Below are 1,153,433 nucleotides of genomic sequence, written 5' to 3' on the forward strand. Positions count from 1 at the left end.
TTATCCCCTAAAGAAGCTAAGACAATCGTAATTCTGTTTGGAAACCAAGCATGGAATTTTCTTGAGAAGAAAATTGGCTTTATAACTAATTCATACTAAGGTGAAAATCACTGGAGAACTAATGGAACTTGGGCAGACATGCACAGTAATGAGAAGGTAGTTTTTCACTGTCTACCTCTTTAGGTATTTGGTTTTTAAAGTAAGAGTATTATGTATTCAAAATATAAATTCTAAGTCTGAATAAATACAGATAAACCATTTCTGGTGACTTTGAAAGTAAGCCCTTTCCCCACATAAGCTATCATTTCAGGAAATGCAAGTGAGCATTTTTGACCAGGATGAAAAATAATTCCTTCCATTTTTAAGTCAAACCTCTTTAAGCTGAGCTGAGCATTTTTGCCTGATTTCTTCACCCTGTGGGCATTAAAATTCTAAACTAAGAACCCATGGATTAGCCCAAGAGATTCCAAACCCTTTTAGTGAGTGGCAGATTACTAACAGGAACAAATCTAAAATTTGGTTTAATTTTCTGTGTTAATTGATGGGATAACAAGCATTGATTTTATATATGGGGTTGTGTTGGCTGTGTCTCTGCAATTACATGGATGTTTTATTCATAAGAAGGCCCCAGATTGTCATCAGAACCAGTCACTCCCTCTCCAACAAGCGTCAGAAAGGACTGCATAATAACAGTCACCAATGGAAAACTAAAGGTTCTCTTTTTTCCCCCAACTATATTGTAAGATAATTAAAGCCTAGGCCAGTAAAATGCTGAACATTCTTATTCAGAAATTTAATTTCCTCTCCATCAGTCAGGCACTGATATGTGTTAGGCCATCAGCCAGCGAAAGCACTGCGTGGGCTGATGACAAACCCAGGGTCTTTCCAAGTGGTTTTTCCAGTGCCCAGCTCAAGAGAGGAAATGGACCTGGCAAACCTCTGCATTGTGTTGACAGCCTTGGGCCCCAGTGTGTCTGCTGGCTCCAGGTAGTAAATCAGAAAGAACTGTTTCATTAAAAATAGATAAACCACCAAAAAGGATGTTACATAAAATAAGTCACACTGGCAGGTCTAATTCTGCTGTGTAGTAATTATATTCATGAAGCCTGGATCTCTACTCATCTGTGGGGGTGTACCAACTGTGGATTTTAATGCAAAAGTTTAATAGAAGGCTTCTTTACAAAGACAAGACCATCCAATATGTATCATTATGAGACTCTAACAGCATGGACATACAGAAAAGGGGTTGACAGAATGTAGATACAAAAGTAACTAGAGTGAGATAGAGAGTGATGTTAGAGATAGTCTATAGTGTAGACACATAGATGACACAGTATGTCAGTGTAACTGCCAAAGCCACAAGAATCCAACAGATTTCCATAAATACTTTATTCCGCAATATAACAGTACTATAAAATACCGTTACTGGCAAAGATACATGGTGAGATTATATAAGCTGTGTAGTGTCTCATTAGAATACACGATCCTGGATAAGTTACTTATCTTCTCTGAGACTGTCCATGACTATATGGCAAATATTTAAATAAACTAATGTTCCTGTGATTATATAAAGACCTCTACTTACAGAACGATTGAATAAACAAACTCCCCCAATTCTTCCTCCTAAATACAATTATAATCCCTAGGTACTATACATAAAATCAGCCTAGGCAGAGAAAAGACAACAAACTGCTAGGCAAACTCGGGATTCTTTAGTTTTTTTTATACCTTTTGTTTATTTGCTGAGAATCTATTTTTAACATTTATGCAAGCATGTTCATAATTGGGAAAACATTTTTTAAATGGCTGCTCTAAAATATTTATCAGATAATTCTCAAATCTTTGTCTTCATAGTGTTGGTATCTGCTGATTTGTTGGTTCATTTTGTTCAAGATTTTTCTTGTACTTGATATCATGGATGATTTTTAAATTGAAATTTGTGTATTTTGGTTATTGTGGTCATGAGGCTCTTAATCTCATTTAAATCTTCTATTTTGGTCAGTTTTCTCTGTATTTCCTCAACAGGTGAATGGGCAGGATTTTGCCTCATTACTAACAGTTATAGGCAAGATTCTAGGCTGTTCAATTGGACTCCATTGATAAGTGAGAGGGATTTCCTCATTACTTCTAGTTGATACTGAGAATTGTGACTTCGTGTTATGTTTCCATCGATACTTCTCTGGCTGGGAGTTAGAGTGCCTTGTTGCTGCTCCTGATGTTGCTCCCAAGGACATCATTGTTGGAATTGGTCTTTTCTGCTGGGTGGTGGTGAAAGTTGCATCTCCCTGCATCTTCCCCTAAGATCGATCACCCCAATTGGAAAGGGGGAGGAGTCTTTGTTACTTTCAGTTGGAGTGGAAGTGCAGGCCCTGCCATGGTATCACTGGGTAAGAAGACTTGTGACTGCAATTGGAAGACAAAAGTCCTGATCTTTTAGTCGTCTTTGATAGCACACTGATGTGTGGCTGGGCAGTCTCCCTACAGCTTGGAAAGGGTGGGAGTCTAGGCCCATCCGTGATTTTTGCCAGTGTAGTGGGGTGGTGCATAATTGTAACAACATTTAGTTTCAGTAGAGTCCTTCTATTCTAAAAGCATTCTGGTTTGATAGGCTGCCCCTTTCTTTGGGTAAAGAAACATACATATTGAATAGACTGTCCTTATTCCAGGGATTAGATTTGGATCTTTGGTCAAATATAAGTTGGCTGTAGATCTAATCCCTGGAATAAGGACAGTCTATTCAATAAATGGTGCTGGGAAAATTGGATTTCCACGTGCAGAAGCTTGAAGCAAGACCCATACCTATCACCTTACACAAAAATTCACTCAACATGGATTAAAGACTTAAATCTACGACCCGAAACCATCAAATTATTAGAGAGCATTGAAGAAACCCTGCAAGATATAGGCACAGGCAAAGACTTCCTGGAAAATACTCCAACAGCACAGGCAGTCAAAACCAAAATTAACATTTGGGATTGCATCAAATTGAGAAGTTTCTGTACTTCAAAAGAAACAGTCAGGAAAGTGAAGAGGCAACCAACAGAATGGGAAAAAATATTTGCAAACTATACTACAGATAAAGGATTGATAACCAGAATCTACAAAGAAATCAAGAAAATCCACAACAACAAAACAAACAACCCACTTAAGAGATGGGCCAAGGACCTCAACAGACATTTTTCGAAAGAGGAAATCCAAATGGCCAACAGACACATGAAAAAATGTTCAAAATCACTAGCAATCAGAGAAATGCAAATCAAAACCACAATGAGGTTCCATCTCACCCCGGTGAGAATGGCTCACATTCAGAAATCGACCAACAACAGATGCTGGAGAGGATGTGGGGAAAAAGGGACACTAACCCACTGTTGGTGGGAATGCAAACTGGTTAAGCCACTATGGAAGTCAGTCTGGAGATTCCTCAGAAACCTGAACATAACCCTACCATACAACCCAGCCATTCCACTCCTTGGAATTTACCCAAAGGAAATTAATTTGGCAAATAAAAAAGCCATCTGCACATTAATGTTTATTGCAGCTCAATTCACAATAGCTAAGACCTGGAACCAACCCAAATGCCCATCAACAGTAGACTGGATAAAGAAATTATGGGACATGTACTCCATAGAATACTATACAGCAGTAAGAAACAACGAAACCCAGTCATTTGCAACAAGATGGAGCAATCTGGAAAACATCATGCTGAGTGAATTAAGCCAGTCCCAAAGAGAAAAATATCATTTGTTTTCCCTGATCGGTGACAACTGAGCGCCAAAGGGGAAACCTGTTAAGTGAAATGGACACTATAAGCAACAATGAACTGATCAGCTCCTGTCCTGACTTTAGATGTACAATGTAATACTTTATCCTTTTTAGTATTTGTTGTTGTTGTTGTTGTTCTAGTACTATTGGTTGAACTCAGTAATTAACACACAATTATTCTTAGGTGTTTAAATTTTAACTGAAAAGTGATCCCTGTTAAATCTAAGAGTGGAAAAAGAGAGGGAGGAGACGAACAATTTGGAACATGCTCAATCGGACTGGCCGCAAATGGTGGAGTTAGAAATGTGCCAGGGGATTCCAACACAATCCCATCAAGATGGCATGTACCAATGCCATCGCACTAGTCCAAGTGATCAATTTCAGCTCACAATTGATAGTTCTGATAGGTCTAAGAGTCAAAGAGATCACACAAACAAGACAAGTATCTGCTAATACTAACTGATAGAATCAAAAAGGGAGAGAAAGATCCAACATGGGAAGTGGGATACACAGCAGACTCATAGGATGGCAGATGTCCTAAACAACACTCCGGCCTCAGAATCAGCCCTCAAGGCATTCAGATCTGGCTGAAGAGCCCATGAGAGTATAGCAGGCATGGAAAGCCAAGATATCATGGAAAAAAAAAAAGACCTAAATGAATGATCTCTGTGAGTGAGATCCCAGTGGAAAGAACGGGGCCATCAAAGAAGGAGGTACCCTTCTCCGAAGGGAGGAGAGAACTTCCACTTTGACTATGACCCTATCGGAATAAGATCGAAGTCAGCGAACTCTAAAGGCTTCCATAGCCCTGGCAACTCATGACTAGAGCCTAGGGAGATTACTGACGCCATGAACAGGAGTGTCAAATTGTTAAATCAGCAACAGGAGTCACTGTGTACTTACACCCCATGTGGGATCTGTCCCTAATGTGTCGTCTAAAGCGAAGTGATGCTATAACTAGTACTGAAACAGTATTTTTATACTTTGCGTTTCTGTGTGGGCACAAACTGATGAGGTCTTTACTAATTATATACTGAAGTGATCTTCTGTATATAAAGAGAATAAAAAAAAAAAGAAACATACATATATATATATATATATAGAGAGAGAGAGAGAGAGAGAGCGCGCCAGGCAGAGTTAGACAGTGAGAGACAGAGAGAGATAGACAGTGAGAGAGAGACAGAGAGAAAGGTCTTCCTTCCATTGGTTCATTCCCCTAATGGCCGCCACAGCTGTCGCTGTGCCAATCTGAAGCCAGGAGCCGGGTACTTCCTCCTGGTCTCCCATGTGGGTGCAGGAACCCAAGCACTTGGGCCATCCTCCACTGCCCTCCTGTGCCACAGCAGAGAGCTGGACTAGAAGAGGAGCAACCGGGACTAGTACCTGGCGCCCTAACCTGGACTAGAACCTGGGGTGCCGGCACCACAAGCGGAGGATTAGCCAAGTGAGCCACAGCGCCAGCTGAAAGCACATGTTTGCGAGCACTCTTTTTGTCTCTTTGCATTGGTGTTTCTGGTGACTGGCTTTGCCAACTTTCAAGTCTGAGCTCATATGAGGCACAAAGCAACCCCAGGGCACTCACTTCCCAATAGTTCTTTTTTTTTTTTTTTTTTTTTTGACAGGCAGAGTGGACAGTGAGAGAGAGAGAGGCAGAGTGTATATATATATACTTAGCAGTGGAGTTAGAGACTGCAGAGAAAAAAAATCAATTAATTTGAAGGACAAAAATATAAATTATGAAGTCTAAGCAGTTAACTAAATTGTGGGTACCTGGAAGACTCTAAAAAGATGTAACATTCATTTCATCCCAATGTCCTACAAGGAGAGGAGCAAACAAAAGGGGTTACTAAAAAGTCAAAAAAGAAATCATAACTAAAAACTTCCCAAGCTTGGTTAAAAAACAACATAAATTTGTAAATTCAAGAAGTTGAGTAAACTCCAAGTAGGAGAAGATCCACACCAAGATCTATCATATTCAAAACTTGGAAATTAAGATGATGAAAAAGGTATGAAATCAACAAAAGAGAAGCAACACATAACTTAAAGGGGGAAAAACAGAATTTCAGCAGATTTCTCATTAGAAACTACGAAGAATAAAAGAAAATGGAACATATTTCAAGTACTAAAATAAATGTCTCTCCCAAAGCCTACATCCAGTGAAACAACTCTTAAACCATGAAAGGGTTATTACAGATGCTCACATAATGGAAAGCTAAGAGAATTTGTTACCATCTCTATCCCAAAACAATGAGAGCAAACTATCAGAGGAAGATTTCTGAACATCAGAGTGGAACAAAGAACAGGATAAGCTAAACTGTGGGCAGATAGACTAGTTTCCTTTTCCTCTACATTCTTTAACAGAATTCCTACCAAATTCTCAGTGAGTGGATATTTTTAAATAAATATAGACAATATTACACTAAAATGCTTATGGGAAGTTAAGGGACCTAGAATAGATAAATTAATTTTGGGAAAGAAATTGAGTAAAAGGGAATGAATCAGTCTTTGCAATTTCAGGTCTTCGTAGATAGCCTTCTTCCTGCTGACGTTGTTCCTTCCAGCTGTTTTCCCGGGAGCTTTCCCTCTGTTGTTTAAACACCTCTGTTCTTTTCAACTAACTCTTTTGTTTAATTGCCTTCTCAGTTCGTTCATCTTCCTCATACTTTACTGTCGATAGAGCAAGTTCCTGGGGTTCACATCAGCTACAACATCTTGGTTATACCAAATACAAATAATATGATCGGGTATAGACTCAAAGATGAATTAAACAAAGTACAAAAACCCAAAATAGACCCACACAGAAAGGTCAAGTAGATTTTTGATACAGGTAAAAAAATTCAATGTTAGAAGGATAGCCTTACTAAAAAATAGTCCTATAGCAATTAGAAATGCATAAAATAATGAATGATTTCTACATAAGGCTCACACCATGATAGTTAATTCCAAAAGGTTTACAAATATCAATTTAAAAAGTAATACCACAACACTCTTAGAAAAAACTTGGAGAAATGTTCAAGATTTAGGGTTTCACATAGAATACTTAGACACAACTCCAAAGGATAATCCATAAAAGGGAAATGTGAGAACTTGAACTTCTTCAAAATTCAAGTTTCTGGCTTTGTGAAAGATTCCCCTAAGACAATCAATGTATAAGAGGTGCCATGGAAGATTTACAAACTATGTATGTGACACCAAAGTGACTAAAATATATGAAGAACTTTCAAAGCTCCACAGTAAACATTTTTTAAATCCAATTGGAAAATGGGTACAAGACATGTAAAAACCATTACAGAGTATCTAGAAATGACTAACAAATGTATGAGACAAGGCTCAGTATCATTAGCTTTGAGGGACATGTGTACTGAAACCAAAATGAAGTATCACTGCATGCCTATCAGAATAGCTCACACAGAAAATAATGGTATCACCAAATGCCACTTGAACTTGATGCAGAGAAACGTGATCACTCACACAATGTTGGTGGTGTTTTAAAGCCACCTGGAAAAGTTTATGTCATTATCTCACAAAACTAAATGTATAACTACCACTTAATTGGCAATTACACTTCTGGGCATTTGTCTCACAAAATTGAAAACTTAAGTTCACACAAAAACCTTTACACAGCCTAAAACTAGTAACAACTTAGATGCCTTTTAGTGGATGAATAGCTAAACAATATGGTGGTGCTTGCCTACTATGGAATACTACTCAGTAATAAAAATAATAATAATAATATGTAACAACCTGAAGCAATTTCCAGAAAATACTGTGAATGAGAAAAGCCAATTCCAAAAAGTTATAGATGGCATGATACCATTTATATGATATTCATGGAATGATAGAGTACAGAAATGGAGAAGAGATTAGTGGTTGTCTAATAAGTATTTATTTAGTGAACAAACTGCAAATTAGCAATTTCACTATGCGTGTTGCAGAGTCATCAGTTGTAAAGTTATTAATATTTCTTTCTTTTCACTGTGAGCATTAAATGAGATAATGTTCAAAAACACAACTCAGAACATACAACCCTGTAATAACAAAAAACAACTGAATGTTTTTAATTGGATTAAGTTTAAACAGAGCTATCTCCAAAAATAGCCAACAGACACATAAAGAGATGTACTCAACATGACCAATCATTAGAGAAATGCAAACAAAAACTATAATAAAATATCACCTCATAGGGCTGGTGCTGTGGCCCAGCAGGTTAACTGCTGCCTGCAGCACTAGCATCCCATATGAGCACCTGTTCAAATCCCAGCTACTCTACCTCTGATCCAGCTCTCTGCTAATGTGCCTGGGAAAGCAACATAGGAGACCTGGATGTAGCTCCTAGCTTCGTTCTGGCCCAGCCCTGCCCATTGCAACCATTTGGGGAGTGACTCAGCAGATAGAAGATTTCTCTCTTTCTCTAACACTGCTTTTAAAATAAATAAATCTTTTTTAAAAAAAGATATCACCTCATTAGCATGGCTACCATCAAACAAATTGAAACATAAAAGAACTGTTGACAAGGATGCAGAGAAATAAGACCACTTGCCAGAGCCATTAGGCAAGAAAAAAAATAAATAAAAGGGATACAGATTGGAAAGGAGGAAGTCAAATTATACCTGTTTGCAGGTGACATGAACTTAAACATAGGGGAACCGTAAGACTCCACTGAGACACTACTGGAACTCATAAAGAGTTTTCTAAAATTGAAGGATGTAAAATCAACACACAAAAATCAACAGCCTTTGTATACACAGACAATGTCATAGCTGAGAAACAACGTGTAAGATCAGTCCCATTCCCAACAGTTAGGGAAAAAAATTAAAAAACAGAGGAATAAATTTAACCAAGAGGTGAAAGATTTCTATAATGAAAATTACAAAACATTAAAGAAAAACAAAGACACCAAAAAATGGAAAAATCTTCCATGTTTATGGATTTATAGAATTAGTATCATCAGAAAGTCCATACTACCCAAAGCAATTCTTGAGTTCAATGTGATCCCTATCAAAACACTAATGACAATCTTTTCAGATCTAGAAAAAACAATGCTCAAATTCATATGGAAACACAAGAGACCCTGAATAGCTAAAGTCATCTGAAACAACAAAAACAAAGCTGGAGGCATCACAATGTAAGACTGAAAGAAATACTACCTGGCAGTTATAGTTAAATCAGCCTGGTACAGGCAAAAAATAGGCATGTGGACCAACAGAACAGAATAGAAACTCCAGGCTAGCACTGTGGCCTAGAGGGTAAAGCCACCACCTGCAGTGCCTGCATCCCACGTGGGGGCCAGTTTGAGTCCTGGCCACTCCATTTCCTATCCAGCTCTCTGTTATGGCTTGGGAAAGCAGTAGAAGATGGCTCAAGTCTTTGGGGCCCCTCCATCCACGTTGGAGACCCGGAAGATCATGGCTTCAAATTGGCCCAGCTCTGGCCATTGCAGCCACTTGAAGAGTTAACTGTGGAGCCGGCGCCATGGCTCACTAGGCTAATCCTCCACCTTGCGGCGCTGGCACATCGGGTTCTAGTCCCGGTCGGGGCACCGGATTCTGTCCCGTTGCCCCTCTTCCAGGCCAGCTCTCTGCTGTGGCCAGGGAGTACAGTGGAGGATGGTCCAAGTGCTTGGGCCCTGCACCCCATGGGAGACCAGGAGAAGCACCTGGCTCCTGCCATTGGATCGGCGCGGTGCACCGGCCACAGCGCGCCAGCCACGGCGGTCATTGGAGGGTGAACCAACGGCAAAGGAAGACCTTTCTCTCTGCCTCTCTCTCTCACTGTCCACTCTGCCTGTCAAGAAAAAAAAGTTAACTGTGGATGGAAAACTTTCTCTTCTCTCTCTCCCTCTCCCTCTCCCATTTCCTCTCCCTCTCTCTCTCTCCCTCTGTCTTTCAAATAAATAAACAAATCTTTAAAATTAAAAAAGGTTATAAACTCCAGTAATCAATCCATACATCTACATCTACAACCAACTAATCTTTGACCAGCAAGCTAAAATAAATCCCTGGAGAAAGGACAATCTCTTCAACAACTGGTGTTCAGAAAACTTCATCTATGTGTACAGAAGTATGAAATAAGACCACTGCCTTACATATACAATCTAAATCTGCAACTTGATACCATCAAATTACTAGAGGGAAACACTGGGGAAACTCTGCAAGATATTGGCATATGCAAAGACTTGGAAAAGACCCCAGAAACACAAGCAATCAAAGCCAAAATAGACAAATGGTATTATTTCAAACTAAGAAGTTTCTGCATTGCAAAGGAAACATTCAACAAAGTGAAGAGGCAACTGAAAGAATGAGAGAAAATACTTGCAAACTATACAATTGTTAAAGAATATCCAGGATCTATAAAGAGCTCAAAAAACACAGAAAATAAAGAGTAGTCAAAGGACATGAGCAGGCAATATTCAAAGAATAAAATACAAATGGCCAACAGACACATGAAAAAATCCCCAGAATCACTAACCATCTGGAAAATGGGAATAAAAACAGAATAGCCCTTATTGAAAAATCAAACAATAAACACTGGTGAGGATCTGAAGAAAAAGTAGCCAATTCCACATTGATGGTAATATAAACTAGTAACAGCCATTGTGAAAGACAGTAGAGAGACTTCTCAGAAATCTGAAAATACATCTACCATATGACACAGCCATCCCACACCTGGGAATTTACCCAAAGGTATTGAAGTCAGCCTATGAAAGAGTTAGTTGTACTACCATGTTTATTGCAAATCAATTCACAATAACTAAGATATGCAATCAATGCAGATATATATCAACTGATGGCTAGATAAAGAAAATGTGTTTTATATGCACTATGGAATACTCCTTAACCATATAAAGAATGAAATCCTGTATTTTGCAACAAAATGGATACAACTGGAAACCATGATGTTTGGAAAAACAAGCCAATCCCACAAAGACAAATATCATATACTTTCTCTGATATGTGGTAGTTAATAAATATACAAAAAATGTCTGAGAACAAAACATACATATGATTATTGGTTTTAGCCCTTGTCTATACTCCTGTGGAACTGTGGTCTTTCTATTTTTTACTTGTTCAATATTCTGATTAGTGGTACATTAAGCCTGTAATTATAAAGTAAATTGGAGAGTTTTTTTGCAAAAAAAAATAAATAAATAAGAAAGGAGGGTGGGAGGGAAGTACAGATATCTTCTGAGAATTCTACTTATGAAATATCTTTCAATTAATTAAAATAATTAAATTGGACATTTGTGCAATATCAGTGGGAATTTAAGATAATACTGCCACTGTAGAAGTCCCTCAAAAGTTAAAAACAGCATTGCCAAAGGGCAGGTGTTTGGTTTCATGGTTAAGATTCCAGTTAAAATGGCTAAGGCCCATATGGGAGTACCTGAGTTTCAGTTCCAGTTCTGCACGTGATTATGGCTTCCTGATAATGTACATCCTGGAATACAGTGATGATGGCTAAAACATCAGAGTCTCTGTCACCCACAACTTGCATCTCTCAATAACATAGTAAAGGTTCAACAAATGATTGATTACTAAGGGACGAAGGGGGAATATAAAAAATTATAGCAGGAAAACTTTGTGTTTCTTGGATGTAATAACTACTAAGTATAGAAGATCTATATAAAATTCTCCTATCGTCTTTTTCACCTGCTTCCCACTGTGGCAAGATCAACAAAGTAAATGCAAAGTGAGGCCAGCATTGTGGTGTAACAGGTTAAGCTGCCACCTGTAATGCCAGCATCCTGTAGGGATACTGGTTTGAGTCCCAGCTGCTCTACTTCTGGTCTGACTTCCTGCAAATATGCCTGGGAAAGCAGCTGAAGATGGCTCCTACACACTTATGGGAGACCCATTTGAAGCCCCTGGTCCCTGGCTTCAGCCAGGCCCAGCCTTGGCCATTACAGCTATTTGGGGTGTAAGCAAGTGGATGCCAGTGCTCACTATCTTCTCTGTCTCTCTCCGCCTCTCTATCTGTAACTCTGCCCTTCAGAAAAATAAATCTTATTTTTAAATAAATAAATAAGAAGTCTCAGTAAAGTGTCAGTAAGAGCACCATTACCAGTAGCTGCAATGACACCACCTTCCAAAGTTTAGATGATATTGCCTGGCTATATAACACACTGTCTTGGCAGAAAACAAAGTTTCTGCTTTCCTTTACTGCAGAGTAAGAAAATAGTTAGCTATAGGATAAGAGAATTAGATTAGGCTTTGAAAAAAAATCAATACAAATCATCCCAATGCCGCAAGCCTAATTGTGTAGTTTATTCAACAGAATTTGTGGCAACAAAATTGAAGAACTCAACAAACTAAATTATTCCTATCAAGTTTCCATTAGATAGAAAAGGGGCATCTTTACTAATAGAATTAAGGAGATATTTAGCTCGAGAGTTAAGTTCTTGATACTCGGGAGAATTCTTGCCTTGTGGAAGAAAGGATGGTGCTCAAAGACAGGAAGAGAGCTCCAGCAGGCAACGAGGGAAGCAGTGTTCTTCCCCTACTTGCAGAACCACAGTGGTGTTTGCTGGTCGAGTACGATCAATGGCTTCTTTGACAAAGGTCTCAAATTGGTAATCCAAATTTATGGACTCTCATTCTTCAAATGAATTCACTTGGCCAAAGTTTTAATCAGCGTTACTCAGGGAAAAGTTGTCTATGGCTGAACACATCCATATTACTACCTCCAAGATTGGGATATAATTGTGCTTAATTTTCTCTGAAAATTCCCTCTATGACAAACGTTCCTCTCAGAGGTAATCACTATTCTGTCTGTTTAGATTAGTTTTACTTGCTCACGTACTTCATGTAAATGAATCATACAGCATAAATATTCTGTCTGACTTTTTTACTCAGCGTAATGGTTTTGCATTTTATTCATAGTTACATGTATTTGTAACTTGTTCTTTTTTATTACTAGGAAGTGTTCCACAGATGATAACCAATGGCCAGCAAGCAGAGGAAAGCGGACTTAATGTCATTAGTCATCAACATGATTCAAATGAAAATCACATTGTGATGCCCAAGTGAACAGAATTTTAAAAGACTGAAAATGCCAGATGCTAGCGAGGCAGCAGAACAGTAAGAACTTTCAGGTCTGGCACTGTGGTGTAGTGGGCTAAGCCTCTGCCTGCTGTGCCAGCATCTCATATGGGCACAGGTTCAAGTCCCAGCTGTTCCTCTTCTGATGCAGCTAGCTGCTATGGCCTGAGAAAGCACTGGAAGATGCCCCAAGTCCTTGGGCCCCTGCACGCAAATGGGAGATGTGGAGCAAACTCCTAGCTTCTGGCTTCAGATAGGCCCAACTCAGGCAGCTGTTTCATTTGGGGAGTGAACCAGTGGATGGAAGACCTTTCTCTCTGTCTCTCCCTCTCTGTAATTCTATCTCTCAAATAAATTCTTTAAAAAAAAAAAACTTTTATCCATTAATGTTCAAAGTATAAAATAGAACAGCCCGTTTGAAAGATCATTTGGCAATTTCTGAGAAAATTAGACATCATGTACCCTATGACTCAGAAATTCCATACCTCAACATATATCCAAGAGAAATGAGTGCATATATACCAAAAAAATTGTAGAAAATATTCCTAATTTCTTTCTTTGTAACACTGCAAATATACATCAACAGAAGAATGGGGACATAAACAGTGGTTTAAAAAGACAAATATTTCCTAAAGGCCTACACCCAATACCCTTATCATCACTATTTTCAGTAAGCATGGCACCCCTTCTGGGGAATTCTATTTCATTTTCAGGGAGGGAGCACTGGGCACTATGCATATCCCCCAACAAGATGCAAATCCAGCTTCTCCAATAGCTATCATACTCTAGACTCTGGGTCACACGGTTTCAACAAATGTCAATCTCATTAACACTTTCTGGGCATGAAGCTCAATTCTGAGCAGAAGAAGCAAAGAGGATTAAGACATGGTCCCTAATGTGAAGACCATGATCATGAGCTTGATACTTGCAGTCAGAAAGACACACGCTTGAATCCCAAGTCTTATTTGGTATCTGCTCTTGGGCAAGCCTAAATTTTCTGATCTGTTTAATGTATCTGCACCATGCAAACAATAAGAGTGTTCACCAAAGGAGGACTCTAAGAACTGAATCAGAGGATGCATGTGAAGTGCACAGCACATCTGGCACTTAGACATGTCTAAATCAGTGTTCTTTATTATTATTATGTGTTCTCAATCCAGTGAGGCAAGAAGGCAAATTATGACTGATTACAAATACAAGGCAGATGATCAGATATGCTGAATAGAAGTAGAATGTGCCTTGGGGATACTGAGAGGGTGAGGAGGTTCGTTTGGGTTAGAAAATTCTGGTCAGATTTCTCATAAGATTTATCCTGAGTTGTTGTGGTCTGTTGGTTTAGGAAACAAGGACTTTGTCTATAATTTAAGTGATCAAATAAGGAAGAGACAACGTGATGTGATATAAAGAGCAATGACTTTGAAACTCCACAGCCTTAGCTTTGGATCTAGATTCATCTATCTATTAGTCATATGATTTTGGATAACTTAACTCCACCACACTTCTATTTCATCATTTTTAAACTCTGATAACTCTTGTTTCTAATGGTGGTCGAGAATCAAAAACAAGCACTTGGGCCAGTCTTCCATTGCTTTCCTAGGCCATAAGCAGTTAGCTGAATTAGAAGAGGAAGGAGCAGCCAGAACATGAACCAGCACCGCTATGGGATGCTAGCGCCACAGATGGAGGCTCAACTACTGCACCCCAGTGCCGGCCTCAGAACTTCAGACCTTCTAAGAAAGAATTTAGCACCAGAAAAAATCATAGGCCAAGCCTTCCACCAAAAGCAAATCTTTTACTCTCTCTCAATACTGAATTTTGGTTGCAAAGGAAGCAGGGCAGTGAACCCGAGTGTGAGAGCACACTTGACCAAACTTGTTCCCCTGCTTTAGCAGTTTTTTCTCATTCAGTGAGTTTACCAAGCCTCAAGCACCGTTAGCACTGTGCTAACCTGGCACTGCCTGCAGCCTGCTGAGCCGACATACAAGAGCCACCTGGTTGCAGCCTCCAGGCAGGTGGTCCTGTGTGCTTGTCAATAAATCCACACAGAGCCATTTGTCAAACCCCTGCTTGCCACCCACAAATGTCTTTTCCCTAAACTGATACCTACTCTATCCATTAACTAAAGCACTGTTTCACATCACCCAAGAACCAAGTTGATGTGGGGATTTTTTTTTTTTTTGCAAGCTTTGCCTACATGGTTTGATAATCTGTGTGAATAGCCTCAATGACCCATGATATTTTAAGATTCTGGTATCAGGAAAAAATACTGCATTACCACTTGAAATGTCTGCAAAATCTTCTGTAGCTTTCTGAGAATGTCAGCTTCAATTCAATTCTGACAAGAAGATGATCAATAAACATCCAATTCCCAGATGGTTTCTTTCATCATCACCACCATCCCCAGCACCGTCGTCATCATCCTGCTGTTTCTTGCCCTTTTTGTGAGCCTCTCACACTGATCCCACACTCTGCCCTTCTCTGTGCCCCAGGAAGCCGAATCCTATAGACTCATATCCCATCCTCTTTTGCCACTGGTTTCCTGATTGGCTTTGCCAGAAGGAGGCACAGCCTAGAGTTCAGAGCACAAAGTGTTTCTTTCCCATCTCTCTTTTTCTAACTCCCACCAACAGCTCTCCAACACAGCCCATACCTGGAGTGTTTATTAAAATTACAAATTCTGGGAAACCTACTCGTGTCTCTTTCTGAGGAAAACAGCTGTAGGTTTTAGCTTGGACACCGAGATGGGTTTAGGATAATTGCCTGACCATTGGAGATAATTGCATAGGGTAACTGACAACCTGTGTGATGGCCCAGCCACCAAAATTACAACCAGAACGGGAAATGATAATTAGTGAGGCAATCAAATGCTCTTTCCATAAGGAAATCAAATAAAAAAATGCTAAGGAAGTTATTGAAGAGGTAGAAAGAGAAAAGAAAACCCACAAAGAGAAGCAGGCAGTGAGAGCATGGACATGGTCAGACTAAGGGTGGACCAGTGACCAGCGATGCAGCACTAAGGGAGGAGCAGTGTTCCTGGATCCAGCAGAGAGCCTGAATGATGACTGTTCTTACCTTCTATCGAGATTTCTATCTGCTCTCACCCATCAGCTCCCCGGTGACATAAGCAATCACTGGGTGTGCGTCCCTGGACAGACACGTTTAACTGGATTGATGCTTCTCCCAGTTTTTAGAGAAAGAGTGCTAAGCCACAAGGAAGTGAAACTGTCTCCTCGCTGGTATTCCAGCATTCACTCTTTAGCACGTTACTCACACTGAGGCTGGGGTGAGTGTTCCAAAATGTCAATCTAACTTCATTAACGGCCTTACTTAAGATCCACAAGTGATTTTCCACTCCTTTGACACAAAATGAAGATGTCCTGCCATGGCCTACTAGTCCATGCATAGCCTGGCCATTGTGCTTTCTTTTCGGATGGAGCCACACGGCCTGTTGGTTTCTTTGATCCAGTCTCACTGGCCTACCTCCAGCCCCTGCTGACCCCCTCACTCCCTTCTGTCACAGGGTTTGGGATGGGGATATTGCTTCTGCCTACAGATGGGTGAGCCCTTGCCCCTTCACCTAGTTAACTCTGACTTATCACCAAGCTCTTCTTCCCTGGGCACATCTCACTGACTGATTCCACCCTCAGGCATCTGCCTTGCATGATCATATTGATGGTGAAACACTCTTCGAGTTGACTACTTCATGAATATCTCACTAAACTCCCTGTACATCAAGGTCTATGGCTGCTTTTGTTCACTATTGGGTCCTGCTGCATGGCCTGACCTAGAGTAAAACTCAAATCCTGAATGCATGAGTTGAATGCATGAATAGCACAGCAGAAAAGTTCTCATGAAAGTGCCATTGTGTGGTTGTCATGCAGTGAGTGACCACAGTAACAGTAGGCAGGTGACTGTTTCTTAGGAAGTGCCCACACACAACAAGAGCCCAAGACCGGACAATGTGTGGCTGCATGCACAGTACCCAGGACCAAGCACTCCAATCGGAAGGGGAGCCCAATACATCTGCAGCTGCAGCATCCACTGTAGCATCCAGGAAAATGCCAAAAAGGTCAGTGGTAGTCGCCTCTCCTCTATCAAGTTTCATTCAGGCCACATGTGGATACCCACAGAGTGCTTGTCAGTACCCTGGTAGATAAGAGATTGCAAATGCGCCCATTACCCACTCCAATCCAGCTTTAAATTGGATTGGAAGAACAAAAAGAACAAACTGACGTCTTTGACTATAAACTGAAAAGATGATGCAATTAACACCACAAATCTCTTTGATTGCCTTTTGAGAAACATTCATGAATCGAAATGAGTAATAGTTTTAACTGTATAGCATATCCTTTCAAATTATACATGGAAGAGAGAAATTATTTCATGTTACCTGAATATGTGAAATTGGATCTAATAAATGCAAAGGGTTCTTTTTTTATGTAATTCCACTTGGGGAAAACAACTTGATTTCTAAAAGTGTTTTTTGGACACCTAACAACTGCTAGGTTCTCTGTTAGGCAAGGAGTGGAAGATATGAAGACAAATAGCCTAATTCTTGTTTCTCAAGGGCCCCAAAGACTAACGGTCATGACAGAAAGTCAATCATAGCAATAGAAAATAGCACATGCAAGGTCATAAGGGAACGTGCGCAAAGTGGAAAGATGGCACATCCCTCTGTCTATGAAGGAGAAATGAACAGTGCAGAGGTTTTAGAAAATCAAGAGGATCTCACCAAGAAGACCATTAAGGGTCCAAGATACCAAAGAGTCCAATTCCCTAATTTTACAAGTGAGAAAAGTGAAGGCCTCAAAGGCAATGATCCCTTTACTAGTTGTTACCAAAACCAGGCCCTGAATGCAATGGTTCTTTTTCAGGAGTTGTCAAAGGTGTGGACAAGCTCTATTGCTCTTATTGGCTTTCCTTAAAAACTACTCCAGCCATTGGGGATTGAAAAATGAAGCAAATTTTTTTTCTGTTTATAAGGAAGCAAGATTCATTTTTCTGTCTTCAGTCTGGCTCCATTCTAATCTATTTCTGATACAGCAGGTGAAATAATTTCCCAGAGCAAAAATCTGATCATGTAATCCCTATTGCCCTTGGCATAACAACCAAAATCCTTCACACAGTCTCCCAGGTTCAGCCTGCTCTGACCCTGACCTGAGACTTCAGCCTCTTCTCCCTCCACTGATTCCTTCACCGCCTACATCCCAGCCACCCTACGTAGCCTTCAGTTCTTCAATCATGTGATGCAGAATTACAACACAGTCTTTTCTCTCTGCTCAAAATACTCTTCCTCCTGCACCAACTGACTCATTAGCCTCAGGTAAAATGCCATCATCCTAACAGTGCAGGAGATGAGTCCTCTGCTCTCTATAGGTGCTCTGGCATTACTCTTTATTGAATCACCTGTTTAATACCTTGCTAATGCACCTGAGAAGGCAGCGGGGGGGGGGGGGTAGTCCAGTGGAGAATGAGGGGGTAAGAGAGGGAGAGGAAGTTTGTAACGATTTTTCTGGTTGCATCCAGCCAAAACCGGCAAAATGGCTGTAGAATTCCCATGGAATGAGATTTCTTTCATCATTGCTTTCAAATCATGTGATAAAGAGTCATCTCCCCCATTCTCCAGGATTGATCAGCAGGAAACCTATTGACAATTTTGTTTGTGTGACATACAGGGGAGAGTTAGCAAGGAGCATTGTGAATTAAATTTTTGCCAGTTTCTGTGGTATACATATTGCCACTATGTCTGATGTCTTCTGCACTTGGATATAAGTCCCAAGAGGCCAGAAACATGTCTCGATCACTCACTGATGCCTTGATTTTTAGTTAAATAGCCTATGCAACTAGTACAAACACAGGTCAAAATCTCAAGAGTTTTATAGGACAATACGTCTTTTTTTCCCTTTCACATGACAATCCCAAGTTGGGGTTACTTTTACTCCATGCATCCAATAAGGGACATAGGTCAGTGGAAGCCCTACCATCTCCCTAATGCAACTTTCAACATCTTCTTGGTAATCCCCACCTTAATTAAGTGGAAAAGGGAAAGTGCATGAAAGCACTTATTTGGGAGGTGTTCACTTCTCTTCTGCTCCTTTCCTCCAAAGGAACTTAGTCTCATTGCCACATGGCAGCAAGGAAGGCTGGAATATGTGAGCTACCTGGCCAGGCACAATCAAGCACTTCTTGATTATGTGGCAAGGGCACAAGGGATGCTGGGAAACAAAGGACTGCTCCACTAGAATGCTCAATGGAAGTTGATTGCAAAAAGATAATTTTTAAATCATTTTACCACTTTGCTTTGGATGCTGATGCCAATACCCAAGCTCCCAGAATCATTATATTTCTTTCATTTTGTTGGCAGCATTTCAACATCCAAACAACTCACTTCAATAAAAGGTAAGGCATGGGACAACTGAGATGTGCATGTCTGTCCACTATAATTATGAGAGGTCAAGAGTTAAAAAATATAGTACGTCACAGAATGTTAGAGGTATAAGAGAACTTATGGATAAATCATCAAATATTCATGATGTTCTTTTTAAAGATTTGAGAACTCAGGTCCAGTAATAGGAATCATCTTGCCCATACAAACAAACAAACAAACAAAAAACTGCGTTAAAGGTAGAGCTAAGATGAGAGAATGAGTCCCCCAACTCTTAATTTAGTTTTCTTCCCACCATATCCAGTTTCTTCTTCATGGGCAACATCCTCAGGGTGTCCACAGAAGGACCATAAAGATATGACTCACAGATGAACTCAGGACACGATAAACCCCAACTGCCTCTGTTTGTTGAGGGAGAACACAGTATGGCCAGCATGTGTAATTACTTACCCTTGGAATTTGATTGCTTTGGTAAAATATCTTTAGAACTAACAGCATTTCCATGGGAATAGCAATACAAGAAAAAAAGCACTCATATACTTGAACCATTATCTTCTCCCAAAATTGACGACTTAACACATTTACAGGGTAGCAACCATGGCTGGGCATTAATCAGCTGTAGTTGCTTTTCCTTCTAGGTGGCTAGTTTATCTCTCTAGAAGAGATTCTTTACATTTTTAATTAAATATATCTCCACCTTGATGAAGGTATTATTTTCACACTTCACAAAACATGAATTCTGTTCCATGATCTCTGTTTCAAGAAGTCACACAATTCAGAGCAAACATTTAGCTTAGCAGGTAAGATACTAACATCCCACATTGGACTGCTGCCTTCCAGGGATTCAAATCTCACCTCTGGTTCCTAATTCCAGCTGCCGGCTAATGCATATCATGGAAGGCATCAGTGATGGCTCAAGTGGTTAGGATTCTGCCACCCATGGGACACCTGAATTGAGTTCCTAGCTCCCAGCTTTGGCCTCAACCCAGTCCTAGTCCTTGCAGGCATTTGAAGAGGAAAAGAGCCAATGTGAGCTCTTGTTCCTCCTCCCCCCCCCCCGCCTTTATCTTTCTCTTTCTCTCTCCCTCTCCCTCTCCCTCCTTTCCTCCCTCTCTCCATCTCTGTATCTCTTCCTCCTCCTCTCTCTCAAATAAATACATAAAATTTTTCAAAATGTACACAATTTCAGGCACCCTGGAGAGTAGTTTCATTGCATTTCTAACAGTTTCTCCCTCTGGGAAGTTGAGAGGAGACTGTGACTCTATCATCTCCATTGCCCACTCTCCCACACATGCCTCCCGCTCCTAACACCAGACTCCATGGACTCCCATACTTTAAGAAGCTGTGACTTCTTATTATCCACTGAAATCTGACATAGGTAGCTCATGAAATAAAAATCAACATGCAGGTGGATACTGTAGTACAGCTGGTTAAGCTACTGAATGGGAAGCCCACATCCTAAATCTGGACTCAGGTTCAAGCTATTCCACTTCTTTTTTTTTTTTTTTTCCGACAGAGTTAGATAGTGAGAGAGAGAGAGAAAGGTCTTCCTTTTTCCGTTGGTTCACCCCCCAAGTGGCTGCTACGACCGGCACGCTGCGTAGATCCGAAGCCAGGAGCCAGGTGCTTCCTCCTGGTCTCCCATGCAGGTTCAGGGACCAAGGACCTGGGCCATCCTCCACTGCACTCCCAGGCCACAGCAGAGAGCTGGACTGGAAGAGGAGCAACCGGGACAGAATCCGGCACCCCAACATGGACTAGAACCCGGAGTGCCGGCGCCACAGGCGGAGGATTAGCCTAGTGAGCTGCAGCGCTGGCCACTATTCCACTTCTGATTCAGCTTCCTGCTAACGTGCCTGGAAGGTAGCAAGTGATGACTCAAGTACTTGGTTTGCTGACACCCATGGGGAAGGCCCAAGTGGATTTCTTGGTTCCTGTCTTTTGTCTGGCCCAGCTTCGGGTATCTGGCCATTTGGGGAATGAAAACCGGCAGATGGAGTGCTCCTTCTCCCTCTTTCCCTCCCCTCTCCCTCCTCCCCCCTCCCCCCTCCATCTCCCCCCCCCCTTTAAAAAGAAATCAATATAAACCCATATTTTCTCAACTGCTTACTTAAGGAGCAGGGATATGGGGTGAATACGTAGGCGCCTAAGACACCCAGGGCAATTTTTCTGTAGAAAAGTTTGAAAAATATTATACTAATGGGAAAATTATTAGCCTAGCAAGTAGAGGTCAAAGATCTAATTTTTGACTCTACTATATGTTCGAAACTGAGACTGGGCAAACCACTCTGTACTGTACTGCAAACTACTCTCCTGTACAGGTATCCACATTTTCATTTGCATAAATAACTAATAATTGGAAAAGTTCTATAAAGAAGTGATTCTGACCCCCTGCTGTATTAAGTAAAAGTGGTGTTTTTATATTCACACTGAAGCATTAGCGACTCCCTAAATTAAGTGCTTATTATTTAGTGTTTTATGTCCTTGGGTAGGTGTCCCTGAGCAGGAAGTGACAGAAAACAGTTCTGAAGTCCAAGTCAGCTCAGATCAACACATGTACAGTGAGCCCAACAAAACAAGGAAATGGAAATGAATGTGAAGATAAATAAGATGCCATAACTTCCCTTTGGGAATATACATTTTAGAAGTATACTGTCCAGGCCAGTGCCGTGGCTCAATAGGCTAATCCTCCGCCTTGCGGTGCAGGCACACTGGGTTCTAGTCCCAGTCGGGGCACCAGATTCTGTCCTGGTTGCCCCTCTTCCAGGCCAGCTTTCTGCTATGGCCCAAGTGCTTGGGCCCTGCACCCACATGGGAGACGAGGAGAAGCACCCTGGCTCCTGCCTTCGGATCAGCGTGGTGCACTGGCTGCAGCGCGCCAGCCGCGGCAGCCATTGGAGGGTGAAACAATGGCAAAAGGAAGACTTTTCTCTCTGTCTCTCTCTCTCACTGTCCACTCTGCCTGTCAAAAAAAAAAAAAAAAGAATGCTGTCCAATGTAGTAGCCACTAAACACTTGAATTGTGATTAGCTTGAACTGAGTTTAAGAGATTTAGTGGAGAAAAGTATAAAATGTCTCAAAAAATATGTTAACATTAATTACATGTTGAAATAACATATTTGCATACTATAAAATGCATACATAAAATGTATCATTAAAATTAATTTCACTTTCTTTTTTTACTTTTAATGAGGCAGCCAGAATATTCAAAAATTATGATTATGACTCATTGTATTTATTTTTTATGGCACTGCTTTACAAAATAATTTAGACAAGTAAACAAAGCACTTCAGTATTAGGGTTATGAAGAGGTTCTGTCTACAGAACAACACAAGCCAAATAGAGATCCATCACCCCATTTAGGGGCTTGGGAAAGAGTCCAGCAGAATCCACTGCCTGTAAAACAATAGCAAAAGGCAGTGTCCAATGGAGCGAGGAACAACACTGGTGGCGGGACACTGGGTAAGCCCACTTAGCCTCTCTGGGCCTCAGCTTTCTCACCTGTAAGGTGGTGATAATATGAGGACCCATCTCCCAGAACGGACACTAGACTGAAAGAGTTGAGTCATGTATATCCATCCCATAAAGAAGTGCAGGGCTCTCTGGGTGTGTCGGGTTTTTGGTGGTCCCTATTGGCGAATGCTTTAACAGTCACCAAGAGTTAGTATCCCCAGGTAGAAAAAGCAGAAGGGGAAGTGCTGCCATGATTGCGAGCACAAGGAGCCCCCAAAGAGGGAGCCCCTGCCTCCGCCTTAATCATGTCCTCCCCGCAGCTGGGTGGGGATCTCACCTCTCTCCCTCCCTCCTGCGGAGATGGGAGGGAGTTGCTGTCCCCATCTCTGTTCCCCCCAGGCAGGTGTCACAAAGCATTTGGGAATCGCTTCATATGTGGGGGCACTGCCCACTCAGGACTCACCCCCTTGTCCTCAACTCCCACACACCGGTTCAGCCTCAGGCGCCAGCACCAAGGACAGCGGGCAGCAGAGCAGCAATCTGGCATGGCGAGTGTGGCCCATGGTGGTGCCAGCTTCCCTCCCCAGCCCGGGGCTGTGAGGCCTCGTCCCACTCGCTGGAAGGGAGTGGCACGGCCCCCAGAAGTCGTGTGATCATTCCCCCACAGCTATGTGGCTGCCCACAGGCTCCCGTCAGCCATGCATCACCCAAGGGCAGTGCAGGTCGGGCTCCTGGTCCACTGTGCTTCAGATGCAGGCTAAACACCGGGAGTCCACAGCAGCTTTCGTTGCCTGGGAGGTGGTCCCACGTATTCCGCTGCCTCTATGTGTTCCCAAGGCCTTGTGCACACAGGCAGTCCCCATGGAAGGCTGTCCCGAGTCCCGAGTCCCAGCCAGGCCACTAGAGGAGGACGGTCGGCCTGTTACCCCTTTGGGTCTTCCGTTGGTTGTTTGCCCACTCAAGCCGCTTCTCTCGATAAAATGGTGTTTTGTTCTGTCTGTATTCTTCCTTTCACATGTCAGTTAAGTGTCAGTGTCCACCCAGGGCAGAGGGGGTCAGCCATCTGCCCTGCCTCCCCATTCCTTGGTTGTCACGGGGCCTGCCCCACAGTGGCCCACTGTGGGCCTCTGAGCTTGTAATGACCCCAAGTCTGACACAGTCCACCTGGTCCCGCACCATCCCCTCCTTGCGATGCCATTGGAGGGTCGGGAATCTGCTTCCTCCTGTGCCTGGGCTATGGGATTCTGACTACCTTGCTTCATGATTTGATAAATTTGTTGTATTCAAAACTTGAAATGTAGGACGCCAATAAGTCATTAAGTGCCTGTTTATATTTTTGGAATATTTGTATTGCTTACAACTAATTACTAAAAGCGGGTTTTAAAAACCAAAAAAAAAAAAAGAAGTGCAGGGCATGGAGACAATGACCTTCACTGTCACTCACCACTGTCGTCCACCAGAAGTCAAGATGCACAAAGTCAGGGACTCTTTTTTATTATTATTTTATTTATTTATTTGAAAGTCAGAGTTACACAGAGAAAGAAGGAGAGGCAGAGAGAGAGAGAGAGAGAGAGGTCTTTCATCTACTGGTTCACTCCCCAGTTGGCTGCAACGGCCAGAGCTAAGCTGATCCAAAGCCAGGAATGAGAAGCTTCCTCCAGGTCTTTCTACCTGGGTGCAGGGACCCAAAAACTTGGGTCATCTTCTGGGTACCATCTTCTGGGTGCAGGGACCCAAGAACTGGCCTTATGGGCACAGTTCATGTGCTGGCTGCTCCACTTCCAATCCAGCTCTCTGCTATGGCCTGGGAAATCAGAAGATGGCCCAAGTCCTTGGGCCCCTGCACCTGTGTGGGAGACCAGGACTCCTTGCTCCTCGCTCCTCGCTTCTGAAAGGCCCAGATCCAGGCTTTGTGGCCTTTTGGGGGAGTGAACTAGCAAATGGAAGACCACTCTCTCTGTCTCTCCCTCTTTCTGTCTCTAACTTTACTTCTCAAATAAATAAATAAAATCTTTAAAAAGAAAAAAGAAAAGAAAATGGCAGGACCAAGTCCTCAATGTTACAGCTTACGTGTAGCTATAATAATCAAGACTTTGGGGCATTAGCAGAGGGTCAGACAATGGGAAAGAACGGAGGACCAGGAATAGATTCATGCAGACACATCCACTGATTTTGATAAATGTGCAAGTTAATTTAAAATGGAAGGATATATTTGCAACACTTGGTACTGGAACTATCGCTCATCCACCAAAAAATAAAGGAAGGAAAAGAACCTTGACCTGTATCTCACATGTGATATAAAAAATGGATCCAAAATTTAAATGCACAACACAAAAATGTAAAACTTTTAGGGTAAAGTGTTGGACAAAACCTTTCCCAAGAAGAAAAACTAATACATTGGACTTCTTCAAAATTAAAAACTTTTCTCTGCAAATGACCCCCACTGAGGTTAAAAAGATCATTTACAGACTCAGAGAAAAAAACTTGCAAATTGCATATCCTGCAAAGAACTATTATCTTGAACAGATATGAAGCCCTCAAAGCCCAAATGTTTTTAAAATTCAATTAGAAAATGGGCATTAGCCATGAAAAGATCAAAGCAGAAATTTTACCAAGTAAGATGTACAAATGGTAATGAAGTACATGAAAGTATGTTCAGCATCATTAGACGTCAAGAAACACAAATTAAAACCACAGCAACTTATAACTATGCATCTATCAAAATGGCAAAAATCCAAAAATTGTGACAACAACAAATTCATACATTACTGATGAACTATAAAGTAGTTTACTAACTTATATGATTTCCTACAAAAAATGACTTGTATGACCCAACAATTATCCTCCAGGGCATTTATTCCAAGAAAATGAAATATCATGGAGCAATAACTTGGACACAAATATTCATAGATGCTTTATTTGTAATATCCAAAAACCATAAGCAACCCTCCCAGCCAATGGTAGATGGCTGAATAAACTAGAATGTTCATAACATAGAATCCTACTTAGCAGAGAAAAGGAACAAACTATAGATCCAGGTGAAGTTTTGGCTGAATCACAAGGAATTATGCTGAGTGGGGAAAACAAGCTAATTTCATAGGCTAGGTAGTACATGACCCCATTTATATAATGCTCATAAAACTATATAACTGCAAAGATGAACAGATTAGTGATTGGCAATGGTTAGTAACAGAGGGTAGAGGGATTGGCAGTGGCTACAAAGAGGTAATATGAAGATAAGTATTGATGGGACACTTTTGTCTATTGCTACCAAACTGCATGTGGAATGAACCTGAACAGAATTCTACACACACACACACACACACAACTAGTATAGAAATAATGTAAAATCTGTACAAGCTCTGGATTTTATCAATCTCTGATTCCCAGTTTTGCTATTAAACAGTCATACAAACTGCTACCATTTGGGGAAACCAGATTAAGGGTACATGAGACCTCTTCACACATTTCTTTACAACATCCTATAACTATTTAAAAATATAAAGTTAAAAAATACTATACATTTTCGGGTTGGTGTTGTGGTGCAGCAGGTTAGCCACTACTTATAATGCTGGTATCCCATATTATAGTGCTAGTTCAAGTCTGGGCTGCCCTGCTTCTAGTTCAGCTTCCTGCTAATGCTCCTGGGAAAACAGATGAAAAGAAAGCCCAAGTGCTTGGGTTCCTGGCACCATGTGAGAGATCTGGATAGAGGTCTTGGCTGCTAGTCCAGACCTGGCTGCTGCAGCCACTTGGGAAGAAAACCAGGGGATAGAAGATAGCTCTCCCTTTCTATTTTCTCTGTCTCTGTCTCTCTCTCTCTCTGTCTCTCTTTCAGTAAATAAATCTTTCTTAACAATACAATAAAAATTTAAATAACAGAATAGCACTTGAAAAAGTTTGTGGGAAACAAAACTGAGAGATAAGTATTTTAGTGCAAAAAGATCTGAAACATATGCACAGTTTTTTTCGTTATATATATTTTCTATGAATCTTTTGAGGATGCCTCATATAATAAATCCTATGGAGGCTGGCACTGTGGCTCAACAGGCTAATCCTCCGCCTTGCTGCGCCGGCACACCGGGTTCTAGTTCCGGTTGGGGCGTCAGATTCTGTCCCGGTTGCCCCTCTTTCAGGCCAGCTCTCTGCTGTGGCCAGGGAGTGCAGTGGAGGATGGCCCCACTTGGGCCCTGCACCCCATGGGAGACCAGGATAAACACCTGGCTCCTGCCATCAGATCAGCGCAGTGCGCTGGCCGCAGCGGCCATTGGAGGGTGAACCAACGGCAAAAGGAAGACCTTTCTCTGTCTCTCTCTCTTACTGTCCACTCTGCCTATCAAAAAAAAAAAATCCTATGGATGTTATGAGAATTAAATATACAATTTATACCAAGTATCCAGCACATATTAGGTGCTAGATAAATGGCAGCTCCACTCTTCTGTCCCTGCCAGATTGCTGCTTACACACAAGTCCTTGACCTGCTTTAGCTTAGAACAGCTTAGTAGGGACTCCTGAGTGAGAGGCAAAGAAAAGCATGTACAAGAACAGAAAGTCCAAGTTGTTCAAACTTCAGGACAAATGGACGGTGGCAGGGCACAGGTAGAGAGAGACGTAGTTCCCCCTGCAATAGGTAGAGATGCCAACACACTGACTAGAACCAGTCTCTTTGGTCGTTGTTTGTGTACACACAATTTGTCATATCAGAAGCGCAAGTCACTACCGGGGATGCCTGCACACAATACTGAAGTGGCTGGTTTGAGTCCTGGCTCCTCCACTTTAGATCCAGCTGCCTGCCAATGTGTACCCTGGAAGGCAGTAGATGATAGCTTACGTCCCTGGCACCATGTGGTAGACTTGGATTGAGTTCCAGGTACTTTGCTTTGGCTTGACACAGCCCTGGTTGTTGCAGGCATTTGGGAGGGTAAAACCATGAATGAAAGCTCTCCCTGTATGTCTTTGTGCCTTTCAAAGTTAAAAAAAAAAAAAGAAAAGAAATGAAAAGAAAAGGAAAAAGAAGTAAATAAATTTTTAACTGTCACATCATAACTTAGTGTTCACCCTACTCAGAGATAAAGTAAAAACTACGGCAGTCCACACACTCCCTTCCTTCACTCATTCCTCTTGACTCCTGTCCACACCACATGAAAAATTAGATGTAGGGCTGAACTGTGGCATAGTGGGTAAAGCCACTGCCTGCACTTCCAGCATTCCGTATGGGTGCCGGTTCTAGTCCCAGCTGCTCCACTTCCGATCCAGCTGTCTGCTATGGCCTGGGAAAGCAGTAGAGGATGGCCCAAGTACTTGGGCCCCTGCACCCATGTGGGAGACCTGGATAAAGCCCACGGCTTCTAGCTTTGGATTAACCCAGCTCCGGCCATTTGGGGAGTGAACCAGCAGATGGAAGACCTCCCTTTCTGCCTCTGCCTTTGTAACTCTGCTTTTCAAATAAATAAATAAATCTTTTAAAAAATTACACATTTAAGCCCTTTAATGCTTTCTCTTAACACTTTACAGAAAATCCAGATTCCTTTTCATGGCCTGTAATACGCCTCACCTGATATAGCCTCTGCCTACCTTTCCTAATCAAAGACCCTTGCAGCTTTCGACTCCAGCCACGACTGTTCCTTCAGCCCTTCCAAGGTGCCGGCCCCTCCTGACCTCAGCCTTCCAATGTGCTGCTCCCTGAGCCTGCCCACAACACTCACCAAAGCCCAAATCCCACCTCCTTCCATGGCTGGCTGGTCACCTTATCAGTGTTAGCTTAGCTTTTACTCTATTCATGGGGGCTTTTTTTTAAAATAATATGTGTTTTTATTGCTTTTTATTTAAATACAGTTTTGGAAAAAATCATTTACTATTTCAGGAACATTATGATATCGGAAAGCAGATTTTATTTATTTTTTTACTTTATTTTTTTTTAAAAACATTTATTTGAAAATCAGAGTTCCTGACAGAGAGGGAGAGACAGAAAGAGAGAGAGAGAGAAGGAGCTTCCATTTGTTGGTTCACTCCTCCAATGGCCACAACCAGAGTCAAGTCAGCCAGAACCGAGTCAAGCTGAAATCAGAGGCCAGGAGCTTCATCCACGTGGATGACAGAGGACAAGCACTTGTGCCATCTTCTGCTGCCTTTCCCAGGTCATTAGCAGGAGGCTGATTTGGAACTGGAGCATCTGGGACATGATTTGGCTCCCACTTACCTGATCCGCCACAATGCCAGTCCCACGAAGGCAAAATTTAAAAATGGAAACAAAACAAAACAAAAACAACTATCCAAACCAAACCAAAGCCAAACAAAACAAAACAAACTTAGCAAACAGTTAACCGAAATAATTTTTATAATTAGGAAACCTCTTAGAATATCATGACCTACCACCATAATTTCCAGAACCTAAATCTTATAAAAAGGCATATAAAGCAACTTCATAGATTATTCTGATATGTATGACACTACTAAATGTTCTGCCATAAGAATTTTGGATTTGTTGAATTGCATGAAAAAGCTGAAGAAATCTGTGCAAATTGTATAACAAACAGAGAATAGCAATAGATTATGTAGCTGGGCCGGTGCTGTGATGTAGTGGGTAAAGCCTGTAGTGCTGGCATCCCATATAGGCGCTGGTTTGTTCCCAGTTGCTCCACCTCTTATCCAGCCGTCTGCTGTGGCCTGGGAAAATAGCAGAAGATGGCACAAGTCCCTGGGCCCCTGCACCCACGTGGAAGACCCAAAAGAAGCTCCTGGCCCCAGATCGGTGCAGCTCCAGCCATTGCGGCCAGTTGGAGAGTGAACCAGTGAACACGGGGCTTTTAGGATCACCTAAGTCTTCTCTCAAACACAACAGAAAAATATTTTTCTGTCTTTGCCCCTTCTTTGCTTCATCTATCACAATTTGCAAAATGTATCTTATGTGTGTGCATGTGTATGTGTGTGTGTGTGGAGAAATAATTATCAAAAATAAATAAACCTGAATATGTATGTAGACATCCACTCTTGACTTACTTATTTCTCTCCTTGGTTGTAAGGTGTCTGAGGGAGTTGACCACATCTGGTTCTGTCCCCTCTGCATGCCGAGTTCTTTAAGGGACTACCAGGCACATAGTGACTGCTCAATACAAAAGTGATGTTGTTCTGTCTACACTTCCTAGGCTGAAAGATTTGATATTTTGTTTTCCTTACTTCTCCATGTGTTCACTCAACAGCATGTATGAGCCCTTACCATGGACCATCTGCGCTGGCCACCGGGAATATAGTGATAAAAAAAAAAAAAAAAAAAGCAGTTGAGGAGCAAGTTAAATACGCACTGACTGGAAAGTGTGGGAAATTCTATGCTGCAGGATGTATGTATGTAAGAGAGCACAGAGCCCAAGTCTGTAGCTCTACTCTTTCAAAGAATTTAAATCAGAGCAGTCAACTAGCACATGGCTGTGTAAGGCCACAACCAAGGAGATCACTTGTCTCTCATTATGTCACAAAGCTTCTCCTGAATGCCATTCTTCTTTAGCATACTGACCTGAGGAGATGCTGTGTGTGACCAAGAAAATCAGTTCCAGGGGCAAGTGTCTGGCACGCAGGCAAGAGGCTGCTTCAGATGTGTATTACCTGAGTGCATGGGTTCTACCACCAACTCTGCTTCCAATTTCAGCTTCCAGCTGATGCTGATGCACACCCTGGCAGGCGGCAGGTGATGGTTCCAATAGCTGTGTCCCTGCCATCCACATGGGAGACCCTTCACAAATGCCTATATAGCCAGGGCTGCATCAGGTTGAAGCCAGGAGCCTGGAACTCCATCCAGGCCTCCCACATGTGTGGCAGGGCTCCAAATACTCGGGCCATCTGCTGCTGCTTTTCATTCAGCCGGAAGCTGAATCAGAAGAGGAGCAGCTAAAACTCACACCAGCCCTCCAATGTGAGATGCGAGCACACAGTCAGTACCTTAATTGACCATGTCCCCTGGGGAAGGGTTACTTTTTATCTATGATACTTCACTGCACATGTCCTTTCTCACAGCTCTGGAGAAGGGCTCAGATCTGGAAAAAGCCATTGCCACTGCTGCTCTGATTTTCAGGAACTCTTCTGACCCGGATGGTAAACTTGCAAAAACTACTGCCAAACATCTTCTGCAAACCCAATTTAGGAATTTCACAGAGGTAAGAGGACTTATATGCTTGAAGAAAAAGGAACCACACCATGATGGCTGACACAGAAAGCCAACAACTCTGACAAATGTTTGTTGAGTACCAACTATATTCCAGGAGCTGGAGACCAGGTTTAATGCAGAAAATAAACTAAAAATCTAGCAAATTTTTTTAAATATGGTGAAAAAGTAATTAGAAGTACTCAAAGGCCATGATATAGCATAACATTCAGGGAGGAAGTAGAGGGAACAACTTGGAGCAGCTGGTCAAAGATTCCTGGAAAAGTGAACAGAATTTGGGTAGGCAAGGGGCAGTAAAAAATGGCGACATTCCAAGCAGCGGGAATGGCTTATGCAAAGGCCCTGAGGCTGGTCAAAGATCTGGAAAGACATTAGGTACTTCATGAGAATAGGGAGGGATGTAGGAAATAGTGGAAGAGGAGGTTGGTGAGGGTCAGAAATAGCCAGATCTCATGGATGCAGAGCCTGAGAACATGACGAGGCCAGGAAGAGTCTGCAAGTCAAGGAATGAAAACACACCCCAGGGGGTACAGCACTGTGGCATAGTGAGGCTAAGCCTCTACCTGCAGTGCTGGCATCCCATGTAGGCACCAGTTCATGTCCCAGCTGATCCTCTTCCAGTCCAGCTCCCAGCTTATGGCCTAGGAAATCAGTAGAAGATGGCCCAAGTCCTTGGTCCCCTGCCTGCATGGGAGACCCGGAAGAAGCTGCTGGCTACTGGCTTTGGATCAGCCGAGCTCTGGCCATTATGGCCATTTGGGGAGTGAACCAGCAGATAGAGGATCTCTCTCTCTCTCCCTCTCCCTCTCCCTCTCCTTCTCCCTCTGTCTGTGACTCTACCTCTCAAGTAAATACACAAATCTTTAAAGAAAAGCAAAGCTGAGGCACAGTGGAGGTGATAGAGAGGCGCAGGAGGACCAGAAAGAAGGGCTAATTATGGTACAGCAATTCAATCCAAAGATGGAGATGGCTTGGACTAGAGTGAAGGTGGAAGGAAACACAAATTCCAGAGACATTTGGAGGGTGGAGAGAGCAGGATCCGAACACAGACTGGCTTTCAGAGTTGAAGGAGAAAACAGCAACACTTCAGTTTCCAGATTAGCAAAGTGATGAATGCTGGTTCCGCAAATGAGAGAAGCTAGGGAAGCAGATTGGAAGTGGGGAGAAGGGGAGCAGGTGATGGATTCCATTAGGATGTGTCAATTTTAAGAGGTCCATGAAACATTCAAGTGGAGAAACTCAGCCAGCCACAGGCTGTATGAGTTGGGAAGTCTGGAAAGAAATCGAGTGAGAAATGAGTGCTGGAAATCTACAAATGTCACTCACCTAAAAGGAGTCACCGAGTCACCTAGAGGCATGTTTCTCAGGTGTTCCTGATAAGAATTCCACTTTCAGTATTTCTCCACATTTACCTACAGCCTGAATCACTGTTTACTTGCAACATTCCCTTTATGTGTTTGCTATACCTAGATAAGTTTGTTTTATAAAGATACTTTGTAACTCTTCTAAAGGTAAATTCAGCCAGTAAAATATAGAAATGATAGTAACAAATAAAAGATGATTATTCATTCTTATCAGCAGTTATTCTTACATCACGTAGAACTGGATGACATTCTACCACCAGTGTATTTCAGGCTTTGGGAAATTTTGGCCTAGGGAAAATGTGTATGAAGAAAAGTAGGCATCACACAAGCTGGAACCACCATTACTTGCTGATAGGCAGAGCAAGAAAAAATTGCAGAGGCAGTCTCTAGGGTGCTATGTGTGTTCCTATATTAAAAAGATAACTATTCTATACATGTGCGTGTGCACACACACACACACACTCACGGCTGTACTATACTCCAGTCATGTAAGATATCACTCACCAGAAGGAATTGGAACAAGAGCACAACTCCCTGTGACTATAATTTTTTTTGACAGGCAGAGTGGACAGTGAGAGACAGAGAGAGAGAGACAAAGGTCTTCCTTTTCTGTTAGCTCACCCTACAATGGCTGCTGCGGCCGGCGCACCGTGTTGATCCGAAAGCAGGAGCCAGGTGCTTCTCCTGGTCTCCCATGCAGGTGCAGGGCCCAAGCACTTGGGCCATCCTCCACTGTACTCCTGGGCCGCAGCAGAGAGCTGGACTGAAAGAGAAGCAACCAGGACAGAATCCGGCGCCCCGACCAGGACTAGAACCCGGGGTGCTGGTGCCGCAGGCAGAGGATTTGCCTATTGAGCCGTGGCGCCGGCCATATAATTATTAATAGTTATGTTTTTGTGAATATAGTATGACACACAAAAATGTTTATCATGATACAGAAAAATGCTAGGAAAGAGATGGCTAAAAGGAATTGCCTTTGGGCAATGGAGTAAAAAATTATTTTGCATTTTCTTTTCAAAATATTTTTTTTAAAAAATATGGATCATTGTTAAAATATTCTTAAGATGGGCTTTTTTCTTGCTTAAATGTCAGGCAGAATTTGAAGAGAGATAAAAAGTTTTGAGTGTCGGCCGGCGCCGTTGCTTAACAGGCTAATCCTCCACCTTGCGGCGCCAGCACACCAGGTTCTAGTCCCGGTTGGGGTGCTGGATTCTATCCCAGTTGCCCCTCTTCCAGGCCAGCTCTCTGCTATGGCCCAGGAAGGCAGTGGAGAATGGCCCAAGTCCTTGGGCCCTGCACCCACATGGGAGACCAGGAGAAGTACCTGGCTCCTGGCTTCGGATCAGCGAGATGCGCCGGCCGCAGCGGCCATTGGAGGGTGAACCAGCGGCAAAAAGGAAGACCTTTCTCTCTCTCTCTCTCTCTCTCTCTCTCTCACTATCCACTCTGCCTGTCAAAAAAAAAAAAAAGTTTTGAGTGTCTTAAAAAAGGTGGTGAATAAACCCTGTAACATTAGCCTGCATCAGAGGCGGAAAGAAATGGCCCGGAAGAAAAGGGGCCTGTCACCTGTGATGGAAATTCCCCAGCAAGCCTGTAACACGGAGACAAGGATGACAACAGGCCGAAGCGGATCTGTCTTCTTAATGCAACTTACCAGCCCTCTGACGACACCAAAGGAAAACCGTGTGAACCCAAGTCAGTTGAGAAGATGCCCTTAGCCTCTTGTGCCTCGGTGTAGGCTAAACCCAAGAAAAGCAACTGATCTCAGGGTTTCTGTAGCTGCAGACACACCCAGGCCTCAGCGTAAGTTTGCCTGCTGTGTGAGATGACAGGCACCAGACAGCAGAGCCAGATTTCAGGGGCTCAAGGGGACAGCTCACCCCAGGACATTCCCGGGATAGGCAACGCTATTTACCTTCACTTAGCAAACACGGAGTGTTGGGATGCTGCCCTGACCTAACCAGGCCACTCTTCTAAATCCCCTTCGGGAGTTCTTTGCAAACAGAGCTAAGCCTTTTGGCTGAGGCTTCAGCCTTAAGTAGAAAAATCTCCTTTCTCATAAGTCTAAATATGATTTTTTGATGTATAGCCAGCCAGCTCTCAAAAAATTAGCACCTAAAGGCACTGCTCAGAAGATACAAAAACAATTGGCTGGTCATGCCCCAGGAAGACCAGACCTCAGTCGGCTCTGTGCTCTTAACACATGCAGGAAAAAGACAGCAGAAAACCTACACCCATCTGTGACCTTTGAGCCAACACTGTGGCATTCTACCAGTGAAGTGGTTCTCGCTCTGTCTCAGACCCAACCCTTCCAAAAGGCCAATTTAGCTCTCTCAGCAGAGGAGCTGGAGAGCTCCCTAGGCCCCCACTAATGGGTGATCTCTTGAGGATAAACTGCCAAGGGAGACTAGAAGGGGTCCAAAGCTGTAGGAGGAAGGTACCAGCACCACAGAAGTGGCTGGGTTCTGGCTGGGACAGTTTTTTACAGCTAGCACAGGGGTGAGAGTTGTGGTTGAACAAAATAAACAAAGCACAGCATAACAGTGAGTCAAATGACCTCAGCCTTTTAAACATCGCTGGGAAAGATATCTTACAAGCTGAGTTGGAAATGGAAAAGCATCTCCATTTAGGTATCATTCAGATGTTTCCCCTTCAACCTGTTCATAGGGACTATGAACTTGGATTTGTTCTATGAGTAAAGTAAATGCTGAACAATATTCCGAAGCACGTTTTCTTTTAGCATTATTTATTCCATATTTCTGGATGCTGCTATGGTTTGGGTAAAATATACAGCAGATACATCCCATAACAAAGAGATTATATTTTGAAAATCAGAAACCAACAATATCCACATTCAAAGAAGTGCAGGATAGTTTAACAGTTACCTGCAGAATCAGATAGACAAAGCTGTCAATCTGACTCCACACTAAAATCCACTAGGCTTGGGCAAGTCCATTAATTCTCACCAGACTCTTTGACAGTGCATCTATAGAACTGGGATAATTACAGAACAAATTCACTAAGGCCATGGTGAAGATTAAATGAGACAATCCATTAAAATATTTAACACTAGAGCTGGTGTTGTAGTGTAGCAGGTTAAGTTGCCACCTGCAACACCGGTATCCCATATGAGCACTGGTTCAAGTCCCAGCTGCTCCACTTCTGACCCAGCTCTCTGTTGGTGTGCGTGGGAAAGCAGTGGAGGATGTCCTAGAAACTTGAGCCCCTACACCCCCATAAAAGACCCTAAGGAATCTCTTGGCTCCTATCTTTGGACCTGCCTAGCTCCAGTTGTTGCAGCCATTTGGGGAGTGAACCAGAGGATGAAAGATCTCTCTCTTCTCTCTCTCACTCTGTAACTCTGCCTTTTAAATAAATAAATGAATAAATCTTTAAAAAAATATTTAACGCCACACTTAACTTGCTGCACTGGTGGTAACTTGATGCAGAATCACCTAGTATATATGTATAAACAAATAAAAAAGCACCTCCAAACCTCCAATCCTAAAGCAACGTAAAATGGGGAAATGCTGATCACTATGAACTGTGTACACGTACTGAATCTTCACGTTGCAGCCCATAAATAAACATAATTACCATTAATTTCAAAAATTAAAAAGCAATAATATATTTATTGTTACTTTATGTCTGTAAACACAAGGTATGCATAACAAGTTCGGTTTTTATTTATTCTTTACCCTCACAGGGACAAGAAACCAAACCAAAATACAAAGAAATCCTTGCTGAACTTGATGAGCAAACAGAAAATAAACTCGACTTTGAGGACTTTATGATCTTACTCTTAAGCATCACTATCATGTCAGACTTGCTACAAAATATATGGAGTCCAAAAACTATGAAATAAAACAGCTTTAAATATACGTTTATATAAAATAACAGTAAAAGACAGTATTAAAAGATTAAAGATTTTTCCATCTGATTTTGATGAGTTGAATCTACTGATCATACCCTGGTGATGGTTATGATTGCAGACGCTCAGATCCAATATAACTAAACATCTGTATTTGTTCTTCAGGGCTGTTTGAACAGCCTGGATGAGTTGATAGATTTGATACCAATGAATACCTTGCTTTTGCTGAGTCCATCATGACCTAGCACATTGTTCTTATAATCACTGAGTCATTCATTCATTCATTCTTACGTTCATTAAATGACATTTGTTGAACATCTGCTTCATGGAACTGCTGAAGACACAATCATGAACTGGCTCTACCCTCCCTTTCCTCAGATGTGCTTGCAAAAGCCTAGCAGAAGAGATGAGCATTGAACAACTCTTGCATCAAATGCATGTACAGTGAAATAATAATTATGATAAGGACTATAGGATACTAAAAAAGATCATTACCTGTGTTCAAAGGTCAGAGCTTTACTGACATTCCCTAAAAGGCAACAAAATATTGCGGCAGCATCCAGGCCTACTAAAGAGGTTTGTCCACACACATGTACAAGTGGACATTTAAAGGACATGTAAATGTCTCCCACACTGATTGTGGTAGACGCAGGGCTGCATGCATTCATCAAATTCTTAGAACTGCACACACAAAAAAAGGGTAAATTTTATTGTATGTGATTTATACCTAAATAAACTTGATTTAATAAAAAAAATCAGACTCACTATCATTGTCATTTCTGACCATGGTGAGATAATGTCCTAACAGTGGCCATATTCTGGAGGAGCCATTTGGCGTCTTGGTTAAGAAGTCTGTGTCCCACACTCGAAGGCCTGAGCTGGAGTTCTCATTTCACTCCTGAGTCAAGCTGCCTGCCGTTGCAGATCCTAGGAGGCAGCAGGTGATAGCTCCAGTGATTGGCTCACCTCCAGTTCTTGGCATCAGTCTCCCAGCTGTTGAGGGTACATGGTGAGTGAACCAACAGATTGAGGGGTTCTCTTTCTCTCATGTCTCTCTCACGTGGTCATGCATTCTTACTCTTACTCTCATGCTCCCCTTTCTCTTACTCTCCAATAAATAACATTTTTTTTAAATAATGAAATAGAATATATTGGTCATATCCCAAAGACTTCTTCACATGGGCCTGATGACAGCAGACCTCAGTGGAGCAGCTTCTCAGAGAGTGATGGGCAGCCAAGAACCCCCAGAGGGGCTACTGGTCAACAATCAGAGCCACAAGCCTTTGTAACTCACTGGCTTTCAACACATACTATCTCAACAAGTGTTGACAAGGGATGAATCATCTTCCCATTTTCCAGCCAAGTGGAACTGATATTTAGAGATGCTAAATGATGACACAGAGTCATCCAGGTCATCAATTCCAGAGTCAGAACCCCAGCTCAAGGAAAGGAGAGAGGTTCCAAACAAAGTAAAGAGTGAAGGGAAGACCAAGTCTTATAGCCCCATTCCCATTTTGTCCTAATCACATGTCAAGATTTCAAGTCACCTAACATTTTTTGCACTTCTATTATAGGCAGGTGTCACAGAAAGGCAAAGAGAAAGTGACAACTTTTACTTGAAAGGAGTTTACGGCTGGTAAAACTTGGATGCACATGTGGTTGGATCATGCGATTCACCAGGCATCTTCATTCTCCTGCCCAACACACAGGACCACTGTATAAGCTCTCCACTTCCCTTGAGCTGAGTGGTTCAGTGACATCTGAGCTGAAGTGATGCGTGCCACTTGCAGGTGGAAGATTGAGGAGCCTGGGCTCATTCCACCACTCTGCTTCCCTGGGGCCATGCTAACTGGCAACATGCCCCACTGGAGTGTGCACCATAAGCCTGGGTCCTGCAAGGGGCCAATTTAGACCAGAAGTCCAGACAAACTGATACAGACCTGCCACTAAAGGAAGAAAGTAGTCCCGTGTTTTAACCAAATATTCTCAAATAGATTTTTAGCTACTGTAAAATTGTTATGACTTCCCAAGAACCTTTCCCATTTCACATTGTCTTCTTACCCAACACTATCAGACCCACACATAAACACCAAGCAAAGTCAAGAGAGACTTTGGTATGGTGAAGTGTTATTTCATCCTGTAGTGTCCCAGATCCACCAAAAGCCATCTCCTAGGCCTTCCCCATTTCCCAGCTCTCAGACAAGTCCAAGGCCACGCAAAGGATAAAGCTCCACACTCTGTGTTCTATCACCACTTTAGCAAGAACTAGATGTGTTCAACAGAAGGTGTCAAAATTACGTACCCAACAAAAGAGGAAAAGGTGATCAAAGAAAATTCTTTATCCCCTGTTTTCAGTGTCTTCCAATTTTGAGTTGTTTGTCTAAAAGCAAGTTGAGGGGCCGGCACTGTGGCATCCCATATGGGCGCCGGTTCTAGTCTCAGCTGCTCCACTTCCAATCCAGCTCTCTACTATGGCCTGAGAATGCAGTAGAAGATGGCCCAAGTCCTTGGGCCACTTCACCCATGTGGAAGACCTGGAAGAAGCTTCTGGATCCTGACTTTGGATCAGAGCAGCTCTAGCCATTGCGGCCATCTGGGGAGTGAACCAACGGATGGAAGACCTCTCTCTCTCTCTCTCTCTCTCTCTCTGCCTCTCCTTCTCTCTCTGTGTGACTCTTTCAAGTAAATAAATAAATCTTTTTTAAAAATAAATAAAAGCAAGTGGAAGAGAAAAGCCGAAAAAAGTTTTCTTTTTTTTCTTATTTACTTATTGAGTGAACACAGGACTCATACTTTGTGCCAGGGGTGTTAATAAATCACTGAACTCCCATAATAACCTTGTGGGGTAACTATTATTGTTGCTGCTGTTGTTATATTATTATTGTTATCACTGTTATTGTTATTATTTAATGAACATCTTATAGACAAGGAAACTGAAGCACAGAGTTTTCGATTTTCCCAAAGTCACACGACAGGTTTGAGAGTTCTCTGCCATTCCCAAAGGCAATGTTAATTTTGTTTAATATTAGATTTCGTTCTGAGAAATAATATTATAAAGTCAACCAAAATAGCTGTGCACACTTCAGGCAACTGTGAAGAGATAGCAGTACCAGCTGGACCCTGGAGAACCATTTGGCATTCCTCAAATAGAATTCTGTGGGTTGTTCTCTTTCAGAGCCCTTTGTGGCTCAGTTGCAAGTTGCTGAATATGGCAACCTCGGTGACCAATGAAAAGGTCAGATTCACACCTTTCAGAGAAAGGAAGAAAGAGAGGCTGGCCAATGGCACGATGAAGAAACTTGAAGCCGTTCCACTTCTCTGGACTCCCAGTAAGAATTTTCTGAAAATCCATCCCAGATGGAAAGTCACGCTCCTCAGAGGGGGATATAAATTACAGAATCTATTTTAGCCTGATGCAAAGAACGAAAACAGAGCAAAAGCACGTGTACATGTTGAAGCATCAGTGACAGATAAATCAATGGACAGGATGCTGAGACACAGATCATGAAAGTTCCCATTTCTTGGTTCTAATTCCAGGACCATGAGCTCAACTCTTATAACAAAGGTGCCATGTTGGAAATGTTACTCCTCTTTGCAGGTAAGATTATGATGTAAATATGTCTTGGGATTCCTTGGTTTCCAGAAAGAAAATTCACTTTAATTATAGATATATAGATACAGATATACATATACATATACACACACACATTAAGGGTACATCAAATCTTGGCGCATGGAATTTAAACAGCTTACTTGATGTCAAAAGATACTGAGATGCGTGCAGAGAGGAATCTCCTAAAAGTTCATGGAAAATGTGTATTATGAAAAAGTCATGCATGGATACCAACTTTTTTTGCACAAAATATGCACTTATCTTCTAATTCTGTATTTCACAAACTTTTTGAAATACCCTAATACAAAGGAAAAATGGTATGATTATATGTATCAACAAGGTCCAGGGCATAAAATGAAATAAAAGGGTAAACAACACAAGGAATGTGCACAAAATACTAGAAAGAGTCGTAAAAGTAAAACCGAGGTTTCTCTTATTCTCTTTTAAATGAAGTGAGCTCTTGGCTCTGCCTCTCTCTGCATGTAGTTATTACTGTCCATTCATTCTTTCTACCTACCTACCTCTTTATCTCTACCTTCTCCATCTACTTACTAGTTTGTTCTGTGTCTTGACCTGAAGTCAAACACATTGTCTCTGCAGCTGACCTTACCTCTCTCTTTAAATGCTCTACAGCCTCTCAGTAGCTTTGCACAAGTCCCGATTCTACCCTCGGGACTGAAAACCATGTTGGCTGAGTTTGAGAAGGGACGCTCCTGATGCACCTGCCTGTGGGCCCTCTCAGCAGCGCCCGTGGGAACTGACTCCCAGGAGAGTGTGCAGCAGGTTCTCAAAGAAGGAAGGAAGCAACAAAGGAAGAAAGGACCAACAGTGGAAATAATAAAAATGTCTACAAGAAGATCCCCAACTTGGACTGGAAGAGCAATGCTATTTGCTTCTCGGCAACAGTGTCTTGAAGGCACTATTACATTTGTTTTTCCAAGTGAAACCTTTTGCGTGTGGTCAGTGTATGAAAGAAGCTAACCAGAGCCTCCCTGAGAGCTAGTCCCGTGTCTAAGTTTAGCTCACAGGTTCTTTACAAGAGCTGTGGCACCCTTGTAGTTTGGTGAGTGTGATGGGAACATGCCCATTCCCAGCACCCCTAATTTTCCTTAGTTCAGCATCTAAAAATGGGTCCAAGTACAAGATCGGGATTTGTGCTTTAATTGGTCCTTTGTAAGAAAGGGCTGAACGGGAACCAGTGGCAGTCCTGCCACAGGCTGACCTTCAGTGCTGGTGGAGCTCACGAGAGCCCTTGGGTGCTCATTCAGCTGTATGAGTTAAACACTGGCCCAGCCCCTTGGCAAGGGGAGACACTGTCCCCAAGGAATTCAGGCCGGACAGGTTTGTTGTACTAATCTCGTTTTCTGTAATTTTGTGCCAGGACACATCTTTGATCCTTTAGGGGGTATGAATGATAAATAACCAAATGCAGGAAGTGACGTAGTATAAAATGGAATATTAAACAAGGCCTCTATCTCCCACACTTAAGGAATATCATGCATTCCTGTTACAAGTTCCCAACACCTTATCTACAATCCCAAATCTAAAGAGCAGGAGCCATCAGATTTTTTTCATGTTCATTTGGTGATGAAACATGGTTCAGAGCTATGGCCCACTTAGGGTCTTTATATCTCCCACTTGGTGTGAAATTTCAAGTGTGTAGCTGAGAGCTCTACACCCTGAGAGAAACCACTGGCAGGAGAGCAGAGAGAGGACCCAGACTCTGATCCCAGATCTACCACAAGCTGTGTGGCTCTGGCGAAGTTTCCATCTTCTCTGAGCAAACCTCAGCTTTCTCCAAATGTAGATTTAGAATCTGAAAGGAGCCTGCTTACTTAAAGAAGATGCTGTGAGATGGTAAGAGGCTGCTAAGTACTTCAGGAATGCAGAGTGGATATGTGCACATGTCTAATGTCTAATGTGCCTAATGCTACATAAATTGTTGTTATCGTTATTTTAATTAATAGCTGCTCCTTGCAGAACATCTTCTACATGTAAGTGTTGCAGTGTGGTCTATTGCTTAATTCCCTACACAGCCTTAGGAGACCAGTACTAGCATCTTTATTTGACTATCGAGAAGGCAATGCAGGGAAGGGACCTGTGACTCAGGGTCACAGAGCGGTAAGCGCAGGATCACAGCCAGGGCTGCAACGCAGGCTTGTTTCACGACCCACTCTAGCTGCTTTCTTTGATAGCGTTAGTGGATATCCAACTACCCAACAAGGCTTTGCATTGTTGGAGACTTATTCCTAATTGCAACAAACTCTTCTCCAAAACGAGGAGGAAGAATAGTAAGGAGCAATAGTATTTCAAATGCCCAGAGCCAAAGAGAATTAAGAAGAGCTTTTCTAAAATGCAATAACAAGGTAACGTGCTTTCTCTTGTCTCTCTGTCATTTAGCTTAGTTTGCCAAGAAATTATTCTTTTGGGGAAAGACAACGAAATTTTTAAACCTGTGTGGTCCGTAGCCTGTGGTTTTCCTTAAACAAAGTGTAAAAAGTGTGAAGAAAGCCAGGGAAAACGGGATGGGAGGGCAGCAGAGCCCTTGGCATCTTCCTGACCTTGGCATTTGTTGGGCAGCACAGTAGAAATGCTGACGAGGAAGTCAGAAACGGGTCTGATTCTGAGCTCTGCTCGGAGCTCCCCATCTTGGGCTTTCAGATCCTTTCTACCAAGTGAGGAACTCCGTGGCTGTAGAGTCCTTAAAATCTTTTCCTACTTGGATTTTCTTGCTTGCCAACAAGATTTTTAAAAGCAAAGTTGTAACAATGTGCCACTGAGCATACAGACAAATTCTAAGTACTTAAAAATCTGACTTGGGGCAGGTATTTACCTTTACAGTCAAGGCACTTGCTCCCACCATCAGAGCCTGAGTTTGGGTCCTGGCTCTAATACCAACTCCAGCCTTCTACTTATGAACACCCTGAGTCTCTGTCACCCACATGGGAGACAAAGATTGATCTCCCAATGCTGATCTTCAGCCCTGGGCCAGCACCGTTGGTGCAGACATTTGGAGAGTGAACCAGCAGAAGAAGCATTATCTGTCTGTCTATGTATCCATCTCTGTCTCTGTGCCTCTTAAATAATAATCTCTGTCTTCTGTTCCTATTCACTACATCTTCACCTTAGCAGTATGTGGTATATATATACCATACATAGAGAGGGAACCTACAAAGAGGGAATAGTATCACTATGATAAGAATGCTCTTGAGGTTTAAAAAAATGCAGTTTTGAAGGGAAAAGAAACTGACTAAATTCTCAGTACTTTCTAGATTAAGAATGTGAAGATATACTTCATGTGTGTTTTGAAAGCACAACTTGGTCCAGCAATTCATATGGCCATCTTCTGGCCCAGCAAGAGCTCTGATTGTCTTCTGCAATAGCCTCAACACCTGGAGTCGTGCCTGGGATTCAGCAGGTGTTTACTGAATATGAAGTAAGTGAATGAATGAGTCCTTCTCAAATAGAAGGTATGGGGAGAGGAAGATGAACATACTGGCTTGGAAGCAGGTCATTGACACACTCACGAAAGAGCACAAGCATGCCTGAGAGGCAGGCTAGGGGGCTGACCGAAGACTACTGGTTTCTAGAATACCTGGGAGGTAGGATGGGCACTGAATTTCAGTTGCACCCACTCCAGTTTGGGTCAGAATTGACAAACACAAACACACACACACACAAACACACACAAAAGGCACAAAGAATGAAGCACACCATTGCTTCTGTGTCAATGAAGTCCACATAGTGCTGGAATTCCACCCAGACAGAGAAGCCCAGACCCCAGAGTCAGCTGACAGCCTGGCAATACCTGGGAAAAGAGCCAATGGGTGCTCAAGGTGCTCAGAGGAACCTTTGGTTTCTTCAAAGCACATTTCTGTTTATAAGACAAAACCAATTTCAAAGTCCTTGATTGATTCTTATCCTCAAAGTAATCTCATCAGCTTCATCTGCTTCTCAGTCCAGTTTCCTATCCTTCTACCCTAAGGGTGTTCTTTGGCCTCAAGCAGATGTGAAGCCCATAGTGAGGGCAGGTTAATCCTAGGAACTCTCTGGACTTCTCACCAGGAGAGGTGGAGGCCTCGGAGCAGAGTATTGACCTGTTGTGATGTCACAGCCCCTCAAATGGCTCATACTCATTTGGAATTAGGTATGTTCTGAAAAACCTCTCTCTTTGAAGAAAATGAAGCTATAGCTGCACTGGGCAGCTCTGGCAGGCTTAAAGAAAATCAATAATGAAATGAAAGCTGGTAAAAGGAGAACCCCAAGTTTTCTGATGCTTTGTTCAAGGAAAGAGTGTGATGCCCCCCATGAAAAGCGTGGGCAGAATACCAAAGACATGAAATTGCACAGCAGTGTGACTTACTGCCCACGAGCAGTGCTTGCTCGATTTCCCCTCACCTCTCAGTCTCTGAAATGAAGATGGGAGAAGAGAAAGTGAACGAACATCACTCCTCATCTCTAGAATCTCTGTCTAAGAGTGAACAGGGATGTCTTGACTCCTGGAACTCTTTTGAAATTAAGCTAGAGACAGGTGGTGAGGATAAGAAGAAAGGGGAGGCTTTTGTCTGTGCCCTCAGATACCATACTCAGAATCAGCCTGATTAGGATCTTATCTCTAACGTTTGTTTTCAATCCTCTGAGCCTATCTGGGTATGATGCAGAAGCTCTGGAATAATAGGTTGTCACAGAAGCCACAGGAGTTGTGCCTGAATGTCTCCAGCCTGAGAACTGGAGTTCTTCATCTCGTGTCACCCGTCACTGTGTACTCACAGGCATGCCCACAGCAAATGTACACACACAGTGGTCATCCTGAATGGTCTGTGCCCAGCCCATGTTAGCTGCCATATATTTTCAATGCCACCTCTGTAGCAAATGATACTAATGTCCATCCCATATTCTCCCAGCTCACCCAGGTGTGTCTGTTAACCACAGTTAGAGTATTGCCAGTATATGGAAAGTGTCTTACTTCAAGTGTATGTGTCTCTCTTTGTCCCTGAAGCTCCAGGAATTTGTGTTACAGCAGGCAGTGGTAATTCAGATGTACAGAGGAGCAAAGGGGTACAGGAGTCAGCAGGTGACTTCATCAGCCTCACCACGCTCTCATCATGAGGCAAGTCTCTCACAGTTTCTCAGAAGGTCCTCAATGCCACTGAGCCCCCACTGTCCACAGAAACATCCTACTCAACAACTTACTTATATTGCTTTCTTTTCTTTTTCTTTTTCTTTTTCCTGATTCAACTTCCCAATCTTCCTAATATTGCCTACCATTAAACTTCCTGCAAATACCGCTATAATCTAAAAGTTGTACTTATGAAATTTATATATATTAAATAAAAGCTTTCCATACATTAAAAAAAAAAAACTTCCTGCACCTAAGCCCTTATTCTGGCATTTGCTTAGGGGAGAAATCAAAACAGAGGAAGGACCTCCCCTGACATTCATCATGTAAACTACTTTGCACATCATAAGTATTCAAAAAATATTTGTGATATCTTGGGAGGTCTGCCTTGTGGTAATTCCAGGTATTCCTTGGAATACTTCGGGAAATGATTCATGATTGAACATTGTGTAGAAGATGGAAAAATCCATGTCTTCTACAAAGATGAGACACTTGTATGGGAAATCAGGGACAGGTGTGACAAAGACAGGGAAAGGATGTCGTCCTATGTGCTAGGGACTCAGGTGGGTAAAAGATGAATTGTGCAGAGGCAGGAAATAGGACTCTGTCGATTATCACTCACATTGACTCATCACAGTTAAAATGCTTGTAAGTTGGGGGTTAGGAGTACAACTCTCAGCTGTTCTGGACCGATGTGCAAGTATAAAGCAGCACACCATTCTGTTAAAGAGGAATTGCAACAGACACTTGTTTAAAATGGCAAGACGGGCTTTGTGTTACTACAATAGAGGAGAGATTTTCTTATAAAACTGAGCTCAAATCCAAGCTAAGCACGTGAGGAGGACTACTGTTGAACTTAACTATGAACACAAAGTACCAACTGGGGGTTGATAGCCAACAGTCAGGGTGAGAGGAATGGATAGAAAAATATTAACAGAATTTGGTTAGGTAGCAAGAGTGAGAAGGTGAAGAACTTGACTGGCTATCAAAGGTAAGTGATTCCTGGTAAAGTGGACTCAACAGGCCAAGGACAAGGCCTTGTAGAGAAGAACCACTCAAAATCTTCCTTTCACTAAGTCAACAAATATTCATCAAACACTTCTTCTGGGCTCTGAGCTATAATTGATGGAGCAAGGCAGTCCAGGTATTTGTTCTCACTGAGTTGTTTAGAGGGAAACCAGAAATTATGCTGTTCAAGAAGTTCCAGTGACAGGAAAAACACAAAAATGCCCAGCATGAACACCCAACCCTGGTTTTTGTTTTCTTTTTTTTTATTTGGATGACTTCCCAGATAATAGGTCTGAAAGATGCATAAGAACTGGCAAGGCAACAGGGAAAAGGTAACACTGTTAAGAGCATGGCAGCTCCAATGAACTGAAAACAAAAGTTTGTTGTGACCCAAATGCACCATAAAACAAAGCTGTGGGTGATGTGTGAAAAAATTGGGTTGGGAAGTTGGATAGAGGCCAGATCCAAAAAAGCCTTGAGGGCCTCACAAAGAAGACATATGTGTTTACTGAAGGACTTCTCAGACTCCTTAATTAGTAGGTATCTTAGTTGGGGTTCCCCTAGAAGCATACTCTGAGATAAGAATTTGAGTAGAATTAGTTAATTTGCAAGATGGTTTCAGGCAGCTTCACTAGGGGAAGTGAAACCGATCAACACAGGACACATCAGTGAGCAGCTTTCGTAGGTGCATACCTAGAGCTCAGTTCCACTGGTGAGAAACTGGTGAGAGAAAAGGGAAAACATGCCTCCAATTTGTCCCAACCAAAAGACGAGAAGCTATGGAATTTTCTCCCAACCACCACCCATCCTTGGTTGAAGCATTCTTTGAAAGGCACTGACTTCCGGGTACTCCCAGCCTGCCCTGCACACCATCACAGGTACTTCCTAGGTCAAAAGGAAAAGAAAACAAGTAACAGATGAAGAACATAGGGAAAGACCACAAATCTTGAGAACATGGGCAGAGCAGGAACAGTCTCTCCTACAGTCATGGAGTGTGGTTTGTGAAGCTCCAGCACGCTAAAGCTGTACATTTTCCTAATATATTTGACCACAAAATCTACTTTAGATAGACCATCCTCAAGGACTAGTACTTAGTATAGTTTGATGTTAATTTGGGTATCCCTCAAAGGCCCATATGTTAGAAGCTTGGTCTCCAACACAGCACTCTTAGTAGGTGGTGGGACTTTCATGAGTTGGGGCCTAGCGAGAAGTCCTTAGGTCACTGGGAGCGAAACCCAAGAAGGCAGTTCTTCCCAAAGGGTTGCTATAAAGTCTGCCTTTGTACTAAATTATCTCTCTCTTCCTGGTTTGAAATGGGACCACTTGCTCCAACGTGTGATTCTGCCATTACCTTCTAGTGCCCTCATTGCCAAAGCAATGATGCTACACAGTCTTGAACTTGAACCTCCAAAATTGTGAGCTTAATCAATCATTCCTCTTTATAAAGTTAGTTTTCCTCAGGTATTTGGTTGCAATCGTGCAAGATGACTAATACAGTAATGTTCCACATAACAAAATTGAGTGTTCCCTGTGTAGGTCAGTGGTCACCAAACTGTCTGTAATAGGCTAGACAGTAAGTATTCTTAGCTTTGCAGGTCATACGGCCTCTGCCACAGCTGTTCAGCTCCATCTGCTGTATCCCAAAAGCACTTACAGACAATATACAAATAGCCACGACTTCATTCCAACAAAACTTTATTTAAAAAATCAGGTGATTGGCCAGATTTCACCCATGAGCTATGGTTTAGGTCATTTCTATAGCTCCATCCAGCTTGAGGATTCTGTGACACATCTGTGGCTTCCCTGCACATCAGAAAGGTCAGGCTGGCTGATTTCAGCAAAGCCTTCATTCCTTCCACCCCACGTGAGGCCATGGCAAATGTGCTCCCGATCATTGTGCCTTGTCTCCCTGCAACCCCAGCCCAGACAGACCTTGCTGCAGCCTGCTCATCCTGTTTTGCCCACAGCCTCCCTGCTGAAGAAAAGCGACTGAGCCTAAATTTAATTATTCTGCTGAGGAAATAAAAATAGTGCTGCCTGATGCCAAGAATTTTCCAAGTCATGGAGAGAGAAAAATAAATAGTAGCTCAAAATAAACAAGTCCTCCCCCTGCCTCGTGGGGCTCTAGCGAGGTGTGAAGACTGGAAGGGGGGCGTGGGTGGGAGGTCAGATGGCAAGACTCAGCTCCAGCTTCCTTATCTTCCAGCTTGAAGACATAAGGTGTTAGCTGCTCATGGTGCACTCATTTAGCCCGCATTTGTTAGCCACATAGTGACTGACTGTCAGGCATTCATTTCTTCACTCAGTAAAAATACACTGGATGCATTCTATGTGCCAGACACTGTGCTAGACAGCTCTGGCTATATAAGGCCCAGTGCAAAACAAAACTTCAGGGCTGCTTGATCAACCAGTATTAAGCATGTCAGTGTGGTGACAGCAGAGTATTAAACCAAGTAAGGGGCCCTTTTGAGTGCGGTGTTAATACCTAAGCCACACAATCATGAAGGCATCACTGGGGCTGGATGCTAATACTACAAAGACATATATGAAGTTACAAAGAAGGATTCTCATTTTCCCCCTCCAGAACTATCGAGAAGATAGGTGCAATAAAAGATCTGTTGGGGCATCGTGCCAGCTTTGCCAGTTCCCTTACTACTTTAATGCATATCAGGCACTAGAGAGCTTCAACACCAAACAGCCAGAACCTGTGACACTTTGTTGGTGTCTAACCAGAGACTGCTAGAGCCACTTTGCCTTGGTAGCTCAGAGAAATGCACATCTTTCACCACTGACTTGTGTGGGAATTCAACTAGTCTGGCCCCTGCCCAGTGGTTGGGTCAACCGCAAAGCCAGTGTGTGCTGACCCCAGGCCTCCCTTGCAGCACTGAGTCACACCCCCCTACTTAGCCTCCTCCCCTTCCTGCTTTGCCACTTCCCTACCCCTTCTGATCAGAAACACTTTCTAACAGATGACCTCTGAGAACAGAGGTGGAAATGGAGGCTTAACCTTCTACACCGCAGTGTGGCCAGAACTGGAATTTTCATTGGATCTTGACTAGTGGACATTCTGCAAAGGTTTGAGATGAATGGTGGAAGTAGCAGGAGGTATGATGATTTCTCTCTATATGTCCCTCAGATCTTCTCTTCACTCTGTTGTACCCAGCTCTACCTCTGGTAAGGTTGACCTCTTGACTGCATAGACAAGACAACCTTGTTTTCTAGCTTCTGGTTGGAGTAGGCCAACCATCTTGGAGATGACAGGTAGGTGAAGGAGTGTGAGTACATAACGGGTGGTTTGACTTGATTTTATGATATACATTTGAGTAGAAATACTTTTTCATGCTCTTGTGATAATTCTCAGGTTCTTATTTAGTTCTACTGCTGGGTTTCAGAAGTCCCATTTCAGAGAATAATTAATAGAGTCAGATTCCTCCCAACAAAATTGGATCTATGAAGTATTTGTGCTCTTGGTACAAAAGAGAAGGCTGACAGATAGATGCAGTTAGAAAATTATGAGAAGCATTTTGCAAAGTAAACATCATTAGAAGGAGAGAAAGATGAAGCTAAAATACGTGTTTCCTGTTAATCTTGCTTTAGATTACAAATCACACAGGACCTTGACTGGATAGCCACGGGTGACAAAGCCTGCAGCCCAGTTCTTTGTCTTTCTCACTTCCAGCCAACATGCTGCAGGCACATGTAACTGTATTTGAAAGGCCCTTTCTGCAGGCTCAGAAAAGATGACAAGGGGCTCTTCCCAAAGACACACTTGACTGGGGGACCCATTTGATTGCCTATCACCTCCAAATGTATATGCTGTCATAGCAGTCAAGGCCTCGCATGACATACTCAAGACTGGCTAATTAGCTAGACAACAAAGGGATCCTTCCCAAAGCACAGACAGGGTAAGAGAACCAAGCTGTAAGGGGTCAGGAAGAAGCCTGGCTCTAGCAGCTTCCCACTACAACCTGGCCCAGCCCCAGCTGTTGCAGATATCTGGGCAAATGAATGAGTGGATGAGAGATCTCTGTATCTTCATGTCTGTCTCTCTCTCTCTCTCCATCCCTTTCAAATAAATTATTTTTCTAAGCCATACTTTTAGGAATTGGTGGCTTCAAACAGGATTCCCTTCATTCTACAAGTTTCTCACAGACCTTCTTTCCATCATTGCTCGAGTATAGGTTTGCTGTTTCGTTTACCGAGTATCCACCCCCAGCTTCCTATAACCATGCTTCAGTTTCCCCTTGGAAAATGAACTAGGTGGTCCTTCAGAGATAGATGGGCTTATGATGCTGAGCGTGTGTGTGTGTGTGTGTGTGTGGCAGGGGAATTACAAGGACAGACACGCATCTAATTCAGGACAAAGACTCGGTTCTGAAAGTGTTAAGGGACAGGTTTTCTTTTTCCACTAGAGTTCTTAAGCCCTTGGAAACCACACTTGGAGAGAGCTGCCTGAGAGTGAAAACAATAGAAAAGCAGCCAGAGCTACGAGATGAAGAGAGATGGATTCACAGTGACATTGTGCAAGCACCTGGCTCAGGTCTCACAGGAGGACAGCAATTCATGAAGCCAGACAGCCCCCAAACCTCTCAATTAAGTCAGCCAGTGAGTTCCTTTTTGGGCTTGGACTAGCTTGAAGCTACTAGGCTCCCACAGTCCCTGACTCCATCCCTCTCACTTTGCTGCCTATCATTTTGAATGGTCTAGGGTTTTGGTTTTTTTTTTCCTGGTTTTTGCTTTTTCTTTCTTTCTTTCTTTTTTTTTTTTTTTTTTTTTTTTTTTTTTTTTGGTCGTTTGAGTGGTTTTTTTTTGTTGTTGTTTTTGCAGTGAGGGGTGGGGTGGGTGAGGGGTAGGTGGGTAAATGGCCAGCAGACTGAGTTCCTTGTGTTCTTTTTTACCCAAAGTTAGGCACAAATTAGCAAGTGCTCGCTATACATGGAAGGCAAACAACAGTCGGGGTTTCAGGATAAGGTAGATCAGAATTACTAGTTCCTCAATAATAGTAATAAGAAAGATGGTGATGACGATGACGATGATGATGATAGCTATCAGTTATTGCACTTGGAGCGTCTACAGGTTTTTGCAAGCATTTCCCACCACCTCGAGTTAAACCACACTTACCAGAAATCCAAGGCTCAGAGGTTTCAAGTGACTTGGCCAGGCATGCTGCTGTAAGTAGCAGACCCACGATATCTGCTCCAAAGACCATCTACCATGCCAACAGCTTCTGAGCCGTTCCTCCACTTCTCCATTTTCCCGGATGAAAATCCCTATCCTGACTTGTCACTCTTGGCTCTGCCTTGCTTGAACTCTACCATATCAGGGAATTAGAATTAAACTCATTTCCCTGTCCCACCTCTCCGGGCCAGACCTGGCCCCCAGTAGACCCTGCGACTTCACCCTAGACCGAGCATAGAAGCATCTTCTCCTATTCAGAATCACTTTAGGGGCTGAGAAATTTAATGGCACAGTCTGAAGCCTGTATCCAACTGGGATATTCCAGGTTGGCTCTCCAAAATATCCAGTTGTTTCTTAGGGCCTACACGTAACCTAGAGCATCATTTGAGCGTATAGATGTGGAAGGTAAACCCATCTGGGTCTGAAATCTGCTGCCATCCCAAGTTGGTTGACTTTGGAAACATCACACCAACCCTCCCAAGTTCATTTTCCTCACCTGTAAAATGAGAACACTTGTCCCAGCAAAATTTTTGAGAGGATGGAGACAATTTGCATTCATTGTAAGAAACAAATGGTATCTTGCATGTGGCCAATATTGCAGTAGCGGTATATCTGAATTTTGCCTATTTCAGGTGACTAGGAGGCAGGAAGCTTCCAGAGGCCTTCCAGAGAGGTGGAAGGAGAAAGGAGAGTACTCCAGAATTCTACATCCCTTTACCTACTGCTCCCAGGCCCATATTGGTATGCTTACCTCTTTTTACAGATGCGTCGCCTCCTCCAGGAAGCCTTAAAACCCTCCCTTCTCCAGTGGCATTAAAAGATGCCTGATTTATGAATGGGTGACTGGCATAGTGGTAAGACACAGCTTGGAATGTCCACATATCATACTGGACTGCCTGAGTTTGAGTGCTGACTTCACCTTGCATTCCAGCTTCCAGCTACTGTACGCCCTGGGAGGCAGCAAGCAATGGCTCAAATAGGTACCTGTCCTCCGTGTTGGAGACGCAAACTGATTTCCCAGCTCCTGGCATCAACTTGACTCAGTTCCAGCTGCTGCAGGTATTTGGAGAGGAAGCCAGCAGACTGAAGATCGATCTCTTTCTCTCTCTCTTTCTATCCCTGTGGAACAAACAAAATACATTTTAAATATTTTATAACACATTGCCTGATTTAGCAAACAAAAATACAAGATACCCAGCAAAATTGCAATTTCAGATAAACAACAAATGTATTTTTAAGGTTCAGATATACTTAAATACTTTTTTAGTATATACATATATATATATATCTGAGGCAACATTTTGGACATACTTAGACTAAAAAAGTATTTGTTGTTTACCTAAAATTCAAATTTAACCAAGCATCCAGATTTTGGCTAGCAATGCTTGTTACACACTCCTCTAAAAATGTGTCACATCTCCTAGGTACTGTTCTTCTTTCCATACTGTAATCACCTTGCGTCAGGAGCTGACACTTGTCAAACCTGAGTTACCAGGTGACTTTTAAGATCTCCTGATATTTAAGAAACAGTGCTAATTTTTAAGGCGTATAATGGCATCGTGGTGAATGTCTAAGAGCCCTGACCTTTTAGTATATATACTCTAATCTTTAAGGAAGAGATGATGTAAGGTGTGGGATTCACTTCAAAAAATAAAAGAGCAGGGAAATGGATAAAGACAAAATTCTTCCTGAGTTGCTGAAGCTGAATGATCAGAACATGAAAATTCACTCTATTCTTCTGATTATTTTATGTTTGAAATCTTCCATTATAAGTATTTTTAAGTATCTCCTAAGAAAACTGGGTTCCTACCATGCACACACATGCACACACACACACCCTGCAAGACAGGACAATTATCTGTATGAGCACTGCATGCAAATCAGCCAACTCACATTTTGACCCTAATTAGACCACTAAGCAGCACCGGAACATTGAGCAAATCTCTTCCCCTCTCTAAACCAGTTTATCTGTTTAAGATGGGGGAAGAAATGAATTAAATAGTTTCTCTAAAAGTCTCTGAACCCCAGATAACCATGTTGGGACACTTTAACCTTTAATCGGTTCATCTGTGCATTGCCTAAAGTTTCCTCTGCCCATCAGCTTGGCATGAGAGATGCTATTCTTAGCGTCTGCCCACGATTCAACCAAAAGGGAGTGCAGTTAGGTTGAGTGCCCTGCTCTGTTGGACGTCGTAGGACAGTGACCCAAAGCCCTCAGTTGTGAAGATGCTGCCCTTTCCTTCTGCCACCTGCTGGCAGGTCACTTTTGTGTATATTGACTCAATAAGGCCTTCCACACCCTCAATGCAGCATAAAACCTCTCTTTTCAACCAAAGCCTAGCCCTTACTCTTTCAGGTTTGCAGTGTGGCAACTCACAACCTCCCTGCAAAGTTCCTGATCCACCCTAAGATTAAAGGTTCAATGTGAGCCAACAAGACGACTTTTCCCTGATCTCAAAAGTGCAGTCAATGGGGATGGAAGACAAAAACATAAAAGAACTAGAGAAAAGCTCCCGTTGGAAAGCCTACCTCGACACCAATATGGTTATTGCAGGTATTGGTTTTGGGGAGGAAAAATAATGTGCTCGTTACAGAAAAGAAAAATTCAGAGCCGCACAAAAAGCACATTACCATCCCCAAGTCCACTATTCAGAAGCAATCATCATTAGCAGGTGGAGATGAAGAGTCTGGGGAAACTGAAAGGAACCCGGGCTCCTAGGGAAACAGCTGAATTCAGGGTTGGGGGAGGTAAGTACAAGACGAGCCTGGAACATCTTGTGCCAAAAAAAAAAGTGTTTTAAACAACAACAGTGCATTTCAAGGGGAGACAGGGCCCAGTTAGATGGGCTCCCAGGCATGAAAATAATTAACAATAGGAATGAACTATAAACAATTGCAGAGGAATACTTGAGTTGACAATGAAAATAAACATAAAAATATATGTGTTTATACACTTATATACTTCTTGTATATACAAACATACATATATACTATATACGTATGCACACACATATGTTTTCCTTTCTCATATACATGCATATTTATTCTCAGGTGTTTGACAGCTGCTTTCAAGAAAAATTGATGCTAATTTGTTTATGGTTGTTTTTCATGTATATTTTCATACTAATATTCAACAAATTTTACACTGTTCTCATATTACTGCCTTAATGAGTTTTCTGTTGCTATAACTAAATACTTGAGACTGGGTGGTTTATAAAGAACGGAGTTCATTTGGCTCTCAATTCTGAAGGCTGGAGAATCCAAGAGCATGGCTCCAGCATCTGCTCAGCGTCTGGTAAGGGTCCTCTTGCTACAGCATCACAGACAGAGGGCAGCACACAGAGAAACACAGCAAGCGTGCTCATTCACTCCTCCTCCTATAAAGCCATTACTAATGCCAGTTGTGGCACAGCAGGGTAAGCTGCAGCCTGCAGCACCAGCATCCCAAATGAGCATCACTTCAAGTCCCATTTGTTCTACTGCTGATCCAGCTCTCTGCTATCATGCCCGGGAAAGCAGTGGAAGACGGCCCACATACTTGGGTCCCTGCCACCCATGTGGGAGACCTGGGTAGAGTTCCAGATTTCTGGCTTCCCACACCAGAATGTCTGGGTTCAAGTCCCAACTCTGCTTCAGGTTCCAGCTCCCAGCTAATGTACACCCTGGGAGGGAGCAGTGATGAGTAAAGCAGTTGGGTCCCTGCCACACAGGATTGAGTCCCAGCTACCCAGCAACTGGGGAGTGAACCAGTGGCTGGGAGAATGAGATCTCTCTCTCTCTCTCTCTCTCCCCCTCCCTCTCCCCCTCCCTCTCTCAAATAGAGGAAATGTACCCAGAATATAAGAAGAACTCAGAATCGTATAAGAAAACAAGACATCCAATTTTTACAAATGTACAAAATATTTGAACAGACGTTTCATCAAAGAAGATATACAGCAAGAGATTATGCATATGAAGAGATGCTTGCTGCTGTTTGCCATCCCAAAGCTGTTTAATCCTAGGACACAAGGCTTCACGTTGCTGGAATAGTCATTCTAGAATTTCTTGGAAGTGCCAACTGCTTCATTAGTCTCCCACATATTGTTCAAGCTTTCTGATGAAACGCTGCTGTCTGATTTTATCATTCAGACCCAAACAATCCAGGCATACAGCAGAGTTTACATACAGATTTGTCATTGAGGACATCTAGCAAATTTAACATATTTAAGCGTCAGTAGCTTCATATTGAATCTGAAACAACTCTGGCTTCATTTTGATGGGAGGTTGGGGCTCCATCTGACCTGCGACTCTGGGCTAGAATGCACCCACTGTCTTTACTTAGCAATTAAGCCAGCCCTTTTCCTTGAAGGTTGGAAGCTGGTTATGGAAATCGTATTTTTGCCTCTTGTAAATATGCAGACTCATACCCAAACCTCTCGTTTGTGATTCTATAATAGAGAAAAAATAAGCTGAGAGGAAGGAAGACAATATTCTCATTTCTGAACTTAATTTAAAACTGACTTAATTCACCCACAAGCCACATCCGAGAATAAAAACAATTCCTCATTAGATACCCGTTCAAACAGACCTCACTTATCAAGAATGGAAAAGCAGTTAAGGGATCTAATTAGTTCAACTGAATGCATTATTTAGAGGCAGTCCTGGGGCAGGGGCAAGGGTTGCTAATTCCAGAAACTTTGGACAAACTGTTTTCCTTCTTTACATACTTAGATAATAATAGTATCCAACATGACTCAGAACTTTCTATCTGTTGGGCACCGTTCTAAACTTCTCTCATGGAAGAGAACTTCTCTAAACTTCTCTAAAGCCCTCTGACTATCTCAGTTCTATTGTATGGACTAAGAAGCAGAAAGCAGAGCGAGATGGCAACTGAATAAGATCCTCTGAAGCTCAGCTCCCCACAAAGACACCAATGTCAACAGCTATTCACTCACTAAATCCCATTCACCAGAGCTACCTAAGCCAGGTAAGAGACCACAGTGCCTGGTTTTACTATAATAATAACAAAAGACACAAGGAAGAAAGCAGAAAGGCAAGAGTCTTGCATACTACCCCTCCCCCAACTCCAAGTACCACAGCATGAAGAGAGATACCTGCCTCCTAGGGGACAGACAGGGAATCAAGTCCAGACTTTAGAAGTGAGAGTCAGTGCCCCACCATGACAACCACCGGAGCCAGACGTGGCCCCAAGGCCTCTGCTCCCAGCCTGATATCTGCAGACTGAATCTCTGGACCCTTCTTATCCAGTAGGCCAAGAGACAGCCTCCCTGAGCCTCTGGCACACAGCAGAGCAAGATTTAGAATACTGAGGAGTATGGGAGAAGGAACACGAGACTTTGCCTTGGAGCAAAGGTTATAGATGGACTGCCTCTATTTTTTCTTTTTTTAAGATTCATTTTTTGGGGCCAGCGCCGTGGCTTAACAGGCTAATCCTCCGCCTTGTGGCGCCGGCACACCGGGTTCTAGTCCCGGTTGGGGTGCCGGATTCTATCCTGGTTGCCCCTCTTCCAGGCCAGCTCTCTGCTATGGCCCGGGAAGGCAGTGGAGGATGGCCCAAGTGCTTGGGCCCTGCACCCCAGGGGAGACCAGGAGAAGCACCTGGCTCCTGGCTTCGGATCAGTGAGATGCGCCGGCCGCAGTGGCCATTGGAGGGTGAACCAACAGCAAAAAGGAAGACCTTTCTCTCTGTCTCTCTCTCTCACTATCCACTCTGCCTGTCAAAAAGAAAAAAAAAAAAGATTCATTTTTTGGGCCGGTGCTGTGGTGTAGCAAGTAAAGCTACCACCTGCAGTGCCAGCATCCTGTATGGGCACCGGTTCGAGTCCCGGCTATTCCACTTCCAATCCAGCTCTCTGCTATGGACTGGGAAAGCAGTGGAGGATGGCCCAAGTCCTTGGGCCCCTGCACCTGTGTGGGAGACCCAGAAGAAACTCCTGGCTCCTGGATCAGCGCAGCTCTCTGCCTCTCCTTCTCTGTGTAACTCTTTCAAAATAAAAAATATTTTTAATAAAAGGTTTATTTATTTATTTTAAAAGTCAGAATGAGAGAGAAAGAGATCTTCCATCTACTGGTTCACTCCCCAGATGGCTGCAACAGCCAGGGCTGCACCAGGCTAGAGCCAGGAGCCAGGAGCTTCTTCCAGGTCTCCCACGTGGATGACAGGGACCCAAGCACTTGGACCATCCTCTGCTCTTCTTTCCCAGGCCATTAGCAGGGCAACAGATTGAAAGTGGAGTAGCCAGAACTCAAATCAGCAATCATTGAATCATCAAATGGGATGCTGTTGTCGTAGGCGGTGGCTTTACCCCCAAGCCACAAAACCAGCCCTGTCCACTTTTTCAGCACCTGATAAAATTAAAAAGGCCTGCACTACCCCTAGGCCAGGGCTGGCAAATGGAGACTGGAGAATTATCCCAGCTTCAGGTGGAGTCCTGTACCCCCATGGGATGGCCTTGCTATTGTTTGCGTCACAGTTGGCCTCATTTTGGCCTGGAATGCAAGTCTCAACCTTAAGTCCCAGTGACTGTAAGACCAAAATGGGACCCAGTTTAGCGTCAGCCTGGGTGGCCAGGGGGCTGCCTTATTACTCCTTCATCAACCTTGGGAAAACAGCAAGGAACTGTAGAATTGGGCACTAGGATTCAAAGCCAGGCTGGTAAAACCCCAAATTTGGCAGATCTTTACAGTCCCTGTCCCTAGACAGTACTTGCAGGGCCAGCCCTGAGGCCAGGTGGAGTCACGTGGCCCCAGCTGATCACATTCACAATGCAGCCAGCCTCACCATGAGTCCATGACAGCAACATACAGACCACAGCAGCATGGACTCTGGTCTTATCCCCATGCTGCACTGTGTTAGTGGGCTGTAGGCTCTGTGTATGATCCAGCATTATGAGGCTGACAGTCATGGGACTTGTCTGGGTCTATCCCAGACCCAGGAAGAGGCTTGTAGAAATCGACTATCCTCTTTTTAGACATTTGCCAGTACATTCTGAATAACACACCAACTGGAAATTTGGGACACATCTGAGCTCAGGGCATACTCCAGGATTTTTTTTTTTTTTTTTTTTTTTTTTTTTTTTTTTTTGGACAGGCAGAGTGGATAGTGACAGAGAGAGAGAGAGAGAAAGGTCTTCCTTTTTGCTGTTGGTTCACCCTCCAATGGCCGCTGCGGCCAGCGCACCGCACTGATCCGATGGCAGGAGCCAGGTGCTTCTCCTGGTCTCCCATGTGGGTGCAGGGCCCAAGCACTTGGGCCATCCTCCACTGCCTTCCTGGGCCATAGCAGAGGGCTGGCCTGGAAGAGGGGCAACCAGGATAGAATCCGGCGCCCCAACCGGGACTAGAACCCGGTGTGCCGGCGCCACAAGGCGGAGGATTAGCCTGTTAAGCCCCGGCGCCGGCCCCTCTAGGATTGAAACAATAACAATACACCCATAGTAGAATCACAGCAAATCTCTGCTAGGGCACCCTCCAATCCTGGAATGGAAGCAGAGAAAATAAACAGACTCAGAATTTCTGAAAGGACAGCCACAAATGAAGCCAGATTATAAAGCCCAGAAAAAAAAAACTAGTCCCCCAGTGTACAGACAATTTTGTATACTAACAAGTGTCAAGAACTCTTAGAAAACCACGACCTCACCTAATGAACAAGGTAAAATGTCAGAAGCCAATCACTTAGACACTGACATTTTCAAATATGAAGATAAATACTCAAAAATAACTGTTTTAGGGAAATTCAGCAAACTTCAAAAGAACACAGAGTAAAATTTTTAAATCTACAGACTTGACAGAGAGAAGGAAGTAATTTTTAAAAATCAAACAGAAGTCCTTGACCTGAAAATACACTAAGTGAGATTAAAAGCGTGGTAGAAGTCACTGATAGAAGAACAGACCACAAAGAGAAAGGGTCAGAGAGCTCAAATACAGGCTCTTTGAAAATACACAGTCAGAGGAAACAAAGAAAAACAATCAAGTGGAATTAAGGAAGCTTATGGGGACTTCAGAACAGCATGAAAAGAACAGATATCTAAGTTACTGGAGTTCAAGAGGAACTTGAGAATTCCAAATGAGTAGAAAGCATGTTCAAAGAGATAATCACAGGAAACATCCCAAACTTAGAGAAAGATGACACGCTCCAGCCATGGGAAAGTCAAGGTCAACAGTCAGATTCAACTCATCACAGTCCACCCTAAAGCATACTGCAATCGTGCTCTTCAAGGTTAAGGATAAAGAAAGGACTCTCAATGCCAAGACGGAAAACCAACTACTCACACATAAAGGGGTCCCAACAGCAGTAACCTTCCAGGCCAAGAGACATCGGTAGGAAATTTTCACAGTACTAAAAGAAAAAAGGTGTCAGCCAAGACCTGAACCCAGTAAAGCTCTCCTTTAGATATGAAGGAGAGATAAAGACATTCCCAGGTGAACAAAAGCTGAGAGAGTTTATCACAACCAGAGCTGTCTTATGAGAAATACTCCAGAGAATTCTTCAAACTGAAAGAGAAACAAGTACTAAGAAAATGCAAGATAGAAAACTCACTGGGAGGAATAACTACCCAAATTCAGAAGGCTAAAATCATATAAACATGGTGTGTAAACCACTCCTATCTTTAGTATGAAGACTAAAAAGAAAGCAATTTGCTAAAAATTATAACTATATTAATATGTTAGAAACAGACAAAATAGAAATGCGTAAAATGGGGCATCAAAAATTCAAAATGTATGGAGACATGAAGCATGAGTGTTGTGTTCTTTATTAGTATTTCTCATCTTTTTTCCTGTTTGTTTCTTTTCCAATCTTCACAACCAATGTCAAGTAGTGGTCATTTCAAAATAGATAGTTATCACCAAAAGGTATTTTTATAAGCCTCATGGGAGACAAAGGACAAATCTATAATAGTTCAATCAAAAATCATAAGAAATCAAAATATGCTACTAGAGAAAAATCACTTAACCACAAATGAGGTTTGTAAGAAAGGGCGAAAAGAGAGAAGGAAGGAAGGAAGGGAGGGAGGGAGGGAGGGAGGGAGGGAAACAGAATATAAGCATCAAAATGGCGGTAGTAAAACCTTACCTATCAAGAATTCTCTTAAATGTAAATGGAGCTAAGTTGTACAATTAAAAGACATAGACTGGCAAAATGGATAAAAGGGGAAAAATACAACTATATACTGCTTACAAGAAACTAATTTCTCTGGCTTTTGGGGAATAGACCACCAGATAGAAGAGATTTCTCCCTTTCTCCCTCTCTCCCTCCCTCCCTCCCACACACACACACACACACACACACTCTCTCTCTCTCTCTCTCTCTCTCTCTGTCTTCTTTTCAAATAAGTAAATGTTTTATTAAAAAATAAATTTTGCAGCTGGCGCCGTGACTCACTAGGCTAATCTTCCGCCTGCGGCGCCGGCACCCCAGATTCTAGTCCCGGTCAGGGCACCGGATTCTGTCCCGGCCCTGCACCCGCATGGGAGACCAGGAGAAGCACCTGGCTCCTGGCTTTGGATCAGCGCAGTGCGCTGGCCGCAGCACACCAGCCACAGTGGCCATTGGAGGGTGAACCAATGGAAAAGAAGACCTTTTTCTCTGTCTCTCTCACTGTCTACTCTGCCTGTCAAAAAATTAATAAATAAATTTTGCATATATAATCATGCCAGGTACAAAGATAATTTTATTTCTTCCTTTCCAATTGGGGTGCGTTTTATTTCTTGTTCCTCTCTAATTGTTCTGGCTAGGATTCCAGAACCATGTTGAGAAGGAGTAGCAACAGTGGACATCCTTGCCTTGTATCAGATCTTAGAGAGAACACTTGCATTTTTTCTCAATGATTATGAGGTTAGCTGTGGGGTTTTCCTATTTGACCTTTATTGTGTTGAGGTGAGAGCCTTCTGTACATATTCTGTTGAGCTTCTTGATCATGAATGATTGTCTGTGTCTCTGGGTTTCTTTTTTTAATATCTATTGAGATGATCACATTGACTGATTTGCTGACCCATCCTTTGACCTTTGGGATAAAACCCACTTGGCCATGCTGTATGGTGTTTGTGTGGTCTTTTTAATGTGCTGTTGAGTTTGGTTTGCTAGTGTTTTCTGTTAAATCTATTTCTAGGAGGACCTGGAGACAGAGACATAAACATGGAGAGAGCTCCCATTTGCTGGTTCATGCCCCAAATGCTTGCAACAGCTACGGCTTGATCAGACTTAATTCAGGAGCATGGGAACTCAATCCATGTCTCCTTCATGGGTGACAGGAATCCAATTATTTGGGTCTTCACCTGCTGTTTCCCAAGGTCTGCATTAGCAGGAAGCTGGAGTCAGGAGCCAGAGCCTGGTGCTGAGCCCAGGTACTCTATGTGGGATACAGGTGACTTAATTAGCACCTCAGCTTCTAGGCTCTATCATGCACTATTTGTCTTTCTGCATTAAGCTTACCTTAGCAGACTGTCCTCTAGCTTCATCCATGTTTTTGTGAATGACAGTGTTTCTTCATTTTAGGGCTGAATGGTATCCCATTGTGTCTGTATGCACCATGATTTCTTTATCCATTCATCTGTTCATGGGCACATAAGTGGTAACCATTTCTTGGCTATTGTGACTGCAGATACCTCATACAGATGGTGATTTTACTTCCTTTGCACATACATCCAAAAAGTAATCAGTCTGGGTCATATGGCATTCCTATTTTTAATATTTTGGAGAACTTTCATACTATTTTCCATATTAGCTGTGCCAATTAATATTCCTAACAGAAGTGTCCAAGCATTCCCCTTCTCCACATCCCTGCTAACACTTGTTGTCCTTGGGGTTTTCGGTAATGGCAATCCCAACAGATGTCAGATAATATTTCACTGTGATTTTTATTTACATTTTCCCAGTGATTAGTGATGCAGTACAAATCTTTTCTTTTTTCAAGATTTGTTTTATTTATTTGGAAGGCAGAGTGATGGGGGGGTGGGAGAGATAAAAAGAGGTCTTACATCTGTTGGCATCAGATGGCCACAGGACTGAGGCTGGCCTGGGTCATGCTGGAGCCAGGAGCCCGATCTCCAATATGGGTGCAGGGGCCAGGGTGCTTGGGCCATCTTCTATTTTTTTTTTTAAGATTTATTTATTTACTTGAAAGTCAGAGTTGCACAGAGGAGAAGGAGAGGCAGAGAGAGGCAGAGAGAGAGAGAGAGAGAGAGAGAGAGAGAGAGGTCTTCCATCTGCTGGCTCACCCCCTAGTTGGTCACAATGGTAGGAGCTGCACTGATCTGAAGCCAGTAGCCAGGAGATTCTTCCAGGTCTCTTTGGGCCGTCTTGCACTGCTTTCTCAGGCTACAGCAGAGAGCTGAATCGGAAGAGGAACAGCTGGGACTCGAACTGGCGCCCATATGGGATGCTGGCACTTCAGGCGGAGGCTTCACTCACTACGCCACAGCGCCAGTTGTGCCGTCTTCTGTAGCCTTCCCAGGCACATTGGCAGAGAGCTTGATTGGAAGCTGAGCAGCCAGAACTCAAACCAATGCTGTGATATGGGAAGCAGCATCACAGGCAGTGGCTTAACAATGCCTACCCACATAATTTTATTTTCCTTGCTGACCATTTGTATGTGTTATTTTTTTAAAATATTCAGATCCTTTATCCACTTTTAATTGCTTGGGGGGAAGGCTATTTTGCTATTGAGTTATAAGAGTTTTTGTATATTTTGGATAAACCTCTTATCAGATATATGGTTTGCAAATATTTTTATCCCATTCCATTAAGATGCTATTTCTCTTTTTTATTCTTACTTTGCTGTGCAGAAACTTTTTAGTTTCATGCAGCCCACTTGTTTTAGTTATTATTTTCTGTGCTTTTGGTGTCAGATTCAAAATCTTGCTACCCAGAACAATGTCAAGAGGTTTTTTGCCTTAGTTTTATTCTTAGCATTATATGGTTTCAAGTCTTACATGTAAGTCATTTTTTTGAGCTGACTTTTGGATATGCCATAAGGTAAAAATTTCCTTTTCTCTGCATGTAGATGTCTCATTGCCAGCATTATTTATTGAAGACTATTCTCTCCCCATTGCATATTCTTGGTACATTTGAAAAATACCAGGTGACTATTCACATGGGATTACTTCTGGGCTCTATTCTGTCCCATTGTTCCTTGTATTTGTTTTTACACAATACCATACTCTTTGGTTACTGTAGCTTTTGTAGTATATTTTGAAATCATAAAAAAAAAGAAACTCATTTCAGAGCCAGCAGTAGTGTAGCAGATAAAGCTGCCACCTGCAGTGCCAACATCCCATATGGGTGCCCATTTGAGTTCTGGCTGTTCCACTTGCTATCCAGCTCTCTGCTATGGCCTAGGAAAGCAGTACAAGATGGCCCACGTCCTTGGGCCCCTGCACCCATGTGGGAGACCTGGAATATGCTCCTGGCACCTGGCTTCAGATTGGCCAAGATCCAGCCATTGCAGTCATTTGGGGAGTGAACCAGCAAGTCGAAGACTCTGTGTCTCTGCCTCTCTCTCTCTCTCTCTCTCTATATATATATATATATATATATATATATATATCTCCATCTCTCTCTCTCTCTATCTCTATCTCTCTGCCCCTCTGTAACTCTGCCTTTCCGATAAATAAATACTTTTTAAAAAGATGTGCAATATATTTTTTTAAAAAAGAAACGCTTAAATTCTTAGGATACACACAGACAATGAAAGGATAGAATGAAGTATTCCATTCAAATAGACTCCAAAATAAAGTGTAACATACTCATATCAGATAAGATTTTTAAGTCAAAGTCAGTAAAAAAAAAAAAAAACGACAAGGAAGATCGTTATATTAATTATAGAAGTTTAAACTGAGTAAGAAGAAATAGCAACTATAAATATATGCATTCATTCTGAAGTACCCAAATCATAAAGCAAATGTTAGTAGGGCTAAAGAAAAAGACTGACCCCAATATAATAATATTAGGAGACTGCAATGCCCACTTTCAGAAATGGACAGATTCTCCAAGCAAAAAATCAGCAAAGACAGTGGAGTTAAATTGTTCCCTGGATCAACTGGACCTGACAGATATCTATAAAATTTACCGTCCAATATCTGCAGAATACAGATTTCTCTCAACAGCACATAAAAGATTCTCTTGGATAGATCATGTGATATGTCACAAAACAACTCTCAAGTAAATACATGGAAGAGAAATGAAATTATTGTAAAAAAGGCATATGAATTTCCATGTTTATTGAAGCACAGTTGACAGTTATCAAGAAATAGAAGCAGCTTATGTGTCCATCAACTGTAAAAAGGATAAAGAAAGTCTGGGACGTAAACACAATGGAATACTATTCAGCCGGAAGAAAGATGAAATCTTGCACTGGCAACAGGAACTAGAAGTCATTGTGTTAAGTAAAATAAACGTAGTATGGGAAGAGAAGTATCTCACTATCTTGCTTATCTGTGGAACATAAATCAATCTCATAGAAATTAGGAGTATAACGGTGGTCGCCAGTGGCTGGGGAGAGTAGCAGGGAGGGTAAGATGAGAAAATGTAGATTAATCGGTAATGTTACAGTTAGGAGTAAGAAGTTCGGTGTCCTATTGCATATAGGAGGACTACAGATTATATATTTATCTGAAAACCAAAAATAGAACAAAGGATTTTGAATGTTTTCACCAAAGAAAAAGTTAAACATTCAGAAAATAAATTTGTCTACTGTCATTGGATATTACACATCATAGACGTGTGTAGAAACATAACCTGCTACTCCATAAATATCTACAATTCTTACAACAGTTAAAAATAATAAATAATATAAAAGTAGAGGATGAGGCAGGGTAAGTATCTTGCCCAGGTCACAGAGCTGATAAGAGGACTGTGGTTCAAACTCAGGTGGGCTGATTCATTTGTATTGTTTCTTTTTGGAATTGTTTAAATCTATCTGGAATTTATTGTAAAGAATGATGTGAAGTAAAATACAAATATTTTATTTTCTACAAGTTCAACTAATTGAGGGCCAGCATTGTGGTGTATTGGGTAAATATACCACTCATGATGCCAGCATGCCATATGGGCTCCGCCGGTTCATGTCCCAGCTGCTCCACTTCCAATCCAGCTCCTTGCTAATGGCCTGGGCAAAGCAGTTCGAAGTGATCCAAGGACTTGGGCCCCTGCCACATGTGTGGAGTCCCAGATGAGGCTCCCAGCTGACAGCCCTGGCTGTGTGACCATCTGGGGAGCACAATAGTGGATGGAAGCACGCATGCTTGCTCGCTCGCTCTCTCTCTCTTTCAAATAAATAGATCTTTTTTAAATTGCAACTAATTAAAAATGATAGTTTTCTTAAAACAATTTAATGGCATGGGGAAATAAATGTGTCTGACAAGTTCAATAGAAAAAAAGGTGGGGGCTTGCACCATGGCACACTAGGTTAATCACCTGCCTGCAGCGCCCGTATCCCATATGGGCGCTGATTCTAGTTCCGGTTGCTCCTCTTCCAGTCCAGCTCTCTGCTGTGGCCCGGGAAGGCAGTGGAGGATGGCCCAAGTGCTTGGGCCCCTGCACCCACGTGGGAGACCAGGAAGAAGCACCTGGCTCCTGGCTGTGGATCAGCGCAGCGCTGTGGCACAGTGGGTTAACGCCCTGGCCTGAAGTGCCAGCATCCCATATGGGCACCGGTTCAAGACCTGGCTGCTCTGCTTCCAATCCAGCTGTCTGCTATGGCCTGGGAAAGCAATAGAAAATGGCCCAAAATGCTTGGGCCCCTGTACCCATGTGGGAGACCTGGAGGAAGCTCCTGGTTCCTGGCTTCGGATTGGCGCAGCTCCGGCCGTTGCAGCCAATTGGGGAGTGAACCATCGGAAAGAAGACCTTTCTCTCTGTCTCTCCCTCTCACTGTAACTCTACCTGTGAAATAAATAAATAAAATCTTTAAAAAGAAAAAGAAAGAAAGGTGGCGCACAAAGCTGTGTACACAGGGTGAGTAACTGCACTAAACACAAATTTGCAAGCAAGCGTTTAGCTCAGCAGTTAAGTTGCCTCTTGGGCAGCAATCCTTAGAGCAGTAGCTGTCCCAGCTCCTCCACTCCTGACCCAGCTTCCTGCTGATGCTCATTGTGAAATGCAGTAGATGATGATCCCTTGCCACCCATTTGTCTATCCAGATGGAGTCTCATGTTCCTAGCTTCAACGTGGCCCAGTCCTGACTGTTGTAGGCATTTGAGAGGTCATGAAAAATCTGCCTCTCTCTGCCTTTAAATAAACAACTTTAAGAAGGAACACCATGTAAAATAATAAGCTCTCTAAACAAAAATAATTCACTTGAATATATGTAATTAAATATGTATAGCCAGCAACAGGACATCTATTGTATGCATACCTACAAATGTAACCTTCAAGGTTGGGAAGAGTCCAAGTTCAGAAATCTAGCTTCACTCTGCTTAGGTGGGTTTGAATCCCACATGTATGTTTTCTCAGCAAATTCCTTAACCTCTCTATACCAGTCTCTCATCTACAAAATGTGATAACAACCTTACTTATCTCCTGATGTAGCCATCAGGTTAAGTGAAATCAGTCAGACACCCAAAGACCAACAACACATGTTCCCCCACTTGTGTAGGAACCACAAAAAACTCAGCCTAAACACAGAACGGTGATTAACAGAAGCTGAGAGGATGGAGCAGGGGGAAGAGGGAGTTTGGATGGCAAGTACCAAGTTAGAGCCAGATGGAAGGAACAAGACTCTGCTGTTGCACAGCACAGTGAGGGGACCACAAGCTCCTGTATGCTGCAGGAATAAAAAGAAGGAGCTCCAAGTCTCCAGTCATAAGGTAATGCCACAGAAGGGGAATGATGATGGCCCGGTTCTGATCAGTACGCTTCTATGCATGCATTGAAAAATCACACTGTCATCCACAATATGTGCAATGATTGCTAATAAAAACATTTGTAGGGGCCCGTGCTGTGGCATAGTGAGCTAAGCTTTCTCCAGCCCACAGATGAATCCCAGCTGCTCCACTTCCGATTCATCTCCCTGCTAGGGCCTGGAAAAGCAGTAGAAGATGGCCCAAGTGCATGGGTCCCTGCACTAGCATGGGAGAATGGGAAGAAGCCCCTGGCTCCAGACTTCAGGTTGGCTCAACTCTGGCCATTGTAGCCATTTGGGGAGTGAAACAGCAGTTGGAAGACCTTTCTGTCTGTCTCTGCCTCTCCCTCTCTGTGTAACTTGCCTTTCAAATTAATTAATTAAAAAAACATTGGCTGGCGCCGTGGCTCAATAGGCTAATCCTCCGCTTTGCGGCGCTGGCACACCGGGTTCTAGTCCCGGTCGGGGTGCCGGATTCTGTCCCAGTTGCCCCCCTTCCAGGCCAGCTCTCTGCTGTGGCCAGGGAGTGCAGTGGAGGATGGCCCAAGTGCTTGGGCCCTGCACCCCATGGGAGACCAGGAGAAGTACCTGGCTCCTGCCTTTGGATCAGCGCGGTGCGCCGGCCGCAGCGGCCATTGGAGGGTGAACCAACGGCAAAAAGGAAGACCTTTCTCTCTCTCTCGCTCTCTCTCTCTCTCACTGTCCACTCTGCCTGTCAAAAAAATAAAATAAAATAAATAAAAAATAAAAATAAAAAAACATTTGTAGAAAGACTTAAGTAAATTCATGTAAAATAGCATAGTGGAGGCCGGCACTGTAGTGTAGCTGGTAAAGCTGCTGCCTGTGTCCCATATAGACGCCAGTTTGAGTCCCAGCTGCTCCACTTGTGATCCAGCTCCCTGCTAATGTGCCTGGGAAAGCAGTAGAGGATGGCCCAAGTCCTTGGGCCCTTGCACTCACATGTGAGACCTGGAAGAAGCTTCTGGTTCCTGGCTTCGGATCTGCACAGCTCTAGCTGTTGTAGCCATCTAGAGAGTAAACCAGTGGATTGAAGACCTCTCTCTCTCTCTCTCTCTCTCTCTCTGCCTCTGCCTCTGCCTCTGCCTCTATGTAACTCTGGCTTTCAAATAAATAAATAAACTTTAAAAAAAAATAGCCTAGTGCTTAGCCCTTAAAAACAATGCACACATAAATGTTCCAAACAGGGGCTAGCACTGTGGCATAGTGAATAAAGCCACCACCTGCAGCACCACCATTCCATATGGTCGCCCATTCAAGTCCTGGCTACCCCACTTCCAATCCAGTTCCCTTCTAATGCACCTGAGAAGGCAGCAGAAAATGGCCCAAGTCCTTGGACCCCTGCACCCACCTGGAAGACCCAGATAAATCGCTTGGCTCCTGGCTTCGACCTGGCCCAGCCCTGGCTGTTGCAGCCATTTGAAGAGTGAACCAGCTGATGGAAGACCTCTCTCTCTCTCTCTCTCTCCTTTGCCCTCTCTGTAACTCTTTCAAATAAATAAATCTTTAAAAATGACAAATATTATGAGTATTAATCATTGTAACCACTGATTAGTGATTTTAATTTTTCATTTAAATGTTTGAATTAAAATGTTTCCATGTATCCAGTTATTTTAGTTTGTTTGCTTTTTTACACTCAGGAAGAAAAGGTTAATTTTTAAAACTCTGGACCTTAAGTGTTCCCCCAAAGTCTTTCAAAATCAAAAATGAAGCTCCTTACTAACCCCCTTTTGAGAAATGCCTTTGCTACAATAACCTTGTGAGTCCTCCACAGAAAACAACTTTCTTGTTTCCCAAGCTGATAACTCTAAGAGCGTTAGAGCAAGGATTCAGTAAAAAAAAAAAAAAAAAAAAAAAAAAAAAAAAAAATCCTTAAATCATAACATGGAATTATTTGGCATTATGAAAACAAGAAGCAAAACATGACAATATCTGCCAGGTAAATGACCTCTTCAAGTCCCCAAGGTGCCATGAGAACTGGGAATATGTTCTATAGCATTATAATTGATAATTGGATGTTGAAGGTCTGGTCACAGGGCTGGGAATTAATCCTCAATCCATACCTCATTTCATTCCATTCCGGGGAATACTGCCAGTCTGGACTCCATGTGAAACAGACTTTGTCTAAAAACAAGGGGCCAGCCCGGCCCCAGGGACACTCACCCAGCTACTTTCTTATGGATGGAGAAAAGTTGGGGAAGACAGCTGATTATCTGAAATAAAGTCATTCTCTTGCTGGACTTCCCCAGGATTCAGATGAAGCCAGTGAAGCAGAGGTTTACCTGTATTTCTTCTGAGATGATTGATTTAAAAAATCAACTGCACATAGCTAGCAAAACAATTGGGAGAGAAGCTTAGTATGTTTCCCATGGGCAAGAGTCTGTGATGGCCATGTAATTGCTCATGCTCAGAAATTGAAAGAAAATTGAAATTGAAAGAAAAGCAAGGATGCCGTTCTGGAAACCTTTGTTCTGAGAAGCAGTGGTTAAACATTTCCTCCCAGGCACTCCCCGTGCACCAGAGACTGAGAGGGTTGAGAAAGATGAGCTGCTGCTCTGTACCCTGGAGTGGGTTTCATGAGCTCTGTGAACTTCAATTTGCCTCTATGTCCAGGAAGAAGAGCTACCTGGCAGCATTTCTGCGAGGACTCCAGATAATGCACGCAGTGTGCACATCCTGGAACCTCACAACTGGGCCACTGTGGCACAGAAATAAAAGCCGCTGCTTGTGATGCTGGTGTCCCACACCAGAGTGCCATCGCTCAAGTCCTGGCTGCTCTGCTTCTGACCCAGCTCCTGGCTAATGTGCCTGAAAAAGCAGGAGCTGATGACCCAGATGCTTGGGTTCCTGCCACACACATGCAAGACCCAGTTCCTGGCTCCTGGCAAAGATATTCATTCATTCATTCTCTCTCTCTCTCTCTCTCTCTCTCTCTCTCTCTCTCTCCGTGTGTGTGTGTGAGAGAGAGAGACAGAGACAGAGAGAGTCTTCCTTTAAAATAAATACACAAATAAATAAAATCTGACACTTCATGGGTGTACAGTAAGCATTACTGCTTAAGGTACTGATTTCAAGAATCTGAGGAAGGTCTGGGTCACTGGATAATTTCCTAATGTTTAAATCTCTTCAGTTGAAGAACACACTTTTATACCACTATAGATAAAGCTTAAATGCACACTCCTACGAGTTATAGCGACATACTTAAAACTCACAGTGACCTGTAAACTATCTACGCCAGATTGAAACAGGTTCTGTGGGCCTAGAAAGGAAAGATATAAAAATTGCTGCTCACTCATTAAGCATTTACTTAGCACCAACTATAGGCCAGGTTTGCCCTGGTTCCTGGGAGATGGAGGACAGACAAGCCCACAGCTTTGGACTAAAATAAACCACCTGGATCCCGGTTCTCAAACTTCAGGCCTTGGCTTAGCCATGCCCCCCAGGTTATGTATATCCTCGGATATCACAATGACAACAACAGCACCTGCCACAGAACTTGTGATCAGGCTTAGCCACCACCCCAGATGTGTAAGATATCACTATTTCTCTATTTTCATTCAATTCAGTTTGTATGAGTTGCCATGCCTCCTCACATCTGGTCTGCATGGGAGATCCCTTTTAGTCACAATTGAGCTCCTCTCTGAGCAGTGCTTTGGAATTCAGGCTTCAGTGGCAGCCAGAAGATAGAGAAAAGTCCCCCATAGTTGTCCACTATTTTGTTATTACAACAAAATACCCAAGGCAGCTCCGTTTATAAAGCACAAAGGCTTGCTTTGGTTCCTGGCACCAGAAGCTCACAGTCCAAGATCAGGCAAGCTGCACTAGTTTGGCCTCTGGTGATGGCATTCTGGCTGGCAGAATCCCAAAGTGACCCCAGGCATCACATGGCAAGAGATATGGAGTGTGTCTATCTGTTTCTATGGGGTCTCTGGCAAAGCCGCTGGCATCTAATCATGGAGGTTCTGCCTTGATCACCAAATCCCATCACCTACCCAAGAGCCCATTTTCAAACACCATAACTGGATTAAATTTTGTCATTCACCAAAGGCTTTAGAGGCCAGATTTGTAATACATGGGCCTCTGGGCAACATCCAACAAGGAAATTAATATCCAAACCATAGCATCTCCTGACTTCCCATCCGCCATGGTCACAGCCACCCTTCTCGTGTCACAGCTGCCAGTGGTCTTTCAGCACTCACAGCTCTGGGCTTCAGTGTGTTGAGGACACCCTGCTGAGGCAGAACTCCCTGGATGAGTCCAACCCCACCCCCCACCATGTCTTGCTGCTCCAGGAGGACCTGCGCTATGCACATACTGGCTCTTGCCCTCTAACTCTCATCTCCTTTTGAACCCAGACAGCACCTTGAATCCAAGAGACTGGAAAGCTTTCCCTATAAAGAACCAGACAACAGCTATTTTGACATCTGTCACAACTGCCCAACTCTATTGCAGAGCTGCTGCAGGCTTCGATGGCACGTCAATGAACGAGTGTGACTGTGGTCAATGATACTATACTTACTGACCCTAGAAATCCATTTTCATGAAATTTCCACATGTCACAAAATATTATTCTTTAGTTGACTCTTCTAAAATCGTTCTAGTGTTCAGGACTTAGAAAGAAAGAAACAGGCCATGGGGCCCATTTGGCAGAGCTGCAGGCCCTGGACGACTTCTGCTCTCTTCTTGGGTCTCCAAGAAACTTAGCACGACCTCTTCCGTGCATGCATACTTTTGGAAGAAAAAAAACATTTGTTCATTCATTGATTTGTTTAACAAACCCCCTGAAGAGTGACCATTTACCCTCCTAGGATGTTCGATTATCCACACTGAAACTGGAAGAGTCCCAGATTAACTGGAACTCTTGATCACCCAACCTGTCAGGTGCCAGGCAGTGAAGTTAAGGAACGAACGAGACAAAGTCTCTGTCTTTATGAAACTGGCACAAGAGCCTTTGTCCACGACCCCTGTTCCTGGCCTGGGATCCATGGGTCCTCTGACTCACCTGCACCTAGGCAGGAGACTGGGGGAGTCAGAGGCCCAGAAGTATCACCACTGCAGATCGTCCTGCCGCCCAGTGAACTGTGCAGCACTGGTCCTAAGAGTTAAAGGCGGAGCAGCAAGAGTAAGCTCCCAAAAGCTCCCTGGAAGCAAAGTGACAGAATCACCATCAAACCACACCCACTCCCTCAGCTGCCAGGCCAGAACTAGGGCTGCTCCCTCTAGGCCTAGGGAGCAGATTGAGGGTTTCCAGAGGGGCTCAAGCCTGTTGCACAGCTAAAGACTCCTGTTGTGCAAGAAAATGCAAATATCTCAAACCCATGCTATAAAAATCCTAAGCTATTTTACTTGTTCCATCCTTTTGGTTCAACTCCTTCATTTTATTTATAAACTTCACTGGGCTCCATGAGAAAAATCTAACTTTGAGATACTTTAGAAATGTACCTGAGGCAAAAAAACAAACAAACAAACTATTCCCTTCGGCCCCTCGCACTGCCCCAGTTACCTCCTCCCCTGAGCCCTGCTGTTACAGTTTGGTAAAGTAAGGCAGCCTCAGCAGAGTCTCTGTGAGCTTCTTCAAGGTCTTCTTTTAATTAGGAACAGCTTCTACTCTGGAGAGACAGGACCCCATACCAGAGCAGTGAGGGAGGCAGTACCTCAGCTCCCTATTTGACTCCTGTGTCAAACAGCTTTGAGCAATGCACAACCTGTACCACCACACACAACCACCCTGAGAAAAACACCTGACCCTTCGGGAAAGAAATCAGACCTTTTTCCTGAAGTTGGAAATAAAGAATGGGATGAACATAATTGCTTCAGACAGCTCAGGCCCCATGGTGCCCTGTGTTCATGTTAACTGGTAACCAGGCTCCTTGTCTCTGACCCCCAGGCAGTGAGCTGCTCCTGCAGACAGGATTTCTGTCTCCCAATCACTGGCATTTTTGACAACTGGCTGCTGCTCCTTGTCTCTTCCGCCTTCCTGGAGTCTCACCTGCAGATTGCACCTGCAGAGCACAGGCGGGGCTGAAGCCCGATTGGGGAGGTTTTTCAAAGTCAGCCAGGCAGAAACCTGAAGACAAAAGGTCTTCAAGCAGATAATATTGGCAGCCCTGGTTTAAGCAATCTGTAGCTGCTGGGACGGAGCAGATCATAAAGATCTCTCACTAAATCAAGCCTCAAACAGGCTTGTTGGGTTTGGCTGAGGGGTGCGGTTGAACAAGCCCCTATAGCAAGCCCCTAGTGCATTTATACATCCACTACCTCTCTCCCCAGGCTAAGAAGTGTTAATCAGGTGTGGCTGGCAAAATCCCCTAAATGTACAGCTGACAATGCCGCATGACAGCTGGTAGTTAGGTTGCCATGCCAACGGGAAGAGCCCCTATTGGAGTTCTGTTTACTCATTACCAAGTTCTCTGAGAAGCACTCGGTTATGGGAGATGCTGAGAAACTTGACCCGTGGCCCACAAACAGCTTATCTGAGCACTGAATTTATTTTGACTCCAATGTAGCAGAATCTGGGGGCAGAGGGGAGAGGTGTGGAGGGGTAGAGATGTTAGCTGAAGCGTCCTGTTTCACTGTCAGGGGCATTAACATTCATGGAGTGTCTATTGTGTGTCTGGAATTCTGCTAGAAACTCTTTATATTCTTTAAATTTTACTCTTAACTGCTATCCTGCAGTACTGATATTAGTATGCCCATTTTATAGATGAGGGAAGAGAAGCTGAAGGGTCAAACAGCATTGAGGGGATAGGTGTTCTGGCTAAGTGCGTTGAAGCAAGCTTGAGACTCCTGTATCCTGTATCCAAGTATCGGCTATGCTGGCTTGCAATCCAGCCTCTTGCTACTGTGCCTCAGAGCCACTAGAGGATGGCGTAAGTTCTTTGGCCCCTGCCACACACATGGAGGATCCAGATGGAGTTCTGAGCTCCTGGCTTGAGTCTGACCCAGCCCTGACTGTCGAGGGCATTTGGAACATAATCAGCAGATAGAAGACTTCTCTCTGTCTTTCCCTCTTCCTCTCTCTCTCTCTCTCTCTCTCTCTCTCTCTTTCTCTCTCTCTCTCTCTCTCTCTCTCTCTCTCTCTCTCTGTCTCCCATCACTCTGCCGTTCAAGCAGTTGAAAATAACTTAATAAACTTTCTTTAAAGTTAAGGGGCTAGCATTGTGGCATAGCTAATTAAACCACCATCTGTGACAGCAGTATCCCTTAATTTGCCCATTCATGTCCCAGCTACTCCATTTTCAATCCAGCTCCCTGCTAATGGCCTGGGAAAGCAATGAAAGATGGGCTAATATGTTGGGTCCCTGCCACACATCTGGGAGACCTAGGAGAAGCCCTTAGCTCCTGGCTTCTGCCTGGTCCAGCCCTGGCTGCAGCCATCTGGGGAGTGACCAGCAGATGCATGATCTCTCCCTCTCTTCCTCCTCCCCATCCCCTTCTTTGTATAACTGTACCTTTCAAATAAATAAATAAATTTTTAAAAAAAATTTTTTTAAAGCAGACCAATGGTTAGTGCACTGAGGACATGTGCATAAAATGAATTATTATGCATCTATTAACATATTTTTCAAAAATATTCCATGACATATCTGCCTTAGCATATTGCTAAGGAGAAAGGAAAGGAAGACAAAACTCTATGACAAATGCAGATGACAAAATATATAAGAGCTGGGCCAGCACTGTGGTGTAGCGGGTTAAGTCACTGCCTGTAGTGCTGGCATCCCATATGAGCACCAGTTCGAGATCCGGCAGCTCCACTGCCCATCAAGCTCTCTGCTGTGGCCTGGGAAAGCAGTAGAAGATGGCCCAAGTCCTTGGGCCCCTGCACCCACATGGGAGACCTGGAAGAAGCTCCTGGCTCCTGGCTTCAGATTGGCACAGCTCCAGCTATTGCGGTCAACTGGGGAATGAACCAGTGGATGGAAGACCTCTCTCTCTCTCTGCCTCTCCTTCTCTGAGTAACCCTGACTTTCAAATAAATAAATAAATTTTTTAAAAATATATAAGAGGAATAAATACCTGTAAGGTAGCAAATTACAGCTCAAACACTTGGGCTCCTATGACCCATGTGAGAGAATGAGATAGAATTCTGGGCTCTTAGCTTCTGCCTAGCCCAACTCTGGCTGTTGCAGGCTTTTGGCTAGTGAACGAGAAGATAGAAAATCTATCTTGGGTCAGTGCTGTGGTGTAGTGGGTTAAGTCACCGCCTGCAGTGCCGGCATCCCATATGAGCACTGGTTCTAGTCCCAGCTGCTCCTCTTCCTATCCAGCTCTCTGCTATTGCCTGAGAAAGCAGTAGAAGATGGCCTAAGTCCTTGGGCCCCTGCACCCACATGGGAGACCTGGAAGAAGCTCCTGTCTCCTGGCTTCGGATCAGCACAGCTTCAGCCGTTGCAGCCATCTAGGGAGTGAACCAGTGAATGGAAGACCTCTCTCTCTCTCTCTTTGCCTCTGCCTCCCTATAACTCTGCCTTTCAAATAAAAAAAAAATCTTAAAAAAAACTAGGTATAAATAGGTATAAATAAATAAACAATAGGTATAAATAATTTTAAAATATAAAGTTATATTGATGGGAAACATATACACAAAGCTAAGAAAGGTAGAGTAGCCATATTAGATAAAGTAGACCTGAAAACAAAGAGATATAAAAGGATACCTCAAAGAGTTCATGGGACTGGAATTACGAGATAAGTTAGTTCTCTGAAGGGAGGAGAGAACTCCCACTTTGATAATGGCCTGTCTAAACAATGTCGGAGTTTGTGGACTCAAGAGGCTTCCATAGCCTTGGCAGCTCATGACAAGAGCCTCGAGTGACCAGTGACATCATACATAAGAGTGTCAATTATTAAATCAACAACGGGAGTCACTGTACACTTGCTCCTCATGTAGGACCTCTGTCCTTAATGTGTTGTACTATGAGAATTAACAGTAAAACTAGTCTTCAAACAGTGCTTTATATGCTGTGTGTCTATGTGGGTGCAAACTGCTGAAATTTTTACTTAGTATAGAATTGATCTTCTATATAAAGATAACTAAAAATGAATCTTAATGAAGAATGAGATGGGAGAGGAAGTGGGAGGTAGGACAGTTTGGGGGTGGAAGGGTGGTTATGGGGGAAAGAACTGCTATAACAAAAGTTGTATCTAGGAAATTGATATTTATTAAATAAAACCCTTCTATAAAATTTTTAAAAAAATTAAAAAGAGATAAGTTAGGAGCAAGCACTTGGTGCAACTGTTAAAATGTTGCGTGGGACATGTGCATACCACATGAGATTGTCCAGGTTTGGATACGGGTTCTGTTGCCAGTTCAACTTTCCTAATGTATACTGTGGGTGGTAGCAGGTGTTTGGGTCTCTGTCACCCATGTGGGAGACAAAAACTGAATTCTGGGCTCCTGGCTTCATCCTGGACAGGCATCAACTGTTGTGGCCATGCAGTAAGTTGAATGAGCAAACAGAAGATCTCCCTCTCTCTCTCTGCCTTTCAAAGAAATAAATCTAAAAGATAAGTTGATTCTGCTGTAGGAAATTTTTGAAATCCAAGTATAATTTTTTAGAACACACATTTTCTGTGAATGTTTTAAAGACCTCCTCACTCTTCATAATGATCAAAGGACAAGTACATTAGGAAGATACTACAACCATAAATATGTGAATACAACCATGTTAGCCACAAAGCTTCAAAATAAATAAAGCAAAAAGATAAAATGGCAGAGCCCCTGTAAGCACACTGTGGCCTGCAGGTAAGCAGAGCATATCTCTCCACACCTTGTCTCTGGGCCTATGACTGAATTGCCATTCTTACCCCAGGTCTGAAGAGCCATAGAATATTCTGCTTGCTGTCTTATTCCTTGTCCATGAGAGGAGCATGACCTGGCCTGCCCACTGGTCCAAACACAAAGAGACAAATAAAGAACTTTGTGGCTGACCAACAGAACTGCCACCCTTAGTAATAAAAAAAAGAGCCCCCAAGACAAGTCAAGACAAGCTTAATCTAGGTCAACTGACTCTCAGACTATGCATAGGTACTTAAGCAAGTCTGACAGAAATCAACAAAATCATCCTAGCCAACCTGTATAAAGATGTATTATGTAAAAGGTGAAAGATTTATATAATCTGAAGAGAAACCAGTGTATAGATGCTTATTATGGAAAGACAAATAATGACAGACCTAAGTGTAGGAATCAACAGATCTACAATAATGGCTGAAGATGTTAACACTTCTCTCTCCCAGAAATAGATAAACAGCTAAGCAAAACATGAGTAAAGACACATGGCCTGCATTACATTTTCAACTGCCGTGGCCTAATTGATATTCACACTTACTTATGACACAATGTGCATTCTTTTCAAGAGCATACCAAACATTTATTTAAAAATAGAATATATTCTGGGCCATAAAAAATTCAATAAATTTGAAATATCTGATTTCATGTAGATATGTTCTCTCACTGCAATAGAATTAAACTAGAAGTCAATAGAAATATTTGGAAATTAAATAACATACTTCTAAATAATCTACAGGTCAAAGAAGAAATCACAGAGGAACTAGAAGATATTTCAAACTGAGTGGAAATGAAAATACAATATATTGATATTTGTTGGATGCAGTTGTAACAGTAGTTATAAAGAAATTTATTACTTTAAATGCTTATGTTAGAAAAGATAAAATATTATGAAACTGATGACCTCAGCTTCCACCTTAAGAATATTAAAAAAATAACAAAGAAATGCAAAGTAACTGAAAGGGAGTAAGTAGAAAAGAAATAGATGAGAACTGCAACAGTGACAAAGGAAGAGAAAATTAACAAGGCTAATGGGCTTTATTGGTTTTTGTGAAGAACCAACTAACAGAGAGTTTGGGTAAGCAATCAAAATACCAATGACATTCTTTTCATATCTAGAAAAAATGATGCTAAAATTTATATGGAAACATAAGAGACTCTGAATAACTAAAGCAATCTTATACAACTAAAAGCTGGAGGCCTCACAATACCAAATTTCAAGACAGAGCAATTGTAGTTAAAATAGCACAAAAACAGACATGTAGACCAATGGAGCAGAATAGAAACTCCAGAAATCATCCATGCATCTACAACCAACTGAACTTTAACAAAGGAGCTAAATGGTGCTGGGAAAACTGGATCTCCATGTGCAGAAAGATGAAATTAGACCCATACCTTATACCTTATACAAAAATCAACTCAAAATGGATCGAAGACCTAAGTCTACAACCCGATGCCATCAAATTACTGGAGAACTTTGGGAAAACTGCAATATACTGGCATGGGCAAAGCCTTCTTGGAAAAGACCCCAGAAGCACAGGCAATCAAAACCAAAATTGATAAACGGGATTCCATCAAGCTGAGAAGCTTCTGTACTACAAAAGAAACACTCGGCAAAGTGAAGAGGCAACCAACAGAATGAGAGAAAAAAATTCCACTATGCAATTGACAAACAATTTTATATCCAGAATCTATGAAGAGCTTAAGAAATTCAACAACAATAAACAATCCAGTTAACAAATGGGCCAAGATTTGAACAAACATTTTTCAAGAGAGGAAATTCAAATGACCATCAGACACTTGAAAAAATGACCAGGATCATTAGCCATCAGGAAAATGCAAACCAAATCCTGTATATTAGTCACATTGTGCTGAAGCTTGGCCTTCTGGCTTATTGAGAGTGGCTCAAAAAAAATCAGGAAAATGCAAACCAAAACCAAAATGAGGCTTCACCTCACCCCAGTTAGAATGGCTCTCATACAGAAACCAACAAACAATAAATGCTGCCAATGATATGGGGGGAAAAGATACCCTAATCCACTGTTTGTGGGAATGTAAACTGGTCCAGTCACTGTGGAAGACAGTATGGAGATACCTCAGAAATACGACTACATGATGCACCCATTCCAGTGCTGGTAATTTAATAAACCAAATTAATACAGAATTATCTGTACCCTATATTCATTAAGCTTAATTCACAATAGCTAAGATATGGAATCAACCCAGATGTCCACCAACTGAAGACTGGATAAATTATGATATATATATATATATATATACTATGGAGTATACAAAAAATGAAATCCTGTCTTTTCAACAAAATGGATACAACTGGAAACCATTATACTTAGTGTAAAAAGCCAGTTCCAAAAAGACAAATATCACATGTTCTCCCTGATCTGGGATAACTAATAAAGTACCTAAAATGTAATGGAGGGAAATGGACATTCTGAGACTCAATGACTCTTTACAACTCTTGTCTCTTCTGTTGATGAACAGTGTTTTTTTCTTCATACTATTCGTTGAACTCTTTACTTAGTGTATGGTTAACCTTATGATCATTAAACGAGCTGAAAATAGATCTTTGTAAAAATTTAGAGTGGGAATAGGACAGGGAGGAGGAAGAAGGGTAGGAGTGTGGGCAGGAGGAAGTGTAGGTGGGAAATATCACTGTGCTCCTGAATCTATCTATCCATAACTATATCTTTATCTATAACTATTTATATCTATATCTATTTCTATTTCTATATCTATATATATGTAACACATGAAACATGTATAACATAAATAAAAATTAAAAATAATAAATAAAAGGATGTTTGGGTGAGGAATTAAGGAGAATGCACAAATCTCCAATACCATGAATGAAAAAGGTGTTATCACCACAAAGCTTGTGGCTATGAAAAGAACAAACAAGGCATATTATGAACAACAGACAATTTTAGGATTTAGGAACAACACAGCCCCCACAAGCAGGACGGGGCAACCAAGTACTGCGAAGAAGTTTGTTCGTGGGGCTCTGGGAGACATCACCAAGCTTTTAAGGAACAATGGCTCTACTTATCAATTGCTCCTCAAGAGATCCTGTACATTGGCTGTGCTGAAGCTTCACCTTCTAGCTTATTGAGAGTGGCTCAGAAAAATTAGAAAAAATGACGAGATGCTATCCTGTTTCCAAGCCATACAGGTGTTTCTTTTCTCTCTAAGAATTAAACACAATGACAATAGTTCCTCTAAAGGGGATAATCAATGATGATCTGGCCACAAAGGGCTATCAACAATCTTCTAGGTAATATATGAACTCGTACAAAAATGGAATTAACAGATAAGCTTATTTTGGTGCAAAATAGTTTTTTGAAACCCATACATCTTTTCTTCATGATATCCATGGATTTCAAAAATGGTTGCACCAATAAAAATGTACTGGCTATTCCATTTTCCATGAGCTTTTTGAAGTACCCTCATATTTGCATCCCCGTGCAAGATTCTGGTAAAATAGACACAAAAAGTCTGAATGCTGTGGAACTTAAAAATATTTCATGGGAAGTTCTATTTTTGGGTTTATTTTACAGCAATATCAATAGAGTCTAAATATTTTATAGACATTTGCCTACCACGTCTAAAGGAAGCCCTATCAGGCTGATATCATGAAGTCCAATTTAAAGGACAAGAAGTGGGGCAATATGCCCAAAATCATAACCATGATTCAAGTTGTATTTCCATAGTGTCAAGGTTCATATGATAGCTGAGTGGTTAAAGGCATGAATCTCAGGACAGGTGTTTGGCACAGCAGTTCAGATGCCACAGGAACATCTACACCCCACATAGGAGTGTCTGGTTCATGTGGATCCTCTGCTTCTGATCCAACTTCCTGCTAAGAATAACTCAGGATGCAGCAGATAACCACTCAGGTACTCGTATTCCTGTCCCATGGAAGGCCCAGGTTGAGTTCCACAGTATGGTCTGGCCCAGCCTTGGTTGTTGCTGAAATTTGGGAACTAAACCAATAAATATAAGTTTCTCTCTCTCTCCCTCTCTCCCTCTCTCCCTCCTTCTCCCTCTCTCCCCCACTCTCTCCCCTTCTCCCTCCTCTCTCCCCCACCCTCTCCCCCTCTCCATCCTCTCTCCCTCCTTCTCCCTCTCTCCCCCACTCTCTCCCCCTCTCCATCCTCTCTCCCTCCTTCTCCCTCTCTCCCCCACTCTCTCCTCCTCTCCCTCACTCTCTCCCCCACTCTCTCCCCCTCTCTCCCCCTCTCCCTCCCTCTCCTCCCAACTCTCCTCCTCCTCCCTCTCTCCTCCACACTCTCCCTCTCTCTCCCCATCTCCCCCACTCTCTCCCTCCCTCTCCCCCTCTCTCCCCCACTCTTCCTTTCTCTCCCTCCCTCCCTCTCATAAGATGAAAATAAATAATCTTTAAAAATCACATGGAGTCTGAATCCAAGAGATCAGCATTCCAATTCTAGCCCTCTGGTTGGCGGGATGGTTACTTAGCCTATCTGAGCCTCATTTTCTTTACCTGTAAATGCAAGTAAGAACATCTACCCTTCAGATGCAGAAGGGAGTTCAGACAGGAGAAATGTAGATGGACAATGGTGATACTCGAAGTATTTTTAGCTTGGTTTGTGTTTCCCCCAGAAACAGGTTATATGACAAAGATTCAACTTCAAGTAGTTTATTTGGGAAATAGTCCCAAGGATGTACATAGCAGAGTGGAGAAGGGAGAAAGAAAATGGAAGGAAACAAAGAAAGGTGTGTTTATCAAGCAAGAGACCAGCATAGGCTCAATGTGCTCAATGTGCTAGGGAACCAGAGGACACTATTTCAACAGAGAGGGGACAAGGATGGGTCTTTATCCATCAGCTCCTTGTCAATCACTGTTTGAAGACAGCTGATAGTGTTAGCCCAGGGGTGCTGTTGACCCACAGCCAGAAACATCTCTCAGCAGAGGTCTGTAGATATTCCCAGTGAGGATCTTTCTGTGTACAGAGGTGAGTGCTGAAAAGTTACAGGCAGGGTGTCTACAGCTTCTCCTGAAAATCTGAAGCAAGAACTGAGTTCTGAGATACAGAAAGAAGCAAAGACAAGACATCTGCTTTTTTGCTCATATTTCCTTGGGAGCACAGAACATCTCCATATACTTCAACCTTGAACCAGTATGTTTGCTTACTGGGTATTTCCAAATATGTGTCCTTTTCCTTAATCCTGGAGTGGACTGATTGGGTGAGCCAAAGGCTGGTTATTAGTCCCCACCTCCATGTCACCCTTAGGATTTTAGATTGAGGAAGAACCATACAATTAGAACACACTAAGATGTTCAAGTCCTTAGTGTGCTCCAACATAACTGTGGCATAGTCACACGCCCATGCAAATCTCAATTTCCTTATCTATGACATAGGAATGGGGTCTGCATACCACATGAAAGCACTTCCTATGTCCCTACTACAAGAAGTTTGCAAAAACTTCATGGAAACAGGGTGGGTATTGGGCCTAGTGATTAAGGTACCCATATCCCATAATGGAGTGCTCTGCTGGTGATTTCAGGTTCCTGCTAGTCCTGACTCCTAGAGGCAGCATATAATGCCTCAAGTTCTTGGGTCCCTGCCACCCACGTAAGATACCTGGATTGAGTACCTGGCTCTCAGCTTCAAGCTGGCACAGTCAACCACCACCAGCACTAGGCAGTGAAGTAGCAGATGGGGACTCTTTCTCTCTCTCTCTCTCGCTCTCTCTCTCATAAATATTTTTAACTCTATTTTTAATAATATCATAGAAAATGCATGTTATAAAGAAACTATGTACAGATTTCAAAAACTTTGGGCACTAAAATAAACTTCTCTTTGAATTCCATTTTCCACAAACTTTTGGAAATACATTTATATGTGCTATCCCCTGTGATGGGGCTAGGAAATGAAAGAAAAAATGACTAAGATCTTCGTTTCTTGATCTTACTATCTACTATGGAAGACAAACAAGTAAGCCAACAGAACAATGAGAATGCACGAGGCAATCACGTAAAGCCAAGAGAGCAACAGGAACGCACTGGGTGGTGAGCAGGGCACCTCGGAAGGGTGGCACAGATTTAGTCCTTAAGGTGGCCTTACAGACACCTCCTATGACACACCACGGCATTCACACCACGCCCATCCTCCTGAGCTGCTGTCTACTGGTGACCAAGGACAGCAGGGGTGCTAGGGCAGCCCATTCCTGGAGCCAATCTTGGCTCGAGGACTCCCCAATAGCTTTGCTCAAACTTCCTAGGACTGTGAGGCAGTCAAGAAGCTCTCAACCCCTCGCCCCCAGCCTTCTCTCTCTGCCCCCAACAGCCAGGCTCAGACCTGCAGAATACTCCACCGGCTCTCCCAGCCTGGTCTGGCTCCCTACTAATTTCCCTTCACACAGCCATTTGCCCCAGACAAATCCTTGGATGCTGAATCCTACCATGATACTTGCTTCTCCGAGGGCCCATTTTGTCTTGAAGGATCCAGATCCCAAGGATGTCTAACAGGTGACATTCTTAGAACCTGGACCCTGATGAATATGGAGAATGGATCAAAGTATAGAGTCCAGGAGAAAAGCTTGGCTTCTGTCACACAGAGGCTGATGGGCTCACTGGAAATGAACTGTCGGAGAGAAACTCACACTCCTGTTCACTCAGTTCTGCGACATTCACAACTCACAGTTCACGTGACATTTATTGTCACATAAAATAAACTGTCACCCCCCCCAAAAAAAAAAATACACCCTCCAAATCCTCAAAAACCATCAAAACCACTTCAAACAACACACATTAGTAGGTGTTAATAATTTGGCCAGCCAACCAGTCATGCCACAAAGAATCAGGTGGTGGGGACAGTGTTGTAGTGTAGCAGTTAAAGTCGCCGCATGTCATGCCAGCATCCCATTTGGGTACCAGTTCGAGTCCTGGCTGCTCCACTTCCAATCCAGTTCCCTGCTAACGTGTGTGGAAAAACAGCCTATGATGGCCCACGACCTCAGGCCACTGCACCCACATGGGAGACCTGGAAGAAGTTCCTGGCTCCTGGCCCCTGGCTTCCACCTGATCCATCCTCAGCCACTAAGGCCATCTGGGGAGTAAACCAGCAGATGGAAGACTTTTTCTCTCTCTCCCTCTCTTTCTCTCTCTCTGTATGTATGTGTGTATGTGTGTAACTCTAACTTTCAAGTAAATAAGTAAATCTTTAAAAAAGAATACAGGTGGCACCTGAGGTACCATGTGGTGGTGAAGAGCCCCACAGGAGCTCTGCCTCAAGTGAGAGACAGAAAGAGGCTTAGGCTGAAGAGTCCACAGGACCCAGCGAACATGGGGACCTGGAAGCTTTAAGAGGTCATGCGTGCTCCAGAAGAGAAGAGCAGAAGCTGAGTAGACGACATCTCCATCGCTGCTGTAACAAATCCCCACACTCACAGCAGTTTAAATCAACACAAATGCATTCCCATCAGCTAGCTCTGAAAGTCAGAAGTGGGCCCCACAGGGTGGCAGCAGAGGCGTGTGACCCCCAGAGGAGCACCTGCCCACTGCCTTTCCCGGTTTCCCCCAAGGTTCTCTCCCAGCCACAATCTCACTCCCACCTCTTCTCTCGTCGTATTTCCTTCGCTAATCCCAACCCTCCTGCCTCCCTCTCTTGCTGCTGAAGGGCCCTGGGATGACATCTGTTCCATTCAGATAATCCAGGAATATCTCCCTTCTCAAAATGCTTAGCTTAATCTTATCTGCAAAGATGCTTTTGCCAAGTAAGGTAAGATTGTCATGGACCCCAGGGATCAGTACGTGGACATCTTCGAGTAACCGCTATTCTGCGTCCTGCACCCAAGGACGAAGCCCTGGAGAATATCACTGTTATTTATAGAACAGGCAAGCTGAGGAAGGAGATAGAAAACCAAACGCAGGAATGACTTCCACGCAAGTTGGTTCCCAGTAACATTTCTAATTTCAAGGCTATCTTAGCTGCTGCTACACTCAAGTATGAGAGCGATGCTTGCTATGTTTGTTTGTTTTTTCCTCCCTGCCTGCCTGTGATCTACTTCAGCAACACCAGAGTCAAGCAGCTATTTGGGGTGAAATACAAGCCATCTGGGCAGCACAGGGATATGCATGAGAAGCCTTGCAAAGCCCCGGATCACATCCTAATTAAAATTCTGAAGTCACTCCTGATCAGATGAAAATGTGCCTCTTTCCAAAACATCTTCTCCCTCACTGTGAAGGGCTGTGGTCCCATGGGCAGCTCCTCATCAGGGGATGAAGCTGGATTAGTGTGGATTCCCAGAAGCCCTTGCAGCTTCCTAGCTCAGTCGCTTACCTCTCCCTCACTGATGATTTTCTGACTCAGTGGCAGACCCAGGAAAGCAGAGATGTCCCGTTCTCCTCCTGACTCCTGGTCAGAATGAGTAGCCTCTCTCCGACAGGTGGCTTGGAAAAGAGCTGGCTTCAGGAGTTTGGGAAGGACTGCTCCTTGGCTTCCAGCAGGAAGCCTTAGGAATTCCCATGCCACCAGAATGTTCTGCTATATGAGGCGACATCAACAGCAATGAGATGAGGCCAGAGGTCACAGAGCATGTCTCAGGGAAAATTCCTTAGAAGCAAATATCGAAACAAGAATTCATTGATGAGGGATTTAGTAAGGACGTGCATCTAAGAGAACCTGGTAGCAGAAGAGGTCAACTTGAGAATGGGAAGGGAAACGACTAAGCAGAGTGCGACATCATGCAAAGTTGCAGTGCTAGCGGGACCCCACAGGGAGCCCTAGAGGGTAAACTATGCTCCAGGCTGTGGGAGCTGGGCCTTCAGAATCCTCCACCAGACAGTGGTTGTCAGAGCAACCTCCTCAGGAGGAAACAGTACCCACCACCAAGGAGCTACTCAGGAAACACTTGTTGAATAATCAGTGTGATAATGACTGTCACAGTCTCATTATTGTTGCAACACTGAGTAATCGTGTGGATATGTAAAGCATCCAGTACCCATCCAGGCCATGTGAGAAGCCGCACACTCTTCCTCTATGTGTGACTGTGAACGTGTGCACTGCGCATGTGCCCAAGGCATTATTGCAAGGAAATGGTTTGTTTTGATCAAAGCACATGAAGCAGATGCTGCCCCTCCAAAACCATCAGCAATGTTTTTACTCTTGTTTCTCTGCTGCCAAACACAGTGTGATGAGAAAGGGAATGGATACAAAACTGGGCATCCTACACCGGGCTCTGCCTAGAAAAGACAAGGGTGACAAAAACAGGAGAAGGAAGACTGGCAGGCCCCGAAAATACTTGCAGCCTACTGACACCTGAGGCTCAGTTCTTGTCTGTCAACTGTCTTGGAAATAGTCCAGCCCTGGAGTCACACGATCATTAATTCAAAAGGTGCTCCATGGGGCCGGAGCTATTGCAGAGCAGGTAAAGCTGCCACCTGCAGTGTTGACCTCCCACATGGGCACTGGTTCAAGTCCTGACTGCTCCAGTCTGATTAAGCTCCCTGCTAATATACCTGGGAAAGCAGCAGAGGAAGACCTAGGTGCTTGGGCCCCTAGACGCACGTGGGAGACCCGGATGAAGCTCCTGGCTCCTGGCTTTGGCCTGGCCCAGCTCCAGCTGTTGTGGTCATTTAGGAATCGAACCAGTAGATGGACGATTTCTCTTTCTCTCTCTCTCTCTCTCTCAAATAAAAAAAAAAATCTTAAAAAAAAAAAGATGTTTCACTATTTATCTCTGGGGGAATGGCTTTATTCCTTTAGGCCTTAGTGTCTCACTTGTAAAATGAGGATAACAGTAATGATCTAGGATTCTTCAGAGGGATGATTGGGTTAGAGGATGACAAAAAATGCTCTGAACACGTCTTACTAAGACTATGCAATTGCTATTGCTATTGTCGTTGTTTGGCTTTTAGTCATTCTCTTTGTTCACTTATTCAATTAATGCTGACACATGCCATGTACTAGAGTAGATTCAGGAAACACAGTAGAAGACAGGTATGTAACAGACACAATTGACTCTGGAAATAATGAAAACCTGTTTTGAGCATATGCTACACATCAGCTTCTAATCCAAATGCTTTATATATACATTGACATATTGAGTAGTCTTAGAGTACCTCTGTGAAGTTAGCCCTCTGTCACCCTTGTAATTAACCCACAGTCAGAGATGTTAAACCACTTACACAAGGTCCCACAACCAAGAGGTAGAGTGAGGGTGAAACTCGGGCACTCTGGGTTTAGAACTCCTCTGTTAAATAACGGGACAGAGTGCTCCCACGTGCAGGGCTCTGCCTGGCTGTTAGGTTGGTCTCCCGTATGCAACACGAAGCTGTCAACCAGTCTCTAAGCCTGATGTTCAGGGACAGCATTCAGTATTCCACCAATGGGGGGATAACAAATTTGTCTCCTGGTAGACAAAAGCTGTGGAGATCGAATTGAAAGCTGGGAGCAGCGTGATTGCTTGTGATTTGCCCAAGATGAATGACTCTGCTTGTCTTCATTTCAAAAACCATCACTTCCTGTCTGCAACACAGCCCTAGAGAATGCAGACCCTTTCCCCAGAAAGCCAGCAAAATCGGATTTCCAAGTATTTCCAGCAATCCTGCAACCCACAAGCCCAGCCAAATGAAATTAAAGTCCACCTTTCTTGAAGGTGAGCCTTTGTTTTCAGAGTTTCTTTAACAGACTTTTATAGACTGATATTGCATTTCAAATCCCCAACATTAAAGGCTATTGATCATACAAAGTATAAATATATTTCTGAAGAGGATGGATGGAGAAAGTATAAAGGCAAATACAAGAAAAATCTTATAAATGTAACAAATATTCAACAAGTTGATATATTTCAACTATTAACAACTACTAATGTAGGAGAAATTGAGAAGAGTTGAAAGATCATAGTGGCTATTTGTGGGCATGTATGTGTCAACAGAGAATTTACTACTTAGGAAAAGGATTCATCTGTGTATTTTTTAAGGTTTACTTATCTGTTTATTTGATAGAAAAAGAGAAAGAGACAGAGAGAGATCTTCCATCTGCTGGTTCACTTACCAAATGACCACAACAGCCAGGGCTGGGCCAAACTGAATCCAGGAGCCCAGAACTCCATCTGGGTTTCCCACACGGATGGCAGGGACCCAAATACTTGGAACACCATCCATTGTCTTTCCACAATGCATGAGCAGGAAACTGGATCAGAAACATAGTAGCCAGGACCCAAACCAGTATCTGATATGGGATATGGGCATCCCAAGGGCAGCTCAACTAGCTGCACCACAATATTCACCTCCCAATTCATATTTTTAGTATGTCAGAGGACCAGTCCAGTTCTCTTCCATGAGTTCACACCTCCTCTTCCAGCTCCTTCTGCTTAAAACCTACACATTCAGGCACACGATGAGAAACAGAGATGGAACACCAAGAACTAACAGTGGGAAACATAGCAATAGGAGCTGGCAATATTATCAAGAAGGAAGAACTCCATGCTGGAATACAGGGAACAAGAAAAGATGAGACCTAATGAGCTTAGACAAGATGTTTACACCCTCTGAAGCACACAGCAAAACTTAACTGGAGGCAGGCCTTCAAATAATTCAAACTTTTTTTTTAGATTGAGAGAAAAACATTTCCTGCTACAGTTTCTACCTAGGCTCTGGCATAAACCAACCATCGGACCTGGGAGAGAGGGGAGGGCAGTGAGTTACTATGTGGAAGATCCATAAACCAATGCCAGCACCTACGACATGCTATATACCAGCTGGGGACTCTCTGGGGATTTTAAGCGAGAGCATCCAATAAAGACTTGCATTTTAATAAGAACACTTGTGCATGGAGTGGGTGGAGAACGAAACTGGAGGTGGGATGATCTGCTGGGAACCGCAACAGGAACCTAGGGAAGCAATGCTGGCAGCCTGGACTCGCTGGCTGCATGAGGGCTAGAGAAAAAGAAAGTCTGATGAGTGTGGGAGGTGCCCCCACCGGTCCTGGTAATAGCTGACTGTGAGTGCAGGAATTGCTGGGCAAATGAGAGGACGGAGGCACCACTTACTGAGGCTTCAACCATGTGACAAAAGGAGGCTGGTACAGACATGCAGGCTCCTACAACTTTGCAGGCATCACTGGTGATGCTCACCTGCCACCCATATAGGAGACCAGGCTTCTGCTCAGCCTAGCCTGACTGTTGTAGGCATTTGGGGAGTAACCCAGCAGATGGGGGGCTCGCTCGCTATCTCTCTCTATCGTTAAAGGGAAAAAAAATAGTGTGGAAAGTGGAATTTAAAGATGTCTATTATGGTGCAAAAAAATTTTAAATCCATGTAGTTTTTCTGTGGAAATTTCATGGGAAAATGTGTTTATGGAAAATATACAGATTTCCAGTATTTTTGGCACCAACATAAATGTACCTTGTAATTCCATTTTTCAGTCTACCCTATGAAGTACCCTCCTATCATTACCTCCCCATCATAGATGAAAAAATCAAGACTAGGAGACTATGTTGTTTATTGTGTTATCATTAATGCAAATCTAAATTAATTAGAATTTCAGTTCCTCACTTATACTAGCCACATGTTCTTGAAAAAGATTAATTTATTTCTTAGAAGGCAGAGAAACAGAGAGAGAGAAACAGAAAGAGAAACCCCATCCTCTGCTGTACTCCCCACATGCCCACAACAGCAAGGTCTGAGCCAGGCTAAAGCCAAGAGCCAGGACCTCCATCCAGGTCTACCACCATGCAGGCAGACGGCCAAGTACTTGGGTCACCCTCTGCCTCCTTACTCGGTGCACCAGCAGGAAGACAGACTGGAAACAGAATAGCTGGGAGGAATACCAGCATCCAAAGTGGCAGCTTAACCCACCATGCACTACAATGCCTGCCTGCTCGACTAGCCACATTTTGAAAGAAGTTAAAAACAGTTAATAGCTGCAGTACTGACAACAAAGATTCAAAGTATTTTCATCCATGCAGAGTTTCAATGTGTAGCATTGCTCTAATAAGGGAAATAAGTTATCAAGATTCTATGACTAATAAGAATGTGGGCTTATCCCACGGTCTACCTGGGACTATAGGTTCTATAGGTTCTCCTTGGGACTGTGTATCTGTTGCCAATTTCCTATATAGTTCTGTGACACATGAGCCTCACAGACAGGAGAAACTGTTGTCACCGCGTCACAGGTAGGGAGGCTGCCGAACTCCATCGCTTCTGGAGGCCCTAGGGGAGAATCCATTCCTGTCTTCTCCAGATTCCTCAGCCAGCAGCCCCGTTCTGCCTCTTCCAAGCCAGCCAGGGCACAATGAGTCTTCCTCACGCTCTTACCTTTCTGCTTTGAGCTCCTACGTACACTCCCAAGAACCGATGGCTGTCCTGGGCCCACTGGGTAACCCAGGAGACTATGCCCATCTCAAGGGCCGCCAACGCCAACTGCACCCCAGCTGCAACTCTAATTCCTTTCTGCCTCCTCAGCTGGCACATTCTCCAGTTCCCGGGGTCTGGGCGTGGATGGTGCTGGGTGCCATTTTCTGCCTCCCCCCAGACAACCCCGGAGGACCTCCAGGATCTGAGTCTACCCAGTTTTCAACCTTCTGTCCCTGTGAGTGCTTTTTATATCCTCCCAGCTCTGACCAAACAAAGATGCTCAGCATCCCCCAGTACTGGTCATTCCAACAAGCAGGAATAAAGCATCTTGCGCTCCTTTGATCCTGGCGTAATCAACGTGGTTTAGAGGACTTCTCCAAGTCTTCGGTTTCAGATGTTCCCTTTTCCAGAAATGCATTCTAAGGCCCCACTCACAGCTGAATTTAAGCACAGCTAAATCCCACAGATTCTTACAATTCAGTACAAATTCGAGCACAGGTATCAGGTGCTTGACCACATAAGACCATGCCTGAAGCCACTTCACTGCCAGATGCAGGCAGTAGCTCAAGGGTGTGGCATTTGGCTACATCTCCAAAGATACTTCCAGCTACATCTAGATTTCCCTTCTGATGACACTGGGGGGCCAGGACAGGTAAGTGACAGTGGATCAAAGCTGGATACTGGACTCAGGCTAGGGTTTGAATGCCACATGAATGCCTTTACCTTCCTCGAAGAGAATGTCTTTCTGCTCCCTGCTCCACATAGATACCTGTGGGCCTATGGGGATATTCATTTCACTTTGCTCTACCTTGTTGATTTCATTCCTTTTACTTTTCTGAACAAAATGAACCCTACCTTATCCTTACGTTTTAGTCACATCCTCAGGTTCTTTATGGAGTGGCCGGGCAGAGCGTCCAGCAAGGGCCTGAAAACGCAGTGTCCCAGCATTGCCAAGGACGTGCTGAGAGTGATAAATGAACTGAAGCACAAAGGGGATTTGGGACCCTACGAAGGAGGACAGATGGAGAACAAAATCACATTTCCCAGTGTGATGAATCTCCAATCATTTATGGTAAGACGTTTCAGGGTGAACAGGCCACGTCGGAGGAGCACGTCTCTCAGGGTAATTCAATTACTAAGGAGGAAAAGAGCGGTTTTTGTGCAGCCAGACCCCTGAATGGAAGCCAATGATTTTGCCTGCTGTTTAACTAAAACATAGGGAACCCATAAAACACCACAGGAGGAAAAACGACATTTTAGTTCTTCGGATTTACTCAGAGAATACAGAGCATTACATTGCAATAATTTTTTGGTACTTCTTTGATGATTTAAAGGGCTTTCAAAGGTAATTTTGACCCGACACAACTTTTGATAGTCCTGTGGTGACTCTAAAAACCAACTCCTACCAAGACTATGACTTTCCTGTTAAGTCCTGTAGCACCTCCGGCCTCCAGAATCATTCATATTACATGAGCTTCTGCAAAGGCTCTCGGATTCTCATCAAAACTAGTCCCACTAAATCCTGCTATTCGTGCTTGCTTTTAAACAATTCACACCTTGGTTTAAAGTCTAGAAGCTTTGCCCAGTCTCATTTCAGCCGCTTTCAGCACTGTGGGCCCCGGGTTCCAAAGAGCTTAGGGTCAAACAGGCTTGGAGGTTTAATTATTAAAGCAGCAATTACACAACAGAGAAGAGTGAAGTTGGAAATGAATCCAGGAGCCGCTGAGGGGTGATTTTGAACAGTGTCCTGGGAACTGTAAGGACTGAACAGAGTCACAGCCTTGCACTTCAACCTGGGGTTTCCATAAGCAAATGGGAAGTAACACCACGGGCTTTACCAAAAGACAAACTGGGTCTTTATCAATTCCAGCTCCTCATTAAAAATAAAAATCTAAGCATCATTCTTAAGCTTTGCCTGTTGCTGGGAGACAGAGAATGAACCAGAGAGTAAAGAGACCTTGGATTCTGCCTGCTCTTTCAGCCTGCCGCCAGAGGATTTGCTCAGTGTGTCACAGGGAAGTCACAACAGGCGTTCCAGTGTGAAAAGCTTCTGTAATCAAGTAGGTTTGGCCTTGCCCTGTTCCTTTGTTGGAAACTTACCATGTACGTTAGCACATCTTTGAGAAGGAAAATCTGACAACTTCGTGTGACCCTGTGAGGGTAAAAGCCACGTCACTGTGTTCATACAAAATGTCGGCCCCACATTTGTTTATTTCTATATTTTATGTGACTGCTTTCAAACTTCAGTGGCAGAGTCATGTAATTGTGACAAAAAAGTTTCTGACCTGCAAAGCTTAAAATATTTACTATCTGGACTGTTACATAAACAATTTGCAGATCCCCAAAACAGCTTTTCAATATACATTGTGTAAATAGACAATGTCTCTACAATTCACTATCCCGGGACTGAAGCCATGATGTAGCAAAGTCACCACCTATGATGCTGCCATCCCATATGGGCGCCAGTTCGAGTTCTGGCTGTTCCCCTTCCAAACTAGCTCCCTGCTAATGTACTTGGGAAAGCAGTAGAAAATGGCCCAAGTGCTTGGACCCCTGCTACCCATGTAGGAGAGCCAGATGAAGCTCCTGGCTTCAGCCTGGCCCAGAGATGGCAGCCTTCTGGGTAATGAACCAGTATTTGGAAGATCTCTCTCTGTTACTCTTTCAAAATAAATATATAAATCTTTAAAATTATATATATATGCATACATAAAAGTTACTCTTTTGCACACTCTCATATCAAGCTGCCTCTGGAACCAGAGCAAGGCCATCTTTTTTTTATTTTAAAGATTTTATTTATTTAAAAGATAGAGTTATAGAGAGAGGTAGAGACAGAGAGAGAGGTCTTCCATCCACTGGTTCACTCCCCAGGTGGCCGCAACGACCGGAGCTGCGCCAATCCGAAGCCAGGAGCCAGGAGCTTCTTTTATGTCTCACACATAGGTGCAGGGGCCCAAGGACTTGGGCCATCTTCTATGCTTTCCCAGGCCATAGCAGAGAGTTGGATCAGAAGTGGAGCAGCTGGGACTAGAACTGTCACCCATAAGGGACACCGGCGCTTCAGGCCAGAGCTTTAACCCACTGTGCCACAGCGCCGGTCCCAAGGCCATCATTTTTTGTAATTGCCTTAATTATCACTTTTGAGTTTTGTTTTTTTTTTTTCCTGGTCTCTGCTGCTATTTATCTAAGCAGTGACTGGATCTGAGCAAATGCTCAAATCCCAATTCTCTCCAGAACTCAAATTTCCCCCCATTTTACATTTTTATGGCAACAGTTACATTTTCATGGCCACATCAGGACAAAAGGATCAAAAGAAAAGGGGGAAATAGGAATTAAGGTTTAGATGACTGTGAGTGGGACGTCAGGGTCTGCAGGAGCACCACATTTTTGTTGGCAAGATAAGCGGTGAACATGGGCAAGAGGGGAAAAGAGGGGAAGGGACACTCGGAACTTAGTTGCAAACATTCTGATGGAAGGCACGAAATCAGCTCAGTGAGGAACTGCCAGAAACAGATTCTCACTGCTCCGACCCAAACCAAAGCAGCAGCACAGGACCGACCCAGGGGTCAGAAAGGACGTAGTTTCAATCCTGGCCCTTAGCTTCCATGTAACCTTGGGCAACAACCTCAACTGGTTTGGGGAATAAACAAAACACAGTCAAGGTGAGAATTGAGTAAGACTGCTCTGCTGTTGTTGAACAAATCACTATGACAAGAATTTCTCTCAATTCTCAGGAGCAAATTGCTGTCATCATTCCCATTTTACTGAAGAGAAAACTGAGCCGTAGGGAGCTCAAGAGGAAAGCCTGGAACTGAACCAACGAACTGACTCCCACCTCTGTGCTTTTAACCTCTGGACACGCTGCTCCTTCCAGAAAGGCCATGGGCTCACAGATTGGCATGCAGTAAACCTTCAATCCATGTCAGTGTTTATACACCTCAAATGCAAACACTTTAAACACACGTTGTTAGACTGTTATTTACCCAACAACGTCTACAAAGCACAGACCAACTTAGACTTGAATTCTTGGCCTAACACTCATAATATTCTGTGAATATTTATGTGAGAATCGGGCATGTTAGTGAGGACTCAAATTTCATTTTCTGTTGGACAATGAAGACAACAGTGCCAACCTGGGACCTGTGGCTTTAAGACCGAGATAACACCTATGGGCCACCCACAGGAAGCCTGAGATTCAACTTCATAATGCATTACAGTAGCCATTTTCCTGTACCTAGAACACCCTGCCTTCTCTGCTCATGAAATCCTGGTCATTCTCCAGGTCAGCTCACATCTTCCTTCTCCGAAAACATTTTTTCCGAGTACCTCATTAAAATTCCTTCCCCCTGTGTCACAGGGTCTCTCTCTCCCACTAGACAGTGAATTCCTGAGATGCCTCTGGCACCCAGGAAGAAGTCTTAGTAAAAGCCAGCCCATGATAAGGATTAATATCCAGAGTATGTCAGCAACTCAAAAAACTCACCTACAAGAAAACAGTCAAGAAATGGACAAAGGACCTGAACAGACAATTCTCCAAAGAAGAAATGCAAACGGTCAACAAGTATATGAAAAAAAAAAATGCTCAACATCACTAGCCATCAGGGAAACACAAATCAAAACCACAATGAGATGTTACCTCATCCCTGCCAAAATGGCTATTATCCAAAAGACAGAGAGCAACAAATGCTGGGGAGGATGTGGGCAAAAGGAATTTTTGCACACTGTTGGTAGGAACAAAAATTAGTGCAGCTGCTGTGGAAAACAGTATGGAGATCCCTCTAAAAACTAGAAATAGGCCTGCTATGTGATCCAGCAATCTCAGTACCGCACACCAAAAGCACATGAACTCACTGTATCGAAGGTAGACCTGCACCACCATGTGCATTGCAGTGCTGTTCACAGTAGCCAAAACATCGAATCAACCAAAGTGTCCATCATTAGACGAATGATAAAGTAAATGTGGTGCACACATACACACACACACAATGGAAATTACTCAGCTATTTTTTGAAAAAAAAAAAAGGGGGATGAAATTCTATCATTTGCAGCAAAACTGTTAGAACTGGAAGACATCCTGTTAAGCAAAGTAAACCAGACAGAAAAAGAAAAACACTGCATGTTCTCCTTTATGTGTAAGAGGTTAATTTTTTTAAATACTTCTGGGTTTGCTTTGCTGTTTTTTTTTTAAGATTCATTTATTTATTTGAAAGTCAGAGTTACACAGAGAGAGAAGGAGAGTCAGAAAGAGAGAGAAAGAGAGAGAGAAAGAGAAAGAGAAAGAGAGAGAGGTCTTCATTCCAATGGTTCAGTCCCCAATTGGCCACAATGGCCCATGCTGTGCCAATCTGAAGCCAGGAGCCAGGAACTTTTTCTGGGTCTTCCACACAGGTGCAGGGGTTCAAGGACTTGGGCCATCCTCCACTGCTTTCCCAGGCCATAGCACAGAGTTGGATGGGGAGTGGAGCAGCTGAGACTCGAACTGGACCCATATGGGATGCCGGCACTGCAGACAGTGGCTTTACCCACTACGCCACAGCACCGGATCCAGAGGCAAAGTTTTTTTAAAGCCCACATGAAAATGCGGCAAATCTCCCACTCAGAATCTCAGAACACAAGCCTGCCTGCTTCATCTTTCCTCTGTTTAACCCCCATGCTATGCAAGTCACCAAGTCCTGGCTGACTACTCAGCCTCCAAAACAAATCTTGGATTTCATCCGCTTCTCTCCACATCTCCTTCCACCACCCTAGTCCAGCCGGGCCTCTCCAGCAGCACTAGGAGTCCATTTGCTTGGGCTGTTGCCAAATAATCAGCCTCAAGCAAGTTGAGAACTTATGTTGCTCCCTGCAAAGCTTGATTTACTTGTGACAAGTAGATAGTGGCAAGACAGAGTTCCCTGCAGAAAGGGCCTCCCAGAGTAGCAAGTGGCTAGGGCTTTTACAGCAAAGGTTAGGGGAGAGCCCAGGAGACAGGGAAGGAGGAGCAGGTGAGCCTTTCTGCTCAAGCAGTGCACATCTTCGTGCTGCGTGTGTTCAAACATCGGGCTCAGCCTGGCTTCCTACAGCTGTCCTTGTTTGGGGTGGCCTGGTCCCCTCCAAGTGCAAGGTTGCAAGAACTTTTCTGCAATGTCCTCTTGAAAAATAAGCTCAGGTGAGTAACGTGATTCAGAGTCTCTGCACCTGCTCCAGGGCCTCCTCCTACTTAATCCTACACTCTTGGTTACCTTCACATTTATATACGCATCCTGTCTAATTCTGCAGCAAGAAGGACTTGATCTTTTTTCGTAGCATAGGTCATGTCATTGCTCCCAACCATTCCTTTGACAAATATCCCAACCCCTCCACAAGCCCATCATGGTCCTCCCCTGCCTCTCTCCACCCACTTCCATCTCCTCCCTGCACCCCATCCTTCTTTGTCCCTCTCACACTTGCCAACTCATACTTGCTGTTGCTTTTGCCAAGAAAGTCCTCTGCCTCCAACACCCACCTCATCTTTACCTGACTCAGTCTTCCTCATCCCTAGGGAACCCCAGACACCAAGTCCATTGCCTTTGCCAGTGACCTTTGAACCCTGTACTTCACAGCATTAAGCATCACTGTCACTACATACTCCTGTCTACAGGGGGTTTACTGCCTGTCTGCTTTAACCAGCACTGCCCTGCAGAACTATAAGACAAGTTATGGATGTGACTTTAAATGTTATTGCTGCCACATTTTTAAAAACAAGAAGTAGCAGATGAAATCCATGTTAGTAACATTTTCTTTAATCCAATACCCAACATTGCCATTTCAATGTGTCGCCAATATTCACAAAATTATTAAAGGTATATTTTACATTCCTCTTTCCATGCTATCTCTTTCAAATCCTGTGTGCATTTTACACTTGGAGCACAACTCAAATTGGACAAGCAACGTTTCAAGTACTCAGTAGACTCATGGGGCCAGAGGCTGCCACAGTGGCACAGCTCAGCTGTAGAAAGTGAGCTCTGCCAGCGCCACGGCTCAATAGGCTAATCCTCCACCTGCAGTGCCGACACCCCGGGTTCTAGTCCCGGTTGGGGCACCAGATCCTGTCCCGGTTGCCCCTCTTCCAGGCCAGCTCTCTGCTATGGCCTGGGAGTGCAGTGGAGGATGGCCCAAGTGCTTGGGCCCTGCACCCCATGGGAGACCAGGAGAAGCTCCTGGCTCCTGCCTTCGGATCAGCACGCTGCACCAGCTGCAGCGCACCGGCCGCAGCGGCCATGTGGGGAGTGAACTAATGGAAAAGGAAGACCTTTCTCTCTGTCTCTCTCACTGTCCACTCTGCCTGTCAAAAAACAGAAAAAAAGAAAAGAAAAGAAAGTGAGCTGCCTGGGAGCAGAGAGCACACTGGTCTTACTGTTGTATCCACAACACCAGACTGGCTGCAAGTAAAAGCCAAATAGGCCTATGGCTTAAACAATAATAATAAAAGAATATTTGCACAAAGAAATGGAGATGCAGAAAGAAGTGATTGGCTCAAGGTCATGGGCATAATTAATGGCAAACCACTTCTAATCCCCAGTGGCTGCCTCCAAATGAGGCCGTCTGGCCCCAGCATCTCTTGGAAAGTCTTGGAAGCAGCTCTCAAGTCAATCTGCTGCTTGCTTCAGTTGCAAATGTGTCCCCCAAGGTCAGCCCCGAGCATCTATATTAAAAGCTTTGCCTTGACAGATAGAAAAAGTTTGGCTTTGAGAGCAAAGTTTTCCTTCAATTACCTTGTAAATCCTATAGATTGATAGGTGCTGTGTTAGCAGCATTAACAGGCTGTGCGCCGACACTATCTGAAGCCCTTACACAGCTATCGTATCATCAGTGGAGATTTCCTCAGGGCTCAGCCTTCAGTTTCTCTAGGAGAAGCCAAGTGAGTCAGAGTTAGTCTCCATCCTCAGGCTTGTGGGGGTGTGAGGCAGGCATTATGGGGTCTGTGGGTGCAGGTGGGACAGCAAGGAACATGGTTAGCAACTCCCAAGCCTCACCTTCATTCAGCTCCAAAAATCAGACTGAGGTTAGTCATAAGAAAAAATTCTCGCTTCTGTACTGCAAAACAGACACTCAGGAAAGTTAAGAGGCAACTGACAGAATGCGAGAAATTATTTGCAAACTATGCAACTGATAAAGGATTAATAACCAGAATAAACAAAGAGATCAGGAAACTCGTCAACAAAACAAACAACCCAGTTAAGAAATGGGCAAAGTGCTGGCGCAGTGGCTTGCCGGGTAAAGCCTGCAGTGCCAGCATCCCATATTGGAGCTGGTTTGAGTCCTTGGGCACCTGCATCCACATTGGAGTCCTGGAAGAAGTTCCTGGCTCCGGATCAGCCATTGCAGCCAGTTGGGGAATGAACCAGAAGATGGAATACCTCTCTCTCTCTCTCTCTCTCTCTCTCTCTCTCTGCCTCTCCTTCTTCCTCTGTGTAACTCTTTCAAATAAATAAATAAATATTTTAAAAAAGAAATAGGCAAAAAACTTAAACAGACATTTTTCACAAGAGGAAATCCAAATGGCCAACAGACACATGAAAAAATGCTCAGGATCACTAGCCATCAGGGAAATGCAATCAAAACCACCATGAAGTTCCACCTCCCCCTTGCTGGAATGGCTTTCATACAGAAATCAACAAACAACAAATGCTGGTGAGGATGGGGGGGAAAAGGTAGTCTAATCCACTACTGGTGGGAATGTAAACTGGTAAGCCACTATGGGAGACAGAATGGAGATAGCATAAAAATGTGAATATAGACCTACCATATGACCCAGCCATCCAACTCCTAGGAATTTACCCAAGGGAAATGAAATCAGCAAATAAAGGAACTTCCAAAATAAGCATGCACCCCATATTTACTGCAAGTCAATTCACAATAGCTAAGACATGGAATCAACCTAAATGCCTGTCAGTGGAAGACTGGATAAAGAAATTATGGGGCTGGCAATGCAGCTCACTTGGCTAATACTCCGCCTGTGGCGCCGGCATCCTGGGTTCTAGTCCCAGTTGGGGCACCGTATTCTGTCCCGGTTGCCCCTCTTCCAGTCCAGCTCTCTGCTGTGGCCCGGGAAGGCAGTGGAAGATGGCCCAGGTCCTTGACCCCTGCACCTGCACGGGAGACCAGGAGGAAGCACCTGGCTCCTGGCTGTGGACCGGCGTAGCTCCACCTGTAGTGGCCATTTGGGGGGGTGAACCAATGGAAGGAAGACCCTTCTCTCCTCTGTCTCTCTCTAACTCTGCCTGTCGAAAAAAAAAAAAAAAGAAATCATGGGATATGTACTCTCTGGAATACTACACAGCAGTAAAAAAAAAAATGAAATCCAATCATTTGCAACAAAATGGATGAATCTGGAAAACATCATACTTCATGAAATAAGCCAGTCCCAAAGGGACAAATAGCATATGTTCTCCATGATCTGTGATAACTAAGAGAGCACCTAAAAGGAAATCTGTAGAAGTGAAATTGACAATTTGAGAAGGGATGACCTGAACAGCTCTTGTCTTGACTGTCAAGGAACAGCTTATTTTTTTTTTCTTAATGGAGAATGGGACTGGGAATGGGAGAGGGAGGAGGAGGTTGGGTGGGAGTAGGGGTGGGAGAGCAGTTATGGTACAAAGAATCACTATATTCTTAAAGTTGTACTTATGAAATTTGTATTCATTAAATAAAAGGCTTCTTTGGGGAAAAATTAAATTAAATACACATTTTTAAAAAATTAGAATAAAACTCTTTCTCTCAGCAGGTTTCATTGTAAATGAAGGGACAATTGCCAAAAAGAAGGAAAGTAGCGGTGCAAAAATTATAGCCCCAACCTGATCTTTGAGAATGAATCAAGTCATCAAAAAGTTCTTGGAAACGCAGATTACAGAAAGCTATGCTGAGTGCCGGCGCCGTGGCTTAACAGGCTAATCCTCCGCCTTGCGGCACTGGCACACCGGGTTCTAGTCCCGGTTGGGGTGCCGGATTCTATCCCGGTTGCCCCTCTTCCAGGCCAGCTCTCTGCTGTGGCCAGGGAGTGCAGTGGAGGATGGCCCAAGTCCTTGGGCCCTGCACCCCATGGGAGACCAGGAGAAGCACCTGGCTCCTGGCTTCGGATCAGCGCGATGCGCCCGCCGCAGCGGCCATTGGAGGGTGAGTCTCTCTCTCTCTCACTATCCACTCTGCCTGTCCAAAAAAAAAAAAAAAAAAAACCAAAGCTATGCTGAGATTTCAAATTCTTTTTTGCACCAAAATAAAATTATCTTTTAATTCCATTTTTCCACAAAATTTTTGAAGCACAAGTGTAGCCCAAAGAGTTGCAAAATATCACCACAATCTGATCCTATTATCACTGAAGATGAATGTTCTTCCAATTCTCTTCAGTGGATATAGTTACTTTAAAAAGTTCTAAGTGAACATTTATAAGGGTAGCAAACCACAACTGGAAGGGAGGAAGTAGTTGTAATGCTCTACACATGATAGGACAACTATAGTCTACAACAATTAACTACTCATGTCAAAATAACTCTAGAATTCGAAGGTTCCCAACACACAGAAATGATAATAATAGTGGTCATCATTGTGGCATAGCAGGTTAAGCCTCCACCTACACTGTTGGCATCTCAGCATCCCGTATGGGCTGCTCCACTTCCAATCCAGCTCCCTGCTATGGCCTGAGAAAGCAGCAGAAGATGGCCCAGGTGCTTCAGCCCCTGCATCCATGTAGGAGACCTAGAAGCAGCTCCTGGCTCCTGGCTTAAGCCTGGCCCAGCCCCAGCCGTGGGAAATGAACCAGTGGATAGAAGATTCATTCATTCATTCATTCATTCTCTCTCTCTCTCTCTCCCCCCCCACCTCTGTGTAACTCTGCCTTTCAAATAAATAAATAAATCTTGAAAAAAAATGATAACATCTGAGGATATGGAAATACTAATTACCCCAGTTTATTACATTATACCCCATAAATAGTACAAATGTTATACATCAATTAATAGAGCAACTAAGTCTGTGTACACATACATACACCGATAGCCAATTCCAAACATTCTAACATTTTTGAAGTTCTGAATATTTTTGAAAGTTCCCATAAAATTTACTATTGCTTTAGCTTTTAAGTAATTGATTTCAACTTTTTCAGGCTCAAATTAATCCCAGCAGCACAAGACCAGTCATGGGGGCCAGCACTGTGACACAGCACGTTAAGCCCAGGCCTGCCGCACCAGCATCCCATATTAAAGCACCAGTCGGCGTGCTGGCTGCCCCATTTCTAATCCAGTCCCCCGCTAATGCCCCTGGGAAGGCAGCGGAAGATGGCCAGAGTGCTTGTGCCCCTGCCACCCACACGGGAGACCTGGATGGAATTCCAGGTTTCTTAATTCAGCCTGGACCAGTTCTGGCTGTTGTAGCCATTTGAGAAGTGAACCAGAGGATAGAAGATATTTCTCTCTGCTTTTTGAATAAATTTTTAAAATCTTAAATAAAAAAAAAGGGAGGAAGGAAGCAAGGAAGGAAAACAATCAGGGGCTGGCACTGTGACATCGTAGGCCAAGGCTCTGCTTGCGGCGCCGGCATCCCATATGGGCACTGGTTTGTGTCCCAGCTCCTCCTCTTCTGATCCAGCTCTCTGCTATGGCCTGAGAAAGCAGTACAAGATGGCCCAAGTGCTCAGGCCCCTACACTCACACGGGAGACTCGCAAGAAGCTCCTGGCTTCAGATAGGCCCAGCTCTAGCCATTGCAGCCACTTAGGGAGTGAGCCAGCAGATAGAAGACCTTTTCCTCTCTCTCCCTCTCTCTGTCTGTAACTCTACCTCTCAAATAAATAAATAAATCTTTAAAACAAAAAACAGCAAGAAAAGAAAATCAGCCCTGAATGTTGTCACCAGCAAGAGAAATGCAACTTTCCCCAACGAGTAAACAGAAACCACAACCCACCTTCGAGGTGCCAGGGTGAGAGGTGCTTCCGGGATGGAATTGTGGGACTCAGAAGGTGGAGCCTGAGATTTAGCACAGCTGACAACTACCACGATCAGCCTTCAACTTCATTAACTAGGAAATGAAATGAAATGGTCTCACTGCTGCAGAAGGCGGTGTTCAAGGCCATCAATCTTTCCTCTGTTCAGGGAAGGAGCCATTGCCTCCTTTCAAGATCTAGGCACACCAAGAAGGATGGCCTCCAGACCCACCCAGGGTTCTGAGTCCCTTACCTGGAGGCCACTTCCCCAGACGGGTGGTTCCCAGGCAGGAATGCTTTACAACCTCTCCAGGAGTCCCTGGGCAGAGTCTGGAGATGTTTTTTTAGTTGTCAAAAATGGTAAAGGTGGGGTACTCCTGCCACCAAGTGATTAGAGTCCAGGGGTGCTGCTAAATAGCCTATAAAGCACAGGAAAGCCCCCTGCAGCAAAGAACTACCCTCTCCCAGTGGTGCCAGTGTTTGGAAGCCCCAGCTCAGCAGTGAAGGAAATGATTTGGGGACTTTGAAGGAGAGCCTGCCTTTTTTATTATTATTTATTTTCTTCTTCTTCTTCTTCTTTTTTTTTTTTTTTTCTGAAATGAGCCATGAGCCAGGTCACTGAAACCGGGCTATATTATCCATAGCCAGCAAACCAAAAAGAACTCTTCAGTGTTCTGCAAATCTTGATCAACTACCTATCAGAGCAGCCACCTGTGGACAGGCATGGAAAGTGGGCTTAATTGTGAATATCAGCTGCAATCTATTGGTAGTGAATTCCAGATTGGGTCGTCTGGAAGCAATTGTAGAGATGGAGTTTTAGGTGTGAGGTTATAATTAGGGACCGATTCCTAGGAAAGAAAGGAGAAGCAGCAGGATTGGGCAAAGGGAAGAGACAAACTGCAGTGGAGGACTTACAGAGCCTCCATCAGCCTAGAGGAGGGCCCTTTGGGGTGCTTCCCATCCCAGATGTCCCACAATGGCCTGGAAAAGCTGGATCTTATTAATCCTCCTCCCACCGCAGTTCCCACCTTTCCCAGCCTGTATGTCGATGGAGGAAGGACCTGGCTTTCAGTCAAGGCATGCACTGCAGCTGAGGCTGACTTTGAAGGTACTGATAGCTGGAATGTCTGATGACCATACTTGCTCAGCTGGACAGTGAGTCCTTCCAAAAAGGGAATCTGGGTCACAGGTCTGCATGTGTACTACAGGGTGCAAGCACACTCAGCAAAAAGATGTGCTGCAATCCACCTGAGCCAGATATTTGGCAACCCTACATCGAACACTGGGGCCAATGGGTCAAGCCTATAATCACTACATCTTGGTGATGCCTGAACACCAAAATGCATGTAAGTCAATGAGAAATGGGACCTGCCTGTCACCCCATTAGCTATCTACTGGGCTGGACGGAAAATAGAAGCATTCGTTTTGTTTCAGATAAGAAATTACTCACCCTTCCTTGATTTCTTCTACATATCCAGTGTTAGCAGAGCAAGGAGCATATTGCTGGAACTTGACAGAGAAGAGCGAGACATGAGAAACAGGTGATTTCTGCACTAGAGTTGTCAGGCAGGCATTTCTCAACCTAATGCCTTTGGCTTTTTACCTAGTGAATTACACCTGTGCCATGGCTTCTTCAGTCTCTGCATCCCTCTCTAGGAGTGTTCTTGAGATTACCCCTGGCTCTCTCTCCTAAGCACCCCATAGCTTTGACTTTGGAAGTCAGGGAAGAAGAAGATACATTGCCATATATATATATATATATGCCATATATATATATTTTCTGGGAAAGAGAATGAATGTGGTGATAGGGAACTATTTGGAATTTCAGTGTTTATATAAGAGCTAGAATGCTCACACACCTGAAAAAAGTCATAATATTAATGACTCATTATTTTAACAGTGGCTGTACTAGTGGTTGTACTTATTGTAATAAATATAATTAATGACTTTCACCGGGTTCTAGTCCCGGTTGGGGTGCCAGATTCTATCCCGGTTGCCCCTCTTCCAGGCCAGCCCTCTGCTACGGGAAGGCAGTGGAGGATGGCCCAAGTGCTTGGACCCTGCACCCGCATGGGAGACCAGGAGAAGCACCTGGCTCCTGGCTTCGGATCAGCGCAAATGCGCCGGCCGCAGCGGCCATTGGAGGGTGAACCAACGGCAAAAAGGAAGACCTTTCTCTCTGTCTCTCTCTCTCTATCCACTCTGCCTGTCAAAAATAAATAAATAAATAAAAATTAAAATTAAAAAAATATATAATTAATGACTTTCTTCAAATACTGTGTGTTACATATTTTGCTAATCATATTATATAAATGGACTGGGGACTTCCAGAATAGACTTTTAAAATTAAAAGGACAAGAGAGATGAAGAGCTCAATTGATAATCTTTGTCCTCACACTGTACCAGACACCCAGATAGCTGGGTGTCTTTTAAGATCCTGCGTATGTTAAATAAAGGACTCTTTAAGTCTTACATTACCATTCACTAAGAAAACACAAACTGAATTTGTTTAAGGTCAGATGAAATGTCTGGACAGGCCCAATAATCATCCGCAGTGGTAAGAATGTCTGTAATATTTTAAGAGCACAATAAAACTGCCAATCTTTCCTACTTAAAGCCATCCACAGAGAGTTCAGATGATGAGCTAACAAAATGAGATACCGTTAATTACATTCCTAGGTAATTTCCAGCCAAAAGAAATCATTTTGCTTTTTCCAACTGAAAGTAAGTCATTTATTATGGATGAAGGAAAGTAATTTTGGAACTACATGAAATGTTAAGTACCAGTACTGAATGGTGGCACTTCTGTGTATGTCTTGGTTCTCAGTTCTTTTGTTTTCAACTAGTAAGACTGTTTGGTCCAAGGAGGGTTCTTATTAGGAAAAAAATTATGTTTTTTAATTACATAGGTAATATGTCACACTGGCAATTAGATTTCCTCTAGGTTTCAATTTAAAAATTCTAATTGTTATTGTTGGTCATCAAAGAGCTACCTCATAGACAGTGAGTTCCCATCTTGAAGATATGTAAGACCCAGGATCAACCCTTTACTTGATATAGGGGAACTCATCTCAGTCACCTATCAGATCAAAGTTTCACTAGGAATATTTCAAAGGTCATTTACTTAGTAAACATTTGTTGAGCTCCTTTCTTGGACCAGGCACTATGACATGGGACTTTGATAGGTCACAGCTCCTGTCTTCAAGTAAATGCAGACCTCTACCACCTTGAACCAAGACTCTACAATCTCATCTTAGTCAAATTTGTAAGAATCTGTCTTCACCATTTAAATATTTCCTTTGGGCTCAGTTTTTTAAGATGTATCCACGTGTTTATTTATACGTATAGAGAAAAATGTAGAAATACTCCATCTCACTTTTCCTTCTGGTATCAGTTATTGCTGTGTAACAAACCAGAAGCGCCACATAGTAACCAGACCTAAGCTAACAGGTCACATGTCTGTGGGCCAGATCAAGGTCAGCTGGTCTAAGCTGGCCTCAGTTGGGCAGCTCTGCTCCTCTTGGCTAGACTGCAGCTAGGCAGATAGGCTATATGTGCAAGAAGGCTATAGCTTTGGCTCTGGGCTGGGTTTAGCCAAGGCATCTGCAGATGGTACATATGTAAGGACCAAACAAAATACTTGTAATGATGTCAAGATTTTCTCCCCCTCTGAACCAGAAGAAAATCTTAAGAACAGCAAAGAAGAGTCTCACTGCATCAATATTCAGGAAAGGACCACATTCTTGGATGTTACGCTCACTGGACCTCACCTCCACCAGAAAGAGATTGGGACATTTATCATGTCTCCCTGATGGAGACAATGGAGGCGCTGATAGGAGATAGGATAAGGTGCCTCTGTCCCCAGCACTGACAAACCCAAGTCCTGCCATCGTGACAGATCTGATGGCCTGCCTCATTCTATCAAGGCATATGATGGAGATGGCAGTGCCTCCACTCCTGCCTCTAGGTCCACAGCAATATATGTCAGCCTCAAAGGAGAGAAAAATGACAACAAACCCAAGGAATGGAGAGTGGAAGGGAACCAAGAACCATGAAGAAGAACAAATAAAATATTCAGAAGAGACTCTACTGAAATGGAACTGTCAGAAGAGGCAGACGACTTAGATTCATGTGTCTGGACACTTGTGCACAACTTTCTCCCAGCATGTACGTGCACACATCTTCCTAAAAATAGGATCTTAAAATTTAAAAGATCAGTCAACAGGGCTGGCGATGTGACTCAGTGGGGTAAGCCACCACCTGCAATGCCAGCATCCCCTGTGAGCCCCGAGAGTCCTGACTGCTGCACTTCCATTCCAGATGGCCCAAGGGTCTGGGACCCTGTCACCCACATTGAAGACCCAGATGGAGTTTTGAGCTCCTGCCTTTGACCTGGCCCAGCCCTGGCCATTGTGGCCATCTGCAGAGTAAAACAGTAGAAGGAAGACCTCTCTGTCTCTCTGTATAACTTTTCATTTCAAATAAATAAATATATAAATATCTTTTTAAAAATCAATAGAAAACTCAAACTAAAGATGATCACTGGTGAGACCCAAATTCGTCACCCAGATGATTGAGTGAAAGATAGCTCTAAAACTACAGAGAAAAATGTGTGATGGTTTGAAAACCAGGAGAGGAAGGTCAGAACATTTAGCTACCAAATCCTGGAGACATAAGGATCAGTTTCACAAGGAAATAAGAGACAGTTTAAAGAGCCACAATAAATACACAACCCGAGGAAGAAAATATCCCAAGCAACAGACCTGAATTGAGGTTCCAGTTGAAAGAAGAGACTCCAATTTCTTATAAAATTCTAGAACTCAAGGAACAAAGTACTAAAAAAAAAAAGAAAAGCCTTAAGTTATCACCACCAGATAATCCTGACTTAGTTCATTAAAAAACAGAAGTTAGAAGGGGGGGGGGGGGGGGGGTGAGGGGGGCACAGTTTTACCTATTGGTTGAGACACCCATATCCCAAATTAGATTGCCTGGGCCTAAGTCCTACTTCTGGCTCCTGACTCCAGATGCTTGCTCATGAAGACACTGGTACACAGCAGTAATGGTTCAAGCAATTATGTTCCTGCGGCACACATCAGAGACCTGGATTGAGTTGGGAGTGAGCCAGCAGCTGAAAGTTCACTCGCTCACTCACTCTCAAATTTTTAGATAAAACAAACACAACCTGGGTACAAAGTTAGACTATTCAATCCATCGTAGAACTATGAAAGCGCAAGGCAAAGTCTTCCTTCATCCTCTGATTTTCCCTCCCTCAGACTTTCTCTGACAAGGCAGCACTGTGAACAGTTTCTTGGATTTGTCCCAGCACTCATAAGCCACTCATTGGTTATATGTAGATGTTTATTTGTATTTATTCATATTCATAAAATTCTATAGTTTACCTAATTTTTTCAATTAATATATCTTTCATATTAACACATACCTAATTCTTTATAATAGCCACATAAGAAACTAATACCAACTAATCCCTTATTAATGGATTTTATTCAAACAATGCTACCAGGAACAACCATGTAATTAAATCTTGTCGGTCTTTTGTAAGAACATCAACAGAGACGTTCCAATCAGGAAAACTGCCAACCCAAAGACATGTGCATTTTTCTTGATTAAAAGCCCTGAAAATTGGCATAGAAAAAGCACTCAATAAATGTATGTTAAACTAAACTAATTGTATTTTCCACCAAATGATTGCACTGATCAACCTACCATACAATGTTAAGGTCCTTATAAATTACAGTATTGTGTTGAATAGTGACCCCCCAAAAGATACCTATGAACCCCTTAAAGACCCCCCAGAACCTATGAACACTGCGGATCTTGACATGACATCATCCAGGTTGTCATTTTTTTTAAACTTTTATTTAATGAATATAAATTTCCAAAGTACAGCTTATGGATTACAATGGCTTTCCCCCCGCCCCAAACTTCCCTCCCACTCGCAACCCTCCCCTTTCCCGCTCCCTCTCCCCTTCCATTCACATCAAGATTCATTTTCAATTCTCTTTATATACAGAAGATCAGTTTAGTATACATTAAGTAAAGATTTCACATCCAGGTTGTCCTTACAAGAGTGAAGCAGAAGACAGTTTGACAGACACACAAAGGAGAACATAAGGGCTAGTGGAGATACAAATTAGAAGGCTACAGCCCTGGGACCACCACTGTGGTGTGACAAGTTAAGCCGCCACCCGCAATGCCAACATCCTATGCCATATACCAGCTGGCATTCAAGAACTGGCTGCTCCACTTCAGATCCAGCTCCCTGTTATCGTGCCTGGGAAAGCAGCAGAAGATGCCCCAGGTCCTTGGGCCCCTGCACCCACACTGAAGACACAGATGAAGCACCTGGCTCCTAATTCCTGGCTGCAGCTTGGCCCAGCCCCAAATTTTGTGGCCATCTGGGGAATGAACCAGTAGATCCAAGATCTCTCTGTCTCTCCCTCTGTCTCTCTCTTTCAAATAAATAGATAAATAGAAATAAATCTTTAAAAAAATAGAAGGGTACATATTTAATTCCAGAGATACAAGACAGTAACCAGAAATTACAAGAAGCAAAAACAGATTCTGCTCTAGAGCCTGCAGAGTGAGTGCAGCGCAGTTAGCACCTGGATTTCAGGCTCTCAAGGAAAAGATTCCTGCCGTTGTAAGATACAAAGTTTATAGGAATCATGGGGCAGTCTCAGGAAACTCTACAATCAGTATTAAATCAGAGCAACAGAAAAGAGCATCTAGTATCTCAGCGACAGGTTGATTATGACACAGAGAGGGAACTTCCAGAGACTTGCCCCCAAGAGCAGCTCTCTCAAGAGCCTTCCCCAACAAAAACCCCCTTATTGTCTACAGTTCCAGCGACTTCTCCTGGCTTGTCTGAAACTGAAATCCCAAACAAGTAAACAAGCTGAAGCAAATGTGTTTGTGTTGAAAACAAACACCAACTTACCGACTTTTTTCCTTTTCTTTTGGCACAGGCAGATCAAGTACAAACTGATCCAATCCAGACTTAGAAAAGAAAGTTTGTAAGTGCCCCCTTTTTTTTTTTTTCCTTAAAAGCCCAGGTGGTGGCAGATGGAGACTCACACATGTCTATCTATCAAATCATAATTGATCCAGAGAGAGCCTCCCGGGAGAGAAGAAAGCATTTTCCCAGGCAATCTCTGGTCTCTCCCCTGGTGAAGAATTATCACACCATCTGGAAGAAGGCGGTATACCACTTTCCCAGTCACTGTGAGGCTAATGATCAACCAGCTCCAACTTAGATTGGCCTAGAACCATGGAATCATGCCGCCTGTATCCCCACACACCAGGCCACTGCTCTCACAGTGACCCTCTTGGAGTTAATGAAACTAATCCTGTCTTACCCTTACATAGTGCTTGCAGTTGAGAAAGCACTGCTCTATGTAGACTCTCAGTTGTTTTATGCTGTTTCTCACAGCAAAACTGTGAGATAGAAACAGAGCAGGGGTTCTTGCACACATTTTCGGGAAGAAGAGAAACTGAACTTCCTCTGGAACACTGAACTTACCCAAACCCCAGACTTTAAACCCACTGATACCCTCCACACCATGATGCCACCTGAGGATTGACCCATTTGAGGGAGATGTGCATGTCAAAACAAGGCTGTTGGATTTCAGGTGCCCACTCTTGTCAGGAGACCACGTGTCCCTGCAATGAATAGAAACCATCTGTGTCCATGTGCAGAGGGCATGGAAATCAATGTACTTTTGCTCATTTAGTACCCCCAAGTCTTCTTATTTAAATATGAGTTCATCGCTCGTGGTGATTCTTTTTAAACTTCTCTGAAATTTCTTTGTCAACTCATTAATAAGCAAAATTTTCAGGCGGCCATTCTCCACAGAGCTATAAAAAAGAAAATGAGCAGCAAGATCAATCGCACTTTGGAAAAAATTCTATATTTTTTCACTGCCCAAGACAAACAAAAAAATTGTTTCTAATGATAATTCCTATTTCTGTTTCTCAGGTCATAGGGAAGCAAGTAACATGAATTAAAAGACAAGAGATCTAAATTCATAGATTCAAATTCATTTATTTTTCAAATTGGTATGAAGTCTTCACTCCACCCTGTGTTGGGGCTGGAGCAGTAAGAAAACCAAAATCTGTGATCTAAACACCCGGGCATTCTACTGGGCAAGTAAGACAATGAGCACATGTCAATTCGTTCTCTAGTTTTCAGCAAAATACATAGAGACTTCAAGTTGACTACTGCTATCCCCACCCAGACCCCTAAACAGGAAGATGACAGAAAACAGCTCTGAACAGCGACAACCCAGTTGGCCTCACATCTGCAATTTAATCTTACGTAGCCAAGTAAAAACTGCCTATGAGTCACATACACAAAACTGCCATCGTTCAGGGGCACTGAGAAATGCTATCCTTGCATGGGAATTTTTAAGGATGTCGACTCCTTAAAAGTATAGGCATCTGGAAGTGGGTATATCTTTGTCACAGACTCCTCCCCATGCCTGGGTGGTCTCTTCCATTTTCTTGCACCTGTTCTGCTGTTAAATTCATACACGTTCCCAGACACTGAGGGAGGGAAAACATGAAACACAGAAAAGTGAATTTACAAAGAACTTGCAAAGCATTTATTCATACACAAAGTGTGTATTGAATATTTGCTCTAAAGCCAGCCTGGTGACAAGTTTACCTTCTGAAATCTCACTCTCTTACTGAGGGAGAAATTTCTGCTCTTCTTTGGGGAAACAGTGCATGGGAAAACCTTCTGAAATGTTTTATAAAATGGAACTATGGTCTGTTCTGCAATTCCAGAGTTCACTGATATAAGGATAGTTCCAGAAGTTCATTTAAAAATAAGTTGGAGCAGGTGTTTAGTCCGGGGTCACACATGATAGTACCTGGGTTCAATTTCTTGCTCTGGCTCCTGAAGAGGAAGAGATGATGGCTCCATTGGTTGCTTCCTTGGGAAAACTGGGTTTGACTCCTAGTTTCAGCCCAGCCATTGCAGACATGTGACAAGTGAACCAGCTAATGGGATCTCTCTCTCTCTTTTTCCCTCTCCCTCTCCCTCACTCCCTCCCCCCATCACCTCTCAAATACATTTTAAGAAACATTTTTGATAAGTGTATTTAGGTGCAGAAATATTTGAAATTCATAAATATTTTTCCTAATAGTCATTGTCCATGAACTCTGGGAGCTACTCTTATCTATTCTTGACCAGGTATTGAGAATCCATGAGCCACGCATGGCCTATAGAGGCTGCAGCTGGTTGAAGACGGCCATAAACTCTTTGGCCACAACCTTTGAAAGGAGAAGGGTAGGCTTCTCTCTTTGAATCTAGGATGGTTCCGACTTTGCATGGGCAGAATGTGGCAGAAGGGATGCTGTGCCAGCTTCCAAGCCCAGGCCTCAAGACACTGCAGTATTCCCTTTCAGTCTCTTGAAACTCACCCTGGGGGATCTAAGCTGCCCCACACACTGTCTGACTAATCCTGCCAGCAAAGCTACAGAAGAGGCCCTAGATTACAAGGAGAGGAAGTGGGAGCCAGCTGAAGCCAACCTGCAACTGTCCCTGCCAAGTCGCCAGATTTATGAGTGCAGCCATTTTGGACCCACAACACAAGACCAGCTGGCAGCTGAATACCATTGCAATAACCTTTATGAGAGCACATAAAGCAAAAGAATTGCCCAAGTGCTAGCAGCTCAAATTCCTACCCAGAACCTTGTGAAATAAAATTAAATGATTGCTATTCTAAGCTCTAAGTCTTCAGGAAGACTTATACAACAATATACAACCAAGAGGGGAAATGTGTTTTATTTGGCAGGCACAATAGGGTTTAACTGAACTAGTTACTGGCTTTTTAGAAACGAGCACATTTCATGGAACAGTTTGGATTTGCACCTTCTTTTGAAGCACCAGAATTTTGACAATGTCATGCCTTATGCCCATGTAGCAGTTAAGGGCTGGAGCTGAGTGACGCCCACATCCCACAAGCATCAGATGGCACCGAGAACTGAACTTACTGTTGCATCTATCCCTGGTAGTCATTTATCTTACCTGCCTGGCCCTAAAATGGTTTTCCTGAAGACAATATCCCATTTTGTAAACCATCATGAGAAAACAAGTATTTCACACAGTTTGGCATCCCAACAGGCAAAATGGACTTAACTCAAAAGACAGTTAAGCAACATACCTGGATCAATGGCTTCTCCATCAAACACAGTCTCATACACAATGGTTTCCTTTTGAATGGAAAATAAATGTTAGTAATAAAATCATCTTGATACAGTTGGTTTTGACATGTGTTGAATACTTAGGGCAGCTGATTTCTTATAAGTTACTCATCTTTTTCACCTATGCATGGCTAGCAGCCAAGGGCCAAAACCCTTCATGCTGTTCTTACTTCCTTGTAACCTCATCCCCTACATCACCAGCTGTCAGTATGCTCGTGTTGCCCTCCAAGTACTCAGGTCCACTTCGTTTTGTTTTCCTTTATTATTCATCTGAGAGACAGACTGAGAGAATGATAGATACACAGAGAAACAGAGACAGACAAAGCTCTTATCAGCTGTTACAATCTCCAAATGCCCTCAACAGTTACTGTGGCTAAAGCTGGGATCCGGGAACGCAATTCAGGTCTCCCAAGGGACTGGCAGAAACCCAACTGCTTCAGCCATCAACCTGCTGCCTTCCAGGGTCTGCATTAGCAAGAAGTTCAAGTCAGGATCTGGAGCCAGAAATTGAATCCAGGCACTGTGATGTGGGGTGGGGCATCCTAACTCAAGCTTACCCACTAGGGCCAACACCAGCTCTCTTGTCTTGTTTTCTTTGTTTTGGTGGAATCTTTCTTATTTAATACTTATTAATTTATTTGAAAGATGGAGTTACAGAGAGGGACAGTCAGAGACAAAGGGAGAGAGCTTCATTCTCTCGTTCATTCCTCAATGGCCGTAATGGCCAGGGCTGGCCTAAGCTGAAGCCGAGAACCAGGAACTCCATCAGGGTCTCCCACACAGATGGCATAGAACCAAGTACTTGGGCCATCTTCTGCTGCTTTCCCAGGTACATTAACAGGGAGTTGGATCAGCAGAGGAACAGCCAATGCTGTTCAGTCCTGTACAGAGGAACTCAAACCAATGCTCTGCTGTAGAACACTATTGTCACAGGCAGTGGCTTAACCCACTCTGCCACAATGCCATCCCCTCAGTGGAATCATGTTTTTAAAATATTTTCAACTGACACATCATCACTGTACATATTTACAGAATAAATATTTTGATACATATAAACCATGTGTAATGACTGAATTAGAGCATTTATTATATCCATCATTTCAAACATTTCTCATTTCTTTGCATTGGGAACAATCAGCTCCTTTGTTTGACGTGAAGTCCCTTACCTTAAGTGGGAGCTATGACAGGCTGAATTGCAACCCTCGCCCATTCACATACTGAAATTCTAAACCTCAGCACATCACTGCATTTGGAGACAGAGCCTTTAGAGAGGTCAGTCAGATGAAATGAGGTCATATGGGTGTGCCTACTGCAATAATGGGCTTCCTCAGAAGAGAAGATTAGGACACTAACAACACAGACCAAGGGGTGACCGTGTGAGGGCACTATGAGAGCAGCCAGCAGCAAGCCAAGAAGAGAAGCCTCAGAAGAAGCCAACCCTGATGAGACCTTGAACTTGGACTTCTAGGACTGTGGGAAATAAACTGTCCCATCTGTGGGATGAGTTATGACAACCGCAGCAAACGAATTCAGCAGATCAGCTGGCATCAGTTTCCTGAAGACACAGGCAGGGGAGCTGCTGAAAGACAGCCATGGAACAGTATCATGGAACAGTATCATGGACAGCCAGGACTCAGGGAGGAACCCAGGGCACTGATGGAGGCCAGAGCAGCAAAACAGAAGAGATGAAGGCCAAAAATGCTCTGTCTTGTCCCACTGTACATTTACTTTTTCCTGGAACCAACATAACTCTCCCATCGTTGTGTGGCCCATTCAGTGAATATGCCTCAGCCATTTTCAGGATGGCTTGCAGACTGCACAGTTTAGATGTACCAGCTGCTAAGGAACTCCAGGACGGAAAATGTATTCAAATCTATACATGGATATGCTGTTGGCAAATGTAATTTGTACTTTTATGTAATGGTGGATAATGCACATGGATTTCCATTTGTCTGGAGTCATTTCTTGCTGAATGCACATATGATATTCGAGGCACATTTTGACCCAGCCAAATTCTAAGGTTGGATCTGAAATTCTAGCTTTGTAACACGTACAAATTCAGTAGAAGTGGATGGAATGAAATTATTGTATTTCCTTCCCATGATTGTTTGAGTAGATTTACCCTACATTTATATGAAAGAACTTCTTGCTGGGCAGTAGTTATAGTGAAAATATAGTACTTTTAAGGTAGAGGGTCATAAAAATATACTTACCATTAAGTCTTCCAACTTTTTATTTCTGCTTTCTGTAATAGTCTTTTCCTTTTGCCTTGTATCTCCTGTTCAAAAGTAAATAAATAATAAAGCAGGACCCAGAAGTGGTACTTTAAAAAATACACAAATCAAGCATGATCTTGTGACAATCAGCAATTTGTATCTTACCTGCAACGTACTTCATTCCTCTGTGTGAGAGAAAAATTGACAAAATATCAGCTTCCTTACATTAACACAGGGGAAAAAACAATTTCACTCAATATTGAACCCAAGACTATTATCCCATCTTCCCTACCCCAGGAAACAAAGAATGCCTGTATGGGGGAAATAAAATGGTCTTTGCTAATTATCACCACCCCTTCTTCTCCCCATGAATAAATTCTACTCAGCTGATAAAAATCCACATTCAACTCCATTTCTGAAGTCATGATATTTTTTTTTTTGATAGGCAGAGTGGACAGTGAGAGAGACAGAGAGAAAGGTCTTCCTTTGCTGTTGGTTCACCCTTCAATGGCTGCCGCGGCCGGCACACCGCGCTGATCCGAAGGCAGGAGCAAGGTGCTTATCCTGGTCTCCCATGGGGTGCAGGGCCCAAGCACTTGGGCCATCCTCCACTGCACTCCCGGGCCACAGCAGAGAGCTGGCCTGGAAGAGGGGCAACCGGGACAGAATCTGGCACCCCGACCGGGACTAGAACCCAGTGTGCCGGTGCTGCTAGGCGGAGGATTAGCCTATTGAGCCGCGGCGCCGGCCAAGTCATGATATTCTTTACCGTGAAAAATACTGGTGAGGAAAGAAGCTGCAACTTCTGTCCACCATTTCTTTGGCCTCTCTGTCTGGCTTTGGATAGATGTAAAAACAATCAGATGTATGGAGAGGAACACTGCACTGATTACTGTCCCTTGGCTCATTCCCAAGTTCATCAAACACCTGTCCATGAAACAGCTTGCCTCAAAATAAGATGGGGAGTTGTTGTCTTGTTTGCTCACAAACTGATTTCTTTAAAACATATTCTCAGGGTAGGCATTTGGGATAGTGGTTAAAACACAGCTTGGGACTCCTGCAATCATATTGGAGTGTCTGGGTTTGAGGTAATCCAAAGGAAATCATCTGCTAAAAGTATTTAATGCATTTCAAAAGTAATTTTTATCAGAACAGGTGTTTAGCACTTAAGACGCCTGTGTCACACACTGGAGGACCTCCATTCGATACCCAGTTCAGGCTCCTGGCTCCAGCTTCCTGCCAGCACAGAACTTGGGAAGTAACAGTGATGGCTACAGTAGTGGGGTCCATGCTACCCACTTGGGACAGCTGGATCAAGTTCCTAGCTCCTAGTTTCAGCCTTTGCGGGTATTTGGAGAGTGAGCTAGAGAATGGAAGAGCTCACTCTCTTTCCTTCTGTCTCATTGTTTCTCTCTGTCAAATGCCTTAATAAATAAAATTTTTAAAAAACATATTCTCACAGAAAATCTGCTTCAGATGTTCTAAGGTGGAACCCAATAATACGTTATTGCTGGAGTTGGTTCTCTGTTTTCTGCCATTTCTTTTTGCCATTTTACCAATGCTGTTTACTTTTTATATTTTTAAAAATTTTAACCAACATTAAATTGTGCATATTGATGGCATCCCATGGAATGTTTTGATATATGTGTACATAATGTAATATCAGATCAATGTAAACACATATATCTCCTCAAACATTTACTATTTTTTATGGTGAAAGCATTCAAAATTGTTCCTTTATTCTAATTTTTTAGAAAAATAAACAGTCAATTATCATTATCTGTAGTCATTAGATTGTTCTTTTTTAAGGGCTTTTTTGTTTAAAAAGCATAGTGACAGAGACAGGGAGAGGGAGAGAGGGAAAGGGGAGGGAGGGAGGGAGGGAGAGAGCAAAGAGAGAGAGAGAGATTGATTGAGACTGTCCATATACTGGTTCACTCCCCAAATGCTGACAACAGCGAGGGTTAGACCAACCCAAATCCAGGAGCCAGAAACTCCGCCCATGTCTCCCAGGTGGTTAGCAGAGAATCACGTACTTGGACCATCTTCCGCTACCTTCTGAGGGGCATTAGCAGGGAACTGGGGGCCTGCATTGGGGCACAGTGGGTTAAGATGCCAGCTGCAATGCCAGCATCCCCTAGAGGCTCCAGTTTAAGTCCCGACTGCATGGCTTCCAGGCTTCCAGCTTCAACATGGCCCAGCCTCTACTGTTGAGGGGTGAGCCAGCAGATAAAAGATCTCTCTTCTTCTCTCTGTAACTCTGCCTTTCAAACACATAAATGGATCTTGAAAGAAAGAAAGAAATAAAGAGAGAGAGAGAGAGAGAGAGAGAGAGAGAGAGAGAGAAGGAAGGAAGGAAGGAGAAAAGAAAAGAAAAGAAAAAAGAAGAGAAAAGAAAAAAGAAGAGAAAAGAAAAGAAGAGAAAAGAAAAGTAGGGAGATGTTTGAGAAGAACAGTCAGAACTGGGACAAGCACTCCAGCACAGGATGCCCATGTCACAGGTGATAACCTAACCCGCTGCACCACAAGGATGCCCCTGCCCAGCTGTTCTTGTAGGAAAACTCCCCAACGGGAGTCACTGTGCACCTGCTCCCCATGTAGGACCGCTGTCCTTAGTTTGTTGTACTATGAGAATTAACGGTAAAACTACTACTCAAACAGTACTCTATACTTTGTGTGTCTTTGTGGGTGCAGTCTGTTGAAATCTTTACTTAGTATATACTAAGTTGATCTTCTGTATATAAAGATAAATGAAAATGAATCATGATGAAGAATGGGATGGGAAAGGGAGTAGGAGATGGGATGGTTGTGGGTGGGAGGAAGGTTATGGGGGAAAAGCTGCTATAATTCAAAAGTTATACTTTGGAAATTTATATTTATTAAATAAAAGTTGAAAATTAAAAAGAAAACTCCCCAACTCTTCCTGAAATACAATAAGCTTGGGATCATCCACAAAATGCACCATTGAATTTTACATCTCAAAGCAAACCTAGGTAAAAGAATCTGATTTTAACTTTTTTTAAAAAAGATTTTATTTACTATTCTGAAAGTCAGCAATACAAAGAGAGAAGGAAAAACAGAGACAGAGAAAATGACCTTCCACCCACTGGTTTACTCTCCAGATGACTGCAATAGCCAGGACTGGGCCAGGTCAAACTAGGAGCCAAGAGCTTCCCACGTGGATGACAGGGACCCAAACCCTTGGACCATCCTCCCTTGCTTTCCCAGGCACATTAGCAGGGAGCAGGATAGGGAGTGCAGCAGCCATATCATAAACCAGCACCCATATCAGTGCCAGTGTCACAGGCAACTGTTTTACCCACTACACCACTATTCCAGTCCCCAATTTTATCTCTTTATATCAGAAGCTTAGAAAAGTACATACTTGGGTTTAGGTGTGGAGACTCCCTTGGCCATGTTCTGACAGCATCCCAATACGTTACCATATCTCCAAAGCAGGAAACATCCCCAGGAAACCAGTCCAGCAAAAAAAATAGCCATGAGAGTGAAGATGAAAGGGATGTACCAGTCACTGGATTTGTATGTGTTGATGGATGTATACACGATGGCCAGACCTTTCCCATGCTGGTACAATTCAAAGCCAATGGAGCATTAGTTCATGTTTACCAAGAGCACCTGTCGACATCACACAGCCATGCACCTACATGGGTATCATCTCAGACATATGCATTTTTTTAAATACTACAGGCTATACTGAGGACCACCCTAACATACAAGACTCCAAATTAAAGATATAAACACTTGATTTGTATGCAACGACCACTCCATGATCCTGAACCAACCATTTCACCTTTGCCTTTAGTTTTCCCATCTATAAAATCAAGGGGTTGAACTAAACTGTATCTGAGCCCTTTAGGCTTGTATCTGCTTATAATCTACCCTACACACAATAATCCCCTTCAAGCAGCTTAAAAGAGCAACGTGTTCTTGAAAACCAAATATTCTAGTGGAAAGATTTTACTGTCCACATCTTTTTAAATGACTCCTCTTCAAGGAATAGAAAACAATAACATACTAACTATGATATCTGTGGAATAGCTTTCACCTTCAGGTGACTCAAATCACTTTGGAATTGTGCAGAGGTTTTACATATCTACTTTTTAACAATAAAATACTAAAGCATGTGCTAAAGTGTAAATGGTTTGGTTGAGATGAGATGAAATGATGGATTTAAACCCGGAAGTACAGAGCCTGGTGCATAGGAGGTGCCCATTCCTATGAGTAACGTGACTACTACAAGATAGAATGCCTACTTGTAGAGGATTTTAATGGGTAGAATTCACTGAGTATTGGACTCTTCCAGTGGGGATAGCCTTCAGGTCATTCATACATAATTAGCTGCTTAGGGGTCCTCTATATAGCACTTGCAGTTATCAAAAATTCTCTCATCCATATATGTCATACTCCCTGATGCACAATGTGAAATGCAACCCAGTGTTTGGATGGGGTTGTGCCCAGGTGGAAACGCAGAAAGGTGAAGGTGCTGCCCTGAGCAGCCTTTCAGCATTTCTAGGTAAAAGGTGAATTTACAGGAGAATTTTTCCACACACAAACCCAAATGAAATTATGTAACTCTTTACTTCAAAACTGGTTGGAGGAGGTGGTATGTTGGCTCTTCTGACATAAATGTCCATAACAGCAGTGCCTGTCCTGGGCTGGGATGATCTGCCATATTTCAGGTTGTCATCGATTATATGCACCACAAGATGATACTGCCGCTGCCGGTCAGCTCCAGATTCAAAGTCAAAAGGATTCTTCACAATTAATTTTGGCATATTGGAACCTCGAGTTGGGTCAAATCCAAAATGATGGTTCTCATTTCCTTTAAAGAGGTTATTTGAAAAAATTAGAGCTAATTTAAGATATATCGAGTGTTTTTTTTTCAAGCTGCCTTAAAATGCTATTAAAACACAATACATGTAAAAAGGTAATATTTCTTTTATGTTCTTAACTCACATATCTATACATGGCTTAGAATATTGAGGTAAACTAAGCAACAAATTCAGCTGGCTAGCAAAAAAAATGTTTTAAAGGTTAAGATCATGAATCTAGTCACTGTAAGTGATCAGCAAACTTCACACTATTATGCAATTGTTCTGCCTAATTACTTCCCCTTCCTCTGTCTTCCAATTTGATTCATATGTTCAACTTAGTCTATATCAATAACGAATGAGCCAGTGAGAGATCACAAATATCAATTGATCTTCTACTAAGTTGAAGTCCTCTCCATAGCCCTCTTGAGACATTTTTATCAACAAGATGCCTGTGTTCCCAGCCTTTATCATCTAGCAAGGGAAGCAGAAATTAAGATAGTCTTTACAATTTATTGTAAATATGATCATTGATTTCCATGCTCCCATTCTTTCCCATACATGACAGCAGTCCCATATGCCTTTATAAAACTTATCACAATTTATAATTTCATAATTGTTAGTGTTCCTACTAAAGAATAATAAGTTCCAGGAGTACAGCTACAAAGTCTGTCCTAACTACTTCTGTGCACATATATCCTAGCACAGTGCCTGATATAAATGATATAAATGTTCCTTCAGCTTTCCTTTTCTTATGATTTACATGATTTGTAAGCTTTCCGTAGGCTCTTCTAATGAGCCCAAAGCTCTTCCTAGTGGCTGCACTGAATGTCACCACTGACCCAGGAATAATAAGCCGGTGACTTGTTGATTGACAGCCAGAACCCAAATCTGCAGGGACATTTCTGCAAACACGAAATTCTAGACTTTTATATGTCTAGGGGACATATAAATGTCCCCTATAAATGTGTTACATAGAGGACAAAGTGAGGGCATTATTTTATATGGCTGTGTCTAAATACACAATACAACTGAAAATGTCTATTATAGTGAATGTTGTGCTCGCTTCGGCAGCACATATACTATTATAGTGAATGTATATTAATATCATCAATTGGAAAAGTGGCTGCTCTTTTAGCCAAAACCAAGGACAGCAGCAACCTTGGCTCCTTATAATGTTTTTTAAAGATTAATTTTATTTATTTGAAAGGCTGAGTAATAGTGGGAGAGAGGGAGAGGCAGGGAGAGAAAGGTCTTCCATCTGCTGGTTCACTCCCCAAATGGCCACAATAGCCGGGGCTGGGCCAGGCTGAAGCCAGGAGCCAGGAGTTTCTTTCTTCCAGGACTCCCACATGGATGCAGGGGTCCCAGGACTTAGGCCTTCTTCTACTGCTTTCCCATCAGCAGGGAGCTGGATCGGAAGTGGAGCAGCTGAGACTCGAACTAGCACCTATATGGGATGCCAGCACTGCAGGTGACAGCTTGTACCACCATACCACAGTGCTAACTCTGGTTCCTTATAATTTAAACACCACAGATCCAAACTCTCTTTGCTGCCAAAATATTTGTGAAATCACTGATACTTCCAAAAGAAAAGGAATTACACTGAATACATAGAAAAGAAAAGGGTGCCTTGGAGTGGGTGTTTGGCCTATCAGTTAACATGCCCATGTCCAACACTGGAGGCCTGGGTTCGATTCTCAGCTCTGACTCTAGCTCCCTGCCAACACATGTCCCTAGAGGTAGCAGTAATGGCTCAAATAACTGGGTTCCTGTCACCCACGTGGGGGGACCTGGACTGTGTTCTTGGCTTCTGGTATCAGCCAATGCAGACATTTGGGGAGTAAATCAGCAAATGAAAAGCGGTTTCTCTCCTCTTCTCTTCTTTCTCTCTCTCTCTCTAATGAATAAATAAACATAAATATAAATGAATGATTTTTTAAAAAAAGAAAAGGGTACCTTCAGAAATCTTTAACTATAGATATGAAATAGTTTAATCTTTATGAACAATCATTTCTAGAGTTATATATCGTGCCTACCACTGTATAATTAATGTCATTTGACACAAGCTCATGATTAATGTAAATAATAAGATCATTCACCAGAAACTATCTCAAAGCGCATTTCGAAATCTTGTGAATCTCTGTCGTGGCAGTGTAGTTTGAAGCCATTGATGTTAGTGCCAGCAATAACATTGTCAAAAATGACTGCCTTGAACAGATAGGGTGTGCAGGCAGGTGCTTCATCATTCTCATCTTCAATGTCAACAGTGACCTGTCAACGATGAGAGAAGAAGAGACATCACATCCACAGCATAGGACTATTTATACACAGAATCAGAAATAAGCATCGGGGTAGAGACAGATCATTTGGAGTTATTAAGTAAAAAGTCTAGAATTCCGTGTTTGCAGAAATGTCCCTGCAGATTTGGGTTCTGGCTGTCAATCAACAAGTCACCGGCTTATTATTCCTGGGTCAGTGGTGACAATCAGTGCAGCCACTAGGAAGAGCTTTGGGCTCATTAGAAGAGCCTATGGAAAGCTTACAAATCATGCAAATCATAAGAAAAGGAAAGCTGAAGGAACGTGTCTCTAAATATTGTAACCCCTTGAACCTTTTAAATATCTGTGTTTGATGGCACACATATCTTGAGTTTCTTTCATGTCTAGTAAAGGTGTGCTCTGTACTATTTTCTCAAAAGCAATACATTTTCAGGTTACAATATGATTATTTCCAAGTATACTTCGCCCTTAGTTAGGGGCTGTTACCTTTGTTAATTAAAATACCATAAACCGAAAAAAAAAAAAAAGAAACAAACAAACAAACAAACAAAAACCACAAAGATTTACATGGGAAAAGATTAAAATACCAAATATTTAAAATGCCAGTAATCAAATGCCAGTCAGCCTAGAAAGGTTATCTTCCCACCTCTTAGATGACTAATAACTTTCTCAACATTTCCAGAACAGTCCCCGGTGTGCCTAAATTTGTAAGTACTATCATTTTAGAATGTTTTCTGTAACATTTTAGCAACACAGCTAAATTCTTCGGGAACATTACTTAAACATTACTTCTGTACACTGAATATAGTTATGCATCCCATTTAATATGTGGGACAATTTTCAACGATAAGTAAATAGATTTCTTTAAGATATTTCTGTGGTACCATGGAAACAGTGCTGAGCCTGAAATCAGAAATCTATTAGGGGGCCAGTGCTGTGGCAGCCTCTGCCTACAGTGCTAGCATCCCATATGGGCACCGGTTTGAGTCCCGGCTGCTCCACTTCTAATCCAGCTCCCTGTTGATGGCCTGGGAAAGCAATGGAAGATGGCCCAAGTGCTTGGGCCCCTGCACCGTGTGGGAGATTTGGAAGAAGCTCTAGGCTCTTGGCTTCAGATCAGCCCAGTTTCAGCTGTTGCGGCCACTTGGGGAGTGAACCAGCAGATGGAAGACTTCTCTTCCCTCTCTCTTCCCTCTTCTCTCCCTCTCTCTGTCTGTAACTCTGCCTCTCAAATAAATAAAACTTTTTTAAAAAAATAAATCTATTAAAAGCCTGGGCCTGCCACACATTAACTACTTTATTAGATGCAAGTAATTTAACCTTGCTTTTCTAATCTGCAAAAAGGAGACCTCAATCTCTACCTTCTTGGACTGCTGGGAAGATAAATTCATCCATTCAAGGAATATTTATTGAACATTTACTATGTACCAAGCACTAATCTGGACAAAGAAGCTACAGTAGTGAACCAAATAAAGTCCACCACCCATTACAATCTTTATCTCATTTGGGGAGGTAGAGTGATAAACATATCAACAAATAAATAAATAAGGCACTGTCATGCAGCTGATGCACTGCAGCTTTAGGAAATAAAGGACAGGTGCTAGAAGCAACTTGAAGGAGTGTTCAGAGACAGACTGGGACCCACTGTCCACTGTCCCATCTCTTCCGGCTCTCCCACATTCAAGGCATGTCCCCACGCTAGCAGGTACCTTCCAGACTACGTGCAGTCTGGCTGTGTAGTGCTGATTGGCATAAATGATATGTGCTGCACATATCTCCTGTTTCCTACTTTTCTCACAGACAGCCCTCAATGCTTCTTCCATGTTGCTATTTATAGAACTAATCTGCTATTTCTTCTTGATTCTTAGTATTTCACAGGGTGCATCCAGCACTGGAGTTTACTTATTCATTCCCCTAAAGATGAATACGTGGATTGATTCAAACTTTCACTATGAAATACACTGCAAAAAGCCCTATGACCGGGTTCCATTTGGACAGAAATATGATTAAAATCATAATTAGAGAATGAGCATTAGAGTCTAGGACAAAGATTCTGAGGTACAAGCATTCTTGGCGTGTTGGAGAAACCAAATGAAGTTTGTGGCTGGACTGAAGTAAGTACGATGGAGTGATTTAGGAGCTAAAGACAAAGAGATAGCCAGGGCCATGACATTGGAGTTCAGGTGCATGTTGTGTGACACCAAGGGGGAGCTTTGAGGAAGAGGAAAGTGGCCAGGACTCGATCCAGCACTCGGGTATGGGATGGCAGCTAAATCCACTGTGCTACAACAGCTACCCTTGCAGTTATCTTGAGAAAATGAAGCTACATCAACCTGTCCTCATGACTGTAACACAGTCCCTAACAAAGTCATCCTAACTGTGGACATAAATGGATCTAACGTTTTTGTCACAATGACACACTCAGGAAAACTAATAACCACGCAAGCATCAAGCCAGGGGCTCTGTACGGCAGGAGGAAGTGCACAGTGAGTCATCACAGCAGATGAGGATCTAATAACTCTCCCCAATGACTGCTGTCTCTTCTCCAATGACACAGACCTTGTAGTCATTAATAACACAAACCACATCAGCAGTTCAGCCGTGTTCCCTCTCGAGGCCTTTCTCAAGAGCCCTTTGACACCACGCAAATAGTTCAGAGGCCCACACTTGCCCTATTTTGATAGTAAAAGAATGCAGTGTGGTTAACTCCCTTCATTATAAATATGAGAAGCCTGGATTTGAATTTAGTTGTATGAACCTCGTGTATAACCTCAGGAGAGTTTCCTAAGCTCCTTGTCTCCATCTCCTCATTTGCAAGTAGAAATGGCTATAATATTGCCTACCTCAAAGGTGTTAAGTGATAATTAACTATATATCTGCATCTGTCTATATCTGTATCTATCCCTATATAAATGGTCATGAGGACAGGATGATGTGACCTGCTTGTCTCGGGATCATACCTGCCAGACTCATCTTGATCCCTGTGCCCCTGTGGCAGTTTTTTCTATAGACATCAATGAGTTCCCCCAACAGTATAGAATGCCACCACTTGCAGTTAGCATTCATCCATTACAAGTGAGAAAAGAGAGAAAAACAGATGGACTAATAATAATAAACTTCTAGTGACTCCATTCTTAAACAGAAAAATCACGTTTGCCTAGAATAGGGACTGATACGTAGTAAGTGCTAAGTGCACATTCGTTTATTATTAGAAGTTTATTAATCAAGAAAATGAGTCCTCAGTTCCCTCCTCTCAATCAAGCTTCAACCTTCCAAATCTTAACATCATATGCACGCATTACAGAAAGCAGAGGGGAGGAGGAGAACAAAGTTGCAAGATTCTCTATTCTCCAGTGTTGTTACTGTGTAACCACTCCAATTGCAGTGAATTTGAACTTAATGGATCGTGTCTGTTATATAAAAACCTGCGACTCTCTATTTACCACGGTTGTTCCTGTGCGAGGATGAGATCTGTCACAGTCCACAGCTTCCACGGTGAGGTTATATTGCTTCACAGACTCATAGTCCAGCTGTGTGGTGAGTTCAATCACTCCAGACAGAGGTTGAATCCAGAATCTCTGTACAGCCTGGCTGTCTCCACTGGTTATTTTGTAGGTCAGACAGTTTGATGGGTGGTCTTCATCAGTGGCAATCACTCTTCCAACTTTGTGGAAAGCTGCCAAGGACATTTTATAAGGTTCATTCTTGTCACGCAGACACATCCCTCTGAAAAGTTTAACATGTTTTTGCTTTCCTGATAGTACCCTAGTTTCTCAAAGGCTCTTCCTGAGTTCTTTTGGACCGTGACATGTGTCTGAACACCCTAACACCACCAGTGAAAGGTGGATTTAGAGACAGTTCTCCACCATTTTAAATTTTATGGCATGTGTCAAATGACTTGACTTTAAAATAAATGTATACTGCTACTAAGTCATAGCATTATGATCAGATTCACTCCAGATAAAAATTCACAACACAGATTCTGAGACCAGACAGCCTAGGCTCCAAATCTCAGCTCTGCCACGCGCTAGTGTAATTCATTGGAAAATTCTGTAACTTCTCCCGAGCTCTTATTCTTTGTATATGAAGAATAAGAATAGCATCTACCATACAGAAAATTGAATGAGGTAACTTACTGATATATTTAGGATAGTGCACAGTGTATGTTAAACACTAAATAACAATCAGCTATTACTTACATATATTATCTCATTTAACCAACTTGACAGTCTATGATATATGTGCTATTAATGCTCTCACTTCACAGATAAGGAAACTAGGTCCAGTGGTATTAAACAGGTTGTCCAAGATCACAGGGCTAGAATTAGAAGTCAGCATTCAAATCTGATTCTAAAGCCTGCATTTTTGAAATTACTTTGCTATCATTCCAATCTATCAAATCCCCAAATAATCTTTCATAAGAAAGATGGATGTGATAAACTGACTGCATGAATAGGCCCAAATTCTTACTGTTCCATGTTCATGCTCTTTTTCATATAAATTTATAGCTCCCTTCCCCTGTGACCTAGGGTTCAGCCCCACAGCTGGTTTTGCCAATGGGATATTAGCAAACCTGGTACAAGCAAGGCCTGAAACTGCACGATTTCACTTCCCTGACTCTTTCCCCTCTTCCTTTGCCCTAAGAACATGCCCAGGCCAGCCTGTGGGAGCACAGAGAAGGAGTCAAATCATCCCCAGTCACCCTAGCCAAAGTCAGCAGAGATGAGCTGAAAGCCAGCCAACTCTCACAATTCTGAGAAAGCCAAGCCAGTTCTCAGACTCACATAGGATAATTAAATGCTTGTTTTTCTGTTACTCTAATACTCTAATTGGATGGGGGGGGGGGGGACCTTACATAGCATACTTATGCTATTAGATAACTGCTACAATAGGTTTATCTTCCAGTCACTTTCTGCCTGAATTAGATACTATACCACTTCCATTTAGTGAGACATCATCTTATAACGTTTGTATAGGACATTTTGGTGGCTAATGAAAAATTGTAATGAAGAAAACATTTCACAGGCTGTCCCTGCCACCTTCAACCTCCCCAGGCGTCTTTCTCTGCTTGCATCCACTCTTTGTGAGATGCATCAGTCTCTGATGATGTGTTATGAAGCAGACAATGAAGACAATGCATAGCCTACAGCCATACCACCCTGAATACGCCTGATCTTGTCTGAAAACCATGCATAATATCGAGAGCAGAAAAACCACATTTGTGAAAAAGAAGTGCTTAATTTTGACAAATCCAGAATATACAGAGCCTAACCTATTGCTTGTTTAACAGCACTGTTGTTAACAGAAAGGTCACAAGTGATACAAGACCACATGATAGAGTTTACAGGGGAAACTTCCATCTCCACCATGGACTCCTGGGCAAAGTTGACGTCATTTTCACATTTAACACCTGGTTAATGGGATGTTCATTCTTCTGTAGATACAAAATTAACCTTTCAATAAAAATTAAAAGCTACCTTGAGTATTTTTAGCTGGAGTTTAATAGAGTAATTTTGAAAATACGTAATTCTGCCAAACTCACTCATCAAAAACTATTGGAAATGAAATATATTTCCCCCTGTGACTTGAAATCCATGAATTTAATTTCTATGTGTTTTCTGGTGAATCATCTTGCATAAAGGGTGTTTTGTTTTTTGTTTTTTGTTTTTTTTTTTTTTTTGCCTATGCTTATGCCCCTCTTAAACCTTTTTGTCAATTTATCACATACCATTAGAAAAAAAAAATTTTAGAGATTACAGATTCACAGAATTTTTTTAAGATTTATTTATTTGTTTGCAAGTCAGAATTACAGAAACAGGGAGAAGAGAAGAGAGATCTTCCATCTGTTGCTTTACTCCCCAGATGGCCACAATGGCCAGCACTGGGCCAGATCATAGTCAATAGTCAAGAGCTTCATCTGGGTCTCCTACATCAAGTACTTGGGTCATCTTATGCTGCTCTTCCCAGGCTATTAGCCAGAAGCTGGATCAGAAATGGAGCAGCCAGGACACCAACTGGTGCCTATAAGGGATGCCAGCCTTATAAGCAGTGGCTTTACCTACTACACCACAATGCCAGCCCCTGATTCACAGAATTTTTAGGGAAAAAACAACCAAATAGTCCATAAGACAAATTCATTTCCTCTACACTGATCAACACAGCCTGAAAAAAAAAAAAAAAAAAAGACTACCACATTAATGGTTTTTTTTTTTTTTTAAAGACTTACTTGCTTATTTGAAAGGCAGAGTGACAGAATGAGAAGAAGGAGAGAGGGATCTTCAGTGTGCTGGTTTATTTCCTGAATAGCTACAATAGCCAGGGCCAGGTCAAGTGGAAGAGAAGAGCCAGAAACGCCTTCCAGGAATTCTACACACATGAGCCTTCATTTGCTGCCTCCCAGGCACATTAGCAGGGAGCTGGATTGGAAGTGGCATAGCTGAGAAGAGAACCAACACTCCAGCATGGGATGTGGGTGTCCTGGGCAGCAACTTAACCCATTAGACCTCAGCCCCAGCCCCTAACAGATTTTTCAAATGTTCTCAAGTTCTGTAGGCTAAATGTTTCATATTCTGGGGGGGAGGTTGCTGTCCAAATAGTTTTAGCTTTCCAATTTCCTCTTTTAAATCAAACTTCCCCTAAGTTGTGAAGATTTTGTCTCTCTAATGGACATCTCCTCAAAAAGAAGCAACCTGTCCTAATTTAATCCCATTTATTTACTCTTGTCAAGAATGTCCAAAGAAATTTTTTTAAGAAAAAGAAAGTGCTGGTATACTGTACACTGTAGGCACTCAATAAATATTAGTGGTTATTATTATTACTGGAAATTGAATCATGTCTATTATGTGTCATACACTTAACATAAGAGTATACTTCCAAAATTCATGGAAAATGGAATTAAAAGATGTTTATTTTGGTATCAAAAATTTTGAAATCCATTCATACTCTTCTATAATATGCATTTTCCATAAACTTTCTTTTTAAAGATTTATTTTATTTATTTGAAAGTCAGAGTTACAGAGAGGCAAAGACAGAGAGAGAGAGAGATCTTCCATCCTCTGTTTCATTCCCCAAATGGCCGCAATAGCCAGGGCTGGGCCAGACCAAAGCCAAGAGCCAGAAGCTTCATCTGGGTCTCCCATGTGCGCAGCAGGGGCCCAAGAACTTGGGCCACCTTCCACTGCTTTCCCAGGCATATTAGCAGGGAGCTGGATCAGAAGTGGAGCAGCCTGGACTCAAACTGGCACCCATATGGGATGCTTGTGTCATAGGCAGAGCTTTTACCAGTTACACCACCATGCCAGTCCTTTTCCATGAACTTTTTAAAGTACCCTCATATATACAATTATCAGTGTATCTTCATCTCTAGGAGATAATTATAGTTATCTCCATTTTATAGAAGATAGTTCAAAAGTACATAGAGCCGGCGCTGTGGTGCAGTGGGTTAAAGCCCCTGCCTGCAACACCAGCATCCCATATGGGCGCCGGTTCTAGTCCCAGTTGCTCCTCTTCCAGTCCAGCTCTCTGCTATGGCCCGGGAAGACAGTGGAGGATGGCCCAGGTCCTTGCTCCCTGCACCCACATGGGAGACCAGGAGGAAGCGCCTGGCTCCTGGCTTCGGATTGGCACAGCATGCCGGCCATAGCAGCCATTTTGGGGGTGAACCAATGGAAGGAAAACCTTTCTCTCTGTCTCTCTCACTGTCTAACTCTGCCTGTCAAAAAAAAAAAAAAAAAGTTTCTGTAATGAGGCTCCATCAACAAAAGATTACAGTCACATACCACGTAACAATCTTCAATCAGCAACAGATTTTAGACACAGTGAGGGAGGGGGAGGGCAAGAAATTGTATCTCTTCTGTGGTTTAAACTTGATCTGGCTCTTGAACATGCACAAACCTTAAATAGCGAAGTCGTAAGTTAATGGTACTGAGAGTGGAAACTCAATCTAATGATGGTGTCTAGGAGGTGGGCCTTGTGGGGGGTCTTTAGATCACTGTGGTTTTGCATACAGAATGTACTTCCACTGAGATGGTTCTTTATGAAAACTCGAGATTGGCCCAGACATTCTCTCTGCCTCCTGGGGATCATCCCTCTGCCCAAGCTCCTCCATTCCTATCTACTGCCTTGTCAGATGCCAAAAACAATGGGGGCCACGTGACCTTGAACATGAGTCTCCAGAACCACACATCAGAATAAACTAATTTCCTTCTTAAGTAGCCTGTGTCAGGTATTTCATTGCAGTAAAGGGGAAAAAAAAAACTAGTGACATTGTTGCCACCCTAGTTTACATAAGTGCCCCTAAGAAATTCCCATGACTCAATCACCTAATAGCACATTTCTCACATCATATAAAGCCATGGTTAAGTTCCGTATGACTGTAAGGGGCCAGCATTGTGGTGAAGTTGTTGAAGCTGTCGCTGGCGTCCCATTACACACCAGGCTGCTCCAGTTCCAATCCAGGTCCCTGCCAAGGGCCTGGGAAAGCAGTAGAAGATGGCCTAACTATTCAGGTCCAAGCACCTACATGAGAAACCTGGATGAAGCTCCTGGCTCCTGGATTTGGCCCTGGCTGTTACAGCCATTTGTGTAGGGAACCAGCAGATGTGTGTATGTCTATAAGTGACTTTCAAATAAATAAATAAATCTTTTCTTAAAAATGATGTACTGGGGCCAGCGCTGTGGCACAGTGGGTTAACACCCTGGCCTGAGGCGCTGGCATCAGATATGGGCACCGGTTTTAGTCCTAGCTGATCCTCTTCTGATCCAGCTCTCTGCTATGGCCTGGGATAGCAGTGGAGGATGGCCCAGGTCCTTGGGCCCCTGCAGCCATGTGGGAGACCCGGAAGAGACTCCTGTCTCCTGGCTTCAGATCGGCGCAACTCCGGCTGTTGCAGCCATCTGGGAGGACCTCTCTCTCTGTCTCTGCCTCTCTCTGTGGCTCTTTCAAATAAATAAAATAAATATTTTTTAAAAATGATATACTACTGTAATCAAAAATCAATATTAAGGGGCTGATGCTGTGGCACAGCGGGTTAATGCCCTGGCCTGAAGCACCGGTATCCCATATGGGCACTGGTTCTAGTCCCGGCTGCTTCTCTTCCGATCCAGCTCTCTGCTATGGCCTGGGAAAGCAGTGGAAGATGGCCCAAGTCCTTGGGTCCCTGCACCCACATGGGAGATCCAGAAGAAGTTCCTGGCTCCTGGCTTCGGATAGGCGCCGCTCTGGCCATTGCGGTCATCCGGGAAGTGAACCATCAGATGGAACACCTCTCTTTCTCTCTCTCTGCCTCTCTTCTCTCTGTGTAATTCTGACTTTCAAATAAATAAATAAATCTTTTTTAAAAATCAATATTAAGTACCTACAAACTGATAAAAGCTCATGGGGGTTTGAGGATCCAGGATCCTGTATATAATAAATTTATTATATTCAAATTTTCTGCCATTTATGTTCATATATTGTAGGATCCAGTTGTATGATATCCCAGAATTAGGAACTAATCAGGTTTGTATTTCTGTTATAGAGATGTTTAAAAAATTATCCGAAGCTGCCTGGTGCGGCAAATAAAGAACCAAAATCCAAATAAGTGGGCTTCTGATTTGCTAGGCTGCCCAAGGAAGAAGTGTGTGATAGTGTAGTTGTCTCTCAAGGAAATAAGCTGGGTTAAAGTAGTGTGGGTTTCCACTCAGTGGTGTGCTGGCAAATATTTAGCAACCAGCTCTCCGAAATCAAGACAGTGTGCCTGTGTCTGTTATGTGTCTGTGTTATGATATGTATGAATATATATCCACCTAAGTATATAAATTTGTTACAAATTCTACTAGTGCCAAAATGTGTAACACATACTTTACATAAAATAACCAAATACACGTTACTCTTTATTGTAAACTCTACGTAGCGAGTGATTCTCAAATGCTCTCGCTGGTTTTTGCCAAACTATCCCATCCATCACAACACTTGGATTGGCACTGATGAATGAGAGCAATTCCAACAGAATTCTAGTTGATATTTTCCTTTATGTGAAAGAGTAAGTGAAAGCAAAACCGTGTCAGAACTTCAATCATTTGTCAATGATTGCAATGGCTTCTTTGTTGAATTGGACAATAGATTTTGATTGCTGAAGGGCTATGTATTTCTACATTTTTTGTGCTATTCAAGGTAATAGTCTCAAACACACACAGCTTTCCATCAGCATTATTAACATTTTCTCTGTCATTTTCTTAAGTCTAGAAAATTTAAGAAAATAATGAATCAAACAAAATACCCCCACTATTACCTATTTCAAGCTATTGACACATCATTAAGTTGCAAGAGCAGACTGCAGCACAACTTTATGAATATAGCATTTCACCCTGCAGTTCCAACAGATATAGATAACTCAAGGGCACAGATAACAGGAAAATCTAACATAATTAAGAAGTGATATACTTTTAGTATTTATTTTGTTTTAATATAATTTATATGAATAAGTTTGTATGACTTTTATTAATAATGTCTGTTACTAATAATCAAGGCATAAAATTCCCCAAAATTAGCTCCTACACACCAGTGTCATTTGACTACAACATATAACAGTTTCCCTCCACCCCTTGAAGTGTAAGTCAAGTCTACTGCTCCATTATCCACAGAACTGATGAGGGGTTCATGTGTTCTCCTTTTGGATGTCAGAAGACAAGTCTCACCTCTGCTTTCTCTTACAAACTTAGTGCTCCATGGTCTATACTGATCAATGTATCAGGAATATATGTCTGGGATAGAATGCTAACCAAAACCTTGACTCGGGACACAATATTTCGCTACCAGTTGTTCATGGGATCTAAATTTCATGGACAATGACCACACTCTTTCCCCTACTTCTTTACACTTGGACCTGTTTTTGAGGCAAAAAAGAAAAGAAACAGGATAAAATTAAGTCTAAGGGGCCGGCGCTGTGGCGCAGTGGGTTAACACCCTAGCCTGAAATGCCGGCATCCAATATTGGCACCAGTTCTAGTCCCGACTGCTCCTCTTCTGATCCAGCTCTCTGCCATGGCCTGGGAAAGCAGTAGAAGATGGCCCAAGTCCTTGGCCCCTGCACCCATGTGGGAGACCCAGAGGAAGCTCCTGGATCAGCGCAGCTCCGGCCATTGTGGCCATCTGGGGAGTGAACCAGTGGATGGAAGACCACTCTCTGTCTCTACCTCTCTCTAACTCTGTCTTTCAAATAAATAAAAATAAAAATAAATCTTTAAAAAAATAAAATAAATAAATAAAAATTAAGTGTATATTTGTCCACTGTAAAAATGTGAGGTATGAGGCCAGCGCTGTGGCTCACTAGGTTAATCCTCTGCCTGCAGCGCGGGCACCCCGGGTTCTAGTCCCGGTCAGGGCACGGATTCTGTCCCGGTTGCTCCTCTTCCAGGCCAGCTCTCTGCTGTGGCCCAGGAAGGCAGTGGAGGATGGCCTGGGTCCTTGGGCCCTGCACCCGCATGGGAGACCAGGAGGAAGCACCTGGCTCCTGGCTTCAGATTGGCGCAGCACACCGGCCACAACACACCGGCTGTAGTAGCCACTTGGGGGGTGAACCAACGGAAAAAGGAAGACCTTTCTCTCTGTCTCTCTCTCTCACTGTCTAACTCTGCCTGTCAAAAAAAAAAAGAAAGAAAGAAAAGAAAATGTGAGGTCTGACATCAAATTTCAAAGGAGACTCTGGGGAGCCATCAGGATAGTACACTGAGGGCATTACCAATGAAAATTAATTCAATCTCTGAAGGTCTGAATCCCACAACGCTCCCTCAGCTGCTTGTGTTTCATGGTCTTTTCCACTGGCCACTCACTTGAGATCTGCTAGGCGTTTCCTTGTCCATGTTTTAACAGCATGGGAGCAAGGCATGTCTTACCTGCTGATGTTTCTGGAACTGAGAATGAATAGTGTGCAGCTTCAAATACAGGGCTGAAGTCATTGGCTGGAGCAATCACCACGATGACTGTCACAGTGACTGTAAAAGTGAGCAGTAAATAAATTCTTTGCTGTTGATTCTGTGTCCTGCAAGAATCCCAGCAAATTCTAGTGCTAGCCAAAGCAACTTAGTCGTGATTATGTCATTAGTGCATGCCACACTTGACTTTATGCAACAGAAATATCTGCTTAGATATGCATAATTTAGACCCCTTGTATATAAATGTCTAACAACATATTTTATACAAATTTGATTACTATATTTTTCATGGGTGCAATCTTCACCATTAGAGAGTTTGCTGGAGCATCACTCTCAACCTAGCAAATGACATTCTATCTTGATTTACTACTGTGAGAGACTTGTGCTTCTAACATATAGCTTAGAAGGAACAATGAAAAGAGACTCAGAAAACCCACATTCCAGGCTTGACTTTCACGTACACTCTGTGGCCTTGCACAAGCTTCACCTCTCTTTTCTTTATCAATAAAGGAATAATATTAATTTTAATCTCCTTCAGAACAGTAAATATCTGAGAACAAAATGAGATCATGTCCAAGAAGTTGTTTTTTCTTTTATTTGTTTGAAAAGGCAGAAAGACAGAGAGTTCTCCCATCCACTGGTTCACTCCCCAAATACCTGCAACAGTAGAACTGGGCCAGGCCAAAACCTGAGGCAGGAATTCACTCCAAGTCTCCTGCATGGGTGGCAGAGACCCAAGTACTTGATCCATCACCTACTGCCTCCCGGGGCACCTATTAGCAGGATGCTGGAGTCAGCAGTAGAGGTGTGACTCAAATACAGTCGCTGCAATATGGGACAAACCAAGCAGCATCTGAACTTCTATCCCCAACACTTACCCCAAGAAAGGATTTTCAAAAGATAAAAATTTAAGTTGTTAAATCCAGATATTTGTATGCTGTGTGTTATAGAAAAGAAACTCTGCATTTCAGACCAACAGGTTAAATTAACATATGAGAAAGTTGGCAAAAATAAGGAATCTGATGTTCCAACATAAAAGCAAACAACTAGAGTTTTTTAAATAAAATATAATAATTAGCGCTAACTGTACAAGGCACTAGCTTCTCATTGCTAATATTTTTCTCTAAGGGTCAGAGTTAAGTTCCTAACCAAAGGTCACAAAACTAGTAAATCACTGAGTGGGTATTGGGCCAACATGTGACTGCTAACATCTTCTGAATTATTGCCTTTGAGGTGCTAATAATAAGCTAAACAGAGATAAAAAAATTTCTTCACAAGAAAATTTCTTAGGATTCCTAATGTGCCATTGTGTATTTTGAACTCCCAGGTATACTTTGTTCCCCAAATTTATATGATCAGAGAATTCTTTAGTAGTTTATCTTGCAGAATTCATGTTCAGCAGAATGTGTGTGTATTGTCACGTCTGAAAATCTATGCTTCCTATATGAAATGGGATTTAATCTTGGATTCATATAACTTGTACTTGTGGCATTCTTTATACTTTGGATATGATATGTACATGTTTCAAGGGATAGTGTCTACAACATTACTGAGCATCTCAATGGTACCCCTGACTCCCAAGAAAGATTAAGAAGCACTATTCTACAAAGGCAGGTGATGTATGCTAAAGCCTATATTTTTCCCTCAATAAATCCCTTCTATGTGTTGAAAGAACAGGTACCATTTACAACTCTGCCATACTGTGATACTTTATTGCATTCATAAAGACTCAAGATTGTGCTAATTAGCAGGCCTATAAAAAGAGACAGCACTACATGTGGGGTGTTCGAGCATCCTTTATGAGCAGCTCTGAGTGTGATGGGGTTTCCCAGACAGGATATGGATTTACTACTGTGAGAGACTTTTTGCCCTTGCATATTGGGGAAAGGCTCAAATAAGGTGAGAAAGGCAGATTTTTTTTAACTAGCTAAACCCTCAGGATGAGTATCTACAAGAAAATTCACCCATTCTAAAAGGTCAATTAGGCAATGTAGTAGGCTTTTGCATAAAACCCCAAAAGCAAGCAACAGAGAAAACACATTAAGAATCCTTCTGGGCATTTTGCCACACTTGAGTCCCTGTCGTCCCTTGCACATCACCTCTTCGTATAGTTAGGGCACCTAAGTCTACACATCACTTTGTAGATTTAGTGCAATTAAACCTCTTGTATCAGTGAGTCAAGAGAGATTTTAAGAGTTCTAGAAAGACTGATTGTTGTTTAGTACCAATTTATGTTTGGTTGCAAACATGCCGTCATAACACCCTTCTACTTCCATGAAAGACAAAGTTCTCTCTCCCACTGCTCCCACATGCAACTTCAGAATTCTTCCTAAACCAAAAATCCACACAGCCACCTCAATGATTCAGAGTTCTCACAGGAACCCAAACTCACCCCTGTTCTAGATGCTCCCTTCCTCCCTACTGCTAACCCTGCATTTGCCACCCAAATGCCCACATCTTAGATATTGTTCTGCTTTTCAGAGACAATAGACCCTTGATATTAATGATAGAAGTATGCAAAAAAATTCAGACTATTATTTTCACAAATACCTCTATAGTTAACAAATTCACTCTTAATATGGTAATATGTAGTTGGACATGTAAAAACCCCTTGGGGCATTTAATCTGTGTTCAAAATGAAGATAAAAGCAGATGGCAGATGGTTGGCTTAGTTCACCTGCCACTAAGTACTCCACTCTGTATCCACAGCACACAATTTAAATATGTACCAAAGAGTATTTTGCAATTAGCAAAACTATGGCTGCTACACCCCAAAATGCCAAGGAATTCATGCTCAAGCACTTTAAGTGGAATTAATTTTACTGTGCCAAAGGCCTATTCTACCAAATGATGGAATAATTATAAGAAGACAAAATAGCAAATAGGAGTAACTATACTCCACAATTTCAAGAATGGCATGAACTGCAAAAACTTGGCAAGCGACTCACAATGTGTCCTAACAATAGTTTCAGCTATATTAAGTGAAATAACTCAAATAAAATAAATTTACAAGCATCCAACTACTTACATGTTTGGAATATATATTATCCAACATCTGGTTGTTTCCAAATAAGAGGTAACAGGTATTAGTCTAATTTACTAGACATAAAGTCACTCAAGTATCAGAGTTGGGTCTACACATTCCTTGTCATTTCTAGCTCCCAGAATCTCCAGCCAGGGCTGTATTTAAAAGTGCTGTATTGTTGAAGGTGCTCCTTAGAGGTGAGAAGTCTTCCTACATTCAAGGGAAACTTCCAATATAGCTCTACCTATTTCACAAACTACCTACTTCTATCATTTGACTAATGTAGCAAAACTGTCTCAAATATGATACAGCTTTATATTTTAAAATATAAAGTGAGCTCACCCCAGAAGTTGGGAAGTGGGGAAGACAACAAAAGAAAAGTGGAGGAAGTGCCTTCCCAGTGGAGAGCTATAGAGAAGTTAGCAGTGGCAAAGCTATAGAAAGAAGAGAGACACTGTGGAGCAGCACGCAAAATACAAACCTGCAGCAGCGAGCAGGGACATCACCCACAACTCCAGCCTCTGGAGACTCGAAGGGATGCCAGCTGCTGAGAGCAAGGAGAGAGCAGACTGTAGCAGCAGCCAGTGTGCTGGTGATACTGCCTGAGGGAGAACTTGGTGGATCACCCTGACTTTAAGTCCGAGCTGGAGCCCTAGCAGGGGACAAGGCATCTACCTAGTCCATTGAAGGAAAAGTACACTTCTTTCTCACTGTCCCCCGACAAGGGCACCTGGTGACCAGCAGAGGAAAAATGTCACCTTAATGCAAGTAGAGGCTGCGGCAGCTATCCTGCACATGCAATCAGGGGATTTTGCCAGAGGGAAAAACCTGCATTCCCCACTGACTTTGAATATGGCCAAGAGAGTTGACAGGGGACTGGGCACCCACTTAGCATTGTGAGCTGCTTCCATCCCCTTAACCTATCCCAAACTCTGAGGCTCAAATTTCCAAAGTGGAGCACCCACAGGCAGCCGGCTCTAGGAACACCTCTCTTCTCTCCATGGATGAGGCAGGCTCACAGGCCTGACAGTGGATCTCCTGTACCCTGTGATTGTGGGAATCTTGTGCACTATGACTGTGGGAACCCTGTAGCTGCATGATAGGGTGCGGGGTGTAGCTGGGTCTCTGTACAACCAGCGTATCTGGCTTCAGAGGCTCAGAGCTCCCTGCCTGCCTGCGGTGGGTCACCACAGAGGGTTCCATGCTCACACTGTGGACTGCGTAGATCCTTTGTTCAGTTCATGCACCTGTGTTGGTCGGGGGTTGTACCCACTGTGGACTAAACCTAGGAAATGATCACCCCAGAAGAGATGAAGTGAGGTTGTGATTATAACAACAGACATAACCAGATCCTCCCCAGTGCTGACAACAGAGGAGATCTACCATGCCCAACTCAGGTGTCACCCTGTCTCCTCACCCCACAACTGAGAACTGACCAGAGCTCCCTGGCCCCATCAGGCACATGCCTCTGGGTATGCACTGCAGGAGCAGACACCCCACTAAACCACAGAAGCACAGTTCAAAGATAAAACCCATCAGAGAAAAAAAACAACAACTGATTCCACAAGTGCCTAAAAATAAACACAGAAATACAGTAAGCACAAGAAAGGCAATATGACTCCCCAAATGGAACACAACACTTCAATATTAGAATATGAAGAAAAAGAGATTGATGAAATGCCTGAAAATGAATTCAAAAGAATGAACATAATAGTACTCAGAAACACAGAGAAACAAAGTCATGAGGTAAAGAAATCCTTACACAATATGGATGAGAACTTTTGCTGAAAGATTGAGATAAGGAAGCAAAAGAAACCTGAAATATTATAAATGAAGAACTCAGTATGTCAAATAGAAAATACAGAGGAAAGCCTCAACAACAGTCCTGGTGAGGCAGAAAGAAGAATATCTGAGCTAGAAGACAAATCCTTGGAAATTTTTCAGTCAGAAAAAAGAAAAAGAAGAAGGAGGAAGAGGAGGAGGAGAAAGAAGAAGAAATTAGAAAAACTGAAAATTGGGGTCAGTGCTGTGGCTTAGTGGGTAAAGTCTCCACCTGCAATGCTGGCATCCCATATGGGCACCAGTTCGAGTCCCAGGTGCTCCACTTCTGATCCAGCTCTCTGCTGTGGCCTGGGAAAGCAGTGGAAGGTGGCCCAAGTCCTTGAGCTCCTGCACCCGTGTGGAAGACCTGGAGGAGGCTCCTGGCTCCTGGCTTCCGATCAGCACAGCTCCAATGTGGCCATCTGGGGAGTGAACCAGCAGATGGAAGACCTCTCTCTCTGTCTCTTCTTCTCTCTGTGTGTAACTCTGACTTTCAAATAAATAAATAAATCTTTTTAAAAAAAGAAAAAGAAAAACTGAAAATAGTGTTTGAGATTTATGGATTATTATCAAATGACCAAACATATATTTCTTAGGAATTCCTGAAGGAGTATAAAGAGAATGGACTAGAAGGCATATTCAGCAAAACTATAGCAGAAAACTTCCCTAATTTGGAAAAAGAAAGGGACATCCAAGTACAGGAAGCACATGGAACTCCTAACAAACACAATCAAAAAAGAACTTCAACATGACATATTATAGTCAAACTTTCAACAGTAAAACATAAGGAAAAGCTTCTAAAATGTGCATAACAGAAATGTCAGATTAGCTTCAGAGGATCTCCAATTAGACACACAGCTGATTTCTCACCAGAAACTCTATAGGCTAGGAGAGAATCAAGAGACATAGTCCAAATGCTAAAAGAAGGAAACTGTCATCTTAGAATCCTATACCCAGCAAAACTCTCATTTATAAGTGAAGGTAAAATAAAGACCTTCCAAAACAAATAGAAATTGAAAGAATTTGTTACTACTTGTCCAGTCTAATAAGTGATTCTTTTTTTTTAATTAAACTTTTATTTAATGAATATAAATTTCCAAAGTACAGCTTATGGGTTACAATGGCTTCCCCCTCCCAAAACTTCCCTCCCACCCACAACCCTCCCCTTTCCCGCTCCCTCTCCCCTTCCAATCACATCATGATTCATTTTCAATTCTCTTTATATACAAAAGATCAGTTTAGTATATATTAGGTAACGATTTCAACAGTTTGCCCCCATATAGCAACACAATGTGAAAAAAAAATACTGTTGGAGTACTAGTTATAGCATTAAATAAGAGTGTACAGCACATTAAAGACAGAGATCCTACATAATATTTTTTTAATTAATTAATTTTCTATGCCATTTCCAATTTAACACCAGGTTTTTTTTTTTTCATTTCCAATTATCTTTATATACAGAAGATCGATTCAGTATATAATTAGTAAAGATCTCATCAGTTTGTACCCACGCAGAAACACAAAGTGTAAAAATACTGTTTCAGTACTAGTTATAGCATCACTGCACATTAGACAACACATTAAGGACAGATCCCACATGGGATGTAAGTACACAGTGACTCCTGCTGCTGACTTAACAATTTGACACTCCTGTTCATGGCGTCAGTAATCTCCCTAGGCTCTAGTCATGAGTTGCCAGGGCTATGGAAGCCTTTAGGGTTCGCCGACTTTGATCTTATTCCGATAGGGTCACAGTCAAAGTGGAAGTTCTCTCCTCCCTTCGGAGAAAGGTACCTCCTTCTTTGATGGCCCCATTCTTTCCACTGGGATCTCACTCACAGAGATCTTTCATTTAGGTCTTCTTCTTTTTATCTTTTCCATGGTATCTTGGCTTTCCATGCCTACAATACTCTCATGGGCTCTTCAGCCAGATCCGAATGCCTTAAGGGCTGATTCTGAGGCCAGAGTGTTGTTTAGGACATCTGCCATTCTATGAGTCTGCTGTGTATCCCACTTCCCATGTTGGATCTTTCTCTCCCTTTTTGATTCTATCAGTTAGTATTAGCAGACACTTGTCTTGTTTGTGTGACCCCTTTGATTCTTAGACCTATCCGAGCCATCGAATGTGAACTGAAATTGATCACTTGGACTAGTGAGATGGCATTGGTACATGCCATCTTGATGGGATTGTATTGGAATCCCCTGGCACATTTCTAACTCCATCATTTGGGGCAAGTCTGATTGTGCATGTCCCAAATTGTACATCTCCTCCCATGCTTTTTCCACTCTGAAATTTAACAGGGATCACTTTTCAGTTAAAATTTAAACACCTAAGAATAATTGTGTGTTAATTACAGAGTTCAACCACTAGTACTAGAACAACAACAACAACAAATACTAAAAAGGATAAAGTATTACACTGTACATCTAAAGTCAGGACAAGAGCTGATCAGGTCATTGTTTCTTATAGTGTCCATTTAAAATCCACAACAACAGAACAAACAACCCACTTAAGAGATGGGCCAAGGACCTCAATAGACATTTTTCAAAAGAGGAAATCCAAATTGCCAACAGACACATGAAAAAATGTTCAAGATCACTAGCAATCAGAGAAATGCAAATCAAAACCACAATGAGGTTCCATCTCACCCCGGTGAGAATGGCTCACATCCAGAAATCTACCAACAATAGATGCTGGAGAGGATGTGGGGAAAAAGGGACACTAACCCACTGTTGGTGGGAATGCAAACTGGTTAAGCCACTATGGAAGTCAGTCTGGAGATTCCTCAGAAACCTGAACATAACCCTACCATACAACCCAGCCATCCCACTCCTTGGAATTTACCCAAAGGAAAATAATTTGGCTAATAAAAAAGCCATCTGCACATTAATATTTATTGCAGCTCAATTCACAATAGCTAAGACCTGGAACCAACCCAAATGCCCATCAACAGTAGACTGGATAAAGAAATTATGGGACATGTACTCTATAGAATACTATACAGCAGTAAGGAACAATGAAACCCAGTCATTTGCAACAAGATGGATGAATCTGGAAAACATCATGCTCAGTGAATTAAGCCAGTCCCAAAGAGACAAATATCATTTGTTTTCCCTGATCGGCGACAACTGAGCACCAAAGGGGAAACCTGTTGAAGTGAAATGGACACTAATAAGTGATTCTTAAGGATGTGCTACACACAGAAACAGAGAATGATACTCATCCTCATCATTATGAAAGAATGTGATGGCAGAGAATCTCCTAGTAAAACTACAAAGTAAATCCAAAGTAAAAAAAAATGGGAATATTTATGGGAAAATGGTGGGACCAAATTATTACTTATTAATAATAACCTTGAATATGAATGGCCCAAACTCTCCAATTAAAAGACACAGACTGGCTGAACTGATTAAGAAACAAGACCCATCTATTTGCTGCCCACAAGAAACAACACACTTCACCAAGAAAGATACCATCAGACTGAAAGTGAAAGGATGGAAAAAGATATCCCATGCTAATGGGAAACAAAATCATGTAGATGTAGTCATCCCAATATCAGACAAAACATACTTTAACACAAAACTGTTAAAGGAAACAAAGAAAGGCACTATGTAATGATTAAGGGATCAATTCAACAGAAAGATGTGACTATATTAAATGTGTATGAACTCACTGCCAGGGTGCCTGGCTATTTACAACAAATGTTAAGGATCTAAAGGGAGACACAGAGTCTAACACAATAGTAATGGGGGACTTCAACAATCCATTTCATCAACAGAGAGATCAACTAGACAGAAAATTAACAAAGAAACAACAGAACTAATTGACAATATGGACCAAAAGGACATAACTGATATCTACAGAACATTGGTCTGTTTAGGTTTTCTATGTCTTCATAACTCAATTTTGGTAGATTGTTCATGTTCAGGAATCTATCAATTTCTTCTACATTTTCCAGTTCGTTGGCATATAGCTGTTTGTAGTAATTCCTGATGAGTCTTTTTATTTATGTGGTATTTGTGGTATTTGTTGTTATATCTCCTTTTTCATCTCTGATCTCTGATTTTATTGATTTGGGTCGTCTTTTTTTTTTTTTTTTTTTTTTTTGTTGTTGTTGTTGTTGTTGGTTGTGGCAATGGTTTATCAGTTTTTCCACAAAGCCAGATATTCATTTCACTGGTCCTTTTTTTTTCTTCAATTTTATTTCTTCCCTAATTTTAATTCTTTCTCTCTACTAATTTTGGGTTTCATTTGCTGTTGTTTTCCTTGGTCCTTGAGATGCATTGATAGTTCATTTATTTAGTATCTTTGCAGCTTCTTTATGTAGGCTCTAAGTGCTATAAACCTCCCTCTTTTTTTTTTTTTTTTACAGGCAGAATTAGACAGTGTGTGTGAGAGAGAGAGAGAGACAGACAGAGAGAAAGGTCTTCCTTTTTCTGTTGGTTCACCCCCGAAGTGGCCACTGCGGTTGGCGCATTGCGGCTGGTGCACTGCGCCGATCTGAAGCCAGGAGTCAGGTGCTTCTTCCTGGTCTCCCATGCGGGTGCAGGACCCAAGGACCTGGACCATCCTTCACCTGTAGCCACAGCAGAGAGCTAGACTGGAAGAGGAGCAACCAGGACAGAATCTGGCACCCCAACCAAGACTAGAACCCGGGGTGCTGGTGCCGCAGGCAGAGGTTTAGCCTATGAGGCGCAGCACCAGCCCATAAGCCTCCCTCTTAACACTGTTTTTGCTGTATCCCATAATTTTTGATATATTGCATTGTCATCTTCATTTGTTTCCAGAATTTTTTTTATTTCCTTTTTTTATTTCTTCTTTGACCTGCTGTTTATTTACGAGCATGTTGTTCAGTCGCTGTGTATTTGCATATTTCCTGGAGATTCTAAGTTGTTGATTGCCAGCTTCATTCCATTGTGGTCAGAAAAGACACATGATACAATTTCAGTTTTTTTGAATTGGCTGAAACTTGCTTTACAGCCTATCATATGGTCTGTCCTAGAGAAAGTTCCATGCAGTGATGAAAGTAAAGAGTCTAAAGAATAGACATTTGTTGCTGATTGAAAAGCTTATCAATATTACTGATTTATGGCCGGCGCCGCGGCTCACTAGGCTAATCCTCCGCCTTGCGGCGCCGGCACACCGGGTTCTAGTCCCGGTCAGGGCACCGATCCTGTCCCGGTTGCCCCTCTTCCAGGCCAGCTCTCTGCTGTGGCCAGGGAGTGCAGTGGAGGATGGCCCAAGTCCTTGGGCCCTGCACCCCATGGGAGACCAGGAGAAGCACCTGGCTCCTGCCATCGGAACAGCGCGGTGCGCCGGCCGCAGCGCGCTACCGCAGCAGCCATTGGAGGGTGAACCAATGGCAAAAGGAAGACCTTTCTCTCTGTCTCTCTCTCACTGTCCACTCTGCCTGTCAAAAAAAAAAAAAAATCTAAAAAAAAAAATATTAAAAAAAAAAAAAAAGATTACTGATTTATAAGGCTGGCACTGTGGCGTAGCAGGTAAAGCTGCCGCCTACAGTGCCAGAATCCCATGTGGGCACTTCACATCACAGCTGTTCTACTACTGATCCAACTCCCTGCTAATAGCCTGGGAAGGCAGTGGAAGATGGTCGAAGTTCTTAGGCTCCTGCACCCACATGGGAGACCCGAAGAAGCTCTAGGTCCTGGCTTCAGATTGGCGCAGCTCCAGCCATTGCGGCCAATTGGGGAGTGAACCAGTGGATAGAAGACCTCTCTCTCTCTCTCTCTCCCCCTCCCTCCCTCCCTCTCTTCTCTCTGTGTAACTCTACCTTTCAAATAAATAAATAATTTTTTTTGACAGGCAGAGTTAGTGAGGGGGGGGGGGTCTTCCTTCCGTTGGTTCACCCCCCAAACAGCCACAACAGCAGGCACGCTGCAGCTGCCGCACCACGCCAATCCGAAGCCAGGAGCCAGGTGCCCCCTCCTGGTCTCCCATGTGGGTGCAGGGCCCAAGCACTTGGGCCATCGTCCAGTGCCTTCCCGGGCCACAGCAGAGAGCTGGATTGGAAGAGGAGCAACTGGGACAGAATCTGGTGCCCCAAATGGGACTAGAACCCGGGGTGCTGGCGCTGCAGGTGGAGGATTAGCCTAGTGAGCCGCGGTGCCAGCCCATAAATAAATTTTTAAAAAAAAAGATTACTGATAAAGAAATACAAGTTGAAACCAGAATAAGACATTATCTCACTCCAGTTTTTTAAAAAAAAAAAGTCTATAAACAAAAAGAAAAAAATCACATTTGCTAGCAAGGATGTGGAGAAAAGGGAACCCTAGGCACTGTTGGTCAGAATGTAAATTAGTATAGCTATTGTGGAAAGTAGAATGGAACTTCCACAAAAGACAGAAAACAAATGTACCACTTGATACAGGGATCACACTTTTCGTTATGTATCGAGAGGAAATGAAATCAGCTTATCAGAGAGACTTTCGCACTCCCATATTCACTGCAGCACTATTCACAGTGGCCAAAATTCAGAATCAATCTAGGTGCCCACTGATGAATGAATAAAGATGATATAAATAGAATAGAATATTAGTCAGCTATAATTTAAAGAGGAGTACAATCCTGTCATATACACAAAATGGATAGAACTAGAGCTCATTATGTTAAGTAATGTAAGTCAGATACAGAAAGACACACCACATACTCGCTTCCACATGCGACAGCTTTAAAAAGTTGATCCGAAGGGGCTGGTGCTGTGGTGCAATGGTTTAAGCCACTGCTTGGAACACCAGCATCCCTTATGAAAGTGCTGGTTCAAGTCCTTGCCACTCTACTTCCAATCCAGCTTCCTGCTAATGTGCCTAGGAAGGCAGCAGATGGCTCAAGTGCTTGAGTTCCTGCCACCCATGTAGGATACCAGGATGGAATTCCCAGCTCATGGCTTCGGCTTCTCCCAGAACTGGCTGTTGTGACCATTTGAGGAGTGAACCACAAGACAGAACATGTCCCTCTCTCCCTCTTCCTGTCCCTCTCTCTGTTACTCTGCCTTTCAAATAAATAAACAAATCCTTTTGAAGTTGATCTTAACATAGAATAGTGATTACTAGAGGCTAAGAAGGTTGGGAAGAGTTAGGATAGAAGATAGGTACCCAACCTCACTGGTACACAGTAACTTTAATAGTTACAATCATTAAAATGATAGCAGTACATACTTCTTAACTACTTGCTTAACAAAGACTTAAGTCAGGGATTGGAGCTGTGGCATAGTAGGCTAAGCCTCCATTTGCTGTGCCAGCATCCCATATGGGCACCGGTTCTTGTCCCACTGCTTATCTTCCTGTCCAACTCTCTGTTACGGTCTGGGAAAGCAGTGAAAGATGGCCGAAGTGCTTGGGCCCCTGTACCCGCATGGAAGACCCAGAAGAAGCTCCTGGCTCCTGACTTCGGATCAGCCCAGTTCTGACCATTTTGGGGAGTGAACCAGAGGATGGAAGACTTTTCTCTCTGTCTCTCCTTCTCTTTGTCTGTAACTCAACCTCACAAATAAATAAATAAAATCTTTAAAAATATATTTAAAACAAACTTTGACAAAACACATACAAACTTAACATATTTTCATTTGATTATTATTTATTGCCTATATTATTACACTAAACTATTTAATGGAGCATTCAACCTTTGGCTATAATATAAATTACTATATAATGAAAATTAAAAATATGTTATCTCAAAAATAATAAGTAAAATGTTAAGGTAAGTGAAGAAAGGATATGAAAACTCTGTACAATCCACTGAATTTTCCTATAGGTCTAAAATTATTATAAAGTCTACTAATAAAAATTTTAAAAGAAAAAGGTATCCAAACCCAGATAAGAGGAATAAGATTTACTGTGCACAGTGTAGAGATAATAGTTCCAAAAAAACACATCATACATCTTATGTAGAACTAGAAAAGAGGGGCTCAAAGGCTCCCAATACAAACAAACAATAAGGTGATGAAAACACTAGTGATCTGATTTGATCCGTTCATACTGGAAACATGTACCCCACAAAAAATGTACAAGCACCAAACATTATTCAAAAAATTTAAAAAATAAAACCTTTTAAAAGACTACCTGTATGAGAGGGGTGAAAGCCATCAAATGCTGAAATCATCATTTCATAGATATGTCCAGCTGCAATTATCTCCGAGTCTTCATAGTCCAAATCTTTGGAAACCTTATAGAAGAGGAAAAGGCAAGCACTTGGTCATTTTCATTTCAGTGGGATGTAGTCTACTGAAGAAGAGCAAAGGGACATCTTGGGCTTCCTTCCTGAGCAGCCAATTTTTGAACACAGTATCTTGTACGATAGAAAGAAAACAAGGGTCATACCCTATCTTCATTGAATGCTAATTGAGCAACCTAAGGCAAAATATTTAAAAAGAAAATATTTCAAACATACTTTTAAGTGATTAAGCACTATAAGAATGTAAATTAGGGGCCAGCATTTTGGCCCAGCAGATTAAGCCGCTGCCTATAATACCAGCATCTATCATGGGTTCTGTTTGAAGTCCTGGCTGTTCCACTTCCAACACAGATCCCTGCTAAAGCACCCAGGAAAGCAACCAAGGGTGGCCTAAGTGCTTGGGTTCCTGACACCCATGTGGGAGACCCAGTTGGATTTTGGACTCCTCCCTTCAGCTTGGCCCCACCCTGGTTGTTGCAACCACCTGGGTAGTGAACCAGTGGATGGAGGGCTTCACTTTGTCTCTGTCTCTCCCTCTCTCTCTCTAACTTTAGTCTTCAAATAAATAAATAAGTCTTTCTTAAAAATGTAAATTATTCTCATTATGATAAGTCATCATTTTGGGCCCTGTGCCTGCATGGGAGACCAGGAGAAGCACCTGGCTCCTGGCTTCGGATCAGCGAGATGCGCCAGCTGCAGCGGCCATTGGAGGGTGAACCAACGGCAAAAAGGAAGACCTTTCTCTCTCTCTCTCTCTCTCTCTCTCTCTCTCTCTCTCACTATCCACTCTGCCTGTCAAAAAAAAAAATCTAAAGAGATAAGTCATGATTTTAAAAATATTTACTGAGTACTAATTAGGTGCCATGTACATTTTTAGGCACTAGGGAGATAGTAAGTGACATGATCTCATATCAAATAGTTGAAGATGATCTTAATTTACTACCTTTGGCATGAATCTCAGGTAGTAAAAATTTAAATGGATCAATATAATACCAAGTACCCAGATGTTTGAGAACAATACATTTTGTTAAATTTAGTATTAAATTCAGATTCAACCATTCACTCATTAAAGTATATTGAGTACCTGCCAAGCATAAGGGTTTGAGAACACAAATATGAGCCAATCTGAAGCTTTTAGTTGAACAAAGTCAACAGTGAAATAGGCAGTTACAACAGAGTATAAAAACTATGTTGGAGATGCACAACTTATAATGTGCATCTTCCACAGGGAGAACTAAGGCAGTTATGGTAGAAGAGAACTATTAGAAATAAGTGACATTTTGTGCTCGCTTCGGCAGCACATATACTGAAATAAGTGACATGTTATACCTAGAAGATAGTGATGCAAATACAGAAATTAATTAGAGGTGAGCAATGGATGATGGCAGCTACTGAGATATAGAATGAACAAGTGTGAAAACCCAAATCTTAGGTTAGCATGTTGACAAATCTCCACTTCCACCCAAGCTCCAAGTTATAAAGTGATAGTTGGCACTGACTTTCAAAATGAGTGACAACCCAGGAAACTTTGGGCGGAATTCCTGATCTTCCAAAAATCACAACATATGCCAGAGCTCAGCTTGTAACTTGTGGAGTTTGTCAAGAAAATTTGAGTGGAGGGATAAAGAAGGAGGAAAGTCGTTGACTTTCTCAACCAGGTATCTGATGAAGGGTGGGGACTGTTTGGTGATATTTGGGTTAAGGAACATTTACACCAACCAAACAGGTACTGCTGTATTGAAATAAAGACCTGTAGCGGGGCCGGTGCTTTGGTGCAGCAGGTTAAAGCACTGGCATGAAGTGCAGGCATCCCATACGGGCACTTGTTCGAGTCCCAGCTGCTGCTTTCTGATCCAGCTCTCTGCTGTGACCTGGGAAAGCAGTAGAAGATGGCCCAAGTCCCTGGGCCCCTGCACCCATGTGGGAGACCTGGAGGAAGCTACCAGCTCCTGGCTTCAGATCAGCTCAGCTTTGAAGACACCTCTCTCTCTCTTCTCTCTCTCTTTCTCTCTCCGGTTCTACCTCTCTCTGTAACTCTGTCTTTCAAATAAAATCTTAAAAAAAAAAAAAAAAAAAACCTGCGGAAATTAGGAGTAAGCAAAAAGTGTACCTTCCGTCGGCGACAAGATGGCGGAATAGGCAGGGAGCACACTTAGTCCAGGGGGAAAGAAAGTTTAATATAAGTGGAGATACTGCAGGGTCAAGGAAGAGTAGGGGATGAAACAGCAGAGGAAACTCTTCCGGAACTAGTGATTCACAGTGGACCTGCGTGGAAAGCGTGGGAGCCCAAGTTCGGGACACCAGCGGCAGACTCAACGCACCAGTGCTGGAACGCGAGGTGAGCCGAACCTCCATAGCCCGAGATACCAGCAGGCAAGCGGAAAGAGGAGGCTAGAGGGAACGAGGCTTGAAACTCCGTGGGGAAAAGTTCACCAGGCTAACTAGAAGAGAGAGAAAAAAAATAAAAAAAGTGACTGATACGGACACAAGTTTCTCTCTCTCCGCTCACCTCTCAAAGGCGAGCAAGACAGAGCAGGCGCCATTTTGGACATACGTCATAAGCAGGGCGACCTCAGGTCTGCATCAGCCCTGAGCCTAGCAGAAAAACCTGACTCTGTGGGGAGGGGTGAAATAACAGGAGATTAGCATCTAACTTGGCAACCCAGTGGGAGACTGCAGGAGAATTGGAGCCCACACTGAGGGCAGCACAGATTCCCTGTGAGGTCCTTGGGAAAGAGCTTCCGATCTCTGGCTCCTGTGGGTATATCATTTGCCTGCTAACTACCTCCAATTACGTTCAGCTGTGCGGAATTACTTCCCTTTTAAATCAAAAAAAGAAAGAGAGATTTACCACGCCTAAGCTGGGAGTGTCATCCTTGACACACCCTCAACCCTGAGGAACCAAACACAGCTCTCAGTCCACACTCATCTCAAGCCTCTAAGGCTCCACTGAAAGCAGACAGTCCACTTAATATAGAGCCATAGTGTAACAAGAAAAAACACCACAGTGAAGAAACCAAATATCTCCAACATGCCAAACAACAAACACAAAAACCAAGCTAACAAGAACAAGGAAGAAACTATGACGCCCCCAAATGAAAAAGACACTCCAATTCAAGATTATGAAGATGATGAGATCGAAGAAATGCAAGAAGCGGATCTCAAAAAATTGATAAGAACATTAAGAAGTTCTCAAAAACAAATTCTTGAACTACAGAAATCCTTCATGGACAAGATAGAAAATCTCTCTCGTGAAAGTGAAATATTAAGGAGGAATCAAAATGAAATGAAACAACTAGTGGAACAAGAAACTCTGATAGTGACTAGAAATCATAATGAAATGAAGAGTTCAATAGATCAAATGACAAACACATTAGAGAGCCTTAAAAACAGAATGGGCGAAGCAGAAGAGAGAATATCGGACTTAGAAGACAGAGAACAGGAAAGGAAACAGGCAAACCAAAGAAAAGAAGAAGAAATTAGAAATCTAAAAAATATTGTCGGGAATCTACAGGATACTATTAAAAAACCCAACATTCGGGTTCTAGGAGTTCCTGAAGGCATGGAGAGGGAGAAAGGATTAGAAGGCATTTTCAGTGAGATACTAGCAGAAAATTTCCCAGGTTTGGAGAAGGACAGAGGCATCTTAGTACAGGAAGCTTATAGAACCCCTAATAAACATGACCAAAAGAGATCCTCACCACGACATGTTGTAATCAAACTCACCACAGTGAAACATAAAGAAAAGATCCTAAAAGGTGCAAGAGAGAAATGTCAGATCACTCTTAGAGGATCTCCAATTAGACTCACAGCAGACTTCTCATCAGAAACCCTACAAGCTAGAAGGGAATGGCGAGACATAGCCCAGGTACTAAGAGAGAAAAACTGCCAGCCCAGAATACTATATCCTGCAAAGCTCTCATTTGTGAATGAAGGTGAAATTAAGACTTTTCATAGCAAACAGAAACTGAAAGAATTTGTTGCACTCATCCTGCCCTGCAAAAGATGCTTAAAGATGTGTTACACACAGAAACACAGAAACATGGTCACCAATATGAAAGAAGGTAAAGGAAGGAAACCTCACAGCAAAAGATCACAGGAAGCTCAATTTCTCTTTGACATAGAATTAAACTCTGATGCTCTGTTAAAGCAATGTGTTAAAGTAATCTATTATGTTCTCTTGATGTCTGTTAACTTCTAATTGTTCAAAAACAGCTGAATTTTTATTAAGAGCTATGGGTTATTTAAATATGTGCTTTTTTCAAAAATTTGAATAATCACCTTGTAACAATGATCAAATTTGGTCTATGTTATGTCATGATTTTAAGAAATCTTATTTCAAACAGATATTTTGGATTTTGAGCCTTCTTGGCATTCTTGACAGGCATTCAAAAAATCAAAGTTTCAAACAATCTGGTCTCTAAAATTTCCAGTAAATCCTGGACTCTGGTTTTTCCAGTTTGGGCCCAACTGAAAAAATCGAAGGACCTATGTCTCTCATCTTATAGAGACACCAACTAATCAGACTATTTGGAGTATATTAGAAGGACTGTCAAGATGTGATGTGGTACCAGACTTTAAGTTTCTATAATGGAAAATGCTATTAATACAAATGTTTGAGAATTAAAAAGTCTAATGATCTTGTGTTACTAGACATGATAGTTATCTTAATGAGAAAGCCCCAGAGGCTTAAAGGGTTAAATACTTGTAAAATCCTACAGGTGCTTTCAAAAATACTGTGAAGTAAGCAAGTGCCTCTTGTTGGTTGATGAGTTTATAATTTTAAACATGGCGACTTAAAGTCTTTTGTCATCCACAGTTATATATGATCTGCTGCTCATAAAACTAAAGCGTTGTTGGATCTGTGTTTAGCTGTCCTCCTATAGGTTCCTATGGACTTTTTCCAGCCACTTCCATTGTATTCAGTACTTTGGGATGGCTCTGTAAACAGATGAAGCCAATAATGTATTAACAGTACCAACTGAGAGAAAGTATGGTTAACTGAGGTTACTAAAAACAAAAAGCAATTCAAATCAATTGGCAATCTACAAAAAGAGTTAAAGATTTTAAAAGCTATTATTAAAATTGCTATATTGGTCTTTTATGCTATATTATATGTGTGTACATATTGTATGTCCACATGGGGAAATTTTATTAAGAGTTTTATTTTAAATGGCTTATAGATAAGATTGTCCATAAATTTAAGCTGCTAAAATCAATCAAAGATACATTTTAATTTGTGGGACCTGAATCTGTGTATCATATGTTTTAGACTTGTTGGTAGAAAGAAACTAAAAACATTTTAGATGGTTGTGCTTAAGTTTACTGGCTAAACAAACTACACCATGTTAGATATTTAAGAGGTGTTTTCAAATACATGATTCTTAAAATTTATAGAAGGCATTGGACCTTCTGGTAAATGTTTTCTTAAGTTGTTATCTAATGGTTGAAACGGTTTGCTAAGTATTCATGTGATATTGCTATTGTCAGCAAGCGATCTAGGACTTGCTCCCTCACTTCTCTATTCTAAGCCCAACTTGTTCTTTCATTTCTCTATTCTCTTCAAGGTAGGAAACTAATTCTATTATGAAGGAATCTGTAGGATGCACAATTTAATCTTTAGACCTTATAAAAGAGATGGCTAACATTTTTCTGTAATAGCATAGCCAAAATAAGAACTTAAATAATAATCTCATAGCTAGATTCACTTCGCCATCAGCAAAGTATACAGTAAGTAGAAAAAACCTCCCTTTCAGACCAAAGGGAAAGAAAGTTTTAAAGTGAGAATAGAATTTTCCTCATGGGCATTGTCTACCTTAGAAAAACTACTACAGAACATGCCTGTGACTATAGACTTGTAGTTCAGGCCACCGAAGATTAGAGATGGGACACGGGCACTCCCTTGACTTGCATCCTCTGGTCTGCTTTAACACAAACCAGGAGGAAAAGAAAGCTTGGCATCAGAAGCAATGGGTGGCAGGCCTATTAATGGCTGATCTGTACAGTGATCTGCCCTCAAGGAGACCCAACAGGCCAGTCCACTGCAGTGGCTTTCCATGAGGTAAGCCTGGGCTTCAGCAGAAGTCAGCTTGTGAAGAGCCCTGGCAGCTCTGCCAAGAGTTGGATTACTGGAAATGGACCTGCCCTGGAGTCGAAGGATGCCCAGGTCAGAGCCACAGATCTTATTGGCTCTAAGCTGAAAAGCCCTTCACTCAGCCCAACTTCCAAAGTGACCACTGCAGCTGAGGGGATGGTCAAGTAGGGTCAGCAACATTGCAGGCAGAACTGTAAATTTCTTGTTAGAGATGCCACCTGCCTTTACCTGGCCAGCTCTCCTCCCAGGCCAGCCAAGTCATGAAAGTCAACAGAGTGCCTTCCCCTAGGAGGTTCACACCTCCCTTAGGATATACCCCATGTGAAGAGATAGATAGGTCTGGGCCTCTGAATTTACAAGGCCTTAAGCCCAACAGATTATTATCAAGACCCTCCTATCAGGTTCTATTTGCCTCTCAATCAGAAAACTTAATTGTAGCTTAGACAGCACCTTTCTTAGCTCCTCTAATAATGACTCTGTCCTTTGTTCTAGGCCCTGTCTAGTGCACTTGGGCCTCATTCCTTTGTAATCATAACCTCTACTCTACCACCAATGGCTCTACTCCCAACCTGTGTGTACTGATGGTCCTCTTCCCCACTTAATGCTGTATAATTGTTCAGACCTGGTTAATGCCACTCTTAGGATCATTGGTTACTATCCTCACCCTGTCTTTTATGACCTTGTCTAAATATGATCAGAGTCGGTGAACTTGGAAGGCTTCCATAGCCTTGGCAACTCATGACGACAGCCTAGGGTGGTTACTGGTGCCATAAACTAGAGTGTCAATTTGTTGGGTCAACAACAGGAGCCACTGTGCACTTGCTCCTCATGTGGGATCTCTGTCCCTTAATGTGCTGTACATTGTGATTTAATGCTATAACTAGTACTCAAACAGTATGTTCCACTTTGTGTTTCTATGTGGGTGCAAACTGTTGAAATCTTTATACTAAATTGATCTTCTGTATATAAAGAGAATTGACAATGAATCTTGATGCAAATGGAAGGGGAGAGGGAGTGGGAGAGGGGAGGGTTGCGGGTGGGAGGGAAGTTATGGGGGGGGAAGCCATTGTAATCCATAAGCTGTACACTGGAAATTTATATTCATTAAATAAAAGTTAAAAAAAAAAAGAAAAAAAAAAGTGTACCTTCCAGTATAGGATCTTATTTTGGGAACGCAAAGAAACCAAAGCTTACTATGTCCATCCCCTTCAATGGAAAGCTTAGAATCTCAAGAGGGAAGAGAAGGGAGGAGCCAAGAAATCACACCCAATACCAGGAGAATGAGCCATATTCACACATGTAGTTTCACACACTTAACTCGAAGGAAATCATCATGCATTTTAGCCTTTGTGTCATTTCTCCACCTCAGTAGAAAGAATGCTATGTTGTGCTCATTATAAAAAAAAAAAAAAAAAAAAAAAAAAAAAAAAAGGCTAGAATGGCAGCAGGCACCAAGACAATAAAAGATTGCCCAAACGCCTTCCAGCAAAGATAGCAGAAGAGTCCTGAATTCCTTTCCACTGTGTCAGAGCTCCTCTTGCTGAATGTTCTGCAGCCACAAACTGTCTCCATCCCCTTGGAAAAGCCCCCAGGAGTGACAGCAACAGGTGCTCACCTGAATGCAATGTTCAGCATTGGGCACTTGCTCAAAGACTTGTGCGGGGCCAAGGGGGCCTGAGACAGGAGCATAACGGATTCTATCAGGAGGCTCATCAAGATCCTGACACCTGAGTTTTGCAACCACTGTGCCTTTTGCAATCACCTCCTTGCTTGTGTACCTGTTTAAATGTTTCAGAAGAAAAATCACTTTACATGAATATCCTTTTAAAATGAAACATTCTCTTCCGGTAATCGAGAAGATGCCTGGGTGTGGACGCCTTGTCCAGCCTGGAGCAGGCAGAAGACCTTTCAAGCACCATCTGGAAAGGTATTTCCCAAAGGTTCTGTGAATTTGGTGAGGTGCTCTTTTGCTGGGAGTACCTCTCCTGCAACCAGCTGGGCACTTGCTTGGGAAGGAAAGTTAATCAAGGCCATCACCTCAATGGGGAAGGCCTGAGAATGAGATCATTCTCTGGATTGTTGCAACCTGTGCATCTCCTGGTGTGGTCCCAAGAGAGAAGCCTCACCACTCTCCAGTCACAGCACACTTCTCCCTACCTTGAGACAGTCACCTGTTTCTTTGTTCTGCTCTCTCTGCCTCAGTTGCTCACTCTTAAGACTTCAAGCTCTGGAGCCAGCACTGCACAGCAGTAGACTAAGGCCATTGCAGCCATTTGGGGAGTGAACCAGTGGATGGAAGAACTTGTTCTGTATCCCATATCAGAGTGCCAGTTCCAGTCCCGACTGCTCTGTTTCCAATATAGCTCCCTCCTAGTGTTCCTGGGAAGGCAGTGGAAGATATCTGAAGGGTTTGGGCCCCTGACATGTATGTAGGAGACCCGGATGGAGCTCCTGGCTGGGAAGAGTGAACTAGCAGATGAAAGGTATCTCTCTCTCTCTCTCCTTATATCTCTATTTCTCTACATTTAAAATAAATAACTCTTAAAAATATAAAATCCATACAAGTTGTTATGTTTATGAAGAGTATATTCGTTTAAAACAGAAGTGGGGGGAGAGAAAGAGGTCAGTCTAATGATGAACCCCAAGTCCAATTGGGTCAATAAATAAGAGAACTTGTATTCACAACCCACCTATCTCTCCTCCTGCCCACTTATCTCTACTCACCTAATCAGGTACTGATCACAGAAAGGGGAGTTGTCATTAATGCCATGGATGTAGGCAGTCACTGGAATTGCTGCACACCTCTGGTCACGGTCACAAGCCTTAATGGAGAAGGGCTGTACACGTGGAAACCCAGCTTGCTCCACATCCAGACGAGTAGTGGTAACCACAGTCCCATGCTCTGTAACAAAACAGCACATTTTGTTCAAAATGAAGCATACAGTCATTTTAAAAATTACTTTATTATATATATATAGCAATGAAAAAGATAAATTACAAATCATGCCCCATTTGATTCAAAGTACAGTCATGGTGTTTAATCATTTGTCACCAAAATATACTTATTAATCATATTGTGTTAGCTGACAACAAAAAAAAAATATTTTGGCTGAGGGAAACAGAGAAGGCTTTGTCGGATACAAAGCCCTTAGGTTAGATCTCGAAGATTAGAAAGGACTGGTGGTGAACGGAAGGAGATCATTCCCCATAGACAGACTATTTTAAGTTAAGCATGATACTGCAGGAGGCATTACACTACCTGAAATTAAAATATACTATTAAGCTACAGCAATTAAAACAGCATAGTATTAGCATAAAAACAGATCCACAGACCAAAGGAACAGAACAGAGACTGTAGAACTAAATCCACACATCTATAGCAAATTGATCTTTGGCAAAGGTGCTAAGGACACACATCGGAAAAAATATTCTTTTAAGTAAATGGTGCTGGGAAAATTATAAATCCACATGAAGAAGAAAGAAACTAGACTGTCACCATTTATAAAAACCAACTCAAAATGTATTAAAGACCTAAACTGAGACCTGAAACGTTGAGAGAAGACATAGAGGAAATCCTTCAGAACATTGGAAGAGGCAAAAAATTTCAGGATCAGACCCTTAAAGCACAGAAAATAAAAGCAAAAGTAGACAAATGAGATTCCATCAATGATGAAATTTTTTATTTCATCAAACCAAAAAGGTTTTGCACAGCAAAGGAAACTATCAACAGATCAAAGAGACAATTTACAGAATCAAAGGAAGTATTTGCAAGCTATACATCTTACAAGGCACCAACATCCAGATCGCATAAAAAACTCAAACAACTCAAAAGCAAAGAGAGAGAGAAAGATCCAACTTAAAAAGGGGTAATAGATCTAAACAGACATTTCTCACAGGAAGGCACAAACATGGCCAACAGGTACATGGCCAAAAGGTTCATGGACAAATGCTCAACATCACTAATCACCAGGGAAACATAAATCAAAACCACATTGAGATATCACCTTGCTCCAGTAAGACCCACTGGTATCAAAAAGACAAAAGATAAAAATCATTATAAAGGATGTGGTTACACACTGCTGGCAGGAATGTAAATTAGTACAGCCTTGGTGGAAAACAGCATAGAGGTCCCTCAAAAAAAACTAAACACAGAACTACCATAAGAGCTAATACTCCCACTCCTGGGTATACATCCAAGGCTAATGAAATGCACCTGCTGAAGAGACAGCCGTACTCACATGTTTACTGCACAATAGCCAGGAAATGGAAACCACCAAAGTGTCCATCCATTGATGAGTGGAGAAGGAACATAGGGCACATACTCACAACGAAGTATTACTCAGTCATAAAAAAAGGATGCAACTTTGTCATCTGCGGCAATGTGGATGGAACATCACTGTATTAAGTGAAATAAGTTAAGCCAAGATAAACAAATATCACATGATGTCACTCATATGTGGAGTCTTTAAAAAAACAGGCTATCTCATAGAAGTTAAAAATATAATGATGGTTATCAGAGACCGGGGAGGGAGGGAGAGGGAGGTGATTGAGAAAGGCTGATTGATGAATACTGGGTTATAGCTAGAGAGGTGAAGAGTTTCTGGGGCTCCACTGCACAGCAGGGTAAGGATAGATAATGGTAATACATTGTACACTTCTCTATTAGAAAATGAGAAGGTAGGATTTTGAGATGTTTTCAACTAGGAAAATGTGTTCAGTGCCTGAAAGAATGAATATGTTTACCTGAACTGAACATTAAAGTGTACGTGTTTTTAAAAATCACCTATTACGGCCAGCGCTGCGGCTCACTTGGCTAATCCTCCATCTGCGGCACCGGCACCCCAGGATCTAGTCCCGGTTGGGGTGCCGAATTCTGTCCCAGTTGCTCCTCTTCCAGGCCAGCTCTCTGCTGTGGCCCGGGAAGACAGTGGAGGATGGCCCAAGTGCTTGGGCCCTGCACCCACATGGGAGACCAGGAGGAAGCACCTGGCTCCTGGCTTTGGATCGGCGCAGTGCGCCGGCCATAGTGGCCATTTGGGGGATGAACCAAAGGAAGGAAGACCTTTCTCTCTCACTGTCTAACTCTGCCTGTCAAAAAAAATCACATATTACTCCATAAATATACACATTTTTACATACTTTAAATTTTTTAAAATTTTAATAAAGCATGGTATAGAATCATGGCTCACTGTACTTCCTTTCACACATCCAACCACCCATTCATTCTACAAACATTTACTAAGCAGCAACCCTGTGCCGGCAACTGTGTTAAGTTGCACCACGAAGCGAAGTCCTGGTATTCACGGAATTTACAACAGGGGCTGGGAGACAAACACTACGCATGTATGGAAGAAAGGAAAATTCAAGTAGATGTATTAGGTTAACAAGAACTGTAACGTGACAAAAAGAAAAACATCGACTGGTCAGATCCTGAGCTCCTGAGGAAAGCAGCCTCGTGTTGACTTGCAGCATCATGGAGGACTGGGACAAGGCTGGACAGCAGACCAGGGCCAGAAAAAACGGGCACTTGAAGGTGAGGCAAGTGGTCAACTGCAAAGGAAAAGCTCAGGATGACTGTACACTGGGGAGGATATGATCCCATTTGACTTGTATTTAAAATTCATTCTAGCTGTTCTGTGGAGATTCCTGGAGGGAGCAGGGGTGAGAGCAGAATCCCAGTCATTCAGGTAAGGGGGAAGGGTGGTCATCTTGGTTAGGCCTCCAACACAAGCAGACTTGGAGGTAAAAATCCAAGTGCAGGTAGTTTATTTGGGGGGTGATTCAGGGCACTATGGCATGGGGAAAGTGAGACAAGGAAGGGAAAGTCAGTAAGGAATCTTGCCTATCAGATAGTCACCAGCTCAGACACCGGGATCCAACATCAGAGTTCCTGGGTTCAACTCCCAGCTCCAGGTCCTGACTCCAGCTTCCTGCTGATGCAGATCCAGGGAGGTAGCAGTGCTGGCTCAAATAATCGAATTTCTGCCATCCATATGGGACACCTGAACTGAGTTCCCAGCTCCAAGCTGCAGCCTCACCCAGTCCTGGTCATGGTGGACATTGAGGGAGGGACCCCACAGATAAAGTCTCTCTCCCTGCCCACCCCACCCCACCCTTTCAAATAAGCATTTTTTAAATACATCATCCAATAAGTTAGAATTATGTGCAAGTTCAGCTTAAGGTTTCTGCAGAACTCCGGAAGCCAGTGTATAACACATACTCAAAACTGGTCCAGGCCAGGCACAAAGAGATGGTGTATTTATTTATACAGCAACTCCTAGCATTCCCTGACTGACAGCTAGGAGGGGGTAAGTATTTCTCTAACCTGCTATGTAGATGACTGGGGTGGAGCAGCATCAAGTCCCAAATAATCCTGCAAGCAGATAAATACATATACTGGCAGTTGGAAGTCAGGCCTGCGGAGGCAGAACTGAGGCTTTAGCAGCCTCTGCTTTGACACCTGACCTGGTACATGTACTCAATATGACCACCTGCTTCATACTCAGATGAGAAGCCACAGATACGCTCAAGCTGATCCATCCCCAGCCTCAGCCACAGATGATTGGATGAGGAGTGAATGACTGACTGAAGCAAGTCCAATCAGATTTGCTTTCACAAACCTGTGGCCTAGAAGCGGGGAGAAGAGTTGGCTTGGGTCCGACAAGATGGAAGATGACGTAGAGGACTAACACTGCCAATGCACAGCAGCTGTGAAGAGTCACGCAGGAGCCCATGAAGAAACAAAGAACTGGGTCTCCCAGAGAGCTATTCAGAAAATGCCTTCTTCAGGGAATGAAGACCCAACATCTACCCTCAAGAAACTCAGTCTGAGCAGGAGATACCAACAGGTGATGGCACTAGCATAGCATGTAATGAGAGAACAGCTCCCAACCTACCTTTGTCAACTGTAAAATAAACGTTCCACGGCTCCAATTCAAAAGTCAACTCTCCCAAGTTATCTTCATCACTTGCTTCGCATATTCCAACTGTTTTCCCAATTGGGATTTCTTCATCCAGTGTAAAGCTGGCTTTACGGTGCAGGGTTGAGTTCACAGAAGTAACACTCGTGACAGCGTTTTCAATACTGAATAAGCTTGTTTCACAGGAGAAGATTGTTAGTGGCATTTGCTTGTTGGGCATTGCTTTCTATACATGAAGGGGTGAAGGAGCATGAGGTTGGAGACAGCCATGATGAAAGTGGAAGTTATGACCACAGAGTACTAGCTAACCCATTTATGCAGCATTTACCTACAGTACACACTACCAAGCACTTTTACTATGTTACACCATTTACTCCTCACAGCAGCCCCAGGAGGTAGGTACCACTTTTACCTCCATTGTACAGATGTGTGAACTGAGGCTGTAAGACATAAAGTGACTTTCAGAATTCAATATCCAGGTGGCGGAGAGAGGGTTTGATGCCACGTCTGTCCAGCTCCAGAGCCCGTGTGTTTAATCACTGTGCTCTTATCCTTCTATGGCAAGACACAGCTTGGTAAATTTGCTGTCCCTCAGCATGATAAGCTCCCTAGTGATACTATTAGCCATAGTCTCCCTTGAGGGTAATGATAACCAAGCATGTCACAAAGTAAGAACATATCCCGCTAGTAACTTACTCTGTTGCAGTTTCAATTTTAGACTTTAAAACTATTGTGCTTTCAGTTGTTAAGAAAATCTTTGCTTGGGAATTTTATACCTTAAATGGTTGTTTACATCTTATTTATTTTCTTTTTTAGGAGGAAGGAAGGAAGGAAGGAAGGAAGGAAGGAAGGAAGGAAGGAAGAGGAAGGAAGGAAGGAAGGAGGAAAGAAAGAAAGAAAGAAAGAAAGAAAGAAAGAAAGAAAGAAAGAAAGAAAGAAAGAAAGAAAACTTATTCAGTCATAAATTTGAGAAGCTGCATTTTTTAAACTCGGTGTCAAGGCCAAGTTAAAATATTATGTTCTGTTTCATTACCTGCATGTCATGATGGGGTCTTGGTTGTTGACATTGACAAGGAAAACCTTGAGATTTCCAGCAGTGAACAGTCCTCCAGGATCAACCACTTTAATAATCAAGGAAAAACTGAAAATGTAGCCACAAGAAAGACAGCTGAGATGTCCCAGTAACAAACAGGCTTTCGGCAAAATTCCATCTACTGGGCTTAACTGACCACTTAAAACAATTGACTCATCTAATTAAAATGTCAGTCTGACCCTTTATTTTAACAGTTGGAAATGGCTAACGTGGTGGTTACGAACTAAATTAGTCAACTCAGTTGAAAGAACAGGCAGCAAAATCTGAGAATGCCCATAAATAGCAAAAAAGCAAAGGGAATTCATTGGCATGTTGTAGCAAACAAAGTGTACAGGTGGCTCTGAGAGCTCACCCTTCAAGCACTGATTTTTTAAATTACTGAAAACTGACAAATGCGAAGGAAAGGATGTTAAGAACATTTCTTTTTTTTTTTTTCATTTATTTGACAGAGTCAGTGAGAGAGAGAAACAGAGAGAAAGGTCCACCTTCCATTGATGCAACCCAAAATGGCCGCTACAGCCGGAGCTATGCCAATCCAAAGCCAGGAGCCAGATGCTTCTTCCTGGTCTCCCATGTGGGTGCAGGGGCCCAAGCACCTGGGCCATCCTCCACTGCCTTCCTGGGCCACAGCAGAGAGCTGGACTGGAAAAGGAGCAACCGGGACTAGAACTGGCGCCCATATGGGATGCTGGTGCTGCAGGCGGAGGATTAACCAAGTGAGCCATGGCACCAGCCAAGAACATTTCAAGCCCAACTGAATGGCTATGGGGAAATAGTTGGGTGGTTAGATGATTAATCAGTTTTTTTAATTTAGCAAAGATCAGTATGGGTCTGGAGAATGACAGCACTTGAAATGAGGAAACCAAGTTCACTCTTTGAACAAAGCATGTTTGCACCCATCAATAAATTGTTTTTATATGCTCAGTTCTCCCAATTTCCTGGAACTGTCCAGTTTCTATGACACTGAAATCCCACATCCCAGGAAACTCTTTAGTTATAAACAAACCAGAAGAGTTGGTTCCTATTGGAGGCCAGGGGGTGGTCTCTGTTTCAGCTTGAAATGTATTGATAAGTCCACCATGACCATGTTCCTTCTATGTATCCTATAAATAAAACCAGTTCTAACTTTGCCCATAATTCACAACTTTGCTTATCAAAAAAATTCATTATTTATGAGACAACCTTGACAAAAACCAGAGTCAATGTACTTCTCAGTTATTTTGAAAATAACTCTGGAGAGTCTTCATGACAAGCATGGCAGGGATCCGGAGTGGCCAAGAACCAAAGCAGTGAGGCGCTCACACTGATCTGGTACAGCTGAGCCCTGGAGTGCTGACGGCAAAGATGTAGGGAGCCATGACCCTTTCTCGCTCCTTCATTAGGCTCTGAACGAGCAATTTCACAGCCCCTGTGCCTCCTCAGATGAGAGCAAATTGATAAGACCCAATGAGGCAGTCTAAAATTTCTTTTATCTCTACTTAAAGATCTTCTCACTGACCTTGCTCTACAGCTAAGAAGGAATCTAAGCAATGATGTGTTCTGGGCAAACGTCAGTGAGAAGCCACTGAAAAACTTGAGCTGAATAACTGTGTACTCTGGAAGCAGAACTTCCCTTTTCCAATGTTAGGCTTTGATTTCAAAGGTACTAAGAAAGGGGAACACTCAACAACAAAAGTAGTTTCTTAAGCTCTCATGGCAAACTTTTACTTCATTTTTGTTAACAAATCTTAAGATTTGTAAATATCTTGAAGCCACATCATCATTTTCCCATGGGCAGACCAAAAAGAAAAGGACAAAGAAACTGGGGTGGATGTTATCCATGATTCCCAGAGCTGATTGTGGCCCAGATAATTTAAAGAAAAATACGACATAAGGTACAGGAACTTGGATTCATGAGAAAATAGACAACGATTTTGGTAATTTGTACCCCAAAATCATATAAAGCTAATACAAATTTAGTCAAGCACCAACATTGTTTTACCTTTGCAATGATCCCATTTTTGAACTCTGAATATCTTTCACTGAGAAGTGATCTCAAATGACGTATGAGCTCCTAAGCTTTTGGCAGCTTCACTTCAAGGGATGCTAACAGCTAGGGTAGATACCACCCTCATCTCCCACAAGAGGAAAGACCTATTCATGAGTTGATTGGAATGGCTTCAAGATCCTTTTTCTTGTGTTGTGAAGCACTTTGATGAGGAGCATATGATTGAAAAGGGTGGTCATAAAAGTCATTATAAAAATAAAAATAATAATAACTTGGACCAATGACTCCCCAGTTGGCAGATACAGAGGAAATAAGTAGCAAATGTCAGTGCCTTATCTATTCAAAGATGTTGGATTGCAATGAGAAGGAATTCTGTGTCATAGGTATCCAGAGAGAAATCACACCCACTTGCACAGTGGGATGAAGACACCACCCCTGGAGTCATACTGATGTTTTGCTCTAAGGGACATGGGTGATGCACAGAGCCCCATCTCCAAGCCTGGCACCTAAACCAGTGGTGGTGCAATAGAAGTTAAACGATGACTTCACTTTTGAGGCAATGTCAAAAGCATCATCATTCTAGAAGCACAGGAAGGCCGGATGGGGAGGGAAATATTCTCAGAGAGGAAAACACAAGCCAAGGGCCTGGCATTTCAAGTGAAAACCCTGGTGCAGTGTTTACCTTCTTGCTTCACTCTCAAAATCAAACACTGTGGCTGTGGAGATGGCGCCCATGCTGTCGATTGTGAAGCCAGAGCCCTCCGGCGAAATGAAGTACTGTATATGGGACAGTAAAGAGAATGCAAAATATTGCAGTGATATCAATGTGTTCCCTGGCCAGATTCCACATCTGCAAGAACCAGAAATCTCTCTGTGCCCTGGGCCCCCACCCTTCCCTTCCCCGCACACAACAGGTGCTGATGGCTACCACTTGCTAGCGATGATGAAGATGGCCTTATTCTCCATGCAACTGACTTCTCCCCAACCCGCCCTATTAATAGTGAATTTTTCTGATCCCTTACATTCAGCGGGTTACCCAAACCCTCCTCACAGCACTCTACCCAAAGCTACCATTAAATAAAGATAAAACGGAGTGACCTTGAGAGAAACGTGCTGTTTAAATTGTTTATTGCTTCTTATTTGAGAGAGACAGACAGAGCTCCCATCCATGGGTTCAATCCACAAATGCTCACAATGACCAGAGATGGCCCTGGGGCCAAAGCCAGGATCTGGGAGCACAGTCTAGGCCTCCCATGTGGTTGGCAGGAGCCCAGTCACTGCCGACAGCACTGCTGCCTCCCTGAGTCTGCATTAGCAGGAAGCTGGAGACAGGAGACAGAGATGGGGATCGAACTCAGGCACTCTATCATGGGACATGGGTATCTTCAGGGCTGTAAATCCACTCCTGCGTTCTAAAATTTTATTTTTGGCTTAATTTTATCGTATAGAGCAGCCTGAGTATTTAATGAGAACGCAGGGATCGTCTCGTTTGTTTCGGGCTGTTTCTTTGGAGAGGTAAGGGAGTTCAGGGAAGCATGGCAGGAAAAATATGAAATCCTGGGACATCTGTTCGTGTGAGTTTAAAAGTGTAAGTGCAAGCGACATTTTAGCAAGTTGTTTTCTTGGTATCTCATGGCCTTTCCTTCTCTACAACTTTGCTATTCTGTTCCATGCTTCAGATACATTGTGTTTTAATTCTTGTAAGAACTCTAGATCACAGGTACTGATGCTATCCCTATCCCACAGTCAGGAACACCGAAGCTTAGAGAATTCGAGTGGCTTGATTTGGCAGCAGGACAGCTGAGTTGGCAGTTACTTTACATTTTGCCTCTGCGCTCGCCCCTCCCCACAGCATCCCGAAGGCAAAGTTTTTGCTAACAGCGGAGAGCAGATGAGGTCAGAGTTTCTAAAGTAGATGAGAATCCAGTGATTAGAAAAAGCCGGGGCAAAAATTCAGGAGAGGATTAATATCAGGAGTTAATTATACCAAGTGCTACTGACTTAATAATTGTGTAGTCCCAGAGATAATTTAATAGAGAAGATTAAACCCAAAAGGATTGCAAAGCAACCTAAAAATCATTTGGAGAAATTAGTGACCTTTAAATCCATTGATTTTCTGATGAATCATCATGTTCTGGTTAATTTTAATTTATACCAACCATCTCTACACATATAAAATAAGATACAATTGATCTCTGCTTTTTCTGTGAACAATGCAGAATATTAATATTCAGAAACCGTAGGCAAATCCATCAGATATTTACTTTTAGGGCAAGCACAAGAATAACAAAGGCTGCTTTTGTGGAGGGTGGATGCAGGTTAAATTATCTACCAGGGCCCCTCACCACTGGATCTGCTAATAAAAAAATACACATGCTTTTTAAAAGACACCCACATTTACATTCGCAGCCACTCAAAAATTTGCAGTTTTAAATTCAATCTCACTGTTATACAGTTGTCAGGAGCAGCCCACTTTGGGAAGCGACATTTCTATAAGGTTTAATTTTCCATAGTCTTTTATTAAAAAAAAAAAAATGATAGCACTGATATGAACAACGGCTGCCCACGTGCTGGGAAGGTTTGGAGATGGTGGTTGCTAGGCAGCCAGGGCCCATCTCTGGAAAAGCCACTTAAACAAAAGAGCCCCTGAAAGGGAAAACAGTCCCAGCAATGAGAAATTCACTTTCTCTGCAGCCAGGAAACTGAGATTCATTGTCTTTGGCTTTTTTTTTCCTTTTCTCCACTTTATCTATAATACCATCATCAGGTAGTAAAGGATCATTGCTGCCATAACAGCAGCCCCCCTACAACAGCAGAGCGGGGACTCAGCACGGACCCCAGGGAAGGGCAGGGGCAAGGGAGACGGCGGGCCTCCTGGGTGGACTTGTCTTCGCAGCCGCTTTACTCCCGGCTCTGAAAGCCTTGGTCACAACTGTTTGTTCTCAGAGTAGCCCGGGAATCGGAAATGTCAGAGCCTGAACTTTCGAGCCAAACTCAAGGAGGAGCATCAAAGCCTCCTCCAGAGCACACAGCCCAACGCTTCAAAAGCAGGGGCATGGCGGCCGTGTCGGGATTGTTCTGTGCCCTTAGCGTGAGAAAGCAACAGCACCCTAGACCGGCCCTGGTTTGCCCTAGAATTCTGACGGGACTTAGGTTGCCCTCAAAAGCCTTGACGTCCACACTCAGCGCTTTCTCCTTCCTTCTGACTTTCGGCTCAGCTCTTTTCCAGAGTTATCACACTTAACCTTTCAAATGAGGCTTTCCGATGGGGAGGCTCCCTAGCCCCATCTGACAGGCAGGGAAGTTGAGGCTTACAGAGGTAAGGAAGTGTCCCAAGAACACATAGCTAGTGAGTGGTCGTGCTGAAACTAACACAGGGCTTTCTCAGTAGAGAGACATTACGTTGCACTGCAGGTTCATAAGAGGCTAGCTTCCTGGGAGAAAGGCGCAGAGACTAACTATTTTTAAAATATTATATTTAAATTCATTGATCCACTGGGTCACTCCCCAGATGTTCACAATGGCCAGGATTGCAGCCAGGAACTCCATCTGGGTCTCCCAGGTGGGTGCCAGGGATCCAACTACTTGATCCAACACCTGCTGCCTCCCTGGGCTAACAGGAAGGTGGAGTCAGGAGCAGAGAGCCAGGACTCAAACTTAGGAACACAGAATGATTTGCAGAGGGATTAAAGAATCGAGGTGAGTGAAATGAGGGTTACAGAGCAGGTCATCTTTACTGCTTACCAAAGAAGAGGAGGGAGGAGAGGGGAGGGCAGGGCAGGGCAGGACACTGGCGAAAGAAAGGCCATCGAAACTGGCACCCTGGGAAACTTTAAACTTTTAAAGCTTCTGCCATACTCCTCTGTCCCACAGTGGAGGATGAACCAGGGAAGAAAACAAGAAAAGGGGCTGGTGTTGTGGTGCAGTAGGTTAAGCCTCCGCCTGCAACGCCGGCATCCCATTTGGGCACCGGTTCTAGTCCCAGCTGCTCCTCTTCCAATCCAGCTCTCTGCCATGGCCTGGGAAAGCAGTAGAAGATGGCCCATGTGCTTGGGCCCCTGCACCCACGTGGGAGACCAGGAAGAAGCACCTGGCTCCTGATTTCGGATCGGCGCAGCTCCGGCTTTTGTGGCCATCTGGGGAGTGAACCAACAGAAGAAAGACCTCTCTCTCTGTCTCTCTCTCTGTCTGTAGTTCTACCTCTCAAATAAATAAATAAAAAATATTTTTAAAAAAAGGAAGAAAAGAAAACAAGAAAAAGGAATCGGGGCCGGCGCTGTGGCACAGCAGGTTAAAACCCCAGCCTGCAGTGCCAGCATCCCATACGAGCTCCAGTTTGAGTTCCGGCTGCTCCACTTCGAATCCAGCTCTCCGCTAATGTGCCTGGAAAAGGAGTAGAGGATGATCCAAGTCATTGGGCCCCTGCACCCACGTGGAAGATCTGAAAGAAGCTCCTGGCTCTTGGCTTCAGATCAGCTCAGGTCTAGCCATTGTGGCCATTTGGGGAGTGAGCCATCGGATGGAAGACCTCTCACTCTCTCTGTCTCCACCTCTCTCTGTAACTGTAACTCTGTCTTTTAAATAAATAAAAATTAAATAAATAATTAAAACTCTTTTAAAAAGAAAAGTAAAAGAAATCAGAAAGGTGAGGGAAAAGCCAAGAGTGCTTATTATCACAAAATAATATGAATAAAAAGAGCTAATATTTACTTTTTTAAAGATTTATTTATTTACTTGAGAGGCATAGTTACAAAGAGAGGAAGGAATGGAAGATATCTTTCCTCTCTCTCCTCTTAAACTCTGCTTTTCAAATAAATAATTTTTTAAAAAAATCAAATAAAACAACTTATTTTATTATAAAAGGAACCTATTTATGCTCTCTTATGCTGATATATTATGTCCAACATAGTAGTCTAATTCAGGATCATGTTTTCTTAGAAGGAATTGATACAGAATTATGATCTGCCCTTACTTTTTCCTAATGGCAATATATTCTGTAATTTTCTGAAGTGAAAATGTTGGCTAGTCACCGATCACCTACAACATTTTTTATAGGAGAGACACATTTTTAAGAAATAGTTTCAAACTAGGAGTTCTAGGCTAGGCATTCATTATGCTAATTAGCTTGAGTTACTGTCTTCGGGCTATGCAGGAAATATCAGCCCTAAGCCTGAGCGTTTTTTGCAAAAGAAGTGATGGGATTTATGCTTGCCCTCAAAAGCCTTGACATTTCACATCAGATGCTTCATCTCTGACTCCTGGGGATTCAAGCACTCCGTCTTGATCAGCAGTAGGAGTCGTTCACCTGTGCACTGGCTCTACACTGTTACAGCCCCCATTCTGCCCAGCTCAAAGTCTTCTTCACATGTGTAACATGAGAGTGCTTCAAAATGCTCATGAGAAGGGACAGGGATACGACATAGCAGATAACTCAACACTCAGGACACCTACATCCCGTACTGGAGTGACTGGTTCAAGTCCCAGCTACTCTGTTTCCCAACCAACTTCCTGCTAATGTACACTCTGGGAGTTAACAGGTGGTGGCTGACATACTTGGGTCCCTGACACCTACGTGGAAGACCCAGGTGGATTTCTGGGCTCCTAGTTTTGGCCTGGCCCAGTCCGTGCATGGCTGTAGTGAGTATTTGGGTAGTGAGCCAGAAGATGGAAGATCCATCTCTGTCTACATCTCTCTTTCTAAGAAAGGGAGTTCTTGGGGGAAAAAATGGAATTCAAAGATAATTTTAGCACAAAAAAATTATGAAACCCTTGTATGTGTTTATTTTCATAATATATATTTTCCAGGAATGTTTTGAAGACTCCAGATGCATTGAAGATCCCAGCTGGTTAAAGTTAGGGACCTTGCTCTGCTCCACTGTGTCTAATCCAATGGTTTGACCCAGTGGCTTTGGTCTCTGCCATATGTCTGAGGGATTCCCCAGAAACAGAAGGTGACATGAAAATGCAAATGAGGTAATTTAGTGAGTGCTTCCCGAAAACTGTGGGGCAGGGCAGAGAACAGAAGGAGGTTACACAAAAACACCTCTCCCTGTCGCACGGAGGCACCTGCAGCCTCACCCCAATAGGATCTTGGGAGCGTATGTTAAGCCTCAGAGTTGTCCCCACTAAAGAAAATGGAGAGAGGCCTTCATGCTCATGTACTGGCTAAGGACTTTATACCAGGAAGAGAAAAATTCTCAGCCTGCCTTTCCAACCAACAAGAAACACCCAAGGGGATGGTGCTGTGTTGTAGCGTGTTAAGTCACTGCCTGCAGCACCGGCATCCCATATGGGCGCCGGTTTGAGTCCCAGCTGTTCCACTTCCTATCCAGCTCTCTGCTAATGCGCCTGGGAAAGAAGCAGAAGATGGCCCATGTGCTTGAGCCCTGGCAGCCACATTGGAAACCTGGAAGAATATCCTGGCTTCGGATTGGCCCAGATCCTAACATTGCAGCCATCTGGAGAGTAAAGCAGAGGACAGAAGATCTCTCTCTGTTTCCATCTCTGTCTCTCCCTCTCTCTCTCTCTGTAATTCTACTTTTCAAATAAATAAATATATCTTTAAAAAAGAGAGGAAGGAAGGACAGAAGAAAGGAAAAGGGAAGGAAAAACCCAAGAAGCACTCCCTTTTGGCTGGCGGAAGCGAAAGCACCTTGAAGCTGGCAGGGAGTGGAAGGCACCAGACAAGAATGGTAACGTGGCATCCACAGAGACCTGGGAGGAGCAGGAACATTATCCAGTGCTGCCTCTCAAACTTTCTGTCTTCTAGAAGCTGAAATCACTGCTGAATCACGCTAGGAGAAGCAGAGTCAGTGACTTCTCTAAGAGGCCGGTCACCTCATACGGGAGTAATAGTTAACGCTGTATCATGTGATAACTGATAAAAAGTAGGCTTCATTTTAGTTCTGAATTGATTGGTTGGAGCAGATTGGTTTCACCAGTTGAAAGGAAAGGTGCACTTAGACTGGAAAAGTGCCACATTCAGTTAGTGATGCCTGCCGCCATGCAAATGAGAAAGCAATCATAATACTATGAGTAAATGTGGTGTCTAAGGTCCCTTTGGGATGCCGAGAAGAAAAGTAATATTTTTAAATACTGATGCGCATCTCCCAACATTCCAATCTAACTGGTCTGAGAGGGGGCCCCGGCGTCTGTGTTGTCTCATGAATCCAGCATGAATTGCCAGGCCATTTCCCAGTTGTCCCAGGAAACATTTTCAGGAGTACCTCAAAATACTGACATAAATCTTCTTAAAAATTAACAGTTGACTATAATTCCCTTCTTAGTCCCATAATTTTTTTAAACATGAGCAACAGAACATTTCTATTTGTTTAGTCTTCCTGGACCTTCAACATAGTGTTAACTTCGAATGGGCTAATCAGTGGTGAATCTTTATTTGGCTTGTGTGAATACACTTGAATTTTTTTTTTTTTTTTTGACAGGCAGAGTGGACAGTGAGAGAGAGACAGAGAGAAAGGTCTTCCTTTTGCCGTTGGTTCACCCTCCAATGGCCGCCGCGGTAGGCGCGCTGCGGCCGGCGCACCGCGCTGTTCCGATGGCAGGAGCCAGGTGCTTCTCCTGGTCTCCCATGGGGTGCAGGACCCAAACACTTGGGCCATCCTCCACTGCACTCCCTGGCCACAGCAGAGAGCTGGCCTGGAAGAGGGGCAACCGGGACAGGATCGGTGCCCCGACCGGGACTAGAACCCGGTGTGCCGGCGCCGCAAGGCGGAGGATTAGCCTGTTGAGCCACGGCGCCGGCCACTTGAATTATTTTTTAAAGATTTATTTATTTGAAAGGCAGATATATATATATATATATATATATATATATATATACATATATCTATGTATATAGCTAGATAGAGATATACATATACATATATATATATATATATATAGAGAGAGAGAGAGAGAGAGGAAGAGAAAGGAGAGAGGGAAATCCTCCATCTGCTGGTTCACTCCCCAAATGGCTGCAACAGCCAGGACTGGGCCAGGCCAAAGCCGGGAGCCAGGAGCTTCATCCAGCTCTCCCACGTGGGCCATCTTCTGCTGCTTTCCCAGGCCTCAGCAGAGAGCTGGACCAGAAGTGGAGCAGCTGGGACTCAGACCGGTGCCCATATGGGATGCCAGCACTGCAAGCATCAGCTTAACCTTCTGTGCCATAGCACCGGTCCCTAGACTTAAATGATTGATTTCACTTCACACATATCCTTCAAGCAATAACACTCAGACATATATCTCTGTAAAAGCACAGCCTTTACCTGTAGAAGACACGGCCAGAGTGTATACATTTGCAATTTGTAAGGCAAAAATTAATGATAATTCATTGTACAATTGTTTGGAGCTTACTGCTTGTTGCAAGATGATTTAGAAATCCATGACTACCAACTGCACTATGTCACAAGCTTGTCTGCCACCTGGTGGAGGAAGTTGCAAACTGCACTTGAAGTAAACCCTCCAAACATATTTATTTTAAAAAAATATGGTTTTCGCCGGCGCCGTGGCTTAACAGGCTAATCCTCCGCCTTGCGGTGCCGGCACACCGGGTTCTAGTCCCGGTCGGGGCACCGATCCTGTCCCGGTTGCCCCTCTTCCAGGCCAGCTCTCTGCTGTGGCCAGGGAGTGCAGTGGAGGATGGCCCAAGTGTTTGGGCTCTGCACCCCATGGGAGACCAGGAGAAGCACCTGGCTCCTGCCATCGGAACAGCGCGGTGCACCAGCCGCAGCGCGCCTACCACGGCGGCCATTGGAGGGTGAACCAACGGCAAAAAGGAAGACCTTTCTCTCTATCTCCCTCTACTGTCCACTCTGCCTGTCCAAAAAAAAAAAAAAAAATGCGGTTTTCTCCAATCATCACTTTCATGTGGAGAATTAAAGATATTTTCTAGTTAATTAAAGTTTTCTTAAAATCACTTTTCCCCAATTATTTAGTTATTTCAAGCAAAATTGCTTTTTAGCTTGAGTAATCCAGATAACTTTCTCCATTCTCAGTCACTGGGCTAATATATACCTAAACTAATGACATTTCATCACGTGCCAGAACCTTCCAAGAAGCAAACTGTGTGACTCAAACTTTTTTTCCTATTTTCTTGATGTCACTAAGTACTGAAACTTTCAGAAGAGGTTAGGGCAGAAGATCAGGCACTGGTCAGGCACTGACTCAGAAATGAATCTTCCACGTGATTCTGCAAACATTTCCTGATGATCTGCCGTCACTCAAGAATACAGTCCACTGCCTGTTTATGTGACAATGCAATTTGATAAAGAGTGTTCATAGTCTACACAACCATAAGCCAATGTGGTCAAAGCAAATCCTACCCTTTCTGTATTAATTGGCACTGAACAACCAAAGAGTTCTTCGTTTCCTTTAAGCTAGGTGCAAATGGTTTTCTTTTGAGTAAAATAAACCAGAGAAAGCCAAATATCACATCTTCTCCCTTACATGTGGGAGCTAAAAGAAAGAGAGAGGAGGGAGGGAGGGAGAGAGGGAGAAAGGGTGGGAGGCAGAAAGTCCCATGTGTAACAGTTTGGCTGCAAATACAGTGTTCTGACAAAGTTTGTTTTAAGTATTTGCCCAACAAATTGCTAGGGATTCTGTACTACCACAGTACTGATGACTCTGTGATTATTTTGAAATTTACTTTACATGACTGAAGTTGAACATCTTTTCTTTTATAGCCCTTGCTTGTTTTCCAGCTGGACTATGGTCGTTTTACTGTTTATTTGTTGAACTTTTGACTTAGTAGAGCTGTTAAACCTTTGATATAATGAATGTTAACAACATATTATCTGGAGCCAGTGCTGTGGTACAACAGGTTAAAGCCCCAGCCTGCAGTGCCAGCATCCCATATGGGCGCTGGTTTGAGTCCCAGCTGCTCCACGTCCAATCCAACTCCCTGCTAATGGCCTGGGAAAGCAGCGGAGAATGGCCCAAGTGCTTGGGCCCCTGCATGCATGTGGGAGACCCAGAAGAAGCTCTTGGTTCCTGGCTTTGGATTGGCATAGCTCCAGCCATTGTGGCCATTTAGGGAGTGAACCAGCAGATTGAAGACCACTCTCTCTCTGTAACTCTGTGTTGCAAATAAATAAAATACATCTTAATATATATATATATAATCTGAAAAAAAAACTTAACAAAATAAATATGATCAAAATTTGTGTAGTCTGCACCACCCAAAGTGGAGTGATATTAAATGAACCAGAAAACATTTTCATTTCTTTCATGCCCTTGTGTTGGTTCCTGACTTTGGACAGGCTAATCACTGCTGAATTTTGATCCTCACCATGAGCAGGCTCATACCATGGATTCCACCACAGTGGCTGACCCCACACACACATCCTCTCCCTCTTGACATGACAAAAGCAGGTTTCCAGAGCTTTCCCTGCTCCCAGGAAGATGGCCACCCTTGTGGTCCACCTGGCAGCCATCACTGCCTCCCCTATCTAGAATTCCTAAGGGACCAGTGTCAAGCAGAAGTTATCATCAACGAAGACTGCGCACATTCTGCCTCTTAAAGTGACCATCGGAACAAGGCTTGTCACAGCTCGCTTCCTCAACTATCCCAGGAAGTCTGTTGTCCTCATCACAGCGACAACAACTCCTCCCTACCTAACCCCACCAAACCTCCCCAGGGTACCCTTGGGAATCCAATGCCTCATCAACGAATTCCTCCATCTCCTCTCAGATGTCCCCTTCACCTCACATTTCTCTGAAGCATTCCCTCACCCTCTGTGAGCCTCAGCCATTTCACACCCACTCTTCAGTCAAAACTCCAGCAATCCACAGCCTGCCCACAACCTTCCCCCACTCTCCGCGCTGCCCTTACCTCCTGCTTCGCTGAGAGAAGTAGAAGCGAGCGAACCCAGTTGTCTGCTGCCGCTCTATTTAAGACATTGACGATCAGCTTGAAAATTTCCAACTTCTCCCCTATACAAATCCTTGTTCCCGTCGCTGCCTGATTCTGCTCCATACTCTTGGCAGCATCTGATACACTGATATATATGACTGATCCTCCTGCTACTAGACTAGAGGCTCCGTGAGGGCAGGAATTATTGTTCCCTGCCAAAGTCCCAGTTCCTAGAACATTGCTTAGTAAATGCTTATAAAAAATTAGCTTTGCACTTAATTAGTGCCCAAAAAATAATTATTGAGTGGGCAACAGAATGAGTGTGTGGCCACTATTTCTACTTTTCTTTTTGCGTATGTACTTTATGTCCTGACTTCTTTCCTGTTTCTACAGGCGAACAAACTGTGTATCTCATGTCAAGTCTTCTACACACACTCTGGATGATACCACACATGGCCTTTTGTGAGGACACCACTCCAGCAATTTTTTTAAAAATATTTATATTATTTATTTGAAAGAGTTACAGAGAGAGGTAGTGACAGAGAAAGAGAGCCCTGTGATAACCCAGACACAATGAAATATGGAATACAGACTCCAATGGTGGATAGACGGCTGTCCACTCTTCACTTTCCAGTTCTTCTACTGTTGTGAAATTTTTTATCACAGAATACTGGACCAAAATATGTAAATTCCAATAACTTCCCACTAATTCAGTTTCCTCCATCCTAGACCACACTACCATCGTCTCTCACCCAGACTATACCAATCATCCCTGAATCGTTCCCCCAATCTGTGGCACTCGTCTGACATGGTTCCCCTGGACTGGTGTAGCCACCTCTAACTGGCACCCCTGAACTGTCCCAGTCACTCTGCAGGGCTCCCCTGGGCTGCCACGGTCACCTCTAAATGGCTCCGCTGCTTCCTCCCTTGCTTCTTCCCAGCACTTTTTTCCACACAGAAGCTAGCTTGAGCTCTCTAAAACATACATAACAGTATCTATTCCTTTACTCAAAAACTTCTGAGAGGATCCCACGTTCATTCAAAGAAGGGTAAACTTCCGAATGATGCTTACTAGGGCCTCTATGATCTGACTGCTGGCCACAACCCCAGCATCAGCTTCTGCCAACTCTTCTACTCTCGGCTTTTCAATCACATTGATGTTGGGGCAGTGCCTTTAAAATACTAAGCCTGTTTCTTCCTCGGAGCCTTTGCACTTGTTGCCTTTGTCCACAACATTCTGCCTCCAAGATAAATGCATGGCCCCTTCCCTCACTTTATCCAGGGTCTCTGACCAAAGGCCCCCTTCCCAGAGAAGCCTTATTTATACTCTCCCTACACAAAGCAATACACACCACCATCTCCTCTCCCCATGCCTCTTGTCTTTTGCCTACCCCCTCCCCCCCCCACACACACACACACCACTGACTACTGGAATAATGTCACTAATCTGTTGTTTTCTTATTTTCAGTTTTCCTCCCTAGACACATTCCTTACTCAGTGTTGTTCTCAGGGCTGTATTTTCACCACCTCAAACGTAGCTTCACAACAGACTCTCAGCAACTATTCACACTGCCAAATGGAGGAGGTTCCAAAGCAGGTAGCAAATATCTGCTCAAATATTTTTGCAAGTTACACTTGATACCAAAATATATGAAACTCTTCTCTTGGAAAAGATCTTATTTGGAGACCTTTCTCTCTGATTTTTAAATCTGATGGAAGTACCTCTCAGAAACCACAGTGCTGTAATAAACAAGATGCAGTCAATCTGTGCTTTTAGGGAGCTTATCATTTCATGAGAAACATATTTCTAAATGATGGCCAATTTCTAAATGATGAGTGGTGTTGTGAAGAGGCAAGAGGAAATTGCCTTGACAAGCTATACTTCACAGTAAAAGTTAATTGTTTTTGAGCCACTTCTACAATTAGGTCTATCAGTGTTTCCAAAGCAATAGAGACTTTAATATTGAGCAAATGGACAGAATGAGAAGGATTTTGAAATGTTTGAGTAATAGATATTCTCTGTCTATAGAGAAGGGAGTAAAGAAAGAGTTGGCAAATTTTAATGGCAGATTCCGTTGAGACAACCTCCCTGTAGTCAGCATCTTTTGCTTTGGGACTGTGGAATATTCACTTGGACACCTCTACCAGCAGCTCCTTGCTAAGCCACACCTTCCTCATTTTGAATCCAAGTCATCCCAGCCTGCACCCCTCCTAACCATAATTTCTGGGATAAAGTATGTGACCTAGGCTTAAACCAATCAATGCATTATATCCTACCTTGCCTCAATGACTGGCTAAAGACCAGGCTATGTTCTAACCCATGATTTCATGGAAAGTATGTCCATAACTTTCAGGCAAGAGCTTTGAATGGGAGTCCAGGGGTTACTACACTCTTGAAACTGAAATTTCTACCATCAATTTCTTTCCAAAGAAAAAAGGACAGACTGAGCCATCGATCTTTCGGCTTGTCCATGAGAACCCAGAATTCAGATGTCTTAGAAAGTGTCTTCACATTGGACTTCTCAGCTATTGTTAACCACAAATCTCATTTGCATCAAGTTTTCTCTTTCATTGCAACCATAGGAGTCCTAATATATTCTCTGAATCACTAAGGTTCAGGAAAAGAAAAAAAAAAAGACTTCCATTTATCAATTTTAGCTGCAAAATAAATGCAAAAATGACATGACCTAATATTTCTAATAGCTGAATACATTTTACCTTTTTGATGTGTGTTTGTCCCCACATGTAAAACTCATAAAATTGAAAACATAGATGCTATTCAAACAATATGGGCCTTTTCTCTAAAATGATTATACTTAAAAACAATCCATTAAAACTAGCATTACCACTCTGAAGTGTAAAGCGAAAATTTACATATTCTGGTTTTGAACTCAATAGGTTCATCTTTTTCTCCCCTTTAATGTTTGTTTTACAGCTGAGTTATAAAATAGGACTATGTAATTAAAATCCTCAGACCCATAATTATAAGCTCTGCTGCAGTGTAATTGTTGAGTCTTTTGATGATTCCATCACTAATTATGACTCCTAGAATTTCCAAATATCACTTTCCCATAAAAATCCGATCATCATCAGCCTTCAGTCTATATATTTGACTGAATAAAAAATATTGTTCATTTTCATATATAATCTGTGGCCTATATTGATTCATTACATCTATTTTATCAAAGGAAAAATAATGAAACCATATGAGAAATAGATTTACATTTCTCATTTGCTGGTGTATCATTTTCTCTTTCAAGGGTTACCATGAAATTATTTCTTATTGGAGACTCAACATTTTTCCAATAAGTTATTAGAAAGTTGATTTAGTGTATTACTTCTCAGGTACTTCAAAAATTTCATGAAAACATAGAATTAAGAGCTAAGTTTAGGGGCTCATGCTGTGCTGCCTGCTTTCCTTATGGATGTCAGTTCAAGTCCCGGCTGCTCTACTTCCAATCCAGCTCCCTGCTAATGGCCTGGGAAAGCAATGGAAAATGGCCCAAGTGCTTGGGCTCCTGCACCTACATGGGAGGCCCAGAAGAAGCTCCTAGCTCCTGGCTTTAGATTGTCCATTGCAGCCATTTGGGGAGTGAACCAGCAAATGGAAGCGCTCCCTCTCTCTGTCTCTCATTCTCTCTCTCTATAACTTTGCCACTCAAATAAATACATAAACCTTAAACCAAAAAAAAACTTATTTTAGTGCAAAAAAGTATTAATCCAAAGGTAGTTTTTTATTAAATATATTTCCCATGAATGTTTTGAAATACCTTTGTATTTGACTAAAAAAAAAAGGTGCATGGACTACATAGGATGCAACTATATATTTGGAGACTTATATTCTAAATTTGTCACTAAATCTGGTGAAACTTGAATGAACTAGTTTACCATGATATGGAGATTTAAATTTTATTTCTTGAAAATAGCCCTATCACATCTCAGTGGCATCTTTCCTACTCTCTAACTCTGCTCATCTCTCTCTACTGCCCCAGTCTGCTGCTTATCCTGAAAACCTGGACTTATTCTCACAATGTGCTAATTAATTGTCTTCATAGTCACACTAAAATGGCACACACTGCTTGGAAAGATGCCTTTTAGGGATTAGTTTATTTCATCAGTGAAAAAGCAAAAAATACAATAAAAGTTGAGCAAGACAATTTCCTCCCATTACTTATTATTCATGAGAGTCAGAGGCATCTACATTGTCCTAAGAAGAAGGATTTGTTGGGGCCAGTGCTGTGGCATAGCAGGTAAAGCCACCACCTGCCATCCCGGCATCCCTTATGGGCATGGGTTCAAGTCTTGGCTGCTCCACTTCCGATCCAGCTCTCTGCTATGGTCTGGGAAAGCAGTGGAGAATGGCCCAAGTCCTTGGACCCTGCACCCGCATGGGAGACCCAAAGGAAGCTCCTGGCTCCTGTCTTCATATTGGCTCAGCTTTGGCTGTTGTGGCAATCTGGGGAGTGAACCTGCAGATGGAAGACCTCTCTCTCTGCCTCTGCCTATCTGTAACTCTGTCTTTCAAATAAATAAATAAATCTTTAAAAAAAATTAAAAAAATTTAAAAAAAGATTTGTTAAAGCAGAATTTAATTGAGGTAATGTATTTACACTTCCAAATTGACTTCTGATATAAGGAGACACCTGCTACCCCCTCATCACAACTCAGGGAGGGTAAGAAGGTCACATGGGCAGCAGTGGGACGTGGTCTGTAGTATGGATGATGCAGTGTGACAGGCAGAGTTGGGGCAAAATTGAGAAGTGCCAGGGAGGCACCTGAAAGACAGGTGGGAGAAAAATTGGATCATCTAGGGATCCCATGACTGCTGTGATTGAAGAGAGAAGGGGCTTCTGTCCACAGTCATTTTTTTACTTATCCCAAAATGAAACCACAACATTGCTAACCTGGCCTATCAGAACATTCCCTAGTTGTCTACATCCCACGTTTCATTGAAAAGTAACATAGCTACTCCAGCTTTCCTTGGAGTGGTATTAACATGGTATATCTTTCTCTTTTTATTTTTAACATAATATATGAGTTCTCATATTTGTTTAAAGATTTATTTATTTATTTATTTATTTTAATGGAAGAGACAGAGAGGGTGAGAAGTAGAGAGAGAGGGAGAGAAAAAGAGAGAGAAGAATCTTCCATCTGCTGGTTCACTCCCTAAATGGCTACAATGGCTAGGCCTCGGCCAGGCCAAAGCCAGGAGCCAGGACCTTCTTCCAGGTCTCCTACATGGGTGTCAGGGACCCAAGCACTTGGTCCTTCATCCACTGCTTTCCCAGACCGTAAGCAGAGAGATGGATGGCTAGAATAGCAGCCAGGACTCAAACTGGTGCCCAAATGGGATGGCAGCACTGCAAGTGGAGACTTAACCTTCTACACCACAGCACCAACCCTGAATTCTTCTATTTAAAATGGGCTTCATGTAGTCAACACGTAGTCAAGCCTTGCTGTTTCGTGAATTCACTCCGATGATCTCTGTGTTTGACTTGGTACATTTAGACTATTTGTCATAATTGAATTAGTACCCACCATGGTTTTAACTCTTTACTGAATTTACTGTTTGTCTCTCTTTTCTGCCTCTTTTCTGTTTTGATTTCTTTTAATTCATGAGGTCAAGAAACCAACAAAGATACCATGCACTGGTTCACTCCCAATCTGCAACAACAGTCTGGGCTGGGTGGAGGCCAGAGCCAGCAGCCAGGAATTCAATCCATATTCCCATATAGGTGGCAGGGACCCAACAACTTGAGCCATCACCTTCATGGTCTGCATTAATTAGGAAGCTGGGGTCAGGGGCCAGAGCCAGGAATGGAGTCCAGGCACTCCCAAATGGGGCACAAATGCGCACCACTCTTTTCTGCTTTAATTGAGCATTTTATATGATTCTATTTTCTCTCCTCTCTTAGCATTTCATTTATGCTTATTTTTTACATTGCCTCATTATGTTTTAGTCATTGCCTGTTTCCAATAACATTTTTAACTAACTCAAGTGTAGCTTCAAATAGTACTATATCACTTTATAGGTAGCAACAGTATCTTAGAGTAATCTCATTCTCTCCCTTTTGTTACTTATGATATTACCCTCATTCATTTAATTTATCCCTGTGCTATAATCATCCAACATGTTGTTACTATTAAATAAAGCTTTCTTTCAGATCAATTGAAAACAGAAATACATGTATTTTACTTTCATGTATTCCTTTCTTGGATACCCTTCCTTTTGTTGTACAGATGCAAGTTCCTGACCTGTATCATTTTCTTTCTCTGATGAATTTTGTTCCATTCACAAACATTTCTTTAACATTTCTTGCAGGGAACATATTTGGAATAAATTTTTTTCAATTTTTGTTTTTCTGAAAAATTATTCAGTTCTCCTTAGCTTCTTCTAAAATTGAAGTATATTTGACAATTAAGAATTACATATGTTTATATACATGTTTAAAGTATGCAATTTTATGATTTAATGTAATTTCTCTGGATACAGAATTCTTGGCTGATTTTTTTTTCTTTTAACACTTTGTTTTATTCCACTCTCTTTTGTGTGCATGGTTTCTGATGAGAAGTCTGCTATAATTCCTATCTTTATCCCTCTATAGATAAGATGTTTTCTTCCTCTGGCTTCTTTCAAGGTTCTCTGCTTTTCTTTAGTTTTCTGAAGATTGAATTTGAGAAGTCTAGGATCCAGGTGTTTGTGTCTACTCATACAAACACATGTGTATCAGCTGTTTGAGATAAAGTCCAGGCAAAGTCATGTCCTCTGGTGAATCTGCCTCTGTTATGGAGAAGCCCTTGGGTTTATTTCACAAAGATTCTCTTCTCCCTCTTCTCCCAGGGACACAAGGAGATTAAGTTCCAAGTTGCTTCTTGGAATTCCACAGCGAGAAACTCTTAGAGCTCCTGGTGGTGAAAGCCAGGTCAAGATCATAGTACCCAGGAGTTCCTTACTCTGCAGCTGGCCCACACACATTCTCCACTCTCCAAGGCTACTGTGTGAAGCTTCCTGCCAGTCTGTCTCCAGAAGCTTCTGTCCAGATGAGCAGAGCGTGGCTGTCACTCTGGTTTGCACTTGTCTCTCCGTATTTTGGGGTGGCAGTTTACCATGATAGATTGAAGACAAGTTGTTAACTTTCATTTTGTTCACCTTTTCTTTGCTGTCAGGATGAAACATCCTATTTTTTCTATATCTCAGAATACAGAACAGTAGTGTCAGGTATCCCTGGCATGTGTAGGAACATAGGGTGGTACAGCATAAAAACCTTAGTCCCAGAATTCAGATAGGTCTAAATATGGATGCAATCCAGCCTTGTTAACATTAACATTTATCCAGTAATTACTTTATTGGCTGTGTCCTCACCTAGAATTTCATCTCTCATCATTAAAACAACCCCAGAGGTAAGACATATTATATCAATTTTATAGCAGAATCCAGGGCAAGCTTTATGCTCTACAGAATGTTAGAAATTGCATGAAATGCTAACAAATGTTACATTCTTTGAAAACGGGCAAATATTTAAAACAAATCTGAATTAACATCTCTCTATTAGACAGCTTTACAGGGTATTTAATATACTGTGCATTGTAAAAGAATCATTTGATCATAGGATCTTCCATTTTTCTCACAGACCATCTGATGAAACTTGGGTTTTGTGGAGTGCACTCTGGGAATTGTTAGAATGACAGGAAAAGTACAAGATTTAAAGCAAACTTGAGATGGATTTCAATCCCAAGTCCAGTACTTACTGTTCAGACAAATTGCTTAATCTCTATTAGCCTTATGTTCCTTGTCTATAAATTAAAGACATACTACTGGGGCCAGTGCTGTGGCACAGTGGTTAACGCCCTGGCCTGAAGCGCAGGCATCCCACATGCGCACCAGTTCAAGACCCAGCTGCTCCGCTTCCAATCCAGCTCTCTGCTACAGCCTGGGAAAGCAGTAGAAGATGGCCCAAAACACTTGGGCCCCTGCACCCACGTGGGAGACCCGGAGGAAGCTCCTAGCTCCTGACTTCAGATCGGCGCAGCTCCAGCCATTGCGGCCAATTGGGTAGCAAACCATCGGATGGAAGACCTCTGTCTCTCTCTCTCTCTCTCTCTCTCTCTGCCTCTCGTCTCTTTGTGTAACTCTGACTTTCAAATAAATAAATATATCTTAAAGAAAAAAAGAAAGAAAAGAAAAAAAGACATACTCTTGTAATGTATCCACTCTTTAGGTAAAATTACAGCTGACAATAGCACCTACTACAGGGATTAAGATAGGGGTTCAGTGATATAAAGTATATGTCTCTGTATTAATAAATACTTAGCAGTTATTTGCGTTATCACTATCATTATCATAAATCGGTCTCCAAAGTATGGCAACTCTTCTCCATTCTAGAACAAGTACTCTGTGAATCAATACAAAGGCTCAGACAAATGAAGGTTATTACCCAGTCAGGAGCACTTGAACAACACATCTGGTCTAATCGATATCACAAGGATGTCTGTAGGAATGTGTCTAGATGTACATTTCCACAGTTTAGGTCACCACTGAAATGCCAGTCCACATTTTGTAAAGCACACAGAAAACATTGCATTGGGCCTTCCAAATATGGCCCAGGAACCAATTATTTTCTGAGAAAAGTATAAGACCAGAGCCAGAAGCATTCAATCTGTATAGAAAACATTTGGGAGTCCTTCATTTGAAATGAATTACTTGTGTTAATTGGCTAGTAAGTCATTTTGATTGCATGTTACAGCCAGAGCTAAATGCTACTGGATTGTAAGGTGTTTTCCACCCTGCAATGTCAACATGGTGGGAGAGCTGCCGCAGAAAACATCAAGGAAGCAATTGCAACATATCTGACTCCTGTGTGGCTACAGTTGCTCAGCTCTGCATTCAATACTATAATCTTGAACACTTTGATTTGGAGCAATGTGCATGATTAGGTGGTTAAATTGCATGTTGTAAAGGAAGCTGTGACCTTTCCAGTCTCATTCTGAATGTGGTATTGTGCTATTGGGAGGAGGAAGTGACAAATGCATATGGGATGTGGGGTGGGGGTGCATAACAACAGCGTTTCTTTGTGCAATTCCTCAAGTGTAGTCAACACTTAAAATTTTTATTATTTTTTACTTATTTGAGAGATAAGTAACAAAGAGAAAGACAGAGCCCCTATTTTACCATTCACTGCCCAAATATTTACAACAGCCAAAAGTGAACAGGACCAATCCAGAAAAAGGGCTCAAACCAGTTCTCCCATGTGGGTTACAGGAACCCAACCACTTAGGCCATCACCTGCAGCCTACTAGGAAGCTGGAGTTAGGAGCCAAAGCTGTAAATTAAACCCAGCATCCACACTAATACTTTGAAAAGCCCTGTGGACAGTGCCTCAGATGTTAACGACCTTGTCCTACTTAAAATTTTATAAGACTCCAGTTGCCTTAAATAAGAATCAAGATGCATGACTGATCACTTGTAAATGTTGAGAGTACAACATCAACATGTGCAATTCACTCATATTTAGCCAGTTGGTGAAAGCAATACAACATCATTAAAAAATACTTTATTCTCATCTATCAATCTGTAAGCTATGATCATTGTAACTCAATAGCACCATAGCCACGCTCTTCGACATCAAAGATTATAACAATATTATAAATCCTAGCGTTTGCAAGAAGGCTTACAGTCTAAAAACTATTTTCATGTTCATTGTTACAGTGGGTTATAGGGAGAGCAAGCACAGGGTGGGAAGACAAATTAGGTATCATTTACCAAATTTACACTTAAAAGAGCAAAACAGGAATACTCAGTGATGTCTCCTGTCACTACGCTGTTACCTCACCCCCTGGGGCAGAATAAAACCTGAGTATGAGACCTAGAGTTGTGAAACAACTTAATTCTGCCAGAAAGAGAGATTGCTTCTCTATGGTGTGTGCAGCCAACACCCTCAAGAATGAAATGAAATAGCCTGGCGTCTTGTGTTAAAAGTTACCTAAGGATTAGCCTGGGCCTGCCTGCACAACATAGAATATGCTAGAAGAGAAGTAATTACCCAGAAAAGCCAGACCTCAATCATTTTCCCTCAAAGTGTCCTGATAATTAAGGCACGAGACATGTCTGAAACCTGAATGGTGGGTATAATTGATGTGGTTGTCGCCGTGCCTTTACATTTGAATGCAATCACACATAAAACCACTAAGCATTGATGTTCTCTGTCCCAAAACATAATAAATTACCTCCAAAACAGCATGCTCGGGGTCCCGGGCCGCGGCTCTGTAAATGACTGTCCCTGGGGCAGTGTCTTCTAGGATATAAATCTCCGTAACTGCCAGAAAGTGTACAACAGATGTGGCTGAATGAGCATCACCACTATAAGCCCCAAATGCCTCTTCCAGTCCTGGCTCCCACATAAAACTGGAAGCATGGCACCTGCTCAGCACAGGTGTGTTTGTAAGGTAACTCTCACTACACAGCACACTGATGATGATGGAAATGGTCAGCATTTATCCAGTGTCTGTATGTGCCAGATGTAGAGCAAAGACATTAATAAATTGTTTAAGATTTATTTGTTTATTTCAAAGGCAGAGTGGCAGAGAAGACAGAGACAGAGATCCTCTATCCACTGTTTCACTCCTCAAATGCTTCCAACATCCAGGTCCAGGCAGGCCAAAGCCAGAAGCCGCGAACTCCATCTGGGTCCCCCACATGGGGAGCAGAGGCCCAAACACTTGGGCCATCATATGCTGACTTCCAGGTGCGTTAGCCAGGAGCTGGATCAGAAGTGGAGCAGCTGGGACACCACCTACCACTCCAGGTGTGGAAAACCAGCATTGCAGGTGGTGACTTAACCCACTTCATCACAACGCCAATTCCAAAATTTATAAATGTAAATAACAACAATGTTAAGAATCTTTTGTGTGCTTCTCAACTACAGAAGACTTAAAATCACTAACTGGCTCAGGTTTACACAGGTAATACATAAATATCATCTGATTATTTTATTAATGTTTGCCTTAAGTTTTCTCTGTGTGTGTGTGTTTGTGTGTGTGTATTTTTAAAGAATTATTTATTTTATTTGAAATACAGAGTTACAGAGAAAGATAGACAGAGAGATCTTTCATCTACTGGTTCATTCCCCAGATGACTACAATGACCAGACCAAAGCCAGGAGCCAGGAGCTTCTTCCAGGTCTCCCCCATGAGTGCAGGAGCCCAAGTTCTTGGGCCATCCTCCACTGATCCCCCAGGTGCATTTAGCAGGGACCCATACTGGAAATGGAGCAGCCGGGACTTGAACCAGGCTCGCATGGCTTTAGCCCACTGCACCACAAGGCCAGCCCCCTCTATGTGTTTTTAAACAATGCTGGTCAAGCCATTCTTCCAGAGATCAGAAACCTTGGGGTAGTCTGAGACCACTGAGTACATGAAGGGAAGGCCCACTACGTGAGAAGCTGTGGCACCATTTTGTTTATGGGGCAGGATTTGTGATAAAAGGAAACCTACAAGGTATGCTTGGATTGTAGCCGGGACACAAGCTGGACTCTCTAATATGCAAATCTATGGAATATCTACAGAACCCTGGCACACAGCTCCCTCTTTTAAAAGTAACATAATTTGATCTTGGATCTTCTCTGGAAGAATTTACCATCTGCTTGGGGAAAGAAAAGAAGACAAACTAACAACTGAGCACCAACTGTGTATGTGGCACTGAGTCATTAAGACAGGATTGGGCCCAGAGCTGTGGTGTAGTGGGTAAAGCCGCCACCTGCAGTGCTGGCAACCCATACGGGTGCCAGTTGAAGTCCCGGCTGCTCCACTTCCCATCCAGCTCTCTGCTATGGCCTGGGAAAGCAGTAGAAGATGGCCCAAGTCCTTGGGTCCCTGCACCCAAGTGGGAGACCTGGGAGAAGCTCCTGGCTCCTGGCTTTGGATCGGCCCAACTCCAGACATTGCCATGATTTGGGGAGTGAACCAGCAGATGGAAGATATCTCTCTCTCTCTCTCTCTTTCTCTCTCTGCCTCTGCCTCTCTGTAACTCTGACTTTCAAATAAATTTTAAAAAGGATTAACTACAGTTTAATCAATAAAGAAATTAAAATTCATATACAGCAAGCAACTCGGCCAGTTTGTGGTCACCCCAATCTGAACCTTGGGTGTTTATATTTGTATATATTAAATATGTATTAAATACTTGACTACATAGAAAAAGCAGAGATAAGAAAGAGAGAAAAGTGAGAGAGGCATATATACACATGTTGAAAAACCAACAGACCAAGAAAAAGTGAAAAGAATATGGCCTCTGTCCTCAGCAGCCTTCCATTTTAATGATATAAACGCACTGTTAATTAAATAAAGACACAACTAAGGGAATAGTTTTTAGTATACTGCAATCAAATAAATGATTTTCAACACTAAACAATTTATTTTATCTTTCTACATCTGATACATAAACAGTGGGCACAAAATACTACCTACTTCCAGTGCTGTGAGTAGGAAATGAATTAATCCACTGAAAATTCTTAGGATTCTTAGGACAATACCTAAGGTACTGGCTGGAGTGTAGTAAGTGCCAGCATCTATCCTTACTGTTGTTAGTACTGCTTTCTTATCACTGCCATAGCCATGACTCTATAAAAGTAGATATATCCAGGTGCTGGTGCTGTGGCGCAGTGGGTTAACGCCCTGGCCTGAAGCACAGGTATCCCATGTGGTCCCCAGTTCGAGACCTGGCTGCTCCACTTCCCATCCAGCTCTCTGCTATGGACTGGTAAAGCAGTAGAAGAACATGGCCCAAGTCCTTAGGCCCCTGCACCTGTGTGGGAGACCCAACGGAAGCTCCTGGCTCCTGGCTTCGGATCAGCGCAGCTCCAGCCATTGCAGCCAATTGGGGAGTGAACCATCAGATGGAAGATCTCTCTCTCTCTCTCTCTCTCTCTCTCTCTCTCTCTCTGCCTCTCTTCTCTCTGTGTAACTCTGACTTTCACATAATAAATCTTAAAAAAAAAAAAAAGGAAAGGGGATATATCCACCTACTAGAGCCTTCTTGCATTAAGAAAAGGGCCGTTATACCTTGGTCTCCTCGGGCAAGGGATCCAGTGAAAGCAGGTGGCTCATTCACATCTGCAATGTGGATTAGAATGGTCTGTGATGCTCTTGCCCCCTGGTTGTCTCGGGCATGGATTGTCAGGGAATACAGCGACACCATCTCAAAGTCCAGCTTGGGCACTCCAGTAGTGAATAACTAAATGTGAAAGAAAAATACAGAATAATGAAACAAATGACTGGCTTCAGAAGGGTGTACATGGAGTATTTCAGATCCACAGAACCGAATATTAATTTTTAAAAAGACATGAGGGTCCAGAGCCATGGTGTAGTAGATTAATCCTCCACCTGCAGCACCGGTATCCCATATGGGCACCGGTTCTAGTCCCGGCTGCTCTACCTCCAATCCATCTCTTTGCTGTGGCCTGGGATAGCAGTGGCAGATGGCCAAGTCCTTGGGTCCCTGCACCTATGTGGGAGACAGGGAAAAGCTCCTGGCTCCTGGCTTTGGATCGGTGCAGCTCTGGCCATTGTGACTACCTGGGGAATGAACCAACGGAATGAAGACATTTCTCTTTGTCTCTCCCTCTCATTGTCTGTAACTCTACCTCTCAAATAAAATAAATAAAATCTTTAAAATAAATATAAAAAAGACATGACATTGTGTACCTGTTAAAAGCTTCCATGAATAAGGAATTCACTGATGTTATAGCAAATGATTTTCCCCCTCATCCTCCCCATCTTTCAATTATTCTTCCTAACCCTGTATTGAGTCTCTTTCCCATCTTATTTTGTCAAATACCTCATCCTATCCTTTCGCAAGTGGATACTATTATGGGTGATTTTACAGGTGCAGAATGGAGCTCCATAGAGGTTAAGCTGCTTAACCAAGTTCTCACAGATAGATATAGAACACATCTGGGCTCCATCTGACTTCACGCTCATCCTCTCAATCATAAACCTGAAGTGCCCAGTACCTGGCGAAGACAGAAGGGCAGAAGAGGCCCTTTTGTGTCTTCTCTGATCAGCTGTCACACATCTCCCGCCTAGGTTTCCTTTCTGGTTTCTTAATTGCTCTGTACAAGGCCCTCCTGAACTTAGACATCAAGAGAACTAAGTCCAAGCCGCAACCATAGAAGAAATGTCTTCAAGATTTTGGCCATGGCCCTGGACCTATAAGTTGGATTCCTTAAGCCTTACATAAAAGCTGTGAAAGTTCTAAAAGACTAACATTCTTTCCATGTTTACAAGATGCTGATAGGTTACAGAATGTTTTCTTCTGCAGTTGGCTTATTAGTAAAATAACAGAAGACAAAGATTTTACTAAGTGGCAGCAAAACCCATAGGAAAGGTTTGGATCCCTGTCTTTGGATGTTCAGTGCCAAACCATGACCTCTTGTCTATAGTGATGATGAGTTCTAAGGCAGGACTTGCAACTTGCATTCAGTGAGCGCCTACTATATGTCAATTGCAAGTGTTTAATATTAGTTGCATAATTTCACTCCAAAAACACCATTGCAACTCATACTATTACTATACCCATTTTCCAAATAAAGAAAGAGTATTACAGAGATCACATGGCAAGGAACAGAAACAGGATGTGAACCCAAACTTTAACTCCAGTGTCCATGCTCTTGATCACACTGCACCACCTAATGTGGTTGCCTTCTTAGTAAGATCACTCTCAAAAAAAAAAAAAAAAAAAAAAGGATTGCACTGTTAGCCTGACACAGGTACAAGGTAACATCTGTTGAATACTTTCTGCCTCAGGGATGGCTCTCAGCTCTTTACCTCATTTAGTCATCAAAACAAACCTAGAAGGGAAAGGCTACTATTAGCACCATTTCACAGATAAGAAAACTAACTAAACAGCAAGGTGAAGAGACAACCACAGAATGGGAGAAAATATTTGCAAACTACACAACTGATAAAGGTTTAATATCCAGAATATATCAAGAAATCAAGAAACTCAACAACGAAACAATCTGGTTAAGAAACGGGCAAAGAACTTACACAGGCATTTTACTAAAGAGGAAATCCAGTGTCCAACAGACACCAGAAAAAATGCTTAGGATTGCTAGCCATCAGAGAAAAGCAATCAAAACCACAATGAGGTTTCTTTTCACCCCAGTTAGAATGGCTTTCATACAGAAATCAACAAGCAGCAAATGCTGGTGAGGATGTGGGGGAAAAGGTACCATAATCCACTGTTGGTGGGAATGTAAACTGGTAAAGCCACTATGGAAGACAGTATGGAGGTACCTCAGAAATCTGAATACAGATCTACCATATGACCCACCCATCCCACTCATGGGAATTTACCCAAAGGAAATGAAATCAGCATATGAAAGAACTATCTGTACCTCCATGTTTATTGCAGCTCTAGTCACCATAGCAAAGACATGGAAGCAACCCAAATGCCCCTCAGCTTAAGTCTGGATAAAGAAATTACGGGACATGTACACCACTGAATACTACACAGCAGTAAAAAAAAACAACAACAAAAAAAAAAAAAAACGAAGTCCAGTCACTTGCAACAAAATGGATGAAAATGGAAAACATCATACTTACTAAAAAAAAAGCCAGTACCAGGGGCTGGTGCTGTGGCGCAGTGGGTTAACGCCCTGGCCTGAAGTGCTGGCATCCCATATGGATGCCAGTTCAAGACCCAGCTGCTCCATTTCCCATCCAGCTCTCTGCTATGGCCTGGGAAAGTAGAAGATGGCCCAAGTCCTTGGGCCCCTGCATCCACGTAGGAAACCACAAAAAGCACCTGACTCTTGACTTTGGATCGGCGCAGCTCCAGCTGTTGCTGCCAACTGGGGAGTGAACCATCGGATGAAAGACCTCTCTGTATCTCTCTCTACCTCTCCTCTCCCTGTGTAACTCTGACTTTCAAATAAATAAATAAATCTTAAAAAAAAAAAAAAAGCCAGTGCCAAAGGGACAAATTCTGTATGTTCTCCCTGACATGTGATAACTAATAGAGCACATAAAAGATAACATGTAAAAATGAAATTGACACTTTGAGAAGCAATTATTTGGAAAAGCCCTTCTCTCGACTGTTGAAGAACAGCTTCTTATTCTATATTTTTGCTTATCTATTCCTTTATAATATTTTCCTTATCATTTTGTCTTCCATATGATTCATTGAATGCTATACTTAACATAAAGTTAATCATATATGTATAAAGTTAATTGAAAATAGATCTTAGTGAAGAATAAGAGTGAAAATGAGAAAGGGAAGAGGAGCAGGAGTGAGAGTGGGAGGTGGGCACAGTGGGAAGACTCACCAAGATCACGAACTTGTAATGGTGAAATATATGAACTTTGCAACTGCAAAGCAGTGTAGTTTTACCTACATTCATATGGACCTACTTCTAAGGGTACAACTTAACAACTAGTCATAAGACCCTAAAATCCCTAAGCTGGCTGATAAAAGTAGCAGTTTAAGTGTTATAAAAATCAAATGGAGGGGACAGTGCTGTAGTATAGCAGGTAAAGCTGCTGCCTGCAGTGCCGGTATCTCTTATGGTTGCTGGTTCGAGTCCCAACAGATCTACAGCTTTCCGCTATGGCCTTGGAAAGCAGTGGAAGATGGTCCAAGTCATTGGGCTCCTGCACCTGCATGGGAGACCCGGAAGAAGCTCCTGGCTTCAGATCAGCACAGCTCTGGCCATTACAGCCATTTGCGGAGTGAACCAGTGGATGGAGGATCTCTCTCTTTCTCTCTCTCTCTCTCTCTCTCTCTCACTCTCACTCTCACTCTCGCTTTCTCTCTCTGTCTGTCTCTCTGTAGCTCTACCTTTCAAATAAATTTTTTAAATCTTAAAAAAAAAAATCATATGGATAGAAATAAGGGGTAAAGTGACCATATAGATATGATCAAGAGTTAAAATGATCATATAAATAGGACTAAGTATTTGGAAACAATAATAGACAAAATTAAAAAGGAGTGAAGGCTCCAATATGAGAAGCAGTCCATACAGCAGATTTATAGAATGACAATCACTTTAAGTAGCACTCTGACCTCTAAATCAACTTTGAAGGCATTCTAGTCTGGCTGGAAAGCCCAGGGGGAGCATTTCAGGCATGGAAAGCCAGGACACTCTGGAAAAAGATGTGCTACATAAAGGACCCCCTGTGAGTGAGACCCCAGTGGAAAGAAGTGGCCACCAAAGAAGGATGTACTTTTGTCTGAAGGGAGGAGAGAACTTCCATTTTGCTTATGGCCTTGTGGAGTTAGTGGATCCAAAATGCTTCCATAGCCAAGTTAGCTCATGTCAAGAGCCTTGGGTGATCACTGATGTCATATATAAGAGTGTTATTTGTTAAATAATAAACAAGAGTCATGCTCACCAACTTCCCATGCAGGACCTCTGTCCACAGAGTTGTATCACGAGACTCACCAGTAAAACTTGTTCTCTAGAATCATTTCCTGCTAGTGTAGTAAATTGAGGATATTATTAAGTCTCATAAGTTATAGTCATGTCTAAAAGCTCACAAAAGATGTATCATCCTTGAATTCTTCTTTAAAGACAATTAAGTTTCAAAAAGGAAAAAAGGGGAAAGGAAGAAAGGGGAAAGAGGAAGAGAAGGAAAAAACAGTCAAATCACTTTCAAGAAGCAATAACAAAGAGTGGCCCTTGTTTAGATTGTAGAGGAAAAGTTCTCTTATTTTTTTTTTCCATTCCTTCTTTTTCTTTCTGTTTTCTTTTCCTTCCTTGGACCAAACAGGAGAGGGAGGAGGAAGGGAGGTAAGGGGGAAATGGGTGGAAGGGTAGGTGCAGTGGGAAGAATTACTATGTTACTAATGTTGTACTTACGAGATATATACAAATAAAATAAAACTAAAGCATGGATTATACACTGCAGCTCAGAAAGTCAGTGCAGGAGGCAGAACCTGAATGTGACCCTTATCAATCTGTCTCCTTGTATGGACCAGCACTGCTGCCAACAGCCACATGCAAGTGTGGTTCTCACAGTCCCAGAGAAAGCCAGAAATACACTGATACTTGTCAGCCATTCTCTACTGAACATTTATTACTGGCTGGGTGCTCTGCCTCTGATTCTCCCTATTACCCAAAGTGTAAATGCTTTTATAGCTCCATAACAGTGAGAAGGAAACTGAGCCTCAGAAGTTAGATTCTTTGCTGTAGGTAACACAGGTAATAGGTGGCAGAAATTATAATTAAAACCAAGCCTTGCTTGGGGCCGGCTCTGTGACACAGCAGGTAAAGTTGCCACCTGCAGTGCCAGCATCCCATATGGGTGCCGTTCAAATCCCGGCTGCTGCACTTCCTATCCAGCTCTCTGCTATGGCCTGGGAAAGCAGTAGAAGATGGACCAAGTCCTTGGTGCCCTGCGCCTGCATGCCTGGAGGAAGCTCCTGGCTCCTGGCTTTGAATCAGCACAGCTCCGGCCATTGCAACTATTTGGGGAGTGAATAGCAGGTGGAAGATTTCTCTCTCCCCCTCTCTCTCTCTCTCTGCCTCTGTAACTTTATCTCTCAAATAAATAAATAAAAATACATCTGGAAAAAAAAAAAAAAACAAGGCTTCCTGATCCTATTCTATGTTTTATATTCTTCACATCCTAACAATTTCTGTTAAGTTAATTTAATACCATAGCCTGACCTTGAAAACATGTCCTCCAGGAACTTCCTTAGCCAAGGAACACAGCCCCAAACTCAGGCTGTCCCTTCTGGTGTGGACTCCTCCACGCTGGGAGTACCACACAGGCAGCAGCTGTGTCCCTCTTGTTCCCTACCAGCTTACAGAGGATCAGGCTCCACGACAGTTTTCAACAAATATTTATTAAATAAATGCACGTGGACATTCTCCAAATCTTCCCCCTGGAAGCAATCTGGTTTAAATCCCGCTCTGGTTGGAGCTGCCCATCCGGGGAACAGGAGTGCACATACAGAGGGTAATCTGGGTTCACTTCCCATCCTGCCAATGCACTCTCATTTTCATTCAATGACAGGTAGCAATTTGTAGATCACATAACTAGAGCATACCTTGTCTCATTTCTATTGAGTTAGTGCTCTAATCAGTTCACTTCAAGCTTTGCTATTTTTTGCTATTGCTTCTCCAGGAGACCACTTTGGTGTCTGTTTGATAATGATGGTGTTTTTGTTTGACTGCTGTCTGGTCACCCCTCCTAAGCTCCATCACTCTTTTGTAAGCCAAACAAGCACATATGCTGCAAGGAAGGAAGTTCAGCAAAGGGTAATGATATGCTAAACCCCAAACAGAACAGTCCATTCCCCTTTCTACTGGAACTTGGCAGAGGTAGATACTAACTCATTTCATTTCGACTTTATTTGCAGGTGCACTTCCATGCTACAAAACTGTTTCATAATTGAACTGCTTCTAAAACTACCTAGTACTGGTCTAGGATATATAGCCATGTATCTATGCTTGTGATAATGTGGCCGTATCGTTATTATTTTTTATCTATAATATGGCTACAACAATATTGAATGTTGAAGTCCAAATATATTTTATTATAGTAACAGCCACAGTGTGGTAACTGCTTGTTATGAATCAACCAACAAGATGACACTTTGTATGCATTATCGCGTAGGATATTCTTGTTAATCTCATTATATAGGAAGGAAAGCCAAAGTGCAGAAAAGTCACATAAGTTTCCCATGGCCATGCAGGATCTGTGGCTGAAGACACTAGGTTTGTTGCACCCCTGAATCTGTGTGCACTACCCTCCATCAAAACAAACAGGAAACAATAAACAAGACCAGAACACCCTTTCCTGCCATTCCCTGATGTTCATAACAAAAGTCAAATTAAGAAAAATATGCGATAGCATTTTACACCACACTGAAGTTCAGAGCATATTTAAAAGTCTAACAGTACCAAGTGCTGGTGAGGATTTTTAGCAGACCTCCCTTGGCCCTTTATGGTCTGCTCTCCTTATAACAGCTAGAGCAATCCTTTCAAATGTAAGCAACTCATGTCTCTCCTGAACAGCTCTCCAGCTGTTTCTTAGACGTGGGAGGTGGATTTAACATCCCCACTGCTCTACCCTTTGCCATGTGACTCTGCAGTCCTTCCCACTGCAGTCTATTTCTCTACCCCAGAGACTGGACATACGACTTGTTCTGGCCCATGGAACGTGAGCAGATGTGTTTCTTGAGTTGTGGGGTTGCAGTTTTCCTCTCTTGTACTTGCCCTTTAAAGAAAATGCCTTTGCTAGCCATTGTCCCAGGGAGAATGAGAGGCCCAAGAGACAGACTTGAACCAACAGCAGGCCAGAGGAAAACTAGACGAGATCGCTAACTCACACTTTGCTCTTAAGGATTTCATTGCTTTAGGCACAGCAAGCAGCAGGAACTTGATGTTCGCATGGGTTCCTCCTGCTCTCAGACTCCAAGGGGGCACTGCAGAGGAGTCTAGGTGAATGCCATGCACTGTTTTTGGATCATCCTGGAGGAAACCAAGCCTCTTACATTGGATAATAAGCCTGCCTGACCTTTACCCCCAAACAGGAAAACAGCCAAACTATACCCTACTTCCTAGCATGGCTCTACCTCCTGAGCTGGGAGCCCTTTGCTCCCCACCTCTTTTGCAGTCTAATGTCTCACCAAGCTTCCCTCCCATTGACCTCTTGTCTCTTCTCTTCACCAGGCCCTTTCCCAGTGCAGGGCCTTTGCACACACTATTACCCCTCCCTGCAGCCTTATTCTCTTCCTCTTCATCTATTTAATGTCTATCCATTCTGTAGATTGCTGTTCATGTTGCTATTTCTCAGGGAAACTTGACTAGGCCAACTATCCCCTTTGGTGTTCTTGTAGACTTGTGAACCTGCATGTCATGGCTGCTATCACCCTTATTAATTTACATGTGTATGTGTATTCACTTGATTAGTATATCTTCTATGAACCAGTAAATGTCATGAAGGCAAGGCACTGTACTATGTCTGAGCAGTTCCTCAATAAATACATGTATAATAAGTGGATCTTGATCGCTCCAAGGATTTTCAGTGTTTGACACATAATTAGGGCCCCAAGGAATGGCTGCGAATTTATAACATAAAGAGGAAGGGAAGAAGAGGAAAGAAATAGGCATACTTTCAAGTCCAAACCCATGTAGTACTGAGTGATAACACAGTTTGGCAGCATACTTACTCCCCAAAGATGTGTGGACCTTCGAGACAGCACAAATGGATGGACTGCAGGATTCGCATTAATAAGAACTGGATCTCCAAGCAGGGAAGCATGGGGTGAGACAGACAAGGCGATGGTGGCGACTTGTGTATGTTCAGAGGCATTTTCCAGAAGAGGGCTGGCATTCTCAACAGCAAAATTTATAAAAGCTAGAACATCTTAGAGGAAACAAAATTTTATTTTTTAAGGAGACTTCTGCAAGACTTCCCAATCTCTTCCTCATTCTGACACTATCAAGGTATAAAAGGGCAATTCATACTTAAAATCTCTTTTAGATCAAAAATCTTAAAAATCAGTTGTGTTGGCTTAGTAGAGTCATCAAGAACTGTGAAGGGTCTGAGAATTCACTCTACTTGCAAGCTACAAGTTAGCCTGCCACAATTTCCCGGAGGCTGGCAGAAGACCTCGAACTTCTGGATCAGGGACAAGGACTTTACTTCTCATGGCACACAGCCAGCATGACCTAGAGCCTCTCATCCATTCTCCCATTCCTTGAGCTCCATGGGGGGCCCAGGTAAAGCCTGTGCATGCCCTCCATTTGCATGTGTATTACATCCAAACTACCCTGAGCTTTGAGAATCAAACCATAGGTCTCTTGAGTTTTGCCCTGGAGGGAGCCAGTATGTATATTGTTACTTAAGCATTCTTGAAAATACGTCCCAAAACAAAAGCAACCAATGCCTCGGCTCCCAAGGCAACACACTGGTAACACCTACATCTCTACCTGGGAAGCAATTTGGCTTGCACAAAGGGAGTTCATGTCACTGAAAGCGGCCTTCAACCAACAACCGGTTAAACACCTCCGACTGTCTCACTTTGCAGCGTGGGTTACTCTGAGATGAGCTTCTACGCTGGATCTCCAAGTTCCCCAGTGGAACTGAGCTCTGGTTGCCCTGAGCGCTAACATGCTTGATAACACACCTTTTATCCATCACCTTCCACTCACTGTCTTGCTTTTTTACCCTCCTACTGGTGTTTCCTGGGACCACTTCCCAAATGAATTACCCCTGCCTGAACCCTCCTCTTTTTGAGTTTACCTCCAGGAGAAATGAAACGAATCAACATGATGGGCTTAACCTTCTGCAACATACAACAAAACATGGAGAATATTACAATGACAATTCCCAGCAAAAGAAGAGCTTCAGAAAAATAAGACAGCTGTCAGTGCATTCAGGTTAGCATGGAATTCTGGAAAGTTCTCTGTTCTTGCTAGATTTGATCTCTGCTCCCTTCTCCAGCCCTCTCTATCTATACTCCCTTTTAACATGCTCTTGTTCCAATTACCCTGACAATTACATATACTGTAACTGGACAATCACATTACTGTTTGGATAATTTGGACAATTACATATATTATTTCTAAAGCATTTTCACTTTTCAAAATTCTATCTGTGCTTTAGCTGTCCCCTCAGTGACTTCCTTTAGAAAGCCTTGTCCAGACTTGTCCAGACTGGCTTAGACACTCTGCAAGGTTTCCACATGACATTGCACATGGTATATTATAACAGCCTTTCACTCATGTGACCACTAAAAAAGAATACCTCCTAATACCTTTTGACCACTGAAAAAGAATACCTAATACCTATTTGTTGAGTGAATAATAAATGGGATTTATGACCATTGATAAAACAGTCTCTTACATGGATTTTCATCATTTGATCTTTACACCTCTGGCTTGAGGGCTATTATTGTCATCACTTCCTCCTGTCCATGAGAAAACCAAAGCCCAGAAATGCCAAACGTCCCTCCATCATTCAGCTAACTGATGGTAGAGTAAGGATTTGAACCTAAAGGTTGATGACTCCAAATCAAATCACTTTTTTTTTTTTAATTTGAAAGTAAGAGTTACAGAGAGCGATATCTTCCAACTTTTGATTCACTCCCCAAATACGTTAGTAAAATGGTACCATCTTCCTAACCCCAGCCTGGCTTACTAGAAGTCAGGTGGCCAAATGGCCCAATCACAAGTGTCAGCTCCACCCCTACCCTAATGGGATTTGTTGTTCCCACTTCCTTACCTCTGTAAAGCTATATATGACCTGTTCTCCCAGTACAGGCTGCTGTTCCCTCTGTGAGTGGGGAGGTAGCCCTTCAGGTTTCCCCCACCCAAAAATAAACTTTTTCCCTTACTCTGGTGTTTGGTGTGTTTTATATTGACCTTTCAACGTGGCTGCAGTGGCCAGGGCCGAGCCAGGCTGAAGCCAGGAGGCAGCAGCTTCCTCTGGGTCTCCCACACGGCTTCAGGGGCCCAATCATTTGGGGCATCCTCTGCTGTTTCCCAGGCAATCAGCAGGGACCTGGATCAGAAGTGGAGCAGTTGGGATACGAACTGGTGTCCATGCGGGATGCCAGTGTCACAGGAGGTAGCTTTACTTGCTATGGCACTCTCCAAATTGCGTGTTCTTAAAACATGGAGATGATTTCGAAATTCAAACTAAATTTATTTGGGGTAGAAACTGGAAAAAGCAGAATGTCAAAGTTTGAGAAGATATTCACTCGTCCAACTGGTAGCTGTAGCTCTGGGAAGGTGGGAGAGGAATCACACGAGGGGAAGAAGGAACTCAGAATCCATGTAGATACTCAGGTCTCAATACTGCCCCTCATGGCCACATGACCACATGCACAAGCACCTCACCATTGCTGAAGCTAGCAGTCACTGTTACTTGATAAGACAGTCCCTAGGCTGAACCAGGTGGGGAGACTATCACCATTAAGAGACACATGATTTGAATTATTGGCCATTATTTTTCAAAGATTTTTAATCCTCATATGAAATGCAGGATTTCGTAATATCAATTCATTACAGGTTGTTTTTTACTTTTTTGACAGGCAGAGTTAGACAGTGAGAGAGAGAGAGAGAGAGAGAGAGAGAGAGAGAGAGAGAGAGAGAGAAAGGTCTTCCTCCCGTTGGTTCAACCCCCAAATGGCTGCTACAGCCGGTGCGTTGCGCTGATCCGAAGCCAGGAGCCAGGTGCTTCCTCCTGGTCTCCCATGCGGGTACAGGGCCCAAGCACTTGGGCCATCCTCCACTGCACTCCCGGGCCACAGCAGAGAGCTGGACTGGAAGAGGAGCAACCAGGACAGAATCCGGCACCCCAACCGGGACTAGAACCCGGGGTGCCGATGCCACAGGCGGAGGATTAGCCAAGTGAGCCACGATGCCAGCTCATAACAGTTTTTAATAGACACCATGCGTGCAAGGTGGATAGAAATTGTTTACTAAATGGTGTTATTCCACACAATTGCTGCCTAACCCTGCAGTGTCATGAAACTACTCAACACTTCAAGTCACAGTGCATTCAGAGAAAGTCATTATAGGAGCCGGCGCCATAGCACAGTGGCTTAGTCCTCCACCTGCGGCTCCGGCATCCCATACAGGCACCAGTTCTGCCGGCTGCTCCTCTTCCAATCCAGCTCTCTGCTGTGGCCTGGGAAAGCAGTAGAAGATGGCCCAAGTCCTTGGGCCCCTGCACCCGCATGGGAGACCAGGAAGAGGCACCTGGCTCCTGGTTTTGGATCGGTGCAGCTCCAGCCTTGCAGCCATTTGCAGAACGAACCAACGGAAGGAGGACCTCTCTGTCTCTCCCTCTCACTGTCTGTAACTCTACCTCTCAAATAAATAAATAAATAAATAAATAAATAAGTCGTTATACACCCTACTGAGTGGGCCCACTTGGATTCCATGTTTCTCTCTTGCCTTCTTCTCTCTTTCATGTGTTCTCTGCTCCCCTTCATTTCTCAGCTCCTCAGCTCACATGGAGAGAAAGAGCCAGGTTGACATTCTGGCTCAGGGTGCCCTGTGCTGGGTCCTGCTGCATTTACCTGGTCCTGATGGTCCCCCACTCTTGTCTCACTCTCTCTGCCCCCACCACAGGACCCTGGCTGTGCCTTAAACATTTCCATTAGGTTCTGCTTGAGGGCCTTGCCCCAACCATCCTCCCGGTCCTAAATGTGTCTTCCACATGACTCATTCACTCCCTTGCTTTGGTCTCTGACATAATGTCAGTATCAGAGAGGCCTTTTCAGGTCAAAGACCAACAACATCTGTCACCTCTGTGGGCACCTCCTCTCTCCTAAAATCTCATTTATCATCTGCTTAGTTTCCGCCTTCTCCCTCCTCCTCCCCCCTTAAATACAAACTTCATGAAATTAGAGACTTCATCACTTTGTTGCCTGCCATATGATCAGTAGCAACTACTGTGCCATCTATAACAAGCACCTAATGGATATTTGTCAAAGGAATGAGGAAATGGATAAAATAATGGATAAAATGATTCTTTTGTGCTAATGTAAGTAGATCAATGAGGCTAGGACCTTATGATTTTGACACTGCATGCATTTGAAAACCTGAACCTACGAGCCATTTTGTTGGCTCAGATTTCCTATTCGATTCTACAGATCGAGTTAAGCCAACAGTGATTTATTTCTGCATTGAATGAATTGTCAGTGCTATCATAATAAAGAATGACCTGACTGCAGCTTTTCCTTCAGTGTATGATTTGTGCTGAGAAACTTGGGAATAACTTGGTTTTTTACTAAATAACTTGCAATATTCCGGAAAACAGCTCAATATCTTCAACATATGATAATCTGATTTTCAGAGTATATCAGCCCATTCACCAAACTACAGATTCAGTAACTAGAATTGGAATTTTATTACATATTTCTTATCAGAATAGTTATATTATAAATTCACTACTTTCTGAAAGTATGCCAATAAGTCAAAATTAAAAGGATAAAAATGCTGGTAGTCTCCTAACTGGGTCATTAGGAAAAATTATGAAAACCAAGTTAAAGCTATGTTAAAATGCTGGCAAGAGGGGCTGGCACTGTGGTGTAGTGGGTTATAGCTGCCACCTGGAGTGCCAGCATTCCATGTGGGTCCCGCTTGGAGTACCTGCTGCTCCACTTCCATCCCAGCTCTCTGCTATGGCCTGGAGAAGCAAGTGTTTGGGCCCTTCAACCTTGCTTCAGATTGGTGCAACTCCAGTTGCTGCAGCCATTTGGAAAGTGAACCAGCAGTTGCAATAACTCACTCTCTCCATCTCCCTCTCCCTCTCCCTCTACCTCTCTATAACTCTGCCTTTCGAATAAATAAATAAATCTTTAAAAAGGAAAAACTAGGGGCCAGTGCTATGGTATAGCAAGTAAGGCCGCTGCTTGCAGTGCTGGCATCCCAGATGGGCGCCAGTTCTAGTCCCGGCCACTCCTCTCCGATCCTGCTCTCTGCTGTGGCCTGGGAAAGCAGGCCACAAGATGGCCCAAGTGCTTGAGCCTCTGCACCTACATGGGAGACCCAGAAGAGGGTACTGGCTACTGGCTTTGGATCAGCACAAGTCCAGCCATTGCAGCCATCCAGGGAGTGAACCAGCAGATGAAAGACCTCTTTCTCTCTCTCTCTCTCTCTCTCTCTCTCTCTCTCTCTCTCTCTCTCTCTCTCTGCCTCTCCTTTTCTGTCTCTTTAACTCTGATTTTCAAATAAATAAATAAATAAATAAAAAGGAAGAAAAAAACTGCCAGCATGAGGGTGGGAGTTTGACCTAACAATTAAGTCCCTAGCAACCCTTATTGCAGGCTGCGCTCCCAAGTCCACCTTGAGCAAAGGTTGTGCACCATGAGCAACAGTGATGACTGGGGTCGCTGGGTCCCTGACACCCATGCAGTGTACCTGGATTGAGTTTCCATCTCCTAGCTTTGGCTTTGTCCAGCCCTGGCCACTGCGGAAATCTGAGCTAAACCAGTGCATGAGAGCTCTTTTTCTCTTCCATCTTGCTCCCTCTCAGATAAGGAAATAAAATCTTAAAAAAAAAAAAAAGGTAATAACTAATATTTTTAAGTGCTGGCATGTGACTTCATAGAATGCTGAAAATTGATAGCCTATATCTGTGTAACTAAGTGCAAGAGGAGATTTGAAAAAAGCTGATTGAGTTCCTTTATTGGAGGCTGTAAAATAATGCCTGATAGCAGGGTACAGGACATAAGGGAGCAGCGCGAACCAAGGTGAAACAGAAAGCTGGCTCCCATCTAACAGGGGCTGGCAGGCACTACTCAGCTAATGTGGGAAGGTGAGCTGAATTACCCATTACTTTTATGATGATTCTGAAACAGAAATTTTTATGTGAAATCGTCTGATATCTAAAACATCTTGTGGGCAAATGCATCTGGAAGTTCCAATGTATGAATTCAGGTTTAATATAAAAATCTTCACCCAAACACACACACACACGCACACACACAAACAGAAAAATAAAACAAATTAAATTGAAATTCAATTTCATTAGATTCTTTCTTTACTAAAATATCCCACCTGCTGAGCTGACATGATCAACTCACCTGCTATTTAAATCTCAAAATGACAAATACAATATAGGAACAGTATATTTACAGTATTCCATATTGTAAAAAAAAAAAAAAAAAAAAAAAAAACAACTAAGTCTATAGAATGGCTCTGTCCAATATGTGATTTTAAATTTTCTAGTAACCAAATTTTCAAAAATGTTTTAAAAAGCAGGTGAAGGCCAGAGCCGTGGCTCACTTGGTTAATCCTCTTTCCTGCAGCGCTGACATCCCATACGGGCACTGGGTTCTAGTCCCAGTTGCTCCTCTTCCAGTCCAGCTCTCTGCTGTGGCCCGGGAAGGCAGTGGAGGATGGCCAAAGTGCTGGGGCCCTGAACCCGCATGGGAGACCAGGAGGAAGCACCTGGCTCCTGGCTTTGGATCGGCGTAGCTCTGGCCATAGTGGCCATTTGGGGGGTGAACCAAAGGAAGGAAGACCTTTCTCTGTGTGTGTGTGTCTCTCTCTCACTGTCTAGCTCTATTTGTCAAAAAAAAAAAAGCAGGTGAAAATAATATTAAATTTAACCCAATATATTCAAAATATTGTCATTTCAACATGTCATTAATATTTTAAGGGGCCAGCACTGTGGCGTAGAAGGTTAAGCCTCCACTTGGGGCAATGGCATCCCATATGAGCACAAGTTTGTGTCCCAGCTACTCTTCCAATCCAGCTCTCTGCTAATGGCCTGGGAAAGCAGCGGAAGATGACCCAAGTGCTTGGGTCCCTATACCCACGTAGGAGACCTGAAGGAAACTCCTGGCTCCTGTCTTCAGCTTAGTCCAGCTCCAGCCACTGGGGCCATTTGGGAAGTGAACCAGTTGTTGGAAGATCTCTCTCTCTCTCTCTGTCTGTAACTCAAATAAATGTTTATTCTTAAATAAATAAATCTTTAAAAAATTTAAAATGTTATTAATACCTTTTTAATTATTTTAATCATACAAAAATTTTTAATCCAGGGTGTATTTTATATTTACAGCACATCTCAATACAGAGTAGTTACAACTAAGTCAGAGTTACACACAGAGAGAAGAGGCAGAGAAAGAGAGAAGTCTTCTGTCTGCTGGTTCACTCCCCAAATGACCATAACAGGCAGAGCTGTTGTTTCAAATAAATAAATAAATGTTAAAAAAAAAAAAAAAAAAGAGTGCAAGTTCCCAAGGAGTGAGAAGGCAGGCACTTTTGACCTTGCTAAAGATAACTTTTAGGGAAAGCAAGCATTTTGCACCCCCAATTTCCACCATGACAAACCTGCCTATTAATCTGTCTGACTCTTCACACTACCATTAACAAGGTTCTTCAAAATGTTCATAGAGGGGCTAATGTTGGGATGTAGCATGTTAAGTCATCATCTGTGACACTAGCAAGCCACATGAGCACTAGGTCAAGTCTACTTCCTCCCAACCCAGCTCCCAGGTAATATACCTGGGAAAGCAGTAGATTATGGCCCTGCCACCCATGTGGGAGACTCAGATGGAGTTCAAGGTTCCTGGCTTTGGTCTGGCCCAGCCCCAGCCATTGCAGCCATTTGCGGACCAAACTACCATAGGGACAATCTCTCTCTCTGATGTAGGCAGACAGATAGAATAAAATTAATTATGTCTGTGAGCTGGAAGACCATGTCCTCACCATGCCCCTGTGTGATCTGACCCCACCTGTATGCCCACCTACCAATCACTCTACGTGACCACTCCCCTTTGGAAGTGGATAAAAGACCTGGAACACAGTGGGTCTGGCCCCTTATTCTTCCTCACTGCTCTGGGTATCCTTGTTGCCCCCACACCTTTGGGGCGCGTGGCCTTCAGGCCGCCCACGTTCATTTCGCCTTCACTTTGCTGCTCGTGCTAAGCCACTGTGGCTGCTCATACCCAAACACTCGCAGCACATAGCTCTCAGCCTGCTCTCTGCTTGGTATGGACCCCAACTTAATTTCCAGATTTTTCCTTCTCCCTTAAACCCCTCACTCCCTTATGCATTTCTCTCACTAAATAAAAAGCTTAAAAACTTAGCCATGATGCCTGGTCTACTTGAGCCAGTATTCAGAATTCTTCTCTGAATTCATGGCAAGAACCCACAAGACTTATTAATTTCAGAAAATATTAATAAGCAAATCAGTAATATCTCTACCTCTCTATCTGTAAGCCTGCCTTTTAAATAAATAAATCTTTTTCATGGAAAACTGAATTAAAAGATAAGTTTATTTTGGGTCAAAAATCTTTGAAATCCATGTCTTTAAAAAGTTTATGAAAATGCATATTTGTGGTGTTCATTAAAATGTATTTGAGGCCAGCGCCACGGCTCACTTGGCTAATCCTCCAGCTGCGGCACTGGCACCCTGGATTCTAGTCCCTGTTGGGGCGCCAGATTCTGTCCTGGTTGCTCCTCTTCCAGGCCAGCTCTCTGCTGTGGCCCGGGAGTGCAGTGGAGGATGGCCCATGTCCTTGGGCCCTGCACCCGCCTGGGAGACCAGGAAGAAGCACCTGGCTCCTGGCTTCGGATCAGCGCAACGCACTGGCCGTAGCAGGCACTTGGCGGGTGAACCAAGGGAAAAAGGAAGACCTTTCTCTCTGTCTCTCTCTCTCACTGTCTAACTCTGCCTGTCAAAAAAAAATAAAAAAATTAAAAAATTAAAAAGAAAAAGAAAAAAATAAAAATAAATAAAATGTATTTGAGGGAATGTCATTAGGAACAGTGGTTAAGTTGCAGCCTAACTGCATATTGGATTTCCTGGCTTCACGTCCCAGCTCCCCTTCCTATTCAGCGCCCTGCTAATGTGCACCCTGGGAGGCAGCAGTGACGCCTTCAGAACTCAGTCTCTGCCACCCATGTGGGAGCCCTGCGCTGAGTTGTGGGATCCTGACTTTGACCTGGCCCGGCCTGGCTATTGCCGGCATTTGGGGAATGAACTAGCAAATGGAAAACAGCTCTCTCTCTCTCTCTCTCAGCCTTTCAAAAAATAAATGAATACATTTTAAATGCATAGTATGCAAAAACTATACCTGGACTTCAGAAAATTTTCACAGCAAAATGTATCTTTTCATTGTATTTTCCCACTAACTTTCTGAAGTACTCTCCTATTCAATCTTCTATCGATAAACACCATGTTGACTGTACCTTCTGTGATTACAAACAAACCCACATATATCTGTACATCATCACTACGTATCTCTGTGGGACAGGCCTCCAGAGATGCTGGTCCTAGACAGTGGCTTTCAGATGCAGTTCCTCAAGGAGCCTGACTGAGTCCCACTCCCATCGCTTGCCCTGGAGACAAAGGGTGGCCTGAAATGCAGACTGTGCCCTAACACACAGCCCCAGAGCACTTGATGGCTGCAAAGACCAACACTGAGAAGTCACCGAAGAAAGCAAAAGCAAATTGAGTGCCAATCAGATCATTACTTCAAAGCAGTAAAATATGTACTAACCTGGTGCAGCAACCAACACAAAAAGCACACGTAAAACAGGCATGATGCACCTGCAAGCTCCTGCCAGTGCCTCTGCTGGCTCTGGGAAGCTGACCCAAGATGGGAGGACACTTCTCAGAACAAACATCCCGTTCCTAGGCACCCTGTGAACACAGCCCCGTGACTCCCTCGTCTCTCAAAAGGGCCAAAGCTCCAGCAAGGGGCTTCGCTTGAGCCAGGTGAAAACACTCCCAGTGCATATTTACACTTTGTTTGCCAAAAGATTTCACTTAAAAAATGGTTGCAGCCCACTACAGTGCATTGTCTTGCCCTGCCCTACCCCGTTTGTCACACCCAAGCTCAGAATCAAGACCCAGAAGCTCAGCTTACCAAGTTTGCCAAAGCCTTACAAATCACTAGGCAAGGTCAGTATGTAATCAGACAAAGGTGCAGTCTGCTAATTGGCTTCGAGCCAATGGAGTCCTCCTTGATTAGTTTCAGGTAAAACCCTGGGCAGGCAATCAGCTTTAAGATGGCTGCTGGGAGAGATCCAGCTGGATGGAGAGTTCACTTAAAAACTTCTCAAAAAGCAGCGAATTGGTGACGAAAAACCTCATCGAGGTCCACAGATCACGTGAAGTTTCTTTAAAATGTGAGGCTAAGGGTCAGCGCTGTGGTGTAGTGAGTCCCGGCTGCTCCACTTATGATCCAGCTCTCTGCTGTGGCCTGGGAAAGCAGCAGCAGATGGCCCAAGATGGCCCTTGCACCCATGTGGGAGACCCGGGAGAAGCTCTTGGCTCCTGGGTTCCAGTTGGCCCAGCGCTGACCATTGCAGATGGAAGACCTCTGTCTCTCTCTAACTCTGGCTTTCAAATAAATAAATCTTAAAAAAAAAAAAAAAAAAACATGTGAGGCTCAATAGCACTTTGCAGTTTGGCAGAGTTCCCGCCCCTCCCTCCCTGTTAGACCCTACAGCTTCTCTCACTTCCCTGCTTGGATCTGTGGGCATTCCTGTGGGCAAGCTCCAATTTAAAGGTGTGGATCAATCGCTGCCTCCCTAGGAATCCACTGTTGTCATAGGATTATGCAAGCTCAGATACAGTTAACAGAAGGATCACATTGAGAACAGACCCGACTCCGCCTTGCTCCAGGTGGCTTGGTGGCTTTTCAGAGGGATGCTTACAAATGTCCTGGAAGGGATCACATGGGGGTGTCTCCAAGCCACCTGCTGGGAAACATGTCTGAGAAGTATGCTTACAGAAGACTCGAATAGGTGCCCTTCCTGTTAGCTCAACTGTGTCCTCTTAGTTAATTCAGTGCCGTCTTACACTAGGACTGCTTAACGCTCAAATTCCCCAACCTAGTGTCTGCCTCTCTTTACTGACCTCCTATTCCCAGTCCATTCCCATATTACACTTCCTAAGTGTCAGGGAGGGTGTCTGGTAGAGCAGTTAAGACTGCTCGGGACTCCTGCTGCATCTCATATTGGAGTGCACAGCTCAAGTCTTGTCTCTGTTTCCATTCCAGGTTCCTACTAATGAGCCCCCTGGGAAGCAGCAGGTGATGACTTAAGTAGTTGAGTCCCTGCCACCCACGTGGGATACCCAGATTGAGTCTCTGGCTCATGGCTTCAAAGTGGTCCAGTCCCAGCCATTATGGGCTTTTGGGAAGTAAACTGCAGATAGTATCTCTCTCTCTCTCTCTCTCTCTCTCTCTCTCTCTCTCTCTCTCTCTCCTCTCTCTCCCCATAGAATTCTTCACTAGTGCCTGAAACAACTCACTGTTTGTAACAGGTCTGGTATCTGTGTCCTTTTATAGAATTGCAATTCCTGGGCAGGGACTTTAATCATCATCTTCACTGCTGAATCCCTTTGCCAGAACAAGTATCTAAGACTAGCTCATGAAAAAACCATCAATAGCTTCCTGTTCCTCCAAAGATCAAGACCAGGGGCCGGCGCTGTGGCGCAGTGGGTTAACGCCCTGGCCTGAAGTGTCGGCATCCCATATGGGTGCCAGTTCTAGTCCTGGCTGCTCCACTTCTGATCCAGCTCTCTGCTATGGCCTGGGAAAGCAGTGGAAGATGGCCCAAGTGCTTGGGCCCCTGCACCCACGTGGGAGACCCAGAAGAAGCTCCTGGATCAGCGCAGCTCCAGCCATTGTGGCCATCTGGGGAGTGAACCAGTGGATGGAAGACCACTCTCTCTGTCTCTACCTCTCTCTGTGTAACTCTGTCTTTCAAATAAATAAAATAAATCTTAAAAAAAAAAAAAAAACAAAGATCAAAACCAAATTCTTTAATATTTATGTATTTATTCAATGGAGAGGCAAAGTATCAGACAGAAAAAGACTTTCCAACTGCTGGTTTGCTCCCCAAATGACTGTAACAGCCAGGGCTGGGCCAGGCTGAAGCCAGGAACCTGGAACTCCATCCAGGTCTCCCATGTGAGTGGCAGAGGCCCAAGCACTCGGACAATATTCTGCTGCTTTCCTAGGTACATTTGTAGGGGGCTGGATCGGAAGCAGAGCAACCACGACTCAAATTGGCACTCCATCATGGGATGCTAGCACCACAAGATGTGACATACCCAGCTGTGCCACAACCCCACCATAAAGACCAGATTCTTCCTCTTGATCTGTGAGACTCAGCAGGATTAGTCCTACCTGTATCTCCAGATTTCATCTACATCCATCTTTTTGAGCCAACCACTCTGGCTCTTTTTTATATTTTCAAGGACATCAAACTTCTTCCACCCCAAGGCTTTGGCACTTGCTGTTTCATCTCCCTGGTACACACCGATCTTCCTGTGATTGTGTCTTTTTCTCTGTCCAGCCCTCAGGCCCAAGAGGCCCTGGCTACACTTCCTTGATGCTGCTATCTATAGCTGACCCTCATCATCAGTCCCTCTATCAGATTGCCCCCTTTTCTTTTCTTCATAGCATTTACCACCTGCTGAAATTGTTTTCCTTTGCTTGTTTATCAGTCCCTCCATACTGCTTTAATATGTTCATTTAGAGACTGTTTGTCTTGCTCACTGCAGTATCCCTGGTGTCTAGGGTAGTGCCTGGAAACCACCGGGCATTCAAATATTTGTTGAATAACTGAGTGACTGCAACAGCTCCAGGAGGTAGCAGTTATTATCCCTGTTTTATACAAAACAGGTCTAAAGAGATCGCATCTACTTGCAGGTATAAAACTAGAATTTAAACCCAGACCTCACTCAAAATTAGCATGTGTCTGTGCCCCAATTCTTCTCCCAAGTCCCTCTTTCCAGCTCCATGGCTGCTTCAGAACTGTTTTGGGAACCCATGTATATAAAGGGAATTCAAAAAGGCTGTGAAAATTGAATTAAAAGATAAATTCATCAGCCCCTGTATAGACTGTTGAAGAACAGTGCTTTTAGTATTTTTTACTTGGTTCATTCTTTTTTTCTCTTTTTTTTTTTTTTTTGACAGGCAGAGTGGATAGTGAGAGAGAGAGAGACAGAGAGAAAGGTCTTCCTTTTTGCCGTTGGTTCACCCTCCAATGGCCGCTGCAGCCGGCGCATTGTGCTGATCCGAAGCCAGGAGCCAGGTGCTTCTCCTGGTCTCCCATGCGGGTGCAGGGCCCAAGCACTTGGGCCATCCTCCACTGCCTTCCCGGGCCACAGCAGAGAGCTGGCCTGGAAGGGGACAACCGGGACAGAATCCGGCGCCCCGACCGGGACTAGAACCCGGTGTGCCGGCGCCACAAGGCGGAGGATTAGCCTGTTAAGCCACGGTGCCGGCCTCATTCTTTTTTTTCTTTTTCTTCCTCAGATAAAACAGGAGAGGGAGCAGAGAGTGGGGGGAGCATGGGTGGAAGGGTGGGTAGGGTGGGAAAAATTACTATGTCCTTAATGTTGCATTTATGAGATACATACAAATTAAAAAAATAAAAATTAAAAGTTAAAAAAATAAGTTCATTTTGGTGCAAAAGTTTTTGAAATCCATCATACTTTTTTCATAATACATGTTTCCATGAACTCTTTGAAAACCCCTCATATACATGGATTGCTATTATTTTTGGCACCAAAATAAACTTTTGTTCCATTTTACACAAAATTTTTTTAAGATTTATTTATCTAAAAGTCAGATTTACAGAGAGAGTGAGAGAGACAGAGAGAAAAAGATCTTATATCTGCCGATTTGCTCCCTAGGTGGCTACAATAGCCAGGGCTGGGCCAGGCCAAAACCAGCAGTCAGGAGCCAGAAGCTTCTTCCAGATGTCCCACACGTGTGACAGGGGCCCAAGCATTCTCCACTGCTTTTCCCAGGCCATTAGCATCGAGATGAACTGGAAGTGGAGCAGCCAGGACAGGAACCCCATATGGGATGCCAGCATTGCAAGTGTAGTCTTTACCTGCTACACCAGAATGCTGGCCACTCCACAAACTTTTTGAAATACGCTTGTGTTGTTACAGAAGCCAAAGAAGCAAACATTAAGCCTGTTACATCCACTCCATACACACATACACACATGGGAATGTACAAACATAGGCACATATGTGCATGAATAGAACACATCTCTCATGCCAATGCACAACAAATCCCATTTTTCCAGGCATATGACTGAATATAGCAGAGTGAAGATAGCAAGACCATTAATTACATGAAAAGATTGGCCTGTAGGTCAAGAAAATGCACATACATTCATTCAAGCACCTAGGGATTCCATCAGGAAAGGAAAATAGACCAGGTAGAAATACATGCTCATTTGCCAAGCAGGTGTGCTGTGCTTCTGTACTTCTCAAAATGTAAGACAGGGGACCTTCTGCACCCCATCTCCTGGGGTACTCCCTAAAAGTAGATTCCTGGGTCACATTTCTGGATAAGAGCAACACTTCTGACTCTCATCCTAAAACTATGAATTTGATGCTACAATTATGGCTTCAGCCCAGGTAGCAGTTCCTGATTACAGACAGTTTGAGGAAATTGACTAAAGCCACTCAACTGGCTGGAATGAGAACCCAGGTGCAATTCTCAACCCCCCCCCCCTCTTCACCACTCATTCTAGAGCATTTTAAAGCTCTGTCTCCAAGTAAGCAAAAGACAAAAGCCTCACTACAACAAGTGTGGGCTGTGGACCAGCACTGTCAGCTTCCTCTGGGAGTTTGTTAGACTTACAAAACAAAAATTCTTAGATCTCACCCCTGCTGTGCTATACTGAATCTGCCTATTCCCAAGATCCTCAGCTAATTCATGTGAACGTGCACGATCCTGATTATAGATTAATGCAAACCCAGAAAGCACAGTAATGCTTATATCTCCCAACACCTTTCTGGAGTTTTCCTTATTAGCAGTTCAGTTCTTTCAAATTGAACAACTGAAGTGCCAAGGAGTTGATGGAAATAAACCCTAGTGTCTGCTGCCACCTTGTGGGCAGAAGTTCCATCCTTGGCTGTATTTGCTCTTCACGTGAAACAGAAAACTGTTGATAGGGCCAGGTGAGGCAAATACTGACCTCTTTCAGCCATGTGCTTTGCAGAGAACTGTAAAATGGAATGAGATAGTCCTTAGGGTGCATCGTGAGATGTCCAAACCACAACCGATCTTGTCATGTATGCCCCACCTGCTCTAGTCCAGCGAGGTAATGGAAGCTCAATTTTTGCTGAGCAACAAACACTGGTATCTCTAGAGACTGTCCCTTTGCAATTCAGACACGCACCTCTGCAGATGCATGTCAAATCTCATGCAATGCATGAGATTTTTTTTAATTGTCAATCCGAAAGGCAGCGGTGACCGCAAGCAGGTCACCATTTCTGCCTTTGCCTCATCTAAGAATCTATGAACTTTTCCACAAAGCGCCGTGGAATTTCCCAAGGCTCTGTCAAATGCATCATTGGTGACCTCTGTGAAGTCGTAAACAGGACAAGCCCTACTTCCTACATACTCCACCCAGAAAAAAGCCCAACACTTCGAAGGGCCCTCCGTCTTCAGGATGATTTTCTTTTGAAATTTGTGAGCTCAAGAGCTTACAGAGATCCCAGATGCCTGTGATATGTAATGTTAAGAGCAATGGACCACCATCAGCAGTATCTCCCCGAACCCCTAAAGGTTGCCTATAGAAAACTCAACCCATATGGAAGGTTCCAGCAACCCAGAAAGAAAAACGGCTCACTCAAAAGGAAGGGGATTGAAAGGTAGGTAATGGAGACTCATTCTTTTCTGTTGATAAACAGTCTTTAGATTTTTTTTTTTTTCCATGAAGCAAAATTTACTGTGGTGCTGAGAAGATGCTGTGTCTTTTCTTAAAACATTGCATCTAGAAACAAAGACTCTGTACGGACTGGGGGCAGATACCGCATTGGATCAGGAATCTTATTGTCTCTATGGAAGCCTCATTTTGTGCTCAGAAAAGTCTTCAATGTAACAGGGAGAACTTTTCTTTTCCACCTGAACTTGAATTTTAACATAGCAGGCAAGAGGGAAGAAGTGTTGTTAGTAAGCTGACAATTCAGCATCAGAATATTAGACATTCCACACCTCATACCAACACTATTATTTAGAAAATTCACTCAAAATATGTCCACAATCAATGCTTTCTCCAGCAATTTTGGCTGCTGGAATACATACTAATCACATTGACCCATGTGCGTGCTCTTTCATATAACTTTTTTTTAAAGATGTTATTTATTTGAGAGAGAGAGTTACAGACAGTGAGAGGGAAAGACAGAGAGCAGGTCTTCCACCCATTGATTCACTCCCCCAAATGGCCACAACGGCTGGAGCTGTGCCGATCCAAAGCCAGAAGCCAGGAGCTTCCTCCAGGTCTCCCACGCAGGTGCAGGGGCCCAAGGACTTGGGCCATCTTCTACTGCTTTCCCAGGCCACAGCAGAGTTGGATTGGAAGAAGAGCAGCCAGGACTAGAACCAGCGCCCATATGGGATGCCGGTGCCAAAGGCAGAGGATTAACCTACTGTGCCATGGCGCCAGCCCCTCAAATAACATTAAAACAGTCAGACCTGGTATTTCCTGCCAGTGAAAGAACCATAAAGAAAAGCATAAAATACTCCAAACTTAATACACTTTAATTTGGAAAGTTAAGTGTGGTTATTTATTTTCCAATTTATTTGGGCTTCTCACTTAACAGGTACATGAACTATAGCTCAGACATAGAGATGTGAGGTGTTTTCATGAGACCTGGATCATCCAACAGTAAACTTCTGAACTTCTGTGGACAAGACGTTTCAGAGACTCAGACTTTCAGTAGAAAATAGAAGCTCAAGAGGGAAGGAGCACAGCCCAGTGAATTCAGTACCAAAGAAAAAAATCATTTTAGGAAAGGGAGAGCTCTTCTGAGAGCCAAAATTGCAGCAGTTCTAGTCCTTCAAGTCAAGTCCACTGTGTTAATTATGTTGCAAATACATCTGCGATGACATTGGGGGGATGGGAGCGAGAGACACCTGCTAGAGAATCAGACACCACTTAAGGGAGGGCTTTCAACCTGACAAGTCGCAAGGCTGTCTTTGGAGCCTTGAGCCTCCTGAAAGTCTGTTTCTGTTGTTTTATGTTGGTGGGTCTGCAAACATATTTATGGTAGTGGGAAATACATAAAAATTGAAATTATTGGCCGGCGCCACCACTCACTAGGCTAATCCTCCTCCTCGCGGCGCCGGCACACCGGTCGGGGCGCAGGATTCTGTCCCAGTTGCCCCTCTTCCAGACCAGCTCTCTGCTGTGGCCAGGGAGTGCAGTGGAGGATGGCCCAAGTCCTTGGGCCCTGCACCCCATGGGAGACCAGGAGAAGCACCTGGCTCCTGCCTTCGGATCAGCGCGGTGCGCCGGCCGCAGCGCGCCAGCCACAGCGGCCATTGGAGGGTGAACCAACGGCAAAGGAAGACCTTTCTCTCTGTCTCTTTCTCACTGTCCACTCTGCCTGTCAAAAAAATAAAAAATAAAAAATAAATTGAAATTATTGAGTCATAGAAGGATCACTGGGAAATTAATTTTAGCTCATGAATTACCTTTGGACAAGCTAAGAAATGATATTTCTTTCTCTGAACACTTTACTGCCAATCTGTTAGAAAATGATAACAACATGACACAGCTTTAAGGACAGAAGGTGAAGGGAATCCCCTCAAAGTCATGTATGTACAACTGGCGAAGCTCCGTGTTCTTGGTCCCAAGACGAAGGCTGGGAACCCGCAGGTCCCCCTTTTATGGCCATCCAGCCTCCTTGCTTGCTTTTTTCATTTTCACCACACAAATCTAATCTGCATGGTAATCAAAGCCATCACTTACTGAATGCTTTATTAGGTTCCAAACCTATCAACTAATTCCTTTAATTTGCCCAATTCTCAGAATAGTAGACCCGTTTTCAAAGAAGAAAACCACAACTTGCCAATTGAAATCATATGCCAAGGATCACATGGTTAGGAATTGTGGTTCTGGGTTGACTCAAGACCATTTAACTCCAGCCCTGAGCTCAAAATGAATGACTTCCTGTATGTAATTACAGAGAAGGCAGAATGGTTTGGGTTCAGTTTAGAACAGGGTTTTCCTGGAGAGGAGCATGCATGCTATTGATGGTACTTAAGATATTTTAGGTAGTACACGAAGAAAACTTTTAAAAAATATTTATCCATGCATTTGAGAGACAAAGAATGACAGAAAGAGAAATCCACATGCACTGGTTTCACTCCCCTAAATGCTTACAATGACCAGGCATAGGGGGAGGCCAAAGTTGGAAACCGGGAACAAAATCCAGATCTCCTACACAGGCAGCAGGGATCCAATACTTGAGACAGAACCACTGTTCTCCCCCTCCCCACTGCCATTGCCACTGCCACTGCCACGCCTACCTTTGCAAGCCTGCATTAGCAGGAAGCTAGAGTCAGGAGCCAGAATACAGGTCCCTTGATCAGTAGGACGTGTCACAGGGAAGTCGGAGAAAGCAGTTAGGTATACTGAACACACTGTAAAGGAACAGCAAGGCAGAGATCATAGCTAAAAGCTGAGTGCTACTACCAGGTTCTGTAAAGGAACAAGTACAAGAACAAGCAGATGTACTCTGACAACGTGGACTAGAATCCATGAAGAAGACTTGAAACTGCAGTATCTTTACAGGTAGGGTGAGTTTCCCATAGCCCAACAGATTCTCTCAGGTAGGTGATTTGCATTTCTGGGTGGAGCTTCAGAGTCTATACCACCCTTAACTTTGGAACTTTCCCAGTGCCTTGGGGAGACCATCCACAGAATGTAGTGTTCCAGTCCCTAGACCAAACACCTACTCTCTGAAGAGCATTTTTAGTGGTTATGAATACATTTTAATGAATATTAGAAATATAGGCTGGCGCCGCGGCTCAATAGGCTAATCCTCTGACTTGCGGTGCCGGCACACCAGGTTCTAGTCCCGGTCGGGGCGCCGGATTCTGTCCCAGTTGCCCCCCTTCCAGGCCAGCTCTCTGCTGTGGCCAGGGAGTGCAGGGGAGGATGGGCCAAGTCCTTGGGCCCTGCACCCCATGGGAGACCAGGAGAAGCACCTGGCTCCTGCCTTCAGATCAGCGCAGTGCGCCAACCACAGCGGCCATTAGAGGGTGAACCAACGGCAAAGGAAGACCTTTCTCTCTGTCTCTCTCTCACTATCCACTCTGCCTGTCAAAAAAATAAAAATAAAAAAAATTTTAAAAAAGAAATATATATAATGATAGGATAATGTCACATAACATAATATAAAATGTGGAATTTCACATGGACAAATGAAGATTTATATTCACACAAAAACCTGTACAAAAGTTTATAGTAGCCTTATTCATAATAGGCCCAAACTGAAAACAGCCCAGGGTCCAGTGTTGCAGTGCACTGAGGTGAGCCACTCTTGCGACTGTGGTATTCCATATCAGAGAAGCAGTTTGATTCAGCAGAAGATGGCCCATGTGCTTGGGAACATACCACCCACATGAGAGACCTGGGTGTAGTTCCATGCTCCTGGATTCTACCTGGCCCAGCCCCAGCAGTTGTGGCCATTTGGGTACTGAACCAGCAGCTGGAAGATTTTCTCTCTCTCCCTCTCCTCTCTCCTCTCTCCTCTCACCTCTTTGTGACTCTCTGCTTTTCAAAGAAATAAAATAAATTGGGTCCAGTGTTGTGGTATAGCAGGTAAAGCTGCTGCTTGTAACACCAGCATCCGATATGGGCTTTGGTTTGAGTCCCGGATGTTCCACTTCCTATCCAGCTCCCTGCTAATGGCCTGGGAAAAGCAGCGGAGAGTGGCCCAAGTGCTTGGGCCCCTGCACCTCCCTGGGAGACCCGGAAGTAGCTTCTGGCTCCTGGTTTCCACCTGGCCCAGCCTGGCTATTGTGGCCATTTGGGGAGTGAACCAGCAGCAAAAGGAAGATTTCTCTCGCTCTCTCGCTCTCTCGCTCTCTCACTCTCTCTCTCTCTCTCCCTCTCTTCTCTGTAACTCTGACTTTCAAAGTAAATAAAAATTTTAAAAAAGAACAGAAATAAAGAAAACCACCCACAAATGTCCTTCAATAAGCAAATGATTGAACAAAGTGTGGGACAACCACGTCATGAAATATTACTCAGCAATAAAAACATGTGAACTAGTATTGAGTCACACAACCTTGATGAGGGTGCAGAGAATTATGCTGAGTGAAAGAAAAAAAAAAAGGTCCCAAAGGGTTCTATCCTGTATTATTCCACTTTTATGACATTCTTGAAAGAACAAAAATTGGGCCTATGGAGCACATACTCGATGTTGCAGGTGTTCAGGCAGAGGTTGGAGGTGAGTGTAAGGGACCCTGGCGGCTAGGGACATGTTCTGGATCTTGAATGCAGCCATGTCAGCTGCCTGGTTGTGTCTAATATACAGTGGTGTGCAGAAACTGGGTGAAGCAAACACAGAATTTCTTTGTACTACTCATATTTCTTACACCTGCATGTGTGAATCTACAATTATCCCAAAATTAAAAGCTTATTTTACAATAAGCTGTGGAACATGTTAAGCCACAGCTTAACACTGTGTAACACTGACATGTAACACATGCCATGGCTGCTCCACTTCCAGGAACAGCTCCTGGCTCATCTGCCTGGGAAGGCAGCAGGTGATGCTCCAAGTGCTTGGGCTCCTGCCACCCATGTGGAAGACTCGAATGGAGTTCTTAGCTCCAGGCTTCGGTCTGGTCCAGCCCTGGTTATTGAAGCTATTTGGGGAGAGAGTCAGTGAATGGAAAATCTTTCTCTCCAGCTCCTGTCCCCCAACCTCCCCCATCCCATATTGCTTGGCCTTTTAAATAAATTAGTCTTTAAAAATGAAACAAAGTAAGATAAACCCTGCAATTTCATGGATAGTATTGCTTCAGAGAAAGCTTCCAGAAAAACAAGTGAGGAAAAAATATAAAGTAAATAAATGTATCTTATAAGAAAAAAAAAAAAAAAAAGCAGGCTGGCGCCGTAGCTTAACAGGCTAATCCTCCGCCTTGTGGCGCCAGCACACTGGGTTCTAGTCCCGGTTGGGGCACCGGATTCTATCCCGGTTGCCCCTCTTCCAGGCCAGCTCTCTGCTATGGCCCGGGAAGGCAGTGGAGGATGGGCCAAGTCCTTGGGCCCTGTACTCGCATGGGAGACCAGGAGAAGCACCTGGCTCCTGGCTTCGGATCAGCGAGATGTGCCGGCTGCAGCGGCCATTGGAGGGTGAACCAATGGCAAAAAGGAAGACCTTCCTCTGTCTCTCTCTCACTATCCACTCTGCCTGTCAAAAAAAATAAAGATTTATTTATTTATTTTGAAAGATAGAGTTACTGAGAGAGAGGCAGAGACAGAGGGAAAAAAAATCCATCTGCTGGTTCACTCCCAGATGGCCACAACAGCCAGTGCTGGACTAGACCACAGCCAGGAGCCAGAATCTTCATCTCGGTATTCCATGTGGGTGCAGAGGTCCGAACACTTGGGCCATCCTCCACTGAGTTTCTCAGGCCATTAGCAGGGAGCTGGATGGGAAGTGGAGCAGCAGAGACTCAAACTGGCATCCATATAAGTAACCAGTGTCGCAGACCACAGCCTTACCCACTATGCACAATGCCAGCCCCTAGGTGATACCCTTGATAGAGGTTAACAACACAGACCTGGGAGCCCAAACACATGCACTTATATTACTTAATGTCTTCAAGATTTAATTCCCTCGTGGGTAAAATATTGATGACAGTGTAAGGTTTTAATTATAAAATATGTAGGAAAGCACTTTTGCAAAGTGTGTAACTCATGAAAAGATATGAGGAATTGTCTATTTTTATAACTAAAACATGCCCAAATTATGAACCTGATCCATGGCTATATGGAATGTTAAATATACAAGTTTTGTTTTATCTATGTGTATATTCTGTGGAAAAGTACAATTTATAAGGAGGTTCCACAAGAGAACTTCAAAAAGTTGACGGGAGATGGAATTAACAGATGGTTGTTTGGGTGCAGACCTTTTTTGTAGTCATATATACGAAGGGTCTTCAGAAAGTTCACGGTGGATTTCAGAATTTCTCACATTTCGCTTAGTTCTACTTTTCACTGAAGTGTCTTGTATTCTTCATCAATTGCCATTGCACACCTTCTCCTCATCTTAGTCTCAGATCTGCCAAAGGCAACAAAAATGATCTCATACCACCACCAAAAAAGATTGCCAATTTACCAATGTGAACTAATGGATTCTAACACTGGACCTGGATTAAAATCTAAGTTCTACCCTGGGCCGATTCATTTGACTTGTCTGTATTTCAGTTTACTCATCAGCAGAAGGAAGATAGTAACGTAACCTACTTCTTGCAAGTGCTGTGAGGATTAAATGAAATAGTGGACAGATTGCACTTATAACAATCTGGTGACAAAACTCCAACTTGCTATTTTGGCTTTCTTCTCTCTGTGATTTTATTCTTGATCTGCAATGTCATTTTTTTGGAATTGTGTAATATTTTTTCACATTTGAAGTCTGAGGTTTGATGATTTAAATCATTCCATGTTAATTTTTAATTTCCTTAATGCAAACTATTTGTATTTTGTTTAGATGGCATAGAGCAGTGTCTACTAACTTAGCAAAGCAAAATGTATTGGTCCCCAAAGAGGAATCATCCAGTGAAAGTGATGTGGGATTTCACGAAAGCCGGCAAAATCAGAAAAGAAATGTCATGAAGAAAGTGAAGACGGCTTTGGGGAGGATGCTGTCACACAAGTACAGATGCAAGCCTGCAAGTCCCAGTAGAAGGGGCTCCAGGAACCACAAGGAAGCCCTCCTGTCCCCTACACAGAGCCTTCTTCCTCGGATTGTCAGGGAGCTTCCGTCTCCCAAGTTATTTACCAAGCCAAGAATAAGAAAGCTGTCACAGAATGGTAATGAGAGGCAATTTGTCATTAGGTGTCAAGGCCAAGAGGAATGATAAAATAGGGGTGGATTCTCTGGCTTCCCAATGGATGGGATCTGGGAGGAGCTGGTCTGAATTGCAGAATCCAAGGCCCTACCCAGGCTCCTGGATTAGAGTCTGCATTTTCATCAGACCTCCTCAAATGACTCATGTACACATACATTTTGAGATGCACTGAATAAGATGGCCACTGAGATTCCCCTTACCCCAGCTAATGATCTGATCAGTCTATGGTCACTTTTCATTTAAATACAAGGGTACGTCATAAAGTTTGGGCAGGCACCTGTGTTACAGTGCAGAGGGTTAAGCTGCCTCCTTCCACGCTGGAATCCCATATAGGAGTGCTGATTTATGTCCCCACTGCTCCACTTTTGAGCCAGTTCCCTGCTAAGGCACCTGGGAAAGCAGCAGAGGATGCCCCAAGTACTTGGGCCCCTGCTATCATGTGGGAGACCAGGATGGGCTTCTGCCTGGACCCGCCCTGGCCATTGTGACTCTGTGGGAAGTAAACCAGTAGATGGAAGATCTCTCTCACTCTCTCTCTCTCTTTTTCTCTCTCTGCCCATTGTTCGCTTTCTCTGTCACTCTCCCCTTCAAATGAATAAATAAATCATTGAAAAACCTTTTTGTAGAAGATAGAATTAAAGGATGTTATTTTGTTGCAAAAAATCCTGAAATTCATGCATATGAGGGGTCTTCAAAAAGTTCGTGGAAAATGTATATTATAAATAAAAAAGTACTCATGATTTTCAAAAAATTTTTGCACCAAAATAGACATCATTTAATTACATTTTTCCATGAATATTTTGAAGTACCCTCGTATATACAGATATATGCATACATATATCCTTGTATATATGTATGTTTGCAAAAATTCATAATAGAAAATCAAGCTTCAGTGGCATTGTTTATTTTGTTTCTGGCGAAAGTAGTCAAGCAGCTGTTCAAACGGCTACTTTCTTTTTTTTTTTTTTTTTTTTTTTTTGACAGGCAGAGTGGATAGTGAGAGAGAGAGACAGAGGGAAAGGTCTTCCTTTTTGCCGTTGGTTCACCCTCCAATGGCCGCTGCAGCTGGCGCATCTCGCTGATCCAAAGCCAGGAGCCAGGTGCTTCTCCTGGTCTCCCATGCGGGTGCAGGGCCCAAGCACTTGGGCCATCCTCCACTGCCTTCCCGGGCCATAGCAGAGAGCTGGCCTGGAAGAGGGGCAACCGGGATAGAATCCGGTGCCCCAACCGGGACTAGAACCCGGTGTGCCGGCACCGCAAGGCAGAGGATTAGCCTGTTAAGCCACGGCGCTGGCCATCAAACGGCTACTTTCAAAAGGAGAGAGTGTAGTGAGTATTAAATGAATAAAATTTATGATTGGCAGGTCACAAAGGATGTTTGAACTCTTGGGTCTACTTTTTATATACTGTGTGGAAGAATCAACATTCAAAGGCTCAATTTTCAGCATCTTTTTTTTTTTTTTTTTGCATGTAGTAAGGCTGTTTGGAGTCCTATGAGTTTGCATTCTCTTCTGCAGCTTTCTTAAGAATTTATTTATTTCTTATAGCAGTTTTACATTTGCAGAAAAATTAAGCAGCAAATATAGAGATCCCATCTACTCTTTCTCTTCTGTACCCCTACAGTTCCCATTAACATCTTGTTTTAGTGGGTTCATTTCCTACAATGCCCAGTACTGAAGCATTACTATCAATGGAAGCCCACAGTTTACACTAGGGTTTATTCTCTCTCTCTGATCTACTTATTTATTTGAAAGGCAGAGGCAGAGAGACAAAGACAGACAGAGAGAGAGAGAGAAAGAGACAAAGACAGAGACAGAGAAAGAGAGACAGAGACAGGGAGAGAGACAGAGACAGGTCTTCCATCCACTGCTTCACTCCCCAGATGGTTGCAACGGCCAGAGCTGGGCCAATCTGAAGCCAAGAACCAGGAGCTTCCTCCAGGTCTCCTACACGTGTGCAGGTGTCCAAAGACTTGGGCCATTGTCCACTACTTTCGTAGGTCACAGCAGAGAGCTGGATCTGAAGTGGAGCTGCCAGGAATCCAACCGGCACTCATATGGGATGCCAGTACTGCAGGCGGCAGCTTTATCTACTACGCCACAGCGCTGGTCCCAGGGTTTATTCTCTACATTGCACAGGTCTGCAGGGCATGACAAATGCATAATGTCATGTCATGTCATAAATCCACCATTATAGTATGAAACAGGCTAGGTTCACCACCTAGATAGCCTCTATAGCTTTTTATTGTCCTTTCAGCACAACATCAGGAAACATAGCCCTGCAATATCACATTTCACATGGTGATCACCCTGCAAACTTGCTGGAAAACAACAACAACAAATACAACTGTTGACTTCCAGCTGACTGATTGCCCTGTCAAACTCCCCTGGAAAGAAATAGTCACTAATACAAGCATCCAAGCACCTAGCAATTATGTGGTTTGCATTGACCTGTACTGTTCTATTGAAAATAACAGAAGGGCTGGAACTGGAGAACCCAGCAGAACAAAGGAGGACCACTCTTCCACCCCTAGTTTGGTGACTGTCACTTTATTTCTGTCTTAGTTGGAATAGCAAAGCTGTCAACTAAGATTTCTCCGGAAAACAAACAGACCCACCCTTCAGGGAGCAGCTAAAAAACCTTTACCCTGTCTTCCCAGATGAATTCCTTAACACTTTTTATCCTTTTAACAAATGTTTGCTAAGTACTTAGCATACGCCAACCGCAGCATTAGGGAAAGAGTAGCAAACAGAGCAGATTTGATCTCTGGGCCTCTGGAATTATAGTGCGGAAGAACTCCAAAACCTCATGCAGGTACCTCTACGTAATTCAAGAGTGAAAGCACACGCTGCCATGGAAACACATCATGAGTGCTCTGAAAGGGACACCTAAATTGGGATTTTCAGGAAGATAAAAAGTTAGGTAAGGGCAGAGTGGGGCGCGCAGTGGTTCAGGAAGAAGGGAGAGCATGTTCAAGTCCAGTAGCAGGAGAGCACGAGGTATAATTAAGAAGTGAAAGAAATCTCAGGGTAAGGGGGAGGAGGCAGTAACAAGAGAACCCGGGAGAAGCGACTTGACCAAGGTTTTAACTTCCCCCTAAGGACGCTAAACTATTACATACTTCTTTTTTTTTTTTTTGACAGTCAGAGTGGACAGTGAGAGAGAGAGAGAGAAAGGTCTTCCTTTTTGCCGTTGGTTCACCCTCCAGTGGCCGCTGCGGCCACCACACCACGCTGATCTGAAGCCAGGAGCCAGGTGCTTCTCCTGGTCTCCCATGCGGGTGCAGGGCCCAAGGACTTGGGCCATCCTCCACTGCACTCCCGGGCCACAGCAGAGAGCTGGCCTGGAAGAGGGGCAACCGGGACAGAATCCGGCGCCCCAACCGGGACTAGAACCCGGTGTGCCGGCGCTGCAGGCGGAGGACTAGCCTATTGAGCCACGGCGCCAGCCTACATACTTTCAAGCTGGGGATTTATTCAGTCTGATTTGCATTTTGAAAAAGATATGTCTGGCTGCAGAGTAGAGGCTGGATGGGAAAAGGGCCAGAGGTGATGCAAGAAGAGCAGTAAACAGACTCTGACATTCATTCAGGCAAGGAATATTAGTTGGGATTAGTGGTGGCAGTAGGAGTGGGGAGATAAAGGGAGAAATAGTCACAGGTGTTGTAAGATTTCGGCAAGAACTGGACAATGGAGGGCAGAGAGGAAGGATGAGTTTCTGTGTTGCACTTTGAATGTGGAATCACCATACACAGATTCAGAGCACTGAACCTGGATTAGAAAGGAAGTCGTGGGGCCGATGCTGAGGTACAGCAGGTTACTGCCCTGGCCTGAAGTGCCGGCATCCCATATGGTCGCCGGTTCGAGACCCGGCTGCTCCACTTCCGATACAGTTCTCTGCTATGGCCTGGGAAAGTAGTAGAAGATGGCCCAAGTCCCTGGGCCTCTGCACTCGCGTGGGAGACCCGGAAGAAGCTCCTGGCTCCTGGCTTCAGACTGGTGTAGCTCTGGCCATTGCGGCCAGTTGGGGAGTGAACCATCAGATGGAAGACCTCTCTCTCTCTCTCCCTCTCTCTCTCTGCCTCTCCTCTCTCTGTGTAACTTTGACTTTCAAATAAATAAATACATCTTTAAAAAAAAAGTCATAAAAAAAAGAAAGGAAGTGTTGAATTCTGGTTAGACTTGCTGAGTTGAGGTTCCTGCGAAATAGCCAACTCACAGTGTCAAGTAGGTTAATGTACTTACAAAGGTCAGAGGCTCTCAGAGAGATCTTTATCAAGAGTCCCTAAGCAGGACAAGATTATTTTATGTGCTACACCTGGTGTGACATGACAATGAAACACAGGACGTTGTGAATACCTTTTACCTGATGCCCTGTGAAGCCTTTGGATTACACCAAGGAAAGAGATTTTATTTCATGCCCCTCCCTCTTTCTAATAAAAGGATAGTGACCTCCAATTTTGTGCTTACTGCAGAAAATGATATTTTATTTTAAAAAATTGTATTTATTTATATATTTATTTGAGACACACACGCACAGAAACTGGTAGATAGATAGAGCTCCCACCCACAGGTGCAGTCCCCAAATATTTACAGTGACCTGAACTGCACTGGGCCAAAACCAGGAGCAAGGAACATAATCCAGGTCTCCCATGTCAGTGGCAGAGATCCAAGTATTTGAGCCATCAAGGCTGTCTTCTCGAGGTGTATATTAGCAGGAACCTGGAGTCAGGATGTGGACTTGGGACTTAAAGCCAGGTATTTCAATGTGGGATACAGATATCCTAATTGGCATCATAACCACTAAGCCAAATGCCACCCCACCCCGCAGCGATCACCTTGAATTTGTTTTCATCACAGAAATTGTACTGCCTAATTTTAATACTCACTTTCAATGTATGATAGCATTTTAAAGTATCCTACATGAATACATTTATGAGTTAAGAATTAAATTGAAATAAAGAAAATTATTGAGGGGGTTAGGGTTCGCATGACTGCTGGATCTAGAAAAAAAACTGTTAAGATGAAATGTGGGCTGGCACCGCGGCTCACTAGGCTAATCCTCCGCCTGCGGCGCCAGCACCCTGGGTTCTAGTCCCAGTTGGGGCACTGGATTCTGTCCTGGTTACTCCTCTTCCAGTCCAGCTCTCTGCTGTGGCCAGGGAGTGCAGTGGAGGATGGCCCAAGTCCTTGGGCCCTGCACCCCATGGGAGACCAGGAGAAGCACCTGGCTCCTGGCTTCAGATCGGCGCAGCATGCCGGCCATAGCGGCCACTTGGGAGGGGTGAACCAACAGAAAAAGGAAGACCTTCCTCTCTCTCTCTCTCTCTCTCTCTCACTGTTTAAACTCTGCCTGTCAAAAAAAAAAAAAAAAAAAGATGAAATGTGAGTGACAGAGTTGTGAATGTTGCTCCAATCAACAAGCAATGCTCAAGGGATAGCCTTGCATGTTGGAGAGTGGATTTTTTTTTTTTTTTTTTTTTTTTTTATTCCACAGTGTTTAATGGGAAAAGATTCAAAGCCAAACTGAAGTCTCTTCGGGAGGTAACCAATGTATCAGGAGTGACTTGGTGTCTCCTGGGGTTGTGATTATATATGTATAAAAAAAAAAAAAGGAAAGAGAAATGTGTGCAAGATAAAGTGTAAAATAAGCAAAGGCAAATACATGCTCGCATTATTTTTTAAAAATTGATTGATTGGATTTGTAAGTCAAGGCTGGAGCAAGCTGAAGCCAGGAGTTAGGAACTCCATCCAGGGCTCCCAGATGCGTGGCAGGAACGCAACTACTTGTTCCGCCTTCCATTGCTTCCCTGGCAGAGTAGGAGGTTGGATAGGAAGCAGAGCAGCCAGGACTCTGATCACACTCCCACCTGCAATGTCAACAGGGCAAAGGGCGGCTCAATCCACTGTAGCACAATGCCCGATGCTCCAATTCAACCCTCCGGAGTACTCTGTGCTAGGAGGCACATGTTTGTAACTGACGCTCACGGGATGGTTTTTTCTTTCTCTAAGCCACCATACAGATTGACCTGGAGGCGGAGACGGAGGAGATAACGCGAGGGCGTGGCCTCCTGCGGGCTCGGAGAACCACCAAGCGCTTGTCGGTGACATCTCTCCCCTCGGGACTGCTGAAGGTAATCTTACTCGCCTCTTGGGACAGAAACATACGACAGTGTTCAAGGATTTTGCAAAACCCGATTCTCTCTTTCCTTAAGTAAGTTCCACCTCACGAATGCTTCGCGCCTACGGTGTCGTGTCCTCTCCAAGAATTAGCCGTAGAGAAGTTCGATTCCCCTGCAACTGAGCTCACACTGTTCAGCTTCCATTGCAATCTGGGCAACAGTGGAGTCTGCAACTTTATGCTGACTCTCAACTGCTCAAATGTCAAGTTTGCGTATTAGCAATCTGGCCCATCCACGCATGCTGTCTGGAGGGGAAGCCACCAGACCAGTGCCAACCAGCAGAACTCACGGCACAGAGGCCAGTGTCTAGTACGGGACCCGAGTGGCTTTTGAGTCTTTGAAACATGACCTGTGCAATCGAGGGACTGGATTTTAAATTGTATTTAATGTTAAGTGAAATTAAAATGTAAATAGCCTCATGCAGTGTAGACAGGGCCATACTAGATTACCTAGAACTCTTGCACATGGAAGCTTTCACTTACCCATTAGGTATGTGTATTTGACCTTGACCCTAAATTGCCATCACTGTCTTTTTAAATGCGAACTCTTAGTTATTCTTATTATCTTAAATATAATAAGCCATTATTTAAAATGGACACTATGCTCAAGGCCCTGTTCATTATAAAAACTTTACAAATAACAACTCAAAATAATAAAAAATAAATAAGTAAATAACAACCCAAAGGGGGCGGTATTGTGGCAGAGGGAGGTAAGCCACTGTTGTGACACTGGTATCTCATAATGGAGTGCCAGTTCGAGTCATAGCCGCTCCGTTTCTGATCCACCTTCCTGCTAATGAGCCTGGAAAGGAAGCTGAGGAAGATCAAGTACTTGGGTCCTTGCTATCCATGTAGGAGAGCAAGTTCCTGGCTTGGGCCTGGCCCACACCCGGCTGTTGCAGCCATCTGGGGAGTGAACCAGCAAACTCAAAGATTCTCTCTGTCTCTCTGTCTCTGTCTCTCTCTCTCTCTATGCCTTTCAAGTAAATAAATAAATAAATCTTTTTTAAAAAAAGAAAGGATTGTGCCTCCTGTGTGGTAGGTTCATAGTTATTGTGCCCTTATTATGTCCTGGGCAATTTCAAGGCTTGGGGGCTACAAGTGATCCGAGGGACACTGCTCTGATGTGTGAGATTTTACCACCTATCAGAGGAGCTGGCAATTAAACTATGGCATTGCAGAGCAGTAGGGTAAGCATAATCTCTACATAAACAGCAGCAGGACAAGTGGATATCACAGGGGATAGAAACATATATGTGATTTCTATCACACAAAATTAATTCCTTTTGGATTAGAGTTTTAAGGTGGGGAAGCTAAAATCTTAAACTTGTAGAGGACCGGAAGAGTATCCAGATAACTTCAGAGTAGAGAAAGACTTTCTAGGGCCCCAACAAACAAGGATACAGAGGGTGGTGGGTGTTACAGCACAGTGGGTTAAGCTAGCGCTTGGGACCCCAGCATATCTGAGTGCCAGTTCACGCCCTGACTACTCTGTTCTGATCTAGCTTCCTGCTAACGTGCCTGGGAGGCAACAGATAGTGGCCTAAGTACTTGGGTTCCTGTCATAAATGGGGGACTCCCAGATGGAGTTCTTGGCTTCTGGATTCAGATTGGTGTAGCCCTGGCTGTTGCAGGCCTTTGGGATATAAACTAGCAGATGGAAGATATCTCTCTCACTCTCTCTGTCTCTTTCTCTATGTATGTATGTGTATATATATATATATATATATATGCATGTATCTATCTATCTATGTATATATATCTTCCCCCTCTCTCTGTCAGTCCACCATTCAAATAAAAATAAATAAATCATTTTTAAAATGATAAAGATGGATTGGATAAATTTGGCTAGGGTTAAATTAGGAATTCCTGTTCATCAAAAGACATTAAATCAGTGGTGGTCAATTGACTAAGAAGGTATTTTTTTTTAGCCCTCAGAATGTTTACAAAAATAGATTTGAATTGTCTACTTATAAAAATTATGATATTTCAAATAAAAATTTGGATTTTCAACTTTCTTTGAAAGAAAAAGATGAACATGTAGGCTCACAATTCCTCATGGCAAAAAGCAGGTGCTACACAGAGGTCCCCTGTGCAGGAGGCATGTCCTCTCCAGGCCGCAGCAGCCCCAGCTGGTCCTGCTTTCCAAAATTGGCAGAGGAGCACTGGCATTAGGCATAGCAGTTAACATGATGCTTGGGTCACCCACATCCCACATTGGAAAGCCTGGGCTCGAGTTCTGGCTCCAATCCTAATTCCAGCTTCTTGCTAGCACAGATCCTAGGCAGCAGCTGCGATGGCTCAAGTTATTGGGTCCCTTCCACCCACATGGGAAACCTAGATTGAGTTCACAGATGGCTGCTGCAGACTTTTGTGGAGTGAATGAGCAGTTGGGAGATTTCTCTCTCTTTATATCTGCTAAATTTAAAAAAAAAAAAAAACTTGTAGAGGCATTGGATTTCATAATAGTTGTATTCTACAAACATGGAAATAATTTAGTGACCACATTTCAAGTGTGGTAGTTTTTTTTTTTTTTTTTTTAAGATTTATTTATCTATTTGAAAGTCAGAGTTACAGAGAGAGAGAAAGAGGTAGCAAGCTTCTATCCACTGGCTCAGTCCCCAGATGGCTGCAGTGGCCAGGGCTGGGCTAGGCCGAAGCCAGGAGCCAGAAGCTTCTTCCAGGTCTCATGTGAGTACCAGGGCCCCAAGAATTAGGGTAATCCTCTGCTGCCTTTCCCAGGCCATTAGCAGGGAGCTGCATCAAAAGTGGAGCATCTGGGACATGATCTGGCGCCTATACAGGATGCCACATCACAGACAACAGCTTCACCCACTATGCCACAATGCCAGCCCCAGTAGTAGATGCATAGTAGGAAAAAGTACTGGGTTTTATGACAGGGGAACAAGAAGGTCCTATTGTAGATGACCAGAGGCTCTACCTTTGACATCTATGCGGTCATTGGACTCCACTTGTCAACTCCTTCATCAGGTAAGTACCTAGAAGCAGCCCCACCTGTTTCTCGGCGTAGGTGTCACAACGGTCCTTGCATTAATTATCAAACACGAGGGGAAGGTACAGCAAACCCAGTAAAAACTAAAAGGGGCATATTAACCAGCAGCAACACTATAAAGACAGGGTCCTCGTAAGCTGGAAGCCAGGAACGATGGGAAAAGCATCAGGCAGGGGGCAAGAAGAACCTAGAGCTTTGCTTTTATGTTTGGAGAAAATAAGGGAGCCTGCAGGAAGGAGACCCAAATTAACAACTGGATCCATTGGTAATGAGCTTTCTGGGGCACTGGTCCACAACAGCCCCCAACGCTCACTGTGCCTTGCAGCTCCACAGTTTCTTCTTCTTCCCCTTCCAAATGACCTGCTTTTCCCCCAACCTTGTGTATTCTTTCAGAGCCAGACAATCTCATTTCTATGCACCCTACAGATCTCTTCAAAGAGCTCTGGACACAAAGGGGATACATGGGGCGTGGAGAATAATATGAATACAGTCTCCGATCCAACATTGCTATGTAGCGAATGTTCAGTTCATAAGAGAATACTCCAAGGGTGAGAATTCTTATTTAAATGCCATCACAGAAATAATATTGGTATTTCCTAATCTGGTGTGTTTTTGCATCTTTACAATAGGTACCCTATTCATCAAAAAAGAGACGACACTTCCCAGCTCTTAAAAAAAAGAAACGTGGCATGGAAAAATTCCTTCGAAAATCAGATTTGACAGTAGGAAAGCTTCAAATGCAGGTAGTGGACAAAAGCTTGTACTTTTGTTATCTCAGAAGCATCAGAGGGCTAGGCTTAACTGATAGTACAAAATTAACAATTAGCAGTAAGAGATAATGTTAGTGGGGTGCATTCTGAGAGGGGCTAAAGGATTGCTAAGGGCATCCAGGATGATGCTGTGTCTAATAAATATTAAGTGCATGCATTAAAGCGAAAGCATAGACATCAGCTTCTTTTGAGAAGAAATGAGATCGTCTTTACCACCAGGTGGTAAATCTAGGTTTTCAAGCTCTGTTTGCTAAGACTTGAATTAGAATAATACTTTGAGGTTTGCAAAATGCTCACCAATTCCTGAACTCATCTCTCAGGAAAAGTAACTACCCCTTTGGTCTTTCTTTTTCTTTCTTTATTTGAAAGGCAGAGTTACAGAGACAGAGAGGGAGAGACAGAGAGAGCTCTGTCATCCTTTGGTTCATTCCCTACATGCCTGCAATGGCCAAAGCTAGGCTGATTTGCATCCAAAAGCCAGGAGCTTCTTCAGGGTCTCCTATGTGGGCGCAGGGGCCCAAGTACTTGGGCCATCTTCTGCTGCTTTCCCAGGTCAATTAGTAGGGAGCAAGATTTGAAGTGGAGCAGCTGGGAACTGAACTGGTGCCCATATGGGATGTCCGTGCAGCAGGCAGCGGCTTAACCTGCTAAGCCACAGCGGCGGCCCTACCCCCTTTGGTTTTGACAAGATTTTCTAACATATGGCTTCATTTCTTTGTATTTACCTGTCATAGGCAGACGACCTCATAGAGACAGTGACTGATAAATCCATGAAGCTATTGGCCCAAAGACACGCTGAACTTCAACACTGTGAGTTTCTAGGGGATGAAATTCTTGAGTCCTCCAAGCAGTTTCAGAGAATATCGAAGAGAACCACAAGGAAGTACAAACTGAAAAATGTGTGCTTCCCGTGTACCTGTTGCTGCTTCTGATTTTGGTCTTGGCTGTATATGTTATCTGATGTATAATCCTGAATACATAGCTGTCTAGTGAATTATTCAGTGAGAAAGGGAGGCATGTTTTGTAGAATATTCTGCCCAATTGTCCTTTAAAGAAAGACTTTTGAAGACTTGATTTTTAATTCTGAGTCCATAAAAACAATTTTTGGCTTCATAATTTGTATCAATCATGGAAAACCGAGGTATTTCTCAGGATGTAGCAATTTCACGAAGAATTTCTCCCATGTTTTTCCAGATGAAATTAGAGGAATCATTTATAGATAGTATGATACTTTCAATGACTACTACTGAGCTAATTTTAAACTTTCACTTTTAAAGATAAAAATTCTCATTAAAATAAAAATGTAAGATTATTAATCTATGATTCATGCAAAGTGTGATGTTTCTGAACTAAAATAAATGATGAACTAAAATAAAGGATGAAACATATAAGTATTGTACATGTGATCCAATACTTAATAATTCAGCCTTATCTTAAATTTTAAAGATTATGAAACTCTTTATCCAAGACAACCTTAATAAACTGTTTACTTCAACAACTTTTCGTTCTACCAGAAATTTTATTTTAAATATTTTATTTATATAAGGTGAACAAATTTCATATATGTAGATTTAAGAGCATAATGATACCTCCTACCCTAGACTTCCTTTTTTTTCTTTTAATTTTTACAATGGCATGCTTTATTTTATAATCACAAGCTTAGCCCTCCACCAAATAAAGGATTAAACAAGTAGTAAGTAGAAAAACCACTGTCCTCAAGAGTGTAGACAAGGTTTGTAAACAGTAATCAAATCTCAAAATGTCAATTTTGCTTCTATACATTACATTTTTATGAGTGGTTTATTACTTACTACAAGTCAGGGAAAACATGGTATTTGTCTTTTTGGTACTGGCTTATTTCACTAATTCTAACTTTTTTTTTTAAGTTCCCTATTTGAGAGTCAGAGTTACAGAGAGGGAGAAACAGAAATCTTCCATCCACTGTTTCACTTCCCAGATGGCCATGATGGCCTGAGTTGGGCCAGGCTGAAGCCAGGAGTCAGGGTCTCCCACATGGGTGCCAGAGGTCCAAACACTTGGGCTATCATGCACTACTTTTCCCAGGCCATTAGCAGGGAGTTGGATTGGAAGTAGAGCAGACGTCACACAAACTGGCATCCATATGGGATGCCAGCATCACAGGCAACGGCTTTAGCCGCTACGTCACAATGCTGGCACCTGTCAGAACATTTTCCCCCCAGCATTTCATAAATACAACTTTAAGAATATAGTAATTCTTTCCACCACCTTCCTCCTCCTCCCTCTCCTATTCCCAGTCTTATTTTTTACTAAGACCTATTTTCAATTAACTTTATACACATATGATTAACTCTATACTAAGAATTCAAAATAGTATGAAAAAAAAAAAAACCCTGTTCTTTAACAGTTGAGACAAGGGCTGTTCAAAATCATTGCTTCTTGAAGTCTTAATTTCACTTCTATAGATTACTTTTCAGGTGTTCTATTAGTTATCACTGATCAGGGAGAACACATGATATTTGTCCTTTTGGGACTAGCTTATTTCACTAAGTATGATGTTTTCCAGTTCCATATAAATATGTTGCAAAGGACAGAAATTCATTTTTTTTTTACCACTATGTAGTATTCCATGGAGTACATATCCCATAATTTCTTTATCCAGTCTTCAATTGATGGGCATTTGGGTTGATTCCATATCTTAAATATTGTAAATTGAGCTGCAATAAACATGGGGGTACAGATAACTCTTTCATATGCTGATTTCATTTCCCTTGGGTAAATTCCCAGGAGAGGGATGGCTGGGTCATATGGTACATCTATATTCAGCTTTCTGAGGTATCTCCATACTGTCTTCCACAGTGGCTGCACCAGTTTACATTCCCACCAACAGTGGATTAGGGTACCTTTTTCCCCACACTCTCATCGACATTTGTTGTTTTTTGATTTCTATATCAAATATAGAAAATATTTCTATATTTCAAATATATTCTATATTTCAAAAAAATTTCTGTATTTCAAATATATTCTATATCAAAGACATTCTGATGGGGACGAGGTGAAACCTCATTGTGGTTTTGATTTGCATTTCCCTGATGGCTAGTGATCCTGAGCATTTTTTCATGCGTCCGTTGGCCATTTGGATTTCCTCTTTGAAAAATGCCTAAGTCCTTTGCCCATTTCTTTATTGGGATGTCTGTTTTGTTGTTGTTGAATTTCTTGATCATCTTTATACATTCTTATCAGAACTTTTTAAAAAATTGAATATGACTCCTATAAAGAACAAAACAGTAGCAAGAAAAAAATGCGACAAAACATTTAACAGCCTATTCCTCAAGTATTAAGGAGAGAGATGGAAAAAGCAAGTCATGCCTCTGTGTAACAGTATTTCACTCAATTACAAACCACATAGACAGACTGCATATAGGAGGTGGTCCCATAAGATTCTATCTCCTGAAGTCATAGCCATCTTAGGCTATGTAAGAACTCTATTATGAGGGCTGGCGCTGTGGCACAGCGGGTTAATGCCCTGGCCTGAAGCACCAACATCCCATATGGGCACCAGTTCAAGACACAGCTGCTCCACTTCTGGTCTGGCTCTCTGCTGTGGCCTGGGAAAGCAGAAGATGGCCCAAGTCCTTGGGCCCCTGCACCCATGTGGGAGACGTGGAAGAAGTTCCTGGCTTTGGATCAGCACAACTCCAGCTGTTGCAGCCAACTGGGGAGTTAGCCAACGGATGGAAGACTTCTCTCTTTCTCTGCCTCTCCTCTCTCTAACTTTTTTTTTTTTTTTTTTGACAGGCAGAATGGATAGTGAGAGAGAGAGAGAGACAGAGAGAAAGGTCTTCCTTTTTGCCGTTGGTTCACCCTCCAATGGCCACTGCGGCCAGCGCACTGTGGCCGGTGCATCGTGCTGATCCGAAGCCAGGAGCCAGGTGCTTCTCCTGGTCTCCCATGCGGGTGCAGGGCCCAAGGACTTGGGCCACCCTCCACTGCACTCCCGGGCCACAGCAGAGAGCTGGCCTGGAAGAGGGGCAACCGGGATAGAACCCGGTATGCCAGCACCGCAAGGCGGAGGATTAGCCTGTTGAGCCACGGCGCCGGCCTGTAACTCTGACTTTCAAATAAATAAATAAATAAATCTCTTTTCTTTTGTTGTTGTTGTTGACAGGCAGAGTTAGACAGTGAGAGAGAGAGAGACAGAGAGAAAGGTCTTTCTTCCGTTGGTTCAACCCCCAAATGGCCACTACAGCTGGCGCGCTGTGGCTGGCGTGCCGCGCCAATCCAAAGCCAGGAGCCAGTTGCTTCCTCCTGGTCTCCCATGCGGGTGCAGGGCCCAAGCACCTGGGCCATCCTCCACTGCCTTCCCAGGCCACAGCAGAGAGCTGGACTGGAAGAGGAGCAACCGGGACAGAATCCGGTGCCCCAACCTGGACTAGAACCTGGGGTGCCAGCGATGCAGGCGGAGGATTAGCCAAGTGAGCCACAGTGCCGGCCATAAATCAATCAATCTTAAAAAAAAAAAAAAAAGGAACTCTATTGTGTTCATACAATGAAATCACCTAAGGACACATTTCTCAGAAGTATCACCACTGTTAAGCATCGAACAATTATAATGCTTATTGATTTACTTCATAATTACCTTTTGTTCCAGTCATTTCCAGTATCATAAAGCTTCTTCCCATAATAAGCATAGTACAAATATTTTGAACATAATTTCACAGGTTTGTGGTCCTCCTAAAGCCTATTCATGGACTACAGAAAGGCAGAGACAGAGACAGAGAGATCTCCCATCCACTGGTCCACTCCCGGGATGGCTGCAATGGCCAGAGCTGCACTGATGTGAAGCCAGGAGCCAGGAGCTTTTTCCAGGTCTCCCATGTGGCTGCATGGGCCCAAGGACTTGGGCAATCTTCTACTACTTTCCCAGGCCACAGCAGAGAGCTGGATGGGAAGTGGAGCAGCCAGGAATCGAACCAGTGTCCTTATGGGATGTTAGCACTGCCGGCGGCGGCTTTACTTACTACACCACAGCACTGATCCCGTGACTTCATTTTTAGAAGTAATAATAGGCCGGCGCCGCGGCTCACTAGGCTAATCCTCCGCCTTGTGGCGCCGGCACACTGGGTTCTAGTCCCGGTCAGGGCACCGATCCTGTCCCGGTTGCCCCTCTTCCAGGCCAGCTCTCTGCTGTGGCCAGGGAGTGCAGTGGAGGGTGGCCCAAGTCCTTGGGCCCTGCACCCCATGGGAGACCAGAAGCACCTGGCTCCTGCCATCGGATCAGCGCGGTGCGCCGGCCACAGCGCGCCTACCGCGGCGGCCATTGGAGGGTGAACCAACAGCAAAGGAAGACCTTTCTCTCTGTCTCTCTCTCACTGTCCACTCTGCCTGTCAAAAAAAAAAAAAAAAAAGAAAAAGAAGTAATAATTGGTGCTGGCGCTGTGCCGCAGCAGGTTAAACCACCGCCCACAGCGCTGGCATCCCATATGGGTGTTGGTTTGAGTTCCGGCTGCTCCACTTCTGATCAAGCTCTCTGCTAATATGTCTGGGAAAGCAGAGGATTTTGGCCCAAGTCCTTGGGTCCCTGCACCCTTGTGGGAGATCTGGAAGAAGTTCCTGGCTTCCTTCAGACTGGCAGAGAGGCCAGTCGTGGTGGCCATTTGGGGAGTGAACTAGCAGATGGAAGATGTCTCTCTTTCCCTATCTCTGCTTCTCCCTCTCTGTAACTCTGTCTTTTAAATAAATAAATAAATCTTTAAAAAAAAAGTGGTAATAATTTCCAGAAATGGACTCATTTTCTCATGAAGATCCTAGAAATGTCAACGTCTCACACTCTAACTTAACTTTGTAAGCCAATAGATGCTACCAGTTAAAATGTTACCAGTTATTAATGCTATTAGATACTAACTTAGTAAGAAGCACAAACAAATTCCGCTTGAAAACATTTTATTAAACATTTTGGGATGTTGCTTCCTAACTTTTAATAATAAAAAACAAGCATTTCAACAAAATCAAATCCACAGGGAAGGCATTTTCGTTGTTTAAAGAAATATGAATAAAATGTACATTAACATTTAAAACAAAGTATCTCACTGCCAAAACATTAACTATCTCATGAGCACAACAATTTCTAAGCACACGAGGATCATGTAGTGATTTTAATATTCCTAGGAATGATGAGTGATTGGCCCATCTATGGCTTAGGGTTGGCTTCCATACTTGTTTCTTGAGCTTCTTCTACCTCTGAGAGCTTTTCATCATCTGTAATTGAGAAAGAAACATACAACCTTAGTCAAATTTGCCCAAATTTTGTCTCTAGTGAATATATGAGAACACTGTTATCCTTTATTAGCCAACACATTTAAAGCAAAAATAGTGAAAAAGATAGCTTGTATCTATAATCAGCCCAAATGAAGTGTTTGGTTTTTAAAATTCTATGGGTTGTTGTTGATTAGTTGAATCAAAATGCAAAATCTGCACACTAGATTCCCTACCAAATTTTACCCCCCAAAATACCAGTCTTAGGCTCCTCAAAATTCAGAAGATCAGGTTGAAGGGTAATTTCCAATTGGCTACAGAAAATATAACAGCACATCTATAGTTCCCAAAGGCACTCACCATTCAATAGGTATGCAAATATTCTTATACACTGAATACTTACCTTGCTTATCAGGGTTCTGAATCATTTCTTTATAGAATAAACTATAATAACCAAGAAAAATTCTAAATCCATCATCATTAAATTTTTCTTAAACTATTTGTCATATATTTAAGTTATATATTAGTATAAAGTAAGGCTTTTCTGCATAACTTTACGAAGCTAAACAACATGGATGCCTGCTAACATTATCCAGCTTTTCTCCTGTTCAGAAATGTAAGATATACTCTCTTCACAATGCATATTTCTTTTATTTATCTGAAAGTCAGAGTTACAAAGAGAGAGACAAAGAGAAAGAGAGGACAGAGAGAGAAATCTTCCATCTACTGGTTCACTCCCCAAATGGCTGCAACAGCAGGGGATGTGCTGGGCCGATGCCAGAAGTCAGGAGCTTCTTCCGGGTCTCCCATGTAAGTAGGAGCCCCAGCACTTGGGCCATCTTTGGCTGCTTTCCCAGGCACATTAGCAGGGAGCTGGATGGGAAGTGGAGCCGCCAGGACTTGAAATGAAGACCACAGGGATCCCAGCACTATGCGACAACACTGGCCCCCCAAAATGCATATTTCAAAAGGCATCTCCCTGTATAACATAGTTTTCATAAGCATTCATTTTGAGATTATTCTACTTACTTTCCAATGTTTGCTGAAGTTCGTGGATGGTACTAAGAAGAACGTGAAACTGTTTACGTCTCAATTCAAGCTGTGTTAACAAGAAAATAAAATTTTGCAAATTGACCTATTATAAGCATATATGTATCACAATGCTAACATAATATGTAAATACCTTATCTTCAACACTTTCTTTAATGTGTGAAAGATGCTCTAATTCTTTTCCCAGAGACTCTAGTTCCCTGAAAAAAAAGTTATAGTTTGCCAATTGAAAGAACAGAATTTACATTTAATACCAAATTTCTAGTTACTAAATAGTATTTCAAAAATCACAAAAGGATAAGAAGTTTAACAATCCACTCTAACAAGACTTTCAAAGCTGAGGATTATTTCTTCTTACTCCTTTTTATTATTTACAATTTGGACAAATTTTGTAAAATACAAGGAAACAGATAATAACAAGTTCCAAGAACTGATACATTTTCACATACTGCCATTTTTTTTTCTATAAAGATATAAGACACTGGTGGTAGCTCTTTGGACCTTATCTGCAGTCTTCTCTCCCAGGTCCTTTTTCTACTCTAGCCCTATTTATGCAACCTTATTAAATCTAATGCTTTTTTAATGTATATATTTAATTCATGAATAATTTACAGCATTAATATACCAAATATTACATATAAAATGTTTCAAGATGATTTAATTTTTATAAATGTTTACTACCTGTGTTTCACAAACTTAGGAATAATTTACAATTTATTGCATGTCTTATTTCTTTCACTAAAGTTTTAAGATCTGTGCTTTGATAGTTTATATGTACATATATCTAATTTACCCTTTTAAATTGATATTTAATTTTTTTTTTTTTTGACAGGCAGAGTGGATAGTGAGAGAGACAGAGAGAAAGGTCTTCCTTTGCCATTGGTTCACCCTCCAATGGCTGCGCGGCCGGTGCACCACGCTGATCCAATGGCAGGAGTCAGGTGCTTATCCTGGTCTCCCATGTGGGTGCAGGGCCCAAGCACTTGGGCCATCCTCCACTGCACTCCCTGGCCACAGCAGAGAGCTGGCCTGGAAGAGGGGCAACCAGGATAGAATCCGGCACCCCGACTGGGACTAGAACCCGGTGTGCCAGCGCCGCAAGGCGGAGGATTAGCCTATTGAGCCATGGCGCTGGCCGATATTTAATATTCTAGTATGTGAATGGGTCATACTCTATTTATCTACTTTCCTACTGATGCATATTAAATACCTTGAAATGGGTTGAAAAGGATATGGCTCTCAGAAATCACACAGCTAGTGAAATTTTGAATTCATAAATTGGTGATGCTAAGAAGACACAGACCTAATCCAATTATGCTGTCTAGCAGGTGGGCCTATTGGGAGGTCCTTAGGTCCCTGGGAGCATGCTCTCAGAGGCAGTTCTCACAAGAGGACTGGTTATTAAAGCCTAGGTTGGTGCAGCCATTCTCTCTGCTTCCTGCCTTGCTGTGTGATCCTTCCCCGGCCAGCACGCCTCCCTGCCATGTGATGCTCTGCAATGCTGTGGGAACTGCCACAGAAACTGAACCACAGGGCTGCCCAATCCTGAACTGTGAGCCTCCAAAACTGGGAGCCAAGATAAACTTCCTTCCTTTCTAAGCAGCTTGTCTTGGGTATCTTGTTATAGTAATGAAACACTGACTAATAGAGACCCATAGGCAGCAAGGCTGGAGGAAGAAAACTTCAATCTAGCAGTATCAGAATATGTGATACTGAATATCGAATCTTCCTTTTAAACACAGATGTCTATCTGTAAGAGGAAATGTATAGTTTAGCACACGAAGATTTCTGTATAAATGTCGTTGCCTTTCAAAGTAAAGCACTAAACTTACTTCAATGTCTCATGCCTGTCTGGATGGTGCTGGATCACTTTTGCCAAAGCATCATATTCTGAAAGACATAAAAATATTTACCAAACTAAGGTCTTTTGAATCTGTATTATCAAAACAAAACAGATAATACCACAAATCTCCCCTAAATGTTTCCTTAATACCTAAAGAGAGGAAAAAATTGAGAGATGGAAAGAGTATTGCCAGAATTGGAAAAAATAGAGTATTGACAAAATGCATTCAACCATAACTGGAATGACATGTGACCGTCGAACATGTTCCAAACAGGATTTAAACTCCTAATTCTGTTTTTAATTTCTATTTTCTAGAAGGAATGTAAGAGGTCAGCATATGCATAAATGATCAGCGAATCGTCAAGTGGGCTGATTCTATATGCCCAGAAGAGGAGTGATGGAGGAGGGAGGAGTATGAGGAGGAGGACCAAGATGAAGAGGAAGAAGAAGGTGAAGGAGGACTGGGAAAGAAGTGGAGGAGGCGGAGGAAGGAAGTGGGGGTTGGAACACCAGGGAGAGTAAGAGGAGGAGGGGGATGAAGAGGGGAAGGAGAGAAGGAGGAGGACAAATACAACAATAACAGTGAGGTAAATATTTCCCAATATTAACTTAGTCAACAGCAAATTATACTTCTCACTCATTCTGATTTCAGAAACTGAGAAATAATTTAAAATTTAGGCCCTTGTTTCTCCTTCACTGAGGCCTCCAGGGTAAGTTCCTGGTAATCTTTCTTATGAAAGAATAAATGGAGGATCCTCTTAGAATTCTTATTAACCAAAAAAAAAAAAAAAAAAAAAAAAAAAAAAAAAAAAAAAAAAAGACACTACCTGAATATATTTTTAAATGATTTTAGAACTGATATTATTAAATACATATATCTCATAGTAAACTGGCCATTGAAATGTCATCATGTACATTTTAGACTCAACAAAACCTAACTTTTAAAAAGAAAAAATTATCCTGATTCGTTCATTAAAAAATAAAGTTCATTGTATTGGAACTCAGCATACTAATTCAGTAAAGTGAGGCTTTTTATTTAATTTTTTTTACTTACAAAATAATATATGGTCAGTGTAAAACAAAACAAAAATGAAAAGAACTTAAGGCATAAAAACACCTCCCCAAATCAATGAATAATATTCTAATTTCCTTCTAGTTTCCATATGTATGTCATAGATGTGATTATACATTTTATCTTTATTTTTTCCAATATACATTATAGGAAGAGCAATGCCCTATCATTAAAATTATTTTCAAATATCTTTTATAAACTCTAAGGACATACCCCAATTTTAAAAAAACAGAATTAGAAAAAGACTACATTTAATTTTCTTATTAATATTAAAAGCCTGTAAATGCTTGCAGTGTACTTAATAAAAACTTACTGTATCTTACTTTCCTTTTTTTTTTTTTAAAGATTTATTTGAAAAGTAGAATGACAGACAGAAGGGACAGAGAGAAAGAGATCTTCTATCCACTGGTTCACTCCCCAGATGTGGAGCTGGGCCAGGCTGAAGCCTAGAGCCAGGAACTCCATCCCAGTCTCCCAGGTGGTGGCATGGGCCCAAGTATGTGGACCATCATTAGCTGCCCTCTCAGGTACAAATTAGCAGGAAGCTGGATTGGAATCGGAGGCAGCCGGGACTTGAGCCAGTGCTATCATAAACATCCTGTATCATAAACAGATTCTTAACTCACTGTGCCACAATGCTGGTCCCTCATTTTTTTTTTTAAAAGTTGCTCCATTAAGTAAATAAAATTCTGTAAATCTAGGAGTACAAATTGTGACACAGCAGTTCAGGCTGCTTGGGATACCTGCATCCCTTATCTGAGCACTGGTCTGGGTCCCAATGCTCTGCTTCTGGTCCAGTCCTCCACTAATGTGCTTGAAAGGCAGCAGATGATAGCTCCAGAGTTTGTGCCCCTGCCACCCACATGGGAAGTTTGATGGAGCTCCTGGCTCCTGGCTTTGGCCTGGCCCAGCCCTTCTGCTGCTTCCATTTCAGGGCTGAACCAGCAGACAGAAGATTTCTCTTTCCCCCTGTCACTCTTTCAAATTTAAAAAGTAATAATAATAAAAAAAACCTCTAAATCTATTGTACTGATGTAAATCACCTTCACCGATTAACCATAACATTATTTCAGCAAAGAGGTATGAAAATAGTAAAAATACTTAAGGCATACTTGGACAATTAACACAAATTCAGTAATAATTTTCTTTACTCAGAGCCTTCCTTCTCCATATTAAAGAATAATACTGTATTAAAGGACTGAATTCCTAATTTCTTTTTATACTTTAGCTGCAGATTTTACAATATTAAAAACCGTACAAAATATCAGTCATTAATAAAGTATGTGCACACTAAATCCCTCAAAACCCTTACCTTGGCGATTTTTTCGTATTCGTTTTGCTTGAAGAATTTGTTTTTTGCACTCAGCAATTTTTTCATGTGCTCCAGCAATGCTACATTCTATACAAAATGGTTTTATAACTTAGTTATAAAAACATGTATAATTTCAATCCATTTTCAATTTTAAAATGTGCTTCTACATAAGTTTCACTGCTAGTAGAAAACACACTGGCATTTAAAATAATAGTTAAACCTAAAGTATAGAATCATTTTAGAATACAGCTTTTTGTAGCTAACACTTACTGTGTTATTTTTATTAATATGATAATGATTATTATTCTTTTACCATCAATCAAAAAAGTTACTGCAAATAGTGTTTTCTTTAGGTCATAAAACAATAAATTTACAAAGAAATAATAATCACTTTAACTTTCCTTACCTATTTCTTTATAAATTTTTTCATAATTTTCCATTTCTCTGAGATTCATATCATATACCAGTAATGTTTTGCCCATTGAAAATTCACATTGTGACAGTGTGCTCAGCATACGTTGGTACTGGCTGTATCTAATGAAAAACAGAGAGACAGGACAAAGAGAATGTGAATTGCCAAAACTGAACGATTAAAATGCAGGCAAAGACTTGCTAATGAAATTAGACCAAGTTCTGAGAAAATTATTTACTTTATTTAAAATAATTTAGAGTATTTTTTTTTTTTAAAGATTTACTTAGTTACTTGAATGGCAGAGTTACAGAGAGAGGGTAACAGAGAGAAATCCTTCATCTGCTGGTTCACTCCCCAAATGGCTGCAATCGCCAGGCCAAAGCCAGAAGTCCTGAACTCCATATGAGTGTCCCACATGGGTGGCAGGGACCCAGGTAGTTGGGCCATCTTTTGCTGCTTTCCCAGGTGCATTAGGAGGAAGCTGGATCAGATGTGGAACAGCCAGGACTTGAACTGGCACTCGTATGGATGCTACAGGCATCAGGGTAACCAACTGCACCCTGAGTTCCTGCTCCTTATGTTTTTATTTTCCTAATAGTGTACTCGAATTTATAAGTTGGTTTGGTTACAAATGCCAAGATGAAAATGTTGATCTTATCAATACAGGCGTACTTCAAACAACTGTTTGCATGGCTGGCCTTGTGGCATAGTAGGTAAAGCTGCCATTTACAATGCTGATGTCCCATATGCGTAATGGTCTGAGTCGTGGCTGCTCCACTTCTGATCCAGTTCCTTGATAATGCATCTGGGAAAACCGTGGAGGATGGCCCAACTGCTATGGTGTCTATACCCGTGTGAGAGAACAGGATGGAGTTCCTGGCTCCTAGCTTTGGCCTGGCCCAACCCTAACTATTACAGCAATTCAGGGAATGAACCAGCAGATGAAAAATCTCTCTGTCGGCCGGCGCCGTGGCTTAACAGGCTAATCCTCCGCCTTGCGGCGCCGGCACACCGGGTTCTAGTCCCGGTCGGGGTGCCGGATTCTATCCCGGTTGCCCCTCTTCCAGGCCAGCTCTCTGCTATGGCCTGGGAAGGCAGTGGAGGATGGTCCAAGTCCTTGGGCCCTGCACCCGCATGGGAGACCAGGAGAAGCACCTGGCTCCTGGCTTCGGATCAGCTCGATGAGCCGGCCGCAGCGGCCACTGGAGGGTGAACCAACGGCAAAAGGAAGACCTTTCTCTCTGTCTCTCTCTCACTATCCACTCTGCCTGTCAAAAAAAAAAAAAAAAAAAAATCTCTCTGTCTCTTACTCTGTACCTCTGCTTTTCAAATAAATGAATGAAATTTTTAAAAATAAACAAAAATACTTTAGCAAATATATTAAGATAATTATTGACTTTAAAGAAGGAAAATTTTTCTATGCTAAAAAAGACTATATATATTCTATATTTTAATATATATTAATATATACATTCTATGGCAACTTTCTGTGAACGATAAGAAAATTTCATTTATTTTGTCTTGCTAAATACTTAACTGTTAAAAGTGACCAAATTAATGAGCCTGAGTTTAATTTTCTTCTTACCAGTTTGCCTTCTGCATGTTTTAATAAATATACGGGTGGCGGAGGCAGTTGCTGTGGAGCAGGGTTAGACACCAGCACCCCACCCTGGAGTGCCGGCTCAAGTCCTGGCTCCTCCATTTCCAATCCAGCTTCCTGCTAATGCACCTGGGAAGGCAGTAGATGATGGCTTGAGCCCCTGCTTCCTCCTGGCTTCAGCCTGGCCCTACACTAGCTGGAGGGGGCATTTGGGGAGTGAACCAGCAGATGAAGGATCTTTCTCTCTCTCTCTGCCTTTTAAGTAGATGAAAATAAATAAATAAGCATTAAAAAATAATATAAAGGAGGACTACGAAGAGAAGGCCAGAAAAATCTACTCTTGAGTAAACAAAATTTGACTCCAGTGGACATCTAAGGTGAGTGAAAATGTGAAATAGTAACAATACCTTAACAAAATCACATCAGAACATTGGCAAAGAAACAACAATGAATTGAAATACCCCTCTTCCTGAGATCCAGAGTTGCACCACTTAATGAAACTCTTCACCAGCAGATTAATTCTCCGGTCATCTCCTGCTCCATCTCCATCAATGAGGAGACGCTTCCGTATGACTTCGTCTGGGTGAAAGAAGGCCAGTATGAATCAGTGAACATCTGGCTCCTCGGGACTTTCAAAGGGCAACCAATGTCACAACTCATATTCACTCAAAAGTCAATCACTGAAATATAAATGTACTTAAAGCCACTGAACTGTACATTTAAGAATAAAAATGGTAGGGCCAGCCTTGTGGCACAGGCTGGTAAATCTGCTGTCTGTGACAATGGCATCCTATATGCATGCCAGTTTGTGTCTTGGCTGCTTCACTTCCAATCCAGCTCCCTGCTAATGGCCTGGGAAAAGCATCAGAGGATGGCCTAGGTGTTTGGGCCTCTGCCACCCATGTGGGAGACCCTTTCTTTCTCTCTTTAAACACTGCCTTCCTTTTGCCCCAAGGAAAAGAAAAAGCAAAAAAGGAATAGACAGGCAGTGCAAATGATAATGATGACTAGTAACAAGCAGGGCCCCAATCTGCCTGCCTGGCAGCCCTGAGCCACTATTCTTGCCTGAACAAAATAATACTGGGTTATAACAAGAGAAAGGCAAACTGATTCCACGGTAAGATACCATTTTTTAATCTTATCATATTGGCAAGGATCAAAGACCTGATAGCAAGAGTGCTGGCCGGTGCCGTGGCTTAACAGGCTAATCCTGCGCCTTGCGGCGCCGGCACACCGGGTTCTAGTCCCGGTTGGGGCGCCAGACTTTATCCCAGTTGCCCCTCTTCCAGTCCAGCTCTCTGCTGTGGCCTGGGAAGGCAGTGGAGGATGGCCCAAGTGCTTGGGCCCTGCACCCGCATGGGAGACCAGGAGAAGCACCTGGCTCCTGGCTTCAGATCAGCACGATGTGCTGGCCGCAGCAGCCATTGGAGGGTGAACCAAAGGCAAAAAGGAAACTGCACTTACATATGCTAATGGAATGCAAACTGGTACACTCATCCAGGGTCACTGGACAATAACAGACAAAATTAAAGTACACAGGCATCCTGACCCCATAATTCCAATTCTAGGAAGTCATCCTCTAGACATAAGCGTACTCAGCACAGACAGATAAAAGGGAAGTTTTAACAGTGCTGTTTGTAGTAAAAAGACTGCAAACCTCCACACTCACCAGTTAAGAGACTGGTTAAAATTATGAATCCTTCATATACTCCAAGAGTGTGTAACGAAAAGTACAGACATATACTGACACCAGAAAAAAAAAAAATCTCCTTAAATATGTTACAATGAAAACAAAACAGTTGCAAAGAAGCACATGCAAGTATGCCACCACACTTGAAGAAAAGGGGGTGGCACTGCATGGCGTGCGTGTACACATCTGCATGTGTGTATTCAGAGAATATCTCTGGAATGATCCACAAGAGCCTGGCTACAGAGGTTCTTTCTAATGAAAGGGAAGACAAAAAGAAGTGAGAAAAGATAAAATTTTCTGAAATGCCTTTATAGTCGCTGGTTGTTTTTTTGTTTTTGTTTTTCTTTTTGAATCATAGTCGTGCACAGCTTCAAAAAATACATTAAGTGTGAACAATTCCTGGAGAGCCTACATGATGAATCAACAGCAAAATCTTTAAACAACAGTTCCTGTGTGTAGGCAGAAGTATTTTTGAGCGCAGGTGCAGTAGAGAGAAACTTTGGAAGGCAGATGGTTCCAGTTTTAAAATATATTCTGTGATAACATCAGATACACATTTTTAGAGCTGGGTTTGGTTGTCAGAGTCAAGGCTTTGGAAGACTGCTGACGCTAGATTCATCAGGTGTTTACAGTTTACATTTTAATAACACAGATGAATGCTTTTTGGTTTTAAATCACCAATGTTTTTTGGAGAAACTGACACATAAAACAGAGCTTAATAAGATAAAAATGCACAAAATGAACTGGTTTTAGTTTTGCTGTCTGTACTACAAACGTCTTAAGTTATTAAAATAAAAGGAAATATCCACTGGTTGAGGTTATCTGGTGGCACTGATGCACTCCCTGAGGCTTGAGGGAATCAGGAGACAGTATTTCAGTTGCTCTCTTGATACTTATGAATCACCTCTTAAGGGGATGGCACTGTGGCATAGCAGGTTAAGGAACTGCCTACAACACCAGCATCTCATATGGGTGCTAGTTTGTGTCCTAGCGGCTCCATTTTAGATCCAGCTCCTTGCTAATGTGCCTGGGAAAGCAGTTAAAGATAGTCCAAGCCCTTGCATCCCTGCACCCACATGGGAGACTCAGATGAAGCTCTTGCCTTTGGCCTGACCCAACCACGGCTGCTGTGGGCCATTTGGGGAGTGAACCAGCAGATGGAAGATCTGACTCCTCTTCCCTAGGCAACTCTGCCTTTCAAATAAACAACTAAATCTTAAAAAAAAAAAAAAAATCACCTCTCAGAAAAACTAAGAGAGGGGCCTGTATTTAAAACCTTGGTTTAGACACCTGAATCCCACTGGGTTGCTTGGACTGCCTGGTTTCAACTCCTGGCTCCTGCTAATGCACACCTGGAAGGCAGCAGGTAATGTTTAAGTGGTTGGGTCCCTGCCACCTACCTGGATTGAGTTCCCAGCTCCTAGCTTCAGCTTGGCTATACTCAGCCAATTGGGGAGTGAAAAGCAGATGGGGGATACCTGCCTCTCTAACTCTCAAACAAAAACAATTCTTTAATAAAAACAAATTTCAGCGGCCAGCACTGTGGCATAGTGAGTAAAATCACTGCCTACAGTGTCAGGATCCCATATAGGTGCCAGCGTGAGTCCCGGCTGCTCCACATCTGATCCAGCTCTCTGCTGTGGCCTGGGAAAGCAGTGGAAGATGGCCCAAGTTCTTGGGCCCCTGCACCCATGTCAGAGACCAGGAAAAAGCTCCAGGCTCCTGGCTTTGTATCTGCTCAGCTGTGGCCATTTGGGAAGTGAACTAGCAGATGATCCCTCTCTCTCTCTCTGCAAACATGATAGAATACTATGAAACTCTTAAAAAATGAGAAAATGAGGAAGCGCTCTATGTACTGATATACCAAGATCATCTAAGATAATTTGTTAAATAAAAGAGGAAGGAGCAGAATAGTAGGTGTAGAACATTCCCTTTTGCATAAAACTGGGAGGGGGAGATATTTACAATATGTGCTTTTATTTTCATAGATATCTTGGGAGGACATATAAGAAACAAATAAGAGGAATTACCAAGGGAGGGAACAGTATAAGCAGAGTAGATGGAGAAGTGGCTGGAAGATGCAGAGATATCTGTTTATGTTTTGAATTTTAAACCTCAAGAGTACTCAAAATATGTTGATTAAAAAGGAAAGCTGAAGTCCTTTCCCTGCCCCATCCCCAGCTGGGAAAAAGCTGTGAGTTCCAGCAGAGGTGGTGGACGGATGGCTAGATCTGGAGCACAAGTGCATCACACCACCACAGAGCCTGAATCAATCGTGGGACTCAAGTATGCAAAGGCAGTGGGGTCAGACTATGGAAGATCATATTAGGAAATGTCATACCAGTAAATGCTGCCCCTGCTGGCAGGCAACTGAGAATTGCTAAATATTCATGGGTAGAATTTTTCTAGGCGGGGATCAAGCTGAGGGGAGCACACCAAATGGATTACACCTGGGAAAGCTTTGAGGCAGAAAGGCTGGTCTGTAGCCTACACTAAAGGGAGAGAAGATGAGAATGTCAGGTCCTGGAAGGCAGAGTAGGACTGAGCACAAAAAGTTGGTGAGGAAATGGCAGGGTCCAATGACAACCCTGGGGTGGCATGAGTGGGAGTGTGGTACAACTCGCTCTGGCACTGAAGCCGATTCCCTAGCCAGGCATTCACAGCCCCTCCTGCATTTCAGCCCTATCCCTCTTCACAGGAAGCACCTTTCACAGCCTATCCCCGGGCCAGAAGTAACAAAACTGCAGTCAGTTGTTGGATACTTCACCCAGTGCGCACAAGACCAACATTTGATCTCACTTGTAAATTGAGAATAAAACTATCTACTTTGTAGGACTGTTGTAAAACTTAGTGGAAATAAAAGTATACAAAGGAGCACAATGCTGTCCATGGTAGAGAAAGAACAACAACAAAAAAATAGTATCCTTATCTTACATTTAATCTGCAACCTGTATCATCCTAAAAACACTAGGGATGTTGAAGATATATCTAAAGATGTACCTATATTTCTAGGTAGATAATATTATGCATTAATGCAAACTTCTGCCTAGTTATCACTATTATTCACAAATTGCTTCTGTCTCAAACTTACAGCAGGTTCACAGTTATTTCTATTAACTCAGTGTGTGGACTCTTGCTGCCTGGCAAACTCTGCCGTGCACTAGAATAGCACATATAAAGTGCAGAGCACAACTCCCAAAGTAACAATACAAACCAAAAAGCTGCCAGTCTGAGGACAGCCTGTTTTTTTTTTTTTTTCTTTAAGTTTATAAATGACCTGTGGCATAGCAGGTAAAGCTGCTGCCTTCAGTGCCAGCATTCCATATGGGCGCCGGTTCAAGACTTGGCTGCTCCACTTCTGATCCAGCTCTCTGCTATGGCCTGGAAAACAGTGGAAGATGGCCCAAGTCCTTGGGCCCCTGCACCTGTGTGGGGGACCCTTAAGAAGCACCAGGCTCCTGGCTTCAGATCAGCCCAGCTCCTACCATTGCAGCCATTTGGAGAGTGAACTAGCAGATGGAAGACCTTTCTTTCTCTGCCTCTCTGTAACTCTGCCTTTCAAATAAATAAATAAAAATTTAAAAAAATATATATCTTATCAATTAGCTCCATGCTGAACACACCTAAAACATGTTTTGCTTACTATATACATTGACCTCATAAATTATCAAGCCTGAAGCTCTCTGTAAGCAATCTGAATGTGTCCTTATACAAGGGTAGTTCAGAAAGGACATGGGAGATATGTACTATGAAAGACTATGCATGGATTTCTCTTTTTCCCACCAAAATAAGCTTATCTTTTAATACCCCTTTCCATGAACTTTCTGAAGTATCCTGGTTCTATTAATTCTGGCAGGCCTTGGTCCATCCTGTAAAAACAGTAAGGATGGATTAGAAATTATTTTACTGATAGCCAATTAACCAGCAAGATGAAAGTCATATAAAATACTATTTGTGCAGACTCCTATTAATCACTGGATCACCACTGCTGTGAGTTATTAAGATGAATTACGATGACCTATTCGTCAGATTCCTTATGGTAAAACAGCACCTGCCCTGCCTTCTGAGAAGCTTAAAATCATTACAATAATTTATAAGGTCAACAGTATTAAAACAAAACGTAAAGGGTGGGTGAAAAGAGCAATAAATAAAATGGTTTGATTGCTCCATGTAAATACTGATCTCTTCTGAGACACTTAAGGCCAACCTAAACAAGCAGCTGATGCCAATGTAAATTACTTACACCAAAATCAAATGAGAAAATTAAAAAAGAAAAACAAAAACTAGTGCAGTGGTCTTTTTTTCTCCCCACGTCTATCTAAATGTTTTTAGTGCTAATAAAGACAAGGTTGACTCTCCAATCCTCTTTTAAAGAACCATTTATCTGGCTAAAGAAATAATATTTATTCATTTTCTTTCACTGGTATGGGCAGTAAATTAAGTGGTCATTCAACTTCAAAGTGCTTTACACATATTATTCACACTTCGTTCTTGAAACAACCCCATCAAACGCACACTATTATCTTCCCTTTACAGAGAAGCAGTGTCACCTCTGTATTCATAGGAAAATATACACAATTACATTATTACAAAGTCATAGGAAATTCCATTATTCTGTCGTGTTATTCATAGGCATATTAGAAAGTATCACTTGGAATTTTAACAAGCATGTATCTATGCATTACTCTTTTCTAATTAAAAAATAAGTCTGTCAAAGCCAACACACACCATTAAATGGGTAGAGCCACATCTCACCCCACCTCCTCTCTCTTCTCCCATCTGTTGCTCTGGCATATCAGTGTTATCTACCTAATGTTCTCTGTGCTGCAAAAAGTGCTTCTGAAATGATTTTCATCAGGGCACTAACACTGTTTAACACCCTTTAAATTAACACCTACAAGATACAAACTGTTAACATAGTTTAAATTAACAGTGACAACATCTAAACTGTTTTTCAGTTAGCCACAACGCTAGGGTGGCAGTGTGAGGACAGAAAATGGTTTTGCCACTAACTGCTGCCTGCTTGTAAATCACTACCCTCCCAGAACCTCCATTTTTTTTTTCCATTTATTAAATGACAGTGCTGGTGATAGTTACAATGCAGTATTCTTACTTGCAGGTGGCAATACAGCGTTTCTCTCCTTCCCTGGGAGCTAGGGCAATTCCTCAGACTGGGTGCAGGGGAAAAGGGGCTGCTTCCTGAAGAGGCCCCAGTCCAGGTGGAATTGCACATGCATATGCAGGGCTCTAGTCACCTCACATCTCTGAATCACAGGGATTCAGGCACCTCACATCTCTAAGAGGACACTGATCCGCATCAGAGAGGTTCCAGTTCTCCTGTGAGGGCTTTCTGTAACATGAGTAAGATCCAAGGACACACTTTTCACTGCCTTCTCCACTGCCACCACACTAACCCAAGGCCACACCATCTCTCATCTGGAATATTTTGCAGTAATTTTCCTGTTCCCATTCTCTGCACGAGAAGGCTCTAAAACATGAACTGGATTCCTAACTCTCCCACTTAAAATCCTCCAGTCATTTTCAAATGTTCATATTAACCATTTCCTTCCCATAGTCCCAAGTTCCCATTGGCCTTCCTCTGTAACACGTTTCCTGGCTCACCGGGATGCAGCCCACTGCCCTTCCTTTTCTTCCTCAAGGGGCAGCACAGAGCTGGTTTCCACCTGAGGCCTCTGTGTGGTTCTTACCTCAGCCTGAAACACTTCCTTTGGTTTGTAACCAGTTAACCCCTGCGGGTCTTTTCAGAAAGGTTATACCTGTGATCACTTAATTTTAACCCAATTGTTGACAGCCTTCCCCCATTACACTCCATCATGATTTCCCCAAATTCTTTCTCATAACTTAATAATGCTCCTTTTTAGAACTTATTCACTCATTTGACTGTATGTGATTGTGTCTTTTTCCCCAAGAAGGGGTCATGGCCCTCCTCTGTCTAGTATGTGGCAACTAGCACCTAATGCTCTGCCTAGAAGGTATGCAAGGGGCTGGCGTTGGAATCCCATATGGGTGCTGGTTTGTGTCCTAGCTGCTCCACTTCTGACCCAGCTCCCTGCTAATGTGCCTGGGAAGCCAGCAAAAGAATGCCCAAGTGCTTGAACCCCTGCAACCACATGGGAGACCTGGGAGAAGCTCCTGGCTCCTGACTGGCTCAGCTATGGCCTTTGAAGTCATTTGGGGAATGAACCATCAGATCAAAGATCTCTCTCTCTCTCCCTAACTGCCTTTCAAATAAATAATACATATATATATATATATATTTACGATTTATTTTACTTATTTGAGAGGCATAGCCAGAGAGAGAGAGAGAGAGACGTCTTTCATCCGCTGGTTAACTCCCCAAATGGTTACAAGAGCCAGAACTAAGGCAATCCAAAGCCAGGAGCCAGGAGCTTCTTCCAGGTCTCCCACATGGTTGTACAGGCCCAAGGACTTGGGCCATCTTTTACTGCTTTCCCAGGCCATGGCAGAGAGCTAAATTGAAAGTAGAGCAGCCAGGGTTCGAACCAGCACCTATGTGGGATTCTGATACTGCAGGTTGCGGCTTAAACTCACTGTGCCACAGCACTGGCCCCAGTAAATAACTCTTAAAAAAAAAGGGGGGGGGGGTATGTAATAGGTATTTGTTGACTGACCACATATCACTCATTTCAGCTCACTTCCCCTTCCTCCCGCAAAAGCTCAGTTAACAGAAGTGATGTTTACAGAGGACTGTCTGAAAAAATTGTAGTAGTTCATCTTTTATTCTATGGTCTACATAGTCTAAGGACAAGTAAGCAATACACAAGTAAACAAATGTGCTTTCAATAAAGCCAGATTGGTGAGCTACCCAGAAATCCACCTAAAGGACACTTTAAAAAAAATTTTTTTTTTTTTTTTGAAGCCTGAGAGAGAAAGAGAAGCAGAGAGTGAGAGAGAGCAAGCAAGCATACATATAGGATGTTCCATCCACTGGTTCACTCCCCAGATGGCTGCCAATAGCCAGGCCTGGGTCAGGCAGAAGCCAGGAGCCTCGAACTCCATCCGGGTACCCCATACGGGTGGCAGAAACCCCATTACTGAGCCAGCATCTGATATGATACCAGCATCCCAAGCAGTGGCTTAATCTGCCACCCCACAATGCAGGTCCCTAAACCACACTGTCTTCGCTTTAAAATGCTTCGCTACATTGTTGCGATAGCTTTCTTTGACTTATCAAAGGATGTGCTAGTTCTATGATCCCCAATGCTGGTGAGAAGTAAAAGGTATGAGGCTGGCTTTTCTTTAGAAGGATCCCAAAGACGTACTTTTCCTCTAGGATTTAAAACAGACAAAATATTGAGGCCCACACTGTGGTGCAGCAGGTTAACACTCTGGCCTGAAGCGCTGGCACCCCACATGGGCGCCGGTTCAAGACCCAGCTGCTCCTTTTCCAATCCAGCTCTCTACTATGGCCTGGGAAAGTAGTGGAAGATGGCCCAAGTCCGTGAGCCCCTGCAACCATGTGGGAGACCTGGAAGAAGCTCCTGGCTCCTGGCTTCGCATTGGCGCAGCTCTGGCTGCTGCGGCCAACGAACCATCAGATGGAAGACCTCTCCTCTCTGTGTAACTCTTTTTTTGAAAGTCAGAGTTAAACAGTGAGAGAAAGAGAGAGACAGACAGAAAGGTCTTCCTTCCATTGGTTCACTCCCCAAATGGCCGGCGCGCTGCACCAATCCGATGCCAGGAGCCAGGTGCTTCCTTCTGGTCTCCCATGCGGGTGCAGGGAGCAAGGACCTGGGCCATCCTCCACTGCCTTCCAGGGCCACAGCAGAGAGCTAGACTGGAAGAGGAGCAACCCGGACAGGATCCGGCGCCCCAACCGGGACTAGAACCCGGGGTGCCGGTGCCCCAGGCAGAGGATTAGCCAAGTGAGCCCCGGCACCGGGCAATAAATAAATCTTAAAAAAAAAAAAAAAAAAAAAACCCAGACAAAATGGCTTGTGGAATGTTGCCTCCTTTCATAATGAAGGAGCAGAGCATGGCTGCTAGGGCAATAGTAGTCACTTGTAGCTTTAATTTCAGTACCAGCTTTCACCTCTTACATTTGGAGGACCACCCCATTTTGGATTTCCTCTAGTTTTTCCTAGACTTAGGCTCTTTTATGCCATTTCCTCATCCATTTAATAATTATATTTTCTCATTATGGTGAGCAGATTGAAAAGTTTTCTGGCATTGCAGCAGCATGTGTAAAATAATATGCATTACAGGTAAAGGATCAACTAATTCTAGGGAAAAAAGGGGGGGGGGCTACTTGAGGTGGCTCTTGATGGAGAAGGCAATCAGTGCAGACTACAAAGAGGAAGGCACAGTCCCCACCCAAGCAAAATACAAGACAGACTAGCAGCACAACTTACATTTAACACCGGTTACTGAACATAGTGACATATTGGACACAGTGCAAAGCCCTTTCCAACTTTAATGCTCAAAACAACCCCCTGAGGGGAATTCTCTATCACTCCCGTTTACAGAGAATGAAGGTGAGGCTCAAAGAGGCTAGTTAACCCATACACGGAAGATAGCTTGGAAGTGCTGTGGAGTGGGGATTCCCTTGGCCTCCCCAAACGTGGGGGTCACTTGACTGCAGGCAGTCATCTCCCCATGTCCCATCTGACAAAACCGTCCATTTCTCTGCAGTTTTCTACCTGAATAAACACCCAACTTGTACTAGTAGGCACACTCAAAGTCAGATACCCCAGATCAGCCTCGACGCCTCCCCTCACATGTGCTCATTCAATGAAGCCCTGGCGTTCTACCTCACGTGTCCTCTCTGGGTGGGCATTCCATGACTGCTCACCCGGACCACCACCCTGGTAGTACAAAGACAACACACGTAACAGGTAAAAGTAAGAACTCTGAAGTCAGGTTGCCTGGGCTCTGTAACTTACTACCTCTGTGCCTTTGGCCAAGGTAACTTCTCCGTGTCTCATTTTCATCTGCAAAGTGGGGATAAGAAGGAGGACACTGTTCAAAGCATGATTTAAATATTATGTAAAAATCAGTAAGGGGAAAAGACACTCATGTAGCTCCTCACTTTCCTTGCCCCTTCTTGTTCACAGAAGACAACGTGTGTAGTGCAAAGCTGATCCCACCACACCAATGGTACAGCCTTTTCATGTTATTCTATTGCCCTGCAAAGTGTCTGGCTCCCAACTTTCTAAATTTTACACAATAGTGTGATTCTTGATTTACTTCAACACTTAGATGCCTCTACACAAGTGGATTCTCACACAGAACTCTAGTCCAGTTACAGCTGTTTTAGTCTCCAAAACTAGGATGAAGGAAAAATTCTTACAGGGAGGTGTTTTGATCTGTTACAGGAGCTGGAGCAGTGGCGCAGCAGGTTAATGCCCTGGCCTGAAGCGCCAGCATCCCATATGGGCCCTGGTTTGAGTCCCAGCTGCTCTACTTCCGATCCAGCTCTCTGCTGTGGCCTGGGAAAGCAGTAGAAAATGGCCCAAGTCTTCGGGCCCCTGCACCCGCGTGGGAGACCTGGAAGAAGCTCCTGGCTCCTGGCTTCAAGTGGGCGCAGCTCCGGCTGTTGCAGCCAACTGGGGAGTGAACCAGTGGATGGAAGACCTCTCTGCCTATCCTCTCTCTGTGTAACTTCGGCTTTCAAATAAATAATAAATAAATCTTAAAAAAAAAAAAAAGAATTTGTTACATGCCCCCACAGCTCTCAACCGTGTACTTTTCCTGTGTGAACACTTGCTCGTTTTAGAACTAATTCTCCAATGCGTTTTTCCTATCAGAATCTAACCTCAGTGTGGGGAAAAGGCCTTGCTTATTGGTTCTTGGCTTCTGTTTTGAACAAGGCCTCGTGGGGGTAGAATACATTCTCTACCGAATAAAAGAAACCGGAAGGAAAGGAAGTAAAAATTCCCATGGAGTCCCTGGGCCTTTCAAAGCCTCCCACCTACACTACACCTGACAGCCCACAAGTTTGGGGCTAGAGCTGTTGTTTCTATTGCCTGATCCTTACCGTAGGGACCCTGCGGGTCCTCAACTCTTCAGAGATGGACCATCCATAGGCAACTACAGTTCCTGGTCACGTTCTCCACAAATAAACCCCAACACCACAGACGTCCATGGGCCTCCATCTTTCCTAACCAAATGCCTTCTAGGTTCCCTGTCCAGTCGCCCATCATGGCCCATCATCACCCTTCCCCAAATCGAGTCTCCTTATTTCTGCCTGCCTGTACAACGGGTCCACAACCCGCCCTCCTTGATCCACACCCACACACCCCCTTTACCGACCTGATCCCTATTCAGGCTCCTTACCTAGTAAAGCACCCAAGTAACACTTTCTGATTGCCCTGCAGGGACCCCCATCCACATCTACTCCTTCCAGATCACGTCCCCAGCAACCTGTCCCAACTTCAAATCCACTCCTCCTTGAAGCCCTCATGGCATTCCACCCGCAGGTTCCACGCGCCCTTCGCCATCTGCCCAAAGGACCCCTTTCAGAGGTCGTCTCCGTCTGTAGCCACTTCATATCCCGAAACTCCTAGGGCTCCCACTCCATTCCAGACACCCAGCCCCGCGCCAACCCCACTCCCTGGGCTCCGCCAACCCGGGACTCCATCACGACCCGGGACAGCCGAGAGCCCGTCTCCCGCCCGGCCGCCACGTGCGTTCGCAGCCCCCGGCGACCCTCCCGGCACACCCTCCCCGGGCCCCGCGCACCCTCGGCGCGCGGACCAAGGCGCCCAGGGGGGCTCCGCCACTGGGGCGAAGGGTTGGCTGAAGCGGCCGGCAAGGCCTGGGGCTCCTGGGATAGGTCGGCAAGGCCGAAGGGCTCGGGGGAAGCGGCCGGGGAGGCCGAGGGGCGCCCGAAAGCGCCGTTCCCCGCCGGGGGTGGGGGTGGGGGTCTCAGGGAGGCCGAGGAGGGCTGGGGAGCGGACCCGGGCGACTGCGAGGGAGCCTCACCGTCTGTCACGGCTCCCATGGCGTGCGCGGCGGCGGCGGCGGCGCAAGCTGAGGCGGCGGTTGGCGGCGGCGGCGGAGGTCAAACTCCCACAATGCAGCCGGGTAAACAGCCATGGAGGAGGAGGCGGCGGCGCCCGCGGCCGCCCGCTCCGACGCCTGAGCCGCGCCGCGCCGCCGCCGCCGCCGCCGCCGCCGCGGGACCCGCGCTCCCCGCACTCCCCGCGGGAGGCTGCGGCCGGCGCGTGTGGGGTCGAGGCCAGGCGGCCGGCGGCGGCCCCGGCTGCAGCCCCGGCCCCCGCCGCCCCCCCTGCCGCCCCCGCCCGGCCCACGCCCAGAGGCCGCCCCGGAGGCCGCCGCCAGCCGCCAGGTGAGCTCGCCCGGGCGCCGCTGAGGCTGCGGGAGCGCGGCGGGGGCTGCAGGGCGTTGGGAGTCCCTGCGTTTTCCCGGGGAAGGTGACCGCGGCCGCCCCACTGCCCCATCCTGCTGGGCGGGGGTGTGTGTGTGTGTGGGGGGGTGCGGGCTGGAGGGCTCGCTCCCGTGGGGGTGAGGAGGGCGTGGGGGCGCCGGGAGCCGCCTGAGCCCGGGAGACGTGAGAGGAGGCCACGGAGGGGGCGCGGCGTTGGGGGGTGGGGGAGGCTCGGTGGTCCCGGCGAAGTTGGCGCCCACGCGCGCCGAGGCTGGTCTCGAACGCGGGCACTTGCGCCGGGCGCCGCCAGCAACCAGAGAAGGCCCCGAGTTCCAGGTCGCGCGGTTCCGGCCCTGGCGGCCGCCCCCTTCCTTCCTGGGCCCTGGCGAGTGCAGGGGAGAGGGTGAAAGAGAAACTTGTGGACCTCCGGGAGCAGTTCGCGGAGCCACCGGGAGCGGTCGTCCTGGCCCGGCACCCGGCCTCCCCCGCCCCCACCCCCTCCCCGAGCCGGAATCCCGTCGGTGAACGCGATTGGGTGCTTTTATTTATTTTTCCCTTGCATTTTCAAAAACTGTCTTAATGTGACTGTCCCCCTTCTTAAGGGGAAGTTGAAAGAGAAGGGGCGGGGGCGGGGGGGGGCGGGAGGTGTGTTCTGGGAGAGACGTTGCCTTGTGTGTGAATTACACATTTCCGGAGCACCCTGCAGATTATATTGGCCTCTCTTTCCCAAAGTCACTGATTCAACTTCGACGAACTTCTCGTAAAAGGCAGCGTTGAAGTGGCGGTGGATGAGAGGCGGGCGAGCAAACTCAGGCACCAGTACAGCCCGCTGGAGTTCCAGTGAACCGCACGCTTAGCCCCAGAAGCACGTCTGAGTTTTGAATGTAGCCTTGGAAGGTTTATGGAGGCACCTGGTTAGTTTCCCAGTTGTCCGGCCCCTGTCCCATGCACCCTGGGTCTTCCTACCCCGGGTGAAGCAGTTGTGTAGGATGAATTTGGTTACTGCCCTGACTTGACTGCGTTTACTCAACTTAAGCTCACTCTTTCCCGCGCCAGTGCTTTCAAAGAGGAAGACTTGTCAGCCCCAGTATATGACAGCGAAGCGTGCGTACCCCTTAGCTAGAAATCGGTAAATGTAAATTAGATTCCTATTCTGTGAGGCCACTAACGTTAATAATACCATTACTGTGCTGTCCAGAATTAGTGCTCAAGAATTTGACTTTTGGCACCAAGGCAAAAATTGCCTTGGGTAAAGAGTCTCTGGTATGACCTGCCCTTCCCCGGCGTGTGCGTTCTCCCTGGTTTGGGAAGAAGATTGGCCTAAAGTCTGGGTTACAAGGCATCAAACCCTGCCTGTTTCCCTGGATTTAGGACACAGGACACACTAACCAGAAGAATTGCTTTTAAATCTTCAGGACTACAAGTTGTGAATTCAAAGTGTCAGTTGATTATCTAGTTCAAGTGGCATTTTGGTGGGGACAGTTCCTGTTTAAAAAGGCCATTGTGCAGTGGTGTGTTAAGCCCAGTGGTTAAAAAGCCACTTTTGATGCCTGCAACCAGTTTCTGACTGGGTTTGAGACCTGCTCCCACTTCCAATTCTGACTTCTTGCTGAGGCACAATGTGGGAGGCAGCAGGTGAGGCTCAAATAGTGGGGTCCCTGCAACCCTTGTGGGGAACCCATATAGAGCTCTGGGCTTCTGGCTTTGACTAGGTCCCACCCTGACTGTTACAGGCTTATGAGTAGTGAACCAGCATTTGGAAGATCTTTTTGTCTTTGTGTCTCTCCCTTTCAAATAAAATGAAAGTTATTTTTTAAATAAAGAGTTTACTTGATTTTTTAAAAAATTTATTTATTTGAAAGATTATTTATTTGAAAGGCAGAGTTTACAGAGAGGGGTGAAACGAAGAGAGGAGAGACCTCCATCCGCTGATCACTCCTCAAATGGCGCCAACACCGGATCTGGGCTGGTCCAGTCTAAAGCCAGAAACCAGGAGCTTCTTCCCTATCTTGCACATGGGTAGTAGGCGCCGAAGCACTTGGGCCATCTCCTGCTGCTTTCCCAGGCCATTTATTAAGGCGCTGGATCGGAACCGGGGCAGGTGGGATTCAAAGCAGGATGGATGCTGGTGTTGCAAACAGTGGCTTTATCCACTGGGCACAACGCTGACCCAAAAAAAGTTTTTAAGAAGGCATTTGTCCAGTAGTGAAATGGTATTCTTTGTAAATTACTTGTTACTTGAGCTTATCATTATAATACTGATTTTTAACAGGATCTGGTGATTTAAAGTAATCTTTAATGTTTTTGTAAGAACACTTTTTTGTGAGACGTTCTGTAAGTTACTCATACATGGAGTCCCAGCCAAACACTCTCTATAAATTGGTTTGGTAACATAATTTTTTGTTGGACAAGGCTAGAGATTGTCTAAAGTAATATGACCAAGAGAAATGGGAAGGACTTTAAAGTTTGAGGTATACCTGAAAATAAACATTCCTGAAAGTTCTTGACTGAAGTGGTGGGAGACACATGTTATGAGCCTTTATGAACTCTCTAAAATCTGGTTTGTCAGCCACATAATTTAACTCCCAATTGCATTAACACAGTGTGTTGAACATTTAAGAGTTGTTTTAATTCTCTTCATATGCTTTATTGTGAGAAAGTATCTTTTAATTCATTATGGCACTGTTCCTGTTTCCATATACTTAGCCAGTTTATGAATGGTAAAGAAGGAAGGGCTGTGCCATACTGTTTGTTTATTTTCCAAGAAGTTCTTTGGGGGCAGAAACACAGATTTGGAAGCAGCACATTTTAAGCTGTAACAAAACTGATGTGGCCTTTGATTCAGTGATTTGCTCAAGTCATTAGATTCTTGGTTTCTTTGAGAATATGAAAGTCTAGCTAATGATATTAACGTGTTTATTTAATACTTGCTTCTGAAAATAAAAATAATGGTCTTTATCCTGATCCTGGGAAATGAAGTGGGCATTTCTGTAATGTGCTTTTAGAACAAGGGTTATGCAGAGGTCTGTAAATCTCCAAGAGTCTATAAATGGATTGTACAGGATTCCTGAAGCCCCTGTATTTGTGATCAAAACTTTTTGTGTATACATGTATCTTCTCAGAAGAGATTCTATGGTTGTGTTACAAAAGAGGTAAAGGAAATTAGAGACACATCCTTTTGTGCAATACAATGGGAGTTAGAATAAATAGAGCTAAGTATAAAAAGTTATTTAAAATAGGAAAAGATTGGTTTTGTGCTCAGAACTTGCTTTTCGAAGTTGCCTTCAGCCTACTCATGCAATTTTGGAGTGCAAAAGCACATGCGTTTTGTTCCCTCAGCAAAACATTGCATGTCAGTTGATAAGCCATACACATACATAAAGGGCACACCTGCTGCCCTGCTTAGTCCTGAATGCACTGTGGCCGTTTTTTGTGTTTTGGTTTTTTTTTTTTTTTTTTTTTTTTTTTTTTTTTTTTTTGTCTGTTTTTAGATTTGTTTATTTGAAAGGCAGACTTACAGAGAGAAACAGGGATGGAGAGAGAGATTGGTTGATTGATTGTTTGATTGATTTCATCTGCAGAGAGAGGTTGATTGATTTCATCTGCTGATTGACTCCCCAGAAGGCTACAACAGCCACAACTGGGCCAGGCCAAAGCCAGGAACCTGGAACTCCATCTTGCTCTTGCACACAGGTGGCAGGGGTCCAGGTAGTCATGCCATCTTCCACTGCTTTCCCAGGTGTGTTAGCAGGGAACTGAATCGAAAGGGGAGCACTCGGATTCCAGCTGGCACTCACATGAGATGCCAGTGGTGCAAGAGACAGCTTAAGGTTTAACCAGCAGTGCCACAATGCTGGCCTCTGTTTTTGTTTTTGTTTTTAATTATATCTAAAGTTCAGACCACATAGAATGAATGATGGTAGATGAGCAGAGAGAGGAGCTGGATACCAGCCCTTGGAATAAATAAATCATTTTGCGCCACTCTGGCAAATTTGACTGAGAGACAATGATTCTAAGAAAATGTATTTGTGCTTTGGCAGGATGGAAGAGCTTGGTATGAAAAAAACACAATTTCTGAGTTCAAACACTTAAATTCAAATCTGGATTCTCATATCACGTTAGCTACTAAACCTGCCTGACGCTGTAGTTACTCATCTCGATAATTCCTACCTAGTAAAGGTGTTAAGCTACTGGGTCAAAATTTCCTGTATAAAACTCTGACCCCCTCCGTTGGCCCATGGAAACGATTTAATAAGCCAGGTTAAGACAGTCATTAATAAATGTCTCAGCAAACATGTATATTCATGATGTCATAATGATGTACATTATTTCAAAATAGATATGGTGAAGATGGTAACACAATGTAATTTTTAACAAATTTTTGTTTATTTATTTGAAAGGCAGAGTTAGAGAGAGAGGCAAAGACAAAGAGATCTTCCATCCACTGGCTACAACGGCTGGAGCAGGGCCAATCTGCAGCCAGGAGCCAGGAGCTTCCTCCAAGTCTCCTATGTGGGTGCAGCGGCTCAACTACTTGGGCCATCTTCCGCTGCCTTCCCAGGCACATTATCAGGAAGCTGGATTGGAAGTGGAGCAGCCAGCTCTCAAACTGCTGCCCATATGTGATCCTGGTGCTTCAGGCCACAGCTCTACCCGCAGTGTTGGCCTCCTTCATGCAATTTGTAAAAGTCAGATTTTCAAAAATAGCTCAGAGGTGGGCTGGTTAAGATGCCTGTGTGCCTCATTGGAGTACCTGGGCTTAGTATCCAGTTCCAGCTCTTGACTCCAGCTTGCTGTTTTTGCAGACCCTTGGAGGCAGCAGTGATGACTCAAGTGCTTTGGGTGCCTACCACCTACATGAAAGACCCGTATTAAGTTCCCAGCGCCCAGCTTCAGCCTGGCTTAGTTGTTGTGCTCATTTGGGGAACTCTCTGTCTCTCAAATAAATAATCTTTTTAAAAAGTGACTTAGGATTCAGTAGTTCTTGTAAATATTTAGAGGAAACTGGAAAAATAGTGCATTTGGCAAAGCAGAAGACATGAATGTTGGGCAGGAAGAAACAGTAGCCACTGGCCAGCATCATAGCTCTCTATTGGGAAGGTTCCTTTTAACATTTGCTCTTCACAGATACTTTAAATAAAAAATTCAGATTTAAAAGTGCATGCGCCGTGGCTCAATAGACTAATCCTCCGCTTGCGGCCCCGGCACCCTAAGTTCTAGTCCCTGTCAGGGCGCTGGATTCTGTCCTGGTTGCTCCTCTTCCAGTCCAGCTCTCTGCTGTGGCCTGGGAAGGCAGTGGAGGATGGCCCAAGTCCTTGGGTCCTGCACCCACATGGGAGACCAGGAGAAGCACCTGGCTCCTGGCTTCGGATCAGCGCGGTGCGCCCGCCACAGCGGCCATTGGGGGGTGAACCAATGGGAAAAGGAAGACCTTTCTCTCCGTCTCTCTCTCTTTCACTGTCCACTCTGCCTGTCCCAAAAAAAAAAAAAAAATGCACTTTCCAGGGTATCCTCCCAGAGTATGTTTCGTTACTCCCTCCTTTTCCGGACCCTCATTAAGTTCCCCAGAAAGTTCCTGAATGGAAGTTGTACCTGTAACTTTGGAACCAGCAGATAGAGGATCTCTCTCTGTCCCTTCCTTTGCTCTCTATGACTCTACCTCTTTAAAAAAAATAAATCTTAAAGTGTTGAAGAAAGAGCGTTATGAGTCCAAAGTGTAAAATGCATGAATAAAGTACTTAAAATAATCATGGCCATAAAAATAAGCTTGTCTCTTCTGTGTTGTTGGTTTTTTTTTTTTTCCCCTTTCCACTTATTTGTAGTGAGCATTTACACCTTTTACTTTGGATTTGGTAATAGTTATAACAAAGTTTTTAGACTTGAACCTGGGTTTGGCCATCCATATCCTGAGCTCACTGGTTGTGTTCACTTTGGGCCAGTCAGCCTTTCTGAATGTGGGTCAGATAACCATTAAATGGAATAGTAAATGCAGGAAACTACCAAGTCTCAGACTTAGGTTTGTAGTAGTAAGTGTTCAGAAGGTTGTAGTCTTTTTTTTTTTTTTTTAATTAATTTATTTGAAGGGTTGAGTGAGAGAGAGAGATCGTCATCCACAGTAGTTGGGCTAGATCAGGCTGAAACCTGGAGCCAGGAATTATAGTTGGGTTTCTCAAGCCGGTGGCAAAAACCCAAGTACTTGGTCCGTAATATGCTGCTTTCTAGGCTCATTAAGCAGGGAGCTGGAATTGGAAGCAGAGCCAGAACTGCAACTGGAGAGACTCTGATATGGAATAAGAGTGTTCTAAGCAGCATCTTACCCCCTGCGTCAGCTGCTCACTGCTCAGTCTCATCTTTAGAAGAAGATAGCATCCATACTTTTCCGAGAGTCATCCTCAGCCCCTTACAGACCTGGTACCATCCTACTTTCTTTTTTTTTTTTTTTTTTAAAGATTTATTGTATATATTTGAAGGAGTTAGAAAAGTAGAGTCAGAGAGAAAGGTCTTCCATTCAATGGTTCACTCCTCAGATGGCCACAATGGCCGGAGCTGTGCCGATCCAGAGCCAGGAGCTTCTTCCAGGTCTCGCACGTGGGTGCAGGGGCCCAAGGACTTGGGCCATCTTCTACTGCCTTCCCAGGTCATAAGCAGAGAGCTGGATTGGAAGAGGAGCAGCCAGGACTAGAACCGGCGCCCATATGAGATGCCAGCGCTTCAGGCCAGGGCGTTAACCTGCTGCACCACAGCGCCGGCCCCCACCATCCTACTTTCAACTCAGAAAAAACTTTAACATCTTCTAGTTAAAACAGGCACCTAATAGACCTGTTGATTATTATTGCTATTTTTTAAATATTTGTTTGTTTATTTGAAAGAAAGAGTTACAGAGAGAGAGGGAAAGACAGATCTTCCATCCACTGGTCCACTCCCCAAATAATTGCATTGGCCAAGACTGGGCCAGGCTGAAGTCAGGAGCTTGGAACTCTACCCAGGTTTTCCATGTGGGTAGAGGGGCCCAAGCACTTAGTCCCTCTTTCGCTGCCTTCCCAGGCAAATCAGCAGGGAGTTGGATCAGAAGTGGAGCAGCCAGCCTTGTACTGGAGCACACATGGGATGCTGGCACTGTAATGCCGGCCTGATTATTCTTAACAGTGGAGTTGTGCTGTTTGTCAGGCTAGCCAGTTACCTCAAAATTTTGGAAACGTCAAGGCCCAAAACCAACAAGCGTGCACAGGTTTGGAGCTGTGATCCATTAAAAAACTGTATGATTCTGTGGCCTAGACCAGAAGTCAGCAAGCTTTCTTTTAAGGTCCAGATAGTAAGTAACTCCTTTTTTTTTTTTTTCTTTTTAAACTTTACCAGCTATCTACATCTCTGCTGCTTTTCAACTTTGCCATTAAAATGAGAAAGCAACTATAGATATGAATGGGTGGAACTGTGTTCCATTTGCACTGTGTTTATGGGCATCAATATTGAATAATTTTAAATTGCACAATATATTTTCAAAACAATTTTAAGTGTTTAAAAATGTAGAAGTCACTCTTAGCTCAGTACAGGTAGCAACTAGATTTGGCTTGGGGACCATAATTTGTTGATTCCTTACCTAAAGAAAATTAGGAGAGTATTAGGCCTATAGATCTGGGGCATCACTAAACAAAGGTGCACAGTTGCTTTCCATGTGGTGACTTGCTCTAATGTGGTCCTCCATCTCTTTCTGTGCAATGCAAATGCAGTCAGTAGGGTATTATTAGTCATAGTGCAACCTTCCCTTCTTAGCACAAGTGTTATACTGTGTCACCAGTTAATTTTTTAGAAATGTTCTTACTTTGTCGAGCTTGTTGATTGAACCTTGTCGTGTGTGATGGTTTTGTAGCAATTTTAGGCTTGGTGTTCCCCTTATCCTCCTATGCCCTGCAAGGGAAGTGATTGATACTGGCCCCTCAGGCTGCTCACTTAACCCTCTTGCTTAAGACAGTGTGCATCCTGGCCTACCCATATTTGAGTAAATAAAGCACACAAAGCTGCCTCTTACGTTGGAGATCAGCTCCAGAATTGGTGTGTACAGAGGTTGTACGTGTACATGCTGTGTGTAGTTGCAGGTGCTGTTTCTGAAGCTCTGAGGGCCACTTCTTTCACTTTCATCTTTTCTCTCTCTTGACCCTTCTCCTTTGGTCATTGTGTAGGAGTCAGATCTGGTGACCCGATAACTGCTTTAACTAATTGGTTTGTTTTTGCCTTCTTTTCTACCTTTCAGCATTAGCTTCTGATTTGCCTGTTTTACAGTGAGTTTATTCTCTTTTAGGAGTTTGACTTTTCAAAGCCACATAATGCTGGAAATAAAACCACTAGAAGTTATGGAGTATTTTTTTAAAAGATTTATTTATTTATTTTTAAAAGATTTCATTTATGTGTTTGAAAGGTAGAGTTACAAACAGTGAGAGGGAGAGAAAGAGAGAAAGGTCTTCCTTCCATTGGTTCACTCCCCAAATGGCTGCAACGGCTGGAGCTATGCCGATCTGAAGCCTGGAGCCAAGTGCTTCTTCCTGGTCTCCCATGCAGGGGCAGGGGCCCAAGTACTTGGGCCATCTTCCACTGCTTTCCTAGGCCACAGCAGAGAGCTGGATTGGAAGAGGAGCAGCTGGGACTAGAACCGGCGCCCATGTGGGATGCCAGCACCGCAGGCCGAGGATTAACCTACTGCACCTCGGCGCCGGCCCCAAAAGATTTATTTATTTGAGAGGGAGAGGCAGAGAGAGAAATCTTTCATCCGCTGGTTCACTCCCTAAATGGCCACAATGGCTGCAGATGGGCTGATCTGTAGCCAGAAGCCAAGAGCTTCTTTTGTGTGTCCTATGTGGGTGCAGGGGCCCAAACACTTGGGTCATCTTCTGTTGCTTTCCCAGGCCATAGCAGAGAGCTGGATAGGAAGTGGGATGCTGGCACTGCAAACTGTAACTTCATCTGCTGTGCCATAGCGCTGACCCCGTTATTGAGTATTTTAGAATATTTTTCCCCTTTAAGTGATAGTGTATTAGGAATGTTAAAGGCCTGAGTTAATATTTTAGATAGGAGTAAGTTGTGATCTAAAAAATTGCTTGCCCTTTAATTGAGATATGTGATATGTAAAATATGTTAGAACTCCAAACGTTTAGCAGTTGGCTTCTTTTTAAAACGAAATTGATACCTGTTTTTTTAGATAATAGGATAGATAATGTGAATCCTAAGACATTAATTTAAAAAAAGTAAGTCCACATATAGGAATTGAAACAGTTGGTGAGGCTGGAGTTGTGGCATTGCTGGTAAAGCCACTGCCTCCAGTGCTGACATCCCATATGGGTGCCAGTTCAAGTCCCAGCTGCTCCACTTCCCATCCAGCTCTCTGCTATGGCCCGGGAAAGAGGTAGAAGATGGCCCCTGCCAGTCCTTGGGCCCCTGTCCCGACATGGGAAACCTGGAAGAATCTCCTGGCTCTTGGCCTCAGATCCGCACAGCTGCGGCTATTGTGGCCAACTGGGGAGTGAACCAGCAGATGGAAGATCTCTGTCTCTGCACCTGCCTCTCTGTAACTCTGCCTTTTAATTAAATAAATAAATAAATCTTAAAAAAAAAAAAAGTAGAAGCGGGCCAGCCCCGTGGCTCACTTGGCTAATCCTCTGCCTGCGGCACCGGCACCCTGGGTTCTAGTCCCGGTTGAGGCACTGGTTCTGTCCTGATTGCTCCTCTTCCAGTCCAGCTCTCTGCTGTGGCCCAGGAGGGCAGTGGAGGATGGCCCAAGTGCTTGGGTCCCTGCACCCGCATGGGAGACCAGGAGGAAGCAACTGGCTCCTGGCTTCGGATCAGCGCAGCGCTGGCCATAGCGGCCATTAGGGGAGTGAACCAATGGAGGGAAGACCTTTCTCTGTCTCTCCCTCACTGTCTGTAACTCTTTCTCTCACTATCTAACTCTGCCTGGCAAAATAATAATAATAATAATAATAATAATAATAATAATAGAAGCAGTTGGTGAGTGTGTATAGGTGTATGTATCAGACTAATCCCTTTCCCATTTTTTTTATAAATATCTATTAATAAAGGATTAAGTGAACCAGTTAAGGCCTGTCCAACACTCTTGACATGGGATGCTGCTGTTGCAAGCAGCAACTTAATCTGCTGTGCCACAATGACGGCCCTAATAAAAAGAATATTTTTCAGATTTTTCAAACAGGAGAGGGAAAATTCCAGACAGGTCTAACAGTTTTGAGAAGAAACTCATGAAAAGCACATATGACATTTACGTTAAAAAAGAATGTTGTGCCTTAGTTTTTGTTGTATAGGATTATTTCTCCTGCTGAAATTCCTATAAAATCATAAGGAATTCATCTATATGCTATATGGAACAGTATATAGTAGTGTTTTTTAAAATTTATTTGTTAAGGACTACAAATATAAGTACAACTTTAGGAATATAGTTATTCTTCCTCCATACCCACCCTCACACCCACACTCCCACCACCCCCTCCTCGCCAGTCCCATTCTCCATTAAGATTCGTTTTCAGTTAACTTTGTACACGGAAGACCAACTCTATACTAAGTAACGATTTCAACAATTGGCACACATACAAAAAAAAAAAACAAAAACAAAAACAAACCTGAGAACTATTTTTTTTTTTTTGAAGATTTTATTTATTTTTTTGAGAGGTAGTGTTACAGTGAGAGGGAGAGACAGAAAGGTCTTCTGTCCATTGGTTTACTCCACAAAGGGCTGCAACGGCCAGAGCTACACCGATCCGAAGCCAGGAGCTTCTTCGGTCTCCCACACAGGTGCAGGGGCCCAAGGACTTGAGCCATCTTCTACTGCTTTCCCAGGCCACAGCAGAAAGCTGGATTGGAAGAGGAGCATCCAGGACTAGAACTGGTGCCAACATGGATGCCAGCACCGCAGGTGGAGGATTAACCTAGTGCGCCATGGCACTGGCCCCCTCAGAGCTACTTTTACAGTTAACTCATAAAACAACTCATTGAGTACAGAAGTCCTGCATGGGGAGTTAGTGCACAGTGACTCCTGTTGCTAATTTTTTTTTTTAAATTATCTATTTATTTTCAAGTCAGAATTACACAGGGAGAGAAGAGGTAGAGAGAGAGTGAGAGGGAGGGAGGTCTTCCATCCAATAGTTCACTCTCCAATTGGCCACAACAGCCAGAGCTGCGCCGATCCAAAGCCAGGTGCCAGGAGCTTCTTCCAGGTTTCCTACTTGGGTGCAGGGGCCCAAGGACTTGGGCCATCCTCTACTGCTTTCTGAGGCCACAGCAGAGAGCTGTATTGGAAGTGGAGCAGCTGGGTCTCAAACCTGCGCCCATATGGGATGCCGGCGCTTCAGGCCAGGGTGTTAACCCGCTGCGCCACATCGCCGGCCCCCATCCTGTTGTTAATTTAACAATGAACACTCTTATGTATGATGTCAGTGACCACCCGAGGCTCTTGACATGAGCTGCCTACGCTATGGAAGCTTTTAGAGTCCACAAACTGCATCAGTATTTGGACAAGGCCAATAAGCAAAGTGAAATTCTCTCTTCCCTTTAGAGAAAAGTACATCTTTCTTTGATGGCCACTTCTTTCCACTGGGGTCTCACTCACAGATATCATTTATGTAAAACATTTTTTGCCACAGTGTCTTGTCTTTCCATGCCTCAAATTCTCTGATGAGGTTTTTAGCCAGACCAGGAAGCCTTGGGCTAATTCTGAGGTCAGAATGTTACTTAAAGTGATTGTTATTTTAAGAGTCTGCTGTGTGGATACAGTAGTGATTTAAAGCATGGACTCTTGGAACTGGCCTTGTAGCACAGTAGGTTAAGCATCCTGCAGTACTAGCATCCCATCTGGGCACCAGTTTGAGTCCTGGCTGCTCCAATTCTGATCCAGCTCCCTGATAATGTGCCTGGGAAAGCAGCGGGGGTGGCCAAAGTCCTTGGGCCCCAGTACCCACATGGGAGATGAGGATGGGGTCTGGGCTAATGGCTTTGGCCTGACCTAGCCATGGCCATTGCAGCCATTTGGGGAGTGAACCAACAGATGGAAGATCCCTCTGTCTCTTCTCTCTGTAACTCTGCCTTTGAAATAAATAAATAAATATTTTTTTAAAGAAAAGCATGAGCTCCTCCACTTACTGTTTGTGTTATTTTTATCTAGTTAGGGCCTCAGTTTCCTCATCTGGCATGAGGAAATGGGATTAATACTTTTCTAAGTTCTGAAAAGTTAAATCAGGTATACACATTTACCAGAGTACAGATTTTTATCAACAACTGAGGGAGGGGAAAAGGTGGTAGGAGGGATAAGGGTATAACAGGAACAATAATGATGGTAATAATATTGGCAGTAATAATAATAACAATAGTATTAGCTGCCAATATCATTCACCTTCCAGGTATAGATGTGATTCAAGGCAGAACCTTGTTTTAGCTACATGTATCAGCCTGAATGCTCTAAGCAGACCAAGACCTGGACCAAGACAGGTATGTGGACTAGTTTCACCCACTCATGACCCTTCACCCTGGTATCTTTGTACACAACTTAAAAAGAAGTGTTCAGAAGCTAACAGCTCACTGGCATAGAGTTGGTGCTCTGTAAATATTTGCATGGATGGTGACCTAAATCAAGCGTTTCCTCTTGACAGCTTGTGGTAAATTGGGAAAAGGGAGACTCTGTTTTGATTGTTCCTTTCTGAATGAATTGCAGCAATTTTGTTACATTTTTTTCTTCTCAGCCAGTTACCTTCTGTTTCAACTCAACTGTTTGCACCTGCATCCTTGTGGTTTAACTATAATAATTTTAGCAAATTTTCACTTTAGTTTCACTTAAGTTATTTTGGCTTTAGAGAGTGTCCTTCCCCCCACCCTGCCCCCATTCTGTGAGTGAGACATAGTTCAGTGTTTATATGGAACTGGAAACATTGACCTAGCAGTGAAGATAGAGAAGTGTAACCACATCTGACTATGACAAAGTTGCTCTCTGATTGTGGACATTGAGACGAAGAGTTTGTTACTGAATTTTTTTTTTTTTTTTTAAGATTTAGTTATTTATTTGAAAGAGTTACAGAGAGGGAGAGAGGGAGTGACGAAAAGAGAGCCCTTCCGTCCTTCACTCCTTAGGTGGCCTCAACAGCTGGTGCTGGTCAGGCTGAAGCCAGGAGCCAGGAACTTCTTCCAGTTCTCCCACATGGGTACAGGAGCCTAAGCACTTGGACCATCCTCTGCTGCTTTTCCAGACCATTAGCAGGGAGCTGTATCAAAAGTGGAGCATCTGGGACACGAGCCAGCGCCCATAGGGGATGCTGGCATCACAAGCTGTGGCTTTGCCTGCTACGCCACAACGCCAGCCCCTGTTAGTGGATTTTTTTTTATGAATGTAAAATGTAGGAATATTGTGATAACTCTTGAAGCGTTTCTGTCAGGTTTTGCTGAGTATCAACCCACTCCAAAACCTTGTGACTTAAGACTCTGAACCATTTTTCTTTGCTCACAGTTAGGGCTGGGCATTTCTTTCACTAGTATTGCCTGGCCTGAGGTTACAGGTGTGGCTGCAGTCATCTGAAGGCTTAACTTGGAGGGAGATGGTGTAGAAGCCTGGAGCTGGGACATCTTTGAGCTTCAGCAGAGAAACCGACTTTCCTCACATAGCGGTATCAAGTTCAGAAAGGGTGAGGGCTGGCTGTAAGGCTTTTTGAGGTTTAGGCCACACGGTGTCCTTTTGGCACATGCCACCAGGCCAAGCAAGTCACCAGATCTACTAGATCCAAGGGATTGGAAGTGGACACCTCCTCTTGATGGGAAATGCTGTAGCTGTCTTTCTAACTGTGGAGTAGCTTGCTCCTTGATTTTGTTTCTATAACCATATGTCCTTTGTTTGCCATGACTGTTAAAAGTGCTGTGAGGAACAGTGTATTATCTGTTAGGATAATAGGTGTATGAAGTAGGTCCTTTCATTACCCATTTTAAAGGTGTGAAAAATGAGCCTGAGGGATGTTAAGTAACTTGCCTGGGAGTGTTTACATTTTTAGAGTAAACAAAGTTTGCTAAAAGTTAAAGTTAAGGAAAGGAAAGTTGATTCCTATACCAGTGCTTCTTAAACCCTTCACTAAAGAACTTGCCTAGAGGAAAGGAGGAGGGTGAGAAGTGGGAGGAAGCAGAATTTTTAAAATCTCAAAAGAAAAATTAAGTTAATTTAAAATTTTACATGAATGTTGTGTTCTACTGCATGATAGATCCCTGTGTTTAACCATAAATTTAATTATTTGCCAATTAAATTTTATCACCCAAATCTTTAAGAAACCACTTCTTTTAGACTCAAAGTAATAGCTAATCAGGTAGAAGCTTTGGTTGTTTGCAGTAGAAATTAAATCATATTACTTGGAACAGAGATACGAAGTTACTGGAAAGATGTGTAGAAATGGCAATAATGGACCAGATATAAAGCAGTATCAGGAATTCAGGTAGCAGCACTTGATGGGCAGTCTTCTTGGAGTGCTAGAGAACTGAACTCTCCAACAGAGAGTCTGTCACAGGTCCAGACAGGATACTGGCAAGTGCCCTGGGTATTGTCTTGACTGTACCCACTGTGGGAGTTGTCATTCCTCAGTGGGGGCCAATGGATGCAGGGCAGGCAAAACCAGCAGATGGCCACTATTCCAACATTTGTGGGCTCCTTTGAGTGAGTTTCTTTGTGCATTGTCTGTCACATTTAGGCTGTGCAATACCCTAATGACCCTTGTTAACCTGCCTGTTCCAATCTCACATGCCTCCAAGGGTTCTTAGACCCCAGTTTGAGAAGCTGCCTGTGACTCTATTTCCATTTTGTCTTATCAGTATTTACCTGTAAATACAGTAACACATTTTTCTACATAATATTCCCTGAACACATCGTGCAATTCTTTAAAGAAAAGCTTTAAAGCAAAGCCCATAGACTCTAATTTAACTATTTATTGGTAACAGAATCCTTTTTCACATCTTCACCAGGTACATATGGATCCCCTTAAACCCCAGTGACATAAAAGTAGTGGATGCCCTGAATTTGTTTTTCTGTCTTTTCCTGGTGCTGTCTGCTTTCACTGTAACATTGTTTAGACTCTGAAATAAACATTTTGGTCTCTAAAGCTCATAGACCGAAGAGACAGCATGTATTTTTATAAGCTTTCTAAGTTAAACTTTGTTTCAAATGGTAAAATGCTGTGCACATCCAGTGTGGTTTTGTTCAGAGAATTTTCACCTGTATTCGGCTGTTGTATTTTACACTGTAATCCTTCCAAGTCAGGAGTAGAGGGGATTGTCTGATTTTCAGCTGAGGATGTCATTTAGAAAGGGTCAGCAGTTTCCCCTTCTGCAGAGGACGGCTGCTGGGAGTATTCAAGTGTTCTGACTACTGCTGCCTTCATGATGGTTGCTCTACCTCACTGGTTTCTCAGGGTTCCAGGATGAATTGGAGTTGACTGAAGCGGTGTTGGTCTCATCTGAGCAGGGTCTCCGATTGTGGAGACCTCAGTATGTGTCTGGTCTGTTCCGGAAGCTGAAACAGCATACTGTAAAACTGGGTGGTAGTTTATAAAAAATAGATTTATTTCTTACGACCTGGGGGTTGTAAAGTCCAGCACTAAGGCATCAGCAGATTCGGTGTCTAGTAAGAGCCTCTTTCTTTCCACATAGATAGTGCCTTCTGCCTCCTTCTCCACATGGGAGAAGGGCTGGCAAGCTCCCTTGGGCCTCTTTTACAATGGGCACTAATCCCATTCGTCGGGGTTCAGCTCTCATAACCTTTTTACCTCCCCCAAAAGCCCTGCCTCTTAAAACCATCCCTTGGAGAATTGAGATTTTTTTTTTTTAACAACATTTGAACAGTAGATTCAGAATTTTTAAATAGTTTGAAGTACAGTGTATTATATACCACAGATTCACTTAATTATTAACCCTGAATTTGATCATGGAACACACTATATATTGGGAGTATTCTTCCTGTTTTGGTAGATAACACCATCTATATCCTAAGACAATCACCTTTTTAGCTATAATATTATTTACTGATAAATAATTTCAGATTTTTACTTTAAAAAAAATTTTTTTTTAATTTTTGACAGGCAGAGTGGATAGTGAGAGAGAAAGAGAGAAAAGTCTTCCTTTTCCGTTGATTCACCCCCAGTGGCCGGCGCGCTACGGCCGGTGCACCGCGCTGATCCGAAGCCAGGAGCCAGGTGCTTCTCCTGGTCTCTCATGCAGGTGCAGGGCCCAAGGACTTGGGCCATCCTCCACTGCACTCCCAGGCCATAGCAGAAAGCTGGATTGGAAGAGGAGCAACTGGGACAGAATCCAGCGCCCCGACCGAAACTAGAACCTGGTGTGCCGGCACCGCAGGTGGAGGATTAGCCAGCCGTGAATTGAGAGAATTGAGATCTTAACAAATACACTTTTGGAAGGGCAACAGAGACATTCAGAACATGGTGATGTGTGATGGTAGTCCCCTGTGGTCACCTTGATAATTAGCTGCTTTTGTTTATTCTTGCTTTGGTTGCTCAGCATCTTGTTATTTCCCCACAGATAGCCAGTCAAGGAACTGGCTCACCCTATGTCTTCTTGCAGTCATTAGCTGGCTTTTGAAGTACCCCTTGCAGTGCTTCAGTATGACATCTCAGTTTTTTACTTCCCCACCATGTGATTAGCTCCTTGGGGTGGAGTCACTTGTCCTCTCAGCCTCTGGACTCCACTGGCAGATTGGCTTCAGTGTTTACTGCTGTTCAAGTCTACCACAATAGATTTTGAGAGGTGCACTTGACACTTTTGTTGTAGTCTAAGCCATAAACTTATCTGTGGTGGTAGTGCATATGGGATTCTTTTTTTTTTTTTTTTTGGCCCAGACCTTTTAGTAGACAGAGATAACCCAAGACTTTTCTGTAGCTTTCAGAGACTTGTTCAAAGGTCTAAAATCTTCTTTTTCTAATCTGTTTCAGGCACTGATATCTAAAGCTTCTAACCATGCTCTGTTAAGCACTCTTGTTTTCTTCTCCTGCATTTTTAGTCTGTCTCATGGTTTTAGCAGTCATTTTAGACCTTCAGAATCTTTGAACTTAATGCTGAAAAGAGTGCTTGTAAATTTTTTCATTGAAAAATGCAGCCTCTTTCTTTTCTTATACTTTATTCAGTGGTATTTTTGAGTTTTAGCATACTGAACACAAGGGCATAAGTGTTCTGGCTCATAACTCCTCTTAGCTCCTCTAAGAGAAGAATTTAAGGCTCCCTTCTCTGTGCTTCCTGCTCTTCACACTGTTGATTATTATTGTTCAGCTAGTTATAACCATAAATCATTTGTAGATCGAAGTTAGAAAAGAGGCCATTTGCCCTTACATTAGGAGAGTTTAAAGGAATTACTTGTTCTTATTTACTAGCTTCTTGAAGCCAATAAAGATGTTTATGATTTCCAAGATTCCCTGTTAATACATTTTAATGCTGCACAATTGTGAATAACACATGCTCAGCTGTTATAGATTATAGGAAAGGCTGGCTCCTAGATACTTCAATAGCATAAATGACACTAATCTGAAAAATCAGTTGGCATAATAAACAGCAGTGATGATCCGAAATAGGCATGTTTCTTAGTATTCTGTTCTTTTAGCTAACAGCCAGCAGCGATTAGCTTTCTTTTCCATAGATCTGGTGTCAAGTAGTAATCAACTGTAGACTGGAAAGTTTTTATTGGCTAGTATTTGTAGTGGAAGAAACACCAGTCTGCTTTCTCTGTTGCCTCTTAGCCATACATGTGCTGTCATATGGTATTATCTTCATGGTGTTCACACAAAGAGAGACAGTTACATTCTTTTCTTCACTGGTGCCAGGAGTACTTTAAAATATGAAAATAGTGAACTTTCACCCTGAAGAGTCTAAATTATGTCAGTTAAGATTGTGATATATACCAGGAAAATCCCTTTAAATCTCACTTTAGCATTCTTGTTTTTCACATTTTGAATGGTTTCTTAATTAAAAAACAAAGTCTAAAAATGATTGTATTATTGAAAAATCTTAAAATATGCAAAAGTTAAGAAAGGTAATTTGCATTTTGAGCTTCAAGGATTACATAAATATGTACTTATGGAAAACTTGAATTCTTAAATGTTTGCAGTTTGTGTTTACTTAATTTCCCTACTTAGAACAATTTGTGGAGAGTTCAGAAAATTTCTCAGGTACACAGAAGGAAATCAAAGTCACTACCACCGGCCTTTGAAGTGAATAAAGTGAAGGGAAAGAGTGGTAGAAATGGGTCCATGGTGTGAGCTGGGTTTTGTCATCCTGCTGCCTCCCAGGCTGCCCGCTAGGCGCAGCCTGCAGCATGATGAGAGGGCCTTTGCGAACCAGAATGCGCTAAGAGCTGTTGACCCTTTGGCTAACTCCAAGTGTAGCAGTGCATTTTTCTGCAGAGTGCATTCTGTATCCACCTCTGTCTTTATCTTAGCAACTCTGTCAGCTCTGAGTGCCTGCTGGCTGCAGAGGGAGACATTTGGAGTCCTCATTGGAGTAGCTTGTTGACATAAGCCACATCAGTTCTTATCCACTCCTTGGAAGCGTTCTTTAAATCAGCTCTTGTTCAAAAGAATGGCCCAATACTAAAAAATACAGTAACTCCAGGTTACTTGTGCCAAGTGACAGGAAGGTAGAGTGTTTAGAGACTCCCAGGTGATTTCAATTAACATCTAACCTCAAATCCAGTCGCCTTGGCAAGAGAAAAATCCAGAGAAGGAGCTCAGAGCAGATTATGGTGTAAGCATATGCCAGTTCTCGCCTGTGGAAAAGCAAAGTGCTAATCTGGTCAGAACTGTTAAAGAGACAGGCAAGGCTGAGTGTAGCAGCATTTTCTCCCTTTGCTCATCTTGCCTGAGTGCAGAAAGAGGATTGGTCCTGGGATGAAAAGGAGAAAGAAAGAAGGATGGCAGGCAGGTGGCTGGTAATGCAAGATGCTTGGCACTGTGTGTCTGCCTTGGCTAGTGGTAAGTGGATTCTCAGTCTAAGAAAGTGGCAAAGTGAAGTGGCACATGGGGCAGCTTCCCCAGGCAGTGATAGAACTTCTTGTATCTCCTGTGAAAATACAATGCTGACTTTGATTCCTTGTCCTCAGCAAGAGGAAACCCAGGAGGAGGAGGAAGTGGGATCTCTATAAATGTTTTATTCTTGACATGTAACAGACTCGTGCCTAGAGGATTGTGTGATCGCTCCCCCTGCCAGCTGCCTTTCAGGAGCACCCTCCGTATTCTGTGCCCAGTGGTGTGCACTGACCAGGTGCAAGGGTGTCATTTCTGCCTGGGAGCCATAGGAGCTTACATGCAGTGCTTGGTGTGCAGGCATTGCTTTGGAAGATGAATTACCACTGTCCTAGCTGCTGGTGTGCGGAGGAAGGAGGTGGCTGGTTTCACAAGTCCTGAGCCTTCAATTCTTAGGTCCAGAGTTAAGACACTAAAGGAATGATGATTTTCAGAGGTGTGGACAAGGGTAAGGGTGACACTGGATTTGTGTCACCTGGAAACTAGTAACAACAGGAAGCCATGATCACTGCTAGGACTGAAAGTGCAGAGCAAAGAAAGACTGTCAGTGGAGTGAAGTCAGAGAGCTGTGGAACAGGAGGATGGAACTGGAGGATTTGGGGCATGGTCGGAAAGTGCAGCCCAGCTCAGGGAAGGACTGGAGAAGGCAGGACTCCCCTCCCCAGCCTCCTTTCCTTCCCCTTTGATCTACTTCCGGTGCCTCCTGTGTCCAAACCCACCTGGAACCCTGCCAGCAAGTAACCTAGTGATAGCCGTAGAGGTCAGCCTCTAAGGGCACAGAGAAAGGGCCCAGCGTGCTGGCAGATTGCTCTGTAGATGAAAAGGGGATCAAACAAAATCACTACCAAAACTGGTAACGTGTCCGTGGTCGTGGTCTCACTTTGATCATTTTGTCTCCTCATCCTCATCTCCTGAAATCCCAAAATAAACCATAAAACATGAGAATTACTGATAATGACTTGGTTCTTGTTTTTAAATGTAAACAGTCCAAATAGTTACCCTACTCTTATCAAAGTAATTAAATATTCAGAGAGAGAATTTGAACAGTTTCTATAGGAATTGGAAAATCACTGAAAGATCTTCTGTTGGGGCATTTTGTTCTTTCCTAAAATTAAACTAACATTTTAAAAATAAAAAAATGCATATGAGCTACGCAAGCGATTTATCTCATAATATAAAACTTGGACTTTTACAGACACATTTATAGGGTTTTTCGTTGTTAAAATTGAGGTGCAGAGGCTGGCATTGTGGAACATCAGGGTTAAGCTACCATTTGTGATACCAGATTCACAAACCAGTTTAAGTCCTAACTGCTCCATTTTTGATCCAGCTTCCTACTAATGTGGCCAGGTAGGCAGCAGATGATGGCCCTCATACTTGAGCCCCTGTCGCTCACACAGTGGACACACATGGAGTTCCTGGCACTGGCTTTGGCCTGGCCCGGCCCTGGCTCTTGTCTCTTTTGAACTTATGGATGGAAAATCTCTCTTTTTCTCTGTCTCTATCTCTGTTCTTTTTTCTGTTACTCTGCCTTTCAAATAGAGTGATAGATAAGTGAAGCTTAAAAAAAAAAGAGAGAGGGCCGGCGCCGTGGCTCACTTGGTTAATCCCCCGCCTGCGGCGCCGGCATCCCATATGGGTGCCGGGTTCTAGTCCTGGATGCTCCTCTTCCAGTCCAGCTCTCTACTGTGGCCTGGGAAGGCAGTGGAGGATGGCCCAAGTGCTTGGGCCCTGCACCTGCATGGGAGATCAGGAAGAAGCACCTGGCTTCGGATCAGCGCAGCACCGGCCGTACTGGCCATTTGGGGAGTGAACCAACGGAAGGAAGACGTTTCTCTCTGTCTCTCTCTCTCTCTCTCTCACTATCTATAACTCTACCTGCCCCAAAAAAAAAAAAAAAAAAAAAAAAGTAAAAGTAGCTTTGTCAGCTATAATAACTAAAAAAAAAAGATACAAAAGGGAGAGCATAGTTTTTTTTTTTTTTAAGTCTTTGCACATTATCCTTTCAGATCTATTTAAGGTAGAATGCATTAGCAAGAAGGTTCTTACTCAGCCAATGTAGAAATACAAGAGTGATTTTCAGCTTATCAGGAATCTAGGGGATGGGTGGCACTGTGGTCTAGTGGGCTGCCCAGCCTGCAGCACCAGCATCCCATATGGGTGCTGGTTCAAGTCCTGGCTGCTCCACTTCCAGTCCAACTCTCTGCTATGGCCTGGGAAGGCAGTGGAAGATGGCCCAAGTCCTTGGGCCTCTGCACCGAAGTGGGAGACCTGGAGGAAGCTCTTGGCTCTTGGCTTCAGATCAGCTCAGCTCTGGCCGTTGTGGTTCTCTGGGGAGTGAACCAGTGGATGAAAGACCTTTCTCTCTCTCTGACTCTCCTTCTCTAATTCTGACTGTCAAATAAATAAAATAAATCTTAAAAAAATTAAGAAGAGTCTGGGGCCAGTGTTATGGCACAGTGGATTACCCCCATTCCATATCAGAGTGATGCTTTGAATCCCGGTTACTCCGCTTGCAATCCAGCTTCCTGCTAATGCATCCAGGGAGGCAGTAGATGGTGGTCCAAATAGTTGGGTTCCTGCCACCCAAATGAAAGACCCAGATGGACTTCTTGGCTTTGGCCTGGTGTAGACCTAGCTGTTCTGTGCATTTGGGGAGTGAACCAATAGAGGGAAGATATTTCTCTCCCACTTCTGCTGACTCTCTGTCTCTGTGCCTTTCAAATAAATAAAATAAATCTTATAAAGGACTATTTTAACGTATAATTTTATTGGGCATTGAGAGATAGAAATCAATATTTGCTCTACAGAAATTTGTGACCATATAGTGAAAAAGGTCCATACTCAACTATAGCCATTAGTGATATGTATTTCATATCACTATGTATTTCATATTCATATTACATGTGTATTTCATATTCAAGCTTCAGCTATAAGATTAAGAAGAGGGAGAAGTGGTTTAGTCTGTCTTCACCGGAGTTTCTTTCAGTTGGCTCACAAATCCTTGTCAGAAGTTTGCAGTTGCTTTGTTTTTTAAGAGAGATGATAGGAAGATACCAAATGGCTTTGACCTCAGGGAGTTGGGGTCACAGTGAGCCATTCACTACGGTTCCACCAAGGAAGCCAATTGCTTGCTGCCTTCCTGTTGCTTCCCAGATAGATGACCTGCAGAGCCCCCACCCCCCCCTTTTTAAGCTTTTTTCATTTATTTGAAAGTCAGAGTTACACAGACAAGGAGAGGCAGAGAGAGAGAGAGAGAGAGGTCTTCCATCTGCTGGTTCACTCCCCAGTGGGCTGCAATGGCCGGAGCTGTGCCAATCTGAAGCCAGGAGCCAGGAGCTTCCGCCAGGTCTCCCACACAGGTGCAGGGGCCCAAGGACTTGGGCCATCTTCCACTGCCTTCCCAGGCCATAGCAGAGAGCTGGATCAGAAGAGGAGCAGCCAGCACTTGAACCAGCGTCCATATGGGATGCTGGCCCTGCAGGCGGCGGCTTTACCCTCTTTGCCACAGTGCCGGCCTCTGCAGAGCACTTTACACCCCTTCCTTTTGCAGTCCTCTGATGGAGTCTGCCTGCATCTTCAGCCTCAGCAGCCATGCTGGCCATTGAGTTCCTGAACTTGTCTTTGCTCTGGAATATGTCTGCAGTGCTTGCTGCCCTTCTCATGTCCCTAATACCCCATCCACCCTCCCGTCCCACACTGAATGTCGCCTCCTCACAGAAGCCTTTCCTGAACCTCCACACAAAATCCAGTCATCTTGTTCCTTGCTCTATAACCCATATGTACTTGAAGCACCGTTTTGTTTTGTTGTGTGAAGGTCTGATAGCTGGCTTGCCTACTAAAATGTGTGTTGCATGACAGCAGAGTTTATGTCTGTTTCACAGCTGTCCCCAAGTGCCTACCATGATGCTCAATAGAGAACTGCAAAAGCAAGTTTGACAAAGAACTGGTTTGGGGGTGTGTGGCGCAGTGGGTTAAGGTGCTGCTTGAATGCCCACATACTATATCAGAGTGCAAATGTGAATCCTGGCTCCTCTGCTTCCAGTCCACCTTCCTGCTAATGTACCTGGAGGCAGAAGCTGATGGCCCAAGCACCTTGATTTCTGACACCCAGGTGAGAGACCCTGAAGGGGAGTTGCTGGCTCATGGTTTTGGCCTGGCCCAGCCCTAACTGTTGTGGGCATTTGAGAAGTAAACTGATTGATGGAAGATCTTTCTCCTTCTCTGTCACTCTGCCTTCATTCTTTTTTTTTTTTTTTTTTTTTTTGAAAGTTAGAATTAAGAGAGATACTTTCCATGAAAGGCAGAAATACAGATAAAGAGAAAAAGAGATAAAGATCTTCCATCTACTGGTTTAGTCCCCAAATGGTTACAACAGCTGTGGTTGGGCCCAGCTGAATCAAGGGGTCAGGAACTTCCTCCACTGCTTTGCTAGGCACTAGCAGGGATCTGGATAGGAAGTGGAGCAGCCAGGACTTGAACTAGTGCCCATATGGGTTTTGGTGCCGGCTTTACCTGCTATGCCACAGCGCTGGTCCCAATCACTCTGCCTTTCAAAAATAAAAATCATCAAGAAAAAGAACTGGTTTCAAGCCCTCATCCCTACCACTCACCAGCTGTGTAACATTTAGTATTTCACTTCTTGGAGTCTCCATTTATTATCTGCAGTGAGGGGACAACCATGATAATGGCTACCATTTATTGAGCACTTAGTATTTGTCGAGCACTGTGCTATACTTCTATTACCTTCTCAAACCTGGTCAAAGAGGAGAAAAGCCCTCGCAGTTTATAATTAGAAAACAGTTGTTAAACTCTGGTCTGGTTAGTTCCTACAATGGATTTCTCTTTGTCATGCCTTTTGTGATTATCCTGGAAGTAAGACCTCTCAGGATGATGGTTCTTGACACAGTTAGGAAGCTCAGGTGGAGAAGGCTGGGCTGGAGGAGGAAACAAGCTGGAGATCTCTTAAACCAGTTTTAGGGAATCAGAAATACAGGATTCACTCCACCTGTGTGAGGCGTTAGGCGCTCTCTAACCTGATCTTGAAGAAGTTAGCTGAGTGTAGATGCTTTGAGGTGAGGGAAGGTTTTGAGTATGTGGGAAATTGGCTCTGCTCCTTTTGATTGGATCATTCTGTAGACTGAGAGCTTTAAGCTGGGGTTGGGAGATTGAAGAGTTTTGCGGGCTAGGCTAGGGGCTTCTGCTTTCTGCCAAATGTTATAGGGAGACCTTGGTGACAACTGCTGAAAGTAGTTTGGAAGTAGGAAGTCCCAGCTTGGGTTCCTTTTTGGGAGTGAAAGTGTCCAAATCCCTTGTCATGTTCACGTTTATAAAAAAATGATACATTTTAATTGATTATGTGATTCCCCTTTAATACTCAGTGCCATTATGTTTCATGGGGATTCATTTTTATGAGGTGAAAACTGGATTTTGATGTTCAGTTGTTAATATAATTCTGTTGTGGTGGTGGTATTACTGTTGGGCTGTGAGCGTGGGTTGCCTAGCCCAGATGGATGGCAACCTTGGTTAAGTTACCTCACCTCTCCAACCTCCTTCTCATCTAGACATTGTGAATAATTGTATCTTGCCAATTTGTTGTGTGACATCTCCGTAGTACCTGGTACAAAATAACTTTTTAGGAAATGGCACCTGTTGTTAATGTCACCTGCCAGGTACATTAACAGGGAGCTGTATCAGAAGTAGAGCAGCCAGGACTGGATCCAGCGCCCATATGGGATGTCAGTGTCTCAGGCAGCTGCTTTACCCACTATGCCACACTACTGGCCCCTACTAAAGATTTTATTAGCGTAGTCTATTTCACACAGACTGATGGTGGAATCTGAAGTGTAGAATTGCCACATGTGTGTTAAGTGGAATTAACTAGTCTGTCCAGTTTAGTTATTTCTAGAAACATTTGCTTCCCTCAGAATGTCTGCATTGCCCAGGTATCTCCAGGTCTTTCCTTACGTTCCGTGAATTAGTTTGTTCTCAGTAAAAGAAAACCAATTGTGGTATTATATGCAGACCATAAATAGGGAAGTGCCATTACCATACTTTATTGTCTATATATATGTATACATATGTATATATAAACAAATAACATTTAATTCAGTTTTCCATGAACTTTCTAAAATATACTTGTATGCTAGCAGCATATTTTCTTGATTTCAATAGCTTTCTAGATATCTGGAGAGTCAGCTCCTCTATTGTCTTTTTTTTATTCTTCAGGAGTGTTGTTTGTTTGTTTTTTAAAGATTTCATTTGTTTATTTGAGAGGTAGATTTACAGCCAGAGAGACAGAGAGAGAGATCGTCCATCTGTTGGTTCACTCTCCAGATGGCTGCAAGTTGGCCACCGTAGCTGGAGCTGAGCAGATCCAAAGCCAGGAGCTTCTTCCCGGTCTCATGGGTGCAGGGGCCCCAGCACTTAGGCCATCTTCCTACTGCTTTCCCAGGTCATAGCAGAGAGCTGGATCGGAAGAGGAGCAGCCGGGACTCTAACTGGTGCCCATGTGGGATGCCGGTGCCACAGGCGGAGGCTCAGCCTACTGTGCCATAGCAGTGGCCCCTTGTCAATATGTTTTGAAAGCATATATGACTTTTGTGGTTTTTTAGATACTCTTATTTTTAAAAATTTGACAGGCAGATAGAGACATGCAGAGATCACTAAAGCTTCTTTTAAAGTTAGATTAAAAAAAATTTATTTGTTTGGAAGTCAGAGAGAAGAGAACTTTCATCCTGTGGTTCACTCCCCAGATGGTAGCAACAGCCAGAGCTGGGCAGGCCCACACTAGGAGCTGTAAACACTTTGAGTCTCCTATCTACATGGGTGACAGGAACCCAATTCTTTGAGCCATTACTGATGCCTCCCAATGTGCACATTAGTAGGAAGTTGGAATCTGGAACAGAGCCAGTATTCAGAGTCAGGCTGGGATATGGCATGTGGGCATCCCAAAGGTGGTACAAACTCCCACCTCTGTGTTTTTCTTCAGTCAGGTAACATAGTTGACATCAAAGAAGTACCATTTAATGATAGCTGGGAAAGAAGGAAGAAGACCTATTGGGTAGAACAGCAAACGAGCAGCATTTAATTTTACATTTCCTCTCTCTTCCTCAAACAACAGAAACAATAATCTTTCTTTTTCTCCGAGAGAACTTCATTATAGCAGTTATTGGCCATGTTAAATCTGAAAGGTGACTAGTGAGATGGTCGCAGGATTACCAAACATCCTCTTCATTATGTTTTCCCACAGAGTGAAGATATTTGAAATAGTTGTGGTGGTTTACTTTAGAATTAATTCATGTACATGCTTTAGAGTGTCAAAGACTAAGTAAGATCTGGTGCCCAGATCTTCATTTCTAACACCATTCTCCAACAAAAGGAACTAGATGTGACTTGATTCTGGGCTGTGACAGGGAGTAAACAGGAGCCTGGAACATCTTCTAGTGCCAGAAAGAAAGAAAGTGCTGAAGATACACACATCCTACACAATTACAGGTCACAGGAGCCAGCTGAAAGGACTTCCATTTGTTAATGTTGGAACAGTTGGAAAAACTAGAAGACATAGTATTAGAGTATGTCCCAAAATATAAAATGAAACTAAATCAAATATACGATATACATGTGTAAGATAAGGACTAAATAAATACATGAACACATGTATGTATAATATAGGTTTAATAAAATAATGATGTAAAATAAATATCCATGAATCTACTGATATAAATAATTGAATAAATAAGCAAATAGGAGAGAATAGATAAATGTTCATGTAGAAGACTTCCAAGTGATATTTGCAGATAATCTCCCATCAAGGAGGTTCCCATCCTTTAAGAGTGAGCTGCAGGAGCCAGTGCTGTGCCGCAGCAGGTAAAGCCACTGCCTTAGATGCCGGCATCCCATGTGGGTACTGGTTCAAGTCCTGGCTACTCCACTTTTGATCTAGCTCTCTGCTGTGGCCTGGGAAAGCAGTACAAGATGGCTCAAGTCCTTGGGCCCCTGCACCCACGTGAAAGACCCAGAGGAAGCTCCTGGCTCATGGTTTTGGGTCAGTGCAGCTCCGGCTATTGCAGCCAACTGGGTAGTGAACCAGTGGATGAGATCTCTCTCTCTCTCTCTCTCTCTGTGTAACTCTGACTTTGAAATAAATAAATAAATCTTTAAAAAAGAGTGAGCTATGCTTAGTGACGTCCCTCCAAAGAATATAATATGAAAAGGGGTGGGGGAGGGGGAAATACAGCTTCTTGACATTGTCCTGGACATTGATTTTTTTGACTAGAACTCCAAAAGCATAGGTAAGAAAAGCAAAAATAGAAAAATTGGATTACATCGAATTTAAAAACTTGTGTACAACAGAGAAAACAATCAACAAAGTGAAGAGACAAGCTGAAGAATAGAAAATATTTGCAAGCCATGCATCTGATAAAAGGGTAATATCTAAAACATGTAAGGAATTCAGACTTAATAGCAAGTAAGCAAATAACTCAGTTAAAAAATGGGGAAGTATAAATAGTTATTTCTCCACAGAATACATACACATCGTCAACAGGTGTATGAAACAGTGCTCAACATCACTAATCCTCAGGGATATGCAAGTTAAAATCAAAATGGGATATCACCTCTCATTTGTTACAACGTCTGTTACCAGGGCCGGCCCTGTGGCATAGAGGGTAAAGCCACCACCTACAGTGCTGGCATCCCATATGGGTGCCGGTTCTAGTCCTAGTTGCTCCTCTTCCAATCCAGCTCTCTGCTGTGGCCTGGGAAAGTAGTGGAATGTGGCCCACATGCTTGGGTCCTTGCACCTGTGTGGGAGACCAAGAAGAAGTTTCTGGCTTCAGATCAGTTTAGTTCCAGCTGTTGAGGTTATTTGGGGAGTGAACCAGCAGATGGAAGACCTTTCTCGCTGTCTCTGTCTCTCTCTCTAACTCTATATCTCAAATAAATAAAATCTTAAAAAAAACAAGAATGGCTGTTACCAAAAAAGATGAAAAGTAACAAATTTTGATAAGAATATGAGGGAAAAGAAACCCTTCTACACTGTTTGTGGGAATGTAAATTGGAAGAACTGTTACAGGCTACAGCATGTGACCTCTTAAAAAAATTAAAAATAGAACCACCATGTGATCCAGTAAGCATGCTTCTCTTATATGGGGATTCTTCAAAAAGTGTACATGGATTTCCAAATAGTTTTGTACCAAAATAAGTCTTTTAATTTTATTTTCCTTTTAAGTACCCTCAAATATCCAAAGAAAATGAAATCAGTACGTTGAAGAGATTCTGAGAACTCCCATCATAGCCAAAACATAGTATTAGTCTGAGTGTCCATCAGTGGGTGAATGGGTAAAGAAAATGTGGTTTATGTGTACAGTAGAACACTATTCAGCCTTAAAAAAGGAGGAAATCCTCTGATTTGAGGCAACATAGGTAAACCTACAAGATATTATATTAAATGAAATAAGCCAAGCACAGAAAGACAAATAATGCCTGATCTCACTCAAGTGTGGAATCTAAAAAAGTTGAACTGGAAGTAGAGAGTAAAATGATGGTTGCCAGGGCTTGCAGGCAGGAAGTTAGGGGAAGTGGGAGATGTTGGTCCCAGAATATTGTTTTCAGTCAGGATGAGTAAGTTCTGGGAATCATGGTGACTGTAGTTAATATTATACTACTTGCATATTGCTAAGGGAATATATCTTAAATATTCTTACCACAAAAACTGCCAAGTATGCTAGGTGATGGGTATGTTAAGTAGCTTGATTTAATCTTTTTGATATATATGTATGTATATTTGCGCATACACACACACACACACACACATATATATATATATGTCCAAACAGTTAAACCATTTATGTATACAATTTTTGTTTATTACTTATACCTTAATGAAGCTAAAAAAATAACATGTTGATATGAGTTCATTCCCATATACCATGTTTATGTCAGAGGTTAATGATAGGGGAAATCAGATGTGGTGTTTATAAGAAGTCTCTGTATATCTTGGCAGCTTTTTGTAAATTTTAAACCATTTTAAAAATTTATCTAAAAAAAGACTAAGGCAAGGATAAAAGTCAATAGTTCAAGTTTGATTTTTGTCAATTTCTGGGAGTCTGAAGCAAATAAATTAAAAATTCTGGGCTAATTTTAGTGTGAAGTGGGACAATTCTTCCTTTCTGTTGTTTTATACAGCCATGACAGTTGGTAGCATCAGAGTGCAGTATTTCTAAATGTCCTCCTGTGGAATTTCCTACTGGCATGACTTTTTTCCCCTTTGCTTCTGCCCAGTAGCAGTCCCTTGAGTGGCATTTGCTGTCCTAGTTAATCAGCGGATAGGAGAAATGAAAAACTCTCCTCTTCCCCCTCCCACGAAGTTTCAATGGGCGCTGGAAATGTAGGTCAAATTGCATCACAGTAGAGAGAAGCGAACAGGAAGGTATTTATGAATTGCTGCCAACCTCTCTTCAGATTCCGAGCCGTCATGAACCAGTGTTAAGCTTGGTTAGGGGACAGATTTGAGGAATCAGGGGTTCATGTTTGTGTTGTAGTCCTAGAATGTTACGTTTCAGCCAGTGATAAAGATTCCTATTTAAAACCCTGATGAAAATAACTTATAGTGGCTTTATTTGTATCTACCAGCTTCTGGAATTCTTTTTGTTTCTTATTTATTATTGGCATATTGTAGCAATTTCTGTTAATATAGCTAGGGAGATATTTAAATTGTAGAAAGTATTGCCATATATACATAGTCACGTAAGTCTAATGATGTATTTTTCAAATCACATATAACCTTTTGCTCAGTGACGTTGATTAGTATATAGAAACCACAAATTTTTTTTTTTTAATTTTTAAGTCATATTTAAATATGCTATTTCATGGCAAAAAAAATATCGATTTGAGAAACAGAGTGTGTGACATAGTCAAAGGCAGAGACAGAGACACAGACAACTCCCATTCAGATTTAGTTTCACTCCCCAAATGCCCACAATGGCCAGGACTGGGCCAGGGTGAAACCAGGAGCCAGGAGCTAGTCCAGGTCATCTGTTTGGGCCATAGGAACTCAAGCCTGCTGCCTCCCAGGATCTGCATTAATGGAAAGCTGGAATCAGGAGCCAGAGGCAGATATTGAACTCACGTACTCTGAAATGGGACATGGCTATCTTAACTGGCAGCTTAACTGCTAGGCTTATTGCCCACCCCTTATAATAGATAGAAAGAGTCTTTAGATATAAAAAGGAAATGATTTACATACTGCATCTTACCTGTTCCTCCATAAGCTATCCAAGTGATGGCTGCCAAAGTATTGCAAGTTACTGACATTGTTGTGAACAGTAAGACTCCTTAGGGCAAAACCAACTCTGAAAGGTACTATTTCTACTTCTTCCTTCCCTCTGTCAGGGTAATCAGCAATTCCTTTATGTACAAAACTGAATGTTTGCACAGGCCTGGGTTATTGTTAAATCTTATAAATGGGCCGGCGCTGTGGCTCACTGGGCTATTCCTCCACCTGTGGCACCAGCACCCCGGGTTCTAGTCCCGGTTGCTCCTCTTCCAGTCCAGCTCTCTGCTGTGGCCCAGGAGGGCAAAGGTGGATGGCCCAAGTGCTTGGGTCCCTGCACCCACATGGGAGACCAGGAGGAAGTACCCGGCTCCTGGCTTTGGATCGGCACAGCGCCGGCCATGGCAGCCATTAGGGGAGTGAACCAACGGAAGGAAGACCTTTCTCTCTGTCTCTCACTGTCTATAACTCTCTCTCTCTCTCTCTTACTGTCTAACTCTGCCTGGCCAAAATAAATAAATAAATAAATAAATAAAAATAAAAATCTTATAAATAAAATACATTATTCTGTGAAATATATGTTTAATTCAACATACTTTTAGCTATTTTTAAACTTTTTGTATTGAGATAATTTTAGATAGCAAAGATAGTCCAGAAAGGTCCTCTATCTCCCATTGATAACATCTGCCTGTTACAGAACAGTATTAAAACCAGGAAATTGGAGCAGATATTATGTCACAGTGGGTTAAGCCACTGCTTGGGAAGCTTATATTCCATATCCAAATATCTGGGATAGAGGCCTATCTCTTTTTCCCATCCAATTACTGCTCATATATTTGGGGGCAGCAGATGATGGACCATGGCCTTGAGTTCCTGCCATCATGTGGAAGTCTCAGATGGAATTCTGGTTCCTGGCATCAGCCTGGTCCAGGCCTGGCTATTGTGGGTATTTGGGGAGTGAACCTGTGAATGGAAGATGGATCTCCATCCTTCTCCCTCCACCTTGCCCCAGTCACTCTGCTCTTCAAATAAATAAATAAATAAGCAAATCTTTGAAAATCTAGGAAATTGACATCCATGTAAAGCATATGAAACAGATTTGTGTAACTTGCCTCGTGGGTGTTTTCAGGATAAACACCAGCACAATCAAGGTACAGAACCATTCCATTCCTACCCAAAAAATCCCCTTTAATGTAGTGCTCATTCCCATTACCCTCATGATCCTGAACTCCTGGGAACTTCTAATTTGTTATTTTAACTTTATGATTTTGCCATTTGGGGAATGTTACATAATTGTGATCTTTTGAAATTGGCTGTTTTTCACTCAGTGTTTTAAAATGAATTTTGTTATTAAAATAATATTTATGATAATGTTTTTGAAAGTTGTTACTCAGAATTTGATTCCATGATTTGCAAAAGCATATTTTTCTAAGTGTTCCATAATCTGTGTTGCCATATCTGAATAGCAGCTAAAGTGGAATGTGCCAGTATGATAGCTGATTATACTATTAACCTAACTGCCTACTGTTAAGGACAATAACATAAAGTTAAAGAAAAAAGTTATGCTGGGAAAAGTCTGTCCCATGAGCAGAGTAAATACTGGAGTTGACGAATGAGCAGGAATATGGAGATCAAAGGTATGCTTTAATTAAATCAGATAAAGGTATGATTATATTCAAGCTGTATTTGATGTTTTTTTGGTTGTTTGTTTTTTTAAAGATTTATTTTGAAAATCAAGTTACAGAGAGAGAGGGAGAAATGGAGTGGAAGATTTCCATCTGCTGGTTCACTCTTCAGATGGCTATAACAGCCTGGGCTGGGCCAGGCCAAAGCCAGGAGCCAGGAGTTTCTTCCAGGTCTCCACCGTGGCTGCAGGGGCCCAAGGATTTGGGCCGTCTTCCACTACTTTCCCAGGTACATCAGCAGGGAGCTGATTCGGAAGTGAAACAGCTGGGACTCAAACCAGTGCTCATATAGGTTGTGAGTGTTGCTTGACCCATTATGCCACAACACTGGCCTCGTTAGATTTCATCTGGAAAAAACTCTTCAAAGGAGAGAGGGTTTTGGGAACATGACATTTCAATGAATAGTAGTTGAAAATGTACATTAATTAGCTAATACAAAGATTATGACACAGAATTACTGTATGTGATTAGTGTGAAATGTTAACATGTTAAATCCAATGTCTGCATTACGTCAATAAAATTTTTAGAATATCTTCAGTAGGAATTGAGTTCTGTGGTTAGGCAAGGGCTAGGAAAAAAAAAAAAAAGGAAAAAATACCTCCTAGAGAACAAACTTGCTTCAATGACAGATGACAGTGTGCTCTTTTCTAACAAAATACAGAATCTATCTAGGATTAGTTGGAGGGCACATGTTTGCCTGCAAATGATGATAGCATGGTTCAAGGGCATCCCTTTTTGGCCAGACCCATGGAAGTGAGCAAATAGAAGGCTAGTTTCAAGGCACACTCTGGGGTCCGATAGCCGGCAAAGATGAGGAAGGTGTGAGCCCTGATTGTCCGCTTGTCCACGTTTCATGTTCCTGAAGGTTGTGTCCTAATAGTTTTTTTTTTTTTTTTAAGAGTTTTATTTTGCCGGCGCCGTGGCTTAACAGGCTAATCCTCCGCCTTGCAGCACCGGCACACCGGGTTCTAGTCCCGGTCGGGGCGCCGGATTGTATCCCAGTTGCCCCTCTTCCAGGCCAGCTCTCTGCCGTGGCCCGGGAAGGCAGTGGAGGATGGCCCAAGTCCTTGGGCCCTGCACCCACATGGGAGACCAGAAGAAGCACCTGGCTCCTGGCTTCGGATCAGCGAGATGCACCAGCCGCAGCGGCCATTGGAGGGTGAACCAACGGCAAAAAGGAAGACCTTTCTCTCTGTCTCTCTCTCTCTCACTATCCACTCTGCCTGTCAAAAAAAAAAAAAAAAAAAAAAAAAAAAGTTTTATTTTGCTGGGTGAGCACTGTGGTGCAGTAGGCTAAGCTTCTACCTGCTGACACTGGCATCTTATATGAGTGCTGGTTCGTGTCCCAGCTGCCACTCTTTCAATCCAGCTCTCTGCTATGGCCTGGGAAAGCAATAGAAGACAACCCAAGTGCGTGGGCCCTTGTATCTGCATGGGAGACCCAGAAGAAGCTCCTGGCTCCTGGCTTCGGATCCTCACAGTTCCAGCTGTTTTGGCCATTTGGGGAGTTAACCAGCAGATGGAAGACCTTTTTCTGTCTCTCCCTCTCTCTCTCTCTCTCTAACTGTACCTCTAAATCTTTTAAAAAAAGGTTTTTGTTTGTTTGTTTGTTTGTTTGTTTCAGCAAAAAGTAGTGTAAGAATATTTTTAAAGATTTACTTATGGGGCCAGTGCTGTGGTGTAGTGGGTAAAGCCGCTGCCTGTAGTGCCAGCATCCCATATGGACACCGGTTTGAGTGTTGGCTGCTCCACTTCTGATCCAGCTCTCTACTATGGCCTGGGAAAGCCGTAGAAGATGGCCTAAGTGCTTGGGCCCCTAAACCCACATGGGAGACTGGAAGAAGCTCCTAGATCTTGGCTTCAGATCGGCGCAGCTCTGGCCATTGCAGCCAATTGGGGAGTGAACTAGCGGATGGAAGTCTCTCTCTGTCTCTGCCTTTCCTTCTCTCTGTGTAACTCTGCCTTTCAAATAAATAAGTAAATCAAAAGATTTACTTATTTATTTGAAAGGCAGAATTATAGAGAGCAAGAGGCAGAGAGAGAGAGAGAGAGAGAAGTCTTCCATTCTTCCATCTGCTGGTTCACTCCCCAGAACGCAATGGCCAGAGCTGAGCTGAGCTGAAGCCAGGAGCCAGGAGCTTCTTACAGGCCTCCCACACAGGTGAAGGGGCCCAAGGACTTGGGCTATCTTCCACTGCTTTTCCAGGCCATAGCAGAGAGCTAAATCAGAAGTGGAGTAGCCATCTGGGATGCCAGCACTGCAGGCAGTGGCTTTACCCACTACACCATAGCGCCAGCCCCAAGAATTTAATTTTTTAAGAGAGGGCTTTTTTTTTTTTTTTTTTAATCCATTCATTTATTTGAAAGGCAGAGCTAGAGAGCTTCCGTCTCTGTTTCACTCCCCAAATGGCCTCAACAGGCTGGGCTGGGCCAGGCTGAGGCCAGGAACCAGGAGTTTCTTGCAGGTCTCCCACTTGGGTACAGGGGCCCGTGCACTTTAGGACATCTTTTGTTGCTTTCCCAGGCACATTAGCAGGGAGCTAGATCCAAAGTAGAGCAGCTGGTTCTCAAACCGGTGCCCATATGGGATGCCACACCACAGGTAGTGGCTTTTACCTGCAATTCCACAGCACAAACCCCAGGAGAAGGCTACTTTAAACTGGTGTGCCATGGCCAGCGCCGTGGCTTAACAGGCTAATCCTCCACGTGCGGCACCGGCACACCGGGTTCTAGTCCCGGTTGGGGCGCCGGATTCTATCCCGGTTGCCCCTCTTCCAGGCCAGCTCTCTGCTATGGCCCGGGAGTGCAGTGGAGGATGGCCCAAGGGAGACCAGGAGAAGCACCTGGCTCCTGGTTTCGGATCAGCGAGATGCACCGGCTGTAGCGGCCATTGGAGGGTGAACCAACGGCAAAAAGGAAGACCTTTCTCTCTGTCTGTCTCTCTCTCACTATCCACTCTGCCTGTCAAAAAAAAAAAAAAAAAAACAAACAAACAACTGGTGTGCCATAGCACCAGCCCCAAGAGGGCTCCTTAAAAATGTATTATCTATCTATCTGAAAGGCAGAGTGACAGAGAGAGAGAGAGAGAGAGAGAGAGAGAGAGAGAAAACTGCCATCTACTTATTCACTCTGCATATGGCTGTACTTGCCAGGTCTGGACTAGGCTTTAATAGGGGTTAAATGATGGAACAGCCATCATTCACTGCTTTCCCAGCCGCATTAACAGGAAGCTGGATGGGAAGCAGAGTATTTAGTATTGCAGCAGGCACTCTGACATAGGATATGGGTGTCCCAAGACGGTACTTACCCTCAATGAGCCACAATGCCTGTTCCAAAAATTTTTTTTAAACCATTCCTTAGAGAACATTTTTTGCTATAAAATAAACTTGTGTGATTTAGGAGGCCAAATCTCAAATGTTTATTTTTGACTAATGTGCAAATATTATAATTAGTACAAAAGGATAATCAGTTGAAATATTTTAAAAATGTAAAAACCAGTCCAGGCAACATAACTATGTAGTCCTGCTGTACTTGTATCAAATTCCACCCAAAATATTTATACATTATACTTAATTTAGTTCCTCATGTCACTCTTTACTACCAGCTTGCTCTTCCAGTTTCTGTTGTCTCCTGTTTTGTTTTTATGAACAGGTTAATCGTTTTTTAAATATTTATTTATTTGAGAGGCAGAGTTTCAGAGAGAGAGAGAGAGACAGAGAGAGGTCTTCCATCCCCTGGTTCACTCCCCAAATGGCCGCAACGACTAGAGCTGGGCTAATGGAAGCCAGGAACTTATTATGGGTGTTCCACATGGGTAGCAGAGGCCCAAGCACTAACACTGCTTTCCCAGGCCATAGCAGAGAGCTAGATTGGAAACAGAGCAGCTGGGACTCGAACCGGTGCCCATATGGGATACTGGTGCCACAGGCAGAGGCTTAGCCTACTACGCCAGAGGGCTAGTCTCCCAGAATAGGATAATCTTATAACTGTAAATTGGTTTTCATTTGGTTTGGACTCCTAATATTTTTGACAGTCTTTCTCCTAGTTAAGAGAATGTATTTTATTATTAAAGTCAACTTCTGCTTACCAGCTGAACATTTTTCTCTTGATGCCTTGTTTCTTCAAACAGTGTGTGATTGCTCTGGAAGTAGCTAATAGGGTGGAGAAAGGAAGTGATCATTTGTCAACTGTTGACTGCATGCCATTTACTGTGTTTATGTACCTTCATGCCTGTAGTTGCAGTATTGAAAAATTGTTTTAATGTTACTCACCAAGTGACAGATTTGAAATAAACAGCTTGCTTAGCAGCTCTTCATAGCAAACAAGCCAGTTTCCTTGGTCAGATATATGTAAGAGGACCATTGCCTCAATACCACATCTATACATAGAATGATGGAATGTCACTATATCAATTAATTTGTATATTCATGAGGCAATATGTTAAGTGATTTGTAACAGAGATTTAAGACTCACCCTCCCTTCCTGATGGCTTTTTATCCAGATGAAGGAAACAAGTTACAAGTTGAAGGACTACTAACTCCAGCAGTGAAAGCTGCTTCACTTACCTATGAACATGTGTAACATATTTTTAAGATTGTTAGTGCCATAAATGTTCAGAAGAGGAGAGGATGATTGATCATTGGCCCCTGTTTTTTGTCCCCTGTAAAGTGTAGACAAGGCTGGCCTCATAATGACTCTGCTATATCTGCCCAAATCTCAGCGGCTTAACGCAGTACGTGCTTATTTCTCCTGCAAGTCACAGCTCAGTGTGGGTTGGCAAGGAGAGTCTTGTTTTCCCCCGTCATTCAGGAGTGCAGTTTGTGGTTCAGCCAGGTGCTTGCAGCCCTCTTCATTTGGCCAGCAGAGGGTATGAGAGACTGAGGATCAAACCAGAAAAGTCTCTATAGGTAGAGCCTCGCAATAGCACCCAACCATTCTGTTCACATTTTAGGACTAAGTCACATAGCTATACCCTCCTGCAATGAAAATTGGGACATTTCATCAAACTGTGTGCTCAGGAAGAGAGAATGTGGAAATAGGTGAGTTCTGGCAATCACAAAGAACATTCAGAAAGGCTTAATAGAGGAAGACTTTGTCCTAGATCTTTCAGAGAAGAGACAGAAATTTGTTCTATGTTTCTTCACCTTCTTTGAGAAATAATAATTGAAAGAGGTTGGAAGAATGACAAACCTTTGCAAAGATTATTAATAAAAATTACACATTTTCCTGCTAGCCATTGCCTTCACTGTGAGCTATTTGGCAGTGAACTTGTGTAAACCATTTATCTGCTGAGGATCTACATTTCTTCACTTACAAGTGTTCTTCATAGGGCTGTGGTGCAAATTAAACAAGACAGAACATGTTAAAAGCTTAACACAGGGTCTGGTTGACAGTAAACAGTGGAAGTTGTTACTGGTAGTGTTAATAAGTGTGGCCTCAGTGAAATGCTTACTAGTTATTCCTTTATTTAACGTCTTTCCTAAAGGGGAACATCTGAGACTAGCAAATAATTATTTGGCTGAGAGCATTTATATGCATTTTAGAATTATGTACCTCTAAGTCAGTAATAGCAGGAAATTAGTGTCCACCTACCAGAATCCTAGAGGGAAAAACCCCCTGTCACACAGGCCTCCCTCCTGTAGTCAAGCCCACAGCCCCCCCCCCCCCCCCCCCGTTAAAGGGTGCTGGACTTTTACCTCTCATCCCTTCTCCTTCCTCCATATTTGTAGTTGAATTCAACTGGGAAGAGGGAGGGCAAATGCCAGAGCAGCTTCTTGCTCCAGTGTAATTTGTTTTTGTTTTTCTGCTTTCTAATAGAATTTTGTTTTGTTTTTTTTCCTCCTTGGTTTGGCTCACCAGTGTCTTTTTTTTAATCTTTAATTAGTTTTTAACAGTTTCAATATGGTTTATAGATACAATCCAAAAGACATAATGATATTCCTTTCCTCCCTCCCTCCCCCTTCCTTCCTCCCACCCTTTTGTCTTCTCCCTTTCTATTTTTAGTTTTTGAGATAGCATACTTTAAATCTACATTACATTAAAATGGCCTAATACTTCACCAAATAAGAATTTTAACAAGTAAAAAACAGACCTTAGTTTAGTGGGAATATAGACAACATCTATAAACAATAATTGAGTGGAAAAATGACCATTTTACCCATATACAGTACATTTTAAAATAATCACAGATCATTAGAACTATAGGAGTGTAATATTCTTAACCACTGGTTTGACAGAGGTACAAAGCAAAGTTTCAGAAAACTACATTTGCAGTGTACTAATTCACACAAGCCTTTCCTTTCTTTCTTTTCTTTCTTTTTTTTTTTTTTTTAAGAGACTGTCCTTTCTTCAAGGATTGATTTGGTTTTAGATGTGTAGGTTGATTTCTGGAGTTTTTATCCTGTTTTTTTTCAATGGCCGCTGCGGCCGGTGCATCTCGCTGATCCGAAGCCAGGAGCCAGGTGCTTCTCCTGGTCTCCCATGGGGTGCAGGGCCCAAGCACTTGGGCCATCCTCCACTGCCTTCCCGGGCCACAGCAGAGAGCAGGCCTGGAAGAGGGGCAACCGGGATAGAATCCGGCGCCCCAACCGGGACTAGAACCCGGTGTGCAGGCGCCGCAAGGCGGAGGATTAGCCTGTTAAACCACAGCACCGGCCCCTCGTTTCTTTTTTAAAAAATGTATCTCCCACATATAAGCGAGAACATGTGATATTTGTTTTTCTATGTTCAGCTTATTTCACTCAATATAATGTTCTCCAGTTGTGTCTGTTTTGCTGCAAATGGTAGAATTTCATTCTCTCTCTTTTCTTTGGGGGGCGGGGCTAATATTCCATTATGTATATATACCACATTTTCTTTTTCAATTCATCTGATGATGGACACCTTGGTTGATTGCAAATTTTGGCTATTATGAAGAGTGCTGCCATAGACATGGTGGTGCAGATATTTCTTGGATAGAACATGTTCATGTCTTTTGGGTATATACCCAGTAGTGGATTGCTCCTTCGTAATTTGAAGTCCTCAGCAAGGCAAGAACATCACAGGCACACACTAACCTGAATTGGTAGCTGGCTTTCAGAGTGGGTGGTTGTGGTTCAGTGGAATCCAGTTCAGTTCAGCAGGCATTAATTAACCCCATATTAGGCCTTTGGGGATAGAAGGATGGGATGTTTTAGCCCCTGCCGCCTAGAATGCCACTTAGGGTGGTAGGTAATATGAGAATGAGTCTTCATCTGAGCTAGATTTTCTTTTTTTGTTTTTTTAAAGATTTATTTTTTTAATTTGAAAGGCAGAGAGGCAGAGGCTGAGGCAGAGAGATCGATCTTGTATCCACTGGCTCACTTCCCAAATGGCTGCAATGGCCAGAGCCGAGCCGAGCCGATCCAAAGCCAGGAGCCAGGGGCTTCTTCCAGGTCTTCCATGTGGGTGCAGGGGCCCAAGGACTTGGGCCACCTTCCACTGCTTTCCCAGGCAATAGCAGAGAACTGATTCAGAAGCAGAGCAGCCAGAACTTGAACCAGCGCTCATATGGGATGCCTGCACTGCAGGTGGCGCCTTTACCTGCTACACACAGCACTGGCCCCAATGTAGTGGCTTTACCCACTAAGCCACAGCACCGGACCTTGAACTAGGTTTTCAAGACTGGATATGAATTACTTGGCAGGTGAGAAGAAAGGAGTACAAGGCATAGGAACAACAGGTGTGGAAGAACAGAGGCAAGAACTGTTGTAGGGTGTGGCAGTGGAGGGAATGGTTTTTGAGCTCAACTCTGGTGTGCAGCTGCCTCAGTCCTGTCACTCACTGGCTTTGTCTCACAAGTCTCAACTCTTGATAAAGGAGCCATAATAGGAGTTGCTGCACTACAGACTGGTGAGGATTGAGTGTGATGACAAAGTACACGTGAAAGGGGTAGTGTGTATTAAATCTGGGGACACAGTAAGTGCTCAGTAAATGTCAGCTACTGCTTGTACTTTTATTACTCTTGTCATGGACTGTTGTAAATTGGCCTTTAAATCTGACTTGAACATGATTTGCACAGTGACAGATTGGAGAACTACTAAGAATTTTAGTATATTTTCAGTTCTTTTTTAGGCTAGTGGGGAAGTAGTGTTCTGTAGGCACAGTCGATGGAAGATATGCCTTGCTGACCTCCCTCAGCTCGAACCAAAGGGAACCCAGTTACCTCGTGGAGGCCTGGGAAAGAAAGGAGCTTTCTCTAATGAGAGAGCTTGAGATAGGAGATCTGCATCCTGAAATGGCAAAGGAGTGACAGAAGGCTACATGGAACCCACCCGCAGAGAGGAGAGGGACTGAATGTTGTGTTTATAGGAGAAGCTGTTGGAGATAGAGGCTCTCTAAAAATAAGACCTCATGTGAGGAGTTCCCTGAAGGGTTGGGAAACCCCCAAGATGAGATATATACCCCTGAAACTTAGGCTGGAGTTTCTGGAACCTTTCCTTGTCATTGACCTTGGCTTCCACTCCACGAGAGTGTGTGCAGACACTACTTGGTGCTCACTGCAATGATGCTGAGAGCAGTCACTAGAGAAACTATGGCTGATCTTCATTAACAGGGGGGTGCTCAGGAGCACCACTGAGAAGATAGGATGTGTAGGGTGCAGGGTTTTATTGTGCAGTTTGCTTTGTTGGGGAAAAGCTTGTCAGTGGGAAAGCAAGGGGGAGCTGGAGTGGGAAGAGAGCTGCTAGACATCACGTTAATTCATATTTCTGGAAAGTATCCTTGCAGTCAACATAAAACATGCTTTTCAAATTGTTGTAACCTACTTTTAAACTTTGGGAGAAAAGACTTAGGGAAACAGTATAGGCTTAGGTTGTGAGTGAGAGTGTCTCCTGGAGACACCTTGGTTCTTTGGAAGGTACATGCCCAGTGAGAAGAGGCAGCTCAGGACACAGAAGCAGCTCGTTATTTCTGCAGGGGAACTGGTCCCTGTGACCAGATTTGTAGACTTTCTGAGAGAAACCAGGAATTCAAAATTTTATGAGACTCTTTCTGCCTTTTAAGTATTGGCAACAAATTTATATTTTTTTCCCCCAAGATCTCTATGGGAGATGAACAAAAAAGTTGAGTATTTTAGATCTATGGACTTTCTGTTTGCAGTGAGTGTCAAAGGGTGGAGGGAAAATTGCATAACCTGGGAATTAAGTAGCTTAGTTGAACATGCTGCAGGTTCTAGTGGCAGGCATAGCCCTTGGCAGAGAGCACATTCTCACCATGTTTTTATTAAATAAAGAATCAGCAGGAGTAAACCTCTCTTCATTTTCAGTATTTTCATTGTAGTTAGGCTTCAAGATGTAGTGTATTTTGCCAGCCAATACTTCTGGGTTTGTCTTCCTGATAGGACCCACTTCTCTGTTTCTCTGCCCTTGCATATCTTCCCCAAGTATCTAGGGTGCCAATCTCAAATGGACGCTTGGTGGTTTGCCTTGAGATTAAGGAAGTAAGAAATAAAAGGAAAGTTTATACTGTTATACTTCAAAAATAGACTGACTTGGTTTACTATGGTTTTTTTTTTTTTTTTTTTTTTTTTTTTGGTCATAGTTAGGAGGTTTTTGCTTCATTTTAATAGAGTTCATTAGATAACAAGAGGTGATCCAGATTATTTCTGAAATTGCAACGGGCTCTCAGAGTCATAAAAACACATAGAAATGTTATTCCTAGGGGCTGGCATTGTGGTGTAGCAGATGGAGCCATGCTTAGGACAACTGCATCCCATATCAGAGTGTCTGGTTCAAGTGCTGATGACCGTTTCCAATCCAGCCGCTTGCTGGCAGCTGGGAGGCAGCAGATGATAGCCCAGGTATACCTGGGTCCCTGCCCACTCTTTGGGACCCTTATGGTGCCTGACTGCTGGCTTCAACCAGCCTTAGCTCTTGTCGACATTTGGGGAGTGAACCACCTGAAGTAAGATCTCTTTTTCTCTTTGCCTTTCCCTCATTTTCTGTCATTCTGCCTTCTAAACAAAGAAACCTTTATTTAAAAACAAAAAGTTAGACCATTTTCTCTGTAACGATCAATATAACACTGCCAATGTACTTGTAAGTATGGTCTCTTCCCTGTTTAAAATGAAGGCGTGGATGTTTTTGAACTCTGGACATTCTGCAGTGTCTGCTTTTATAATGAATTCTGGTGATATCTGCCTCCCATCTTTAAAAAAAATTTACTTATTTGAAAGTCAGAGTTAGAGAGAGGAAGAGACATAGACAGAAAGATCTGACATCTGCTAGTTCACTCCCCAAATGGCCTCAATAGCCAGGGCTGGGCCAGGTGAAAACTGGAGCCAGGAGCTTCTTCCAGGTCTTATACATGGGTACAGGAGCCCAAGTACTTGGGCTATCTTCCACTGCTTTTCCCAGGCCATTAGCAGAGAGCTAGATCAGAAGTGGAGCAGCCAGGACACAAAATGGCGCCTATGTGAGATGCTAACATCTTATGCAGCAGCTTAACCTGCTATACCACAATGCTGACCCTTGCCTTTTTGTTTTTTAATACAGAATTTTTTACTGTCTTGGGTAAGTTTATTTTTGTTGAAGTTATCTGAAATCAGTTCAAAATACATGAAGCTCACAAACAGGGGAACCCTTTACTTCTGAGGTCCAGGTTTTCTTAGAATCTTGGCTTTGGTCTCTAGGGGACTAGACTCAGGACAGGAAAGCCCATGCGCCGCCCAGGCAGAGTTTTTCACTCTCCTCTGGGCTCTGTGGCTTCTTGGGTCAGATTCAATCTGAGCGGCATGTTCCTTTACTGTTTTCTCTCCACTGACTGGTATTTTTCTATAGACTGAGAGTGTGTTGTGGTATGTTGTTGCCTATACCAAACTAAACCTTCTTCCTCACAGTTTTTGGTTCCAGGGAGAACAAATTAAAAGTCTCAGACTGGTCTTGTGGCCAGCTTTGGCCAAAGCAGGAGAAGAGTTTGGAACCCCATAATACAAATATGACTTGGCATGGGGTTGAGAATTACACAGTGCTTAGAAAAAAAAGGGTCACCATGGACTAGGCAGCTTCGTAAGAGAAAATGTCTTCTATAATCTTATTCTCTTTCCCTCTTAAAAAAAAATAACTAAATCTGGCCAGCGCCGCGGCTCAATAGGCTAATCCTCCGCCTGCGGCGCCGGTACACCAGGTTCTAGTCCTGGTCAGGGCACCGATTCTGTCCCTGTTGCCCCTCTTCCAGGCCAGCTCTCTGCTGTGGCCAGGGAGTGCAGTGGAGGATGGCCCAAGTGCTTGGGCCCTGCACCCCATGGGAGACCAGAAGCACCTGGCTCCTGCCATCGGATCAGCGTGGTGCGCCAGCCACAGCGCGCCAGCCGGGGCGGCCATTGGAGGGTGAAGCAACGGCAAAAAGGAAGACCTTTCTCTCTGTCTCTCTCTCTTACTGTCCACTCTGCCCGTCAAAATAATAATAATAATAATAATAACTAAATCAGATTTATGCTTTTTAGGGCTTTGGAGAACATTCCAGTTATGTATTCTCATTTCCTCTAACTGGCAATCCTTTGACGAGAAACTTAAAAAAGATGATACGTATTGAATACTTGTGATATTGTATGTGATGTATGAATTAAAGGTATCACATTTTACAGTTTTCAAAAAATTTCCCGTCTATTTTTTAAACTATTTCTTTTCATAAAAGAAAGTGAAGTTGCTGTTTAGGCAGTTTGGTGTACTGTAAAGGGAACTGATGGGCGTCAAAGGCCCAGAGTCTAGTTCCTATTTCAAAACACTGATTTGCTGGGTAATCTTGAGCAGATTATGGTCTCGCTCAGTGTGTTTTCTTACTAATAGAGATCATAAATGGCCCTTTTGAATACAGGGTTGTTGTGACAATCAAATGAGAGAATATGTACAAGCATCCAATAGGTATTTTTTTCTTACTAAAGAAAAACTCCTGACCCCTTTTCTGAGTAAAGAAATTAATATTTTTAAATGCTTATTTTTAGTAACTGTTGTACCATTTTTCCCCAAGAATAGCATTTCCTGAAAAGCATTTTTTAAGGCATGGTACAGGGTGAATTCTTTCAAAGCCAGAACTGCCTTGGGGAGATTTCATAGTACCCCAAATCTGATGACTTCCTTGGGTACTTTGGAGAAACAGCTGGAGCGTCCTGATGGAAAACTGAAAAAGTGTCCTGACCTGGTGAAATAAGAACAGGCACAGTCTATCCTTGTGCCGGTGTTGCACCGCTGCTTCCTGTCTATTCTGAAGGCATCACTATCAGAGGTAGTGAACATAACATCTTTACTGATTGTGTCAGTCATAGTAATTTGTAGCTTACTGTCAGTGATTTTGCATAGCTGTAAAATGTTTAGGTTGTAAAGAAATGAATTTAGGCTCAGGACGGACATGTTAAGCAAGATAGTGGCTTTCATTGGAAGTGAGGCAGAAAACGAACACTAAAATGGAAATCAGAGAAATTTTTAAAAAGATGGGAGACCGGGAAGGAGTTAGAAGTATGGAAAAGAGAAACATCTGGCTTACAAAGATTTTAGTAATTATTTTAAGAATTATTGAGTAGCATTTTGTGTGTGAATAAACAGACTATTTTGTTTGTGGTTTTGGTTTTTGTTGTTGTTGTTAAATGTCTGTTCAAGTCCTTTGCCCTTTTTTTTTAAAAAGATTTATTTATATTATTTCGGCCGGCACTGCGGCTCACTAGGCTAATCCTTCGCCTTGCAGCGCCGGCACACCGGGTTCTAGTCCCGGTTGGGGCACCGATCCTGTCCCGGTTGCCCCTCTTCCAGGCCAGCTCTCTGCTGTGGCTAGGGAGTGCAGTGGAGGATGGCCCAAGTGCTTGGGCCCTGCACCCCATGGGAGACCAGGAGAAGCACCTGGCTCCTGCCATCGGATCAGCGCGGTGCGCCGGCCGCAGCGCGCCAACCGCGGCGGCCATTGGAGGGTGAACCAACGGCAAAAGGAAGACCTTTTGCTCTGTCTCTCACTGTCCACTCTGCCTGTCAAAAATAAAAAAAATAAAATAAAAATAAAGATTTATTTATATTATTTCAAAGGCAGAGTTAGGTAGAGATTGAGAGAGAGAGAGAGAGAGAGAGAGAGAGAGGTCTTTCATCCGCAGGTTCACTCCCCAGTTGACCACAATGGCCGGAGCTGGGCCAATCTGAAGAAAGGAGCCTAGAACTTCTTCCAAGTCTCCCACATGGGTGTAGGGGCCGAAGGACTTGGGCCATCTTCCACTGCTTTCCCAGTCCATAGCAGAGAGCTGGATTGGAAGTGGAACAGCCTAGACTTGAATCGAACCTGTGACTACATGGGATGCTGGCACTGTAGGTGGCAGCTTTACCTGCTGTGCCAGAGCACTGCTCCCCCACCCCCACCCCCCCTTTTTTTTTTTTGAGAGGTAGAGAAAGAAAGACATTCAGATGGAGGGAGGGAGGAGGGAGGGAGAGAGAGAATATGAGAGAATGAGAAAGTGTGAGTGGTCCCATCTCCTGCTTAACTCCCAAATACCTACAGTGGCCAAGACTGGGCCTGGCTGAAGCTGGGAGTCAGAACGCATTGCACTTTCTCACATGTGTGGCAGTGATGCAGTTATATGAGCCATTACTGCTGCCTCCTCCCCCAGGGTCTGCATCAGCAGGAAGCTTGTATCAGGAGCCAGAGCCTAGTATTCAACCCAGGCACTCTAATAGGGGACAGGTGGGTCTCATCTGGTGTGTCTACCACCAGGCGAAATGCCCACCCCTGAAACCATATTAAAAAGGGAAAGGGAAAGGATATGGTCCAGGACTAACTTAAAAGCCGATAAAGATAATAATGAGTGTTCAAAATATTGTGTGGAATTTCAGTCACTTACTTTCAGAATTTATAGTATCTTAAGGTCTCAAGCTGTAGAAACATTTGGATTATCAACCAATTTAGAGTGTATAAAAATACAGGTTGAGCAAAGCAGTCTTCCTACCACTTGACTTTGATGTATAGTCAGTGAAGATTACAAGGAAACAAAGTGTATTAGAAGTGAATTTTTCATGTGAAGTCGCCTGCCTTCTGCTTTGTACTTCGACAGCATCTGCTTGGAACTATGCTGTTGCCCGTACTTACATGTCAAATTTGAAAATCAGCTTACTTTCAAACTCTTGGTATTCAAATCTCCAGTCCTTGGACTCTTTAACTCACTACTCCTCTCCAATTTAAATAATATCCACATTTTATCTGAAATACATATGTGCACATATGCACACAACTGTGAAGATAATGGAGCACGTAATTTCCTGGCGCTTTTTAGGAAGATGGTTTAACTGAGTTTTGTTTCCTGCCTAAAGTACTATGATTTGCTTTTATAAACTGCCAAATGATGACGGACAGAGTAAACACTCCAAATAATCTTGTTCAGTGTGTGTTTTTAAAATCTGATTCTGACAGTTTTTATTGGAGCAGGTTTTCTCAATAGCTGTTTTAAAAATTAAGTGAAAACTCATTAGTGGCAAATTATACACAGTGATTTTGAGCCCCAGGAGACTGACTCTATATACATATTGAATAGTCATTTGTTCCTAGTTTATTGTAAATATAGCCAATTAAATTCGTTGTAAAATAAGAAACTGAGTTGCATTTGTTATAAAATTGGCAGAGAGCCCTGAATTTTAACAATGACATTTCAAAGCATGTATAATAATTTTGGAACATCTGGCAACTAACGAGATTATACATTTCTGATTAGCTTTATCCACTGTTTCATCCCTTTGCCCTTTTTCTTTTTTGTGTGTGTCCGAACAGCATTAAGAAGGAGGAGCTTCCACAGTCACAGCAGATGAAGAGTCACTGATAAATCAATCAGGATATCTGGCCTGTCCTCCAAAGAAAAGGTAACTGGATGTTCTGACATAGCACAGCTACATAAATGCCTCGCTTTCGGTTTTCCACAGCATGATAATGGGGTTTTTTGGTTTTTGTTTTTCCTTTTATTTGAAAGGCAGGGAGTCAGACAGACAGACCTTCCTTCTGCTGGCTTACTCCCCTGATGCCAACAACAGTCATGGTTGGGCCAGTCCAAAGCCAGGAGCTCAGAACTCAATCCGGATCTACCTCATGGGTAACAGGGAGCCAAGCTCTTGAACCAATGTTCTCGGTAGCAGGAAGCTGTACTGGAAGCAGAGAAGCCTGGACTTGAACTAAGGCACTTATGATATGGGATGCAGATGTCTCACGTAGTGTCTTAACTGCTACACCAGAAGCCCTCCCTTACACTGCATTTAAATTAAGGTATCTGAATAAGATCTCTAATTTTAAGTGTACTCCTGAATATGATCTCATTAACATAAAATAGCATTAATTTTAGGAGTATGATATTAATAGGTGTTTTTCCACATAGACACTGCTAAATAATATCCTTACCCACCCCCCAAATTTGTTAAAATTGCAGGAAGACTGTAGGAGTTCTTTTTGTCTTAATCCATGCCCACTTTTTCCGGGGGTATTGTCCCAAGATATGTTCTTATGTTTCTTTTTAGCTCCGTTTCACCTGGCTCTTGTTTTTTTTTTTTTTTTTTCTCTCCCTAAACAATGTAGACTCCAGAAAAGATCCTAAGCAAGACTGTAAACAGGCGGGTGACTCTTCAGGCACACTTTCTGGGCCTCGTGCCTTTACGAAAACCATCATATAGCTTGTGTGTATTCCTAGATCCTTATAAAAACAGTCACTTACATTAATAGCCTGTCTCATTATATATTCACCATTGTGCGTTTATTGTTTTGGAAGGAGAATGGCCAAATTGCACATAATGTAAAAAAGGAGAAAAACTGGATGAATTTTGATTTAAAAAAAAAAAAAGTTTCTCTCTCCTACTCCTGAAAGCATTGAGGGGGCTTATAAGTTAAGATGCAGTAAGGCCGGCGCCGCAGCTCACTAGGCTAATCCTCCACCTTGCGGCGCCGGCACACCGGGTTCTAGTCCCAGTCGGGGCGCCGGATTCTGTCCTGGTTGCCCCTCTTCCAGGCCAGCTCTCTGCTGTGGCCAGGGAGTGCAGTGGAGGATGGCCCAAGTGCTTGGGCCCTGCACCCCATGGGAGACCAGGAGAAGCACCTGGCTCCTGCCATCGGATCAGCGCGGTGCACTGGCCGCAGCGCGCCAACCGCAGCGGCCATTGGAGGGTGAAGCAACGGCAAAAGGAAGACCTTTCTCTCTGTCTCTTTCTCTCTCACTGTCCACTCTGCCTGTCAAAAAAAAAAAAAAAAAAGATGCAGTAAGAGTCATTGAAGGATAAAACTGAACAAATCCAAAGAGGAAAGACCAAAGGAGTTTGAGCCTTTGGAATTGATCAGTTTATGTAGTTAGGCAACAAATGTAAAGTAGTTTTAGGCAATTATAAGAAAACTGGAAACATTTTGTATAACATGCATTCCTATTCATCCTTAGAAGATGTTCACCATTACCAAATCAAAGAGTGAACTTCAGGAAGAGGTCGTACTTCTGTTTTAAGTATTTAGACGAACAAGGATCTGGGTGGTTTATGAAGTCTCTACCTTCAATATAAGCTTTAAAAATATTCTGAACTAAAGGTGAAGGGCCTGCAATGCAGAGTTATTCTTAGGTGATCATCAGAGTCATCACAATGGGTGATATTCATTGTGGAATTTCAGGCAGGTGCCAAAGAAGAAAGGGCTATCCTGTAGGATGAACGGCCCCTGGCAATGGTGGGGGTCATGGAGAAGATAGGGAGGAATACATTTGGCAGAATGCCAGAGAGTTCTTAAGGCCTCAGTGATTTAATGAGATTCTGCTCTGTGCTTAGGGATTGCCCCTGGTGGAAAAAACATAATAGGAGGTGATTTCCATGGACTACAATTATGACTTATACTTTTTGAACACTATTTTGATGAAAGGATTAATTTTATACCAGGAAGTAAATAACTAGGGACAAGGAAAGAGGAGGATTCACAGACTCAAAAGTGTGTAAGGACCATACAGATCGGGGAATAAAGTGGGCCAGGTCGAACTTTGAGAAACTGGCAAGTCCATCACCAATGTAGAGTGGCAGCTCCTTCTCAGCACCAGCTGATTGTAGGCTCAGAATTCATTCATTCAGCAAATTTTTATTTAGTGACAACCTACAGGTTATATTCTCTTGTGGGCAGTGGGGATGATTTAGTAAATCAAAGGGACAAAGACCTCTGACATTGAATTGGCACTTACCTTATTTTTTTAATTGACAAATTAGAATTACATGTATTTATCACATACAACATACTGCTTTGAAATATGTATATGCTGTGGAATGACTAAAGTGAGCTAAGTAATGGATACATTACCCTATATACTTAGCATTTTTTGATAGTAAGGGCATTTATTAAGGTCTACTCTTAGCAATTTTAAATTTTATTTTATTAACTATAGCCACCAAGTTGTGCTGTAGATCTCTTGGATGTATTTCTCTAATGTAAATTTTGAAGAAATGTTTATTTTCATCTACTTAAAAGGAAAAATGACATAGAAAGAGATCTTCTATTCGTTGTGTCACTCCCCAAATGCCTGCAACAGCCAGGGCTGAACTAGGCAAAAACCAGGAGCCTAGAACTCCATCTGGGTCTTTGACATTGGTGGCAGGGGCCGAAGCACTTGGACAATCCTTTGTTATCTTCCAATATATATTAGCAGGGAGCTGGGTCGGAAGTAAAGTAGCTGGTACTAGAACTGGCACTTTGATAAAGTTTATTAATAAGGCACAGTAAGAGATTAAAAATAACTGAAAATAAAATAATTAAAATAATAAACTATTTCATAAATATAGTTTTTGTCTCCCTCTGTCTCAGAATATCTTACTGTGCTATATTCTACCCTCTTGTGATGATGTGTAGTGAAACAATTGCCTGCTTGAGAAGAGGATGTGAGCTGAATTACATAGGCACTGTGATATTACATTAGGCTACTATGTAAGTGTCTCAGGCACTGTGATCATATGATAGTTGATGCGTTAACCAAGATGACTGGTTTGTTACAGGTGGCATATGTAGTACAGATATGCTAGACAAAGGGATAGTTCACATCCTGGGTAGGATGGAGCAGGGACAATGCAAGGTTTCGTCATTCAGAAAGTGCACACTTCAAAATTTAGTAGATTTATTTCTAGAATTTTCCATTTAACATTTTCAAACTGAGGATGACTCCTGGTAACTGAACCTCAGATAAGGGGTGACTACTATATTATTCAGCTATGAAAAGGAATGAAATGCTGATACATGCTCCAGCATGGGTGAACCTTGAAAGCACTTTACTAAATAAATAAGCCAGACAGAAAAATCCACATGTAATATGAGTCCATTTATATGACATGTCTGTAATAGGCAAATCCATACAGACAGAAAGGAAATTTGATTGTAGGGGATTGGGGAGGGAGGATTAGAGAAAGACCACTTAATAAATATGGGGGTTTTCTTTTGAGGTGATGAAAATGTTCTGGAATTAGATAGTGATGTTGGTCACACCACATTGTGAATGTACTAAAATGCCAGAAAATTATACAATTTAAAATGGTTAAAATAGTGAATTGTAGTTCATGTGAATTTTACCTTTATTGTGAAAAAAAGAATGGTACTCAACTTTCACAGACATATATTTTATGTCTTGGACACAGCTGTCTGGTTTAGAGTAAAGTCATTGCAAGGGGAGTGATGGGTGACAAGGGTGGGAAGAGGTTAGGCTGCATAGTGAAAGATGTTAACTGCCAGGTCAAGGAGCTTATCACCTGTGAAATATGGCAGCATGGACTCTGGGAAGCAGGAGGAGATTGAAGAGATGTTGGTGCTTTGGGAATACAAGCCAAAGGCTATTTTAAAGCAAAGGAAACAGCCTTTGGTTTAATCGATCTGTTACTACTAGTTACGTTACTGAGTTATGTGGAAATCTCCCAAAAGTCTCAAAATTAATTTAGGATTTGTTGTTCTGTTAGAAAATATCCTTATTAGAGTGTCTGATTATAAAAGCATGCTTTTAAAAAATAATCTATTCTGTAAATGTTAGTAAAAATCTATTTAAATTTAAAATGTTAAATTTAATTTTCTCACACTATACTTCCCATAAGTCTAGATTTATCTAAATTGTTTTGTATGCACAAACTTGTCATCATTATCTCTTTGTTTTTCACAGAAATGGGTACCTATGTGTACGGTATCTCTTTTTAAAAAAAAATTATCTATTGATTGATTTGATAGGTAGAGTTAAACACAGAGAGGAGGAGACAAAGATCTTCCCATCCACTGGCTCACTTCCCAAATGGCTGGAATGGCTGGAGCTGGGCTAATCTGAAGCTAGGAGCTAGGTGCCTGATCTGGTTCTCCCAAAGGGGTGCAGGGCCCCAAGTACTTGGGCCATCTTCCACTGCTTTCCCAGGTCGTAGCCGAGAGCTTGATCAGAAGAGGAGTAGCTGGGACTAGACTTGGTACCCATACCCATATGGGATGCCGGCACTGCAGACAGAGCCTTAACCTACTATGCCACACCGTTGGCCCCGTGTGGTATCTTTTGCATGTCACTTTAAAAAAAATTATATTTTGATTGTCCACTTTTCATTTGGATTGTGATGTTGTATGTTATACTTTTCATTTGTGAAAAGAAAAAAAAAGACAAAAAACAAAAAGTAAAATGCTACATAATTCTATTTGAAAAAGCTTAAGGTATCATAAAATATTTTTTTATTTTTTTGACAGAGTGGACAGTGAGAGAAAGAGAGAGACAGAGAGAAAGGTCTTCCTTTGCTGTTGGTTCACCCTCCAATGGCCGCCGCGGCCAGCACGCTGCAGTCGGCGCATCGCGCTGATCCGATGGCAGGAGCCAGGTGCTTCTCCTGGTCTCCCATGGGGTGCAGGGCCCAAGCACTTGGGCCATCCTCCACTGCACTCCCGGGCCACAGCAGAGAGCTGGCCTGGAAGAGGTGCAGCCGGGACAGAATCCGGCGCCCTGACCGGGACTAGAACCCGGTGTGCCGGCACCGCACGTGGAGGATTAGCCTATTGAGCCGTGGCGCCAGCCAAGGTATCATAAAATATTTAAGTGTCTCATTTAAGTGTCTCACATGGGTGGTGGGGACCCTATCACCTGCCACCTCCAGGGACTCCATTGGCAGGAAACTGGAATTGATAGCCAGAATTGGGACTCTAAACCAAGTTACTCCAACATGGGACACCGATGTTCTTACCAGTTTATTTTAACTTCAACACCACACATGCCCATTAATTTTCATTACAGCCATTTTTTTAAAAAAGAGATTTATTTATTTGAAAGAGTTGTGGAGAAAGGTCTCTGTCACTAGAGACAGAGAACCAGAGAGGTCTTCCATCCACTGGTTCACTCCCAAGTAGCCTCAAGCTGTCGGGAGCTGGGCCGATCCGAAGCCAAGAGCTAGGAGCTTCTTCCAGGTCTCCCACTTGGGTGCAGGGGCCCAAGGACTTGGGGCATCCTCCACTTCTTGGCCAGGCACGTTAGCAAGGCTGGATCGGAAGTGGAGCAGCCAGAACTCGAACCAGTACTCATATGAGATGCTGGCACTGTAGGCCAGGGTTTTACCCTGCTGCACCACAGCACCGGCCCCCAGCCATTCTTTTGGATGCAGTATCTCTTACAGTTTTGATTTGCATTTCCATAATAACTTGTGGTGCTGAGCATCTTTTCATTTACCTGTAGGTGATCCACAGTATCTTTGGAGAAATGTCTGTTGAGACCTTTGGCCTGTTTTAAAAGTTGGGTTATCGGCCGGCACCGCGGCTCACTAGGCTAATCCTCCGCCTGCTGCGCCGGCACCCCAGGTTCTAGTCCCAGTCAGGGCGCCGGATTCTGTCCCAGTTTCCCCTCTTCCAGGCCAGCTCTCTGCTGTGGCCTGGGAGTGCAGTGGAGGATGGCCCAGGTGCTTGGGCCCTGCCCCCCATGGGAGACCAGGATAAACACCTGGCTCCTGGCTTCAGATCAGTGCGCCGGCCGCGGTAGCCACTGGAGGGTGAACCAACGGCAAAAGGAAGACCTTTTTCTCTGTTTCTCTCTCTCACTGTCCACTCTGCCTGTCTAAAAAAGAAAAAATAAAAATAAAAAAGGTGGGTTATCTTTAAAAATTTTGTGAAAATCATCTATTTATTGATTGATATGAAAGGCAGAGTGACGGAGAGGGAGGGCTGGTGAGAGAGAGAGATCTTGCATTGGCTCATTCAGTCCCCAAATGCCCAAAACAGCTGCTGAGGCAGAGCAAAGCCAGATGCCAGGAATTCTATCCAGGTCTCCTACTTAGGGAGCAGGAACTCAAGAACTTGGAATAGCTCCTGATTCATTTCAGGTGCAGTAGAAGGAAGCTGGATTGTGAGAGGAGGTACTCCGAAACGAGGTATAGGCATCTCAAGGGGCAGCTTACTCCTCTGCCGTATGCACACCCCTATCTTTTTTTTAAAAAAAGTTATTAAGTTGTAAGAGTTCTTTCTGCATTCTAGGTGTGTCTCTTATCAGATAAATGATTTGTAAAAAGTTTCTCTGTCCTGTGGATGTCTTTTCACTTTCTTGATGGTGTATTTGAAGCATAAAAGTTTAACTTTGATGAATTCTAGCTTATATATTTGATTCTGTTTTTAAAAGAAATACCTGGTAAGTCTGATTAAAGCTAGATTTGCTACTCTGCTGCCACTGTCCCAGAAACCGTTTGGAAAAATCCTCGTGCTTTGTAAAAATCCTTGTTTTCTAAACTGGACTGTAGTTGCTTAGAGCAGTTTGTGGGGGATGGAGAGACCCTGGGAAAAAGATCAAGGTCTTCAAGACCTGAAGACTTTGCATTGATCAAAAAAAAGTATGAGGGGCCAGCTCCGCGGCACAGTAGGTTAATCCTCTGCCTGAGGTGCCAGCATCCCATATGGGTGCTGGGTTCTAGTCCTGGCTGCCCCTCTTCCAATCCAGCTCTCTGCTATGGCCTGGGAAAGCAGTAGAAGATGGCCCAAATGCTTGGGCCTCTGCCCCTGCACGGGAGACCTGCAAGAAGCTCCTGGCTCCTGTCTTCAGACTGACGCAGCTCTGGCCATTGTGGCCATCTGGGGAGTGAACCAACAGAAGGAAGACCTTTCTCTCTATCTCTCCCTCTCACGGTCTGTAACTCTACCTCTCAAATAAGTTAAAATATTTTTTAAAAAAAGTATGAGTCAAAATAAAAAGTCAGAAACTTCTCTGAGAGCCATTTTTTTATGCCATGTATATAAAATCAGAGTGGCAATGGCAGTGTAATAATTGTATGCTGCTGGGAAGAAAGGTTTAGAAAGTCATTTGGGTTAAGATCGCACCTCTTACTTGAGAATTTCTTTGTGTGTGTGTGTGTGTGTAACTTGGGGGAAGGGAGGGAAGGGGAACCCAATTCATTCTTAGTCATTCAAGCACATTAGTGACCAAGTAGTTACATTTGTAGACCTTTTACCTCATCCAGGAAAGAGAAGGCTTTAATTTGTAGGCGGGAAGGGAACACAGGTTTGCATGGAACAATCTGTCCTTTGAAAAGCAGTGCAGACCTAGATCCGTTATTGGATTGGGGTGCAAAGAAGGTATATGGAGAACCCGGGGTGCCATGTTGACTGTGGCTTTGCTTGGAGCTGAAACTTTGCTGCGCAAAGGAGGAAAAAACATCTTGTGTTGTTCCTTTCTTCTTATACTAACACGCTTGAACTGTGCATCCTAGAATTCAGTTCTAGGGCATTTTGCTGTCCCACTTGGGGATCGGTGTGCAACACTTCTGATAGTTTGTGGGTTCTAGGTTCCAAGTGACATCCTTATGTTAGGAATGTAAATTGTTCATCCCTACCTAGATGACTTAAGTGTTTAGCTCATTGCCATCTTGATTTCAGAGCATGTATGAGTACTTTTGACTCCATTCCCTGAAGTCCTATGATTAGGAGATGGAGATGAGTTTCCTAGTATTTAGTGGAAGGGATCAGGAAAGAATTTGAAGAAATGGAATTTTATAAGAGACCTGAGTTGAGTTTCAGCAAAGAGAGGGACTAAATTATAAATAGAATTACCTATATGTCCAAAGACTTAGGATCTGGGAGCTGAGGGGAGAGCATATTGGAAGCAGTAAATCAGTTGTTTTGGATAGACCATATAGTACCTGCAGGCTGGAATTGAACACTGTAGAAGTGGTGGAGCTGAGGTGGTAGCCAGCCATTGAGGACCTTGATGCTAGGAGAACAGTTTTTTTGTTTTTTGTTTTGTTTTTTGACAGGCAGAGTGGACAGTGAGAGAGAGAGACAGAGAGAAAGGTCTTCCTTTGCCATTGGTTCACCCTCCAGTGGCCGCCGCGGCCGGCACACTGTGGCCGGCGCACCGCGCTGATCTGAAGGCAGGAGCCAGGTGCTTATCCTGGTCTCCCATGGGGTACAGGGCCCAAGCACTTGGGCCATCCTCCACTGCACTCCCGGGCCATAGCAGAGGGCTGGCCTGGAAGAGGGGCAACCGGGACTAGAACCCGGTGTGCCGGCACTGCAGGCGGAGGATTACCCTATTGAGCCGCGGCACCGGCCAGGAGAACAGTTTTAAGTAATTTCATTGGTCAGTGGGGAGCCTCCAAAAGTGTTAGGGCAAGGACTGCCATAACTGAAGCACTTCAGCAAGACTATGCGATAGTATAGCACAACTAGACTAGAATTGGGGCAGACTCTGTGACACACTCAGGCTACTCATGATAATAGCTGACACATATGTATTGTGCTTTTGCACTATTAGTATCATAATGTTCCTCATAAAAAATAGACTCTTGTTAATCATGGGTAAAGAAACAGACAGAGAGAGAGAGAGGATGAGTTCCCCAGAGTTAGAGTTTATCAGCTGTACAAATGGGTTTCAGTTTGTGTGGATTGGTTCTAGAATCCATGCTCTGAAGTGCTGATCCTGTATGATGATGATATTTACAGCTTCTGGTGAAAGCTTTCTGCATACAAAGATGACATAGGAAATTATTTCTAACTGTGTCTAATCTTTGCATTGTATTGTATGTGCAGTAGTATAGTAATACTGTAGTCAGTCTCCTCATACATTTGAATGTTGGTCCAGCTTTTCTATTCGTTTTTTTTTTGGACAGGCAGAATTAGAGAGAGAGAGACGGAGAGAAAGGTCTTCCTTTTCTGTTAGTTCACCCCTAAATGGCCGCTGCAGCAGATGCGCTGTGGCCAGTGCGCTGAGCCTATCTGAAGCCAGGAGCCAGGCGCTTCCTCCTAGTCTCCCCTGCGGGTGCAGGGCCCAAAGACCTGGGCCTCCTTCCACTGCCTTCCCGGGCCACAGCAGAGAGCTGGACTGGAAGAGGAGCAACCAGGACAGAATCCCAGAATACGGTGCCCCAACAGGGACTAGAACCTGGGGTGCTGGCACCGCAGCTGGGGGATTAGCCTAGTGAGCCGCTGCGCTGGCCTCTATTCGTTTTCTATAACTTAAACCTTTCTGTGTTTTTAAAACTCCTCAACCTAATGACTTTATTTATTTATTTATTTTTATTTCTTCAAGAGGTAGAGTTACATACAGAGGGAGGGAGAGAGAGAGAGGTCTTCCATCTACTGGTTCATTCCCCAAATGGCCACAATAGCTAGAGCTGGGCTGATGCAAAGCCAGGAGGCAGGAGCTTCTTCTGGGTCTCCCACGTGGGAGGAGGGGCCCAAGGCCATAGCAGAGAACTGGATCCAAAGAGGAACAGCCAGAATACAAACTGGGGCCTGTATGGTGGAAGCTTAGCTTACTGCGCCACAGGGCTGGCCCCAACATAAAAAGTTTAAATCATGATTTCTCTTTTTAACTCAATAGCTTGTTGTCTTTTAATTTTTAAAATTTTTTTGTGGGCCGGTGCCGCGGCTCACTAGGCTAATCCTCCGTCTGCGGCGCCAGCACCCCAGGTTCTAGTCCTGGTTGGGGTGCCGGTTGCTCCTCTTCCAGTCCAGCTCTCTGGGAAGGCAGTGGAGGATGGCCCAAGTGCTTGGGCCCTGCGCCTGCAGGGGAGACCAGGAGGAAGCACCTGGCTCCTAGCTTCGGTTCGGCGCAGCGCGCTGGCCATAGCAACCATTTAGGGGGTGAACCAACAGAAGGAAGACCTTTCTCTCTCCCTCTCACTGTCTAACTCTGCATGTCAAATATATATATATATATATATATATATATTATATATTATATATATATATTTGTGTATTTGGAAATCAGAGAGAGAGAGAGAGTGAGTGTTTGTGTATCTGCTTGTTGACTACCAAAGTGCCCACAACGCATTAAGGAGCTAGAACTCAATCCTCATTTCCCACATGGGTGGCAGGGAGCCAAGTACTTAAACTATCATTTTCTGCCTATCAGGATGTGCATTGTCAAGAAGCCGAGTTGGAAACAACAAAGACTTGAACCCAGGCACTGTGATATAGGATGCGGGCATCTCCAGTGGTGTCCTAATACCTGCCTCTAAATCAAGATTTCAGATTAAATTTATCATAAAACTACAGATCAGTATTAAATATTTAGAAACGTTTGGGCATTATTAATTTATTACTTTTTATTTTTATCTTTTATTTGTTTATTTAAATTTTTGTTTCTTCAAGCTGTTTGCTATTATGATAAAAATTTTTTTTGGGAGAATTCATATGAAGTTTCATACATATTAAGGAAACAAAGACTTACCAAATGATGTGTTTTGTAGAATGCATAGGTGTATAGATTAAACCTTCAAAAAGATAATTATTTTTCATAGGTCCCCTATTGCAGCTATCCTTATTATTCCTAATGTTGCACTTGATTGTCAGCACTTTTAGCCACTGAGCTGATGAATCCATTTCACTCTTTCCACTGTTCTCCCTCTGCTGGATTACTGGTATATTCATGACAGGCCATAAGGTATTTCACTAGAGGGAGCCCAGTCACTGAAAGGCCTGCCTGTGATACCCCTTCTGCAGAGCGCGAGCAAGAGAGAGGTGTGGTTAGAGGAGTACAAGAGGATATGAACAAAGGCTCAGTCAGTTTTAGGAGGATATGAAAAAACCAGAGCCAATCCATTCCTCGTTCAGGGGATCTAAATTTCTTGTTACTCAGATGACTTCCGTCCTTTGGGGTTGATAATGGAGAATCCTGTAACCAACTGTGTAATTTGTACAGATAAATACACTATAGTTACTAGCTTTCAAGTTTATTAAAATGTTTTATTGGGCCCCGTGGTTTTTTTCCCAACACAAAAGCTTCTGTGGGGTCTTGCATCTTGGAAGGGTTTTGGGCAGTTTCAGCCTTTTTATATTAAACTGGATTTATAGATGGGAAATACCAGCCCTTTTTTTGGGGGGGGGCATTGTTATGCCTTTGAACAAAGCATTTTAACAGTGAATGCACTTTGCAGATAATCCTTTTTGTAAGACCTTGTTACCCTTGGCACCTCCTGGGAACATCCCTAAATTTGGATGGTGAAGGAGGATCATATTTTACATACATCCTTGGAAGAGGTAAAATGTTCTGAACTGGCAGCATTTCATTCTGACAACCTAGTTCTCAAACTATGTACAGTGTAATTGGTGGTGACAGATTTCTCCGTAAGAGCATGTAGATGAATTACAATATTTCCTCCACTTTCTGCTTTTCTCTTGTCCTTAAAAAATTATTAATGGATTATATTCATCCTGGGGCCTAGTAGCATGCTCAGTTTGTGCTAGGCAGTAAGAAACAGTTAGCAATTGAATCCCCATTACTCGCATCTTTAGAAAATGTCTGTCGTTAAAAGGTGCAGGTAGACAGTGAGGTTTCCTCAGCTCTAGGAGACATCCTGAGAAGTACAAGGGCAGAAGCGCTGACTGCCATCATACAACAAGGCAGGGGCACACTACAGTATTTTTTAAAAAAATATATTGACTGAGGATGAGTTGTATGGGCCATTTTCTTGTATTGCAGTGTAAAAGGGGGAGTATATAGGTAAAAAGGTCATCAATTTGTATATTGTGGCATGGTTGATAAAACACATAGTTGTTCTGTTTTTGTATGCTTGTTTATAATTTTTTTAAATATTTATTTATTAAAAAGAGTTACAGAGAAAGGTAGAGACAGAGAGAAAGAGAGGTCTTCCATCTATTGGTTCACTACACAAATGGCTGCCTGGCTAGAGATAGGCCAGTCCGAAGCTAGGAGCCAGGAGCTTCTTCTGGGTTTCCTATGTGGCTGCAGGGCCCATCCTCCACTGCTTTCCCAGGCACATTACCAGGGAGCTGGATGGGAAGTGGAGCAGCAGGGACTTGAACTGGTACCTATATAGGATGCTGGCACTACAGACTGGGGTTTTAAACCACTGTACCAGGCCGGCGCTGTGGCTTAATAGGCTAATCCTCCGCCTTGCAGCGCCAGCACACAGGGTTCTAGTCCTGGTCGGGGCACCAGATTCTATCCCGGTTGCCCCTCTTCCAGGCCAGCTCTCTGCTGTGGCCCGGTAAGGCAGTGGAGGATGGCCCAAGTCCTTGGGCCCTGCACCCCATGGGAGACCAGGAGAAGCACCTGGCTCCTGGCTTCGGATCAGCGAGATGTGCCGGCCGCAGCGGCCATTGGAGGGTGAACCAACAGCAAAAAGGAAGACCTTTCTCTCTGTCTCTCTCTCTCACTATCCACTCTGCCTGTCAAAAAAAAAAAAAAAAAAAAAAAAAAAAAAAAAAAACAAAAAAAAAACCACTGTACCACAGTGCCGGTTCCGGTTCCATAGATGATGTTCTTTAGATAAGGAACACTTTTTAAATGCTGCCAGAATGTGAAAATCACGTGTGCTTTGTCAGCTTTCAGTTTTGACTTGTGTTGGTGATATATTCCACCTATGAGGAAACCCAAAACAAATAGGAATATCAGAATCTGCCTTTTCTAGAAGTGAGGATTTTTTTATTGGTATACAAATAGTAAAATTGTTCCTGACTGCAGCAAGAGAGAACTGGTTGGGCAGATGCCGGGAGTTTGTATGTCATACTCCTGTCCCGACATTCTTTTCAGTTTGGTAGTAAACTTCCTAAAGACTGAACTGATGGCCGGCACCGCGGCTCAATAGGCTAATCCTCCGCCTTGCGGCGCTGGCACACCGGGTTCTAGTCCCGGTCGGGGCACCGATCCTGTCCCGGTTGCCCCTCTTCCAGGCCAGCTCTCTGCTGTGGCCCCGGAGTGCAGTGGAGGATGGCCCAAATGTTCAGGCCCTGCACCTGCATGGGAGACCAGGAGAAGCACCTGGCTCCTGCCTTCGGATCAGTGCGGTGCGCCGGCTGCAGGACACTGGCCGCAGCGGTCATTGGAGGGTGAACCAACGGCAAAGGAAGACCTTTCTCTTTGTCTCTCTCTCTCACTGTCCACTCTGCCTCTCAAAACAAAACAAAAAAGACTGAACTGAATTGCTTAGTTTGAGATGACTTAATTTGTGTTCATCTTTATCCCAAGTGCTTTCAGTGAATTCTTTCATGTAATCCTCAGAACAGTCTGGCCTTATCTCCATTTTACAGATTAGGAAACAGTGGTTGGTGTTGGCAAATTAGGTAACTTGGGGCCAGCGCTGAGGGGTAGTAGGTAAAGCCGCTGCCTGCAATGCTGGCATCCCATATGGGTGCTGTTTTGAGTCTCGACTGTTCCACTTCTAATCCAGCTCTCTGCAGTGGCCTGGGAAAGCAGTAGAAGATGGCCCAAGCCCTTGGGCCCCTCACCCATGTGAGAGACCCAGAAGAAGCTCCTAGCTTCGGATAGGCACATCTCTGGCCATTGTAGCCAATTGAGGAGTGAACCTTCAGATGGAAGACCCTTCTTTGTCTCTCTCTATGCCTCTCCTCTCTGTGTGTAACTCCGACTTTCAAATGAATAAATCTTTTGAAAAAAAAAAATTAGGCAACTTGCCGAAGATTTCACAGGTTATAAATGGAAGTCAGTATCTGAACCCAGCAATAGCAAGACTGGCTCCAGAGCCTTCCCTTATTTGCTCATCATGAAATTGTAAATAATATAACGTCTGCCTTTCAGAACTTTATTGAGATAATACAGTGAGAGACCTACAGCAATGCCTGTCACCTAGCAGGTGCTTAATAATTGACGACCACTATTGGTAATAATTTCCCTTAAAAACTATCATAGTGCTAAGAGAACACTTAGGTGTTTTTCATCTTAAGCCCTGTAGCGTGCTTTTTAATAAAATATTTGAAAGCGCTGAAGAAACAGACATGAAACAGAAATGAAGAAAGAAGTACTGTAAAGTGTTATTGATCCCCGTGATTAGAAATCATATTAGCAAATTTTGTTCACATGGAAAGGAGGGAAATCAAACAATGTCTTCAGGAAGTGGGAATATTCTTTATGTTTGCTATTCTTCACTTGTTTTCATTCTCAGCCTGTCCTTTGAGAGATAGAAGAGCTGTACTCAAAAAGCTCCCTCCAGGATCTATATGACTGGATAGCCCAAAAGTTGTTGTTGTTTTTTTTTTTTTTAAAGAGAGACATAGATCTTCTGGTTCACTCCCCAAAGGCCTGCAACAGCCAAGACTGAGCCAAGCTGAAGCAATCCAGGTCTCCCTTGTGGATGGCAGGGACCCAGCTGCTTGAGGCATCACCTACTGCCTCCCAGGGTATGCATCAGCAGGAAGCTGGATATTTACATATAACCTATGTCTGTCCTCCTATATACTTAAGATATCTCTAGAGTAATTTATGTAATATCCAGTACATTGTAGAGGCCATATAAATAGCTGTGACACTGTATTGTTTAGGGAATAGTGAGATGACAAAGTCCATACATGTCAAGTACAGGCACAGTTTTTGTTTTTTTTTTAAAGGAAAAAAAAACTATTTCCAGTCTGGTTGGTTGACTCCGGATGTGTCACTTGCAGATTTGGAGGGCCACATGTATTTTGATAATGATCAGAGACATCTATTTTCACTTTTCAGACTTGTTTGCATGCCATCCAGGAAGTATTTGACATAGTTATTCCTACATCTTTTAAAAACTCTCATATATGTATGTATAAACTTTTAAATTTAGAAGCAAAAACTAGCCCTCTCCATGAGTACCTGGTGTTGTATATGGGATGTGACATTTCCTCATTAATTTTTTACTTTTATTTAAATATTTTTATGTTTCTGCAAGTTGGGCTTTCTTTTCAACAGAGAAATTGGCCACCTCTGTCACACCAGATGTTTGAGATTAAAAAATTAAAAATGCAAATCAAGTCAACCCACCTTCTCACCTAGTGGGAGAAAGCCCCTGTATACAAGAAGGCAGCTCCCACATGTTACAGAGCTGATGTTACTGTAGGGTGTAACCTGATGATCAGAATCATTGTTTTTGTCTCGGGCTTCAGATTTTCATATCAGCTTGAGGTAAGAGTAATAACAGGCTGGCGCCATGGCTTAACAGGCTAATCCTCCGCCTTGCGGCACCGGCACACCGGGTTCTAGTCCCGGCTGGGGCGCCGGATTCTATCCCGGTTGCCCCTCTTCCAGGCTAGCTCTCTGCTACGGCCCTGGAAGGCAGTGGAAGATAGCCCAAGTCCTTGGGCCCTGCCACCCGCATGGGAGATCAGGAGAAGCACCTGGCTCCTGGCTCCTGGTCAGCGAGATGTGCCGGCCGCAGCGGCCATTGGAGGGTGAACCAACGGCAAAAAGGAAGACCTTTCTCTCCGTCTCTCTCTCTCTATCCACTCTGCCTGTCAAAAAAAAAAAAAAAAAAAAAGTAATAACAGCAATATTTACTGAAAGTGCCTAGTGTGGCCTACTACTGTCTGAACTTCTTTGAATGCTTTCGTTCATTAAGGAGCCTTTTATTTTGCCATCTTCAGTCTGTCACTTCAGCAAAAGCTGTGTGTTATTTGTGTATTTGTGTTGCAGGGGAGCGCTAAATTTTATGGGTTTATGGGTCAATGCTTAATTTAGTGAATAAAATCAGACCGAAAACTATTTATTCTAAGCATGTTTTCTAGGACTTCTATACATTCCCCTAAGCCCCGAGTAAGAAAAGACAAACAGATGGAGAAACTAACAACTTAGTTGAAAATGAATCAGTTGTAGATGTCAATATTTTTATTTGGGGGGGAATAAATGAATCACTTCCATGATTAATGGAAGTGGAAATACAGGAACTGTGGGTAGTGCCTCTGAAACATGGAAATAGGATTACAGCTCCCTCAGTCTGCCTCTGCTTCCACAGATTTCCTCTTCCCTCGCTGCGGGATAAGGTTCTTGTCCCCCGGACGCCTACTGTGACCTCCAGTTGTGGGTACCAAGACACACATGTGGGCGGCATCTCGCGCGCGGGGCTTCGGGCTGACACCTGGGCGGCTTTTCCACGCCGGCCCGTGGTTTCCTGCGTACCAGGCATCCGCTCTGCGGCGGTTTCCCATTCATGCTTTTTGACAACTGTGTGTCCGCCCCGGAGCTGAGCGCGCAGTGGCCCCTGCACGAGCTCCTCGCCCCGAGACCCAGCCCCCGGCGGGAGGGCCGGACGGCGGCGCAGCTCGGCGGTGCCCCGGGGCCAACCGGCCGGCTTCTCCTTCGGCGGCGGCTGCGTTTCCGACTTCGCTCTGGCTCCTCTCCGGGGGCTTGACGTGCAAACTTCGCCGGAGCGAGCTGAGAGGGAGGGACCGGCGAGGGGGTGGAGGCGGCGGGAGGCGCCTCCGCTTAAGGGAGCCGGCCGGGCGCCGCCGCTCGGACGGACGCGCGGACGGAAGGAAGGAGCGGGGCTGCCGGCCCGGCCCAGGGATGCGAGCGGCCGCGGGGTAGGCAGTTCGGGGCCGGAGGTGCGGCTCGGGCCTCCTGGTGACGAGCTATCGTGGTGAGGCGCCGGGCGGGGATGCGGGCAGCTCCGGCGCCGGCCTCCGCGCCGGCTCCTGCGAGCAGGGGACCCGGCGTCGCGGTGGCGGGCTCCCGGCGGCCCGAACTGTCTCCCGCGGGTCGCAGGAGGCGAAAGCGAAAGCGAGCCGGAGCCGCGGACTTTGCGCCCGGGGCAGGGGGCGGCCCGGGAGGAGGCGCGCTGGGGGCTGGGCGGCCGGGGGGCGCTGTCAGCGCGCCCCACCCGGCCTGCGGGCCGCGCACGCCGCCGGAACTCCCCGGCGCCTCCTTAAAAGCGGCCCCCGCGCGACTCTTTTTCCCCCTTTTTGTTACATTGCAGGAGCGGAAAGAATGTCGGAGCGGGCCGCGGATGACGTCAGGGGAGAGCCGCGCCGCGCGGCGGCGGCGGCGGGCGGAGCAGCGGCCGCCCGGCAGCCTCAGCAGCAGCAGCAGCAGCAGCAGCAGCCTCCGCAGCCCCAGCGGCAGCCGCCGCCGCCGCGGCGCCTACGGCCGGAGGACGGCGGCCCCGGCGCCGCCTCCACCTCGGCCGCCGCAATGGCGACGCTTGGGGAGCGCAGGCCCCTGCCTAGTCCCGAAGCGATGCTGGGGCAGTCGTGGAATCTATGGGTCGAGGCTTCCAAACTTCCAGGGAAGGACGGTGAGTGTCCACGCCCTCCTCCGCGCACTCTACCACCCCCCCCCCCCGCCCCGTCCCCAGCCCCTGCGCTCCCCCCCCCCCCCGCCCGCGCTGTGACCCGCCCCTCGGGGGTCAGAGATGCTATCGCTCGCCGGGTTGCGGAACGCGGAGGTGCCCACACCTACCCCGTGCGTGCGTGAGCGTGCGTCACACTCCCGTCCACTGACCTGCCTCTCCCCTCCTCCTGTGTGTGTGTATCTCCTAGGGACGGAATTGGAAGAAAGTTTCAAGGAGTTTGGGAAAAATCGCGAAGTCATGGGGCTCTGCCGGGAAGGTGAGTGCAGCCCCCATGGTGGAGTTGGTGCAGCCACGGGAAGTTTTCTTGGCTTGGCTTGGCTAGGGACGGGAACTTCAGCCCACCTCCCTCGGTCGCCCTAGGAGGATGCTGCCCGAGGTGGGGGAGGGGAGGCAGAGCCTCTGAAAGTTGGGTTGGGGTGGGGGGCTTCCAGGCCTTGGAACTTGCCGGCAGAAGCCCAGCTAGGTGCAGCCTGGGCAGCTTTTTGGGTGATGAGCGCTGAGAGCCAGCAGGCAGTTTAACCTAGATCCCTTCAGGTCTGACCCCCTTACAGAGAACACGCGTGCAGGAGGGAATTCTCAGCTTCAGAAAACGTTTCCACGAATGCTTGGTAAAAAGGAAGCCTTGCAACCCCATGTTTTCTTCTGGCAATCGGTTAATTTTGAATTTGGAAAAAGACGACGCCATGCCTCATCCAGTCCTATTTCTGTGGGATTTAACCTACAGCTTTAGGCTGCTCCAAAAGGATCGTCAGAACCCAGGAGGACAATTCGTCATATTTTGTGTTGCCTGCCGCAGTTGTTTTCGATGAAATCAAGGCTTTCGTACCCATAGCTGGTGAAAACAGACTGTAATTGTTGGTTAGTTTTAAATCGTTTAGTAGAGTGATACTCTAGGGAAGGAAGTACCTGCAGCTAAAGGTGTGCCTACAGGTGGAAGTCAGGTCAGGTGTCTAGAATTCTCTTCCAGGAGTAAGTTGGGGCTCTCTAATGGCCTGTGCCAAACCTGAAGTCAGAGAGGACAAGGCCTTGGGTGAGGTTTGGTATCCAGCAAGTGAGTTTATAGTCCCAGTGCAAATTTCTTTCTTTCCTGGAGCCACTTATTTTGGCACAGTTGTTATCCACAATCCAAGAATAGGTATACCTATTTGATAGGTGGCTGATTATTACTATCGGCAAGCTTTCCTCTTGTTTTTAGCACCTGCCTTTTCTTCATTTTCATTGTTTTGTTTCTTGATTTGGCCATGTGGCCTCTTCGCGCTGTGAAAAGAGTAACACCAGTAGCAGCTCTATGAGAGCTTCCAATTGGAACAGGTCATGTAGAGAAATTAGTTGATTTTAAAAATGAGAAATGCTGTTTGATGGCAGTGGAAGGAGAAGGAGCGCACAGAACTTGTGGGTGATGTTGCAATAAGAAAAATCAGTTGTTAGTCCGGTTTTAGTGTTGAATTGGCAGCCCGCCTGGGCTTAAAAAATTAAAATCACTAGGTGGCAACTCTCATGGGAAGTAGTTGGAGTAGAGCTTTAGAGGACCTGACCCACTCCTGTTCTTAGTTTTCCGTCTCTGGGTGTGGATACATTTCCCATAAAGGGTTTCTAAATCTGTGAAAACAGGATTTTTGGTAATCCCCCTATATAAGATGAGTAAATATATTAGTGTTTCACTGGATGCCATTGTCTGGACTGAGACTCAACCAAATTTAATAGCCTGGACCATGTTGCTGTTTTCCTATTTTCTGCTGGGATGTATTCACAACAGATTTTCCATGAAGATCCAAGGCCTCTTTACTTGCTTAAGGCACAGAAGGTCAATGAATATGATTCTGTGTGCTTCTGATTCTGTTAGTACTTGTTAGAGGTCTCTCTCTTTTTTTTTTTTTTGACAGGCAGAGTGGATAGAGAGAGAGACATAGAGAAAGGTCTTCCTTTTTGCCGTTGGTTCACCCTCCAATGGCCGCTGTGGCCGGCGCATCGCGCTGATCCGAAGCCAGGAGCCAGGTGCTTCTCCTGGTCTCCCATGGGGTGCAGGGCCCAAGCACTTGGGCCATCCTCCACTGCCTTCCCGGGCCATAGCAGAGAGCTGGCCTGGAAGAGGGGCAACCAGGATAGAATGCGGCACCCCAACTGGGACTAGAACCCTGTGTGCTGGCGCTGCTAGGCGGAGGATTAGCCTGTTAAGCCACGGTGCCGGCCTCTTTTTTTTTTTTTTTAAGATATATTTAGTTGAAAGGCAGATTAAGAGAAGGATAGACAGATATGTAATATCTGTGGCTTACTCCCAAAATGGCCATACCCACTGGGATTGTGCCACACTGAAGCTATGAGCCTGGAACTCCATCTTGGTCTTGGGTGCCTGGGACCCATGTACTTGGGCCATATTCTGCTGCTGTCACAGGTGCATTAGCAGGGAACTGGATGAACTCAGGTGGTCTTCTGATACAGGATGCATTGGTGGCTTAAATCTGCTGTACCCAATGCTGGCCCAAATTCCTCCTCCACCTCTCCTCCCACCCCTTTATTTTTCTTCTTTTTTAAGCTGCTGTCACCATTTGGAGGATGCTGTAACTGTCATTCATGCCTGCCACCTTTGAGTAGAGGCTAAAGTTTTTTTTTTTTAAATAAAAATTTATTTTACTTGAAAGTCACAGAGAAGAAGAGGCAGAGACAGACAGACAGAGATCTTCCTTCCATTGGTTCACTCCCCAATTGGTCGGAGCTGGGCCTATCAGGAGCCAGGAGCTTCTTCCTGGTCTCCCACGTGGGTGCAGGGGCCCAAGGACTTGGGCCATCTGCTGCTGCTTTCCCGGGCCATAGCAGAGGAGGATAGGAGGTGGAGCAGCCGATTCTAGAACCGGCGCCCATATGTGATGCTGGCACTGCAGGCGGTGGCCCTACCCACTGTGCCACAGTGCCGGCTGCAAGGCTGAAGTTTTAAATTCAGTCATTTCTTAATTTTGTGATACAGTGGATTTTTGGGGACAGTTTGAAAATCCAAATTTTAAGATGTTCGGCACTCAGAAAATTGACCTTTTTTATGTTCTCCCAGCAAATAGCCCATGCCAGGCAGCTTCGGGAATGCGAATGCAATTATTACCAAATCTTCATGGCCTCTGTCCATTGTTTTGGGTTAACATTATCTCCTACCAAGAAAAGATACTTCAGAGCATTATCTGTACCAATTTCTTATTTTTAAAAATCTATATGTTTGCAAGGAATAGTTAAAGGTATATAGAGAGATTGCTCTTCTGTCTGTTCACATCCCAAATGCCTGCATAGTTGAGGCTGGGCCAGCTGAAGCTAGGAGCCAGGAACTCCATCCTGATCTCTCACATGGGTACCAGGTGCCCAAGCACTTGGACCATCTTCCACTGCTTTTCTGAGCACATTTACAGGGAACTGCATCAGAAGTAGAGCAACCAGGACAAACCAGTGCCCGTATGCCCATGTGCGGGCTACAACTTAACCTGCTGTGCCACATGGTGGCCTCCAAGTACCAGTTCCTCTTGTCAGTGTGAGTGAATTGAGAATAAATATGTAAATGGTTTAAGTGAAGCTCTGGAAATCAGAAGCTCTCCATCTTGGGAGATTTCAGTTGTGTCCACAGGGATTAGAAAACTTGGCTGTTGAGAGAAAGTTGCTTAACCTTGGGTTTCTTACTTCATTTTTCTGAATATAGCATTTCCTTTTTGGAAAAGAAGATTATAGTACCTGCTTCTCTGTGTTATTGTAGGAATTGAAATTAGAAAACTCATAAAATGACACAGTATGCTAATTCCTTCCAACCCTTGAAACTGCTGATAATCGTAAATCTGACTTCCTAATTTTGTTTTCACAATGATTTATTTGAAAGAGTTAACAGAGAGGGAAGGTGAGAGAAGTCTTCCATCTACTTATTTTTTATTTATTTAGTTGAAAGGCAGAATTACAGAGAAGTCTTCCATCTACTGGTTCACTCCGCAGATGGCTGCAACGGCCAGAGCTGCGCCGATCCAGAGCCAGGAGCTTCCTCCGAGTCTCCCAGCTGAGTGGCAGGGACCCAAGCTCTTAGCCATCTTTTACTGCTTTCTCAGGCTGTTAGCAGGGAGCTGAATTGAAAGTGGAACAGCCCAGGCCGGCGCCATGGCTTAACAGGCTAATCCTCCGCCTAGCAGCGCCAGCACACAGGGTTCTAGTCCCAGTTGGGGTGCCGCATTCTATCCTGGTTGCCCCTCTTCCAGGCCAGCTCTCTGCTATGGCCCGGGAAGGCAGTGGAGGATGGCCCAAGTGCTTGGGCCCTGCACCCCATGGGAGACCAGGAGAAGCACCTGGCTCCTGGCTTCGGATCAGCGCGATGCGCCGGCCACAGCGGCCATTGGAGGGTGAACCAACGGCAAAAAGGAAGACCTTTCTCTCTGTGTCTCTCTCTCACTATCCACTCTGTCAAAAAAAAAAAAAAGTGGAACAACCTGGATTTGAGCCAGTACCCACATGGGATGGCAGCTTTGCCCATTGTGCCAGCGTGCCAGTCCCTCTGATTTCCTAATTTGATTTTCATCTGTGTTGAGATTGTTTAACCTGGGACCCTTAAATAGGCTTCAGGGTAGCCATAGTTCCTCTGAAATTGTCTAAAAATTATTATAAATGTCAATTTTTTGGAGCAAATACCAATACCCACAGCTTCCCTTGGATTCTCAACACATTTCCAACCCTGGAGTTTAAAACTGCACATTGAGCTACTCTCTTTCTTTTCTTTTTTCTTTTGACAGGCAGAGTGGATAGTGAGAGACAGAGAGAAAGGTCTTCCTTTTTGCCGTTGGTTCACCCTCCGATGGCCGCTGCGGCTGGCGCATCTCGCTGATCCGAAGCCAGGTGCTTCTCCTGGTCTCCCATGGGGTGCAGGGCCCAAGGACCTGGGCCATCCTCCACTGCCTTCCCGGGCCATAGCAGAGAGCTGGCCTGGAAGAGGGGCAACTGGGATAGAATCCGGCGCCCCGACTGGGACTAGAACCTGGTGTGCTGGTGCTGCAAGGCGGAGGATTAGCCTGTTAAGCCACGGCGCCAGCCCCCCGAGCTACTCTTTTTCTATCTTTTCTCTCTTGGAACTCATTTGGCCAGTTACTCATGACAAGACTGCCCAAACATTAATGCCATGGAAGAAAGTTGGAACTATTGATTTAGATGGAAGTGAGATCATTTGTGGTTTAGCTAATATGCTTCTTCCTTTCGGGTGAACAAATGTTAGAATAAAATTGTAGTTACGTTTCAGAGGTCAGCCTGTTTGTAATTTTTTTTTTCCCCCTGTTTTTCTATAATTGGTAATATTGATACCAATCTTTTCCCAACAAAATCAGTTAATACATTTTGACTTTTTTTTTTTAAAGATTTTTAAAAATTTTTATTTGAGAGGTAGAGTTACAGACAGAGGGAGAGACAGAGATAGGTTTTCCTTCCGTTGGTTCACTCTCCAAATGGCCACAACAGCTGGAACTGTGCCAATCCGAAGCCAGGAGTCTTCTCCAGGTCTCTCACGTGGGTGCAGGGTCCCAAGGACTTGGGCCATTCTCTACTACTTTCCCAGGCCATAGCAGAGAGCTGGATTGGAAGAGGAGCAGCCGGGACTAGAACCGGCACCCATACAGGATGCCGGCACCACAGGCAGAGGATTAACCTACTGCGCCCTGGTACCGGCCCCCATACATTTTGACTTTCTAACTGGTTACATTGAAGACAGGTTACTTTTCTCCAGCTGCCCAAAGTGATTTGGGAAATTCTGGACTTCCACAAATTTCACAAAATCTAACTTTGTGAATTTTTTTTTTTTTTTTTTTTTGACAGAGTGGATAGTGAGAGAGAGACACAGAGAGAAAGGTCTTCCTTTTTGCCGTTGGTTCACCCTCCAGTGGCCACTGCGGCTGGCGCATCGCGCTGATCCGAAGCCAGGAGCCAGGTGCTTCTCCTGGTCTCCCATGGGGTGCAGGGCCCAAGCACTTGGGCCATCCTCCACTGCCTTCCCGGGCCACAGCAGAGGGCTGGCCTGGAAGAGGGGCAACTGGGACAGAATCCGGCGCCCCAACTGGGACTAGAACCCTGTGTGCTGGCGCCGCAAGGCGGAGGATTAGCCTCTTAAGCCACGGCGCCGGCCTAACTTTGTGAAATTTAACAAAATTGTTTACATGGTTAATTGGTAAGAACAACTGAATAGGGTTTCCGTATTAGCGCCTGAACACATAGGGAGCCTTAAAAAATGAAAATGTTAAGTGCGTTACTTTAACAGCAGATAAAAAAAAATTATGGAAATCAAACAGTGGCATTGGAAAAATGACATTTTCTTTGGGAAGGTACTCCTAACTTCTTTTAAGTCCACCTGTTGTATGATAGCATCGTACAGTGAACTTTCCCATCCTTGTCTCTCTATTACAGTTTGAAAGTAGGTATTCCGTAGTGTCTCAGTTTCTAGAATGTAAGTTTTCTGAGGGCACGGCTGCTGATGAAGGCATACTGCTTGGTACAGTGAATATTTGTCCCACAAAATGAGTGAATAGGCTGCTAGGAAGATTGTGTGTTCAAGTGACTATTTTTCAATTGTTTTGTTGCCCTTAATAAAAGGGAATACTCAGATTCTTTGTCGGGAGTTGTAGGGGGGAGCTTTTGTGGCTCAAGAGGAGGCCAGAGGCTGTCTTTCAGCACTTACTGTGCTCTCTCCTGAGTTCACTGTTGGATTTACACTTTCCTGAAAGGGTGTAGACAGAACACCACCTCTCTCTTATCTCTGATATTTAGGCAGAAGAATAGGATGGCAATCCACGGTGAAACACAACTTGATGACAGGTGATTTCCCTGTCATAATAACAAGGACATAATTGAGCTTGGGGCAAGTTGGAAGGAGGTTGGTTGGCACCTTAAATTTTTTTTTATAAGTTAGGGAAGTGACACACAATCGACACAATACTACTGTTTTTTCTTTCCTATGGGGAAAAGTGGTTCATGGTTAAGTGAAAACAAATAGATGTTTGTGTGAAGTACTGTAAAAGACATTACCTTATAGGCATAAAATTCTGTCCCTGAAACAGACAATATTTCTCTGGCAGTTCTCTTAAATGTTTCTTCTCTGTGCACCCTTCCCACCAGACTTTCTCATGGACAATTTGAAACCTAAAAAAGTTGAGAGAATATTTTAATGAGCCTCTTTGTGTCTGTCACAGAGCTTCAGAACTAATGAGTCATGGCCCACTCTCGCTTCATCTCTGCCCTGCTCCCCACAGTGGATTATTTTGAAGGATGTTCAAGACATCATATCATTGTTCCTCATTTTCTTTTTTCTGCTTGCATGGACTTCAACCTGTTTCATCCCAAGTGGAGTGTTGATGTGCACTGTGCCTGCCTTTTGAGGCCAGCGGGGCTGCCATTTCTCATCTGCACTGTGGGTGTGTCGGGATTCTGCAGGTGGAGGTGGTTGCAGTCTACTTAGGTCTCCGATGGAGATCTACAGCAAGCCCCAGAGAGGAATCGGGGAGATCCGGGTCCCTGCCTCAGGGTCACCTGGGTGCTTGTTGAACACAAATGTATAGTCAAGGAGCGCTCAGGTGATTCTGCTGCAGATGGCCCACGCTCTCATCCACCTCCGCAGAGGCGCAGCAGGACTGCCGCGCGTGATGTGGGGCTGGGGCTGGGCAGCAGCTTTGCTGACAGCTGCCGAGTATCCCTCCGTACCTGTTGAGTCTGTCCTACCTCGTACTGAGGGAGCCTCTGCGGACCCAGGCAGGCACCCCCGCAGCAGGGACTCTTCCTCCTGCTTGTGGTACCAGAGTTACTCTAATCAAACTACAGCCTGTGCCTGAAATCCTGCCTGTGGCTTCTCTAAGAATGCCTTCTTCATTGCTGAATGGTTGAAATAAGAACTCAAAAGAGGGAGATTGCTCTGCATGTGAGAATAACATAAAATTGAAATGTTAGTGTCCTGTGTAAGTAAACATGGGCACAGCCATTCATTTCCTCGTTGCCTGTGGCTGCTTGCTCGGTACTGAGAATCGTGGAGTTGAGCTGCGACAGATCATGTGGCCTACCAAGCCCGTAAGCTGGCTGGCCCTTGGCAGAAGTGTGTTTACCCCATTACAAGTTCTTTGCACATTCGGTAGAGCAGGCTTGTATTCCTTGAACATTTTATTTTGAGGAGGAAAGTCCTCAAAATAATAAAATTGAGTATTAAAAGTTTATTCAGTATGCAAGACAAATGTTGAGCTAGAGGGAAATACATGAAGAGAGAAGTTATTTTTGTGTAAAAATGTTCTGTGTCTGCTTTGGTGTGTTGCTGTGACGTTTCTGTAGTGTGTACCTATTTCAGAGAACTTTGCACACTGAGCATCGGCAGAACTGTTACTGCACAGCTTCCAAGAGCCTGGGACTGTGAGCATGGGGCTTGGGTTCTGGTGAGCCCCCCTGTGTGGTGCGTTAGTACTCAGGGCAAAGAGCTTAGCCTTTCATGAGATTTTCCCTGAAATTCTTCAGAATCTATGCACTTGAGCTGGCTCAGGGAAGCTGAAACCTTGTTGGAGGCCTTAGAAATTATATGAAGGATTTTGGGAAATAAGTTAGCATTTTGATTGAATAAGGCGGTCAGTATCCATGTTTTCATGCTTTGGGACTTGGTGAAAAGTACAGCAACTGCCTAGTGAATGCTGAATTCCTGAGGCCTCAGGGCTTTCCAGTTCTGGGAAACAACGCTTCTGTTACCTGCGTGAAGGTGGAGTTCCCAGCTGTGCCCCATTTACAGGACTGATTGGTTCTTGTAAACTCTCATCTCAAGAGGGATGTATGGCTGACGCCGCGGCTCACTAGGCTAATCCTCCGCCTGCGGCGCCGGCACCCCAGGTTCTAATCCCAGTCAGGGCGCCAGATTCTGTCCCAGTTTCCCCTCTTCCAGGCCAGCTCTCTGCTGTGGCCCAGGAGTGCAGTGGAGGATGGCCCAGGTGCTTGGGCCCTGCACCCCATGGGAGACCATGAGAAGCACCTGGCTCCTGCCTTCGGATCAGCGCAGTGCACCGGCTGCAGCGACCATTGGAGGGTGAACCAACGGCAAAGGAAGACCTTTCTCTCTGTCTCTCTCTCTCTCACTATCCACTCTGCCTGTCAAGGAAAAAAAAAAAAAGAGGGCTGTATGAGGAATTTGTGCAGCATTGGCGATTGTGACTTACGTGTGATGTTGTCTCATTTCTTCTTGATAAGGACATCCTTCCTGATGTGCACATCTTGTGGTGTTTATGGACACGTGTTTATGGACAGCTTGTGTTTGGTGAATGCTTTTCTCTGTGCCAGCGTGGTTTCATGTCCGCTTCACCACAGTCATTCTGTGAAGTAGCAGTCACCATGCTCCCCGTTTTTCAGATGAGGAAACTGAAGCTCAGAAAAGTGAGGCAAGTCTCCAAGTGGCAGAGTTTGTAAGAGGGACTCTGTGACCCAGGTCTGTCGAACTGCACTCTGCTCTGCTGTGTCCATTTCTGAATGTGCCTCAGATGCTCAGGAGCTTGAGTAGGTCACCCTAACCTTAGTTTTTTTTTTATCTTTGTCCAGAAATAATGACCTTTACTTGAAAAAAATTTTTTTTTCTTAAGTTTTGATAGTCCTTTTCTTACTGGGCCTTACAACAGTCTCTATATTTTAGTTGGTTTTTCTTTTATAGATCTTTCTTTGAGTGGGAGGGGAAGTGCGTGTGGTTTGTGTTAGAAGTAATTGGCTTTTTAAAAGATTAAATGAAAGCTAAGGTTGCAGCAGATAGCAAACACGATCATCTGGGATTTGTGCCATTAAAAATGCTGAAAAAAGAGAGAGGTGAAATTTCACTATTTAAATAGCATTTCAATGCAAGATTGCTTTTAATCACATTGATATTCAAAGTTTATGGCAGTATTTCTAATAAATGTGCTCCTCTGATTATTAAAGTATTTTTTGATTGAAGTTCTAAGGAGAATAAGAAGCCTGTTAGTAGACTTTAACAATTGGAGTTTCGGTACTTTTGAGAGAAAGGCAGAGGGTTACATTTATATTCATCTTGTACAGCAGGGGTTATTATAAATGAGCATAGGAAGGAGAAGAATGAGTTTTGCATTTCAGCCACTCATAACATAAAACTAGATTAAGTGTTCTTGTTCCTCTTTGTAGTAAAGACCCTGTTAACATGAAATGCCTTTTCTTTATAAGCTTATGGCAACGAAAACGTAGTACATTATCAATTAGATTCACCATCATAAAACAGAAACTATTGCCTTCTCAGGTTATACACATGTTTTCCATAATCCAGAAGTACAGTAGGAAAAAAGGAATGCTTTTAACCAGTGGTCCCCAGGCTTTGTATTTCAAACCATAAAGTTGCAGCCTAAGCCTCAGATTGAGTGTTTTGTATATATTCTCACCATTTAAAAAATATAACATTATTTTGAAATAAAATACAGTCTTTTAAATTAGAAAAAGTCTAGCTCTAGGAGAGACTCATGTATTAATCCCTTTTTTTCCTGTTTTGTTTTGGGCCTCCCAGAGATCAGTATCTGTTCTAGTGTTTTTTTTTGTTTGTTTGTTTGTTTGTTTTTTTAAAGATTTATTTATTTATTGGAAGATCAGAGGGAGAGACAGATCTTCAGTCTGGTGGTTCACTCTTCCAAATGGCCGCATTGGCCAGTGCTGGGCCAGGCTGAAGCCAGGAGCTTCACCCAGGTCTCCCACGGAGTTGGGCCATCTTCCACTGCTTTCCCAGGCCATTAGCAGGGAGCTGGATCCATCAGAAGTGGATCTGCTGGGACACAGCTGGCACCCATATGGGTTGCTGGCGTTGCGAGTGGGTATCACTACACTGCATTGCCAGTCACTGTTCCTGTATGCTAGCAGGAGGTGTTCAGCAGAACAGATTCCATGAGGGGGCTTCAGAAAGCTCACGGAAAATGGAGTTAAAAGGTAACGTGAATTTGCCATGAACTTTTTGAAGCCCCCTTAACTGTCATAGTTTTCCAGAAGTCAGCCATAAATAGAAGCAATATTGGGAACTCCAGTTTTAGAGTTAAATCTGTGTTCAAGGGGCAAGCATTTGGCACAGCAGTTAAAGGATGCTCACATTGCATACTGGAGTCACTGGGTTCAAGTCCCAGTTGTATTCCTGATTCCAGCTTCCTGTGAATGTAGGCCCTTGAAGGTCAGTGGTGATGGCTCAAGTGCTTGGATCCTTGTCACCCAGGCAGGCAACCTGGCTTGAGTCCTAGTTCCTGGCTTCTCCGAGCCGCAGACCTTGTGGGCATTTGGCGAGTCAACCAACAGATGGGAAATTGTTTTCCACTCTCTCTACCTTTCATATAACAGCAGCTCAAAACTGCTGTTCACATCTCAACTCCAGTAGGTGAATTGTTTGAAGATAACGTAGCATTGCAGAGCCTGTAAAATGGGAATAATTGGTAATAGCATGATAATGATGAGGAGGATTAATTGATGCAGTGCAGGTTTACCCGCTGATGTGTAGGCAGTGACAGGACACCTTCACATGTTGAGGATGACAAGGTGTAGCAAATGAACTTGAGTTTAAGGTGTCCTGGATTCTAGTAAAAAGAGAAGTGGGAGCTAGTGTTTCTTGCTTCCTCCTCTGGCCGTCTGTTTGACTTGCAGAGAGAAACCTGTGTGGGTATTTACTTTCCCCTGCTTGCACTGAGTTGTACTTGCTCCCTTTCTGGAAGCCTGTGCTTCTTTAGAATGCTGCTTGTGATAATTTCTTTGTGCAGGAAAAGTAATTTCCAGGCAACAGAACAGAGTAATCCTCATTACCCTGGGGAGTGGATCCGAGTGGTAAATGTGAATACTACTTTTAGGTATATGTGTGTAGGGATAGTCAGAAGGGGTTTTCTGCCAAATGAGGGAATTTAGAAAATTACCTTTTCAGTTCTTGGAAATTTCCATTTTACTTTAGGTAGTTCTTCATCTAAGTTACTTTGTTCTCTTTGGAAACTATAGGGAAAGATTTGTTCTAATGGGAAAAAGTCATCCTTGTAATTGTAGAAGTTAATACATGGTCATTATAAAGATTTTACTAACAGGTAAGTGTGAAACACGAAAGATCAGTCTATCTCTAAATGGACTGTGATTCTGACTTCAGTTATAGGATTTGGACTTTGATAAATTGACCCTTGATCAAGGATGCCCATGTAACTGCTTTGGGCACTTAACGACAGGCAAGATTCAAACTTGCCAATCTGGTCATTTCCCTGCTGATAAATTCCAGTTTCTGTCCTTTGGCAGGCCTTAGGATGTTTTGTCCAATTGATTATGGCCTTGAGAGTCCTCTGGCTATTTTCCTTTAACTTCATTCATTTAACTTTTATGCCCCAACCGTTTGGCAGGCGGTACTCTGGCCTTTGTGCTGGGCTGGAGTCTGGATACAACTGCAGAGAGGATGAAGAGGCACAGTCCTAACCCCAGTCAGCAATTGGTCAGTCAGTATTTAGGAACTGAACCACTCACTGCCAGGAATGACACACATCAAACAAAGGTTCTGCTACTTGGGGTAGTGATGGTGGGTGCGTTTGAGAAATCAACATCCTGCTTTCCCCTCCCGCCCCCCCCACCCCGGCCAATATGAAATCCTCAGATTTCTTAGTGATGGTAGACTGAAGACGTGAGGTTTTCAAATGTCTTTATAAAAGTAAAATGGATTGTCTTAGCCTGGCAGAACGCTTTACTGGGTTGTTTCTGGTTCATTCATTCACCATGTTACTCAGCATCTGCTTTGTGCTACATACTGTACCAGTTTTCAGAGAAACAGCCCTGCCCTGAAAGAGCTTCTGTTTTAGTGGGGGAGGCAAAAAACAATTTTAAAAGTTAGCAACATGCATGTTGGGTGATGATGAATCTTGTGGAAAAACAAAGTGTAGGGCGTGCAATTCAGTTTAATTAAAATACAGTGAGAAGGGATTTGCTGAGCCAAAATTTCAGGATGTAATGGAAGGGGGCCTATCCTGTTAGACCAGCAGTGGGGGCTGGAGGGATAGGTGTGGGGAGAGAATAAAAGAAGACATTGGATGCTGGTGGGTTAGGAGTGAGGGAAGGAGCCTGGCTGCGTCAGGCCTTGTAGCCTATTGGAAATCCACATCCTTTTTCTGTGTCCCATAGGCTGCCAGGCTGCCCACCCTTGTGGTCTTGAGTTCTCCCCTTGACCTACGACTGTATCTCATGCACAATGACCTCCTCCTGGTTTCTCCAGCATGCTGGGCTCTTTTTATCGCGTCAAAAACCCTTGCATATACCAAACGCTCTGACTTGGGCTGCTGCTTCTCCTGATGCCCCTACCCTGTCCCCCTGGTTTCTTTTCATCCTGCTAGACTTAGATTAGATCCACCACCTTCTCAAAGGAGTCCTCCACGTGAGTTTGTATAGCTTTGTAACACCTCTCAAAAGTTGTCCCTTACTGTTTGGTGTCAGTATAAAGCAAGTATTACTCTTGATAAATTGTGTCAGTTCTGTTAGATCTGTGGCATCAGTGCTAAGTAGAAGGAATTACGTTGACAAATGTTTATATAGGTCTTGGCTAAATTTGCGGAATTGGCCCTGAGGAGAAAACCAGTATAGACCACCCACAAATAATCATTTCATTGAAGAAGGGGGGAGTAGTATTCACTGCAGTGACATTGCATCCCCTGGTTGGTTGTAGGGTGTATAGAGCCTTGTTGATCTTTGTTTCCCATGTTTTAGCATTTGTTTTTTAGGGTGGAGGGTGCGAATAACGATATGTTGTAAAGAGAGGAATGGTTTTGGTTTGGGAATAACTGGTTGTGTACAAATAAATGACAGTGTGTCTGAATCCTTCTGTTATATCACCACGGGTTTTTTTACCAAGATAATACTCTGTGCCTTTTTTCAGCCTCTGAATAGGGGCTTTCTCTCTCTCACCTTTATTCCTGTTTTCGGCCTCTCTCCCTCTGTGCTGATGAACTGCTATCCTGGAGACAGATGCAGTCTGCTGTAGATTTTGTGTGCTGCACTTTGTCTTAACTTACTGGGCCCTGTGTCTGATGAGCTTTTCACTGTGAGCAGGCAGCTGCGATGACCGTTTCTTCAGGAGATCTTTTGTTGGCTGGTAGTTTTTCTAAAAGCTCGTGGCTGCTGCTGCAAGTGGTCTGAGTTACGGGAGTTTAGAATCTCTTCATGGACCATATTCTTTTAATTTTGATAGTTATATCAACACAACAAGTAAAACATTTTTTATTCATCCAATGCCAGGTATGTCTTTGTAGAAATTTCATGAAACTCCTCTGTTTTTCTTCACTAGCTATTTTGAAATAAAAGCTGTTCTGTAAATTTAATAGCAGGCATTTAAAAATTATGAAGTCACGACAGATTCCTATACCTGTGTGGTTTGCATACCTGTTTTTTTTTTTTTTTTTTTTGAGTGGGAAAGTGCTTTTTAAAGTAATCAGGAACTTGCAAAATAAAGCATTGCAGTCAATACCAGGTAGCAAGTAAGAGTAGTGAGGATAGTAGCGCTTACTCTTTGATCCCACACAGGTGTCAGGCACAAGCCAGAGAGCTTTACATGGATTGCCCCCCTTAATCCTTCAAATAGCACTGAGACAGGGACTCAGCCCCATGGAAAGAGAAAACTGAGGCTTAAGGAGGTTAAGTTGTCAGCATCAGAGTGGGTAAGTGGCAAAGCTGGGGTGCTTATTTGGCTCGCCCCAAAACCCCATGGTTCCCCAGATTGTCAGTGCAGCTGTGACTGATTTGTGCACTTTGACCTGCCATTTCTGAGAAGCACTTGGAAAAGGCTTTGATTTGTTGGTAAGCACACTATCAAGCACACTCGAGAGATTTGTTTAAAATTACGGAGATTGCTTGGTTGATGGTTCAGTGAAAGGCAGCACGAGCGAGGTCTAGTAGAGGTGGTAGGGTATTGTTTCAGGATCTTTGAGCTAAACGCTTGGGCAGGAGGAGGAGGGGGTTGTTAGGCCATGTAGCGATACATCTAAATTCCATTGTGTACACTGATTTGTAGAGTGCATGGTAGATAAATAAATCTCAAAGCAAATCCTAGTAGTTTTTAGTTGAGATAGATAATAACAATTTAGAAATTTCTTAAACCTGATGGAAGCGGCATGTTTTGTAATCCCTTGGGATGGTGTCTGGCGGGAACATAAATAGGCACAATTAATATAACTTTTCATAATGATGTACAGAGATTGCTAAACTTCAAAGATTAGCTAGGAGCTCTTCTTTTGAGAAGTTAGAATTATTAACTAATTATTAGTATTTTGCTCAATATGCCATGTTCTGATTGATACTAAGTAGCTAGGTAGAATGGAACTCTGTTTTTCATGTAGAGGTAACACTACTCTAAAGGGAAATAGATGACAACAGCAGCAAACAGCAAAGTTTTCCTTCAGATATTTTGCCTTCCCTTGGCTATGTTACATTATTGTGGTCTTACCTGTTTGGAACAGGGCAGGCACAAGGCGTATGGGAGTTTGCACAGAGCCCGACCCAGCATCCTGACCTTGGCTTCCAGCATAGAGTGGGTTCATGATACATGTTGCCAGGGGACTGACTATGAATAGTGATGAAAGGAAGATTCCCTGCCCATCCACAAGAACTGGATATTACCTACTTTTTATAGCATTTGCCAGGATTCTAGGGGTGTTTTGTTTTGTTTTGTTTGAAGTAATAAGGTTTGATTGGGGACAGGGCATCTAGGGCATCTAGGGTTTTGAAATGGCTGTAACTAAATTGGACGTTATTTTTTTAATCTGAAAAATAGGTATTAATGTAGATCTTAATGGCTCTCAAATAGTGCTGATGACTGAGATTGCACGCTCAAATGCTTGATCTTGGTATAATTCAGCAGCCTCTGTTCAGATACAGCTTTTTCTTCCATTTTAAAAGATAACACATTATTGTATTTATTCCCAAGTCCTCAGGAAATTTTAGGTGCTGTCAATTTTATGAAACAGTAATTAGGAAGCGAGTAGGGAATGTGTCTTGCGCGCCATTGGTTTGGCATCATCATTCAAGTTCTTATTTGCCTGATGAAAGCCTCTTGTTATAGTATCTCCTGGCATGCAGCCCCTCCACAGTTTTCCCTGGAAGGCCGTGACTGTAATTAAGTCTCTGGCTGGGCATTGTCAGATGGAGAGAGAGGCCAGAGTGGGAGAATAGCCACCTGACCTTTTCCCCCTTTTTAAAAAGTTTTATTTATGTATTTATTTGAAGAGTGAAAATGGGGGTAGTGGAGGGGAAGGGAAAGAAGGAGGTCTTCCATCCAGTGTTATCTCCCCTAGATGCCTGCAAGGCGGGATGGGAGAAGTAAGACTAAAGCCTAGAGCCAGGAATTCCCCCGTGGTTGTCCATGTGGGTGGGCCACCATCCACTGCCTCCGAGGGTGCGGTGCGCATTAGGAGGAAGCTGGATCAGAAGTGGAGGTGTGCCTGGAACCCCAGTGGATGCAGGCATTCAAAGCAGTGGCTTAACCCATTGCACAATGCCTTCTCCAACCTGACCTTTTTTTTTTTCTTTTTTTTTTTTTTTTATTTTTGACAGGCAGAGTGGACAGTGAGAGAGAGACAGAGAGAAAGGTCTTCCTTTTGCTGTTGGTTCACCCTCCAATGGCCGCCGCGGTAGGCGCGCTGTGGCCCGCGCACCGCGCTGATCCGATGGCAGGAGCCAGGTACTTATTATCCTGGTCTCCCATGGGGTGCAGGGCCCAAGCACTTGGGCCATCCTCCACTGCACTCCCTGGCCACAGCAGAGAGCTGGCCTGGAAGAGGGGCATCCGGGACAGGATCGGTGCCCCGACCAGGACTAGAACCCAGTGTGCCAGCGCCGCAAGGCGGAGGATTAGCCTAGTGAGCCGCGGCACCGGCCAACCTGACCTTTTCAAACCCATAGGTTTTGATAGGTTCCAAGATAGCCTCATAGCTGTGGGATTTTTGCAGCATGTTGTGGGACTCTGGGCCTGTACCTCCTTCTGTGGAGATATACAGTAAGGACATGTACATTGATTGTTAAATATGGCTGTTGATTGCCCTTTGTGAGACTTCAAGAGTTGAGTGACACTAAGGCATAGGTTTGAAGCACAGAGAAGTTTAGCAGAAATGAGCCTTTCAGTCTGGAGTCGTGGAGTGTGTGCTGGGAGTCCCGATTTCTTGTTTCTGTTGCCAATCCTGCTGTTAGACACTTTTTACCATTCTTGTTAAAAAACGGAGGAGAAAGCATGAAGCTTACTTTACCAGAATTGTAGCTTAACTTGAATCAAGATTTTGTGGGCAGTAGCTGTGGATAGCCAAGTGTAGCGTCTGTGCTTTCACTGTGTCTGGCTTTGGCTCAGGTGTCAGGAAGAGCCTTTGAACACCACAGGAGGTGCTCAAGGACTCTCCCTTGCTGCAGAAACAACCCCTGGCCTGTGAGGCCCTGGAAAGTCTGATCTAGACTTTGCTTTTCCTTACGGCCTTTTTGCCTTTTCTTTATAAAGACATCTTTGCCATCCACTTTTTGCCTTTTCTTCAATACTCTTGACTATTTCTTCTGACTTATGTGGTTTCCTTTTACTGCCTTAGCCCCTTTTACATTGTCCTACTGACTGTCTAACTAGTGGACACAGCATGAACTAACTCCTGGACTTTGAAATTAGGAGCATTGGGAGGTTCTTGTACCACTTTATTAGTGTATGCAAAACATTGTGTGTGTTTGTGTAAGCGCAGGTTTCCAGGGAGAATGACTGCTTCAAACACCTCATGACTCAGTCACCTTCAGCGCCGCATTGAAGGTACCCAAAGCGTTTTTGGAAGAGCATTCCAAGTCTGTTATTTTGTATCTAGTAGTTATGGTGGGTGTTTTGTTCAGGTTCCCATGATATCTCAGGTTCCCATAATCAAGACATTTCATTTTTTTTAAATGTATTTATTTTCTTGTTTATTTCAAATAGTCACAGAGAGAGGAAGAGACAAAGAGAGGTCTTCCATCCACTTATTCACTCCCCATCCACTTATTCATTCCCCATCCACTTATTCACTCCCCAGGTGGCTGCAATAGCCAGGGCTGGGCCAGGCCAGATGGGGCTGACAGAGCTAGGCCAAACCCAGGAGCTTCTTTGTGTTTTGCCCATGTGGGTGGCAGGGGCAAAAACTGCTTTGCTCAGTTGATTTCCCAGGTGCATCAGCAGAGAGCTGGATCAGGAGTGGAGCAGCTGGGACTCTAACTGCTGCCCATATGGTATGTTGGCGTCGCAGGTGGTACCTTTACCTGCTATATCACAACACTGTCCCCAAGATTTAAAAAACAAATGTTTTATTCGGTTTCTGGTTGTTTTGTTTAATTAATGCTTTCCCAGTGATGTTGTTTGTATATGAAAGGCTGAAGAAGTAGGCCAGCCTGAGAAGATTACCATTTTTTGTCATATTGATAGTATGGGGTCATGGATCATTTCAGGTAGAGTAATAACATTCAATCCTTTTTTTTTTTTTTTTTTTAAGATTTATTTATTTATTTATTTGAAAGTCAGAGTTACACAGAGAGAGGAGAGGCAGAGAGAGAGAGAGAGAGAGAATCTTTCCTCCGATGCTTCACTGCCCTATTGGCTGCAACGGCCGGAGCTGTGCCAATCTGAAGCAAGGAGCCAGGAGCCTCCTCCAGGTCTTCCACATGGGTGCAGGGGCCCAAGGACTTGGGCCATTCTCTACTGCTTTCCCAGACTATAGTAGAGAGCTGGATTGGAAGAAGAGCAGCCGGGACTAGAACTGGCGCCCATATGGAATGCCGGCGCTTCAGGCCAGGGCATTAACCCACTGCGTGACAGCGCCAGCCCCAGAACATTTAATCCTAACTGAAGTTTTACACTAAACCTACTTCTAAAGTAAGGGAAGTGGGAGATGGGCTTCAGGACAGGAAGTGATGTCCAAGGTACCACTGAAACTCTTGTGGTGATCTTTCTAAAACTCCTATGTAAAAGTGTGTTGCTCTTACTTAAAGGACTTCATTGATTTCCATTGCCCTTTCAGAGATGCGGAAACTACTTAGTGCAACTGATGGGCATGAAGTCACTGATGTTTGCCCTAATCCACCGTAACCTCTCAATTCCTTGGATTCCCTTCCAGGTTTAGTGCTCAAAACCCTACAGGCTGGTGCCATGGCCCACTAGGCTAATCCTCTGCCTGCAGCACCGGCACCCTGGGTTCTAGTCCCGGTTGGGGTGCCAGATTCTGTCCCGGTTGTTCCTCTTCCAGTCCAGCTCTCTGCTGTGGCCCGGGAGTGCAGTGGAGGATGGCCCAAGTCCTTGGGCCCTGCACCCACATGGCAGACCAGAAGGAAGCACCTGGCTCCTGGCTTCAGATGGGCGCAATGCGCTGGCTGTAGCAGCCACTTGGGGGGTGAACCAATGGAAAAAGGAAGGCCTTTGTCTCTGTCTCTCTCTCTCTAACTCTGCCTGTCAAAGAAAAAAAAAACCTATGCAGGGACACTTTCCCCTGACACTTTTCCCTCCCTCCACTATTCTTTCCCCTGGGCTTCTTCCCCGTACCAAAAATAGTTGAGTTGCTTCTCATCTCTTAGGTCTGAGTTCTTCAGTCTGCTTAGACCTCTGCTCCAGTTGCTTGGTTTTTGTGGTCAACCATAAGGAGATCTTTCCAGGTCAACATGGATAGCTCTGCTTCATTTTATTTTTTATTTTTTATTAAGGAAATAACGAATTATAATTGAAGAATGATAGACGTTAGCAATTTTGTTTAAATCTGATCTTTGTGAGTGGACCTTGGGCTGTTTGCAAGCTTGTGTACAGTGGTGAGGCTTTTGTTTGTTTTGTAAGTGAACTCAGATAATTTAAGGGCATGTATAAGTCAATAATGCCAAGATGCCCTCCAAAAAAGCTTTAGTAATTCTAAGTGTCAAAGGTCTGTCTTGGGGACAAAAAAGGACTTAGATGGCTGGAGGCCGTTTCATTTCCTGTGAATCTGTCTGCCCATAAGGAATTAGGTTTGTGGCTGTTGAGAGTGTACTTTTCTGTCCTGTAGAAACTTAGAGCCCTGTGATTTGAAAATGGAGACTGACCTTCAAAGTAATGAGTGTTGTGAAAGGAAGAATTAATTGTAGGCCTGCTGCTGGTTACAATAATGTTTTTCATCTGAGAGTCTCAGTCCCTTGGACATCCACTCTTTAACCCACACAGGAGCAGGAGCTGGGGTATTGTTTTTGCCACCTTGCTGTTGACTTTTTCTTCTACTCTGCATGCTCCAGCCTCTACATTGTCAAACAAAAGCAAAAGAAATTTCTGCTTCCCTTAAGAAAGTCCACAATGAGTGAACTGTACATCTCCTACCAGGATTTGGGGGTGAAAAAAGGAACAGAATGTCTAGTGACTGTAGTCTGAGCTAGTTTTCTGTTAAAAAAGAAAAGGAAATAAATTTCCTTGTGACTGTGGTAGTCTGTCCCTTGTTCTCCCACTAGGTGGAACAGTTTTCTGGATCACACACTGAAATAAGCCTGAAAAAGCAGATTGTTAGGTAATCTTTTGGGAGGAGGGCATGGATCTCCTGCTGAAATAGTAGAATTGGTGCCTCACTATCTGTGAGTGCCTATTGGTGGGAGTGGCTAATTGATCTTTATTAGTTTAATATATATGATACTTTAAGATATGAATCTGAGTTTTCCCAAAAAAGGTGATTGGAAGTTGGTTGGTTCGTTGACAGGTCTTACTGTAGAAAGGCTCCTGTTGTCCAGCTTTGTTTTCAAAATCACCAATTACCCTAACTTCTTTTTAGCTCATTGCCAATGCTATATTCATATCAAGAAGCCAAAGACTAATTCCTCCAGGAACTGGGGATGTCTGAAGGCCACCCCCTTGTGTCCTGTCCTTGCACACTTGTTGCCAGCTGGCAGCCTCTCGCACCTCCCACGGCCTCTTCGACCCTGCCTGCTTGGAGGCTATGATTGAGTCTGGCCTCTGGTGCCTGATGTGCTCATCTTTGGCTACTTCTGGGCAGGGAGTTTTGAGGGAAAAAATTGCCTGGTCTCTAGGATCCTGGGTGTGGGGGATGTTTTTGTTTATACTTCTGGGAATCACTTATCCAGGCAAGGAGAAATCAAATGTCATACAGTCACCCTGTTTAGATTTTAGATCAAGATTGGATGGGGGACCACTGGGAAAGAAACGTCCTTTGTGAGAGGCAGATGGAATAATTTTGAATGGGAACAAAGGGAAGAGAATGAAATAACATATCGCTGTAACTCAGTTCTTCAAGTACATCCTCTGGCTTCCTGTAGTCACTAAGACTTTGGAGCATCTTAATGTTTATTATTTATTTATTTTTAATTTTTTGACAGGCAGAGTGGACAGTGAGAGAGAGACAGAGAAAGGTCTTCCTTTTTCCGTTGGTTCACCCCCCCAATGGCTGCTGCGGCCGGCGCACCGCGCTGATCCGAAAGCAGGAGCCAGGTGCTTCTCCTGGTCTCCCTATGGGGTGTAGGGCCAAAGGACTTGGGCCATCCTCCACTGCACTCCCGGGCCATAGCAGAGAGCTGGCCTGGAAGAGGGGCAACCGGGACAGAATCCGGCACCCCAACCGGGACTAGAACCTGGTGTGCCGGCGCCGCTAGGCGGAGGACTAGCCTGTTGAGCCACGGCGCCGGCCACATCTTAATGTTTGTGGCACAGAAGTGCCAGATTTCTAGAATACAGCCCCTATTCATCAACTTCCTGCAGGCCTTAGGCTGGTTATTTAACACCTTTATGCTTTCAGTTTTCACGTAATTGGTATGACTTAGAATAGTGTCTCTCCTAGGGTCCCTAGTCAGGATGCTTTAACTAGTCTTGATCTTGACATCTGGTGCCAGGTTAATCTGAATTGGGGGAGAATGTTTTGTACGTGGTATTGAGAAACCTCTCAGTCCTTTACCACTGGATTTCAGTGTGACACCCAGAAATGTCCCCACACGTTACCAGTGAATCTTGGTGGATCGGATTGCTTCTGCTTGAGAAACACAGCTTTTAATACATGTAAAGCCCAGAGCACAGTCCTGGCACAGAGAAATGGGTTCTCCAGTGTTTGCTGTATGGTAGGTTCTTAATAAATGTTTGATGATGGGTGAATAAATGTTGTTGGCAGTGTGTTTTTTGTTTGTTTGTTTGTTTGTTTTTAATGCTGTTGAAAAGTGCCTGTTCCTCCTTTATCATTCACATTTTGGAAGAGACTGTTGGTGGAGATTTTTGCAGCAATGCACTAAATTCTTTGGGGTAATTACCAAGTAGAACACCCCCGTGCCATCCTGAATATTCCTGCTGTGGCTCAGCGGCTCTGTGAGCAGCCAGAGCAGCCAGACGAGCCACTGCTGCCTGTCCTTCACTCCAGGATGCCTACTCTTCCCTTGTTTGGATATTTCTGAAATCAGATTGGGTTATAAGCTTGAAGGCTACATCTAAAATTTTTTTTCACGCAAATGATAACATTGGCAGATATTTGGCAGCTTTGAAGTTAAGGAGTGTGGAATTTCTGTGAATGTCTGGGCTTTGCATTTGGATTGAAAACCCTTTGTGGACAAATGTTACTGTATCATGTCTTCATCCCTAGTACTCAGCATAGTGCCTCAGCTATCAGACATGCGAGGGTATTCCGGAAAGTTCATGGGAAATGGAATTAAAAGATAAGTTTATGTTTCAGAAGATTTACTATTTATTTGAAAGGCACAGTGACAGATGAAGGGGTTGTGTGTGTGTGTATGAGAGAGAGAGAGAAAGAGAGATGGAGGAAGGGAGTACTTGGACCATCCCCCACTGCTTTCCAGGTGCATTGGTAAGGAGGTAGACCAGCAGCAGAGCAGCCAGGACTCAAACCAGCCCTTTGATAAGAGATATGGGCATCCTAGGTGGTAGATTAACCTGCTGTGCCACAATACTGGTCCCCATAAGTTTATTTTGGTTCCAAAATTTTGAGATCAGTGCACATGAGAAGTTTTCAGAGTTGATGAAAATGCATTTTATGGAAAAACTATTGATTGCAAAAACTTTTTATACCAAACGTAAGTGGCTTTTTAAAAGGATTTGTTTGTTTATTTGGAAGGCAGAGTTATAGAGGCAGAGAGAGAGATCGTCCATTTGCTGGTTCACTCCCCAGATGGCTACAACAGCTGGAGCTGAGCCGATCCAAAGCCAGTAGCCAGGAGCTTCTTCCAGGACTCCCACATGGGTGCAGGGGCCCAAGGGGTTGAGCCATCCTCTGTTGCTTTCCCAGGCCACAGCAGAGAGCTGAATTGGAAGTGGAACAGCCAGGATTTGAACCAGTGCCCATATGGGATGCCAGCAGTGTAGTTAGCTGCATTACCCGATATGCCACAGTGCAGGCCCCTAAACTTGCATTTTAATTCCATTTTTCAACAGTCTTTGAAGTGCCCTCACAACCTCAAACTTTTGTGCAGCCTGCACTTTGCTGTGTTTTAAACTGCCTTTCAGGTAGTTGTGAACCTTCGAACAGCTCAGGACAGCAAACACTTCATTCTCAATGATGATGTTGGTACCGACAGTATTTGAGTTTTTTTTTTTTTTCCCCCAGTAGTCACTGTTTGGCCCATGCAGCAGTGTGTTTGGTTATGTGGCTGTTTTTGCTCATTATAAAGATGAGTGTCCAGCACAAACTACTGTGTGTGCTGACACTGGTGATGAGAATTGGGTGTGTGAAACTTCTTCAGGTGAGTTGCATCACGCATGCTTTTAACTTGCAATGCTGTACTCTGGAAGGAAAGAAGAAATCATTTGGCTACTTTTATCAGTCATTCGATGCTTAAATAGGTGTGAACCAACTAAGACGTCAGTTACATGAGGGCAGGGTTTTGGTCACTGTTATATGTTCGTGTGGGAAGAGTGTTTTGGATAGAGTAAGCACATGCATAATTATGGGATATTGGTTGCTTTCCCCGGATTTGGTGTCAGTTTTTGCAAGTCTGTCAGAGTGTAAGCATCTCATTATTCTGTGATTCTGGTATTTAATTACATGGTGTTTTTCATACAGCAAGGTAAGTGAAAGCCAGCTACCTTGTCTGGTAGAAATCACCATCTGTTCTAACATCAGACGCTGTGTGAGACTTAACTGGTTGGCCTCATAGTGAGAAATTTTCCAGGATGATTTTAACTCAGTTAAAAGATCCAGTGACCAACTGGATCTTCTCTTCAAATGGGACTTCACCGTTAATCATTGGGCATGCCGAAGCTGTGACCTCAGTTGTGTATTAGGTGGGCTTACCCGGTCGGGACTGCTGTGTTTGACTTCTAGGGGCTAGAAATATATCCCCGGTATAGTGTCTTAAAAGATGAGATCTAATTAGAAACTTAGTGGTTTGAGGTCAGGAATACAGGATTTCAATAATGTCCTGTTTGACTTTCTCACATACGGTTTTGTGTAGGAAAGTAGGAGGCAGCTGATGGTAGGTTCCAGGTAAATATTTGTTGACAGATTAACTTCAGATTATAATGCAATGAGAGAGATGAAGTTCTCACTTGAAACAGAGTTGGAGTTTTCTTCGTCCTTGGTTCTGCTGAGCACATATTTTGTGCCTTTGGTTGGTTCATTGTCCAGTCTGCCTCTTTCCTTCCCATTAAGCTATTCGTGAGGTAGTAAAGAAAGGAAACAGTATCATTTGCTAATTACCTTCATCTGATTTGTATGTGTTCTACAACTGAAAACCATTAAAGAATGACAATAAACCACATGATAAGAAATCTGAAAGAAAAAGAGTAAAAATGTTTCTGCCTAGCCTAGTGTAATTATTTTTGCTGTTCGGGTGCACAGGCAGGCTGCCAGATGATGGGGGTACAAATTAATTAACCAACTGTTTGCAGAGATATGGCCATGTCATTACTGATAAGCACAGAAGTAAATAAGGGCCTGTGTTGTCTGTTTTTCTGAAATGAGGGAGGACAGAAATATGTTAACAAAAATAGACCACATGCTTAGGAGGGGAAAAGAATAGTTTTTGTTAGTTGCCATTTATTAGTACATAAAGTCCTTTTTCCCTATTGCCATTAAGTGCTCTCTGATGAGTGGGGGGGGGGGGCACAGCGTGGATTATCATTAGTTTTTTATAAAAGTAGCTAAATGCTTTATACCTCATTGCACATGTTTGGAGTCCTAAGATAACTTTCATTATAAATTTTTGCGTAATAATTTAGGGTAATTGGAATTTATTAGGACAGGGGTGAATTTTAGATAGTATTATGTATCAGGTCGTTTAGGTGAAGTGTTTTGCACAAATGTCTGAAAGTAAACAGTCTTTGTATCATAGGAAGCTGTGATAATTTCCTCAGGGCTGGATCTTTGTGTTTCTTGCCTGCACTGACTTTGAGAAGTGACACAGTAGGACTTTCAGTGAATCCTTGCTGGAGGAAGGAATGGAGCTGTGTGAGGAGCAGTGTTGTGTGCTGGTGAGGGGCTAGGAGCTGGAGGCAGGCAGGTTTAACCTTTAACATCAGCCCTACCTCTCCTCAACTGTGTGTTCCTGAGCAGGTTACTTAATCTTGCCGTGCCTGTTTGCTCATTTGTAAACTGGAGTTAAGAATAGTACCTACACCACAGGGTTGTTGTGAGGATTATGTAACATAAACCATGCAAAGTACTTAACGTGCTGTCTGGCCCATTAAGTGCTCAATAAATGTTTGACACGGTGGCTATTGTTACTATATGGTATTTTAAACATTTGCCTGACCTTTTAGTTGAGAAAGCTCTCCAGCAAATCTGAGGAGAAAGGGGTGTGTAACTTGAGGCATCTCTCTGAACTGTGGCTGCTCAGGGTGTAATTTGCCAGCCCCATCTTTTTGCGTGTGGTTGTGGTAAGTTGAGCTTTGGAGTACCTTGTCCAGGTATGTTGACTGGTTTCCCCTGGAAGGACAAAGTGAAGTTGCAAAGTCTGATGCAGTAAAACTGGGATAAGAGAATGCATAATTCTTGCTTGTGAAAGTATTACCCTTTAGGTCTTCCAGTTTTTGAAACAAAAAATGAGCAAATGAACCAGACAAACTTGAGTTTAAGAATTTCACAGTGGTAATAAATGGCACCTAATCGGTTTAAACAGGAAAGGCCTTTGTAATATTAAGAGATTAGGAGGAGAGGTAATTAATCAGCAGTTACTGTTCCCCTCTCCCCTCTTTTGGTGTTGTCTTACAAATCTCTTCCCTCCTTATTCCAAATGAGAGAAAGGAGCTAAATATAAAGGGAGTTCTAAGGAAAATGAATGCAGAAGTTAAGAAGTAAAATATTCAGACGCCAGCATTAAAACCAAAAAAATAATTCACGCTTGAGGGACCTGGTCTGACCTAGTCGCAGCTGTCTCCCCCAGGTCTGACCAAGTGCCGTCAACTGTGAGGCACTGGGATATTTATGGAGTGAGTGGAGGAGTGAAAGAAGCTGATTGACATGTTTGCACAGGCATCAATGAGAATGTTAAATTAATGTATGTGTATGAGTGCAACAGAATCTGGTAAACTCAGAAGATTTGTCTATTTTATTACTACTTCTTTTTAAATAAAGCTGCCTTTGGGAAAAACTAATTCTCTTGAGTGTAATAGACTTGAATGTAAATATGGAATGTAAATACTGAATCGTTCTAGGAACTGTGTTGTTAATTCCTCCATGATTTTGAATTATTGACCAAATACATGCCTTTGCCTTTTTTTTTTTTAAACCAATACTTTTTTGGGGGGGGAGGGGAGTAAACTTTTACGACTTTTAAAGTATTTACCTAAAATTAGGGCAGAGTCTTTGGTGTGATGCCTTCCCTGCTGTGGTATTGAGTGTCTCGGAGGCACCTAGTACTCCTGTGTCTGCAGTGTGTGTTCTTCATCCTGAGACCTGGCATTCTTCCAGGATTCTTTCTCAGAAACTGGTCCCACCCATCCATCCTGTTCTTCCGGATGGGAAACATGGCACTGTTCTTCTCACTACCCTTGTATCCAGGCTATTACCAAGTCATGTCAACAATTTCATCTAAGTATCTCTGGATTCTTTCTGTCTTACCATCATAACCATGTCTCTGCCTACCTGTACAGCTGTTGACAGATTCTGTTGGCCTCCTTGCTTCTACTTTTGAACTATGCATCTCCCTTCACAGTGCTGCCTAAGCAGTTTTGAAAATAATAAAAATAATAAAGCAATCTGATAATGTGATTCCTCATTAGAATCTACCTGTTAAGCACTTACGAATGTCAGAGTAAGGCCTTCTGGAAATCTTCATAAAAGCAATGTGAACACTGGCAGGAATTGTCAAAATCAACCTTATCAGAATTCTTAGTCAAAGTCTTATGAGAGCTGAAAAATGGCTTAAGCTGTGTGAGTACCATGAACTCTGTATTGTCGTAAACTTGCTCTATTTCAGCGTCCCCATCTTCATGGTCACCTGGGAAACCAACCACCTCACAACACAGTAGTTGTGAAAACTGTACTAGCAGTCACCGGAGGGGACAGATGGGTTGGGTGTGCCCCAGAATCCTCTCTTCTGAGAGTTGTCACTGTTTGACTTGTCCAGGAGTTCCCTAAAAAGGTCTGTTCTTCAGGCTTGTCTTTATTTGACCTGGCTGAGAGCTCATTCTTTGCCTTCTTACATGGGTGTGTGAGATACAAAACGCCAGCAATAATTGGGACAGTTAGAAGGTAGCAGTACCAGAGTCGGCTGACAAGAGGCTGACCAGAAAATTAAACCAGAAACAGTAGGAAATGAGATGTCACTTGGCAGCATCAAAGAACTCTAACATATTCCCAGGAATCTGAAAATACCACATACAAGGGTAAGGCTGTGCACATGCCCAAGAAAGACCTAAGAAGATCTTAATCTTTCCCCTGCGGCTCCCCTGGAGGTTCTGTGTAAACAAGAAGTGAAGGCTAAGGCAGAGTTACACCCCAGCACACATAGCCTGTCAGTAAAGGCTGGAAGACTTAACTGGTTCAAGGCATTTAAGGAAAGGCGTTCAACAATTACTTTGTCACTCCACTAATCGTGCAGGGACTTGACTGGCCTCACATGACAGAGAATACAGACAGTTCACGATTAGTTCAGGAAATACACAAAACAAACAAGTGTAAGTACATCTGGTTTGCAGAGCTACCACCATATATTATCTAATTTGTCTAATTTTCATCTAAAAAAAATGACAAGACCAGTAAACAAATAGCAAACTGTGTCCACACATGGGGGGTTGAGGGAGAATGGGGAAGAAGCACAAAATGTAGCTGTATGAAAAGCAAGTTTTTCTGTGCTGTTGAGGTTAAATTGGATTGATTGCAGAATAGATTATCGTTAAAGAGATGATTGTAGGGGCCAGCGCTGAGGTTCAGCAGGTTAAAGCTGTGGCTTGCAGCTCCAGCATTCCATATGGATGCCAGTTCCAGTCCCAGCTGCTCCACTTCCAATCCAGCTCCTTGCAAATGTGGTGGCAGGGAAAGCAGTAGAGGATGGCCCAAGTTCTTGGGCCCCTGCATTCACATGGGAGACCTGGAAGAAGCTCCTGGCTTTGGCCTGCACCGTCCTGGCTATTGCAGCCATCTGGGGAGTTGACCAGAAGATGATAGATCAATAAATCGATCTCTTTTTCTCTCTCTCTCTCCATCCATCTCTTTCTCTCTGTAACTCTGCCTTTCAAATAAAAGTCTTTTTTTTAAAGTGTTAATTGTAATCCGCAGTAACCACTGCAAAAATTAATTATGGCTGCTAAGAAAACAAAAGAAACAAGCTTCAATAAGGGTAAACAGACTGAAATCATGCAATGATATAGTATATTCTTTAATTAGAAATAACAGAGGGCCGGCACCACAGCTCAATAGGCTAATCCTCCGCCTTGCGGCGCCGGCACACCGGGTTCTAGTCCCGGTTGGGGTGCCGGTTCTGTCCCAGTTGCTCCTCTTCCAGGCCAGCTCTCTGTTGTGGCCCGGGAAGGCAGTGGAGGATGGCCCAGGTCTTTGGGCCCTGCACCTGCATGGGAGACCAGGAGAAGCACTTGGCTCCTGGCTTCGGATCAATGTGATGCGCCAGCTGCAGCGCACTGGCCACAGCGGCCACTTGGGGGTGAACCAACGGAAAAAGGAAGACCTTTCTCTCTGTGTGTCTCTCTCACTGTCCACTCTGCCTGTCCAAAAAAAAAAGAAAGGAAAAGAATAGTGAAAAACTTGGGAAATTCACAAGTATATTGAAATTAAATGACATGCTGCTGAATAAGTGGTAGTTAAAAGAATAAATTGCTGGAAATTAGAAAACACTCTGATAATAAGATTAATATTAAAACGTGGTTAAGTAAAGGGTGCTTAGCAGAAAATTTGGGTATGTAAACAACTATATTAAAAACTGAGAACTCTCAAATCAATAGCCTAACATTTTACTTAAGGAACTATAAAGAGGGACTGGTGTTGTGGCCTAGTGGCATAGCAGGTAAAGCAACATATGGGTACCAGTCCAGCTTCCTGCTAATGGTCCGGGAAAACAGCAGAAGCTGGCCCAAGTATTTGGGCTCCTGCACCCACATGGGAGACAGAGATGAAGTTTCTGGCTTTTGACTTTGGCCTGGCCCAGCCTTGTCCATTGCAAGTATCTGGGGAGTGGACCAGCAGATGAAAGATCTTTTGATCTCTCCAGGTCTCTTCCCTTTCTCTCTGCAGCTCTAACTTTCAAATCAATCATTCTTTATCTGTGTGTGTGTGTATAAAGAGAAGAGCAGTTAAACCCAAAACAAGCTGAAGAAAAAAGAGTGGAAATAAATGAGTAGAGAATAGAAAAACAAAGAAAATCAACTAAACCAAAAGTTGGCACTTCGATAAGATCAGAGTGACAAATCTTCAGGTGGTTGTGACTGTACCAGTCATATTACTAAAACCAGACATGAAAATGGTGCCATCATACTGACCTTACAGAAATAAAAAGGGTTAATGGGAATGCTGTGAATGACTGTAACCAACATTCAGTTAACCTAGATGGGCTGAAAAAATTCCTAGAAAGATAGTATTAAACTGCCAAAACTGGCTTAAAGAAGAATTACAAACTGAATAGACCTAGAAAAAGTAAAGAATTGGAATTACCAACCTTAAAGCTTTGTATAATGAAAAGCTAAGACCTGGTAAATTCTATAAAATATGTGAGGAGTTAGCACCATTCGTACATAGTTTTGTAAAAAGTAGTGAAAGGAACACTTGGTAAACTCACCCTATGTGACACCAAAAGCAGTCAGTAGCTTCACAACAACTGAAGAACTAGAGACCAATATTCCTTGAGAATAGAGGTTTAAAAAATCTTTCACCAAAATACCAGCACATTAAATCGAACAACATATAAAGAGAATTATACCCCCTAATCTAATGGGATATATACCAAGAATACATAGAATAGAATGGATAGACTAAAAAAACCTGAAATATTGTTATATGGAAATGTCTAAGAATCTGTCCAAATTGTATGGTATGGTGTTTTAAAACGTAAATGGAAGTCATCTGGCAGTCTTGTTGATGTTTGTATTGTGATTTGTTAGATGTGGGTTGGGTTCTGTGATTCTATAGTTTTAACCAGGTTTTAAGGTAAAGCAGAACCTTGACTATGAACCATACTGTACATTAACAAGGTTATTCAGATAGAAAAGCTGAAAAGCATTTTCCTTCTGATTCAAGTTACCTGAACCAAACTCAAGGCACTTAACCGGAGTTTCATAATAAAGTCCTAAGCTTTCTGGGTGATGTTTATGGTAAGATTTTTATAGAGATTTTGTAAAGATGAGCTGATTATTTCTTAACAAATTCCCTTAAGGTAGTTGGAAAGATACAGATTTCTAGTTTGCTACATTCATGATAGACATATGACTACCAGGTAATACTCAGCAGTTCTGTAAAGCAAATAGCATGTTTTTTGTTTTGTTTTTGTTTTTGTTTTTTGTTTTTTAAGACACGCAGAGTTAGAGAGAGAGAGACAGAGAAAAGTCTTCCTTCCTTTGGTTCACCCCCCAAATGGCCGCCATGGCCAGCACTGCGCTGATCCAAAGCCAGGAGCCAGGTGCTTTTCCTGGTCTCCCATGCAGGTGCAGGACCCAAGCACCTGGGCCATCCTCCACTGACCATAGCAGAGGGCTGGCCTGGAAGAGGGGCAACTGGGACAGAATCCGGCACCCCGACCAGGACTAGAATCTGGTGTGCCAGCTTCGCAGGCGGAGGATTAGCCTATTGAGCCGTGGCACCGGTGCAAATAGCATGTTTAACATCCTGTGCCAACTGAGGGCTAGTCTTTTAATTTTGATTTCCGTGGGTTCATTGCTAGAATATTGAAAAATGATTTTTTTGTAGGTTGATCTTCTACCCTGTGATTTCTCTAAGTCCTAAGTTTGAAGAGATTTTTTTTGTAGATTCTTTGGGATTTTTAAATATAGACTATCACATCATTTCTGTGAACAGGGACAGTTTTATTTCTTGCCCATATGCCTTTTATTGCCTTTTCTTACCTTATTTCTCTGGCTGGAACTTCCACTTCTGTGTTGAATAGCAGCAAGGAAACTGTAAGAAAGCCTATATTCTCTCTTGGTTATGATGTCAGGTGTAGAAGGTGTGCGTATATGTGTGTGTGTGTATATATTTAAATAAATCCTGTTTATCAAATTAAGGCTCCTTCTGATGTTAGTTGTCTGGGTTTTTTTGGTTATAAATGGTTATTTGATTTCATCAAGTTCTTTCATCAGTTGATATCGGGTAGGCTTTTTAGCTTGTTAATATCATGGGTCACATTGTTTGACTTTCAAATATTGACTAGCCTTCCTTCTGTCCTTGGACTACAATCATTCTTGCCAGAGATTTGTTAATTTTATTGATCTTTGCAAAGAACTAGTTTTCTTTTTTTAATAGAAAACTTTCATTTAATAAATATAAATTTCAAAAGTAAAACTTTTGGATTATAGCAGTTCTTCCCCCCATACCCACCCTCCCACCTGCAAACCATCCCATCTTCTACTCCCTCTCCCATCGCATTCTTCATTAAGATTCATTTTTAATTATATACAGCAGAAGATCAACTCTATACTGAGTAAAGATTTCAGCTGTTTGCACCCATATAGACACACAGTATATAAAGTACTATTTGAAGACTAGTTTTACCATTAATTTTCATAGTACAACACATATAAGGACAGAGGTCCTTCATGGGGAGCAAGTGCACAGTGACTTCTGTTGTTGATTTAACAATTGACACTGCAAAGAACCAGTTTTCTATTTCATTGATTCCTTCCTCCACCCTGTTTTATTGATTTTGTTTGTTTTTTCTTCCTTCTGGTTACTTTGGATTTATTTGTTCTTTTTCTAGCTTTTTAAGGTGTGAGATTGATCTGAAACTTTATTGGGGACCAGCACTGTGGCTTAGCAGGTAAAGCTGCCACCTGCAATGCCATATGGTTGCCGGTTTGAGACCTGGCTGCTTCACTTCTGATGGAGCTCTCTGTGATGGCTGGGAAAGCAGAAGAGGATGGCCCAGGTGCTTGATTCTCTATGACCACATGGGATATCGAGAAGAAGCTCCTGGCTTCAAATGGGTCCAACTGCAGCTGTGGCAGCCAACTAGGGAGTAGACTGGCAGATGGAGTATCTCTCCCTCCTCTCTTTCTGCCTCTGCCTCTCTGTAACAGTTTTGCAAATAATAAATCTTTTTAAAAAAACTTTTTAGTATATCCGTTTAGTGCAACACATTTTCCTCTCAGCACTGCTTTTGTTGCATCCCGCAAATTTTAATTTGTTGTGTATTTCTTTTCAGTTTTAGCTTATTTGTGTTTGACTAATGAATTGTTTGAAGTGTAAGTTTAATCTCCAAGTGTTCAGAAATTTCATTATCTTTGCTTCTGGTTTCTAGTTTGACTCTCTTATTGTCAGAGAACATAGTTGGTATGGTTTCACTACTTGTAAATTTGTTGAGATGTGTTGAGAATATGGTCTATTTAAGGCTAACCGTTTAAAACAAAAAGATAGGTCAGTAGCCAGTACCCTTACATGGTTAATGTGAGTCTTAGTCTCATGAGAGCCATGGTTTTCTTTCTTTTTTTTTTTTTTTTTAACTTACTTAGTGCATATAAATTTCCAAAGTACAGCTTATGATTACAATGGCTTCCCCCCCCCATAACTTCCCTCCCACCCACAACCCTCCCCTTTCCCGCTCCCTCTCCCCTTCCATTCACATCAAGACTCATTTTCAATTCTCTTTATATACAGAAGATCAGTTTAGTATATATTAAGTAAAGATTTCAACAGTTTGCACCCACATAGAAACACAAAGTGAAAAATACTGTTTCAGTACTAGTTATAGCGTTAAATCACAATGTACAGCACATTAAGGACAGAGATCCTACACGAGGAGTAAGTGCACAGTGACTGCTGTTGTTGACCCAACAAATTGACACTCTAGTTTATGGCGCCAGTAACCACCCTAGGCTTTTGTCATGAGTTGCCTTTTGAGTTTGCCAACTCCGATCTTATTTAGACAAGGTCATAGTCAAAGTGGAAGTTCTCTCCTCCCTTCAGAGAAAGGTACCTCCTTCTTTGATGACCTGTTCTTTCCACTGGAATCTCACTCACGGAGATCTTTCATTTAGGTCATTTTTTTTTTGACAGAGTGTCTTGGCTCTCCATGCCTGAAATACTCTCATGGGCTCTTCAGCCAGATCCAATGCCTTAAGGACTGATTCTGAGGCCAGAGTGCTGTTTAGGATATCCGCCATTCTATGAGTCTGCTGTGTATCCCGCTTCCCATGTTGGATCGTTCTCTCCCTTTTTTTTCTATCGGTTAGTATTTTCAGACACTAGTCTTGTTTATGTGATCCCTTTGATTCTTAGTCCTATCATTATGATCAATTGTGAACAGAAATTGATCAAATGGGCTAGTGAGATGGCATTGGTACATGCCACCTTGATGGGATTGAATTGGAATCCCCTGGTATGTTTCTAACTACCGTTTGGGGCAAGTCAGCTTGAGCATGTCCCAAATTGTACATCTCTTCCCTCTCTTATTCCCACTCTTATATTCAACAGGGATCACTTTTCAGTTAAGTTTCAATGCTTAAGAATAACTGTGTATTAATTACAGAATTCAACCAATAGTATTAAGTAGAACAGACAAAAATACTAAGAGGGATAACGTATTAAGTTGTTCATCAACAGGGCAAGGGCTGATCAAGTCACCATTTCTCATAGTGTCCATTTCACTTTAACAGGTTTCCTTTTTGGTGCTCGGTTAGTTGTCACCGATCGGGGACAACATATGATGTTTGTCCCTTTGGGACTGGCTTATTTCACTCAGCGTGATGTTTTCCAGATTCCTCCATTTTGTTGCAAATGACCGGATTTCATTGTTTTTGACTGCTGTATAGTATTCTATAGAGCACATATCCCATAATTTCTTTATCCAGTCTACTGTTGATGGGCATTTAGGTTGATTCCAGGTCTTAGCTATTGTGAATTGAGCAGCAGTAAACATTAAGATGCAGACCGCTTTTTTGTTTGCCAATTCAATTTCCTTTGGGTAAATTCCAAGGAGTGGGATGGCTGGGTTGAATGGTAGGGTTATATTCCGGTTTCTGAGGAATCTCCAGACTGACTTCCATAGTGGCTTAACCAGTTTGCATTCCCACCAACAGTGGGTTAGTGTCCCTTTTCCCCCACGTCCTCGCCAGCATCTGTTGTTGGTAGATTTCTGAATGTGAGCCATTCTCACCGGGGTGAGGTGAAATCTCATTGTGGTTTTGATTTGCATTTCCCTGATGGCTAGTGATCTTGAACACTTTTTCATGTGCCTGTTGGCCATTTGGATATCCTCTTTTGAAAAATGTCTATTGAGGTCCTTGGCCCATCTCTTAAATGGGTTGTTTGTTTTGTTGTTGTGGAGTTTCTTGATCTCTTTGTAAGATTCTGGTTATTAATCCTTTATCTGTTGCACAGTTTGCAAATATTTTTTCCCATTCTGTCGGTTGCCTCTTCACTCTCCTGACTGTTTCTCTTGAAGTACAGAAACTCCTCAATTTGATGCAATCCCAAATGTTAATTTTGGCTTTGACTGCCTGCGCCTCCAGGGTCTTTTCTAGGAAGCTTTGCCAGTGCCAATATCTTGCAGGGTTTCTCCATTGTTCTCTAATAATTTGATGGTGTTGGGTTGTAGATTTAGGTCTTTAATCCATGTTGAGTGGATTTTTGTGTAAGGTGAAAGGTAGGGGTCTTGCTTCATGACTCTGCATGTGGAAATCCAGTTTTCCCAGCACCATGTATTGAATAGACTGTCCTTGTTCCAGGAATTGGTTTTAGATCCTTGATCAAATATAAGTTGGCCGTAGATGTTTGGATTGATTTCTGGTGTTGCTATTCTGTTCCATTGGTCTATCCATCTGTTTCTGTACCAGTACCATGCTGTTTTGTTTACAGCTGCCCTGTAGTATGTTTTGAAATCTGGTATTGTGATGCCTCCGGCTTTGTTTTTTGTTGTACAAAATTGCTTTAGCTATTCGAGGTTTCCTGTGTTTCCATATGAATTTCAGCATCATGTTTTCTAGATCTGAGAAGAATGTGTTTGGTATTTTGATTGGTATCGCATTGAATGTATAAATTGCTTTTGGGAGAATGGACATTTTGATGATGATTCTTCCAATCCATGAGCATGGAAGATTTTTCCATTTTTTGGTATCCTCTTGTATTTCTTTAAGATTTTGTAATTCTCATTGTAGAGATTCTTTAACGTCCTTGGTTAAGTTTATTCCAAGGTATTTGATTGTTTTTGTAGCTATTGTGAATGGGATTGATTTTAGAAGTTCTTTCTCAACCGTGGCATTGCCTGTGTATACAAAGGCTGTTGATTTTTGTGCATTGATTTTATATCCTGCTACTTTGCCAAACTCTTCTATGAGTTCCAGTAGTCTCTTAGTTGAGTTCTTTGGATCCCCTAAATAAAGAATCATATCATGTGCAAAGAGGGATAGTTTGAGTTCTTCCTTCCCAATTTGTATCCCTTTTATTTCTTTTTCTTGCCTGATGGCTCTGGCTAAAACTTCCAGAACTATGTTGAATAGCAGTGGTGAGAGTGGGCATCCCTGTCTGGTACCAGATCTCAGTGGAAATGCTTCCAGCTTTTCCCCATTCAATAGGATGCTGGCCGTGGGTTTTTCATAAATTGCTTTGATTATATTGAGTAATGTTCCTTCCATACCCATTTTGCTTAGGGTTTTCATTATGAATGGGTGTTGCATTTTATCAAATGCTCTCTCTGCATCTATTGAGATAATCATATGGTTTTTCTTCTGCAGTTTGTTAATGTGTGTATCACATTGATTGTTTTGCGAACATTGAACCATCCCTGCATACCAGGGATAAATTCCACTTGGTCTGGGTGGATGATTTTTCTGATGTGTTGTTGTATTCTATTGGCCAGAATTTTATTGAGGATTTTTGCGTCTATGTTCATCAGGGATATTGGTCTGTAATTTTCTTTTAATGCTGCATCTTTCTCTGGCTTAGGAATTAAGGTGATGGTGGCTTCATAGAAGGAATTTGGGAGGATTCCCTCTTTTTCGATTGTTCTGAATAGTTTGAGAAGAATTGGAGTTAGTTCTTCTCTAAATGTCTGGTAGAATTCAGCAGTGAATCCATCTGGTCCTGGGCTTTTCTTTGTTGGGAGGGCCTTTATTACTGTTTCAATTTCTGTGTCAGTTATGGGTCTGTTTAGGTTTTCTATGTCTTCCTGGTTCAATTTAGGTAGGTTGCATGTGTCCAGGAATCTCTCCATTTCTGATAGATTTCCCTGTTTGCTGGCATACAACTCTTTGTAGTAATTTCTGATAATTCTTTTTATTTCTGTGGTGTCTATTGTTACATTTCCTTTTTCGTCTCTGATTTCATTGATTTGGGTCTTTTCTTTTTTTAGTTAGTTGAGTAAATGGTGTGTCAATTTTATTCATTTTTTCAAAAAACCAGCTCCTCGTTTGGCTGATTTTTTGTAATTTTTTTTTTACTCAATCCTGTTGATTTCTTCTCTGATTTTAATTATTTCTCTTCTACTAGATTTGGTTCTGGTTTGCTGCAGATTTTCTAGATCCTTGAGATGTGTTGAAAGCTCGTTTATTTGGTGCCTTTCCAATTTCTTGATGTAGGCACCTATTGAGCCATGGTTTTCTTTAGGTGACGTGCAAGATAACATGACCTGTAATATTGTAGTACTGTCTGCCTTTGGACAAAAGCAATGTTATTCTTAACTGAGTCCTGAGATTATGATAATAAAATAAACTGACTCTTTATTGAGCCCTCATATACATTCTCCTCACCGTGTTAGACATAGAGCTAAGCATTTTCTAAGAAGTATCTTGTTCAGTCTTCCTATTACCTATGGTGGATTTTGTTTGCAGCATTTTTTCAAGTGCAAAAATAGGGAGCCCCAGTGTTGAAGTACTGAATTGGAGGGTACAAAACAGTTGATGGGTGGACTTTTAGAATCCGCGTTGTACTCTTAGCTGAATGGCAGTGATGAAGATAAAATTCAGTGAGGATTTTTCCAGGCCTGTCCAGATACAGGACAGATGGCATTGAAGGCTTGGTTTCTGACTTGAGAGGTCAGAGTTTGCTGACAGTTGTTTGAGTAATAGTATAAGAAACACACAGAAAGCCTGTCACGTGTACTGCTGTGTTGGTTGCTAGGGTAGCCATACTTGCCTTCCCAAACTTTGGTTTCCCAGGATTTTGGTATTTTCCTCCTCTCTTCTGTCCCAGGCATTGAATTTCCATTTCTGTACAATGATAGCAAAAGCTCTTCTGACTCTTAACCTGTGGAAGATCATTGTGATAAGACCAGCCATTTGCACATGGTGATGAATGAATATTAGACAGAAATATTTTACGTACTTCATTGATCCTCTGGTTTTCTGTTGGATGCTATTTACTGGAAACATCTTTTTTTTTTTTTTCTTTTAAAGAGAAATGTGGAGAGGGAGAGACAGACAAATACTGACTGACCTCCTAGCCACTGGTTAACTCTCCAAATGCCCATGAGCTGGAACTCTGTCTTGGTCTCCCACATGGGTGGCAGAAGACTCAGATGCTGGAGCCATCAGTGCTGCCTCCTAGGGTCTGCATTAGCAGGAAGCTGGAATCACTTGTCGGAGTCCCAAGTGGGATCTTAACAGCTATGCTAGGCTGTGTGTTAAGCCCCATCAATTTTCTTTCTTAAATTTCAGTATTTATTGACATTATTTATGTGTTTTGTTCAGACAGGCCCCCAAACCACATACATTTTGGCAGGTTGCAGACTGAGGGCTTGTTTTGTTTTAAAGATTTATTTATTTATTTATTTATTTATTTATTTGAAAGAGTTACAGCGAGAGAGAGACAAAGAGGAGAGAGGTCATATATACAGAGACATCTTCTATCTGCTGGTTCACTCCCCAGATGGCCACAGCGGCCAGGCTGGGCCAGACCGAAGCCAAGAGCTTCATCCAGGTCTCCCACATGGGTGCAGGGACACAAGCACTTGGGCCATCCTCTGCTGCTTTCCCAGGCACATTACCAGGGAGCTGGATCAGAAATGCACTAAGTAGGACTTGAACCGGCCCTTATATATGTTATGCCTATGGTGCAAACTGGCTTAACCCACTATGCCACTGTGCTGGCCCAGATTGAGTTTTTTATTTCTGGTTTTTGTTTTGTTTTTGAGGGGTGAGGATTCTGCCTCCAACTTTTAACATTTTGTAATGAAAGGAAAATATAGTTTGTTTAATGAGCAGAGTTGATAGAAGTTTGGGAGATGTACTTGTGGAGAATGGGATTAAAATTCTCTTAGCTGGCCGGCACCGTGGCTTAACAGGCTAATCCTCCACCTTGCGGCGCCGGCACACTGGGTTCTAGTCCCAGTCGGGGCGCCAGATTCTATCCCGGTTGCCCCTCTTCCAGGCCAGCTCTCTGCTGTGGCCCGGGAAGGCAGTGGAGGATGGCCCAAGTGCTTGGGCCCTGCACCCGCATGGGAGACCAGGAGAAGCACCTGGCTCCTGGCTTCGGATCAGCGAGATGTGCCGGCCGCAGCGGCCATCGGAGGGTGAACCAGCGGCAAAAAGGAAGACCTTTCTCTCTGTCTCTGTCTCTCACTGTCCACTCTGCCTGTCAAAAAAAAAAAAAAAAAGTATTAAAATTCTGTCTTAGCCTTTCCTGAGACTAAAGCCCATTTAACAGCAATTACAAACTTTCAAATATCGTTGGTAATACTTTTGATTACTGAGTATTGAGATCATCCGTAGAAACAACTTTGAGACTGACTATAGTAATAACAGCTCAGTTCATGTAGAGAACAACCTCGCACATCCCTCAGGTTTCTTAAAGACATTTCCCACATGAATGTGGCTGAGCTTCCTGTTAGGGGAGGAAAGCTTTTAGTGGCAGCACGAGCGGACAGTGTAGAGGTCCCTGCAGGTGACTGCTGCGCGCTACAAACATGCTGGTTGACTTTCCCAAAACCTGGAGAACAAGGATTTCCTGGAAGAGGCAGAGAAGAACTGAGGTGAGCATAGAGCAGAGGAGGGACTTGTGTAAGTGTGAGATGGTGAAGGCACGTCCTTGGCACTAGCCAACCTTCGGGTCCCAGCTGCTTACTCCTGGCTCTGATTTAACCGCAGGCCGTCTCCTCCTTTTTCTTCACTTGATTTTGCTAAGTGGGAATATTGACTCCAAGAGGTAAAATGAGTTAATACCTAGCTTTTTTTTTTTTTTTTTTTTTTAAGATTTATTTATCTGAAAGGCAAAGCTACAGAGAAGCAGAGAGAGAGAGAGAGGTCCTCTATCCACTGGTTCACTCCCAACGTAGCCTCGTGGCCAGAGCCGTGCTGATCTGAAGCCAGGAGTCAGGAGCTTCTTCTGGGTCTCCCACGCAGGTGCAGGGGCCCAAGGACTTGGGCCATCTTCCACTACTTTCCCAGGCCATAGCAGAGAGCTGTATGGGAAGTGGCGCGGGGGCTGGTGCTGTGGTGTAGCTGGTGAAGCTGCCACCTGCAGTGCTGGCATTCCATGTGGGTGCCAGTTTGAGTCCTGGCTGTTCCACTTCCAATCCATTTCTCTGCCATGGCCTGGGAAAGCAGTAGAGGATAGCCCAAATGCTTAGATACCTGCACCAGCGTGGGATGGGCCTAACTCTGACTGTTGTGGCCATCTGGGAAGTGAGCCAGTAGATGGAAGACACCTTTTCTCTCTGTCCTCTATCTTTCTTTGCCTCTGCCTCTCTCTAACTTCTGCCTTTCAAATAAATAAATCTTTTTTAAAAAAATGTGAAGGTCAGTATCTTAAATAAGTGGAGCATCCAGGACTCAGACAGGCATCCATATGGGATGCTAGCTCTGCAGGTGGCAGCTTTACCTCTTTACCTGTTATGCCACAGTGCTGACCCCAATACCTAGCATTCTACCTGGAACACAAGAAGCACTCACTATGTTTGTTATATGAAGCATCTTCAAAAGCTTAGAAAAGACATACTGTGATAAACTATGGATTAGAAAAATTTGCATCAAAATAGCTATCTTTTAATTCTCTTTTCCATGAACTTTTTGGAATATCCTCCTAAGTATCACTTCTTCTTGGGCTTTTTGGAGGATGGGGGAGTGCTAGCAGTTTGCTGTGATTTTTGTTCATTGTTGTATAAACTGTAGCTAGAATAGTGCCTTGCCATAGTAACCATTCATGTGTTTAACCAGTGAAATGAGTGAGTAATAGAGTCCTTGCTGTAATAGCTGACACAAAAAATACTGGACCACAGTGGTACAAGAGGTGATACTTGCCGACTAGCAGAGATTGGAGGTGGTGGCATTGCATCCCTGTGGCAGTAAAAAATAGAAATAATTGTAAACATGTTAATTTTCCTAGCACGTAACCATGCACAGTAATAAGGGATGTATATATACTCTCTTCATACATGTAAGTACCCATTAAGATGGCTACTACTACCATCCCTGTTTTACAGATAACAATACTGACTCATTCCTGGTGATTGATAGGGTTGGAATCTGAACTCCGGCAATCTGAGGCTGTCGTCAGATGCTTTTGTTAAGAACTTTGTGTGTACCAGGTGTCATGCTGTGCAGATGGGGGCCTTGTCTTCATGAGCTTACATCTTAAGAAGGGAGCCAAAGCACAACAAATAGCTACTGAGTGATGAGAGAGAATTGTCCAAAGAGATAGGAGCTTGCCTTAAGTGGAGCAGTTGGGAGGAAGGTCTTTCCACTGAAATGTAAGCTGAGACCTGGAGTCAGCCAGGAGAAGCACTCCATAGAGAGGAAGCAGAACTAACAAAGTCCTCTGGGTAGAATTTGGCATCAGTGTCTGGGAGGTCAGATGCCCAAATGGACAGTAGGCAGAGAGTCTCTGTCTGAGGCTGCAGATGTTAGAGCCTAATAAATGCTGATTCTCATTTTGACTGCAGTGGAGAACCGCCAAGGTTGGGCCATGAGACACGGAGGATTTACAAACAATATTGGGATTACTGGAGGGAATGAGCCTGTAGAAACAAAGGCTTTTTTAGCTCAAAGACCCTAAGGATAGTGATGCTGAAGGTGATAAAAATGGCTCATACTTGCTACTAGCGTAAGCATTTCGTTTGTATTCTTTCAGTCTTCCTAACAGCCTGTGTGGTAGTTATTAACTTAAGCCATTGAAGATGAGTGAATGGAGGTACAGGCAAGTAAGTGACCACATGCTCTAACCTCTATGCTCAACTGAAATAGTAAACTATATTTTTAAAAAAGATTTATTTATTTGAAAGTCAGAGTTACACTGAGAGAGGAGAGGCAGAGAGGGAGAGAGGTCTTCCATCCGATGGTTCACTCCCCAATTGGCCACAATGGCCAGAGCTGTGCCGATCCAAAGCCAGGAGCTTCTTCTGGGTCTCCCACATGGGTGCAGGGGCCCAAGGACTTGGGCCATCTTCCACTGCTTTCCTAGGCCACAGCAGAGAGCTGGATTAGAAGTGGAGCAGCCGGGTCTTGAACCAGCACCCATATGGGATGCTGGTGCTTTCAGGCCAGGGTGTTAACCCGCTGCGCTACAGCGCCGGCCCCACTATATATGGTTTTTAAAGATTTATTTACTTATTTGAAAGGCAGAGTTACAGAGAGTGGGAGAGGGAGAGGCAGAGAGAGAACTTACATCCTTTGGTTTACTCACCAAAAGGCAGCAGAGGCCAAGACTGGGCGTATCCTAAGCCAGGAGCCACAAGCTTCTTCAGATCTCCCACGTGGGTGTAGGGGCCCAAGGACTGGGGCCATCTTCTGCTCCTTTCCCAGGAGCATTAACAGGGTCAGAAGTGGAACAGCCAGAACTGGGACCAGCACCCATACAGGGTGCCACTGCCACTGGCAGCGGTTTGACCCACTACATCACAGTCCTGGCCCTGCATACTATGTCTTGCATGCTGTGTCTCCAGCCTGTTGTGCATTTACGTTAGCTGCAGTGAGGAAGGAAGAAATGGCAGAGCCATCTGTGCTTTCCTGCTCCTGCATCCTACCAGGCCCATGGTCTCCTAACTCTTTGTAGGGTTTTCAGAGCCTGTATTCAGACTGATTTCTGTTACCTTCATTGAGCTGACTTGTTCTGTTGCACTCTTGACTTCTGCAGCGGCCTTTGAAGAACACCCCCTTTACATTAAGAGTCCATCCACACTGTGCCAGCGTTCCCTTCCGCCACTTACGGCTTGCTTGTTGAAAGTTTTGCTGTTCTCTCCGGCTTGCAGGGTGGAGCCACAGACAGTTCTGCCCTGCTGTTCCCTTGGCCTACGGAGAGAACTGTGTGGTGAGCACCAGGAGCATGAGACTGCTTCATAGTTCAGCTCACTTTGTAAACTATATTCTATTGCTGTTTGAATATATACCACTTACCTGTGAGATAGAATTTTTGTGTGATGATTTTATTTTTCTTCTTTCTGTGTCTGACATTGACGGAGCCTTTACTGCATGCTCAGCACTCGGTGCTGTCCAAGGATTAGTTGATTTAATCCTGACAGTAATAAGTTGCAGTTGGTTTGAATGGCTTTGTGAAAGGACAAGGAAACTGAGGTTCAAAGAAGCTAGATGATTGATTTAATCATGCTCACACAGCTGACAAGAGAAATGGTAGGAATTTGAATCTTGCAGAACTGTTGGTAGGTATCCCACTGGACTTACTCCAAGAGGGGATTTGCCAGTGTGCAGATTGGGGAATCAGACTCATAGAGGTGGGAATTTTACCAGAAACTGCCTGCAGGTGTCAGACCCTGTGTTAAGGCTACTGAGCTTGAACTTCTGTCTTACTGAACAGCATGCCGAATTATAGCAGATGACCGTGTATTGTCAAATGACATAAAGGCACGATAATAACCTTCTGACGTACAAGAGCATCATAGGGATTTGACCTCATGTTTTCATTGCTGTGTGTCAAGTGGTACTTAACAGACATTTAGGGGCTTTCCATCAGTTTGGTTAGGCACACTAGGTACTGTCTGTAGAGCAGTGGACAAGACAGATGTGGAACGTAAGTCTAACGGGAAGAGGGTGTGTCTCACACAGCTGGATGGAAAGCCACAGATGCAGGGTGGTTCTGAGTGGCAAGGCTAGTCAGAGGTCTTGTTTAGCCAGGTCTGCAGAGTAGTGACAGTGAGGCCAAGGCTGGGTGAGATAGAGCAGCAAGCCAGTAAGATCTGGGGAAGGCAGTGCCGGGTAGAGAGAAGGGCAAGAACCAGGGTGCTGTGACTGGGGATTGGGGTGTATGTGCTAAGAATAAATCCAAAGCTGAGGGACTGCATACGGAGAGGCAGACCCGGCTGTCCAGGGCCTGGTAAGCCTCATCAAGGATCTTAATCGTTATCCTAAGGCCAACTAGAAGCTCTAGAAGAGTCCCAGATGCCAAAAGCATACCACGAGAGCTCACTTCTCAGGGTTTGTGTTAGGCAAGGCAAGGAGTATGCTTGCAGACAGGACTTGAGGTTTGGGTTTATAAATTTTCATTCATAAGTCATACGTCAGTGAGGGAAGAGCTGGAGAGGAGATGCAGATGATGTGAGTTCCAGCCCAGCAGACAGGGCGTCTGGGGCTGGTTCTTGGTGAATGGTGGGATTTGCGGACTGGAGAGAAGAACTTTTGTGCATAGGAGTTGCTCTGAACAAAAGTTAGGGTTGTGAGAGAGCCAGGCACATTCTGGGATGCTGACTTATTTTAGAGCCAGGAGCAGATCGACTCAGACTGGTGGGTAAAGTTGGGGGGTGGGTGGGCTTTGCTTCCAGAGAAGCAGGCCAGGGGTTCAAACCCCACTGTGAAGCCAGTGGGTGTCTTTAAGTAGAGGAGTGTTGTTAACTCCTTTACAGATGGTGGCTCTGGCACCAGCACAGGAGAGCCTGCAGCAGGGAGAAGCTCTGATCCTGTTGAGACCTGTCCACAAGAGTAGAGGCCTCTGGACCCTGGCCTTGGGCAGTGACAGTGGCATGGAAGGCGCTGATTCTAGGAGAACACTAGAGTCCAGCAGGCCTGGGGTCAAATCTTGGCTATGCTGTGCAGGAGCTTGTGAGATGTCAGTGTCTGCATGCCATAGTTTCCTGATCAGTGCAACAGGAATGCATGGCTTAGACACATGGAATGAACACTTCCTTGGCTGGCTACCTCTTTAAGTCTTGACTTGAGGGAGCTGCTGTGAACACCATTATTTGACAAGTGAAGAAATCGAAGTTTGAAATGGTAACAACTTTCCCATTGTGTCTTTCATTCCTCTTGAATGAGGGAATCAGGATTCAGAGTGACAGAGTGGCTCATGCTCTGAGCCACTGTGCTAAAATTGCAGAGATAGAGGGCAGCTAACTGAGGAGGGGAGGGAGTACTCCTTGGAAGGGTTGGTAGCCAAGCTGAGATCTGACGTGGGACAATGGCTTTAGGTGAAGAACAGGGGCAGGGCCTGGCTGGGAAAGAGATTGTGTGTCTGTGAGTAGAGGAGGTCAGTGAGCCTGGAGGGGAACTAGCCAAGGAGAGAGTGGTACAGGACAGAGGGTGAGGCAGAGGTGGACGTACATCTGTCAGGGCCTTGGTAAGGGCTGAGATTGTGTCCCAAAAGGAGCAGGAAGCCACTGGAAAATTGCAGACAGAGGAGTGAGGTGCTGTGATCAACAGTTCCAGCATCTCCCTGACGATCTTTTGGAGGGTATTACAGACCACTTAGGAAACTGCCTTAGGCTCATACCTCAATGGCTGTGGCAGTTGAGGGAAATGGACGCAGGTTTTAGAATGGAGCTGATCAGGCCTGCTGGGGCCCTGGATGTGATGGGAGACACAGGAGTCAGAGATGAAACCAGGATTCTTAGTATGAGTAGTATCATTTACCCAAAAGGGGGAATATTGTTGGAGGGCAAGGAGCAGGTCAGGGTCAAGAGTAAAACTCCCTTCAACATTGTTGTTCTTTGTGAGACACACATAAGACACCCAGATGACAGTGTCTGTCTTCACAGAACTGAGGAGCAGTCTGGATTAGAGAGAGAAATGTGGGTGTCGGCATGTAGAAATTTGGATGCGTGGGAGAAGGGAGACACTCGGGATACTCCGGAGGTTAAATGTGTCGCTGTGACTTTCAGGTGTCACTGTTATTAAGTACAGTCAGACTAGAGATAGCAGTCCCAAAGTAAGCGGATACACTTGCCCCTGTTGTGGGTACAGTTTCCTGAATGGGACCTGCCTTCTTTATGTGACTGTGGAGTTCCTACATACGTGTGCTCCCATGTCCATGTGCTTAAACCCAGCCATTCCTAGGATTCTGGCCTCAGGTACAAGATGGCCTGGATGTGGGAACTGAGTGAGTCAAATCCTGAATAAGATTCAGGACTTACCACAGCAGTGATGTCTCTTCTTTCAAGTTATTTCAGAATCAGTGCATTCAAGTCCAATTTAAAAACTTTTAATTACTTTCAAGTACATAATTAATGATTTGTTATTTATTTAAAGAGAATTTTGTAAATATTTGAATTGTATAATTGAACTCATTTTTATTAACTCACTATTTTCTGTTGTAAATCAAGCGTTTCCCTGTGCGTGGCTGAGATCCACGTGCTGTTTTGTAAAGAGGCTGATGTGACTGTGTATGCCCTGCAAGTATTCAGAAGCATGCCCACTGTCTCTCACACAGATTATTTCATTTCTTCGGTTGCCACAACATTCCACACTCTGTTCCTGTTGCTAAGGCCTCTGGAATGTTCCAGTGCAGAAAAGGGATATAGAACTTTTTTGGGGGGAGGGGGACATTTAAATTATTTTGTTTCCTCTAGCTTGCTTCCGAATAAGGATATCTGAAGGTAAAGAATTTAGAAAGCTAAAATAAAAGTTGCTTCAAATTTTCATAATAGGAACTAGATTTCATAGAGTGGTGTGAACTGGGTTTAAATATACCATTTTTCTTTCCACAGGATTTGTGTGTGTGTGTGTGTACATGTGTACATGCATGCACACATTTTAGGTTGATGTGATGTACTACTGAGAGATTGAGAACCGATTTTACACGTCACATAAAGCCAAGGCCTACTTGTACTTGCTGGATGATATTAGATTGATTTCTCCACAAGTAAAAGGAAGATTATAGTGCCAGATTCTTGTTTGAAATAAATGGGATAAACCGTATAAAAAGTGCTTACTAAGTGATAATATAAATGATTAATAAATGATACATGTCAACATGAATCATTATGAACATCATCATTACTGTCAGCAGTTCCAAATGAGCTTCAGTTACTGAGGAAATTGGTATGTTTACAGAAGTCCGTATCTGTGGTCCCTTCAAGAAGGACCGTTAGCCTCCTGGTATTACCTGCTGTCGGTCTCACAGAAGAAATAAAGGAGGCAGGACAGAAAAGAACAGTTCTCTGTGTAAACATCATTGTAGCAGATTTGAATCCTCATTACTTGAAAGGATCGGTACAGTTTATATTTTAGAATGGCTTTACTTTTAAAGAGTTGTGGAACGGCTCGCCAGAAATACCTGATATCTAGCATCTTGATATATTTTAAACAGCATTGTTTGACATTGGGTGCTGCGGGAAACCACATACCAGTGTATCACAGAAACCGAGAATGAAAATGAGACTGTTTATTTAATGTTCTTTTAAGTACTGTTAGTAAAACAAAATGAGCTGACTTTGTTAGTGAAACAGTTGATTTGGAAGACATTTTATACTTTTCAGTTATAATTTATAGGTATTACTATATTGTATAATTTGAATTTCTTTGCTAATAGACCTGTTGGAGGCATATGGCATAGGGGTATGTGGATGGCAAACTGTTTTAAATATTTAGAATTATATGTTGTGTCAAGAAACAGCCATAGAAAATAGGTTAGTGTGTGTGTGTGTGTGTGTGTGTCAGTCACTACCTGAGATATAACCTTCAGCCTTCTCCTGCATGTACTATATTTAACTCGATGTGGGCATGCTTTCAAGGAAAGTAGCACATTGTTTGACTCCTATTTTTTTTTATTAAATAATTAAGCTTAGTCACAGAAGTCAGCAGTCTGTTGGAAACATCTTAAGTTACTGAATCCGTTTATGCAGTCAAGGGTTGAGGTCAGTCCTGGCATTTCACATTATTGGAGTTGAAATGCTGAAGGAATAGACATTATTCCTGTGTACTTGAAGATGAACTAATCCAAGCCCTTGGAGCAAGTTCCATGCTACGGTGGTTTAAACTGCTGCTATGTTCCCACATCCCGTATCAGAGTGTCGGTTCAAGACCCAGATGTTGGACTTTCCTATCCAGCTCTTTGCTAATGTGCCTGGGAAAGCAGCCCAAGTATTTGGCCATTGCCATCCATGTAGGAGGCCAGGAGCTCTGGGTTCCTGTCTTTGGCTTGGCCCAGCTGAAGCCATTTCAACCATTTGGGGGAATGAACCTGTGGATGGAAGATTCGTTTTCTCTCCCTCCCCCTTCTCCTCTCTCTCTTCCTATCCCCCTCCCTTCCCCCTTCCTCTCTCTTCCTCTCCCCCTCCTCTTTGCCCCTCCTCCCCCTCCCCCTCTCCATCTCCCTTTCCCTCCGCTTCCCCCTCCCTCTCTTTCCCTTCCTCCTCCCTCTCTCTCTCCCCCTCCCTTGCCTCCCCACCTCATCACTCTGTCTCTATTTCATTTTCATAAATAAATCACTTTCTAATAAATACATCTCTCTTTTTTTGACAGGCAGAGTTAGAGAGAGAGAAAGGTCTTCCCTTCTTTGGTTCACCCCCCAGATGGCCGCCATGGCTGGCGCGCTGCACCAATCCGAAGCCAGGAGCCAGGTGCTTCCTCCTGGTCTCCCATGCAGATGCAGGGCCCAAGCCCTTGGGCCATCCTCCACTGCACTCCCAGGCCACAGCAGAGAGCTGGACTGGAAGAGGAGCAACCGGGACAGAATCTGGCACCCCGACAGGGACTAGAACCTGGGGTGCTGGCGCCGCAGGCGGAGGATTAGCCAAGTGAGCCGCGGCACTGGCCCCAATAAATACATCTTAAAAATAAATCCTAGCCCTCATTGTGAGCATCAGATACCAGGTTTGAATAAGTCTTTCTCTCCTCTGTGAGTCCCTTTTCTTTTTCATAGTGGGAATCATTGTGTCTGCAAAGGTAGAAAGAAATGACAGAGAAGCAGTGCTGTGGCTGCATCACATCCCACAGTCTTAGTGGATCCTGAGATACCTTCTTTTGCCAGCTAGCTGCCTACAGTTCTGTGTAATAGAAACTGTTGGAAAATCTGAGCTGAAGCTATGTGTAGATATTAGATCAGTAACTTGATACTTTAGAGGTGTGTGGTTTTTTTTTTTTTAAGATTTATTTATTTATTTGAAAGGCAGAGTTACAGAGAGAAAGGTGAAGTCAGAGAGAGAGAGAGAGATCTTCCAACCACTGGTTTACTTCCCCAATGGCTGCAACAGCCAGGGCTGTGCCAGGTCAAAGCCAGGAGCCTCGTCTGAGTCTCCCAAGTGGGTGCGAGGGCCCTAACCACTTGGGTCATCCTCCGCAGCTTTTTCCAGGGAGCTGGATTGGAAGTGGAGCAGCCAGGACTAAAACTGACATCCATATGGTATACTAGCGCCACAGGCAGTGGCCTGGCTTAATCCACTGGCCCCTATTTTAGAGATTATTCTCATTTAATATCTCCTTCGGTCACTTTGTTCTCTTTAAAACCACCAAGTTTACCAACTCTTTGTGAAAGTAAATCTGGAAGGCAAGAAAAAGCAATGCTGGTAAACTTTTAGATCTTTTTTTTATCCCTTTAAACTTGATATTTGGTCAAATAAAACATTTACTTAATTGCCAGTGTAATGTAAGCCTCATTACTTACACAGCTAATTACCCATTCATTATAGATTTCCTAAGTAGTGCAGAATACTTGTTTAAAATAACTGATTTTGAAATCTTTTCTAAGTCTAGATTCTGGTTTAAATTCTCAGCTCTCTTCACTAGAATGTTTTAATAATTAAATTGGAATCTTTTGGGGAACCTTTTTTTCAAGGTATCAAGTAATTTTCAGTTTCTCATATATATAAAAAGTTTCACTTTTGCTTTTCAATTAACTTGGTGTCTTAAAATTTCAAAAACAAAACAAAACAATACTTTAGATCCTGCCCAGTTCTGGTAATCAAAGTGATATTAACGTATGAGATGCTTTGTACCCAAGTTCCATTTGTCTGTCTGTTGGCGTCATGATGTAAGCAAAAAAACTAGAAGTTATAGTGTATTGGAAAAAAAAAAATGTGACCCTAATTTCTGTGTATTATGTGATGGTGGAACCAGTAGTTATACTCTTCCGGGAAGCTTCTCCATTTCTTAACTATTCCCTAGAACTCTCAGGGACCATAGATATTGAATGCATAATTAAACAAATGAAACCATTCAGTGATAACTGCTTTGTGAATCACTAATCATTTTATGTGGTTGCAGTTTCTTCCCCATAATCACTGGTAGAGTTCATCTGAAGTTGTTTTGTTGTGCAAATGCATTCATTGCTTGTATCTGAATAGATTTGTCCATTTTGCCTCATAATGATGATTTTCAGTGGATGTCATTTTAACCCTTTGTAAAGTTTCTCTGTATGCCTGATTTAATCTCTTAATAGAGTGTGCTGTATGGGTCAGTTTTAAACTGGGGGGTACATTTGTCCTGCTGCACTTTATAATATGACAGCTCCTTTAGAATGTGTTGTTACTCCACATGGGGGCATATCAGTCAGAACCAGATGAGTGAGTGACCTTCTGTTTCTTTGTTGCAGACATGCCAATATTTGGTCTCTGTCCAGCCCATGATGATTTCTACTTGGTGGTGTGTAACGACTGTAATCAGGTTGTCAAACCGCAGGCATTTCAATCACATTATGGTAAGTGTGGAACTATTTAAAAATCATTATTAGAAGGTAAAAGGTAAAGCAGGATTAAACTGAAGGCCAGTGATGGTGTGCTTATTATGTAATTAACCCTACCCCAGCTGGAAGCAGGCTTTCTCGCTCATGGAAGTATCTATCAGATGTTGAGTATTGTGTGATTTTTATTGAAAGTAATTTTGTGATTTTTCTGGTCATTACTGAAATTAGGCAAAGAGTGTTTTATGAAATCTCCTTCAGAATACTGCATCAGAGTAGTAAACAGGTTTGTTTATGCCAAAGCTGCTGGTTGTGAATTCAGCAAATTTTGTAGTTGTGTATACACGTAATGTGAACCTTTTTCAAAGGAAGTGCGATTCGGAAACATGAGAGTTTAGTAGTGCTGTGTCATGTGTGTTAAATCTTTAAAGATCTGCATATGCTCATTTGGCGTTGTCATGATGCTACCTATCAATGAGAAGGATAGGATCGGATTATAAAACTTGGTTTCATGGCTAGTTTGGTTCTGTAACAACTCGGAAGTATTTGAGTGCCCACCTTGGTTCTGTCATTGGGGCTGCAGCATGATTGCTACCCCGATGAAGTTTGTGGTCCTCATTGCTCAAACTGGTACAGATGCAAGTTTAAAATAGAATGTTGGGGGATTCCTCTGAAGACAAAGTATTTAAAGAAAGTGTTCCAGTAGTTGATAATGGAACTGAGCCCTAACAGATGAGAAGGAGCAACCCAGGCGGAGAATTGGAATCAACACCTTCAATGCAGAGAGAACAGCCAGCATGCAGTCTTGAAGGAGGCCAGTGTTGCTCTAGGGTCCTTGTTGAGGGGAAGTAGAAGCTGCAGGTGTCAGCATTCTAGGCAGGTAGCTGATCATTCACAGGGTGTGGGCAGAAGCAGCTTGGAGTCTTTGGAGGGATCCTATAAGGGAGTAGCACAGTCTCATCTCAGTGGTGGATTTGTGGAGAGCAAAATGTGGGATAAAAGTAGAAGTAGGGAGAATAGTTTACAGATGAGACGGAGCTAGAGTGTGGCTACCGTGCAGCAGTAAAGCTGGGGATACTGCATGGTTTTTACCTACGTTTTAAAGCCAGAACAGGGCTTCCTGTTGGTGCTGCTGTTTGAACAGTCACACCATCATAATCAACATCCTGCCATTTTTTTTCCCCATTGAATAAATCTTCAATTAATCATAAAAAGGTTTTGTGAGTTAATCCTTTTCAGGGAGGCCTTGGGGAAGGTCCAAGAATGAGTGCAAAGAGGAATGAGATGGCACCTCGCTGCTTTAGACTCAGAAAAGACAAATTGGGTTAATTTTCCAGTGTTTTGCCATTAAGAATTTTCAAGCTAGCCTATACTAGGTTTAAGTTTGAATCTGCAAAAAGCATAACTTACTTCTTTGCTTTGAGTGAGTTCCCAACCTTGGCTCCCTTTGTTACTGTCCAGGAGTGGTAATGTCTGCTCCTAGGTTCCTGGTGGTGGTAAATGAATAACATGGACACAGCCCCTCATATAGTACCTAGTATGTAGTGGAGTTCAGAGAGAGAAAGGTGTAGCTGTAGGTACAGGATACTATTGGTCTAAAGTCACAAAACTGTCCAGCGCCTTAAGGATAAAGAGAGGCACTGAAGATTTCTTGATAGGTAACTCAGAGAAGGCTTGCTGTGAAAATAGCCTGCCTGCTAGGGTTTAAAGAATAGAACAGATTATTTTCGCAAGTATAATTTTTTTAAAGATTTATTTACTTATTTGAAAGAGTTACAGAGGTTGAGGCTGAGAGAGAGCTGTGTCTTCCATCCACTGGTTCACTCCCCAAATAGCCACAATGGCTGGAGCTTGGCTGATCCAAAGCCAGGAGACAGGACCTTCTTCTGTGTCTCCCACGTGTATTCAGGGGCTCAAGCACTTCGGCCATCCTCCACTGCTTTCCCAGGCCACAGAAGAGAGCTGGATCGGAAGTGGAGTAGCCAGGACTCCAGCCGGTGCCCCTATGGGATGCCAGCACTGCAGGCGATGGCTTTACCCACCTGTTGTGGGAATTTGGAGAGTGAACCCGTGAATGACAGCTCACTCTGTCTCTCAAATAAATTTTTTTAGAGATTTATTTATTTGAAAGGCAGAGAGAGACTTTCCATCTACTGATTCATTCTCCAAATGCCACAGCACTGGCCCCCTACATATGTAATTTTATGTCAGTGTTTAGCCATGGAATATCTGTTGTAGAAAATGCATACTTTGGCCGGCGCCGTAGCTCAATAGGCTAATCCTCTGCCTTGCAGCGCCGGCACACCGGGTTCTAGTCCCAGTCGGGGTGCTGGATTCTGTCCCGGTTGCCCCTCTTCCAGGCCAGCTCTCTGCTATGGCCCGGGAGTGCAGTGGAGGATGGCCCAAGTGCTTGGGCCCTGCACCCCATGGGAGACAGGAGAAGCACCTGGATTCTGGCTTCGGATCAGCGCGGTGCGCCGGCCACAGTGCACCGGCCGCTGTGGCCATTGGAGGGTGAACCAACGGCAAAGGAAGACCTTTTTCTCTGTCTCTCTCTCACTGTCCACTCTGCCTGTCAAAAAAAAAGAAAAGAAAATACATACTTTATGTGTGTGTGTGTGTGTGTGCAAGATTATTTATTTGAGAGACACAGGGGCCGGCGCCGTGGCTTAACAGGCTAATCCTCCGCCTTGCGGCGCCGGCACACCGGGTTCTAGTCCCAGTCGGGGTGCCGGATTCTGTCCCGGTTGCCCCTCTTCCAGGCCAGCTCTCTGCTATGGCCCGGGAAGGCAGTGGAGGATGGCCCAAGTGCTTGGGCCCTGCACCCACATGGGAGACCGGGAGAAGCGCCTGGCTCCTGGCTTCGGATCAGCACGATGTGCCAGCCGCAGTGGCCATTGGAGGGTGAACCAACAGCAAAAAGGAAGACCTTTCTCTCTGTTTCTCTCTCACTATCCACTCTGCCTGTCAAAAAAAAAGGAAGGGACAGAGGGAAAGGGCTTCTATCCTCTGGTTCACTCCCCAAATGGCCACAATGGTCAAGGCTGGCCTGACTGGAAGCCAAGAGCTTCTTCTGAGTCTCCAGTGTGGATACAAGGTTGCAAGTACTTGGGCCATTTTCCACTACTTTCCCCGGAGCATTGGCAGGGAGCTGGATCAGAAATGGAGTAGCCGGAAATTGAACTGGCACCCATATGGGATGCCAGTGCCACAGACAGTGGCTTCACCTGCAATGCCACAGCGCTGGCCCCAAGAAATACATATTTTAAAAAAATCACCTATACTCCCCTAAAATGGAGAATGTTTTGATGAAGATAGACTATACTACTTACACCAGCCATGTCTGACAGCAGGTGATGGGAGCAAGCTCAGAGGCAGGAAATTCCAGGCTGTCTGGAATGTGCTGCAGAGCATCACCTTTGGCCAGAATTGACGTACCCACCTGTGGATGACATATGTGCAAAGGCAGGCTAGGACCAACTCACAGGGCCTCGTTGTCCAGAGAGTCCTTTGCTCTTGATGGAGGTGCGAACCTGTTAGAGATTGTTCAGAAACAGGCCGGCGCCATGGCTCAATAGGCTAATCCTCCGCCTGCGGCAATGGCACACCGGGTTCTAGTCCCGGTCGGGGTGCCGGATTCTGTCCCGGTTGCCCCTCTTCCAGGCCAGCTCTCTGCTGTGGCCAGGGAGTGCAGTGGAGGATGGCCCAAGTGCTTGGGCCCTGCACCCCATGGGAGACAGGAGAAGCACCTGGCTCCTGCCATCGGATCAGTGCGGTGTGGTGGCCATTGGAGGGTGAACCAGTGGCAAAAAGGAAGACCTTTCTCTCTGTCTTTCTCTCTCACTGTCCACTCTGCCTGTCAAAAAATAAAAATAAAATAAATAAATAAATAGAGATTGTTCAGAAACAGAGTTGTGACTTAGTGGTGCTTCAGAGGATTGATGAGTGCAGTGGATTAGAAAGACGTGCAAGATCAGTTACAGGTGTTAACTCTTCCAGGACTTCCTTAGGCAGAAAGAGGCTCTCTTGATTCCCTCTGCCAGGTGCACTTGACTCTGATCATGGCATATTTTCATGGAAACTACTTAGAAAACTCTGCGTCTCCCTCTCAGAATGTCAGCATATGTATTGGGAGTAGCGCTTAATATTGTATTTCTGCCTTTTGTGTTTACCTACACCAGCACAGCATCTCTTAGTGAGATGCTTTTTGGGTGACATAGGGATGAGGGTAGCCTGAACCTTGTAAAGAAGCAAATATGAGTGCAAGATACGCACACCCCATGTCTCCTGCAGCTGGGCAGGAGATAGGACTGACAGTGCCACTGCATGGGGATGCTGGCGTCCCACTAGTGAAAAGGGAGCTACTAGGGATAGGAAAGAGCCGGGGGCTGGCATTGTGGTATTGCAGGTTAAACTGCTACCTGTGATGCTGGCATCCCATATGAGCTCAGGTTCAAGTCTTGGCTGCTCCATTTCCAATCCAACTCCCTGCTGATGTGCCTGGAAAAGCAACGGAAGATGGTCTAAGTGCTTAGACCCGTGACAGCCACGTGGGAGACCTGGGATGGAGTTCAGGCTCCAGGCTCCTAGCCCAGTCCCAACCATTACAGCCATTTGAGGGGTAAACTAGCAGATGGAAAACCTTTCTGTCTCCCCTTTCTCCCTGTTTCCCCTCTGCCTCTTCATCCTGGTAACTTCTTTTCATATAAATACATCTTTAAGAAAAAAGGAGAAGTGGAGTTCTTGGTTGAAGGATGAGAGCCAAGTGTTCTGAAGAGGAGTTCCGTTGGGGAATGGGGAAGGAGTGCCGCCTCTTTGAAGTACCAGTGAAGAGAAGAAAGGCCTGGTGGAGATGGAGGGGTTGGGGAAATAACGAAGGGTAAGGGAGATAACCAGTTACCTGCAGGGCAGGGGAAATGGGCAGGGTACCTAGGACCAAGAGCCATATCCAGTGCTTACCACAGTGGCTTCTATCTTCTTGGGACCAGGTTGTTACAGGAAGAAGTATTGTTGAAACCCTTTGCTTTTTTTCTATCAAATTCCAGAAGGGTAGTTCTTGCATTCTTGTCAACAGGTAGTAACAACCAAGAAATGTCAAATTCAGAATCTTGGCAAATAGCCATGGTAACTTGTTTATTATGGTGGAGGTGCCCCTTGAGTTACAGTGGAGTTTACATGGCAGTGCACTCATTGTAAACTGAAATGAGTTTAACACACAAAACCTGCTGAGCATCGCGGCTTAACAACACAGCCTGAGTACCGGGTGTTATGCTCCTGTTGGAGCGGCTGATGGGGCACTGCACTCACTGGCTCACTCAGCGTTGTGAGAGAGGATTGCACTGAGTATCACTAACCCTGGAAGAGATCCAAATTCAAACTTTGAAATGTAGCATCTACTGAATGCATATCACTTTGACACCATGGTAACGCTGCAAAGTCCTAAGTCAAACCATTATTAGTTGGACACCATCTGCGTTAGGAAGAACCCATTGCTACCAGGGAAAGATTGTGTTTTCTTTCAATGAAATTGGTGGAAACATGGGCATTTCTCAGTGAATTTGTGTATTACTGGTAATTGTGTGTGACTTTTATGAACAAGCGAGCAGTTACTACAAAATCTTAACAGGCAGTTCCTTTAAAGTCACTGCTGCCAGCACAAGAAAGGACGCTCCAGTGACAGAAGCCTTGTGAGTTAGTTAGGGGGTGATAAAGTGGGTGGGAATTGGTAAGCAGCTTGTTACCCAGAGTACTAAGACACCCGTGGAGTTCTTTGCTAGCTGAGTTGCCTTTTGGGGAATTAATGATTAACTCGGCTTTCTATTTGAGCAGTGATGGTGACTGATTGCAGTGTCTTTTGTTTCTGACTTTTCAGGCTGGTAGCTTTCGTAGTATAGATTGTGTTCCTTCTTAGCAATTACACAGTAACACCATGTTTTCCTGATGTTTCAGTGTTTTGAAATACTTCGGTATGTCTTATATTTTTCTTTAGTCACTCAGTATTTTTAAGAGCAAAATGTTCTTACTGCTGATTTCAGATTTAAAAGTATAGTTGGAATCAGTGGATCTCAAAGCTGCATCTGAGTCCTAGGGAAGTTTTCTAAGTAGGCAGCTTCGCAAGGTCCATTCTCTAAGGTCGAACCCAGGGATCTGCATTTGAAGCGGCTCCCTAGGCAGGTGCTGACACAGCACTAGCCAGGATACATCAGCAGATCTGCCAGGAGATGTTGTCCACTCTGTTGTCCCCGTGCCTGGCATAGTGACGGACGCAGATTGCAAGACAGATTTGTGGAGTCTAGCAACAGTGGCAGGAAGAGAGACCCCTCTTTGTTTTAAAGCTGATTTCTAAAAGTTTGTGTTATGTGTCTCTAAAATTTTCAGTATGACAGAGGGCTTTGATGGTGGCTAGTGACAAAAACACTATTCTTTTGAGAGGGGTGTCTTTGCCAGTCAATAAGCTAATATACTTGATGGTCCTAAGCTGACTACTGAAGAACGTAAACTGTGTGGTCCTGTTACATTTACATACCTGTACTCAGGGAGTGGCAGGTGAGATCAGCCCAGGGTTAGGGGTGATTTGGCACCTGCCTTTAGAGTGACTGCTGAGAGAGCTTCCCAGTGGTTGTCATCATTCCCATAGACTGCACCCTTCACTGCTGTGTTCTCTGCTGCTTCCCTGTGTTTGCTTATGAGCAACACCGTAATTTCTGTGTCTTTATGCTGACACAGGGATGATCTTCTTTGGGGAAAATAGTTAAGTGATGTTAATTGGTTTTAGACACATGTAAGATCACTGTCCTCAGTTGAAACCACTTGCAAGTGTCCACGGTTGTGTTTTGTTCCAGATTAGCTGGACATTTGTTCACCTGTTGGGTTAGCCTGAATCTCTGAGCAAGGACTCATTGGTGACACAAGGCTCAGCCACTTTTCCCTAATTTTCAACAGTTCTAGCTTTATTTATTACTAATTTCTTTATTAAATTCTACACATTTTTCTCTAAATCAAGCCACTTTTATTTAAATAAATGCACTTACAGAGAAAATCTTATAGCACCATGAAGTGAGAAGCTGATGTTATTTGCCGTAAAAAAATGGTAGATGTAAAGATAAGTACAGGGAAGCCGGCGCGCGGCTCACTAGGCTAATCCTCCGCCTTGCGGCGCTGGCACACCGGGTTCTAGTCCCGGTCGGGGCACCGATCCTGTCCCGGTTACCCCTCTTCCAGGCCAGCTCTCTGCTGTGGCCAGGGAGTGCAGTGGAGGTTGGCCCAAGTCCTTGGGCCCTGCACCCCATGGGAGACCAGGATAAGCACCTGGCTCCTGCATCGGATCAGCGTGGTGCGCCGGCCACAGCGTGCCACCCGCGGCGGCCATTGGAGGGTGAACCAACGGCAAAAGGAAGACCTTTCTCTCTGTCTCTCTCTCACTGTCCACTCTGCCTGTCAAAAATAAAAAAAAATAATAAAAAAATAAAATAAAATAAAAAGATACGTACAGGGAAAAGAACGCTGTTTCATTCTCTGTTGATGCTCTTCTGGTGCTGAATCTGAGCCTGAGGCCTGCTCCCTGTGTTAAAATAGAGACAGGATGTTATGAGCAAGACTTACTCATGTGGTAGTGTGGTGGTAGCCCAAGAGTTGAAAGAGATTCCAAAGAAATTTCACTTGTGCTTTAATATTATTACTGTTGAGGTTTGATGCTTACTTTTGGGACACAGCAGCCCAAGCTGTTGGATCTAGTTTCCCCTTATGTTTAAGGAGTTGTCTGTCTTCTGAGACCAGTGCTAGCCCTAGGACATACCAGAGCCTGGAAGCTGAATTCAAGACCCTCATGTTGATCCACAACAGGATCATGGAAGACAGGTACCCTTTGTCATTTATCAGTTTGTAGTTCACATCGCACCAGTAGCGCTTAAGTCTTTAGGTAACCAACATAAGGCCTCCCTGTAAAACATCGGCCCCTCTCTCAGACCTCCATTTGCATACAAGGTGTCTTAAGTCTGGCTTTTTCACAACTTCGTAAGAGTAGCTTTAGCAGAAACACTGTTGAGATATTACAGCTTTCTCCACTTGTAGTTACTACAAATCCTATGAAATTAACAGCCACACACATTGTTTGGACTTAATGTCCCTTGATGTGCATTGAGGTGGTTTGGATTCTTTTACATGCCAGCCTAAATTATATTTTCTCAAATGTCATTTTCATCAGAAGATGAGTCAGTTACTCATAAGAAAAATTACTCATACTCTTTAGAGCTGATTAATTGGTTTCAAAGAATGTTAGTGTAAGAGCAAAATGAGTCTTACTCTGTGAGATCTGATGAGTTGGTTCTGGTCTGGCTAAAATGCTGGTTCTCATTGTTGACATTTCACAGGGCTGTGACCAGCAATCTGCATCGTGTAATTAAGTTAATCTGCATCACAAAGCAGAGGTTTTGCTATTTAAGAAAGAACACACAGCCCCTCTGCTTTTGCCTTCTGATTGACTGAGACCTGGGAAGTAACAGCTCCGGGTGGTTTTTGATTGAGTTATGTTACTTCATTATTGAGTAGTTATTCTTGGATAAAGAAAAAGTGTTTCTTTTTTCTCTCAAGTGCTAAATTTGGCCACTACACATTAATATGCCGGATCTTTTTCAGCTTTGCAGCTTTCAGTGACAGTTAATCTTTGTAGGATTGGCATTCATTCATCAGTCCACAGGCTATAGTAATGATAACTTTTAATAATACTTGATGATTTACAAAGCATTTTTATGTATATTATCTCATTTCTTGTTTTTAACAACCCATCCAGTGAATTTTATTCCCAGTTTACAGATCAAAGTCCTGTATTAAATTTAATTTACACAGGTAAGATATATCTAGGCCATGTTTTCTCTTGCATATTGTAAGGATGTGTAGAGTTAAAAGAAATTCATAGAAGATTATATAAATTCCATGTGTCAGAAAATGTTATTAGTGGCAGATGTTCTGGCTCAGGTAGAATTCTCAGTTTTCTTGGAGTAGCTGGGTTGGCCTTTGTGAACCCGTTATCTGTGAAGGAACTTAATGTGAACATGTATTGACAGTGGGAATAGGTAGATAATTGATTTAGCATAGTTATTTGATTTCTGTCCTGCCTCTTTTACTTCATTTAACTTTTTTTAAATTATTTATTTAGTTGTAAGAGTTACACAGAGAAAGGAGAGGCAGAGAAAGAGAGATAAAGAGAGAGGTCTTCCATCCAATGATTCCCCAGTTGGCCACAACAGCCGGAGCTGCGCCAATCAGGAACCAGGAGCTTTTTCCGGGTCTTCACGTGGGTGCAGGGGCCCAAGGACTTGGGCCATCTTCCTCTGCTTTCCCAGGCCATAGCAGAGAGCTAGATTGGAAGTGGAGCAGCTGGGTCTCAAACCGCCGCCCAGGCCAGGTCTTTAAACTGCTACACCACAGCGCCGGCCCAACTTCATTTAACCTTAAATCATAGTAAGTGCCCACAGCTAACCTCCTCTTTTGATGAGTCTTGTAACATTTTGGAGCTGCTTTAGAGATTGCAGGCATATTTATTTCTGCAGTCAGTAGTATAAAGTTTGAAACTTGTGACAGAGCAACAAATCCTTCACCCTTCTTTTGGTGATACATCAGATCTTTTGTCTGGTTGTTGGGGAAAAATTTAGGGATGGGAGCAAAGGGGGCTAGACATATTAAAACATGAGTGATGTCAAGGAGGACATTAGTTTATCTCTCAAAGGAAGCTTTAAGTTGACTATTGGACCTAATCTTGTAGCTAAGTAGCATGATATAAAATACAGTATATTCATTTTTTCTACCAGCCAAATAGTGCTAATTTAAAATTTCAAGTAGCTTCAGTAGCATCAGATAAAGAACTGTTCTCTCCCAGTCAGTGAAGTTTTTCCTCTTTTTCTTGGTTGTGTAATAAGCAGGTGACTGTAACATGATGATATTGATGCTGTTTGAAGGAGCAGCATTTTTTTTAAAGATTTATTTATTTATCTGAAAAGCAGAGTTACAGAGAGACAAAGGCAGAGAGAGAGAGAGAGAGAGAGAGAGAGAAAGGTCTTCAATCCACTGGTTCACTCCCCACATGGCCTCAATGCCTGAGCTGGGCTGATCTGAAGCCAGGAGCCTGGAGCTTCTTCCAGGCCTCCCATGTGGATGCAAGGGTCCAAGGACTTGGGACATCTTGTACTGCTTTCCTAGGCACATTAGCAGGGAGCTGGATTGGAAGTGGAGCACCCGGGACTTGAACTAATGCCCGTATGGGATACCAGCACTGCAGGTGGCAGCTTTACCCGCTACGTGCAATGCCAGCCCTAGGAGCAGTATTTTAATTTCTGGGTAATGTATTTTTTCCTTTTACTTGTAACAGTTTTTATTAATGTGTGTGCCTTTGAGATTGCTTTAAACACTGTTAGCAAAAGCAAGAATGATATTATTCCTATATGTAACAAGTATTTATTGGGTGCTTACTGTATGCTAGATACTGCTGTCCACTGAACTAAAAATGCAGTGTCTTTGATCTCATTCATATTCTGATTGGGAAGGTCAAGAAAGAAAGATAAAGTGATATAAGATGATTTCAAGTAATGATGAATGCTAGGAAAAGTGTGGGAGAGAAGGCCTGGGGCAGGCCACCTTAGATAAACCTTGCTGAGAAGCTGATCTGGAGATGGGTGCTTCGCATGGAGGTGGTAGCAACTGTAGAGATCCTGACATGGAAATGAGTTTTTCAGAATGGTCAGTGAGGAGGAGGCAGATGTACAAGGATGAAAGGGGTCCAGGTTGAAGTTGAGGAAGCAGGGCAGGGCCAGGGCCAGATGACGAAGGGGGCCTTGCAAGCCACTAAAGGACACAGGATTCAGCAGTGCAGGCAACACAAAGCCACTGGAGACTTTTGTGCTATGAAGTGTCTTGATCTGCTTTGGGGTGCTGTATGGAACGCAGAAGGCAAGAGTGGAGTAAAGGAGACCAGTCAGTGGGCTGCTGTGGAGTCGTTTTGATGGAAGGATCAGACCAGGGTTGGAACATCAGTGGACTGCAATCTGCATTGAAGCGTAAAGGCTGCAGGGCTTGCCTGTGGCCTGGGCGGCAGGAACAACCTGGAGAAGGAAGGAGGGGGGATGACTCATGGGTAGTTTTCAGCTCAGGCTGCTGGATGGATTGATTGTAGCTTATGGATCAGGAAGTTTTTCTTTATACTTTTGTGTGAACATTTATTACTAATGAGGCAAACTGACTTGAATGAAAAGCCTTGATGTATTATTATATTCCATCTTTAGACATTTTATGAAGATTGTAGGAGTAGAAAAAATTATTACGGTTATGCCAAGTTTGGGAGTCATTTATTTTCAGTTGTTTTTGTTTACTTATTTGGCTTTTTTTTTTCTTTTTTTCTTTTTTTTTTTTTTGGTGGAACAATCATCTAGTCTTGTAAGCCAAGAAACAAAATTGTATGCCCATCCCCCTGGGACTTCTCATGTTCTCCTTGAGTAATAAAAATTTATTATTTAAAAAACAAAGACATAGGTATTTTGATTTGTTGTTAATTATTAAAGGTTTATTTATTTGGGGGCCACCTTTGTGGTGTAGCAGGTGAAGCTGCCTGCAACACAGTTATCCCATTTGGGCACCAATTTGAATCCTGGCTACTTCACTTCCACACCAGCTACCTGCTAATCGTCTGGGAAAGCAGCAGCAGATGATACAAGTGTTTGAGCCCCTGCATGCATGTGGGAGACTCAGAAGATGATCCCCTGGCTTTGGTCTGGCCCAGCCCTGGTCATTGTGGCCATCTGGGGAGTGAACCAGCCGACTGAAGATTGATTTCTCTTTCTCTCCCTCTGTAACTCTGCCTTTTTAAAAAATAAAAAAAGAAAGGGAAAAATTTACTTATTAAGAGGCGGGATTACAGAGAGGGGGAGAGAGAGAGAGACATCTTCCATCCGCTGGTTCACTCTCCAAATGGCCGCAGTGGCCGGAGCCAGGCCGATCTGAAGCCAGGAACCAGGACTTTCTTCAGGGTCTCACATGGGTGTAGAGGCCAAGTACTTAAGCAGTCCTCCCCTGCTTTCCCAGGTGTACCAACAGGGAGCCGCATAGGAAGTGAAGCAACAGGGATTCAGTCTGCATCCATGTGGGATCCCAGTGCTGCAGGCTAGGGCTTTAACCTGCTGTGCCACAGCACTGAGCCCAGATGTTTAGGATACACACAGCTGCTGTTTCAGCCCTGTTAGCTGTTGTCTTACATCCGACCAGAAGAGGGAGTGTTTTTTCACATCTTTCTGTGTTATAATACTCTTACCTGGCTGGAATAGTTTCTCCAGCGCATAGCTAGGCCAGACTCATGAACTGGCTTGGGGCAAGGGAGCAATGGCTAATTTTTTTTTTTTTTTAAGATTTATTTTCTTATTTATTTGAAAGAGTTACACAGAGGAGAGGCAGAGAGAGAGAGGGCTTCCATCCAGTGGTCCACTCCCCAATTGGCCACAACGGCCAGAGCTGTGCCGATCCGAAGCCAGGAGCAAGGAGCTTCTTCCAGGTCTCCCATGCGGGTGCAGGAGCCCAAGGACTTGGGCCACCTTCCTCTGCTTTCCCAGGACATAGTAGAGAGCTAGATTGGAAGAGGAGCAGCCAGGACTAGAATCGGCGCCCATATGGGATGCCGGCTCTTCAGGCCAGGGCTTTAACCCGCTGTGCCACAGTGCTGGCGCCTCGATGGCTAAATTTAGTTGTTACATTCTACATTTGTAATGGTTGCTTAGTCTTTAGGTTTACTTTTATTTTTATGACAGCATTTGTTAGAATAATCCTCAAAGTGATTCTATACCTTTTCATCTTGGACATTTGAAAACTAAAAAAAAAAAAAAAAAAAAAAAAAAAAACAAAACAGAGAAGGTCATTACTTCAGTTAGAAACAATTAAAATGAAAATAGTAAGCCCCTAGTCACACAAGATAAAGTTCTTGACTTGTATTCTCTTTAGATTAGAAAAAAAAACAAAAAAAACCCTTGTGTTTCATTGCCTTATATGCTTGGTATTGTAAGAGGATTGCTAGAGCTTCTGACACTGCAGATTGGAAGTGAACTCGAGGAGGTTGGCATCCTTTGCCACTGTGCCTAGATATTTTCTCTTGAGTGATTGTTCCTGTGTGCTCAGTTGCACAACTTGAATCTCAGTCTGCTTAGCTGAAAAATGAAATGAATGACATAATCAGGATATACATGTTTGATGTAATACCAGACTTTTTTTTATGTTTTTTTTAATTTGTCTTCAACTCCCTTCACAGTGGCTTTTTAAAATAAAATTAAAGGAGCCAGTGCTGTGGCTCAGCGGGTGAAAGCTGTGACCTATAGCTCTGTCATCCCTTATGCATGACTGTTTGAGTCCCAGCTGCTTCACTTGTGATCCAGCTCCCTGCTGATGTGCCTGGGAGGGCAGTGAAGTATGTCCCAAGTCTTTAATCCTGCACCCACATGGGAGACCGGGGTCAAGCTCCTGACTCCTGGCTTTGGCCTGGCCCAGTCCTGGCTGTTGGTGGCCTTCTGGCGAGTGAACCAGTAGATGGAAGATAATCTCTCTCTCTCTGTTGTTCTCTCTGTTTCTGTAACTGTCTCTCAAATCTATAAAATCAAAAAGAAAAATTTTAAATGCTGCTTTGCAGATTTTTTGATGAGTGCATGACTGTGTTATGTGTATTTGACCCATCATACATCTTTTTGTAAATATGACCATCTTAAACATAGCCAATTTTGGTAGCCTATTTTTTCTTATTTTGTTGATTCTTTTCCACCTTCTTACCTTCTCCAAGTGTGACAGTCCTCGCTCTCCTGTAAACATAGTCAGTCCTTAGAATGCACCCTTTTATGTTTTTCTCATGCTCATAACTCTATAGAGGCACACAGAATCCTACGTTTTAGTTGGGGCTTTTGGTGATAATGGTGCTGTAAACGGATACTGCTATGCACATGTCTGCTTCTTTTCTCCTCATTAATATCCCTTGGAAACCCATCAAATCCCCTCTTCTTTATGCATAAGGCTGTCAGGTGTGCCCATGCTGGTACTTCCTTTCCCTGGTCCTCTGTGAACATTGATTTTGTTTCCTTGCTTTATATATGTTTTTTTTTTTTTAAAGATTTATTTATTTATTAGAAAGGTAGAACGGGAGATCTTCCATCTGCAGTTCACTCCCCAAATGGCTACAACAGCCAGGGCTGGGCCAGGCTGGTGCTGCAATCCAGGAACTCTGACCAGGTTTCCCACATGGGTGGCAGGAAGCCAGGGCCCAAACCAGGCACCACAGTACAGGATGCGGGTATCCCAGGCAGTGACTTTACTGCTGCACAGAATGCTCCCTTGGAATATACAGTCTCAATCACTGGTGGTTTGCCTTGTGTGGGATAGAGTCTCAAACGGGAATTCCTGGCTCCAGAAGGATAGCTGTTTGCATTGTTAATAGCTCCTGCTGGATTGTTTTCCCAGAAAAGTGAAACCAGCCATGTGAGCGTATTTCTACCAGAATTAGGTGGTACTACATTTATTTTCTTGATCTTGCATTTATTTTCCTAAAGCCTCTTAAACTATTCTTTACACACGCAGAGCTAAGATTAATTTTAGTTTGACTTTGAAGTATATTTCTCAAACAAGCACACCGCTTTTATTGTCAGCGTATCTGATGTCTTCTAAGTCTGGATAATATTTAATAATATGAGGCAGAGATGTTTAAAAATGGGAGATGATTTTCAAAAATAATTGTTTAAATAGTCCTAACCGATTTGGCTATCATCTCTGGGAAGTGGTTTCCCCTTGAGGGAAGAAATCCAGCGCTCTCAGGCTGGGGTTCCACTCTGCATTTAGGTAACCTGCGTCAGGATCACAGTTTTAGGTAAGGTATATAGTGAGACCAAGGAGAAACTATCACCATTTCTTCCTTTCTTTTTATTTATTTATTCATTTTATTTTATTTATTTATTTATTTGAAAGAGTTACAGAGAGAGGTAGAGACAGAGAGGTCTTCCATCCGCTGCTTTACTCCCCAGCTGGCCACAACGGCCGGAGCTGCGCTGATCCGAAGCCAGGAGCCAGGCGCTTCCTCTGGGTTTCCCACGTGGGTGCTGGGGCCCAAGTACTTGGGCCATATTCTGTTCCTTTCCCAGGCTGTAGCAAAGAGCTGGATCGGAAGAGGAGCAGCCGGAACTAGAGCCGGCGCCCATATGGGATGCCGGTGCTTCAGGCCAGAGCTTTAACCTGCTGCGCCACAGTGCAGGCCCCACCATTTATTTCTGATCTCACTGTCTTCTTGCATTTGGTATAATTGGTGGTCTTTTAAGATTAGTGTTCATTTTGGATATCAAATAAAGTCTGGGCTGACATCGGGGTGTGGTTAATACAAATCCTGTGTAAATCAGGTTATGAGGTCTGTCATTGTGGCTGAGCCCCCAGAGCCATCCCGTAGATGAGATGATGCCAGCTGGAGGAAGGCTGCGCGGTCTTAGCTGCAAGGTGTATCCTCCTGGCCTAGACCTTGTTTCCCACCTCTCCTAACCCAGTGTGAGTACCTAATGAGCTCTGGGTAATAACCTAGAGGCATTGCTGGGGACACTAATCTGGTTCAGGATAGCAGGCTTCCAGGCCTTAGCTGAATGAATTGCTTGGCGTTTCCAAGATTGAAAATACTTTCTTCCCTTTTCAAGTGCTCCTTGGCAGCAGGTGAGGAATGTTAACGCTCCTGTAAGTGGCAATTAAGGCCAATTATAACTTGCCTAGCCTGCTGAGACAGTGGAGTGGAGTTAGTGGAGAGTTGCGTTCCTGTAAAATGGAGTGCTGCTTACCACCAGGGACAGGAACACAGTATTTCGTAACTGCCAGCAGCTTGTTTGTTGCCCTGCAGAACACGAATGACACCTCTCCTGGCTTCTGTGGGATTCAATTTAGGAAATCCCAAGATTCGACTTGACTAATTTCTGTAATAGAAACCTCTGTCTTTCTGTGTCTTACTTAACTCTTCCTTCCCTTCAAATGATGTGCATCGTTCAGTTTTTCCTTGGTTGTAATCATAATAGCTAACGTCTATTGACTCTTTAAGATTTGCTGGCCATTGCATTGCATGCAGGAGGCAAGATCAGCCCGCAGGTAGGGGCAGAAGTCTCTTGTCCAAGGCCACACAGCCACAGGTGATCAGGCTGCAAGTTGGCTACCCTGTCCCAGTCTCTGCCTGCTCCTTGCTGCTGCTGGTTTGCTGCTTGCTGCAAGTGTGCTAATTCACAGAACGACCTTGGCAGTTCAGGACCCCTTCATGAACCAGAGTAAAATAGATAAGTGGATCCCATTCAAACCACAACCAGTGTGTAATAATAGGCTATAAGTACATAGTAATAAAATAGAGACCAAATAAAGTCTATTAGGCATGAATGTTATTCTATTAAAATTGTATTTTAGTCTGTAGTCTCTTAATTCTTTTCATAGTGAAGAGAAATAGGACCAAGTACTACCCAGACCTAGACACTTAAACACAAGCCACCATTGGGAGATTGACTATCAAAATACATTGTATAGGGATTAGATACTGAGAAATGGTCTAAAGGAAATAATACTTTACAAGCAGAAAAGCAGTATTTGCTTAGAAATTGTATTCAGAGCATTGTAAGAGACATGTGAATGTTTAAAACTTTAATCTGGGTTGAGGGTTGTGGCACAGCAGGTTAAGCCACTGCTTGGGACACCTACATGCCTTATCAGAGCATGGGTTTGTGTCCTGGTTACTCTTCCAGTCCAGCTTCCTGCTAGTGTTCTCTGGGAGGCAGCAGATGGTGGCTCAAGTTCTTGGACTTGATACCCTCTTGGGAGACCTGAATTGGAGTTCCAGCTCCTGGATTTGGTCTGGTCCAGTCCTAGCTGTAGTGGGCATTTGGCAGGGTGGGGGTGGAAGGTGAACCAGAAGTTGGAACATGGATCTGTTTCTCTTCCCCTCCCTCCCACCTGTCTTTGCCTGTCAAAGTGATGATAAATAAAAATAATAAATAAAATAAATAAAACCTAACATTAAAAACTTTGATCATTGCTTTATTCTTAGCTTTTGTGTATTTGAAGTCATCCCTTTGCTGATAAAGTTCTCAAAAATGAGTTCGTGGGCTGGTATTGTGGCACAGTGGGTTAAGCTGCTGCCTCCTGCAACACTAGCATCCCTTATGAGTCCTAGGTTGAGTCCAGGCTGTTCCACTTGTGGTATAGTTGCCTGCTAAAGTACCTGGGAAAGCAGCAGAAAATGGCGTAAGTGCTTGGGTCCCTGCCCAATGTGGGAGACCCTGAAGGAGTACCAGGCTCCTGGTTTTGACCTGACCCAGCCCTAGCCCTAGCCTTTGCTGCCATTTAGGGAGTGAAACAGCTTATGGAATATCTGTCTCTCCCTCTCTCTCTATGATTGTCTTTCAAGTAAAATAAGTAAAGCTTACAAAGAAAAAAAATAACTGTCCCAAGACACAATATTGTGAAATATCAGAATACGAAATACCAAATAATAATAATACAATTAATATAAATAAGTTCCTGTTGTTTCTCTACAATGTTAAATTTTTTTTGTAGCATTAAGAACATTTGCTAAAATGCAGTCAGATTTTCATCAGGGTTATAGAAAATTATTTGCAGGACCAGAATTGGGTGGTTCTCATAATTTTTTTTTGCCTTACTAGCACGGTCCTCTTGTGTGAATGCAAACATAGGAAAGGCAAGGAATGGTTAGAGGGAGCTGTTAAGAACTGTGGTGTCTGGTCTGAACAGTGTAGGGATGGGAAAGCTAGGCTTGGCCTGAGAAAGTGCCCCTCATCCCAGTTCTGGTTTTTTTGTTTGTTTGGTTTTTGTTTTTTAAAGATTTATTTATTTGAAAGGCAGAGTTACAGAGAGCCAGGGGCAAAAAGAGAGAGTCCTTTCATCTGCTGGTTCACTCCCCAAATGGTCGCGATGGCCAGAGCTGGGCTGATCAGAGGCCAGGAGCCAGGAGCTTCTTCCAGGTCTCCCATGGGGGTGCAGCTGCTTTCCCAGGTCAGAGCAGAGACTGAAGCGAAAGTAGAGCAGCCGAGACTAGAACCGGCGCCCACATGGGTCGTTAGTACTGCAGGTGGGTAGCTTTACCCCCTACGCCACAGAGCCAGTGCCCCCAATTCTGTTTTAAGATCGATAACTTGGAGCCTCATCACCTGTGCATTGGAGAGGGCAGGAGAGATTCAGTGAACAAATGGACTCATGGCCATCAGGCTGTAAGGCAATAGAACTTTTTATTACTTCTAGCTTAGGAAAAGCTTCAGCAAGTTAACCTACAATTCTTATTTTTGCTGATCAGCTCTCGAAAAGATTGGGGCGGTGGTGTCTCTTTCCTGTGCCTGTAAGACTTGCCTGTAAGGCTTCCCTTCTGTTCTTCCAGTGTTTAAGGGCCGCATAGTCTTGGGTTGGATTATCGCGGCTGTAATCAGTCTGCGGAGAAAATAAGTGTCAGAACCCTCCAGATCTTCAAGGTGAAGGGAACCTGAGTGCTTTCTGTGAAAATGCAGCAGTACGGCCGGCCACTATTCTTTTGTTTTCGAGTCAGCTCAGGATGTGTTTCTGGTCTGTCAGTAGCTGCTCCCCACGCCTCAGAACTCTTCCCTACCCCTGCCAGGCCCGGTCGTTTCTCCACAGCCGGTGTGGGGCAATGGCTTTGGGTCGAGGAGTCTTTTCCACCGCCTCTGGGTCATGCTGATCTGTCAGGCATTTGAGCCTTTATCGCTGCAAAACTGAAATCATGTGGCAGTTTTTTCCATGAGTGTTTGACAGTAGAGTTGTCAACTCATAAGAGGATGAGCAGTTAAGTGGGGAGTCTGAGAGGACTGAGATAGCAAAACGTCCAGGCCACGGGAAACTCCGTTTACAAGGAGCTACGTAGAATAGTTTTTGGATTAAAAGTGTACAGAGGGGTGCCATCTTTAGTGCTGCACTGGTTAAACACCAAACTCTGTGCAGTCAGGTTATACACAATTATTTATACTTTGCAAATGTGCACAGAAAATGAGCTGATATATTGAGGAGGGAAAATGTGCCTAGGGTTTAATAAACTTTAAAAAATTTTTAGAAAGTATGAATAGTAGAGGGGAAATAAAACACAGGGAAAGTCTGCTCATATATAACATGTCTAACTTGAAGACTTTGAGATCTGCCAAGACTAGGATTTATAATGAATCATGTCAGTTTTCTAATGTGCTGGGCAGTAGCAATGTCAATTTAAAGTATTCAGAAAAATTCGGGTATAAGTCACGTTTCGGCAGGTGAAACTTGCAAACTCCACCTCCCCTGGCTTTGGCAGATTGCCTTTGAAATGGAAGGATAAATTTACAGCGACCAGGACGCCGTGTGTGACCATATTAGATGAAATTAGACTCCACCCCCTGTTTTCTGTTGATCTGCCAGGACCTTTGTAATTCAAGTGCTTTTTACAGTAGTAGCAAATGTTACATAAGCCCAAACATGGAGCATATTTGGAGTTGGTGGGCAGACCTGAATCATGATGCAAGCGTGCAGTAGCAAGTGTGCAATGAGGTGCAGCCAAATTCTGTGAATGGAAGGTAAGAAGACGCCTCTCCAGAACAGCCCTTCCTCTGCGCAGGGACTGAAAGCTCTACTGGGTAAGTTTTCTGAGGCGGTGTTCAGAGGCTGGCCTTGGCTCAGGGCCCGCTTCTGGGTGAGCCTGCGGAAGGTGGGTTAGGTCTCCGCCAACGTTCCATAGAACCAGGGAGAGCTGAGAAGAGTTTGTGCAGGCCTTCTTCCTCCTGGCTTTTGTCCTGCCCTGCCAGCAGGCCCGGAAGGCTGTGCTGCCTAAGTGCGGAGGGAGGGAAAGCCGCGGAGCTCGGGGATCAGAGTGGGTAATCGCAGCGAGAGGGATTAGCTGCTGCAAGCTGTCCTAGGGAGCCATTCTGAAATGTCATTTGAGTGATCTGGCCAAAGTTCAAACACAGACAGGAGTCGAGTTTGCTATTAACTCTACCAAAATGCTGAGGTTTGCAGCAGACGGTTCCCTTCTAAAACAGGGAGAGCATTGGTTACACTGCTCTCTAAAAATGGAGGAGCGCTGTGACACGCTTTAACTGTTTGTTTTTTTTTTTTTTTATCTTACTTGTGGTAAGTGAGGTTTCATGACAGGCAGTTCGCAGTGTTTCCTGTAGAATGTGTTTGAAAGCAGTTTTGACAGATACTTCAAATCCACGGTGAAGTTTCAAACCGAATACTGTGTCAAGAGGAAGAACAACTTCAAAACAGAAACAGTAGCCCTGGGAAGTCATTCAGTAACTTAAATTGAGTGTATAAAAATGTAATGACGGACCTGCTACCAGCAGGACGATGTTTTCAGTTGTGTTATTAAGGTGGCCGGCAGAGCTCCGGGGATTCTTTGTGGGTGGGTGCTGAGGCCGTTCTCCATGGCACCTTACGTGTCTTGTGCATTCTGTCTTGATGCCGGAAGTGAGGTGACAGCTGAATTCTTTAGTTTTCACTGGATTCAGATTTCATGCCTTCTGCAATAATGAGCTGGACCAGATGGTTTCAGTTGACACTGAAACTTAGCTGTCCAGCTGTGGGACTTGGAATGCAAATAGATTTTATTGATCCTGAATCGAGTTGCTGTAGATGATGAGTTTTCTAAAAGCCCTTTTCAGGCAGTTCTAGTTTTACTGTTGCTGCTTTCATTTTTGCGTGTCACTTCTGGTGTTTTACTAGGTGACTGCTGCAGTCTACAAGTGAATCCGATACTGTTTCTGTCTTCTGAGGGGGAATAAAACATGGTGTGGCCTCGCTGAAACGCAGGCATTATTAAGTAATTAATCACCCCTTTCTTCTTAAGAGAGTGGTCAAAGAAGATGACCTCCAAGCTGTGTTTCGCGTGTGAGGTTTTTGCTGTGCTTCGGCTCACAGTCTTCTGGTCTTGTCCCACTTGTGTCGGGAATGTAGTGCAACACCAGCAGCACCTGAGCCTAGTGGAAGAGAACAGCTAGGACGCAGGCAGTGCACCCTGCAGCTTGGAGCGCCGCTGCCTCCCGGCCTGCGACCAAGATTCCCCACCCGAAAGACAGTTCCCATTTTACGAAAGAAAACAAACACGGCAGAACTCTAACTTGAATTTCACCAACTGCCTTTCTGTCTCTCTCCCTGTCTCCCCCTCCTTGTGTGCAAAACTTAGATTGGCATGACAGAAGCATAGTATAGTTTTGGTTTTTGAGTTTTCTCTCTCTCCCTCTTCACATCTTGTTGTTAGCTCTGTGTCTTCATTTGGGAAGAACTGTCACCCAGACCCATAGTGTGTCTGGGGATACCTGGGTGAGGACTGGTGCTTGAACTACATGTGCTGTCACACATGGGAGGTTCAGCTGGTAATGGTAACTGGCTGCATTTATAGGGTACCTTTCTCCTTCACAGATAAAAATGTAAAGTACCTGCAGTTGGGTGGATTTGGGGTTTTGTCTGTTTTTTTCTTGCTTCTCACATACTGGTAACTGAGGAATAGAAACAAGTCAAGTGAATGAAGGGTGGGCCGGAGGCCATAAGGTGAATTTTTACCAAGTGATGTGCATCATTTGGATGTTGAGGTCCTGTGTGTCTCAGCGTGGTCAGTTGCTCTGCTTTGTCAGTATCGTTTGGCTAACTCTGTGCCTCCTAAGGATGGCAGAGAGAAGAGTCCTTAGGGCTGTTAGGACAGTAGAAGTATCAGCCAGTGTGTCATCCATTGCTTGCTAATGGTAGTCAGAAATGGTGACACCAAGATCACAGAGGTGGCAGATAGCGTTAGCTGGCTGTGTTTTGCTCAGAGCAGTGGCAGCCCTTCCCTAGAGCGAGCCAGCGAGCATGAATATGCCGCTGAATTCCGAGTCTGCTCCTGTTGGGGGGCGGGGCGGGGGAGGTAGGGGTGGTTTGCCCAGCATCCAGCATAGCAAGGGTACCTTTTGAAAAACCAGCTGGTTACTGAAAGTGTTCAGCTTTCCTGAGGATAAACTGTCTCATGACAGTGGCTGTGAAGCAAAGATGCTCTGCCCGCCGCCTGTCATTCCCGCTCTTTCAGTAAAGTACTTGAATGTTCTACTCATGTTTGCAAAGAGCTGCAAGTTACCCAGACAGAGGAGAGGAGTCTCCCTCCCCCCACCCCCACCTCTGATACTCCGTTTTTCATATTTCTCACATACTTGAAAGCTAAGTTCAGGAACAACAGCCCTCACGGGAAAGATTCCTGGCAAGGGGATTGCTTGAGGTTGCCATATTTTTGCTCCTTTCTTAGCAACGTTATTTACACTCTGTTCACGCCTGTCCCTTCCCCCACGGGAGTGGAGTCGCTCTCCCTTGTAATCTGCCCTTTGTGATCTGCGGCCTTTCATGCCGCCGTGTGAATGCGGGTGCTGCAGGGGCCTGCCCAGAGACGTGGAAATGCCCAGAGACCAAGGGCTCCTGCAGAAAGCCCTGACTTGAAGAGCTTGATAATTTGATTACAGACCTTTGGTGAAAAGTTGTTTCAAGTGGCCCAAGGGCTGTAAGTGACTCTTTTTCCTCACTTTCCCCTTATATTTTAATTTGAAAGCACCTTCCCAGGAGGGGGAGGAGAGATGCATTTGGCAGAGGTAGCTGTTGGAGACTGATTTGTTAGGGCAGCCAGTGTGGAGATCGTCCTTTTCAGTGAATTCCCTCTAGTGGAAATGATGCAGAGTGCTTTGTGGCAAAGATTGCTTTCTCGGTGTTTGCCAGAGCCATTTGTAACCTACCTAGGCATGCTCCGTGCTCCGAGGCACTGCGTGGCATGGCCGGCTCTGGATTCCACAACTTGGGGTTTGAATGTTACGGAGACCGTCCCAGCGAATTGCCTGCTTTTCAGCAACTGTGCTAACGCCAGCTCTCTCTGGAGTGACCTCATAAAGTGCCTGGGAAACCTTGAGAAAATGGATCAAAGAAGATTTAAGATGGAAAAGAAGCCGCGACAACAAAGAGAGGAGTAGGACTGTTGGTGGGTCAGGAACATACGCATGCTTTTTAAAATAATAAAAAATTTACTTACAGTGAAAGCAGTAAGAAAGCACCAAATGCTAGATTTCTGAACGTAATCCATGTTGTGATTTTGTTACTGAAAACCCAAAGTCAGTGTTTCGCAGATATTATTGCTTACGATAGTGCTAGAGTAGATATGCCTAGTTATCCATTGAGTTTTCAAAACGTGTATGAAGTGGTACTTCAGAATTACGTGCAGATTTGTAAAGATATGGTTCAGTTGTGAATGACAGAAGCATAGGGAAAATGTGTAATGATGTGTAATGAAGTACTGAGGGTTCTTTCTGTTTGTTTTTCTGTACTCAATATCTTGATTTAGAGTCCACCTCAAGGCCTGCTGTCGAATGTCTCTTAGGGGGTCATAATCCTTGGGAAACACAGAAGATGCCAGCAGACACCTCACAAATTGTGTTTGGCAACTTGAAAGTAAAGTTTGACAGTTTGAGTTCGTTGAGAGCTTCACACTGCTGTGATTTTTCAACCTTAAAAATAAAACAGTATAATTTTGTCGAGGGGACAGCTTAATGAATCACCCAAACGTTTTTTTTCCACATGTAGATTTTTTTAATTGGCACCTGCTATGGCCCACCAAAGAACCCATGCACCTCACCTGTGTTTTTCGTCTTGGACTCATGTATATGCTTGATTATTCAGAGGTCACTGTGGGGCAGGCTGTCAGCTAGCGCGGGAAAGCCTATGTTCCTTGAAGCGTGGGTTGCTGTTTCTCAGCAGGCCTCTGTGGGCAGAGAGTGCACCCCCTGAAATCTTCCGAGATTGAATCTGTCCCGAGAGTCGAATTTAAAGAAAAATGGTGGGTTTTCTGAATCATTACTCCGATAATCTGCCTAAAATCTTAATTTCATTCGAGTCTGCAGTGAAGATGTTAAGACCCCAAATATTTGGACCATCATCTGCCGCATTCCGAGGTGTTCTCTAGAAGGAAGCTGGGTCAGAGCAGAGTTGAGACTCAATGCCAGGCACTCCAGTGTGAGAAGCAGGCATACCAGGTGGAGGCTTAACCCACTGCGCTTCAGGGCCCACCCTGAGAAAATACTTGTGTCTTGAAGAAGCATCCCATTTGTTTGGTTTGAATTTACATTTTTGAATGAATTATTTGTTACCTTGAGCTCCCATCTGAGAAGAGCATAATATAGGAAGTCCCTAACTTAATGATGTTTTGACATAAGATTTTTGGACTTTGTGGTGGTACACAAGCAATATGCACTCAGTAGTAACTGTAATTGCAATTGTGATCTTTTGCAGGGCTAGCAGTGTGTGGTCAGTCCTCTCTAATGATGTAGGCAGCAGCAGGAGCTCCTGCTCTGCAGAGTGCTATGTTGCTGAGCTATGATTCTTGGTATGCATTAGATGGATTTGGTACATTTTTGCCTCATGATAGCCTCAATTCATGATTGGTTTGTCAGGACATAAATGCATTGTAGGTCAAGGAACATCTGTCTCTTTCTGGAATGACGTATCTATAAATAGACTACATCCTTAGCACACTGGAGGAAATAACAGAAAACTGGGTTTGGCTTGTTGTTAGGTTGTTTTCATCTGCTTTAATTATCAGGAGATACTTTAAGTACTTGTTTTCAAACTAAAGAAACGTCTGTAGCTGGCATCAGCTGAACTAACATGCACGAGGCATCTGTCTTATTCCCTGTTGAATTCTGAATGCCTGGTGTATAGTGGGCCTTGGTGTATGGGCTCTGTGAATCTTCATCCGCTCAGGTCCAGCACCATAGGTGAAGATGCTGTCCACGGTCACCCAGCTAATCACTCATAGAGCAAGGATATGAACCTACATGTCTCTGACTGCTAAATTCTTGCCCCTTTTTCCTAAGATTCATCTTACTTACTCGAAAGGCACCTGGATGTTCTGGAGTCAGCCTGACTGGGATTGCACCCAGCTCTGCCCCGTAACTAGCTGTGTGATGTTGAGCAGCCGCTTTGAGTCCTTTTTTTTTTTTTTTTTTTTTTTGACAGGCAGAATGGACAGTGAGAGAGAGACAGAGAGAAAGGTCTTCCTTTTGCCGTTGGTTCACCCTCCAATGATCCGGTGGCAGGAGCCAGGTGCTTCTCCTGGTCTCCCATGGGGTGCAGGGCCCAAGGACTTGGGCCATCCTCCACTGCACTCCCTGGCCACAGCAGAGAGCTGGCCTGGAAGAGGGGCAACCGGGACAGGACCGGTGCCCCAACCCGGTCTAGAACCCGGTGTGCCGGCGCCGCAAGGCGGAGGATTAGCCTAGTGAGCCACGGCGCCGGCCCGCTTTGAGTCCTTTAAAGCCTAGGCTTCCTCATCGGGAAAGTGGGGATAATAACAGTATCTATTTTGTTAGATGGTCGTGATGGAATGAGATAATCCCTGTAAATCTCATAGCATGGGGCCTGGGCCTGGTCTTGGCACAGTGAACAATGGCAGCTGTTGTTGTTGTTTTTGAAGGTGAGACTTCTTATCAGTCAGTTGTTTGGATCATAAAAGATTAGTAAAATATTTAATAAGATGCAAGAGAAGAGCCCTGAGTCAAAGGAGTTTTGTGGGCTTTTCTCAGCCATTAGGCCCTCTCGCATGATGCCAACTGAGAATGATACACATGGACACCAGGCTCATGACTGATAGTACACCTTGCTTTGTTTTGGCACGTGTGGAATTGAGACTAGAACACTAAATCAAATCTCTTTTTTAAAAATATGTATCTGATAATCAGGTGAAATATATCCTCTACAGAAAAATTGAAGCAGTTCACAAAAATTTTTTAAAAATAGACCTGAATTCTTAGGAATAGTCACTTTTTTGGGGGGAGGGGAAGCTTGACGTAAATCCCAGACTGTTTTCAAGCATGGATGACAGTATTTGAAGTTTCAGTTTGCTTTGTCTAAAATTTTAGTTTTGTGCCTCGCTTGTGCACAAATTATTTTTGTTTTCGAAACAGTACTTTATTTGATATAAAAGTATTTTTTTTTTTGCCATGAACTCTGATTTATCCTTGGATATTAATACTTAAAATTTTTGTTTTTTAAATGTCAGCATAAACTCAAAATTACACGTTAGATGTTCTTTGTTGCTTCCTATTTTACAAGATCTACTGAGAACTGTCCCTCCCTTCCCCCCATCCTGATTGTGCCTTCAGCTGTGTTACATATTTGAGTCACAACGGGAAAGAGAACCCAGTGTGTGTCTGCATGTCTGTGTGTGTGTCTTCATCTCTCACTCTCCCACTTTCTTCCTTTTTTTTTTTTTTTAAAGATTTATTTATTTATTTGAAAGTTACACAGAGAAAGGAGAGGCAGAGAGAGAGAGGTCGGTCCTCTATCCGATGGTCACTCCCCAATTGGCCGCAACGGCCGGAGCTGCGCCGATCCAAAGCCAGGAGTCAGGAGCTTCCTCCAGGTCCCCCGTGCAGGTGCAGGGGCCCAAGGACTTGGGCCATCTTCTGCTGTCCCAGGCCATAGCAGAGAGCTGGACCGGAAGTAGAGCAGCCAGATCTCAAACTGGTGTCCATATGGGATGCCGGTGCTTCAGTCCAGGGTGTTAACCCACTGCGCCACAGCACCGGCCCCCCACTTTCTTCTTTTTCTCTATCTCCCCACCCATGTCTCTTTATCAACCATGCTCCCACCACCCACCACACACACACACACACACACACTCACTCTCTATATTGCATACTTGATAGCCTTTCTGTCTGGTCTGACTTTGTAATTTGTTGTCTGAATGTTGATCACCCTGTCTGTGATTCCCTAGTTGGAAAGGCAACAGTGTGTTTCTCTGGCTTGGAGCTGTGTCCTAGAGAGGTTATCACTGAAAACTCAGCTTAGACTCCTTAGCAGACCACACTGCAGTTGCACTTAGCATCTGGCCACTACTTCATCCACTTAATATAGGGTCTGTAACTCTACTCATAATTTGCCCATTTCTCTTTTGATCTAGGAACAAGCACTCTTTTTTAAGATGGAAGCCCTGTTTAAGATTTTATGAAAGATAAGCTCTTGGGGGTGGTCATTTTAGCCTGCCATCCCACATTGAAGTACTTGGGTTCAGTGGCCAACTCTGGCTCCTGATGCCAGCTTTCTGCTGATGGAGGCAGCAGTGATGGCTCAGGTAGTTCGGTTCCTGCCACCCATGTTGGAGACCTGGATTTCATTCCTGGCTCCTGACTTCAGCCTGGCCCAGACCCAGCCATTGCAAGCATTTGGAGAGTGAACTACTACTGGATGGGAGCTCGCACTGTCTGTTGCTCTTTCTTGTCTGTCTTTCTCTTTCAAATAAATAAAATATTTTAAAAGACAAAAAAATAAGTACCCGTAGTGAAAGGTTGAGGGGAGCCCAGCTCAACTGTACTTAAATCTGTTTTCTTTACCTTCTTGTGAAGGGAAAGGCAGATGCTGCCTTTTGCGTAGAGTAACTGACCAGTTCAGCGTGTGAGGGAACTGCTGAATTCAGCAGACTGACAAGGATTTGAGGTGGCATAGTCTGTTTGCAGGTTTTCGTGAATGAAAGAAATGCACGTGATAGAGTGATCTTTTTTATTTTAACTTTTTTTTACAGTATAATTGATAGATTGGCATCCTAAGGATGCTTTGAAATTTGATGCTTTATTGCTGTCCTCCATACGGAAAGTGAGTAGGCCAAGGAAGCAGATGTTAACTAAAGAAAGCAAGGTGAGAATGGACCATGGTAGGAAGAAAAAGTTAGAAGGCCAAGCTTACAGTTGGTTATTTCTGCTGTTACACAGCATGCATTCCTAAAAATTTACTGCACTCAGTATAAAGCACATGTGGCTCCTTGGGGAAGTATGGCCCAGCACTCAAAACCTTCATCAGTGACACACAGAAAAAGGTAAGAACCTAATGAAAATGTTAGTGTGGTCTCACATGGGTTAAATGGTTAAAAATGCATAAAAGCTACAGTAAATATGGCATTTTACCTTGAAAGGACCTGGCATTTGCCTGTGTACGTGGGCGTGGGAAGGATTGTAGTTGGTGAATCATTACGAAGTGATGGCCAGAGGTGCTCTGAACCTGGTGAGAGAGAGCACTTGATATGGGTGGCTGTGGTTGTTAATGCACAAGGTGAGGTGGTTGGTGGATTCTGAGGAGTAGGCATTTTGAGAATTTCCACGTGGCTCCCTTCAGCCAAGTGCAGTTTTCCGCATTCTTCATGCACTTCTTGCAGACAAAAATCACAAAAAAGCAGCGGCAAGATCTTGTTATACTCAGTTGCTACTTAGTATATTAGCGGTGTTCGGATAATTTATATTCTCAAAACCACCATCATAAAAAAACTATATTTCATTACATTGAGAATTTTATTTAATCCTAAGAGAAAATAGTTGCTCTGAAACACCTCCTTGAGAACTACTACACCCATAGAGTAAAAACGGTATGCTTCTTACCAGAGTTGTTGTTTTAGCCCTGTAGTACTTACCTGCATAACCTAGGACCAGAGGTGCTTTAGAGTTCAATTTTTTTTTTTTTTTTTTAGATTTTGGAATATTTGTGTTTATGTAGTTTATGTAGTGAAGTATCTTGGGAGACGTGACCAAATCTAAACATGAAATTCACCTAGGTTTCTTACATGACTATCTTGAAAATAATTTCAAACAGTGTTTTTAATGCGCCTGCATTTTGACTGAGACCTGTAGTGTGAGATCAGGAATGAATTTTCTACTTGTGGCATCTTCTCAGTGCTCAGAAAGCTTTGGATCTGGAGCATTTCAGATTTTGGGATTAGGGACACTGAACCGGAATTCCTTAAGTGCATTGCCCCAGGATGTACACTGAATGATTTTTGAGAATGAGCATGGATGAGTGTTTTTAGTGTTGAGTTACTTTAGTGTAAACAAGAAAAACACACAAGGTGCCTGCCAGATTTACTGCTTCATAGATAATACTGTTTTGGATAACTGGACTCACGGTGGTAGTATTCTGTTTCTTCTTGGAGTCTACCTGAAGCGGCCTTCAGGGGTGGCTTCAGGTGGCCTCAGGAAGAGGGATCCTACAGGGGATTGAGCAGTAAAATACCAGAAAAACTAACCATCCTGGTATCCTTCATGAAGACTCATTCTGCCCAGAATAACAAGAACATCCTAGAGACTGGTTAGCATTAGCCTGTGGAGGGGGAGGAAGAGGAGACCGTGGCATTGATAATAATTTAAATTAAAATGTTGAGTAAAAAAGTAGTGTTGTCTGTGGCTTTGGTAAGAACCATAAAATACTTTGCAGTTGGTAGAAGATTGGAAAATGCTACTTTAAGAAACGTAGTAACAATGAGCTGTTTTTGAGGAACTTTTACATACTTAGTTGTGCCAAGCGGTGGTCTTGGTGCCGTGAAGATGTTAACTTACTCAGCTGTGCATGTGTTGATGGGTTTTGAGCCATCCACCTGGTGTAGACTTGGCTTTCAACCTTGACTAGATGGTCGAATTACACAGGAAAGCTGGTCGAAGCTGGGATGCGCAGGTTCTGGGTACCCAGAGAGTGGTTTTTAAAGCTCCTTGGGGTTTTCCAATATGTAGCCACTGGTCCAGAGCCACTTAAAAATCAGTTCTTTTCTCCTGCATCAGTGAACCGGGCAGGCAGTGCTGAGAGAGAATCTCCTCCTCCTCCCGAGATAGGACTCACCTAAGCTCCTCTGCGTAAAGCAGGCAGCAAGACTAGGAGTGGGTGTTCACAATCCTGATTACAAGTGCTGGAACTTGAAAGTATGTTCAGAGTGTTTGAGGATCACAAAAGAGAGAAGGCATGAGCTAGCAGGAAAAAACCTCAGCTGTGAAGTCAGGTACGTTGTTAAACCAAATACGTTAGTTTTCCTTTTCTTGAACTTAGCTTCCCTATGCGGATAAAAGAGCAAGAGGCACTAATAAATCACTATCAGTTTAGCTTGTTGCCTTGATGGTAGCCTTTGTGTGGTTGAGTTCGAGAATTTGGTTTTTGTCTGTGGATAGCACACTAATTTTGTTGTGAAACGGAACAGGCTCCCCACAAAATATCATTGAACTGTTTCTTTCTAGGAGTAAATCATCACAGTTTTACCAGGAGGCTTGGGACTGCTATAGCAAAACATTTGGAAATGTACCATTTCAGTGGCGCTTGCAGTCATTGGTTGTAATGGGTTTAATCTTTTAAATGCTTGTATGGCTCCTGTGTTGCGATAGGTCATTGTAGGATCACATGCATTTTAAAAGGGAGAGTTACACAAAATTTTTAACTAAAGGTGGCCACTAAAGCTACTACTGTAAGGTGATTAAGTAGATAGAGTTACCAGAGAATACACTTGTTTTGGATGGTAACATTATTCGACAGTTCTTGGTTTATATTAGAATGTATTGCCTTACTCTGAGAAAACTTGATTATCCAGTGCCTTAGGTTTATTTTCACTGAAACCTTTGTAGTCTGTACTTAACCATGAATTACTTCCTGGTGTAGAAAACAGGCATAGCTATTTGTGGTATTTTTGTCTTGCGCCTTTGGCATCTTACTGGTGTGAACGGAGCTGTGCCATCTGTAGTCAAGTGAGATTATTTGGGGGAAAAAAGGGGGTGGTGGTGAAATGATTCATTGGAAAATTTCAGCACTGATTCTTAACGAATGGTAAGATAACCTTTGAACATTGTATTTGGTGTCATGCTGGTGGGTAGTGGCAGGCAAGGAAAAAAGAAAGTACAACTTGTTTCTTAAGATTTTGCTATTTTGAAAATCAGAGCAGTGCTGTACTAGAAAGGAAGATGGATTTTATGCAGTGTCAATGAACAGAGCTCTGCAGTGAATGGACACTTTTCCTCTCTTTCAACACACGTTGGAGCCAGTGAGGTTAGTTTCTAGCATGCAAAACCCAAAAGGCAATGTCCTCATGTTCAGAGTGATGTTTAGTTTCCTACTGGGTGTATGTGATCAACCGCTTTGTGCTGAGATGCTCTGAAACAGGAGGCTGAGTTCCTGGAATCCTGGTAGGTCTGGGGAACGTAGATAAGGCATTGCCGAAGACAGGAGTTTTAGCATGTGTTCACGTGCTCACCTAAATGTGTTGATTTCAGGGGACTCTCTCAGAGTTCTGTTTGAGATTTGCCTAAAATCAGGTCTTTTTTTCCTTTGTTTTGTTTTTCAGAAAGAAGACACAGTTCATCCAATAAGCCTTCCTTGGCCGTTCCTCCCACTTCAGTATTTTCTTTCTTCCCTTCTCTGTCCAAAAATAAAGGAGGCAGTGCAAGTGGAAGCAACCGTTCTTCTTCCAGTGGAGGTGTTCTTAGTGCATCCTCATCAAGTTCAAAGTTGTTGAAATCACCCAAAGAGAAACTGCAGCTCAGGGGGAACACCAGGCCAATGCATCCCATTCAGCAAAGTAGAGTCCCCCATGGTAGAATGTGAGTATGGCCCAGACGGCTTGAAAGCTTACCTGCTGGAACGGGAACTGGGTCCACTCACAGCATCTGGCAATGTCTATGAGTGATGGGAAAGAGGGTCTGTCTGGCGAAGAATTCAGATGTGTGTTGTTGCTTCTTGCTGTATCCCTGTCATATCTTTGGAGACTTTTCCAAGCAGTAATAGCAGTAATAATAAGGCCACAGGCCTTATTATTTAATCACCCTTTATTGTGTGCCAGTTACTGTCACTAAGCTCTCTGTGTGTCTGTGTGTGCGGTGTTGCTTAAGAATCACAGCACCCCTGTGGAATAGGTACTGCTGCGGTCCCCTTTTCCAAATGGGGAGAAAAAGCTTGATGGTGTGGAGAAGCTCTGTACAAAGAGACTTAACCAGATGTGGTGCTGGACTCAAATCCCACTGCTGTCATTTCCCACTGCTGGCCTTTGAGCAGTGTCCTGTTGCTCTGGGAGTCTAAGGAAAGCAGCGAGGTGCAGGGTTATTGGGAGTGTTTGAATTAATGGATGTCAAGCACCTGATGTAGTGTCTGGCCTGTAGCAGACAGTGAATAAATGGATGCTGGCTCTCCTGCTGCTGCTGCTGTTGGGAGCATAGTGAGAAAAGGTGAGGCGATTGCCAGACATTGCCATCTGGTTTTCTGGGACCAGCAAAGCAAACAGGGAAGCACTGCTTCCTCCCTCAGCCTTGGGTTCACGTCAAGGCAGTGTTGAGGGAAGATGGAAAAGTTCGTAGTCCACAGGCAAGGCTTTGGCAAATTTCCACAGTAGGTCTGTATGTTGGCAGGCTCCCTGAGGTCACGTGAGGGAGCAGCCGTGCTCTCTCATGGAAACATAACTTGCTGCGTCATGGCATCGCTCAGTGTGGTGGCAGTTGGTTGTTCCCAGGGCTTGCCTCCCTTTGGAGGCTATGCCACATTTTGAGTCCCAAAGTCTGATAACCTGGTTAATCTCAGGATCAGGGTCCGACACCTGCTACTGCTCAGGGACCTTGGCAGCTGGGAGAGGCCAGGACGACTTGCGTTGTCTCTACTGCAGTCAGGCTATTCCAGGTACAGCTGTTTGGAGCTGTTTGTCCTGGTTGCTAAGCCCCCAGCCCCTGCTCCTAGCAAAGAAGTATAGTACACCAAGCTTGGCTTTCGTTCCTGGAGCTGTCTGAAAGCCAAAGAAAATGCCCATGCAACGCCTGACTCACTCGCCAGCTAACAGCTGTTGGAGCACTCACTCCAGTGCACCAAGTTTATAAAACCTCATCCATCTAAATCTTTTTTTTGTAGCTAGAGCTTCGGAAGAGGGGACCCAGCCAACTATTGTTAGCTTCCTAGCATCAGCATCAGTTTTATCAAGCAAAATGTTAGTACCAGTGAGATTGCAGGATAAACCTAGTTCTGTGTTGGTGGCACACGTATTCAGCACTCACCAACTTTGTAGGTACCAGGTACCTATTTGCTAAGCTCCTCTCATAGAAACTTTTTTTTTCAGGGACTAGGGAGTTAGCATTCAGTGACACATCCTGTTCAGTCTGTCATCCTACCAAATAAACATTGGTCTTTCTCATTGATTGAAACAGAAAGCTTCTTGGAGATAAGGTGTTAGACCTGTTGAAGTTCTGATGAGCCTTTGTGACATAACTTGGAAGCTTTTACTCACTCAGCAGTTTTTTTCATTTTGATGAATTCTTTCTTAAAGATGACAGTTCTCAAAGGATGCTGTCTCTAGGGTCTTTAGATAGTCTTTGATACCTTTTAGAACTTCTTCTGCTTAGCTTCTTGGAGGAATTGTGTTGGTGTCAGTTCCAAATCTCCTGTAGGCCCATGTGTAAAATTTTTTCTGAAATGATAAAAGGTAGGTAAATTTGGTCCCCTGGAGCGTGGATGTCACAGAAAGGCTTAGAAATCAGTTAAGTGTGCACCTTGTTGGTTTTTCTGGATAGTGCTAACACAGTTGGTCAAGTGTTGTCCGGTAGGCGGATCCTGTGCAATGCTCAGGCAGATCCAGGCTCTGGTTTGCTGTTGCCCTGAGCCTCGGGCACTCAGGTGCTGGTGTTCTCGCTTCCTCTACCGACAGCATGACACCCTCTGTGAAAGTGGAAAAGATTCATCCGAAGATGGATGGCACACTACTGAAACCTGCAGTGGGGCCAGCCTGTCCTGCTACTGTGAGTTCCTCAGTCAAGCCTGGCCTTAACTGCCCCTCAATACCAAAGCCAACCTTGCCTTCACCTGGACAGATTCTCAATGGCAAAGGGCTTCTTGCATCGCCTGCTCTGGAAAAGAAATCTGAAGATACTTCCAATAACCGGAAATTTTTAAATAAGAGATTATCGGGTAATGCCACGTTTGTCTTAATAGTGTTCTCGATATTGTGCATTCCGAGGGAGCAAATGAACTATTGCTGTCTGGAATTTATAAGGTCTTCCTTTTTGCCGTTGGTTCACCCTCCAGTGGCCTCTGCGGCCGGCACATCTCGCTGATCCGAAGCCAGGAGCCAGGTGCTTCTCCTGGTCTCCCATGCGGGTGCAGGGCCCAAGCACTTGGGCCATCCTCCACTGCCTTCCCGGGCCATAGCAGAGAGCTGGCCTGGAAGAGGGGCAACCGGGACAGAATCCGGCGCCCCGACCAGGACTAGAACCTGGTGTGCCAGAGCCGCAAGGCAGAGGATTAGCCTGTTAAGCCATGGTGCCGGCCATATAAGTCCTCTTTTTAAGACTGGTTCACTTTAGGGGTGGGTGTTTGGCTCTGCAGTTAAGATGCCTGTTGGGATGTTCACATCCTATATCAGAATACCTGGGTTCGAGTCCCAGCTCTGCCTCCAGTTGCAGCTCGCTGCTAACCTACTCCCTGGGAAGTAATGGGTGACAGCTCAAGCAGTTGTTTCCATGCCACGCACATGGGAGACCCAGATTATTGAGTGCCTAGCTCCTGCCTTTGGTGGCCTGGTCCAGTGCCAGCTGTTGAAGGAATTTATAGAATGAAGCAATGGGTAGGAGACACCTCTCCCTGCTTTCCAAATAAGTAAATAAAAATTTGAAAAGAAAAACTTGATTATCTTGAGCTTTAGGAAGAAATTCCTTAGATAGCATGATTATCTGTCCCCATTCTTCTTTTTTTTTTTTTTTGACAGGCAGAGTGGACAGTGAGAGAGACAGAGAGAAAGGGCTTCCTTTTTTTTTTTTTATTTTTTTTTATTTTTTTTTTTATTTTTGACAGGCAGAGTGGACAGTGAGAGAGAGAGAGAGACAGAGAGAAAGGTCTTCCTTTTGCCGTTGGTTCACCCTCTAATGGCCGCCGCGGTAGCGCGCTGCGGCCGGCGCATCGCGCTGTTCCGATGGCAGGAGCCAGGTGCTTATCCTGGTCTCCCATGGGGTGCAGAGCCCAAACACTTGGGCCATCCTCCACTGCACTCCCTGGCCACAGCAGAGAGCTGGCCTGGAAGAGGGGCAACCGGGGACAGGATCGGTGCCCCGACCGGGACTAGAACCCGGTGTGCCGGCGCCGCAAGGCGGAGGATTAGCCTGTTGAGCCACAGCACCGGCCCGAAAGGGCTTCCTTTTTGCCTTGGTTTACCCTCCAGTGGCCAGCACGCTGCGGCCAGCGCACAGCGCTGATCTGAAAGCAGGAGCCAGGTGCTTATCCTGGCCTCCCATGGGGTGCAGGGCCCAAGCACTTGGGCCATCCTCCACTGCACTCCCTGGCCACAGCAGAGAGCTGGCCTGGAAGAGGGGCAACTGGGACAGGATCGGTGCCCCGACCGGGACTAGAACCCGGTGTGCCGGCGCCGCAAGGCGGAGGATTAGCCTGTTGAGCCACGGCGCCGGCCCGAAAGGGCTTCCTTTTTGCCATTGGTTTACCCTCCAATGGCCAGCACGCTGCGGCCAGCGCACAGCGCTGATCTGAAAGCAGGAGCCAGGTGCTTATCCTGGCCTCCCATGGGGTGCAGGGCCCAAGCACTTGGGCCATCCTCCACTGCACTCCCGGGCCACAGCAGAGAGCTTGCCTGGAAGAGGGGCAACCAGGACAGAATCCGGTGCCCCGACCGGGACTAGAAACCGGTGTGCCGGCACCGCAGGCGGAGGATTAGCCTAGTGAGCCTCAGCGCCGGCCTATTCTTGGTTTTAAAGAGCCCGTGTGACTTAAAAAAGTAAATAAATAAAGGCCCATCTGAGAGTGCATGGTATAAAAGCAGCTTGTTAGTGATGCGCTCCTGAGTATAGCAGTACAGCAGTGCTGCCTTAAGGACGGTACCTGTGCTGTCATCGGAAGGCAGGGCTCACGCACTGTGCTAGTAGTGCTGCCGCTTCATGGCGGGGCTCACATGCTAGATCGCTTGTATTTATTGACAGTGTGGTGATTTTAGTCACGCAGTAATTTGTCTGTCTTGAGATTTCATCTGTTTACTTAGATGTATTGTCTGTGTGCTTTTGGCAGAAAGAGAGTTTGATCCTGACATCCATTGTGGGGTCATTGATCTCGACACCAAGAAGCCCTGTACCCGGTCTTTAACGTGCAAGGTAGGTGGCCTCTTACAGGCAGAGCACTGCCGACTCTGCTGACACGTTTCCCATAGCCTGTGTTTCCCATAGAGGTGTCTGACACTCTGCGGGTCGCTCTTGTCCATGCGAGAATCAGTTAGTTCTGATGAAAAAAGCCTCACATTGACAAAAAAGTGAAGTGTGTTATTGGAATCCTGAAAGAGCACCAGACGCAGAGCGCTCTTTCCTGATCGTTGTGTTATTTCCAAAGGCTTTTAATATTTCTGCATAACAATTTGATTGTGAGAGGCCAGGACGACTTTCTTGCACCAAGGTAAAATAGATCCAAAATTTGTCTTCGTGTGTATGTGAATATTCTTAAAATACATGGTTTATGGTTCTTAAATTTTAAAAGAACCACTTCTTAAAATCTATGCTTTTGAGATGTTTTTTGAAAAAATACTAGTCAGACTATATTCTTACCTGTAAGCTAAGGAAATGAAATGACTCTCCATTCTGAACTGAAGTCATTGCTGATTTCCTTTAAAATGTCAATATGCTAATGGTGGTGTGTTGACTGTAAAAAGGATTGTTGATGTGGGCTGGCTTCGGGGCTTCAGTGTACCTCTGCAAAGGTGAGCACTCCCCTCTAAAGAATGTCTCCAAACTCCCTGTAGTGGGGCTCAAGAAGTATTAGAATCACTAGTTTGATGTGTGTAATTGGAAAGGGAGGGGATAAAAGTTATTAAACTTAGTGTTTCCTTCTAAAGATTGCTGATGTTTTATATTAAATGTTATGAAAGGTTATATATCCAGGCCTTGTTCCACCCCACCCCCTGCAACCATTGGGGGAATGTTAGACTATTGAGAGGTGGGATATTTTTGTTTTTGAGTAGTTGTTAGTTTAATTTAATTTTAGTGTGTAGATCTTGTCTTCCTAACCTTTGAGGGAAAGGAATTAGACCGGAATGCCGTTAAATATGTAATTTCAATTAAAAAGTTCCTTCTTCCCAGGGGGGAAAAATGTACATAGATGTAGATACTCTGACCTTGGTTGCATGATGTCTAATATTGTTGGGCAGCCCTACCCCAAGCTCAGCCTTGGATCTCAGTACTAATTGAATGCATACATTAATTATGTTGTTGTAGTTTTGACCTGTGTAGAAGGCTGTGGCGGTTTCGGTGGGCTCCACTGGGATTTGTGGTGACGTGCTCCAGCCCTGCACCATACCGTGACTCCCAACTTGCTGTCATCTGCCCTCTGCCTGCCCCCCTGGCTCTCAGGACTGTACTACCTCCACTTTCTTTACCCCAGATGCCCTTTTTAAATCATTTGTGAATTTTTTAAACCCTAAAGAATCACTTTTTTAACATCTGTGATTTTGAAATAGCTTTATTTTCTAGTTTTTGAGGAAGTGCTAGGTAAAATAAAATCTTACCTGTACACAGGCTGGAGCCAGGGTCTCCGTCCCTCCTTCCTTCATTCCTTTCCTACTTAACTTCTTTCTTAAAATGTATGTTATGATGGGGAGAAGAGTTATCATGGTATCCACCATCTTAACAAGGTTCCAGGTGAACAGTACAGTCTTGTTGACTTTAGACATGATCTCGTACAGCAGATCTCTGGAACTTTTTACTTAGCCGAATCTTCATGTTCATAACACCACTCCACTCACTGATTCTGGGAATTCGACTATTTTGTGCCCCGCATTGGAGGGGTCTTCAGCAAGGTCATGGAAAATGCGTTTTATCCAGATATGCACGAATTTCGGGAAATTTTTTTACCAAAATAACTCATATTAACTTGTTATAACATGTCTGAACAGGATCTAGTTTGAGGCACTAAGGGAAGATAAGACATCAGTTTGAAAATCTGCTCTCAGAGTAACATGAATTCTACTAAAATTGAAGGACCAACATCCAATTTATGGTGAAAGGTGGGTGGAAGGAAGGTGAAATTCTTAATGCTTTGGAAAAATTTATGAAGACAGAACCAAAAGAAATGAGTTTATAAGTGGGTAGCTTATTATCAGAAGGGATGAGATGATGATGATGATGATGAAGCCCTCAGGGGCACATCACTGACATGGATTTTTGAGGGGGAAAAGATCTCATTTGTGCCTTCGTTGAAAAGGACTGATGGTTACCTGCAGAACAGTAGCCAACACCATAGACATCGCAGTGGCTGCAGCTTGCGCAGTTCTTGGTGAAAAATTAAAGTTGAGCAGCTTTCTGTTCAATAGATGCCAAAGCTGTTGCACCCAGAGCAGCTTCGGACAAGAGCAGAGCTTTCAGTGGAAATTTTCAACAAATGGCATCAAGATCCTGGAGCCTTTTGTCAAGGAATTAGAACTGCAGATGGAGCACGGCTTTGCTAGTACGATCCTAAAGACAGAACACAGTCGAAGCACTGGCGACCAAAGGTGGAAGCAGTGCCGTCGAAGCAAGCGGACTGGTCAGGAGCGAAGGTCATGGCAGCAGTTTTTTGGGCTACTCAGGCACTGTGCTTTTGGATTTTGTGAAGGGCCAGAGAATGATAACCTCTGCTTATTAGAGGAGTCTTTGGAAATTTAAGCAGGAAAGACCCCAGAGGGTCCTTCTCCAGCAAGGTGCTACTGCTGCTCACCCTTCTCCTCAAAGAAGGGCAGTGCAGTGAGAGGCTCAAAGCCAAATCACTTGGCATCCACCTCCGAATCCTGATTTGGCTCCTTCTGACTTTTTTGTTTGCACATCTTCAAAGGGCATCCATTTTTCTTGAGTCAGGTAAAAGAAGACTACATTGATATGGTTAAATTCCCAGGTCTCTCAGTTCTATAGGGTGGACTGAATGGCTGGGATCATTGCTTACAAAAGTCTTTTAAATTTGATGATGCTTAAGTTGAGAAATAGAATTTATATTTTTTACTCTTAGTGCATTTCCACAAGCTTTTTGAAGTCCCCTCATGTAAGTGGAATCTTGCGGTATTTGTCCTCTGTGGCTGCCTTAGTTCTTACCAGCACTGTGTCCTCAAGACTCATCTGTGTTGCTGTAATGGAATTTCCAAGCTCCTTTCTTTTTTTTAACTAAAGATATATTTATTTATTTGAAAGGCAGAGTTACAGAGAGGGTGAGACAGAGACAGACAGAGAGAGAGAGAGAGAGAGAGAGAGGTCTTTTATCTTCTGGTTCATTCTCCAAATATCCTCAACAGCTGGGGCTGTGCCAGGTAGAAGCTGAAAACCTGGAACTTCATCAGGGTTTCCCACATGAGTGCCAAAGACCCAAGTGTGTGGTCTGTCTATTCTTGGCACATGAGCAGGGGGCAAAGTTGGAAGTGGAACGTCTAGGACATGAAGCAGTGCTCGTATAGGATACTGGTCCTGCAGGTACCAGTTAAGCTGGGCCACAATGTCAGACCGGTTTCCTTCTTTTTTTAAGTCTGAGTAATATTCCATTGTATGAATACCCACATTTATTTTTATCCATTCGTCCTTAGTCAGTGAGACTTCCAAAAGCTCTTCAACCCAAAATGTAGGAGGAACCTGAGCGTCACTCTGGGCTAAGTGAACTGATTTCTTTCCCATCTTTCCTTTTCTCCTCATGTTTTTTTTTTTTCTTCTTTTCCTCTAAGAGTATTATTGCTGTGTGCGCTGTGGAACTAAGCCTGTTGTTGAATTAATCTGTACTTTCAACCCTGGCTTGTCATGGGTGCAGCATTGAATTTGCAGAAAATGCAGTGCACGTTCAGGCCCGCCCTTTCACAGGAGGCCTTTACTTACTCTGTCCTATCTGCCAGTTCTTCTCCTATTCTTTGCTGTCACTTTGGCCTGACTGTTAAGCTCCATGTGTAGGGCTAAATGTGCCCAAGTGCCCCTACCCTGCATGTCTGCCAAGTTGCTGCCAGGTCTCTTGGGTGTTTTTGTTTGTTTTGTTTTTAAAGATGTATTTGAGAGGCAGAGTTAGAGACAGGGAGTAGGAGAGACAGTGGTTCATTCCCCAGTGGTTCATTCCCCAGATGGCCACAACTGCCGAAGCTGGGCAAATCCGAAGCCAGGAGCTAGGAGCTTTCCTTGGATCTCCTACGTGGGTGCAGAGGCCCAAGCACTTGAGCCATCTTCTGCTTCCCCAGGCCATCGGCAGAAAGCTGGATCAGAAGAGGAACAGCAGGGACATGAACCAGTGCCCATATGGGATATAGGTGCCTCAGGTGGAGGCTTAACCGACTACACCACAGTGCCAGCCCCTCAGTCTCTTCTTGAGTGCTGTCTGTACTCACTGTATGGTTATTTGCTGCTGTTCACTCCCCTCGCTCATAGTCTGTGATCTGTTTACCACCCTCACTGGCCCCTCTTCACTTCCTCATCTGACAGCCTTTCTAGTGTCTTCTGTGCCGTTCCTGCAGGGCGATTTGTCACTCTGGCAGCCTTTGTCCATTCAGTCATGGTAGGGCTTTTTGTCGCCTGGGTCTGGGCACAGGCTCCCAGATGATAGAGAACTTCACAAATCAAGACATGTTTTCTGTCTGTTTAAGTGTACAGTCTAGGCCGGCGCCGTGGCTTAACAGGCTAATCCTCCACCTTGCAGCGCTGGCACACCAGGTTCTAGTCCCGGTCGGGGCGCCGGATTCTACCCCGGTTGTCCCTCTTCCAGGCCAGCTCTCTGCTATGGCCCGGGAAGGCAGTGGAGGATGGCCCAAGTGCTTGGGCCCTGCACCCGCATGGGAGACCAGGAGAAGCACCTGGCTCCTGGCTTCGGATCAGCGAGATGCGCCGGCCGCAGCGGCCATTGGAGGATGAACCAACGGCAAAAAGGAAGACCTTTCTCTCTCTCTCTCTCTCTCTCTCTCTCTCTCACTATCCACTCTGCCTGTCAAAAAAAATAATAAGTGTACAGTCTAACCAAGGTGATGGAGGTTAACTTATTCATTGGTTAAGTAGATTACTAGGTTACCACTCATGAGTTATAGAAAGCAGAGAGGCCTGTGTCGTGAAAGCCTGTACTCAGGATGTTTGGCCAGGGCAGTGTTCCTTGCTGTGGAAACACCAAGATGAACTACATATCCTCAGAGTTAGAATAGGCCGGATAAGCGCCTCTGAATATGAATAGCCATGAGCTAGGGCCTTAGAAGGTGTAGAGCAGGGACCGGCACCATGGCACGGTGGGTAAAGCCGCCAGCTGCAATGCCAGCATCCCCTATGGGCGCCGGTTTGAGTCCTGGCTGCTCCACTTCTGATCCAGCTCTCTGCTGTGGCCTGGGAAAGCAGTAGAAGATGGCCCAAGTCCTTGGGCCCCTGCACCCACGTGGGAGACCCAGAAGAAGCCCCTAGCTCCTGGCTTCGGATCAGCGCAGCTCTGGCCATCTGGGGAGTGAACCAGCAGGTGGAAGACCTCTGTCTCTTTGCCTCTGCCTCTACCTCTCTGTAACTCTGCCTTTCAAATAGATTAATGAATCATTAAGAGGAAGAAGAAGGTATGGGACTCTATGGATTAAGTCACACACAACCTGTAACCTGTAACCTGTGAGCCGTGGGCAGCCCCACAGAATTGCAGAGTTTTGATGGTGGAGCATCATCAGGTTTCCATTTGGAATGTTTGTCAGAGTTCACTAGAAATTGTTTGCTTTTCAGACAAAGCTGGGAGAATATTGTCTTTGCCTACTTCATTCGCTAGGTTTTCCTGTGTTCAACAGCAGGGGACATTCAGAGGTGAGAGGTTTATACATCTGTCTGGAGAGACAGGCAGGTGGTCCAGGGACATCATACGTTCTTTCAGCATGGATTAAAGTGCTGTTTTTCTCTTTTTAATGATAACCTCACCATTATCTGAGAGGCAGAGAAAGATTGATCTCACCCTTTGCTTCATTTGCTAAATGCCCACAGTAGCCGGGACTAGAGCCTGCTGAAACTGGGAGCTGAGCACTCAAAGTCTTCCAAATGAGAGACCAGAATGTGGTTACTTGAGCCATCCCTGCTGCCTCCCAGTGTCCGTTAGCAAGAAGCTAGCTGAAGGCAGGAGCCAGAGCTGGATATGGAACACCAGTGTTGCAGTGTGGGACGTGAGCATCTTAGCTAGTATCTTAACCACTAGACTGGCTGCCCACCCTTTTGCCCCTTGTTCTTACACACTTTCTGTTTGAAGCATCTGGATGGCAAATATTCTTGGAGGTACTACTACACCACTGAACTAAACAAATGTTCTTATGCTCACTTAGTTATGTGGTTTTTTTTTTGTTTTTTTGTTTTTTTGTTTTTTTTTTTTTTTTTTTTGGTGGATATATTACATATTAAAGACATATTAGTAAAAACGTGAGAGGAAGCTGAATATGATTGTGCCAGCTTATGTTTGTTGTTTTTTTGTTTTGTTTTGTTTTGTTTTTAAAGATTTATTTATTTTATTTGAAAGAGTTAGAGAGAAAGAGGTCTTCCATCTGCTGGTTCACTTCCCAAATGGCTGCAATGGCAGGAGCTGAGCCGATCCAAAGCCAGGAGCTTCCTTCAGGTCTCCCACGAGCGTGTAGGAGCCCAAGGACTTGAGCCATCTTCTGCTGCTTTGCCAGGCGCATTAGCAGAGAGCTGGATCAGAAGTGGATCAGCCAGGACTTGAACTGCCGTGCATATGGGATGCCGACGCTGCAGGCCAGAGCTTTAACCTGCTGCAGCATAGCACTGGCCCCAGCAGCTTAGATTTTGAGAGGACGTAGGCTGTAGCAGTATGTTTACTAAGGATGTAGGTTATGTTAGTAAATTGTAGCATACATGATATGTAAACTTGTAGATCAGTGTACTTGTATAATATGTTGGAACGTAAGTTACACTGTATCAATACAGTGTATTGATAAGTTCTTTCAGCATGGATTAATACAGTGTAACACTAAAGGCAGAAGGAAGTGTAGATGAATTCACTTCTGTTAGTGGGTATGTGATTGGAGCCACTGTGGCATAAACTCACCCACTCCAGAAGTCAATGTGTGTTTGCCATCAGCGGCATAGAATGGTAAGATTAACTTGTTATGCAGGATCACTTCCCAGTGGTTGGTCTTGTCTGCCATCTCTGACCAGCTCCAGTTTGTACGTTTCCCTTTAGAATCTGCTAGAAATAGTACTGGGCTTTGAGCAGCCCTTGATTTAAGTGGCAGTGAGTAGCAAATATGTTGAGTACAGATGTTTTCTTAGAAGATGTGCTTCAATCACAGGTTTTTTTTTTTTTTATTCCCCCACTTAAGACTTTGGCTGCCATGATTTGACATTTCTTTTTCTCGGGAAGTTGTTGTTTCTTTCAGAAATTAAAACATTTGCTGCCCTTCCCCTTTTGTTGATTTCCATAGTGAGTGTCTGCTTTTGGGGATTTGCTGGGCTTTATGTGTCTCCGTGTTCTCAGCCTTTGTTCTCTCACTGCTCTCCAGCCTGCCTTGCCTAGAGAAGTCTCTCTCTCCAGAATCCGGGGAGCTGCACTGCTCTCTTTCCGTAGCATGTTTGTAGGAGTAGAGAGAAGCAATGGTGTTTGATTTTTGCTCGCCGGCAGTGAGCAAAACAACAGTATCTGATATGTAATTTATGACACAATTGTTTCTGCTTTTGAATTCAAAGCTGTGAATGGTTGAAAGACAATTCGGAAGAGCCCTAATAAACAAATAGCTGTTGTGGCACAAAACATGAGTCCCTGTCACCTGTGTGTGCCGTTGGCCACTTGGTCACATCCCAGGTGGACACGTTGCTTCCTTCTGATGGAGGTACCATCACCAGATTCTGCCATGTTTAGAGGCTGGAATCTGATCTTCTTTCTTGTCTAGCTAAGGAGAAAGGAGCATGCCTGCGGGACTTTTTGCTCATCAAATGCCGAGCAGCCTTTGGGTATGCTAATGGTGCAGGTTGCTTTTTCACTGGGAGTGGTGTTCTGGTATATATGACAGATGAAAATTTCTGCTGCGATTCTTCAGTTTCTGTATTTGTTTTGGTCTGTAGACACATTCCTTAACCCAGCGGAGGGCTGTCCAGGGTAGAAGAAAACGATTCGATGTGTTATTAGCCGAGCACAAAAACAAAACCAGGGAAAAGGAATCGATTCGCCATCCGGACTCTCTGCAACCACCGCAGCCTCTCAGGGACCCGCATCCCGCCCCTCCTAGAACGTCACAGGAGCCACACCAAAACCCTCACGGAGTGATTCCTTCCGAATCAAAGCCTTTCGTAGCTAGTAAACCTAAACCTCACACCCCCAGTCTTCCAAGGTAAGCCACACCTTCAGAGAACAGACCTGCAGACGCCTTAGGAACCCTAGTACGGTCATGCTCTTGAGAAATATGTATTAGGCTCACTTTTGAAAAAAAATCTTAGGCTTAACTATGAGCCGAACAAACGGTTGAGCTCATCGGTAAGTTTCAGCTAGAATTCTTCTCAGTTATAAATGCCAGCAGCAGAATAAAGGTAGACTTATCTGCTCGACACTTGCTTGATATCAGGTGTCTCTTAGCCCTGTGGAGCAGAGCCAGAATCGAGTCCTATGTGCGTGTTGGCAGTTGGAACATTTCTTACAGCTTTGGTGGTAGCTGCCCATTCAGTAGCTTTGCATCCCAAAAAGCCCGTCAGAGAGAATCCTTGCTAAAAATGGGCATTCAGCCTTCGTTTTTACGGCATCCACTTGTTAACGTGTTTGTCATTCATTCTTTTGGGAGTTCAGCTTGAGCATTTAAGTAATGTGGTAAGCTGTAGGTCACAGTGTCTTAATGAGAATGTATCATACACATCCCTCTGACAGTGATGGTGGAACTAAGTCAGAGTAAAGACCTTAGTATTCAGTTTCCAGAGGGAAGGGAAAGCAGAGAGGCGCTTCAGCCATCGAGAACAAGGGCAGCTGCTTTAGGTGTGTACCAGCCTTTTGTTGCCGTTACTTGACATTTTATGCTCACATGTTCATTTCCTGAAGTGGCTGCATAAAGGTAGAAGTGCTCTCCCATGAAAACCCAACTGTGTGCTTGAGCCTATCATGAGCCAGGTGTTCCTTAGCAGTGTGCCAGGGTGCCGTCAGACGGGGCCCCCCACATGTGGTCAGACCCCAGCCTAAGATCCCTGAGCAGTGCTTTCCTTGGCTGTGTTCTCAGTGACTTCTTTTTTCTTTTTAAGATTTATTTATTTGAAAGAGTTAGAAAGAGATTTTCCATCCACCAGTTCATTCCCCAGATGGCTGTAATGGCCAAGGCTGGGCCAGGTCGAAGCTCGGAACTAGCAGCTTCTTGCAGGTCTCCCACGTGGGTGCAGGGGCCCAGTGACTCGGGCCATCTTCTGCTTTCCCAGATCATTAGCAAGGGGTAGGCTTGGAAGTGAAGGAGCTGGGACATGAACCAGCACCCATATAGGATGCTGGCTTGCTGCCTTACCCAGTATGCCATGTTGCTAGCCCCTTCAGTGAAGTTCTTTCATCTGTGCAAAGGGAAACTTAATTCTGAAACCACAGGGCCACTGCAGAAGTAGGAGCAATATATTTTTACCCTTGAGTAGCAGGCTCTCGACTAGCCATGTGCCATAGTGCTGTCACCTTCTGTTCCTCTTAGATTAGCTAAGAGCACGTTGCCTATTAACTTACTGCCTTGTGACTAAAGTCCAGTGGAAATCTGAAGAATACCAAAGAAAGTATTCTCTTAATTTCCACAGGTATTTCCCTTTCCCTGGGGAGAAGGCAGATGGCCGTGCCACCCAAGGGGCTATGGAAAGGAGGATTAGTTTCACGTTAGTGTTTCCACTATGTGCAGCTAGCCGCTTCGTGTACCAGTGTGCCCTTCTGTAGATCAGTTCCTTTACCACAGGCCACCCAGGTCAGCATCCGTAGTCCCTGGGTGCTAGTGGTGGAACGCTGGCTGCCCGTGGGTGGTTGTGAAGACCTTGTTCTGTCTGCTTCAGGCAGCTGATTCTCAAGTATGTGATCTAATCTATGCTGCACTTTCTACCCATCAAGGCCTCCAGGCTGCCCTGCTCAGCAAGGTGGGAGTGCCCCCATTGACCCTCCTACAGTCCATGAGTCTCCACACCCTCCCCTGCCTGCCACTGAGCCAGCTTCTCGGTTATCCAGTGAGGAGGGCGAAGGCGATGACAAAGAAGAGTCTGTTGAAAAACTGGACTGTCATTATTCAGGTCATCATCCTCAGCCAGCATCTGTAAGTTCTGCATCCACCCCCATGCTGACCCTCCCCATGCAGCAATGTCAGGACAGTGCAGGGGTGCCAGGGACCTTGGCATGCCCACATGTTGTGGGTGCAGTCCAGGTGTGAGAGCAGCTCAGCACAGGGCACCCCAGAGGTGGCACACATCTATCCAGTGATGTCTCACGCCTTTCCCTTCTCCGTGAAACTCAGGGCTGGGCATTGTCAGTCTCAGGCTTCAAGGCCTCCAGTCTTCAACGTCAGCTCTGTGGTTCCTGATTCTTAAAGGAGACAGAACTCTGGCCAGGTGGGCAGGCAGGCATGCGTGCCTGCAGGCCATTGGCAGAGTCCACATGCACGTGCGGCTGTGTTCTCTCTTTCAGTTTTGCACATTTGGGAGCCGGCAGATTGGAAGAGGTTATTACGTGTTTGACTCCAGGTGGAACCGGCTTCGCTGCGCCCTCAACCTCATGGTGGAGAAGCATCTGAACGCGCAGCTGTGGAAGTGAGTGTGTGTTGGTGTCGGGGGGAGAGTGTGTCATTCTGTGTGCTCCGGGCTTGATGGGTGCTTATCTCAGCAGAGTTGGGCCCTTCATAGCCCCCCAGCCCAGCAGCAGCTGCCTGTGAGAAAAAGTCTGTGGGAAATCAATCAAGCAGTAAATTTTCCTTGGTGCGAAGTAATTGGAAACTCCAGCGTAGTGGTTTCACAATATTGATCGTCCACAAGCTTTTTGAGGTTCTCTGTATTGCTCTGGGTGCTGATGCTCAAGGCCTACGGAGTCCCACATGTAGGGCACTTACAGTCTACTTGAGATTGGAGGGAGGCAAAAAACAGTGAACAGAAGCAGTGAGGCGATTACAGCCTCTGTGAGGTGGACTGTGCAAGCACCCGCAGTCCTTGCATCTGCTGGGAGGTTCTGTGATGGCAGGCCACTTTGTAAATATGTGTGATTTTCCTAGTTACTGTGAGAGGACCACAGTATTACCCTCTTTTACAGATAATGAAACAGAGATACAGAGCCATGAGCAAGTTAGTGGGATGGTCAGGGTTTGGACCTCGCAGTCTGTTTCCATATAAAGAGCTGGCAGGACAAAAGCAGGCCTAGGGCTCCAGGGCAAGGCGCTCTGCAGAGGTGGCACGGAATACAGCCTCTTGGGTGGAGGACAAAGAACAGCCTTGACAGTGGGGTCAGGCGCTTCCAGCAGAAGGGATCAGACTGGTGGAAGCCTTGAGTCAGGGAATACGGCAGCTTGCTCTGGAAACCGCCATAAATAGAGTGTAGCGCAAGGTGAGTGTGAGAGGCCCGCAGGAGCCGGGTGACACCGAAGTCGGGTCGCAGGGCAGTGGGCAGTGGCTGAAGGATTCCGGTAGAGGAACCCTGTCCTCTGAACTGCAGGTGAAGTCCCCACTGGGTTTCCAGGTGCTCGTGTTTGCCACGTACGGGGGGTTTGCCGTAGAAGAAGGGTTCCATGGCCAGCAGGATTTAGCGCAGCCTTTTCCTGAAGTAAAGTCATTTCTGTTGCTCCAGGACTTCTCAGAGCCCTCAATGGGCCCTGTGCTTGGTAACTCTGAAAGCTGGGGGTGTCATACATAACATAGATCATCTCCAATCTCTTTTGACTTGGGGGAACTTTTCTGGAGGGAGCATCTTGAGGAAGTAGTGCTGGGTGGGATGTACTTTGATGAGCACTGGGCTTTGCTAAAAGACACCATCCAGTAATCCCCAATCCTCTATTTGGGCATCATTGACCGGTGCCTCCTTGAATAGACTCTCCCAGTACATCCGTGTGCCTCCCTGCCTTGGTCTCCTAAGCAAATGAGAGGTATCTGGCCTAAGGCCTTGAATAGTGTTCAACCCAAAGACCCACCATCAGGATCCCTGAGAGGAGGTACCCTGATTGGTTCACTTTGACTTCAGGGTCCGGAGCAGTGTCTTTCAGCGTTTCTCGTTCACATTGCTTCCTGTATTTCACTGGGTGAGAGGCGGTTCTTCCTCTTTCTGAGGGCATATTGGTCTCTGCCCGAGACAAAATCCAGGAGGTTTGTTGGGGCTTCTGGGTGGCTGTCCACATCAGAACACCCTCAGGTGCATGATGTCTGAGTTGCTGCTTGCTTCCGACTTCCCCGTGGGACCTGGAGAGCTCTGCTGAGCTACGGAAGCATGGGGTTAGCACTCCTCAGAGTGGAGAAGGGTACTCGGCGTGTTTCTCTGCATTGCATTGGTAAGTGGCTCATGGCCAACAGTTTGGGCAAAGATGGTTTCGGTTCCAAGTGACCAGTGTGGAAGGGTTTTCCTGTGTGTGCTGTGAACTTTTGAAAAGGCAGGATCGTGAGGTGGCCACTGCCGCTGGGCTTCCCTCCTTTCCGTCAGAGGGCTGACTGCCTTATCACTGGCTCCCGGGCAGGAGAACACCGTGCCTTCCCGTGAACATGACCTTTGTTTTCAGAAAAGTCAACACAGCTGTGGCAGCCGTGTTGCTCAGTGATGATCTGGCACATTGGCCGGGAAGACGGGAGCCTGGAGCGCCGGCCAGGCCCGGGGCTTGTGGAACGCTCCCCGCCATGGGAGTGCTGTCAGCAGAGGTGTGCAGCCCCGAGACAGCACGGGAGCTCTGCGGTGCACACACAGGGGAGAGCCGCTGTCGGGGGACATTTTTCAGGCACTCGGGGAAACTTGGCACAGTGGTCCAGGTCCTGTCCTGGACAGCCACTGACCCTTTTTCCCAGGAAGAGTCCCTGTTTATCCAGCACTCTTCGTGGCCGCTTAATCTTCAGTTTGTATTGTCAGAAGTTTAGTTATGGTTAGTTCAGGGGGTGGGGGAGGGTGGATTTGAGTATGTAATCAGTCGTCGTCAGTTTATGGAGTCTCTGGACAGAGGTGAAATTAGCCCAGCACTTCCTCTGGAGCCTTGCTATAACACCAAGGCCATTGTCAGCTCCTGTGGTTTCTGTGAGCTGCCTGCTCTCCGTGAGTTTGGATCTGTTATTCTGCATCCCACATCCCCTAAGAATAGGCTGGGATGGTTAGGAGATGTTTTTCCTTCTTGTTTAAGTTTTTGAAACAATCCATTCCCTTGCTTAGAAAAAGAACAGTAAATACAGTCAGACTTACAGTGAAAAGTTTCAGACCCCTGTCCCTTGCACACCTGCCCACCCAGCCCCCAGAGCTGGCACTGTTTTCATTAGTTTCTTTTTCATTTTTTAAAAGATTTTATTTATTTATTTATTTATTTATTGACAGGCAGAGTGGACAGTGAGAGAGAGACAGAGAAAGGTCTTCCTTTTGCCGTTGGTTCACCCTCCAATGGCCGCCGTGGCTGGCTCACTGCAGCCGGCGCACCGCGCTGATCTGAAGGCAGGAGCCAGGTGCTTTTCCTGGTCTCCCATGGGGTGCAGGGCCCAAGCACTTGGGCCATCCTCCACTGCACTCCCGGGCCGCAGCAGAGAGCTGGCCTGGAAAAGGGGCAACCGGGACAGAATCCAATGCCCTGACCGGGACTAGAACCCGAGGTGCCGGCGCTGCAGGTGGAGGATTAGCCTAGTGAGCCACGGCGCCAGCCAAGATTTTATTTATTTGAGAGGGAAAGTTACAGTCAGAGAGAGGGAGAGAGACAGACAGAAAGGTCTGCCATCTGCTGTTTCACTCCCCAAATGGCCAATCTGAAGCCAGGAGCTTCTTCCGGGTCTCCATGTGGGTGCAGGGGCCCAAGGAATTGGGCCATCTTCTTCTGTTTTCTCAGGCCATAGCAAAGAGCTGGATTGGAAATGGAGCAGCCGGGACTAGAACCAGCACCTATATAGGATGCCTGTGTTGGAGGCAGACGTTTAACCCACTATGCCACAGTGGCAGCCCCTCTTGTATATCTTTTTACAGTGTATGTGAGCAAATACAAGGTGGTGTGACTATGTAAAATTTCTTTGCATTTTATTTGTACAGAAAGTAATTAATTACTTAAAAGAGGTTTTTAAGGAGGAACTAGTAATTGTTGCTTGGGGAGATCCACTTCCCCATTTGGACGGAACCTTTTCCTTTTTCCAGGAAAATGAAAAGGCAGTCTGGTCCTTAACCCCCGCTTCCTTAGCCCCCTGGTGGCCACGGGAAGCCACTGCAACGACTGAACAGTCTGGACTGGATTTAGTTAGAGCAGGGTTTCCAAACATGCCAGTGCCCATGAATCACCTGGGGGCCTTGTTGAGATAGATTCTGATGAAGTCAGTATGGGGCGGGGCCCAGGAATTCGGCATTTCTAGCAAACCTCGCAGGTCATGTCAGTGCTTGTCCTGCCTGTGAGTTGCGGTAAGATAGTGCCCAGCTTCTCAGGCTGGGCTCCACGTTAGGTTCTCCTGGAGAGACTTAGCATTGACAGTGTTGGCCCCTTCCCTCCACTCTCAGGTGGACTCCGTGTGGCTTAAGCTCCGAGCACAAGGGATTGTAATGTGCAGGCAGAGCTCTGATTTCAGGCCAGACCTGCAGTATTAGATGGGGGTTTTAGAGCAGGTACAGGCACCTAGTCATTAATTCCATTTATTAATATGTTCTTATGTTTACAAAGAACCTGCAAAGCAGTTCGGCAGCATGGGCCCCAGTCGGGTCATACCTAGATGAGCCACGGATACCGCCTGAAACCGCAGGCAAGGTAGTCTTGGCACTTGATTTCCAGCAAGGCCATTTGGTTTTGTCAGTTCCATTTTAATTTTGCCTTAGGAGTTTCTAGAATTTGTGCACTCACATTTAAAAACCAAAGCCAGGGGCCAGCTCTGTGGCATAGTAGGTAAAGCTGCCAACTTAGGTTCTGGCATCCATATGGGCACTGGTTCAAGTCCTGGCTACTCCACTTCCAGTCCAGCTCTCTGCTATGGCCTGGGAAAGCAGTAGAAGATGGACGAAGTGCTTGGGCCCCTGCATGCTCCAGCTTCGGATCGGCGCAGCTCCGGTCGTTGCAGCCAACTGTGGAGTGAACCAGCAGATGGAAGACTTCTCTCTGTGTGTAACTCTGCCTTTCAAATAAAATAATTCTTTAAAAAAAAAAATCAAAGCCAAGGGACAAGTATTTAGGCTAACAGTTAAGACCTCCACATAGCACATCAGAGTGCCTGGTTTGAGTCCCAGCTCTCTGCCCAATTCTAACTCCCTGCAAATACATACCCTGCAAGGCAGCCGGGGGGAGGTCAAGAAGTTGAGTTCCTGCCACCCACTAAGGGAGCCTGGATTGGGTTTCTGGCTTCTGGATCTGCTCTGCCTCAGCCGTGAGAGCTTTGGGGAGTGAACCAGTAGATGGGAGCCCCTTCTCTCTTTCCCCTTCCTTTTCTCCCTTCCTCTCTCTGTCTCTTGGCCTCTCAAATAAATACTACAAAGAAAGAAATCAGGAATAAAATGGGTGGATGGGGAGGGCTCCCTGGTTTAAGGATTTGAACAGCTCTTACATGCTATGATCAGACCTACCCAGACATGACGAGCAGGATACAACACTGGCTGAAAGTCCCCAGGCTCTGCAGCCATTACTGCCTTGTGGAGTTGCTCAGCCGATAGTCACAACCTCCCAACTGCTGTGAGTGAATTGGGCCGTGCCCTTTGTCAGCTGGCCCTGAACTCCCGAGTTCATCGAGTGCCTTTGTGTTGCAGGCATTGTGCTGGGCGCCAGGGCTGAGCGCTAGGGCTACAGTGCCGGCTTGGCTGGCTTGTTCCCTGAGTCGTAGAGAGTCCAGAAGGACATGGTGGGAGTCCGTGGCAGCTCAGCACACCAGGCTGCTAAGAGTACGATTTGTGCAGTGCAGGCAGAGGTGTGTCGCAGTCTTTGGCCACGGCGTTTTCTCAGGATATAAGGGAGATGGGTGCCTGCTGTCAGGGAGGTGCAGGTGTACAGCTGGGACAGGAGTGGGCATGGGGCACATCCATGCCGCTCCTCTCAGAGCCCCAGGAAGGAGAGAAACGGCGGTCTTGGCTTCGTGTGGCACAGCCGCCATCCTGCCGGCGAGGTGTTTCTCGTCGTCCGGTTTCTGTGAGTGCCTGTGTTGAATGGCACCCTGTGCCTTCTGCTTTTTCAGGAAAATCCCACCAGTGCCCAGCAGCAGCACGTCGCCCGTCTCCACGCGTGTTCCTCACCGGACAAACTCTGTGCCGACATCCCAGTGTGGAGTCGGCTATCTCGCGGCAGCCACCGTCTCTGCAGCCCCGGTTCTGCTTCCTTCCAGCTGCATCTCCCCTAGTGGCAAATCGGTACCAGCCCATGGAACCACACTGAATGCACAGCCTGCCACTTCGGGGGCCGTGGATCCCGTGTGCAGCTTGCAGTCGAGACAGGTGTCGTCTTCCTCCTCGTCCCCTTCCACGCCCTCCGGCCTCTCCTCGGTCCCTTCCTCCCCTATGTCCAGGAAACCTCAGAAGTTGAAATCCAGCAAGTCTTTAAGGCCCAAGGAGTCTTCTGGTAATAGCACTAACTGTCACAACACCAGTAGCAGTACCAGTGGCGGCTCAGGAAAGAAACGCAAAAACATTTCCCCACTGTTAGCTCACCCTTCTTCCTCCACCTCCACCTCCACCTCCTCCTCCTCCTCCTCCTCCTCCACCACGTCCTCCTCCACCTCCTCCACCTCCACCTCTTCTTCTCATTCCATGGAGTCGTTTAGGAAAAACTGTGTGGCTCACCCTGGGCCTCCCTTCCCCTCGGCGGTCACGTCTTCTCATAGCATTGGCCTCAACTGTGTGACAAACAAAGCCAACTCAGTGAGCGTCCGGCACGAGCAGTCAGGGAGGGGCCCCCCCAGTGGGAGCCCCGCCGAATCCATCAAGAGGATGAGTGTGATGGTGAACAGCAGCGATTCCACTCTTTCTCTTGGTCCGTTCATTCACCAGTCCAACGAGCTGCCCGTCAACTCGCACGGCAGTTTTCCACACTCTCACACTCCTCTAGACAAGCTCATAGGAAAGAAGCGAAAGTGCTCCCCCGGCTCAAGCAGCGTCAGCAACAGCAGCAAGCCCACAAAGGTTGCCAAATTGCCAGCCATGAACAACGTCCACATGAAACACACGAGCACCATCCCAGGGGCGCCAGGACTGACGAACAGTTCCCTTCTGCACCAGGTAGGAAGCGGACTCTGAGCCCGGGGGAGGCCTTGCTTCCTCTCCCTTGGGATTCTCTGCGAGGTCAGAAAGCTCTGCGAGTTGCTTGGCTGGTTCGCCTGTAACCAATAAGCAGTATCATGCTGTCTATTAAAAAAAAGGGAAGTGCTCCCGACCACGTGAAGGTAGCCCGGGCTCGGCCCTGCCGGGGTCTCTGAGGGCTTCGACGATGTCCCTCCCGGGGCGGGAGGGCTCTAAGGCAATCAGCCAAAAGGACTGAGCCCAGTCAGAACCACAAGGGAGGCCCTCCTGCAGCCCCCAAGGTTTGTCCTTGAGCTGCTCCGGGGGAAGCAGGCGGTGTGTTCCCCCGCAGAAAGTTCTAGAAAGCAGTGATGTCCTGAGTTAACCTAGGTTTTCCCATTGAAGAGCTGCAGGTGGCGCTGGTTAAGTCTCACTTAATGTTTCCTCTTCCCTGCTCATGAGGTAGACAGGAAAATAGGATTCAGCCTAGGCAAAGCAGAGTAAAATCTCCCTGCAAGTCTGAGTGCGGCTCATAGTAGAACAGTGCCTAGGTGGGTGTCAGCTGGTTTATCTCCTGTGCGGGGTCTTGCCTGTTCATTTCTCCCACCGTTACTGTTTTCTCCTGACCTTCTTGCCTTTAGCTGTTTCCAGCTTGCTTGGCTCTGACTTCAGCTCATCTCTCACCCTGTTATTTCATTCATCAGGACATCTCCTCACCCTGCTTACGAACAGGAATGCCAGCAGCAGCACCCCAGAGCCCCGATTTAAAATGTGAGGCTCTTTTTTTATGGTTGGTTTTTTTTCCTCCCCCTTGCTTATCTGTGAAACTTGACTCCAATGCCAGCTTGGGGCTGTTTGAGAACTACCGAGAAGTTTCTCCTGTGACGTTGGTTCCCTATACTGTTGGTGTGAATCTGTACTGTGGGCCCCAGGGCTGGGGGAAATACCCAGGATCCCAGGGAGCTGCTCGACTTAAAGCCACCTGGGTGGTGGTTGGTGTTTTGAGCAGGACATCGCTGCAACGGTGAACATTGTGCTTTATTTCTTAGTCAGAGTTTACTCTTTGCAGTGGGTGATGGGTGCACCCATGACTGTGCAAACTCCGGGAGCGTGGATGAGCCGTGGCTGGCCGCGGCAGGGTCCGCCTCATGTCTGTGCTAGGGAGCCCGCTGTCTGCACGTAGATAAAGTGTGCCCCTCACTGCCAGCTCACGGCCCAAAGGCCAGAGCCTGTGAGACACAGCCCCAAGTGACTTTGCCCGTGGAAGGGGGGCGCTGGGCGCCTCACCACATGGAGCAGCTGCGTGCAGACACTGGCTACCAATTGTAAAGAACACCTGCAGATTTGGGCTTACTTCTGGAATCTGGCTGTTTTTAAAGAAATGTAGATTTTGAAATGTAGATTATAAAAAACTGCAATGGATTTCAGATATCTGTGCACCGAAATAAATTTAACTTCTGCCTGTACCTTTCCACAAACTTTTTTAAGTACTCTCATATTCAATAATATATAGATATGTTGCTAGATACAGATGCATAAAGCATTCTTTTTTTAAAATTTTATTTATTTATTTGAGAGGTAGAGTTACAGACAGTGAGAGGGAGAGACAGAGAGAAAAGTCCTCTATCAGCTAGTTCACTCCCCAAATGGCCACAATGGCCAGAGCTGCACCATCTGAAGCCAGAAGCCAGGAGCTTTTTCCGCGTCTTCCATGCTGTTGCAGGTGCCCAAACACTTGGGCCATCTTCTGCTTTCCCAGGCCAGAGCAGAGAGCTGGATCAGAAGAGGAGCAGCCAGGACTAGAGCTGGTGCCCATATGGGATGCTGGTGCTGCAGGTGGAGGATTTAACCTGCTGCATCACAGCCTTTGCCCTGTATAAAGCCTGTATGTTGGCCATGTTGGGCGCATGAACTGCCTGTTTGCTGCCTCTGATTTTTCAGTCTTGGGAGACTGCTTTGGGTTCTTTTCCTTAGAATCAGTTTCAGCTTAAGTTTGTGCTTGAGAAAGATTTCCCCCGTTCAGTAGAAGACTTTATGCTGCCCAGCTCCTAGGAGAGGCCCGGGACGAGAGATCAGCGATTCAGTGAATCCTAAGAAGTGACAGCAGAGTTTTCAAGTTGTCCATCTGCAGGAGGGTCCTACACCTTTGTTGGTCTCAGAGGGACCCATGATCTGAGAGTGCTTTTAAGAATGCTGTTCTTGGGCCAGCGCCGTGGCTCAACAGGCTAATCCTCCGCCTTGTGGCGCCGGCACACTGGGTTCTAGTCCCGGTCGGGGCGCCAGATTCTGTCCCGGTTGCCCCTCTTCCAGGCCAGCTCTCTGCTATGGCCCGGGAGTGCAGGGGAGGATGGCCCAAGTCCTTGGGCCCTGCACCCCATGGGAGACCAGGAGAAGCACCTGGCTCTTGGCTTCGGATCAGCGCGGTGCGCCGGCCGCAGCGGCCATTGGAGGGTGAACCAACGGCAAAGGAAGACCTTTCTCTCTGTCTCTCTCTCTCACTGTCCACTCTGCCTGTCAAAAAAAAAAAAAAAAAGAATGCTGTTCTTGGGAATTCGGGACCTCTGCTTGTTTGCTGTGGAGCTGACTTGAGAATGGATAGCCTTTCGGAGCTGGTTGGAGGTCTGCTAAACAAGGAGACATGCTGGGGGGCCCAGGAGTTGGGTCTGGGCGGGAAGAGTCTGTTCATGGCTTCTGCCACTGCACACTTTAAATAGGTCCCCGTGCCGGCCAGGGTCCCCGCTCCCCGAGCACCGCGTCAGGTGAGAGCTGTCACACCTGTGTGTACTCACCTGCCTGACCTCATGCTGTTCTCGGGTAACATTCTGAAGTGCCTTCGCGGACGGTGAGGACGCAGACCTGAGGGCCTCCTCTCAGCCAGAGACCCAAGGCTGCGTCTCCCCTGGCCACTTTGCTCACTTGGAATGGCCGCGTCCAAAGCAGGCAAGGCTTTTGAAAGCCGAGGCCAGGTTCTGCAGCTGCCGCTGCTGGGATCTTGCCGTGCCGGAGCCGGAAGCGGTGGGCGTGTAGCTCTCGGAGCATACTTGACCGGCAGCAGGGGAGTACAGCATGCGCCCGCTTACTTACCTCTTCCTTGTTTCCCCACCCCTTCTTTCTTGAAAGCCAAAGGCACGTCCCTGACGGCTGACAGTATCCCTGGGAGGAATAACCCGGACACTTTTGAGGACAAGTTACACCTCCACTCAGCACTCTGGACTCCGCGATGCCTTTGAGTCTGTCTGCCCCGCCTCCCGTGGGCTTCAAGGGTAGCAGCCTGCGGGCTGTTGTTTCAATGAGGATTTCCCTGGAGCTGTGTCTGTAGCAGTGAGTACTCCTAAAGGACACTGGATCAAGTTCAGCCACCGAATTGCTCTTATCAGTGTTACAGTGGTCTGGACTGCTTGCTACCAATCTGTGAGGAGTTTCTGTTCTTGTTGTTTTTTAACTTATCCGTGGAGCCACTCTTTGAGTAGATGGGCTGGGCAGAAGAGAAGAATGTTTTGGCAAGAGCGTTACTGTAGACTGTTCTCCCTCTTCCCTCTCCCACCAGTGGTTTCTTCGTCGTCGTCTTTTTTTTTTTTTTTTTTTTTTTTTTTTTTTAACACCACACTGTCTTCTGTAGGTCACTGCAGCAGTTTGGCTCCTTCCCTGGGGACTGGAGACTTCCCAGAGGAGAGCAACCTTCTAGTGAAAGGAGCTTGGCGTTTGATTTCTGTAGCCATGTTCGAGGAGCGGAATATGGACCGTAGTGCCAGGCACCGTGACAGAACAGCCCAGCCTCTGGCGAGGAGTCTGGCCGAGGAAACTGGCCCCAGTGTCTGACTTGGAAACCAGTTTGAAACCATGGTTGACCAGACAGCAAGTAGAAACCATTTTTGAGGCTTACTTTTCATGGTACAAAAGCAGTTCTGTGCGATTAAAAAAAATAACACACACAAAAACAAAAAACAAGAAAACGCTAACTAGTTTTGATGATGGCAAGGCAAATCAGGGTGGGGGTGGGCGGATTGTTGGGAGAGGTGAAATCCGTGTAGGTTTCAAAGAGGTGGCGTTTTCTTACCCTGGATGTGTTGGTGTTAAGTAGTGTTAGCAGATTGGGTTGGTTGTCCTACGCAGTCTTTTTTTTTTTTTTTTTTTAAATTGCCTTTTAAAATGAAATGATGAGGATGGACTTCAGTGTTTCCGAGGCACTCTCCACGTCCCGGTCCCCGTGTCCCTCTCTGGATACTGTCCGGGGGCTGAATGTCACCTGTGTGTCAGCTGGGGTGGGAGCAGGCCCCGAGGGAAGGGGGTTGGAGAATGTGTACGTGAGCCTCCGTGGAGGTCTTAATGTGGTGTGTGTTTAGTATTTCTTGACCTCCATCCCTGCTTTCTTGGGATTAATGCCAGCCATCTTCCTGAGAGAGGTTTGGAACCCTCCAGGATGTTTTTTCTAGTATCCCACCCCCCAAAAAAAGAGCTTAATACCTTCAAGTAGAATTGCTTGAGAAGGTGTGGTTGACTTTGGAGGCTGAGCTGGGGCCTTTTTACATGTGATTCCACCCCCACAGCTCCTGAACTGAGAACCAAGCACTTGAGCTCAGAAGAACATACAAAGTTGCCGAACACAGGGTAGAATTTCCAAGGCTCTGCTCGTTGCCCTGGCCACGGCCCCGACAGAGCCAGTCAGTGCATCCTTTTTCCCCCCTCTAATTCCTGGGTTACAAACTTCAGTTTCAGGGAATTTCAAGTCAACAACAGGTAGAATGAATAAATACTTGGTTACCAGCCTAATAATGTGAATTGCTACGGGATTATTCTTATTCTGTAAGAAAACAAAAACTTTATGCAGATACTTTAGCTATAAATTGATGTAAAATAACTGATTTTTTTTTTTTTAAGGAAGGGGAGAATAGTATCTGGTTCACTTATTATGCAAACAATCAGTAAATGTTTTTAAAATGATACAAATAGGAGAGCTTAGTCAGAAGACAGCATGGATGGGCCGGGTAGGTCTAGGTAGGAAAAATCAGCCTGGTTGTCCCATCCTGGTTGGGGAGGAGAGAGAGGAGGTCAAGAGGGAATCAGAACGTACCTAGTCGATTCCTTGGTGACAAGTGCAATGGGGTATGGGTAGAATTTATTTTCAGAGCCAAGGGGACTTGATGGTTATAAATAAAGTTGCTTTTAGTGATGGATTTTACAGACGGATCATGTTGTTCCGAAAGATGTGAATAGGATCCACGATAGCAAGTTGATTCAGAATAATGTAGATATTTAGATTAGCAAGTGTTGATCATTTAATTTCTAAGACTGAGGTTTTAATTGAATTTCATTATGTCTCCCGGTAACACAGTGGAGCATCGGGATTAGGAAATTAGCCATTTTGGATTCTGCCTGCCACAAACAGACCTATTCTAAACAGTGCTATTAAATTTTAGACTGTTGTTTAAATATTTTATTTTCTCCTACAACTTTTTATTATGATGAACAATTAAGACCATTTAAAACACGGGAGTACAAGTATTTTTTTGAATTAAATTGCAAAAACCAAATTTGCAGTGGTTGGGTTGTTTCTAGACAGACTTTGGTATCAATTTAAAACCAAGATAATTTTTATATTCTTTCCAATAGAATTTCATGACAGCTTCTGCAGTTTTCTTAACCTACAAAAAAAAAAAAAGTGCTGCAATGATGAACAAAGAATTATACAAAACCTACTTTTGTATCTTTATTTTGGAATTTCTTGTTCTATTATAAATATGGAAGTATCCCTATTTCAGAAGACATATTTTGTTAAAAATGAATTGTACATATTTAAATATGTATTTTTGCACAGGTCTTTTTTTCTGATATCCTGTTTTGGTACAATTGAGATCATCTAGTATTTATTTATTAATTAATAAAAGTAAATACCTTTTTATAATTTGAAGTGGTTCACTGCCAAGCCAATAGTTCTAGAACCTGCCTCCTTTACAGTTTAAGGGATGCCTCTGTTCTGTGAAAAAGTCTTTGTCCCTTTTCACGTCTCGGGAGTGGATTCATCCGGATGAAGTGGGCATTCGCGTCTCCCTAGTTGCCTGATTGCCCGATAGACTCCATGTAACTAAGTGACACACTGCTTTTCCTTTTGTTAGTGTTTTATGTGTGCGTGTGTGCGTGCGTGGGCGTTGTGTGTGTGTGCATGTGCGCTGAGCACACGTGTGTGAGTATGCGATGTGGTTTTAAACTAATGGAAAAAAACTGAAAGTGCCTGAACCTAGTTTTAAGCTTAGACAGATTCTCTTTGAAAAAGACTTGAATGTTCAGTTGAACTTTTGGAGTTTGCTTTTCCACCTAAATATTGTTTCTAAAATTTTAAGGGAGGAGTTGAAAACCACCAGTGCTGGTGATTTTATAAGGTGTTTTAAAGTCCAAGGCCTTTTGGGTCACAGTAATTCAGCTGTTGATGGATTGCCCAGTGGCACCAAGGGTTACACATCTCTCTGTCTGCCAGCAACTTAAATGATGTGTCCGTTTTGTTACTCACGCATGAAATACAGAGTTTAAAATAAAATATTTAAATTATTTTGTATTCCAAAAATCTAATACAAAGAAGTACCTCTGAGAACATTGAAAAAAAAATGTATAATCTGAAAAATGTAACTTATAAGGCAGCTGTCGTCCTGCGAGAGTTCTGTTGCCAAGGAATTTCTTAACGTCTCTCATTGCGTCCTGGGTGGGGAACACGGTGGGCTTTGGAAAATGATCGTTAAAAGTTCTGTTTGTTGTTTAGCAGAAAAGAATCATTTTTACAGTTTGTGCAAAACATTTTACATTTTCAGATCATTTAAATGAGCACTACATACTGTCAGTGTGAATGTAGGGCCTTGAAAGCATTCTGCTAAGTTTCTTTGAGCTGGGTTATAAAAGCAATCTCCTGTGTTAAAATGTGTGACTAGTTGGATGATTTGTACACGTAAATCAAGAGCATCTCAGCTGGACTCGTGTTGGCTGCTGTAGAGAACAAGAACAAATGTCAAGGGATAGAAAATTACTTTGGATATTTAAAAGAGAAGAAATATATAGTCTATTTGTTTTGTAACAAGTTTCTGTAAATAAAATAATTTATACTATTTATAAGAAAAAGTTGTGCTTTGCTTTATGAGAAATTAGTTTGTGGAACAAACATGTTACTAAACGGGCAATAAAATTAGGACTTGTCAATAAATGAGGTTGGCTGCATGAAATACGTGACACGTTTCTGCCTCGCGATACCGAACCCTCCCAGTCGGGTCTGGCCGCTCTTCCCTCCCGGCATCAGGCCCCCTGGGGGAGCACCTTCGCTTCGGCCTCCCACCCATACAAGCGGAGTACTTTCCAGGCCTTCGGAGATTGCCATTCCTGGGCACAGAGCCTCGCCCTGCCTGGATGAATCGGTGCCTGTGTCAACAATGAGCACTGCTGTGTTCTGGCTCTGCAGGTCTGCCGAGGAAGCGCTGGGCGGGTGACGCTCGAGAAACGGCACGTTCTGCGTGTGCTTGCTTAGCTGTAAGGTGGGTGCCTTGTGGTCAGCTTAGGTAGAGGTGAGCATTTTCGTCCCAGAGCTGGTCTCCCCTCCCCCTGCATTGCACCTGTGTCCCTCACTGGTAGGACAAGCACACAGGAAACCTCTTACCTGTAGTAGAAGGGTGGCCCTGTGGCCAGTTGATGATAAGTCATTCTGAGAAATTAATATACATTAGTTTGGTTTAAAAGAAAAGCAGCTAGTGCCTAGTGTATTGATCAGAACATGAATGTCAGGTGGCTGTAACCCCAGCGTGGACTTTAACCAGTGACTCCCGTGACTAAATCCTTTCACCGTGGGTGGCTCCAGCCCCTCCCCAGGGAAGGGCTCACTGCTCAGTCTCTTAGCCCCGTGACTTCCTTTCCCTAACAGGTAACCTGACTCTGCATAGCTGAGCTCAAGGAAGGGGGTTGATCTTGGCGGTGGGATTTGCCCTGTGGAAAGGCCAGGGTAAGGTTATTCTAGGGCCATGGTTGGGGTTGGGGACCTTTTTTCCACTAAGGGCCATCTGTATGTTTACAGCATCATTCGGGACCATAGCCTTCCGCAGAGTTGCTGAATGTTGAGGCCCATCTGTGCTTGCCTTGCTCGGCAGGGCCAGACCAGGTGATTTCGCAGGCCTTATGTGGCCCTGTGGGCCCAAGGTCCCCACTGCCGTTCCCGGCAGAGGGTGCCACATGGGGCGAACAGGGCTGTGAAGACCACGTGGAGCAGATCACCTCGGAGAAAGCAGCTGGTGTCACAGTATCAAGGACCCTGAATTTCACAGAGCCTCTGTCCTCAGGAGAACGTGGTCCAGTCCCACCCAGCACTGTGGGAGTTGCCAAGAGTAAAAGCCGTTGCCATCATTTCCTGGAGACGGGGAAAATCAAAGGTACACTGAAAGCACTTCCCCTTTTGCTTAAATTTTCACTCTCTGGCCTCATCACGGAGCTGTGCCCTCAGTCAAGCCCAAGGCCCTGTCCCTTCTCAGTGTCGTCTTGCCCGCTGCTGATGGCGGTTCACGAAGGCAGCCTTCTGTCCTGGCAGGCTGTCATTCTTGGCACTGACTATCCTCTTGCTCACAGCCAAAGCCCTTGGTCCAAAGCCAGCACTGCCGGAGTCTCTTGGGAAGCAGAAACGACATTTTCCGAGAGGAGAGAATCCAGCACTGACAGCTATCATCTCCGTCACGTGCGACCCCCAGTAACTGGATGACGACAGAATGCACAGGTGAGACCGGTGGAACCAAAATGAGTGAGAAAACTGTTGCAGTCATCCAAGTAAGAGTGAGTGAGGCTAAGCTTACAAGGGCAAAAAGGGCATTTAAAAGTAAACCAGAAGCCTTTAAGCTGTGTTGGAGATGAAGGGGAAAAGTGACTCCAACAGTGTACAGATTCTTAGCTTGGCCGAAAGGCCTGAAGAGCTGGAAGTGAAATGTGTGATAAAGTAACAAAGGGGCAGTGCAGGGGGTGATGTACTAGGGGGAAATGAACGCTGAGGTGGCCGTGGAGGGAGGTTCGAGGTGCAGAGTGGGCACAGGAGTTGTCTTTCACTTCAGATGGTGAGTGGGGGAGTTGCCCTGGAAAACCTAGGTGCTTATTAGATTTGGCTTGGTATGTGGAAATGACTCGCCTGGTTAAGTACTTGATAAGCCAGATACCGTGCCAAAGTGTTTGAACGATATTCGCATACTCGGCCCTTACCGGAGAAGTATTTTGACTCTGATGGTACTGATAAGGAACCTGTAAGGAATCTTGTTTATGGTCACGTAGCCAGTAGGTGGCAGAGCCCGGCTGTGAATTCAAGACTCTAGTTGGGGTTATCAGATTTTATTTGGTCACGGACTCCTAGATCATGTGGACGAAGTTACAAAGCATCCATGACGGAGGCCCAGGCACAGCACACTCGTATATGGCTTCTCCTGGACTCCACAAACCCAAAGCTCATCCTCCATGGCCCAGAGAGAAGCCAGCCGAGGACAGAATCCCACAGAGAAAATGCTTGTATTTTGTGAAGACAGATGGAGATCCAGCACTGCAGACTAAAAGGTGAGAGGGGAGGGAAGGCTGACATGTAAGTGCTTTCCGAGTGTTAACAGTCTTGGCTGAACCCATCAACCTGCTCTGTATGGTTGGTTTTGCATTTTTAATCCAGGATAATTGGATCGAGTGGAAAGGTAGAACTTGGGCAAGGAGACTGTTGACAAATTACCGAGTCTGAGGGAAGATGTTGCTCAGTGCTTGATGGTGGTGTAGATTGGGTATTCGAGAATGAGAACTGGAAGCTCCAGTGTGGAATTGGGCGCAGGCCCTCGCTGGACAGTAGTCTGATTGGAATTGCCTTCTTAAGGCCAGTCATCGCAGACAACTGATCTATGAGACAAACGTCTCGTTCAAGGTCACAGAGTCAAGTCCATCTGGCTAATCGCAAAGCAGGGCTTACATGGAAGGGATGATCTGGCAGGCTGGAGTTCGTGAGGTGGCCGTGGCAGTTTTAGGACTAGGACAAGGAATGGAGGAGTAAGAGGAGACTCAGAGTGGAAGCCCAGGTTTCAGAAGTGGAGCCGTTCCTGGGTTCTTGTGATGACTGGGCGAGAGCGAGCATGGCAATGGACGAAGGAGCCTTGAGGAAAAGTCCGGAGGTCAGATGAATAGATGTAAAGCTAGGGCAGTGCTGTGTGTGTTGTGCTTGTCAGAGTAGTTAGGGTTCAGAGTAAGACTAAGCCAGCTGCTCAGCCTGAAGCCAAACTGGCTGCAGCAGGGAGACGTGACTTGGAGGCCTGGGATGGTGGCAGTGCTGGAGGCTCTGAGCGAAGGTGGAAACGCCATGACAAGGAGAGACAGCAAGGGGCTCGGAAGCAGTGGGCTTCCTCCTGGCCCCACGTTCCCGAGATGTATACGCAGGAACGGCCTCCTGTAACCCAGAGCATTTCAAGAAAAGCAGTCCCCAAGAGCTACGTGTAGATATAGAATTTACCAACAGTGGCAGCCTACTCATTGCAGATATGTGCAAGGGGTCCTCCAAAAAGCTAATAGAAAATGTGTATTATGGGAAGGCTATGCATGATTGCAAGATTATGTGTGCTAAAATATATCTTTTTTTTTTTTTTAAAGATTTTACTTATATATCTGAGAGGTAGAGTTACAGACAGCGAGGAGAGACAGAAACGTCTTCCATCCGCCGGTTCACTCCCCAAATGGCCACAACAGCCAGAGCTATGCCGATCCAAAGCCAGTAGCCAGGAGCTTCTTCTGGGTCTCCCACGCAGGTGAGGGGCCTTCAAGGACTTGGGCCATCTTCTACTGCTTTCCCAGGGCATAGCAGAGAGCTGGAGTGGAAGTAGAGCAGCCAGGACTAGAACCGGCACCCATAGGGGATGCCGGCACTGCAAGCAGAGGTTTAACCCACTGCGCCACAGCGCCAGCCCCAATATATCATTTTTAATTCCATTTTTTTCCATGAATGTTTGAAAGTCCACGCTTCAGAAAAGCATTTGTCTGGCACCCTCTAAAAACAGGTGGTGGGGGGTGGTTGTTGGGTCGGTCAAGTTGTCAGGGCACCACCTTCTGGAAGCCTTGACTGAATGGTCATTTCCGCAAGGGACTGTCGGGATGGTAAAGTGAAGGCCGATCTTTTCCTGTCCTTTTGCTTACCTCCAGTCCTGGGGTGGGGGTGTTAGGCCATTAAGAGATTTCTGACTGACACAAAGGCCAGATCTCCCCGCAGACCATGGACTTGAGACGGGCCCAGTGTACTAACACATGGTTGGCATCCCTTGTATGTCTTCAGAAACCTAATAATGCCGAGCGGTGCTTCAGTGACTCTGAAACCCAGACTAGTGGCCCTTAGGTCGTCATGTTGTCCAGACAGGAATGTAACACTTTTCTCGCATAGCCAATGTAGAGGTTCCCGGTAGCCAACAGCTGCAAGTTTGTGTAGCCTTAAGAAGGCAGGGGATTATCACAGTCCCCTGGCTCATTTTTCCCCCTAACCTTGAATGCAGGTAGTATTCGAACATCAGCCGTTAATCCTCTTAAAAAATGGGAGATTAAAAATACCAAGGATTGAGAAAATGAAACTATACGTCTGATTTGCTTATGATCAGTAAGCACCTATTGTAATTCTTACTGAGTATATGAAACAGAGCTAGACTTCAGCTGAGTTACTCCCCAAGTACCTGCAAGAACTGAGGTTGGGCCAGGCTGAACCTGGGAGCCGGGGACCCAACTACTTGAGTCATTAGCACTGCCTCCCACAGTACACAATGGCAGGAAGCTGGAATCAGGAACAGAGGCAGGATTCAAACCCAGGCACTCCAGTGCAGGACATGGGCATCTCCTGGCATCCTAACTGCTAGGCCCAACACACACCCTGATGCATACTTGGTGATGAATAGTACTGCCTGCCAGGTTACTAAGGACTAAACGTGATCAGTCAAAAACTCTGAAGTATATTGCAGTACACATGCTGAGGACATCATGGGGCTCCTTTTAGCCAGTTAGGTCAGATAAGGTTGGGTAACACATACTAATAAAAACTTGGCCAGTGCCGCGGCTCACTAGGCTAATCCTTGGCCTGCGGCACCAGCACCCCAGGTTCTAGTCCTGGTTATGGCAGATTCTGTCCCGGTTGCTCCTCTTCCAGTCCAGCTCTCTGCTGTGGCCCGGGAAGGCAGTGGAGGGTGGCCCAAGTCCTTGGGCCCTGCACCCACATGGGAGACCAGGAGGAAGTACCTGGCTCCTGGCTTCAGATCGGCACAGTGCCAGCTGTGGCAGCCTTTTGGGGGGTGAACCAATGGAAAACGAAGACCTTTCTCTCCTCTGTCTCTCTCGCTCACTAACTCTGCCTCTAAGGCTGTATTTCCTATTGCTAAAAGACACTGCGTAAAAAATAAAAATAAATAATAAAAGGCAGCACTAGTCAGCCCAAAAGGGACCCAAAGCTCTTATTTCTAACATAGGAAACAGATGCCCATAATGTGGTTTAGCTTTTACATACTCGTTTATCTCTGCTACTGAATACACACATTGGGCATATAATGCAGTTTTATTCAGGTCAGAGAAACTGGCATTACACTTAAAGCTAGCTCTTCCAGGTGACTAAGATAGTGCATTATGAGTGACATCAGGATTCATAAAGATGGTCCAACTGTAAAAGAAATTAACCAATATGAAAAAGAAACGTTTTAGGCTAATACAACTATAGCTGACTAGAACCAGCAAGTAAGACGTTCAAAAAACACAAAGTTGAAGCTACCCGTTGGAGGGCAAAGGGTTAGAATGACTTGGCTAGATGGGGTGAGTATGGTGGTGCAGTGGATTAAGCTCTAGCTTGGGAACTCTGGCATCCCATAATGTAGTTCCACTTCCTGCTAATACATTCTGGGAGCCCACTTCCCATCCAGCTTACACCTGTGCATACAAAATTTTAGACCTAAAAGGCCCTCCAGTTACCATGCAGCTTCCTGCTAATACATCCTGGGAGGCCATAGATGGTGGCTGAGCATGACTGAGAGCATCACCCACCTGGGAGACCCAGATGGGAGCCTCAGCCTGGCCCAGCTCTGGCTATTGTGTGTTTGGGGAATGAACTAGCAGACTGAAGATCACTCCCTCTGCCATTATTTGTCTAGATTCTCCTGGCTAATAGACTGGGAGTTAATTTTTGAGGGAGCAGCCTTCGACCAATTTGCCACTGGGTAGCATCAGGAAACCCCCTCCGCCTTCCTGGCAAGCTTTGTTTATTACACAAAGTAGTGTAGGAGGAAGGACTTCAGATTCTCCTGAGGCCATTTATCAGACATAAAATACAATAATGGACGAGCCAGAGCAGAGGTAGCACTCAACATAGCCTTGTTAAAAGTGTGAATTTCAAAACTGTGTGCTTCCTGTAACACCGGGCTTCATGCAACCCAATTCATTCTTGTAACATGCCCACAGCTGTGTAATGCTCATTAAGAGACGCACGGTTTAGTGGGCTGCTTTATGCTCGAGGAACCTCATCCTAACCCTGAGTTTTCGTAGATCTTAATTTACACAGAGAATGTGACTGAGAGGGATGGAGTCTCTTCCCCGGGTCAGGGGCCCTGGCTTTGGCTTCTCCAGCTGCAGTGTCCAGTAGTACTGCTTCTCCAGACCACATGGCCTCATCTGAAAAGATCTGTTCGATTCTAATTTTATTTTCACCTCCAGACTATTTTGAGGTTAAATAGCTTTCCACTGGGACTTGTAATTATGCAGAATGACTTTGCAGACAGAATAACAAGGACTCCAAATGTGTATTTAAAATTATGTATGCACAGGTCTAAGCATTCTGATGAACCTCCTCCATCTTAATAGTCTTTGTCTCTGCATGGCAGGGTTGCGAGGCGACTCAACGTAAGCAGCCTGCATGTATTACCTGTCATGGCAAGGACAAGGAGCATGACCCGTCCCCCTCCTCAAGGTAAAGTAGCAGTCGCAGCCACTCCACGGGGCCTGCATCACCACAGGCTGCCACTGGGAATGAAAAGCAAGTCCTGGTGCCTTCAGTGGCTCTTTCCTGTCCTCCTCACCTACTGGGTTTGGGCTAAAATGGTGAAAAAAATCGATGAAGCATGTTCTAAGCAGGAAAGGAGAATGAGAGAATCAGAGGGACTGTGCCGTAAGCCCACAGCAAGTCTGAGTGTGTGAAGATAGACAAAGCCGTGGTTGCTGTGAGCCCATCAGTCCCTGGTGCTCTGTAGGTGGGAGCTGGGAGAAAGGGTTATTTAATCCTTCTTTCTCTCTAGCATGAGCTGCAGTGTAAGTTGGGAAAAGCAGAATTTTGTTGCCTAAATGGACAGAGCAACATAGTAAGTTCTGTGTTTTAGAACTAGGGGGGTTTTGTTAAGGGCACACAGAGTCACAGTATTTTCACAAAATGTTTCACAGGTGGGCATTCTTGGAGAGCCACAAGTGCTTAAGCACACCCAGCATTTCTAAACCCTCCACACCCACCCCGCTTTCCTCACTGAAAACCAGCAGCTCCTCTTCCACTACAGTACTGATGGCAGGGCTTTGATTTCCAGACCCACTGCTCCAGCAGTAGTAACAGTTACCAAGTTATTTTCCGATCCAGTGTCCACATGATTCATTCATTCCGATCAGCAAGTAAAAGTGCCCTTTAAAAAAGCAGGCGTCTCCTCGCCGCCCCCCCCGCCTCCAATGTAAGATGCCATTCCATCCATGTTCTGCAGTTCCAGCTCTCCCAAAACTCAGCAAATCTGGCTGTGCCTGTACTCCAGCCACCAACTTGTGAAGGCTGTAGTGAAAACCTCGTTACTTGCCCTCTCTTGAAAACTGCATTCTACCAGAGACCTCCTGGGGCCCTGCATAAAACAAAGCGCCCCCTTTAACTCTCTCTCCTTGTAGACTTCATCGTATCCTGGGGGAAGGGGAGATGAAATGCTACATAACTATCAGCAGAACCGAAGAGGAATAGCTGTGCTGTGTTGCGTGAGACTGGCCTTGTTAACTTTTGGAATCCATGTTATGCCACCTTCCTAAACATGGTAACTCTGTCTTAGGTTTACTGCGGGAACTGGAAAGCATGTACTCTGTGAAATCCGGAGCCTAAAGGTAAGCGATCCCGCGCTTCTGTTGCTGTCCCTATTAAATGACGAAATACTGCTCATCAGTGAATAATGCAAAAGGCATTGTGTCACCATTGCCCCCCCCCCCCCCGCCTTTAAATGCAACAAGGTAAACTGAAAGTTAGTTTATTTTACACAGCTGAATTGCACACATCGTGAAGCTATAAAAATTCCAAATAATTATCTCTAGAGAAAATCCTCCAAGGTTTTACATATTAATTACTCGAGAAAGTTTCTGAACTCTGTTCAGTAGCAGATCTCCTTTCTTGATCGTTTCTTGGTATTGCCAATTCTTGCTATCAGGTCTAGAAATACACGGAAGAGAAGAATTAATTATTTAGCAGGCACATTAATCTGTGACAAAGGGCGGCACTGACCATTCTGAAATGATACACAAAATACCAGTACCTGTTGGTTTCTACTATTTCGTTCACTTTATCTATTTTGCAGTGGAGTCTCCCGGCAGCAATAAATCTGGAGAGTTCCCTAATTTATAGAAAAGAACTGCATTAGCCTTAGGGAGAGGAAACCTTTCAGTTGTTTCCAAGAAAACTTGTAAAGCAGTCTTGACCGAAACCGTGTCCCTCCCTCGCCAACAGTGTCTTGCCGAGAACAGAAAGGGAACAGCCCTTTAAGCACCATCGGCTGCCTTGAAGACTACCCCGTGTCACTGCAGCAGATGCCTGCTCCTGCACAGACTCCACGGTGCCCCTGCCAACGGAAGACTTGATCGCCTCCACATCACACTGCAGGAGCAGAAGGAGGCACAGAGCCCACGGCCGCACAGTGACCTCCTGGTGGACAGAGCCAGGCCCAGTCTTGTTTCTCCGGCACTGCGCCTCACAAGCCACTCCTTCCAGTGACTCATGTCCAACATAAAATCTCCATGCCCGTCCTAGTACACCACCCTCTTGGGCACTGGTTACCAGACTGGGAGCTCCCAGGGTTGGGAAGATCATTTAAACCTGTTAGGGCTGGCACCATGGCAGAGCAGGTTAAGCTGCTTTCTTCGACCAGGACACCTGCCTGCTAATAGAGACTTGGGAAAGCAGTGGAAGCGCTTCCTCCCACCTGGCACTCTGCTTTCCAGACTAAAAAAATGTAAACATGCCTATCATTTCGTTTTTTCTTCCTTTCAAAGAAAAGTAAGGTGACAGCTGTACAGGAGGATACTGCTTACATTTAAGTCCTGTGCATTTCTCTGAACAGAAATTGTACTTCAACACAATACGTAGATGCAGCGTAAGATGGCCTGGGGCAGAGAGGTGTTAGTGTCTGACACTTAATTTGAATCAGTTTTAAAAGTTACGTATGGGCCGGTGCCGCAGCTCACTTGGCTAATCCTCCACCTGCAGCGCCAGCACACCGGGTTCTAGTCCCGGTTGCCCCTCTTCCAGGCCAGCGCTGTGGCCCTGCACCCGCATGGGAGACCAGGAGAAAGCGCCTGGCTCTGGATCAGCGCTGTGTGCCAACCACAGCGCGCTGGCGGCCATTGGAGGGTAAAGGAAGACCTTTCTCTCTGTTTCTCTCTCCACTCTGTCAAAAAAGTTATTATGTATGTTCCAAAGTTGCCTTAATAAAGTGTTGGAAAAATCAATGACTGAAAAGAAAATGGTTTCTTTCCTATGAAATGCAACTTTGTTTAAAATAACGGTAGGGGGAGACTTCAGCACACTAGAAAAAGTAGGCAGGCATTTCCCAAGTTTTTTGTGCCATCCTCCACCACCGTTAACACTGCTTCCCTGAGCTACTGAACAGCCCACGTGGCCTCTGTCTTCTCACTGTATTGACGGTACAGCGTGAAACCACGTCACCGCCAGTGGCTACCCACAGGACCTAGATGACAAACGTCAACCCTACCCTACACAAGGAACCTGCTCCCTAAGTCTCCGAACTTAATGTCCACAAAAATCTGCTCAGCTATGCTGCAGTCATCCTGGCCCAAAGCCTTAGCATCTGTCATCCCCTCCTATGGATGTCACAACTCCTCTGACTGGCTCCTCTCCATCTCTCAGCAACCCTCACCTTCATCCCAATCATGCCGTACCTCCAAATGCTCTTTTCTCTCGCAAATTACCTTTCCTTTCCTATTTATCTGCCATCTCTCCCCTACAACTGCAGCGACAGTCCATGAAGACAGAGACCTAACACACCATACGGTCTACAATGGCCCAGTATTTGTTGAATCATTGATGCCAGTGCTTAATCCCCCACATGGAAGCACCCATGTGACCAGGATGAGAGCAGCCATCTAAAAACTGGAAGGAATTATCAGAGAAAACACGACCACATTCAGACTAGATCACACTCCACAAGCAAGGAGCTGGCTACTTTGAACCACCACCACTCTCATGACCCTCAGCAAACCATGTGAAGTTCTGACAGCTTGCTTTTTCCATCTACAAGTGTAAAAGAAAAACCATGACAAAGGCAGAGATCACAGGTACAACTATTTTGATCATGTTTAGAAACAAGTTAGTTGGTTTTTTTGTCTTAAAATTGAGGGGAGCAATGCAAACAGGAACACATGTAAGCTCACACTTTAAAAGTTAACGAGATGTTACTTAAACTTACTGGTCAATGAATTCCACTCCAACACCGAAGGCTTCTGCCATGTAGCCCAGGGTTAATGACCTGTATGATTCCAGCAGCTGGCTGTAGGCATGAATCCTCATTTCTCTGACATAGTACCGATAATGAGGAGCGAAGAGCCAGTCCTTTTTCATTTCCTGTTCCACAACCGCTGCAATGAGTGCAATGACACATTACAAGGATCCCCCGCTGCGCAGATAAGAGATTAAAAACTGACAGCTCTAGTGGAGGCTAATGGATAGGATTCCAGCAACTGGAGAAGGCCTCACTGCCCTTCCTCATCACCCTCACACTCAGCAGAAACAGCCCTGTCTCTATCAAGTTCTAAGAACCAAATGCACACGTTAATTTTTTTTAAAAAGGTTTGTTCATTTGAAAGGGGAGGAGATCTTCCATCTGCTGGTTCACTCCCGTATGGCTGCAGCAGCCAGGGGCTTTTCCCGGGTCTGTCATGTGGATTCCAGAAGTCCACGCAGTTGGGCCATCTTCCACTGCTTTCCCAGGCACATCAGCAAGGAGCTAGATCAGAAGTAGAGCAGCCTGGACTCTAACTGGGGCCCATGTGGGATGTTGGCATTGCAGGCAGTGGCTTAACTGGTTAGGCTACAAGCCCGGCACATATATGTTACTGTTTTCACCTTGGAGAACTCCAGCCCTTAAGTGAAGGAGTACTCATTTTACTCTTCAAAAAAAAAAAGAATTCCAAAGAGAAATAGGTAGAGTAACATAGGAGACTTACAAAGACCAAAGGATGACAGATGTTTTCCCAAAGTAACAACAGCCAAGCAGTAAGGGGAAAGACTAATGCATACCATTCATTTTAATGTAAATACCCTGCATAGCAAAACACACTAAGCCAAGATCTGAAGACAAATGACAGACCAGCAAGACTTAATAACCTTGATCTAGCAAGAGTTGTAAGTCGATAAAAAACAGTAAAATGCACTTAAGCTATTCATGAGCAATGCACACAAATAATTCTTTCACTACTAACGACTAAACAGAGAGGAAATGTCAGCAACCCAAGACAAGATCCTTGCTGCCAGAGATACCAACTTTTCAAAGTGCGGACACAAGAGTAAATCGGGTTATCTCAGAAAACGCCAAGTTCAGTGAGGAGAGTAAGGGGGTTGAGACAGGGTAAGAAGCCCTCTCGGAGGAATGGAGGGAAGGCAGACTACAACGCCAGTGATGCACTGCCAGTGAGAAGACGGCACCATGCGTAACTGTGTATCTGACTCAGAGCACGGCAGACCATGGGTGATTTTCCAAGGGTTGCGGGGAGCGGCAACAGGGATGAGACCGAAGCATATGTGCACAGTATTCTAGCGGACCTACCCACAAGACAACCAAGTGAATGTAACAGGCATGGTCTGTGTTCAGTGGAGGTGTGGGGCTGGAAGCACGCACGTGGGAACCACTGCCATCCACATGTTGGGAACGACAGAACGAAGACAGGAGGGCGACGACAGGCTCTAAGGCACACGCTTGCAGGCAAATCTAATGATGAGGAGGAAGCGGACAGCCTCAGATGTCGCTGCAGAACCAAATCAAAGGTGTGAGGACACAGCGGTCACAAGAAAGCAGGTGAGTGAGGAACATGTGGTTCAGCAGCATGGAGACCGATGCCACTAAACGCGAGATTGTGCTCATGCTCACAAAGAACAGAAATGGCGTGCATCAAATGCTGAAGTGACTCCTCTAAGAGTTTGGGAGAGGGTGTATAATGAGGAAGGAAAATAGCGTGACATTTCTGGGGCACAGCTGTGAGGAGATGCAACGTCCTCACCCTCTAACACAGGTCCAGCGGGAAGCCCCACTTGCACAGTTCATCACACATTCTCGTTATCTGGCACACGGCAGCCACCTAGACACTTAGCCAATGATCCACCGTTTCGTACAAAGACCCTACAGTACGTGGTGCCGCAAAAGCTATTTAGAAAGCACATACAACACCCGCACAGTACATATGGTTAGAGGCATCACGTGCTTGTATCTCTGGATACAAACATGCCTGAAACTCGCCTGCCTCTACACAGAGGACAGCGGCCAGCACAGGCTAGGCAAAGCCTGCGACGACTCTGGTTTATGTGGTGATGCTGGACGCTCTTCCATGTGTACACAGAACTGGCTTTTCAAGGTGCACAGGATGGATTCATCAGGAAATACGGAAATGGTTATCTCTGGGAGAGTTCTGTGCAGTGAATGTCACAGATGCGAGGATGCGATGGACTAACTACATTTCACTTTGTTCTTTTTAATCTCCATCAAGTATAACCTACAACAAGATGCTACTTCCTTCTCCAGATGACGTACTTTGATGTCTGTAATCTATGAGTATTTGGAGAAGCAAACAGTCTTACAAAACCCACTAAGCAATACATCTCTCACTAAACAAGTGCAGATAAATGCTATCAATAATGAAGATTCAATTCTTAGAAATTTGGTAAAGAGACCAAGTATCATCCAGAAGTGCTGGAAGGAAACGCAGCCAGCTGGGACCGGGAGGGCAGGAGGTCAATACTTAACCAGAGTTTCCAAAACCATCCATTTCAATTCACCAGGAAAGCATTCTCTGATTTAATTTGGATGCTTACACAGAAAATTCAAACGTGTACCCTTCAGAAGGGACATGGTTTTTAGAAAAAAAAATAAATAAATCATGTTTACATGGGTATATGGCCAATAAACATGAGAAAAGACACTCAACTGGCCATTAGAAGCGTGCAGTAACTCACATAGTTATCTCAGAGTGAGATCCCACTGGCTGAATGGTGCAGTTAACAAGCAGAGGGGGGCGGGAGGTGGCAGCTGGAACCTTCCTGGGCTGCTGGGATTGTCCATGGTGCAGTCCTTTGGAATGCAACCTGGCAGCTCCTCAAAGGGCACAAGGCCTAACGATTCCACTCCCAGGCGTATGTACCCAACAAACATTAAAAATACATTTCCACAGAAACAGGCACACAATTGCTCCATACAGTGCTTTTCGTAGCAGACAAAAAGCAGATATAGCCCAAAAATCTGTCAACTAACTGCGCAAAACGTGGTATATTCATACAGTGGACCATCACCTGGCCACAAAAACTGCTCCACGCTGCAGCATAGATGAACTGTACACCAAGCGAAAGCCAGGCACAGAAGGCTGTGCACGTATTACAGGATTCCACTTAAATGTCCGGAAAACATCAACTCCCAGAGACAAACAACAGATCAGGGTTTGCCAGGAGCTATGGGGAGGGAAAAGTGGTAGTGGCTGCTTGATGGGTACAGTTTTCCTTTACAACGATGGAGCTCTTCTGGAATGAGTGTGCAGAGTTGCCCACACACTATGACGCACTGAATTGTATACTTTTAAACAGTCGATTTATGGCAGCTCACTTGCATCTTATTTTTTAAAAAGGAGGGGCATACAGTAAGTGCTTCAGGAATGCAAAGAAAGGATTTGTCTTCATTCAGGCAAATAGGGGAAGACTCCATATGTGCATTGTGTGATGATAACAACCAGAGACCATGAAGCACAGAGAAATGAAATTCTGCAAAAGCAACGTGTACACAAGAGAGGAAAAGGCCAGGACAGCAGTTACCCATGCTGGACATGGACATGCACATGCTGGAGAGGACACCACCTTACGTGACATAAGCAGCAGGAATTCTCAAAGCAGTCTCACCTGTATGCACATAGCAAGCACCCCACACACACTGGGCCAAACCCCACTGCAGACACAGCAGTCATTTCCTATCTTCACCAATGCTACCTATTTAACCAAACACGTTCTGCAATCTGCAGGGTAAACAAGAATCTCTCACCGTGAGGTCTCAGCAAAGAGGTAGACACCGGCAGAGCTGCTGAACTCCTCAGGACCCCACATCCCGTATCAGGGAGCCTAAGCTCACCTCCCGTTTCTGCTTTGAATTCTAGCTTCCTGATACTGCAGGAAGGCAGCCGAGGGATGGCTTAAGTACCCGGGATCCCTGCCACCCACACGGGATATTCAGAGTTGAGTTCCAAGCTCCTGACTTGGGTCCGGCACGAGCCTTAGTTATTACGGGCATTTGGGGAGTGAACCAACAGAAGGAGGATCTCTCATTGCCTTTGAAATAAAAATTTAAAAACGTTTCAGGTACAGGTCACAACTGTACTTGGAAATCAAGTGCCCAGAGTAGAGAGAGGAAAACCAGGCATCCTCTTGTGGGTATGGCCACTAGGAACTAACTGTGCTGCAAAACCCATCTTTTCAACAGATTTCTTCAATCCACAGTGCCTGCAAATGGCTCACAAACCAACACAATTGTATAGCTGTGGCATACATAACGCACTGTTGAATTCAACACTTAGAACTCCTCACATCTTTCCTCGCAAAACTCAATACTGAGGCCCACACGCTCACTTTTGCCTTCAAAAACTATGCCAGGGGTCTGGCAGACTTCTTCATCCAAGGGCCACAAGGAAAAATCCTGAGGCTTTGCAAGCAGCACCCATCTGCAGCATAACCTTCTCCCTTTCGAACACTTTGAAGACCATGCTTGCACCCTGAGCTAAACACAGGGTACAGTATGCTAACCCGCCTCTGAGCAAGGCCCCAGGGACATAACCCCACCCACCAAAGGCAGGCTGCCGTCTACACTGTGCTGCAGCTCTGGGACAAAGCACCTCAGTTATTTGCACACGGGCTCAGGGGTCATGCAAATGAGCAGCTCTGGCCTTACCTAATGACTGGAAGAAGACCGAGTACCGACACTCATAGAGTGAAAAGAGATACTGCCGAACTGCCGGGAGACTGTGCAACACCTCGAGGATCTCGGCTCCCTTAATGACCTAGGAGTCAAACACACAGAGGATGGAGGCTCACCTCACTTCTGTGTATTTCAATTACAAAAGCCCGGTGCAGTGTTCCAGTGCGCGTGTTACCTTTTCCCTGAGATCCGGTCTTTCTAAAGCAATCATGCTGACGTAGACAGTGTAGGTCACAAACGTTTTATAATCCATGAGTTCATAGGATGTGAAGGTTGACACGGTGTCGAGAAACAGCTCGGCTGCCTGCTTGAAATCGCGAATCGCCACGCAGTAGAGACCCTGGTACACTTTCAGGCGATTCCTCCTGTCCCAGTCTCCTCCTTCTTCAATTAAGCTATCAGACAAAAACAGCACGGTCACTCTGCAAACACACACTGCCACTTTGCAAAGGAAAACGCTAAGTCAGTTCATCAATGATTTCAGCACATTTACAAGTTGCGAACAAAACAAAGTAGGTAACCCGCACTGAGCACATTCGCATGTACGGCCTAATGCATAGGGAATGCGCTGCAACTTCTCCACGTGTACCTTTTGGCCTTCTCCGTGTTTCGTGTGATGAGATCATTATCCATATAAAATAAGCCAATCCTAAGGAGATAGAACACAATATCCAGACGGTGGCCCAGAGCCACAGTTTTGTCATACGTCTTGCGAAAGGCCGTCAGAGCTCCCTCCTGACAAGAAACCAAGGCAACAGGTGAGAAAAGGTGACACGTTTCTACAGCTACCAGCTGTCTGGGTTTTCTTCAAAAAGCCAACGTGGGAACAGGTGTAACAAGCTGGCCCCGGATTTCTAATCGTTGAAGCTGGGACAGGTGCGCGGGGCCCACTTACACTCTTCTCTCCACTTGCAAAAAGTACAAAAACCACATGAGAAACACGCGGGCATATACTTCACATTTTAGAACACACAACTGTTCAGCAGTCTTTGCTCCATACATTCAGGGCTTTCCCCTGCCATGACTGCACCACACCACGTCATTTAAAGGATAATGGACACCTTACTACTATTAGAATACAACTCACTCTATATACAATGTACATGCAGCTGCATCTCAAAGCGGTTCGGAATGTTTCCATTGCCTTAAAAGACAACCTAACACTGTCTGTACTTTGTAGTACTCAGTACCTGTTCAGTTTCTCTAATTCTTAGGCTTCCCACATTTAAAACAGGGACTGGCAAGACAGCAACGGGTGCCCCAGCACTTAGGCCTCGCCTCCTGAAGACCCCTCTGCCCACAGGAAGCAGGATGACGCCAGGCGTGAAGAGGGCCCACACCAGGTAAGCCTGCGACATCTCGTTATCCCGGAGAGGAGGGAAACCAGTGCCTTCAACGAACACACATGCAACAGACAGCGCACCACAGAGAATAAAGGCTGCACTGGTAGCACAGTGAATAATAAAAATGCCCACTAAGTACTCCACGAGACTCAGGTATAAAAAAAGAGTAAAACCAAAAAAACAAACAAAAAAGTTCTTTTTAGAAGACTGCTACTTAGTAAGCATCATACACAAGTAATTCAAAACTGAACTAAAAAGAGGTTTGTTTTGGTGCCAGAATGCTTCAAGCGCTGTTTTTTTCCCATGATAAGCAGCACCCCCAGACTTCAAGAACCCCCCTCCTCAGAGCACCCCCTGTCCCGGCCCTGATGCTGACTCAAGCATGCCTCGGGGACACTCTGCAAGGCCGCAAGCAGCCGCTTGAAAACTCGCCTTCACTGCAATCCGGGGGCCACCAACTGCAAAGTCCAACCAAGCCACAGGCGGACATCCGCAGGTGGACACACTGATTTCTGTGCACAGCCAATGACAGAGTCTGCAATTTACAAAGGGGGGGGGGGAGCTTGCTTTAAACCATTCAATAGCATTTAAGCACTAACTTTGGACCAGATACCAGCCCAAGCTCACTGCCCCTACCTTTGATCCACATCAACTTTCAGACAGGAAAGCAAGCTTCAGTAAACCTCTACTAAAGCCCCGGATGACGGAGGGCTCCCGATGGTAAGCCAACACCACACATCCTACATCTACATACAATTTAAGAACAGTGAAAACCCGTCCTCGTAATCACAGCCACACAGCTACTGAACTAAAAAACGGTGGAGCCAGGGGACTGCCGGGGGTCCCTCGCAGGCACTGAGGGCGGGGTAGGAACAAGTGGCTATGAGGTGGAACACCTGGCCACACACTACAATGAAAACCCTGCACTGTCCTGCCAGCCCTGTTTCCCAGACTGTACCAACAAACAGCAGCACGTGCACACACACACGGAGACACACACTTGCGTCAGCGCGTTTTTACAGCAGCAGTTATACCAACACCTCCTGCGGGGTGGCAGGGGCACGCAGGATCACCGAGTACACAAGGATCCCACGTACGCTACAAACGTCACACATACGACCCATTTTACACACACGCACATACATGGACGGCACCTCTGGGGCATAGAAGACGGAGCAAAGTCACGCCCACAGTCCACTGTTTTACTTTCTTAAAAAAAAACAAGGACAGGGCCCAGCATCCCATAGGCTACCCCAATTCTGATCCAGCTCCCTGCTCAAGCGCCCAGGAAAGCCATGGAGGACGGCCCATGCGCTCTGGCCCCTGCACCACGGCACAGATCTGGATGAAGCTCCCAGCCCTGGCCGCTGCGGCCACTTGCGGAGTGAACCAGAGGATGGGAGGCCTCTGCCCTCCCCCCACTCCTGTATCTCTACCTTTCCAATACATCTTAAGCCCCAACATTCTACCAGCAAGTGGAAAACGTGAACTGTGGAGAGTGCTCCCAATTTTCTAACAGCAACGAACAAAGAGAACTCTTTCCCCGTGCACGCTGAGTGGTCACTGGCACGGAGAGATGAGGAGGAAGGCGGAGCTGGCTGTCGGGGGCGCTCACAGGGTACCAGGGGACAGTATTTTCTCTATGCGCCTTTGCCTTCATTCACTCCTAGAAATAAGCATCGCTCCCTTCGTAGTTTCCAAAGCGAGGTCAATTTTGAAAACGAGGGACGACTAAGCCGGAGCAGACGCCCCACTCCGAGGCTGCACTCTAGCGACGCCGGGGAGGCCCCCTGCGCTCACCTTGTCCCCTATGCGACACAGGTATTCGGCCTTGGCCATCATCGCATCGCGAATCTCGCTCTCCCCCAGGTTCTTCTCTGCATCCTCGAGCTCGTCGTCCAGGCGTCTCAGCTCGTCTTCGTTGGCCTTCTTCATCTTACTCAGCAGCTCCACGTCCACCTGCCAGTCCAGGGACTTGCACAAGGCTTCGTAGTACGGAGCCATGTCTGCCCGGCAACAAGAGGAGTGGGTGAGGGGGGCGGCGCGCTCTCACACACACCCGCCCCCCACTCGCCAGGCCAGCACCCACTCCAGGGCAAGGGGGTCCATCCTGGCACCGACAACCCCCACGGCGGCTGGGGACAGACCGCAGCCCCCCCCGCCGGGCAAGTGCACCTGCGCGCCCACGCTCAGACACCGACCCCTGAGTGCCAATCACCGCTAAGAGGGACGACAAGACCCCGAGCCAAACCGCCCCTTAAGTCTCCCACGGGAATCCCGAGAGCCGGGGAGGCTCGGCTCTGGACCCAGCGCGGGGCTCCGAGCTTCGGGGCTGCCCCTCCGCAGGCCGCCCTCAGACGGAAGGAACCCCACGGACGGCCCCAAAATACTAAACCCCCCAAGGGCACGGAAGCCAGGCCCGCGAGCGGGGGCGCCCCGCACCGCCCCAGGCCCCGGAGCGCGGGGCCGGCCCAGGCCTAGGCCGCTGACTCGGCGCCCGCGCGAGCCTCACTGTTGTCGCGGACCGCCGCCATCAGCTCGTCGCGCACCGCCGCGTCCCTGCGGTGCTCGGGCAGGCTGAGCAGGAAGCGCAGCTGCGCGATGCGCAGGTCGGGGTTCTTGGGCAGACCCTCCTCTTCCAGGTTCTCCAGCGGCATCGCGGCGGCACGGCTAGCGGCGCTACGGAAACTGCAACTCCACCCGCGGCGGCGGCGGCGGCGGAAACGGGAGGAGTCGCCCCGGACGCCCGGACGCCTCCGGCCCGGCTTCCGGTCCCGCCGCCGCCTGCAGCGTCGCCTGCTGGACACCGCCGGCAACGCCTCGCTCGGCCTGAACGCCTGCGCCCCCGTGTGGTCTCCGGCCGCCTTTGCTCACTCACGGTCCCTTAGCTGTTTTACTTTTTACTACGGGTCGGAAGGAGCTTGCAATCTTTAGAAAAAACAATCATAATAATATGAGAACAACCTCATCTGCCGACTCCTTAACTCATCTCATTTTAATCCTCTTAATGCTATGAGGAAGTACAGTGATCTCATTTCGTAGATAAGAAAACTGAAGCTCAAGAGCTTAGGAAACTTGATCAACCAAGGTCCCATAGCAGATACGTAGCATGGCTTATCTCTAAGTTCTAAAATCCGCCTTCATTCCCCTATTCGCAGAAGAAAATGGCACTCAGAATTGCAAAGCTTCAAAAGAGCCTCATCAGTTTGCTTATGGAAACTAAATCATCATTCTCAGGGATTGTAGGCTCTTTTTCATCATATTTCAGAGAATTGGAAATGGCTACATAAAACATTGTGATTTATTGTTCCCGCCATTAAAAGTGACAGTGAGGTGGTCAGGGCCATGATTTTCCTAACATAAAACCTGAGTTGAAGAACTCTGGGAGTACAGATTATTTCATAGTTAGTGCTTTTCCCATAGCATAAATTCCCATGCGAGAACAACACACACGGAGAGAAAGAGCTTCGTGATTTGGGGGTATGTGTTGTCAAATAGTTTTCCAAAGAAGTGGACTCCGTTTTCAAGGCGGCTGAAACGGTTGGGTTTGCCACCCTCTGCGCGGCAGTGCTCAGATGATCATGCTTTTAAAGTATATTATCTGGCTGGCACCGTGGCTTAACAGGCTAATCCTCCACCTTGCAGCGCCGGCACACCGGGTTCTAGTCCGGGTCGGGGCGCCCGATTCTGTCCCGGTTGCCCCTCTTCCAGGCCAGCTCTCTGCTATGGCCCGGGAAGGCAGTGGAGGATGGCCCAAGTCCTTGGGCCCTGCACCCACATGGGAGACCAGGAGAAGCACCTGGCTCCTGGCTTTGGATCAGCGAGATGCGCCGGCCGCAGCGGGCATTGGAGGGTGAACCAACGATAAAAAGGAAGACCTTTCTCTCTCTGTCTCTCTCTCACTGTCCACTCTGCCTGTCAAAAAAAAAAAAAAGTACATTATCTGTCGTAGGAGACATGACATGCACATCTTTGCAGGCAGCTCCAATGAGAGAGGAAATCTACGTCCAGTTTGCTGGCACGCTTCCACTGTTAGACTTTCCGTGAACACTGCTCTCCGCGTCCTTCATTTTTTCACTCAACAAACAGGGCTGAGGGCTCCTAAAACACTGGGCCCCGCGCCAGCCACCTGGGCCACGGTACTGAAGAATTCAGAGCCCCTGTTCTTGGAACATACATTCTAGAGAGCCACAGCTTCGTTGAAACCCACCTGGATAGATTAACAGGCTCAGCCCACGCTGAAATGTGTCAAACCATATTTTGTTCAGTCCACTTTTTAGCATGGGCATATTGCCATGCCAGTAAGTCTGAAGGGACCACACAGGATTTTGTATTGATGTGCCAACTTTTCCCCAATCACCAATCCTTAACTGTATCAATTTGGGTCATTTTCATTTTTCTTTCCTCTTCTAAACATTGCAGTATTGATTGTTTGCATGGGTACATTCATATTTTCACACTTGTGGATTTCTTCATGGAATCTTTAAAAATTATTCATTTAACGTATACTAAAGGCGGAGAAATGGAAATAGAGAGACCGCCCATCCGTTGGATCACTCCCTAAATGCCCACGACAGCCAGGGCTGAGTCAAACCAAAGTCAGGAGCCAGAAAGTCAGTCTGGGCCTCCCAAGTGGGAGGGAGGCAGCGGCCCAAATTCTTGGGCCATCATCTGTTGCCTCCCAGGGGGCTCATTAGCATGAAGCTGCACTTGGAACAGAGAGGGAACTTGAGCCCAGGCATTCTAGTATGGAATGTGGGTACCCCTGTGGTTAACTTAACCACTCCACCTAACACCCACCCCTATTCCGTAATCTAAATCCCTACAGTGCAACTACAGAAAAAGAGGGTAGGAACATATTACATTTTCATATGGTCTGTGAGCAATAATTCATTTTTCCATACATGATATATCAATTTGAATTCCCACAAAGATAGGACACAGCACCTATAGGGAAAAAGTCGTCACCGACTTTCCTTCCCTATTTGCCAGGCCTGTGGCTGAGGCACCTGTAATAGAAGACACACTAACGGGAGGAAAGCACACACATTGACCCGAGACAAGTTGTCACGACCCGGGAGCCTTTGGAAAGGAAGACTCAAGAAACCAGGTGGCTGCACACTTGTAGTCTTACTTAGGTGACAAGCAGAGGAGCATGGAGAGAACACGGTTGCACCCAAGAGGCTGGCGCATAGCATGCTCTGTTCCAGCTCTTCTGGGTGATCCTGTGCCTTCAGGGGTGAAGACACTGCTCTGAAAGGCCAGGGGACCCTGCTCCCTGCACCTGTCGGGCCTGTCTTCCTCTGTCTTAGCCAACGTGCTCCTATGAACCACCCGCGGCTTTGTCAGTGCTGTGCTGCTTTTCCTTGGCTTTCTGAGTTGTGTTCATGAGGCTGGATTTTTTTTCCACATTTGCACCGACTAAGTCTACTTGCCTAGGATGGGTTTCTCATTGTGCTTTTTAAGGTCTCCATAGAATCTTTCCTGCAGGATTTGCAAGCAGTCTTCACATTTTAAGGTCACAAGCCTTGTCAAGTGTTCATGGAACTCTTTTTCAACTTAAAACTTTACAATATTTATGAACCTAAAGGTGTCAATCTTTTCAGATTTGTAAAAATTGGATATATGGGAGCTCCGGAATCCCATATGGGCACCAGTTCAAGTCCCAGCTGCTCCACTTCCGATCCAGCTCCCTGCTAATGCACATGAGAAAGCATCAGAAGATGGTCCAAGTGCATGGGCTCCTGCACCCACATGGGAGACCCTGATGGAGTTCCAGGCTGCTGACTGTTGAGGCCACCTGGAGAGTGAACCAACAGAAGTTCTTTGTCTCTCCCTCTCTCTCTGTACCTCTGCCTTTCAAATAAACACATCTTTAACAGACAAAAAGAACGGGGTATATGATCACACACTCATTTTGGCAGGTGAAGGGACAATCTGCAGCAGGATTTGAATTCTCCACTGGCAGGTGGATCCTGGTTTCCGTTCCTCCTCGTGCAGCGTCACAATCCCAGGAAGCTGCAGTCGTCATGGCTCCTGCAGGTGCACCTGCACTCCAAGGTCACGCCCAAAGCCCGGTTGTCAGCCTCTGCGTTCTGCCCACAGGAGACCAATTTCCCGCCAGGTCTGTCTGATTCTTTTTCCTTTTTGCATCTTTGTGATTAATTGCAGACAAATCAATGGAACCTTGAACTGTTGCTGGGATGTGATGGCCTGGTGGATCAAAGCAGCTCCACACCCCGTATTGACAACTCATTATTGAGTTCTCGTGCATCTCTTTGTAGCCATTAACTCAATCTGACCGCATTAACTGGTTTCATAAAGACCCTTCCTGCAGGCTCCAGGGCTGGGGTCTTTGTGGTCTCACAGAGGAAAAATCGATACGGAGCTCCTTCATGGATTCCAGCTCCTTGGACATGAAAACGCTGGCTGATGACCGGCTCTGATGAAGCGAGCGCACGTCTGCCTGCTCCTTATGCGCCCTGGTTGCAAACCACACTGCCTTCATCTGCTTGCCAGGCAGGCTCTCTGCCTGCTCCTCATCTTTCCTGCATCCCTGTGTGTCAGAGCACTCGGTGCCAACAAGCGTGCGCAAACCTAGGTGCCGCTGCACCCCTTCAGCCCGAGCAGAGCCGGCTCAGCAGCCTGGCCTAGCACTGGCGGGCACGGGCAGGTGCCTGCGGCGACTCCCACGCCCTTGGCGAAAGACAGCACTCCCCCCTGAGTGCAGACTTCGCTTTAGCTGCTTGCCGTTCATTGAACTCCCAAGACTTCCTAGGAGAGGCGCTCATGATGGCTCCGCTGCCTCGGCCCAAGAAGAGAGGGTGCAGGCAGAGTACTCCAGGCAGAGTGCTCCCAGCCCCCGCCAGCCTCCCCATCAGGCAGTTCCTGGCTGCACCGCAGAGGCCCGCTGCAAGCTGGGCACGTGTTTGCAATGCACTCAATTCCTGGCTGCCTGCGGCACAGAGACCAGTGGCTGTAGCATGCTCTGCTCTTTCTCCTGACTTCATCCCCGTACGAGGGAGGGTTCTGGGGGCAGAAGGCTGCTCCTTGTTCCTGGAACAGGTCACCAGCCCACGTCATTTACAGAAACAACGCCCATTTTCTTTGCTTTTTTGGATTCATTCATTTATTTATTTCTTCGAAAGTCAGAATTAGAGAGATCAATCAATCTTCCATCCACTGGTTCACTCCCCAAGTGACTGCATCAGCCAGCGCCGAGCCAGGTTGAAGCCAGGAGCCTGGAACTCCATCTGGGTCTCTTATGTGGTAGCAAGGGCCCAAGGACTTGGGTCACCTTCTGCCGCCCTCCCAGGCACATTAGCAGGGAGCTGGATAGGAAGTGGAGCCGCTGGGACATCAAGCAGCACCCATACGGGATGCTGGTGTCACAGGTGGTAGCTGAACTCGGTGCACCACAATGATACTCCATCCCAGTTTCTTTTCTCTAAGTAGAAGCCACTTGCACACAGCCAGTACAAACTCTTCACATGACCCCTCTGCTGGTAGAAAGCTCCTACTATGTGCTGCTCTCAATGCATGGGGCTCTGGATGGAACAGGGTCACTACCCCCACTAAGCCTACATTCTGGTGGAGAATGCGTGGGAAGAGACAGGAAATGACACAGCACTCAATGCATTCTTCAGACCTGCAGGATGCGTGAACATGGAACACATGCGTGGGATGCAGACGGCCGGGAATGGACGAGGCGAAGTTTGGGGTAGGCTAAAAATGACGGGCTATTGTTTGGGTCATCATGAAGGGAAGTCACCTTGCGCCGATTTTCTTAGCTGCATTAAAAATTGATCTCTCTTTGCATATGACGCTAGGGTGACAGGGGGGTGTTGGAGCTTGTTTTGCCCTGCATGGTTCAAAAATAAGCAGACACATTTGGGGAGGGAGCCAGCAGATGGGAGCGTGCTCTTGCAGTCTGCGTGGGTGTGTCTGTCACTCTGCCATTCGAATGCACAGAATAAATAATTTTTTGGAAAGCACACAGCCATCCACACGGGCCTAAGAGCACCCACCCTGAGAAACGTGCAATGAAAAAAATCCCAGAGGTTGTAACAGAATCTGAGACGAGGCCATCGGCCCAATTCTGGGGGAACAGCCTGCATTGTGCGCCTCTATCAGGTAACCTGTCATACCTCCTGGGGTCACTCTAGGTAGACACACGTCACCCAGGGAACCAGTCAGAGCTGCAGCTCAGCAAATTCCTGTGGCCGACAGGGACCCTGGCACAGAAAATCCTGTCCCAAACAGAAAACCTGGGCCACGCACACTCTGGCTGCTTAGAATTGGATTCAGCATTGCTTGTGGGCAGAGACACCACAGCACCAGGAAACGGGGAGGCCGAGCAGGGATCAGAGCCACGGGAGGTCGGGAAGCAAGCAGCCCATGGCAACCGTGGCACGCGTGGACAGGAGGAAGGGATTCAGTCCCGAGCAGAAGAGGCAGGGAGGAGCTGAGGGGCAGTGGGCAGCCAGAAGAACCAAGTCGCACAAAGCGACTGCACCCAGGAGCCAACCTCCAGCAACCGCGGGGCAAGTTCACCTGGACATCACTAGACACAGAGCCAGCAGGAAATCTGTTTCTACAAAGACCATTTGTGCTACTGTTTCTGTTCTTTCCAAAGGTTCAAGGTCATGCACCCTTCCTTTCCAATCACCCTACCATCTTGGGCACTGCTGAGCCACGCCCACACACCTGACTTTCAATCTTTCCTTCTTCTTCTGTTGCTTTCTTACCCTCACAGTCAACGCTGACCACCTACAGCCTGATCGGATCTGCTCCGAGGAAAATCAGCCAGATGATGTTGAATGCAACCACTCAGACATTCACCCCGTGACCCAGCAATTCCATTTCTGCGAGCATACCTTGAAGAAACTTCTCCAACAAAGCAAGAAGACATATACAAAATGTTATGCATGCAGTATTATTTGAGACTGACATATTAGAAACAACCTGAACACTCAAAGACAGAACAGCTGAATGAATGATACTGTGTAACACACAAGGCAGCTGCAAAAATGTACAAATAAGTGGGTATGCGCTCTCAGGGAGTGGTGTCTATTAAGTAAACAAGACCAATTAACAGCTACTCTACTTCTGATCCAGTCTCCCACTAATTCACCGGGGAAGCAGTAGGTTGGATCCCTGTCGCCAATGAGGGAGAAAGGATGGAGTTCCTGGCTCCTGGTTTCAGTCTGACCCAGACCTAGCTGTTGTAGCCATTTGGGGAGTGAACCAGTGAACAGAAGACCCCCCCCACCCTGCCCTTTTCTCAGTCACGATGACTTTCAAATACATATATAAATAAGTAAATAAAACTTTAAAAAATAAAATAGTGTGGGGCCGGGGCTGTGGCATATAGCTGGTAAAGCTATTGCCTGCACAGCCAGCATCCCATATGGGTACTAGTTTGAGTCCTGGCTGCTCCACTTCCAATCCAGCTCTCTGCTATGGCCTGGGAAAGCAGTAGAGGATGACCCAAGTCTTTGGGCCCCTGCAGCAGCATGCAAGACCCAGAAGCAGCTCTGGCTCCTGGCTTTGGATCGGCACAGCTCTGGCCATTGTGGCCATTTGCAGAGTGAACCAGCAGGTGGAAGACTCCCTCTCTCCCTCCCTCCCTGTCTGCCTCTCAAATGAATAAATCAATCTTAAAAAAAAATAAAATAGTAAGATTGGCAGTGTAGTACAACAGGTTAAGCCACAGCCTGCAGTGCCAACATCACACATGGGAGTGCCAGTTCAAGTCCCAGATGCTCCACTTCTAAGCCAGCTCCCTGCTAATGTGCCTGGAAAGTAGCAGAGGATGGCCCAAGGCACTAGGCCCCAGTACACGAGTGGGAGACCAGAAGAAGCTCCTGGTTCCTTGCTTCAGACTGGCCCAGCCCCAGCCATTGTGGCCATTTGGGGAGTAAACCAGCAGGTAGAAGATTGATCTCTCTCTCTCTCTCTCTCTCTCTCTCTCGTTCTAATTCTGCTTTTCAAATAAATAAATAAATCTTTAGAAAACAAAATGGTAAAGAGGATCAAGGGTGAAAAAAAGGTACAAATTCAGACTATTGCCAGATGGACTTTGTCAGTTAGAACACAGAGCTCATAACTTGCAATTTCTTCTAAAACTTGAAGAAAGAACCCTGGACACATTGACAACGGCACTGTATTAGCCACCATAAAGCTCAGTAAATCGGAGACAGGAGAGGTGAACTTTGGGAAAGACCCACACTGTGCACATTGAACAAGAGCTGTACCCAGCGTGGGACACAGCAGAATTGTACTGGATTTATCTACTGCATTGCTATGCTGTTTTTCTTTTGAGTTTTTTTTTTTTTCTTTCTTTCTGGCAGGGGACCTGGGGGGCGGGGCAGGCTCTAGGGCTGCAGAGGTTTCTAACCCATCCTGCTTTGAAAGCCAGTCTCAGCTCCCTGTGATTTCTCGCATGGTCACAGCCTTCATTTTCTGAAAAGCTCGAGGGGAAATGGGTGCGGTGTTTCACGCGATGACCAGCAGAGGGCAGCAGCACCCACAGAGTCCCACAGAGCAAGGCCCCGAGGCTGCTGAGGTCTCTGGGAATTCCAGGCCGGGCAGGCGCGGGATGCCCACACCCCTGCGGAGGGCACGGGTGCACGCTACCGAGGCACTTGCTAGGAATCGCAGCAAATCTCGCCGTTTTCGGATTCTCATCGGGGAGAAAACCACTCCCATAAAAACTGGGCGTGTCCTTAGAAACACCGCCCCAAGCTCTACTTTGCCATGAAGCCAACGAGCCTTAAAGAACCACTTCCCCACTCTAAATGCCGACGTCCATCCCCGCCTCAGAAAACGTCCAAGTCTTTATTTCCTCCCCGAAGCCAACCGTGCACTGAGTCAAGGCCCACCAGATACACGTGGCCACCAAACCAGAAATTCTAAAACCTTAACCACAACGATTCCAAGTTGGGACCAGCGCTGTGGCCCAGTGGGTTAGGCCACCACCCCGTGACACCGGTGATGGCCTGCCTGGGGCCCCTGCCACCCACGTGGGAGACCCCCATGGTGACCCAGGCTTGGGTTTCCTGCGGGCCGGCTCCCACCCTTGCGGCTGTTGGAGGAGTGAACCAAGGGCTGAGAGGTCTCTTTCATTGTCTCTCCGTCTCTGTCACTCCGCTTTTCAAACAAGTATTTCAAAAGAGAAAAGAAGATTTCCAAGTCGGTAATTTTTAACAGCGAGTTAGAAGGATACCAATGAGAACAAGGGTGAAGAACAAGGTGACTCGGGAGCAGCGGCCTGTAAGCCAGGGTTCTTGAAGAATTCAAACCACGGAAAACACACAACTGAGCTGCACTGCATCTAAGATTCTGATGTCCTTGTAAGTTACATGGGTCATACATATAAGGAAACTTTCATTTTGCTATGTATCATAAATTAATAATAATCATTATGTCACTAAACCCATATACCACCTTCTGTGTCAGGAACTTGTTCAAGTACAATTAAGTATATATAAAGTCACTTAAAAAAAAAAAGCAACTCCTACTTATTTCTTTCCATTTTACTCGAAAGGCAGAGAGACAGATGGAGACAGATCAACCATCTGCTGGTTCACTCCCCAAATGCCCACCACAGCCAGGGTTGGGTCAGGCTGAATCCAGGAGCCCAGGACTCCATCCAGGTTTCCCACGTGAGTGGCGAGAACCCAAGTACCTAAGGCATCCTCTGATGCCTCCCAGAGTGAGCAGGAACGATGTTGCTGTGGATTCGTTTCTGGGAGGAGGAGCGTGGTGGGGGCAAGAGGCGTGGAGTCACCACACAGACCCTGGGAGTCCGGTGAAAGCAGGCCTGAGGCAAGCAGCCTGCAGACTCGTTTATTTCAGTTGCTACAGCAGCTTATATAGCCAAGGCAGTCAATCTGGTCAAGGGGTGGTCTAAGCCCTAACCAATCACACCCTATTGCCAGGCAGTTTCCAAAGCCATCCAATCACAGCCTGTTGCCAGGCAGGCTCCCTTGCCATGTGGTTTCTGAAGCCATCCAATCGCAGCCTGTTGCCAGGCAGGCTCTGTTGCTAGGTGGGTTTCAAAGCCATTCCTGAGTAACTGATGCTGGCTTGCCAGCGGCCATCTTGGCATGGCCTTCTCATTCCACCACATTTCCCCCTTTTCGTTTATTTTTGAACAACCGGAGGCATGATTCTTGGCTATACCATTGTTGACCCCATTTCCACGTGGTCTCCGTACGTGGCTGTGCCTGTCTTAGGTTGTCCCCCAGGGGATCTTACCTGTCATTGACTAACCAATGCTCAAAATGGGAGACCACAGAACAGGAAGTTGGATTGGACCTCAAACAAGGCTTTCAGATATGGGATGCTGAAGTCTCAAGTGGCATCTTAACCTCTGTACCCAGTGCCCACCCTCACAGTGAACTATTGAATCAGACAACTCTGTGAGACAATACTAATCTTACTCTGTGTTACAGACATTCAGAGAGGTTAAGTAACTCAAAAAGGCCACACAGCTAGTACACTATCAAGTGGGATTTGAACTCAGAACATCTGCATCCAGATGCCTTTCTTCTAGCCAAGACATCACACGTCCTGCAGTCACCACAATGCACCCCTCCATCAAAAATGATTCTCTGCAGAGAATGAACTCACTCGCCCTCCCTGGGCTCCCTGTTGCAGCCATACAAGATGAGCTGGTTGAGCCTAGGCTGGCCTTCCCCCTGCCTTTGCTGTGAATCACCGGGCTGCATCACATGAACTTGGACGACCAAGACATGGCAGAACTCCTGTGTATTTTTCCTAAAAGAACACCACACCCAATTCTGGCCTTCCCCCCCCCCCCTTTAAACTCTTTGATGGTAACTTAAATGACTGTTTTTGTGACTTTGATGGAAGTTTAATTTTCACTGCGCAGGTTACCCAGACGCAGAGCATCTGTCATCCTCGCCTGTTGTCCCCAAGATCATTTCCTGCCTCCTGAGTAGTCCTAAAACATCTCTCCTGAATCTTTGTTTCTATTTCAGTAGCTGCCCCCTGCACCTCTTCCTCCGGGCCTGAGCTTTCCGAACAGCCTCTCCACTGGTCTCCAGACTCCGATTCTTCCCACAGACCACACCAGCTGGGGCATCCCACGGCAACGCTCCGGCCAGCTCGTATTTCTTGCTCTGAAGCCCTGGGAAACGTTGCTTGTCTACAGACCTCAGTCCTGAATTTATTAAAAGTTAGTCCTATCAACCAGGCCCCCACCCGTGGGTTTTTTTTGTTTTTTTGTTTTTAAGATTTATTTTAGAGGTCGAGTTACAGACAGAGAAAGGGAGAGACACAGAGAGAGAGGTCTTCCAGCCGCTGGTTCACTCCCCAAATGACCATAATGGCTGGAGCTAGGAAAATCTGAAGCCAGGAGCTTCATCTAGGTCTCCCACATGGGTGGAGGGGCCCAAGGACTTGGGCCATCTCCTACTGTTTTCCCAGGCCACAGCAGAGAGCTGGATCGGACGTGGAGCAGCCGGGGTCGAACCAGTGCCCACAAGGGTTGCCAGCACTGCAGGTGGAAACTTAAGCTACTATGCCACAACGCTGCCCCATCCCCCCGTTTGTTTTTATTACCTCCTGGTCCCCAAAACCCTTCACTCCATGGGCAAATTCATAGACAGCAGAATTGCAAGTTCCCCAGGGCTGGGGGAGGGAGGCACAGAGGGAGGCTTGTGATGGATGGGTACAGAGTTTGCAGTGATGAAAACGATTTGGAAACAGACAGTAGGGACAGTTACACAACCTTATGACCACAACTGATGCCACTGAATCATACTGCAAAACAATCCAAACGCCAAATTTTGTTTTGAGCGTTTTATCATAATAATAAAGTTTTCAAACAGTAAACCACATCCTAGCCCAATGACACCATGGCTGCTTTGTCTCCAAGCTCCATTTCTTCTCCTTACCTTTTACAATAAATTTTTTTTATTTGAAAGGCAGAATGACTGAGAGAAAGAAAGAGAGAGAGAGAGAGAGAGAGAGAGAGAGAGAGAGATCGAGATCTTTTTATCTCTTGGTTCACTCCCCAAATGACTGTAACTGTTATGGCTGGGCCAGGCTGAAGCCAGGAGCCAGAAGCTCCCTCTGGTCTCCTAAGTGGATGGCAGGAGCCCAAACACTTGGGCCATCTTCCACTGCTTTCCCAGCTGCATTAGTAGCAGGGAGCTGGACTGGAAGCAGAGCAGCCAGGACTGGACCTAGCATTCTGATATGCGACACCAGCACCGCAGGCAGTGCCTAAACCTGCTGCACCTGCCCCCCACCCTTTTAAGTTTTACATGAGAAAAAAAATGGCTTCTGTTTTTTTTTTTTTTTTTTTTTGACAGGTAGAGTTATAGACAGTGAGAGAGAGACAGAGAGAAAAGTCTTCCTTCCATTGGTTCACTCCCCAAATGGCCGCTACGGCTGGCGCTATGCCGATCCGAAGCCAGGAGCCAGATGCTTCTTCCCGGTCTCCCATGCAGGTACAGGGGCCCAAGCACTTGGGCCATCCTCCACTGCCTTCCTGGGCCATAGTAGAGAGCTGGACTGGAAGAGGAGCAACTGAGACTAGAACAGGCACCCACATGGGATGCCGGCGCTGCAGTCGGATGATTAACCTAGTGCGCCATGGCACCGGCCCCCAGCTGCACTGTATTTTTGAAAACTCTTTCTCTCGACCTAGTTAGCTTCCTGCTTCCTCCTTATAACCAGCGAAATGCTAAAGATTTCCAAGTGTCCCTTGGGGCTTTTGTTTGTTTTCCCGGCTCAAGTTTCTAGGGATGTTTTTTCCGTTCTTCTCAGTGAGCATCTATAGTACCAGCCAACTCCGTTTCACAGACTGCTTTCTACTCAGATGGCTCCTTGTGGAACATTTTCTTTTTTTCTTTTTAAAGATTTTACTTATTTATTTTTTTAAGGACAGAGAGACAGAGAGACAGAGAGAAAGGTCTTCTGTCCGCTGGTTCACTCCCCAAATGGTCGCAATGGCTGGAGCTGGACCAGTACAAAGCCAGGAGCTACGAGCTTTCTCTAGCTCTCCCACATGGATGCAGGGGCCCAAGCGCTTGGGCCATCTTCCACTGCTTTTCCAGATGCATTAGCAGAGAGCTGGATCAGAAGTGGAACAACCAGGAATTATCTGATGCCCATATGGGATGCCGGCGCTGTAGGTGGGGGTTACACCACTGTGCCACAGTGTCAGCCCGGGGAACATTTTCTAAGGGTGTGTCATAGATGCTCTGGTTGTCATACCCGGCACTGGGAAATCTTACCTTTCCCTGTTCAAAGGCAAGGCAGCTGGTGGATTTCTTAGATCCAGCAGAGGCAAAATGTTTGTCTGAAATGTTTAGCATGCCTCCATTTCTTTTCTTCATTAGAGAACACTGATTTCTGCCCATTCAGCTGTATTTTAGGGAATGATTTAGCAGGTAGTCTGTTTAAAATAGTGCTACAGGGGCCAGCACTGTGGTGGAGTGTAAAGCCGCCGCCTGTAGTGCCAGCATCGCATAAGGATGCCAGTTCGAGTCCCAGCTGCTCCCCTTCCATTCCACCTACCTGCTATTGTGCCTGTGGGCCCCTGCATCTGCACCAGAGACCCAGAAGAAGCTCCTGGCTCCTGGCTTTGGACTGGCCCAGCGCCAGCCATTGCAGCCATTTGGGGAGTGAACCACCAGATGGAAACTACCTCTCTCTTTGCCTCTGCCTCTCTGTAAGTCTGCCTTTCAACCAAATAAGTACATATTTTTTTAATATAAAATTGTGCTATAGCTACTGCACAGAAGACTGGCACAGAGAGAGCTGTGAACTGGAGGGGCTCACCTCCACACAGGGGAGTTCGGCCTAAACCACTGTCCTGTAAGTGAGGGATGAGGGGCATTCTGGGAGCATGGCCGCCAGCATGAAACTCCTTCTGCCCCAGGTTCACCTCAGTCTCTACATCTGACCCTCAGGGCAGGAGGGGTTCAGGCGAGGCTGTCAGCTCTGTGGAAGACTCGGGGGTGGGAACAGATAGAAGCACTTTCCCCAAGTGTGGGAAAAATCCCTGGACACCAGGCTTGGGACACCTGTGATTCTTGTGATGAAAGATGGCAGGGATGGGTTGGTACCTCCTGGGTTGTGCATGGTGACAGCCCCACTTGATACTGTTCTCCCTTCCCAAAACCATTCCTTGTTCCCCAGTGCACACGTGTGCATGTATACACACACACACAAAATGAGAAACTCATCAGGCTGTCCTACGACTTCTTACCTGCAACACTGACAATCAAGATGCAACGGAAGAGCCTGCACTGTGGTGGAGTGGGTTACACCACCACCTGCAGCGCCGGCGTCCCATACGGGTGCCTGTGGATTCCTGCCTACTCTACTGCTCATCCAGATCGCTGCTAATGCACCTGGGAGAGCAGCTGAGGGGGCCCAAGTACTTGGACCCACACACGAGACCTGGAAGAAGCTCCTGGCTCTTGGCTTTGGTCTGGTCTAGCCCCAGCCATTTGGGAGTGAACCATTTTGGGAGATGCTGTCATATGGGGAGTGAACCGGCAGATGGACTATCTCTGTTCCTCTCCCTTCCTTCCACCTCTGCAACTGTGCCTTTCAAACAACTTAGATAAATCTTTGAAAGAATAGATAACTCTTTTAAAGAAATACATTGGACTCACATCTCCTAAACCCAGCCAAAATACCTTCTCTCCACCTTGAGATATTTGATGATATACAAATACCCCAAAAATGTAACACTCAGACCAAGGAAATGACTGAGACTCAAAACTAACCACAGGGAAACCAGGACAGAGACCTAGAGATGGGAGTACATGAAGAGGAGAAGTCACAGCGTTCAATGGGATACAGAGCACAATTCTGCATCCACAAACCTGACAACTATTACGAATTCAACAGACACAGCATATATGCACCAAACTCTAGAACCAAACATATAAAGTAAAACCTATTGCAACTCCAAGGAGAAATAGGTAACATTACTGTTGTAACCAGAGACTTCTAGGTATTTCCCTTACAGAGTCTACCCAAGGAATAGAAGAGCAGAAACACAGAGAAATCAGGAATACAGTGAATCAACTTGCAACTTTTACTTACAGAACCTTATGTGCCTCGAATAGGAGCAATACGCGATCTTGAACATTCCAAGAATACCTACAAAAAATGACCATAGAGGAGTGACATAAAAGGATACATCAAAAAGTTCATGGTAAATAGACCTGAAAGACAAGTTTATTTTGATGCAAAAATTCTAAATCTATCCACAAGAAATTATTAAAAAGTTCATGAAACTGTGTATTATGGAAAAATGAAAAAATGCACTGTCAAAATATTTTACCCCAAAATAAATTTATTTTAATTCTATTTTTGCATTAACTTCTTAAAAATGTTACTGATGTATTTTACAGAGACCAAAAGAGACGATACACCTGCAGTTCGTTCCCTGTAATCCCTCCAACAGTCAGCTCTGGGCATGGCCTCAGCCAAGAGCCTGGCACTGCACCCAGGTCTCTCCCATGGATGACAGGGACCTGAGGACTTAAGTCTTCATCTGTTGCCTCCTGGGTGTGCATTATCAGGAAGCTGGATTGAAAGCAAAGTAGCTGGGACTTGAACCCCAACACAGGAGGTGGATATTCCATACAGATTACTCCACCAACCCACGACGGCTGTCCCTTTCATAAATTTTATGAAGTCCCCCATCCTGAGTCCACAACCAAGACCTTAAACTTTGAAAAACAATGAGATTTTATAAGCCACAAATTTCCAGCCTGTAATCCCATCACATAATCAGACAAGCAATTTTAAAATGACTCCCAATCTTACCTTCCTGGAAACTAAAAAGTGGCTACGAACAATTTGGATTACAGAGAAAATCAAGAGAAGATTATTTTCTGGAAAGCAACAGGAAGCAGGGCATAGCAGACAGAACTCACAGGACCCAGTGAGACGCAGCCTGGAGGGCACAAGTGCCTTCAGTGCCAAGGAGGCAAGACCACAAGGGTGCAAGGGACTCACTTTTCTAGTTTTCTAAAAATTAAATAAAATAAAATAAACCCCAGGATACTGGAAAGAGACATGAAGTCCATATAAACCTCAAAAGTAATAACATAACATAAATAGATGGCAGGGAGGATAAATGAACTGAAACAGTGCTTGTTGGCAAGAAAAATCTAATGAAACAGATACATCCCTGAATATCCCAATTAAGGCAAGAGTGGGCAAGAGAGATAAGACAGAGAGAGTGAACAAAAACAGGCACATTAGAGAGACAAAGAAGGAATAACCAGAGATCAGTAGTGATTAAATTAACTTAGTATAGAATCAAAAAGGGAGAGAAAGATCCAACATGGGAAGTGGGATACACAGCAGACTCATAGAATGGCAGATGTCCTAAACAACACTCTGGCCTCAGAATCAGCCCTCAAGGCATTCGGATCTGGCGGAAGAGCCCATGAGAGTATTGTAGGCATGGAAAGCCAAGATATCATGGAAAAAAAAAAAAGACCTAAATGAATGATCTCTGTGAGTGAGATCCCAGTGGAAAGAACGGGGCCATCAAAGAAGGAGGTACCCTTCTCCGAAGGGAGGAGAGAACTTCCACTTTGACTATGACCCTATCGGAATAAGATCAAAGTCAGCGAACTTTAAAGGCTTCCATAGCCCTGGCAACTCATGACTAGAGCCTAGGGAGATTACTGACGCCATGAACAGGAGTGTCAAATTGTTAAATCAGCAACAGGAGTCACTGTGTACTTACACCCCATGTGGGATCTGTCCCTAATGTGTCGTCTAAAGCCAAGTGATGCTATAACTAGTACTGAAACAGTATTTTTATACTTTGCGTTTCTGTGTGGGCACAAACTGATGAGGTCTTTACTAATTATATACTGAAGTGATCTTCTGTATATAAAGAGAATTGGAAATGAAAAAAAAAAAAAACAACCTGGTGTTAAAATGGAAATGGCATAGAAAATTAATTTGAAAAAAATTATGTAGGATCTCTGTCTTTAAAGTGCTGTACATTGCTATTTAATGCTATAATTAGCAACCCAATGGTAGTTTTTTCACTTTATGTTGCTATATGGGCAAAATGTTGAAATCTTTACCTAATATATACTAAACTGATCTTCTGTATACAAAGAGAATTGAAAATGAATCTTTACATGAATGGAAGGGGAAAGGGAGCGGGAAAGGGGAGGGTTGCGGGTGGGAGGGAAGTTATGGGAGGGGGAAAGCCATTGTAACCCATAAGCTATACTTTGGAAATTTATATTCATTAAATAAAAGTTTAATAAAAAATAAAATAAAAAAAAATAAGCAACTCTATGGCAACAATTTTCAAACCTTAGAAGCATGAATTATTATTTTTTTTGACAGGCAGAGTTAGACAGTGAGAGAGACAGAAAGATCTTCCTTCCATTGGCTCACCCCCAAATGGCCACTACTGCTGGCACGCTGGGCCAATCCAAAGCCAGGAGCCAGGTGCTTCTCCTGGTCTCCCATGCAGGTGCAGGGCCCAAACACCTGGGCCATCCTCCACTGCACTCCCGGGCCACAGCAGAGAGCTGGACTGGAAGAGGGGCAACCGGGACAGAATCCGGAGCCCCGACCGGGACTAGAACCTGGGGTGCCGGCGCCGCAGGCGGATGATTAGCCTAGTGAGCCATGGTGCCGGCCAGAAGCATGAATTATTAGCAACAATAAAATATGAAAATTTACCAATGGAAAAAAGTTTTAAAACTTTGAATTATCAAAGAGAGGCAGAGAATACTGCTGAAAGACTACCACGAAATTTTCAAAACACAACCACAGAGGTCTAGGAGATACTGGAGATATTTGAAAGTAGACTGTGTATGAAACAATACCAGGCATTAAAATTGATTTTCTTTGTGTGGAAAGTATGGCAAAACCCTTCTTAAAATTTTCATACTGAAATATTTAGGGATGAAATATCATGATGTCTGCAATTTTAAATATGCACATAACCCATGTCTACCACACACACACACAAATATGACATTATCATTATTAAACTATAATAATCAAAACATCATGGTATTGCCATAAATACAAAATACTCAATGGAAGAGATGAGAGAGCCCAGAAATGAGCATACACGTATTTTTTTTTTAAAAAAACTTGCTTTTTGACAAAGGTGCAAAGGCAAGGCAAAAATGGTGAGTTGATTTTCAACAAATGACACCAGAACAATTGGATGGCCATATGCTGCCGTGTACCTGGTTCCCTGTTTCTGAGCATATTAAATCCAAAGGCTATAAAAATTCTAGAAGAAAACATTAGAGAAAATCTTTGTGAACTAAGATTAAACAGAAGCTTATTAGCTACAATACCAAAACCCATAAAAGAACACCTATATATGTTGGACCACATCAAAATGTGTGTATTTAAATTGAGCACAATGAAGCACCCGTGAAGAAACCCGTGAGGAAATGGGCAGCTTGCCACGTCAACAGGACAGAGGCTAGGGCATTCCAAGAAAAGTACGGAGCACTGAGCAGTGCTAGCTGCTCGCTCTTGATCTTCAGGGTCTGATCCACAGGTCTGTGGCAGGAGACTGGAGAGGCAGACCTGGCGGAGTTAAGCAAGGAGGAACGCCATCAAGGGCGACCTGGACGCCTCCAGGAGGAGGCTGAAGCCTTGGCATCCATTTCCCATATGGGACCTGCGGTTGTTCAGCAAAGAGAAGCTTGGACAGAGGAGTGGTAGCTTGTCTTCCCTCCTTTCATCATCACCTCTCCCGAGTGACGGCCCTTTCTCTCCCGTGATCTGACAGCAACGTACTCCATCATCCCCGGGTGTGGGAGTCAAGGGTACCGAAGCCAGAACCCCCGTGTCCAGGGTCAGCCCTCTCAGCGCCCTTGGTCTTGGAGGATCTCCTGTGTGTCTCTGTCTGCCCTGCTCTGCCCTCTGCCTGGGAAACACTCCCTCCGCGACTTTCACCACTGGCCAGAGAAGCCAGGTTCGGCTGAAGGTTCAGCACACAGACGCTTTGGGCCCCTGGGTCTTGGCCAGTTCAACCTGACGGCACAAAGGACATGGATCCCGGGGCTGGCATCACAGACACTGAGCTTCCCACAATTCCAGTGGTCTGAAATGCGAGATCAGGGTGTCTGCCGGACTGACCATCCTGAGGCTCCTCCTCGGCGTGGAGCCGGCCCGCTTCTTCCTGGGATTTTCCGTGAACGTCCCCACGTATTTATTGTCTGTGTTCTGAGCAGCTCTTCTTCTTCTTTTTTTAAAGATTAATTTTATTTATTTGAAAGACAGAGTTACAGAGAAAGATAGAGACAGAGAGAGAGGTCTTCCATCTGCTGGTTCACTCCCTAATTGGCCGCAGTGGCCGGAGATGTGCCAATCCAAAGCCAGGAGCCAGGAGCTTCTTCCGGGTCTCCCACATGAGTGCAGGGGCCCAAAGTCTTGGGCCATCCTCCACTGCTTCCCCAGGCCATAGCAGAGTGCTGGACCGGAAGAGGAGCAGCCGGGACTAGAATCGGCGCCCATATGGGGTGCCGGCGCTTCAGGCCAGGGCATTAACCCCCTGCGCCACAGCGCCAGCCCCATGAGCTGCTCTTCTTATACGCAGGCCAATCAGATGGGATTAAGGTCCACCCCTACGTCCTTGTGTACCTTATTTTCCTCTGTAAAGACCCAAGAGCTTTCTTTTCAAAGATTTATTTATTAATTTGAAAGTGTTACAGAGAGACAGACAGACAGACACACAGAGAATCCTCCATCTGCTGGTTTACTCCTCAGATGGCCACAAAGGCCAGTGCTGGGCCAAGCCGAGGTCAGGGACCAGGAACTTCTTCCAGGTCTACGTGGCTGGTACATTCTGAAGTGGTGGGGGTCAGAGCTTCAACACGGGAAATGAGGGAGGAGGCATACAACTCAGTCCACGAGACAGTGGGTGCATGTGGCAGGTGTTTTCTTGGAGCAGGGAAGGAAGAAATCTGATAAACCGACTTGCCTCAATACATTGATTTGGGTATGTTCTAGAGCTGAGCCAGCAGTCGGCTCACCCCCCAGCTGGTGGACTCTGCTCCATGCTTGGGTTGGTAGCCAAGTCAGGGGGACACTCGTACCTGCTGTGGTTGGATAATGTGTGTGTGCTGTGAACATACGAGGAAGCTGGGGCGTCGAGCCCAGGGGCGTTGCTAACCCAGGACCACCTTCATGTCTTCAAGACTCTCAGGAACCATCTGCAACTCAGTTCTCACTCTCATGCGGTTACTCCACCATCGGAACCAGAGGAACCGAGCCTTGGCACCCCAGCCCCCTGCCTCTGCTTTGTGGCCCAACACAGGCTCTGGGGCAGACAGTACATTTACATCTCGGCTCTGCTGCTGGTGGCCACTGTGTGTGCTTAGAAAAACTCCCCTCTCCACATGTCAGACTTCCAATCTATAAAATGGGTCATAATAATCAGCATCCTAGCCACAGGGCCCCAGGGCCACTTACGAGTACTCTTCTACCATGTGCTTAGAACTAGGCCTGACAAACACCAAATGTCACTAACTGGGAGCCATTGTTTATTATAGAGCAGCTTAGAAACTTACATGTTAGGGTCACTGAATGACTGGAGGAGTTACTTTACTTGCCCAGTGGTTAAGCGAATAGAAGCAACTGCCTCCCTCATTGAACGCCACACCTCTAACAACCCAATCCCCTTACAGTGAGCAGGGAACATAGCGATCACAGAGCCCAGGTCCAATAATACACCATGGTCCCTAGGCTGTTACTAGCCTCTATGGATTCTGGCCTCACATACATGTCTAGCAACGCTGCCTCTCCTGCAGAAGCAGCAAATGAGAAAGGGAGGCGGGAAGGTGATTAGTAGGAGGCACACTGACAGTAGCAAGAAGTGACAGGTGACAGCTTGTCAGCCAAGGAAGAGGAAAGAAAATTAAAAAGCAGAGCAAACAGTCCCATAAGGCCCAGTAACCCCGGCGGGCTCTGCTGCCCAGTGCAATGATTGATGTTCCAGAGGATGACCCCCAGACCTGCATTCCCCTTGGCCACCCAACCTAGAAAACCAGCCGCCTCCCCAGCGCCTCTTCCTCCTCCTCTCTTTCTGCCTACGTGGAGTTGATCACCAAGTCCCGTCAATCCACTCCGCAATGCGTCTGGACATTGTGACAGTGGACTAAAGGGAACAGACATCTTGAAACCTTAACACAGGGACTAGCTTGCTTACAGACGCCAGCTCATGTGCCGGTCAACTGTGCAAGCTACTTCTACCTGGTCTGTCTGCAACCAGTCTCCCAGCCTATGGAAAGCACCATCCAGGCAGCAGTGGGCCTGGGATGGAGGCACCCAGCATGGGCAACAGAATCTGTGCATCATTTGATTCAATAAGAGAATGGCACCCCTGGACATAGGTTATTCGACATGAAAGTTGCTATTTAAGTCACTTCGGCAAATAAAACTAAGTCATTGAATTCAAAGTGAATTACAGAAAGTAAGTGGCTCAGTAATTCAGATTGCAAAACCCACTTCTATGGGTTCTTAGGTTCTTCTTCTTCTTCTTTTTTTGACAGGCAGAGTTAGACAGTGAGAGAGAGACAGAGAAAGGTCTTCCTTCCGTTGGTTCATCCCCAAATGCTCGCCACAGCTGGCGCGCTGCACTGATCCGAAGCCAGGAGCCAGGCGCTTCCTCCTGGTTTCCCATGAGGGTGCAGGGCTGAAGCACGTGGGCCATCCTCCACTGCCTTCCCGGGCCACAGCAGAGAGCTGGACTGGAAGAGGAGCAGCCAGAATGGAACCCGGTGTCCCAACCGGTACTAGAACCCAGGGTACCGGCGCTGCAGGCAGAAGATTAGCCTAGTGAGCCGCGGCGCTGGCCGGTTCATCTTCGTTCAAGTCTCTCAACAATCTAGGCAAAATTAAGTGGGGAGGCATGGCTTGGGGGCCCTTTAATTCTCCTCTTTGAAAAGAAGAAGGTTTTTGGCCGGCGCCGTGGCTTAACAGGCTAATCCTCCGCCTTGTGGCGCCAGCACACCGGGTTCTAGTCCCGGTTGGGGCACCGGATTCTATCCCAGTTGCCCCTCTTCCAGGCCAGCTCTCTGCTATGGCCCAGGAAGGCAGTGGAGGATGGCCCAGGTCCTTGGGCCCTGCACCTGCATGGGAGACCAGGAGAAGCACCTGGCTCCTGGCTTCGGATCAGCGCAATGCGCCGGCCGCAGCGGCCATTGGAGGGTGAACCAATGGCAAAAAGGAAGACCTTTCTCTCTGTCTCTCTGTCTCTCTCTCTCTCTCTCTCACTATCCACTCTGCCTGTCAAAAAAAGAAAAGAAAAGAAGGTTTTCAACAGAAGGAAGATCTTTCTCTCTCTGTCTCTCTGTAACTCTACCTGTCAAATAAATAAATAAAATCTTTAAAAAAATCATAAAGAACAAGGCTTTGTTTTCCTTCCCAATTTCCATATCTCGCTTTATTCTTGTGCTCATACGCCATCAGGAGGTTGGTCAAACGCTTTTCTCGTTTTGTTCTGTTCTGTTTTTTCAACACCTGTCAAAACTCCACCCCGGCCCCCTTAGCCCCTCCCCCATCACGGGCAGATCCTCCGGAGGGCGCTGGGGCTCGGAGGCAGAGCTGCCGCCATGCTGGCTGCTGGAGTGTGTGACAGGCTGGTGGCGGAAACAAGCAAGCAACCACGCAGGATGGTCTTCTGGCGCCAGGGTCTCTGCACCGCACTCACGCTCTCCCCTCGCTGCTCCCCGGAGCGGGGAGCCATGATCACAGAGGCCACTGCCAACTTCAGATCTGTATCTGAGACTCCGGGTTACTGCTCTTCTACCTCAACTCTGAACCGAATGCAAATGCTTCCCAGGCATAACGAAGGCTTTTCTGATAATCAGCATCCTCCTGATCGCGAGCTCGATACAGTACTTTCCAATTATGAGCCTTAAGTGGCGCATTTTGCTTGCTCTGAAGCAATTTGCCAGTCACGTCACAAACCTTGACTCCATTTAGGCATGCATGGGTTCTGGCTGCTCTACGGAGCACCCTTGATTATCAACTGCCAGTCCTGAAGAAAAATGTTGCTATCGACCGGCGCCACGGCTCACTAGGCTAATCCTCCACCTGCAGTGCTGGTACCCCAGGTTCTAGTCCCGGTTGGGGCACTGGATTCTGTCCTGTTTGCTCCTCTTCCAGTCCAGCTCTCTGCTGTGGCCCAGGAAGGCAGTGGAGGATGGCCCAAGTGCTTGGGCTCTGTACCCCATGGGAGACCAGGAGGAAGCACCTGGCTCCTGGCTTCGGATCAGCACAGCATGCCGGCTGACTTTCTCTCTGACTCTATCACTGTCTAACTCTGCTTGTCCAAAAAAAAAAAAAAAAAAAAAAGAAAAAAGAAAAAAAAAAAGAAAAGAAAGGAAGAAAGAAAGAAAGAAAATGTTGCTGCCAACACTCTGTCAACACCTGCGTGACCTGCGTGGCTGTCCCAGTTTTCCCTTGGTCACCTCTGAGCACCGTGGATTCCCATTCTTGCTCAGAACCTCCCTGGGTTCAGGCCGCGTGTCTGCTTTCTGATGACATGCTCAGCCACCAAGCAGCCCTTATGAAGGCCACAGATTGCCCATACCCGGTGACCTGTCCCCTCCTGTGCCTCGTGGAATGCCACAGAGCCAAGTCAGGATGCAGCGTCTCCACCAAGGCCAAGTTGAGAGTGGGCACTGAATGCCAAAGACAATTCACGCGACTAGCCAGAGGAGAGTTTATTCCCAATATCTATTCACCTGACACCACTCACAGCCCTGCATGGATTTCCTGGGATAATGCCCGTCGAAACTCTAGGCTCACTTGAACTTATTTTTATCTACGATGTGCTCACATTCAGGGGACTGAGAGAATGAGAGCATTTCTGGTATTTTTCTCCTTGCAACACTTTGGGCCAATTTCACATTTCTCTGCAGTGGAAACTGATGCAAGTAAAGTACTTTCACTCTGAATGGCCAAGTTTTCTTTTCTACGTGGCTTTTGACCTAAAATGTTCCAATAATTGCACAGACACAGCTGAAGACTCCCTCAAATTTTCAGAGCCACTTACATAACCACTTTTTATAGGTCACCATGCACTATTTCTTTTTATTTTCACCTTTCTTTCTTTGTGTTGAATTTTCTATCCTGATCCTTTTATCAACAATCTGGAACGCAGAAAAGCCATGTCAGAGAAATATGCACTTCTCCTCAGAATGCTTGAGAACACCAAGAAAACCTCTGGGGTTTTCCTTATTAAAGAAATATTTTCATAATATTTATTTTTTTCTCGTTTGATTTCTTGCCATTATCTAAGAGAAAAAAAAAACTAAAATTGTTTGCAAGTCTATCTCTCAGAGCTAATCACTGTTAATGTATAGACATTTAGTCTCTGATGAACAGAGAACCTGTGATAAATGCTTTGTGCAAAATGTTAAGACATTTAGTTCGTTAGTTATTTAACGAGAGAGAGAGAGAGAGAGAGAGAGAGAGAGAGAGAGAAAGTGGTTACACTAGCATTTGCTAATTCACTGCCAAAATATTCACAATGGCCCAGGGGCCTGAAGCCACAAGTAAGGATCAGAAACCAGGTGTCCCGTGTGGGTGGCAGGGATCCAACCACTTAAGGCATCCCCACTGCTTCCCAGGGTCTGCATTACCAGGAAATTGGAATCAGGAGCCAGGTTTGGGTTTTGAATCCAGATACTCTGATATGGATGCAATGTCCTGAGATGGTTCACCCCTAAATGCCTGCAACACTCAGGATTGAGCCAAGCTGAAGCCAGGAAACAAGAACTTCCTCAGGTCTCCACCATGGGAGACAGAGACCCAACAACGTGAGCCTCTCACTGTCTGCATTAGCAGGAAGATGGATCAGAAGTGGAGCTGGGACTGAAACCCAGGCACTTGGATGGGGGATGCCGGTGTGCCAAAGGGCATCTTAACCGTTGCACCAAACACCACCCCATTACATAAACTTTGCAGCTTAGATAACATTTCTGCTATTGGCTTACAGAAAAAAACAAAGGCAACAAAAGCATGTGTTTAGTGTCACCCTCAGATGTTTTGCTCCTGGCCCAGTGTTGAGGTCATGGCTGTGAGTAAGAATGGGTTATGTGAGGGAAGCTAAGAGACACACACATTTATACAAAGAGGGAATGCTGATGCCTGTGGGTACTTTCAACTGCACCCATGCCTGGTGATTTCCCTTATTTCTACACACGATGACATTGCAGCCTCCATGAACAGCCCGCTTCTTAGGCAGACGTGCAGGTGCCCTAGTTACATACCCTTTTCCACCCTAGACAGCAACAAAACCCAGAGATTCTAACAGCCCACGGACCAGCCTAAACGAAACACACCCCTTAGACAACTAGACCTTCACATGGCTTGGGCCCTGAGCTTTGCTGTATTGAAGGAAATATGGGGCTAGTGCTGTGGCGCAGTGTGTTAAGCCACCATCTGCAATGCCAACATCCCATACAAGTGATGGTTCAAGTCCTGGATGCTCCACTTCCCATCCAGGTCCCTGCTAATACACCTGGGAAAGCAATGGAAAACGGCCCAACTGCTTGGGCCCGTGCACACTCCTGGTACTTCCCTTCCAGGAGACCTGGAAAAAGCTTCTGGCTCCTGGCTTTGGTCTGACCCAGCCCTGGCAATCGGAGCCATTTGGGGAGTGAACCAGCGAATGCAAGATCTCTCTCTGCCCCTCCTTCTCTCTCTTGCATAACTCTACCTCTCAAATAAACAAATAAATCTTTAAAAATAAAAAAAACAATGGAAGGAAAGAAATAGCACCATGACAGCAAATGAGCATCCAAAGGCATTGATTTCAGTCTGTGCTCAGTCTCACAAGAGATCAGCAGGGAGCTCCTGTGTGGCGCAAAGCACATTTCCACTCAGACTCCGCTTTCCAACTCCGGGGCTGCCCTGGCTGACTTGGGCCAGAACCACCACTGTCTCCCCGTCCTCTCCTTCCTAACACATCAGGCCTAGATCCAGATGCCAGGGCACCTCCGGCTCTGTCCCCACCTCTGTTCCCTGCCCTGTTTCTTGATTAAGTCAACCAGGTTGCCCGCCCGCCCTCCCTTCCTTGTCTTCTGTGTTTTTCATTTCTCCCATTAACAGGATTCTGCACAAGAAAACCAAACCTCAGAGCTGATCAAGCAGCCACAAAGTCAAGATATGTGCCTGTTCTGATGGCAGTTATGGGGACAGAAGTGATCAGCTTGTGGAGCGCAGCCCTGCCTGGGCCCCAGAACTGTGTGAAAAGGACAGCTCACACCCACTCCAGGGGCCAGGAGCTCCAAGGTGGCACTGGGAACCCCTGGAGGAGGCATTTGCTATCTGCCCACCCTCTTCGTCTGTGCATCTAAGTCACTGCACAAGCATCGCTGCACTACCCCATGCAAGGAAGCCAGAGCTGACACGGCCCCGAGGACCTGTGCCCAGTTCCTTGGTCCTTAGGCAAACGCACACAGAATGTGGATCAACATGGGTCAAGTTCTCAGATGAGGGGAACAACTGGTAGGAGATGGATTCTGAGCTAAACACACAGAACACCAGAGGGAAGGCCGAAAAGGGGCTCTGCCGAGGCACAGAATACAAGGGAGACAAGCAGACAGGGCTGTGATAATGACCATCGCATGTCTGGGCACCCCACTTTCCATGGGAAGAGAAGACTTAGAGTTACTTCCGGGCTGAGACACGGGATACATAGGCAAGAAAAAGGAATGCCAAATTCACTCAGTCTGAAAAAGAACTTTCTTATACATGGAACAACTTGACTGTAGTAATAATAAAAGCAAATATTTATCACTTACTACATGCCAAACCCTGTTCTAAGTGACATATATAATTGGAAATAAAGAAACGTATGCACAATTTATGTATAGCATAAAAGAATTTTTATGTGTATATGTGGGTGGGCCTATATGAGGAATTTTACAAGGGTAAATTATAATTCTACTACTACTATAATTCCCAATTTATGGGCACAGAGACGTTAGGGAACCCATCCAAGGTGCCACAGTCAGCAGCTGGTAGCCCCTGAACTTGAAGCTTGGCAGTCTGGCTCTCAGGTTTGTGCCCCTACCAACTCTTCAATACTGCCAGGAACTAGCAAGCTATGTTATATTGCACATGTAGTACATCATACATTAGTCTGCACGTATATCTTAGTGCACATTTGGTATTGCAGGAGGTTTACACGGTTCATCTGGGTGGTCCTTGCACAGGACACTTCCCACAAGGCTTCCTGCGCTGGATGGGAGGTTGAGCTGAGTCACTGGCTAAGATCCCTTTCCTCTCTGAACCTGTGAGGCTGACAACTTGTCTCAGAGTTGCTTTGTAGGTTGGTAACTCAGAAGTTGCAACCATACTTATGCAAGTCTCCTTTCCTTCTTCCTCCACTTAGGAAACCACTTAACCCGATGGTCCAAACCCTCCATGATCGCTGCACAATTCCCCTTTGCACTCGCCTCCTTGTCTCTCCCAAACCTTGGTATCCCAGGTACAGGCAGGCTTTCCGGGAGAGTCTCTCCACCCTCCTCTCCTGCCTGCCAGCTGGCTTCACTGTTTTCTCTCCCTGTGCCTCTTCCTGCAACATCACCCCTGTTCAGCCATCAGTTTGGCAAAGACAGGATTTAACTCTGAGAATGGGGAGGGGGTGCAGGGGAGGGAGACGGAGGGGAGAGGAGTGTGGCTGGCCGGGCGCCTATCAGTATTGTCCTTTCTGTGGCACCGTCACTTTGCGGACACTTTGTTCCTGTCACCAAGAACTTCTCGGGTTCGGAGAGCAGAGCGTGCAGACAGCGGAAGAGGAAAAAGTGAGCTGTGTGTGTCAACCTTGGCCACTTGTGCTGGGAGGCTTTTTAGCTGAAGGGTCGCTCAGCCCGGCCACACAAAGGGGGAGCCATCTGCCTGGTCTCTGGAGAGCCAGCAGCGTTCTTAGACATTTCTATTTGCCTTATAAACAGCTGGTGACTCCCCTGTGAATCCAATTAAGCCTCTTGCTGGCTGCAAACCCTTCAAATTCCACTCTTAAGGATAAGGACGGCTTCCCTATATCTCATGGAAGATCAGCTCCAGCCGTTTTATCTCCAACATGCCATTTGTGGTGCGGGCTAAACCTCATTATAGAAATTACTCCAACCTGGGGCTTGGCCAAGTCAATAATATTGATTGATGAACCCAGGATGTTAACTGCCTGAACACAACGCATCAGAGCAGACCCCTTGTTCTTTAACCTTGTCATATCTGTGGCTAATGCCCCTTCCCTGCCAGACCCTCCCTAAAATAATAAATGTCACAGAAGATGGAAACTGACTGCCTTTGCTGCTATCAAGAGAAGCTTGGACGCAGCTGTATTTGAGACTGAGACATGTGCTGGCACCTCCGCGGTCCCTGGAACTCTGGCCAGTGTGGATGGTCACTGCTGAGCTCTCCATTGCCAGCTCTTGCAGCACTGTCCTGTTCTGTCCCATTTGCCAAGAGTCACGGTGTGACATTCCTAGCAAAAGTGACAGGCAGACCATGGGGTGCTCAGTTCGGGGAAAGCGAAAGCCAGCCGTCAAAGGAATCCAATTACAGGGAAGAAAATTCCAGGGCCGCTAGAGTCTGTTTTTATTCTCTTATATATACTGATGCTCTTCGACTGCACAACTGAGTTCCACTCCAGTAAACCCGCAGTAAATTGAAAATATGGGGAAGTCAAAAATGCATTAAGTCCACCGAATCCACCGCACATCACAGCTCTCCCACACAGCACCCTGCAGAGTGCGAGTTGTTCAGTCTTCGCGGGGCCCCGCTGGGAACTGTGGCTGCTGCTACCCAGCTTCAGGAGAAAGGAACACGAGCGAGGGAAAAGGCCCAAATTCCCAACTCTAAGGACGGTTCTGACCGAATGTGTATGACTTGTGCATCATCACCAAGGCAAAGCCTCCTACGTTGTATCACGTAAGTTGGGGTCTGTCTTTATGCCTAACTCCACGAGTCTCTCTGGGATTCTGTGCTCTGCTGCCTCCATCATTAGCAGGTGTAACCAGGCAGCAAGAGCCCTCTGTGAAAGGGAGCAAAAAACCAGAGAGACTGCAACCTACCAACCTACCTTCTGGCCTTCTTTCCTCCCCAAAATAGTTAAAAATACTAGAGCAAAGCAAAAGCAAGAGTAGAATAGATTTTTCCCCCTCTCTGCCTAAAGAAAAAGAGAGAAAAGAATTCCACCAACCCTCAGCAGAAGGCTGCATATTAGGGGCCTGGCATTCATCTGAACAGAGGATGGTGGGGTGGGGGATAACAGGGGCACTGGGGAGGATTGGGGGAGGGGGATGGGAGAGGAATGCATTAGGGAAACAGCACAAATAGGACAACAGAAGCCAGCAGGAGGGCCCAGAACCAGGCTATAAAAAGGGGCAAATAGTAAGAGTCTGCGATTCTTCTTCCTGAATTCCTTCTTTTCAGTTCAGCACAGCCAGGGCTTCCTGTATTAGCCACTCACAGAGAAGGCACGGAGATCAAGTGGGGCTTCGTTTTAGAGAGGGGAGCAGGGGAAAAGGGGTTGGGTTCCGGCTTGACAGCAACCTCCCCTGGCCGCTCCCCAGTCCCCAGGACAGGCTGGCCTGGGAGACAAAGTTCAGATGTCTTCAGTAACTGCCAGAAAGATTTTTGGAGGGCACAGCAGAGTTTGAGGACGCTGCTGCTCCACAGACAGGAAAGGTTCATGTTTGATGCTGGGAAGTTCACGCCACCTTGATGCCGACCAGGCAACTTCAGCTTCCTTCTCTTCTCCCCATTTCTATTTTTGGCTATGTCAAGGAGCAGCCCTGGGCCAGACAAGAAGGGATACAAAATCGACAACTCCTCTGTTCAGGTATAATGGGAACTCTATAAGGAGAGAAAGAGAGATCCACAGGAACAAGCCAAAGAATCGCAGAGCGAAGTAAAACCCCGGGGCCTACCAAGGTCACTTCCAAAAGAAAGCAAGAAATACAAACATTGCTGGGCAGAGTGGTAGCCGCTGAGAGCCAAAGGAAAGAGCAAGCGTGGTGAGAATGCGGCACAGGTCACTGTCGCACCCATTCTTGCACTCTGTAACTGACGACGTGGCATTTTGAAATCGTGGACCAAGCCAACGGCCCGAGTTATTTACAGTCACGTTTCCCCGTGTTTTTGCAGGTGCATGGAAATCGTATTACAATTTCTCTCACCACAAACCTCAACACCTGTGTTTGTCTTCCTTCCAGTAAGTCAGACCCACCCAACAATTCTGCCACTCTAGCGACAGATGCTTTTGTCCAAGCTTGCTGCTTGCTTCTTCTGCCTCTCCACCAGCCCTGTGGCTTCCAGCATGTGGCCCTGCAAGTCACTGTACCCTTTCCCTTCTTGGGAACTGTAGGTAATAAACTTTCTTTCCAAGGCATTTGTCTCCATGCCCATCATCTTACCTTGATTAAAACAAATACTGGGTACATTTTAACATCTATCTATCTATCTATACGTTAAAAATATATAGTAAGGGCCGGCGCCGCGGCTCACTAGGCTAATCCTCCGCCTTGCGGCGCCGGCACACCGGGTTCTAGTCCCGGTCGGGGCACCGATCCTGTCCCGGTAGCCCCTCTTCCAGGCCAGCTCTCTGCTGTGGCCAGGGAGTGCAGTGGAGGATGGCCCAAGTCCTTGGGCCCTGCACCCCATGGGAGACCAGGATAAGCACCTGGCTCCTGCCATCGGATCAGCGCGGTGCGCCGGCCGCAGTGTGCTACCGCGGCGGCCATTGGAGGGTGAACCAACGGCAAAGGAAGACCTTTCTCTCTGTCTCTCTCTCACTGTCCACTCTGCCTGTCAAAAAAAAAAAATATATATATATATATATAGTAAGACATTTAAGCATATTCACTTTAAATATTTATTTTTGCAAGAGAGCTCTACTGTACCTGGTTCATTCCCCAAATGTTTGTAGTGGCTGGGCCTGGGCTGCACTGAAGCTAGAAGCTGAGAATGTCACCCAGGTCTCCCACAGGGATGACAGGAACTTGATTACTCGAGCCATGACTACTGCTTCCCAGGGTCTGGATTAGCAGGGACCTGGAGTCAGGAGCCAGAGCTGGAAACTGAACCCAAATATTCTGATGGGGAATGTGTGTGTGCCTTAAATGCTAGGCCAAATGTTTGCCCCCAAAGCCTACATATATATTAAAACAGCAATAGAACATCACTCTGGATCTTAAACAGTGGGTATGGCTCTTCATGGTGTTCATTTTTTTTTCCTTTTTTTTTTTTTAATTTAGTAAATATAAATTTCCAAAGTACAGTTTATGGATTACATTGGCTTCCCCCCCATAATTTCCCTCCCACACGCACCCCTTCCATCTCCCGCTCCCTCACCCATTCCATTCACATCAAGATTCATTTTCAATTATCTTTATATACAGAAGATGGATTCAGTATATATTAAGTAAAGATTTCATCAGTTTTCACCCACACAGAAACACAAAGTGTAAAAATACTGTTTCAGTACTAGCTATATCATTACTTCACATTGGACAAACACATTAAGGACAGATCCCACATGAGAAGTAAGTACACAGTGACTCCCGTTGTTGACTTAACAATTTGACACTCTTGTTTATGGCGTCAGTAATCTCCCTAGGCTCTAGTCATGAGTTGCCAAGGCTATGGAAGCCTTTAGGGTTTGCCGACTTTGATCTTATTCTGACAGGGTCATAGTCAAAGTGGAAGTTCTCTCCTCCCTTCAGAGAAAGGTAACTCCTTCTTTGATGTTCATTTAAGCAGTGGTCTGTGAGAAGCTTTGTCCAAACAGCCTATGTGATTTTAAAGATGGAACTTAGAAATTGGCTAATGGTGATAACAGCTAACCAGGATTGATTACCTATAAACCATGAGTTTCATAATACTCGTATTTAAAAAAAAAAGAAAAAAAATTATTTATTTGAAAAGCAAGGTTACAGAGAGAGAGAGGGAGAAACAGAGAGAGAGGTCTTTGATCCATTGGTTCACTTTCTAAATGGCCACAACAGCTGGGACTGAAGCCAGGAGCCAGGAGCTTCTTCTAGGTCTCCCACATGGATGCAGGAGTCCAAGCAATTGGGCCATCTTCTGCTGCTATCCCAGGTCCATGAGAAGGGAGCTGGATAGCAAGTGGATTCGTGTGGACTCAGACTGGTGCTCATATGTGATGCCAGCACTGCAGGTGGCAGCTTAACCTACTACCCCTCAGCATTGACCCCAAGACTCATTTCTTAAAAAAAGATTTATTTGAAAGGCAGAGTTACAGAGAGAGAGAGAGAGAGAGAGAGAGAGAGAGAGAGAGAGAGAAAGAGAGAGAGAGAGAGAGAGAGAGAGAGGGAGGGAGGGAGGGGAGAAGAGACAGAAAGGTCTTACATCTGCTGGTTCTCTCCCCAGATGGCCGTAATCAGGTCTCCCACGTGGATGGCTGGGTCCAAGGATTTGGGCCATCTTCAGCTGTTTCTCAAATGCACGAGCAGGGAGCTGAATTGGAAGCAAAGCAGCCCAGACACAGAGCTGTGCTAATATGGGATGTTGGCATCACAAGTGGCCCCTTGACCCTCTGCACCATTTCATCCTCACCCCAGTTCTGTGAGGTAGGTGCCGTCCCTGTCCTCAGTTATGCAGGAGGAAAGGCTCAGAGAGGCCGAGTAAGGAGCTTGAGGTGACTTAGCCAGTGCACAACAGACCTCAGAGGCAGTGTGACCGCAAACGGTGGGTTCCCGACAATTTGCAATGATTCTTCACTCACATCCACTTGCTGTATCTTTAGTTCTCTCTGTCACATGGCCGTGAGCATTTACTGAGGGCGAAATCCATACATCACATATCGTACATGCCAGGGAAAGCCGATTGTGATGAAATGAGCCCTGCCCTTAGGGAATCTGATGCAAACACAGTAGACCAAGCATCCACTAAGAATCAGTGGTCAAGACAACAGCTGTTTGCTTGATGAGGCCGGGGGCGGGGGGACCCTATGCCTTGAGATAGCTGGAAAAGTGTTGGGGGGCAGAGTGGAAGGGAAGTGATTCCCTTTAGTGTACAGGAAAGAGGGAATTTGCGAATGGACAGCTGAGGGCAGGGCAGTTCTAGAAGATACGAGAGGGAAGAGGAAAGACAACCTAGGAAGACTGCATGTGGGAAGCCTACAGTTTGGCTGTAATGACCCTTTCTTGACTTCAGTGAAGGGTTAAGTTGAAACAAAAGATGAGGACCCAAGACAATGATGGGTCTCCCATTGTAATACCAAGGGCTCAAACATCTAGGGCTGTGGGAGAATTGGAAGCGCTGGGGAAGAGGTGAGTCAACTGAGCAAGAGAGCAGAGGACCAGAAGGTGGGAGGGGAGGCTCACTGAGGCTGGGATGTACTGAGCCAAGACAGGCGGGCAGCAGAGAAGAAGGGAATGAGGCGGGAGCACCACAGTCCTTTGTTAGAGTCCTAGAGTCAGTATCCCAGTGGATAGAGATGTCTCTGGTGATAGCATTACTGGTGTTACAGGCAACAGCATGAACACCCACTGAACTTCTTGCCCTCCTTCCCTACATCAAGTCCTGCCGTGGACATTTTAAAACGGGCATGGGATGGTGTTTGGTCTACTAGTTGTGTTCCTGCCACCCACATGGGGAGACCTAGATTGCATTCGAGGCTCCTGGCTTTGGCCCAGCCTAGCCTCAGCCACTACGGGCACTCAAATTAAAAACAAACAAACAAACAAACAAACAAAAAAACAGCTGACATATAGTGGATACTTGATGCCTTAGTTTTCAAGCACTACGTATTAGTATTGTATTTGACAGTAAGCAATCTTTTTATATTTTATTAAATAAAAGTTACTAAAGAGAACAGAAAGTATAGATATCATTAAGGATATTTTGAAACACATGTTATCCTACAAGCTGGATATAATGACAGCAATTTTCTTTGTATTTTCTAACCTTCTAGACATTATATATGTTAGGTATACATATATAATCCACTTGCTTTATAAGGAAACAATCACAAGTATGCATAACAGTGTAAACCTGCTTTAATTCATTCACCAGCATACTAGCACTGTAGTTCAGTGCCAATAATTATGTGTGTATATATACATATATACACATTGTATACATATATATTATATATATATATAAATGTTTTTGACCTAACAGTTACACGAATGTCCCAAGTGTTGTTTATATATCCTTCCTGCTTTAAGTATGATGTAAGATGGAGCAGTAAACACTTGCAGACATATTTCTGAGTACTTTTGATTCTCAAAAAACAATTAAAAATGTAATTTTCACACTTTTTCTCCTTTGCTGTTCTCAGTACTTCCTCTTCATCTCCACACACATGTTAAACATAATTTTCTCTTTGGTCAATTTCCTTTTTCAATTGAAAAATGACTATGCAAATCTCCCATGCACAAGAATTCTGAATAATTTATGTGGCTCCTCTGCCTTCCAGGGCAGGAAGCACAAATCCCCCCCTCCTTAAGGGTGGGCCATGCAGAGTGATGCTGTCCCCCGGGGTATAACACGAACCAGAGAGAAAGAGCGATCCCGCACAGTGGGGCGACATGGCAACATGACCTCGGCTCAGAGATCAAGGTCAGCATCCACAGCCATCAGTCACAGCCAACTGCTTACCCTTGACAGGAACTAGTGAATACATCACCCATACTGCTAATCCTCTCATGAGAAAATCCCAAACAATATTGCTATGGTGAGACAACTTACAAAAATACCTAACCGGTACTCTGCTAAACCATCCCAGTCCTCAATTCTGAGCAACCATCAAGCCAAGAGGAGTCTAAGGAGACAGGACACTATAATGTGGGACCCCCAGTAGAGTAGTGGGACAGAAAGAGAGCCTGTGGGACTTGAGTTATATCTCTGTGTCTATGTATCACATTAACTATAACAAGTGTGCCCACTGATATAAGATAATAATAATATAGACACCTTGGGGCCGGTGCTGTGGCACAGCAGGTAAAGTCACCGCCTGCAGAGCTGGCATCCCATAGGGTGCCAGTTCGAGTCCTGGCTGCTCCACTTCCGATCCAGCTCTCTGCTATGGCCTGGGAAAGCAGTAGAAGATGGCTCAAGTCCTTGGGCCCCTGCACCCATATGGGAGATCTGGAGGAAGCTCCTGGCTCCCCACTTTGGATGGCACAGCTCCAGCCATTGTGGCCATTTGGGGAGTGAACCAGCAGATGGAAGACCTCTCTCTCTGCCTCTGCTTCTCTATAACTCTGCCTTTCAAATAAAATAAATATTTAAAAAAGAAACCTGGCATTTAGTATATTGGAACCCGCTGTATCAAAATCTGCTCAACTTGTCTATAACCCTAAAGTCACTCTAAAAAGAGAATCTCTTGGAAACAAATCTAAGGACACCCTATACAAAGTAAGAGAGTGGCTCTGTCTGAAGACCCGATTGCCAAAGTGAGGACTGGACTTGAGGCTACTGCTGTGCCTTGTTTGCACCTTCCCTGAGGTGGGGGAGGAATGAGGGGTGGTCTGCACAGCACTGAGTGTCGTTCCTAGCCCAGAGGGAGAGCTAGGCACAGAAGAGCCATCATTACTGTTCATGAACACTTTTATAATTCACTTTAGCCAGTTTCTGAACCCAGAGTTTATTTTTTTTAAATGGTTTTTATTTATCTTCATGTATTTAAAAGACAGAGAGAAACACAGAGAGAGAGAGAGAAAGAGAGAGGGAAAGAGAGAGAGAGAGAGAGAGAGAGAGAGAGAGAGATCTACTTATTGCTTTACTCCCCAGATGCCTACAATAGCCAGAGTTGGGCCAGGCAGAAGCCAGGACCCCAAAACTCCACCTGGGTCTTCCACATGGGATGCAGGAGCCAAAGTACTTGAGCCATCACCACCTGCCTCCCAGACGCATTAGCAGGAAACCAGAAAGCAAGCAGAGTAGCCAGAACTCAATCGGCACTCCAACATGGCATGCAGGCATCCCAGCTGACAGCTTAACGTGCTACACCACAGCACCTTCCTCCCCAAACTTCTTTAAAGCTATGTGTTTAATCTCCAAGATGCTAATTAAAATTTTTTACAAAGACTCTCTGCCTCCACTGCCATCATCATCAGCCACCACTTATCCTTGATTTCAAAACAAGCAGGTCCACAAATCGTCTTCCTTCTGTGGCTCTTCCTAAAATTCCGACTGCTTGAATGTGTCCCCATCATAGAAACTGCACATTCTCCCTTATGTTCCAGGAATACCAACAATAAAAGGAAGATTCTCAGAATAAAGTAAAACCTCACCACCACCCAGAGAGAAGGAAACCACCCCACTGTAACAGCTTTCTCTGCACGGATTTAACTCCTTCTCTGAGAAGCTCAAGCCTTCCGGGGTAGACAACCCACCTGCACCACTACCTGTGCTACAGAAACCCTTGCACCTGGCCTCTGTCCCCAGAGCTATCCAAGCTGAGGATGTGACGGGAGAGGCCGGCCATAGGTCACACCCTCCAGTAAGAGCACACAAAGCAACAACGCCATTACAAACCCACCAGGAACTTGCCTTGTTTGCAGGTAACTACATTTTCTAAAATATGGGTTATTTGGACTATTCCTAATAGAAGAAAAGCTAATATTCACTGAGCACTTGACTCTGTGTCAGGCTCTGTTTAAAGTCCTCAGCATGTAGTAGCTCACTGACTTCTCACTACAATGTTGTGAGTTGGTTACCAGGATTGTTCCCATCTTACAGATGAGCAAACAGAGGCATAGAGGTCATACAGGAAGGAGAATTGTGGGTGTGAATGTGTATACCTACACATCGCATAACACATACCTACATACTTGTACATATGCTTGCAAGTATACAGGCATAGATTTATATGGACATGCACACATATCTTTATTTTTTAAAACTGTATTAATTGATTGATTTTAAAGGCAGAGTTACAGAGAGAGAGAGAGGGAGAGACAGAGATCTTCCATCTTCTGGTTTACTCTGCAGATGACCATAATAGCTGGCTTGCACCAGGATGAAGCCAGGAGCCTCGAATTCCATCTGGGTCTCCCATGGGGCTAACAAGGGTCAAGGGACTCGAGAAATCCTCAACTGCTTTCCCAGGCACATCAGCAGGGAGCGGGATTGCAAGTGGAGCATGTGAAATTTGAACCAGTGCTCATACAGGATTGCGATATTTTGCTTAACCCACTGCAGCACAGCTGCAGCCCTGTGGACACGTGTCTTCACTATGCAGCATCTAAAATGGTCAGATACTCCGTAATACCGAGTTCTGTTTCGACTGAAACCCAAAATAGAAAATCCCTGACTGTTTAAAGGTTCATAATACCATTTATAGGTGACCCTATACACAGACGACACAAAGAACAGTTTGATAATACTTAGAGGTGAATTCGTAAATGAAATGCCATTTTCATATCCACTGTAGCACACAGAAGCCTTTGAAGACGAGTCGCCTGCTATCCAGAAGAAAGGAGCTCTCTCTTTTACAACAGCTATTACCAGAGACGCAATGTTGAAGTATGCATAGGAAACTTGAAATCCCCCTGGAATTGGAGGGAAGAGACTCCTCTGATGAACGCCATTTCCAATTCTTCTAGGGAACATAATAAAGGCCAGATTGATTTTCTCTTGGAGTGACTGAGGAGGCATTTTTTAAACCTCCCCCACAGATAGCTGAGCTCTGACTTGGTATTTCAAGTCTGTAGGTCACAGATAGGTCATTGTCATAAATGCTTACATAAATAACCCGACAAATAGATGCTGCTGGCATTTTGGAGCCTGATTTTTATTATTGTTTCGAAGATGATATATCACTCCAAATAGCTTGGCAGTCAAGCAGAAGGCTTTGAGTTATTTCTGCAACAGTGTCCCCAAAGTGGGGACAGCCTCCCATCCACACCCACAAAAACTGGAGAAGTTTCCAGTGGCAGGAACGGGGTAAGGAGTACAGGGCAGGTGATGGTCGGGGAAGTTGGATCAAACTTGCAGGCACAGAGAGAAGATGCTGAGTAGTTAAAGATACACAGAGCCCATGCGGCTATTCTGAGCATCGTGTGCTGTCCTGGCCCACACCATGACCGAAATTCTCCCCAGAGCTGTGTCTCACAAAGCCACGTGCAGGTTTTCCCTGGTGGGGAGAAGGCCTGCTTGTGTCCACGTTACCATGGTGATACCAAGACCCATTCACGGGAGTTCTCTGCATGGAGGTGCTTCTGTGAATGTGTCTTGCTCTGTGTGTATTTGCTGGGGTAACTCACACACACACACATGCACACCCAAGTCAGATACAATGGCTGGTTCTTTTGTTCGGTAGGAGTTTGATGGCAGGATTGTGCGACTTATTTTCAGCCTCACTCCTCAGAAGTAGGTCATCAGATGCCATGTGACACAGAAATTCCCCTTGTAACCCTGGCTTTCCCTGAGGCAAAACTGTCCTTTCTCAAGACTAAAGGTGAATCCCAGGTGGAGAGAGGGACCTGTGACATGAAAACACAAAGAGTGTTTCAAGGGTTCTTTTTGGTAGGGCCCATTTGAACTTTCTTGGGCAAGAAGAGGGAGCCTCATAGATGTTATACATTGCTAAAAGGAGATACTGTGAAGGCACAAAAGAAATCCATCTATCCTTTCTCATGGTTTGTCTTGGTAAAAGGAATCACCTGGTGGGTGCAGTGGACTCCTTGGTTGCTCCTGCCTCTGCCCTCTGTCCTGCCCCCATCCAGGGTAGTTCTTCCCATAGCCTCTTAAATCTGACCTCTGCTCTCCATGTTCGTAGTCACAGCACTCACTCAAGACCTCATCATCTTTGCAAGAACCAGTGTAGAAAGGTCTGAATGGACTTCCCTGAACTACCGACACTGAGACCATCACCACATGGTCACCAGAAAGACTCCATGACAGACACAGTTTTGTCATGCCTCAGTTGCAAAACTACCCATTGGAAGAACATTCAAGACCATTGCGAACCACATGTGCCAGATACGTTTCCACTAAAAATCCGGAGGCCAGCTGAGGTCAGCCTGACCCTTACAATGTCACTCAAATCCTGCTCGAGTCCCTGTCTGGGGTTCTGGAGAAGATCTAGCCTTCTCCCCAGGAGTTTTCCTAATTCCTAAGGTTTATGTTCTCTTAGTCTAGCTCCCTAAAGTTGATTTGTAACACCAGTGTTTTCTATGGTGCTATAATGTACTCCATGTTTATTGTACTTGTGTGGGAGGCCAATGTTGCACATACCTTCTCTAACTTTCTCAAAAGCCTAGTGAGGTTGCAACTAATATCGATTCTATTTTATGGTTAAGGAAACTGAGGCTTAGGGAGAAGCCTGTGCAAAGGTGTGCAGACAGGAAGTGGGAAGTGAGCAGGCACTTGGGGGGGTGTCAGGCTCCATCACCACTCCATGCTGCCTCACTCTTGCTTCATCTTTTGATCACTCATTCACCTAACCATCTTTTTTTTTCTTTAAAACCAAAAATTTTCTTTGGTTTGGGGGAGTGATGAGTGTTTCTGTTGGTTCACTCCCTAAATGCCCAAAAATGTTCTATGTAGGGCCAGAGCCAGGAGTCTGAAATGCAATCCAGGTCTCCCATGTGAGTGGTGGAGACGCATTCCCTTGAGCCATCCCTGCTGCCTCCCAGGGTCTTCCTGCATTAGCAGGAAGCTGGAATCTGGGGGCCGGCACTGCGATGTAGTAGGCTAAGCTTCTGCCTGTGGCACCAGCATCCCATGTGGATGCCGACTTGAGTCTTAGCTGCTCCTCACCCAATCCAGCTATGGCCTGAGAAAGCAGTGGAAAATGGCCCAAGAGCTTGGGCCCCTGCACCCTCGTGGGAGACCTGGAAGAAGCTCCTGGATCTTGGTTTCAGGTTGGCCCAGCTCTGGGCACTGCAGCCATCTGGGGAGTGAACCAGTGGATCAAAGATCTCTCTCATTCTCTATTAAATCTCTCAAAAAATTAATAAATCTGTTTTTTAAAAGTGGAAAAGTGAATATATAATTGGCTACTGTTTAACTCACAAGTTTAGCAGAAAGATGAACAAAGACTTACTATGTTGCATAGCTTCTTATAGTGAGTTTAGAGTGGTTGAGCTGGTTAGTTCTAATTCAGTATCTAGGCTTACAAAAGTCAGGCTATTTGTTGGGTCTGCAGTTCTACGAAGTCTTGACTGGAGGACCTGCTTCCAAGACAACCCCTTTGTGTGGCTCTTGGCATAGTTCCTTCCTGCACAGCCTCCCACACAAGGCTGCTAGAGATGCTCACCACAGGGCAGCTGCTCCCCCTACTGAATGACCCAAGAGAGAACAAGGAAGAAAACTCAACACCTTTTAGGACTCCGTTCCAGACATCTCACACTATCACTTCTGCCACGCGTGATCAGTTAGAAGTGAGTCACTGACTTCAATGCATGCTCAAGGAAAGTGGGACTGAGCTCCACGTTCTCAAGGGAACATCAAAGCATGACACCATTGCTGCAAGAACATCTTGAATCTCGCAGGATCTCAGAGAGCTTCCAACCTCAAGTGAAAATTGGAATCGATACTGTAAAACTTCTGAGAGGCTTCATGCTCGACTCCTCTCTCTCCACATGTCTTTGGGGAATCCCTCCCCCACTCTACAGAGAAAATCTGACAGAGACAGATAGGACACAGGATGGCAGAGAAAAATATGAATGTGGGGCATGCCAATGTTTAATATTCTATGCCATCCGGAATGATGCCAGAAGTGGAGTGAGATTAATTGCGGGAATTAACTTTCCTCATATCTTGTTCTATGCCGTTCCCTCCCAGATCCTTCCACCTAGCCATGGAGGTTATCAAATGACATGCAGAATTTTTTCCTCCATTATTTTTAGTCCGAAGGACCCATTAAGCAGCATCGGTGTTTCCAGGGATCAAACAAGCAATCATTTTCTCCTCTGAAGCAGGGACACAGTGATCACACATTTTGCTCTGGTTTTTAAAGGGTATGGTGAGGGAGCCAGCACACTCGTGATAAAAATACTTTCCAATTGATACGCAGCTATTATTAGAGCTGGTATTTACTTAAATGGTTTGTGTCACCATATTGCATTTTCTGTATTGTGTCAAAGAAGGAATGTTTAGCTCCACAAACAGATTTCTTCTTCTTCTTCTTCTTTTTTTTTTTTTTGATGTTGCTAAGCTGCTCTGATTTACATCTGCAATTTCCAGTCACTGTTTCCTCCCCTTAGAAAAAAGTAGCCCTGTCCCCTTTTTAAATTGAAGTTTTCATTTAAAGCAAAGAATTTGGGGTTTTAAACCCAGTCCTAAATTTAGAACTCCTTACAAGTCTAAAAACTGATCTGGCATAATAGATTAATACATAGGATTGCCAGAGACCTTTATTTAACACAATAAAGTCTCAAATTAGAAGCAGCTGGCCAGAGGAATTTTTTTTTTTTTTTTTTACGCAACAGCCTCTATGTACCTCTATGTATTCCATCCTAATTCCAGTGCTGAGCAAGCAGCTGACTCGAAGGCTTAGGAAGCTCATGCTCCCTCCTCAAGTCTCTTCTTACTCCAACTACTTCATTTAATATCATTTCATTATTTGCTTAATGTTTATTCATTTTAAAAATGTATTTGAAATGGAGAGAAAGAGAGGCAGAGAAAGACAGAAATAGAACACAGAACTATCTTCCACCCACTGGGTCACCCCACAAATGTCTGCAACAGGAGGTTCTGGGCCAGGCCCAGGCCACAAGTCAGGACCTCCCACACCTGGATGGCAGAGACTCACCCATTGGGCCATCACCTGCTGCCTCCCAGGCACATGAGCAGGGAGCTGGATAGGAAGGCAGAGGTGCATCTTGGTCACAGGCACTCTCTTCCAGGATGCAGGCATGCCCACTAGAGGCTAACCCCAGTGCACCACAACACATGTCCTGCGACCATTTGTAACTGGAGTTAGAATGTACCTTCCTAAATCCAAAAGATCGTCATGTGGGATCAGATAGGAAAACCCATTTATGATAAAAGGGATAAGAACCCATTGTAACCCATGGTAAGGTGCAGGGTTACCCCAAAGTTAGGAAGCCATATGAAGATGGCAGCATGCTTCAAAGAGCCCCCGGTGGCATGCCTGGGACAAAGCAGAGGCTCAGTAGGTAACATGCGAGAGAAATTATTTATATCAGTTTTGGAGAAATTAGGGCATTTGAGACCCAGATCCTGAAAGACGAATTCATTATTCTCTAAGTAAAAATCAGGTATGTTGGAGTAATCTCAACTATTCCAGAAACTAGAGATATGTCATTACTATAGGAACAATAATAGCAATCAGAAATTGAATAGGCTCTCCCTTTGCCATACTGCTCTTCAAATTTCAACCCTTTAAAAACGAGCTCATTATTTGAGATTATACATCTTCTACAGGCTCTTTAGAGAGTATCTAAATAATACCCAAAAGTATAAAGACAAAAAATTCAACCATAAAGTCTGTGCCTAGGAACAGACATTGTTACAATTTTGTTTTTTTTCTCTCCACTAATCTTGCAACCATGTTGTTAGGATAATGTTGACGTATCTGTTTTGGGGTAGGCACTGTGGCCAGGTGGGTGAAGCTGTCACTTGGAACATCTGCCATCCCATATGAGTGCTGGTTCAAGTTCTAGTTGCTCTGCTTCCAGTACAGCTACCTGCTAATGCACATGGGAAGGCAGTGGATGATGACCCTAGTGCTTGGGCTCATAGCATATCAGGTAAATAGGCGGTAAGTTAGTTTAGGACAGATGAGCTGCAAGTCACAAGTCCCCATGTGTAATCTTTTCCTTCTACTTGTCAACCAAAATGCCACCTCTTCTGGGATGCATCTATGTATATTGGGCTTCACATGGAACTTGTGGAGGTGCCAAATAATTCACACCCACAAAGATACCACCCCTGGAAAGTCACCAACTCCTATTTTAAAAAAGAGAACAAAAACTAGGAGGTGCTTTCTCTTTTTCTCTCCCACCATGGACCATACCAGGTGCTCTCTCTACTTCCCTTTCCCCACCCCTTATCCCTTCAAGCAAATCTTCTGGCTCACACATAATGGGTATGTCTCTCTGTGGGGCAACCCATGTTCACGTGTGTGTGTGTGTGTGTGTGAGAGAGAGAGAGAGAGAGAGAGAGATAACAAAGATCATCACTTTGTGTAGGCCCTTAGAAGGCTTGTCTTTGTAAAACAATACTCCCTCACCCACATCACCTGCTACCCACATAGGATATTGAAACCAAACCCCCATAATGTGAAAGCAGGACCCAGCCTCTTATCTCCCTTAACCCAAGGCGTCCTTGCCTGTCCTTTATCAAAAGGAATTCACTGACTAAAGGAGTGATTCAGCTGGCCCTGCAAGGTTCTCATCGTGGAACTCAAGGAGCTCAAGGACTCAAGGTGCTTCTCCATTAGATATGAACCTTGCTGGCTAGTGTTGTCCTGGGGCGGTCTATGGAAGGGAATTCCAGGTCTGGGCAGAATGTAGCTGCCATCTTCAATAACCCCCAGACCAACTGGAGCCCACCTGGCCATCATAAATTCCCTAAAGCGCCCAGCATCACTGACCATAGGAAGGTCATGGGCACCACTGCCAAACCAGGAACTTGGACACAGTTGGTCACTCACCCCTCAACCCCAATTTCAGTCTACAAGAAATTTAACCCCTAACTCGTTGGGGGGGCCTGGCAACTAAGCAATAGCTGCCCGACTCCTTGCTCTGTGCTTCGCAATAAACACCTACATGCTTCCACCACTCCCACTGGGGTTCTACAGCAAAACCTCCAACCAATGTGGGGTGTTGTTTGGCAACAATATCGGATGGAGTTTCAAGCAGCCTGCTTTGGCCTGGCCGAGCCCTAGTTGTGGCCATCTGGGAAGGGAGACAGCAGACAGAAGACCTCTCTGTCTCTCTGCCACTGAGCCTTTAAGTAAAAACAATACACAACAAAACCCCAAAAAGCCTCTACATCCGCTTTTCAGAAAGCGAACATTTCATTCAGACTAAAAAGCAAATCCATCTTCATTGTAGAAAAATCTGGGAGAGAGGGGAAGAAATCAGAAAAGTATGAGACAAGAAATAAAAGCAGCACTAGTCAGCGTACTTTACCTAGGCATGGATAATAATTTGGTGACCTTTTCTTCCCAGATATTTTTTTCCTAGTCCTTAACAAAACTGTGGACTTGACAGAGCTGGGGTCATTTCTCAAGTGTCCAATTACCATTTCAGCACAATTTAAGTTAAAGACCCCTGGAGAAGTCAAGCAGCTGAGTAAAAGCTAAGGGGATTTCTTTTCCCCACCGACATTTTTTACTGTGGCCCGCAGGGGTCGCAGGGACGTGCAGTACTAACTGGGAACAAAGATGCCACTTGGGCTGCAGGGTACCTGCCTCTCCCAGGCAGTGAGCTTCTATGGCTTTGAGATGAGGCAGAAGGGGCAACAGGAGACAACAATGCCTGAATGTCGGTTCCAGGGCTAAGAAGTAGCTTGAGAGTCTGTGAGAGCTTCAGTCAGTCACTCTAACTCAATGCCTCTGCTACCAAAAAGTCTATGTAGCTCATAACATTTATATGGAACAAAATCACACTAACCAATGGCCTCTGTTTTCCTCCCAGGGGACTCCCGCACTATGATAAGCTGGGATCAGCTCTTACTGCCAAGAGGAATTAAACTCAATGGTCTCATAAAAGCAGACATAAAACCCAAACAATCATTATTCTGCATGTTTTGTTGCACTGACATACAATTTTACGAAGCTAGTTTGATGTCGTGTAGAACAGGCACAAGGCAGCTCGGACCCACATTACCTGTGATTGTGAGCAACTTATTATGAGTGCTGGATTTATCACATGTACAACTGGAGCTTATGCTGTCTGCATGGTAGCAAGAAGCTCACATCAGCTGAGAATGGGCAAGTGTCTTATATATGATGGTACTTCAACAAGGTCATGGAAAAATGCAACCAAAAAGCGTCTTTGGGTGCAAAAAAATTACAAAATCCAGGTATAATTTTTTTCAACAAGCACATCTTCCATTCACTTATTGAAGACCCTGTGTATAGAGGAATCAGTGCTAGTTAACAGTTATCTTTAGTTGCTTTTTTTTTTTTTTTTAAACAGGCAGAGTGGATAGTGAGAGAGAGAGAGAGAGAGACAGAGAGAAAGGTCTTCCTTTTTGCCGTTGGTTCACCCTCCAAAGGCCACTGCGGCCGGCACATCTCGCTGATCTGAAGCCAGGAGCCAGGTGCTTCTCCTGGTCTCCCATGCGGGTGCAGGGCCCAAGGACTTGGGCCATCCTCTGCTGCCTTCCCGGGCCATAGCAGAGAGCTGGCCTGGAAGAGGAGCAACCAGGATAGAATCCGGTGCCCCAACCTGGACTAGAACCCGGTGTGCCAGCGCCTCAAGGCGGAAGATTAGCCTGTTAAGCCACGGCGCTGGCCAACAGTTATCTTTAAAAAAAAATTCATTTTATTTATTCAAAAGGCAGAGTCAGAGGAGGGGAGGGTCTGAGGAGGGGAGAGTAGAGAGAGGGAGAGGGGGCAAGAGAGAGATGGTTTATCTGTTGGTTCACTCCCCAGATGGCCACAAAGCTTGTACTTAGCCAGGCCAAACCCAAGAGCCTAGAGCTCCATCTGGGTCTCCCATATAGGTGGCAGAGGCCCAAGTACTTGGGCCATTTTGCTTTGTTTTAGAAAATATTTATCTTATTTATTTGAAAGGCAGATTGACAGAGAGAGGGAGGGAGGGAGGTGGGAGGTTGAGAGCAAGTGAGCAAGAGTGACAGAGGGTGGGGAGGGGAGATCCTCCACGTGCTGGTTCACTACCCAAATGGCTGCAACAATCAGGTCTAGAGTGGCTGTAGACAGGAGCCAGGAATTCCATCCAGGTCTCCCATGTGGGTAGAGTCCCAAGCACTTGGGCCACATTCCATTGCTTTCCGAGCTGCATTAGCAGGGTGTTGAATTGGAAGTGGAGCACTTCCAGTGCTCCACTATGGGATGCTCATGTTGCAGGCAGTGCCTTAACCTGCTGAACCACAGTGGTGACCCAGTTATTTATCTTTTGTAAAAGAAAATTTGATTACAAGTGTGGCACACCCTTGTCATGAAAGAGTGAAACATGGTGGGCAATGAACCTAGCAGTTAAGATACCTGTTGAGATGCAGTTTAAGGGGCCTGTATTCTGTATCAGAGCACCTGAGTTGGGTACCTACCTCTGGCTCCTGACTCCAGCTTCCTGCTAATGCAGACCCTGGGGTACAGTGGTGAGAGTTCCAGTAAATGGGTCTCTACCACACACACGGGTAGCCCAGGTTGCATTCCTGGCTCCTAGCTTGGGCTTTGACCCAGCCCTGGCTGCTGTGGGTATTTGAGGAGTCAACCTGTAGATAGGAGCTCTCTCTCTCTGTGTCTCTGCTTCTCAAATAAATTGTACAAAATTTGTTTTGAAAACAAATCCAACAGTACATAACTACAAAGTAAATAGCAACTGTGTCTTTCCCCTCATCACACACATACCCCCACAGAAGTAACCACAGTTAACACTGTACTGTGGTAATGTAACCATAGTACAACATTTCCTGAAACCTTTTAATTCATCACATATATATAAAACACACTTGTTTATTTATTTATTTATTTATTTTTTGACAGGCAGAGTGGACAGTGAGAGAGAGACAGAGAGAAAGGTCTTCCTTTTGCCGTTGGTTCACCCTCCAATGGCTGCCGCAGCTGGCGCACCACGCTGATCTGATGGCAGGAGCCAGGTGCCTCTCCTGGTCTCCCATGGGGTGCAGGGCCCAAGGACTTGGGCCATCCTCCACTGCACTCCAGGGCCACAGCAGAGAGCTGGCCTGGAAGAGGGGCAACCGGGACAGCATCTGGTGCCCCGACTGGGACTAGAACCCGGTGTGCCAGCGCAGCAAGGCGGAGGATTAGCCTGTTAAGCCACGGCGCCCGCTCACACTTGTGTTTTCATGATACTAGCTCAGAATTGAGGCAATCTTCCCCTGTAAGTATACCATGGAGGCCACCCATGTGTCTTCAACAGCTGTCGGAGTTCTCCCTAAGACGAGTGAATGACAATGTAACCGAGTACCCCAAGAGAGGAGGAGGCACACACGCCATCTCAGAGCCACAGTGAGAAAGATACCTTCTTCCTCTCTGAGATCAGCTACCTTGAGGTAGAAAATCACCGCCCCCACACAGCATTACTGTAAGAAGCCAATGAGAGAACACACAACAACCTGTTTTACCGACTCTCCGAACAAAAGCATGGTGCTGCCTCTTATTTGGCACAATGAGGAGTGGGATGGGGAAGAGCAGAGCTCGTGCTAAGCCGGGCCTGGCTCACTGTTCATGTATTAATGCTGAACGCTACTGCCATGGGAAGTCCAGCGAGGAAACGTTCATGAGAACTTGTCTGACATCAGAGCTGTGTGCCCTAATATTTGCATCTCAGTTCTTTACTGATCTAACCCCAAAGACTTCTGTTCTCCTCTTTTTTTTTTTTTTTTTTTAAGGGCAATCCTTTGTACATCAGGTAGAAACCACCAGATTTAGAAGGCTTCCTAATCAGAAAAAAAGATGCTATCTTCCTGTCTGCCTGATGAAGAGAATTGAGAAATGAAGCCAGGGTCGTTTGCAGTTTCCATCAGAAACAGCTGGCTGGCCATGCGGCTGCATTGCTCAGTAAGTGCTGGATGCTGAGAGGTGGGAAGGGAAGAGAAAAGAAGAGTCACCAGAGGTCAGATTAATAAGGTCCCTGTCGGGGCGTGTTCTCCCTCTCTTGCAATGCCACACATCTTGCTTTTATGAATACAAAGCCATTCCATCCCCTTGACAGCAAGAGAGGCTTGACCTTGCCTTCGGCACAACCTGCTGCCTCATCTCTAGATCACCAGCTCCCTCCCACACGACTCCAGCCTGCACACGCCACACTGCCTTCAACTTCATTCTTGGGTTTGCCATAAAAAAAAAAAAAAAAAAAAAAAAAAAAAAAAAAGACTGAGACAGAAAATGAAAGCCTTTGATTTCTTAGGAGGGAGGAAAGGAAGTGGGATAAATCTAGCTGTCTGAGTTACTAAGGACACGCACCTCACATCTACCAGGATGTTCAAGTCCCATTGTTCTTAGTTATTGCTACAGGTTTGCTGTGGTTTGAGTGTGTCCTCCAAGGATTCACTGCTGGAGACTTGGTCCTCAGTTTGGTGGTGCTGAGGCGGTGGGGCCCCACAGGCGTTGGTTAGATCACTGACCAGAGATAGGACCAAGGAAGTTCTCCTGGGACCCTGCACCAGTTCTGTTGGTTTCCCTCTCACACGTGCTCCCGCCAGAGTGCTGCTATCAATCAGGACAGGCTGCAGCCAGGGGTCCTCCCAAGAGTCAGTGCCTTTCTCTTTGGACTTTTACCCACTCCCTGACCCCCACCAAAACTGTGACCTGAGGGAAACATCTTCTCTTTGTAATTTACGCAGCCTCAGTATTTTGCTACAGTAACAGAAAGGAGAGTAATGCAGGCATTTACTGAGGCTGAGGTTAAGATGAATGCATGCCTAAGACTGCGATAACACAGCCTCCACAACCACACCAGGGAGCTTCAAATTCAAGGTCAAAGGCAAGCCAAACACAAGAGACTCCATTCACACAGACTCTGAGTGGAGCCGAAGGAATCTGGTCATCAGATTGCTGGTCACGGAGTCAGTTGTTCTTGAAGTTCACTAAGGAATTTTTCAACTTCTTTGATTCTACCCTGGATAATAAATCTTACTGTATAATTCATTGACTTTTAATCAAAATACTGTGGATCATCAAAATTGCACAAGTGGGTGCTCGAACTTGAAGTGTGTTTTTTTTTCCTCCACTCCTGTTGACTAATGAGTGTTTTCTACCTCTTACCAATTGCTGACACCTGGGAAATACTTTAAACATTTATTTGGACTTTCCATAGGGAAAACATTTCTATGAGCTGAAAGCTGACCTTCCCCATTTTGTGAGAAACAAGCATCCAGGGCCCAAAGGATTCTGTTTGCATGGACGATTTCTCCTACCGCCTCCTAGCTCTATGGTCTGGCTCATCTCCATGCTACATTTTTTTAAACCAGGAAGTTTTCCTTAACCGGGGGAGGAAAGGGGGGACTATGCTCTTATCACCAACTTCAAGACGCTGCTTTGCTTTGATTTCAGGTGTGGTATTGTTTGTCCTGCTTCCTGGAGAGCAACTTTCAAACCCATTGTGTGAGTGTCCTTGTGATGAAGAAGACAAACCATCTGTCAACTGAACAATAGTTTCCACTTAGGGGAAAGACTACTCTTGTCAATTTCAACTGGCATTGTCCCCAACATGTTTGTAAAGCTCTCTACCCTGAATAATCTGTGATGCATACAGTATCAAGTCAAAAGCCCCCACACGGAATGACTAATGAAGGCAGATGCGAAACAGCTAACAATGAAAGCAAACACCAAAATAAAACAGCATGCGTCAGGCCCCATGTCAATCACAAGGGAATGTTTTGCACATCTCATCATCAAAGATTAACAGTTGGATATTTAAGGAATGGAAAATAGAATGTCCTTTAACAAACAACTTAAATAAGGTAAGAAGGAGCTTGGAGATGGAGAGGGGTGGGAAAATGAAATGTGGAATCAAACCTCAAGCTCAAGAACCATTTCCTTTGCTGTGAATTAGTTAGCTCCCTGGAGATGATCAAAGTATTTTCTAAGACTCATTTTCACTGTCTGTAGATGGGCACAATTGCAGCAACAGCTGTCAGGGCCCAGAGAGGATCAGGTAAGATCATGCACATCAATTCATCTTATAGAGCTCCATAAATGGATGCATTTGATCTGAATGAGCAGAGGTGGTGGGTGAGGGGCTGTGATGGTGGATTTGTGAGAGCTGCGGATGGCTGCACGTCCGTCTGGCCGCTCCTCTCCTGCCCCTCCACCCAGGAAGGCCATCGGGTCAGGTCTCCCCAGCAGGGTGCTGGAGAGACTTGATGGGGGCAGCTGGTCAACTGTGCAACCATCCAAGGCCCTGAGATTTCTCTCCGCAAGAGAGTCTCCTTCGCTCACTGATTTCAGGGAGCGTCACCCGTGTACTGAATGGAAACAGCAAGTCAGTGGCAGACTCGGTCTGTGGCAGCTGGAGTGTTGAGGGTGATTTTAATGACTTTGTGATTCTCTGGAACTTTAACGGGAGCCTGAGGTGGAAAAAAAATATTCTGAAATGGTTTTGTTCCAACTCTATGAATTCTTTTCCAATTACTTTTGGATTCTAGAGGGAGGTAGAGAAGAGGGAAAAGAAAAAGGAAAAAGCCAAGAGGAAATAAAAGAGAAAAAGAAGAAAAGACACCCATAGGAAGAGCAAATGCTCATTCTGACTCGGCAGAGCAAAAGAGTGGCATTTCCCTCCTGCCTATAATTCACCTTCCCGTACATTTATGTTCCCTGCACCCCCAAGCCCATGACGGAGTGAAGTCTACTCTACGCCTGTAAACAGGTGGGCACATAAACCTTATGTATTTATCTTTTCCTCCATTAATCAGAGCCATTCCCAGGGCTGAGGCCGGTGAGACCTGGGCCAGGAATAAAGTACTGGGTTTGGAGCCTTGAAAGCTTCTGTTTGATTGATGACAGACCCTACTGTCCTCAGCATGTGACACTGAGCTGGGCTTCAGGCACTGAGTTTGGGGATAGGCATGGAATAAGGTTCATGGAAGATTCTGGGCTCTCGATCTGGCCACCACTGGAAGGAAGATCCAAGGACAAGGCACTAGGGGAAGCCCTTCTTCCCACATGTCCTGAATTCCCTAGAAGATAGTCCACAGAAACTCTGGTTTGTCTGCTCTGGGTTTCAAGAAGCTCTCTGGTACAAGTGTTCTTTCATCCAGACCAGTAGTTCTCAAGCACAGACACACATTAATAATCTGGGAGCCCAATTCCTATATTCCCAGTTCCTCCCCATCCTACCAAATCTTGATTGTTGGAGCTGATACCCGGGAATGGGGTTTCTAAAAAATTTTTATAATGAAAATATTAGAAATCCACGAGAAAGAGTGGCTTCCAAATCTGAAAATCCCAAATCATATCTTTTTTTACTGTTAACTCTATCCCTACCCACAGGCGGATTTAGAACTTTTGTATTTAAAATGTTTATTTATTTACTTACTTATTTGAGAGGCAGAGAGAGAGAGAGAGAAAGAGCTCCCATCCACTGGTTCACTACCCAAACACTCACAACAACTGGGACTGGGACTCGCTGAGGTCCAGATCCAGGAACTTAGCCCAGGTCTCCTATGTAGGTGGTAGGAACCCATTTGCTTCACCATTGCCTCTTAGGATCTGCAGCAGGAAGCTGGAGTCGGGAGCTGGAAGCAGTGTCAAACCCAGGAAACACAGTTCTCTCAAGTGGCACCATGACCCCTAGGCTACATGCTGACCCCCGAAGTTCGAAATGGTATTTTTAAAAATTAGATTTATATCAATAATTTATAATTAATTAAATTTAAATATCATTTAATTTTAATAGATTCAGTGTGCTTTGTAGATACAATTCAAAGAACATAATGATAGTCCCTTCCTACCCCCCACCTCACTCTGCTTCCTCTCCATCTCGACCTCCTTGTATTCAATTCTTGTTTATAGCTATTGTCTATATTCCCACTAAACTAGAGGGTTTTTTTTTTTGCTTCTTAATTGTTCAACTTCTTACTGTAATGTAAATTTAAATGTTATTTCAAAAACTAAAAAAAGAAAAAGTTTTAAATTTTAAATATCAGGTAATCTAATATTCTATAATTTTCACTCACATTGTTTGATCAATATGCTCATATCTCACTGAAGTTGCTTTATTATGCCTCCCCAATGTCCTCTAGATAACCACCACTGTAACTTGTTAGATTTTCTTTCACCCTTTTCTGCATACGTATACATAATATACCAATATATACATAACATGTTTAGTCATTGCTCCTTTTACAACACATAGCTTCATGTCTCGATTTTTTTTCACTTGATGATGTATCACGGTAATCTCTTTAGCTTTCTAGGTACACACCTAACTCATGGGTTAATCAGGGTTCTTAGGAGAAAAGGAAATTACAGGACATGTCTCTCTCTCTCTCTCTCTGTTAAGAGAGAGAATCAGAGACACAAAATACTTTTATTTTAAAGAAATGGCTCATGCAAATGTGAACACTTCATTAGCCTAAAAACTACAGGGTAGGCACCAGGGTTGTGGCACCGATTAAGCTGCTGCCTGCAACATTGGCATCTCATATTGAAGTGCTAGTTTGCATCCTAGATTCTCCATTTCTGATCCACCCTCCTTGTAATGTGCTTGTGAAGACACTGGAGATGGGCCCAAGTCTCTAGGCCCCTACCACCCCTGGGGGAAACCAGGTAGACATTCTGGCTCCTGACTTCAGCCTAGACCAGTCCTGGCTATCACAGCCACTTGGAGAGAGAGATAGTCAATCAGTAGATAGAAAATATCTCTCGCTCCATCACTCCAACTGCCTCTCTCTCTTTTTTTAAGCTTTATTTATTTATTTGAAAGTCAGAGATACACACACACACACAGAGAGAGAGAGAGAAGTCTTCCATCTGCTGGTTCACTCCCTAATTGGCCACAAAGGCCCGAGCTGCGCCAATTCGAAGCCAGGAGCCAGGAGCTTCCTCTGGGTCTCCCATGTGGGTGCAGGGGCCCAAGGACTTGGGCCATCTTCTAGTGCTTTCCCAGGCCACAGCGGAGAGATGGATCCGAAGTGGAGCAGCTGGGCCTCGAACTGGTGCCCATATGGGATGCTGGCGCTTCAGGTTAGGGTGTTAACCCACTATGCCACAGCGCCAGCCCCTCCAACTGCCTTTCAAATCAATCAATCAATCTTTTAATAAAATCTGCAGAGTAGACCAGAAGGCTGGAGACCTTGGAACAGTGATAATCAGAATCCAAAGTGCACTGGCAAAGTTCCTTCCTATGTAGGAAAGGTCACTGTTTGTTCCAGAAAGGTCTTTACGGATTCCACGAAGCCCACTCACACTAAAGAGTCATCTGCTGTACAAAACGGCCACTCACTAAATGTTATTCTCAGCCCCAAAACACCTGCACAGAAACAGGCGGAAAAATGCTTGGCCGAATAACTGGGAATGTGGTCCAGCCACACTGACACATAAGCTCACAAATCCCTGTTAGGGATGCACTCTGATTCATTCGTATCCCAATCCACTTTTCCATTAATAGATATTGAGGATTTTTTTTTCTGTATTCTTTCTGCCTCTACAAGCAATACTCAGGTATCAAAATCCTTTTATTTCTGCCACACAGAATTTCAGAAAAAAAGATTTTTGTGTTCAGTGGTGTGGTTATTTATAATTTTCACACACGTGGTTGGATAATGTCTGAAAGGAGTTCTTCTCGTTCTTAGGTGCTCCCTTACTGAGCCATTGTTGACTGCCTCCTGACTCTGCCAAGACTTCAGGGCTGTGTACCCATGGCCCTGTATCTCCTGTAGCTGAATGACACTATTGGGATTGAGGAGCACCCCAGATCTCTGCTGACCCTGCCATGGATTTCCGGAGATAAGGAGACGACACTGGAGTATCCAACCGAAACTAATGCCACAGTGGCCCACCAAACTAACACCCAAAGACACATCTTTAGGAAAAGCATTTTACCATGAAAGTCAGCCTTATAAAGCAGCGAACACAACAGATGATCTACCACATGCACAGATATTGATGTGGGAATACAGTCATTGTGAAACTGCAAGGCAATACAACAACTCCAACGGCACCCAGTCATGCTTTAGTAGCAGACCGAAGAAAAGGTGGTTAACAATATGCTCCATAAAGAATTCAAACGAATGATTAAATGGATATCAAAGAGTTACAGAAGAATACAGGCAGTTCAATGTATTTAGGAAAATAATACTTGGGATGAGTGAGAAATTTAGCAAAGAGAAACAGATCTTGAAAAAGAATTCAATAGAAATTATGCAGGCAAAGAACTCAGTAAGTCACAAAAAGAACAGAGCTGAAATCCTCAACAGACTAGACCAAGCATAAAAAAGAATATTTGAACTTGAAGACAGATTTCATGAAATGTCTTAGTTAGACATATACACACAAAGAAAGAAAAAGAAAAAAAAAAGAATGATGATATTCTTTGAGACCACAGGACACCATTAAACAAATATTTAAATTTTCAATATCCTTGAAGGAGAAGAGAGAAGTAAAGACAGAGAAAACCTATTCAATGAAGTAATAGCTGAAAAATTCCCCAATTTTGAGAAGTATATGCATATCCAAATATAGGACCCCAAAATAGCCACAATCAGCAAAGATCTTCAAAATGTATTATTGCCAAACTCTCAAAAGTATAATACAATTAGAAAATTCTGAAATCTGCAAGAATAAAGTACCAAGTCACATTTGAGGAAACCTCCACTAGGTTAGCATCACCTTTTAAGCAGAAATTTCATATGCCAGGAAGAAATGGAATGATATATTCCAAAGCCTGAAAGAAAAACATTGCCAACCAAAAATGTTATAACCAGATACCCTTTGTAAATGAAGGAGACAGTCTCCAAGACAAGCAAAATCTAAGGAAATTCACCACCACCAAATTGGCCTTACTAAAGATGCTTTAGAGAGTGATACATACAAAATCTAAAGAAAGATGACTACTATAGGCCGGCGCTGTGGCTTAACAGGCTAATCCTCCGCCTTGCGGCGCCGGCACACCGGGTTCTAGTCCCGGTTGGGGCGCCAGACTCTATCCCAGTTGCCCTCTTCCAGGCCAGCTCTCTGCTATGGCCCGGGAAGGCAGTGGAGGATGGCCCAAGTGCTTGGGCCCTGCACCCGCAAGGGAGACCAGGAGAAGCACCTGGCTCCTGGCTTCGGATCAGTGAGATGCGCTGTCCGCAGAGGCCATTGGAGGGTAAGCCAACAGCAAAAAGGAAGACCTTCCTCTCTGTCTCTCTCACTATCCACTCTGCCTGTCAAAAAAAGAGATGACTACTATCATGAAAACATGTGAAAGTGTAAAACCCATTAGAAGGACACATCCACAAAAGAGAAAGAGATAACAATCAAACCTTATCAACACAATGAACAATCAAAACACAAAGATGAACAACAAAGAAGAAGAAGAGCAAAATGGGAAAAAAGCGGCAAGATGGCGGAATAGGAAGGGAGCACACTATTAGTCCGGGCGAGAGACAGGTTAATAAAAGTGGAAATACTGCAGGGTCAAGGAAGAGTAGGGGAAAAAACAGCAGAGGAAACTCTTCTGGAACTAGTGATTCACTGTGGACCTGCGTGGAGAGCGTGGGAGCCCAAGTTCGGGACACCAGTGGCAGACTCAACACACCAGCGCTGGAACGCGAGGTGAGCCGAACCTCCTTAGCCCGAAACACCAGCGGGCAAGCAGAAAGAGGAGACTAGAGGGAACGAGGCTTGAAACTCCGTGGGGAAAAGTTCACCAGGCTAACTAGAAGAGAGAGAGGAAAAAAAAAAAAAGTGACCGATACGGACACGAGTTTCTCTCTCTCCGCTCACCCCTCAAAGGCAAGCAAGACAAAGAGCAGGCGCCATTTTGGTCATACGTCATAAGCAGGGCGACCTCAGGTCTGCACCAGCCCTGAGCCTAGCAGAAAAACCTGACTCTGGGGGGAGGGGTGAAATAACAGGAGATTAGCATCTAACTTGGCAACCCAGTGGGAGACTGCAAGAGAATTGGAGCCCACACTGAGGGCAGCAGAGATTCCCTGTGTGGTCCTTGGGAAAGAGCCTCCAATCTCTGGCTCCTGTGGGTATATCATTTGCCTGCTAACTACCTCCAATTACGTTCAGCTGTGCGGAATTACTTCCTTTTTGAATCAAAAAAAGAAAGAGAGATTTACCACCCCTAACCTGGGAGTGTCATCTTTGACACACCTTCAACCCTGAGGAACCAAACACAGCTCTCAGTCCACACTCATCTCAAGCCTTTAAGGCTCCACCGAAAGCAGACAGTCCACTTAATATAGAGCCATAGTGTAACAAGAAAAAACACCACAGTGAAGAAACCAAATATCTCCAACATGCCAAACAACAAACGCAAAAACCGAGGTAACAAGAACAAGGAAGATACTATGACACCCCCAAATGAAAAAGACACCCCAATTCAAGATTATGAAGATGATGAGATAGAAGAAATGCAAGAAGCGGATCTCAAAAAATTAATAAGAACATTAAGAAGGTCTCAAAAACAAATTCTTGAACTACAGAAATCCTTAATGGACAAGATAGAAAATCTCTCTCGTGAAAATGAAATATTAAGGAGGAATCAAAATGAAATGAAACAACTAGTAGAACAAGAAACTGTGATAGTGACGAGAAATCATAATGAAATGAAGAATTCAATAGATCAAATGACAAACACATTAGAGAGCCTTAAAAACAGAATGGGCGAAGCAGAAGAGAGAATATCAGACTTAGAAGACAGAGAACAGGAAAGGAAACAGGCAAACCAAAGAAAAGAAGAAGAAATTAGAAATCTAAAAAATATTGTCGGAAATCTACAGGATACTATTAAAAAACCCAACATTCGGGTTCTAGGAGTTCCTGAAGGCATGGAGAGGGAGAAAGGATTAGAAGGCATTTTCAGTGAGATACTAGCAGAAAATTTCCCAGGTTTGGAGAAGGACAGAGGCATCTTAGTACAGGAAGCTTATAGAACCCCTAATAAACATGACCAAAAGAGATCCTCACCACGACATGTTGTAGTCAAACTCACCACAGTGAAACAGAAAGAAAAGATCCTAAAATGTGCAAGAGAGAAACGTCAGATTACTCTCAGAGGATCTCCAATTAGACTCACAGCAGACTTCTCATCAGAAACCCTACAAGCTAGAAGGGAATGGCGAGACATAGCCCAGGTACTAAGAGAGAAAAACTGCCAGCCCAGAATACTATATCCTGCAAAGCTCTCATTTGTCAATTAAGGTGAAGTTAAGACTTTTCATAGCAAACAGAAACTGAAAGAATTTGTTGCCACTCATCCTGCCCTGCAAAAGATGCTTAAAGATGTGTTACACACAGAAACACAGAAACATGGTCACCAATATGAAAGAAGGTAAAGGAAGGAAACCTCACAGCAAAAGATTACAGGAAGCTCAATTTCTCTTTGACATAGAATTAAACTCTGATGCTCTGTTAAAGCAATGTGTTAAGTAATCTATTTTGATGTCTGTTAAATTCTAATTGTTCAAAAACAGCTGAATTTTTATTAAGAGCTATGGGTTATTTAAATATGTGCTTATTTTCAAAGATTTGAATAATCACCTTGTAACAATGATCAGATTTGGTCTATGTTATGTCATGATTTTAAGGAGTCTTATTTCAACCAGATATTTTGGATTTTGAGCCTTCTTGGCATTCTTGACAGGCATTCAAAAAATCAAAGTTTCAAACAATCTGGTCTCTAAAATTTCCAGTAAATCCTGAACTTTGGTTTTTCCAGTTTGGGCCCAACTGAAAAAATCGAAAGACCTATGTCTCCCATCTTATAGAGACACCAACTAATCAGTCTATTTGGAGTATATTAGAAGTACTGTCAAGATGTGATGTGGTACCAGACTTTAAGTTTCTATAATGGAAAATGCTATTAATACAAATGTTTGAGAATTAAAAAGTCTAATGATCTTGTGTTACTAGACATGATAGTTATATTAATGAGAAAGCCCCAGAGGCTTAAAGGGTTAAATACTTGTAAAATCCTACAGGTGCTTTCAAAAATACTGTGAAGTAAGCAAGTGCCTCTTGTTGGTTGATGAGTTTATAATTTTAAACATGGCGACTTAAAGTCTTTTGTCATCCACAGTTATATATGATGTGCTGCTCATAAAACTAAAGCGTTGTTGGTTCTGTGTTTAGCTGTCCTCCTATAGGTTCCTATGGACTTTTTCCAGCCACTTTTATTGTATTCAGTACTTTGGGATGGCTCTGTAAACAGATGAAGCCAATAATGTATTAACAGTACCAACTGAGAGAAAGTATGGTTAACTGAGGTTACTAAAAACAAAAAGCAATTCAAATCAATTGGCAATCTACAAAAAGAGTTAAAGATTTTAAAAGCTATTATTAAAATTGCTATATTGGTCTACTATGCTATGTTATATGTGTGTACATATTGTATGTCCACATGGGGAAATTTTATTAAGAGTTTTATTTTAAATGGCTTATAGATAAGATTGTCCATAAATTTAAGCTGCTAAAATCAATCAAAGATACATTTTAATTTGTGTGACCTGAATCTGTGTATCATATGTTTTAAACTTGTTGGTAGAAAGAAACTAAAAACATTTTAGATGGTTGTGCTAAGTTTACTGGTTAAACAAACTACACCATGTTAGATATTTAAGAGGTGTTTTCAAATACATGATTCTTAAAATTTATAGAAGGCATTGGACCTTCTGGTAAATGTTTTCTTAAGTTGTTATCTAATGGTTGAAACTGTTTGCTAAGTATTCATGTGATATTGCTAATGTCAGCAAGCGATCTAGGACTTGCTCCCTCATTTCTCTATTCTAAGCCCAACTTGTTCTTTCATTTCTCTATTCTCTTCAAGGTAGGAAACTAATTCTATTATGAAGGAATCTGTAGGACACACAATTTAATCTTTAGACCTTATAAAAGAGATGGCTAACATTTTTCTGTAATAGCATAGCCAAAATAAGAACTTAAATAATAATCTCATAGCTAGATTCACTTCGCCATCAGCCAAGTATACAGTAAGTAGAAAAAACCTCCCTTTCAGACCAAAGGGAAAGAAAGTTTTTAAGTGAGAATAGAATTTTCCTCATGGGCATTGTCTACCTTAGAAAAACTACTACAGAACATGCCTGTGACTATAGACTTGTAGTTCAGGCCACCGAAGATTAGAGATGGGACACGGGCACTCCCTTGACTTGCATCCTCTGGTCTGCTTTAACACAAACCAGGAGGAAAAGAAAGCTAGGCATCAGAAGCAAGGGGTGGCAGGCCTATTAATGGCTGATCTGTACAGTGATCTGCCCTCAAGGAGACCCAACAGGCCAGTCCACTGCAGTGGCTTTCAAAGTGGTAAGCCTGGGCTTCAGCAGAAGTCAGCTTGTGAAGAGCCCTGGCAGCTCTGCCAAGAGTTGGATCACTGGAAATGGACCTGCCCTGGAGTCGAAGGATGCCCAGGTCAGAGCCACAGATCTTATTGGCTCTAAGCTGAAAAGCCCTTCACTCAGCCCAACTTCCAAAGTGACCACTGCAGCTGAGGGGACAGCCAAGTAGGGTCAGCAACATTGCAGGCAGAACTGTAAATTTCTTGTTAGAGATGCCACCTGCCTTTACCTGGCCAGCTCTCCTCGTAGGCCAGCCAAGTAATGAAAGTCAACAGAGTGCCTTCCCCTAGGAGGTTCACACCTCCCTTAGGATGTACCCCACGTGAAGAGATAGATAGGTCTGGGCCTCTTAACTTACAAGGCCTAAAGCCCACCAGATTATTATCAAGCCCCTTCTATCAGGTTCTATTTGCCTCTCAATCAGAAAACTTCATTGTAGCTTAGACAGCACCTTTCTTAGCTCCTCTAATAATGACTCTGTCCTTTGTTCTAGGCCCTGTCTAGCGCACTTGGGCCTCATTCCTTTGTAATCATAACCTCTACTCTACCACCAATGGCTCTACTCCCAACCTGTGTGTACTGATGGTCCTCTTCCCCACTTAATGCTGTATAATTGTTCAAACCTGGTAAATGCCACTCTTAGGATCATTGGTTACTATCCTCACTCTGTCTTTTATGACCTTGTCTAAATATGATCAGAGTCGGCAAACTTGGAAGGCTTCCATAGCCTTGGCAACTCATGCCGACAGCCTAGGGTGGTTACTGGCACCAAAAACTAGACTGTCAATTTGTTGGGTCAACAACAGGAGCCACTGTGCACTTGCTCCTCATGTGGGATCTCTGTCCTTAATGTGCTGTACATTGTGATTTAATGCTATAACTAGTACTCCAACAGTATGTTTCACTTTGTGTTTCTATGTGGGTGCAAACTGTTGAAATCTTTATACTAAATTGATCTTCTGTATATAAAGAGAATTGAAAATGAATCTTGATGCAAATAGAAGGGGAGAGGGAACGGGAGAGGGGAGGGTTGTGGGTGGGAGGGAAGTTATGGGAGGGGGAAGCCATTGTAATCCATAAGCTGTACACTGGAAATTTATATTCATTAAATAAAAGTTAAAAAAAAAGAAGAGCAAAATGGATACTCAAAATAAATGGAAGAAATTTTTTAAATGGGCATAACATTATTTATTAATATTAATAACATTGCATGTAAATGGATTAAATCTCCCAATTAAAAGATACAGACTTGCTGAATGGATTAAAAAACAGACCCAACAATATGTTGCCTACAAGAACTCACTTAATTATAAAGGCACACACAGACTAAAAGTGAAAAGATAAAAATAGGGGCCCCCACTGTGGTGGAGTGGGTAAAGCCTATAGTGCCAGCATCGCATATGGGTGCCAGTTCAAGTCCTGGCAGCTCCACTTCTGATCCAGCTCTCAGCTAAGACCTGAGAAAGCAGTGCAAGATGGCCCAAGTTCTTGGGTCCCTAAACCCACATGGGAGACCCAAAAGAAGCTCCTGGTTCCTGACTTTGGAATGGTGCAGCTCCAGTTGTTACAGCCATTTAGAGAGTGAAACACCAGGTGGAAGATCTCTCTCTGCCTCTGCCTCTCTGTAACTCTGCCTTTCAAATAGATAAAAATCTTTAAAAAGAAACAAGATAAAAATATATATTCTGTGGATACCAGAAGTCAGCCATACTTATATTAGATAAAATAAGCTGAATTCAAAAACTGTAAAAACAAAGAAGATAACTATAAAATTATCAAGGGATCAATTCAACAAGAAGATAGAATGATGATAAATATGCAGTTAGTACTGGAGTACCCGATCTTCTTAATACAAACAGTATTAGATATAAAGAGAGAGATCGGTTTCTCTACAATACTAGTGGGTGAATTCAATACCCTACTTCCATCAATGCAAAGATCATTCAGACAAAACCAAGAGAGAAAAATCAGAGTTAAATCACATTTACTTCTTTTTTTTTTTCTTTTCATTTTAGCTCCCATCTATGAGGGAGAACATATGATATTTGTCTTTCGGTGTTTGGCTCATTTCACTCAACTTAATGTCCTCCAGTTGCATCTATTTTGATAAAAATGATAGAATTTTATTCTTTTTTATAATATTGCATTGTATATATATACCACATTTTTTTATCTGTTCATCTGAAGATGAACACCTTGGTTAAATCCAAATTTTGGCTATTATGAACAGTGCCACTATAAACATACTGGTGCAGGTGTCTCTTGGATACAACATGTTCATATCTTTTGGGTATATATCCAGAAGGGAGATTGCTAGATGATATGGCAAATATATATTTGCTTTTTAAAGAAATCTCTATACGTGGTTGCACTAATTTACATTCCCACCAACAGTGTATAAATAAGCAATCCTCTTTCTCTACACATTTGTCAGCATGTTACTGTCTGTCTTTTGGATTTTAACCATTCTGTTGGGATAAGGTGATATCTCATTGTGGTTTGGATTTGCATTTCCCTGAACCAAATGGATCTATCAGACATTTGTAGATCATTTCATCTGACAGCTACCGAATCACACACATTCTTTTCATTAACATGGAACGTTCTTGAAAATAGAAAATTTATTCGGCCAGAAAACAAGTTTCAACTATTCAAAACTATTTAAATTATATCATGTATTTTCTTCTGACCATAATGGAGTAAAATTAGAGATTTTTTAAAAAAGGAACTTTGGTTTTTACATGAATACATGCAGAGTGAACAACATGCTTCTGAAGACGCAATAAGGCAAAGATGAAATCAAAAGCGAAATTGCAAAATTTCTCAGAACAAAAAGGGAAATAGCATATTAACATGTATGTGATATTGCAAAAATGCTGAAAGAAGTTTATGCCAGTGAGAATTTCCATTTCCAAAAATAAAGATACCAAATAAACAGCCTAATAATGCATCTCAAGAACCTACAAAAGCAGTAACAGACCAAACACAAAGATGGTAGAGGAAAATAAATTAAAAATCAGAGCAGAAATAAACAAAATAGAACCCAAGAAAACAATAAAAAGATCAATTAAACAAAGTTAGGTTTTTAAAAGGAAGTATGAAAAATCTTTATTTAGACTGAACAAGAAAAATAGGAAATTCAAATACATAAAATCAGGAGTACATGTTCAGCACAGCGGCTAGCAGTCCCCTTGGAATGCCCTAATTCTATATCAGAGTGCATGGGTTTCAGGCCTGCCTCCACTTCCAATTTCCACTCCCAGCTAATGTATATTCTGAGTGCAGTATCTCACCCCATCTTGCTGCCCACACTAGAGATCTAGATTGAGTTCTAGGCTCCTGGCTTCAGCCTAGACCATTCCTGGCTGTTGTGGTCATTTGGGGAGTGAACAAGTAAATAGGAGATCTCTCTGATTTTCAAATCAAATGAAAGAATTAAAGGAAATATTACTGCTGATCCCACAGAAAGGCAAAAGATCATTAGCAACTATTATAAACAACTATAAATCAACATATTGGAAAGAAGGAATGGATAAATTTTGAGACACATAAAGCCTACCAAAATTTAATCATAAAGATATAGGAAACCTATCCAGACTAATAACAAAAAATGAAATTTAATCAGTTATAAAAAGCCTCAAAAAAAAGAAAAGAAAAGAAAAGCCCAGAACTGGAAAGTTACACTGCTGAGTTCTTCCAAATCTTTATGGAAGAACTAACATAAATTCTTCTCAAAATACTGCAAAAAATTGAGAGCCAGCAAACTCTTCAAAATTCATTCTATAAGACCAGCATTACTCTGACAGAAAAACCAGATATAGATCCAACAAAAAAGAAAACCATACACCAATTGCACTGGTAAACTGAGCTACAAAAGATCTTAACAAAATACTATCAAATTGAATACAACAGCACATCAAAAAGATCATTCACCATAAACAAGTGGGATTTATCTCAAAGCTGCAACGATGGATCAATAATGTACCACACCCAATAATGTACCACACCAACACAATAAAGGGTAAACATCATACAATCATCTCGATAAATGCATAAATACATTAAATAAAATCCATTTATAATTGAAATATTGAACAAATTAGGTAGAGAATTATCACAGACTCAAGGCTGCACATGACAAATTCACAGTCAACATTACAGTCAATAAAGAAAAGCTAAAAGCATTTCTTCTAACACTAACATCTGGAACCAGACAAAGGATGACTGCTCTTGCCACTCTTAAGCAATATTGTACTGGAAGTATTGGCCAGAAAAATTAAGTGAAAGACAGACACGAGAAGCATACAAACAGGAAAAAAGAAAGTCAAATTATCCCTGTTTTCCAATGATATGATTCTACATTTAGAGAAACCTAAAGAAAACACCAAACGACTATTAGAATGGATAAATAAACTCAATAAAGTTCCAGGATATGAAATTAACACACAAAAATCAATAGCATTTTTATATACCAATATCAAACTCACTGAAAAAGAAATAATAAAAAGCAGTCCCATTCACAATGGTTACAGAAATATTCCATCCACAGATAAATTTAACCAACTACCTGAATGATCTCTGCAATGAAAATAATAAAAAACTGATGAGGATATTAAAAAATTGAAGAGGACATTTAAAAAAATACAGACATCCCATGTTTGTGGAATGGAAGAATTAATATAGTTAGAATATCCATACTAACCAAAGTGATTTACAGGTTTAATGCAATCCATGTCGAAATACCATCATCGTTACTGGTATAACAAGGGAAAGCAATCCTAAAATTCATTTGGAACCACAAAAGACCTGAATAGCCAAAACAACCTTGAGGAAAAAGAACAAAGCTGAAGATATCACAATATCTGCTTTTAAGTCATACAACAGAGCTATAGGGGTCTGTTGACATAAAACAGACACGTAGGGCCATGGAAAAGAACAGAGGTCCCCGAAACAAACCCACGCATCTACAGCCAATTGATTCTCAACAAAGATGCTGAGAAACACAATGGAGGAAGGCAGCATCTTCAATCAACAGTGCTAGGAAAACTAGGCATCTGTAGCAACAGATTTAACTTGATCCCTACCTCTGGCCCCATGAAAGAATCAACTGAAAATACGTCAAAAACCTAAGTTTAAGACCTGAAACTGTGAAAATGCAAGAAGAAAACACGGTAAGCACTTCAACATATTGGTGCAGCCAGCGGTATTTTGCAGAAGATCTGAAAAAATAGGCAACAAGAGCAAGGGAGACAACTGGGACAACCGACAGAATGGGAGAAAATTTCTGCAAATTATTCATAGGACTAACTCAAAAAGCTCAGGAACAACAACAACAACAACAAAATCCAATCTAAAGAATGGACAAACGATAGGAACACAAACTTCTGAAATGTAAATACCCAGGGCTGGCACTGTGGAACACCAGGTTAAGCTACCACTCGCAATTCCTGAATCCTATAGTGGAGGGCCGATTTGAGTCCTGGCAGCTTCACTTCCGATCCAGATCCCTGCTAATGCCCCTGGGGAAGCAGTAGAAGATGGTCCAAGTGCTTGGGCCCTTACCACCCATGTGGGAGAACAGAATAGAGTTCCAGGCTCCTGGCTTCAACCTGACCCAGCCCCAGCCATTTTGGCCATTTGGGGAGTGACCCAGTGGATGAAAATCAATCTCTCTCTGTTCCTCTGCCTTTCAAATGAACAGGTGAATTAATCTTTTTTAAAAACCTAAATGCTAATAAATGATAAAATCCTCAATATCAGCCACTAGAGAAATATGAGATATCATCTCATACCAATTAAAATGGCTATTATTGGCCGGCGCCGCGGCTCAATAGGCTAATCCTCTGCCTTGTGGCGCCGGCACACCGGGTTCTAGTCCCGGTCGGGGCACCGATCCTGTCCCGGTTGCCCCTCTTCCAGGCCAGCTCTCTGCTGTGGCCCGGGAGTGCAGTGGAGGATGGCCCAAGTGCTTGGGCCCTGCACCCCATGGGAGTCCAGGAGAAGCACCTGGCTGCTGCCATCGGATCAGAGCGGTGCGCCGGCCGCAGTGCGCTACCGCGGCGGCCATTGGAGGGTGAACCAACGGCAAAAGGAAGACCTTTCTCTCTGTCTCTCTCTCACTGTCCACTCTGCCTGTCAAAAAAAAAAAAATGGCTATTATCAGAAAAACAAAAATAACAAACATCAACAAGAATGTAGGGAAAAGAGAACTCTTATACAGTGTTTGTAGGAATGCAAATTGAAACAGCTATATTGAAGAATAGGGATGTTCTCAAACACTACAAACAGATCTACCATATGATTTACCTTTTATGGATTGAACAGGTTCTGGCTCCTCAAACTCATGCAGATGCTCAACTCTGAAGTCTTAATGTTGAGGGGTGATGGCTTAAGGGTGATTTGATTTAGTTATGGCATCTAAGCGGTGAGCCTGGTGGTAGGTCTTTAGGTGCCTGGGGACTTGCTCTTAGAAGGTAGTTCTTGGCTGGTGCCATGGCTCACTAAGCTAATCCTACACCTGCGGCGCCAGTACCCCGGGTTCTAGTCCCGGTTGGGGTGCCAGATTCTGTCCCGGTTGCTCCTCTTCCAGTCCAGCTCTCTGCTGTGGCCCGGGAGTGCAGTGGAGGATGGCCCAAGTCCTTGGCCCTGCACCTGCATGGGAGACCAGGAGGAAGCACCTGGCTCCTGGCTTCCGATCGGCGCAGTGCGCCAGCCACAACACACTGGCTGTATCGGCCACTTGGGGAGTGAACCAACAGAAAAAGGAAGACCTTCCTCTCACTAACTCTGCCTGTCCAAAAAAAAAAAAAAAAAAAGGTAGTTCTCACCACGGGGTTGCTTATTTAAGCTGAATTTGGCTGAGCTTCTCTCTCCTTCCTGGCTCACCATGTCATCAGTTCCCTACTCCCCCTCTGCCATGGCCATCCTCCACTAGATGCCAGACTCATCGGGCCACCCGATCCTGAAATATGAAACTTTAAACTAAGCTGATATAAACCTAGTCCTTCCCAAGAAACTCCTCTCAGGTATTTAGTTAACGTAACAAAAAATTAATATATCCCCTATTCCACTACTGGGTATCCATCCGAAGGAAATGAAATGAACATATCACTGAGATACTTGACTCTCATGTTTGTTGTTGCACCACTCACAATAGCATAAATATAGAGTCAACCTAGATGCGCAAATAGAGAAAGTGTGGAATGAATACACCTGGACTATTTTTCAGCCATATAAAGGACAACACTCTAGTAAAATGGATGGATCAGGAGGCTATCATGTTAAGGGAAACAAGACAGACTCAGAAAGACAAATCCCACGTGTTTTCTTTCATACACGGATGTTACAACAAAACTCAATCTGATTGTAGAACAGTGATCACTACAGGTGGGGAGGAGTCAGAGAAGTGAGGACAGAGGTCAGTTGGCAACATGTAAAAAACACAGCTACAAGGACTAAGTTCTAGTAACACACAGCCCAATGGGATTACTATAGTTCATGATAACCTATTACATAGTTTATGAACAAAGAGAGGAGGGGAGCTTGAAGTCTCTAAAGTTACAGCGACGACTGGGAGAAAGAAATGCTGATTGCCCTGATCTGATCAGTAACATTATATATATTTACAGAAATACTGCACTGTACCCCATATGTATGGACAATTATTATATGTTAATTTAAAAATATTTATATATTTCTCTTAGAAGAAGAAAGAGATACAGAGAGATAGAGATAGAGATAGAGGGGATGGGGGAGTGAGTGCCAGACAGGATCACTCCTCAGATGCCTGCAACAGTGGGACTGGGTCAACCAAAGTCAGAAGCTAGGAACTCCACCAAGATGTGCAGGTCAGTGGTAGGAGCACAATCACTTGAGCCATCACTACTGACTCTCAGAGTGCACAGTAGCAAGAAACCGGAATAAACACTGGAGAGGGATACTGAGCCGGGCACTTTAATTTGGGATGAGGGCATCCTAACTGCTATGCTACCAATCTGCTTCCAAAATTTTCTTTTTAAATGTTTATGGAGATGGAAATGCTAGTTAACCTCATTTATTCATTTGATCATCACAATTGAATACATGCAATGAATTACCACATTGTGCCCCACAGATTGGTATAAATTAAAATAAGAGTTTATAAAAAGATCACATCATTTTCTTAACCTGACTTTGCTGCCTTTGTGACTGCTGGCTATTTTGAATATTAATTTATGTGTTTTTTTCCTTTCTCCTATTTCATTAGGGCACAAGGTGAAATACAAGGGTACTTCAAAAAGTTCATGGAAAAAAGAATTTTAAGTTTATCTGGTACAATTTCTTTTTAAATCCATGTATAGTTTTCTTCTAACATGCATTGTTTTTCAATGAGCTGTTTGAAGACTCCTCCTCACCTGTGTGGATTATGAATACACATATAGGTCAAATAACAAAGTAGAAGGTCCTGGGAGATTCTAACTCTCCGATATAGGACCATGGGGTTTATAAAGAGAGGCAGAGTGGCAGAAAAAGGAGGGGAAGAGATGTGCTAAAGGATTTCTCCCAAGCTAGGGGCCTAAGAGAAGGGGTTGTAGGTTCTGGAGCCATGAGGGGTCTTAGTATCCTGCCTGATGGAGAAAGCGAAACAAAGGCATTCTTAGGCAGATGGGACCTTTGGCTGACTCCCAAAAGATTCTACATTCCAAGCATTCTACCCCTTGCCCAACCATGGCTCAGTCTAGGACCCCAGAACTGTGATACAGCTCTGGCTCAAAACCCCAACAATAGCTGACATTAATCGTCTTACCAGCAGAATCAGAGGATTGAAGTAGAAATGTTGATTCAAGGCAAGATTTCGCAACCTCAGCACGACTGATACTTTGGGTTGGGTAACCGTTAGCAGTGGTAAACTCTCCTGTGCTTCCCAGGGCCCACAGCAGTGTGCCTGGTCTCTACTCACTAACTGCCAAGAGCAACTCCTCTCCCAGTTGGAACAACTAAAAGTGTCTCCAGACATGGGCAAATGTCCCCCGGAGGTGTAGATACAAACAAATTCGCGCTTGATTGAGAACCATGATTTAAGGCAAAGGAAAGAAAATCTATATTACTTGATTTGTAGACAGAGATCCTTTTTTTGCACTGATATCAATTTTATGAACTGTGCTAAGGCAGGCATCCCACTTGTCTTTTGCTTTAGGTTTGCTTCTCTGAGAAAGTTTGCCTCGGGCTAATAATTAAACCTTAGCTTTCACTCTCTGAATGCCTTGTCAACAAGAGGACAGCATCCAGAAACAGAGGGACATGTGTCTTAATTATACCTGCGGTGGTTAATGGGCCAGTGAGGCATTCAGGGTGCTCTAAACCCTGGCTGACCTGTCCCAAGCTGGGGCCTGTCAGTTCGACGACGGTGCCAGACTGCAACCAATGCCAGCTCTGGAAACCCTGGCTGCCCTTTAGGGCCTTTTAATTTGACAATAATAAGCCTGATTTGGACTTTGTGTTGCAGAACAGCAACCAAATGTGATTGCCAGCAAGGGCGAGTAGCTGATGTCAGCACTCTTTCCCAGGCAAGAAATGAATGTGATGTTTTCTCCACCTCCTCTCTTCTCACAGAGAAGACGATTCTTGGAGATGATCCACTTGATTATCTACGGACGTGATCATAATTTGGAGGCAGCAGTCACGCCAGATGGCCCACTGAAGCCAGGAGCCTGGAATTCATCCTGAGCCAAATTTCTCACTCCCTGGAGGAGCAGAGGGTGTGTGTGGATGGCGAAGGCCAAGCTTTTCATTTCTGGAAAGGAAGGGAAGACTGGGCGAGGCTCACAAGAATGACCACGGTCTGTGCCAAATATGCATGGTATGACTTAGGTGAGTGCTTAAGCAAACTTCCTGACTGCCGGTGTGGACAGATCCTGGAACAGGATGTGAGGCCAGCTGGGGGATGACTCCCCCTGGAGGTTGGAGCTGCCTGGGTGGTTTCAAAGTCCAGCCCAGGCATCCCGGACGGCCTGTAATGGTGAATGAACTCATAGAGTCCTTGAGCTGTGTAGGCTGTGGGCACTGGGGTGGGGTGAGACTTGAGGCCAGTAACACAGAGCCACGATGAGCTGGGGACTCCACCATGTGCACAAACAAATGCAGAGAAACCTGTCCACTTATTGGGGATGAGAATTACTGCTCACTGAAAGAAAAGAAGACCAGAAGGAAGGAGAAGTAAAGAGTATGTGGGAAGCTCTTTTGAAAGTGGTACACGTGCACAATCAAGCCAGAGATAAATGAGAGATGCCAAGAGAATTACACTGACAGTTTGATTTAATGAAACAGGAAGGATGAAAGTGGGTTTCAGAATGATGGAGTGGGCCTATTTTACTCTATTAATTTTTAAATATATATTCTTTTTTATCGCTCATTTATTACTGAAAGGTACCAGATTTTTCATCCTTTGTCTTGCAAATTGGATCCTGGGGAAAACTCACTTGGGCTTTTGTCTTAGAAGTCATGGTTTTGTCACTTAATCTGTGACTTCAGGACGAGTCTTGCCACCTGTCTGGACCCCAGCTCCCCGCATATATATACGAGGGGTCTTCAAAAATATTCAAGGGAAGCTCTAGTGCCAGGCATTTGAGGAGGGAGCCAGTGGACAGGAGTGTACTCTCTCCTTCTGCCTTGTAAATGCACTTCACAAAATTAAAATAAAACTTCAGTTCCTAAAAAAAAAAAAGAAATGCTCACAGGCAATGTATATTATGAAAAAACTATGCATGGATTTCAAAAGTTTCCATATCAAAATAAACTCATTTTTTTTTTTTTGACAAGCAGAGTGGACAGTGAGAAAGAGAGACAGAGAGAAAGGTTTTCCTTTGCCATTGGTTCACCCTCCAATGGCCGCTGCGGCCAGGGCACCGCGCTGATCCGAAGCCAGGAGCCAGGTGCTTCTCCTGGTCTCCCATGTGGGTGCAGGGCCCAAGCACTTGGGCCATCCTCCACTGCACTCCTGGGCCACAGCAGAGAGCTGGCCTGGAAGAGGGGCAACTGGGACAGAATCCAGCACCCCGACCGGGACTAGAACCCAGTGTGCAGGTGCTGCAGTTGGAGGATTAGCCTAGCGAGCTGTGGCACCAGCCCAAACTCATCTTTTAATACTGCTTTTCCACCAACTCCTTGAAATACCCTCTGATGTATAATGCTTGTTTCCTGAAGTGTTGTGAAGGTCAACTTTTTAAAAATATACAAACTCTATACAAAAAGGAAATGATACTCCTTTACAAGAAAAATATAATCTCTTCCAGTTCATTCTTTAACTTTCAACATGAAAATTTGAAAACATCTAATTAAGCGGACTCTCAAAGCTAAAATGCTCCATGGTTCCCCACGGTTTTCCAGAAATAGTTCACACTTTGCAGCTTAGCCCACATGACCTCCCTAGTCTGCCTTTTGTGTATCCGAAGCCTCATGTCCCACTAGTCCCAAGCCTAAACTCAACAGGGCAGCTATACTAATGTATCCATACTGTAGCCTCCTACAGCAGTGAGCACACCTACCCTGAGAGTCTCAGCATGGGAGTCTCTCGCTGGTCATGGTGGATGCACACTCAGGTGTCTGCTGGGGCCAGGCAGGGGGCGTCAGCAGTGATGGAACCACCAGGGGGTGTTGGCTGTACAAGTGAGGCAGTTACTACTCAGATTCAGTGAAGTCACTTGCCTCTTAAGAATCTGTGCTGTCAGATTTTTAGTAGAATTCCTCCCCATCCAGATTTTTATGTGAACTTAATTTCTCAACAAGGAATTTTAAAAATCTTCACAAGGAATTAAAAACATTTAAAACCAACTGTTACCCAAATAAAATATGTCACAGAGCTGGATATGTCTATGAGCTACCATGTTCAACTCCTGCCTTTATCCTTCACATATGATGAAATAAAAACAAAACTAGATAAATAGACAAAAACAAGAAATGTTAATAGCTGTCCCAATATTTTTTTTACTTGATAGAATCATTCTGGTTCTTCAAAATGCTATATAAACACCACCTCTTATGGGAAGCCTGGATAGACATGCCTTCCACTTCCCAGCGTCCCCATCACTTCTCTCTGCCACCCTCTCAGGCCAAGCCACCATCACATGCTGTCTGCCACATGACCCAGTGTGGCAGCCTAAGCTCTGGGCATTTCATCTGTACTTCAGGGAGCAGGTGGCCAGAAAGGGGTGAAGTGCAAAAGTCCTTCTTCCAGATGAATCAGTCCCTCTCAGAGAGCTTTCAGAAGCTTTATCCAACAACGTCACTTGCTTTGCTTACATCTCATTTTCCCATCATTGCTGTAAGGGAATTACAGAGATGAGCTACTCCACCAAGAGGAATAAAGCCAGGGACCTATTGTCGAGGGGAAAAGGTATTAGGTGGGCAATTAGAACTCCTATCCATATTTATTGACTTGCTTCAACTATTTTAACAAAAGATTCACTTATTGACTTTTTTCAAAAAGGTGGAGAGACAGAGAAAAATCTCCCCTCTGCTGGTGCATTCCCCAAGAGGCCAATAAAACTGGTGCTGGGCCAGGCTGAAGCCACGAGCCAGGAATTCCACTGGGGTCTCCCAGGTGTGGCAGGGACTCAAACACTTGAGCTATCATCCACTGCTCCCCAAGTGCATGAGCAGAGAGCTGGGTAGGAAGTGGAGTAGCTGGGGTTCGAACTGGCACTGCAATATGGAACTCTGGTGTCTCAAGCAGCAGCTGAATCCACAGCCACAACAACACTGCCCCCATTGCTTCTCCTTTTGAATGTCCTTTACAATTCATTCCCCAAACAATATCATGTCTTCTTTTTTTTTAAACAAACAAAAAAAATGCTTATTTTTATGAGGGGGAGGGAGAGAGAGAAAGAGAGAGGGGGGTACATCTGATCCACTAGCCACTTACCAACACCTAAAAGCATCTACTTCCCATAACAGCCCTCCCACGTCTTCCCAATTCAACAGTTCTCTGCCTCATGATTAATGCAAAGAGGGCGCTCCCTCCTCCCCAGCTCAGCTTAATGCATTAATCGAACATTAAGAAATGTGTTTTTGGGGTGGGGGGAGAGGATGCCCATTTGTTTACATTTTGGGGAAGCCAGCTCTGGTGCTCTAATACATCAGTTATTTTCCACTGCCTCCAAAATGAAAACACAAAAACAACAACAAAAACCAGAAACACACACACACACACACACGAGTCTCAGAACTGGAAGGGAATTCTTAAGACATAGATCATGCAACTTTCTCTGAGAATGCAAAATGAAGAAATGGCTGGCAATGTTTGCAGCTGGGACAGGGGGAGACTTGTCAATTATTGATACTTGCTTTTCTCTCACTGAATGTGGTGTGTTCCATGCTGGTTCTAATATATGCAGAGGAAAAGCAGAGAGACAATGCCAGGGTCTCTCACTGGCTTGAAGGCTGACATTGCTTTTCAGCTCTAATCACAGTGAGACCTTCGGAGTTAGGGTGACGCCCTCTGGCCATACTTAGACACAAAATGCTGGAGGATGTGAGGTCCAGGTGCCTTGCCCCAATGGCAGATGTCAACACTGAAATGGTCCGATCAAGTGCACATTTACGAGCCTTTCCTTCTTCATGGGAGACTCAGGAGATAGTATTCCACAGCCTTATACCAGATGCTAATCAGATTATATCCAGATGCTCTATAAACATGTGTCAGCAGCTGAAAACCCTTCCTCTAATTGGGACAGAATTATTCTTTCCGATGCTGTAGGTAAAACATACAACTTAATATATAACTCTGTGGTTGTTTAAATACACCCTAAGGTGCTTTATTTTTCTGTAACACACACAAAGTCCAGGTTGAACAAACACTGTATGGGCTTGCAAGAAATTTGCTTGCAAGAGAAGAGTGGTGAGAGGAAGCAATCAGGTAGCTACTCCAGCTCCCTGTGATTACAAATGCCCTCTCTTCATGGTTTAGGAGTCTAGCATCTGACTTGCGGACGGTCAAGGTTTTAGTACATTTTCTTTCATTCTTTCTCACTGAAAAGTTCCTAACATTAGCAAGTATAACCTAGTACATATTGAAGAATGCATTAACGCATTTTTATTGAAATGTATTTATTTGAGAGACAGAGAAAGAAAGTGAAAGAGAGAGAGAAGAGCAAGAGCAAGTTCCCATCCATTTGTTCACTCTCCAGATGCACACAAAAGCTGAGGCTGGGCCAAGTCCAAGTTCAGGGCCTGGGAACTCCATCCAGGTCTCCAACATGGGTGGCAGAGGCCCAGTTACTTGAGTCACCACTGTTGCCTCCCAGGGTCTGCGTTAGCAGCAAGCTGGCATCAGGAGCTGGAGCCAGGTATTGAACCCAGGTGCTTCAGTGTGGGGTGTGGGATGTGGGAATTTTAACTACTGTCCTACCCACTAGGCCAAGTGTCTGCTTCAGTGCAAGTATGTTTCAACAAAGATTTCAACCACTGCTTGTGGGAGGGTCTACCTTACCCACTGGGAATACGACAGTGGAGAGATTCAGTGACCAGTATTGTAGACAGTGGTGAGTGAGGAACTCAGGTTCGTAGGTGGGTCGACAAGCACAAAGGAAGTTATAGAACCTGTGGAACAATACATCGGAGGAACTTGAGGATGCAAAGGGAAGACAGAGGGAACTCCCCAGATTCAGCACAGTGTTGGGGATGGTCTGAGAAAGGTTCCCAGAGAAACAGGAATGGGGTAAAAGAGCCAGGTGAAGCAGAGGTGAGGGACTGGAACACTGACGACATAGGGAACATGCTGTGCATGGTGCTGTCAGTGGCTGTCATTACAGAAATTCTCACTGAATGTAAAGAACTAAAACTGGCTGAAAACGCAATAGGTTTCCCTAGAAAACATCAGCTTCCATGCTACTAGCTGTATGCAGAGCAGAGCCACACTTCAGGAAATTCGATTTCTCTGTCGGTTGAGAGGCTGTACTGGGACGAGATATCCCAACTCCAGATCCAACCCTGATCTCCAGAAATTGAGTTCTGGAAGGCACATTCTTAAACAGCTCCCTAGCTGGTCACTGTGCTGAATCTGGGGAGTTCCCTCTGTCTTCCCTTTGCACTCTCAAATGAAAACCACAGATGGATATCATTTCACCACCATTTGGGGTACCAAGACATTAAGACGGTTATTTTTTAAAAATATGGAACGCAACCAATGCTGGTAAGGATGTGGAAAAACAGGAACCTTTCTACACTGCTGACAGGAGTGTAAAATGGTCTGGCTGGTCAGGAAAGCAAGTGCGACTCCTCCAACATCAAACATAGAATTCAGAAATTTTAGTTACAGAATCAAAGGCATTCAAAGTGGGGACTCAAAGATACACAAGGATATTTCAAAAAGTTTGTGGAAACATAAATTGAAAGACAAGTTTATTTTGGTGCAACACAATTTAGAATTCCATGCATGGTTTTGTCATAGAGTGCATTTTCCATGACAATTTTTTAAGACCCTGTGTATGCATGGATTTCAAAATTGTTTTTGCACCAAGATAAACTCGCCTTACAATTCTGTCTTCCATGAGCGATTTGAAATTTCCCTGTGCTTGCACACCCGTGTTCATAGCAGCATTATTTACAATAGACAAAAGGTGGGAGCAATTAAAATATCTCCCAAATGGAGGAATGCATAAACACAATGTCATGTATGCATACAATGGAATATAATTCAAGCTTAAAAGGAAAAGGAAATACTGATAGAGGGCACAACATGCATAAACCTTGAAGATGTTATTTTTAAGTGAAAAGTAAGGACACAAAAGATCAACTATTGTATAGTTCAGCATACGTGAAGCATCTAGAATAAGCAACACAAGAATTAGAGGTCAGGCCCAGTGCTGTGGCATAGTAGGTTAAGCCTCTGCCTGTGGCACCAAAATCCAATATGGGTGCCTGTTCATGTCCCTGCTGCTCCTCTTCCAATCCATCTCTCTGCTATGGCCTAGGAAAGCAGTGGAAGATGACCCAATGCTTGGGCTTCTGTATTCGCATGGGGGACCTGGAAGAAACCCTTTGCTCCAGGCTTTGGAAAGGCTTAGCTCTGTCTGTTGTGCCCATCTGGGGAGTGAAGACCTTTCTCTTTGTCTCTCCCTCTGTCTTTTTTAACTCTACCTATCAAATAAATAAAAAATCTTTTTTAAAAAAATTAGAGATTACCTGGAAATAGGGGCAGGAGGAATGGGGAGTTAGTGTTCAATGATTATGGACTTTCTGTCTGGGATAAGAAAAAGGCTTAGAAATGAGGATGGACAATCCCCCACTCCAACCCTATCCCCACAAAAGCACTGCTCACAGCCAAGGAGCTCTTGCTGTCAGGTGCAAAGCACAGTGAACTGGTAGTGCTTGAGTCTAAAAAATTCCTTCTGTGGTGTACCACCACCTTCTAAACACAGGAGTCATCTGGTGAGCTCTAGTTAGTTCAGTACCTGATTTCTATTCTTGGGAAAATGTCAAGACCATGAAAGACAAAATGAATGAAGAAATTGCTCTAGACTGAGAAGGTAACGAAAGACCCCCAGGAACTGGACTGAATGCTGTTCCTGAAGAGAAAAGACGGTTGTAAAGAATGTTGTTGGGGTGACTGGGATGTTGGCCTGAGGTCCATGGATCAGGTGCTGGCACTGTATCAGCACCAGCTTCCTGATATCAAGGGCTTGGCCCTGGTCATGCAGGAGAAGTCCCTGTTTTTATGTAACATGCACTGAAGTATTTTATGGTAAAGGAGTATCATGTCTGCAATGACTCAAATAGTTAAGAAAATATAGACAGGCACCAAGATGGCGGAATAGGGAGGAAGCTTATTGCCATAGTCTAGGGAAAGAGAGTTTAAGAAATGTGGAGAGAAAACGGCACAGTGAACTCCACACAAATTAGAGGGACACTGTGGACCCACAAGGAGGGTGTGGACACACACAACTCAGGACCCCAGCAGCCAAGACTCTCAGCACCAGCTTTGGAGTGAGGGGCGACCAGACTACAGCAGCCCAAGCCGCTGGCAATAACGCTGTGAGAACAGACTGGTGGGAGTCAGGCTTGGAGCCCTGTTGGAGACAGTGTACCTGCCAACCTAGAGGGGAAAAAAAGGGGGCACATTTCTCTCTCCCTGACTACCCAGTGCCAGTGTCCTGTAACTAGCCAGGAAAGGGCGGGTGCCATTTTGGACATACGTAACAGCCGCACCAGCTTATGTCTTCATGCCCAGCAACCAGCTAAGCAGAGATGTCTTAGTCTGGCTGGGACAAATGACAGGAGGCTGGGTGCTTGTGACTGTGGGAGCCTTGTATGCTGGGACTTTGAAAATACTGAGGCTGTGTGGGAGGGTGCAGGGTGCAGCTGGGTCTTTGGGCAGTCACTATGGGCGGCTCCACATGCTCAGGGCTCCCTGATTCCCTCACGAGGGTCATTGCTGCAGGATTCATGCTCACACCGAGAATTGCATAAATCCTTTGTGTGGTTCTTGTGCAGCATGGACAAATACTGAACCCACTGGGACTAGAACCCAGGCATTAGTCTCCTTTGAAAATAGGAAGTGAGTGTGAGAGTACACCAACAGAGCTAAGCAAACGTGCCCACTGATTAAAAAGAGAGAGAGGTGGGGGGGAGATTTACCATGCCCTGATGGAGAGTCACCTTGTTCACTCTCCTCACCCTGGAGCACTGAACAGAGCTCCATGGACACACCCATCATACACCTCAGGGTATGCATTGAAAGAACAGACACTCCACAAAACCAAAGAGACATAGTCCAAAGATAAAAGCCATCACAGGGGAAAAAAAAAATAAACCAGCAAGTATCTCTACAAATGTCTAAAAATAAACACAACAACTTAAGAAATAAGATTAAGGAAGATAACATGACACCCCCAAAGGAACATAACACTTCAATACTAAAATGTGCAAATGAAGAGATTGAAGAAATGCCAGAAATGGAATTTTAAAAATTGATCATAGGATTACTTAGAAGTAATCAGAAGCAAATCTGAAAGAAATCTATATATGACATGAAAGAAACTTTTTCTCTTGAAATTGAGATTTTAAAGAGAAATCAAAATGAAATATTGGAAATAAAGAATTCAATAGAATAAAAAGTGTGGTGGAAAGCCTTAACAACTTAACTGGTGAGACAGACGAAAGAATATCTGAGCTAGAAGACAAATCTCAGCGCTGGTGCTGTGGCGCAGTAGGTTAATCCTCTGCCTGTGGTGCCAGCATGCCGTACAGGTGCCAGTTTTAGTCCCAGCTATTCCTTTTCCAATCCAGCTTTCTGCCATGGCCTGGGAAAGCAGTAGAAGATGGCCCAAGTCCTTGGGCCCCTGCACCCACATGGGAAACCAGGAAAAAGCGCCTGGTTCCTGGCTTCAGATCACTGCAGCTCCAGCTGTTGTGGTCATTTGGGGAATGAACCAGCAGATTGAAGACCTATCTCTGTCTCCTCCTCTCACTGTCTGTAACTCTGTCAAATAAATAAATAAAATCTTAAAGAAAAAAAAAGGACAAATCTCTGGAAATTTTATAGTCAGAAAAAAAAAGAAGAGGAAATTAGAAAACTGAAAAACAGTATTGGAAGTCTATAGATATTATGAAACCATCCAACATATGGTCTTAGGAGTTCCTGAAGGTGTGGAAATAGAGAATGAATTAGAAGGCCTTTTAAGTGAAATAATTACAGAAAACTTCCCCAATTTGGAAAAAGAAAGGGACGTTCAAGTACAGGAAGCACATATAACTCTCAATAGACATGACCAGAAAAGATCTTCACCATGACACACTGTAGTAAAACTCTCCACAACAAAACATTAAGAAAAGATTCTAAAATGTGCATGACAGAAATGCCAGATTACTTTCAGGGGATCTTCAATTAGACTCACAGTTGACTTCTCATCAGAAACCCTACAGGCTAGGAGAGAATAAAATATATTCCAAGTCATAAAGGAAAGAAAAAACTGTCAACTCAGAATATTATACCCTGTAAAGCTCTCATTTATGAATGAAGGTGAAATAAAGACTTCCATAACAGAGACTGAAAGAATTTGACACCACCCATCCAGCCTTGCAAAAGATGCTTAAGGATGTGCTACACACAGAAACATGTCATTACTATGTAAGAAGGTGAAGAAAGATCTTCCAAAGAAAATACAAAGCAAATCCAAAGTAAAAAATAGGAACATTTATGGAAAAATGGCAGGGCCAAGTTGTTAATTATCAATAGTCACGGGGCTGGCCCTGTGGGCAGTAGGTTAATCTTCCGCCTGTGGTGCCAGCATCCCATATGGCCGCCGGTTCTAGTCCTGTCTGCTCCTCTTCCAATCTAGCTCTATGCTATGGTCTGGAAAAGCAGTAGAAGATGGCCCAAGTCCTCTGCACCTGTGTCAGAGACTGGAGGAAGCTCCTGGCTCCTGGCTTCAAATTGGCGCAGCTCCAGCTGTTGCGGCCATTTGGAGAGTGAACCAGCGGATGGAAGACCTTTCTCTCTGTCTCTCCTTCTCATTGTCTTTAACACTAACTTTCAAATAAATAAATAAAATCTTTAAAAAAGTTATCAATAGACACATTGAATGTAAATGGCCTCAACTCTCCAGTTGAAACATACAGACTGTCTGAACGGGAAAAAACAAAACAAAACAAAACCTATCTATTTGCTGCCTACAAGAAACACATCTTATCAACAAAGATACACCTAGAATGAAAGTGAAAGGATGGAAAAAGATATTCCATGCTAACAGAAACCAAAAAGAGCTGGTGTCACCATCCTGATAGCAGATAAAATAGACTTTAACACAAAAACTGTTTAAAGAGACAAAGAATAAGGAATTGATTCAACAGGAAGATGTGACTACAATAAATGTATATGCATCTAATTACAGGGCACCTGGCTATTTAAAAGTAATGTTAATGGATCTAAAGGGAGACATAGACTCCTATACCACAGTAATGTGGGACATCAATACCACAATTTCAGCAATGGACAGATCAACCAGATAGAAAATCAGCAAGGAAACAACAGTTAATCACACTATATATCTGATACCTACAGACCTTTTCATCCTGCAGTTGCGCAATACACATTCTCACCAGTGCAAAGAACTTTATGGCCAGGCCATAAAGCAAGTCTCAGCAAATTAAAAAAAATCGAAATCATACCATGCATCTTCCCTGACCACAATGGAATGAAGTTGGAAATAAACAAGTCAAGGATCTCTAGAACATATGCAAACACATGGAAACTGAATAACATGCTCCTGAATGAACAGTGGGTCATAGGAGAAATCAAAAGAGAAATCAGAAAATTGTTGAGGAAGAGTTTTTTGTTTTCATATTATTTAACTCTTTACTTAGTATAGAGTTAATCTTCTGTGTACAAAGTAAATGAAAATAGATCTTAGTAAAAAAATAAGAATTGCAATACTAGAGAGAGGAGGAAGAAGAGTGAGAGTGGGGGTGAGTACGGTGGGTAGAATCATTATCACTACATTCCTAAAGTTTTATTTATGAAATACATGAAGTTTGTATACCTTAAATGAAAGATTTCTGGGGGAAAATGAGAAACAAATAGTGGTTGTACAACAATGTAGATGCACTTAATGCTACTAAATTAAATATTAAAATGCTAAGGGGTTAGTACTTAGCCTAGCAGATAAATGCCAGTTAAGACGTCTGTGTCTCCAGCAGAGTACCCGTGTTTGATTCTGGCACTTGCTTGTGACTCTAGATTCCTACTAATTCAAACCCTGGCAGGAAGCAGCAGTGGCTCAAGTAATTGGGTTCCTGCCATCCACATGGAAGACCTGGGTTGAATTCCCAGACTCTGGTCCAGCCTAGCTCTGATCATTGTTGACATTTGGGGGATTGAATGGAACCTCTTTCCTTCTATCTCTGTCTCTCAGATAAATTGTTAAGTGGTAAATTTTATGTTATAAATATAGGGGTACTTTTTAAAATTCATGGAAAATATAATTAACAGTAAGTTTATCTTGGTGCAAGCTTTTGAAATTCATGCATAGTTTTAAAGTAATACATCTTCTGCACTTTTGGAAACCTCTCATATGCATGGATTCCCATTTTGGGGAGCAAATTAACTTATTTTTAAATTCCATTTTCAGTGAAAAATTTTAAGCTTCCTATTTTACTACAATCTTAAGAAAAGGACAAAATCTCCCTTCTATCATTTCAGATCATACAGTAGTTGTGAACAATCACCAGACTAAATTACACAGTTCAAGAAGTTTCAGAGCACAAAAAAGCCAGAGTATTTACAAGACATGTCCTCTGTAGGGAAAGTCAAGTGCATGTTATGTTGGCATCACAGACATCCAAGAAGACCCTTGGTTACCAGGCGAATATCTGCCTCTTAAACTAAAACAAACTATAGGATGTACCTTTGGGATTTACCTATTGTGAGCACAGATAAACTCCTAGCCTTTCTGATATCTGCCTGAGACAACAAAGCACCTCACTGTGATGAAAACAGTGAAATCCATGGTCTTTCTCTAGGAAGGGAGGCGGTAGACAGGTGATATTTCAGATCCTGTTGCCCACTCCCACCAATCACTTACAGGCAATTTCTTTTCTTAGCATTTCTTAGCATGACACCACCCAACAGAAGCCAACTGACATTACCATTCCCTTCTGTAGTCCCTCCAAATGTCATATGTACGTATGTACCTAGAATCTGCGGATTTGCATCAATATCCAGAAGATAGAGAAGGAGAAATCTGAGCACAGTTAAGTGTCTTAGCCTGGGTTCCCTATAAAGTGGAACCTGAAACAAAGGGTGGGTGGGTGCAGCTAGGTTTACTTGGGAAGTGACCCCAGGGAGCAGCAGTGAGGCAGTGGGGATGGAGTCAAGAGGGAAGGACCAAAATTCTAGACTCAACTGCCACTTGCTGGAACACCTTGATGGTCAATTAATAATCCCATGAGACATTTTGGGAAGCCATAGGACTGTCCACCTAGAAAATATTTATCAATCAGCTCAGCTCCTTCTTGTTAAGAATGACCTCTTGGAAATAAATGACTTGCTTCCCACTCTTGGGTTGGGTGTGCAAGAGGCCTGAGATCCAGGGCCAGAAGCTAGAGAGGACCCAGGGCCAGAAGCTAGAGGCAAAAGGCCCCAGGGCCATGACCAAAGGGGCAGTCATGTCAGGCTGGCCCTACATGAAGCTGTTTATAATCCAAGTTGACCTCTTTAACATGGCAGCGGGTGCTGCAGAGGCCAAGGGGACATGAAGCAGTGTACAACAGGGACCCCGTGTAGGAAGAAAGGATCCTACAGTGCTAACGACATCTGTGACTTCTGCAAGGAACCAGCATCCTCCTAGGAAACCTCCAAAATATTGCCCACAAAGTGCCAGATCAGTTTACAGAGTGATCAAGGAAAAATGACTGGAATTTGACTGGCAGAGACAATATTGCTTATAGAGAGTAAATCCTGTTTGTGTGATTTATAACTTGGCCTCTATAAACCACAGCAAACAAAAAACATGGTTTTTTTTCCCTTTTCATTATCCGCTTCTTTCCCCCAGAATTTCTACTATTTTCTAAAATTAGAAATAGTCATTTGCCCCAATTGGCTGCAACCTTCAGCTCCATAGATCTCAAAGTGTGTTTCTGAGCTAGCGGCATCAATATCACTTGGGAACCTGCTGGAAATGAAAATTCTTGGGCCCTACTCCAGACGTCTTGAATCAGAAACTGTCGGGGGGGTGTACAGCCAGCAATCAGCTTTAATGAGCCCCCAAGGTGATTCTGATACACACACAAGTTTGAGAATGGCTATTTAAAAAACTTAATGAACCAGTCACATGCTCTTAACCAGATTTCTAGAAACTCCCATTAGAACTAGGAGCCTGAAATCATGAACTTGTCTTCATTTTTATATTGGCAAATACTGAATATGCTCCCATGACTTTCACAACGCTGCCATAATACATTGCCGTCAACTGGGTGGCTTCCAACAACAGAAATGTATTCTCTCACTGTTTCGGATGCCACATTGCAAAGCAGGGAGTCCGCGGGGCCATTCTCACAATGGTCTAGAGTAGAATCCTTTCTTGACTCTTTCCATGACTTCCAGTGCTGCTTGACAAGTGATCATAGAGCCCTAGCAGCGGCCTCGTTTCCACACAGCTTTTCTCCCTGTGTGTCTTTGCATCTTGCTTTTCCTCCCTTTCTCCTTTTTCTTATATAACCAGTCATTGGTCTTAGGGCCCAGACTGAAATTCAGGATGACCTCATCTGGGGAGCCTTGGACTGATGACATCAGCCATGACCGCAAACAAGGGCACATTCATTGTCTAGTGGGGTTACAACTTGGGATATACCTTTTGATGCATAGAAACCCAACCTCCCTACAATGTCCAACATGCTGGAATCCAATATCCTCATAAAATCCATCAGCCTCTTTCATGGATAAGCAAACATGAAATCCACATATGGCTTTCTTCCCTTCCCCAGACAAGAGGGCAAGAGAATCACACGTCATTGGGATATCTGTTCACCATTTTGGTGGACAACCATTATCACCCCACACAGATGCTTCAAAGTACAGTAACTCTGTCCCTGCCTGCTCAGATGAGTGGCCATTTACACCCAAGAATGTGTTAGTTATATCCAAATGCTGAGTTGTTCCCATGAGGTATTTGCCCCTGTGAAGCTGACAGGCACGATCAATGCCTCAAACAGTCATGTCCCTGGAAATCTGTCATCTCTGCCCCAGAGCAAAGGCTGGTGATGTGCTGACCTTGTATCCCAGGCTCCACTGCTGCCACTGGCTTGAGCACTTACGCTGTCTTCCCCCTGTCTGACTGCAAAGGCCAGGAATATGATCTTTTCTCTAGCACATCACCCAAGCTTAGCTACAGGCTCTCTCAATTTGTGCTTCCTCCTGTAGACATTCCAAGTTCTCCCATGGAGCCACTTTCTTGTTTCTGTGGGACACAAGGCCACCTTCACATACAATCCAAGTACAAATTCACACTGTAGTCTCTGACAATGGTGCCCTCATGGGTCATGGCATATCCACAGTCCGGGCACAGCCAGAGAACCTGTTTCACTCTTGGGACCTTTTCATGCCTCTTGGCCTGACTCATCTCCAACCTTTGAAGGAAGTTCACTCTTTCCCTAAGAGTGACTTACATCCAAGTCAGCTGGCAACAGGATCATCTGTTCCCTTTGGTGGAAGCTCCACTCTACATTCAGGGATGTATGTGGTCTAACCCCATAGCCCCAGAACAGAACTTTTAAGAGGTTTCAAACTAAATGTTCTTCAATCTTACCCATGCTATCTTGTTTTAAGTATAGTCATTGAAAGACTTCTGTAGGCATCAGTCATTACAGTGTTGGCAACAAATGCAGTTTGTTAAAAAAGGAAAGTCAACTTACTCTTGCACTTGCCAAGTATCAATCAAAAGATGCCATCTGGAAATGATATAAATAAGGACTGGCCCCCAGCACTGGCCAACTTTGCATTTTCCTGGGGCTCACAGATGGGATGCCACATGATCACATCCAGAGGCTTGGTGACTTGGTCCTTGTTCTGTCCTAGATTGTCCCTGTTGGAAGAGAGTGAGAAAAAACAATATGATGTTCCACTGGAAGACAAATGGAGGGCTGTCCTGTTTGCAATTCAAGGAGCACATCCGGAGACCTCCTCCTCCACGCCCCCTCCCCTGCCGTCAGCTGAGCCAGCTCCCGGGCTGAGAAGCCGGTTGATGAATGCCATCTGAAAATAAACGGGCTCAAGCAGAGCGAGGACAGGGAGAAGGAGCTGGAGCCCATCAAGCAGACCTGCTTTCTTTCTTTCCTTGGCTCAGTCTATTTGGGCATCGTTGGCACTCATTCCCAAATAATCTTGCTTGGAATGATGCAATAGTTTCTCCGACCTCAATTCTCAATTTTCCTTCCACTCTGAAATTGTTTAGTAATCCCTCTTATCCCCAGGTACTGAAGCCCATATATATATATATATATATATATATATATGTGTATATATGTATATATATACACACATATATACATATATGTATATATACACACATATATACATATATATACATATACATAAATATATATATATACATATACATAAATATATACATACACACACATACACACACACCAAATGTTTCTTCCTACATATAACACCTACGATGAATGTTCACTTGTCCCATTAAAGGGAGTCCTTTGTGGTGTCACTTTATTTATTTATTTTTTTTTATTAAACTTTTATTTAATGAATATAAATTTCCAAAGTATAGCTTATGGGTTACAATGGCTTCCCCCCTCCCATAGCTTCCCTCCCGCCCGCAACCCTCCCCTTTCCCGCTCCCTTTCCCCTTCCATTCATGTAAAGATTCATTTTCAATTCTCTTTGTATACAGAAGATCAGTTTAGTATATATTAGGTAAAGATTTCAACATTTTGCCCATATAGCAACATCAAGTGAAAAAACTACCATTGGATTACTAATTATAGCATTAAATAGCAATGTACAGCACATTAAAGACAGAGATCCTACATAATTTTTTTTTCAAATTAATTAATTTTCTATGCCATTTCCATTTTAACACCAGGTTGTTTTTTTTTTTTTTTCATTTCCAATTCTCTTTATATACAGAAGATCACTTCAGTATATAATTAGCAAAGACCTCATCAGTCTGCGCCCACACAGAAACGCAAAGTATAAAAATACTGTTTCAGTACCAGTCACAGCATCACTTGGCTTTAGACGACACATTAGGGACAGATCCCACATGGGGTGTAAGTACACAGTGACTCCTGTTGCTGACTTAACAATTTGACACTCCTGTTCATGGCGTCAGTAATCTCCCTAGGCTCTAGTCATGAGTTGCCAGGGCTATGGAAGCCTTTAGAGTTCGCTGACTTTGATCTTATTCCGATAGGGTCATGGTCAAAGTGGAGGTTCTCTCCTCCCTTCGGAGAAGGGTACCTCCTTCTTTGATGGCCCCATTCTTTCCACTGGGATCTCACTCACAGAGATCATTCATTTAGGTCTTTTTTTTTTTTCCATGATATCTTGGCTTTCCATGCCTGCTATACTCTCATGGGCTCTTCAGCCAGATCTGAATGCCTTGAGGGCTGATTCTGAGGCCAGAGTGGTGTCACTTTAGAATACCCAAGTTGCCAGAATCTGGTACCTTGGGACCATTATTAAAATAAGGGTTACTTGAACAGAAGAACTGTGATACTGCAATGCTTGATCTGGTAGCTGAGATGGCTACTAAGTGGCTCACGGACTGGTAGTAGATACAGCCTGGATTACTGGACAAGAGGATGATTCATGTTCTGGGTGAGATGGAGCAGGATGGTGCAAGATCTCATCACCCTGTACAGAATGGCATGCAAATTAAAGCTTAGAAACTGTTTGCATCTGCAATTTTCCAGACTGCAGGTGACTACGGGTGACTAAAGCTATCGAAAGTGAAACCACAGGTGAGGGCGGGCTGCTCTACTGCGTACTGCTACCAGAGTATACTTTCTGTAAAATGAGTTGAGTCCCTTCAGGCCCCTATCTAAGAAACGTAGAGGCTCCTCACTGCCCAGAAAACAGAGCTCAAACTCCTTTGCAATGACATTCAAGACCTTTTTCCATTCCATCTATCACCCCAGTGTCATCTGGCACCTGAGACCCTAACCACACTCAAGGTATGGGATTCCCTGAACACGTCACACCATTCATGTTGCTGAGCTTGTCCTGTCTCTGCATCTCCTGCTGAACTCCTGTATCCCAAAGAAGCAAACTCAAATAGTCTCTTTGAGAACATTTATGCCTATTTCTTCTTATTAGGTAGACCATTCAAGGGCAAAGCTATATCTTTTAAATCTATCTGGTGCCTCACACAATGGCTAGCACATAGGCGGTTTAATGAGATTTTATTAACAATGTTTACTGAGCTATATGGGTCAGGCTCTCTGCTGGGCTCCAAAGATATAGAGATTTGATAAACACTCTTGGGACACTCTCCTGAGCTGAATGGGGAATGCCCTTTATATCACAGCATTCTCACTTTATCATAATTCACTCACAGCACCCAAGAGTTTTACTGGTGGTTTCTTATTCATACATATTCATGCAGTCACATCAAACTTGTTCTCACAGGCTTGCTTCTAAGAAACAGTAGAGAGGCCAGCGCTGTCACACAGTGGGTTAATACTCTGCCTGTGGTGCCAGCACCCTATATGGGTGCGGGTTGGAGTACTGGCTGCTCCACTTCCAATCCAACTCTGTTATGCCCTGGGAAAGCAGCAGCAAATGGCCTGAGCACTTGGGTCCCTGCACCAATGTGGGAGACCCGGAAGAAGCTCCTGGCTCCTGGCTTCCAATAGGCTCAGCCATTTGGGGAGTGAACCAGCAGATCGAAGACATTTCTTTTTTTTTTTTTTTTTTTGACAGGCAGAGTGGACAGTGAGAGAGAGACAGAGAGAAAGGTCTTCCCTTTGCCGTTGGTTCACCCTCCAATGGCCGCCGTGGTAGTGCGCTGCGGCCGGTGCACCGCGCTGATCCGATGGCAGGAGCCAGGGGCTTATCCTGGTCTCCCATGGGGTGCAGGACCCAAGCACTTGGGCCATCGTCCACTGCACTCCCTGGCCACAGCAGAGAGCTGGCCTGGAAGGAGGGCAACCGGGACAGGATCGGTGCCCCGACCGGGACTAGAACCCGGTGTGCCGGCGCCGCAAGGCGGAGGATTAGCCTAGTGAGCCGCGGCGCCGGCAGATTGAAGACATTTCTGTCTCTCCTTCTCACTGTCTGTAAATCTACCTCTCAAATAAATAAAAAATACAAAACTTTTATTTATCTACTATTTAAAAAGTTTATTATTTATTTAAAACTTTAAAAAATAGTAGATAAGTAAAAGTGTTGTAAAACTGTCAGATAACACACACTGAAGACAGACATATTTTTGGGGGCTGGCACTATGGCGTGGGTAAAGCCACCACCTGCAGTATAGGGATCCCATATGCACACTGTTTTGAGCTGTTCTACTTCTGATCCAGCTCTCTGTATACCCTGGGAAAGCAGTGGAAGATGGCCTAAGTTCTTGGGCCCATGCCCCTGCATGGCAGACCAGGAAGAAGCTCCCAGCTCTAGCCATCATGGCCATTTGGGGAGTGAACTAACGTATGGAAAATCTCTCTCTCTCTCTCTCTCTGCCTCTGCCTCTCTGTAACCCTGCCTTTCAAGTAAATAGATAAATATTTTCTAAAAAAAAGTTTAAAAAATATTTTGGTGGATTTGTTATAATATTAAATCTATCTGCTCTGATGTACACAATTCCTAAAAACAGATCTCTACAAACCTATGGTTTATATGTGCATATACGCATGTGTGCACATACACACACATGTGGACATATTAACATTATTTGTTGTACAATGGGGCCCTGAGTCAGATTATAATCCCAGGATCCAGGTGCAACTGAATGCTGAACCTCTACCATACAGGTTTTATCCTTGGCTACTTAACAACTAACTACTTACCAACTAACTACTTAACATTATCCTTTGGGATGGCAAATGATGGATGCAAGGGAGTGAAAGTCTATTTACAGCTAAAGTTCTTTTCTTATGGTATAGTCTCAGAGAAGGGAGTGGGAAGACAAGAAAAAAATCAAGTATCAATAGTAGCAGAATGCAGAAATATATAGATGATTCCCTTAATTTCATGCCACTGAACAGGATCCATAATAAAATTCACAATGCCTATTTCTTAGAAGTTAGCTCATTAGTTCAATCATCTAAGATTAAAGAAGGTACATGGCATAATCTTCACATGAATTTTTTCCCTGCTTTGTAGACAAGGACCCATTCCAAGAACGCAGGGAGGTATGTCCTGTCCGGATTTCATACTAGTAGACCCTTTGTCTTGTAGATGGCTGTGGGCCGGCTCTGTGTTAAACACCCTCAGCCAGGAACTCACAACAAAGAGGAGGAGCCCCTCTTTGTTTCTCCTTTCCCCCTTTGCTAAGGGTTTGGCTGACTCATATTCTTGATTGAAATCAGAGTTCACAGGGTTCTCCAATACAGGTACTCTTTTGCCTTGGGGAGGGTAGCATAGTGCAAACACTTTGGTTGTGGTTTCCCTAGTTATTATCCTCACTATTTACCTGGAGGTACCAGTCAAAAGGAAGAAGCCTTTGCTAGTTCCAGGAAGATATAGGCACATGTTCAAGGTCAGAGAGGAGACAGGAAGAAGAGAAAGCAGAGGCCTCATGAAAGAAGCAAATGAAGACTTGGAGATCCCCAATGTGCCTGCTCACTGGGGTCCAATTTCTTTGCCAACTTCTTCAATAGCTTCTTCTTTGCATGGTACTTAACTACTCACTCCAAGGGATCTTACCTGCAGGTGTCAGTACACAAAGTTGTAACCCTATGCCCTGGCTGGCCAGGTCTTAGCCTCAGTCTTTAAAAAAGGATTCACTTACAGGACTGTTTGGACAGCATTAATTTGTAGAACATAGATGGAAAGAAGGGGAGGACTGACTGGATGGCTTCAGGAAGACTTCTCACAAGAATACATGTTTCTGGGTGACATACATCTCATGGGCAAAGTTGGGTCTGCTCAAAATACTGGAGAGGACTTAAGAGGTTGCAAAGGCAGAGATGGATACTGGTAAATCTCCTTCCATTCCAGATCCTCAAGGACAGTCAACTTGCATTTCCAGCTGTTTGGTGATGCTCCAGCTGTTGGGGAGGAAGCACTTGTTGTCGGGGGGAGGGTCATGAGCAGCTGCTGCTGGCTTGCAGAGCACTGCTCACTCATCACTTGCATGTTACTGTGTGGTCCTTGGCAATCTGAGGCATCGACAGGGAAGGAAACCACCTTTGAGTCCTTTGACCAGTTCAGTTCTGACTGCAACTAGGACCCCAGGGACCTTGTCTCTTGGGAGGCTGTGCCCTTTTTGAAAACACTCTTCGTTGTGAGTTCCTGGCTGAGGGTGTTTAACACAGAGCAGGCCCACAGCCATCTACAAAACCAGTGATCACAGCAGCAGCAGGAAATGGAGCCAGGAGTACATCAAGAGACATTCGCAGAAAGAAACAGCTTTTCTTAAGAATGAGTTGGGCAAGAAGGTTAGGAGTCATCTGCTCTGTTCAAACGAGAACTGAGAAGGTGGGAATCTCCATGGAGACGCCGTGGAAAGGAAAGCAAGGCAGGCAGGTCAGCAGCCAGGGGCTCCAAGAAAGCACGGTTTATTGAGTGACATACTGCTATGGTATTTGGACCTTCTGCCATGCCTTCATTTTTAGACCAGATAGCTAGATAGCAGAGCGATTTGCTTTTTGCAGGCCAAAATCTGGCTTTAAAAAAAAGACATGGGAGATAAGAAAAGCAGACCTCCATGAAGGCAGGGCACTTGTCTGACTTGTTTATTGTTTTATCCATAATCCAAGACTAATGCACACAGTGGGTACTCAATAAATATCTGAGAAATGAGTGTGCTGTCCAATGAATCCGGTTCAGTGATCTTCTTCCACAGCCTCTACCTTCCTATCTTCTCATGTCTTTCAAGACAAGTGCTTGAGGTGACTAAGTGCTCAAGGCAATCTACATAATATTTGCATAATTAAATTATTTAATTAGATTCTTCCATTCTGTTTATTCAGCAAGAATTTACTGGATGCCTACTGTGTACACTTAGTTGAGCACACGTGTACATAACATTGAGCAAAATAGGTGTGCACCTGCTCGGAGCTTCCAGTCTCACAGATTCTCCAAGGGCATCATCAGAACTGCAGGCTTTAATTAACTGATCCATTCAAACAAACGTAAGCAAACAAGCAACCAAACCTAGAAACACAAAACCACCTCCAAAGCACTGGTTACCGTGGCCTCCAGAGCTTCTCCCGGCTATCAGATGAAACATGGGAGTAGATGCAGTAGGTGAGAAAGAACTCTGAGAGCTCATTTGGGACTGGCCTCCTGGGTTAGTCACAATAGTTTGGAGTAGGCAGTAGGAATAAATGAACCCTGACATCTCTTCAGTTGAACACAACAGAGGTATATTTCTTTATTTAAGCCAAGTTCCACAAAGTCACTTAGGGATCTGGTCTGCCTGCTACTTAGTAACTCCCCTCTGAACACACGGTATCCAGGTCACCACAGCGTGGAATGAGATAATGTAGGTGAATGCCCAGGACATGTCCACTGCCTTTGTCTGCAAGCGACACCTGACCTTCTCTCACGGTTACTCAGTCTGCACTACTTACACAACCTGTCCCCATTGCAAGGGCATTGTTAGTGGGTGGCAGCAGGTGGCGGTGGGGGGGGGGGGAGAATACATTGATATCTGATGAGTAGTAAGTGCCTCAGCCACGTCCATTCTGATACAAATCTTCCCCAGACTCTCATTCTGCTGAATGGAAAAACAACCTTGCAACAGTAGGTAGATGAGATTTAGAGAACAGATTTTACAAAGAAGCAGGCCAACTCCTTTTTTGGACTGTTTATCTGGACTAATTTTGAAATGAATTAGCTCTTCTTTCTAGGTCTGGAGGATCTGCTATCGACTGGTGGGTGTCCATCATTCTATATGCATTTTTTTCGTAGATCAGGAAAATTTCATCTCATACAACGTATTTTCAAGTGGCATTGTCTGTTTTTCTCACATTGACCAAAGAGAGAAAACTCTTTGTAGAATAAACAAATTGACTTTAATATTTCTGAAAACTTCAGGGCTGGAGCACTCCCTAATGGCTGAATGCCTACCTTTGCAAATCTTTCTCCACTGGAATCCTAATTTATAAGAAATACTAACCTAGATTATATATGAAATGCTTGCCTAACATTGGCTTTTCTTAGATTTGTTAGTGACTTTTTGTTGGATCAGCCTCTTCTGCCACTGGGGCTTCTATTAAATCAAGTGCTGCAGCATCTCACTTACTTCTAATGCAGCTGCAGATTTCTATTACCTGCTAAGTGTGCCTTGATTTTGTCCTTGCGTGCTCAGATACATTTTCCAGTAAACAATGGTACTGTAATTAGCACTAGGCCCATGGAAGAAATATGTTCAACTATGATAATTTATTCCATTTGTTAATATACTGTTACTGCTTGGTACCATTTCCCCAACCCATATGGATTTGATTACTCTTGAATCTTCACTTCTTAGTGATGGGTCTGTCATTATATTATAAATCATCTGATTATAATTCAGTGGCACGAACTCTTGACTTTGCTTTTTTGTATTTATAGTTGATAGCACTTGACATGTTGGTAGCTTCATTACAGAATCCAAGAGCATTATGGACTCCTTGAAACTGGAAAACATGACTGCCTAGTTGGAATTTATTTCTAAAAAATACCCCTTTGCAGGAAATTTGGTAAGGCAAGGCTCATCGCAGACTCCACGGCTGACAGGGAGCTCTGCATGAAATTTTGCTGGGCAGCAATTATCCAGGGGCAATAAGCCTTCCCTTAGGAAGGAAGGCTATGAATGGGGGACTCACTCAAAGGTGTGAAAAGCCAATTTGCCTTTGAATATACTTCAAAACATCCTTTGAGCATACCTGTATGTTATACCTTGGAGGAAGAGTCCTGGAAAGACAGCTAAAACACTTGCCCCCAAAGATATAGGTTCTAGGGGTAGAGAAAAGGCAACACAATCCCCTAAGGGGATGAGGGAGAGGCAGAGTTCCACAGGAGCCCACATCACAGGTCCCCTTTCCAACTTGCTGGGGCCAGATTTTTCTTTCTGGAAGAAGCATGTGTAGGCCGAGATTTGGTGAATGACAACCAATGAGCCAGATAAAGAACAAGTAGAACGCGGATGGAAGCCATGTGACTGTCCTCTCTGGACAGACCATCAAAGAGCTGAACGCCAAGGGGAGGCCATGGAGAGGCAGTGTTTTTGCAGTTTGATGGCACCTGTTCAAGTGCATGTCACTCAATGCTCTGCAGCAGCTGTGGCTGTGTGTGTGTGTGTGGGGGGGGGGGGGGGTGACAAAGAAGACAGGCCTGAGATCTTATCTATCACAAAGGACTCCCAGCTAGTTGTGGGCCTTGACCACCTTTCACACAACTGGTCTCTTACCTCCCATGAGGCCACCAGTTGGAAGGAATTCACACAGGCTGTGGAATCAGGGGAGAAGATCCTCTGTGGCCCCTGCAGCTTGGGAGAAAAAAAACAACACAGTTTTGAGACAAAGTACTGAGCAAAGCAGAGACAAAAAAGGAAAAGAAATAAATTTACATAATAAAGAGCAGGTGAGGGAAACTGGAAACTGTGACCCAAAAGGCCTGTACACGTGCAAGTTTGTTTGGGGGCGGAAATCGAGGGGAAGGAACAGAACCCGGAGGGAGCTGGGGGGTGGGGGAGCTGGCATCCATATGCAGAACAGACACAGAGGCAGCAAAGGGGAGAGAAACTTTTTAGGCTGTCTGCTATGCATTAAGAATTCACCTGCTCTCTTAGCAATTCCTCAAGAGGCCGTATAGGTTTGAGCGCAGAGCTGTAACTGTTTTTTTGGTTCCTGAACTGTGTTTGTTTGTATGCAATACTTAGCTAGGACTGGGCCAATTAGAATTCTAGGGTCTGGGTAGGGAGACGGTTGTAGAAACTTTTCCTAGGAGATTGCAGCTTCAATTCAGTAAATATAGTGCAAAGAACTTTTTGGAAAAAATGTCCAATAGGTAATCATCCAATACATCATCATCCCAGTTCTTCTCCTTGGGTTGTTACTGGGATCTACTTATTTGTTTGAAAGGTGGAGTTACAGAGAGGGAGAGGCAGAGGCAGAAATGGGGGGGGGGAGCACAGTGGGGAGAGAGAGAATATAAATCTTCCATCCGCTGGTTCACTCCCCAAATGGCTGCAATGACCAGGGCTGGGCCACGCCTAAGCCAAGAGTTTCATTTGGGTCCCCTAAGTGGGTGCAGAGGTCCAAGTATTTGGGCCATCTTCTGCTGCTTTCCCATGCACAAAAGCAGGGAGCTGTATCAGAAGCGGAGCAGCTGGGACTTGAACCGGTGTTCAAATCTGATGTCAGCATTGCAGATGGTGGGTTAACCCACTATACTATAGCACCAACCCCTAGGATAATTTTTTTTTAAAGATTTATTTATTTGAAAGGCAGCATTACAGCAGCAGTGGCAGATCCATCCTCTAGTTCACTTCCAAAATGGCCACAATGGCTGGAACTGAGATAGATCCGAAGCCAGGAGATTCTTCTAGGTTTCTTACGTGGGTGCAAGGGCCCAAGCACTTGAGCCATCTCCCACTGCTTTTCTAGGCCATTCCAGAGAGCTGGATCAGAAGTGGAACTGCCAGGACTCGAACTAGTGCTCATATGGTACGCCGGCATTGCAGGTGGAGGCTTTAGCTGCTGCCCCACAGTGCTGGCCCCCACCCCCCAGGATAATTTTTATCAGAAATATATTTCGGGGGTTTCTGCCCAGCTCGTGACTCTGTCTACCTACAAACTGTTCCCTCCTTCACAAGAATCAGCACTCTGCCCCCATGTCAGCAACCTAGGATTCCAGCCCTGGTCATCTGCTATTTGCTAGAGCCAGGAGTTAGCACTTGATCTAAATAGAACCAAACAGATCCTTTGAAGAATAAGTGATTAAAGGAGGGAGATGGTAACTTGGGAGCAGAGGAAAATCACAGACGTCCATGACCCTGCCACAGCTGCAAACGCTGATTAACAAAGAGAAGATTAAATACAACGAAAAGGAGACAGGGTTTAAAAATTTGAAGTGGAAACCTTCTGAGCTCTTGGTGGCTTTTTTTTTAAAAAAATATTTATTTTTATTTTATTGGAAAAAGAGAGAGAGAGATCTCATCTGTTGATTCACTCCCCAGATGCCCGTAGGGCTCAGGGCTGAGCTAGGAGCTGGGAGCTGAATCCAGGACTCCCTATGTGGGAGGCAGGGAACCAAGCTGGAGCCATCATCTGCCTCTCAAGACGCACATAAGCAGGAAATGGAAGCGGAACTGGAACTTGAATTCAGGCTTCCTCAGTGGCTTTTGAACCACTGTCCGAACATGCACCTCTCTGGGTGGCTTTCTTAATCAGGGTTCCAGGCCCTGACGCTTCTGCTTCAGGGTTCTTGCACCATAGACAGCGTCTTTCAAATAAACTCCTTTTCCCCTCTCCTTAGATCGAAGGACGTTCTGATTGCTTAAAATCCAAAGAACCTGGCCTAAGGTAGTTGACTTTTATGGCCCTACTTCCCTGGGTTTTTCTAGGACTTCTGGGCCCATCTGTTTGCTAACAGGTGGCGTGTTAAGGGCAAAAAGCTGCTCATCAACGCTGATGATTTGTGATCAGCCAATCCAGTAGGCAACACAAGTATCCACAGAACTTTCTGCATGAGCTCCTGCTGGGTGTGATTGTGTCATTGAACAGCTTAACCATCTCTCTATGAACTTCAACCCATGTTTGCCTCTGATTATTTTAGCTACTGCAATTTCTGATGGATTTTCCTTCTTGAAATCATTTCTGGACTCTGTCTCACACAAAATGAGCTATATTTGGAAGTTAGGCTGGGATGGGATCTCCAAAGGCATTGATGCTTCCAATTCTAGATCAAAAGTAAGTAAGTGCCTGATTTGCACACAGAACTGGTGGGTATTTGAGCAGCAGACCCTTCCACCCTGAAGCTGGGCTGTCTTCCACACCCAGGGGTTCCCAGGAGATCAAGAACATCCCATGCTGAGAGGCTCAAGTCAGTTTTTCCCAAAAGTGTCCAATCTCCCTGGATGCTTTGAAAAATGCATTTTTCCAGGCCCTGTTAGAGACCTGTTAAATCAGACCCTCTAGGGATAGGGCCGGGGACTCTGAATTTAAACAGTCCCCCTACATCATTTTGATGTTTGAAAGCCAAGAGTAGCAATTCTCAAGGCCACAAAAAGCCTTCAAGCGTCCCTCTGACATCTCTACATCCTGCTTACTGCTTCCATTAAAGAGAAAAGTTGAGGGGCATTCTTAGACCGGAGAGCAATGGCATCTAGTTCCTGGCACCCTGTCTTCGGATGGGACTAATGATAACAATGATAGCAACAGTGGATAGGTTTTGAGCTCGTACAAGGTCAGACCTATTGCTACAGTAAATCCCTTCAACCTGCTGCTGCAGCTGCCACCAGTATTACCCCCATTTGATAGATTAGAAAGCAGGGCTGGGAGAGACAGGACACAGGCAGTTCCCAAGACTACTGGAACACGGTTTAGATGTAAAAACTTAAGGGGGAGAGGAGGACAAAGGAAAAGGTGCACAGCTGGCATTCCGAATTCAGTAGGTTGTGGCATAGTGGGTAAAGCGCCTGCCTGTGACAACAGCGTCCCATGTGGGCGTCAGTTCAAGTCCCAGGTTCTTCGCTTCTGATCCAGCTCCCTGCTAATGACCTGGGAAAGCAGCGGAAGACAGCCCAAGTGCTTGGGCTCCTGCACCCACATGGGAGACCGGGAAGAAGCTCCCTAGCTTCAGCCTGGCCCAGCCCCAGTGGCAATTTGTGGAGTGAACCAGCAGATGGAAGATCTCTCTCTCTCCTCTCTGTAACTCTGCCGTCCAAGTAAATCAATCTTTTGCAACAAAGAATTCACTGAGCTGTTTTCCTTTGGGTTGCAAGCAACACCTAATCCAAGCGGTGTGTGTATTGTAACGGCACAAAAGCTCAGGGGGGATGGGGGTAGAGAGGGACCAAAATTGAATGGAAATATTGAAAAATTACCTCCACGACGGGAACAGGAAGCTGTCTGGGGGCGAGGGCGTCCCAGGGACCAGCTCTTCTGGCTCAGTTCAGATCTCTGTGCTCCTAGTTGGCCTTGTTCTGGGACCTGCTCCTTGCCTGAGTTTCTGCTTCCTCATGCTTCTTCTTACCGTGATGCTCTGCGCCTGGCCCTGCCTTCAGCCTCCTCCCTATGCATTCTCTTACCTCAGCTGCCAATGCCAAGCGTCTCTGTCTCTTGCAGTTCTTAGTTACGGTTTGTGCATTTGAAAGGAGGAGAGAGAGAGAGAGAGAGAGAGAGAGAGAGAGAGAGAGAGAGAGAGAGAGAGAGAGAGAGAGAGAAATAAAGAAATAGAGACAGAGAGAGAGAAAGAAAAAGAGAGAAAGAGAGAGAGAATCTTTCATCTGCTGATTCACTCCCCAAATGGCCACAATGGCTGGGGCTGAGTCAGGCTAAAGCCAGGAGCCAGGAACCCCATTCAGGTCTCCCACATTGGGGCGGGGGTCCAAGCACTTGGGCCATCTTCTGCTGCCTTCCCCAGTACATTAGCAGGGAACTGGATCTGAAGAGGAGCAGCCAGGACTTGAACTGGCGCTCTGGTATGGGATGCTGGTGTGGTAAACAGATGCTTAAACCTCTGCGCCACAACACCTGCTCCAGTTAATATTGACACAGGGAATCTGGTTAGTCCAGGGTGTCTGGTTGCATACAGAATGCTGATGAGGTTGCTCTTCACTCTGATCATTTTGGCTGAAGAGGACAGAGAGCAAGGTCATACAACCAAAGCCACGGCTGCCTGCAGATCCTACACCCCAGCAGCATCCATAAGCCGAACAGGCACAAGAATTGCTGTTTTCAATACCAGCCTTCAGCCAAAGGCTTTCATCACACTTGTCACCAACTCCCAGGTCCTGTGATTAGGGTGGCTGACGCTACTGACAGCTCTCGATCTCTTGCCTAGCTGAAAGTAGTTTGTATGTCCCTTTAAGGTAAGTATTTTTGTGTTTTGTGTGGTGCTGTCCCAACTTTCAGACATGGGAAAACTGACTCTCCATGATGTCTTGGGCCCAGACAACATGAATACCATCCTAACCAGAACACAACCAAGGGGGTAACTCTCCTGACAAACCACTTATTATTTGCTTAAAAGCAAACACAAAGTATTCTGGGGTCAGTGTGCTGGTTTCAATTCTTGCTAATAACTAGACATTAACTGTGCGGCCTGGATACGAGTCAGTTTCCAGAATCCTCAGGAAATGGATTCTAAGAAGGCCATGCATTGAAACCAGTGGTTCTCCACTGGGGTTCAGGGTTGGGGAAGGCAATTTTGCCCTCAGGGGAATATGTGGTGATGTGTGGAGACTTTTAACTGTGGCAAAATAAACATCATATAAAATTAACTGTCGTGACCATTTCTTTTTTTTTTTTTCTTGACAGGCAGAGTGGACAGTGAGAGAGAGAGATAGAAAGGTCTTCCTTTTTGCCGTTGGTTCACCCTCCAATGGCCGCTGTGGCCGGCGCACCGTGCTGATCCGAAGCCAGGAGCCAGGTGCTTCTCCTGGTCTCCCATGCGGGTGCAGGGCCCAAGCACTTGGGCCATCCTCCACTGCACTCCCTGGCCACAGCAGAGAGCTGGCCTGGAAGAAGGGCAACCGGGACAGGATCGGTGCCCCGACTGGGACTAGAACCCGGTGTGCCGGCGCCGCAAGGCGGAGGATTAGCCTAGTGAGCCGCGGCGCCGGCCTTGTCGTGACCATTTCTAAGTGTACAGTTCAGGAGTATTCGGTCACATTATTCTGTATCTGATCTCTAGAAGTCTTAGACAACTGAAACTCAGTACCCACCAAGCAGTAACTTGACATTCCACCCTTCTCTTAGAATAACCACCACCCCTTTGCTTTCTATGTCCCTGGATCTGACTCTCCATCCCTTCCATGAGTGGAATTACACAGTGTTTGTGTACGACTGGTTTACCTCACTTAGCACAAGGGTTTCAAGGTTCTGGTATTCAGGCTGCAACACATGTCGTGACTTCCTTCCTTTGTAAGGCTGAACAATACAACATTGTGAGTTCATAATATACCGTCTTGTTTATCTGTTCATCCATCAGTGGATATTTGTGTTGCTTCCATCTTTTGGCTGTTGTGAACAATGCTGTTAAGAACAAAGGGGTACAAATATCTGAGTTTCTGCTTTCAATTCTCTGAAGCCTACATCCAGAAGTGGAATTGCTAGATGCTGGGGTAACTCTATTTTTAATTTTCTCAGGAACTATCACACTGATTTCCAGAGGGCTGGCTCATTTTACATCCCCACCAACATTGCATAAGGGTTCCAAGTTTTCCACATCCTCACCAACATTTGTAATTTTCTGTTTTGCTCTCTTAGCAGCAGTCACCCTAATACAAGCCTGTTTCAAAAAACTTATTAAAAAGTAAGTTTATTTTGGTGCAATTTTAAAATGCACGCATAGTTTTTTCTCAGCATGCATTTTCTATGACTCTTTAGAGGATCCCTCTTATGCACATATTTCGAAATCTTTTCACATCAAAAGCATTCTTCTTTTAATTCTGCTGTCCACCAACAATTTGAGGTGCTCTCATAGGTACTATGTGGGCACATTTTGAGGTGTCCCAACTTGTGTGATGGGTGCTACTGGTATTAAATGGATTGAGGCTGCCCATGTTGCTAAACATCCCATGATCCTACAAGGCACAAGATAGGCTCTACAAGCAAGAGTTAACTGGCCCACCATGTTGACAGCAGTGGGGCTGAGAAGGCCCGACTCCAGCAATTGTGAGTAAGATGCATCCCTTGAAACATGGCCTTTTCTTTTCCTGCTGCGATACTCAAAAGGCAAAGATCACCCGGAAAAATCTGCAAAGTGAGGGAGGGTTGAGAAGACAGCAATATTTCTTTTATTCAAATTTTATTGGAAGTTTACAAATGTATTACAGACATCAGTAAAACATCATATCCATTTTACAGGGCACAGATCTCAAGCAAAGTGTTCGGAACAGTCTCTGGCAGAGCACACGCCCAAAGGCCTGTGGCAGGCCTTCCTCACAGATCGCTTGACACTCGACACGTAACACAGACTCTGGCCTGCCTCCCCTTCCCAGGCCCTGCGAAGTTTTGTTTAAGAGGGGTAAAGCAATCCTGTGTGGGAAAGAACAGTTTAAGAGCAGGAATACTGCTGAAATCCCAATTTTCCAAGGAAAATGGTGGACTCATAGGATTTCGAATGTTAAGTCAGGGTCTGTGTTAGAATCCCAATATATAATCATGGAAAAATATGGAAATCAACCTGATAGGCTTGAAAATAGACTTTCCTAGTGACTCGCTGAAAAACTGAGGGAAACGTCATCAGCGACGCACTGAGCGTTAATGGCCAATTGCCCAGTAGGTTCAAAGGCTAGCTCAGAAAACTCCCAGGACAGAACAGGACACGTTTTCTATCCTGTGGATGCATCACATTGAAATTTATGGAAATGATTTGCTAGCACGATGTGACTTTCTCCTCCTCAATTTTATTCCCTTGAGAAAAAGCTAGTTCTGTCAGCAGGAAGTAAGCTTATAAAATAGTCTAGCTCCCAACAGTGAGTCATGTTTTATGGGAGTCTTGTGTTGACTGGGCTGTTATGAGAAAATGGAAAAAGAATCCAATTCTTTCTTGATCTTAACCTTGATGACTACATCCAAATGGTCACACAAACAAGCTCTGAGGTCTGCTGAGGTCCCAAAGGGAAAAAACACTGGAGACAAGGTCCCTTTATCTCCTCTTCTCTTGGGTTGAAAGAAATGCATCTCTAAAGGCAGCCATGGGAAACTGCCTTCAAAACCCGCAGTGGAGGCTGGCTGATGAGTACTGCATATGGAATGCGGTGTGCAAGCCCGCTTCGAAGCCCTGAAGGTGCTAAACACTTGGTAACAGCAACTCTTCTGGCATGAAGGAAACTGGTTCAATTTTCCACTTTCCTTTGTCATGCATGGATCCTCTTCCTTAGGTGTTAGAATCTACTTTCTGTTAGAAAGACACAAAGAGCACTTCTCCTTGGAACTTAAATATTTATGTTATTTCTCGCTACAAGGTAGGATGAGATGAAGAAGAAGATGGACTCTTACTTGACCTTTGCAAAATAAACAGAAGGCTGCTGATACTAATTGGCAAAGAACGTGTGAAGAAGGAGGCCAAAGAGATTTGTCTTCATTTAGCCCAGGAAGTCAGCTTCTGTTAGCCTCCATCTGGGGAGCAGAGGAATGGGAGTCTCAATTATTTATGAATGATGCTTTCCTACATGTCTGGTGCACTGTTTTCCTTCCACGACAAGACAGCCTAGGGTGGAGAGATCATTAGGAAGATTGGTTCTGATCAACAGGCCCTCACTGGTAGGAGCACTGCAAAGGTTTCTGAGGCTGTACCCACATTTTCTAGGAAAGTCTGCATTGATCCAGGGCAGTGCTATATGGATGCTATTACTGGTCCCCTCTGAACTCCACCATGGTTGGTGGTATACTCAAGAGCAGAAAGCTGCTGGAAGAGGAGAGGAAATCAATTGTGTCACAGTGCAGGAGCATCGCATGGTAAAAGAGGATGAGGAAATGCAGCCTCCAGGTACCATGCTAGAAACACAATATTACTCATGTGTTCAGCATGGGGCAGACAGGAAGGACTACAGAATCAAGAAGTGAATGTGGAAAGGTTTCAAACACCACGAGGGCGAATTCCCTGGGACGTGCGGAAAGCCAGAAGCATGGCTCTCATCTCCCTCACCTCATTCACCTTCACACTTGGTAGAGATCCCAGAACTGTGCGACAGAAGGAAGAGCCCCAGCATGCCGGGCTCACTGCCGCCAGGCTGCTCAGCAATGTTTTCATAGTACCAAGGGCGGCGTGCGTCAGCGGGGCATTCCGGAAACCGTCAACGACTTACACTTCTTGGGCCTGGGAAGAAATTGGTCTCCTGCCACCGAAATTAGCTGCAGCAGGAAATGAATGAACTGCAGAGTTGCTGTTTTATCAGAAGACAAGAACATCAATATTAGGAGAGGTAGTAAAAAAAAGAAAAAACCATCGAGGCATCACAGAAGTGGAGAAACTGGGAAAAGATCACTCTTCTGAAAACTGGTCTACTAAGAAGAAGGAATGATCAAGGAAGAGCTGAGTACAGACCCCACTCACTAGAGAAACCTGACCGCTAAGAGGTAATGGTGAGGCTGGAGGAAATAGGTGAGGACTTTGCATTCTTGGCTCAGGGAAGAATGCACTGGACTTCTGGGAATGGGATTCTGGGGTGTTAGGTGCACGTTCTCACTCAGCAGTGGGGCTCCCAACACAAGGTCTCCCAGAAGGGGAAGGCTATCCTCCATCGACTTGGATGTGTTGCCTCACTGCAAGGACCTGGCCTTCCTCCACCAGCAGCCTCTGTAAGGGGCCTGGCTGCACGTGCGTGGGCAGCAGGCATCTGCAGTGGTGCGGCAGGTGGAGGGGATCTCCGAAGGCAGACGGTGTGACCCGGGGATGGCATCTCACTCTCCTTCAGGCTCGGAGCAGGGGGATGTGAAGTCACTCACTCTTTAGACCCCTCTGGGTGTGTGCCACGTTCTAGGCTACCCGCTTTCTGCGGATGCTGGTGAAAGCCTCATGTGGGAAATGTAAAAAGTGTTTTGGGAAGGATGGAGACTGAAAGCCACTTTTCACTGGGAGAATTTTCTTTCACTGAATGTGGGGCCACAGAGGACGTACAGCTTTTCAACCATTTGCTAAGTTCAGTGATCTACTTTCCCCCCTCTCTTTTCTTTTTCCCCAAGTGCCTTTTTATTCTCATCAATTAAAGAACTCAAAGCTCCAAATGGGACTCGCTCAATTTCTACCAGAAATCTGCCACTTTAGTAGCATGGTGCTGCATGTTATTTCTTAATCAGTTTGCCAAGCAGTTTACAAACTTACTATACAAACGTAATAGTTAATTCTCCAGAGGCTCGGATAATTAATGAAGCATTTAGATATGAAGATAGCATGCGGAAAACAGCCACGACCAACATTTGCATTGCTTTTTTAAAAAATCAGTGACAATGACAAATGTCTTATTAATACCTGAAAAGCAAATTATTTTAATACATCCTGAATGGAGTGTCACTACCACATCCTTGACACCTTTCCTTCCCCCAGACCCATGTGGGATGGTGTCTGAAAAGCTACTTTTCACATTCTCTCCATAAAAAAAAATACTAGAAAATGTTAAGTACTATACTGAAAAGAGACCACGCTCACCTCAGCATGGCAGACACCACTGAGACACACCGTGTACTACACTGACGGTACAGCTCACTAAAGGTGGGTCCTCCGACGGATTATTTCAACGGCCACAATCCATCACGGGGAGGAAGAGAATGGGAGAGAAAGCGAGGGCTTCATTTTTACCTGAAGCAAGGTAGGAAGTTCTATTTTACTATAAACAGCACAACCGTGAAATGTCTTCTTTAAGCAAACTCACTTCTGCACCCACTTTCTGTCTAACCAACAGTCCTTCAAGTTCAAAACGGAACATTCTGCCCCCCCACCCAACCGCCCCTTTTAACAAAGTCTGGTTTTCAAAGTCTGACTCAGCTTGTTAAGGTGGATTCTCTTTCTACAGCACGGGGCTATGCAAGGGGCTGTCACCTCTCCTTTATTTCATTTCCCGAAGTTCTTCTTCCCTGATCTTCCTTTAGAGTCTCCTTCCCTGTCTACCCTTGACCTGCTTTCTGTTTTCTGATTGCCTTGTTCCTTCTCCACGCGTCACATGCAACACACCGGGACTCCCAGGACCCCTTCTGTCCTGCGATTCCAAATGCTTCGGTTCATTTGCTTTGAGGACAACTGGTTGTCAGGTGCAGGGAGCAGTTCTGTCTGCCTTGGTAAAGGAAAGCAGATAATACAATCCAGGAAACATGAGCACCAGAAAAGAATGCCACATTCAAAACAACGTCATGCTGACATCACACACAACGGCATCACTCACAGTCACGTGTGTTTCCCCCAAGGGACAGAGCAAGAGTAAGCAACTTCAAGTTCCCAGCAGGGATGGCGTTTCTCACGGAACTGGACTGGCACTGGTTGGTCTCTCTAATTGGCAAAAGTTACATTTGCAATCCAAGAAGAAGAAGTACTAGCACTTTGTAGAGAAAAAAAATTCTACTGAGGAAGGGAGCAAACTTATAAAATGCTTTGGGTATAATATTTTTTTTTTCCAGCCACAAAAACGCCAAATTGAATATACTCCTTTGAAAAAAAGTCTCACGGACATATAACAAATTTCTATAGGAAAAAAAAAAAAAAAAACCCAGGTGGTCCTGGGCCACCTTTGGATTACTACTCAAAGACAATGCCAGATGTGCATGCAAGTCCCCACTGAGTCCTACGATATAGAAATTCCTTTGATATTACAAAATACAAAAATATTTTATCAGAACTCTCATTTACATTGCATTTACAATGGACATGGAAATAACTTAAGTCTTGGGTCCTGGCTAATAAACAAATTACTTAGAGGTCTTGAAAGCAAAAACAACAGAAGAAGATAAAAGCAAGCAGGAAATGATTTGCTGGCTGGCCGGCCGGCAACCCCACCCACAGTCGGTGGGAAGGATGCGGTGACCAACCCTGGCCGCCGTGGGCTACTGTGTTTCCAAAGTGAAATGTGCAAATAAGATTCAACATGCCAATAACTGTGACTACCAATTGAGTCCATCCATACCCTCGCCTCCGTCATTTCCCCTTTGCTTGCCCAAACACCACCCCCACCCCAAAGCGCTCCAAACTCGCAAGTTTCTGAATGTACATTCTCAGCTCCCGCCTTGCCCCGCTCCCTGACCGCGATCACATTAAGAAATGATACAGTTTTTGCTCTTTTGTCTTTTCCTGCTATGCAACTGTCCTCTGCCGCTTAACGTGGATGATTTGGGGCCCCCATAGGAGCTGTATTTGTGCAGCAATTCGTCGCTCGTGACATATCGCAGGCGCGCGGGCTGTGGGATGGGCTCTCCCAGGAAATAGCCCTCGTTGTCAGACTCGGAAGAGGAGGAGCAGGTGGAGCACCAGTCGTACTCGGTGAAGTAGGGTCCCCAGCGCTCGCCAAGGGCATTCTGCAAAGCCAGGTCCGACACAGTCCTGGGGCACTGGCCGTACAGGTCCCTCCGGGACCCCTGGCCCAGGCTCTCCTGGAAGCTGCGCTGGCGCAGGAATTGGTCATAGTCCTCCCTGGCTCTCAGCGGGGGCCTTTCTTTTAGGCGCGAGATGGCTTCGCGCTCGCTGGCCAGGTGCAGGGCGTTGTCCGAGCGCGAGCGCCGGGAGCGGCGGGAGCGGTGTGGCCGGAACCGGCGGCCGTCGTCGCGCGCTGTAGTTCTTCTCCGCGTGCGTTCGCTCATGGGCTGGATCCTCACGCCCTCCTGGCCCGGCCCCTTGCTGCTTGCTATCCCCCCGTCAAAATCGAAGCTCTGATGCATCCTTCCGTGGGCCTGCAGGTCCCTGTAGCCGATGGGGTTGCCGAGCTGGTGGAGGTTTCCCTCCATCTCCTGGTACTGCTGCGCAGAGAGCAGGCTGCGCACCGACTCGGCGCTGCGGAACTGCATGGACGAGTTCAGGGTGCCCATGTTGCTCAGCTTCTCGGAGACGTTCATGCCAGAGTCTTTGCTGAGGTCAGGCATGGAAAATCGGGACAGGTGCTCCTGGCGCTTGGCACCACCGTCCGCGGAGAGGCCTGCAGGGCAGGGGAAGAGAGGGGAGGACCACAGAGGTTAATGCACAAACGTGGTAGTGCTGGTGGCGGTGGTGTGCATGGGGGGGCACCATCCCTGGAGGTCATCTCTCCAGGGTCGTTCAATACACTTGTGAGGTTGTGCACTGCACAAAGGCTGACTCCCCAGGGGCCTGTGTGGGCGGGGGCTCTCCTCACTCCACGGCAGGGCAGCGTCCACCTAGAGGGGACTCCACAGAGATCCATTTTCCTAGTTCCTGATTCCTCCAAAGTCTCATCTAAGTTCCTGGGAGCCCACTATGTACCTTGTGCATGCTTCCTGTGCTTAGAAAGTCACTTTACAAACTACTTCAAAGCCCTGATTCTCAGGACGCACTATAGGATAGTTTTGAGGAAGAAACTTGAAGCTATAGAGGCTGGGCCATGTGCCTAAGTTCCATAATGCTAGATTGTTTCACCTCTCTGTTAACCCTGAGTAGCAGGGAGCCCTCTACCTGGAATGATTTGGTACCAATAGAAGGGATTTACTCTCTCAGCCTATGTGGTGACTGACTGCTCATGATTTTAATTGAGTCTGTGGCCCCTTGAAGGTGTGTGGGGGATCCTGGGACACTCTGCTGTCCCCTGGGGAGGCACTTTTGAAAATAAAAAGAGTGATCCTAATCATCGTAAAACAGCAGGGGCCCCCAGCAATGCACTTTCATTTCCTAAGTGCTCTCAAATGAGCTGCTGGCATCCCAGAGATAAGAACCATGGGAAGACAGTGGGAGATACCGACTTGAGTGACTTCCACTTTGCTCATCTCTAAGTAGCACCCTGTGAGGAGATGCTTAAGAATGGGCAAGGTGGCCAAGTCGCAGCATTTTCCACTCATTATACATCGAAATGATCAGTAATATTGCCATTTCCAGTCTCAGACAACAAGCCTTTGGATCGCAATGGTCCATTATCACTCCAGCCCACTGATTATTCTGGCCTCCTCCTGAGCCTAAGAGTTCTCCTTTGACAAAACCAAAGCAACCTTAGGAGCACTTCAGAAGACTGCTTGGCAGACCCACTAAACCAAAATATACCTACATCAACACATACAGGAGTCATGAATAAAGCTACTTTGACTACTTTCATGTGTGTGTGTGTGTGTGTGTCTGTACTTGTGCACTCATTTCTGATGTAGGCAGGCATATAGGATAAAATTGATTAGATCCGTGAGCTGGAAGACCACGCCTTCACCACGCCCCCTGTGTGATCTCATGCCCCTACCTGACCACACCTGTGCACCCAACTGCCAATCAGACTAATTAACCACTCCCCTTTGGAAGCGGATTAAAGGCCTGGAGCATGGCGGGCCCAGCCCTTCTTCTTCCTCCCTACCCTTGATCCCCTTGCTGCCCAGTGCCTTTGGGGCACGTGGCCTTCGGGCCACCTGCTCCAGGCTTTCCGGCCTGCATGCTCCTCCACGAGGCTTGCTCCTGGCAGGCTCTCTGCTCGGTATGAATCCAGACTTCCCTTTCTCTTTTAGATAGAGCCCTCACTCTCCTATACATTTCCCTCACTAAATAAAAAGCTTAAGAACTTGCCATGCTGCTGGTTTATTTGAGCCAGTATTCAGAAGTCTTCTCTAAATTCATGGCAAGAGTTCACAAGGATTAATATGGGAAATAGTAATTAGGCAAATTGGTATCATTTCTTTGGGTTTATAACCAAGAGTGGACAGTCCATGACTTTTCATGACCTCTCTTGGTTGTATACCTAATAGAAGTTGGTATACAGGCCCCAGATGGGCAAAGATATTCAGGTAGTTTTCTTCTCTTACAGTATCTCAGATCTGGAAACAATCCATAGGTCAATTAACTGAGAAATGGAAAAATAAGTGGTGGTAGTAGTTCACATTCCCCCACTCAAAAAAAACCCCACAGCTTTTTGGAGAAAATGACCCATTCTAAGATACAGGAAAGGAAAGGAGAAATGAACTTGGACTATCCTGTTATGTCAGAAAGTAAGGAAGCATGAAAAATAAAATATGATGGGGGCTTGTTATCAGGACAAGGGGCCTCACACGAAGGGGCTCCCCCCAGCCAGATCTGAGTAACTTCAGCCACCACTGGAGCAAATAGGAAACCCTAGGTCTATGCTGGAAACATGAAAACAACCAGTGTATAGATAAAGGGAGTGGAAGAGAAAGCTTTGTGTACAGCAGCGTGCTGACCGTGCCCAACACAATGAGTGCTTGTGGAGGGAGAGAACCCGGTTTGGAAAATCATTTTGTAGCCATGGGAGGCTAAGAGTGGCCCAGTAAAGCATGGGAAAGTATGCCACATTTAAGTGGTCAGAAGTAGTGGGAGAGCATGGTCTCAAAGCCTTTCCCTACATTTTGCTCATTAGTTGTAAGGGGAGAATCAATAACTAACAACAGTGAAATCAGACCACACTTAACATGGAAATCAAAGTTAACTTCACCAGCGAGGCACAACTGGACCACGTGTGCTTCCCTATGGGATGGCCTCAGAAAGATACACTACGCTTTCTTTAGTACTGCAGCCAAGAATGCATATCCTGAACATATTCAGGAGGAAACATTTGGGAAAATCCTCAAAGAAGGGGCATCTTATTTAAAAAGAGACTATATGTTTTAACAAGTCAGTATCATAAAAGATATTTAAGAAAAAAAGGTTGAGGGAATGTTCTAGATTAAAGAGTACTAAGGAAACAGGGTAACCACATACAGTACTTGATTCTGGACAGGAACCTGATTTCCAAGAAAAAAAAAAATGCTACAGGGCTTGGCACTGTGGTCCAGTGGGCTAAGCCTCCACCTGCGGAGCTGGCATCCCTTATGTGCAGTGGTTCATGTCCCAGCTGCTCCTCTTCCAATCCAGCTCTCTGCTGTGGCCTGGGAAAGCATGAGAAGATGTTCAGAGTGCTTGGGTCCCTGCACCCAAGTAGGAGGCCTGGAGGAAGCTCCTGGTTCCTGGCTTTGGATTGACTCATCTCTGGCTGTTGTGGCCATTTGGGGAGTGAACCGGCACATAGAACACTCTGTCTCTCCCTCAGTCTGTAACTTTGCCTCTCAAGTAAATGAATAAAATCTTAAAAAAAAAAGTTAATCGAAGAATGGAATTAAAAGATGGCTTTATTTTTAAAAATGTTATAAAGAATAACTTTTGGCCAACAAGAAAAATATTGGAACACAGAAAACAGATAAAAGCATTATACTGAATTTACTGAGGCTAACAGATAATTGTGATAATATTGGAGAAGATTCCTCCTCTTGGGAAATACACATGGGAGGGTGTGGTGGTAATTGGCCAAGATGAATGCAACTCGATCTCAAATGGCTCAGAATAAATCCTTTGCCTGTATGAACACCAGAGAATGAAAGGGACAAAATATTAATGCCAATAGGTGAATCAAGGTAAAGAGTACATTCTAGGTGCAGTACGTTCTAGCTTTGCAACTTCTCTAAGTTTGAAATTACTTCCAAATAAAATGTTTATTTAAGCTTTTTCAATTCTAAGGGAAATGTGGAAATATCTGGAAACATTCTTGGTTGTCACAACTGGGAAAGGGTATTATTAGCTTCTGAAATGTAGAAGCCAAAGAGGCTTCTAAACAAACTGTGATGCACAAGACAGTCCCCATCCCCAAAGATTTATCCAGCCCCAACTGTCACCAGTGCCACAGTCAATAAACCCTGAGATAATGGAATACTACACAAATATACAAGGAGAATGCTTAACTATACTCAGCCAACATGGGTAAGTCTCATGGAAAAAGCAGAGACAAAAAAAACAAAAACAAAAACAAAAACAGAATGTGCTGTATGATTCCATTCATATGAAGTTCAAGAACAGACGAAGACTGTGGTGACACAGGCCAGGATAATGAGGGGAGAAAGAAGAAGGAAGAGTTTAGGCCAGCAGAACTGTTCCACAGCTGGATCTAGACGGTGGTTATAAAAGGATACATATGAGGGGCCCGGCGCTGTGGTGCAGTGGGTTAACGCCCTGGCCTGAAGCGCTGGCATCCCATATGGGCACCGGTTCTAGTCCCAGCTGCTCCACTTCTGATCCAGCTCTCTGCTATGGCCTGGGAAAGCAGTAGAAGATGACCCAAGTCCTTGGGCCCCTGCACCCGTGTGGAAGACCGGGAAGAAGCTCATGGCTCCTGGCTTCGGATGGGTGCAGCTCCAGCCATTGCGGCCATCTGGGGAGTGAACCAGTGGATGGAAGACCTCTCTCTCTCTCTCTCTGCCTCTCCTCTCTCTGTGTAACTCTTTCAAATAAATAAATAATAAATCTTTTATTTTATTTTTTATTTTACCTGAGAGGTAGAGTTACAGATAGTGAGAGGGAGAGACAGAGAGAAAGGTCTTCCTTCTATTGGTTCACTCCCCAAATGGCCGCAACAGCCAGAGCTGCACCAATCTGAAGCCAGTAGCCAGGTGCTTCTTCCTGGTCTCCCATGCAGGTGCAGGGGACCAAGCACTTGGGTCGTCTTCTATTGCTTTCCCAGGCCATAGCAGAGAGCTGGATTGGAAGAGGAGCAGCCTGACTAGAACTGGCACCCATATGGGATGCTGGTGCCGCAGGCAGAGGATTAACCTACTGCGCCACAGAGCCGGCCCCAATAATAAATCTTTAAAAAACAAAAAAAGACATACATGCATAAACACGCACTGAGGTGTACTTTCACTATCCATTTGCCTTTATCTATGGGACACCTCCCTCCAGTGATGCAAACATAAAGCATTGTTTGTTAAAGCGTCAAATTCTAACACTGGATATGTCTAAGGAGAAACTCTTTGGCCAAATACCAGATAGTCCAGTAATTCTTTAAAAGTTTCCTTTACTGGGATGATTGTCAGGGTAAGGGGAGTGGGGTCCTCCAACTCCTGCTTTCCCGCTGCTTATCTCTGACACACAAATCATAAAAGCTCATTTACAGGCACCTAATCATTTCCAGAGCCTCCCCGGCGGAAGGCAGGGAGGGGCGGGTATCGCTCTGTGATGATGAATGAGGAGTCCGAGCAGATGAACTCTAGCAGGCAAGGGAAAAACGATCTTCAACATCATATCTTCATCCTTGAAATGACTGCCATGATGGGTCGGCACCACGGTCTTTCCAGGGCTTTCTTCCCAAGCTCTGGAGTGGAATTAGCGTCCGCATAAGGAACGTAGCAAACATGGGACATCTGCAAACATGATGTCTTCCCAAACCCATTTCTCTGGGAGCCCCAGAGGGTACTGTTTCTGAGCACGCCCTGGGTGCGAATGGATTGCTACTTCCACGAGGGGTAAATGCGAACAAGAGCAGCTTCTGTGCTGCCAGGGGGTCACGTGCTCTCTCAAATGTGCCGCTCCATCCTGGTGAACAGCAACAGCGCCCTGGCAAGAGCCGAAGGGCCCGCTGCTCAAGCCTGCTCTCTACTCTCTGCATCCCCGGAAGGTAAGCGATTCCCTGGTGGATGTGGGGCTGGCCCTGGAAATACCACTTGCTCGCTCCCGAAGGGACAAGTGTGTCTCTTCTGATTCATTAACTCAGCTTTTCCTCCAGGGTCTTTTGGCATGCAGGGCACCGGAGCAGAAAGGCCAAGGTTGCCCAACGATGAACAATCATTGTGTGCTCGCCTCAAAACAGCGTGGTTCTACGGTTACTTTTATTACTGGCAAAATCCAGAGTCCTTATGCTGGGACACAAGGCTCTCCGTGACTTGCCTCCCTTCTTTCTCTCTCCATGATCATTGACTCGACACTCCTCCTCACTCACTCTGCCTCAGTGGTGTGCACACCCTTCCTCCCACGCCTCCAATACACCAAGTTCATAGCAGCCCCCACCCCCAGGCGCATGGTTGATTTCTTCTGTCCGTGAGCAGCCCCAGCAGAATGTGGCCTTGACTGCGGCGCCTGCCCTGCTTCTCCTAAAGTAGTGGAGTTTGTCATCCCCTGGCCAGACAGACACTCTTGCATGTGGGCCTTTTCTAAGCTACCCACCTGGATCTCTGCCTTGAGTGGGAGTTTAAGTCTGGAGCTGCACGGATCCACTGTGGGAGTGGGATCTTGTCTGCTGCTCACTGAACTCTGGCAGAAGAATCAGGGCTCCCCAGGGGTGCCCAACAAATATCTGCAGCATGAAGGTGAATGAACCCTAATGCTGCCCACAGCTTGCCAAAAACAACCCCTCTCTGGCCTAGAGTGGGCACCTGCCGGAATTCAGATGGGTGGATTTCCGTGTACCGGGAACAAAATATGACCACAACACTGGTCTAGCTCCTGTCTCTGGGGGCTTGCTATAGGGTCCTCACATGGGGCTTTAAAGATTCATTTATTTTATTTGAAAGACATAGTTACAGAGACAGTGACAGAGAGACAGACATACAGAAAGAGATCTTCCACCCACTGGCTCACTTCTGAAATGCCTACAACAGTTGGGTCAGGGTCAGGGTAAAGCCAGGAGCTAGGAATTCCATGCAGGTCTCCCATGTGGGTGGCAAGGTCCAAGCACTCAGGCCATCTGCTGCTGCTTTCCCACGCACATTAACAGGCAGCTGGATCAGAAGCAGAGCAGCTGAGAATCAAACCCACACTTGCTTAGGATGTCACAAGCAGTGGCTTAAACTGCTGCACCACGATGCCAGCCCAGTTCTTCCATTTAAAGTCAAAGAATGTGCAGTTACAATTAGCTCCCAGCAATGCAAAAACGATTTTACTTTATTAACTACAGCTCTGGGAATCTATTGAAATCAGCAGTTCCTGTGTCCCCAGGAGGAAACTGTAGCACCACAGCCCACCCTCCAACTTGAAAAATCACCTTCTCCCTTACTGTGGACAGAACTGGACAGCCACTTCCTGATTGTGAGGTTTGGGGGCCATTTTCCATCTCCTTGAGTAGCATCAGGAAAACGGGTACAATAACAGCATCTCATTCTCAGAGTGGCAACAATGAGTAGATGAGGAAAAAAGGACTTTTCCTTTATGAGATTCTTCACAATTGCAATACATTTGTGTGGTTTTTGTGTCACCTGTCTTCTTGGTGTAGACTCTAAGTTCCAAGAAGGCAAGGATGGTGCTGTTGGCTAGGTTCCTTCTTAGCATCTGAAGTTAGGATAGGCAGAGAGAGGGAGTGGGGCCTGGAAGTCCCCAGTGGAAAGCAGTGTGCCCCAGGCCTTTAAATCCAGCCAACTTCAGAAGCAAACAAATACTCTGAAATGCATGCTTACAAGGGCACTTCAAATTGGTCTTGGAAAAACAGTTAAGGGATAAGTCCATTTTAGTGCCAACATATTTTGAAATCCATGCAATTTTTTTTTTTCCTCCCACAATGTTCATTTCTATGAACTTCTAGAAGACCTTTCGTATACATGGATTTCAAAATTCTTTGTGCCTAAATAAGCTTGTCTATTCAGGTCATTTTTCTATGAACATTTTCCCAACTACCCTAGTATATAAATGAATGAATCCAAGAAGCATGATCCACACAGGGCCTGACACTCAGTGATGTGCACTTGAATCCGAGCCACTGGTATCCATCATCTGTGCCTCCAAGCTGTGGCTGGGGATTTTTTTTTTCTCCACACAGATGAAGTTCAACTCCCTCTTCCATTTGTCTGTGCAGAACGAGACTTGGAGACAAAATACTATACATCAATAAAGTCCAGCTAAAGGAGGCTCTAATACGTCTTGCTGCCCTCTTGCAGGAAGTGCACTTTTCTTTCCCTTGCTATGTGTGTGTTGTGTGTATGTGTGTATGTGTGTGTGTGTGTGTGTGTGGGTGTACATGTGCATTCACGTCTTTGCACAGCACCTGCACGGTCAGAAAGGTGGACACTGCAAATTCCGAGGGCTCTGGCTGCCCTGTATCCTGTGACCCCCATATTAAAAAACCTAGCACTGTAAGCACCCCAATACACCCTGGAGGACTTGGCCTAGGAGACAGATCCCCTCGATGGCAAAGTCACGCCGATGCCAGGTCGGTTGTCCCTCAAGGGGCAACTCTGTTTTATTCATAGACAGGGTTTTTTTTTTTTTTTTTTTTTAATTCCTCTCCAAATAATGCAGGCTTTGTGAGAAGAGCTCCACGTGACTGTGGAGCTGGGGGCTTTGATTCCTCCTTATCCCAGGGGTCAGTGCGGGCTGGGAGCTACACAAATATGCATGCGCAGCAGCGGGCAGGACCCTTGGGCCCTGCTGCAACAACGAGAGGGCAGTATTGAATTTAGCCTGCGGCTCTCCGCGGTTAAACTGTCAACACGAGGGGGCAGCTGGGGCGTTTTAAGTGACACCACCATTTCTGTCTGAGCGATGCCTCCCTCCTGCACACAGAAGGTCTCACAGAACCTGGGGACTGGGAGAAAAATCAATGCCCTTCTCAGAACGCTGTGGGTCTGACGGGCTAGAAAGGCAATCATGGCCGTGTGCCCCTCCCCCACCCGCTCTGCTGTCACAGAAAGAAAAGACAGACTTCTAGGTAACCGCACCCCCGTTGGCACATCTTACTGTTCTTTATTTATTGTCCTGTCCCAGTCCACTCCTCAAAAAAACCCAACACTGGAACAGGAAGACCGAAAGTGAGGTTTCTGCTGACTGAACAGCTGCACTCACATTCCCCATTTCTGTACAGCCAAAAAAAAAAAAAAAAAAAAAAAAAAAAATCTGTTCACCCGTCCTTGCAGACATTTGCAGCTCAGACTGATGATTTTGTTCTCATTCAGCAAGGCTTTCCCTATGTGATTTTCTCCTTCCCCTCCTCAGAAAGAAACCTCAGGAAACTGGCATTACTTAGAACAGGGGTTTGCAAACTACTACTGTCTTTTTGCATGTAAAGTTTTAAGGGAACACAATCATAGCTACTCAGATGCACGAGTAGGTACAAGAGTATGCATATTGTCTTTCCAGAGGTGAGGAGCTGTGAGAGAGAGAGTAGGGTCTGCAACGCCTCAAATCCTTACCTTCTGGCTCTTTACAGAAACATCATATCATCAGCGCCAGCTTTAGCACAGGGTAGCTAGCCTGAGTGTCCTGAGCCCCACACCATCTAAATGTCTCATACCATGCCAAAAACATCTTGGGGTGGCCTTGAACTAGTAGCCAAGAAGTCAGCTAAGACCCCCATGTCCTAGCTTGGCATACCTGAGTTGGAGTCCTGGCTATGGCTGCCATGGGGTTCCAGCCCCCTGCTAACACACATGCTGGGAGGCAGCAACAGTGGCTCAACTACTAGGGTCCCAGCCACCCACATGGGAGACTTGGATTGAGTTTCCAGCCTTGGCCTCAGCCCCAGTCACTGTGGGCATTTGGAAAATGAACTAGAGGATGCAGCTCTCTCGCTCCCTCCCTCCCTCCCTCTCTCTCTCTCTCTGTTCCTCAAATAAGTAAATAAAATTTCAAAAAGAAGTCTTGAGGTACACACAAATTTGTTTCAACTATTTGTGTTTGTGTTGGAGGCGCAGGTTGATCAAGTCCCTTGGGATGCTCTTTCCAACACAACTGATTGCATCAACACCCTGAACTTCAAACTGGCAACAGCTGGAGAGAAACTGACATCTGGGCAGTGGAGTTTAAACACCACCACATGTGTCTCAGTGACAGGGTGTGGAATGGTTCAGATGGCGCATGACAGGGAAGAATGGGGTGGGGGGAGTGGAAGAGGGGGAGTGGGAGAAGAGGAACACGCTCAGAGCCCCATGCCAGAGTGGGATGTGGGGCCCAGGGACCATGCCAGAGTCCCGTGGGAACCAACAGAACAGGTGCTCAGACTCCAGCAGGACGTGCACACTATATCTGCACTTGAGTGATCCCCCAGCACGCCCAGGCCCATGCATGAGCCCCCGAGGAACGCCATTCAGGGACTATTTTCTTGGCCACAGAAAGGCACTTCTGCTCCAGGATACCAGAACCCTCTACTCCCAGAGCCCACCATTCAGGGGCTCTGGGGCAGATGGTTCTTCGTCACAGGGCTGGCCTGTACATTTCCAGATGTTCAGCAACATCCCTGGCCTCTCACGACCAGATGCCAGTGGCACCAGCTTCTTGGGCTGACAGCCCCAGACTCTGCCCTCTGTCCCTGGGGGTAAAACTGTCCCCAAATGACAGAGCCAGTCCTGCAGCTGCCGCCTGACCACAGGCCAGGAACCGGGCTCCTGTCCATGGGGGCAGCAGTAGGTTAAACTTGCGCTGCCCATGCTGCCAACAGGAGCCCACTCACCACAGGGGGTCAATGCTCTTTCTACAGCAGGGGTGGGGAACCTTTTTCCTGCCAAGGCTATTTGGATATCTCTAACACCATTCGCAGGCCATACAAAAAGATCGACCTGAACGAGCCCCACTATACATTTATTGAATTTTGAGTTCTGCCGTTGGTTACCTTCACAGGGCCATGTCAAATGATTTCGTGGACGTTACATGGCCTGTGGGCCAGATGGTCCCCACCCCTGCTCCAGAGAAAGACTAACAAAGCCTACCAGGCTGGGCATGGTTAGAGCTCTCAATTTAGGGAACTGCCAGGTTGTTTTCTCTCCAAACTCCCATGCATCAACACCCCCATCTTGCCCTTTGTGTGTTTCCAGAATCTTGTGTTACAGCCTTCACTGTCTTATTTCCATGGTCTGTCCAAGCCCTGGCTGCACCTGACTTCCCTATTCTGGTCACCAGCCTGTCTGTCTAGTGGGTCCCAAGGGACCAGCAGGTCACAAGTCAGCTCGCAGCTATGCGTCTGCCATCTGCTGCAGTGGTACCAGGCAAAGTGCCCGCAGACCCTGGAGCAGCCTCCTGTGCCAGCTGCTGCCAGGGGCAGGTGGAGCAGGCGCTTCTGTCTTCATATCCCTCCCCTCCGCCTCCAGGCCTGGCTAGCCTCCCTCTTTCCTGGAGGAAGGGCTGTTTCCCCCAATCCCTGACCCTTGGGGACACTGGCTCCAGCTAAAGCAGTTTCTTTAGGACCAGCTAGTGTCAAAATCATGGCTGCTTTTGGCTTCCCCAACAATAGCGCTTTTGAGCGGTAGTCCTCCTGGGGACTTTAGAGCCAGCAGCCCTGGGAGGTGACAAGTGTCACAACAGGACTGAAACCACTGCTCTTAACAGATGTAGTCCTGGATCCAAACCTCCCTCCTCTCCCCTGACTTGCCCATGCAATTCCCTCTGCTAACCCGGTTATCCCGGGAGAGGTGGGCTCCTCCAGGAGAAGGCAAAGTCAGAAGGGCACAGCCTCTGCAAACACGCGGAGTCAATTTTAACCACTACTCCTCAAGCTCCACGGGGGATCCTGGCTGTGTTGCCACAAAGCCCACTGCTAATTGAAAGGATGCGCAAAAAATTCAAACCAGTTGAAGACTGTTTGCCAGAGTTTGCTCTGGGCTCCTAGTGACCCCATGCTGCTTTCCAGAATCCATTAGCCCCAAGTCAACAAGCAGACCACACTGGAAGTGTTTGCTCGGGAAATACTCGACTACACAGCACAGAAGCTCAGTGGCTCCCCAGTGGGACAGAGTTGGGCCGGCAAGGCCCCAGAGACCCATGTAATTTCTTCCAAGACTTTTGGCAAAGCCCTGCTGTTGCCAGGCACCGTGAGTACAATGGGGAACAAGGCCCTTTAAGGTCACACCTCACAAGCATGCTCCATTGTACAGGGGAAAGAGCTACCTAAATATAGCAGTGCAACTCTTACAGATAATAACCCCCAGGAACAGAATAAAGGACTCCTGTGACAGAGCGCTGGCAATGAACCCTGCGCTGGGGATAATTAGGGTAAGACCTACCAGGTGAGAAGGAGCCCGCCAAACCAAGCCAAGTCAAAGTGTTGTGTGTGTGTGTGTTTTTTTTTTTTTTTTTTTTTAAGGGAGCAAGAACATTTTGTATCTGAGAAAGTTCTATGTGTTCTAAGGAGTGGCAGAAGGGGACGGGGCTGGAGCACTGTGAGTGAGGAGGAGAGAGGCAGCGACCAGGCTCCAGAGGCAGACAGGAGCCAAAAGGAGGCTCCTGCCAGGCCACCCTGGGCTCTGAGAGGGTCCCTCATGTGCTTCTGGGTGGGACTGACACAACCATCTGCGAGACAGCCCAGGAGTGAGAGCAGTGGCTCTGGAGTTCACTTTCCAGCTCTGTGCCTTAGAGCTGTGCCCCCTTAGGCACAACCCTGGCTGCTTGGGTGACTCCATTCTCTCACCCGTGAAATGGCAATGGACATACAATCTAAGGACGACGGTATTCCGTGGGTTACTAGTGAGACTTCTTAGAACAGTGTCAGCACAGTGAGATCCGATGCAATGTTCAACCTGACTATCCTTTACTCCGTATTTGTCACTATGAAAAAGATTTGAAAGGCAGAGTGACAGAGAAAGAGGAAGACACACACACACATGGCATGCATGTACAAATCTTCAATCCCCTGGTTTACGCTGCAGATGCCCACACAGTCGGACTGAAGCCAAGAGCCAGGAACTCTAACTGGCTTTCCCACATGGGTAGCAGGGACTCGAGTGCTTGAGCCATCATGTGCTGCCTCCCAGACATATAAACAGGAAGATGGATTGGAAGTGGAGTAGCTAGGACTTGAACCAGGCACTCTGATATGGGGTGCCGGCATCCCACGTGGCAGTTTAGCCTGCTGAACCCCAATGCTCGCCCTTAAAGCATCTGTATGCAGCTTGTCCGGTCTGCAGTTTTTCTGAGTGGGTAACAGAGTCAGGATAATGGCCCAAGATCACACTGCTTGGACACTTCTCCGCTCTCCTCTGAGCTCTCACTTTTTCTTACTGTGAGTAGACACGGTGAGAGGAATGTGGCCAGAGTGCCAGCCATCTGGGATCAGGGGGGCAGGAGGCAAAGAGATAAAGGCAGGGCCGCCACCCAGCGGCAGCACCTGAAAGCAATCCTCCTCATTAACGTTTTGTGTTTTTGTTGTGTAAACACGAATGACGGTTACACGCAACAGCACGGATGAATCTCAGCAACATAATATAAACTGACAGATGCCAGACATAAAAGCACATGTACAGTATGATTCTATTTATATAAAATTAAAAGCCATCCCCAAGCAATCTGTGCTGTTGGATGTCAGGATAGGGTTTTTACTGTGGGGAGCAGGGAGGGGCAGTGAGAGGGGAGGCTATAGTTCTGGAATACTGGTCATGCTCAAATGCTTGACTTGGGACAGGGCCTGTGAGTTTAACAATCACTGAGCTGCAACTCATAATTTATGCATAATTGCATTTGTTATGCATCTATAAAAGGTTTATTAAAATGACCACCAAGGAGGGCAAACATGTACTCATGACAATTGGAAAGGTAACTATGCGGGACTCACCTCACACCCACATTCTTCTTCAATAGCATGTCCAGGACTCCAGACTGGCACAGCTGGGACAGGGACACCCAGCTCATATTGCTAGCCAACGCACCACGCTGGTGTGGCTGAGGGGTGACATTTCCTTCTTTGCATTCCTCTTCCTTTTTAAATTGGAATCCCAGGGACCTTCATCACCTATACTCTCACGTTGGCCAAGCTGACACATTTATTACCCCTGCCCGTCCTCTGCCTTCCTTGCCTCCTTATGCCTGCTTCTCATCAGCGTCGGCCAGCTTAGTGAGGGAGGGTAGAAGTCTGCATGAAAGTGGATTATGGACTTAAGCCTCCACAATGTGCACTTTCAAGTCTAAGATGCTTGCTTTTCAAGAACCCACTTCCAGGGCTGGCGCTGTGGTGTAGCGGGTGAAGCTGCCGTCTGCAGTGCCAGCATCCCATATGGGCACAGGTTCAAGATCTGGCTGCTCTACTTCCGACCCAGCTCTCTGCTATGGCCTGGGAAAACAGTGGAAGATGGCCCATGGCCTTGGGCTCCTGCACCTGTGGGGGAAACCTAGCAGAACCTCCTGGCTCCGGTTTGGCCCAGTTCTGGCCGTTGCAGCTATTTGGGGAATGAACTAGAAGATAGAGACGCGCTCTCTCTCTCTCTCTCTCTCTCTCTCTCTCTCTGCAACTCTGCCTTTCAAATAATAAATAATTTTTTTTAAAAAAAAGAATCCACTTTCTGTACAGCCTGGGGTTGACAATGTGCCATTCTAAGCATAACTGTTTATGATGTCACGCACAACAGAGCGAGTCCCTGGACTGATGGACAGACTGATGGACAGAAAGATGGATGGATACTGGACAGTAGATGGGACGGCCTCAGAATGGCGGTGGGGATAGCAGGAAGGAGACATGGAAGGACACGGATGCACAGATGTATGTTCATCAGTGAATGGACACAAAAACAATACACATGCAGAAGAAGACACATGGTTTGGGAATCTTAAAAAGTCAACCTCGGGGAGACTGCTGTGGTGCAGTGGGTTAAGCTGCTGCTTAAGTTACCCCCATTCCACATGGGAGAGTGCCTGGGATAGAGTCCTGGCTCCTCTGCTTCTAATTCAGCTTCCAGCTAGTGCATTCTGGGAGACAGCAGATGATGGCCTGAGTATCTGGATCCCTGCCACGCATAGGAGACTCAGAGGGAGTTCTTTTATTTATTTATTTATTTATTTATTTTAATTTTTTTTTTTTTTGACAGGAGGAGTGGATAGTGAGAGAGAGAGAGACAGAGAGAAAGGTCTTCCTTTTTGCCGTTGGTTCACCCTCCAATGGCCGCTGTGGCCGGCACATCATGCTGATCCGAAGCCAGGAGCCAGGTGCTTCTCCTGGTCTCCCATGCAGGTGCAGGGCCCAAGCACTTGGGCCATCCTCCACTGCCTTCCCGGGCCATAGCAGAGAGCTGGCCTGGAAGAGGGGCAACCAGGATAGAATCCGGTGCCCTGACCGGGACTAGAACCCGGTGTGCTGGCGCCACAAGGCAGAGGATTAAACTGTTAAGCCACTGCGCCGGCCCTCAGAGGGAGTTCTTGGCTTTGGCCTAGCCCAGCTCTGGCTATTGTAGGAGTGAACCAGCAAATGGAAGATCTCTTCCTCACTCTGTCTCCCTCTGCTTTTCAAGTAGATGCAAACAAACATTAAAAGTCAACATGCTACACAATCAAACTAAGGAACTAGGTTCTTAGATAGGAATGAAATTTTCAGTAATTGCTACCTCTTCTGCCATTCGTGTGCATTGACAGAGCTGCTCATATGTCCAAGAGTATGGAAAGCTGGAGAGGACGGCAGTGGGGTCTTCCTTTGCCTGACATGAGCTAAATGGAGTAAAGAGCAACACTCTGCCCAAGGTCATGGGTGAGGGTGGGAGTCGGAGGTAGATGCAGGGGGCCAGGCTTCTCAGGAAGCCTCTTGCTAAGCTTTAGGAGACACACAAATCACCCAGAAATTCTCTTGAAATCAAAGTTGGTATCTGTTTAATCAGGAGGTCAGAATACGCTAAGCTTGCTGATCCACAGACTACATCTGGAACAGCAAGGATGTGGGCACCTTCTGTTTGTTTGTTTTAATCTCACCAGTTTGCAAGGCAAGTCTGCTGCCCCTTGTTTCTCAGATCCAAGACGACATGGATCATGACGACTAACTGGGGCGAAATCCAAGCACGGACCACTCCCAGGCGTCTGGCCAGGGAGGCAGGGAAACTCAGAGACACAGAGAGGAGGCATAGCCTTGCTCGAGCTTGCTCCCGTCTCCTCTCATTCACGCAAGCGAAATTGCCACACACCTGTTACTTTACCTCCGCCAAAAGTCACAGCAAAGCCAGCACTGGGTTCTGGGAGAGCATAAAGATGTAGAGCAGGGACATGCAATTTCCTTTCCTGCTCTGGGTCTCCAGTTCCTGCCACAGGCAGCCTGTGCCGCTCGTCTGGCTTCCTAAAGGCAGCCTGGGCTTGGCTCGGCTCCCCGTCCACACAGATGGCGTGAGCAGCTGCTCACCTGGCAGGTGCTCAGCACCTGGAGGGTCCTTCAGGGCCCTCCAGTCTCTCTCTCCTCGCATACTGCCAGCCTCCGCATGGATCCAGCTTGCGAGTTACAGAACCCTTTCCAAAATGTCCTCCCAAGCTCATGCAAAAAAAAAAAAAAAAAAAAGAAGGCTTGTGTTGGCACCTGGGAATTTCTCAAAACCTGGCTTAAGCACACAGGAATTTTCAGAGAGGAGACACAGAAAACACACGGTTCTCCATGCTTGGAAAACCCCTTCCCCATCTAGTCCCACCAGGACTTCAAGGACTTACTATGGAAAATGCCCACTTACCAACTTTGATTCCTGTGAAAATCCACACATACCTGTTAGCATTTCTGTCCCAGTTACTCTAACAGTGTTGTGCCAAGCTAACATGGAGCCACTGAAGGCAAAAGGGAAACAACAACAACAAAAAACAACAACAAAAAAACTCCACAATGGATCCCTCCCTTATTCACAAATTGTGTATTTTGTTAAGCGTGCATGTTTGGCCATGGTTTTTGATTCTGCAAATATTGCATGCAAATAATCCTTACCTCAATTACTCAGTTTTCCACCCCAGCCCCCCCCACCCTCCTATAAATCCCATAGCATCAGGAGGGAGGAGTGGGTTCCTTGTGTGTCTTCCAGGGGGTCCTGGCCCAGCCACTCTTTCACTTCAGTTAAATCTTTGACTTTCATCTGTGGGATTCCACATGATGTACACTCACTATTAACTGTGCCTGCCAAGGTTGTGGGGAACATGACTGAAGGGCAAAGTCAGCTATGGAACACCAGTGAGATCCTGACTCCCTCCCTCTCTCCTAGGAGCCTGGCCGCTGCCTTCCGATCTCTTCCAGGGGAGTTCTGAGCTCCTCCCACCTGGGCCTGGGATTCTGGTTCCATCCTCCAAGCTGGACACCCCCACGGTCAGGTCAGGATGGACTATTCCAGGGCTTACCCTGGCAAGGCATGACCCCAAGGGAAAGGTAATTGGTAGGGTCAGTTTTCATAATGGCGGGCAATGGGAGAGGAAGGAGATATAGGGATACTGTCAGGGAGGTTGGAATGTAAGAGTTATTAGGAGGTTCCTGGACAGTCATGATGGGTAGTTTCTGGACAGGAAGAAGAGAAAAAGAAAACCCCAAACTCCAAATCTGTCTCTTCCATCCCCTTCCGTTATTAATCCAAACCTGTCACCAAGTCTCCAGTAGGTTGCTACCTGCTTGTTTGCATGCTGGCCCTCGAAATCGTACCCTAATGACCGAGGTTCACTTGCAGGAACAGTCCTGGCCCTATCTTTGTGTAAGAATCACCTCGGGGGCTTTCTCAGATTGAACAAATCAGAGCTCCTGGGAACACAACTCAAGAACTGGCATCTTCAACGCGTTCTCCGGTTGACTTTGAGACCTTCCAACCACTGTTTTGAAGACACGTGGTTATGAACAACCAGGCCCCAAGCACTGGCTCCCTCCTCCAGTGAGCAACCTTGGAACTCAGAGCCGCAAAGCTGCCAGTTATGGGATTCTGCCTCGCTGGCACCAGGCAAGGTGTCAGGATTCTGTGACCAGCCAGGCCTGGGCCACCGTCAGACGCAGGAGTTCCAGGATGATCTGTGTCACCCCTCCCGCCAGAGCTTGGCTGGTGAAGACTGATGACTTAATTCCCCTGCTTTTGTCACTGAGTGTGGTCCCTGTGCCAAGCCAGCCAGGGTAGATGACAATCTAGCTCCCCTGGAAACCGGTCAGATGGCTGTACCTGAGAACCACACAGGATGCTACAGACCCGGGAGACAGGGAGCACTTTCCTAGACCTGGCTCCAACTGTTGGGCCATGGGAGCTGTTCTCTGCTCTGTGAGTGCACAAACCCCAAAATACCAGAGCAGGTGGACAACCAGTCTAGGCACTGCCATACAGTCCCGACCTCAAGCACGATTTGGACCCATCAAACACCCACATCACAGCCTTTCCTCTTTTGTGCAACTGACAACCTACAGGAACACAGATTGGTATAACCAAGACAAAATTACCATATGCTAGCCGTGGATCCCACGATCTCATTTCCAGAAATGTACACTATGGAGAAATTTGAGTAAGCCCACAAACGTAAGTTAAGAAGTTATTCATCACAATGCAAATTGCGATGGTGAAAAATCTGAGAAAGAACCCAAATGTCCACTAATAAGGGATGGATTACAAGACTTAGGGTACAAGGGATCCTTTTACTGCACGGCTTCATGTGAAGTAGAGCTCCCCGCATCACCAGAGGAAGATGAACGAGGTGTTGTGCTCAGTGAGAACACACGGCAGAACATGATGATAACTTTTTTGTTTTAATTATATAACTGCCAGTGTATATGCAAATACCAAGGCGGGGGAAGGAAATTTTGGAATGATTTCAACATACAGGGTATACATTTCTGTAGTTCTGTAATATTTTTAAAAAAATGATTTTGTTTGTAATTAGAGAAAACAACAAAATGCCATGGAAAAAGCTGGGGGTTTATGGCTTTCACCTTGGCTTACTTGCTGTGAGAACCAGCAGCTTAGCTGGACCTCACTCAGTCTGCAGCACGGATGTGCGACACAAGGTGCATCATCTGGGGCCACTGCGAGGTACGATTTCCTCCCCAGATCTTTGCTAAGTTATGCAGAGCTATTCTGAAACGGAAAACATCTGCAGGAGCTTGGGGGGAGGCAGAAGAAGCCAGGTCAGGTTGCTTTTAGATCTGGGGAGCATCTCCTACTATCCCATTTTCATCCTTACCTCTACCTCCAAGCTCTAGACTCCAAACTTTTTTTCTTAATAAAAATTATTATTTGAGAGGCACATGCACACACACACACACACCCATAACATACTGACAGACGGAACACTCCTATCTTCTGGTTCACTATCCAAATGCCTATCATGGATGGAACAGGGCTAGAACTGAAGCCAGGGTGGGGAATTCAATCTAGGTCTCCCATGTGGGTTGCAGGGCCCAGTCACTGGAGCCATCACTGCTGCTTCCCAGGATCGGCATTAGCAGGAAGCTGGAACCTGGAGTGGGAGTCAGGTATCAAAGCCAGGGACTCTGAGATGAGAGGCAGGCGTCCCACGGGGTGTCTTTACTGCTGTGCCAAATGTCTGCCCTTGGATTTCAAAGTTTTTCTTTTTCTCTGCATCAAAATAAACGTGTTTATCATGTTATTAAGTTAAAACTTATGTTTTAACTGTATCTTCTACCTACTTATTGAAGTTCCCTTGCATGTCAGGTTTATCAAGTCAGGCAGTGCTCCAGCTGCTGGGACAATGACAGCCAGAGGGAAGTGCCTGTCCTCACCAAGCTATCATTCCATAGGAGACAATGGTCATACAGAAAGTAAGGAAGCAAATAGCATCAAATGGTGCTAAAGCATTATGGCGAACAAAAGGCAGGGAAGTGGTAACAGGGTAGTATGTACGGGGGAATAAGAACCCACCCTTATAGGATGTGACAACTTGCCATATGATGCTCTAGTGCTAGCTGCCACCCCACTGAAACCACACAGTGACAAAGGCCATTGCTGCCACCACTCCTATGACCACCACTAAACGCACCTGCACTGCCCCCACTGCAGGGAGCCTGGTTCTCTGTAAGTTTATCTCCATGGATATGTTACAAGAGGTCCCACTTCCAGTATTTTCCATGGGCAAGCCATGGTGCTGAAGGGTTTACACATCCAACCTCACTCTATTCTCATGAGTCCTCTAAGAGTTTGTTGCTCTTGGTTTTCTAGGAAGGAATCTGAGGCTTAGAGAGGTTGGGGGTTGCTCAGGTGACACAGGAACATTCAAATCCTGGTCAGCCCGGCTGAAGGCTGAAGCTTCCATCCGTTCTTCTGCCTTAGGCCCCACAGCCAGATGTACCAAGCTCAGAGCAGCCTCTGCCCTTTCTCAGGACCTCAGGCTGTCAGTGTGGGGTGCCCTATGCCACCACTTCCTGCTGGGGAGCTACGCCAGGCTGTGGCACTGATGACAACCCGTGGAGGCACACCTGCACTCCCCACCTGTGTTGGGATTTTTGGGTCTCCCTATCAGACTCAGCTACACGTCTTAAATGAGTTCCCCTATGGGAAGAGGGCAGCAGACACTGATTAATCTGGGACCCTCAATAAGGGAGGGGCGGGTTGAGGGAGGCAGATGAACTAAAGCGGTGAAGCAAACAGCCAATTTCCTCACGGTTTCCAGGATTCCCTAAGTTCTGCTTCTTTTCCTCTCACATCTCTTTGCAGCAGGTGGGGCTGTTCCCAGACTCAACAGGAAGGAGGTGGTGCTAGTGTGGGCGCTGGAAGGGGAGGAGCATGAGATGAAGAAGAACCCCTGTGGCACAGGAAGGGCTGGCCAGGCCTGGGCGTGCCCATGACACGTCACCAGGGCCAGCCATGTGCACCTGCTAGAGCGACACCCACAGCTGAATTACTGCTGCCGGTCTCACATAGAAATGGAACTTCTCCACAGGCACCAAGAGACTTCTGAGAACACACCTACCCTTCTCTGCTAACGCAATGTGACATTTTTAAACACAGTTATAGTAGGGAGTGGACTTTAAAGACATATCATTTTCATGATACAAACTTCTCCCAAAAGGTAGCTTGGTAGTATAGAGGTATAGCAGGATTTTCCAACCTTGGCACTATTGGTATTTGAGCCAGACAGCTCCTCGTTGGGTGTGTGTACGTGTGGGGCAGGTAGGCTGTCTTGCACACTTTAGGACATTGCCACCAGCCCTAGCCTCCCTCCTCTCTCAGGACACCCAGTATCTCCAGACAGTGTCCAAGGACCCTGGGGTAGGGTGGGGTGTGGTGGGGTGGCGTGGGGGCAGGGGTTGCAATCACCCTGGGGATGTATCCACGGGGATGTGGTTAAAGATACAGGACTCAAAAGCTGGGATACCTGGCAGGGCCCACTTGCGAGCGTGCGTTCTGAACATGTATCTCACCATCCAGTCTTGGTTTCCTTGTTTGTAAAGTGGAAATGAAATGCAGTTTGTGCCTTATAGCATTCCAGTAAAGATTAGCCAAGGTAACCACAGTTTAGTCACTAATGCACGCAAAAGGCTGGACAGCTCTGAGGTCTACTTAAGACAGTAGATGGCTGTTGCCTTGGAGATACCCAGAGGATATCTCTGGACAACAGCGTGGGAGTGCAGAGGGCCAGGGACTTGGGAGGGGTGGGGAGTGAGCTTGTTCAGTATGGTAAAAAGAGGGCGTGTCTTATAGAAAATCAAAGGCCTAAGAAACGCTGGCGTGAGGCCTGCTGTTGAAAGCAGAGGTACAGAGGACCTTGCTCCTGCTGGGGCAGCAGAAGGTGATGACCTGCACATAGAGAACGGGAGCCCCAGCCAGCTGGAGGTCTAATCTCACTAAGGCAGCTGCTGAGGGTGTGTGGGCTGAGCCTGGATGCTGGGGTGCCACTTGGAAGGGAAATCAACAATCAATAACAGGAGTGGGAGATGATTTTGAGGGGTGCCTACTGCACTGGGTGGGTTCAGCCCATTTCAGCTTCACCTGCTCATGTCTCTTGGGAGAACCTTTCCCATGGAAGAAGGGCTTGCTTGGTGTTACTCCCCCTCCCTCAGTCAAGACTGAGACCTGACATCACCAACAAGCCCCTCCTACTTGGGCTTTTGTTTTATGCTGGTTCATGGTGCGGAGTGGCAAAGCTGCTCCGATCACCACTCACCCACTCACTGACCATGTGAACTGAAACCTTGGTCTGTTGCTCCCTCATCTCCAACATGGGGATCACTATGATGGTTGTGGTGGTTAATTGTAGGTCACTCAACTTCCATTCTAGTCTCGAGCTATCACAGTATTAAAATCCTGAGAGCACCCGGTACCATGACAGACAGGACAGAGATCTTGAAGCATTTATGACGATGTAAGCATGAGTGCAGTTTTATTTAACTCTATGAAAGAATCTTTGAAAGTGAGCCTCAATTGAGGCACAAAGCGTTGTTGAGGTAGCTTGCCCAGGGTCACAGAGCTGGAAGCCAGCAGAGCCAAGCTGAACAAGGATCTAACTCTGAACACATCACCCACCAGCAAGGAAGGCTGTGCCACCTCCTGCAATCTCTGGGTGTTTTGGGTAGGAGTGGGCAGAGCAAAGGTGGAACAGAGAGCATTTTATACACTCCTAGAGGAGTCTCTTCTCCTGAGACAGGTGCTAATTCAGAGAGACAGGCAGAGAGAGCGAGCGAGCAAGAAACTTAGGCACTAGAAGGAGAACTGGCCACAAATTACCCCAGGATATAGCACTATAGGGACCCAGTGAAGAATCTGGACTTTCCCTAATTCTGTGGTTCTCAATCTTTGCCTGGTAGAAATATTAGGGATTTTTAAAACAGTGCCCTACCCAGGGAAACACCACACCAGCAAAGTGGCAGTCTTAGGGGTGGGACCCAGGCGTTGGCATCTCTGTAAAAGACTATTCCATGTGTGGCCAAGATTGAGAAAGTGTGTCTGAGTATTCTTAATGTCTACCTTATGTCTTTCCAGTAGGTGTTCAACAAAACCTTCTCATAACACAGATGGAGGAGACTCAGTGACCTGGTGACTCTTTAGAGCAAGTGTTAAGTATTCACCCGAAACCTATTGCGGCTGAAGTAGGAGTTCCCCTGAGCCACTGGCTTCCTTTTCTGTGTCAGGCAGAATAGGCTGAGGGACCCCTACACATGATGATTCTTGAGGTTTCTAAGGCTAAGCCTTGGTCATCAGTCCTTGAAGAATGTGCCCCCAACTGTGCACTTGCTTGGTCTCCTCTCCTATGTCATCACAGGTGCTGAGTTGCTATGGTGACGATGTCACATGACAGTTTCCCCCCCAAATCACGTAGACTCTTCCTGCTGAACGCCTGGGCTTTGAGCTTAGGAAAGGGATGCAGAGGCAAGGTGGAAGGATCCAGATCTTTGAAAGACAGGAAGCTTCCAAATGATGGCAACATCAACAGGGGAAAATGACAATGTTTCTTCTTAAGGATCAACAGATGTATCCAAAAGAGCCCTGGAATTGTTCTACCAGAGCCAGTGCTGCCTAATTTGTGCAAGGAAAGAAGAAAAATAAGGAGATTTGTGAATCATACTTCTGCATAGCCATATGTTTTCAAGGCTTAGTGTTTACTTAAGGAAAAGCTTGTGCTTTAATCAGATTTATATATTAGTTCCTCGGCTAAGCCAAGATATCTGGGGTAAAATTCAAACGCTCTGTGGATATGGAATCCAGGATCTAACCAAGGCAGAAATTAGCTCTGAAAGGCAAAAGAAGCTTTAGCTACAGGAGGATCAACAGGGAGAGTTCACAGATTGTTTTCTTCTTTTTCCCATTTTAAATGCTAAGTGCTCCATCCACACATTTCTGACCTGCTGCTTCCTGGTAATCTTTTCAAACCCCCTCTGCAAAGTCATTAGACTTTTCCTAGCTTAAGAAACACTCCTGAAAAGGGGGACCAGGATGACGTTGTCAGGGAAACACGGGGACCCTGAATTTAGCCAGCAGTAAAATTTGAGTGCTTCAAAACTCCAATTCCAGCTCTCCCTCCCTCACTACTATACTCTCTGGCCTCCTTTAAGCTCCTGGAACTAAGCTAGTTCTCGCCTACCTCAGGGCCTTTGCATACCTTATTCCTAAGGCCAGTACCCTTTGGCAAGGCTATATTCCTTGGTTATTCTTTTCAAAATGTCCTTTACCCTCAGTATCTCCTCTTCCCTGCTCACCACAATCTGTCCCTTCAATCTGTGTTCCTACAAGGAGACTTCAAACCATCTGTGGAGAATGGAACTGAAAGATAAGTTTTGCTCGGGCATCAAAGGATTTCAAGATTCATGCGTCTAAGGGGTCTTCAAGAAGTTCATGGGAAATGTGTCTTCTCAAAAAACTAGGCATGGATTTCAATTTTTTGGGCCTCCAAATACACTTAATTTTTGAATCCATTTTTTTCCCCTGAAGAACCTTTCCAAATACTCCCTGAGATCCATTGTTAGATTACAAAGCATTCTCCACCTTGCTGTCCCAAAAGCTGCCTGAGTGGCTACCTTGTCCTCAGCTCCTGGGTTTGAGCAGTGGGGAGAGGTCAGAGGGCAGAGGACAAGCGAGGCCGCAGTGTCTACACCCGGCTTCCTCCTGCTAGGCTGCAGCTTGGCTGCCACCCTCCACCTAAGCCCTCAGCTCCCATCCCGGGGCCCTCGCCTTCATCAGGCCTTCTCGCATTTCCCCAGAGTGCGCCATCTGTTTCCAGCTGGACCCTGACCCCCCCCCCCCCCCCCGGGACTGTGTCTGATTTGTCCACGAATGGATACTTGGCAACTGACAGAACGCCTGGCCGCATGGTGAGCGCTCAACAAATATTTGTTGAATAAATGAATATAAAACAAGGCCCCATCAAGAGTTTAAAAAATGTCTTTCTCTTCCCTATACTTTTGGTTGCCAAAAAATCTCTTGGATCAAACTCCGGTATAGAAACAGATACAACAGGGTTGCTGGGATGGGGGTGGGGGAGGGAAAGAGTCATCAACACAGGGTTCTCTTGAATGGGGACTGGAGAAACCCAGCACAGCAGGGTTTGGGGGAGGCTGCTGTGTGCAAGGAAGTGGCGTTGTGTGCGGTTTCTGCAAAATATCAGGGCCTGGGTGAAGAGTGCTCCCAGGAAGACTCCAATTTTAGCTGCTGGGAGACACTGCGAGTTGGGCAGGAGATGGTGTTCTTCCAACCCACGGAGAGGGTTTAAAGTTAAATCGTGGAAGGAAGACCTTTCTCTCTCTCTCTAACTCTGCCTGTAAAAAACAAACAAAAAAACCCAAAACTTAAATCGTAGCAGCTCTGGGGCTCCAGAGAAGTGTGGAATAAAACACACACCCAGATCTGATATGTGCTCCATCCATGCATGCCAGGAAAAGGTGTGTCACCCAGATGGCCCTCACCCCTAAAGCCAGGCCATCAGCAGCTTCCGAAGGCAGAAAGCAAGTGAGGAAGCCACCTGCTTTGTGGGCAGTGCTGACCCTGTGGCAGGAAGAGAGCCACAGAGGCTGATGCTCAGGTGACACAAGACCTAGGATGCTACAGGTCATGGTACACTCAGGGATGGTGAGATGTGGCTTGTGTCCAGGGGAGCTCAGTGAGAGGGAGGCTCAGGCCACACCGGAATTTGTCTCCTTGTAGAGGAGCCAGAACTTGAAACAGAGCTGCAGCCAAGGGCCTGGCTGGGCTTGCTTCTGGAGCCGATAATGATCTCAATGGAAAACTTCCATTGTTGTAGTTTCCCCATTGTCTTCCTAGCTCCAGGCCGAAAGCCCAGCCTGTTTCTCATCCACAGACTCAAAGAACAAATTAACTCCTCTAAGCTGTGGCAAATGGGAATTCTCTGAGAAGCTAATTGATACAGGGGGGAGGGGGAATCCGTGCAGGCAAGTGGAGCTGGTGAGCCGACAGTCTGCTTTCCCGCACGGGGAGGCCGGCCTCCATTAGCAGTAATAGGTGTTACACGGGCATAATTAGACCACAACTCTGGTAGCCTCTTTTAGCTCCGATGAGGCTGGGTATCAGAGTCAGGATTTCTGGCTACAGGAGCTCTTGACAACCCAGGCAGCAAAGGCCCAGGGCTGTCGCGGGGTTCAGCGTGGGTCTGTTTGCATCATTGACAGTTGTGGACTGGCCAAACCCTACACAGAGAACCACTGATTCCCTTGTTTTCCACCCTTTCCTATTATACTGAATCCCTGTTAAGGGAGCAATGGGCTGAGACAAAATTAAAAGGAAGGCTGCAGGAGGTCGGCACCCTGGGGTGCCTAATGGTTAAAATAACAGTGACTCTCTAGTATTAAGTTTGCCATGTGCCTGGCCAGGGATGCAAGGTGCTTCATGTGTGCACCTCGAGGGATGGGGAGAGTTAAGCCATGTGCCAGAGGTCACACAGCTAGAGAGCTGGTGGCACTTCACCCTTGAACATGAAACCCCAAATGGACACCGTAGCTGGGGCCAGACCGTGAGGCAGAAAGGGCTCTCGCGCCTGCAGAGGGGGCTCTGAAGTGGCCAGCTGTGGAGGCCCCTTCGCGTGACATCACGCCCTCCTTGGCTTTGCTTCAGAAGGACTGTGATTCCCAGGGAACTGGCCCAGCTCGAGGTCAGGCCTTGTCAGTCTCGGTAACTGCTGGACTCTGGAGCAGGCCAGTTCCTTCTTGGTTGGGGCAGAGAGAGGCACTATTCTGTGCTCTGGACAGGACACAGCAACACCCCTAACCTCCATTCATTGGAAGTCAGTAACACCCTACACCCCTACTGTGACATCCAGAAAGGCCTAAGACCTTGCCAACTGCCCCTGGGTGCAAAAAATCCTCTCCCTTGCAATCCCCATCCACTTTGTTGGTAGCCACTGATGAGGTTCACTCTGCTCCCACGGGGCCAGTGCTCGTAGACAGTGTGTAGCTCAGGGAAAGCAAACCCTTGCCCTGATCTCTTTACATGGGTCTCAGCATCCAAAGAGAAATAAATAAAGATGACTTACTCTTGTCTGTTCTCTTCTCTCCTGCCATTTTCAGCTATGAGTTTAATCTATGTTCAAGAAAAAGGCACAAGTCAAGTCTGAACTGGACTGTTCTGCCTTTTATTTTTATTTATTTACTTTTAAAGATTTATTTATTTATTTTAAAAGCAGAGTTAGAGAGAGAGAGGGAGGAAGATTCAGCGACAGAGAGAGCTTCCATCTGCTGGTTCAAATGCCACAATGGCCAGAGCTGGGCCAGGCTGCAGCCAGGAGCCAGGAGCTTCTTCCGGGTCTCCCACACTGAATGGCAGGGGCCCAAGGACTTGGGCCATTTTCTACTGCTTTCCCAGGCCATAGCAGAGAGCTGGATGGGAAGTGGAGCAGCCGGGACTTGAACCGGCATCCATGAGATGCAGGCACCACAGGCGGCAGCTTTATCCACTATGCCACAGCACCGGCCCCTATTCTGGCTTTTAAACTTGGCATCTTTGATTTAAAAGGCAGCCATGGGGCACACTGCCCCAGCCAGGATAAGGAATCCCGGCCAGGTAGAGACTACATTCTGCTAGGCAGTGGAGAGTCACTGCCAGGGATCTCGAGGACCAAGCACAGGGTTCGATTCAGAAACCCCTGTACTGATGACACCCGCAGAGAGGCAGCCTGCATCGGGCTGGACCAGGGACTCCAAGAGGCAAGAGTCCTACAGACCTAGCACAGTTCAGAGTTAGAGACTCGCTCTGAAGGCCCAGTGAACAGAAATGCACAAATGCACACAAGGACACTCTATGTTCCATTGGGCAGGAAGCAAAATGACTTTACTTTTTGCTTTCATTCCTGGTGCAGGGTAAAAATAAGAGAGTAGAGAGGAGACAGGAGCTGGATAATCTGTAAGCTGGAACTCCATACCCTTGGGTAGCCAAGAGTTGAGAAAGGCTCTTTTCTGGAAACAAAGACTGGGAGAAACAGGCCTGCTTTAGCTAAGTGGGTGAGGAATTCAGCATGACATTTTTAAGTGGTTGTAACTTTTTGTACCAAAGCAAACACTAAGCTTTTGCTTAGTAATTTTGTGGTGGAAGACACAGACTTTATCTTCTAAATGGTGGCCCGCCTGTTTGCTCAGGCTGATTTGTAACAGCTGCCTCCCAGAAATTTGCTGTAATTTTGATTTGGGGTGGGCAGGTAGGAGATGCCTGGCAGAACAGGGCTGGGTACACATATACCCACACATGTGCAAGCTGTGTACACATGCATGCACACATGTTGGCGATCCACACACACACACATGCATGAATGCATGTGTATGTGTGCACACAATGTATACACACACATACATTCAGCTGCCTGACTGCCAAGGTAGAAAACCAGGGAGGGCTGGTGAGAATTATTCTAGGTTAAACAAACAAGCCAACCAACCTCAAATTCCTAAAAAACTTCGGTCTCATGGTGTTTTGATTTTTCATGCCGATTCTCGAGCTGAGAGCCGCCCTGTGTGGAGATTAGAGTGTTCTGCTGTTCACTTTTTCTGATGCATTCAGTGACAATACCCAAGCCATCAAATGCTCTTGGCAAGAATTACCCTCTTTCATATTTAATCCATGCTATGTATTTAAGGCTCATCCATATGCTTTAGATAATGTGCTCTCAATTCACTAAGATGCTATTCACTGCTCCAAGAGTTATTTGATGTCAGGGATCTCTTCAGAACTTTTGAGGACAAGCTTAATTGAGTTTTTCTTTTGTCTCCACAGGGGGCTGGCCTCGGGGCTAAGGGAAGATGCGAAGGGGCACTGTAGGAAAGGTGCAAGCTCTAAGCATAGCTGGTGAGACTGGTCGACCAGCCAGACCTAAGATGGGCACTCTGCATTTCTTTGGTCACTGGTCCCCAGACCTTGTGCATTCTCTAGGGACACATGTTAAAAATGCTGACTCTTGAAAGAATTCTGTGTGCAGGACTGGAGTGGGGCCCAAAGGACGCATGACTGACAGGCATTCCAGAGGAACAGACTCATAATATGGGTGAAACCGGGGCTACTGTGATGGATGGAGGCAATGGTTGAGAGTTGATATGGAGAAATACACTCCCCAAATCTGGTTCCAGGTTACCTGTACTAGAAGTAGGGGTTGAAAAAAATGTTCATTAATTTATTTTCATCTACTTGAAAGGAAGAGTGACAGAGGGGAAGGGCAGGGTTTGAGAGGATGGCTGGGTGGGGATCTCATCCACTGGCTCACTCCCCAAGTGCCTGTTATAGCCAGGGCTGGGTATAGGACAAAGCCAGGATCCTGGCCATGTCTCCCTCATGGCTGGTAAGGGGACCCAAGTACTTGATGGATCATCTGCTGCTTCCCCGGAATCATCAGCAAGGAGTTGGATTGGAAGTAGAGTAGTTGGAACTCAAATGGCACTGGGATATAGGATGTGGCTACTTGCTGTGCCACAGTGCTAGCCCCTAGAAGGAGCGCTTGATTCATACTAGTTTTCCCTTGCTCTATGAGGGACTTTGTGTATGGGCACAGGAGGGGAGGCTCAGACAGGTGCTGGCCAGGGCAGAGTCGCCATCAGGACCTGGGAGGAGGTGATGCTAATGCTGCTTTTCAAGGCTTTACACTTGGCCTAGAGTCAAGATATTTAAAAGGTTTATGCATACAAGAGAAAGGAGGCTCAAAAAGTATACTTTCTTGATGGAAGTCAAAGAAAATCAAGCTTTAAATATGAATCATTTTGAAAACTGCCTAAACAGCCTATTCCGGAGATGCAGTAATATCCAGGAAACACAATGTTAATGCAGTCATTCCAAATAATGCCTATGAAATAATGTGAACAAAAAAAATGTCATGACAGAATATAAATGCAGAAATTCAGAACAAAATATTCAGCATATATACAACCAAGTTAGGAAAAAATAATGCCTCATTGTGTAGGGGAAAATCTTGAAAATTCACCAAGGGACTGTAGTTGTGGCGCAGCCAATTAACCCGCTGCCACCAACGCTGACATCCCACATGAGTGCCGGCTCACGTCCTGGCTGCTCCACTTCCAATCCAGCTCCCTGCTAACACACCTGGGAAAGCAGTGCAAGATGGCCCAAGGGCTCGGGCCCCTACCACCCATACGGGAGACCTGGACAGAGTTCCAGGCTGCTGGCTTCGGCCTGGCCCAACCCTGGCTGCTGCAGCCATCTGGGGAAGTACATCAGTGGATGGAAGGTATCTCTCTCTAACTCTACCTTTCAAATAAATAAATGGAATCTTAAAAAAAATGCACTGAAATACCAACACCAGTTAAGTGGTTAAATTCACTTTTTTCTTCATTTGTTCTCTCTTACATTTTCCTCACTGTCACATTTAAATCAATCAATCAGAAAACCCAGGTCTCAAAGCCATCCTCAAACAAACAACAGCTATCTCATTTCTTCGTGGGAGATTCCCAGCTTCCAAAAGTTCCAAGAGAAATGTTCAACTATTCTTGCAAAACTGGCTGTAAAGATCTTGGATCAATCTAAACAGCACATCACTGTCCCCTCCCCTCACCTCAACAATGCTGCTTCCACACTGGATCCATTTTTCCCAGGGCCGCATTTTCAGTAACAAAATGAATAAAATCAGCAATCTTTTCTCTCCTGTCAGCAGCTATGGTTCCTTACTCTGGGCATAGATGATTGCCCATACCCAGGATGTTATAAATAAGCCTGGTGAGCAGTTATTAAAAACCAGGGCACTGGAAACATTTCTCTGGGACCCAGAAAACCTCAGAGAGACCATGACACACAGCCAAGGTGCACTGGCTGCTCTGGGCTGGCTTCTCCTCTCTGCCCGCTGCTCCCTGGCTCTGGGAACATCCTCTGCTTCTCCCCACACCAGGAAACTGACTCTGAAACAGAATCGAGGAGGAGATTCTCCCATGACTTCACTCTGTTGCTTTCTATTTGGTCCCCAGTCTGTGACCCACAGTGGCTTTCAGAGCCATCAGATCCCAATGAGGGGGCCTGGCTTCCTTGTGGGCCAGTGGGGAAGCCGCCCCGTGGAGTAGCTGGAAGGTGCACCACAGATCCATCCTCCCCACTGCATCAGGTGGGTTCCATCCAGTCACCCCTCCAAAACACCTTTCCACTTGCCTGAAACTCCCATACAACAACTACCACACAACCGTACCTGTCCAAAGACTAGAGTTTTGTCTCCGGAGAACCACAGCTAAAACACAAACTGAATGTTCAATGTCAAATCCGTAAGGCGGGGCATCTGGGGGTGGGGACAGGACCAGGGCAGCCCCGGTGGGTGGGAGACCTGCAAGGCTACAGCAGAGCCTGTGAATTCCGCTGCCTGCTGCACAACCCCTCTGCCTACGAGAACATGACCTTGATTTCCCTTCAAGACTCCCTCAAACCGCGTTCTCATTCCTGCAGTCCTGACCTCCTTGCCTAGTTCCTGGGCCGGGCACAAGACTCAGGTGTGACTTTGTCAGAGCAGTCCTCCCCTCTGGCCACAGGGGTTAGTGTAAGAAGAGTTAGGATGGGGCAGGCATTTGGTGTAGCACTGAAGACACAGCTTGGGACATACACATCCCTTCTCCGAGTGTTCGGTTCGAATCCCAGTGTTCGATTCGCATCCCGGCTACTCCACTTCCAATCCAGCTTCCTGCTAATGCGTGCCCACAGAGGCCGGCAGGTGATGGCTCAAGTCGGGTCCCTGCCACTCATGGGGAGACCTGGATGGAGTTCTAGGCTGCTGGATGGAGTTCTTTGGCTTGTCCCCGCTCTGCCTATTGCAGGTATGAGCCAAACAGCCAATGGGAGATCTCTATGCCCCTGCCTTACAAACTAATAAAAATTATATAAAAAAACAGAACTGTTAGGTGACCAACGTCAAGCAAGTAACATTTAAACCTCTGAGGGACACTATCAGGAAAGAGCAGTTGTGGGTCTTTGGGGACAGAAAAGACAGATGGAAGATCTCTCTGTCTCCTGGCCTACCTTTCAAATAAAACAGAGAGAGAGGGGGAGGGGGGGAAGGGAGGGAGGATGGGAGGGAGGACAGAGGACAGAGGACAGAGAGAGATCCTTTCCCCCTTCCCTGGTGCTACTTTGCTGGGTCACCTTTGCTATTCCTGGCAAGAACAGAGTCTGCATGGAGGAAACCAGCACTGAGACCCAGGAAGCAACCCAAGTCCTGATGACATAACTTGGGCCCCTGCAACTTAAAATCTAGCAGCTCTGCAGTTATTTGATTCCCCCCAAGTTTTTACTTTTGTTTCTTGGCACCAGTGGAGCTGGGATGCTGAGTCCTAACAAAGGAGTGTGTAACACCAGGGAACAAAGACAACCCCTAGGCTTTCCAAGCATAGCCCCAGCCTGCCGGCCGCTGCACAGGACGAAGGCCAGGCTTGAGCACACATCTCCCGTCGTGCCTGGCAAGCTCAGAAAGATCTGGGCCATACGATTCACGAGCATGTCTGAGGTGTGGCCACTTAAGCACAGGCGCCAGATGGTTAGGAGGCTTTACCCAACTATTTAAATAAAGAAATTGAGTTAGAGCATGCAGATCCAAGTTATGCAGGAGAACGGGAGACAGTCTCCTTCCCCCAATTAAATATAGAAAGGTTTTGCATTACAAGGATTCAAACCATGGCAGACATTCCCGGGAAAGGGAGCCGCCACGGTTGTCCCTTTGGGTCCTCACACTGTCGGCTGCTCATCCCTCTCCACTGTGCCAGCAAGGCTGAGAAGTCAGCCCACTCCCCCCCACCCCACCCCCCAGAGCAATTAGCACGCCTTGCTGTTGCACAAGCACACGTCCCTTGCCTGGGTGTGTAGGTGATGTGTACTGAAGGTGTGGACTTGCCACGGCAACGCTACTGTGATCAAAGAGAGCTGGAAACCCTTCGAGGCGCCTCTGCCGGCTGCGTGTCCTCACACCCATGCCAATGACACGTGTGCCTTCCACGGGTGCTGGCCTGAGTAAAAAATGACCGGGGGGGGGGGTGCAGAACTGACTCAGTTCTAGTCCTGTCTCCCCTCTCTCCCAAATCTATCTTACTCTGTCTCCTAGGTACCCCCGCCCCCCCAGGGACACTGTAAACCTTTATTCATTTCTTCTCCAAAGTCAATGTCATTCCCATGCTCATAGTTTGGTCTTCGCCCTGTTTACACCCGGGGCTCCTGTAGCCTCTACCTCCTGTCTGGCCTGCAGTTTGAGGCACCTCTTAAGAGGCCTCTCTGAACCATCATCTGTCTTCTTCCAGTCAAATCCCCACACAGCAGCTGGAGCCACTTTTTCAAATTGCAAACCAGTTCATGTCACCTCCTGCCTTGCTTAGCTTGATGTTTTAAGAGTTTTTCCAGTGCCCTTAGTGGAAAGGCCTAAACCCTTAAAACAACCCTAAGTGGGGATCAGCACTGTGGCGTAGCAGGTTAAACCATCACCTGTGACGCCAACATCCCATGTGAGTGCTGGTTTGAGTCCCCGCTGCTCCACTTCCAATCCACTTCCCTGCTAATGTGCCTGGGAAAGCAGCAGAGGATGGCCCAACTGCTTGGGTCCCTGCCACCCAAGTGGGAGACCTGAATGGAGTTCTGGGCTCTTGGCTTTGGCATGGCCCAGTCCTGGCCACTGCAGCCATCTGGGGAGCGAACCAGCAGATGGAAGATGTCTCTCTCCCTCTCGCTTTGTAACTCTGCCTTTCTAATGAAAGGATAAATCTTAAAGAACACAACAAAGAATGGCTGTGAAGCATCCGGCCTTTGCCTTCCTTCCCAGGCTCATCACTCTCTGCAGTCCAGCCAGTTACAGGACATCATTCAGCTCTTTGTACTTGCTACGCATATTCCTACCACAGGACCTTTGAACATACTGTGTCTGCTGTCTGGAATGCCCGTTGTTTATCTTGTACACACCACTTTTGCTGGATGTCCTCTCCAACCTCCCTGACTCATCCATGTCCTTCAAGCTCTATGGTTCCCACAGACGAATTTTACACCAACAATGGATGGCTATACTCTATCAACTCCACTGGAATGTGAGGTACAAGAGAGCAAGGTCTATGTTCAGGCTGAGCACTGCATCCCCTGACCTCGCACAGGCTTTGGAACCTACTAATAGCACTATTAGCAGCTAATATTCAGGGAGCACTTAGGAAGTGTTGGCACTGTTCTAAATTACTGATATGGATTAACTCATTTAATTCCCATTCATAAGGCGGTGGCTCTCATTCATCTGCTGTAACTCACAGGGCAGGCACTCCAGTCAATTCCGCTGAATGAATAAATGAATACAAATGACTGGACAGAAGTCAAGTCTCTACAGCTAGACTCCCTTCCTGCAGAGCCCAGCTCTCGCCATCCCAACCCTCCCCTGACGGAACCTGGCTGAGCCGCAAGGAACAACCATATTCCCAGACTCACTCCCTCACACCAGGGTCCCTCACCAGGGACTGGCTCACCTTTGCCTGTTGTCCTATAATGTGGCCTCTGCTGAAGACAACCAATCTTGGTTCCAACTCTACCACACAAGGGTACTTCGGAGCATTCATGGAAAATCAGATTAAAAGCTAAGATAACTTTGGTGCAAACGTTTTTGAAATCCATGCATACGAGGAGTCTTCAACAAAATGCTCCACATTATGGAAAAACTAGGCATGGATTTCAAAAAAATTTTTTTGCACCAAAATAAACTTAGCTTTTAATGTCATTTTCCCACCAAGTGTCTGAAGCCCCCTCAGGCACCTGCTTCCAGTGGGTGACCTGAGCCCTGAGCTCTGGCCTGCAGCTGTGGTCTGGATCTCTCCGCCCGCTGCCACCTCTTGCCCAGGGAACTCTGCATTTGTTTCCCTGTCTTCCCTAACTCTGACCTTTACACACGGCCTCCGACGGCCACCTCTGCCTCCCGTCATCCAGCTCTCATTTCCCACTTGTGCTCTCGTGTGTCCCTCCAGCACTGCCAGGGTCACATGGCTGCAACAGGACGGGGAATCCTTGCCCTTTCAGATACAGCCACCGTGCAGCTCAGAGAGTGACTGTGACCCTGCTTGGGCACTTCAAAAAGTCCACTGAAAAATGGAATGGAGGGGCCGGCACTGTGGCGCAGAGGGTTAAAGCCGCAGGCTGCAGTGCCAGCATCCCATATGGGTGCCAGTTCAAGTCCTGGCTGCTCCACTTCCCATCCAGCTCTCTGCTATGGCCTGGGAAAGGAGTAGAAGATGGCCCAAGTCCTTGGGCCCCTGCACCTGTGTGGGAGACCTGGAAGAAGCTCCTGGCTCCTGGCTTTGGATCAGCTCAGCTCTGGCCATTGAGGCCATCTGGAGAGTGAACCAGCGGATGGAAGACCTCCCTCTCTGTCTTTACCTCTCTCTGTAACTCTGTCTTTCAAGTAAATAAAAATAAACTTAAAAAAAAAAAAGAAAAAGAAACAGAATGGAAAATCTATTTTGGTGCAAATATACTGAAATCCATATCTCTTTTGCATATTATTCATTTTCCATGAACTTTCTGAAGGTCCCGCTTGTACATCATGGGCTTCCTGGTCTATCATACATAGTCCAAGTCCTAACCATGTGTGGCAACCATAGAGAGGTCACAACTTCTATGAACCTTAGCATACTCATCTACAAAATGGGTATAATCACGCAACTTATCCCCGAGGGTTGTTGTGAGGGTTTCCAAAGAGACACTATGCGTGAAGCCGTAAGCATGTCGGGTTGTCAGGGGTCTACTGTGACGATCACCACTTAGGGATATCAGTAGCATTCACATTTACCACAGTACAGGGGTGAAGGGCCTAAGCTCAGAGCCATGATGCCTGAGTTTGAATCTTGCTCCTCTACTTCCAAGTGGTGTGGCCCGAAACTACTCAGCTTCTCTGTGCCTCACTTCTATCGCCTGTACAATGGGAACAGCTGTATCCACCTCCCAGGGTTGTGGTGAGGCTTAAGTGAGCTGGTAAATGCAAAGCGCTTACAACCGTATTTAAGACCTGATACACATTGAGGTTAGTTCTTCATGTCATGATTTTTGCTATTCCCCTGCCTCTGATCGCACAGGCGGTAAAGTACTTCTCATGCACATTTCGGGAAGGGCAGGGTTAAACAGCTCCTGCAAGGCTCCCACACTGTGGTGGTGTCCGTGGTGACTGTGCCCGTCTGATTCACTCGGGGTGAGCATAAGGGGTGGATTGTGTTTCCCGTGAGGGGCCCGGACACTCCCAGTTCTAAACAAACCGGGAGGTGCCAGAGCCCAGATCCGAGGCTGGCAAACCACCGGAGCTATCTGTTTTTCCAGATCTGCTCTAAGGAAAATTGCTGCCCACAACAAGCTCACGCTGCGTGCCAGATTAAACACTGCAGACTCATATGACAACGTAAGTTACCGAGCAGGGAAGAAAACCAAATGCATTATCCTGAAATCTAGCTTCAGCTGCAGGATCAAGGTAGTCTGACTAAGCCTTTTGTGACACGTCCCTCTTACTCACTGACTGCCATTCTGGGATTTAAAGATACACAGCCAGTTCAGAAACCCAACTTCTCAAAAGATGACGCAATTGCTAGCAAGACGCACATGTGACAGTGAGGGAAGGGACACACTGGCTACCCAAGCTTAATGAACACTGTGTCCTTGTGTGATCAGCAGCAGTGGTGGATGGGGAAGACTGGTTAGGATCTGCTCCAGTGAGGACTGCTGAAGCTGTCCATGGGATGCCAGCCACAAGCATTGGTCACTGGTCGGGTAGGAATGCTCCATGGAAAACAAAAGGCACAAATGAATGGCCTCAATTCCCTGTTTCTCACACTCTTCTCATGCTGGTAAAGGCAGAAAAGCCCACATAGGTATTTTCAAAATTAAAATGCAAACCTGGGGATGGGTGTAGGGTGCAGTGGGTTAAGTCACTGCTTGGAATACCAGCATCTTATTCTGTAGTGTCTAGGACCGGGTCTTCAGCTCCCTGCTAACGTGCTTGGGAGGCAGCAGATGATGGCCCAGGTACTTGGGTTCTTGCCATTCATGTGGGAGCCCTGAATGACACTGCAGGCTCTAGGGTTCAGCCTGGCCCAGTCTTGGCAAGTGTGGGCATTTGAGGGAGTGAACCAAGAAGCAAGATTCCTCTCTCTCTTTCTCTCTCTCAGCACCTTTCAAATCAATCAACCAATCTTAACAATAAAATAAAATGCAAACCTAAACAGCAGGTAGACACTGGGAGAAATTAGTGGCAAAAACATACTTAGGGACCCAAACTAGGATTCCTTGTGCTTAGGAGGAGAAAGAATTAATAAAACTAAAAGGATCAGCCAACCACTGCGGAAGATCCTATGTGTCAGTATATTAATGAGCTGAAAGGCCTTTATCTCTTAAATCTCAGAAACACTCTACCAAGTCACTAAATTCCAGACGAGGCCATGGACTCGAATAGCATTTAAGCGGCTTTTTCAACTGCTCCATGATGGTGGATTTGGATCCAGGGAGGATGGCTTCCGAGCCACTTCTTCTAACCATTACCTGAGTGAGGATCTGGGAAACCAGGGCTCACGAGAGAACTCCCAGGAGGACAAGAATAATGTTAAAAGTGAGCTCATCCCATCAGCTCAGTTTCGCCACCTGCCCAGTCCAACAGTGCTGGGGCCCCATGAGGCTACTGGAACCTGCATTAGTGAAAACTCCAGGGAGCGGAAGCTTCCGCCCAGAGCTGCTGCTGGACCATCTGACCACGGCCAGGCCGAGTGATGGCCTCCAAGATTCATTTTGGTTCATTTTCATCTCGTTCAACATCCACAGCCACCTGTGACTACTGATGAGCCTATCAGACAGGGCTGACTGCGGGACTTTCCCCTCAGGTTTGTCCGACGACATTTGGGGTTGCTTCCCAAACATCTGAGACAGAGAGCATCACAGGCTTTGTGCAAGGAGCCCTAGAAAATCATGGGGAGAATTTCTTATGGCCTCTTCTGCAGGAACGGGGCCTGGATAGCCTTCCTCACTGGGCTTTCCTACAGGCCCTAACCCCGAGCTCTCCCGAGTTCTACACAGGGCATAGCATGAAGACAAAACAGAACCGCAAACCCAGCCACATGGGTTTTCATCCACGGTGCATGCCAGCAGCAGTAGAGAGATGGTTAAAATGCAGATTCATGCCGGCGCCGTGGCTTAACAGGCTAATCCTCTGCCTTGCGGCGCCGGCACACCGGGTTCTAGTCCCGGTTGGGGCGCCGGATTCTATCCCGGTTGCCCCTCTTCCAGGCCAGCTCTCTGCTATGGCCCGGGAAGGCAGTGGAGGATGGCCCAAGTCCTTGGGCCCTGCACCCCATGGGAGACCAGGAGAAGCACCTGGCTCCTGGCTTTGGATCAGTGTGATGCGCCGGCCGCAGCAGCCATTGGAGGGTGAACCAACGGCAAAAAGGAAGACCTTTCTCTCTGTCTCTCACTATCCACTCTGCCTGTCAAAAAAAAAAAAAAAAAAAAAAAAAAAAAAAAAAAAGCAGATTCCTGGGCCCCACCTCTGCAGAGTTCTGGTGCAGAGAGCACAGGGCAGGGCCCAGGAGCCCCTGTTGGAATCGAGCACCCCAACGATTCTTCCACAGGTGGTCTAGCTTTGAGAAACTCTGCTTCAGACACTCAACTGCATATTTATCTGCTGGCCTCTTAAATAATTATAGCACATAAATCTTTGGAGACTAACACAACCTGGGCTGGAAGCCAGGCAGTCATCACTCTGCACTAATTGCTTACTTCCACGACATTCGGGAGGGCGCTTAGTCACCGAGGCCTCATTCTCTCTTCCATCTGAAATTCAGGGGGACGAGTATCTGCTTCTTGTCCTCTGGGACAAACAGGAACACAGATGTGAAAGCATTTGAAGGGACAAAAGGTAAAATGCACGGAGGGACATCCTACAATCCAGACACATGTTGTGTCTGTCTAGCACAGAGTTTAAATGGATTTCCCGCTTAAAAAAAAAAATCCATGTTTTCAACTCTTCTGGAAGAACTGGAAGACTTGAAAATGGGGCTCCTAATCAGTTGCTGCCTGGGTCAGAGGTGAGTGCACCGGTTCAAGTCCCTGCTCTATTACTTCAACGCTGGGTGACTTTTCTGTCATTCAGGTTTTTTCAACTCTGAAATGAGAACTATGATAATACAGCTCCCTCCCAGTGCTGGGACGATTCTAGGAAGCACACTAATGTTTGTAAAATGCTGGGATCAGTGTGTGGTGCGGGGGAAGACCTACATGACTGAGTTGAATAAACATACATTCTGCAGGTGACAACTGCTAGCTGGAGCTGGACAGTGGCTGTCCATTTCCGATGCTGGCACACACAAGTTTATCAGAATCTCCATCCAGATACCTTTGAGAACAGGGTCCCTGCCCTAAGGAGGAAACCTGTGTCTCCCTGCACTGGTACCCTCCCCTTCAATGGGCTGATGCCCTGAGCGCATCTTGGAGTACCCTCTCTCAAGCTTTCAGGAGTGCAGGACCAATTTGCGTTTGTTTGCAGTCCACTGTGGCTCATGCCTGGTGCTGCTGAGGACGACGGACGCACAGCACACACTGTGAGTGACTCACCACGGGAGCTCTACAACATCCTGACTGCTCTCCATCCTGATCAGTGGGATGAACCTGCAGCCATGGGGAACTGCCCTAAGGGTTTCTAAGGACCTTCCATGTAAGCACCGCCTTCACAGCGGGTGGGAAGCAACTGGTGGTGAGCTGCAGTCCTCAGATTCCACATCTACGCAGGCTCCACAGGCTCACGAACCAGCTGGACAGAGCACGTATGGGCTGCAGAGAGCACACATGAGGTTGTCTCTCTCTCCCTCTCCACTTGCATCCATATATATACATATATGAAAGGCAGACAGAGAGAGAGAGAGAGAGCATGTTCTCACCTGCTAGTTCACTTCCCAAATGTCTTCAACAGCTGGATCTGGGCCAGGCCACAGCCAGGGGCCAGGAACACCATCCAGATTTCCCAAGTACTCAAGTACTTCAGCCATCACCTGGTAGGCATACCAGGATGCACAGCAGCAGGAAGCTGGAATCAGATGTGAAGCTGGGACTCCAACCCCGGCACTCCAATAGGGTATGCGAACATCTCAAGTGGCTGCACCAGACACCTGGCCCGAGCCATGCATTTCTGGTGTCTTCGTCTATACATTCAGAGCAGCTCCCTGGGAGAACCTGGGGTTCAGCGTGGTCTTAAAAGCTGTCCTGGCTGCCCTGGTGTCCCCTCAGGCCCCCGGATTTGTGAGTACTACCACGAGCTCTCAGCGGCCCTCTGCAGCTTGCACTTGGAGCTGCTGTGACCCCAGCCCACATCCACAACCTTGCTTCCCTGTTGCTGCCGAGCAGCCCAAAGCCAGCGACTGTTGACAATGGAGCACAAAACACAGCACCTCTGTCCCAAGATAAAACCAACTCTGGGGTAAGGCATCCTCCAGTGTCCCTGGAGGATCCAGCTGAGGTGACCTCCAGGCAAGACCTCATCCTCACTGGGCTCCCTGGCTTAGCACTTCCAGGGCAGCCAAAGCCACCAGACACAGAAGCCATCTGACACTCTCGATCACCTCCCTCGGCAGCCGGGTGGACACATGACAACGACATGTTGAGGACCAGCATCCGCTCCCCCAGAGACCACCCCTTGCCTTTTGCTTCCCAGGCGACCAGAACCTACCTGTCGCATTAGACAGGGCCAACGACTCCATGGAGCCTCGAGGCGTCTGCTCCGTGGGTGTCATCTCCTCCGTGTATTTCAGGGAACTGATTGGATGCCGGGTCCGACACTGCTGGGTGGACATGCCCCCTTCCTCCTCCTCCTCCTCCTCCTCATACTTGGGGACTTGGATGCTGCCGCGGGTTTCGCTGAAGCTCTGGCTGGACATGTCGCTGTAGCTCTCCTGGGACCTCAGCCTTCCGGGGTAGTAGTCCTCCCTGCACTCCTTGATGAAGCTGCCTCCGTGCCCTTTCATGGCCAAGGATGAGCTCCTCTTGGGGTTGCTGAAGTGCTTGGCCCACATGTCGGGCTGGGCCCCTGCCCCTGGCCCCCCTGGGCTGTATGAAGTTCTGATGTTGCACTGGCTGAGGAGCTGCAAAGGACTCTGGGACTGGTTCTGCTCCATCTTGCTCCCATAATGGTAGGGTTCGTCTCGGCTCCTCCAGATGGGGTCCCGGTTGAGGCTGGGCGTCTGGCTGGACAGGCTGAGCAGGTCCATCTGCAGGGACAGGGGGTCCACATCTGCTGACAGCCGGTTGGAAGTCACCTGCAGCTGGCTGTGCTGGTTCAGCATGGCCTCCTCTGTCTTGCCCTTGTTCTTGCCGATCTTGGCGCTGCGGCGGGACTCCTTGGCGCGGGCGTTCTGGAAGGCCGAGTCAGAAGAGTCGGAGCCGTTGGGATCCTCCCCGGCACTGCAGGCCCGGGAGCAGAATATCTGGCCCTGCTTCGGGAGGAACGGCCGCCCTAGGAGGGACTTCTTGCAGTGGGCACAGCAGAAACAGGTCTCGGTGGCGTGCCAATGCTGGCCATCATAGGTCATCTGACCTTGGTCGATGCCTGGGAAACAAGACAGAGAAGAGGCTAAGGGGCTGCTAGCTAAGGGGCTTCATACCATCACCCACAGCACCTGGGTGATGGTATGAAGAGGTGGGACCTTCTTAGATGACAGTTAGATGCTAGGGCTCATGCATGGGACAGTGGCCTCATCAGGGGCCTGGACCACGCTTACCCTTTCCAGTGTGTGGGGACATGGGGAGAAGGTGCCAAGAAAGCAGGCACTGGCTCCAATGTGACAGCAAAGCACCAAGTTTACGGGCTTGTCTCCCTGTGCCCTGCGGGATCCTCTCCCAGCCCCCACTGTGCTGGTTTCTCATCTCTTCCACCCTCCTCTGGTCCCAGAACTTCTGCTACTCAGGGAAAACCATCTCCCTGCCACTCTGGGGCTGGGAGCTTGGGGCGGGGCTGAAGCCTCACCTAGATCCAACACTGGCCTGTGAGAAAGCCTAGGGCCCAGCCCAGTGGGCATACGAGCTGCACCAGGGCAGTGTGAGGTCACCTGAGACGTTTGCAGATGCAGGGACGTAGTAGGCTCCCTTTCTACAGCACTTGTGACACAGGCAGAGTGGAAGCCTGGAGCTGCTGGGACCCCCGCCATGGGGAGATCCTGGGGGAATGGAGGCTCACTGCCCTTCCTTTCACACGACTCCCAGGGCGACACACTCGGATAACAGGTGGTACCGGGATAAGCCTCCACCCTTCGGGACTGGGAATTCCTGAGCCTGGACCTTCAAGGAGCAGCTTCTAGAGACTGATCTGGAAAGAGCAGGCCACTGAGGGCAAACGGGAAACATAAGAACCGAAGACACAATGCACAGAAGCCACTGGGCCATCCTCATCTCTCCCCTGCTGAGTTTTGTGTCGCTGAAGCCAGGGAGGGAAAGGCGCTCAATTCCTTTATGAGCTCTTCTCCACACTAAGAGGAAGCGGGGGATCTTTCTTCATCTGGGAACCTGGCCCCAGGAGCTAACAGGGGACTCTGCGAGGGACCAGAGCAGCCCCAAGAGCCAGACCAAGTGAGAGGGACACTGTCCATCAGCTCCGGTCCTTTCCACACCAGCGCTCCCAGGTGGCGTGACGAAAGACCAGCTCAGCTCGACACGGACAACTCGGAGCTGTGACATCATAGCCACTTCCTCCCCAGGCCGCTGGGCAGCAGCACAAAGCACAGGCACACACAACTGTGCACTCGCTTAGAGAGAGGTGACAGATTCCAAAGCCAGCTCCATCCTGTTCGGGCTGGCTGTCAAGGCACCAGAGCCGCCTTCATGGCCCCAGAGCTGGTCTCTGTGCTTCCTCGTCATGCACCCACAGGCTTCATCCTCTCGGTGCCTCAGTCTTCCTGGCAGTACAATGGGGCTAACAGGACTCGTGGGTTGCTATGGGGATTACTGAGTTACTGTGTAGAGAGGGATCACACTCAGGCCTGCTAACTATTCTTATCAGGGCTGCAAGTCTCTCTTCCTCTTTGCCCATGAGCAGTCCAAGAACAAACTCTGAGGCTGCCTGAACCATCTTCCTCCCCTCTGCCTTCATCTCCTCCTCTCTGCTCCCTATCTCCTGTGCCAAGACTCCAGATGGCTGGTGCCAGCGTCCCTGGCTGCCCTAGGTCCTTGACTATGAGCGGCTACTCGGCACAGCATCCTGGCCAGCTGCACAGGGCTATTGGACCACAGGAAGTCCAGCTCGTCTGGCCTGCCCTCCCCTAGTTGCTCCTCTGTGCCTCCGCAGGGCAGCACACCCAGGGCCAAGTTCCTGGGGATGGGGGCCAGGGTGGGGGAGGCGTGGTAGCAAGTGGCCCAGCAGGCAGTGGGATGGGATCCTTGATAAACATCAGCGATGTCAGATGGTCCTCTGAACTGCTCCTGAACTTGAAACATCTGGAAAAGGGCTCTGCCGTCCAACATCTAAGCGTTCCCCTTTTATTTCCCCCTCTAAGCCCTTTAAGCACTTCTCCGAGACTGGAGGAATCCACTGCCGCCACGGCCCGCTCTGTGCATCCCACTGTTTATTCTGCTGTGTGCAGGCAAGGACTGTTGCCCTAGCAACGGCCGCCTGATGCAGGGGCCGCTCCGAGCGGCTGGATACATAGGGGATATTTGCACAGGATGGTCAGAGGTGAAACACCCAGTGATGGACGGACACTTGCTGTCGCGAGGATGTTACGTCGTACAGGGAAATGGACTAAATGCAAAGCATCAGGAACAGCATTTTAATGACAGCAGCAAGAACACAGTGGGCTGTGGTGCTTCCCTCTTCTGGTAAAGCGCAGATGCCTTTTTATGGATCTAAGAGGAAGGGAGACGGGAATGCCCATAAAAGCCCTGGAAGCTGAAGGCAGAGAGACAGGGGATGACCGAGGGCCATTGCAAGAGTGCCCTGCAATCAACAAGCACGTCTCTCCTCTCCCGAGCTGCCGAGTGACAATTCCACAGGGAAGTTTCTAGAGAGGTTTTCTGCTTGCATGGAAAGAGACAGAAATGCTAAGGGGAGTGGCAACTGTTGCCATGGGTTCGGTTTCTGCATACCCAGCCCTGCTCACTGCAGCAAACCCTTCCTTCCAGACTGGAAGCTACAAGTGGACAAGCCTGGGTCAGTCCCCAGGTGCACCCCTTTCCTGGATCGAGTCCCTCCTGCCTTTCTGGCCTCAGAGACACAGACCTCTATCTGAGCTGAGCTCCCCGCTTCCCAGCCTGAGCTGAGCTATTTCTTAGCCTGTAGCACAAAGGACAGTGTATCTGACTGGATCTCATGAGAAATGAAAGCTCCTTGGGTTCTCCCTACAAGCATCCGGCTGTGAGATGCTAGGGTTTTGAGGGGTCGGGGCAGGGGGAATGTATAATCAGGAAAAAGCCTCCAGGAGTTCATGCAGCTGTATCCAGCAGGGCTGCACCTGCACCCTGCATGGCAGGCCCACCCAACACCAGAATCAGGGCTGAGTGGACAGCAGGTGTGTCGGCTGCAAAGCTGGGAATTCTATCTGTGCACAATGCTCTCCCAATACCAGCGAATTTTCCATGCAAATGCATCACTTCTGATGGACCAGGCAAAGACCCTTCCTTTTGGCCCCCAACAAAACGTTTTAGGCAAAATGGGCTCTCAGAGAGACGCTCTTCACCTCTCCCCACTCCAAGTGAGATGCTAGTAGTCTCTGAAGAGAGTTCTTGGAGCGGCACGAGCCCCAGGAAGATCAGCCTGTGGTCTCACACACGTTGCATCGGTGCCCATTTTCTTCTAGGGAGCAGCTCACTGCCAAGGTGCCAGGAGCGGCAAGGTGAACGGAGAAGGCACAGTGCAGTGGTGTCATCTGGAGCAGTGCAGAAGGGCTGAACAATTAGTGATTTGCCAGGGGAAGACGATTTCCACCACCCTGGACTGCTGCCTGTGTGTGCAGTTTATAGCTCATGAGCTATTTGAGGTTCTCTTCATTTGGATTTGGCTGGGTTCGTTTTCACTGATTTAAAAAAAAAAATTTTTCAAAGCCACGCCTGCCAGAAGCCACTTGGTTTCCTTGACTAGCCCTCCCTCCCAAGAGGACTGCCGCGGTCCCTCCTTCTGCAGAGCCCTGATTTTTCCCAAGGAGGCTGTGGAAGAATCTATTTATATTTCCTTCCTATTTTTCCTTCTGAGGCTCCCTGCCAGCCCTTGGGAGTCTGCCCTTGCAGCACACAGTCCTACCTCGGAAGTGCACCCACCCCTAGGGCAGGGGTGCTGGGAGTCTTATTTGTAGGAACTCACTTGGAACCTGGAACATTGTCCCTCTCCTTTTGAGAATGATATTTTTTTAAAAATATATTTTATTTATTTGAAAGGCAGACAGACAGAAAGCTCCCACCTGCTGGTTCACTTCCCAAATGCCCACAGTAGCCAGAGCTGGGCCAGGCCAAAGTCAGGAACTGAGAATTCCATCTGGGTCTGCCATGTGGTGGCAGGGGCCCAGTTACTCAAGCCATCATCTGGTGTCTCTCAGAGTGGGTGCTAGCAGGAAGCTGGATCAGAGAGGATCTGGGACTCAAACCCAAGCAATGTATTAGGGGATATGGGCATCCAAGCTCCATTCTAACTGCTGCACCAAGTACCAACCACAAGAATGCAATTATTAAGACCGCATACAGGGCCAGCATTGTGGTGCAGCAGGTTAAGCCACTGCCTGTGATGTCTACACTGCAGCATCCCATACGGGTGCTGATTAGAGTCCTGGAGGCTTCACTTCCAATCCAGCTCCCTGCTAATGCGCCTGTGAGAGCAGTGGAAGACATCCCATGAGTTTGGACCCTTGCCACCCACGCAGGAGACCTAGATAGAGTTCCAGGCTCCTGGCTTTGGCCTGGCCCAGCCCTGGCTGTTGCAGCCACTTGGGGTGTGAACCAGCAGATGGAAGATGCCTCTCTCTGTCTCTCCAGCTCCCTCTCTGTAACTCTGCCTTTTAAATAAATCTTTAAAAAAATAAACACTTTATAACTTGGGGATCCTCTTGGTCACCATGCAAAGATGACTCACTCCCACAGAATACCAACAGAAGGCAAGGTAAGCTGGGATATATGGGAAAAGCAGACTGTGGTCGAAACCTTGATCTACCCCTACCTGAAGCCATCATACTCTTCAGCTTTTGCAGTACCATGCATGAGTCAAGGAATTCCATTTTTCACTTAAACAGGTAAGAGTTGGGTATGTATTACATATAACCAAAGGGATTCTACTAGCACAGATACAAAGAAGAGGCCGTCACAGAAGGATGGAGCTGAGTGCCAAGGGTTGCCTCACCTATATGCTGGGCACAGGTGTCACAATATTCCGCATACAAGGACTCGAAGCAGTGGCAACAGTAGGGCCTTCCCTCCTTCATGATGTAGCGCTGGCCGCCCAGGACCGTCTCACACTCAAAGCAGCAGAAGTGTTTCATGTGCCAGTGCCGCCCCTCAGCTTCCGTGCACTCGTCGGCAAAGATGATCTGGAGACGGGAAGCCAATGGTCAGTATTCGAGACACCCCACCCCCGGCCCCACACTTTGAAAGGGAAAATCTGCAGGAGCCCCCAACCAAAGGGTCAGAGAGCAGGTCTTCCTCACCAATCATTGAACAAAAATCTCCATGTTTATGCTTATTCTTTAATATCTACACGAGTGTCAGCTCCCACACAGCAATTCGCCTAAAGTATAGTTCAACATGATTTCTGGCCTGGCCAATGATGAACTCCATCACAGCTCAGTAAGAGAAAGCATGATCAACCTTGAAGATAAACAGCAGGATCAAATAGTGACGGCCTGAGACTTTACAAGCACACTGGACGTACACGTCTTTTCTGAGAGAGAGAGAGAGACAGAGAGACTGAGAGAGAGAGAAAGAGAGAAATCTTCCATGTACTGGTTTACTTCCCAATTCACCACACCAGCTGGGGCTAAGCAAGGCCAGAGTCAGGAGCTAGGAACTCCATCTGGGGTCTCCCATGGGAGTGACAGGGGTTCAAGTGCTCAAGCCAACATCAGCCACCTCCCAGGTGCATTAGCAGGGAGCTGGATTGGAAGCAGAGCACTGGGACTTGAACTTGCGCCCCAATCATCTGGCCCATCCGTGGTACTTTTAAGAAAATGGGAAATGTCAGAAATCCTGGTTTCTCTTTTGAAAACAAAACACATGGCCATGCTCAGCACATATTCCTCCACAGCAAAAATAGCCTCCAGCTAAGAGGGGCTGCTGCTCTCAGGTGACTGGCAAGTTCTCCACTTTCCCCTATTCTTCACCACTCCACACTGCCTTCCGTGGGGCAACTCATTCACAGCACTGCCCAGCCCTCAGAAACACCTGTGCTTTTCTTTTCTTTCTTTTTTTTTTTTTTACAGGCAGAGTGGACAGTGAGAGAGAGACAGAGAGAAAGGTCTTCCTTTTGCTGTTGGGTCACCCTCCAATGGCCGCCGTGGCCGGCGCACCACGCTGATCCGAAGCCAGGAGCCAGGTGCTTCTCCTGGTCTCCCATGCAGGTGCAGGGCCCAAGGACTTGGGCCATCCTCCACTGCCTTCCCGGACCATAGCAGAGAGCTGGCCTGGAAGAGGGGCAACCGGGATAGAATCCGGCGCCCCAACCGGAACTAGAACCCAGTGTGCCGGCGCCGCAAGGCAGAGGATTAGCCTGTTGAGCCACGGCGCCGGCCAGAAACACCTGTGTTTTGACCCCTGACAACAGAGCTGACTGAAATTTCAAAGCACATACTTAAATTTTTAAAAAAATTTCCAAGCAAAAATTTACCACCCAGCTACAGTTAAGAAGTTGGTTTGGTACTTGTACAAAGATGCACATATAAATGAACAGAATGGAATTGAGGATCCAGAAATATATATACCCACACATATATGGTCAATGGATGTCCAAAAGGGGAACACGGCCAACCCCCCCCCCCCCCCCCCGGGGAAATGGTCTCTTCAACACATGGGGCTGGAATGAATGGACAGCCTTACGTGAAAGATGAATGTGAACTCCTATCTCACACCATGTATAAATAATTAACTCGGGAGGCTGGCGCTGTGGTGTAGTGGGTAAAGCTGCTGCCTGTAGTGCTGGCATCCCATATGGGTGCTAGTATGAGTCTCGGCTGCTCCACTTCCAATCCAGCTCTCTGCTATGGCCTGGGAAAGCAGCAGAAGATGGCCCAAGTGCTTGGGCCCCTGTCCCCATTTGGGAGACCTGGAAGAAGCTCCTGGCTTCTGGCTTTGAATCGGGACAGCTCCGGCCATCGCGGCCATTTGGGGAGTGAACCAGCGGAAGGAAGACCTTTCTCTCTGTCTCTCCCTCTCACTGTCTGTAACTCTACCTCTCAAATAAATGAATAAAATATTTTTAAAAATTAACTCAAAAGGGATCAAAGACTTAAATGTAAAAGCAACAAAACTACACAATTCTCAGAAGAAAACGTAAGTGTAAATCTTTAGCCCTTCGACTAGGCAATGGTTTCTTAGCAATGACTAAAGACATAAACAACAAAAGAACAAAATAAAGCAAACCTCATCAAAAGTAAATACATTCATGCTTCAAAGGACATCATCAAGGAAGTGAAAATACAATCACAGACTGTGAGAAGATATTTGCAAATCCCATCTATGATGAGGGACCAGTATTGAGAATATGTAAACAACTCTCACAATTAACTCAAAGATCAATGAAAATAATCCAATCAAAAACAGGCAAAGGATTTAAATAGATATACTTTCACAAAGCAGCATGTATAAATAGACAATGAACACATAAAAAGACTCTCAGCATTACTAGCTGGTACTACAATGTGAATCAAAACTTCAGTGTGATGTGCTTTCATATCCACTCGCATAACTGTAATAAGACGACAATAACAAACGTTAGCGCGTATGTGCACAGAGTGGAACCATCACTCATTGGCAGGGGAACGTAAAATGGTACAGCTGTATCGAGAGACAGTTTCACATTCCTTTAAAAAGTTAAGCTTAGAATTAGCATATGACTCAGTGAACTGTATATAAGTGTATAGATACATGTATTTGTAGTTCCACGCCACTACTATGGCGTGGTAGGCTAAGTTTCTGCCTGCTATGCTGGCATCCCATAGGGGTGCCAATTCGAGTCCTGGCTGCTCCTATTCTGATCCAATTCTTTGCTATGGCCTAGGAAATCAACAGAAGATGGCCCAAGTGCTTGGGCCCCTGCACCTGTGTAGGGGACCCAGAGGAAGCTCCTGGCTCCTGGCTTTGGACAGGCCCAGCTCTAGCCATTGTGGCCATTTGGGGAGTGAATCAACAGATGAAAGACCTTTCTCTCTGTCTCTCCCTCTCTCTGTCTGTAACTCTACCTCTCAAGTAAATAAATGAAATCTTCAAATAACTTGTATATGAATGTTTATAAGAGTATTGATCATAATCCCAACAAGTAGAAACAAATCAAATGCCCATTATTACTAAATGTTCAAACAAAATGTGATACATACATGCGATGGAATATTATCCATCCCTGAAAAGGATAAAAGTAGTAATATATACTATGATATGGATTAGTCTTGACAACATCACACTAAGTGAAAGAAGCCAGACACAAATGGTCACCTGGCCTGGTTTTCTTTCTATGAAATGTCTAGACTATGTTAACTCACAAAGAGGGCATGTAGATAAATGGCTGACAAGGGGTGGGGGTAAGAGAAAAAGGGATGGCACTGCTAATGGATATCAAATTCCTTTGTGGTCAACAGAGACAATGTGAAATCTGATAGGAGCGATGGTTGTAAAACACAGAGAATACGGTGGCCCTTCCCCCACCCCCTTACCCATGGTTTTGTTCTCTGTGGTTTGTTTCCCGTGGTTCCAACTGTGGTCCAAAAAGATTAATATTTGTGGGGACTCCTTTAAGAGCAAAAGACTTAATTCACCTAATTTTCATTACATTCCATTGGTGTAACTGTTCTACTTCATTATTGGTTACTGTTGTTAATTTCTTACTGTGCCTAATTTTTAAATTAAACTTCATCATGCCTATACTGGTATAGGAAAAAATTAGCATATATGGGGCTCAGCACTGTTAGTGGTTTCGGACTCCACTGAGGTCTTAGAATGTATCTCCCACAAAGAGGGGCGGGGGGGCTCCTGGATGCTAGGAACCTCAAACTGTACACCTTCGAAGAGTGATCTTCCATGCTATGCCAGTTCTGTGTCAACACACAAAAACTCCAAGCACACTCACTCCATCCATCACATTCTATTTGCTACTAGAGAGCACAGCTCTATGCCCTGATTTCTGGATAGGGAAACTGAGGCATGAGTTAACACGGCTGCCATCAGAGCAACAGAGTTGGACCTGAGTTCCGTTTTCCCGTTATCTTCCTAGAAGTTCTCTCTACAACATACTTAGCCTTAGACTCCAAGTTGGCTAAGTCTGATCAACCTCTTCCTGAAAGGGCAACTCTCTCACAGACAGTTAGTCAATAGAAATGAAACCACCACGCAATGGTGGACCGTGACTGAGAAAGAAGTGTCACCTCCACACTGTTCCTTGTAAGGCCAGACGAGCCCCCAAAACTCCACTGCACAGGAGGAAATCCTTGCTCAATACCTTCCCCAAATTACTCCCATCAAAGTGCTCAGGCTTAGAACATTCTTTCTTCCTGCGACTTTCAAAGCTAAGCCCGGTTTTCTGTTCTATTCTGCAGGTACAATGGGGAAGAAAACCATGCAGGGGCTGTGGGTTCTATCTTGCACTCTTCCCCCAGCGAAGCCAATTCAAATCCCTCCTCGTACTCAGGGTGGAGTAGCCATCTGCCTGCCATCTGATTTTCCACTCAGACTGTCTGTAAACCGTCGGGGAGCCCAAGAATGCTCCTCATTGTCTCCTCTTCCATAACGAACCCGTCCCACTGAACTTGGGAAATGGAACCACTGCCCAGTGTCACTTAACGACAGGGTCCACACGCTGAGCACTGAGCTGCCACGTGGTTTCAGTGTCTTGTAGACATCCCAAGCGTGGTCACCCAAATGAGATGGGTAGGAAGGCCCCAGGTGATATTATCTCACCAGCACCTAGGTCCTTTGTCATTGAGTGAAATGAAGGCCTGCTGCATTTTAAGTCGTAGGTGGCACTCACTCTTGAGGCTGCCTCCTGGGGACATGAGCTGCAATCTATCACCGTGCAATGCCTATTTTTAAAAATTCTGAACTGACCTACAGCCGGTTGCATGCCACTCAGGAATGTGCCTGGCTACAGAAAATGCCTTCCCAGTGGGAAGCTACGAGACTGCACAGGCAGTACGAAGTGGGCCACAGTCCACGCGTTCCAGCCAGCAGGGCCGGGTGGGGCTTCTCCCTGGAAAGGATTAACGGAAGAGAGTGGAAATGGCCTGGGGTTTCCAGGCAGAGAACATAGAGACCACGGCACAGATGACGGGTGACAGGCAGGCCTGCAAACCCCACTGGAGTATGCTCTGACCTCGTCACAAGCGGCGCAGCGTGGCTTCAGGCACTCTGCGTGGTGCCTGCCGCAGTAGATCTTTCCGTCTTGGTAGAAGTAGATCAAGTCCACCAGGAGCTCGTTGCAGACGGTGCAGATGAAGCAGGGCGGGTGCCAGCAAATGCCATGGCCTGCGCGCGACGCGAACACGGCGATGTCCCCGCCGTTGATCTGGCCTCCGCACTGTCAGGCAGAGAGAGACATCAGCTGAACCCCAGTCCCACCTCTCGAGTGGTAAACTCCTACCACCAACAGCTGGGGGTCAAGCACTGACTTCTCGTGTACACGTGAGGCGGGCAGGTTTTCCATGCCCCACCCCTCATCCCTAACTCTGCCTTCTTTAATGAGACGGTAACTGACGGAGGAAGGAATCGCACAGCTGGGAAGCAGAGAAAGACTCCGTTATCACTTACACACTAACTTATGGGGACTTTGCTGGGGGCAGGCAAACAGGCATAGAGTGCAGGTCTCATTACTTTTCAGATGCTGCAAACTGCACGCAGGGGAACAGCTGAGCTTAATCCCAGGAGATGAACTCTGAGGACGGGAAGGGGGCGGAGCCTGCGCTGCTGCATCGAAGGGGAACAGGTGCACACAGATGTGCCCACCTTCAACTGCGCTCTCTGGATGCCTTTCAGATGTGCTGTCAGCCTCCTCCTCTAAGGTTTTTTCACACGGTCTTGGTGGAATTGGCACTGCTCCTCAGGCCAGACTAGAGGAAGGGAAGCTTTGGCACCCCTACCATACCTTCTCATTCATTTTCCAAAGCTCCCTCCTCTCTCCAGAAAGGAACAAGGTAGAAGCACGGAGGATGATGCTGATAGCCAGGGCTGAGATAAAAAGGATGTGGTGTGAGGGTCTTTGTCACGGGGTAACGTGCGAGGCAGGAGGTCCAGGGGAATGCCCTCTGCAGACCACGCTGCTGGCCGTGAACGTCCCGGCTTGAGTCTGAGCGCCGGGAACAATCTTGAAAGAGTAGAGACGCCACCTCCCAATCTTTCCCATACTATGGACATGGTGTGGGCTGAAATGCACCACAGAGAAAGGAAATGCACTTCTCATGGAGCAGTCTCTCGGAGCTTATATGAAAGGAAGATACCATGTCATAGGAAGTACCAGCCCTACCTTCCACAACAATATTAGCAGAGTTACAGCACACATGTATAATCCTACTTCATCTTCACCACAGTTCTAGAAGGTTTGTTACCCCCACTTTGCAGATGACAAAACTGAGGAAACCGACCTGGTCAGGGTGAAGACACGTAAGTCAAGCTCTCAATAGGTCTTTCTGCCTCCGTATCTTTGGCACTCCTCTGTGCTACTCTGGGCATCTGCCTGCAAGATGCCCAAGCTCTCTTCTCCCTTAGGGAAGCCCAGCTAGCCTGGTTCCAGGAATCTGATCTGAGAGTATCAAAGGCCTAGAACTGAACACAGCTAAATCTCACATCCTACACACAGACCACCTGCATCTCAAGGGTGCGTCTTCAGGATGCTTTTCAGAGCTGACGCCCACACTGCCAAATCTTTGGTCAACTAGCTTCTCGGTCCCACTGACCTGGACCTTCTCTGTCACTCCTCTGCTCAGGGCTCTGGATGGCTTCTTACGGCCCTGCACGAACTCTGCCTTTATCTGCTACCCCTCCCCCGTGCCCCTCTGTAGCACCCACATGGGACAACCTGCTACTTTCCCAATGCAACAGATGCCCCTGGGTCGAGGCCTGTGGCCTGCGATGTGCGTGACTCCCTCCCTCCTGCACATCTGAGCTCAGATGCCTTCTTCTCTGGGTGGCAGGGGGGGGGGTCTTCGCTGCCATCCCCTTCAGTGTGCAGTCTCCTCACCCTGCCGGTGTTTCCCAGCCCCTCCCTGCTGTACCATTCCTCCTTCAGTGGCCATACTGCTGATGTGACTTCTCTCCCCACAACGCATGACCCTCACAGCACAAGATGAACTTCCCTTTTGTCCACTGCGGTATCTCCAAGCCTTAGAACGGAGCCAGGCACATGGCAGGCACTCGGCGACCCAGCTGTTGAGGGGATGCATGAATGACAGGATGCCAGGACAGTGGGGCTTCATGGTCCCAGGCTCACCTGCTCGCAAATAGCTCCGGTCATGGTCACGGGGAACGGCCTGACATTCCCTCGGCCCAGGTTCTCACGCTTCCTCTGGTTGCTGAAGAGCTTCAGCTCCCTCTTTTCTTCCTCATCCAGGGAGTTGCAGTAACGAACCTGCACAGACACAAAGCATGGCAGAGGGAGGCCGCCCTGTCCCCTTAAATTCCTGAAGCCCACAGCCCAGAACACACTCAGAGAAAGCCCAGCAATTTGGTTGTACGGCCCTGGCATGAGCTTCATCAAGACGGGGACAAGGGCTATTGAAACCGAGCTTCTGCTAAGGCCATGGGCTGCCCAAAGGGCTTCTGGAAGGCCAAGGGTCAGGACCTGTCCCTCACCCTGGCCCCGACACTAAGATCCAAGTCATCTGGTGTGGCCTGGTGCTGGGCAAGATCTGGGGAGTTTCCCCTTGTCTATATTCTGGGAGTAGATGCTTTCACCAGCCTGTGCCCACAACCGCAACCCTGGGCACCCAAGAATGGCTCCAGGCCCATGAGCCAGAACAACGGGAATATGCTCACGGCTTTGGCTTCTCATCTCGTCTTGGGAAAATGGGGAAACAGAGGCCTGAGCTTGGGGAAATGCATCCAGAAACATCCAGGCTGCTGCAGGGAAGCCCCTGTGCGAAGTCCCCACAGCTGATTTGCATACAGGCTGAAAACCACTGCCTGCTGCTCTGTGGTTGGGTGTGTCAACTTGCAAAATGTATTTTCCTTCTTGTGAAACAGAGACTCAGATTTAAAAGGGCGGGGTTATTACAAAAGAGATTCAGCGCCAGTATTTCCTATTCTCTCCCCTGATTTATGTGCATGGTAGAAACTGAGCCATACTCTTGAACTGTTATTTACTAAGTGCTTTTTTTTTTTTTAACAATGGATTCACTTCGAATACATTTATTGTGAAAGAAAATATATTATGACTATAAGTGGAAAATCAATATCACTTGCAAAAAACAAATGGTGACCATAAAGCTAAGTAGGGTGAGAACAAAGTCCTATTGTAAGATGCTAGCCGGCGGCTTTGCTTACGGGAGATGCTGGAAAGGAGCCTCCCATGATGCCACTTCAGACTGGAGACAAGCACAAGACAGAGATCTGTGCTTGGATCAAACAGAATTTTCCTCCTTGAGTATTTAACCACTGCAAGGATCTCCATGAATGGAATACGTGTTAAAAGGTTTGATGTTACTTCCTGCAGCGTCCACACACCTTTCCAAGTCTTGGACCTACCACCCGTTAGGAAAAAGGGTCCTAACCCCATCTTCCCTCTTTGGAGCAGCAGCTTAGGTACAAAAAGGGTTGCTGAAGACTTGAGCTGACTTGTGAAAGATCTTCCAACTAGGATGCGTGTCTGCTCCTTTGCAAGACAGCACGACTGTGCATCAAGATTGTCTTATCTGATGAAATACTGACTTTACGATCATCCTTTGCCCTCCAAAGGCCAAGTCCAATGGGCTAAGCACCCACTACTGAGGCACACGGACAGAATTCCGCCAATAGGAAGTAGAGATCTGATGGGGTCTCTTCTCATCAGAGCACTGTTAACCATAAACAGAAAAAACTACTCAAAGGAGAAGAGCAGGTCATCCACCATGATCAAGCAACAAGAGTTAAAGAGAAAGCAACGTCTCCATGAGAATATTTCAGAGAGACAGAGCGAGAGCCGTAGTGCTCTGAACAGCCCAGAATAGAGGGTTACGCCACTGACATTTTATGGACATGCTTGTAAAGAAAGGCACACCCCTCCTGCTTGTAAAAACCCGCATTTTCACTTCCAGATCAGTTAGCTGGGCATCGGGTTACAATGCCTGCTCGCAGCTTTAAAGGAGACAGTGTTCTTTATATTTGTTTTATGAAGCTGGAAATCAGCAGCAGGACGGGGACCTGCGATCTCTTTCTAGGAGTTGCTCTGCTGGTAGAGCTCGTGTCTCGCTCACTTCCATCGACTTCTGAGGCTCTCGGATGAGCCCCTTTGATCGGAATGTGGAAAGACGACGACGAACAAGCACTCATTTCCCCCAGGACTGGGCTATCAGGATGCAGTGTGTGGGTGGGCAAAGTGGGCAGAAAGTGGAGTCCGGCGCTCCAAAGGGGTTTCTCCTTCCAGTGACAAATCCTATCTATTTCTGTCTTAAATGCAGCAAGAAATACGTAGGCAGCTTCATTCCACAAGATCCCGAGTTTTAAAACTGATAGCTGCAATTTAACTCCAACCTTACTGACCCAACCCTTCCAGCATGAAGATCTTGTAAAAGCAGGGTTAGAGACTTCAGTTGTGCTGGTTAGGTTTGTGAGTTCAGAAGAAAGGACAGACTGCAACTCACACGTTCAAACATACACGCGATGCCCTGGCAAGTCCAACGTCACCCCGAGAAACACACACTTGTCTCGAGCCCTCGGTCTGCTTGTATGACTACTTAGGGCAGTGCATTTAATAGGAATTGATGCCAAAAATTCAAGCCTCACAATGTTTTTGCAAGGCTGAGACTGGCCCGAGAGATCTCGGTCATCATCTCTATAACTACACAGGCCAACACAGGACATAGCCTGCACGTGAACTTCACGATTTTGGTGCTCTCCAGCTCCCCTCCCCACCCTGTGCCCCAACATCAAGCAGTGTCAGCCGTGAAAGCTACAGCATCATGCAAAGGCATTTTGCCTCTTGGGTCACACTTTCCAGAGGCTGTCGGCCAGTTTCTTTTTGGCTCTTAGGAAGGTGGGTGAAACCGAAAACGAAGTGCCAGAATTTTCCTTTGGCCATCTTACTAACCCCAGCCACGTGATCATGAAAAGGGGACCGCTGGCTGAAGAGCCACAGCCCCCTCTGGCCTCTTACCTCATTGTCATGGGGCGGGAGCTGATGTAGCAGCTGCTTGATTCGCAGTTTCTCGCCAGGGCTGTTGACATAAGGGACCTTCTCTTCTGGGAGGCAGCTATAGTACTGGTGCACCTGAAAGACAGAGCACACAGATCACCTGTCCGCTCCCCAGATCACACGCCCTCTCTGAGGGCCTGGGAAGAAGATGCACCAGGCAAGGCGCCCCCCCACCCCCACCTCCGGCTTCCATTGCCCGCAGCCTTCATGAAACTCAACAGTCACGGAGCTCACACTTAAACACTCAACTGCATCTCCCACATCTCGAGAACTCCCTCTCTCTGCCAAGTTAAAATACAGCCAGCGAACTTTCCTCGAAAAAGAGAAATCGGCAAATCGGCTGGCGGACCCGGAGGGTACAGCTTTCTCGGCAAACTCCCGCGAGCGCTGGCTTTACCATGTTCTCCGTGAGGCTCCAGCCTGGGACGCGCCTCCCCAGCCAAAGGGATATGTCAGCGCCTGCCTCGGCCTCGCAGCCAAACCCAGGCTCTGGCACTCGGCAAACTCCTGGGTACCTGAGCCTCCACCTACGCGAAGAGCCCTCCAGGGTGTGAGCTGTGTGTCAGGCAGGCAGAGGTTGACAGCCACCAGAAAGAGACTCGGTAAATCCGGGACGCAGAGCGTGTCATGAAAACTCTTCGTTACCATGAGGATTTCGGCACATCCTAGACTGCTCTTGTTAACGAGTGTCAGGACACATTCCTGCGCCTTCTGAGATGCAGTTAACCCTGACATCCGGCCTGGGACACACCAAGTGTCTAACGGTGCTTCAGAAACAACACACAGGCCACCATCCCATCCGGCTATATGCTAAACCAGAGGTGGGGGAACCAAACTGGCCCAAAGAGAAGGTGTGCCATTAGACAGGAGAGGCACAAAGAGAAAAATGCCACAACACAAGCTCTGATAATGTCATGGAAGACACTTTCCTGTTCCTCTTCTTGGCCCGATCGGCTCTTGTGAAACACTACACTCATTCAACCAAATGGAGGGGGCAGAGACTGGGGGCTCCACACTCCTCACTCTCCTTTCCACGCCCCACATTTGGTCTCATTCCTTTGTGTTGAGGGAGGCTGGGGTAGAAACACATGCTTCGGGAATGTTGGGGTGAAGCGTTGCGAAAGCTCAGTCTACTTTGATCTCCGGCAACTAAGTCATGGTGTTGGAAGAGAAAGAGAGAAAGGCTTTGCGATGACAAGGCCTTAAAAAATGTGAAAGCCATCTCTATTTTCGTAACTCATGATCGCAACCGGTCACCATCATTGGCCTGTAGTCCTGCTTATCACATCCCAGAAGCAACCGTCCACAGGGTGCCCGTGGCAGACTAGCCGGCTCTCCAAACTCAGGGCCTCTGGACTCCTCCCTGGAGACACCTGGCAGGCAGCCACGTCCCCAGACTGGAAGGAGCAAGCTCCGGGTTTTGAAGGCAGCCCACACACTGCCAGCACTCCCTGCGAAGAAAGCAAAGCAAAGCGCAGACCACAAGAGAGTCTGGGATTAAGAGCTGGCTGCTGGCACACGACCCTGGAAACTTCCTGGGGACTGGGCCTGGACCATATGCCTCATCAGATCCGGGCCAGATCTAAGGATGCAGGCCCGGTCTCGGAGTCCTGGGGGAATGGCCCTTTCTCCCAACTCACAGGAGCGCTTGGAGAAGGTCTGGCTGCGCCATCACTTTGCAAGTTTTACAACTCTCTCGATAGTCACAGAACACCACGAACAACTGCTACGGAGTCCAGCTGGAACCTGACCGAGCCAGCTCCTGCTCGCCCCTCAATAGTCACACCCCTGTGTTCCCTGCTCAGAGCACGGGCATCCTGGTGAGCCCTCCTGGATCACCAGCTCAGAGCAAGCCCTCTGGAAGACAGAACCAGGCTGACCCAGGCGGGCACACCCCCGCGCCTTCCACTGCACGGCCAGGGAGCTCCAAAGGCCCGGTGATGGCACTGTCATTCCTCATCCCGGGTCCCGGGTAAGTTACACCTGTGCTCAGAATACTCAACCCAAGCCTGGGCTGATCACATGAGAGAGCGGGAGCACAGCCTGTGGCCCCCAATGCCAACAACTCACAGGAATGTGTGACAACCATCAGACTTCCCATCCCGGCCTCTGGCAAATGCTACAGTCCAGATGCTTCTGGAACTTTCTTCCACTGTAAACTATGAAGCAACACGGCTGGCTTGGAGAGCCAGACCTAACCTTGGGGCCACTTAGCTTGGCCTAAGCAAGAAAAACACAGGGCAAGGATACAGACAATTTAAACCAGTTTGATTTCAGAGGGAAAGAAGAAAAAGTTAATCAGCAAAGAGGTCCTGTTTTCTCAGGAAACCCAGCCAACAGGAGGGCTGCGGGGGGAAAAAGGAAGATGCCACTGGCAGGTGACTGACAGAAGACTTCTCACCTCTCTAAGCCCAGTGTCCTCTTCCCTCTGCACTACCCCCCCCCCCCCCCCCGGTGCCCACCTTCTTAAAGCTCTGGGTTTGTCACAGCACTTGAGCTAACACAGCTTCGGTTCAGGGGTGTGGATCTTGGAGTTTTCAACTCCAAGTTCCCCAGAGAAGGGTCCTAATGTCCCAACTCAGGCAGGGGCCCCAATCAGAGATTTGACAGAAGTAGTTCAACATGTTTAAAAATTGGAGTATAAAGGAATCCCAACCTGACCTGATTTGGTTTATAAAGGTGGAGTTGGCAGTGACTGAGAGCTCCAGAGATATTAAAGAATAAAAATATATGTTGGCATGCTCAGGTCCATAGGTCCATCCTAAAGACACTGAATTCCTTTGTGTAAAAGCGTCTGCACTTCTCTTTTCTGATATTATTTATTTAAAAGTGTTATTTGAACGAAAGGCAGAAAGAGAGAAAAAGAGAGAGAGGGAAACAGAGAATGTGTGTGAATACCGAGTGATCCCCTCTAGGGATTTGTTTCCTAAATGCCTATAACAGCCAGGACTGGGAACTCAATCCATGTCTCCAAGGTGGGTAGCAGACCCAGTGACTGCAGCTATCATCCATATCTCCAAGGGTCCACATTATAGAAGCCAGGATTGGGTATGGAAGCCAGATACTCAGATGTATCACATGAGCATCCTAACCAGTGTCTTAACTGCTACACCCAATGTCTGCCCCAAGACACTGGACTTCTTTTTTTAAATATTTATTTATTTATTTGAAAGGCAGAGTTACAGAGAGAGGGAGAGACAGAGACAGAGAGGTCTTCCACCTGTTGGTCCACTCCCCCAAGCAGCTGCAAGGGCCAGGGTGGAGCCAGGCTGAAGCTCCAGGAGCCTGGAAGCTTCTTCCAGACTTTCCATGTGAGTGGCAGGGGCCCAAGCACTTGGGCCATCTTTTGTTGCTTTTCACAGCCATTAGCAGGGAGCTGGGTTGGAAGTGGAGCAGCTGGGACAGGAACTGCATTCATATAGGATGTCTGCCACGCAGTGGTGGCTTTTATACCACATCACCGGCCCCCAGATGTTGAATTCTTAAGTCCTTGGAGAACACGGTTCCATGTTTCTTGGACACCTTGCAATACCTTTTATGACTCAAGCCTACTGATAAGCACTGAACATTTGTCCTTTCTACTAGGATTCTAATGTTGCTCAAATATAGAATACACTAAAATTTTTCTTACAAGGTAATCAACAGTTTATTGGGCGACTTAACAACTTATGTAGTTGGTGAGATCTATTTACATTCATCAGCAACCTGCCAAAGCTACAAATCACATGGTCGGTGAGCTGGCTGGCTTGGAGGAAGGAGAACGAGTTAGTTTAGTGCTTTGTGACTTCCAGTCCTTTCCAAAGCTTGTTCACGTCCAGGTGAGAAAGTAATCCCTGTACTACGGGCTTCTGAGTCTCCTCCCGGTCTGTAGGGGCCGGACTTTCCAGGTTATTCATGGGGGAAAGAGGTTAGCAGATGGGTGGGCATGAGGGACAGTAACTCTTCCCAATCCCCAGCCTGTCTCTGGCTGAATGAGCTGGACTCGGGCTGCCTCCATAGCAGAACTGCTGGCCAGCCCCAAACAAATGCCAGTGGGAACAGGAAGTGAGAAAACTTCCTGGCACTCTGAACATTAAATTTAGCAGCACCCCTGAAAATCCTTCAGATCACTCATTTAGCTCCAATATGCTTTACCTGTTCAGTTTTAGAAGTACCTAGGCAAATCCAATAGACTGTTGTCCGTGACAATCATCATCAAGCTTTTACCCAGTAGGCAGGAAACTGTTTTTTTCTTCCTGTGTGTAGAGAACACCTTTCTTCAAAAGCAAGCCTGTAGAATGTGCTAGCAAGTTTGCTCCATTTCAGCATTCCCAGGAAAAGGTGTCCTGTGACTGGGCTCTGGGTGACGTCACACTAGGTAGATTTCCCTTTAACAAACAGCATTTGGAGCGTGGTAAACCGGCTTAGGGAAATGAGATAGCTGAGGGCTTTAATTTAAGGTGTTGCTGCCCATCAGGGAGGCTGGCAACAGCTGCAGCCGGTGTCAGACGGATGGTGAGAGGTTTAGTCAGAGTGCAGACAAACTACAAAGCATGGCCTCGCCCACTGGCAAAGACTGGGCTTGTCAGAGGGAGCTGCACGCCGAACGGCGTTTCTATCTGGGCAGAGAGACGGAAGGCACAGAGTACACGCGTGCGTTTGGGAGAAAAGTGTGCTTACCGAAACAGCGTGCAAATAAAAGTGTACAGAGCACTCTGCATAGACTAGTGATTCTTAGCCTTTTAGCCTGCATTAGAACCTGAAGGTTTCAGAAAACACAGGTTTCTAACTCTGTAGACCTCAGGTGGGGCCCCGTAAGTTGCATTTTTCATCACTTCTTGGGTCCTGCAGCCATACTTTGAGAATGTTAGGGCTATGTGGCTGTTTTCCCTCAGCAACCAACCCATGAAGTGGTCAGGCCAAGGATGAGATACCTTTTCTCCAAGAGATCCAGAGGCCTTCAGGAGGATAAAGAAACTGTTTGACTTCACTCATTTTTTTTAGGTGTCTGTTTGCACACATGCATACACACACATGCACACGAATTAAGCCAGGGGATTCCACCAGCTTTGACAAGAACAAGAAGTCTGAGGCCAAAGTGCTCGGCCTTTCCAGTGGGAACATTTTCTGTGTCTCAAGCATTCTTATCTTAGCACAGGAACCCAAAAAAGACAAGTCTGAGGTTCTCGGCTGATCTCAGCAGCGGCTGTTTCTCAGTGCCTAAATAAAGCAAGGGAGCAATGACCTATTTATTGACTTGAGTGGCTCTCGCCCCAGGCCTGAAGCGCTTTGTATGTAGTTTTGTTGGCAACTTCTCCCTACACCCCGGAGGTGGGCATTTTATACTCATCAGATGGAAGATCACAGAGTTAAAAACGGGTAGAACCATCTTTGAAGTTGGCTTCCTCATCTTCCACCTCTGTTATTCACAGATTCTTGGACTTCTTTATCAAGAAAACCAGAGACTGGCTGAGGCGGGGAAGGGAGACAAAATCCAGGTAGAGGAGATGCCCAGTGTGTCTGGATGGCTGACTACGGCAATGCTGAGCACATTTTCCTTCGGTGTTCTCTAACATAACCAACACAGGGTTCCCAAAGAAACCTCAATGGCCTGGCAGTAAGTAAAAAGCATTCTTGGCATTATCTTTCCGGGGGGGGGGGGCGGTATGTGGCACATGGGGTTAAGCTGCCTTTTGGGACGTCCGCATCCCACATCAGAATTTGGTTTCAGTCCGCCTACCCTGCTACTGATCCAGCTTCCTGCTAATGTGCTGAGAAGCAACAGATGATGGCCCAAGTACTTGGGTCCACAAGGGAAATCCTGATGGAGTTCCAGGCTCCTGGCTCTGCCTGGAACTATTGCAGACATTTGGAGAGTGACCCAGCAGTGAAAAGATCTCTCTTTCTCTGTCTAGCAAATAAAAATAAATAAATAAAAAATCTTAAAGACCACAACAGTCTTTCCACAACATCACGGCATGCTGGTGTAAGAGAGTCATGTTACAGATGGCTGTCCACTCACATCCATTGTTCTTTTCTTCCTTAACAAGAATACCACTGTTTTACCTACAGTATCAATATGCCCACATGCCCAGCCAAGAATAGTATTTCTGTACCTTCCCAGACGCCACATGTGGCCAGGGAAATACACCATGGTCAGTGACATGCAAGGTTCTAACTTCTGGGAGCATTCTTTCCAAGGATGCCAAGCAGTTAGCAAAAGACCATTTTGCCCATTCCTTTCTTTTCCTGCTTACTGTATAGTACATAAACAGAATGGCTGGAGCTCCAGCAGCCATACTGTATCATGAAATAACTTTAAGAATGGAAGTCATCAGCTGAGGATGGTAGGACAGAAAGTTAGGAGTGGGTTTGTTTTCAGTTCCATTTGGAGCCACCATACCACCCCAGGATTGCCTATCACTCAAGTTCTTTTACCAATAAGAGAAATCAACTAGTTCTTTCTTTACAGTCTCTGTTTCTAAGACATGAAATGCAATTGCTAAATGATAATACCAGAGGCTCCTGAATCATGACTGGTCCTTTTTTGAACACTAGGTCTAAAAAAGGAGCCCAGAACTCTACATTCTGTTACTTTTTAAAAGACTTTAATTATTTATTTGAGAGGCAGTTACAAAGAGAGAGAGAGACAGAGACAGAGAGAGGTCTTCCATCCACTGGTTCACTTCCCAAATGGCTGCAATGGCTACAGTTGGGCCGATCTGAAGCCAGGAGCTTCTTCCAGGTCTCCCATGTGGGTACAGGGTTCCAAGGACTTGGGCCATCTTCTACTGCTTTCCCAGGCCATAGCAGAGAGCTGCATTGGAAGAGGAGCATCTGGGAGACGAACTCGTACCCATATGGGATGCTGGAGCTGCAGGTGGAGGCTTAGCCTACTATACCACAGCACTGCGCTCCCCGCCCCCCCTTAAAGTACTCATTTTTTTATTTGTAAGTCAGAACTACAGAGAGGTGGGGGGGTGGCGGTGGAGAGAGAGAGAATCTCCTGTCCGCTGCTTCCCTCCCTAAATGGCTGCAATGGTCAAGGTTGGGGTAGGCTGAAGCCAGGAGCCTAGAACTCTAACAGAGTCTCCCACGCCTCCATGTGGGTGCAGCAGTCCAAGCACTGGGGCCATCCTCCCTCTGCTTTCCCAGGCCCTCGAGCAGGTGGCTGGATCAGAAGCAGAGCAGCTGGGACTGGAACAACTGGTGCTCACATGGGATGTGGGCATCTCAGGCTGCAGCTTAACCCACTGCACCCTGTAAAACTCGGTGTTCGTAACCGAACCCTCACACTACAGCAGCAGAAACGCCGGTCTGGGGGAAGGCAAACCCACACGCACACGACAAAGGCATGGGCTCCTGCAGCGTCCTCTCTGATGTCAGCTGGCACCTTCGCAAGGCTCATCTCCCGCGCTCCTTCACGCACAGTTGGAGAATCTCAGTAATCCATGCCAGTCTGGGCCGGCAGTATCCACAGCGCATGTGAGCCTCTCGAGAGGCAGGGCGCACAGAGGAGCCCGAGTTCGCGGCCCGTGGTGGCTGTATGAACAGAGCAGCTGCAGCACAGTCCAGTGGCATGACAGCTACCAGCAAGGGAGGATGGGCTGCTTCTGAGGCTCCGTTTGTTGGCCTTATAATGGAACAGCAAACGCTGGGTTTAAACCGGTCCACAATCCGGTCACTCTCTACCGCCCCCCTACGGCCAGCCTAGCGCTGACGACTGCTCCCCTGAATTACTGTCATCCAAATAAAAACATCAGGAGTGAAGAAATCGATACATCTTTAATCTAACTTTCTTCAAAGAATATGTCAGATGCTGACAAATGAGCCACTTGTTATCTCTGTCTTCCCTCTAGAGCGGGACCGTGCAGGGCACTGTTCACTAAAAGAACCAAAGAGCACTGAACACTTGGTTAGTGCTGCACACGGGTCCGTGGAATGGATCCATCCTGTGCTCCGACTCATCTTTCTCCCAGGCTGACTTATCAAAGGGTTCGCCAGACACATGCAGCAGGAGAAGACACAGGTGGGGTGTCTGGAGGCAACAGAGGAAAACTCGCCTTTCCTTCCACCAAAGCACTTGCTGCTGCTTCAAAGACTTGGGGCGCGGAGTGGGTGGAAGAACATTAAGCAAAGGAAGCGGGAATGAACTGTCAGCGTACTGTTCTTTAAGGGGAAGACAGAGGAACAACAGAGTTCTTTTCAGATTGAGATAACTCTGTTCAGACAAACAGGAACACAACCACGCAGCCTCCTAAGCGGGTGCCATAATTCACAAGTACATCATTGCTTTTGCTTCCTTATTTGTTATCTCTCTTTTACTGACTCTCTTCAATTTGTCTGGGTTTTTAAAATTTTTTATTTACAATACTCCATGTTCAGGTAGAAAATACTTTCCATTTAGTTTGACACAGTACTTCACAGTCACTTTAAAGTGTCTTAAAGTTCAAATACCTTTCCTTTAAGTTACCATTATCCAGAGACTCTTCCATCACATCCTACCAATACACTCTTGGCAAAATGTTGCTCCTTTTGCAACATGCCCTACTAAAAATTCCCCAGTAGTCGTTTACTTTTTGGAGGGACAACAACTTCAATGTTGCCCTTAAACCTGATAGACACACATTTATACGTATGAAAAAGCAGATGGCTATATTTTACAGTGGTTATGTGTTGATTGGGCTCTGGGATCAAGTTCTCCGAGTTTGAATAATGGATCTAGTGCTTCCCTGTGAGTCAATGTGTCCATTTATAAAATGGGGACAATTACATTTACCTTGAAGTCACGCTATCAGGCTCAAATGATACAACATAACCAGCACATAGACAGGCACACTGTGAAGGCTGTTTCAAAAAGTCTGCAGAAAATTAAATGATAAATTTATCTGGCACAAAAAATTATGGACTCCATCCAATATAGATCCCATCAATCAACTTAAGACACTGTATGCATAGATTTCATAATTTTTGGACCAAAATTAGTTTCTGACTCCACATTCCATGACCTTTTTGAAGTGCCTTCATGTAGCTTAGCTTTGAAGCCATCTAATTCGCCAATGTCTACGCTACAAGCATAGTGCTGGCTCCTCCAAATTCATCCATTAAATCCCTACCGCCCATGCGTAAGTGTGTTTGCAGACAGAGTCTTCAAGGAGGTAACTAAGGTGAATGGGGTTACTGAGGGCCCCATCAGACAGGACCAGTGTCCGTGGAGGGGGAGGAAGAGACAGCATGGATGCACACACACAGGGAAAAGCCTCCTGAGGACCCAGCGAGACGAACGCTGTCTCTAAGTCAGGAAGTCATTCTTGGACTGCTGGGCCCCAGAGCCATGAGAAGATAAACATGTCTGGGGTATTCTGTAATGCGCATGAGTACAGGAATATCATCTGCTACACGCAGGAAGCAGTTAAGCTCTTGTAGAGAAAAGACACACACACAGGTTGAACAAGAAACGACACCACAAAGGTTCAAACAATAAATTAAGTACATGTTTGTGACACTCGCTAATGGCAGGGGTATGTACGTTACCAATGTGACCTCACATAGGTCAGAGATAGGCAGTAACACGCCATTATACGGTATTCCCACCTAGTAGACATAGCAGATGGGGCTGGTGCTGTAGCACAGAGGGTAAAGCAGCTGCCTACGATGCTAGTGTCTTATGCAAATGCTGGTTCGTGTCCTGGTTGCTCCATTTCTGATCCAGCTCCGTGCATTAGCACCTAGAAAAGCAGCAGAGGACCATGCAAGCCTTTGGGTGCCTGCCACCCATGTGGGAGACCCACAGGAAGCTCCTGGTTCCTGGCTTCAGCCTGGCCCAGCCTGGGCCGTTGCAACCATCTGGGGAGTGAATCAACAGATAGACTACCTCTCGCTCTGTCTCTTCCTCTCTCTTTGTAACTCTTCCAAATAAACAAACCTTTTTTTTTTTTTAAAGATGTAATAGACAAAAGAACATTATAAAATACAGTAAAGTAAGTACGAAGTGATGAGCTTTGAGTTTTCACTACCTTTGCTTTTGCCATATTTTGTTCAGCTGTAAGTTTACTTAATCACAATTTTACAAATGCATACTGAATAAGTGGCTTTCAGAATTTCTGAAAACTCACCGATCAGCTCCCACACAGCATGAGCTGGCTTGGGTGCTTGGCTTTCAGAAACTGACAGTTTCTTGGGCAACGTCTCTTTAAAACAGTGAAAAGACCAGACCACTCGAAGAGCCGCGTGCAGGGGTTAAAAAGCTAAAGGACACTTTCAAGGGGATCATGACAGTTTCTCTGTGGATTTCCATCTCTGTCGTTAGTAGTCCTGGCAAATCGCACCCTGAGCCGAGTTATCCCCTCGGCGGAGCACGCAGCCCACTGGTCGCATGGCTTCAGGCTCGTCGTGATTTCCAAATCCCTCGTCTACATCTCCCCAGAATTCTGCCCCTTCTCTCACTGGCTTTTGCTTTCCTCCATTTTTTTTTTCCTTTCTAAATCCCCAGCCCTAATGCAGAACTGAAAAACCCTTAGAAGTATCTACGTACTGGGAGGGGCTTTGTTTTCTCTTTTAAGGGTACAGAGTACGTGATCTGGATGGATTGTAGCTCTCCCCGATGAAGAAAAGCCACAGCAGAAACTTCCACCCCAAACCTTGAAAAAGCACTTCTGCTTTTAAACTAGTAAATAACTGTCAAAAGATCTTCCTGTAGGTTCATGGTTCGTACTTGCAAGACAATTAAAGGCCCCCTAATTCTGGGATGCTTCTCAAGTTATCAACTACATTATTTACTTGCAATGTGGGAGAAGGAAACTGCATTAGATGTTTAATGTTTGAGTCCAGATTAGGACTAATGCCAAGTCTCCGACTTTGGCCAAGTTATCTAGGCTCTCAGGGCTTCTGTGTACTCATCCTTAAGCCTAGAATACCTGTAATTATCTCTCAGAAGTATTAGGGGGATTAAAGGCAACAACAGGATGAAAACAAACTGTGAACTATAATACTGTATGTAACTAGTAGATCAGAATTATTATTGAAAATAACAATGCCCTTGGAAACCAGAAATGCATTGGGGTACAGGTGATAATGACCTGAGGATAGCGCTCTACGTATGAGTTCACATTTCGTAAGATCATCAAACACCCATGGCCTTCCCCTCTTTCTGTACCTACTACCCTATGGTGTTCACAGCACCTATTCTCAAGATGGCAAAATGGTTGCTGCAGTTCCAGACCTCACATTCATGTTCCAGGGAAGAAGATGAGGAAGGGTAAAGGGCAAAAGACCTATTTCCCAATTGGTTGAACAGCATTTACTGCAAGTACCAACAACCTTACAGTTAGATCTCCGGGTGAGATCTAGCTAAGAGGGAAGCTGGAAGATGCAGTCCCTTAGAAGGGCACATTGCTGCTCAGAACAAAATCCGATTCTGTTGGTAAGAAGGGGGACACTGAGACTGGGGCACCTAAGGATCGGTGTCTGCAGTCAAGATCTGAGATGTGGTTTACCGCTTCCTGTGTGGCAGACTCCTTATGAGTATCCAATTTGGCTTCTTTTGTGTGTGTTTTAAGTCATTTTAGGAATCTGACTCTACACTTCAGGTAAAACGTAATGAGCCTACTTGCCTCTCTATTATTTCTAAGTGCAGCATCACAATGTCTTGAAAAACCACGTGAATGAAGGGCTGAGAACAGACGCAGCTGACATCCGAGGGCCAATGCAACTGTAACTGTCCTGATTCTTAACCAACGCGTGCTAACACCTGAAGAAAGAATTCTGTCTTTAGGAGACTGGAGCTTGCTGACCCCAGGAGGGGGCTGCAACCCCATTCTAAGATACAATCTGGAGTCAGTTCGCTTAAACTCCGCACACGAAGGCGCTCACTCACACACACACTGCAAAGGCCCCACGGCTGAGTTCCAGGCCGGCCTGCAGCCTCACGAACCTACCCTGCCCCACGAGCTTACGATGGGTCACAGACGCGACTACAAGAATTTGTTCTCACTTGTTCCAAGAGGTCAACAGATCAGCCACGGCAACACCTTGGCCTACAGATTCAAGTTTACACAGGGTCATAAAACTTTGAATGCCTTATTGTGTTGTTCTGGACAAAAAGAGGAGGAAGAAGCTGTGGATAGGGTGAGTTAGATGATGCCAAAGTAACAAATGCAACCAACATATTCCAGGCTTTGAACCACATTTGCTGTATAATTAAAAAGTCATTTTTGAGTAAACTATTGTAGCTTAACTCCAGCCATTGTGACCATTTGGGGAGCGAACCAGTGAATGGAAGACCTTTCTGTCTAACTCTCCCTCTCTCTGTAACTTTACCTCACAAATAAATAAAGTCCCATTTTTAAGATTTATTTTTTATTTATTTGAAAGGCAGAGTTAGGGCCGGCGCCGTGGCTTAACAGGCTAATCCTCCACCTTGCGGCGCCGGCACACTGGGTTCTAGTCCCGGTTGGGGCGCCGGATTCTATCCTGGTTGCCCCTCTTCCAGGCCAGCTCTCTGCTGTGGCCCGGGAGTGCAGTGGAGGATGGCCCAAGTGCTTGGGCCCTGCACCCGCATGGGAGACCAGGAGAAGCACCTGGCTCCTGGCTTTGGATCAGCGTGATGTGCCGGCCACAGCAGCCATTGGAGGGTGAACCAACAGCAAAAAGGAAGACCTTTCTCTCTGTGTCTCTCTCTCACTATCCACTCTGCCTGGCAAAAAAAAAAAAAAAAAAAAAAAAAAAAAACCCAAAACCACAGAACTTAAAGCTGGGATGAGGATGGCTGATGCTGCGCTTCCTAACAAAAAAAAAAAAAAAAAAAAAGGCAGAGTTACAAAGAGAGGCAGAGAGAGCGAGATAGAGAGAAGTCTTCATTTGTTGGTTTACTCCCACAACGGCGGGAGCTGAGCTGATCTGAAGCCAGGAGCTTCTTTTGGGTCTCTCACGTGGGTGCAGGGGCCAAGTACTTGGGCCATCTTCTACTGCTTTCCTAGGCGCATTAGCAGGGAGCTGGATCGGAAGTGGCGCAGTGGGACTTGAATCAATGCCCACATGGGATGGCGGCACTGCAGGCCAGGACTTTAACCTGCTTTGCCACAGCAGCCAGCCCCGATAAATATAATCTTAACATCATCATGTCAAACAGAAATTGCACTAATTAAGCGATAATTAAGCAGTAATTCTCCATTTCTCCCTTTCGACAGCCACAGTAACCTCTAACCTACAATCTGTCTCTGCACCTGTTTGAGTTATTTCCTACAAATAGAATCATACAATGGCCTGTGTGCCTGGCTTATTTCACCTGGCACAACGTTACCAAAGTCAATTCATGTACTCCCCACTGATGGCTGACTAATATTTCACTGCATGTACAAGCCACTTTTTGCTTATCAATTCAACTGTTGATGGAGCTTGGGATGTTGTCATCTTTTGACTACTATGAATGACACTTGAAGAAACACGGGTGTTTCAATGCCTGATTGAATCTCCTCTTCCAACTGTTTCGGTTGTATACCTAGGAGTGGAATTGCGGTCCCATCAGTTAACACTGTTTAGCTTTCTGGGGAATTGCCAAATTGTGTTCCATAGCAATGCTCCACCAGCAGGGCACAGAGGCTCCAATTTCTCCGCATCATGGCAACAATGATTATTTCCCATTTAAAAAAATCATGCCATCTTCCTGCCACCCATGTAGGAGACTTGTATTTAGTTCCTGGAACCCCATTTTGACTGTGGCCTACCCCCAGTTATTGTGGGTACTTGGAGAATGAACCAGTAGATGGCATTTTTCTCTCTCTTTTTCTCATTTTTACTCTGTGTCTCTGCCTCTTTGTCTAGCAAACAAGTAAAACTTTATACAAAATCTATAGCCATCTTGGTAGACATAAAGTGGCATTTAATTATCATTTTGATTTGCATTATCCTAATAATGAGTGATGTTGAGTATCAGTTCATGGGCTTCTTAGTAATTTATACATTTTTAGGAGATATGTTTATTTAAGTCCTTCCTCCATTTTTAACTGAACTATCTTTTTGTTGGTGAACTATTAGGGTTCTTTATATATTCTGGATATAAAATCCTTATCCATGGCAGTTTTATTTCTCACTCACTCACTCACTCACTCATGTGTTCATGTGTGTTTCTAGCCAGCATCATGGCACAGTGGGTTAAGCTGCTGCCTGTGATGCCAGCATTCCCTAAGGGTGCTGATTTGAGTCCTCGCTGCTCCACTTCCAGGCCAGCTCCCTACTGCTGCACCTTGAAAGCAGTGGAGGATGGCCCAAGTGCTTGGGCTCCTGCCACCCACATGGGAGACCCAGATGAAACTCCTAGCTCCTGGTCTAGCCTTGGCTGTTGCAGCCATTTGGGGAGTGAACCAGCAGATGGAAGACCTGTCTCTTTCTCTAACTTAGCCTTTCAAAGAAATTAAAAAAAAAAAAAAAACTCATTGAATTAATATTGTTCAGCCATTAATACTGAACTCATGGCCAACAATACTGTAACTCATACCTACTTCCAAATACATGTTTTCTCCCTAAAGCCTATCACAGCCTTCTTGCTCTTAGAAATACTATTCAGCTTGCAGCCAAAGCAAACTAAGCAAACACATGCATACCCAATGCAAAAAAGTGACACCAAAGAGAACTGTCTATTAAATATATGTGTATATATATATGCATATATATATATATATATATATATATATATATATATATATAGTAAGATCGTCACAAAACACACCAGACACCGGAGTAAAGGAAGGGAAAACCCAGCAGGCTGGAGGGAAGGGGCGAGGAAGGAAGAAAGAGAGAGAAGGAAAGTGAGAGAGAGAGAGAGAGAGGAGAGGAGCTAGCGAGGAGAGAAGAGAGAGAGCAGAGAGAAGAGAGACGAGAGGGGGAGAGGAGAGGAGAGCAGAGAGCACAGAGAAGAGAGAGCGAGAGCACCACGTGTTCAGGAGCAGGTCCTTTTAAAACTTTGCCGGAGGGCGGGCAGGGAAGCAGGAACAGCGAATCCCATTAGGATGGGGGTGGAGCTTGACACCAGTGGTTGGGCCATGTGGCCACCTGGCTTCCAGCAATGGCGGCGGGAGCTAGAGCCTAGGATGGTGTCAGGGTGTAGATCGCTTCATAGATAAAACTGTGCCATTTTCCCAACATGTATCTTATCTAAAAATATATGTAAGTATTTGTGATTTAAGAAGAAGAGAGAGACAGAGATGGATATAACTCCCATCTACTGATTCACACCCCAAATGCCCACACTAGCCAGGACTAGGCTGGGCCAAAGCTCTGAGCTGGGACTACAATCCAGATCTCCATGTGGGTGGTAGGAACCCGAACCCTTGCACCATCACCACTGGCTCTTGAGATCTGCATTTGTAGGAAGCTAGATCAGGAGCCCGAGCTGGGAACTGAAGCCAAGTACTCCAACACGGGACACAGACATCTTAGCTGAAGTCTTCACCATCAGGCCTAATAGCTGCCCTAAGACCACCGGCCAATCTAACACGAAGGCAGAACCAGGAAGCCGAGCGTCATCTTGCTGTACCTCAGCCAGCAACATATGTGGTGAGTGGCTCAAATTTTTTTTTAGTCCTTTGCGTATATCCATGAACAACCATGAAAATGCTGCAAGTATTGATTCGGAAGTTACAAATAAATTTTGTGAGTAGGCAAATTTGCACACATAGAGTCATGAATAAGGATGCTCAACGAAATGACATGCTATGTAACCTGCTCAGGAAGAGAGAGCTGAGCCAGGATTTCAATTTTGGTGCGACTCCGAGCTCATTCGTCTCCATTTCACCCCTCTGTCTCCATAAACTAGTCAGAGGATTAGACTCTGCCCTGTATTTGATGAATCAATGAACAGTGCAGTCACAGTTCATTCTCCACGTCTGTGATACCTGCTAAAACCTTGAATAATGAACAGGCGAGAGGGGGTGCTTAATCCTAAAAGCCAAGTGGATCAGCTGGAACTCCGAAGAGGGTGGAAATTGGCAATGCTCTTGCTTTGAATGCTATGTGCATACATTAGGTAGTAAAGACAATGCAAACGACTCAGGCTTGACAAACATTTTCTTTTTTAAATATTCATTTGAAAAGCAGAGAAAGAGAGGGTTCTCATCCACACAGGTTCGTACCCCAAATGCCCCAAATGGCTGGGGCTGAGTCAGACTGAATATGGGGGCCAGCGACTCCATCCAGGTCTCTCAGGTAGCTGGCAGGGACCCAACTACTCAAGCCTCCCAGGGAGCCAGAGGTGGGCACCGAAGCCAGGCATTGATATGGGGCACGGGCAGATTAAGTTATAGGCCAAACGCCTGTCCTCTTGACAAACATTTTCCCCTGGAGTCGGTGCTGGAGGTGTGGATGTGTGCATTGCGGTTTTTGAAGGGCCTGCTCCAATTTCGGAGCGATTTGATGTTATACGTGTGTACGTACTTCGTGGTGAAACACATGTAACATGTCTGACTCGTTTTTAAGTGTACAGCTCAGGGGCACCGCGTCCCTCCACACTGCCATGAAAGTGTCACCACCGCTCATCTCCCGAGAGCCTGTCACACCTCTCCACGCGGAGACTCGGGCTCCCTGAGACACGCACTCCCCCTGCCCCCCACCGTTCTCCCTGTCTCCGGGAATCTGACAACTTGAGAGTGATTTTTATTACATGTTGGGACCAAATGTTCTCCTGTGGTAACACTTCTCTGAAATTACAGGGAAAAGCAGTGGGAGAAAGCCATGAGTCACACAATATGTCTACGCTTACATTTCAGTCCTCCGCCTCGGAGCAACGCTCTTCCTGTTTTTTTTAATAAGACAATTAAAGATGGCAAGGGAGACACGGGCCTCACCATTAGAATCCGAAACTATCAAGAGGCTGGGGAAGTCCGGTGACCAAGGTGTGTTGTGTGCGCTGAGACCCACGGCCTCAATCGCCACTCAGAATGGGGCAGACCTCTTCTTCGGAGGCTGCTGTCTTGAGTCCTTATCTCTACATTTTACAGATCATAGCATTCCCGTTACAGAGCCTCCTCTTCCCAGCTCAAGAGACCGTGCGCTGGAGCTCCGGGGGGGGGGGGGGGGGGGGGGAGCTGAGAAGCAACCCAGAGCCTTAGTCGCCAATGGTGACAGAAGCACACCCACTATGGACCAGGCTCAGAGCACGCAGGCTGTCTTCAGCATCTTGTCATGCCTGAAACATGGCCAACACCACGGCCCTCCTCCGCCTCATGCTATCCACAGCGGCATCTAAAAACACCGTGGGCCCTGGGACAGGCGAGGCCCAGAACAGTGCCCAGCTGTAGGAGGGTCTTCACGGCTCGGGTCTCTGCTATAGTTACCCCTTGCTCTTGTTGTCTGCAGCATGATTTTTTAAAAAGATGTATTTGTTCAAGAGGTGGGGAGAGAGGGAGAGAGATACAGACAGGCAGACAGATACTGAGACTGAAGTATCTTCCATCTGCTGGTTCACTCCCCAAATGGCTGCAATAGCCCAGGCCAAAGCCAGGAGCCAGGGGCTCCATCTGGGTCACTCACCTGTGTGGCAGGTGCCCAAGCACTCAGCCATCATCCACTGCCTTCTCAGGCACATAAGCAGGGGTCTGGGTAGGAAGTGGAGCAGCCAGGACTTGAACTGGTACTCAGATGTGGGTTTCCAGTGTCCAAAGTGGCAGCTCACCCTACTGTACCACAATGCTGGCCCCAGCTGCATTTTTTTTTTTACCCTTCTTTCAGTTACTCTGCAGTAGACTCCTCTAAACCTGTTTACTAGTCTGGAAACACATGAAAAGTAAAGAAAACCTTAAACTTTATCCAGGTATTTTAGGGGAGCTGACCTATGGAAACAGGAAGTTTCAGAATCTTCGCTGTGTCAAAGGATGGGATCAAATGTGAAGAAACTATCAGTGCTGACCTGATTCTGTTTGAAACAGAAACCGTCCAAAACTGCACTTTAATTAGGCTTGAGCAAACAGGAACTCAAGGTCAGTTGGGATGTTCTAGAAGCAGATGGAGATTCAGGCTTCTTATGACACAGGGAAAAATCTTTCCTAACTAATCTAAAACGCGACAGTAGAAAGTGTGTCCTGTAAGATCACCATGATGTTTAGAACAAAGGCTAGAACAACAAATAACTAGGGACTGATTCAAATGAACGAAGAAGGGAAGTGGGCAGTAAGTACAGGCAGGGTAAAGGCCTGAGCACGCAGGATGCTTAGGGTCCAGCTACGTTCCCTGAAGTTCATGTGTTGGAAACGTGATTCCTGGTGCATCACTGTTGGCAGGTGCATCCTCCGGGATATGTCTGGCAGAGCCTCTATGAGCAGATTTGCCGCTGCTGTATAAACGGCTTGCAGGAGTGGGTTTGTCCTCTGTTCCTCTGTCATGTGGGGACGCAGTGTTTGTTCCCTCTCTTGCCCTTCTGCCTTCTGCCATGGAGGGCTGGAAGCAGCAGGAGAACTCATACCAGATGCTGCTGCCTTCATCTTGGGCTTCCCAGCCTCCCAAAGAGTGATGGAACACGATTTTTTTTTGTTCCTTACAAATGACTTAGTCTTAGACATTCTGTTAGAGCAACACAAAAGAACTAAGACAAGTAGCAAAGAATTCCGCCTGGCCAGATGTTAAGGAATGGTAGCTAATCTTTCCAAAATGACAGGATTCTTCCATAGTTTTCCACCAAGCAGAGCGAAATGAAGAACCCTGGGAAGACATCTTTAAAAAAGAGAAGTCAGGGCAGGTGCTGCGGCACACCAGGTTAAGCCTATGCCTATGACACTGGCATCCCATGTAGCTGGTGGTTCTAGTTCTAGCTGCCCCTCTTCTGATCCAGCTCCCTGCTGTGGCCTGGGAGAGCAGTAGAAGATGGCCCAAGTATCTGGGCCCCTGCAACCACATGGGAGACCCAGAAGAAGCTCTTGGATCATGGTTTCGGATTGGCCCAGCTCAGCTGCTGCAGCCGTTTGGGGAGTGAATCAGCAGATGGAAGACCTACTCTCTGTCTCTCCCTCTCTAACTCTACATCTCAAATAAATAAATAAAATCTGAAAAACAAAAACAAAACCAGAAGTCAAGTTTGGCCTAGTGATTAAGATACTCAAGTCCCACATCAGAGTGCTAAGGCCGGGTATCAGGCTCCATGGCTAATACAGACCTGGGAGGCAGCAGATACTGGCTTTAAGTAACTGGGTTCCTGCCACTCACATGGGAGACCTGGATTGGGTTCCTGGCTCCTGGCTTTGGCTTGGCCCAGTGCTGGCCTCAGGGGGCCTATGGGGAGTAAACCAATGGACGCAAGTTTTCTCTCTGCATGTCTATCTCTTCACCTCTTAAATAGACTGATAGATAATAAAACTGGACTAAAGGAAAAATAGGGGGAAAGGAAAAGCAAAAAAAAGTTAAAGTGGTAGGAATAATTATGTAAGTTACCATAATAAACGTACATACATAAATTGAAAGACATACCAGCTTGAATTAAAAAGTACCTTACAGTTTCAGCTAAAACAAAACCGTAAGAGGCTGAAGATATAGACTTAGAAAAGTATAACCTTTCAACTACTCACCAAAAGAGAGTATACCATGCTACTATTGTGTACACCGCAATCTAACTAAATGTAATTAGTAAGGATAAAAAGGTAAATTATACTTGGCTAGCACATCCTCTGTCATTTCAAAATTTTTAGAAATACAAATTTTTGGCCACTTTCATAGTAGCAACTGGTTCACAATCTATATTTTTGGGAAATATTATTAATGTAGCTATTTATAAACTTTTTAATAATCACAAGTTATTTTCATGTTAAAAATAAATTAAATGCAAAAGCTCATTAAAAAGGGGATATAAAAGGAATAACCTGTAGAAAACATAACCATAAACTAGTAGATACCCAAGATTATATCCTCACAATCATAAAGCAAAAAGCAGAAAAACAAAGAGAAGGAAATTTAATGGCAGTGAAATATTAATAAATGTCTTTATTAAGCATTAATGGATCAAAGGGACAAAAATTCATGAAGGCTACAGAGTATCTTATATCAAATAGTACTTATTGCTCATTAATTCTGTTTCTTCTAACAATTTAGAAATATTGCCTTATTTATTCTTACTTTAAAAAAGGAAGAAAATATTTCACAGCCTTACATTCTAAATAGGGAACAGAAGCTAGAAGATGCCAGGAACCTTGGTCAAGGCCACTTAACCAATTTTCCCTTTCCTGTGACCTTTCCTAGTCTACATTCCTTATATATTTCCCTTTCATGTCTTAAGGAAGAGAGTGATGAAATAAATTTACTCCCTAAATATGTGTGATAATGGCTACATTAAGTGCTTTCTTTGAGATAGTTTTCTTAAACATTGCATGCAACAGTTAGGCTCAATATTTTCAGTACTGTCCTACTTTGCTTATAGCCTAGAATTCTAGCTCTTGCTCCCATCACCTGTGGATGAGAACTTCAGACTTAGTTCTCAGTTTTGTTTCCTAGTTAGGTCTTATCAAGAAAAGCGGTTTCACACCAGTTAGTGTCTCTAATGTTTCTGGAAATAACATGTCAATATGAGGCGCTCCTTAAGGCAGGGACCACGGCGGTTCTCCTATCACAGAAAAGAAGAATGATCTTACCAAGGTAACGTAACTGGCTCCAACCCTATGTATATCCAGAGAGTGACAGAGCTGGGGTACATTCCAGGCTTTCGGAATCAGACCTACAGCTTTCAATCACCCTGCTTAGGAAGGGCCACCCACTGGCCAGACTGTAGCCGTTTTTTTCTCACACCATATTCAGCATCCGGATGAATCCTTGCCTATCCACACAGCAACAGGGCCCAAGCAAAGGTGGATGTTTTATAACCATCTACAAACCCAAACTCAAGTTCATCCACACTGTTAAACTCTCTCCATGAATAAACATGAACACTGTTTCCAAGTAGTTGGCAAAATTGGTTGGTTGGCATTTTGTTCCTTTCCCTATCTGCCTCTCTGCCTGAGGCTCTGACGCCTGCAGGACAATGAAGAGCAAGGAGAGAGGTGGACACAGTCTGGATCATCAATCCCTAGGGAAACTGTAACCCTTCAAAAATCACTCAGTGCTGTTGAGGGCCGAGGCACTGCCTCTGTTTCCTAACACCCTTTGGTAAAAGTCAGAAACGAAATTTTGCAGAACCCAGGGCTTGTAGGGAAGTTAACAGTTACAGACCCTTGTAGGTTGCTGCTACTTTTGGATACCTTTATGTAAATTAGAAAAAGACAACTTCCTTACTATGAATTAGAAAAAGTATCCTGTATGCAGAGTGAGTCTTGCATCACAGCCAGCTAAGCTGCAGGGTGCCTAATGATCAATAAAATACTCTATTTCTTTTGGGAATCACTAGAGCCTGGGTGCATATCAGACTTCTGTCACTCCCTTGACTGCACCTTTGTGCAATGCATAGACTGTGCAACTGTATGTGGCAATCCTGATCCCCTCCAATGCTAACAGCCTATCAACTTTTCCTTTTGGATCAGGAAAAGTAGGTTGGTAAACTGCTGCAATAATGAACTTCCCTTAGCAAGATCTGATCACGGAGCCTTAATTGGTCCTTCGAATAGCCATTTTATATATATAAAAGAATATATATATATATATATAAAAGAATATACATATATAAAAGAATCACTACTATTTATTGAGTGCCAACTACATGCTAGGCATTGTCCTTGGGACTTCATAGAGATGATGAAGTGACCCAGTCTGTGAGAGTGATTTTTTCAGTGCTACCACTACCAACCTGGATGTTGCTGAGTTCCTAAATCTCCTTTTGATTATGCATAATTGATATTGAGCAGCTCTTTCTGACAGCCATTGACAAAAAGGCTTGGCTACTTCCTGAGGCAGCTTAGGGAACCCAAGGCGCAGTCCACCACTGGCTTGGGAGGAAGCTGGTCTGTTTGCTAAGCAGCAGCTTCATTCGTTCCATCACTTCATTGACACATCTGACAAATACTAAATGAAACACCTAAACTACATACGTGATTTGATAGGTTGGGCATATGAGAACATCGGCATAATCAGGACAGTCAACAGACCCTTCCCCCGCCCCTCAAAGTTCCCTCTGTTCTTTATTATTACCTCTCCTATCCTCAGATAACCCGTGACGTGCTGGCACTACAGAAATTAGCTTACATGTTCTGGAGTTTGAGTAAATGGAACCACAGAGTATGTACAATTTTTGGTTTTCCTTCTCTCACCCAGAATAATGAGTTTGAGACACACTCATGATGCTGCATATATTGATAGTTCATTTTTTTTCTTTTTTTTTTTTGCAGAATAGTCATCCATGATTTGAACAAAACCCAATCTGCTTATCAACTTACCTGCTGATGGACATTTGGGGGTTTTCCAGCTTTGACTATGACAAAGAAAGCTAAGAGAAGTCATTCTGAAAGCACTGACAATTTTTTTAAAATATTTTATTTATTTATTTGAGATGCAGAGTTACAGACAGTGAGAAGGAGAGACAGAGAGAGAGGTCTTCCATCTGCAGGTTCACTCCCCAAATGGCTGCAACAGCTGAGCTGGGCTGATACAAAGTCAGGAGCCAGGAGCTTCTTCCAGGTTTCCCATGTGGGTGCAGGAGCCCAAGCACTCGGGTCATCTTCCACTGTTTTCCCAGGCCACAGCAGAGAGCTGCATCAGAAGTGGAGCAGCTGGGACTAGAACTGGTGCCCATGTGAGATGCTGGCACTTCAGGAGGAGGATTAACCTACTGCACCACAGCGCCAGCCCCAGCACTGACTCGTAAGGCATCGTCTTATTCAGTCCTCACAACCATGCTGCCTCTAGGAAAGGATGTCCTTATTTTTCAGAAGGTGAAAGGGTAGCACATGCAGGTGAGTGAACTTGGCTAAAGTTAGAGAGTAGCACAGACAGGATTTGAACCCTGAGCTAGCTGCATCCAAGGTTACATTCTTGAACAGCATGAGCCCAGAGGATACCAGGCACAGATGGCCAGCACAACAAATACTAAATGACAAGTCTGTATGGGTCTTCCTTGAACAGGGCTTTCCTACACCTACCTGTAATGAAGAAATCAAACACAAACCAAAACACAAACTGGTGGGGGTAAGTGCTAGTGTCACAATGGGACTGAAAAATAGCTACAATGAAATCACACCTAGCAGCAGCTCGCACATAATGGGTGCTTTAAAAATGCAGGTGAATAAATAAATGGCTGAACAGGCAATGAACGGAAGGACAGCTGGACAGACAGGTGGCCACGTGGCGGAAGGTAGGCAGCAGCTTGTTTACTTGGTGGTGAATTCATCCAGCTGTCCACTGAAGTTAGTTCCAGCATCTCACAAGTCTGAAGGCAGCGATCACCTTAGTGGTGAATCAGCTCCCACACCAGCCTCCAGCGTGGACTGCTCACTCAGCACCAAGAGTGCACAGCTGTGAGTGAACGAGGGAAGTCCAAGTCCAGAGGTTCAGTCCCAATCTTTAGGATCCCGGAATGCATTGACCATAAAGGCCGGAGCCGTCTGTTTGATTGCCGGTCTCCCTTTCTGCCTTTGTCAGTGAACTCTGGCTTCTCCGGGCCTCACATCCTGCACACGAGCCTTGACAAGTCCCTGTTGGCGGAATCTGGCCGCACTGCTGCTGATTTCATCTGGCAGAGACCCCGAAGGCTGAGAACTCAGGTTCTAGCCCCATCTCTGACAGCTCCGTTGAAAACAAGTTTCTTAACGGGCAGTTTTATTGAAAGCTACACACACGGGCATACTTCCCATTGCCGTCTGATGACATCAGAGCGTTCTAGAGCCAAGATAAACACAGCATCGTCCATGCAACTGGCTTCCTGATACTGTGCCGTAGATTGCTTTGGGGCCTCCTCCTGTCCCCTTCTCGCCTGCCTCCCCTACTCATTTCTCACAATGCACTGAAAATACTGGGGTGAGTGACAGTGAGGAGGAACCGGGAGAAGCAGCTTAGGAGAAGTTTAATCCAATTTCACTGGAGGGGCATGCACCTAGCTGCAACCATGAAATTCCATTTTGAGCTCAGCATGTGCTGATGGAGTAATGAAATGAAGACAACACTGCAAATGGCTGGTGAGTCTAATGATGGTTTTTAGGGGACATTTAGAGGGGCTATTAGATTGTGCCTTCCCTATGAGCCAGAGCCACCCGGCAGGCCTGGACACGAAGAACCCCTTTATCATTCTTCTCTTGCCTCCCCACCCCGTCTGCCAGCTCTGTCCCTCCTGGTATAAATAGCTTCTCACATTAAAAGAGCGAACCGTCAAGAGCCGGCAGGCAAATGCTAAGGCTGGACGTTTGGCACCAGGGCCCCAGCCCAGCGGGGGTGACCGGCGGCTGCACAATTCACAGCTCCACAGTCACAGGGAGCAGAGCCTCCTCTGCATTAACAGGCCAAGGAGGGAGCTGAAGAACAGGACCAGGACAAAAGAGGTGACAAGCATCCTGCATTCTCTTTTAGCACACAGCCTTGTAGTCAGGAGACAGGGCGGGGTGGTGTGGACAACAAGCCAGGGACCCAACAGGGCAGCTTCCCAGGTTCCTGCTCTGCTCCTACCCATACATATGTGCAATTTTGCATGTTTGTCTTGAAGGCACCATTACCCCATAATGGTGGTGAAGGCAGCAGATGCCACATGAGGAAGCTCTACTATGACATATCAAAAAGTTCATGGAAAATAGAAGCCAAAGATGTTTATTTTCCTGCAAAAAATATTGGAAATTCATGCTCAGGAGAAGTCTTCAAAGAGTTCATGAAATATGTGTTTGATGAAAACACTACAGATGCATAGGCTTGATTTTTTTTTTTTTTGCACCACAATACTTTTAATCCCATTTCTACAAACTTTCAGAAGTACCCTCATATGTGTCAGCATTTTCCTAGGCTCTTCATAGCTCCTTTAGACTTGGGTATAAGCCTCCCTTATTTTACAGGTAAGAAAACTGAAACTCAGAGTGCCCAAGGTTACACAGTTAAGAAGCTGCACACACAAGACGCGGTCCCAGCTAGTCCCACAACGTTGTTTCCATTACCCAGTACCACCGTGGTTTTCAGACTTTGGTATATGTCAGACACCCAAAGGCCAGGCTGAACCAGACTGCTGGGCCCCACTTTCCAAGTTCTGGCTCAGCCCTCTGGGAGACAAAGCCCGAGAATTCGCAGGGTTTGAAGTAAGTTTCCAGGTGATGCTAACACTGGGGAAAGAGACCACATTTTGAAAACCACAGGACAAAGCCGAGGAGATCTGGGGACTCATAACTACACCATGTACCACTGGCTCAGATGTCACCGCTTCAGACACACTTTTCTTGGCTAGCCAATCTGAAGTCGGGTTTAAAAATCAGGAGCTGACAAACCATTGCCTGTGGGTCACATCAGACCCACTGCACAGTTTTGTAAAAATCGTTTTATTGCTACACTCCCATGCCCATTCTTTCACCAACTGTCGAGGCCTACTTTTGTGCCATCACATCACAACTGGGAACCTGTCACAGAGATCGATCGTGTGGCCCAGAAGTCTCTATTTACTACCAGGCTCTTTGTAGAAAATGTCTGCCAGCCCTCCGTTCTATATCACATCACATTTTCAAAATTAATCTTCTGTTTATTTCAAAGGCAGAGAGAGAGAGAGAGCTCCTATCTGCTGGTTCATTCCCCAAATGCCTCCAACAGCTGGGGCTGGGCCAGGGTAAAGCCAGGAGCCAGAAATTGATAGTCTTCCCCTGCGGGTGGCAGGATTCTAATACAAAGGCCCTTACTGCTCTTCCCTAGGGCCTGCTTTTGTGGCATGGAGTGGGGACTTGAACCCAGAGACTCTTATATGGGATGTGTATATCCCTAGTGGCAACTTAACTGCAACATCAAATGCCCACCACCACCCTGTGTTAGACTGCTTTCCCAGTTCACATCCCACCCCGAGTGCATCTTCTTCACACAGCTGTTAATCTGTGTTCCCCACAAGGACAGGGCTGCCTGACTGCTGGTTCATGGCTGTCTCACAGTGCCTGGGAAAGTGCCTGGCACACGGCTGGCACTGGGTCACTATTTGTAAGCAAATGAACATCACCACTGAGTACCCAGGTCACGTGACACTGTACTAGGACAAGACCTCCTGGAAGAAGCCAAGTCAAACTAGACGAGCGAGAGGGAGAAGAGCCAAAGACAACAAAGAGCTGATGGGGAAAAAACGCCTTTGACGGCGCTTCCTGCAGTGACGGGAAACTGGAGGTGGGGAAAAGACGAATTCCTTAGTCCCCATGGCCAATCTCAGATTAGGAGAAATTCCACACCCTGAGAAATGAAAGAGCCAGCTGCTCCCCTCCTCCAACACATGCCCAGCCTGCTTCCTTGGAGTTGCTATCCTGGGTGGAGAACCACAGTGAAGGCAGGATGGAGGCAGAAGGGCCCACATGTGCACTGGAGTTGTGCAGAAGGCTGGTGTGAATCCTTTCTCTTTCTCCAAGAGCTGTGGCATCCTGGTCAAGCTTCCTTTTTTCTTTTTTAAAAGTATTTTCATTTAGACATGACTTAGTCTGGATTTTAAAAAATGTTTATTTTTTGAAAGGTAGGTAGGGAAAGAGACAAACAGACGCTAGGATAGACAGAGATCTTCACTCTCTAGAGACCCCTAACAGTGCGGGTTAGGCTAGTCCAAAGCCAGGAGCCAGGAACTCAATCTCCCCTATAGGTTACAGGGACCCAAGTACTTGAGCCATCACTGCTGCTTCCCAGGGTGCACATCAGCAGGATGCAGAAATCAAGAGTGGAACTGGGCTGGGGCTTGAACCCAAGCACTGTGATTTGGGATGCAGGCATCCCAAGAGGCATCTTAATACTGCACCGAAGGCCCGCCCCTTAGTCAAGTTTCTAATCCTCTCTGAGTCTCAACAAATTAATTAGAAAAATGAGGGATTTTTGTACCAAGAAGCGCAGGCAATTATTCACTCTTGTAACATCTGTTTATTGCATGGCCAACATGTGCCTCGCATTATTTCAGGCACTGAGTATACAATGGTGAACAAGACAATGGATGCCTCCCTCTAACAGGCTTGCATCTTAGAATTAGGACAGACAGAAGGTGGAGGTGTAACTAAATGTCTGCCCAGGCCCTCTATGCAATCAGCATATGGAATGTGTCCCCGCCACTTCCCATCACCTCTGCATGGGGACTCCTTCCTGCCCATCTCCACCTGCAGGCAGAAACACCAAGGTGATGAGAGATTGGGCTTCTGCTACCTCCCAGGGGCCAGCAAAGCAGTGGCACTTCCTAGCCTTTGAGTCTCCAGAACATTGCTAAGAGCTGGACACTGCATGGGACCTTTCATTTCTCCCCAAGCAGTCCTTCCACATTCCTCCCAGACCCTCTGTGCACTAGGTCGGTCCTGATTGCATTTCACTTCTAAGCTTCACTCAAACGAGAGCTTTAACTTCCGTAACAAACCAGATCTTTGTACAGCAGGCTGCTTCACAACCCCAGAGGGGCTGTCTCTGACAGTTAAAAATTAATCAGCTTAAATCAATGTCCCCAACAACCCTGTCCACATCCACGGAAGCCAGGCCATTTTCTTCGTAGAAAAGATTAACTGCGACTCAACATGTAAACACCTAAGAAAGCGACTGCACACTTTAGAGTTCACTTAATGTGAATATCATTGTTGTCAACATCATCTTTACAAGGAATCACAATATAGACTTCTCCTGATCACTCATATTCTAACTTCTTCACGCCCATCCCTGTCTTACAACTACAGGGTAACAGGAACCTTCATCATTCTGTTTCTTATTTTATCCCAGTGCCTAGAATGGTGCCTGATACATAGTGGTTGCAATAAATATCTGCTGAGTAGGTCAACGAGTGAATGCAAAAAGCCCAATGGCCATTTCGCTTTCACAAAGCAGGAAGGAGCTGAAGAAGCCCATAGCTCAGCCATTAGCAACAGGTGTTTTTAAAGATGAGGCCAAATGGGGCACCTCCTGCCGACCTGTTCATCCCTCAAGGGAGATCTGCACAGCTTTGTTCTCTGTGGGCAGGTGACAGAAAATGCCCTGGGGACCCGCGGCGCCCAGGGCTGGGAACCATGATGCTGCAGCCCTCAGACACCCGGGAAGGTGGTGTCTTCGGCAGACAGCCCGGAAGCCTGCTCTGGGCACTGGAGAACTCACATTCCGGCAGCTCCCATGGTGCCCCTGTGTAACCCACTTGGGCTCAGGGGAGCCATGGAACATGAGCAGAATAAAGTCGCTCCTTTATGACAATTCCACAGCAGAGAACCTGGGGAACAAGGGCCTCCACATCGGTGGAATTCAAAATTATTTTTGAAAAACCTTTGAGGAGGCTGAGAGGCAAGTTGGGGTGCCTGTAATCCCTATCTTACCTGCTCCTCCACCCTGCCAGACCCTCCTCTTGCCTGGCAGCCTCCTGCTGTTCCTTCTGTCCCACGGGGCTAGCTCAGGGCAACAGTAATCTGGGAGGCATTCACTACTAGTTGACAACAAGGCAGCAAAGAAAATACCTATTCCACGGAGGATCTTCTGTGTGCAGACACCTCACCAGCATCTTCCTAAGTACTCCCTCATCTGGGGACAGATCAGCCCTGGGATCTACAGGTTTAAGGGCACTGACTCCAGGGCCAGGTTTTCTGAGGTTGAATCTGTATCTACGACTCATTAGCTATGCGGTAATGGGCAAGTTATGTAACTTCTCTGAGCCTTGATTTCCTCACCTCTACAAGGGAAGCAGGAACAGCAATCACCAGGTAAGGTGGTTACGAGAACTAAATGTGATCATGCATGCAAGGTGTTCAAGACGGTGGTGAGCACAAAACAGGTGTTTGGTGAAAGATTAATAACTTTCTCCATCATCATCATTACCAAAGAGGAAATGGACTGGCACTGTGGCACAGTAGGTTAAGCCTCCGCCTGTGGCGCTAGCATCCCCTAACGGGTGAAGGTTTGTACCCCGGCTGCTCCTTTTCCAATCCAGCTCCCTGCTAATGGCCTGGGAAAGCAGTCGAAGATAGGTCAAGTGCTTGGGCCCCTGCACCCACGTGGGAGACATGGAGGAAGCTCCTGGCTCCTGGCTTTGGATCAGCTCAGCTCTGGCTGTTGCAGCCATTTGGGGAGCGAACCAGTAGATGGAAGAACTCTTTGATTCTCCCTCCCTCTCTCTCTCTTGCTGCAACTCTGCCTCTCAAATAAATAAATCTTAAAAAAAAAAAAAAAACAGAGGAAACTGAGGCCCATGAGTCAGAAAGTGATAGGCAATGGGCAGATTCACCCGACTCCATAAGGGGGCTCTCCCCATGCAGCTACACCACTTCCTCCTTATGCTGAGGCTCCCAACGGGCTCCCCAGGTTTGGAATGGCCCACAAATGGCACTGTAGTGGGAAACAGTGGGCTTCGGCCAGGGCCCTGGCTCCTCTCATCCTGCTTCAGACCCAGAGCAATGTAAATCAGGTTTGCAGGACAGAGCAGTCCTTTGCAAGGTGCCACCCTCTCTGTCCCTCTGTAGCCTAGAACAAACTGTGGAGCAGTCTGAAGGGTCTGGGGAAGCCTCTTAGTACACATACCTGCAGGAGAAGCAGAGGGAATGGGGATATGGAACCAACAGGAAGAAGAAATATAGAAGAAATGAGAGATTTTATCATTCCAGGGTGACGCAACCCTGAACACATCTTCAAAAGCGGATCCCTGTCATCTCTCTGTTCGTTAACAAATCCATGTTGGGTGCATCCAGATGTCAGACAATGTACTAGGTGCTGGCACTGGAGGATTCCCAAAGAATAAAGCAATCAAGATCTTCTGCCTTCCTGGATTTTAAAGCAAACTGAGGGAATCAAATGCTACACAAATAACTATATCTCTAAGTATCAAACTGCAAGTTTGACAAGTGTTAATAAGGAACACTGCAGGGTGGGCTACAGGGCATGTAACTGGGGACTGAATCTGCTATTTGGGGCTGGTCACTGAAGCTTTTTGAGCAGATAAATTTAATCTGACATCAAACAGATGTGTAAGAGTTGAGAAAATCAAAGCCAAATAACAAATTTTATACACTCTAAATAGAGACACTTTATAATTTTACGGGGCTCAAGACAAATGAATCCATCCATCTCTGGAATGTTGTATTTTGTCACATATGGAGAACACTTTAGAAGCAAAAACTTGGAGCTGGCCAAGTGGTGCCGTGGGTTAACCACACCTGCAATACTGACATCTCATACTGGAGCACTGGTTCGAGTCCCAGCTGCTCCTCTTCTGATCCAGCTGCCTGCCTGCTGATGTGTCTGGGAGGGATGCAGAAGATGATCTCAGTGGGGTTCCTGCCACCCAACATGGGAGTCCTCAAATGGAGTTCCAGGCTCCTGGTTTTGGCTTGGATGAGTTTTGGCCATTATGGTCATTTGGAGAGTGAACCAGCAGATGAAGATCTCTCTCTCTCTCTCCCTCTGTCACTCTGCTTTTGAAATAAATATTTAGGGGCGACACTGTGGCAGTGGCATCCCACATGGCTGCCACTTCGTGTCCTGGCTGCTCCTCTTTTGATCCAGCTCTCTGCTATGGCCTGGGAAAGCAGTAGAAGACAGCTCAAGTGCTTAGGCCCCTGCACAGGCTTGGGAGACCCAGAGGAAGCTCCTGGCTCCTGGCTACTTATCAGCCCAGCTCAGCCGTTGTGACCATTTGGGGAATGAATCAGTGGATGGAAGACCTCTCTCTCTCTCTGTCTCTCCCTCTCTCTGTAACTCTACCTCTCAAATAAATAAATCAAATCTTTAAAAAATATATATATATATATATAAATCAATAAATAAAAATATTAAAAAAGCATAAATAGAAGCAAAAAATTCAAGCAGTTTTTCCTGGTATCTATTCTTTATCCTTCCTGTGAAAGTCTGAAGTGAATGCTGAATGTTCTGGACAACTTGTCACTTTTTATGTTGTCACTTTTTATGTTCAAAAACATAGCGAAGGTCAAGGTAAAATCTCTAACCTTTGGAGACAGAGGATGTGAGGATATTGCTATTTGAGAACCCACTGGGGATACCTAAACTGTTCAAACCAGCGATGAAAAGGACATTGACTCAGGAGAAGCCATTTGATGACCTCTTCTATTTTCATGGAACAGCAAGGAAGAGAACTAGGAGAGAAACCACCACCACATGAACCTGATGTTCCGCACCCAGAGAACGTCCCAGAAGCAGTTACCTTCTTACAGGGAGGCAGCTGGGCATAAGGAGTCAATACCTTTAGAGGGGGTTGCACCTGTCCACTCCACCTCTGGAAACTGTGTTCAAGGGGAGGAGCAAGCACAGCTGCAGAATGTATAAAGTTATTTACCACAATTTCACATAATACAGAGGAAAATTATCAATAATGCAAGTGATCAAAAATTAGCCTTCAGCCCCATGGTGCTCTACAATGGCACTCTTGGCATTTAGGATGGGCTAATACCCCTTTGTACAGCATCACCTGGCATTTTTTTAGGATGATCAGCATCTCAAAGCCCCACTCATTTGCTGGTGGGGTTGCCCAAGTCATTTAGACAATAACTGCCCCTTCCCAAACATGCATTTCTGCACGCCCCCTAGTGGTTGGTAGTACCAATCTGGGTTAGAAACTACAAATGGAAACTTTGCCTTCGTAAAATGGGGAAAGCTATTTCTGTTCTAGAGAACAAAAGGGTGATTAACCCCACAGGCTAACACTAATGCCATCCAACTCTTGTTTGAGTCAGTGAAGACGGCGGCATTTGCCTCATAGAGTACAAGCCATGCTCAACAGCCTGGGAATACCACCTTTCCACCTGGCTGAGTAGGCACCAGTGTTACAAGGCACCAGGTGCTGTACAGGGGTTAGAACATGGGAGGTGCTCAATATGCGACTGCTAACTTGAGTCATTCTTCTCTTGTCTTGATTGAGCAAGAATTTTGTTGAGATATCATCCAGCTTTAAACATATATATATATATTCATATTCATATTCATTCAAGAGGAAGAGAGAGAGAGAGAGAGAGAGGGAGGGAGGGAGGGTACTCCTCCCCCATATGCTGGCTCACTCTGAAAATGCTTGCAATGGCCAGGGCTGGGCCAGGCTGAAGCTGGAAGTAGGAAACCCAATGAAAACCTCCCATGTGGGTGGCAGAAATCCAACTGATGGAGCCATCACTGGTGCCTCCCAGCGTCTGCTAAGGCAGGAAGCTGGAGTCAGGAAGTAGAACCAGGAATCAAATATATACTGACATGGGACACGGGTGACTTAATGACTGCTGGGCTAAACACCTGCCCCACTTCAGGTTTCTACATCCAGCCAGTGGTTCTCCAACTCAATAGGAACACTGTGCAATCTCTGGACACATGTTTGGCTCTTACAACTGGGAGATGCTACTGTTATCTAACGGTAGAGGCAGAGCCCAGGGAAATTGCTAAGCAGTCTACATGGCACAGGGTGGCCCTCACGGCATGAAATACTAAGAGTGCTGAAGTGGAGGGATCTTGCTTACCATTTGGCTTTCTTAGAACTCATTATTTTCTAAGTTCTTCCTGCAGTATTATTTGTTAACTGTCAACCTACCATGATGCAATCACTAGGAAATAAAGGATACACTATTATCTGAATGTGAAGTAAAACTGGAACCCGAACAATGAATTCTAATGGTCAATCAGAGACAGATTCATTCTCTATTGTGCTACCACAGTGCTCTCTGAAGGACATTAAATCCTTTATTTGGAATAAGCAAAGGCAAAGCTGAACAATGTCTCTGATTAGCTTTCAATTCAGTCATTAGAAATAAAAGCATTTCCTTTGTGGCATCATCTATTATAGAGTCAGCCTTGAGTGTGCACAGGAGACTGATTCCAGGACTCCATGCACACATTAATGTACGTGATGCTCAAGTCACTTGCACAAAATGACATAGTATTTGCATATAACCTACACACATCCTCCCATGTACGCTAAATCATCCCAAATTTACTAAGAATACTTAATAAAGGGGAAGGGCAGTGGGAGGTGGAGGGTTAGCTTAACAACTAAGATACTCTTTACGATGCATGTGTCCCAAACAAGAACACCTACATTTGAGACCTGGCTCTGGCTCTTGACTCCAGCTTCCTGCTTGTATAGACATTGGGAGTGTTGGTTTAAGTAGCTGAGTCCTTGCTTCCCATGTGGGAGACCTTGATTAAGCTTCTGGCTCTGGGCTTTGGTCTGGCCCAATTCTGACTGCTGTAGGTATCTGAGGAGTGAACCACTGAATAGAAATTCTCTCTGTGTGTGTGTGTTTCTCAAATAAATAAATTTTAAAAACTAAAATACCTAATATAATCTAAAAGCTTTGTAAATAGCGATTATATTGTACAGAGAAGAATGAAGCAAAAAAATCAATATCTGTTAAGTAGAAATACATCTTTTTTCACCCCAAATAGTTTCAATGTGTGTTTGGTTGAATACACAGAGACAGAATCTGCAGATGGAGAGGACTGGCTATATTTATCATTTTCACACTTTCAGGAAGGTTGGATTTTGCAGCTAGTGCATTTGTAGAGAATTAAATGTCCATGTTCAAGAACATTGTCCTAAATGGGAGGTGACTCTCGTTTGCATATTTAATTGAAGACCTTTCTCGGAAGAAATAGAACCGTGGAGAGCATCACCTGAAAGTCTATTAGCAACCCCATGATCGAGGAGAGAAATGAAAGGTTTCTAACAACAATGAAAGCACATTACTCTCAACCCTAACTGTTCTTTAATACTTTTGCCTGTAGCACAAAGCATTTTAGCCTTCACTATAATTTCTCTGGATAGAAAAATGGTATTTCTTAAGCCATAGACCACTAACATGATATTAAACATTAGAATTTTTATTAGCGAAAGGTATTTAGGACCCATTTTTCTAATCTTAGAGTGTACTAGTCAGCTTGTGAAACATCTTTAAACCCATAAATAGTTTTGTAATAGACTTTAAGAGATCTCCTATTTAAAAACACGAAGACCATTTCTTTCACACAGCATGATCTTGTCAAATACCTTTAATATACACTTGTATTTTATTAGGCAAATAGAGAAACCTTCAAATAGCTTGAAAAAGATAGTCTCTCTCTGGAGAGCAATTTCCACTTGTAATCATGTGTGTCTTGTAGGTTTGAGTAAGCACAGGGGAGAGAGAAAACCTCCCAAGCAACAATAGAATTACAAGAGATGAGAATGTCCTTGCATTTGGCATAATTCAAATCATTTGTTTAACAGCATTAATCATTTTCTTTCAAAACAAAGCAAAGAAATTTCAGTTTCATGCTTCCTGAAGAAACTAATTTTGGATGAGTCAAGTGCCCTCCCCAAATACCACAAGCCCTCACTTTTGGAATCGGTGAATTTAATCAACACCCTAGCTTCTACAATTGCCTGTTCTCTTAGGTCAGTATCAGCAGATGGTTGCTCTGAAATCTGAATATCACTGAATAATGTTGAATGGCCTCAGAGAAGAACTTCTTTAAGAATGGAACTCAAAGCAGCGTAACTGGAAAATTCAGGGCCCAGTTCAGCAGGAAGCAATATCCTTCAGGTGAACAAAAGACAGACAGGTGGCTGAGAAGTTGATGGGAATGAGGTTGGTAGGAAAATGAGCTCACAGATATATCTAGGTGTGAGAACTCACTGCTCAAGTCCTGGCAGTAGCATGGCAATGTCAAACAAGATATTCAGTCAACCACCTCATCTGGGTTTCCAGACAGACTCAATCAAATGCTCTCACCCTTCCTAAGAGTGCTTCAATAATACAATTTTTAATGAAACAGAACAAAAGAAAGAAATAACCATTTCTTTTTTTTCTTGCCAGTATCACTATCCTAGCAGAGAACTACATTCAGTTCTCCTCTAGATTATTCTCTGTGAATGTTTCTGAAATAAGAGTTGCCCTCCCCATAGTAAGAATCAGAACAGAGACAACAAACCTGAAGAGTCTGTAGGGTCAGGAAGGTAACACAAAAGGACAAAGTGGATTTAATGCAGATCAGGATGCAATCAAATTTTGTCTAAAAGGAATGACTAGCACTCTAGTGCAGCTGATTATATCTTTGCAGGAAGGAAAGTTCTGATCTGCAAATGTCTAAAAGACAAATATTAGCTTTTACATGAAAGATGCCTAATTTTTCAGTAGTGGTAGCTGTCCAAGTCATTTTTTGTTATACAGTGAAATAGTGGGGCCATTAGCTTTATTAAGAGACAAAGTTTATTTAGCTAATAGTGTTGGAGTTTCAAGACTGGACAGTTCCACTGGTACGGCCTCTAAGTGGAGTAGTAGACAGCAATGGTGTGGTGCCCATGGAGGAAGGATCACGTGGTGAGCCATGAAACCCAGCAGCTGGGCCCCAGTGAAAAATTTTTAAATTACTATTTTTATGTATATGAAAGTTAGCATGAGAAGTGGATGCAACTGTTGGAGCTGTGTCAGGCCAACACCAGAAGCCAGGAGCTTCTTCTGGGTCTCTCACAGGAGTGGCAGGCGTCCAAGTATTTGGGCCATCTTCTGCTGCTTCCCAGGGTGCAGCAGCAAGGAGCTGGACCAGAAGTTGAGTAGCCAGGACTTGAAGCAGCGCTCACCTGGGATGCTGGTGTCTCAGACAGCGATGCCACATTGCTGGCACCCAACCAAGGTTTTTATCACAGCCCTCTTGAGAGAATTATCTCCTGGCGGTTTGTCTCTAATGACCTAAGGACCTCCCACTGGGCCCGCCTTCTAAATAGCGTGTCTTGAGTACATTTCCACCCTCTTGTACCAGTAACCCACGACTTTGGGGATTTAACACCTGCCTGAAGTTGGAGCCCAACTCATATCCAAAAGACAGCAGTAACTAATTAAGCTTTTAAACTATATCTTGAAGACTGAACACATCCTATCTGTGTGTCCTCCTTCATCTACCCACTTGAACCCTCAACACTGGAGGAAGAAAATGAGAAATAACTAACAGCTATTACCTGCAAGTTACTGGTGAATTCCTGGTTCTTCTTGAATCATGAAGAACTTTTTCTAAAATTATTATCACATCAAAAGTTCCCATATTAAAATTTCAAGGCTGTCTGAGCTCTAAAACAACCTGTCAGACACTAAGAAAGAAATCTTGACGTGTCAGGAATAGGTGACAGTGGACAAGGTCCTAGGATTCCAGCCATGCTGTCTCTGAAAGCTCAGAGGGAGATCAGAAAAATCCCCAGTTTACCCAAGGGCTTCTAAGCTCACATGGGGCTGTTGGAAGAGAAAATTCCAAGTACCAAGAAATGCAAAACAAAATCTGTATATCAGCAAAAAATATGCAATGAAACAGAAGGAAACCAACTTCTTCTCACCAAGTCAATAATATTTACAGCCTGTGGGTAGTGCCAAAATATTTCAAGAAATGTCAAAGTCTTTCTTTGTAAAGTGAGGCCAATCTTAACGTTTAAACATAGCATATATCACTGGCAAGAGTATGGCAAATTCACACTTCCTCACTCTGCTTTATAAAGAATCTGAAGGTCAAGATTCATGGTCAAAGCAGAGCTCTTCTTCTTTCCCCCTAAAAGAATGAAGTTTTGTTTGTGTGAAAGCCAACAAGTCTGAGTCGTTTCTAGAAAGCCCCTGTTCACAATTAATCCTGGCAACCCGGAATGAATTTGCCATGGATCACTCCAGGATCAATTCCATTTCCCTTCCTCATTTCCCAGCGGGCTGGTGACATCGTCAAGCCATTTGGCCCCAAGTGTTTCTCTGAATCAGCAAAGACAACTCTTTATTTCTGAACTGGAAAGAGGAAGGACCAGCAAGACCAAGTGAGAAGCCAACACCCCCATGGCACTCCCGGCAAGGATGGTACCTGTTCTGGCTTCAGCCCCGGCGGGACCCAGGCATACTCCTCCAAGGCGCAGCCCGAGTCATCATCTGAGGTCGAGTTCCTCTGGAAGTCAAACATGAGTTTGCTGATGGTCTTCTCCATCTCCAGCGGCATCACTGTCACCATGTGCTCCTCCTGGGGACACTTGCAGTGCAGGCAGATCTTCCTGCAGGCAGCAAAGGTGGCAGGTGAGGAGAAAGCAAAAAAAAAAAAAAAAAAAAAAAAAAAACCACACCAATTTCTTTCCATAAGCCTGCTCGTCACCAGTCCTTGGATCCCAAACCATAAACACATTCCTTGGCAACGGGCTTCTGGCAGGAGCATCTTAAGCTATGTTCCAGAGCACGCCTGTCTTTGTAGAAGGCGTGGCAGGCGCGTGAGACAACACCGTGCAAAAGCAGAAGCCACCAGGTAAGCGTGTTACGAATGTGGACACACAGACGGCAGCCTTTTCTTCTAAGTCAGCGTCTCAAGGGAAATGGTCATATGACTTTGATTTGCCGAGGCCGACCGCCGCATATGGACTGTGACCACAATTTCCTTGACTGTAATAGCAATTAAACACACTTAATACATATGCTGACCAGAAACACAACCGGCACATTTAATGAACACTGACAACACACTGCTTCTTAAGCCTTGGAAAACAGAAGGAGTGGTTTTCAAAGGAACTGTGGGTGAGATTTTCTTTAGGAAAAGCAAACATAATTTTCTCCCCTCTCAACAAATCTTGCCCTAAGACCTCATGGGAAAGACATTTCTACCTAAAGAGCCAGAAAGGGCTGAAATGCTAATTAGAAACCCAAGTTTGCCCTACGTTGGTAGTTGTTTTGAATATACCAGAAGACCATGCATGTGAATGATTTCAGAAGGCAACAGCCAAAGATAAAAATCTCTCCCCCAGACTGAACATTTTTCGTTTAAGGTTACCATCTGGTCCTTTATCCATGGCTACAAAAAATGATGAAGCAATAAAAATGTTGATGTCAGCAACACAAAACTATTTCTAGTTTCAATAAAATACAAAGAAAAGAAAGGAGTGGGGGAGAAAATTTTAAGAAAATAAGCTATTCTATGATCTTTTTTATTTGTTTCAGTAGCACCTTATAAAGGCAATGAAAGAGCCTAGAATTCTAATCCCCACATGTGCCTGAATTTTTTGATAACAGCTTTGTTAGAAAAATAATTCACATACCATAAAATGCACCATTTTAAAGTGCAGAATTTGGGGCTGGCACTACGGCATAGTTGGTAAAGCCGCCGCCTTGCAGTGCGGGCATCCCATATGGACGCCGATTTGAGTCCCTGCTGCTCCACTTCTGATCTAGCTCTCTGCTGTGGCCTGGGAAAGCAGTAGAAGATGGCCCAAGTCCTTGGGCCCCTGCATACGCGTGGGAGACCCAGAAGCAGCTCCTGGCTTCTGATCAGCACAGCTCTAGCCATTGAGACCATCTGGGCATTGAACTAGGGGATGGAAGATCTCTCTCTCTCTCTCTGCCTCTGCCTCTGCCTCTCTGTAACTCTGCCTTTCAAATAAATAAATAAATCTTTTAAAAAAATAAAATGCAGAATTCACTGGCTGTTAGTATATTCAAGGACTTAGGTATTCCTCACTCTAATTTTACAATATTTTTGTCACACACAAAAGAAATCCCATGAGCAATAACATTAACTTTCCACATGCCCGACCCCCACACCCTGACAATCACTAACCTATTTTCTGTCTCTATGGTTTTGCCTATTCGGGACACTTTACATAAATGGAATCATATGATATGTAGTCTTTTGAAATTGGCTTCTTTCACATAGCATGATGTTAAGGTTAATCTAGGTTTAAGCATGAATCAACCCTTCATTTCCTGTTATTGCTGAAAAAGACTGAACTGTATGGATACACCACACCTCCCCTTTCCTCAGTTGGTGGACATTTGCATTCTTTCCATAGTTGTGCAGAACGCTGCTCGGAATACGTATATCCCAGTATTCTGTGTGGGCATCTGCTTTCCGTTTTCTTGGCTATCCAGGGAGAAATAGGGTATTGCTGAGTCATATGGTAACTTGATACTGAACATTTTGAAAAACTGTCCAGAATTTGTAGACAGATAGCTTGTTTTCCCAAATATCAGATCCATCCTACATTCCCACCACTGGTGAATAAGGGCTGCATTTTCTCCAGACCCTTGACTTTATATTTTGTCTTTGTGCTTAAAGTCATTCTACTGGGTGTGCAATAGCATCTAACTATGGGTTTGATCTGCATTTCCCTAAAGGCTAATGATATTGAGCATCTCTTTATACACTTATTATACATCTGTTTATTTATGTATTTATTATACATGAGAAAACATCCATTCAAATCCTTAGTCTATTTTCCCATTGGGATATTTGTGTCATTACTGTTGTGCTGTAAGCATTTCTAAAAACACATTTACTTTTTTATTTGACAGAGCCACAGAGACAGGGCGGGGGCGGGGGAGGGAGAGGGGGAGAGGGGGGAGGGGGGAGAGAGAGAGAGAGAGAGAGAGAGAGAGAGAGAATCTTCCATCTACTGGTTCACTCCCCAAATGGCTACAACAGTCAAGCAGTCAAGCCTGGCCCAGGCAGAGGTACTTCTGTTAAGTTTATTCTTTACTACTTTATTCTTGCGATTACCATTGTCATTGCAACTTTTCTCTTTATTTCATTTGCAGATGGTCAGTGTATAGAAATGGGTAAGATTTTCTACATTGTTGTTACATCATATAATCTTGGTAAACTTGTCTATTAGCTCTAATAGTGTACAGGTGTGTATGTATTCTTCAGCAGTTTTTTATGTCTGAAGGAACTTCAAAAAATTCATGGAAAATCAATGTAAAGTTTAGTTTGGTACAAAACATTGAAAGCCATGCATATTTTCTTCATAATAATATGCATTTTAAGAAATGTCCCATGCATGGATTTGTAATTTTTTGTGCACCAAAATATATGTATCCTTTAATTTCATTATTTGCTAACTTCTTGTAGTCCCCGCATACAAGATCATGCCATGGGTACACTGAGATAACCTGCTTCTTCCTTTCTAAGTGATGCCTTGTATTTCTTTGTCTTGTCATATTGCCCTGGCTAGAACCTCCAGAACAGTGCTGAACAGAAGCAAGAGTGGACATGCTTGTCTTAGTCCTTATTCTGAGGGAAGGCAGCCAGGCTTTCGCCACCATGTATTAGCTGAGGGCTTTTGTACCTGCCTTTTGTCAGGTAGAGGAAGTGCCCTTCGATGCTGGTTTTCTGTGTGCTATAATCATGAAATGGCATTGGATATTCTCAAATGGTTTCTCTGCAGCTAAAGAGAGGTTCAACTGCTCTTTTGCCATTATTTTTTTTAACGTGTCATGCCTGAATTTTGACATAAAATGTATTTAAGGAAACAAAACCAGTTTAGTCCAGCCAAGTGAGGCTCGTCAGCTTCTCCCTTTTCCTGTCTTTCATCAACCGAAAATACACACAGACCAAACGCACACCTCGGATCTGGTTTACGTCTCCAAAAGCAGAGAAGTCCCCTCCAAACCCTGGTTGTTGCTGTTAAAAATAGCAGAGATCGTTGTAACAGTAACTCCCTAAATTATCAGCTACTGTAAAGAAGACAGGGCTGCTGGGAGGCAGTCAGCACCCCCCGCCACCCATCTCCCACTCCAGAACTTTCTATGCTTATATATGACTTCAGGGGGAAAAAATTTCAACATGTTTGGGAAAATGTAGTAAGCTTTTGGATGATGATGATGCTTTTGAAAATTATTTATTTATTTATTTGAAAGGGAGAGAGAAACAGAGAGCTCTCCTATATGCTGGTTCACTCCCTAACCCCAGGCAACAGTCAAGGTTGGGCCAGGCTGAAACCGGGAGCTGGCAACTTCATCTGGGTGTCCCCCACGGGTAGCAGGAATTCAAGCATCTGAGCCATCGCCACTGCCTTCCAGGGTCTGCATTAGCAGAAAGCTGGCATCAGACCGGAGCAGAGACAGGACTTGCACCCAGAAACTCTGATATGGGGTGGGTTGTCCCAAGTGTCTTCATGACTGTGCCAAACGCCTGCCTGCCTCAGGTGACTAATGCTTTTTACTAGAGAGTCATACTTTTAAAACAAAATGTAGGAGAATTTTTACCAATTCAGTCCCCAGAGGATCCATGAATGAAGCTCCTTTATTTAGCAATGCAGGGAAGAGCACAAAATACACACACACATTTGCACATCTTTATGGGGTACAGTGCACTATTCCAATACATGTACAGAGGGAGAACTAATCCAGTCAGGCGGTGAGCTCGTCCACCTCCTTATCTTTTCTTTACGTTCAGAGCCTGGCACCCTCTCCTCTGGTTCTTCATCTTGGATACAGGACATGATTGTCAACCACGATCTCCCCACTGAGAGCACAATATTTAACATCAAGTGGATATGATCTAAGGAGTTAACGTTCCAACAGAAGGAAAAGAAACAAACAACAAGCAAGAAGCAAGCAAAAACCCAAGAGGGCAGACTCAGATCCAGAGTGAGCCTCCTGCACAGAGGGATAAACAGAGAGGAAGAGGGAAAACACCCAGGCTCCACCTGGCTAATCAACAAACAACTACCCAACGCCTCCTAGTGCCAGGGATGGTTCTAAACACTTAGGGCATCACCGCAACAAAAAAACAGAGACTCCTGTCTCCTGTTCCCAGGAGGGAGAAACACAGCAAGCCTCACACTGATCATTCAATCCCCCAGCACAGGAAGGGTGGCAAGTGCTGTGCATGGCTCTTCCACATGGACACAATACCGGCAGGTAGAGGCTCACTCTCGACTGCCTCAGGGCACCCAGGTCTACAGGAACCAGAGGACAAGGGTGTTGGGGGGGAAGGTTGGCATGGGGACTGTGCTCCGAGCCCTGTTTACGTTATAGCTCATGGACAAGAAGGATACTCTACACCACTTTCCAGAGCCAGAAACAAAGGGTCAGAGCAGGGAAGCACCTGCACAAAATGAGTACTGACTCATGAGCAGAGCAGGGGCTCCAAGCAGGATCAACCTGGCCCTTGAACTGAAAAATTACAGAAAACCCATGATTCCAACTCCAGAATGTTCTTTGACTCCTGAACAACAAACTCCCTCTCCCAAAAGCAAAATCGATGAAAAAAACAAAACAAAACAAAAGGTCAAAAATAAGTCAAATTCGTGGGGGTCTTATCAATTTTCCCTGTCTGCCTTCCACTCCTCATTTATAATTAACAGGCGGCCCAGTGGCAAGGCATTTTTATTTGCAAAGGAATGTTCACTCTTCGAGAGATTCCACGGCAGACTCCACAAAGGCTAATTTAATAACCTCCGTTTACAAATTGGGAACCCAAGGCCCAGACATTCAGAAAAAAGCAGAGGGTCAGAGGCCAAAAGGATGTCCCAGGAGGCTGATGGCTCTCTCCCACTGCGGCAAACCGTGCACTGCAACACCAAACAGCTCTCTCCTTCAACACCTTGATGAAAGCTTTTCAGCTGAATGGAGCACATTCAGGAGTATGTGGGGAAATAGAGGATTTGGCCTTTTTTTCTTTAATAGACATTTATGAAAATAGGAGCTGCTGGTAAAGCAGGATTTCATTAAACACACACACAGAAAGGGCGCGATGGTTTCATTCTGTCAGAGTTGACATTCCACCTGCACGTAATTGGGTTTGTGAATGACAAGTTTCCCAGGAATAGGCATGATTCAGAGTGGAGATGCTGTAGTCTCCCCTCCTTCTCTGCCTCCACCCTGAAACAACCCCCACAGACCCCTCATGCCTAAGCTGCGGCTAGTAGATCATTTGCTTCCACATTTCAGGAACCACAGTGGGCCCTGCCCCAGATACAAAATGCCAGTGGGTAGAAGCCCACATTGAACTGTCTCAGGGCACCCAGGTGATGCACAGCGGCAACCACACCGCATGGAGAGTGACTAACAATTGCTACCAATTAACACACTTGCTGTGGCAGAGAAGGCTTCATCTTCATGGACCGGGAAGGGGAAAGGAGGTGGGGAGAATCATCCTTGAAATGTTGACAGGTTATTTACAACACTGAACCCTGAGCCACAAGGTCTTGTTTTGTGGAGGGTGAAGGCAAAAAAAGGGGATCCTCCTTTATAACATGATGTACGACGAGTTCAAGTTGGAAACTGGAGACACGCAGATTTGACTGGGACTGTGAACATTATGAAGTCTCTCTCTGTTTTTCCCTTTCCTCCTCTTCCCTTTTTACCTCCCCCTTGTTTCTAATGAGAAGGAAAAATACTGTTGTTAAGGAACTCACATGTGGAAACCCAATATCTAAAACAGGGCTTAAAAACTGATGTCAGAGATGGGGACCTCAAGCCCAACTCCTCTCATGCCCAACCCCCTTCCTAAATGCCAGGCTCCTTTATCGTCCTAAGACCCACAGGATTCCAAAGATACAAGTTGGAAGATCAAAAAACTCCCCAGACTTCCAGAAGTCACGTCTAGAAGGTTCAAAAATGTCAAGTGAATGCTTGATAATCTGACAAAAAGAAGGAAAACAAATTCAGAGGCTGCTGATGGGTTTTAATTCCTATTCCAGAAACTCTACTTGTAAGATTCCAGTCCTGGGGAATTGTGTATCTGGACGCCAACACATTAGATAGAGTTGCCTGGGGAGTCGTGAGGGCACCCAGCGACTCTGACTGGGTAGTCCTGAGGCAGGACTCAGGAGTGTGCATCTTGCGCAGTAGGCCAGTTGGTTGGGATGTAGGCACTCTCGGGCACACTTGGAGGACCCTGTTCTGCAATGTCTCAGTGTGGTCTGAAAGCCCCTGTGAGTCCCCCTCGTGTACCCGATGGTCTCCACACCTGTGGGTGATGTGCATCTTTCAGACTGTTCCAGGAGACCCATACCATCCTTCCCAAATGCTCATCTTAGCTCTTGAATCACAAAGACAACCTGCAGCTGAATACCACCTGGGGCATGTGTGTGGAAAGGTGCTGGTGAAAGGCAGGACTCCAGTGGTCTTGGTCTTGAGAACCCCATCTCTCACAGCAGCCCTGCCATCTGTCTTCCTCGCCTGTGGAAGGGGATCCTCTGTCCCAAGTTCATGGTCAGATCAGGTTCAGGTCACATTCACACAGACTCAAAGGGAAGACAGCTTAAAGACTGGGTCAGCCCAGCACAAGCCAAGCCACTGAGGAAGAATGCACAATGTCCTCCTTTACAAGGCAATGCCCTGGCCGGCGCCGTGGCTCACTAGGCTAATCCTCTGCCTGCGGCACTGGCACACTGGGTTCTAGTCCCGGTCGGGGCGCCGCATTCTGTCCTGGTTGCTCCTCTTCCAGGCCAGCTCTCTGCTGTGGCCCAGGAAGGCAGTGGAGGATGGCCCAAGAGCTTGGGCCCTGCACCCACATGGGAGACCAGGAGAAGCACCTGGCTCCTGCCTTCGGATCAGCACAGTGCGCTGGCTGCAGCAGCCATTGGGGGGGTGAACCAATGGAAAAGGAAGACCTTTCTTTCTGTCTCTCTCTCTCTCACTGCCCACTCTGCCTGTCAAAACAACAACAAAATAAGGCAATGCCCTAGGTAGCAGAGGTCAGGTGTGGGGGAAAAAGAAAGACAAAGAGCCAAATTAACCAAAGGCCTCTGTAACATTCTGCTAAACAACAGATATGGTCTAGGTCTTTAAATTCTTCCATGCTTCTAGTTCACTAGAGACAAAAAAAATTTTTAAAAACCCTCTTTTTTTCTTCTTAATAATAAAGAGCAAAAGGGGGAACATTTTCTTCCTTGTTATATTTATACTCTCATTTAAAGTTACTGCTTCCTTATCCTTAAAAGAAAGTAATATATAATTGATGTAGAAAAAAAAGTCAGGACTTGCAGATAAGCAAGAAGAAGGAAAAAAATTTCAAAACACTCACAATCCCAAAGATAATCACCATTAACCAGAAACAGCTGCTGGTGCTCTTTTCCCTTAGTTAGAAGAAACTGGAGACCAGACTTCATTCGATGTGTTCCCCACCAGTGAGAGCCAGGGGACACGACTCTGGCCCGGAATGACAAGACATGAGCCAGAGCCACCCACACATGCACACACAACATTCCCAGCAAAGACATGTGCATTATTCAATCCAGATAAGTGGGTCTGTTCTGATCTGGTGCCCTGTAGCAGGATCAAAAATTTACTCACATGGCAGGGAAGATAGTACCGTCGTGGGAATGGCATCTATATTTACGGATATCACAGAGTTAAACTGAGGTCCCTTAGATAAAAAAACATCTGAAAACCAGATTTCAATAACTATCAACTTTCAATTTTCTGTGCAAGTGGAGGGAGATGGGGCATGGATAATTTAAAACCACTAAGACTTGGCTCTGCATTGCGACTTTGTACATCAGTGCCGTACTGGCCAACGCTGCGATAACTTACATCACTTCAAACCACCTAATGGATTGCCTTGGGAAAGGCTGACTCAGGAGGAGCTGGGCAGGAGTCCGACTTTCTCAGTCTGCTCTGTTGCCCAATTTCCTTGAGTTTCCAACGAGAGCAACAACTCTTCGCCCACATGCAAAGCGCCAGCCTGAACCAAGCCAAGCATTCTTTTCAAGTTTACTTCCCTTGGTAATACCTTTCCCAGGTTTTAGGAGGTATTAAAGGTCTGGCAAAGAGGGTTTTTACTGCACTGTAGACTGCACAGAAGAAATAACTGCATAAAGATGGTGGGTTTTGTTAGATTTAAAAAAAAAAACAACAACATTCCCCTATGGGGCTCAACTGAGCCAGTAAGAACTGGAAACCAGGTCTGCCTGTCCGCGGATATTGCTATGACAACCCTGCCTTGAATGAGTCAGAGGTGTAAAACTGAGCTGTCACAAAGAGCCTACGCTGTCCTCCTCCAAGGCTGTATGGGTCACTTCATCATGGGACTCCACCTAGGTCTTCAACTCCCACCCCTCCCCGAACACAAGTGTGGGATCAGAAGGTCGGAGGAAGGAGGCAAGAGCTGTGTACCTGCGGAGGCTGGGCAGTGTTCCAGGCCTTACAGGATGAAGGGTGCCTGGGGGCAGGTCTGACTTCCGGGACGCTGACTTTGTTCTGGCAAAGCGCAGGTGAGGGGTAAATGGGGCAGCTGGCTTCTGCTCCTCATCTAAGGGCTTACATTTAGGGAGGATTCTTAATGTTCACATTATTTTCACACAGTTTATCTCATTTATTCACTCTCATCAGTCTTGAAAAGCTGGCATTCTAAGCCATTTCACAGATACAAAAATTTAAAACATAAACTCGTAAGGGTCTTGACCTCAAGTTAGGCAGATGAGAACTTGGGTTACCTGGCTCCAAGACCAACGCTTTAAGGTGGAATAAATAACTGTTGCTTCCTTATTTTTGCCCAGGCATGAATGCATCTATCCAACCAACCCACCTGCCAATCAGCCAACCCATCAACCTCTAACCAATCAAACCACACTGCCTGAGCACCCACCGCTTACAAGGCATTGCACTAAAGTGCTGGACCCACAACATTAATAAATCCAGACAGTATCCCTACCCTCACAGAGCTTGCAGCCAAGAAGGAAAGACAACAGCCAAGCACACAAACAGATGCACTCTGCCGTTTACAGAGCATGGTAACCATTAGGAGAGAAACTGTACAGCGAAACCAGAGCGAGAGGGACCGGGGGTGGGTGAGGTTAGGCCTGCCCATGATGGGACACCCGAGTTGCTTGCGATCACCTATAAGGAACACCAGGGAATTTTTCCAGGCAGAGGGCAAGGAGCCTGAGTTACGCTCAGGAGGTGCTATTGTGGCCTCTTTCCTCTCCAGCACTGTCTGTGCTGATGGCAGTGACCAAACTGGCTGGGCCACTGCTTGTCCCAAAGCCCAAGCCCAACTGTGAAACTCAGGGGACGGTGCCATCTCAGTGGGCGTAAGAAAGTTCTTGCATTCTCCCCTGGTCTCTTCTCCCTGGAATCCCTACATTGCTCTGTGCTGGACGCCAGCGTATCCTGTGATTGGCAGCCTCACTGGGTCCTTCATTCCCCTGGCTCAATACAATACTTTGTTTTTCTCCCTTTTTGGCAAACGTTCCGTCTGAATAAAGAACCCAGGCATGAACCTTGATACTTTCCATGTCTGGAAGTGAGATTCCTATCTCTGTGAGAAAGGAAAAAAGGTTTCCTCATAAACACAGAAGCTAAGGGGCGGAGACCGTGACGGGGCCAGCTGGGTACGAGGCTGGTGCCTATTCAGTGCCAAAACCATGCTGCCTGGTCCTGCCCAGCTCCCTCCCTCCCGCCCAGGCCCCAGCGGCTCTGGCCATCTGCACCAAGAGGAGCTCCTCTCTCCCAGGGGTGGCTAAAGTTGGGGCAGGACAATTTTTCAGCAATCATTATTTCCTCTTTTTAAGTTGCCAACCCACATTTCAATGAGGAAATACACCCAGCGCCCTGCTTCCGATGAAGCTGTCTTGTAATTTTTGAGTAGTGGAAACACATTGCCTTAAAACCAGCCCCCTGGGTGACTTTTGCACAGAAATACATCTTTTCAATATATCTTTGATTTACGAATATGATGTCTCAGTAATGGAGGGCCAGGCAATAGCTTAGACTGAGCTTCCCCAGAATCAGACCCTTAGAAGGTATCTGCATATCAAGACATGCGTGTGATGATCCTAAGAAGGCCTGAGGGCAAGAAGCCAGCAGAGAGTGAACTAACGAACAAATTATAGCTTTGGGCAACCAGGACTCATGCCGCTGAGGACCTGTGGGAGATATTCCAGAACATTCTTCAGAGAAGGTACACATCAGAATCCAGGAGGCATGGAGACTTATCCACCAACTCCTAACCCAACTCTCATGGGCTGAGGATCATTCCGGGGCCCTTTTTGGTCCAATCCAGATGCAACACAAAAGCTACAGCTTCAAGTATAAAGTTGTAGTTGCTACTACTGCAAGAACCACATGTCAGAGCACCCTGGAATGGTGGGTGCTGATGTGGAAGGAGAGCAATGTTGAAATATTTATTGCAGGTAACATCACTGATTAAACAATAATTCTCTGGACATCCACTATGCATTGTGGCAGGTGTCACAAGGGGTTAAAACAAAACAAACATTAAGAAGTCCCTGTCTGACTAGGATATAGAGATAAGCCCACTAAGGGCTACATCTTAAATGTCAAAGTCAAGAGTACTTCTGGGGATATTTAGGACAACGTTCTTGCAATGAGGAGCAAGATACTGAAATGCATACAGAGAAAGGATGATGTTTGTAGTTTATTCTCAGGTGGTTAAAATTAATAATAACAAAAACATGAAAGAGAGGAAGAGAAAAAAAGGGAGAGATAAAACAAGAAGCACAAATGCAGCAAAATGTTAACAGAAAAATCTAGAATGGCATATGGGAGTTCATTGTACTCTTACCATGACGTCTATATAACATGGCACTTGTTCAAAATAAAAAACTTAAAGCAAACGTAGACAAATTAGAGTGTAGCAAGAGTGTTTTTGGTCACAATTCATGGGCCACGCACTGTGCTACAGGGTTTCCTAGGTGATAGGAATGGTTCCTTGAGGAAGCTGGACCTGAAGGTTGCTAAGCAGGTTTCTAAGCAGGAGAGCACATGGTGCCATCAGGGTATTGAGATGGGGACAAGATGGTACCTGATGAACTACACATGTAATCCACAGCGAATAATGTTGGCTTTGTGTAAAGGCATTTGCAAGGCAGCAAGGAATCTGCCTACCAATCACACAGACAGCTAATTCAGCATCATGATGAGAAGATGGAGCAAGTCCTCAAAGGAGAAGAGCTTGGCCACTGATGGTGTCTCCATGGCAACACTGCTATCTGCATCACTGAATCCCTACAAGGGGCCATGAGTGTCTAGAGGAGCTCTGAGGTTCTTAGCTGCCTGTCAGACCTACTGCTCTGCTAAAAACAAGGTGGAGAGAATGGGTGACTCCTTTGGGATAAATTCTTTCACTTCACTTCATCCACCTGTCAATCACTGTGATTTTACAGCATGCCATGTTTGTGCTTCGTGGGATATTTAGCAGAGCAAATTCCAAGAGTCTGTTCTTTCCAGACGAGTCCTTCAGGGAGAACAGCAAGTGCCAAACGAACCCTATGACTTCTCACCTCCCAACTCTACAGAGAAAGGGAAGTCTACAAAATACCTCCTCGTTGGCCTTTCTCTTCCATGCCACCTGTAGAAGTACTTGTTTAGTCTCTATCTCTTTAGTGAAGAGGTGGAATAAACAAGTGTAGATAAGGTCTGAGACATTAAATTTCCTCTGAGCAGTTAAAGGCAGGAGATAGCAGTGGGTTATGTTCTTAGATTCTGCAGTCACAGTACTTGGGTTCAATTTCCTTTTTTTTCCCCAGAAAGCTTTTATTTAAGGTATACAAACTTCATGCACTTCAGAAATACAAATTTAGGAAAATGATGATTCTTCCAACCTAGCATCCCTCCCACCCACACTCCTGCCCTTCTTCCTCCTCCCTCTCCTATTCCCATCCTTATTTTTTACTAAGATCTATTTTCAATTAACTTTATACACATAAGATTAATCTTAGACTAAGCACAGAGTTCAACACATAGTATGGGGGAAAAAAAAGCAACCGGTTCCTCAACAGTTGAGACAAGGGCTGTTAAAGTCATCACATCTAAAAGTGTGTGATTTCACCTCTATAGATTACCTTTTAGGTACTCTATTAGTTATTGGGTTTAAGTTCTAATCCTGTCACTTCATTGAAAGGCCATTAGAATTAAGTAACACTTGCAACATGCTTGGTATAATTCAACCCAACTCTGTGCCAGTGTGCTAGGCTACAGGAAGGGATACAAAAGACAGAGAAGTACTCCAGATTCTTGTTCTGTGAAGGTAAGTCTAGATCCTACTGATGTACTAATGTTAAGGCAGACAGAGATCAATGGAAAACAGATTTGGTGGCAAACAATTCCTTCCTATAAACTGTTACTGAATAATCAGTGTGTAACTAAAACTGTGCTAGACTGAGCTATGTAATTTGACTCCTGTTCCTACTCCTACCAAAGGATTATATATATTACACCATGTTTTTGATTTTCAAGGTCACACAAATGACCTTTTTAAAAAGTTTTATTTATTTATTTGAAAGGCAGAGCTACAAAGAGAAAGGGGGAGACAGTGCTGGAGGGTGAGGAAGGGAAGGGGGAGAGGAAGAGGGAGAAGGGATGGAGGGAGGGAGGCAGAGAGAGAAAGAGAGGGAGAGACAAATAGAGAGAGGTCTTCTACCCTTTGGTTCATTCCCCACACAGCCACAACATCTATGGCTGGGCCTGGCCGAAGTCAGGAACCTGGAACTCCATCTGAGCCTCCCATGCGGGTAACAGGGACTTAAGTACTTAGGCATCTTCCACCGCTTTCCCAGGCACACTAGCAGGAAGCTGGATAGGAAGTGGAGCAGAGGTGTTGGAACAGGCACTCATAGGGGATGCTGATGTTGTGGGCAGCAGCTTAATCCACTGCATCATAGTGCCAGCTCCAAGTAAGCTTTATTTCATAACAAGATGCAATACAGTAGACAGAATACACAGTAAATCAATGCTCTCTGGGGCTAATCAAGTACTTTCGAGCTTACCAAGCCTTACACTTGAGGAAAGGCTGAATTGCCAATAACCTCTACAAGTTGGAAGAGCAGGGTTATTCACAGATACAGAAAGTGAAGCTCAGAGAAGGCAAGTGCTGTGGCTGCTGCTACTAAGCGCGGGAAGTGCCTCCAACTCCTAGTCCATGCTTCTGTTCCCCGACCTAGGGGAGTTCAAGTCCACCAGGTTCCGTTTCTGGGGGTGAAATTTTTTCTTTTTAGGAAAGCATTCTCTGAGCAACCCCCCACCCCCCCGGGGGTTTGTGCTAAGCACTGAGCTTTTCGTATTTAATCCTGCAATCACACTAGGCAATGAGAATGACATAATTATCCTAGGTGGGATGGGATAACCAAGGCTCCCAGAGTTTATGGAACACACCCAACGCCCTTCACCAAACACCTTGTGAAGCCCCTTCAGTCTAACCACCCTGGTCCCTTAATCCATGTACAACAAGTTGTGCTGTTCTCCCTGGTCACAGAGAGGCCCCCAACTCACTGGCAAATCATAGGAAATTCTTAAGTGGCTGCTTATTAATAACATTTTCAGTTTATATTAGGCCGCCTTTCATCCAGGGGAACGCGGCCAGCTCCGTACACAGAGAACCACAGAAACGCAGCCATCTCTGGCGTGGACGCGTGCCAGCTGGCAATGGTACCCCTCAGGGGTTCAGCTTGTGGGGATTCTGGCAATGGTCACACCCTTCAAAACCTGACAGGGGCCCTTTAAGATCTGTTCTGGAGGACTCGAAGCAAAACTTCCCAGAAATCCTTGTTTGTCAGTGAACGAGGCCAAAGGCTCAAGGCGACCCCAGTGGACTTGCAAAACAAGAGCATCAAGAAATTGGGTGTTGACCAAATACTGATGTTGGACGTAAAGCCCTCAATTCAGATTGAGTTAGACACAACAGGGAAAGCCATGATTTTCAGGAGAGAACTGGCTTTAGTCAAGTCCAAGGAAAAAAAGCAAACCCAAACCCAAGTCTGAGTATTTCCCACAGGACGGACAGGCAAAAAAAAAAAAAAAAAAAAAAAAAAAAGGGCAAGATGCTGACTTCCTGTCATCAAGCTGGATCTGGGGAATGGTGTCTTGTGGTTGTGTTCTGAGCCACAACTGGTTTCCTTCTCCCCAGCAGGCAGGGAAGGAGGGGAATCTATAGCAAGAAAATAACATTTCCTGGTTTCATGGTTGATTGGAAAGAAGCCCTGGATTAATTGAATTCACATGGTCGACAGGAGGACGGTTTTGCAAACATTTAAAAATGTGTGATGATCAGCTTGGACAAGGTGCTGGGTACAGGACTCTATGGCTCCTGATGCTTCCCTTCCAGGCCCTCCTCGAGCAACACCCACCCACCCAACTGCCCAGACCGTGCACTTCCTTGGTGCCTGGAAGAGTCTCAGTCATCGCTCACTACCTCTCCTCACCTTCTTGGACTTTACTCCCCTAGCGCAGTTCACCAACCCCTCCTTCCTCCGCTGCTCCAGCAGCCCAATCTCAACTTCCAGCTTCCACCCAATCTGATTTCCACCACAGCTTGTTTTCAAAACCATGACAAGTACTCTAAACTCTCCCACTCAACGTGCTCTGCGGGCTTCCTCCTGCAATGAGAATGAAGCACAAACTCCTTAATCATGGCCCATGCCCCTCTCTCTCCAACTTCATCTCGTTTCTCTCCCCATCTTGTTGATCATGCTTCTACCACAGCAGTCTTTGTCTCCTGAACTTACCAAAGTTATCTCCCTCTCTTAGGATCTTTGCAGGGACTCTTGTGCTTAGAACATTCTTCGCCCAGCTCTCTCTGATCTGCCTACTTTTCATTATTCTTTTTTTTTTTTCCCTTTTTTTGACAGGCAGAGTGGACAGTGAGAGAGAGACAGAGAGAAAGGTCTTCCTTTTCCATTTCCTTTTCCTTTCCTTTTCCATTGGTTCACCCCCCAATGACCGCTGCGGATGGCGCACTGTGCTGATCCGAAGCCAGGAGCCAGGTGCTTCTCCTGGTCTCCCATGTGGGTGCAGGACCCAAGGACTTGGGCCATCCTCCACTGCACTCCCGGGCCACAGCAGAGAGCTGGACTAGAAGAGGAGCAACCGGGACAGAACCAGCACCCCAACCAGGACTAGAACCCAGGGTGCCCACGCTGCAGGTGAAGGATTAGCCTAGTGAGCCGTGGCGGTGGCCTACTTTTCATTATTCTTGTCACCACTCTAAAATCACCTTCACCAAGGACCCTACAAAAAATGGCTTACCTCCCCTTTTCATTCACATTCTATCCTGGTAACTTCTCAATGTTTCCTTCTTAACATTTGTCACTATCAGAAGTTGTTTTATGTGTCGATGTATCTCTTCCAGGATTTCCCCACTGCAATATGAATTCTATAAGTTGGGGTGGGGTCTTATATTTAGAACAAAATAAGAATTCACTAAGTAGCTTTAAATTTTTTCAATTTCTTAATTTCTAGTCTAAAAAATTGAGCTTGGAAGTTTTCAATCAGTGGGCTATAAAACCATGCCAAAAACAAACAACAATAAAAAAAAAAACACCCTAATCCATGTGTAAAGCTTAGTTTTAAAAAATATGTATCTTCTACCATAACTAAAAATACATTTTGTTATAATGATGGCAAAAATGTAGATGACACTCATGAGTCACCAAGACCACACCGGAGGAAGACTGCCTTTGTCCTCCATTCAATCAAAGTGCACAAAAGAGGAAAGTCAGGGTAGGAGAGAATCCATGACTTCCGAGAAGGTACTGGAACTACTGTGCAATGCATTTTGTTACATGTATTGCAAAATGTTCAAAGTTTAAAAGAATGCCTTGAGTATAGAAAGACTGAAAAATTCTGGCCTGGCCCAAAACGAATGTTCATAACAGTGTTACATTACTAAATGAGCAATAAAAAAATTCTGGAAAAAACAAGAACTCATATGGCTCTGGCATTAGAAATCACAGCCCTCAATTTACTCATCTGTAAAATGGAAGAGAATCAGATAATTCTCTCCTTCCACGTGGACAGGGCTCCAGGACAGGTCCTAGGTAGTCATGTAGAAAAGTATTGTATTTCCAAACAGAAGAATTGTTTTTCAGTCCCCTATTCACCCAGAGCTTTCTCTACATGAGTTTACAATAACCCAGCACCCTGGAGCTGGCATTGTGGGGTGGTAGGTTGATCCACCTCTTGTGACATCCCATACTGGGGCACTGGTTCAAGTCCAGGATGCTCCACTTCCCACCTAGCTCCCTAATCAATACACCTGGAAATCACTGGACAATGCCCGGAGTACTTGGGCCTCTGCCACCCACATGAGAGGCTCAGTATGTGTTCCTGGCTCCTGGCTTCAGCCTGCTCTCGCCCCGGCTGTTGGGAGCATTTGGAGAGTGAATCAATAGATGGAAGCTCTCTCTCTCTCTCTCTGCCTGTATATCTGTCCCACTCTGTCTTTCAAATAAATAAAATAAATCTTTAAAAATGAAAAGAATTAACCATCCTGCCTAGTATTTCTTAACCTCGTGGGTGACCACATGCTTCTCAGAATCCACTTAAAGTTTGCATACTTGCCCTTAAACAATGAACATACAGGTACTTCGAAAACTTCACGGAAACATGGAAGTTACAAATAAGCTTATTTGGTGAAAATGATTTCGAAATCCATGCACACTTTTTAAAATAATACACATTTTCCATGAACTTTTTGAAGACCTCTTGTATGTACAATTTTGAAAGTGCACCAAAATAAACTTATCACTTAGATATTTGCCACAAACTTTTTGATGTATGCTTATATGTAAATTCATGACAAATTTACTGCATTTAATTTAAGGCAATTCATCAACCGTCTGTGGTCCTCTGGCGCGCCTGGATTCTGCAGTTACAAACATCTGGTTTAGAGAACTGGGTAAATCTCAAAAACCTTCTGATATTTTAAATTACCCACAGGGCCAAAATCTGGGCCTTGTATCTTGCAGGTGCTCAGCTGCTATTTCTCTTTCTTTCTCTCTCTCTCTGCAATGTTTTAAAAATTCAAAATAGCACATGATATCATCGTCACCATTTAGGATGCTGCATCTCAGCAACTCGGTGGTGCAGGATTTACAACACATTTTAAGCACCACAGGGGCAGAGCGCAGGAGGCAGCCCGTTAGGCAGCCAAATGAACAAAACGAAGGCAGGCTGGTTCAAACTTTCTGATCCATCAAGCCCAGGCATGACGCTGCTTTCCACCTATTCCCCTCTCAGATGCCTAGATTCTGGCAAGAACGGAAGCCCTTGTTGTTAAGAAAGGAGCACGTGAATTCTCTGCTTTGTATTTTCCCAGGCTTCCTAATGAGACAGGTGTTTCACAGAGGCCCAATCAGCACAGGTAGCATGGTGGAGCCCCCACTCCAATCGTGGCCAGCTTCTGTTCCTGTTGGCTTTCCAGACCACTTCTGAGAGGATGAACAACTGACATGTGAGTAATAGACTCAGGCAGTGATGTAAACAAAGCCTTGAATCTTGACGGATAAGCTGGCAGGAGAATTTAGCAAAGGCCATGCAGTCACTGAGCCAGGAGCAGTCATTCCACATGCACGGGCCAAGTAACCAATGGCTGAACTTCCCGGAGGACACCTGCGGAACCAGTGCATTGGAAAGCAGGTACTTCTAGAATAGCACAGCAGGAAAGCAGGATAAAGACCCACACGTCCCTAGCTATGCAAAGTGACAGGAGCCTTAATAGCACACCGGTCACTGAACTAATGAAAATATCAGCATGTATATCCCAGAGAAAGAAATCTATTAAAATCTTAATTAAGCAAAAATTTATCCAACTAAAATTCATCCACATTTAGAAGACAGAATAAAAATACACTGAATAAAAGGCAGAATGAGTGGAAAATTGGACTTCTTTTCAGCAGCCCTGGCAACACATACTCACTAAATTGGAAAGAGGACCAACTTTCAGAGACTATTCAAGGATAGACATGGCAGGCAGGGTAAATTTCCTGGGCCAACTATAACTTAAGGGTACAGGCTGCTTGGAGTTCTGTGGTGAGAAGGGTTCTGAGGTCGTGTTGGGGCTTCACAGAAAGAATATGCTGGTCATTAGTGAGGTCTGCAATGCACAAGGGAGACTGGGGCATGGTGATGTTGGCGTGTACTTGCCAATATTAATCGAAGGGTCAGGACTTTTCGAATAAAGAGTCATTCAGTCAATGGGAAATAATTTTCTCCAGAGATGACTTTCTTCTACTGTCCAGATTAAAAAAAAAAAAAAAAAAAAAAAAAAACTTCTAGGGAACTCACAAGAAGGAGTGAGGTTAAATAAATACATATATAATACAGACATCTCTTTGTCCTTCCAGATCCCAGCTTCCCGCCCAGTGAGGTGACAGTCACCAACGTCAGATCAAGTTCATCATTAACCTCTTCTAACTTGCCCTTCCACAGTAGGTTCACTGGGAATTCACCTCCAGGACAACACTGTGGCTGGCTATCACATCCTGAATCATGAGGTACACTGGGTTGGGTTAACATACCCAGGTATATCCTGCTCTCCACTTTAAGGCAGAAAAGGGGTCTGGTAGGTTGCCCAAATTAGCAAAACCAAGGCTGAAAACAAACTGGGCTTCGATTCTAAGTAACTAGAAGCCCCGGTAGCCAGACTCCTATTCCTCCGATGTTCCTCTTGGGTACCACACCCAACTGCTTGCCAGGAGAGCCGCCTCACAGAAAAAACACCAGGACACGCCACACTTCACACAACAGTTGACTTTATATAAATGGAAACAACTTTTTTTTTTTTTTTTTTACTAAAAACAATACAACCTCACAGGGGAACTATCTACTTCTTACCATCTCAAGTCCTCCAAATATTTGTAAGTATATGTATGTAAACAACACACAAACATACACACACATAGTAAGTCCCAAGATCTTTCCCATCTATGATCTCTAAGAGGCAGTCCTGAAGAATCCAGAGTCCCACGGTGTGAATTCAAATCCCAGCCTGGCCATTCACTAGCTGTGTCACTTTGGGTAATGTATTCAACCTCTGTGTGCTCCCTGTAGAATGCAGACAACAGAATCCACCTCATAAGATGAGGATTAAACATCATACAGCACATAAAACAGTGAGCACGGTGCCTGGCAGCCAGGAAGCACTCATTCAGTGTTGGCTATTATTATAGTTATTAATTATTGGCTATTAATTATTAATAATTATTAGTTTATTTGCAGATGGAGAAACTGAGTCACGGAGCAGCTAAGGGAATTCACTGAGGTTTATTCAAGTAAGGAAAGACACAATTCAGACTTTCTGAACTGAATCACGTTTACTTCCCCATAGAATAGGGGTGGGGAACCTTTTTTCTGCCCAGAGCCATTTGGATATTTATAACATAATTCGTGGGCCACATAAAATCCTCAACTTAAAAATCAGTGTGCTGTGGATCTCTTGAATTTCAATTCCCACCTGTGGTGGCCTTGCCAGGGCCAGACCAAATGATTGCATGGGCCTCATAGGGCCTGTGGGCCCGACGTTCCCCACCCCTGCTGGGGAGTCCTGTTTCTCTGCCTATTACAAAGGGGACTGAGAAGCAGCAAGGTCAGCGTCACCAAGGGCTTTCAAAAGAGGCAGAATCTGCATCTCAGCCACACCCCAGGTGTAGGCCCATTCATGACAAGGTGAGTCCCCAGCCCGCGGTGGGATGCTTGGATTCACAAGGCACACCTGGACAGCTCTGGGAGCAAGTGAGCAACACACACTCTGCGCTCTGCCACTCCCTCCTAAGCAGGATGACGAAGGTCAGTTGTGCTGGGGTGCCAGGTGTTCCTCTCCTGTACATCTTTACAACTCAGGTAGGTCAGACCCCAACATCATCCTGACCTTCTAGATCCCTGCCAAGGGCAGCTGACATGGCAACCCACATCCCACATCCCGGCATTGACACGGCTGGATTCATTCTCAAAGTTCACACTCAGCAGCATCCAGGCTGGAGGAGAACTGATAGAGCGTCTGATTCAGGACTCTGGGGTTAGAGATGAAAGAACTGATACTCAAAAGAGAAGACATTTTAGGTTTTTTTTTTGTTTTTGACAGGCAGAGTGGACAGTGAGAGAGAGAGACAGAGAGAAAGGTCTTCCTTTGCCGTTGGTTCACCCTCCAATGGCCGCTGCGGCCGGCGCACCATGCTGATCCAAAGCCAGGAGCCAGATGCTTCTCCTGGTCTCCCATGCGGGTGCAGGGCCCAAGCACTTGGGCCATCCTCCACTGCCTTCCCGGGCCATAGCAGAGAGCTGGCCTGGAAGAGGAGCAACCGGGACAGAATCCGGCGCCCCAACCGGGACTAGAACCCGGTGTGCCAGCACCGCTAGGCAGAGGATTAGCCTATTGAGCCACAGCGCCAGCCACATTTTAGTTTGAACTCGATGTGCTCACAATCGAGACCAAGAACAACAGGCCTGCTCCTCTTCCTAGACCCAAAAGGATGTGCCCACAGCCACAGGGGCAGCCCTGTGGCACCTCCCACAGTGCCTCCAGCCCAGCCAAGTGCATCTTCCATGGGCCTGCAGTTCTCACTCCTCATCACATTCTGTCTCCCTGATTTTGCATCCAACTCCACACTTCCATCCTGAGAGCCACACTCAGAGCACTAGGTAGAGAAACCACCATGTTCTCTTCCACGCTTCTCACATTCTGTTAGATGTCTCTAATCTTACCAAAGGTCAACCAAAAATATTCGTTAATGAATTTTTTAAAAAGGTATTTGAGAATTGGGAGTGGGGCAGAGAAATGCACACAGAAAGAGCTCCTATTCTCTGGTTCACTCCCCCAGAGTCCACAACAGTCATCCCCACTCCTCCTGAACCTGGAAGCCAGGTGTTCACTCCAGCTCTCTCACATGGGTAGCAGGAACCCAGTAACTTGGGCCACTATTGCTGCCCCTTGGGATGCACATTTAGCAGGAAGCTGGAGTCAGGAGCCAGAGCTGGGAAACAAACCTAGGCCCTCCAGTGTGGGATGTTGGCATCTTATTCACTAGATCAGATGTCTACCCCAACCAGAAATATTTTAACAGCCAAAGAGTGAGATGCTTCTTGAATGAGGTTTCCAAAGAGAAGATCTAGAAGGAAAAGAAGGTAACACTAACAGGACATTACGGTAAAAAGTGTACAGAGGCCTCCCTAGCATGGTGGATGTCATTCAGGCTTTGGACAATGAATATTCCAGATATGAACCCCAGCTTCACTCTTTACAGTCTGTGTTAAACCTCAGCAAGTTACTGAAGCCCTAGGATTCTTGGTTTCTCAATTATTAGCTGCATGGTTGCTGCAAGAATTATTTAAGTATGTAAAGCATCTTCATGCAAGTTAGCCCACAGTGCGTGCTCAATCCATGAGTTACTACTCTACACATCCTCACAAACATGAACACGGAGACTATATGTAGACGCACAGAACTCAAAACAGGCACTCCCGTACATGACAGCTACCCTCACACCATACCTGATTTTGTGACCACAGAAGCTCTGGCTGTTTCTCAGTGGAGCCCTGGAACTTCCATAAACAAGCATCTCCAGGGCCTCCTAAATGAAGAATGGATGCCAAGAAAAGAGCTTGGAAAAGTGGCATCCTGCCCAGCCGAAATGAACTACTGAGAGTCCCTGTCCTAGCTGCTCTGAAGCCTGAAAAATATTTGTAAAGTTTCATTCTAAGGAGCCAAGGAGGGGAAGAGGCCTCAAGGTCAAGGGAGGTAATTGAAGTCCACACTGCTCATCTGAGATAGGCTGCTGCTAATACATCCAAGACCCAACCAGGAGACCCTCTCCTTTCCATCTTAAGAGATAAGGGGCTCCTGCTCTCCACCAGCACCCCAGGCATGGCACCTCTCAAATGCAAGAGGGCTTCAGAAAGCTCATGGTAAGTGAAAGTAAAAGAGAAGCTTATTTTATTGCAAACATTTCTGAAACCCTGAAACTCATGCATTGTTTTCTCATCATATACATGTTCCTTGAACTTTTCAAAAACCCTACCTATGAACGAATTTCAGAAAGTTTTAAACTGGGGCTGGTGTTGTGGCATAGAAGGTTAAGCCCCTAGATCTGACACCGGTGTCCCATATGGGTATTGGTTCAAGTCCCAACTGCTCCATTTGAAATCCAGCTCCCTGTAAATGTGCCTGGGAAGGCAGTGGAAGATGGCCCAAGTGCTTGGGCCTCTGCATCCGCGTGGGAGACCTGGATAAAACTCCTGGGTCCTGGCTTCAGCCTGGCTCAGCCCTGGCTGTTCTGGCCATTAGGGGAGTGAACCAGCGGATAGAAGATTTCTTTCTGTTTCTCCTCCTCATTCTATAACTCTGCCTTTCAAATCGATAAAAAAATAAATCTTCATAAAAGCTTTTTAAACCCATCTTTTAATTCTATTTTCTATGAACTTGATTTAGTTCCCTCGTTTTAGCATCAGGAAGAAGGCAGAACCTCAGAATTCTGCATTGTTCCTTTCTTCTGTTGGGGTTTGCTCCACTGTTCGGATAGAGCATGTCTCTGGGAATTCCTTCTCAATCAAGGCCACCCTTAGATCCCTCCATGTCCCTGCTTCCAACCAGGGACATCTCTGGATTCTGTGCCTCTAGAGTGTTAAGTTTCATCTTCTTCGCCATCAGCTCTCACATCTGAATCTTCAGCTCAGCCAAGTTGGTTTTGACACACTTCAGAGCCAAACATGTGCTCTAAGTTCACTCTACACCCACCAAGCAAAGGCAGGCTCGCACTGTACTTGAAAACAAGCTCCCTTCCGTGAATGCACTTTTCAAGATGGTCCACGGAGCACCAGTGGAGAACATGTGCTGTGTTGAGTCATCAGGGGCGTTTTAGGATCGAAAGTGGCTTCACTCGGAGTTTTGTTAGGCAGATGGAGAAGGGAGTTTTCAGTGAGTGGAGACAGAGGCTCCTGTCTTAAGCTGTGACTTTACCCAAAGGGAACCTTCAGCTTTGTACTTCCATGGTGGATTGGAGTCGGCTCTGATATTCTCCCAGCTGCTCCCCATTCTGTCTTCTTTCCCCTCCCTCACCCACCCTTTCTCCTAAATGTCTCCATTTTCATTCTCTCTCTCTCTCTCCGCTTCCCTCTACCTCTCTCTAGCCTTGCCCCCCCCCCCCCCACCTTATCTCCAGGGAAATAACTGAACAAGCAAGTCTCTGGTTTTTAGACTCCAGATAATGAACTGCTCCAATAATAGGCCTGAAGGAGAAAGAAAATCAAGTCTCCGAAGTGGCCAAGTCCCCAGTGGAGATTCAAACACACACATACACATGTGCAGACACACAAACACACGGGGGTGGGTACACACACAGAGGCTGGCAGACTATGAAAACCACAATGCTTCATTTAAAGCATCTTCAGGTTGGAATCAGAGCAGAGAGAGGTGTCACCAGAGCACCCACCAGGAAAACTGGTTTTGCCAACGCCTTTTCTCCAAGCTTCTTAGCGTGCCTGGCAGTTGCCCAGTCACAAGCAGCACCAACCATGCTGGCAGTGGAAAGCAAAAGGCTTCAGTGGCTCTTCAAGCGCCAAAGAAAACTCCTAGCTACAATTTTTATTTGAAGGACACAGTCTTTGGACTCCTGGGGGCTTCTGAATACAGAGGTTTCTGCTAATTGAAGGCAGGCAGTGCAGCTGGGTGGTTCGCAGCCCTTCTCACACTTGAGCGTTTGGAACCTCAGTGTAGTAGAAGCAGCACTAGACTGGGTACCAGCATCTGTCACCAGCTGTCATTGAGGGTTATTTACATCCTGGGCCTTTAGTTTCTCCAACAAATGTGTATTAAAATGAGTGCCCCCTGTTGTTCACAGGTTGGGATTACAGAGAAACAATAAATACCATCAACACCCTAAGGAATAAAGCCCAATGCTGGCTAAATACCAGGAACCAGGCAAAGGCATAACAGCCATCATTTTCACAGCAGCCCCACATATTCAGGGGAGAGCACCTCCAATACTCATACTGGAAACCAAAGTTCAGAGATGGTGGGCAGTTTTCCCAAGCTCACACGTAAATTCAGGAGGCAATGCAGGTGGGAGATTATTGAGGGATAAATATTACTGTCTGTGAAAAAAACACAACTCCACTAAAGATTAGCAGCCACAGGAATTATCACCTCTTTATTCCAGGTTTCTTGTTAAAGAATTTTCTAGCAGGTTCCTTTCATGCACTTTCAAACTTTAATTATTATTTATTTGGAAGGCAGAGAGATGGACAGAGATTTCTTATGCACTGGTTCACTCCCCTAAATGCCCAAAACATCCAGGGCTGAGCCAGGCTGAAGCCAAGAGTCCAGCCCTCAATCCAAGTCTCCATCTAGGTGGAAGGACCCAAGTACTTGAGCCACGACTTGCTGCCTCACAGGGTGTGCATCCATAGGAACCCAGGCACCCCGCTATGAGAAGTTGGCATCTTGACATCTGTTCCAAATGCCCTTCCCTATTTCATTTTTTGTCTTTTAGATTCCTTACATTGAAATTCCATTTTAAAAAAAAAAGACCAGAGAACAGGGAAAGCAACTGTTCAGCTCTGTGGCTGAAGCATGCTGACTGGCACAATAGCAGATCACAAACGTGGCAAAGCCACAGCCTGGCAGGGGACACAATACAAAGGCAGAGAAGACGGGGTCACGGGCAGGTGCCCGGGGAGACATATTCCTCTCCCTTAACACTAACCTGGAAGCTGAAGCCACTCCAATGGTGGCCTCAATTCAGCCTTGGACCTCGAAGAGGCACCCAGCAAGCAAAGCACACACCGAACAGCCTCCCTCACTGGCCGGGAAGATGCCCACTGAATGCACCGAGGAGAAGGAAGAACGAAAAGGGGCCGCCTCTCACAGGCATAGCTGAGCTGCACACAAACCCAGAAATGCACGGATTCCAATTTGGACCCTTCAGCTTTGTACCTGTGACTTGTCAGCCTCCAACCCAGGAGGCCTTGTGTGCTGTGCTGATCCCCCTTATCCTAAACGCTTTTCATTACACCTCCCGGTCCCTCTGAGTGCTGCAAAAGACAGAAGTCCTGAATCATGTACTTCACCATGTCAACTCAATCTAAGGATGGAAATGTTCCTTTGGGTGAGGATGACTTGGAATGAGCAGGTCCTAGGGATGGAATATCTTTTGTTACTAGAACCTCTCCGTAGGCAAATGGATACAAATATGCCTTTTCACTAGTTATCTTGTTTTCAACAGCAACACTTAAACAATAATCACAGAAAGCAACAGTGATAGCAACAATAACAGCAAGGAACGTTTACTGAACACCTATCACCTGGTTGTGTTTTCCACAGGTCATCTCATTAAATCCTGGCACCCACCACCTTGCCTATAGGTTCTGTGGTTCTCCCCATTTTCCAGACAGGGATCAATGATCCAAGAGGCAGCTCTCAGAATCTTCAGCTGTTTCTGAGCCATGGGTAAACACCATCTCATACCAGGCAACCTCTAAGTCCTTCTCTCACTCCTTAACCTTCCATAACTACATCATCCCTCCTGTATTTGTTACAAGCCGTCACCCATCCCAATCCCGCATGGGTAAGCCTTTACAATCACGCCATAGTCAACAAAGCTATTTTACCATTCCTGGCTGCCCCATGGCAGTTTACAAGCTGCAATGCCCAATGGAGCCAGTACGTTTTAATTTTCACATTAAGAAACGAATTCCCGAGGGGCAAAGAGCATTGCATGGAAAGGCAAAATGTTTCCGAGCATTCGAGAAGGCATTAAAATCCAAATTTCCAGAATATGGTAATTCTGTCAAAGTTGTGAGTGGCTCTGGAGCCCTGGGGGACACGCATCCTGACCCATCTGTGAAAGCCATCAGCAGGCAGCCAGCCTTCTGGGGAGCAGGAGAGCAGCCAAGCCGGCCTCTCGCAAGGAGGCAAGGCTGCTTCATTTAGTTCAAGTCTCACCGAGATGGTTTAAAACACTTTTCTGGAAGAGGCGTTCCAGCAAAACACATCGCACACAGCCATACAATCTGCAGATTCAGTGCAGGCAGTGCCTGTCTGTATATTCACAGCACACAGAGCTCATGCACGCGTTGATACTGGAAGCAGAACCTCGCTGGGGAAATCATTTACGTGTCTAAGTTATACAAGAGCCACGCTTGGACCGGCGGATGGCATTGCATCTGGTACAGATCACTTACCCAGGGTGATTCGGCCCAGTCCTGATTATTTATAGTTCTTCAGAGTCCTCTTGGACCCCGGCATAGTCCAAGATGACATAACAAAGAATAACGGGATTAAAAATCTGTATTTCATTGCAAGACCTCCACAGCAAATTAGTAATGCTGTGATTGGCTTTTTTGGGGGAAACCAAGAGTGAGGAGAACTATGAAGGCTCCTTAGAGACTCCATGGGGAGAACAAACTGAATCATATGTTTCCACTGGCTACAGTCATATTCCGAGGCTCCGTCACCATTGCTAATCTGAAAGCATCAGCTAAAATTAAAAGCAAATAATTTGAAAGTCACTTCTTAACCTGAAGTCTTGGCTAAGTGGCTAAGTCCCCCGTTCCTCAGAGCCCCTAATGGTTTTTGGCATCACGTGCTGAAATGACAACCATGCAGGAACACTACCAGGTGCTCTGTTTTTTAACCCTTTCCTCCTTTTTTTTTTTTTTTTTTTTTTTTTTAAAGAAAGCTGTACTTCAAGGCAAATGATGAATCTTAAGCACCAGGATCCAACTGTTTCTTTAGGACTCTCTATACCTGCGAGCTTTCACCCCACAATGAAACTTTCTAATACATGTCAACAGGATCAAAATGCCACCTGAACAGGATAATGGAGCCCCAGTACCTTTCCCCCCACACACCCTGCGCAAAGACCCCAGACCTGGCTCTGTCCCCCTCCCCCCACCCCGAGAAAACACACTGCTGTTCATTTTGGGAATCAGAGCAGCCACCTTACCCAGCTCTAGGAGGATAGAACGTCCAGTCTGCGAGGAAGCTTCCGCCAGACCCCGTAGCCTGTCAGTTGCCCCAGTTCACTTTCTCCCTGGGTCTGGCTTCCAAGAACGCACACAGGACCTCAGGCAGGCAAGACATGATCTTCTCAAACCCCAGTCTCAAATCTAGACCCTTCCTGAAGCTCCCAGGCGGCTCCAGGCTGAGCTGTTCTTTGCATTCCCCAGGGAGGACCGCACAGCAGGGTGCAGACCCTGCGGGGGACTTCACCAAGCAGGGGGGAAACGGGTGACTTTTATCCACCCCAGGACGCGCTCCGACCACCTTCCTGGGAACCCGTATCCTCTTCACGACAATCTGCAGGAGGTCAGACACCAGCCTCAGTGTCACCAGTCGCTCCTGAGCCCAAGCCACTGAACCAACAAACGTGCAGCTCGGCCAAAAAATCCTAAGAACTGAGGGCGGCTGAGCGGCCGGCGGTGCCGGGGAAGCGGCTGTAGCAGCGCCCCCATCCTCCGCATGCTAATGAAGCCGTGATGTCAGCAAGGCAGTCGCGGCATCTGGACGTCCCAACGTCCCAACGCCGCTGCTGGGCGCTGAGATTTATTTACATGTAAATTAGCCTCGCCTTCCAAATCAATAATCCCCGCACCAGGGAGAGGTGGGGAGAAAGCCTTTGCTGGATGCAAAGGCCCCAGCTATGTAACCTCGGAATAAGTACAGGAAAAAAAAAAAAAATCATATGGAAGAGAGGCTTTAAAGACACACGCCTGCTTTTTTCTTCTTTTAAAAAGCTAAGCTCTTCTATGCCAGTGATCAGATCTGGGCACAGTTATCAACCTGGTGCCTGTTTCAGATTAGAGGCTGCACAAGCCCCGGAATGGAAACAGCAATCAACCTTCTCTCTCTCTCTCCCTCCCTCTCTCAAAAGCTGTGCCAAGCCTTCAAATGCCTCTACTTTGTTTTTCTTTCTTTGCTCTCTTCCACTTTCATTTCAGGGTGGGGGCTTGTTGATAGCTGGGGACTATGTCACTGAGATTTTTGTACACCCGGAAATAGAGTGTGACTTTTTTCATGGGCTTGAGTGGTGACTCATGCAACCCCCCCCACCCCCACCCCAACTCCAAGTGAGCTTGGGGAGATGACAAAGCAGACACCTGCCCTGGGGCACAGTCTGAGGATGCTCAGACCCTTAGATAGCACTGTTTGCATTTTACAGACTGGAAAAACAGAGGCCAGCATGGAAAAGCAAGAATGGGCAAGAATTTACTTTTCCTGGACCTCAGAGAAGAGCTCCTTAAATCCCTTTGGATCTCCAATGGTCATTGCTCCTGAACCGCAAAGAGGCCTATCCAAGCAACCAGGTAAAACAATCTCCAGAGCAGGACAGTCCTGGGTTTCAGTCCTGCCTTTACTTCCTGCTAGTAATAGGACCTTGGGCAAGAAACTTAGCCATCGACGTCTTCAGTGACCTCATCCGTATCATTTACTCATTCAGTAAACATTCACTAAGTACATACTCTATGTCATGCCCTATTCTTTTAATTAATTAATTAAATTCATTTGAATGGAGAGATAAAGAGAGAATGAATCTCCCATCTGCTGGTTCAGAGGACAAACACCCACAACAAGCCAGGAGTGATAGGGTGATAGGGATCCAAGTAACTGAACCATCACCTGCTCCCTCCCAGGTTCACATTAGCAGGAAGCTGGAATCAGATGCGGAGCCAGGACTTGAACCCAGGCACTCCAATATGGGACACAGGTACCCCAAGCAGAATCTTTCAATGCACCAAACACCTGCTCTCCCCTTGCCCCATTCTCTCTCTTCCAAGTCTTCGCATGGTCATCTTTTATTGTCCACAAGCAATGGTTCTTTCAGTGCTACCTGTGGAGGAATCTGGGCCAGGTGAGAGGAAGGCATAAGCCAATACTACAGACTCGGTGCCTACGACAAGGTAGCATGTGGATGGACGTGGAGATGAGGGGCCCGGAGAGGTGGCGCCCAGCATGCACAGAGGCGTTCCTGAGGACAAAGCAGCCAGCACAGCTCCCTGCCTGCACTCCCCCCACCCCCAGAACCCACTCTGACACTCTGACCAGCTCTGCCTTTCCAGCTCAGCTCCCGAAGCCTCAAATGAATTTCTTTGTTAGATGTGGAGAAGTGAAATTACGTCTTTTGTTACAGGTAATTGTATTAATAATGCTTAATAACTTCTTTCAAAATGCTTCTTTCGGGCTCACAGGAGACCTTTCATGGTGAAAATCATGGGAGCTGGAATGACTTCTTGCTAAGAGAAACGGAATGCAGGTGAATGAGCACCGCTCTGTTTTAGGTCTTCAACGCACAGCACTCAGGGCTTATGGGGAAGCAGAGGGTTCATCCAGACTTCAGGAACCTTCTAAAGTCAATCAACAAACAGTTTGAGGCCACCAGTGGCCAAACAGAAGCTGTGACATACTACTGCAAGTGGCCCTGGACAAGTCACTTGCTTAGGCTCCAGTTTCTTCATTTGAACATGGACACATTTCCGCTGTACTATCAGCAGGATCAGGTGAGAATGATGGGAAGCAGTTCAGAAATGATAGACAATGTGGCCGGCACCGTGGCCGTGGCTCAACAGGCTAATCCTCCGCCTTGTGGCACCGGCACACCGGGTTCTAGTCCTAGTCGGGGCATCGGATTCTGTCCTGGTTGCCCCTCTTCCAGGCCAGCTCTCTGCTATGGCCCAGGAGTGCAGTGGAGGATGGCCCAAGTGCTTGGGCCCTGCACCTGCATGGGAGACCAGGAGAAGCACCTGGCTCCTGCCTTCAGATCAGTGTGATGTGCCAGCCGCGGCAGCCATTGGAGGGTGAACCAACGGCAAAAGGAAGACCTTTCTCTCTGTCTCTCTCTCTCTCACTGTCCACTCTGCCTGTCCAAAAAAAAAAAAAAAAAACAGAAATGATAGACAATGAAGTAATGAAAAGAAAAGTTAGGATAGAGAAAGTGAAAAGAGATCGCATTTCCTCTGGACTATCAGGTACATCAGAGTTAACAACACGACATGGGGCCAAGAATGGATTGCCTGGCTCTGACACTTGCTGGCTCAAGGCTTTGAGGTCTGAGGTTCTCATCTGGAACTTTTTAGAGCTGCCAGGGGAGTCAAAATGAGAATCCATGTGAAATATCTAGCACCAGGTGCAGCACACAGCCAACACTCAATAATATTAGCTATTGGTAGTAGAAGTCATGATGCTTCCATTGTTATTTTGAGTACTAATTAGATAATCAAGTAAAATTCAAAAGGTAGGAAAGAAGGAAGCCAAGAAAAGACTGCAAGATAATCCCCAATGTTCCACGCCACATGGGTGAGCCACTGACATACTCTCCTCTACGTGGTACAACACATGCTATTCCAGTGCTATGCAACTAGCAAAGAAAGCCGTAAAAAGACTGAGAGCAACCAAGGAGCCTCCTCCTCTGAAACTGGATACCACAGCAAGACAATTGGGATGTGTGGACACCTCACCGACTCGTCTTACTCATTCCTCCTTAAATGAGCTCCTAAAGCATGTCAGTCACTTGTTTAGCCTTAGCGACATCCTGGTGACCAATACAGACATGGATCCTCTTTTCAAAGAGCTTAGCAATGAGGGGAAGACAATTAGGCAAGCAATTAGAGTCGAATGTGTTGTGTGTAATGATAGGGCGTGTACAGGATCCTCGAAGGTCTAATTGTAGTTGGGAGGGAGATGGCGCAAAAGCAAGAGGCCCAAGGCCTTCTGTCTATGAGTACTCTGCGAGCTCAGCTCGACTGGGAGGAAGCTGGGTATGTAGGCTTGCACAGATTACAGAAATATCAAACTCCAGGCTCTGGAAAGCATTCTACTGAGGATGCTTGCAACTACGTGCTGTTAGGTATTCAACAAAGTGAGGCAGCAGTTACTTTGGAAATTTCTAACATGGTGTTTATTAAAACAGCAAAATTCCACATTGAAGTACTTATCAGAGAATTGCTGACCTTTAGAATTTTCTATGTAGGTAGGATGACAGGACATTTACACACATGACCATAACTGCATACACTGTACAGGAGAAGGCACAGGGAGGGCAGATTGATCAGAGCTAAGGGGACCAGGGATCAGGTCCAAGGCTATAAAACTGTTACATTTTGGGGATTAAAAAATATTTTTTTATTGGCAAAGACCTTACTATCCATGACACAAATTCCAAAAGCCATAAAGGGAAGAATGCTAACATTGCTAAGGTCAGATTTCAACAGCTAGAGAGGGTATTGCAGGCTACAAGAAAAGCACAAATACGAGGGCAACATATTTGCACAACCGCAGAATTAAAAGACTTGCCTGCATGGGCACAAGACAGCAAACAGCACTGGGGGTAAACGGTCAGGTGATGACAAGGAGGCAGCTCCATCCACCCTGGTAAATCAAATCATCTTCCATCCCGGCCAGCATTAGGCAGATCTTGTTAGGGGACTATGGGGAGGGGTTAAGTGAATCCCGGCGGGGTAGCTTAGGCAAGAGCCGGGTAAATGATGACAACGACTGCAGCCTTCTAGATGAGGGGCTTTAATGAGCAAGACTTCTAATCTGCATTTCCATAGGCCTAAAATAAGAAGGGAAGGGATTTTAAATGAATTAAAGACAGATTTCACCTGGACCCAAGGCAGGCTTTTGAATACTGAGATGATAAGACCCAGCACAGGTCACGCAGAGAAAAGCAATTGTTTTCATTTTAAGGGAATTTCAAACAGATTGAGATAGCACCAGACCTAGCTGGTTTAGAAGATCACCTTCTGACCCAGCTCTGGTTCTATCTTAATTACTGTAAGGGATATTTTTCAAGTTTCAAACCACTCATCTATTAAGGGTCATTTAACTTTCATTTAAAAAGTGTGTATGAGAGGTCTTGAGAAAGTTCAAAAGGATTTCAGCATTTTTTTGCTCCAAAAGGAGTTTATCTTTATTCCCATTTTTTATGACCTTTCTGAAGTACTCCAGTATTTTCTGCGTGCAGGATTTTTTTTTCTTTTAAGATTTATTTATTTTGAAGGTGAAGAGAGAGGAAGAGAGGTCTTCCCTCTTCTGATTCATTCCCCAAATACTCAAAAGAACCAGGACTGAGTCAGGTCAAAGCCAGGAATCACCAACTCCATCTGCATTTCCCATGTGGATGGCGGGGGTCCAGATATTTGGGCCATTGTCTGCTGCCTCCCCGGTGAATAGCAGGAAGCTAGATGGAAAGGGGAGCAAGCTCAGTTTTTCTTTTTATTAAAAAGTCGACTCAGGAGTGGTTCCTTGACACTACTATTTCAATATCCAGTAAAATGAATGTGGGAGATGAGGCTGGTTGTCCTGTTTCATACGAAGAGCTGAGGCAATGTTGCAGTCCCAAACCCATGCCAGATTTCAGCACAAAAATGTTGAGTTTTCATTCAGTAAAGTTGGCTGGAAGTCCAGAATCTTTCCAGACACGTCCATGCCACTCAATGGCTCAGGATCTACTCTGCTTCCTTCTTGTGTCTCTGATCTCAGCCTATAATTTTCGAATTATAGCAACAGAATAGAGAGCCAAAGAGGCTTTTAGGAGCTTTGGCCTGAAGACAAATAATACCACTGCAACTGATCCTACTAGGCCCATAGCCTCAACCAACTGCAAGGAGGCTGGGAAAGAAGAAGACAACAGACAATGGGGAACCCTAGTAATGTCTGTCATAGTTATCAATTTTTAAAAAAATAATTTACTGATTTATTGAAGGCCAGAATTACAGAAAGAGAGAATATTTTTCATCTGCTGGTTCACTCCCCAAATGTTTGCAACATCTAGGCCTGTGCCAGACTGAAGCCAGGAGGTTGGACCTACATCCTTGTCTCCTGCATGGCTGGCAAGGGTCCTAGTACTCGGTGATCTGCCACTTTCTGAGGCAAATTAGCAGGGAGATGGACAATAAGTGGAGCAGCCGGGACTCGAATTGGAGCCCCTTGGGATGTGGCAACCTAACCCACTGCACCACAATGCACGCTCTGGGACTGTCCATTTTTATTTTTGCTCTGCAGACACATTAAAAAAGTAAAACAGAGCAGGTATTTGACACCGACGCTTAAGCTGCCACTTGGGATGCTTGCAAGTTCAAGTCTTGGCAACACTTGAAGTTCAAGTCCTGGCGACTAAATCAGAAGCATCTTTCAGCTAATGTGCATCCTGGGAGGCAGCGGATGAAGGCTCTAGTACGTAAGTCCCTGCCACCCCCATGGGAGAGCAGACTAAGTTCCAGAGTACTGGCTTTTGGCCTGGCCCAGCCTTCACTGTTGCAGGCATTTGGGGAGTGAACCAGCAGACAGTAGACTTCTCCCTGCCCGGTCATTGGCCTTTCCAATAAAATGGAAAAAAAAAATCATTAAAATACATTCTACAGGGCAAAACAAAATATAGTCTACTGTAGCCATAAGGTCTTGAAACAGAAGGATGTTTAACATTAACAAAATGATGACAGTCCTAAATGAATAATACGGATGTTTAATACTAATAAAATGATGAATCCTAGGTGAATGATCCAGGCTCCCTCATTTTGACCTCAGAAGGGAGAAAACAGGGGAGGCATTTGGCACAGCAGTTAAGATGCCACCTGGGACCCCCACATTCTATATTGCCGTGCCAAGTTCCAATCTTGGTTCCACTTCCAATCCAGCTTCCTGCCTAATGTGCACCCAAGGAGGCAGCTGGTGATGACTCAAGAGCTTGGGTCCCTACCACCCATTCAGGAGACCTGCATGTTCATGGTTTAAGGCCTCTGCCTGGCCCAGCTCTAGCTATTGCAGGCATGTGAGGAAGGAACCAGCAGATGGAAGATCTCTGTTTCTCTCTCTCTGCCTTGCAAATAAAAATGCAAAAACATTAAAAAATTTTAAAGTTTACAAATGGGAGAAAACAAAGCAAATATCCTAAATTTTTATTAGTATTCAAGCAACAGCATCCAATTCAAGTAACCACAAAGAGAGTAAGTGGATTAAACATGTGAGGCCTGTAGAGTACAGGTACAACTGGGTAAGGCACCAACGAAAGTGAAATGACCTTCATGAAGAAGAAATGCTCCAAAGATACTCCCTGCCATTTCTTGCTGTTTTCCAATTCAGCTTTATCATCTGCCTCCTTCAATAGGCAGGACACTGTCATTGAAAGAAGTCAACAAAAAGACCTGAATGCAAATCTAGCTGTTACCTCCTGCCCACAGGACCTTGGTGATGACAGTTACTTCACTGGAAGTCTCAGTTTCCCCACCAGAAAGAGGGAGATACATGTCTACCCAAAGTTTTCGAAGGATGAACAAGCTAAAGAACTTGTACACAGAGTGCTTTCTATCTAGTGTAGAAAGGATGTGTATTGTGAAAAAACTGTATGACTTAAGAATTTTTTTATATCAAAATAAACTTTTTCAATTCCATTTTCCAAGAAAATTTTTCCCTTGTACAGCAGGTGTTCCTATTACTGCCCACTTGGTTCTCAAAGCAGAAAGAAGAGTTATAATCACAAACGGCAAAATAGTTCATAATAAACATTAAGTTGTCTTTCCCCTCCCATAAAGCTTTCTTTCTTGTCCATTTGTGAAGATTCACATCATAAATGCTTCTCAGACCACAGACATTGCCAAATCTCCTGAAAGATAATCCTGCAGAAAAGCGGCCTTCCTCCCTTCCCATCATCTTACGAATCTGCCATATTTCATACATTTTAATTATTCTTGATCCCAATAATCTAATGCACAAAATTTTAACACAGCTTTTTATCCTCTTTTAATTACATTAATTAAAATGAGAAATACAGACAAGCTAGACTGCACATTTCAAAATGAAAGACTGCTGAAGATTTTGCTCCCGCTCCCCAAAAAGATTAAAAATTGCATCCATGTATTAAACAGACTTACCACCACACATTTCCATAAAAATATCATTAAACTGACATGATGTACTAACAAAAAGTCTTCTTCTTAGACAAAGAATGCTGCGCTTCCTACGGCAGTTTTTTCTCTAACTAATTTCCATTCAACAGCTGAGTAGAAACCTGCCTTCAGTCTGTAGAGAGGACTGGGAGTGTGCACAGGAATACTTTGGTTTTTCTGGGAGTCATTCAAGATACTATATGCTTCTCTTGGGAGAGAACGTTAGCAAAATGAAAGATATCCTGGAAAAAAAAAAAACACTGAAATACTCTCTGTTTCATAAAGTCACACAGCCAAGATATACCCTGGGAAAATTATCCTAGAAGACAAAACGTCACAGATGTACAAACTGACACACTGTTTTTCTGGAGAAATGGGAAGGACTTGTGTGCCAGGTGTTTCGTACATTTTATCTTATTTAGGCCTCATCACAACCCAAAAATGCAGCTTTAATCAGCTACTATCACACAGCTGAGGACACTGGGATTCAGAGAGGAAAAGAGTGACACCAGGAGCGCAGGTGGTTAGCCTGGCAGTTCAGATGCCAGCTAAGACACCCATGTTCCAGATCAGAGTACCTGGGTTCGATGCCCGGGTCTGGCTCTTGACTCCAACTTCCCACCAAGGCAGCTTCTGGGAGGCGATGGTGATGGTGCAACTCACAGGGTCCCTGTCATACATGTGGGAGACCTGAACTGAGTTTCTAACTCTCTGTTATAGCCTGGCCCAGCCCTGGCCATTGTGGGCACTGGGGAATGTACCAGTAGATAGGATCTGTCTCCCTCTTAAGTCTTTTTTTTTTTTTTTCTTTTTGGTTTGGTTTAAGATTTGTTCAACTCAGATTAGATCCTGAAAACCCAAATACCTTCCTTGAATTCACGGAGTCTCAATTTTCTACTCAAAAACCAAGCATCCCCCAGTTTGGGTGTGAAATGTTGGAAATAAATATCATTAAAAACAGAAGCCAAGGCATTTTGTTGTCCACACCCCATAAGTCAAAGCCTTGGTTTAAAGCCTGGCTCTACTTCACTATCCTTGTTGGCTACCATCTTTTGGGGTGAGTATTAGGAGCAGACACTTAAGTCACCACTGGGAACACCATTGGAGTACCTGGTTCAAGACTCAGCTCGTTTGCATACAATCTACCTTCCTGCTAATGCAGACCACGGGAGGCAATAGACGACGGCTCACGTGCTTGAGTTTCTGGCACCCACGTGGGAGATCCAATGCAGTTTCAGGCTCCAAGCTTTAGTCTGGCCCAGCCTCAGCTGTTAATGGGCATTCAGGAGTAAAACAGTGGATGGAAGAACTCTGTTTCTATTTCAAATCAAAATAAATACACACACTTTTATAAACAGAGAAATACACAAGGTTTCCTGGTCTACCAGATTAAATCAATTCCCTTGTACAAAGGAAAAGCGCACAGTATTGTTCTGTTAGCTATGCATTTTTTCTTCAGAATCTTCATTGTGGATCATAGCTCCACATCCTTGGTTAGTGATATGATCCATATCCTTTGTTAACACTGACAATTACTGGATGAACATATCTCCTTGTAACTAGGCTCTGTGCTATCAAAGGGCACTGACTGTGTCTTATCTTTCTATGTCAAGCACCAAGCGCTTGGTGGCCTGAAAGCTAATGAATAGATGATGAACGAATAAAAAGTTCTACAACCATATTTCTGGCCTAGAAATCAGAAGGAATTTAGGATTATTCCTGTAAGAACATCTGTCTGCTCATTTGCATTGCAGTATTCATCTATGATTGGGACAGAAAAGAATGGAACTAGACTCCCTCAATTACTTTTTTAGCTTAGCTTCCAGGATACCACATCCTCCTGGCATCCATCCTACCCTCTGGCTGCCCCTTCTCAGTCTCCATTGCTGGCTCATCTTCATCACCCTAGCAGGGCTCAGTCCCGGCACCTCTACTGGTCTCTGCCTATCTTCACTTCTTTGATCTGGTCTAGAGTCTCAAATGTCACCTTTATGCCAAATGCTCTGGCCAGACCTTTCCATGAATTTGTGCTGTACAGATTCATCCATCTATGTCCCATCTACATTTGGATGTCTAAGTCTTCTCCAACAACAAACGTTTTCTCCATCAACAAGTCCACACCATACTCCCCTGAAATCTGCACCATCTTGAGTTTTCCTTATCTCAGTTAATCACAACTGCTATCCCCCACTGCCTCATGGGTAAGAATAAAAACCTTTGAGTGATCCTTCATTCCTTTCATCCTCCCACCCCTGATTTCTAATGCAGTAACTGGCAAACTGCACTCCATGGGCCAAATCTGTTTGCTCCAGGTTTTTACAGATACAGTTTTATTGGAATCTACTCATGCCCACTCATCTATGCATGGCACAGTATCTATGGCTGCATTCATGATACAACAGCAAATTGAGTAGTTGCGACAGGGACCAGATGGCCTGCAAAGTCTAACACATTTACTATCTGGTTCTTGACACTACACATTTTCCAACCTTTGGCTAATTCCGTTGGCGGTACCTTGAAAATGTATGCAGAATAAAGCATTTTCCTTCTACCTTTGTTATTATCACCCTGGCCCTTGTCACCACCACGACTCTCCTGGACTGGATGGAGATCCAAACTACCCTCAACTCTTGGTTCCTAGCTGGTCTACTACTAACCTCCTTCACTCTATTCACAGAACTCCAATCAGAGTGATTCTGCAAAAATAAACATTAGAGTATATCAGGTTTCTGCTCAAAGCCCATCAATGCGGCTCAACTCAGAGCTCTGGGCCCCAGAACTTCTCCGACAGCACCTCCTCCCATGCTCTGCCATCCCGTCACTCAGACACTGGTTGTCCAGCCTGCCAGGCCCATGCCTGCCTCCTTGCCTTTGCACTTGCTCTTCTATCTCAAATACTCCTACCAACAGGAGAATGACTCACTCTCACCTTTTCGACTCTACTGCTACCTCCATGTGGTCTTCCCACCCTGTCTGAGATTGTCCAGATTCTCCAATCTCTCATCTTTCTGATACTGCCCAAATCTTTTCCCTATATTATTTTTCTCCTTGGCTTTTAGGACTTTTTGAAAAAAAGTTGTATACCACACAGCTCATCCATTTAAAGTGCACCAAGAGTTCTACAATATTCACTGGGTAGTAGAAACAAGAATTACTACTATCTAATTTCAGAACTTCTACCAACCCAAAAAGAAATTCTGTACACCATGCCCCAATATTCCAGGTCCAAGCAAACTTCAATATATTTTTTTGTCTCTATAGTTTCATCTATTCTGGACATTTTCTATAAACAGAATCACATAATATATGACTTTTTGTGACTGACTTCTTTGGCTTAGAGGTTCATTGATGTTGTAGCTTGTATCACAACTTGATTGCTTTACTGAATGGCATGCCGGTGAGGAGACATACATTCTATTCATCCATTCATCAGCACTGCCCATGTGGATTGCTTCCACTTTTGACTATTTTCAGTGATGCTACTGTGAACATTTATGTATCAGTTTTAGGGAGACATCATTTCATTTTTCTTGTACATCTATCTAGTAGAATTGCTGATATGTATAACTCTAAATTTAACATTTTAATGAACTACCCACTTTTCAATGTGGCTATATCACTTGACATTACCATCATCAATGTCTGAAAGTTCCCATTTCCCTGCCTCTTCACCAGACCTTGGTATTGTCTGCCTTTGTTGGTGTGGTCAATGCATTTCTCACAGGCTCGATTCACTTTCATCACTCTTTCCCCCTCCCCTGTTCTTCAGTTTGCATAATCTCTATCAATCTACCTCCACATTTGCAACTCTTCATTTTCTGCGAGATTAAATCCATTGTTGATTCCCAACAGTGAATTTTTCATCTCAATTATTATAGTCTTCAATATTAACAATTCATTTTTATCATGCCTTCCTCTACTCCTTAGATATAAAGTTCTTCAAAGATATTTTAATAGCTGCTTTGTGTTCTTTATCTGCCAAGACTGACATTTGGGCCCCCTCATAGGTACTTTCCTCTTTTTTATTTATTTATTTTTCCTGTGTATGGGTCACCGTTTTCTGTTTCTCGGCACACCTCAAAATAGTTTGCTGAAAAATTATTTTAGACAGTATAGTATAGCAACTCTGGATCAACTCCTCCGCTTTCCCACCCCCCACACTTCTAGAGCTTGCTGTTGCTGTTGGCTTATTTGTCCAGTGCGTAAGTGGACAATCTAAGTGAAATCTGTTTCCCCGGCAGTGTGCAGCCTCTGATGCTGCTTCTCAGAGAACACCAACGCAGTCTTCCTGAGCAACTGGACTAGTCTGTATCTATTGGTAACACTCCCAACTGTTAGCCGATTGTTCTATTGTTTTTGATAATACCCTTTGGCATAAATTGCTCCACAGTCTGTTGTGATGAAAGCAAAGTTCCTTTGTAAGGGCAGGGTGTTGTCTGTCTACAAGGCTGCCCCTCCTAAACTGACACCATAGCCCTAGACTCAAAGCTGGGTGGAGAAGGAGACCCATTTCTTGGCTGCTTTCTCCAGGAGTAGTTTCCATCACACTGCTCTGTACTGGGGGATGGGTTAGAGGTGGAGGTGAATGGGTTATGACTCCAATGCCACATATCCTCACTACCAAGATTTCATAGATTTTCATGACTAGATGTACCTCCATTTGCTGCATGCCTTTGGGACAATCTATAGGAACCTAACATGGATGCTTATTTTTTAAAGCAATTTTCAGTAAATGTTTTTGCTAATAAAAAGGTCTAGCACATGCATGATATTGCCACATTCTAGAAGCTGATGACCAAAACCTAGTACTCTAAAACCAATGTCCCACTTGTCTATGCTGCTTTATTATTTCACTGTGGAATCAGTCTGTCAGTTTCCCTCAGGCCCTCTATCCCTGGAGCCCAGAAAAACACCCAGCACACAAGATGCTCTCCATAAATTTGGGTTAAATCAATGAATCAATGAAGAAGTGCCCATGGCTCACAGCCTGTGCTCACCATGGCTGATGACAAACTATCAGAGTCAATGTTGTACTCAAGCTCATGACAGAGGCTTATTTCCACATCACACTGTTCTCACCATTTCCTCAGAGACTGATCACAGCACAGAGACAGTCACACCTGTGCACATCATCAGGCCGCTGAGCGATGGAGAGACAAGAAGAAGTACAGCGACAGCACACCCATCCCTCCACACTGCATTCTGCCTCTCTGTTTCTGCATCTTCCCTACCCCTTACATCCACAAAAGCTTGACAGGGAAGGCACCTCATTTGCTGAGTGTCCTGCCTGAATAGAACCAGCCCAGGTATTAGAATCAAGAAGACAGTGTTTGATCCTGGGCTATGGATCTTGCTGTCTGTGTGATGCTGGCCAAGTTACTTAATCTCTCTGCTCTCCAGAAGCTTCCGCTGAAAAATCCCAATAATGGTGATAACTGTATTATCTCCACAAAGCACTCTATACAGTGCTGGACACACCAGCAGCGCTCAGTGTTAGTTACTATTATTATTATCTGCAAAATAGTAATCACAGACATGCCTGTCCATCACGCTGTGGCGATCCATGTATCTAATGAGAGTCGCTGTGAAGACAGAATTCTCTGTGATGTACGGTGTAATAATTACCTCCATGGACCTACAGAATTAAGTCCTCCTGGCCTGCTGGGCTAAGAAAAAGCCCCCTCACTGTTTGTTTCTTTTTTGGTCCATCATTGCCCCAAACCCCAGAGTAAATCCAACCCCACAGGAGACTGTGGGAGTTCTGCTTGAACAAAGGCATCTCCTCCCAGGGCAGGAAGTTCCTCACACAAGGCCACCATCTTTTTTAAAATTTTTACTTATTTTTTAAAGATTTATTTATTTGAAAGGCAGAGTTACACAAAGAAAGAGTGAAAGAGAGAGAATACCTTCTATCTACTGGTTCACTCCCCAAATGGCCATAACGACCAGGACCAGGCCAGGCCAAAGCCAGGAGCCAGGAGCTTCCTCTGGGTCTCCTACATGAGTGCAGGGGCCCATGCACTTGGGCTATTCTCTGCTGCTTTCTCAGGCACATTAGCAGAGAGCTGGATTGCAAGTGGAGCAGCAAGGACTTGAACCAGAGCCCATATGGGATGCCAGCACTGGAGACCATGGTTCAACCTGCTGCACCACAGCCCCAGCCCAAGGCCACCATCTTGAAGATGGCCTCCAAGCCACCACTGCGATCAGCAGAGGACCAGGCCAAAGCAAGATCCAAACTACAAAAAGAAGCATCATAACTTGGAAGTTGAAACAAGCAGGAGAGGGTTAACTATGCACCCCAATGTACCCTGCCTTGAGAGGAGGTAGTTGTATCAGGACTAACAAAGGAGTCTGAACTCCAAGACAGCCAGTGTCTTCAGGAGGGACAAAGGGTCTGCTACTGACCCCCACCCCCGTAAGGACCAGTCCTGACTCTGTCCTTTTGCAATTAGCTGTGTGAACTGGGACACGCCTTGTTCCCTCTCCGAGCTTTGTTTAACAGCCACTGCCTCACACAGACTTTTTGCATTGTATGAAATAATGGAGGTAAAATTGCCAAGCACACAGCAGGTGCTTAATAAATGTTTATCAAGCCTGAGTATAAACATACCATCAATCTTACTCTGTATAGTGCCAGTGCCCAAAAGCTTCTAAACTCAGCAGCCATCAGGCCACATGGCTCTGGGGCTGGGGTGTCCCTGACAGCCAGGGAGGGTGTTCCTGCTGCTTGTGTCTCCTTCCTGATCCCGGAGGCAGGAACCCTGCTGGTGCCTCCTGGGGTCACCGGGGGACAGGCCCAGATGGATGTGAGAGCAGGCTGCTGTGGTGAATAATTTAGCACCCCTTCTCAGAGGGGGCCGGGTGCGAACCTCGCAGTGGCTGCACACACACAGCGAGGTAGCAGCCGGTGACTCATCGTCAGGAGCTGCATTCTTTTTCCCTTAAATGGCACACGCAGAGCCCTGCTGGGGGGCTGGGGGCTGCCAGATTCTTCTCAGCTCAACTCATCCCAGCTGGGGCGGCTGTAGAAGGAAGGGCTGTGTGGCGGGAGCCTGGCCAAAAAGAAGGCACAGAGAGGAGGTTCGGCTAGCTGGGAGGAGGGGAGGCAGGCACTAGCACAGAGAAACATGGGGCACTGGGAAGGTGAGTCCTGTAAGACAAAGATGCTTCTGAGACTGGATGCTTACACAGATGTCCCCAATGGGGAGGCAGCTATCACCAGGCCCCGCCTCTTGGCTGTCTCCTTGAGTCCATAAGCAATTCACAGAATTGAGGGAGTGGTACACCTGGCCCTATGAGAGTCTGATAACCGGACTCGAGGAGTCACGTGTTTTCCCAGTAGATAAAACCCTGCTGGCCAGTATTATTTAGAGGGTATTATTTAGGGGAATTCCAGATCTGGGGCAAACCATAACTGGCACCTGACTATACTTCCCGCAACCCCTAAACAAACGGAAGCCCACTTGGCCATCATCAGCACTCCCTGAAGAACATGACCTATCAGATAAAGGCCACGAGCACCAATGACCAACCAGGAACTTGGACATGAGCTGAATATGCACCTCTTGGCCCCAACTTCAATCCATAAGAACCTTACTCCTAACCCCTCTGGGAGCCTGGGAATTAAGCAATACCCACCCAACTATTTGTTCTGTGCTTTCCAAATAAATACCTAATGTCAGTGATTGACTTTCTGTGCATCAGGCATGAACACCCAGGTTTGGGGGTTCTACAGCAATACTTCCAAATAGTTCTAGAAGCTTGTTCTGTGACACTTCCTGCCTGCATCTTTTGGAAGGGCTAAATCACAGGCACAAGGGGCTTGGCCCAGGTGCTGGGGAGTCCTGAAGTCTGGTGGGAATCTCTGTCCAACTTCAGTGATTGCTAGCAGGAGCTCCCTGCCACACAGACAGGAGAGATGAACAAGCCAGACTTTGGATGTGACTCTTACTGCATATACGACATCTAATTGAACCTCCAGGGTTGTACCCGCCTCCTTAGAGACACTATAAGGGAAGCTGAGGATCAGAGAATGCCAAATAATGATTAAACATAAGCACTTGTCTAATTTCTGAATCTATTTCTTTCTCTTCTATTTGTCACTGTATTTGAAATTTCCATGTAACCTACTGAATGGGTTCTTCCCATTCCATCCTAGCATTTGTGTTGATCCTGATACAAACAACAAGAGACACCTGGCTTTTGGCCAGTTTCATGGAGAGGCTAACAGGCCAGTGACATCAAGACAGGTGGGGGACCAAGGTCCTCCAGAACCCACCACCAGTTCTTGTGCTTGTCCGAGAAGGAAGGCTCAGTCAGCCACTCCCCCTCTCACAGCAACATGGCAACAATGGGGCAACACCAAATTCTTTATCTACATAGAATGCCCCTTTGCAGGCTAAACGGAGATGGGTGCAGATGGAGCCCAAAGAATACTCTTCAAGTTGAGCAAATACAATAATGCTGTCGGACTCTGGGCAGCCACACAATTCTCTGCTTCATGTCCCCGTTTAGGCTGTGAAATGTTTCCAAGAGTCCGTCCCTAGGGTTCCACAGAATCACCTTCTCTCCTGTGGCCAACTCACACATCTGCTTGACGGGACAGGTGCGTCGAGATATCCCTGGCAGCAGCGAGTGTCTGAGCCCAGAGTTCTGCAGTGGGATGCCCCCATCAGCAACAGCAGCGTCACCAGGGAACTCACTGACAGTGCAGATTCGCAGGTCCCTCCCAGGCCTCCGGAATGGGCAGCTCCAGGGGTGGAGCCCAGCCAGCTGAGTTTGCACAAGTCCTCTGGGGGCTCCACACCATGTTGCTGATTGATTGACCAATGCTCTAAGTGATCCCTACCAACTGCTGCTGAGCAGCCAACAGGAGGAAGGGCAGGAGGCTGGAGGAACCCCCCAGGAGGGCCCGATGCTGGCCTGATGCTGGAATCGGCCCATATGTGCGGTTTGCTGAATCTACCCCAGAGGCCCAGACAGTCTGTCTGTAAAGGACCAAGGAGTATACTAGAGGTCTTCAAGCAGTTCAAGGAAAATGATTACTGCAGATGAATTTCAAATTTTTTCCACACCAAAAACATACTTCCATGTTTCCATGAACATTCTCAACTGCCCCCATGTATGTTGGTTTCTGAATGCGGCACAGTCAATGACTTCCCTATGTTGCCCTGTGTGAAAGCTGCCGGGCTGTATGGAAGCCAGTAGGAGTGGCCGTGGTCTAGTACAATTTTAACATCAAAGAGTTACACTAAATTTGGCCTGCAGGTTACAATTTGCCAACTCCACATATATACCATGGCATCTCCTTAAAATAATAATGATGGGGTGGGCGTTGTGGCATAGTAGGCTAAGCCTCTACCTGTGGCACTGGCAACCCATATGGGCACTGGTTCATGTCCCAGCTACTCCTCTTCCAATCCCACTCTCTGTTAATGGCCTGAGAAAGCAATAGAAGATGACCCAAGTCCTTAGGCCCCTGCACCAATGTGGGAGACTCAGAAGAAGCTCCTGGCTCCTGGCTTCAGACTGACCCAGCTCTAGCTGTTGCAGCAATTTGGGGAATGAACCAGCAGATGGAAGACCTTTCTCTCTTTCTCCCTCCCTTTATCTGTAACTCTACCTCTCCAGTAAATAAATAAAAACTTTAAAAAAAATATAATGATGGAAATAATGATGGTAATATCTGGCCACACTCAGTTCAACTTCCTAAGAGGTAGCCTCCAATGGGGGCCAACCAGGGTACCTTCTTCCAGCTGGGGACACACACTCCAGTTTCCTACAGTGCCCACTTTTTTCCTGAACACCAGGACAGAGAGTTCGCATTAATTATCCTGCTCATTAATTTTTTTAAAAAAAAAATATGTATTTATCTGAGAGGCAGAGAAGCAAAGATAGGGATAAGAAAGGGGAGAGAGAGAGTGAGCAAGCACACTCCCATATATTGGTTCATTCCCCCAAAAGCCTGGGAGCTGGGAACTTCTTCCAGATCTCCCACATGGGTGGCAGGCACTCAAATACTTGAGCAATCCCCTCAAGGGTGGGCATGAGCAGGAAGTTAGAACGGATAGCCAAGCAGAAGCTTAAATCCAGGCACTCTAATATGGGATGCAGGCATCTTCACTGGCATCTTAACCTTTGTACAAAACACCTGCCCCTTGCTTTTCTTGCTTATTTTGATATAAACACGTCTGCAGGCAAATGCATACTTATATGTGCAGATGAACATGCATGTGTATGTGTGTGCGCATATTTTAGCACCCACCAGCATTCACTACTCTCCGTTGTGTAGATTCCAATTCCTACCCTCAAAAATCCTTAAATACCATGAAAGAACTCAGGAAATATCCCCAAATATGCCGAGTTGGTAAAATGATGATAAGTGTACTGCAAAATGTTTGGGGGAAAATGGAATCAAAAGATAAATTCATTTTGGTGTACAAAAGCTGAAACCCATGCACAGTTTTCTCATCAACTTTTTGAAGACCCCTCAGGCTTCAAATGAAGGGCACTCGAGACACAGTCTGTTCCTGATTTGGTTACTCGAGCAAGACTCTGATCCTTTCAAAGGCCGTTCCCTCCACGCCCAACTGCAGAAATCACCCATGTGCGGCCTTCACAGTGGTCCTGCGAGGGCAAGTCGGCGGAACTATCCAGAAAAGTAGCACAATGGGACACCCCCCCCCCCCCCCCCGTCAGCAGCCCACATGACACCTGGAGTACTGGCCCCAGAAGGGGAAAGGGTTTTGGTTTTAGTCTTTCCCTTACATCAGGTATCCAAACGCTTCCTTAAATCCAAACAGATAACCTGTTGTATTGGTCCTCCCGTGTTACACCTCACAACCGACAAACAAGAGGTCAAGGAGAAAGATCACGTTACTCTGCTCAGAGTATCTGAAGAGTTCTTTGGAAACACCAACAGGCCAGGCAGGGCTTCTACTCACCTTTTCCTTAAAGAAGCCTAAGGAACTGAGGACTTATTTAGAGCCTTCCACTTTCAATCACTTTTATTTTCTCTTCCCATCCTTCCGCTGACCCCCAAAATAAGTAATAAATATATGATGAGTATGCACATATGAAGAAGGAAAAAGTCATGCTTATTTTCTATATTTATTTTACTTTTTGGGAGGCAGAGAGAGAGAGAGAGAGATTCCCATCCACTGATTTACTCTCCAAATGCCCACAATGGCTGGGGCTGAGCCAAGGCCAAAGCAGGAAGCTAGGAACACAATCTAGGTCTCCCATGTGAGTGGCAGGAGCACAATTACTTGAGCTGTGAGTGCTGGAAAAGGGCCTATGTAATGTTATCTTCCTAGTAGTCTAGCTGGAATCTTGCTTTTAAACTTGTTACATGAATCAAGTACAGCAGATCTAACCGCACATTTTCCCTGGGAGACTTTCCACAAAGGAAATCTCTCCATCTAGCCCACGCTACCTCCTTTCTTCAGCTTATATCCTCTTTCCCACCCTGTCTATCCCAGAAAAAGTCTTTGAAGAGAAAAAAACATCAATCTTTCGTTTATCTGGGTGGTATGTTCCACAAAGAATCACAAAGATTCTTTGATTGGTTACACAAGTTAAATTTCCATTTACATTACAGAGCAACAATTTATTCTACAATAAAACTAGCCAACCCTAAGAGTCCATTTCAGCAGATGCCTTGGCCAGGAGCCAAGATTTCTGGATTCTTTAGCTTCTGCCATCCGCCTCCTGCACTCACTGGGCCATCATTACTTTATAGCTGCTTCTCTTTGGGTACATTTCACTTACTCCAGCTCTTGTGTGTTGAGGACACTCAGCATTGGTGTGTAATCAACATTCCATGGCCACTGCCAAGTTAACAGTGGAGCCAATAGCCATCCATAAGAGGAGTACAGCAGAGAGGTTTATAATAGGAAAGAAGGACCCTTGTATCAGAGAAAACTGTAATGACTAATTGAGCACTACTAACTGGCTGCCAGTCAACCCAAAATAAGGTATGACCGTCTTCTTTAGGGACAAGAAGCACGAAGCCTAGGACTTTATCAGGGATGTGAACGGCTGGCCCATGGGCCTGTATAAGGCCTGGGAAATCATTTGGTTTGGTCCCACCAAAGCAACCATAATGGGGACTTGAAATTCCATAAATCTACAGCAGGTGAATTTTTGAGTTGATAATTTTGTGTGGACTGTGAATGATGTTATAAATATCCAAGTGACCATTGGCAGAAAAAGTACCCCACCCTGCAAAAGACTCAAAAGAAAAACAGAAAACGATGCAGCAGGGATTTGAACTTGACTCTAATTCATCCCAAAGTCTCACTCTTAAATGAAGTGTGTGGTGAGAGACCTGCACGTGTATAAAAGCCTAAAATGAGGGACATCAGCCCTTGAGAACAACCTCCTGGTACTCATCATCTGTGGACAGTGGTGAACAAGAGTTTCAATGATTCATCCATTTCTAGGCTGGGCCTAAAGCAGACTTTCTCAACGTTGGTGGTATAGATAATGTTGGCCAGACAATCCTTTGTTATAGAGTCTGAGCCAAGTATGGGGATGTGCTGCTACATAATGACGTTTCAATCAATGACAACATATACCATGGCGGTCCCACAAGTATCACCCAGTGATGCCGTGGTCATCTCGGTTTGTAGAAATACTCTATGATGTTTGCACAATGACAGAAGCACCTGAGTGCTTGCCTCCCATCATATGCTGCCACCAACAATCCTCTCCCAAGTGGTGATAACCAATGACATCTGCAGAAACTGCTAAATGCCCTTTGAAGGGGGAAAAAAAAAACTACCTCCATTGGGAATCACTCTCTAGAAGAGTTCAGAAATGCTACTTTGAAATATGTTCCCCTTGCCCTCTTTGGGTGGTGTACAGAGTAAAGCACATAGATCTTGATATCAAACACACCTGAGTAGAAATAGCAGCTTTGCCCCTTACTAGCTGTACAATCTTGGATAAATTACTCAATCTCTTTGAACGTCTCAGTGCAAAATGGGGACAGACAATAGCACTCCACGGCTCGAAGAGGTAATACAGTTCAAGCCCTTGGCTCGATGCCTTCCTTACCCTAACAGTGGTTTAAGGTCAGGTAACTGTTATTCTGATGAAGAACAAAAGATGTTGCTAAGTGTCACAGTGAATCACCACATCTCAAAAACGAGCCAAGAGGCTCAGAAATAGGCAGTATTCATTCTGATTAGGACTCAAGCTACTTCTCTAAGAAATACACACATTTGGTCACTGGGCCCAATTCCTCATTCATTCCCACATCCTCCACCCCCCACCCCCATACAGCTGTGTATGTTTGGGTCTCCCAGTATATCATGTCTGGACTAGCCATATTCTTTCATCAAATAATTGTTAGTTTTCCAATTTGTGGCCAACCGTGGAATGGAAAAGATTGCATCTTTCAGGGAATACCTCCCGGTTATTCGATGTGGTACTGAGTCAAAGGCAAAAGGGAAAAAAAAGGGCAGGGAGAGAAGGGAAGTGTTAACTTGCATGGAATCTGAGTAGTGGCTCAGAGAAACTTGGGGAAGTTAGTACTTTGGCCCTGATGTGCTGCCGAAATTGACCGCAGTCCTGGAACATCCAATGTTGTTTGATTTTGCTCCGTGAGAATTTTTGTCCTCCCACTAGTAACCAAGGCTAGAAAGCTGGGATTTCAGTCTTAACGGAGAAACACCATCTCAATGTGCTCCAGTTTGTATACTTATTTGTGCCTTGTCATTTTCAGGCAAGATATGAGATGGGGTGGCAGGCATGGGGGAAGGGGGAGGAATCATGTAGTTGCTGATGCAGTAATTAGCCTCTCCCGTGAAAATGTCAAGATAATTACCAAGTCATAACTAGAAGGGAGCCCCCATGACTAGGGCTGACATTCAGTTATCCTGGATATGGTGGAGATGTGCTGGACATGCTGATGACCAGCCGTGGAGCCACTAGATGGAACACAGGAAGAAACAGGAAGTCCAGTGATAAACCCAGAGGGGAAAAAGTAATCGGCCTGCGTGTGTGTGTGTGTGTCACAGAAGGAGGTAGGGAAGTGGGGGGGAGAGAGAGAGAGTATTCACACAAGCCTTCAACAAACCACAATTAGGAATGATCTAGGTCTTCTTTGGTCATCAGGATATAGGAGAAATATAGCACAGTACTTCGATCAAGACGCTCAGAGCTCAAACAAGAGATAAAATTACTTATATAATATTCAGGCATGATTATATTAAGCTTGTGGGTAAACTAATGGTTCTCAACCAGTGGGTCACAGCATAAAAGAATGTATCCTGAATCCTTCAAAAATGGGATTCCAAATTTTAATCCATGTGTGTATCAACAACATTGATATCTAGCCTCACAGACACAGACTTATTTGTCCATTTGGTGTCAATAGTGACGTATCAGAAGAAAGAGATATGAAACACAGAATAATTTCAAGCCAATTTTTCTAAGAGAAAAATTGTACATTCACTGGATAATGCTGGAATGCTTCTTTTTCAATTTTCCAGAGCTTGTTCTAAAAAGAGACGTTCAACTCTAATCCCTTAAAATGTCCTGCCAAGGTTTCTAGTGTTTGAAAAGCGTTCCACAACAAAAAGGTTTCGATGGTAGATGAGAAAGGAGAAGAAATCTGCTATTGGGGATATATTGGGTTTCTCAGGCTGGATTAGAAGTAATTTTCATAGACAAAGTTATAGAAGATGCTTCAAAAAATTCAAGGAAAACAAAATTAGAAGACAAGTTTATTTTGATGAAAAAAAATTTTTTTGACAGGCAGAGTTAGACAAAGAGAGAGACAGAGAGAAAGGTCTTCCTTCCGTTGGTTCACCCCCTAAATGGCTGCTACGGCCAGTGCGCTGCGCACATCCGAAGCCAGGAGCCAGGTGCTTCTTCCTGGTCTCCCATGTGGGTGCAAGGCCCAAGGACTTGGGTCATGCTCCACTGACTTCCTGGGCCACAGCAAAGAGCTAGATTGGAAGAGGAGCAATCGGGACTAGAACCCAGGGTGCTGGCGCCGCAGGCGGAGGATTAGCCTACTGAGCCGCAGCGCCGGCCATGATGCAAAAATTTTTGAAACCCATACATAGTTTATTCATAATATGCATTTGCCATGAATCTGTGGAATAATATTTGTATGTATGTATTTAAAAACTGTTTGCATCATCTTATAATTATTTTCAATGAATTTTGTTTTTATAACTTTATTTATTTGAGAGACAGACAGACAGAAAAACCAACAGAGAGAGAAAGCTTTCATCTCCTGGTTCATTCTCCAAAGGCACCCAATGGACAGGACTGGGCTGGGCCAAAGCCAAGAGCTGGGAACTCAAACCAGGTCTCCCACGAGGGTTGAGAGAACCCAGTGACTTGAGCCGTCAGTACTGGAAGCTGAAGTCAGGACAGCTGGGTACAGATCCCAGTTACTCTGGTGTTAGACATGGTGTCTTAACTGCTAGGCTAAACATTTACAACTTTTAATTCCAATTTCCATCAACATTTTGAAGTTCCTTTGTACAAATGCTAGTGGCTGTATATTTCCCCACCATATTTCCACTTCTAGGCAGGGCATTCAGAGTACTGCAAAACTCATAGATGCAGAGTATATTAACTGTTGCTCCTGTGTGGACTCAGAGTTCCCTTCATAACACAGACTGAAAAGGGCAATGACTACCTTGAGGAAGTGAAGTGCATCCACACAGACTTTTAAAAGGTCGCGTGGGACACTCCCAGGGCTTTCCACTCCACAACCCAACTATTACTGTGGATGCCAATAATTCACATAGAGAGAGGCTTGAGGGAGATGCCTCTTTTGGTTCCAATGGATGATACGTGATAAAGTTTTAAACTTAATTTAATTGAAAACTAACCATTCTCTAGCTGATGATCTGTGGTTTGAAATCCAAACTTGGTAGCTGGGCCCTTAGTTTTAAAAGGGCCAGATTTCTGAATAACCATGTAAACTTTCAATTTTCACCCAGTTATTTCTGCAAAGACTTTTATTAAATAATAGGTCACAATGGTTTCTCCTATTCGCTAAGACTCTACTGAGTATCATTCCTTGCAAAATCTCATCGCTACTGATTTGACTTCCAAGCTTTGTGCAAGAATCTTGGTGATGCTATTAAAAACAGAGCTCTGGGGGCTGGCATTGCAGGGTAACAGGTAAAGCCGCCTGAGACACTGGCATCCATTACGGGCACCAGTTTGTGTCCCGGCTGCTCTACTTCTGATCTAGCTCCCTGCTAACGGCCAAGGAAAAGCAGCAGAGGATGTCCCAAGTGCTTGGGCCCCTGCTACCCATGTGGGAGACCTGAAAGCTCCTGTCTTTGGCCTGGCCCAGTCCTGGCTGTTGCGGCCATCTGGGAGTGAACCAGTGGATGGAAGACCTCTCTCTCTCTCACTCCCTCTCTCTCTCTTTCTCTCTGTGTGTGTCTCCCTCTTTTTCTCTGTAACTCTGACTTCCTAATAAATAAATCTTTAAAAAAAAAAACCACAAAACTATTTACAAAAACCAGAGCTCTGCAACCAGAAAGACTACAGTGATCTTGGCAGATAACCCTGTGCTCCCTTTTTGCTCTTTTCGTTTCTCCACTTGATAATGTCTGTGGTCTGGGATCAGTTAGCTTAGTGGTAATGTGCAACAGAATCAACTGGAAGTTTCCTTAAATACAGACTGCTGGGCGCCAACCCCCACGTTTCTGCTTTTGGGTGGGTCTGGGGTGGGTGGAGCCTGAGTTTGCATTGCTGATGAGTTTCCAAGTGATGGACAAGCGGGTGCTAGGGATCTGGAGAAGATCCCTTGAGGATCACTAAATTAGATGCTGATGCACAAGAGACAAAGGCACTCCTAGGGTTTTCAGTGCAGAGCCACAGACTTGACTTTCCTAGGCTCCACCTCTGCCTTCGCCGGCACAGGACTCCTGGTGGGAAGCACCCTCACAAAGTTCTCTGGTCTCCTGGGCTGTCCTGCCCTCTCAGAGAAGGAGGGACCATGACTGAACTACACGATTCACTCCAAGGGCAGTACTTATTCACGGAAAGGTCCTTCACAGTTCAATCCAAAGCTTAGTACTAATCACCTATTTGGGATCACAGATTTGAGTATCTCACTCTGTAGTTAAAATCCTGAACCCTAAATGGTGCATGTGATTTGTCCAAAGTCACAATGCCGGTGGCAGCTGGCAGAGCTGTACCCGCCATGCAGCAGGCTTCCTGACTGCTCAGTGTCTCTAGCAGACCAGGCTCCCTGATCAGATGACACCTTTGATGCATCTTTTACCTCATTTGAACAGAGAGCTCCTAAAATACAGTGTGATAATTGCAGCTATTACTCTGCATGCATTTTAATGGACACAAAAGCTACAAGTGAGGGTTTTCAGAAAAGTAGAACTCTTCTATTTATACTACCTCCCCATGTATTTATAGGTTACAGATTACCTTTAAGTATTCTGATCTTCAAAGAGTAACTAACCCTCTAAAATGACTATTCTTCTCAGGGGACAAAGACATTTTATTGTGTGACCTTTTTGTCTTGCATCATACATAAGCGCCTGTACCTTACTGAATCGGGCTTGCATTGTAGGTAGCTTCTTTTGAACCCATTATTCAGCGATGCAAACTTACGCAGCGATTAGGAGCAAGGCGAAAAGTTCCTCCACTGTACTGAACAAGACACTGTTCCAAAGAAAAGAATGCAAAGACTGAAATTCTCTAGGTCAAAACAGGTTAAATCACCTGGGCCAACAAGACAACCTCTGAGCCAATTAACTTTCCCTTGCTGAAGGATGCACTGGATATAAAGACTTCATATGAAATAGGCTTGCTGGCCTGGAATATCAATGGGCTGACAACCTAAATTGATTCTTAATGAAGAAAATTAATTCAATTAGGAGTTACGGCATGGAATTTCATCTTCTAATGGGTCTCCAACGCAAGTGCCTGTGTAAAATCATTTGGAGATCAAAGAGACTTTGGGTCTGCACTGGTTTTCACCAGCCTGTCACCAACTAAGGAATCAGTCCCTCCTGGGTCAGGACTACAGACTTCCTACTGGCCACACCTGTCTATAAAACTTTCAAACCCATCCCAGCCACCGTTTACAAATCTTATATAACTGAAATCTAATAGGCTGAAAATTCCTGTATGCAAAGTTGAACATATAATATTGCTTTAAAAAAAAAAGACGGCCCACCATCCCAGATGAAAATTAATATGCACATTAGAAATAATTCACTTAACATCAGCTAATGTTTGTGAGTCATCCCCTCCAACTTTTTGCTAATGATCTGTCTTGGCAGAAAACATTTTTATCTAACTCCTCTTCAGTTCCCCTTATTCATTCCAAGGAAAGCATTGAATAATGGGCAAATGGAAAAAAAAAAAAAAAAAAAAACGAAGAACTTGCCAGTTGACTCCGAAGGGAAATTGCCTCCCTTCCTCAATAAGTTTCCAATCAGAAAGGACGAGAGAGTTAATTAATGTGCAGCCAGCGTGTGGATGCTGGGACACCCACACATTCAGAAAGTTGCAGGCTAATAATTAAAGCCCATTGTGTAACCAGGAAAAGGTCAGTCCCTCCAGCTGTCAAGAAAGCAATGACTCGAACCACAGATCAATCACCATTCACATCAAAGGGCCAAGAGGTGACGCCAGCAAGACAAACCCAGCTGGACAACCATGTCCCCTCATTAGACAATATATCACCCCTTTTTAAGAAACATTTCCCCTCCCCCTGTATTCCATATTGCAAAATGTGGCGAATCTTCATCCTAAGAAACTCTCTGAGGAAACAAAATCAAACAACACTAGACTCGACAGAAACCCTTATAACACATTACGTGAGCTAACAGCAGAACTCGAAGCTGAAAAGTGAATTGAGGATTTAACTCTTAAGGGAAATTACTTTTTGATTTCTCACCCAATGCCACAATTTAAGGCAGTGATTTAACATAAACTCCTCTGATTTATCAATTTATTAAATTTTTTTTCCACTCTGGGGTAGCACCTTTAAAGCTCCAATCATCTTTCCCCTTCCTATGACACATTAACAATCCAAGACTTGAGAGATAGAAGCAATCGTTGTCTTGTCACCCAGAGGCTCAGTGCAGACCGTATGCACCAGTAAGAGACAAAACACAGGATAGTTACAGTCAGTACCTTGAAGATGATACAGCTCTTTTTCTTAAGCCCCACAAATCATCGGATCTATTCCACTCTCAGAACATTCTATTGTCCAGGTCTGAATCCTCCCACCTTTTGAGGGGTTCTTTGCTACCTGCTGTCTTGTAGAAGTATGTTCCTGTCTCACAAGCTACAAGGGATGGTCTTTGAGGGTGGAGTCTCTGTCTTATGAAACAAGAGGATGAACGCAGAGCACCTGGCATGGCATCCTGCCCACAACAGGTTGTTCACAAGAAAGCAAGACTTGTCTAGTGTTATCATTGGAAAACCGCTTTCACATGCAGCTTCCAAGTCAGCCCTCCCAGTGGCTTGGTGAAATTGTTTAACAGAAGCTTACTGGCTAGCTTAAGTCCTCAAAGCTCCTACTCAGCAAGAGATAGAACTGAATTCAAGACTCCCAGTGCCACATCTGCTTCCCTTCCCTTTACCAACAAAGCAAACACTGGTAGTTCCATAGTGTCCCCAAAGAGCAGGTTTAATGGAAGGATCTGAGAGCTGACCGCTGACAGCGGGTCTGCACAAGCTCTCCTTGTTGGAGCAGTGCCCCTCACAATCTGATCCCAGGGTTTTTCAATCTCTGCATTATTGTGGTCTTGCAAGGATAAATCTTTGTTGGGGGAGCTGTCCTGGGCACTGCAGGATATTTGGTGGCATCTTGGCTTCTGCCCAGCAGATGCAAGTAGAGGTCCCCCTCCCCTCACCAAACAGTGAAAATCAAAAATGTTTCCAGATATTGCCAAATGTGCCAAGGGAGAAGAGGGACATGTGACACCAGGATACGGAGAAGTCAGGTGTATCTGGAGGTGGGCACATGACCCACCCATATCACTGATTAGTCCATACTTGTGGGTGCCATCCAGGCAGGGACAGTCAAGTTTTGTTTTTTTTTTTTTAAAGGAAGCCAGTTCAAATGAGTGCAGATGGATGAGAAGAGAGAGCCCCTATGAGTCTGTGTAAGAGCATTCATCCAATAGTGCCTTAAATCAGCTCTACCCCTCCGAATGCCAACAAATTCCTTTTGGGTTTGACATGAGATTCTGATTTTGCAAGCCAGACATTAATTCACCCACTAACTGCCAGGGTGTTGAAGTCCAGTATGGACTTCCCTTCTATTACAGTATGAATGCCAAAGTCTTTTGCTAGGTAGCAAAGGTCTTGGATCTCCCCTTTTCCTTCCTCAACTACCCTTGGACCAGCCCAAGGGTCTTCCCTGATGGTCCTTGATACACTAGGGGTACCCTGTGTGTTCTAACATGTGCTCTGGTCCCTTTGCCAGGGACACTTCCCTGAAATTTGCATGCCATGCTTCCTCAAGGTCTGAACTCAGTGCAAACTTCTCTGGCTAGCCTCTGTTTGAGAGCACCCAGCACTGTAGCAGTCACCATCCAAGCCCCACCTACTGGCTTATTTTCTCTTTGCCTTCAGACTTTTCAGTTTAGAGGTCAGGGACTTTGATCCATTACTTATGATCTGGACAAGCAATAAATGCTCCATAAAGAACTTTTGATTGGGTGAGGAACTGAATCAATCCAAAATGCAGGGGCCCAGTCTCAAGAAGGAAGCTATCTTCATTTCCATGGCTACAGGCAAGCAGGTGGTGGCAACACTGAAAATGAGCCAGAACCATCTGTGTTCCAGGGATTGTCTCTTGGAGGCATGCACAGTGACCACAGCCCACTTAGAATCAGGAAAGCATGCAAGTCAATCAAAAACAATCCCAAGAGCTGGAAGCTCCTCCTCTGCCACCATTTCTGCATAGCCACCTCTTACCTCTCACGCTCACCCCCACAGAATCAGGCTCTTCACTGGTTCTTCCCCGGAGCAGGACAGGGAGGTAACAAGTTCAAGTCTCATGGGTGACAAATGTTATGCCCAATCAGGGAGTGCAGAAAGACAAAATCTGACACTACAGCCTCTCAGAAAAGAGAAGAACTGCAGTGCAGCGGGAAAGTAGCAGCTACCAGGTCCCAGTCTGCCTCACTGTTGAGAAGTAGAGAGTTCATACAGCACATGGAGCAGGGGAGAAGTAAAGAAGACATCAGGGATCCAGGACTTGCTCACTTCTGGGTGCCTCCTATTTGCTGACTGTCTGACTTAGCAAATCTCAAGTTTTCCATTTTATTTGAAGGGCAGAGAGACATAGAAAGGCGTGTGTGCAGGTATGTGCGCGCGCACACACACACACACACAAGAGAGAGAAGGAGGGGGGGGAGAGATATTCCATCTGCCAGGTCAATCTGCAATGCCCATCACAGCTAGGCTGAAGCTGGGTGCTCAATCCATGTCTCACATGAAGGTAGTAGGGACCCAACTCCTCCAGTCATCACCTGCTGCCTCCAGGAATGTGAATTAGCAGTAAGCTAAAACTGAACGTGCAGCCAGGACTCAAACCCAGGTAAGCAGTGTCTTAATCACTGTGCCAAACAGCCTGTTACTCACGTTTTCCGAGTCTGCATCGGACTCCTTTATCCACACTGGACTTTTCCTTTGCTACACAGCACCCCAGTTATGCTCACTGGCCTAAGTCAGTAACATTTCACAGTCCTTCAAATATTCAGTAAGTATTTACTAAGCTCCTGCTATGTGCCAGGCTGTTCTAGACTAGGGGGACACAGCAATGAACAGGAGAGACACAGTCTCTTGCCCTGATGTACTGCTTAAGGACAGGGATCTTTAGCACTCTGCATATGGACATCATTTATTGCTTGTCTGGTCAGATCTTCCTCTGGGTGAATTCACATTTTAACGCAACATGCTGGAGGCATTTTAGTAAAGTGATTAAGAATGAGCAACCTAAGATGGTCTAAAAAATGAAGTAACAGGCATAACCCACACCCACAGTTTCCTACCTTATAAGGTTGTTGGAAGGAGTAAATGAAATGTTTCAAATAGGAAACTTAATGAAAATTTGGAGGCAATCAGCATGGTTCAGCTGCTTGGAAGAGAAAAAACACCATATGCAAATCACCTCTCCCTTCAGCTTTCTCTACCAGGAATGTTCTAACTTGCTCCTCAGTGAATATGATGACCACTCAGGTCAACCACAGGCTACAGGGGTCAGGTGCAAGGACACCCTCTTCCAACCAAGCGGGTGACTGGCTGGACAAACTGACCATGGAGTGAACCATGGAGTGACACAGCAATGGGCAATTCCTGCACCATCCTAATGTTAATGTTTTACCTCTAGGAAGTGGCTTCTTCCACGGTACAACCAATCTATGCTGGTCAAGAGTACTTCTGCTGGTTTTGAAACCAGAAGTGGTGTGCACTTTGTGCTCTATTTCATATAACCCTTCCCTACAAAACTAAGGGGCAGTGTGCACACGTCAGTGGGAGTACTGGTATGGGAGTCAGGGCTCTCGTTACAGACTTGGCTGTGATAGTGGGCATCAACCTGAGTGGTTGACATCCACGTTTCACAATGGGGTACCCAGATCTGGCTTCCGACTCCAGCTCCAGACTCCAGCATCCTGCTAATACAGACCCTGGGACGCAGCTGTGATGGCTCAAGAAAATGGGCCCCTGCCATCCACATGGGAGACGCAGACTGAGTTCCAGGCTCCTGGCTTTGATCCTGCCCAGGCCTGGCTGTTACAGGAATTTGGGGAGTGAAGAGGCACGAGGGAACTTTACTTGTCTCTGTCTCTCTGCCTTTCAAAAACATAAGTTAAATTTTTCTTTTAATTAAAAAACACTTGGCTGTATATCATTTTAAGTCATTCTCTTTCTCTGGGTATTATTTTTCTCATGTAGAAAACCTCAATGGATTAGATTAGTACCTTTTTACTGTAAGGACTCATAGTAAATATTTTAGGCCATATTGTCACACTTTGCCCTTGTCATACAACAACATCCACAGATAATATATAAACAAATGGGCACAATGTAGTCCAATAAAACTTTATTTATGCGGCTGGTGCTGCGGCATTAGCATGTAAAGCTGCCACCCACAGTGCCGGCATCCCATATGGGCACTGGTTCGAGACCCGGCTGCTCCACTTCCTATCCAGCTCTCTGCTATGGCCTAGGAAAGCAGAAGATGGCCCAAGTCCCTGGGCTCCTGCATCCACGTGTGAGACTTTGAAGAAGCTCCTGGCTCCTGGCTTTGGATAGGCCCAGCTCCAGCCATTGCAGCCATTTGGGTAGTGAACCAGCAGATGAAAGACTTTCTCTCTCTCTCTCTCTCCCTCCTCGTCTCTGTCTCTGCCTCTCTATAACTCTGCATTTCAAATAAATAAATAAATAAATCTTTAAAAAAACTTTATTTACAAAAACAAGCTGAGGCTTGATGAGGCCACAGGGCCACAGTCTGTAGATCCTTGGGTTAGATGATCTCTTGATGTCTTCCAGTTCTGAATTTCCATAAAAGGGATATTTCAGATACATCTCCCATCAGGCTGTAAAGAAATTTTTAAAGGCTACAAAGTTCTAGGTTGAAGTTAAAAGTTCAGGTAAAAACAGTTTACTGAATGACAGCTATGATTTATGGAGTGACGGCTGTGTACCAAGGATGAGCATTGTGCTAACAGCTTCATGTGCACATCTCATTTCACCCTCACAGCAGTCTGCTATGGCAGGTACCATAATCCATTTCAGAGTTAACAAACTGAGGCTTCAGCAGTTTACATAACCCACTCCATATTCTACAACTGGTAAGGGGCAGAGCTGGGACTGGAACCACTGTCTGACTCCAGAGACCTTTTCAAAACTTCCGAGTCCATCACAAAGTTGTTAAGACACCTAGACCCCTGCTGGGTGCCCCACCTCCGACCTCCCTTACTCTCCCATGACCCCTGCAGAAGTTCATGTGAAAGCCCTGTTCTTGCATGCCACATAAATTAAAAGGTTAGCCTAAAAATAACATACAAGTTCATGACTCTAGATGATGAATTGCTTTTTAATGCATAATAATTGATTCCTTGACCAGCTTAAAACCTTACGGCGGCTGGAATACCTACAGCAAGCCATATTTGGAAGGTGACCACAAGACAAACACAGGACTGCTGAAGCAATCTGCAGTCTCTCATTCAGACAAACATAGCCCCATTTAAAGAATTCTTTAAACTAAGAAGAAGGAGAGAGAAAAATCAAGGACCTCCATCTTACCATGGTTTATCACAGTTAAACTAATCATACACAAACCCCAAGAAACAGTGAGCTTGGAAATAAATAATCACAGGGCAGCTGGAGACGTGCATGGGGTCTGCTGGCTGATCTCATGAGAAGCATTTCAAGGTGAGCTTCCATCCATGCTTGCGGACCATCTTAGACTCTTGAACTTCAACCTCTCTCCTCGTGAGAGTGGTGATTATTAACACAGTCTCCTTGGGCCTTCGGATGGATGGAGTTTGTAGTAACACGAGTCTATGCTTCAGCTCAGTTTGGTGCTAGCCAGTTGCCTTCTCCAGAGAGTTCCAGTGTCCACAGCATGCACAGTGAAAATGTTAATGCAACAATTCAATAAATATTTAATGGGCTCTTTCCGTAGCTCGCTGATGCGATTAAGCAGGGGCCTCATTACTAAAACCTACTTTCACCTCCTCTTTTATTTATGAGCTTCATTCCTCTATACTAACACACAGTCTGGTGTAGACAAACCTAAGTCTCGCATACCGGAGAAGGAGGAGCAAACAATTCTACACCAGGTCATCGAAACTCAATGCAAGTCATCTTCTGGCAAGAGGCTCTGCTCCTGTCTCGCAATGTGACAGACAAGACTGACAGCCAGCTAGACAAAAAAGGTGCACCAGGAATACGGATCAGCTATTCTTAGGGGGACCGTGATACGCAGAGGAAAGTGAGCAAACACACAGAGCCATGGAAACCATTTCTCTCCTGCATGGCCAGGGCTAGGTACTGATGATCATAGGATGTGATGTAACACATTTAGGATTTTATTCTTCCCATCCATTCAGTCTTAGTCAAATGTCACCACCTCTTGGAAGATTCCCATACTCCTCCTCCAAAAGAAAAGCTAATCATTCTTCCTCTCGTGATCTCATGTGTTTTGTTGATAATGCTAGCACAGCTTTTATCTCACAGGGTGACTTAAGTACTGCAATCAGGAACAGTACAGCTAAAAATGTAGACTTAAGTCCAACTACCTGGGTTGGAGTCCAACTTACGAGTTGTGTGGTCTTGGCCAAGTGACTTAACCTCTCAACACCGTATCTGCTTATCTTTAAAAGAGAATGATGATGGCACCACATAGAACTGTCGTGAGATTATGTGGAGTAAATGCCTTAGGACTTAGCAAGTACTCACACAGTCTCCCTAAGAGCTAGGTTTACATACCTAAGTATGTATGTAGAGGGATTTGAAAATTTCTATCTGCCTCTCTGGCTACCCATTTAGGATAAGAAGTTGCGAACCTTGTCAGCCAAATCCAAAGCCACCACAGTGAACAGGGTCATCATAAAAGGTCACATGTCCAGCATTGTTTTTCCAATCCAACATCCTTCCTTCCATGGTGCTTGGCAGCCACTGGGCTTACGACAAGGCCTGTTAGCTTTCCATATGCATGCCTGAGCTTGCTGGTCAGTGTACTCATCTCCCTTTCCACGGGACTGGAGAGAGAAGGTTTGGGAAAAGCTCAAGCGTTGCATTTATGTTCATGGGGAGGCTCCACCCAGGCTGCAGCCTCAGCCACGTGGCCCAATCCAGCCTTCCCAGGGCTTTCCTCTGAAAGATGATGGCTGCCACCCTTTCTCGCAAGTTCCCTGGGACATTTCTGGAGGGAGCAAGGGTGTGTAAAAATTAATGCCTCATTCCTAACACTGTGCATAGGTGTCCTGAAACTAGTGACAGGGAGAACTGGACAAGACTCTTGAGTGGAGCAGTCCTGGGTTCAAATCCCAGCATGCTACTAAAGACCCCGGGGAAGATGATCAACTCTCTGGGATGCATGTTCTGACCTTGCTATGCAAAGACAACTCTAGTCACTTGTCCCAACATCTCTTCATCCTCCTCTGTCATAGGATTCCAGTTTTTATGTAGGCACACCAACCATAGCAGTAAGCAGCCTCAATTCCCAGCCTTTTTTGTGAGTGCTGTGGTCAACTATCCAAGTTTCCTCAAGTGGGACTTTGGAAAGTCCCCTAATAGAGAGTAGACGTGTATGTCTCCTCACCCCTCTTTTTTGCACCGTAATGCAGACTTGGTGGCAATCCCAGGGCCATGGAAGGACTTTGAAGGAGGGAGGCTAATGCCGGCAAGGTAGGAAAGATGCCATCTACATCTCTTCAAGACAGTTAGCTGCTGAACTAGCCTGCTACAGCCACTTTTAAACATCTTTTACAGAGACAGAAATAAACACTGCACTCATTAGCACTAATTTTGACTTTTCCACTGTTCTTTAAGGCCCAATTCAATGATTACTGATACATGAGGGTATTTCAAAAAATCTACAGAAAATAGAATAAAAACATGCTTATTTTGAGGAAAAAAATTGAAATTCATGTGTATAAGGCATACGAAGAGTCTTCCAAACTTCATAGAAAATGTGTATTATGAGAAAGGTATGCATGGATTTCAAAATTTTTTGGACAGTACACATATTTTCATTCCATTTCCCCACAAACTTCAAAAAGTATCATCATATAAATCTCAGCAATAATGCAAATAAAACTACTGTCTTCATGCCAAACCCAGCCCATCAACTATTTTTGTGTGGCCCATGAGGTATGGATGAGTTTTACAAATGAATGTTTATAATTGCTTTGATGGCAGGGGACAGCAACTCTGAACTCCACCCCTCCAAAAGGCACTGCAATATTCTCATTAGTCAATCTGTAGGACAGAAACTTACATTCAATTATTATTATTATTTTATTTATTTTTTGACAGCAAGAGTGGACAGAGAGAGAGACAGAGAGAAAGGTCTTCCTTTGCCATTGGTTCACACTCCAATGGCCACTGCGGCAGGCGCACCGCACTGATCCGAAGGCAGGAGCCAGGTGCTTCTCCTGGTCTCCCATGCGGGTGCAGGGCCCAAGCACTTGGGCCATCCTCCACTGCACTCCCGGGCCAGAGCAGAGAGCTGGCCTGGAAGAGGGACAACTGGGACAGAATCCGGAGCCCTTTCCGGGACTAGAACCCGGTGTGCTGGTGCTGCAAGGCAGAGGATTAGCCTATTGAGCCATGGCACCGGCCCTTACACTCAATTATTATCACTGTACCTTGAGTTTTGTCAATAAAAATTTTGTGGAAGGGACCAGCATCGTGGTATAGTGGGTAAAGTCTCCAGGGATAATGCTTGGATCCCATATAATCACCTGTCCTGGCTGCTCCACTTCCCACTCAGCTCCCTGCAAATGACTTGGGAAATGCATTAGAAGATGGTCCAAGGGCTTGGGCCCTGCCATCCACATGGGAGACCTGAAAGAAGCTTCTGGCTCCTGGCTTCAGCCTGGCCCTCTACTGACTGTTGCAGCCATCTGGAGTGTAAACCAGCAGATGGAATCTCTCTCTCTCTCACCCCCTCTCTTTCTGTACTCTACCTTTCAAAATGAATAAATATTTTTTTAAAAAAATTCTGTAGAAATTTGTTTTGTCATTACACAAATGCCTGCATACCATCATCATTTTGATGATGATGATCTTCATCATCCCACCCTGTAAGACCTAAAAAGATTTACTCTCTGACCCTTTACAGAAAATGTGTGCTGATCCATGATGCGGAAAATTCTCTACTAGATTGCTGGTCATAAAGGAAATACTCAGTAAGTGACAGCTACTCGTACCATTAAATCTCCAGCACAGAAGTAACTCACTTACTTACTTTCATGAGCTACTTTAACCCTGCAGAAATCTACGGCTTAATTCTTTGTTGACTTGAAGAGACAAAAATTGTCCTGACTCAAACTCACCCTTCCCAAGGATCTTCACTTTCTTCCCTACTTCTAGGTCACCAGGCATGAAAAAATAAATATGAGAGCATAACAAAAGCACTGAGAATACAATGTCGCCCACGCCTCTCTCCTCACCTCATCTGTCATAGACTTTTTTTTTTTAATTTTTAAAAAAGGGGGGACAAAAAGGATCAAAGAAAGAGGTTTTTGGCACCAGGCCTAATTTAATTGAGATCTCTCTGGAATGTTTTGGTAACTGGGCCTAACATCCATCATCTACTTCACCAGCTCCTTCTAGAACGGACATATGTAAATTGCCAACCTGGCACAAATTAACGAAACCAAGGGCAAAGCCACATACATGATTCTCTGTTCACCGTGCTGTAGTAATGCTTCAGCCACAACCAAACTCAATTTGGGGATCCAGGAGAAGAGTCTGATGCATGTAACACCACGAGCAGTGGAAACATGTGTTCCAGCCTTCCCCAACAAAAGAAAAATTATATGGCTGAGTTAAACCAGAGGCTCCCAACCTTTCTGGGTTATGGTGCCAAGTTTTTGGTTCACGCCCACATCTTTCTGCCAGTACTTGCCAGCTCCTCCCTCTACCCTCTGCCCCCAACCTTCAGCTGGACACGCTCTAATCTATTAGACAGCTTGGGTTATTGCAAATACCAGGCTTGAAATTATAAAATGGGAATACACAGGATCAGTTTGGTGGATGCCCCAGATGGTGAAGATAAGGGATATTTATGGCTTATCAAGCCTCTCCTTATGGCAGCCAGGGAATAAAGGGCTGATTTCAAGCTGGAAGAAGGGGCATGAGTAAATGAATGAGGTGACACTAAGTGGAATGCTGGGAGGTGCACTGTGTCTCTGGCTGTGTACTCTCCCAGCCCACTGGTGGGGCAACCAGGGGGGAAGTATTTGGAAAGAGTAGTGGATTCAAAGATTTCAACACATCAAGAAAATACAGGCATTGCCAAAGGCTCGGGAAGGTGGAGAATCAGCCAGAGAATGAAGTCAGCTACTATCCTTTGCTGTTGGCTAATGTTCATGTCTCCCCCAAATGGATGTTGAAATTCTAAGCCCTGAAGAGGCAGTATCTGGAGGTGAGGGCATTGGGAGGTCATTAGGAGGAGGGAGGCCCCATGAATGGGATTGGCACCCTCCTATGAAGAGACCCCAGAGAGCTAGTTCAGTTCTTTCACCACGTGAAAGCACAGAGAAAAGGGCACTACCGCCTATGAAGAAGACAGGGAACCTGCTCATGATTTGGTCTTAGACTTAGCCCCAGAACTGTAAAAAATCCATTGTGCACAGGCTACTCAGTTTATGGTATTTTCACGTAGCAGCCTGAATGGACTAAGACACCTTCATTACAACAACATCTTCAAGTTGCAAACCATCCAAAGCAGGCTACTGGGAGGAGAGAACGGCAGAGTTCTTGAATGAAAAGATTCCAGATTTTGCCCCAGAGTTACAATTCCCCATGCTACCTGCCCAAAAACAGCAACTATGATGTTAGTAACAGCACTATTTGTAATAACCTCTAACTAGAAACCAACCAAACTCCCATAAGCAAGAGAAGATAAATTGTGGTCTATTTAACAATGGAATGCTATAGAACAATCAAAATGAATAATCTACTACTGAATACAACAAAATGATCGAATCTCCTAAACAGAATGTTGAGTAAAAGAAGTCAGACACGGTACATGCCGTATGATTCCACTGATATCAAGTATGAAAAGAGAAAAATTTAGGATGTTCAGAAACAAGGACAGTAGTTAGCGTGAGGATGGGGCACAGGGGACTTCTAAAACTTTTTGTTTCATGACCTCTGTGCTGGTGTAACACAGGTGTGTTGAGCTGAACACCTGTGATACGCTCACTTTCCTGTGTGTATATGCTGTAGAACAGTGAAAAGATATTAAAGAGCACCACGTGGCCTCTAAGAGACCCAGGGACATGGTAAGCCAGTTCAGAAAGGGTCTTGAGCCACAACAGCCCTACCATTTCACTTGACAGTGAAGTTCCAAGAGAAGGAACATGGAAACAGTGCCACAACAAGGCAACAGTGAATATCTAAACTGATAATCCAATATTTCTCAGTATTTCTCCCGTGCTAAACACAGTACAAAGTATTACCTCATTTAATCCTTATAAATAAGAATGAGGTATATGTAAGTAGGATTCTATTCCATTTTCAGTCAAGGAAACTGAACTTGTGAGGGGTTGAGGAACTGGCCTGACTTCTGATGTAAACACTTTGTTTCTCTGTGTAACCATATACAGCTCTGTGAAAACTCCATCCAGGTCTTCAAATTCTTTTTTTTTTTTTTTTTAAATTTTTGACAGGCAGAGTGGACAGTGAGAGAGAGAGACAGAGAGAAAGGTCTTCCTTTGCCGTTGGTTCACCCTCCAATGGCCGCTGCGGCCGGCGCATCTCGCTGATCTGAAGCCAGGAGCCAGGTGCTTCTCCTGGTCTCCCATGGGGTGCAGGGCACAAGCACTTGGGCCATCCTCCACTGCACTTCCGGGCCATAGCAGAGAGCTGGCCTGGAAGAGAGGCAACCGGGACAGAATCCAGTGCCCCGACCGGGACTAGAACCCGGTGTGCTGGCACCGCTAGGTGGAGGATTAGCCTGTTGAGCCATGCCGGCCAGGTCTTCGAATTCTTGAGTTAATATGCACCCTGCGATAGACCAAAAAATGGCCTCATTTGAAAACTGCATCTTGAAAGACGTAATTAGAGACCTCTAGAGAAACGATCACGAATCACCCGCTGGGCCCTAACTGTCATTACAAACAACCTTTCAGGAGAAAGGCAGAGGCAATGTGATGCATGCACAGAGAAGCCAGCGTGAAGATGGAGGCAGACGTTGGAGAAAGGTGGCCACAAAGCAAGGAATGCTAAAGGCTACTGGTAGTCACCAGAAGCTAGAACAGATTCCCGCCCACAGCCTCAAAGTCCTGCCGAAACCTTGACTTTCAAACTTCTGGTTTCTGGAAATTTGAGAGAATAAATTTCTGTGATCACAAGCCACCAAACTAGGGGTCGTTTGGTATAGCAGCCCTAGGAAATGTATTCTCTCCATTATCTAAACATCACGCAGCATCAACTAACAGACTATCCTACAAATGGTAACAGTGTCCTTGCCAAGTGCCCCGGGATCACACAAGTTTAGGACACAACATCAAACAGGCTTCCGTGGAGCTGGACTTCTCAGATCTCTAACACTCTTGCTGTGCCTTACATGTCTGTGAGAAGGATATGTGATAACGTAGAACTTTCCACACTCAACACAGAACTGTCCCGAGAGGATCCCACATGACATTCGCAGGCAGTGCTACAGGTCACCATGCTGAACACACTGGTGAGAACCCACAAGGAAAGGCCTAAACAATTAAGGGTTATAACTGAGCTAAGCCCATGTTTATTTTTCTAGACCTCCTGAAACATGATACAGCAGTTATCAAGGCAAGAGTTTGACTGAATGATCACATGCCCCTCCAACATTCTCTAATTCTTTATGGACAACAATAGTTCTTGTCCCTGGCAGACATCACTAATCAATCATAACACTGTATCCTGGAGCTCTAAGTCTCCTAATCCTTTTTAACCAGAGCTCCAGGCAAATAAAACCTCTGTACTATTCCTGTCTTAGTAATTCAATGAACAGTCTAAATAAACAAACACTGGCTGTGGATTTTCAGAAATGTATTACTCTACTCTTACCCTGAGAAGGACATCCTCATCCTCACAAGTATTTGTTGATTTCTGCTAGTAGCTTCTAGAATATGCCATCTATTGCTCTGATTTTGTAAACGAATATACCACCAGTGACATCAGGGAGGATCTAGTCTTTGTGGCCAGACAAGAGTCAAAGTCTGGGACACTGAACTTACAGTTCAACCTTTGTTCTCTGAGAAAAATTCTCTACAGATTAATGTATGTGTGTGTGTGTGTGTTTGTGTGTGTGTGTGTGAGAGAGAGAGAGAGAGAGAGAGAGAGAGAGTTTATTGCCTTCCAAGTTTCAAAGCCATTTGTGGGACCTGTACTTGATCTTAAAGACCTCTGGATCCCAAGCCAATTCCCAGAACAGCTGCATCTGATCAGACATCCCAGGCAGGAGAGTTCAGAAGCTCAGGGTCTCCAAAGAAAACCATGAGCTGGGGGTGCAGGTTTTAAATGGAGATGAAACACTGATGTCTCACTGGCGCTGCAATCACACCTTCCTCCAAGGGGTTTACAGGCCTCCGAAAGGGGCAACTCTACTGATCTCAACTTACAACTCAACAGCGGAGGCTCAGAAACATTCAGCACAGGGTCAAGAAGCACAGGAGTCTCCCCATCCCCCAGGAGGGAAGAGGAAGAGAAAAGGAGGAGAGTCACAAAAATAATTTTAAAATGTTTAATGAGTTAATTTTCTTGTAGTTGCTACGCTAGAGCCTGTCCAGGTAACAGTCAGTCAAAAATCTACTTAGGGAGCCCTACTAGGTGGCAGGTACTGTCAGAGAAGATGAGATTTAAATTTCACAGTCCCTATATTTAAGGGACTAGAAGGAACAGACAGAACTGTCACACTGAAAACAAACACAGTTGTGCACCACATAATGACACGTCTATCAGTGACAGATCACATTTACAGCAGTGGTCCCATAAGCTTGTCTATAAATACTCTAGGCATGTGGTAGGTTACACCACCTAGATGTGTGTAAATGTACTCTATGATATTTGCACAATGATAAAATGACCTAATGATGCATTTCATCAAATGCACCCCTCTTTTAAATGACATGGGACAATATTTCAGATCTTTTTGGACAAAAGTTCATAAGGTAATTTGGCAAAGAAGATCTTTGTTGTGGGAGATCAAGATGGAATAGGCTACTCAAGGAAGTATCTTGACAGAACGGCATATCAGCTAAGACCTCAGTGATGAGAAATGGCCAGGCAGGTAAAGTTGTAGGGGAAGAGCATTCCAGGCACAGCCCTGAAGTAGCAAGAACTTGGGGGTACTCATAGCTAGTGTGGCTGGAGCACAGGTAGCAGTAATTACAGGTGAGCGAGGCCCTTACAGGAGCCTGCGAGGTGGAGCAGGAGGCTCTCATGGATCACGGTGAAGGACTTGAGTTTTGTCCTTTGGCAATGAGAAGCTGCCAGAAGGTGCAGGGGAGCTTTAGGCTCTGATTTAGGCTTTAGAAACACTAGGTGCTGCAAAAGATTATTGAGCAACCAAAGAGAGCAATGATGGTGGCATGGCTTAGAGTTGTGCCCTTAGAGATAGCGAGCAATGACTCATTTAATAGACATCTTCACTATCATATTTCTGAGGTCTAATTTACTTCCACAAAATGCACAGATCATACTTGTAGAATCTGATCAATGTAAAAAATGTCTATGTTCATGAAACCCACACTGTATCAAGATATAAAACATTTTCAGCATCCAAGGAATGACCTTATGACCCTTTATAGTCAGTCCTCCCTGTTCCCCCCAGCCTACTTCCAATTTGGGAAATATTTTTCAGGGAGAATTGGAAGGACTTACTCCCACTAGATTAGGAATGTAAGGAAAAGACAAAGGTTAAAGATGCCAAGAGTTTTTTAGCTCAAGCCACTGGGTGGCTAGCGGTGCCATTTGTCAACACAGCAAAGGTTTGGGGAGAGGAATGCATCTCATCTCCTGTTTTCATGTATGAAGTTCAAAGAGACTAGTTAGGATCTAATGGAGATCCTGAGAAGAGAGATCTACACTGAAGTCTGAGGCTCAGCAGAGAGGCTTTGGCTGCAGATGTAAACTTGCCACTCACCAGTATACGATAACACAAAGACACGAATAGTGTCAGCAAGGAAGCAACAGCAAAGACCAAGAGATGAGCAGTGAGGAAGAAGGCGGTGGCTGTCCAGTTTCTAAGGACTTAAGAGAAAAAGGAGGAGGAGCAAAGGAGACTGAAGGAGAAGGAAGACAGAGCAAATAAGAGCCAAAGAAGCCTGGGGAAGAAAGAAGCATGAAGGCAGACGATCCAGGCAAACACTGGTGAGAGGCAGAGGATGATCGACAGCTCTGAACTTACTCCACCTCCCTAAGACTCGGCAGGGTGAGAGGCACTATGACTCCCATCTTACAGACCAGGAAGCTGAGGTTCTAAGATGTGACTTGAGGCAATGCTAAGCAGTGGTGGAGTCAACAGTACGAAGCTTAACAGCTTGCCCCTAAGTGCATTCTGCAGGACATTAGGGGTGAGAACAAAAAGTGGTTCTAGGGTCACACCAGCAATGCAACGTGGAAGGTCAAAGTCACACAGGTGTCTATTCCAGAGGTACGCTGAGCCTTTGCAGTCCTAGTAGGAAGTGTGAGTCCTCAACAGGAAGATGTGGAGTATCACACACTCCATAGATACATGGTTTGCTTGTTTTACAAGACCCATTCACCAACTAGGTCTAATGACCTAGTTGCCTGGAATAATGCCTGTGTCTCTGCTGCCTAATGCTAGAAGGTGCTCTGAGCAAGTCTTCAAAATGTGCTTGAACCAAGTCCAAAGTGCTTTCCCAGATGCTCTGTCACTGATACCCAGAGGAGAGAGGGTTGACAGGAAGAGTCCACTTTGCAGGTGATGCAGGCAAAGCTCATGAAGTAAAGTGGCTTGTCCTGCATCACAACTTGGCAGAAATTAAGCAGGAAAAAGCAGCAGCAGTCCATGCACCCAAGAGTGAAAGAAACCAGGTCAAGCCAAGGGAGAATCAGGAAAGAGGCCTACTTGAGGCTTCTGCTCATCTCTGCCTCAATTCCTGACAACACTCCCTTGGCACATGCTTTCCGGAGGATGCACCCAAAGCAAGGGAACTGAAAAGATGATGGAGGAAGAGGGCATCAGGAAAAGGATTCTACACTCTTGAAGGATCCTGTGGGAAGATGGTGCAGGAGGTGCTATGGATTAGAGGAAGGGGTGCAGCACGGAAATTGAGAAAAGGTTCCTTGAAGGAGAAAGAGATACCATAAGGGATCTACAGACCAAGCTAATTAAGAGCACTCCTATAAATTAATCTTGTCTTGGGTCATCATTGGGCAGCGTTTCAGGAACCCAAACCTGTGGACATGCCTCAAACATCAGTGCTACGGCCTCCAGCCCTGTGCAGCCTCCCCACGGCCATCACAGTGGACTGCATCCGTGGGTCTTCAGGACTACTGCCTACTAAAAGCTCGCATCTTGGAGAAGCCTCCTTGGGCACCGAGAGCCAGGCTAGGGGCTGCTGCTAGGTACACATGGTAAAGAGAGGACCTCAGACCACAGGAGCATGTGTCAGAGGGCATGGACACAGGCACTGGACAGTCAGAGCTCCATAAAGGTCCCCTTCATGGCCACTGAAGAGCCTTGTGACCCAGCAGAGTTCCTGAACCTCTTCGCGCTTATTCTCCTTCATCTGGGAAATGGGAATGTTAATAGCACCAATCCCATAGGATTGTTGTGATGACTTTTTATTTTTATTTATTTATTTATTTTTTGACAGGCAGAGTGGGCAGTGAGAGAGAGAGAGAGACAGAGAGAAAGGTCTTCCTTTGCCGTTGGTTCACCCTCCAATGGCCGCCGCGGCCGGCGCACTGTGGCCGGCACACCGCGCTGGTCCGAAGGCAGGAGCCAGGTGCTTCTCCTGGTCTCCCACGCAGGTGCAGGGCCCAAGCACTTGGGCCATCCTCCACTGCACTCCCGGGCCACAGCAGAGAGCTGGACTGGAAGAGGGGCAACCGGGACAGAATCCGGTGCCCCGACCGGGACTAGAACCCGGTGTGCTGGAGCCACAAGGTGGAGGATTAGCCTATTGAGCCACGGCTCAGGCCTGTTGTGATGATTTTTAAAAGGCAACAAACAAATAGCAAAGTACTTCTCAAGAGGAAGTCCATGGTTCTCCTCTTAGGCTTCCTGTTATTTGACAAAGAGAGAGAGAGAGGAATCTTCCATCCACTGGTTCATTCTCCAAATGCCCACAACATCTAGGGCTAGGTTGTCTGTCATCCAGGTCTTCCATGTGGGTGGCAGGATCCCAGCTACTTGAGCCATGACCCACTATTTCCCCCAGGAATATCGGAAATTGGAATGGACAGCAGAGCTGGACTAGAGCCCAAGCACTGTGACATGGGACGCAGGTGTCCCAGGCAGAATCCATCGCTGCACTAGATGCCTGCCCTGGGCTGCTTCTCAATGTGCAGATTTCCAGGTCTCCCCATAGACCTCCTGAGACAGACTTTCTAAAGGATACCCTTTTGCACAGAGAAATCCGAGAAAGATGGTAAGACATTCAGTCTATGGTTAAAAAAAAAAAAAGCACAGGAGCCAGCGCCGTGGCTCACTTGGTTAATCCTCCACCTGTGGCACCGGCATCCCATATGAGCGCTGGGTTCTAGTCCCACTTGCTCCTCTTCCAGTCCAGCTCTCTGCTGTGGCCCGGGAGGGCAATGGAGGATGGCCCAAGTGCTTGGACCCCTGCACCCGCATGGGAGACCAGGAGGAAGTACCTGGCTCCTGGCTTTGGATTTGCACAGCGCCAGCCATAAGCGGCTATTGGGGAGGGGGGGGGGGGGAGAGTTGAACCAACGGAAGGAAGACCTTTCTCTCTGTCTCTCTCTCTCTCTCTCTCTAATTCTGTCAAATAAATAAAAAAGGACAGGAAGCGAGCAGCCATCATCTGTTTACTGCCATCCCACGTAACATGCTAACATGAACCTCTAAACAAACTAGAGATTAAAAATATAATAACAATTTAAGCTGAAATCTAATTCAGTGAATATTTGTTCATTCCCAGAATTGTCCATCATTGGAATAAAATATACCAACACCAGTGACTAATTCTACCAGTCCAGGCAAAAGCAGAGTAATATTTTGCCAATATTCTCGAGGAATCAAACAGCCATTGTCTTGTCTTGTTTTTTCTTTTAAAATAAAAAGTGGTAAGAAGCAAACTTTCAAATATGTGCTAAGCAGCATCACGTACACACTCTCTGGGTTGATCTTGCTTGGGAAGGTGTTTTGTGAGGCAGGAGACCATCATGATAGGTGCAGGGATTTCCATACCCAGCCTGGCTGCAAAAGTCAAATGCAAAGAATTCCCAGAGGCCTCTGCCCTAACCTTGCAGGGAAATCATTCATGAGTTTTCCCAGACACTGAGTCCCTCAGTACCTGTGTCTGTTCCCTCCACCAGCCCTACATCTTCCATTCTTCCATGCTTCTGGAAGTCATCCAGATTGCAATCTTAGCACACAGGCGTTCTCCTCTGCTCATCACAAGCGCAGCAGGGCAGGAAAAAAAAAAAAGACCATCTCTCCTCCCTCTCTCTCTCTCTCAAATGCACTCACACACACTCACTCACACAGACCTCTTCCATGATCATAAAATACTCTGCATCCAGGAAAAGAACCCCTTGTCATTCAGATTTTGGAAAAAAAAAATACACACACACACACACACAAATATTAAAGAAACTTTTTTGGTACATTACATTTAAACTCTCAGGGTGATTTCTGTCAAGTTTTGTTATATCTAACTGGGATTACCACTCTGTACTTTGATAGCTAAAAAAAATTATTACCTCTGCCTCCTTTCTTTGACAGCAGAATATCACACTGAGTTTATATCCACCCAGAGCTGTTCTTTGTTTTATTACATAGCCAGGAAGCACTTAATGTGACTGGGTATCTTACAGGAAAGATTAAGAGAAATAACTTGGGGAACACAGCATCTCTGAGATATGTTCTTTTTTTCCCCAATTATTAAAAACCACAGATCTCGGCACACACAGTTACGCAAAGCAACATGTTGTATTCCTCCCTTGTCCCTCGCCGTCTTCTAATGGCCCATTTTCCGCGTGGCTGGTGCACATGGGGGTAAACCCAACCCAGAGCCACTCTGCCTCTTCTGCAAACAGCTCCACAAAGACCATAAATGTCACCACCCAACTGGCGGGTGCTGGTTCAAACCAAGGCCGCCCTCTCATTCCCCCAGGCCTCAGCGTCCCTAAGGTTAGCAATCCTGGCTTCCAGGAAGTCTGGGGAAAAGGAGCCAAGAGTTTTTCCTGCTGAGGCGGGTGGGAGAGGGGCTGGCGGGGAAGCAGGCTCGATAAAACTGTCTCAGAAATAAATTCCTTCTCGAAAAGCCCACGGAGGGAAGGGGAGCGTTTGTTCGGTTTCTTAAATGGAAGTACAAGCCCCCCAAATCAAAAAGAAAAGACTTCTTGAAAGAGTAGATTGCGAGACGGAGCAAGGCTGCGGGATCGTTGAAGAAAGATCGCCTTGTAACAGAGCTTTCTTGTATTATACCCAAAGCTGTGCACCATCTGAGGCTGATTCAGGAAAATACTCAAATCTCCTGGTAACTTCCTGCAGACAGGACGTTTAATCATCTCCAAGCCTCCACCGCAAAAGAAAAAAAAAAAGTTAAAAAAAAAAAAAAGGAACCTAAACCAAATGATTCACACTCTTAAAATGAATCTGCCTTCAGAACAAGAACCGTTTTTTTTCTGCTTTTGAAATGCAGCCACGATTTGTTATTCTAACAAAGTGTTCCTTTCCTCCAAACAGAAATAAAAGTCGCTGAAGGAGGGCTTGTCCTGATTTCTGGTCTGCATTTCTTGAAACTTCCATCCAGTGCAGTTTCTCCTGGCAGGTTCTCAGAAATCCAGGGAGAGCAGGGGAGTCGGTGACGAAGAACACAGGATCATGTTTATGACCCTCCCCCATCCTCCACATTTGGGCCCCCATGGGAAGATGTTTTATTGGAGGACGAGCAGAATTAGCTGCACATATAAATTCTTCCCTGCTCAGCTCACTTGACACCTTTATCTGAATTGCCCAATGGCTGGGAAGATTTGGCAACGGCCGCTTCGCAAAGGAAAGGCCCCAGGACCGCCTCCCCAAGTAGTATCTGTTCTGTCTGCGCAGACAGGGCCATGTCCAGCGCTCTAATGACTCCACGAGCTGCGCAGATTAAAACATCTGTGTGCAGAGAGCAGGGAGCCCAAAGTATACAAATGATTCATACCACCTAAACAACTGCAAAGAAAGGCCGGCCCTGCACAAGGAGGGCTGTGAAAAGCCAAAATAATGTAAGATGGGCGGAAATGGAATTTGGCAATCCCCGCCTCAGACTCTGCTCCACTTTTGGAAGGCATGTCTTCCAGCTGCCTCATCTTTTTAAAAAAAAAAAAAAAGAAGAAGAAGGAAAAAGAAAAAGAAAAAACAAACTGACCCTCTGCATTAGGTTCTGGCTCCCAGCTTCTTGCTTAGGTACACTCCAGTGAACAGATGGCGATGGGGTGGGGTGGGGTGGGGAGAGAGCTGAAACGGCATCTTTTAAGCCTTACCCACCCACCTTCCAACTCTCCACATTATTTTGGTTTAAAATTTCCCAGGGCACACAGCTGCACAAGTATCCAAGAGACGCAGAATGCCAGTCTTACAAGTCCCAGCTCTCACAGCAGATATGACCTGGAGGAGCAGAGATTAACTCTCCCATTCGCAACTGCTTCCTACAAACGGCAAACTCTGGTCTGGAGAGGAGGCAGGCTGCCCTGGGAGGGGACCTCCCTGCCACCATCCCTCCACCCCACAGTTCAGAGAATAAATGATCCAATCTAGAGTTGCTTAACATACAAGTCCATCAAGGAGACAAGAACGACTTTCTCAAGTTCCGGGGAAAATAGCAGCTTTTCCATTTTGGAAGATATAAGCACAAAATAGAAAACAGAGCAGGAGAACGTCAATCATGTTTTAAAGCAGATCTTCCTGGAGACATGAAGGAACGCAGTTGTTTTAGTAATTTAAGGAAAATGAGTAAGTAGGTCAACAGCACTAAATGCACTTTAAATATTTAAGAGAAATGAACAAACTGTTTTTAAAAATAAAATCAAGTTCGGGAAGTTTGAAGTGTTTCCCCTCGAAAAAGTCCTAATACAGAAACAACATCATCTGCTCCTCCTGTTACCATGATCACCACTGTGGGTTAATAAAGTGACTGCGTGACAGCTGGCAGACACTGGGACCAAAGTGACCCTGGGTCCCCTCCGCAGGGTTCCCGTCTCCCAGCGTCTGCGCAGCAGGAAGCATCCGTCCCGGGGCGCAGACTCCAATGCAAGGCCCCCTTCCCAAGTGAAATCCGGGGCTCTCCACCCCTGCGCCCCCTCCTCACGCGCCCCTGCCATGACGGGGGCCACTTACCCGGCTCAACCTAGCATGGCTCGGCTGCTGCAGCGCCTCCGCCGCCCGCGGACCTGGGGGAGGCAGGGAGAGGGGGGCCGCCGACCCAAGGGCAGGGGGTCCGGCTAAGGAGCCCAGCGGGGCGTTGGCCGCCGACTGCCTGGAGCCGGAGGGGGCCCTGTCCGGGTTCTGTGTAAGGCGAGTAACATTCCCGGGGCGGCAGCTGCTGTGTGCGCAGCTCCGGATCCAAGCAAATCTCTCAGGTCCTGGGCAGAGAAGCTCCAAGCTCTCCGGGCTGCCTCCCGGCTGCTTAAAGGGACGCCTCCTCACCTCGCGCTCTGCTTATTGGTGAAAATTCCCAGGCACAGGCCAATCATCGGCCTGTTCCCAAATTGAGATTTCAATCAGGGGAGCTACTGCTTTAAAATTAGAAAGTGCTGATGGGGGGTTGGGGAGGGGGGCTACTCAGCCACCTTCGAGAAGCCGAAGGACACTGGCTCTGAGGCCTTTGCCTGCACAGGTCCCCAGAGCTGGCAGCGGATCAAAGGCCAAGCTTAGATGGTGCAGAGTGCGAGGAAGAAAGGGGACGTCTCAGACCCTTGACCTGCACCCCTCCTGCCCACCTCCTCGCCTCACCCCCACCTGTCAAGGTCCATCCAACTGACCTTCTGGGGAGCCATGGGTTTCAGGGGACCCTGCGAATGCCACCTTCCAGACGTGCATCATACTTGCACTGCCTCGCTGAATCTGTGTCTCCCTCTACACCCCAAGTTCCACCAGGGTAGAACGATTTCATCCATCAACAAGGTGTATCACTGCCTGCCTGGAACACTGTGAGCTCTCAGTAAATATCTGTTGATTGACTTGACCCAATAAACGGAGGCATGAACAGTTAAACACGTCCTCGGTCGGCTGTGCCAATACGATTGTTAATTAACAAACAGTAGGAAGAGGCCAAGCTTTGATTTCAGACAGAACCGCGTTCAGATCCGGCCTCTGCCTCTTACATCACCCGGGTCCCAGTTGCCATCTCTGTCAAGCACGGTCATGAATTTGACCATCTCCCAGGGTTGTAAAGACTGCATTAGCTCGCGTCTAGACTCCAAGAAGTGCTCAGTCAACAGCTACAGGATACTGAGTAGCCAACAGCTATCCTTATTACTGGGAATAACATACATTTTCAGGGGTTAGGATGAACTCTGCCTGGTGTGCTAGCTTCTTGGTGAGCACAGTCATTCATGAATGAAGTGCTGACTCAGTGCCAGGCGTCCCATGCCAGGTACTGGGTCCACCAATGAAAGACAAAGACTTTGGTCATAAGGAATTCATTGTGAGGGCATAAGGAGGTGAGGTAGGATGATGGAGCTAAGTGAAATGGATAAATTCAGAGAATTGCATTAAATGGTACTGAGCAAAGACATAAGTAGAGGACTGTGTACTGTGGGATACATTCTAACATCAAGATAACTGGAAACACAATTATTCAAGAATAGGGGAATGGTTAAATAAATTATGGTATATCCATGTAATAGAATACAATACAGTCATGAGAATATATAGAGGCAGGGCTAAGTGCCCCAATATGCAAAGAGCTCCAAAATATATTGCTAAGTATGGTGCAAAGGGTCAAACATATCACTGCTTGCATAAGTAAATCTTCATATGTTCAGCACACATAGGTATACTATAAATACATAAAATGCTTCTAGAACTACCTAAGAAAATGGTAAAGGTTATTATCTCTGACAAGGCAGATCTAGAATGGGAAAGAGATCAATATTTTAACATGCATCCATATGTACCATTTGAATATTTTACCTTGAGTTTTATTTTTAAAGATTTATTTTTATGTTGTTTGAAAGGCACAATGAAAGAGAGAGAGAGAGAGAGAGAGAGAGAGAGAAACAGATTGATCTTCCATCCCGGGTCAGTCTCCAAATGGCTGCAATGACTAGGGTTGGACCAAAGCCAGGAGCCAGGAGCTTCTTCCAGGTTTCCTACATGGGTAGCAGGGGCCCAGGCCATTGGGGCATTTTCTGTTGCTTTCACAGGCCATTAGCAGGGAGCTGGATCAGAAGAGGAGCAGCTGGGACTTGAACAGGCACCCATATGGGTTGCTGGCTTCACAGGTGATGGCTTTACCCACTATGCCATAACACTGGTCCCTACTCTGAGTTTTTAAGAACGTTTGGGCAAAATGGCCAATGATGACAGCCTGAAAATCCCCACTCTCCAAGTACCTAGATATGATATAGAAAGTTAAAAAAAGTTTATTTTACATGCACGGCTGACTGGCAATAAAGAAAGGACAACATTCAGGTAGTAGAAATAAAGAGGCAATTGAAAATAAGAGAAAAATAGTGGAAGGCATGGAAATTTGTGTTGGCTATGAAGAGAGTGGTTGCCATCTGCAAAAAGGTTTGTCTTGGCTCCCCAGGGCTAAGGTTTTAATGCCCATGTGGAAGAGAGACAAGGCCCCTCAGAACAGGAAGAAACTCAGGTTGTATAAAACCAGGAATACTTACTAAGGGATGTACACTGAGTGAGTATATCAATTTTAAAAATGGCCAGTGAGGAGCCAGTATTGTGGCATAGTGGGTTAAGATGCCACTTGCAATGCCAGCAATGCCATATTGTTGCACAGGTTCAAGTGTTTGAGTCAAGTGTTCCACTTCTGATCTAGCTCCCTGCTAATGTGCTTGGAAAGGCGGTGAAAGACGGCCCAATTGCTTAGGCCTCTACCAGCCAAGTGCAAGACCAGGATGGAGTTCCTGACTACTGGCTTTGGCGAGGCCCAGTCTGGGGCCATTATGGCCATTTGGAGAGAGAACCAGCTGATGGATGGTATCTCTCTCTCTCTCTCTCTCTCTGTCTCTGTCTCTGTCTCTGTCTGTCTCTGTCTCTGTCTCCCTCCCTCCCTCCCTCTCTGTCACTCTGCCTTTCAAATGGATCAATCAGAAACCAAAACAAAAAGCAGCTCGAAGAAACTTGTCTGTCTCCACTTCGGTTTGCAATGAGGGGGAAAGCTTCAGCTGAGCATTAGAAACCCGAGGCCTGTGACTTTCTCGAGATTGAAGTGTAAATAACAAAAGTCAGAATCAGGAAGATCTAAGTGAAAAATTAATATAAAAACTGGCCTCATTCAGCAAATGGCAAATTTCCCTGGAGAGTCACTTCTACAACCCAGGTTATAACCAGTCCTGCAGAGGATGAGCTCCCAACAGTCAATTAAATAGCATTCAAGACCCTGCTAAGTCACAAGTCAACCAACAGGTGGGCCAGAGGCTCAGGAATTAGAGGTCATAAAACAACAGCTGAAAAAGAAGATGAAATGTAAAAGTTTAAAATTATATAAAACATCGAAGCTAGAACTGAAACTTTCAAAAACAATGAGACATGCTGACTATTCTTCTTCCATGATTCACTAATATAAAAAGATTCCATTCATAGATTAAAAAAAGAAATTAGAAACCTACCAAAGAAAGGAATATAGATCTAAGAATACTACACAAAATCAAGCATAATGGGATAAAATGAAACAATAAATATATGTAAGAGAAGTTAAGAGATATGAAGAACAAAATGGGAAGGGCCAACCCATGTCTAATAGGACTCCCATAGGGAAAGACTGCAGAAATTGCAAGAGGCAATAATAGAAGATATAATGGCTGCAAATTTTCCAGAATTTATAAAACTCATGAATCCTCACACTCAATAAGTACAAGATATCTCAAGCAGGATAAATGAACTGTAAGAACATTTGCAGTATTAATTATTCATAAAAGTAGTTAATAAACTGAAATAAAAAAATAAAAGTTTAATAATGCAATGACAGAAGTACAGGCAGAAGGCACATAGTAGCCCAGAAGAGAAACAACTTCTACCATTCAGTATTTGAAGTTGGATGACATTTCCTGGAATCTCATCCCCAAGGACAATGACTGCTCAATGATGTAGGTTCCTAAAGACTTAGCTGTACATGATATATGGCACCTGGCTACCAGGGCAAAGTGGTGGTGATCTCCCCAGAAGCAGCTCCTGGCTCCCGGCTTCAGATCGGCCATTACAGCCATTTGGGGAGTGAACCAGCAGGTGGAAGATCTCTCTCTTTCTCTCTCTCTCTGCCTCTGCCTCTTGGTAACTCTGCTATTCAAACAAATAAATAAATCTTTTTTAAAAAAATCAGCCAAAAAAAAGCAAAAAACCCAGAGCTCCTGCCCTTAAAACTCTTACTCTTACAGGAGAGGCAGAAGGTAAACACCCCATCACAGGGCATCCTAGGGAAGCTAAACGACTATGGAAACATGGAAAAAAGGCATCTTTCTTAACATTAAATGCAGAGGTGGCAACTAAGGGCAGACTTCCCATAGGAAGTAATATCTGCACTAAGCAAATTGCTGCTTTAAGGGAAAAGATTTTAGGACTAGGTATGAATGAATGTATTCAGTTATTTATTTGAGAGGCAGAGCCAGACAGATTCTCATCCGCTAGTTCACTCCCCAAAGGCCTGCAATGGCTAGGGCTAGGCTCAAGCCAAGATCTGAGACCTCACTCCAGAATGCCCATGTGGGTGGAAGGGACCACACTGCTTTTTGAACCATCACCTGCTGCCTTCCATGGTGCTCATTAACAGAAAACTAGAATTTGGATTGAAACCAGAACTTGAACACTGGCACCTGGACATGTGAAGCAGGCATCTCAACTGCTGGGCCAAATGCCCACCCCAGGTCTCCCTTTAAATCCCAGTATTTCTGGGGCCGGTGCTGTGGCGCAGTGGGTTAACACCCTGGCCTGAAGCGCTGGCATCCCATTTGGGCACCGGTTTGAGTCCCAGCTGCTCCACTTTCTATCCAGCTCTCTGCTGTGGCCTGGGATAGCAGTGGAGGATGGCCCAAGTCCTTGGGCCCCTGCACTCGTGTGAGAGACCCAGAGGAAGCTCCTGGCCTCGGATTAGCGCAGCTCTGGCCATTGCAGCCAATTGGGGAGTGAACCATTGGAGGGAAGACCTCTCTGCCTCTCCTCTCTCTGTGTAACTCTGACTTTCAAATAAAATAAAAAATAAATCTTTTTAAAAAAATCCCAGCATTTCCACTTACTGTCTTATGACCATCTCCAAATTGTGTAACTGCTCTAGGCTTCATTTATCTCATCTGTAGAATGGAATTCATAACCCTGATTCTTGGGGTTGTTGTGGGGTTCAGGAATATATATTATCTAAAGCATTTAGCAGAGTGTCCAGTCTAGAAGTGATTTTTACTAAATGGAGATCTAATATTATTAATGGATAAAATCCAGTGCCTGAGTGGAAAAATAAATCTCTTCTGTTTGCGCAGACGACTCCTAAACATGAAAGACAATGCACGCTTCAGCCGATTTTCATGAGACTACCCCGAGAAATCTGAAATGTTTACTACCTACCCTATAAAAGGCACATTATCATGTCATCAAAACACAGAGTTACAGACCTGGACCTTCTCATAAAGGAATTTAAAGTCTACTTCCCCCAAAATAACTAATATAGGCTGCATATGGTAAGTGTCAAAGAAGAGATTCTCTCCAGAGTTAAATCCTGAAACTGTGAGAGAATTCCCTCCATATCATTAAACCTTCAGATTCCCACCCACATATCACGTTGAAAGAATTCAGAGTCAAGCAGGGGAAGAAGTGTGTGGACCTTCCTCTCTGTTACTCAGTAGGTTTGTGAATGGCTGGAAAGGGGCATGCAAGACAGACTTGTAAAGTCCAGCCACAGATGCCAGGTTGCCCGAGTGTTCGCTCTGTTGATAAGAACACAAAGCGATCTAGCCGATCCAGAGGGGAGACCTGAATTAAAGTGGATTAAATTCAATAATGGCAAGGCTTGTGCCTGCCCTTTAAAAGAAGCACTGAACTGTGAAGTCTTGGAGAGGTGAAAAGAATTGGCCAACAACATGTCTTTCATTCATTCCTTCACGCTGCATTTAGCAATCATTTATATAGTGTCTCCTTTGAGAAACAGACTCACCTATAGGCTGAGTAAACATGGAAAAACAAGAAGGAAACATGATGCCTGCTTTCCAGGAGCATTACATGCAGTCATTCAAGATCTTCTTCACTTTACACTAACCAAGCCCTTCAACAGTTTTCCTCCTACCATCCAATGGCTATCGAATTTTGTGAGTCATCTCAAGCACATTCTAGGAATTAAACAACAACTGTTACAGAAAGGCAAAAAGATTTCATCTCTTGGGTGAACACTGATTGATTAGTAATGGCTTCCTGAAACGCTGACTTGACGAGAAGTCTGAGGGAAGAAAGCATGGCTATGATTGATTAGTGATGTCTGTCATGAGGTTGGATAAGGAGCGACAGCTCTGGTGCTATAAATTTGACATCTCATAGCTAAGTCCAACCCCCTCATTCCACAGATGAGAAAACAGAAAAGATCTTTCCTTCTTCCTGTGGCATTTTAAATTCAGCAACAGTAGCAGGGGCACCCGAGGAGAACCTCCATATTTGAAAAGTTGCTGTGAGAGGCAAAAACCTATAGCTTGGAATATTTCTGATGAGCTTTGAAGATATGAAGTCAAACTCTTCATAGCCTTTGTATTCTGTGGCAAACTGACTAAATGGAAAAGCCTACCTCCTGTGGTCTCCCTGATAGCTACAAAGTGCATTCCCACCCCACACAAGATGACATTAAATATAGATAATTTGAAGATGTTTGAGGACTTAACATGCATCAACAGGCAGAAATGTCTATAAAGTGAATACATTCCAGAAAGACAAAATGAATAAAAACACAGAACAGCAATTAACATTTTAATCATTTTACTCTACTAAATGGTCCAGATATCATCAGCTGAACAAAGGAAAAGGAAAGCCCTTCTTTGCTTCCATACAGACACTTTATATCCTGGGGACACTGTAACACTACCTAAGGAGATAGGGTCTGTCCCCATTAAGCAGCTCCACGTCCAATCAGCGCTCACCACCAGTACCCAGTCAATCACAAAAATACCCAAGCTCAGTTGCTGCAGAGGACAGAATCATATAAACGGACAACAGATAAGCAGTAAGCCCAACCCTGCCTGATTCAGATACAAAGAACAAATTGTCACATTTGGTTCATATGCCAGCTCTTCTGTCATGCCAACTGCAAAGTGAATTTTATAGAAAACCAACTCCTTGAGAAACAGGTCTAATTAATTCAGTTACATAAACTCCAATGAAATATTAGGGGGAGGGGATGAGGGCGAGCGAGCATGCAAGAATGAGAGAATAAGGAAGAGAAAGAGAAAAAGGAAGGGGATAAATAAAAATAAAGAATACAGCATCCATATAAAAAGGATGCTCTGGAGACCTTGGGGTTGACCTTGATATCCCAAAAGGTATTTTCAGACTTAGGATAACACAAGACATATTTACATTTCAACCAGCTGTCACTGATGAAGGTATGGATGAGGAATTAAAAGATGACTGACCACAAGTAGCTCTGTGATACATAAAATGTAGATAGGTTTTCCCCAACTACAAACTCAGTCATTTGCATGCCACCTGCCATGATTTCTGGTTAATATGCTTTTACTAAATGCTATGTACATGATTTGTCATTATAATATACAAAAACACTGCAAATTCCAGTTTTATAGGTAGAAATCTACAGCAACAGCAGCCAACATGCATTTTGTGTTCTTGACTGTGTCCTCAGCATCTAAGACTCCAGGCACTTGAGATCTATTCATAAAATGAATGAATGAAACATTTCCATAGTGTGCTCACACTCCACACCTCCAGACCAGAAAGGTGCAAGGCAGCTCCCTGATTAAGGTCTTCCTTGTAGAGGCTCACAGCCAACGTTCCACCCTTGTGGCTCATAGAGAGCAAGGTCAGCCCTATTCCACCCAACATCCTTCAAGAACTGAGCCTTGTCTTCCAGCAACCCGGTTCTATCAAGGATTGGCTTCAAACCCTTTGACCATTCTCACCACTCAAAGTTTGACACCCCAACTAAATAAGAACAAGGAACTATTGTTAGTATTATTAAGTGAGATGGCATTACATAAGAAAACACCCATGCTTTTCAGAGAAACATGTAGATATGTAAGGCTAAAATAACATTCTTGTTCTCTTAAACAAATACATTTTAAAAATTTACAAATCCTGAGACATAGCAAGTGATGGCCCAAATTACTGGGTCCCTATGACACACATAGGAGACACAGACTGAATTCCTAGATCCCAGTTTGATCCTAGCCAAGTCCTGGCCATGGTGGGCATTTGAAGAGTGAACCAGGAGATGGGACCTCCATCTGTCTCTCCAACAAATAAAAGAAAAAATAAGAGTTGAAAATGACAAGATGCCTGAGATTTCCTTTAAAATACTTAGACAGGAAGAGGAAGGATGAAAAGAAGGGAGAGCAGACAAACAAAAGGAAAATGGGATTGATGACATAAAGACAGTCAAATTTTGATAATTGTGTTAAATTCTCTACCCAGCAGATGCCAGTAGCATCCCCTTTAATGATGAAAACCAAAAATCTCTCCAGGTATCACCAAATGTGCCTGAGCAGAGAACTGCCCCAATGAGAACTTGGACGAATGTCAACCTAGAAATGTGTATATGTGTGAAGAGAGAGAGGGCCAGGAAAGGAGAGGTGGCTGGTGGCTGAAAAAGGCATAGAGAGGTCGTCTGGGCTTAGCTCATGATATAAGCACCCCAGTCAGGATCTCCAGACCATCAGTCACCAGCCAGACCACATTAGATTGATCACTATTTTGATCATTAATTTGGCTCTCAGATTGGACATCAAAATCCCTTTAATGATGTGATAGACAAATTCTAAGGTGGCCACCCCAGACTCCTGACCCTTGGAGTACACATGCCCCCCAGTTTTACAAACACTGACTGGGGTGCCCCAGTGAGGGGATTTTGCAGCTTTGTGTGAGGTCCTCAGTAAACTGATTTTAAGACACGGTGGTGACCCTCAGTGAGCCTGGTCTGACTGAGAGAGCTCTTAAAGGAGACCATGCTCTCCCTGGAGACACAGTCACAGCAGGGGGGGATCCTGAACGTATGGCTTTGAAGTGGGAGGGGGCCACATGTCAATGACCTTGGAGTGGCCTTGAGGGGTTGAGAGAGGCCTCTAGTTAATACCAAAAATGGGAACCTCAGTCCCATCCCTGCAAAGAACTGAATTCTGCTTCTGCCTATAACCTAAATGACCTTGGAAGAGGACCACATGAGAACACAGATGGCCAACATCTTGATTTCGGCTTTTTGAAAACCTGAGAAGCCAGCTATCCCTGGCCTGAACTTTGGACCCACAGCACTAGAAGATGAAAAAGTATCAAAAGTGGTTACGTTTGTTGTCATTTGTTATAGGGCACCAGATATCCCCAATCCAAATCCCACAATCCTCCAAGGTCCAGCTTAAATCCTTCTTTCTCCACGAAGCCTCTGCCCACTGTGAGCAGAGAGAAAGTCAGACCACTTGAAGATTCACCGAATCACTGCTCTCTCCTGTGCCGATTCTCCTGCCCAAAGTACTTTCCTCTGTGTGACAGCTCATTTTGATAAACTACTGTCATGGCTACCACCAAATGCTTGCTCAGTGCTTGCATGGTTTTTTGGTTTGTTGGGTTAAGGGAGGTTTGGTCTGTATTTTTGGTCCACACTCTTTCCTCCTGCAAAAACTCACATTGGGAAGTCAGTGGTTGCAGTCAAGGGTCTCTGGAATTTCTGACAATGCCTACCAAAGTAGGTGTTTAGTAAATCACTATTGAGTGATGGCCCCAGATGCCCCACTTCTCAACTCCACGTCAGGGGATCGTAGGTACTGCCTGCCATGATCAACATTCACATTCTGATGGAACTGCCTCAGAGCAACAAGCTGGCATTGACAGGTGCCATTTATATATCGATACTTATTGACATGTGATTACCCTCTCCCAGGGTCAAGTGGTTGATCAATTACAGGAGCTGCCAATGGAAAGTCTATATGGCAATTGAAGGCTGGCCTGCTGCTCATCTCCTCTGGACACCAAAGTGAAGTTTCCAGCACTGGGATTCAAGTTTAGTTTCCTACTTAGGAGAATTTCAGAAGATTCCTGAAGGAAAACTTCCACTAGCATTGTCCACTGAATATTCTGCCTTCTGCTGTAAGTGCAGCAAGAAAATTTCAAGAATTTGCATTTGTCCAGGAGCATGATCAGAAGAAAAGGAATGTACAGAACCTATAAGCTAAAATAAATTAAATCTGAAGGCATTCCTTACCCCTAAGAACCCAATCTTGTCTTACCATGGAGTTGAAACTTGGTAATTACTGAACACTTTTTAAAAATCTACTTGTAGAATGAAGGTTTCACCTTCAGATTTCTTTCCAGGATGAAGTCTAGAATTAGGGTTCCTAGTACCTGAATTTACCAGCTAGCCTGTGTGTACTTTCCTTTCAATTCTGTAATTACCAGCAGGTTAACTAATACGACTCCGATAATTACAATGCTTGGGGTTGATTATGTCTCCAAATTATCTATGCTAAAAGACAAATAACTAGGGACAAAATTGAGGGCCTGAACTCGTAAGCTATGGAGTCACAGCTTTCCTGAGAGGCAAAAAAGCCTAGCATGCTGTAAAAAAGGCAATCTCCAGCCGGATTTAACTCCTGAATGAACACCAACAGCACCAATTGGGACCACAAGTTACCATGCAGAGTCTGAGGGACCCAGGAAGGCAGAATTCATAGTAAATGCATACCACAAGAGATGGAATGTATTTCTGGGAAACCATCACTCACAGTCCAGACTGAGGATCCTTATCTGAAATGCGTAGGACCGTACATGTTCCAGAGTTTTTCAGATTTTGGAATATTTGTATCGACTTTGAGGTTGAACATCTCTAATCCAAAATCTGAAATCCAAACTGCTCTAACACTGACGCAATTCAAAAGAGTTGTGAATTTCGGGTTTTAAGATTAAAGATCCCAAACCTCTAGGTTATTCTGTCAATGAGGGTGGCAAACGCCTATTAACTATAGCACCAGTGCAGTAGAACTTCCACAGTGAATATCATGAAATGATCAGAGCTAGGCCTGGAAGCAGCCTCAGAATCTTTCCTAACTCGGCAGGCAGGGGAGCCCTTACCAACTGACCCACCTGGCCTGAAAGACAAAATCACGTTAATTCCTGCTGACCTGAATGAAATGACAGCTATCCATCATCCATCCTCTAAATGTTTTGTTTAACTACATCCTTTTTAATGCAGGAAAGGAAAAGGAAAACAAAGAACAAAGAGACTAAAGGATGCCTACTTAACTCTATTCTTCTCCCTGTTTTCAGAAATCTCTGGGTCATCAAGAACTGCCGGGCTTGGGTCCTGGACATTTCCAAAATTTTTACCATTAGATCCTTTCAGAGCAAAGAGTGGAGGCCTCTTTCCAGTTTCTTTGAAAGCTCCTCTCTCTCTCTATCCTTCCTTTTAGTGGGGCCTTCAAGCTTCTGCCCCAGCCTCCAAGGGCAAGTCTCTGGTAGCACCTTTCACTCTGCCAGCTGGCTAATTCATTCATTGCCAGGCACTCCTCTCAGTGCTGCAACATGGCTATGACCAAAACAGACCCAATCTTTGCTGGCATGCAGCTTGTATTCTATTGTGGTGCAGAAAGACATCCACAAACACGCTGAGCACAAAGAGCAAAACAAAGTCCACTGAGGAGACGAGAGAAAGAAGCATACAGCAGCTGCTGACCTCTCTTCTCGTTTCCAGCCCAGCAATCGCTTCCAAAGCTCAGACTCACACCTCCTAGTCACCTTCTGTTACATCTACCTGAAGATCCCATGGGCACCAAGTCAACCTGTCTACAAAGGATACATCATCTTCCAATCTGTGAGTTGTTTCCATGGTGGAACCATCTATCCAGATCTCAACTCAGACACCAGATGTCAATCCCAACTCCCCTCTCCACTTCCATTTCCCAACAGCTTCCACATGCCCTTCAAAAACTCTTCACTTCTCGATTCCTGCTGCTACAGCCTGGTCCAGGCATGGCTGTCTCTGAACAACTGGATTCTCTGCCAAAGATCTTCTCTCTCCTCCCATCACCAGCATCCCAACCCCATTTTATACACCATCGCTGCAGTGATATAATAAATGATTCATCTGAACATATCGCTCCCTGTTCAAAACCCTCCCATGGCCCCCCAGTAGCCTTGGATAAAGGAAGATGACTCACAAAGCTTTTTTTTTTTTTTTTTGACAGGCAGAGTGGACAGTGAGAGAGAGAGAGACAGAGAGAAAGGTCTTTCTTTACCGTTGGTTCACCCTTCAATGGCCACCGCGGCCGGCGCACTGTGGCCGGCACACCGCGCTGGTCCGAAGGCAGGAGCCAGGTGCTTCTCCTGGTCTCCCATGGGGTGCAGGGCCCAGGGACTTGGGCCATCCTCCACTGCACTCCCGGGCCATAGCAGAGAGCTGGCCTGGAAGAGGGGCAACTGGGACAGAATCCGGCGCCCTGACCGGGACTAGAACCTGGTGTGCTAGCGCCGCAAGGTGGAGGATTAGCCTGTTGAGCCGCGGCGCCGGCCCACAAAGCCTTTTGATATCTGACTCAGGCTTCCAGCATCCACTGTCCTTACCACAACTGCTCCTGATTCCCACTCTCCACACTTTAGCTAAGCTGACCTGCTTGCAGGGCCTCTGCATTTCCGCTCTTATGCTTGCTGGTACCTGATGCACAGACCAGGACCTTTGCCCTGGGGAACTCATTCTCTTCCTCCAGCTCTCACCTGGGATAGCCTTAACTCCAAGACACCCTCTCAGGGGCCCCATCTGCCGACTAACACAGCAATTACCATGCAGTCTGGCATGGCTGAATGAAGCTATTTACAAAAGCAATGGGAAAGCACCAAGAAGGGAGTCTTCTGGAAACCAAATCAACTCATGTGATTGTGGCCAACTTCTTTTAGGTCTAAGAATTCTATTGTACATGGCCTCAGAGATCCAAGCTTTTGGGAGGAAGGGGCTCGCATGCTTGAGGCAACTCATTTATCATCTCTGAGCTTCAGTGTCCTCACTTATCAAAGAAGAATTATGATTCCTGTTTGTGGAAATGTCAATGATGTGAAACTGAGATAGTGCACTGAAAGACCTGGCATAGTAACCTACCACAAAGTTACTCCAGCTTGTTATTGAGCTCTTATTATTGGTAAACGACTGTCAGGCAGAGGCCAACCTGAACAGGTTAAGCTACCACCTGCAATGTCAGCATCCCATCTGGGTACTAGTTTGAGTCCTGATTCTTCTACTTCCCATCCAGCTCCCTGCTAATGGCCTGAGAAAATGAGCAGAAGATGGCCCAAGTGCTTGGGACCCTGCCACCCATGTAGGAAATCTGACAGAAGCTCTTGGCTACTGGATTCAGCCTAGCCCAGCCCAGGCCATTGCAGCCATTTGGAAAGTGATCTCTCTGCCTCTCTCCCTCCCCTTCCCTCTCTGTGTTTGTGTTTGTGTGTGTGTGTGTGTGTATAACTCTGCCTCTCAAATAAATAAACTATATCTAAAAAAAAAAAAAGAAAAGTCAGGCAGAGAACAGAAATGCTCTCTGAGACCAGTGTCTTTCCTTGGAGGTCATTACAACAAAGGAAAACTAGGGAGAATGAGGAAGTGCATCTGTTTGATCAAATGCCCTGCTTTCTCCTGAAGCTCTCCCTAGCACTTTGGACTTGCTATTCTGTTTTTATTCTGAGTTCATTTAGCTTTAAGATCACAGTCTTTATTTTAATATACACTGCATTTTAACAAGTAGGTCAAAGCCATTTCATACTTGCAATATGATTACCATAGTAATCGCTGTATTTTATAACCTGCAAAATGCTCCCAGGGAGACCAGTAGGGACAGCTACAGTTTGTAACGAAAACAATAATTTCAGCCCTGCAGAATAAGCTCCTCTTAAAAACTCTCTTGCTGCAAGTATTAATTTTTGAGGCTTCCACAATATTTGGAAACTGCAAATGCTAATGACTAACTAAAGACATACTCAACAGCAGTTAATTTCGGTAGCTTTAGGTTTGGAGAGATGATAATAATAATGATGATGATGATAATAAGAGCAGCTAATGCTTATGTAGTGTTTGAAGTAGATTACCTATGAAAATGGTATGATTGGGTTTCCTACCTATACCCATGTCCTTGAGGGGTCCCCTCCCACACTGACTCTGGGCTTGGTTATGTGTCTGGCTTTGGCCAACCGGCTTTTAGCAAATATGACAGAAGCAGAGGCTTGGCAAGCAATTCACACCGGAATATTGCTATCTTTCTGCTGTTGACTGTGGCCACAGCCACGTGAACAAGCCCAGTTGCTCCTGACCCACCAGTCAAGGGAGGCCAAAAGAACTTCTCAGCCAACCCAAATCTAAGAACTACTACATGTGTGTTCTTATAGGCTACTAAATTTGGTAGGTTTTGTTTCTTGTTTTGTCTAACAGCATAAGGTCATTAAGACAGTTGTTACATTGTGCCAGGCATTCTTCAAAGGGCTTTTATATCAATTAACCCAGTTATTGCCAATTAATTACAACCTATTGGGGGCAGTACTCTTATTTATTTCATAGATGAGGGAAACTGAGGTACACAGAGATCTGCTAACTTGGGCCACACAGCTAAAATATGACAAAGCCAGAATTCAAAGCCAGTCAGTCTGGCTCCAGAGTACCTAAACAACATGACATTGACTCAACTCGATCCATTTTTGTACTGCAACAAACTTATCTAATCCAGTAGCTATGAAAGCATTGTTTAGTGTGAGCAATTATGTCAATGATCAAGACACTAAATACTAGTTCCCTAAGGAAATCTCAATAGGAATACATTTGGGGTAATGAAAGCAGTAGATCAAAAATACTCCAATGCGGGCAGGAACTATAGCACAGTAGGTTAAGCTGTTGTTTGGGACACCAATAACCCATGTCAGAGTTCAGGTTCAAGTCTCAGCACCTCCTCTTCTGATCTAGCTCCCAGCTAATGTATCCAGGAAGCAGATGAGGATGGTTCATATTCTTGAGTCCCTGTCACCCTTACTGGGGACCCAGATGGAGTTCCTTGCTCCTGGCTTTAGCCTGGCGCTGTCTCAGCTATCACAGCCATTTAGGGAGTAAGTTAGCAAATGGAAGATCTCTCTCTGTCACACTGCCTTTCAAATAAATATATTTCTTAAATGTACCTCTACCTGTCCACACACCAAATGTGTGGACTAAAAACTTTTGACACACAAAAATAAACACTGAAGAGGTACAGCAAATAAGGTTCAGTTGTCATTACCTACTTTTTTTTTTTTTAATTCAAGATCCAGAGAGAGATGTAGAGAAGGAGAGCTAACATCCATTGGTTACACCCTAAATGTTGGGGATGGGTTGAGCTGAGCTGGGATGGAGCATGAGGGCTCTCAGTGCTAGGGAACCAACCATGTAAGCCACCACCTACTGCCTCCCCAAGATCTGCAACAGACAGGAAGTTAGACTTGGAAGCTGGAGCCAGGCACTCAGACATGGGCTGTGGGCTTATCTTAACTGAAGTCTTAATCACTAGGCCAAATGCCGGCCCCAGATTTCATTAATTCACATTTGTTAGGTCATGCACTTCCTCATTTCATCATGCATTTTATTTCAGCCAAATAAATCACAAAAACAACACAAGATTTTAAAATTTAAAGTATATAAAGTGAATCGCTGCCTCTCTCATGCTTGAAACTCACCTTGTTAATATATCCAATTGTAAATAACTTACTGTGCATTTTTTCTACTTTTCCTTTAATTATGCAAACATAGTTATGAAAGGACCCACAAGTCAGTGCTCTTTAACACCGAAATAAGAAAAAATAATCACTTGACTGTACACTCAAGAGCATATTTTAACAGCCTTGTCATTCATAAGAAATTGAATAAAAGGCTTAGTTCATTATAATCAAGTGTCTACATTAATTGCACTTTAGTTCTCAAAAGTGACAATTATTCCTACACTTTACACAATCAACAGAGAGGTTAGTTTCTACAAGAAAGCCAGTTTTCTGTTCTTTGTGATCTAAAATAGAAGTCCAACCTATTCTTATCTACCTAATCCTTAACCTATGGTAAATGCATTCTATACCTTTCAAAACTGAAGTCAAATTCTCAGAATGCCCAAACAAAGGCGACACAGGGGGTCCAGAACAGATCATTAAAATCACAACCATGCAAAACAACAACAGAAAACCCAGCACCTGCACAAATACAAGGAGAGGCCACTCTACTCCAAGATAAGAGAGTGCAGCTGAATGAAATAAATTCTCTGAGAAGGCAAGAGTGTCAACATATACTCAAAAGGCACACAGATGAGAACCATGGGAAGTCAATTTTTATCAAATGGCAGAATCATAGCAAAACAATGTACTCTCCATAAAAAACAAAACAAAACAAAAATGACCAATTGTGATTAAAAAAAAAAATCAACTTAGCGTATTTTTAGCTGGTTCAAAAGGTTTTGATCCACTGACAAATGTCCTTTGTGGGGACTATAAAAAAAGTGAACATTTCCATGCTTTGCATTATCTTGTTACATTTTGGTGTGCCCGATTTTCCTTCCCTTTAGCTATATGCTATTTCAGAAAATGTGTGGATAAGGAAGGCAATGAGATGGGGATGGTTCTGATTCAAATCAGATTTCTTCAGGGCAATCTACTAAGACAGAGATAGGAAACAGCTCCTGACCATTCCACTGGGACAAGATGAACACAAAGGTGATATACTCCATCTTTCCATAATAGAATACACTCTACATCCTTACTGGCACTTTGAGTCACACTGAAGTCCAAACTACTGCTGGTAAGAACTTTGTTAGAATGTACACACACATATATAATAGTTTTATATATTTAAAATGTTTTTTTCTAGGGCCATAATTAAGCCACAGTCTCTAATTTGGATAGGTAATTAAAGGATGATGATGAGAGAACCAAGAACTTAACCCAAGAACCACAACGGAGCTCTTAGCTTTTCCCAGTTCATTCAGCAACAGATCCTTATTAAGCATCTACTATATGCCAGGTCATGAGACAGGTCTTAGAATGTAAGAGGGAGGGAGACCTGCAGTGGAACAGAAAATACACCCAAAAGGAGTAGATGAGAAGATTATGTATGTGCTGAGTTTTTTTCCTTCTGACAAGTCTAACAGCACCCCTCAAAGAGTATATAACATTTCAGTGAAGTCATCCATTCACTGAACACTCTCTTGTGCCAGGCACTGTGACAATGCTGGAAATCCAGAGAGGATGAGACCCAGTCCTTGCCTGCATGGACTCTGTGCCTTATCCCAAAGTCAACAGGTAAATGCAAATAAGGACATGGTGGTACAGTCACATTCAAAGATCCTGTAACCTATCTACCCAGAAAAGCTATACCTCAGCCAATACTTCTTTTCAGATTTCTTTCTTTTTTTTTTTTTTAAGGCTCATGGCCAGCCCAGCATTTTTTTTTTTTTTTAAGATTTATTTATTTGTTTGACAGAGTTACACAGAGAGAGGAGAGGCAGAGAGAGAGAGAGAGAGAGAGAGAGAGAGAGAGAGAGAGAGAAAGAGACTTCCATCTGTTGGATCACAGCTTCGGAGCTATGCCAATCCAAAGCTAGGAGCCAGGAGCTTCTTCCGGGTCTCCCACATGGGTGTAGTGGCCCAAGCACTTGGGCCATCCTCCACTGCTTTCCCAGGCCACAGCAGAGAGCTGAATAGGAGGAAGTGGAGCAGCTGGGAGTTGAACTGACACCCATACAGGATGCTGGCTCTGCAGGTGGTGGCTTAACCCACTACTACACCTCAGCACCGGCCCCTTTTTTGGATTTCAACATGGAACTGCATTCACAATTTTTCTAGCCACTGATTCAAAAGCTTGCATTCAGTGAGTGATTTTTCTGCCTAACATTCTCAGCACAGTAATTACCAAATTTTTACATGCCCAGGAATGACCAAGTACCTTGCTAAAATGCAGATTCTGCTGCAGGAGGGGAGCTGTGGGGCCTGAGAGTCTGCATGTCCCGCCAGCTCCCTGGTGGAGCTGCTGATCCGGGGACACACTTGAAACAGCCAAGCCCGGTTCGGAAGAGCCCTCTGGCCGACAGATGTGTTGTGTTTGGCTCATACAGGGTTCCAAAAAAGTCTCCGGGAGTTGCCAACTTTTTAAAATCAGGAGATTTTACATTTCATTTTTTTTTTTTAAAAAGACTCCCAGCTTCTATTGAGAAAGTTAAGATCAGACCAACGGAGTCCTAAATTTTCTTAAGGTGGGCAGTGGGCTGGAGGCAAGTAGAGGCCGGTGATCTTTGCTTTCTACAGTGGCTTTTATTCCCTCGGATTCTCTTACTTACAACTGACTTCACCAGATGTGTCTGCCTTCCTCTTACCTCTAGTCCTAGCACCTCAAAAGCGTTAACAACCCCTGTGAGCACCCAGCATTCTCCCAGGAAGAGCCTGCTTACCTGGCAGGGATTGGCACCATTAATTTATGCGAAAGAAGGACCCACAGCTTTGTATGAAAACAGCACAGCTCTCTGTTGCCAAACTGAGCTGCTTTGGCAGATGCCTGAACTGCTCCAAGGTGGCCTTTCTACAAGCCGAGGAAGGAGATAAAAGGACATGTACTGAAAGACACAAACGGACAGTAGGACCGCAGGCTGCAGGGCTTCCGATGCCAGGCTGGGGTGCAGCCCAGGAAACGCTCAACTGGCTCGGGGGGCAAGAGCCCCCCTCTCATCCTCTACGACGTCAGCACTTGGGTGCATCTGGAAACACTTCTCAGACACGAGTCCTGGCCAGAAGTGGGAGGGCCTCCACCTGGAGAGAACGTGTGAATGGGTGCCAGCAGATTTTCATTGTGCAGCAGGAATCTGCACGCGGGCACTGGGCTATTTTTACAGTTGAATGATGTCTCTTCATTGGGATGAGATAGGGAGGTTCCGCTTTGTGGCCCAGGCACCTAGGATTGCCAGAGTCCTAAGGACAGGGCCCTGCCATCTGCATATTATCACCCACAGCGAAATGGACTGATAAAATTTTTAGTATCAATTGATGAAAAGTATACCAGAAATCACTTATTCTCTGGCACTTCTGATGGGTTGTGTCTGTTACTTCCCATGATGAGAAAGATCTATGATTACTTTGGTAGGGTCGGAATCAGGGATTGTAAGGAAAATCAACCGGCGCTGTGGCTCAATAGGCTAATCCTCTGCCTTGCACACTGGATTCTAGCCCCGGTGGGGGCACCGGATTCTGTCCCGGTTGCCCCTCTTCCAGGCCAGCTCTCTGCTGTGGCTCGGAAGTACAGTGGAGGATGGCCCAAGTGCTTGGGCCCTGCACCCCATAGGAGACCAGGAGAAGCACCTGGCTCCTGGCTTCCGATCAGCGCAGCGGCCATTGGAGGGTGAACCAACGGTAAAGGAAGACCTTTCTCTCTGTCTCTCTCTCTGTCCACTCTGCCTGTCAAAAATAATTAAAAAAAAAAAAAAAAGGAAGGAAAATCAGTCCAGTCTCTTCTGTTTGTGACTGCTACCATGCATCTTGTTCATCATTACTGTCCTAGAGTCCCATTTGGGAGCCTTTCTCAGGTGTGATTCTATCGTTACCTGCCCTTGCTGAACTGTTAGACCAACACTTAGTATTTTCATAGAGATAGAGTGAAAATATTTTTAAAAACAGTGAAGAAGCAACGTGAGACTTTTCAAAAACAGCTTAATGCACAAGAATATTAATGGATACACACAATCATGCCACACACACCCACTAATTTGCGATCAATAATAAGAATCAAGGAGAACCTGCAACCGATGGACACAAACACAAAGATTTTCTCTATGATGACATATGGTATTTAAATCTCAAACTTCTAAAACTTTCCAGAGACTAACCTTGGTATAAATGATAAATACATATGAAAGTGCTCTAAAAACAGGTTCACCAACACTGCAGACAGCCAAAGCAGCACTAAGTAGATCTTGGAAGTTCTTCTCTGATTACTTCCAACAAGGCTTAGTCATATGGCTGAATGTCACACATTTAACGCAATATGGGATTCACTCATGACAACTGTGGCTAAATGATCCCATGATTATCTGTTCCAAGTTAGTCTTTCCTTCTAGAAAATAAAACCACACGACAGCAGGGTCTAGATTATCCTTCACTGTAACCCCCGATCTAGCACACAGCCTGATACAGAGTAGGCACTCAAATACTTACTGATCATTCAAAAGAAAAGAGATTAAATAAGTGGATAGAACTGAGCTGGGAAACAGTGCCTGCGAAGGAGTTCAAGAAAGGTCACCCCCAAATCTTCTGCTTTGTACGTTGATTCCTTCAAACCGTGTGCACCTTGGGACCAGGATGCCAACAGAGGAGTCTTTGAGCTCTTTAGCTGCCTTAACACAGATCCTCCAAAGGGAGCTGAAAGATCATGAATGTCTTTTCCAGAAATCTCATCAACAATGGAAGATTAACTCAAATCACAGGAGCTGAGACTGAAGACCACAGGAGACAGACTTTGCCAAGGCCATCACCTATTCTGAGGGCCCATTCATCCTTACTCAGAATCATTTACTCCCCCACTAAGGTGGTATAATCCCCTCCCTTCTCCCCATCGAAGAGGGTTTAGAAGCTTCTGGGTATCACTGGGTTTTTGAGTAGTGACTTTTCTTTCATTTGATGCCCCCATTCGTAATAGTTAATTTGAAAACCTTTTCTTTAGAGCTTCTTTGGAGGTTCGACGCCAGCATCCCATATGGGCACCAGTTCAAGTCCTGGCGGCTCTACTTTCTATCCCGCACCCTGCTAATGTGCCTGAGAGTGCAGCAGAAGGTGGCCCAAGTGTCTGGTCCCCTGCACCCATGTGGGAGACCTGGGAGCAGCTCCTGGATCCTGGTATCAATCTGGCTCAACCGTGGCCACTGCAGCCATTTCATAGTCAAACAATAGATGGAAAATCTCTCTCTCTCTCTCTCTCTCTCTGTCTCTGTCTCTGTCTCTGTCTCTCCTTCTCTAACTCTGTCTTACAAATAAATAAGCCTTTTTTAAAAAAAATATTATAACATGTGCAAAAACAATGGGGTGGCCACCAATTCTGCATACACCATTGGAAAGAACCTTCCATTGCTCAAGATTGTCAAATGTGGATGAGTGTATTACAAGAGAATATAAACAGAGAGGCTAAAACACAAAAGTGTTAATCCTACCGTGAACAGAAGGTAATGGCCCAATTTCTTAATTTGTGTCAAGAAAATAGTATCATATTTAGTTCCCACAGTGCCACTGACAGGTTTAACTCCTGGGATCCCAAGCACAGATGGCAAAAACTTTCTTCTACCCTTGACTACAAAATAAATGCATAGTCAGCAGAGAAGTCTCTGGTAGGTAAGAGGTGCCTGAGTGTGAATTCCAGAAAAATTCTGCTTGCATTTGGGTGGCAGAGGTTGGCTGCCCTTGGGTAAATAGATTGGCAAGATAGGATCAAAGAATTCTCTTCTTGGAAAGCTTTGGCTCATAAAATTATATTCCCATAAAGTAAACTGTTTAATAAGAAACATGTTTACTGTGTATCTGACAGGTAAAATTCCAGAACAGCTTTTTCTGCGGTAATATCTAAATCAGGTACTCCACCCAGGAACTTATAAAATGGACAAATGTGAAATAATATTATCTTTCATACAAATACCTTTCAAATGAATTGTAACAATACCATATAAGGACTGTTCACATAATGCAGGCAATAATTTAAAAATGATTATCTGGACCCATTTCTCTCCTAACAACTATGATAGGCTTCTATGAAAAATTGGGATATGAAAAGAGGGAGTCCATAAATAGCACGAGCAGGACTTAACCACTCACCAACACTATATGGACAATATTTTACTGTTTCTGATAGCCTTCAACACCAATGGTGTTTAGAGAACTAGGCCAACCCTACAGCCAGAAAGATCTTAGAAGTTGGGACCACAGGAGCAAGCATTTAGCCCAGCAGTTAAGATGCCCACATTCCACATTGAAGAACCTGGTTGGATTCCTGACTCCAGCTCCTGACTCCAGCTCTCTGCTACTAGACCCTGGGAGGCAACCCCTAGCGATGAGTCAAGGAATTATGTCCCTGCGACCCATGGCAGAGATCTGCCATGAGCTCCCAACTCTAGGTCCTGGCTCAGTCTCAGCTGCTATGAACATTTCATAAGTGAACCAGAAGGGAGCTCTCTCTTTCTCTGTCTCCAACTCTGACTTCTAAATAAATAAATTTTATGAATAAACAAGTCAAATTTTAAAATGCTTTGAGTACCTGTCAGTTAAGATATCCAAATGTAAACAAGTTCTCATTCGAATACCTAGAAAAGTTGTGGCCCAAACAAGAAATTTTAAAAATGATGTCATTTTTCAACAAGCTCAAAGGTCAAATTAGCTGGCAAGACATTTAGATATCCTAAGAAACAAAGGAATGCAAACTGTATGTAGTTAAGTATGGAGCTGACGGGAGGATTGTTCTACATTTCCATAACCTCTAGCTTGAAATGAATGATCATGAGCCAGCTCACTGCTCACTTTTTAAATTTACAAAGTCAGTGATAGAGTAATGATAGGCAGGGTTTAGGATACCCCCAACAGCATTAGGAATAAGAATCCACTCCCTTTCCATTTGAAATCTCTAATTATTGCTCAGTCTTAGCTGCAAGGTACTCCCTGAAATTATTGGAATGTTGAGTGTCTCCTTAGTGAGAAGGTATCTTTTAACCATGATAAAACTTATAATGCAATACAGAAATGTTTAAAAGAAACCTACATAAGAAGAAATCTTTGTATCTTTTGTTTATGGAGTTTGTAAATATCTGGTACTTAAATCATTTTAACATTTGAGAGAATTTGACCTATCCAAAGAGGAGACTTTTAAAATATTTAACAGTAGTTGCTACAGACTTACTATTAGAAACTAAAATCTTAGGAAATTTAAATACAGTTTTAGGATATTTAAGTCGACAATGTTCACCATATTTGTAAATGTGATTTATAAGAATAATGAAAAGGGCAGGGGAAGGATGTTTCACATGTGCAGAAGGGAGTCAAGTCAGACGGCTTAAAAAGAAAGCAAATATTTTATGTTTAAGGATTGCATCTTAACACATACAGAGTTTATTTAATTTTATAAATGGGGAGTAAAGATTCATAAATATGGTAGAAGAGTAATCTCTAAATGTTGAGTTTGAGGAAGAATTAGGTTACTTAACTGAAGATTAACTTTGCAAACCAAAGTAATCTCTAAATAATCTTTAACAAAAACTGGGCTGGGTGGGAGGCAGTGTTCAGAGATCTGATAAAGATTCCTGCCTCCAATTTGGTGTGCTCCTGGTGGTGGTAGTGGGGCATGTACATCAACCAATCACCCCCAAGAGAGAGATGCTCAGAGGGAAGCTTTATTTATTAGTGCCAAGTAAAGAGGATAGGGCAAAGGTACAGGAATGGCCTCCCTGGGTAGCAGGTTGCCAGGGCTTTTACAGCAAAGGTTAGGGGAGTGCCCAGGAGACAGGGAAAGAGGAGCAGGCGAGCCCTTCTGCTCAAGCAGTGCACATCTTCGTGCTGCGTGTGTTCAACCATCGGGCTCAGCCTGGCTTCCTGCAGCTAGCTGTCCTTGTTTGGGGTGGTCTGGCCCGTTCTAAGCCCAATGCTGCAAGGTGAGCTCTCCGTCAGCGTCCTCTAGAAAACCAGGTCTGATGAACAGGCTGCGAGATTCGCTGCCCCTGTCCCTGTGTCCCCTTCTAGCCTCAATCTTACACACATGGGTACAACTTGAGGGTCACAGCAGACACTGCAGCCAATTTCTGTGTGGCAATGCAGCTTGTTTCAGGGTATGTCCAGTATCAGGTGCTGAATGCACACTTCAGACCAGGCTCTGCGCTACGCACTTTCTGGACCACACCTCCCTGTTTCATGGAGCAAGAAACCATCTCTTGTTTGAAAGAGCAGCAATTGGAAGCTTCAGGAAAGCTTGCTAAGGAAAGAAATGTTAGGAATGAGACTTGAGCTTGCCCAGTGCTTTAAGCTCCCAAGCAACCTGCCTGTTCTAAAAACAATGTCCCAACAGGCGGATGAACTTCTAGAACCTTGCTACTCAAACGTGGATCCAGAGACCACCAGAACTGACACTGCCTGAGAACTGGTTAGACAGAAAGACTTTCAGGCTCACTAAACAAGCATCCTCAGGTGATTCATAATTGTGTGTGAGTTTGAGAAGCATCCTTCTAGAACCAGCAAACCTCTGTAATGGGCCACAAAGAGAGAATCTGGGGCTCTGTGGGTCATGTGGTCTCTTGATGTTGCCATAAAAGCAGCCACAGACAATGTACGAATGATTAAGCATAGCTGTGTCGCTAAATATATATGTGTGTTTGTTTATATGTGTACACACACACACACACATACACACAGGCCATGGGGCAGAGTTTGCCAACCCATAGAGTAAGGTACAGTGGCCACCCCATTGAGATGAGCCCATTCTCTGACTTAACAGGAAGATAACTGAACACATTCTCCACCCGAGCAGCACATTGAGCCTGACGTTTCTCCCCGTCCAGTAGCAAGCAATAGATGGCTAATAACACCATGTGACAACCCTGCTGAATATGCTTTTTTGCCTTGAGGTCAGATGGTTATGTCTCAATCTTTATATCCTTTTTCCATTGGGCCCCTTGCTCAGGAAGCCAGTGGGGATCTTCCCTGACTGCTTTTTTGTTTTGGCATAAAGATATTCAATTAAAAGGGTTTAGGCACATTAAGTTCTTCAGGGAGTTTAAAGAACATTGGCGTTTTTTCAAAAGACACAACTGCACGCACCCAACTGGCATCAGCTCATTCATGCACCAGGGTGCCTCAAATTCTGAAGAAATCCTGAGTCAATTACTATATGGTGATTAAATATGTTGGCCAACAGTTCTGCAACTGGACTATGTTCCTCCCCAGACAGGTCCAGTCTTGCACCAGGGAGCACGGCATTTATTGCTCAACTGTCAGTAAAAGCTGAACATCCCATTCCAAAATTTCAACATTTCCAGCAGATGTTCCCACAAAAATACGGTTGCTACAGTTTGTTTTTTTTAAGTTACTGCATAATCTTCTTCTTTCAGCTTTCCTCCCACAAGGAACAAAGAGGCCACTCACACTCAAGGGCCAACTCAGCAAAGGAGGTTTAGGACCTGGTTCTGTGAAGGTGCTGGAGCCCAGCAGTTTTATGTCCTCTGCTCATTCGAGAAAATAAAAGGGATCCAGAGCTGGGAAGTGAGGGGAAGGGGTGTACTGTGGGCACTTACTGCGTCATTACCATGGATAGGATACTGTGGGCTGCCCAAAGATTACCTGCCCTTGACCTCACCACGGGGTTACATGGGGACAACCAACATGGAGGCACCGGGAGGTTAAAGATCATGCAGCTAGCAGAGCTGGAGCATGGATTCGAACCTGCTGACAAGGGAGCCTAGCTGTTTTCAAGCAGAGAAAAGCGTGTCTGTCTTCAAGGTATCCTCGCCTATAAAATTTTCAAACAGTGCCTGAAGCATACAAAGTGCAAGGTCAGAAATTGCTAGGGAGGGCTTGTAGAACAGTGGCTGAGTCACTGCTTAGCACACCTGCATCCCACACCAGAGTGCCTGGTTCAAGCCCCTGCTCCTCCACTTCCAATTCAGCTTCCTGCTCACCTGTACCCTGAGAGGTAGCAAGTACTTGGGGACCCTGCCACCCACGTAGAAGACCCAGACTGAGTTCTGGACTCCTGGCTTCAACCTGGTACAGTCTTGGCTGTTGTGGCCATCTGGGGAGTGAACCAGCATGTGAAAGATCTCTCCATCTTTCAAACAGTGAACATAAATAACAATTTAAAAATAATTTGTTGTTGTCATTACAACATTAATATCACTAATAGCATTTTTCTTTCTGTAGGATGCTAAAGACCAGTGCCCTAAGCAGCCGTAACTGAGTTCTTCAAGTTCAGGATGAGCAGATCTGCTTCCTCATTCTGCAGACTCCCACGGCAACACAGCAGGTGCGTTGAAAGCAGCTTTGCTAACAGCGGCTTGATCAGGGCCACAGAACCAACTCCTGAGTTGACAACAGGGCTGCTTTCTTCACCAGCAACAGACTGGAGTGGACTGTGCTCAGGGCCTCCCACAATCCCAGCCAGCAGACTAATCAAAGACGGGCCTTGGGATTGGCACTGTGGTGCAGTGGTTTAAGCCACTGCTTTCCATACTGGCATCTCACATGAGAGCTGGTTCAAGTCCTGGCTGCTCTGCTTCTGATTCAGCTCCCTCCTGGTGCACCTGGGAAAGCAGCTGAAGATTACCCAAGTTCTTGGACTCCTGCCACCCACATGAGAGACGCAGATGGAATTCGGGGCCCCTGGCTTGAGCCTGGCCCAGCTCTGACTGCTGTACCTATTTAAGTAATGAATAAACAGATGGAGGATCTCTCTTTCTGTCCCTCCTTCTTTTTCTGTAATTCTGCCTTTCAAACAAACAAATAAACACAAGGGAAAAAAAAAAAAAAAAGGACTGGACTTGTTTGCAATGCTATTTAAAAACAGCCTCTCTGTAAAGGTAAACCCATCTTGTGCATTTCCATCCAGAGACTAGAGGAATTCAAGTCAAAGTTTGAGCCTCTTCTTCATTCAACAGATATCTCCCAAATACAGCAGGGATGGTCAGCTGTCCCTGGTTAGAGGAGTCTGAGCCAGTGATCACATTTTGATGAGCAGCTTTCACTAATCTCCTGTATACTTACAAGGATTCATCATGTTATTAGAGGGTTGTTCCAGTTCACTGGCAGCATATTTCAGAGAAATGCAAAGGAGGCCTTCCCCTCCTTGTGTTTGTGTGCAGAATCACCATTTTCAAAGCATAATTCTGATTTCAAACACGACTGCAGGCCACATTTCATTATGAAAAACTCCTAATGCATATGTAGACCTAGGATTTTGTTGCCTGCTAGGGGAAGGCCATTGTTTGGAAATCCTGCTGTCATGTAAAGATTCTGTTGTGTTGGGATTTGCTCTAATGGGATTTTGCCTATAATTTAACTGAGAATTAGCAAAGGGCCACATTTATTTCCTGAATTCTAGTGCCAAGGGCACTTTCTTTCTTTTATTTTAAGATTTTATTTATTTATTTGAGAGGTAAAGCCACAGACAGTGAGACGGGGACACAGGGTCCTCCTTCCACCAGTTCACTCCCCAAATGGCCACAAGGCTGGAGCTGCGCCAATCTGAAGCCAGGAGCCAGGAGCTTCTTCTGGGTCTCCCACCCCTTTGCAGGGGCCCAAGGTCTTGGGCCATCTTCTACTGCTTTCCCAGGCCACAGCAGAGAGCTGGATTGGAAGAGGAGCAGCGGGGACTAGAACTGATGCCGGCACCGAAGGCACCACAGGCCACACTGGCCCACCCAGGGCACTTTCACAAGGACCAGGTTTCTCCTAATGAGGCAATTAATGCCTCAGTGCAGTCTGCCTAGCACACAACTTACTACTTTGTTCATAAGAAGGTGGGGCGAGAAATTAAATATCAAAAAGACAGCCAGGTACACATTAAGGTAAAGGGGAGAAAGGCTGTTGACAAAGGATCCTTTTTATTCTCCATTTATGTAACCAAAGGGGTAGATCACAACTCAAAATACTCCTTTTTAAAAAAGTATTATAAACACCCCGATTCTCCTTTCATCCTGCTTGCCCGTAAGCCAGCCAGAAGGACCTTTATGCTATAATTTAAGATGAGGGGTCCTTTGGGTAACACAACCACAAAGGTGAGTCATCCAGCTACAACTCCCTTGAAAGAGGAAACTATTCAAAAAGATCAGCTGACAAACTGACTTCCAAAGTCCAAGAAGGATTGCAGCCATTCAGGTTGGGACCTGGTGTAGTTGTTATGAGTTGAAACAAAAGAATACATCTGTTTGTTAATCTAGAGGGTATCCAAAAAGTCTGGACACTTGGGGCAAAAGAGGAGACTCGCTGTCTTCTTTTCAGATTCATAATTGGCTTCGCTCCTTGAAATTTAGGGATATTTCATCTAAAATGATGTCAAGAAGAAACAGAAAAAAACTATTTGAAAATATAATTCGCCAACTATTTTAAATTATCTTATTTTCTAACTCTTCACTCTGTATATGATTAGGATCTTTCAAAATAATGAAGGGAAAAGAATGAGCCATAAAGAAAAATATCTCCAACATTAGTATGAGAAAGAATATAAAGTTCTCTATATTTAAAAAGAAAACAGCACCTTAGCCATCAAGATTTTAAACACATACCTGTTGAGCTACTGAGTGCATTTCAATGGATTTATCTGCCTAGTTGACTTATTCACACTTACACACAAGAGATGTGTCTCTGGACGACTACTGGCAGCCGTGAAAGCTTGGAGGGGCGGGAACTTAAATAGCCCTCAACAATAAGTCACAATACATCCATACAGACTGAATAGCATCTATTCAGGAAAATGTAACCCACAGAAAAGTGTCTTCTTGATTGCATTGATCTAATAGAAAACCTTAAATCACCTCTTGAGTTCTGCACAAATAATTTATAATCCTAAAGTTTCTCCTTTCATTCATAAGTAGCTCTTTGGAGCACCTATTATGAACTTACTAAATTTTGTGTTTATAATTAAAGTTGGGCTGCCAGAAGAAATCATTCCAGAATGTTGGTACAAATACTTTAAAAAAATCCATTCCTTTACAAAAGCAGCATGAACACTGTCACAAAAAAAAAAAAATCAAAATTAACTTCTTCAGAATTCATGAAACTAATTAAACGTTTATAACAGCAAAGGACCACATATTTCCGAAAAGAAGCTGAATTTCCCCAAGTACGACATGATTTGTGGCACTTTAACTTGCTCTATTCCTATCCCCCTCTCCTCAGCTCGGCAACATTCCTGAAAACCAGCAGTCTAGCAAAAATACTAACTGTTGAAAAATACAGACAGACAAACAAACAAACCCCAGTAGCCTAGCAACTCCTGCAAGGTGACATAATGAGCCCCCAAGAGAGTCCCATCCCCAGAGACTTGTCACTATTTGACTTGCCTGGCAGTTCCCTGGAAAAGCCCCATTAAGAGGAGTTGTTTTCAGTTCATCTAAATCAGAGCTCCTCAGTGGGAAAAGCCCTATCCCCATGTGTTTGTTAAAAACAATTAGCAGCAGTTGTTTAACATTGCAGATGCCTGGGGCAATAACACTATTTAGGGGAAACAAGAGGCTGATAAAAAATATCAGAATAAAAGCTTAAAAGGAAAATCTAGAGAATGAGATGACTACAGGGAGCTTTGTCAAGTTCCCACACATTCCTGGTGATCTAGAAAGTCATGAGATGCATAGGGCTGTGCACAAGTCCATGGAAAGGATTATGAAGGTTCTAATCTCGCACCTGTATGGACCATGACAGTCTGGACAAACAGGAAGTGAAGGCTAATGCAGAGCTGTACAATGCTTGAGCACTGAAAGTTGATCTGAACACACACACACACACACAAAACCATTGGCAAGTAGGAGACTACGTTTCCTGTGTAGTTAAGAACTTCTCTGTCAAATTATTAGCTGACCAGTAAGGTAACTGAATATGGGCCCCAACAGACACTCATGACAAAGAACAAAGACTTAACAGAATTCATCCAAGAAAGTCACTCAATACATAGATGACAACAATGCACTGATGAAATGTTGGTTGGGAGCAGATACGTTTCAGACTTGTGATGTCATATTATTTAAAATATCCATATTCCAAAAAGATAAGTATGACCAATATACAAGAATAAATGCATTCAATGTAAACTGTACCTGAGGAAACCCAAATGTTCAATTTTTGAGACAAAGATTTTAAATCAACTACTATAAATATGTTCTAGAAATCTGTATCTAAACATCAAAAGGACTCTATGAAAAGAGTATCAAATAGGGGATATCAAACATAAAAAGCAAAAAAGCAAAAAACCCACCAAAAATAGAAAATAAACAAAAAATTCTTGAGTTGAAAACACAATAGCAGAAAAGAAAATTTTATGAGAAATTAAGGTCTTCACAGATAAACAAATATTGAGACAATTTATTGCTTGCAGACCTATCCATTAAGATGCTCTAAAAAGAGACCCCTTCAAGTACATTTTCACATGCAAATGAATGCAGGTGGATCCTTTCTCTACATCTCATACAAAAATTAATTTAAAATGAATTAGAAAACTAAACATAAGAGCTAGAGCTTTCAAACTCTTGTATGAAAACAGTAGTAAATATTCATGACCTCACACAGTGGTTTTCTAGATATAAAACCAAAAGTACAACCAACAACAACAAATAAACCCCATCAAAATTAAAAAAAAAAAAAAACAACTTTCTGCTTCAAAGGACTTTATAAAGATAGTAAAAAGACAACTCACAAAACGAAAGATAGTATTCGTAAATCATGGCTATAAGTGATTTGTATCCAAAATATATAAAGAACTCTTAAAACCCAACAATAAAGATAATTTGATTTTTAAATGGCAAAGGATTTTAGCACATATTTCTGCAAAGACAGTATACAAATGATCAACAAACATACAAAAATATGTTCAACATCATTTGTCTGAAGAGAATATGAATCAGAACCACAATGAGATGCAGCTCTACACACACAAGGATGGCTATAATCAATAAGACAAGTATTATTGGAGGATGTGGAAAAATTGGAATGCTCCTACACTCTTGGTGGGATTAAAATGGTGCAGGAGCTTTAGGAGCAGTTTAGAAGTTTCCCAAAATGTTAAGCTTACAGTTACTGCAATATTCAGAAATCTAAGAGAAATGAAGAATATGCCCACACAGAAACTTGTACATGAACATTAACAACAACATATTAAGAATAGCCAAAAAGTGGGAGCAACCCCAATGTTCATCAACTGACAAATGGTTAAACAAAATATGGTATAATTACTCAATACCACTCAATGGAGTAGTATTCATCAATTAAAAAGAATGAAATGCTGGTCTATACTACTCAACGGATGAACCTTGAAAACATACTGAATGAAAGAAGCCTCCCTCTCTCTCTCTCTCACAGACACAAACACACAGTTTATGACTCCTATTACATGAAAACACCCAGAACAGGCAAATGCAGTCAGGGAGCAGCAGAGTTGCTAGCAAGGGCTGGGGGAAGGAAGCAATGGGTGAACAACTTGCTAATAAGTACCAGGTTTCTTTTGGGGTGATGAAAATATTATACAGCCACTGGCTGCACAATTCTGTGAATATACTAGAATCCACTAAATTGTCCATTTTAAAAGGCAAGGACTTTATGATACATGACTCACAATCAACAAAGCTGTTATTTTATAAAAAGTTGATAGGCATGAGGGGCAAAAAATAGAGGGTCTGGATTCTGGAGCCAGATGACTAGGTTAAATCCTAGCCATGATACGTACTAATGGATCTGGATTAATTAACCTTTTTGCATCTCAACTTCCTCATTCATAAAATGAGCATAATGATAGCACCGGTTTCAAGGAGTTGTGAAGATTACATGAATCGGCTATTTTTACCACTGGGAAGGGTTTCTCAGATTTCTCTGATCTTCTGAGCAGGAAAAGAAGGACCGAGAGATGGTGAAGCAGGTACACCCAGAACTGGAAGACGATGACTCTGAGCCGTTGCTAACGGGTACCTTAATTTTTGTACTGAGGGTGGAAAAGCAGCAACTCTCTGAAATGTCATCAAGGCAAAGCTGTCACATGGAAGAAAGGACCAGGCAGAAGAGGAAACCACACAGGTGTAGGGATGCCACGCAGATGGCTATGAGAACCTTCCCTTGGAAAACCTGGCAACCCAAGATCAACAGCATGAAATTGATGACAGGCCTTTTTTCAGAGCTGGTGATTGTTCAGGGCTGTGGACAAAGGAAAACAGAGTGAGGGAACATGGGTGTGTCAGAAATGTCACTGAGGGACTGGCAATGGCATTTCCACTGCGGAGAGGGGAAGGAAGTTCCGCTAATGCAGCCAAGAATGAAACAATTCTATCACATTTCTCAAGAACTGAGCTCCACAGTAAGAAGAAGGGAACTGTGAGGCGTTAGTCTGGAAATGAGAATAGTCAAGGCTGACACATGTTCATTGTCCCATTGATTTGATTTCTTTAACATTTTGTCCCCAAACTCTTTTTCTCCCAGATACTACCACTGTTAGAGAGCTTCTTGATGAACATTTATTTATTTATTATGCAGGCTCATAAAGTGATGCAGAATTTAGTGGAGGTAATTTGTTTGAAACAGCACATTAACGAGAAACCTTTAATAACAATAAATGCCCATGAGTTTATCCAGTACATTTCTTCAAAACCCAAAGAAAGCCCAATTTATCCCATGAAATCCTCAGGGCAGCAATAGCTACATCATCATCTGCAGCCCTAGTACACACTGAACAAATGCATTCTCTTAGCAAAATGACTTTTTAAAAATCAGTATCAATGATTATCCTTTTGAAATATTTATAATGAGCATTAATAGTCCAGAGGCTCTAAAAGACCTGCAGCGAGGAAACTGAAGTTATTTGTTTATCAAAGTCATTTGAGCATAGAATCGTTTCTTTCCAGAGACCCCATTATAGCACGAACCAAAACTGGCTGCCTGTGAAACGTACTTTGATAAATATTAGTCTATGCAAAGGCAGCACTGCCCATAATGAAAAGATTGCAACTTCTTATAGTACAGTAAAAGAAGGCCTCCTAGAGACACCCTAGCTTGTTCCCCTTTGTTCTGACAGCTAAACCAACTTTCCCAGCGCAGCCCATGTGAAAAGTACTCCTTACAGCTAACCGCGAGACCAGGGATCGACAAAGGCATTTCCCTCAATGACATCAAAGCGAGCATATGTAACAAATTACCAAGGAGTCTCAGTACATTGAGGTATACCCACGAGAAGGCCTCATTTTTACCAATCTCCGTGCTCAATTCTGCTCTGTCGAAGTCTCCTGTTGAGTAGCCAGCTCCCTCAACAAACATCTTAATGCAATTCTATAACATTTCAGTAATTTTGAATTATTGGGAATGTCTCAGCCTTGGTTTTTGGAAAACTTCTCTTCTGTGTTTATATCTACATTCTTTCCCCCATCCCATGGCGACAGGGACAGGTGGCTCAAACACTTCAAGTGGAGTGAAATATGGTTCTTCCCCCAGGTTACCTGCCTCCCTCTCTCCTGTACTTACTGTTCTGGTTATCTGGGACAAGGCAGATGATAGGAAAGAGGAGATGCACGCCTGTGACAGGCGCAATGATTATTCTAAACTATTTGTTCTCTCCCCTATAACTCCCTGGCCTCACAGGTGGGCTTCATCATTTGCCCACTTTGGCCAACAGGAGATGGGCCCAGATATGGGCCGAGTCTTACAGCATGGATCAGCAGTGTAGCTCACACTGTTGCACTTCTTTCACTGCCATAAGGAAAAAATTCCCATGTCCTTGCTGCCCCTTCAGCCTAGGAACCAAAAAAATACAGGGGAGACAGATCTGAGGACAACCCACAGCCCAGGTCACACATTCAAGAACAGCCTTTCAGCCAGTCCAACCTAGGGAAGCTGGCATAAACAAGAAGAGATTCTCACTCTAGGTCAACTTCGGCATGGACTATTATCTAGTACAACTGTAGGAAAAGCTAACCCACAGAAAGATTACATGTAGGACATGTACAGCTAATACAGTCCTTTTCTGTGCACCTGGTGTGAACAGGTGGCTCTCAACTGTTCTGGTCTCAGTGGTCCTTTTGAGGGCTGTAAGATGTAAGCCACATGTCCAGGCTGACTCCCAGCTGGTCGTCTTGGGCCACATCGTTCTCAAGCATGTGCTTCCTGCCCTCAGCAACATCTCCCAATGAGTCTATAGCCTCCATCTCACTCCTTACTCTGTGCCCTAACTCCAGCTCCTGCAGGCACAAGTGGGCATAAGGTCTACACCCTCCGGAACTAGAGGGCACTCTCACCCCACAGGCCCTTGGCCATCCCGCTGGTCACCTCTCTCCTGCCCCTTTGCTACAAACTTTTGCTGAGGTTATACCAGGTAGTGAGTGAGTGTGGTGTCTCCCCAGTCTGCAGACCAGAGAGGGTTATCAGGCCCTGACTGGGTGGCCGGTGGAAAGGGGATGACTGTTGCTGGTACACATCCAGACTTGACAAACCCTTCTCTTTATAAACAATACCACTCCCACCGCTGCCTTTGGGAAGATGCTGTGCTATTGTAACTATAATTTACTTTAAAATACATTTGCATCATCATTATAATATCATATATGTGCTGGTTAGGTTAGCCCTAATTTTAGGGATTGTCAGCTAACATGCTCCGAAGAATACAGAGACTCACCGAGGTCCATTACCACCACACTGGAAAGAGCCACATAGGCACACTTCTGTTAGCCTCGCTTAGTCAATAACCAGCAGTTGTTAATTATGATCAAGGATGCCAAAAACAGGTTTTCATTGATGAAACAAATGACTGGTTAATTAGCATGATGAATGTTAGAAAGAAGATCTTGCTGGCAAGAAATATTTAGGATGTGCAAAGTGGCTAAAGGAGTCTTGAGACACTTGCCATCAGACAAGAAAAAGAACACACAAGGGCCAGTCCCCCCTCTCCGGCTCCTTACAACAACACCCATGACTTAACCCCCAGTGCTAGGTCTTGCCCTTGGATTAGGAGGTTTTCTGATGGAAGGGACCTGATTGGAGGAGACAGAGCCTGCCTCTGTGAGCTTGCAGGCTTGGCCTTGAATGAACCTCCCTCACAGGGTGTGGCTGGCACATCTCTAACACTGCTTCTCAACCTTGGCTGCAAGTGAGCATAGCACGCATGGCTTTTAAGTAGATAGCCATGCCTCATGCAGCCAGAAAAAAAAATGTGGGAGTGTCTAGGGGTGGCACTGGTCTCAATCTTTGTAAAGCTACCTGTGATGATCCCAGTGTGGAGCCAGGCATGAGCCTCAGTACTCTATGGGACAGCAAGCTGAGACTGCATCAGGCTTGTAGAGTGGGTTTATGAGCTGTTTTGAGCCTGCTCTGCTAATGAATATTCATTGAGTCGATGTCTGTACATGTGGGAGAATTTGGTCTGAGGCCTGCTTTCATTAAAATTGGAGCAAGGTTATAGAAGAATAGCTAACACCCAACAACTCTAACTTCTTTTAGCAGATTCTCAGAGCATCTCAAAAGGATCAAATTAGTTCCCATCAGTTCACAATGAGGAACCTACTCACCTCCCTTACAGCCCCTCTCCCAAAACAGTCTACCTCTTGCTGTCCCTCTAACTTGTCCCTTCCATCAACTAGGGTTGGGGGTGAGGCAGACAAGGCCTATTCTGCTGAAACAGAGCCCTTTGACAAGCTGCAGGTGGCCCCAACTTCTGAACCTAGAATGTAGGGGTTACTTCTGTTCTTTCTACCTTGGATCTTGGCCAGAAATCTAGAAAAACAGGGGATAACTATCACCAGGATGCTAACACCATTCCATCAGAAATACATAAACAAGTGGGCACATGCATGTATAAAATTAGAAGCCAAAGTCAATTATTTAGGGAAACACCATGGTGCATTGAAATTTGATGTTAAGACTAAAATCATGGTGAGAAAGGACCAAGTACTGGCCCTTGTCTACTCTCGTCAGTCCCTTGATAAACACTAGACAGCTGAACACAAGGTTAATCTCCACACTAAGTGAACCTCCTTACCCTGGGAAGTCGCCTCTGGGATTCCCACTTCAGTATAATAACAGGCATCTATCCAGAGGAGGGAAATAAACAGGCAGTCACAAGCAGGCCAGGCTACTCGGATAGCACAGGAGGGTAAGGAGCAGTGAGAGGCGCCTTCTCAGTGCTTTCTCATCTTGCATGTCACTCTCACCAGCGGAAAGTGCGCCCTGTGTTCTTCTCCCACTCACAATGTGCTTGCTGAGTTCTCTCTGCAGAGACCATGGTAGACAAGAACACTGCATGAGCTGGAAGCACAGGAAAGACTTTCATCTTTGTCTTTTTTAAAGAAAACAATATAATGACTGGTATGGACTGAACTGTGTTTCCTCCAAATTCATAGGCTGAAGCCCTCTCCATGTGAGACTATTTGAAAATAGAGGGCACAGAAGAAAGAAGTGTGGCCATCACAGTGGGGGCTTAATCTGATAGGAATGCTGTTCTTACAGGGGCGGGGAACCTTATTTCTGCCAAGGGCCATGTGGACATTTATAACATCATTCCCGCCCAGGACATAAAAAATTATCTACTTAAAAATGAGCCTGCTGTAGATTTATTGAATTTCGAGTTCTGCTTGTGGCTGCCTTGGAAGGGCCAGACCAACTGATTTTATGGGCCTTATATGGCCCACAGGCAAGACATGCCCTGGCCTGCAAGATGAGGCGACACCAGAGAGCTCACTCGCTCTCCTCTCTTTCTCCTCTCTCTCTCTCTCCACGTGCACGGACACAGGAAAGGCCATGTCAGGACACAGTGACGGGCTATCTATGAACCAGGAAGACAGCACTCCCTAGAAACCAATCCCTCTGGCACCTTGATCCTGGACTTCTGGTCTCCAAAACTATGAAAACAAAATAGCGTCCTGATCTTGAAGTCACGCAGACTATCGCATTCTGTTATGGCAGCCCAGGCCGACTCCTGTGATGATATGAAAAGTGCTTTCCCAGGAATAAGGAGTAAAGTGCTCTATGTTTTATGAAGCGAGGTTCTAGTAACTACAGCATGAAGGCTTTTTCTCCATCAAAGTTGGGCAGAAAGTCAGAATGAAAGCTGGCAAAGGAAAAAAGCAAGCTCCTACTATGTGCCACTGAGAGATGAGCTGTGACTGGAAGGTCCAAACTGATCTGCTCTTCGTGCTGTCCATTCAGGACTCAGAGTGCAAACGGAGTTCAGGCCAAGGCACGTAGCACAGTTTTAAGCATCAAAAACAAAAAACCTGGAGATAAAAGCTTCCAACTGGTTGTAGAATTGCCAGTTTCCTCCATCTTTTTTTTTTTTTTTTTTTTTTCTGCACTGGAGCAAGTGAGCATTACAGTGTCTGCAGAAGAAATGTTGATCTGTACATGTTTGGGTTGGAAAAAGGAGCTCTGGGGGAAACAATGCCTGAACATTTCAAAGCCGAATCTTCACGTAAGCACTAATTCAGAGTGAGCTGTTTTTGACTCTGGCAGTCAGTGCAACAATATCTGAATGCCTGAAGCTCAGTTAACAGCTCAACAGGCTTCACTAAACACAAGCTACGTTTTTCCTTCTCTTAAACAAAACCATCACAGCGGTTAATAACTATGCTAGGTCACAACATATAAAGCATCTGAAATATTTTTAACATACTCTTTAAATAGAACTCCTACACTGCTAACATAACATCCTGGTTCAATACAAGTTTTTAACACTGTTTTTCTTCAATTTACCTGCACTGGGTCACCAATGTGAGCCCCCGGCAGCCCATCACTGTATTGTTGATGCTCTAATTCTGACAACAATCGGCTGAACACAGTCCCGAATTACCCTTTCCATTTGTCAAGGCCCAGTGTTCAAATAGCAACCAGCACATCCGGTGTGGAAAAACACCCATACTCTGGGTGTAACAGTAGCAAAAAGGAACGACGTGGCACTGCTTGCTTCTTTAGTTCTCTGTGCACATGACAACTTCAGCCAGCAAGTCCACAGCAGCTCCAGGAGTTGTGGGCACAGGAAGTGAGGGAGCTTTTGTTTTCTCTGACTACTAACTCATATTCTATCCACATCAACACATTATCTCCCATTAAGAGCAAAAATATTTCTCCAGATACTCTTCTGCAGACAAAAGACCAAAGTACACCTGTTACTGCATAATTTATACATCAAAGATGTTTCTCTGGCTCTAATGTTTGTCTGTTATAACCTTTTACACTATCCCTTAGCCCAGACCTTTAACCTGTTCTAGGATATTGCTTCCATATGCTAATTTATGCCTCCTGTTTTTAGAGCATTTTGTGTGTTTGATTTAAGACAACACAGAAATTTCTTAAGAGCAGACAATCAAACAAAATTTTCATATACCTATAGCACAGTATGTAATAATGCTGTAGAATGGTAGTGGGTCTCAGAAAAGAAAAGAAAAACAAATCAACATATTCCATTTATAATGTGGGCTTACGTGGTATACGTGAGAAAAAATGGTAAGTACTATCAGCATTCGTAAGTACTATCAGCATTCGTGGGGTTTTGCCTGCCCCAAATCCATAATTCCACTTTTCAAGAAAAAGTATTTCAGTTTTCATTTAGGAACATCCCATCCAGTATTCTCCCAAGAGATAACAGGCCAATAGGAGTAGGCAAGTTTGACCCTACTACTCCCTAAGGCTCCAAGGGTTGGCACCCTGTCCCAAACCTCATTAATAACAGCCTTCAACCTCCTTCAAAAGTTAAAGACAAACTTTTGCTCCTAGCAAGTCCATGAGATTCAGCCTCAATCCTATTGCTGAGAACGTTAGGAACACATAGGGTACTACGACTTGAACATGTCCTGTCCTGAATTCAGCACTGAAACTTCATGGCCAAGGTGACAGAACTGAGAGGTGAGACCTTTGACAGGTGACAAGGTCTGGAGGGCTCCTTCCTCATGAGTGGAACTAAGGCTCTTAGGCAAGAGGCTCCGTGCACTGCTCCATTCACATCCTCCCCCGCCCCAGGACGACACTGCATTCATTCCCTCAAGAAGATACTACAAAAACACATCCTGGGAGCCGAGAGCAGCCCTACGTAGACAAAAGAAACCACTAGTGCCTGGATCTTGGACTTCCAGCCTCCATAACTATAAGAAATAAGTTTCTGTTACTTACAACTCTCCCAGTCTCATATGTCCATCATAGCAGGACAAAAAGACCAAAACCCAGAGGTTGCCAAGCTGGTAAGAGAAAACCAAGAGCTGTTAGGGTCAAATCCTGCCTGAGAATGATGCCAATTGAGAGGACGGCCAAGCCCAAAGGCTAGAGAAAAACCTAAGCTCTGATTTTGTTAGCTGAGCCCTTAGATCTAGTTGTGCCTGAAGTTAATATACCACTTGCTTTTGCTGGCAAGAAATGTCCTTTTCTTGGTTTAAGCAAGCTTAAGTTGGTATTCTTTCACTTCCAATTCAAAATCCCAACCAATAACAGCCCCTACCTCACAGTAGTTTAGCCTGCATAATAATGTAGGAAGTCAACTACTTACTGGGAAAGGAGGAAGGGTGATCAGGCAACTCTGGAACTGGATAGCATGGGTTCAAATATTTTGCACTACCGGGTATCTTTGGGCACAGCTCAATTTTACAGTTTCACTGTTCTTAACTATAAAAGATATAAAAATATTTATCCCTTAAGTATAAAATACATATAAAAATATTTATCCCTTGGGCCATTTTTGTAAAGTAAATTAGAAACAGTAGGTGAAATTTGGCTACTGTGTGTGCCAGCCATTTCTGGATTTCATTTGACGGTTTTGAAATAGTTCCTAATACCCCCTTCTCTTCTCCTTTTTTTTTTTTTAAGATTTTATTTATTTGAAAGGCAGAGTTGGGAGGGAAAGATAGAGGAAGCAAGAGACACAAATACACAGACACATAAACACACACACACACATACACACACACAGATCTTGCATTCAATGGTTCACTCCCCAAATGGCCACAACAGTTGGGGCTGGTCCAGGCCAAAGCCACGAGTCAGAAATTCCATCTGGGTCACTCATGCAGGGAGCAGGGGTCCGAGTACCTGGACCATTCTCTGCTGCCTTCCGGTCACATTAGCAGGGACCCAGGTTGGGAACCAGAGCAACCGGGACTTGAACCAGTACTCTGATATGGGATGCCAGCATCACTTAACTTGCCATGCCACAACACTGGCCCCATCCCCATTCTAACTAAATCACGAATTTCAAACTGGAAAAACAAGAAAAAGGTTCCCAAAGTATGGTACAGCAAACCCCTAAAACCCTTCCAGGAGGTCTGTGAAGTAAAAAATATTTTCATAACCTCATTAAGATTTCCTAGGTCATTTTACTTTCATTCTGTAATGAATATACAATGAAGTCCTCCAGAGGTTAAATGAGTTGTAATACCATAATAAATTGAATACAGAAGCAGATATAATTATCCTTCTGTCTTATATCAAACTAGACATTATAATTTTGAAAAATAATGCTGCTGTTCATACTAATTTTCTGTTGTTTAAGAAAATATGATATGCATGTTAATAAGCAAAAAATATCTTATCCTTTTAAAAAATATTTAGTTGCTTATTTTTAATCCACTTAAAAGAATGAATGAATGAATGAATGAAACAAAGACAAAGAGATCTTCCACCTGCTGCATTGGAAGTGGAGTAGCCATGACTAGAAGTGACACTCCAATATGGGATGCAGGCATCCCAAGTGGCAATTTAACCTGCTGAGATGCAACTCCTACCCTCAAATACCTTACTCTTATATACAAAATTACTAAGTGACCATGTTATAAATTCTCTCTTAAACTGTTCACGATAGCTATTGACAGATAAAACCCACATAAACAAAAGGTCTTTTAAGAGAACCACAGGGACCTGAGAGCAGAAGCTTTGAGAACCCATGAAATTTAAAAGCATGGATTTTGAAGGCAGACAGGTTCAAATTGAGCCACTCCTACTCACTCAGGGAAACTGCATCTCTTTATTTGCCTTAGTTTCCTGATCTGTACAAAGGGCATAATTATGGTGCCTATCTCCTAAGGTGGTTTTAAGGATTAAATGAGTTAATAGATGTGTAGGGCATGGTTCAATTCCAGCATAGACTGAATGTTCAATCAATCCTAGCTGCTAACATTATAACTCAAACACAGCATGAAAAAAACCTAATTATATAGAGTACTACAATATGCACACTGTTTTTGCTGTAACAATTCCATTCAGCAGATTATTTCTGAATACTTACTATCAATAAAATCTGTGTGTTCAAGGATGAAAAGAATGAGACTGTGCCCCCAGGGAACTCATACTAACAGGAAAAAGAAATCATTTTTTAGCTCTTACTTTGTACCTTTACTGTTATACTCAATCCACTGAGGTAGGTCCTATAGAGTTCTGGATTCTCCAGATACAGGAACTGGAACTGACACAGATGTGATCATTAGGCCAAGACTATACAGTGAGCAAATGAGTCACTAACAAGTGCAATCCACACCTGCCAAACCACGAAGCCCTTGCTCCTCACCAGTCCCCTGAAGAATCACTAAGGGGATGGCTGAACGCTGAAAAATGCTGAATCGAAGATTAGCTTCAGAGGAAAATGGACACAGGCCCTCAAAATCAAGACAGCACCTCTATGGTTCTCCTCCTACGACCAAGGCTATAGGGATACGAAGAATCTAATGCCCATTAAGGAGCACACAACACCACTTTAACTGTGAGAAGCAGGCCCAGTTGTCTCCTCGGTCCTCCAGAAAAGAGCGAGATTAACACAGCACATCTCACCGGGGGCTCGTGCAGGCAGGGCAGCATGTGCTTTCCAGCAATGCCTTTGAAAGCAAAAGCCCTTCCTAGACAACGATGGAGACGAACCACCAAGTCAGACATGCAAATGGCACACACAACCCAGAGCCCAAATTGTAAGCTGTTCCTCTTACTGCACGGCCTATCAGAGCACATGAAATATGCCCCCCAGGGCCTGAATTATAGCTAAAGGCAGCCAAAAATACGGCCTTTAGGAAGAGAAACAATAAAGCATCTATTATTTTTAGCAATTTCTCATCATTTGTCTTGGGAGGGTGCTTTTTTTTTTTTTTCTTTTTACCTCTTTTTTCTCAAAAGATTCATTTTCAGATTAGTCATAGAGGGCTGGCAAAACGCTGCGGAGCCGAAGGTACTTCAGTGCCTTATTCTGGGGCAATGCTCCAAAGCTTTTCAGGGAGAATGATGCCATCCTAGCCCAGAAAGCTGTGTGAGGCAAAGCAGGAAGCAGAGACCTGGGGGACTGAACTTTGTCATTTCCCTGACCTTGGAATAGATGTTCTCTGCTCTGTGGGGAGCAGTGTCCCCAGGAAGGGGGGAAAATTTGAGATACACTAAGTTCTTCCGAAGCATAAATGAACATGAAAACATAAAAAGATTTTTTAAAGAAAGAAAAATTTGTATTAAAATGTTTTAGTAGATTAAAGCAGTAGAAAAAGAAATCTTCATCAAAGTGGCAAAGCGTTTTAGGCTACATTGTGGTATTGTGGATGTTAAAAAGAGTCCCTTCTCCATATAAAGGTATAGGTGCTATGGAAAAACAGAAGAGCAGTTCCTTAAAACATTAAACATAGGATTACCATAGGGCCCAGCAACAGCATATAGTACTAATAGTAACAAAATATGCCCACAAGAATTAAAAGATGAGATATAAAGAATTGTTCATACACGTGATGCAGGCAGGTGGGAAGCTAATAGAGAGGAGCTGAGGTCTGACAGCTCAAGCCAACCTATGTGTTGGTATGGCCTGTGGCACGACAGCTTCAACTGGCCCATGCAGAAGCCCTAGATGGCCAGTGCAGCAGTCAGAGCCAACCCCAAATGACAGCCTGCCTTGTCCACATGACAGCCCAGCGTGTACGACCCAAACCTCCTTTATGTGTGCTGCTCAAACCCACCTTCCCTGCACCACCAAGCTTCCCCCCACCTTCTGTGTAGCAGACACTGCAAATTCTGCAATGATGCACTCTCATAACCAGCAGCAGCTGGAAATATCCAATATGTAGGCTGAGTCCCTGTGACAACATTTAGGCCATTAGAGCATTGTTACAGTAAAATTACCATGGCAGATAGTCCAACCTCATGATGTAACTAACACTGCCACACTTCCAAGGTTTACAAAAGATGGCATAGAATGGGTGGGTGGTATTATAGCCACACCCCAAACTCCATTTCCTTTGAATATTCAACTAAGCCCTACTCCAGACACACCCGCTATGTCTCCCAACAGTACAAAAGGATGGTCCAAACCTTGTGGGAGAATTTTCTTTGTGTGTTTTGTTATATTCTCTCTCTCATTCTCTTGAGCTTGGCCACACTTATTTTTGTGTGTGTGTACTTTTCCTTTGCTTTAAATAAATCCTACTTTCCCATACGCCTTTATATCTCTCCCTTGAATTCCTTCTTGTAGCAGAAACAGGAACCTGGGCAGACTAGCCAGGAACTATTCGTACAACACACCCATGTTCATAGTAGTATTATTTACAATCGACACGAGGAAGTAACCCAAGTCTATATCAGTGGTAAACAAAACACACCACCCCCCACACACACTCAGGAATATTGTTCAGCCTTAAAAAGGGGGCAAATTTAGATGCATGCTACAACTCAAATTAATCTTAAAAATACTACGTTAAGTGAAAAAAGGAGTCCATTAATATGCGGTTATCAAGACAGGTTATACCCAGACTAGTCAAGGTCATGGACACAGAAAGTAGATGGGTGGCTTCCAGGGACAAGTGGAGAGGAGAAGAAGAGTTAGTGTTCCATGAGGAAGAATCTGGGAAGAAATAAAAAGGTCTGGAGACTGAGAGCTGTACAGCAACAAAAACATACTTAATGCCACTGACTTATAGAGCAGCTAAAAATAGTTAGCATGGTAAATGATGTTGTGGATATTTTACCACAATGAAGAAAAGGACACTGCAGAAAACAAACTCAATCCTCTCTCTCTCTCTTTCCCTCCCCTGCAAATTCTGCAGTATGACACAGGAGATCCTCCCACCAAGAGACAGCGACTTTCCCAACCCCTGTATCCAGGTTGACTTTGGGACTGCTTTGATCCACAGAACGTACTGGAAGTGACATTGTGGGATGTGGGAGCTTCTGCTTTCACTCTGAGAACATGGGGGCCACGCAAAGAAGCTCAGACTTTGGCTAAAGAGGCTGTATGGAGAGAACGGCCCCTGCAGGATGAGAGGCATGGCCAGAGAAAGGCTACGTGGAGGAAAACCAAGACATGCCAGCCTAGAGTCAGCACCAGGAATCCTGTCTTACAAGTGGGCCATCTTGGATTTCCCAGTATCAACTAAGCTGCCCTAACCAACATCTCACAGAGCAGAATCGAGTCACTGCAGCTGAACCCTTCCCAAACTCCTGATCCTAACACTGGGATGCAAAGCCCCAGTCCTTGTAAGCTACTGCATTTGGGAGAGGTTGATTTCATAGCAAGAGAGAACTGATACAATCACGCAAACATATGCCATACACTTCTGAGAATTTCTTTTCGTCTTACTCAACTTATACTGCTATCTATCACATTCATCCATCCATTCACAACTATTGACTGAGCACTCACAGGCAGCACGGCCCTTCTGGGCATTTGAGCTCTATCACAGAGTGAAATGAAGATCCCTGCCCTGAGGGAGCTCACAGTTGAAAAGGAGAAGATGACAGCGAATAAATGCAATTAATAATACATCAGATAGTATGTTAGAAAGTCAAGTGCAATGAGAGAGGAAACAGAAAAGAACTGGCAATCGGCATCCATGCAGGAGGAACATAAGCACATCTTCTTATGGGCTGTATAAACTCCTTCCTGTGAAGGGATGATTCATCTTTTTTAGCCCATGATTTTTTGTTATCTGACCTTTTCTGATGATGCCTTAGTTTTAATTATATGTAATCACTATGCTAATGGAAATAAATATAGACAACTCAGTTCATTATTTTGATTACAGAAAAAAATTATATGTTCTCTCATACTGCTACTATTATGTTAAAGAAACTTCATCTGCAAGGCAAAACCTTGGGGAAAGATCTGAAGATCCAAAAATTTCAGAATTACCATCACAAATCTCAAAAGGCATCTGGGGATTCTCTATACCTTTTATGCTGAAGGGATACGTAGCATGCTTAGTGTGGAAGAACACAAATTGCTCCGAAAAGGACTTTTACCTGTCCCTACTCCATGAGTTGTATACAAATTTATGGTTCAAAACACAAACTGTGGTGTTAGACATACCTTGGTTCAAGTGCAAATTCCACCACTTACAACCTGACTAAAGTTCTTGGTAAGCCTCAGTTTACTGGTTTGATAAATGGGGATAATGTCACTATGCTTCACAGAATTGAGGATTAAGTAAAATCATATTATAGATCATAAAGCTTTAAACCAATGGACACAAAAATTATAAGCATAACTAGTGCTGAAACAGTATTTTTACACTTTGTGTTTCTATGTGGTTGCAAACTGATGAAATCCTTACTTAGTATATACTGAATCAATCTTCCATATATAAAGATAATTGAAAATGAAAAAAAAAAACTTGGTTTTAAAGTGGAAATTGCATAGAAAATTAATCAATTTTTTAAAAATATCATGTAGGATCTCTGTCCTTAATGTGCTGTACATTGTGATTTAATGCTATAACTAGTACTCAAACAGTATTTTTTCACTCTGTGTTGCTATGTGGGGGCAAACTGTTGAAATCTTTACTTAATATATACTAAACTGATCTTCTTTATATAAAGAGAATTGAAAATGAATCTTGATGTGAATGGAAGGGGAGAGGGAGCGGGAAAGGGGAGGGTTGCGGGTGGGAGGGAGGTTTGGGGGGGAGGAAGCCATTGTAATCCATAAGCTGTACTTTGGAAATTTATATTCATTAAATAAAAGTTAAAAAAAATTGGCCGGCGCCGTGGCTTAACAGGCTAATCCTCCGCCTTGCGGCGCTGGCACACGGGGTTCTAGTCCCGGTTGAGGCGCCGGATTCTATCCTGGTTGCCCCTCTTCCAGGCCAGCTCTCTGCTGTGGCCCGGGAAGGCAGTGGAGGATGGCCCAAGTGGTTGGGCCCTGCACCCGCATGGGAGACCAGGAGAAGCACCTGGCTCCTGGCTTCGGATCAGCGAGATGCGCCGGCCGCAGCGGCCATTGGAGGGTGAACCAACGGCAAAAAGGAAGACCTTTCTCTCTGTCTCTCTCTCTCTCTCACTATCCACTCTGCCTGTCAAAAAAAAAAAAAAAAAAAAAAAAAAAAAAAGCATAAGATAAAGATGGTATTTTAAGGCATAAAAATACATAAAAAGATCAATGGTTAACACTTGAGTTTCTATCCATGGAACTGCTCATTATCAGACATTTCACAAGTGTCTACACATGTTATGAGGCACATGAAGATCAAGAAGCTCTGGAACTGGATTTTACTTTCAAAGAAAGCTCAGGCTTATCAGTATCCCCACCCCCCATCAAATCTCATTATTTTTATTTTTAAAACGTCTGTTTATTTGAGGCACAGAGAGACAAAAAGTGTACGCACAAGAACAAGCATGCCTGCTCCCATTCACTGGTTCACTCCCCAGAGTCCCACAACAGCTTCCAGCAGGGGTGGAAAACAGAAGTCAGGATCTCAATTCCCATTGCCCACTTGGGTAGCCAGAATCCAATTACTGGAGTCGCCAGTACTGCCTCCCAGGATCTGCATTAACTGGAAGCTGGAGTGAGGAGCTAGAGCCAGGAACTGAACTGAGGACCTCCACTGTGGGATAGAGGCAGCTTAAATGTCTGCCCGCCAAACTCTCTTCTGAAACTAGATGTTAGTGATCTACAACCATGCATGACCTCTGTGTAGGCTCAGATCAATGAAGGTTAAGATGGAAGCCAGGGTCGATAGAAGACATGACTCTCCACCATACATCTAAGTATTTAAGGCCCCCACAAATCTTCCTTCCTACCTGGATTTACCCTGAGACATAACTGTAAGAGTGCCTCTTGGCATACTGAAAGTATTAGCAACTTCATGGTGAACACAGGAGCTTTTAGACTGCTTTCAGGGAAGACAGGTGTGTTCTGTGGCATCTAAATTCCTCCCTATATTTGAGCAGCCCTACCTTTTAAGTGGAGGATGGAGCTTTTTTCACTCCAGATAAAATGGGAAGTCAAAACCCTCAAGGATTCTTCCAGTGTCTGGAGCATGGGCACAAAACACGGCACGAATCTGTCAATCTAGAATGTGAGTCTAATGACACAGAGATCAGGGATAGTGTGGCAAGTCTTCCAGATGGCCTCAAGACTGGCTTCCAAGGCTGAGGTGATGTCCAGGTCAAAACACCAAGGTATGTTAACTGAGGTCTCCACCAATCGTGCAATGGAGTCAAGTGCCTGTGGATCCATTTTGGGGCATAATCCTGGTGTCTGATTACAGAGTGCTTTCATCTGTCTGTGCTTAAGCCTGGTTCCCCAGCCTAGCTGGAGATTCAGAGAGCCTCACAACATCCTCATTAAATCAGCCCACGTTCGGGACCGTGCTGTTGCTTGCAACAAAGAACCCTGACTGATAACAACAACAACAAAAAATCTTACAACACCTACCACTGAGTAAATGCTGGTCTTGTGCCAGGCACAGGCTCAGTATCTAATCATAGGATCTGAATTAATTCTTACACTGCAAAGAAATCATTATTGTCTCGTGATGAAATTTTAAGTGTTAGACTGTGCCTTCAGGATGCTCAATACCAAAACATATTCTGTTACCTACCAGACTGTATTCGAATTCCTACACCCTGTGATCTAGAACATCAATTCAATAAATTATATTGAGTACCCAGTATATGCCAAGCACTGCCTTAGGCACTGAGGATAGAACAGTGATCCAAAGAAGCAAAAATACCTACTCTGATAGAGTTTACATTCTCGCTACTACATTCTTGATCTGTGTGTGTGTTTGAGTGTGCATGTATGCTACTTGGTTTCCTTAATGATCTCATGGCCCATTTCCAACCCAAGCATAACTCCACAACTCTACTTCAGTAGAAAGAACCTCGATCAGTGATGGCATATTTGAAGGGTCTTCAAAAAGTTCACGGAAAACATGTATTATTAAAAAATTATGCAAACATTTCAAAAATCTTTTGGACCAAAATACACTGAGCTTTTCAATCCAATCTTCCCACAGACTTTGTAGTAGCCCTGTAAGTTGTGGCAAACATGCAGTCACTCATATCAGAATCCTTCTGAACACAGCTCTGTGAGCTGGCACTACTGAATAAATCAAACCTGCCACAAGAGACGAATTCTGTTTGCCATCTGATTTAAATTTCTATGGCTGATAACAAAAGACCACAAACACAGCAGCTAGAACATTCATTCACCACCTCATGGTCCTGTAAGTCCCAAGTCCGAGGGCCTTGGCTGGGCTTTCTGCTTAGGGTCTCACAAGACTGAACTCAAGTGTTGCCAGACTGGCCTCTTATCTCCAGCCTCTGGGGAAGAATCTGCTTCCAAGCATTGAGGTTGTTGGCAGAACATACGTCTTCGTGGATGGTAAGTGAAGTCCCTGCTTTCCTGCTGCTTGTCGGTCGGGGGTCACTCAGTCCTTGTAGGCCAGTGTCACACGCTTACATGGAACTGTCTACAAAGCCAGCAACCGCAGGGCAAATTCTCCTTGTGCTTCAACACCTTCTGACTCTCCCTTCTCCTGCCAGGCAGGGAAAACCTTTCTCTGGTGACTTTTTTCCTTATGTGATTGGATCTGGCCCACCTGGGCACATTCCCTCGTGCCTCTTGCCCTGTATCATAACATAACCATGGAACCCACAGCACACACTTAGATCATGGAAGCCACCTCACCATGTGCCGACCACACCACCCTTAGGCCTGAGTCTAGGCCTAGGATAGAGCATGAATTTTTAAATAGTTTGGATGCAGCCAGTCCTACTAAGTTGGGTTTCTTAAGGTGATATGCAGGCAATGACTTCAATGAGCAGGGTCCAGAGTTGTGGCATAGCGGGTAAAGCGACCACCTGCAACACTGGCGTCTCATATGGCTGCCAGTTCAAGTCCCAACTGCTTCACTCCAAGCCAGCTCCCTGCTATTGGCCTGAGAAAAACAATATAAGACGGCCAAAGTGCTTGGGCCCCTGTAATGCATGTGGGAGAGGAGACCTGTATGAAGCTCCTGGTCCCTGGTTTTGGTCTGGCCCAGCCCTGGCTGTTGAAGCCATCTGGGGAGTGAACCACTGGATGGAGGTTCTCTCTCTCTCTCTTGCATTCTCCTTCTACTCTTCCCTCTCTCTCTCTCTGTGACTTTCAAATAAATTAAAAAAAAAAAAAAAACTTTTAAAAAAAGGGACATGAGGAAAGACATCACAGGGAGGAGTGGAGGAAGGGCACACCAGGCAGAAGGATCCGCAAATTCAATCCTGAAGAGGGAACTCAGCAAAGGTGTTTGAGGAAGAGGAAAGAGACCAGGTGTCAGAGAGAGAGCTAGCAAAGGGTGGGGCCAGCTGGGGCTCCAAATCAAAAAGGCCCTCTTAGGGACTTGCAGGTCAAGGTGAGGACTTGGACTTTCACTCAGAAACACAGGAGGCTCCGTGTGGTTGTGTGCTGAATCACAACCGTCAGCCTGTGCCAGCCCCCCTGTTGAAAAGACACTGTCAACAAGCAAGACCACTTGTGGGACTATTGTAATCATCCCGGGAGAGCAATGACAGTGGCTCAGATCGGGCATAGCAGCGGGCTGACTTAAAGTCGTCAGATTCTGGATCCATTTTGAAGGTGAAACTGACAGACTGAGAGAAAGATAAGCGGAAGAATGAAAAAGACTTTGGAGTCCCTATCACCTGTTTTTCATTCCAGCATTAGATTTTGCAAACTTTGGATCTCTGCACAAAACACTGAAATCTTCTGTTATGCGGTTTACTGGGTGGTGAAATAAAATGTGGCATTTACCTACCCCTCCTGAGGTTTACGTGAGGATTCAATTGGGTCGTGTGTTCTGGAATCTTGCAGGGCTCAAAAGCTGTCGGTTTTTCTTTCCTAGCTGCTCCACAGCACAGGACTGGGATTAAATGCCAGGCTCCACCTCCTTCTTTTTGCAACTCCCTTTCTCTGTTTCCTAGCCCTACTCTTAGGAAAATATGGAAGATGCAACAGGGGTTAGAGTTAGGAAGCAGTCAGCCAGAGTCTGTCATCCTACAATGGAACCAGGGCATTAAATAAGAGAGAAGCCAAAGAAAAGATTCCAAAGAGGAGACATACCTTAAATGTTTGTGGCCAATGGGCATAAATATGGGGATTAAAAAGTGTATTCTCAGGGCCGGCGCTGTGGTGCAGTGGGTTAAAGTCCTGGCCTGAAGCGCTGGCATCCCACATGGGCACTGATTCTAGTCCCAGCTGCTCCTCTTCTGATCCAGCTCTCTGCTGTGGCCTGGGAAAGCAGTGGAGGATGGTCCAAGTGCTTGCGCCCCAGGGAGACCGGGAAGAAGCTTGTGGCTCCTGGCTTCAGATCGGCGCAGCTGTGGCCATCTAGGAAGTGAACCAGCGGATGGAAGACCTCTCTCTCTCTCTACCTCTCTCTGTAACTCTGTCTTTCAAAAAAAAAAAAAAAAAGTGTATTCTTCTAGAGATACACCCATCTGGTGGTGGGAGTAGGTACACAGCGTACAGCAGCTGTTCAATAAATGTTTGTTAAATGAAAATATTAAAAAATACTTAAACCTGCATGGGGCTTTGAGAGGAGACTTTATCAAAGACTTCCCAGGTTCCGACAGAATGTCTCCCACTAATGCAGCAGAGCCGTGTTAAGAACTCAGGCACCTGTTACTTTTGTGGCAGAAGGGTTATGGACTTTATTATCATCCTTTCCTTACCACTTAATTAGCTGTGCCATCTTGAGCAATTAACCTGAGCCACATTTGCATCATCTGCATTTCCTTGTGCAGATGGGCCAGGTTAACCATATATGCAAAATGCTAAATAACAGCAGCTAGTAAGTAGCTGATAAACAGGTAACTGTTATTATCACCAACACTGCTATTAATAAAAATGGCTTCTGGGTGTGGAATCCAGAACTCTCATTTGGAATCTAGTTCGGATACACATCTCTATTTTTAAATCCTCTCTCTCCCTTTCCCCCCGACAGAGGAAGCATCAAATTTAGTGCACAGATCCAAGAAAAAAACTTGAGACAATTTTGGAGAAGGACATTTAATAACACTGCAGCCCTCATGGCTGACTTCTTTCCTTCTTTGCTAATTTCTTTTCTCTGCCTTCCCACCACCACCCAGCAAGCAGGCTCTCTGTTGATCTGAGTCACGTGGTTTCTAGCGACGTACCTGGAGCTTTGCAAATGCCTTCTCTCAAACCCATGCAGACACATGGCATCAGCAAACTCCCCTCACTTGCCAGGGAGAGAGCTGACATTTACATACTCATGGCTCCAGGCAGCAGTGACCATGCAGGTGCATTTCCAATGAAAAAGATGTTGGTCTGTTGGTCTTCAGAAATAAGTATTAGACAAGTGGAAATTTCCAGGGGAGAATTAACTATTTTAACTCACTGTGTACAGTTTTCTTTTCTTTTTTTTTTTTTTGACAGGCAGAGTGGACAGTGAGAGAGAGAGACAGAGAGAAAGGTCTTCCATTTGACGTTGGTTCACCCTCCAATGGCCGCCGCGGTAGCGCGCTGCGGCCGGCGCACCGCGCTGTTCCGATGGCAGGAGCCAGGTGCTTCTCCTGGTCTCCCATGGGGTGCAGGACCCAAGGACTTGGGCCATCCTCCACTGCACTCCCTAGCCACAGCAGTTGGTCTTTCTCCATGATTTCCCAGCTTTGTTGCCCAGAGAGCTGCAACTGACTAACAGGGTTCTTAAGGACCAGCCAGGAGAGAGGAGGGGCAACAAAAGCACAGATAAATGGATGATCAGCAAGGTCCATGGTCAGACTGGTGACCATTTTTGGAGGGAAAATGCCACAATATCTCGCTATAAAATACTGAGTATTACAGGTAACTGTGTGACGGAGAGCAATGCTATTTACATTTTTGTACCTGTTCAACCTCCTACATCGCTTCTGGAAAGCAGAGTTATCCTTGGGAACATGCTCCTTCCTAGAACTGATGGGAATCTCAATCAAATTCCATCCTGCGGCCCCACCCCCCACCCCAGCCCTCAACTGGGCACATGTCCCCAATCAACTCATTTAGCTCTTTCATGCATACTGCAAACTTTAAGCAGAGAGGGACAAGCTGGACCAATAGACATCAGTCCCCACTCCCCTGGTCAATAGCTCTCGTTCTGCAGAGTTCTGCTTTTTCTGCTTTGCCTTGCATCTGTGGAGAACTCAACAGCCTTCCTTTTTACTGAAGTTAGCAGGATCAGTTTCTGTCGCATGCAATCAAAGGATCAAAAAATTCTATCAGCTCTAAGACTAGCCTTTGCAAGGGCAGCATGCTAGTTCAGAAAAGCAATAAAATGTGTGTGCCAGTGGTTGCCAGGTATGAGCTATTATTTATTGTGGGTGAGAAATTATTTTCAAGACAACAGGAAAATTAGCATTTAGGCTATCTTCAGGTTAATAACGTCCATTCCTTGGCTCATTCCTGGGGAAGAGGGGATGGGAGGGAGAGACAGAATGGCACAGATGTCACTGATATACCAGGACTCTGGAGGGATTAATTAAGCGAGGTTAGTGGATTTTATCAGCATACGAGAAAGAAGACAGTATGAAAGGGAAAGAGATTTATGCCAAAATTATATGAGTTTGCAAGAGTAGGATAATAGAGACATCTTATTCAGGACTTGGGTTCTGAAATCAGGATAGAGGGCAAAAATAATGAAGCCTCAAGTACTGTATAAGATCTCTTGTACCAATGAGGTACAATAAAGCTGATCCTTACAAGGCTACATTAACAGAAGGGTAATGCATGGACCACAAGACGCAGTGTATATGAGCACACATGCCAAGTCTAATTTTACATTATTGTTGATCACATCCAAGAGCCAGAATCTGAAACACATGGAGTCCTTGTGTCTAAGAGCGCACACTGCAAGAAGCAGACAGCTCCCTAAGAGAGCACACACATCTCCTATCTCTTACGTAACCCATATACAAACCTTCCGAACAGGATCACAGAGAGTGTGTTGAGAGCTATTTTTATTTTGGGAAGTGAGTTGGGGGCCAAGCACTTAGTTAACCCAAGTTAAAAATAGATCTAATACAATGTCTGTGACCTCAGGAAGTCATTTAATTTTCTCCACGGGTCATGGCTGCAATTAGGTAAAAGCTGCCACTGGTATGAACAACCTTGAGATTTCATGAAGACTCCACAAGGTTAGACCTCCTCCAGGCCTTGAATACAAAGAGATACAGAATATTCTAAGTTTCTTACAAGGTTTTGCTTCATTGATTAAAAAAATAATAAAGGTAATTCTATGAAAAGATTTTGATAAAATGCTAAGAAAAAATTCTCAAATAAATGGAATTAAATAAAAATATTTAGAGGAAGAAATGCAATATAAAAATCCAAGTTCAAGGATGTGAATTCTTGGTCATAGAGTTGCATAAACAACAACAAAACAAACGTTAGGCCAGACTGCAAAGGACTTTAAAGATAATCTAATTTATTTTTCACACTAAAACCCTAGTGGATGGTAGATACTCAAAAGTGTCTGCTGAGTGGATAAGTAATTTGATTTTTTAAAAATCAGGAAACAACAGTGATGGAAATAATTTATTCATGGTGACAGTCAAACAGGGTGGGGAGCAGAGAGGAGAGCATGAGCGAAAGGGAAGTAAGAAGAAACATAAAAATAAATGGTAAAATTTCTCTTGATTGGAGAATATGAGCTAAGAAATGTAGGATAAATAACAGAACTGGAAAAAATTACCATTCTACAATCCCTAGTGTAATAATTGATTTAAGTAAGGATTATCTATGGATGCTACAACAATTGAGTGGAAGGAGTTTGGAGCCCAAGATATTGATTCACACAGATTACTTACTAAGTGTAATGGGGAAAAGATCCTCTTCCATGGAGAGATCCCATAGACATTCCCTTGATTGTGTGATCAAACTAAGCATCACCAATTACAGGACAGACAGACACCACGTACCTCCCAATGCGATGGAAAGGAAGTCACGGCATTACCCATGCAATATTCTTGCCAAAAACAGTTTACCCTGATTGTAATCATAAGGGAACAATTAGATAAATCCAGAAGGTGGGTCATTTTACAAGACAATTAGCCGAGACTCTTGAAAAAATGTCAATATTACAAAAGAAAAAAGAAGGGGGGTGGTGTTCTAATTTATAGGAGACTACAATTTAACAACCACATGAAACTTAAATGGATCCTGGAATTTTTTCTAAGACAAGAAAGGACATTTGTAAAAATACTAGGAAAACTTGAAATTGGATGCTGTATTAGGCATTACTGAATTAAGATTACATTTCTTGGTATGATAATAGTATTGCGGAAATACAGGAGAATAACTTGGTTCATAACCTGTACATGCTAATGCTCTTAGGGCTAATGAGTCATAATGTCTGACAATTACTTTCAAACAACTGAGGCCTGAGAAAGTATGTACACAGAGAGAACAAGACAGCAACCTGTCCATGACTGCTGAATTGATCAGTACTCCTTGCAAAGCTCTTTCACTTAAGCAATTCTGGCTTTTTTTTTTTTTTTTTTTTTTTTTTAAGGAATTATAAAGGAGGTGGGATAAGGGACCAAGTCTGGAGACGTCTTTAAATGAAGCAAGCAAACCACTGCCGATGTAGTGACCTACAGCTTGGTCTATCCCTTGGTTTCCTCTCAGGCTTGAATAAAAGATACTCCCATTAAGCCAGCTGTCAATAGTTGAGATCTCATAGAATTCTAAGCAGCTACATGTAAATTGCTTGTAACCAAAATATATAAAGAACATATACAACTCCATGTAAAAAAGACAAGCAATCCAATTTAAAAAGAGGCAAAAGGTAGTTCTTCGAAGAAGATGTGCAAATGGTTACTGAGCAAAGATGTTCAATAGCACCAGTCACTAGGGAAATGTCAATCAAAACCAAAGTAAGATCTTACTTCCCACAACTTGAAGGACTATCATCACAAGACAGATCATAACAAAGGTTGATAAGGATACAGAGAAACTGGAGTCCTCACGCTCTGTCTGTGGACAAGTACAATGGCACAGCTACTACAGAAAGCAGCTGGGCAGTTCCTCAAAAGGTAAGGGCAGAGTTGCAACGTGAACCAGCAATTCCACTCCTAGACAAATATCTAAGGGAAGTGGAACACGTACCCACACAAGCTTGTACACCAGTATTCACGGCAGCATTTACTCATAATAACTAAACAACGGACACAATCCATTGGCTGTGCTCTACCTACCTGCAATGAAAATCATTTGTCTTAGCAACAAGAAGAAATGACGTACTAATACATGCTACAGCACAGATGAACCTTGAAAACATTACACAAGATGCACGAAGCCAGTCACTAGACTACAGACTGTACAATTCCACTTAAAGGAAATGACAGAATACACACACCTATGAAGACACAAAATAAACCCGCGGCGACTGGGGATGTGGAGGAAGAAGGGCAGGAGAGTGACTGCGAATAGCTATGGAATTTCTTTCTGGGGTGATCCAAGCGTTCTAAAAACAGATTTAGGTCACAGTTCCACAGCTCCATGAATATGATAAAAAGAACAGAACTGTACACTTTAAATCCACGTACTGTATGCTATGTGAGTTATATCTCACATACAAACAATCATGACCACCCCCAAGAAGCGTTTGCCAGCAGCCTTCCCCCTCTTCTTTGATCTTCCCAGTGCAGAATTCCTTCCGTCTGCTCCATCTCGGAGATAGTCAGAGATAGTCCCTACTTCCCCTCCCAGACTCCTTACTGCAGGCCTCTGGCGGAATAAAGATAAGAAACAAGAAGCATAACTTGCATCGCTCCCAGCATGAGCTTGCACTAAGTCACTTGGAGTTTCTTCCTCCCACATTGGGAACATGAGCGTAAGGCGCTGACTGATCAGCCAGTACCACACTGTCCCCGAGCAATGATCACAAGCCCAGCATCAGGCTGCAAACTGCTCTCCGAGGCAGCTTGCCTCTCAAGCATCTGCTTTCTTAGACGAACTGGGAGTTTCAAAATGAGGAAAGATGGCACCAGGGCTTTAAAGGGATCGAAAGTGATTTCTGTGCTGCAGAGGACAAAGCAGGAAAAGAGAGAAAGAGGAGGAGAGGGAGAGGCAGGCAGGAGAAAAGAGGTGTGTTCACGAGGCTGGAGAACTCAGGGGATATGAGAGCCTGGGCAGTACCCTGTCCTGTTCCTGGAAACAGTTCTTTGGTTTTCCAAGGGAAGTGTTCTTTCTCTGCGCTTCAGTCCACTTGGTTGGGACCAGGCAGCATCTCAAGGCCAGAGGAGGCCACATGACCTTGATGTAACCCGATTAGCACCCTCCCTTCCTCAGCCACAGATACTGGGGCAGGGATGGGCACAGGACCCCAGTGGGCCAGTGAGTTTCAGATCCAGATTTTGAAAAAGAATCTGTGAAGATATTAGGTCAACAGCAGTAGGAAGTGCTCTAGCTAGCTCAAGGGCAATACTTGCCTGGGGATGCAGACAAAATGGGAGTATGATATAGGACCAAGGATCTAGAAGCCAAAACACCAGCTTGAACTACTGATTTATATTCATCTCATGTCCCCCACCTCATTACTTTTTTTGTCCGTAAGCCCATTAATGTTAGTATTTGCATCATGTTCCTTTCTTTTCATTTATCTGCAAGAGTTACAGAGACAAAGAACAGAGAGAGATCTTCCATTCAGCTGGTTCACCCACCAGATGGCCACAATAGCCAGGGCTGGCCCAGGCTGAAGCCAGGAGCTTCATTTGGGTCTCCTACATGGGTGGCTGGGACCCATACATTTGGGTCATCTTATGCTACTTTTCCCAGGCCATCAGCAGGGAGCTGGATCAGAAGTGGAGGAGCAGGGACTCGAACCAGCACCCATATGGGATGCCAGCATCACAGCAGTAGTTTATAACCCGCTATGCACAATGCTGGCCCCTGAATCATGTCCCTTTCAATATAAAAAACTCTGCTTAACATGGAAGGCAAGGAACAGAGTCCTACCAGTGATTCTCCAAATGGCCACCCAATGACAGCACAACACCATATGTGCTAGTTCATTTTCTGTGTCCACCTGGCTAGGCCATGGTACTCAGACATTTGGTCAAACATGAATTAAAGTTTAAACTAGTAGTCTCTGAGTAAAGCAGATTATAGTCTGCCAATGTGGGTAGGCCTCAACCAGCTGAAGACCTTAACAATGAAAGGCTGACCTGGAACTATGTCAACAGATAGCATTTAGAATCCAGTGACAACTCTTCCCTGGGGGTCCAACCTGGAGACTACTTCTACAGATTTTAGACTTTCCAGCCTCCATCACCGTATAAGCCTATTCCTTAAAAAAAAAAAAAAAAAAAAAAAAAATTCTTTCTATTTAAAGGTATACACACATCCTACCAGTCCTGTTTCTCTGAGAACCTCACCAAAGCCCCATCAAATGGGCCTATGCCAGTAAGTTGGCTTTCAAAGTTTTAGGTGGGAAGAATACGGTATATGCTTTCCTTCACCCAACTTAACGTCCACCTTCAACAATAATCATAACCACTGCACAAAAGGTTCTGTGTGACATTCATTGCCCTCAATGGCTTAATCCACATCTACTATACTATACTATCCCCATTGCACACATAACAAGAGGCTAAGTAACCTGCCCAACGCCAAGATGCTGGTAATTAGGAGACCCAAGAATCTAATACAGGGCTCCCCCAAAATGTCAACCATTATGTAAGGGCCCATTTTCTAAGAGGAACTTCCTGGGGATGTTCTTTTCTTTCTTAAAGAGTAGAGGCAGCCGAATGTGAAAGTTACAAGAACCAAGATCTCTCTCGTTCTCCTCATCGCCTCCCCCCAGCCTCCAGCATTCTGTCCCTGCTTGGACCCTGGTGTGACTAAAGCAAGCAATTGTGGGAGTGCTTGTCTAGTGAAACACTGAGTCACCCACGGCCACGGCCTCTGCTCCAGGAGAGCAATCCGGGCTCTGGTTTCTCAAAAAGTGATCTGGCTCAGTGTCCTGAGTTAATAGACTCACACAGCCTCGCCACCCTTCCTGGGTCAGCACTTGACTTTCTACCAGGCGTCTGCTGTCAAGTGCAGCCGGAGGGCCACAGGCTTTCCAAGCAGCTCCCCTCTGAGGTTTAAACAGAGGCCTTAGGGAAGCCTATCTGGGCAGAGTGACAGGCACGACTGTCCTAGCCCCCTTAGGACACCAGGAGCAACTGCTCCAAACCTCTGCCATGTACACCCCACCCCCACGACAAACACCACACTAGGGGCTCAGAAAACCATGACCTAAGGAATGGCAGATGCCTTGGTAGTCTGATTACACCTTTAACTGAAGGCATTTGGGAACTCCATTTATCTGCCTGAAGACCAAATCCTTCAGTAGGAATTCAACACTCCAGAATCTTTTCCTCTGATGCCTCATCAACTCACATCCCAGGAAAAAAAAAGACCCTCACAATCAACCCCTTGCCCAGAGAGACATGCACCCCTTATCACCTGTTCTCCAAGGGCTGCTACAGGGGAGATGCTTTTAAAATATATTTTAATTTTATAAAGTTAAGTAACACATAATCATTGTACTAACTTATGAAGTACGATGTAAGACTTCAACACACGTACACAATGTTTGATGATTAGGTCAGGGTAATTAGCTCATGTATAACCTCAAACATTTATCACTTCTTTGTGTTGGGAACATTTAAAATCCTCTCTACTAGCTATTTTGAAATATATAATTAATTATCGTTAACCTTAGCTCTTCTACTATGCTACAGAATATTTATCTGCACAGCAAGGCAATCTTTGTTCGCTATACGTTTCCTTCCCTCACCCTCCTAAAATTCATCCTTTCCCCTAAGGTCCAAGACCCTATTCAGTATCTTGGGAGACCCAACGTGTATGCACAGTCAATTTGTGTGCCTTTTCTCCGTTTAATCTGTTCACTCTCACTTTATTCCAGACTCAAATGATTAAGCCTCCAGAAAGCAAAGGGAAAACTGAAAGTCCTCAACAGCCACTTTTAAAATTATTTACAGAGCATAGTTCTAACTGGTTCCCTGTTCCCTTTATTAACCTAAATTCTTTTGAAAAGCAAGTTTTATATAATTACTATATATTAAAACAAATTTTACTAACCACAAACAGCAATTAATTTGTTACAAATAAGTCTCAACAACTTGCTTCATTGTCTGAGACACTCCTAGTGCCTAGTAGTAGCAGGACCTTCAAGACACTACTGGACACACAGATGACAGCAGCCTGGCCAACAATGGCTCCGAACCTGTGGCAAACTCTCCTGCTGCTTAAGGGAAATGAAAGATATAACAATTAAGAAGCTTTAAAGACCTACTACTTTTCAGGCTGGCATTGTGGCATAGCGGGTTAAGCCACCGCCTACAACACCTGCATTCCTTATGGGCACTTATTTGAGTCCCAGCTGCTCCACTTTGGATCCAGCTCTCTGCTAATGCACCTGGGAAAAGCAGAGGGGAGTAGCCCAAGTTCATGGGCCCCTGCACTCATGTGGGACACCTGGAAAAAGCTCCTGCCTCTGGCTTCCATCTGGCCCAGCTCTGGCCATTGTGGCCATTTGGGGAGCAAACCAGGGGATAGAAGAGCTAACTCTTCCTCTCTGTAACTCTGCCTTTGAAAGAAGTAAATAAATCTTTAAAAAAGAAACCAAGAATTTGAAAAATATATTAAAATTCTGCTGGAAATTATTCTTTATATAAAAAAAGACCTGGTAATTTTGAGTCATTAGACTAAATGCAGTATCATTTCCAAAGCCCTCACAGTATATGGAACACTTAAAAATATTTATTTATTTGAAAGGGAGAATTACAGCAAGAGAGGGAGAGACAGAGAGAATGAGATCCCTCATCTGCTGGTTTATTTCCCAAATGGCTATAACTGCCAAGGAAGGGCAAGGCCAAAGCCAGGAGCCAGCAGTTTCATCTGGTCTTCCACGTATATTGGGTGGCAGGGGCCAGGCACTTGGGCCATTATTCCACCTTCCCAGATGTGTCAGCATGGAGCTGCATCAGAAGTGGAACAGCCAGGACTTGAACCGGTGCTCATATGGAATGGCAGCCTTGCCGGCAGCAGCTTAGCCACTGCTTAAGCTCAGCAAACCTTTACTGAATACCTCCTTTGTGCCATATACTGTGTTGATTATGCCTGACAAATTATTTTGTTGATGACTGACTCCTCTAGAAACTGCTACAAGATTTGACACTTAATGCAATCATGTCTTAATATAAAAGAAAACACATTTCTAGACACTATATTTAAGTGCCAATATTAGTGTAGCATTTCCTTTCTTAGTTTGTTTATGTCAGCCTTCAAAATATATCTTCAATTAATGGAACAAAAACACATAATCTTAAAAATTATCATACTGGAATCCATTTTAAAGGCAAAAACATCTGTCAGTACCAACTCAAACTTTCCCCTCAGGTTAGCAGGAGAACAGAAAACATATTAACTTCTCTTCTGTGTACTTTATGTGTATTTAATTTTTTTAAGGATGTGTTAATTTATTTGGGAGGCAGAATTACAGAGGGAGAGAGGGAGGGAAGAGAAGGAGAGCGAGAGGGAGGGAGAGACAGAGAAAGATCTTCTATGCCTCATCTCACTCCCCAAATGGCCACAACAGCCGGGAGCCTGCAGCTCCATCTGCATCTCCCCCATGGGTGGCAGGGGCTCAAGTGCTTGGGTCATCTTCCTACTGCCTTCCCAGAACATTAGCAAGAAGCACATGCAGAGGCCCCAGGAAAGGAACCAGCCTCCGACATAGGATGTAGGCATGCCAAGTGGCACTTTAACCCACTACTGGGTCACAACACCAGCCCTACATACATTTAATGCAGAATTTGAATGCCAACTGAAGCCATCTTTTTCACCACCTAAAAGCAATTCAGTGCCATACAAAACCAATTGCAAACTACTGCTCCATACCTGAGTTTGATTCCTACTCTGCCACTTACTGGCTGCGTAGCTTTAGGCAAACTACTTAAGCCTTCTGAGCCTCCAGCTTTTCATCTATCAGGTGAGCACAACAACGCGCAGCTTGTGTGAACAAAGTATACCAAAGGCCTAGCTTAGGGCTCTGCAGAAAGCAAACAATACATGCTACCACTCTCTGCTGGGAGGTCTGCGGTTCCTGCTGCCACCGACCAAGTTGCTTCCCATTCAGGATGACAGTGGACCAAGCAGGTCCATTGGAGGAGGGAAGCACATTAGGTGGTGTCCTAATAAAGCAAAGATCCATCACAGATTCCATCTTGGGCGAGGAGGTTTAGCACGGTGGGTAAGTAGCCCACATCCCATATCGGAGTATCTGGGTTCAGTTCCAGACTCTGATTCCTGACTCCAACATTTCTGTCAACACAGACCCGGGGAAGCAGCAGTGATGGAAAAGATGATTAGGTTCCTGCCATCCACACGGTAGATCTGGATTGAGTTCCTAGCTCCCAACTTGGGCTTGGCCCAGCCACCGCCACTGTGGGTATTTGAGGAATGAACAAGAGGATGGGAATTTGTATGTGCCCACCCCTCACCCCTCCGATCCCAGCTTCCAAAAGAAAGAAGTACAGATTTTAAAGAATTTTTTTTTAAAAGAGGTAGCTGCTTGCTCAGCTGACTATAGCAAAGTCAACAGCATCTAATATTTGTTAAGCTACTATATTAAGGGTTAAAGGCCTTACACAAACAGTCCCAGTTACTACTCATCACTTAGGAAGACGGAACTATTACTATCCCTAGGTTATAAATGAGCCAAGGGAGTCACCGAGGTCAAGTGGCCTGTCGAAATCCACACGGCTAACAATTGGCAAGCCAGGATGAAGACCCAGGCACCATGTTTTCAGAAGCTGATCAGCCCTCTTTGAAGTACACAGGCAGAGATTAGTCCTCACAAGGTGCATCAGAACGTCTAAAGGATTGGTTAAAATACAAAGTGTGGGGGCCAGTTTGGCAGGTCAGGGACCTGGAACTTGCACCTGTAACCTGTTCCAGCAGGGGGTCTAAGGACGACATTCCGGGAACCATGAGTCTGGGCGATGCTTCTGCTCCTAAGGCTGGTGGAGGACTCAGATCTTCTGCCTGAATGACAAGGGAAGGCAGAAATGTGGTCTTTCGTATGGATGCAGGCTTGCTATATTTAAATGCCAGTCACTCATTCAGTATTTTAAAAAACATTGTGCAAGCAAAAAAAAACAAAAAACAGCAAAGTTAGCAAGCCCAATTTGGCCTGTAGGCTGTCAGTTAGTGATTTCTACTTTATGCGTCCAAAGCGTTTTTAATACATTTATGCGACAAATGTTTACCGAGTACATGCTGTGTGCCAGGGGCCGTGCTATGAGCTGAGCATATAGAAAAATGCACAGGAGACAGAATGACTCTCTTCATGGAGGTTACTCCTGGGGTGGAGGGAATGGGGGAGGGAAGAAAAAAGACATCAAAAGGATCTTTTTCCTTCTGGTAAGCTCCCCAAAGAGGAAGCACCAGGGGGATCTCCTGCCTTAGTTACCACAGGAAGGCAGAAACACTGAGGCCTGCATCCCAGAAGAGAAACAAACAAAAAGGAGTTGAGTTTTGCATCACGTCTCAAGTCCCCACACATGGAGTGAGAACCACACCTCTGCCTGACTGCTCCACCAATATCCTCTTCCATGACATCACTCCACCTCCCGTGGATTGTTTCCCTCTTTCCCAAGTGTGGAAGGTCAGACCACCAGTGTTTTGCAGTCTGCCTCTGCAGGTGAAACTTAGCTTTAATTGTCTAATTGCTACTCTGGCGACGGCTGTCACAGAATCATTTTAGAACCCGGCACAGGTGCGCTCTGTGGCTGATGTGCTGTTTTCAAGGACGAAAGGCAGGAATCAGGGAGGCTGATGTCTTCTGCTTCAGGAGTTAAGATGGAGTTATTTTTTCCCCCAATCAATTCTCGTTATCTCATTTCAATTTTCCGGAGTGTCTTATCATAAATTAAACTGGGTTGCCAAATCCCAGAGCAACAAAAATGGGAAGGTAGTGGGGAGAAGGAGAAGAAAAAGTTTTAGAGCTTATTAAAAAGGAAAATGTGCCTATGTCCTTGGAGTACAGTCATTATAGAAAGGGGCTCCATGTGATGATAATGAAGATGATGATGTTGATGATATGACCTGGTCTGGCATATACCAAGGATTCACTCACTAAAACCACAGAATTCTAGTCTAGGGTAGGTAAGCAGCTCTAAACCTGTTTTACATATTTAAAAAAAAAACACAGATTTTTTCAAAAGTACCGGGGAATTTCTTAAAATAGCTACTGCATTCTTGGTTCTAGCAGTTAATTCAATTGCAACAAGATACCCCTTTTATTTTCCAAATACTTGGCAGACAGAGACCCTGACTTTACATGTGCCTTAACTGTTTTCAAGTCAGCACCAAGGAGATGAGCTGTAGCCAGTGGTATGTGCTTTTACAAACTCGACATGTAAAGGAATGAAAGTACCAAGGCAGGGAGAGTTCACTGAGAGGATGCCAATAATTACATTCCAGAGCCCTCTACTGCACTGTGGTCCTCTTCAAAAACCACCAAGGTCAAGCCAAGCCCTGGAAACGCAGCTTGCAAGGGTACAGGATGCAGAAAAGTGACCCATTAGGATGCCACACGCTTGGCCAATAGCAACACGGATTCGTGTCCTCTGATGGTGTCATGGGTAGAAAAAGACAACAAGGTAAGAACTCAAGAGTTGGAGTAGCTGCAAATGGTCATGACAGACGTCCTTGTCCTGGTCCTCACCTGTGGAAAGGAGGTGATGATAAGAAACAGAACTGCGCTGCCTACCCTGCTCGGGCTGCCAGGAGGACCCAATGTAATACCCCCCTGGAAACTGACAATCAAAAGCAAGGGTGTTATTATCTGTTATTATCAGCATCTTTTCCCCAACTGGACTTGTGTGCTACTTATGTAGAAAGCAGACATCATCTCACGCCTCTCTGTACATCTTACCACGTTATTACCACATGATAATGTCAAACACACAGGAGAGACTTTGGAGTGATTCCTGGTTTGCAAAAATCCTTGTCTTTCTACATGTGCAAATCAAAGGAAAAATCATGATGAGAGCAACACCGGAAGGGCTTTTAAAAATGCATTTGGGAGGCCAGCAGGGATGCAGGATGTACGCACAATTCCAGCTGCTGCCTGGAATGTGAACTGTGTTCACCTTCACCCCTTGACTGTGGACATCTAGAACAGATCATTGCATTGTGACCAGAGTCTCAAGATGCCTATCATGAGGTTGCTGGATTCCTATTTACCGGACATTTTTACTAAGCATGTACAGTCCTCCCTTTATCTTCCATCAGTCACTTGGCTCCTGCCACACAGCCCCTCCTCTCGTCTGCAGAGGAAATTTCCCCCAGAGAACGTTCACTGCTTTGCAGGGAGACAACATCATCTGCTCATGCACGCTCCCACCTTTCCTGCCTTCTTCAGAACACTGGTGTGAAGCTAACCGAATCTGTGCTTCCCAAAGGGCAGTGCTTCAGACCCCAAAGTCCTTTTCACTTCCGAAGTTTCTGAGTTTGGATTGACTGACAATCGAAAGAGTTCACCTAAGGTTGTCTCCAGTCAGCTTTATCTCATTAAAATATGATCTGCTTGCCCACGAAACACAAAAATCCTATTTCAGCTGCTGCATTGAAATGTCACTCTTATTTTTGTTGAGATCTTTATTTTTCAGAGATAATCTTCACAATGGTCCTTCAAGGAAGAAATAACTAGGCCCACTTCTGGACAAACTAAAACTCAGAGAGTTTAAACAGCTTGTCCAGTATCACACAACTCACATAAGCAAAAGAGGCAAGTCCTGACCGTGTGCTTTGACAACTCCAAAACTTGCCCATTTCCCTCAAAGTTGTGCAAAGCATTTTTGGCTGATGGTCATGGCTACACAGCTAAACAACCATTCTAATTTGAGTGACTTAACATTATGAAAAATTCAGTCCTTTCTATAAATATTTCTTATTTATTCCTCTTACCAAAGAGACATGATAATTTTTAAGCCAGCCTTCACACATAAGTGTCATTCCCACAAGAACACTACAGACCCTTCCCATTTATCCTTCAACTTCTAGAACTTAATCAAGGAGGGGTGTACAAGGGTCAAGAATTATTTTGCAGCCACTTAAACTGGGACTACGACACTCCAATTCCAGCTTCCAAGGAAGCTTGTGAAAAATGCACATGCCCAGCCGTGCTACCAGCCTGTTATGAACTGACTTGCTTAGGGTAGAGCCCAATGCTCTGAGTCTGAATAAAGTCCCAGGGTAGGCAGGTGGGTCCCAGGCCATATTCCACCTTCTATAGGTCCAGTAGAACAAACAAGGAATTGGAATCCAAGAACCCAGCTCTGTGGCACATTGCTGTGAACTCAGACAACACAGCCATCCCCTTCAAACATTTCCTTGTGGAAAGTAATCCTGTCTCTCCTGGCCCCACCCTTTGGAGATTCACTGCACCCTGTTCTGCTTCACAACTTCTTGATGGGCATCATGAGAGTTTGGTGTGCGATCGCCGCACCAGCTATTATCCACGGGGATTGTCCAGCGAGTGCTTTAGTTGTACCTCTAGAACCAATGCCAGCTGAAAGGCTAAGGCTGGACAGTGTTAGGAAGCCGACACCCATTCCCGCATTTGCAGGCTCCACAGCGACCACACAATCATTCTCAGAAGGCAAAGCCACCAGAAATAGCCAGACAGTTCAGTTAACTTTATTAGCCTTTAAGTAACTACAAGAACCACCTGCCTTGGAAATGTAAGGCAGCTTCAAAAAGTTTATGGAGAAATAGAATTAAGAACTAATACACATTTTCCAGGATTTTTTTTTTTTTTTTTTTTTTTGACAGGCAGAGTTAAACAGTGACAGAGAGAGACAGAAAGGTCTTCCTGGCCGGCGCCGTGGCTTAACACGCTAATCCTCCGCCTTGCGGCGCTGGCACACCGGGTTCTAGTCCCGGGTGGGGCACCGATCCTGTCCCGGTTGCCCCTCTTCCAGGCCAGCTCTCTGCTGTGGCCCTGCACCCCATGGGAGACCAGGATAAGCACCTGACTCCTGCCATCAGAACAGCGCGGTGCGCCGGCCGCAGTGCACCCACTGCGGCGGCCATTGGAGGGTGAACCAACGGCAAAAAGGAAGACCTTTCTCTCTGTCTCTCTCTCTCTCACTATCCACTCTGCCTGTCAAAAAAATTAAAAAATTAAAAAAAAAAAGGTCTTCCTTCAGTTAGTTCACTCCCCAAATGGCTGCTATGGCCGGCACGCTGCGCTGATCCGAAGCCAGGAGCCAGGTGCTTCTCCTGGTCTCCCATGTGGGTGCAGGGCCCAAGGACCTGGGCCATCCTCCACTGCACTCCTGGGCCACAGCAGAGAGCTGGACTGGAAGAGGAGCAACGGGGACAGAATCTGGCGCCCCAACAGGGACTAGAACCCGGGGTGCCGGCACCGCAGATGGAGGATTAGCTAAGTGAGCCGCAGCGCTGGCCACATTTTCCAGAACATTTAAAAGCCTCCTCATGTGTGTAAATAAGAAATACAAAGGCTTGTGGTCAGAGGGGAATGCTCCAATACCTATGCAAAATACAGAGTTCCCCTCACCCCCTCCCACACACGTGCATACACACATAAGGTATTTTAAAAGTTCATGGAAATGCAAATTAAAGGAAAACTATGAATGCATTTCAAAAAAGTTCTATACCAAAATATTGTTATCCAATAATTAATTCCACTGTCCACCAACTTCATGAAGTTATGTGTATGTGTGTGCAGATAGATGACAAATAGATAGGGACAAATAAACTATATTGGCAGTGGTGATGAGAGCTTGCCAGAGATTTACGTTCTTTTTGAGGCTACAGTTCGCCACCCAATCTTTGCATTAGAACCAACCTTAAGAAATACATACACATTCTTGGACCACAGACCTAGACTTTTATTTAAAGGGTCTTAGGTGGGAGCCCAGCATCGCTACTTTTAAAAAGTTTCACAGCTCCATCTATGATGCAAGAAGAATTGCAAACACCGCCTTCAAGGACCTCCTGGTGCCCATCACCACGTGGGCATAAGGGCGGCCTTCTCACAGAAGACCCTTCCGTTAACTGGAGCACAACTCAGGTACAACCAGATGTTTAACCTAACAGTTTCCAATGTGGATTAAGTGACAAGACTAGAGTTTATGTTTAAATTAATTTTTACCCAACACTTGAGGGACTAACACTTATAGATATTTAATATATGCTCTCGCGCTAGGGTCCTCAGTTGATTTTGCTGTCAGGTGGTCACGTGTCATGCCTTCCATGTGGCACTGAGAGTACCACAAGGGAAGAATGGAAGCACTACAACATGAGACAGGTGACAGTGGGGCTGTCAAAGGTTATGTGTTAGTGATCAATGACATTACTGAGTTTGCTAGGCTAAATGGATTTGTGGCTATCTGGTTTCACTTGAACTAACTTTTACAAATGACCTTAAGAGACTGCTCCCATCTACAAATTGAGTATAACTGCATTAATGCAAGCACAAGAAAACAGGAGAATGCTTGATTCAATGCATTTCTTACTCCAAATATGGGTATGCTGAATTCCACTCTATAAAAGCAAAAACAATGATGGGAAGTAATAACCATAAATCAGTAACAAAAATCAAACTATTCAAGATGGCTCTTTAAATTAACAATTTTAGGCCAGTGCAGCGGCTCAATAGGCTAATCCTCTGCCTGCAGCACCAGCACTCTGGGTTCTAGTCCCGGTTGCCCCTCTTCCAGGCCAGCTCTCTGCTGTGGCCCGGGAAGGCAGTGGAGGATGGCCCAAGTGCTTGGGCCCTGCACCCGCATGGGAGACCAGGAGAAGCACCTGGCTCCTGGCTTCGGATCAGCATGGTGCGCCGGCCGCAGCATGCCGGCCGCGGCGGCCATCGGAGAGTGAACCAACGGCAAAGGAAGACCTTTCTCTCTGTCTCTCTCTCACTGTCCACTCTGCCTGTCAAAAAAAAAAAAAAGAATTTTACACACTATTACTAACTATGAACATGGAGTTAGTGCCCACCATTCTTTGGAATAAAGACAGTCCTAACATTGCACAATTCCTCTATGTACAAATTTCAATTGAATAATAATAGTCCCCCAATATGGTTCAAATTACAATATTTTCAATTTATTATCTATAACTAGCACAAAACTTAAACTTGACTGCTTCAATCCACAATCACTATATAAATAACAAATGACTATCATATCACTTCTTTCTTTTGTATTTTTTAAAAAGATTTATTTATTTATTTGAAAATCAGTGTTACAGAGATAGAGGGAGAAACAGAGCCAGAGAGATCTTCATCCACTGGTTCAGTCTCCAGATGGCTCTAACAGCCAGGACTGGGCCAGGTCAAAGCCAGGAGCTTCTTCCAGGTCTCCCAAGTGGGTAGCAGGGGTCCAAGCACTTGGCCATCTTCCACTGCTTTTCCCAGGCCATTAGAAGGGAGGTGGATCAGAAATGGGGCAGATATGACAGGAATGGGCACCCATATGAGATGGTGGCATTGCAGGCAGCGGCTTTACCTGCTGTGCCACTATGCAAATCCCACATCACTTCTTTCAAAGTCTGTCAGTGATTCCTTACTGCACATCAACTATGCAGTTCACTCTCAGATGGCAAAGTGTATAGTTGTGTTACCTTCCTTGTCTCCCTCTGAAACACCCATATGGCATTTTCTAAAAATGAGTGCAATGGCCACCAAAATTTCAAAAAGTTGTCAAGAAAAATAAAAAAGAAACTGATAAGGCTGAGAGTGAAATTCAAATGGAATGTAAGTGGAATTGTAGAAGAGACAGCTAACTTCAGAGTCAAAAGTCTGGATATTTAACCAGAGGAACTCAATGAAGGTCAACCTGATGACATAAACAGGAAAGTGGTGCTGTCAGAAAGGACAAAGGTGTCCCAAAGGAAGTGGCACCAACAAGAAACTTCAAATTAAAGAAACTATCAAAGATATTTGATGACATTGAAATGACAAAGCATATAATACTGGAAACTGTGCTGAGTTAGAAAGGAGTGTGACAATTTGCCAAGTTTCAGAAAACAGGCTTGCTCTTGATAGTACATATACAATGGGAAGAAGACAAGCACTATTAAAAAACATTCTTGACATGTTTTCTACAAAGAAATAAAACATTTTCATTCTTAGCATTTCTAATTTTAAATTTCATTATACTAAATAAATATTAGTTTTAGGACTTTTCTTATTTCCCTATGCATGTATAACCAACAGTAGGAGAGTTTTTAATATTTTGAAAAAAAATTTTAAAGGTCACAGTACGATTGTAATTTTCCCCACTGCTTATTAGGAGAGCTGTGCAAAGTTTTGGCTCATATGGTTATTTTATGGTTCCACACTGCTGTGCAAAGCAAATAGTGTTACTTTAGCTAACAATAGGAGCATATTCATGCAATTTATGGATAAGTAAATACACATGGATTGGCAGTTTATGTTCAAACATTTTCTACTGAGAGAGGGTACAACTGAAAGAGTTTGGCGGAGCAGGCAGCTAGGCGAGCAGTTAAGACATCATGTTTCCGTTATTCCTGGAGTTCAAGGGTACACTTCCCAGCTCCAGCTTCCTGCTAGCGCACATCCTGGGAGAAAGCAGGTGATGGTTCAAGGGATTGGGTCCCAGCCATCCACGTAGGAGACTGGGATTGAGTTCCTGGCTGCTGGCTTTAGCATGATGTAGCCCTGCCATTGCAGGCATTTGGGGAAATGACCCACTGGATTAGAGAGCTCTCTCTGTCTGTCTGTTTCTCTCTCCCCCTGCCTCCCTAGTAAATAAGTAAAACTTTAAAAAGTCTGGAGATGTTTGAGTCAGAAAATGCTTAAGAAAGAACATGCAACGGCCAACAGGAAATGATCTTAGTCAGGCGGAACCAGATAACACAAGTCTCATGGTGACTGCTTCCTTATCTTCCACTTGATACAATACTTCCCAGCTAACCTCCAGCCTGCTGTCCCCAAGTGTCAGAGACAATCAGGAACACCTCTTATCTGGGGCTGCCTCCTAGGACCTCCACCACCTCATCCAAAAAGGGTGGGCACTCAAATGAATGCAGGTTATCAGGCCCCATTCCAGACCAAAGGGACCACAATCTGTGTCTTAATAAGATCCCCACTTCTTTTATATCTATATCTATATATCTATCTATATATGTATGTATATATATGTATATATATGTATGAATGTATATGTATATATATTTGTTTGTTTATTTGAAAGGCAGAGAGAAAAAGGACTTTTATCAGCTGTTTCACTCCCCAGATAGCCACAACAGCCAGGGCTGGCCCAAGCCAAAGCCAGAAGCCTGGGAATCCATCCCTGGGTGGCAGCAGCTCAGATACTTTGGTCTGCTACTTTCCTATGTGCATTAGCAAGGAGCTGGATCAGAAGTGGAGCACTCAGGACTCCAATCAGTACTTATAAGGAATTCTGGCATCACAGAAAGTGGCTTAACCTACTGCTCCACAATGCTGGCTCCCCTAATTCTTACACTCCACAATTTGAGAAGCTGTACTCTGGACTTTTAAAGTTTGGGCCAAGGAGGGAACTGAATGGTCAGACAGAGAAAGGGATTTTCCTATGCTATATATCCAAGGACTATCTACTGAAGTCTGTATTTCACATACTTTATGCTTCCCTGGATGACTTATATAACTCATACAAAACAGTAACATCACAGCAGCAACAGTGAACATTTATGAAGCATTCACTCCGGCAGACCGTACAATAAACCACTGATACCATCTCAATGAAGACTCATATGATCTATAAAATGGGAATAACAGTAACACTCCCAACAGACACACAGCAAGCAATAGGGTTGCAGAGAATCTAGGTGACAGTGAAGGTGGCTGAAAAGGAGTACTTGCTGACACACATGAACCTCAAAGGTCTATACGCATTCATACGTGTATACAGACTTATGTGTGAGTGCATACAATACTTGTGTCTTAGCACAAAAAGTCAACAGCTTATCTCTCATCCCTGATTTTCCTTAGGCTCTTGGTGGACTTGACCTGAGTTCCTGCAACCAACCCACTTGGAACTACCTCAAATTTGGAGTTTAAGTAAAAATAACAATCGTTAAGCAGAAACAGACAAAATTCACATGGACATTTGAGAGATTAACACCACACCAAACTTGCAATAGAGGGACAAAACTAGCAGACTCGCATTTTCCTGCCTTAAAATTTACTGCAAAGCTATACAAATTGACATAAAAGTGTGGCATTGACATAAGGATAGATACACAGACCAATGAAATAGAATTTTCCATCCAGAAATAAATCCATATGCCATTGTCAATTAATTTTTTTAAGATGTGCCAAGATAACTCAACGGTGGAAATAGCAATAATTCTAACGAATGGTTTTGGGACAACTGGATGTGCACATATGAAATAAATGGAACGAACACCTTCACACCAAACACAAAATGTGACTCAAAACAGATCACGGTCTAAAATAAGAGTTAAAGCTATAAAATGCCGAGAAGAACACAAAGGAGTAAATCCTTATAAACTTGGGACGGGCAATGGTCTCCTGGATATAATTCTAAACCACAAGTGATAAAAGTAAAATACAAATAACTTGGAGTTCATCACAATGAACTCAAAAGACACCATCAAGAAGGTGAAAAGACAATGGGAAAAATATTTGCAAAATATACATTTAATATGGTATCTGTAAGTAGAACAAAGAAACTTTAAAACTCAACAATAAATACATAAATAACTTGATTAAAAAGGTGCAAAGGCAGAGAAGTACATGAGAAGTTAGCAGTAATCAGGAAAATGCAAATCAAGACCACAATGAGATAGCCGCCCACACTCACTAGGATTGTTATAATCAAAGATACAAAATAGCAAGCACTGGTGAGGCTGTGCTGAGACAGTAATCCCCATAATTGCCGCTGGGAATGTGAGATGGTACAGCTACTCACACAGTTGGACAATTTCTCAAACTGTTATAAACGGAGTTACTATATAAGTTAGCAATTCTACTCCCAGGTGTACATCCAGGCGAAAAGAAAACATGTTTGGCGAAAAAGCTGCACATGAACATGTATAGTAGCATTCTTCACAACACCTAAAAAGTGGAAACAACCCAATGCTCACCAATATTTGGCATACCCACACAGGTAGAAAGGAAGATTAATCACCAAGAGAGAAAACAGCAAAGTACTCATACATGCTACAACGTGGATGAAATTTGAAAATTATGTGAAATGAAAAAAGTCAGACACACAAAATAGTTTGTATGATTCCAGTTATACCAACTGTCCGAAACAAGGAAGTCCATAGGGACATAGAGACTATGGAATGCCTAGGGCTGGGGAAGGGCTGACTTGAGGAAAAGTGAGGAGCCTCTGCTCACGGTGCAGGGCTATCCTGTGTGTAAGAAAAATGTTCTGGAACTAGGGATGGCAGTTACACGACCTTGTGAATATGCTAAAAAGATCAGATTCCACTGTTTTTAATTTTCTAAAATTTATTTTCATTTTATATTTTAAAGGGGGAGAGAGACATACATACATACATACATACAGAGAGAGAGAGAGAGAGAGAGAGAGAGAGAGAGAGAGATCTACTTGTAGGTTTACTCCCAAAATGCCTAAGCCTGGGTCAGGACAAAGCCAGGAGCCAGGAGCTCAATCCAGGTTTCCCACATGGGTGGCAGGGACCCAACTACTTGAGTCATCACCTGTTGCCACCCAGGATGTGCATCGGTGGGAGCCAGAATCAGAAGCAGAGCTGGGGAGACTTGAACCCAGGTACTCTCATTTGGGATGCAGATCCTATATGGCATCTTCACTGCTGTGCCCAGTGCCAGTCCCTGGACCGTACCCTGCTTATGAGTGATATGTGCGGTACATGAATTATGTTTCAGTAAAGCTGTTGGAGAAAAAATCAGGAGCCTGGGGCCAGTCCCACAATTTCCCCCAACCTCCTATGGGCCGTTGCAATGATTCAGGTCAGCAAATGGAACTCAGCTGAACTCCCCTTAAGCCCAGCCCAGTCCCATTTCTGCATGTGCCAGCCCTTAGACAGAGAAATCTTTTTATTCTCGAGGGATGATGAACACAGTGATGTGAAGCTGGACACGGAGGTCCCAGGGTTACAATTAACACAGGCACCAGCTCAGAAGCCAGCCCTCCCTGGCATGGTCCAATATTCTTCTCGAGAGAGTCAAGCTTCCAGTTTGGGGCCCTTCTGCTGTGGGGGGCAGGGGGGAGCCAGCGAGGGAAATGAGCTCCCAACTTGACTCTCAGTAAGAATAATCCAGCTAAAGGAAGATGGTTAGGGGGAGGAGGGACTGTGAACGTGGTACAAGTGCGACACTGAATTTCTCTTTCTCCTCCAGTAATTAGATTTTCATCTTAATTAGGCCGACTCCATCTGCCATCTCTTCTCAAATCCACAGACTAACAGAACAGGAGATTGCCTCTGAATCCAAACTTTCTATGAGGATGGGCTTGAACTGCAAAGAACGTGGAGAAGTCAGACCCTGAGAAGGGCTCACCTGTCCAGTGAATAATCCAATGAGGAAAGATATTATGGGCAATTTACACTTCAATGATGACATCGCCCCCTGCACGGGCTGACCCACGAGAGGGCCCCTTAGCACAATATTCTAGAAAAATGACGTTTCCATCTACGCTGAGATTCTGAGGACATCAGCTCACCAGGCAAAGTCAGAAACGAACATGCATGACTCAAAGTGCTCCATTCCCACTGGTAAGTCACTCCTGCTGCTCTGGAGGAAAGAAAACTCTCCAATATAGAGCTTAACATAAATACGTCTGTTCCCTGTGTACCTTCCAAAGTTGAAATGCTGCAAGTTCTTTCCAAACTCTATGTTAAAAGGAAAAACAAGGTTAATTGCTCCAACCTCCTCCCCCGACACCGCCATACACACACAAGACCAGTGCAGACTAGCAAGTATGTACGCCCACAAACATGCATACCCCGAGCACCTTGCTCTAATCTTTTCTGAGTGCTGAGGATTTCTCATCAAGAATCTGGCAAGTTCTCCTGCTGGACCCTGCAGCCATTTCCCAGGCTGCAGCCTTCCCCTCTCATAGTTTCAGCCGGTACGTAATTTAGACCTGCATGGACTGAAGCTACAGTGGCCAATTTGCAAATAGCCCAGGGTTCTGGAGAGGGTCACTCGGATGAACGCTAGGGACACTGCCTATAAACTATGAAATAAAGGGCTATAATTTGTTACAACATGCTTTGCTTTGCTTTTTTTCCAGGACAGCCCTAAATTTCCATGGCCCTTATGAGTTAAATGGAGATGTAGTAAAGTTCTTAAAATGAGGCCTAGAGGGAAAGCAAAGAAATATTCTTCCTCCTGCAGCTCCAGTTGGAGTTCCGAACGACTTCCTAATCTGGCTGCTTCTGGGCCAACCACCCCCAGCTTTCTCTCTTCCCTTCCTAAGAACCAACTGCATCTCAGCCTGTTCTGGGCCCTGCCAGAAGGGAGCCCTCCTGCCTGCCTGGGACCACCCACAGACTGCTGGCTCTGTTTGGACAGGAGGACCCAAATGCAAAGAGGGAACATCATGCCTGTTTCCAAAGGGGGCTGAGTCACCTTGGTTCAAGCAGCAGTTACACACCCCCGCCCCCACTCCAACAGTCTCACACAGCTTAGCATCTGGGTGGCTTTTAGAATGGGATGTCCAAGTAGCGGTAGATGGAGGGATGCTTGGTGGGCCAGAGCATAACTGCCACAGCAGCTTATAAAATACACAGACTTCCAGAGCCCCCTCCTAGAGACTTGCAGGGACTAAGTCCTGGGCTGGTGACTGAGAAACTGCATTTTGTAAAGTTTCCCAGGTGGCATCACTGGACAGGTTCCCCACACTGGTGGGGAACCAAGGTCTTAAAGGGGAGGTTTTCAAAGTGAGATGAGAGTAAGTAACCTAGAGGTGAAGTTGCGTGTGTCCATTATCAATGAGCTCGGGGTCCATCCCTGGCTTCAACTCCAGCCTCCAGATTCCTGCTAATAAAGACCCTGGAAGGCAGCAGGTAATGGCTCAAGTAGTTGGATTCTTGCCACTCACATGGGAGAACTGGATAGAGTTCCAGCTCCTGACCCTGGCCCCTGGTCCAGCCCTAGCCACTTCAGGCACGTGGGAGTGAATCAACAGAGGGAAACTTGCTCTCTGTCTGCCTCTGTCTCTTTCTCTGTTTCTCAAATAAATAAATTACAAAAAAAAAGTCAAAATATGGAAAAAGACATGTCTCTTAACACCAAAATTTAAGGATTCTTTTGGGGACTCTTTTGAAACAGAACCTACATCTTGGGGAACTCGGAGTTGGTCAGAAGAATAAAATTCTAAAAACAAACAAACAAAAACTCAACTCAACTCTTTGGAAATGTGCAGATTTGGCTTCCAGTTTGTCTAAAACTGATAGATTCATTTTCCAGTTCCTGCTCTGTTACTAAGGAGCCGAGATATCTTGGAGAAGTCTGAGCGTGAATTTCTGGAAATGATACATTGGACTAGTGGGGCTAAGAACAGTAAGGGTCACTGCTGATCACTGTACTGTGTGCACTGGGTGCTGGCCACTGTGCTAACATAGATATCTGTTTCCTGACATGTGGGACTATAAAGCGCAACATTTCACATAATGGGTTTAGCGTTCTGCCTTCACACTGCTAAAGAGAAGACACTGTTCCAATCATGGCCTTCTTTGGCCAGAATGGTGAGGGCCCCTACTGGCACTTTAAGCAAGACCAAAAAGTTCTACCTGCTTCCAGGCAACAGCTTTCTGGCCCACGGCACCTTTCAATCCCACCCTTGACCTAGTTTCTAATGTTGCCCCTGTGACATACACCTTTGGGTTCTGGCACAAAGAGGACCTGCTTAAAATAAATCTGTTCTTGTGGGACAAAATACTCTCCTTTTACACCTTGGGCATCATGCTTCAGATAGAATTTATTTCTCAGACTGGTTTCTTAGCAGAATCCTAAGTAGTTTAGGACAAAAAAAAGGAAGAGATAGCAACATGGGCAAAAGATGCAGCCTTTCAAGTTAAAGAGCTTCATCTCAGGGTCTCAGGCACCCTGGAAAAAATGCCCACAGCTATTCACTTTCCAGAAAACCCCATGTGGGTAGGCACATCTGGAAAATACTCTGCATGTCATTTCTGAGGATTCTGTAGCCCACCAAACTCATTTTGTAAAGAAACAGCTAGTACGTATTTTTAGTTTTGGAGGTCATATGGTCTCCGTCACAACTGTTCAACTCTACCACCATAACACAAGTCGCCATGGATGAGAACTAAACAAATGACACGGCTGTGTTGGCTGTGTTCCAATAAAACTTTATTTACAGAAGCAGGTGGTGGGCTGGGTTTGGACAAGGGTTGATGTTTGCTGACCCTTGCTTAAAGCTTTGGAATGTCCTTGAGTCAACACCCATTCAAGGAATGGACAGCACCTGTACTTCCAGGAGGTGTAGAGTAACAGGTGACAGGTGACAGTCCCCTCAGCCTTGGCAGAACACCGTCCCAGCTTAGAAGTCGGGGCTTCTAGAACCAAGGCAGCTCCAAGGAGGTCTTGCCTATCTCACATCCAACCCCAGTCCACCTAGGTCCTTAAGAGCATCATGGCCCCTAAACTATTCTCATTAAACTCCCTTCTATGTTAATGAACCTAACAATCTAAACAGCAGCTAACAATCTAATCTAACCATCTAACCTAACAATCTAAATGCAGCTCCACACACAGTTACTGGAATCCAACGATAGCAATTAACAAAGTGGTATTTATTCATCCCAAGCAGGTATTGAAGGAGATGGGGGAAAAAAACAACACAGCCTAGGGGTCAGGATTGGGGATAGCAGGTTAAGCCGTTTGCTATAACAGCATCCCATATCAGAGCTGGGGTCCTGGCACTGCTTCCAATCCAGCTCCCTGCTGGTACACCCGGGAAGGCAGGAAGTGATGGCCCAGGCATTTAGGTCCCTTCCACCCATGTGAGAGACCCAGATGGAGTTCTGGCTCTGGGCTTCAGCTTGGCCAAGCTCTGGCTGTTGTGTGCATTTGGAGAGTTGAACCAGCAGATGGAATATCTGTGTGTGTGCGTGTGCGTGTGCATGTGTGTGTTTCTTTCCTTTTCTGTCATTCACTTTGCCTTTCAAACAAATAAATAAATCTTTAAAGAAAAAAAAAAAAAGCATGACCTAAAAACCCAGAGCAGCCCTGGATTGTCCCAAATAATTATATGAAGGACTTAAGTGGGGTTGCCACAGGTTAGGAGATTGCCTTATTAGTTTTGACAAATTTCATCAGAAAACACCACATCTTCTCATCTGACATGATTAAAATGTAATTCGCAGACGGCTGGAAGAGAACAGCCATTCCATTTTCCCCTGTGGTCATGTTTTTTTAAAGAACCTTTTAAATAATATACAGGGCGGTAATCAGATGCTACCCAAAGATAGATGTGACATTTATTAACCACAGAGAAAAGCCTTCCCCAGCTAGCACCGTGCCTCCAACTCACAGCATACACACCTAGGCTGAGCGAGGCTCGCTCCTATTCACGGCAGCTGCCCTACTGTGTGTGTGGCTGCCACTGCCCTCTCTATCCTAAGCCTGGGCTTTCTCCTAGAAGAGGAGGGTGTGAGTCCGGTGTGGGTGACGTCACCCTGCCAACCAGACAGAAGGACAAAAATCGCTTGATTCAAAAACTGCCTGAAATGTTTCAGTCCAACCCCCTATTCGCTTCATTTCTTAAGAAAGCTCTTCTTCACGTATCTTCCTGCAGACATAAGGTTGGTGGGTGGGGGTGGGGAGGCTGCTTTTCATCCAGGGAGAAAACTGTTAGCTCCAGAACAATACAGCTTGAAGCAAAGGAGTCTAAACCCGAGAATCACACCCCACGGGGTGCATGTAGTGTCCCGTCTGGCTCTGAGTCTTTCATACAGACATCCTCGGGCTACATCATAAAACTTTTACAGCCCCATCACGATCTCACAATTGTAAATTCCTGAGTCCACTCAGGGTAAGAACATTCCAGGGAACTTCAGAGCAAACAAGAGGCTATTTCCATGGCACCAGAGGCTTGCAGAGCTTCAGAACAATGTATCTTCCCTAAGCCTGTTTTAATCTCAGTCACCAGCTGACCGGGCCACCTGAAAAGATACCTTTGTGTGTCCCGCAAGCTTCTGTATTACTTGCTGCCCAAGGAACATTACACAAAGCGAGTCTCTTACTAGCTAAATATTTGGTTTTGGTAAGGGAAGTTCTCTTTTGCTAATAGAAACAAACCAAAATGGCTCTCTGGCAGTTTTTCACCAGCAGATGAGCCTAAGAGATTTCCCTGAGACACTACCAAGCGTGGCGGCTGCAGGCTTAGGTGCTTAACCCCCGCAGAAGCAGTGCTGCCTGCCTGCACCGGGAAGCCATGTTTGGCTTGTCCTCAGAGATGTGTCTGAGTTTCCTAATTAGGAAGAAGCCTGGAGAACATCAAGAGGTCAAATATTTATTCGCAGAGGAAAGGCCAGACTGGCTAATGTGCTCTCCTGATGTGGAGGTGAGTCACGTCCAAAGGCAGCCAGGACTGCGTGCTGCTGACTTCCACCCTCGACTGCCAAGCTCGGGAGCTGGGGGCCTCCCTCCCCTCCCCAGCCCACCTCGGGGCTCAGCAGCGCACGTGGGCTGTGGGAAGTCAGCTGCAGCGGCTGCCCCTGCAGACAGCACCCAAGAGCTCACGCCTAAGACCAGGTGGCCCTGGAAAGATTTTCACCTTGAAGGCGGCGGCGAGTCCAGGGGGGACGGAGCACTGGTGCCTATGGAGCAAAAGCTCCCTTTCCTCGGTTCCAGCACTTTCTGCCATCACCCGCAGCCTGCTCCTTTTCTATTTTCAGCCTCTCTTTCCCCTCTGCCGCCCCACCAGGCCCCCTCTACACCTTGACATCAGCTCTCTCTATGTTCCTGTGAAGCAAGCCACACAGTCTTTCCTTCTTGGTCTTGAATCTGTCGCTAACTGGGATCAGTACTTTCCAGTTCCATAAAGAATGCCTGTGTGGCTTTGGAACATATGCTGACAAATCATTTGGCAAACACTTTCTTTTGTTGCAGCAAACGGCACTGTGGCGGGCCGAAGTGCTGGCAACCATAGACGCACGCTCTTTAATGAAGCAACCGAGATAAGAAATCCATCCCGAAGCCGACTGCGGGCTCCGGGGAGCCAGAGGCTCAGGAAGAGGGAAGAGTGATCTATTCTAAGAGGATGGATGTGTGTTGGAATGATTTCCAGATGAGTCAAGGGGGCCCAAGAAGAGAGGTTACTAAAGAATTCTTTAAAGTTCACAGGCAGGGTGCTGCTGAGTCACAGTTTATTCCGGAGCAATCTGCCCCAGCCCTATCAATGTCGTTAAGACTTTATAGAGTGTTTTGTAAAGGAGGCAGTGCACCAGGTTCGATGATGACAACAGCTTAAAATCACCCTCGTGAGCAGACACAATGCTTTACTCAATAAAGATCATGGAGGGCCCTCGGTGCGCCAACACCAGTGACATCAACAAAGATCCTTGCTCTTACATCTAGAGCAGGGGGGAGGCAGCGGGGCCACCTTTAGCAGGGGTAGACACACAAAACGCAGACAAAATAAACAAACAGGAGGTGGAAAGTGCTCTGCTTCCAAGAACAACAGTGCACACAGGGGGACTGAGGGTGCCATGGGAGGAATGTGGACACTTTAAATAGACTGTCAAAGGCAGATCAAGGCAAAACTTTGAAGGGAGTAAAGGCAGAGTAGGCAAAGGTCCTGAGGCCAGAGCTGACCTAGCCTGAGCATGGAATTCCAGACAGACCCGTGCGGCTGAAGCAGAGTTTGAGGTGGTGTAGGAGTAGATGAAAAAGCAGAGGGCATGGGGGTGGGGGGGAGAGGGGGGAGGCTCTGCATCATATGACATCTCCAAGGCCACTGAAGGAGCTGGCCATTGAGAGCAAGGGGGTTCTGATTAGACACCTGATTGATGCTTCCTTTTTGCATCTACTTGAAAGGCAGAGTGACACAGAGAAACAGAGATTTCATCCATCTGTTGGTTCATTCTCCAAACGCCCACAACAGCCAGAGCTGGACCAAGCCAAAGCCAGGAGCCCAGAATTCCACCTGGGTCTCCCACTTATGGTTGCAGGGGCTCAAGTACTTGACCCACACCTGCTGCCTCCCCAAATGCATTAACAGGAAGCTGGATTGAAAGTAGAGGAGGGGCTGGCGCTGTGGCGTAGCCAGCAAAGCCGCTGCCTGCAATGCCTGCATCCCATATGGGCACTGGTTCGAGTCCCTGCTGCTCCATCTCCGATCCAGCTCTCTGCTGTGGCCTGGGAAAGCTGTAGAAGATGGCCCAAATCCTGGGGCCCCTGCACCTGCATGAAAGACCTGGAAGAAGCTCCAGGCTCCTGGTTTCGGATTGGTGCAGCTCCGGCCACTGCAGCCAACTGGGGAGTAAAACAGAGATGGAAGACCTCTCTCTCTCTCTCTGCCTCTCCTTCTCTCTGTGTAACTCTGACTGTCAAGTAAATAAATAAATCTTTTTTTAAAAAAAGTGGAGGAGGCAGGACTTAGACCAACACTTCAATACAGGATGCAAATGTCACAAGCAGCAGCTTAACTCATTGAGCCACAATGCGTACCCCAAGATTTATGTTTTCTCCAGAGGCTGGGATGGGAGAGATGCTGTTGCTGGAATCCAGACAAGAGGGGAGAGAGGCCGGCGCCGTGGCTTAACAGGCTAATCCTCCGCCTTGCGGCACCGGCACACCGGGTTCTAGTCCCGGTCGGGGCGCCAGATTCTATCCTGGTTGCCCCTCTTCCAGGCCAGCTCTCTGCTATGGCCCGGGAAGGCAGTGGAGGATGGCCCAAGTCCTTGGGGCATGGGAGACCAGGAGAAGCACCTGGCTCCTGGCTTTGGATCAGCGAGATGCACCGGCCACAGCGGCCATTAGAGGGTGAACCAACGGCAAAAGGAAGACCCTTCTCTCTGTTTCTCTCTCTCACTGTCCACTCTGCCTGTCAAAAAAAAAAAAAAAAGAGAGGAGAGAGACCAGAATTGGGGCGGCAGCAGCAGAGGTGACGGCCAATGGTCAGAGACTGCACATATTCTGAAGGGAGAGCCATAGTACTTCCTGGTGGGCTGAGCATCGGCTATCACAGCAAAAGAGTCCAAGTGGACCTCACAGTTTCTGGCCTGAGAAAACTGGGACAAGCAGGATTGTCACCAACTGCTATAGCCGGCTTGGGGCTTAGAGAGAAGACCAGGAGGCCAGCATCAGACAGGTTAACCTGGAGACGTCTAATGGCATCCAGGAGACTTCCCAGAAATTGCAGACTATGCACCTACTGTTTGAGGAGAGTCTGCTTGTGAGCCAACAATGTACACACGGAGCACTTAGAGCCATGAGCTGCATGATCTCCGCACCACAGCGGGCATTTTGTGAGCAGGCCTTCCCAATCCAGAAAATGTTTTGGATTCCCTTCACGGTACAGTTCTCAATGAGAATGAGGAACAAATGCAACAATAGATGGAAATGGTGTAGTGGCAAACCCTTGCACGCCCAAATCACAGTTGGTCTGCTGAGAATTCCGTAAGATGGAGTTATAGGAAAGCTTGGATAAGCCTTTCAGAAAGAGTCGAGTGGGTGACTCCTAGTTATTTTGAAAATTACATAGTGCTTCTAGAGAAGCAAGATAATGGGGAAAAACAGCAGGAAGTCTAGAGCCCCCGGGTGCAGTCAAAACAGGCAAAATAACCAGTTACCGGAATTAAATTCTCCCCTCCTAAATCTCAATTGAATCTATGTTTCCTGTGCCTAGTAAGTGTTTGGGTCTCCCCTGCAGAAGGCTCTCCCCTCTCTTTCCTACTCACCGCAGCTACAGAACTCACAGGGGAAGGATCTGCCTCTTTAATGTAAGAGTCACTTTATTTATACCTCTCCTAAAGCTCATCTCTTCACATTTTTATATATTGATTGATTGATACCTTGTCTGGTTTCAGAGGGAATTGAAGGCAGCTTATGAGGATACATAAAATACAAGATGGCATAAATTAAAAATAGGAACGAAAGGCAAAGAAAAATGAGGATGGAGACATGAAATAGATTCAAGAAGGAGGCTAAATAGCATACCGAGAAGACGTATGGGCCACAAATTTGGCTGTAAGTTTGTAGCAGTCAATGTGGAAAAGGAAAAATTATACAATTACATACTTGCTGTGTCCAAAAAGTAAAATCATTCCAAGAGCCCTGAAAAAAAAAAAAAAGACTACAACATTTACATGCATTCAAATACCATCCCTCCATCCCTTCTCCTGAGTGGGACCCAGCTAATGTCCCAGCTACAGGAGCTACTCAACAAATGCCTGTGGGTAGGTGAGCGAATAATTAATATAAATTCATTCTCCTATTCACTTATCATTCATTCATTCTCTCATCCCATAAATATTTTCTGAGCATAAACTAAGGGGTAGGCACTGGAGAGAGGGTGATGAATACAATAAAGATGGTCCCCTCCTGCAGAGTTATAGCAAAAGAATGCGACAAAATCCAAGGAAAGCAATAAAATAATTACAAAGCACATCATGCTACAAAGAAATAAGATATGAAAAGAAGGGGGTGAGATACATATTTTTGGATGGGTGTGGTCAGGTAAGACCTCTCTAAGAGGTGATAAGGCTGGAGATGTGAAAAAAGAACAAGTCAGTTACTTGCAGAATTTGGGGGTTTTCAAAACAAGCCCTGTGGAAAGGTACCGAGATACAGACAAACCTAGCTCAACAGAATGTAGCCCAATGTGCCCAAAGATGATGGGGCTTAAACAGTAGGCAGGGCTGGAAGGACCATGAGGTGACACCTGTTGAATCAGACCATTGGAAAAACTTGGTTTTCTGTTTGGTTGGTTGGTTGGTTTAAAAGATTTATTTATTTATTTGAAAGTCAGAATTACAGAGAGAGGGAAAAATAGAGATTTTCCATCCCCTGGTTTACACCTCAAATGGCCACAATGGCCAGAGCTGTGCCAAGCCAAAGTCAGGAGCTTCATCCGGGTCTCCCAAGTGGGTGCAAGGGTTCCAGGACTTGGGTCATCTTGCACTGGTTTCCCAGGTGCATTAGCAGGCAGCTGGATCAGAAGTGGAACTGCTGGGACTCGAACCAAAGCCCACATGGGATGCCGGCACTGCAGATGTTGGCTTACCCCACTGAGCCACAGTGCTGGGCCCAGAACTTGGTTTTATTTTTTAATTATTTATTTATTTATTTATTTGAAAGGCAGAATGACAAAAAGAGAGGGAGAGACAGAGAGAAAGGTAGATTCAGTGACAGAAACGGACACAGAGATCTTTTATAGGCTGGTTCACTACTCAAATGGCCGCAACAGCCAGGTCTGGGCCAGGCTGAAGCCAGGAGCCAGGAACTCCATCCTCAATTCCCACATGGGAGGCAGAGGTCTGAGCACTTGGGCCATCTTGTGTAGCCTGTCTAGGCACATTAGCATGAAGGTGGATCAGAAGCAGGGCAGACAAACTTGAACTGATATTTCAATATGGAGTGCCAGTATCTCAAGCCGTAGCATACCCCCTAAGCCACAGAATCAGCCCCCAGAACTTGGTTTTAACATTAATGTAGGGAAGGGTGTTAAGCCAAGAAGTAGTACCCAATGTATATCGGAAACAACATTCTGATTGCATCTTGGAGAACAGGGGGTTAGGGGAGAACATAGCTGATCAGTGAGGAGGCTGCTGTCCAGGCATGAACGACAGGGCAGGAACTAAAGAGCAGCAGGTTAGAGATCAACTAAAGAAACTTTTCTGGGTAATCCAGAAAAAGACAGAGGCGCTAAGAACAGCAGAAGGTTCTCAAGACAGAGATGATGATGATGACGATGATGACAACGCAACAGCATCAATGAATGGAAGCTGAGGTGGCATCTGCACTGGGCTACATGCTGGGCACTGGGTTTGAATTGTCTTGGGCCATCATCTCAACAGGTTCGCATGGTCAGTCCTATTACTGTCCTCCCTCTGCAGGAGAAGAGACACATGTAAGAAAAACACAGGATCACAGAGCACCCAAGCCCACAGGGGCCCAGCTGCATCTGTTTAAGAACTTGCAGGCATTTGGTTCTGTGGTTAAGACACAGCTTGGGGCTCCTGCATTCCTTATCAGAGTGACTGGATTTGAGTCCCAGCTCCACTTCTGATTCCAGATTCCTGTTAAAGCAGCCCCTAGGAGGTAGCAGGCCATGGCTCAGGTTCTTGGGTTCCTGCCACCCACGTAAAACACCCGGACAGAGTTCCGGTCTCTTGGCTTCAGCGTGGCCCAACCCCAGCTGTTGGGGCCATTTGGAGAGTAGACAAGCAGATGGAGGATCTCTCTCTGCCTTTCAAATAAATAAAAATTAATTCATCTTTTAAATATTAAAAGAAGTGCAGAGGTGACGGGGTGACTAATGCAATGGTAATTAGGCTGTGCTGTGGTTTGGGAAGAACCATCTCTCTGCTTGGCCACGCTTCCAATAATAAAAAATTGTGTTCACAATACACTTAATTGCTGACAAAGGGGAATAATTATTTCTCGCTTTTGCCTTTGTCAAGGTTTTCAGTGCTAAAATTCAGCCAACTGTTTCTCGGGTTCTTTTAGCAGGTGGTGAAGGGGGTGGGTGAGGGGAGGGAAGAGAACCATCAGGGGAGGGCCAAACATGCTCATCAGATTCTTCCAGAACCTTCTCTTACGAGACCAGGAAGGAAGCTCGGAGATTATCCAAGGGTAAAAGTGCAAGGTTTAGAACACAGCCCAGATTTACAGAGTTACTCCAGACCATTCTAGATCAAAGGCTCTTGGATTTCCCAGTCCCCAAGAACATGGATTCAGTCACCTGCCCTAGCAATGAACTCCCACCCTTAGCTTTGTCTGAAAGTTCCTACTTGTATCTAACTTAAACCCCAAGGGCTGCTATTTAAACTCATTTCCACCTCAATTGCTAGTGGGTATTCAGAAGAATTGACCTTGATCTTTAAAGCAGTCTTTCACACTGAATAATAATAGGAAAGATTTTTCTGTAGTCGCTGGAAGAAAAAGAAAGGAATACATAAACTCAGCAAAGAAAGAGAAAGGAGAAAAATTGCCCTCGACTTTCATTCCCAAGAGTTGTCTTCCACGGAAATACAAATTGATTTATCACATACATATGTTAGCATCTGGAGTGAAACTAGGAATTCTATTTATGATCAGGATCGTTGAGTTTAGGAGCTAGAAGGAAAAAAAACTACTAGTGGGGAACAAAGGCCTACACATCAAGCACCATTATAATTTCATTAGGTTTTCTGTCATTTCATCTTCCCAGTCGTCCTTAAGGACAGGACTGGCCCTTCTGAACACAGATAAGGAAACCAAAGCTGGGAAGCATCAGGCTGCCCAGGTCCTGCTGGTCTCCTGGGGAAGTGACAGAACCCAACCCCTCTAAGACAGATTTAGTGGGGTCTGAGAGAGATGGCTCTCAATCAGGGGGGATTCTGCACCCCAGGGACACTTAGAAAAGTCTGGGAATGGGCTGGGGAGGTGCCATTGGCCTCCAGAGATAAGAAGCAGGAACACTGCTAAACATTCTATGGTGTGTGCAGGACAGACCTGAGGACAAGAAATACCCAGGCCAAAATGTCAGAAGAACTGGAACTGAGAAACCCTGCCTTAGACAATCCTGCAGGCAAAGCCTGGATTCTCAGCAGGTTGAGAAATGGAAGCACAAGACTTCAGTACACAAAGATATTTATTCTTCTCAGTTTAATAACTTGTTTAATTATTATCTAGAGCTACCTGGAGAGATTTTTACCTTCCAACAAAAGAATACATCTGATTCATTTTGTTTGGCATTTCACAGATCTAGTGGAACTAAATTAAAAAAAAATAATAAGAAGTAAGCATTCAAGGAATAAGCATGATTCACTTCCGCCCAAGGCCACAGGGAAAGCTTGCTTTCAAAGTGCTCAAGCATTACTGTGTGATTCTTAAAGGGGCAGGCTCAACTCAACTGTGCAAACGTCAGGATTGCTACCTGGGAAGTTCTTCACACAGCGGATATGAGCCAGGGGTCCAGCACCGCATGGTGTGGGTTTGAATCTCCATTACTTACTTAATCTCTTTGGGCTTCCTCTTTCAAATCTACAAAATGAGGATAAGAAAAGTATGTACCTCCTGCAGTGGTGTGAGGATTAAATGAGTATACTCCTTGGAATAAGGCTTGCTTTTACTTAAGTATTTGCTGTTGATATTATTAATCTGTTGATGGAAAAAGGAATGAACTTTGGGGTTTGAGAAAGATTTTACTAGAAAATAGAAACAAGAAAGATGTAAGTTGTCCCTAAATTCAACTTTGGGCACCAGAGTTTCTTAGACAGCAAAGAACATGGAGGTGATAACACAGAGAGGCTTTTTGCCAAAGGGCTGAACGTGCAGGAGGACGTCTACATAGACACAAAGCCAAACTCCTGAGCATTTACTGGATGCGGCACACCAGGCTACGCACCACAGCACAACACCAGGCTACGCACCATAGCACAACACCTTATTTGTTGTCACAAGGCCACACAGATCCTCTTTTACAGCCTCCTCTTACTAACGGGAAACCATAGCTTACTGAGATAAAGGTCCATGCCCAACACTCAACCCATTTATGGCAGCACCAGGACAAGCACACAGGTGCACTTGACCCTAGCCTGAGTGTCGAACCACTGAGTTCCACTGCCTGTGTCTGTCTCTTATCCTAGGAACAAAAGCACAGCATGGGCTGAGGATGTGCAGCGGTCAATCAGTTTCCCTCTAACGGAGTTGAACAACATGCACTGTTCTTGAGAATTCTTTTTGACTGGGCTGCTGCATTTCCCATTGAGGCTGTCCACTCAAGGCAAGAGCGTGAGGAAACCTAAATAAGGCACACACATAGCCAAAGGCTACCTGCCGAGATGCCTTCTGGAGGGTCTTTGGACCGCCCAGGCACTGGAGAATAAAGGCAGGATTGTACAAGCCACATACATCTTGGAAATTCTGAAACTCACTGCTCACACACAGGGTGGCTCTGGACAGATGGTGGAGCTGCTGCTATGGGAGCCGTGATGCCGGCACCAAGGGAGGTGGCTCCGGTCACCTTGGTCCTCTTGCCATTAGCCCAGGCATGTCCACTGCTGAGCAAGTCTGCTTTGGAGATGAGCTCGTACCACTACTCGTTTCCACGTGTGGACCTCGTGGTTAAATCCAAAGGCTATCTTGGTAGGCGTGCCTATGAGTCCTAGAGGGAAGCTGTTAAAAAGACAAACTTGGGGGCTGTGTTTGGGACAGCATACATCAGAGAAGTCACAAGTCCTAAGCACAGGCTCCAAAGCACAGAGGTGGTGCCTTTTCAGGTGGCAAGAGTGAAAAAGTACGGACAGCACAGCACAGCTCTGTTTCCAGGCGATACAAACCACAATAGAATGGGGTTTGGAGAGACATTCTCTGGCACAGACCTTTTCTTTCTTTTCAGCACAACACAAGACCAGGGCTTAACAGGCCCAAGACATTGTTAAATTGGGTTATTTCTGCTCCTTCTATCTTTATATTATGTATTATGCTCTTATCCATTCAGGTCTTTAAAATAACTTTTCTAATTATGTGCTCAATGCATAAAACTAAAAAAAAAGTACCAAAAGACATAGATTTATATAACAAAAAAAAATCACCCAGGATCACCTTTCTTAAAATTTTAATTTATATATATTTTTCCTAGTAATTTTTCCAGGAACATGTTAAAACAAAAAAATGGTTTCAAATGTCACCTTCTGTTATGCAGGGTAGGTTTTCCCAACTTAGCACACAGAGCCTCTTATTCTTTTCAATACACTGTCATACGTATAGTTTCTTTGAGTCCTTAAAATAAACCTATGACATGAACAGATCAGGAAATTGAGACCAAGTAGTAAAATAACCTGACTAAAGAAATAAGCTAGTTTGGTGGTAGAGCTACAATCAGATCTCTCTCCATTTCCCCATATGAAGCCTTGTTTTTAATGGACCAAGAACCAAGATCAACAAACTTTTCCAGGAAAGGATCAGGTAGAAAATATTCTGTGCTTTTCCACCAGATAGTTTCTGTTGCAAAGATTCAGTTCTGCTGTTAGAGTACAAAGGAGGCCACAGACAGTAAATACAACAACGGAGAAAAGCTTCTTCAAAGGGACAACAAAATTCAAATTTCATCTAATTTTCATGTCACAAAATATTATCCTTGGTTTTCCTCCCTAATCATTTAAAATGTAAATGACCATCCTTATCAGGGGTCCGGCACCGTGGCTCACTTGGTTAATCCTCTGCCTGCGGTGCCGGCATCCCACATAGGTGCCGGGTTCTAGTCCCGGTTGCCCCTCTTCCAGTCCAGCTCTCTGCTGTGGTCCGGGAAGACAATGGAGGATGGCCCAAGTGCTTGGGCCCCTGTACCTGCATGGGAGACCAGGAAGAAGCACCTGGCTCCTGGCTTCAGATCAGCACAGTACCGGCCGTGACGGCCATTTGGGGAGTAAACTAACAAAAGGAAGACCTTTCTCTCTGTCTGTCTCTCTCTCTCACTGTTTATAACTCTACCTGTCAAATAAAAAAAAAAAAAATCCTTATCTTGGAGAAACAACTTAAGTGGGCAGTGGGCTGCGTTTAGCTTAGAGGCTGAAGGCACCTGGCTTAGTCCATTTTCTGTTGCTGCAACTGAACGCTACAGACTGGGGCACAAACAGAGGTATGCTGAGCTCACAGCTATAGAGTCTGGGAAGTCCCAGGCCAACAGCTGCCTCTGGTGAGGGCCCTCTCCCTGCATCATCCCATGACAGAGGGCAGCACATGGTGAGGCAGAGCAGGTGTGCTCACGCAGGCCTTGCCATCTGTCCTATGCAGCCACTCACACCTCATGACCTCACCTAATCCTGCTGATGTGCCAAAGGTGCCACCCCCAAATACCATCAACACACGATGCTGTGGGTCAAGTTTGATCATGATTCTGGTGAGAACAAACACTCTGATCATAGCAGCTCCTTTCCTGGCAGGTATTTGGCTGTTCCATTCTTGAGTTCCAAGGACAAACTGGCTAACACCCATGACATTTCCATGTCTTAAAGTTATGATAGTCAAAGATTAAAGAGAATGTTTAAAAAACTTACCACACACAGGGGTCATTATTTGAAAAAAAATGCAAGGTGAGGAGAATATTAGATATATAAGGATACTTCAAAGGGCTCATGGAAAGTGCAATTAAATGATAAATTGAAACCCATGCCTTTGAGGAAAGTCTTCAAAAAGTTCATGGAAAAGTGTATTTTGGGAAAAAAAAAAAAAACCTACACATGGATCTCAAAAAATTTTTGCACCAAAATAAACTTCTCTTTTAATTCCACTTTTCTCCGAACTTTCTGAAATACCTTCATTTAACCCCATATCGGCTGAGGGATTACCACATGCCAGGTACCAAGGTAACAGCTTTATGTTTAGTTCATGGAAGGATTAGATAAGTAAGGACGGCAGAGGTCAGCACAGTTAACAAGCTCACCGCTTCCAACCACAAAGGTTTAGTTCCTTCTCATGCTACATATCCATGTGACTATGCCTCTTCCCCATACCCCCACTCCGTGTTGACGGCAGAGCTAGGCTGATGAAGAAGCCTCTCTCTGGCACATGGCCAGTCTTACAGCAAGGAAAGGGGGAAACAAAGCAAGTATGCCAGGAAGAACCACATTTCCTTCACCTCCAGAGTATAACCACAGCACTGAATGATCATGCCTGAGTTTAATAGGCATGATGTCAGGGCACGGGGAAGACAAATATTTGTGCAAATAAAAGAAGCCAGAGCAATAATTTATTTTATCTTCATAGCAATCCCTTGAGACATAAGGAGATAAGAAATTTGTTGGAATCCCCTAGCCAGTAAGTATAGAACTGAGATGGGATCCCCCTTGCCTAAATATCTAACTTCAAAATTTCTACCCAGGTCCCTAGTTTCTGAGACTCCTACTTTCTGAGACTACTCAATGGATGAACCACCCTGGAAAGCAGTAGGTATTGATAACCCCCACCATATGATCCAAAATCACAGGTCCATGATCCCAACACGTCAGACATCCTGACAAAGCTTGTCAAAGCCATGCCTATGAGACATTAAAGAAGGTGCCTGACTGATAAGCTCCTTCTCAGAAGTCAAAAGATTTAACTGACTCAAACAATCAAGACTTAGAAAAATCACCAGTTGACAAGACAAAATCAGTGAGACAGAACTCAACCGTGTTTGAGGTTATTTTGTTTTCAAACTATAACTCTTCTAACTTCTAGTACGGCGAAAGACCTTTGGCAAGACCCAAGGAGTACATCAGTGGTTCCTAACTTAAGGTAATGGCACTTGGGGGAACATTGCAGGAGGAGGCACACAGTGGACAAGAGGAAGAGGAAGAACAGAGACAGAGTCACTTGGAGAGTGTCCACAGCCCTGTGCCTGGGAGGTTTGTGTCTCTGTCCATGACAATAATCAAGGAATGTCTGCTGACTCATTACGATGACCAACATCCAAAACCCTGGGATTTCACTTAATCTTACAGACGCCCTGCTTTGCTTGCTAAAGTTAGCCCCAAGTTACACACGGATCTACCCTTTTAATTAGAACTCACACATGCTAAACAACTGGCTGTTTTCCAAAAATGCTCACAACTCTACAAGACAGACATTATTATCTTGGAGCAGAAGATTGCTAATGAGAAAAGCGAAGCTTAGTGGGGTTAATTAATTTGTTCAAGATCATACCAATAATAAGTTGCAGAGCAAATTCAGATTTCTCTAATTAAATTCTATTACAGTGCCTTAAGAATAAAACCACATATGGTCAAAAGACCTTAGGATGCATCAACTTTTGGCCACATGACTTACAGATCAAGACAAAATCTTTGGTTGGGCTTGGCATTTTATTTGTAACCGGGTTATGTGTGCATATATTTAAGACCCTAGATCATTAATCACTGCACAGAACACAGTAACAGTGGCTTCAAGAAGACAGTTTCTTCCTGTCTTGTGCGGACATGCAGACCAGGCCCGATACAGAGAATGCTTGGGTTATGCAACCATACTCCTTCCTCGTTGGACCCCCAACGGTTCAGTGTCACTGTCATCCACCAATGACTGATGGCTCACTGCCACCATCACCACATTCCAGCCTTTGGGAAGTTGGAGGAAAAAGAGGGAGGCAGGACTTGCTTCTCCTTCTGAGTGTATATTTCAGTAGCTTCACTCATCCACTGGTCAGAACATAAAGATGTGGCTCCATGTAGCTGCAAGGGAGGCTGAGAAACGTAGTCCTTATCTCATGCTCTCCTTAATTTCAGCATCAATGATGGGGAGAAGAAACATGGGAAGACTACAAGCAATGTCTGCCCCAGGGTGGTTAGGAAGGGAGTCCTGGTGGCTCCTCTTATGAAAGCCAAGAAGCAAATGAGCTCTGCTGCTTTATTCCACGGAGTGCACTGCCCTTCTAGTAGTTGGAAGAAGGCAATGACAAGAGTGACCGGGTATATTCCAAAGACCACCAAGTGGAAGGAATGGAGAACAGACAGAGTAAGGTCACACTGCTGACCCTCCCACTTCTAAGGAATGTCACTGGACAGAAGGTGTGTGTAGGTGCTCATGGGCGGGTGCCCTGGAGAGGAGGGGAAATGAGCCCATTTCAGAAGGGTTCTCACTCACAGCAGCCACAGCCTGGAAATTGAGCAGCACCAGGAGCTGCCCCGGGTTCTGCACAGCCATTCACCCCCAAGCTGCTTCACTGGGCTCCTGGCCCCATTTCCACTGGGAAAGGCTCACTGGCCCTCCCTTCTGTCTAAATACCCAGTCACTCCTGCTCCATCTTCACCAGGAGGAACAATTCCGGGCTCTCAGATGTTATGAGACTTCCCAAGAAGTATCAGGAAATGGTCACATCTGGATTGAGAGGAACCTCAGAGAGGGCTTCCTAGGTATTAGCATAAAAAACAGGAAGCAGTAATAGCTGTAATAATGGGGGTTATTTCAATGTGCCAGCCACCATGTTTAATTGACATAAATAACATGAACATACAAATTAACAATGTATACACCAATGTATGTACATCTACGCACTTTCACACTTTTATCCTTGAACTCTGTTTCACAGAAAAGAAACGGAGGCTCAGAGAAGTTGCACCTGTATCCCAAACATGCACAGCTAGTAGAAGCAAGTGCCAGAGTCTGAACTTAAACTTTCTCTGACTCCAAAAACATGAAGCAATGCTAGTACCTGTATTCACTGCCACCTTCCCACACCCAGACACTGCTGTAAGTCACAGTGCCCTGAGCAGTAAAAACTATTTAAATACAAAAGAACCATATACGGTGTGTCAGGGGTATTTCTAAGAAGTTGTACTAAACTCAAAGTCTTTACAAAAAAACCATAGTTGAAATGAGCTCATCATATTAGGGACAACGGTGGCAGAGTTCTTCGTAAATGAGAATCATCTTGCACAGTATGTACCTGATAATGTTTTGTACATTTTTATTTTCAGACATGGGTATTCAGTTACTTTTAAAGGGGGGGAAGGGGGAGGTTTTTACATCTGTGGTGCTTTCAAATCTATTGTCGCTGTGTTTGTAGAAAACTCATCAGGAACTGACTGTACCATGTTTGCATTATTCAAAAGGTTGACTTTCCATTCAACCTGAGAACTAAAATAAGTAAGGCAGGCAGGTCAGATGGAGTAGGCAGCAAACTGCACAGCAAATGTCCCCACCCGAAAGGGGCAATGGTGACTGAGCACCAGCCAACCCCGCAGCACTGTGTGCGCAATGCCTAAGTGACATAACATTTTCTTGTTTTATTTAAGACAGAGACAGAGAGCACACTTCCATCTACTGGTTCACTTTCCCAAATATTTACAACCTAAATACTTACAACAGGGCTGGGCCAGGCTGAAGCCAGGAACCAGAACTCAATCCAGATCTCACATGTAGGTGGTAGGAAGCCAGTGACTTGAGCCATCATCACAGCCTCCCAGGGTCTACATTAGCAGGAAGTCTCAGTGGGGAGCAGAGCCAGGATGTGTGTAAACCTAGGCACCTTAACTGCTGTGCCAATGTTCCTGCTCATTTTTAAACATTAGCAACTGGCTCCATTCTTAAAGAAGATCTATATGGGTCAAAAACATACTGCAGACAAGCTGTCTCCTGTGATCACTACTGTGTTACCTCTATTTTGAGTTACCCAAGGTTTGGGGTATATTGTGAATTCCAATGATCCTGGCAGTACAACAGAGTAGACAGGATATGAATAGAAGCTATGTGTGGACATGTTAGAGTCAGCTAGATCTAGACACAACTCTTGGCCCTGCAACTCACCAGCAGTGTGATTTTCCAAGCCTCTTAGCCTATCTGGAGCTCCAAACGGTGGATACAATGGTATACCCACCTGACAACTGTGATGGGCTGGACACTTCGTATATGGCTGCCAATTTTATAAGCATCCTATCTTCACCACCGACAGTTCACAGGGCTATGGAACCTCAGCCAACATCTGCAGAAAGAACTTTGTGAGCTGCCTCTTTCCACACAGACCCCAGCAGAATGCCGGCCTGAGGGGCACTATTAGCAAAAGGATTGGTTTCTTCTCTTGGCAAGTTCAGACGATCTCTAGATACCTCATACTGCGCCACCAAAATCTTCGGTGGGGAAGGGACCTCACAGGTCATCTTCTAATCTTCTAAGATTATGGATGAGGAATCTGAGGTTTGGCAACTGAAATTATGCAAGTTGTGAACAAGACGCACAGCCCAGAGGAACAGTCGCAGGCAGGTGCTCTGATCCTAGGACACAGGCATTTCTCCTCTGGACTAGCAGGTCCAATGGGAGCTAAAATCAGGGAGGGACCTAGCTTTAGTCTTCAAAACAAGCCCCTGAAACCAGGGTGTGACATTGAGAACTCACTGCAAAAGTTGTGTCTGCACATCTCCTCCCCCCCCCCCCAACTGCTGTGTTTTAAAAATAAAGTATACTCCTTGGGGCCAGTGCTGTGGCCTACTGGGTAAAGCCACTACTTAGGGTGCTGGCATCCCATATGGGTGCTGGCTCACATCCTGGCTGCTTCATTTCTGATCCAGCTCCCTTTTAAAGCACCTGGGAAAGCAATGGGAGATGGCCCAAGTGCTTGGGCCCCTGCCACCCAGGTGGGAGACCCAGATGGAGTTTCAGGCTCCTGGCTTTGGCCTATTCCACCCCTGGCTATTGCAGCTATTTGGGGAGGGAATCAGTGGATGGAAGATTGATCTCTTTTTCTCTCTCACTCTAACTCTGTAACCCCAATGTAAAAGTCACATGCATATCCAATTCTAGCAAACAGTATATTTGAATCAAGTTTGCAACAACTCATTACTACCTGCACCAGATCATACAGTCTAGGACCTATGGAGGTAAAGTTCTGCATGAAAACACTAGCAACCCTCCTCTGACAGCCCATGTCTCTAGAAGTCATGTCACCTATACAACTCTATCTTCTTGCTTTCCCCACCTACTTTTCTTGACAATTATTAGCTCATCACTCCACCTGTGGTGATATGACGGTACCCTCACAATATCAAACAAATCTCACTACATCCTGATCACCTCCTGATACTGATGCTGTTTCACTGCCTTAGCAATTTTCCTGTAAATTCTGTTAAGGCCCACTGTTTCTAGATTTTCCTGATACTTCTAACACCATTTCTCAAGGCCCTTCTCCAGGTATCACAGGTCCACAGCATTCATGGGGCCATGACATAAAAGTAGAAGAAGACTGGTGGAGAAATCAAAGAACTTGCTAGCACATTCCTACTGCAGAAATCACAGGAAGGCATTTAAGTCCTCATCAGCCAAAATATACTCCCCTGAGCAGTCCTGAGAAAACACCTCCCACTGCTGCAATCAGCTTGTGAGTATGTAAAACAAAAACAGTGCTTAAAGCGAGCTAGGATAAATCAGTGCTATTATATAATTGGCACTTAATCAATAATAATTGGTTGGAAAAATGCTGAACAGAATCAAATCAGACAACCTAAGTATGCACCAAAACTTAATAAAAGGTGATTGAGAGTGAAATTCTACAGCTAGACATAAACATCAACACTTGGGTATGTTTCCTTTCTTTTTTTCCCTACATTTTTCTAAATAATGAGACCAAATTAAAGACAAAATTTCCACTTAATATATCATAAGCTTCCCTAAGGTCCTAAAAAATCTTTGTAAGCATCACTTGGAATGGCTACACTACTTCAATATATTAATATTCTAGCCCTCCATAACTAGAATGCTTCGTAACCTTACTGGCAGATATTTATGGTGCTTCCAATTTGCAATTTCAAAAAAATAACATTGTTAAAAACCTGAGCATACAGTTATACCTTCATTTTTTTAAATTAATATTTCTTTAGTAAGCCACTATTGACTCAAAGGGAAGGAATCTATCAGCCTTGAACTCAGCAGCTTTAAACCCAGGTGTGCTTGCCATATGAGTGAATGAAAGCGGCTCTCACCATGGTCCTTATCAGCACTCAGCACTGTCACCAGCAAGTCAGGAACAAATACATACTGCCCCAGAACAAAACTCTGCTGGTGTAATAGGTAGAACAACATCTCATATTTTTTTCTTTTCGTTCAATGTGCCCTGTGTTCATTGCCAGTAAGCTAAATGTTTAAAATCCCCATCTGCAGGGTAGGTGTGTGATCTAGTAGTTAAGATGCCCACATCCCGTATCCGAGTGCCTATAGTTGAGTTCCAGCTCGGCTCCCGAGTCCAGCTTCCTGCTGATGCAGACCCTGGGAGGCAGCAGATGAAGGCTCAAGTTGTTCGCTTCCTCCCACCCATGAAGGAGAACTGGATTGAATTCCCAGTTCCTGAGCCAAGCCCTTATAGGCACTGGGGAAGTGAATCAGCAGATAAGAACTAACTAGCTAGCACAACTCTTTGTACTTCTCAATTAAATTAATATTGTTTAAAATTTCTATTTGCAGGGCCAACGCTGTGTAGTACTGGGTAAAACAGCTGCCTGCCAGTGCCAGCATCCCATATGGGCACCAGTTCAAGACCTGGCTGCTCCACTTCTGATCCAGCTTTCTGCTGTGGCCTGGGAAAGCAGTAGAAGATGGCCCAAGTGCTTGGGCCTGTACCCACATGAAAGACCCAGAGGACGCTCCTGGCTCCTGGCTTCGGATCAGCACAGCTCCAGATGTTACGGCCATGTGGGGAGCAAAGCAGGGGATGGAAGACCTCTCTCTCTGCCTCTCCTTCTCTCTCTGTGTAACTCTGACTTTCAAATAAATAAATGTCTTTTTAAAAAACTAAAAAATTTTAAAAAATAAAATTTCTATATGCCATATTTTCTGTTCACGCCCTTTGCCCATCTGGAAGGCACTCTGAAATTGATCATCATGTATGAAAAGGAGAATAGGGCCGGCGCCGTGGCTCAACAGGCTAATCCTCCGCCTTGCGGTGCCGGCACACCGGGTTCTAGTCCTGGTCGGGGTGCCGGATTCTGTCCCGGTTGCCCCTCTTCCAGGCCAACTCTCTGCTATGGCCAGGGAGTGCAGTGGAGGATGGCCCAAGTCCTTGGGCCCTGCACCTCATGGGAGACCAGGAAAAACACCTGGCTCCTGCCATTGGATCAGCGTGGTGCACCGGCCGCGGCGGCCATTTGGAGGGTGAACCAACAGCAAAGGAAGACCTTTCTCTCTCTCTCTCTCTCTCTCAATCTCTCTCTCTCTCTCACTGTCCACTCTGCCTGTCAAAAAAAAAAAAAAAGAAAAAAAAAAGGAGAATAGGTCCTGTTCCCACTGTTTCATAAAACAAAACACTGACCTAGCAACTGCTAAGTGACCTTGAATGCCAGGTAACCCATTGCCATCCATGGAAGAGAGAGGTACAGCTTCCTCCTCAGGCTAGACACAGGAACTGCAGGACTGCCCATCCTCTGTGCTCATGTCCTTCTCATCCCTTAGTCCCAGAGTCCACAGATGCTGCAAGAGCTCCAGGCTAGGGGTGGGGTAAAAATTCCCACAAGCTGGCCCACTAGGAACCACCTCCAACAAGAACGCCTTTCAGTTAGAAAGAAAGTCAGAGATCTGTCAACTGTGAAATCCATCCTAGCATCTGTCACACCCCTCATCCACATCCCAGGACTCGTGGAGTCTGATGCTGCAGGATGCTGGTGAGGAGACAGAGAAGTTCACCGCAGGAAACCTCTTGTGAAACAAGATGGAAACTCAGTGCTCAACAGTACAGAAGCTGAGGACGTGGGCTCAGCGCAGGATCACCTTGTGACAGAGGCAGGCACCTGTTCTTTAGAAACATTCCTGTGCTGGAGAAATTAAAAGGCACAGAGGAGTGGGCATTTGGTCTAGTGGCTAGGACAACCAAACAGGACATGTGCATGCCACGTCAGAGTAACTTGGTTTTATTTCTGATTCTAGCTTCTTGCTAATGCAAACCTTGGGAGGCATCAGGTGATGGCTCAACTACTTGGGTCCCTGCCACCCATGTAGGAGACCTGGACTGCAAGCCCAGATCAAGGCTTTGGTCTGACTAACCGGGCCTTTGAGAATATTTGGGGAATGAACCAGCAGATGGTACCTCTCTTTATCTGTGGCTCTGTCTCTCTCTGTCTCCATCTGTCTGCCTCTCAAATAACAATTCAGAAAACAAAAACATTAGGAACAAGGGTGAGTGGTGGGTTCTGCAGAGCTGCAGCTATGTGGGTGTTCCAGAGGACAAGGAATAAAGACTCTCATGTTAAACACAGCACGTTAAATTCAAGACCATCTACAAGCAGCAGCACTTGGAACAATCAGCTTCGCTGACAGCGATAAACAAGAACGAACTGAACTGGTTTTCACAGAAGCTCTGGGACAACTGGTTCTGAAACTACATGCCTTGAAGGACTCACTTTTCTCTGGAGTAAAAACCAACAAGGATCTGTTCACTTGGGTGTAAATGTGGCTAACAAAAGCCTGTTCTACTGGGTCTTTATATTCATCCAACATCGCACTTACCTGGCCTTGCAGGCACACAGCTCAGAGACAGGTAAACACGGGGTCAGGAGCCTCCAGTTAACCAGGGCTGCTCCACAGTCCCTCTGTACCTGGAAACTTCTTTGCCTCACAAGGTGCTAGGTGCTTTAGTAACTGAAACTGCACCTGAATATTTACAGAGCTGGCCAAACACAAGCTTTTATATAAAGGAATCAAATGCAAAGATCAAGCAAAGTGACTTAGCATCAGACTGGCCTGATTTAATTCCCAGCTGTATGAACAGGGTGCCTGACCATGGGCAAGTTACTCCTCCTTTCTTTGAGCAAATACTTTAATAGTAAATGAGCTCAAATAAGACCATCTGAACAGTGTCTGGAAAATGGTAAGAACTGAATAACCTGTTGTTACTACATGTCCTCATCTTTAATGTGAATACTTATTTCAAACCAAAACTACCTGTGAAGGATTAAATTGTGACAAATAAATAAAACCTGTAAAATGTTCAGCACAGATCCTGGTGGATCCTAAATGCTCAGTAGTGCTGGCTATTATTTTCAACTCATGAAGAGCTTTGGAATCTAACAACAATCATATAGAACGTTAGAAGGCTTCAGTCCTAGTCCTGGACTTATCAGCCACTCAGTCTGTAACCTAACCTCATTCCAGTTTTCATTTGGGAATCTGGCACTGTGAGAAAATGCTCAGGATGTCACATACGTAATACAAAACATGTTCTCTGCTGTGTAAAACGTCAAAAAATAGATTTTCAATGAAATAAGAGGGAAATAAACAAGAGAACTAGCATCAAAATCTAGCAGATGCTGAGATGGCCTGGAAAAGAGGCTGACTCCCTCAAAGAGGGGGCTGACATCCTTCCATACTTTCTGGAAACCCCATCCTTGGAAAAATCATCATCGTGATGGCTCCATGACTTCTCTAGAGAAACATCACCATGGTTGCTTCATCACCCAAGAACCTAAGAACTCAGGTGCCTGCAGCTGTTCGCAGAGAGTAGGGGTCCAAATCCGTTTTCGGGCTGGTGCTGTGGTACATTGGGTTAACACCCTGGCCTAAAGTGCCGGCATCCCATGTGGGCGCCGGTTTGAAACCCGGCTGCTCCACTTCTGGTCCAGCTCTCTGCTATGGCCTGGAAAAGCAGTAAAAGATGACCCAAGTGCTTGCCCCTGCACCCATGTGGGAGACCCGGAAGAAGCTCCTGGCTCCTGGCTCCTGGCTCCTGATCGGCGCAGCTCTGGTCATTGTGGCCAATTGGGGAGTGAACCCTCGGATAGAAGATTCTCTCTCTCTCTCTCTCTCTCTCTCTCTGTGTGTGTAGCTCTGACTTTCAAATAAATAAATAAATCTTTTTTTTTTTATCTTCCATTTTCCCAGAAAATGCCAGATAGTTCTAGAACATGGTTGTGCCACACAGCTAGGCCTCAAGGTCTACATTTTGAAGTTTAATAATGTATTACCGCCGGCGCCGCGGCTCAATAGTATAATCCTCTGCCTTGCGGTGCCGGCACACCAGGTTCTAGTCCCGGTCGGGGCGCCGGATTCTGTCCTAGTTGCCCCTCTTCCAGGCCAGCTCTCTACCGTGGCCCGGGAGTGCAGTGGAGGATGGCCCAAGTGTTTGGGCCCTGCACCTGCATGGGAGACCAGAAGAAGCACCTGGCTCCTGCCTTTCGATCAGCACGGTGCGCCGGCCGCAGCACACTGGCCACGGCGGCCATTGGAGGGTGAACCAACAGCAAAAGGAAGACCTTTCTCTCTGTCTCTCTCTCTCTCACTGTCCACTCTGACTGTCAAAAACAAAAAAAATGTATTACCACAGGAGGGGGATCCTATCACACAAGGCATCTCAAAAAGTTCATGGAAAATATGCACTATTAACAAACTATGCATGGATTCAAAAAAATTGCGCCAAAAATACTTACCCTTGAATTCCATGTTTCTACAAACTTTTCTGAAATCGTAGATCTCTATTTCTCAGATGAAGACACTAAGGCATTCAGAAGTCCAAACCCTTGCCCCGTTCATGTAAATAAAAGGTGGAATAGAAGTTGAGTGACCCACATTCAAAATGCTGAGGGCCAGAAGTGTTTCAGATGCTGAAATTTTTTCAAATTTTGGAAAATGTGCAATTACATGATGAGAAATCCAATTTGGGATGGGACCACAAGCCCAAACATGAAGGTCCTTTATGTTTTATATATAACTCATACACAGAGCCTGAAGGTAATTTATGCCATATTTTTAATGTGCATGACACATTTGTGTAATAAAGAGTTTTCCAGTTCTGCACCATGTTGATGCTTACCAAGGTTCACATTATCATGTATTTCACATTTCAGACTTCCAGATTAGGAAGACTCATCCTGTACTGCAAATCTTAGGCTGCCTGTGTGTGGGCACCTCGGAGTGCAAAGGTTTGATTGTTTAGGTCTTGTTCATAGAAAACAGCAGAAGTGTCTGCAGCCAGTAGGGAGTAGCGAAAACAGATTTACTTTCTTGAAAAATATTTGAGAGAACAGAGACTTCCCATTAGCTGGTTCATTGCCCAAACACCCAAAATTGCCAGGGCTTGGCCAGGTCAAAGCCGGGAGCCCAGAACATAATCCAGGTCTCCCACATGGGTGGCAGGGACCCAAGTACTTGAGGCATCACTAGCTGCCTCCCAGGGTGCACAGCAGCAGAAAGCTCAAACCAGAGGTGGAGCCAGTACTTGAGCCCAGGAACTCGATATGGAAAGCAGGCGTCCCAAACAATGTCTTAACCACTAGCCAAACACCCACCTCACACAGATCCTTCACATACAAGGATATACATGTCACACAAGCCACAGAGGCCCCTAGGCCAGTGGTGGTCAATCTTTACTACACACTGGAATATTATAAAAAATCTCCATGCCCAGGCCACACCCATACCTATTACATGAGTATCTCTGGAGTAGACCCAGACATCAGCATGTCTTAAAACTTCCCAAGTGATTCCAGGGTGCAACCAAGTTTTACAAAATGTAGGCATGAAGGTATTTATTAATGTGTCCTAAATATTCAAGTGTAGCATATGCAGATATTAACACAGTAATGACCATGGGGAAATGCTTATGATACAACATCAAATGCAACAGGCCAGGTTGAATTTTGACTTCAGGCACAAAGAAAGGCAGACCTTTGCTTTTTCTGGATCTTTCTCCAAGACCATACAGTATCCAAGGTACCTGCTTGCCTTCCATGCTCAATTCTGCAAGTCTGTGATAGATTTCTACAACATCGTTCCCATGATTCTATTTTTAAAAAGGTATTTATAAAATTATCCATGAACTTTTACTGTAAATAAGTAAAAATATGCATGCATGTGAAGAGAAACAGGAAAAAAATATAGGTGGCATATTACCACATAACATGACCTCTGAGGACAAAAGAGAATTGATGTACTGAAATTTGGTCAAGTTCATTAGGCAAACGGCACACTAATAATTGTGGCAAGCAAAAATCCTCAATGGATGCTAACATGGATGGGCTAAAGTATGAGAAATAAGCTATTTGCTTACTCTCCTCAGTATCCCCTCCTGGAGAGAGGCATTGATTATAAAGGGGCAAAGAGAGGGAGCATCTTTCCCACGGAGAAACCTGGCACACAGTACCGTCAGCAAGTGATCAGAATCGGCATCAGCAGTAATAAGGCACATTCACCCCAGGCGCTCTCTGATAGGCTGCCCTGAGAAGGACACTGCATGGCTCCTGTGGTTTTCTCGCCCTACAAGACGTAGCTCAATGTAATCGCCCAGACAGCTCACACAAACTCAAATTGAAGGCCGCTGGATAGAATCACTGAGTACTTCTCTTTACATGTGTCAAAGACATGAAAGACGAAGACAGAAACTGTCCCTGATGGAAGGAGGAGGCTAGAAGCAAACGGCAACGCCAAAGGCACTGTGGGATCCTGGAAAGGATCCAGGACCAGGGGAAAAGGGCATTAGTGGGAAGGCTGCTGAATTTTGAATAACGTCTGTGGTTCAGTTTATCGTATTGTGTCAAGGTTGATTTCCTAGTCCTAATCAGTGAATAATGATTCTGGAAGATATTCATCCTAGTAGAAGCAGGGAGAGAGGTATAAGTTAACTTTCCGTAATATTTTCACAACTTTCTTTATATCTAAAATTATTTTCAAAGTTTTAAGAGAATAATGAAATTTATTTAAAAATAAATAGGAAATGTTCATATTCTCTTGTCCCAGCCTACACCCCTCTCCCCAACCCCCAAACCCCGCCCCTGGATCATTATATATTAGTATTTGGCAGATTAAAGAATGAGGTATAGGGTGGTTGAGGAAGATGATTGGAATTCCAGTGGGTCAGAAGCTGAGCTGAGCCTTGAACATGGACAGTTTAATTCTGAAGCCAGTGTTGACAAGCACAGAAAGAGATGCCACACTTTAATAACTGACGAGGACTATTGAGCAAGGAATTACAGAATGATACAAACAGTCCTGGATTCTGAGCTTAGGAGGTATGGATAACAGATGCTCAGGTGTTGTCCCCAGCGCTGTATAACTTTGTGATCTTGAATCAATCACTTGGTATCTGTACACATGGAGATGAACATGATTATCACGAGAATAAAGTGATAAATGTGTCTGAAAGCACCAGGTAGATAGTAGAGCTCCACTACAAAAAAGACTGTTCAAATTGCTCCCAGTAGTTACAGGCATTTTGGCCCAGTGGTTAAGATGATGGTAGGATGCCCACAGCCCGCATCAGAGTGCCTGGGTTCGATACCCAGCTATTGCTTTTAACTGCATCTTCCTGTGAATGCAGACCCTGGGCGGCAGCAGTGATGATCTGAATACTTGGGAACCTACCACCCACACAGGAAACCTAGACTGGGTTCTCAGCCCCCAGCATCGGCCCTCTCTCAGCAGCTGTGGGCATTGAAGGAGTGAACTAGCAGCAAGGAGCTACCTTTCTATTTAACTATCGAATCAACTATTGATCTGTCTCTCTGACTTTCTGTGTTGTTTTTTTTTTTTCCTTTAAACTACCAAGAGCAACAGTACCTACCCAGCCAAAATAATCACCATATTTCATTCCTAAGCCACAGCATCCCAGCACTGAATGGTATCCACCCCATATGGAAGCAAATCTGTGTTGCCTTCTGCCTGACCTTGGAGCCTGGGGCCACCAGTCTTCATGTGTGGTCAGCACTCAGTGCCATCTGTCCTGCATTAACACAACCCATCCTTCGTTTCAGCGATGCACATGGGCTACAAGAGCTAAAACCTAAATAAATGCACCAGGAAGTAAGATTCTCCCCTTCCTCTGGCTACTTTGGATGAGTGCTGCTCACCTCCCGGATGTTTACCCATCTAAACTGTGTGACACAATGTCTTTTGAACACTAGTGCAAGCAATTCAATGCATTCCAGTTCTCTTTTTGCTTAACATTCCTTGGCACAGAAAATACTAGAGAAAGAAGAGGAGGCTGGGCTTTGTTGTAAATCTTTTCTCCTGCTGATACATCCCCTGCAGTCACTCCCCACTGCCCCTCCATAAAAGCCCTAATAATTGCTATGTTCATGATCTCTAGTGTGGATCATGTTTCTCACCGCTTACTAATCCAATGATATGAAATGAAAAGAAAACTATATGTTACAGGCACGTAAACACCGAGTCACTGTAAGACTCATTTGTGCTTTGGGAAAAGCATCCAGGCATTCCTGGGGAGCCAGTCCAAGGGATGAGCAAGCTGGGTGACTCCCATCCAGGAATGGCCATTTGGCACAGTCCACTCTTCCCGCCAGGGTTCAAGGACAGGCATATGCCCCATCTGCCTTTCCAGGTCATCTCAAGAAACTTGCAGACATGAGTGCAAAAGGAAATCTCTTTCTCTGGGGTACCATGTGAACAAGATGTAAGCCTGGGGCTGCTGAGGGTAATGCCAACCCACGAAAAGGGCCTGGCCAGGAAGAAACCATTGTACAGAGCAGAAGAGAGAGATGGGAGGCAGAGACAGAGACAGACAGATGCACAGTACAGGACGCTTGACACCATCACACCTGTTGTGTCCCAGCCACACACCAGGGCCATGTCCACCTCCCCTCTACCCACTGACTGCTCAGTTCCGTGACCCACTATTCTTTCTGGCATCAGTTCAGTTTCTGTCACTTGTGGTCCAAAGTGACCTGAGATAGCCAGCGAAAGCAGACGATGCTGCCTGGGTGTCTGAGATTTTCCAGGGCGCAGGGATGGCTGCTCAGGGGGCCCCACGGGCTCTCACTGCCCTCCCTGGTGGTCAGGGCAGGTATCATTTGCAAACCAGTTGGTAAGGAGGCAAAGGAGATGGCAGTGTTGAGCTGGGTTATCCCACACACAGCACCCAGATCACCTGTCCAGCCTCATCTTCTGTCTTCCTCCCAAGGTGCTGACATTCCAGACCTTGCTCCTTCCCTAACTCACAGGTTCTCGGCAGCCGAGTCCCAGCTGCAGCCCTCCCCTTGGAGGCTTCCCACGGCTTCTCCAGGTAGAATGGGTGGTCCAGACTGGGGGTCTCCAAAACACCAAACTAAGCCCAGTGTTGGGCTTAGAAAACGTGATCCCCGAAGTGCAGCACTTGGAGCTGCACAGCTGGACAAGCAGCCTCAGAGCCAAGGTCTCCCTGACCTTCCCCGGCCCCCTCATCCTCTGATTCCCTCTTGATCTTGCTTCTCCTCCCAAGTGCAAGGAGGGGCTTTCTCGGAAATCCTTTATCCACCTAAAGACCAGACACGCCAAAGAGCAACACAACTGCCTTCAAATCCTCTTACTGAGATTTCATTAACCAAGGGAGATTAAACTCACATCACAGAGGAAAAGACTGAAAATCAAATGCCACCCCTACAGCCCAGAGGTAGTTTTTACCCAAGCCATTGTCTGTTCTCTGGGCTCAATCAACAGCTCCTAAAAATCACTTACTACTCAAGTCGTCCACATCCCCCTAAAATTCCTTCTCCCCTGTGAAGAGGATATTCAAGCTATAAAGAGAATTATGGAAGCCCTTCTTTGAGTTTCATGTTTTCACCAAGCTCCTTTGCATACAAGCATATGGATAATATTGCATGCTTTTTCTCTTGCTAATCTGTCTATTAACAGGTGTTCCAGACTCCACCCTGCAGAGGGGAGGGAGAACTTCTTTCTCTCAAACATTAGATGCAGGTGACCATGTGATAAGATAAACACAGATGCACAAATGTTCCCACCTCTCCCCCCTCTATGGACACAAGTCCTGGCTTTGTCAACCTGCTCCCTTCACCCTCATCTTACACCCTTCATTGCACCCCTTCCCAGGGGTCTAGGGCAGCAGACAGCTTGCCTTCTCAGGGAGACTCGGTCAGGCCATGGGGTAACTGAACAGAGAGACAGTGGCAACAGAAGAGGGATTAGAGAGATACAGAGGCTGGGCCTTGGGGAAGGATGTTCCTGAGCAAATTTGAGGGCAGTTTGGAAGAGACAGACAGCTAGAAACCAACACTGTGTGAGACAAGGGCTGCAGTGGGGAAACAGATTTTCTAAAGAACTGTTTCCAATTTCCCTTCATTGTGAACAAGAACAAAATAAGAATGAACATTATTTTGAAATCACTTTGAGTTGTCAGGTAAGTGCCTTGGATGATGCCACCCCCTTTAGCACATTTGTGTCTGGATGCACAGCAATACACACACACACATACACATCTTTATGTCCATTTCTATCCTTAGAATGAAATTTCAGTAAGATCGGAAAACATTTCCTGGCCTATTAAAATACAGGTCTTTGTGTTCAGCACACAGTACATCCATATAGGTTCTTTTTATAGCCACTATTTACTCTGTTCCCTGTCATAAAAGTGTGAAGAAAAGGATTTTATAGATGAGAAAACAAGAACTTAAAGAGAATAAGGACTCACAAAAGTCCAAGGGGCCAGGAAACAGCAGAGAGTACAAAAACGCCACATTATCCCCTGAGTAAACCACTCTGTAACCTTCCACACATATCCCTAGAACCCAGGCAGCACAAGATGCTAACATGTGGACCCCAGCTGGGTCTCTATCCAAGACTGTCTCGGGCACTGGAGCTGGGCAATCCTTTCTATGTTAGCAAGATATGTGGGGAAAAGTCTCTTTCCTCTCTCTATTTTAAAACATAACCTTGGTCGGCACCATGGCTCACTTGGTTAATCCTCTGCCTGCAGCACCGGCATCCCCTATGGGCACTGGGTTCTAATTCCGGTTGCACCTCTTCCAGTCCAGCTCTCTGCTGTGGCCCGGGAAGGCAGTGAAGGATGGCCCAAGTGCTTGGGCTCCTGCATCCGCATGGAAGACTAGGAGGAAGCACCTGGCTCCTGGCTTTGGATTGGCGTGATGTGCCAGCCATAGCGGCCATCTGGGGGGTGAACCAACGGAAGACCTTTCTCTCTGTCTCTCTCTCTCGCCGTCTAACACTGTCTGTCAAATTTAAAAAATAAAATAAAATAACCTGGTGCCCATCTTCACAAGAAGTTAAGCCCTCTTCCTGCATTTCTTCCGATAACATGACTCCAAGGACACCAAGAACGTGAGCTAGTAGTTCCCCCCAAAGCCCAACACAATTATTGGTGTATAGCAGGTATTCAAAAAAGACCAAGTCATTCAAGGCCAAAATGAATCTAAGTCCTAGGCCCTTCTGTATAAGTCTCTACTCTAGCAAGAAGTATCTGCCTACATTCCCCTCCTGCCACTACTGAATGCCACAGCCAAAACCGAAAAGGGAGAGAGGCACCATGAGCCACGCAAGGGCAAATCAGCAAGGTGGACATAAAGTGAGCCATGGACACTCACCAGGGTGAGAGCCAGAGCTCATCTGAGGGCCAGCTGTCACTTCCATATGGCTTCTGGACAACCCTTAATAAAGGGTCCACTTCCATCGCTGACCACCCTGGGTTTCTCCCCCAAGAGTTCCTGAGTTGGAGGCTTGGTCTCCTGTATGGCAATGTGATAGGTTGTAGAGCCATTAAGATGTGGGCTGTGGTACAGGTGGATTGGGTTCTTAGGGGCTCTACTGTCAGAGGGGATTAATATAGTTCTTGTGGGACCCCATTTAGTTCTGAGAGTTTGAATTGTTGTAAAAGAGCAAGACTGATCCCTCCTCAGCCTCCAGCTTCCTGTCTTGCTGGGGAATCTCTCAACACATGCAATCCAACCATGATGCCCTCCACCATGATGTGATGTAGTCAGGGGGGCCCTCACCAGAGCCAGAGCCATGCTGTATGGACTTTCAGTCTATAGAACTATGAGCTAAACACACCTCTTTTCTTTATAAAGTTCCCAGCATCAGGAGTTTCACTATAGCAGTGGAAAATGAATTAACACACATGCATATGAAAAGCCAAGGGAGGGTTGCTGGACTCCTGAAAGCCACAATAGAACAGGAACTGTCTTCCCCTGGGAATCAGTTGGGTACGGCCCCATATAAGTAGCAGCGAGTGAGCTGTCTAGTCTACTGCCCACTTCCCACCAGAAGTCGGCCATCATGGCCTGCCCACTCTCCCACAGAGCACCGGGGCTAGAATTCTACCTCTGCATGGAGCAGACCCAGACCTTCAGAGTTTCTGCTTAACTTACCCTAACAAATGTAATGGCCAGGTACACACAGGGACAACATGCAAATGAATACCCATGAGATACCTGTGAACAGTTGGTAAGAACATGCATCTTAAAGCAACAAGGACTTTACAAATAGAAGTAGCCAAAGCATTTCAATGCACTTGATGTCTCAGCAAGGGTTCCCCAAAGAAACCAAACTGATGGGTTGCAGGGAAAGGGGGAGAAAGGGGAGGGAGAGAGGAAGAGAAAGATTTATTTTAAGAAATTGGCTCACTAACTTATACACTTGTCAGGGCTGGCAAGTCTGAAATTTGTAGGGCAGGCAAGTAGGCTGGAAATTCATGTAAGAGTCAATATTGTTATCTTGAGTATGAAATGCATAGGATAGGCCACCAGGCTGGAAATCTGGGGAGGGAGTCTAGGTTGCAGTATAGGGGCAGAATTCCTCCTTTCTTGGGGGCCTTTTTTTCATAAGACCTTCAAATGATCCAATGAGTCACACTCACCCTATAAAATGTAACACTCATATGCTTCACTTAAAGGCAACTGATTGCAATGTCAATCATATCATAAAGCTAACTTCTTCAGGAGCATTAGACTGGACTTTGACAACGGATAGCACCAGGTCTGTCCCCTAGCCAAGATGACAAATTAAATTAACCGTCACACCAGAATTCAATGCATATAATTTAGTGGGTTTTAATCTTTGGACTATGAGGATTTCCTTTCTAAATAATTTACTGGAGTGCAATTTCCATATAATAAAATTCAGCCATTTTCATGGTACAAGTTGATGATTTATGTAAGTTTACTTAATTGTGCAACCGTCACCACATTCAAGTCTTAGAAGAGTTTCATCAAATCAGTAAGATCACTCGTGTGTGAGGGATCCTTTTGAAAATGTGATCATTCTAGCTGGAATAAGCAGGAACGAGCCTAGAGGCGGTGTACACCCAGCATCCAAGCCCTGCTGCTCTAACCTGCTGGCATAATACCTTACATACATACACAATTTTGGGCAGCATGTCAGGGGTCTTCATATCCTTTGACTTTGTCTCCAGGTGTAGGCTGAGGGCTAAAATCTAACCATTCTCCAGTCCAGCCCTTCCATTTCATCTCTCCAACCACTGCGGGCATCCAGACACCCATCATCTCACACCTGGAAAACTGCATCCCTCTTACAAGACACACCTCTCCAGCCCTGACTTCTGCACAGCCACTCTCCAGCCCCCAGCCAGAAGCAATCTTCGAAAACACAATGGTCCTCTGCTTACAGTCTTTTCCTCATCACTGTTGCTGTCAAATCCAGAGGCTGTGTCTGTGACCCTCAATATCATACAAGGCCTTCTCTGACACAGCTCTTGGCTAGTCTCTGCCCCCGTTTCGGCCTGCTCTCTGCCTGGGACATCTCACTTTAATAAGCATAAACTGCTCATCACCCCCAAAGAAGCACCTGATGCCCAGGTGGGATTTGGCAGGTACAACTTGCCTCTATTCTACACTGAGCATATTTCTTTTCTTATATTTTTAAAAAAATTTAATGTATTTATTTATTTGAGAGGCACAGAGATAACAGAGGAACAAAGAGCACACCCATTTGTTGGTACACTCCTTAAATGCCTACAATTACTCCAGAAATGGTTGGAACTAGAAAAAGGGAACTCAACCCAAGTTTCCCTCATAGGCGAGCAGGGACCCAATTACCTGAGCCATCACTTGCAGCCTCCCAGGGTCTGCATTAGCGGGAAGTTTGAACTGGGAACGGAGCCAAGACTTGACGCCAGGCACTTCTGATATGGAACAGGAGCATCTTAACTGCTAGGCCAAATGCCTATCTCTACAAGTGTATTTAAAATTGCTTTTTCCTCTACTCTGATTTTCCAAAAGTTATTTATAATCAACACTTAACAAGGGCAGATGAAGAGAGCACCATGGCTAAGAAAAACTGCTTAAGCCCTGTCTCTCTCTCACGGCGCTGCTGTGAGGCTTACGTGAGCCAACACACATGCAGCGTTTCACCAGATGCTGGCACCAAGTCAGCCTTCCAACAACTTGACAGCTTTTAAACAGAAATAGATGGAAAGAAATAAACAAATATCAGTAAACAAACATGCACGCCGTGTTCTTGTGGAAGACAACAGCAGAACGTATACGGTGGGCATGGCTCTCCCACATCTGAAGCAGAAGACTCCCCTGGGGTAGGGGGGCAGAAGCGGCAGCCACTTGCCCACACTTCCACCTTCCTGAACCAAACCCCAGCAGTTGCTTTGGGGGTACTGCCTAGAAGCCTGTGCCCTGCCAACTGCACGTCCCAAAGGATGCTGCTGCCATGACTCTTTTGTTTCTCATTTCGGTGTCGTGGAAGTTGGGTGCCCAGCAGAGCCAAGGTTCTTGTGCGGCCCTTGTGTGGCTGTGACCCCACCGGTGCTCACTCCTATCAGCTGGCAGCACAGCAGGGAGTGGGAGCAGCAAGGAGAGAAGGCAGCACTCACTAGAATCTGAAAAGCAAAGAAAGCAGCAGGGAGTTGAAAGAACTCAAGCTGTCCCCTTAACCCTGTGCCAGCAACAGAGGGAGAAGGAATGTGATCTAAGTGCCATCAGAAGGCCTACTTTTCATGCCAAAACCTATGAAACCAAATTCACTTTCTCTTAGGGAGTTGCTCATGTATTTTGGTCCTTCAGCCTGACATGGATGTCTTCTAATGTTCATCTCTTTCATGGAGACCACAGTTCTGCCATGTTTTTCCTGCATGGCATTTATTGTCATATGCAATTAAGGGTAAGTGTAGTGACTCGTCTACTTCTTCATCTCTAGGTCCAGTGACTTGGGAAACCAGAAGCAGATCAGCGTCGGCTTGCTGACAAGCATGCCCCAGAAGGATGCTCTTCCTCCTGAATTCACTGCCATTTGAGGCACTAAAACTGTCATTGTAACCAAGCCAGTGGTTCCATTGGCATATCTATTAACTGGCTGAAAAGGTGAGAACACAGCCCACATCCATTTGTCTGCATTTTGTCAAAGGTGAAATATGGTTTTTCTCCATCTTGGCATGAAAACCAGCACCTCTGATGGTCTTTAAGCCACTTTTAATCACTCGCATCAGCGGTCACTGTCATCCTCTCTGCCTCCCTCCTGACGGGGTCAAGTTGGATCAAGGGGCTGGCTGGCAAAGAAGCACCCCTGGGAGTTCAGCACACAGACTTTCCTCAGAGGCAGGTGAAGCTTCAAGTCCTCTCTCAATACTTAATGAAGCTCTGCAAAGTCCTCTCTCAATACTTAATGAAGCTCTGCATTTAAAGTCAAGCTACACACTGACATTCAGTAGATCTGTAAGGAACACCTAACACGTGCTAAGGACTGAGTTATGTAAAGACCACAGGACCTCAGACAGGACAGATAAGGACCCTGCCTTCATGGAGTTCACATTCCGGCAGCAAAGACGGAAGACAGACAACAACACAAGCAAAATAGACATGAGCACTTGAGGTGGGGCAAGCGACAAGAAGGACATGCAGTGAGATGACAGAGCATCTGTGTCTCTGGGGGCAACCTGGAGATTCCTAGAGAGCTGTCCTAAAGACAGTGCCTATGGGAACAGCAGGCTACAGAGAAGGATCAGCAAGTGGAAAGCGCCGAGGCTTGAGCAAGCTTTGTCTTCTAAAAACAGAGAGGAGATCAGTGTGGCCATTAAGTACAATCAGACTGACCGGAGGTCTGGTGGCAGAGTGGACATACCCAAAGGAGTCAAATAGCCCATGGTCCCTGGAAATGAGGGAAAGCAACAGTAATAACAATGGCAATGTCAACAATGGCAGGTGAGTTAGTCCTGTGGTGAGCACTGTGGGAAGAACTTAGCAAGGAATACTTCATGGGACCCTCAACGATCCCCCAAGATGGGTACTGTCATCACTTCCACGTTTCAGATGAATCTACCTAAGCTCGGAGGGGTTCATGCTTATAATTTTCAGGCAGAAACTAAGCCATGGTAGAGCTGGGATTAGGAGTCAGACAGTCGGAGTCCTGGGTCCCTCCCTGCCCTGCTATGCCCCACCCTAAGGGACGTCTTCTCCTAGAGCCCAGCATAGGCACTGCAGTAACAATGACTCGGCTTCACCAATCCACAATCCAGGCAAAAATCAAAGCATTTTAGATCAACAAGGCAAAAAGACAAAAGCCATTAGTCGTAATTTTCTCGCAGCTCTGCACAAGGTTGGGTTTACCACCCACACAGTCTTTTATTAAGCTATAATAAGCCTCAGATGAGAGCTGTTGCCATAGGTGAAGCTTACGTTAACATATGGTTGATCCAACCGAAGAAAAACACATTTAAAATGCATTTTTAAGATCCCAATTTACTTGTAGAATGGTTTTTTAAGAAAACATTTATCATGTTTCTGGTCTGCTGATGCGTTCCAAATGTGGACTATGGCCACGTGAACACATCCAAGGGTTACTTGGTAAACTGATAACAATGGCACTCTGCCCCCTTGGAATTTGGCGTTCAGCATTCGATTTGATGCTATTTGCAAACACATAAAGAGGTAACCTGTGGTTTTGTTAAATTTGGTTAAGGGCAATGTGTTTCTAACTTGAAAGCTGGCTGGGATGTCTTAGCAGGAGAACGCAGCTACCCAGATCCTCTCCACTGAAGAAAACGTCTCCTCACTCTCAGAAGAGGGGGTCCTCTCCCAACACACTCTGCTTGGGAAGCCAAGCCACAGGGGTAGAGGGGAAGCAACAACTTGGTGCTCAACTTGGGACTGAGTGGAGGAAAAAGACAGATCAGGCTTCCCTACTGGCTGTGACTGAACTTGGCCAACAGCCAACACTTCGGAACACTTGAATTGTGTCAAGGATGAAACACTATGTATCTCACATATCAATTCTCCAGTCCTCATGACAGCTCAGTAAAGCAGATCCTATGGCCAGCCACCCCATTTGGCTGGATTGGCAAACTGAGGCATGGATGTGCAAGGCCACACAGCTCCTGAGCGGCCCATGTTTCTTAAATTCTGTGGCTCTAGTAGGCACTCAAATTTCCCTCTGTTCTAGCCCAAAGATGAAAGTATCTGCTTGACCAGTTTATTCCAAGGATATCTACAAAAGGACTTTTTTTAAAAAATGGGAAAAACCGAGTAAGAAGTTTATTTTGGTGCAAAAAAATTTTTGAAATCCATGCATGGCTTTTTTTTTTTTTTAACATGATCTGCATGTTCCATCAACTTTCTGAAGACCCTTTCATAGAGTTAAAAACTTTGCAGCAAAATTAATTTATTTTTTAATTCTACTAAGAACTTTTTAAATTGTTCATTTATTTTTTATTTTAAAGCCAGAGAGACAGACAGACACAGAGTGAGCTATCTTCCATCTGCTGCTTCACTCTACAAATGCCTTCAATAACCAGGGCTGGGCCAGGCCACAGTCAGGAGCTGGCAGCTCTATGCAGATCTCCCATGTGGGTGGCAGGGACCCAACTACTTGAGCCATCACCTGCTTCCTCCCAGGGTATACATTAGCAGGAAGCTAGAATCAATAGCAGAGCCAAGACTCAAACCTAGACACTCTGATATGGAATGAGGGCAGCCCAAGTGGTAATTTGACTGCTGTACCAAATGCCTGCCCCAAGATCTTTTTGAAGTCCCCTTGTATCAGCCACCATTTCCCAGGTACTGGCCTGTGACGATATCTACTTTGTCTATGGCCTACCACCAGCACTGCAGCAATTTCTACTTTTTCTGTAGACATCGCTTTTATTGCTTTTATTTAATATTGTTTAAGCTTATTAAATTTTTATTTTAATACATTTATTTTAAAAGGAAACTTTATACTCCCATAGGAAAACCAATATACTTTGCTATAAATGGAAACTAACCATTTTTTAAAAGTGCATAAAATGTCCAGAATGGGCAAATCTACAGAGATAGAAAGTAGATTAGTGGTTGCCTAAGCCTGGGGGATGGGCAGAGACAGGAACTTGGGGGATAATGGCTCAAGGTTACATGGTTTAGTCTTGACATAACACAAATATTTGAAAATTGTCATGATGGATACACAACTCTGTGAATACACTAAAAGCCATTGAATCACACACTTGAACAGGAGAATTGAGTGAGATGTAAACAGTATCTCAATAAAGCTATGTTTCAAAAGTCAATGTGATGTCCTCACTTCCAAATCAAGAGGAAATAAAAGGAGAGAGACATTGTTTATAAAGTAAAATACAATTCAGAGCTCTTCTTAGACCTTGGAGTCTTCATGCTGAGAACAGTGATGGTCTACCTTCTCTGTTAGTAAGGAAATGAGAAAAAAAATGAATTTGCTTCCACATACACTTGGAAAAACACAGACAATAAGAAATGTTGACAATGATGTAGAGAAACTTTCACCTTCGTACATGGGTGGTGGCAATGGAAAATAGTTTGGTAGTTCCTCAAAGTGATAAACATTGAGCTACCACATAGCATAGCCATTCCAAAAACACACTGAAAACCCATGTGCACACATTAACATGGCAGCTTTAATTATACATGTCCTTCAAATGATAAATGAATAAACCAAGTGTGGTATATCTGTACAATGGGGATATTATCTGATCATAAAAAGGAATGGAGTGTGCCGGCGGCACGGCTCAAAAGGCTAATCCTCTGCCTTGCGGCACCGGCACACAGGGTTCTAGTCCCGGTCGGGGCGCCGGATTCTGTCCCGGTTGCCCCTCTTCCAGGCCAGCTCTCCGCTGTGGCCCAGGAGTGCAGTGGAGGATGGCCCAAGTGCTTGGGCCCTGCACCTCATGGGAGACCAGGAGAAGCACTTGGCTCCTGGCTTCGGATCAGCGCAGTGCGCCGGCCACAGCGCACCGGCCGTGGCGGCCACTGGAGGGTGAACCAACGGCAAAGGAAGACCTTTGTCTCTCTCTCTCACTGTCCACTCTGCCTGTCAAAAAAAAAAAAAAAAAAAAGGAATGGAGTAGTGGTATGTGCTACAATATAGAAAAATCTTAAAAATACTATGATAGAAGAAGTCTAACAAAAAATGCAACACAGTATATGATTTTATTTGTAAGAAATGACCAGAATAGGCAAATCTATGGGACAAACAGTAGATTAGTGGTTGTCCTGGCCTGGGAGGACGGGTGGAGGGGAAATGGAAAAAGACTGTTAATGTGGATGACGTTTCTCTTCAGGGTGATGAAATTGCTCTAAAACTGATTGTCATGATGGTTGCGTAACTCCACAAACACACTAAAAATCAATGAATTATGCAATTAAAATTGGTAAATTGTATGACATATGAATTATGTCTTAATAAAGCCATTATTAATTTTGAAAAAACAGTGAATTTACGTTATTTCACCTTAATTGCTATGGCTTGAATGCTTCCCCAAAAAAGCATGTGCTGGACACTTGGTCCTCAAGGTGACCACACTGGGAGGGGACCCAATGAAAGGCAATGAGGAGCGGACGATGCATTAATGGCGTCAGGGAGTGGGCTCATTACAAAAGTGGGAGTTCAGTCCACTTTTACTCTCTTGCCTGTCTGCTCTTTGCCAGTGGATCACATAGCAAACTGGCCCTTGTCAGTTTCTGGGTCCTCAGGGTAGGATTTTCCAGGCTCTAGAAATGTGAGCCTAGAATCTAAAAAAGTCAAATTCACAGACTGAGACAGCAGAATGGTGGTTAGCAAAGGGTGAGGTGCAGGGCAGGGGAAGAAATTGGTCAAAAGGCACTAAGTGTCAGCTAGACAGGAGGAATAAATTCTGCACAGCAACTGTTACAACAGTTAATGTATGGGGCTGGAGCTGTGCCATAGTAGGTGAAGCTTCTGCCTGTGGCGCCAGCATCCCAAACAGGCACTGGTTCAAGTTCAGCTGCTCCACTTCCGATCCAGCTCCCTGCCTGTGGCCTGGGAAAGCAATGGAAGAAGGCCCAAGTGCTTGGGCCTCTGCACCCACATGGTACACCCAGAGGAGGCTCCTGACTCTTAGCTTTGGCCTGGAAGAGCTCTGGCCTTTGAAGCAAACCATTACATTGTAGCCAATAAATATATACAATTACTATTTATTGATTGTAGATAATATAAAAATTTTTAAGAAAGGCAGAGGAGACCCCACAAGGATCAAGTGCAGGTAAATAAAACCTGCATCCACACCAGGGGATCTGCTCTGGACATGCACCCAGTAGACTCAATTATCACAGGATGTGCCTCAAGCTGCACAGCCCAATTCACTTCTCCCACGGCTCCTTTTACAACACAGCTCCCACACATGTTAATATAAATTTCTTTTCATGCTTTCACAGACCCATCTTCACAAACGTTTGCCTGTCATTGTCACGTCCCAGTTTAGCCCCTCCCTTTTCTCCCAATCCCTAACAGCCTGATATAACATCCAAAACTTCTTTTATGTGTATGGAACATTCATATCCCAAGTGAGCATTTCATTGTCTACAAAATGTAAGCAATGTGCCTGACACCAGCATTAACCTGCAGCTGGCATATTCTATAAATGGAATTCCCCCCTCAAAACGTATTAACTGCACTCACAAATCTCTAATCCCTAAGGAACCTCATGCCCAAAATACATCTTCGATGCCATTCAGTTGTCTTTCAGATAACTGGTGGGAGACAGCTTCTCCAGCGTCAAGGAAAAGAATCTCCACTGATAGCTATCAGCCCAATGGCCAGTAAACAGACGGACAGCAAGTTCGGAAAGAGAGACACACACACCAGAAGACTCCACATTCCTGGGGTTGAGCCTTGATGAGGAGATACAATTATTTACCATTCCAGCAAACCTCAGACACAAATCAAACAGCCTGTCAGCTCTTGGAAAGCCATGGTTTGGTATTTCTTCTCCAAACACTACAGTGTTACGTAAAATCCCAGTTTAAAATGCTAGACCAGCAGGATCTTAGAGCTGGAACGGGCATTCGGATGCGATAGTCTGTCCATCTACCTAGTGAATGCACAGAACCAGAGCATCTCCCTTTGAACTTCGTTTTGAAAGAACAGATCTCTTCTTGCTAAATGCTCAAGACTTGTCTTCAACACAGAAGACAAGCTACAGATGCAATTTCTCCAAGTCTCTAGCCAGTCCTTTTACTTTCTTCCCTGTGTTGGCTGGTCAGTGCACTGTAATCACTTCGGGAAAGACAGCAAATCCCTTCATCTAGGACCACATGCATGCCAATATTTTGGGGACCTGTGTGAACACAGGGAGGAAAGAGAAATGATGACTTGTATCCAGTGAACAAAACTCCTTATAATTAGGTTGGTGGTTTCTATGGTAACGAGGAGCTGACTCTTCCATTTGAAATAAAAAATAGCAACACTCCAGCTGTCCTTGCTGTCCAGACGCTCCAAAGCAAACGAGAGATTGGATTTCACATGCGCTGTGACTGCCGAGGACTTTCAACCACATATTTCACTTGTTGTCAAGTTTTGGCAAGACACTAAGTCCCACTCCTCTGAGAAAACAGGTGTGAAAAACCAAAACAGAAAACAACCAAAACAAAATCATTTTCCCAATCTTCATCCAACCTGCTGCGAGTTTCCTTTTTCCCAATGATCATTACAGAACATCTCAAGCTGGTTCCTTGAAGGAAGTCATCCATGGTGGTTCATCTCGAACAGCCACTGGAAATTGCCAAAATACATTTCTACATTTGCAATAGTGGTACCCACTTTCACTGGGGGTTTACTAGCTGCTGGCCACTGTGCCAAGGGTGTGCACTGCCTTACCTCCTAATACTCCCACAGCAATCCTAAGACAAGGTCTCTTATCTCATCCATTGTGGTTGTAAAGAGGTTTAAGAGGTTAAGGAATTCGTTCAGAGCCAGTAAGAGCTCAAAGTCCAACCCCAGAGGACTGTCCAACTCAGAGGACTCTGTGGGTCACACTCTCCTTCCTCTATCCCATAAGGTACCAGGAGGTCAAGGGACACAGGACATCCTAGCACCTTCTCAGACAGACCTGCCATAAACCACACACAACTTTGAGGAGTGAGAAAGGGCTGCCACCAATGACATCATCAGGGCGCCTGCACTGGGTGGTGCTGGTGGAACTAGGAAGAGATGAGGGACACCTGCCAAGGCACAGAAGTACCAGGACTGCCTGAGAAGGTGACAGTTGAAGGAAAAATAGACGTTACCCAAATCACAGTGAGAGAGCGAGAGCCCTAAGGGAAGAGAAAAATGCCTGTGTGGAGAATTGAGGATCAAAGGGGGTAGAGAGGGGTAGACATGCAGGTAAGACGATGGTTAAGAGTCTATGTCCCACATCAGAACGCTGGGTTCAAGCTCTGGCTGCAGCTCCTCACCTCAGCTTTTTGCTCACGCAGACCCTGGGAGGCAGCAGATAATGGCTCAAGTAGTTGGGTCTCTGTCAACCCACTGTGGGAGACCTGGATAAAGTTTCTAGATCCCTGACTTTGGCACAAGCTGTGGCAAGCATTTGGGGAGTGACACCATGATCAGGAACTCACTCTTTCTGTCTACCTCTCAAATAAACAACCAAAATTAAGAAGGGGCATGGCTCCTTCAGGGAGTGCTGGGAGCCAGCACTGGTGGGCAGGAGAGCCCAGTAAGGTCCATGACTGAAGTGACCTGCCTGGCTTAGTGGGCTCACGGCCAGGGATGACAGAGGGACACTAAGCACTGGTGGAGCCCAGGCTTCCTCTGCACACACCTCAAAATCTGAATGAGCTTAAAATGACTTCAGGGGACTGAGCCACAGGACCACAGAACTGTAAGCATTACCCGGGATTGTTTGCCTACCAATTGCCTCCACCAAGAAGCCTCTAAGGCTTCCAGGAATTTTATCATAGATGCTAAATGAACAGAAATGGTCCACAAACACTTGTTCTTTTAAATATAGAAATAGAAATATTGACGGCTATAGGACAGCCCTACCCATTAGCCAGCTGCTACGCAGAGCCCTTCACGGGTATCATCTCACTGGATCACCACCCTGGCTCTAGATGGAATGCACTATCTTAGCTTCACCTTATCAGTGAACAAAACAAGGCCCCGACAGGCCTCAGACATCCAAATCCACAGGGCTGGTGAGCGGCAGACTCTGCATTTCTATCATCTCCACGCAAATGCTCTTAGTCAGCAGCAGACGGGGGTAAAAACCGACGGGACTGATTACTGCAAGTGAGGGAAATCAAAATAGCCCACCCCAAATCCATTTCTTCGGCATATTCCGAGTGGGTTATTCAGAGAAACTGCAGACCTCTGCAGACACAAGAATGGCTCTGAGATGCCGTCTTTTTCTCAAAAGAATCTATCTCCATCAGTAAAGAGCGATGCAGGCAGACACTTTTCTCTCTGAAGTCCGCCATCTGACTGGGAAAGATCGTTGCACAGGAAGAACATTTCGGGAGCCCGACACCTGGCCCTAATGAGGTTGACATGGTGGCTCTAACCTGGAAGGCTTAACCTGTATAACCAGACAACCCTTGAGGGCTGTGCAGCTCCCCATTCCAAGTTTTCACAGCCTGCACCACCTCCCTGCCTGCCACCCCATCTCCAGCCCGGTCCTCCAGTGCTTTGTTTAGCTCTATGCATACTTCAACTCTCCAGCCCTACATTTGGGTCTCCTACTTCACACATGTGGCTCCTGTGTTTAGGCACATAATCCTCTTTTTCCCTTGTTCCTCTACTGTTAGTTTATTTCAGAGAGGCTCAACAATTAAACTGACAGAGGGGGTAGGGAGAGCTTTTTTTTGCTCCTTACACATGAACAGACATTTCATGAATTTAATAGTCCTGGTGCTCAATAGGTATATAATGAGATGTATTGAAAAGCTTCTATGTGCATGTACTGGGCTGAGATCAAAAATCAATATGGTGTGCTCTCTGCCTTTAAGAAGCTTCCAGGCTACGGATCACTGGGACAATAGTTTTGGAGGTGGAGGAGGGCTGCGGTTTCTGCCACAAGATTCAATCTCATGTAGAAAGACAAAGGATTCCTATGTAGATTTTTATGGTTGCCCTTTGAGAGATCTTGCCAACTCCACACCTTTTCCCCACTTCAATGATAAATTGACTTTAGTTTTTTTTTATTTTTACTTTTTTGTATTTAATGAATGCATTTTTACATAGATACAACTTTAGGAATACAGTGGATCTTTCCCCCAGACCCCCGACCCTGCTCCCATTCCCTCTCCCATCTCCTTCTTCATTATGGATCATTTTTAGTATGACTTTATATACAGAGAACCAACTCTATGTTAATCATAGATTTCAACAATTTGCCCCCATGCCCACATACAACATACAGAGTACAGTCTGGGGAGAGAATTTGCAGTCGATTCTCATATTGCAATTCAATAGGGACACGGCTCCTACCTGGGGAGCAAGTGCACAGTGACTACGGTTGTTCCTTTAACAATTAACACTCTTATTATGTCAGTGATTATCTGAGGTTCTTGTCATGGGCTGCCAGGGCTATGGAGGCCTTTTGTGACCATAAACTTTGTTGGTAGATAAATTGACTTTGAATTTGCTCTGGGGTGCCATCTCTTTCCTCTTTCTCAACTCCAGCAGGTTTGTGGGAGACTGATGTCACACCCTGATAGGCAGTGTGTCCCAGATCTGGCCAATCAGCATGTAATCTGCTTGGTCACAGTTCAGGGAAGGCACATATCCTCAAGAGCTTCTCCTGGAACAGCCTGGAAAGTCAGGGTCTTCTGATCCCTGGGGGCATGGAGAAGGGGTTTCCTAACACGAAGTCCATCACCTGGCAACGGGGTGGAGACAGCACTGGTGATCTAGAGCTGCAGCCTAATGACAGGACTTGAGTTTCAGGACATAGGCTTGCCTGGGTATTTCTTTGTTTCTTTGTTAATTTGAGAGGCATAAAGATATGAGAGAGTGAGATAGAGAGCATGAGCACTCTCTCATATCCACTGGTTCACTCCCCGGATGCCAACAAGGGCTGGGACTGGGCCAAGCCAAAGGGAGGACCTGGAAACTTAACCCAGGACTCCCGAGTGAGTGGCAGGAATTCAATTACTTGAGCCATCTCTGCTGCCTCACAGGGTCTCCATCAGCAGGGAGCTGGAATCAGGAGCCAGAGCGGAGCGTCAAATCCAGGCATTCTGATGGGCAACGAGGGCATCTTAACCACTTGGCCAAACACCTGTCCCTTTTGGGTATTTTAATAATCTCAATCAATAAATTCTCTGCATTTCAGCCAAATCCCTTTCAGATCAGTCTTCTGTTGCTTACAAGTCAGAGTGTGGAGCAATACAGTTCCGCTACAAGAGCCAAATGGAGCATCGTTCCATGGGCTAGACCAGGAGAGGCTGAAGGAAACACAGGGAAGGGACTGTTCAGCTCCTCCTGTAGGCCCTTCCTATTTGCTGCCCTAAAGCATGTTTCACCATAGGGCATTAAGGTCCCACTCAGCTCCACCACCAACAGCATTTACCTAATCACTGCCTCAACGCACTACACAGTCTGTCCTCCGGTAACTGGGAGAGGTTAACGTAGCTTTCTTAGGAGACAAACAGAAAACCCATTCATTCACTCAGGAAAACCAATGGAGCACCTTCTATGTGCAAGAACCAAGGTCCACATATAGGGAAACTTCTATCTCATCTCCATCAGCTGAGATTTCAGATATCTTTCAAATAAATGAAACTTCACTTACCCATGAAAAGAATTATGAAGAAAAAAGGGGACTGGCATCACGGCATAGCAAATAAAGCAGTCGCCTGTGACACCAGCATCCCATGTGGGCACCGGTTAGAGACCTGGTTGCTTCACTTCTGATCCAGCTCCCTCCTAGCGTGCCTGGGAAAAGAGGCAGTAGATGGCCGGAGTGCTTGGGCCCCTGCAGCCACATGGCAAACCTGAAAGAAACTCCTGGTACTTAGATTAGCCCTGGCCATTGTGACCACTTGGGGAGAGTGAAATTAGCAGACGGAAGCTCTCTCTCCCCCTCCCTCTCCCTCTGTAACTCTGACTTTCAAATCAATAAATTTTTTAAAAAACAAAATAATCTCTTATCAAAAAAAAAAAAAAGGAAAAAGAATGAAGATACCTCTCCCCCACCTCCCACTCTCCACTCCTCTGAAGGACATTCTGGATGGCTCAGACTGGCCAATATCTATTTGCAAGTAAATTAGACCACAAAGTGTATGGAAAGGAAGGAGAAAGGGAAAGGGAGACTGAATGGATTACTGAGGGATACCTTCTGGAAAAAGCAAGGCTATGGCCAAGGTAGAGTGAAAGGAGAGCCTGAACACCGAGGCCAACTGGAGACAGAGGGAGCTGTTGTTATAAGCAATGCATCTGATGTGCCTGGTCCATACAAGCTGAACCAGACACACCAGGGAGCAGCCCCTAGGAACACGCATCTTCTTCAGTGTCACGGGTGACTCTTCTGCAACCTGAAGCCTGAGAGCCAAGATACTGGGCTTTTGAGCACCATTCTGCACCGGGCTCAGAGGAAGAGCAGCAGGACTCCGACCTTGGCAAACACAGGCATTTTCTACCATACTCAGTGCCGACATGAGCACCTAACGCACCAGCTGTAGCCAGATAAAGTCATTGGAAAGCACCTGCTCTGAAAAACAAGCTGCTGACTCACCTCCTGGTAATTAACGGCACCATCTACAGAACTCAAATGTCTACAGAAGTAGTAGAAACAATTGTTTGTTGGCTACAGGTCTTAAGCTCCAGAATTTTCTTTGGATTTTGGACAAACTTTACCTGCTCCTGCAACAGTTAGAAACAAAACAAAGCTAAACAAAACCCATCGATCTCTTGCTTCACAAATGGAACAGCAGAGAGATAATAAGTCAGAGCAGTGCTTTCCAACAGAAATATAATGTGAGCCACAGACAAAATTTCACATTTCTATTAGTTGGTTTTTTCATTGCTATCATGAAATACCTGAGGCTGGGCAGCTTTATAAAGGAAAGAGGTTTACTTAGCTCCCAGTTCTGGAGGTTCAAGAGCACCACACTGCCATCAGCTCAGCTCCAGGGAGGACATCACACCCACCGGCACCACAATCACAAGAGAAGGAAGGAGGAATCACGTGGCAAGACAGGAAGCCAGAGAGTGATGCAGGCATCGGGCTTGTTCTTCCAACAACCTGCTTTCTCCAACTAACTCTGCATCCCACAGAAGCACCACCATCCCTCCACGACTGAGACACTGCCACTACGCCCCACCACTCAAAGGTACATACCAACTCCCAACCTGGCCACAATGAAGACCAAGCTCCCAGCACATGAACCTTTGGGGGAAAACCCACGTGCAAACCACAGCCACCAGACACATGGGAAATAAAAACAGACAAAATTAATTTTAACACCTTTTATTTACATGCATAGATCAAACATATCATCGCAATGCATCATCAATATGAAAAACTGAATATGCTTGAGACAAAGTTCACATTCTCTCAGATTTCAAACTCCAGTGTACCTCGGCATGTAGTACGTACCTCAACTAGCATAAACCACACTTCAAGTGCTGTATAACCCATGTGGTGCAGCTACCACACTGGACAACAAAGCCCTGTAGATCAAGGCTGGTAAAACTTTAAGTCAAGACCTAAATCTCCTAACAAGAATGCCAAGCTGAATGTATCTGGGGAAAATCAAGTGCAGGCAAGAAAACTACTATCACTGAAGAACCAATTAATTTTCACACATACTTACTATATAAAATTTTTTTTGACAGGCAGAGTTAGATAGTGAGAGAGAGAGAGGCAGAGAAAAAGGTCTTCCTTCCGTTGGTTCCCCCCTCCCCCCCCCCCCCCCCAAATGGCTGCTATGGCCGGCGCTACGCCGATCCGAAGCCAGGAGCCAGGTGCTTCTCCTGGTCTCCCATGCGGGTGCAGGGCCCAAGGACTTGGGCCATCCTCCACTGCCTTCCCGGGCCATAGCAGAGAGCTGGCCTGGAAGAGGGGCAACCGGGATAGAATCCGGCGCCCCGACTGGGACTAGAACCCAGAGTGCCGGCGCCACAAGGTGGAGGATTAGCCTAGTGAGCCACGGCGCCAGCTTATATAACATTTTTTAAAAGAACAACAAAAAGCATCTCCATTACAACTGAAAAAAAAAAAAAATCCAGGACTACCAAGACGCCCCCTCCTCGGCCAGAGAGTAAAAGAATCAAGGGCATCCCCACCCTGGCACACATTTCAGGTGCTACCGGAATTGGACAGATTATCTCCCCCGGAAGAAGTCAAGATGGTGCATTTTCTCTGTGGAAAGGCTCAATTTGCTGAATGGGTCAAACACAGAGCATCAACTACCATGGGTGAGGGTGAAAAAAAGCTCAGCTCTTCCTGGAGAGACGCAGAGTCAGGCACATCACGGTTACAGTCGCACTTCTGCCTTGCCCGCTTGGGTGGTGATTTGTGGCCAGTAATCAGGCTTTTGCATCTGTGGATTCCACGTTCATAGATTCAGGCAAACACTGGCCAAAAATATTAGGGAAAAAAAAAAGACCTGCATCTGTACTGAACACATACAGACTTTTTTTTCATCAGTATCCCCTAGTTTAACAACTGTTTACTACAGCATTTACTTGTGTTGGGTATTATAAGTCATTTACAGATGACTAAAAATATTCCCATCCAGGATGTTTGTAGGTTATATGCAAATACGACGCCATGTTACATAAGGAACTTGAGCATCAATAAATGCTGGTATCTATGGGGAGACCGCGAATCAATTCCTCACGGGTGTCAAGGAATGAGTAACTTCTCAGTGCCCCAGTTTCTTCCTTTCTAGACTAGGAATAATCACTATACTACTTCTGGCAGATTTCATGAGTTCGTGCTTGTAAATATTTATCAAGGCACCCTGCACAGGAACTCAGTAGAGTGTAAATGGCACCACTAGCATTAATATAATTGTATTTAAAACCGCTCAGGTAGACTTATTATCAAGCCTGGGACCAGAAACAAGGAAGACACTCACCCTGGGAGAACAATTTAAGGAACCAAAACCAAACCAAAAAAAATTTCAAAGATCAAGAGAAATGATTTTTTCATACAATATTTTAATTTTTCCTTTCAGCTGAAACATAAAAACTTCATATTTATGGGGTACCATGTGATGTTTGATACACGTATACATTGTGCAATGTCCTATCAGGGTAAAGACAGCTCTTCAAATATATACCATTTCTTTATGCCGAAAACATTCAAAATGTTTCTTCTAGCATTTTTAAGAAAAATATACAGATTACTGTTACTTTTAGTCACTCTACTATGCAACAGAATACCAGAAGTTACCCCTAACTAAAACTCAGTACCCATTCATCAATCTTTAAAAATCAAAATTGCAGCCAAAAAGGTGGACAATAAGGGGCCAGAGCTGTGGCGTAGCGGCTTAAGCCTCCTCCTGAAACACCAGCATCCCGTAAGGACACCAGTTCAAGACTCGGTCGCTCCACTTCCCATCCAGCTCCCTGCTAATGCTCCTCAGAAAACAGTAGAAGATGGCTCAAGTGCTTGGGCCCCTGTACCCACACGGGAGACCCAGTAGCAACTCCTGGCTCCTGGTTTCGGTTTGGTCCAGCCCCAGCTGTTGTTGCCATCTGAGAAGTGAACCAGCAGATGGAAGATCTGTCTCTCCTCCTTTCCATGTAACTCTGTCTTTCAAGTAAATAAAAGTAAATCTTAAAAAAAAAAAAAACTGGACAATAAAAAAATCAGAATTTTTAAATAAAAACAAGACTAGTATGACTGATTCTACCTCCATGCTCAGACTCCAACATGCTGTTAAAATCGTCTCTTTATTTAAAATTAATTTCTTTAAACTCATGATACTAGCTGGCACCATGGCTCAATAGGCTAATCCTCCGCCTGCAGCGCTGGCACACCGGGTTCTAGTCCCGGTCAGGGCGCCGGATTCTGTCCCGGCTGCCCCTCTTCCAGGCCAGCTCTCTGCTGTGGCCCAGGGAAGGCAGTGGAGGATGGCCCAAGTACTTGGGCCCTGCACCCCATGGGAGACAGGAAAAGCACCTGGCTCCTGGCTTTGGATCAGTGTGGTGCGCCGGCCGCAGCGGCCATCGGAGGATGAACCAACGGCAAAGGAAGACCTTTCTCTCTGTCTCTCTCTCTCACTGTCCACTCTGCCTGTCAAAAAAAAAAATAAAAATAGCTGGCACCGCGGCTCAATAGGCTAATCCTCCGCCTTGCGGCGCCAGCACACCAGGTTCTAGTCCCGGTCGGGGCGCCGGATTCTGTCCCGGTTGCCCCTCTTCCAGGCCAGCTCTCTGCTGTGGCCCAGGGAAGGCAGTGGAGGATGGCCCAAATGCTTGGGCCCTGCACCCCATGGGAGACCAGGAGAAACACCTGGCTCCTGCCTTCGGATCAGCACGGTGCACTGGCTGCAGCGCGCTGGCCTCGGCGGCCATTGGACGGTGAACCAACGGCAAAAGGAAGACCTTTCTCTCTGTCTCTCTCTCACTGTCCACTCTGCCTGTCAAAAAAAAATAAATAAAATAAAAAAATAAAAATAAATAAAAATAAAAATAAAAATAAACTCATGATACTGGGTTCCTCCACCAGCAGAGTGGCAAGCATCCCCAACCCTAACCCTAGGCCTTCCCCAGCAGGGGAAACTGGGCCGCTCTTGGCCACACAGCCCTCATGTCATCCTGGGATGTGACAAAGGTGACCAGAGGCCCAGGATCACAATCTGTGGAACTCAGTCAGAAGTCCAGCAGCAAGGGAAACAATGGGAGCCGTGTGTCTCACACGACTGGGTCAGTCCTGATGGTGTCTCCATCCATCCGTCCCCGGGACCAGCAACAGGCATCATCTGCCACAAAGCTTCCAGGAAGAGCCAACTCACCCTTGTCCTCATGAATTTGATTTCTCCCTGCTTTTCCCAGGGGACACCCTACCCCAAGACACACACACAAACACACACAGTTCCCTCCGAAGGGACCCGCCTCCCCCTCACCTTCCCTTCGTTAACAACAGAGATCAGAAGCTACAGAAACTGAATCTCCTCCAGACAAAGATGATTTAAATGGCAAATAAATACAGTATGTGGGAGTCATCAAAAATCAGTGAGCTGCAAGCCTCACTTTGGGCCCGGATTATTTTAAAGCATGAGCAGAATTGTCAATGAACTGTAAAAGAAGGAAGGAAAAAGCAAAAACACAAACCCACCGCCAGCCTGGCGTGGGGGGAACAGAGAGATTTTTACATTCCTGCGAACCAGAGCTGAATCCTGACCACCAGGGAGGCGGCAGCTTTGCCTCTACCACCTTCTGTGCGGTCTTAGGTTGCAGCAACAGAACTTTGCTACTTGGCTGTTCTGGGGGTCAGGCACAGCCCAAGACATGCTAAATACAGAACCTAAAAGCAGAGGAGAAAATGTATTCTTCTCCACACAGATCTGTTCTCTTTACAGTTCATTCCAGAAGCTGTGGTGGATTTTTCCTATACCAGCTCCATGTGTGATATAACAAAAGAAAGGAAGGAAGGATGAGTTTTGGAGAGGTGGCTGCCTTGTTCCCCTGGATACTCAGTTTGGTCCAGGCTGTTTCGGCCCATGGAATTCTGGGAAGTATGATCTCTTCTCTTTGTGTAAAGGAGACCTTTGACCTAGTTGCCTGTTCTCTTACTTTCCTCACTTGGGATCATGATTCACCACAAGCACCAAGTCAGATATGGAGGACTTCATCTCAGGTGCAAGGGATCTCCTAGAATTTCTTTTTTATTTATTTGAAAGGCAGGGAGAGAAACCTCCCCATACAATGACTGATGGCCCAAATGCCCACAGTGACTGGAGAACCAACGCTGAGAGCTGGGAACTCGATCCAGGTCTCCTCTGTCGGTGCACAGGAACCCAAGGACCTGAGCCGTCACTGCTGCCTCTCAGGGTGTGAATTAGCAGGAAAGTGGAGTCAGGAGCTGGAGCTAGACATGGAAGCCAGATACTCCAGTACGCAATGCGGCCATCTTAACTGCTAGGTTGAACATCCATTCCTCAATCGCCTTTCTTTTTTTTATTTTATTTTTTTTATTTTTGACAGGCAGAGTGGACAGTGAGAGAGAGAGAGACAGAGAGAAAGGTCTTCCTTTGCCGTTGGTTCACCCTCCAATGGCCACCGCGGCCGGCGCACTGCAGCCGGTGTACCACGCTGATCCGAAGGCAGGAGCCAGGTGCTTCTCCTGGTCTCCCATGGGGTGCAGGGCCCAAGCACTTGGGCCATCCTCCACTGCATTCCCGGGCCACAGCAGAGAGCTGGACTGGAAGAGGGGCAACCGGGATAGAATCCAGTGCCCCGACTGGGACTAGAACCCGGTGCGCCGGTGCCGCAAGGCGGAGGAGTAGCCTGTTGAGCCACAGTGCCAGCCATCCTCAATCGCCTTCCTAAAAATGTTCTCTCCAACTTCCCAATCAAAGGAAAACAATTGGTTTCAATAATTTAGATTATTAAACTCTCAGGTAATGGAAGAAAAGCCAAATTTCCTCTTCTACATGGCCACGGCTAAAAGCCGAAGTTTTTTTTTAGAACACTTGTCTCTACAAAACACATTCATATCAGTTTAGTCTCCACAATGAATTAATTCTATTCTTAGTCTTACATTATTGCTCACAACAACAGGTCTTAAGCCAGGCAGGAGAGCCTTCTGCAGGGAGAAGTAAAACCTTACCCTGAGTCACGACAGCCGGATGCTTTTTCTTCTAGTCTCACATTCTACACTTTCATCCATACTTCTCTTAAAAGGTATTTTGTCTACATTTTCGAAGAATGACATATTCTCGGCAGAGAAAGACAGTGGTTCTCTGGTCAAATGAGGTAGAAAAAATGCACACTAGATCTTCTAGAAAACCCATGACATTTGAGGAATGAGAGAATGGAAGATCTCTCTCTTTCCTTTTCAGATACAATGAAAACAAATAATAAATGAAAAAAATTGTGACACATATGAAGGTACCATAAAACTTTGTGTGTGGAGGGGTGTGGCATTTGGCACAGTTTTTTAAATGCTGGTTAGGATATCTTTATACTATATTGGAGAATCTGTATTCAAGTCCCAGCTCCAGCAGACAATGCTAGCCTCCTGCTAGTGCAGACCCTGGAAAGCAGCAGGTGATGGCTCAAGGGGCCGGGTCCCTGCCACTTTTATGGGAGACCTGCACTGAATTCCCAGCTCCTGGCTTACGTCATCCCAGTCCTGAACAACAGGTACTGGGCGAGTGAAACTGCTAGTGGGAGCTTTCTCTTGCTTTCTCTCTATCTTGCTACATGATTTGGAAAATGTGTATTATGAAGGAAGCTGCCTGGATTTCTTTCTTTTTTTTAAAGATTTATTTTTATTTATTTGAAAGTCAGAGTTACACAGAAAGAGGAAAGGCAGAGCTAGGGAGAGACACAGAGAGAGGTCTTACCATCCGATGGTTCATTCCCCAACTGACGACAATGACCGGAGCTGCACCGATCCAAAGCCAGGAGCCTCCCCTGGGTGTCCAATGCAGGTGCAGGGGCCAAAGGACTTGGGCTATCTTCTACTGCTATCCAAGGCCATAGCAGAGAGCTGGATAGGAAATGGAGCAGCCGGGACTCGAACCATATGGGATGCCAGTGCTTCAGGCCAGGGCATTAACCTGCTGTGCCACAGCACCGGCCCCACTGCCTGGATTTCAAAAGTATTTTTGTACTCAAATAAATGTGTCTTTTAATTCTATTTTACACAAACTTTTTAAAGTACCCTGGTATGAAATATTAAAAAAGCCCAAAGTCCTATAATGAAGATAAAACAAATGGATTGATTCTGACCTCTATGAGTTGGTATAATGTGATATTTCCCAAACAGCAAAAGCCTACCTCACAGTATTTCCCACTTCTGTATGCATGACATCTCTGTGCTATCTAGACTGGACTTTCTCCATGGACTTTGTCTTGGGTAGGTTCCTAAAGCTATTTCATGTGAAAAGAGAGATGTGTATAACAAACTGCCTTTTGCATTTCATTTAACTTTGAGTTTCAAATTCTTTTTCTCTCAGCCTCAATTTCCTCAACAAGAAGGTGAAGATAACAAATTTCATCCTCCTAAAGTTACGAGGTTTAATAACAACCACAACACTTAGCATGTTAAACAGCAGGCCGCACGCAATGAAAGCTAGCTCAGGAGCAGGTGTTTAGCCTAGAAGTCAAGATGTCTGTGTCCCACATTGGAGTAACTGTGTTTAATGCCTGGTTCCGACTCTTAACTCCAGCTTCCTGCTAATGCACACCCTGGGAGGCAGTGCTGATGGCTTAAGTAACTGGGTTCCTGTCACCATGGACTGAGCTCCTGGCTCCTTCCCTCAGCCCCAACCAGTCCCAGCCATTGTGGGTGAATGGGGACTGAGCCAGAAGATGGGAACTTACTCTGCTTCTCTCTAAAATAAATAATTATTTTAAGACATTGCCATTTCTACTCCTACTACCTTTAAAAACCATCACTGTATATCATATAAGGGGACTTCCAAAAGTTCATGGAAAATGGAGTTAAAAGATAAGTTTCTTGTGATGCAAAATAAAATTGAAATTGAGGTACAGCTTTTTCATAACACACGTTTCCCATGAACTTTCTATAAGGCTCTTTATAACAAAAAAGAAAAAAAGCATGCACCAAGCTCATCACACATGCTGCTTGGAGCAGTGCTAGAAATTCAGCAGGCTCAGAATCTGTTCTTGTTCCACTATCTCCCTACCCATATTCCCTCCCTCTCCCCTCTCCATACTAATCACAACTCCTTCCCTATCCAGTACTAGTCCTCTGTACAGATCCTCCAGGACCCACACTTTCTACTTCCTGTCTGGCCTTCAGAAGCCTCCAGCAGAGACTTTGCATATAGAAACCAAGAAATGGCTCAGAACCCCAAGAGTGCAGGCGATAAGGAACCAGAACAGGCCTCTCCTGGTTTCCCCAAACCCAGCTACTTTCCATTTTTCTCAGTGACACCTTCCTTTCCCTAAGGCTTTCATTTGTAACTAAATAATCACCTGTTTAAAAACTATTTCTAGGTAGAGTCTCAACAATACAAGTCAATAAAGAGCTGCTTTGGACTCAAATTACCAAGCCCTGGAGGCACAGATTTCTTTCCCACAAGGCAGTTGACAAATTGGGTCCCTTTCCCTCAAAGCCACGAACGAGAGAGACAGCTTAATGACTTACACTGCCACAAATGTTTGCTAAACAGTCCATTTTGTAGTTCTATGGTGTCAGGCACATTTTTCTTTCAAATGCAAATACACATGTAGGGGTTATGATTGGGATAAACACCCCCTTTTCATGCTCTCATTTGGGTTGTTGACGATTATCAGTTTCAAAGGCACCTACTTCCTGTCAGGCTGTACTAAAAAGCTGACTTAAAATAACCCAGGGAACAGAAATCAAACACATTTATGGATTTATAGGATCCTCTGCGCAAACACAAGGCACTGGGCGAAAACATCCCTACCAAGTTGGAGGTAAAGAGAATAGATATCAAAGCAATTATAATATTAAACACGCAAAAGCCAAACAGATATTTGATGCTACCAAGATCTCAAGACTGAAATGTTCTTGTGCCAAAGAAAACCAAAAGCAAATCTCAAAAGGTAGCAATTTGTAAAACAAGAATGCCAATCAACTTCAATAAGCTCCACGCATGCATGTCTACGACCACAAAATGCTACATTGGACAAATGTTAGGGTTTGTCTTGAAACCACAGAAACAACAACACAGAGCCTCAGGACTGGGAGTCGATTCTCAGAGAGCCAGCTGTGTGTAAGTGATCCGGTCCCAAGGAGGGTGGAACCCTCTTTAAAAAGATACCATGTGGGGCAGGAATTCGGCACAGTGGTTAACATCACGTGGGATGCCTGCATTCCCTGTCTGAGTGCAACGGTTTGAGTCCTGGCTCTGTTCCCCACTCCTTTCCTGCAAATGCACATCTTGGGGAGACAGCAGACGATGGCTCAAGTGCTCCGGCCACCCATGTGGGAAATCCAGATTGAGCCCCTGGCTCCTGGCTAAGGGCTGGCCCAGCTCTGGCTTTTGTGGGCGTCTAATGGAAGATTTCTCTCTCTCTCTCTCTGCTTTTCAAATAAATATGTTTAAAAAATACAAGTGTACATGGTACCTTTTTAGTTAACAGAGAAAAACCCAAACTAATCCTTGATGGGAGAGAAATACCTTTGTTTTGGCTTTAAAACTCATTATCTTCTCATAAATTGTGTTTAGAATGTTGGTCCTGGTGTAAATGGACACATTCTTTGCAAACACAGTTGCATCTAACCCAGGAGACAGGACAGTACTTAGTTAGGCTGGAGCTGATAGGGTGAAAATGGCAAGTGACCCGGAGGGAGGGAAGACTTGGCACAGGGCTCAGGTTTAAGGACGTGAGCAACCGCTTCAGACCTGCCTACAGAAGCTCCCAAGGACTGACCCACAAGGCCGACTTCTGGGGGAAAGCACCGTCACCCCTCTTGTTGAGACCTGGGACCCTTGTGGGCCACCAGCTGCTTCTCTGGCCATCTTTGCTGAGGCACCTCCACCAGCACCAAGGGTTGACTCCTGGCCCAGGAAGTGGCCGCCAAGACCCTGTCCCAGTGCCTTGACCTGCATTTGTTGTCAATCCAGGGCATATTCAATATTCTGAACATTCAAGTGACTACAAAATGACTACAAGTCTCCTTTTTAGTCCAAGGGTAAAAAGAGACTAAACTCAACATCTAGGATTGTACAGGGGTAAATGTTGCTTGACAAGATCCCAGAAAAATGAAAGACCTGTTCCTTCCAGAATGGATTCAAAGGGTAAACAAAAGTTCTCTGTCCAGGCTTCTGAGGCCTAACACGCTGAAGCCATCTTATAGGATGTGGGAGGGGCTGGTGTTGTGGCACAGCAGGTAAAGCCTCTGCCTGAGATCATACCATATACAATACACACACACACACACACACACACATATATATATATATATATATATATTTTTTTTTTTTTGACAGGCAGAGTGGACAGTGAGAGAGAGAGAGACAGAGAGAAAGGTCTTCCTTTCCTGTTGGTTCACCCTTCAATGGCCGCCGCGGCCAGCGTGCTGCAGCCAGCGCACTGTGCTGATCTGAAGGCAGGAGCCAGGTGCTTCTCCTGGTCTCCCGTGGGGTGCAGGGCCCAAGCACTTGGGCCATCCTCCACTGCACTGCCGGGCCACGGCAGAGAGCTGGCCTGGAAGAGGGGCAACCGGGACAGGATCGGTGCCCTGACCAGGACTAGAACCCGGTGTGCCGGTGCCGCAAGGCGGAGGATTAGCCTATTGAGCCATGCCGCTGGCCAGCATGGTTTTTGTTCCCAGCCTTGTCCGTTGCCTGTTGTGTCACTGCATTAGTAACGTGACCTCTCTGTGCCTCAGCTACCGCATCTGTACATGTTGGGGAGCATTTTGGGTGCTACGTGTATTTAGCAACTGAAGGCCTGGCTGTTGTATATTCGGTTCAGTCCTGTACCATAGGGCATCATCCCAACTGAAGTTGCCTATAATTCCCATGTTGAGAAACATGGATTCACTCACAAACTTGATTTTTCACAATAGCTAAGACCTGGAACCAACCCAAATGCCCATCAACAGTAGACTGGATAAAGAAATTATGGGACATGTACTCCATAGAATACTATACAGCAGTAAGAAACAATGAAACCCAGTCATTTGCAACAAGATGGAGGAATCTGGAAAACATCATGCTGACTGAATTAAGCCAGTCCCAAAGAGACAAATTTCATTTGTTTTCCCTGATCGGCGACAACTGAGCACCAAAGGGGAAACCTGTGGAAGTGAAATGGACACTATAAGAAACTATGACCTGATCAGCTCTTGTCCTGGCTCTAGATTTTTCTAGAAAATTTGAATTTTAATGGAAACTTGTCCTACTCTGACACCTGCCTCTGGACATCACAGTCCAGGTGTGGTCAGGCTAAATTACAGTCTTCATGAACACACAATGAAAAGTCACCTCCTAACTATTCATCTTGCAGATCCACACCTAGGAAGTCACTAGCATCAATCAAAGGAATAGAAGTTGCTGTACTTAAGACGCTAGATTGTCTCCTCTTGTATGTAGGATATGATGGCTGAGTGTGGCCACCAGCTGGTCACAGGCAAGATGTGGAACACAGAGCTACTGCACAGTGGCTTGAGGGGTCAGGGAAATCGCACACCCAGAGGAAACAACCATAAAGCATACGTATGGCACATGACAGTAACCAGCGCACTGTAGCAACAGAAGACCACGTGGCTGATAGGCTGCAGAGCCCCCTAGTAATGACGAGTCTCTTAGAACTTTAGGTCCAAACTGGCTTCTCAGCTATGGCAAAGCGGGTCTCTTTTACTTGAATTTCAGAAAATCAAATGACGATGGTGATCATCAGTGAAGACTCTCACCCTTAGATACGGCCTTCCCAAATCCTTCTCAGGTAGCAATCATTTTCCCATTTCATAGATGAAAAAATCAAAATAGCTTTTCTGATGTCACACAGTACATAAGCAACAGGGTCTGAAATTAGAATTCAGATCTGTTCAAGTCCATGCTCCCTTATCTTTCAAGAGTAGTGAGAAGAAATAGAAGAAATTGAGAAATCAAAGAAAAAAGCAGGAAAAAAAACTAGGATGCATTTTGTAACACATCCCATTCATGCAGAATAAAGGAGTAAAATTAGACAGGATCCAGACCTAAGTAAGGGCTCTCTGCTCTGCACACATTCCCCAGACTTTAGAAGGTCCCCTTCCCTTTCCTTTTTCTTCTTTTTTTTTTAATCAAAGCCACTGGATGATTCATTTTTTTCCCCAAGGCCAGTGGAAGGTCCACTTACCCCACCAAGCTCTTCCATAGCCACAAACCCAGGCAGTCGGTACTTCCTCAGAATTTCTTGAAGACACAAAGTCTGTTTCCTAGAAGCCCAATTTTGCCAGAAGCTCTATCCCACCCTTCCAACATCACCAGCTCGCTCCTTAGAGCCCTTCCTTTTACATTTTCTCCTCCATCTACTCTGCCTTGTCAGAGCCTCTCAGCTTTGACCAGCTGCAACAGGACCTTCCAGGTAGCTTCAACTCCCATCCAGGACTACCTTGCTCATGGTGATGTTCCCACTAAAATACATGCATATGGGTCCTATGGGGGGGGGGCAGGTCCTATAAGTCTAGTTTATACTATTATAGAATATACTGAAACACCGCCATCACCACTGCCACCATTAAGTTCACAGTATGCCAGGCACTTAAGATACGTCCTTCGGGGCTGATCAACTAATCCTCATCCCAACTCTAGGAAGCAGGCATGACCACTGCTGCCATCCATATGAAAACTGAAGATTCTAAAGATGATATAACCGGTCCAGCATCACACATACTTCTTCCCCTTTTTGTTGTCTTCAAATACATACATCCATGAAGGGCAAATGAGCAACTTGAAAATAGTGAATGGTTTAAGTAATTCGTTCATAGACAAAAACATGAATAAGCCTGACGTGCCGCTCCTGGAGAAGGCACAGTCCAGGGGGAGATGTCCCGCACAGTCCAGGGGGAGATGTCCCCCCATTCCTCCCAACAGGCCTGGATTAGAAAGTCCAAGAGTGAATGTGGAGGCTCAGGTTCCAGAAAAGCTTAGAGAACAGGGGTTCCTCCTGCAGGAGGTGATCCCTGGGCTCTGGAGTGCCCACTGCTGTGAGCGTTGTACAGCAAGCATGACCTGCCCTTGGGCAGCATCCTGTATCCTCACCAACAGAGCGCACAGGAAGGACCAGTCTCTTCCCTGCCAGTCACCATCTCCTCTGAGGTCTTGTTTCGCAGAGATCTGAGGACCTGGCCTCCCACTGTTCTGAGCAGTGCTCAGGAGAATGCTGCAAAGAAACAAAGTCCCCTTCCTTATTTTTACAGATGATTGTTTGTGGCACTTACAAGCCGCTTCAAATAAGGACATGGGTTTTATTTCCCTGTAGACCTGAAGTAACAACGTCCTGCCATGAGCTGAAAATCTAGTTGGCACTCCTGAGAACACGGCAGCTTGCAGCTTTCAGGCATCAGACATATTGGGAAAATAAAAATTCTAATGGATAAAAAAAATTCAACACTTTCCCCAAGGAAAAATCGACCACCAGAAAATAGAGTTTCCTCTAAGCATGGCTATATCGGTAACCGACTGCAACAGTAATACCGAATACACACGCAAGATCTCCATCATGTTTCTTGCCCATGCATCTGCAGGGATGAGTCCATTGAGGGGGGCTTCCTTGTGCAGCTGGGGGCCGGCTGATGGTCAGCGAGTTTGACTGATCTACGCTGCACCACCTGAGGTGTCTCTCATTCCGCCCCTGGACCAGGAGACATAGCAGTCCCTCTTTCTCATGATGGTGGCAGGCAGAGAAGCAAGGCAGAAACATCTGCTCAGGTTTGCTCATCTCCCATTGGACAAACCATTCCCACGCCTGAGACCAGAGTTGGAGGGGAAGGTCACTACCAACAGCGTGGACACAACGAAGAAGGAAGACTTAAATGCCACATGGGTCCTGGGAATTTACAGGGGCCTTGTTTTCTTAACCAGAATTTATGCATGACAAGGATTTTTTATGCTTTTATGAGAGAAACACATCCTGGGAAGAGTGGTTTTGAAGGCAAAAGATGAACATTTCTGAGATTTTTTTTTTTTAAGTTTAAAAGGCAGAGAGACAGAGAAAAGAGCTTCCATCTGGTAGCTCACTCCCCAAATATCTTCAGAGGCCAGGATTGGGTGAGGGTCAAATCTGGGAAGAGGGAACTCAGTCCAAGTCTCTCATGTGGGTGGCAGGGACCCCAGCATTTGAGCCATCACCTGCTGCCTCCCAGGATGCACACTGAGCAAGAAACTGGAACTGGGAGTAGAGCCATACGCTGAAGCCAGACACTCCAATAGGAGGATGCAGATGTCTGAGGCAGCACCTGAACCACTGCTCTGAGACATCTTGAGGGGATATTCCAGGTGACACAGGAATCACCTGGAAAAACATCCTACAAAGTGGGAGTGTACCCGTAACCCAGAAGGCTGTCCAAAACAAATGGAAAAAATAAAAACCTTGTAAAAGGCTGAAAGCTTCTGATGAAAGTAGAATATAATCTACTTACTGCCTGTAACTACCTAACAAAAGAAATAGCAACAGTAATTGCAAACATTTATTCAATAATCACTATACCATGGGCACTGTGCTAAGCACTTTCTAGGCATTGTTCTTCCTAATTTTTACAAAAGACCTCTGCAACAGATTTATGTTAAGATTATATGGGTGAGAAAACTGAGGCCAGTAGTTAAAAAGGTAGATCAAGAACACACAAATAATAGAAGGAAGAGCCAAGACTTGAACCCACGTCTGTCTTGTTCCATGCTTATCACTGCCCTCTATCTACCATCCTTCTCTGTACTCACAGCAGCCTCAACAGACTTCTCACGCTTCTCTCTTTATTTATAAATAATTCTCAGAGCATCTGAAGCTTCATCAGTTACTGACAAAAGTCTATTCTGTCTAAAAACATGCACATTTTCCCCACTGTCTGACTAGTCTAATTTGCCATTCCTTCCATTTGTACATCAACTAAGGCAGTTTCCAAGGAGAAGCTAAGACAAGACTGAAGACACAAGGGCTGATTGGCTACTGCCAATCTATGAATAGGAATCACACAGGGAGGAATCAATAAGGCTCTGAGGAGCAGAGGGGAAGGGAAACAAGCCCTGCACTTGGCATCTGAGGCTCTTGGCTCCTTTTCTGTAAAATGAGACTATTCATTGATTAGAATCGAAATAATAAGCTTAATATACACTGGTAATATATAGATCAAAGCACTTCCTTTTATTCTCTGTATAATGTATCTGCATGTATAAAAATGAGCTGTTGCCAAATTGCTATGTGATATAAGCTGCCTCACATACTGTACATCAGGCTGGTTAAAGATTTTCTCAATCATGCATTGATTTTTAGATTCGCTGGCACACTCTTCTGTTTGATGTGGTTGTCGTGAGGCAGTGATGCCCCTGTCTGAACCATAGCTGGCACAGGAAGTCACACAGTCATTAGAAGCCCAGCCCCTGGCACTTGGTTGTAACCAGAAGGAGGCCAGATGCTGCTGGTGCATCTTGGCCAGCAACTCGGTATCAGCTCTTCTCACATGACCTGCATGGAGCGACCCAACCTTGGCCCCTACCGACAAGGCCATCAGCACCCAGCCTCTTTGCCACCACACTGGTTTAATACCAACATCAATCAACTGGGCAGCTGTAGCTATTCTGGAACTTTCTGACTAAATTTCAGCCCTGAGATACACCTGCTTATGCACCTGTGATGGATTCTTGTGTTGTTTAAATGGGATAATGGACGACAGGATTTTTTTTTCCAAAATAAAAACTGAATATTGCTTTGAAAATGCTTTGGGACATATTTTTAGCTGTTGAATTTGCACTTCATAAAACCAAACATCAGTTCTTCACTCTTCTCTTGCTTCCTACTCACTAATCCCAGGAAATGACCTTCAAAGCATGAAAAAGGACTGTTTGTCAACATGCTGCAGTGTTAGGCACAGGTCAAACAGTTAACAGAAAGGCGTAAAATAGTCCTTATTGGCCAACATGTATCTTACAACCATCAAATAAGGACAGCGACCCAGCATGGAGGTTTATGCAATAAAAGTAAATATTAATTTTTTTAAAAAATATATTTATTCCTATCTGGGCCGGTGTTGTGGCGCAGTGAGTTAACGCCCTGGCCTGAAGCGCTGGCATCCCATATGGGTGCCGGTTCTGGTCCTGGCTGCTCCACTTCCAATCCAGCTCTCTGCTGTGGCCTGGGAAAGCAGTAGAAGATGGCCCAAGTCCTTGGGCCTCTGCACCCATGTGGGAGACCCGGGAGAAGCTCCTGGCTTCGGATTGGTGCAGCTCCAGCCGTTGCTGCCATCTGGGGAGTGAACCATGGGATGGAAGATCTCTCTCTCTCTCTCTGCCTCTCCTCTCTCTGTGTAACTCTGACTTTCAAATAAATAAATAAATCTTTCAAAAAATATTTATTCCAGAGGCAAATAGAAAGAAAGAGACAGTGAGAGAGAGAGCTCCCGTCCATGGTTCATCCCCCAAAAGCCTGCAATAACCAGAACTGGGCCAGGTCAAAACCAGAAGCCAGGAACTCATCTAGGTCTCCCATGTAAAGTGGCAAGAACACCATTACGTAAGCAATCCACGCTGCCTCTCAGGATCTGCGTTAGCTGGCAGCTGCAGTCAGGAGCCATCCGTGGATACTGAAGCCAGGTACTCTGATATAGGACCAAGTATCTTAACCAGCATCTCAATCGCTAGGCTAAACGCCTGCCCCTAAGTGTGAACATTCTCACCGCATGTGTACAGCACCAACATCTCCATCCATGCTGCTGTTACCAGAAAGCAAGCGGGGAGCTCCACTGTGCAACAGTCGGAGCTTACAAAGACAAGGCCTTTGAAGCTCGTGGAAAAGAGACAGACGGTACAGAACACTGGTAGAAGTCATTCTACCTGCAAGGGTCCTCTTGAGAAACATGTACAACAGAATACGGTGACAGAGACACACGTGGAGAGGGAGCATGCAGAACTCATTCACACCATGCAGGGGGCTGGTAAATGCACCATCCGCAGGGTGGCCTGTTGGCACAGGAGAGCCCGGCTGAGCCGACGGCCCAGCTCAGAGGCCAACAGGCAGGAAGACGAGGTCGGAGGGCAGTCGGCTGGGGAACGGCCTCCTCCTGCAGAAACAGTCCAGTCTTCTTGTCTTCGGGCCCTGAACCGCCTGGGGGAGGCTCGCCACATCAGGTCAGTCTGCTACACGCAAGGCCACTGGTCTAAACGTTAATATCATCCAGGAGCACCCTCACACAAACACCCAGAACCAGAGAGGACCAAGCATGTGAGCTCCCTCACGACCTCGCCAAGGTGATACTCAAAATTACCCACCTCAAGCAGCCAAAGCCGAGGCACAGCTTCACAGCCAAGCATCCTGTGCCAAGAAAAGTCCAGCAGGCATAAGAATTCTGGGAATGTTACAGAGATGGATTTTCTAGCACATGGAAAACTGCTAAAACAGGGGGTGGGGGTGGGGGTGGGTCGAGAGGAATAGAGAAAAACCACAGGGGAGAACCATTAACAGATAATGATTCATCATCTCAGCTTAGCAGCCCCTGCCACTTCCTTTCACAAAATAGCACGTTTGCCAGGCAAGGTGCTCCTGGAGAGAAGGACTCGCTGGTAAAAAGCAACATAGCAAGCAGGACGCCGGCCCGTGCGCGGGGGTGAGCACGTGCCTGCGGCTGTGCACTGCCCCTCACGCATGGAATATTTGTCTAAGGACACATTTTGCCCCTTCTCTAATTCCATAGCTGCTTCCCCCTCCACTATCAAGCCTATAAATGCTGCAGACCCTCAGGCTTTGGGCAGTCCCTCAGTTGCAGCTCCGTGCCCTCCGTAGTGATCTCATTCACAGATTTAAATACCATCCATAGGCTGATGATTCCTGAATTTATTTCTCCCAGCCCAGACCTTCCTTACCACACAGCAATTTCATATGCTATAGCTTAATATAGCAACCAATAAAAAAGACTCTCACTCATACTTTAAGCTTTCGCTCTTTCAAACGATTCCTTCTGGTCACATGACTCACAAGCTCCTCTCCCCCCCAAAAACCATTAAACCATCACCCGTTGCCATTTATAAACTATGTGCAGCAGTTCAGATGCAAGCAAGGGACATTTGGTGTCACTGAAGGGCCACGGAACCTGCCTCTTATACTCAGGCCTCCCTCCCACTCCTGCTAAGTAGGACCAAAGCACTGAGGCCTGGCCAGAGGTGGAAGAAGGAAAATCAGAAACTGCCTGCAATGCAGGCTTCCCTTAGGGGCAACTGGTTCGTGTCCCAGCCGCTCTAATTCCAATCAATCTTCCTGCTGATGTGCCTGGGAAGGCAGAGGAAGATGGCCCAAAAGCGTGGGCCTCTGTTGTCCACATGGGAGACCTGGATGGAGTTCCTGGCTCCTGGCTTTGGCCTTGCCCATCCCTAGCTGTTGCAGGCATTTGGGGAATAAATTAGTAGATGAAAGATCCCTCCTCCCAACCCCAGGTCTCTCTTGTCAAGAGACCTATCTCTCTCTCCTTCTCTCTGTCACTCTGCCTTTCAAATAAATAAAACAAATCTTAAGTATCAGAAAAAGAATAAGTCTCCCGACAGTTGGTTGATGCCTTCAAAGAAGATAACCTTCAAAGAAGATCTGCTTGTTTCTTTTTCTGGGAGTACTTTCCAGGAGAGGGACAAGCTGAATTGTTTCAGTAAAGTTTACTGGGAAAAACAAGATGAGATTGGTCTCCCTAATTCAGCGCATTCACAGTTTGCCTTTGCATTTCACAATGCAGAAGCATACGCCCCGTGGTCAAGCTTTCAAAGCCACTAATACAATCCTCATTTTAACATGCCTAGGGAGCTGGAGCAGCTTACTGCTAACACAGGACTAGGCTCAGAATCTTAACACGGAGGGATGCTAAATGGGCTGATGCTGGGCTTCGGGCACGCCCTAGGCTCAGCTCAAGGACTTGTAAACCGATGACAAAAGCACAGCCCTGCTTCCTTGACGCTATCAGCAGCAACCCACCCCCAGAGAAGCCCTTAGTCATTACTCTGCCTTCAGTGCTTTTGATTTGATCCTGTCCTGCACCCAGACAAAATGAGGGTCTGGGAAGCTGTCTCAGCTAAAGCCTTTGTCTGACACATGAGCAAAACAAGGCCCAGAGGAACTCCGGGACCTGCTCATGGTCACACAGCAATTCTCACCATCTCCCCATCCGCAAATGGTAATAACAAGCATATCTATGGTGACTATTAAATGCTGTACAACACAGACTCAGCAGAGAGCCTGACACAGGACATAAAAACAGATGTTTGGCATTAATAATCCTCTCCAGGGTTATCCCTTTTGTGTTGGGGGGAGGGGGGAATACATAAAATAGTCTGATAAATCAGCAAGTCTGGCTGCATTGTGTTCAAATGTCCCTACCACTTTGACTATTTGGTTTTTTAAAAAAAAATCCTACTCTAAAATTAACCTCCTTTGTCTTTGAACTTCACAAATTAGACCCAAGAGTGGAGGATTAAGGGGAAACAGAGAAATCTCCCCCTTCCAGAACAAAATGGCCCTTCCTGCAGACAAAAGATGGCTTCTAGGGTGGCAAGGGATTTGTCTCCCCTTTATGAAGCCAGCCTAATTAAGGAAACTTCTAAGGCTTCTTCAATTAAACAGGCATCAGGACAGAGGAAGCCGTGGCATGCATGACACTGCCCTCTGCTGTGCATTTTCATTAGTGCAGCCATGCTGGTGCTGAGCGGTACTGACACAGGCCCAGGAGGGAATAAAGCCCAGGAATCTGGAAGGACCCATGCGACTGCAGCAAACTGACTATTCTTCAAGCTCCGCCCCCTTCCAAAATGCAAAGTGCAACCCTACAGGGGTCACAACCAAATAAGCTCTAGGGGAGCAGCTGAGACGGGGAGGATCCCTGATGACACAAGCTTAGCCGACTGGAAACCTTGCAAATGGAATAAGACTAGTCCCCTTCGGAAGCTCCCCTACATTTCAGGTGGGAAGCACATCACTACACAACACCCAGGCAGTGGGTTCCAAGAATCGGTGATCGGCAGACGAGGGTCTGCTCCTCTTCCCTTTTGAAATATGCTTAGAAGCTGTCTAAAGGTCACGGTGCTTGTCTGTTGTCTCTTAGGATGCTTCAATCCGGAGGAACATTGCAGATTGACACAAGGAAGGATGAAGCAGGCGTCACAGCTGACCAACGATGGCAAGCTGCCATTGCTCCGGGTAATTGAATAGGGTCTGAAGGATCCCTTAGGGACACAGAGAAATATTGAGTCCATCTTCAGAAGGGCAGTTGCCCTGCAGCCCCAGTTCTCAAGAGTTGGAGATTTCACAGGTAAGAAAAGCAACTGACACAATCCTGAAAATCATGTTCAGGACTTTATATCATGCTCATCAAAGAGCCTGTAAATTAAAAAGAAAAATGTGAAGCCAGGGGCAGGCATTTTGGTCTAGCAGCATCCCACAGTGGAGTACCTGGGTTCTAGTCCTGGCTCTGCCTCCTGAGTCTTGCTTCCTGCTCATGCAGATCCTGGTAGGCAGTGGTGATGACCCAAGCCACTGGGTTCCTGCCACCCACGTGGGAGACCTGGACTGCATTCCCACACTTCCGGTTTTGGTTCCAGAATTCGGTGAGTGAACTAGCAGATGGGAAGCCTTCCCAGCTCTCTTTCCCCTACTGAAATTTTTTTCCCTTTCTTTTTTTAAGCAAAGCCACTGATATAACTACTAATTCCAAAATGCTTTCTATTGGAAACTGTGACAGACTGAAGCATCAGGTACATTTTTCACTTCTCCCTGCACCAACACCATGCTCATCAAGGCCATAATTCATGGAGATTTCCCTACTCCACACTGTCACTTGCCACATGACTTGCTTTAGCCAATAGCAAATGGGTGAAAACCTCTTAGGGTCCAAGCAAAGACCCTAAGAGGTACAGCTTGTTCTTTTGCACCTCTGGTCCTGCCAAGAAGAAAGCATTCCCAGGCTAGCCCACCGGCCCCAGGAACAGATGGAAAGACAACAGGAACACAGATGCCCCCCCCCAGCCAATCCACAACCTCAGAAGGGAGAAATGAGAGCTGAATCGTGCACACCACTGAGATTCTGAGGTCGGCTGTCATACGTCGTTACAGAACAGCTAACTGAGAGAGGACCCAGACCCCAGAAGTCTCCAAGCAGAGAAGACAGGGACCTGATGCCATGAGGGTGACAGGAAGCACCATGCAGCTTCGTTCTCAATCGCATCCCCACCTGGCTGCTATCTAGGCTCTTGAAAGCCTTCCACCCAAGTGAAGGAAAGCCAATCAGCTGGGACCAAGAAGTCTTCACATTGTTATTACCTTGTTCATTTATCTTCAATGGCTGTGTGCGTTTTTCAAGCAGTTTCTTTTTAGAAGTCCCAACTTTAATCATTTTTATTGCAATCGTGTGAAATGTTTTTACAGACTTACAGAGCATAGAGTCCAGTTTTAACTTTTTTATAGGAAATCAGCATGGAGATCAGTTGTAGAAATGACCCTGAACTCCCCAACAGACTTTCAACTTTTAATGACTTTTTTTAAGAATTGTATGCTTTTATCTTTTTCATTTTAAAGATTTTATCTATCTATTTATTTATTTGAGAGGAAGAGAGAGAGGTCCTCCATCTGCTGGTTCATACCTCAAATGGCCACAATGGCTAGAGCTGGGCCAATCTGAAGCTAGGAACTTCTTCAGGATGACCCACATGGGTGCAGGGACCCAAGCACTTGGGCTATCTTCCACTGCTTTCCCAGGCCACAGCAGAGAGCTGGACCAGAAAAGGAGCAGCTGGGACCAGAATCAGCACCCTTAGGGGATGCCTGCATCCCAGGCAGAGGCCTAGCCCACTACACCACAGTGCCAGCCCCTGACTTTCAATTTCTAAAACACTGACTATCTCCTAGTCTACTTTCTTATCTGCAAAATGGGACTCCTACGTATGTTAGAGAACTGTAACTTGGGTATGCAAGGTGCTCAGAAAACTCCATGTTGGTGTGCTGGTCAGTACGAACTTCAGTCCCAGCCAAGGGGTGACCGTGGTGGGCAGCAACTAGGGCAGGAGTAGGAACTGGAGTTTCAGAGTCAACACTGGCCTCTCAGCCTGGCTCTGTCACAGATCAGCTATGCTCAACAAGCCACTTCGCCTTCTGTAAAATGGTAATTGTAAAAAAGAAAAAATATATGTAAGGGTATTGGCATCGTGAAAGTATACATGCAAAGCAGTTTAAGAACTGTAAAAACATTATGCAACGATGAGGTGATTCTCGTTCCTAGACAGGCCACAGAGACCCATTCTGGGGGCACTTCTGTTTTAATAGAGCTAAACAAAGGGAACTTAACTAACGGTGCTATATAACAGATGCATGCTAATTAAATACTACTGATGCCTACTTATGAAAAACCACATGAACTCACATGGAATCCATTTATTAAGAACCAGTCAATCAAAAAGGACAATGCTTGGGCAGCATCTGGCCTAGCAGCTAAGGTTCTGGTTAAGACAGCCACATCCCATATTGGAGTTCAGGGGTTCGATCCCCAGCTCTGACTTTGGACTTCAGCTTCTTCCTAGTACAGACTCTGGGAGGTAGAGCAAGTGACAGCTTCGAGCAGTTGGGTCCCTGCCACCCACGTGGGAAACTGAGATTGAGCTCCAGAGAATGCTGTCTCTCTCTCTCTGCATCTCAAATGAATAAATAAAATTTTTAAAACAGGAAAATACAACTTGAACACTTTTTTCCAAGCAAGGAGAAAACCATACTCAGAGTTCCATTACTGTATTATCTCTTAGTTTTTGAGTCCCTTGCACAACCCAGTTACATCATGATTAATGTTCCTTTCGGTCAGAGGAGACAACGCTTAGGAAACCGTATCCGAAACCTCCAAGAGAGAGCGCACGGTCCAAAGTCTGTGCCGGTGCACAGAGGGGAGAACACTGGCGGCAAGAGCAGGCGCCACACAGAGAATCCAGCTTGGAAAATCCAAGCTCTGAAAACTAAGCGCCCTCCTCTCGGGCAGGCTTTTATGTGCCTTGTAATCAGACCTGACTTTTGCGCACATTCTGAAATTTATTAAACATATGGGTCATCTTTCCGAAAAAATGTTCAGCTTTATTATTTTTGCATAGCTCCGAGCTGATGTTGCAGCCTCCCTCCAACTGGGCATCTGCAGAGGTGGGATTCCAAAACATCTTTCCAGCATGGGCCCTGGGGTCCCTGTGCGGGAACGGGGCCCCGGGATGAATGTCACAATTAGTTCCATGTGTGAGAAAGGGTGAGCTCTTATACATCTCTGCATTGTTCCTGCAAGACTGTTTGCTTTTTTTTTTTTTTTTTTTTTTTTTGTCATCATGTCACGTTTTTTAACCAGAACTTTTTTTTTTTTTTTTAATCCCTGCTATGGGACTCAGATTCCTGGGATAACTGAAGGAAGGGGCTAGAAACAACATATGGAGATCCATGGAGTCTACCAGGTCCTGGGTAATAAATGGCCTAAAATCAAAGGATTCCTCTGAATATGGACATGGGAGGCTTGGGAGGAGGGGATTAACACCCAGCTAACAAATTTCATCTTTTCCTTAAGGTAAGAATCTTCTGATTGAATTGGGCTAAAAGCGATTAGCAACAACAACAAAATGAAGAAAGTGAAATTCAGCCAGTTAGAGCTGTTTCATATTACAGGGGAGTCTGTGGGGCCTTCTTTATCAGCATGGAGTCAAGTTCAAGACTAGAAATCAGCTACTGATCATAACATCCAGTAACAGCTTTCAGCTATTGCCTGGCACCGCTAAAGCCTCAACGTACACAATCGGCCTTCTACATCTGTGGGGTCCATATCCCTGACTCAACCCACTGCAGGCCAAGATGAGATTTTTTTAAATCACATCTGTACGAAACCGGGACAGACTTTTCCCTTGCCATTAGTCCCTAAACAATGTAATAATTATTGATAGAGCATTTACATTGTAGTAGATATTATAAGCAGTCCGGAGATGATTTAATGTACACAGGAAGATGGGAAGAGCTTATATGCAAATACTCTATCATTTTGTATAAGCTTCCCGAGTATTTGCAGACTTGAATCATCTTGGGGGGCCCAAGGATCAATCCCCAACAGATACCTAGGGATGCTTGCACTGTACATCATCTAATCTTCCCAACAACCTCATGAAATAAGCACTGGGAACTTCACCAGACGGACAGGGAGATGGGGCCTCACTGTGTATCTGGTACCTTGCTCATAATCAAGTGTCAGAAACACCAGAAATTAAACCCAGACCTGGGTAAAACCAAACCACACTCTACCCCCAAACAGTACCCACAAAAAGATTGGAAGTAGCCATCTTCCAATCTTCTGGAATCCAATGTCTCAAGGACAAAATCAATTTTCTTTAGAGGAAAACTTACAAAGGATAAAGATCTCACCCAGTGACCTCACCTGTTCAGCCTTCTTACCTCACCTACCAACTGGGTTGAGAGAAACTAAACAACCAAAAATCTTAGACAACTAAAACAGTTATCAGTCATGAATTACCCACTGGAGAATAGAAGCTTTGCATTTATAGCTAATAAAATAATTTTACATATATATTTAGAAACCATTTCTTTTTTCATTTTCAGAAAATTTCTACACCTTCGTTTGAAAACCACCACGGTAAACTCCACTTCTGGACTTGGCTGTGTGACCCATTCAATTCCCTTAGGAAGAGTCACATGTTCCCCCTGTAAGCCTGTTTTTCTCAACTGGAGAAACCAGGAACTCTCCAGGGTATTCCTAGGTGTAAGGTTTTGTAAGCCAAAGCAAGGAAAGGTAATTTACTCTAAGAGCATTCAAGCAAAATCTTTGCTTATCAACACTGAACAGCAGGGTTTGGGAAGAAAGAAGCCTGACATCTCGAAAATGCCCACATTCATCTTGTAAGATGGATGAATACTGAAAAAGTTCCTAACGAACCACCTTACGGTCCTAAAGTAACAGAGCCAATGGTTACTCAGACAAATGACTTTTTACAGGGAGGAGCACGTTCCAGAGGGCGGACTTTCCATTTCCTAAGCTGGGGCCATCAGCGTCTTGGGTGCAGAGCAGCCGACTCTGGGGGCCCTCAAAGAGGACCATCCAAGGCTACAGCACATGAGCGAGGCAAGCTGGCTACCACGACCTGGGGGCTCCTATGGGAGAAAGGGCTGCTCTGGGGCCAGGAAGTCTGAACCACCAGGCAGAGGGACAGCGGAGAAATGATCATACACCCCTTGTCTGGATTCGACTTTTCACCACATGCTTCCTGGCAACCTGAAACCACAGAGGGCCTCGCAACCTCACCCACCCCAGACACGGATCTTTCTTGGGCAGGTGTTTGGCAGTGGTTAGTTCATTGCTTGCGTCTCCACCTCCTCCAAGAGTGCCTGGGATGAAGACCTAGTTCCTCTCCCAATAGCAGCCTCTGCCTACTGTGGGAGGCAGCAGGTGATAGCTCTCGTGGGTGGGTCCTTCCACCTACAAGGGGAAACCTGGATTAAGTTCCAGGCTCCTGGCTTCAGTCTGGCTTCAGTTATGGCTGTTGTGAGCAACTGGGGAGCGAATCAGGGCATGGAAGACATCTCTCCCTCTCTCTTTCTCTGTGGATGTTTGTGTGTATGTGTCTTTAAAAATATATAAACAAGTAAATAAAAACATGGCTGCCTTTGACAGACTCAAGCGACTTTTTGCAAGATCAATGATACCAAAACTGAACAAGCAGTGGGAGCTGACATGAATGGCACCCGTGCGGGATACGCTGCAGTGTAGCCCACATCATTTAACAGGTCCAATCGTCCTCTGATGAGTCACATGGCTGTCAATGGGAAAACCCCAGTAGGCCAGGACCAGCTCTGGAACCAGGGTAAACCCCTTCAATGCCAGCACTGTGATGTGACTGGCTGCCAGGTCCCGAATGCCTTGTTTGAAAACATAAACGCAAAAGTTCAATGGCAGAAGATAAGAGCAGCCCAACAATAGTTACTTCTCTTTATACAGTGAGTTCCGGAGCCCAAACGATGCTTCCCAGGCAGGATGAGGATATTGCATAAAGGAAATGCCCTTGGTTTTCTATCATCCACAGAGATCTTGGCCACAGGGCCCAGCTATCTGGTGACCCAGGGCAGCCCTTGAAACGTCCATTGCCGGCAGCTGGTTTAACTTAGGCACTACACTTCTCAACATGGGTTTCAAACATTGTGGAAATGAGAATGCATATAACAGATTTGCCTGAATTTCATACTTCCTTTCTCAGCTTTCCTCCTGAGCCTCTCCCAGTGGCCTGGCCGTGGCCCAAAGGCAAACACAATATTCATATGTTCCCCATCTCCTTACTCACTTCTGCGGCACCACCTCCTGATTGAGCATCATGCCTTCATTTCATTAAAATCTGCTCACCTAGACAAAGAGCGAGCAGCAAATGTCTGCCTTGTGCCCAGCCCAAAAAGAGGCAAGGGACCAGAAAGCTAGTGCCCCAAAAGTCCTGATTTTCCTAACAGCAACTCTCCAAAGGGGGATTGTATGTTTCTGGAAGAATTCTGAGCATCTCTCAGAAGTGACTAAGAGATGGCTCCCTGCCAAGAGCATGTGAGAGCAAAATGGGAGGGAGAGTGATGGAAAACACTAATAAGTGTCTCAGATCCCCGCACATGCACATATACATACCACCCAAGTCACTGATCTTCTCTCTCAAGGAAAGTGCACTTGGTCCTAGCATGTGACCCGGGAAGAAACACACAGCAGGAAGAGAGAGATCTATCTTCCGTCCACATCTACTTGAGTTTTCTTAACATAGGAACAAATGAAGGTACCCCAGAAACATCAGGCCTACTTCCCCCCTGCTCCAAAAGGGGTCACTCCTTGATTCTTAAGCTACAAACAATGTACATAGACGTCAAAGGAAGACTCTCACCAACATATATTTGGACCAAAGTGTGAGCCCTTGTTTATCATCAACCAATCGAGGTGGGAAAGTAGCAGAGTGGGATATAGGAACAGGAGCTATTTTCAAGGTTTCCCATGGTTACAGCTGCTATGGAAATCATTTTCTTCTCTGGGGTTTTCAAAGATCCCTGAGCCTAGCTTCAATCACAGTTTAAAGAAGCAGAACAAAGGTAGAACACGGACAGAAATTGCCTCTTTTATTTAAAGTTTCAAAAGGTTCCCAACTGGGGTGGTTGGAGGATGGGTGCAGGTGCCAGCCAGAACTTCAGAAGGCCATGTATCTGAGTCACACAGCAGGGGACGAGATCAATCCGTGGTGGTCTGGAGAGAAACTGGTGCTTTCTGGACCCAGTCAGGGACAGATTGATCTTTTTAAAGCTCAAATCAAACCAGGTCACTCCCCTGTGTAAAGTCATTCAATGGCTCCCCACTAGTTTTCAGATAAAACCCTTGTTATCCATGACAATCCATCCCAGGCATTCCTGCTCCACCTCATCTCTCCCACACTGTGCCTTGTCTCCTACATAGCACTCAGCCTGGTTCTCAGCCCAACAAATGTGTTAAACTGCTTTCTGCTTCAGGGCCTTTGCACATCCTCTAACTTCTGCCAGAGACACTCTTTCACCCTCACTGGTCTTTTACCAGGTCATCTTTCAGTCCTCAGATTCAACAGCACTTTCTTTGGGCCTCTAGGCCATCCTGTAGATGCCCTTCAATGTAGAGAATTTGCTACCATCTAATTAAATCTATGATTTGATGTTTCATACGTGATTAGCATGAAGGAGAGAGGAGAAGGCACCTAAGGGCAGAGGTTAAGTCTATGCATCACCCTGCCCTACTCACACCTAACCTCACAGCCTTGCACAAACACCTGCGAATATTTAGTGAACGAATGATTGAAGGGAATGTAACAGGGATTCTAGCTGCCTCTTCCTCCCCAGTGTCAAGGCATGGTATTTTTCCCAGTTCCAAATACCCCACCCTGGCACCTTTGCAGGAATCTCATTAATATGGACAGGAATTACATCTTAGGCAGGCTTCGAATCAAGTCAGCACGCAAGGTCAGGTCAAGGACAGCAGCGGTTCTCACCCCAGGGGACAAGGGCAGTAGCTGGCTATTTCTGGCTGTCACAGCTGGCACAAGTGGGCAGAGATGAGGACACCACTAAATGTACGATGCACAGGCAGGACAACTCCCAGAACTCGGGATGATCCGGCCTCAAATAAGGATAGCACTGAGGCTGTGGAGCCCTAATGACGAATGAAAACTACTTCCCGCAGGCCACATGAGCCAGCATTTGAAGCAACTGCTCGTCCCCTTCCATTCGTGCTGTCTTGGAGGAGGACCACCTCTCTGCCAGAACCGCCCAGCCTGTTCCTCCTAGTGTTGAAACTCTGACTGCTGCTGCGGTGGAGCGCCACAGGGAGTCACTGGCTTGCGGCAAAGGACCATCCTGCATCACCGGCAAATGTACCTTTAGGGTTAGGGTTTGGTCTCATGGCTGGAACTCTGCGCAGACACCTAAATCCCCTATCGGCAGGCCTGGGTTCAAGCCCTTGCTCTTCTCCCATCCCCAGCTTCCTGCCAACGTGCACCCCAGGGAGGTAGCAGACGATGATAGCTCAATTAGTTGGGTTTCTGCCTCTCTCATCACCCTCCTTGGGAAACCTGAATTGAGTCTTGGATTCCAGGTGTGGGTCTGGCCCGGACCTATCTGTTGCAGGCTCTTGTGAGTGAACAAGTAGATGGGTGATCTCTTTATGTTTATCTCTGTCTGCCTCTCAGATTTCAAACGTTTTAAAAATCAAACCCCTAAATCACCACAGGTGGCTTTCATTTGGGGGAAGGAGGCATGTGTATGACTTGCAGCCAACAACTACACTCCCCTTACCTTACTGCATTGGAGCTAGACCCCATCTTTGTCATGTTGTTTGCACGGCCTCAACTGACGATCCTCGCTGGCTGCCTGGGTCCTGTCTGCGTTGCTGGGGCAGGATCCCGCCTGCAGTGGCTCAGAGCTTCAAGTCCCCTCCAGCCTGCAGCAGGCTGTAGCAGGCAGCAAAGGGATCAGGGGAAAAGGGCAGGGATGGACAAAACCCTTTCCAATGCTCCATCTTCCCCCAAGAGCTCCAGGTCCATCGCTTTCTAATGTTTTCTATTCTTTCTTTTTTTTTTTTTTTTTGGACAGGCAGAATGGATAGTGAGAGAGAGAGAAAGGTTTTCCTTTTTGCCATTGGTTCACCCTCTAATGGCCGCCGCAGGCGGCGCATTGCGCTGATCCGAAGGCAGGAGCCAGGTGCTTCTCCTGGTCTCCCATGTGGGTGCAGGGCCCAAGGACTTGGGCCATCCTCCACTGCCTTCCCGGGCCATAGCAGAGAGCTGGACTGGAAGAGGGGCAACCGGGACAGAATCCGGCACCCCGACCAGGACTAGAACCTGGTGTGCCGGCACCGCAAGGCGGAGGATTAGCCTGTTAAGCCACGGCGCCAGCCCATCGCTTTCTAGAACTGACACAGTACCTCTGGCAGGGTTTTGAGTAAGGAGCAACCCAATCACCGTGCTTCCCAACACTCAGTCTCCACGGCCAAAGCAAAAGGGAATTAACACAATTCTCCAGTCCCCTGAGTCCGATACATTCTTCCATTCTGAATTCCTTAGGTATTTGGTGGTGGCGGTAGCCATGGCTTTGGGGTAGGGGTGCCACATGTTCTCTCCCCACCCCCATCAGAAGCAGTCATTGAAGTGGCAGTGGCGGGTTAACTCTACTGTTTGGACAGAGCTTCTCCATTTCCTAATGCGTGCTCCATCTCACTAGGAGGAAGTGAAAGCTTCAAAGACTTTCAAAGTTGCAATAGGGCTAGCCTTTCAGGGCGCCACCAGCGGGGCAGTTCACCAGGCACCCAAGAGGGGCTTTGCACCCTGCGCATGACTGTCCCTCGCAGCCACCTCCACCAGACGCCAGGCAGCTTCCGCCAGTGGACAGGCACTGGGGGAGGGAGGGACATCAAGCCATCTTCGCTGATTTCCTCCGCGATAACTTCATGACTATGTATGGAACGCTTCAAAGGCTAAGAAATGCTAAACAAACACGGAGACCAGTTGCCGAAATGTTAAACATTTGCCCTGGCTGACCTCATGAGACTTTGTGAGGGGAATTCTTCTAGGTCCCTGTAAATTATCACTGGAAACCAAATGCAGTGATAACATCTTTCAGGAAAAAAAAAATTCATCCTATGCCAGACTGAGGGAGCTGACACACCAACAGGAGATTATTTTTAGAAAGTTGGCTATTGAGATGCAAGAAGAGAAAAGGGGGGATGTGATGATAGAATGAGAAACATCAAACTCAGATCCTTGGTTTTTTTTTTTTTTTTTTTCCAGAAACCATCTTGACCCTTTCTATTCTAGTATGGGAATTTGCCAAGTCTTCAGCAAACCTAATTAAAAACCACTGCTAATATTTCAGTTCACACAAAGGTAATATACCTTGAAATTTTTTAGATGACTACATATATTTTTCCCAGCTAATCTTTCTTAATATTCTCAACTGGATATTTTTCCTTTTCATTTTAAGGATAGAATGCAAAAAATGGCATTCTCAAATAAGAGTTTCTCCTTTCACTTCAAGCAACTAGGACAGACATAAACACCAGGACATGAAAAACACTGATAACCTGCAAGAAACAAAAGAGGTAGGTCTTTTTTTTTTTTTTTTTTTTGACAGCATCTGTATCTACTGCGGCAGAAAACAAAAATTAGAAGTGAACTAATTGTGCAGTGAATACGAGCCAATGAATAAAAGGCGGTTCCATTCTTATCAGGCACCATCATTGCAAAGCGGTCTCTGTGCAATTAGATGTTCCAACCCCAGGAGTAGCCATTACTAGATAATGAGAAAGAAATGCACTCAGTAATGAGCCTGAACAAACAGTTCTGAGTGACAGGCTTAAGAACAACAAAAGTTACCATTTATTAAATTCTTCTGTTTGTCAAACATGATCATTAGCATTTATGGAAGAATTTAATATGTGTCAGGAACTTTTCTATGCTTATTAAGGTATTATCTCACTTAATCCCCCATGAAATTCCATAAACCTTGCAGCCATCCTTTTCTGTTTGTTCCCTGAACAAATTTTTTGAGGAAGGCATCCCTGCCTTCAATACACAGGTGAAGCAGTAAGGATCAGCCAAGTTGTGCATCTTGAGCCAGCTTTCAGATCACACACACCTGGTTTAGAATGCTGGTTCTGGGGCTGCCACTGTGCCATAGTAGGCTAAGCCTCCACCTGTGGCACCAAAATCCCATACAGGTGGCCAGTTCGAGTCCAGGCTGCTCTACTTCCAATCCAGCTCCCTGTTAATGCGCCTGGGAAAGCAGCAGATGATGGCCTAAGTACTTGGGCCCCTGTACCTATGTGGGAGGCCCAGAAGAAGCTCCTGGCTCTTGACTTTGGACTGGCCCAGCTCCAGCCATTATGACCATTTGAGAAGTGAACCAGCAGATGGAAGACTTCTCTCTCTCTGTCTGTAATTCAGCCTCTCAAATAAATAAATAAATCTAAAAAAAAAAAAAATCTGGTTCTGACCATGGCCAGCAGCAGAGCCAAGGCAAGGCTGGAACCCTGGGACTCAGTTTTTCCCTCCACAAAATGGAGCTGTACCCATTGTGAGGACATAACAGATCACCTGTATGTAGCACCCGGCACAGCAGCTGTCATAAAGGAAAGACCCAGATGTGTTCTCCTTCCTTACTTCTATGTTTGATTATTTGTGTTTCTTTGCCTCCCGCAAAACACTGGACATATGGCTGGTCAACTCTGCTCACCTATTATGGTGCTATTAAAACATCCTCGCTATTGAGATATACACTCAAACCACTGACTCCAGCATGAGATCACCCCCTTTGGAGTGCTGACGCCGAGGGACTCCCAAAGGGGCCAGCAAACAATGGTAGGAGCACGGAGTGCATGAAGGCTGGCGATGCTGTTTCTACTTCAATGTCTGGAGCATTCAGCTTGAAAACTGTGTTCCAGTATGGTGTGTATCCAACCAGCCCTCTGTCCAACCAACTTCAGACCCAATATAGTGGCTTGAAAAATGAAAACTTGCATCTATACTGAATATGGACATCTTATTCTTATCATTATTACATTTACATTGTATTAGTTATAATGAGCAACTTAGAGACGATTTAAAGCACACGGGAGAACACAAAGAGGTTGTAGAAGGGACTCAAGCATCTACAGATTTGGGTGAGCCAGGGGGGTCACTTTGGCTTTGCGTGTTGTATTTCAGCACAAATGCTTAAAAAGGGATTTCCAGGAACGGACGTTATAGTGCAATGGGTTAAGCCACAGCTGCTAGTGCTCACGTCCCAAATCTGAGCACCGGCACCAGTCCCAGGCGCCCTCTTATAATTCAGCTCCCTGCTAATGCGCCAGGGAAGGCAATAGAGGATGGCCCGAGTCTGTGGGGACCTGGATGGAGTTCCTGGATCCTGGCTTTCACTGGCCCAGCCCTGGCCTTGCAGAAATTTGGGGAGTGAACCAGTGGATGGAAGATTAGTATCTCTCTCTCTCTCTCTCCTCTCCCCTCCCCGCCCCCGCCCCTGTCACTCTGCCTTCCAAATTTAACAAAAATCTTTCAAAAAAAAAAAAGACCACTCAATGGTGTGGTGAAGGAAAGCCCCAATCACTCCCCAACCATGGATCCTCCTGTCTTCAGACTTCTAAAGCAGCCAACAGCTGAAACACAAGAAGCATTACCTGCCCCCTCCTGCACCTTCTCCCCTCCCCCCACAGAAGGGTCAGCCCTCTTCTTGTCTGCGCCTGCGCACTGAGGGCATCTGGCAACGTCTGGGAACCCCTTCTCAAGGCACAGTGAGTGCAGCAGGATACATCCAGAAGAACAGAGACCCACATCTTACTGGGGCAGGTGTCTGGCCTAGAGGCTAAGATGCCAGTTAAGGTACCGCATCCCATGTTGCAGCAGCGGCCAGCTTCAAGTCCCAGCTCTGTCCCCTGGGCAAGCTTCCTGCTCATGCACACGCTGGGAGGCAGTAGCGCTGGCTCAAGTAGCTGGGTCCCTGCCACCCCCGTGACAGCCCTGTATTAAGTTCCCAGCTCGGGGCTTTGGTGAGGCCCAGACCGAGTGAGTCCTTGTGGGCACGGGGGCAGTAAAACAGCAGAAGGCGGAGTTCTATACATCTGCGTGTCTGTGTATCTAGCTGTGTGTGTATCTCTCTGCCTGCCAAATAATAAATAAAAGATATTAAAATATTTTCTAAATTTGATATAGTACTGTAAGTCCTTATATGTTAGGCTATATAGTTTATGTATAGGTGTGTATATGTGTATATATATATATAAACATATAACTTAGTACATGTTATATAGCATATACTAATTACTATACATGCAAGATATATAAAACCCTATAATTTAGATAATACAGAATATATGGTGATAATATGTACTATCTCATAACTTGGAACACACGGTTATAATATAGTTACTAAAATGGCTCGCAGAGATCTAGCATTAAGTCCAACATCAAGGATCACGCCCACACAGCGACAAGCAGAAACGATATTTCAAGATGACGGCCACGACCGTGACGTGCGACAGCACATCTGGGATTCTTCTTGGTGACAAATCCACAGGTATTGCTAATGCAATTACTGTGCTTGCCGCCAGCCTGCATAATGGAGGGAAATGCTGACGTTCAAGCAGGGGTGAGAAGCAGCCACGGCAGGACGGCCTCCCCATCCACGGGTAAGAAGCCGAGTTCTGCAGAGATGTCAAGAAAAGGTCAGGGCAGCAGCAGGAGCTGGAGGGGGCCGGGGCCAGCGCCAGGGCGCGGCTCGTTCTGCTTCCCTGGCTCACTAATGAGCACGAGGCAGCCCGTCTGTCCTTTTCACAGTAAGCTGGCTTTTCACAAAACAGCATTTCCTCTTGGCCAGAGAGAGGCCTGCACACGTGGGCGAGCAAGGCCACGGGACAGCCAGCCTCCTAAAGCCTCCGCCCCGCACCCTGCAGCCTGGTGGCTACGCTCGGACAGCGCCACTTGCTTTCCTCAACTCCTTGCTGCATGTCAAACAAATCAGCCATCTCTAACTGCACGCTACTACCCACTGCTCAGAGCTTTTTGGAACCTCTGATTTCCAACACTTGATTTGAGAGACCGAGACACACAGAGACAGAGAGAGAGAAAACTCCCATCTGTTGGTTCACTCCCCAAATGCCCGCTGTGGCCAGGGCTGGAAGGGGTCAAAGCCCAGGTCTCCACGTGGGTGTTAGCAAATCAATCACTTAGGCCACCACCACTGCCTCCCAGAGTGCACTGGCAGGAAGCTGGAGCTGGGAACTGCTCAGTTTTAATGACAATTAGTAGATAGTTAGGTACATGTACAGACACACACACATCCATTAAGCATACTCCATTTTGACTCTTCAGTAACTAAGAAAATACTGAAACAAAAAGACTTGTGAAACTTTAAATAAAAAACTGTTGTTCCCCTACAAAGTTTAATTAAGAGAGAATTAAGCTCTCTGAGTTACTCTCACAGTAAGAGGTTCCTAAATCTGGGTTCTGGGCCCAGGTTCAACTACGAAACTTCAGTATGTCAATTCCTCATCAAATCCCTTGCTCCCTCGTAGGAAATAAAGATGACAATTCTTGAAAAGGAAAATGTTTTTTGAGACCTTTATGTACCAGGTACAATGCCAAATACCAGTATCTGCCGAGAAGCCTGCCAGGATTGGTTATTCCCACTTTGCAGATGAGGAAAACTGAGGCAGGGTACAACCACACCACTTGCTCAAATTTACGAAGCTGGTCAATACACAGAGACTCTAGCTTGAGACCACTCTAGGCCCCCGTGGGGTATCCCTCCTGCTAGGACTCACAGGAACATTCAGCACACATAAATTTCTTCCCATGTCCAGTCCAGTGCAACTGAGCTGTAGGGGACTCAGTGCAACGATCTTTCTTCACGGACAGCACTCTGGGTAACTCTGTGCCTAAATTCCCAACAGCGGCATCGCATCCCCACCTCATCTGTCCACTACTGCAGCTGCACTGCCCAGCTTCCAGCAGGCTTAGCTCTCAGGCCACCAGTAAGGACCGAGAGATTCCAGTCTTCATGAGTCCAGGCAGAAAAACAAAAACACACATAAGCAAATTCAGATGTCCGCAGCGGGCATGTGGGCTCTGGAGTAAAACCGCCCCAGATTGCCCATCTGGGCTCACTCACTTGTATTTTTTCCACGTGTGACTGCCTGGGATATCAGGGAATTCTATACCCCCCCAGAGCATCACCTCCCATCTTTGGATACAGCAGCATCTACAACGCCTGCCTACGTATACTCTGTGTTCACACAGACGGCACTCGGGTGCCAGTGTTGGAAATACTGTGGTCTTTCAGTCTAGCGTAGCAGCTACACTGCTTTCAAAGTCCCCAGCTCTCAGATCCATCATGAAGCTGCTTTTGGAGCTAGAGGCCAACAGTGCATTGAGTTTCCTTATTTTTAAGACTCTTAAAAATATTTGGCCAGCGCCGCGGCTCAATAGGCTAATCCTCCACCTTGCGGCGCCTGCACGCCGGGTTCTAGTCCCAGTCAGGGCTCTGGATCCTGTCCCGGTTTCCCCTCTTCCAGGCCAGCTCTCTGCTGTGGCCCGGGAGTGCAGTGGAGGATGGCCCAAGTGCTTGGGTCCTGCACCCCAGGGGAGACCAGGAGAAGCACCTGGCTCCTGCCTTCAGATCAGCGCGGTACGCCGGCCGCGGCGGCCATTGGAGGGTGAACCAATGGCAAAAAGGAAGACCTTTCTCTCCGTCTCTCTCTCTCACTATCCACTCTGCCTGTCAAAAAAAAAAAAAATTATTTATTGGAAAAGAAAAGCGAACGAGCAAGAGAGAACACATACCTTCCATCTGCTAGTTTACTCCCCAAATGGATGGAAGCCAGGAGCCCAGAATTCCATCCAGGTCTCCCATGTGGGTAATACAGGTCCAAGCATTTGAGCCATCACCTGCTGCCGTCCCAGGCACACGAGCAGGGAGCTGGATGAGAAGTGGAGCAGCCGGGACTTGAATCGGAGCTCTGGTAGGGGATGCTACCTGCCGCCCAGGGCATGGCTCAATCCGTTGTACCAGAACACCGGCCCCAGATCGACGCTCCTGTAACTGTCTCATGTCCTCATTTCATTTCACAGGACCAAGGGGCTTCAGACAGCCAAGAACGTGACTCACAGTCATATCCTTGATCAATAGAACCCTGAGCACCTCCCCTGTACTAGCGACATGGCAGGCCCATGGGGGCTGTGGTGGTGAACCAATCAGGCATGGGCTCTGCTCTCTCCAAGTTTACAGTCTTGGGCAAGGTCACAGAACGTTCTGAGAAGGTGACATTGAAACAGAGTTGGAGGATGAGAGACAAGACATCAGCGCTGGGAATAGATAGGGAACATTGCAGAAAAAGGAAACCCAAGTACAAAGGACTAACTGAAAAGCTGAAAAAACTCAGGATGTAGGTAAGGATGAGGAGCAAACATCCCATCTGTTGAAGGGAGTATAAACTGGCACACGCCCTGTGGAAGACAAGGCATCCCCGGCGAGTCCAGTCTCGGGCACACGCACCACGGCCTGGCAAACCCACTCCTGGGCACAAGCCCGGGGGGAACTCTTGCACCCGTGTCCTGAAAGAAGCCACGCAGAAGCAAACAAATGCTAGCAGGGAAACATATGAGGGTGCTTCAAAAACTGTGTGGGGAAACAGAATAAAGATACACTTATTTTGGTGCAAAGAAGTTTTAGAAATTCATACGTAGCTTTTTTAATAATACACACTTTCCGTGAACTTTTTGAAGGCTTTACCTACTTCTGGCACAACCATCAAAGCAAGGCCATGATACCCAGACAGTCCGAGAGTGCGGTACTTGGGGTGGGCATTGTGGGGCGGCGGGTTACGCCGTTGCTTGGGGTGTCCCCATTCCGTACCAGAGTGTCTGGTTCAGGTCTGGAATACTCTGCACTTCTAATCCAGCTTCCTGTTAATGTACCTGACAGGCAGCAGATGATGGCCTAAGTACTCGGGATCCTGCCCTCTATGTGGAAGACTTGCATGGAGTTCCTGGCTCCTGGCTTAGGCCTGGCCAAGCTCTGGCTGTTGCAGGCATCTGGAGAGTGACCCAGCAGGTGGAAGATCTCTCTCCCTCCATCTCTGACACACTCTGCATAGAATACTAAATACATTTAAAAAGAAGACTGGTGCCTCAGAGCGGGGAGAAGAAGATGAGATGGGAAACGATAATGACAAATTCCTTTTTCCTAAAGCCAGGTGGTAGGCTCGTGGGCATCTGTCATATCGCTATTGTTTATGCCTTATACATATTTTATCTATATTTCTGTATCTGTTCAATATTTCATAGGAATACTGTGTGTCTGATGGCTGTGTGGAGACTGGACGGGGAGGGGAAGGCAGATGCAGGGAGAACTATCAGGGGGTGAGAGCCGATGTTCAGCCAAGAAACAGGAGAGGCTGGGACTAGAGGGGGACATGGGGGACAGGGTGAAGCAGTGATGTCCTCCACACACGCACTTGCAAGCAGGGCTTGGGCTGAATTCAAACAAGTACTTCTGGAAGCTGTGATGAGAACAATGCAGGTGAGGGGTTTCATCCCCTAATTCACTTGACCCTCTTACCTATTTTTACAGATGTGTCAATCAAGACCTAGAGCAGGGCTGGACAGGCCAGTATCAAAGTCCTTTCCACGCAGCCCCGGGGCAGAACACAGACTCCCAGTCCGACCTGCCATGTGCCAGGGTCTGTGTGCAGGATCAGGAGCTGAGTAAGGCAGCACGCGGGGCCCTGCCTACCAACAGCGTGGTGTGTCTTACTCCCATACTGATCCTATCAGCATAAACTCACTGAGTAGTTGTTATCTCAGGACCAAGGGGGTCAAATCAGATTGGGTGGTTTTGCAAAATCTCGAGGTTGCCAAGTGGAAGTAATAAATAAAATGTCACTTGGTTTTTCTAGAACTAGCCAGGCTTTTGGGAAGTTTGCACAGCATGCTGGGGTTTGAAGTGCTTCTAGCTGTGGTGCACCCTGGGAACCACTGGTGATGGCTCAAGTAGTTTGGTCTCTGAAATCCATGGGGGAGATCCGGATTGAATTCCTGAACTCTGGCTTCAGCCTGGTCCTGTTGTGGCTATTGACAGCATTTAGGGAGTGAACCAATAGATAGACAATCTCTCTCTCTCTCTCTCTCTCGGTCTTTAAAATAAATCAATCTAAAAAAATTCATGGAAAAGTACATTGAAAAGATAGGTCTATTTTTGTGCAAGAAAACTGAAATCCATGCACTGTTTTCTCATTACACACATTTTCGATGAACTTTTTGAAGTATCTTTGTGCGTAGTCACACGGACGCAAGTATCATATACATGGATACATTCCTGTATGTATAATCAAGGAAGGACATCTAGCCTTAAGTACAGAAATGTATGACCTCATCATAAATGTATTTCACAGCATGCGATGCCACAAAAGGCACCCCAAACATTTTCCTGTGTGAATAAACCCCCTGTAAGCTTCTTATAGATCCATTTCATAGTGTGTTCCCTCTTACTTGTAAAAACTTGACCCCAAAACGCTGGTCAGGTTTTCCTTAGCCATTTCACACTCTTCTCAGATAATCTGAGAAAGCGGGACAGCAATAACCATCAGAAAGATAACACTCCGAGACTTTCACACAAAACTACCCGGGGACCCACCACTCAGACAGACTTCCCTGCGAGGAAGCTTTCTGGCCGGCGATGATTTCATCAGGAGGTTAAAAAGGCGCACGCCGCTTAGTGTTCGCACAGAGGCGATAGGGTTTCAGCCCTCGCCCACACTCACACACAGTAGCGCTGGGGCATACTTCCCCACGTATGTAATGTGAACTCCCGCCCTCTGCTTAGTCTGCTCGTAACAGGATAGGGGCTAGCCAAGGGATTCATCGTGTGCCTTGGTTCTCTGCGCTTTAATCCCCAACTGGGCAGTTCTAAATGCATTCCTAAACAGCACATGTGCCTTCTCAGAGGCCAAAATCAGTGTGACGTGACATTCCTGAAACGTTCCAGGTCATTCCTCGATAGATAAAGGGGAAAGGTTCACAGAGAAGCAGGGTGAGAACAAAAACAAAACAAAATCCTCTGGTAATACCTATTATATTCAAATGCATTCAATTTCCTCCAAGAGCTTATGAAAAGGCAAAGTTCCAAATGAAGTCATCTACCTCAAACACTATGTACTGCAAAAGCAAGTTTATCTTTCACAGGTACTCAAAATTTTAAAATAATCTTGGAGTTAAAACCATGGAGAGGCCGGCGCCGTGGCTCAACAGGCTAATCCTCCGCCTTGCGGCGCCGGCACACCGGGTTCTAGTCCCGGTCGGGGCACCGATCCTGTCCCGGTTGCCCCTCTTCCAGGCCAGCTCTCTGCTGTGGCCAGGGAGTGCAGTGGAGGATGGCCCAAGTGTTTGGGCTCTGCACCCCATGGGAGACCAGGAGAGGCACCTGGCTCCTGCCATCGGAACAGCGCGGTGCGCCGGCCGCAGCGCGCTACCGCGGCGGCCATTGGAGGGTGAACCAACGGCAAAAGGAAGACCTTTCTCTCTGTCTCTCTCTCACTGTCCACTCTGCCTGTCAAAAATAAAAAATAAAAAAATAAAAAAAAAAAGAGAAAAAAAAAAAAAAAAAACCATGGAGAACACAGTGTATATTCTATTACCAGAAATGATGTTTATGTTTCCAACAAATTTGTTGAAGCAATCAAAATGAATTCTTTTTTTGTTTTTGACAGGCAGAGTGGATAGTGAGAGAGAGAGAGACAGAGAGAAAGGTCTTCCTTTTTTTGCCGTTGGTTCACCCTCCAATGGCCGCTGTGGCCGGCGCATCGCGCTGATCCAAAGCTTGGAGCCAGGTGCTTCTCCTGGTCTCCCATGGGGTGCAGGGCCCAAGCACTTGGGCCATCCTCCACTGCCTTCCCGGGCCATAGCAGAGAGCTGGCCTGGAAGAGAGGCAACCGGGACAGAATCCGGCGCCCCGACCGGGACTAGAACCCGGTGTGCCGGCACCACAAGGCGGAGGATTAGCCTGTTGAGCCACGGCGCCGGCCCAAAATGAATTCTTGACCCTTGAACAGTATCTGATATAACAGAACCTTTATCTAACATAATCGGTGTCTGTAGCCAGTTGGTTAATTTTTTTAAGTTTTATTATTTGAAAGATGGGGTGAGAGAGGGATAGATAAACAGATTCAGAGAGAGCTTCCATCCATTGGTTCACTCCCAAAATGTCCACAATGGCCAGGGCCAGGGCAGGCCAAAGCCAGGATCTCCCATGTGGGTGCCAGAGACCCAGGTACTTAAGACATCATCCGCTGCCTTGGCAGGGGCTTTAGCAGTAGGCTGTACTGTTAGCAGAGGAGCCGAGACTCAAACCAGCACTCAGAAATGGGGCTTTCAAATGGCAGACCAACCTGCTGCACTATGCCACCAGTCCTAAGTCGGGTAACATAAAAATCCAGTTAAGGTGCAATTCAACTGGGAACAACTGAAAGCCCAAAATAAAGACAGAAATTCATTTATTTCCCATGTAAGTATCAACTAGAGCTATGAAGTTCAAGGCTACTGTTGTGATTCTATGGTTATCAGACAACGAGGTACTCCTGTATTTTTGTTCTGATCCCCTGCGCATAGGGCTTTTACCTCATGGTCCAATTTAGCTGCTTGGGTTCCAATGATCACATCTGCATTCCAGTGTGCAGAAAGTAGGGGAAAAAAATTCAGCAAGCAAGGAAAGAAAGAGCACTTTCCAGAAGCTGTACATGACATTTTCACTTATATCACTTTGGCAATCCTAAGGGCAGCAAGGAATGGAAAATACTGTCTTAAATTTTAAATTATGTACCAAAAAAATAATTTTAAGGTTATATTTCTAAGAAAGAAGTAGACAATGGATATAGGAGCAAATAATAATATGTCACATTAAGGTTTCACAAAATATGTACTTAACTTAAATCTTAATTTCTTCCTTGAAATTTGTAACCACACATTCATTTTTAGGCTTATACCTAAGAGTCCTTAAATGAGGATACTTCCAAAAGTTCATGAAAAATGACATTAGAAGACAAGTTTATTTTGGTTCACAAAATGTTGAACTCCAAGGCCAGTGTTGTGGCACAACAGGTTAAGTCATTGCTTGCAACCTTGCCTTCTCACACTGAAGTACTGGCTGGAGTCTTGGCTGCTTACCATTCACCTGGGAAGGCAACAGAAGATGGTCCACGGACCTGGGTCTCTGCCACCCATGCTGAGGACCCGGCTGGAGTTCTCAGCTCTTGCCTTCAGCCTGCCTCAGCAGCAGCTGGTGCAGCCAACTAGGGAGTGAACCAGCAGATGGACTATCTCTGTCTCTGTCGCTGTTCAAATAAATATTTTTTTAAAAAAACACTGAAATACAGGCATAGCTTTTTCATAAAACACATTTTCCATGCATTTTTTGAAGATCTCAGATATGCATGGATTTTAACTTCTTTGCCCCCAAACTTATTTTTAAATTCCATTTTCCATGAACTTTTTGAGGTACAGTCATATTTTATGCATAAAACACACCTACAGTACATCTTATCCAATTTCTTATAGAGTTTTCTTATGAGCAATATTAGATACTATCCAAAAAATCTACAACTTCTGCTTCATCTGTAAGATTTTATGGCTGTTTTTGCCCAAAGCCCAATTCAACTCTTTGGGTTTTTAAAATTGTATGTATTAACATATTCGAGAGTCAGTGAGAACGCCTCTCTTCACATTCAGTCTTCAAATGCCTGCGATGGCTGGGGCTCAGCCAGCCCCTGGCCAGGAGCTGGGAGCCAATCCAGGCGTCCCTTGTCAGTGGCAGCGACCCAACCTGAGCCATCACCACTGCAAGGAGCCAGAGCCAGGAAATAAACCCGGGCACCATGATAAGGGACATGGGTGCCTTAACCACCCTCTCAACTACTAGGCCAAATGCCTCCCCTTTGTTTGGTTTTACAGCACTCATTTTTGAGTCATTTCCAAACATTCGGCTCAGTGTCCACCGGCAACAGCAGCTCTTCTCTCTTTGCACACTCCTATCCCATGGGTGTGCAAGAAGGCAACTTACATGATGACAATAGCAGGTGTAGCCAGCACATATGCGTTTAGGAAAAAAACACAGCTCACGCTTAGTAAATATGCAACTCTACAACACAACCAGAGAGATGTGAAGAGAGAGAGGGACCTGCTCACTTGATGTTGTACAGGGGGATGGAGATTTTTGTTTCTACAGTAATGGGGCTGAGAGAAGAACTTCCATTCTCTTTCCTCTAGCTCAAATCTCATTGCTTGGCTATTTTAATGGTAAGGCCAGCAATGCTAGACTGGGTTTTGTTTTTTTTTTAAGATTTATTTATTTGAAAGTCAGAGTTACACAGAGAGAAGAGAGGCAGAGACAGAGAGAGGTCTTCCATCTGATGGTTTACTTCCCAATTGGCCACAATGGCCGGAGCTGCGCTGATCCAAAGCCAGGAGCTGCTTCCAGGTCTCCCAAGGACTTGGGCCATCTTCCACTGCTTTCCCAGGCCACAGCAGAGAGCTGATTGGAAGAGGAGCAGCTGGGACTCGAATCAGCAGCCATTTGGGATGCCGGTGCTTCAGGCCAGAGCGTTAACCCGCTGCACCACAGCACCAGCCCCTAGACTGGGTTTTAGTGATAGGAAGGTCCTTCCTGCTTCTAATATCTGCCTCGATTTACAGGGGAGGGACACTGAGATCTGGAGGAGTAATTCCCAAACATCAGAGGTGCACTATGCACTTCCCGAAGGCATCTGCTGCTTGCTCCATGTCCCAGTGGCTCTCCTGGGTGCGAGCTGCCACTGGCACTTGGGGCAGGAACGCCTTCGTGGTGGTCGCCCTGTCTTTCAGGTCACAGAATGCTCGATGTCCCTGGCCCCAGCCTACCAAATACTAGGGACACCACTCCCACAGTATTATGACAAGAGAGAGAAACGCAGCCCCGTGTATCCAGATGCGGAAGTGATTTTACGGGCCATGCTTTTGTGGTTGTTTTTCTATCATCTCTTGGATCACACCGTCACACGATTAATCCTGTTTCTGTACATGGGCCATTCGAAATCCTCAGGAACCATAGGAGGTCTTTCCATCCTCTTCCAGAGGTGACCCAAGCTTAACTCAAAACCTGAGAGTGGGGCCATAGCAGGTAAAGCTGCCACCTGCAGTGCTGGCATCCCAAATGGGCACAGGTTCAAGTCCCAGCTGCTCTACTTCCCATCCAGCTCCCTGCTATGGCCTGGGAAAGCAGTAGAAGATGGCCCAAGTGCTTGGGCTCCTGTACCCACATGGAAGGCCTGGGAGAAGCTCCTGGCTCCTGGCTTCGGATCAGCTCAGCGCTGGTGGTTGTGGTCAATTGGGGAGTGAACCAGCAGATGGAAGACCTCTCTCTCTCTCTCTCTCTGCCTCTCCTTCTCTGTGTAACTCTGACTTTCAAATAAAAAAATAAATCTTAAAAAAACAAAAAATCCTGAGAGTCTGCACACCATTTTAATCATTTCTAGGAAAAGAAATGCAATTGTTCACGGAACGCAGAGCTCAGCCTTCTGTAAGAACTCATGTCTAATAGCTATTTGGTCTGGACTCACAAATAAACAGAAACATTAGAAATGGTAATATCTTCATTAAGAAAACAAATGATACCCTTTCATACGTCTGCCTGCTGAGACCCTTTGCCCACTTTTCTAATGAGGTTGTTTCATGTTTATTTTTCTTATTAGTTAGAGCTGCTTGCATGTTTAAAAAAATCAGCCCTCTTATAGAGGAGCCAAATAATTTCTTTCAGTGTGTCATCTGATAATTAAGTTATTGGAATCAAAGTAATCCATCTTCCGGGGCTGGCATTTTGTGCAGCGGATTAACCTCCTCTTCTGAGGCAGCATCCCATGCTGGAATGCTGGTTTGAGTGCTGGCTACACTACTTCTGATCCAGCTTCCTACTACTATGCCTGGGAAAGCAGTGGAAGACGGCTCAAGTACTTGGGCATTGCTACCCAGGTGAGAGTCCTACATGGAATTCCTCACTCCTGGCTTTGGCCTGGCCAACACTTGGCTTTTGGAACCATCTGAGGAGTGAAGCAGTAGATGGAAGTTATTTTTCTGTTTCTGTGTTTGTGTGTGTGTGTGTGTGTCCCTGGTACTTTGCCTTTCAAATAAATAAATATTTAAGGAAAAAAATCCAACTTCTTTTTTGACGTCTGGAGTTCATATTACACATCATTTATTCATTCCTTTAAATAAATTATGTCAGCATTTCTGTCAGCGTTTCTGCCAAGCACCAAGCATTTTTCTTGGTGATGGGACATTGAACAAAAGAGACATGGAACAGAACATTGTCATGACGTTTAAATTCTTGTGCAAGCTAAAGTAGTTAATTCTAGGGCAGAATGGAAAACATTAAAACTATAACATTAGAGAGTGGAACAACTAAGACAAACATGAAAGAGAAGAAGGGGAAAGGGATGACTAGAGTGTAATTTGAGGACAGCCAAGGAAGACCACTCTCAGGGAAGACCATCGGGGACGAGCCCTGGAGGGCAGTGAGGGAGCAAACCTGCAGGTGTCAAGGACAGGAACCGGCGAAGACAAGCACCCAGAGGTGGGCGCGGGCTCCTGTGCTTGGGGAACAGCAAAGTGGCCCATGAGGCCGGGGGCAGGGGATTGGATTCAGATATGCCTTTTAATTTCCAAGTATTTATCTGTAATAAAACGTCAACATTTTAAGAGTTCTGGTGTCATCTCTTTGTATGCCAAATGGAAAGCTGGTTGGCTGTCCTAGCACCATGTGTCGAATCGCTGTCCCGCTGCTTTTATACATTTCTGCTTATTTATTTGAGGGACAGAGAGACACAGCACCCATCCGCCAGTTCACTCTCCAAATGCCTGCAATGGCAAGGGGTATGAGGTTGGGCCAAAGCCACGAGCCAGAATCTATCCAGGTCTCCAACAATTGGAGCCATCACTTGCTGCCTCCAGAGGTCCCTCATGGCTTATAAATGCCACCTTTATCTTCTACCGTTGTCCCATTATGACTTGAATCTGGTTTGGAAGAAGTTCAGGTGTGTGATAAGAATCTCTATGTACTATTTGGATTTCTGTAGCCTACTACTGGGAAGGTCTGGAACTTCCTACCAAGCTTTTCTGATTTGCAAAGAGCCCACACCTTGGCTGTTTTTATTTTCCATCCGACGAAAGATCATGAAAACCACTTTTTTTTTTTTTTTTTTTTTTTTGACAGGTAGAGTGGATAGTGAGAGAGAGAGAGACAGAGAGAAAGGTCTTCCTTTTGCTGTTGGTTCACCCTCCAATGGCCGCTGCAGCCAGCGCATTGTGCTGATCCAAAGCCAGGAGCCAGGTGCTTCTCCTGGTCTCCCATACAGGTGCAGGGCCCAAGGACTTGGGCCATCCTCCACTGCCTTCCCGGGCCATAGCAGAGAGCTGGCCTGGAAGAGGGGCAACCGGGACAGAATCCGGCGCCCCGACCGGGACTAGAACCCAGTGTGCCAGCACCGCAAGGCAGAGGATTAGCCTGTTAAGCCACGGCACCGGCTGAAAACCACTTTCTTAATCGTCATGGTCTTTAAATGATAGGAAAGAGAGGACAAGAACAAAGTAAAGCTCAAGGAAAATAAACTCCCATCTAACCTCCTAATCTTCACCACCAAGACCAATACTTTGTCTCCCAAAAGACATAATAAGGAAGTTCCTGGACTGCTGAACGGGACAGTCATTTAAACCACATAAGCAGTGTATTTTCACTTACTTTTCAGCACTCCCCTATGTGACTATCAAGCCCTGAAGGACTGGGCTCGCAGACCAGCAGCAGTAGCACCTGGGAATTCATTAGAAATGCAAATTCAAAGTCCCACCAGAGAGCTAAGGAACGGGGCAGCCTTCCAGGTGGTTCCAATGCATAAGAAATCGCGGAAAACACTGATTTAGGTTCTGATGCCAGCCCTCCAGACCCAGGCACACACCATGGTGGTAAAGAGCCCCATGTCTGCACTGAGGGTCCTAGACTGTGATGTGAGTTTTAGTATCAACTAGGGGAGTAACCAATGTCACACACCCAACGCGCAGCATCGCAGCTCCTCTTTACAAACAATGTGGATAATGGTGTTGACCTGGTACAGGGTTTCAAGAATCAGACAAGAGAAGGCAAGAAATGCTGAGAATATGACCTTCCTGGCACAGTGTTGATGCTCAATGAATGATAGCTACCATGATGATGATGCTATCAGATGCATAACTTGCTTTAATTTTTATTGCAGTTAATTTATTCTGGTGTGCCTATGTCCATTTACACTGGATTTAAAGGGAATCAGAAAAGGGGACGCACAATTAACGTTGTATTTTTTTTCTGATGTGTTGAGAGGGAAGTGGGAGAGTGCAGTGAGCTAGCTGACAGCATTTTGTGGATGGAATCCATTTCTAGGATTACTAAAGATTTCCTTTTCGAAGGAAGCCCATTTTTACCCTTTCAAAGTTAATTAATTATAAAAGCTGGACATTAATTAAAAGGCCCAAGGCCAGAAGTTCTTCCCACAAATTACTGTGCACACACCACCAATTCATGTCCTATACACGCCCCCTGAGAAGGCTCAACAGAAGCTAAAATAAACTAGATGAACTTTGCAGGGTGACCAGGGATCAATGGATTCAGACAGCTGAGCTCAACAATACGGGCAGCAAATTCCTTGGGAGAATCACCTCCTCTGAGAGCAGCCTGAACAGTCTCTTCCTGTCGCAAGCACTCAACTGTGCCTAGGAAAGTCAAGTCTTCACAACCTGCCCACCAGATCAGGGCCCAGCCCTCCTGTGCCATGGTGATCTTACAAATAAGCATTGTACCCGAGGAGGCCTTTGCACAGTGTTAAGAACAGAAAGCTGCCTGTACCCTATTACTGTTGCTATAGAACTAGTAGAACCCATGGTGACCCCTCAAAAGCTATGTCCAGGGGCCGGCGCTGTGGTGCAATGGGTTAAAACCCCAGCCTGGACCAGGAGAAGCACCTGGCTCCTGGCTTCGGATCAGCGCAATGCGCCGGCCGCAGCGGCCATTGGAGGGTGAACCAACGGCAAAAAGGAAGACCCTTCTCTCTGTCTCTCTCTCACTATCCACTCTGCCTGTCAAAAAAAAAAAAAAAAAAACAAAAAAACAACAAAAAAACACAGCCTGCAGTGCTGCCATCCCATATGGGCACCAGTTCGAGTTCCAGCTGCTTCACTTCCAGTCCAGCTCTCTGCTATGGCCAGGGAAAAGCAGTAGAAGATGGCCCAAGTCCTTGGGCCCCTGCACCCACATGGGAAACCTAGAAGAAGCTCCTGGCTCCTGGCTTCGGATCGGTGCAGCTCTGGCCATTGCGACCAATTGGGGAATGAACCAGCAGATGGAAGAATGACACACACACACACACACGCACAGTCACTCTCTCTCTCTCTCTCTCTCTCTCTCTCTGTGTGTCTAACTCTATCAAATAAATAAATAAATCTTTATTTAAAAAAATGTATAAAAGGTATGTCCATCTGTAACCTCTGAACCTTACTTGGAAAGGAGATTTTGAAGATGAGATTAAGAGTCTTGAGATGAGATCATCGTGGATTAGGGTGGGTCTAAATCCAATGACACATCATAGAGGAGGGAAGAGAAGCAGACACAAGGAGAACGCCACATGACCAGGCAGGCAGAACTGGGAGTGATGCGTTTACCAGCCAAGAACAGCCAGAGTAGCCAGTAGCCACTGGATGCTAGCACAGAGACATGGGAGACAACTTCAGAGCTGCCAGAGCAAAACTAAACATTTGTTTGGGCTGCTCAGGAAAACAAACACAATTACAAAGAACTCCAAGTAAAGAAAGCAGACTAGCGACCAGCATTGTCGCACAGGTTAAGCCCACATCAGGCACCAGTTCGAGTCCTGGCAGCTCTACTTCTCATCCAGCTTTTTTTTTTTTTTTTTTTAAGATTTATTTATTTATTTGAAAGAGTTAGACAGATAGAGGAGAAGCAGAGAGAGAGAGAGAGAGGTCTTCCATCCGATGGTTCATTCCCCAGATGGCTGCAACAGCCAGGAGCCAGGAGCTTCCTCTGGGTCTTCCCACACGGGTGCAGGGGCCCAAGCACTTGCATCATCTTCTACTGCTGCTTTCCCAGGCCATAGCAGAGAGCTGGATTGGAAGTGGAACAGCCAGGTCTCAAACCCATGCCCATATGAGATGATGGCGCTTCAGGCCAGGGTGTTAACCCACTGAGCCACAGCGCCGGCCCCCGGCTCCATGTTAATACTCCTGGGAAAGCAGCAGACGATGACCTGAGTACCTGGGCCCCTGCTACCTATGGGGGAAACTGGGATGAAATTTCAGACTTCGGGCTTGAGCCTGGGCCAGCCCTGGCGGTTGTGATCATTTGGGGAGTGAACCAGCAGATGGGAGATTTTCTATCTCTCTCTCCCCACCTCTATCCCTGTCACTTTGTTTTTCAAATAAATATAAATATTTTAAAAAGAAAAAAAGACTAGAAGTAAATCACACCCTAATGTTAAGAGTACTTGTCTTTGGGTTACTACAATTAACACTACTCTTTTTCTGGTTTTTTCCATGAATCACTTAACTAAATTTTTCAAATTGTTCACACTGCACATTTATCACCTAACAATCTAATGAAAATTAATTCAAAATAAGAAAGACACAAGCCATACTGTGTTCTCAGGATTTTGAAAATTAAAACAAAAAATATTTGCCTGAAACCCCTGAACGTTGGACACAGCTTTAAATGTTTCCACCTCCTGGAACCCAGAAAAGCATGCCCCCTTCTCTGTGGCTTCAAATTCTGCAGGCCCAAGCTGAAGCTACCCATTGTCTCCCAATTCCTGACTTCATCGGGTGAGAGGAGCTTGTGACGGTGAGTTCCAAACAACTCACGTTGCTGGAGAAGCGTCACAGGTCCAGTTATCCAGGATGCAAATGAAGGGGAACACTCGGGGGTGTCTGATCACGTGGCACTGAAGACTTTGAAAAATGACACTAAGAGTAATTTCACAGAGCCATGGAAGAAGGAAAACACCTGCATTCATTTAATAAGTCCCCTAGAGGCCTCATTCCTCAGGACTAAGGTCTGAGGATCCACTCCGGGTGTTAGGCGTGTACCTAATGAGCCAGTGCTTACGAAGAGTAAAAGCACGTTCTACACCCTGATCTCTTTACCACACATAAAATCAAATAACGCCTTCATTAAGTGCCTTCCAATGGTTGGTGTGTCGAATGTGCTGGAGTCTGTTTTGACCAGGTGACAACAAGATTACTAAAGTGTTGGAGGTTTACATGCAGAAGCACAGTTCCAAGGAACCCGCAATGACCATCCTGCTGATTTGGGCTTGTTGAGGTCACGCCCAGACGCTGTAAGCTTCCTCCCTTGCCTGATGTCTCGAGGGAGTCCTCCTCTAGGAGGCACCTATGCAAATGTATTTCTAAAGACCACCCTGCCGCAGCGGGCATTCGGTGCCGCGATGAAGACACAGCTCGGGGTGCACACATCCCATATCAGAGTGGCTGGTTTCAGGCCCTAGCTCCTGTTATGATTCCAGTTTGCTGCTGCTGATTCCCTGGGAGGCAGCAGGTGATGACTCAAGTGCTTGTGACCCAGCCACCCTTGTGGGAAACCAGGGATTGAATTCCTGACTCCTGGCCCATCTCTAGCTGTTACAGCCAGTTGGCATAAGCCATAGGATGGAAGATCTCTGTCTCTTCCTCTCTTTCACATAAACAAATACATAGCAATTAACAAGAATTTAAAGCCCGCTCTGCCAGACAGTCCAATTGAATATATATATATATATTTTTTTTTTTTTTTGACAGGCAGAGTGGGCAATGAGAGAGAGAGAGAGACAGAGAGAAAGGTCTTCCTTTTGCCGTTGGTTCACCCTCCAATGGCCACCATGGCCGGGGTATCGCGCTGATCTGAAGGCAGGTGCCAGGTGCTTCTCCTGGTCTCCCCTGGGGTGCAGGGCCCAAGGACTTGGGCCACCCTCCACTGCACTCCTGGGCCATTGCAGAGAGCTGGCCTGGAAGAGGGGCAACTGGGACAGAATCCGGAGCCCCGACCGGGACTAGAACCCGGTGTGCCGGCGCTGCTATTGCGCCGCGGCGCCGGCCCCAATTGAATATTAAGGCTATTAACAAGCCAAATGGAGTCCACTATAATATAGGTAGATCTGACAAGAAAACACCAAGTGGCCTCAGAATCAACAGATTTTGCAAACTGTTTTTATACAGTTTGGCATCACTGCGAGAACTTTAAAAAGTTGGTGGAAAATGGAACCCAGAGGTAAGCTTATTTTGGTGCTAAAACTGACTTAAATCCATGCATAGTTTTTTCATAACACACATTTCCCGTGAACTTTTTGAGGACCCCTCTGATCTGATTCAGTTTCTCCCATGGTCGCACCTTGCAGACACTTCTGTAAGCTCAATTTCATACCTCTGACTTGGTAGGAGATGACCTGCAAGACCGCAGGCTGCAAGTGAGCCAACAGGCATCACTGGCCCAGCATTCCTCAGACACTCTGAACAGTGTAGACATTCGTCAGATCTCATCCCCAGGCCAAGGAGAACATAATAAGATGATTTTCCCCGAGGTACACCTTTTTAAAAAATTGGAGATGCACAGAGAGACAGCCAGACAAGAGACAGAGAGACAAAGATGGACAGAGATACAGCTAGTAAGAGATATCCACCAGTTCATGTCTCAAATGTTGGCCACACCAGGGCTGGGTCTGGCCAAAGCTGAAAGCAGGAAACTCAACCCAGGTCTCCCATGTGGGTGGCAGGAATCCAAGTACTCCAGCCATCAAATGCTCCCTCCATGGAGTGCGCTAGCAGGCAGCTGAAATCAGGAATGGAGCTAGGACTCAACCCCCGGCACTCTGATATGGGATGTGCCAAACAACCGCTCCCAAGGCACAATTTTAGATTCAGACCGAGAGCATCAAGCTGCCAGGGCTAAACGCACTTGGTTAAAGAACGCATAATCTTGAGCCCCAAAGACTTGATTTCAAATCTATGTTTCATAGATATATTTGAGCGTGTTACCTAACCTGTGTTTCCCCATATCTAAAAAGTGGAAGGCTAAAGACATGCCTTGCAAAATTACTTTGAATATGAAGGGTTATATAGAGAGGCAGAGAGTCTAGCATGGGCCAGTTCCTTGGTAATGCAAGCCCCTTCCCCGCAGCATCAGCCAGACAGTGTGGACTGAGCTGCTCAGATGACTAAGGGGATAACTTTAACCTATCATACGTATCAACCTTCCAGGAGTGCACATCCCCTCATTGGTTCCTCCCAATTAGGAGTCACAAAATCAAGTGTCTATAGTAGTAGCCAACCAGTAAAATTAAAAGGTCAGGCAAGCCAGCTACAATGCAATAGGGAATGGAGAGGACTGTAACAAATTGGAACCCTCATGTTTCATCTCCAAGGAAAGAATAAATGTCAAGCACAGAGTTGTCAGACATTTCCATGTTTCCAGAAAAAGCCCAAATCTGAATTGTTACACAAAATCTTAAGTGCTGGCGACACATGGAAAATTTAAATCTCTGTAATACTAACACAGTAGACCCAAAGGCCTGATCTAGTCTCGGGAATTTCTGGGATGTGCGCTCAGGTTCACACACTGTGCAAAGGCTCTTTTTCCCCATGCCCCAGAAGAGGGAGCTTCTGCTAACTTCCTTGAGATCACACACATGACAGCATCTAGCATGGAAGAGCACCTCAAAAAATCAAACTCACTGAGCAGGGAGGAGTGAACCAGGTCACGTGCGGCCTTGATGATGGGTGCTTTTCTTCCTAGGCGTGAAGGTTCATGGTCCAGCTGGCGCAATGCAGTTCCCAAAAGAGGTTACTTGGGATACACAGGTTGACCCCAGGGACCCAGTCTGAAAGGTACCTTCCTCTTAGATTTTGCAAACTGTTTTTATAAACATCGCATGCATACTTCCCTTAGGGAAAGAGACGGTATGGGTGCAGGGTTCAACTCTACCCAACTCTATTTCACTTGATGTGTACTTGTGCATGCCCCTAAGTGTGACAAGCAATGAGGGTCTACTATTCCATAAAGAGGGCTCATTCCTTTAGAACCTAATGAACTTCTCTCATCTGTGCTGAGTTGGTGGGACAAGTATCATCACTCCCATTTAACCAATGAAAACCCTTTAGCTCACAGTGGGCAAATAAATTGCCAACTATCCTATTACCTATAATTTACAGAGCCTTCAACTCAACTATTCGTCCTCCTTATGCAGTCCTGTTTCCATTAAACCCTCCTGAAACCATAAGCATACTGGTATGTCAAGTCCAGGTGCACGCAGTGACTCTGGGAGGCGTCTTACATGCATGCCATTGAATTCTCACAACAAACGGCAGCACACAAGTGATATTACCCTCACTTTGTGATGAGAAACTCCAGCCTCAGAAAGGCTTAGTCACTTGCCCAAGGCCATTCAGTCATTAAGAGGCAGAGCCACAGTCCCAGCAATCTGTCTTCAAAGCCTGTCCCCCAACCACTCAGCTCTAACCCTCCCATATAAACTCTTACAAGCTTCACAGAAGTTTCTAATGACAGTGGCCAGAAATATGCATCTCTCCCCAGAGATCATGAGCTCCACGACGCTCTCGCAAATACAAGGAGGGAGAATCCGTTTGATGTCAGAAGCTGAAGGATCTGGGAATCATTCCCATTAGGGAGTGCTCCCCCTCTCCGTAGGGAAATCCCTCTGGGGTGCTCATTAACTGCGGGGTGAAAGAATAACTTCGAGGTTTCCGAGAAAAGAACACATTTATTAGGCTCCCCTTCATCCCACCAACCCTAACCCAGAGGCGATGTGATGAATGATAATCTTTCAACACAATGTGGGGTATCACTTTCATGATTAAAGACAAATAAAATCTACTTTGAAAACAAAGATGACTGACATTGATATGCTGAGTTTCCTCATTATTCACCAGGTACAGATTGTCACTCAGGGCCATTACACAAGGACTAATTACCAGGCTGCTATGCAAGCTGAGATGTTGCAAAGTTTCAGCCCAGAAAGCACACAAACACCGGGACACCTCAAAATGTTCGTGGAAAATGGAATTAAAAAGATAAGCTTATTTTGTTAGGAATATTCTTAGAAAGTCATGTACATGAGGACTCTCACAAAAGTGCATGGAAAATGCATTTTATGAAAAAGCAGTGCATATACGTCAAATTTTTTTGCATGAAAATAAACATACCTTCTCATTTCATTTTCCATGAATTTTTCATGTTCCCTGTACACTCAAATTTTCAAAAGGAAGGGGTGGAAACTGGCACCATTTTTTGAAGGACAGTTTGGTAAGAGCTCTTCAAAATGTAAACATTTACATCCTCTGACCGACCGATTCCAATCACATCACAGAAACATACCACTGAGTAAATGCAGGTAGCTTGGTGAGCTCAGAAAAGCTTCTGTCCTACAGTTTTCAAGTATAACAGAGAGTGGAAACAGCCACAGTGGCCACGCACAGAGAAATGTCAACTCAGTGATCCTAAAAGCTCATCAACACATTAGATTGTTTTTGCCCTGTTTAAACAAACCTGGAAGGATTTCTAAAAGATATTTCTAAGTATGAGACGGAATCAGCTATAAAAGAGTGTATGGCAAGTACGTTGTCTGTAATGGTCATAAACAGTCATTTGAATGACTCTGAAGAGATAAACAGCAAACCTTGTACAACGTCTATCTCTAGCTTAGATATCTGTATACTGCACCTGTGAGGACCAGGAAGATGTTTGGGTCTGCAGGCCTCAAGAGCTGTCATTACTACTCAACTCTGCCTCAGATGCCATGAGGGGTCTTCAGAAAGTGTGTGTAAAATCTGCATTATGACAAAGCTAGCATGGGAGCCAGCATTGTGGATAACAGGAAAAGCTGCTGCGAGCAAGGCTGGCAATCCATATCAGCTCCACTTCATGTCCCAGCTACTCCTCTTCCATCCAGCTCCCTGCTGATGGCCTGGGGAAGATGGCCCAAGTGCTTGGGCCCCTGCCAACCATGTGGACCCAGCACTGGCCACTGAAGCCATTCGGGGCCATTCAAATAAACAAATCTTAAAAAAAAAAAAAAGCCTGTGCATAAATTTCAATGTTTGTAAAATAAAGCTTTTTTTTAATTCCATTTTTCCCTCAACTTGTTGAAGTCCCTCCATACTAATGGAGTGGGAATGAATGAGTTCCAATAAAAACTCACTTAGATTTTAAAACTGAAATGTTGTATCATTTTTACATGCTAGAAAACACTTTTTTAAAAATTTTCTCAGCCGGTGCCATGGCTCACTTGGCTAATCCTCCACCTGCAGTGCCGGCACCCCAGGTTCTAGTCCCAGTTGGGACACTGGGTACTAGTCCCAGTTGCTCCTCTTCCACTCCAGCTCTCTGCTGTGGCCTGGGAGTGCCGTGGAGGACGGCCCAAGTGCTTGGGCCCCTGCACCTGCATGGGAGACCAGGAGGAAGTACCCGGATCCTGGCTTCGGATTGGCACAGTGCCAGCCATAGCGGCCATTAGGGGATTGAACTAACGGAAGGAAGACCTTTCTCTCTGTCTCTCTCTCACTGTCTATAACTCTCTCTCTCACTGTCTAACACTGCCTGGCAAAAAATAAAAAATGATAAATAAATTTTCTCAACCATTTAGAAATACAGAGACGGGCATCTGGTGTAGCATTTAAGACACCACCTGGGATATCAACATCCCATAGTGAAGTGCCTGAGTTTCAGTACTCGCTCCACTCCCACCTCCAGTTTCCTACTAATGTGCACCCCAGGAGGCAGCAGGGGATACCTCAAATAGTGGGGTCCCTACCACTCCCGTGGGAGACCTGGAAGGAGTTCCCAGTTCCTGACCTCAGCCCGGACCACACAGTCATGACCATGAACCAGCCAATGGGAACTCTCTGTCTAGCCGTCCATCTGTCTTTAAATGAACTCTTTTAAAAGTACATCACTTAAATCCATGTGTTTGCCAGTGCACCGTACAGAACAGGTGAATTTTATCTACCTGCTGTAGTTTGCCAACCCTGCCCTAGAAAAAAATGATTAGGGAATGTCTGTCCCTCTGTGATGTGAATATCATATATGTGTACAAATGAGGGGGGATTCTAGTATCTTCTGTAACACCTAAGTTTACTTCAAAATCAGGGACAATATAACAGATACATTGGAATGAACTAAGAGAAAAACTCTACTCCAGTATTTCAACTTCTATCATGCATATTATGAAATGCCAATGACATAAAGTAGGCCAACCAGCAACCTCGTGTGCTGTGAATAATACTGTCCCTCTCTCACACACACACACACACACCACTGCCTTGTTTTCCCTTTGCTTGGCACATCGCTGATTGAGACAGAGGGTTTTTTTCCATCCCAAGCAAAGTAGTCAGTGGGAACCCGTTGCTTAGCCAGACCACAATCCACCAAACTAAACCAGGCTGGCACCACTCCAACTCACAGCTCCAATCATCCATCAACAGAATCGCCAGGACAACTGAGCAAAGATGCTGTCCAAAGCAAGGCCGGGCAACCACAGCAGCACCAAAGCACCCGGCTGGGCTGGCCCTTGTCGGGGGAGACGAGGCACTCTGCATAATGATCGCGCCCTCACAAAGCCAGCCCTGCTCCTGGCTTCCCACGTCAGCGGCTCGTGAAAGCGGGACTCCAGGAGGCTTGTTCTGAGAGCCCGCCCTTTAATGCTCCAGTCCAATCTACATTTATCAGCAAAGCTGAAACGTTAAAGGGATTACAAGGAGCTTAGAAGCCACTGTTGGTTCATTGATCTGGCCTTGCGAACCTCAGCTCCGCACGCCCTTCAGAAGCAGCGTGGGGCCGCTCCTTGGTTCTTGGGCTGCCTTTGATTTTACCATCACCCTCCTCCAGGTCGGAGATGCCTCCTTTGGCCATTACTCCTTAAGATTCTCCTATTCCTTTATTCTAAACTCGAAGAAGCTGCTTGCATATGCCCCTACATAGAGGCATAGACTGGGGATAGAAAACATTTTCTGTAAAGAAAGACAAGCTAGGCCGGCGCCGTGGCTTAAAAGGCTAATCCTCCGCCTTGCGGCGCCGGCACATCGGGTTCTAGTTCCGGTCGAGGCGCTGGATTCTATCCCGGTTGCCCCTCTTCCAGGCCAGCTCTCTGCTATGGCCCGGGAAGGCAGTGGAGGATGGCCCAAGTGCTTGGGCCCTGCACCCCATGGGAGACCAGGAGAAGCGCCTGGCTCCTGGCTTCGGATCAGCGCGATGTGCCGGCCGCAGCGGCCATTGGAGGGTGAACCAACGGCAAAAAGGAAGACCTTTCTCTCTGTCTCTCTCACTATCCACTCTGCCTGTAAAAAAAAAAAAGACAAGCTAAATATTTCAGGCTCTGTGAGCCACACAGTTTCAGTCAGTCAGCAACTCAACTCTGCTACTGCATGAAGATAGCCACAGGCACACTGGAAACAAATGGCTGTGCCTTTACCCAGGTAACACCTTATGTTTAGGTCCTGCAATTTGATTTTGATATAACTTTTCCATGCATGGGAATATTCTTGATTTTTTCCCCCCATCTAAAAATGTAAAAGACATCCTTAGCTCACGAGCCATACAAAACAGGTGCAGGTGTGGGTCTGGCCCACGGGCCGTGGTTTGCTGCCTCCAGTCTACAGCCTAGCTATTCCGAGTGGGGGTCGCTGGACCATGCAGCATCAGCATCACCTGGTTGAGAGTAATGTAGAATCTCAGGCCCTACCTCAGAACTCCAGAAACCGAATGTGAAATTGAAAGAGACTCCTTGGTAATTCCTACATAAGTAAAGTCTGAGAAGTCTTATTCTAGGCTACAGACTTCTAAGTGAGGTTGGAATACTTTGACTTGCCAGCTGTGCAACCTTTGGCAGACTGCTTAACCTTGCTGAGGCTCGATTTCCTTACCTATTAAAAAATGGGTGTCAATAACTGCACCAACTCGCAACGACTGTCAGGAATAAAATACAGAAAGGAAATAGAACACTTGACACTGTCAGTGCTTGAGAAGTGGCAGCAAATACAAGAGATGCTTACTATTCTCTGTTTTTGGAGGGATAAGCATGCTTTTTTAGGATTTGCAAGCTTCAGTGACTTCCAACCCTGCACAGATAAACCACATGTTTGAAGAGGCCCTCTTCAATCAGCCATAATGTTGGAGACTGTGGTGAGTCAAGGTCATGCCCATCTTAAGGGAAACCAACTGCTTGTGCAAGAAGTAGGTCTGACGCTACTACAGCTTCAGCTTTTTTCTTAATTTTTTTTTTTTTTGACAGGCAGAGTGGACAGTGAGAGAGACAGAGAGAAAGGTCTTCCTTTGCCTTGTTGGTTCACCCTCCAATGGCCGCCGTGGCCGGCGCACCATGCCAGCTTCAGCTTTTTTCCAGAGAAGCTGGAAAGCCATATTTTAAAGGGATCTTCAAAAGAAGTCATTACAAATGCATATTGGGGAAAAACTGTATGATTTTCCAAATTCTTTGCGTCAAAATACACCTGTCTTTCAATTCCACTTTCCACGAACTTTCTGCAGACCCTTGTAGGTTATGCAGCTCAAACAGAACCCATCTGCAGGCTGGATTTGACACAAGGGCCTCTGGCCTGTGAGCACTGACTTCAAGTGCATAGAAAGAGACAACAAGTCGCTAAGACAGACACCTGGAGGCCGGCGCCGTGGCTCAATAGGCTAATCCTCCGCCTTACAGCGCCAGCACACCGGGTTCTAGTCCCGGTCAGAGCACCGGATTCTGTCCCGGTTGCCCCTCTTCCAGGCCAGCTCTCTGTTATGGCCCGGGAAGGCAGTGGAGGATGGCCCAAGTGCTTGGGCCCTGCACCACATGCAAGACTAGGATAAACACCTGGCTCCTGCCTTCGGATAGGCGTGGTGCGCCGGCAGCAGCGCGCCATTAGCGGGCGAACCAATGGCAAAGGAAGACCTTTATCTCTGTCTCTCGCTCTCTCTCTCTATCCACTCTGCCTGTAAAAAAAAAAAAAAAAAAAAAAAAAGACAGACACCCGGGTGGGAGCCAAACCTCCCAGCACCATTCCCCCCAGCCAAATGACCCCGGGTATGTTATCTAACAACCCTGAGCCTCACAGGAAAATAATCACATCTACCTCACAGGATCTGGCGAGGATGAAATGGGACATGCATGCAAAACACAGAAACACAACACCAGACACAGCACTGACACTTGTGAGGGCTGATGTGTTTTGATATCATTACTACTACAATTATTGCCCATCAGTCCCTGGGCGTGGAGAGAGCAAATCTTCACTGTGCACTTGGCCATTTTTCTCTCTTTGCTCAAATTAGCTGCAAACAAGCAAACCCAATTAACCAGCCCTCAGAAAGCTATCTTGTAACAGAGTGCACTAAGCGCCCAGTTATTAATGAGTATGTTGCGGGCACTGTCCGTAAAGAGGCTTTAATCTTTCTCTTTAGGAACATTCTCTCTGTGGCCCAGCAGCTGCAGGATTCTCCCTTACTCTCCTGGAAGGGATATTTCTTCCGGGTCAGGTCACCTGTAATGGAGCAGGGGCCACCTTGCTCTCAGCTGCCTTATATTAGGTGGGGGGAAATGTTCTTGGCTCAGAATTTTGAACCTCCACTTGTGTGTTTTAGATGACCTAAAATTCCCCATATCTGCCTCCTAAAGTTATGGGAGACAATGCAAATCGGGACAGAATATGTTCACTCAGGGAAAAAAAAAAAAATCCCATAAAAATCAGACTGCAGCAAGACTTCAGGAATTTTTCTTTAACAAGAAGAGTAGTCAAAGTGGATGCAGCAATTTGCCATACACCATGCAAGGTGTTTTTACTCACTGCCTCTAGGTATCTTGGTCAAGCTCAAGTTCGCATGCCGTAGGTCTTGGGCAGGGCCTGAGGTTTTGCCTGTGTCTCAATCTTCCATGAAGGAGATGGCAATGCTAGCGGCTCCTACAGCAGCTTGGTGCACTTAAGTCTCTGCTCAGGTGTCACCTGCTCACAGGCCTCTCCACATCACCTTCTCTAAAGCGGAATCATCTACAGAACGCAGACCGGAGTTTTGTCTATTCCCTCTGCTGCATGGTCAGTACCCAGAGCGCCCAGCACACAGCAAGCACTCAAATATTTCTTCTACGCAGCTATTTCAGTTTGGCCAGGAAGGGAAGCAACAGTCAGGCAGCTGGAGTCATTTGCCCAAGGTCACACTGCTCGTCAAAGTCACAGAAAATGCCAGCCCAGCTCTCTCTGGACTTCAAAGACCCAGGTCTCACCACCATGCCAGAGGGAAGCCAAATTTGTTTACACACTTCCTAGAAGGTAAGTGCCTTCCTTCTGGGAGGAATAAAATCCTGTTCCATTTTTCAATGATGCCTTCAGGGTGGACAATGGGCTGGAGGGGAAGCAGAGAGGCCAGTTAAGAGGATGTTACAGAGTCGAGTGGTAACCTCAGGGTTGCCTGGTATTTGGATAAGGGGAGTGCCATTCTCCTCTGGCACGGGCTCACAGTGTCCCTGGGCCAAGGAGCACCAAGTGGATTTGCGACTGCCAAAGAGAAGACTGTGTTGTCCCCCAGAGAAGGCTGTCCCTGTTCTTCAGAAGGTCACCCAAGAACATGCCCCTGGGGAAAAGGACAGGCAAGGGCCAGGAGCTGCTTCCTCCCCAGCCTGAGTGGAAAAGCCATCAAACCCCTATTCATGGCACCAAAGCGCAGCATTCCTGCTGATAGTGGGAAATTGCTTCTCCGTGAAAATCCATCCCAGCCTGTTGCAAGGGTCCCTTTCCAAGAGAAAAGCTCCATAAGGGGCTGAAAAGAAAACACTTGGCTTCCCATCACGAAATTGGCTGGATTTAAACGGCTTAAGGTTCTCCAAGAAGCTGTGGTGGGATCCCAGCCACCTTAGCCCCCTCCTCCACGCCCGTGATCACCTCCTAAGCACCAGTGGGGAGGAAGCTAAAAAGTGTCTGTGAATATGTGCTGTAAAAAATGTTTTATGCATAATTTCCACCACACACATATTCCATGAACTTTCTGAAAACACTGCATAACCATGGGATTTTACAATTTTTTGCACGCAAAAAGACTTATGTTTAATTCCATTTTTCCACAAACTTTGTGATGCCCACCTTGTAGGTACCTAAGTGGGCCAAGAATGTTTTCACTAGCTCATGAAGACTCTGCAATAACTCTCTGGGCGTGAACACCATTGCTAGTCCCAGATAAAAGCTAGGAAAAGTGAGAACCAGGGAGAGGTTGTCACTGACCAGAGGTCAGAGGTCACGGCCATGGGGGAGAGAACCCAGGCCCCACACCCATTCTGCACCTCTGCCCCACAGGCCTCCGATCACTGCAGAGTAGGCTGGGAAGGCAGATTAGAAATCACAGGTTAGAAACCTACATCTATCTCATCAGAGCACAGGATGGGTCCAGATTCTGTAACGTTGGAGCGGGTCGCTAACACAAGGCTTGCACACCTATTCCTACATAGCCCCAATGTGCACATTCAGGACACAAAAAGGTCAGGCCAGAGCACAGCTCTTTGGGCTCACCATTGGCACCACTGATGACTGCCTAAGTCTGCCAATTACATATTTATAAGGTCGCCCGCCTGGACTCTGACACACAAGTTATTAAATGCCCCAGAGCCATAAGGGTTGCGCTCAGTGCCCGGAAACAAAGACAGGGAGGCTGCCAGACCCATCTGAGGCAGGAACAAAAGCAATGCATTTCTCAAGGAGGCGGGCGGGAGTTTGCTGATAACTGGGTGCCCAGCGCATATTACAACTGGGGAAAAGTAGAGGTGCACAGGCAGGGGCAGGTGCAGAAATCAAGGTAACCTCAGTGCTGAGCGTCCAGTAACGGCTCTCTTCAAAGGGGCACACCAGGGCCGGGCACAGGGGGAAGGATGCCCGACCCCAGGATACTGGATAACCTCTTCGCCCACCATTGGGGCGTTCCTCTTTATGAAAACACAAGGCACAACTCGCCCTCTTTCTGCAACCCAGCTGAGAGCCTGCACCCCAACTCTTCCCAACAGAGCCCCAGCAGCCAGATGCCCGGGGAAGGCACCGGGCTCCCTTGTCTCCCAAACATAATCATTCCAAGCCAGGCTGAGGCTGCCTGGAAGTCAACATTCAAGGCACATTAATAAGAAACATCTGGCCACCGCAGAGGGTTGACACAGCACAGGCAGGCGGGCAGGGTGGATTTGTGGTTGGGACCCAGAGTTACAGGGGCTGAATGAAAAACACAATTGGAAAATACCAGCCGGTGCAGGCGGTGAACGCAAGCTGCACAGTGGCATCTGGCAACTCTGCCATGCCCAGGTTGTGGTGTGCGTGGCTGAGTTACCTAGATAGAGTGAGAGCAAAAGCGCTCTCACATGTTGGGGGGATGGGGGTGGCGGATGCAGCTTGAGCCCCCTCGCCTGCATCCCCCAGTGCCTGGCCACCACTTCCACCTTCAATATTTGTAGCAGATGTAGCCCTGCTCTTAAAGGAACAGCCTTTGCATTCTTTCCATGTGACTTACAAGTGAGACTGAAAAGGAGAAGCCTTGTTTATTTATTTATTTACTTCCCTGCCAGTGTTGTGGGGTTAGGGTCCTACCTCCATTTATGCAAGGCGAACCCGGGGCACTGGTCACCGCAGGCGTTACACGGCTGGCCTCTCTCGATCCGCCCCAGACCAGTCAACTTCAAAAACAAAAAGACAACACAGGCATGTCTCCACCAGGGGCCCCCTCGAGAGCCCCACTGGGGTCCCGGGCTGGATGGCTGGCCCCTCCCGCCCCAGCTCCTGTGATGTGACTCAGCTGTCCCTCTCCGATGGGGGTGGGGGAAAGAGCCTGGGGCGGGGCGCGGCCGCTGGCCCCCGGGGTGGTCCCCGGCTAGGGGAGGGGAGCGCACACCCGGACAGGCTGTGGCCGGAGTGGGCACCAAGTCGCCACGACATGGCTTTGTCTCCCCCGACACCTTGGACACGGGTTTCTAAGAAACAAAAGCAAGACCTTTCTGCTCCCTCAGAGTCCCCGAGACACGACCGTCGCACGCCAAGCCCTGGAAAGGGCCGGTGCTCCCACGAAGGCGGCGGCAGAGGACAACCCAAAAGACAGCCCCAAAGTCCACGTCCGGGGCCAGAGCTCGCAGAGGCTGCAGCTCCGGGGCTGGGATTCCAATCTGCCTTAAGGCAAGAACCCGGGAGGTGGGGCGGGGGGGGGGGTCTCGGGTACACACCCCCCTCCCCCAGACTGTGACATTCAGGGCCATAGCTCGGGTCTCCCTCTCGCCAGGCCTGGGGGTTTGGGGAGTCAGGACTGGCCCCTTTCCCGCGCCTCCTGCGCTCTCGCGTGCGCCCCGCCCGCCGGGCCGGCTTACCTGGGGCCACAGGTGCGCGGCCGCGGGGCGGAGGGGGGCTGGGCACGGGCGCTGGCGGCCGACTGCAGGTACCCGGCGAACGGCGCCGCTCGGGTCGGGGACACTCACCGAGCGGCTGGAGAGTCTTTTCCGGGAGCTCCGGCTGAACATGGCCGGACGCTTCCAGCATGCAGCGCCGTCCGTCGGTCCGTCCGCGCCGCAGCCGGGAAGGCGGGTCGCCTGGGCGGGCACCCTCGGCGGCCGCCGGCTCGGCTTGTCTCCGCCTCGCAGCCCCCGGCAGGCTCCGGAGCGCACGCCTCCCCCTCCTCCCTTCCCTCGGCCTCGCCCTCCCCACCCGCAGGTCCCTCCCTCTCTCCCGGCATCCCCCCGCCCGCCCCGGTTCGCCCCGCGTCCCGGGCTCTTCCCATCCTTCCCCTGCACCGGCCTTGGCTACTTTCTCCCTAGCCCAGGCTTCCGGGACCACCGAGTCCAACTGCCTTCGCGCACCTGGTCCCGCCCCCAAAGATTTGCACCCGCGTTCTTGTCCCCAAAGTTAGGGGCAAGGACCACATTCACGGCCCCCCTGCCGCTGGAGCTGGGGTAGAGGGGTGGAGATTTAGGGTGACGCTGGCATTTTTTAAAATGAAGGTATAAAGCACACAAATTGATATGTTGTCCATTTTTGTGCACAGATGTGCCAGTTTTGACAAATTCATAGGGTAACCACCACCAGAATCAAGGTATAGAAGGGTCCCATGACTCACCCCACCCCCTAATCGGATGATTTTAAAAGTTTGTACCACACCTGGAATCCAGTTACTATCACTGGATGTTGGGGGGGGGTGGGAATTACGCTCCTAATGGAAAAGGCCTGGAATACAGTGGACGCTCGCTCGTTAAGTAATTGTATACAGGTTTCGAAGCCACCTGCCTTGGTTCCCTTTCTCTTTCCATCATTTACTAGCTGGTGATTTCTCCAAATTAATTAACCTCTTTGTGCCCCTGTCCTCTTATCCATTAAAGCAGCAGTAGCTAACAGCATTCCTTTTCTCATAGTGTCGTTAAGAGAGATGACTCCGGACATGCACACTTGTTACAACAGCACCAACGAAGGGCTCATTAAAGATTAGCTGTCAAAAAGAAAGGTTGTAAGTCTGAAAGGTGTAGGCTGTGGTGTCCACTTACTGGTGCTGTTTCAGCTCAGGTGTCACCTCCCTGGGGTGGGCCGTTGAGCCTAGTGGTTAGCATGCCTGCACTTCACATCGGAGTCGTAGGTTCAATACGCTGCTCCGGACTCCAGCTTCTCACTAATGCAGACCCTGGGAGGCAGCAGGGATGGCTCAAGTAGTTGGGTTCTTGCCACCAATGTGAGTTCCCAGTTTCCTGCTCCAGCCTCCCAGCCATTGTGGGCATTTGAGGAGTGAACTAATGGATGGGATCTCTCCCCCTCCCCCAAATAAACACATTTTAAAATTGAAAAATAAAAATTTTCCCTTAATTAACCCTCCCTTGAGAGAATTTTCTGACTCCCTGTTTTATCATCTTAGACCAATGGTCTTATCACATGTTGTATACATTGTAATGATCATGTTTACTTACTTATTTGTCCTCACCCAACCCACATTGCTCAACAGAAAGGTCACTGCCCACTTCACCTCAGTCACCTTAGAGACCATGTCAGTGCCTGCGTGTAGCAGGTATTTTATAGATACTGGCCAAAAGAACACATTCTCAACATACAAGTTAATTGTTGTTCAAAAAGATCACTGCCGGCCTCCTAGTGCTGAACCTGAGTGAAGAAAAGCTTATTTGCCTGGGGAAACTCAACCCAGGTCTCCCACGTGGGTGGCAGGAGCCCAGCTGCTGAGTCATCACCACTGCTTCCCAGGTTCTGCATTGGCAGGAAGCTGCAGCCGGGAGCCACAACGGAGATGTCACCCGGGTGCTCAGATGTGGTTCCAGGCATCCCAATTGCCAGGCCAAATGCATACCTCTATGCAATATTTTAAAGATTCAAAACAAATGTCAAAAAAATCCACGGAGAACAGAATATCAATGTGTTATTTTATTAAAGGTGTATTTATTTAAAAGTCAAAGTTACAAAGAAAGAATGAGAGAGAGAGAGAGATCTTTCTTCTACTGGTTCACTCCTCAAATGGTCGCAATGACCAGGACTGGGACAGGCCAAAGCCAGCAGCTTCATCCAGGTCTCTCATGTTGGTGACAGGGGCCCAAACACTTGGGTCATCTTCCACTGCTTCCCGAGGCCATTAGCAGAAAGCTAGTTCAGAAGTGCAGCAGCAGGGACAGGAACCAGTGCCCACATGGGATGCCAGTGTCAAAGGTGACGGCTTTACCCACGCCACACTGTGAGTCCCGAGAATATCAACATTTTAAATAAAAGACAAGACCCCACCCACTAGTCATAGGACCCTGCTTCACTCACGTCACCTGTATCTTAGACCTGGTAACAATGTTCCAAACCCCAATAACATTCAAGATAGACTCCCTTAGGTGGCATTTATCTGTGCCCTCACACACAGGGTCACCATCTGATGGGACCTTGTAGAGAGTAAATGCCATAGCTTATTCATCTGTGCACAGGCCTGGCTCATTTCAATCACTTCAATAAGCACCTGTTCAATGACTAGCTGGAAGGCAGTACTTAGGCAGAGGGTGGGAGAGGAGTGTTAGCAGTCATAGCAGGCTCAAGTCAGTCTCAGGGCAGGATGCCCACCTGGCTTTTAGAAGGCTACTGCAACCCAGCTCTGTGCTGTGCATGGCACCTACTTGGGCATTAATTGTAAAAAGTCTTAGCAAAGGTCAGTATCAAACCAAGTTTCCAACAGCCCAAAGTGCTGATTCTCGAGGAAGTGATTCTCTTAGAGGAAGGACCAGCTTACTTTCCAAAGATCATAGAAAAAAATAGAATGGAAAGACAAGTTGATTTGGATGTAAGAAAAATGCTGAAATGCCTGCAGGTGTTTCCATGATATGCGTTTTCCATAAACTTTTGGAAGTCCCCTCGTATAGGAGCTGGAGCGGTTGAACCATCCCATACTTCGCTTCCAGGTAGATAAGAAAGGTAAATACCAGCATCGTGGGGACATGGTTCCAGTGCTTCTGGCCCCTCGTAAGTTTTGTGCTTTGATTAAAGAGGACACACCACAAAGATGTGAGTGGACTCCCGTATGGTGTCTGAATCATCCAACACCCATGGGCTCACTCCCACCCCACAAACTGGGCTCCGAGCGTCTTTCTCCCAACATTCATCCTAAAAAAACCACTCATGGCCCTAAGTTTGTTTCAGCTGGTCCATTTCCCCCAAGCAGAAGCCGGTATTCCAAGGACTTACCTGCACCTGCGACTCCTGTAGGAGAAGCGGCGTCTTCCTTATCTATTCAACAACCACTTTATCTTGCTTAGGAAGACAAAGTTTAAGCTTCTTGCTGTCAGCTCTAAGTGAACAGTGGATAATTTTCTTTTGCTTTATCACTGCATTTGCCATCCATAAGACATCTTTGATGTATGCTCTTCCCTCATCTCTCAAAGCAATACAATTTACTAACGGGATGTGGAGAAATACACACACACAAATACACCACACATATCAATGCCAGGAGCGAGAAAGAAATATACAACATGTTAAAATCAATTGAAGGTAGAATTAGGAGGTAGTTTTCTTTATCTTTTGAATGTAGTTCCTGTAATGAACACATGTTCCTTTTATAAGCAGAAAGGTAAAAGCGATGATCAGAAACTGAGAACTGCACCTTTGTTTCCCAAGGTCTTCTAATGTTAAACCTGGATCAGGTGTAGCTGGAAGCCACCTGCCGCCCCCTTTGCCTTGACCTATATGGAAGGATTTTTCTGGAACATGGCTTTGTGGTTTTTCCTTATATAAATCTGTGACTTTTAAGCCAGGTGAAGCCTCTGGCCCGCTGTTGCCACATACCTGCAGAAAGCCTCCAAGCTGTGTGCATCAAGTGCTTTCTGAAACAGGGAAGAACACAGGACCGCAGTGGGGCCTCATGCAGGTGCACGTGTATTCCCGTTACCTACCAGAAACAACCGTGAAGGCTGCAAGCAGGGTGAAAGCTCCCTGGATGGCAGTCAGCACTCAGAAGCTCCACCAGAGAAGCCTGTGAACCACGAGGCACCTTGCAAAAGAGTAGGAAAGCTGTGTTGATGGGGGAGTTGAGGAGATGGAGTAGGAAGATGATTCTCTTGGTTTACAGGGAACTTTTTCTTTCCCATGAGTCGTCTTCTGTACTTTACAAATTCTCTTGTCTGGACATGAATTTTATATGTGTATGAATACACACACATATAAAATCAGACAAAGTTAAATCAGAAGAGAACTGGAATAAAGAGAAAGTTCTGACAAGCTACTTCACAGAGCATTAAATTATCTTAAATTTTAAAATCAACTATTATATTTAAAAACAAAAATATTTGAAAAAAGTACTAAACTTCTTTTTGAAAAGCCCTAGCAATGTGCAGAGCCAGTTTTATCCCAAAAAAACTAAATAACACAAAAGCAAGAAGAAGTAGCTAAAGGGATAGTCAGGATGGTGTTTAAGACAAAAACAAAACCCACAAATGATCTAAATATCTAATATTAAAGGACCCAAAACATAAAATAAAACCTAACAAAGCAAAATAAAATAAAGAGCAATTCATCTTTTCAATGGTATTCTGCTCAGATATTTTGAGTGATATTGTAAAATATGAAGAAATATGCATGGAGAGCATTCCATTTGAAAAATCATGTTTAAAAAGCAATATGAATTCACATTTCTGAAATACTTTGGGTAACTCTTATGCTTTGAAGAATAGATGTGCATCTGAAAAAAGTCCAGGGCCAGTGCTGTAGTGTAGTAGGTTAAGCCTCTGCCTGCAGTGCCGGCATCCCACATGGCCCCGTTCAAGCCCTGGCAGCTCCACTTCTGATCCAGCTCTCTGCTTATGGCCTGGGAAATCAGTGGAAGATGGCCCAAGTGCTTGAACTCCTGCACTCACTTGGGAGACCTGGAAGAAGCTTGGGGATCCTGGCTTCAGATCAGCCCAGCCCCAGCTGTTGTAGCCATTTCAAGAGTGAATCAGTGGTTTTCTCTCTGTCTCTCCCTCTGTAACTCTGCCTCTCAAATAAAAGCTTTTTTTTTAAAAAAAAAAAAAAAGAAGAAGAAATTAAAACATTATAGCGAAAAGAATTAATGGTCATGATCATGTTGCAGGATTGTGTTTCAAAAATTTTTTAAGTGAATGCATATTTCCTGTTTAACAAAGCGGAAATTATATAATAATCATTATTTTTAAAAGTTTTTTTAAAAGGTTTAGTTATTTATTTGAAAGTCAGAATAATACAGAAAGAGCGGGAGAGAGTAACAGAAAGAAAGAAAGAGAAAGAGAGAGAGAGAGAGAGAGAGAGAGAATCTTCCATCCGCTGGTTCACTACCCAGATGGCCACAAAAGTCATCTCTTGGCCAGACCCAAGCCAGGATCTAGGAGCTTCTTCCAGGTCTCCCATGTGGGTGGCAGGGGCCCAAGTACTTGGACCATCTTCCGTTGCTTTTTCCAGGCCATTAGCTGGGAACTGGATGGGAAGTGGAGCAGCAGGGACACAAATTGGTGCCCTTACATGATGCTGGTGACACAGGGAGCGGCTTTACCCACTATGCCACAGTGCCAAGCCCCTTTTTTTTTAAAAAAGTTCTTGAAGATCTGGTGGTATCCTTAGAAAGAATATGGGTTTCTTTTACTTCCTCTTAGCTTTTTTTAATTTCTGCATGTAAAGTGCCACGACAGTTCTGAGCAATAGCCAAAGCAGATATTGTTTCAAATTTAAGAACACTCTTAATTAGAAAGACTAAATGAATTTTAAATATGTGCAAACAATTACTCTGGGAGACAAATGGTCAGTTTTCTTTTTTTAAAAGGAACTCCCAAATTTTCTTTCTTTGCAATTGTCTATGTTTTCTGGGGTTCATTTCCTCACAAAAATGTCTTTTGTGATAACAGATTAAGATAGTTTTGGCCTCTCTTCTTCCATCACAGTCCCTTCAAGGATAAATATAATTGTTTTTCCGATACTCCTATACCAGCTCAAAGATGCAAAGTTGATTTTTTCATCATCTCTCTCACTTGTGTCACATTCTGCTGTTTGCTGAGTACATGCCTAAGTTGGAAGCCCAGGAGAGACGATGGGAAGAGGTTGCAGATGCTTGCTGTGGTCCTGTGATTTTCCCTACCTCATACACTGGTTAGAGAGCTGGGGTCAGAATGGAGGAAGCCTGGTTGTGTTGTCTGGTGTGTCCATACTTCCTTTGGGAATGGCTTTCTCCCCAAAGCAGAAAGTGTTCTCTCTTCCTCTGTGTCTGTCTCTCTCACTCAGCCACACACAATACACATAGGACTGTCCCCGTGTTCCCCACGTGACTGATGTGAGAAATGGGTGCACGAGGAGAAAGAAGCACCTTTAAGGTGACACAAAGGTGCATGCAAGTGGCCAGCACAGGTCCCCCTATCTCGGGGGAGGTGAGCACACTTTCACTCTTTATTTCCTTAACTACATTCTTCTCCCCATAATCCCCAGCCCTTCCTCCCACGCACCACACAAACCTGCCCTGGTTCTTGAAGTTTCTTCCAGTCATTGTTGTATTGCTCTGCAATGCCTGGGTCTGTCATGGCTTCCATCAAATGGATAGAAACCACACAAAGGAGAGCAGTGATGGCTTCAACGCACTAATGCATCTGTTTCCCCAGTGTGTGCCTCAGAGGCTTGGAAAGCCAAAGCCATTGGCTTGACACAGGGAGCTGCTATTCTTCCTCCATTTGAACTCGAGAATAAATTTTCTTGGGACAGGCATTTGGTGCAGCAGTTAAGATGCCACTTGGGATGCCCACATCCCATATCAGAGTCCATAGTTAGAGTACCAGCTCCACTTCCAAGTTACCTTCCTGGGAAGCAGAAGATAATGGATCAAGTTCTCGGGTCACTGCTACCCACCTAGGAGACCAAGATGGAGTTCAGGTCCCTGACTTCCAGTCTGGTGCAGCCCCACCTGCTGCAGGCATTTGAGGACTGAACCAGCAGGCAGAAAATCTCTGTCTCTCAATTTTTGTATGCCTCTGTGCCTTTCAAATAAGATAAAAAAAAAAAAAAAAAAAAAAACAAGTGTTTTAACTTACCTAACGCACACACACATACACACACAATGGCCTCTGTCTCACCAAAATTCAGAATTACTAAGTAGTTCTCAACCCTTCTGTGCTTCCCACAGTGGAATTTTAGAAGACCCAAATGTAGGGGTCAAGAGAGTCAAAACAACACCAGATAGTCCAGCAATGAGGACAAATCGATTGCAACTGTGTTGTCCATTCCGTTAGCCCTTTAGCACAGCTTAAATAGAATTCCATTTCTCAAACGTGGCTGTATGTTAGCAATGACTTGGGGAACTGGTAGAAATGCTGATACTCAGGCCAAGGCTGAGACGAAAGTAATCAGGATCTCTGGGGGTACAGTGCAGACATCACCATTTAAAGAACTCCTCTGTATGATTCCAGTGTACACTCAAGAAGCAGAATTGCTCACTGCTCATCCTTTTAGATTCCCATCTACATGCTTTGATATGCATTGGCTGTACTTTTTTTTTTTTTTTTTTTTTTAACCAGAAGCAGTATCCAGTTCTATATCCTCTGGAATGACCTCATGAACGAGCAGGCTACAGCTTACAAGGTACATCTTAAAGAGGGTGGGTCTGGGTTTCTGGAGGTTTTGTGGGAGAGGTTATCAGAAAGGTCATGGGCAAAGCATATCATGAAAAAAAGATGTGTGGATTTTTAAAAAGTGCACCAAAATAAACATATCTTCTAATTCCCTTTTTCATGAGCTTTTAGGTACTCTCAACTTTGCTATGCTTGGGTGTAGGCAATTGAATGTGGGGCACCTTGAAGAGCTAATGTCGGCTACCTTTTAAAGGAAGAAAAGAATGTATGCCGACTAGGGGATGGTGACAGGAGAATCCCCTCATTGGCTGCGTGGACAGGGATTTAGGGGAGACACATATCTAATGGTGATTGTTCAAATGAAATGCTGTTCTGTATCTGAGTCGGAGCCACCCCAGGACACACTGAATTGTCCATAAAACCTTAATATTCTCACATGTAAAGCATACTTAAGATCCTAGGGAATCCTGGAAGAGGGCTCAGCTTTGTGCCCGCACTGGCAAAGGGCCGTATCTGAGCTGGCTTCTGGCCACAAGGAAGCAGCCTACACTTGGGTTTCAAGAGTGCGCAAGGAATCATAGCAAAATTAAAGATGCTTATTGGTCAGAATTTGCTGGAGCACCTGTGCAGGGCTGGGAGACCACTGCTTGAGGCCTGGATACTGCCATTAGAAATGGCTTCTGAGCTCCCATGAGTACCATTCAACACCCTCTGCCGGCTCAAAGGACAACCAAACCCACATCTCCTATTCCAAGCAATGGCACAGATGTCACTTCTCCATTTACCCTTGGCTTCTCAACAAACACATTGCTTCAAAGGCCCAGAGCTAAGTTTTCATTTCGGCAGAGGCAGTGATTTAGTGTTTTTGAAACCATCTGATCAAATGGATAATTGGCTTCTGTTACCGGCAACAATTTCCACAACTTTTTTTCCCCTACTAACAGCCCTCCTTCAAACAAACCTGAAATCATATCTTGGTAAGGCCCTTTCCTGACTCTTCCCAACTGGGAAAGTTGCCTTGTTTGTCTAGCTCAACAGTTCTCAACCCTGCTTCAACACTAGAATAATTGGGTAAGTTATTTTCTTGAGTATGTCATGTCTGGCCACAATCAACTCAATTATTATTCCTGGGGTGGAATAATGGATAGTTTTCAGAGCTCACCATGAAAGTTTGGAGACCAGTCAGGGCTGCAAATCTCTAATCCATCTCTTTTTTCCATGATTTATTTTCTCATCTGCCTCAACTTTCCTTCTCCTTGCTCATTCTCCATTATTCTTTTCCTGTACTTGTCCCTATCCTTGCTACACACAATGGACAGAACACCTCTTTTACACATCTAAGAAAGAAGGAAACAGACCAGGAGAAGGCTTTAGAGTTCTTGCTCTTAAAAGGTGATGTTAGAGGCCGTCGCCGTGGCTTAACAGGCTGATCCTCCGCCTTGCGGCGCCGGCACACTGGGTTCTGGTCCCGGTCGGGGCGCCGGATTCTGTCCTGGTTGCCCCTCTTCCAGGCCAGCTCTCTGCTATGGCCCGGGAAGGCAGTGGAGGATGGCCCAGGTCCTTGGGCCCTGCACCCGCATGGGAGACCAGGAGAAGCGCCTGGCTCCAAGCTTTGGATCAGCGCGATGCGCCGGCCACAGCAGCCATTGGAGGGTGAACCAACGGCAAAAAAAGGAAGACCTTTCTCTCTGTCTCTCTCTCTCTCACTATCCACTCTGCCTGTCAAAAAAAAAAAAAAAAAAAAAAAAAAAGAGAGAGGTCTGTTTGATTCCAAACTCAGTTCTCTTTACAATAAAACATGTGTTTTATCCAAAAACACAGGTGGGTGATAGCATAGGTAAGATGGATGGTGCGACCCTAGCTCTTCTTGCTTGGGAACGAAAGCTATGAGACCTCTGTTTGCTGCTGCTACTCCAGACAGACAGACAGGTCATCCCACGGCAGCGCCAAGCCAACGTCTCACCTTGGAAATGACCAAAGGCAATGTGAGAGCGGTGTGTGCAGTGCCGCTGAGAACTGCCCCCCCTGGAGAGCACTGTCTGTTTGGCCTCCTCTTGGCAGAACCCTCCTGGACATGTAGTTCATTTCCTCCACAGCAGAGAAGCTGGTCTCCGGAGTATGAAAACTTACACTTTTCTTTTGTGTTCTCTTCCTCCAAGCCAAAAATCATCAAACCAGATGGCTCTTTCCCTGTCATGTATGGGACATGTACAGTGTAAAATGGTTGTAAAAAGCAATTATAACTCAGTTTTAAATGGGACCGAACCTTCCTACACAGCTTGCAGCTGGGGCCCATGCAGCCAAACTCTAAGTGCCCATGAAGTCACCTCTTTCATCTTTAAAACAGGAAAATCAATGCCACAGACTAGGTGGAAAACTGAATCCAAGCAGAGGCCCCTGGCCTTCTTTGAGGTTGTGAAACGGTTGAGTAGTAGACTGAATTGTTGTTTCTTCATAAAAGTGTTTGCCAGAATTGAGGTGAGAGTCAAGGCAGCCCAGCTCGTGTAACAAACACCAAGTCTCACAGTCCTACCAAAAGAGCTGTTTTCTTTTTCTTCGCTTCACAGTCGGATCCAAGTGGAGCAGGGGAGGGAGTAGGAGAGGTGAAGGTGCACGGAGGTGGTGCTCTGCCCCGCCTAGGAGTTCAGGTCCATGATTCTACCAATGGCTACACACGCCATCTTCTAGAGCCACACTTTCCGACGTGGCAGTCGCTACTCATACGTGAGCACTTAGATTTCACGGAGTTGAAAGGACTGGAAGAAGAGAGGAGAGTATCTAACCTCAAGTTAAGACACTAGTTGAAATGTCCACAGCTCATGTCAGAGAGCCCAGCCCTAGTCCTGACTCCAGCTTCCTACCAGTGCAGACCCTGGGAAGCAGCTGCAATGGCTCCAGTAACTGGGTCCCTGCCACCTGCATGGGAGACCTGGATTTATTCCCAATTCCTGGATTTAACCAGGCTCAGCACCAGCTGTTGTGGGCATTTGGGGACTGAGCGAGTGGATGGAAAAGCACTTTCTCTTTCTGAAAATTATATATATATATAAATATAGATGTATATAAACATAGATGTATATATATAAATATAGATGTATATAAATATAGATGTATATAAATATAGATGTATATATATATACTGATATATATATACCCTCAAAATTATAAAAAATTACATACTGGATGAGAAGTGCTGGTAGGCTCCAAACACAAGAAAATAGAAAGGCTAACTGCTTGATTAGATAAATTAACATTCATAAATTTCAAGTAGAAATCCGCCTACCCAGTCACATCTGTCACACTTCTGGTTCTCCGTGGCCTCATGGGACTGGATGCTCCCTCGGATCGTGGTGCAGCAGGGAAGGTTTCCATCATCCCATGAAGTGCTATGAGACACTCGCTCTGAACTACAGGGTCCTCTCCTCGGAATCCAGCCTACAGGAAAGAAAGAGAAGCAGATGTACAGCCCCAGTAAGGAGCAGGGCGGGGGAAGATTGCCTTCCTCATGTCGCAGGCAGAAACTTGAGACACGGCCACTTTTTTCTGCAAGGGGACTGGGAAGTGGGCTAGCTTTGTGCATAGGGAAGAGCAGCGACGCACAGACCCACAAGAACCCTCGGAACCTCAGCAGAGGGACTCAGCAGAACTGCAATACCCTCTCCTACCCTTCCCTGTACTTTTAGTAGAAGTACACAAGCTTCCTAGGGATCAAAACATTATTCTTGATTGGGCCTCATAGGCGTTAATCCTTGCTTTCAAAAAGGAATCAGGTATGGATGAGGGTTGGCTTCTGGGTGCAGGCAGTCTTGGACAAGAGTCAGCCACTGCCCTTAACAGAGACAGCCTCATTCTGACATTCTGGAAAAGATATTCTGTCTTTATATTCTAGATCAGGAGATGGGAATTTTTTCTGTAAAGAGCCAGATGGGAAACATGTTAGGCTTTATGGGTCATACAGTTTTGATCACAACAAGTCAGTTCTGTGACTGTAGTGCAGCAGCAGTCACAGATGAGTGAGCGTGGCTATGTTTCAATAGAAATACAAACACAGGTGTGGGTGGATCATGGCTTATGGGCAGTATGCTGGCCCCTGCTTGCAGTTTTTTTTTTTTTTAATATTTATTTATTTATTTGAAAGGCAGAGTGAGAGAGTGAGAGTGAGAGAGAGAAATCTTCTATTCACAGGTTCACTTCCTAAAAGGCTACAATAGCCTGGACTGGGCCAGGCCAAAGACAGGATCCTGGAACTCCATCCTGGTCGCAGAGACCCAAGCACTTGAGCCATCTTCCCCTGATTTCCCAGGCACTGTAGCAGGGAGCGGGATAGGAAGTAGAGCAGCTGAGACTCAAACTGGCACTCCTGTGGGATGCTGGTGTCCCAGGTGGCAGCTTAATCTGCTGTGCCACAATGCCAGCCCCTGCTCTATGTCTTTTACAAGATCCTCTCCACTTCTTGTGAAATCTCCCATCTTTTCTTTCCATCCCCTCTCAAAAAACAGTAATAAAAATGCGATCAGAAATACTGGTGTATGGGAAGAGCCGGCATTCGTGGTGCTAAGCACTTGACCTGAATTCATTTAATGGAGTTAAATTTTACAGATGTGGTAGCTGAGGCACAGAGAGGTCACGTTACTTATGCAGTGACACAACAGGCAACGGACAAGGCTGGGAACAAAAACCATGCTGGCCGGCGCCGTGGCTCAATAGGCTAATCCTCCGCCTTGCGGCGCCAGCACACTGGGTTCTAGTCCCGGTCAGGGCACCGGATTCTGTCCCGGTTGCCCCTCTTCCAGGCCAGCTCTCTGCTGTGACCTGGGAGTGCAGTGGAGGATGGCCTAAGTCCTTGGGCCCTGCACCCCATGGGAGACCAGGAGAAGCACCTGGCTCCTGGCTTTGGATCAGCACAGTGCGCCAGCCGCAGCGGCCATTGGAGGGTGAACCAACGGCAAAAAAAGGAAGACCTTTCTCTCTGTCTCTCTCTCTCTCTCATTATCCACTTTGCCTGTCCAAAAACAAACAAACAAACAAAAACAACCATGCTTAGCTCATGCAGAGGCTAAGACTCAAAGTGCAGTGGTGCCCATTTTCCTGAGGTCACTGGTGTGCAGAACAGTATCATGTAATATTCCCCAACATGGTAATCAGGGAAGAACTCAGCCACAGACACCTTCAGGGGGAGGGACTGGCACAGGAAACCATTAAAGAACATTTTTAAGAATTATACTTGGTAGTTGATATGATTTGTTTGTGAACGCACATGTTGTACGACAAAACGAGGAACAGCTGTATCCTTCATGTGGTCTTGTGATGGCAGACGGGGCAGTCATCACCAAGAAGAGCACAGGGCTTTCAATGACCCAAGGTGCCTAGGTTTTAGCCCTCCTCCATTATTTTTGATGAAGGAAGTTTTGTCTTCGATACCAACTTCTTTCCCCAATTCCTGGCATTACAAAAATGCCAAGTCAGGATACACGGTATAAAGAACAACCTCCATTGTAAGAGAAGACAATGGGAAAGGCGTTTGCATGTCAGACATCCTGTGGACTCTCCTTGGTTGGGGACAAGGCAGGCAGCGGCCAAGCAAGAGAGGTAGGATCAACCTAACTACCGTGTTGCCCAGAGAGAACGGTGGTAGAAGACAGAAAACCTGCAAAGTCCTTTGTGCTGCTCCTGAGGCGATCTGGGGTTGCAGTAGTGGGTGAGAAGCCAGAGGGAAAGCGAAAGGGGTTCTGGGAAATGTTATCATCGTCTGAAGTGGACCCCTTAGAGCATGCCTTGGGAGTTACAAGTAAGATTCCATTACAATTGAGTTTCCTTTTGAAGATGTGAAAATGTGCAGGAACTAAAACACATGGGCCTTGTGGTTTATCAGGGCGACGCTAGTGAAGCAACTCCTCTTTTAACTCCTAAACCGGCTGGAGAAGTCCAAACTGTGTGCAGAAAGAAAATTCAAATAGACACAGCTGTCAAAGAGTAGACAGCTTAGTGGAGGGAGAAAATTCTCCAGCCCTACAGGTGGCCAGGTAACCACCTGTTGTGATCTGGAGGAGGGAATGCCGAGCCATTGGAAGAGCCTCTTCCACCTGGCTGACTAGCAAAACAGTCAGAGCTTGCTCATCCATAACCCCACAGTCCTCTCCGGTTCCACGAAGCTGGGGAGCCTGACCTTTCATGGAAACTTTCCAGAGGATTCAGAGGCCAGGGCATCCCAAAGATGCCTAGAGTTGGGCAAGGTGATCGCTGCTGCCTCTTCCAAGCCGGATGCCATCTTGCTACAGGCATCTCTCCTCTGTGAAAGGGTGCACTGCAGAACGGTGTAGCCAACCAGAGCACAGCTATTAAAAGGAAGTGTGCCCAGAGGAACTCTCCGATAAATAGAACTGCAGGGAATGGCAACAGTCTGCAGGGACTTCCTGCTTCCCCTTGGCTCTCCCCATGGTGTTTTAGACTCAGTACACCAGATCACTTGTTTATTTTTAGCGCTCTTTTTTCAGGTCTGCGGGGTGCCACCCTTGCTCTGAATTCACTCTCAAAGCTCCTTTAAAGGGACAAAAAGAGCCAAACTGGGGTAAAGGAAAGAAAGACACACACACACAGAGGGGGAGAGAGGGGCAGAGAGAGAGAGATCCTCAGGCCTGCCACAAAAATTATTCTAGGGTGCAGGTAACTGTGGCTTCGAGTTGTATCTGGAAAATGGTGAATAAATTAAATTTTTGTAAATGGAGTCCTACATGCAAAAGCTGTAAACAAAAAACTTACAAAAATGATTAAATTAGGGAAGACTTCCTATAAACCGAGTATGCATCATCATATTCACTTATTATTTTGTTATTTTTTGACAGGCAGAGTGGACAGTGAGAGAGAGAGACAGAGAGAAAGGTCTTCCTTTTGCTGTTGGTTCACCCTCCAATGGCCGCCGCGGCCAGCGCGCTGCGGCCGGCGCACCACACTGATCCGAAGCCAGGAGACAGGTGCTTTTCCTGGTCTCCCATACGGGTGCAGGGCCCAAGGACTTGGGCCATCCTCCACTGCCTTCCCGGGCCACAGCAGAGAGCTGGCCTGGAAGAGGGGCAACCGGGACAGAATCCGGCGCCTCAACCGGGACTAGAACCCAGTGTGCCGGCGCCGCAGGTGGAGGATTAGCCTAGTGAGCTGCGGCGCCGGCCATTCACTTATTATTCTTAAAATTTTTATTTACTATTTTGAGAGACATAGAAATTTAAAATTAAAAAAAAATCGAGAAAGCTTCCCTCTGCTGCTTCATTCCCAGATGCCTGCAGAACCCGAGACTGGGCCAGGCTGAATCCAAGAGACTGGCACTCAATCCAGGTCTCCCATATTGGGTGGCAGCAACCCAGTGACCTGAGCCCTCACTGAAGCCTGCTTTGGCAGGAAGCTGGAGTCAGGAGCCAGAGCCAGGTATTCTGAGGTGAGATATGGACATTTTAACTCCTAGGCTAAAAGCTTGTTCCCAAGATTTTGATTTTTAATATTTTCTCCAATGCAAAAGTAATAGAAGGAGCGGCTGGCATTACGGTGCATCGAGAAAAGCCACTGCCTGTGATACTAGCATCCCATATGAGAGCCAGATCAAGTCCCGGCTGCTCTGCTTCCCTGCTAATGTCCCACAGGGGAGACCCTGTTGGAGTTCCTGGCTCCTGGCTTCAGCTTGGCTCAGCCCTGGCTCTTGGGGCCACTGGGGAGTGAACCAGCAGATGGGAGATCTCTCTCTGTCTCTCACTCTTTCTCTGTAACTCTGCCTTTCACATAAATAAATAGACCTTAGAAGAAGTAATACAAGAAGATTTCAAAAAGTTCATGCAAAGTGTACATTATTTTTTCATTCCACTTCCCCACAACCTCTTTCAAGTACCCTCATATATATTTATTGCAGAAAACACAGAACATTTAGAAAAATGCAAGAAAATATTTGATATGCATAATTCTATTGATGATGTTATCATCGATAGTACTTTAAATATTTGGAGTATAGCCATCTCAATTAACACATACATACACACACATGTGTACATATATATCAATGTGAATATATGTGTATCTTCTGTTCTCAGAAAATTAGGGTCAAACTATACATATTTCTTTGTAACCTACTTTTTTCCACTTCATCTATTATGAGTATTTTCTTACATCAGATATTTTTCCACAGCAGTTTCCAAAGGCTGAACAAAATCCCATCCTATTAAACTCTATTGTTGGACATTGAAGTTGTTCCCAATTTTTGACGCGATAAATAACATTGCTTGTCTGTATCAATATTCTCTTACATCAGGACAGGCAGACAGAGCCAGTGATGTCAAATCTAACAGGCATGATCTCACGCTTTCTGCATTCTAAAACATAGAGCTGTGAGGTGGGAACCAGTCCACTGAAGTGTGTGAATACATCACACTCTAGCTGGCACTGAACCCGCTGCTCCTCTGGGCCAGCCCTCCTGGGGACTTGGATATATACACACACACACATGTATATCCCCTCAGGTACTCTGAAATCCTGCTCTGGGGCTGGTGTTGGCACAGTGGGTGAGTCAACATCCTCAATGCAGGCATCCCCCATTAGAACACTGCTTTGAGTCCCAGCTGCTCTTCTTCCCAACTGGCTTCCTGTTAACGCACCTGGGAAAGCAGAAGATGGCCCAAGTGGTTGGGCCTCTGCCACCCAAAGGGGAGACCCAGAAGAAGCTCCTGGCTCCTGACTTAGGAATGGCCAAGACGCAGCCCCTGTGGCCATTTGGGGAATGAACCAGTGGGTGGGAGATCACTCTCTCCTTCTCTCTCTTTGCCTCTTTGTCACCCTGCCTTTAAATTAATAAAAATACATCTTTTTTTTTTTTGACAGGCAGAGTGGATAGTGAGAGAGAGAGACAGAGAGAAAGGTCTTCCTTTGCCGTTGGTTCACCCTCCAATGGCCGCCGCGGCCGGCGCATAGTGCTGATCTGAAGCCAGGAGCCAGGTGCCTCTCCTGGTCTCCCATGCGGGTGCAGGGCCAAGGACTTAGGCCATCCTCCACTGCCTTCCCCGGGCCACAGCAGAGAGCTGGCCTGGAAGAGGGGCAACTGGGATAGAATCCGGCGCCCCGACCGGAACTAGAACCCGGTGTGCCGGTGCCGCAAGGCGGAGGATTAGCCTGTTAAGCCACGGCACCGGCCCAATAAAAATAAATCTTTAAAAAAATAAAATAAAATCCTGCTTTAGTTATAGGATGAAGTGTATCCCTTCAAAATTCTTTCTTTTTAAAAATTTTATTTATTTGAAAGAGCTACAGAGAGACAGAGACAGAGATAGAGAAATCAATTTTCCATTCACTGGTTCACTCCTCGGATGACCACAATGTGCTGGGCCAGGCTGAAGTCAGGAGCCAGGAGTCTCACCCAGGTCTCCCATGTGGGTACAGGGGCCCAAGCACTTGGCCCATCTTCCACTGCTTTCCCAGACACATAGCAGGGATCTGGATTGGAAGTGGAGCACTCAGAATTCGAACTGGTACCCATATGGGATGCTAGCGCCACAGGCAATAGCTTTTACCTGCTAAGCCACAACATCCCCCCCCACACACACACACACCATCAGCAAATTCTTATGTTACAATCCTAATCCCTAAACTGTGATTTTATTATGACTTGGCCCCTACAGGAGTGTAGACCTCAAAATCTCAAGTTAATGCATATAAGGGCAAAAACTCCAACCAGTTAAGGTGTTCAGAGGCAGGACTTCCCAAAAGCAATGAGATTGGTTTCGATCTTCAGGGTGCAGGCCTAGGCCTGGACGCTGGCGGCTTTGTAAGGACAGAGAGATGAGACAGATGTGCACGCTCCCTGTCTCTTGCCATTTGGTGTCTGTACCACCTCGGGTCTCTGCCCGGAATAAGGCCATCACCAGAGGCTCAATCAGTGGGGCCTCCTGATCTTAGACTTGAACTTCCATACTCATGAGCCAAAATAAACCTTTCCTTTATAAAGGTAGACTGCCTTCAGCATTTTGTTATAGTGACAAGTTACTGACTAATGCACCCTAATACCTGCAATGTGACTGTATTTGGAAACAGGATCTTTTCTTAAGAATGCTTTATTTAATTATTTCAGAGGCAGACAGAGAAAGAGAGAGAATCTTCCATCTACTAGTTTATTCCCCAAATGCCCACAATAGTCAGGGCTGAGCCTGGCCAAAGCCAGGAGGTCTATCTGGGCCTCCTATGTGGGTGTCAGAGGCCCAAGTATTGGGGTCACCATCCGCTGCTTTCCCAGGTGCATTAACAGGAAGCTGGATCAGAAGCAGAGCAGCCGGGACTGCAACCAGCACTCTGAGATGGGTGTCAGGGTTGCAATCGGCAGCTAAACCTGCTTCTGGAAACAGGAACTTTAGGGGTAAATTAAGGTAGCAGGAAATCACAAGGCTGGGCCCTCCTGCAGGAGAAAGAAGAGATTGGGACACAGACACGCCCATAAGTGAGACCATCTGAAGACACACAGAGAAGTCAGCCATGTGCCGCAAGCCAGAGAGAGGCCTTGATATTGACCTTCCGGCCTCAAGACTCACAAGAAGTTCATCCTGTTGTGTAAGCCACGTGGTCTGCGGCACTCGGCTCTCGCCGTATTTGGGGACTGCTGAGGTTGCTGCCAAGGAACCCTCCAGGTGAGCCACACTTTGGAGTCAGAGAGCTGGGAGTGACACGAGGCTCCATGACTCAGGAGCTGGGAGGCCTGAAGACCTACCTCCTCCTCTTTAAACTCGGAGTCCTGGGGTCACCTACCTTTCAGAGGACTGTGAAGACAACAGATGTGGAAAGCCCTGAGCACAGGTCTAGAGGCCAGAGGCACTGCGTGAGCTGATCAGTTGGTGGCCGGGGCAAGTTCATGTTCATCCGCCAAATGAGATGAGTCTTGATAGCCGTAGAATTTCTATAAAGAGAGAATCACGTGGTCAGGACTTTTGCTTTAAGATGAAGTCCCTTTGTTTAGCCTACATAAAGCTTTTTAAAACTTTACATTAGTGGGCAGTATTTTAAAAACAGGAGATCCTACACAAATCTGGACTTCTGGCCTTTAAAAAAAAATTCACACAATCTGGCTGTGCTGGGCACCCATTCCCTGGCTCACTATTGTTCCTGCAGCACTGAATTTGTAACCTAAACTGCAATGTATAAACTAAAGTACACAACTAAATATACACATATGTATATATTTATACACACACGGAATATAGATACTATATATGTGTGTGTATATACTCACATGAGTATATTTATGTGAGTCATGTTTAACAATATTTATTTCATTTATTCAAAAGGCAGAGAGATGGAGAGAGAAGGATAGTGTGTGTGTGTGTGTGTGTGTATGCACATGTGAGAGAGAGAGAGAGAGAAAGAGAGAGTGAGTGATTGATTTTCGATCTGTTGGTTCACTCCACAAATGGCCACAACAGCCAAGGCTGGGCCAGGCTGAGCCTGGGGCCAGGAACTCCATCCAGGTCTCCCATGTGGATGGCAGGGGACTAAGCACTCAGGCCAAGCTCTGCTGCTTTCCCAGGTGCATTAGCAGGAAGCAGAATAGGAAGCAGAGCAGCGGGGACTTGAACCAATGCTACAATATGAGATGCTGGCTTAACCTGCTGTGTCACAATGCCAGCGCCATGTGTGTGCATTTCTTAAATCACTTGCCTGTTGGCTTCATCACTGCAATTTATTATTATTATTATTTTTTTTTTGACAGGCAGAGTGGACAGTGAGAGAGAGAGAGACAGAGAGAAAGGTCTTCCTTTGCTGTTGGTTCACCCTCCAATGGCCGCCGTGGCCGGCATGCTGCAGCCAGCACATCACGCTAATCCGAAGCCAGGAGCCAGGTGCTTCTCCTGGTCTCCCATGGGGTGCAGGGCCCAAGCACTTGGGCCATCCTCCACTGCACTCCCAGGTCACAGCAGAGAGCTGGCCTGGAAGAGGGGCAACCGGGACAGAATCCAGCACCCCGACCGGGACTAGAACCCGGGGTGCTGGCGCCACAGGCAGAGGATTAGCCTATTGAGCCGCGGCACCGGCCCACTGCAATACTTTTTCATTTTGCCAACTCCACCTTGACTCTGGGCACATGTTTTAGTGTCTGAAACAATAAAATTGGTTTACAAATCTTACCTTCCAAAGTGTAGATGAGCCACAAGTCTCCTAATCTGACCTCTTATTGTACACCTCAGGTCACACAGCTAAATTATGGTTAATGATCTTGGCTTTGGAAGGGGCATCAGCAATTTCCCATTCTCTGTAAACCCTCATGCATGGTTGCTAGAAACCTACGAAATTTAGGAAAGGCTTTTGTGATCGGATTCCATTTTTACTGAAAAACAAAAATAGAAAGCAAAGAAACTCAAACACTTAATTAGTCATGTTCATTCCCTTTCTTTCCTTTCCAGCAACCTGCAAGTCTCACTGAAATACTCTCAGGTATTCCTAAAACAGATTTACCTCCGCCCAGCTCTGTGAACCTTGGCGTTGTCTTGCATCAGTTGCTAGGTAACCAAGGAAGATTTATGCACATCCATTGTTAATTTAGAAGACAGTTTGCAGCTCTGCCATAAACAGCGCTTGAAGCAGACACCACAGTTGCAATGAGACACTCCTTTGGCCTGCCCTGCAGTGGGTATTCCAGGGCACATATACGAGACCCAAAATATGCTGGAAAAAAAATTAAAAAAAAAAAAAAAAAAGAATTCTGTTGGTGAATTCCCAGCTGTCTGCAAAAACCATGTGGTAGATCCGAGCCATGTGGGTCCACCTCCAGTGCTCTTTCATGTCCCTCCATTAAAACTCTCATTCAGAGTGCATCATCTGAACCACCTCCCACAACGGGCTTGCTTGAATTTAAACATTGGATTTCTCTCCCCCATCCTTTTTAGCAACACTGAAATTCAGTCTTTGGCATCCCAGAAGCATCTGCAAATTTATTTCTGAATCCAGTGTTTTCCTTACCTTGCTAAAGGCTTTTCTTGGTCACAAGCACCATCTGTGCTGGCCTGGAGCCTGTGTAGGGATTTTACTGCCACTGCGCCAGGAAGTGATGAGGGGACACGGTGTATAGGATGGGCCCCCAAGCCCAAGTTTGAGGAGTGTTCATAATTGTAACAACGCTTTGCAGGAGGGTTCCTGTCCTTCTGTGCGCCCCCATGGGCACCTTGTCAAAGGATCCTTACCACAAGCCCCAGCAAAGCCTGATTCATGGCATCGTTGCTTGTTTCTTTGATGTCTTCTAGACTTCAGTAGTCTGTCAGCTGCCGGGCCAGCCTCACCTCTTCCTCATCCAGCCTCATGGTCTCCAGAGAAGTCCTCCCCCAATGGAGACCCAAACATGCCCCTCTCTGCTTAACATCAGCTGTGGGCATTTGACAATGCAGAGGATCTAAGCTGACATTTCTTAGCATGAAAGCCAAGAGTCTCCTGGGCACTGCCTGTCTCTTGAGCTTTGTGTCCCACCTTCTTGCCTCGTATCTCGCATCCTGACTGGGCTGCATTTTGTGTTGTCTCCTGCATGCTAGGTTGTTTCTTGTGCTGGGGTCTTTGTTCATTCATTGTTTTCCCCACCATCCATTACTGCACTAAGGCCAAAGCACTCTGTCTCCTCTCCAACCTCTTCTGAATGAGCTAGGGGCTGCTCTTCCGTGGCCCCAGAATCCTCATTGCATATCCATATCGAGTCATCTGTGGGATTGCCTCCTTCCTTTCTTTCTTTATAAACTTCACTGCTTATTTTCATTGTATTTGAAAGACACAGTGACTGGCAGAGAGATAATCCATTCCCTACTTTACTCCTCAAATGCCCACAACAGTTGGGCTGGGCCAGACTGAAGCCAAGAGCCTAGAACTCAATCTGTGTCTCGTACATGGGGGGGCATGGACCCAAGCACTTGCACCCTCACCTGCACAATGAGAGGAATCTGGAAATGAAAGCAGAGCCAGGACTTGGACAGGGCACTTCCACAAGGGTTGCAGGTGTACCGAACAGCAGCTTAACAGCTGTACCCAAACACCCATCGCAGAATTGCTTTATAATGATCTGTTCATCTGTCTCTACCAAACACTGTTTTTCCTAAATCAGTGCCTGTATACCATCTTCTCCCTGGGAGTATGCCCAGAGCGCAGCACAGCTCCTCACAGATCATGAACATCCTTTGTCAGGGGGAGGCAGCCCAGGGGAAGGGGAATGACATCATAAGAGAGAGGACAACAGAGTGGATGAATCAATCCAGTCTCCCAGGGCTCAAAAGACTGAGACAGAAGCTTCAGCAAGTGCAAGAACCAGGATTCTAGCAGGGAGCAGGATCCCTAGAAACAGTTCATTCAAGTAACAGAGGGAGCTTCTGCCTGCATGCTTGCACGGACTGGGAACACCCTGACTCCCGGGGCAGCCGTTCCCATGGCTGGTCAGCTCTCTCGTGGGTGGTGCCATAATGAGTTTCCCTCTGACCCGCAGCCGCCTGATCCTGTGTTTGCCGTCTGCTGTTGGATGCTTCCTCTTGTCAGAGCAGAAACCTCAGCCTCCCTGTTCTGTGGATAACTCAACCTCAAATTACTCCCGCCTCCTTCAATCACCATCGAGAATACAAAAAGAACCAGAGTCCCAGCCTGAGCACAAGCACTCACCATGCACCATCTAATCCAAACCTCCCCGAAACCCAACTTAACAAACAGGCCCAAGATCACAAAGCCACAAAGTCACAGATCAGGCCAGAACCCAAGGGCTTTAACTTCAAGTTCATGGACTTAACCACCCCACAATACTCTTTCCTGTCTGAGCCCTTCAGCTATTCGGCAGAGAAAAGCTAAGCAGATTAAAGACACATAATTCCCCCTCTCCCTCTCTTTCCCTGCACGCACGCACACACACACACACACACACCCAGCCATCCCTTTCTCTAATACCAGCTTTATGGAGACCGAGCAGATCTCTCTCCTCTGAGGATTATCTTTAAAAATGAATCTCTTTCTCATCTCTCCAAAGCCCCATCACAGGAAGAAAGATCTGGTGGCTCACTCCGCATAGACGGCGTTCTTAACAGGCGTTGAACCAGGATGGGCCAACTCATTAGTTTCAAAGCTGCAAATTAATCTTACATTACTGTTCCCAAAGGTGAAAGGTCATGTTTTATCTCCTTAGCTTTATCCACCACCCGGGAGGAAATTGGATCTTTAGGCAGGAGGGGACCTTTCTGCCTCTTAAACCAGCTGTTAATGTGGCTGTGCCTTTGAGTGAGTAAGGTACACAGAGAGCTAGGATTGTGTTTTAAAAACCAGAGGTTTCTGTTGCTTTTCTTTTAAAAAAATACAATTTTATAATTCATACAGCAGAGGACTGATTAAGAGCCTGGGCCTCGCAGCACTAGAAAGCTGGGGATGGAGGCAGGCTGCTACAGAGGCAGCAGGCAGCAGATGGAAACTGGAAGGCGACTATCTCTTTCCGTCCCTACAAGCTTTGCAATCACCCTCTGGTGCCTCCTAGTGGCAGAACCTCGCATGGTACCAGCCAGCTGGGACAAACTGGAGACCCAGCTAGGACAACACAAAATAGGGGTGGGCTGGGCGGTTGGGAGACAACAACTGGACCTACTGATCAGACCTATGCCAAAGAAGTGTGCTAATGGCCAGGGGACTGGTGGGGAGGGGTCTGGTAAGCTGGGAGTGGTTCAAGTTCAGGCAATGTTCCTACGCCACTCCCAGTCACATCCCCAATGATGAGAAGAGCCCCCATGCACAGAACGAGGCATGGTTCCCAGGGTGGGATGCCCCAGTTAGACTGAAACCCTTCCTGGGTAGCTCGGGCCCGATCAAAGTTGCATTGAGGAAGGGAAGAAAGCTTCATTGAATCCTGCCTGCCTGTACTCACAACAGCTATTGTCGTGCCCCTAACGGTGTAATCAGAGCCAACACATCGACCAGTGTTTGCTTTCCCTCACCCAGGCCTTCGCCCAACATGTTCAGCCAGCTCCACCGGGCTGTCTGGTATTTAAAGGAGGGGGTGGGGAGAGCATGGCAAGATTGCTGGGTGGACTCCAGGGAGGGAAGAAAATAGACCTTTCTCTTTACAGCCCTGGATGCTTCTACATGATCAAAACCCTGGAAAAGAGACCTGCTCCCATGAAGCTTTGGGGTGGGATACTGGCAGAATGAGGCATCAGCTGGCCATTAAAAAAATGCTCCATGAATATCCTGGCATTCCCTATAGAAAGGGCTGGGGAAAAGGTCAGACTAGAAGGAGAGATTTGGAGAAAGAAAGCAAAAGGAGCCACTGCAGTTTTAAGTCAGCTCAATTTTAAATTATATTCAGCAGGAAGTGCAATGACCTCACGAACCAGGGCAAATGGGTTACACTTACTGCATGTCAAGCTTCCAGTTAAGGCCTATTCTGTCTCCAAGATGGAGACATGGAGGAGCACCAACCCCAATGGAGAGGAAAGCCCACGCACGCAATGAGAGACAGGGCTGGCAAAGAAAGGACTGCGTGAAATCACACTCAAGTGCGGACTCGGCGCGTGTTCTGGCCTCCTCCTCACTCTGAGTCGAGCCGGCACTGCAGGGAAGGATGGCGAGTTGCCCAGTGCTAGCTTGCAGGCTGACCAAAGCCACCTTGCCCCTTCTGACTTAGAAAGTGATGCCCTCTGATGTGGGTGGAGAACCCAACTCTACGTATGGGGCCTCTGTTTCTGACCAGCTGGTGACCCGTTCTGAGCTCTGGCTGAGCTCCACCCTACACAGCTGCTGTAGACTTGAGAAAGATGGTTACTGGCCGGTGCCGCGGCTCACTAGGCTAATCCTCCACCCACAGTGCCAGTATCCTGGGTTCTAGTCCCGGTTGCTCCTCTTCCAGTCCAGCTCTCTGCTGTGGCTCAGGAAGACAGTAGAGGATGGCCCAAGTGCTTGGGCCCTGTACCCGCTTGGGAGACCAGGAGGAAGCACCTGGCTCCTGGCTTCAGATTGGAGCAGCACGCTGGCTGTGGCAGCCATTTGGGGGGTGAACCAACAGAAGGAAGACCTTTCTCTGTCTCTCATTGTCTAACTATGCATGTCAAAAAGAGAGAGAGAGAGAGAGAGAGAGATGGCTCCTGCCTGCCACGCAGCTTTGGGACACAAGTGTGTGCATCCCCAGCAAGGATGGTGTAAGGAGTCACTCATTTTGGAAGCTCAGTACCCCTTCTATTTTGGGGGAGGCATGAGCACCATGATTTCCCTGTGGGAAGACATCCTTTCCCTTTCAGCGTGGTGACCTGGCTAGAGCTGTTTCTCTTCCCCCTTACGCCAGCACTAGCCGTGGGTCCTTGTCTTGCCAATTGAAATTGATCTTGGAATTTTCACTGGAACTATCAGGAAGAAAAAAAAGTCTCTTTTTGTAGTGGTTGTTGGGAGATCATCTGTGTGTCATTCAATGATGCCCACAACACCACTATCCAACAAACCCTCCCATCGCTCAACACCATGAGAGTGAACATTTCTTATCACAGTGACAAGTGTGTGCTCAGCTGGGCAGCTCCCCTATAAGTCTTTTGTTTCTCTAGGACAAACAGGCTACCTGTGGAATATTCTCATGGTAATTCTAGAAGCCCAAAAGCAGCAGGTGGGATGGGCAGCGTGGTGCAATAGATTAAGCCTCCACCAGCAAAATTGACCTCCTATTTGGAGTGTTGATTCAAATCCCGGCTGCTCCGCTTCTGATCCAGCTCCCGTCTAATGCTCCTGGGAAAGCAGCAGCAGACGGTTCAAGAGCTTGGGTCTTTTGGAGACCTGGACTGAGTTCCAGGCTCCAGGATGCGACCTGGTTCAACCCTGACCATTGCAGCCATGTGGGAAGTGAACCAGGAGATGGAAGCTCTTTCTTCTTCTCTGTCTCCCATTGTCTGTCACTCTGCCTTTCAAATAAACAAAATCTTCAAAAAAAAGAAAAAGAAAATCAAAATGGGCCATTCCTCATAAGACCTGGACTGGCACACCATTATTTACAATGGTGTTCGTCGAGTCAAAAATAGATTATCATCAACATCAGTGAGATGACTAATGTACCCCCACTGTCTCCATGGAAGAAACTGCAAAGTCACGGGCAAGGGCAGTATACTGCTGGCTGAAGAAAAAGGAACAATTGCGCAGTTGCACACATAGGCTAAGACGTCTTTGCTATTTGGCCACCTGGTGGAGAGGGGCTGTCTGAGTTAAGCAAAGAGAAAGGAGAGCAGAGACAAGAGAGAGGCAGACACCAGATAATACTGGTGGAGCCCTTGAATCCTGCCATGCCCTGACTCTTAAATTAGATGACTGTTGAAGTCTATTTCAATTGGGTTTCTGTTGTCTGCTACAAAAAGACACTTGACCTCTCTCTATCAGTTGGGAAACAAGGCATGTCTATCGTATCAAGTCTGAGAGAGCAGTGGCCGGACTCAAAGGGAAGGCAAGAGAGAGAAGTGGGTTCTGGAGACTCAACATTGAATGGCTACCGGTGCAACTGGGCATGAGTCACTGTGTCAGGTTGTGTGGGGTGCCCTGAGCAAAGCGGTCAGTGTGCATGCAAGAGTGACAACACACTGCACTATTTGAACAACCTGGACCTAAGGGATACAAAGGCTCTTACTTCTCCAGCACCTGACAGCTCAGAGAACATCCGAGTGGTCCATTCTGATAGCAGCCATGTTGCTGAACCCTAAAGTAAAAACTTCAATTCTGGAGAAGTGCCATGAGGTCTTTGAAGACAGTAAGTGTTAGAATCGGTCCTTGACCTTGTGATCCCAAAAGGAACAAGAGATTCCAGAGGAGAAGACTTTGGGCTAAGAGGACGAGTTCCTGAGACTGCCTGTTTTGTTTGCCAGGCAGAGTTAGACAGTGAGAGAGAGAGAGAGAGAGACAGAGAGAAAGGTCTTCCTCCCATTGGTTCACCCCCTAAATGGCCACTACGGCCAGCGTGCTGCACTGATCCGAAGCCAGGAGCCAGGTGCTTCTCCTGGTCTCCCATGCGGGTGCAGGGCCCAAGGACTTGGGCCATCCTCCACTGCCCTCCCAGGCCACAGCAGAGAGCTGGCCTGGAAGAGGAGCAACCGGGACTAGAACCTGGGGTACTGGCACCGCAGGCAGAGGATTAGCCTAGTGAGCCGCGGCACCAGCAGGAGACTGCCTGTTTGAATAACCTTAGCCACTACCATGTACTGAAAACAAACCTTGGGCCCCGCAAGCAGCTAAGGCTTCGTCACATATCCAGTCATCCACTCCTGCCAAGAAACCAGAGAGGGAAGGATTTCACCTCCATGTTACACACACCAAAGATGAAGCTGGAGAAGTTCTTTCCATCTGACGGCCCAGGGCTAGATATCTGTCCTGCTCCAAAGCCCAAGAGGTTAATGCCAGGCTGTGAGCCTCCCTAACGGTGATTCTTTGTTCTCTCTGACCCTAGAGCCCAGCAGGGACCTTTTAATTAGTACTTCCTTCCCTTGCCCTTTTTATGGCCTTTTGTTCTTTGAAATTTGGGCTCAACATCAGAGAAAGAAAAATACCCTCTCTGTCAATACTGTTTCTATGGCTTCATTGTACAGAGCCCTTGCAGTTCCCCAGCCTGGTACCCAGTCTCCCTTCTTCTGGCTAGAGCACCCAGGATGCCTTTGGAGATCCCTCCCCCCACCATCACTCTGGGCAACTGAGCAGGGACCGACCTCACAGAGCTGATCCTATAGGCCGGTGTCTCCCTCCAGGGTGGGCATCTGAGCCAGGGCTGCCTATCAGTGCATTCCCATAACCTTAGAGAGCTCCACGGCACATGGAGACCAGAGTCCCCTGGCTTGGCGCACTTACCTAATCATTTCTGTGCCTCAGCCTCCTGATCTGTAAGGTGGGAATGCTAACAGCCACTAGTAGATAGGACTATTACAAACAACAGTTAGGTTAATACACATTAAGAACCCATCATACACCTGCAACAACAGATGGCAGTGGTCACTGCTGGTTTAGGCCTAATGCACCAGTATGGCCAGGCTGAGGAGGTGGGAGTCTGGACTAGGATTTTGCTGGGATTCCTGGGAGAGCTGTCCTCCCTCTCTCCCTCTTTCTTTCTCTGGCAAGGGTCAGAGTTGATGGGATGTGGGATTGGACCCGCTAGGGGAAAAAAGAACTATTTAAACCCTGAGAGAGTCTTCTCGGTGCTGTTGGAGGGCCCAGGTGAGGCAGGGCCTATGGTCACCACTGCACTGCCCCAATGACTGCCTTCTGTGGAGAGCATCAGTTTGGGATGGGGGATGCTGGACAGTAGCAACAGGAAGAAGTGAGAAGAGCAGGAGTGCCTCAGAGTTCAGCACCTTCTTCACCTTCTTCTCTGAACCCATGAGACACACAGAGTAGAGGGGGAGAGAAGAGGAAGAAGCTTCATTTATTATCACTTCACAACCCCCCCCATTTCATTCTTGGAAGCATCAGGCAAAGGGGAACAGCAACTTGGTACCAAGCACACCTGGGGATGAATCTGAGCTCAGCCACTCCCAATTAGAAAAGCATGGACAACTTCTGAAAACCCTCTGGAAGATACTATTAGGCTCAACCTTATGAAACAGACATTTTTATGGGCAAAAATAGGTGTTAAATGTTGACCACCTCACATCACTCAACCCAAGAATTCCCGCCCCAGAGGGCATCAGGAGATTAAATCAGATGATGTCTTTGCAGTTCTTCTCACAAGGCCTGGCTAATACACATTCACTTACCCCTGACTCTGACAATGGTGTTGACGATTGATAAGAAACAGAAGCATAGAGATGTGTGTCTGGTGTCACTTGGGATGCTCATGTTCTCTATCAGAATGCCTGGGTTCAAGTCCTAGCTCTGATTCTAATCTAGTTTCTTCCTAAGGCACACCCTGGGAGACAGCATGTGACGGCTCAAGTCATTGGGTCCTTGCCAGTCATGTGGGAGATCCAGATGAAATTCCAGGCTCCTGGTTTCAACCTGTCCCAGCTCCGGCCCCAGCCCAAACTGTTGCAGGCATTTGTGGGAGTAAATAAACAATTGGGAGATCTCCCTCTCTCCATTTCAAATAAACAAAACTAATGAATGTTTAAAAATTCAAGTAAAAGAAACAGACACGCAGATCAAAGAGAGCAGAAACACCAGCCGTTTTCAGGCCTTCGGGGATGGTGCTGAGGCTTGACTGCCAGTTCTGCTCATTTCCCCCCAGAACGTGCCTCTTGGGTCTCAGCTGTGACCGTCTCCAGGCAGACAGGGAGGCCAAAGGCTCAGAAGCGTAAAACAGGAAGCCTCATGGCTCAGTGGGTCTTCTTGGGAACAGAACCCTTGGGATGCCGGGGTTCTCTCAAGTTCTTATGCCTGGGGAGGGTGAAGAGGAGAGGGAAGGAGGAAGGGGCTATTTTAGAACTGCCACTCATATTTTTAAACATCTTGACGTCAATAAAACAGTTTCCAATTCAGTGACAACTGGGGCACTTGTTTTGATCGTGGGTTTCTCACCCACCAGCCAGTTATTTTGGTTGAGACAGACCAGCATTTGTTTTCTGAAAGGCAACAATCTGATGCATAGTTTAGCCTCCTTTCCAAAGCCTCCGAGGTGTGGCTACTCAGTTATTCTGGCTACTCCTCCTTGCCTGGGACTCCCCAACATAGTCTTTGCTCTTTCTCTCACCTGGTTCACGCCTAAAGAGGTTCCATTTCAGTGTGATTTTAGGCCGGCACTGCAGCTCACTAGGCTAATCCTCCGCCTGCGGCGCCGGCACAACGGGTTCTAGTCCCGGTCGGGGCGCCGGATTCATCCCGGTTGCCCCTCTTCCAGGCCAGCTCTCTGCTGTGGCCAGGGAGTGCAGTGGAGGATGGCCCAAGTGCTTGGGCCCTGCACCCCATGGGAGACCAGGAGAAGCACCTGGCTCCTGGCTTCGGATCAGCGCGGTGTGCCGGCTGCAGCGGCCATTGGAGGGTGAACCAACGGCAAAGGAAGACCTTTCTGTCTGTCTCTCTCTCACTGTCCACTCTGCCTGTCAAAAAAAAAAAAAAAAGTGTGATTTTATGGAACCTTCTCAGACACTCAGTTGGATGCCACCTTCCTGGGTAATTTCTCACTGTGGTGTGTGTCACAGGCTGCTTCTCTGTGTGTCGAGTGAGCATCCATGTTCACACCAGACTCCAAACCCCAGGATGAGCTCAGATTAGGTCTAAGCTATTCCCTACTGTCCCCAGTGTCCAGCCTGATGTACAACACATGGTTAATACTCAAAAAATCTACTGAATGTATTAATTTATCACCCCCTAATTCATACTATTTAAATACATTCATTAATCTGTAACAGAGACTTAGATATTCCCCAATGGAAATGGGATACATTTTTGAATTGAGAGTTGCAGCAGGGTCTAACCTGTGAGGGGGAGAGCATAAAGGGGAACAAAAAGGAAGGAAAATTCCTTTGACCTTGAACATATTTTAGCTCAGGGTGAAATTTGGGGAAGGTAATGTAAAGACATTCTTGCATGGCATTAAAAATCCTGCACAAGCAAACACAGAGCACTGAGAACCAGTCTTGAACTTCAGATGTGACAAACAGCCCAGGATAAACAAGCTGTGTTAGGGACTAATTCAGAGTGAACAACAAAAATACAGAAACAGAGGAATCTAGATTAGAATAAAAGGAGGAAAGATGCTTGTCCTGGGACCAGGACCATGCAGATCGTAATAGACCCTTGGCTACGGGGAATGCTGGCCATTACATCTAGGTTTTCCAGAGTCAGGGGAGTTTGTGAGAAAGAACAGCAATCAGTAGATACAGGGAGAGGATTTCTAAATTTGATCAACACTAGCCTATCAAACAGCAATTTATCTGTTGTACATGAGTATCTCCCTTTAGATGGGTAACTCCCTAAAGGAAATAAGTGGACCTCATTTTATGTTTCAACTTGTTGTCTTTCAATGTAACTCCTGTAAGGAAAGCAAACAGGCAGAGAAAAGCAGGATATGGAACCCAAGAATAGGAAAATGGGCTTTAGAACCAGAAAGCCAAAAGTGGAGAGCAGCCCGTCATCATTTACCCTTTTCCATCTGCTAACTCATCTCACACTTGACCCAAAATGGCAGCCAGTCCCAACAGTGTACTATGACCTTGATCTAACTCTCACTATCACTGATTCGTTGCAGCTGGGGAAGACGGAGGGGCAGGTCACATGATCTGCTGCTGACTTACCTGGGGTGTACCCAAGTTGTCAGCACAAGATGTTGCAGACGACTGACACTTGAAATGCAGGCAGAAAGGACCCACACACAGGAAGAGATACCACAGTTGGGATAAACGGCACAGGACATGGGAGTTCCAGGAAGGAAGTAATAAGCATAGTCTTGGTCAATCAAGAAAGACAGCCAATTAAAACACAGTTGGGAGGAGAGGCACTCAGTGAAGGCATTAAGATGCTGCTTGGCACACCCACACCATCTTGCAGTGCCTGGGTTCAAGTCTCGGTTCCAGCCCCAATCCTAGCTTACTGCTAACGTGCACCTGGGGAGGTGGCAGGTGAGGGGTCATAGAGTTGGGTCCCTGCCACCCATATGGGAGGCCTGGATTGAGTTCCTGGCTCCTGGCTTTGATCTGGTGCAGGCAGAGCTGCTGCAGGCATTTGGTGAGTGAAGTAGTGGATAGGAGATCTGTCTCTGACTGAAAAGAAATAAAAAGAGAAGGAGAGAGAGACAGAACCAGCGCCCCGATTGGGACTAGAATCCGGGGTGCCGGCGACACAGGCAGAGGATTAGTCTAGTGAGCCGCGGCGCCGGCCGTGAACCCATTTCTAAGCGTGTAAAATGGTGATAGTCAAATCTTTTCATCAGCATTTCACGAATATGCAGTCTCTGCAGAGATTCTCTTACCTCTCTCTCAATTTCAACAAGTCACTGAGCAAATGAGGAATCAAATAAAGTAGCCTCTACCATCTGAAGTCATCTCCAATCACTTTTTGTGCAAGGGCAGTAAGACTAGGCCAAATCCCTACTCTCAAGGAAAGAATGAGCTACACTACACCGCCCATGGAGGTTTCCACTTCAGTCTTTGGTTTTCTTCAAGGGAAAACTGGATTGTGAGAAATCAAGGAATATGGCTTGGAGAAAAGTATACAACAATTCTACTAACTTCCATGCTTATGTATCTTGAAGGATCTTTTAAAAGTTCATAGGAAAGATACATAATGAAAAAAGCAAGCATAAATTCCTCTAATTTTTGCACCAAAATAATAAACGTATAATAAAATAAACTTATCTATTAATTCCATTTTTTTCAAACTTTTTGAAGTACCCTCTTACCTGTCAAAAAAAAAAAATGCAAAGGGAAAATTCTAGAAAGATACATCCCGAACACTTGCCTTCTAGTAAAGAAGTCCTGATGAAGCATAGTGGCCCGAAAGCACTTCCACCTCATCTGTGATGTATTAAACTTTCTTGACAGGAGAATGCATTCATCTTTTACTTAGATAATTAAAGTTTAATTGTTAAATAGGGAACCTTGTTTAGGGCACAGTGCTCCAGGGAGCTCCAAGGAAAAGCAGCTTAGCTGGCTGATTTCCCTGAGGCCAGGTCACAGAGTTCAGACCCCAACTGAGCCATTCCAGAACTTAAAGAGGTAAGTTTGCCAACTTAATCATTAACTGAACTGAAAAAGTGACTTTCTGGAGAGGAGGGCTAATTTTGACTTGATGTCAACATGGAGCCGTCTTTTTTTAAAGAAAGCATCTGGTTGTGTTTTCCCAATTATTGTTAGAACAAAATTAGATGGGAAGACAAATGTGCATGAATTGCTATTTTGGGGGACTCTTGAGAAAATAAAAATATAAAACAAGCAGAGCATCAAGAAAATTCGTTCAGCTGTGGTTGTATTAGAGCTGCACCCTTGTCTTCCTTCTCAGTGGACTGCGTACACACACACACACCTCCTTTCTAATCCCCCTGCCCACAACTCTCAGGAGCTTGTAAGTGGAAAAAATAATAGAGTCAACACTTTTTAAAATCGCCAATGTATCAGACACATAATGGAGAGAATTTATAGCTAGAGATCTTCTTAAATCTTCAAGCCAAGCATTGGTCTCAATGACTTCTTCTAAAATCTTGCTCAAATCCATTGCAAAACCACAAATATGACATGGTCTTCCGGCGTAAAGGACTCTGGACTTTGCTTCCCTCCACGCCTGTTAGAACTGGTATCCAATTCTCCCTCCTGCTGTGTCCAAGAGAAAAGAGTAGGCCTGTATGCCTACAGCTATGGTGTTCTGAATATCCCATTTCACAGGAGATACTGCCACCAATATTTACAATGCAAAGCTCCTTCATATTTTTCTTTACCAGTAATCAAGGGGACTAAGGAAATGAAAGTCTAACAATTAAGTCAGAGTGTGTTCCTTAATGCTACTGAGCCCATGGAAATTAAGAATTTATTTGAAGACCAGGACTCGAGAGGAAAAGTCATCTCCCAACAATAACGACAAGAAAGAGAATCTTGAGTTGCCTAAATTAACAACTTGAGCTTAAAGAATAGCCTCACCCATGGAAGTAATCCCAGGTAACAGAGAGGAGCCCATGATATGTGGACACCATCTCAAGGTCTTGTTCAATTCCTGTGACAACCCAATCATGAACCCTATTTCCCAGATGAGAAAACCATACAGTAGGTTGAGAGGCTGGGATTTTTTTTTTTTTTTTTTTTTTGACAGGCAAAGTTAGACAATGAGAGAGAGAGAGACAGAAAGGTCTTCTGTTGGTTCACCTCCCAAATGGCTGCTACAGTCGGCACGCTGCACCAATCTGAAGCCAGGAGCCAGGTGCTTCCTTCTGGTCTCCCAAGCGGGTGCAGGGCCCAAGCACTTGGGCCATCCTCCACTGCCTTCCTGGGCCACAACAGAGAGCTGGCCTGGAAGAGGAGCAACGGGGACTAGCACCCGGAGCCCCATCCAGGACTAAAACCCGGAGTGCCGGCACTGCAGGTGGAGGATTAGCCTAGTGAGCCACAGCGCAAGCAGAGAGGCTGGGATTTTTAACCAAGGCCGTGTGGCTCTGTTTACGTGCTGCTATGGTTTGTAAAATGTTTGCCCCCCCAAATTCATGCAGTTTAGTCACCCAAGTCTTGTGTTAATGGTAGGAAATGGTGAAAACTCACTAGAACCACGGTGTTTAGAAGCAGATCTTTGGGAAGGTATTGCATTGAAAAGTCATTAGGCTGGAGCCCTTGTGATTGAATCCTGGGGTCTTTCTGAGCCAATACAACACTCTCTGTCTCTTGCCTTGTGATGTCATGTGCCACTCAGGCCTCTGACATCAAGAGAATTGTCACCAGAGGCTCAAGCAATGCGGCCACCTGATCTTGGACTGTGCATTCCACAACTGTGAGCCATTATAAAGCTAGCTTGCCATTGATTATGCTATCATAGTAATGAGAAGTTCTCTAATACATGTTCATCACTATCAGGCAGGGAGGGAGGGAGGGACAGATAAGAGAGAATGAAGGGGGAAAAGGGATGGCACAGAGACAAGTAGATGGTTAAAGACTGGAATTGAGGATTTCAGGGTTGGGAGCTCAGCCAACTTCACCTTGAACCCAAGTAATGTTTGCATGGGGAGGCAAATCTCAGGAAGGAGGTTCATAGAGCAGGCATGAAGATAAATACAGCCAAGTCACACTGCATCTCTATGCCAACAGCAGGTGTATCAACTTGAGACCTAATGGGACAGATGACACAGTCAAGTTAGCATCACTGGAGGAAGACACCTTTAGAAAAGGACCATTAGGGAGGTGCAGTGCAGAAGAACACAAGGGCTAGTGCAAGCATCTAGGGCTATAAACAGTCAAGGACTCGCTGGTTCCCAGTCTGAAGGGCAAGCTGTTATCAGGACTTGGGGGAGTTGTGTAGAGGCAGCCAGCCAGAGAGGAACAGAGACCTTAGCGTGGGGACACAGGCCAGCTCAGGTGACCCGGAGAGGGATCCCAACTCCACTTTCTCTTCTCCTTCCTTCCAACCTCCTTTTGCATTTCTGCAGGGACTAAACCCAACTGAATGCCCAAAGTGGTCAGCCGCTGGGGTCAAGAGAGGGGGCCTGGAGGAGACTCTACAATGCCCAGCCCAGAAGATGAGGGCAGCCCCTTTACTTTGGCTGTGAAGTGGGCTGAGTGGATCAGGGCAGAGAGAGGGCCAGATGGGAGCAGAGGTTGCAGGTTGGCTCCACTGCTACGGGGCGGTGATGGCCACCAAGACGTATTCAGCCACCAGATGGAGACTGCCAACCTAAGAGCAGCTTAGCTAAGACTTGCATGAAACATTTTTATGGACTTGCAGGTTCTTTGAATCCTGTGTAACACAGTGCATTATGGGCAGTTTTTAAAAAGATTTATTTATTAATTTATTTGAAAGGCAGAGTTACAGAGACAGACAGACACACACACACACACACACAGAGAGATCCTCCAACTGCTGGTTCACTCTCCAAACGGCCACAGTGGCCAGAGCAGGGCTGATCTGAAGCTAGGATCTAGGAGCTTCTTCTGGTCTCCCATGTGGGTGGCAGTGGCCCAAGCACTTGTGCCAGCTTCCACTACTTTCCCAGGCACATTAACAGAGATCTGGGTTGGAAGTGGAGCAGCCAGGACTCAAAACAGCACCTGTATGGGACGCCAGCACTGCAAGTGGTGGCTTTATCCACTAAGCCACAGTGCTGGCCCCTACAGAAATGTTTTAGCAGCTACTCGGCTTGGGAAAATATTGGAAAATGGCGACTTGGGAAAAGGACTCCCAGTAACTGGGGGAACTTCAAGGACATGGAGAGGTGCAGAGAGTGATGCAAAGGAGTCAGATCCAATGGTCCCTCACTCCTTACTCAAAGGCAGAACAAAAAGGGCTCCTCTCTATTTACGGCTAGACCCTATTCTCAAGGTTCCTTGGTCAGAGAGTAACATTAATAAACAAAGGGCTAGGGGCTGGCGCTGTGGTATAGCAGGTAAAGCCTCCATCTGCAGTGCCAGCATCCCATATAGGGGCTGGTTTGAGTCCTGCAGGCTCCATTTCCAATCCAGTTCTCTGCTATGGCCTGGGAAAGTAATGGAAGATGGCCCAAGTCTTTGGGCCCCTGTACCTGCGTGGGAGACCTGGAAGAAGCTCCTGGCTCCAGATTGGTGCAGCTCCAGCTGTTGCAGCCAATTAGGGTGTGAACCATCAGATGGAAGACTTCTCTCTCTCTCTCTCTGCCTCACCTTCTCTCTGCGTAACTCTTTTAAATAAAGCTTTAAGAAAAAAAAGAATTGAAGAGCTGTAAATGACCAAATAATATATTATTATGACAGAGGATTCTCTGTTGCTAGAGGGCTTTGAGGTGCAGTGAAAGAAAGGAGGAAGAAAAATAACAAAAGCATTGGGTCGTTTGTTGCTGGAGTCCCTGCGTCTGATCCAAGGAGCTGTGATCACCGTCACACCAAGTTAGCAGCCCGGGTGCCCGAGAGACTGCAAGTCTTCAGGGTGAAGAGGAATAAAGCCAGGATCTGCCCAGCAGCTGGGCATAGCAAGGCCAGCTCAATGAGCAGACTGGAACGCCCTGGCTGACAGGAGCTTGCTGTTAACTGGGTCAGGGTCAGAGGAGGGAACGGGCTGGCTGCTCCAGAGGCCAGTCTGCACAGAGCACCAGACATCACTGGGAGGCAACACACAGATCTTGGCTGTTCCCCGGGGTCTCCTTTCACATCGGGCGGAATGCAAACCAGAGAGCACTCCCCACAGAACCAAGCAACAGCGCCTACCAAGGAAAACGTACCTTTTAGAAGTCTTTGGCCACCCGCTACCCTGAGCTGCAAGTCTCAACTCCTAGTATGTGAGAATGGCCACCTGGCCATCTTAAAGACAAAGTCTAAACAGATGAAATGTTGGAACCGAGGAATGTGCAAGGTAGCATAGTTTCCCAGGGACCTTTTTCATCGCTACATTTTAAATCTGTAAGAACTTTCTCGGAAGATTTCTGGTTTGTAAAACTGCAGTAGAAAAGGGAAATGAGAGGCATAGAAAAGCAAGCTTTCTCTAGCTGGCGAATGGGAGGCATTTATTTTGAACATATTAGGGGACTTCAAAAAGTTTATGGAAAACTGCATATTGTCGTTTAATTCCATTTCCCAGGGACTTGAAGCCCTCTCATATATTTGATTAAGTAGCACATGTTTGTTCTGTGTGCTAACCCAACACATGTTGAGGAACTATGTCAAGAATGTTGGCTTCAAAGAGTACCAAAGTAACAACATGCCCCAGGCAGCCCCCTATGGGTGTTGAACTCTGGGAGATATATATATTTGCTTAAATTTCATTTTACTTAATTGTTTGAGAGGCAGGCAGGCAAACACACACACACACACACAGCTCAAATCCATTGGTTCATTCCCTGAACCAGAATGAGAGCTAGAAATGCACTCCAGGTCTCCCCTGTGGAAGTAACATCTATCAGGAGCTGGATAAATAATATATTATTATATTAGCCAGCACAGGTGCTCCAATGTGGATGAAGGCATCTTTTTTCCTAGACCAGATGCCTGCCCCAAACTCTTGGAGATGTTGCTTGGGGAAGCCCAAGAGCTCAGCGCCACAAATTAACAAAACGTGGCAAACACAAAACACGACTCAGCTTATTGATTTTCCTTTCTCTCACATATCTTTGTTTCAGACTCAAATTCATCGAACACTTAGTTGATGTCAGGCTGTGAATGTGGAACATGGCTTTTTTTTTTTTTTTTTTTTTCTTGGCCAGTGGGTCCTGAAGAACAAAGACCCTGAGTTCAGCCATGTTTTAGACCCGCACTGTCCACTATGGTAGCCACCTGCCACATGTGGTTATGTGTACATTTAAATTCATTGGAGCAGGCGTGTGGTCTAGGGGAGAAGCTCACTGCCCACACTGGAGTTCCCCGGCCTGATACACAGCTCTGCTTCTAACTCCAGCTTCCTGTTAATGCTCTCCCTGGAGGCAATGCCCATGACTCCAGTAGCTGGAGCCCCTCCAGCCACCCATGTGGGAAACCTGGATGGAGCTCCCACCCCCTGGCTTCAGCCCAGCCTCGTCTTGTCTTTGGTGGCCATGTGGAGAGTCAACCGGCAAGCGGGAGATTTTTCTCTACTCGGTCTTTCTCTCCCTCACTCAAATAAGGAAATGTATAAAAAATAAATTTACGTCGTAACTCAGTAAAATTACACATTGTTCCTCAGCTGCCCTCGCCAAGCAGCAAAGGCTTAGCAGCTGTGCGTGCGCGGCTGTGACTCCCCTGATGGGCACCACAGACACAGAACACTCCCATTATTGCAGGAGGTACCACTGGGCAGCCCGGGGCCAGAGCCCTCACCACCTCTGGGCCAAGCGAAGTTCTGGGCAGGATCAGCTCCTCACAGCCAACACGTCTCACTCTGTGTTAGCAGGGAGGACACCCGAGCACAGAGAGGCCAAGTAAGCTCCTCAGGGTCACACAGCACGTGAGTGGCAGGGCCGAGGGAGCTCCCCATCACAGCCCTTGCTCATTCTGGCGACATCACCTGCAGCCGAGTGTGCGAGAGGATCACCTGGACGAGGAAGTGCTGCTGGGGACGCGGTCCCTTTTGGAGACCTACAGGCTAGAGAACCAAGCCCAGTCCTGCCACCCTCTGGCTGACACTGGCTAAGCCACTTAGGACTCAGCAGTTGAAAGCGGGGCTGCTCACAGCGTGCACCCTACGAGCCACAGGGATGAAATTACAAAACACACATAAGGCACTTGGCACAGTCTCTGGCACGTGGTAGCGTTGAGTAAACGTACATACGTTATTATTTCCAGAGAGAGTCCATTTCCCCTAGTGAAGCCGCCACCGGCGAGCTTTGCCGAGCCTAGTAATGCACATTTCCGAGTCTGGCGCGCCCCCTGCTGGTCACTTGTGGCCCTTTCTCCACCCAGCCCGGACTCATGGGGCAGGGTCTCGGGGTCTCCCCGCCTTCAAGGCCCTGGACAGCTCCCGGAGGCTCCCCGCTGTTCAACAGGGTTGAGAAGGGCTCAGCCCCGAGCCCAGGGGAGCAGTAGCTGCCGCCGCCCAGGAGGGCTCTTTCCAGCATAAACTGTAGAGCCCTCTCCCAGGCTCCCTGACGCCCGACAATCATCTTTTCTTGTAAATTCCCAGGCGATGTGCTGGCCCAAGGACTCCCGTTGTGCCTATCCCACGCGGACAAGAGCACCCTGTGCGGTGGCTTCCCCTTGCACTCCCTCTAAATTATTGCATGTGTTTGTTCATTTATAATAATTAAAAAAAATAAAACTCCCTGTCTGTCTGAATTCAAGTTTTATGAGTGCAAGGACTTTGTCCTCTACCACCACCACCACCATCCCCAGCCTTGTTTTTTTTTTGGGATACAGAGAGAGAGAGAGATCTTCTCTTTCCTAGTTCACTCCCCAGATGGCTGCAACAGCCAGGGCTGGGTCAGGCCAATGCCAGGAGGTAGGAGGCAGGAACTCTATCCAGGCCTCCCACATGGATGGCAGGTGCTCAAGCACTTGGGCCATTGTGCGTTATTTTCCTGGCCATATTAACAGGAAGCTGGAATGGAAGCAGAGCTTCAAACTGGAACCAGCACTCTGATATGGAACGCCAAGGTCCCAAGGGGTGGCTTAACCAACACCTGCCCCAGGAACTTGTCTTCTTGTTCACTCCTGGCACATAGTAGATGCTCAATAAATGGGAACTGACTGAAGGATTGAGCAGAGACACAGAATCTGAAAATACAGCACTTGGTAGCCAAAGCCATTTCCCCAGAGGGACTGATTGTGCCTTGTGATCCTTTCCCTCTCTCTCATCTCCACAGTGACCTGGCAAGGCAGGGGTGTTATCTTCAATCCACAAACATAGAAGCAGAGAGTGGGAAGTGCGAGGAACTTGGCTGAGGTCACATAGCTCCAGGGAGCAGAGCAGACCCTGGGTCCAGGCTGCTGGCTTCCACACAGCCCAAGACACCGTGAAGGGAAGAAGGTGCGTCAGGGCTGCAGCTCCAAGAGCTCTTCCCTCGGGGAATTTTTAACTTTAAATTCTTTGCCAAGGCAAAAATATCAAACCGAGCTGAAATCAAAGAACCCTTGCCCTACTTTCCAGCTCTCTGATTCTCCTAGAATCTCTTCAGAAGAGAGTGATCCAGCAGTGACGGATGCCCAACTTTTAAGACTTTTTAAATAGCTTTGCTCAAAAGTCTTGGGGAAAATTAGCACAGAGAGGAAGCGGCAGAGCCCGCAGCCAACCCAGCCCTGCTTCCTGCACAGCCTGCCCCAGCTTGGGTGCACAACAGCGGGAGTGTCCCATTCAACTTCCTCTGGGGGCTCCCACCTCATTACCGTTTTAGTTAGGGTAGCACAGGATGCGATGACGGACAGCCAGCACCCTTCCCTAATTTGGCGACTGAACCGAAATTTCTTGCTCCATCCAATAAAAGCCAAAACCAGTGCTCCTGACTTAAAGACAGGAGTGTTTCCTCCAAGTAGCGCTCTGAGAGCTCACTGTATGAGTCCGCTTCCCGTGGCCATAAGAAAATACCCGAGGCTGGGATTTATGAAGAGATAAGTTTGATTTAGCTCACAGGTTTGGGAGCTCATGGTCCAAACGGCATGGAGCCCTCTCCTGACGACCAAGCAGAAGCCCACGGGAACCACCGTAATCCATCCCGAGGGCAGCAACCCAGTTACCTCATGAGCTCCCCGCGGGCATCACTCCCACTACCTCTTAAGACAGCCATGCTGGGGACCAAGCTTCCGATGCACGATCCCTCATGGGAGAAATCACATCTGAATTGTGGCACTCGCTCTTGCATCCTCGTTGGCTTCCCTCCCATTGTTGCTAGGGCAAAGGAAGTCGAGGGAGCAGGGATGCCAAGATGGGCGGGGCCTGGCAGTGGTCACATCGTCTCCACCCACCAGCTCTGCTCAGAACGCAGGCTTAACCACTAGGGCTGCTGGGAAACACAGCCTCATTGTCAGGGTTACTGACCAGCCCGGCAGGCCCAGCATCATCTCCAGAGTCAGTGATGAATTCCTCACCCTCCTATTTCTCCTCTCGCTGGTCACAGAATATCCGTAATCCTAGAGAAGACTTCAGATGCAAAGGGCACTCTGATGTTGCAATCACATTGTAGAAAAAACGACAGATCACCACTGTTCGCCAAAAAGGAGGCTGGAAATTTGGGAAAGGGCAGGGGAAAAAGTTGAAAGCACAATTTTTATTGAAGTGCAGCCCAGGTCTGGAGAGGAAGACAGCATTGTTGACTGTTTTGAAACGGCTTACAAAATCTAAGTTGATTCCGATTCTAGATTTTCCAAAATTTCACCAATGTTGCAAACATTTATTGAGGATCTATTATTTTGCAGGCACAGGCTCAGGCCTGTGCATGATGGAAGGGGGGTAGGGATGAGGAAGAGGTGGCAAGGGTGCGCTTTGGGAAATGTTGCACGTGGGTCCACATCTGCAGGCCATTGCATGGGGCCAGCAGCGAGCTGCTCTGCCAAGTGCCCAGATTCCTCAGGCCTTTGGGCAACTCAATGAATGAATATGACATAATCTCTTATTTATCTCGTTGAGATTTTGATTGGTGATAAAAGTTTGACACAATTATAATATCCACTTAAATTATCTTAATAATCAACATGTAAATAATCTCATTGAATCTTCCTAGTAATCCTACAAAACAAGCACCAATATTATTCCCATTTACAGAGGAGGTGACCAAGATGAATTGTTGTCCCCAATCTCACTGCTGTCATGAGACAGCAATGATTCTTAACTGTATCACACTGTCCCTGTGTTCAATTATAATACTCCACAGACACAGGCATAATGCAGTCCCTTCCAGAAAATAGACTTGGAATTTTAAGCAGTTACTGAATCCAAGAACAAGTCAACACCAAGCTCAGGATTTCCCCAAGTAATGCAGAAGTGACCATGGAGCCAAGCAAGCTGTGCGACCCCGGGGGACACACGCCGCCTCTCACTTCCTCAGTTTCGCCGCCTGTAAAATAAGGGAGCTGCCAAGACAAATGCAAAGCTCTACCCTTCCTCTGTAAGAGCAGGTGCGAAGCGGACATGTGCATCCACCAGATGCAGGGTGAACCTTTGTATCGGAACCCCCGCTGCCCTATCTGGGACGCTAGAGTTGGGTCTGGTTTGCTAATGGTTCCCTCCCAACAGTCTGTCATAGGGAAGTTAATAGGACCCCAGAGAATCCTGGTAGGAGAAGGGACAGGCACTTGGTGCAATGGTTAAGACGCAGTTTGGGAAGCCTGCATCCCACACTGCAGCGCCTGGGTTCCAACACCAGCTCTGGCCCTGATTCCAGCTCCCTCTAACATCAGGCTGGGGGGCAGCAGGTGACAGCTCAGGTACCTGGGCCCCTAATACCCATGTGGAAGACCTGGGCCAAATGCTGAGCTCCTGGATTCGGACTGGCCCCAGACCCAGCTGCTTATGGACATTTGGGGAGTGAACCAAATGGAAAATCTCACAGCTTTTCAAAGAAAATTCAGCAAATAAGCAAAATGATTTTTAAGAAATCATCAATAAATAAGTCTTGGACATCCCTTTTACCTCCGCCTGATTGCAGATGGCAATTCTTTGAAAAAGATCTCTAAGCTTTGAGCTGCGAATAAGAGCCCGAGGCATATGCAGCTCCATCCTGAGGAATCTGGGCACTTGGCAGAGCAGCTCGCTGCTGGCCCCATGCAATGGCCTGCAGATGTGGACCCACGTGCAACATTTCCCAAAGCGCACCCTTGCCACCTCTTCCTCATCCCCACCCCCCTTCCATCATGCACAGGGCCAACCCCAGCCCCAGCAAATCCTGGCTTCCCACCATGCACTCAGAATCCCCTGTTGGCCAAGTTCAGGACTCCGGGGTGCCAAGTTCAGCTTCAATGTCCCCACGGGCCTCCCCAGCAAGCCCTATTTCTTAAGATGGCTTTTGCGATGCTCCCAGGAGCCCTGCCCGCCTGGCAGATATTGAATAAGGCAGAAGCCAGCATGAAGGAAAGCAGGATCCTGGAACGGTTGCCTGGTTACACGGGGGTCTGGACCACGTGGTCTCCTCCCTTCAGAGCTGCCCAGGGTAAGCCGCTGAGCCAGGGAGGGGAGGGGCCCGTGTCCCTGGGCAGGCGGGGAAGGGAGGCAGCTACGGCCAGCTCCTGAACACGGTGCCTTCCTTGATCCACCCTCAATGAGCCCCACGCCAGGCCATGACAATGACCTGGGGAGGGGCTGCTGGGCTGGGAAGCTGGGCACCCACCCTTACCCACCACATGGAAGATTTGGGTGCGTTCATTTATCCTACCTGCACCTGTCTGTCTTCCCCAGCTAAGGGAGTCTAATAATAGTACACACCTCACTGGGTTATTACCAGGCTTCATAAGCGACATAAAGGAAAGGGGCTTAGTCGGGGTCTTAGAAGGCCATGTGTAAGTTCAAGCAGGTGACAGTATGTTGCTACATGGCCAGGCAGGGGCCTGTGTTCCAAAAACGGGGGGAGCTCCCCTTACAGATGCTCCCCTAGAAAGCTTTTCTTCTCTTTTGCAGGTTCATATATGCGAGGAGCAAGACCTCACAGGCACCCCGCAGCAACCATGCACACAGCCCACCTGCTGTGAGGTCCCCTACTTAGGGAAGTAGGAAAGGGAGCAGGCATCCCTCTTTTCCACAAGCCCCCACCAGGGTACACTGAACCCCCAACTCTTGCCTCCTGCACAGTGGGATGCATGAGGTCCTTGCATCAGGGCCCAGGAGAGGCTTGTTCTGCTGGGCTGCCTGGCCAAGGCACCCAGGGGTCACCCACCCCCGGCTGGGGCTGCAGCCAGACCCCTCCCATCCAGGCCCCTGCAGCAGGCAGAGCAGCAGCTGAGAACGAGGCGGGGGCAGCAGGGAGACCAGGGCTGAGGCCTCCTCGGGGGTCCGGCAGGTCACAAGATCCACTCACTGGACTTTTCTTCATACCCATCCAGACAGGCTCCCCGTGCCAAGACCCACCAATCAGAAATTGCCCCAGCAACATGTCCACGTCTCAGCTTCTCCCTCCTGACCCCTTAAAACTTTCCCCAGACCCTGGAATAGGCAAGAGCAGATCTCGTTTTCGCCCCTGTCTCCATGCTAGCCAGCCACTTCGAAAAAAAACCTTTGTTTTCTCCAAATGCCAGGGATACCAACCAGTCTTGTGTGCCTCAGGCTGTGAGCCTACCTTGTTTGGTAACACTAACAGTGGCTTCAGCTAGACAGGCATTTTTCCCTCTCCTGGAAGTGGAAGCACCTGGCATAGGCTAAGACATTGCAGTGTGTGCCATCCATCCAGTGGGGCCATCTCTAGGGCTGCCTTCCATTCCTGAAGCCCCCACAGCAAAGTCCGAAGGGGAGCTGAGGTTCTGATCATTTACTCTGTATCCTGTGTGGCAGCAAGAAAGGTGGGGGGAACTTCCTCTCTGCAAAGATACATCTCAGAGGTTGCATGGACCACCTCAGCTTGTAGTCTAGTTGCCAGAGCTTATGCCATTGACCACAGCTGCAAAGGAGGCTGGGAAAAGTAGTGCTAATTCCCACAGCCACCTGCCCAATTCAACCGTGTGGTTTTTATTAAAGAGGAAGAAGGGGACATTGGATACTTGAGGACCACTGTCTTCATCACACAATTTTGATTCAGCCCTCTATTGCATTAGGAATTCAATCCAAACTCTACTGGCCCCCCGTTTTCCAACCCTGTCTCTTCTCAGTCTCACCTCCTTTGGTTTTCCCAAAGGCCCCGGCTCCCACCCAAGTGGTCCATGCTACCCTCAGTGCTGGCATGCCCTCTCCTCCACACTAAGCCTGTCTCCAGGTCTCAGCTCACATATCCCCTTCAACAGGCTTCCCCCCCTCATTCTTTCTTGATTTTATTTGTTTGTTTATATCATGAGCGACACCTGGAAACCATTTGATTAAATGATCCGATTCAAAGAACAAAACACAACACACAGGCAGGCATCCATGTTTGCTGTCTTCTTGATTTGCCCCATGCATTGGAAAGCAAGCTGGGGGGGGGGGGGGCTGGTTTGTGTCCTCGTCCCAGCGGAATTCCTAAGGTTTCATCTACAGATTCATCACCCTCTTAGTGCTCAGCAGCAGAATGAGGCAGGGATGAGATCTGGGGTTCCTCTGCTAGGGAGCGGGAAGGAGGCTCAGCACAGCGGGGCACAGGCGTCTGCTAATGCCATAGTCACAACTCGGGGGCAGCCAGGAGCACGAGCATACCTGAAAAGCTTTGTGAAAGTGGGATCCAAGGTGTGTACTTTGGTACCAACATTTTGGAAATCCATGCCGTTTTCACATCATCTTCAGGACACGGTTTCCATGAATTCTGGAAGACCTCTCCTATAATTAGCATCCACTTTGGCTTCACTAATGGTTCCATCCTATGTCTCCATCCTTCTGGTATGTGCGCCTCTGTGGCACTTCTAACCTACATCAGCTGCTGTTTGTTCCTTATCCTTGTAAGCAGCTTTCCACCCTTTCTGGAAGGGGAGTCACATGGCAGGGGCAGGATATAAACAAACAAAATACTTCGAGTATTTGGGTGTATCCAGTCGCCAGGAATAGAAACGCACTCTAAGCAGTGCCAGAATCCTCTGAGCTGCAGAGCCAAGCAAACATCCAATGTTCTACTTGCTCCATCCACTGGGTTGTCTTTTTAAATTAAATTTTTTTTTCTTTGAAAGGGAGAGAGACAGACAGAGCTCCTATCCACTGGTTCACTTCTCAAATGCCTGCAACAGCTCTGAGCTGATGGCCAAAGCCAGGAGCCAGGAACTCAGTCCAGGTCTCCCATCTTAGTGGAAGGAACCCGATTAGTCATCATTTGCTGCCTCCTAGGGAGCACATTAGCACAAAGCTGGCACTGGCAGTGGAGCTGGGACTCCAACCCGGACACTCCGATGTGGGACATGGGTGTTCCGAGTGGCATTTTAACTACTAGGCCACATGCCTGCCCATCTTGGGTGACTTAAAGGACTTGAACGTGATGTGTCCAGAATGCAGTTCCCCATCTCCCTCACACTGGTCTTCCTCTGGTAGTGGAAAACCAGTGTTGAAGCCAGAAGCTCAGGCGCTGCCCCCCACAGGCAGGGGAACACAGCGATTGACAGCAGAGTTCCTCAACCATGGCACTCCGGAGACTGGGGCAACTCCTCGTAGCGAGGGCTGTGCCGTGCATTCCATGATATTTAGATGCACTCCTGGCCTCTGCCCACCAGAGGCCAGAAACACTTCAGCCTCAGTTGCAACCGACGACCAAGCATGTGTCCAGACATTGCCACATGTCCCCAGAGGGAGCAACTGTCCCCAGGTAAGGACCACTGGTTTAGAGCAAGGATTTCAACTCCAGACCTCATGGTTTCCCATCTCTACTGCACTGTGGGACCGGGGGCAAGCAAGTCCATCTTTCTTGGCCTCAGGTTCTTTCTCTGTTAAGTGAGGAAAATCATGGTCCCTCCACAGATTAAATAACTCCTGTATGTACAGTGCGTAGAATGGCCTATGACACAAATACATGTGGCCTTAACAATAGCTGTGCTTGTGGACATCATTCCTAGCTTCTCCTCAGTCCTCAAGCCAATCCATCAGTTTCTTCTTATCTCATGACTTAGCTTTACTCTAAAATCCATCCACCTTTCTCCAAGTCACCCTCGCCCAAGCCATCAGCATCTCTTGCCTCAGAACAAGGCTTCCTACAAAGCCCGCTCTTCAGAGAAACCACTGTGATCTGCTTAAGCCCTTCAACACTTGAAACTCGTCTACAGAGTCCCACTGTTCTCAGGAAAAAGCCTTCCCCCAAAAGGCCTGGAGATCACAGACAGACCCAAGTCCATTAGCATCCTGGGCTAAATTCAGCCACAATGCCTTTTCCTCTCCATTCTTCAATGCCATTCTCCCTGCTACCCTCAAAGCCTTCAAGTGTTCCAGATTCTCTGCTTTAATCTCAAACAAAGCTGTTTTCAAAGCAGGGATCAAGAACTTTTTAAAAATAGAGACAGGTGGGGCAGGCATTTGACACCCACATCCCACACCCGAGTCCCCTGCCCCGACTCCGGCTTCCTGCTAAAGCACACTCTGGAATGCAATGGTCATGGCTCAAGGAGCGGGGTCCCCACTACCCACGTGGAAAACCTGCTTTGATTTCCCAGCTCTTCCCTTCCATCTGGCCCAGCCTTGTCCTCTGTGGGCCTTTGTGGGCATTTGAACAGAGAACCAATGGATGGGAGCCCTGTCTGTCTCCTGTCTATATCCATTTCTCTGCCTCTCACAAACAAAATGAAATTTAAAAAACTAAAAGGCTGCTTCCTTGTAGGAGCAGGGTTTCAGTCACTGAGACACCAAGGCTGCTTTGTCCAGCGGGGCTGTATGTGCAGTGTTCAGAGTCGCTGAGCCAAGGGGGCCAGTCGGAACTGTGGTTCATCCCACGCTCCACCTGCCAAACCACACTGCGATGCACAGCCATCTGCTCCCAGGCTGTTCGTGAGTTCGTGTGTAGAGCTGTGTTCCCTGAAAGGCATGTCCTTGGCTAACTTGGGATGAAGATGCCATACGGGCTGGTGGCACACAGTAGGTGGACAGTGACAGAGCCACACTTAATACCCATTGCTGTTGTCAAGACAGTCGGTTGTCCAAGACAAGAGAGACACCCATGACGTCCCTCAGCCAGCTCTTGGACATCCTCCTCCTTTCCCTGGATGGCAAGCTGCTCCTGTCTCACTGGCACAGGGCAAAGTGGATGCAGACTTGAGACAAAGGGGCCTCACTTTGTGCATCAAGCAACGGGACAAACTTCAAGTCACACAGTGCGACAGTTAGCACTTTCTGTAATTAAATTCCTAATAAGATGCCTTCTGGGAATTTAATATCTTTTAAAATGAACTATTCTTATTAACCTCATCTATCTGTCTCATTAAAAAATGTAAACTAAGCCTAGCCATAAAGAACACACATCCCGGCAAATATAATTAGCACTAAATATTTAGCCTTACAGTGAAAACATTTCAGAGCCGGGAGAGACCACAGAGGTTGTATGATACAAATATCCACTGAGGCCGAGTGTGTGTGAACTTCAAGAAGTTCATGCATGGGTTTCAAATTTTTTATCTACCAAAATCAAACTATCTTTTCATTCCATTTTCTGTGAATTTTTGAAGTACCTTTGAATGTCCTTGGTCACAGGACTCAGAATTGACACTGCTAAAAGGATCAAGCCTCCTGTTTGCTAGGCCGTATTTCATATGCCATACTGGAAAAAAAAATGAGCCCCTACTACTTTCTTATCAGATGGTAACTATAAAAGAAAGCTGTATTTTTTAAATACTTATTTGAAAGGCAGAGTTAGAGAGAGAGGAAAAGAGGAAGAGAGAGAGAGAGATCTTTCATCCACTGGTTCACTCCCCAATGAACGCATCAGCCAGACTGAAGGAGGTACTTCCGGGTCTCCCACAAGGGTGCAGGGGCCCAGTTACTGGGGTCATCTTCCACTGCCCTCCACGGTGCATTAGCAGGGAGCTGGATTGGAAGCAGGGCAGCAGGGACTTGAATCAGTGCCCATACATGATGCCAGCATGCAAGTGGTAGCTTTACCCTGAGCCACAGTGCTGGCCCTGAGAACCGTATTTTTGATCATTTGGTCTGCACGCCAGGGGTTATTTTCCAAGGAACTGATTGGTGACTAGATGTCAAATCTAATTGTAATTTATCACAGGTTTTGAGGGTATCGCTTGTTGATGAAATACAGGTTGTCAAGGTCCAAGGAAAAGTGTATTTTGTCATTTTGGTGTTATTGGATGAGACCAGAGCATGGGAGACTACCACTTTTCAAGCAAACCCAAGACATGTGTAGATTTGTAGTACCCTGGCTTTTTCTGCTCAGTATTTTTTATGAAGTACTGACTTTAATTTTATTTTTTTAATTTATTTGCTGAGGTCAGTGCTGTGGCAAAGCAGGTAAAGCAATGCCAGTGTCCCACATGGGCATCAGTTCAAGTTCTGTGGCTTCACTTCGGACCCAGCTCCTTGCTAAAGCGCCTGGGAAAAGCAGCGGAAGATGGTCCACGTGGGAGACCCACAAGTTCCTGGTTCCCGCCTTTGGATCAGCCCACCTCTGGTCACTGCAGCCATTTGGGCAGTGAACCAGCAGATCCAAGATCTGGAGAAGCCAGGACTCAGACCAGAGCCTATATGGAATGCCAGCACTGCAGGTGACGGCTTTACCTGCTGTGCCACAGCACAAACCTCAATAAATAAATTTTAAAAAATAAAGTCAGTACTTCATAAAAAACATTGAGCAGAAAAAGCCAGAGTACTCCCCCTTGTGCCCAGGACCACAGAACTGAGCGTGGACTTGTGTGCACCTACTTTCTATTCTTCAGTGAGTAACCAGAGAAAGCTTTTGAAAACCAAAATCAAGTCAAATACCTTCTGAGCCCATTCAGATTGGAATTCAGGATCCCCATCACAGTCTATAAGGTAACGTGTAAACTGTCTGAATCTTGGTATCCTGTCTCTTTTCCATGCAATTTCAACTTTTGAAAACAGATTTATTTGAAAGGTGGAGTTGTAAAGAGAAGGAGAGACACACAGAGAAACGCAGAGAGACAGAGTTTCGATCTGCTAGTTCACTCCCCAAATGGCCATAATAGCCAGGGCTGGGCCGGGGTGAAGGCAGGAACCAGGAGCTTCTTCCTGGACTCCCACGGGGGTGGCAGGAGTCCCAGCACGTGGGCCATCTTTCACTGCTTTCCCAGACCTTCAGCAGGGAGCAGGACTGCCAGCAGATGCCAGGACACACACTGGCGCCTACAGGGGATGCCAGCTTTGTAGGCAGTGGCTTAACTGGCTGTGCCACAACACCAGTCTCTAATTTCCACTTTTACCTGCCTCTGTTCACTCACTGAACTCCAGCCTCTGGTTTCTTTGCTGCTCCTTCAAAACGCCAAGCACGCTCCTACCCCAGGGCCCTTGCATCTACTACTCCCCCATCTGGAACACTGCTCTCCCAGACATCTGCAGGGCCCTGTCTCTTCTATCATTCAGGCTCAGATCCTATGGCCATCTCCAACCACCATGTAAAGCAGCAGCATCCCCATCACTCTCCAACTCCTCTACTCTGCCTGATTTTTCTATTTTCAGATCGCATGACCTGTCAGTAGAATGACCTTGAACTTTAGGCTTAAAAATTCTACATGTTCATCATGAAACATCTACAATTTAATCAGAAATCTGTAAAAACTGTGTGGCTTTGAAATGATAAAGAGAAAAAAAAAAAAGATGCTGGTCAAGTTCATGTATCTTTTGGATTAGGTGGGAAGAGACAGATGTTATCTACAGAGTGGGAGAGACTTCAAAGCCAGTGATGGCCAGCTGGGTGAGAGGGCCTGACCGGCATGACTGTCGGGGGTATGCATGAAGCTGCTCCCTTTTTCTTTAGACTTCTCTTAGGAGGGAGTTCACTCAGAGCCTCAAAGAGCCACATCCTAGACATCAAACCCGGCAAACCTGGAAAGCAAACCCTCAGACCTGAAAGGGCTGACGTCACTGTGTCCCTAAAAGGGAACATATTCTGACCCCAAGGAAATTTATGGTTAAATATAAAAATGCTTAAGACAAGTCCATATCTTTTTACATATGAAACAGTCATACATATAAATATTTAATATACACGCTTATTATATGGACCCGAACTTGATCTATTAGATTGAACAGGTCAGCCAAATAACATCCATTTAAAATATGTAATTGAGTCCTAATTGATCTTGACTGAGGATTTCAATTTAAAATCCCATTAACTTTATATAGATAGAACATTTAAGATACTTTAAACCTCACCATATTTATTAGTTTAATTTAATAGATTTATAAAAATTACTTAAGCACTTGGGAAGCTTTGTCAATAATACAAATGAGCTACTAAAAAAGACATCGAAAACGCAGAATTTATAAAGGCAGCTAAAAAGGTTTGATAGCCCTGGAATTAAGTTTGCAAATGGAATCGAGCATTATTCAAATGGCGCTTAATTGTGAATTCTCACAGTTTTGAGACTCACAAGGGGATGGATATGTTGAGCTCAAACCCTTGCTTCCTTTTTTATTACGTGACTTTAACAATTTTTAATTTTTCAAACCAAGGCTAAAGCCTCCCAAGAGGTCACAGACACCCTAGATCCTGAAGAAAGGCGGAGCTAAGGCCTTGGGGACACCCAGGACCCCGACTCCGCCTTCCTGGGCCTTCCGCTCGGCCGAGGCACCGACAGTGGCTGCCTCTTCCCCGCAGCCTCCCCCTGCGCCCAGACGGTCACGCCATTGACATGATGCAACCACGTGCGGCCGCTTAAGTGATCCGGTGAGCTCCGGGCGCGACCTTGCCGTAGCCCCCCAACACTCTCCCGAGCCCACTGCCTGCGTGAATGGAGAAAGGCTCCCCAAACGGCGCTTGCGTGCCGGGGACTTCGTACTCATCAAACAGCACGGGCTCGAACCCCCACACTCCACCGTCTCAGAACCACTGCAAAAACTTCGCGCTTTAGAAAGAAACCCCAGCCTCACTCTGCTTACCAGGCACAGCGAAGGCAAAAGCGAAATGACACGAGAGGAAACAGACAACGCTGCGTGCTGAAGATAGGGCCACAGCGACCTGCAGGCTAAGGCTTGCCACCGCGCACCGCGCCGGCCACGTGCAGAAGGGCTTCCATGCGGTTTACCCTGCAGCCTCAATGTTTATCAACAGAGCCAGACTCCGAGGGCAGCAGCCCGAGGAGATAAGCCCTTGGGTAAATAGTTGACAGCCCCCCACCCCCACCCCCCAGGCTGCTTCCTGGGATGGGCCGGGAGGCTCAGCAATGGGTAAGTTGGTTCCAGCTGGAGAGGAGGTTTGGGCAGAGAGTGGAACAGACTGCGTCAGACCCGAGCTTCTCACCTGGGGATCTTGTTAAACCCAGCTGCAGGTTCCTAGGTCTGCGCTGGGGCCCAGGAGTCTGCACTTCTTATGAAGCTCCTAGGTGACTTTTTTTTAATCCTTAAAAATAATTATTTATTTGAAAGGAGATTTACAGAGAGAGAGACAGGGAGCAAAGGTCAGGGTTGGGCTAGGCCAAAACCAGGAGCCTGGAACTCCATCCAGGTCTCCTACCTGGGTAGTAGAGGCCCAAGCACTTGGGCCATCTTCCATTGCTGTCCCAGGTGCGTTAGCAGGGAGCTGGATTGCAAGTACAGCAGCCAGAACCGGAGCTCACACGGGACGCTGGCGTCGCAGACAGAGCGTAAGCTCCCTGCACCACAATGTCGGCTCCCATCAGGCCACTTTCTTTCTTTCTTTCTTTTTTTTTTTTTTTTTAAAGATGGATGTATTTATTTGAAAGACAGTTACAGACAGGGAGAGGCAAAGAGATCTTCGACCTGCTGGTTTACCTCTCAAATGGCTGCAACGGCCAGTGCTAAGCCAGACTGAAGTCAGGAACCAGGAACTTCTTCTGGGCCTGTCAGCTGGGTGCAGGGGCCCCAGGACTAGAGCCATTCTCTGCTGTTTTCCCAGGCGCACTAGCAGGGAGCTGGATCAGAAGTGGAGCAGCTGGGATTCGAACCGGCACTCAAGGGGATGTTGGTGCTGCAGGCAGCAGCTTAACCTGCTTGGCCATGACACCGACCCCTCCATGAAATTACTGAGGACTCCTCCTAGGCGTAAGTTTTAACATTTTCTGCACCAAAATACTTACCTTTTAATTCTATTTTTCCATGACCATTTTGGTGGACCCTTACCTATGATTTCATTCCCTCCTAACTGACCCTTTGGGCTAGCTGCATTATTAGTCCTGCAGATAGATGAGGAAAGAGAAGTCAGAAACATACCCAGACCACAGAGGCGTCCTGGCGTCCCTGCCAGAGCTATTGTGGCCTCGGTTCCTGTACGATTGTACCCCACCCTACAGCACCTTTGGTCTTTGTGACTACAAAAGCCACCTCCATTTCTTGGGGACCAGCGATGGTTATAACGTCTTTTCATTACCAAAGAAAACCTTTTATTCCACAGGAAAATGGAGCCGAAAATGACTGGGCGCACACACAAGGAGGCAGGAACTGGGAACGGTTGCTGAAAAGCAGCCCCTCTCAGAGAGAGGGCTTGGGCCTGGAAGGGCAGCACGGCCTTTCAGAGTCGCCCACATCCTAGGCCAATTAAGCGTTTGGGGAAGCCGCCAATGTCTTCCTGATGTGGAAAGCACTTTGAAACGCACGGGCTGGCAGTTAAAGCCATTAGTCCCACTTGGGCTTCAAGGACAACTACAAAGAAAAATATTCTGCAAATTGCACAAGAAGCATGGATTTGCCAACCCCTGGGTTAGCCGCCACTGGACAAGCAATTGCTTTTAACACTTTATGACCCAAATGACTGGTACCTGGGGGGAGACAGAAAACACACCTCACTCGAGAAAGACAACACAGGGCGTCTTAAAGGGCTCCCGTCTCCCAGCCTCATTCTAGCTGCTGAGAGAAGAGCTGGGCTCTTGCCTTGGACAAAGAGTTGTTCTTTCACTCCCAAGATTGAGGCGATGCAAATGAGCCTTGTGCCTCCTATTTGACCTTTCTTTTGACCTTTCCAGCAGGGCCAGAAGGGCACCCAGTCAGGCATTTCTGCGTGTTACTTAAAGTGAAGACACAAAGAGCCATGGCAGAGACGAGCCCAGCGAACTCACTGGAAAACAGCTTTATCTTGAGCTCTCGAGGGCCTGCGGCTCTTAACCGCCACGATCTGCCGCGGAGTAGTGCAATCGGAGGAAATGGTCCTGTTGGGACTCATTTCTTTCTGTTCTTGCTCATGTCAAGCAAGGTTCTACATCCCCTCGCCTTTCTGTGAAGAAGTGAGCTGGTACAGGAAGCCTCAGGAGTGAGGCAAGGTTGGTCCTAGTCTGGGAGCTGCCCCGTGGCTAATTCCACATCCCGGACCCAGTGTCGCCTGCACTGAGATGTTAAGTTTGAGAGTCGGGTGGTCCGACTCGTGCCCCTCCACGTCCTCACGTTGACAACAGGAATCAAAACAGCAGTTGTGTCTGAGGGCTCCTTGGGAGGACATGTGCAGAGCACTGAGCGCCGAGCTTTGGTCTCAGGGTGGCTGGTGGCCTGTGCAGCTGTGCAGAGAGAAGGTTCTGGCCCCTCATTGGGCCAGTCAGGGTAAGGCTTCTCCAGAGAAACAGAACCAAAAAAAAATAGAGATAAATGGATCAATGGAGCAATAGATTGATTTATCAGTCTGTCCACACATTCATCCATCTATCAAATATCTATATTTATCCATCAATTTCTATCTGTATTTTTTCATCTACTTTAAAAGAACAGGAAAAGAGTGAGAGCAAGATAGAAAATCTTCCATCTCCTGGTTCACTTCCACAACAACCAGGGCAGGGCCTGGCTGAAGCCAGAAGCCCTGGGATCCTATCTGGGTGTTCCATGTGGGTAGCAGGGGCCCAATCACTTGATCATCATCCATAGTCTCCCTGGATTCATGAACAGGAAGCTGGGTCCAAAGCAGAGTAGCTGGGATGTGAACGGGACTCAGATACGGGATGTTGGAGTCCGAGTGGTGGTTTAACCTGCTGTGCCACCACACTCCCCCATCTATCTGTCTCCCTATCCTCTATCTGTTGGTTTTAAGAAATTGCTCCACTGATGGCGAGGGCTGGCAGGTGAGCTGGCTGGGGCTCTGTGGAAGAGATGATGGCGCAGCTTGAGTCTGAAAGTTTCTGGAAGCAGAATTCCTTCTTTGGGGAACCTCAGTCTTTTTCTCTTAAGGCCTTCAACTGATTGGATGAGGCCCTCCCATTTTATGGCAGATAATACCCTTTACTCTAAGACTCCTGATACTCATGCTAAGCACATCTGCCATAGAAACATCTGGACTGGGTATCATGACCTGTCGGGCTGACATATGAAATTAACCATCACACACAGTAAATGGCCTGCTGTGGTCTGAACGTTTCTGTTCCCCTCAAACTCAAAGGAAGATTCTCACCACCAAGGTGAAGGTATTAGAGGATATGACTCTTGGAGGTTGACCAGTTCATGGGGACAGGACCCACCCTGAATGGGACTGTGCCTGTGCCAGAGATGCACAAGAGACCACTTGCCCTTCTTTTTATAAAGAATTATTTACTCGTTTGAAAGGCAGAGTGACACAGAGAGAGGAAGAGAAAGATGAGAGATGGTCCCTCTGCTGGTTCACTCCCCAGGTGGCTACAACAGCCAGGGCTGGGCAAGGCTGAAGCCAGGAGGTAGGACCTCCATGTGGGTCTCCCACGTCGGTGGCCGGGGCCCAAGTACATAAGACATCATTCACTGCTGGATTGGAAGCTGAGCAGCAGGGACTCTCACTGGCACTCTGATATGGGATGCCAGCATAGCAAGTGCTAACTTAGCCTGTTCTATCACAGTGTTGGCCCCAAACCCACACGCGTCTGTCTGGACAGGTTAGAGTGAGAAGACACCTGTCTATGAGGAAGCAGGTCCTGATCAGACAGGGGCTCTGCCAGAGCCATGTGCGTGTTTTGACATCGCCTAGCCTCTGGAATGTCGGGGTGTAAATCCATGGTGTTTATCAGGCACCTGCTCCGGGCATTCTGTTACAGGAGCCCCAAGGGACCAAGACCTGGTCGATAAATACAGTTGATATAGGCCCATTATTCTTCCCATTTGTGTTGGTCTAGCGAGGTCCCTTTTCAGGCCCCTCTTGCTCTGCCATCTAAACCCACAACGTTCATTCTTACTTTGGGAAAAGCAGCAGGAAGAACCGCAGTCACGAGGATTTGGGGTGATGTCACCAGAAAGAAATGTTAAATGTTTGAGGGCATTACACAATGTGTAGGGCTATCAAAACATCATATCCTATTCCAGAAATAAGTATGATTTTTAGATTTGCTAAAAATTTTTTTCTTAAATGCAAAATGTATTTAAAATACTGCAGTGTGAATGAAGGCAATGCGAGAAAGTCACACACAGGAAAACCCACTTTTTCAACTGCAGGGCAAAGTGGGGTCAGCACCTTCCTCAGAATGGCCTAGCACAGGTAGCCTCTATCTGGTGGAGGTCACAGGTCACACGTGTCCATCAGTTATGTGCCTTTCCTAAGGGCTAGGCGATACCAGGCATTTACCACACACCCAGCGGTGTTGTAGATGTTGCACCTGCATCAGCTCACTGAAGCCTCACAGTAACGTCACCTGGGGGTCCTGAACGTTCCTCATCTTGCCGAAGAGGATGGCAATGTTCAGGAGTGTCATTGTCTTGTCCAAGGTTACAAGGGAACCAAGGCAAGTCATTCCATCTTGTTCTACAACACGAGTAAGAGGGGGCACTGGCTGCATATCCACCATGCACAAAAGCTAACTGCCAGAGGCAAGGTGCAGGAGACTCCCACTCCTGCGTGCAAGGGACACTTCACAACCCCAGGCCGGCGTCTGCTACTCAGTTAAGACTACGCAGCTCGTATCAGAGACCCCTGTTCGAGGCTCAGCTCTGTTTCTGACCCAGCTTCCTCTAATGCACATGCTGGGAAGGCACCAGATGATGGTCCAGGTACTTGGACCCCTGCCACCCATGAGGGAGACCTGGATGGAGCTCCTAGCTCTTGCCTTTGGCCTGGCTGAGCCCTGGCTATTGCAAGCATTTGGGGAGTGAACTAGCAGAGGGGAAGCCTCTCTCTCCCTCTGCCTTTCAAACAAAATGAAAATAAATTAATAAACAAATTTGAAAAAGAGAGAGAGATAGTCTTCCATCCCCCGGTTCACTTCTCAAGTGGCTGCAACAGCCAGGGCTAAACCAGGCAGAAGCCAGGAGCCAGGAGGTTCATTCGGGTATCCCATATGCATGGCAGGGGCCCAAGGACTTGAGCCATCATCCGTTGCTTTCCCAGGCATGTTAGCAAGGAGCTGGATTGGAAGTGGAACAACTGGTTCTTGAATCAGTGCCCACATGGGATGCCAGTGTCACAGGTGGTTGCTTTACCTGCTACATCACAATGCTAGCCCCCCCTAAAAATTTTTAAAGATAAAACACAAAGTGGGTCTCCATAGTGTGCCAAAAGGTCTCTTAGAGAGTCTATTAAAAATAGCAGGGTTTCGGTCTCCACCCCCCCCCCCCCGGAAGAACTGAGTAAGCCTTGGGTGTGTCCACACAGGAGCCCCCTAAAGTCTCTGGCTTTTGTTCCCATTATGCTAGGGCTCTGAAGGCTCCCAGCCACACTTCCAGTGACATGATTCGGCTCATCCCTCAGCATTCAACATGTCTCCCATGCCTTCAATATATATATATATATATATATATATATATATATATATATATATAAAATGTATATATTCATATAAAAATAGAAATATATTTTCAAAAGTCGTATTCATGCAAAAGACTCAATTCATAGTCTGGAGTTTCTTTCGTTAATTTTGAAGTACATATTTGAGGGGCGCGAGATAATCTTTTCAGGGTTGAGGATTTCCAAAGACATCAAGTGAGCCTTGTAAAATCACCTCTCCAATAAGCAGAGCAAAATCGCAGGCCCAGACCTGGCACTAGAATGGCAGAACAGCCATCTGCTGGTGACAGGTGCTTCCCTCTGCCCACTGAGGTTGCTGGCTGACTTTGACAGTGACCCCCAGCTTTGTCTGTCACTCTGTGAGTTTGCAAGGCAGGCATTTCTGCCCATCTCCTTTAAAACAGCGACACATACAGCCTAGGGCATTAGCCGCTCTGTTTCTCTTTCCAGCTTTGTCCCTCTCTCTGGTGCCTCTCATCTTCCAACACACCGGCTTTCCCGTGTTATTTGTGACTTCTGCACCCATCATAAGGTAAAGAAACATGAAGCATCAAGGCAGAGAGAATGACGGCAGGTGGGGAAAGCTTCGGGGTGCGAAGGCCCTTAGTACTCAGGCAACAACACACCATGCCATCAAGGCATATGGAAGGCCAGCCTGGGATGCACGGTGACATTTCTCTTTTTTTTTTTTTTTGACAGGCAGAGTGGACAGTGAGAGAGAGACAGAGAGAAAGGTCTTCCTTTTGCCGTTGGTTCACCCTCCAATGGCCGCCGCGGTAGCGCGCTACGGCCGGCGCACCGCGCTGTTCCGATGGCAGGAGCCAGGTGCTTCTCCTGGTCTCCCATGGGGTGCAGGGCCCAAGGACTTGGGCCATCCTCCACTGCACTCCCTGGCCACAGCAGAGAGCTGGCCTGGAAGAGGGGCAACCGGGACAGGATCGGTGCCCCGACCGGGACTAGAACCCGGTGTGCCGGCGCCGCAAGGCGGAGGATTAGCCTGTTGAGCCACGGCGCCGGCGCACGGTGACATTTCTGACTGCAAAAGAATGGCAGGGCAATTCACACGCTGACTGCTTCAGTTTCTGTCTTTTCTGTCCCCACCAAAATAGAAGCACCAAAGGGCGTATTGGATATGCTTACCTCATTGTTTGTGCCAGAAGCAGCGAGTGTTTTCAGTCCCCATTCTCTCCTTCTTGCTTTTAGTGATAAACTCCCCATCTCCACGTGGTAGTACCTGGGCCCGCAGTAGCCAGCCAGAGTACATTTCTCAACAGCTACACGTGGCTACACAGCCAAGTCAGGCTAATGTGCTGCGACACAAAGTGACTTCTTCACCTGCCAAGTCTTTCTTTCAAATAGCTGTTCCCCTTCTGCAGGCTACACAAAGACATGATGAGCATGAGCCATGGTGAGCACGAGCCAGGTAGAGGCAGTATCTTTGAGAATGGTCAGGCAACAACATAGAAGGAGCCTGAATCCTCTGATGCCATGTGGAGCAGTGGTCCACAAGGCCACGAGTCTGGACCTACCTCTGCACGGTATGGGTGAGAGAGAAACAAATGTCAAATGTATGTTCTAGGCTCTGCTGTAGACTGAATCCTGCCCCCTCTGAATTCACGGACTGAAGCCCTAATCCATGACTAAATGTGCAGATAGTGTCTATAAATAATCAAGGTTAAATGAGATCATAAGAGTAGGGTCCTAATACAATAGCACAGACATCCTTGTAAGAAGAAAAAGAGACATTAGGTTTCTCTCTCTCTCTCTCTCTCTCTCTCTCTCTCCCTGTCCTGTTCCCTCCTTCCAAGTGCCTGCACACAGAGAAAAGGCCAGGTGAGGATGAGTGAGAACAGTTTGGTCTGCAGGCCACAAAGAGCACCCTGATGGCGCCATGACCTTGGACTTCCAGCCTCTCAAACAGTGAGAGAACAAATGTCTGCAGGTGACCCCAGCCAGCCCCTCCGTCTTTATAGCAGCCCGAGCTGACTTTAACAGCCTCTCCACCTTAGCCCAATTGCTACACGCCTGCATGCTCAGGGCCTGAATAGGAACAGATGTGTGATCGATGCTTGTGGATCAATAATCGAAAGGCTGGAACGCTGCTGCTGTTGTTGGTCTCCATCTAACGGCCCTTTGTTGACAGCACCATCCTCCTCCTGCTCCTCTCAGCACCATCTTTCATCTAAGTGGAGCTGTCAGTCATGTAGACTCTAGGTGGGCCCACGGTCCCAGCTCCCCCAGCATGACGACTGTTCAGAAGTGGCCATGTGTCTCAGCCAAAGCTGGGGTACAGGGGGTCGCCTCTTCACTGATGGTAAGTTTGAGCCTGTTGGCATCTGTGAGGCTCTGTCTCCTGACCCATAAACCGATGTTACCTGTGTGGTGGTTGTGAGAATGACTTGAAACAGCATAAGTAAGGGGCCTGGCACAGGGTGGATGTCCTGTTACCAAGAGCAAGTATCAGTCTTGTGTAGAAAGTGGTCAATTCCCTACGTGCCACAAGTCTCCGGGGTAGCAGCCCCTACTACATGAAATAAACAATGAGGTCCCAACCCCCCACTTAAATTCCCTATTGTGTTAGCTCATGTGTCTCCTGTCACACAGACAAGTGTGTGTCCCTGACTCCTCAGAGAACCACTTGCACTGACAAGTGACGGAAGGATCGACCTGTGGACAGCACCCACTCCTCCGGCACCCCTAACGTGGCTCAACATTAGACAGAATTAACAAAATCAGCATTGCTTCTCAGACTGGCAATTTTAAAAACTAGAGACATTCTTCTTCCAACTTGAATCCAAAGTCCAAAAACCACAGGAAACACAGATGGATTGGGTGTGGTCATGGCATTTATTCATAATATATTTTCTGAATGTACTGGTACAAGTTTAAGTTCTCCAAGAGCACTCTGGAGTTTGCTTGGGGTTGGAGAACAGTGCCAGGTTTTTCCTCGTCTCTTTGGTTTCTGGAAGTAGGCAGAGTCTCTGAAACCAACAGTCTTGCATGGGCCATTGGCAATGGCTTCCCTTCGATCATGGTAGAAAGGCAGAATGACCATGGCTTTGGCACTCCCATGTTGGAAGTTAGTAAGGAAAAGAGGACTAGTGGAAGATCTGCCCATGGGTCATTTCTTCACACAAACACCAATCAGAATAGCAGCCATGAGAGCTGGCAGGGTGTTCCTAAGCTGACGGCTGGAACAGAAGGCGTGTCACCTGCCAGTGGTTTCCTGTAAAAGGCAATCTGGATGACTCAGAAGGTGGTTCCCAAGTTCTTCAGGTGGGCAGGGGGTTGCTGAAGCCACTCCCACCCTGTGCATCCTCTGTCTTGCTACTAGGAAATGTGGATGTTATTTCAGAGCATCTCAGTGAAATCATGAGAGGGTCTCACTCTTCCTATCACTCTGTCACGAAGCTGCTTGGGGGACTAGCATTTCTGTTCTTTTTTTTTTTTTTTTTAAGACTTATTTATTTGAAAGGTAATGTGACAGAGAGGGAGAGACAGGGAGAGCAACCTTCCACCTGTTGGTTCACTCTCCAAATGGCTACAAGTACTAGTGCTGGACAAGGCTGAAGCCAGGAACTTTGAACTCTGATTCTCCCATGCGGGTGGCAGTGGCCTGAGCACTTTAAGCCACCTTCTGCTGCTTTCCTAGGCACATTCACAGGGAGCTGGATTGGAAGTGGAGCAGCTGGGACTCGAACTGGCACTCATATGGGATGCTGACATCACAGGCAGGCGGCAGCTTAATCTGATGTGTCACAAAGCCAGCCTCTCATTCCCACCCCCTCCATTTCACTGCAGCGTATCAAGGCACCACGGACTGAAAGCAAAGCTTATGAACAACACGAGCATAAAGTCCGATTGTCTTCCAAAACGGGCAGGTCCAAAAATAAGGGTAAACAGCTGGTCTTACTCTTTTTTCTTTTCTTTTCTTTTTTTTTTCTTTTTTAAGATTTATTTATTTATTTGAAAGGCAGAGTTACAGAGAGAGAAAGAGATCTTCCATCTGCTTGTTCACACCCCAGATGGCTGCAATGCCTCAACACTGGCTCCAGTGGCTGGTCTGAGTCTTTCCAAGTGATTCTGTCCATCAGAAATTGTCCTTCTATTCCTCTCTTTTATTGAAAGTGTTTACCTTTCCGAGTCTGAAGATCACTTAAACATTAGCACCAAGGCAGCATATATTTTTTCCCAGAGATCACATGAAACGGAATACTTAATATAACTACTAGTTGGTACAAACAATCTGTGATGTCACTAACTTGCCTGTTGGCTAGTGACCCTTTCCTAAAAATGCCAAAAACACCCTCTGATGATGACTCTCGTAGCACCTTGATGATGGGCTGGGTTGTTTATAAAAAACAAGTCACGATTTTATAAAAGTAACAATAAAATATTTACAGATAAAAAGTAAACAATAGTGTACCGTGATAAGGAAGGATCACTTTTGTCATAGTACTGCATACACGTGGGTAGAGCTCAGTGGGAGGGCAGTGGACTGCAGGGTACTGCATTATAATGGAGAGTACGTAAAATGCAGTGGTCTGACCGCAAGGGGCACAAGCAACGCGAAGGCAGTCGTAATAGAATCATTTTACGTACAAAAATATTACATCACAATAAATAATTTCAAACATAAATATTAAACTTTACATCATTAGGCTATTCCACATATACACACACACACACAGGTGTGTGTATGATATATGTATGCGTATATATGTACAGGTTGAGCATCCCTTACCTGAAATATTTGCGACCAGAGGCAGAAATATTTTGGACTTTTTTTCAGACTTTGGTTTATTTGCAGAGCTCAGGAGCGAGTGAGCTTGCTGACACAAGGCTGGCACAGAGCTCTTCTATGTTTTGTAGATACCGGAGGGTGATTGTATATAATATTCTATATAATTTTGTTAATGAAACAAACATTCACGGCGTGGGATGTTCCATTTGTGGCATCATGGTGGTGCTCAAGAAGTTTCCGATCTGGGAATACTTTAGCTTTATGGATGCTCAACCTGTATATATTTATATATATATATATGCATATGTACACATATACACACACACTCATACACACGTATACAAGTCCTCTCGCACACACACACATGCACCCACATTTAAGGTGGAGGTATTGCATTACGATCCTTCATCCATCCCATAATGGCTTCCTCTGCTGAGCACCTGCAAGAAAAGCAACAAACCAGGAAATAAAAACCTTCTGTTTCAAACGCTGTCAGAGTAGGTAAACCATACATTTTTTTACATATAGAATTTTAAAACATGACATTTATTTTGTCTGGATTTTAAAGGCAATGTTTGCTTGCTACAAGAAACGCGGACATTCCAGGCAAATAATGAAGAATAAATACCTGCTAATCTGAAATCCGCACCTGAGATAATATCCAAATATTATCCTTCAATATCCTTCTAGTCTTTCTTCCATACATCCATGTTAATATTGTAGGCAAATACCCATTTGTAAATTTTATCACACTCACCAATGAAATTTGTCTTATTAAATATAAAATATAAAATGCATCTAAGGATTATTGGATTATTAGTGGATTGTTCCTCAGTCTAGTGGATTCTGCTGCCAAACCGTCTGCTTCCAAACCACCTCCACCCATGCTTTTTTTTTTTTTAAGATTTACTTATTTATTTGAAAGTGAAGTTAGAGAGAAAGAGAGAAATAGAAGGAAAGAGATCCTCCATTCACTTCCCAATCAGCCTCAATAGCCAGGGCTGGGGCCAGGCTGAAGCCAGGATCAGGAGCCTCCTGCATGTCTCCTACATGGGTGGCAGGGGCCCAATCACTTAGGCCATCCTCTACTGCTCTTCCCAGGTACATCAGCAGGGAGCTGGATCAGAAGGGGAGCAGCCAGGCTTGAACCAGGGTCCATATGAGATGTTTGATATCACAGGTGATGGCTTAACCCACTGTACCGTAATTCTAGCCCCTCACTCCTCTTCTCTGATTAAAAATCAGGAAACTGTCCCTCTTCCAAAAGATGTCAATCACCTGACTCTAGGTGGGCCCATGATCACAGCCCTCTAGAAATTGTGATTGTCTCAAAAGTGGACACATGGGGCTGGCGTTGTGGAGCAGTGGGTTAAGCTACTGCTTGCAACGCAGGCATTCTATATTGGAGTGTGGGCTTGAGTCCTGACTGCTCTGCTTCTGATACAGCTTCCTGCTAATGCACTTGGGAAGGCAGTAGAAGATGGCCCAAGTGCCTGGGGGCCCCTGCCACCCACATGGGAAAAACTGGATGGAGTTCCTGGCTCCAGGCTCTTGGCTTCAGCCTGGCCTAGCCCTGGCTGTTGCAACCATGTGGGGAGTAAACCAGCGGATGGAAGACCTCTGTCTCTCCCTTTCTCTTTGTTTCTCTGCCTTTCGAACAAATCTTTTCTCTTGTTTTTTGAAGTGGATATGTGACCCAATCAGAACTAAAGGGTTCTTTTGCAGAATGGATGCAGGGCATGACTATGTGTTTGAATAGAATCCTAGAGCTGCCTGGGTTTATGGTGCAGGCAAAATGAGCCACCTGAGAATGTGGCTGTTTGAGGGGCAATCGGTGCTGCTGGAGCGGGAAGGAAAGTGCACTGATGACTCTGTGTCAGCCCCTGGATCCAGCCACGCCAGAGGCTAAGATACTGCTTGGACAGCTCAGTTATCCAAGACAAGCGCTTTCCTGAATTCATCCTTTGCAAAAGAAATCATCCTAAATTAAGGGCTTAATTTTGAGGATGGATGTTAACTTAGTCATTACAGTACTAACACAGTAATGTCAGAGAGGTCCTCCTGGGTCCGGACTGTGAGGAGCCTTTCAAGGCACAGAGCTGCTGGAAGTTTGCAGGAAGACGCAGGGAGGGTCACAGGAGCAGAGCTCATTCCTTGCTGGGCCTGGCACCAGGATCAGAAAAAGGAGCAATGCCGTCCTTTGCCCAGCAGAGGGAGCACTTGCTGGTCTCTTGTCATTAAAACTGCATTTGTTACAATGCAGGTTCTGATTTTGTGGATAGAGGGTGAGGCCTGAGATGCTGCACTTCTAACAAGCTCGCAGGGGATGCTGATCGTGCTGGTCCTTGCAGCACACTTTGAGTAGCACAGCTAGGGCACAGAGCAGTGCCTGAGAGCACTGGCTAGGGTGCAGGCATGCCCTGTTCTTCCTGAGATCTTGAGCGAGCTACTTAACTGTTAGGAGCTTCAGCCTCTTCATCTGTAAAATAAGGGTAACAGTCCCCCTCACAGTTTCGTTGTGAGGATTTAATAAAATGATGCCTATAAAGTGCTTAGCATGGTGAGGGCTCAAAAAACGCCATTGCTATTATTACTCCTCCTCCTCTCCTCTCTTCCTCCTCCTGGGCACTGTTTTTCAAATTATGATCTCTGAATCACCTGCATTAGAAGTCCTTATATTAAAAAATACAGACCCCTGGGGTCATGTGTTGTGGCACATTGGGATGCCCTGCATCCCACATCAGAGTGCCAGTTTGAATCTTGACTCCTCCACTTCCAATCCAGCTTTTCCTCTCACGTGCCTATGAGGCAGTGGCTGATGGCCCAAGTCCTTGGGTTCCTGCCACCCACGTGGGAGACATGGACAGAATTCCAGACTCTTGGCTTTGGTCCGGACCAGCCCTGGCTCCTGCATACACTTGGGAAGTGAACCTGTGGATGTTAACGCTCTCTTCCTCACTGTCTCTTCCTCTCTCTTTTTATCCCTGACACTTCACCTTTCAAATAAACCAATGTACTGGTTCCTGGATCTACCAGAGATCTAAGCAGGATCACCAGAGATGGGCCCGGTAGGCGGTATCTGAGATGAGCAGTGCAGGGGGATCTTATTCCCGGGGCCCACAGCCCTCATGCTCAGGGGTGGAGGACACCTGGCCTCATTCATATGAAGACAGATCAGCAGCAAAGAGAAAGGAAAAGGATCAGTCGGCTTCAACATGCTTAACAGGAACCCCCTCGGGGGGAAACTGACCCACCCACATTTGCTCATTACTGGGCCACAGGAAAAACAGGGAGAGAGAGAGAGAGAGAGAGAGAGAGAGAGAGAGAGAGACAGCTACCAAGTGACTTCTTACCTTAGCTATAATACTCGCACCTCCAGGCCAGTACCCGAGGATGGAGTGCATTTTCCACAGTAACCACCACATTTCCCAACGACTCGGGTTCCATCCTGCAAGAAGACACATCATCTTAGACCACCTGCTGGCCTCGTGTTTTCAGGGCTCCCACTGGCTTTGCACCCAGCACAGGCAGGGCTTGTGAGGTGAAATAAAGCCCAACACTCCCCATGGCCTAACACAGGGACTGGCAGATAAGGCCTGAGGGCCATAACCAATCCACTATGTGTTTCCACATGGGCTTCAAGCCAAGAAATGGTTTGTACATTTTGTAAATGGTTGGGGAAAAGCAAACAAGAATTTGTTTGCAATGGACATTCAAATTGGAATGTCCATTGATAAAGTTGTTATCAGAGCACAGACATAGTCGTTCATCTGCCCAAGGTGTACAGCTGCTTTCGGGCTATAATGACAGCATTGAGTACCTAGGACCACTCTTAGAGATGCACACGGCTGTGTAGTGCAGAAATCAAAGTGAAGCAGTTTTAACTTGACAGTATTTTGAGTGTTATATGCAAGGATACATCACAACATTTTGTTTATTACCAGTCTACACAATCATGAAAACATCAAAAGAAGAAGAGAAGGATGGGCTCTGCATGTTGCATTTTTAAGGCACACTTGTGTGAGTTATTCTGTTGTCACATTTATATGACAAAGTACCATGTTTAATAAGCAATGACGTCATAGCTATCTAAAAGAACAAGATACACACAAACACTACCAAATGAAGCAGTCAGAGTATCCCCAACTCACAGGAATGCAAAAGTCAGAAATTTTAAAAATTTAAACGGAATATGTCACCATAGCATAATTCATTCACAAAAATTAAAAAATGAGTAATTTTCCAAGTGGTTCACTTGTCAGTCAAGCAAGGAAAAGAGTTTACCTATGGTGAGTTAATTAAATCTTATTTAATTGCAACGATTTAAGAAACATGTCCAGAAAAATAAACCTGTGCAAGAACACTACAATTTTAGCAAAACAGTTGTTCAAAACATTGAGGCCACTTGGAGCCACATCAATAATCCATTAAAAAAAAAAAGTGGCAAATCATTTTAAGTGGGGTTGTCTCTTGATGAGTCAGCAGTTATTACTGATACTGTCCAGGTGCCATTATTTACCTGGAGACACAAAGCTCGGTGTGATGTGACTCAAGGATTTACTTCAGTGGATATTCTACACGGAATGAGCACTGGTGAGAATATTTCAGAGGCTGAGAAAGAACCACTGCAAAACTGAAGTGGTATCTGCTAAGATGTGTTGACAACCGATGGTGGCAAAAGTGTCTGGAGTAGAAAAAGCTCTGATCGGACAAACTTACAAAGCTCGTGAAACTGCAGGCTATTGGAAACACATGATTATCCACTGTATTATTCATCAGCAGGGACTTTGTGGAAAATATTTGAACCCGCCAGGTGTTATGGAACTAGCCCATATTGTCAATGATGGACTTCACTAGCTATTAAGGACTTTACCAATATCAGAGTCCTGAGCTTTTTGTCAGAACTAGAAGCTGAAGACCTTAACTTATCCTATGACATAGTAATTTGATGCCTTGGAGGTAATAGACTTTTACTGATCTTGATTTTTGAGTTCAGGGTGGAAACTAAGGTTTTGCTGAATAAAAATCACTCTTAGTATTACTGAACTTAATGATTTTGATCATCAGTCTTTGTTATAGACTTGATTTTTTTTTTAAGGATTTGAACTCAAAATTACAAGTCCAAACGGAGCTTGTAGAGAAATGTATACTGTGGTAGTCATTTCAAGGACAAGGGACGTTGTTTGAATCATAAGTTGTATTAAAGTATTTTACCCACTTGGCATGCTTTCAAAAGTTAAAAAGGATGATTTGTCTGTACTCATCACACATTTGCAGTGGATATGTTTTCTGAACTACCAAAAAACCAAACCAACCAAACAAAAACCCACACACACACAAAAAAAACCAACAACACTACAATGTTTTTTGGACTCTAAAGTACACACCAAGAAAATTTTGTATTTCAAAATCTGTTTAACTATACCATTGAAGAGCCTCCATCTCAGAGCCTCCATCTCAGTTTCAACATATGTGATTAATCTGTAGTGCAATGACAAGCTAAAAGGCAAATATCAAGAGAAAACTCTAATAGAATTATATAAATACCTGCCAAGCCATGAATAGGCTCAATTAAAATTATATGGTTGTAGACAGATAACAGGGTTTGGCAATACCTATTCATGTAAAAGACATTTACAACGATGAAATACATCAAGTCTCATTTCAGATCAGCGTTAATAGGCAAACATCTATAACCAACTTTGTTACTAGAAAACACTAATTCAGCACAAAGTTTTTCTCCCCCAAGACTGCAGTCTTCTCGTTGGTAGAGTTGCATTACAGAACTGTACTAAAGTATGATTATATTTTGTATTTAATCCATCAAAATGTGTGTACATTCTTCTCTTCCTTCCCTATATATATATATATATATATATATATATATATATATATATATATATATATAATCAATTTTGACTCTTGGTCTTTGAAACCTAAATTCTTTTACTATCTGGCCCTTGACAGAAAAAGCTGTCAACCCCTGGCCTAAAGGCCCACAGCCAGTCCCTGGCTCCCTCTCTAGATTCATCTTGTACCATTCTTTCCCCCATGCCTGCATCTCTGCGACTCTCCCTTCCCACATGCCCCTCACAACATGAGGCCGTGTACAATCCATTCTCTCCAATTGTGTCTCTCTGGCCTCTCCGTCTCTGCGGGCACTGCATCAGTTCACCTTTCACCTAGAAAACGCTTCCAAACTGAGCCTCGAGGCCACCTCCTCAGAGAGTCCTTCCTGTATACATGGGAGATCCTTTTTTAAAAAAACAAACAAACAAAAACTCCTATGTGCCTATTCAAATGCAGGCTCCAGCATGTTAAGGCTAATGTCTTGGTAGGATTGAAAGCAGCCAGGAACTGGCGCAGAGTATGGCTCCTAGGAATACTGAATACCCATTTGTCAGGTGCAGGAATCCATGAAAAAAGGCTGAAGCTGAACCCTTTTGCAACGACAATTGAGATCTCCCTGCTAACCAGTCTCCCTGTGGTCCCCATGCTATGAAAACTTCCACTGAGTGTTTGCGCCACATCCCATCAAGGCGCCCAGCCCCGTCCCCTAAGCGCACCGCGCTGCACATGTTCCCCGGCTGGACACAACACAGTGTTATTAACACCGTGACGCCTGCAGCCTGCATTTCGGGGCATCTCTGGGCTACATTCCTAGAACTGGCTCACGGGGGTGTGAATGGATTCCTCGAGCAAAACCATGAAAAACGTTTGCAAACAACAGATACTCTTTCTTTTTTTAAAGAAAGGAATGAGAAAAACTGTGCTACTTTAACAACAACAATTTTTCATTGTTTTCAATAATCTGCTCACATCCAATAATGAGTAAGATGGAGTTGGTAGATGTTTCTATCACCCTACTTGGTCCTGATTTCAGGAGCTCATGTTGGTGCTGGAGTGAACCCACCCCACCACCAACACCGCCAAATGGACTGGATGCTGGACAACGGGTCTTCTAAGCAGGAGGCCCAAGTTGAGTGCTGGTGGCCTTAGGACATTCAGACACCAGGAAGGCAAGTTCTCAGTGTCATCCCAACGGATGCTTTCCCCAAACACAGTGCAGGCGAGACTGCACTGCATCTTTAAACAAACCGAGCCTCAGCTTCCTGGTGCATCTATGAAGCAGGGATAATACGCCCCCTCCTAACAGGTTTGCTGTACATGAGATAACACAGGTGAAGCACCCAGCATCGTACTCGGCCTAAAAGACACACTCAATAAATGTTAGCTTTACTATGAAAAAGGTATCTTTTTAGGCATTGGTTCTCCATCACAGTCAATTTTCATGGAGATGAGGAAAAGTATGGGTAATTACAAAATTATGAAACTGAGAAAAATCAAGCTACACTGGCTTTATAGCATCCTATGTCCTTAATTGGGACTCTGTTAATTTGATTTAGATAAAGAGTGTGCTAAAACATCATGTGTAGGACAGAATTTCAAAAAGCCAGACTGAGTAATCAAGTAACAAAAACAGGAGTTTCATAGATACAGTGTCCAATTCAGAAAAAAAAAAAAAAGAGCATATATTGGAAGCACCTACTCACAATGAAACAATCAACTTTTATTTTGCCATTAAAACAGGCCCTCTTCAAAACCTCTTTTCTAAGAATGTTTTGTTATCTGAGTTGCAGCCATCACACATATTTCAGATGAATGAATCTGTTCCATTCAGAAGGGTCTGTATTTCACAGCCTTTTACCAGTTCTTCTGTTTCTCTCAGTGTGGCTAGGGAAGCTGGCTCCTGGCACTGCAGAAGGCTCGAACACCTGTGATTAGAAGGTGCTTACACACCAGGCTGCGGGGTGGGCTGGGAGCAAAGGCAGGCTGGGCTGGGGGAGGGATGTGAAGATGTCGCTAAGAAAACCCATATGCATAGTGATGAACAGAAACATAAAAATTGCATGTTAGGGTCAAGATCACGGGCAATGGGATTAACCCTTGAATGTCCCTGAAACTGTCTAATAAAAAGGAAGTATACAGTTGGGGCTGGCATCGTGGTACAGCAGGTAAAGATGATGCCTGTGGCACTGGTATCCCATACGGGTATTGGTTCGAGTTCCCGATGCTCCACTTCCGATCCCTACTAATGTGCCTGGGAAGTAGAAGATGGCTAAAGTCCCTGGACCTCTGCCACCCACAAGGGAGACCCAGATGAAACTCCTTGCTCCTGGTTCTGGCCCTGCCCAGCCCTGGCTGTTGGGGCCATTTGGAGAGTGAACCAGTGAATGGAAGATCTCTCTGTGTCTCTGTCTTTCCCTCTCTCTCTGTAATGCTGCCTTTGAAATAAATGAATAAATCTTTTTTTCCCCGTGGTTAAATCTCCTTTTTTAAAATTATTTATTTATTTATTTATTTATTTATTTTTGACAGGCAGAGTGGACAGTGAGAGAGAGACAGAGAGAAAGGTCTTCCTTTGCCGTTGGTTCACCCTCCAATGGCCGCTGCGGCCGGCGCACTGCGCTGATCCGAAGGCAGGAGCCAGGTGATTCTCCTGGTCTCCCATGGGGTGCAGGGCCCAAGCACTTGGGCCATCCTCCACTGCACTCCCTGGCCATAGCAGAGAGCTGGCCTGGAAGAGGGGCAACCGGGATAGAATCCGGCGCCCTGACCGGGACTAGAACTTGGTGTGCCAGTGCCGCTAGGCGGAGGATTAGCCTGTTGAGCCATGGCGCCAGCCCTAAATGAATAAATCTTTAAAAAAAAAACCCACAGTATATATCTTTTCCCTAATACAGCCCTAGACAGCTGTGTACATACAAAAAGATATATACACAGTGTCCAATTTGTATAGGAATGTACAAAATAAAACACATGCCTTATGTAAAGTGTACCTTGCAGGATAGGAGGCAGTCCATGAAGATAAGCCAGGCCTCATTGTACCAGGCACACATGCATGTATGTACGCATCCCTGGCTGCCTTAACTCTACCGGATGTAAATGAACCGAAAGAGAGGAACTGGGTCTGTCTCCTCCATGACACTAACACTTTCATCAATTTTAATTTTACAGCCCCCTCCCTAGTGCAAGCAATGTCTGTTGGGCCATAGGCCTTGGAAAACACGCCCCTAGGTTGCCCCAACCCTGCAAGTCCCCCAGGCACACACAAGAAAGACAAGAGCCCCAGGGCGGGGGGGGGGGGAGCTAGCATTTGGCATACTGGTGAAGACCCCACTTGGGATACCAAACATCCTATATCAGGGCGCCTGGGTTTGAGTCCTGGCTGTGCACTGGATTCCAGCTTCCAGCTTCTTTGCACCATGGCAGGCAGCAGGCAATGGCTGAAGTCCCTGCCACACACATGGCAAAGCTGATTGAGTTCCTGGCTCCTGGTTCTGGGCCCCTGCCCCGAGCAGTGGTGAATGTGTGTGTAGGGGGTGCGCCAGCAGACGGGGTGGGAGGGGGCTCTCTGTCTCATTCTCAAAACACAAAGGTCCATGAGCCCCTCTCTCATGTCCGGCAGGGAAGTGGGCCTCCCCCAGGCTGCCTGGCTCTGAAGGCCTGTTCCAGAACCAGCTCCCAGGAGGAGATCCAGACAGGTAGGGCTGGAGCTTGGAAGCTGCAGGGGCGGGGCTGCGGCCACCTTCCCACCCTCAGGAGCTGAGTGCACACAGCAGTGGCTAGCAGCTCAGAATCCACACATCTGCTCTCAGACCCTACCTCTGGCCAGACTATACTGCCGCACAGACCTCAGCGTTAGGCTCTGAGCTGGTGTGGCTCAAGCCTTTGCTGGAAGTCACCCTTCACCGAGGGGGTGTCGCTTGCACATGACTCACAGGCAGGGTGAGGCAAGAGTCCCTGGGGACAGGCTCAGCCCCATGCAGGGCGCCCCTGTGTCCTTCATCAGGCTCTCTCCAGCAAGCTGGCTTCCTCAAGCAAAAACTCAGGGCTACAGAAAGGTTCTCAAAGGGAAAAACCGCTGTTTGCCTGGGACACGCAACAGTTTTGCACCCTTACGTCGTTTGTGTTTCCTAAGAACCCCTAAATTCCCACTGTATGGCTGAGGAAACCAAGGCCGCTGACTCTAGGGCAAGCTGAATCCCTCGCTCAAGACGATGGAGCTAGCGAGTGTAGACTCCACTTTATTAGAGCAGCCATGGAGGCTCCCAGGGTTGGTAAGGCTGAGGCCACCACCAAAGTTATGCCTTGCTCCTACCACTGTGCCCACCTCCATAGTTTACACCCCACAAAATGTGACCTTTTGACCTTGGGGTCCCAATCCCCAGGTGAGGGGATGGCTTGGAGGAATTCACAGCCAAGTGCAAGTAAATGCCCTCATAAACAAGAGCTGGAACAGTCCCTCCCTTTTATCCGTGGTGTTGCATTCAAAGGTGTGTTAGCCACAGCCAACCATGGTCCACAAATGTTAAGTGGAAAATTCCAGAAATAAAAAACTCATCCGTTGGTGCATTGTTCTGAGCACACGGAGATCTCACAGCGTCTAGTTCCATCCCACCTGGGATGTGCGTTGTCCTGTTATCCAGCGTCTCCACACTATATACACTACCTGCCCGCTAGTCACTCGGTAGCTCACTCCAAGCAGTCACTCAGAGACCACACAGACAGCCTCATATCACAGTGCCTGTGCTCAAGCAAGCCTTATGAGGTAGCCTACACTTGTCACAGCGCCTCTGTCACCCGCCTCACCTCATCACACGACACTGAATCCTCTCACACCATGACAGTGGGGCAGGACAGTAAGGTACTGTGAGAGGCAAAGGGGCAGGTCACATACATCCAGCTTTATACAGACTCGTAAAACTGTTCTATTGGCCGGTGCCGCGGCTCACTAGGCTAATCCTCCGCCTTGCTGCGCCGGCACACCGGGTTCTAGTCCCGGTCGGGGCACCGATCCTGTCCCGGTTGCCCCTCTTCCAGGCCAGCTCTCTGCTGTGGCCAGGGAGTGCAGTGGAGGATGGCCCAAGTTCTTGGGCCCTGCACCCCATGGGAGACCAGGAGAATCACCTGGCTCCTGCCATCGGATCAGCGCGGTGCGCCGGCCGCAGCGCGCCTACCGCGGCGGCCATTGGAGGGTGAACCAACGGCAAAAGGAAGACCTTTCTCTCTGTCTCTCTCTCTCACTGTCCACTCTGCCTGTCAAAAAAAAAATTTTTTTTTTAAATTAAAACTGTTCTATTTTACTATTAATTATTGTTGTTAATCTCTACCTGTGCCTAACAGATGAAATTCTATCTGAGGTATATACGAGGTTAATTCAGAAAGTTTATGGAAACATGAAATTCCCAGATAAGTTTATCTGGGTGTTAGAAAACTTTTGAAATCCATGCATAGCTTTTTCATATAATGCATTTCCATAAACTTCTTCAAGCCCACTCATAGACAGATTTTGAATTTCTTTGGTACCAAGATCAACGTTCTCTAGGTCCACTCACATGAACCTTTCCGAGTACCCCTGGGTGCACAGGGAAAACACAGGAGGTCCTGGGTTCGAGCTTTCTGGCACCTACCAGCGGTCTTGGAGGACATCTGCCCAGGATGTAGGGAGGGGAGGTCGTGTACTGCAATCATGACTTTTCTTATCCAGTAAAAGTAGCACAGTGGGCTCTTTCTGCTGCACACAGGAAGCCAACATGAACTTGATGTTGAGTCTTACTTTGGCCAGTTTAACCCACAGAGCGAGAGTGCCTCTGTCCTCTGGCCAGCCCTGGAGCGCCAGAGTTTCATCCAGAATGACTTCTGTTAGGCTCGGGGAAAACTTTTACTGTCAAGCACGTTTATGAAAACTGAGGTTTTCATGTTGTTCTTCCCTTCTGTGGCTCCCTGCAGAGAAGCTAAAGACAACGAGGAGCCACGGCTAGGGGTCTGACCCACGCAGGGCTCCCTGGGAGAGGCCAGCACCACTGGCCAGGGTCTGAGTGGCATGGTCGCCGTAGAGACGGCGCCTCAGTCCCCCAGGACGGGGATGGTGGGAGGCGGACAGGGTTGATTCCCAGCACCTGGTTCCTGGAGTGCTGATTTGGAGAATGTAAAGGGTGCAACTTCGTAAAGAAGGTTCTGTGGTTGGTTTCCGTTATGTCAAAATGTGGTTCCAGACAAGGGGCATTGGACGGGAAACTGTGAGGGATGTCAATTGGCGGCCGCTCCCCAGGTGAAGCCCTGGGGGTGACACCAGCACACACTTGGGCTTGAGAGCCACTCCTAGTGTAGTCCAACCAAACACATACACATACATACACACACACACACACACACACCCCACACATGCTACTGCTATTCTCTGGGAAAGAAACACCCTCTGCAGTTCTTCCCGAATGTCCTGGACCACTGAAGCTGATTTTCAAGAGCATCCCTTGGGGGATGCTGCACCATGGACCACTTTGATGGTCAGGCCGATTTCCCTAGGCAGCCACAAGCAAGGGAGTGTCCCGTCCCTGCTCCCAGCATTCGGAAGGAATGTGCAACAGGCCCTTAAGGTTAATTTTGAGCTCAGACTCTCTGAGCTGTCACAGAACACCAAAATAAAAAAGAAATACTGACAAGTAACTGTCAAACCAGTTCTCTCCAGCTCTAGCATGAACTATCCCCAAAGCTTGGGCAGGAGCCCATTGTCATAATCATTCTGTCCATAAGGTGGCGCTGCAGGCTTTAGCTAGTTTGAGTTTGTGCCTTTAAGTGCCGGACTGACTGATAGCAGCTAATGAAGACACACTTTACATGCATGGTTTCCCATGTTTCAGTTTGCTCTTCTTCTTCTGAGTCACTGAAACAATGTTTTAGTGAGAAAAATACATACTAATTTTGAAAATTTTAAAAAAAGTATAATATATAGAACATATAGACCCCAGAAAGAAGGGTGGAGGGAGAAAGGGGTGGAAGAAGAGAATTTTAACTCTTGTGTACATTCTAATGCATCCATGCCACCTTCTGGCTTTCTGTGCAAGGAAAAATATAGGATTTATTTACGAACCAGCCATACACCAATTTAATCAGACTTGGAGTTGGTGTTTGGCTAACTTGGGAAGCAGGAAGTGAAAAGGCTTGCATTTTCCATGGGCAAGCATTTAACCTCAGCAGCTTGAAAATGGGATCAGGAACTTGAGGCTCCAGGTCACGTGTGTGTGGCAGGGACAGGGCAGGTGACTGCTGCTTTGTCTTCTAGTTGTGATTAGGTGCAAGGGATTTGGGCGAGGTGGCCAGATTTGGCACACAAAATGACAGGATGTCCAGTTGCACCTGAATTTCTGAGAAACAACAAAGGCGTGTCTACAGTATGTCCCGTGTAAGGCTTACGTGACGACGCATGTATGGAATAAAAAATTTGTCACTGTTTATCTGAGATTTGCAAGCAGACAAAACTGGGCATCAGGCATCTCGTGTGGCAACTGCACCCTGGAATTCCTTTCCTGGTTTTCTTCATTTCCTCCCTTGCCCACATTTCTGATGGTGAGCAACCAACCCCAAGGCAGGGCTCATGACCCAGGTGGGCCTGGAGAAACCTGGCTTGTCCACGCGTCAGCTTCCGGCCCGGCCCTCTGTTCTGAGAACCTCAGAGGGAAGGCTCCAGGGGTAGCACTTTCTGCCCCAGTTACCGTTAGAGTAGCTCAGGGCAGTGTATAGACACCTCCATCCGAGGGCCTGAGTTCGAGTCCTGGCATGTCCGGATCTGAGCCTCTCACTAATGCACCCGAGATGAAGCAAATGATGGACCAAGCACTTGGGCCCCTGCCACCCACATGGGAGACACAGATGGAGTTCTGGGCTCCTGGCTTCAGGGTGGCCCAGTCCTGGCTGTTATGAGCATCTGGGGAGTGAACCACTGGATGGGAGACTTCTCTATCTTCTCTCTTCTGCCTCTCAAATAAGTAAATAATAATAGTGGTAGTAAGAGTAAGATTCATCTAGGGAGTCACTTTTTTTTTAATCTAAGATTTATTTATTTGAAAGGCAGAGTTAGAGAGAGAGACAGAGAGAGAGAGAGAGAGAGAGCTTCCATCTGCTGGTTCTCTCCCCAGGTAGCTGCAAAGACTGGGCGGGCCAGGAGGAAGCCAGAAGCTTCTTCCAAATCTCCTATGGGGAGACTCGGGCCACCTTCTGTTGCCTTCCCAGCAGCATTAGCAGGGAGCCTGATCGGAAGTGGAGCAGCCAGGATTCAAACTGGCACCCATATGGGGTTGGGGTGCCAGGCAGTGACAACCTGCCAAGCCATGATGCCAGCCCCCTAGGGAGTTGTGTGTACGTGTGTGTGTGGGGGGGCACTCTCCAAGATTCCCATCCCCTGGGGTCAGGGAGACCTGGGCCCTTCCTGAGGGCTCCAGAGCACAGCAGGGTGAGAAACACAGAGACCAGCACACCCCGTGCTGTGCTGGGCTGTGCTCCCCGGCCTCCTCGTCTCCCTGCGTATCCATTGTCCAGACCCAGGGGACTGGGGCCCCACACCTGCATCCCCCGTCTGATGCTGAGCCCCGGGGTCAGCAAGCAATCCCATTCTTTCAGCCCCACTTGAATTTTAGCTCCAGCTTCCTGGTGAGGCCGCCCTTCTCATCACTCAGGTGTTGGCGCTCATGCCTTGAGGAAGAATTCACCGTGAGCAAAGCCAGGCCGGGGGGCTTCAGCACAGTACCAGCCCAACACTCTGCAGGACGAGCTGAGGGAGTGGTCTGAGAGCGCGCGCTCCCTCCTCTAGCACCCCCACCACCACCACCACCGCTACAGGGGTATGAGAACGCCCACCCCCACCCCGCACCGAGCCTTACCGGGGACTTCTTAATGTCCGAGACGGCGTAGTTCCCTTGGGATATCCATCTGGCCGACTCGGTTAAAGACAGGCCGGTTCCGGAAAGGTTGATGCTAAAACGACCCTGGAAGAAACGGCCCAACAAACCCCTGTTCAGTTCCCGGGGTGTCCCGGGGCCCCAACCCCACGCACCTCGGGGAGTTGGAGGAAGGTCAGTTTCATTCGCTGTCACTGATCGAGGGTGTGCTGCTGCGTTATTGCGAGGTCACGCCCTGCTCAGGCCTCATCTCACTCATCCTCGCGAGAGCCCTTCTCTGCAGAAGGGGAAACTGAGGCCTCGCACACGATCAGACTGCACGCAGCTCACATCCTCCCGTCTTGGAAGTCCAGGCTCTCCTCGGCCTCCCCGACACGGCCGTCCTGACGTGGCTCACAATTACCAGATTCCTCCCGGAACAAAATGCCACAGTGTAATTTTTCTAACAAGATCTCGCTGCCAAAGCCTCCTGGGCTTCCAGCTGCCTGGGGGCGGTGAGCACACCGGGTCCTCAGCACAGCGGGGCGGGACTTCAAAGACGAGGCGCTCTCCCCGCCGGGGCCGGTAGAGGGCGCGCGTGGCCCGCTCCAGACAGCCCGGGAAGGACGAGCATGGCCAGTGGGGGAACTTCCTAGGGCGGCCTGGGGCGCCGGCTGCACCGTGGTCTCCTGCTGGGCCCCTGTCTTTCAGGAACCACCATGCAATGGCAAAGGCATAGGCAGACCTCCTGCTGCTGCTCCTGCGCCATGAGCAGTTTCACAGCGGCAGTCCCCTGCGTGGATACACTCCCAGGGCTGCTTTCTCTGAACCTGTCCTCAAAGGCCTTGGTCACAGCAGCCTTCTGTGAAGCGAGGGAGTGGGGGCTCACAGCCCTAGTGTGAATCCAGCCCTTTCACCTGTGACGGCACCCCCACAGTTTTTTGTTTGTTTAGCCACGTACAGCCTCAGTTTGTTCACCTGTAAAATGGAAAGATGGTAAAAGTCCCTTCCAAGGAGGATTCTGTGGTGCAGCAGGTGAAAGACCCGGCCTGGGATGCTCACACCCCAAGAGGGATGGCCTGGTTCCAGCCGAAGCTGCTCCCCACCCATGGCGCTTCCAATCTGCACGCTTGCTAAGGCCCCTGGGAGGCAGCAGGAGTGGCTCCCGCACTTGGATTCCTGCTCCGCCCCCTTCCCGTGTGGGAGACCTGGACACAGCTGGCTGCTGTGGGCACTTGGGGAGTTAACCAGCAGATGGAAAATCTCTCCACCTTTCAAATAAGCAAATCTTGTGTTTAAAGTACCTCCTCCAAAGTGTTGCAGTGACAGTGAAATTAGCCCTGCACAAACAGGGGGTCCTCAGCGGTGACAGAAATCCCCGTGTTTCTGAGTGTTCACTTTCTCTCTCCAGCACAAGAATAAAAGTAAGCTGATCGAGGACAGGCCCAGGTATTGCTTTGTTCATTTCCGCTATGATGTGGAACGAATGACTAGACAACTCGACAGATTCCATAAACGAGTAAGGGCTACACGCTACCCCTGAATGAAGATCCTCCAGGAGCAGGGGTAGCTGGGAAGTCCCCATTCTGCACCTGTCCCACCAACAGGCATGAGGAATAGTGAAGAAACCCGTCTGGAGCCTCAGATCCCACTATGATAAAATGGGGAGCAATAGAAGTGCCACTCCCAGGGGAGCCCCCATGACTCAGTCTGGTCTCAGTCACTGGATCTCAACCGGGGACGATTTTGCCTTGGTGGGAAATGTGGCCACACCTGGTGCCACCTGTGTTGTCGTACCTGGTACATCAGACCAGTGTTGGGAATGGCACACAAGGCCTGGGACAGCCCATTCAACACAGAACTCTCCACCAGCCCAACCTGACAAAGAGCAGAGGCTGAGACACCCTGGTACAGATGGTGGATTTGTCTGGAATCCCAACTCCTGTACTCACCGAACAGTCTATGGAAAATGGAATGAAAAGAAATATTTATTTTGGTGCAAAAACTTGTTTTTTACATGCAGGCATAGTTTTTTCATGATACGCACATTCCACAGACTTTGGGAAGACTCCTTGTATGCATGCATTTCAAAAATACATGCATCAGAATAAATGTATCTTTTAATTCCATTTTCCATAAAGATTTTGAAGTACCCACGTGCTTTCTTTGTGACCCTGGGCAAGCAGCTTCACCTTCCTAATCCCATCTGTAAAACGGGTTAGTAGATGCAAGCTGTGAATTGGAGGGGATTAGACAGAAGGCATAAACCTGGCAGAGTAGGAGGTATTGAAGGACTTCTGAAAATTTACCTGCTATAAAAACTAGGGAACTCTAGTAAAACAGTTCCTGGAAATTGGGCCGAAACTATGAGTCGAGGGCAGGCAGCTGCAGTTTGAGATAACAATGCCAGATAAAGGCATGGGAAGCAAGCAAAAGTATGCAGGGTATTTACTGCACGCCCCCGCCCTGCTTGCTTGGGAAACTGCCCGAACTGCCCCCTTCCTTAGCCCCTTACCCAGTAACCATTAACATATCCAATGAAATTGTAACACGACTAAATATGCTAATGTTGTGGTTCTAAGCTTTAAATACCCTGGAAAACTGTTGTTCGCTGCTGCTCTCTCTGCACTACACTAGAGGGTGCTATTGAGACAGCCCATTTGCAAATGAAATAAACTTCCTCTTGTTATTACAGCGGTTGTTGGAGTGGAGGTCGTGTTTCTGGGGTCCGGTCAATTTGTGGGACGCCTGCTTAAGGGGTCTTACATTTCTTGGGGGCTCGTCCGGGATTTGGAACCCCAGATCCACCCTCCATCTCCCAACCGGAGGTAAGTCTTTTCTGTTCCGTGTATTTTTGTGTGTTTTATTGTTTGTCTGTACGGGCGATAGAGCGTCCGGGCGATAGAGCGCCGAAAGAGTGGGAAGCTGGTAGTAGGCAGGACAGACGTGTCCGGACCCCTGGCTTCAGCCGTGGGGGGACGCCCCCAACGGTGTATTGGGGGGAAGGGAAGGACTTTGTCTCCCTCCTCCCCCGGGAAAGGCTGATAGAGCGGCCGACCCCATCTGCAGTTTTGTTTCGTCTGGGAAAGGCTGATAGAGCGGCCGACCCCATCTGAAGTCTTGTTTCAGTTTTGTTTCGTCTGGGAAAGGCTGATAGAGCGGCCGACCCCATCTGCAGTTTTGTTTCGTCTGGGAAAGGCTGATAGAGCGGCCGACCCCATCTGAAGTCTTGTTTCAGTTTTGTTTCGTCTGGGAAAGGCTGATAGAGCGGCCGACCCCATCTGAAGTCTTGTTTCAGTTTTGTTTCGTCTGGGAAAGGCTGATAGAGCGGCCGACCCCATCTGCAGTTTTGTTTCGTCTGGGAAAGGCTGATAGAGCGGCCGACCCCATCTGAAGTCTTGTTTCAGTTTTGTTTCGTCTGGGAAAGGCTGATAGAGCGGCCGACCCCATCTGCAGTTTTGTTTCGTCTGGGAAAGGCTGATAGAGCGGCCGACCCCATCTGAAGTCTTGTTTCAGTTTTGTTTCGTCTGGGAAAGGCTGATAGAGCGGCCGACCCCATCTGCAGTTTTGTTTCAGTTTTGTTTCGTCTGGGAAAGGCTGATAGAGCGGCCGACCCCATCTGAAGTTTTTGTTTCAGTTTTGTTCTGTTCTGTTGTCGCGCGCAGTGTCTCTGTTTATCTTGTGATTGTGTTCTGTGTTACGGTTTACTTGCCTTTTGTCATTAACATGGGACAGGGACTAACTTTGAGCCTTGGCTGGACTGCGCACTCAGCTCTCTGCGTCTTTGCTGGGCCGCCCGCCTGGCCTGGTCGGGTGTGGCCTCTCCGCTCGAGCCTCCCTCCTTCCTCCTCCCCCAAGTCTCTCAGGCTCTGTCTGGAGAGGTGCCCATCCATCCTTACCGATGTCCCTTCCTAATAAACCTTGCTGTTTTGCCTCCCGCTGCTCTCTGTCTCACGCCTGAATTCTTTCTTGCGCGAAGACAAGAACCCTGCAACTTTGAGAAGACATCGGAGGTCAGTATTCCTTCCCTCAAGCGGGACCGGATCTGTGGAAGTGACCGTTGAGTGTCCGGCACCCCACAGCTCTCTGAGAACGCGGAGTCCCCCCGGCCACGGCTTAGCTACGGCCGAAACTCCAGAGGGATTGTAAGGAACGGGAGGGCGATTAGGAAGGGCAGTTGCCTGAGAGCCCGGAGACCCCCTGAGCTCGCTTTGGCTTCCCGGCGGCTGGACCGCGACCCGAGGATCAGGTCTCTCTCTTGGAGGGACGCCTGGTCACGCTGCCTACTGCTACGCGAGCAGGGCTTAGCTTTGGTCGAGGCTAATATTGGCCCTCCAGGTAAACTCAGACAACTAGGTAGTGGGCACTCTTGAGCGATAGGAGATTTCGAACCCCCCTCAGCCCCTAGACACCAGGGCCTTTCCCTGTGCTCTCCTCCAGCTGAGATTCGTAGGGGAAGGTGAGGGCAGTCGCTCACATCTTCTCCCGGGGCTCCCTCTCCCACTCTTTGCTCTCTTCATCTCCATTCCTATACTGCTGGCTAGGAGAGAGTATGAGGGAATTCCACCTAGGGATAAGCTGTTACCAGTTAACCCTTTCCAACCTGGTAGAAGGCTTATGGTAGCTTTGGTACATCTTAAAGTTTTTGTGAGCTATTACTGTTGCTAGGCTTTGATTGTCTGAGGACTGAATCTGGAAAGGAGCTCAAGTTAACTATCTGTTTTAATTGACTGTTTGCAGTAGTCCTAATTGATCTGGCTTTGGCTAAATTATAGGAGGTTCCCAGCACTCTTGGTGAAATGGCGCACCTACCCAACCCCACGGCCAGTCCTGCCAGGCCCTGGTGTGCGCAGTTTTCCCTGTAAATGGGGGACCACAGCCTTTCTCTGCACTCTATTCCAGTCCACGTGGCCTGCTGCACCCAGGCAGGCATAGCCAGATATCCCTATGGAAAAGCACCCCCCCCCCCAGGGCTGCTTTTTTTTCCTCTCCTGGAGGAATTTCCAGTTCAATACTACTGCCGGCCTTACCTAAGGGAGCCAGAGCCTTAAGCCATTAACCCTTTCCAACCTGATGGGTTTTTCTCTTTGCAGTTAATGGAAGCCTAAGCAATGGTTCATATGCTGATGTCTAGTTCTTTTCTGTGCTGCTGTCCCTGACTTATCTGATGAGATAAGTGCCTTGAAGGTTTCACGTTTTTCTATTGCCATTATGAGTCTTGATTGGGAAAACTGCAACGCAAAGTTGTTTATGTTGTTTATCTGTTTTCAGTGTTTGAGTGATTACCCAACTGATCAGAAGTGTACTAATTGTTGGCTAAACCGCTTGACTCTGACAGCTTAAATTCTAAACCGAGTCTTCCAACTTTGGGCTTCCAGTCTGATCCCTGGAACTCTCAAAGGATGAGACTCTAAAATTTGTTAAAGTAACAGCTGCTTGAGTCAATTCAAATTATGTAAAATGTATTAAAATGTTGTAAATGGTGTCAGACCTATGCTGTATTCATGTTTTTGCTTTCCAGCTAGAGTGGTCTTATAAAAATAAGAGTAAATTTGTGCCTTTATGTTGCTAACATTGGTTCAGAGAATTAAGTTAATGCCAAAGCCCTTTGGTTTGCTTGGTAGCTCACTTGCTCGGTTTTACATGTCTTTGATATGCTTTAAACATGTTTCTCTTAACGATGAAGATCTTTTCAAAAGTTGTGTCCATGTTTGCTGTCCAGGAGGAGTTATTCTTATGTTACTTAAGAGCATGGAAATGTAATTTTGACTTTTAATTCAAATAATGGTGTGGTATTCAGTAATAACTCGGTGTCTTAAGCCATCTAGGCACCAATGCTAAGCAAAATGTGGGAAAATGTATTGTACTTTTCACATCTTAAATTCGATAAGAGAGACTGTTTAAGTTTGTTAGCATGTATTCTCATAGATTGTCTATACATAACAATTCAAGACTATGTAAAAGTAACTACAGGTGTAAAGTTTCAGAAGGTGTGAGCAAGTCATAAAAAGTTTTAAAAGGTTTACAGCTTTAAAATTGTTTAAGTTAAGTGCTAATGCCAAAATTACATTGACCTAAAGTTAAAGTCTGATCTTCTGTTACAACAATGAGGTTTTTAAAAAAATTGTGCACTAATGTTAGTAAATATCTGGAAATGGTCTAAGTCATAAATCTTGGAATCTGTTTTTGCAAAAACTGTAATGTCTATTTTAACAGTGTCTGCTTAATCGGTTGCTCTGCCATTTCTAGAGTTAGGTCCTGTAAGCTCTTTTTGACTCTGTTAAATAGTTCTAAATTATGTGAACCCTTATGTTTAAGGTTTTTATTTCTGGTTTATTCGACAAACAAGAAACATAGAATTCATGTTCTGCCAAAGTAATCTATTGTGTACTCTACTGTCTCTGTTAAGTTCAGATTAATAAAAAGTATTGTTAAGTATTATGATCAGATCTGGTTTAAAAGTGTAAAAATCACCCTGACTAATGAATGGCTATCATTTCAGGATGTTAAGGAATTTTATTTTGACCAGGTACTCTTAAGTTCTCTTGGCACCTTTAACAGACTTTCTGAAAATCAGAGTTCTAAATTATCCGGACTTTTGACATCCCCAGAGGGCCCCTGGACATGTCAAAAGAGATATCTCTCATCTTGCAGAGATAATAACTAATCGGCTGTTTAGATTAAAAGTGGTGCCAAGATGTAAAATGATGCTAAACTTCAGCTATAAACGTGTTTCTTTCTAGCTGCTCCAGTCTCTGGCTCAGAAGCCAGATCCTTTAAAGAGGGACTGACGAAGTCTCTGTCCAGCTAATGCTGAACAACCAGGCATTGCTAGTTCAAATGTATTACTAGTTTAAATGTGGATCAAATGGGAGGTCTAGCCAAAAGGGAGAGAGTGTTCCAAAAGAGACTTGGAGACAATGGGAGATGGTTATGCGGCAGGTGCTAGAGAACCAGATTCCAGGAGTCCAAGAAAACTCTAGTGTCCACAGGCTACACGTTGAAAGCCCGGAAGCCCAGGAAGTCAGTCTGGAGACCCGACTCAGCTGCCTCACTTCTCCTCTTTTCTCTTCCAGAAGGGAAGTTACTACAGTTCTGCAGGACTCTCCACTGTGATGTACGGTTTGATCCCCTGACCTTATGTAAGGAATGGTTGACCTTTTCTGTAATAATGCCTGGCCACAGTATGGAGGACCAAACAGCATAGCCAAAATAAGAGGTTAAACTATAAAATAATGTGACAGCTAGATCGATTTTTTGGTGTATGCGGTAAATGGGCAGGACTCCCCTTTTAGACCAAATTGAGGGATAAATAAAGTTGTACTGATGACCTTAAAGTATGCAAGCAGGTCACCACAGTTGATCTTACCTAAAAGGTCATAGTTCTCCTCATGGGCACGGTCTTAACTCGCAGGAAAATACTAAGTGTCAGAATTTGCCCATGACCATAGTTTTTAGCTCACCCTAATATTAAAAAAATCAGGTTTGGGTTGAGCACCCCCTTGACTGACATAGAGGCTGCCTCCTTGGTCTATTTTATTAGAGACCAGGAGAACGAGGAGCAAGCTAGCAGCAGGAGCGATATAAGGATAGGCAACAGGCTAATCTATGGCTTTCTGCACGGTGATCTGCCGTCAAGGAGACCCAGCAAGGCCAGTGCACCCCAAACAGCACCTGTTGCTGATATAAGGAGCCAGGGCATTGGGCAAGCAGCTGTCGAGACAGAAACTGTCTTCTGTCAGCTCTGCCAAGAGCACAGCCACTGGACACGGAACTGCCCTGGGTGTCGAAGGACTCCTGGTTCAGAACCGCAGACCTTGTGGCCCCGAGCTAAAAAGCCTTTAGCTCTGCCCAGCCTCTGCCTAGATTCTAGCTCCAGCCACTGCTATTGAGGGGATGGCCTAGGGTCAGTGAAACGCAAGTTGCCTATTTGTACCAGCCTCCTATTAAAGCTCTCCTCCTAGTCCAGCCAGGTAATGCAAGTCAACAGGGTGCCTCCCTTAAAGGAGATTTGCATCTCTTACAATTCTCTTCCAGCACCCCCTGTATAGGTCTGGGCCTCATGCACCCAGCCAGGCCTTAAACATCTATCCAATAGTATTAAGCTTAGAGAAAGTCCTCCCTGCCAGTTCCTAAAAACAGGACTTTCAGTAACAGCTAACTCAGTCCTGCACCTATTCGGACAGGTCCTCACTGAGGACTTAAAGGGACTATCTCTTGAGGGGGGTGCACAATAATCCATAATGTAGATGATTAAATGTAAATAATTTGTAGTCTGTCTCCTTTCCCAGTCTGAGACTCTAGTCTAGAGTCTTAACTTCCTAGCAAAACTAGCTACTAGGTATCTGGAGGAAAACAAAGCATTGGTAGTCCATTAGAGTGTTAAATATTTAACCCTTATTCTCTCCCCTGGGGAGAGAAAGCCAGCCCCAGAGAGGATATGGGCTATGCAACAAATTCATGCCAGTTCCAGGGGAAAGTGGTCCCCTCCACTCCTGTACTGAGGCTATAGACTTGATCTGTGCCAGCAGAAGGGACCTAAAAGACAGCCCCCTGACTAATGCAAATAAAGTTTGGTTCATAGATGGAAGCAGCTTTGTCAGACAGGACCTGCTTCTCAGGGTATGCAACAGTTACAGCATGGCACGTTATTGAAACGTGCTCTGCCCCCAGGAACTTTTGCTCAGCTAGCAGAACTGATTGCCTTAACCAGAGCTCTAGATCACATAAGGGATTTTTAAGGCATCTTCACTCTGCATGGAAACCTTAGTCTTCTGGTGAGGTAAGAAGAGCCAACCAGGCTCTATGGAAAACATCAAGTATAAAAGTGTGTACTTGGTAAAAAAAGGCCTAAAAGGAAAGAGTGTTGTTGGTAAGAAGGGTTAAAAAAAAAAAAAAAAAAGGAAAGGACATGGTTTGTAAGAATGACTTTATCCTGATGGCTAGTTTACTCTAGACTGAAATGGAAATGGTGAAATGTTTAAAGTAAGTTGAAGAGGGTGTGTGAAAGTCACAAAAGGTTATAAGAAAAAGTGTTAAACATACTAACTACTGCTCCAGGGGGTATCTGTGCCATGCTCCAGGAAAAATGTTGTCTCTGAGTCAATCAGACTGGACAGGTACAAACCCAAATTTGTACTTTTCCTGGACAATTCCAAACAGCTCCAGGACCAGGCCAAGCAGGGCTGGGATTTCTGGCCTAACATCTGGTCATGGAAATCTTGGCTATTTCCTCTCCTTGGCCCAATAACTTCTGTAATCTTGCTGCTTCTCTTCGGACTGTGTGTTTTTAATGCCCTTGTTCGTTTTGTCTCTAGCAGACTAAGAGCTGTTAAACTCCAAATTGTCGTCAGATAAGGCTTCCAGCCCATCCCACTGGACGACCTGAGCAGCCCCCTGGACCGAGCAACACAGCCTTTCTAAGGCTACTGTCACATACCATAAGACAGATAGCAAGGGGAAATACCCAAATCTCCCTCGACGCCCACATGCCAGCTTTGAAGAAGTTACAGAAGACAGAACTCCATCCATAATCCCAAAAATTTTGGGTATTCCTCTTGAGGGGAAATGTTAGGTAGGAAGTCAGTCATGAGCTTATGTGTGTGTGACAGGCCTAAAGAGAAGACAACTATATGCATCTGCATCTCAAACACCCTGCTCCCTTCCTTTGTTTCAGACCTTCAACAGAGGATATAATAGAGACAGGGGTTAAGGGTGATCCCTAAAATTTTAAGATTAAAATTGGCCAAAAACAAAAAGGGGGGAATGAAGGACTTCTGAAAATTTACCTGCTATAAAAACTAGGGAACTCTAGTAAAACAGTTCCTGGAAATTGGGCCGAAACTATGAGTCGAGGGCAGGCAGCTGCAGTTTGAGATAACAATGCCAGATAAAGGCATGGGAAGCAAGCAAAAGTATGCAGGGTATTTACTGCACGCCCCCGCCCTGCTTGCTTGGGAAACTGCCCGAACTGCCCCCTTCCTTAGCCCCTTACCCAGTAACCATTAACATATCCAATGAAATTGTAACACGACTAAATATGCTAATGTTGTGGTTCTAAGCTTTAAATACCCTGGAAAACTGTTGTTCGCTGCTGCTCTCTCTGCACTACACTAGAGGGTGCTATTGAGACAGCCCATTTGCAAATGAAATAAACTTCCTCTTGTTATTACAGCGGTTGTTGGAGTGGAGGTCGTGTTTCTGGGGTCCGGTCAATTTGTGGGACGCCTGCTTAAGGGGTCTTACAGTATTTAAAAACTGGGGTGAATTATTTAGCGATGATACTACCCAGATGTTAGTGGCACTCAGGTTCAAGGTGCTCAATACCCAGGCTCTAATCACCGTGTCTGACCATGGGTTCAAGGTCCTCCTTGCACAGCCTCCTCACATACTGGCTTCTGCAGGTGCATCATGCCGTCAGCCTTTTCTTACCCTCCCTTATCTCATTCTCACCCCGAGGGGCAGGTCCGCACCATTCACAATGCCCAAACCACAGTGTGGCCAAGGACTCCTCTTTTCGGCCTCCCGTCCAGCCTCCCTCTCGGAGCACCTCTGCTTCCCACGCGGCAGTAGAGGAAGGCTGACTGGATCTGCTTTGCAAGGAAGTTCTCAGGAGGTCCTGGCTGCTCCCTGGAATTTATCTCCACCGCCCCCCAGGGACCTGGGCACTGGGTGCCACAGCCCGCTCACTGCGCACAGCCTCTAGGTCTGCTTCCTCCAAGCAGTGCAGCCTCAGGCCCTCAACCTCAGGCAGGAGCATCCCAGCTGACCTCGGAAGCTCTCTCCAAGTTCAATGGCACCAGCAGAGAAAAGCCCTCCTGTTCCCTCTTGCTCTGCTCTGGGGACATCCTTGTCCTTGTCCTCAGGTCCTAAGGGGCACAGGAGTTGTAACTCCTCTCTCCCTCCCGTGGCTCCTCTAAAGAGGGAGGGTGCCTATGCTAGGTGGCCCATGAAGGTTTGCCAAAGACGTGCTTAGACCAAAGAGGGAGCCTGACACCAAAGAGTCCATGATGCAGAGCTGTTGCCTGGATGGAGACTCAGAAAGACATGGCCACAGGGCATGGTGCTGCGGTGCAGTGGGTTAAGCCTCCATCTTCAATGCCAGCATCTACTGTGGTCCCGCTGGAAAAAAAATGTATTCAGGATCTCTCTTGGGGTGAGGGCTCTTGGGGAAGGCTTACAGATAACAAACCCTCCAGAGCTGCAGTGAAGGGTGAACAGGGAGAGACAGAGGCTTCAGCAGCACCCGCTGCTTTGATTTCTGTGCAAGCATTAGGTCAAAGGACCAACCAGCCACTCCAAAGCAGTGTGCCTGATCAGGCAGTTTTCCTGGAAAACTGATCCGGAAAAACACACCTGTTATCAGCATAGTTGGTGCTCAACAAACATCTAAGGCCCTGAATTCTAAAAGCACCCTGGGGTCCTTGGAAGAATGGGCTGGGAAAAATACCCTTTAGCCTCATGGGGGAGTCGGTTTCTTATTTAGCAACTGCTTCCTTTGTCACAAGTTAGCAAATCAATCAGTTCATTTGCCCCTGAATTATTAAAATAAATGAATGCAAATTACCTTTCCTCCACTTAAGCTTCCCAAAGGATGCGCATACAGAAACAAGAAAATCCTGGGACCTTTGAAAATGGCAGGATGGGGCCAACCTATTAACCAGTAAGATGCAAGGGATATGATCCACTTTTCTAAAGAAATCGCACTTCAAACGTTTGCAATTCGCGGATAATGGAGGAAAGGTCTTTGTTACCATTGTGTTCCTTGTTTATTTTCTTTCTCCCCAGAAAGCCCCTTTACCCCCCTCTAAAATGTGTAGCACTGCCCCTCTGAAGCTCAGCACTCAGAAACTCCCCCTTAAAGGAAAATTCAGATGTGTTTGCCATTGGGGGTATATCCACCCCACAGACTCAGCACCTGGGACTCTGCAGGCATCACTCAGTCCCAATCCTCAGACCCGGGGGGCACTCAGAGTTGGGCGAAATCCACTCCCCATGCAGGGTTAACAGTGGGAAAGACCTCCTGCAAGCCACAGGAAGGACCCTGGCCAACTTCTACCCCCAATGGCTGAACTCATTGCCTGTCCCGCCTTCCAAATGCGTAGGCTTCTAGCCATGAGGGAAACCTGCGTGGCAAGGTCAACACCCGCAGACCGCCGCGCTGGGTTTCAAAGGGCAGGTTGGAACTGGCCTGGTCCGGGAAGAGAGAAGGGAGGGGAGAGGCGCAGGGTGGGCACAAGGATTGCTGTTCTGTCTAAGAGCCACCCAAGAAGTGACAGATTTGCATTTGTGAATTCTGCAGCTTGTGCACATCTGAATAAGGCTGAGGCAGGAGTCACCCCGGCCTGGGTTCTGGAGGACTTCTAGGGACGCAACAAAAGTCTTCATCAAGTTCAAAGGAACTGCGTACGGGGGGGAAAAACCATGCATGGATTGCAAGGTTTTTATACCAAAATATACGTATCTGTTAATTCTGTTTCCCATGAACTCTGTCAAGCACCCTCGTGTGTTTCTGTCCTGGGTATTCGTTTACCTGTCACTCTACCCAACAGGGTGTAAATTCCTCAAGGGATGGATGGATGGGAGCCTCCAATTAACAAGCCTGGCACACAGTGAGCATTCTATAAACACTTCTGACTGCAGTTCAGGGGCCCAAGGAAACCCATGTAAGTTTTGCAAATTTGGGGACCTTCAGCCCTGATATTTATCTCTTAAAAAATGTTTCACACTTCTTTTGCAACACTGAGAAAACCTAAGAAAGTTAGACAACATAAATAAATGAAAATAAAACCTACCCACACACCCCTACTGAATTTGAAAAAGTCCTTCCAGATTTTTCTTTATTTTACTTTTTTTTTTTTAAATGGAGGGGTTCCATTGCATATACTGTTTTGCACCTTGACCTTTTAAAAATACATCAGGCCATATGCAGAAATTTAAAGTGTGGAAGCTCACTTGTACTTTCTTCCTCTGGGGGCCAACTGTGTACATCTTTTGCATCTCTCTGCTTAGTAACAGAAATCCATCACAGGGCCATGGCAAGTGCTACAAAGAGCTGCTTCTTGCCTTGGAGAGTCAGGCGTTAAACATCTCCCAGCACTGCAGACTCTATAATATACATATTAACCCTCACAATCTGTTTAACCAAGCCTGTGCCATCCGAGTGTTTGCCATCACGCTTGATGCGTTTTGCTGAACGCAGAAGCGGAGCATGTGGCTGTGATCCCTCTTAGGAGCAAAACAACCGCATGGGCCTCCAGGCATTTGTGAGGCCCTTGATGAGCATAGCCAGCCTGCCCTCCAGAGCAGCTGTGCTGAGGACACCTCCAGGAACAGGCACCCCTGAGGGCGCCCCTGGGCAGAGCAGGTACTGGAAAGGGAGAAGGCTCTGAGGACCCACCTGTGGGCACTTGGCAGCGCTGTAGCAGTCCCCGGCGGTGGCAAAAGGGACTGGATGCCCTTCACTTGTCCTCGCAAACTGCAAGTCTGTGGCTGTGGGGCGCAGGAAAGGTTACAGGAAGGGGAAAGGGAGAGAGGGAGCGAGCGGGGAAGGGACAGGGTATGCATAAGGAGAGGGAAGAGAAGAAGAGGAGAAAGAAGAAGCGGAGATGGGAGAGAAAGAATTGGAAGTATTAGTGAGCGGAGTGCACTTGTGTGACCCTCGTTCCCTGGCTTTTATCAGCACTGATGGTCTGTCTCCTCATAGCAGGGAAGGCAAAATGGGGGTGTAGAATGACTCTGGAATCAATCCCTCTATAAATAAATAAGTACACGACTCATCGCCCTCCAATGCAGTCTAACTGGATGACTGCGGGCCTCCTGTTCCTCTCTGAGCATCCCCGGCTCACGGACAGAGGGCACGGAGCCAGGAGAGCATTTCCAGCTATTTCGGAGATTTCATCCACCCTCCCGGGACCTGGACACTATGACGGCCCAAATACGGAGCAGTCAGGACCCACAGCTTGAAATTATTCATGGCAGTTTCTTAAGTTCGGGGCTAATCTGTCGTTAAAAAAAAAAAAAAAAAAAAGATAAAAACAAGGCTGTCCTCGGAGCTCATGTTTTTAACCCTGTTGGAGCTCCTGGGACCATCTCGGCGGATGGACAAGGAGGAATCCAACTGCAGAGGCTCCTGCTGGGCCTGGGGCAGGAGCACATTTCTCAATCTGCCTTGCCTTTGGGGATTTGCCGAAGCTGTGACCTACACTTTGCAGGGCGGGAAAGACACATGTCCCATTCTGCAAGGAAAAGCGCCCTTGCTGGCTGCAGCAGGTGGAACTCCTGAGTCTCTCAGTAGAGAGATCGCTGGCCCTCTGCTTTCAGTCTCTTTCAGGCTATCTCAAGCCGGGTATGTCCCGCCTACGGGCCATATAAGGCCAGCAAAGCGATGCGGTGTGGCCCAGGTGGAATTTGGAATTTGCTAGATCTACAGCAGGCTCATTTTTAAGAGGATCATTTTGTATGGCCCCTGTGTGATGTTAAAAATATCCACACGGCCCCTGGCAGAAAAAAAAAAAAAAAAAAAAAAAAAAAAGATTCCTTCACCCCTGGTAGCTGAAGGCAATTAAAAATATCTGGTAGAACACAAGTTTAACCGACCTCAAGAGGAAAACAATGCAATCGTATGGGTACGACGTTAACAAAGAAAAATTAACCACTTGTTCATTTTGGTTTTCCTTCTATACAAGGGGACATGTTCAGCTATCTTAGCTGTCTGGAACCACTCCTAAGATTAATGTCGCTAACAAAATTGCAGAGTATAAAAGCGGTGTGTGCAGAGGCTGGTTTCAGAAACGTGGTCCAGTGCTCCATCTTTCTTCCGTAAACAGACAACCAGAAAAATGAGCTTTACACCTGCGTGTGTGCACCTGCCCTGGGCTGGTGGGGGCCGGGTGGGCGTGACTGCTGCCACCAGAATCTCTCAGCTCTGCGGTTGCTTCTGCTTCAAAGCTCTCTGCTCTCACCTCTGCGTTCCCCACGCTGACGGCCCCCTCCCTGACCCTCCCATGTGCACCTGGAGGTGGCGTGTTCTGGGATGCTGCCCCACACCGTGACGGGGCCACTGTCAGCTGCTTCTATCAACTCCGTTCATTCCCCCTCACTCACTCATCACAGGCTCGAGGGAGCACCCATGGCGGGCACGTTCCAGGCAGTGGCAGGGGAAGAGAAGGACAAAACCCTGGCCTAACACAGCTTGCACTGTGATGCTCGTGGCTGGACCGCAGGCTCTTGGCTCCTTCCGCTCAGCACCCTCAGCCCCTCCCTCCTCGCCAGTGTGCAGGGCACGCTGCCTGCAGGGCGCCCCCGGGACTTACTCATTATGTGCATGGTGGCCAGGTCGATGCGGATTTTCTGGAAGCTGGAAAACCCTGCTGCTGTGTAATCCTTCCGACACTGGCAGTCGTCGCGACGGCTCCCGTTGTAGGGGCATTCAGTGGGGTTGTGCAACCTAATTCACAGAGCGGATGTTCTGGTGAGGACGACAAAGGCTCTGCAGGGGCCGCCCGGCGTCTATTCTCTCGGCTCTCTTACCTGTGCCCGTAAACCTCCGAGAAATTCTCCGCATCACCCCGGACCAGGGTCACGTACTCCTTGGGGCGGTCAGACTGCATCCCTGCACAGAAGATCTGAAAGACAAGGCAGAAAGCATGCATGGAGAGGGGTTCAGAAATGCGCCGACGCCGACAGTGCCCACACGCGCCGGGAACATTCACCACACGGCAACTGGGACCTGGCGTTCACCTTGAGTGGCTTCCCTCTCACGATCAGAAAATATTCACCGTCTTCACTGGTTCCTTGGCGCGTTTTCACCTCCTTACAGCTCTGGGGAAGCTCACCTGGAAGGGAGAAGTCACACACACAGAGATGATGCCCCCAGATGTCTAACAGCTGCTTACAGAGGAGGGGTCCCTTCTTTCCTCCCTCCGCTCCCCTTCCTTCTCTCTCTTCTTCTTCCCCTACCCTTCCTTCCCCTACCCTTCTTCTCTCTCTCTTTCCCTTTCTTTAATGCCATATTTCTGAAAAGGGCAGGCAAACAAATGAACCCCAAACCCCAACGCTTCATGCTACAAATGGCTTCACACTTTAAAAAATTAAAAAAAAAAAGGGTTCAACAGTTCAACTTACAGTTATAGATATTATGGCAAATTTTCCGTTCTTCTGGCTTCAGATCCATAGGGCATAAGTGGCTGGGTTGGTCCTCGTGGGTCAAACACTGCACAGATCTCTGCATCACTCCCACGCCACAAGACACGGAACACTGGAGAGCAAAGGGGGGTCAGTGGGAGGCGGGGGCTTCTGCAGGTGCAGGGCTCAGAGATCTGACATCACACACAGGGAACCCATGTCACTCAAAGAGCGGGCTTGAAATGGACCTAAGCACGTACACACACACACACACACACGGGTATAGAAATGTCCATGAGCAGTGTCATAAAAGCATCCATGGAAGTGTGTGTGATGAAAGAACTAGGCATGGATTTTTAGCATTTTTTGTGCCAAGTTAAACTTATCTTTTAATTCCATTCTCTATGTTTGGAAGTACTGTCGGAGGTATGCCTAAAACATTTATACATATGTCTAAAATTAAATGTAATTATATATAAGCACACACACACACACACACATACACGATCTTTTTCACGGAAGCCTCATCATAACCCTAGGAGAAAATGATCCTACTTTTAGCAGATGGGAGATTGGGGCTCACATACTACACAATTCATTCACGGTCACGGTGGGATCAGGATGCAAACTCCAACAACTCTCAGCTTGGATTCGGCTTTTGCCTGATCCAACTGTTCAAGACCAAGAGCCCCATATCAGAGCCAGGAAGGGGACAGTTTTCCCTGGGCAGTTCTGACACAATACTCTGCCATGGTGCACCTGTGATACAGACAAATATTCCTCACACAGAGAGGGCACAACATGGAGACTGTGCAGAAGCAACAAGCATTCTCTCCCATAACATTTAAAAAATGCCAGGTTCTAGGCACTTTCTAAAAAATAAATGTAGAAACTATGTGACGTAACATCTGGCATTTATCACTGTGGGCTTAACTCATTTCATCTTCACAAACACCCATTTTACAGATGAGTAAATTAACTTGGGAGGTCTTCCACCTTGGAAAGTGGCAGAGCCGGGATCCTGCTAAGCATTAAGCCCCTTGGCGCAGACAAGAGCCCCTTCTGCTGGTGGTGGGGGGCGGGTGCATTTCCGGTTGCCAACTCCTGGTTCTCCCCAGGGACTCCCCAGGGAAGCAGAGCACCTCAGGCAAGCAGGGGAGGCCCCACGTCTACTCACGCTGCCCCAGTTGCTGACTCTCCAGGACGCTGAGACGGGGCACTCGGTCAGGTAGCAGGGCTGGACGCTGGGCGGCTGCGTGCCCGGGCAGTTGACAGCCGTTTGGTAGCTGTACTCATAATTCCCTTTGCCGGTATAAATCTCACTGCACGAGACCAGCCTTTGTTTGTAGCCCTTACCACAGGTCACAGAGCACTGAGAAGAGAGGGGAGGAGAGGAGTGGAGAGGGGAGGAGGGGAGAGGCTGTGGCCGGGAGCCTGGGGGCCGCCCACAATAGGCTGCTGACCTCCCCGCCCAGGGCTGACCCCAGGCCCTCACTTCCTCTGCTTTGTGCATTGATGGCTGGTGGCAGGCTCCAAGCGCACACCCAGGAGACAGGGGATCCTGGGCGAAGCCTACACTGCTCCTCTGGACTCCCACTGCAGGTGGGGGCGCCTGACGCCCCTTCTCTGGGGTGGAGGAGGAGGAGAAGGAGGGGCAGACCCGCCAGCCTTCACTCACTCAATCTGCATATGCAGCCCAACTGCCCCAGCTGGCAGGTGACACTTTACCGGCCAGGGGCCTCTGGGACAGGTCTCCTTCTGTCCTGGAGGGTGTCCGAGGCCCCATGTGCACTCCACTTAATTTCCTTCTCCCTGCCTACATAGGGGACTTCAGAAAGTTAACAGAAACACGTAACTGAAAGAAAAGTTTATTTCTGTGCAAAATACTCCTACAAGTATCTTATGAGGGATCCTTGAAAAGTTCATAGAAAATGGACATGGGGAAAAAAATTGCATGGATTTTGAAATGTTTTGCACGGAAACTACCTTGGGTTTTAACTGCATTTCCCATCAATGTTCTATTTTGAAGAACACTGTGTATTTTTTTTTTTTTTCATTTCAAAGGCAGAGAGAAAGAGTGCTTCTACCCATTGGTACATGTCCCTAAATGCCTAAAGCACACGGGACTGGGCCAGGCTAAAGCTAGGAACCAGGAACTCAACCCATGCCTCCTCATAGGTGGTAGAGATCCAAGCACTTGAGCCTTCACCTGCTGCCTTCCAGGGCGCACATTAGCAGGAAATTCAAGTTGGAAGCATGGCCTGAACTCAAACTCAGGATTTGCAATGCAGGATGAGGGCATCGAAAGTGACATTGTAACTCCCGCACAAACTGGCCCACCCTTGTGGATCGTGACTGGCATTTATTTTTTGGTTTTCCTGTCTCTCTACCTAATCCTGTGGTCATAGAACCCTTATATCATAACTCTACAGCATTTCAAAACACTCACCCAAAGCAGCCACAAAGAAGGAGTACATATCTTACTGGCCTCCCTCGTCTCTTCTTTGATGGGACATTTAATCGATGACTTAAGGAATGTTATAGCATATTCAATCTTCCTGGCTGAGTTTTAGATGATTATAAATATCACAACCACTACAAATGTATGTAATCTTATCAGTAATTTCCCATTGTTTACTTTTAGGAAACACAACTGAGTGATAATTAATTTCCTCTTAAAGCTATCTAGAGGCAGTGGCACCAAATAGCGGGCCCCCTTTGAGAAGGAGCCACGGGAACTGGGGTGGGGGACAGTCCAGTGTTCTCCAGACCTCGGGTTGTCTGCCGAGAGCCAGACAAGCCCCCGCAAGTTGTCTGCCCTGTGCACTGTGGCCTGCTCTTTCCCGCATGCTCAGCCATAGCTTTCACCAATCCTGAAGGGCAGTTAAGAGCCGCAGCCTCCACCCTTCCCTCCTGTCTGTGCTTGTTGCTTTAAGCTGCACGGTTCCGCCTCCCATAACCTTCCAGGGAGCAAGTTCTCCTTGAAGAGATCCCAAGACCGGAGAGCACAAGGGCCGCCTGAGGCAGGCAGCGTGTCCCGGGCCTTTTCTTCTCGCTGACGTCAGACCTTGGAAGGGTGCTGCCTGAATTTCTTCCTTCTTTGGCTGCTGCTGTTCAGATGCCCGGGGCCCAGCTGACGTCCGGTTAGGGAGGCCAAGGCCTGCCTGCACGCATATTCCAGCATGGACAGATGCCAATAAGCGCTGCCTGTCCCAGAGGTGGGTGTCGGAGGGTCCACTCGGGGCATGTATGCACCTGCTACTGTATCTATGACTTCAGCTGTGATTTTGAGAAGTCCTGGCCTGAGAGCCTTGACCTCCTGCAAACCTGCAGCAAAGGCAGCCCACTGGCCCTGTAGGTGGAGCAGGCAGTGGAAGACAGGAGCTTGCTCATGAAGCTGAGCCCCACCTATGCTTAGAGACCTCCACATCTCTGAAACTCTGGCAGGAGAAGCTGCTATGAACCAGCTGATTCTAGCATCATGGAAAGGTCCACTGGACTCGTGTTCTCAAGGGTGCAATGCCTCCCTGGGGAGGGCAGCTCTGACTGCAACCTGTACGCACCCTGCTGTTGGGCGCTGGGTTCCTTGAGAGTGCCTATGACTGTCCTAATAAAAAAGTCGCAGCAAAGCAAAATAGCACAGTAAGAATGTGGGTTCCTTGCATTGGTGACAGCCTTCAGATGTGGCGGGGCACAGCTCGGAGAAAACACAGATGTTCCAGGCAATGGACGTTGCCAGGAGAAGGCGCATTGTGCTTTTCTAAAGGTAATTCTGCTTCCTCTTAGCATCTCTCCCCTTGCAGGAACGCTGCCCGGTGTATCTGGTTAGGCCCCGTTTCTACTGCTTTCCCAGGCCATAGCAGAGAGCTGGATCGGAAGTGGAGCAGCCGGGACGCCAAGTGGCACCCATATGGGATGTCTACACACTGCAAGCAGTGGTTTTACCCATTATACCACAGCTCCGGCCCCACCCTTCCACTCTTTTAAGGGCATAGAGAACTAGTCAGAGCTGGGGCAGAGCAGGTTTCTCCATGTGGGCTGGATGTTTCTTTGTTCTGGAGGTTGTCCTGTGCATTGCAGGATATTTGGCTTACCCTTGGCCTTGATGCAAGACATACTAGTCACATTGCCTTTCCCCGGTTGTAGTGAGCAAAAATATCTCCAGAGGGGCCGACGCTGTGGTATAGCAACTAAAGCCGCCGCCTGCAGTGCCAGCATCCCATGTGGGTGCCGCTTAGTGTCCTGGCTGCTCCACTTCTGATCCAGCTCCCTGATAGTGTGCCTGGGAAAGCAACAGAAGATGGCCCAAATCCTTGGGCCCCTGCACCCATGTGGGAAACCTGTAAAAAGCTCCTGGTTCCTGGCTTCAGATCGGCTCAGCTCCTGCTTTTGCGGCCAATTGGGGAGTGAACCAGCAGATGGAAGGTTGATCTCTCTCTGCCTTTGCTTCTACCTCTGTAATACTCCCTTTCAAATAAATAAATACATCTTAAAAAAGAAACTCCAGACATAGCCAAATGTCCCCTGGGAGGCCAAAACCACTGGAGTAGAGTGAAGGATGGAGAGACAATGTGAGAAAGGGCTTTAGGACCAGGTTTCGTGCAGGAATCACTCAGCACCTAACATCTGGATCATCTCAGTGCACGCAGTCATCCCACAAAAAGGTGACATCACTGCCCTGGGAAACTTGAAGAAACCCCAATGGTAGCCAGAACGTTACCTAAAAACCTTCCGCACCTCTGCTAGGAGCTCAGGTGCCTCTCTGTCAAATCCCCACATTTTCTTGGGCAAGGGACTAGTCGTCTCCATGGGATGGAGCTCTCAGTATTTGGAAAAATTATCAGGTCAGGAAATAATATGGTGATGCTATTATTCCTGCTGCTTTATTAACCACAAAAAGGGCAGGCAGGCTTTAGGAGCAGAAGGATATACGAAAAAAGAGGCACTAGATTCTTGGGAAGCCACAGGAAATAATATTGCTCATCTAGAATAAAGGTTGTTGCATGGCCAATCCACAGCTGGATCACAAACGTGTCTGCTTTACCTTGTAGAATGTTCTAAACTGAGCCCATGTCTTCAAGTCCACGTTTTTACCAGCTTTTGAAAAATCACGTTCAATAACACTGGACCTACATGTCTGCATGGCCACAGCTACAGAGGTAGACAACACAGCAGGTGCTAGTTTGCCATAGTTCCCACTTCTCTCTATTGTATTCCCAGTGCTAAGATATTTTCTTGACCTTCTTCAGGCACCTAGAGGTATCCTATGATCTTGAAGTCCTGGTCCTAATTCCTTCCTTATCATTCCCATGGGACATTAAGGTGCATCCCAGAATGGATGAAGGACGCTCCCCCAGTGTGCACCCCTGGGAGGCTAAGAGATGTATTTGAGAACAGACAGTAGGTGGGTCCGAGTGGCCCCCATTCCCGCCCCGTCACTCTGCTGCTCTCTGGCAGTGGCTGTTCCGAAGGTGGGTAGAGACGCCCGGTACCGTACCTCGGACCATTCTCCTGTGATCCAGACATACTCGCACGGGGGAAGACTGCAGCTCTCATGGTCGGTGGGCCGCCTGGCCGGCTCGCAGTGGGCGCTGTGAACCTCGCCTTTGTCCTCGGCCACACACACCACCTGCCGGTACCTGGAGCCTTCGCCGCAAGTCTTGGAGCACTGTCAAAGACAAACAAAACAGGTGTGCGGGTGCAAGACTCAAGGATGCTTTCCCCTACCTTATCTAGCGATACAGTCTTCTAGACTGTGAGGTCCCTGCAGGACAGGAAATACCAGAGAATTCCTTCTTATTTTACCCCAGCTACCCAACAGCACAACTCCTGGCACGGGGGTAAAAAACAGATGTGTGAACAAGTGCATCTATCTCAGGTTTGGAAAAGACCTCAGAGTCCGTTCACTCCACACCACTCAACCACCAACCACTGCACAAGGCAGGGCCAAACAGTTAGCGAGCTGGTGTCTAAATACCTCTGGAGCCAGGGCTGCCCTTACCCACTCCGATGGCTCGTCTCGTCTCACAACACAGACTGAACAAGGCTCTGGGAAGATTCTAGCTTCTCGCCCTAGTTTTCTATCAAACCAAGGGATGCAACCAGGATAAGCTTTATGTCTCCCAAGAACCCCAGCTCCTTCCCAGGCCCCCTCCAGCCTCTTCTTCCCAAGATGCACTGCTCTCATCCCCGATCATGCAGCAAATATTCCTCAAGTTCCTGGGCCATGCCAGGCTCCGTGGCGTGGAAGCAAACCTCATTATCTAGAATGCCAGCTCCTCATTTGTCGGCCGCACAGCTAGGACTTCAGATCACAAGGAGGTGAGCGCAGAGAAACAAGAGTGTTTCAAATCAGTGCCGGAGCTCCTGAACCCACTTCCCCCGCCCAGCTCAGGGGCTTGGGGGTTTCTGGTTTCCTTAGAGTCTGCTGGGAACTACTGTGAAGTGGTCACATTTTGAAACAGCATCCTGTGAGTTTGAGGGCTGGCCTTAAGTGAAAAGCAAGCTCTCCGGTGGTGCAGTGGTACGAGCAGACGACGTAATGCCACCGAGCGAAAGCGACTCCTTAGACAATCAGGACCCTTGGGTGATGCAGGGAGGATGACAGTGAGGGAGCAGCTACACCTGGGCTAACCCTGCCAGCATGCTCTCTTCTTTCGGCTAACCCAAGAGCTTCCAATCCCTAACAGTTGAGAGCAGGTGCGAAGGATTCCTGAGTACTTTGCTTCCTCCCTCTGTTTTGAAGGAGGGCTAACTGCTCTTAAAAAAAAAAAAAAAAGACCTAAAGAAAAAAAAAAGGCAGCTGGGAAAACTTACCTGGAACGTAACTTTTAGGAAAATTGAAATTTAAACAAAGTAAATAAGTGACTTGTGGTTGCTCCGGAGTTAGCAGCAGCTCTGAGACTCACTTGGCACGTGTTTTGGCCTGGAGTCTGAAATCCTAAGTAGGCCATGGGGGCTGGGAAATAGGGAAACCAATCCAGCCCACGCTTTTGGGTTTTCTCAGCTTTTGGTAGGCTCACTTCCCCCAGCTGCTTGGGATTTACGACTCTTTCCCGGGTCCTGGAATACGAGCTGGAAGGTTCTCAAGAACGGTTGGAAAGTTCAAGAAGCCTGCTTTTAATTTCCAAAAGATTCTCCCAAATTCAATTCTAGCATTTGGCGGGGGGGAGGGGGGAGAAACTTCCACCAAATTCACACGTCACATCCCCAGCCTCCTTGAATTTGAACTCACACTGTAATCCAGACACAAAATAATAAGAGTCGGACTCGACTGGGAGTCTTTGCCCATGGTCCCACCGGCTCCATGTGCCTTTCCATGTGCTGCAATTAACAAGCGGTGGGGGTGGGGGTGGATGGGGGTGGGTGGGGAATCACATGCCAAATTTGAGGGTAGGAACACCTAAAATAAACTCTTACCATGCTATTTTATCCAGTCAACTAGGGTGGCCACAGGGAGCTGGTCTAAAAGGGATCATTTAATACAATGGATAGAAATTGTCTGTCCTTAAAGATTGTAATCAACTTGTTTTTCACTTTCAAATATATCTTTGGTGCAGTTCTCTAACCCCAGGGGAATAAAAAATCACTTGACATTTGTAACAGGCTCTCCCTCTAAGGTTGCTGATTCTCCCCACCGATGGAAGAATTCATTTCTACTGCTAGGTTGTCATTGTTGGCTCCTGTATAGCCCGGCCAGTGACAGCACAGTGTGTGACACTAAGTTCTTGTTGTTGTTGTTGTGACTGTTTGTTCAATTTGAGAGGCACAAACAGAGAAACAGAAAGACAGGACAAAGAGAGCTCCCAGCTGCTGGTTGACTCCCCAGAGGCCCCCAACAGCCAGGACTAGGCTAGGCCAAGGCCTTTCCATGTGCTGCAATTAACAAGCGGTGGGCGTGGGGGTGGATGGGGGTGGGTGGGGAATCACGTGCCAAATTTGAGGGTAGGAACACCTAAAATAAACTCTTACCTTGCTATTTTATCCAGTCAACTAGGGTGGCCACAGGGAGCTGGTCTAAAAGGGATCATTTAATACAATGGATTTAATACAATGGAACTCAATCCAGTCTCCCACGTGAGTGACAGCAGCCCAATTACTTGAGCCATCACTGCTGCCTCAGGAGCTGGAACCTGGCACCCCAACCAGGTGCTGTGATGTGAGCTGCAGGCATCTTAAGCGGGTTAAAGTCCCAGCCTGCAGCATCGGCATCCCATATGGGCGCTGGTTCGAGTCTCAGCTGCTCCATTTCCGATACAGCTCCTTGCTAATGTGCCTGGGAAAGCAGCAGAGGATGGCCCAAATCATTGGACCCCTGCACTCAAGGGGCCTGGGAGAAGTGTCTGGCTCTTGGCTTTGGATTGCCTCAGCTCTGGCTGTTGTGGCCATCTGGGGAGTGAACCAGTAGATGGAAGACCCCCTACCCCTCTCCATCTCTCTGTGTAAGTCTTTCAAATAAATAAATCCTAAAAAAAAAAAAAAAAAAAGTGGAGCTGGTTCTGTGGCTTAGCAGGTAAAGCCGCCGCCTGCAGTGCTGGCATCCCATATGGGTGCCAGTTCAAATCCTGGCTGCTCCACTTCCAATCCAGCTCTCTGCTATGGCCTGGGAAAGCAGTGGAAGATGGCCCAAGTCCTTGCACCCATGTGGGAGACCTGGAAGAGGCTCCTGGCTCCTGGCTTTGAATCAGCACAGCTCCGGCCGTTGTGACTAATTGGGGAGTGAACCATCGGATGGAAGACCTCTCTCTCTTTCTCTCTTTTTGCCTCTCCTTCCCTCTCTGTGTAACTCTGACTTTCAAATAAATAAATGAATCTTTAAAAAAGATAAACGAGGCCAAAGGCTCATTCTGACATTACATTTTCAAAATATGCAATGAGAAACAGCAGTGATGTAAGTTCATCTACCATTGTCTTACATTTGAAAAAAACAAGAGCTGTCCTCCTATTGTCAAAGCTCATTTCAAAGACAGGGATGCAGAGTGTACACTTGCACTCCCGCACAACACATTTCTTTGCCAGGCAAGGAGGAGGCAGAAGCAATACTGTGGACACGTTGTGCAACTCTGAAGTCCTTCATCCACTCAGTCTGTGTATACAACGCCAAGTTCTGCGCTGGGGCCTGGTGTGCAGCCCTGAGAGCTCCCAGGGCTCCAGGGTGCCTGACACCTGCTGCTGACTATCACCTGGGCCGCCATGGACAGCTGTGTAGGCGGAGGTGGATTCACTCACAGAATGTGTAATGAGCAGGAAGCCACCAGGGAGAGGAGAGGAAGGACACGGGCATTCCCACAGCAGAGAAAGGGCAGCCCGCGTGGCAGCAAATGAGAAGGGAGGGGGGCTACCCCAGGAAGTGCAGGGACATTCTTAGGAGGGGCTCAGCATACCCAGAATAGAGATGAGAAATGTCATGGGTCTGAAAGATGTGTCTTTTCTCTTTTTAAAGATTAATTAATTTATTTGAAAGGCTGAATAACAGACATAAAGGAAGAGGTAGAGACAGAAAGAGGATGGCTGGCGCCATGGCTTAACAGGCTAATCCTCCGCCTAGCGGCGCCGACACACCAGGTTCTAGTCCCGGTCGGGGTGCCGGATTCTATCCTGGTTGCCCCTCTTCCAGGCCAGCTCTCTGCTATGGCCCGGGAAGGCAGTGGAGGATGGCCCAAGTCCTTGGGCCCTGCACCCACATGGGAGACCAGGAGGAAGCACCTGGCTCCAAGCTTCGGATCAGCGAGATGCGCCGGCCGCAGTGGCCATTGGAGGGTGAACCAACGGCAAAAAGGAAGACCTTTCTCTCTGTCTCTCTCTCTCACTATCCACTCTGCCTGTCAAAAAAAAAAAAAAAAGAGGAACAGCTCTTCCATCAGCTGGTTAGCTCCCCAAATGGCTGAGAGGACTGGGCCAGGCTCACGTGAGGACCTAGAACTCCATCTGGGACTCCCACTTGGGTGCAGGGGCCCTAGGATGTGGGCCATCCTCTGCTGCTTTCCCCAGTGCATCAGCAGGGGGCCAGATCTGAAGCAGAGCAGCAGAGACTCCAGCCAGTTGTTCTGATATGGGACGCCAGCATAGCAGGTGGCAGCTTTACCTGCTGTGTCACCATGAGGGCCACTAGAGGGGGTTTCCAACACATGACTTGGGGCTGGAACACTGAGTAAAGCCACTACCTGTGACGTTGGCATCCCTCATGAGCACCAGTTCAAGTCCTGGCTGCTCCACTTCTGATCCAGCTCCCTGCTAATGCGCCTGGGATGGAGGATAGCTCAAGTGCTTGGACCCCTGCAACCACATGGGTGACCTGCAAGAAGCTCCTGGTTCTTGGCTTTGGCCTGGCCCAACCCCAGCCATTGTGGCCATTTAGGGAATGAACCAGTCGATGCACAAGATCACTCTCTGCCTCTCCCTCTCTGTAACTCTGCCTTTCAAGTAAATAAATCGCTCGCTCTCTTTTTAAAAACGTGACTTGAGGTCTGAGATTTTTAGACTATCCCTAATGTCTAGTGCCTAGCACTTCAGAGGCGAACAACACACACTTATTGAATAAATTCACGAGGAAGAGAGTAACAGTTACGTTCCAGTCCTCCACACACAATACAACCTGATTGTTCCCCATTATAACCTTCATGAAAATCTTTTCAACTGATTCTCCAAAGAGCCACTACTCACGTCCAAGTTTGCTGTGCTAAGGAGATGAACTTGGGAATCATTCGACAGCTGACCTCAATCACAGCCCTGAGAACCCAAGTACATATTAGAGGGGCCCAAGTCGCTGTCCTTGGCCAAACAGCCAAGGGGTGGGCGCCTCTGCAAAGACCACACGGAGCTGAGCACAGCATGTCCGTGGCACTGGGACAGGAAAATGCGACAGCTGCTCTTGAAAGGAAAAACAGAGTTTGCTGGACTTTTCCCAAAGAGAACGCCGGCACTGGTCTCCTCCCCTTACTCCCCCCGCCTTTTCTCCTTCCATTCATTCCATGGGTGACTCCCATGCTGTGGGGACCTTCTTAAACGCTGCAGAAAATTCTAGTGAATAAGCTTCCCAACCTCAAATAGCTGATAGCACAGATGAGGAAAACAAGCCATGATGGGAGTGGAGTCATTTCAGGGGCTGTGAGTGCAAGAGCACCTGACTGAGGCATTAGGCATTAGTGGGAAGCTGTGATCAGCAAAGACTTCTGGGTGGAAGCGACGTCTTGCAGGAGGTCTGAAGGATGAGCGAGGGAGACTAAGGTAAGGGCAGCTGCAGCATGGCCTTATGGTGATACAGAGGTATATATAGAGAGAAGAAATGACTCCAGGCAAGGAAAAAAAGGGGGGCGGGTGGTGGCCCTGTGGCAAAGCAGGTAAAGCCACATGGCCTGCAGTGGTTTGTGTGCTGGCTGCTCCACTTCTGAACCAGCTCCCTGCTACTGTGCCTGGGAAAGCAGTAGAAGATGGCTCAAGTGCTTGGGTACCTGCACTCACGTGGGAGATCTAGAAGAAGCTCCTGGCTCCTGGCTTCAGATTGGCCCAGATCCTGCTGTTGCGGCTATTTGGGGAATGAACAAGTGAAAGGATGACCTTTCTCTCTCTCTCCCTCTCTAACTCTACCCCTCTCTAACTCTACCTTTAAAATAAATAAATAAATATTTTTTTAAAAAGTTGCATGAACTGCAAGATTTATTGCTCACTGCCAACGACACATGACCTCATATATTCATAATTTGAACTCGATAAGAAGAGGCTTTGTAGCTACAAGTGACTATATTAATCAGATTAGAGTATTACCAAATAAATCCTTTATACTGATGATTTTCCAAAGAGTTAAAAAGTCTTTCGAAAGATTTTTCTCCCTACAGCATCATCATTCTCAAGTGGGTAAGACTGAGCACTGAGAGGACCAATTACTTGTGCTAAGTTGGTCGGTGACATTAAAAGCCCAACAGTGTGCACCACAGGCTAAGCTGGACTGCTGGTTTTTGGCTGAACTCTCCATCAGGAGGCCACCGCACTAAAGGGAAGGAGCCATTGGGAAGCCTCGAATGTGTTGGGTACTGCACCGGCTCATCCTGCACTCCGTCCTGCTTCCTACTCACTCTAGCCCTTCTGCAGAGCCTGCCGGGTAACTCCCATCTGCAGGCGAGCTCACCACAGCCTAGACACCCAAACTTCCCCAAGCTACACAGCAGGCTGTCTGCTCTTTCCAACACGTTGCTTCGAGGGTGCAATGAAACTGAGGCACGCATTTCTGAATACAGCACTTTCTCTTCTCCAGAGGTTTTTCTTACATGGAAAATCCAAGTGCTCCCCTCATGGACCCCAGAAGGCACACAGACCTCCTGCCTTTGCACAGCGAGAAGCTAACAGAGGAGGCCCTCGGAGGCGCTTCCTGCCACGATTTCCCCAGGGTCGTGGCTCGCAGGCCAATGGCCAACCATCTGGAGCAAGAATCTGAATTTTAGAAGGGGTCGCGACCCAGTAACGGGAATACCACTCTGACACCAACACTCCAGGAAGAGGCTTGACAAGCCTTTGAGATGGAAAGAAATGTTTCAAGTTAGGTGCGTGTCGACATGGGGAGCTGTGACTATAAAGATTCACTCAGTGTGTTTTATAGGTCAGGCTGCTGGGCTTCAAATTCCAGCCTTAAACCTTACTGAATGCACCTTTGATGAATTAACCCACCCAAGCCTCGAGTTTCCACAGTGCACAGAGAAAACAGATACAACTGCTACATCAGAGAGCTGTGGAAAGCGGTAAGAAGTACTTCATGTAAAGATACTCACTATAGTGCCTGGTTCATAGCTTAGTCAATAATTAGCTCTGTTACTTTTACTATCATCAGTATTAGGGCTATAATACTAGATAACTCTAGGGGATACCCTTTACATTGTGGCCTAAAGGAATGGTGGTCCCTGGAATTGTGCAGTGTACAACCTGTGCAGCTGAACAAAACAACCCTGATGATCATGTGATGGTTTGTGTACAGAGCTTATGCTTGCAAAGGCAGATGCCTGGGATACTTAAGATGGGAAAGATTCCATATGCTATGGGCCCAGCATGAAATACATCTTGTCAACAAACTGGTGCATAGGGAGGCCAAAGAAAAAATGCACATGGAAGTTCTAAGGTGGCTCCATGTGATGGGCTGGGAGGCTGTGCCATGGAGAGCTCACCAACTTCAGGCTGAGATGTCCTAGAGGAGGAGATGGGGCTGTGTTATCAGGCGAGCACCCACGGCCAATCTACTGTTTTGATCATACACCTAGAACAACAACAAAATGTGTGGCCACTCCACTCCTGATCTGGTCCATTAAGGTTGATGTCCAGCTCGGGTCAACATGCACTCTAAGCTTTGCTTGCCATGGGGATGTTCTGAGTGTGCTGGGGCTGCACACTCCTCCATCTGCCCTCAGCTTCACCTGCCCATGTGTGTTTGTTCAAGGGCCCACCAAGGCGCTCTATCCATCCTCACCACCCAGGTCCTCCTTCCAAGTCTCCATCTTGGGTGCAGGCAGACGAGCAAGGCTGTTGCAGGCGGGTGGCCGTTAGACTCTGCCTGCCCACTGCTTACAGAGTCTGCTGCTGGGAACAGCGGTGAACCTGGGGCAAATTCCTCACCCAAAGGTCCCAGAATAGTCTCATGCAGAGCCCAATAGCAATAGGAGAGGGAGGACTTGAATAGATGCATCTGCACAGCACATGCAAAGACGCAAACTTGCAGGCAAGTTTTGCGTGATCAGACAGGAAGCATTTTCTTGGCGCTTATGTGGCAGGGTTTTTCTCGTCTTTGGGATCCAGAAGAAACTGTAAACGGAGCTTGCATTTTCACGATGAGCCCTGGTGCATTCAAAAGCCAGCTCATGCACCAGCAGTTCAGCTTCCATTCATTTCTGAACCCTCTCTGACCCTCTGCTCTCTGGAATGGGTCCACAGAGCTGAGCCTGGCAAGGGATGAAGAGGCAGAGGTGGGCAGGGGGAGATGTGAAATAAGAGTTAGGTAGAAGAAGCCAGAGGCAAACACCCAGGGAGCCCCCACTCTCCCTTCTGCATGTGACAATGCTAATCCCAAGACCCTAACAGATGAAAGATTAGTCTCTTGTCTCTCACTGCCTTGGAGTCGTGCTACACAGTTATTAATCCCACTGTACAGATGGTGACTCAGAGGCTCAGAAGGCTCAGAAACACCAGTGCTAAGTCCCAGGCGGACCAGTGGCAGTGCAGGTGCATGAACCATCTATAACAATGTTAAACCTCTGTGATGCTCAATGACTGGCGAGGGTCAAGTGCAATCTATGTGAAATTTAACTGCTCTGGCCATCTCTCCCTGCCATCCTCTGATGGAAGTAAAAACATCCAGGAGAGAAACCAAGCACAAAAAAGACAGGGGAGCAGGAGAAAGAAGGTCCCTCAAGCCAAGAAATGACTGCAAACCGGGGATCAGACAGAGCAGGCAGGCTGGGTCCCTTTCGGGGAAGGAGACTTCAGATGCCGGATCTCATGGTGGCTGAAGAGAACCAATTCAGCAACGACGCTTGCTGCTTCCACCTGTCAGGTATGTGATACTTTGGGCAAATGGCATCAGCCTTGGAACCTCACCTGCCGAATGGGTTGGCAATGCCTGTCTCATGGTGCAAAAGATGAAGCAAGGGGAGAAGCATTCATTCATCACCCCAGCCCAGTGCCGGGGCCACTACACCTGCTTCCCGGACTGCAGCCCTTCCCTCTGTTCTGAAAGTCCTTCCTGGGCTGGGGGCATCCCAGTCTTCCTGTGGCCCCTTCCACACAGCAACAGGACACAATTTCATTTCATCCCAACACCAGTGTACCGGGTTTCACCTTCGACTTGTCTTTCACCCCCTTTCCTGAGATGTAATCTCCTGTTGCAGACACTGCGGTTCTCTCTTGCTAATGGCTCACCTTCCCAGCCAGACTGTTCCCCAGGGACACTTGAGGTTTTTTTTTTTTTTTTTTTTTTTTTTTCTTAGCCAAACATTAATTTAGAGCAGTTTCTCTGGATTCTTTTTTTTTTTTTTTTTTTTTTTTTGAACGCTGGAAATCCTTCACTAATTAACCAGGGTTTCACATGAGTGCCCATCTTCTACTTGACAGCCAATGTTGGGCGAAGAGGAAAAACACAGAGGTTCCTAGCTAAAGTCTGCCTTGTGGCTATGTAGGCTGATATTAAATGACCAAATCTGGAGACACACACACACACATTTCAAATATTCCTCCCATCTCCCCCTCCTTCTTTGAAAGTTATCTCTCTGCCTTTGGCCCACGGCCTGTGAAAGCATTTTTGTAGGCAGTCAGAATATTCAGGAACGCAGACTGCAGGAACTGCTTCAAGGAGCTCTCCCACCCTTGTCGGAGCGAGCGCTGGGCCAGACGGCAAACCCTCTGGGAAAGAGCCAGCAATGCCACCGTGCCCCATGGCTTCTCTGGCTTCCTAGGGAGCGGATGTGATGCTCACAAGGGGGTGGAGCGAGGCGCTTGGCAGGTGCGTGCATGGCTCTACTTACTTCTTGCCATTGCTCTGCCCTCCAAGTGTAGCGAGGACACGGCGGGGCCTGGCAGGTGCGCTCCGATGCCGGTCTGGTGTACGGGTTGCACTCGGCCTCTCTGGCTGTTTTGTGTGTTCCGATCTGACAGCCCACATGCCTCTGCTGCACGCCTTGGCCACAGGACACGGAGCACTAAGAAGACAGAGAATGTAAGTGGATGCTTTGGCTCTTTTGGGATGGTTGGGGGCGGGGGGGGGGGAATGGTGAGGGTCACGGGGGGAGGAAAATGCACTTCCAATCTGATGACCTGCACAGCTATCACAATGCCTCCTGATTCCCAATGCAAGGGACTCTAAAATGACATCTTCAGTCTGGCCATTCCTTGCCTGTAATGCTGGAGAGCGAGCGAAGTACCCAAGTTTGGGGGGAATCTCTGAAGTTTAACAAAATCTTAGAGAACTGAAGAAGTTGGGTGGGATCTTTAGGAAACATTTAGCACGACCTAGAAATAGAGTTGTCACAGGCAAGGAACATCCTAAATGATTGCTATCCTGGAGGCCTGGGGAGGTTCCCGAACAATTGGGGAATACAGCACTGCACAAGAATTTCTCAGCACATTCAAGCTATAACCCACAGAGAGTAAGCTACTGCAGAGTTTAGGGCCTTATAAGTCGAATTTTTTTCTTCAGTTGCTTCCTTTTGTTGCTTCTATTCCTGGAGATAGGGAGTATTTTTTTTTTAAACCATGGAATTCACTAAAGTATTTGTGTCTGTTTACAACCTCAGATGAAGACTGTATGAAGAATAAAAGCTGACAAGGAAAAGGCATTTCCTCAGGCTTAATGTTTTCAGCCCTTGGAAACTACTGTTAATCAGGCTGAAGCATTTTGTTGACCAAGTTGCAAAATACCATATTAAGTCTGCAATTAACTTTCCTCTAAATTAATTTTTTAATGGTTTCCTCATTGCTGGGTTTCATAATCCCACTTATGGGCAAACCAAGAGTTATTTCTTTATTAAGGTTCTGACAGTCAGAAACTGAAGGTAACATGTGATTGGGAAGAATGGGATATGATGACACTCAGCTATTAAAAATTACCACCGAAGTGCTGTGATAACTCAGCCTTCATTATTTTGTCTGGTGTTGAGAAAACAAGCCTGCTATATATTAAAAGCATCTCCTTACAAAGAAGTCTTCTTAAAGAACCAAATCAGCCCTTTTAGGCTAGAAAGAAATTCTTATCCAATTAACCAGTAGCAACATTCAACTGTCTCTGAGGCTAATGGAAATTTACTTGCAAGAAGCAAACCCAAATGGATTCTGCTGAATATTAATTTTCTCTCCCTTTCAGACTTTAAGAAAATAGGTAATACTCTTTAGAAGGCAGCTTGGGAAATCAAATTGTTTCAGGGGAATCTATACCAGGGAGGAGGCATATATATTCACATCAAAGCCACCTGAAACAAAGGAAATACCTTGGATCAACATAGCTACTACTGTTTGAGTTTAATTGTATTAATTGGCTTGAATGAGTTTGTGACCCACAAGAAACCAGACTTGGAAAGTCATTATGTCTTGGGAGTAACAGGAGGGTTGGCCCCATCTGCACAGTATGGCCATTCAGGGCTCATGCAGTCACACGAATAATTTCCCCCATAGAGTACCCTGGAAAGGCAGGGACAGCCGCATGGTGGAGTTACTGCACAAGTGACAGACGTGTTCCAGCATCACCGTCACAACGACAGACGGCAACAACCAAAGCATCCTTTGGCTATTTGAACTGGGGATCTGAAGTATAAAAGAGTACATTTCTGCAAGAACAAATCCAAAAAGAAATACACACAAAAATAGTAATACTGTAGAACTCACTTAAATTTGGCAAAGGGCTGATCTATATTTAATGTCTCATAACATTTTAGTAACCTAAAAGAAACTGCAAAAGATTTTCAGAGTATATTATTTAGGCTATCAAGGAAATGAAACCTCTTTTGGATGTTATTGGTATTGAGGAACTTGCTTATGGTTCAGTGAGGGCAAGGTATTAAGCATTTAAATATTCAGCATTTTTTAAAAAATCACTTCCTCCGTGCAGCATTTGATAATTTCTCAGAAGACAAATTAAGACCCGGCAAGGTTCAGTTATATCATATAGGCCATTCTGGCTTCTGATTTTCCTAATGTCAAAACCAGCTTTGAAATAACACATCCAGAAGTTCCAACTCGCATTAAAGGCACTGCCATGTACAACACCCCCTCCCCCTGAATAATGCATCGACAATAATCTTTGCTCAAAATGAAGCGCACTGCATCAAAGTTCATTCTCTGTGTTCACCCTTCCTTCCTGCGCTGGCTCACTGGGGCAACAATTTGCATACAGAGGCAGCCAGGCTTGCTGGGCGCATTCTGAGAGATTTGTGCAGCAAACTCATGAATAAAACAGCGTCAGAAAGACCTCCGAGTTACCCTGGAGGTGGTGTTGGGGTGGAGGGGGCGCCCGTGTGTTTAACTTTGCAGCCGTGTTCAGTATACCATTTAGTTCGCTTGCACGGGAAGACACCTTGCAGCCTCTATGAATGCACTTCCCCGCCGCAGCCACAATTCCAGCATGGCAGGCTATTTAGTGCAGATTTGAAAGTTCATGTTTTTCGTTCTGAACTACTGAGTTGGGAGCTTCGTGTCATCTCTCTATATATAACGCTTGTGTGCAGCACTCACCAACGTAAAGGGAATGCGATGCTTGCTTGCATAGATGAAAATCTCCTACATGGAACTTCAGACATTTGTGGAATCATAAGACATACTTGAAAGCCTAAGATTTTTACTTAGTTTCTTCCAGTAGGACTGGGAAAATAATGATGCCCACAATTTTAAGGGTGGGGCCAGCTTGGAAAGCAACTATATACCTACTTTAATGAAAATAATAGCAAGAATCATGACAAACTTTGACTAAGCGTTTATCACTACATGCAAATATCTATATTTGTGTTTCTCAGTGGAATAATTTGTTGTGGGGACAGCTTAGCAGCATCCCTGATTTGTATCTAATGGATACCAGTTGCAATTCCCCTCTTTCCAAGTTGTGAAAACTCAAACTATCTCCAGACATTGCCAATCTCCTATGGGGAACAAAACCCACCCCCAGGCGAGAGCTTAATTCTATACTAAGCATTACAGAAAGAAATGTCTTTTGTACTTCCTAATATGCCTTCCAGGTAGATAATCCACAAACAAAGCAAAGAACAGAGATGATCATCGCATTAGCTCAAGTCAAAGCAAAACCAAAAAAATAATCAAAACACACACAGACCTAAGTAATGTAGCATAGCTACTTTGGATTAGAATTTGGTTCCCACCTTATAAATTTGGTGCTGATACGATGTCCTTTGCACAAAGTCAGCAAGAGTATGGGTGGGAAAGCCCATGCTTAAACAATACAGCATCAGTGCTTTTGGTCCAAACAAAAACAAGATATGAAGAGCATAAATCACGAAAGCAACTCAATAAAGCGACTTCACAAAGTTCACGGAAAATGGAATTGAAAAATACTGTTTTGATGCGCTTTGGAAATTCATGCATTGCTTTTTCATAATACAAATTTCCACAAACTTTGTGAAGAACCCTCATATTTTCCACCCCTGACCCCGTGCACATGCTTCCTGAATGTCTCAAAGGACACAAGCCATGCATTAGTTACATTTCCCCATGAAACACTGCACGAGTATTTCAGAATCACACACCACAATTAACATTATGATTACAAGAAAAGTCTTCAAGAAGAATGGCTGGTAGATTCATAATATCACTGGACAGTTTCCATTTTGGTGCTTAGCAATGAAGATCTTTTAAAAATTAGCTTTTTTAATTGAATCTATTACTGATTTTAAGATATATTAATATATTTTGTATCATTAAGAGAAAACCACAAGGGCTGTTAATTAAGCCACAGCATTAAAAATGTTTCCATAAGTACAGGACAGGTTTAAAAATTTTTACTCGAGTGCTTTTGTTTCATGCGAATACAGAGTTTTCACATATGTAAGGCTGAATCAAGAATTACAAGCTGGCGTGGGCATTTGGCTTAGCTGTTAAGTGACTGGTTAGGACCTGTGTCCCACACTGGAGTGCCTGGGTACATAAGGGCATGCAGCTCTTAACTCCAGCCTCCTGTAAATGCAGATGCTGGGAGGCAAAGGGAATGGCTCGAGCATTTGGGCTCCTGCCACCCATGTGGAGGCCTGGACTGAGTTCCTGGCTCCCAGCCTCAGCCCCAGCCAACTGCAGACACTTGGGGAGTGACCCAGAGGATGACAACTCTTTCTCTCTCTGTCCTTTTGTTTGTTTGTCTCTTTTTCTGTCTCTATGACTCTCAAATAAATTTTTAAAAATAATTAGATACTGATCTCTGTCTTAAGATTTCGTGAGCATCCCTTAGCTTTTGAGAAAATAATTAACTTCTGAGAAACGTAAAAGATCAGTAAGGATTTTCCCTAAAAGCTGATTTCTTTTACAAATTCAAGAATTCAATACAGAAATGAAACATTCCATTTGAAACCTCAAAACACCAAGTTTTGGGGAAAGGCTATGAAAATTATTATGGCTCGAGGAGTATCCTATCCCAATTATTCTGTTTGTCTTATTATCATCAGGCATTTTGACATGATGAGAAATTGTACTAATTATTCTTCCTACCTTGAAGCCTGGATGACCGAATATAAGTGAGAAAAGAGATCTTCTAAATATTGTTGCAAATGGACAATCATTACTCGTGCTTAATATCACTGCCTTAGGGATGGTCCTGTTAACCACCTGATTATTAGTAAGCCAATATTTTTAATTATTCAGGACACCTTTCTCCATCAACAGTGGGTCTGATTATTGTCAGGTACACTTCTAAGCTGAACCGAATTTCACCCGCTTTTACAATTCATTTCTATAAACCAAATCAGGACGTGATAAAGCCAGCCACAGACCATTACATAAATGTGTTTACTTGCATTTTTCTACAAAGGTGACTTTTCTAAGCAATCATTTTGAGCAGGTGTGAGTTTTTCTGATAATCCTATTACCTTATGTTGGCAGAAACCCCCCAGGGTTTAAACCTAATCACCCCAGCTTTGTAAGCAATTTGAGGTTTCCCCTTAAGATCACAGGATGCTGGAGTAAAACTCCGTCTGTTTTTACCAATAAAGAGCAAAAGATTCTTATCAGCCTTTTTTTAGTGATTAAATTGCCCTTTAAAATGAGCATCATTTGGCATGCTCTCTACTTAATATTCAGGCGGGAAATGCAAATAATGAGTAGAGGCCAAAAAACATAAAGAAAAGTAACAGAGCATGACAGTGCAGAAGAGGACAGGCTAATTAGTGCAGTATCTTAAATAACATTAGCTGCAGGGGAATCAAGCGGCTCCAGAAATAAAAGGGCTGCAAGTTAAAAGATGGCAGTGGTCACTTAGAGAAGCTATTAAGAAGCAAGATCAGTATGAAACGCTGCCTTGAATGTGGCCCTTAAGGAAGCCAGAGAGGGAGCTCGCTCTGGCTGGGTGTCGATTCTCTGATTATTAAAATAAACAAACAACCTTTCCCACGCAAGTTCCATTACAATGAAGGCACTGGGAGGGATGAGACTACTGCACTAGGAAAGGATGCGTCACGTCTGATGTTTCGTTCATGTGGAATATGACTGTGTATGTGTGCACAGGCGCCAACGATGCTGGCTCAGGGCATTTCAGAAAACCCCAGGTTCCTGGAGGAATTTTCTATTGGTCATGTTGAAATGGAGGATTCTCACATCCTCCTCATGTTAACTTAGCTCTGTCCAGACACCTTTGGGGCTTAGAAATCCAGATTCAGGCTCTAGAAGAATCAATTGGACAGGCTGCCCGACCTGGAACCTAGTTTTCCAATGATTCTCAAGAGTCTCCATTGCATGGAAGGATCAGGAATACAGTAAACACATCACTGAATCAGCTCCCAGCAGCAAAGGATCAGCAAAAAATTCAGAATATTGTAAAAGAAGTTGAGCCCTATTACTTTCAAATTAGTACCTCCAAGCAAGCTGAACAAACAACCAGGTGTGGGGTTACACCCCACTGTAAGGAGTAGACATGAATGACTTTAGTTCACTTATTCAGTGTTTATAGGTACCCAGAAGCTTTTAAAGTTCCTTTTTCAAGTTCACCAGTGAAATGCTGACCCACCCCCTCCCCCCATTCTTGAGTAGCTCTCCAAATGTTTAGAATTAGTGGACTCTAAGTATAATCAGGGTCTTGGGTACTCAGCCCCTTCCCCATGCGATATGCATCGCTCTCACCCAAACAAAATACTACTCTCGGGAGCCTGGTAGGATATAGACCCCTGAGCAAAGCACTTGGCATTCATTATTGCATTAAGTCCTCATAAGAACCATATGAAGTAGGCTTGGGAAGGTTAAACAAATCACCCAAGGTCACATAAGCTAGACAATGACAGAGAACTCTTCTCTCCTGACCTGCATTTCTGTTGGAAACAGCAGAGACCAATTTTTGAACACTTCTTATCAATAACCCTTTCTTCAAAAACCTCCAAGGGAAACTGGACCTCAGCTCCTGCCAGATGACCAGTCAGTTTCCGAATGATCTGAATGAGTGGATTTTAAGTGGTGAAGGATATTACGAGGCCATGAGGGGCAATTCTACATTAGGTGTCCATGCTACTACCACTTGGGGTTCAACCTCACAAACATATGATTGAAGGTGCCGCCTCAAGCTCCCAGGGTCAAAGCTACTGGTCCCAAGGTCACGGTGCGACTAAGTACTCTGCCTGTCTAGATGAAGACCCTCCCAGTCTCTGAGCTCCCCGCTACAAAACGAAAAGCGTGCAGGGAAAATCAAGCGTGCACACTGGTGCCAGCCACGTGGCCAGACCCAGGGAAGCAGTGAGTAACGGAGAAGCATTGCTCACCTGACTCCAGGCGCCAGCCTTCCACTTGGGGCAACGTCCTCCTCGGCACTTTCTGTGCCCTTGGGGCTTAGCCAGGTGCTTACAGTAATCACTTTCTAAATGGCTTCCATCTTTTGCCATGCAGTAAACATTTCGTTGCTTATGCCCTCGACCACAAGAGACAGAACACTGCAATATAAAGCAATGGCAAGGTTGTTGTTTTTTAATCACATGGAGTTTGAAAAAACCTGTGTTGTGAGATGGTAAGATCACGCCTGACAAGATCCGCTATTCCCCCCATTTTTTTTTTTTTAAGACTTATTTATTTGAAAGGCAGAGCAACAGAGAGAGGGAGAGACAGACAGAGAGACAGACATAGAGATCTTCCTTCTGCTGGTTCAACTCCTCAAATGGCTGCAATGGCTGGGGTTGGGCCAGGTGGAAGTCAGGAGCCTGGAATTCCATCTGGGTCTCCCACATGGGTGGCTGGGGCCCAAGTATTTGGGCCACCCTCCACTGATTTCCCAGGCACATCAGCAGTGAGTTGGATCACAAGTGGAGCAACTGGGATTTGAACCTGCATTCCAACATGAGATGCTGGCATTGAAAGGAGCAGCTTAACGTGCTGTACCACAAGACCAGCCCTGCCATTCTGCCATTCCCCATCACTATTTTGGATAATATCTCAAAGGCTCAATGTGAGAGGGAAGGTGGCATTGAAAAAAAGAATGCCCACTTTACTGTAGCACCAGTCCTGAGTGGCATGCGGATTTATTCAAGACTGTGGGTAAATCCTGGTAAGCTGAGCCAATGACAAAGCTTATGAACCTGAAATTACCATGCAATTCTGATGGGAAGAAGTCTTACTATGAAATAGTAAGACATTCCTTCACAAAATGCCTCATGATTTACTGACTGGGATGAAAATACATTTCCAAAATACAACTGTGTCCAATTTCTTAATTAAATGACTGAAAGAAACTTCTGAACCCTTTTCCAAGAGAATAAGCTCTCAGCTTTCCCAGTCCACTGGGGAGAGGTGAAAAAGGCATGGTAGAAACTGAAAGGTAAGCTAGCAGGTAAGTCTGTGCCAATTTGGGGAGGGAGGCATTACCTTTCAACTTTGATCTGCAGGTTCACTGGACTGTTTTAAATGTGACCTTGTCTGACCACATCTAAGAAATTTGACTTTGATTTCAGATTAGGTTTCTCAGAAAGGTTTAGGAATCAAAGTGCCCACGGAGTCTAGACAAAAATTTGCTATGACAGGCTGGCCCCAATGAGTGCACTGAGATATTCAACATCCATTGCCTCATTAGCGGTTACAGAAGTCATTACCACTTGGATCATAAGCTGCTGGCTCGGGTTTTCAAGACACATTATTTCCCAATATGATGTTCATGCTTTTTGGAGGGAAATGAGTTTAAGAATGAAGAACAAAATGCGAAAATCCAATGAAAATAGATTTCAAGTGTCATTTCCTTCTATTCAGTATTTCTTATTTCCCCCACTGACTTTGTGATTCTGTTAACTTAAATTACCAAAGTGCCCTTGTATGCCTGATAAATAGAAACTTGTACAACAAGCAGACTATTCCTAATTCAACCACTAATACCAAGCATGCTCAAAGTTACACCATTCATAATTGTGCCAGACAAGTTTTTCTCGTAAACACAAACCATTATAAAAATGTAAATAGTAGCTTGGAGAGAAATTGAAATTCAAAATACATATATTAATTCTTTTTGCTTTAACTTTTCACTTTAGCAGGTGGAGACAATGCTGTTTTCAGTTGAGCTCCCATCTAATGAATACTGTGAATTGGAATAGTCATTGTGGAAATCTTAATAACATACAATATGGAAGCAAGGCGCTCAGTTTGAATATCTATGCTAAAACACAAACATCCATACTCAGCCTGCATTGTTTTGATGTATATAAAGACGTTGGGATATAATTCTAGAACACAGTCCCTAGAAGTGTCCCTACAAATCTCTAAGAGCAGTCTAATGAATTGCACAAAGAAAATCCATATTATCAGTGTCCAATTTTAATACTTAAAAATTTTACTCGGACAAGAAAAAAATATAGCGGCACAACTAAAATTCTTGATGTGTTCATCTGTGTAGTCAGCACACATTGCCTGAGCACCTACCAAGTTCCAGGCATTACACACAGGACCAGAAATAGAGTGATGCATAGAGCTGACATCAGCCCTGCCTTCAGGCAGCTTACAGACCAGTGAAAGAAAGTACCATGAACCAAGTGATGACAAAAATAACCGCAAGATTATTCAGAGATGAGTACCATGAAACAAAAAGTGTAAAGTGGTTGCAAGAAACAATTTCTGGAGCTGGACCAGCTGGGCTTATAGGCTGTAACAATGAGTTTGGATTTTATTATGCACATGATGGGAAATCACTGAAGAGTTTTAAGGCAGAGCAAGACATGACCTGAGTTTTGTCTCAAAAATTCTACTTTAGTGAGTAGAGATTGGATGTGAATACAGTGTGAGAAGAAACAAGAAAAACTACTTAGGAAAATGACTACATTTGTCCAGGCAAGAGGCAAGTATTGAACCAGGCACTCTGATATGAGAGGGTAGCATCTTAAGAACTAGACCAAATGCCTGGCTCCAAGGTTATTTTGGGGAAATCAAATGAACATGGAAGAACTTCCAGCAGGGCTACTTATAGGACAGTCATTTCCATATACAAACAGTGCAAAAAGCTTTCCCTCACTGTGGAGGGGGAAAAGGGAGTTGATGCACACACTCATGTAAGAATACACTGTGGTCGTTAGAAGACACAGCCTACAAGTAGGCAACAATCTACAGAGGCAGAAGTAGCAAAGGCACATCTCTGTCACATTCATTATGTGTGAGGCACTGCCCTGAGACTTTATATGCATTACCTCATTTTATCATCCTAATAAATCAACGGAACACACTAACAGAGATGGGTCCTACTATTGAAGACAACTGGTGTTTTTAAAACGATGTAACCACATGGTTTACACATTGCTTCCCATATGCCTCCAACGCAAGTAGATATATTTGTGTTCCTGTTGGCACGAGAAACATACAATGACTAATAGTTAAATTATGAACATCCTCACCGATGGTAATTCATCTGAGGTATGCCACTGGTACAGCCAACATCCATTATTAATGAAATGGAGATGCATGAATATATTTTTAAATATGATGCCTTAAAAACATTTTTCATGTCTGCACTCAGTGCCTCCCACCCATTCCTATGTGCACTTTTCTTATATGGGGACTTGAATGGAACTGAACTGGAAAAATGAATGTGATACTTCATCATGACTCATTGCATGTATTATTTGCCTGAAATTATTAAGATCTAAAAGTGATGAGGAAATTCTCAAAGTATCTAATCTGAGAGCAAACACTTTTCATTGAATGCTTTCTAACTTCCCAGTGGAAAAAAAGCAGCTGTTCACAGAAATGTGCAACTCTAACAGGTTTATTAATGAGCCTATTATGACTTCATAAAGGAGCTGTCATCTTGATCATCACACGAACACCAGCTTCAAATCCTCTCCTACATTCTGTGGGAAATTTCCAGCTCATCATTTTCAGTCTTTGCCCAGGCAAAAGGTGAGTTCTACATCAACATGCGTCACTGAGAAATAACAGCCAAATTCAGTGCGTCACCTAGCACGTGTTATTTATTGGCTACAAATCTGAGTGTTCTTGCTCTCCAGAACATTTAATTCCTTCAATGTGCAGTGGAAAGAGCCCCCTAGTTTTCCAAAATGGGCCTGACTTTTTTCTTTAGGCAAACAACCCAGCTTGCTGAAGAGAAGGATTTTCCTCCACCTTTGAACAAGACTCCCAAACAACTAATTGGTTCTGGTTACTGTGAAACACTGAAGTCAGCATCCAGGATGCCTGGGCTTGCAGGCTCTTGTTTATATGAAGCTGTGAAGGGGATGCTGGAATGTGGAGCCTTGTTCCAAGGTTTGTTAACACTTTCCACTGCTAAAGTCCGAGAGTTGGAAATCCTTGCTTTCAAATCATCTGGTAGAAACGTAACTCAAGACAAGGGCAGCCAGTTCTTAACTTCCCTGGTTCTTAACTTCCTCTGTCCTCCTGGAGCTTTATTTTTTTTAAATATTTATTTTATGTATTTGAAAGATAGAGAGAGAGAGAGAGAGAGAGAGAGAGAGAGAGAGAGAGAAAACCATCCACTGGTTTGCTCCTCAAATGGCTACAAATGGCAGAAGCCAGGATCCAGGAGCATCTTCCAGGTCTCTCACACGAGTGCAGAGGCCCAGGGACTTGGATCCTCTTCTGCTGCTTTCCTAGGTGCATTAGCAGGGATTGAAAGTGGAGAAGTAGGATTCAAACCAGTGGCCCTATCGGATGCCAGCACTGCAGGTAGAGGCCTACCCTGTTGTGCCACAACACCCTTAAGTAGCAGTGCTGGATGTGGTGCAGATGGATCTAGGTCTAGTGAGCTGTCCTTGGACTCCGGAGTATCCTGTGTTGTTCTTTCACTTCTACGAGGGACACCGCCCCTGAGTCATTGAGAAGCCAGCAGGCAACCTTGAGGTCTGCATGGATGCAAAGGGCTGAAGATCTAAAGAGAATGAGACCCCCAGAGTTGCCAAGTCTGCTGAGGTCATGAACATTCAGATGAATATGGGGTTCTACACAGAGTGGGCAAAGATTCCCTAAGGTTCCAAGAAGTAGTAGTAAGTGGGAGGGCAGATGTTAGGCAGGGATGCACACAGAATCTGGCCAGAAGAAAGCTTCTGGGTGGGGCTAGAAGATGCTGGGACTCAGAGGAAGCACCGGAAGGGAAAGGGTGGGGACTAAGGTCCACTTGAGCTATAGAAGATGCCAAATAGGGGTTGATGGATGGTCCAAGGAGGGGTGCTCCAGTCAGTGTCTGGGCACAGTCTGATAATCTAGGTGACTCTTAATCTAGATGGATGGAATTCTGTGTCTATGCAATGTGCAATGTGGGATGCTGATTGTCCAGTTCACACTTCCAACCACAGGATTCACTGACAACATGGTAGAAATAACAAGGACAGAGAGTTCAAGAGAAATGTCATGAACTGGAACCCGCTACCAAGTGAAGTCAAGACCTTCGAATTACGGATTCCTGGCAATGAGGTGGCTAAGCATCATTTGGAGGAAGGTAAGTACAGTTCCGTTTGGAGATAGGAGACTGTATAAATTACTGCTGAAGGCCTTTCCCATGTGATTCTGCAGCATATGAAAATAACACTTAAGTCACTTCATTTAAAAATGTTTGGCTGTACGTTTTCATAGCATCAAGAAGCTCTCCTTGATTCTACCCTCAATGTGACCTTATCTAACAGAACACAAAGTCAAACCTCATCTGGAGAGTATGCTATCGGAAAGGACACAATGCTGATGCCCAAGGTTCAGGGCTGCCTTTGCCAATTCATGTGACAAATGAAGTGTATGTCGCGTGAGTGTCACACGAGCAGGAGAGGCTGAGGGATACCGGCGTAGGCCCACTGTTCCACTGGAAAATGAAATGTAAGTGCAAGGATGCAGGTTAAGGGATCGCATTTTCAAACCTGCTCAGTGGAAGACCTGGGAAAACAAGTGGACATATCACAAACAAAGATAGTTGCTGCAACTCACATCTGTTTATTTACTGCTTTTCACACGATAGCCAGCCAGCAAGTATGTATGGAAATGAGAACACAGGAAAGCTCTAGCCATTATAGAGGAAGTATACTATAAATGTCATGTTTTCATAAATGTTGGAAAAAGAGCCACCTAGCATCTGAGTCACAGTGCCAATGCTGAGCTAACTTAGATCAAGTTACTTAGATTCAACATGGCCAGTCCAAGAGCACTCTTTGACTTTGCAAAACAAGGACAGAGTTGAAAATCCTACGACTCTCTGTGAGGGAACACTGGGCCCATGAGGGAGCACTGGCATCTCTCATTTAATCCCAAGAGAATCTTGTACCATCCGATCCCTTTTCACAGATAAGGAGACTGAAGGTCAAAGAAATGATGTCTCTAGGCCACAGTCACCTAGCCAGGAAGCAGCAGCTTTAGGGTTTAAATTCAGCAAGTCTGTCTCCAGAACCATCATGTCAGTCCTTAAGCTATACTGAAACAGAGCCTGGATAAGACAACAGGGTGTGCACCTCCATCTACTTGTGACAAAAACAGAAAGCAAGGCCCTCCAAGAAATGCCTTTCCTGACTATTTTAGAGTCCTCTGTGTCCTCAGTCTCCTAGGAACACAGTAGCTACGTAATGTTCATTGCTGACTTTAATACTTTAGCATCAGGAGAAGAAATAACATAAAAAGCAAACACTCACTCAAACGAAGGGCCACATTTCCCCTTGTCTGAAGCAACAACTGCTTTTCTCTCGGCTATCTCGGAAGGTCATTAACCTTTTGAGGCCTGCCCTGTGCCAAGTAGTGCATTATCGTTTCCATTGATGAAGGTATGGTTGTGAATGGAAAGTGAGGGTTGTAAATGTTGACCTCCCAGTTTGCCAAGGACCACTCTCCCAAATGTTTGAGTGGTCAGGCAACTCAAAGCTCATGTAGTACATCTATTTATTTCACTAGAGAAAAGGAGACTCGGCAGGCCCAAAGGTCACCCAGCAAGGAAGGAGTGCACACAGGCTTAGGACTTTTTGTCCCATCTGATGCCAGTCTCATCAGGGGGTTGTGGTCAGGTTCTTGTGTGCTGCATGTTGCGTGGTAACCTAACCAGGCGCTCTGACTCCTTCCACTCCAAGGTGGACAGGCTTGCTGAGAGCTCCCATGGTGGGCAGCCAACAGCCAAGGCAGGCATTGATTCTGCACCTTGACTTTGAGGGATTACCAACACCCCAATCCGAACAAGAGTGAAGGTAATGCCCTCTGTTCCCAGGTACCAGTTAAGAGCAAATTCCAAGGGAGTTTTGGGGCATGGGTGCCAACACAGGAAACTACAGCTGGCCATAGGGGTGACTGTTCTCACCTTGCTTTAAAATGCAACACAGATTTGGAAATCACACTGACCTGGGCAGGAATCCCATATGTTACTCTACTGGGAGCAAGTGAATTAATTGCTCTGTGCTCTGTAAAATGGAACAACAGTAGTACTTACAACCCACATAATCGTGGCATGAGAGCATGCATACAAAGCTATTTTGGCCAAGCAGCTTAAAGGGAAAAAATAAAAATAATACATGCTCACAGTCAGCACCCTTCCTACTTCAGTTTGGAATATCTCCTAAGATGCAGTTCAAAAGGCAAGCTTATTATTATTATTTTTTTTAATACAACATTTGTTAACCAATGGCATCTAAGATCACTGTGCTGACACAGGCATTGAGGGGTTAAGATGGGACTTGGAGTAGCCAAATCTCACACATGAATGGGTGAGAGTGCCTTCCTTTCCAAAGTTACAGACATCCACAGAGCAGACACAAATGCTCTGTATGGACGATGTTAATTATTGACGTGTCTTCCTCTCACCAAAGTAAGAAAAAGAGACACCCCATCGGGATGCCACATTGCTTTCCTGTCCCATCGTCCTCTGCTTACACTTTTCACTCCAAGCACTCCTTAGGATTCTCACTTGGTTCCGGTCCTGTTACTGATTTCATCGTCCTGAGACACAGAACCAGCACCAGAGATCACACCCATCACCGGATCTATGGCTGCTCCATTCCTGGCTATGCTCAATGCGGCTGTGGGCGTGGTCACAGCTCTTTGTGCAATAGCCCATCTCCTTATAGGCCATGTGAAACCCATCACAGGAGGGTGTCTTTATCGGGCTTCTCACAAAACAAGAATGGCTCTGAACGGCGACACGGGGAACCAAAATATTGAGGCGGAAGGGAGAGAAAGCTTTTGCAGGACACAAGGGCTGTGATTTCAGGGCGTAAAGCCAGTGTTGACAGGCCTGCCTGACGGCTGTTTATGTCTAAGACCACCCTGGCACTGATTACCATGAAAAGGAGCCGAGAAGGCATGAGATTGGCAGGGAACACCACAGAGGACAGCGGATGCGGAGTCACAGCCATCCCGGTCGGATGGGCATCAGGCCACCCCCTAGCCCCACGGCCCCTCAGCACCCCCAGCCTTTGCTAAGGTCTAAGAAGGCTGCTGTCAATATCACAACCAAGTAGGTGGCCCTGCCTAGCCAGGAAGGCGACAGGGCCAGAATAATGCGGGTGACAGGGGGAGGCCCTCATGTTCTCTGCCTCCCATGGGCCTGAAGGATTACGAAGCATAGGACTCTAGCTGCCTCCTGCCTTCAATCTCACCTAAGAACATTGGAGAAAACCAATTCAATTGCTACATAGTGCACTATAGGAATTAATTATGCAAGCTCCAACACCCACACTGGGGTTGCTTTTTGTTATGCAGGATGGTAAACATTACAGTTTTCTGCCATCAAGAGAGAGAAACAAAAATGAGCAAAATCTGCAAACGCACCACCTAGGGAACTCTGCTGTATCTGGATCCACAGTGCCCCCAGGGATCTGAGGTATATCACACCACTAGGCCCTGCGACTCCTCCTGTGTGTCCTGTTTCCAAACACATTGCTTAGTTGTGAAGGACTTCTTTTCCCATTCAAGGTTATATCTGATGACCATTTGTAACCTGACTCCAGCAGAGCAATCATGCTGGCATTTTTCGGGACAGAGGGAAGGATGGTACAAGGATCCACTGCATGCCACAAGATTACTGATGAAAGCAGCCTGGAATTCTGGGAGGGTGGTGGGTGCGACATCTGTTCTAGGATTCTTACGCTCAGTTGTTTCAAAGGTGAGTGAAGAAGTGTCTTGAGTAAGTGACTGGTGGGAATGCTATGGCAGGTGGGGAGAGTGACCAAAGTTTCTTGTTACCTTCAAGGTGGACTGTGATGGAAGGCCTGGGCAAGAGGGTTCAAGGCTCCCTGGTGATGCCAGTCAGCCAGTGATGACAGAGGCGGGTCAGACCCTCTTGACAGAGCTATGCTATCGTGCAAGGAAGCCAGGGGAGACCTGGGAAGCTTAAGCTTTCACTGGGAATGCTTCTGTAGAAAAGCAATCCATGAAGTTTATCTCTGAACTCCCATGGACCTGACCAGCGTCCACTCCTTGAATTATGTCCTCTTCCCAACTGTGCCAATCAGTCCTTTGGAAGACACTAGGGAAGAGTTCATCTCATTGCCTCCTCCACTCTTCTCTTCTTTGCCTGTCTGGCTATTCACCCACAAGTTGAGTGTGCAGGCAGCATCTTCACAGGCCAGCACACCCAATACAGCATGCCGTCATTAGCTCTGTGTCTGAAGACTTTTTATCTACGGATTCAACCAACCAAGGATGGGAAATATCTGGGGGAAAATGGCATCTGTACTACTTGGAAAGACTCTTTCCTTGTCATTATTCCATAAACAATACAGCGCAACAGCTATTTATATAGCATTTACAAAATAGTCGATAATATAAGGCACCTAGAGATGATTTAAAATACGTGAAAGGATGCATGTAGCTTATAAGAAAATGCTACAACATCTTCTATCAGGGACCAGAACATTTGTGGATCTTAATATGCACTGTGGGGGATGGAGTGCCCCAGACCTAGTCCCTTGTGGATACCCAGGGATAGCTTTATTGAAAAATTACAACTTTTTGGGGAAGCAGCTTATGTCATTAATTTACTTTGGTGTTGATCTAAATGCCTCCCCAGAACTCAGATGTGCATAAAAATATGAGCCTGTAGCCAGGTGGGGAGAACAGTCTCTTTAACCATCATTGAATGAGGTGCTCATCCTCCAACCCTGCACTACTCTGTTGGGAGTTCAGCTAATACAGTCACTGTCAATATCCATTATGCAAGTCCTTTGCATCTTGACTTGTGTCCTGCCCCTGCCTACATTTGGGTAAAGGAATGGCTCAAAAGTACCATTATGAAAGGAAGACATGAGAAGAAATAAAAACCAGCTAACATGTAAGTGGCTCACAACTTTGAGAGACCTGGCACTAGAAGTGACTGCAACTGTGTTCATGGTTTTCTGCGAAGTTAACTTATTCCTGCATGGCCCTGAGAGTGATTCAAACAGAAATCCAAGGATTGAGGCAGAAGAGTGTGGCAGCGATGGACACAATTTTAGAACCAGTCAGACCTGGCTGAGCTAGTCCAGGCCCTTCCTTTGTTAGCTTAGGCAGAATGCTTAATCACAGCAAGGACTTCCAGTTTTGTTCAACACCTTAATCTTTCTCCACAAATCTGTTCTTCCTATATTCATGCCCACTGCAGTCGATAGAAACACCATCCTTCCACCTGCTGAGTCCATAAAATTGTCATCATTTTGACTCCTTTCTTTCTCTTGTAGCCTGTATCCAAACACTTGCCTAATCCTCCAGTATCACCTTGAAGATCTATCAGAATCCTGGTACCTCTCACCACCTCCCCTGGGACCACTGTGGCATGAGCCACCACTGTCTCTCATTAGAGTTACCGCAGTGACTCCCAGTGGTACCCAGGCTTCCATTTCTCATCCTCCCACAGCCTTCCTGGAACTCAGAAGCCAGAGTGATCCTTTGAAAACAAAGTCATGTTCCTACTCAACCGAGTGGCTTCCCATCTCACTGAGAGCCAAGGCAAAAAAAAAATAAAAATAAAAAATAAAAATAAATTCCTCCAAGAACCCAACCCTGTCTTGGTTTTCTTTGCCCCAAAGTCTACCCTCACTGCCCTTTATCCTCAGTTTCACTTAAATTTCATATCCTACTGCTCCTCCATCCATTCCAGTCACACAATGTCTTCACCATTGCCAAGATAGGTTGGACAAATGCCTCCCTCCAGATCTGAACCTGCCAAACTCGCCTCCTGGATACTGCCTTGCTTTTATATTTTCCCATCTCCTTGCCTGACTGGCACCTTCTTGCCAGAGACTGACTCCAATCTCCTTAAAGCTACTTGTTCTCCTTCCCCTTCCCGATCCCTGTTCCTTAATTTAGATTACTCTATCATCATCTCTGATGATATATACTGTACCCTTTTTGTTCTGTTACTTAGAAGTTGCCTCCTCTCCCCACCAGAACATGAGCCTGAAGAGTTCAAGGGCTTCTGTGTGTCACCTTCCCTGCTCTATCCCCAGTACCTACAATGGAGCCTCGTTGATGAAAACATTCGCATCCTTATGGAGTGCACAAATGAATGCATAGCTGAGTGAAGGAATAGTTCCTAAGAGAACCTGGAGCCACTTATCTCACAGGAATATTTAACAATTAAATAAACATTCTGCACAATACTCAGTTTATGTAAGGATCAAATAAATACCCCTACTGCTCTCTCCAATCTCCTGTGTCTATTCAGTCCAAAGTTGGCCAAGTGCTCTTGTGGTTTAATATTTAATTCATAGCTACAGAACTAAAATATTGCACAGAGGACATCTAAGAGTAAGGTTATCTGAGAAGGAAACATCAGACAGACAAGTGGCAGGAGCTAGGAGGAACTCAGAATACGACACTGCCCGCAAATGCAGACGGATGTGGAGAGTTTGCTCTCTAAGCCATTGGTACCACTGCATGTCCTGAGGGCCATCTCCTCCCTAGAGAGGGCACTTTTGAGTGACATTTTGGTCAGATGGAAACAATGTAGGTAAACAGATTGAAAACAGAATCTAGAATGGGTTCTACTGAGACCTCATATGCTGCATCTCGATTCTGCCTGGGAACATCTAAAACCAAACACTGCCCACTTCCGTTCAAAACCACGTGTCTCAGTTGGACCAGACCTTTTAAGGAGTCACTTAGGAAAAAGGCTCCCAATGTATAGGATGCCCAAGACTACAAAGCCAACACTGAGCCTAAGACTGTAATGGTAGAGTGAATTTGACAGAATAAACTCCTGGCCACTCTCCTGCACACTGTCTGGGAGCTCAGCTTGCCCCAAAGTGATCTATCAGCAGGCTCCTAGCAGGATCGTAGCTTAGCAGGACCTCCCTTGATAGATGCATGAATTCTCATCCTAGGGTGCTGGGGACAGCCAGGGGGAAGCTGGCTCACTTCATAGCTCTGCTCTGAGCCTGCTTAGTAACCAAGTTTAATTTCTTTTAAAGCCATTCAAAACTAAGTGAAGTGTAAAAGGGTCCTACTCAAAAGTACAAACATTCAGCTACCTCCAACATGTGATAAGGAAAGTAAACACAACAAGGAAGCTGGCTGGAAACCCTTGAGTCACGTCCAGATCTCAAGGACACAGCTTCAGGGACTTGAAAAGAGCAGAGAAAGGCTAAATCGATCTCCATTCAGGCTAACGCTTATTTCTTCTGTGAGTCACACATTAAAGACAGGGTTAGCAGGATTTCCAGGAGAGGCAGGAAGAAAGCATGGGACTTTAGAGTATATCGGGTCTTGACCCAAGGGTTACTGATTCTAGGATGTTGGGAAACTGGCTTACTTTCCCTGTGCGTCAGTCTTCCTACCTACACAATGGACACAATAAGATCCATTTTGCAAGGGTTCCGTGAGGATTAGCAATAATGCCTGGAAAGCACTGAACCCAGCCCCTGGCTCACACCTAATATTCAGTAAGTAGGGGCTGCTGCTATTTCTTCACTCTGAGACAAACCCATCCGGTTAACCGCAGAGGGGCAACTCAATGTAAGAGAATCAATTGTGAGGCTGAGGAATGGAGAAACTCATTCATTTAGAAAAGCAAGCTATTTTGGTGTTGCCTACATGTTCTTATTTTGCAGGTGCTACATTTATCACGCAGAATCACTGGTAAGATTATGTTTAGGCCAAAGTCGATTTCCCTATAAAGAGCTTTTGAAATAGCCAGTTCACTGGTAACCTAAGGTCAAATTCATTCTGGAAGGTGATACCTACTTGCCTTCTGGAGACCAAATCTCTTTAACACTGAACACAATGCACGTGTCTGCTTTCCAATAAAAATATCTGTGGTCTTCCACGAAATAGCCTAAATATTGTAGGGGAAAATCCACTATTTCATTAGAGCTCAGATCCCGGCATAAAACTTAGGAGTTTGATGGCAGTGGTTTGGGTTCATTCTGTTTGCCTTTCCTCTACTGAGAGATTTCTTCTCCAGTCTCACAGCTTTGGGGTCACTCCTGGTGTTTATGGCCATTTTTAGTGACCTTTTAAAAGGAGAAGAATTGAGATTGATTTTCCTTCTAGGACCAAGAGATGAATCATCTATAATGGTCTCTGCTCTCCCCGTCTCAGGAGTTGCACCGGCCGTTCTGAACAATACTTGTGCAGCACAGTGATTGTGGAGGGTAAAAGAACGGTTTTTCAAAACGTTCACATGAAAATGGACTGAAAAGGCACGTTCATTTAGGAGCAAAACTTTTTTGAAATTGTATACATGAGAAGTCTTTAAAAATCTCATAAAAAACATATTATGAAAACACTATGCATGGCTTTCAAAATCGTTTTGCACCAAAAGAAACTTCTTCATTAACTCCCATGTCTGTATGAGCTTCATAATCTATAACGTTCACCAACTTCTCAAGTAGGAAAGACGCAAAATGGAAAGGGGAGGTATAGGGAGGTAGGACTCAGACATTTTCTTGCCCAGCTCATGTGCAGAAAAGCCACGTGGACCCCACATTCCTTGAACAGCTGATCAACTGTTCAGAGTTTCCTCTGATGGGTTAAAAAAGCCAACATAACAACTGGTGGGAAAACGGGACTTCTCTTCCCTAGGAAGAGGAAAGCAACAATTTCATCCCCTCCAAGACTTTTCTGACTTAAAAAAACAGGGACTTGGTATCCAACATATTTGAGAAATGCTGTAGACTATACGTGCCTACTGATGGAAATCTGTAGAGCTATGGGGGAGGGTGGAGTAGGGGTGTGAAGCTGCCCACCAGCATCCCTGGCTGCCACCCACTAGATGCCAGCCATACCTCACCCTGTATGTAGCAACCCAAACTGACATGGCCAGATGTCCACTTGGGGGTGAGAATCACGCTCCCAGGAAGGACCACTGAATTGTCTTAAGGTTCTCAGAAAGTCCTTCAACAAGCTGGCAAAGGAGAATGGATTTTCCACAGACTTGGTGGGGGAGGGGCACACACAACCTCCGTGGGGTTGGGAGATGTCAAGAGCTTTCTGAACATCACTGCAACAGAGCCAGTGACTCAAACTCAGAGGGCTGGGACGCCCTGCTGTACGGAGAACGTGACGTGAACAACGTGAAGTCAACTCCCGCACACAACAATGAAGACGCGATGGCCATGAACAAACACCACCCTCTGGACAGCACTTCCTCCCGGATATCGCGTCTGTGACCCTCCACCCTGAGGGTTCCTGGATACGTCATCTCTGATTCAAAGGCAACCAGTGAGAAAGAAATAATACATTCACTAAGGGCAAATAGCAACGCGGGGATTGGTGTGTTGGCTTGGTGGGGGCTTTATACTAAGCTCATGGAAAACAAACAACACACGTTTTTGGAAAGAGTCTGGTTCTCAAAGGAATCTGGGCTTTGATTGGGTGGCAGTGGATTAAAAAAAGGGGAGTCTGTATAGGAACAGACATCAGCTGGAATCTGCCAGCAAGACTCGTAATCAAACTGTGGGTTTCCTTGGGAAAAGGGAAGCAAAAAAATGCCTGGTTCCCAGAGGTCCTCCAAGGCGGCTGCAGGGGTAGAAGGGGTGGAGCCAAGAGGAGGGAAGGAGAAAACCATGGGGAGAAGCCAGTGGCAAAGTGGGAATGCCATGCCGGCTCCTCTCATGATCACGTTACAGCACAAATCTGAGATTCAAAGCAACTCCCCGAAATTCTCTGGAATTTCAAAAGGCTGGAAATAAATCCAGATCGACTCTTTAATTCCTTGTGAAAGAAAACATACACTCTGAACATACTTATGTTTATTTTTCAAAAATTTCAAACTTCAAAAAACTGGCCAGAACATCACAAAGACCTCCCTTATGTCCTTGTCCAGAGTCCCCCACAGCCAACGTGTCACCACCTTTGCTCTCCCCATCTCTATACATGCCATCATTATTTTGTCTTGTCCTCAACAACAGGAGAGCAATTTACAGATGTGACGTACCATCATCTTCAAAACTTGACTTTCCCCAAATCAAGAACTGTCTCTTCCGTAAACACCCTACAGCTCTCCAAGTCAGGATACCACTGCTGACACACCACGACCAAGCCAGCCTGAGTCTTTGCTTTTCACAGTTCCCCCTATCTGCTCACTTTCCATTTCCCTATTTCTGGGCCACTAGAATAAGGAGTTCATCTCCTGAGCAGCTGGGCTCACCCATTCATTCCCTGCAACACAGTTTACGGCATGCATACTTTGAGTAAGGCACCAAGCTTGCACTGCCTGTCTCATCAGCTGGAAGGAAACTAAGGCTTGAAGTAACTAAGAAATGATTTTCTTTCTTTCTTTTTTTTGACAGGCAGAGTGGACAGTGAGAGAGAGAGACAAAAAGAAAGGTCTTCCTTTGCCGGAGGTTCACCTTCCAATGGCCGCCGCAGCTGGCGCGCTGCGGCCAGTGCACCGCGCTGATCCAAAGCCAGGAGCCAGGTGCTTCTTCTGGTCTCCCATGGGGTGCAGGGCCCAAGTACTTGGGCCATCCTCCACTGCACTCCCTGGCCACAACAGAGAGCTGGCCTTGAAGAGGGGCAACCAGGACAGAATCCGGTGCCCCGACCGGGACTAGAACCCGGTGTGCTGGTGCCGCTAGGCGGAGGATTAGCCTGCTGAGCTGCGGTGCCGGCCAAGAAATGATTTTCAATACAAGTTTTTCACTTGAAACGTGATGATTCTGTCTACATTTCTTAGTCTTAGCTAAGAAAAAGGAAGCAAACTTATGTATTCTTTCCCCCTGTTAGGTAAGGGTCTTTCAAAGAGCTTGTGGGAAAATAGAATTAAAAGAAAAGTTGATTTTTGGTGCTGAAACAATTCAAAGGCGTGCACAGTTTTTTCACAAGACAGGTTTTCCCATGAATATTTTGAAGGCTCCTCATAGTTGCCCTTCCAAACCATAATCATGTGTGATCTTTCCGCTACCACATAGACTAACGAGTAGAGCAATAATTGGGGGATGAGAGGAAAAGAAAGGAGAGAATGTAAGGACAGAATTCAAAGTGGTTGACCAAGTGGGGACAAACAAGACTTCCCATGTTGCAACAAGAGTTCTAACTCCTGTGGCTGAGTTTTAGAGAAATAGTTTGGAAGATCTCTCAGGCCAAAAATGTGTTTTATTTAAACACATGAGTTACTAGTGTAGGACCATCTTTAATACAATTTTAATTTCATCACCTCCCACAATTCCCTTGTCCTGTGACAGCAGCTCTCTACAGCAAACCTCAACACAAACATCTGCAAAATCCCCTAATTGGTTCCAATACAACCTGGTCTACCATCGTAACTGTCTAGGTACCTACAAGCAAATAAAACATGTAGAGTTATTAACTCAAGCTATTCTGTTTCTCTGTGTGTGCTAAAATGTTGGAAATACCACCCAATGTGTGTTTCATAAATACTGGATGCAGTCTTTCTCAAATTCATCTAAAAATGCCAACACCAACAACAAAAGTCTTAAATTGTAGACATCCTGTCTCCACAGAAGTGGCATTTCTCTGTTTCACCAACTAAACACTGATATGAGGGGATTATGCTTTGGATACAATCAGTTGCCTGAAAATCAGACAATTTTGGGTTCAAATCCTGATTGAGTCACTTCCTAGCAATGGGATCTGAGATAAACTGGTTAACTTCTCTAATGGTGCTGATTTCATCAAGTAGAGAAGATACATTAGATGATGTGGGTGAATTTCTGAGCATAGCTCCTGACACAAAGTCAGTGTTTCAAAAGGTGATTGTTACAATAATAATAGTAAAAAAAAACCTTTCTCTAATTATGGGCAGAAACACACTGCAAAATTAATGGAGAGGGGGAGAATCAGCTCTTGTGCATTAAGGAGGCTATGGATTCGCTCGCTTTCTGAGTCATTTCCAAAGTGGCATAGGAATTATTTCTCATACTAGTGCATAGACAACCTGAGAATGAGCATAATAGATTAATACATGGTTCTGCAAAACAGACCACCTGCTGGGTGACAGTATAATTTATATGGTATAATATAGGATGTGGCCCTAAAGAGAGGGAAAAAGATTCAATGTGGTTTCAATGTGAATGCACCCATAAAGGTTTCCCTAACACTGTGGAGGCGGAGGTTTGTGAAGTTAAACAAGGACAGTGAGCAGTGAAGCTGGACACGTTGCTTCTCCTGCTCTGCTTCTCCTGCTGTATCTGGACACAGAGACCAGGCAGGATCCATGTGCTCAACCTTCACCTACTGGGCTTCCCCAACAGGAAATGCTGCTTCCCTGAAACTTTCCCTTTGAGGAGGAAGTGATCTTTCAGAGCCCCAGCTTCTGCAAGGAGGTACCTGGGGTTTTCCACTTTGGCCTTCTCCCCTTAAGCACGGTCAAGCCCTGCCCTTCAACCCACTGAACACGTAAACACGCTTTCTCCTTAACCGAACTTTCTGCCACGATGAACTTGAACTCTGAGATGCACAAGAGGAGAGTTTGTTTTAACAGCTGCTTTCACAACGGAGCCCTGAAGTCACAACTCTCAAGACAGCTGGTTCTGCTAGCCTCTCTTTTCACTGTCCTGTTTATTCCAATGCCCAGCTGTTAGGCAACACCCACTGCAATTCTCCCTGCACATACACCAGAAAGCCAAGAGAACGCCAATCACTGGATGCAAGGGCACCCTAGGCAGGGGCCCCTTACATGCTCTCGGAGAATTCTTCTCCTTAATTTATGTTCTTTTGTTTACTGACTAGCGTATTATTAATTGCTAAAGATGCCCCTATTGCCTGAGGTTGCCCTGCCCATATTGGTAGCCACCAACTATAGGTAGCCACTTAAATTCAGAGTAACTAAAATTATGTACAATTTTAAAATGGACATTCCTTGTCGCTTAACCACATTGCAAGGGCTCAATAATAGCCACAGACAGGTTAGTGGCTTCCATATTGGAATGCAGTAAGAAAGTTGCAACCAGTGAAAAGGCTACTGGACTGTGTTGGCCAAGGAGATTCTCTTTGTAATAAGAGAAAGAGGAACATTTTGAGAACAATGGGTTGAAGTGTTCAGCCTGTATGGGTTACCTTCCATACTACCCCTGACACACTCTTTTTAGCTGCCAATTTTCTATTTTACAGATTTGTAGAAGACGACGTTGTGGTCATGAAAACCTTCCACGATGATGATGCCACTTCAGCGGAAATAACAAACAAAGACGCAGGCATGGTGATCCACACAGTCTTTATCTTTTTATTGGTATACATTAAATCACACGGGGGAAGTGAATCCTCAGACCACAGCCAGACCACACACTCTCACACTCAGGGGAGGCTGAGGCCCTCTGCAAGGACAAGGCACACAGTCAGGTCCTCCCCTGAGCCAGGCCCTCAAGCCACTGAACTTGCACGTGGTTCCGAATCACTGCAAACGACTGGACAATAGCACACTTCAAGGTGGGGCAGACATTTGACCTGTGGTTAAGACACTTCCATCCCATTTTGAAGAGCCTGCGTTCAAATTCTAGCTCCAGACTCTGACTCCAGCTTCCTGCTAATGCTCACCCTGAGAGTCAGCAAGGATGGCTCAAGTAATTGGGTCCCAACCACCCACGGGGGAGAGATGTGGATTGAGTTCCTGGCTCCTGACCTTGGCCTGACCCACGCCTGCCCATTGTGGGCATTTGAGGAGTAAACCAGCAGATGGGATTTGTCTGTCTCTTTCTCCCTGCCTCTCAAATAACAAAAATTAAGAAAAAAACCAACAAAGATAGGACTGCTGATTTACATTTATTAAACAGACACCTTCAGCAACCAAGAAACTATATAAACTAATAGCAATTTTTATTTTTGTTTTTATGGTGGCGGTGAGGCTGCCAGGAAAAAAAGATGGTATCAAGGATTTAGTTTTCTTCACTGCATACTACCTTCTTTCTCTGTTAAAACCAATAGCTGTGATTTGTTCATTGCCGAATGCATCTCATCCAGAACAACGCACGGCCCACAGTAGGCATCAACCAGTATTTGCTGGAACACGACGACTTTTGGCTTGAAAGGAAGAACGCGGAGTTTTCCACTCCTGCCTTCCCGTCCCCTCTATAAAACCAGTCTTCCTTAAGCCCCTTTACTGACCTCCAGGATTCCCTCACAGCCATTTATGCTTGGACTCAACCTCTACCTCCCACTCCACATTCCAAAGTTTCTCTCTTTCACTTCCAGAAGGGCAACTCCATGACAGGAACAAGGGAGAGGACCTACTCTCCTCCTCAAAGCCCAGGAGCCCCCTCCTCCTTCTGCTCCTCCCTACTACATAAATCCACAAAAACAGAAAGCTACCAGGCTAACCACAAAAAACAGCTGCCAGAAGACACAAAGTCACTGTCAACACCACAAAAACCATGAAAGCCTGCTAGGTTTTGTCTCCAACAAAATAGATGCAAATGAGTGTTTTGATTGCTGTGACACACTGCAGATGTGTAATTTATAATATAATCTTAATCTACACCAAACTCAGGTGAACTCTGTAATTCATATGTCATAACAGCATCTTGGTTAAAAATAAAAAGCTTATTATTCATATTCTATACTTATAGAATCCAAAGAGTATGCCTCTTATTTCTTTTTAAAAAGTGCTAGGAATATGCTTAAGATGTGCTTTCATTTTCATAGAAATAACATATAAAAAAAATCCTATGCATTTAATGTGAAATTCCTTTTAGTCAAAATCTTGTTATCATCTCCCTTATTTGCATAAAATTTTTATCTTTAAAAGGAAACAGAAAGACTTTTTGCCATTCTCTACATAGTTGTGTGAAGTTTGCATTAACAGGTGGTTATGGGAGGTTACCAATAGCAGTATTCATTTGGATTCTCTGTTGTTGGAGTCAAACGTCAAAATTAAGTAAATAATGCTAAGGCTCAATGAAGTTTGAGTTTTAGGCATGCATATCCTTTATTGAATATAAACGAGAGCCTAAAAGTTCACTCTGAACATGGGTTGTGTCTATGACAATAGGATTAACGTAGTCAGGATACTGACACTGAAGTCGCATCACTGAAGTCAATGCTCAAATCAAGTGCCTGACAGCACCCCTCCCCCCAACAGGCAGCAGCAGGGTTCATGTGATGTGCATGTCTTTGCTTAGTGTGCCTTAGGACACAGTAAACACGCAGTAAAAGTTAGCTATGAGATCACCATTTGCTTTGAAGAAGCTGTATCATTTCACACCTTTTGAAAAAAACTCATGTAGGGACCTCTTTAATTTGGTTGTTTAACCCATAAGTACCGTAACAAACCATGGCATCAAAGGGAAGCTCCGTAGAGGAGTAAGGTGTCAGTGGATTTCTGGGGTCATTTTAATTTTTTTGGAAAAGGGTAGCCTGTCTTGTAAGTTCCAAGTTTTTTTTTTTTTTTTTGTAATAATGTTTATTTTTCCTTCAGAAGAAATGCTTTCTGAAATGTACTGCAGGTGAACAAATAACAAAATTGACAAATGTTGTAAGCCTTTTACAGTTAGCTGAACACAAAGATGAAGGCACGATCAAATTTATGCACATTAGGTTTGCTGCTTTCTGTACCTAGCTGCTTGCATGTGTTCAGAACTGCTTCTTCTAATCACCTCCTTTGTTCTCTGGCTATGTTTTATCATTATCTACAGAGTCAACACAGGCAGCATTCATATTCCATAGTTGAGACTCAGTGAATCAGAACAATAGCATTAGAAAGGGAAAAAAACACCCAACAAAATGTTAAGCCTCAAATGTTTTTGTTTATGTAACTAAGCATTTTTTTCCAATTCAGCAATATTTTAAAATATCCCTTTAACATACAGACTTCAGAGGATCCAATTACACAAAGCTTGACACTCAGCTACTGAGGTTTGAGGGAGGGGCTGGACATGCTGGAGGGAGTTTACAAAACTAAAGTGTATCTTTTTAAAAGCAAAAGAACACATACATTCATTTCTAATTCACATAGCCTACTTGCCTTTACAGTCTGCTGATAAACACTGATTTTGCAACATTGTATATAAAATTAAATAACATGGAAAAATAAATATGCTTTATTATATAAACATAGACATCTGTACTGCTCAAAATATTCAGAAAACCCTAAGCGTGGCTGCTTAACACTGTGTTCAGAAAACATGGTGGTGATATTTACAATCTTTATTGTTTTCTAGAGATAGATGCGGCGAGGTTATAAAATACTGATGTCTGACATTTTTAATTCCTACCTACCGAAGCTGCAAACTTTAATATGAAAATGAGGTAGACACAAATTCATAAGTTGGTCAGGCAGAAACAAAAGCACAGTTGCTTCATGAGCTCATAAATTCTCATTATTCGGGTGGAGGAACATTATTCCAAAGCACCTAGAGCAAGGCTCAGAGAACACTTTTAGGTTTGTTAGGAAAAAACCCAAACAAGCAATTTCTCCTAAGAACCACCGTCTTCATGTTCATCAGCCAGCAAATACACAAAGCAACGTACGAAGGAATGCTCTAGAACCTTCCCAGGTAGACAGCATCACCTAGCAGACTGCTTTACATTAGTGAGATTGTAGATGAATTAGCTTACTCTAGAAAACTCTGCAGTTTTAGGCTACTTCCTGCTGCAGTTTGACAGTATAGAGCTCACTTCCCATTTATCCCTCTAGTCCTGGGACACGGACAATGCATCACTCAGCGTGCTCTTGGGACTGGCTGCAGGACTCAACTGAAAGGCACAGAAGCTGAAGAACCTCATTTCAAACAACAGCAAAACATTACCACGAAAGCGTGCAAGGACACCTTTTTAAAAAAGGACAGAAAAGGCTGAATTATTGGAGGATATTTTTCAGATCACAATTCTGAAATCTGCGATGACTTGAGCTGGAACCAACGGTGTGCCTAAAATGTACTTGAACCCTAATTCATAGAAGCTTCATTTTAGAGACTCTGAAAGCCATATTAACTATGCTCTGGGATTTCTTTTGTGAATACTGCTTTTGACTGACAAGTGAAGCAGGCTGTCTTCAGTGTGACCTTGGAGAAAGCTCTGGCACACAGTAGCAGCTGCCCTTGACCGTGCAATATCTACTGTGTGGGAGGACTTGGGGGAGGCAAAGCCCCTTGCCCAGGGACTAACTGCTACCTCTGGTCTCTAACAAGTCTAATTTGCTTTCTGTTGAAAGCAACATGTTAGCACCTCAAATATACTTTTTATTGTTGTTAATTTCACTGTCAGTTACAATGATGAAGCACCTTGGACCTGGCTTTATGGCTCTTAACACAATTCACTGAGGTATGCGTAGACTGACAATTGCTAAGTTATTATAGCATAGCATCCACAGAAATAAACCTACCATTAACTTCAAAATCCTACAGTGAGGACCTGAGAGACTGCCCTCTCACACGTATATTTAGAGAAAGTAACATACTACAAATGTATGTCTTTTAAAAAATGCTTTTGATTTAATTTTTTAAAAATCATGATTTAAAAGCCTTGCAGAAGTGGCCTTGCTCTTAGACTCAAGAGGCATTTAAATATATATTCAACCAATCATCACTTTACAAAAGCCCCATTAAAATCAGATAGGCAGCAAAAAAAAAAAAAAAAATATTTTAACAATCCATGCCCTTGCTTCTGTGCACACCCAGTGCTTAGAATTTTTTTCTCTTCCTCTTTCGTGGTTCAGAAAACTGAATGCCCAAGATTAACTGCATTAAAAAAAACACTTCATGTTTGCAGTTAAAATAATCAGCAGTTCATAATTTAAAATCTAAGTATTTGGGCTCTTAGGAAATCTGTGGGGTGGGATCATGTGTGAAAAATTTGAGGCGTGCTGAAAATAGGCTCAAGGAAGACAATGCTGTAGAAATTTATATACAACCACCCACATCTCCAGCACTACAGTCTACAATTCTCTCAGACCAGGTTTCACCCATTTTGCCAAGTAAATTCTTCCTTAGAGAGAAAAATATGGGACGATGGATGGGATTTAGAGTCTGGAGGAGTGTGTGATGAAGAGCCTCATGTATCTATGCATGAGGGTGATGGGTGAAGAGGTGCTTTTTGGTCAACGTTAATGAGATATTACTTTGTAGAGAGCTAGTAAATCTTGTGAAATCCAACTCTGGTATTGGTGGTGCTACAGGTCGAGCCAATAGGGTGAAGTTATAATGTGCTCAGTAAGGAGATTTTCAGGAGCAATAGTATGCAGTAGGTGACTCTGGGGAGCTGGGACCATCAGAGGAAGCTCCTGACATTCTAAGGTTATCTATAGCCTTCTTGAAACTTCTCAACAGGGAAGGGTGTTATTACCCTGGACAAAACGCCCCTAAGTGATTTAGACAGAGTGGCATTTCTCAACCTCTTGAGCAAAATCATTACAGCCTGACTAAATAGTACCAGTTGAGATAACACTCTAAATCCTTCTAGAGTTCAATTCAATACAAAATACACTGATTGTATAGCTAGGGTTAAACCAGAAGATACAACCTCAGAGAGTGAAACCCTCTGACTCTCAGAAGCGTCAACAGTATTAACCATCTCACTTCGGTTAATCTGTGTCAGGAAGGGTTAAGGCTTTTCCTCCGAATCCTACTGAGTGAAAAAGGCTGCTGGTGATGACTTAATATATTACTAAACTCAACTTCTGTGCAATCAAGGCATTGACAGGAATGCTTGCTCTATTTACATAAAACAGCGCTAATGGCTCCCTAGCCACGGCACAACCTGGCCGAAGTAGTGTTTTCTCCCAGTTGATCCTCCCAGAGCTGCCCGGAGCTGCCCCAGAAGTTTGCATAGTATTGACAGGGGCAAACCTGGCTTGCCACCTCAGCTAAAAGACTGGAACTCAAGCAAAGCCTGGTCTCAAGCAGGCATCCTGTGTGGGTGGGCGATTGAGAACTTTTCAGATACCCGGAAAGGCACTGGGTCACAGATCCCACTGTTGGTGTTTTGCATTTTCAAAGCCATTTCAGTCTATTTTGCGGGCATAGACTTGGTGGTGATTATGTTGAGAGTTGTACCCACATCACATGGAGGCAAATTACAGTCATTGACAAAAAGAAAAAAATTACTCTGGCCTCAATAAGCAGAAACCTTTTCTGCAAAGTCAAAACTACCATAGCTTAGAAAGATCTGCTACTGAGCTGTAAGCTTCGAGCACTACACAGTCAGGTGTTGCTTAACAGCAGGTGCACGTGCTGAGCATGGCATCACTGGGTGATTCTGGCATCATGTGCCCATCACAGAGTGCGCTTAGACAAACTGAAACAGCTACGACGTCACCAGGCAATAGAACCTGATCGGGACACCTTGACTGTACACAGCCCCTTGCTGACTGAGATGCCACTATGTGGCACAGGGCTGTGTAGGTGCACACATGTAAGTAGCTCTAGGAAATGCTACTTCTGGCACCAGCTCCTGTATGAGGTACTCAAGGTCAGTATAGTCACTCTGGCAGGAGCACACAAAGTCAGTTCTACCGTGCCTCCGTATGAAGAAGACAGACCACTGACACTACAGCTTCTGGGATGCCCCTGTGAAGAAGACAACCGTCTGCTGCCGAGGAATGCCCCAGAAGAGCTCAGAATGAAGAGAGTTTGGGTAGCAAACATGAATAGTTAGGGCCGTACCGAGCTCCAAGGGCCAGTACTCCATGCGGCGTCTTGTGGACAAGCATGTGTGTTACACTGCTCACGGTCAGGAGGTTTATCAAGGATTTCACAGCTCAAATCTGGAAAGCGTTCACCATTGGACCGTTGACAGACCACCAATCTTGTTCGCATGCCTCCGCCACACAGCTTAGTGCACTGGAAGAAGGGCAAGGGAGAACGAGGTTATTTTATGTGAATTGCAAAAGCTAAACTTCTGCTCCCTATTAGACACGTTTCTTGGCCAAGTTCTGTTATAGCACTGGGTCAGAGAAGTCTCTGATTGCTAGAACCAACTCAAATTACCAACAGCAACACAGGGAACTGAACAAAGCTCTCCTACCTAAATGGTGCATAGCATTGATACCATACATTGAGTGCTACCTCCTCACCTGTACCAAACAACTGCTTTTATAGATTTCATCTCATCAAAAGGAGAGTATACTTTTTTGCCCCATTTTGTAGATGGGAGAACTGAGGTTAAGATGATTAAATTAGGAGCAGGTGTTGCCACCTTTTATGATTCCTGCATTTAATACTGGAGTGCCGGTACACATCCTAGCTTCTCTAGTTCTGATCCAGCTCTCTGGTAATGTGCTTGGGAAGCAGCAAATGATGGCTCAAGTGTTTGGGTCCCTGTTACCCACATAGAAGATGGAGATTAAGCTCTTGGCTCCTGGCTTTGATTGGGCCTAACTCTGGCTGTTTGGCCATTTGGGGACTAAGCCAGGAAATAAAAGATTATCTATCTATCTATCTATCCACCTACCTGCCTACCTACTTACCTACCTATCTATCTATCCATCTATCACTCTGCCTTTTAAATAAACTTTTTTTTTTAAAAGAAGAGTTAATTAACTTGATCAAAGTCAACCCATCAGCAAGTGATTAAGATAAGGTTCTCTGAAGTACATAAAACAAACAAACAAAAATCAGCAAAAAATACCTAATTCCAAATAAAGGAAATAATGACTTAGCACGTTTTATTTTCTGGCAACTTCTAAGAAGCTGTCACCAACCTCTGGTCGTTCTCTGATGCCAGTGCCCATGGACTGCTATGATGGTAAAATATTCTACTCTATCTCTCAATCTTAGGATAGATATGCCTTTCCCCTGAGATGAATAAACATTGTGGTGGGAACATCGGATAACATTCCAACCTTTGGCTAGATTCAAGCTTCTAAGGCAGGAACAAGATGTATTTCTTGGACAGCGCTGTGGTGCTCAGATCCAGGAACACTGACATTCGCTTTTCCCGCTGTGTCAAAGCCAGATCTCCCACAGTATTTGGAATGACTGTGTCGGTGCTGACAGCATGCATCCCGGCAAATGCGCATACTCTCCTGGCTGGGAGCCAATTACAGAAGCTTAATCACAAGCCCCCATGGGACAGAACTTTGCAAGAGGTTTTTGGGAAACCCATAGTACATGAGTCTCCCAGCCTCACTCCCCCTTCCTTCAGCAAAGCTCTCCAGAATGACATAATTGTCCATGAAAGTCAACAAGAAAGCCTGTAGTGACTGCCACTGACTACTAGGTTACGTGTAGGAAACCACAAGATGTGGATACTTGATGTGGTCAGCCAGCAACAGGGACTGAAGAGCTCCCCGGTCTCAGCTGTCCATTCCCCTTCTTTGCACTAGGTTCTTCCAAGTGTTAATTCTTGTGTTTCATTTGGTAAATTTTATAGTCAAACAGAACAGCTCAATAGCTTTAAGTATGTGCTGCCTACTGACTCAGGAGTATAGCTATATTCTTGGGTTGATTAAACACAACACAATAAAATAGCTAAGCCTACATATAATAGGAGCCCCACAACCTACTGAGTAATAACAGTGCCATTAATGATAATAATTATTCTCCACATTAATTATTATTACATTAAGAGAACAGCAGTTGGCTGAGGGCTTTGTGTTAGGTATCTGACATGTCCTACCTCACAGAACAGTCATGAACACTGTGAAGTTGATGCTATTAACATCCTCATTCACAGATGAGCATATAAACATTTGGCAAAGCTACGTTATTTGCCAAGGTCACAGGCTTATCAGGGCAAGGGCTGGGAATGGGACCTAGTTTTATTTGCTCCAATTTATTTGCTCCATTTATTATTATTATTAATAATATTATTATTATTTGCTCTAATTTATTTGCTCCATTGCCCTTTATCAGTCACAGCAGGCAACCCTGAAAAGGTGCTGCCTGAAGAATTCCATGACTTGAGAATATATAGCTAATTATTCCCTTCTACGACTCAAACACATCATCTTGAGAACAGTAACACCTAGCCATTCTGGCTGTCCTTGAGCATTTGGAATGCTGGGAGATAGTATTACTGGAGGAATGAGGGTGTATCACAAACCACCTGAAAACCATAAAAAGATGGCAAGACTTTCATGGATCACTTAACACATCATTTCAATCATCTTAGAAGCATGCGGTTTTTTTTTTTTAACCACCAAAAGTTAACTAACAACTTAAACCAGGATTTATCTGCCTTTTTGTCTATTTTTCCTTTCCTATATATATTTTTTTAAGATTTTATTTATTTATTTGACAGGCAGACTTACAGACAGTGAGAGAGAGCGAGACAGAGAGAAAGGTCTTCCTTCCGTTGGTTCATTCCCCAAGTGGCTGCGATGGCCGGAGCTGCGCCGATCCGAAGGCAGGAGCCAGGTGCTTCTTCCTGGTCTCCCATGCGGGTGCAGGGGCCCAAGCACCTGGGCCATCCTCCACTGCCCCCCGGGCCACAGCAGAGAGCTGGACTGGAAGAGGAGCAACTGGGACTAGAACCTGGCGCCCATATGGGATGCTGGTGCCACAGGCAGAGGATTAACCAAGTGAGCCACGACGCCAGTCCCCCTTTCCTATATATTCAAGCAGTCCCTTAGGTACATAGAAAGTACACTTATAAAATATTCCAGATTTAAGGCTGACATTCCTAGTTAATCTAAATCTATAAGCTTCTACTAGAACCAGTTCTACTTTTAAGTAAAGTTAGGAACAGTAATTGAGTTTGTTCATAGCACAATCCTTCAGTGTTTTTTGCCCAAGGCAATACAGATGGATGGTCCACCCTTACCTCTCCCCAGCTGCCATAAGCCCATTGAGGACAAGGGCCGGATTCACAGGCTCTTTGCTCATCAGGTTTGATTCTCTCCACGCAGTCATTGGCGGTGTATCCATTTTCATCCTGACATACAACAACACGCCGCTGGGAGCCACCAGCACAGGTACTGGAACACTAAACACATCAGCCAACATGTTAATCCGCACCTTGATCCCCACATCACAAGCACAAAAAGCAGCTGGCTGAAAGGCCTGAGACAAATGCAAGGGAAACTGTGGTCAGGTCATTCACAATGGACAGAAAGCAATTGGGAGAACCTGCGATCTTCCCTACCATAGGAATGTTTCATGTGCACAGCTTGCAAACACAACTGGCGGGCAGACTGTAACTTCTCTTTCTTGTACACTTTGGGCCCTCAGTAGGTGCTTGCTAAATGCCTCATGAGAGACAGTGTCCTAGTGACTTCTGGAGCAGTCCCTGGACCAGCCTCCTTAACCTTCTCTCTGGCTCTAAGATATCCAGAGGTATGGATGGACACCGTATTTGGAAACTGTTTCCTTTTCAAGATGTCAAGTGCTATTTAGAACCAACACGGGACTTCCTTTCCAACACAGATGTCAGATTACACGCTTAATGAATTGTCAGCTGCTGAGATTAAGCTTCCATATGAACTCATTCAATTATTCCAGGCAAGCATCATGGAATGCCATTTAGCCATCACTTTCTGAGCAGGTAAATGTCCCCTGTGTCCCTTACAATAGGCTATACTTCAATAGCTAATGAAAGCAAGATCTGTTTTGCTTACTTTTTACTTCGCCAATGAACTTAATTGAATTCCACCTTGATAAATGTCTCTTCAGCTGCTCTCTGAGTCTCTTTCTCTCTCCCTGGTGGCTTTGTTTCATGTTTGCATTTCAGTTCATTTCCCACGCGAGCTTCTCATGGCTCTCCTATTTATCTACACCTAGAGTGTTTTTCCTTCCCATAATTTCCTTATCTTTTTAAACCCTGTGTGTTTGCTAGTATCCTTCACTTTGACCCTTAACTTGTAAAATCAGTTTGCCTATAAATAACCATCTGGTCCTCAAAGCAATGTAATTCCCACGAATTATCAAGCCTGAGACTGCATTTGCAAGCATGTTTTTAGTTCCAGGTTCTGAAGGCAGACTTGTGTTTTTCATCTAAGGCAAGTTCCAACTGTTGTTATCTCTAAATATGCCCTGACACTTTCTTGCTGATCATCTTCCATATCAAGGCATGCACATATTTCATTGTTTTCTGCATTGAACCATAGTTCAATTTCCCAGCTGATGCTGGCCAAATTGTTATTGGTTTAAATATGTACCCCAGGGGTGGGTGTTCAGTCTAGCAATTAAGACACAGGCTATGATCCTCACATCTCATGTTGGAGTACTTAGGCTCAACACCCAGCTCTAGCTCGAATCTTGAACCTCCTGCTAACACAGACCCTGGTAGACAGTGGTGGTGGCCGAAGTTACCGGGCTCCTGCCACTCATGGGAGATATGGACAGAGTTCTCAATCTCTAGCTTTGGTATGACCTAATCCTAACCATTAGAAGCTTTTGGGTTTTGGGGAATGTACCAGTAGATGAGAATTCTGTTTCTGAATGACTATGTTTCTCCATTTCTTAGCTTCTTTTTCCCACTCTCTGTCTCTCTCTGTATGTGTGTGTGTGTCTCTGCCTGTCCAAGTCTCTCAAAAATTTTTCTTTTCATGAACCCTAACCATTATCTATACTTTCACTTTTTATACTGGATTTGCATTTAAACATGTAAACCAGGGTAATAGATTCATTAGTTATGCCTGAGAAAGCATTGGGGTCTTTTTCAACTTATAAAAATTCTACCTCTGTTCTCTGAGGGTTCTGGTCTACTTTAAACCTGAAAATCTGGGCCGGCACCACAGCTCAATAGGCTAATCCTCCGCCTAGCGGCGCCGGCACACTGGGTTCTAGTCCCAGTCGGGGAGCTGGATTCTGTCCCAGTTGCCCCTCTTCCAGGCCAGCTCTCTGCTGTGGCCAGGGAGTGCAGTGGAGGATGGCCCAAGTACTTGGGCCCTGCACCCCATGGGAGACCAGGAGAAGCACCTGGCTCCTGCCATCGGATCAGCGCGGTGCGCCGGCTGCAGTGCGCCGGCCGCGGCGGCCATTGGAGGGTGAACCAACGGCAAAAGGAAGACCTTTCTCTCTGTCTCTCTCTCTCACTGTCCACTCTGCCTGTCAAAAAAAAAAAAAAAAAAAAAAAAAAAAAAAAAAAACCTGAAAATCTGTACCTTGTACTTTTAAATAAAAGCTTCATAGATACACACACACACACACGCACACACAAAGAACCATTATATTATTTAGCTTTGTTTGAAGATAAAATACTAGAGAGAGCCTTGTATATTGGACATAAATCTGCAGGGGTCAGTGTTGTGGGTAAGGCTGCTGCCTGTGATGCTGGCATCCTATATGGGTGCTGCTCTGCGTCCCATTTGCTCCACTTCTGATCCAGTTCCCTGTTGATGCACACGAGAAAGCAGTGGAAGATGGCCCAAGTGCTTGGGCCCTGTACCCAAGTGGGAGATCCGGAAGAAGCTCCTGGCTTCAGCCCGGCCAAGCTCCAGCTGTTGATACCATTTGGGGAGTGAATCAGTGGATGGAAGACCTCTCCTGTGTCTCTCCCTTGCTCCCTGTAACTCTGCCTGATGAATAAATAAACTTGTAGTATATACTTTAGCCCCTGAGTTTTCCCCCGTGATAGTGTAGCCTCATATCATTCCTTTATTGTGTCATCCACTGGCTTTACTGCCCCCATTAAAAGATAAAGTCCCTGGGGCTGCAGCTGTGGCATAGCGGGTAAAGCCACCGCCTGCAGTGCTGGCATCTTATATGGGTGTCAGTTTGAGACATGGCTACTCCACTTCTGATCCAGCTCCTTGGTAATGTGCATGGGAAAGCAGAAGAAGATGGCCCAAGTGCTTGGGTCCTCTGCATCCACATAAGAGGCCTGAAACAAGCTCCAGGCTCCTGGCTTCAGATCAGTCCTGCACCAGCTGTTGCAGCCACTGGGGAGTGAACCAGTGGACGGATGATCTCTCTCTCTCTCTCTCTGTCTCTCTCTCTCTTTCTCTGCCTCTCTGAAACTCTGCCTTTCAAACAAATAAATAAATCTTTTAAAAAAAGAAGATAAGCTCCTTAAAGGGCTCACACTTGCGTCCCGTGCAGTTGTCAGGTGCAGCTCGTGTACTGTACGATGCAAAGGCGCGCATTCCAGGGCACACCTCACACTCTTGGGAGAAGGTCAGACAGGTCAACTTAGGGCTGAAAAACCTCACATTGTCCAGCTTCAGCCTCACTTAACTTAGGGGAAAAAATTTCCAAACACAAAACAGGCACACAGAGGCAAACAATGGCATTGCCCACTGTGGCAGCAAGCTTATCTAATCCTCTCTAATTGGGAACTCGGCCCAAGGGCAGACCCATTCGGTCTTAAAGGAATGCATCATCCCCAAATGCAGTCCTAAAAAATGGTAGCATTAAAATATTTTGAAAGAAAATTTCTAGTGCTGTCCCTGAAATCATACCTGTGAGTTTTGGATATTTTTCAGCCACAAAAAAAAAAAAAGATGCTCGGTAATGACCGACCCTGCTCACCATTTAATTTCTCAGAATGAAAATCTCTTCTAACCCCGAGCTTAAAGTGAGAAGCAAGACAGGGGAAGGCAATGGTGCAGGAGCTGAGTGACCTGGCTGCCGGTCTGCACACAGCTAATGCTTACTGCACGTGCAGATGCTCCGTAGCTAATCACCACTTAGAGCAAAGGACACCCGAGTGACCGGCCCATAGCCACGTGGGAAATAGACTTCTTCCTTCTAATTATTTGTAGTCCAGAAATAATTAAACACAATTAGCAATCCTGGAAAGAAATTAATAGCAAGCAATTAAAAAGAAGACCCCTTGGAACCACACACCTACCCAGGGTACCTCCTGCTGTTCCATTAAACACGTCTGATGGTCTGCACCCTGAATTTTTAGTACAAAAATGTTTTAAATATCTAAAAGCGTATGTTTTCTTTTGATAGTCAATGTTTTTCCAGGCATTGCTGCTTTGCAGGCTCATGCTGAGGATCATAAGGGAAGCAGCTGTTGACATCTGTTGATGTTCTCACTCTGGGGCGGGCAAAGGGCTTTCTCTGTATCATCTCTAAGAATTCTTACTACAACCCGAGAAAGCAGGAACTATTATTGCTGTCCTCATTCTGCACATAAGGGAACCAAGGCTCCAAGGGGACTGGGGACGTAAGGCCCCCCAATTTGCAAGTGTGAGTCCATGCACCAAACTGAAGCATCCTCCTGCAGAGCCTACCAGCTCTGATAACCAACTCCCTACAGCACCCAGCTCAGCCACCCAACCGTTTCCCCCCTCATCCAGGACAATGAGTGACTACTACACCGCCTCTTTGTGACTGCACTTGTCAAAAACAGCACCAAAGGTAAGACTTCCCTTTCAGCAACACTTCTCTGTCCTCTGAACTCCCTCTATGGGATTGAGCTACTGTTGGCCTCTAGCTGCGACCATCACAACAGCTCCCATGGTAGCTACCTGATCCCATCATCCAGCAGTGCCACGCCCTATTCCACCCCACCAAGGTAGCCTACAGGTCCCTGCAGGCAGTGTCACCCTAGAGCCGCTGTGTAGGAGCCATGGTAACTCACGAAAGATGGTTCCCCACGTGACAATGCACATCACCAACCCCTTGAGGGGAAACAATGATCCAAAGGAGCTTCTAGTTTGTTTTTTTTTTTTTTCCCAAAAAACCCCACCTCAAGTCAAATAAAAGCAAGCAAGCAAACCAGGGCAAGGCTTCAGGGGATACTCACTGCTCCCCAGGGGCCAGTTCTCCACTGGTTTCCACCAAGCACGTGGGTGCGGCTGGGGCCCGGGCTCCGGGGACGGTAATTCTCATTTTGGAAAGGGTGCTGGGGTAAGCCACCGTGTGGGGTCCGTTGAGGGCACGGTGACATGGAGCAGTCCTGGTCGGTCTCTGGGATGTAATCCTGGTCACACTCGCTCTGATCGATCACGTGGTCATTGTAGTTGACACACACCACTTGCCGGGTTGCCCTACCTTGCCCGCACGTCACCGAGCACTACGTTGAAGGTTCAGAAAGAGAAAGGGTTGGTCATGTGGCAGTCAGTCATCAATTCTTGAATGTGCACTTCAGTATGAGGCCTCCTATCTTCCCCACTGCTCAGGCTCCTCATCTTGGAATCACATTTGCCTCCACTCCTTCCTTCCCACCCCACACCCATTTCACTGAGAAAGCCTGTTAGTTCAGAATTCAGAATACATCCCCAATGCAGACACCTGTCACCACCCCCACTGTCACCTCTTGGTCCAAGACCTCATCTTCTCTCGCCAGAACTCTGGCAACGGCCTTGCAGCTGAGCTCCTGCTTACAATCTTGACATTGCTACCTGAGTCTGTTGACTACGTATCAGGAGTCTACAGAACTCTTTACAACACAGTCAAACCCTGTTGCTTCATCCAGTGGCTTCCCTGTTCACTGAGAATATTCAAAATCCTTACTCTGACCCACTATGCCTTTTATTATGCATTTCTCTGACTTATTTTCCTCTTGCTATACTCCAGTTATGCTAGCCTCATGGATGTTCCTTGAATACATTAGCAACCCTCCCCTCTTAGTGACTTTCTACCCCACCTATCGTTTGCTGTACCACACAGATACCCATGCGGCTCACCCCCTTGCTTCACACTGGTCATGATCATTGTCAGATCATTTTGACTGCCCTATCTAAAAGTGTGTCCCATCTGTATCTACGTCATTATCCAGCTTGACTTCTTGCTAGTACTTATCGGCACCTGCTGCTGTATTTCATATTTCTTTATTTGTTCACTGACTGGATCCTCCATTGAAATAATTTCCACAAAGGCAGGCGTTTTATTAATCATTGTTCACTGCTCTTCCTATAGTAAGTTTTCCTAAATCTGGTGAGTAGACAGATAGATGGCTCTGAGAGAAGGATGGATTGATGGATGGATGCTCAAGAAATGAAAGTGAGGTTATCTCTCTATTGAGTATCTACTTTTTGCTAAGCATTTAACATGTATAACCTCAAAGAATTGTCCCAATAACCCTATTAAGTAGGTATTGTGTTTGGTCTTTTAAGTGTGGAGGAAACTGAGGCTCAAGGACTTTCATCAGATTGCTCAAGGTCGTGCCAAGCAGTAACTGTGAAAGGCCGGGTTTTCACACAGGTCTGTTTTACTGGACCTCTCAGAGTCATATGCAATCATGACATTTATTGATGTGCCAATACCTATTTCTCACACACTTGAGTAAGGTTTCTTGCATTCTTGATCAATCGCACATTTATGGAGCAGGATAATTCAAATCACAAAGTAAACACAACTCTGAAATAGTACTCATGACGTGGGATGCCTACCCTTCATCCCCCTTCACTCTTTCCCTGACCCTCCCCCTTCCAACGAATTCACACGCTTACAGAACTCCAGTCCAAAGCCTTCCACTGCCCACAGGGTGTCACAGAACATTCCTCCTTGGCCACTGGTCTAGGCAGGGTAGCACAGGCACTTTCATCAGCCACGGAGCCATCCTCGTCTCGGCAACTGACGTATCTCATCCGGGTACCTTTTCCACAAGTGGCTGAGCACTGGGGGTTGGAGAAAAACAGTGCAGATGTGTTCTGTGAAATGGCTGTTCGCTGGAACAGGAGCCAACTTCCTACAGTCATGTCAGAGAATGCCTCCCCTCCTGCCCTCCCTCCTCACTGCCCCCACTCTGTTTCTTACTGGAGTCCAAGACCCAAATCGCCACTGGGTTCTTGGTACACTGTGTGAGCTTCTCCTTGTTTCCGGGACAGCTGGAGGAGGGTGACAAGATGGTAATTCACAGTCCTACATGTGAGAGAAGGAAACAAAGTTCTGGTGATGTTCACGGCAATGCATATTTTAGTCTTCATGGTGTATAAAAATGTAAGGGCAAGAAAGTCTCAGAGTTCTGTGTGAGTCTGGGCAAGCCACGTGACATCCCTCAGCCTCAACTTCTTCAGCTTCTGCAAATCTGGATACAGTCTGAGTTATGCAGACTCGATGTTGAACAATTATGCTTTCATTTAATCCATATCCATTATATGCCTAAGGTGTGCCTGGCACAGTGCACAAGTACCAAGGCTTGGTGCCCCCACTGATGCATTCCTGCCTTATGGGCCTCACACTATGGAACATGAAATTCTGCTACTTGCCCCAAGATCCTGCCCACTCTCCTGCCCACCGTTCAAAGAATGCCACAGGGGATTTTTCACCAAGTGAAGACATTATATTATCTACATGCCACATGCTTTGTAATTTGACTGTTCTTCAGTCAAATGGCTATTACAGAATACCTCGAGAAAATTGTAGTTTGCATCTCTAAGGGAGTTGCTTAATCTTCACTCCAGAGTTGTTTCAGATGTCATAGCCAACATTTCTGAGGCAGGTATCACACTATATGGTTTGCAACATTTTGACAAAATAATAAAAACTAAGATGATGGAAGTCACAAGTCTTTGGTTAACTGTTCTGTGACAACACAAGCAATATCACTATAGTAATAGACTTTCCTATCAACAACACATGTCGAAATCCAGCAGAATGAGGCAGTACACTGACCATACGAGGCCTCATTCTGAGCCTGAATTGTCCATGTAGACGGGGGGCGAATCCCAACTTCAGCCATTAGCAAAGCTGATATGCAAACCCAAGTCCCCTGTTCACAGATTCTTTTGACATAAATGATGTCAAAATCAGAGCCCAGATAGAATAACGTGTGAATGAATGATTATCAACCAGCTCTGTCAAAAAACAAAGCATGTGTGCCTGTGTCTGTGTAGCTATGAGTGTACATATGTATATTACATTCAGGTATCTATGTACTAACTGCTTATTTACTATAAATTTTAATGACATAAAGGATATGCAGCAGTTTATGAGTAACAACAAAATATGCAACTATTTTAAATTCCAAACAACCAATTGCTTCTCATTAATTTTTTGAATTTTTAAAATATAATCTTTTTTAAAAAAAAGATTTTTTTATTTATTTGAAAGAGTCATATAGAGAGAAGAAGAGACAGAGAGATCTTGCATCAGATCATTCACTCCCCAAGTAGCTACAATAGTCAGTGCTGAGCTAAGCTGAAGCCAGGAGCCAGTAGCTTCTACCTGATCTTTCACATGGGTGGCAGGGACCCAAATACTTGGGCCATCTTTCACTGCTTTTCCCAGGCCATTAGCAGGGAGCTGGATCTGAAGTGAAGCATCTGGGACATGAACTGGTACCCATATGGGATGCTGGCATTGCAGGCTGTGGTTTTTACTGGCCATGTCACAATGCCAGCCCCTGAATTTTTGAACCCCTTTTCAAGCTATCATTTAACTGCTCAATAGATATAATTCAACTATGGATGTGACCTGATATTTTATTTATGTTTAAAGAGTACAATGATAGTGAAATGAAGATGTTTGTCAGAATATCATTCCTAGACCAATATCTTGAAAGATTTCTTTGAAGAATCAGATGATAATTTCAAGAACTGAAAGAGTATCTCCTCATTTTACTGGCCTCACACCCTCACAATGAGATAGCTAGATAATAATATTGTTCCTATTAGTCACAATGTAAGAGCCAGAGACACAAGATTCTTTTACCTTGAATCTACATTAACATTTTTCCCTATCACTTTGCCAACTTCAACCCATCAACAAAATAATAAATGAATCCATTAATTGCAGTACTTGGCAATTTCTGTGGTATACATACTCCTACTATGACCAATTTTAAGCTATCAACGTGATGTCAATGAAACACAACCGGGAAGAGATGCTCATTTGCAATCGTTATGTAACACTTGTCCATCCACTGTGTAGATGCACACAGGTAAACAACCTCAAGAGCAATATGCAGCAACGAATGAAGAAGTGATCAGTTTTGAGCATTTATCAGGTTTGTTTTTAATATCATCAATTCAGCTACAGGTTTCTAATTCCAGTTATTACATTCAGGTATCTGGAAGCAATGTATGTATACCTGTACACACATTCAATATTGCTATATTTAACAAGTAGCTTGCACAGTTGCTGGGAAATTTACCAATTGGCTTTAGTCAATAGGTCCAAGCTAGCTTTACCATATATGTGACCCAAACATATGCTAGTTACTGAACTCTACATTGCAATGACTAAAATAATCTGTGTTCAAGAAAACAAGATCAAACTAAGAATTGTATCTAGTTAAGAGTCAGAATCAAACTTACATATACTTCAATTAACTGGGGAAGAATAAAACTGGTACATCAAAATATTAGATTCTAAATGTCACAAACAGGCAAATCTGGACAATTCAGTTAACCAGCTGGATGCTCTACGTGCATACTCACCCATGAGAGGATTTCAATTGTCTGAACTGCTGGGAAGTTTTGGCATCTTAGTGCCCAAAGCCAGTAAATGAGTTAGACGAGACCACTCACCTGGCTATCAGTTGGTCTTGTTGCTGCATTGCAGTCATTGTCATCTACCACTGACATGTAAGTCCCAATGATGCATTTCACTGCTCTGAGCTGATATCCCTGTCCACAGGTGACACTGCACTGGGAGAAAGAAACAAGGCAAAATGTAGATACAATTCAGCAAACCTTCTCTTTCCCTTAGTTTCCCCATGACATTCTGAGAGAAACACATGGCCATCATCATGGGCCAGAGGATTGGAACTTGAAGAAAACAGACAAGTAGGTGATCCTCCTCTACACAAATTATGCAGATCAATTTCCACGATGGGACAGAATTGTTTGTTTCCCAATAGAATCGTATTTGTGTTCCTCAACTATGAGCTCACAGGAGCACATCTCCACCATTTTCTCATTTCATACACTACATGAAGGGTGTTCAAAAATTTTGCAGAAAATATGGATTATGAGAAAGTGACACATGGATTTCAAAACTGTTTTTGCAGAAGGGTAAATTTATCTTTTTAAAAAAAGATTTATTATTTAAAAAAAGATTATTTATTAGAAGGGCAGGGTTACAGAGAAAGAAAAAGGAAGACACACACACACACACACACACACATATATATATATATATATATATAGAGAGAGAGAGAGAGAGAGAGAGAGAGAGAGAGATTTGCCAACCACTGGCTCATATTTCATATAGTAACACCATCTGGGGCTGTGCTAGGCCAAAGCCAGGGAGCATGGAATTCCATCCAAGTCCCCCACGTGGGTGGCAGGGGCCCAAGTACCTGGCCTATCTTTTACTGCCTTCCCAGGCACATTAGCAAGAAGCTGCAATGGAAGTAGAGCAGCTAGGACTTGAACTAGCTCTCATGTGGGATGCCAGCACTGCGGGTGGCAGATTAATCCACTGTACCATAATGCCTGCCACTAAATTTATGTTTTAATTCCATTTTCCCATGAACTTTCTGAAGTCCTCTGGTACCTAGGAGAATTCTGTAGCTAAATGACATATTTTATTGAGTTCTGGGACCCTATTTGACTTCAAGAAATTATTCTGATAACATAACTGAAACTTGTTCCAATATTTTTATATATGACAATCTTTCTAATACCATTCACGAAAGGCAACAAAATGGTAGAACCCATCTAAGTATGCAGAAACCAAAAGTAATATAGATGCATCATGGCATACATGTAGTCAAGGAAAAAAGTAAAAAAAAAAAAAAAAAAAAAAAGCCACTAAAAGGCAAACCGTTAGGCTGTAAAATGTAGCCTGGAAAAAAAACAACATAAACAGAAAGAATGATATGATAAAAATGGCAGAATAGGGAGCTCCAAGAATTGGTTCTTCCACTAAAGCAACTGTTCAGGTGGCAAAAAATGAAAAGAAACATCTCTTTTTGGAACTCTGGAATCTAATCAAAAGGGTAAAGCAAGGAGATGAGCACTTAATGAAGAAAGAAGCTGCCAAATTTTGGTAAGAAAATATCAGAGGGATTTCTGCTGACCCATCTACAACATTACACATTCCTCTCATGCACTCAGACTGCTTTCGAAGAAAGAGCTTACGTTAGGCTACAGAACAAACCTCACTACAGATACAAAGGCTGAAATACCACAAAGGAGTGCAGCTAGGCATCAGTGACAGAGCAAGTGAGAAATTCAGCAAGAAGTGGAACTTAAACAACTTAAGACTTAAACAATCAAGAGGTCAAAGAAGATATCATAGTAGGTCTAACAAAATATTTTGAGATGGATGAAAGTGAAAACATACAAAATGTATGAGATGTGGTGAAAGCATATCTTGTAGGAAATTTATAACTGCAAACAACCACATTAATAGACGAGATCTCAAACCACAATCTGACTTTATATCCTAAGGAACTAGAAAAAAGAAGAGAAAGCCAAACTCAAGATCAAGAGAACAAAGGAAATAACCAAGATTAGAGTGGCGATAAGTGAAACAGAGTAGAAAAAGAATAGATAAAATCAACACACAAAGTTGGTTCTTGGATAAGACAAAAAAAAAAAAAATGAGAAGTCTTTAGCTGAATGGACTAAGAGAAAAGCAAAAAGACTATTTTTACTAAAATCAGAAGTGAAAAGGAGATATTACTACAACTATCAAAAGAATTTTGAGACTACTATGACCAACTATACACCAAAATACTAGACAATCTACCAGAAACAAGCAAATTACCACACACACACAAGTTGCCTGGAAACACACAAATCCAAAAACTGATTCACAGAGAAACAACATGAATACACCAAGAAGTAAAGACACTGCATGAGTGATTCAGAATCTCCCAATGAGGAAAACAACAAGACAGTTCACTGGCAAATTCTATAAGCATTCAACATGAATATTCACAAACTCATTCTCAAATGCTTCCCCCCAAAAAAACTAACAAACCATCCAACCAAAAACCCAAAAAACTGAAGAGGAGGGAACATTTCCTAACTCATTCTGTGAAGACTATATTACCCTGATTTTCAAGACACCACCATAAAAGGGAACTGCAGGCCTACGGTATCTGTCATAAATACAGAGGCAGGCATTTGGTGCAGTAGTTCAGCTATTGCCTGGGATATCTGCAAACCAGGGTGGACTGCTTGGGTTTGAATCCTGTCTCTGCTAACTGAACTTCCTGAAGATGCACACGCAGGGAGATGGATCCCTGACACCAAGTGGGAAAGCTGGACTGGGTTTCCAGTTCCTGGCTTTAGCCTGGCCCAGCCTCAGCAGCTGTTGGCATTTGGGGAGTGAACCAGCAGATGGAAGATCTGACTCTGTGTGTTATTCTGTCTCTATGCCTTTCCAAGAAATAAAGTAAACAAAAATTAAAAATATATACATGTGGAAAAATTCCTAATAAGACAGTAGCAAACCAAAGCCAATAGCATATTGAGAGGATTATACAACATGCCCAAGGGAGATTCAGGCCAAGATGTTTAGGAGGATCAACATGAGAAAATCAACTGGGGCCAGTGCTGTGACGTAGTGGGTTAGGCAGCCACCTGCAATGCCAACATCCCATATGGGCATTGGTTTGAGTCCTGGGTGCTCCATTTCCATTCTAGCTCCCTGCTAATGGCCTGGGAAAAGCAATGTAAGATGGCTCAAGTGCTTGGGCCCTTGCATCGACATGGGAGACCTGGAATAAGCTCCCGGCTCAGCCCTGGTCATTGCAGCCATCAGGGGGAGTGAATCAACAGATGGAAGATTTCTCTGTCTCTCCATCTCTCTCTCTGTAACTCTGCCTTTCAAATAAATAAAAATTGACAAATCTTTTTAAAAAAGAATATCCTTTTCAACAAATGGTGCTGGGACAACTGACATCTATATGCAAAAGTATGGAGTTGAATTCCTACTTCATACCACATACAAAAAATCAATTCCAATTGGCTCAGAAACCAAATACAACCCTTTGAAAAACATTGCAGGAAAGACTAACACTGGATTTGGCAATACTAACTTCAGTATGACACCATAAGCAAATGTGAGAAAAGAGAAAACAGACTTACTGGACTTGGTCAAAATTAAAACCTTTGTGCATCAAAGGACACTATGAGCAGAGAGAAGAAGAAATCCATGGATGGCAAAAAAATCATGTATCCGAAAAGGGACTGGCATCCAAAATATACAACAACTATAACCCAATAACGCAAGCCAAAGATTTGAACTTGAAAATGGGAAAAAGAGTATTACCAAACTGTACACTTAAAAAGGGTTCAGATGCTAAATTTCACCTCAGATGAATTTTACCACAACTACAAATTCTCTTACAATGAATAAAAGCCTGAACAGACATTTATTCAAAGAAGATATACAAATGGCCAGCAAGCTCATAAGAAAAAAAAAAAAAAAGATACTTAACATCTTTTCAAAAGGGAAATGCAAATCAAAACCATACTGAGATATCACTTGACACCCACAAGGGGGGCTATAATTTTAAAAATGGAAAATAACAATTGATGGTGAGGATGAAGAGACATGGAATCCTTTGCATATTGACAGCAGGAATGTAAAATGTAAAATGGTGCAACTGCTGAGGAAGGCCACCTACCAGTGAAAAAGTTAAATACAGAATTACTATATGATCCAGCAATTCTGTTCCTCGGTATAAATCCAAAAGCAGTGAAATTGGGTAATAAAATAAACACTTACACATGAATACTCATAGCAGCGTTATCCATAATAGCCAAAGGTGGAAACAACTCAAATGCCCACGGAGGGATGAAGGGATAAACAAATGATCATGTATCTTACGATGAAATATTATTCAACCATAAAAGGGAATGAACACACACTTAAATACAGATGAACCTTGAAAACATCATCTTGTATGAAAGAAGCCACACAAAGACCACATATTGTGCGAGTCCATTTCTAGGAGGTATCCAGGATAGGTAAGCCCACAGAGATAGGCACAAACTGATGGATACCAGGGGCTGGGGGGCACAAGGGAATTGGGTAGCAACTGTTTAACATGATGAAAATGTTTTTGCACTAGATGGAGGTGGTGGTTGCAATAAAAAATTCTTAATATGCTAAATGCCACGGAATTTTTTACTTTAAAATTATTACTTTCATGTTTAAAAAAACAGGCAGAGCACAATCCTAATAATTGTTTTTAAAATACCAAAGGAAAATCACAAATGTGTCAATACTAGCAATGTGTGCAGTGTTATTTAGGAATGTGTTTGCTTGTCTTCTCTTTGATAAATTATACTTTGCAAAATTTCTCTTTTGGATATGCATGGTTCCTAAATAGTATTTAGAAAGAACTGCTTTTCCACTGCATTGCACGTCCAAAGGGAGAGCCAATGTGTCAGATAGAAGGTAGGTTAGCAAGGGCCTCATATAGACATGGATTTAAAAAACAGGTCTGTGAATTCTAATGGGTGACCCTGAGCTCTACTTCTCCTATTATTCCCTGAAAATGATACAACGTATAGAGACTCTTGCCTGTTTACTCAGCCACAATTAACCATAGGAACTAGGGAGCCTATGAAATGGGCACGAGTGAAAAGTGTGTCAACATTAAGGACGGACATTGCAAGGGCTCAGTAATAAAGCTGGCATGTTTGGAAATGAAGGCAGAGGCTAAGGGATCAAAGTGCCTCGGCCCGGTCAGGGCTGGGAGAGTCCTTCTTCAAGAGATTACGTAAGTGATGGCAGACAGCTGTTCTGCTTCTGTTGGGAACGCAGAGTGCTGTTTAAATAGTACCAAGCACAGTTTTGCTTCTATATTAGGAAGGACTCAGTTCTCAGAAGAGTGGCTTCTGAGATGCCAATCCAGGATAAACTCACTCCTCATTTTTAAAAACCGTTCAAGTTATGGAAGCAGGTGCCCAGACTGGCAGTTCAGGTGCCCACGTTCTACATTGAAGTACCTGGGTTCAATCCCTGGCTCCAACTGCCTCACTATGGCTTCTTGCTCACGCAGACCCTGGGAGGCAGTGGTGATGGCTCAAGTAGTTGGACTTGCACCACACACATGGAAAACCAAGACTGAGCTCCCAACTCCCAGATTTGGCCCCCACAGAGCCCTGGTCTTTGGCATTCGGGGGAGTGCACCTGCAATGGGCATTCTTGCTCTGCTTCTCAAATCAATCAATCAATAATACATTTTTAAAAGACTTCAAAGAACAGTTCAAGTTAAGACTGGGGAATCTATGGACTAGAGGATTCAGAAAAGACTCTTTTCAAATATGATGATTCTGCACCCTGGAATCAAATCAATTCTCCGAGAAGAGTTTGGCTTATTTATGAGGTGAGCTTTGGAACTCTAAGGGTGGGATCCAAAACATCACTTCCAAATCCCAGCTCAGACCCTCCTGCCAGTGACACTGCCCTGGGATCCCACCCTGAGCCATGCAAGAAGATCAGATCAGCCAGAGAGGGAGGCTGTTGGGAATCTGTGCAAGTGTTCATGGGCTCAGGCTACAGGTCAAAGTGGAAAGCGTGAAGTCAGGCAGCTGGCTGTGCAGGAGGTGCTATCGGCGTGGAGGCATCGCGTGTGCCACGGGGCGCTGTTGGAATCCCCTCTGCAAGCCCTCTCCAGATAAGAAGGAAAGAATGCAGTTAAGAATCTTATCGTTCCAAATACCTGTCCCCAGGGACCCGCCTGCCAGGACGCACATTCCGGCTGCTGACAAGTCTGCATGGAGGCTGGCTTGGCCTCGGGGTCACAGATTCTATCGTTTAATCGATCTTCGCCAAACTGACACCAGACCTGGCGGTGCTTGTGCCCTTTTCCACAGGTGACCAAGCACTGTAATACAAAGCAGAGCCAGTCAGGGTCGCTTCTGATCAATGTGCTGGGGCTGCTGGGGGTCATTCATCGATTAGCAGGAACTCCTGTGCCCTTTTCCACAGCAATCTGCAAATACATTAAGGCTGAACTTTCTCTTGCCTTACTCCTCTCTCTCTCCATGCACCCTTCTCTCAGAACGATTCCTCTCTCCCTTAGCCGTTTGGAAATGCTTGAAACTTTCCTTCCCTCCCTCCCTCCCTTCCCTCTTGGCTCTCTTTTCTTTTCCCTTTTTCGTTTCTTATCTCTCAACCAGTTTCAAGCATAGAATAAACTCGACACAGGACCAGGCTATTCAAACTTTGAAAAACAGTGTTCACGATTTTCTAGCATAAAGGTTAAGTGTGGAGAATTGTGAGTCAAATCAATTTGGGTGTTGATGCCTGTGATCAATGGTATCCCTTCTCCTCAGTGTTCTCATCTGTGAAATGGGGACAACAGTGCCTAATGCAAGGGGTTGTGGAAACTAAGTAAAAAAAAAAATCTAACTAACATGCTTAGCACAAAATTCATTCAATAAATACTGAATATAATCATTATTATCAGGCTTGTTGTTGAGAATTTGAAAACCTCAGAAGAAACATAAAAGAGAAAAACTAGAATTATCCAAAATCTCACTACCCAAGGGTAACTGTATCAACTTTTTGTTTTTGTTCCTGTTGTTTTTATCCAAAGAACTTTGGATCTCACTGAATTTACAGTTTGATCTTTTCTGCCTTCAGTTTATCAAGTATCATTGCAAAGTGTCATTACTTAGTTGGAAATCATACTTTCACTGGTATTAACTAAGTAAAATGTAAACCCACTACCTTCTTTCATCTTTTATTAACTAAATACTAGAGTTTAAACAAAGACAGCTATTAACCCAGAACTAAAGTTAGGTTAGTTGTTAATTTGCCCAAGATCGAGACCCTGTTAATCCCATACACTACTACTTATCCACCATTCCAATACACAATATCCCTTTCAGACTGGCTTTTTATCTGATGGTCAAAGTAAACAGTTAATATTTCACTCACATGAATGAAATAAGGGCTTGGATGGAGCTCTATAGGGGATACATTTTTTCTTTCCCCCATTCTGGACTTGGCCCATAAATAAGAGGGCTCCTGCCCCTAGACCCATTCACCCTTGCACCTGCTGCTTCTTCATGAAGCTGGAGAGAGTTGCTTCCTATTTGAAACTCTCCCAGGGCCATGTTAACACTGGGTTGCGTCAATAGTAAGGACTGATACTGTACCATAAAAGCAAAAAAACAGGCTCCACCTTCTTTTGCTATTCTGGAGCCACCTGTGCCAAGCAGCAGAGGGTTTGCATGGTGCTTCATAAACCAAGGGACAAGAGAGGCATAAATCTGGAATACTCAGCCTGGTCCTCCTCTCTTTGTTGCAGGTTTTCCTTTCACAACTAGATGGGCCAGACAGATCACTGGCTGGAGTCAAATTCTGTTTTTTCCCAAGATGAGCAAGAAGGAAATGTCAGGTTGGCTTCAGAGCTAAGTTAGAATAGCTTTAAGATTAATAAAACTCCAATTTCCATTCGGGTGACTGAGCAAAGAGCTCAGAGAAGGGGGAAGGCGAGGAACTAGAACCTCAAGATTACAGGTAGAAGCTGCTCAAGTGGATGACCCAGCCAGGTGTAAGGTGCCACTGAGGTCACCAGGAGACTGGTCACATTAAGTACTAGGCTCACAGAGCAGGTGGAGAAATGGAGTTGCTTCGTTGAGTGCAGGTGGGAGAAAGGTTCACTAGGACTAGCCTTAAACAGAGCTGGGAAGATAGGAAACTGGAACAACGGAGATCATCTAGTGAAACAACAGCCCTTCTGTCTCACCTCTGACCACTCTCCCGATTTCCACTGCGGACAAGAGAACTCGTTGCATCTCTGAATGGTGACTTTCTCCTGATGTGTGCATTTGCTGTCATCCAGCACATCATTTCGGGTATTGACACAAATAGCCCTTCTCCTCTGAGTTCCACCATCACAGCTTTTAGAACACTGGAAGAATAAAAAATCCAATGAAACCAAAGCTGAGTTTCTTAGAAAGCATGCTTAAGACTCTGATGATGCTGTCTCTTTTAGCTGTTAAGAAACAAATAATCCTAGCTGATTCAATTTCATATTTTGGGGTGAATTTTTATGCTATCAATTTATTTACCAGGTTGATACGGAAGTTAGTATTAGCTCATTGGCATAGGAAACAAATTGGAAATGGCTAGTGGGTCATTAAAAAAGGTGCTTGGTTGAGTTGTTCTACCACTTCCAGTTACCCACCTGCCAAGCCCATGTCAGACATTACAAATCAATCATGGCACTCTTTTCTGCAGAGCTTCAGTGGGGCCAGGCATTATAGATCAACCAAGGTTCTCTTTTCCGTATAGCTGAATTCTCAGTGCAATGCTACAAGGAGCCACCATCAACTAATAACGCTTAGCATCCAAAGACTTTTTGAGTAAGAACCAACTTACATCAGTCCAAGCCGAATAGCGCCAGCCACCTGTGTTACATTCTCCTGAGCATTTTTCCCGGTTGCTTGGTTTGGGGTGACTGCTGCAAAAACTGTCATCAACTTTCTCAGTCTTCCCATCCAGCCTGCTGTATCTGGCACAGTAGATGTCTAAGGTGCGATAACCCAAGCCACACTGGGCACTGCATTCACTCCTGCTGCCAACGTGCCATCTGGGCATAAATAATGGGGAGACACCAACACAGAGGTTAAGTTTTTGTGTTTTCTTTCTATTTAATTGGTACAAGAGCTGAGTCCTCTTTTCTTCCTTAACTCAAATACCATGAAACCCAAAACCACACTGAGCCACTGAGACTCAATTTTAAACTAGCAAATCCATAGATTCTTCATGGCTACCAATGTTCATGGAAGCAACAGAATGTCAGATATCCTAGCTTTGGAAAGATTCTCCCCGGACACAGCCAATATGAAAATCGAACAATAACAACTTCAAAGAAAATGCAACTCAACAAAGAAATAAAAAAGAAGAAAAAAAGAGCAATTATATATTTAAAAGGTTCGTGTAACCCAAGCTTCATTGCTGTTTGTTTGTTTGTTTGTTTGCTATCAGAGAATTGCTGTTGGAAACTCACCCTGGGCACCCTCTTTTGGAGGGCCTGTGTTAGGATGTGCTCAATAAACACCCTCTAAGAAAGGAAAGAATCATTTGGACTATGAAGTTCAAGTGTGCCAAACCCTGTGTACACTTGACTATAAATTTCTCTTAGGGACCATACTTTGTACAATTCCATCATACACTTTAAAAATTAGATGTCAATCTACAAATCTTTGCCATTTTTGTATCTCTAGTACCTACAATGAGACGTTCCTGGCATGCAGTAGGTGCTCAGTACGTGCTGATGAATCATCTGGTTCTTTTACTGCCCTAGAGACACAGTCTATAGTATTCACTTAACAAAAGAAAATAAATAAAATGCTTCAATGGGATAGAATAGTCTAAAGAAATGAAGTTGAAATGTATTTACTGAGTAGACTGACAATTCCCAGATATTTTGCAACTGCCTTATAACATTATTTGATTTTACTTTTAATAGCTAATTCTCTACTGCTCTGAAACTGACTGGTTTGGTGATAGCCATCAAGAATTCTTCCTCACACACCTGTCCAGGGGGAGAACTTAAGAATTAAGAGAACTGGCACTTGTCTGTCTTGGAATTTTTCACTAATGCTCAAAAGTAGGTCAGAGTTGACCACAGGCAAGTAAAGTGGGCTACAGATAGCGTCCGTTAGGGTGACACCATCCTGGGGTTACTTTGTTCCACCCTGGAACAGGGAAAATGAGGGCTTGTAAAACATTGTTTTTATCTCATCCTGTCAGTAAAATCAAGGCAAATGCTCACTTCCTAAAGGAAGTGAGGCAAAAATGTGGCCCAATTCAACAAGTATCCGGAACTTTCATCTGGAAGTTTCCCGGACAGCCACTTAAAGCCTGAAACGTGAGCAGGGAACCTCCAGGGCTCTGAAGAGGGGCACATGTTGCACAGTCTTCAAAACACCACTCCTCAAAATGCCACCACCTTTTTTTATATTCTGCCCCTGGACAGCAGTCTCAGCTGTGGTGTCTAGAGCTCACTTGATCAGTTTCACAGGAAGTAAAATAGAACTGAATTTTATCAGTGTATTTCTTTTTTTTTTTTTTTTTGGTGATTTTTTTTTTAACTTTATTTAATAAATATGTATTTGGAAAGTACAACTTTTGGATTATAGTGGCTTTCCCTCCCATAAACTCCCCCCACCCACAAACCATCCCATCTCCTACTCCCTCTCCCATCCCATTCTTAAGATTCATTTTTAATTATCTTTATATATGGAAGATCATATATATATACAAAGTATATACTTAGTAAAGTACATACTAAGTAAATATATACTAAGTATATACAAAGTAAGGATATACTATATATACTAAGTAAAGATTTCAACAGACTGCACCCACACAGAAACACAAAGTATTGTTTGAATACTGGTTTTACCATTAATTCGCATAGTACAATACATTAAGGACAGAGGTCCTACATGGAGAGCAGGTGCACGGTGACTCCCGTTGATTTAACAATTGACACTCTTATTTATGATGTCAGTAATCATCCGAGGCTCTTGTCATGAGCTGCCAAGGCTATGGAAGCCTCTTGAGTTCACCAACTCCATAAGGCCATAATCAAAGTGGAAGTTCTCTCCTCCCTCCAGAGAAAGGTACCTCCTTCTTTGATGGCCCTTTCTTTCCACTGGGATCTCACTCCCAGAGATCTTTCATTTAGGTCAATTTTTGCCACAACATCCTGGCTTTCCATGCCTGAGATACTCTCATGGGCTTTTTAGCCAGATCCGAATGCCTTAAGGGCTGATTCTCAGGCCAGAGTTGTCACTGTATTTCAAAAAGGGATAATCCAAAGTAGTTCTTAGCAAGTGGGAATAGAAGGAAAATGAGTGACTATGGGTGGGGAGGGGCTGTGGGAATGAATAATTTCGAGAACTACTGAATTAAACAGATTTCTCTACCACAGCATTTGTCAAGGTCTTTGAAATGTGGATGAGCACCATGAACACCTACATGAGGAGGGAGACAGCTGGCAGGGTTTCTCCAACACGCTGGTTAGCACTGAGTCAACTCGAGGAATTTGTGATCCATAAGTATGCTTCGGGAAAAATTATTTGACAGTTTGATCAATCAGGAACAATCTTTTCCTTGGTCTTATAATAAATTCTGCACAAAAATTAGTTTATCAGACAGAATCCTTCCTTTAGATGTGGTTTATGTCTTTGATATGTTTTTCAGAGTATAACTTTGTTTCCCTGACAGTCTGTAAAAGCCAGTGACACAGGAGTTTGAATGTTGACAACTGCTGATTTTCTGTTTACGTTTAAGCTAACACATGCACCTGCCTCATTATGAGGCTCTCTAAGTCAACCCTAAGCTCTTTTTCCCTTTTGAATTTTTAATTCTTACTCTCTGACCCATCACATCCATCCAAAGACAAGGCTCTCTCTCTCTCTCTTTTTAATCTATTAGAGGTGGTATCATTCCAGACTGTGCTTTGTTATCCTCATTCAGTCTCAGAATTTAAAAAATAATGAAATGTTTAAAAAACCATGACTTTCTCCAAATGTGGCAATTTAGAACAGCACATTTGACATACCTACTATAAAAAACAAAAAGACATTAAGCCCTGACTTTTCCTATGTTTTGTGAAATGATTGTTTAAAACTATCAGAGGCTGAGATATTTAGCCAGAAAGAGCTGGGTGCGAACTTGATAAAACTTAACTAAGTGATGCTATAGGAGTCTCTTAACTGCCCTGAGTCTCAGCTTACTCATCTGTGAAATGGGGGAGAGAGGGTTTTGGTGGGGGGGATTAAGAAGGCAGGTGCAGGCTTTAAATCACACAGCAAGCACTTAAGAAAAATGGCTGTTAACATTGCAAGTTATTATCATGATTAGGGTATTGTATTCTCCAATCACTTTTAAATCTTGTGAAGGTCCCCAGAAACCAGTAAGCAGAAATCCTAGTAACATCCATGTGAGAAGTCCTGCAGACCTGACTTTATCCTTTCAAGATCTGTTTGTGTATTATACCAAAATGCTCCCAATACAGAAGAAACTATGCACAACATCTCACAAGCCAGCATCATCACCAATTACAATGTGGCTCATACTGGAATCTGCCTAAAGTGAAATATGTTCATTTCTCAACGTAGCAGCTCAAAAATTAATCCCTAGTCTCAAACTGGTGCTCTCTGGGTACACCTGAAATAGGGTTCTTCAAGAATCAGCTGTTTTTTTTTTGATGGCCACCTTCTATCATTCAAAGTGCTTTGTACAAAGTTGTCTGCTTTACCATCACAAAAGCATGCTGCCCTATAGGCAGGATGTCCTCCAGGTTTGCACTGCTCATATATATACCTTATTCTCTCAGCCTCTGTTTTCCTAATATTATCACCTGAAATGGTGATGATGTTAATACCTACGCTGTAGTGTTGTTTCAATAACTAATAGAATATTAACTACAACAGGATAAGAACTAATAGAATATTAGAGAACTGATAGAACACTAATTACACCGAGATAAGACAACTTATATAAAACAATGATACATGATTGTTAAAACAAACTGTCTTTACGAAATGGTTGACTCTGTCATAATTGCTTTCAGACTGATGGAGGACACAGTGGTAATGTGATAGAAGGCTCATCTGAAAATGTTATCATTCTCCACTCATTAAGGTTGTGCCTCAGGGAATTCACATTTTTCCCCAAAATTTACTGATTAATTCAGCTCAGCAATTAACTAATGATTTTTTTTCCAGAAAAGATATTTAACTAGTTTAACTCAACTGGCTGAGACAATGGGTTTATATGGATAATACCTACAACATGAAGGAAGCATGTATATGTATATGGTTGCCTAAAGTGAAATATGTGCTTTTTGGCAAGCCAATGAGCAAGTAAGTGACACTGGGTACACAGGAAGTGTGGCAGAGTGGAAAGACCTGGGGCTTTGAAGTCAGAGCCTTTAGGTGGGGACTGGCAGACATATAGCATGCCAGCCACAATTAGTCCTCAACCACTCCCATGACAGACATTACTAATGGATCACAGCACTCTTATTTTCTACCAGAGCCTCAAGAGGGCCTTGTACTCTGTACTCTAGCACCATAGGCAGCCAGCAGCACAAGAGAGGAATTGGCCTGGTGATATGGAACCTTCAGAATGCTCAAGTTTCCACTTTGCTATTTAGGAATGCCGAGAACTTAACACATTCCACTCCATGTTGATATTTTCTCCTCTGTCCAAGGACAATAACACAGCAACGCACCTTATCCGCATTGAACTGACATGAAGACTCTATGATGCAACCCCCCCAGGCTAGCTTTATTTAAACACAACACAGGGAGACTTAGAGGCAAACTGGAAAGCTTTAGAATTCTCCACCCACCCAGTGATTCCTGCCTCAGATTTCACCCTTAACTGAAGAGCTAGAAATCTGTACACAGATCTCCTTGTTCCTTCCATGACTCTACCTCAGTGCATTGCACCTTCGGTGTGCATAGAAATTCTTCTACTGGGTAGGATACTTTAAGAATGAGTTTCCCCTGTCTCTGCTGGCTTTCAAACCAACCTTTTCACAGGATGTGACTCAATCATCATGCTAATACCTAGTCAGCAAGTTGTGAGGATAAAATGAGAAGGTTTTTGGCAAGTGCCATACTCTATCAGCTATTGTTCATTTTTGGGAGAACAAGAAATCTACAGGCGTGTGTTTTGGATAATTGGTTCCAGAGGGATGGAGAGCTGACTGAAGCTTATTTCACCCAAACACCAGGAAGAGCGACTGAAGACCAGCACTCCCACCTCCAGATCCTCACGTGCAGACCTCCCATTAGGACCTCGCAACTCCAAAGCAAAGCCCACATAGGAACAACAGCCCCACCTCAGGTCACAGTCTGTGCCGCAGGCTTCAGTAATGGGTCCTGGCTGGGGCAGCCGATCGCATCTCTGATCAGAAACAGGAAGCTGATCCGACTCCCTGGTGCACACAGGCTTTCGCTTCCGCTCCCCTAGACATGGAAGAAAAAAAGAAGATTCAGAGAAAGTAACCTGAGCTTGGCACACCACAGGCTGTCAAACGCTTTCTGTAAGTAAATATTTGCTGTTTTCTTGGCCACGTGACCTCCATCATACTACATACATGCAACAAAAATGGACTGGTGTAGCTGTGCACCAATAAAACTACCCTGACAACAGGAGGTAGGCGTGGGTATCACACCACACTGGGTTAAGTTGCCTAAGCCACTGCTTGGGATGTCTACATCCTTTACTAAGTGCCTAGTTTGAGTCCTAGCTATTCTACTTCCAATCCAGCATCCTGCTAACGCATCCTGGGAGGCAGCAGATGATGGCTGAAATGGTTGGACCCCTGCCACCCAAGTGTGAGACCAGGTTAGAGTTCTGGGCTCCTGGCGTTGGCCTGGCTCAGCCCCAGCTGCAGGCATCTGGAAAATGAACAGATCTCCTGCCTTACCCCGATCCTCCCACCCCTGCCTGTCACCCTGCCTTTCAAGTAGATGAAAATAAATAAACTTAAAAAAAAGAGTAAATGACAGGCTGGATTTGGCCCTGTGGCTGTAGTTTGTTGAACTCCAGTTTATACTAAAGCAGACAAAATCGGCAACACATACTATGACTGCAAAAGCCACATCCCTGGAAAACTTAAGTGGCAGGAGCCGATTTTGCTTGGCTTTGCACATTGGTATAAACCTCTTAGAATGAAGAACCAAACATAACCGGAATCCTTCAAATATTGCAACGTGCCACCCCCACTGGCCGGATGGATTCAGGGAAAGGAGATTAGAGAGTGCACTCAGATAGAAGGATTCATAGGTTGCATGCGTTTGGCTGTTCTTAAAACCAGATTTTAAAAACTCTTCCAATTCCCACAACTCAAATGCAAAGCAGATACCTTGGCAGGGTCTGCTGCATGGCTGCCACGGCCCATGACTGTTCCAGTAAAACTGCTGAGGTTTATCTTCAATGGGAATATTGAAAGAATAGCGCACGTCGGGGTTGTATAACTTCCCCACTGACAAAACCTGGAAGGTGCAGACAAAACAGAGAGGAGGTTTGTGTTCAGCCGAACCCCAGGGGGAGAAGAGAGTCATGGGCCTGGGGTCAAGTTTTCACCTGAAGCAAAAGTTCTTGTTCAATGCGATCAGTGGAGTTAATTCTTTCCACGACGTTGTCAGACCCGCTGTACTCGATCATAGTATTCCCAATGCGGATTTCTCTTTTGGACATTGCGACAACAAAGTCTCCATTGATCAAGAAATCACCTTGACTGCTTGCTAAAGCTGTAGATGAGAACAGAAAATTCACAGATCTGCTGTCAAGGGCTGGCTGTTGGAAATATGAAATGACATCGTGATGGGCAGAGTCTCAATGCAAAGGGTGAGGACTTGCAAGCCACACGGGCATCAGTTCACACACTTGGTCTGCCTCATGTCAGCTGTGTGGCCTTGATAAATCACCACCCCTCTCAGTCTCCACTTCTTTATCCCTAAGATGGAGAAGAAAACCTACCCACCATGGGACCTGTGACTATTAAGTACAATATAATACAGTGATTTGTGGTACATACCAGGGGTTTATTATTCAGTTAGAGGATTACAGATGGAAATGAGTGTTATGCCTTAAAAATATGTACAAATGAACTGGACACTCAGAAAACTGGCTCCCACACAAATCCCTCAGATTTTAGAATCAGTTGGTCAAGGGCATCCTTTTTAATTTTTGTTGGACAGATGTTAACATGTTAAAACACAAGGTCAAAGTCATGCTCAAATGTCACCTCTTCAGTGGGTTCTCCTGTGGTGGCCAGCCTCAAACATAGCCCCAGAGAACCTTGCCCCCCCAGGCACACATACTGTGTCACCCCCTTCCTCACTCGCCCAGGCCCACTACGCAATCACCAGGAAACTGTAGAAAGGATGGAGTGTGACTTCCAGGTAATGTCAGAGGCGCTGTGGCCCTCCCTGCCTTGTTCTTCCTTGAATCTTTGGCTTTGGGGGAAGGCAGCTGCCACGTTGTGAGGATACCTCAGAAACCCGTAGGGGGTCTCTTGCAAACACAAATGATGAGCACAGGCTTTTTGCTATAAAAGTCTCTGAGTGAGCCATCTGGGAAGAAGGTCCTCTTAGGCCCCAGGATGACTATTAACAAAAGTCTCACCAATCTGTTCCCAAAATGACTTCCTTTCAGATCTCACTGTGAAATTTGCACTTTAAGTGACACGTCATTGTACTGCTCTATTTATTCCATGACTGTACTAGAACACATATATTGAGTTTTTCTCACTGGCTTTATTCTACATTCTAAAAACCTTGGCATGACTGAAATTAAAACATAATTTGCTGAAAGGCAAAATGAATTTATTGTCATACTTCTAGATTAAAGTTAAAATTCCAGTCATCTCTTTCCCCTCTAGTATTTCTTATTAAATTTGGTTTCATTTTAGGTGGAGCAGTCTCTTTATTCCCATGGGTTTCATGAGGATTCAACCAGCTGTGGAATGAAAATGTAGTCAGGGGGCACACATTGTCGTGCAGTGGATGAAGCCACTGCTCAGAATGCCCACATCCCATATCAGAGTGCCAGTTCCGAGTCCTAGCTATTCCTTTTCTGATCCACCTCCCAGATAATGTTCTTGAAAACTGGTAGATGATCGTTCAAGTACTTGAGTCACTGCCACCCATGTAGGAGACCTGGGTGGACTTCCTGGCTCCTGGCTTTGGCCTGGCTCAGCCCTGGTTATTGTGGCCATTTGATGAGTAAACCGGGGGATGGACAATCAATCTCTCTCTCTCTTTCAAATAAAAAGATTAAAACTTAAAAAAAAAAAGTTATGATGCCTACAATGGTTGTGCCTATACTGGATATGTACGGACTTTTTTTCCTGGTCATTCACACCCAAACAATACAGTGTAACAATTGCTTACATAGCATCTACATTGTATCAGGAATTGCAAGTAATATGGAAGTGTGACTTAAAGTCTGCAGGAAGCTGCATATGCAGATACTTTACCAGCTGATACAGGGACTTGAACATCTGTGCATTCTGCTATTAGGGGGTGGGCTGGAATCAATCCCTGTGGATACTGAGGGATGACTACACTGCTTTCTTCCCTTTGTACCACCACTTTTTGAATAATGAGTCTGCATAAGTATTGAGCTTGATATGAAACAAGCATTCTACACATCAAAGTCATTGAACATGTGTGCCCTGGCCAGAATACTAGAGAAAGATCACCTACACTTTCTGTAATTGGTGCATCAGCGAATCTCACCAGTGAGGGAATCCTTGAAACCAACAGATCACATATTGAGGTGATTAAAGATAACAAGGAAGTTTAACTTGGGAATCCCAAACAGATTTCATAGCAGATGTCAATGTCAATCACTGGTACCAGCAGACTGGGAAACCCTGTAGACCAGGAGTCATTGACAGCACCATGCCTCAGCGTCATATTAATAGATCTTAGTTGTGAGATGGGGAGTGACTAAGACATCGTAGGTATTTGCCTGACCATAATCCTTTCATTGATCATCCTACTGATGCAAGTGGTTCATTGTCCCTCACTATGAAGGCATGACTTAGTGTTCATGTAGAAGAGGTTCTGAGCATTTAGTAAAATGGGCATTGTGCTTCATGTAGAGATTAAAAAGGACAGAGATGAAGCTCTGAGTATTGTGGTTCAGTAGTAGCAGGATCCCTGTTTCTAAGGCCAAACATCAAAGACTTCACATGGTGGGACACCTTACTGACACGGGACCACTCTTTCTAGGATTAGGGATGAACAGTGTTGACTTTGGCTCCTAAACTGGTGATTCAATTACCAGAATTCCCACTCATGTAAACACTGTTTGGCTACCAGAGAGGAATAAAATGTCTTCATTTGGAATGACTGGGAAGGATGTGACATTAATTTTTTTAAATAAACAATCTTTTATTTCTTGATTTATAATCTATTGCTAGTCTATACTGTCTATAGGATATAGTCCCAACCCCTTAGCATAACTCCCTTTTAACTTCACAAACCTTATCCTCACCTATCTTTCCAGTATCACCATTCTTTCCCACCAGTAACATCTAAATTTCTGGTCCTGTACATCCCCTAGTCAGCCTTAGATTTTTCTACTTGGAGGCAATACAGTGGAAGGGCTAAGTGTGTGGCATATGAAGTCACACACATAAGGACTCCAAATCTTCCTACTTTGTCTGCGTGTGAGCTGGAATAATTGATTTAGCCTCTGTAAGCCTCAGCTTCTTCCTCTGAATAATGGATTTTCTAAAGGATTATTGTGAAGATTAAACATGATTGCAAATACAGGCTTTCTGGCACATCCTAATGCCTTCACACGCACCGCCCCTTATCATATCTATATGAGGTAGGGTGTCTTACAGATGCCCAATTTGTGGATGACCAAAGCTCCACAGAGATTATTCATGTCCCATGGCCAGGTGCTTTCTAATCATGGAAATCTGGAGCTTGTTTATCACTAAAATTTTCCAAGAAGGCAGTCAACAAATGTTTGTTAAACATTTATTAAATGAGGGAGTGAATTCATGCATTCTTTCCCTTGTATACAAATAGAAACCAAATAGGGTACAGACTTTTGAAATTTTTAAATTGTTTTGCCAGACTGCATGAGCTCTTTAGTACAGCCATCATTTAAAAAAAAAAACAAAACCTTTGTAAGCTCGAGAAAGATCCTAAGCCATAGTAGGCGCTCAATCGATGTTGAAAGAATGGCTGACTGCACCTGACATTTATGACAAGGAGACTAGAATGCTTCCGGCCCAGTGACCGTCTCCCGGTCAGCGAAAGCCTCTGACAACTGAGGCCCGTCTGCAGCTCCTGCAGCGCCAGACCCACCAGCCATGCGCCATGCAGGAGTTTCAATGGGTCACTGGCTGGGGAGGAGGTCGTTTATGTGGTACCTCAGGCCTCCTAAGCGGCTCCCTAATGCGGGTCACTTCCATGGTGACGGCATGACGTGCTGTCAACAAAATCACCCAATGCCTTCAAGTTAAGTCGCGTGTTAGCCACCCAGCTGATGCCTCACTAAAAAGGCGGAAATGAAATGTCACATGCCAGTTCCATAAACTAGGCAGTAATCCGGCCTTGTTCATATTCAAAGAGCAGTGGCCTATTCTAGATGAATTCTGGGAGTCTTTTCCAACACCTCCAGGCTTCCTCTCATGCTTACCCTGACTCAGGGCACTGCACTGTTACACGTGTTCTTTATCACAGATGACAGTGAGAGGAATGGGACAGGGGCTGGATGGAGCAAGATCCCGCTTCCGACTGGCCTTGGTAAAGGTACGGCCCTTGACAGCCCTCCAGTCACCAGATGAAGGGGCCTTCCTCCTGTATCTTGCTCTGAATCAATTCCTGTCTCCTCACTGCCACAGTTAATCAAGCAGCAGGCATCCTGAAGGCAAATATTCTCATAAAAATGGCTACTTCTCCTCCTCAAGAGACAGGGACTTGGTGGCCCTAACTCAACTTGGCTGGAACCCAATGGCAGGGCGGGGCCCATGTGAAAGCATGACCTTTGACAGGGAGACTTTCTGCTTCGGTACCTTGTAAAACAAATAGTTTCCTGAAAACAACAGTCTACTGCCCAGCCTCCCACTAATGCGATTAGGGGAGCTAATTTCCTGGGCTGATTTCCCTCCCGGTGCACCCATCAGAGCTGGGTTGCTACAAAGGCCCTCTCTCCTGGAAACTGCTCCTTACCCAAAACACGCAGAAGGCACACAGCTGCAATGACCTCTCCAAATACATGAAGGATGAGTAGGGATGAGGATCACCTAGTAACACAACAGCAGCCACTGGACTCACGCAGCTCTCTGTGTGGGCCGTGAAAGCTTCGCAGAGTGTTTGCCGCACCTTCCTTCAAGCCAACAGCAAACATTGACACAGCCCAGACTTGATGAAAACATCCAAGTCTTCCTAATTTCTCAAGGAGCCACTGTGAGGTTCAAAGGCTCCGAGGCTTGGTTTTCACACCCAGTGAGCTGTGACTGGCCATCTGTGCTTGTACACTTTGCATCCGCTTCCAGAGCGACCTTTGGAGGCCAACAGGTGACTTTCCTATAACACTCTAGTAAAGAGCCATGAGTGGCTCAGACTGCCTGCCCCAGTGACAAATCTTCCTTAATTTTGTTTTCACTCTTTACAAGGAGATTAAAAAACAGTCAGTGAGGAGCACAACATTATCAGGAAGCCATGTCCCGAATTCAGACGCATGGTGTGGGCTGATTAAGTTGCCCTGAATTGGGGCCACCACTTGGAGAGAGATTATTTTTCCCAACAAAGGAAGAAAAGACAATCTTTTGCCTTTTTGAGAACAAAGAAGCAATTCAACCTGGCTTTTATCCCCTACACAATGAATTTATAAAGGAGGTAGCATGCAGTGTCATGTGGTTTAATTAGGAAGTAGGAATGAGATAGTGGTCATATAGTCAAATTTATAGATAAGTGCACAAAGAAAAATGCTTGATGCACTTTGTATAGTGGTGGAACAAGAAATGTGAGAGTCTCCGCCCCCCCCCCCCCCCCGATTATGAAAATGGTCTCTAAAAAGTTCGCCAATTATCTCATTAAGGTAGCCACTCGTTTGGACATTCAGAATAGTAAAAAGCTTATATGGCCATTGAGCATTTAATTCCAAGTCAGACAATATGGCTGCTGCAAGAAGCAATCAATCTGTATATTCAAGGTAACTCCGTTTTCTGTTAAGAGTACTCGCTAAAGACAGCGTGAGCAATGGCTGTTCAATAATTCAGCAATTAATGAGTACCTATCATGAGTAGCCTTTGTATCAGGAGTTGACAATGCAGAGATATGGCCCTGACCTTAAAACACAAGTGGGCCTAGAGATGAGAAACAAGCCTTCTCATCTGAGTTGATGGCCATTCCATTCTTGTTCAGGTCAAAACCCAGGAGTCCGTGACATCTTGGACTCCACCCCTTTTTCCATATGCAAATAAGCCAATCTTGAGAGCTCCACACTGCAACTGCTACTGCCACCGCCAGCTCTCATGGATTACTGCAAAACCTTCCTTATAAGTGTAGCTGTTTCCACCATATACCCTGCCCCACCATCTATTCTCATGGTGACAGCCAGTCTGTATCTTTGGCAACATAAATGTGATTATGTCAGATCATGCCTCAGCTCAAAACCTCTAGCAGCCTCTGATGCCTCTCAGCTTACAAGCCAAAGTCCTTGCAATGGTTATATGGTCCCAAATGACTTAGTTTGGTTAGCTGTTTAAAACTCACTGAGCTCCCTTCCTCTGTGTTTACCCAGTGAAAGCTACACGGGCCTCCCTCCATGAACAATCTAAACATTGTCCTACTTCAAGGAATTTGCAATGATCCTGGGGCAAGCACTGTGGCGTGGTGGGTTAAGTTACTACCTGTGATGCCAACATCCCATTCAAGCTCCAATTCAAGGTTCCCATCACCCATATGGGAGACCCAGATGGAGTTCTGGGAACCTGACTTTGGCCTGGCTCAGTCCAAGCCCATTGAGGCCATCTGGAAAGCGAGCCAACAGATGCAAGATCTTTGTCTATCTCTTCCTTTTTCTCTAACTCTGCCTTCCAAATACTATATATATATTTATATTTATATTTATTTAAATGAGCGATGGTTCTTTCTCCAGATATCCTGTTATCTCGTTCTGCAATCCAAACACTTCAACTTGGGGTGGGTGTTCTGCCTGGTGGTTAAGGCAATGTTTGGGATGCCTATGTCCCATATCTAGGGTGCCTGAGTTCTAACGCTAGCTCTGGCTAGGATTCTAGCTTCCTGTCAATGCAGGCTCCAGGAAGCAGCAGGTGATAACTCAAGTAGTTGGGTCCCTGTTACCTACACAGAAGAGCAGGACTGAGTTCCTGGCACCAGACTTCAGCTTGGCCCCATCCTGGCTGTGGTGGACATTTGGACAGTGAACCAGCAGAAGGTAGCTCTCTATTTATCCTTATCTTTCTCTCTTTGCCTCTCAAGTAAATTAAATAACTCAAAAAAAAAAAACATCTAATGAATTTTCAAAAAAATATTTCTATGAACTCCATCATCCCCGTGCCACGGTTGGTATCTTAATGTCCCTTGTGCTGCTCTGATTTATAATAGTATGCATCACCAACTGACAATTAGACCTTTCTTATCCATTAAGATTTTTTTTCCTGTTTTTTATCTAGCTCACCTCACTGAAAAGCTCCAAGAAGACAGAAATTTTTATTGATTTTTGTCTCTTTCATTCATGATGCCTGGAACAGTGTCTGACACATGAGGGTACTTCAAAGAGTTTATGGCAAACAAAATTAAAAGATAAGCACATTCTGGCATAATAAACTTCTGAAAACCATGCATTTGAGAAGTATTCAAAGAGTCTATTGAAAATGCACACTATGAAAACATGATGTGTTAGTTTCAAAATTTTTTTGCACCCAAATAAAACGTACTTTTCTCATTCCATTTTTTCATGTATTTCTCAAGTATCCTTATATTAGGTAAGTAAATGAACGAATGAATTGTGATTTGTAATAGAAAGGCCATTCTGGAGTCATGTACAGGTATAGTTCCGCTTGGCTACAGATTAACTATCAATGCACAACTTCACATAGGCATTCCAAAATACAGATACAGGTTCTCAACTCAATAAATATTTATTTACTAGCTCAGTATGTCTAATTGCTTGACCTAAACCTCTACAGAAGCTGTGCTCGTTTGCATAAAAAGAATTCTTGCCTGGATGCTATAAGCAAGAAAGTACATTTATGTCTTTTTAAAACTCACTGCCTACCCAGACTGCCCTGACTTCTTCCTCTGAGTATAAGCCACATGGTTCCTCATGGCTAGGAGAAGTCTGTTTGTAGAAAACAAGTGCCACCACTGAGCACATGCAAGAACCAGGCACAGTCAAATTCTGAAGACTACGGGCAGGGGCTGATAATATAATAATAACTAAGTCAGCTAATGCCGCCAATAAAACATGTCCAAGTCAGTTACCCACAGGACAGGCTTTCTGTAAAAGACTCAATGATTTCACATTAAATTCAGAGGGTCGGTACTTTCAAAGTTTGACTTGGGGCTTTACTGTTTTCTAAGAGTCAGAGTAAATTCCTTGATGTTGAATAGTGCAACTACACAGTCTTTAAATCAACATTTCAAGCACGCAGGTAGGAAAATAAAATAATGTATTTCCAGATCCAGTTGTCTTATGAAAAGTCATGACATGAGAAAGCTGGGCATGCGCGAGAGAGGAGGCAAGCAGTTATGTGCCGCGTGCTCTCGAGAACCAGACTCCTGCACAGGGCAGGTGCCATCCCGGCTCACCTAAGTAGTTGTCATCCTCTGACTTCCCTGAGAAACTGTGCTGTCGCACATCGATATTAGTAGCACCAGCTGGAATTCGGACCACGATATTGTAACCTGAAAAGAATTGGGGAGAAATTCAGTATTCTACGCAATGGTTCACCTTCTCTGAGTAGAGCATAAAAGGTAGACAACAAAGGGATACATTACAATTCTCGCTATGAAACGCCTCATGGCCAGATGGATTATGTCCCAGAACAAGACTCATTTTACGCCTGACAATAACATTTTACATATTACATGTGGTTAACAACTTTGAAACTTTCCCTTCTCATGGTTCGTAAGTTGCAGATTCTTACCATAATGTACTGTATTAAATGTTCCTGCCACTGTTTTGCACGAAGAATTATCGCCACCACAAACCCCACATTTATCTCTCCGGGCTTTTGAGTTTAAAACATGATCGCATCCAGCTTGCTTTTAAAAAAGAAAACATATGAAATAAACGGTAAGTATTAGAGAGATGACGGAGTGCTCAGTAATGTGTGTCCCTGAATTACGTGCATTCAAAACAACATGAAAGCAAAGTCCCTGTAACTTGCAAGGGCTGGGAACGCCCATCAAACAGCCTCGCCACGGGCATCCAGGTGGTGCTAGAAATGCAAAATGTTGGGACCCATTCAGATTTTCTGGACTATAGCAGGCATTGTGTCAAACCACTCTGGGTGCTTCATCTACAGATTTAAATTTGAGAAGCATCCATCTAGGAATAAGTGGAGAAAATGAGAAAAATCACTCAGGGGTGAAAAAAGAGAAAAGGACTGTATCTAATTCAAGAATGCATGGCCACCTTAATGGAGAAGCCTATTGCTGCCATAGAAAAATAGGAATCCAGCATTGACATTTTCCAATCTTTCAAGAGAAGCTGGAAAATGTCATTTAATATGAAATCCTCTATGCTTAAATATTGGCTGTGGACAGAGAGCCAAGCACAACAACCTGCTGCCAATGTGAGGCCATAGGCCCCATCAAATGGTCTCTTGAATTTCCTCCTGTTTCTTAAAAAAGATTTACTCAATTATTTAAGAGGTAGAGTTACATACAGAAGGAGAGACAGAGAGCGAGAGAGAGAATTTCCATCCTCTGGTTCACTCCCCAAATGGCTGCAACAGCCAGGGCTGGGCCAGGCAGAATTCAGCAGCTTCACCTGGGTCTACCAGGTGGGTGCAGGGGCCCACGGGGTTGGGCCACCCTCTGCTGCTTTCCCAAGAGCACTAGCAGGGAGCTGGATAGGAAATAGAGCACCTGGGGCCTGAACTGGCACTGCAGGCTATAGCCTTAACATACTGAGCCACAGCACTGGCCCCAAATTTCCTTCTATTTTAATAGAATGCAGTGGCCTTGGCTCTGAGAGGGACTCCAGCAATGACCAGAAGACCAGGAGAACAGAGGCCACATTCTGGTCCCCATGGTGCCTTTGTGTGAAACAATCTCAGAGGAAAAACTGGCTGCACTGCTATGGCATGGATGGACCAGGAAATCCACCCTGTAGCTGTGAGTGAGAAAACAGGAGAAGCTCTTAGGGGCCCTTCAATCACATCCTACTGACTAGGAACTCCAATTGCCTTTGGACCACATGCAAGAAACAAATACATCATCTCAGAGCCCTGGCTGGATGAGAGATTTCTGATTAGTGAGACCAACGAAATGGCATCAAGCCCTCAAGAAATCATTGTTCTGACACTTTGCCATCTGCCAGAAGTTTCTCTATGTTCCTTCTAAGAATAATTAATAGGCATGTCTCAGGTGGAAGTGATTGTGGCCAGAATCACAAAGAGAAATCTGCAGCCAGAAGCAAAGTGAAGCTGGTTTTTGCTCCTGCCATCTTTCTGGAACTCAGCTATTTGAGCAAAATGCACTCGCAGGAAGCATTTGGGTTTAACCTTAACCACTGAGGTCACAGTAAAGGAGTGTGTGGGTAAATTGCTCTAATAAATCTTCAAGGGGAGGTTTCCTGCAGACTTCTACAGCAACTGAACATGTCAACGAAAATCTAGAGCTGTCATTCTCAAAGTCTGGCACAGTGAGATCCAATCTAAGTGATGCCGATGCTGGTCCAGGGACCACACTTGGGAGAACCACGGCCCAGGAGACAGTGCACAGATACTAGCACTTGCTAGTCCACGGAGGAAGCTACAAACCACAGCTTGGTGATGCAATAACACGATAAGGGAAAGTCCTCTGGGACTTACCCGGCAAAGTCCTTGCACACAGATATCATTCGTGTCCTGGCCACAGGGAGTTCCATCAACCACTCTGTCTCGGAGCTGATAGTAGGCTGTGTTGCCGGCCACTCTGCAGAACAATTTGCACCTGTCCTTCATCAGAACTGCAGGGGAGAAACACAACAGAGCAATGAGTATCAGGGTGGCCCGTGTGGCAGCCTGCCCAGCGCGGCGGCAGCCCCCCGAGGCACTTACTTCCACTGTACTTCGGGACCCATCGCACGTTTGGAAGTAGCCCATTGATGTTAAAGTGCTTCCCGTCGAAGTGAGCACATTGCTCATCTCGGAAGCCCTGCTTCTGCTTGGGACACGGCTCTGTGTTGCAGGACTTAAACTTCATCCTCCGCCCGACGCAGTATTTACCACCGTTTTTTGGTCTGAGACAATGTAAACAACATACACACTGTATTAGAATGTCTTTCTCCAGACACTGCTCCCTCGTTTCTGATTTCCTTTCTTGTAGGGAGGTGGCAGAAGACAGAAGGAAGGGCCAAGGCTCTGAACTTGGGATTGCATCCTGCCTTCGGTACCATTCAAGTTACACTTGGGGAAGTCACTCCATCTCTGTAAGCCTCAGTTTCTACACCTGTGAAATGGGATATTAGCTCTCTTGTTAAGTCTTCCTTGAGGATCCAGTGTCCAAATATACAACTTAAAGTATGAAACTCAAAGCATGAATCTGTTGGATCATTTTTTTGCCAGCTTTCTCCTAAACATTTGCAGTGCTTTCATTTTTAAAAAGCTTATCAGGTAAAGATACTGATGAGTAGTTGGTGTGCTTCCTGTCAACCTTTTGTATCTTGATATAAGAGTGCTTCAAAAAGTTCATGGAAAACATAGTTCAAAAATAAGTTTATTTTGGTATGAAGTAAAAAAGAAAGCCATGCATACGAAGGATCTTCAGAAAGTTCCCAGTTCTGAAAAATCTATGCATGAATTCCAAAATTTCTCTGTATCAAAATAACCTTAGAGTTTAACTCCATTTTTCCACGAACTTTCCATAGTATGTACAGACACTCACGAGAACGAGAGACCACCTCCTACCTGCATTCATTCTGGTCCTCCCTACTCTTTCTGCTGACAATCTTTGGTTGGGGTCTGCAAAGAAAATGGGAAAGAAGGAAAAAGGCTGCCATTTTGAGTGACTTAAGAGGAAAAGTAGGGGAGGACACGCTGGTTTCATCACCTTCCCAGGTGACAGGAGTGTAGCCTACAGCTCACCAAGCACTGCAGTGCAAGTGCACCTTGGCACACAACGCTGTGCATGTACCATCCTGGTGTGACCTCAGAAAATGAGGCAGCATCACCACCAGCAGCCAGTAGCTTGCCAAGTTCATCATGGAAGTGAGGTAAACCTCAGAATCACAGGAAGTCAGGGATCACTCACTCAGGGCTAGAACAGTTGGGATTTTCTAACTACTCTATGACAGCCTGAAACTGACAGACAAGATGCATCCTTTTTTCTTTTGAATGGACCTCTCTGAGTCACCCAGACCATAAGAAGTGAGTTTCGCTTAGGGGCATGAGGAGCAGTGAGAGCCCTGGAATCAGATCTGGGTTCCAATCTTACAGTAGCCTCACCGTGGCCTTGGACTGCATTCTTGATCTCCTTGAGTCTTCACTTCCTTCTTCTTTAAAACAAGTGCACACAGATGACACAAAATGTTAACTATATGAAATCCTGTATCAGCACTTCCCAAACTAGTGCAATGTGACCCAGCACCTGGTTTGAGTACCACCTCTGATCTATGTGGTTTACACCGGAGAAGCTGGACTCAAGGGCCCTAATGGTGCTAGGGTCTCAGGAAGGACCTCCTAGGGAAATTGGGCCTGCCACTGCCATGGCTGTTCTCCAGAGTAAAGGTTTCTAGAGCAAGGTGAGAGTATGTGCCTCGCAGCGACCAGCTGTAGGGTGTGTAAACCAGCTGGCTTGTCTGAGCTCTGTCCCTCGCCTGCAAAACAGAGATGATACTGCGTTCATGAAAGGTGAGTGCAAGGATCTAAGAGTCTGATCAATATTTGCCATTATTTACTATAAAGAAGACTGAATTTAGGGATGCATGATGACAGATAACCTAAGTAAGACCATATGCTTTCTCACTGTTTTGTGCACCCGCCTGACCAGAACTCTTTCAAAGCTTGCCCTAAGGTAGCTCAGAGGAGGGGGTACTTTTACATCCAGCAATGGGAAGTTCAAAGAAGTGAAGTGCTATCTTAAAGGCTATCAAACTAATATGAGAGCGGAGTCAGGACTAGACACGAAGTTCCCCAGGTTCCTGTTCTACGCTCTCACTGCCACCCTGCCCAGATGCCGTGAGCCACAGTCTGATCTTGTGCTTTTTTGATGCCATTTAGAGACGCAGTCTTGGTTTCCTAAACAGCAAGTCCTTTCCTCAGTCTCCAGACAACCCAGTCTCATACATAAAATATCATAGGTTACACATGAATAATTGATTGGACACATACACCTGTTCCAGTGAACCCTGTTTTCAACGTCCTACAAAGAAGATCCTCTTCAAGTTTCCTCAAGTGGAAATTCTCTTTATGGAATCTTTTTAAATGTCTCAACAGACTACAGTATACTGATCATTTATTTATTGCCTAAAAGTAGCTCATATTTCTTTCCCTTTGAAAATAAAATTTTGTTCCAGGTGGATCTTTTTTGGGGGGGTGTCTCATGCCACAAGTCTTAGGTGACTCTTGAGATTTCCCAACATTCCTTGCAGCTGGCTTCCCTTCAGATGGTAATTATTTCTACTTTTGCTTGCTTTGAGCACTGTAAGATGGCAAACAACATTTTTAAACATTTTTTAAATGTGTTTTATAAACACCACCTTAAAAACATGATGCATATGCAAGAGCAGATAGTACTAGGAGTTATAAACACAGATTCTGGAAACACTGGGTTTGAATCCCAGCCCTGACACTTAATAATGTACAAATTCAGGCAAATGACTGCCTCAGTTTACTGATCTGTAAAGTAGAGATGATACTGGTGTCCACTTCATAGGACTGTGTTGAGGAACAAATTTGGTGCTCAGTAGGTGCTCAATAAACATTTACCTACTACAGAGCCCAGCATACTACAGTCCACGTATCAAACCTGACCTGCTGCCTGATTTTGTACAGCTTAATGACCCAGGAATGCTTTTCACATCTTAAAATAATTTTTTGCAAAATGTAAAGAATATGACTGGCGCTGCGGCTCACTAGGCTAATCCTCCACCTTGCGGTGCCGGCACACCGGGTTCTAGTCCTAGTCGGGGCACCAGATTCTGTCCCAGTTGCCCCTCTTTCAGTCCAGCTCTCTGCTGTGGCCCAGGAGTGCAGTGGAGGATGGCCCAAGTGCTTGGGCCCTGCACCCCATGGGAGACCAGGAGAAGCACCTGGCTCCTGCCATCGGATCAGCGCGGTACGCCGGCCGCAGCGCGCCGGCCGCGGCGGCCATTGGAGGGTGAACCAACAGGAAAGGAAGACCTTTCTCTCTGTCTCTCTCTCTCTCACTGTCCACTCTGCCTGTCAAAAAGAAAAAAAAAATGTAAAGAATATTTGGTGACACATGAGAACTATATGAAATTCAAATCTCAGTGTCCAAACATAAAGTTTCACTGGAATACAGCTATAACCACATTGTCTAGGTGTGTTTCATGTCACACCCACAAGGCTCAGTATTTGTAGAGACCACACATTCACAAAGACTAACATGTTTGTTATCCGTCACTTTATTGGAGAAGTCTGCTGACCCCTGAGCTAGTCTCTCTCTGCTTAAAAATGCTTGTTTATTCGAAAGCCCTAGTGATGGATAAAGAAGAAGAGACACAGCGATCTTCTATCTGCTGGTTCACTCCCTGGAGCCCTGCAACAGCTGGGTCCGGACAAAGCAGATGCCCAGAACTCCAGCTGGGTCTCCCACGTGGATAGCAGGGACCCCAGGATTCGATCTATCCCTTACCTTTTGCCTCCCAGGATGCATTAGAAGGAAGTGGAATAGAAAGTTGGGGCGTCACTCAACCTGTACTCTGACATGGGATAGGGGTGTTCTAAGTGGCGGTTTCACCTGCTGTCCCAACACCTGCCTCTCTACCCCTGAGCTGTTCCTCTGTCACCAAGCCACTTTCCAGTTTCTGCGACTGACTGTGTACCATCCTGAGCAGCAGGTAGAAGCCATCCTCATCCCAGAGACAAGGGAGCTCGACTCAGAAATGCTAAGTAACCTGGGCAATGAGAAGCGCTGGCTGAGGGGCCAACCCCATGCTCCCAACACCCTGAGTTCATGACCTGGCCTCTCCCCCAGGCCGTCTCTCTTGAGAAAGGCTGTCCACATCAAAACCCAGCCTGTGACTTTATTTTGCTGTCTTAAGAAAGGCAAATTCTAACTTCGTCCTTAATTATTGATAGTATTCTAAATAATGTAACTCTGTCCTTTCGAACTCTGTAAGGATTCTCCTTCGGCAGACAATGTGATGGCTGCCTGATTTGCATGTACCCTGCTTAGGGAAAGCTTGAACCAACTGAACTTATCTTTCAGCATGGGAAAAAATTCATTTAATAATTTAGCTGGACAGGAATGCTTCTTTTTTCCCATGTAGGCTGATATTGAAAATTATAGGAAATGCTGATTTAAAAAATAATATTAACCAGATTTTCCAACTCTTAACATCCTTTAAAGATAATGTATGCCAAATGGGGATGGAGAGGACTCCAGGAAATCGCTGGCCTCATTACTACTCTGCACAGCCAAGCTGCATCTTTCTCTCAAGCACATATTACACAACCATGCGTAGGGATACACAGAAGGGCAATGTGGGGCGAGGCAATGCCCAAGCTGTGAAGGAATTTTTGCAAAGATCATCACAGGTGCATTCCACACTACGTTTTGGTTTGCAAATGAGCTTGAATAAAACATCTCAATGTCCATGTTAATTTTCAATGTAATATGGTAGGCAGATTTAGAATCACACCAGGAAATTTCTAATAATCCAACAGGCTACCAGGAGGTAGTGTGGTTCCAAAGACAGGAGGCTTTTCATGGGTCTCTGGCCAGTGGGGGAGGATGTTTAAGGCCAGAGGTGGAGAAGGCCTAAAGATTACTCAGGGATCAGATCGGATGGTCAGGGAGCTATTCAGGTCCTTCCAAACGGGGCACTCTCTGGGACTGGATGCCTTGATTTATTCACGAGTTAATGGCTCTTCCACAGGAGCCAATTATCAACATTTCTGAACAAGTCATGCAAAACGAGACTCAAGGAACTGCGCTGCAATTCTTTACAGTCACATGAGAAATTTGTTTTCCAAGATGAAGCAGACATATGGCTTGAATATTCTTTTTCAAGTGTGATTTCATAAGCAGTTGCTATGGGAAGTGCCTAAGTGGGGAATATCTAATACCTAATTCATGATTTTCTCTTTTTCTTAAATCCACGCATTTAATACTATTTTAAAAATTGAACCTATGCCCAATTTAAAGGGAAAACAGAGCCACTAGGAAACGTTCCCTGCCTTTCTGAAATTACTGATGTGATTTTTTTTTTTTTATTTGCATGGACTGCAAACAATTCTATCTACAATTTTGTTCTAGCCACCAGGAAGCTCAAAGTTAAAGTTTCAGCACAAAATAAGAATAGGGCCCAATGACCTGATAATGCATATTTGAATTCCAATGCTTAGACTTTTTTGGATACTTTCAGTCTATTTCTTTTAGGTTAGAGGAACACAGAGCTTACTGTCAAGCCCAGGACATTTAGAGGATGAAAATGGGAGCTATTCATCTCTTCCCCTGGGTAACAGATGTTAAGTGAAGTTGTCTTTCCAAACCAGCGTGTATGATAATCTTACTTGTAATGCATGGATCAAAACTGAAAGTATTCTTTCTGCTACTTTAATTGAAAAAAAAAAAAAAAAAAAAAGGAGTGGGAACAGGTGTTTAGCGTAGCAGACAACATGGCTTTGTCCCACATCACAGTGCCAGGGTCTGAAATTCCTGGCTCTGACTCCAGCTTCCTGCCAATGCAAACCCTAGGAGGCAGCAAGGGATGGTTCAAATAGTTTGCTCTCCTGCCACCCACGTGGGAGATCTGGATTGCGTTCCCAATTCCCAGCTTTGGCCTGCTCCAACCTCCACTTTCGGGGAGTAAACCAGTGAATAGGAGTTTGCTTCCTCTCTTTCTCTGCCTCTCCCATTTAAAAAATGAGAATGAAAAGAATTAAAAATCAAGCACTTAGCGACAAAACCTTGGGGTCCACATGTGGCACCATATACCAGTTCAGACCAAAAGGAATTTTAGCCCAAGTTAGAAAGCATCTGGTTTTACAGCTGGTTCACTGAGGACATGGCAAGGTTATTCTCTATGTGGGTTTCTATGCTTGTAAGGGGGGAAAAGAAATCCTAAAAATAGAGCAGCAAGCGTCTGGATGCTAAACAAATACATTCTTGAATCACACGAACCATGTGGAAAAGAACGCCTTTAATAGAAACATACCCGGGGTTCCCAGAACTGAGCTCTCCCAACAGTACTTCAACCAGAGCTGGGCTTGCTCCCAGGGAGGGGGCCTGCTCCCCACAACCTCCCTGAGGAAGGAGCAGGGCAGCACCCACTTCCAGGCTGGACACAATGAGCCATCTGCTCTGCGACAATCTGGGCACAAGCGTTTCAATGGCGATTTCGATCTGATTTTCCCTTTTTTGTGTCTCTTTTCTCTTTTCACGCTGACGCCCCCAACGCCATTGTAACCTCAGTATTCAGAGGCGGCCTCCTTCCTCAATTAACAGGGGCATCCGAAAGTGCCCGTCACTTGGAGGAGTTTTAATGAAATGATGTCAGTGCTGACACGCAGCTAGGTGGCTTGTATTTTTTTTTTTTTTAAACCTCCTATTGCAAACAGCAAAGACAAGGGCCTCTAATTGAGTCTTTAATGCTCGGTTCTTAACTTCTGAATGTGAGGATCTTTCTTTCACTTTGAAGCTCAAATCCTTTTCTGCCGAGATCTTTACACTGGGTGATTTTCTTTGTCTGGCCTGTTCCAATTATGGAGTGATTTATCTCCCTCCACTTTCTACATTACTTCTAGAATTGTTTTAAGACTTAAAGAAAAAAAAAAACCCCAAACACTTCCTTTGAATGGAATAGCCTTGAATCAAAATTTTCAAAGTACTTACAAAGTTGGCATTTGCAATATCCAGTCCTTCCTGATAACGTTTGCAATAATTTTTTTCTTCAACATAGCCAAATAGATTTTTATTTATAAAAGTCATTTTATAATGTAAGGTTAAAAGGCCTTATTTTTAAATTTCAACCATACCCCCAGCTAGGATATATACTGGGTTTAAAAACATTTTACATGAATCTTATTTCATATAGTAATTATTATACCCACAGCAAGCCTAAAATGACAAAAATCAAATTTTTTTTTCAGTGGTTATTTCTTGTGAGGAGATATGAGCAATGAAGACAGAATTTTTTAAATCTTACATGCTTTGGTGTCTGAATGTTTAAAAGCATGGATTATTGTGACACTATCATAAAAAACAAAATAAGGCTCCATAAGTAATCTAATGCTTATTCATTTTTGTTCATAGCTGCAGTGTTAGTTTTTCAGACCAGAGTCTGTGCCTTCTGGTTCTTTAGCTCTCTTCCTTAGAGACTGGTGTTGTGGATGTGAAACAGATGTTGGACTGCAGACAAAAATGAATTAAAAGAAATTGATCATCACCTATGATTTGTACTACATTTATTTAGTCCCGGATTTGCGAGCAAGTGGCCTACAGCTATGTCCTTTGAGGGTCACACAATTCAGATTTTTTTTCTCATCAAAACTTGGAAGCTAGGGGTGGCATCTGTTAAAGTGGTTAAGATGCTGCCTAGGACCCTGTGTTGTACACCCGAGTGCTCTGATTAAAGTTCCAGCTCCACTTCACATGCCAGCTTCCTGCTAATGCACACCCTGGAGGCAACAGTAGATGGTTCAATAGTTTAGTCGCTGACACACACGTGGGAGACCTGGATTCAGTTCCTGGCTCCTGGCTTTGGTGTGGTCCAGTCCTGGCTATTATAGGCTTTTTGGGGAGTGAACCAGCAGATCGAAGTTCTCTCTTTTCAAATAAATAAAAATTAATTTAAAAAACTGGAAGCTTTGTTGACTTTAGGCTCTATTCCTACCTCTGAACCATCAGCCAGAGCTGAGCAGGGCCCTGCACGTGTTCTCCATGACTCTCCGATGCAACTACTGTGCTGCCCTGGCCTGCTGCAGTCCTGCCTCCACCTGCTTGCCGCTCTCAGAGAGAAGCAGAGTTGCTGTACCTCATCTATGTTGTTAAGAACAAATGAGGACTACTGGGTGAAATCAGTTTACTGAACGCGAAGCAGCTGGTGTCTTAGAAAGGGTTGTTGCTTTGTAGCTCTGAAAACTACCTCTGTTCTGAGGAGCTTCTCAGGATATGCAGGTCTCCAGGCAAGACTGAGAGAGGCCCCACAAACTATAACCTACTTTAATTGTTTGTTATTTTCTGTTCCTTTAAGATGAATCCATCTCAGAACCACACAACACTGGATGGTATTCCTCATCATGGGAAACAGCAATGCGTTCTCTACTTGTCAACAGCCCTTCTCCCAGCAAACGCACGCCTTCTGTGATAAACAATCTATCAGACTTCATTAGAACAAGCCAGTCCTCACAAGGTTAGGCTGGTAGAAGTTGCCAGGCTCCCAGTGAGGACTGCCCTAAAAGGCAGGAAACTCTCAACCTATAAACCGTCAGACGTGGAGATGGGAGTGCTGAGGAGTCTTGCCTGTATAAGAACTCGATTGAGTGACAAGTGATTCCCAACCTGGAGTCCTGGGGGCCTCTTAACACAGCAGGAGATAGGTCCGTGAGTCCTTTGCAGAAATGTGAGTCCTTGTCCAGAAATGGGACATCTATCTCCAATCCGGGCCAAAACGTCCAAGTGCTTTGTTTCCATGTGAAAAAAAGATGTGCTCTCTGAGCAGCCTAGCTCAAGGTGTGGGATATAGCCAGGTGGGCCTGATTGTCCACATTGCAAAACTAATTACCACTACAAAGCATCAGCTGTCTGGGAGGCAAAACTCAAATACCCAAGGATCTGGAAAGAAAACTCCTACTATGAAGGGCAAGGGCCCAGCAGGGACACAGAGTTTGGATAGTCCCTAAAGTCCACCTGCTCCGTAACTGGCAATGTGTTCCCCACCAGCCTCCAGGTCAGCGACACCCCCCCCTCCCCAAGGCCACGTTCACTTCTGTCACACGAGCGGAACAGCCGCACAGGCTGGGACTTACTCTGGTCGGTTGCACTCTCGAATGGCGGTTTTGATGCCCCCTCCACATGTTCTGGAGCAGGTTCCAAAGTGACTCCAACTTCCCCAGGATCCGTCAGTCACGGGGACCTCCATTTCTTTGGGAACACAAAATCCAAACTTGCAGTGCTGTATTTAATAAGGGGAACAGTGAGGGAGAGCTCGGTGCAGTGAGCCATCGCAGGACTGGCTGTCCTCTTAACACAGAACCATACTTTCACCGGTGCCCAGGCGCTGCAAAGTCACTACCTGCAGGAGGAGCGGACACTGCGGGGCCGCTCAGCTCAGCCTTACCGATCTAGCTTGCGCGTATAACACTGGCCAGGGAGCGCATGCGTGTGAAGCAGTGGCTCCCAGACTGGCAGGATGGCTCCAATGGCCAGCTGCAAACTGCTCAATCAGGCTCCGGCCTGGGGAAAAAATGAGGTGGGGAAATGGGCAGATTGCTCGCAGACAGGGCCAAAATGAGTTACGGGATTTGCATGAAGTCCATCAGCCAAGCCTGGAGATGGTACAAGCCTAGTAAAACACAGCGTTTGAGAGCTCCCCTCACATTTGAAAGCCCAATTTTAATTAAATAGGAGGGGGAGAGGGGAAGTCTGGTTATCTGATTCCTATAAAGTTGCTCCAAGAAAGCACTCAGGATGAGACCAAAGCAAAGTGGACACATTCCAGAGAGCCCTAAACTTTTTTTTTTTTCTTCTCAATTACTGACAGCTTCCAATCCTCCAGCCTGGAACAGGGAGAAGGTCAAGATGTTCTCAATCAATCAATCAATAAAGCAAAATAAAACTCAGCAAGACAGGGAGGGGAGAAGCCCACTTCAACTCTGTGCCTTTGTTGGCGTGTGAAGACCCAACAGGAAGCCGAGGTCACTGAGCAGGGGACAAAAGGACAGCACAGGAGGGTGACCCGCCATGGCTGGCTCAGATCTTGCAGCACAGCAGCAGTGGCTCCGTGATTTCTGATTTACCCACCTGGAGGGCCCACTCTCGAGGCCAGAGGGCAGGGTGTGTGCAGGGAATGGAGACAGGTGGGTGTCTGTGGGAAGAGCTGGCCCCTTCCCTAGCAAAGGATGGCTGAGCCATTATCTCGAGAATGCAATTGAACTCTCTCTGCTGTCTCTAGTCTGCCTGCTGCCTCCCTTGGAATTCGCCTCTCCCAGAATGGGAGTGCGTGGCCCTTTCCAAGACTGGTTGGTTGAGATTAAAAGGTTCTGCATTCGAATTCTGTGCAACTCAGAACCCGTGAAATGTGGGCGAGGCATCATCCCTTGGAGATCATTTTATATTTCCCTTGACAGGGGTTGAGGATATTTCTTGGAGCAGGCGCACACAAAAAGAAAGGAACAGACAGGCAGCTTGTTCTACAGTACCACTGTGTGAGACAGGATTGGTAATTCCACATGTATGGCGTACGAATTTCCAGGAAAAAAGTCTTTAAACTTAATTTTAATATGTTTTATTTAGCCCAGTATATCTGAAACTTTATTTCTACATGTAAGTTATATAAAAATTAAAATAGGCTCCTCTTAGCTCCAATTCTACTTTCTGACCTTGTAATTACCCAAGTTCAATTCTGATCAGAAAATGACATGGAAAACAACAAAAATAAACCATTCAAAAGTTTTAACTGACTTTTCCTATACCATCTCGCTATAACTATTCTAGTTTATGGTATTATTGTCCCTTCCTTTTTGTGCCTAATTTATAAATTAAACGTTATCATAGGTCTAACAGGAAATGACAGGGAATATGAGGGAACTACAAAAAGTTCATGGAAAGTGGAACTGGAAGGTGGGTTTATGTTGATGCCAAAAGGACTATCTGGGGTCCATGCATAGCTTTTTCTTAATACCCAATTCCCAGGAACTTTCAGAAAACTTGTTGTACACAGAGATGAGAACTATCCACAGTTTCAGGCATTCACAGATCATCATGGAAGGTATCTGCAGTGGGGGAGAGGAAACTACTACAGTGAGGCCAAATATATAACTTGTATGTAATATTTATAGGTCATGTAAATATAATATGTCTTCAAAATCTGGGGTGTATTTTACATTTAGGCTCATCTCAGATCATACTAACATTTTAAGCACATGTAGCTAGTGGCTACCATATTGGACAGGGCAGGTCTAAAGGGACAAAGATGAACTGGTAAATGGGTAAAGCTGAGAGTGCTGGGGGCTCCTCCACAAACTAACTAGGAAGCCTTGGACAACTCACTGAAATCAGGGTCCACAGCTGGAAAAACAGGTACCTACCTGCCAAAGTTGTCCTGAGTAGACCTAGGATTCAGCTTAGCACACTGTGGACCCAACTTAAATAACAACAGTAATAGTAATAGCAAATATTCATATTACACTTAATATTTTTCAGGCATTGCTAACAGGTTGAGCATCCCTAATCAGAAAATGCTCTCAAATACAAATTCTGAGCACCAACATGATGCTTCATGTGGAAAATTCCACACTTGACCTCATGTGATGGATTGTGGTCAAAATCCAGGCACATTAAAAGGTACCTGCATGAGCTGGGTGTGTGGCATAAGGGTTAAACTGGCACTTGAGATGCCTTCATCCCTTATTAGAGTGCCTGTTTTGAGTCCCGGCTACTCTGCTTCAGATACAGCTTCCTGTTCACGTACTGGGAAGGCAGCAGATCCTGGCTCAAGTACTGGGTTCCTGCCACCCACGCAGGAGACCAGCATAGAGTTCCAGGTTGAGGCTTCCACCCAGCCCAACTCTAGCTGTTGTAGGCATGCAGGCACAGGGGAATGAACCAGTGGATGAAAGATACTCCTTCTCTCTCTCATACTCTCTCCCCTCTGTGCTCCCTGCCTTTCAGATAAAATAAAAATTTTTAAAAATTTAAAAACTACCTCTGGCTATGCATATAAAGCAAACATGGAACATAAATGGATTGTGTTCTTAGACTTGGGTCCCATCCCCAAGATTCCTCATTAATATATGAACATACTCTGGCATCTAAAATCCTAAACAGTTCTAGTCCCAAGCACTTCAGATAAGTAATACTCAACTTGCTTATACAAGGGTACTTCAGAAAGTTCCTGGGAAAATGAAATTCGATGATAAAATGATTTCTGTGCAAACATTTTGAAAATCCATGCATTTTTCTATTATATGCATTTCCATGAACTTTTTAAAGACCTCCTCATGCATGAATTTCACAGGTTTTTTTTTTTTTGCACCAAAAGAATCTTGTCATTTAATTCCATCTTCCAAGAACTATTTTTGAACTGCTTTTGTAGTCACTTCATCCACACAACACACTATGAATATTATTACTCCCATTTTATATAGCAAATAAAGTGGAGATACAGAGGGATTAATACCAAACATCAGTAAGGAACAGAGATGAGACCAAAACACAGAGAACTGGATTCAACAGTGCATACCCTTCACTCTGACACATGCTGACTCTCAGCTGTGCACATTTGGATACCATTTCTGAAAACTAAAGATGGAAATTTTCAGTAAAAGCAAAGTGAATGAGGTGGCCAAGCAAGGCTAGGACTCCTGGCTGTTAACTCAATCTTCATTTTCCTCTTTAACAGAACCTCTGTTTCCCCAAGCTCTTGCACAGATAGAAGTGGCTGACAAGATGTCAGCAGAATTCATTGGGTGGAACTCGTAGGGAGGTCCTTGAAACCCTCTGGTCCTTGTGGCCCTGTGGTATGATTTTTGCCAGGAACTCAGAATCCACAGCTGGAGCAACAGAAGCCACTTTGCGGCCTTGAGGATGACAGCCAGTTGCACATCACAATGCAGGAGAAAGAAATCAGACACTGGTTTTCAGTTGACTTTCTGGGGCTGCTGTAACCGCTCCATAACTTGCCTAGCAGAGGTATTACGCTACTGTACCAGAAAAAAGCCAGTTTTCTTATGCTATGATAACTGGACTGACCTGAACAAAATTCATAAGCAATATACACATGAGATCATAGCTGATGGCCAAAGTCAGCCCTCAAAAATCTTGCTGCCAGGTCAACTCTCATACATTCTACAAAGTTGGGAGAAAATCGCTTTGACTGTTATGGATTTTTAACGAGAACCTTTCTGAAAATATTTTTTTTTTCCTCTTGACACTTCAGATTTCAGGCTCTTGATCTCTCTAATCTACAGATTTTCCTTCAAACAAGAGCAAACTTCAAAGTGACCATTATTGCCATTCAATATTACCGTACAGCTCAGAACCGAGCACGGAGGGAGGCTTATCAGAGTGTTAGCATTTAGCATGGCACCCCACCCCCCACCCCTGTGTCCTCACAGCTTCTTTAAAAAAGCAAACTTCTGAAGGAAAACTCGTTTAAAATTCAACACGTCTTAGTGGCATGGCCATGGACAGGCACTGGAAGGGGAGGAAGAAGCTCAGAGCAAGAGAGGAAGTGTCCAAGGTGACACAGACTGGAAATGGGGGCTGTTTGGGAAATTACAGTGGGATAATCCACTTTACCAGGCAAATTCAACAAACAATAATTACATCAGGAAGAACCATTACATCCTAACAGAGCACTAAGTGGCTGGTGGAATTACAGCCAAAATACAGTCAGTCTGGCTTTAAAGTGTTCAAAGCCATTTAAAGGATATTTTGCATAAATGCATCTTTTTCAGATCTGGAAGGTGGACTTGGAGGTCGGTTTTATCCCAAACGCGCTAACAGAGTTAAAATAAAACCTTTAATGGACTTAGCAAGAGCGTGGAGAAAATAAAGAGACATTAGTGAGTCATTCATCAAAATAACACCGTGTCAGCAGCTGAAGACAGATTAGTGCTAAAGGAACAATGCACAGGGAAGAAATCAACCTAGCGGCAAAGAGAGTCCGAACTGGCTAGCATACAGGAGAAGGGCACACTCAGCCGCTTCTGTGAAATCAAATCAAAACAAAACCCTCAGAGAATTTCTCTGCCAACATATCTACCTTCTTTCCTTTATTAAAAAAATTCTTCAACACTCTTCAGGGAACCTTTTTTCTGCCAAGGGTCATTTGGATATTTATAGCATCATTCATGGACCATACAGATTTATCAACGTAAAAATTAGCCTGCTATAGATTTACTCAATTTTGAGTCCCATCTGCACTTGCCTTGGCTGGGCCAGATCAGATGATTTCACAGGCTTTACATGGACATTCTCCACCCCTGACATGGACACCTTTAATATATCTTTAGTAAAAGCCGCTAGACACGGCCACTGTTCCAAAACACAATGAAAATGGACTCTATCATCTCTCTACACAAAGGTCTCAAGTCCACCCCTTGGAATGCCATGAAATCCCCTGCTCCTCTGGACACAAGCAAACACAGGGAGGGTCTTTTACAAGTTCGCCCCAAGTTCTCCATCCCTCAGAAGATACAAGATCAACCTGCAATCTCTTCTCTCCTAATTCCTTTGCAAAAACAGAAGCTTAGGGGGGAAAAAAAAAGACATGGTAGACATCCTCCAAGATTTTATGCTTCCAGAAGTGCCTGGGAATCCACACTACCACGTGAGGTTTGGTAGCCCATTCATGATAATTTCACTGCACGTATCACGTGTTCTTGATAAGTCATCTCTGTTGTGGTTTTCCCAGCAATAACATGTGTCAGAAATGGACACAGTGGGTGGGTGCATCAGACTGATTAAGAAGCCCAACACAATACCAGTGATTTTGCTGAGATCAAATAGATTCAACCTGAGTAATATAATTGGCTGGCTGAAAGCCAAGCCAACTAATCAAGCTGTCAAGTAGGTGTCACATTCATTGTCATCTCCCCTCAACTGGTAGCAGCCGTCTGGGTCACTGTTTAGAAGCCACATCTTGATTTTTTAAGAAAGAGGGTCGTGTTCAATTTTAATGACTTTTATGGAAACCTGAGAACCTTACTCCCAAACTAAACTATGGCCTTCTTGCCACCAAAACACTAAGGTAAATGTCCTAGAAATACAAGACTCATTTTTTGGCCAAAGAGATAGATTTCTTTTTAAGCCAACCAAAAGCTATTATGACTATGTCCATATGTAGCTTTTGTTCAGTTGTCACTAGAAAAAGCACCACTTTGTGTTGCAGAGGTCCTAGTGTCAAGAAATCAAAACAGGAGATGAATTTGTCACCAATTTAAGTCAAGTACAAAATCATCTTCCTAATAATTTTTATTTTTAAAAGATTTACTTATTTGTTTGAAAGAGTTACAGAGAGAGGGAGAGATAGAAAAAGAGAGATCTTCCATCCACTGATTCACTCCCCAGATGGCTACAACAGCCAGGTCTTGGCCAGGCTGAAGCCAGGAGGTCGGAGTTACCTCCTGGTCTCCCACATAGGTGCAGAGACCCAAGCACTTGACCATCTTCTGCTGCTTTCCCAGGCCATAAGCAGGGAGCTGGATCAGAAATGGAGCAGCTGGGATTTGAAAAAGGCACCCCTGTGGAATGCCAGTATTGCAGGAGGTGGCTTAATCAGCTATGCCAGATTGCCGGCCCCATAATTTTCTATGCCTGTATTGGACTTACTGTTTGTCAAATAACTTTCATACCGTCTAGCTCATTTAAATTTTAAGCCCCCTGAGAGATGAATGAAGCAGCTCTTGGGCCCCCTACTTGACCACTGGAAATTGAAGAAGCAGAGGGTTTGATTATTGCCACTCCACTAACCATGGCTGTCCCTTCTGACCAAGCAAAGGATGGAACTATGGCGGGGAGAACCAGTCTGGGGACAGTGTCAGACGGATCTGCCTGGGTGAGCTGAGTGGGAGACTCATGTGTCTCTGCTCCCTGTCTATAACATCAGGAGAGGAAGAATCAAGGCCTGTCTGCTCTTTACACTGCACCCACGGAAACATTCTGGTTGCTGTCGATTCTACAAGGTAAAGCAGAGGGCAAGGAAATACAGTGGGAATCAATGATCTAAATGAGTCAAGTGGGCATGGGGAAGAAGAAAAAAAAAACAAAAATAAATAAGGATGAAATGAGACTCAAACATTGTGTTCAGGGCCTGTATCATGGGTGAGTGGGGGGAAAAAGATCATTTTCTGTATGGATTTTTTTTTTAATCAGGATTTCTGTCTACAGCTCTTTGTAACCAAATCTTTTGGGAGGATGAGGATGATGTCACTAATATAGCAGGTGCAGAAGGTTAAGTTAATCATACTCTCAGATGTGTGGGACACTGTTATCGTTGGGCCACACAAGCAGCAGGTTTTGTTTAGTTATTAACAAATACGTGGGAATCATTGCAACCAGTTCATGAGAACTGGGGCCTGGATACATCCCAGGTGATATCATAGCCCCTTACAGGGAACAACACAGATTGGTAAAAGCCTGATAAAATGATAGCAAATAGACCAAATTCAGTCAATCCCTGTTTCCTGGGTGCTCCATCAAGGAGCATAGCTTTTCAATGCTACCCTGGAGAGAGAGAGAAAGAGAGAGGGAAGACAGAGAAACACTACCTCACAGTAATTACATCCAGCCACTGAAAAGCACATCAGGATTTTAGAAACACCAAAATAAGAGGAAGTCTTAAATAGACAGAATGTCCAAACCGAGGAAATACTGACCGTACTATTGCCAGTTTTACGTTTTAACCAAAGTTTCACGATTGTCAACAGTCAGTGGGACCAAAGCTATGATGCTAACCCAGATTGCATTGTCTCGTGCCCACTCGCCAGCACCTGGGCCCCAGGACAGAAGCGTGGGATGCGGTGTTACTTGCCTTTCCTGGGTCACACTCGGTCCCGTCGGCCCAGGGCGTGTGCTGAGTACGGCAGCCTTTGTGTGCTCCGTCCACGTTGTTGCACCAGAGTCTTCTACATTGCATCTGTTCAATGTGGTCAGATGACAGTTAAGGGACGTTGTCGCTGACATGGTATCAAATAGGGCAAGGACTATTATCAGCTCATGTTTTACCAATGCTGGGGGGAGCAGGCTAGGGGTTTCTTTTTTTGGTTGGTTTGATGATGATAAAACAGTCCAGGGGTAGAGACCCATTTCTATGCCTGCTAGAACTCATGGTAGAGGAAAGGGGGAGGTGCTGGGCATGGTATCATGGGGTCCTCAGTGACAGCCCCCCATAGTACAGATGAGGAAACCGAGGCTAAAGATGAAGGAGCATGCTCAGTGTCACACGGGAATTCAGTGTGGCTGGAGTCAGGTTGTGACGAGCTGTAATGTGTGCTTCATTTTGGCCTGACCCCAAAAGTAGTGGTGATTTTTCTACAAGGCCACATGCTATTACAATCATATTGAGACTCCTTTCTAAGGCTTTTATGGATTGTTAAAAAAAGAAAGGACATAATAGGGTGAATCTTTCAGGATATAAAAATGCAAAAAATAATGGTTATCCATGTACCCACCACTCAGCTAGGGAAAGAAACTTTTAGAATTGAGAACATAGTGATGAAATTGTCCTGTTACTTTATCTTAAAATTCTATCAGGGGTGTATTGCCAGGTACAGATAATTTATAACTACTATATAATATTCCACTAAATGCAGGCACTGTAATTTGCTCAACCTTTCTGTAATTGAATGTTCTAATGACTCTTAATTGTGTCTACCATAAATAACAAAGAATTCAATATCATAGAAAAGCTTACTAAAGTTTCTTTTATTATTTCCATGGAATCACTCTGCACCATTGTTGCTGTCTGTCCTAGTGAAACAAGCAAACCCACACCAAAAGGATGAAAACAGACAACCCATACAAGCAGAGTGCATGAGTGCAATCCGATAACCACTAGGTCTTGTTGCTTGTCCAAATATCCAGGACACATGCATGAAAATATCACACACACACACACACACACACACCCCAGAAGGGACTTTAAGCCCAATGTGGTGATAGGATAGAGCCCTGACAAACTAAATCATGGAAATGGGTTTGTCTCTTGAACTAGCCTCACTTGATCTAGGAGACTTAGGTCACCTGGACACGTGAAAGGGCATGAAAGGAAACTATGAGAGCAAAGAGATGAACTGTAGGTGGTCACTGGTTCTGGAACCTTATTCTTCCTGCCTCATTTTCCCACTTGTAAAATCAATGCGGTGATAGCACCTCCGTTTTGAGTTTTTCACTCACGAGAGTAAGAGAAAGTGTGCGTAAAATAGCATCTCATGTTGAGCAAGGAGACTACAGGACACGGTCGTCATCACTACCCTACTCAACAACTGACTTTATTCTCCACTCTTCCTTGGGTAGTTTCTACTAGAGTGAGAATCCAATGGAAAACTAAGAATGAGAAGCCATCCAGAACCAACAGATGGGGCCAAAAGGGTCTCCCAAACACTTACCATATATGGGCACACCTGAGAACCTGGTCCAAAAATCAATTCACATTGTTTATTCACGTTGTAAAGGAGGCCTGGCAGCTGGGGAGGCAGAGGGTAGGGTCTGGATTCAGGTTCGTTAAGCAAACACTCGCCGTAACCAGTGCTAGGGAAACAAACACAGAGAATGAGGCAGAGACCATCAATGGGTCCAGATAAACATGAAGGCCACTGGACAAGTTTCAAGGTTGAGAAGACAGCTTCTTCTTTACATTGCCTTTCTTCTCTTCCATCAAGGTTAAGGCTGAAGCTAGAGTTACATCTGTGTGTAGAGTTTCCAGAACCACATGCTATGCATACAACATAGTTCATAAAAACAGATGTGTGCTCCATCTTTTGTCTCCTTTGGGGGTAAGTAATTGCCTGTTTATTTTTCATTATTATCCCCAGTAGACTGTAAGCATCTTATGGGCAAAAAAGAAAGATAGTGCCTTTTTTTTCATCTCAACATGGGGCTCTGTGCATAGCAACAGGACTTGAATAAATGTTTGTTGGAGCGATGAGCAAGTGAGTGAATCAGTGACTCAGAGAAAGAAAACACCTCACAGCATCTGGTTGAAAAGAAAAGGAAAAACACAAGAGCCACCCTCTAGGTCTTTCACGGACAATTCACACTTGGTGAGCTCTGATGAACAAGGCCGCCTCTTGCCAGCATCTGTCTGCAGAGTTATACACCCAGTGACGCTGGGCCACTGGCTCAGCCTTTCTCACTGCTTCAAGAGAGGAGCAGTAAATCTATGACACGGGGGCCTTGTATAATGTAATTGGATCTGTGAGCAGCCTAGCAGGAAGCTAAAACAAGAAAGGAGAGCGTCAGAAAGGGAAGGGAAGTGAGAGGGAGAAAGAACAGTGGAGGGGGGAGGAGAGAAAGGAATACAGGGAGAGAGGGAGACGGAGAGGAAAAGAATGTCCTCAATTTACTAGCGTGGGATCTGTTGCAATTTCTGTCCACACAGAATCCTCTTTGGGATCATGTCACTGCTCCATCCCTTTATAAAATTGCTAAATTAGAAAGGCATCAATATTTACCACCTTCATCCATCAAGGAATCACATCCATGGCCCCTCTCCCAAGAACTGAACATAATCCAAAGCTTTATCCAAATTAAGCAACCATTTACATGTTTTCTTCAAGAGCCAACCTTTTCTTTAGCTCGGTCTGTAATCTTCCAAATGCTGGCAAGGCTATGAACTACACAGATGTCAGAGAGTGTTGTTGTTTTTTTTTCTTCCTCCAAGGAATAGCAACAAAAAACAACAACTAAAAAGGAATGCAAGGCTCTCTATTTTTTTCCCTGATAGCAGGCCAGACACCAGACATCTGTGCAAAACGAAATGTTCACATCTTACTCTAAAAACTCCGTGATGTATTTCCGACTACACTTGGACCACATCCAGGGGTTGGTGTAGAAGTTCAGTGTTGGTGCCATGACATGCTGGGGGCTCTTAACGCCTTCTTCTTTACATTTATTGTTGTCATCATGAGGCATGTTAAACCTAAAGCCAACGAGACAATGGTGAGAATATCAAAAACACCAAGGATCATGGTGTTATGATTGTTTCTAGAATACACCTAAAGAAAACAATTTCACTGGCCACTGCACTGTGGATAAGAACCTGAACCCTGGTGAGCAGAACAAAATTTAGGAAAATTCAGCATAGACTATAGAATAAAATACAATTCTCACCTGACTTAATACAAAGTGCCTTTAATGAATATAAAAAAGATATGCACTTGTCCTTTACTTGGTTGATGTGTACTTTTCTGGAATTGCAAGAGCCCTGGATGTGCTGCAATGTAGCAAATGTGCTAGAATACAGCAGTTAGCCTTCCTAATAAGCTGTTAAAGGGCAATTTAGAGAGCCAAGAATTTGACAGGTTGTGATAATAATGTGAACATAAAGAATCAGTGTCAAAATCAAAGCCCAAAGCTTTCTAATAAGAGGCTCACCCTGGGTCTCTGTGTCTCTTCTTTTTGGGTCAGGTTGACAGATGACACACCTATATGGTGCATCATTAGGAACTTGCCAAGTGCATGCCAAGTGCAAGTAGAATAAAACCTGTGAAAGATGTGGTAAGCACAGAAGCTTACCACAGAAGCCCAGCTCCAGGGGCTCAGCTCAGAGATGGCAAATAGCCTCATGCTTCACTTCAATGCCAATTGATTGGTACTGGCTTCCTGGAAAGTCAGGCACAAAAGGATTCTTAAACTAATCCCAGTTCTAACTGTGAAAAGGCTGTGAAGGATTGCCAATGTCCTCTTGGGTGTGGGAGGCAACTCCAGGCAGCGTTTAATACATAGTTGCCATTCTTGGCTTAGGCAGAGGAAGTGGGGAGAAAAAAACAATAGGAAGTATTTCCTTAATCCAGAAACATCAAGTCTATGATCCCCATGCCATTTTCAGTGCAAGCAGTTAATCCACTGGGGACAAGCTCAGAAGGGTCACCTCCTCTCTGCCTGGTGACTGTTCCTAACCACAGAAGGGATGCACAGGAGTAATTTAGCATTGAGGAAGGAATTGCCTTCCCGACTACAGAAAAAAAAAAAAGTGCTCAGACACAAGTGTGTAGACCCACTTCATGTAAAAGCACAAGGTGGGATAAATCTGTGAAGTCAGGGCTGGTATCGGGGTACAGCAGGTTAAGCAGCTGCCTAGGACCCTGGCATCCCATGTCAGAGTGCCAGTTTGAGTTATAGATCCTTCTCTTCTGATCCAGCTCCCTCCTAATGTGCTTGGGAAAGCAGTGAATGATGGTCCAAGGGCCCGGGCCCCTGCCACGTGTGTGGGAGATCTGGCTGGACTTCCCAGCTCCCAGCTTCCAGCTGGGCCTAGCCCAGCCCCAGTTGTTGCAGACATTTTTACAGAGTAAACTTGAGATGGAAGCTCTCTCTCCTTCTCTCTTTTTGTCTCTCTGTTACTCAGCTTTTCAAATAAATAAGTAAATCTTTTTTAAAAACCTGTGAAATCTATCCCATTAATTTATCTGCTGTCTTTAAAAAACTTAGACTCTTCAATATTTGTCAATAGAGATGTTAAGACTCAATCTTAGTTGAACTTAACAATAGTTCTTAATGCTTAAGAATCTTAAAAGGATGACTGTCCTGGTTTCCAGTTCCTGAGTGTAGTCAGTTGATTACAACAGCAACAAGCCCAAAACAAGCAAAGCATTCGCATCATAAAGGTCTCCCTGGGGTGCAATGGTCCTGGCCTTTGCTCCCACCCATTATACAATTTGATAGAATCAAGTTTATTTCATCATGGAAAACCCAGCAAAACACAGTTATTGAACCCTTACCTTACTAAACAGTAATAACCAAGACTTTTCAATATTCATAATGAATGAAGAAGTATGGGGAGCATACTGGGTGCTCTATTTCAGTTCGTCATTTATTTGATTCTATGGACAACACTATTAGCATCCACATTTTATAGATGAGGAAACTGAACCACACAGAGGTCTAATTACATGGTGAGGGGGTTCGAATTAGAACGCCCTTCAGGGAGTCCCTGAGTTTTGTGAAGGTGCCTCAGAAACCAACGGACAGAGAGGATGCTGACTCCGCAGCTATGGCCAGTGGCACCTGCCGAGTGGAAAGCCATGCCTCTTTTATCTGCTAAATACTGGTCACGGGACAAATTTCTTCTGGAGAAAAGAAAAGGATTGTGCTTTTTTTTAAAAGAGAGAGAGAGAGAGAGAGAGAGAGAGAGAGAGAGAGAGAGAAAGGGAGACAGACAGTGATCTTCCATCCACTGGTTCCCTACCCAAATGCTCGCAATAGCCAGAGCTAAGCCTAGCCAAAACCACAAGCCAGGAACTCCATCCTGTCACTTGGGTGACAGGGACTCAAATACTTGGGCCATTATTTGCTGCCATTCCACATGCAGTTAGCAAGATGCTGGACCGAAGTGGGAAGGCTTGAACTCAAACCAGCACTCTGATACAGGATGTACACTCTGATTATAGCATCGGCTTAACCTGCTGCGCTACAGGGCTGTGCTCTAAAATACGTATGAAAACAAATAGTTTTAAAACATACCTGTGATACTCTGAACTGAACTGGAATGTGTGTGTGTGTGTGTCTGCCTAGCCTAATGTCCTACAAATAAAATGCCTTAAAGAATGAGTGAAAATGCATGCATCATAGATGATGCTAGCTCAACACCTGACACACAAGTTGATATTCATATATGCCAATGACAGCTTCTGAAAAAAATCATTTCAGAAATCTGAGTAACATAGTCATTCTAGAAAAACAATAATACAGATCAAAAATCAAAATGATTTCTCATAAGTTGATGCTGCTCTGTCTCTAATGCACAAGAGGGAATGAATGCACACTTCAGGATGGTTGTACACATGATTAACAAACTGTCCCCTCTCTGTGCCTTTGGCCATTCTCTTCCAGAAAGAGGATCGTTGCTGTTCCCAGTTGTTAGATGCCTGAATGATAGCTGTGTGTAACTACAATTGGGAAGAATCTGGATTTGTGAAAATCTTGTGGGCTGGAGTAATGTGGGGGACTTTTCTAGACAAAGCTATTAAGTCAGGAAAGTTCTCCCAGCTAATGTATCAGCAGCTTCAGGGTAAATGTGTTCCATTCTGCCAGTCACCAGCAGGAAAGCGGAATACTGTTACACCTTACATATTAAGCACAATTAATGCCAATGGGCTGGCAGTTAGGTTAGTGCTTAACACACTGGTTAAGATGCCGATGTTCCATATCAGAGTATCTGGGTTCGATGCCAGTTCCTGGCTCCAGCTTCCTACTTATACAGTCTCTTGGAGGCAATGGTGATAGCTCATGTAGTTGGGTTCCCGACTCCCATTTGGGAGCCCTGGATTGAGTTTCTGTCTCCTGCCTCCCAAATAAATAAATATATATTTTCATGTTAGCAGTTAAGCCAAAGCCATGTATGAGCTATGAATGAGGAGGGTACACTGCATATATTCATTTCTGAAGCTAAAGTCATTTCTCCTGGTCAAGTTCAAAGCTCTTCAACCCTGCAAACTTCACTGGGATTCAGGAAGCACCTTCCACCCTGGAGAGTCAAGTTGTTCATTGCTGACAGATGTAAAGGAACTAATTTCAGGTCCCACTGAATTAAATGCAATTATTCAAAGATACTTACACATGGCCTAGTTCATGGGCTATTGTAAAAGCTGTACTCAATCCACTATCTTCACTAATAGAACAGCTTCTATAGGGATCACAAATGGTTCCCAGTTCAGCAAGACCTAGTCAGAGAAAATACAAAAACAACAAGGATTGGCTTTAAAAGCATTGGTGGCGTGGGATAAAATCATGCAACAAACTGTGGTAGTCACACAGGAACAGGACTCACCTAAGGTATCACATTTGTCATGCGCTCTGCAGATATCCTGTCTGAAAGCAAAGCAGACTTAGGCCTTGGCACAACAAAGGGCAAACGTCAATACAAGTCAACACTTCAGAGACTTCTCGGTATTCACAGTAGCTCGCATTTTACACAAAGCAAACTAACAAGACTGCGTGTTTCTGCAACTCAGAGATCAGGTATTGCTGGTGTAGGAGCTAACAGCTACATTAGGTCCTCTACTGCTGCCATAGTACCCACAGGGCAATTGGAACTCTCCCCAGCCAGGACTTTTCCCAACACCTCCACTTACAGGAGTGATTCTAGCTTCTGAACATTCCTGAGAAGGTGCTAAATGCCTTTCCTTTAAGTGTGAGTGTTCCTGACCCTATCAGAGGGGCTGATCAGGGGAGGCAGGATTGGCCAGCAGCACCTCCCTTCAGTGGCTCTGTACAGCACTTTAAACATGTTTGAGGGAGTAGCTGCCATTTAAATCTGGATGTTTCTCATTTTTTTTTTTTTAAATCCATTTATTGCTGACTTCTGGCAAAATCTCATAAGCTGGTAACAAAGGACTCACATCACACATGGCAACATCCAGTTCCATCCCCAAAGTGGCTACCCCTGCGACACAACAGCACTTCCTCTCAGTCCTAACACAACTCATGCTCAGCTGGCACCCACAGGTTAATGGTTGTCTACCGCAGGGGAGTCTGCCCAACCCCCACCCTCACGCAGAAGCAACAGGGCTGGTTGTCACAATCAAGAGGAGGGAGGGTTACTCATACCTACGCGCAGAAACTAGAGGTGTTGCATAACCTTCTGTAATGCACAAGGCAGCTCCCGAACAAAGAATTTTTTGGTCTAAACTGTCAACAGTGCCTAAGCAGCGAAACTGTGCTGGAGGCTGGCTAGCAGGAATGTAGAGCCCCATTCATTCCATCCCTTGACCTGACAGAGGGATCTGGAAAAGACGCAGCAGCCCACATACCTCGTGATGAGAACAGCAGTGTCGTGCTGGATTCCACCTGGATAGTTCTGTGAATGCTGCCACTGGCAGAAGTTTTTTAGTGTTGTCTGCGCATTAAAAGATATAGAAGGTCCTTCCTAAACAGAGAGAAGAGTGACGGTTGGCCTGTTGTACCAACACCCATGAGATATGCCATTTTGGATACAGATGAAGAAAGAAAAAAACAAACGTTATTACCTGTTCATTATGAATCACAACTAAGTTCACAATAACAATATTAATTAAATTTCCAATACTTGGGTCTTTATAGATAGAGGCCACCTGCAACCGACATAAATTTTTCAAAGTTAATTGTGAACTCTGGGTAAGCAATAAAAAAAGTCACTTCTTACGCTGGACTCACCTTTTTACATTTCATGCAACACAGGCATTTTGTAGCTTTGAATTTTTAATCTAGTCAACAAACATTTACTTAAAGTCTCTGTGTAAAATTCACAGATGGTAGTTTTAGATAATAACACACGCGAATGAATTTAAGTTCCAAGGTGTTTTTCTCTGAGATTGCACTGCCATGTGACTTGACAATTTCACACCCAAGCCCTGAACATTCATGTTGCATCAAAATCTTTTCTCCTATTTGAAGTCCTGGATGGCCACCTTACAGAACCTGACACTGACCGAGCATCTGCTGAGATGGCTGTTTTTTAAGTTGACCATTGTCTGTGTCTTCAGCAACCCTGCTATCTATTTTTGCATTTCTCTCTCCAATAATGCAACTACATTTATTTTTTTGCCAATTATAATTACGAGTGTTGACATTCACGGAATGCTTACCGTGGACTTGATTCTGGCTGAAAGCTGCATGTGCCTTTGCATTTAGTCTCCGTAGCACAAGTCTCAAGCTAGGTGCCACTGCAACCTCTGCTCAAGGAGTTCTGAAGCTGAGGCTCAGAGAAATGACTTGTCCCAGGCTACCCCGCGGTGACCAGCAGAGCCAGAGCTCTCAACCTAGCACCGTCTGACCCAAAGTCGACACTTGCTATCACATTTCTCGTGGCAGAACTAAACCACGGGGTGGAAATGGAGGTGGAGCTGTGCATAGCCTGATCGGATTTTCCTTTCCCTCCTTCTGGGCAGGAGAGGGCTGGGGCACATGGGCTGACAAAGGGCAGGAAGTGAGAGGGGAGTGGAGGCGAGGCAGGGTTGGGGGAAGCAGAAGGGAGGTTCATGGCACACAGGGGAAAGACAGGAACCACCATAGGCCGCGCAGAGGCAAGGAGAAACCCTAAGGCAACCTTCCAAAATGTGGATAATTTTCAAATTCATAGAGAGAATTATTAAAAGCAAATTCTCATAAAAAAAAATTAGGGACAACCCATAAAAAGGAATATGATGCTTAAAAAGAAGAAAAAAAGAAAAAGGGATATGATGCTAAGGCTTAAAATCAGTGAGAGCAGATCTATATGTGTAGTTAGGGAACAAGCTCTAAAAATAAAAGAAAATAGAAATGTGCAAAATAGGAGACAAGGTCGCTCCTTTTCTGTTTGAAACTAAGTTTTCCAGACACACACATTTACTCAAGAAATGTCTAGTTTCTGGCATAGTGGGTAAAGCTGCTGCCTGCAAAGCCAGCATCCCGAGTGTGTGCCAATTTGTGTCCTGGTTGCTCCACTTCTGATCCAGCTCCCTACTAATGCTCCTGGGAAAAACACTGGAGGACAATCCAGGTGCTTGGGCCCCTGCTACACATGTGGGAAATCGGGAGGAAGATCCTAGTTTCTGGCTTCAGCCTGGCCCAGCCCCGGCCATTGTGGGCACCTGGAGAGTAAACCAGCAGATGGAAGATTCACTCTCTCTCTCTCTGGAACTCTGCCTTTCAAATAAATAAATAAATAAATCTTAAAAAAAGGCAGGAAAAAAAAAAAACAGCGCTCTTGTCCTTAAAAATCTTTCTTTCAAATAAATAAATAAATAAATCATTAAAAAAAGAAATGTGTAGTTACACTGCCAGATACCACTGCCACTCACCACGTGCAACCACTCAGCACTCGAAATGTGGTGAGCCCAAAGTGAGACGTGCTGTGAGTATAGGATACACACTGGATTTTGAAGACATAATATGAAAAATAAAAAATGAAATAGCTCATTAACAGTTTTTGGAATGAAAATACTTGGATATAAAACAGATTATGAAAATTAATTTTATCTGTGTCTTTTTACTTTAAAATGAGGCTGCTAGAAAATTTAGAAGCAAATACACTGTTTGCATCCAATTCCATTGGGCAGTGCTGTTTAGAAACATTTGCGAAAACTTTTAACCATGTCTGTCCCTGAGATGAGGGTGTTTATTTTTTAGAAAGACTTATTTATTTATTTGAAAGTCAGAGTTACACAGAGAGGGAAGGAGAGGCAGAGGGAGAAGTCTTCCATACGCTGGTTCACTCCCCAACTGGCCACAATGGCCGGAGCTGCACCTATCCAAAGCCAGGAGCTTCCTCCCCGTCTTAAATGTGAGTGCAGGAACCCAAGCATATGGGCCATCTTCTACTGCTTTCCCAGGCCATAGCAGAGAGCTGGATCGGAAGTGGAGCAGCTGGGACCTGAACTGGCGCCCACATGGGATGCCTGCACTGCTAGCAGCAGCTTTACCGGCTATGCCACAGTGCTGGCCTCAGGTATTTATTTATCAATAGTCTTGGTTGGCTCACTTTGATTTTTCTAACTATGTAAATTTGTTGTGTTTGCAATTCAAAATGGGAGTAGAAAAATATGTGAGTAATTCCTGGCCTCACCCCAGGGCTACAATTAAGAATACTGGGTAAGAGGCTAGAAGTACTCAACTGCATTTAAAAAAACCTCTGCAGGTCATTCTGCCTCAAGCCCACATCCCCAGGCATTACTGATAGGGCACTCCTGGCTGGGCAAAGTTCATACACAGGACAAGGAACACTAGTTTCAGGAACTGGACAAGCTAAAGGGCATATGCAACATCTAAGCCCCTTGCTTGCTACACCTGACCCCAGGCAAGTGACAGAATTCCTCTGAGACTTTGTATTCTGATCTGTAAAATGGGCTTCACAATCCTCCACAGCAGGGTTGCCAGGAGGAGAAATCCTGCCTTTTAAATAGGCGTTAGATGGTCTAACGCAGAATCAGCACTGTGTCTATAGCCATTACTGTCAGGAGAAAAAGCAACCACTGGTTCATCTTGTGTTCTCTCCAGTCACTTGCCTGAACAGCTGAAGCACCAGTCCTGAACGAATCCCCACAGCACTGGACAGAAACTCATTCCCCAACAGCACATCAGGAGACCTCATAAATCACCCTCTTTTGAATGTACTTACAATTGACATTAAGGTTAAAATATAGTGTTGCAGGTTTGCTCCGTGGTACAAAACCATTCTGTTGTCTGCCACCACCATCACTTCTACAAACCGTGGGTAGGATAAGAAACGTTTTGTTCTTCTGTGGGTCCTCTTTTCTCGGCCGCTGTCTGTGCTGTTATCAGAGGCAGAAAACGCCTTGGGTGCGAGGCTGCTGGCCAACACTGCTACGTCATCAGCCAGGTCATTTCTTTCTCCCCATTTTCTGGTTCTGGTTTTCCTCTTGTCTTTACTGTGACCCTGGCTGTGCTCTGTAACAAGTCAGACAGGAAGCGTGACATTTCCAGCTACAACTGTTGCATATGAAGAATTTCACTGGACACGTCTGAAAATGATGCCTCTGTAGTCCACATGCATCCCCGCACGCAGCTGCCATTCTGCGGACTCTGCAGGTGCAACTCAGTCACTGCTCGCATAGAAATGACTACGGGCTTGAGAATTCTCTTTCTTGGGAAGCTTTCATCTATGCTCACTGAAGGTGTTAGAAAATCAGGCCCGAGTTTAAGGGAAACAATTGCCTGTGATTCTTTTCATATGGGGGAAGAAAAAAAAAAAGCCTTACTAGGATTTTAGCGATTCCCACTCACTGTTCTTTGCTATGGATAGAGTGAAGAGCCAATCTGAACACAGCTATGGAGCTCTAAGGAATGGAAATGGAGATATTTCATATATACCACTTCTGGTATTCAATGAGCTACAGTATAAAGGGCTCTGAGACACTACAGGCCAACAGACACTACAAAGGAACCATAGAAAACACATTACAAGGTATCCATTACCTTATGAGCTCACTGTATACTTGAAATGTAAGACTGGAATCACTGTTACCCAGTGCCTCTGAATTCTTAATTTATTTCAGGGCTCAGTCAAGGAAGCAGAACTGCACTGTCAATGTAGCATAGCCCATCCCATATGGGTGTTGGTTGAGACCAGGCTGCTCCACTAATGATCTAGCTCCCTGTTAACGTGCCTGGAAGGCATCAGAAGATGGTCCAAGTGTTCGGGCCCCTGCACCCTTGTGGGAGACCTGGAAAAAGCTCCTGCCTTTGGTGTGGGCCAGCCCTGGTTGTTGAAGCCATTTAGGGAGTGAACCAGCTGATGAAAGATCTCTCTAACTCAGCCTTTCAAATAAATAAAATAAATCTTTATATTAAAATAAAAGAAGGAAAGCAGAATTTACTAGTGAGCAATGGCAGCCAGTTGGGACTTGAATTCATTCTACTCTTTTCGGCGTCCTGGGTAGACCTGGAATCTCCACAATGTGACTACTTAGAGCATGGTCCACAGACCAGCAGCCCTGGCAACACATGGAAGCTTGTTAGAAAGGGGATTCTTTGGCCCCAGCCCAGACCTGAATGTACATTTCACAAGATTCCCAGGTGATTAAGATTCGCACTGACATTGTGAGAGGCACTCCCACTGGGCGTGAGGTTCGTACTGCTGGTGAAAATGCTCAACTTTCCCATCTCACATTCTTATCACACATACTTCTCCCGGATTGAGAAAATCTCCTCTATTGGACAGACGAGGAAAAGAGGCCTTAGAGAGATTGAGCAACTTGGCCGAAGTCACACAGCAGGGAGGGGGAATCGGGCACAGATTGGATCAGTACAGGAGGAGCGTCCAGGCCGCGGGCCGTACGAGGCCCAGGATATCACTTGCTCTGGCCCTGCCAAGGTGACCACAGGTGGGACTCGAGATTCAATAAATCCAAAGCAGGCTCATTTTCAAGTTGGTAATTTTGTCCGGCCCATCCATCATGTTATAAATACCCAAATGGTCCTTGGCAAGAAAAGCTTCCCCACCACCGTAATAGCGCTCTTTCTGTTGCGCAAGATTTCTCAACCACGCGGGACTGAAAGGAGGTTATAGGGCGGTGGACAGTTCCCAAAGAGAATATGAGTTGGGAAAAAGATGATGCCTGGTGAAAAATTTTCAGGAAAACTTGCTTTTTAAAACAGGTATATGGAAGCCACATTGGAAATGGAGTCATTTTTAAGACATTAACAAAATATTTATTTTGTGAAAAAAAAAGAATCCTAGCTTGTTAATATATATGTATTTAATTTATTATAATTGGTAAACGTTTTTTAATAGCTTTTTTTTTTTTTTTTTTTTGGACAGGCAGAGTTAGACAGTGAGAGAAAGAGAAAGGTCTTCCTTATGTTGGCTCTCGTCTCAAATGGCCTCTACAGCTGGCGCGCTGCGCTGATCCGAAGCCAGGAGCCAGGTGCTTCCTCCTGGTCTCCCATGCGGGTGCAGGGCCCAAGCACTTGGGCCATCCTCCACTGCACTCCTGGGCCACAGCAGAGAGCTGGCCTGGAAGAGAAGCAACCGGGACAGAACTGGCGCCCCGACCGGGACTAGAACCTGGGGTGCCGGCACCACAGGCGGAGGATTAGCCTAGTGAGCCGTGGCACCCTCCAATTGGTAAAGTTTTAAAAGAAGTTTTAAGGCTGTATGGTTTTTCTCATTTGTATTTATAATTTCTGCTCTTTATTACTTCCTTCCTTCTGCTTGCTCTAAGTTTGGTTTGTTCTTTTTCACCTTGAGTCTTGAAGTAGAAAGTGAGGCCAGCCCCTATAATTGATTTCTAGTCATTACATTGTGATCTGTAAAACTATTTTGTATTACTTTTTTTAAAAAAAAGTTTATTATTTGTTTTTCATCTACTTGAAGGGTAGAGCAACAGAAAGAACAAGAATGAGAGTAAGAGGGGCCGGCACTGTGGCTCACTTAGTTAATCCTCTGCCTGCGGCGCCGGCATCCCATATGGGTGCCGGGTTCTAGTCCTGATTGCTCCTCTTCCAGTCCAGCTCTCTGGTGTGGTCCGGGAGGGCAATGGAGGATGGCCCAAGTGCTTGCGCCCTGCACCCGCAGGGGAGACCAGGAAAAAGCTCCTGGCTCCCGGCTTCGGATCGGCGCAGTGCCAGCCGCAGCGGCCATTTGGGGAGTGAACCAATGGAAGGAAGACCTTTCTCTCCATCTCTCTTGCTCACTGTCTATAACTCTACCTGTCAAATAAATAAATAAATAAGAATGAGAGTGAGAATGAGGGGAGGGGTATCTTCCATCCAATGGTTCACTCCCTAAATGTCTATAACAGCCATGGATGGGCCACAATGACGCCAGGGGTCTGGAACTCCACCTGGGTCTCCCATAAGGATGGCAGGGGTCCAGGCACTCAGGCCATCATCGGCTGCCTCCCAGGTTGCATCAGAAAGAAGCCAGATTGGAAGTGCAGCAGCCAGGACTTGAATTGGCACTGTGATATAGGATGCAGGCATCCCAAGCAGCAGTTTAACCTGCTGCACCAAATACCCAACTCTGTATTCTTATTTTCTACTATTTTTTTTTTTGGCCTAGCATAATGGTCTTTTCTGGAGAATGTTCCTTGTGCTTTTCAGAAGAGTACATATTCTGCAGCTGTTGGGTAGAGATTCCTACAGTTAGCTATTAGATGAAGTTGCTTTATGGTGCTTTTCAAGCTTTCTGTTTCTTTGTGGTTTTCTGGCTGGCTGCTCTATCCTTTATTGTAAGTATAGTATTGATGTTTCCAACTATTATTTTTGAATTGTCCATTTTCCCTTTATTTCTATCTATTTTGGTTGTACGTATTTTTGTATTCTGAGGTACATACATATTTATAACTGTCAAATATTCCTGATGAATTGACCCTGTTATCACCATAAAACACTTCAATGAACTTCACTGTATCAGTAAAATGAAAAGTCAGTTGCAAAAGACCACATATTATGATTCTGATCACATGAAATGTCCAGAATGGGGAAATCCATAGAGGCAAAAAGTAATGTAGTAGCTCCTAAGGGCTAGGAGTAGAGTGGGGGATGCCAGCTAAAAATATAGCATTTCTTCTTCAGGTGAAAAAAAGAAAGCTCCAAAATTGATTTTTTTTTTTCCTGACAGGCAGAGTGGATAGTGAGAGAGAGAGACAGAGAGAAAGGTCTTCCTTTTTGCCGTTGGTTCACCCTCCAATGGCCGCTGCGGCCGGCGCATCTCGCTGATCTGAAGCCAGGAGCCAGGTGCTTCTCCTGGTCTCCCATGCGGGTGCAGGGCCCAAGTACTTGGGCCATCCTCCACTGCCTTCCCGGGCCATAGCAGAGAGCTGGCCTGAAAGAGGGGCAACTGGGACAGAATCTGGCGCCCCAACCGGGACTAGAACCCGGTGTGCTGGCGCCGCAAGGCGGAGGATTAGCCTGTCAAGCCATGGCACCGGCCCCAAAATTGATTTTGATAATGGCTGTACACATCTGTGAATATAGAAAAAAAAAATCCACAAACCAGTGAATTGTGCACATTAAATGGGTGCATGAATTACATCTCCATAAAGCTGTTGGGGAAAAAAATGTCACTGAGTTTGTGAAAAGTAACTGGCTTCTGTAAATATTTTATTGGATTTCCTTGGAAAAATAAACCTGTAGTGAGAAGAACACTTGAGGAATAGAAATTCTTTTTCACTCTTTTTGACCACTACGGGGAAAAACTGTATTCAGAATCATCAGAAGGGACTCGGGCATGGGAGAAACTGAAGAATCAGGGCACTCATCAGATGCAAGGTGCATGGACTTACATACAGTGGAAGAAAGTCGAGCATGAATCACCAAAAGGCTACAATTTCTAACAGAAAACAGCCCGCGCGAAATCTGATATTCCTGGCAGACATGTCATTCATAAGTAATCTGTGTATCAAAGAAACAATTCAGCACATTGGCTCTGGCATGAGAATGCAGAAACAAGAGGACTTCTTCAGAAGCAGAAGCAACATGCTCTAAGACAATTCTCTTCACTCTTTTATCCATCTGACCTTGTCTCCTGGTGAGTTAGAATCACATTTACTGACCTAATTAGCCCAACTGATTTCTAGCACATTAACTATGTTAGCGAGCAATTTTGAATTCAGTACTGAAAACGGCACAAAAACAGACACTATAGCATACATATCTACTCAATTCTCCTGCCTCTGAATAGAACTCCAATAACAGAACAATTTCTACCAAGGGAGCACACACCGTTATGATGAAAGAAACTTGTCCACATGTCTCTTTACTGACCTTTTTTTTAGTATAATGGAATCAAGGCTAGTGTTTCAGTCACTTTGCTGATATTTAAATCAGAATGGGCCACGTAATGGAATTTCACTCTTGTGGAAAGCATAGTACAAATGGTCTGAAATCCTTGATCTTTTTTTTTTACTCATACATAGCTTTATATTTATTGCTACTTTTAATAATGGTTTTATTAAGGTATAATTTACAAACCCTAAAATTTACCCTTTTAACATATATGATTTGGTGGGCTTTGGTACACTCACAGAGTTGGGCAATCATTGCCACTACTTAACTTTAGAAAATTGTCATCACTCCCAAAATAAATCCTATAGCTATTAGCAATCACTGAGTAGTCTCCCTTTTCCTGAGTCTCTGACAGGCACTAACCCTATGTTTCCCATCGATGGATTTGCCTATTTTTTGCATGTCATACAAATGGAGTCACACAATATGTGCCTATTTGTTTGTGGTTTCTTTCACTTAATATAATGTTTTCAAGGTTCATCCGTGTTGCACTGTGCATCAGTATCCCATTATTTTTTATTTCCAAGTATTCCACTGTATGAGTACAAAGCATTATGTTTATCCATGTATCAACTGGTGGACTTTTGAGTGTGACACTGAAAACCCACTTGAAAAATGCTGCTACGAAGATTCATGTGCAAGATTTTGGGCGGATGCATTTTTACTTCTCTGAGTATATACATAGAACTACAGTAGCTGGGTCATTTGATAAGTCCACATTTAACCCATTTTGAAAAACTGCCAAATTGTTTTCTAAAGTAGTTACACCATTTTCTTGCCTCTCCTTGAAGTTCAAACAAGACACTTAGAAAGTGGATATCAGTTTTTTCCTTGTTTCTTCTTTTCTGAGGATTCCTCAAAAATTAATCACATTAGAGGCTGGCATTGTGGCACAACAACACCAGCATCCCTTATCGGAGCATCAGCTAGCGTCCTGGCTGCTGTGCTTCCAATCTGGTTCCCTGCTAATGTGCCTGTGAAAGCCGCAGAAGGCGGCCCAAGTACCTGGTGCCCTGTCATCCATGTGGGATTCCCAAACAGAGTTTCTGGATTCAGCCAGGCGCAGCCCCAGCTGATGTAGCCATTTGGGGAGTGAACCAGCAGATGGAAGATTTCTTTCTCTCTCTGTCATTTGGCCTTTCAAAAATTTTTTTAAAAAAATAAATCATGTTTACTCTACTAAATAGCTTACGAAAAGTCTATCCTACTTCATATCCTAAACTAGCACGTCAATCCCTCCAAAAATCAAACCCATGTTTGCACCTAGAGAAAAGCATGATATTTACCAATGTGAACACGGGCCGTACATGAATACGCATGTAAACAATTTTAGACAGATTCAAAAAGGTCTAAAAGGCTGTGTGTTTCCTATCACCGCAGCACAGGCACCACAGTCCTAACATTTTAGTTCATGAGTTAATGTTGGCTTTCACAACTGTTCTTGCCTACAAAAGGGAAGTAGTGATGCTTATACAGTCACAAACAGCCAGTGTTCTCAGGACTCGTGGACAGAGGGGATAAGACCTGATTCAAGTCCTGTCTGACCTTGAGCAAGTAACTTTTGTTCACCCTGTTCTCGTATATACAAAGTGGATTCAGCACGTTCCCTATTGCATAGGGTTGCTTTGGGGAATAAGTGGAGAACATGCAAGCAGAGTGCTAGCACAGGCCTAGTGCATGGAAGGAATGAATAAATAAATCTTGTTATCATTTGCTTCACCTATTTTTACCAGTCGTAAAGTCATAAAGTGAGTTGGAACTGCAAGTAACCTTTTAAGGCAAGATGTCAGTGCTTAAAAAACGACTTTCTGGCTTACGAGACAGATTTCAAAGACGTGACCTCTTTATATACTCAAGTTGGGCAAATCAGCATCGAATGAGCCTATTCCATTTCTGATACACCTTGTGGCTTTGGAAAAAGAGTAACAACTACAGGTGACCGGAAATGCCAAAGCCTGGGCTACAATCTGCCCAAGCTTCTCTGTGTCAGTCTCTCCTGGGCTGCAATCCACAATCTTTTCTGAGTCATTTCTCTGGGCCCCAGTTCCCTGACCTCTTAAATGGGTAGAAATAAGGCCGGTGCCGCGGCTCACTAGGCTAATCCTCCGCCTTGCGGCGCCAGCACACCGGGTTCTAGTCCCGGTCGGGGCACCGGATTCTGTCCCGGTCGGGGCACCGGATTCTGTCCCGGTTGCCCCTCTTCCAGGCCAGCTCTCTGCTGTGGCCAGGGAGTGCAGTGGAGGATGGCCCAGGTGCTTGGGCCCTGCACCCCATGGGAGACCAGGAGAAGCACCTGGCTCCTGCCATCGGATCAGCGCGGTGCGCCGGCCGCAGCGCGCCTACCACGGCGGCCATTGGAGGGTGAACCAACGGCAAAAGGAAGACCTTTCTCTTTGTCTCTCTCTCACTGTCCACTCTGCCTGTCAAAAAAAAAAAAAAAAAAAAAGGGTAGATATATACCTACTTCCATCTTAAGGCTATGTTGAGAATTAAATTAGCAAGTATGTAGAAAATGTCGTGCAATGAAAAAAATCACTTCTTGAGTACCAATTTGCCAAGGTCCTTGGTTAGGTAAGTTGAAAAAAATAACCATGATAAAGCAAGCATAAAATTTGGGCCTAATCCTTAAAAAGAAAGTTTAAAAAAAAAAGTTAAGATGTTAACATTAAAAACTTTATAACATTATTATTTAAAAATCTCACTATCAAAAACTTTAATGTTTACTGGTATTCTGGTAAAAACAATGTTTGTGTTTCAGTGTCCAAGGGGATACAATGAAAGGCACCTGACAGTAACTGGAGTTATTTGCAAAAATAGCCAACAACCTTATTACTCAAGGGTGACACACTGCAGTATTTCCCACCCACTGGGGAAGTGCTGGGGAGATGTGAATGTTAACATTAACAGGTGGGAAGTTAATTATTGCTCTCTATTTTCATAAAGTTTATCAAAATTTAACTGAATTTCCTTAAGGCACTGAGCACCATGTGACCTTGTGGTCTAACTTGGCCGGGAAATCACACAGCCAAAGAGCCAAGGGAGGGCTCCAAAGAAGGCAGGTCCCCTTTCTGCTCCATCTGAGCTTGACGGAGGGGAAGGCAGGCCAGACAGAGGCTACCAACAGGGCCCCCCCTCAGGTTCTGCAGCTAGACCAAGCCATGCTCCCATTCTTGCTCCAACACGACTCCAGCGGCTCCGTCTCGGGCCATTTACGTTCTGAGAGCCTGAGTTTCCTCATCTATAAAATGAAGAGAATAATAGCAAATACCTCAAAGGGGAACCCTGCAGATTCCAGAGGATAATGCACAACATGTCCTTAGTGCAGAGTTGACTGTAAAAGAAGGGCTCATTAAATATTAATAGTGATAATAATTTTTAGTGGGTAAGGGCCCAGTCTTGTGGCACAACAGGCTAAGCAGCTGCTTGGAACGCCAGCATCCCATATCAGAGTGCCAGTTTGAATCCTGGCTGCTCCACTTTTGATCCAGCTCCCTGCTCACACACCTGGGAAAACAGATAATGGCCCAAGGACTTGGGCTTCTGCCCACAAAGAAGACCTGGATGGAGTTCCTGACTCTTAACTTTGGCCTAGTCCAGCCCCAGCCATTGCAGCCATCTGGTGAGTAAACCAGCCAATGAAAGACCTCTCTCTGATCTCTCCCTCTCTGTCACTCTGTCTTTTGAATAAATAATGTTTTTAAAAATAATAATTCGTCGTAGTTACTATTTCATTAGTAGTATGCAAAATACCTCCTATTTATAAATGAGTACTCCAGTTACTCAAAGAAAACAATTCTATTCTAGAATCTTGTAGAGGGAAGGAGAAGGGAAGGGAGGGCTAGGGAGGGGGATGAAGGAAGGGCAAAAAATAAGGGAAGGCAGGAGATCAAAGGTGGGCAGGCAGGAAGGAATCAAAGGCATGCTTGGCCCTCGCTCCCATGGAACTTGCAAGAAAGAAAACAAGCCCGTAGGACTGATCACAAGAAGACATGATTTGAGATATCATCAGACGCAAATGCCGCAAACACTTCCACCTCTCAAGGGGCTCGGGCCACTGATAACGTGCAAGGGACAGAAGCAGGTGCTGCCAGCCATTTCCAAGATCTGCCAGAAGGGGTGGGTGTGTTCAGAGAGGCACCAGATGAAGGCCTCATAAACAAACTCTGCTGGGCTGAGAGGAAGATGAACCAACAAGCTCAGCGTAGCAGCGACAAGAGCACAAACAGCCATAGAACCCCACCCCGCCACGCGCCAGTCATGAAGCAGCTGCACGGGGAAGCAGCTAAGTGGCCATTTTTCTGTTCAGACCAAGTTCTCGTGGGAATTAATGGAAATTCAAGTTGGTTTACTTTTTGTTGAAAGTTCCTCACTTTGCAAGCTTTCAGAACAACAATAAATCCTTAGACACTCGCTAGCATCATGGTCCCAAACCCAACTCCTTAACAAACTGTCTTTTTTAAAAAAGAAATAAATAAAGGGAGTGCCCAGTGCCTACTAGGGCTCCATGCACTGTACTGACAAGTGAGTGGAGCCAACGGGCAGCAGTGGGATAGAGTTTAGCTGCAAATGCTCCTTTCTGGCCAGCCTGAAACCTTTATGAATGATTTCTTCTCAAGGATAGCAGACAGCATAGACGTTCCCCAACTAATCAATTATGTCTGCAAAACACGCTGCCAGAACGCCTGGTCTGGAACTTTCTCCGGACACAGAACATCCTCAAAGCTCTGAGAATGCCTGCAAGGGAGACAAACCAGTCTACATTCGTTGAGCCGCATAACTGTCCCAACTGATGGCATTCTGGCCAGTTGAGGAGGAAAAAACAGGGCCTAAAACATTTCTCCAAACAGCACGTGACGGAGAGGAGTGTGCTGAGCCTTCTTGCTGTGGGAAGAAAACAATCCAGAAGGTGCTTCGTGTTCAAGGGCCACGAGTGGGCAGTGGGAGATGGGTCCCGTGGCCATCTGTCTATCTCCTCAGGAGTAGGTGGTTCCAGCCAACTGGGAAATTAAGTTTGCTGATTCAGACATATGAACTGGGGCACTGTCCCCTAAACCCCCTCCTACGTCGCTCCCATTCATCAACCTGCAGCTTCTTCTATGAAATGCAGTAACAATGACATTGACTGCGGGCGAGAATGATGCTGGCCGCCACGTGTTGAGTGCTTTGCTGTGCCAGGTCCTCTTCCAAGTACTCTATAGGACTAATGTGGCCATTCCTCCCAGCAACCCTATATGGCAGGGACTCTTATCTGCATTTCATAAATGAGGAAATGGAAGGACACTTGAAATAACTTGGGGAAATATTTAAAGATAATTGAAGTAGGATAAACTGCTGGAGGTACCTGGGCCTGAATGTACTAAGGGCCTGTTTGGTTTTACTTTTAATGTCCTGTGACATATTCTTTGAGAAATGTTGCTTTTGACTCATTCTGTCTCTGAGTAGTTCAGGAAGACAGGCCTTTCTGCCAGGCGGGAGCCAGCGGCTGTTTGATGCCTGCCCCTCATATGCCTTTGGGCCAGGACTTGAGATTTTTCTGACTCTCAAGAAAAAAAAATGCAAACCACTCATGGAGTCTCAGAATTTCTGGGGCCCATGCTGTGATGCAATGGGTTCAGTCACTGCCTGTGATGCTGACATTCCCTATCAAAGCCTAGGTTCAAGTCCTGGGGCTCCATTTCCAATCCAGCTCCCTGCTAACGCTCCTGGGAAAATAGGGGAAGATTGCCCAAGTGCTTGGGCCCTTGCCACCATGTGGGAGACATGGACAGAGTTCTGGGCTTCTGTCTTTAGCCTGCCTCAGCCCCAAACATTGTAGCCAACTGGGGAATGGACCAGCAGATAGAAAAATTAATCTATCTGTCTCTTTCTCTCTGTCTCTGTCATTCCGTCTTTCAAATAAAGTAATTATTTAGAAAAAAAAAAGGAATTTGTAGTGGCTACATTTAAAAAAGAAGTCAAACAGTCAGCGTTGTGGTGCAGTGGGTGAAGCCTCCATTTGAAACTCAGGCATCCCATGTAAGACCACAGGTTTGAGTTCTGAATGCTCTGCTTCCGATCCAGCTCCCCGCTAACGCCCCTGGGGAAACAGCAGAAGATGGTCCAAGTGCTTGGGTCCCTGCTACCCAAAAGGCAGACCCAGATGAAGTTCCTGGCTCCCGGCCTCAGCCTGGCCCAGCCACAGCCATTGTAGCCACTTGAGAAGTCAATCAGCAGAGGGAAGATCCCTCTCTCTCTCTCTCTCTCTCTCTCTCTCTCTCTGTATGTCTGTAAATGTAACTTTCAAATAAATAAATATTTTCCAAAAAAAAGGAGCCAAAAGAAACAAATGAAATTAATCTTAAAATCTTAGTAATATACCAAACCCAATGCATCTGCAATGCCAATATTTCAGTACGAGGCACCAGCCACAGTATGGGGTACATTACTCAACATCAAGTGTCTGCAGAGTGCATACAGGAGGCAGTGTGATGTGGGAGACAGGGGGTGGGACTCAGGAGTCAGAGGGACTTGTATTCAAATCCCAGCTTCTCTGCATTCCCTCTGTGCGATCCTGGCCAAGTCATGCAAGCCCTCTGTGCCGCTGATCCCCCAACTATGAAATGGGGACTCATCACAGTCCATCCCTAATAGGGTGGCAGGAGGTTAAATGTCTCAATCCCGTAAGTGGTGAAACCGGGCACTATGCATAGTCAATGCTCATGAGCTTCTGGCTACAGAGATTCTGACTACTTAAGACAAGTCTCATTTTCTGTCTGCTGGAATGAAGTGGCTGCAGGCTTGCTGCTGGTGATCTCTATGATCTGACACTTCCCTGCAGCTCCCTGGCGGCCCTGAGGCTGAAGAGGATGCAAGAGAGCTGGTTGGAGGTAGCGCTGTCTGTCACAGGTCACAGAGAGGCCAGCTGGAGCTCTTTCCAGGGCACCCCGGCAACCCGAGGCAGGCTGAGCGACCAGGTGCCTTTGAGGTACAAGTCTCCTGATGTACAGGCAAGTGCAGACTAGTGTGTGGAGCAGGGAGGGCCTGCAACAGAACGCCATTCTCATCCTATGTCCAGGCTATGGGGCAAGCTGCACATGACAGCAGGTGGACCTCAGTGGGCTCTCTTCCTGACCAGAGGCACCTTCCCTGGTACCTGGTCCAGCTCCCACAGGCTTGGTTTACTAATTCATTTATTTTTAAGTCCTATTTTGTGGTTGTCTACTCAGCTCTTGCAGTGACAGCTTAATCCCTTAAAAGAATTAAAAGCCTAATATCTTTCTCCATGGGCTTAAGACAACTTCTTACATGATTGCATTCATTTATTCTTAATTATCTATCCTTAGCCTTCAATCCATTGGCATCCCAACACCTCACTGGAGGTTTGTCTGAACATCCCCTTTCCAAGGACTTTTCAGACAGCTTTCCCTTGTTCTACAGCATGGAAAAGACACCGGACTAGGAGGAAAGGGGCCCACATCCAGGGCTTAATGGCACCATGCATTCATCCCAGCTCCAAGACTCTGAGTCTCGTCCATGTTCTGGACCTTCATTCTCGTCTCCATAAAGATAAGGACGGGAACAGAAGTTCTCTCCAGGGCATGGCATAGTGGCACAGCAGGTTAAGCCACTGCTTCAGACCCCTGCCTCCCCTATCAGAGTGCCAGCTGGAGGCCCGGCTGCCCTGCTTTGGATTCAGCTTCCTGCTCATGCACCTGAGTGGATGATGGCCCCAGTGCTCAGGCTCCTGCCATCCATGCTGGAAACCTGGATGGAGTTCCAGGTTCCTGGCTTTGGCCTGGCCCAGCCCCAGGCATTGCAGCCATCTGGAGAGTAGAACAGCAGACAGAAGACCTCTATGGCTGTCTCTCCCTCTGTCTCTGTTTTTCAAGTACATAAATAGATCCCCCCAAAAAGCAGTTCTCTCCAAAGTTCCCTGCAGTTCTAAACATGTAAGAGTTCTCATATTTTATAAAAGTGGATAATGAGAAAAAAATGAAGTCTTGAGCTTCCAGACAGACAAAGCCCAGCAGAGTCTGTTAGCCACAGAGCACCCAGAGAGGGTGAGATTGTTGCAGTGTGGTCTGTCCCCCGGGGTTCGTGTGCTGGAATTTTGGTCCTCATTGGGTGGTGCTGAAATTGGCACACCCTTTAGGAGGCGTGGCCTAGTGAGAGGTCCTTGTGTCACTTGAGGGTGCTGCCCTCACAGGGAATAAAGTCATTCTCATGGGACCTGGAGTTAGATCTTACAGAGCTACTTGTTACAAAAGCCTGAGCCTAACCCCGAATTCCTGCAGCTTCCTGTCTGACCATGTGCTCTCTCCCTCTTGTTTGGCTCCTGCCAAGATGCCAATTGCTATTAAGCCCTCACTAGAAGCTCATTCATGGGGGGCACCTCATCTGCAGACACTCAGCCCCCAAAATTGTGAGCTAAATAAATCTTTTTTTCCATATAACGTTTGCCAGCTGCAGGTGTTTTGCTGTAGTAACAAAAAGCAGAGTGAAATGGAGGGAATGGCTGAAATAACCAGGCAGCAGGTGATGTGGGGAGAAGGGAACAGAGTGACTCCCAGTGAGAAAGGCTGCACAGAAGGGTGGGGTTTGTGGATGTTGAATGAGGTGGAAGGACGTGGACAGAGTGCACACCTCCACTTCTCCTGGGAAGTTTTGATTTGGGATCTGCTGAAACACAACCATTTCTGAAAACCACTTCATTTTCTGTAATCTGACAAGTTACAACAGAATAGCACCACCTATGAGATCTGCAAATTGGCTTGAAAGAAAAAGAAAGTGTATATTCAAAGACATTTTGAAAAATCCTTAAATTGTCCACAAAGCACAGAACAGGGCCTTCCAGGAATACTGGAGTCATGGCACTCACTGGCTGTCCCCCCAGGAGTACGTGGTCATACAGAGCTGAAGTCGCACTACCAAATTCTTCGCCTCGCTTTCTAGTCACTGTCCCTCTGGCTCTCTCTGTCTCACTCCTGTGCATGCATGCATATACACATGCAAGAGCATATAGCTAAATTCTTTGATAAAAAAATTGAGAGGCAGACACACACACACACACACACATACAGAGAGAGAGAGAAAGAGAGACAGAGACAGAGACAGAAGGAGACAGAGAGTGAGGAGACAGAGAAAAAAATATCTCCTAGGGAGTAGGAGGTAGGATGGGCGTGGGGTTGGGAGTGCGGAAATAGGGGGAAGAAACACTATATCCCTAAAAGCTGGACATATGAAATTTGTATTCATTAAATTAAAAAAAAAAAAAACTAAAAAAAAGTATCTCCTATCCACTGGCTCCCCAATTGCCGGCAATGGTTACGACTGAGTCAGGTTGAAGCGAGGAGTCAGGAATTTAGTCCATGTCTTCCAAGTGGGTGGCAGCAACCCAACTACCTGCCATCACCTGCTGCCTCCCAAGGTTTACCTTAGCAGGAAGCTAGAATCAGGGGTGTAGCTGGAACTAGAACCTAAGCACTTCCATGTGGGATATCAGCTTCTCAACCAGGGTCCAGAGTGCTGAGTCAAATGGCTGCCCTTAGCTGCATTGTTGGGTATGCAGGGGCTGCTTTGTAACTTTCCACCATGAGCTAAGGGAACACATTCCCATGGTCAGGTACACTGACTGAGCATTCTAAGTTGTATTTCTGGAATACCAAGTAGAAAAACAACAGCCTGCCTTTCCTGCCGGCCTGCACGATGGCTTTGAATAACGAGTCTTAAACAAGGCTTTCCTATTCCATTTCTCTGCACCTGTGTTCCAGACACATGCTGTACAACACTCCCCACTGTGCTCTCCTGCTGCGAAGTTCCAGGCACCATGGATTCTACAGTGCACACAGTGTTGGTAGTAAACCAAGGTAGCACTGTATGTATGAAATAAGTGTTTGCACATTTTTGAAAAGACAAACCACATTGTGGGACATAATAATGGCAAAATACATATCTGATCAAGGACTTACATCCAGAAAATATAACGAACTCATGTCCGGAATGAATAAATAGCTCTTAAACTTAAAGAAAATAAACATGCTAATTGTTTTAAAATGAGCAAAAGACTTGACTACACACTTGACTCAGCAAGATACACAGAAGGGGCTGGCACTGTGGCATAGTGGGTAAAAGTTACCACCTGTAGTGCGGACAATAGGTGCATCCCACAGGGGCTCCAGTTCTAATCCCGGCTGCTCCTCTTCTGATCCAGCTCTCTGCTATGGCCTGGGAAACCAGTAGAAGATGGCTCAAGTCCTTGGGCCCCTGCACCCGCATGGGAGATCTGGAAGAAGCTCCTGGCTCCTGGCTTTGGATCGGCACAGCTCTGGCCTTTATGGCCATTTGGAGAGTGAACCAGTGGATGGAAGACCTTTCTTTCTGTCTCTCTCTCTCATTGTCTGTAACTCTACCTCTCACATAAATAAATAAAATCTTTTAAAAAAATAGATTGGCAGTTTCTTATCAAGTTAAAAATATGCTTACCATAACTCAATGATATATTTACCCAACTGAAATAAAAACTTATATTCATGCAAACACCTGCATGAACATATTTACAATGGTTTTATTTGTAGTAGCTGAAAACTATGTACCTCAATGGAGAACAGGTAAACAAACTGTGGTATATCCATGCAACAGAATACCACTCAGCAATAAAAAATGACAAATTACTGATACAAGCAACCATATGAACAAATTTCCCATGTACTGCACACAGTGATTTTCTTTTATGATATTCTGGAAAACCATAGAGACAAAAAACAGGGGGTGGGTGGAGGGGTTGACTACAAAAGATACCAGAAATTGTTCTATAACTTGATTGTGGTGACAGTTTCATGACTATATGCATATGTTCAAACTTGCAAAGTTACAACAGAAAGGAAGAATATTATGGCACGTAAATGATATCTTAATAGAAAATTGGGAAGAGAACAGTAGGAAATACTAATGCAATATTAAAGAAATACTCAAGAAACTTAGGGAAGTTGAGGTCAATCACATCAACTTGAGAGTTTTTTTATACAGACTACACTTTTAATACTCAGCTCTAAATAGAATGTCATATAAGAAGTGGGATCTAGTGATAAGAGAGAATTGTACCAACATTTGACCCTCAGTGATTTTGTTTCTCAAGGTCTAATAGCCAAGGGTACAAATTACAAGCTAAATGTCTCTTTGTGGTGTCCAGAATGATGTCTGATATGGACTAGGCAAGGAGCTGGTGCGTGAACAAAGGAGATGGGGGTCTTCTAGCACTCCTCTTGTCATGGCCCTGCATTGCTAGAACCCCACCCCCTTCTGTGTTGATCCAACACGATTACAGGCTCTGTACTCCCCCTTTCCCATGATGCACCTGAGCCTCAGTCCCCTATCATGCACAAGACTCTATGATGACCACACATATGCTGAGCTCTACATGGAGATGCCACGAAACCTTTCCAGAGATCACCGTGCACACTGAAATTCCACCCAAACTCTGCCCCATTTGTATATTCAACTAGGGCATGACTCCCAACCCCATGAAGAGGCTGACCTGAACTCTGGAGGGACAGTGGCATTGCCACCAGATGCCCCTCCCTCAGGGAGGAAGGCTGCCCATGCTCACTTCTGAACGTGTGCTCTGTATCTCCTTAAATACATCTTGCTCTCTTACTTTCATCTCTCAATCTCTCTCTCTCTCTCTCTCTCTCCTTTGAATTCATGCTGGGGCAAGAACTTGGAATAAATTAAGTTAGGCACCCACACTCCATAACACATTCTACTTTTTAATGATTTTCAACTGCACAGAATGTCCATGTGGACATCTGATCCAGATGCAAGCAGACAAATGAAGAAAACTCATCCATAAATGACCACAATAATGACTCTGTAATGATCTGTGAATGATGAAGAACTCAACATCAGTGAATACAAAGGTGCAAATTTTAAACCTCCACTGCATAATAAAACAGCATGTTATTAAATAAGTGGGCTTATTTCTTCATCTGAAGAGACCAAGAAACACTATAATGTTCTCCTTCAAAAGTACAGTCCACTGGAGTGCACATTTGACCTAGCAGCCAAAAACCCACAGCCCACGCTGGAGTGCCCGGGTTCACCACCCGGCTCCACTCTTAGTTCTAGCTTCCTCTAATGCAGACTATGGAAGGCAGCCAGTGATGGCTCAAATAGCGTTTCTGCCACCCATGTGGCAGACCTGGATTGCATGCCCAGCTCCTGTCTTCAGTCCTACTGGACTGTTGTGGCCATTTGGGGAGTGAACCAGCAGATGGGAGATCCCTGTCTCTTTGTCTCTCTGTCCCTCAAAGAAAAAACAATAAGGATAACAATAATAATAATAATAATAATAATAATAATAATAAAATCCAGCCCCATTCAAATGAAAAATCTCAAGGGTCCTCAGAATAAGCCCCCAAACCTCCTGACTCTAACTGTCAGCCCTGTGCTGGAGCCCTTTCCCTATTTTTAGGTCTCTTCTCTCTTTTTTTTTTTAAGATTTATTTATTTGTTTGAAAGTCAGAATTATAGAAAGACACACACACACACACACACAGAGAGAGAGAGAGAGAGAGAGAAGACAGAGAGAGCTATCTTCCCTCTCCCCAAATGGCTGCAATGACCAGGGCTGGGCCAGGCTAAAGCCAGGAGCCAGGAGCTTTTGGGTCCCCGACATGGGTGTGGGGGCTGAAGCATTTGGGCCATCTTCTGCTGCCTTCCCAGGTGCATTAGCAGGGAGCAGTAGTGGAAGTGGAGCCACTGGGACTCGAACCAGAGTCCATAGGGGATGCCAGTATTGCAGCTGGTGGCTTTACCCGATATGCCACAGCACAGGCTCTTAGGTCTTTTCTACAGAAGGCAGTGCCTCTTAACAGGTTTCAGACAATGAAAAAATTAGCACGGATCTGCACCACCTCCTTTCTTCAGCAGAGAACAGGTTTCGGAAGCTAAGTGACAGGAACTCCCAGGATGTGAGGAGCAGGGACAAAGACAGATTTTGAGTGGAGGCAGGAGGTAGGAAGCAGGCAGCCCTTGTGGCTGTCTCTGGATCAAAGAGGCTCCGAGGGGAACTATATATATCAGTGAGGCCCGCCCTCAAGTCCAAACCCAATCTGCTGCTTCAAGTTTCCAACCTCAAAGTGATCTTCTGGGTTTCCAAGCATAGGGCAGACAGACTGTGAAGGGTAGAAAAGCTGGCTTAAGTAAAGGCTGTAAATTAAGGATCATCAAGGTATTTTAGACAAAGGATCAAAAAGCACCAACCACACCACCTTTTGTACTCAACCAAATTACACTGATAAGTGGCTCTGTGGCAGGCTTTGTTCTGGATGCCTGCTGAAGGTTCAGGGGCTGACCTCTGCTTTTCAAATTCTTGCAAGTGTAGCCAGACCTTAGGATGATAAAGATGAAGCAAAGACTAAAAGAAGGGGAAAAGGAAAACAGGGCTAAAAGGAGCAAAACTTTTTAAAAAGAGGCCAAAACCGCAATTTTAACAGCAATGATGACAACAAAGGAAAAATGACTCAAGAAATCACAATTAATTGCAATGTGTGGCATTTGCTTAGCTTAGCATCTAACAAGAGGGATTGTGAAAATGCATTTTGGGGCCAGCTAGGAACATTTTAATAGAGGTATTGTTTAGGTGATACAGAGAAGGTGTTGCTAATTTGTGCACCATGATAAATATTGTAATTATGCAGAAAACTATCCTCATTTTTCAGAGGTGTGTATTGGAATATTTGGAGATAAAATGTCATCTTATCTTGGGTTTGCTTTAAAACACTTGAGCAAAAAGACAAACAAACATATATAGAAAAATTATAGTTACTGCTAAATGTGGATGATATGTTGATGGAGACTCACTTTATAACTGTCTCTAGCCGAGGCTTGAAGATGTTCATAAGAAAATGTTTCTATAATACAAGCTGAGGGGTGGGCATTTGGTAGTGTGTCTAGGCCCTCACACAGGACACCCGCATCCCATATCAGAGTTCCTTAATTTGAGTCTCAGCTCCACTTCCAGTGCCTGCTTCTCAATAATGCATACCCTGGTAGGTAGCAGGGAATAGCCCCTGCCACCTATGTGGGAGACTTAGGTTGAGTTCATGAGTTTCTGGCTTCAGCCTGACCCAGCTCCGACTACTGGGGGCCTTAGCGGGGTGAACCAGCAAGCGGAAGATCTCTTTGTATGTCTCTCTTTGGGATTCTCTGCCTTTCAAATAAAATCAAAGTAATTTTTAAAAAAAATTATTATTCAAAGAAAAATAAGTTGGAAAAGTTAAAAACAAAACTTGGATGACTACATGAGAACAAATGAAAGAAACAGTTCCAATATTAGAAGTTTCTTGTTTATTATCCTTTAATGATTTTGGAATGCCATAGTAATATTAATGCTTAAAAAGAAGAAATATGTTCAGACTAATGTCATAAAGAAGACCAAGCTGAGGAAATAAGCTTAAGAATCCATTACTTAGATCAGTAATTTTCTAATAATGTACAACTGAGTTTAGAGGTCATTGCTTATATTGACTGTTTCTTAAATATGAAGTCACCAAAGAATATAAAAAGGAAGCAAAAAGTATAAAACCTGAAGAGGAACAAAAAGGGATAAAGGAAAGTGATTTGGGTGAGGCAGAGCATCAGCAAGGAGCAAAGGAGCTGTGAGGATTCCAGCTCTGTCTCATAGCCCTGCACCCGACTCCACCCACTTCTTCACCAGGTCGGCACATCCACTTTCCATGATGCACCCATGCCTCCTCCATCCTGAAGACGATGCCAGGATGAAAATGTATACCCTGAGCTCCACGTGCTGAACACTGCCCAAACCCCATCCTGGGTGTCTCTTCAACTAGGGCACCACCCCTACCTAATAAAGGGGCCCCTGAACTGGGATGGGGTGCATCTCTCTTTAAGGAGATTCTGCTCCCATTCTTGCTCTTTATCTACGTCTCTGCCTTGAATTTTTAATCTCATGTAGAAGCAAGAATCTATAATAAACACAGCTGAGGACCCTATTCTCACAACAAAGGACCATTACACAAAACAGCAGGCCCCAAAAGGCAGCAACGATCTTCAAAAATTCAGAACCAGCCTAGGGCTGTGGCGCTAACTGTTTCCCTTTTGACATGCTGCAGACAAAGTTCACTCACCTCTCTCAGTTGTCTCATCTGTAAAATGGGACTAATCAAAGCTTCTTTCTTGTAGGGCGCTATAACAGTATAAAGTCACCTTACAGCACTTTTAACCTGGCCCAATGTATGACTCCTTAAATGCTGCCTGTTCTCTTCCAGAGGCCAAAAGGCAAGAAGGAAGAGCTTCAAGGTGTAGAAAGTGTGTGGCAGAAGTGGAGTGAAGCTGGCCTCCTCCTGAGTCACTAATCAGCCACCACCCAGTGACCTGCTCCGGCCCAAGCAGATGGCGAAGTCAGCCAAAGCCTCCACCACTGTCTGGAATCCACTAGCTGTCCCAGAATTGTTCACTGAAAAATCTTTCAGGGATCTGCTCCCCAGCTCCGTCTGCAGCTCCCTTTGGGCCCAAGTCCTAGGCAGCTAATCTAATCAACCAATCTATGCTAAATTATTAATGGGATCCAATGTGTAACCAGCCTACACTCCAACTGGGACTTAGTCTCTGTGAATCATTACAATCGCAGTGGGAACTTCAGGCAGCAGCCAGCCCTCCTCAAATCAAATTCCAGACAAGCATTTTCTATCATCTTGCCAGCCACCAGACTTCTTATATGAATACAGTCGAATCCATAATGGGACAGGCCACGAATATTTCTTGACAAGATCATGAGTTTATTTATGTGTATGAGGTTTGTGACCCCAAGTGGATCAACCTGATGGACTTTACTCCTCTGTCTCATTTTTCCCACCTGCAAAGTTGAAGTTGCGGCCAGGATTAACAGACACAATCTACACACACACACACACACAATCTACACACACACAAAATCTACACAAAGCACTTGGAACAACATCCACTAAACAATGCATGCTCAGCAAATGTTGGTGATTATTACGTATCACTTAGGGACTGGAAATCAGATGGAAGTCAGGAAGACACTCTAGAAACTGAAGTTTTCCACTCGAGTTTTCAATGCAGTTCAGCCGACAAGATAGCCAAAGGGAACTGGATCCAGGTTCAAGGTTCAGGTCTACTTCCCATCTGCTATGTGAGTTTGGACAAATCACTCAAACTCTCTGAGCTGCAGTTTTCTCAACTGTGGTATTACACAGGATTATGTGGGTAATATATCTGCCACAGTAACCCCTGTATGCACCTAAGAGCCCAACAAATGATGGCTTTAATTATTCTCTGCTATTTTCCAGTCCTTATAATTGCAGCCTTCAGAGCCCAATCAGGAAGTGGTGGCACATTCTAATCTGGGTGGTAAACACAGTTCCCAGGGGCCAATGGGAACTAAGTCATAGAAATCACAGGGTCAATTCAGCGGACATAGGACTGAGATGAGAGGGAAGCAATTGTGACCAGCCACAGGCATCCTAAAGAAGCAAACACAAAGCAAGATTTTCACCTGTCTGGTTGTGGAGACTGCTTCATTTCCAAAACAGCAGGACAGGGGGTTGTCTTGCTAACCTCCAGCCCTCAGAGATGCACTCCTGTCTTGGTTATTGGTGTACAGTGACAAGCGCCATGGGGCTACAGAACAGCTAAACACCACTATTCTCATTTCTTTTTTTTAACCTGTATTTTCTGATTATCATTACAGAATCATGGACAAAGAGTGAAAAAATAAGAGAATTCAAAAATTTAAGAAGACTGCTTATGTTCCCAGACAACAAACATAATCACTGTTAATACTGTCACTCCATTGCTTCAGATTTTTCTTTACACACACTTTGACATCTTTTAAAATAGGATTATAAATAGTTCATCATTGCCTAGTTACCTACTATACGTATGTTTCTGTGTTTGTTTTATGTTTGAACATAGAACCCTATCTTCATTCTGAATGGCTACATAGAATTCCACCATGTGCATGCCCCATCATCTATTGGCCTATCCTCCTCCCGAGGGGTACTTAGGTTGTTTCCAGTCTTTCGCTCTCATGAACACCATCGTATGTTAATAAACACCTTTACACAACTGTCCAATTGCATCCTTAGAAGCAGCACTGATGGGATAAGGGACAGACAATTTGTTGATGCTCTCAGAAACAAGAAACAGCCGGCCTTGCTCAGATGGAAGGGTGCAGCAGAAATTGCAGGCACAAGAAAACACCGTGTTTTAGGACCAGGCAAGCAAAAACAGTGTTCTGTTGGCCTTCTCTGTTGCCTTTCTCTCACTCATCTAACAGGACGCCTCACTGGCTCATGGATAAGAGCACCTAAATCCTCTTGTGCCAAATTCAGGGTCAAATCAGGAGTGGCCATGAGACAGGACTTGGGATTTCATCTGGGAACCTGCAGTGAAAAGGATCAGCAGGAAGTGGCTTCTAAAAGCAGCACACTCCGGCCGGAGCCGTGGCTCAGCAGGCTAATCCTCTGCCTAGCGGCGCCAGCACACTGGGTTCTAGTCCCGGTCAGGGTGCCGGATTCTATCCTGGTTGCCCCTCTTCCAGGTCAGCTCTCTGCTGTGGCCAGGGAGTGCAGTGGAGGATGGCCCAGGTGCTTGGGCCCTGCACCCCATGGGAGACCAGGAGAAGCACCTGGCTCCTGCCTTCAGAACAGCACGGTGCACTGGCCGTAGCACGCCAGCTGCCGTGGCGGCCATTGGAGGGTGAACCAGTGGCAAAGGAAGACCTTGCTCTTTGTCTCTCTCTCTCTCACTGTCCACTCTGCCTGTCAAAAACTAAAAAAAAAAGGCCGGCGCCGTGGCTCAACAGGCTAATCCTCCGCCTTGCGGCGCCGGCACACCGGGTTCTAGTCCCGGTCGGGGCACCGATCCTGTCCCGGTTGCCCCTCTTCCAGGCCAGCTCTCTGCTGTGGCCAGGGAGTGCAGTGGAGGATGGCCCAGGTGTTTGGACTCTGCACCCCATGGGAGACCAGGAGAAGCACCTGGCTCCTGCCATCGGAACAGCGCGGTGCGCCGGCCGCAGCGCGCTACCGCGGCGGCCATTAGAGGGTGAACCAATGGCAAAGGAAGACCTTTCTCTCTGTCTCTCTCTCTCTCTCACTGTCCACTCTGCCTGTCAAAAATAAAAAAAATAAAAAAAATAAACCTAAAAAAAAAAAAAAAGCAGCACACTCCCCCGGATGGCTCCCATAAGCCTATCACTTGGTCCCTTGGAGTATGACAGTGACAGGCAGGCAATGACCTCAGTGACCTTGAAGGAAGATCCACTGTGTAAGGCATGCTGCAGTCACAAGGGCATGCATGGGAAGGAGACGCCCCACTTTCTATCCTGAACCCTAAGGAAATTCCAGTTAAGATGAAGAGATAAATAAAAGCAGATACACCAAAGTGTACAAATGCACACACGTGAATACAACCAATGACGGCAAAACAGACACAACCCAGGAAGCATAGCCTCTGGGCAAGAGAAACTTTTGAGAAATAAAATTTTAACATTCTGCAGTGGGTCTGGAGAAAACAAGTGTACAGACATGATTCTGAGCCCTGCCACTTGTTGGCAGGGTGACCCTGGGCAAATCCCATAGAACTCTTTATGAGCTAGTAATCAGGATGCTCTAAGCCACTGGCTCTGGGTTTTGGTAGTTTGAGTTTTCCTCCCTTCACTAGGGTCTTGTGTTGTCTATTTTCATGAATTTTGCTTCTAATCTGCTATTCAGTGACAGTTTACCATCTGCCAAACACTATCTCAAAAGCTTTCTTGGGCTCATTTAGTCCTGAATCAAACTGTGGAAGGTCCACATTGGGTATTCTTTACTTTATACTTTCAAATGTGCTTGCGATCACACAACTAACTGGAAAAGCACAGTTTCTGATTTTATCTGCATGGCACAGAGGAACTGTTCACAGAAAGATGAACAAAAGAAGTTATAGACTTCTTTCTAAACCCATCAACTTTTCATTACGTTTGACTTCTTCTACACCTGTCTTTGTAATATAAGTTATATCAGGATCTTTTTTTTTGAAAATCATATGCATCAGTTTAATACTTTATCCCTTTTAGTATTTTTTTTGTTCTAGTTAATGCTATTGGTTGAACTCTGTAATTAACACACAATTATTCTTAGGTGTTTAAATTTAACTGAAAAGTGATCCCTGTTAAATATAAGAGTGGGAATAAGAGAGGGAGGAGATGTACAATTTGGGACATGCTCAATTGGACTTGCCCCAAATGGTGGAGTTAGAAATGTGCCAGGGGATTTCAAAACAATCCCATCAAGGTTGCATGTACCAATGCCATCTCACTAGTCCAAGTGATCAATTTCAGTTCACAATTGATCACACTGATAGGTCTAAGAGTCAAAGGGATCACACAAACAAGACTAGTGTCTGCTAATACTAACTGATAGAATAAAAAAGGGAGAGAACGATGTCCTAAACAGATGTCCTAAACAGCACTCTGGCCTCAGAATCAGCCCTTAAGGCATTCGGATCTGACTGAAGAGCCCATGAGAGTATTTTAGGCATGGAAAGTCAAGACACTCTGGCAGAAAAAAAAAAGAGGACCTAAATGAAAGATCTCTGTGAGTGAGATCCCAGTAGAAAGAACAGGACCATCAAAGAAGGAGGAGGTACCTTTCTCTGAAGGGAGGAGATAATTTCCACTTTGACTATGACCTTGTCTAAATAAGATCGAAGTCAGCGAACTCAAAAGGCTTCCATAGCCTTGGCAACTCAAGACTAGAGCCTAGGGAGATTACTGACGCCATAAACAAGAGTGTCAAATTGTTAAGTCAACAACAGGAGTCACTGTGTACTTATTCCTCTTGTAGGATCTCTGTCCTTAATGTGTTGTCCAATGTGAATTAATGCTATAACTAGTACTGAAACAGTATTTTATACTTTATGTTCTGTGTGGGTGCAAACTGATGAAATCTTTACTTAATATATACTAAATCGATCTTCTGTATATAAAGATAATTGAAAATGAATCTTGATGTGAATGGAATGGGAGAGGGAGTGGGAGATGGGAGGGGTGTGAGTGGGAGGGGAGTTATGGGAGGGGGAAGCCATTGTAATCCATAAACTGTACTTTGGAAATTTATATTTACTAAATAAAAGTTAAAAAAAAGAAAATCATATGCATCAAGATGCATAAATGAGCAGCGATACTTACATCACATGTGTGTGGTAGTGTAACAGCCACAGTGCCCTGTTCTACTCAGACTCCTGTAATTCAGCAACTAAAAGGCTACACCCAGCTCTGCAAGGTGTTCCCAGGGACCTGCTCCTGGCTAGGGAAAGGCTAGGGTTAGGGAAATTCCTGATGGGTTGCTGTTGAATACATAGCACATCAATCCTTCTGAAAACAAGAAACCCAGCATTCTGTAACTTCAGTTATCTCATCTGTACAGAATTAGACTCGACTGCTAAGGTTTTCTCCAGCACAAATATTCAATCATCCTATGAGAAAATGAGACACGGAAAACACTGATCTAGATAGCCAAGTCCAAAGAGAAGCAAGCAAGCAGCAAGTGAGGATAGTCACTATAGCCTTAACCCCACCTTTTGTAGTGACTGCCCAATGTAGCCCAACATCTGAACCTCTTGGGAAACTAGTTAAAACCAGTGATTCATGCTCCATCCCCATCTGTCTGGGAGAGGAATTTGTGTGTGTCTGAGTATGTTTGAGTGTGTCTCTGTGTGTTTACAGAATCTGCATTTGCATAATAACGTTCCCAGGGTCTGAGGTTTACTCTTGGGTATCTTGGTTGGGGGAGAGGGAAGTCACGGCCACCGAGTGGATATTCCTGGGGAGTCCTTTTCCTTCCTCTCTGGCACAGGGGACTACTCCCACCCCCACTCTACTTTCACTCCCTGTGCAAGGGCTACCTGGTTTCGGAGGTTTCCATGACCTGCTGGTTCGTCCCTCAAGTGGATGCTGGTGAATTGTGCCATATTCCAAAGTTCTTTCCAACTGTTCTGAGCCTCCTGCATCTGAATTCAAAGAAGGGGTGCAGAAGCAGCTGGAAGAGAGAAACCAGAGGAGCACAGTCCAGCAGCAACCTTTGGTAGAGCCAATAAAAACTGCTGGGCTCCAGATTCATCATTCAGGGTGAAGGCAGGGAGTGCCATATTGGTCATGGACAAGCAAAAACCAGAAGGAAAGCTACAAATCGCCACTGGTGACTGAAAAGGTGCAACTCGAAGACACCAATAGCAACAATGCATGTAAGTAATTTAAATACATTTCTTTGAAAAATTAAGTCACCTTTCATTGTTTTCAATCTTTATCTTCTCAAAGATTTCCCTCCTGTTTTGTGTTGTTTGGCAGGACTTGACAGTGACTTGTCCTATAGCCAGAAAATCAAATGCCCATTGACTTGGATAATTCAGTGAAAAAATAAAACCTTGAATAATTAAAAAAAATAGAATATTAGGGAAAACTTTCTTTTCCTGTCCTCCTCGCTGTCTCCTCTACACAGTTCTGCAGAGGGACTGTGGGCCATGGAATCGGATAAATCTGAGGTGTCCTGTGGACTAGCCATGAGATTTTGGGCAAGCTACTTCATCTGCAGGAGCCTCAGTTCCCAGGTACTGTGGAGATAAGAATGGTGCCTACCTTATAGGTTTGTAGTAAGCTTTAAGTAAAGGAATACAGGTAAAGTGCTTTGTTCAAGGCCAGTACTCAACAACACTATGTAAACTAGTTTTTTAAAATGTCAATATAAAATTAGCCAGAATATAAAATCAGCCAGAATAACATCACAAGGTATCACTGGTCAATGAAAATACAAATTCAATGTCTTTTGAACACATATGAATAATATGGAAGGGAAAGAATCATATATTCTCCTTTATCAAACATTATATACACATTTATACACATGTGTAGGGGACTTCAGAAAGTTCTCAGGAAAATGGAATTAAAAGATGAATTTATTTTGATGGGAGAAATGTTGAAATGCATACATAGTATTTCAGCATATTCATTTCCCATGAACTTTTTGAAGACAGCTCACATAAAGTATGAACTTGGTGACACAGATTTAGAAAGTCAGGAGGCATAGCTCAATAGTCATACTAGCATGGCTAAAAAAAATGTAGTAAATGTCTTGTCCACTAAACGTGCAGGTGGCTGGCAATCTTGATACTAGGAAAGCTGCTGGTTCTCTGATTATACACTTCCCTTGGCAGTTCGGAGGCTCTAAACTGGCAGATTTCTTTAGTTATAGTCCATTCAATCCTAGCAGCAACACAGCACCAGATGGAATAAAGTCCAAAGACATCCCCAGACATGGCTACTTCAGGTTACAGCTGCCAATGTTATCTTTTATGAAAGGATTCAGTTTAGAAATAGTAACTCCAAGAGAAGAGGACAGCAGATACTGTTACACTGGAACAACCTGATACCTGTAGAAGATGAAGTAAGTGATGATTTGGGAAGCACATGAGGAAACTCCCTATGGGTCTTGAATTTGGCATGGTTTATAAAAGCCAAAGAGACAACCCCTGCCATAAGCTCATCAATGGTTTGATGCAACATTTTAAAAATAAAGGAGAGAAGTAGAAAGTTTCCAAAACAGAAGTCCAAGAGTTTGCTTCTGGGAGTATTTTAACACCCTAAACACAGGCACAAATTGAGGGTTGATTTCTAAGATAAGCCATCATCAGGCAGAGGGTAACTAGGCTGTGGAGATGGCAAAATGGTCGGTCCTTGCAAGACTGCAAATGTGGAAACTCAGGCAAGCAGCAGAACTCCCTGGCACACACAATGAAATATCCCTGATGATGGCCAAACACGACAGCCCAGACCTCCAGCTATCTGGCGTGATGGAAGGCCAACAAGCAATGGACATCCAAGGATATGACTGAAACCTGACAGTGCAGGGCCTAGCCCCCTGCCCACGGCCCCTGCAGCCACAGAACCTCAGCACAACCACAGAACCTCAGCCACAGAACCTTAGCCCAGAATAATTCCAATAACCACACAGACGTCTCTTTGAGTTCCTTGTGTTGTAACCCTACGTAGCACAAACCAAAAGCAAGACCACCCGAACAGAAGACACCAAGAAAATATAAGCAGTTGCTGTTTCAATATACTGTCATCACAGCCTCAAGACATGACTCAACTTAACCCTAAAGATGAGCAACTTGAAACAGAAGAGGCAACTCTGCCCACAGAGGGCTTGGATCAAGGCATTCTGAGTACCAATTCTGTGATTTCTTGGCCGTGCCACCTTGGACCAGGTGATAAATCTCTCAGCAGTTTCCACATCTTTGCAGTGGGGATATACCTACCTCACTGGAAGACTGAATAAGTGGCAGTGGATATGGTAGCACTTGGTACACGGGGAGAGATTTCTGAAATATGGAAATCAGCCTATCTCCCCAGGCTGGATTCTCCACGTAAGCAAGAAGCAAATACCTGGGGTGTCACATGCACGCCTCCCGGGTGTGGGCTGTCTCTGGGGAGGGCTGCGCCTGTAAATGATGTGGGGTTTGTTTTGTTCCTCTTCATCCTCTTGTTCATCGACGGACAGTAGTGGTTCAATAAAATAATCCCCATCATGGGACCGGAATGTCCCCAGCTGCAAATGAAGAGAGATGAGAGGTCAATGGCACATAACTCGGCCACTGGGAGGAAAAAACAAGGGATCAGTTCCAAGTGGAGACAGAGTCATTCTGCCCAATCCCTTTCCCAGGACAGCTGCTTAAACTGAAAGTGCTACGACACATGCAGAGCAGTGGCTTCTTCTCAGTCTCTGCTATGTTAGTACCTTATTCTTGACTTGGCTCTGGTTTATTGCACCTGTTATCCCAATTCGTGTCTACCCAACACTTCCTTGGTACTCAAATTCCAATCATATCATTCCTGCAGGCTGCTGAAAGTGTGTCTCTGTGTTAGGACAGCCTGGAAACTTTGGAATAAGTATGAGCTTCAGAGGGAGAAGCTGGGCCATAGCAGCCTTCTATCTGATTCAAATTCAGGAAGCATATGTTGTCTGTGACGCCTTCAAGGTGGTGCCACCTGCAACTGTGACACATGGGTCATTGTGCCTTCCCTTTCTCACCGTGGAATGAGATGGTGTAAAGCTCTGGAGGCAAACCTCCCTAGGTTCCAGTCCCAGCATCACCACCTTCCCACCCACCTTGAGAAAAACTATTAACAGCTCTGAGCTTCAGCTTCCTTGTTTATCACTTAGGGACAAAGACGCAGACTGTGAAGTGTTACTGTGCCAATTAAGTGTGAAAATGCATACAAAGTGCTTAGCAATGGGTCTAACACCCAGCAAGGGCTCACAACACATTAGTGGTTTGGTGTTGCTGGTATTAACCTCCAACCACCAGGATACAAGTGGCTTTTGCCAATCATTCTAGGCACCTTGAAAATGGTAACTTTTCCCCGTCTCTTCTCCACATACCTGTAAGTTTTGCAAATGATAAATGATGCCTCAGGGTTTCACCCAAACCAAACACTGAAAAGCTCCTATGGCATGTGGGAGGTGGTGCTTAATGGGAGAATACGAGCTTTTCCCTCTTTCACACTGTCTCATTTCCCACATGGAAAAAAGTCACAGACCGTCTACCTTCCCCGGACAAAAGGGAAGTGACCATTCCTGAAGGTTAGCATCAGCACCTTCAGTATCTGGGAGCTTGCTAAAAATCCCAAGAGCTGTGCTCCACCCCAAATCTAATCTACTGAATCAAAACCTCTGGGCTAAGCACCAGGAACTGCAGTTTGAAATTTTTAAAAATTTAGTTGTGAGGCACAGACAGAAAGACAGACAGGGACAAAGTGAGAGTGAGTGAGAAACAGAGAGAGAGAGAGCTAGAGAGCTAGAGAGAGAGAGAGAGAGTGAGAAGACAAGTCAGAGACAGACAGTGCTCCTATCTGATAATTCATTCCTCAAAGGCCCACCATAGCTGGGGCTGGGCTGGGGCTGAAGCTGGGAGCTGGGAGTACAATCCGGGTCTGCCATGTGGGTGCCAATCACTCACTTCTTTTATTCATCATCTCCATCTTATTGGTGGAAGCTGGAGTCAGGAGCCAGATCTTGATATGAAACCCAGGGTCTCAGACATGGGATGGGCACCTTAAGGGCTAAAGCCAAACACCTGGCCCAGGAATGGAGGTACTGCCAAGCTCCCCAGGGTAATGTCATACATGAGAAGGTGTGAGACACCCTAGGTTAAGACAGTGGTTCCCCAAATCTGGGAGCATCAGATTTTTGGTCCATTTCTTTAAATTGGATTTGGAGCACCATCTAACATTCAGAGAGAAGGAATTTCTGGGGATATGGTCAACAGTCCTTTTTTTGTTTCCTTTAAAGTTGTCCACATGATTCATGAGCTTAAAGAGAAGACAGCTCTACTGTGATCAGACTAAGAGACAGAGCACCTGGTTCTGGAGAAAAAGCTGTTGAACAAATTGATTCTCACTCAGGTACCTCTGCCTGGTTTTAACAAACAAGCCCTGGTGTTCCCTGGACAAAGAACAGGGCATGTTCTATGCTACAGCATGTGGAACCCACCCAAACAGGACTAGCAGGCAGCAGCCTGAGAGTACATCTGGTGAAGATCTGCCACTTTCATTGGTAAATGGGGAAACTGAGCCACAGAGAGAGGAAGTGACTTGTCCAAAGTTCAAGAACGCTAGTGCTGAGTCCATGACAGGACTTCAAAAAGTTCATGGGAAATGGAACTGAAAGTCCAGTTCATTTTTCTGCAAAAACGTTTTGAAATTTGTACGTAAGAGAGGTCTTCAACAATTCATGAAATACACATGCTGTGAAAAAAACTATGCACAGATTTCAAAATGTTTTGCATCGAAATAAATTTACCTCTAATTGCATCTTCCATGGGCTTCTACTCCTATAAAACTCACTATCCTGGCATTGGGTCAATGTCTTTTTAACAAAACAGCCTCGCTCTGAGACCTTGGACAAGTCCCTAGCTTTCAAAGCCTCACTGTTCTCATCAGCACAATTAGTTATTTGGAGGATTGGACTGTTAGGACCTAGATGAGACACTGCATATATGGAGCCTTATCACAGCACCAAGCACAGAATTAAACCGCAATAAATGGTAACAATATGACACCAAAATTAACGTCACTGTTGATTTCACAGAACAGTTGCTGAGCCAGAGTTATTTTGTCTGGTATCTTTTTTCTAAAATACAAGGATCCTGTAGTGAAGAAACACGAGTTGATGCTGATCCCACTGCCAAGGAGAAATGAACAGACCATGCATGCCAGGAACTTCAACACAAAGAGAATATCCTAAGCTTGTGTGGATCTGTGAAGGTGGAGAGGGAAAGAAGCCGTCAGTCGGGGAGAAAAGGTCTCTTGGGGATGATACAAATTTCACTTTAAAAACTTTCCTGCTAATGTGGGTCCTGGGTCACAGCAGTGATGGCTCAAGTAACTGGATCCCACCTGTGGTTACAATCGGAGGCTCTTTTGGGCGTGAACCTACCAATGAGAACTGCCTTTCTCTATCGGTCTTTCCGTGTTTCTCAGGCTCTCAAATAAAAATAAATAAATAAAAAGAAGTATATGATTTGGGCATAGGAAGCTGGGTGAGAGGATCAAGTCCATCTGAAGACACACAGGCCAGGAGGTGAGCCTAGGACTGGAGTGGGAGGGACTCTGAGAATGGCACCTACAATAAGCCTGAAATATGCACAGGATTTGTGGGGCTCAGACTGAGAAATGGGAGAGACCCTGGATGTGAGCCGTGTAAGGGAGCCAGAGGAAGGAGCCTGGGGGGAGGGGGAGGGGTGTGCTCTGTAAAGTGTGCCAACGTGGTGGAAGTGATCTGGCCGATACCTGTTCCGAATCTGTGTGCACCAGGAATTGAGGACAAAGATTGGAGCAGCCTGGTGGAAATTTCTTAGCCACTGGTCTGAATGAGAATGCGAGAGAACAGAAAAGAGGACTGGAAATAGGGTGAGGATATTCCTAAGAGACCAGCCACACATCTGAGATGAAATCCAGGGAAACTGATGACTGATGTGCTGGGGGAAGGGTTGTCACCATCCCCTCTGAAGAGTGCAAAGATTTCCGGGGGCCAAGCACCAGGAATCTCAGGATGCTACTCTGCAGGATGGTAAGGAGACGCCTTAGGAGGAAAGATAAATTCCAGGAGGAAGCCACAGGGATGGGGGTCTTGGAGCTGGACCACTGGCTGAAGCGACAAACAGCTCCTGTGCCTGTCTTGAAGGTGCATGTGACCCCCCCTTCTCCAAAAAAGGCAGATGGCAAACCAAACAGAATAGGAAGGGGGGTTATCACAGTCTGGGCGGTCGTTTCTGCAGCCTGGGTTCTCATTTCCTAAGGAGACCACGTGCACGTTGCCACCTAAAACTGCCAATGGAAATGAAGGGCCTGCGCAGCAAAATATTTATACAAGTGCTGGGGCCACTCGGATTCAGCGGCGTGGAGGCGGGGAGAGAGGAGGAGTAAAGACTGTTTACAAACTTGACTTCCACGGGCAGACTTAGCCCTGCCGTCCCACAATTGGGGTTTGCTATCCGGGAATCCGGGGGTGCTCGGATGCTTGGAGCTCAAACGTCTGACTTCTCCCCCCCCCAAGGCCTTAACCTTTCAAAGAGACGCGGAGGACTACAGCTCTAGGTCTCGGGGCAGGGATGACTCAACGCAGCACCCCCTCCCCCTTCGCCAACCGGTCTCCGCCTACCCCCAACAACCTCCACACAGCGCTGTGGGCGCCTACGCTCCGGGGCTCGGCTGGGGGCAAAAGGGGCTCAGCTCCGTCCCGCATCCCAGCAGGCTACACCTGCCCCCTTCCGGTCTTCAGAATCGCCTGTGCCCCTCCAGGTCCTTCCACCGAGCGACACGGAGGATGAGACACAGGGGACCCGCGAAGAGCAGTGCGCAGAGCAGGCAGCCGAGCACCTCGGGTAAGTGCCCAAAACCCCAGTTAGACCAGGCGATGGGGGAGGGGAGGGCAGGGATGCTCGGGGAAGAGTGAACGCATCACGGGCACAGAGTCCAGGACCCCCTTGGCGCGTAGGACGCCATGCGTTGGGAGAGCCCGACCCGGGAAAGTTTCTGCGTCATACTCGCGTGGCAAAAACGCATGTCGCTTGGGAAAGTCAGGGAGTGTCCTCACTGGGGTCAGAACCTTACAGCAAGTCCTGAAGTGTCGTTTGGGAAGGGGTGGGGAGATGCCCTGTAGCACAAAATGGGGGAGGGGGGCAAGTTTGGCTGGGGGGAGGGGGAAGGTCGGGGAGCAGGAAGCCGGGGTCCCAACTTGTATTCCAGCTAAGTGCGTATTTGGTAGCGCAGGGAGATGACTCCCCAGCTTTCTTCCCCAAAAGAATTGTGCGCCGCAGGCTCTTTTCCGATCTCTAGGGACCCCAGAGGTGGCAGAAACCCCAGAAGCGCCGCATCTTGTCCTGGCAACCTTTCCAGGCTCCCGTTCTCCCGACTGCTACTAGTCTTGGCCACCCCGCCAGCAGGGTGCAGAGTCGGACTGCGCTGTGCCCCCACCCTCAGCTTCCACCCTAATTCAAAGCGTCCGGGGCAGACTCCGCCTTCTCCCCCGCCCCTAGAGCCCTCGGCCCACCCTTCCGTGGCTGGGACAGGACCTGCTCCTTGTCAATCCGGTTCCTTGAGCGTGATAAAAAGCCCCCCCACCCCGCCCCAGAACGCGAGGCCTCTAGATTACGCACCGCCTTCCACCACACACACACACACACACACACAGAAGGAACTCCCAGTTCCCTGGCCAGGGATCCTCGGGCCACAACCCCGGCTCAGGACGCGCCAATAAGGAATCGGGTGCGTCCTGCGCTCAGCTGCTCCGCTCCGGGGCGGCCAAGTTTGCTGCAAGGAAGCGCCAACTCCAGCAACTTTTTGCGAGTTCAGAAACCGACTGCCAGGCCGCCTCGCAGCGGTGGGCAACGCGCACCAGACCCCAGAAAGCTCTGAAACGTCCAGAAGCCCCCGGGGAGGTTTAAGGGCGCGCGCAGAGGTAGCCTGCAAACCGCAGGCCGCGCGAGTAATTCTCCAGCTGGCACGTATCGCCCGCGCGGAGCCTCTGGGCACAGTGAGAGGGCTCCAGGTCTTTACGAAGCCGGCGGGGACGCTCCGGGGGGGGAGGGGCGCCCACTTACCATTCCCGAGCAGAGGCTGATGACCGCTGTGTGCTCGGACTTGGTATTGACATGGCCTTCGTAGAAACAGTGCTTGAGTTCGGCTTCGTCTTCGGAATAAAATTTAGTCTGGTTCACCCCGGGTACCCCGAGGAGGGTGACAGTGAAGAGCGGAGCGATAAATCCGGCTTGGGCGGTGAGATTAAATAGAAACTGCTGGCCGAAGGCGGACAGGCGGTAATGCGCCTGGGAGGAGGTAGAGGAGGAGGCGAAGGCAGGCCAGGGATCAGAGGCAGAGTTAATGCTCCGTCGCCGCCTTTTGAAGTGCACGTTCGTGGGAAAGGGTTCTCCGAGAGCGTTCACTCGGACGGGAGACGCGATTTCGTATTCGCTCAGGGTCTCTAATAATTTTGCTGCGGAGAGAAGAGGAGGTATAGGAATCGATCATTCATTCCTCCCACCCGAAGTTTTAACTTAAGGAAGATTGGGGGTGGGGGCACTTTGTCCTGATTTATTTTCCAGCCCCTTCAAGTCCATCAATCCCGTCACCTTTAATCAGTGGACAAATATTTGCTGGGCACCTACTATGTCCCCGTAGGAGCCCAGAACCGTGCTAAGCGCTGGAGATAGACCACGATGTGCCAGATAAGGAACAGATCAGAAATCTTACGATAATGTCAGATCCCGGTCAGTACCCCCAATTAAAAAAAATAGTGCCGCTATCTGGCGCCCCCAAGTAACTTGGCAGCGAGTGTGGGGGTGGGGAAGGCTAAAGATCAGGCTGAAAAGCGAGGGGCGAGGGGGCTCGCCTCAATTCTTTTCCGCGGTCTCTCCCTAGTCATTGGCTGGGGATGACCCAAAGAAGGGAGAGGCTCCAAAGCGGGAGGTAATTCTTTCTAGGAAAGAGAGAGAGAGAGAGAGAGAGAGAGAGAGAGAGGCCTTCGCCACGGGGTACCCCGCCTGGGAGCGAGAGCGGGGGAGGTGGCAATGCGGGCGGCGGGGTCGCTGGGGCCGCAGCCTCGTTACCTTGCCTCGGGTGCAGCCTGTCCTTGCGCACGGTCGCCGCGGCGTCGGGGCTCCCCATCTCGGCCAGGTCCCGCACCAGGAGCGTTAGCAGTGTGGCCCAGGATACAAACTGCATGGTGCTCCCCACCCCTCCCCCGCCACCCTCACCCCCCTCCCTCCTGCCCGCCTTGGCTTCGGCGGCGACGCGAGGCAGCGGCCGCGGAGAGCGCGCGGAGCCCGGCGCCCGCCGCCAACTTTTGACTTTAGGAGTCGCTGAGGTCTCGCCGCGAGGGTCCCGTGTGCGCTCGGCTGAGCAACGCTGCCGCCTGCCGAGAGCTGAGCCGCTCGGGCCGCAGGAGGAGCCGGAGGAGGAGGAGGAGGACTGGGGCTCGGCTGCTCGGCCGCATAATGTCCAGCGAGCGGGCAGGAGAAGCGCGGAACGCCGAGGCGCGCCGGGCGCCCTGTGCTGGCCGGGATAGCGGAGCGGCTTCTTGAATGGGGGGCTGGGGGGCGGGGGCGGGGGGGCCGCGGGTCCTCCGCCGCTCGAATACCCCGGGTGCACGCCTCTAGGAGGAGGAGAGGGGAGGAGAAAGCGAGGCAGCGGGCACCGCCTCCTTCCAGACCGTGTCCCCTCCTTGGCCGGCCCGTGCGGCACTCGCCGCCCGAGGCCCCCGCCGGCTGCTAGAGGCCGAGGCCCAAGGCGCCGGCTGCGCGGGGGCAGAGGGGTCGCTTCCCCGCCGCCCCTCCGAGCTGGAGTTTTCGGCGACTGGCCGCCCGGGGATGGAACGCCAAAAGCGCGCCCCTTTCCGGCGCGCAGCACCCAGCCCCTCGCCCCTTCCTTCTCCGCTCGTCTCCTTCCTCCTTCCCAACTCTGCTTTCCTCCTCCTCCTCTTCGCCGTCCGGAGTCTCCCCGCTTGCCCTTCCCTCTCCCCTCCTCTGGGCTCTCTCCCCCTTTTCTGCCCTTCCTTTTCCTCGGTTCCCGGCGCTTTCCCCCAGCCCTGCGCCTTTGGTTTCTTACAAGTGAAAGTGGCCCAGCGCCGAAGCGCTGCCCGCCCTTGCCCTCTCGCACTCGGGACGGGATTTGGCACCTGAGCCCCGCTCTCGATTTAATCGCCCCAAATCGAGAGTTGTAGAGACCCAGTTTTTAATCCTACACTTCTGGGGTGTGTTTCAAATGCACGGTCTCCTGCAAGTTTCGCAGGAATTTCAAGTTGTGCTTCTCCCTCTTCCTCCACCCCCCCCCCCCCATGCTCTGACTCCACCCGGAGAGGGTCCTTCGCTTTCTGGAGGTCCCCGGCCCAAAAAAGGCTAAGAATCGCGCTGGGCAGCGAGAGGGGGCGGGCACCTCGGCGCCCCCCTGACTCCTCGGTGGTTTCGAGAAGGGCGGGGGGGAGGGAGGGACAGAGTGCGAAGTTGTCGATCCCTTGGGGAAGCCCCAGTCCCTGAAGGGATTTCTCAATCGCTTCCGCTTGCTTTCAGCCAGGGAGAGATGCTTGGGGCAGCGCGGAGCAGGCACTCTGAGCTACACCTACCGACTGCGGATGCACATTTGGAAAGAGGTGTGTGTGCGCGTGTGGCACCTTTCCCTTTGCCAGCTCTCAGGAAGAGTGGAATGTATTCAATTTCAAGAGAAAGGAAATGGTGATTTCGGTTAAAGATAGGATACACACACACACACACACACACACCCCTCCTCCCTCCATGTCCTAGAACCAGGGTCTTCTGTTGGGTGGTCAGCTAGAGCTCAGCACTAAAAATACCAGATTGCCAGCACTGGGGGCTACATAGCGATCTGCTACAAGTTCCAGTTATTCTGGAAAATGAATGCGTACCTTTCTCCTGGCAGAGGGAAAAGCAATTTGGTTAAGACTGGAACCTACCTGGGTCCAGCGCAGTGGAGCACTAGGTTAATCCTCCGCCTGAGGCACCGGCATCCCATATGGGCGCTGGGTTCTAGTCCTGGTTGCTCCTCTTCCAGTCCAGCTCTCTGCTGTGGCCTGGAAAGGCAGTGGAGGACGGCCCAAATGCTGGGTCCCTGCTCCTGGCTCCGGGCTTTGGATCGGCATAGCTCCCGCTGTTGAGGCCATTTCGGTAGTGAACCAATGGAAGGAAGACCTTTCTCTCTGTCTCTCCCTCTCACTGTCTGCAACTCTACCTGTCAAATAAATAAATAAATAAAAATCTTTAAAAAAAAAAAAAAGACTGGAACCTACCTAGAAAATCGTTAACACAGAAGCACTCGTGTTGCCGTTGTCTTAACTCTGTTACTGGGATTTTGGATGGGTATTTAGACAATGGCAAATAAATAAATGCTAGAAAAAAAAATGCTAAAATAGGGGTAAAGCTACTGCCTGGCGCCGCCATGGGCGCTGGTTGGAGTCCCGGCTGATCCACTTTAGATCTGCCTCCTGGTACTGTGCCTGGGAAAACAGCAGAAGGTGGCCTAATTGTTTGGGGCTTCTGCAGCCTTGAGGGAGATACAGACAGAGCTCCTGGCCCCTGGCTCCAGGATTTACCTTGGCCCAACATTAGCTATGGGAGCCACCTGGGGAGTGAACCAGTGGATGGAGGATTCCCCCCCACACACACACACCTCTAACACTGACTTTCAAATAGATAAATAAATATTTTTTTAAAAGATGGTAAAACTGGGTCCCACACAGTATAGCACAGCAGTGGATTGGAAATGGAGCAGTCAGGACATGAATTGGAGCCCATGTAGAATGCAGGTATTGTAGGTGGTGGCTTTACCCACTACACCACAGCACTGGCCCCTCAGTAATTTTATTTTATAATTAAAGATACCAAGGCATAAAAAGGTAAAGTAATTTGCTCAGGGTCCCCCAACTAGTAAGTGAGAAATGTTCAAGTTTCATTCCATTGAATACATGGATGATTAAATGTGCTATTAGGTTTTGAAGGGTTTAGTTTTGGGGATAACTGCCTCACTTTTCTATTCTGTCTCTCTAGCTTCTTTTTCTAATGCTGAATACTAAATAGTATTCATCTTAGGGGCCAGCGTTGTGGCACAGTATGTTAAACCTTCACATGTGATGCCTATATTCCATATGGGTGTTGCTTCAAGTCCTGGCTGCTCCACTTCTGATCCAGCTCCCTGCTAATGTGCCTAGGAAGGCAGTGGAAGATGGCCCAACTGCTTGGGCTCCTGCCAACCACATAGGAAACCTGAGTAGGGTTCCAGGCTCCTGGCTTCTCTCTGTCTCTCTCTTTCTCTTTCTCTGTAACTGTCTTTCAAATATATAAACCTTTTTTATTTTTTTTTAAGGTCTTCCTTCCTTTGGTTCATTCCCCAAATGGCTGCTACAGCCTGCGCTGTGCTGATCCGAAGCCAGGAGCCAGGTGCCTCTTCCTGGTCTCCCATGCAGGTGCAGGCGTCCAAGCACGTGGGCCATCCTCCACTGCCTTCCCGGGTGACAGCAGAGAGCTGGACTGGAAGAGGAGCAACCGGGACTAGAACCCTGTACCTATATGGGATGCCAGTGCCATAGGCAGAGGATTAACCAAATGAGCCATGGCGCTGGCCCCCAAATACATAAATCTTAAAGCAAACATACAACTAAAAAAATGGCATTCATCTCAGAATTTCACTGATATTTCCTAACTTTTTCCTCAGTACCTAGAAAAGGTACTGCTTACAGAAGAGTTAATGAATAAATAACAGCCTTCTGCTTTGATCCGGCTATGTTAAAAAGGCTCTACTTTCTTATGTATATTAAAAAACCACAGTTTGGAGGGTGATTCTATAAATAGACATATAGACTTACCTGAGTCTAGGAGGGAAAAGTGGATTTTTGTATAAATTGTCCCCAGTGGAGCTTTCTGGGGTCATCCAGTGGAGCTTTCAGGCGAGGGAGTTTGGCCCACTTTTTCTCCTAGGGCTTTCCTGGGATTGAATGTTCCTGTGATTTAAGTGGAAGTCTTTGGTTCATGAAAACTGGCTCTCAGGGGAGTGGTGATTCGCATTGGTCACTCGGGAGAAATAATCTGGTCAATGGAAATGAGAATGGCAGTGTTGGAAAACAGAAAGACTGGAAGCAAAGCCATCTGTTTCCACAGAAAGGGAAAACCCACACCCAAAGGACAGGAGGGACCAGGAGCCAGAGTTCAGGTGTCACAGTATCCTGAGTGGCCAGCAGCGGGTGATGCCAGGAACAGATAAGCCCCTGGTCCCAGGTAGCACTGGGCTCTGGGTAGGGACGCGTCAGGCAGAGAATGAATGGGCCGTGGCTGAGCTGTGTGCCTTGAGCAGCAGCCTCTCTGAGGCAGTGCCTTGTTTGCAGAATGTGAGTGGTAGGCAGCTGCTTCCTCTCGTCTCACCAGGTGGGCAAGGGACCCCTAGGTGTATTTTTTTTTTAAGTCTTGCAACAGTTGACTTCAAGCAAAGCATCACATGGAGAAAGTAATTTCCATCCTTAGGAACAACAACATCAGAGTCTCTTCCTGGAATTCCCACTTTGGGCTAAGTATCAAATCCTGATAGCAGTCCTGCCATTTGAGTCTTACTCATGCTAGGGCTGCCTTGGGACTTGCACAGGGGTTGGTTCACCTCCTGACTTTGTCTCCTCATGAATGAGAGCAGCATAGTAACATAAAGACCCTCACCTAATTGTTCTGGGTCATTCAGTCTTCATACTTGACCAAAAGAATAGTGTTTTTCTTGTAATGCTGAATTTAAAGTTCTAAGTGGCTTCTCATGAGCTTGCTCAGAAAGTCATCATTCCAGTTTTTGAGGTGGTTTGATCTAACAAGGACACAACTTGCTGGTGGCAGTTCTATTAACTGACCCAGTCTTTAGCCTGCTCACCCCTAGGTGTTCCTTGCTTACTGGTCATTCTAGAAGACCATTCTGAAAACTGTTGCCTAGGCTGTAGAGCCCCATTTGAAACCACTCATACTAGCTTTGGGACTCTATCCTTAGGGCTGCGAATCTTTATCCTGCTCCCTCTGTTATCCTATAGAATGAGCCTTTCGGACCTGACACTGTATGTCATAACTACAAATTCAGAAGGAACAAATTTAGGGGCCAGCGTTGTGGCGTAACAGCTGGAGCCACTGCTTGTGACTCTTGCATCTGATATGGGAGCCTATTTGTGTCCTGGCTGATCCACTTTGGATACAGCTCCCTGCTTGCTAATGGCCCAAGAAAGGCAAAAGAAGATGGTGCAAGGGTTTAGGCCCCTGCCATGCACGTGGGAGACCTGGATGAAGCTCCTGGTCTCAGCCTGGCTCAGCACTGGCTGTTGCAGCCATCTGGGGAATGAACCAGCAGATGGAAGCTCTCTCTCCCTCTCTCTCTCTCCCTCTCCCCCTACCCCTTTCCCTCTCTCTCTATAGCTCTTTCAAACAAATAAATGACTCTTTAAAAAGAAGTACTGGGCTTAGGGTGGGTGCTGTGGTCCAGGGTGTTAAGCCACTGCTTGGGACACCTGCATCCCATATCTCAGTGCCAGGTTTGAGCCTGGCTACGCTGCTTCTGATCCAACTTCCTGCAATGCATACTCCTAGAAAGCCTCAGGTGACTGCTCAAGTACTTGAGTCTCTGCCACCATGTAGGACTCATAGAGTTCTGGGCTCCTGGCTTCAGCCTGGCATAGGCCTAGCTGTTGCTGGCATTTGGGCAGTGAATCAGAAGATGAAAGATATTCTTGCTCCCTCTCCCCCTTTGCCATCACTCCATCTTTAATAAACATGTTTAATAAACATATTTTTAAAAACAACAAAAAAGAAGTACTGAAATTCCAAGTTCAGATCCAAACCACTCTCAATTGAAGGCAATTTAGAGAGCAACACAGTGTGTGCTAGTGTGTTTCATTGTTTTCTAGAAGTACACATTTGACATAGTTTGACACACACAGCTGTTAAGAGATAGGCCAGTAGACAAGCCGATAATTGAGTATTCTGAGAAGAACTAGAGTGCTGTGTGCTCCTGAGCCCAGGACTTG

The 1,153,433-nt window shown here is 45.3% G+C and overlaps 8 protein-coding genes and 2 long non-coding RNA genes across 20 annotated transcripts; 4 read left to right on the forward strand and 6 right to left on the reverse strand.

Moving 5' to 3' along the window:
* The first annotated feature begins 16,759 nt into the window (after positions 1-16,759).
* SNTN (sentan, cilia apical structure protein) lies at positions 16,760-36,022 on the forward strand. Its single transcript, XM_062200194.1, has 4 exons — positions 16,760-16,869; positions 19,165-19,199; positions 30,646-30,785; positions 35,864-36,022. The coding sequence occupies exons 1-4, from the start codon at positions 16,760-16,762 to the stop codon at positions 36,020-36,022; spliced, it is 444 nt and encodes a 147-aa protein (XP_062056178.1).
* Positions 36,023-110,186: 74,164 nt separating this feature from the next.
* Positions 110,187-202,675, reverse strand: LOC133766249 (cadherin-related family member 3-like). The gene is made up of 19 exons (XM_062199965.1): positions 202,639-202,675; positions 194,483-194,679; positions 186,364-186,535; positions 183,532-183,620; positions 163,141-163,235; positions 160,412-160,519; positions 159,355-159,551; positions 155,183-155,360; positions 154,074-154,236; positions 146,253-146,355; positions 133,289-133,387; positions 124,858-125,090; positions 121,235-121,406; positions 118,902-119,143; positions 117,686-117,885; positions 114,466-114,485; positions 114,298-114,362; positions 112,045-112,093; positions 110,187-110,419 (listed from the first exon to the last, which is right to left on the reverse strand). Exons 1-19 carry the CDS (start codon positions 202,673-202,675, stop codon positions 110,262-110,264), a joined length of 2,577 nt encoding a protein of 858 aa, XP_062055949.1. The 3' UTR covers positions 110,187-110,261.
* Positions 202,676-210,288: 7,613 nt separating this feature from the next.
* On the forward strand, positions 210,289-228,607 carry C9H3orf49 (chromosome 9 C3orf49 homolog). Its single transcript, XM_062200196.1, has 5 exons — positions 210,289-210,417; positions 217,276-217,598; positions 223,648-223,769; positions 227,459-227,572; positions 228,334-228,607. The coding sequence occupies exons 1-5, from the start codon at positions 210,293-210,295 to the stop codon at positions 228,529-228,531; spliced, it is 882 nt and encodes a 293-aa protein (XP_062056180.1). The 5' UTR covers positions 210,289-210,292; the 3' UTR covers positions 228,532-228,607.
* A 4,897-nt stretch (positions 228,608-233,504) lies between these two features.
* On the reverse strand, positions 233,505-253,886 carry THOC7 (THO complex subunit 7). Of its 4 annotated transcripts, none has more exons than XM_062201195.1 (8): positions 253,778-253,886; positions 241,584-241,701; positions 239,517-239,644; positions 239,111-239,197; positions 236,716-236,773; positions 235,017-235,083; positions 234,863-234,932; positions 233,505-233,836 (listed from the first exon to the last, which is right to left on the reverse strand). In XM_062201195.1, exons 1-8 carry the CDS (start codon positions 253,794-253,796, stop codon positions 233,769-233,771), a joined length of 615 nt encoding a protein of 204 aa, XP_062057179.1. In that variant the 5' UTR covers positions 253,797-253,886; the 3' UTR covers positions 233,505-233,768. The 4 variants fall into 4 exon arrangements, with proteins under 4 accessions (XP_062057179.1, XP_062057178.1, XP_062057181.1 ...); XM_062201194.1 differs by lacking the exon at positions 253,778-253,886 and adding an exon at positions 246,620-246,695; XM_062201197.1 differs by lacking the exon at positions 241,584-241,701 and having other exon boundaries at positions 253,778-253,830.
* Positions 253,887-254,082: 196 nt separating this feature from the next.
* On the forward strand, positions 254,083-425,601 carry ATXN7 (ataxin 7). 5 transcript variants are annotated; one of them, XM_062201198.1, is made up of 14 exons: positions 254,083-254,144; positions 300,935-301,023; positions 318,277-318,594; positions 318,839-318,907; positions 368,850-368,954; positions 400,081-400,336; positions 402,418-402,677; positions 404,778-404,860; positions 412,763-413,028; positions 414,750-414,948; positions 415,317-415,438; positions 420,980-422,015; positions 422,720-422,786; positions 425,136-425,601. In XM_062201198.1, exons 3-14 carry the CDS (start codon positions 318,288-318,290, stop codon positions 425,243-425,245), a joined length of 2,880 nt encoding a protein of 959 aa, XP_062057182.1. In that variant the 5' UTR covers positions 254,083-254,144; positions 300,935-301,023; positions 318,277-318,287; the 3' UTR covers positions 425,246-425,601. The 5 variants fall into 5 exon arrangements, with proteins under 5 accessions (XP_062057182.1, XP_062057186.1, XP_062057183.1 ...); XM_062201199.1 differs by lacking the exon at positions 254,083-254,144 and adding an exon at positions 298,326-298,423; XM_062201202.1 differs by lacking the exon at positions 422,720-422,786 and having other exon boundaries at positions 425,136-425,236.
* A 2,123-nt stretch (positions 425,602-427,724) lies between these two features.
* LOC133767077 (uncharacterized) lies at positions 427,725-438,914 on the forward strand. Of its 2 annotated transcripts, XR_009866803.1 has the most exons (6): positions 427,725-430,411; positions 430,605-430,749; positions 431,371-431,567; positions 435,878-435,963; positions 437,066-437,117; positions 437,731-438,914. It is a non-coding gene; the product is annotated as an uncharacterized LOC133767077 (long non-coding RNA). The 2 variants fall into 2 exon arrangements; XR_009866802.1 differs by having other exon boundaries at positions 435,878-437,117.
* On the reverse strand, positions 437,242-448,516 carry PSMD6 (proteasome 26S subunit, non-ATPase 6). Its single transcript, XM_062201203.1, has 8 exons — positions 448,313-448,516; positions 447,601-447,806; positions 445,047-445,192; positions 444,633-444,852; positions 444,431-444,539; positions 439,706-439,874; positions 437,540-437,617; positions 437,242-437,436 (listed from the first exon to the last, which is right to left on the reverse strand). The coding sequence occupies exons 1-8, from the start codon at positions 448,455-448,457 to the stop codon at positions 437,340-437,342; spliced, it is 1,170 nt and encodes a 389-aa protein (XP_062057187.1). The 5' UTR covers positions 448,458-448,516; the 3' UTR covers positions 437,242-437,339.
* Positions 448,517-462,874: 14,358 nt separating this feature from the next.
* LOC133766516 (uncharacterized) lies at positions 462,875-540,067 on the reverse strand. The gene is made up of 3 exons (XR_009866719.1): positions 539,988-540,067; positions 531,319-531,488; positions 462,875-462,954 (listed from the first exon to the last, which is right to left on the reverse strand). It is a non-coding gene; the product is annotated as an uncharacterized LOC133766516 (long non-coding RNA).
* Positions 540,068-546,507: 6,440 nt separating this feature from the next.
* PRICKLE2 (prickle planar cell polarity protein 2) lies at positions 546,508-720,993 on the reverse strand. Of its 2 annotated transcripts, none has more exons than XM_062201204.1 (8): positions 720,731-720,993; positions 644,984-645,167; positions 608,123-608,236; positions 605,264-605,401; positions 603,155-603,358; positions 597,986-598,172; positions 592,346-593,221; positions 546,508-552,365 (listed from the first exon to the last, which is right to left on the reverse strand). In XM_062201204.1, exons 2-8 carry the CDS (start codon positions 645,125-645,127, stop codon positions 551,491-551,493), a joined length of 2,538 nt encoding a protein of 845 aa, XP_062057188.1. In that variant the 5' UTR covers positions 645,128-645,167; positions 720,731-720,993; the 3' UTR covers positions 546,508-551,490. The 2 variants fall into 2 exon arrangements, with proteins under 2 accessions (XP_062057188.1, XP_062057189.1); XM_062201205.1 differs by lacking the exon at positions 720,731-720,993 and adding an exon at positions 672,558-673,101.
* A 245,061-nt stretch (positions 720,994-966,054) lies between these two features.
* ADAMTS9 (ADAM metallopeptidase with thrombospondin type 1 motif 9) lies at positions 966,055-1,147,606 on the reverse strand. Of its 2 annotated transcripts, XM_062201206.1 has the most exons (40): positions 1,147,492-1,147,606; positions 1,146,487-1,146,878; positions 1,140,770-1,140,932; positions 1,112,195-1,112,484; positions 1,109,088-1,109,171; positions 1,108,872-1,108,987; positions 1,107,890-1,107,930; positions 1,107,677-1,107,782; positions 1,103,894-1,104,040; positions 1,102,509-1,102,650; positions 1,100,933-1,101,037; positions 1,093,206-1,093,351; positions 1,084,110-1,084,291; positions 1,083,882-1,084,018; positions 1,081,989-1,082,106; positions 1,081,651-1,081,746; positions 1,073,426-1,073,592; positions 1,073,205-1,073,334; positions 1,072,176-1,072,302; positions 1,066,688-1,066,898; positions 1,066,053-1,066,217; positions 1,064,016-1,064,180; positions 1,057,912-1,058,031; positions 1,055,198-1,055,302; positions 1,054,891-1,055,058; positions 1,053,243-1,053,512; positions 1,048,368-1,048,529; positions 1,045,268-1,045,444; positions 1,020,623-1,020,790; positions 1,013,699-1,013,872; positions 1,003,699-1,003,869; positions 999,379-999,573; positions 998,202-998,334; positions 997,818-997,912; positions 997,608-997,702; positions 997,391-997,524; positions 995,476-995,567; positions 982,080-982,184; positions 970,713-970,807; positions 966,055-967,799 (listed from the first exon to the last, which is right to left on the reverse strand). In XM_062201206.1, exons 1-39 carry the CDS (start codon positions 1,147,604-1,147,606, stop codon positions 970,718-970,720), a joined length of 5,799 nt encoding a protein of 1,932 aa, XP_062057190.1. In that variant the 3' UTR covers positions 966,055-967,799; positions 970,713-970,717. The 2 variants fall into 2 exon arrangements, with proteins under 2 accessions (XP_062057190.1, XP_062057191.1); XM_062201207.1 differs by lacking the exon at positions 1,064,016-1,064,180.
* Positions 1,147,607-1,153,433: the final 5,827 nt, after the last annotated feature.

This window comes from Lepus europaeus, chromosome 9 (genome assembly GCF_033115175.1).
Source record: "Lepus europaeus isolate LE1 chromosome 9, mLepTim1.pri, whole genome shotgun sequence".
NCBI lineage: Eukaryota > Metazoa > Chordata > Mammalia > Lagomorpha > Leporidae > Lepus > Lepus europaeus.

Bases quoted from the DNA above. Each gene is read 5' to 3' on its own strand.
- LOC133766249 (XM_062199965.1), bottom strand. From the start codon at position 202,675: ATGAACGTGGGCGGCCTGAAGGCCACGCGCCCCAAAG. The intron at 183,621-186,363 runs GTATAACGGCCC...ACTTTCTGGCAG, and splicing joins CCTTGCCCGAGGAGACCAAG to TTACGGAGATTTATATCCTA. The intron at 110,420-112,044 runs GTATGTTGCTTA...TCCCTCCCTCAG, and splicing joins TGGAGAAGCCATTGATCCAG to TGTCTGGGAACGTGTATGAA.
- PSMD6 (XM_062201203.1), bottom strand. From the start codon at position 448,457: ATGCCGCTGGAGAACCTGGAAGAGGAGGGTCTGCCCAAGAACCCCGAC. The intron at 445,193-447,600 runs GTGAGCGCAGGG...GTTTCTTGTCAG, and splicing joins TGTGTCGCATAGGGGACAAG to GAGGGAGCTCTGACGGCCTT. The intron at 444,853-445,046 runs GTACACGTGGAG...TTTGTCTGATAG, and splicing joins AACACGGAGAAGGCCAAAAG to CTTAATTGAAGAAGGAGGAG.
- C9H3orf49 (XM_062200196.1), top strand. From the start codon at position 210,293: ATGGACCACCATCAGCAGTATCTCCCCGAACCCCTAAAGGTTGCCTAT. The intron at 210,418-217,275 runs GTAGGTAATGGA...TATTTTGTTTAG, and splicing joins AAAAGGAAGGGGATTGAAAG to ATGGCATAGAGCAGTGTCTA. The intron at 227,573-228,333 runs GTAGTGGACAAA...TACCTGTCATAG, and splicing joins TAGGAAAGCTTCAAATGCAG to GCAGACGACCTCATAGAGAC.
- ATXN7 (XM_062201198.1), top strand. From the start codon at position 318,288: ATGTCGGAGCGGGCCGCGGATGACGTCAGGGGAGAGCCGCGCCGCGCG. The intron at 318,908-368,849 runs GTGAGTGCAGCC...TCTTTGTTGCAG, and splicing joins CATGGGGCTCTGCCGGGAAG to ACATGCCAATATTTGGTCTC. The intron at 415,439-420,979 runs GTGAGTGTGTGT...CTGCTTTTTCAG, and splicing joins CTGAACGCGCAGCTGTGGAA to GAAAATCCCACCAGTGCCCA.
- PRICKLE2 (XM_062201204.1), bottom strand. From the start codon at position 645,127: ATGGTGACAGTGATGCCGCTGGAGATGGAGAAGACCATCAGCAAACTC. The intron at 608,237-644,983 runs GTACCATCCTTG...TCTGTCTTTCAG, and splicing joins CGGGGCTGAAGCCAGAACAG to GTGCACCAGTACTATAGCTG. The intron at 593,222-597,985 runs GTGAGGCAACCC...CTTGTTTCCCAG, and splicing joins CACCTGTGCCCAGCATATAG to GCATCGACCAAGGTCAGATG.
- SNTN (XM_062200194.1), top strand. From the start codon at position 16,760: ATGTGTGGCTGCATGCACAGTACCCAGGACCAAGCACTCCAATCGGAA. The intron at 19,200-30,645 runs GTAAGGCATGGG...CCTTTCTCACAG, and splicing joins ACAACTCACTTCAATAAAAG to CTCTGGAGAAGGGCTCAGAT. The intron at 30,786-35,863 runs GTAAGAGGACTT...TTACCCTCACAG, and splicing joins AATTTAGGAATTTCACAGAG to GGACAAGAAACCAAACCAAA.
- ADAMTS9 (XM_062201206.1), bottom strand. From the start codon at position 1,147,606: ATGCAGTTTGTATCCTGGGCCACACTGCTAACGCTCCTGGTGCGGGAC. The intron at 1,081,747-1,081,988 runs GTAAGAATCTGC...AATTCTTTTCAG, and splicing joins ATTTAATACAGTACATTATG to GTTACAATATCGTGGTCCGA. The intron at 1,072,303-1,073,204 runs GTATCTGCTTTG...TTCCATGTCTAG, and splicing joins ATGCAGCAGACCCTGCCAAG to GGGAGCGGAAGCGAAAGCCT.
- THOC7 (XM_062201194.1), bottom strand. From the start codon at position 246,680: ATGGACCAAGGCCTGCCAGAATTAATAGAACCAGGATACTTCAGAAAG. The intron at 239,645-241,583 runs GTATTTCAATTC...GTTTTTCATTAG, and splicing joins TCTGGATCTCAGGAAGAGGG to ATACAGCCAGTACCAACGTA. The intron at 236,774-239,110 runs GTAAGGGTTTTG...TATGTCTTTCAG, and splicing joins AATACGAAAAAATCGCCAAG to AATATGATGCTTTGGCAAAA.